The sequence below is a fragment of the Balaenoptera physalus genome, assembly GCF_965194825.1.
Source record: "Balaenoptera physalus genome assembly, chromosome: 2".
Classification (NCBI taxonomy): domain Eukaryota; kingdom Metazoa; phylum Chordata; class Mammalia; order Artiodactyla; family Balaenopteridae; genus Balaenoptera; species Balaenoptera physalus.
Window position 1 is genome coordinate 148,155,282 of NC_138883.1, and position 1,068,655 is coordinate 149,223,936.

The window sequence follows — 1,068,655 nt, forward strand, 5'->3', positions numbered from 1 at the left end:
GGAAGGAGGGAGGGAAAAACTCATGTTTCCACAGATGCAGCTGTGGGATCGGTCCTTCTGTACCAAGTACAGGTTTGATTCTCTTCAGACCAGTGTTAGCGTAAAATAACTTTATTTTTGAATGCTAAGAGTCTAAAGGCAGTAGGATTGTGCACAAGAGCCCACAGCGCCCCCACCTACCATTTCATGGAGAGTGGCCTTCCTCAGCTGTGTCCAAGACCCACCCCCCTACCGTAACTCCCTCCCTCTCCCTCCTCCGCCTCCTCTGCTTGAACCAGAGGACACTCCATGCTGGTCTCTGCCCGTACCCACCCCTCCCCATTTCATTCCGGACATCACAGCATCGTACCTGTCGACATTCCCACAAAAACACATTTCATGTCCAGATTATACAATTTCTTCCTCTGCTTTTGCTGCCAGTGCGTTAAAAATGCACCTTGGGCCCTGAGAGCTGAGACACAGCCCTGAGCCGGATGTCCTCATGCTGCTGACGTGGACCCCAGCCCTGGCCCGAGTGAGGCCCTGCACACTGCAGGAATCCCACAGACCCGGGGGCCCCCTGTAATCCTGCCCTGTCTGTCTTCTGACCCAGTCCAGCTCTCAGAGGGGGTCCAAATTACCAGATCCTTGGAGAGGCCCAGCCAAGGCCACCTCCGGGGGCTCTGGCTCTCCCACGCTGACCCTGCCCTGGTCTCCATCCCCCTGGCTCTGCCCGGCTTGGCTCGCCTCCATGTTTTCACACGTGTGGGGACAGGTTTTCTTGGCTTTGCCCTGTGAGGCTCTGCTGAATACAATTTCATGTTCATCCTGCACAGTTTTCCTCAGCCTGGTGTGACTTACCCAGCCAGGCCTGTGGGAGGCTTTTCCACAGGAGGGATCTGACATTTTGGGCCACAAATCAGGGTTGGACTAAATCGAACTTTCAGCATCAAAAATGAGCTCCCACATTTCTCTAAAGAAGACCTACAGGTGGCCAACAGGCACATGAAAAGATGCTCAACATCACTAATTATTAGAGAAATGCAAATCAAAACTACAATGAAGTATCACCTCACACCAATCAGAATGGCCATCATCAAAAAGTCTACAAACAATAAATGCTGGAGAGGGTGTGGAGAAAAGGGAACCCTCCTACACTGTTGGTGGGAATGTAAATTGATACAGCCACTATGGAGAACAGTATGGAGGTTCCTTAAAAACTAAAACTAGAGTTACTGTATGATCCAGCAATCCCATTCCTGGGCATATATCTGGAGAAAACCATAACTCAAAAAGATACACGTACCCCAATGTTCATAGCAGCACTATTTACAACAGCCAAGACACAGAAGCAACCTAAATGTCCATTGACAGATGGATGGATGAAGAAGATGTGGTACATATACACACTGGAATATTACTCAGCCATAACAAAGAACAAAATAATGCCACTTGCAGCAACATGGATGGACCTAGAGATTATCATACTAAGTGAAGTAAGCGGACAGAGGAAGACAAATATCATATGATATCACTTATATGTGGAATCTTAAATATGACACAAATGAACTTATTTACAAAACAGAAACAGACCCACAAACATAGAAAATAAACTTACATTTACCAAAGGGGAAAGGGAGGGAGGTATAAATTGGGAGTTTGGGATTAGAAGATACAAACTACTCTATATAAAATAAACAGCAAGGACCTACTGTATAGCCCAGGGAACTATATTCAATAGCTTGTAATGACCTATAATGGAAAAGAATCTGAAAAAGAATATATGTGTGTGTATGCGTGTATAACTAAATCACTTTGCTGTACTCCTGAAACTAATACAACTTTGTAACTCAAATATACTTCAATTAAAAAAAAAAACAAAGAAACATGGAAAAAAACGAGACCCAAATTTTAAACCAAAGGCAAGGATGTGGGGTCCGGAGAAACAAAGCACGGGTCATGTGATGGACAGATTCTGATTGACAGTCCCCTCACTGCTCAGACCTATGGGGCTGTCAGTCAGGATGCTTCCCTGCACAGCTGCCCCTTCGTCCACATGGGGATTCCAGGCTCAGAGGCCACGGTCTGGCTGACGTGCCAAGGACAAGGCGAGGAAGAGAGATGGGGAGAGAAGATGTGACCAGGGGAGCGTGGAGGCTCCTCGTCCATCGTCCTTCTCGCCTGCTTCCTTCAACTAGAAGAAATGAGTCACACGCAGGGAGCTCCCCTTCCTTTTCCTTTAAAGCAAGAGAAACTACCATTTAAGCAAAAGAGGAAGCAGCCAGGCATCTTGGAGCAGGTTTTGTTTGTTCTTCAGACACTCTGCTCAGTAGCGGCCCTGGAAGGAAGTTGAACAAGGGCGGTGCCGTCACAGAGGGGAAAGGCTTCGGGAAGGGTGGGCGGCAAATTGGATGGGGGCCGAGAAGGACATGGGAGAAAACAGACTTTAAACCCTGACCCCTTCTCTCAAAAAAGAAAAGTACGTTAAAGAAAAAGTGCAATGTATAATTCTATACGTATATAATTATTTTTCATGACATAAATAATACCGTAATATGCTCTATTTGTATAAAATCAAGCAACACACAGAAAAGCAAAAATCCACCTTAACTATCCTCCCCACGTGGGGTGCCCCAGTCCTCTTGCCTGGACCTGCTCCTCTCAGTTGCTTTTTGGCCTCTTGCCGTACATTCAGCGCCGACAGACGGTGTGTAAACCCACGGGAGGATGCAGTCTGGGAAGACAGTATCAAACACTTGTCCTGTATGCAACGTGCACATCCACTTAAAACTGTAGCTGGGATGTTTTTCCATGCCCGGGCATAGCCCCACCTCACTCTGCAGTAGCTGCCTACTATCTCAGAGTACGGATGTACCATCGTCTACTTACCCACCCCCTACCAATAAATAGCTAAGTAGTTTGCAGGTTCAGTGAGAACCAGCAAAGTTTCAATGAGAATCTTACTCACAGCTTTGTGTCCACGTGGGCACATGTCTCTTGGCGGTAGATGGCCAAGAAGTGGATTTTGAATATTCATAGAAGCAGCCATTTGCTTTCCGTACCAAGTAAATTTCTTTGCCCACTTAAGTTTTCTTCTTCTCCAGAAATTTTTGAAAAAGAAAATAAGTAGCACCTGAAATCTCAACACTCTGAGATAATAAGCATTACCATTTTTTTATACATACACACGCGCACACACGAAGACACCCACGTTTACATGAGTGGGCCTCACCAGCATGCATTATTATAAAAAACTTAAGTACTCTTTGAATGTAGTCATTTTCCTTTTGACTTTCTCTCTCTTTCAATTCCCCACCTCCCTCAGGCACTAATCTTTTTAATCTAATATGGACTTCTGATTAAATATGGTGGACTGAAAATATGCATTAACCTCTGCTCCCTCCCCAAACCCCACTAAAATGACAGTAAATGGATGACAAAGGCATTATCCCTAAAAGACAAAGAGATCAGCAGAACACCGGACAGCACTCGAGAAATGCCCAGGACATTTGGGAAGCTGGAAAGCAGCTGGGTTGACCGCTATCCTTGATTCAGCAGGGCTGGGGGAGCTGAAACCTAGCTGCCTTCAGCGGGAAGCCCACAGCCGATTTGCCCCTGATGACCACAGACATTTCGATATTGAGGGGCATCTGAAATCCTTTGGGAAAACAGGAAATCAGAAGCAGTTGTAAGTCAGCCCAATAAGCAATTTAATCTCCAGGTTGTCTCCTTCACCCCTCAAGTGACTTCCCTCCCCTCTCCTGGTAGGAGATGAAGTTGCTGTCTGCTGGGGTTGAATCATAAGGCCCATGGATGTGGGAACCCCAGGCACAGCCCAGGGAATGAGTTCCACTCTGGACACAGGGCACAAGTGGACGTGAAATGCTTGGGACCACTCCTCCTTGGAAAACTTAACAGTCAAGCTTATCCTACCAAGTCAGAGGCTGGAGGGTTTCTCTCTGCAAGAATTACTTTATAGAAAAGATAACACAGATGCTGGTGTTACCAAGGCTGTCGCCCCAGAATCATACCCCTGCCTTCCCTCAAATGGAAACCAATTACTCTTATCTAAGTTTTGGGAGAAAGCTACAAAAAGAGAAAACAAGAACTGGTTAGAACCAACTAGGCCCAAGATAGAAGACTTGACATCCAGTGGACCTTGAGCCTCATTACATGCTCAGTGTAATTCATTAGCTAAATGATACACCCATCAGCCCTTGACAGTTGACAGTTGCCATGACAACAACCAGAAACTCCCCTACAAGGGGAGTTGCCTCAGTTCCGGGACCAAACCACAACCCCATTCTCAGATAACTCATGAATATTCCTCAAACACTTTCCAAATCCCTCCCTTTTACCTCAACCCTCCTATAGATTTGATGTCTCCCACCGCCCCCCCCACCCACCCAACTGGGCTGAGAAGTTGATTTGCGAACTAGGTTCCCACTTCTCCATCCTTTGACCATTGAATAAAGCTTGTGCTATTCTAGTCTCAGCATCAATTTCATCACTGGCTGCATGAATCTGATCAGAAAAAGACCCCCCCTGGCCTGGCGAAGATGAGGGATCTCGGCCCGGCCTAGGATCCCGGTGTGGGTCCAGTCGACCAGTTCAGTAACATTAGCAAGTCCCAAATACCAGGTCCACGCCAGCCCCCTCTTCACTGAACTCAGCAGTCAGGCACGCTCTCCAAGCTCTTATTCCTAAAAAGAACATTTGAGAAGAGCCCATCACAGGAAAAACAGAAACCAAACCAAATCAAATGAAAAAGAACTCAGAAGAAACAGAAGCAAGGCAAGGAGCAGAAGAAAAAAAAATTTTTTTAATACAATATCTTCAGAGAGACAAGTGAGTATTGCATCTGTGGTCCCAGATGTTATTTTTTAAATGTAATTTATTTATTTATTTTTGGCCGCGCTGCATGGTTTGCGGGATCTTAGTTCGCTGACCAGGGATCGAACCTGTGCCCTCTGCAGTGGAAGCATGGAGTCCTAACCACTGGACCACCAAGGAATTCCCCAAAAATGTAATTTAGGGAGTGAACAATAGCTCTTGGAAATTAATAACTCAATAGCTAAATTCAATTTTAAGGATGGCAGGAAAAGCTGGGGACATTTCCAGAAGATAGGATCGAAAGACAAAGTGAAGGACGTTAGGAGATAAAAAGATTTTTTAAAAAAAAATCAGACCATCAATCTAGAAAGCCCAACATCTGAAGAATAGGAGTTCCAGAAAGAAAAAGCAGAGAAAATGAGGGAATGGGGGGGGGGGCGGTGGGAATTTAAGAAATAATAATTGTGTGGCTGGACCACACTGGCTGCATTTTGCCACCTCCCCTTTCTGCATGATTGAGCTTTAGCCTACTCACAAGGAATGCACCCAAACCATATAAGTTCCCTGCCAAGTTATACCCTTGCTTCCATGTGATATGAAATTGAAGAATGCCTTTTTGCTGATGCAGAGATGGTTAATGCTGCTCAAGGAATAATGGTCAAGAGACTCCAGGGGTAGGGAAAAATCCCGGCTCCTTTAGGACTAGATGTGCTTCTCCCTTAGTAGTCAGATTCTGTATTTAGCTTTGGCCCCTTTAAATTCCCCTGTACCCCTTTCCATGGTGCATTGTGTAACAAGGAATGCTTCCAGATCCCTGTCTGCCCATCCTACCTATATGTAAATTACCTGCAATAAACTTCATAATTGTACTTTATAGACTGCCTGCTTTTTTTTTTTGGTTGCCTTGGGTCTTCGTTGCTGCATGCGGGCTTCCTCTGGTTGCAGTGAGCGGGGGCTGCTCTTCGTTGCAGACTATGGGCTTCTCATTGTGGTGGCTTCTCTTGTTGCAGAGCATGGGCTCTAGGCATGCGGGCTTCAGTAGTTGTGGCATGTGGGCTCAGTAGTTGTGGCTCGCAGGCTCTAGAGCGGAGGCTCAGTAGTTGTGGCGCACGGGCTTAGTTGCTCCAAGGCACGTGGGATCTTCCCGGACCAGGACTCGAACTTGTGTCCTCTGCATTGGCAGGTGGATTCTTAACCACTGCACCACCAGTGAAGTCCCGCCTGCTTTTTTTTTTGGTCTCAAAGTTCTTTCTCAGTTCTGAGCATATTATTCAATATCCTTTGAACAATAATGTTTCCTAGAACTGAATAACATGATTTTCCAGATTGAATGAACCCATTAAGTTCCCTCCATAATATTTTTTTAAAATACCATACCAAGGTACATCATACTGAGATTTCAGTACACAGGAGATAAAGCAATAACCTCCAAATAGGAAAAAAAATCACATTCAAAAGATCATGAATCAAAATGGCAAGGCACTTCTCAACAGAACATTGGGAGCTAAATATAACGGAGCAATGCCCTCAGTATTTTGAGGAAAATGATTTCCAGGCTAACATTTTATACCCAGCCACAGTATCAATCAGATATGAATGTAGAATAAAAACATTGTCAGTTACACAATATCTCAAAAAATTATACCTCATATATCCTTTAACAAAAAGCTATTGCGCACCAAGTGAGGAAGCAAACCAAGAAAGAGGAAAACATGGGCTCCAGGAAGCAGGATCTCACACAGGAACAAAGTGAAGGGACAGAGCGCCTGAGTGCCAGCCCAGAATGAACAGGCAATTGACACAGGATGTACATAAAAGGCTGTGTCGCCAGGTTAACAGGGGAGAAAGCGCACACCCAGGGCTCAGAGGAAGAAGCTGTGACCCAAGGGGCTGGGCCTTTGTTCTGATCTTGCTTCCAGACTCTGGAGTTTGGGTTCCGCCCTCCAGAGGGCTCAGCCTGCAGCTGTGGGCTGTCTGCCCCGCTTTGCCCATTTCTGCTCTGCCCACCCAAATCCCTCCCGTGTGACCACCCTTTGCAGCCATCACTTTCTCAAAGTGGATTTACTTTCAATCGCCATTTGCTAAATCTGCCCTCTCTAAACCTTGGGGGGATGTAGGGATTAAGCCTGATTGCAGATGTTATAGAAGGGCCTGCCTGGGAGCACCGGGGCGGGAGTGGCTGGAACTGGCACCCACTCCGCCTGGGCTGACCCAGCTGCCCCGCGGGGCCCCAGGCTCTGGACCCCCTTGCCCGGCCCCGCAGGGCCAACACGGGGGCTGTGCCTCCACCCATCCAGGGATGCAGGAGGCATGCTCATGGGTTCCTTGAGGAAGATGAGCAGCTCCTTCAAAAAGGGTTCACTCAAGAGCTCCACGTCGGGGTCACAGAAGGTGAGTGAGCCGGAGGGCAGCCTGCGCGCAGGGGGACCACAGGACGGGGGATGCGGGTCTCCCGCTGTACCGCTTCGCAGCGCCCACAGCGGGTGGGGATGGGGGTCCACGTCTAGAGCTCCTGCATCAGAACCACTTCTCGGGAGGGGGCCTCACACTTCCTGCCACTGTACCCGACACCCATCCCCTCTAGGCCTGCCCCCCCTTGCACACGCTCCCCACGGCACATGGGGAGGCGCTGGGAGTGTGAGCTGTGCAAGCGTGGAGTCTCACACCGTGATGCTGCCCCCTTAGCTCTTGGTGTCATGCCTCCCATTTCACCTTCATTCCTCATCACATGTTTGTGGGAGAGTCATGTGGACTTGGGGAACCCTCAAGTGACCATAAGAGACACCTCAGAGGCCCTGGGAAGGGCCAGGTGGCTCCCAGGACTCAGAGCAGGCTGAGGGGAAGGGGCTGTGAAGCCCCCGCCCCTGGGCCCTGGACAGGGCCTTGCAAAGAGGTGTGCTGATTTGAACCCTACGTGTGCTTTTCCCAGGTGAATGGACTGGGGGCCCTGGGCACCCAGGGCTGCCTTAAATGACCCTCTGAGTACAGGGGGCCTGGACAGGCCACCACCATAACCCTGCTGCCCTGACTACCACTCAGAGGGGTGGTGAGATCCAGCCAGGGGCCCAGCCTGGGCCACTCTGGAGGCCTCTGGACACCTCCTCATCCCCCCAGGCTCAGGGGGGATCTCTGCTTCTTCTGGGGGGTGCCCACTGAGGGCAGAGGTAGGGGAGGCAGCGGAGGTGCTCGAAGTGCACGAGCAGGGGCACACCCTGTGTGGGCAGAGGGGACAAGCTTCTCCCACGAGCCCTCACTAGCACCACGTGCAGGTGGCGCTCCAAGAGCTGGGACCCGAGCCGGGAAAGGTCACTCACCTGGGCTGGAAGCAGAGGGGTCACCACACAGCTCACCAGGCTTCAGAGTCCCAGCTGTAACTGGGTGGGCAGGTGTGGGCAAGTCTCTCACATCCCATGAGCCTGAAAATGCAAACGGAACAAATGAAAGGCTTTCTTTTTATAATAAAGAGTTAAAACTGTTTCAGAAATAGGAAGGACCCATCCTTTGGGGGCTCCGGGGGGCATCTATCTGCTTTTGTGCATGTATGAGTCGGCGTTCTTTTTAGGGACAGCGCACACCCATGTCTTGTGCAAATCAAAATCTGCAAACCCACCGCGGCACTTGGCAGGAACAAGAGACTCAGGTGCGGCCTGGGGCCACATGACCCCCTCCTCCCGAAAACAACCCGTCCACACAGCTCTTGCTGATAAAGTCTGAAAAGGAACGGGCTTTTGTTTTTCTTGAAAGTGACGTCTCCTGTTGACCTGTGCCATGTGTTCTGCCTGACACTGGTGATGGGATGGGAACTGGGGAGGCCCCAAGTTGTAATAGGCGGGTTCTGGGCGCAGGAATTCGACAAGATGGGAGGAGGGGCAAGCACTTAAATTTTGCTCAAGACTGAAAAACAGCACCTCATTTATACACGCACACTCACGACCTTTGCTGCAGGACTACACACTGCCAGTTACAAGTCTAAGAACAAAGATCTCCGCCACGGCCCCCCAACCCCACTTCCGAGGAGACGGTGCCAAACTCCTAGAAAAGCAGCACACAGTGAAAAGTCTTAATGGCATCGTTTGTCCTATCTATAACAGCCCTCAAGCTGAGAAGTAAAATTGCTGATAGAAAAGTGAATGACAATACCTATGGCTTTTAAGGAAGCTGCTCCTTAAGGCAGGGCCAGGAAACATCCACAAAATCACACAGGCAGAAAGTGGCCTGTGCTCATTCTGTTCTCTCACATGCTTGGCCCTACTTTGACATCACTAGCTTGGTGCCTGTTCCCTATTTCCTAACCAAAAGCCACATCCCTCTGCCCAGTGTTCACTGAAACACACTAGCTGTCCCCGTGGACAAAAAACCAACACAAGGTACAACATGTACAAGCCTCCCTGGGGTCATCTCGGCCAGACCTCTCATTGACAAAGGCAGATCTGGCCTTTAGTCCACATCTGGTCAGCTCTTCCCGCCTCTGAGGCTCTTCCTTTGCTCTTAGACAGACAGGGATGGCCAGCATGCAGTCCTGGGACCGTGAACAAAACCCAGTGGACTTTGGAGCCCCTGGAGCTCCATCCTCAGCTCCATCCTCAGAAGGTCCCTCTTCCAGAAAAAGCCTCGAGTATTTATGCGGGAGATAGAAAATGTGCCTGTGATTCCTTGTCTTCACTTTGATCCCTGTCTACATTGTATTTAGCTAAAAGATGCAGACAACGTTTAGAGTCCACAGCCAAGGTCCTAAAGACAATTAGATAATAGTACGGCCCAGCAATTATACCCTAGAGTCGACCTCGAAAAATTGTAGCCCATGTACTCAAGGAAACGTACACAAATGCTCATGTCAGCACCGCGTGCTGCAGAAAATCAGAAAGAACCAAACAATCCGTCTAGGAGGGTAAGGATCAGCTTCTGTTTATTCAAACAATGGAATACTCTACAACTCTTGAAATGAATAAGCAAGCCACTTGTCTCAACATGGATGCATTGAATAAAAAAGCAAACCCTGAAAGTGCACTCTTTACAGAAATTCTAGAACACAGGAAAATTCCACATAAATACATATATTTCTTCAGGGTGGAGGTGGTTAGCTATATCTGTAATGTACTCTCTCTCTCCCCCTCCTTCCTTCCCTCCGTCCTTTTTTTTTTTTTTTTATAAATTTATTTATTTATTTATTTTTGGCTGTGTTGGGTCTTCGTTACTGTGCGAGGGCTTTCTCCAGCTGCGGCGAGCGGGGGCCATTCTTCATCGCGGTGCACGGGCCTCTCACTGTCGCGGCCTCTCCCGTTGTGGAGCACAGGCTCCAGACGCGCAGGCTCAGTAGCTGTGGCTCACGGGCTTAGTTGCTCTGTGGCATGTGGGATCTTTCCAGACCAGAGCTCAAACCCGTGTCCCCTGCATTGGCAGGCAGATTCTTAACCACTGCGCCACCAGGGAAGCCCCTTCCGTCCTTTTAAAGCGGAAAAAAAAAAAAAAACGAAGCACATATGGAAAGTCAAAGCATCTGTAACAGGACTGTGGGTCCTCACTTATCTGTTGTATGAGTCATGTCTCTGATTTTGAAATCAAAGGCATGTTTTCATGACTTTTAAAAAATGTTCTAATACTTTTAAAGTAGGCCACGGGGAGAGTGAGGGTAAACCCAAGTGTCCTGACCTGGGGCTGCCCCAGCTGACCCCACAGAGGATGAATTCTGAGCGAGGACAAAGCACATTACAAAGTCAGGCTGAGAAGGGACTCCTGTAAACTCACCCTGAGTTTTCTGAGCCTCCTTCTCCCGGTCAGTGTGCTTTGCTGGCCCCCTAGCTTCAGGCTGGGGTCACGGCCATCGGTGTCACCTCCTGCAGCCCTGCCACCCCTCCCCTCGGAGCAGCAGTGGCAGCAGGTGTGTGTCCAGGTCAGGGACAGGGCTCTTACCTCAATAACCTTTGGCACTAGGACCAGATCCAGCTCCCCACGGGGTCGTGCCAACCCCACTTCTCAGAGGGTGTTGCTGGAACCTAGGGTGTCATGTACACCCACATAGCCTGCATTTGGAATCCACTTGAATGCAGAATTCCACACGTAAATCCAAAACAATCCCCATTCTGGAGCAGGAGGGGACCCCGGCTCCCCACTCCTTGGTAAAGGCCCTGAAGGTATCAGACCCATCCCAAACTCACCCGTCCCTCTACGGCTTCCCCGTCACACGCAGAACAAAAACTGAAATCTGAGGGTGGTGAATGGCCACTTGTGGTCTTGTTAAATTTTCAATCCATTATAGACCGGTACTTTCATAGAATGCAATAAAAATGAATTACTAAAACATGAAATTTTACAAAGATATACAAAACTGAAACCTTAAGGTTTGTAAAAAAATTATTAAATTTAACAGACGTCCATTGATTCCTTCAAATTGCTGACCGACGCTGCTCTCGCCATCTGCCCTAATGGTCTGCAGCCCGTGCTGGGAGCACAGTTTGAGTACAAGCGTCCAGGAGACCACACGTCCCATTTAATCGCCGCACCCACCCCGGGGAGCAGGGAATCTGGTCCCCTTTCAGGCTGAGGAAGAGTCTCAGAGCGGAGCCAAGCCAGGGGAGCATCAAGCAGGCCCCATCTTTCCCCAGGCGCTGCGGTGCCTGACCCGCCAGCCTCTGAGCTGGGCAGGGGGGCTCCCGCCTGTGTGAATACAGGGCTCAGGGGGCTCCCTGGCCGAGGAACAGGCCCCAGACCCCGTGCCCACACCTGAGCAGAGTTCCCCAGGCAGCCAGGCAACCCGTGGGAAAAGGGGCACAGGGCCTGGGTGAGGTAGGGGTGCCACAGGGGGCCCCAGCCTGCGGACAAGCCAGCCAGCCGGCAGATGCTCCCTTCTCCCACGTGACGACAGGTATTCCTGGGGACAGTGTGTCCAGCGCGTCTCTGGGGATGGTCGGTTTGCCCCACCTGCCGGCAGGTCCCAGCTTCTTCTTTGCTTGGATTCCTCCCTGTTCTGCAGCCCCTACTTTTAGCCCAGGGGCAGAAAGTTCACGGGTCTGGTTCTTCCACTCTGAGAGGCTCAGACCAGGTCGGGGAGGGGGGAGGAGGGCAGGGAATGGGCTTTGGGGTCACTGGCTCAAAGGACACTGCCCCCTGCAGTACCAGAGAAGGGGCGAGGGAAGAAACTGCCAGGGAGACAGGGAGACACGAGGCCAGAGGTGGTGGGCTGGGCTGCGGGCTCCGCGTTTGAGGAGGTGGGCGGGGAGGAGGATGGAGGGGGAGCAGGTCTGAAGCTGCCCGGTAGCACTCAGGGCCTCAGGGCTGAAGCTGCGTCCAGGCTGGGCTGAGAGGCACCCCTGAGCTGGTCAGGAGTCGAGACCTGGCCAGAGCCCCCCGTGACTGCTGCATCGTCCATCTGGCTTGCAGCTCTTGCTTCGGGCAAATACTCAGGGGGAGCTGCGTGACCTTGGGCAGGTTCCGCCCCTACCCCGCCCCAGGGTAAAGGGGATTCCAGGGGGAGAGACCCTTGGAAGGCGGCCCCGTGAGTGAATTCCGTGGAGGACTCTGGCCAGGAGAGTCGGGAAACATTTGGTTGTTTTGTTCAGTCAGCCTGAGGGTGAAGGAGAGGGATCACGGGCTTGAGTAAAAATCTCTGATGAGTTGGGAGTGGCTGTATGTAACCGAGATGTCCTCTTGCTTCAGGACCCCCAAGGGGACCCTCTAAAGCCTAACACCAAGTAAACCCTGGAGACAGCAGCCCCAAGGCGTGCTGAGCCCCAAACTAGAGGGACCACAGAGTCCCCTGTTAGAGATTCACAGCGCACACCAACATATTAAAGGTTCTGATAAGTCTTGCAAGAAAGAAACTTCCATTTAACTCAAAATGCCCTACAGAAACCATTTTCATGTCACTATTTTTGGAGCCCAGGCCTGAAACACCATGCTAGGCTACAGGAAAGGCAGGAGTTGGCTCCTGGGAGTGAAATACAGGATCCCCCTCACTCCTGATTCCTGCACAACCTTCATCTACACAGGCCCCAGGGTGCGGCCATCATGGAATGCTGAAATGTTTGTAAAAGAAAGGAGGAAAAGAAAAAGATTTTGCCACAAAAAGTCACTATCGAAATGTCGAAGTTCACCAGCAGAATATTTTTAAGTTGTAGCTGACAAACTTGGCAGGATGTCAGAAGGAAAGAGGATTTGAAAGGTGCACACAACCTGGCCACTGCAGCCACTGCACCCCAAGGCCTCCGTGTTTCTCCCAGACAGCATCCGGTTCTTAGACCCCCTCCAGTTACACAGAGCAAGTTATTGCTGAATGCCTTGCAAAAACTCGGTTTCTTAAAAACAGCCAGAGACCCTCCCTCCTTAATCTGATCTGGAATGCTGTTTTCTCAGGGATTTACATGATGTCACTGGGGGATGCAGCCAGATGGGGCTCCTCAGAGACCAGGGCAACTCTTTTGGCTGCAGGCACTTCTGAAAGCCACCTTCTCTCACCCACCCCCAACCCCAAAGCCATCAGGGGCCTCTGGTCTTGCTCTGTCCATTCCTGTGTTTCCCAATGTCACCCAGAGCATCCCCAAAAGCCACAGTGGCACCCCAGGCAGCCAGCAACCTGGAAGTCTTCGTGTCCTCCGGGGGGGGGGGGGGCGGAGCCCTGGGTGGAGGGTCTCTCCCAGATCCTCTCTGGTCCTCCTTTCCTTCTCCTTCACCCCAGGGTTTGCGTCCTGCCTGGTCTCCCCAGCCCTCACCCAGGTCCTTATCTCGGTGCCCTGGGCTGCCCCAGGTCACCCAGGTCACCCAGGTCCCAGCACCTGCCCCCTTCCACCCTCAGGTCCCTCCCAGGCAGAATGCTGATGCTTGCGGTTAGGCTGATCCAGTGTTTTCCCAGCATCCCGACGTGTGCCATTTTCCTGTAAAGGGTCCAGCAGTATCTCAGCCCTCGGGGTGTGCATGTGCGGGGTGTGGGGGCTTGTTCTATTTCTAGGTGTGGTGTACAGGGCATCTGCGGGCTGCCCAGGGCCACAGCAGACCCCTGGTGTTCAACCCGGGGTGCCCTGCTCCTAGCAAGCCCCAGAGATGATCAGGCCCCCCAGCCGTTTTATAGCCGACACAACTGAGGCCACCCTGGGCGCTGTCTGCATGCTGGTCAACCAGACAGCCGCCCCCCTGCTCCTCAAAGGTTTCTGGGGGAGGACTAAATACAATTGCTCCCGGAGGTGGCACGATGAGCATCCTGGAACAGCATCAAGCCAATGGGAGCTCTCCTTCCTTGGCCTGGAGGCGGGGCTTCTGTAACTTGCAGGAGGACAACACCCACCAGCTGCTCTTTCAGCTTTTTGTTCTTCCACGGGGGAGGGGCAAGCTTCCCCCATTCCCAGAACAAAGGCACTCCTGCATGGTGAGAGGCCCACAGGCACCTGACAGCTCCTCTTGGCTGACTCATTTGTTCCTGGGGACTTCCGATCTCCATGATGGAGAAGGAACCTTCTCCCCTACGCCACGTGGGGGGCCGCTCAGTCAGAGCAGCCACCCCGAGGTCCACAGCTGGAGGGTCTGCCTGGGACCTCATCGCTCACCCCAGGCTTATTAGCACAATTTCATTCCTCCATCTGCGTTTCAAAAGGTCCAGAGGCCGGGGCCCTGCTGTCCTTAGGCCTATGGTTCTGATCCATTTCACTGGAGGATCTTTGAATGGGAAAGTCATCTTGTGGCTTTGCCCCTTCATGAGACCCCTGGGCTTAGCCTGACCTGTCTCCCTTCCCTCCAAAGACACACTGGGCAGCTCTTGGGGAAGGCTGAGGATGCAGTGGCAGCCCTGGTGACCTCCGACCCTCCCCTTGCTCCCTGGCCCGTGTTGCATTTCTTCCATTGCACACAGCAGATCAGAAGCCACAAACCAGGGCTTCCCTGGTGGCACAGTGGTTAAGAATCTGCCTGCCAATGCAGGGGACACGGGTTTGAGCCCTGGGCCGGGAAGATCCCACATGCCACAGAGCAACTAAGCCCGTGCGCCACAACTGCTGAGCCTGTGCTCTAGAGCCCCGCGAGCCACAACTACTGAAGTCCGTGTGCCATAACTACTGAAGCCCGAGCACCTAGAACCCGTGCTCCGCAACAAGTGAAGCCACTGCAGTGAGGGGCTGCGAGCCATGGCAAGGAGTGGCCCCACTCACCGTAACTAGAGAAAGCCCACGTGCAGCAACGAAGACCCAATGCAGCCAAAAATACATAAATAAATTTATATATAAAAAAAAAAGAAGCCACAAACCAAGCCCTTCACCAGACCTGCCATCCGTAGAAGGCAGCTCAGCTGCCCCCCACCTCCCTGGGGCCTCGGCCCTCTTCAAAATTCCCTCCCCAGGAGTTTTTCAGCAGCTAAGAAAATTCATGGCTTCTCCACATCAAGTCCGTCTGTGTCTTGGGACACGCTTCCTCTTGTGAATGCAGGTAAATGTCTGGAAAAGGTGCGACTGACCCTGAGAGGTATCACACCGTCTAACAGTGGGCTTTGCTGGCACCCTTGATCATCAGCTCTGGGGCGACACCAGCACCCAATCTGAGAGCAGCCTGGAGTGCTAGAAAAGAGCCGTGGGGAGTGGGGAGTCCCCAGTCCAAATCCCAGTTTTGCTGTGTGGCCACAGGGAAGCCACTCAACCCCTGTGGGCTTCAGTTTCCTCATCAGTAAGATGAGTTGGTTTTGCATGTACCTTTTCACTAGAAAATTCCTTACTTTCTACATGTTTTATGCCACGAAAAACAAAAAAAAAACCCAAAAAACTTGTAACAGGTGACAGGTTTAATTTTTAGAACACTGGTTGAAAGGCAAACAAAATCCCATGATGATCAGCTAGGAAGTTGTTGGTAGAAATGTGACATGGTTCTTTGTTCTCTTTGTTCTCTGCAAACCCACCGTGGTGTTTTAGTAAAGCCAGGTGCCCGCCATCATTCCCCAGCAAGCGCATCTTAGCCCTGCTGCATGCTGCGGGGTTCCTCTTGGAGCTCAGGGGCCACTGATGGCAAATCAGAAAACAACACCACTGTCAGGGGCAGACATCCAGCAGGGTCAACCTGAAGATGTGCACCACGAAGGAGAATAACAGAATAGCAGGAGGGGCCAGAACATCAGGACAGGGGCTGCAATTCTTCGTTGGTCCCAGGGAAGGAGACATTGAGCAAAAGTCAAGGAGGGGAGGGAGGGAGCCAACCAGGCGCCTGTAGGAAGAGCATTCAGGCAGAGGGAACAGCCAGTGCAAAGGCCCTGGAGCAGGAGGGTGTCTGGCGAGTTGGAGGAGAGTCTAGAGGGACAGAACCGGGGCAGTGGGGGGGGGGGAGCAGCAGGAAGCAGAGAAGGCCCTGGAGGCCCTCAGCTCTGGAGGCCACTGCACAGAACTTTACTGCAGTTGGCTTTTACCTGTTATGAAGGGTTTTGATTCAATAGTAAAAGGGAGATTGTCCAGGAAGGCTGAGATTTGGGATCTGGGTTCGGGCGGGCGAGGTTGAGCTAATTGTCGCTGGATTCGACTGGATTTCCTTTTCCACAGGCTTGGAAGAAATGCTGGCTTGAACCATGCAGTGCTTCAGATGCTTTCTAATTTTACATGATGCTGTGACATGTATCACGGTGGAAGACAGTCCCTGTGTTCATAGGGCAAGCATGACAGGGGCTGGCAGGGTGAAGGGAAACACACAGGGAAACAGGGCCAGTGTCGCAGTGGCTGGGGCCTCCTGCTCCCCTGAAACCCCAGAGTCCACATCAGCGCCTTCCCGGCCCCCTGCTGCCCATGCCCCTCACCCCACATGCAGAGGAAGCAGCACAAGCCCTCCCGCCCTCCCTGAGATAAAGCCCACCAGCCACATTTTGCTTATGGCTCCTACACACTCAGACTGAAAAGTATACACACGTGGAGGGGTTTGCAGGTGGAATCATCTTTACTCAGATAGGATTACATAATTCTCATCACTGCAACTTTAGCGCTGCATTTACTCTTGCAGGGAGCATCCCTATAAACCAGCAGATTTAGAGCTACCTCTCTCGCGTTTCTGGATGTTTCATCCATATGTGTGTACCGGTAATGAGGACTTTCTTTTTCCTCCCCTCCTCTTCCCTGCCCACGTAGCTATGCGTGTGTAACACGGCTTCACTCGCACTGTGCTCCAATGAGCAGGCAGTAGAGTCTGTGTACATAGAACGTGTACACATATCTCGGGTTTTTGTCAGTGTTTGCTTCTAAAGATGGGATCAAAATGAACACGTTTCTCTGTATTTTGGGACATAAGATGATTTAAGATTCTTGAAACCAGGCCAATCCCTTCACTTGAGGAAACCGAGGCCCAGAAAGGGGTGACCTGCTAGACTTGGCTGGGCCTCCCTTGCCCCGCAAGACCCTGGCCCCCTCCCCCCTCAGCGCTTCGCCGCCGACATGGCGCCCCGCGGCTCCGCCCACTGGTCCTGCGGTCTGAGGGCCTTGCACTCGCTGCTCCCTCCCCCGGGCTGCCCTCCCCAGATGCCGCACTCATTCACTCCTTCAGGCCACCCCATCTGCAGCAGCTACCCCCCCTTAATTTTCCCTCTTTACATGACGGATCCGCGTGTTTATTCATGCTCAGTCTGACTAGAGTAACAGCTCCAGAGAGCAGAGCTCCGTCCACCTTGGTGTCCCAGCTCCGCAAAACTGCAGCCCGAGTGAGTGAGGGGTTTTCCCTGGGCCTGGAGGGCCGTGTCGGGGACGAGCCCGCCGTGGGGTCAGCGTTTCCATTGTGCTCCTTGGCATTCTTTTCCTTCATTTCCTTTTTGCAGCCAGAGTCCCACCATCCGCCTCTCCAGCCCCTCTGTGGTTAGAGAGACTCTCTGGTACCAAAAACGAGCAAAATACATCCGCACTTGAATCCCCCTGCCCACTGCGAGGTGTTCGAACTAAAGATGCCAGAGGTCTCCCCTGGGAGGGGTGCTGCAGCCAGCCACGCCTCCTTCCTTAGGGTCTCCTATCCCCCCAGGCCCTCGGAAGAAAATGCGGTTTTTAATACTGGTAGTCGTGGCTAATAGCAAAGGGGGTCTCTGGCTGGAGATCTGGGGGGCGCTCATTTTGCTGGGTAGCCGGTGGCCCTTCTAATACAGAATTAGGGCTCGTTGGGTGGTAACAAAGAAATTGACTCTGCCTGGCTGTTTGCCAACTGGGACCGGGCAAGTCCCAAACGCCACCGAAGTGCGGGGTCAGGCAGCTGAGCGCGGTGTCGTGGCGGATGGCCTTAGGCTGGGCCGAGAAGCCCCCACTGCATCCTCCGCTGGTCCTGCGGATGCGCTAAGCGCGCCTTTCTGCTCCTGGACCCTGCGGATGCGCCTGTAGCCTCGGCAGAGTCCGGCGCGCTTTTCCTGGGTTCCTGGAGCGGCTCCGCAGGGCCGTGGGAAAGGGCGCGGGACATCCTGGCGAGATGGCGGCCCCTCGCTGGGAGGTCAGAGGTAGAGGAGACGCTCTGGGGCCACAGAGACCGTGGGAGGAAGGGTGTGCGCGCAGGGGGCCAGGCAGCCCTGGGGGTCGTGGACTCGCCTGCAGCCCGCCCCCTTGGGCTGCAGGATCCCCAGCAATCCCGAGACGGGGCCGAGGGTGACTTTCAAGGGTAATCCGCGTAATGGCCCAGGAAGTGGGGTGGCAGCTGGTGCGGCTAATGCTCCTTAATATATGCTTTCATGTGATTAATGGCTGTGGATAAATCCTTGAACCCGGCAAAGCGGGCCGACGGCTAAGCCTGGCCGAGAGCATCACTTTGGGTTATGTTGGGAGCGGGGTGTATTTCAGCGATTTAACATTTTAACGCAACTGTTTGAGGACAGCCGCCAAGCCATCGTTTGAGAAATACTAAAAGCCAAATAATAAAAGAGGTAAGGACCTGAACTCATGGAGAGGGCAGAAAGAAGGACAGGAGGGAGCCTGGTGCTGGGGCTTGAAAACAGCCGGGGCCCCAGGTGCCTTCTCACTGCTCCTCCCCGGGGCTCACGTGTCTCCTGCTGCACCTGGACCACTCTAGGCTGCACCAGTGATAACACCACGAGTGTTCTGCCACTATATCGTCTACACATCTTTTCTCAGTATGTGGTCCCATCTGCTTCTCACCAGGGTGTAAACAGCAGGATCAGTGCAGACAGGTCAGATGCCAGGAGGGACATTAGGCAGGTCCACAGATGCACCAGGCATTAACCCTTCAGTTGCCGGTTCATGGAGAGGTGCCCAGGGTCTCAGGGGAGGCACTAGGGCACCTGGGCAGCTCTGGGCAATGGCTATTTCCTGACCTATATGGAGGCATCCTGATATTTTCCCCTCTGGAAGTGCATCCCCGCTAAAGACCAGCCCTGCCTGTAACATGGAGGAGGCAGGTGCTTGCTTCCCAAATTACAGGTGAGAAAACTGAGGCTCAGAGAGCTCTGGAACCTGCAAATGTCCCCGCCAGAGCCAAGCACTGGCTGAATTCGACATGTTCTTTCCCCTCTGCCAAGTTGGCCTGCTGCTGGAACTGAGGGTCATTGCCCCAAGGAGGCTCTCACTCATTCTCCAGTGTTCCATAACCTCTGGGCCAGGAGAGGCACAACACACAGGTGTCAGATGACCCCGCCCACCTGTCCTCACGGGAGGAGCCCTTGTCTCTCTCCCAAGAACAGCGGGCTGCGTGGAGACAGCTGTCTCTGCCTGGGGCACCCAGCAGCTGCTCTCCCTGAGCGCACCCTCCCTCCTCATCCTTCCTGGTCCTCGGTGGGGGGCAGGGGCATTCCTGCGGCACCTCTTCATTCCCCACAAGCGGCCAATTTCCATGCCAACGTCTAGGGCCGCCCTCAGAGCGACCACAGACAGCTGACAGATACCCGGGCTCTCCTGAGCATGTGCTAAAGTTGTAAGTCAGGATTGTTCTTTATAACCATGACTTTTACCCTATATGTCCCTCCATTCCCATTTATAAGACCCTGTTAATCAATGGTATGAGGTTGAGCCACTGACAAATTGCCATTTGTATGGGTCAAAACCAGCCAACCAGCAGCAATAGTCTGTTCTTTCAGGGAGTTGTCAAATTAGAGCCAGCTAGAGCTCTGTGGAGGTCAGGTGGGCTCTGGAGGCGGCCAGGTGGGGGCAGCAGAGAGCTGAGCCAGCACAGCCAGGGTCGACAGGTGGGGCTGGGGCCAGAGCCAGGGCCAGAGAATGACCTGTCAGGGGCCCACCAGATGACCCAAAGTGAGAGGGCCACACTGCCTGGGAGCCCTTGGCTGGACAGAGCTGGAGGGTGAGCACAAGGGTGGCACCGTTGCTGGGGCCTTGTACCAGCAGCTCTTGGGGTAGGCCCTCCTGCCCAGTGTAGGCCAGCTCACCTGCAAAGCCCCCCTCCCCATCCTACCCCCACTCCCCGACCCCAGTCCACAGTGGAGAGATGACCTGGCCAAGAGCAGCGCCACACAAGGCTGGGGAGGCTGACCCACACACAGCTCCCAGTGACTGAGACCCTGAGCCCAGTTTGGGCTTGTGTGTTTCTCACAGGATTCCTTTCCACTCCTGCTGGTGCCCAAGGAAGCCCCACACAAGCGACATGGGGGCCTCGGCACTGGACGCAGACTCCTTTGGTTTGAAGCCAGAGGGGCTTTTGTCAGGATTGGCTACAAGATTTGCTGGGTCCAGTGCAAAAGAAAAACGCTGGCTTTTTGTTCAAAAATGATTCAAATTTCAAGACATCAGGAGCAGAGCATAAGACCAAGGGCAGAGTCCTTCTGCGGGCAGGACCCCCTGTGAGTCACGGGTTGGGGTTCATGAAACCGGCTCTGGCGTCGTCTTGAGCCTGGATCCTATCTGGAGTGGGGTTTGGGGAGGGGGCGGCTGCCTTCTGCACATCCATCTGTGCCCAGCAGAGATGCCGGCGGCTCCAAAGCTCTGGAAGCAGGGAACCCCTGGCCCGGGCAGCCAGTGGTGTCCACACTGCCCTTCCCACCCCCTAATTGTGAGCAGGAAGGGAGCTGTGACACCTGAAATAAGAACAGCACCAAAGTCCTGAGGCTCAGAGGCAGCATGGGAACCTTCCAGGTGAAATGGGGAGTGTGCCCAGGTACGCACACACCTGTGTGACCCGGCCTGGTGACAGCAGCCAGCATCTTTTACAGTTCATGGCTTCTGGGGAGTAGGGCTCAGACAAGAGAATTAGGAACAAAGATAAAACAATGCAGTTCCACAAGAGAAGGAGGAGAAGGGCGGAGGAGGAGTGGGGCCAGACTCTACGGCAGCAGGCTGGGGCAGCCCAGGGCACCGAGATAAGGATGCTGTTATCTATTTCCGTCCCACCGCTGAATATTGCATGTTGCTGTGGATTGTTGAATACTGTAAATTTCACTCCTGGGCGACAGCAGGCTTGGTCCCTCCCAAGGTAGGGTGGTCACCATTCCTGATGAGCACATTCTGGAGCTCATGGGGAAGAGGGAAGCCCTCCATCCTGTCTGCCCTGTTTGACAGAGTGGGGAGGGGTCCACAGTTAAAGACCTGGCTGATGAGCTCCAATTTCTGTCCTGGCTCTGCCAAGGACCAGCTGTGTGATGTACACTGTCACCTGCTCCCTGGGCTGAGGATCCTCATCTGTAAGACAAAGGAAAGAATGCCACCTTCCTTCCTCACCAGCTATAGACCTGCTTGCCACGGAGGCCCCAACCTCCAGCCCCCAGGCATTATTTTCTTTCTAACACTTAGACCAAATTGGTTCATTTCATATCCTGGGAGGCTGGTGTCTGCCCTAAGATGTCTGAAGATCTCTGGTCCTCCCATTCCACGGTCACAGCTGGTTCCTGTAAATTCTTGACGCCTGCCCCTCCCCACGCAGCCCCAGAGCCTCCGAAGCTCCTGCAGCTCTCGTTACCACCATCATATCCCAAGTGTGGAACTGCACCCTTTGTGACCCACCCCCCAAACAACCTTTAGCCAAGGTGGTTGGTTACATGAGGCCAAGGTGTGGTGAGGGTTTGGGAGCAACCGTGAGATCAAAATGGAATGTTAGTATCGCCATCTCCCTGTGCTGAGCTGCCCCAGCCTGCTGCCATGGAGCTCTGCCCCCTCCCACCTTCCCCTGCCCATCCAATTCACCTCACTTATCTTGTGGAACTGTGTTGTTTGTCCTTGCTCTGAATTCTCCTGTATGAGCCCTGCTCCTCGGGATCCTGCCTCCCACAGAAAATCAGCCATTTCAATGCTTTTCTGCTAAACTAAAGACCATCTGCCCCTGGAGACTGGTAGGCCTTTGGCAACTCTGAGTTGCATCCATATGGCAGCTGCCTACAGAAGGCCCAGAGTGGCAGAGACAGGGGATTCTGTGAGATATGCTTTGAGATGGTCCCCCTCTACTGTGCAAGTCAGTAATCACCCAGAAACCCAGGAGGGGTTCACAGGAGTGGGAAACCCAAGGATTCAGCCTCGCACTCTCACACACCTGCTCCATGGGCAAATTGCTTCACACCTCAATTTCTCCAACTGAGAAATGGGGATATAGCACCCTTTCCACTAACTTCTGTGATTGCAGGATCATAAGACTAATGCATGTGTAAAGTGCTTTGAAAATCAAGTGATTTTTCCTCTGCTTAATGCTTGATTAAAAACCTTCCATCAACTCATCCTGCTCCCACTGCCAACATTAGCTCCCTCGTTTCAGCTCCTGGCCCTCACCTGCAAGGGTCTGAACTCACAGTAAGCAACCATAGGTATTTCCAACCCTGCCAAGGATGGGAGGGTTCTGAAAGGAAGATGAGTGGGGAGGGGGATAAGTGAACATCTACTGAAACCCTGGGTCCTGTGTGCACATGTGTTGATGACAGGAGGTAAGAGAGAGCAACACACCCCTACAGGCATTTTGAAACGGGCTCCTACAGTTATTACATGAAGTCTTCTATGAATGTCTCTTCAATCAGTTTTTAAAATTTTGTGTTGTTCAAATCTGTACCATTCTTAGCTTTTGTTTGTTTGTTTTATTAGTAGTTTCTAAGAAAGATGTGTTTAAAAATCTCTCACTATGATTTCCTCTGGTGATTCTGCCAATTTTTGCTTTGTGTATTTTGAAGCTATGTTATTAGTTGCATACACATTTAGAATTCTTATAACTCCCTGATGAACCAAATCTTTTCTCATTATCTTTTCTCTTTATCTTAGCCATTTCTTTTAAACTCAAAGTCTGTTTTGCCTGAGATTAGTTATGTCTTTTTCCATCCTTTCAGTTTCAAGCTTGCTATATTCTTATATTTTAGGTGAGTCTCCTGAAAATACAATATGGTAGGGTTGTTTTTGTTTTTTTAATATAAAACATAAAACATTTGATCTTTCCTCTAGTGCATTTATTCCATGTACATATAATATAAATTCTGACATGGTTACTTAATTCTAACATCTTACCATGTGCTTGTCTGTTCTATGTCCCTTTTTTTCTCCCTTTCTGTCATCTTTTAAATTGATTACTTTTATTTTTATGTTTTTCCTCTCTGTTGTATTAAAAATCACACTCTTTTCTACACATTTATTGTTTGCCTGACATTCCAGCAGGCATTCTTGACTTAACAAAATGTAGTGTTAATTTGTTCTTTTACCTCTTTCTAGTCAATGCAAAGACCTTAGGATTCTAACTCCATTTAATCCTGTCAACTTATGTGTTATAGTTGTCATATATTTTTCTTAATTACTAGAATTTATTTTTTAGAGTAGTTTTAAGTTTACAGAAAATTGAGCATATAGTACAGTGTTTCCATATACTTCCTCTCTCCCTCTTCACAATTTTCCCAATTACTAACATCTTGCGTTGTCTGGTACATTTGTTACAGTTGCTGAACCAATATTGATACGCTATTATTAACCAACGTCCATAGGTTACATTACATTAGGGTTCACTCTTTGTGTCGTATGTTCCGTGAGTTTTGACAAATACGTAATGTCATGTATCCATTACAGTATTTTAACAGAACAGTTTCCCTGCCCTAAAAACCCTCTGTGCTCCGTCCTCATATCTCTCCCATGTCCCCAAACCTCTGGCATCCACTGATATTTTTAATGTCTCCATAGTTTTGCCTTTTCCAGATGCCATATAGTTGGAATCACACAGAATGTTTAGCTTTGTAAGAAACTGCCAAACTGTCTTCCAAAGTGGCATTCTGACCAACAATAAATAACAGTTTCTGTTGTTCAGCATCTTTGCTAGCATTTGATATTGCCAGGTTTTTCTGTGTGTAGTGGTATCTCATTGGTGTTTTAATTTGCAATTCCTGCTATCCCTGATAACAAAAGATGTTGAACATCTTTTCATATGTTTATTTGCCATCTGTGTATCTTCTTTGGTGAGGTGTCCAGATCTTTTGTCCATTTTTAAATTGGGTTGTTTGTTTTCTTACTGTTGAATTTTAAGGACTCTATGTATATTTGGGATGTAAGTTCTTTATCAGATATGTCTTTTGCAAATATTTTCTCCATGTCTCTGCTTTGTTTTTCCATTCTCTTTAAGTGTCTTTCACAGAGTAGAAGTTTTTCATTTTAATAAAGTCCAACGTATCCATTTTTTTTCTTTCGTAGATCATTCTTTTGGTACTGTATCCACAGTCATCACCAAACCCAAGGTAACCTAGATTTTCTCCTATGTTATCTTCTAGAATTTTATAATTTTATGTTTTACATTTAGGTATTTAATCCACTTTGAGTTAATTTTAGTGAAAGGTGTAATTTATTTGCATGTAGATGTCCACTTGTTCCAGCACCATTTGTTAAAAAGGCATCCTTTCTCCATTGGATTGCCTTTGCTCCTTTGTCAATGATTAGTATACTGTATTTATATGGGTCTATTTTGGGGCTCTCTATTCTATTCCATTGATCTATTTGTCTATTTTTCTCTGCACTAATACCACACTATCTTAATTATTGGAGCTTTATAGTAAGACTTGAAGTCAGTCCTCTGGCTTTTTTCTTGTTCAGTTTTGTGTTAGCTATTCTGATCTTTTGCCTTTCCATATATACTTTAGAATCAGTTTGTCAATATCCAAAAACATATCTTACTTTGGGGGATTTTAAATTTCTCACCATTAGTTATGACGTTAGCTGTAGAGTTTCTGTAAGTTATCTTTATCAAGTTGAGAAAGTTTTCATCTGTTCCTAGTTTGTTAAGAGTTTTTATGATTTACAGATATTGGATTTTGTCAAATGTATTTACTGCATCTGTTGATATAATCATGTGATTTTTCCTTCTTAACTTGTTGATGTGATGGATGACATTAATTAATTTTTGAATGTTGAGCATGAATGAAGGTATCCTTGAATACCTGGAATAAATCCCACTTAGTCGTGATGTATAACTCTTTTTATACATTATTGGATTCAATTTGCTAATATTTTGCTGAGGAATTTTTCATCTATTTTCATGAGAGAAATATTGCTGTAATTTTCTTGTAACATCTTTGTCTAGTTTGGGGATTAGGATGATGCTGGCCTTGTAGAATAAGTTAGAAAGTGTTCCCTTTGCTTCTATTTTCTGGAAGAGATTGTAGAGAATTGATATAGTTTCTTCCTTAAATGTATTGTATAAATCACTAGTGAACTCATCTAGTTTCCTGGTGCTTTCTGTATTGGTAGCTTATTAACTACTGGCTCGGTTTTTTAGTAGATATGAATCTATTCGGGTTATCTATTTCTCCTGTGTGAGGTTTTTTTTTTCATTATTATTATTTTTTTAATTAATTAATTTATTTTTAGCTGTGTTGGGTCTTCGTTTCTGTGCGAGGGCTTTCCCCAGTTGCGGCGAGCGGGGGCCACTCTTGAATGCGGTGCGTGGGCCTCTAACTATCGCGGCCTCTCTTGTTGCGGAGCACAGGCTCCAGACGCGCAGGCTCAGTAATTGTGGCTCACGGGCCCAGTTGCTCTGCGGCATGTGGGATCTTCCCAGACCAGGGCTCGAACCCGTGTCCCCTGCATTGGCAGGCAGATTCTCAACCACTGCACCACCAGAGAAGCCCTCCTGTGTGAGTTTTGATAGATGGTATCATTCAAGGAATTGATTCATTTCATCTAGGTTATCAAATTTGTGTACGTAAAGTTGTTCATAGTATTCCTTTATTACCCTTTGAATGTCCATGAGGTCAGTAGTGATAGCTTCTCTTTGATAATGATATTAATAACCATGTCTTCTCTCTTTTTTCTTGATTAGCCTGGCTAGAGGTTTATCAATGTTATTAATCTTTTCAAAAAGTTAGCTTTTGGTTTCATTTATTTTCTCTGTTGATTCTCTGTTTTTCATTTCATTGATGTCTGCTCAAATTTTTATTATATTTCTTTTCTTGTGCTTGTATTAGATTTAATTTGTTCTTCTTTCTCTAGTCTCCTAAGGTGGAAGCTTAGCCTATTAATTTTAGGTATCCCTTCTTTTTAGTAAATGCATCAAGGCTATATATTTTCACCTAAGCACTACTTTTCCTGCATCCCACAAATTTTGATTAGATGTATTTACATTTTTATTTAGCTCAAAATATTTTAAAATTTCTTTTGAGATTTCTTCTTTGACCCATGTGTTATTTAGAAGTGTGTTGTTTAATCGCTGAATATTTGGGGATTTTCCAGCTATGTTTCTATTACTGATCTCTAGTTTAATTCCACTGTAGTCTGAGAACATATTTTGTCTGATTGCTAGTCCTTTTAATTTGTTGAGGTGTGTTTTACATCCCCAGATGTGGTCTATCTTGGTGAATGTTCCATGTGAGTTTGAGAAGAATGTATAATCTGCTGTTGTTGGGTGAAGTATTCTATAAATGACAACTAGGTCCAGTTTACTGATGGTGCTATTCAGCTCAAATATATCCTTATTGATTGTCTGCCTATTGGATCTGTAAATTGTTTATAGAGGTCTGCTGAAGTGGATTAGTCTATTTCACCTTGCAGTTCTATCCGTTTTGCCTCACTTATTTTGACTCTCTGTTGTTAGTTGCATAGTCATTAAGAATTGTTATGTCTTCCTGGAGAATTTTCCTCTTTACACTATGTATTGCCCTTTTTATCTCTGATAAATTTCCTTTTCCTGAAGTCTGCTTTGTCTGGAATTAATATAGCCAGTCCAGCTTCCTTTTGATCTGTGCTAGCATGGTATAGTCTTTCCTCACATTTTTACTTTTTGATTTTTTATATTTAAGGTGGGTTTCATGTAGAAATAATATAGTTGTGTCTTGTTTTTATTATACATTCTGACATTTCTGTCTTTTAATTGTTGGGTTTAGACCAACCACTTTAAAAGTGATTATTAATATAGTCAGATTAATATCTACCATATTAGTAACTCTTTTCTATTGATTGCATTTGTCCTTCATTGTTTTTAAAAACTTTCCCTCTTTTTCTTCCTTCTCTGGTATTAATTGATCATTTTATATGATTCAATTTTCTCTCTTCTCTTAACTTATCAATTATACTTCTTTATAAAATTTTTAAGCAGTTGCCCTAAAGTTTGCAATATACATTTGCAACTAATCTAAGTCCACTTTAATAACACTGTGTCACTTCATGGGTAGTGGGTAATATAACAGAGTATTCCCATTTCCTGTCTTCTATTCCTCATAACATTCTGTCATTCATTTCACTTACCTATAAGCTATAATCACCCAATACATTGTTACGATTATTTTAAAATAGTTATCTATTAGATTAATTGATAATAAAAATAAAAAGGTTTATTTTACTTTCATGTATACCTTCTCTAGCAGTCTTCCTTTCTTTATGTAGATCTGAGTTTCTGACCCATATCTTTTTCTTCACTTGAAGAATTTCTTCTAGCATTTTTTTCTACTGGTGACAAATTCCCTCAATTTTTTGTCTGAGAGAGTATTTATTTCTCTACTTCTATAGGATAATTTCTCTGGATACAGAATTCTAGGTTATTGGGGGTTTTTTTCAGCACTTTATTTTACTCCATTCTCTTCTTGCTTGCATGGTTTCTGATGTGATTCTGATATAATTCTTATCCTTCTTCTTCTACAGGTAAGGTGTTTTTTTATTCTCTTGCTTCTTTCAAGATTTTCTCTTTGTCTTTGGTTTTCTGCTGTTTGACTATGATATGGCTAGGTGCTGATTTTTTGATATTTATTGTGCTTGGCATTCTCCAAGCTTCCTGGATCTGTGGTTTGAGGTCTGTCGTTAATTTTAGAAAATGCTCAGCCATTATCACCTCAAATATTTCTTCTGCTCCTTTTTTTCTTCTCCCTCTGGTATTCCCATTACATATCTGTTATTCCTTTTGTAATTGTTCTATAGTTCTTAGATATTATATTTATTTTTTTTTCATTCTTTTTCCTCTTTGCATTTCAGTTTTGGAAGTTTCTATTGATATCTTCAAACTCACTGATTCTTTTCTCAGCCATGTTCAGTCTACTGGTGAGCCCATCAAAGGCATTGTTCATTGCTGTTAAAGTGCTTTTGATATGATTTGATTTCCTTTTGATTCATTTTTAGAGTTTCCATCTCTCTGCTTACATTACCCCTCTTTTTGCATGTTGTTCTTTTTTTTCCACTAGAGCCCTTAGTATGTAATCATAATTATTTTAAATTCCTAGTCTGCTGATTCCAAAATCTCTGCTGTTTCTGAGTCTGGTTCTGTTGTTTGTTTTGTCTCTTCAGACTGTTTTTCCTTGTCTGTTAGCATGCTGTGTAATTGTTTGTTGAAAGCCAGACATGTTATATTGGATAATAAGAACTGAGGTAAATACGACTTTAGTTTGAGGATTTATATTTATCTGGCTAGGAGTTACACTGTGTTTACTGTTTACTGTATCTGTAGGTGTCTGAGGCTTTACTTTCCTCTAGTGTCTTTCTTTTTTTGCTCTCCCTGTTGTCTTTGAGTTCCCTTGAAACTCCTTAGAGTCTGAGCCTTGCGGTTCACTCGGCTGTAACCCTATTATTATATAGGAGCCATGTTGTGGTGGTAAGGTACGGGGGTGGGGGGGGCGTGGGGGGAGCAGAGAAGCATCCTATCAACCTAAGATCAGGTCTCAGTCTTTTAGTGAGCCTGTGCCCCTGGGCTCTGACCTTCACAAAACGCTTCTCAGCGTTTTTTCTCCCACTTACACGAGAGAAGAAGACTGGAGGGGGTTGGAGTTGGGTATTTCCCTTTCCCCACATCGTTTAGGTTCTGACTAAGTAGCTTCCCTTGAGGGCAGATGGGGAACAGAAGGCCCTGGGCGTGTTTCAAAATGGATATGTTTCCTATCCTGCTGCCACAAGCATGGGGAGATTTTTCTCTGATCTTCACCATGAGAGCCTCATGGGGGTTCCTGGAGGTAATACTCACAAAATTGCGGGAGCCTCCTAAGACTGGGCCCCCTGGGGTTTTTAACTCTCAAGCTGGTCCAGTCTGCTTCCAGCAATTTGTCAATTACAGTTTAAGGTTTTCTAGCCTTTCCTGGGTGGTGGAGAGGGCAAGCTGGGGGACATGGGGGAGTCTGAAGTTGCATGTGTCAAATAAATTTGAACCAGGTCATCTCTGAGAGTCTGTGCACTTTGGATCAGTGACCCTACCTGCATAGATTTCATAATGGATGAAACTACGGGTAAATCATTCCCCCCAGCCATCCAAACTTAGCCTCAGAGCTTTTGCACTTAGAGATGAGACTATTTAGCTAAATTTATCTCTGGTCACTTTCATGGCTTTAGAAGGCTGTGATTCTCTGTACTTTCCTGTCTCTCCAGTTTTCTGGGTGTTATTTCCTATGACCTTGATTCTCTTACGGATTTAAGAAGATTTTTCTTGTTTTTTTTAAAAAAAATTAATTACTTTATTTATTTTTGACTGTGTTGGGTCTTCGTTTCTGTGCGAGGGGTTTCTCTAGTTGTGGCAAGCGGGGACCACTCCTCATTGCGGTGCGCAGGCCTCTCACTATCGTGGCCTCTCTTGTTGCAGAGCACAGGCTCCAGACGCGCAGGCTCAGTAGCTGTGGCTCACGGGCTCAGTTGCTCTGCGGCATGTGGGATCTTCCCAGACCAGGGCTCGAACCCGTGTCCCCTGCATTGGCAGGCATATTCTCAACCACTGCGCCACCAAGGAAGCCCAAGATTTTTCTTGTTGTAAGAGTGGGAGTGATTGGGACTTCCCTGGTGGCACAGTGGTTAAGAATCTGCCTGCCATTGCAGGGGACATGGGTTCGATCCCTGGTCTGGGAAGATCCCACATGCCACAGAGCAACTAAGCCTGTGCGCCACAACTACTGAGCCTGTGCTCTAGAGCCTGTGAGCCACAACTACTGAGCCATCATGACACAACTACTGAAGCCCGCGTGCCTAGAGCCCGTGCTCTGCAACTAGAGAAGTCACCGCAATGAGAAGCCTGTGCACTGCAACAAAGAGTAGCTCACACTCACTGCAACTAGAGAAAGCCCACGTGCAGCAACGAAGACCCAGTGCAGCCAAAAATAAAACATTAAAAAAGAAAAAAGAGTGGGAGTGATGACTTTCAACATCTTTACATATCCAAGCAGAAAACAGAAGTAATTTTCAAGTATTTAAATTCTGTATCTATTTTAACTCCCATGCGATATTACTGCTATTATTTTATATAGTTGTTATCCATGTAAATGTACACACACATGTACTATTTTCATTGTTCTTTATTCCTTTCTGCTCCATACTTCCATCTGTGATATTTTTAGTTCTCTCTGAAGAAAGCCCTTTGTAATTCTTTTAATATGTGCTTGTTATCTATAAGCCCTCTGTTACTCTTTGCCTGAAAATGATTATATTTTCCTTTCATTGTTGAAGGATATTTTTCTGGGCATAAAATTCTAGGCTGGCAATTGTTTCCTCTCAGCACTCCTAATAGATCACTTCATTCTCTTCTGACTTTCATTATTTCTGTGGAGAAATCAGCTGCCTTTTTTAGTAGCTGTCTGGTCTGTTGAAGCTAATCTGATTTTTTCTCTGCAAACTCTTAAGGTTTTCTCTTTGTCTGGTTTTCAGCAATTTCACTATAGTATGTCTAGATAAACATTTCTCTGTATTTATTTTGCTTGGAGTTGATTGGGATTCATAAGTTGTGGATTAATATCTTTTATCAGTTTGGAAAATTCTCCGCCACTATCTTTTCAGATGTTGTTTCTACTCTGCTTTTCTCTACTCCTTCTGGGATTCCCTATAAACACTGTGAGAACTTTTTATTGAATTCTCTGTCTTTTATCCTTTCTTCTATGTTTTCCTTACTTTTCTCTCTCCTACTCCATTCTGAATAATTTCTTCTAATTTGGCTTCCAATTCATTACTTCTCCCTTTAACTGGTCTAATATATTGTTAATCCAATCCATAGATTCTTAACTCCAGTTACTAAATTTTTCAGTTCTAAAATTTCTGGTTGGCTGCCTTTCTAAGCTGTTAAGGTACTTTTTATAGTTTTACACTTTCTGCAAAAATTTTAAACTTTGTCTTGATCATGTAAGGATTATTGCATTAAAGTCTGTATCTGGTAATTCCAATACATGGAACCCCTGGAGTTCTTTTCTATTGTCTGTTGTTTCTGCTAGTTCTTTTTCATGTTGTCATGTATCCCAAAGTGTCTGGTTATGTTTGGTTGTGTGCCATAAATTATATTTGAGAAATCATTTGTAGAAATAATTTGAGGCTTAGGATGATGCTATTTTCTTTCAGAGAGGATTTTCTTTCTTTTTTTTTTTTTTTTTTTCTCTCTCTCTCATGCACCTTGAGACATTAGCAATCTAGGATCACCTTAATTCAGTTGTAAGAATTGATATGCTTACCCACATAACACTAAGCTGGGCTGCAGTTCTTGTGCAAGCTATTTTACTCACCTTTATTTGCAGAGAACAGCTCTTCAAACTCCCAACCCAAAGCACAGGGAATTTACCATGGCCTCAACTGAGGTCTGACTGTCTGAGGATTCTGCTCAGCATTAAGGAGAAATGTCCCCAGTACAGGGAAGGATCCAGCCATTTCTCTTTCTCCAAAACTTTAATACTCAACAGGGAAATTCAGGCTAAATGCCTACCACAAAAGCTATCCAGGGATGGAGCAAGGGTAAATCCCAGCGTGAAGCTGGTGTGCCCAGTAGAGAGGCAGTGTGGCCGATTGGCTTAGAGCACAGCTCTGGAGTCTGACTGCTCCAGCTCTCATTCCTCAGCTGCCACTGACCAGCCGTGATGCCTTACACAAGCTGCCTAGTGTCATGGTGCCCTATTGTGCCTGATGTGTACAATGGAGATAGTTGCAGTACCTCCCTCATAATGTTGTTGTGAGTATTAAGAGTTAATTTCCACTTAACACTCATTACGGTGGCTATTAGTAAAAGACAAAAAACAAAGAAACAAAAAAACCCAGAAAACAACAAATTATTTTTGGTGTGGATATGGAGAAATTAGAACCCTTGTGCATTGTTGGTGGGAAAATAAAACAGTGCAGCTTCTATAGAAAACAACATGGCAGTTCCTCAAAAAGTTAAACATAAACTCATCATTTGATCCATCAGTTCCAGTTTTGGTTTATTTACACAGAAGAATAGAAAGCAGGGACACAAACAGGTATTTGTACACCAGTGTTCATAGCAGCATTATTTACAATAAAACAAAAGGCAGAAACAACTCAAATGTCCATCAGCAAATGAATGGACACCCGAAATGTGGTCTATATAAACAATGGACTATTTTTTAAAATATATTTTTAAAATTAATTAATTTATTTATTTTTGGTGCGTTAGGTCTTTGTTGCTGTGTGTGGGCTTTCTCTAGTTGCAGTGAGTGGGGGCTACTCTTCCTTGCAGTGCGCGGGCTTCTCATTGCGGTGGCTTCTCTTCTTGTGGAGCATGGGCTGTAGGCGCATGGACTTAAGTAGTTGTGCCTTGTGGGCTCAGTAGTTATGGCTCGCGGGCTCTAGAGTGCAGGCTCAGTAGTTGTGGTGCACAGGCTTAGCTGCTCCGTGGCATGTGGCATCTTCCCAGACCAGGGATCGAACCCATGTCCCACTGCATTGGCAGGCGGATTCTTAACCACTGTGTCACCAGGGAAGTCCCAACAATGGACTATTATTTCGCCTTAAAAAGGAAGGAAATTCTGACACATGCTACAACACAGATGAGCCTTGAGGATATTATGCTAAGTGAAATAAGCCAGATACAAAAAGAAAAATATTGTATGATTCCACTTAAATGAGGTACCCAGAGCCCTCAAAGTCATAGAGACAGAAGGTAGAATAGAAATTGCCAGGGGGTATGGGGGAAGGGAGAGTGAGTGAAAAAGTTCTGGAGTTGGATAGTGGTGATGGTTACACAACAAGTGAATGTACTTAATGCCATGGAACTGTGCACTCTAAAATAGTTAAAATTATAAATTTTATGTTGTATATAGTTTACCACAATAAAGTTTTACGTTAATTAATTTAGAGTGTTTTATAGGGGTGTAAAAATATGTTGGCTGTTATTAGCTATTCTGAGATGGGGACAAAGAGGAGGAGCACATGACAGTTCATCATAAAAGAGCCTCGGGGCTATTTGGACATGTCATGGAGAAGCCACCTGCTTCTCCTGTTTCCAGGTTAGAGTCTAGCCCATCCCCTGCAGCTTCCCAGACTACTAGGTCAGGCAACTTCCCACTTCCCCATGCCCCACGATGACCTGACACTAGGGCCATGGTTTCCAGAGTGGCAGAGCAGAACCCTCAGAAATATTTCCATTTCTAAACCTATACTCACATTTACTTGCACACACGTAAAAATCTTTATGTTAAATGCCCTGGCCAGCAGGGCATTTAACACTGAGGGGAGTACGTACCAGGCCCACGGGGACTCCTGGGCTATGATGATGTCCTGCCCGGGGTGGGGGAGCTCACGTCTGGCAGGGAGCGCTGGCCCGTGCACAATCGTTCCCATCCAAGGCGGAATGGAAGCTGCTAGGGAGCCAAGGACAGCACAGCCCCCAGGCTGGACCATCCAGGAAAGAGTGCGTCCTGCTGGACATGCTGCCTCCGCGTGGAGCCTGGCGCAGAAAGTGGGGCCCACGCTTCACGACATGCTGGATAAAACATCAAAGTCCAGGAAAGAGGAGGGAAGAAGGGCGGTCTGTAGATCCCTGCAGGGAAAGGGCAGAGTCAGCTGGTTTGATGGGGGTGGGAGCAGGACCGCAGAGGTGGGTTTGCACAGAATGCTGAGCACAACCAGTGTTCCTGCAGAGTGCCCTCCAGTGGCCACGGGACAGTCGCCAGAGCACCCTCTGTCCCTGGCTCTCTCCAGGTCCTGTCTGGCAGGGGGCTCAGGGGGCAGACCCTGGAGTCTGAGAGGGCAGGAGTCCACCTCCTCTTCCCCATGATTTAGCTGGGACACTTCTGTCAGGTACCATTCCCTAACTGGAGGTGGGCGAAAGTGTGTCACAGTGGGAGTGATTCGGACAGAACCCACATTGGGAGTTGAACCCACCTCACCAAAGCCAAGGGAGGTTTCAATAGGGACCATCAGCATCCCATCTCCATGGACCTCAGGGAGGCAGTTTGCTTCAATACAGAACAGTCATCAGCCCCTCAGACGGTTAACTGAGGGTGAGGCTTCCCAAACCCTTCCTTGTGACACTTTGGATCTGAGAAACATTCGCTGGTACTTCAGAAGAAAAGGGGGGATTCAGGGTCAGACAAGTTTGGGAAATGCTGGGTTACCTAAAAGCAAAGAGGTTTCTTCATTGTAGGACTTCTCAGAGCCTTTCACATCCTAACATGTGAATCTCTAAGAGGAAAATACAGTTTGCAGAGTGGCCCCAGTTAGTTCACGTGGGATTATTTTTTGAGAACATCCAAGCTCTGAGGAGCCCAGTTTAGAAATTTAGAGATTTTATTTTATTTTATTCCTGGGCAGCCTCAATTCTCTAAGAGCAGCATCTCCGAGTTAGGAGCCCCTCAAAGCAGATGACATTCCTCTTCATCCCAGTGACTTAAAAACAAAAGTTTAATTGGTACCTTGGGAGGAGGGAACTGGGCGTGACAGGAAGGAGAAACCTCAGCTAACGAAGTTTCCCAGCACTAGGGGAAATTTGGAACTCGTTGCTAACAAACTCTTTAGCCAGCATGTTTGTCATTTGCTTGCTTCTGAATCACCTGGGAAAGAAATGATGACCTGAAAAAGGTAGAATGATTCAGCCCTGAGAAAGAAGGAAATCCTGCCCCCCCCTTTTTTTTGACAACTCAGATGGACCTTGAGGGCATTATGGTAAGTGAAATAAGTCAGACAGAGAAAGACAAATACTGTATTATATCACTTATACGTGGAATCTTTAAAAGTTAAGCTTTTTTAGGCTCTCAGAGAAACAGAGTGATGATTACTAGGGGCTAGGTGGTGGGGAAAATGGGGAGAAGCTGGTCGAAGGGTACAAAGTTTCAGTTTAAGATAAACAAATTTGAGTATCTAATGTACAGCATGGTGATGATAGTAAAATACTGAGTCATACACCTGCATGTTAGGAAGAGAGTAGATCTTAAATGTTCTCACCACAAGAAAAGAAATGGTGACAGGGTGGAGATGGTAGCTAATACTATGGTGGTAATCATTTTGCAGTTTATCAATGTATCAGATCGACACTTGTACACCTAAAACTTACACAATGTTGTGTGTCAATCATATCTCAATAAAGCTGGAAAAAAATAAATGTAATATGAGACCTTGGAACAGAAAAAGAACGTTAGATTAAAAACTAAGGAAATCTGAATAAAGCATAATCTTTAGTTAGTAATAATATGTCAATGTTGGCTCATTAACAATATACCGTAGTATATATGCTACCATAGTAATGTATACCGCATATACACATTTATATCATAGTATAAATGGACCATAATAGTATGTTAATATTATTAGAAGAGTACAGGGGAGATGGAAACTGTCTATACTGTCTTCTCAATTTTTCTGTAAATCTAAAACTGTTTTTAAAAATAAAGTCTATTAAAAAAATTTTTTTTGAAGTAGAATGCTAGAATCTTTCCTGCTGTTTCCAGAACTGGCCCTTACCCACTGTAAGCTCTGTGCTCTCACACTGGCCACCTTCCTCCAGAGCAGTCCTGCCTGCTCAGAGACTTAAGGAGATTTTTTTTCAAGAGATTACAAATCAAAGACTTGTTCCTAATTAAAACAAGATTCAAGCAACAAGAGTACTCGATTCCCAGAACATTTTGTTTAAAGCTTTACTGAGATGTACAGGATGTTCCTAAATTTTTGTTTTGGTGCTTTTTTTTTTTTTTTTTTTTTTTGCTTCATCGGTTATTGCAACAAAATTGGGTAAAATCCAAATTTTAGTAGCTGTGAAGCGTCACTCAGAAGAGATGAGGCTGGTAGGAGATTATCTTGAACACCATTATGAGCTCTCCCTGTCCAATGAGATGTGAGGCGTGAGACAGAAATAACTTATGCTAAAAGAATCACTGGGAGATAAAAGGGGAACCTGGAGCTTCAGGAAGCCAGCTGTGCCTTCTCACATATGAGCCCTGAAAGATGCCTCAGAACACGGACACCCGTGACAAAGGAGAGCCCTGTGTGTAGAACGTGTCCGTGCTCTGAGGCATCTTTCAGGGCCCATCTGTGAGAAGGCACAGCTGGCTTCCTGAAGCTCCAGCTTCTCCTTTTATCTCCCAGAGATTCTGTGCTGATGCAGACCGCTGCTATAAACAAAGTCAGACAGAGGCAAAATGACTTCTTGTATGTTTCCTGCCCAAACCTCTCCTCAGAAACACAGACATCTCAAAGCAAGACAAGGTCACACTGACTTCCACATAATTGGACCCACATTTTGGGAGACTCGCCATCACTCCAGAGTGAAGATTAAAGAAGTATTAGCCACGGCGTTTGGAATTTGGAATAAGTGCCCTCCTCGGTCCCACCAGAGGGCAGAAGATTACATTCAGACATGTAGCGATTCCAACACTGTGATGCGGTGGGGCTTCTTACACGTGGGTGGTGGGCTTGCAGATGAACCAGATGTCAGGAATTTGGTAAGAAAGAAAACCAGCTAGGAAAATGCTCACTCCTCGGCACTTCCAGAAGCTCCAGCCTTGACCAGGCCAGCCCACAGCGGCACAAGGCACATTCCCTCTTTGCCCAGACTGGCCACCCCAGATCCTGACATTCACACCATTGTGAGACTCCTACAAAGCTTTGAGACAGTTGGTCATTTCCACGGCAAAATCACCAGCTTTCTTTTCACTGTAGAGATTATTCTGGAAACTAAAACGTAGTCAATGTTTGGCAGGGTTTTTCTGCCCATGGGCTTGTGATCCCAGGACACATCATCTGCCAACATTACAACATAACCCACTGAGAAGCCAAAAATAAATAAATAAAAGAGAAGAGAAAAAGAAAAAATGGAAAGAAAGCTCCCATGATCAAACAGGAAGCGGTTGTCCACTTGGGATCCTCCCGTTAGGCCTTCCATGGGAGGCTCTCTGGGCCTGTGTCCTGCACTGCAGAGTGGCCAGAACTCCAGCTTCCGCCAGCCTGCAGCTGCGTGGAGAGAAGGAGGGTGATGCGAAAAGGCTGCTGCCAATATTCAGCTACTGACCAGCCAGGCATCCTTTGGAGAGTGACCGACACATTTTGGCCAACTTGGTCCTTGAGGTTCACCAGGAAGACCCTCTGCCGGTCAGACAGGGAGAGGGAAGCTTCCCAGGCCTGCAAACCAAATGTCTGAGGATCTTCTTTCCCCCAAGTGGAAAAACTTACCTTGCTCTTCTGGCAGTCGGTGGAGGATTTCCAGAGCAGTGGAGGCAAAGTTTATGATGATCAAAGGCACTGATGAGCCTAGGAGTCTCGGCCTGATCTAGTTATCCATTTATTTATTTTTATGATTATCCTTGATCACAACACCAAAGATTTTCAGTTCTGCTCTAGCCTTCCTCATGTGTAAAGGCATTGTTCGATGAAATGTGAGTTTAATTTACAAAGCAAATGTATTTGTTTAATATATCTACCACTTTAGCTTCTTTATTTCAGAGATTCTGCTGATGGGGTCACTTACAAGTCAACACCATCTGGTTTTAAAATTTATGTAAAAAATTCAGAAATATGGAAAGTGGATGCTCACCCCTGCAGCCGATCCCAGGAGGAGTATAGTTTGCCACACAGATATAAGTCCTGCCTCAAATGAGACTTTGAGAAGGAAGGTATTTGGAACAGGGCCTCCAGGTCAGGATTCACAAACCTTTTGCTTGGCCAGTGCTGGTCCGAGCCCTCGGCACTCCCCAGGGCTCTCCTACCTGCCCTCACGTCCCAGCCTGGTCTTCTCCTTTCCCTCCCTCCCCATCACCTGTCCTAGCCTGGGACCCATGCTCCAGTCCACAGGGCCTGCTGGCCTGCCTGCAGACCTCCTGTATCCCACCTCCAGCTCTTTGCCTAAAGCGCCTCCTTTCAAATCTGCCACCTGGACTTGCACCCGAACTACATGCCCAGATGAAGCAACCCCCGCTTCTTTTAACAAGTTCTCTCTCCTTTCATATTTTCCTGTGGCTTGGCAAGTGTGATTAGAAAGCATTCCATGGCCTGCCTTGTATTCCAGTGTGTCGGTGTCGGTGCCATCTCCCCCATTAGCCTGTGAACCTTGGGAGCCATGTCTGAGCCATTCCCACATCTCTGCACAGCATAGAAGAGGCGATGTCAGTGGTGAATTCAGTCAAGTGGACAGAGAATATCAAGGAAGCAAGAGGCCAAGGCGAGTAAGTAAAGTTAAGAGACATATGTGACAAACTGGGGGTAAATATCTGCCACTTTATCATAGTCACAAGCTTGCCATCTTTAATATATATGAACAAGATTTAAACATAGAGGAAAGAACCCTATAAAAATGATCAGGGGATGTGGAAAGTTCACAGAAACAGAATGCAGGTGGCCCTTAAACATGGAAAGATGCCCAGACTTACTCATACTAATATAAATGCACATTAAAACTACACTGGGGGCTTCCCTGGTGGTGCAGTGGTTAAGAATTCGCCTGCCAATGCGGGGGACATGGGTTCGAGCCCTGGTCCGGGAAGATCCCACGTGCCGCGGAGCAACTAAGCCTGTGCGCCACAACTACTGAGCCCACATGCCACAACTACTGAAGCCCTTGCACCTAGAGCCTGTGCTCTGCAACAAGAGAAGCCACCGCAATGAGAAGCCCATGCACCGCAACGAAGAGTAGCCCTCGCTCGCCGCAAAAAGAGAAAGCCCGCGCACAGCAATGAAGACCCAACGCAACCATAAATAAATAAATAAAAATATTTTTTTAAAAACTACATTGACCTACAGACATCTAGTAGAACACTCCACCCAACAGCAAGAGAATACACATTCTTCTCAAGTTCACATGGAACATTCACCAGGATAGACTATATGCTAAGCCTATGTAAGTTTAAAAGGATTGAAATCATACAAAGTATGTTCTCAACCACAGTGGAATTAAATTAGAAATGAATGACAGAAAGAAATATGAGAAATTCACAAACATGTGGACCTTAAACTATATACTCCTAAGTAACCAGTGGGCTAAAGATGTCACATGAAAAATTAGAAACTACTTTAAGATGAACAAAAGTGAAAGCACAACATACTAAAACTTATGGGATGCAGTTAAAGCAGTGCTCAGGGGGAAACTGATAGCTATATTAATAATGAAAGACCTCAAATCAATAATCCAACCTTCAGCTTTGGAAAACTAGAAAAAGAAGAGCAAACTAAACCCGAATCAAGTAGAAGAAAGGAAATAAGACTAGAGTAGAAAGAAATAAAATACAGAATAGAAAAAACAGTAGAAGAAATCAATGAAACCAAAAGTTGGTTCTTTGAAAAGATCAACAAAATTGATAAATCAGCTAGACTAACCAAGAAATAAAGAAGACTCAAGTTAGTAAAATCAAGAATGAAAGACAGGATACCACTACTGCTTTTCTAGAAATAAAAAGGATTTTAAGGGAATACCATGAACAACTACATGCCAACAAATAAAAAACCCAGATGTAATGGACAAATTCCTGAAAAGACACAAATTATTGAAACTGGCTCAAGAAGAAATAGAAAAATCTGAATAGATCTATAAAAAGTAAAGAGATTGAACTATTAATTTTAAAATTTCCCACAAAGAAAACCCCAGGCTCAGATGGTTTCGCTTGTAAATTCCACCAAACTTGTAAAGAAGAATTAATACCAATCTTTCACCAGCTCTTACAGAAAATAGAAGAGGGAGGACATTCCCCAAGTCATTCTATGAAGCCAGGATTACCCTGATACAAAAACCAGACAAGAGCATCACAAGAAAAGAAAACTATAGACCAAAACTCTACTGAGACACCATTTCTGAATAAGATTGGCAAAAAACCCAAAAGTTTAACAGCACATTCTGTAGACAAGGCTGCAGGGAAACAGAACTCTCATAAAATGCTCGTGGAAATGCAAGATGGTACAACCTCCATGGAGGGGGATTTTGCAATATTAGCAAAATTACACGTGCATTTACCCTTAATCCCAGTAATCTCACCGTTAGGAAGCTAGAGATGACTGGCAAAATGCAAAAGGAACGTGACAAGGCTTTTTGTTGCTATGTGATTTCTAAAGACCAAAACCCACTTAAGTGTCCATCTGGTTGAATCAATTTTCATCCATTCACTCAAGGATCTGGGCTACGCAGCTACAAAAAGAAATGAGATACGGCTAAGCAATCCCCAGGAAAAGTGGAGAAGTGCAAAAAAGCAAGGTGGGAATAAGTGTGTAAAGTCCTCTACCATTTATGTGAAAAAGATACATGTATCTACATAGACACAGAATTAATATTATATACTAATACTCTAAAGCAGACAGATTAAAACAAAAAAAATGTTTTAAAGTTTAATCGTGGGGAGATACTAAAGTTTACTAGGGGAGAGATAGAAATAGTAGCCAGACACTTCTAAATAAATCTTGTTTGCAGTTTTGACTTTGCAATAATGTAAATGTTTTATATAATTATAAAACAAAATTAAATTGAAAAGCCAATTTCTAAAAATCCAAGGGAAAATTCCGTAAGTGAACCCAATTGTGTATAATGTGTGCAGAGTGACCACACAGGGCAGAATCATTTTAAGTGATTAAAAAACCCTCATGTGATATACCTCAGGCCAAAAAGAACAACAAAACAATGTTTAAAACTGCTTTCAGTAATTGTATTGTTCGTGGTAATATTGGTATTGTTGCTCTGAAACTATACCTAGGATAAAGCAAAAGAGAAATTGTGTTAATGTCATTAGGATAAGACAGCATAAATGAAAAGAGACATAAATATAAAATCAATGACTTTAAGTAAAATCAGTTTCTAAAATCTGAATTGGAAATTATCAGTATGATCATGATGCATTTTCTTTTATATATTATATAAGTTAATATAAATTGCATATATAAATGTATATAAATTATATATTTATATTATATAAACTGTTTATATTATATATTTATATATACATAAACTTCATAGTTCTGACTACTGAAAAGACCTAGAAAAAATTCAATTCAGAAGCGGATACTGGTTTCTAAATACCACTTCCCACTAAAAAGAACCATGGCTCCTTGGAGGAATAGCCAAGTCCAGGTCTAGGGGAAGAAATATACAAGATGAGCCCGATAGCAAGGAACTTCTCAGATGCTCCTGGTGTCATGCCAGAAGGATTCCGGAGCCCATGTGAGATTGGGACAATTCACAACAGTAAGGAAACAGTAAAGGAAATTAGTGTTGTGGATTGAAACGCATCAAGTATGTTTCAATCTATGAATTCACACTGACAAGCTGGAAAAAGAAACATGTTAGTCACCTTGAGAGGGTGCCAGAGAACCAACTCATTACTCTGGAAATGGAAACCTTTTCCCTGCCTTTCCTGTGTGAACGGTGCTAACCGACGTAGTCAGGGGAAGCTTCTCGTAGATGAATTCTACAAGAATAGAATAAACAAGGCTAATAAACGAGGCAGGGATGGTGGAATGAGGTCACCATCTTGCAAGTCTAGTGATGTCCAGGCTGTAGGCCATCGCCATCAAGGTCCGCTGACCTCACCGAAGGGAGAAAAGCGACATTAGGTGGAAGGACCAACACCACCCGTGAGTCTTGCCAGGAAGTCCTCCCTGGATCGGAACAGGCTTCGAGATCTCACTGTTGGTAGGGAAATGCAGGGGACAGAGGACCAGGAGAAAAACATCATGGGCTTGTCTCCGAGTCTCCTTGGAGGGAACCCAAACCAAGACCCCCCAGACAGAGTGTGGGCGCTGCCTCCACCCGGGGCGCCCCTGCCGCCTTCTCAGGGGTCCACCCTGCAGGGACGCAAGGTCACTGTCCCCATGCCCCTCACCAACTGTGACCCTGTGACCGCAGGCAAGCTGCTCACTTCCTCAGAGCCGCGGTGTCCTCATTCCTCACCCAGGAGAAGAAGTACGCCCACCTCTGAGGCCGGGTGACGACTGAGTGGATTAATTCACAGACTGCAGACCTGGTACCACTTAACTACCTGCCCAATGCTTCTTCCCCGTCGCTGGTCTTGGTGCCGTTGTCATTGGCTCAGACGGCTCCCTGGACATGTAATAATCCTCACACACTAAGAGCCTGTCCACAGTTCTTGTGCATCGTTCCCAAGCACCGGGTCATTGCAGGTGCCATACAAGGAGGAGACCCCCCCCCCAAGAATGGGGCTGCTGCCCAGGATCCCCTGCCCCCTGCAGCCCTGGCTCAGCGCCTGCCAACAGGAATATAATATGAGCCACAGCGGTGAGCCCCAGAGGTCTTTTCAAATCTTCTAGTAGTCACTTTTTAAAAAAGTAAATAGAAGCAGGTGAAAAAAATTAATAATACATTTTATTCAGAAAAAAAACCAGATTGCAAATTTTTTTTTACAGAGAAAAAATCACATATATTTCTATTAACATAACCTGTTAGCATATTATATTCCTTTCTGGTCTTTTTTTCTCAAAGTATATTTTTACAGTTAGAATCAAACTGTACATAAAATTGACTCCTACTTTCCTTCTAGGATTAATCATATTGAAAATTAATATATTGAAATAAAATATATTAAAATACTAATAATATATTTTTTAAATAATACATTATTTTCAACCCCAAACATCCAAAATATCATTTCAACATGCAATGAGTAAAATATATTATCACCAGTCTTGGCCATCCCATGTTTTTTATGTTCAGAGCACATCTCAGTGTGGACCAGCTGCATTTCAAGTGCTCGGTCACGAGGCAGACGGGGCTCAGGCCACCGTGTTGCACGTGGCAGTCCCAGGGTGCCAGCCCCAGGAAGGAGGGGGGCTGTCTTGCAGAGTTCTGGGGATCCCATTCTCTCTGCGTTATCTGACCCTGAGAAGGGGTCTATGTGACAAGTAACAGTCGTGTCCACTGGCTGGAGAGGCACTTACTGGCCAGCTGGGATGGGGCTGTCCTTGGCACTGACCACGTGGCTTCACGCTTTGTAACCATGGTGGGGCCCCTCCCGTGGGGCCTCCCTGGCCGCTCCCAGTCTGGTTCCTGATGTCCCAGGAACGCCCTGCATCAGTAATTCTGCCTTGACCATGCAGTCAGACCTACAGCCACTTACAGCATCGCCTCTGCCCCCGAGGGACCTCTGCTAAAAGCCATGAGTCTATCAGGCCTGCAGAGCCATCACCAGTTTATAAGGCAAACAACCCTGCTGCTGGGCCAGAGCAGCGGCTGGGCAGGCGGACACTGCCAGGCTCACTCCCAGGCTGTGCACCGGCAAAGCACGGCGGAAGTCACACTTCATCCCCCGCAACCCGCATGCACCCACTCTGCTGGGACAAGGTTGTCAGCCTTTGGTGGGCAAAGACCTGAGAGAAGCTGCTGAAAGCAAAGGATGGACCCCCTCCCCAGAAAATGGCCCAGCCCCCCTGCCCAATCCTGCATCCACCTGCAGAATTCAGAGGCTCCCCGAGCCCCTGGGCATGCCCCATGTGTGGGTACGACCTCCTGCAGCTTGCAGTGGGGACTGGTCCCAGGCTCAGGCTGCAGCCCCTGGGCTCTATGGGGTGCACACGACAGCCGGGGCCAGTCAGGCTCCTCCCCGCCTCACAGGCTCTCTGAGTAAGCAGCCACTTGGCTCACATGAGCCTCAGTCTCCTCATCTGTAAAATGGAAACTGCCCTAACGGCCCGTGGGTCCAGCCTGTCTGCATCTCTGTCCCTTCCTTGATGAGGGAGGCAGCCCAGGCCAAGGAGACTAGGAGGTGAGGGGCTGGGGGGTGACTCCCCTGCGTGGAGGGTCATGTAAGGGAGAATTTCAGGGTTTGGATTTCTTCTTTCCTGCCAGGCTGAGAAAGCTCACTGATCACTGGCCTAACCATGCGTATCATTATAGCAAACCCCAAAAGCTCTCCTCAGGGCGGTTTTGGGGTGACTATGGATACAGGTCACTCAGGCTGCTGATGGAGTGGGGACCATGGGTCTTAGGGGAGCCTAGACAAGGATGACAGTCACATGGGACTCATGCTGCCCTCGCACTGGAGTTCACCTCAACCTCTGGTCTAGCTTCAGATGATCTGAAAAGGATTAGGAATGATTAGTGCCATGTGCTGCCTTCCCCCAGCTCCCCAGGGCTGGGCACCGCCCGCCTGACGAAGGGCTTCTGAAAGAACCGTTTTGTCCAATTGTCTCAATTATGCAAATAGTGCTGACATTTCTAGCTGAAGGGCTGGTTGGGGGAGGGTCACTTCAAAGGGAAAGCTCTCGCTCCCCTCCCCTCCCCCCCAGATCCCAAGGCTGCTTTTGTGGGATCCCCCATTGAGCAGCCTGGCGGGGTTTGGTCATGGTTTCCTTTCCAGGCCTGGGAGCAAGGTCACGAGACTGTAGCCTCATGGGGATCATGAGGGCTCAGCATAGGGGCTCACATGCTCTTCCTGCGGATGTCCCCACTTAAAGGGTGGGCCCTCCTCAGCCATCCTCCTGCCTGGCCAGAGGAGGAGGCCGGCTGCACCCTCTCCACCCCGCTGCTGCGGCAGGTAAGCTCCGGTGTGGGTAAGCTCAGGCTGGCTGGACAAGGTCATGTGGGAATGGCCAATGAATCCATGCTCCCTGAGGGGACAGGCCCCTTGTAGCTGGCCATCACCAGGCTTCAGCATCTAAATGCAGGTGCCGGGGGTCTGCTGAGAAGCCCCCAGCTCCAGGGCTCAGCCTCCTGGCCTCTCAGTCCCTAGCACCTCCACTCTTGCTTCCCGGAGAATGTGAGTCTTCCCGAGAGCCTCCGAGAGCACTGAAGTTCCTGGCATTTATCAGCCGATATTTCAACTGTTAGTTAAAACCTCAGGGGAAAGACTGATTCGGCTGTGAAGAGAGGTGGAGATTCCTTCTCAGCGCCAGGGGCAGTGGGAGCTGGTTTGTGGAAGGCAGTTGAGCAGTAGGTGCCCAAGTCCAACAATTTCATGTCTAGGGATCCATCCTAAGGAAATAATCCTAAAGGAGTAATGTAAATATAAGCCAACATTCTAGAGCGTTGTTCACTACAGTCAGACATAGGAAACAATCCAAATGCCCCAAATAGAGGGTTGGGCACATAAATCATGGTCTATCCACAGGATGAAATGTAATGTAGTCACTTTTTAAATGACAGAGAGGAATGCATAATGACAATGTAGGATGATCATATTTTTCATTACACACATACACACACACAGACACATCTAATCTATTCATAGGAAAAAGCCGAGGAGTACATTGAAATGTTAGCCATTATTTTAGATGAAGGCTGTATGCATGATGTTTATTTATTCCTTTGTACATTTCTTTTTCTTTTACTTTAACAATATTCTATAACAAATACATTTTCCTTTTGTTACCAGAAGTTGTATCTTTTTTTTTTTTAACCTTAGCAAATATAAGCAGAAATAGTGGGGATGTGGGGAAGGATGAAAATATTCACAGGAATTGTTCCTGGTTGACCAGGGATAGGAGATGAGAATAAAACAGGGGAGAGAGGTCGGGAGAAAAAAGACAAGACAAATTTACTCTGTCTGAATTAAGTATTTAGGGAGGAATTAAGAAGGGAGATAGGCCTCTCTGGGAGTGGACTTGAATAATATGGGTTTGATTTTGGGGAAGAGTTGTCTTTGGGAATGTTCGCCAAATTACATTTTGCAAACCATCACGCAGCAGTTTTAATTCATGGCGTTTGCAGTGATATTTGTAGCATAAAGTGGTTGCTCTCTGCCGTGTATTTTAGGCCCCAGAAAATGTAATTGGAAACATCAATGAATGTTGAGGGTGTTGCTGTCATTGTTTATGTTTTATTGGTTATTTTCCAGGAAAAGTCTGGGATTTTGTTTGGTTTGGCTCTTTGCAACCTCATTTATTTGCTTTGCAAAGTTGATAAGTACAAGACACAGAATGACTCTCAGGCATCTTAAGTGGTTAGTTGTCATTCTGAACTAAGTGAAAACAAAACAGACTTTCTATTAACTTACAATCCTCTCAACTTGGAGCGTTAGGTATTTTTAGAAAATTCTCTTTTGCTTTGTTTGAAAATGTTTTCAAGACGTCCTATAATTCTGTATGCGTGTGCGTGCACGCATGCGTGTGTGTGTGTGTGTAAGTTCTGGACGTGGGAACATAGAAGCCCTCAACCAGGGGACTAATTGGACCCAGTCTCTGACCTAGAGATTAATGGGGTTCAACATCTTAACACCTCCATTAAAAAGACAGTCGCTGATTCACTTTGTTATACAGCAGAAACTAACACAACATTGTAAAGCAGTTATACTCCAGTAAAGATGTTAAAAAAAAAAAAAGTCACCAGGGATACGTTGATACACAGAAGGATCTTACCTGCCCCTCTTTTTCTAGCTTTAATATTAGACTCAGCAGTCAGTGAATGAATGACAGCATCCATTGGGAGCAACCAGGGTCCAGGAAACGGCTGGTGCATTGCCCCAGACATACATCACACACAGCAACAAGTTTCCTAGGATCCCATAGAAAGCACTACTATAATTTATCTTTCCGTTTTCCAGAAACTGTGTCTTCAATTGCTATCCAAGGAGGGGGGAAGAATGCATTTATTATGCTAGAGATGCTTAAAGAAAACTAGCTAATGTCAGCCCACAGAACTCCCATCCGCAGCTGCTGGGGGCTTCTTGTTGCTGGGTGCCTCCCCCCACTGCTTCTGGCTGTCACCCCCCTGGTCTGCCTTCTCCATGAACATGGGGAGGACAGAGTGTCCCACTTCTGTTCCCCAAGGGTTGGTCATGCTTGATATGCCCCAAGGTAAAGGTAATGCTGAATTAGCGGATGGCCTCTCTCCATGGGCCATGGCCTCCGTGGAAACAGGGCATCAGAGCGGGCAAATTCATCAGGCATGGTGAGGTAGAAAGCATGCCGGCCAGAGAGCATGACAACAGCATTCTTTTTCGTTTGTTACTAGTTGTAAAGGTGATATATGAATATGTAAAGTTTTACAACCATGTGGAAGAGCCAAGTATAGGTCCTTCTTCAAACACTTCTCCTAATCCACCCCCCACTGCTGACCACGCTTGGTGGTTTGATGTCCGTCATTCTGGACTAGGGCTGCCCGATCACCTGGGGCACAGACATCATTTTACATGGTAGAGTAGCTGCATCCAAAAAAGGTGAAGCAATGTCAAAATAAGTGAAATTAATATAAAAACATATTTAACTCAATATATCCCCAATATTATCATTTCAATATGTAGTCAACATAAAAAGCACATTAGTGAGATACTTTGTGTCTTTTTTTGAATACAAAGTCTTCAAAATCCAGCCAAACATCTTTTCTTTTTGAGGTCTAATGTTAGACATAGCAAATGGTAGTTTGCTGTTTTACACTTGAACTCACAGCACATCTCAACTCAGACCGGGCTGGATTTCAGATGCCCAATAAGCCACATGTAGCCATTGGCTACCATGTTGGATTCTAGACGTTTACATCTCAAGGTTGGTTCTTGCACAGCTGGATAGTACCAGAAAGATCTTACTACAACGTTTTTTCGATTCATAATAGAGACAGTTACACTTTAGAACTTAAGAGTTCTACTTTAGTCTCTTTAATAGGTGCATGATTTGGTCCATCATAATTGGTTCAACCAGTCCCCAATGTAGATGAATAAAAAATTGGTGCTTTCCAATTTTTCACTCAGTTCAGAAGATACTGCAACAAACACCCATATATGGCCTTGTACACGTAAAGGTATTTCCAGATAACAGGCCCCTGGAAGTGGGTGTGCTGGTCAAAGGTGTGTGACTGAACTCTGACAGATGCTGTCCCACTCTCTTCCAAACACATGCTGCCAGAGGGACGCTGGCTCTCAGCCAGACTGGCCCCCAACTGGCCTTGGGGTTTGGACCTCAGTCCCCTTAAAACCAAAGTAAAACCTAAGGGTTGGCTTAAACACCCCTGAGTTCCTGAATGCCCGGCTCCATGGCTGTCATGGTGGTGGTTCCAGCCCATCCGTTCGGCGCATAGAGTGGTATGTGGGTGAGAGGTGCCCGCGTCACCTTCAGCAGGGCTGGCTTGGAGGGCAGGTGAGCAAAACAAGCTCCACACCACCTTGACTGAGGTCAGAAGACAACACTCAGCGAAGACCCTAACTCTGTTATTTGTACAATTACGATTACACTAATTCTTATTGATGTGGGATCATGTATTAAGTGTTGCCACAGCAAAGAGGCAGCGGGGCAAGGGAACAGCCCAGGCAGGCTGGCTCCTCAGTTGGCAGCCTTGGGCATGCCTCCTGACGGCATGGTATCCCGTACCCTTCCCCACCCCGGGGGCCCCAGCTCACACCACAGTCCCTGAGGGAATAGGAGTGCTGGCTACCCAGGAGCCGACACCTCACAGGTCTACGGCCTGGGTCTGTGTTCACGCATGCCACCCATGCTGTGGGCATCCTCACGGGTCCCGAGAATCCTGGGAGAGGAAGCCCGGGGGCCAGGAACCTGGAGGGGCTGTGAAGGACTGAGAGCACTCCTGGAAAGGAGAGGGCATCCCCCACCGGGGCCAGGTGGGCACAGGGGGACTGGCCTGGTCCTGCGATCCTCTCTCCCGTGGGCACAGGACTGCACCATCCCCACCACTGAAAACCAGACCAGGATCTCAGGCAACTACAGGGAGTCCCTGTAAACAGCGCCTTCCCAACTCACTCGCCCTTCTAAGCAAGTTGGCCGGGTGATGCTGGCCAAGCCAGGAAGGGGCACTGGGGAGGGACCCCCAAGATCCCTGTTGTCGTCCCCAGGCTCCCAGGCAACCAGGGAGGGGCTGGTGAATGGGAGGAAGGGAAGCTTGAGCCAAGCATCCATCCCCTGCTACGTGATTCTTTTTCTCTCTCCTCCTTTTGTTTATTCTTTTAAAATATTTTATCATGAAATACAGTATTTATAAGAAGTGTATATCTGCGTACAGTTTAAAGAAGAATAACAAAGCAAGTCTTGTGTATTACCACTCAGACCCCCCTGATTCTCCTCTCCTCTCCCACAAACACCCTGACTTTTGTGATGCTCACCCCTTTACTTTTCTTTTCTCTCTTGTTTTGCTTTGAGGTTGACATGTTTTTAAGTTTAAAAAATAATTTATTGCGATGAAATTCATATAACATCAAATTAACCACTTTAAAGTGAACAACTCAGTGGTTTTTAGTACATTCACAATGTTGTGCAGTCACCACCACATCTATCTAGCTAATCAGAACATTTCCATCACTACAAAGTAAAATGCTGAATCCGTTAAGTGACTTCTTCCCATTCCCGTTTCCCCCACCCTCTTGGAAACCACCAGTTTGTGTTCTGTCTCTATGGATTTATCTATTCTGGTTAATTATTAATCTAAGTGGAATCATACAGTGAATTACTGTGTCTGGCTTCTCTCCTTCAACATAACATTTTCAAGGTTCATGCACATTGTAGCCTGCATCAGTACTTCATTCCTTTTTGTGGCTGAATAATAATCCCATTGTATGTATGTACCACAATTTGCTTATCCATTCATTTCCTGAATGGCTTTTGAGCCATTTCCACCCTTTGGTTATTGTGAATAGTGCTACTCTGAACACGAGTGTACATGTACTTCTTTGAGTACCTGTTTTCAATTCTTTGGGGTATCTACCTAGCAGTGAAACCACTGGGTCATATGGTAATTCTATATTTAACTTTTTAAGGAACTGACAACCTCTTTTCCAAAGCAGCCATATCATTTTAACATTTCTACCAGCAATGTATGAGGGTTCCAATTTCTCCACATCCTTGACAATACTAATTACAGTTGACCCTTGAACAATGTGGTGGGTTAGGGGTGCTGACCCCCCGGCACAGTCGAAAATCCACATACTGCTATCTCTGACTCAAAAACAAAGACTCTGATAAATAATTCACCCAAGGGCAGGAAGATGAAGAAGTCTGGCTAGAATCAGGACTCAAACCCTAGTTATTTTGATTCCACACATTGTGATCTACAATCAAACACAAACTTTTCCCCACATGCAGTTAAAGCTCTGTAAACTGAAAATACAGATACTGTATTCATTGAGAAAATCCTCACATAAGTGGACCCGTGCAGTTCAAACCACTGTTGTTCAAGGGTCAGCTATACTTCTTTTTGTTTTGGGAGGCTCTTTTATTATGGCCATCCTAGTAGGGGTGAAGTGGTACTTCATGGTTTTGATTTGCACTTCCCTGATGACTAGTGATGTTGAGCATCTTTTCATGTGTTTGGCCATTTGTACATCTGCCTTGGATGAATATCTATTCAAGTCCTTCACCCATTTTTAAAATTGGATTGTTTCTCTTTTTGTTTTTGAGTTGTGAGACTTTTTAATATGTTCTGGATACTAGACCCTTGCCAAATATATGATTTGCATATATTTTTCTCTCATTCTGTAGGTTGTCTTTCACTTTCTTGATAGTGTCCTTTGAAGCACAAACATTTAAATTTTGATGAAATCCAGTTTATCTCTTTCTTCAATTATTGTATGATACCAAAAGCATGAGTCCATGAATCTATTGCTGAAACCAAGGTCGTGAAGATTTACCCCTATGTTTTTTTCTAAGAGTGATGGTTTTAGCTGTTACATTTAGGACTGGTCTGTCTTGAGTTAATTTTTGTATATGGTATGAGATAGGAGTCCGAATCCATCCTTTTCCATATGGATATCCAATTTTCCCAGCACCATTTATTGAAAAGACTTTCCTTTCCCCCATTGAACGATCTTGGTACCCACCCTTGTCAAAAATCAATTGGCCATATATGTATGGGTCTATTTCTGGACTTTCAATCCTACGCTATTGTTCTATAGGTCTATCCTTATGCCAGTATCATACTTTTTTTTTTTTTTTTAAACATCTTTATTGAAGTATAATTGCCTTACAATGGTGTGTTAGCTTCTGCTTTATAACAGAGTGAATCAGTTATACATATACAATATGTTCCCATTTCTCTTCCCTCTTCATACTTTTTTAATTAGTGTAGATTTGAAATTTTGAAACTGGGAAATGTGAGTCCTCTGAGTTTGTTATTCTTTTTTTCAAGATTACTTTGGCTATTGGAGCCCTTTGCAATTCCTTATGAATTTGAGGATCAACTTTTCCATTTCTGAAAAAAAAGGCCATTGAAATTTTGATAGGGATTTCACTGAATCTGTAGGTCGCTTTGAGTAGTACTGCCATCTTAACAATATTAAGTCATCCCATGGACATGGGATGTCTTTCCATTTATTTATGTCTTCTTTCTTTCAGTAGTTTTCAGCATAAGTCTTTCACCTCCTTGGGTAAATTTATTTCTAGATATTTTATTCTTTTTGATGCTACTATAAATGGAATTGTTTCCTTAATTTCCTTTTAGGATTGTTGATTGCTGTTTATTATAACACAACTGATTCTTGTGTGTTGGTCTTGGACCCTGTAATTTTGCTGAATTTGTTTATTAGCTCTAGTAGGTTTTTGTTGTTGTTGTTTTTTAATTTATTTATTTATGGCTGTGTTGGGTTTTCGTTTCTGTGCGAGGGCTTTCTCTAGTTGTGGCAAGCGGGGGCCACTCTTCATCGCGGTGCGCGTGCCTCTCGCTACCGCGGCCCCTCTTGTTGCGGAGCACAGGCTCCAGACGTGCAGGCTCAGTAGTTGTGGCTCACGGGCCTAGTTGCTCCGCGGCATGTGGGATCCTCCCAGACCAGGGCTCGAACCTGTGTCCCCTGCATTGGCAGGCAGATTCTCAACCACTGGGTCACCAGGGAAGCCCCTCTAGTAGTTTTTATGTGCATTTTTTGGGAGCTTTGCTACTGTTTCATTTTGGACTTCATCTATATCCCTACACAATACACTGTTTCACTTCATCTGATTTTGAACTTTACATAAAGAGAATGTATATGTCTTTGGTGACTTGTTTCTTTTGCTTTGTGTTGTTTTTGGAGTCATATGGTAGTTGTAGTTTGTCTGTTCTCATTGCCATATAGTATTCCCTTATGTGAATATATGGTGATGTACTTGTAGACCCCACTGCAGCTGGGCACCTGGATTGCTGTCCCTTGGGGCTCTCAATATGGTGCTGCTATGAACACGTGTGTGTCCTGGTGCACACGAGCATGAGCGTGTTCGGGGTGAACCTCAGTGCAGAACCGCTGGACCGTGGACCATGAACCTGCTCCGCTTCCCCAGACAATGCTGAACTGTTCTCTAGCCTCCTCAAAGGGAGGACCTCAAAAGCATCTGCCCATTTTGGAGAAAATGTTTTGAATCGGCCAGAGGAGATAGATGTGTGATGAGGGACAGAGCCGTGCAGGGGGTCAGGCCGGCCACCTGCCATGAGACTGGCTGAGCTGGTGGCTCTACCATGCCACTCTGTCTCCCCTCTCCATGCCCCCTCACCTCCCAGAGCCCCTACCAAAGCCATAACTCCTCTACTGCCTGTTTCCTCATCTGTACAACCACAGTGAGGGAGCCCATGGTCTCTGTGTGGCCCCCATCCCCACTGCATCTCAGCTCTGAGCAGCTGTCACTGTGACCGTCACAGCAGAGAAAGGGGGTCTAGTGTTCCGCTCTGTCCTTGCTGTTCCCTCTTCCAAGAGCTCTTTCCCCATCACTCCTGCGCCCAACCAAATTCTCCCCATGCCCCCTCTCTGCCTGCCCCTACCCTGCAAGGCCATCCCCTGTCTTCCAGAAAGAAGGGCCTGCCCCCCGCCCCATGCCCCATCCCAGCACACCGCACACACCTTCATGATGAGAACATGCCCACCTGGAGCTCCCCCCCCCACAGGGGGTGGGAGGCCGGGTCAATGCAGCACATCTGGAGCCTGCAGAGCTCACCACATCAGGGGCTCCAGAAGCTGCTAGCGTGAAGTCCCTGAGTGCTGGCCTTCTCCCCTGACTCCCAGGGGGCCCGGGCTACAAAGCTCCCCGAGACCTCTGAAGAACCTTTTCTCTGACATAACTCTACCAAGTTCTAAATGCTGGGTGGGGTGCGTCACACTCACTATTAATACCCAAGCAGCCCAGACACTGGCCGTGAGTCACTACTGGCCACACAGGTCAGGATAGCCTGGGAGGACACAGCAAACGTGTGAACCTAATTTAGGTCCTAGACCACACACCCCCCTCCTCCATGCCCAGCCTCCTGCCCAGCCCCCCTTCAGGAGCGCCCACCACTGCCCGCTCCCTGGGTCCTTCCTCCCACCTGCCCCAGCCTGGCTCCCAGTCCCGAGGAGCTGACTCTTGCAAACCGGCCAGTCTGCTGCACGATAGACCATCATGGGCTAATGCGTGCATGCCCTTCCCCAGAGCCCCAGGAAACCCCCTCAGCAGGGATGATGCTGTCACCACACTGGGGACAGAGTGAGAGAACACTGGAGAAGGAAAGCCTGGGAGAAACACAAACCAAACGTATGTCCAACATCATTAGGGCTGATGATTGGGCCCTGGGTTCTGGAGGGAAGGTTCTGTCTCATGGCGGTGTCCCCAATCCTGGGGCAGCTGGCCAGGCCCCGGGTGGGCCCTCAGCCCTGCCATCCCGGCCTCCTGCTTCCTCTGCCATGGACCAGGGAATTAAGAACAGTGTGTTCTCACGCCCACGCCCCCCATTGACAGATGCTAGGCCTTCACAGGTTCACTAAGATCTTACCCTTGTTTCCTTCTCTCAGTTACTGCTGATTTAAAAAACTGGAAAACTGTTCATTGAATACCAACCTCTACCCCTCCCAGCCACCCCACCTTGCAGACAAGGTAATCAATCCTCAGGAAATTTAAATAACTTGGCCAAGGTCATAAAGATAAGACACAGTGTCTCAGGAATGTCCAAGTCCAAGGTCCTTTTCTTTCCACCCTGCCATTTATTGTATTCTGGCTGTAAGGGCCACCTTCAAAGCCTCAACCCAAAGAAAGGGCTTTAACAGTGAAATGTCCAGGCACAAGTCCAGGCCCATCGGGAACATTCTTTCCAGGACAGTTCCCTGCAGAGAACACTCAGGAAGCAATGGAATACCATTGCTCAAAAAGAGGCCTGTAAATTTCGCTAACGTTTCATATCTAGAAGATTCTTTACAAGCGTATGTATGTGTGAATAAGTGGGAGGAAGTGTCAGAAGGGCACACGCCAGCCATTAACGGGGTTACTGCTGGACGCTAGGGTAGGAGAGGGAAAGGAAAGACAGAATCACTTTATCTTAGAGATTTCTAAATCTTTTCAGTTTGTTCCATCAAGCACATATTTGTTTAGGAGTTTTTATTTGTTTATTCTTAATTTGAAGCAAAGAAAAAAACCACACCCTCCCCACCACCACCATCACCAAACCACAGCATGGAAATGTCCCACCCCTGCCCCCTCCCCACCCCTTGGCTCCAGGCCAGCCCCCCCTCTTTGGTCCTCACCCTGCAGATGCCCTGCTCACTCAGAAGGGCAAACAGGGGTGCACCTGGGGCGTTTGAGGGCCCCAAAGCGTATATGCTTTAAGGAAAAGAATAGAAAATTCAAGTTTCAAATCAGGTTTCAGGTCTTGGAGAGGCCCTTTAAGTGTGGGGCTCTGGAGCTGAAGCTTTGCTGGCCTTGCAGTGACCATCCTCCGGGCCAGCAGTCCCTAGCCTCTTTGTGTCACAGGAACCCAAGGTGGCTCTCAGGCCCGTCCCCGCCCCCATCCGCGTGCCCCCAGGAGCGTGCCTTCTGGGTGGTGATCCCAGGTCCACGCCACATGGGCCTCACCACTGCCATCCAGCAGCCGTGTGGCCAGCAGGAGGGTCAGCCTGCCAGGGTCACTAGCCACTGTTGTGGGCCAGGTGCCGGCCATGTTGGAGTCTGAGGGAGAAGGACCAACGCGCCCTCTATAGGCACTCCTCAGAATACGCTCCCCTGATTTGAACTGTGTGGGGGAAAGTTAATAAGAACTCCACGATCAAAAAGCATGACTACATAAGGCCTGGCACTGCCCTACACGCTGGCATGTCATTGTCAACCCTCACACAACCACCCAGGGGACTCCCAGCCCCAAGGCTCTGAGCTGATCGGAAATGACCTTTGCACAATATTGCAAGGTCACAAAGCAAGCAACAACACAGCCTGCCTTTAAAATACTGATATTGTGTTCACCATGGATTTTTTTGCATTGATTTTATTTTTTTAATATTGTGTGAAATGCTATTTACCTTAGTCACTGAATTTGCGGTGCCCCAACATGAGTGCCTGACTGGCCTCACCCTAACCCCGGCCCCCGCCCATCACCCGAGAAAAGTCCAAGAGCATTTCACCCACTCAGCAGCTTCTGAGTGAGCCCGGATTTCTTCCCCGGGGTCCAGGGGCAGGCCTGCCCTCAGGGGCATCTCCTCTGACCTGTCTCCCCTACACTGGAACATGCAGTTCCTTGAGAGGAAAGACCCAAACGGAGGGGCAGGAAGCCGAGCGCAGCACAGGTACTGGGGCTCAAAAGCTTGTTAAAATACAGTCTTAGGCCCCAATTCTGATTCCAGGGCCTGGAGTGGAGCCCAGATATCTGCGTTTTTGTTTTTTTTTTAACATCTTTATTAGAGTATAATTGCTTTACAATGGTGTGTTAGTTTCTGCTTTATAACAAAGTGAATCAGTTATACATATACATATGTCCCCATATCTCTTCTGTCTTGCGTCTCCCTCCCTCCCTCCCACCCTCCCTATCCCACCCCTCTAGGTGGTCACAAAGCACCGAGCTGATCTCCCTGTGCTATGCGGCTGCTTCCCACTAGCTATCTATTTTACATTTGGTAGTGTATATATGTCCATGCCACTCTCTCACTTCGTCCCAGCTTACCCTTCCCCCTCCCCGTATCCTCAAGTCCATTCTCTAGTAGGTCTGCGTCTTTATTCCCGTCTTGCCCCTAGGTTCTTCATGACCATTTTTTTTTTTTTTTAGATTCCATATGTATGTGTTAGCATACAGTATTTGTTTTTCTCTTTCTGACTTACTTCACTCTGTATGACAAACTCTAGGTCCATCCACCTCACTACAAATAACTCAATTTTGTTTCTTTTTATGGCTGAGTAATATTCCATTGTATATATGTGCCACATCTTCTTTATCCATTCATCTGTTGATGGACACTTAGGTTGCTTCCATGTCCTGGCTATTGTAAATAGAGCTGCAATGAACACTTTGGTACATGACTCTTTTTGAATTATGGTTTTCTCAGGGTATATGCCCAGTAGTGGGATTGCTGGGTCGTATGGTAGTTCTATTTTTAGTTTTTTAAGGACCTCCATACTGTTCTCCATAGTGGCTGTATCAATTTACATTCCCACCAACAGTGCAAGAGGGTTTCCTTTTCTCCACACCCTCTCCAGCATTTATTGTTTGTAGATTTTTTGATATGGCCATTCTGACTGGTGTGAAATGATATCTCAGTGTAGTTTTGATTTTCTGAGGTTTTTAAAATTTTTATTTTCAACCGTGGTCAAGTACACATAATGTAAAATTTAGCATTGTAACCGTTTTTCAGGGTACAGTTCACTGGCATTAGGTACATTCACATTGCTGTGAACCACCACTACCATCCATTTCCAGAGCTTTTTCATCTTCCCAAACTGAAACTCTGCCCCCATTAAACACTAACTTTCCATTTCCCCTCCCCCAGCCCCTGGCAGCCACCTTTCTACTTTCTGTCTCTCTGAATTAGACAACTCTAGGGACCTCATATAAGTGAAATTAGACAGTATTTGTCCTTTTGTGACTGGCTTATTTCACTTCACATAAAGTTCTCAAGGTTCATGCATAGTGTAGCAGGTGTCAGAATTTCCTTCCTTTTTTAAGGCTAAATAATATTCCCTTGTATGGAAAGACCACACTTTCATCCATTGATAGACACTTGGGTTGCATCCTCCTTTTAGCTATCGTGAATCATGCTGCTATGAACATGGCTGTACAAATATCTCTTCAAGACCCTGCTTTCAATTCTTTTGGGTATATACTCAGGGGTGGAATTACTGGATCATATGATAATTCTATATTTAATTTTTGAGGAACCATCATACTGTTTCCCACAGCAAACGCACCATTTTAAAATCCTACCAATAGTGCACAAGTGTTCCAATTTCTCCATGTCCTCACCAACACTTATTATTTTCTGTTTTTTTTTTTCTTTTGATAGTGGCCATCCAAATGCTGCAAACTGGTATCTCATTGTGGTCTTCATGTGCATTTCTCTAATGATTAGTGATGTTGAGCATCTTTTCATGTACCTGTTGGCAATTTGTATATCTTCTTTGGAAAATGTTTATTCAAGTCCTTTGCCCTATTTATTTATTTATATATTTTGGCTGCATTGGGTCTTCATTGCTGTGTGCGGGCTTTCTCTAGTTGCGGCGAGCAGGGGCTACTCTCTGTCGCAGTGTACAGGCTTCCCACTGCGGTGGCTTCTCTTGTTGCGGAGCATGGGCTCTAGGCATCCAGGCTTCAGTAGTTGTGGCTTGCACGCTCTAGAGGGCAGGCTCAGTAGTTGTGGCGCACAGGCTTAGTTTCTCTGTGGCATGTGGGATCTTCCCAGACCAGGGCACGAACCCGTGTCTCCTGCATTGGCAGGTAGATTCTTAACCACTGCACCACCATGGAAGTCCCTTTTGCCCTTTTTTAAATCAGGTTGTTTATTTTTGTTGTTGTTGAGTTGTAGGAGTTCTTTATATATTCTGGATATGAATCCCTTATCAGATATATGATTTGTAAATATTTCCTCCCATCCCATAATTGCCAAATATCTGCATCTTTAACAACCTCCCCCATAATACACTTTAAGGAATACTAGCTCAGACTCTGTGGACACCTTTCCAGAAGCAAGTTTCTGGGCCAAGTTCTACGTAGGGGCAGGGGAAGGGACCATCAGGGGGGCTGGCTCCACTCAGCACCTGCTAACCCATTCGAGGAGAGGGGTGGACCCTGGCCTGAATACCCACTACTTAGATACAGGTCTCTGGCTCTGGAAGGAGAAGGCTGTAAGGGTGGCGCAGGTTCTGGTGCCCAGGAATTGGTGACTTCCCCCATTCACAGAACAAGGCATGTCCCAGGGCATGACCTCATTCAAAAGTGTGATCCCAAAAAGCAGGGGTTGTCCCTGAGTCCATCCTATGATGGGGAAGGAAGACCACCCACAGCTGTAAAGCACAGCTTGTGTTGAGGAGTGTCTGCCTGGCTTAGCTTTGTGCAACCCTGTAAATGGGGAGCAGAGACATCTGACCCCCAGGCATGTGTGTGACCTGCAGGAGCTCTCTGCTCAGATTCCAGACCTAGGGCTAAAAGCTGACCTTGGCCTCCTTCTTTTCTCCCACTTCCTCCCCCTGCCAACCCATCATCTTAGCTGAGTTCCAATAATTCACCCCTTTTTCCCAGCTAAGTGGAAAGTCCTCAGGTGGGGCAAGCATGTTCTTCATGCGTCAGAACTCACTCATGATTGGCATAGCTGTGTGCAGGGTGGGTGGGTTAGAAACCCCAATACATGGCCCATTTTCATTTCCTCTCCTCCGCCAACTCTCCGACATAAGCAGATGTCATAAGTAGATGTCATACACATAAGCAGATGTGAGTTGGCCCCACGAGGCCTTCGTTCCAGGATATCAAAATATCAGTCTGGGTCTGGGGTCTGTCCCGGCATCTGTGGGACCTGGAGGTCCTTCCTGTTAATGGTGAAAAACGAGGAGCAGCTATCAAAGTGTCAGTAGCCTAAGCCCAGCAACTGTTGGTGTGTCTGGTCCAGCTGCACGGCTCTAAGGCGGGCCTCCTCTTCTTTTGTTTCGGTTTGGATTTTTCTCCCAATTGACGAGTTCCACTCACTCGGGGCTAACTAACAACCACCCTGCATTCTACCCAAAGGGCAGCATACCCTAGACTGGGGGGCTCGTAAGCAACAGAAAGTTATTCCTCACAGTTCTGGAGGCTGGAAGTCCGAGATCAAGGCACCAGCAGATTTGGTGCCTGGTGAGGACCTGTTTCCTGGTTCATAGACATTCTTCTTCTCCCTGGGTTCTCAGCCGGCAGAACGGACGAGGGAGCTCTCTGGGGTCTCTTTTATAAGGGCACTAATCCCATTCATGGGAGCTCCACCCTCATGATCCAATTGCATCCCAAAGGCCCCACCTCCTAATTAATACTCTCACAGTGGGGTTAGGATTTCAACACATGAATTTGAGGGGGACACAAGCATTCAGTGGATTGCGACTGTCATTCTACAAGTGTAGAAAAAGAATATGATCTTTTTGTAGTTGTGAATTAAGATATGTCCCAGTCAAGATGTGGCCGATGACTTTGATATTTGCAATCGCAGCTTAAAATATGTATAAATTCGAGATGATGGAGCAGCAACCAGAAGTTTGCTACTAGAAGGTTAAAATGCTGCAGAAACCCCAAGGCTGTGACCAGGAGCTGCCCCCCACCCCACCCCCAGCCGGCTGCAGTCGGGACACCCTTGCCTCAGAGAGGCTGTACGTTGGTTGGCCAGGTACCCCAGCCACGTTCTCATTTTATTTTTAATATCAGTTATATTTTTCCTTAGAAAATTAAAAACACAATATAGACAATGAAGAACTTAATGAAAAAAATTTCTGCATCCTCTATCAACAAACACAACGTTGACAAGCTAATGAACTTCCTTCCTTTTTTCCTAGCCTTATTCAGTATTCCCTTTAAAAAGAGAAATGTCTTCTTTTTTTTCAGATTCTTTTCCTTTATAGGTTATTATAAGATATTGAGTACAGTTCCCTGTGCTATACAGTAGGTCCTTGTTGTTTACCAATGTATATGTAGTAGTGTGTATCTGCTAATCCCAAACTCCTAATTTAAAAAAAAAGAGGGAGGGACTTCCTTGGTGGTCCAGTGGTTAAGACTCCACGCTTCCACTGCTGGGGGCACAGGTTCAATCCCTGGTCCAGGAACTAAGATCCCACATGCCATGCAGCACAGCCAAACCAAATAAATGAAAAACAAAACAAAACCCCCAAAAGAATAAAAATTAATTTAAATTAAATTAAAGAGAGAGAGAGAGAGAGAGATGTTCATAGCAGCACTCTTTGCAATAGCCAAAGAGTGGCAACAACCCAGAGGTCCATCAGTTGATAAATTCATGAAATGGAATATTACTGAGGCACGAAAAGGGACAAAGTACTGACATGTGCTACAACATGGATAAACCTTGAAAACATGATGCTCAGTGAAAGAAGCCAGACATCAAAGACCACATAGTACATGATTCCATTTATGTAAAATGTGCAAAATCGGCAAATCCATAGAGGCAAAAAGCAGATTCGTGGTTGTCGGGAACTGCATGAGGGTGGGGTGGGAAATGGGGAGGGACCCCGCTCTGGATACGAGACTTTTTTTAAGGATGATGAAAATGCCTTGGGATTAGATAATGGTGGTGGTTACAAGATGTTGGGGACATAGTGAAAACCACTGACTGACACCTTAAAAGGTGAATTTTAGGGTATGTGGATTATATCTCAATTTTTTAAAAAAAGAAATTAAAAAGAAGAAGGTTATTTCCTTTGGCCTAAAGATCCAGCTCTGTCTCTGGAACTCCAGTTTGGAGGACCGACCGTGTCATGGTGTCGTAGGGAGGGCCCCTGGGGGAGAGGGACGTGGCCCAGGGGAGGGGGTGGGCTGTGACGACCACCAACATTCCCTGCAGGCCAGCCCTGTCACCTCCTGGGGATGGTGATGATCAAGCACAGGAAGTTAGGTGTCAAAGCTCTTCCAAGCGCTAATCCATCATTGGAGTCTGTTATAATCTTCATTTTACAGGCGTGAGAACAGAGGCCCTGCCAAGGGATGGGCAGCCACTCAAGGTGGGCCCTTCGCCTGGGGTTCTACATGTTCCCTTTGAAGTTTGGGGCAGTGATGGGGTGGGGGTCTGTCTGACCCAAGAGTCTCCCTGAAGGGCCACAGTGGGGAGTCTCAGCCAAACCACCCAGAAGCGACCTGTTGGACCCAGGGCCAGGGCCTCCTACAGTGGTGGGGTGAGAGGGTAGAGTGTGGGGCGGGAAGGAAGGATTGATTGTGGGGTTTAATCCTCTGTGCACGTGAAGATGGGTGGTTTGTGCCAGCGCTCTGGAGAGTTCCCAGGCGCGTAGGTGCTGCCCCAGGTGGGGCCTGCAGGTGCCCCCAGCAGCCAGGCAAGGGCAGGGCGGGGTGTGTGGTGACCCACTGCCCCCTGCAGCTCTGCAGGACATCAGCCAGAGTCCCCACATCCCCAGGGTGGTCCAGAGCAGCCGGAAGTCAAGGTTTTCACAAAGAACTCTCCCTCTCAGTTAATAATGACAGCTAATTCTTCTCTTAATACAAAGTCAAACCAAGTCCACGTGTGGGCCAAGTGCAGCTGTGGGATGAGAGCGTGAGGCGTCTGCTCTAAATAGACACATGAAGCCAGCGGTTTCTTTCAGCTAAATTGGTCCACAAGTCAGTCATTTTGCTGTGGCATTTGCTGTTAATTTTGGCCCATGAAACAGGACTGCTGAGTAAACAGAGACTCGCCCAGCAGCAAACCAGCTCTTAGGTTCCCAAACCACTTCCTGAGGCCGAGGCCCGGCTGCCCTGTTGCCTCGGTCCCACCCTCCCCTCCCCACCTCCCCTGTCCCCCCATCCCAGCCCTGCCTTCTCCAGGGTGTCCCCCTGCAGCCTGCCCTACCCTCCTGCACCCTCCCCAGAGCCTCCTCCCCGTCCACGTGGACCTGTTCCAGAACGTCCTGGTGTGCCCCCTTCCCGGGGTACCTCTCCCAGGGGGTGAGGCTGGCTGCCTACACTTCCTCAGGCCTTTGCGCTAAAGCCACGTAAAAACCCAGAGGATGATCCAGCATCCAGTGACCACCGCCCGCATTGTACAGAGGTTACCTGGGTCATGTTTGTAGCAGATACCTCCTTCTTTTTTTCCTTTCTTTAAACAAACAAACAAGCTGTCAGGGCCCGTTCCCACGCCCGTCAGCCCACTCCCCTCTGACTTCCCTCCCACACCTTCCGGCCCGTCGTGGGCACACGCGGTCCTTGGTAGACAGCCCTCCGAGGCCCCCGGGACGCTGTGTCTGTCCTCCGCCTCCCCGGCCTTGCATCCTCAGAACCACCCCCCCCGCCCCCCACCCCCGCTGCTCCTGGGGGCTCAGGGCCGCCGCCTTCCTCTCTTCTTCCTGCAGCCTCTCCATCAGCAAGCAATCCCAGTGATTCTCACTGTCTAGCGTTACCTAGATATCGCCTGTGCGCTGAGCCCCATTCGTGCCACCAGCTGCTACACGACACCTCTGCCCTCCCTGCAGGTCCAGTGGGCGCCTGGAACCTAAGGTGGCCACTGCGGGGAGCTGGCTCTCCTGCTCGAGCCTGGGCCTGCGTGGCCCCCTCCATAAATCACACCACCAGCCACCCACTCCACCAGCCGGGAACCCAGGGTCGTGCTTGGGCTCTTCCCCTCCCTCCATCCTCATCGGCATCAGGTCCCTTCCCCGCCCGCCAGCCACACCGAGCATCTCCTGTCCGCCCACCCGCTCCCAGCCTCGTCCAGGCCTCCAACCTCTCTGGCCTGGACCACACTCCAGTCTTCCCACGAGTGCCCTGCCCCCCTTTGCCCATGTATAATCCAGTCTCACCAGTTCATGTCACGCCCTGCTCACCAGTCACTGTGGCCTAAAGGCCCTGCAGAATGAGCCCCACCTGCCTCCCCAGTCACCAGTTATTCCACATTCCCAGCCCAAGCCCCTCAGCCACCACCCCCCAGCTCTTCCCGCTGCACACTGTTCCCTTTGTACACACTGTTCCCTCCCCCTAGAATTCCCTTCCGGTCTTTCCATTCTCAGTTGAAATGTGGAACGTGTTTGGCAAAGACTTCCCAATCCAACAAGGCCCCGGCCCCATGTGCACACCCCGTACTCTTTCACACCCTCTTCTCTTGTCCCTTCCTACTCTTCCCCAATCTGCAGTGCTCTGGCTTATTTGCTGCCTTGTTTCTTGGCCATGAGTTGTTACCTGACGGCAATGGAAGCCTGGCTCACCTCCACCCCAGCCGGTGGCCCTGCACGCAGCCTCACACTGGCCACACAATGGGCTCCCACAGAACACGGGGTGTACGAAGATATGGCAGCTTGGTCTGTGCCTGTTCTTCCCTTACCAAGAGAAGCCCCCACTCAAACGCTCCTCTCGTGCTGGGTCCTTTCCTGCCTCTCCACAACCCAGCCCCCTCCTACTCAGATGCGGGGTGGCACAAGGCATCTGCCCTCCCCCCCCAAACCCCGTTCCCTCGCCTTTCTGCTCCTTGGTACCACCCCTCCCCCTCCACTCTCCAAACCCGTCCTCACTGTACTGCTTCCCACTTGCTTCTCCACCCAGCCCACCACGCCCCGGCCCCAAGCGTCCTCCACCCACCTCTCCAAATCCTGCCCACCCTTTGAGACTTAACTCCCTGCATTTACCCACCCCCTGAACTCCCAGCCCCTGGTGGTCTCTGAACCACCAGTTGAAGCCTTGCTGACACACCGCCTCTGTTTCTGTTTGCATCTTACTACCCTGTGATAGAAATGCAGTTGTCCCCCCTTATCCGTGATTTTGTTTTCTGCAGTTTCAGTTACTTGCGGTCAACCCAGTCTGAAAATATTAAATGGAAAACTCTAGAAATAAACAATTAAGTCTTGAGTTGCCATGCTGTTCTGAGTAGCAGGATGAAATCTCACGCTGTCCTGATGCATCCCATCCAGGATCTCCAGCCATGGATGTGGTCTGCTGCTGACATCCAGCCACAGACACCGTCACGGCTGGATGATCCAGGATCACCTGGAGCAGGTGATCCTCCTTCGGACTTGTGGTCAGAAGGTCCTTAGCAGCCTAACGCTGTGTCGCAATGTCTCTGTCATTCACCTCACTGCAGCTCATCACATAGGCATTTTATCATCTTACATCATCATCATAAGAAGGGTGAGTACACCACAGGAAGATATTTTGAGAGGGAGAGAAAGCACATTCACATAACTTTCATTACAATATATTGCTATAATTGTTCTATTTTATTATTACTTATCGTTGTCAATCTCTTACTGTGTCTAATTTAAAAATTAAACTTTATCATAGGTATGTATGCATAGGAAAAAACAGTATATACAGAATTCGGTACTATCTGGGTTTCGGGCATCCACGGGGGGGTCTTGGAACATATGAGGACTTCCAGTTAAATGTAGTATTTCCCAAATATTGTACAAGTGTTATCCCAGCTGAAGCTCAGAAGTATGCAAGGCAGTGCCCCTTTCAGAGCAGGGAAAGTCTCAGCTCAGTGGGGTGGGCAGTGCCCCCACGGTCCCTCACTCAGCCTCGTGCCCTGTCTCGGGTGGGATCCTAATCCCCAGGGCGGATGTTCCCGTTATCTTGCCCCCAAAGCATTTAAAACAACCATTTCTTTTTTTTTTTTTTTTAATTTATTTGTTTATTTTTGCTGTGTTGGGTCTTCGTTTCTGTGCGAGGGCTTTCTCTAGTTGCGGAGAGCGGGGGCCACTCTTCATCGCGGTGCGCGGGCCTCTCACTATCACGGCCTCTCTTGTTGCGGAGCACAGGCTCCAGACACGCAGGCTCAGTAGTTGTGGCTCACGGGCCCAGTTGCTCCGCTGCATGTGGGATCTTCCCAGACCAGGGCTCGAACCCATGTCCCCTGCATTGGCAGGCAGATTCTCAACCACTGCGCCACCTGGGAAGCCCTAAAACAACCATTTCTGATGGACAGGAATATTTCAGATGAGGGGGCGGGACCTAACCTGAGGGGGCGGGGAGGACCTGGCGGGTTTATGAATGAACCCCGGGAGGCTCTGCTTTCCTTTCATCTCACAGCGAGTCCACGCCTTTTGCTAATACCTTGGCTGACTCAGCCCTGGGAGTGTGTCCTCAGCAGGGGAGGGAGGACTGTTTACTGAGGGGCCTCCACCCATTGCTCTCACCTGCATCGGCCTCTGAGGCTGCGCTCACCCCACGTGAACTGAGGCTCTCCCGTGTGATCTGGGTGACCTCCTGCTCTGTGTGCACCACCTGCCCGTGGGGGCCTGGGGACAGGCCGCTGCCCGCAGCTCTGGCGATGCTCCACCTGGGCTATTGAATCACTCCCTTAGTAACCACGGGATAGTGAGCACCTCCCCTCCGCTGGGCACTCATGCAGAGGACTGAGCCGGGCTGGGGCTCCTGTGGCTTTTGTGGGAGGGGAGGGGGCAGAGGAAAGAGGGAGGGGTATAGAAACAGGACGCGGGGGCTGGGGGCTGGCGAGTCAGAGAGCCTCCCCGAAGGCAACTTTTGAGCAGAGTCTGGACACTGTGAGGCATGATTGCAGGAAAGAGTGAGTGGCTCTTGGACCGCTCGTTCATCCTCGGAAGATTCTAGAACATTTCTGGAGACTAAGCAGTAACTTGGAATTTTGAACTGAGGATATTTTTCTTAACTAAACTTTTTAAACAATTAAGAGTTAATACTAAAGCAAAGCCTTTCTTTCCTCAGGGAAAGTATGTTAGTCACATGCCAGCTTTTTCCTTAGGAAAAAAAATGGATTTTCGGTGAAGCAGAGGGAAGTGGGTTGAGCCAGGAGCAGCGAGCACACCAGCTGCTGTCCCTGCCCAGGGCCACAAGCAGGGCCAGTGCTGGGCGCCCTCTGAAAAGCCCCCTCCTGAGTTGGGGGTCAGGATGCAAGGCTGATGCTCCTGGAGGGGCCACGGACACCCCAGACCTGCACGAAGGAAGAATGGGGGCGCTCGGTGGTGATGGCGTTTAAACGCTGCCTGTGAGACAACAGACGTGAATAAATCAGAGGCACGTTACTGCTGTCCAAGCTGCTCACCCACCTCAGCATATGAAATGCTGCAGGGCAGATGATGGCGTTTCCCCCTTTTGATGATGGGGGGCCTGAGCCTAGTTGTTCAAGGGGCTGGACACTGGCTTTCTGATTTCCCTCACCGTGTTGTTAAGAGATTCCCGGGAAGGGCCCACTTGTTGGTTTCTTATGCAGGGGTGGGGTGGGGGGGACTCTAGGCCCAGCAGAGGGGGCGGGGCCTAGAGAGGGATCAGAGGGTGGGACCCAGAGAGGGTGGGGCGGGGCCAAAGGAGGCCAAGGGGCGGGGCGAGAGACTCAAGGGCGTTCCAAGGTCATGTCTCTACAGCCTCTGCAACCATTCCCGTCTTTCCTTGTCTTTCACAGCCTTGAGACTTTTGAAGAATATAGGTCAGTTATTTTCCAGGGTGCCCCTCAATTTGGGTTCTCTAAGGTTTCCTCCCGATTAGATTCAGGTTATGCATTTTTGGCATTTTTTGTTCGTCTCAGTGCATATCATCTGGAGGCTGGAGGTGAATCTTGGTTTCATTGCTGGTGATTCTCACTTTGCGTTAGGTGGTGTTCACCAGATCTCTCCACTGTCAGGTTACTCATGTCCTCTTTGTAATTAGTGACTATCTATGGGAGATACTTTGCGGCTATGTAAGGGTACTGTTGCTCTTCAGACTTTTACCACCTACTTGTAGCTTTCATCGAAGATTCTTGACGGTTGCCAAATGGTGATTTTTCTAATTCCATCATTCTTTCTGCATTTATTAGATGACTAGTAAACGGAAGAAAGAGCTTTCCCATCTCCCTTATGTGTTTATTTAGGTATGACTTTATACTGGTGTGGAATCGTGGGTCCTTATTTCAGCCAAAGGGTTATCATTCTTTATTGTGATCATTTAGTTTCATGCTCAAGTCATCCCAGATAAAGCCAGTGAGAGTCCCTTCAAAGAGGCTTCTGTGTTCTTCAGACAAGTTCCCATGTCAAAAATAAACATTTCCTTACTTTCTGGCACAAGATGTTCCCAGCTCATCTTGTACTTTCTCTGCCCCAGATCTGGATTCAGTCATTTGTCCAAGGAGCCCTGGCTTCTTTTAGGGGAGAATGCTATTTAGAAACAGATACTTGAGCACTAAGTATACTCAGTGCTATCAGAGTGTTTTTAGGCACTTTCAGTGGATAGAGTCAGGAAGTAAATATACACACGTGTACATGTGTGGTAGGCCAATGACCCCAGTGATCCCAGCCTCCTGAGAGCTGTGCCTCCCAACTAGGAATGCCCAGTGCACTCACACAGGCCTGTATCACTTGTAGGGAGCCCCATAGACATTTCCCCCACTGGGACTAGTGTTGTGGTTGGACCAGCCCTTGTGGTTCTTTTCTTTTTTTTTTTTTTTTTAATAAATTTATTTATTTATTTTTGGCTGCACTGGGTCTTCGTTGCTGCGCATGTCTTTCTCTAGTTGTGGCGAGCAGAGGCTACTCTTCGTTGCAGTGCATGGGCTTCTCATTGCGATGGCTTCTCTTGTTGCGGAGCTCAGCCTCTAGCCTCGTGGGCTTCAGTAGTTGTGGCACGTGAGCTCAGTAGTTGTGGCTCACAGGCTCTAGAGCACAGCCTCAGTAGTTGTGGTGCACAGGCTTAGTTGCTACGCAGCATGTGGGATCTTCCCGGACCAGAGCTCGAACCCGTGTCACCTGCATTGGCAGGCGGATTCTTAACCACTGCGCCACCCTGTAAGCCCGCGCTTGTGGTTCTTATTACAATTGCAAGATACACTTCAGCAAAAACCAAGAGAACTTTGAGGAACAAGATTTACTACTCACAGGTCACACCCAAGGAAGGGCCACACAGCAAGGTCATGGGGAGAGAAGGTGGGCCAGAATCTGCCTTTATTAGGGTCCGAGGGCAGGGTGTCTAGAGTCTTTACTGGCTAATTTAAAGCCTGAGATCGGGAATCAGGGGGCAGGAAGGGAGAAGCGGGGTCATCCAGGGCTTTCAAGGGTAGGGGTGGCCCCACTCCTTATCTGGTTGTTTTGCTAGTAGCTGTGTCTTACAGTCTGTTCATTCGAGATGGGTGTCTTTCGAAATGAATGTGTCAGCCATCAGAAGCTTAATTCCAGGCACTGACATTACAGTAACCCTCTCCCCCTGAGTGTGGGCTGGACCAAGTGACTCACTTCTAATGAATAGAATACAGCAAAAGTGGGAATTCCTTGGCGGTTCAGTGGTTAGGACTCCACGCTTCCACTGCAGGGGGCAGGGATTCGATCCCTGGTCCGAGAACTAAGATCCCGCATGCTGCTTAGTGCGGCCAAAAAAAAAAAAGATTTGGTGTTGAGGGGGAAAGGTTAAGGTGAAAGGCAAATCAGTAAACACATTATCTTTAAAAAAAAAAAAAAGGAAAAAAAATACTGCAAAAGTGATGAGGTATTGCTTCACGTGTTAGGTTATAAAGAGACACTGGCTTCTGTCTTGCATGTGTCTTGGGCTCCTCGCTCGGACGGGGCACCTGCCAGGCTGTGAATCGCCCTGGGAGAGGCTCACGTGGAAGGAACTGAGGGAGGAGATGGGCCAACAGCCCTCGAGAGCAGGTGGTTCTCGCCAACAGCAACCACGTGAGGGGGCTTGGAGATGGATACGCCCCAGCCGCCCTCCTCCAGATGAGACCACAGTTCCCGCCCATCCTTGATTGAATCCTTGTGAGAGACAAGAGTCAGGAGCATCCAGCTAAGCCCCATCCAATCCCCGGTCCCCTGTGACATAATAAATGTTTGTTGTTGGCGTTTTTTTTTTTTTTTAACAGCTCTAGGGTTTTCATGGTTGATGAACTTAAGCCAAATGAATAATTCTTTTTCATTATTTAATTTTTTATTTTACATTGGGGTATAGTTGATTTACAATGTTGTGTTAGTTTCAAGTGTACAGCAACGTGATTCAGTTATACATATACATGTATCTATTCTTTTTCAGATTCTTTTACTATATAGGTTATGACACAATATTGAGTAGAGTTCCCTGTGCTATACAGTAGGTCCTTGTTGTTCATCTATTTTATATAAGTAAATGTTGTTTTAAGCCACTAAGTTTTGGGGCAATTTGTTATGTTAAGCATAGGCAACTAATACAGTCTGTTATATGTAGTTGGTGTGTGTGTGTGTGTGTGTGGGCAGGGGGGAACTACATACACACCTACATACATTCTTGTATCTATCTATCTCCACTTATTAAAATCCCGGGTTCATATTGATAATTTCAATTTCAGTCCAATGCCACAGGGCTTCATTCTAACCTTCCCCACTTCCTATATTTGTAATTCCCTTCTCCAACAGGGAGAAACCCAACTCCCATTACCCACAGATATTGATTTATTTGTTTAGTCCTAGAAGACACAGAAAGTTGTTTTAGAAACACCATCCTATGTCTCCGTGAGAAAGTAGCCGACTCTCTAAACAAATACAGTATTTGTTTAGATTCTTCTTGTCTTTCTCCAGAGACATATTGTGCGAATACTGTGAATTACGGTTTTTTTTTTTTCCAGAAAAGAGTTGTGTCCTCCCAGCTTCTCTGGGAAGTAAAGAGTGAAATGCAAAAGGGAAGCATGTTTTCTTCCTTCCAGCTGATGATCCACTTGGCTATTTTGCCTCAGACTGTTAGAACATTCCACATAAGAAGGGCTGGGGCTCGGACTTCAGCTGAACTTTCTCCTCTGCGCCAATGCTGCCACTTTTCCTCATCAGCAACGTAGTTTTCAAGCAGTCATTAAATTATTTGGAGGGAAAACTGTATGGTGTTGTTTTTTTCAAGGCCCCTGGGGAAGACCTTGAATTACAATCATTCCTGTTATTCAAAAAGAAACCAAGTGACCAGCTGACTCTGAGTTCTCCCTAGAAAGGCTCCTCGGTCTGGGTGGGACTCGCAGCTCCTTCCAGAAGGTTAGAAACCCAGGTTGGACCGTCCCTGCATGGCTGGGACTGGGGCCAGGACTCTCTATGGAGCCACAAAAGTGGCCTCCAGTCCTTGACGTGCCCTCGTTGGGGAGGGCCTCTGTGACCCTGGGCTGTCACTGCCACTCTCCCAGGAGACAAGGGAGCCCCCCAGATCAGCATTGCTGCCAGGCGGATGGGGACAGCCACTAGACACCTCGGGTCACAGGTCAAAAATCGCGCCACGATGCTCCCCCTGGCGGCTGCAGGAGAGAGCCAAGGATGCGGGGGTCAGCGCACTGTGGCTTCTCCAAGATCTGACTCTGCCCGGCTGCTCCACGTGCCTGCCCACCCATCCTGCCACGAGCCCGGGACACACACGCATTGTGTGCACAGCACATAATACACAGCATACGTGCCATGTGTGTAACACACAAACACACACCACACACACACACCCATCACACGTGTACACACGTCACACCACACACGAATGCATCACACAGGTATACACACATCATGCCGGGCCTCAAGGAGATGCAGGAAAGGATGCTGGCTCCCCAGTGAGGTGGGCAGGGATTTCCCCCTCCGCTCCAGGAAGCCATCCCTGCTGCCTGCGCGCTTCAGCACGTGCTGTGTCCACCCCTCGCCTGACGTTTCCAGGTGGTGGACGGAGCTTGCACTGAAGTGTTTCTCTGGGAAGTCCCCACAGCACTCAGCACCTTGCACAAAAGACATCTTCAACAAACGGATACAGACGAATTGGGGTTCAGCAAATGAAAAATGACACCACTTTATGATGAGAGTTGCGGGACTACGGAGAATTCTTTTCTTTAAAAAAATTGTTTTATTTTACTTTTTCATTTCAGGCAAAAGTTTTCCATTTTGAAATAGGTAGTACGTTTACATCGTTCACATTTTTAAAGGGAAAAACGTAGATCCACAACTGAAAACTGCACACAGATGTTTATGGCATCTTTATTCGTAACTGCCAAAACTTAGAAGCAACCAAGTTCAGAGGGTGGATGGGTAAACAAACTGTGGCACATCCAGACAATGGAATATTATTCAGCACTAAAAAAAAAAAAAAACGTGTCATCACCCATAGAAAGGCGTGGAGGACGCTTAAATGCATTAAAACTAAGTGAAAGAAGCCAATCTGAAAAGGCTTCATACTGGATGAGTCCAACTACATGACATTCTGGAAAATGTGAAACTCCAGAGACAATACAAAGCTCAGTGGTTACCAGGGGTTAGGAGGGAGGGAGGGAGGGATGAATAGGTGGAGCACAGAGGATTTTTAGGGCAGTGAAAATACTTTGTATGATATTATAATGATGGCTACATGTCATTATAATTTGTCCAACCCATAGAATGTACGATGCCAAGAGTGAAGTAATGTATACTATGGACTTTGGGTGACGGTGATGTGTCAGTGTAGGTTTGACCTTGGTAAAAAATGCACCACCCTGGTGAAGAATGTTGATAATGAGGGAGGGTCAGGGAGTATGTGGGAACTCTCTGCACCTCCCTCTCAATTCTGTTGGGAACCTAGAACTGCTCTAAAAAAAATGAAGTCTTTATTTAGTCTTTTTTTTTTCTTTTTTTTTTAATTGGAGTATAGTTGATTTACAATGTTGTATTAGTTTCAGGTGTACAACAAAGTGATTCTGTATATAATACATATATATATATTATATATATAATTATATATAATATATATATAATTGTATATATTCTTTTTTTTTTTTTTTTTGGCAGCGCCATGCAGCTTGCAAGATCTTAGTTCCCTGACCGGGGATTGAACCCTGGCCCAGGCAGTGAAAGAGCCGAGTCCTAACCCCTGGACCATCAGGGAATTCCCATGTATTCTTTTTCAATTTCTTTTCCTTTATAGGTTATTACAAGATATTGAGTATAGTTCCCTGTGCCATACAGTAGGTCCTTGTTGGTTATCTATTTTATATATAGTAGTGTGTTTATGTTAATCTCAAACTCCTAATTTATCCCTCTCCCCCCCCCGTCCCCTTAGGTAACCATAAATTTGTTTTCTATGTCTGTGAGTCTGTTTCTGTTCTGTAAATAAGTTCATTTGTATAATTTTTTTAGATTCCACATATAAGCAATCTCATATGATATTTGTCTTTCTCTGTCTGGCTTACTTAACTTAGTATGGTAAAAACATTAATTCTTTTAAACAATTGAGAAAGGCGGGCTTCCCTGGTGGCGCAGTGGTTAAGAACTGCCTGCCAATGCAGGGGACATGGGTTCGATCCCTGGTCCGGGAAGATCCCACGTGCCGCGGAGCAACTAAGCCCGTGCGCCACAACTACCGAGCCTGCGCTCTAGAGCCCGCGAGGCACAACTACTGAGCCTGTGCTCCAACACTACAGAAGCCTGCGCTCCTAGAGCCCGTGCTCCGCAGCAAGAGAAGCCACCACAAGAGAAGCCTGTGCACTGCAACGAAGACCCAACCCAGCCAAAAATAAATAAATAAATAAATCTTAAAAAAAAAAAAAAATTGAGAAAGGCACCCAGGCTATGGGCATCTCCTTCCCACCCAGGTCCCCGAGGCCTCAAGATCTCCCTCTGGGGGAACCAGTGTCAGCTGCTCCTAGGGAATCCTTCCCAGTATGTGGTGCCTATTTTCCAGCAAGTCTACTTGCATATCTACATTTCTCCCCTCTAACAGAATGATGATACTCTAGAAATTAACCCATGACTTGCTTTTTCCCTTACTATAGCTCAGTGATCTTTCCCTATTGATAGAGAACGTCTTATTCTTTTTTTTTATATTTCAGAAAATTGACAACTGTTCTATGATTCAGGTAACAATTCCCTACTGATAAACAGCAGGTGACTCCCAGCCTTTTGATATCATAAACAGTGATCCAGTAAATAACCCTGGACATGTGTCATTTGTTCAGGCATATCTGTAGAATAAAATCCTAAAAATGGCACGTCAAAAGGTATAAGCTTCATAATTGTGACAAATTATTGACAAATTACCCTCGATGGAGAATGTACCAATTTCCAGCCCCAGCAGTGGTGTTATATGAATACACATTTCCTCACAACCTCCAATATTTTTTTTCTTGGAAAATACTTTAATTCTCCCAAAGGACCATTCCAAAAAAAAAAAAAAATACATGAAGGAGAGATATACACTAAGATAGAAAATACTTAGTATCTACATAGAACATCAAAAACTAACCCGTTCTAGAAGATGCTACATTAAATCCTTTTTAAAATGGGTAATATAATACCTTTTAAATAAGTTCAGAGATAAAAGTTACAATTTTAAAAAGAAGAGGACAAATCAGATAGGATAGATAGAACTTATGGGGTGATTTCACCAATTAGACAAAAGAAAAAATTGTCCAGTCTTCCTGCAGTCATCAGAGGCCTGCTCAACAGGTGAACATGAACATTTTCTGCTCAGAGATACTCAGGATATTGGTCAAGCTAATAGAAACAAAGCATTCACGTATACTTAGTAAAGAATATATTTATATCACTAAGATCAAAGACTGGATATGCTTATGCTAATTGCCTTTCACCATGTATTTTCTTCACTAACAGCCACTTCTCATGGATATAGTTTGTAATCATATCAATAAATTATTTTATAAAACAACAAATCCCAATTGCATGTAATATTGTTCAACTCCTCTTAGAATGGTTCACTTAGGAAATGTCCAAGTATATAATCATGCTGTCAGACCTCAGAGTGACCTGAAAATTCTTCCCATCACACTCATCCCAGGAACCCTTTGCCTTTTGCCTTTTTGTTTTAATATATCATTATCATGTTATAGTGAATATTACTATTTAATTTTCCATAAATAAACATTTTAAACTTTTGTATATGATATAAGAATAGTTTTCTGGTTGGCAAGAAAATAGTAATAGTAATTTTGCTCAAAAATATGCGTGCTCATAACCAAACAATGGGATTTATGGTACACACTTCAAAAATGCTGACGATCAAAGAGTATAGCAACTGTGAATATACTTAAGGATTATCATTTAGCTAGTTTATATTATTCTACCAGTTTAATATACAAATTGTAACCTTCTAATTGCTAGTTCCAAAGACTCACATTGTACATAAAGAATCTTCAACAGCTGTCAAAATTCTCTACTTTTTCTTTCCTATAAATGTCTCAATTGGGTAAGATAAACACAAAAAGAACTATATGGTTTTCATTAAAATAGGAAAAATAGAAATTAGGGAACACTGCATCCTTTACAGCATCCTGGGTCCCTAGAATCCTCGTGGAAATACACAGTTGCCAGTGATACTAACCAAACAGAATGACAGTTTTTTCCAGGGATAAGAAGCACCTACTTTATACTCCTGGTAGGAAGGGAGTGTTATAGCTTCCTGACTTCTCCCACTGCTTGAGATTCTGGAAAGTGTTTGCCAACTAACCTGATATATGTATACAATGTACACCTAGCATGGAGGAATTTACTGAGAGGTAGGTGAGTTATAGGTCAAATCTCAAGCTTCCCTGAGCATTTGTCCAGAACTAGGCCCCAGACTTCCTTGAAGGCTCCCTCAACATATGTTCAACCACACTTGTATTTGGGAGGTTCTTATATTGAACATGGTCTAAGGACCGCAGTTACAAATCCATTTCTCCACAGTCTACTCCTTGATCCTTAATGAGTTATTTAGCCAGTAACCATGAGGTATATATTTTTGTATATTTTGTAACTGGGGATCATAAATCCTCAGACACATATAGGTATGATTTTATGGAACACAATCTGTTCTTTTTGAGCATCATCATGGACTTAGGGCTTTTTACAGATTCAATTAGTTCTAGTTATTATAATCCTGGTCTTCTTTTTCATATTTAAATCATCAAAATTCAGACAATAAAAGGCCTTTGAAGTTGGCATCTTTGTCAGTACTTCTAAACATCTTGGAAAGTATTCTTGCTTTCTCACAACAATAATATATTCTAGACCAGTCTTATTTATTCTGGCTGCAAATATAAATGCAGTGTTCTCCAAACAATTCTGGCTCATTTTAGTTGACAATAGAATCTGCAGAAGGCCAACAAACAAGATATTTAAACTCAGAGAGCCTTAGTTTCCTCTCTACAATGAGTATTTTAGAACACACTGAGCACTCCGATTATGTTTACTAAATACCATTACCCATTATACAGAACCAGGGCTCCTTGGAGAAATGGCTCATTTTAAGTCTGGGTGAAGAAATGAACAGGACAGGCATAGAGTATCTTGTAACAGAAAGAAAATAAGTACTCAGAAAAATGTGCTACCTAGAAAAAAATTTAACAAAAGAAGTGCAAGACTTGTACACTTGAAACTATAAAACATTGTTGAAAGAAATTAAATTAAGAAGATCTAAACAAATGGAAAGATAGCCTATGTTCACAAATTGAAATGCTTAACATAATTAAAATGGCAATATTCCCCAAACTGATGAAGTGATTCAGCACAATCCCCATCTAAATCCTAGCTGCTTTTTTTTTCCTCCCAGAAATCAACAAGCAGAGCCTAATATTCATATGGAAATACAAGGGACCCAGGAAAACCAAAACAATCTTGCTCCCTCTGCTATATTTTGGAAGAGTTTGAGAAAGATAGGTGTTAGCTCTTCTCTAAATGTTTGATAGAATTTGCCTGTGAAGCCATCTGGTCCTGGACTTTTGTTTGTTGGAAGATTTTTAACACAATTTCAATTTCAGTGCTTGTGATTGGTCTGTTTATATATTCTATTTCTTCCTGGTTCAGTCTCGGAAGGTTGTGCTTTTCTAAGAATTTGTGCATTTCTTCCAGGTTGTCCATTTTATTGGCATATAGTTGCTTGTAGTAATCTCTCATGATCCTTTGTATTTCTGCAGTGTTAGTTGTTACTTCTTTTTCATTTCTAATTCTATTGATTTGAGTCTTCTCCCTTTTTTTCTTGATGAGTCTGGCTAATGGTTTATCAATTTTGTTTATCTTCTCAAAGACCCAGCTTTTAGGTTTATTGATCTTTGCTATTGTTTCCTTCATTTCTTTTTCATTTATTTCTGATCTGATCTTTATGATTTCTTTCTTTCTGCTAACTTTGGGGTTTTTTTGTGTTATTCTTTCTATAATTGCTTTAGGTGTAAGGTTAGGCTGTTTATTTGAGATGTTCCTTGTTTCTTGAGGTAGGACTGTATTGCTATAAACTTCCCTCTTAGAAATGCTTTTGCTGCATCCCATAGGTTTTGGGTTGTTGTGTTATCATTGTCATTTGTTTCTAGGTATTTTTTGATTTCCCCTTTGATTTCTTCAGTGATCTCTTGGTTATTTAGTAGTGTATTGTTTAGCCTCCATGTGTTTGTATTTTTTACAGGTTTTTTTCCTGTAACTGATATCTAGTCTCATAGCGTTGTGGTTGGAAAAGATACTTGATACAATTTCAATTTTCTTAAATATACCAAGGCTTGATTGGTGTCCCAAGATATGATCTATCCTGGAGAATGTTCCATGAGCACTTGAGAAGAAAGTGTATTCTGTTGTTTTGGATGGAAAGTCCTATAAATATCAATTAAGTCCATCTTGTTTAATGTGTCATTTAAGGCTTGTGTTTTCCTTATTTATTTTCATTTTGGATGATCTGTCCACTGGTGAAAGTGGGTGTTAAAGTCCCCTACTATTATTGTGTTACTGTCGATTTATCCTTTTATGGCTGTTAGCAGTTGCCTTATGTATTGAGGTTCTCCTATGTTGGGTGCATAAATATTTACAATTGTTATATTTTCTTCTTGGATTGATCCCTTGATCATTATGTAGTGTCCTTCTTTGTCTCTTGTAATAGTTTTTATTTTAAAGTCTATTTTGTCTGATATGAGAACTGCTACACCTGCTTTCTTTTGATTTCCATTTGCATGGAATATCTTTTTCCATCCCCTCACTTTCAGTCTGTATGTGTCCCTAGGTCTGAAGTAGGTCTCTTGTAGACAGCATATGTACGGGTCTTGTTTTTGTATCCATTCAGCCAGTCTATGTCTTTTGGTTGGAGCATTTAATCCACTTACATTTAAGGTAGTTATTGATATGTATGTTCCTATTACCATTTTCTTAATTGTTTTGGGTTTGTTTTTGTAGGTCTTTTCCTTCTCTTGTGTTTCCTGCCTAGAGAAGTTCCTTTTGCATTTGTTGTAAAGCTGGTTTGGTGGTGCTGAATTCTCTTAGCTTTTGCTTGTCTGTAAAGGTTTTAATTTCTCCATCAAATCTGAATGAGATCCTTGCTGGGTAAAGTAATCTTGGTGGTAGGTTTTTCCCTTTCATCACTTTAAATATGTCCTGCCACTCCCTTCTGGCTTGCAGAGTTTCTGCTGAAAGATCAGCTGTTAACCTTATGGGGATTCCCTTGTATGCTATTTGTTGCTTTTCCCTTGCTGCTTTTAATTTTTTTTCTTTGTATTTAATTTTTGATAGTTTGATTAATATGTGTCTTGGCATGTTTCTCCTTGGATTTATCCTGTAAGGGACTCTCTGTGCTTCCTGGACTTGACTGACTATTTCCTTTCCCATATTAGGGAAATTTTCAACTATAATCTCTTCAAATATTTTCTCAGTCCCTTTTTTTTCTCTTCTTCTTCTGGGACCCCTATAATTTGAATGTTGGTGCGTTTAATGTTGTCCCAGAGGTCTCTGAGACTGTCCTCAAGTCTTTTCATTCTTTTTTCTTTATTCTGTTCTGCAGTAGTTATTTCCACTATTTTATCGTCCAGGTCACTTATCCGTTCTTCTGCCTCAGTTATTCTGCTATTGATTCCTTCTAGAGAATTTTTAATTTCATTTATTGTGTTGTTCATCATTGTTTGTTTGCTCTTTAGTTCTTCTAGGTCCTTGTTAAATGTTTCTTGTATTTTCTGCATTGTTTCCGAGATTTTGGATCATCTTTGCTATCATGACTCTGAATTCTTTTTCAGGTAGGTTGCCTATTTTGTCTTCATTTGTTTGGTCTGGTGGGTTTTTACCTTGCTCCTTCATCTGCTGTGTATTTCTCTGTCTTCTGTTTTTGCTTAACTTACTGTGTTTGGGGTCTCCTTTTTGCAGGCTGCAGGTTTGTAGTTCCCATTATTTTTGGTGTCTGCCCCCAGTGGGTAAGTTTGGTTCAGTGGTTTGTGTAGGCTTCTTGGTGGAGGGGACTGGTGCCTGTGTTCTGGTGGATGAGGCTCGATCTTGTCTTTCTGGTGGGCAGGACTGCGTCTGGTGTAGTGTTTTGGGGTGTCTGTGAACTTATTATGATTTTAGGCTGCCTCTCTGCTAATGGGTGGGGTTGTGTTCCTGTCTTGCTAGTGGCTTGGTATAGGGTGCCCATCACTGTAGCTTGCTGGTTGTTGAGTGGAGCTGGGTCTTAGTGTTGAGATGGAGATCTCTGGGAGAGCTTTCACTGTTTGATATTACGTGGGGCTAGGAGGTCTCTGGTGGACCAATGTCCTGAACTCGGCTCTCCCACCTCAGAGCCTCAGGCCTGACACCTGGCCGGAGCACCAAGACCCTGTCAGCCACTCGGTTCAGAAGAAAAGGGAGAAAAAGAAAGAAAAGAAAAGAAAAGAAAGGAAGAAAGAAAGAAAAGGAGAGAGAGAGAGAAAGAAAGAAAGGAAGAAAAGAAAAAATAAAGTTATTAAAATATAAAATAAAAAAATATTATTAAGAATAAAAAAGTTAAAAACTATTTTAAAAAAAGAAAGAAAGAAGAGAGCAACCAAACCAAAAACCAAATCCACCAATGGTAACAAATGCTAAAAATTATACTAAAAAAAAAAACAAAAACAAAAAAAAATGGACAGACAGAACCCTAGGACAAATGGTAAAAGCAAAGCTATACAGACAAAATCACACAAAGAAGCATACACATACACACTCACAAAAAGAGAAAAAGGAAATATATATATATATTAAAAAAAAAAAGGAAGAGGGCAACCAAATCAATAAACAAATCTACCAATGATAATAAGCTCTAAATACTAAACTAAAATAAACATAAAACCAGAAACAAATTAGATGCAGAAAGCAAAGCCCAAGTCTACAGTTGCTCCCAAAGTTCACCGCCTCAATTTTGGGATGATTCGTTGTGTATTCAGGTATTCCAGAGATGCAGCGTACATCAAGTTGATTGTGGAGATTTAATCCACTGCTCCTGAGGCTGCTGGGAGAAATTTCCCTTTCTCTTCTTTGTTTGCACAGCTCCTGGGGTTCAGCTTTGGATTTTGGCCCCGCCTCTGCGTGTAGGTCACCTGAGGGCATCTTTTGGGAAGTCTGAGGTCTTCTGCCAGTGTTCAGTAGGTGTTCTATAGGAGTTGTTCCACATGTAGATGTATTTTTGATGTATTTGTGGGGAGGAAGGTGATCTCCACCTCTTACTCCTCTGCCATCTTGAAGGTCCCTCTGCTTATATTATCAGTGTTGGGTGGGGATGATGCGACAATCTGCCAAAATCTGAACCATCCTTGCCAGGTTTGGGGTTTCTGTAGAGAAGTTACCTCTACCAGGTCTGACTGCCATAGCTCAGGAAAATAGTGCAGTCATTCCTCCTAGAGTAGAATGTACTTCAGAAGAAGATGTTTAAGGGGTCAGTGGCACCTCGCTGTTTCCCCGGAGGCAGCCCTTCAACAGTTGCCGCAGTCAGAGCACCACCCCGAGGTGGGGTACGTCGAGCCCGCCCGCAGCTCTCGGATCCCACCTCCAATATTTTTAATTCTAAAAATAACATTCAGTGAATCTGAGCACCAGTTAAAAAAATTACTTGTAAAATGACTACGGTGTGTGGGGAGCCTGAGAGTCTGGAGAAGATGGGGTCTTGAGAGCAAATCAAAGACCTGACCAAGACTGGCTGACTGTCAGCTTCTCCGGTAACTCACGTCCACTCCAGGCTCCGTGGGGCACTGGCTTACTCCAGGGGCATCATCGTTCTCCCTTTGCAGACTCTGACTAGCATACAAAGCCCAGGTTGTAGCCCTATGGAAACCATGAATACATACTTCTGAGCCATTTCTCTTAAAAGAAACCAGAGCTAAGATCCTGAAAGACTTGTGTCCACCATTCTTGGAGGTGTCTATTCAGATGTTTTGGACAGACTTCCTGTTACTATTCATTTTATAAAAGCAAAAGAATGAACTCTGAGGATGGCTTGGGAATATCCTGGTCTAATTTCCACTTTTTTCTCTTCCAGGGACAGAAATCTTGGATAGAAAAAACCTTTTGCAAACGAGAATGTATCTTTGTAATTCCCAGCACTAAAGATCCTAACAGGTAAATTGGAAGCCATAATTAAGACATTATTCAAACTTGCACTTCTCTGTCAGTTGCCAGCAACTATTCTGGTGTTTGGGGGAGGGAGAGAAGAAGTCAAGGACAGCTAGAACTTATGCCCCACGTGAGTCATTAACCAGGGAGTCACCTGGGCTATAAGTTCCTCTGTCAAATGCAGACAGCCTCAGGGGAGAGGCGCTGTCCTCCACTCACTCATGTGAGTTTTCACAAGCAGATGGGCCCACACTTTCCTCTTAGACTTAGTGAGATCAAGGAGCTGAGGGCTTTAGAGAGATTTCCAGAGTATCTTCTGGCCTCTCTGTTAGAGTTCCTAATGTTATAACACACTGGGAAGAGAAGGGCAAACTAAACCTGAAAGAAAGAAAAGGGAGGAAATAATAGAAAATAGAATGGGAGTTAATGAAATAGAAAATCTTAAAACGATAGAGAAAAATCAATGAAATCAAAAGCTGGTTCTTGGAAAAGAGCCACAAAATTGACAAACCTTTAGCTAGATTGATGAAGAAAGAGAGAAGACTTAAAATACTAGAATCAGAAATGAAGAGACATTACTACCAATCTTACAGAAATAGAAATGAGTATAAAGGAACACTATGACCTGTATACCAATGACAATAAATTAGATAACTTAGATGAAATGGACAAATTCCTAGAAAGACACAAACTGCCAAAATGATTCAAGAAGAAATACACAATCTGAAGAAACCTATAAGAAGTGAAGAGGCAGGATTAGTCATCAAAAATTACCTACAAAGAAAAGCTTAGGTCCAGAGGGCTTCATGGCTGAATTTTACCAAATATTTAAAGAAGAATTGATACCAATTCTTCACAAGCTCTTTCAGAAAATAGAAGATGAGAGAGCACTTCCCAACTCATTTTATGAGGCCAGTACTACCTTGATATTAAAACCAGACAATGACAGCACAAGAAAGGGCAACTACAGATTAATATCTCTTGTGAATATGGATGCAGAAATCTTGAACAAATACTATCAAACCAAATCCAGCAACATATAAAAAGAATTACACATCATAACCAACTGGGATTTATCCCAGGAATGCAAGGTTGTTTTCACAGCAGAAAATCAATTAATGCAATACATCACATTCATAGAATAAAAAACAAAAATCACATGATCATCTCAACTGACACCAAGAAAGTGTTTGACAAAATCCAACACCTTTTTACGATTTTTTAAAAACCCAGAAAACTAGGACTAGAAGAGAACTTTCTCAACCTGATAAAGGGCTTCTATGAAAAATCCATGGCTAACATCACACTTAGTGGTGAAAGATCAGATGCTTGCCCCTAACATCAGAGACAAGACAAGGATGTACACTCTTACCACTTCTATTAAAATTTTACTAGAGGTTCTAACCAAGGCAATTAGGTAAGAGAAAGGAATAAAAGGCACCCGTATTGGAAAGGAAGAAGTAAAACTATCTTTATCGGCAGATGACATAATCTTGTATATAGAAAATCCTAAGGAATCACTAAAAAACTATTATAACTACTAAAGAAGTTTGCAGCATACAAAATCAATACACAAAAATCATATGTATTTCTATAAGCTTGCAATGAACAACATGAAAATGAAACTAACAGAACAATTCCATACACAATAGTATCAAAAAGAATTAGACACTTAGGGATAAACTTAACAAAAGAATTACAAAATTTATATCTGAGGGGCTTCTCTGGTGGTCCAGTGGTTAGGACTCACTGCCATGGGCCCAGGCTCAATCCCTGGTTGGGGAACTAAGATCCCACAAGCCACGTGGCACAACCAAAAAAAAAAAAAAAATAACAAAACTTATATCTGAAAAGTATAAAACATTGTTGAAAGAAATTAATGACGATCTAAATAATTGGGAAAACATTCCATGTTCATGGATTGGAAGACAACATAGTTAAGATGGCAATATTCCCAAAATGACCTACAGATTCAAAGCAATCTCTATCAGAATTGCAGCTGACTTCTTTTTAGAAATTGACAAGCTGATTGATATGGAATTGCAAAGGACACAGAATAGCCAAAATAATCTAATAAAAAAAGAACAAAGTAGGAGGACTCACTTTACCTGATTTCAAAACTTACTACAGACCTACGCTAATCAAAGTAGTATGGTACTGGAGTAAGGGTAGACATACAGACCAATGGAATAGAACTGAGAGTCCAGAAAGAAACCCATTCATCTATAACCAACTGATATTTCAGCAAGGTTGCCTAAACCAATGGGGAAAGATTAGTCTCTTCATCAAATGGTGCTGAAACACCTGGACATCAAAGGAATGGATTTAAGTCCCTGCCTCACACGATATATAAAAATTAACTCAAAATCTATCAAATGTCAGATGTAAGAGCTAAAACTATAAAACTCTTAAACAAAAACATAGGAGTAAATCTTCATGACCTTGGATTTGGCAAATGATTCTTCGAAATGACACCAAAAGTATGAGCAGCAAAAGCAGCAAAACAAATATACTTTCAACGTTACTTGTGTAGAGAAATGTTTTACATTTCTCTAGCAACAGAATCATTCAATAATATTGAAAAATCATTGCAGGTCAACTCTGCATGGGGGAAGCATGATTGTCCTTTGTCACAGAATGTTCAGTGATTGATGGCCATAGTCATGTTGTCAAGACACCAAAAAGACTAAAAATGTGTTCAATAGGGAAGGGCAACCATCCAATGTGTTTAGAATAGTCTGGTATTTATACGTTTCTGGTATGGAAATAGATATGCATTGATTATCTGGAAAAGGACATCATAAGGGGCATTTCTGTCTCCAGTAAAGCTGGATAAGGAAGGTGTTAGGCTGCTTCTGTTCAGGTTAACTCATCTTAAGGAGGAAAATGTTATAGAAAGACTGAGCTTTGCCTTTGTTTTCAGGTGTTGCTGTGGCCAGCTCACCAACCAGCATATCCCCCCTCTGCCGAGTGTAACAGCCAGCAAAAATGGAGAGGAGAACAAGCAGGTGGAGACTCAGCCCGAAAAATGGTCTGTTGGCAAACACACCCAGAGCTACCCAACAGATTCCTACGGGATTCTCGAATTCCAGGGTGGCGGATACTCCAATAAAGCCATGGTAAGAGGGGCCTTGGGAAGGGATGCCGCTGAGCCGCAGCCTCCATCAGAGGCCCAGCCTCCCAGCCTCCCAGACGGCAGACACCTGGGTCTTCTTTCAGGGGTGTGGCTCTATCTTCCTGTAGTTTTCAATGCAAAGACAGGAAATATATCCACACACTCGAGTTTTTAGCCATGAGATTTGGGAACTGGGCACTATGATAAAGAACACGCAGTATCCTTTAAATCCGTACCAAGATTGTGAATTCACACATCACAGTCCAGACCCACTCTACAAAGATACCACACCATCTCCAGTGATGAGAGACGAATGATGTTATTTGTTTTTTAGGGTTGTTTGGGGCTTTGTTTTGTTTTTTCTTACAGCAGACATTTACCACCCCCCTTACATGGGTTAGGAGTTTCTGGATATATTTCCCTCTGAAGTCCACACACAGCCTCTCTGGGCTTGCATTCAGCTGGCCCAAGAAGACGGAGGCCTTTCACATTTGCATGTAAGCAGGGAATGCCCTCTGCCTTTCTGATGAGCCCTGCCAAGAGGGGAGGCGTCAGCACTGTGATTCCTTTCAGCTCATTCTGAATAATGCTCTCACGTGCCCAGTGAGACCATTTTTGCAATTTCATTCTATTTCACCAGCCCAACATCATTGTTCAAATAAAATTCAGTTGTGTTCCAAAGACCACAACGTAAGGTCTTCCGGAAGGGCACCCTGCCTACTGGCCTGGACACAAAGAGGCTGTTCACAGGGGCCAAGGCATCTGCTCATTAACCTCTTCTTCACCTTGAGGGGAAGGTCCAGCCCCGAGGTTGGCCGTTGCTCCCCATTCCCAGCACCCACTCCCTCCTTATCGTCCTGGCCAACCTCTGGAGCCACATTCTGGCTGAGCCAGCTATGGAATTTTTAAAAAAAATTTTTATTGGAGTATAGTTGATTTACAATGTTGTGTTAGTTTCTGCTGTACAGAAAAGTGAATCAGTTATACATAGACATATATCCACTCTTTTTTAGATTCTTTTCCCATATAGTCATTACAGAGTGTTGAGTGGAGTTCCCTGTGCTATACAGTAGGTCCTTATTATCAATAGTTATCTATTTTTTATATAGTAGTGTGTGTATGTAAATCCCAATCTTCCAATTTATCCCTCCCCTGCCTTTCCCCCCTGGTAGCCATAAGTTTGTTTTCTACACCTGTGACTCTATTTCTGTTTTGTAAATAAGTTCATTTGTACCATTTTTTTTTAGATTCCACATATAAGTGATGTCATATGATATTTGTCTTTCTCTGTCTGACTTAGTTCACGCAGTATGACAATCTCCAGGTCCATCCATGCTGCTGCAAATGGCATTTTTTGTTCTTTTTTATGGCTGAGTAATATTCCATGTATGTATATGCGTGTGTGTGTGTGTGTGTACCACATCTTCTTTATCCATTCATCTGTTCACAGCAGACAGGTTGTTTCCATGTCTTGGCTACTGTATATAGTGCTGCAATGAACTTTGGGGTGCATGTATCTTTCCAGCTTTGGAATTGATGCCTTCAAGATTAGGGTTGCCACTGGATAAGGTGAACAATATTTATTTTATTTTGGGACATGTTTGACTTTTGATTGCATCTAAAGTGTATATAATTTCAGGTAATTCTGAACTGTGATTTACCTGTGGATTGGGATATAGCCCAACAATGACTAATTGTTAAGAAGCTTTACCTTAAAGTACATAAATTCATAAGTTGCTCTAAATTTTTTGTAAACCTGGCGGGTATAGTTCCTAGAAGTTTCAAAAGAGCAAAAAGTATCCAAAGATAAAATCAAACAGGAGTAATTTCTGTGTTCCCAAGAATGCTAGACACATTAAAGAAGTATTTCAAATTCTGTTTAGAACTATAAATGGTCTTTGCTTTCAAATTTTAAAATGTGTTTCCTTTAAACTCCAGTTTTATTTTCTACAAATTTGTTTCTACAAATTTCCTACAAATTTGTTAATTTGGAGGCATTTGCACATATATGCATGTGTGTGATTGCACATAATTTTTAATGAACTCATTAAATAACTAAAATAAATCTTTGCTAATATTACTATATTTCATTATTGGAAATTTTCAGGATTCCTTTTACTCTCAGTGTTAACTATTGTCATTATAGAAGTTCTGCTACCATGAAAATTAGCTGGGAACTTTGAAGAAATAAATCATCCTAAGGCAATGAAAAAAAACAAAAGATTAAGGTTGCTAGGTGAAATACAAGACCCCCAGTTATATTTGAATTTCAGATAAACAACGGATGATTTTTTAGTATAAATGTGTCCCAAATATTGCAGGAGCCGTAATTATACTAAAACATTTTTCATTGTTCATATAAAATTCAAGTTTACCTATGTATTCTCTATTTTTATTTGCTATATCTGGGAACCCTCCAGAGTTCCCCTCCATCGTTTGGCCACAGACTCACACAGAGGGCCCCAGAACCCCATGGGAGAGAAAGCCAGGCGGCTGTTGCTTGGACAGGAACAGTAGCCTTGTTCCCCGTGACACAAGAGTCAAATCGAAGAACGAGTGTTGAGGGTGACACCCTCTTTTGCAGTATATCCGGGTCTCCTATGACACGAAGCCGGATTCACTGCTTCATCTCATGGTGAGAGACTGGCAGCTGGAACTCCCTAAGCTCTTAATATCCGTGCACGGAGGCCTCCAGAACTTTGAGATGCAGCCCAAGCTGAAGCAGGTCTTTGGGAAAGGTCTGATCAAGGCTGCTGTGACCACTGGGGCCTGGATCTTCACTGGGGGCATCAGCACAGGTAAGTGCAGGCTGTATCCCTTGCTGCAAATGTACAAACCCAGAGCTCATCGTGGTTCCCAAAGAGCTTTTGGATAATTATGATAAAAAAACAGAAGATACTGCATTCTGATAATATTTATGGCAGAATGAAATCTTTATTCGGTACGGTAGCTCGGTTTTTATTTTGGTATGATCATAATAATGGTCAACATTTCTGGCACCTACTGTGTGCCATTCCTTGAAGTGAGTGAGCCCTGTACAAGCCTCATTTTCACTGAGGCTCCTGGCAATCCTTTCCCGATCACATGAGGGAGGACACCGAGGCCCAGAGAGGTTGAGGAACATGGCAGGTGTCTGACTCTCAACTTTAGCTGAATGCAGCCAAGGCCTGCCAGAGAGACCCCTCGTACTTCCATCCTTAGGTCTTGGAAACTTGTAAAGACAATTCCTGCACAGTTGCTTTGGTTTTTGTTTTTGTTTTCCCTTTTCTAGGAGCTAATGCAGGATGACTAGCTATTATGAGCTCAGACTTTCAGTGTCTTAACCCTGTTCTGTAGGAAATGGAGTGGTTCAGAGCTGGGGTCCCTGAAGTTCATGAATAGCGGTTTGATGGGAGGTAAGGGGCCTACAGATATGACTTATGGCCTCTCACAGGTGTCATCAGCCACGTGGGGGATGCCTTGAAAGAACACTCCTCCAAGTCCAGAGGCCGGGTTTGTGCTATAGGAATTGCTCCCTGGGGCATCGTGGAGAATAAAGAAGATCTGATTGGAAGGGATGTAAGTATTTTCTCCCCAGAAATGGGCAATTTTCAAAAATCGAAGTCTTTGTTTTAATGTCATTGTAGATTTCACCTGCAGGTGTAGGAGATAATAAAGCAAGGTCCCATATAGCCTTTATCCTGTCCCCAAAAGTAAGAACTTGCAAAACTACGATACAAGATCGAAACCAGGATAATTGATATCAATCTAGTCAAGATGCAGAACATTTACTAGGAGCCCTCATGTTGCCCTTTTCATTCATTCATTTGTTTGTTTTTTTATTGAAGTATAGTTGATTTACAATGTTGTGTTAATTTCTGCTGTACAGCAAGGTGAATCAGTTGCATATATATATGCGTATATATATGTATATATACGCATATATATACACACATATACATTGTATACGTGTGTGTATATATGTATATATATACACACATTTTTTTTTCATATTCTTTTCCATTATGGTTTATCATAGGACATTGAATATACTTCCCTGTGGTATACCGTAAGACCTTGTTGTTTCACGTTGCCCTTCAATATCCATACCCAATTCCCTCCTGCTTCCACTTCTGCCTTAACCCCGGGAACCACTCATCTGCCCTTCATCCTACAGTTCTATCATTTCAAGAATGTTATGTAAATGGGATCGTACAGTGTGTAACATTTGAGGGCTGGCTTTTTACTTGCCACTTAATTCTCTGGAGATCCATCCAAATGGTTGCATGTATCAAAAGTTTACTCCTTTTTATTGTTGAGTGGGGTCCCACCGTATGGATGTACCATTTATCTGTTGAAGGCTATCTGGGTTGTTTCCAGTTTGGCTACTGCAAATAAAACTGCCATAAACTTTTGTGTACAGGATTTTGTATTAATGTAAGTTTTCCTCTCTCTGCAATGAGTGCCCGGGAGTGTACTTGCTGGGTCATCATGATCTGTTGGGTTGTCATGATCTAAAATAATATTTTCTAATTTGATATAAAAATTTACCAAAAAAAAATCCTTCAATAGAGAGGCTAGGGAAGAGAGAGTAGGTTGAAGTGCACGATTAGGTGAAGCTGTCACTCCACATCCATATGTTCTTGCTTCCCCTGTCCCACTGTCCAAGTTTTGCAGCTCTGACTTGTGCTGTGCATTTTGTCAGGTGACACGGGTGTACCAGACCATGTCCAACCCCCTGAGTAAGCTCTCTGTGCTCAACAACTCGCACACGCACTTCATCCTGGCTGACAATGGCACCCTGGGCAAGTACGGTGCCGAGGTGATGCTGAGAAGGCAGCTGGAGAAGCACATCTCTCTGCAGAAGATCAACACAAGTAAGTTCTGGCCACGGCCACTGGGCTGCCGCTGCTGCCCTGAAAACCAGGCTGGAAGAGAGAGCACCCGAGGGTATTCAGAGCCTTCACCTTGACTCTTCTTAGACCATCAGGAGCTGACTTAGCAAGACCCTTTCCCTTAGCCACCTACCAAATCACGGAGCTGCGCTGTGATGCTTTGTCTCAAGTTCACGAGGAGAGTGGACCCGAGAAACAGCCCCACAGCCGTTTCCACGGTGGTGTCATTTCCTGCCACGCTGCCAGTAGTTCTCATTCCTTGTAATGATTATAGTTAGTTTTTAAAATTTTATTGGAGTATAGCTGATTTATAATGAATGCTGTGTTAATTTCTTCTGTACAGCAAAGTGACTGAGTTATACATATATATATTCTTTTTCACATTCTTTCCATTATGTTTTATTCCAGGATATCGAATATAGTTCCCTGTGCTATACTGTAGGACCTTGTTGTTTATCCATCTTATTGATAATGGTTTGCCTCTGCTAATCCCAAACTTTTTAAATGTCTGAACAGGAAACACATTTGTCACTCAAAGGCTTAGTATGATTCCTTCTATCAACTACATGCTCTGAGTTCATTAAATTAAATATCTCAGTAGCTCTGGGTCTCTCACCAGAGATGGGCCAGGTGGGGAAGCCTGTGGAGAGGCCTGCAGGAACTGACTGCTCCCAACAGGGTGCCCCCCTCCATGCTGGTCCAGGGGGCACACCCTGCAGGGGAGCTGCCGCTGTCAGGAGGATGCTGAGGTCAAGCTAGAGAGAAAGGAAAGGACCTCAATCAGATGAAACGATCATAACAACTGGTTAGAATTAAAATAACTGGTGTCATCTCTTGGGGCATGTTCATAACTCAGTGATTCTTACTATCAAGTCATTGCTGAATGATCTTAAAGAGTATTTTGTTGTAACCATTACTGGTAAGATTGCGGAAGACAGTCTAGGCCTGGGAAATGGTCATTTTAAAGCATAATTAAAGGGTCTGTGAGACTGCCACGTGGTTAGAATGACGATCTGCCATGAGAAGTGGTGGGTTTCTGAGTATCAGCTCCCTGGCTGATGGTTCTCACATTTTCGCTGTCTGGGCCGTGTGCGCGTTCACACCGACCAGCCTCCCCTGGCCGTGTGACCTGTGGGCTTCCCTTTGTCATCCTTTGCCTAGGGTTCTGAGTGGGGCGGGGACAGCAAAGGGGTGCTCAGTTGTCACCTCCCACGGCACGGAGTTTCAGGGGTCCAGCCTAAACCACGAAGAACCAGTTCTCCTCTGTTTCTAGAAAAGAAGGTGATTTGGCCACTGGAGTCCCGAAGATCTCAAATGTCAAGCCTTGCTGGGGTTGGAAATCTCAAGGGCAGGGTCCATGTCATCTTGGTCTATTTCTCCAGCATCTCTTGGCCAGGTGCCTGCCTGGCACAAAGCAGACCGTCAGTGCATAGCTGCTGAAATGAACCTAACTGAGATTATTCTGGTAGGAGATGGCAAAGTTGTTCAAAATATTTAAGAGCTCCTGACTGTAGAAATGCACTGTGGAAGCAAACCAGAAACTCTGAATTTCCCCACTTGAAAGTCTTAGACCTTCTCCTAACTGTGCTGGCAGATTTTATCCAAAGGCCTTCAGAACTGTGAGACCAAGGACACATCTCCTATTCACCATCTATTAATGTTGATCAAATAACTCCCATCACAACTAATGGACACCTGGTAAAACATGCTCAGAATATAATCTGTTTTAGCCAGTTTGGGGTAAAATTGTGAAGTAGGCAAATTTGTCCTGATGCCAAAATATTGGCTCTCTGTACACCAATGCCGAAATGAGATATGGAAAGAGAGTTTTGGAGGAGAATTGAAAGAGTAGCTTTATTCTTTGCCAGGCAAAGAGGAAACACAGCAGGCTAGTGCCTCAAGAACTGTGCCCCCTTCCTGGGGAATAGGGAGAGGTTTTATAGCCCGGGGCTTGTGGTCTGGGGTAGGTGATAAGCCTCAAAGTAATGAAGGTCTTGCATTTCTTTTCTTCTGCAAATTTATAGCCAAAGCTGTTGTCAGGCAGCTCAGCAACCAGGTCTGGTGTCCGTGAAGTTATTGGCCCATGACCTTCTTTCTGAAATGAAGAGTACTACAAGAGAGTGTAGGGGGAGAAGAAATGCCAAGTGCAGAGTGCAATTCACATGGAGTCAGAGAGTAATTAGTTTTATGAAGGATAAGTCTAGCTACAAGTGTTTGTTAGTAGTAACAGTTAAAAAAATAATCAAGATCACTTAACTCTTTCAGGCCTGTTTATGCTGTTTCCCCAGCCTGTTCATTGTTTCCTTGTTTTCCTTTTCTATCAGAAAAGTCTTATTTCTATGTTTGCTGCAACAGTCTCTGCTGCTCCTTCACTCCCACTATCTCCCCCTGCCCTGGAATCCTGGGTTCTTGGGATGCTCTTGCCACCTCCTGCTTCCCAGAGCCCTCCCTTCAGGTTCTGCCACCAAAAGTCAGCTTGTCCTACCGTGTTCCCAAAGAGTCCTATCATCTCATAGAGACAGAGAGAGGACTCTGGGTACAAGGTGTTAACTGGTGGGCTAATGATGGTCCACAGATTTGCCCTCCTGGATAACTCACTGCCTATTCCAGCCCCTGGAGGCCGAATCAACACCTACTACAACACTGCATATTTACACACCACTTGAGGTTGACAAGGACCTTGATAGCCGAACAGTTTCTTATACTTATATCTATTGCTCTTTTAGGAGGTAGCGGAGGCCCTGTGATGATTCACCTTTTACGGATGGTTCCCTGCACTTCAGGGTGGCCTGGTGATTGGCCCCCTGTCGTAAGGCTAATACGTGTGAGGCCAGGCATTGACCGGAGTTCTCCTATCGCTGGTCCAGACACCTTTCGCTGTGTCATTCTTTTTTTTTTTTAAATTAATTAATTTATTTATTTATTTTTGGCTGTGTTGGGTCTTCGTTTCTGTGCAAGGGCTTTCTCTAGTTGTGGCAAGCGGGGGCCACTCTTCATCGCGGTGCACGGGCCTCTCACTATCGCGGCCTCTCTTGTTGGGAGCACAGGCTCCAGACGCGCAGGCTCAGTAGTTGTGGCTCACGGGCCTAGTTGCTCCGTGGCATGTGGGATCTTCCCGGACCAGGGCTCAAACCCGTGTTCCCTGCATTGGCAGGCAGATTCTCAACCACTGCGCCACCACGGAAGCCCTCGCTGTGTCATTCTTGAAGGGACAGCCATCCAGGGTGGGAACTTCACCTGGGGCAAGGCAGCAGGGAGGTATTCTTTTAGCAAGAAGAATCTCCCGTGTTTCTCACATCTCACCTTGAAGTAGTCCGTAAGCCAGTTGAGTGATACATGGAGTTGAACCACATATGTTTTGGAAAGTTTGTAATTTAAAGGCTCTGCTTTTTCCAGTAAGGCTATAATATGGGGTTTGAATAAAAGAATGTAAACAGTCATCACATCCTGAGTTCCTTCAAGTCTCCTGGTGAACACTAACTCCACATAAGCATACTTCCAGGCCTAAAGGTTTTCCTCTTCACCATGTTTCAGGAATTACAGTGAGTGCTCTTGAGACAGACTGGGACCTGGGACTCTTTGCTGAGACCTGGGACCCTTTGCTGCAGTGCTGCAATGCTTGCACATGGACACACCTCTCCACGAACAACAAAATACTAAGAAACTGTATGGGACTAAAAATAACTGCTTTCATACAGGCAGTTGGGGCAAATTCTGGACCTAAAAGATACAAAGAGACCAAAAAACCCAACGGCCACTTTTGAAGAGCCTGGAGCAAAAACAGGGTGTCCGGAGCAAAAGCAGGGTACTGTGCATGCCCCCTGCACACACCACCACCTAAGGGGTGGGCAAAACGCCTAAGCCACCCCTCCGGCCTGACCCCTGGACACACCCCTACCCTCACCCCATATAAGGAACAAGCTCGCCCCCCCTCAGCTAGTGAGCAAGCAAGGGAACCTGTTGTTTGCTCTCGCTCCCCGCTGCTGCAACCGGGGCCCCAATAAAGCCTTGCCTGAATTTCTTGTCTGGCTTCTAGTCAATTTCTATTGATTGGGGAAGGCCAAGAACCCTGGTCGGTAACACTCGAATAGGGCCGTGACCGTGGTCTGAAGGTGGATGTGGTGTGTGTTGCAGGACTGGGGCAGGGTGTGCCCGTCGTGGGCCTCGTGGTGGAAGGGGGCCCAAACGTGATTTCCATGGTCCTGGAGTATCTCCGAGAAGAGCCTCCGGTCCCTGTGGTGGTCTGCGACGGCAGTGGCCGGGCCTCGGACGTCCTGTCTTTTGCACACAAGTACTCTGAAGAAGGAGGGTAAGATTTCTGATATGTTACAAAGGGTGGGGTTTTGAATACCTTCTTGTTAGGCCCAGAGGAAATCGTGATCCATTTAGCTGTTCCAAAAATGTAAAAGAAGGAAGACTTACTAGCCCTCCTCTCCCGCTTCCCAAGGTCAGCAAGTGAGGGAGCTCTCAGGAGCGTGGTGTTTCTTACGGATTCTTTCTCAGGAGGGAAGATGCTCTCCCCCAACTGCATTTTCCCTTGTAAGTTTTTCAACAAGCCTGGAATCTAGGACAAGCGTGAACACAGTTTTTGACTATAGTCCCTTTGGGTCTGCTATCCTGGGATATCCTCCAATGATAAAGTTTCAAATCAAAGATACCAGACGGGCATAGAGATGTCTGATTTATTCACGTACAGATTTCACCTGTGTTGTTTTCTTCTCTTTCCCATTTCCTTCGAACAGGGTAATCAATGACTCCCTCAGAGAACAGCTTCTAGTTACCATTCAGAAAACATTTAATTACAACAAGACACAATCGCATCAGCTCTTTGCGATGATCATGGAGTGCATGAAAAAGAAAGAACTTGTAAGTGTCTTGAGTTGACTTCCCAAGCGCTCCACAGAGAGAATTATGTTTCCTTTCTAATTCTGCCCATGTGTGCAGGATGGAGTAGTTCCTATTTCCATTCACCCTTTTCCTAGAGGCATTTTACAGATCCTGACCCAACTGGTGGTTCTGTCCATGTGCGGGAAGCAGGCTAAGCACAGGCAGATTCTCTTCGGAAGAGGGACACGGGTGCTTCAGATCTTTTAAATGTCAGGGCACTTCAGGCTACATCCCACCAATTCTGAGGCTCATGATATCAATCAGATTCAAAGCATCAGGGAGTGACATATACCATGCTTTCAGGTGTACTTACAAAATTCTACCAGATACACTCATTTTCTCCCACTCTTCGCCTCCTTAATTACTCTTATAAGGAAGAGGCACTCTTGTTGCACAGAAGACAGCCTCTTTGAAATTCTAAATCTACACGTTTCCTACAGATATGTCAAATCTGAGTGGAGATGACTTTGTCATCTTCAATAGCCATTTAGATATTGACATGTACATCCTGCGTGAGCTCCCTCAGCTCCAGATGGGGTAAAGAATAAAATAAGATCCAGGCAAGGATTCAAAATCAGGACGAGCAATGCTGTTCTTTCTGAATCAGAAGCACCTGGTGTAAAATCATGTCGCTCTCGGGATTGCTGCATTAGCGTCAGACTCTATGGTCCTTTTTATTTATTTATTTATTCATTTATTTTAACATCTTTATTGGCGTATAATTGCTTTACAGTGTTGTGTTAGTTTCTGCTGTATAACAAAGTGAATCAGCTATATGTATACATATATCCCCATATGCCCTCCCTCTTGCATCTCCCTCCCACCCTCCCTATCCCACCCCTCTAGGTGGTCACAAAGCACCAAGCTGATCTCCCTGTGCTATGTGGCTGCTCCCCACTAGCTGTCTATTTTACATTAGGTAGTGTATATATGTCAATGCTCCTCTCTCACTTCGTCCCAGCTTATCCTTGCCCCTCCCCGTGTCCTCAAGTCCATTCTCTACATCTGTGTCTTTATTCCTGTCCTGCCCCTAGGTTCATCAGAACCATTATTTTTTAGATTCCATATATATGTGTTAGCATATGGTATTTGTTTTTCTTTTTCTGACTTACTTCACTCTGTATGACAGACTCTCGGTCCATCCACCTCACTACAAATAACTCAATTTCATTTCTTTTTATGGCTGAGTAATACTCCATTGTATACATGTGCCGCATCTTCTTTATCCATTCACTGTCGCGCCAGATCTTGTTTGTGGTCCTTTTTAAGCAACTCCCCAATTCTCCCTCTTGTTTTCCACTTTGCTTTACTCAGTCTTTTCACGATTAATCTGTTTTCAGGTCACTGTGTTTAGAATGGGTTCCGAGGGTCAGCAAGACATTGAAATGGCAATTTTAACCGCTCTGCTGAAAGGTGAGCTCTCAGGAAACAGCCACTCCTGTCCTTTCGTGCTGGCCTCCCCAGAGCTCTGCTTGTGGCTGGGAAACCCTTCCCCCTCCTCCCGCCGGGAACTGTGTCTGCTGGGGATGGAACACCGAGCCCGCCAGGCTGCCTAGAAATTATCTCAGGATAAAGCCATGGTAAAACGATGGGGCTCGAAATGGGTTTCTTGGGAGGGGGACTTTTCTTGGCGGGCCAATGGATCATGATGGGCTGAAGTCAAGAACCAGTTTCCGTCTGTAACTAGCTCATTACAGGTTTGAACTCACAGAGGGTAAGCGTGAAATGATTTTTCATTTGCGATCCCTGCATCCCGCAGTGCTCTGTCCAATTTCCCCGGCCCACTCCTAACGACAGGTGCCACCTGGCTGCTCATGGGGTCACCTCTCTGCTCCACTGGGAAGGGGAGGGTGCTGGAGGAAAGGGGCGGGGGTCACCATCAGGCTGGCTGCTTGGTAGTAATGAGCTGGTCCTCGGCTTTGGGGCCTGAGTGATCCCTCAGGGGCCAGAGAAAAGGCAGCCGTGCTTATTTCCAGGCTGATGCTGAGCCAGCCTGGGGAAGCCTGTGTTCCCCACCCAGCCCCTGTCACCCCCAGGCGACCCAGGCATGGAGTGAGTAGTGCCCCATCTCTTGCCTTCCAGGCACAAACGCATCGGCTCGGGACCAGCTGAGCTTGGCGCTGGCTTGGAACCGCGTGGACATAGCTCGGAGCCAGATCTTTGTCTTTGGGCCCCGCTGGCCGGTGAAACTAAGTGTTTTTCAATTCATACCATTTGTCATGACTTTGTACAGAGGATGCATTAATATGTTCTCCCTTGTGTCGTGGATCTCAGGAAGTTATCTGGGCTTCCTGATGACCCGATGTCTAATCTTTAGGATTATTAGGAAATGTTGCTATTTCATTTCAAAGAACCAGCAAGAAGTAAGAGCTCCTAGCACTAACTTCAGATTCAAACCAACACTCTTGAAGAAAGAGCACTAAATATTTTATCATTGCTGGTGAACATGGTTTTTTACCCTTTTAAGGAAAAAGAAGAAAGAAAATAGCTCATTAAAATGAAATACAGTGATTGCATTGAAAGCATTGATTTTTCAAATTATGTTCCATGAAACCCCGGAGGCCTAGGGGACTCTGTGAGTGTGATCATTGTGTATGGTCTTTGGGATGTGGTGTGTGTGTGTGTGGTTTGGTGTATTGTGTGTGTGTCTCTTTGTGTAGCACGTGTGTAGGTTGTTAAATGTGTGTGTGGATGTGTGGTGTGTGATTGTGCTATGGTTTACCGTACATGTGGTGTACGTCCGTGGGATCTGTGTGTGTGTGTGGTTGTACGTGGGTGTGGTGTGGTGCGTGTGGGGTGATGAGCAGCTCTCAGCCTCCCACTCCTTCAATCAAAGCAGCTTCTTTACAGACTTGTGGTTGCCAAGGGGGAGGGGTGTGGGGGAGGGATGAATTGGGAGTTTGGGATTAGCAGATGCAAACTATTATATATAGAATGGATGGACAACAAGGTCCTACTGTATAGCAAGGGGAACTATATTCAATATCCTGTGATAAACCATAATGGAAAAGAATATGAAAAAGAATATATATATATATATATATATATATATATATATATGTTTATAACTGTATAGCAGAAATTAACATTGTAAGTCAACTATACTTCAATTTTCAAAAATTAATTTTTTTAAAAAAGCAGCTTCTTTGATGGATTTTGTAGATTGGGACTCAGGGTAAATTTTTGTTTGCAAAACAGGCTCTGCTGCTTCAAAAGGGGTTTGGAATATCTAGAGGGTTCATGTTGGACTTTAAAAACCATATTTCTCAAAACAGGCCTGGTATATCCCTGCAAAAGGCATTTCATTTTTCACAGTCACCCTTTATTTAATTAGCGTGAAGAATTTAAGGAATCAGATGAGTGTATTAAAGGAATAAGATACAGGGTTGTGGGGGGTGGTTTGTGCATGTTGTTTACTGAACTATGCAAAGTAAGAAGAATAGCACGACACCTTAAATATCTTAATTCCTTTTGAATCTCCTGGTTTTAACACTCTTGGTAAAGGACTTGAGAGCAAAGTGAGTTGCTCCATGAATGGTTATGAGTCAGCTTGCTGTGGCAGAGAATCTAAGAGATTCCAGAAAGGATTGCAAAAAAGGGCTCTGTCATGAGCTCCCGAGACCAGCTACTCAGTAAGAGGGATCCCGGCTTTTGTTTGCTTTTTTTCTTTTCGAGCAGCAGCCTTCTGAGGACACGGTCCTGAGTCAGCAACACAGAGAGGGCCAGGCTTTCAAGATTACAGAAAGGACCTGACCCAGGGAACGGGCCACACACGCAGGCCCTACCTGGCCTGAAGCAACGGCCTTCGTCCATCTTCTCGTTACAAAGGCAATAAGTAATTTCCAGAAAGCGTAGAAAATACAGGCAGGCAAGATGAAGGAAACACTCACTCATGACTGCCCCCCCACAGAAACATTCAGCAATGCCGTATGTGTTTTATAATTTCATTTTTTCACTCTTACGTTGGCATTAAATATTCTCCAACCTCCTTTTTCACGTTGCTTAGTGTTTTGTGCTATCTATTATCCAGTGGACGCATAAATATGGTTTGAAAAGCAAATAACAGAGCAGAGCGTACCGTGAGAAACGGAACCCTCACACCCCACCTCCCAAAGGCACTCAACTGTCCCTGTGTTCTGGTTTCCTGACGGCGGCCTCTGTTCGTTGACATAACACGTTTTATCACTTTCTCGATTAATCACGTGTAGATGTGTCTTTCAATTCTCCACTTGGAAAGAGAAGGAAGTAGCTCGCTTGCCCTGCCTGCTCTGCCCCTCCCGCGTTTGATGCCTGTATGTTTAATTCTCTTATCGGTTATCATGATAGCTTTGAACCATCTACTTGCTTCATCAGCGTTAGACTCTCACGTTGTAAAATGAGGAAATTAGTGGCTCTACACACCCCCTTCCTTTCCCTACACCGTCAGTGTTCCTACTCGGGTCAACCTCATCTTCTACATGATGGAGATGGTTGATGCTTACATGTCGTTCTGTAATCCTCGCTCAGGTCTGTTTACGTCTCACTCTTTAATCATCACATTTTCATAGTGGTCCTTTTTATTTTTATTTTTTTACCTGGATATTTATTTTTATTTTTTAACTGGGTATTTGCTTCCAGTTCTTGACTGAGAACAATGAATTATGTTGCTGTGTACATTTATGTGCAGGTCTTATGTGGACGTATGTTTCCATTTCTCTTCAGTCGATAGCTAGGAGGGGATTTGCCAGGTAGATGGAAAATGTATGTTTACCCTTTTAAGAAACTGCTTGTCTGTTTTCCAAGGCAGCTGTAGCATTTTACATTCCCACCAGCAATGTAAGGAGAGTTTCTCTATGTCCTTGCCAATATTTGGTACTGACAGATTTTTTTAAAATTTTAACTATTCTAGTGATATGTAGTAGTATCTCATTATGGTATTTATTTATTTATGATCAGATATATTTTTAACCTCAATAAAAGAGGGACAAGCTTCAAACAAATTTCTAATGTAATTCTCATTTAAGACATGCATATTTTTTCTTTTTTAAAAAATTGAAGTATAGTTGATTTACAATGTTGTGTTAGTTTCAGGTGTACAACACATATATAATTCAGTTATTATGTATATAATCTTTTTCAGATTCTTATCCATTAAAGCTTATTATAAGATATTGAATCTCGTTCCCTGTGCTATACAGTAGGTCCTCATTGTTTATATTTTTTTATTTTTAATTGAGATATAATTGACATATGATGTATTAGTTTCAGGTGTACAAAGTAAAGATTCGATATTTGTATAAATTATGAAATGATCACTACAATAAGTCTAGTGAACATCCATCACCACACACAGTTACAGTGTCTTCTCTTGTAATAAGAACTTTTAAGATCTACTCTCTTAGCATCTTTCAAATACACAATACAGTATTATTAGCTGTAGTCACCATGCCATACCTTGCATCCCCAAGACATTTATTGTATAACGGGATGTTTGTATCTTTTCACCATCTTCATCCACTTCGCCCACCCCCACCCCGCATACTAGGTCTTTATGTTGATTCTAAAAATGGAGAAACCAGAAGACTTTACTGTGATTCTGTACAGATTGTTCACTGCTGAACCTAACATTATGGCTGAACTCAAAGAGAAAGAAAGGTAGCCCTGGGTCAATTACCTGGGCCACACAAAGGAAAATACAACAAGCATCAAGGTTCCTACCGTCCATCCATTGTTTAAAATTATGGGACCTTTGAGTTTCCTTCATATTTGGACCATGACTTATTTGAATAGCTAGATGTTTGCTTTTCCTTGCATTTCCAAATTGATTCTCTTTTTTCTTCGTACCATATACCTCACATCATTAAGACGATCTATTCTTTTAATTATTACTGTCCACTGAGTGCAATTCCCTTTCTTCTTGTAGAATCTTTCAAAGCCTCGTGTTTCTCTGGATGCTCTCAAAGTTTGCTGTGCAGCTGACCACATCAGACACCCCTGCAGTGTGTTCTCAGACAGACTCATTTCTTCCCACGCTCCATGTCTTCCTCTCTCTCAGATTTCTTTTTCATTTCGCTGCAGTATATCTTCAAGTAATTTTTTTCATGAACATGTGTGGGAAAGATAACCATTCTCTGTCTTTACACGTCAGAAAACACTCTGCCACACACCAGGCTCATGGTTGCCATGTGATCCTCTTCCAATTATGATGAACCACTGTCTTCTCTCAGATGTAGTTTGAGGTCTGTTCTTTATCTTCAGTGTTTAGAAATTTCACAAGGACATGTGTTCTATTTCAAACAAATGAGAATGAAATGTACAGAGACAGCAAACTCAAGGACTCATATGGCCAGTCATGTGGCCATTCATTCTGCTTGGCTGTTAAAGGCCCCTTTATGATAAAGACCCAAGTCTTTCCCGAGCTCTGTGAAATTTTCTTCTACCGCTTCTTTGAGTATTTCAGCCTTCATTTTCTCTCTTTCTCTTCCTCTGGAATTCCTATAAGTTAAGCAAATGTTGGTCCCCTTGGGCTGATCCTCCATTTTATCATTTCTGTCTCTCTATCATTTTGCTGTAGGTTTTTGGAAATCGCAACTTTTTCCTTAGCATTCTTTTGTGCTATTTTTTTAAATGTAGGCAATCCTATTTTTGATGTCTTAGAAAGCTTTCTTTTTTCCTGATGGTTCCATTTTCATGTCAGCCTGTTTTCATCTCATGAATGCAATATCTGAGGATACAAATTATACATTTTTTAAGTCCTCTCCTGTTCCCTGAATTATCTCTATTTTCTCCCTGGTCAGCTGTTCCCATTGTTCATTTTGTCCTTTTCTGTTGCAGATCCTTGCTTGCCTATCCCCATTTCAGAGTGAGGGATGGGACTGAATAATTAGTATAAGGAGCCTATTTTACAAATAGGTTTTTCTCCTCCCTGGGAGGACTGACCAAGAGTTCTCTGTTTAGGAGGGGGATGTCTACTGAACAGCTTTTCTTTACCCTCTGCAGATTGGAGCAGGCTGGTGTGGCGCTGGACCTCCCTATGCAGACCCTCCCAATTTTTTTTTTAACATCTTTATTGGAGTATAATTGCTTTACAATGGTGTGTTAGCTTCTGCTTTATAACAAAGTGAATCAGCTATACATATACATATATCCTCATATCGCCTCCCTCTTGCATCTCCCTCCCACCCTCCCTATCCCACCCCTCTATGTGGTCACAAAACACTGAGCTGATCTCCCTGTGCTATACAGCTGCTTCCCACTAGCTATCTATTTTACATTTGGTAGTGTATATATGTCCATGCCACTCTCTCACTTTGTCCCAGCTTACCCTTCCCCCTCCCTGTGTCCTCAAGTCCATTCTCTACGTCTGCATCTTTATTCCTGTCCTGCCCCTAGGTTCTTCAGAACCTTTTTTTTTTTTTTTAGATTCCATATATATGGTTAGCATATGGTATTTGTTTTTCTCTTTCTGACTTACTTCACTCTGTATGACAGACTCTAGGTCCATCCACTTCACTACAAATAATTCAGTTTTGTTTCTTTTTATGGCTGAGTAATATTCCATTGTATATATGTGCCACATCTTCTTTATCCATTCATCTGTCGATGGACACTTAAGTTGCTTCTATGTCCTGGTTATAGTAAATAGAGCTGCAGTGAACATTGTGGTACATGACTCTTTTTGAATTATGGTTTTCTCAGGGTATATGCCCAGTAGTGGGATTGCTGGGTCATATGGTAGTTCTATTTTTAGTTTTTTAAGGAACCTCCATACTGTTCTCCAAAGTGGCTGTATCAATTTACATTCCTACCAACAGTGCAAGGACCCTCCCAGTTCTTCAGCAGACATTCTTCCAGGTTCTGCCAGGGTGAAGCCCAGGAGTAGAGTTGCTCTGCACTCACCCACTGGGGAGGGGGTGTGACATACGAGAGGGGGTGGGTGGTCTGCTGCTCTGTAGACAGTCCTTTACTAATCACCATGCTTTCTACCCACCATTAACTCTCCCTCTTTGGAAATCTGGTCCCACCTCCACTATTACCCCCACATTATTCATCCTGGGCTTCAGCTGCCTCCCCACAGCTTTAACTACCCAACAGCATTTCCAGAAACGTCTTAATGGCTCTGGTCTGCCTCTTCCCCCTGAAATGAATTTTTCTTTTCCATAGTCCTCTGCTGTCATTTCCACGGGAAGAGAGGGAAAGCAGGAAACACGAGATCAAGACCACAACCTGGAACCAAAAGTCCTTCTTTGTCTCCCCCACAATCAAGTATACGGTCTCTCAGGTCTTCCTTTAATAGTTGAAGTTCTCCATCAACTATGTGCCTATGACTCTGTAGTCTTTCTAGAATTCTTTTTTTTTTTTTTAATTTATTTATTTAATTTATTTATTTTTGGCTGCGTTGGGTCTTCACTGATGCACGCGGGCTTTCTCTCATTGTGGCGAGCGGGGGCTACTCTTCGTTGTGGTGCGTGGGCTTCTCATTGCGGTGGCTTCTCTTTGATGGGGAGCACGGGCTCTAGGCATGTGGGCTTCAGTAGTTGTGGCTCACAGGCTCTAGAGTGCAGGCTCAGTAGCTGTGGCACACAGGCTTAGTTTCTCTGTGGCATGTGGGATCTTCCCGGACCAGGGCTCGAACCCGTGTCCCCTGCATTGGCAGGTGGGTTCTTTTTTTTTTTTTTTGGCAGGTGGGTTCTTAACCACTGCACCACCAGGGAAGCCCTGACCCCTTCACAGTTGTCTTCTCTGGTCTTCATCAGCTGCCACAGACACTTCTCTTTGGCGCCTTTAAACTTACCTCTCAACACCCTTTCCTTTGGGCAAAAACACACTCAGTCAAAACTTCAGCCACTTTAAGTGCATGAGTGCACTTCATCAAGCATATAAGTAACAGAGGGTCACGAAATCAGGAGCTTCTCCATCAGGCAGCCAGGCCTGTGACAGCTGAGTGTGTGTGTGTGTGTGTGTGTGTGTGTAGTCACAAGTATGTGTGCCTGTGTGCATGTCTGTGCATGGGTGCTCATGGTTGCACGAGTGTGTGTGCATGTGTACCTGTGTGTGCACCTGTGTGTGCACGTGCACCTGTATGTGGGTGCATGTGTACCTATGTGTGTGCGAGCGTGTGCATGCAGAGGGGAGGGGCAGTCCGTGCACTTGTCCTGGGACATGGGTCGGCTTTAAATCCCTTTCCCAACTCTGCCTCCTGTGGACTGCAGCCCCTGGGAAACCTGGCCCCCCCAACGGATAGCAAGGCCATGGAGAAGGAGAAGAAGCCACCCACAGCGACCACCAAGGGGGGCAGAGGAAAAGGAAAAGGCAAGAAGAAAGGGAAGGTGAAAGAGGAGGTGGAGGAAGAAACTGACCCCCGGAAGCTCGAGCTGCTGAACTGGGTACGTGGGACATGTCTGCTCCCTTTTCCTGGGCTCCTGGGGACCTTGGAGCCAGTCACCCTCCTCCAGGGAAGGGGGCAGTTCTTGCTGCCTCTGCTGCAGCCCCACCCGGGGCCCCGAGCCCAGGAGGCAGTGATGAAGCATTGATGGGACAGTGTCAATATTTCAAGTGACTGGCAGGATGTCACAAACGCCAAACGGTCCTGCTTTGGGAGAGAATGAAGTCACTCACAGGGGAGGCCCGGGCCACCTTGCCCACCAGTGCCTCTCTCCACCTGCAGACACGTGGATGTTTGTTGCGTGGAAACACGGGAAACAAATCAATCGTGAAGAAATGCAGCTCGGGGACAAAAGATGGAGCCTGTGATGGGGAAGCAGGGGTAACTGCAGTCGGCTGGGCTGGGGGGCTGAGACACGCAGCACCTGTGGTTCTGGCCTGGCTGCTGTCAGGACACGGCAAGACAGGGCGCTGGGCCTCTGCGGTGCCCTGTGACTGGCATCATCGCGGTCACTCACCCTGGTGGCCCGCGGCATGCCCACAGGGGGTAGTTCTCAGTCAAGGAAACAAATTCTCTCCAGCAAAACCTCACATTACATTGAGCGCTGCAGGTTCCACCATTGTTGAAGGGTAGAAACACAAATGATAACTAATAGTAGGTAAAATGTTACAGTCTACCACCTCAAAAAAACACTGTATATGGAGATCCGGGCTTGGAGACTCAAGCACTGATTGGAGTTTTATTTTGAATTTTCCTTCTCATGTTTACATTACAAGAAAAGCTAATCAACTCTATTTTAATTTTTTTAAAAAACCTGATAACTAGAGAGCAACACCAGTTTGGCTGTCATTTTGAACATTTTTCACTTTGTATTAAATGTATCCATCTGTGATGCTTTGCTAGGACACCTAGGGACAAACTGAGAAGGAAGGAGGGGGCAATGGGGCGTGTTTACTCAGGACAAAAAGTAAAGGGAGCCTTGTTCAGGATGCTCTGGGTCTGGGGGCCGGAAGAGGCTTCCCGAGAGCTTCCAGGGTCCCCTGCCCAGTGTCCCTGTCCCTCCTGAGGCACTCACGCCCCTCTCCCGGGCTCGCACAGGTGAACGCGCTGGAGCAGGCCATGTTGGACGCGCTGGTCTTAGACCGAGTGGACTTTGTGAAGCTCCTGATTGAAAATGGAGTCAACATGCAGCATTTTCTCACCATCCCGAGGCTGGAAGAGCTTTATAACACAGTGAGTGGTCCAGAAGGAGGGAGGGCGGAGGGGAGATAGCCCTGGGGGTGCAAGAATGCGCTCGGAGGAGCATTGCCATCAGAACACGGCTTCAGCGGGAGGCCCATCATTTAAGGATGACTGCTCTCACCTGACATGCGGGCTCGGCGGATGGTCCCATCTTCACCCACCTCCACCAGGCTAGCCAGCACCCCCATCTGTAGCGTTAACTCAGGGGTGGTGCCCGAGGACAAGTTTATACAAAGAAACAATCCAGCCCCCGGAGTCATTAGCAGAGTGAAAAGATCCCGGGGTGAGCGGTCATTTGTTCCTGGGGACTCCCACTTTTTATGAGGCTTTGGTGAAAAATGGAAAACTGAGTTTGCACAGCAAGGAGCTCCTGATATTAGAATGAAAGTGTTTGGATAAAATCCTCTTGGCTTGTATTATTACCATGTGAATTTTGAGAGTGTACATTTCCTTCCCCATTCTAAAATTTTAAGTAGCAGAAGTGGTCCTGGGTGGTTGCTTGCTAAAGCTTGATGAACTGTTAAGAAAATATAGTACATCCTAAGATGCTCTTTAAAATAATTCAATAAAAGGTATTTAACATATTTTTGAACATGTGGGATATTTCTTACCCATGACAAGTCCTAGTCCTGTCTTGTAAAAGACACAGGACTTCATTAATTCTATAAAGTAGAGCTGGATTTTTCTCCAAAAGTTGAAGAGAAAAACATATTTAATATGGCTGAATGTTTCTCTTTCAGAGACTGGGTCCACCAAACACACTTCATTTGCTGGTGAGGGATGTAAAAAAGGTCAGTCTGCTCTTTCATAGTCCTTTACCTGTTGACGTCTTTTAATGAGACATTTTTTAAAAGCAATTTTTTAAATTTCCAAATGTGTCGTCATCTTATTGGAGGCATAAGAAGTCATGAATTCCTCTCTCCATGAAAAGAGTTTACTTTTAAAAAATGTCATCTTCTTTAAATGAAATGTTCATCCCACACACAATGGGCTCGCGCTGAATGACTGTTTGACGGTGAGTTGGCCCCATCACCACCAAGGGATGGGCTCCTCACTGCTGCCCAGAGCCCCCATGCTCTGCGTGTTTCAGATCTGCCCCTCACCCCTTCACTGTGCCTCTTTCCAGAAGTCCTAGCAGGATGGGCCTCATGTCATTCTGCGTGTCCTGTGCAGCAGTTCTTGGCTCTTTCTGTTTCCTCCTTAGTAAGTGATAGATGCTTTCCCCCATCCCCAGCGCTACTAATGCCTTACAGTCTGCCTTCTTGTAGGATCCCGTCTACTCCCTGTTCTGTCCTGGTGTTTCTTGGGTCCTATCACCACAGCCTGGAGGGTCAGACAAGGTTAACGCAGAGCAATTCATTCGGCCAGAATGCAGTCCCTGCCATGCAGAGGGCAGGACGTGTACTCATGTTCTGAGCGGGAGGAAGTAACACAAAGGAGAGAAGAGGGCCTTCAGCCAGAGTCCCAGATAGGCTGGTTAGACTTCATACAAATATCTAATTCTGCTAATGTGAGAATTTGGCTTTTACTATGCACACTCATTGGATCAGAGCAGAATCGGTGGATCTGGGAACCAAGAGAGACCAGTGAGGGCCCTTGTTTCCCACTTTCACAGATTTCTTAGATTCAGAAGCGCTAACATTCAAAAGCCACAGCTGCTCAAGTGTAGACCCAACCACGTCTCACCTAAGTGGCTTCGATCATCCTCCTCCCGCCCTCCCCAGACACAGGACGCCCCCACTTAAAAGCCTCCATGTCTCATGAAATTCAAGCTCCTGCTAAGAAACTTGCACCCACTGGGCCTATCACATACCCACCACACGTGTTCTGTCCCAGGGCCATGCCCGTCTCACATCTGCAGTGCTCTCCCACCTCGGCCCCTACAGCCCCTGCTCTGCCCACTCCTACCTCCACAGGAAGCCCTTTCTCACCCTCCCACCTGCCCACCCTAGCAGAGTGGGGGCCTGAACACACTGCTGCATCGGGACTGAGGGTGGCTTGGCCCTTTTCCCCCAAAACAGCAAACTCCCCAAGGCAGGGCTGTATCTCCTTATCCCCTCATATGGAATCCCCGACTTGGTCAAGGATCACGGTAGGGGCTGAACAAACTTGCAATGGCTGAGTGAAGGATTCAGTCCTCACGTACAGGGCGGACATTTGGAAGGTGTAGCCTCCATGGGACGGACCCCAGGTTTCTACCATCATTTCAGCCATAGGAAATTAACCAAGCAGGAAACAGCACATAGCAAAACATCCTTATAATGGACCGGTCAGCTCTGCCTCCTGGATAAGCCAACTGCCCTGTGGCGTGAATGACCGACTTACAGATGCACGGATGCCCCCCTGCCCTCCTCCCCTCCACCCACACGCTACCTTTATCTCAACACAGCCTCTTCCGTTCTGCTGCAGGACTCTGCCCCTTCACCGACTCCCGGCACATCAGATAGTTTGCAGTGTTTGTATTCTTACTGAAATCTGAGGGGTCCCCCAGAAAGTCACAGGGCACCATGTGGAGCTTTCCCTAGAAGGTTCCTGGCCTCAGCGGTACTCTGTCTGCCCACTGTCTTCCACAGAGTCCTGTCTGCCACGCTGCTCACTCCCTCCTTCTGCAGAAAATCTGGACACCAGACCCCGAAGCTGGCTTCTCCCCTGCAAGCAGCTGGCAAAGCACCTTCTCAACAAAATGAATCTGCTCTTTTCACCAGCTACACCATCTTTCCTTTATGTATTTTTTCCTTAATAATATTTTTTTTATCGAAGCATAGTTGATTTACAATGTTGTGTTAATTTCTGCTGTACAGCAAAGTGATTCAATTATACATATATACATTCTTTATATATATATATTCTTTTCTTTCCCTTATGTTTAAATGCACATTACAGGCCATTCTGTCCGAGCCCACGGACAAGCCCAGGCCTCTCCCCTCCAGCCTCATGGGCTTCTAATTCTTCTCATTGGGAAGTCCAACCCATTTTCTGGAACATGGTTTACCCCCTTATCTCCCACAGTCCTATAGAAACAGACTGAAGATTGTTTAATGCCCCGTTGGTACCACTAACTCTCACGTCGTAGGCAGGAATGACCGTGATGCCGAGGTGTTGCCGAAGTCCACGCTGCGGGTCGCTTCTCACAGGGCCTGAGACACAGCTTCTTTTCTTACAGGGCAACCTTCCGCCCGATTACCACATCAGCCTCATAGACATTGGGCTCGTGCTGGAGTACCTCATGGGGGGCGCCTACCGCTGCAACTACACAAGGAAGGGCTTCCGGACCCTTTACAACAACCTGTTTGGACCCAAGAGGGTAGAACTCAGCGAACACGTGGGGTTCTGTGGTTCCCGGAATCACATGTGGTTCCTTGCTAGCCTTTCCAATAACTCAGCCGCTTCAAAGCCAAGCTCATCACCCCATCCCCCAGCACACCTGCCCGTCCTCCCACAGTGGCTCTCGGTGGGAGGTCTCAGCATGCCTCCAGACGCCCAGGCTTCACCATGCACCTTCCTTCCAGATGCCCAGGCTTCACCACGCACCTTCCTCCCTCAGCTCGTTGGGCCACACAGCCCAGCACTTGCCCCGGCCCCATCCTTTGTCCGCAATAGCCTTCCTCCCAGGCTCCCTTGTCTCTGCCCTCTCCCATCCATCCTACCACTGGACGTGCCCCAGTTCTCCAAAACGAGGGACCCAACAGTGCCCTCCCTGCTCAAAAATTCCTGAGGATCCCCAGCGCCTGACGAATCACTGTCAAGCTCATGATCATAGCGTCTAAGGCTCTCCCCAGCCGTCCCCACCCTGCTGTGGGCGACCATGTACCACTGCCAGAATCAAACACTACTACTGTGTCTGCGGCATCTTCCCCCATCAAAACCCCACGTGTGTCGCAAGCCCAACTCACGTGTGAGATCTTCCATGAAGCCCTTGCCTCGCCCGCGCTCAGAGCCCCATAGCTGTGTGTCTGCTCTGTGGGTGAACTTCTCTGGTTCTACCTGGGCTGCGGGTCCCATGTCTGCACATCTCTCTCCTCACCTGACCTGGGCTGACAGAAGCAGAGGTTCCATATTAAAGCATTTCCTTTCCTTGGATTTGTCCTTAATTGTTAACGATACCAAGTACTTTTTAATCTATTATTATTGCTACTAACGATATTACTAATGTACAACCCCCAGTATCATAACATCAGTTATCTGATTCCATTCATTTTTTTCTCCCCTTTCATTTTGCAGCCTAAAGCTCTCAAACTTCTGGGAATGGAAGTAAGTAGGACTTGTTTCCAATGGTTTTATGATATTGTGGTCTAGTATATGGAGCCTTCTTCATTTTGTATTTAACATAAAATTGCACAAGTTTGTTTTCCATGAATAAATCCACTACACCACACACCAAAATTTACTTGGATGATTTAGTCAAATTATATAAAAAAAGATCAGAGACATGTTTTAAAAGGTAAAAGCCACCCAATTCATTTTTATCAAAATCAAGAACAAGTCAAGCACATCCATTATTGTTGGCATCATCAACCCCACTGGTTTTTAAAAGTGTTCTGGAAATTTTACCACGTGAAAAAATAAATAAAGGAAGGATACTTTAAAAAGAGGGAAAATTATTATCGGCAAAACAACTTGGTTTCTAGAAAACCCAGAAACATTGACAAAGTTTCCTTATAATAGGACAAAAGTATCCAGAAATAACCTTAACAAGGAAACTTAAGAACAAAGCACTAGGACTTCACTGGTGGTGCAGTGGTTAAGAATCCTCCTGCCAATGCAGGGGACATGGGTTTGAGCCCTGGTCCAGGAAGATCCCACATGCCGTGGAGCAACTAAGCCACAACTACTGAGCCTGTGCTCTAGAGCCCGCAAGCCACAACTACTGAAGCCCACGCGCCTAGAGCCCGTGCTCCGCAACAAGAGAAGCCACCGCAATGAGAAGCCCGCGCACCGCAATGAAGACCCAATGCAGCCCAAAAAATTAATTAATTAATTTTTTAAAAAGCACTAGACATGAAAATATATAAATGAGTGAAAGAAATATTATAACACAGAATAATAAAGCTGTCTATTGTAAAGACTCTTCTCAAATTCATGAGTCAAATAGCATCCCAGTTTCTGTATGGATTCAGGGTAGAAGGTTTTGATTCTGTGTTCACAGTTGACACTGACCTTCAGCATAACTAGAAGGGTTATGATATGCAGCTTTCCGTAAGTCCATGCTCTCTTAGATTGGTTGCATCATGTTGGCTTTATCTGTTGGGTGAAGGTTTGGTAGAACTCTCCTGTAAAATAGCCTGGTCCCAGTCCTGTGTTTTAGGGGCATATTTTTCACTGCCTTTATAATAATTTTCATAACATGAGTTCATTGAGCTTTTCTATTTGAGTCAGTTTTGGTCAATTATACTTTCCTAGCAAACAATTTACTTCTAGACTTTCAAGTACTTTGGTATAAACCTTTACATAGTATTCTAATTTTTTCAATGTCTTTAGTTGTGTGCCATTTCTTGTTCCAATTTTTTTATATTTATATCTTCTCCCTTTTTTTCTTAACCATACTTGCCTTCAGATTTGATTGGTATTTTTGCTTTATTAAGCAACTTTCTTTTTTCTGTTTTCTATTTTATTAATATCTTTGATTTGTATTCATTCCTTCCATATACTTTATATGGAGTTACTGTATTATTTTTATTGACTCAATTTGAAAGTGAAGTTTGCCCATTTTCTTTTTTTAAAAATTTTTATTTTAATTAATTAGCTCAAAGGAATCAATCTATACTGACAGATTGTCAAGGCACTGGGATAGATGGGGGAAGATTATTTGGGAGTGTATGAGAAAGAGGCCCTTCCCAAGGGTCTCCAAATTATCCCATATTTATAGTGTTCACGTCATTTTTTTGTTTTTTTGGCCATGCCATGCGGAATGTGGGATCTTAGTTTCCCAACCAGGGATGGAACCTGTGCCCCCTGAAGTGGGAGCGTGGAGTCTTAACCACTGGACTGCCAGAGAAGTCCCTGCCTATTTTCAATCTTTCCTGTATTCCAATAAATGCATAAAGAGTATAAATTTCTTCTCTGAGCATTGTTTTCATGGTATCCCACAGGTTTGGGTAAGTAGAACTTTCATTGTAATTCATTTCTAAACAGTTTATACTTTCCTCATTAATCCACAAGTTATTTATAAGTGTATTTAAAATTTTCCAGATACAGAATTTTGTTATTGCTGTTATCCTACTCTTGTTGATTTTTAATTTTATTCTTTGAGTGTATACTACATAATTTCTGATATCTGGAATTTGTTGATATAGAAAATCTCAAAAGAATTAGGGAATAATGCCAGGTGGAATTTTGTTAATGATTCATGTGTGTTAGAAAAAAATGTGTATTCCTGGTTTGTTGGGTACAATACATATACGTCTTTGTCAGATCAAACTTGGTAATGTTATTATTCAATTTGCTTCTATCTGTACTAATTTTTTCAAGTTGATTTCTAAGTGAGGTGTGTTTAGAGGCTCTTACTGTGATTGTGGATGGGTCAATTTCTTTTTAACTTCCAGTTCATATCTTTTGTTATTTTATTGGGTTGTTTCTTTTTCTTGTTGCTTTGTGGCAGTTCTTGCATTTTAGGGAAATTAATCCTTTGTTGGTTATATTCTTTCTCTAACAATCTTAAAATTATTTTAAGAGAATTTGCATACAACTAGTATTTTAATAATACAATGTATTATTGAAAGATAGGCTTAAAAGGGTTTCTGTTTTACAGCATTTCATTAGTCCTTAGTGGATTTTTATTTGACTGGATATATTCTTGAAAATAAAGCTATGTTTATTTTTTTAATTTCCATAATGTCAATTTTTAACCTTCCTAAATGACCGAAACTGTAGTTTTACTGGGACAAATTAGAAAATTTGAACAAAAACACTTTTTTAATTAATTAATTAATATATTTATTTTTGGCTGTGTTGGGTGTTCGTTGCTGGGCGCGGGCTTTCTCTAGTTGAGGCGAGCGGGGCCTACTCTTCGTTGCGGTGTGCAGGCTTCTCATTGCGGTTGCTTCTCTTGTTGTGGAACACGGGCTGTAGGTGCACGGGCTTCAGTAGTTGTGGCATGCGGGCTCAGTAGTTGTGGCACACGGGCTTAGTTGCTCCGCGGCATGTGGGATCTTCCTGGCCCAGGGCTCGAACCCGTGTCCCCTGCATTGGCAGGCGGATTCTTAACCACTGTGCCACCAGGGAAGTCCCTGAACAAACACATTTAAATCCAAGGCAAGATACAATAGTTTCAGTAAAAATGTCAGACAACTCATTATAAGGTTACAAAACTTGGGTTAGTCATGAACAACATGTGATAGGAATTGGAGAGCCAGTCTCCCCCCCTCACCCCCACCCTGCCCAGCCACTCCAGCTGTGTGTATGTGGGCAAATTATTCAGACTTTGGGTCACAACTTCCTCATCTGATGGAATGGAACACATTCACAACCTCTCAGAGTCAGTATAAGAATAAAAGTTAAAAAAAAAAAAAAAGGAATAAAAGTAGATCATTGACGAGAAAGCTGTTTGCAAAAGAGCAAATATCCATTTCTGTTATTCTACTGGGTACTGAAGTCCTAGCCTGGAATAGTCTGAGCCCCATAAATTTCCATGCCACTCCCGTGTTTCAACCCCAATTCTCCCAGTCGCGACAGACGTTCCTTTAGGGTCCTTCTCCGTTTTCAGAATCATCCCTCATAATCCCTTTAGGAAATGGGAAATGTTGACCCTCCGTTTATAGCACATCCATGAAAAGACAAAGCTCATTCAAAATGGAGCACTTGTGGGACCTCCCTGGTGGCGCAGTGGTTAAGAATCCGCCTGCCAATGCAGGGGACACGGGTTCGAGCCCTGGGCCAGGGAGATCCCACATACCGTGGAGCAAGTAAGCCCAGGCACCACAACTACTGAAGCCTGCGGGCCTAGAGCCCATGCTCCGCAGCAAGAGAAGCCACCACAATGAGAAGCCTGCTCACCGCAACAAAGAGTAGCCCCCACTCACTGCAACTAGAGAAAGCGTGCAGCAACGAAGACCCAACACAGCCAAAAATAAATAAATTAATTAATTAATAATAATTTTTAAAAATGGAACCCTTGCTTCCTTAAACCATTAGTAGGGAAACAAGACATTTTTCTCCATCCCCTTTTACATTTTTCCTATTAATCTCTGGTTCAGCCGTATCTGGCAAACGAGTGTTGGTACTTGAAGACTTCCCTGAGGAAATAAGCTACAGCCTTTATGTCTCCCATGGGGTGATTTGGATTGAAGTGTTTTCTTTGTTTTAGTTTTGCAGCATCTCTTCAATTTTTAGAGGCTTCTGGAGGAAAAAAATCCTGCCAACCCAGGGGTATAAACTCTTCAAACAGTAGTATGCCTTTTCAGCTCATTTGGTTTTCGATGGTTTACTTATAATAAACATGTGCATCTTTTCAAAAGACTTAGTACACTGGTTGGAAACCACAGATGTACTTAGAATTCTCTTTATTCCCTTGGAGGGAGAGGTTTCCCTTTTTCCAGTTGTCCTGAAACCCTTTGTTGCACGCTTATGGCAGAACCGTGGCAAAGGTGCTTCTCTCCCCTCAGGATGATGAGCCTCCAGCCAAAGGGAAGAAAAAGAAGAAGAAGAAGAAGGAGGAGGAGTTGGACATCGATGTGGACGACCCCGCCGTGAGTCGATTCCAGTACCCCTTCCACGAGCTGATGGTGTGGGCCGTGCTGATGAAGCGCCAAAAAATGGCAGTCTTCCTCTGGCAGCGGGGCGAGGAGAGCATGGCGAAGGCCCTGGTGGCCTGCAAGCTCTACAAGTCGATGGCCCACGAGTCCTCCGAGAGCGAGCTGGTGGACGACATCTCCCAGGACCTGGACAACAACTCAAAGTGAGTGTCCAGAGGGAATTTAAGGACCAGGAGACACGCTGGTCCTGAGCGCCCTCCCTTTGCTGGGAAGGGTGGCAAATGCATCTCTCACTTAAGTACAGTTACCTTTAACGCTTGTTCATCAAGTGCTTTGTCCATTGTGTCTGTATGTTTCCTTCTGTCTCTCTGAGGCGTTTCTGGACTCTCATTGTTTTTGTTGACTGCCTTCTGGTGCAAACTAGGGAAATCCAATTTTAATCAATATATGTTTCTTGTTGAAATATAGTTGATTTACAATGTTGTGGTAATGTCTGCTGTACAGCAAAGTGACTCAGTTATACATATATATATATATATATATATATATATATATATATACACACATTATGTTTTTATATTCTTTTCCATTATGGTTTATCACAGGATACTGAATATAGTTCCCTGTGCTGTGCAGTAGGACACCTTGCTGTTTATCCATTCTATATATGAAAGCTTACCCCAACCTCCCTCCCCCTTGGCAACCACCGGTCTGTTCTCTATGTCCATGATTCTGTTTCTGGGAAACACAATTTTAGTGCAAAGACAATGAGACCAATTTTCATAAGGAAACAACCTTAGTGAACCTGTGCCCTTGGACTTGACCTTCACAAGTACCTCTGGATTTCCCCCCCTTAGGACGGCTACAGGGGGCTGGAGTTGGGTATTTCCCTCCCTCTAGTTCAGTAAGGCTCTGATAAAACACCAATAGGTTAAGCTCTGGTTAGCCAGTTTCCCCCGAGGGCAGGCCTTGTTAAGAAGAACAGAGTGCTGTGGGCATAGCTCAGAATGGACCCTTTGCCCTCTCCCAGATGGCAGCATGAGAGGATTCTTCCCCCATCTTCTCTGTGAGAACTTGGTGGGGCTCCTGGAGGTAAAACTCACAAAAATGTGGACACTTCTCTAAGCCTGGGCCACCCGGAGCTATTAACTTGCAGACTTGTCCTCACGGGGCCTCCAGAAATTCATCAATTACAGTTCAGGTTTTCCAACCTGGCGCTGGTTCCCCGGGTTTGTGCTCCATTAAGTTGTGATTCTCAGTATCTGCCTTCTGTCTTTCCAGTTTGGTGGACAGCAATTTGCCCTGTGACCTCAATTCTCTGATGAATCTAGCAAAGTCGTGGATTTTGAGTTTGTTGAGCTTTTTTACTTTTTATTAGGTCAGAGTGGCAACTTCCAAGTCCCTTACGTGTGGAACCAGAAACCGGAAGTCCCTGTGCAATTTTACAGACATGTGAACTTGAATTGTACACAGGCCCCTCTGCCAGCATGTAATATCTTTGTTTTGTGAAGCACCCTGCTTATCTTTTGGACTGGATTTCTAAAATCACTAGCTGACTTCTAAACATCAGGTGTTCAAGCCTCTTACAAACAGGGAGGCGTTCCCCTGCCTCCATCTGTTGGCAAGCCCTGTCCCTCTGCTGCCTAGAGGGCCCTCGTGGTGACCCCCTGCAGCCTGTGGGGCCTGAGGCCAGAAGGTACTGCAGAGTCTGCGTCTCCATCCCCCACAAGTAATGCCTCCCTTTTTCATCCTTCCACTCAGAACTGGCATCAAATCTTCTATAAAATGGAGAAACAAAAGCAAAGAAAGGTGATTCCTATAGGACTGTACCTTAACCACATCAATGCCACGCAAAAAGTTGAAGGAACAAGAAATGTTCATGACTATCATTAAATCCTCGCATCAGGGTCATGTGGAAAGGGAATACATCTTATGTTCACAAATCACCTGTGTCCCCTTCTCCATCCGCCACTTGGTTCCCATCACTCCCCCTCCCCCATCTCCAGCAATTGGTCCTCCCTGCTCTGGGTCCCCATGGCAACTAGACTTTGTCTCCTTCACAGTACTGAGAGCGCTCTTCTAATCCATGTGTCACTGAAGTATTACACTCATACGGGAGAAGGCACGTGTGCAAAACATGCAGCTTGATGACTGTTCACAAACACAACACACAGCTTTGACCAGCGCCCTCAAGAAACAGGACCCTACCTGTGCCACCAGCCCTCCTGGAGGCCCTTTCAATGTCCACCTCTCCCCTGCACCAAGGATGGCCACTGTTCTGACTTCCAGTCCCACAGGCGCTGTTTTCAAACTCTCATTTGCCATCTTTTCCATCTGCATCCCTGTTCCGTGAACGCCTGAGGGAAGGGACTTTGTCTTTGCTCTGTCCCTGGTGCCTGAGGGGCAGACTTGGGGTCCACCTAAAGCTCCATCTACAGCAAGAGCAGTCAGCCCCTGACATGGCTAAGCACGGCCCCTGGTCCCTGGCTGTCCCCTCTGGGGACATCCCCTGGAGCTCCCAGAGGACAGGGAGTCAAGGACTCTGTGCCCTGTGGCTCCATGACATCCCCGTGGACACAGCTCTCTAATGAAGAGCATGTGGCCACCCGCTCCCATCTCTGTCTCTGCAGAGACTTTGGCCAGCTTGCTGTGGAGCTCTTGGACCAGTCCTACAAGCATGACGAGCAGATCGCCATGAAACTGCTGACCTACGAGCTGAAAAACTGGAGCAACTCGACCTGCCTCAAACTGGCTGTCGCAGCCAAACATCGGGACTTCATCGCCCACACCTGCAGCCAGATGCTGCTGACTGACATGTGGATGGGAAGGCTGCGGATGAGGAAAAACCCTGGCCTGAAGGTATGTGTGACGTGGTTGGTAAGCACGGTGTAGTGACAAGTGACACCCGTGAGCTCTGACTCCCTGCCTGGCTGAGCTAAGCACTTGCTGTGGTTTATTTCATCCATGACTCTGAACAACCCCAGGAAGGAGACGCCATGGCAATCCTTGTCTTACAGGAGAACCTGAAGCTGCAAAGTTAAGGGATAGGATCTGAGCTGCAGGGCGTGGGTCTGGCTCCTGAATCCAGGTGGTCTAACGCCAGAGCCTGACCTGCAGCATGACTGGCTTACAGGCTCGGAGTCCCCCCTAATCACTCATGCATCCCTGGACCAGCCACCCGCCGCTAAGGCAGACACCTGAGCTCTATTTCTACAGATGCCCTTATAACTCTGAAATTGCCTGATATCGTTTTGGTTTACTTTTTAAAAAATTTTTACTGAAATATAGTTGATTTACAAGGTTGTGTTAGTTTCAGGTGTACAGCAAAGTGATTCAGTTATACATATATATATATATATATATAAATATATATATTCATTTTTTACATTCTCTTCCATTATCACAAGATATTGAGTAGAGTTCCCTGTGCTATACAGGAGGTCCTTGTTGGTTATCTACTTTATATATAGTAGTTTGTGCCTGTTAATCCCAAACTCTTAATTTATCCCTCCCCCTCTTCCCCTTTGGTGGCCACAAGTTTGTTTTCTATGTCTGTGAGTCTATTTCTGTTTTGTAAATAAGTTCATTTGTATCCTTTTTTTAGATTCCACATATAAGCGATATCATATGATATTTGTCTCTCTCTGTCTGACTTACTTCACTTAGTATGATAATCTCTAGGTCCATCCATGTTGCTGTAAATGGCATTATTTCATTCTTTTTTTATGGCTGAATAATATTCCACTGTGTATATACACCACATCTTCTTTATCCATTAGTTTGTCAATGGACACTTAGGTTGCTGTCTGATATCATTTTAATTGGCAATGCTTTCATTCTGTGGGGTTTATGAGAGAATATGAAGCTATGAAAGTGTTTGAAAAGGATTTAGGGGATAGAAAATTGTACTGAGACCAAATCCCAGCTCTGCTGTTTACTACTGTTAACGACTAGGTTATCTTAAGGAGAGATTCTAATCTTCAAATAACCTACTCTGTAATGGCAATATTATACTGAGCTCATGGGATTGCTATGAGGATAAAGAAAAGACCATATATGTTATCCTGGGCATCAGGGTTCTGACATACAGAAGGCACTTCATTTCTTAAAAATATGTTGGAAACAGTTCTCAGAGCTTTCTGAGATGCCTTTCCCGGGTTATAATCCTCAAATTGGGCTTGAATAAAAATTTCCATTTCTTTCTTTAAAAAAAAATATAAATGTCATGCCTAATTGCCCAATTATACACAATGCACTAAGCTGATATTATACATAAGTTTGGATATTAATAAATAGTTTTCAGAATATCAAGAATAATGAGAAGATCCTGAAGATTTTTTTTTAAAAAAGAGCAGGTTTCCTACAAAAGGATGAACATCAGGTTGGCATCAGACTTTCCATTAATAATACTGAAACCTAGAAGGCACTGAAACAAGGCCTTCATAGTTCTGAGAGGATTTGGAACCTGGATTTTTTTTTTTTTTTTTTTTTTTTTTTACCCAGTCCAGCTATCTTAAACATGAGGATAGGATATCTATTTAAGATAGACAAAGATTCAAGTTATATACTTTCTACTTACTCCTTCAGAAAAAGTACTTCAGCTGGTATTCCACTGAAAGAAGCGTTCAAAATTACAAGAATACAGGTGATGTGGAATGCAAGAAACAAGCCCCAGTTTTTAAAAATCCCCATATGAAAAAGCAGTTGGATGAAATAAGTGCAAAGAGTTAGTGATATGCAAGAAGAAAGTACACAGAAGAATAGAAATGATTCCAACAAATAGATGCAGAGACTAAGATGCTATAAAGTATCAGGGGTATGGGTTAGGGAAACAAAAAGAGTTCATAATCATTAATGAGAAAGTGGAAGTAGAATCAAACACCAGGGAAAACAAAAAAACTGCACACAAAAGTTAAGGCTCGGTTATGATTTAAATTAAAATTTGGTACGATTTTTGAGTGACTGGTAGAAGGTAAGAAAGACCATTTGACCTTTGATACCATGATCAGGTTTCTCTAGTGGCACCAGAATTCTACATTAAAATTGCAATCACAGCACGCCATGTGGCTGTACAATAGACAGTATTTTATATGGTAATAAAAATGTAAATGCTTTTTACTGATCTTCAGTTTTTTAGAATAATCCAATAGACCTAAATATAAATCCTAAATATAATACAAAGTTTATCAGGTATGAAACTACGAAAGTAAAGGTACAGATAAGAAAAGTTGGCTGGTGGGAAGGGGAAGAGAGAGTGGTAAACAGCATAATATCCCCATATTGTAAAGTGGGGAATCAGAACTGTCAAGAGTTATTGAAACAAGAGGTGAAGATTCCAGTATATTGTGTAAAGTTAAAAGGTAACTTCATAGGAACTGAAAATACTGATGTGGTTGTTAAAAACGGGAGCAGAGGGAGAAGGAGATAAATTAAGATAAAGTCTCATCTAAAATAATAGGATGTCAATAGATACTTAGATTACTAAGATAGTACTTAAATTAACAAAGAAATAGCAACATAAGATATCGCCTATGTTGCTAAAAATATGAAAGTATCCATAACAGCTAAAACCAGAAATAGAAGCAAGTGTCTCAAACTAGAATTCAAAAATTTCTCTTGAAGACAAATGATATGAAACTATGTATTTAAAAAAACACACTGGGAACCTGAGTACATCAACCCAGAATAACCAACATCAAGACACACTTTAATAAAGTTATTGGATTTTAATGAAAAAAAAATTCTTTGAGGGCTTCCCTGGTGGCGCAGTGGTTGGGAGTCTGCCTGCCAATGCAGGGGACGTGGGTTCGAGCCCTGGTCTGGGAAGATCCCACATGCCGCGGAGCAACTAAGCCCGTGAGCCACAACTACTGAGCCTGCGCGTCTGGAGCCTGTGCTCCGCAACAAGAGAGGCCGCGATAGTGAGAGGCCCGCGCACCGCGATGAAGAGTGGCCCCCGCTTGCCGCAACTAGAGAAAGCCCTCGCACAGAAACGAAGACCCAACACAGCCAAAAATAAATAAATAAATAAATAAATAAATTTATTAAAAAAAAAAAATTCTTTGAGCTTCTAGGCAAAAAAAAAAAAAAAAAAAAAAAAAATCAAGTGACTTCTAAGCGGAAAAAATTCAATTATCATCAGACTTTCAATAGCAACCATTTATGTCAGAAAAAAAATGGTGTGTATCATATAAAAATACTCCCAGAAAGAAAATTGAGGCAAAGATTTTATATCTAGCAAAAGTGATGGTCAAATATAAAGGGTACACATGACATGTTGCCAACAGGCAAGAACTCAGGGAAATATTGTTGCTGTGAGCACTTTCTGAAGAATCTGTTAGAGAAAGAATCTCCAACAACCAAAATAACCAGAAAGGCATCAGCAACAGGACAGATAGTCAGCATCAGATACATATTTACTTGTAATGTTAAAACTAAGTGACAGTTAAGTGGGAGAGAAAATAGTATATAACAACTATATGTTCTGATAATATAGATATAATAGAACCATTTAAAAACGAGAGGAGGGACTTCCCTGGTGGCACAGTGGATAAGAATCCTCCTGCCAATGCAGTGGACACGGGTTCAATCTCTGGTCTGGGAAGATCCCACATGCCGTGGAGCAACTAAGCCCGTGAGCCACAACTACTGAGCCTGTGCTCTAGAGCCCTCCAGCCACAACTACTGAGCCTGCGCACCTAGAGCCTGTGCTCTGCAACAAGATAAGCCACAGCAAGGAGAAGCCCACACATCTCAATGAAGAGTAGCGCCTGCTCGCTGCAACTAGAGAAAGCCCGCACACAGCAACGAAGACCCAACGCAGCCAAAAATAAATAAAATTACATCTTTTTTAAAAAGTAAAATCAAATAAAAACATAAAAATGAGAGAAGAATGGGGAGCACCTGTGCAAAAAAAAGTGTAACTTTTCAGTAATCATAATTGACAGTGGTAGTATTAACATCATTATTCTGAAACTGTTAAGTTAAAGCAACTGAGTAACAGTGAGATATTTTAGTTCTGTCACACCCCTCTGTCCTTGAGAACTAGGACTTGGTGTGGAAGAAAAGGAAACACAGATGTAATCTGGAAGAGGATAAGCAGAAAAGCCTATAGTACTTAATTGGAAGCATCAATATGAATTCATTCCAGCTCTGGCCAATGAAAAGCCTAGAAACAAAGACCTACCCAAAAGCATGAACATTCCTAGTGCCCAGACTGTGGCCTTGAAATATCATTTCCCATTCACTGAAGCCAGAACTTCTTGGAGAAATGGTTGATTCCAGGTCTGTAGCAGGATATGTACAAGATGAGCCCAGAACAGTTGACACACCATATGTTAAAGAAGTTATCAAGGACCCCTAGGGTCAGATCAGGGGGACCCAGGAGCAAACATGAAGAGGCTTCCACTGGCCAAACGAACAGGACAGTTTGACTTTCAATACTATTATTAATAGCAATGAATAGCAAATATCTTTAAATCCATGAGTTCATAACAATATTTTTAAGTAAATATATACACTAATAAAGAACTATCAGAAAGAAAAATTAAGAAAACAGTCATCCCGGGCTTCCCTGGTGGCGCAGTGGTTGAGAATCTGCCTGCTAATGCAGGGGACACAGGTTCGAGCCCTGGTCTGGGAAGATCCCACATGCCGCGGAGCAACTAGGCCCGTGAGCCACAACTACTGAGCCTGCGCGTCTGGAGCCTGTGTTCCGCAACAAGAGAGAGGCCACGATAGTGAGAGGCCCGCGCACCGTGATGAAGAGTGGCCCCCGCTTGCCGCAACTAGAGGAAGCCCTCGCACAGAAACAAAGACCCAACACAGCCAAAAATAAATAAAATAAATAAATAAATAATAATTAAAAAAAAAAAAAAAAAAAGAAAACAGTCATCCCATATACAGTTGTATCAAAAAGAATAAAACACCTAGGAATAAATTTAACCAAGAAGGTGAAAACCTGTATATTGAAAACTATGAGATATTAATGAAAGAAATTGAAGAAGACACAAATAAATGGAAAGATATTTCATGCTCAAGGACTGGAAGAATTAATATTGTTAAAAAGTCCATGCTACCCAAAGCAATATACAGATTTAATGCAATCCCTATTAAAATTCCAATAGCATTTTTCACAGAAATAGAACAAGCAATTCTAAATTTTATGTGGATCCAAAAAGATTCCCAATAGCCAAAGCAGTTCTGAGAAAGAAGAACAAAGCTGGAGGCTTCATGCTTCCTGATTTCAAACCTCATTACAAAGCTATTGTAATTAAAACAATGGAAACAGGCACATAGATCAATGGAACAGAATAGAGAGCCCAGAAATAAACCCATGCATATATTGTCAATAAATTTACGACAAAGAAGCCAAGAATATACAATAGGGAAAGGATAGTCTCTTCAATAAGTCGTGTTGGGAAAATTGGACACCCACATGCAATGAAACTGAACCACTATTTTATACCATACCCCAAAATTAACACAAAATGGATTAAAGACTTGAACATAAGACCTAAAACCATTAAACTCCTTGAAGAAAACATAAGTCCTTGACATGGTGATGATTTTTTTTAATCTGACACCAAAAGCAAAGGCAACAAAAGCAAAAATAAACAAGTGGGACTACATCAGACTAAAAAGCTTCTGCACAGCCAACGAAACCATCAACAAAGTGAAAAGGCAACGTACTGAATGAGAGAAAATAGTTGCAATTGTATGTCTGATAAGGGGCTAATATCCAAGATATATAAAGAACTCATACAATTTAAAAGCTAAAAAAACAAACAAACAATCCAATTAAATAATGGGCAGAAGATCTGAATAGATGTTTTTCCAAAGAAGACATACAGATGGCCAACAAGCACATGAAAATATCATATCATATCAGGGAAATACAAATCAAAACCACAATGAGATATCACCTCACACCTGTCAGAATGGCCATCATCAAAAAGGCAAGAAATAAGAAGTTTTGGCAAGGATGTGGAGAAAAGGAAACCCTGGTGCATTGTTGGTGGGAATGTTGGTGGGTGTGCAGCCACTATGGAAAACAGCATGAAGGTTCCTGAAAAAATTAAAAATAGAACTACCATATGACCCAACAATTCCACTACTGGGTATTTATCCAAAGAAAACAACACTAACTTGAAAAGACATCTGCACCCTAGGTTCATTGCAGCATTATTTACAATGGCCAAGACATGGAAACAACCTAAGTGTGCATTGATGGATGAATGGATAAAAAATTGTGATATATATATATGTGTACATATATATGTATGCAATGATATATATATACACAATGGAATATTATATATACATAATGTATATTATATATATACACACAATGGAATATTATTACATATACACAATGTATATTTTATACATATATATATATATAATGGAATATTATTCAGCCATAAAAAAGAATGAAATCTTGCCATTTGCGATGTGGATGGACCTCGAGGGCATTGTGCTAAGTGAAATAAGTCAGACAGAGAAAGACAAATACATTATGATCTCTTTTACATGTGAAAACTAAAAAAACAAAAAAGCAAGTTCATAGACACAGTGAACAGATTGGTTGTTGACAGAAGCAGGGGTGAGGGTGGGGTGGGAGAAATGGGTGAACTGGTTTTTATTTTTTTAGTTTAACTAAATTGAATACTTTATAATAAAAAAAAACCCACAATGAGATAGCACTACACACCCACTAGAAAAGCTAAAATTAAAAGACTGACCATACCAAGTGTTGGAAAGCATGTGGAACAACTATAACTCTTCTACACTGCTGGTGGGAATACAAAATAGTTAAAAAAAGAAAAATTAGTTATCTTCAGTAGCTGATAGGAAACCAATTCATTATCTTGAAAAACAGGTACATAAAGGGGAAAGAATCAAGCATTTATCCTGCATTTTCTATATGAACTGAACCACTGGGTAACCACTGAGTAGATGAGGGAAACATCTCTTTGTAAAATTATTCCAGGCAAGAAATGGAAACCAAATGATAGCATTAGAACACCACCAGTTTTCAACCCCAGTGAGTTAATGAATTGACATCAACAGCTGCTAACATCACCAAAAGAGAAACAGTATACTTTTTAATGAAAGAACACGCCATCTACAGTCTTGCCATAGGGCTCAAACCTGGGTCTGTTTTTGTATCATAGATATGTTCATTTGTGTCATATTTTAGATTCCACGTGTAAGTGATATCATATTGTATTTGTCTTTCTCTGTCTGACTTACTTTGCTTAGCATGATAATCTCTAGGTCCATCCAGGTTGCCGCAAATGGCAGTATTTCATTCTTTTTTATGGCTGAGTAATAGTCCATTGTATATATGTACCACATCTTCTTTATCTAGTCATCTGTCGATGGACATTTAAGTTGTTTTCATGTCTTGGCTATTGTAAATAGTGCTTCTATGAACATTGGGATGCATGAATCTTTTTGAATTATAGTTTTGTCTGGATATATGCCCAGGAGTGGGATTGCTACATCATATGGCAACTCTATTTTTAGTAACCTTCATACTGAACTTATCTACAAAGCAGAAACAGACTCACAGACATAGAGAACAGACTTGTGGTTGCCAAAGGGGAGGAGGGGTGGGGGAGGGAAGGATTGGGAGTTTGGGATTAGCAGATGCAAACTAGTATATATAGGATGGATAAACAACAAGGCCCTACTGTATAGCACAGGGAATTATATTCAATATCCTGTGATAAACCATAATGGAAAAGAATATGAAAAAGAATATATATAACTGAGTCACTTTGCTGTGCAGCAGACATTAAACACAACATTGTAAATCAACTCTACTTCAATAAAATTTACAAAACAACCTGGGTCTGGTCCAGCCTCTGCATCCAGCTGCCAAGTGGCAGGAGATAACAAGGGCAGAGGAGCATCCCCAAATCCACTCTGTGATGAAGTCTACAGGTCCAAATGTTCTAGCTCTTCAACCCATAAACAACCAGGAAACATATATTTTAAAAAGCCGTTTTTAAACATGCCAGAATTTTAAAGAGCAAGATGAAACTATAGAGTCTACAGCAGTGCTGTCCAACAGAAATAAAATACAAGCCACATATGTCACTTCAAATTTTCTAGTTAAGAAAGTAAAATTTTTAATAGTTACAAAAAGTTTTTTAAGTACATTGTAAAAAGTAAAAAGGAAGCAGTTGAAATTAATTTTAATAATATATTTATTTAAACCAGTATATACAAAAATATTATCATTTCAACATGTTTTTTGAAAGGAAAAATATCACTAATGAGATAGTCTATATGCTTTTTTTGTACTAAGTCTTTGAAATCCAGTGGGTATTTTTCTATCATTTCCTTCTTTACCTAATGCTACTTTTAGATATAATGTCTACCCAAAGTTATACATATTTGTAAGCATCAGATTTCCTTCCAAGCATTTTTAATTCACAACATAAATATATAATTATTTTAAAGCAGGGATGGTTTGTTCTTTTTAAAGTTTAATTCTTTGAATAGGTCATAAGGACGTGCACATATTAAAAAATTAAAACTATTTTAAAGTATAAGTGACACGTCTCCTTCCCAACTCCTGTCCCCCATATGGCTTGTTCTACCCATTGGCAACCACTGATATTTGTTTCTTATGTATATTTCCATATATAAAGCTACTATGAATAAATATTCTTTTTTTCCTTTTTTTTCATGATGAAGTAAATATTCTTTTTTTTTTTTTTCCTTCTCACAAGGGTTGGCATAGTTATTGTTTTGTACCTTCCTTTTTCACTTCCTCTGGGACACAGACTATTCCTTCATTCTTACCCGCTTCCCCAGTTCTCCTTCATGGCCAATGGCCGCAGTTTATGGCCAGTCCCCAGTGAGGCCATGGAGGTCACTCCTGCCTGGGGGTGCTACACTCACTGCCACCATGAGTGCTCTTGGACACATACTGTGTCTCACGTATCTGCTGTATAAATGTCCAGAAGGGGAATTGGTGGCCCCGTGGGGATATGCACTTGCAATCTTGATAGCTGTCCTTCTGTGGAGGTGTCCACCTATAGTGTAGGGAATGTCTTGTTTTCCCACAATTCCACCAATACAGTGTGTGAGCAAACACTCCAGTCTAATGGTAAAAAATGAGATCTCTGTGTAGTTTCTTTGAATGTCTCTTATTATGAGTGAGGACAAGCCCATTTTCCTCTCAGTACAAATGTCCCTAAGTTCACTGCCTTTGCCCATTTTTCTGCTGGGTTGTTAGAATTTTTCTTCTTGACTTCTAGAAGATCCTTTCTAAATAGAAAGATTAGCCCTTTGCCTGTCACATGAGCTGCAAATATGTTTTCCCAGAAGTTATTTTTTACTTTGGTTAAGGCATGTTTTCATTGTGCAGAAGTTTGTGATTTTTTTTCAGTATCAAATATATTGATCTTTGTTTTGATTGCTTCTTGATTTGGGAACCTAATTAGAAAGCCCTTCTCTTACTCTCCATTTATGAAAGAATTTTCATGTGGTGATTGTTAGTTGTTTTATCTTCTCTCTGTGCCCCCTCCCTTTTTTTTCTTTCACGAAATATTGGAGCTAGATGCAATTTATTCTGGTGTATGTGTGTGATATGGATCTAACCTAATTATTTTCTAGATGATCACCCAGTTTCTCAATACAGTTTATTAAATAGTCATCTTTACTCCTCCCATTGGAGGTGGTGTTTGTATCACAAACTAATTGCCTATGTGTAGTTGAATCTTTTTCTGGACCTTCTATTCTGCTCTATTGTTTGGTCTCTTCATGCACCTGTACCACTTTGTTTTAATTATTGGTGCTTTATAATATAATTTTTAGTATATGGTAGAAATAAACCTTTTGTGTTACTCTTTTTTTTTTAAGATTTTTTGATGTGGACCATTTTTAAAGTCTTTATTGAATTTGTTACAATATTGCTTCTCTTTTATGTTTTGGTTTTCTTGGCCACGAGGCATGTGGGATCTTAGCTCCCCGACCAGGGATCAAACCCACACTCCCTGCCTTGGAAGGTGAAGTCTTAACCACTGGACCGCCAGGGAAGTCCCCCTTTTGTGTTATTCTTAATAATGGATTGCTGAGGGGAAACTTTAAAAAATTAACATTGATCATTGGGAACAGAGTTCAGTATTGGAGACACACTGCACGGCACTGACAAAAATGACAAGGGTTTCCATCTATAAGCTAGGCCATCCTTTTGCTGTCTAGGCTGAGCCCAGGTAAGTCCTATATTCATCAGTCACGTTTGTCTTCCAACTCTTGGTCCATATATTCACATTGACATCTAAGTTATTCCTATATAAAATATTTTTGGTCTACTTCACTAGAGGTATCATTTTATTTATTTATTTATTTTTACTTACTATATTTTACTTTAAAAAATTGCCTGCTTTGAAACTCTATGCAAGATCTTCTCTTTTTAAGTCAGGATTCCACACAATACTGCTTGCTGTTCATCTAGAACAATTTGGTGGATGATCTTAAATTTCTCAGTGTCTGCAATTCTATCAATATACCAAACGGAATAAGCCACAGACCGTCAGAGCAGAGATAGACCTGTTCCAGGGCTGCTAGATTACTGAGTAATGCTGAAGATCATAATTAATTTTTTGCGTATACTGGGAAAATTTTCAAGAATTGTCATAGCTTAAAAATCCACTTTTCTCATCATACCTAGGTTATCATGGGGATTCTTCTCCCCCCGACCATCTTGTTTTTGGAATTTCGCACCTCTGATGACTTCTCATATCAAACATCCAAGGAAAACGAAGACGGCAAAGAAAAAGAGGAGGAGAATATGGTCAGTGATACCCTTGATTCTAAAAGTATCCATCAACTCTCATTTTCAAAATAGTTGTGATTTCTCTCGCCATGAATTTAGAAACTGCAAGAATTGGGGACATTTTTATAATCCTTGATTTTTTTTTAAACATCTTTATTGGAGTATAATTGCTTTACAATGGTGTGTTAGTTTCTGCTGTATAACAAAGTGAATCAGCTATACATATACATATGTCCCCATATCTCCTCCCTCTTGCGTCTCCCTCCCACCCTCCCTATCCCACCCCTCTAGGTGGTCACAAAGCACCGAGCTGATCTCCCTGTGCTATGCGGCTGCTTCCCACTAGCTATCTATTTTACATTTGGTAGTGTATATATGTCCATGCCACTCTCTCACTTTGTCTCAACTTACCCTTCCCCCTCTCCGTGTCCTCAAGTCCATTCTCTACGTCTGCGTCTTTTATAATCCTTGATTTTTGAGGCACCTGTCTGTTAAATATGGTTCTGGAGTCCAAGGCGTTTCCCATCTGGCAGCCTGCTTGCCACGTGCTCTGCTCTGTTTCCAGGATGCGAATGCAGACACTGGCTCGAGAAAGGGGGACGAGGAGAACGAACAAAAAAAGCAAAGGAGTGTTCCCATCGGGACCAAGATCTGCGAATTCTACAACGCTCCTATTGTCAAGTTCTGGTTTTACACGGTAAGCTCCCCACCCTTAGCCTTCACCATTTAGCATGTTTTAGACATGTCAGAATGAAGAAAATTGTCAAGGGCTTAAAAAGAGTGTTTTTTTAAAAAAAAAAAATCAATGGATTAAAGTTAATTATGAAAACAGAAGTGGGACTAACTCAGAATCTTCAACTAAAATTGGATCTAGATAGATATCTTGTCATATATTTATACATAGGAATGTGGCCATCCTAGCCCCAAATACACCATTTCATAAAGCAAAATAGTCATACTCTATTTGCTCAAGATGAAGGATTTTTCAAATGTCTTTAGTAATACAAACTTAGGGAAGTAGAGTTTTTTGTTGTTTTTTTTTTAAATTATTTATTTATTTATTTATTTATTTTTGGCTGTGTTGGGTCTTCGTTTCTGTGCGAGGGCTTTCTTTAGTTGCGGCGAGTGGGGGCCACTCTTCATCGCGGTGCGCGGGCCTCTCACTGTCGCGGCCTCTCTTGTTGCGGAGCACAGGCTCCAGACGCGCAGGCTCAGTAGTTGTGGCTCACGGGTCCAGTTGCTCCGCGGCATGTGGGATCTTCCCAGACCAGGGCTCGAACCCGTGTTCCCTGCATTAGCAGGCAGATTCTCAACCACTGCGCCACCAGGGAAGCCCAGGGAAGTAGAGTTTTATTCCAACAATGAACAAAGATGACTAGTATTTAGAGAGCAAGCTCACAGATGTCATTTTTCAGGAGACTGACGGGGTTACTCAAAGAGTAGGGTTGAACCCAGAGCATGAAGTCCTGGATTAGAGGAGCAAATCAAGGCACCTCCACTCTCAGGTGCAGGCCACACTGACCTCGTGACCACACTCCTCCAGCCCCATCGGTGGCCTCTGTCTGGACGGCTCCAGCAGAGCGGTGCACCCAGAACAAGAGTGGTCCAGCCTTATGCACGCGGATGGGCAGGAAAAGTGGGTCGAGGAGACTGGAGCAGCTTGGAAGGCTTTGGAGGAAACTGGCTCAGGTGCAGGCCGTCCCAGCAGGGGTGGCAGGCATGCTGTGGTTCCTACAACCACTGCGGTCGGGGGAGGGACAATACTCATGAAGTCCCAAATGCCAAGCAGCAGCCCACGCCTGGCACGTCCTGGCACTGCGGTCCCATTAGTGACTGGGCGCGAGCAGGTGATGGGAGGAGAGGAGCCAGGTCCAAAGCCATGGACAGGGTGATGGATGAGGAGGGCAGAAGGCAGAGGCAGAGCTCTGGGGCATGGCACCCAGCAGGTTGCATGGGGACCCAGGCCAACTATAGTCTGGACACCCAACCTTTTGGTAGCCACATCTGGCAATACCACCAAAGCCACAGCTGCCCACCTGTTCTGGTCAGAACCAGCTGAGGACCAGGAAGATACCTGACCTCCACAGATGCGTATGAAGAAGGCAGAGCCAGGGGGCTGATGAGCTTTGGGCGTCTCCCCAGGAACTCTCCCCAGGGCCTCTAAATGCTGCCTCTGGATGTGGGGAGGGGGTCGCACGTTTTATAGCTTGCCAGGGGTTCCCAGCACAGCCCCACTTTGAGAACTCTTGCTCCAATCCTCCTGCAAAGACTAGATAGTGGATACATGGGATGCTACCTGTATCCTGGTAAAACTTAAACAATCAGGAGGGGGGCATCTTTAAAAACAAAAAAAGGCTGCAAATCACAAATATACAGTTGCTAGTATACACCCTCCCCCCCACCTCCCCAAGACTTCAGAAGGGGCCTGTACCCGTGGTGCGTACCGCTTCAGAGTGAATCAACCTCGGTCATCTTCAGACCACCTCCCTCCACCTCATAGCTCACTCCCATATCCCTCCCAACTCTACATGCCACAAGGATAGGCACCCTGCTGTGGGCACAGCACATCACAGACGTATCAGGGCTGACCGAGGGGCCTCAAGACAGGTGTGTGTACCTGGGAAGACACCTCATGCCATCCTCCTCCCTTCGAACCTCCCACATCCATCAGCAGTGGAAAGGTTCAAGAAGGAAATTTGCAAGGCAGGGAAGAGTCAGTAACATTTTCCAATTTCCAGGAATGTAGAGGGCACACCAGTCAACTACTAAAAGTTTCCCGACTCATCATAATTTCGTGCAACTTTATAATTTCCCCTTGAGGCTGATAGTAGCAACAAATACATCTTCATTTAGAGAATGGACTGTCAGTGCCCATATCGCACTAAAGTACAAAATGCCTCCCCCTCTGCCTCAAAGTCCTCTGCCTGCACCGGTGATGTGAGTGGAAGTTTTCCTCTAAAGGATTCGGTGCACCTGGAAATGAAAATTTGTTTTAGAAGATGTGTCCACTTGTAAATAGGGTTTCGAAGCTTTTTTAAGGCACGTGTGACCTCCCCAGACACCGCTCACGGTTTCTGCCTTTCAGATATCTTACCTGGGTTACCTACTGCTGTTCAACTACGTCATCCTGGTGCGGATGGAGCGCTGGCCCTGCCTCCAGGAGTGGATCGTCATCTCCTACATCGTGAGCCTGGCCCTGGAGAAGATTCGGGAGGTGATGCTCCAAAGGCCTGTCCCAGCCCCACCCACCCCTGACTTCAATTCGGATGTATCTTCTTTTAAAAAAAAAAAAAAAAATTTTTTTTTTTTTTTTTGGCCGCGGTGCGTGCAGGATCTTAGTTCCCCAACCAGGGATCGAACCCATGCCCCCTGCAGTGGAAGCACAGAGTCTTAGCCACTGGACCACCAGGGAAGTCCCCAGATATAGCTCCTTATTTTAAAAACGTATCGTGCAAATCCCAAGTGCCGTGGAACTTCTCTTTCGAGGTGTCACAATCCCAAGTTGGTTCCGTTCCCTTGCTTGAGATTTATACACCTTCTGCTTCCAACTGAATTTGAACTTGGAAATCAAAACACAAGGCAGAATAGATGATGTTTAGTAATAAAAATAAGTCTGAGTGCCTAGAAAAGCAGCATAAACGCTGCCAGGTACCTGAGATAAACCAATGACTCCAACTGGGTACAAATTTGGGCTCCGTTTTCTCGGAGCTGGAAGTAGAAAGGGAGATGTAGGAGATGACATTTCTCCTGTAACTCAGGACTTTGAACCACACTTGTCCTCCCTCCAACCCAGATGGGGATTCTTGTGCAAGGGGTTTATTAAAGGAGAGCTCCCAGGAGAGCAGAGAGAGGCAGCAGGGTGGCCAGGTCAGAAGAGGGGACGGGGCTGAGCAAGGTGTGGCTTCAGTGGAATCTGTCCCTGGCCTAATCCTGCAGGGGACTCTGAGTGTATTTAATACTGTAGAGTCTGTCCCACTTTGACCAAAGGGAACAGACTTTTGTACCCACATCAGCCAGCCATCAGCATCTCTGGGAAAGCGGCTGCAATTGCCCAAGGGGGCAGGTGGGAGCCGAACAGCGGCACCTGCAGCAGATGGGGGCTGGGTGCACCCACCTGGTGGAAGCCTCCAGTGCCTCTGGGCAGGCCTCCAGCGCAACTGCTGCAAACAGAGGGAACAGGATTTTCAAAGAAGTGTTGAAAAAGGACAGACACCATCTCATGCAGACTCGTGTCACAGGAGACTTGAAACTAACATGTAACTTCAAGAGGGCAACCCCTGCAGGCAGCAGAGGAAATATGGGCCAGGTCCTTTTCTTTCTAATATCATCTGCAAGTTCTAATTCTTTGTATCAGCTTATAAAGGGAAAGCTTATAGCCAAGAAAAAGTGAACTTGAGAAAGCACACAGCAGAATTTCATATTCTTTCTGATAGAGAACCAATATTCTTATTTTGCAATCAGCAGTGACCCTTTCACTGAACTGAAAAAGTATCACTGGCAACTTCTTCCCAGGAGAGCTAACGCGAGGCTGTCAGTCTGATGACAGCCCGAGAAACGCAGAGTGCCAAATCTAAAATGTTATAACACATCTCCTACTACTCCTGTTTCTTTTCTAGCTGGGCTTCATTCAAACTTTGCCCACTTTGCAACTGGGATTTCCCAGGTGGCCTGCCATGCCACCCCTAGGGACACCGTGAGCTCACTGAGCATCAGCCATGTGCTGACACTGTTCTTTACCTCCCAGTTATAGGAAAGAGGGTGGGCGGCCATCAGTCAGAGTGCACAGGTTGTTAAACTAGTGAACGCCTTCTGGGTTGGCCCATAAATAGCCACCACCCCATCCCACCTCTGGAGTCCCCAGAACCTCCCCAGAGTCTCGGTAAGTAAAGGGGTACCACTTTTAAGACCCCCACCCTGCTGCACGCCATAGCTGCATACGTGGGGCTTGCTCTAAGTGTGCCCATGCCTGCTGCTTGTTAAATATTTTCAGGTTTACTCTGAGGAAATGTCCCTTTAATCAGTGGTGATTTTGAAAGAGTAAGCTCTGCAGCAGGAGAAAATCAAGTTCAGCTTTCCCCTGACTTCCCATCTCTGAGTTACAAAGGAATTTTGGCTGATAAACATTTCCCATCCCAGTTCTGCCATCTCCCCTGGGTGGACTGCCCCTCTGTGGGACCACACAGGTTTATCTCTGCCCTAGAGTTTTCCTCCTGGACTAACTCTGGAACGTGGGCTCACAGGCAAGTGTCCAGAGAATTAGAAAAGGGATCAAAAGGCAGCTACTTTAATTACAGCCAGAGGGACATAATTTAGAAGGCATTTCCTGAGAGTTTGTGAAACCCTGACTCTAGGAATACAGAGGATTTTGTGGAATTTCCCTTTCTAGATATGTTTTTCTGCCTGAGAAGATTAGTACTTAGAAGTCTTGAGCAGGAAAGGGGACCAGATGCCCTGGAATGCTGCTCCAGTCCTAATGTCCCAAGATTCTAAGAAGACAAGTCTTCCAATACCACGCTCCCTTGTTTTTTGTTCTTTGGCATTTCTTTACAGATCCTCATGTCAGAACCCGGTAAACTCAGCCAGAAAATAAAAGTTTGGCTTCAAGAATATTGGAACATCACAGACCTCGTGGCCATTTCCATGTTCATGATTGGAGCCATCCTCCGCCTACAGAAGCAGCCCTACATGGGCTATGGCCGCGTGATCTACTGCGTGGATATCATCTTCTGGTACATCCGTGTCCTGGACATCTTTGGTGTCAACAAGTATCTGGGACCCTATGTGATGATGATCGGAAAGATGGTTAGTCCTGACGCCCCGTGAGTAACTACAGACACCGAGACTGTGGTTAGGACCTGAGGCCAGGCCTCCAGCGTGGCTCTGTTGCATTTCATTTGATCTTTCCCTTGCAGTTGGTTTCCTACAGGAAGTGTTCTTTGCTTTAAGATACATAGTTCTTCTACATACTGACAATTTAATTAAATCCAATTGACGAACATGAGGTTGAGGGCCTACTGTAGGTACATGTATTTCTGGCAATAACCCGATGCATAACCTCCTAACGTGCAGTAGAAGCCAGAGACAAAGGGGGCCCGGGGTCACCCTCCCCTACCCCTACTCCACACAGTCTTCAGCTCATGTGCTCTGGCCTGGAGTGGACACAGGCAATTCGTGCGATGAGGTCAAGACAAATCCATGGCAACATTTACTCCAGAACAGGCCATAAAATATGAAACTAAAAATGAACCAGCAGATCATCCTTACATCACTTAAAATAGCCCAAGTGTTGGGACTGGTCCCAGAAGAAAGGAAGTCTTCCAAGCTTAGGAATAACTCTTTGTAAGGCAAGTTTTGAGCAAAGGGATATATGGTTGAGCTAATCCCAGCCAGGGCCCTCATCTTCAGGGATGTTCAAAATTAAGAATTATATAAGGTCAGTATCCATAGTAACCAGAGCATTGCTCATTGTAACTACTCACTGTTTGTATAACGAATGAATATCAGTATGTACTCTCAACTCATAATCTCATTACCTCCTTAGATATCTACTCCTCTTACTCCTTAGTTTCCCTCACAAATTCCTGTATTTTCCCATAATTGTTCCCTTTCTCCATTTGCAGTTGTAGTTACTAAAGGAATTTGTTTATGGGTAACAATAGAGGAGAAGAAAGATTGAGAGCATGAGATGAGAATGGCAATGTTCTAGAATAAGGTGTATGCATTGCATGAAGTACAAGAATCAGTAGCCCACGGATGGGATGGAGGGAGGGGAAAGAAGCTTACTCCATCCTAATTAAGCACTCATGAAGTCTTTGAAGAGCACAATGTAATGAACCAGGTGAACTTGGCCCATGAGTCAAGACAGTAAGAGGCCCATTTCCTCTCTCCTCAGATGATTGACATGCTGTATTTTGTGGTCATCATGCTGGTGGTGTTGATGAGTTTCGGAGTAGCCCGTCAAGCCATTTTGCATCCAGATGAGGAGCCTTCTTGGAAACTGGCCCGAAACATCTTCTACATGCCCTACTGGATGATCTACGGAGAGGTGTTTGCAGACCAGATAGACCGTAAGAATAGAATTCATAGTAAGATTCTCTTCCCTGCTTCCCAAGGCAGATGATCAGTTCCAAATTAATGGAAGAGCCTGTGTTAATTTGGGAATAAAGTATTTTTTATTCTGCCATAGGCATCAAATTATTTTAGGAAGAAATCAGTGCAGATTATGAAATACAGATTTTTGAGACATCGGTCCTGTCTTCTACTCTGAGAACCACTAACTGGAATTCTGAGTCTCATATCCCTTGAGCATGTCCTACACATGAATGTAGTCCCAATGCCAACATCCTAATTTTTCTTCAACCTGAATCTCTTTCTGCCCCGAGATAGAGCTGGTAGTGTTATTTCAGTCAAATGAGATAGTGACTATTGCCATGTGTCATCCTCTTCTTCAAGCTTCAGAACCCATTTTCCACATAGCTATCCATTTCCTCTTCACTCCTGGAGTGATATTTTTGTATAATCAACAGTATTCTGGATGTTAGCAGAGGAAATGAGCTGCAATCCTGCATGGATTTCTGGGGAATGCAGGCCCCAGCTCTGGCCAGGCTGAGCTGGTAGGTCACAGCGTCTCTTGTGTTGTAGGGAAGTGAAGTTCAAATGCTCTTATGCTATTTCACCCAGACAGTTACGGCATCACCAATGAATGAGCATCTTCAGACCTATTTTCATGTTAGCACCAATATTTTAATTTGCATGTTGTGCTCTGTCAAAAAGCACCAGGTACAATAGCATGGCTGCTACTTCCAGTAGAAGCAGAAGCTTCTTGAGAATAGAAGGTTCTGAACATCCTTGCCTTGTAGAAAATGCAGGGTTGTTCGGTATATCTCCACTAAGTGAGACTGATAACCAGTCGCACAACGCCTTCTACCTACTGGCTTTCATCACGTGATTCAGAACACATCCTTATCATGAGTATCTCAGAGTCAATTGGCGAATGTGTTTGTAGCTTGGTAAACCAGAACATAAAAATCTAATTTGGTTTCAAAGGAATATTAGCTTCAGTAAACATACATAAATGCTAAAAGTCCCTGGATCCAGACGTAAGGTGTAATATTTTTATTTTTTTTAATTAAATTGGGTAACAAGAGAAGATGAAGAGGCAAACTTGAGGCTATTTTCAGTGACACCATGAAATGTAGGTTTTCAGTTCTTGGTCTGATTATTTCATAATAATTTTGTATTTATTTGTGCTTATGATGTGTTTGTGTTGGGATACAGGGAATGCTTGATTGGTCAACCTCCATGTTAAAATGATCATCTGTCAGTAGCCTCATGTCTTTTTCACAGTTTTTTTCACTAGTGAGTTTTGCTATTGCTTATGACGTGGTAAAATAAATATTCATGAAATATATATACATATATTTCCTAGAATTAATAATGTGTAAAATTCTCCTAAGTAGATCACTGTTTCCAAGTGTGAATCTGTAATTCCCAAGCTTGAACACTTTACATTTCTTGACAGCAAAACAGTTCTTGTGTTGTTCATCATTTGTTTGACTTTTCTCTCAACTGTCTTATTTTTTTTCTTCCTTCCTATCAAAACTAAAAAAAATAAAATGCTGCTTTCCAATCACTCTATAGTGTACGCCATGGAAATTAATCGTAAGTTTATGCATAATTGATGACTCTAGTCCATGAAATGTGTGTATTAATTAGTTTCTTCCTCAGCTAATTACCGATAGTCTTATACCAGTTTCAAATATTTCTCTTGTTTTTTGGTGTCAGTACTTTTTTAAATGATAAGGAAGTGAAAAGTAAATAGACTATAAATTCATGGATATTACTTCACTAATTACTGTTGAGATCATCCTCTCTTTTTCTTCAGAAAATAAGTCCCATATGATCAAAGTGGCATTTCAAATGAGCAGAGAGAGAAAAGATTCTTTTTCAAACATCACTCAGAACAGTCAATTAATGGATTGGAGGCTAGGGGGGATCCTTACCTCCTACCTCATAATAAAATTATTTTCAAAGTTAATGTACAAATGACCAAGAAGACAACATAAGTTAATGTTAAATAATTAGAAGACCCAATCACTTTCTAATGGATAACAGTAAAGAAACCATAGACGCATAGATAGATGCGTCTGCTTAAAAATGAAGAACTTCTGTATATGACAAACAGAACACAGAAATGAGAAAATGTTTACAAATATAACAAGTTAAGAATGACTATCTGTGAGTGCAGAAATGAGTTCCTTATCACCTTTGTATGAATTGATATTTTTCAATTATTATTATTATTTCAAAATTATTGCTTATGAAATCAGAAAAAAAAACATAGTAAAAAAGAAATAGGTCCTTTAATAGCATAGGTCAGTTTATTTATTCTTTTCATTCTATGTAAAAGACAAGCACAAAAAGACAGACTCTCGTTTCAGCTCCTTGTGGTGACAACCAGTACGATGAGGAGGGCAAGCGGCTCCCTCCCTGCATCCCGGGCGCCTGGCTCACGCCCGCCATCATGGCATGCTACCTGCTGGTGGCCAACATCCTGCTCGTGAACTTGCTCATCGCCGTTTTCAAGTGTGTGTCACCGCTGATGACCGTATATTTGTTATTTATTATTTTACAGATTTTCAGTGTAATCTCAGAAATCTCCCAGGTTGCCCAGGATTTACATGGAATTCCACTAGGGCTTTCAAATGTGTAGAATTTTTCACAATGTTTTTTTGTTCAACCATAATCAGCCTTCATGTATTCCTAAATCAAGAGTTGACACTTAAATACATTTAAATTCAATCTTGGTTAGTATTTTAACACTTTTGGCATGTATTTTAATCTAATGAAAATATTTTCTTAGATGAAAGTCTCCTGAGACAGAGAAGATTTATCAAACTGAGCCTTGAATTCATTATCAGAGGCACAGAAAGCAAAGTTAATTTCATAGGCTGTGACAATTACTGTACTATTATATGAAATATTTTTCTTATCACTTACCGAATAGAAGATAAAATGGCCTAAGAAAGAAATGGCTTAAAATCCACAATCAAATTTCTTGTAAAACTTGCCCCTTTTGGCATGATATGTTGAGGATCTGACCATGCTTAATAAATGTTGAAAAATTTTATTTTAGTTTCTAAGATGAAAAATGTGAGGGAAAAATCCTTCACAGAAATATAGACTCTCAGAGCTGACCAGGGCATTGGAGAGAATCTGGTTACACTCCTGACTTGACAGATGAGAAAATGAAGGTTGACAGAGGTTAACTGACTTTTCTAAGGTCCCCGTGTAGACAACACGCTTGATCAGGATTCCAACAATTCTAGGCTTACTGCCTCCCACTGGAAACTCAAAGAAGACAAAGACTGTACCTACCCAACATCCAAAATAACCCACTTTCGATCAAAATGTTCAGTAATTAATCAACTCAGTTCCAAAAAAATGTAGTCAGCTAGTTGACTGAATTTAAAGTTTAAATACTTCAAAATGCTTAGTGGGATGGCTCATACCTTTAAATATATGAAATAAAATTTCCTGAGCAGTCAGTAGACTGTGGTGTGGTTTTGCAAGAAAGCAGTGGGTAGCAATTTCAATACACTTAATTCTTAATTATTTATATGAGTAAAATGTCCTTGAATGTTGGTAAGCCACGCTGATAGATAAACCAAAAGACAGGTCATTCAGAGTCAGTACTAACTTGTGGAATGACCCCAAAAGGCCATTTCATTGCATATTTTCAATTCAATGTGAGTAACTCTGATTGCCCTGGGAAATCACTATTAAAAGTAATACAACTAATTAAACATGTATTCTTTTTAAAGCAATACCTTCTTTGAAGTAAAGTCAATATCCAACCAAGTGTGGAAATTCCAGCGTTATCAGCTGATTATGACATTTCATGACCGGCCAGTCTTGCCTCCACCAATGATCATTTTAAGCCACGTCTATATAATCATTATGCGTCTCAGCCGCCAATGCAGGAAGAAAAGAGAAGGGGACCAAGACGAACAGGATCGTGGATTGAGTATGTGCAGGACTCTTTCATTTCTATCTTGGGCTAATCTAGAAAGACTATTCTAATTGGATACCTGCATGGAAATCTCCTTAAACTACTTAAATGTGTGAAAACACAGCACTCTATCCAAATGCTATTCTTTGCAGAATGCTTCTCATTTTATGCTGATTTTATTCTAGTTTTGTTTATTTATTAGTAATTAATATCACTGAAAGTCCACTCATGAAGAGATGAGAAATTGAGACAGTTCTTGAAAATAACTTTTCTCTATAAATCCAATGTTCCTTTCAAAATGTTTATATATATATATAAATTTATTTATTTTTGGCTGCGTTGGGTTCTTGTTGCTGCGCGCGGGCTTCCTCTAGTTGCGGCGGGTGGTGGTACTCTTCTTTGCGGCGCGTGGGCTTCTCATTGCGGTGGCTTCTCTTGTTGCGGAGCACGGGCTCTAGAGCACAGGCTCAGTAGTTGTGGTGCACGGGCTCAGTTGCTCTGCGGCATGTGGGATCTTCCCGGACTAGGGCTCGAACCCGTGTCCCCTGCGTTGGCAGCCGGGTTATTAACCACTGCACCACCAGCGATGTCCTCAAAATGTTTTAGTGTGTTGCGTCTAAAGAGAATGGGAAGACACTCCTGTCCACTTGACTCTATCCATAAAATACATGCAAAACGTTTTCCGGAAAATCATAACTTGGTTTCACTTTCCGAATAGCTGTAATTTGGATTTTTGTGTTAAAAAGTGAGCCGTTTAGCTCCAGCGGAAATGTCAATATGATCGCCGCATATTACAAGGAGTCTTTGTGTGATAACCAGCGGCAGGAGCAGGGAGCTGCTTGCAAGGGATGGGGAAGGGAGCTTGGTTAAAGGCGGGCTGTGAAATTCGCAAGGACGCACCTACCTGGCTGGTTTCTCACGTGGCAACCGCTTCTGCCTTTGCAGAGCTGTTTCTCAGCGACGAGGAGCTGAAGAGGCTGCACGAGTTTGAGGAGCAGTGTGTCCGGGAGCATTTCCAGGAGAAGGAGGACGAGCAGCAGTCGTCCAGCGAGGAGCGCATTCGCGTCACCTGTGAGAGGTGCGCCTGGGGCGTGGCCACCGCGGGGCGCGGCGCGCAGGGCGCAGGGCCAAAGGGTGCGGCTCCTCCGTCCCGTCTAAGGGGAATGCCAAGTCCATTTACACATTCACTCCCAGTTCTCCTGTTGACTCAACTTTGGCTTTTTAACGTGTTCCCCACCCCCCAAAGTAGTGTGAAAGTTCCAAATGATGGTTATATATTGTATATAGAAGTGAATGATGACATTTATCATAAATATTCCAGGCCAAAACCAAACCAAAACAAACAAAACCCTGATGGTTCTTGCCCACCCCGAAAGTGGGCGCTTTTACAATACAATACATGGAGAGAACCTTCAGGTGCAGGGCTGTGTAACTGCTGGGGACGTTTCTCCACGCCCTTGACATATGTTGCTTCCTTGGCCAAGTGTGGTCTGCCCCGGCTTGACCTCCTGATCCTGATTTGTGCTCTCCTTGCTCCTTCCCAACACCTTTCCAACCTCACGGAGCAGAGGTACAGGAGGGGCAGAGGCGTCTGTCTTGGGTACCCAGCAAGATCAGTATCATGAAGATGTCAGTGCTTACTACGTGGGGAATGGACTGCTTGCCTGTATGGGGCAGTGAGTAAATGAGCAGAGGAGGGCAGGTCAGGGAGGAACTGAAAGGGTGATGTGTTCCATACTTTATAGTATTGCTTTTCCTGCGGCTGCAAACTGCAGAGCAACCAGCAAAGGTAGACGGGAACGATCAACCCGCACTAGAGACATTTTTTGAATCATAATTTTTGAGAACCTTGATCACTTCATAAAAGCAACTGAAGCTTGTTAAAGAGCATGAGAGTTGATAAAACGTTGTTCCAAAGAGTTTAATCAACAATGCATGTAGGGCTTCCCTGGTGGTGCAGTGGTTGAGAATCCGCCTGCCAATGCAGGGGACACGGGTTCGAGCCCTGGTCTGGGAAGATCCCACGTGACGCGGAGCAACTAGGCCCGTGAGCCACAACTACTGAACCTGCGCCTCTGGAGCCTGTGCTCCGCAACAAGAGAGGCCGCGATAGTGAGAGGCCCGCGCCCCGCGATGAAGAGTGGCCCCCGCTTGCCGCAACTGGAGAAAGCCCTCGCACAGAAACGAAGACCCAACACAGCCAAAAATAAAAAATAAATTATAAAAAAAAAACAATGCATGTAGAAGGATGAGTGTGGCGAGGGAGACATGCCTGAGGGGATTCCAGAGCCTTATTCTATCCTGGAGTCTTCAGCATTAAAGTTTTCTGATACCGTGTATATCGTCTGATATACGTGTGTATATTGAGACACATAAAAACATGGTAGGACTTCAAGAGACTATTTCAGCACATACTTCCCAATCAGGGGCCCCAGCAATTATAGCAGAATTCACACTACACCGTGAAATCTTCGTGGTGGGTGTTCAGGCCAGTGGCTCCACCTCAGCCCACAGGCGGGATGATGCCCCCGGCAGCTGCAGAGCTCTACCCCTCCCGCCCTCCTAGACCGAGTCAACTTGTAATCCTACCAGCCAAACTCGAAGGTTATCTGCACCAACCTTCGGCCTTAATAAGGTATATTTTCAATAAAACTTTGGAACACTTCTTTGTTATTTTACTGGTAATTACTAACCTTTCAAGATATAATCATGATTTCATTATGAGAAAGATAAGGTGCCCCCATCTTGATAACCTAACTTCCACTTTCTAGTTAGACATTAACTTGAATGGAATCACAGGCGTAATTTACCATGGATGGAAATGGTGTTCTCTTTCACCCTGCCTCCTCCCCTCCTCCCTTCCCAGAGCAGTGTTTGGATTTTTACCGTTTTTGGACCAAGGCTCCAGGAATGTGGTTATCAGGTCGCTACCAAATTGCATTTTCCCCTTGGGGCTCCGAGCACACGTAAGAGGAATGAAAGTGCACGGGGCAGTAAAAACAGGCTACTTCCCGTTTGCCTTGGCTGAGCTCCCCGGGGTGACGGGAGCACATTCCTGTCCCTCCAGTTCCCTTTGTTGACTCTTTCTTGGCTGAATCATAGGTGAACGCCAGAGACAGAAAAAGGAGGTCCGGAGAAGGGAGCTTTCCTTCACCCTTAACCAGGACCACTGGGGAGCAAGAGATGGTGGGAGAATGGGAAAAATTAGTTATTTCTACCTAACTGTTGGCACCAGTGATTACTTTTTTTTTTCTTTTCTTTTATTGAAGTATAGTTTATTTACAGTGTTGTGTTTCAGGTGTACAGCAAAGTGATTCAGTTATACATATACATATATCCACTCTTTTTCAGATTCTTTTCCCATATAGGTTATCACAGAATATTGAGTAGAGTTCCCTGTCCTATAAAGTAGGTCCTTGTCAGTTATCTGTTTTATATACAGTAATGTGTATATGTTAATCCCAAATTCCTAATTTATCTACTTTTTCTGTAGTCGCTTTTTTTTTAATTGAAGTATAGTTGATCTACAATGTTTCGGGTGTACAGCAAATTGGTTCTGTTATAGTGGTTCCATTTTATATATATATATATATAAATTCTTTCTCAGATTCTTTTTCCTCATAGGTTATTACAAGATGTCGAATATAGTTCCCTGTGCTATACAGTAGGTGCTTGTCATTTACCTATTCTATACATAATAATGTGTATCTGTTAATCCCAAATATTTAATTTATCCCTCCCATCAGTGATTACTTTTAAAATCACATTTTTGAGTACTCAGATGTTTCTGCCACTTCTTTAATCTTCCTTATAGATTTGGTTGCTTTCATTTTCTGCGTCACCATTTGCCGTTTGATGATTTTCCTGCTCTTCTCTCAGTGGGACAGGCCCCAGCACTATGGGGACGGCAGGGTCTGGTTAGGGGTGAGCATCTGTGATCAACACCGTTGGTGTCTGTCCCTTCCTGACCTCCCTGTGGTCCGGGCACCTTGCAAAACCTGGGCCAGTGATTTGCAAACGTGTTCACACCAGCAGTTTACACACTTGTCGTGCTCCTCCATGCAGGGTGCTTTGAGGACTTAGGTTCAGGAACCAAATTCATGGCTTTCCCCTATTGCTTGGAAAGGTATATATAAAATTCTACCAAATTAACCATTTATTTTTATCATAGAATTTCAACATTTTGTAAATTCCAACATTCAGTCCCTCAAGAAGAGATGTACCATGTGACTCAGTTTTTAGCTAACACAGCGCTGGTTGCAACCGGGCATTCAACCCAAAGCCCCAGCCACCAGCCCACCCAGCTGTCTCAGGGCACCGCCCTCAGGCTTTTCCTCCCAAAACGTCCCCCCTGTGCTCCATGAATAGCACCACTGCCATCTCATTCAGCAAGACAGTCACTGGCAAAGCATTCGGAGTCCTCCCTCTTCTGCACTAACAATCCCCAAGTCGGATCACTTCCCCTCACCTATAAATCATGGTCCACCCACATCTTTCCTTCTCTACCCCCAGCACCTGAGTACCAGCCAGCATCATTTTTCACTTGGGTTCCTGCAGCTGTCCCCTCAGAAATCAGTCCTTGGAATTCAGTCTTGCTCTTTCAGTCCATTTTACACCAGAGAGACTCTAACCAGCCCCCGCAGCCCCCATCACCAGCTCGCCTGAAAAGCCCCCTCAGCGGCTCCCACCACTCCTGGGCCCGTGAGGCCCTGCCATCTGTCCAGCCGCACCCTGGACTGTCCGCCCCTCATGCTCAGTCCTCCAGTCTTGCTGGCCCTCTTCCACCCCCTCAAAGCCACTGCTTTCTTCCTGCCGCAGGGACTTTGCACATCCTCTTCCCTCCACCTGCTCATCTTTTGGAACTCTGCCCAAATGCCAATTCCTTCTGGCAAACTTCCCTGACCGCTTCACACCTTAGTAGACTAGGTCAGGGCTCTTGGAGTCTAAGCCCCACGAAGGCAAGGACCAGGTACAAATTCCACTCACCACGTTGTTCCCAGAGCCTGCACATGGCCACGTAGCAGGAGCTCGATTTTTTGGAATGAATGAATGACTCCAAAGTTTGTCTCTTGATTTGAATGCAACTTTCTGTCCTGTCCTCCATGAGTTCCCTCCTGGAATATCATATAGGAAATCAACGATGCTCCCTCTGGATTCAAAACTTTGGTTTTACTCTTAGGAATGAGGAACAACCTCAATATGCAAATGATTCTGGTCCCTGTAAAAGGAAGGATCCTTCAGATCAGCAAGATCAAAACAAGAGTTGGTGTTGGTACATGTTGTCTCTTTGCCCAAAGGCATAATATCAGATAAGCAAGAGGGCTGGTGCAGGGACAGCATTTACAAATAACTTCCCAGCACGAGCAAGGTAGAACTGGTCAACCTAAACATTCTATTCTCGTCTCACCAGTTTAATAACTGGTAACAAGTATCCCTATCAATTGGAGCTTGAAGCCCACCTCTGTATCTCTCGCAAGCCCACTGTTGAACACACCTTTCTTTTTGTGCTTTGGCATCCCCATCACTGGTCCACAGGTTCCAGAGCAATTGAGTTGGAAAGAATCCTTTCTGACAAAACTTTGTTAGAGATTCAACTTCCTTTTCTCAAACAATGAGAATTATGTAATCCAGTGTGTTTACCTTTTTTCATGGCTTCAAGGAAGCTTAGCATCAAACTTAATATTTAATTATAACAAGTGTATTATTGTAGGGTTTGGGAATATGTGGTGTATATTGCTCTCCTTATCTCCTCTACTCTTTCATATCTTTTATTCCATTTACATAAATTTATTTTCTATGTCTGATATTTCAAAGTATGCAGGATATAACTCATAAATCACACATTTTAAAAGCAGTTGGTCCTATACTTAAGGAGCTATAGGTCATAGAGTAGCCAAACCTATAATAGCAGGCTCTGATTCCCCCAAAATTCTCTGGGTTAAGTGGTTTCTTGTCATATTTGTGGATCTGGGTTAAGGTCTTGGGTTTCCTGTCGGCTTGATGGGAAATCAGCTGTTGATCTTGAGATCTTCTTTGGCGTCCTCTTCCCAAGTGACCAGGAAGAGAAGATTATGGTAAGAAAGACCCTGACAAGAAAGACAAGGAGAGAAACAAGACAGTAATTAGAAAAAGACCTGAAAGAAAGATCAGTCTTAGAAAGGAGGTGGGATTCCTCTGATGGAGAGAAGGCCATCCAAAGACACACACGTAGGGATGGAGAAGGCTGGGGAAGAGCTCACCTGAATGCCTTAATCTTATAAATTAATAAGAGTCAACGGTGCTTGGATGATGGGGGAGGGGTGGGATGAAGTGGTGGAGTTTTGACATGCCTAGTAAATGACAATCTTGTTCCTTACCTGACTCTGAAAGCCAATTCAGAGAAAGACGCAGACATCAGACAGAGGTAAAAATCTCAGCTTTATTAGTAATAAATGTTGTGCTAGAGAGTGTGGTCCAGTTCTTGCCAAATGCACACCCCAGAAGTAGATGTCCCCACCCAATCACAGGCAGCACCAGCAGCCTGCAGGCCTCCCTTCTTCCCTGCTAAGCTTACCGTTCGACCTAGACAAAGTGAGAATCCACGCTCCCTGCAGGCAGCTGGCTCCCAAACAGAAAGAGAGAAGCATACTCATGTCCTGGTCCCCAAACTCCAGCCAGAAAATTAATTCTCTCAAGAGTAAATGAGGGACTTCCCTGGTGGCGCAGTGGTTAAGAATTCGCTGTCAATGCAGGGGACACGGGTTCGAGCCCTGGTCTGGGAAAATCCCACATGCTGCAGAGCAACTAAGCCCGTGAGCCACAACTACTGAGCCCGCATGCCACAACTACTGAAGCCCGCACGCCTAGAGCCTGTGCTCCCCAGCAAGAGAGGCCACCGCAATGAGAAGCCCACGCAACGCAACAAACAGTAGCCCCCACTCACCACAACTAGAGAAAGCCTGCACGCAGCAACGAAGACCCAACCCAGCCAAAAATAAATAAATAAATTTATTTTTTAAAAAAAGAGTAAATGAAAGGCTGAATCACCCAACTGACAGAAACCCAAATGAAAAAAAAAATGAAAGCAATATGAGACCGATGGGATAATATAAAACATGCCAATCTATACATAATAGGGATCCTGGAAGGAGGAGAAAGAGAAAAGGGGATTGAAAATGTATTTGAAGAAATTATGGCTGCAAACTTCCAAAACCTAAAGAAGGAAACAGATATCCAGATACAGAAAGCAAGCACAGAAGGCCCCAAACAAGATAAACCCAAATAGACCTGCACCAAGACATATTATAATAAAAATGGCAAAAGTTAAAGATAAAGAGAGGATTCTAAAGGCAGAAAGAGAAAAACAAAGAGTTAATTACAAGGGAAACCCCATAAGGCTATCAGCTTATTTCTCTGCTGAAACTGTTGCAGGCCAGAAGGGAGTGGCAAGATATATTCAAAGTCCTGAAAGGGAAAAATCTGCAACCTAGGATACTCTACCCAGCAAGATTATCAATTAGAATAGAAGGAGAGAGAAAGAATTTCTCAGACAAGCAAAAACTAAAAGAATACAGCAATATCAAACCTGTCCTACAGGAAATATTGAAAGGTCTTCTCTAAATAGAAAAGAAGTAAGAATCTATAGGAAAGAGAAAATCACAATTAGAAAGTAAATCACTTAAGTAAGCCAGTACACAGATTAAATGAAACGCTGGAGAGAGGCCAGGAGTTTTACAGTCATGGAAAATTCTGACACGTAAGAAGAAGCAATAGGAATGGTGGAAAGGAAACCACCCAGCAACATTACAGACTTGAAGCCAGTAGGGAGGATTTGAGTTCACCTTGAGGGAAAATGCAGTAGGAAAGTTGTTAGCCAAGAGATTGCCTGGTGGGAACAATGGCAACCCAGCTGTGACTTTGTATTGGGCCAAGTCAATGTGGCTCCATGACTCTCATAGGTGACTGTGACATATTACAGCCCAAGGGCAAGGATGCAGAAAATGAGTGATGCATGAGGCACAGCAAAAGGGAGCTTGATGGGACCTTGCGGGTACCACGGTGATGTCAGGGTTTGCAAACGGCAGCATAAACATATTACATCGGCTCCAGCCACCATTTATCCCTGCCCAGCCCTGGAGTCCTAGTCGTGATAGATGAAGGCTTAGGGATTGTCACTACTATGTTGGAAGTAAGGGAGAAACAACCCAGGATATATCAATAAGAGCTTCACTGAGTGCCTGACCCGAGTCTGGCCAGAGTAGAGAACATAGTCAGAAAAGGCTAATGATTTAGATGATCTGAATTCTAGAAACCAAGGAGGTCTGACGTGTGGCCATGTTGGTGTGTATAAATGATGCGGCATAGAGGTAGAATCCCAGAGAGCTTAATATTCTTTCAGCAACTACTCAGACTTTTGCTTACTAAAAAGAATGAGGACAGAAGATTTAAGACTTGAGTCTTGTTCTTTGTTTAGTCTTTCACATATAAAAACTCCGAAAGTAAGCACACCCAGGTTCTACCCTGGCTGTTCTCTCTACAATTACTAAACTTAAAAGGCAGCCCCATATGAAGAAGCAGATGGAAATTAAAATAGCTGAATGTAGAATTTGGACAGGATGAGACAACTTTATGATCTATAGACCTGAAGTAAAATGACAGGGTAGGAATAGTCTTAAAACTCAATATAGGCGACCATGGGATCTTGAAACATGGGTTTCGTCAAGTATGAACTGGACCTCGTTGCTCCACTAACATTATGTTTTTGTGTTAAATTTTAACTCTATCATTAAGGAAATGTTCCCATGTAATTTATGAGATGCCTGGCAGGTAAAGGGTGATCGTTGCACATGAAAAGATGACTGTACATAAAACAAGTTTTAATAACTGGCTTACTACAGAGCTCCCAACGTCTATGTTCTGTTCTTAGGAAAGACACACAGGACTCTTACCATGAGAACGTGAATTTGGACATTATATTTAATAGATCAGAGTCTATGAAAGTCCAATAAAGTTATTCCCTACATAGGCATATATTCTCTTGAAAGTCACTACAGAAGGTCCACAAATTTATAGATTGTTGTGCCTATTATTTGAATGGAATGGAAAACATTATTCACAGTGCCTTAACAAAAATGCATTTTAGTTAAACTCCTTTCAGGTTTAGTGGTATAAGATTCAAAATCAAAACCCTTAGGTACTAGATATACTGAGATATGGATAAAAAGTATTTGAAGATTTGTCACCACCCCTACTCATATGGTCACGTCATTCTATACCTGTTCAGCACCTAGAGTTCAGGGAGTACTTTCACTGAAAAGATTTTGAAACTAAACTGAAACTGAAATCACAGCCCACAGAAAGCATCCATAAAAGATAAAAAATGATAAACTGGATTTCATCAAAATAAAAATCTATCGCTCTACAAAAGACACTGCTATGACAATGGAAAACAAGGTACAGACTGGGAGAAAACATATGCATATCATATATTTGCTGTAGGACTTGGGTACAGAATATCTAAAGAACTCTCAAAACAATAATAAGGGGGAAATGACCCAATGAAAAATGGGCCAAAGATTAGAAGAGACACACCGGGGAAAACATAAGTTTGGCAAATAAGTACATGAATCAATGTTCAACATTATTAGTTATTAGTAAAATGCAAGTTAAAACTACGATGCGATACTTCTACACACATATTACAGTAGCTAAAATTTTTAAATATCAGTAATACAAAGTGCCAAAAAGGACGCTGAGTACCTGCTGGTACACATATACTGCTCGTGGGAATATAAAATTCTGAAAAATGGTCTGGTAGTTTCTTTTTTTTTATTGAAGTCTAGTTGATTCACAATGTTGTGTTAATTTCTGCTGTACAGCAAAGAGACTCAGATATATATATATATATAGATAGATAGATAGATAGATAGATAGATAGATAGATAGATAGATTCTTTTTTTATATTCTTTTCCATTATGGTTTATCTCAGGATATTGAATATAGTTCCCTGCACTATACAGTAAGATCTTGGTGCTTATCCATTCTATATGTAATATTATAGTTTGCATCTGCTAATCCCAAACTCCCAATCCATACCTCCCCCACACCCTCTGCTTTGGCAACTACAAGTCTGTTTTCTATGTCTGTGAGTCTGTTTCTGTATCATAGATAGGTTCATTTGTGTCATATTTTAGATTCCACATATAAGTGATATCATGTGATATTTGTCTTTCTCTGTCAGATGTACTTCGCTTAGTATCATAATCTCTAGGTCCATCCATGTTGCTGCAAATGGCATGATTTCATTCTTTTTATGGCTGAGTAATATTCCATTGTATATATGTACCACATCTTCTTTATCCATTCATCTGTCGATGGACACTTAGGCTGCTTCCATGTCTTGGCTATTGTGAATAGTGCTGCTATGAACACTGGGGTGTGTGTATCCTTTTGAATTATATTTTTCTCCAGATATATGCTTAGGAGTGGGATGCTGGATCATATGGCAACTTTACTTTTAGTTTTTTAAGGAACCTCCACACTGTTCTCCATAGTGGCTGCACCAGTTTATATTCCCACCAACAGTGCAGGAGGGTTTCCTTTTCTCCACACCCTCTCCAGCATTTATTTGGCAGTTTCTTATAAAGTTAAACACACACTCATCATATGAACCACTCCTAGGTATTTATCCCAGAGAAATGAAAACTTATTGGTTCAGCCACTCTGGGAATCAGTATGGAGTTTCCTCAAAAAATTAAAGATAGAGCTACTCTACAATCTAGCAATCCCACTTCTGGGTATTTATCCAAAGGAAATGAAAACAGGTTACCAAAGAGACATATGCACCCCATGTTTATTGCAGCATTATTCACAAGAGCCAAGATATAGAAACAACCTAAGTGTTCGTCCATATCATGTAATACTACTCAGCAATGAAAAGGAACAAACAGCACATGCAACAACTTGCATGAATGTCAAAGACACTATGCAGAAAGAAGCCAGTCTCGAAAAGTTACCTACTGTATGATTCTCTTTATTTGACATTCTCAGAAAGATAAAACTATAGGGATGAAGAACTGATCAGTGGTTGCTAGGATTAAGGGGAGGGGAGGGTGTGATGACAAAGATTTAGCACGAGGGAGTTTTGGGGGATGGGAGAATTACTCTGGATCCTGATCATGACATTGGTTATAGAAATTTATATGTGTTAATATCCATAGAACTGTACACCAAAAGAAAAAATAGTCAATTTACTGTATGACAGTTTTAAAAAGAAAACATGACGTTAGAAATATGACATATTAGAAATATGTCACTTAGAGGAAATCAACTTTACTTAATGGGAAAGCCAAACAAATCACTTTGGACCTAGAACAGTTTTTTGTTCTGTGCTGAAAAAATATTTCATTCTGTGCCTAAAGGAAAGCAGAATTAAGATGTCCACGTTAGGGACTTCCCTGGTGGCACAGTGGTTAAGTATCCACCTGCCAATGCAGGGGACACGGGTTTGAGCCCTGGTCTGGGAAGATCCCACATGCCGTGGAGCAACTAAGCCCATGCGCCACAACTACTGAGCCTGTGCTCTAGAGCCCGTGAGCCACAACTACTGAAGCCCGCGAGCCACAACCACTGAAGCCCACACACCTAGAGCCTGTGCTCCGCAACAAGAGAAGCTACTGCAATGAGAAGCCTGCACACCACAACGAAGAGTAGCCCCCGCTCACCGCAACTACAGAAAGCCCGTGAGCAGCAACGATGACCCAATGCAGCCAAAAATAAAAAATAAATTTATTAAAAAAAAAAAAGATGTCACAAGTTAGGAAAGCTCATATCTCACTATGAGCTCTGTCATAAATGATAAATTTCTCTTATATGTTTTCCTGCCATTCAGCGTGTCAACAGATATGGGGCGCTTGTCAAATTGTTTCCTACAGAGCCTCTCTTTCCCCATCTGAAATGGAAATCTCTCCTTGGATTTCCATCTACGGATGTCATGTCAAGGTTTGTGAAACATGTTTAAGTCATTGTGGGAAGTCACAGAACAAGGCTGACATGGGAGATAGTTCCTCATGCATCCTTTTTGTTAATCATTCCAGATCGACATGAACTTCACTCGGTTTTTTTTTTTTCTTTCTTCTTTCACACATACTCTAAAAACTCAATACGACTTCCCTTGATTTGGCATAGCCGTCTAAAATGTGCTGTCTCCACCTCGTTGCTGTTTACGACGAGCCTGAAATAGCATCTGACAATTTTTCTTAACCTAAACCACATCGTGAAGCTTTGTTTCTTCCACAGCTTCAAACTAAGGGGGTGGCAGTAGGGATGGGACATTTACGGGACACCTAAAGAGGGGTCCTACACGGAGCTTGAAAACCTATTCAACACAGGGGGGAGGGAGGTTAGGGAGGTGTAAAGGAGACAGAATCAGATGAGTTTGAGGTTTCCTTTTTCTGTGTGAGTGGCCAGCAATGCTGTTATCTGGATTAGGTCACACAGGGAAAAAAATAGGCAGAGAATTATAAAAGATTTGAAAGGAAAGATACGTATCTATATTTTACCAGCTTATTTATTTTTAAAAGTTTGCACAGCTGCTTTAATCTCTAAATGTTGTGTTTGTTAAAGGATTTCAAGTTTGTTCCAGAGGCAATGCAGTTTTTAACACAAAAGGAATGAATCCTTGGGGCAGTAGATTTGAAGTGAGCAAGGAGACATGACATTTAACAGAGAAAACCAAGTTGGACTTGAAGTCCTGGAAAATTAATAGTGTAAAGTTCTTCTGATGGTCCCTGAAATGCAGGAGGACAGGGAACACTTAGAACCTGTTGTCGGGTTCCCTATGGTAGGGAAGCTTTTTTTTTTTAATTTATTGAAGTATAGTTAATTTACAAACTAACACAATGTTGTGTTGGTTTCAGGTGTATAGCAAAGTGATTCAGTTATACATACACATATATATTTTTTTCCCTTATAGCTTATTACAAAATATTGAGTAGTGTTCCCTGTGCTATACAGTAGGTCCATGTTGATTATCTATTTTAAATACAGTAGTGTGTATCTGTTAATCCCAGTAGGGAAGTTTTTAAAGAAGGAAGTCACGTCTCCTCATACATGGTGAATTTGGTGAAGTTGGTCCTCCTGGTGGCAAACTTCCAGGAAGCCAGACCCTTCCTGCTCAGATGATGTGGTTTCCTAAGGGACATAAAAATAGTCCTCTCCCCATGAAAAGGGTTAAGAATGGAAGCCAAGGACCCTCCCACACAACAGAGCGCAGCTGTCAATGTGGCCAACAGAAGTAGAACATGAGCAAAAGCAGTTCTGGGAGAATGTAGGACAAGGTAGCTGCAAGAGCAGCAGAGTGGGGAGAGCACAGGAGATGCCGTAGGGCAGAGGGCAGAAATGGTGCAAGAAGAGCGGCAGGTAATCAGGAAGTGGAGGAGAGGAAAGCGAGCGCAGGTGAGGGAATTTAGAAGGATATGCAGAGAGGGTAGCAAAGCCATATTAGACACAGACTCGAAGCAAACTGGGTGACCCTAAAGTCTGCCTATACATTTCCACAGAAAGATAAAAGGTGGGCAAGAATCAACAGATAACAAAAGTACAAAGTGTTTGCCTTCACCCACGGGTGAACTTGTGATCAGACCACCACACTGTCGGGTGTAGAGGGTCCAGTGGCTCTCAGTGGGAGCCAGGATCCCCTCTGCCTGGCTACCCCAGGACAAATTCAACTTTTAGAAGGTAGTCCCAGGTCCTGGGCATAACTCGCTGCCTTTTAGAGTTAAATTTCATAAGCTGATGGAAAGAATTCGTACTGTATGTATTCCTGAAATATAAAATATAGTGTACACCAGCAGGTTTTAGTTCGGGCAACATTATGGTTTCATAGGCTATTGCCTCATCTTCTAGGAGTTAAAAAAACCTAACCGCAGATATTTATAATCTGCCATGATCTTTCTTTCTTACAACCCCATAGGGAATACCAATTATTAAATATAGCAAACAATTTAAAGTTACTGGTATTCTTCAGATGATTAAATGACCTCTTGTCCCTGAAGTAAACCATCTGATAATCTGAACTTAATTTTTTGTCTTTTTAAAAATTTATTTCGTTGAAGTATAGTTGATTTACAATGTTGTGTTAATTTCTTCTTACAGCAAATTGATTCAGTTATACATATATATATTCTTTTCCATTATGGTTTATCCAGGATATTGGATGTAGTTCCCTGTGCTATACAGTAGGACCTTGTTGTTTATCCATCCTATATATAATAGTTTGCCTCTGCTAATCCCAAACTCCCAATCCATCCCTCCCCCACCCCTCCTCCCCTTTGGCAACCACAAGTCTGTTCTCTATGTCTGTTGGTCTGCTTCTCTTTCATAGATAAATTCATTTGTGTCATAATTAGATTCCACATATAAGTGATATCATATGGTATTTGTCTTTTTCAGTCTGATTTACTTAGCTTAGTATGATATTCTGTAGATCCCTCCATGTTGCTGTAAATGGCCTTATTTCATTCTTTTTATGGCTGAGTAATATTCCATTGTGTATATATACACCACATCTTCTTTATCCATTCCTCTGTTGATGGACATTTAGGTTGCTTCCATGTCTTGGCTATTGTGAATAGTGCTGCTGTGAACATAGGGGTCTTTTCAAATTATAGTTTTCTCTGGATATATGCCCAGGAGTGGGATTGCTGGATCATATGGCAACTCTACTTTTCGTTTTCTGAGGACCCTCCATACTGTTCTCCATAGTGGCTGCACCAATTTACATTCCCACCAACAGTGTAGGAGGGTTCCCTTTTCTCCATACCCTCTCCAGCATTAATTGTTTGTAGATGTTTTGATGATAGGCATTCTGACCAGCATGAGACGCTATCTCATTTTAGTTTTGATTTTTGCATTTCTCTAATAATTAGCAATGAATCGGAACTTAATTATTAACAATTCATTTTCCGAATTCCCTGAACTTCAATTAAGGATGTTATTGTATTTATTTTGTCATGATAACCATTCATTGCTGACAGCTATACTCAAAACTCAAAAACCTAAGTGCTAGTGTCTCCCTTTATCATCAGAGGCAATGTGATGTACCAGGTGAGAGACCAGAGCTGGTGCCCATCCATGCTGGTGCCATACTGTTTGCCAGCTGTGCGTCCGTAGGCAAATTACTTACCCCTCTCCATGACTTGATTTCCTCATCTGTAAAATGGGGATGGTGATAATAGTGCCTTCTTCATAGGGCTGTTGTGAGAGTTAAGCAAGCCTAGAATAGGACCTCGGTGAGTACGTATTGTTGAATACATAAGGCATTTAGAGCAATGAATGGTAAATAGCACCATATGCGTTAACCATATTTCTATTATTTTCTGATGCTCCTCACTGTAATTTTCAGTAGTTATATTAGGAGAGTGTGAAGTTTAAAAATATGCCCATAAATAAATAAAATTTAAAAAAAAAATGCCCCAAGCAGCCCATGATTCCCAAAAGCCTGCAAAATCATACAGCAACAATAACATTATATTTTTGGTTTTAATCCTTAGTTCATCTCAGTGTAATAAACCTATCCCTTTGTATCCGCCAGAGTTGAAAATATGTCCATGAGGTTGGAAGAAATCAACGAAAGAGAAAACTTTATGAAAACTTCCCTACAGACTGTTGACCTTCGCCTTTCCCAACTGGAAGAACTATCTAGCAGAATGGTGAATGCGCTGGAAAACCTCGCAGGAATGGACAAGTCCGACCTGATGCAGACCCGGTCCCGGGCTTCTTCTGAATGCGATGCAACGTACCTTCTAAGGCAAAGCAGCATCAACAGTACCGATGGCTACAGCATGTACAGGTATCTTTTCAACGGGGAGGGGTTGTTGTATGAGGATACTTCCCTCTGCATGCCACCAGGGACGGGGTTCAGGAAAAAAGTCGGTTCCTTCCGTGTGAAGGAACAGAAGGACCAAAGAACGCACCTGGTCCCAGAGCGTCGGGGCAGCCTTCGCCTGCCACCCAGCACGAGCACGCCAGCATCCCCAGACGGCGATCGACTTGCATCAGACAACGTGAAGAGCACCTCAGAGCCGAAATTAGGTCCAGATGTTGGGATTTCAGCTGAAGATGATGAAAGGCAGGCAGACTCTAAGAGAGGAGAAACGAGCTCCCCAAGTTTCAGTCAAACAGATGTTATGCACGGACAGAACAAGTCGGATTTTCAAAGCACTCAGCTAACAGTGGAAACAACGAAGATAGAAGGCACCATTTCTTATCCCCTGGAAGAAACAAAAGTGACCCGTTATTACCCTGATGAGACGTTCAGTGCTTGTAAAGCAATGAAGTCCAGAAGCTTTATATATTCCCGGGGAAGAAAGCTGGTCGGCGGGGTTAACAAGTCGAGTGCAGTTGGGGACCAAACATGCCCCTCCACGGTTCAGCAATGGACCACAGAATGGAGGTATCAAGTTCAAAAGATTATGCGTTCTCGGAGCATGGATATCCCTTCCTTTGGGTCTGAAACGGCAGTGCAGGCCGAGCATCAGGGGCATTTCACAGACACCAAAGATGAAAACTGTGTTTCTGAAACAGGCCCTCAGATGGCCCGTTTGTCACTAGCTGTTACTGACAGAACTGACAAGGAAAACTTACTGTCTGTGAAAACACACCAAACTTTGGGATTCCCATCTTTAAGGTCACAAAGTTTACACGGCCATCCTAGGCATGCTAAAGCCATTCAGGGCACCTTAGACAGATCTGGACACGCCAGCAGTGTAAGTAACTTAGCAGTTGTGTCCAGAATTACAGCGGAAGACCTGAAAGTTAAGCGAGAGAAAAATTCCTCAGAAACTGAATGCTAATGAGTTTTGTTTCTTTGATTTTTAAATCAGAACAACTGATGAGTCCCATCTTGGTCATCTAAACATCATCCATTTCTGAAATCGTTTTCATTAGACACGTTTGACAATTTGGACTTATTTAAAATTTAGACTTTAATTTTAGTGCATTGCAATTTAAAATGTAATGCACTAAACTTAAAGTAATGTTTTGTTAGCATATGTTAGTAAACTTAGTTTTTTTAGTTGGAGTAGGATCGATGAAAGTGATAATGCTCCAGCCATGATAAACTGCTTCATCAGCATACAGGATCCTACGATCTCTTTACTTCTGGGGGCAACCAAATAGCCAAAGAAATGCCTTTGGGTGCCACCAGTAGATTACTTAAGGGAGTAAGCAACTATGTAAGAAAGGGAAATGAAAGACAAAGCAAACATGAAAAAAAAAAGGAGGGGTGGGGGAAAAGAACAATAAAACTATGAGGTGCAAGAAGTGAGAATTGGAAAGGGGAAGTAAACATGATATGTTCTTTTGGGTTTCTTTTTATTTTATGGTTTAATGCTTTATGTTTTCAAATTACACGATGGAAAAGAAAAGGCCACGATTATATCAAAGGTCACACTGTAATAGGGTAGGGTGACCAAGAGTTTTGTTAATGTGTAAAAATAAAGTATCCCATATGAATTTTCCTGTTGTCATCTAGTCCTTGATGGCAAACACAAATTAATTGTACTTCTGTCTACACAATGGTAGACATTTACTTTACACAAGTAAAGCTGTGGCTAAAACCTAAAGGATACATACGTGTTCAAGGTGGGAATTCTCAAGAACTACAAAGATGATTCATGGCTGAAAACACAAGGTGTACTTCAACTTGTAAGTTCAAAGACACAGCATCGCCATAAACTGGCAAGGGGCAGGGGGAGGGGAGAGAGAGAGAGAGAGAGAGATTAATTCACTGCAGTTATGCCAAAGGTACTAATCAGAGACCTCAGGAGACTTGAGAGTTTAATAGCCAGATGAGAATCCCTGAACTGAGCTTGACTCGAGACTATTTAATCAATCCTGCTACCTGTGTTATTTGACCCAAGGATAAACCCATTCCATTTGACCTCATTCCTAAATCTCTGCTTTGGGTGCCAAGAAAACTTGCAGCCCTTCGCCACAACCTAAAAAAAGGTTTCTCAGAACAATCTGGAGAACCTCTGACAGCTCGAGAGAGCAGGTCTGAAGAAGGCAAAGCTTTTGTTTGGAATTCTCCACCTGTCCGCTCATTACACAGACCCCTTTTCTAGGTCACTCCTACCTTGCCTCAGGTGTGGGGCCTGAGTTTATTCCCAGAAGTCTCACTGAGTCTCCTGTAGAAGTGTTGGCTGAAAGGGATGTGGTATTTTTTTCTTAAGGTATTTATCTTACAGATCCAGAATGTGTACATTCTAATGGTGAAATTTCAGAACCTATGGCAGGGACTTTTCTTGCACACCCTGAATCATACAATATAGCTATTTATGTGCTCTACCAACTCCGTTCGACTCAAATATTAAGGGCCTATTATGCAGGGCACTAAGCCAGACTGCTTGTTATTATACTGCTATTATTCCAATGTCATTCCAATTTTGCTAAATATGGGAAACTGAATATTAAGAACTAATATCCAATCTGATCAAATCTAGCAGTATCTAATACATTAAAATAGAAACACTGCACATGTTCAAAGCACTTAGCATAGACTGTTGGTGGGAATATAAAATGGTGCAGCCACTATGGAGAACAGTATGGAGATTCCTTCCTGGGCATATATCCAGAGAAAACCATAATTCGAAAAGATACACGCACCCCAGTGTTCATAACAGCACTATTTACAATAGCCAAGACATGGACGTAACCTAAATGTCCATCGATAGACAAATGGATAAAGAAGATGTGGTATATTTATACAATGGAATATTACTCGGCCATAAAAAAGAATGAAATAATGCCATTCTCAGCAACATGGATAGACCTAGAGATTATCATACTAAGTGAAGTAAGTTAGACAGACAAAGACAAATACCATATGATATCACTTATATGTAGAATCTAAAAAAATGATACAAATGAACTTATTTACAAAACAGAAATAGACTCACAGACATTGAAAACAAACTTATGGAAGCCAAAGGGGCTGGAGGGATAAATTTGGAATTTGGGATTAAGAGATACACACTACTGTATATAAAATAAACAACAAAGACTTACTGTATAGCAAAGGGAACCATACTTAATATCTTGTAATAACCTATAATGGAAAAGAATCTGAAAAAAATAGATGTATATATGTATAACCGAATCACTTTGCTGTTCATCTGAAACGTAAGCCAACTATACTTCAACAAAAAAATAAAAATTATTAAAAAATCATTTCGCATAGAACTGTCTTAGTAAATTAGAACTATATTTCTGTTCTATGTGAAACCTAATAAGAAACATAAGAGGGCTTTTATTCTTATATCCCATAAACTCTGTCACACTCATAAATGAGTTATGATGTGATATTTGATATAAAGTTAAAAAACTCATTTTTAAATTTCTATCAAGGGGAATTAAGAATTGAACTATCAAAAGACCTCATTATAAGTGACTCTCTCCTTTGAGACTGTATGATTGCCTACTTTCTGTACATACAACTGCATCACCACGAGGCTTCTACAGGTTTCCATAATTTAGGTTTCAAAATTTAAAAATTAAACGTTAATGCTGTCATATAGTTATTCCATATCAAAAATGCATTTTACTGGATATAAGTTGGAAATAAAGAGAAATGAAATTATTGTCTTACTATCTCCTACATAAAAAAGCAGACAATTTTAAAGATAATTTTTATTACAAAAGATACTGAAAATCACACAAAACAAATGTATGTCTTAATTATTGTCAGATGGACATCCTTTATAACCACTACCCGTTTTCATAGAATTTGCCACCCACCCCAGAAGTTCCAAAAGTTCCTGTGTCAACCACCTTCCTCCCCACAAAAACAACCACTCTCCTTTTATAGTAACCACTTCCTTGCTGTAAAACAATGACTCCAAAACTGGGTGGCTTGAAACACCTATTTTATTATGCTCATGGATCCCGTGGGTCAGGAATTCAGACAAGGCATAGCAGGAATGCCCCTGATTTGTAGTGTCTGCTGATTTCCATGGTGTAACTATTCCTACCCTGGCCAACATCAAGCTACTCGTGTGACATCACTGAATGTGGGTTTGGGGAAAAATGCTAACAATTTGCTGCTGTGAGCCAGTACAAACTGGCTACAGCACATCAGTGTCTCTGCTCCACAGTGTCTGAGCTGGGAAGACTCAGTGTCTGGAGGCTGGAATCATCCAGAAACACCTTCCCTTACAGGTCTGGGAGTTGATCCTGGCTGTCTGCGGGGATCTAAATCTCAGCTAGAGTCCATCCACCAGAGCGCCTGTGCATCGCCTTTCCATGCACCCTGGGCTTCCTCACAGTATGGCAGCCTCATAGGAATCAGTTCAGGGTTCCAAAAGTGAATGTCCCAGTGAACAAGAAGGAGATATTGTTTTTTATGACCTCGCTTCCACTGCATTCTCTTGGTCACAGGTGAGTCAGTAAGGCCAGCCCAGACTCAAGGAAGAGGGTCATATTTGGGAGGTGTGTTGAAAATTTTGCAGACATGCTTTAAAAGCCCCACACTTGCATTTCATTATAGCTTTATCACCTGAATGTTCCTTAGCACTATAGTTAAGCACCCCTCTTTTTTATTTTTTAATTTGCTGATTCCCCTTCTATCCCTTTCTCCTTCTTATAGTTCATCTGTTGAAGAACGTGGGTCATTTGACTTGCAAAGCTTCCCACAGCCTAAATTTTACTGGTTGAACAGTCATATGCAGTTAGATGTGTTCCACTCTGCCTGCAAGTTGGCAGGAGAATTCAGAGGCTTGTTCAGGCTTAGGTTCGATCCTGATGGCAAGGCTACTTGGGTGTTGTTGCTTCTTTCATCATGAGGCACATCTATGTCTACTTGCCTCTCTTTTTGTGATGTCAGTAGCTGTTCATACTCAATATCTGGATCCCTTCATTCATAGGAGGTTGAAAATTTTAATACTCGAATCCTATTATTTCTTTTTCTTTTATTATTTAGAATACTTTATAAAGAGATGATTCCTTTCACTTACTATTTGATTACACAGTGGTATAGTTCATACTGCACAGCAGGAATAATGATTGACTTTTCCCATTTATTTGCCAGTTTTCAAGATAATGAATTGGCTTTTGTCATCTTCCAAAGGTGACTGAGAGATTTTTAAATATATATATATATATATATATATATATATATATATATATATATATATATACATATATACATACACACACACACCATTATGATCGCATGAATTGAAACATGCGATATGTTTCAATCCATTGCAATTATTATCCTTTTACATTTTCTTTCCTCGAGTACCTTAAATATGTTACTCCATTTTCTTTTTTTTTTTTTTTTTTTCCGGCCACGCTGCACGGCTTGTGGGATCTTAGCTCCCCAACTAAGGATCGAACTCAGGCCCCTGGCAGTGATAGCGGCGAGCCCTTACCACTGGACCGCCAGGGAATTCCTGTTACTCCATTTTCTCCTGACATAAAGGATTGTTTCCAAAAGGTCTGATGATAATCTAATTTTTTTCGCCTAGAAGTCATTTGTTCTTTTTTTCTAGATACCCAAATAAATTTTCATTATTTTTTCTTTAAACTCCAATAGTTTTACAAGAATATGTCTTAGTGTTGGTAATTCTGGATTGACAGTCTCACGTGCAGTGTGTTCTCTCAATGCATAGTTTCGAAGCCTTTTTTTTTTTTAATTTCAAGGAAGTTCTCTTGAATATAGTTTGCAGTATCTCTTCTGTCTCCTTATCTCCTCCTCTGCTTTTTCCACAAAGGCTCTTATTATTTCTTCAAGGGCTGGATCTCCTTCGCTTATCCTCAATATTTGCCACTTTCTCACTATTCTTTTTTAATTTCTCTTTATTGATTTTTGAAATTTTTTTCTACTTTTTATCTTCTGCTTCTCTTAAGGCATAACAAATTGTGTTTATTCACCCTTGGGTTTCTTTTGGTTTAGTCTTCATTTCTGAAATAATTCTTTCTCTTATTTCTAATTCTCTTCTGAATTTGTTCATTTAATTCCAAATATTCCTAATTCTGATTTGCATAATTCATTCATGTCTCCTATCATTTTCTTTGTGTCTTTTAGCTCTTTGAAATGCTGGGCGTTGGTTTTGATCTGCATTGAGGGCATGTTTTTCTGATGTGCTTTTACTGTCTACAGGAGTGCTATTCAGTTCTTCTCTTTTTCATTACAATAGTTTTCTATGGGATTTGACTTCCATACTTTCCCTTGGTTATTTTTATGTGAAATTGGTTTTCTCAAACTTTTTGAAGGAGGCAGTTGTCAGGATAGTTTTTCTAACTTTGCAGAGAACCTTTTTTTTTTTGGCTGTGCCATGTGGCATGCAGGATCTTAGCTCCCCAACCAGGGGAGCCCCCTACATTGGGAGCTTGGAGTCTTAACCACTGGACCACCAGGGAAGTCCCAAGAGAACCTTTTTTATTTTTACAGTCTAGCATTAAAATTTTGTAAAGTCAGCTTACTTTCAGAGATTTCCTGGTCCTCCATCTTTACCTGGACCCTCTCTTTCCTTTGTCTCTCCTTGGCTCAATTTTGTTCCCATGCCAAGCAGTTTGTCCTCAGTGTGGGTCCCTTTCCTTGAAGGAAGCCGTGGTAGGTCAGTTTCAAGAGTTCCTACAGCAATATTGTTCCGCCCCTCAGAGCTCACCAGGAGCCCTTGCACTCTCAAACACCACTTTCTACTTCACCTGCTCTTCTCAATTTGACTGGCTGGGCCAGTAAATACCTTCTGGCTATTTGGGGATTCTTCAGATGCCTCATTGATTCCCTTTGCTGATATAACAAAGGTCTTGTAGTACTATGGTTTGCTCCTACTTGCCTATAGTTTGGAAATCATAGGGATACCATTCCATTTAGATTTGTGGTTAATGTTGTCCATGGGCCTCTGGTTTTGCTTTATAGTTCCTTTGTCTATTTTCATGGGGAGACTGAATAATTATGCTGCTGTTGTCATCTTCCCAGAATTCCCCCTCAAGAAACAGATTTTTTAAATGACTTAATAGTCATCTTCCAGGACCATATACTCAGGCAATGGTATAGTTTTGTAGACATGATACTTAACCACTGTACACTACCTCTCCCACTGCTACCACCATCACCTTCTTTTATCTGGACTCTTCTGATAGCCCCCAACTAGTCTTGTTACTGAATGTAGGGTCTGGCTGCTCGTTGCTCTAAAGCTAATAAGGGGGCAAGTTGGTGAAAGTTTGCTTGATTTCAGAGGCCAGCAACCAGGGGTTGGGGGAGAGGGCAGACTCCTGTTCAAGGCTGACCCCCGCCCCCACTGGGGGGGTGAGAGCTATAAAAGCCGAAGGAGGCGACTACATGTAGAAACAGCACAGGCAGCTCTGACAGTCATCTTGAAATTGGTCATGGGGTGGTCTGATCAGCGTCATCTTGATGGATTTCAGTACAGTTAATCTTTAGTTCCAGGGTCGGTTTGTTCCCATTTCTCTGAGGGCAGCTCTCAGAATTGTGGCAGCTTATGTCATGGCCACAGCCTGGTCATCATGTAGTTAACTTCTTCCACCTGGTGTGGGTTTCAGTAGCTATAAGACAGCTCACAGGATATGGCTCAGAATATTATCCATAGCCCTTGAGGAGGAACTAAAGGTCCTTGACTTTGCTTAATGACTAAACTATTACTATTTTGTCCTGTTTGATTGTTTTCCTCTGCTTCTGCATTTTCTCACTTCTCTGATTGAATTTGTTCTTTGACTGAAGTTTTCCTGCAGACAAAAGGCAGGCTGAGGGCATGGGGGGCAGGGAGAAGGACCATAGGATACTGCTCCATTTCAGTCTCACTGCTTCTACCATGCTGTACCTCTACAGCAGGGGGAGTGATTATTTTTAGATGTCAGATCACATCATTCTCAGCTCAAAATGTTGCAGAAGCTTCTTAATTTTCAGGCCCTATGTGATCTGGCTTCTTTTTCTCTGACCTCTTCTTCCACTAGATTAGGCTGCTCTGAACACACCAGGCAGGTTTGCACCTCAGGGCATTTGCACCGCTAACCCTCTTCTTCCTGATCTCCACCTGGCTTGCTCCCTCACTCCCTTCTGTCTCTGCTCAAATGTCATCTTATTAGAAAGGCCTTCCCTGACCACACCCCATCTCCCACTGAAAAACAAAACCTTCATCTTCTTCCCATTTGTTTTTCCTCATGGCACTTGTTATATATTAATTTTTTATATCCTTCCACCCAGAGTGAAAGTGTCAGGAAAGTAGAAACTTTGTCTTCTTAGTGACCCAAGCACAGAGGTTTTTAGCACAGAGTTAGCAATCAATACAAATTTGGTCACTGACTGAATGAATATATTAATTACCTAGCACCTAATAGATATTCAAGAAATGTTAGCTCTTTTTTCCTCTTCACAGGGAAAAGGAGGTGATCTGTACGGAATGCCACTATCCCCCATGATAGAAGAACCAATACTGGAAACAGAGTCAGAAAAAAAAGGGACAAAATAGTGACATCAGAACCAAAGAAGGAGACAGTCAGCTATTTCGAATGTACAGAGTATCAAGGAGATCAGGACTAGTGTTAGGAACTGTATTTATTTTCCCAAAATTCAGACGTTGAAGCCCTGACCCCCAATGTGACTGTATTTGGAGGTAGGGCTTTTAGGAGGTAATTAATTAAATGAGGTCATAAATGGTGGGGTCCTAATCCAACAGGATTAATGCCTCTGTAAGAAGAAACACCAGAGTGCACTCTCTCTAATACCCTGCACCCATCCACCACCAACCCCCCACCCTCAGCTCTCTCCACTGTCTGCAAGCCAGGCAGAGAGCTCGCACCAGAATTCCATCTTGCCTAAACTTGACCTTGGACTTCCCAGCCTCCAGAACTGTGAGAAATAAATTTCCATTATTTAAGTCACCTAGTTTGTGGTATCTTCTTATGGCAACCCAAGCAGACTGATACAATTAGATATCTGAAAAGGCCCTAAAATTCAGGGTAAGTCAGGACAAATCTGGAAATCAGAGTTTTTCCACTTTTCGACTGTATGGTCATTTATTACAGTTGTAGATCCTAAGAAAACCTGTATGGCAAAAGGCAAATTATAGTAAGTCGTTTCAGTATAAAGATCCACATATTCCTTGAAGAATATTTGTGGGAAAAAAATACATTTTGTCTAGTTTTATTGAGATGTAATTGACATACATCACTGTATAAATACAGCTTAAGGTGTACAGTCTAATGGTTTGACTTGCATATATTGCGGAATGATTACCGCAATAAATTTAGCTGGCATTCATCAGCTCATGCAAATACAATAAAAAGAGAAAGAAAAAAAAAAACGCTTAGGATTTACTCTCTTAACTTTCCTATATAACAGACAGCAGTGTTAATCATATTTATCATGTTGTACATTACATCCCTAGTACTTACTCATCGCCTAACTGGAAATTTGCACCTTTTGACCACCTTCCTCCAATTCCCCCTCCTCCCACGCCCTGCCTCTGGTAACCACAAATCTGATCTTTTTCTATGAGTTTGGTTTGTTTTTTTTAATCCATTTAATGTAGAGAAAACACGGACTATTCATTAAAAGGTGTTAAATGTATGTGCACAACACTATCTTTAGCATCTATAACTCAATGGGCTTAACATTTTAAAGTATGATTGTGGTTCCCGGTCAAAATGGAATCGTATGGCACTCAAACAAGTTAACCAGAAAGATCAGTGGGGTTCTGGATCCAGGATAAATTATTTTCCAAAAACCGTAACTTTTGAATCTTTGTTTAAATTTTTTAGTGTTTTCATTAGCAACACTTGTATGATTGTGATTCATATGGCCACATTGGAGCTTCCCTGTGACATTAATTATAATATGCTGGATTAGGGATTTATTCTTCAAAGCATAAGAAAAATCTAGTCTCAACTAATAGATTTACCAAAATGAAACATCACTAGCCCCTTACCAAAGGCTGCTCCAGTTCGGAACATGCTGAAGAGTTCAGAAATGCCCTGCGCTTGATATGCTGAAATTCGCCGGTTCTTTGCAATTAACGGGCAGATTATTCGGTCCATAGCCTATTCGGTCCACACCGCTAAGGCCTGACTCTTGCTGGGCTTTTGATCATTTATCTGCTCACTGGTATTTTTACACGTGAGGATAGGCACGAAAAGAAAGGAAGGTAACTTGCTTAATATCTTTATCCACATTAAAGTTTAATAAAGAGGGTAGAAGTTAAAGTAAATGGAGGAGTCCGGGTTGCCTGGCAACGTCCTCCGTCAATAGCCTCAGCACCCCGTGGAATTCAGCAGCAGGACACCCCAGTCTCAAAGCTTCCCGCACAGACAAAAATCTCCCCCAGTGTCGACCTTGAAGGCACCGCGCTGACCGTCTGATCCCAGTCACTGCCGGCTGCCCCGGGCCGCCTTCCCGGTGCCCGTCCCTCACACGTTGGCCGCAGACAGCGTGACCGGCTGAGCCCAGGGCTCCAGGGTCCCCTTCCCCCGCCCCGGGCTCCTCCCGAAGAAGGAAAACAACACTGGTCGCGCGAGCTGGAGGACTAGCGAGCAGCGTCAAGGGGGGGTGTCCCGGGGACAGGGGGACCGCGGGGCAGTCGGCACGGAAGCTTGAGCGAAAGCCGGGGCCGCCTCCCGCGATCCCTATGACCCCCGCCGGCCGCCGTAGGCCCCTGCTGGCCGCTGTGACCCCCTCGGGCCGCCTCCCGCGGCTCCTGTGACCCCCGCGGGCCGCCGTACGTCCCCGCGGGCCGTTGTGGACCCTGCCGGCCGCCATAGCAGTGCTCCCACCCCCGCCCGGACCGGCCTTTCAAGATGGCTCCCGCGCCCCGCTCCCCCCCGGCGCTCTCGCTGAGGGCCGGGCAGCGGCGCAAGGCGCCAGCCTCGCGTTCCGACTCCTGCGCGGCCTAGAGGCCGGTAGCGGCCGGCCGCCGGCCTGCGCGCGCCGTCTCTCGGGGCGGGGCGGGACGCCGGGCCCCTTCCGGGGATGGGCCCGGGCTCCACCCCGCTCGGGCGGGCGCTCAGGCGTGTCCACGCCCGTCAGCCCGCCCGGCCCGGCTGGCCGCAGACAGAGCCCGGGCGGCCGCACGGGGAGCTCTCAGCCAGCGGGCGTCAGGAGGCGGATCCCGGGCCCCGACCGGGACGGGCCGAGCCGAGCAGGCGGCGGCACCATGTTCTCGCTCAAGCCGCCCAGACCCACGTTCAGGTCCTACCTCCTGCCGCCGCCCCAGGTAAACAGCCGTCTCCCCGCGGCGCCCTCTCCTCGCGTTTCCGGGGAGCCGCGCGCGGGCAGGCCCAGGAGACTGCCCCGTCCCCCGTCCCCCGGACCCCGGCGCGGGGAAGCCGCCTTCCCGGGAGCCTCGCCGGCTCAGTGGAAACTTGCAAAACTCCGCCGCAGCCGTTCTCGGCTCCGAGACGAGACTCCAGGGAGCGATCGGAGTTGGGATTTATTTAGCCCTTCGCCTGGCGACGGTCCCCGCCGTGACCGCCGGCAGGATCGCATCGCCTGTGGGCACCTAGTGGAAGGGGTTACCTACCTGTCGTAAATGTGAACACCTGGAAGCGGCACAGACGGTTGTAGTATTTTTTTGGCCCGACTCTCAATTCCATCACGAGCAGATCCTTACAAGAGTTCGGTAAAAATGTGTAAGAATTTAAGTGGGGGGGGGGATACGTGTCTGTCGCCTGTGTCATCACCTAGAAAATAAAATTTGCTTTCATCTCTCAGGCGGGAAAAAAGTTTTGATTTTGATTTGTTTTGCTAATGTATTTCAGACTGACGATAAGATTAATTCAGAACCGAAGATTAAAAAACTGGAGCCCGTTCTTTTGCCAGGTAAACATGAGTGTTCTAACAGATACTTTAGTAATGTGTTTTGGCCTAAGATTATTCTACCAGCTAGTACCATGTGGTTAACTTTCCTCATTTACTTTAAACTTTAGCCAGTTAAAAATCTAACGACTGAGGATGGAAAAAAAAAAAAAAAAGATTGGTTAGAACTAAAGGACAGCAACAAAAAGTAATGATTAATTGGTGTTTGTCCTTGAAAACTGAAGCATCGTAGAAAACTCAAGAATACCACTACCTTATTTCCTTTTCATCTACTGAAATGTTCTTTTTTAAAGCGATCATGAATTGCTTAGGTGGTGAAAGGACTTTTTGCCCTTCTTGTCCATCTGCAATTTCATGCATTCATGGTTAATAATCAGATCACATTTCAGTAGTCTAAAAAACAACTTTTATTATGTCTGGGTCTCTATACCAATAACAAAGCTTAGTGAACTTTGAATTACTTACTTGGCAATTGTTTTTTGAAGGTGTCAGCTGTGTTTGCAAATCTTGTTTCAATTTAGAATAGGGTTTCCCAGCAGAGACACTATAGACTTTTTGGGCCTGGTAACTCTTTGTTGTAGGGCTGTCCTGTGCATTGTAGGATGTTTAGCAGCATTCCTGGCCTCTACCCATTAGATGCCAGGAGCACCACCTCCTCTACCTCCTACTTGTGGGAACCAGAATGTCTCCAGACATTGCCAAACCCTTTTGTTAGGAGGTGGGGGGAACCCTAGGGGCAAAATTTTCCTCCTGTGGAGAACCACGGGTTTAGAACAAAATTGACGTCAGAAGACCTTAGAGGTAGAGGTAGGAATTGATGGTAAATCAGAGATTAGTTTTAAAGCGCATAATGCATTTATTTGATTGGTATTTTGAGTTGTATAATAATTATATAACAGCTAGGAAGTCAGTTGTTTAATCTGATTTTTGGGGAAAGTAGCCAGGAAAGCCTGTTTTAAACATGAAATATAATCAAATACCAGTTTGTGTGGCTACTATCAACATTTTAAAATCGCAGTTGTTACTTAATGCTAAATCTGATAAAATGATTAGAACTCTATAGGTAGTAATTGAACAAATAGGGTAACTTAAAATTTTGTGCTTTAAAATTTTAAATATTAAGTAGGAACAAACAAATTTAAAACATAAACCTATGGTTCCCTATTATAGATGTTAACTCTTAAAATTGTTTTAAACTTTATTTGGGGAGTTAGTTATAAATATTTTCCCTTTATTTTGTTAATGCTTTTTAGCCAAACAGTGTGTACTAAATATCCTTTGTACTTGTCCTCAAAGTGAACAATAGAATTAATAAGTAACCTTTGCTCCGTGTGTGTGCTCTGTTTTGGTCTTAGTCACTCCAGGCATTTAAACAACCCTGTGGCAAACAGTGCTCTTCCTGAATGAGTGCCTGTGAGCTATTGAACTTTGGGTCCTTTTACCCTGAACAGGCCCTGTTCTTTGATTCTCCGCTTCTGATATTTGATTTGATTTGACACTAATAAATCACATGGTCTTAGCTACAAATGATAGTGCTTGATTTTCTTTAGCTAACTTCTATATTTAAGCTTTGCTTGTGAAATTGTTACTAAATATCACTAAGCTTGAAGAACTTTACATTGAGGGATTATCTGTTCTATAGAATTAACTAAAAACTTACATTTCTGTTAAAATGTCAGCATTTTCTGGGGAAGTTGTAAACCCATTTCCTGACTGTCAGTGGTTTACTTGTCTTAGAAATCATAGCTAAGTCTGGATCCCCTGACCCGTGGTAGCTTTTCTTCATTGGCTCCGTGTGTGCATACGTGATGGCTTTGGCACCCAGCATTCTGTTTGCACCTAACCTATTCCTCACAGAACATTTAGTCAATGCTAAATTAGTGTGTCTTTGCCCTCCTTCCCCACCCCTTCTGTTCTTACCTTCCCATCCTGGTCTTCCCACGATCTTGCCGTTCTTTCTGTCTGACCCCCCCACCCCACCCCCCCGTCATGGTCTCTGTGCCCTGCTTCACCTCTAACCTCACCAACTCCCGCTAGAACCTCTGTTGCTCCCTTTTCAGCCTGGGAAATCTGGAAGACAAGTGGAGAGTAACTGAAGCATTGGTGATCTATAAGACCTGGGCTGCGCTAGGGCTTTGCCTAAGAGGGCTTCATAATATGGTTCTGGCCTTCATTATAGTCAGAAACCAAGAGAAAACTTGGCCAAGTCACCTGCGGCTTTGCACAGACATGCGAAACAAGGAAGTAATTGTTCAGAGGTATAGTGTTGGATGTTATGCTTTGGCAAAATGCCTTGAGTTCAAGGATATCCTACTTCAGTTGCCCAAAGTTTGAACTTTTAATTCAATAAGCAGATGAAAATTGAAACACAAAATCAATTGTTTATTTGCAGTTACCAAGTGCTCTGTTGAACTTAACAAGGCTGAATTTAAAATGATCTTCAGCTTTTATTAAACAAAGAAAACAGAAGAAATTGACTAGGAATTTAATTTAGATTGTGGTTTATGTTAGTAATATTCAGCTTGCCTGGTTCATGAAACTCCTTGAGATGGAAATTGTATCTAATTCAGTTTTGTGGTACCCAATGTCCAGCATAGTGCATCGAGATGTTGGTTGAGTGAATGACAGTGAAAGGACCCCTCAGACCACCTGCTTAAATTGTTCCCGTAGCCATGCGTGCGTGCGCACATATGCAGACAAACAGACCAACTCTCAGGTTTAGGAGGAAGGGGAAGACTCTTACTTTATGCCATGCGTGTTGCTCTCTCCCAAAGCCACACTTCTCAAGAAAATTGTACCTGAGCCTAGAACTGAAATACAGCACTCTGTCAAAGCACCTGGCCTTTGCCTAGGCTTTCTCTTATCTTCCCGTCATTACCTGAATCTCATTCTTTAACGATTGTGTTGTGTGTGTAAAATCACCCCAATCTTTTTGAAAAGAGGGAGAGTATGAATTTTAAATTGTGTATGTGTGTGTGTGTGTGTTCCAGCATATATTTGTGAGAGCAGGCGTTGCCACACTAAGCTTGTGTCTGTTTGGGTAGCTGCTGGGCTGGTGGATCCGTTCACTGAGCCTGTGAGTACCTCCTGGGTCCCTGGCTTCATGCTAGCTGGGAAGGTGCTGGAGGAGGAGTGGGCTTGAATCGCAGCAGGGCTGGGGCAAGCTCCATGCTGCCTGTGGACAAGGCAGAAGACTGTGACCTGGACCAGTGGTTCCCAGATTCTAGTCATGGCCTGGCTGGCATCAGATTTGGATAAAGTTTTTATCAGCCCTTGGTCAAATTGAGACAATTAAGAAAAATGCAGCTTTTTTCCATAAAGCTAAATTGATTTGCTTTAAATTCTGAGATTATGTCCTTCCAGCTTCTTTGGTGTAGATATGTTCTTCTATTAGTAGCTGTGACTTTAAAAAAGTTTTTAAGTTAGCTCTTGTGTCGGTTCCCTGAATTATTTTTGTAGTATACCTGATTTGTGGAATCTGAACTGGAAATCACTCCATGATATTATTGTAATATTATAGGTACAATTTAATGAACACTCACACAGAGAACATCAGTTATTTTATCTGCCTGGAGTCTTTCCACCATCTTCTGAAAAATGCACCCTCTCTCTTCTGACAAATTCTCCTTCCCCATCTCCACCCAGCCCGGGGTTCTCGTGTGGCCAGCAAAGATGATAACCCACCCCCAGACTGCTAGCGTGAGCACAGGTTTGCCTCTGGATGTTTTCAGATTGGTACTGAGGAAAGAGATCCTTTTCCGTCGCGCCGTCCGTGGGTGAAGCACCAGCAAACTTGTCCAAAAGAATGACGTCACGTGTTGAGAGCGGCAGAGGCAGAACACCGAGGGAGAGTTCTGATGGTCCCATTTTCCTTGAAGTCCAGCTGACACCAGAGCCACAGAATTTTTCTTTTTGCCAGGCTAGTTCCGGGCATGTTTCTGACACTTTCAACTAAGATCCTTAACTAATATATGATATAGCTTACAGGTTACTCCTCATGACAGCCCTGTCAGGAAGGTACCAATTTATCTTCCTTTGACAGGTGAGAAAACTATACAAGTCATAGAGGTTAAGTAACTTGCCCAGTGTTGCCCAGCCAGCAAGGGCAGAGCCAGGATTAGGAGCCCGACTCCCAGGCTGTGCCTTTAACCACTAAGCAGCAGGGCCTGCCTGACTGTGCTGACACCAGGGTCCAGATTTATGCTTTGGGATTGGATAGCCGGTGGGTTGGATATCGTCCTAGAGGGAGTGCTCTAGGTGAGGTAGAAAGAGCTCTGTCCTCGGCTCTGCCCTTTCCACAGCAGACAGGTTTGACCCAGCTTGACAAGCAACTTTCAAACGATTTCAGCTGCCAGAAAATGGAATGTCTCGGGAGTCAGTGGACTTCCTGTCTCTGGCCGAGCTGAGCGGAGGCTGGTGGAATGCCAACGGCTTTGTTGTGAGGGGATGAGATTTGCAGCGAGTGGGGCTCGGTGTGCTTTCTCTCTCTGGGACATAATTTTTTTTTTTTTAATATTTATTTATTTATTTTGGCTGCACCGGGTCTCAGTTGCGGCACCCGGGATCTTCATTGCGACATGTACACGGGATCTAGTTCCCCCACCAGGGACTGAACCCGGGTCCCCTGCATTGGGAGCGCGGAGTCTTACCCAGTGGACCACCAGGGAGGTCCCTGGGACGTGATCTCTTTAGGGATCTGTGGGGTGGGAGGGGGACGGCCTGAAGTGCTGTGGCCACGGCCTGAGTTGATGGTTGAGTGGGTACTGACTGCTCGTTCCGTACTGCTTGGTAGAGGGGGAGCAGCCGAAGAAGAGGGCTCCTGCCCTGAGTCTCAGTTCACTGGCAAGTGCTTCAGTGGAGGGGAGCCGAGGTTGTGCAGGCTCAGAGGAAGGGCACCTGAGCCGCATTTGGGGAGGGCCTGGCGGTCGGGAGAGGACTTGTGCTCTGCCCGGTGGTGCCCGCTAAGACTCAGCCTCTGTGCACAGGCGGGGGTCAGCTCGGCCCTCCCTCTTCCATCTGCAGTGCCAGCAGCACTTCCATTAGGAGATTAACTAGTAGATCGATAATGAATGCGCTGATTGTCCGAGTCTTTTGTAATCAGATCAGAAAAGGATACGACCTAGGGCCATCCGGAAAATGAAAATAGGCATTGTTGGGCAGCTGTCTTGTTTATTGCATTTTTTTTTTTAACATGTTCACTGTTTGGACCATTTATGTACTACTGTCCTCTGCCTCAGTGTACGTCTTATTTCCTCAACTAGATTGTGAATCCCCTAAAGCAGACTGTCTCTTTCAGGTGTTTTTTGTTTTGGTTTGGTTTTTTGTAGATAGGCTTTAGAGATCCTTGTAGACTGAATTTCGTAGTATTTTAATTTTTAGATACCCTGCTTTTGAAAGACAGAAGGCCTTGTAACTGCTCCTTGGAACCGTGAACGGTGTAACCAACTGCGGTGTCTTAGCATTGGGTCTGTGCCTCACCTGGACAACCTTCTTCTGAGGGTTTGGAGCCGTCCATTCCTCCGGCGCCTGTTACAGGACCTCAGGTCACCTCCTTACTCCTGACCTTGCAGCTCCTGCTCAGAAACTCTTCGTGAACCCCCTTAAGGAAAATCCTGCTTAAACCAAAAATAAAATCCAAAGTCTGTAACCTCTGTAGTTTGCTAACACTCACCTTGCTGACCCCTGCACTGTTTCCCAATGTTGACCTCTGCACTGTTTCCCAATGTTGATATCTGCTTCACTCAGACCCAGATGCCTTTTTCCTTATTCAGGTCTTTGTTATTGTGATCATGTGTTCTCTCTGTCTTAACCCTCATCTGCCTTAAAGATTTTCCTCTGGTCTCTTCCTGAGGTCTACACTGCTGACCTTCCTCCAGCCCCCGTCATGGGTAGCTCTTACTGGACGTGGTACTTGATTCCGTGCTTTTTTGTATCGTGCGTGACCATGTGAGTACCAGGAGCGGCCTCAGATGTCTTGTGCTCATCTTGTACAGAGTTTCAGCTTCCCTTAGCAACTGTTAGGCCACTTTAATTCCTGAATTTCTCTGCAGCTCAGGTGACACTTGGACTACCCTGGCTTTAATGTTGGAAGTCCTGCACGCCAGGAGTCCCCAGTCCCAGGCTGTCTGGGATGGTCACTCACTGAATGTAAAGCCACAGACTGAGCTATGCCTTGGGCCTCTGCACATTCCGTAGGTTAATTAGCTACTGTGTACAGTGAGGCTTTGTCTTAAACTATTTTTCAAGCTAAAATTTATGGGAAAAATTATTTTAATTCATCAAACATGTATTGACTTTCTAAATGTGTAAGGTATTATGAAAGATACTGTGGCATAATTTTTGGTTCTCAGGGAGTTAAAAACTTCCCTAGCTATACCATTTGGAGACTTATTAATTTTATTTCCTTTCTTATTTATCTTTACATATGAAAGGGTCTTGAGAAAACAAACTTTGATGATTTGTTGATTCCTTCCCAGGTTATAGTAGAACGTCTTGGCCCATCATCTTCTAGTTTAGACAGTTTTTTCTCTGGTGCTTTTTGCATACCCTGCACTGAAGCTCGCTTCCTGCTTTTTTTTTCGTGCGGCCCCCGTCGCTTCCTGCCCGTGGTGTGCTGGCAAGTGCCCGGTGCTGAGGGTCCTCCCACGTGGCTGGCAGCACACCGCCCTCCTGCCGGAAAAGCCCAGGAGGACAGTCTCTGGGAGCTTTGAAGCTTCAGTTCTAAGTTTCTCCTCAAGGTCACTAATTTAAAATGTAGCAAGAACCGTCTGGTCGCTCTTCTGTTTCTGCATCTGTCCCCTCTGGGAAGAGGCACTCTGAATCCCCTGTTTCTCTCCCACCTGTGAGGTGGTTTCCTGGCCCACAGGACTGTAGTTCGTGCCTGGCAGTAGCTGAGGACAGTTCCTACCCAGGGTTCCCTCTCTTTTTATAAAGTATGAGCAGAAAATTGTTCTGTGAGCAGAGAGCCGTGCTGCATGATCCACGTATTTTATGGAGTGGTTCCATGTGAACAAAATTTAGTGTCATCAGCTAAAACTCAAGCCAGGTTAACTTGGCGCTTGTTTTATTACATGCTTATGATAATAAGAAGTCCCAGTTCAGCATCTCCCCAGAAGTGCCCTCCTTTTCTTCTTTCCCTCCATCCCACCCTACTTCTTCTATCCCACAGGCTCATTTCCACTCTCCACTCAGAAAGCTATGTAACAGTTTTCCTTCAAAGACCATAGCCCAGTGGGTCCCTATTTTACTGTTGTTGTTGTTGTTTCGTATATTTCTTGTCCATTTTCTTTTCTTTAGTAGTTTTATTTTTAAATAAACTTGGATTTGTAAAAGGGTACAGATAGTTAACACATACTCTTCACCCAGCTTCCCCTAATGTTAATATCTTATAACCTCGATAAATTTAGCTCAACTAATAAACTAACAGTACTATTAACTAAGCTGCAAGTTTTATTGACATTTCCCTAGTTTTTTCACTAATGGCCATTATTTTAGTGCCCCTGCCAGGACACCATGTCTCCCTAGTCTCCAGCCTGTGACAGTTTCTCCGTCTTTACTGATGGATGATGAATTCTTTCATCTTGGCTCCTCTATCCTTTTGAAATGTTCTCCTTCTCTCTCTCTCTCTCTCTGTCTCTCTCTCTCTCCCCCACCCCCATTCCCCCCTCTCTTTTTCCCTTCCCTACTTTCTGGCATTCTGGAACTATCAGAAGCTCCGGATTCAATATGTCTTTCCTCTGCCCCAGCCCTGGAGTCAAACATTTCTCCAGTGAGTCCTGGTTCCTTTTTTTGGAGAATGGTATTTAAATACCAAGATCTGAGTGCTGAATGTGGTTTGTTACTGGAGGCGTTTTCAGGAGACAGAGTAGAAAATAAACACGTGCACACTAAGCCATGTATACACACACCTCCCTTTGTTTCTTTACCTCTCCATCTTTGTATATATTAAGATATACCTGAGTTTATACCGATGTCTCAGACTCTAATCTAACCCCACAGAGTTCATTCACAGATTTGTGCTTAATTTTGCTTTTTTATGATGGAGAATGGGGAGCAGAGCAGTTAGGCCTGGATTTCCAGCTTCACTTCTGCTGAGTGCTGCGGCTCATTGGTGAGAAAGGAATCTTTTGACCTGACTGTGGCAGACACATTCTGGGGGAAGGTTGTGGTTCCTCAGTGCTGCTGAGCAGGCCTCCCGAGCTCTGAGGGCACCGTACCATTGCAGGTGGAAAGTGCCTTTCCTCTGACAGGATGTGCCTGAGCGCTTCTTCCAAGGCTTGTTTCACATAATGTTAAGAGTTGTCACTTAAGTGACCATCTCTAGCACAGAGCTGGGCAAGCTTTTCCTGTGAAGTCCCAGACAGTAAATGTTTGAGACTTTTCAGGCCGTGAGGTTTCTGGTTGCAAGTACTTAGCTCTGCCTTTGTCCCGTGGAAGCAGTCATAGACGGTACACAAATGAATAAGCATGGATAGGTTTCAGTAAAGCTTTATTTACAAAAACCAGGGGGCTGCATCTGGGTTGGCCAAGCCCTGGGACCCATTAAATGCCTTCTCCTCCTTTTATCTTTGTCGCATTCTCGCTGCCTTTGTGGACTGGATATGTTACATCTGTGCCCTTGGTAAGAGAGTTGGGTTGGTGGAGAAGTGCTGCCCGAGCACGTGCATTATAAACACGGTTGGCTGACGGCACTAGCGTGGCCGCGTGTCCTGTCCCACAAGCCCTCCATCTCTTCCTTTCCACTGGTAGATTTTGCAGCTCTCTGTGCGTGTGGTAGGCGAGCAGGGGTGGCTCTGGGACAGTTTTCTGACTTCATGTGCATTTACCCTCCAGCACTTATCTCCTGACCCTCTTGGCGCGTGACCGTGACCGTGTTACATCACTGGTTTCTGTCTGTCTGGAACCGCTCCTGCTCCATTGGTGGTGCTGGTCAGGTGAACCCGGAGCAGTGAATTGGTTCATTCACTTGGGTGTTCAGCACTCATTGACCAGGCCCCTGCCCCATGCTGAGCCTTTGCCTTGCAACTAAAATGTCAGCATCAGAGAAAAACCAGTCCGTTTTCTACCCTCATGGGGCATGTGATCCTGAGGGTGAGACAGGCAATGATTTTTTTTTTTTAATTAATTTATTTTTATTTTTGGCTGTGTTGGGTCTTCGTTTCTGTGCGAGGGCTTTCTCTAGTTGCGGCGAGCAGGGGCCACTCCTCATTGCGGTGCGCGGGCCTCTCACTATCGTGGCCTCTCTTGTTGCGGAGCACAGGCTCCAGACGCGCAGGCTCAGTAGTTGTGGCTCACGGGCCCAGTTGCTCCGCGGCATGTGGGATCTTCCCAGACCAGTGCTCGAACCCGTGTCCCCTGCATTGGCAGGCAGATTCTCAACCACTGCGCCACCAGGGAAGCGCAGTGATTTTGAAATATGTAGAGTATGCATAATTGCAGCTGTGGTCAATGCTGGGAATTACAGGTAAATGATGCTGTGATTGAGGGACTTAATCTAGGCACGGAGAGTTTTCAAGGCATTCCTGAGAAAGCGATTGGGCTGAGGCAGAAGGAAAGCATATTCCAGGAAATGGGCGCAGCATGTGCGAAGACCCCATGGATCTTCGCAGTCCGGCCCCTGAGAGGGACTAAAAGGCCAGTGTGGCTGGAGAGGGAGGATGAGGACAGCGGCGGGGCTCAGGGTGCAGGGGGTGGGGAGGAGGGCGGGAGGCCATGTGGAGGACGCTTGTCTGCAGAAGAGACAATCACTCCATTGGTCTGAGCCGAGAATTTGACATGAGCACGTTTGAATTTAATCCTCAAGTAAATGTTAGGGTTCTGTTCTTAAAACTCATCTTGTGCATTTAAGAACTTTGAATAAAAGTTACTTTTGCAGTTCAAATTTATTATAACATTTAAGAGAGAGGATTGTTTTGAGACTCTAGTTGCGCTCTGTGAATTGGTGGGTGTTTGGGGCTTGTCAGCAACAGTTCTGTCCATCACTGTTAGAGGTGTTTCTACTGGCAGAAATAGGCAAAGTAGCTCAGTACCCTAACTCTTCTACCATGGACCCTAGAGAATGATTACTTAAAAACGTCCCTGGGTCTGGTTGCGTTTTAGAACTTGAAATTAAGGGTTAATGATGACCAAGCTTTAAATCAATTGCAGAAAATTATTCTCTTCAAAGAACACTAAAACTTTTGTTTTAGTTTCTTATATTTATTTCTTTAGTCTTCCCTTTTAACTCTAAAACTATATATTTTTTTTAATTTTTTTTTAATTAATTTATTTATTTTTGGCTGTGTTGGGTCTTCGTTTCTGTGCGAGGGCTTTCTCTAGTTGTGGCAAGCGGGGGCCACTCTTCATCGCGGTGCGCGGGCCTCTCACTATCGCGGCCTCTCTTGTTGTAGAGCACAGGCTCCAGACGCGCAGGCTCAGTAGTTGTGGCTCACGGGCTCAGTTGCTCCGCGGCATGTGGGATCCTCCCAGACCAGGGCTCGAACCCGTGTCCCTTGCACTGGCAGGCAGACCCTCAACCACTGCGCCACCAGGGAAGCCCTAAAACTATATTTTAAAGTTTTATTGTCAACTAAGCTATAATGTGAGTGCAGAGGGAAATTTAATTTGTCTTTATGGAATATATTTTAAAATAAATAGATTGCATTATTAATTTTGAGGTTAATACTGCACTGTTTCTCATACTGAACTGTCTTAGGAAGGAATCGAAGATATCGGTTTGGGAGATCAAGTCACATGTTAATAAAATACAAATATCCCATCAAGTAATACTCTGAAAGAGACAGTGCAGCTTACTTCTTCTCCAGGGCACCTTTCGGTAAATAAATGAGAGACAGCATGGCATAGTAAAGAATGCAGACTCCAGCTCAGCCCTTCTGGTTGAACCATCTCAGACCCTTAAGCTCTTTGTGCTTCAGTTTCTGTGTCTTACAAATGGAGTACGATGCCCCATTGTGACTGTTACCGATGTGAGGTCCTGGTTCAGTGTTTCTTCTTATCGTCATCATGAAATCTTCCTTCTAGGTCACACAGCGACTGTTGACATTTTATGGTGTGGTTGTAGCTCACACAATGATATGTTTCTTTTTGTAAAGGAGAAATTGTCGTAAATGAAGTCAATTTTGTGAGAAAATGCATCGCATCGGACACAAGTCAATACGATTTGTGGGGAAAACTGATATGCAGTAACTTCAGAATTTCCTTTATTACGGATAATCCAGTGCCATTACAGGTGTGTTTGATTTGTATGCTGTTCAATCGTATCAGGGCTTTTGACTCTAAGCAGTACGTATTATCGATATTATATAAAGCACAGATATGGAAAAATTATAATAAAATTATTAATAAGTGATTAATATAAGGTTGGGAATGTATTATATTAAAATTCAAAATAAAGTTTAAGGAGAATGTTGAGACTTGAGGAGTATAATTAGTGAGATGGTTTTAAGTCACATTGCTGTGTTTATCCTCTGTGATCTTTGCTTATATATCCTTTTCAATAAAGGAGTTATTATTTCCTTCTAAATCTTTTAACCTATCTATAAAAACAAAGATATCCATTTTACTACTCATAAAGACAAAAAATTATATAGCAAATAATTTCATAGATGCTGCACATTTTACATATTTTATAGTATCTTTAACTAGTATTTTTCCAAAAAAGTCAAATTCTCATTTCAGATTTCTAGTAGTTAGAATGAAGAAAAATATTGATAAAGTTTTTCTTTAATAACCCTCTTGCTATTTTATATTCTTACTGGAAAACAACAGTTCCATATAATTTGAGTTTTCAAAAAGTCAGTCATTCGTTTGCCTAACTTAAAAATCCTGGACTTTTCCTCAACTCCTATTTTCTGTTTTGATTTGTAAAGTGTTATATATACACTTTTACTCCCTAGACCTTTATTTGTAATAGTAATATTTGGATGTTAACTCTAAACTTTTGACTGAAGTACGTAACTATGGATAAGTGTATTTCAATCTATTGCAATCTGTAGGTATATTTAGACTAAATTTAAGGCATTTACAGATACCCAGTGTGTAGAGACACTAGCTTATTTGGCTGTAAACTTGGGTTTTTCCTATTATTTTTGGCTTTATTTTGATCTTTGGCCCCAGATTTCACTATAAATGAGACCCATGTACCTAGAATAGCTTAAATCCAATACCACTAATAGGAAAAATAAGCCAGTGCCCTACCAACAGAAGGTTAATAGCATCAACAATGTCCTTAGTCTGAAAGTGTGTATAAAAAATGGGTTTAAAAAGTAAGCTGTAGTTTGACTAAAGATTTTTATTTCAAGTAGACTTTCTGCTCTAAAAAGTTATTTTCTGCTCTAAAATCTCCATTGTGAAAATCAAGCCATGATTTTACCCATTAAAATCTGATGACTTTGGAGCCCCTTTTTTTATTATTTTGGTGACTGTTTAACCAGAACTAGATATGCAAGTGTTTGCCTGTGAAGTGATTGACAGTATAATATTACATATCCTGTATGTTATAATGACATTGTAGTATATAACTTGACTTAATTTTATTGTTTAAAATGTGGGGAGAAAGGTGGAGAGAATGTGAACACAGTATGTGTTTCTCTCTTCCTCCCCTTACTTTCCTACTGAAGTGTGTTCTGTGATAACTACAGCCTTAGAATTGTCATAGCTGCACAGGCAAAAGCTTTTGTTCTTTTTAGAGATTGTCATCGCAATTTCTCATCACACCTAAAAGTAAGGCTCATATTACCATCGTGAAGTTATTGGGAAAATAATTTAAATGAATGTATTTTTTTATTTCAGAAATTCCATTATAGAAATCTTCTTCTTGGTGAACATGATGTCCCTTTAACATGTATTGAGCAAATAGTCACAGGTATGTATTATTCTTCACTCAGCCCCTAAAAGCTGGTTCTACTCGGGAATTCTTGCTTGAAGAGTTACACCTCTCAAATACCTGGGCTAGAGTTTTATTTCTGTAGGTTTTTTGCTTTTTCCTTTTTTTTTTTTTGAGTCCCAGGAAAATTAATGGAAAAGAAATCAGTAAGTTATTTTTAAATGGAGGTATAAAATATATGGCTTTTTAAAAATATTTATTCATTTGTTTGTTTGTTTATTTATTTTTGGCTGCATTGGGTCTTCGTTGCTGCGTGCAGGCTTTCTCTAGTTGCGGCGAGCGGGGGCTAGCTACTCTTTGTTGCGGTGTGCAGGCTTCTCATTGCAGTGGCTTCTCTTGTTGCGGAGCACGGGCTCTAGGTGCACGGGCTTCAGTAGTTGTGGCACGCGGGCTTAGTTGCTCCATGACATGTGGGATCTTCCCGGACCAGGGATCGAACCCATGTCCTCTGCATTGGCAGGCGGATTCTTAACCGCTGCGCCACCAGGGAAGTCCCAAAATATATGGCTTTTTATATTTTCTAGTATTTGTCCTCTTTTTAATTAAAATTTTAATCATTAAATATAGATGGTGGTGGTTTTGTGCAAAGAAATATCTTTAATATCGTCAAAAGCAACGTTAAAACTGATCCCCCAAAGTTCTAGGAATTATACACAAATATGAAAGATTCTAGAGAAGCAGAACTGAGTGGTGGGTGACCTTCCGATTGTTTTCAGTTAAGAATTTGTTAAAGTGTACTAAAGAGTGAATATCAAGAAAGAAATTTTTTTATTTTTTTATTTTTTAGTAAATGACCACAAAAGGAAGCAGAAAGTCCTGGGCCCAAACCAGAAGCTGAAATTTAATCCAACAGAGTTAATTATTTACTGTAAAGATTTCAGAATTGTGAGATTTCGCTTTGATGAATCAGGTCCTGAAAGTGCCAAAAAGGTAATCCTGTTAAGTTTTATCATGGGTTTTGCACTATATTTACCAGTTGCAGTTCTGTATGGAAGTTCTCATTTCTCAGTTGCTCAAATTTTTGGTTTTTTTAGGGAAAGTTATCTCCTTATGTAAAGTCAAAGCCAGGAACGTTAATAGAACTGTTTCCTTGGACTAGTTTATGGCTGCTTTAAAGTATTCTATGTAATTTTTTAATCAGCTCCTAAAATATGAAAAGCTCTCATGCATATCTTTTACATTAAGACCATTACCAGCCATTTTTTTCTTGGTTAAAAAGATTGAAAAGATGGTGATGTATTGTAATTGAGGTTTGTAAGACTTTTAATTCAGTACCTCAGAGCTTTATCAACAAACTAAAAGCTAGACTTAGGTTACATAAGGGTTAGGTAAATGTGTAGTTATCGGAGGGGCCTAATAAATATTAGTGCTTTAGAGAAATTTTAATGAATTAATTTGAGTGATATTCCACACAGGCGGCTAAAAGCTAGGGACTTTTTAATTGGGTTGTTTTTCCCCTGCCTTCCGGGGAATGTTTATTGCAAACTCGTGGAGTAAGATTCAAGGGCAGAAATTCCTCCTTCTTTGATTCTAGATTTTGGGTTTAGCAGAGGAGTGAAGCTGGTGGTCCTAAAGCCCCCCAGGCCAGTCTATGGTTCAGCAAATGCAGAGAATAGTAACAGAATCTCCAGGAGAAGCCTGCTCTCATGTATCGGGAATAGAGGAATAATGAGGGAGCTTTTGTGCCACCAAAAAAGGGTGCATTTGTTTTCCATGGTCAGTAGACTTACTGCAGTAAATTTTCTGTTGATATCAAAATGTGGCTGTCAGAAAGATCTTAAGGCAGCTGTCTTCTTATGGTTTGGTGAGGAGGTGATAGATTTATTTTTAGAACCAGAGTCAATAGTTTCTTTATAGGAGGGCAAACACGAAATGAATGTCTGAAAATGTCTGACCATTGCAGCCAGGTTATGTAGCAGAATGGTGGTGGGATCTATGGCTAAACATTTTCAGGTAGAGTGTGTATAACTACTTTCTTCATGCTGCAGGATGGGAAATTCAGCTAGATAACTTTTAAGGCTACTTTTAGCCGTTCAATTCTGCAGTTTGTGATTTTGGCATTTTACTAATTTGAGATGCCTATTCTTATGTAGAAAGACTTTAGAATTAATTAGGTAGTAGACTGCATATAAAATAGTTTAGCCAAGTTACTTTCTTGAACTCAGATATAGTTGTAATTTAATCAGAGCATCAGGAATCTGCTTGTGAAAACGTTACCTTCAGGATGTGTATCATTTCAAGAATAGGGGCACCATGGAACTTAGGAGATGGTGTTAGGACACGATATTTTTAAAATAAGAAATTGATACAGTGGCCCAATATTCTTTTAGAAAGTTGATATCTCTCCCATTCTCTCCTCTATTTTTCAGATGACAGTATTTCAGTCATTGCAAAGCATAATTATCTGGCTCGTTCTTGCACCATCTAGAGTACTTGTTGGTCATGTTTGATGTGTGAGGCAGTGCGCTAAGTTTAGTTGAGGAGATAAAGCATGAACAAATGAAAACAACAGTACAAAGTAGCAGCATAAAAGATGTCCACACATAAATGATTAGCTTCCAAATGAATGAAACAGATAAAAAGTGCTGTGGAAATTCAGAATATCCCTTCCCTGTTGTTGCTGCTGGTAAGTGCTATAGGGGGCCTCATTGAACTGTCTACTCAAAACAGGCTAGGCTGGTCCAATTTTTTATGCCCTTTCCCAAGACCAGGTTTCTGGCAAAAATCCTTTCCCCACTGTTGTAAAATATAAAAAGCAGTTACCTCAGACCCAAAAGAAATATTCTTTTTGTCTTTGTACAATCATAAGGGGGGAAATACAGAAAAGAAGCATTGGCATTAAGAATATAAATGGAGAAATTTTTCCCTGATTTACATGTTTTCAAACACAAAGGGTTAAGTCATGTATGGCTGCCAAAGCTTAATGGCTTCATGAGTTAAAAACAAAAATTCTAGCACACCGTGTTATTTCAAGTGAAAGTTTTCATCTAAAATTAGGTAACAGTTGGGGAGTTACAGCTTGATTCTACCTCCTGGAAACTTTGAATGCTAAGTTTTCTCTGGAAATGCTTTGATTTTTGTGAATTGTTTTAAAATGACCAGATGCATGTTCAGAGTTCTCTGGTGGGTAAACCATTGATTATTTTTGGAAATACTGAAAGCAGTTATATTCCTATTTGAATTGTGAAATCTCAGAATGCTAAATTGGTTCACATTTTGTTAATTATTGCTCTAAAGCCTTCTGGTAATCTAGTTGGTATTTCCTGAGTAGTATTACGACAAAATTAGATGACATTCATCCTCATTATTCTTGGATTGTAAATAAGGATTTTGGGGATAGGTCTATGTAAAGAGAAAAGGAATTTGGATATCTAGAATTGGACATCTGGCCTCAAAGCAACTTTGAGCCACCATTTCCTTTTGAAGAACCTTTGCTGAGGGGCAAAAGATTGTTTTTAATGATTTATCACTTACATAGAAAAAAAAAATATATATATATATAAAAAATAGTAAGTGAAATATATGCCATTTGTCTCCACTTTATTCTCAAATTAGTTGGCTCTGAACCACTTGTTCAGGCATACTTTCTAGAAATAAAAATTCAACTCATCTATTTAAAGAACAAGTTGGCCTTTCCTGAATTGCCATTTTTGCCTTTAATCTGAGACTTACTCCTCGGTGGCTTTCAGACCACAGAAATACAGGAAACCAGTTTTGTTTGCCCACGTGCCAGCACTGGCTGTGTGTTAATCTTCTCCAGTGCTGTGCCCCCAGCTGGTCTGGGAGGAGAAACCACCAACCGTGGGTACTTCTGGCTTCTGTCCAGAAAAGAATATCAGCCTTGGTCCAAAAATCACCTCAAAAGTAGTTTACTTTTTTTCCTCCAATTAAATATTTACCATAATTTAATGTCTTTAATAAATATTTTCTTCATTTTCTCTGATAGCCAGGCCAAATGAACTATTTCAGAGGCAGTTTTTAAAGATGTAGAGAGAGTTTTTCTGAAATTTTTTAACACTTAGGGAGTACATTGCAAAATTAGAATAATTTTACATGAAAATGAGACCTACTTTTTTAAGTCAAACTCTTAGTGATGGAATCTAGGAATGTGGGTGTAGGCTTTTTAAATAGTGTGTACGAAAAAGCTCAAGGAAGAGGACTCCTGGCTTTCTGGATCTTCTCAGAGTGTCCTGCAGTGACAACAGGAATGTAACCTGGATGTCACAAGTTGTGTGTGCCTTTGTCAGGGTTCCCAGAGGTACCCCATACTGAGGTTACCTGAGCTAAGTCCTACACACTTGTGGTTACACTGCTAAACAACAGCTATAGTTCAGGCTGTGTCCCCTCCCCCCCCCAAAATCAACCATTGTGCCAGTGATTAAACTGAGTTGGTTTCATATTATTACAGTATTTATAGTCTTCTTTAAATGTGGATGCCATTAAATAAACTCATTTGTTTCCTAACCTTTATAAATGTGAGGTTGTGCTATTTTAAGGGCTTTTTAGAAATGGGCTACGTTGGGTTTTGCCTAGCAGATAGGCTTTGTGACCATAAAAAACATATTCCATCATCAGTGATGTGTGGATTTCTTTTGTGTAAACAAGGCCCATGACTGCTTTCTGAATGTCTCAGAGAAAGTGATATCTAGTATTATTGAATTGGAGCATTTTCCTGACTATATTAGTAACTTATTTTGTGAACTAGTATTTTTAGTGCAGCAGCTATTAAGCACAAAGCACCTCCAGAAAGCTACTGATGAGATGGCAGAAATGCAGGGGTCTTCAGGGCTTCCTCAGATCTGTGCAGAGAGACCTCTCCTGGTCTCCTTCTCTAAATTATTAACCTGCTCTCTTCTTCCCTCACTGTAACACTGTACATCCTCTTCCCTGCTGGATTTATTTTCCCCTTTGGCACTTATCATTGTCTAATTTACTGTAGTCTTTCCTGTTTCTCTGGTTTAGTGTCTGTCTTCCCCACTAGAATGTAAGCTTAATGAGAACAGGGTTTGTGTCTGTTTGTTCACTCCCGCATCCCTAGGGCTTAGGATGTGGTGGCGGCGGCTCTGTAAATACCTGTTGAAGGAAGGAGACGTAGTGCCTGCCCTTGAGGAATTGAACTTTGTGGTGGAAGTAAAACAAAGAACCCTATGTCCTCTTTTTTATCCACTCTCATGACTATTGGGTGAAGACCTGGAAAGTACCGCTCCATAAGCACAGTTAACTGAAGAGATGCTTTCTGTTGGAACTATTGTTATTCAGAGAGAATGGGAGGGTTTCCACAGTCGATACTGTGCAATTGGCTCGGTCTGGGAAGGCTGGTGAGGACAGAGACAGCGTGGTTGGCTAAGCACCGGGGAAGGGTTTCTCGAGCAGAGTGTGGCCGAGGGGATGGCTAGGACTGAGTCAGACACAATATGTGCTTCTAGACCAGGGACGGCTGAGGGGTGGTGGGGAGGGCGCAGGATGGCTGGTAGAGGAGAGCTGGTTTGGTGAAGAATCTAGAATAAGAAAGTTTAATTTAGTATGCAGGTATCTGGGAACCACAGCAGATTATCCAGAGAACAAAGTTGTTGGTCAAAATTTGATCTTTGGAAGAGAACCCTTAAGTGTTGTTGATTTTTTTTTTTTTTTTTTTTTAAGAATGTAGGGAAACCCACAGAGATGCCGTAAGGCGAGTATGGCTTAAGGTTGTGACTATGATGGTGTAGAAAAATGGGACAAAAATGAAAAAGAATCTTGAGAAAAGTGCAACAAAGCTTATAAACTAAATATGGTGCCCAGAGGAACAGGAAGTGAGGAGGACTTTTTCAAGGTGTGGATTTCAGTAGTTTGCTGCTGGAAGAAGTGCTTTAAAGACTGTTGAACAGGTAGGGGATGGGAATGTAGGTCACTGTCTCCTAAATTTCCTGGGTGGGACTCTCATAGAAAGCTCTCCCATAGGCATTAAGAAAAGCAGGGTATTACGTAAGTTTCAAGGAGCTTTCTTTGTTGTTGTTGTTTTTAGTCAAAACTAAAACTAATGATAACTCTGTTCTCTTAGATGTATGTTTTAATTTAGTAAGACAGGAAACATTTATTCTATAGAAGACTCTTAAAATATATTTTAAACAAGCAACTGACACATACTTACCAGTCAATAGAATTTGCATCAACCCACCCCAGACACCGCTAATTTGACATGGACTAACAATTAACTAAACTTCTTGCTTGCTCACTGTCAAAAGTATATCATTCTGGCTTAATGCTTTTTCTTCTAAATGATGCTTAATCTTTTGAAGTAAGAACATCTATTATTCTGTCCTTGCATATGTCTTCAGTTTCTTCTGTCTTCTTTGCTCATTTAAGAGTGTTTTCTCCCATGGTCTAGTCCAGGGCTTTATGGGCACAGAGCACTATCCTTCATTCTTTCCAACAGCAGTAGAGGGTAATCGCAGCCATGTTTCCACACGTGGCCCTCCTCCCGAGGCCAGGTGTATGCTAAAGTTATTCATCCTCACCGCAGCCTAGGTATTATCTTCATTGTACAGGTGCGCAGATCGAGGCTCCGAGAGATGAGTTGACTTCACACAGGTTACATGGCAGGTGCTTGGTAGAGCTGGGATTCAAGCCCTGATCTGTTGGATTCCAAAGCCCACACTTTTTCCACCATAGGCATAGTCTCAAACCATTTTATTTAAACACAGTTTTTTTGATGTACCTCTTTGAGCCACCCATGTACCTCTGGATTTCTTACTAATTTTTATTTTTTGTAAGAAAAAATTGTAGCTTTTCTATTAAGTTTAGATTTTTAATGCATGAGGTAAGAACATTAAAAGTTCATACCTAACAGTAAGCCTTCCAAATTGATGGTATTAAATCATTATAGTCCATAAAAAATGAAACTTCTCTTTTTCTTTTTTTTAGGAGTGGATATGTCACTGCCTTTTTGGAGAATGCTTCATTAGTTTTCAAGTTTTGTTTATCTGAATAAAAGTACATTCTTGTTAAAATTCAACTCAGCAAACACTTACTGAATACTTAGCATGTAGTCACTAAAGATTAAACAGTGTCATGGGGCACAACAATGAATGAAATCCCTGGCATTAAGGAGCTCTTTCACACTCTAGGTCAACAGGAAAACATGGAAATAAGTCTATAATCCCTGCCCCAGATGACGCTCCCACACTCAAGGCCTTATTGTACATTTCATTTAACTAAGTATGTTGAAATCAATTCTAAATGTAGAATTTTTCCTAGGTATGCCTTGCAATAGCTCATTATTCCCAGCCAACAGACCTCCAGCTACTCTTTGCATTTGAATATGTTGGGAAAAAATACCACAATTCAGGTAAATATGAAAATATTAACTATTGTGACTAACTTTACATTGTCTAAATTTTATTCTTATGTTTTATGAGAAGCCTCCAAGTACATGAGCTTTAATGATTGTAGAATTATTAGCTTCATAACTGTTAGAGAAGTAAGCACTATATACTAAAAGAGATAACATTTGTCAGATAACATTTAAAAAGTGACGGGGAAGAACCTATAAGCAACTGTAAACATAGGCTTATGAGAATCATGTCAAGTATTTTGCCTATAGTCACTGGCTTGTATTTTATGATGAAGGAAGATACCTCTCCCTCCCCGCCTATTAATTGGTAACTTGAGATAAAGTAATCTTATCTTTTAAGAAAACTGGCAGAAAATTAAAAGATATTTGAAACTCATGATCTTTTTTTGGCAAGGTGTGATTTCATGCAGAAGCTGAAATAGCTAAACTTTTTAGTGGGCTTCATTAAGATTGTCAAAATATTGATTTTATATTTCTGAATAAGATTCATGAAAGGAAGATGAGCATTCATCCAAAGGACAAGTGTATTTTAAATGGCTTTTATAAAAGTGAATAGTTCTGTACACATATATGTCATCACCAAGGAATATTCCAAGTGATCGTGTAATTCTTTTTATATACAAATGTAATTTTGATCAACCAGTTTTCTTTTTTTTTAACCTCATAAAAGGCTAGAGAAAAAACAATGAGGTCATGTCTGACATTAGCCCCTCGTAGGTTAGTGACCACATGTCCATTTGCCTGCTGGGTCATGTGCTCTCCCAGTCTTTAAGGGAGAGAGATGACTCAGCTACACGTTTGTAGTGGAAGGGCCATTCACCCCAGCCAGCATGGTCTGGACGGGCAGCCTATAAATTATTAATTTTACTGGTCCTTTACATTTTGTTACCTCAGAACATATATAGTAATTTAAATAATCTATATAATAAAAGTATATTCCAGTATCACTGTATTGTAAATGCATTAAAATGTAGGAACAATACACAGTATCTGCAGATGCATATGGTATAAGTACACTTGTAAACACCATAGAGATGATGCAAAGGTCATAGCTTTTATGGTACTAACAGAAATGGGATAACGAAATACTTATAATTTAATTTTTCTTATCACAGTGCAACTAATTGTAACCTAGGCTTGACCAATACAACTAATTTTTAAGTTTATTTCTTAACATAAAGAAAATTCACTTATTGTCCGAAAATAAAGTATTGTAGATCCGCACTAGTAGCTAGGCAAATGTTCCTTTGGCGCATCTTCAGGCTGCAGACCGTGATCGCCAGGGTTATCCTCAACAGGACTCTCACCCAGAGTTGCGAGAGAGTAACTGAGATGAAAGCTTCAAGGGGCACAAGAGTCATAGGAGAGCCTTTGATTCCCACTTGCATTTGTTGATGATCAAGACCAATTCTGGATGATACCTTTTTCCTAGTAGAAACGATTCAGTCCAGGGTACAGACCCATGAGTTCTGCACAATGTTCAGCAAGTACAGTGAACTTCATTATGCGTTTGGTGACGTGATGCCTGCTTCAGTTACTTCTCACGGTTGTCTTCATCCGTTCCTCGTGGGCATCTCTGGGTTGATAACAGTTTATTCAGTCCATAGCTTTCCTACTACTGGTTTCCTTATTCCCGTCAGTTACTTCTCTGTATCTTCTCATATGTAGCTTGTGGAGAAAATAACGATTGATAAGTAACACTTAAAATATTCAGGAACACTTTTTATATTGCATCCTTCAGACTCCTCCTCCTTGACAGTCACTTCATAAACATAACACTTGGCCAAAGTTTTGTTAAGATTCCTCATAGGGTAACATCCTTTCATATCCTTCCATGCTGTTGCAGAAGCATAAACTGCACCTTTAAGAGCAAAAGAAGCCTGAAATTTCCACACACTGCAGTCAGAATTCATTAATTTGTGAGTGAAAGAGGCCCAATAATCCACTCTTGAACTTCTGGATGACACCTTGATTCATTGGCTGGATTAAAGAAGTCCTTTTTGCAGGCAGGTAGGTGACAAAGCTGTTTCCACAAATAAGATGTGAAGCTAGAGGATGTCCCCTGCAATTGTCTCAGAATCTTTTAGCTGGCCTTAGGCCTTCTGAGGTTTTCTTTCGTGTTCGGCATCACTTGAGTGAAAAGCCAGTCATCCAGGTACTTCTGTGAGGATCCTGAAGTATGGGAGATGCCCAGCACCCACAGACTTCGGGACACTCCACACGCTGACACTGCAGGAGGCACGGGCACAAACAGGAACGATGGTTCTATTTTTGCTCTTTTAACTTGAAAGAAACCACGAGGACGCTGTTTTCACTAGTCAGCTTATCATTGGACAAATAATGTCCCAAAAATACAGATCCATCTTCGTTATACTTCTGGACTAAAGAATTGAAAACCTCAGGTTACCTGCAGCCTCAGTGTTGGCAGCTCCACTGCATGACAGACACCTGCTTGCAGATGCGGTGACATAATCTCAAGGTGCAGTGTAGGCTCACAGCAGAAGATGGACATTTTCAGTGACGTTATTTTACTTTGTAATTTTATCCTTTTTTTTAAACATGGGTCTTAGTATTAGGTTTTCCTTTAGATGCTTATTTGAAAACCACTTACAGAGGACAAAATCCGTTTGAAATAGTGTAGAAATTTTTAAAGTTGGTTGCTTGTCAGTTTTTAAAATATTCTCAGTGTAGCTGTAAATGGCTGTGATTGGTCCTCGTGTCTCGGGAATAGGAGCGCGCCAGCCTTGTGCACCAGGATCCCTGGGGGAGCTTTTAGAAGGACAGCCATGCCGGCCCCACCCCAGGCCCACCAAGTCCGAATTTCCTGTCGGAACCGCTTTGTTGACTCTGCTCTCTTGAACTTCTTAATGATCGCAGTTCTGTTTTTCCCTTCTTCGCCCTTCTTGGTGACTTCTCATTTCTGCAGTGTTATCAAAGCGATAGGCTTTCTTTTCATTTGTTGACCACTTTTATTGTCTTTACTGTTGCTTGAGGCCATTCTGAATATGGAGGGGGCTAGTTAAGTGGAAACTCTAAGATCATTTCAACTCGGTCTAGGATTAGGCTTGTGAACTGTGTCACGGAAGATAGTGACGGTCAGGAGGGCTGACCTTGTTTCATTTTCAGTTGGCTGAGGAGGGGTGTCCTAAAACCTCAGTCAGGTAACCGTCAGGGGAGCCAGATCTTCCTAAGACGACTGGCTTGGCCAGTCTGTTGCTGCAGCCCCTATTAGTAATCCACTAGTAGAGCAGGTCACAGGCATCGGGCCTCTGGGACTTTCTGAAAAGCATTAAAATTTCCAGACTTTGTAATGGCAGATTGGGTACCTGCTACACATTCCATAATAAGCTCTCACTGAAGATGTTGAGTATATCAGAGATCTGGTCCTGGTTGCTGAGAAATGGACAGGTTCTGAACAAGTAAAACCTGTGAAATAGCAAACAGTACAAGATCTTGTAGTTGCTCTCACTTTGTGTTCAGAAAAATTCACCTATTCTTAGTTAGGTCTTGAGACTTGATATGTTTTGCCAGAGGACCAATCTTGTAAACGGTGAGCATGTTCTCAGCCTAGCTTCCTAAGTCTGTAACCTCAGAACACGGAAAAGTATGCAGGTCTGGACTCCCAGCTAGGGCTGAGCTGCCAAGTATTTACATAGCTCTTTACAAAGTTCCAGTGTGTTCTTTCAGCTTCTCTTTTGGTGGTGGTGGTCACTGCCTGGCGGGGACCTCTGTGCAGTGTTGCTTACTAATGATGGTAGCAGGTAGTGTTTCTGTTCCTGGTTCTAACGAGGATGATGTTTGCTGCGTGTTTCTGATAAGTACCCTTTATCAAGTGAAGGAAATTCCCTTTGATTCCCAATTTGCTAAATTTTTCTGTATTTTATATCATGAGCACGTGTTGGACTCTTATCAAATGTTTTTCTGCACTTGCGAGGGTTTTTTCCCCTTTAATTTGGTCATATGATGAATTCCTTAGGTTTTCTAGTATTGGCTAGCTTGCTGTGGTTTTTGGTGCTCTGCTACACAGCGTGTGAAATGGGAATTGCCTGGAAGTTCCACGCAGGTTCCGCGTTCTAGAGAGATCACAAGTCCCAGTTCCCCAGCACGTCTTCTGGTGGTTGTTACTCCAGAGCAGGCACTGAGACAGAGTGGCCCACCAGGATATGGGCTTAGAAGTAGCATTTTAATTTTTAACAAGCTCTGTTAAAATCAGAATCATCATAATTATAATTCTGATGCCACTTAAAGGATAAAATGCAAAAGTGCTAGCCTGGTACCTGAGACCCTTCATAATCTAGAGTAGCGCCATCCAGTAATGGGAATGTTCTGTCACCTGCATCGTCCAGTAGAGAAGCCACTGGCCACATGTGGCCGTTGAGCACTTGAATGTGCCTGGTGCAATTGAGGAACTGATTTTAAAATCTTTGTTTAATTTAAATTTCAGTTGAAATTTAAGCAGCACGTGTGGCTGGTGGTTCCTGTCTGGTGCAGCACGGCTTGAGAGGCTAGGCCCCGTCGCGTTTCCCAGCCTCCCTTCCGCCACCTCTGGCACCCTTACTGTGCTCGCTGTAGTTCATTACTGGACGCTGTGCCGTCCTTCCGCATGTCTTACGTCCCGCTCTGCCCAGCACGCCCGTCTCCTCCTCACCAGCCACCTGCGAGCGTTTGCATTGGCTGGTTCCTCAGGACTCTGCTCAGAGCTGCTCGGGTCGGAGACCTTCCCGCCCCAGCCTGCAGCCCCAGCCGCAGTGGGCTTCCCCCTCCGCCCGCATCACTCTCGTCCACCTGGCGCGCTGTCACCAACGCCTCAAAGTAGGGGTGAAATCTTAGCTCGCTTGTCAGTGTTCAGGCCTTAGCACGTGGTAGGTTCTCAGAAAATACCTGTTTTGCACCAGGTTTAGTAAATAGTCCACGGGAACGGGCGTGGCATGTTCACGGGACAAAGAAGGGTGTTCACGGGACAAAGAAGGGTTTTCACGCCTGCAGGGGGATGGGAGTTCAGGAATAATGGGCAGTAACGGTCAGGGCAGGTCTGCGAGGGCTCTTTAAGAGAAGTTGTTTAGGTTTGCTGGATTCAGTTGGAAATGAGTATGATTGCACAGTTGGGGGCAAGGGTAGCGTTCTGAAAGCCTGATTTCAGGAAGTGTGTCCTGTGGCAGCTGCAGGCTGGTCTGAGTGCAGCAGAACATCGGTCGGGCTGTCAGCTGAGAGGCTGGCCGTGGTTGCAGCCTGCACAGGGAGACCCTGGGCCAGGAGAGGGATGCCGTCTGTCACCCAGATCAGGCTGCCTGTGGGGATACCTTCTTTCTCTGTGGTCACTCTGAGGCCCTCCTGAGGCTGTGCGCATGCTCCCAGCAGGTGGCCGCGCCTCTCAAGTGGAGAAGGCTCCTTGCTAAGGAAGGTCAAGTCTAGGCCCTCTGCTGAGTCTCCAGTGGCCTGGCACTCTGGTGGAGGCTAAGGAATCTATGTCAACTTATCAAAGAAAAATCGTGTAGAGATAGGAGACCAAGAATGTCATAGCGAGTCATACATAGAAAAGGGTTAAGAAGTAAACACTGGAAAGATGAAAGATTCGGACAGCTTGAGAACGGAGGTGATTGTTGGATACGTTCATTTTTCCAGGCAAAACGTGGGGAGAAAACTAGCAGTGACTTGGATTTACGCCATAGCTTGGGGTAGGGAGTTGAGGGAGACTTGTGAATGGTGTCCGTAAACCGGTAGGGATAGAAGACAATTGAAAGTTAAGGAGGAAACTTGAGCAGCAGGCGTCGGTCACCCTTTCAGAAGGTGACCAGTAAAAGGGAGGGGAACTGTGTAGCGTAGTAGCAAGAGTGGTCCAGTGTGGTCACGTGAAAGCCCTTTCAAAGCCAAGGTTGCCCGTTTGTGAGTGAAGGCGTTGAAGGCAGAGCCAGCGGAAGGACAGGGTATCGAAGGTGCTGCAGGGTGGGGACGAGCTGGATGAGGATGGGACACAGTGGGCTGTTCTGCGGGGGGGCCGCCCCTTCCCCAGGACGGCCGGAACGGGTAGGGGGGCCTTGGAGAGACTGGAGACAAACAGGGAAGAGGTGCCACATTGCAGTGTGTTTGTGACAGGAGGCACGGAGAGAGGAGAGGGAATTTGAAGCAGAATTAATACTATTTGCTTTTTCTTACAGCCAGCAAAGCTAATGGAGTACCCTCAGGAGGTGGAGGAGGCGGTGGCATTGGAGCTGGAGGTGGCAGCAGCCAAAAAACTCCGCTGTTTGAAACTTACTCAGACTGGGACAGAGAAGTCAAGAGGACAGGTGCCTCCGGGTGGAGAGTTTGTTCCATTAACGAGGGCTACATGATATCCACCTGGTAAGTCCAGCTTTGACAGTGTGGTTCATGGCTGGGAGTGACTTCTTAGGAGTAATCATCAAACTCTGCTGTCATTGATAACTTTCAAGTTATGGCTAATGGAATATTTATTTTTAATAATGCTTTAATGAATATTTTGTTTTAAAGATAAGGACTTTTTTAAACATAATCACAATGTCAATATCCATTGAAAGAAATTGATAATAATTCCAGTAGTATTGTCAATCATCCAGTCAGTGTTTATTTGCGTTCGTATCTTGTAAGTGTCTTTTACGGTTGGTTTGTTCAGATCAGGGTCACACTGAACTTGCATGATCTGTCTCAGGCTTTTTAATCTATTACCTGCCATTTTTTTGTTGTTGACAAAACTAGGTCAAATGTTCTATGGACTTTTTCCCTTTCTAGATATTGCTGGGTTTATCACTGTGGTGTCCTTTAATGTGTTCCACTGTCTACTGTATCTGAAATGTTAGCTAGCTCTAGGGGCTTAAATAATTACAGCTGACCTTTGAACAACACAGATTTGAACAGCATGGGTCCACTTCCATGCAGATTTTTTTTTAATGGTAAATACTACAGTACTGCAGGATCCCCGTTGGTTGAATCTGCAGGTGCGGAACCATGGGTGTGGAAGGAGCACGTATAGGGAGGGCCAACTATAAGTTATATGCAGATTTTCGGCTGCGCAGAGGGTCTGCACACCTAACCCCGGCATTGTTCAAGGGTCAGCTGTAATTAGGTTCAGTTCCAGGTTTGGGGCAAGAACGCTTCCTCAGGTGGGCCGGGCACCCCCTGTGGCAGAACCGGGGCTCCAGGCATCATTGTGACGCTGACTGACCTGTGGGCCCCACAGCAGTCAGCCTGCTCCACCCACTGCTGAGTTCCCCTTTTACAGAGTGGGTTTAGCTGCCAAAAATGGTTATTCGTTAGCAGTGAGGATCATTGCCCAGATCCTTCATTTACTGAGGATTGCTACTGGTCATATTCCAGTTCTATCGAACTCTTCTCTCAGCAGCTCTTTAGTACCTGAGATACAGTTTGTATGAGGAAGGCAGTATCAGTGTTTACTTTTTCCCCTTTATTTAACCAGTTTTCAGAAGGATCTGTTTCCTAGAATCCTCCAAAAGTGACCAGAAAATTCTTTTTTAATTTTTTACTTGTTTAATATTATTTAGTATTCGGATTTGGGGGTGTTTTGTTTTAATGTCATTCAAGTCCTCCTTAGTTTTTTCAGATAAGCAGTGTTGTGAACAAAGTACGAGGACCTTCTAGGAGTGCAGTGCTGAGGAAGGGGCTTGGGAGCACGCGGCTTGAGTCTTCCTCTGCCTCCCCTTGAATTTGAACTTTGTGGCCAGCGTGCATTATGTGTTGAGAAGCCTGTGACAGGGCCTGCCTCTGTCCCCTACCTGGCCATGTGAGCAGAGGAAGGAAAAGAGATGTCTTCAGGTGCAGTGAGCTTGCCCGGTAGTAACTGCTCTCTAACCCACGTCCCGGAGTCCACCTGCCTTTGGGAGATGGGAAGCAGAGAAGGGGGAGATGAGAAGGGGGTGGAAGCTTCTCGGGAGATTTGTGGGCTTGGTTTGTTTTGGTCTGGTGTGCCTGGTATCTCCTGCCCATAGCCTGTTGAGAGAACGATGGTGGACATGTTTTTCAGAAATTGCATGTGTTTGATTAATAGTCATTCTGGAAAATATTTCAGATGCTTCCTTTGGATTGTTCCTCCGCTATAAGTATAACGACTGTGATAATTGAGCACATCGCACGCGTTTTAGATGAGATGTCTAGGCTCATCAGTGGCACCCACGGTGCGCACTGCACGGCCACTGAGTAGGGTGCACGTTAATTAAATGTGGGGTCTGCAGAGCACGCTTATCCTGCCTGAAGCACAGGCTCTTACATTACGATTCGTGTTTTCCTCTCCAGCCTTCCAGAGTACTTTGTAGTGCCAAGTTCTTTAGCAGACCAAGATCTAAAGATCTTCTCCCATTCTTTTGTTGGAAGAAGGATGCCAGTAAGTGATATCTGTTGGATTTCATTCATACTATTGTCCATTTTTCCACCCAGTTAAGTAAAGACTCTGCTTCTCTCCTAGTTCTGGTGCTGGAGCCACTCGAACGGCAGTGCTCTTGTGCGCACGGCCCTCATAAAAGACGTGCTGCAGCAGAGGAAGATCGACCAGAGGTGAGTGGGAGACAGTCCTTGGTACTTGGGCATCTTTTGTTGTCATAGAGAAGTACAGTAACCTCCTGACTAGCTAAAGATAGCTGGGAAGCACCGTGTGTTCCATACAAGAATTACCACTGTGGAGAGAATTGAATATATTAAAATTAACATTTAAGTTATATTAAATGTAATTTAATACTTTGGCTTATAAGACACTTGAAGATCTTACGTTGCTGACACTTTTCTGTAATGTTGCTTCTAATGAACTTTCAAAGTGCAGTGATTTCCAGTTGAGACACTTCAGGACAAATCAGATTTTTCTTGTAGTTCAATGTGTCCTCGGTCTGCCAAGTCACGATAACTAAAAGTGGTGTAATTGGCTACCATGAGCAAGTTTGCCGTCATCTGCCGAAGTCCCCAGTGACCTCCTTGTCGGTGAAGCAGGAGGCCTTTCTCAGGCGTCCTCACGCAGTGGGCACCACTGTTGGCCAGGCTCTCCCCGGGCCCGGCTTCTGCCCCCCTCCACCTCCTGAAGCTCCTCGTCCCCGCTGCACTCCATGCCCCTGCCAGCCCGTCCTCCTGTCTCCAGACACGACTTAGAGCTTGTCTCAGGCCACCTCCCCTTCCCATTCCGTATTCCCTTCTGAAAGAAGTTCACCCGCGTCAGTGGCTTTAGTGACTGTCAGATTTATATCTCCAACCGAAGTTGACACTTTCCACGTGGAGGTCTCAAAGGCCCTTTAAATTCATGTTCAAAACCAAATTCAAGTATATGGGCACCACGCGCCCCCTGCCCCACCCCACCCCCAGCCTGCTCTCGGGAACCGAGGGGTCGCCCTGATGCCTGTCTTTCACTTCCCTTCACGTCCAGTCCATCGTCAGATTCTGTCCTTCTGTTTTCAGACACCTTACCCCTCTCCTTCCACCCCAGCTCCACCTCTGCCAGTGTGTTGGAGGGGCCTCATCCTTCCTCCCGTGTCTCATCCAGGACCACACCCTGTCCCTTCTGGGCTCCGGCCGCCCTGGGGTTTTGCTGGTCTTTAGTCTCTCCTGACTTTTGGCTGTGCTGCCCCCTCCTCCTGGGCTGCCTTCTTCACGCTGGTCCATGAGCACTCCGCACACGCACACGCACACACACACACACACCCCGCCACACACGCACACACCCATCACTCCGTACTCGCTCGTTTTCTGCACCTGCATTCAGACGTCACTTCCTCAAGATAAGCCTTCCCCTGTCTCCCAAATTAGATCTGGCCTCAAGTTACACATTCGCTATATCGCTCTAATTTTCTTCTTAACACTTATTTCAGTTTCTTATTGTACGTGTGTGTTACAGTTTGATTACTGCCTGTCCTTACGAGACCATGAGGTGACAGAACTGTGTCTGTTTTGCACACCATCGTTCAGCTATATTCAGCACCCAGGAAATACCTGCAATTGAATATTTATTCAATACTTATCCAATAAATGAGGAACAAAGGAAAAGATCTTAGAAAGCAGGTTCAGAGAGCCTCAGAAATTGTGTATCACAGTCTGTTATTGGGACAGCCAGGTCGTCCATTTTTTCCACAGTGCCATAACTGACAGCCACATTTGCAGAAGCAAATAACTATCAAGTGACCCTCAAATGACCCTTCAGTTTTCTGGAGAGGGTGACTGCAGTCCCATAGGTCTGTATTCTCTCGTGGATTTAAATTTCACTTTAACCACGTTAGTGATTAATGTCCGTTCTGTCCTACCTTGTCCTGCCTTGTGGACATGTCGCTGATTAAGTGCTCCGTCAGGAGTGTAGCTGTGAAAGGCAAGGCTGCAACACTGTTAACTAGAAAACCTTAGAACCAGTGGCAGTTTTAATTATTTAACTTATTAAGGGAAGAATTACTTTAATTCCCTTTGTTTTTTCAGCTATTCTGTTCTTCGTAACTAGGACAGATTCTCTTTGTCGTCCAACCTCATCTCCACCCTTTTTCCCTCAGACACGTCATCATCGCCCCACTGGCCCTCGCTAGGTTTCTCCAACAGCCAGGCTTCTGTTCTACCACAGGACCTTTGCACTAGCAGCTCCTCTGCCTGGAACACTGTCCCCCGTCTTTGCACAGCTCCTGGCCATTTGGGCTTCAGCTCCGGTATCGTCGTCACAGAGGAGCGTTTTCTCACCACGTGACCCGAGCTAGCCTGCATCCACTACGTTCCATCACCCTCGGCGTTCACCACGGCCTGTCATCTCTCCTCTACCCCCACCCCCCCCACCGAGAGCACAGACTGCATGTCCCTCTCTCTGTCCCCAGCCCTCAGAGCAGTGCCTGGGCTCACAGCAAGCACTCAAAAAATGTGTGTTGAATACATGAATGAGTAGTGACTCAAGGATTTTGTCTTTATTAGGATTTGTAATGCCATAACTAAAAGTCATCCACAGAGAAGTGATGTCTACAAATCAGATTTGGATAAGACCTTGCCCAATATCCAAGAAATACAGGCGGCTTTTGTAAAACTTAAGCAACTGTGTGTTAATGGTAACTTCATTTCTATTTTACATATATGTAAATAATGAATGGGTGATTATATGAGGCATTGTATGAGGCATGTCAGGAAAAGTGACATTACTGAAAAATTTAGAAATAGGTATATATTTAAGTAGAGGCTTGTTGAAATATTTGTACAAATTATTATTGTATGAGAATGTCAGAAGCTCTTAGAAAATGAAGTTTAAGCTGCTTTCAGTTTTGTAGGAAAAGTGTACCAATTAAATCACTTTCAGATCATGAAAGGTCTGGTAGGATGCTTCTGTAAAAGTGTCTGCTCAGTAGAACAGCCTACTACCTCACAGACAAACTTACGAAGACCTTAATGTATTCAGTTATATTTTGAGATGCGTGACTTGACATGAATTTCAAACAGAGCCATGTTATAATCTGTGCAGTCTCAGAGTTCCCATATGTCTGTTAGAGCAGATGCTCCTGGGGTGCTTTTGATGTACCCTGGAGGGATGACTCACTTGAAAGCACCTTTGGTGTGAGGTGTGCACAGAGAGAGCCCCTTGTCAAGGGGCGGCAGGACTGGCGCCGGCTTGGAAGGAGAGCTGGGAGGGGGTGTGCTTAAGAAACACAGTGACTGTGTCTTTCAGCCGTCCCGTGAGCAGCATGTGGCTGAAGCGTGAGGCGAGGGGCACCTCGAGACAGGCCAGGACAGGCCCCGCCACGAAGCTGCCCCGTTTCCTGCCGGGGTCAGCCACCAAGGCCATGAGAACCGGGTGCTGGCAGCAGGGAGGGAGGGAGGGAGGGAGGGGCAGGCCTGCGGTGAGGAAGCTGAGGAGGGGGCCGGGGTCTGTAGCGCTTGCTTAGGGGGCAGGGGGCGGAGGCGGGCAGACTCTCCAAGATTTCCCTGGGAGAGCCACAGGGGAGGAGATGGAGACCTGGGGAACGCTTTGTTTTGTTTCTTACAGAATTGTGACGTGCCTTCTTAAATGTTTTTATGACTAAATGCAAATGCATGACTTTCTTAAAGCCAGCTTTTAAATGTTAAAAACTGATGTATCACCTAGCTCTCAATTTGATCATGAAAAGTAAGCTTAAGAAGCCAAAAGTGTTATATGCCTATATATATGTGAGTGTGTGTGTATAATTACATATGTATAATTATATTAATTACAGAACCATTTGAAGAAACTGAAGAGAAATGGCTGTCTTCACTGGAAAATACACGGTGGTTAGAATATGTAAGGTTTGTACAACTGCTTTCCTTTTTTCTTAACTTATTATTTTGAAATAATTATCGAGTCACAGGAGGTGCAAAAATATTACAGGACCATGCACTCCTCACCAGCCCCCCCAGTGGTAACGGCTCACATAACTAGACTATGGTTATCAAACCGGGAAACCGACAGTAGTACAAACTACAGTTCTTATCCAGTCTCCCCAGTTTACACGTGCTCTCATGTGTGTTTCTGTGCAGTTTTAACGTGTGTAGATTCACGTGACCACCAGCACAGTCAGGATGCAGAGCTGCTCCGTCACCAAGGCTCCCACCCCCAGCCCCAGCATCTCCATCCCCATCCCCTGGGAACCACTGATCTCTTCCCCGTCTCTGTAGTTCGGTGATGTCAAGAATGTCATGTAAATCAACAAAGGTTAATGAATTTCCCTGATATAAAAATCAAACTGTACTCTGTTGATGAATCGTATGAATACTGAAGAAATTCCACAAGGTTATAAAGAATATAAACACGTATCGTGAAAGATCAGATTTGCTTGACTTCACGTACTTTAAAAAATATATTCGTAGTGGAAATTTGGTCTTTAACAGTATTTTTCTGTTTCTCTTTCCAGGGCATTCCTTAAACATTCAGCAGAACTTGTGTATATGCTGGAAAGCAAGCGTCTGTCTGTAGTCTTACAAGGTAATTCATTACTGACAACACTGGTCCCCCGGCCAGCCATCTTGACTAGGGATCCACACCCAAGTAATTACATGCATCTTAGCCGTCTCCTACTTACTGCATGCCGCCAGATAGATACACTACAGATCCCGCACATTATTAAACAGTGGCACAAAGACCTCAGACAGAAGAACAGAAAGGAGTCAAGACTTTCTGCCCTGTGTTAAATCTGCCTTCCTGTATTATGGCAAGGGTGCGTCACAGCCCTCATTGGATTCAGACAGAGTATTAATCTCGGCAGAGCATCCTTTCTCTCTAATCTTGCTACCTTTCTGATTCATACAAATTTTAGTTGAAATGCCTCTGGCTCATGCTAGATTGTGACTTTAAAGAAACAGTTTGGTATCAAGAAATGGACTGAACTGAGTAGCCAGCAATGTGAATTTTGTCTAGTGTTTGGTAGGAATAGATGTCAATAAAAAAAAAATCTTTCAGTTAAGCAAAGAATAATTGTATATTAAATAACTTTACAGCTAATAGCATTTTTAAGCTTACGGATAAAGTTTAATAAACCACAAGCTACCTGATTTTATAATATATTCATGCATAGTTCATGAATATGCTGTGCTACTGAAGCTTACAGAAGTATTTTTACCAACTGTCAAATTCAGCTGACTTTAACAAAGTAAAGTGACAAGACAAGCCTTAGGGGGAAAAGAAGAAGAGTAAGTCACTGTTTCCAGTAATCCTTAGCTCATGCCGGCAGTGCGTATGTAATTCACAGACACATGCAGAGCCAGCCATTGAGAACCCGCACCTCTCGCAGCCAGTGGTGTCCTCATCCTGTTCCGGAACCCTACTTAGCACGCTTCTTCATGTATTTGTTGCCATGTAAAATGCCTCAGAAGAGATACTGAGCCTGCATTTTACTAACACTTTATTTTAGAATGTGTTTTCTAAACAGTTTATTGAGGTATAGTGTACATACTATAAAATGCACCTGTTCTGAATGTGCAATTCAATAATTTTTAGTAAACAGAGTCCAGTTTTAGAAATTTTCTCTCACCCCGAAAAGATTCCTTGTGTCCCAACCCCGGGCAACCACTAATCTGCTTTCTGTCTCTCTAGATTTGCTTTTTCTGGATGTTTCATATAAATGGAATCATGTAGTATGTGGTCTTTTGTCTCTGGCTTCTTTCATCTCACATACATGTTTTTGAAGTTCGTTCACGTCGCATGTCTCAGCAGTTTGCTCCTTTTTATTTCTGAGTAGTGTACCATTGTTGTAAATACCACATTTTATTTATCCATTTACTTGTTGGTGGACATTTGGATTGCTTCCACTTTCTGGCTGTTATGAATTATGCTGCTTTTAACATTCACATAAAAGTCTTTGTGGGGACATATGTTTTTCTTTATTTTGGGTAGATACCTGGAAGTAGAATTGTTGAGTTTATGGTACATTTATGTTCAGCTTTGTAAGAAACTGCTACAGTGTGTTCTAAAGTGACCATACCCGATTCCCCTTCCCCTCAGCAGTGTGTGAGGGTTTGTTTCTGCACTTCATCGTCTGCTGTTAGGAATGTAGTCATTCTAGTAAGTGTGAAGTGGGAGTTCATTGCAATTTTTATGTGCATTTCCCTAATGCATATCATGTGCTGATTGGCCGTTCATATATTGACTTTGGTGAAATACCAAATCTTTTGTCTATTCTTCAGCTAGGTTGTTTTATCATTGAGTTCAAAGAATTCTTTACAATTCTAGATACAGGTTCTTTGTATCTTTATAAGATTTGCAAATATTTTCTCCTAGTCTGTGGTTTGTCTTTTCACTTTCTTGATGACTTTTGAAGCACAAATTTTGAAATTTTGATGAAGTCTTAATTTATCCATTTTTTCTTTTATGAATCACATCTTTGGTGTTATATGTAAGAACTGTTTGCCTAATTCAAGGTTATGAAGACTTTCTCCCATGTTTTATTCTGTAAGCATTTTATAGTTTTAGCTCTTACATTTAGGCCTATGATTCACTTTGAATGAATTTTTGTGTATGATGTGAGGTAAACGTCTATATTCATTTTTTTTGCATGTGTGTTTATTGAATTGTCCCAGCACCATTTATTGACAAGACTGTTCTTTCTCTGTTGACATGCCTTGGCAAAGGTCTGCTGACTGGCTCTTTATTTTTGGACTCTCAGTTTTATTCCATTGATCTTTATGTCTGTCCGTACGCCAGTACCACATTATGTTGAGTGCTGTAGCTTTAGAGTATGTTCTGAAATTAGGACATGTAAGTCCTCCAACTTTGTTTTCAAATTGTTTTGGTTATTCTAGGTCCTTTGCATTTCTTTATAACTTCTAGGATCAGCAAAAAATCCTATTGGGATTTTGATAGGAATATGTTGAACCTGTAGATTGGGGAGAATGCCATCTTAACAATATTCAATCTGCCAATCCATGAAATGAATGTCTCTCCATTTATTTGGGTTTTCTTTCATGTCATGTCAGCAGTGTTTTATAAGTTTTTAGTGTACAACTCTGGCACTTATTTTGTTAAATCTCCCTGTAAATATGTTATTTTTGATGCTATTGTGAATACAGTTGTTTTCTTAATTTCATTTTCAAGTTTTTTGTGTACTCGTTGTGATTGTGTATAGAATTCCTGCAACCTTACTAAACTCATTCATTAGTTCTAGTAGTCCTTTGTGGATTCCTTAGGGGTTTTTTTACGTACATACATGTGTTGTCTGCAGACACAGTTATTGCTTTTTCCTCTCCAATCTGGATGCCTTTGATTTCTTTTTCCTGCCTAACTTCCCTGTGTAAGCTTCCAGGACAATGAGCAGTAGAAGTGACAAGAGCAAACGTCCTTGTCTTGTTGCCCATCTTAGGAGGAAAGCATCCAGGCTTTCACTAATAAGAATGATGTTAGTTGTAGGTTTTTGTAGATTCCTCTTATCGGGTTGATATTCCCTTCTATTCCTAGTTTGCTAAGAGTTTTTATCCAGAATGAATGTTGGATTTTCATCACACAGATGCTTTTTATTCATCTAATGAGATGATTGTGTTATTTTTGTCCTTTATTTTTTTATTACGGTGTGTTACTTTGTCAGATGTTAAACCAACGTTTCGTTCTTAGGATAAATTCTTGCATTCCTGAGATAATTTGGCTTGCTTATACTTTGTTGATGACTTTTACATCTAATCATAAGGGATATTATTTGATAGTTTTCTTCTGATTTCTTTGACTGGCTTTGATATCAGAGAATTACTGGCCTCATTAAAAAGGAAGCTACAAAAGATGGGAGGGAAATATTTGCCACCATTTTGGATGATGGTGGACAATTCCATTTCTCTCATTCACCTCTGAGTCACCATATGAAGCTGTCAGTAGAAAGATTGCATGATATTTAATATCCTTGGCACAGAAATAGAATGGACTCTGGAAAGATTTCTACCACAAATCATGTAAATGTAAAAAGTGTGAGGGATATGCTTCTAATTATCTGGAAAACATTCATAGATAAAAGGCCATCTCCTCATTAAACATTACTTTAGTTGATCTAAAAGTTTGTAATATTTTAGAGTGGCTGGGCCTGAATGAAATTTTGTAACATGGGTGATTTTGAAGGCCGCCCAGGCACAGAACACTGAAGTATATACTTTGCCTTTCCTTCCTTTCTCTCTTAGCATTTTTCTACGTACTAATCATTTTCTTTCCATCTTATTGACAGAGGAGGAGGGAAGAGACTTGAGCTGTATTGTAGCTTCTCTTGTTCAAGTGATGCTGGATCCCTATTTTAGGACAATCACTGGATTTCAGAGTCTGATACAGAAAGAGTGGGTCATGGCAGGATATCCATTCCTGGACAGATGCAACCACTTAAAGAGACCGGAGAAAGAGGTAACAAAACCTTCATGCCTATTATTAGTCCTTTAGTGTGCACAGGATAAAACCTTTCGTTACATGAAGAGATGCTCCATCCGTAAAGAGATGAGGAGACTTTTTAAATATTGCCTTCAGTACATCTTAGCTTCTTGGGCCAAGACTGACTCATGGATTAGAGTCCAAGTTGAGGTACTTACGAAGATTCTCGTAACTATATAGATAAAAGTCTTAAAAAATTGCCTGTTGAATTTCTCTAAGTTGAAAACTGCTTGAAGAAACGCTGCGTTAACTCTTCTGCAAGCAGACAACAAGCATGTTAGATATTTTGAAAAATCAGGTTTGGAATATCATAGTTTCTTAAAATGGGGCACGTACATTAAGAATGGCAAGTTGAGGGGGCATCTTTGTAAGAGCTGCGGGGTTGGTGGCTGCCTGGGGTCCTAGTGGAGCTGTGACAGGCCCTGCAGGTGTCTTGTGGTCAGGGTGGCTCCCGAGAGCACACTTTGACTCGTGCTGTCTCGTGTAAAACAGTCTCTGTCATCTGAGGAAAGCTCAACAGTGAATGCTTCGCTTCTGAAACGCTAGGACTCGGGGAAGCACTGGGCAGGATGCAGTAGCTGTCACAGTAGCTGTCGTGAGCTGCTGTACTTGGGGGTGCACCACGTGACCCCGAGGCCACACCAGCTGTTTTCTGAAACTCCGGGAAGGTTTCTGGATGCTGAGTCTGCAGGGTCCACCAAAGAGTTGTTTCTTGGTCTTGGGGTTTTTTGGTTTTTTGTTTTGTTTTAAATGTTCTGAAGAATTGTTTCCAGGATCAGCTGGAACACGTGAAACACGTATTTCACTGTCCCCCATTCACATGGCCACGCCCTGCCTGTCTGTCGACTTTGCCACTTCAGCTTGGTGGACTTGGCGGGCAGAGGAGGGCTGTGATGCATCTCAGGCCAGCCTAGTTCTTAGGTTAGACACGGCCGTCTAATGTGCTCACATACCCTTCGCTCAGCTTCAGAGCCAAGTGCTGAGGCCTCGCTGTTTTCTTATTAATCTCTTCCTTCATATCAGCAAGAGGTTTGGAAATAGCTGTGGACACTGAAGGGCAGCGTTGAGTAATCCCGTTTCAACGTGTGTCCGCCAGGCTCCCGTGTTCCTGCTGTTCCTGGACGCCACGTGGCAGCTGCAGGAGCAGTGCCCGGCGGCTTTCGAGTTCTCCGAGACCTACCTGGCGGTGCTGCACGACAGCACCCGTGTGGCCCTGTTCGGCACCTTCCTCTTCAACTCCCCGCACCAGCGCGTGCAGCAGAGCACGGTGAGTGGCGCCCGCCGTGGCCGGCGCGAACTGCTTTATTGAGATAGCGTTGAAGTACAGTCAGCTGTGTGTTTAAACTGTCTTAGCTACCATTTTAAGCGGTAATTTCTGAAGGAATTATTTAAAGTTGGTTAAAAATCCAGGAACTTGAACTTGTTATCATTTTTATCAGTGAGCGTTTTATGTATTTCTCTCTGATGTTTATTGTTCATAATAAGCCAATTGAAAGATGTAAATCATTTTAAGTGCCGTAAATGTCGTGCTTTTGTATTTATATTTTCACATTTGGGCTGTCTGAATGGGTAATGGATAAGATCCTGTTTGAGGACATTTGTTTCCTAGGTCAGTAGAATATAAGTTGTACAAAGCAAATTATTTTTCTTCAGGAGTCCCGTGGAGAAGGATTTGAGAGAGGAAATGTAGGCGTGACGCGAGACTGCGGTTCTCTCTGGGCGCTGCTTACTGGATGTGCTCAGACCCTCATGCCGTGTGGCAGTCACTTTTACGTTAGGGCCATTGGTTTCTAGTCCCAATTCCTTGACTGAGGAAGAACCATGAGTAAGGAGGGTCTCAAGCCAAACTTGAAACTATCTATAGCTTCTGGTTGCCCCTGGTGGAACCTTCCGGAACCACAAGTTGTGTCTCACCCACATCTGGAGCAATGGGTATAGCCAACAAATGCTGCAGTGACCCCTGAGAGAGACAGAAAGGACAGCTCTCGTGGGCCTTCAGGAAGACTTTGTAGGAAGGGGGGCTGCCCTCACAGTGAGCTGTGGGATCCTCAGGCCCGGGTCTGGGAAGGTGCTGAGCCTGGATTCCTCATCCATGAAACTGCTCCATCAAATCAGCAGTAGAGCAGACATTCTGTGAGCTGAAGCATCATGCAGAGCATCCTGAAGGAATGCGTTGTTCAGGATTGGGGGTGTGGATGTGTGAGGAGATGGACCTGTTCAGGCCACGGCACCAGGGAGAACTCCATTCACGAGTCATGCTCACCAACGCCCTCACTGCCCAGGGGCCCGGCTCCCCTCTCGGCGCAGGGCTCCGCGCGCTCCTCCGTGCGAGGCGCCCGGAATGTCTGTTCCCGGGAAGCGGGGCACGCGGCTCCAGTGGGATTGGAGTCGCTCTCGTTCAGAAAAGTTCGTTTGTATGATGATGAATGACCGTCAGAAATGAATGTACTATGAGAAAATCTTAAGTTTGGCATCTTTCCACAAATGTTCAAATATTTTATTCTGCAGGAATTTGCTATAAGCAAAAATATCCAATTGGGTGATGAAAAGGGTTTAAAATTCCCCTCAGTTTGGGACTGGTCTCTTCAGTTTACAGCAAAGGATTGCACCCTTTTCCACAACCCCTTTTACATTGGAAAGAGCACGCCTTGTGTACAAAACGGTTCTGTGAAGTCTTTTAAACGGACAAAGGTAAGTTACAGAAATGCACTAACAATAAAAACCTTGTATTTGCTCACACATAACCAAAAACATCTTTTTCAGAACAGAGTATTAAAAGTCCAGTCACTTCCCATGACAGCATTGCCAGTGCAGGTTTGGAGGGGTCATTCACTTTCTCACTCAGATGACCCCGCCCCGACTTTTCGTCTTGCTGTCTGAGGCCCACACAGCCCTGGTCGTCATCTCAAGAGTCAGCAGTTGCAGCCCTGCACCCAGGGCCCTGCTCCTGAAGCCCGTCCACTCAGCCTGTTCTAGAATCAGCAAGGTCTAGCTTTTTTCTGACCAGAAATCTTAGAAATTCACACTTCAGCAAATTATAGGCAGACCTCGTTTTACTGCACTTGCTTTATTGCACTTTGCAGATACTGCATTTTTTACAAATTGAAGGTTTGTGCAAACCCTGCGTTGAGTTCGTCTGTCGGTGCCATATTTCCAGCAGTGTTTGCTCACTTTGTGTCTCTGTGCCACATTTTGGTAATTCTCACAATATTTCAAGTTTTTTCATTATTATTGTATTAGTGATGGTGATCTGTGATCAGTGATCTTTGACATTGCTATTGAAAAAAGATTACAACTCGCTGAGGGCTCAGATGATGGTTTGCATTTTTTAGCAACAAAGTGCTTAAATTAAGGTATGTACATAGTTTTTTTTAGATATAATGCTATTGCACACTTAATAGATTACAGTATATTGGAAACGTAATTTACGTATGCACTGGGAAACCAAAAAATTCATGTGACTTGCTTTATTGTGATACACGCTTTACTCCGGTGTCTGGAACCGAACCCACTGTATCTCTGAGGTCTGTCTATAATGGATAGAATATATCTCCCCCCACCCCCATGCAGGCTACAGCCTAGGCAGAGTCAAGGCCTAAAAGTGTTAAGCTCCAGTGGAGGAGGATTGGAATAAGTATTACCAGGGAAGGAACAAAATATTCTTTAAGGTTGAAATTCTACCAGTTTTTCCTAATTTCGAGTTTATATTTACCATTACACTTCTACTGTCTTTCTAAAAAGGGAAGCTCCAGGAAAATAATGCTAAAATCTCTCTTCTGTACAGAAAAGCTACAGCTCCACTCTAAGAGGAATGCCAGCTTCCTTAAAGAATGGAATCATCAGTGACCAAGAGTTACTTCCCAGGAGAAATTCATTAATATTAAAAGTAAAGCCAGACCCCCCCGAGCAGAGCGACAGCCAGGACAGGGGTGCGGAGCAGTACTTCCGAGAGTGGTTCTCCAAGCCGGCCGACCTGCACGGGGTGATTCTGCCACTTCTCTCCGGAATGCACATCAAACTGTGGAAACTCTGCTACTTCCGCTGGGTCCCCGAGGCCCAGATCCAGCGCGGGGGCTTCATCACGGCCTTCCACAAGGTCTCCCTGCTGGCGGATGAGGTGGACGTGCTGAGCAGGGCGCTGCGGCAGCCCCAGGGCAGCCCCCCGGAAGCCCCCTGCCCCGAGCTGGTCCAGAGCAGGCTGTACTTCTGCGCTGGTGGCCCGCACGACGCCCCGGGGACACCAGACTGCCTCTCCTCCTCGTTCCCCTTTTCCCCAGTGGGCAATCTGTGCAGACGGAGCATTTCAGGGACACCGCTAGGCAAGTTTTTAAGTGGGGCCAAAATATGGTTATCTACTGAGACACTAGCAAATGAAGACTGAGGCGGAGTGGCTTTCTGAACGTTCTGAGGGAGCGAGAGACCGTCTCCTCTGAAGTAAAACTGCTGGCCGAGGCGTTTGAAGCTCTAATCGTTCTATACGTAAGAATAACAGTTGAAATTTGCACTAATACTTTAAAACATGTTGAATTATGCTTCCTTCACAATATTTTTAAAAGATAGGTATAACTTTTATTTATGTCCTCTTTCTATCATTCTAGGTCTGGCTCATTTTTAGATCATTTGCAGGCAGACATTCCCACGATCTTATTACTGTGATCAAACTAATCAGGTTTTGTCTGCGACATTTATGTTGTCTACATCCATTTTTCCAGCCACCTCCTAAAGGTTCCCTGATCCTCAGTTGGATTAGCAGCCCAGAGAAGCAGACATCAGGAGAGTTAAGAAATTAGTGTTTAGTATATTTTCACGAAGCATCCAGTAAACCCCCAGTGGGCGTTAGTAGGTATTTGTGTATTTTTCTGGTCACTTTCTATTATCTCTAGTTGAGCTCACCTGAGAGTTGTGTGTTCTCACACTGTAATTTATTTTAGATCACTTTGGGACCGTAGATCACTGTGTTTTAAAATAATGAGTTTCCTTAGGACTAACTTTAAAATGATATGCACTGCTGACTTTAAAAGCATTTGCTATAGATAATTAATTAAATTTAGAAGTGCCTTTGACATTAATATTAAGATAGGAAGAACACAGAGTAAAACAGAATTTGTTTTTTAAATTAGGGTGTCAAAAGTCCCACTGCACATTGGAAAGAGGCTGGTCACACTCAGCATCATACCGACAGCCAGGAGTCCCCAGAGGCACACATCCCTCTGAAAGTCACCGAACACAGCGGGTCTGAAGCAGGGTCCGGGTCGGTGCGGCAGAATCACTGACACCCACCCTCAAAGTAGAGGCCCCGTCAGAGTCCAGTGGGGAGCACTCCCGGGGGCACATTCCCTTGGAAATCAGTGATGAGGTCTTGAGTCAGGTCACCTGAGTGCTTAGTGCTTAGGAAGGGAGGACAGGAGAGTAACAACGGACTTCTCTCAAAATACTGCCACTGTAACGAATGGTGAGAGCGCCCGCCCCACCCAACCTGTGACAGGTGTTCCGAGGCGCAGACAGAGGTGTGCTCTCGTCTCAAATTCCCGTTTTCAGGTTGTGTCACAAGAGCCGAGCCAAAGCTATGGGCCAGAGCTGGAGCTTACTGTGGCCATGCCGGTCACAGCCTCCCCGACACCCCTCACTTCTGTGTAAAAGATGGATGTCGTCAATGTGGCTGTTATTTAGAGTTTCTTAAACTGCCATCTTAAGCTTTTTAAAAAACGTTTATAGTAAAGTATCTAGTTAGCTTATGTCCTTTTCTAAAACAAGTTTTTTCAAAACAGTGTGTTTTACCTTTATATGTAACAAATAGATGTTTCTATTTGAATTATTTGCCTTTTAAAAATGGTTGGATAATGTCTCTGGACTTACAGGGACAGAAGTTCCTATGCAGTCTTAGCAAATCCATCGTGTGGATAAACCCAGTGTTTTGCCAACTTGTCTAGAAAGTAAGGGCTTTCTTAGTTTATATAAATAGCACTGTTGCCATTAAACGTTGTAAGTCCTGGATTGGAAACCAGCTCCGGTCCCCTGAAAACCCCACAGCATATCCTGCCACTGGAAGTGTAATAATTCTTCTTCCTTTTTCATTAGGCTGCTTTTTTTATTATTACAAATCGTTCTGAATTTGTTACTGTTTTTTTGGATTGAGCATTTACTTCTTTATAGCTTTTTTCTTCCCTCTCACATTTATTTCAACCCTTTTAGTAATTTTTTTTTGGTTAACTTGCAAGTTTAAAAATGATTAGGTACTATTAATACTGTTTTAAAATAGAAAATTTGCATATTTTTGTACGATAATCAAATGTAGTAAAATATAGTTTTTTGTTTTATTTTTGCTGAACAGTTGTTATATAATGATTATTGTGCCACAGTTTATCGTGCATAATATGAAAAACAACTATTACAGCCTTGAGTCCTGGCCCCTGCAGAGCTGCCTGGCACGCTGCTGGCACGGAGGACGTGTGGGGACAGAGTCCGAATGTGGTTCTGGACGCGGACACGGAGCCTGTGCTGACAGAGGGCCACACAGGCGTCAGGCAGCTCCGGACTCGCTAGGATCGGACTTAAAGGTGTACCATGTCTTACTGTTGTTTTGTGATGGAAACCAATTTTAAAACCAAAAATTTCTAACTTTATTTAAGAAAGTATATTAATCTGTGCTAACAGAGGGTGAAAACTATTCAACGTGTCCTTCAACAAAATCTGCTTGCTGTAGTAGTAACCTCAAGCAGTTAAAACTTGATTTTGAGAGAAAATGAAAACCTTTGTGCCTAAAATTGACTGTGACTTGGGTTAAAGTAGGATGTGCAGGAAGGTGAGAGACGCTGCTTTTCAGCAGTGGTGAATGTGAAGGAAGTGTTGACTGCTAATAAAATTTTCACAGGAATCGTTGCCTTCGTTGTCAATATGAATCCCCTGCGAGAACACGGAGCATCAAGAAGCGAGGGTGTTTTCTTCAGCTGTGCTTGTGTGTCGTCCACGCGACGCTCTGTCTGCTGTAAAGCAAGGCAGAGATCGGTAACATTTCTAACCTCAGTTCACAACTGGCTGTTGTCATGGCCATGTGGGTTCATGGACCAGGCTCTAACTCGTCCTTCCATTTAACAAATTAAAAAGCTGGGGAGTACCATTTCCTTAAGAAGGTCTTGGAACTAGTCTCTGGAAGCGGGAGCCTGGCCCGGCACACCTGGGCCTACCGTTCTGATAAACCCCTTCCTGCGTCCACCTTCCCCAGCCCAAGGCTCTTCCAACAGTGACGGGCAGCCCTGTACCTGCACACCTTGGAGATACTGCAGGTCGGTTCCAGAGCCCCACAATAAAGCGAGTATCTATCTATCTCGATAAGGCAAGTCATGTGAATTTGCTGACTTTCCAGTGCATATAAAAGTTATATTTCCACTATACTGTAGTCTTTTAAGTGTGCAGTAGCATTATGTCTAAAAAAAAGTGTTCTTACCTTGAAGTATTTTAAAATACTGTCCTGCTAAAATATACTAACCATCATCTGAGCCTTCAGCAAGTCATACCATAACAAATATAATGATGAAGAAGTTTAAAATATGGTGAGAATTACCCAAATGTGACCCATAGACCTGAAGTGAGCAAATACTGCTAGAAAAATGGTGCTGATAGACTCGCTCGACACAGGGCTGCCCCAGACCTTTGATTTATACAAACGCAGTATCTGCAAAGCACAATAAAATGAGATCTGTATGCATACAGGAAATTGCCTCTAGTCATTAGGGATGTTCCCAAGGAGAAGGACGAAAAGGGACAACTGCCTTTGATAACGAATGTCCCTCCCTTTGGTGACACAGGCCCGAGAGCAAGCACTGACAGAAATAATAAGGAAGTTAATGAGAATTTGTTTCTTAATTCCTAAAGAAATCAGAGTTTCATCTGTTTATGCCCATCTTGGATAATCATAAAACAAGACTTTTAGCAGCCAGATGTGTAAGGGCAGTATAGAAAAACAGAGATAAATAAAGGAATCTCCATTTCCAATATACTTTTTAGAGAGAAACATTGTGTATGCTCCTTTTATAAAAGACCTAAAGCTGTGAATCATCTCCTTTTGGGGGGTTTTCCAACTTTCCTATAAGTCAGATGCATCTAGCTCCTGAAACGGCCACCAAGGTTTTGACCTTTTTAAAAGTTCATTACCTGCTGTGTGGAATCAGTGAGTGTACTGAAGCCAATACCGAGGTTTGTGATACACAGACACTGTACAGTGATAAGTCCTTACACTGCCAGGTTTATTACGACAACAACAAAATCAAAATTAAATAAGATGTAGTGACACTTGACGCTTCTGACGCTCTCAGATGCTCCCAGGCCCACAGCTCTCAGTTGGGGCCCCTGCTCTTGGCTCCAACCGCAGCCACGTGGCAGACCTCCACGTCCGCCCCCAGCCGGTGCAGCTCATCCAGCCAGATCATCTGCTTTTGCGAAAGACGGTCACTGGGGCCCTTCACTTCCACCAGCTGGGAGACAGAAGGGTCATTCAGGTAAGCTACGGTAGTTTCCACTGACAACTATTTAGATGGTTTATCCTCTATGCTGCTGTACTTACATATGTATAGCAACTAAACATACACATATGAAATTCAGTGAGAAAGTTGCCTTTTCTGTAGAAACCAGACAGTTCACAGAGAATTAGGAAATCTATTCGTAATACAGCAGTTGAAAAATAGTTTTAAAGCACACACTGCACTGTTACTCTCCTGCTTAACACCCCTCAATCACTTTTTGTCAGGTCTGCAATTAAACCCAAACTTCTTGCCATGCCCTACAAAACTGTGTGATCTGGCGCCTGCCAACCACACCAAAGGCTTCCTCTCAGTTCCCGAGACAGACAACATCTGCCCAACCAAAGGGCAGACATTCATCACGCTTGCTGTTCCCGCCGCCTAGGACATGTCTCCCTGTTCTTCACGTGTCTGACGTCTTCTCCTTCCGTGCTCAGCTTAAATTCATCTCTAAGAAGGGTCCTTCGTATGCACTTCTTCGTGGTGTTTATCACAAGATAAAACTGCTCATTGCATATCAGCTCCATGAAAGCGTAACTGTGTCAGTTTTGTCCACTGCAGATCACCAAAATTCAAAACACGGCAATGAAAACTATCCAAAACGAAGTATAGAAAAGAATTTTTTAATGAAGAGAGCATTTCAGCAACCTAAGAGTAGTTTAATTAGTCCCCAAAGGGAAGAAGACAGAGAAAAATATTTGAAGAAATAATGGCCAAAAATTTTTCAAATTTGATGGAAACTAAACCCAAAGATCCAAGAAGCTCAGTGAACCCCAAGCACAGAACCATAAAGAACACGACACTAAGAAACATCATAACTAAATTGCATAATCAGTGGAAAAATGAATCTCTTCAAAGCAGCCAGAATTTTTAAAAGCCAGAGGGGAAAGACTGATTTCTCGTTGAAAACAATACAGGCTAGACAACAGTGGACCAATATTTTAAGGTACTGAAAAAAAACTGTCAACAGAATTCTTTGCCCAGAAAAAAATATCTTTCAAAAACAAAGACTTAAAGTCTTAAAATATCAATATATGAAACCTAAATAATTCATTACTAGCAGACCTCCATTTCAAGAAATGTTAAAGGAAGTTCTTCAGTCAAGAAGAGAATGATAGTACACGGAAATCTGGATCTATATAAAGGAATAACAAACATTAGAATTTGTATCTACATGAGTAAATATAAAGACTCAGTCAACTGTAGAAAGCAAAAATAATGTGCCACAGGGTTTATAACATGTCGAGGTATAATGTATGAACACAGCACAAACGCTGGGAGAGGAGATATAAAAATATACTGTTGTTATGTGCATGATAAATGAAGATCCCACGTGCCACGGAGCAACTAAGCCCATGCGCCACAACTACTGAGCCTGCACTCTAGAGCCTGCGAGCCACAACTACTGAGCCCGAGTGCTGCAACTACTGAAGCCCTCACACCTACAGCCCATGCTCCACAACAAGAGAAGCCACCGCAATAAGAAGCCTGCACACTGCAACAAAGAGTAGCCCCCACTTGCCACAACTAGAGAAAGCCCACACGCAGCAACGAAGACCCAACGCAGCCAAAAATAAGTAAGTTTATAAGTGCATCCTTTTAAAAAAAACAAAAATAGATGACAGGTTTAAAGCCAAACATGAATAACATTCAATGTAAATGTTCCAAATACCCAATTAAAAGGCAGACGTTGTCAAATTAGATGAAAAAGTAAGACCCAGATAAATGCTGCCTACAAGAATATATAAGAAACTCAAATATAAAGAAAAAATATGTTAAATGTAAGAATAGAAGAAGTATCACATTAACACTAACCGAAAGAAAGCTGGAGTGGCTATATATCAGTTCAACTTCAGAGCAAAGAACCCAGGAATAAAGGAAGGTCATTTCATAATGATCAAGAGTTCAATTCATCAAGAAGACATGACAATCCTAAGTTTATACATCGAATAATATATGAAGCAAACATTGATATAACTGCAAGGGAGAAAGACCCAAATCCACAATTACAGTCAGAGACATCATATGACACTGGAAGCATGATTCATTAAAGAACAGATTAGGTTGTGACTTTGTCAAAAAGGATTTGTACCAGAGTTTTTTTTTCATCTCAAAACTCAATAATAAGGAAGACACCAGCCTGTGATGGGCAGCAGGGTGAGGCAAGGGAGGCATCCAGCCTACAACACGTGAGGAAGTGCTCACTCCTGGAGCTTAGAAAACAGCTCCCAACCATCCTGGCCTCCTGGCGCTCACACCTGCAAAACCTCCACCCTTGAGTGTGGACTTGCTGCTAACAGTGGACACAGCAAAAGCAATGGAACTTCACTGCCAAGATCAGCTGCTAAGAGACTGACTTCTGTCTTACTCACACCCTGGCCCTTCTCACTCACCTGCTCGGATGAAATACGCTGCCATCGGGGGAGCTGCCTGCAGAGAGGCCCACATGCCAGCACCAAGGGCACCTCCGCCAACAGCCACCGAACAACCCCAGCCCTCAGTCCAGCAGCTCTCAAGGGATTCGGCCTTATCAACCACCATGCTAGAAATGCCTAGATTGTGGCCTTTGATTAAGTTGATCATAAAGTTACCAACATGACTTTACATTCTGGCTCAACTGACCTTAACGTGGTGACTTTGGGAGCTCCACACCACCAGGTCAGGGAGGCCCCCTCGGCAGTGTCGGAAGTCCACGGCCAGGCGCCGGCACACACCACTGAGGATGGGGCCCCCCAGGCAGGACACAAGATCCTGGACACGAAACACAGGGACAGTCAGCCCTCCCCCAGGACAGAGACCCTGAAGCCCCCCCAGTGACTGTGAGGTGGGGCGGGGACTCCATGTGTCATTCAGCAGAGATGCGTCCAGGAACACCAAGTGCCCTTCTTCTGCTTGTGCTGGGGCTCCAGAGCCAGGGGCTAGAATGCCCCCAGCAAGCTCTGGGGACCACTTCTCCTTGGGTCAGTTACCAAGCTTCTGCCCGGTGGGGAACATCCGGGGAGCAGCTAAGGAAGAGGGAAATTGGGGTAAGCACTCAGGAATGTGACAGTGATGACCCTCAGAGGCCCGCAGTCACAGGACAGGGACGGTGTCCGCCCTCCAGGGGCCACAGGCCAGGCCAAGGGAAGCTGCCAACCAAATGGGCAGAAGGCATAACTGAGGCTTGTTCATGCTTGTGATCGTTCCTTCAGTAACACAGGCCTGTGGGCTGGGGTACCACACACACACGTACGTGTGTGCGTGCATATATACCCACACACATACACATGCATGTAGGCATACGTGTGTGTGTGTTGTTACAGTTGCGAAAAGGACACCCCGCATCAAGGAATCCTGCCTGCAGACCGTCACCTGGGCTTGCTGAAGAGAAGCGAAGCGATCCCAGCTGACAAGGGAGGCCACCCTGCCTTCCTGGGCCTGCCACGCGGCTGCCACCCAGGCCCGCAGGCTCTCCGCGGGGGCACCGTGAATCTGCCGCAGCCGGGCCTCGATGGCCGGTGCTCTGCTGGCGAAGAAGCTGTCCGTGCAGAGGTCCAGCGGGGCCGCCTGTGTGCAGGGAAAGTAAGCTCACGCTGTGCCTGGGGAGGCCAGAGTCATGAGAAGAGTCAAGATCAAATTTGGAAACTGGCCAATCTGATGAAGTTGACGCGTTCTTTTTCTCAAAAGATACGTAAAAATTACCTAAGTAATCTGATATAAAAGCAACTTATTACACTGGGTTTTTTAGAGTAATAATTTGCAAAAGGAGCTTTTAGGTTAAACTGGTGGAACTCTTAGCAGGCACATGTGACAAAGCATGTGAGAGCACCTGGGCCCACCAGGGTGAAGCTGAAGAAACTTACACTAAAAGTTTCAAACGGAATGATTCCAGTAAAGTAGGCTTAAAGTTTAAAACTTAACATACTTACATTTTAAATTGTATGAATCACATTTTAAAATTAAAAGCTATTCTTATGGTGGAATTAGCACCATCCAAAAGAGGGGCAGGTTTCTGATGGCTGCAGAGGCGGGGCACCCAGGCGGAAGTGACTCACGCACGTGCAGGAGTCTCTGCTGCCTGAAAACGTGCCGTGATTACCTGGTAGGCGTTTCTGAAGGCGTCTGGTATCCCGTCCATGAAGATGACATCCCATAGGAGGAGGCCGTACAGCGTGCTGAAGGTGGACCCTTCCCCGTGGATCCCTGAGACAAAGTCACACACACACAAGAAAAATCCATTTCTTCTGTTTTTTAAAAACCACCACCATATCCTACTGCCTACTCAATTTGAAGAAAATAGCAAATATTTTACATTCAAATGCAAATGCTGTTTTTGTTCCATTCCTAGGTCATTTTTTTACATTATATTGCTTATATACAGAAGCCTTGTTTAAAGGCAAAAAATCTTAGTAATCATGAGAAAATTCAAATGCACATTTTGGAGCTAGAGTGGAAAAACCTAAGGAACACGTTTAAAAATAAATAAAAGCAGATTCCCTCCTCGGGCTCTGGGGGTTCCATTCGGTGGGTTCGGAGGCGGGGGCATCCCCCGAGGGGCTCTGGGGCAGGGGGTCCCTCGGCCTCACTTGGAAAAGCCCTCTGGGAAGGAGTCTGAGTGCCCTGGGAGCCTGTGCCCTCTGACCCCGTTTGCCTCCTCCACCCAGTACTCCTCTGCCTCGGCCTGGACACAGTGCCCGGGGTTTCTAAGACTCGGGGTTTTACAGAAAGCTTCCGTGTCAGAGACCACCTAGTCCAGACGCCCCCTTCACCCCACATCCAGACCACACGATAGGGCGGTGACCTCAGAGAGGCCAGGCCCAGCCCCAGGCCGTGTGAACGGCAGAGCAGGGTCCGCAGGGCTGGAGCCTCCCAGAGCGAGCCGAGCCCCACCTGGCCCCTCGGCGCACCTGACGCCTGCGCCCCCTGAACAGGCTGCAGCATCTCTCCGGCCAGTGGGCCCCAGGCATCGCACACGAGGTCAGAGGCAGCACAGGTCCCTATCAAGGCCCACTGGAGGCAGCCCTGGCCCTCCTCCCCGTCCAGGCTGCGCTGTGCGCCCCCTCAGCTGGCCCCTGCCCCGCAGGCCGTCCTCCGCTATCTGCTCGGGCCGCCAGCTGAAGCCTCGCCCTGGAGCCCTGCACGCCTGCCGGGCCGGAGGGAGGCAAGCCTGGCCCTCCGCCCTGGACAGCAGCATCCCTGAACCCTGAGCCGTCGGCGTGCGCTGGTGCTGTTAAGTCCACTCATTTGGGGAGATCCTTCTGAGGAACTCTGAAAGAAACTTCCCCAGAGGGTCTGAGGTCGCCCTCACACCAAACCTTCTCCAGAGGACCCACAGCAGGGTTCTGCTCAGGTTCACTGCATCAATTTTAATAAAGGAAAAAAATATTTTATAAAAAAATTGATATTCCAGAATCGGAACTGTCCGTCTGTCTTTCAAGCTCACGGCTAAACTGAAAGCGTTCGCTGCATCGGCTCACAGCCGGCAGCCGCCTGCCCAGGGCCTGCTGCTCCTCCCCTGACGCCGGGTCACAGGGCTCCCGCCACCGCCGTGGGGACCGATCCTGCGTCCTGTTCGTTTATTCCTGACCCTCCGGGCCTCCCGCATCTCTGTCCTCACTGGCGTGTGCACTTCGCCCTCAGCAGCATCACCTTCCCGGTAAGTGATACAGACGTCACACAGGTTCATCTTAACCATCACCTGGGACACGCAGCAGAGAGAGGCCCGTGTGTCACGAGGTCCCCTCCTGCGGGGTCGTTTTGTGTCCTCACTCATCTGAACGATCCCATCACACGCCAGTGAAATGATGTCCTGATTTTCACATACGTGAAGATACCTGAGTGTTCTTCAACCTAGTGACCCTTCAGCACAGACAGGGGGGGTCTGGCCTGGACATGCGGACCGAACCCGTGGGCCCCCTGGGAGTGACCACAGGAGCCAAGGTCTGGGGTCTGCTTCCAACATTAGGGGGGACGGCGGATGGAGGAGGGCTGGGTGAAGCAGGGGGCGCGGGGAGCTCCGCACACCTCTCTGCTTTCCCATAAAGGCATGTTCCGCAGCTTCCATGACATTAATAACAAGTTATTTTTTAAAAAAGGCTAAAGCCCCCCCGACGCCCCAGTCCCTCTAAGGTAACTGCCCAGCCGTCGTCACTGCCCTCACGGGCAGCTGCAGCTTCCTCTGCGGTTCCCTCACGGTTTTTATGTTACTTTTCTATTCAGTACATTCACTAAGGACAGAGACTGACCAGTTCCTTTTACCAATTATAAGGCAAATTCTCACAGTCTTTTCTTCAGTCTGGCCTTAGACAAAGCACTGAATTTGCAGTTCCTTCTCCGAGGCCAAAATCGAAGGAAGAATGGAAGAAGGGAAGAGGGCTGACAGGGACACAGAGAAGCCGAGCCACCTCCAGTGGACGGCAGGGACAAGCAGACGATCTTAACACAGCTCGGTGCTGCTCAGGCGAGCAGGCCCGCGGTGACAACCCTCAGGACCCGGCGCAGGCCCCGCACGCGTGGGCAGACGGGCGCGGCCCCTCCACTGTGTCTGGACACCGGTGCCTGGGCTGCTGACAGCACACAGGCCGTCACACACGAGTCACCACACGTCTTACTCAGGTGTTCCTCAAATGGCCAGGCCCAACTCCCGAACGTGGACCCCTTGCCCTCGGCGTCTCCTGGCTGAGACCCGCATGCCGGGGACGTCCCCAGGATGGCCCGGGGGCCGGGGGCTGCTCCCAGCACTCAGAGGGGACAAAGGAGACACAGGCTTGGGAGGAATCGAGGGACAGGATCCAGGTCCGGGCCCGTCCTGGCTGGCCTGCCGCATCCCCTCCCCGGCCAGGGACGCTTATCACCTCCCTGAGGCTCCCTGAGGTTCGCATCTGCAAGCCGCGGGGTCTCTCCCTCTGGCGCCTTCACCCCCGAGCAGCAGAGACGCCGGGTGCCCTCCCCAGCCCTCCTCCCCTCCCCTAGATGGCCGAAGGGAGTCCTCGGCTCCCAGTTTCTGGAACCAGGCAGAATTAATTCCCACTTGGGCTCTACACGGTTCAGAAAACGGCTTCCGAGTGAAACCTACAAAGTCTGAACAAAGAGGATGCCAAGCAGCCCAGAAAGAAGAGAACCAGGGGCACGTGGTCCTGGTCCCTCTGCACATCTGGCCTGAGACACAAAGAGCATCTCATCAGCGGCTCAAAGAGCAAAGTCCCACTCACCCCTGAGGGGCCGCAGACCACCTGCCCTGCAGCCGCACACGCCCATGCACACCCACACAACCACACACACACACACAGAGCAGCCCGGTTCAGCGGGAACTAGCGGTGTTTCTCTCTCGCGAGGTCACGTCCGTCATTTCACTGTGAGGCCTCAGCTCCCCGGAGACGCAGCAGAGCGGGTGCGGCTGGAGGGGCGGGTGATCACGCATGCTTCTTGGGAAGGAAGATGGGAAAACCTCCAGTTCTTACTGACATTTGCTCTCCTCCCTCGCATGGGCTCGCGAGCTCATTTTACAAGGAATTTGACCCACAACTCTTCCAACCATGTCTCTGGTCCCAGGCATGACGTCCTGTCAGGGCTCGGCCCTCCATCCCCTTAACGACACCCACCCCCCCAGACTGCCGGTCCCTCTTGGAAGCAGCCTGGCCCCAGCTCCCCTCCTCTGACCGGCTGGCTGTCGGCAGCATCTCGTGGTCCTCTGCCCCGTCCTGTCCCCCTGCCTGACAGGAGCTCTCTGAGGGCAACCCAGCCTCCCTTGCTCCTCGCGTCCTCCCAGAAGGCGCTGCCCTCACGGGTGGGAGGTGCGGACACTGGCTGTGGGGCGGGACACCACCCACTGTGGCCACACGGCCCTGGTGTTACCCTGGTCGAAGCCACAGCGTCTGTAATGGGCCAGCGCCAGCTCCTCCACGGAGCACAGGACAGTGGCAGGGGCAGTCCCCCTGGCCTCCAGCACGAAGACAGACTTGCCCGGCCCATGCTGCGGGCAGAGCCGGCCCGTGACGGTCACCTGCAGGGGGGGGCGAGGGGAGGACAGCCATTAGCTTTCCTCCTGCTCCAGCCCTGCACACCCGGCTCTGCTACCCCAAGGACACACTGTCCTCCACCCCCGAAAGGCCACCCATCTTCAGCGCGGTGCCAGGCCATGTGACCCGCACCTGGGGACGCAGCTCACCGCCCGGCCCCCTGCTCTCTGGGGCCCTGACCAGGCAGGGGGACCTGGAAAGGCTGTGAGCTGCTGACTCAGGAGTTTACAGAGTCACAGCCCCTGCCGGCCCAGCCTCCCAACGCCCAGGTGAGGACAGGGGCGAGGCCAGGTCGCTGCCCACAGCAAGCCAGAGGGTCTTTGGAGTCGACAAGAAATGCGCGCTGAAAACCTCTCTAAGGCTGCGTTCAGGAAAAAAAACAAAAATACATCCCAAGTGCCCCAAGAATATTTACTTACATGTTTGACGTCATCCACGGTGATTTCTGGGAGCTGACGGAAGAGGTGCGCATACTTCTGGCAGCTGGGAGAGGCCCGCAGGCGCACGGCCCTCTGATACAGCGAGAGGCGGTGGCCTGTCCGCACGTCCGGATCCGCCAGCCCTGCTGTGATGCACTTGATGGCCTAGAAGATAGCACAGTGCCTGTCAGGGTCCTGGAGTCCCCATGCAGCATCCCCTCGTTTCATGTGACGGGAAACCCCACTGTTAATTAATCATTCATTTTGCTAACTAGTGGTGGGCAAAGCAGCCCTTCCAGAGACAAGGACATTCCCTTAGGTCCCATGCCGAGCACAGAAGAAGCACAGACCCCGATGCAAATGTCTGGGGCACGAGCAGCCGTGCTCCCGACACTATGTCCTGGTCACACGTGTGGACACAGCCCATGTCAGCTGCCACACACTCAGGAGACGGAGGCGGCTGGGGAGAGGGACCTGGTCCGGGGCGCGCTCGGGGCACCACCCAGGGGCTCGGAATGCAGAGCAGGCACCTCTAGGGCAGGAGCCTGGCCGTCTGACCACCTCCCAGTCCCAGGGAGCCTCATTTATAGGGAGAAGAATCTTAAGTTTGAAGGAGTTACGCATTTTCTAAGGTTATTCAGGGCTGGACAAATAAACAAAAATACTGAAAACTACATGGGATACCACTTCACACCCACTAGGATGACTGTACTCAGAAAAATGGACAATAAAAAGTGTTGGCGGGGATGTGGGAGAAATTGGAGCCCTCATGCTTTGCTGGCAACAATGGAAAAATGATCCAAATACTGTGAAAAACAGTTTGGCAGTTCCTCACAAAGTCATACACGGAATTACCACGTGACCCAGCAACCTCACATCCAGGTACACGCCCACCACAACTGAAAGCAGAGTTTCAAACAGGTATTTGTACACAGTAGTACTATTCACAACAGCCAAAAAGTAGGAACCACCCAAGTGTCCATCTACAGATGGATGGATCAACACAACGTGGTCCGTTTACACAATGGAGTTATTATTCAGCCTTGAAAGGGAAGGACATTGACACCTGCTACAACATGGATGAACCTTGAGGACGTTATGCTGAGGGGAATAAGCCAGGCACAAAAGGACAAAGATTACATGATTCCACTTCTGGGTATTTCATGGAAATACCCAGAACAGGCAGATTCCTAGAGACAGAAGCAGATTAGAGGGAACAGGGAACAGGGAACCGGGAACCAGGAACCAGGGCAGGAGGGAACAGGAGTAACTGTTTCAAAGGAGCAGAGTTTCTGTTTGGAGGATGAAAAATTTGGGGAACAGACAGTGCTGATGTTTGAACAACACGGTTCTGAACTGCTCGGGTCCACACACGCACAGATTTCTTCCAGTAAAGACTACAGCACTGCACGGTCCACAGCGGGTTGGATCTGCAGACACAGGACCTCAGAAATGGAGGGCCAACTACAAAGTTATCCGTGGATTTCTGACTGTGCAGGGGCAGGGGGGGTCGGCGCCCCGATCCCCGAGTTGTTCAAGGATCAGCTGTATGATTAACGCTACTGAACTCTATACCTAGAGATGGTTAAACTGCAAGTTTTCTTTGTCGTATATATTTATTACAATAAAAGAATAAAAAGTAAAACAAAAGCCCTGAAAATCAGTGAAGATCAGGCCATCAGAGTGGGGTGGTCCAGAGGAATCAAGGAGAGAATGAGGCCCTGGGCCGGCTCTGTAGCCCCGTGGGAGCCGGGCTGGCCACAGGGAGGGGCGGCCTCGGGCTCCGCCTGGCCTGGCCAACTGCTGGGCACCTGCAGGCATGAGCCTCTGCTGGGCTGGCAGGTGCCCTCCCTGGAGACTGATGTAGAGAAGGAAGGAACGGTGACAAAATAACGGGTTATGAGCATGGCCGGGAAGATCTTTGGGAAAAGGCGAAAAGGAACGAGGGTTTTCCATCTGTCTCAAAGATAACCTCTGAGTATGAGTGAACGCTCCTATCAGCAGATCCGAGCAAGGGGAAAGTCTATCAACTCTTTGGAACCTTTATTTCAATGAGACAGGCAGCGTGCACACACCCTCTGTCCCCGCTGGGTGAGGGGCCACCAGAGGCCTCTCCTGCCCTGTCAGCCCGAATCAGCGCCGGGCGGGGAGCACCAAACCTGCCTCCAGGAGAGGAAACAGCTCTCCCGGCTGGAAGCACCTGAGGTGACAAGGCATCTTTTCAGGTTAAGGCAGTAAAAATAGTATGTCATCGTCCACCCCTGTGGTCAAATTTTCCAGCCCTCCATCATCCTGATTCACTTGACCTGCCCCTGGAAAAACAAAAGCTCCCAGAGCCGTAGTGCCCTCTGCTCAATGCAAACACGAGGTTGGCAGGGACGGGGACCGCAGGTGGCCACACAGAGGGCCACTGTCGCCACCTCGGGAGGCCCCGCCCTGCTGGCTGCAGCAGCTGGCAGCCAACGGTGTCCTCAGACTCACAAGGTCTCCGCCACAGAGAAGGCAGCGCCTGGAAGGGAAGGCATCCGCCCTGCTGAGTCAGACACCATGTCTCACGGCGGGAGGAACGCCTTCCATCCATCTTTCTACCAGGAGGCCCCGGGCAACGAGTGAATACAACCACCATTTCCAAAACCACCATTTCCAAAACAGTGTGAAGGCGGACACATCTAACCCTCCAGCTCCCTCCACCCCTAGAACTTCATCCCTGAATCCCGACACGGTCCCGCTGCCGACACACCCGCCAACCCCACTGTCGCCCCCATGTTCGCGCCCCTACTACTTCTTCTGGGGTTGGAAGAACACGGACAAAGAAGGATGTTTAAGAAATCAACGTTCTAAATCAACCATAGTCCAATATAAAATAAAACTTTTTAAAAAAAGAAACCAGGGGCTTCCCTGGTGGAACAGTGGTTAAGAATCCGCCTGCCGGTCGGCTCTCCCTGGTCTATCAGGAGGTCGGCCGGCTGTGTTGGCAGCGCCCTCACTAACTCTGCTCTTTGTTCTCAATAAACTCACTCTCGTCTAAAAAGAAAAACAATCCGCCTGCCAATGCAGGGGACACAGGTTCAAGCCCTGGTCCGGGAAGATCCCACATGCCGCGGAGCAACTGAGCCCGTGCGCCACAGCTACTGAGCCTGTGCTCTAGAGCTCACGAGCCACAGCTACTGAGCCCGCACACCTAGAGCCCATGCTCCCCAACAAGAGAAGCCACCGCAATGAGAAGCCCGCGCACCACAACGAAGAGTAGCCCCCGCTCGCTGTAACTAGAGAAAGCCCGCACATAGCAACGAAGACCCAACACAGCCAAAAATTTAAAAATTAAAAAAAAAAAGAAACCAATGTTCTAAATCAACCATAGTCCAATATAAAATAAAAGTTAAAAAAAAAAGAAATCAACGTTCTAATTACATTTAGATTTTTAAGGTATTAACAGTTTGCTATATTTTTAAACGTATGCCAAACTGAACAAAGGCTGGGCAGCTCCCGCGGCTGAGTACCGGCTCCAGGCGCTTCAGGTGCTGGTGCAAGTTGAGAGCCAGCCGGTCCCACCACCGGCCTCTGCTGTCAGGACAGTACACTTTCTGGGACAAAAGGTTTTCAAGCTCCTTGACGGCTTCCTGTGACAACAACAAGGGACGCGCATTAGAAGCCTACACACCAAGAGTCTGCCATTATACTGAGTAGTCAGGAAAATTGGCAAAGTATACCTATACAGCATCCCTCTCCATTCTAAAGTAAGGCTCAGGACCCGGACTGCCAAGAGGGGCCCTGGGACGTCCCTCGGGAGTGGCCTGAGCTCCAGAGGCGCCCCCTACTTCTCAGCAGGCCCCCCGCCACCTTGTGCAGCTCTGTGATTCCCCACGGCACTCTCTGCAAACCAGGTCGGCAGTGCAGGCCGGACACGGTCAGACTCTGGTCAGGAGCAGTGGCTGGGCTGCAGGCCCATGTGCTTCTGGGAACCCAGCCGGTCACAGGGCCGAGGCTGTGAGGGGCAGGGGGGAGGACAGGAATGACGGGGTCTTCACCCAAACACCCCACCTCAACAGGGGGACTTTCTGGTCTAGGTTTACTGGTCACGCTTCATGTTCATCTTTGGTGGTTCCCGGATCTCTTTGAAGGATCTAACGCATCTCCTGAGAAAAAGGCACAAACCCCATAGACACACTCGCAGATTCCCCAAAGCCAACCCCACAGGGCCTCTGGGCGGGGCGGGGGGGGGGCACAGACCCCTCTTGGGGGACCCACTGGCCCAGCCCTAGCACATTCTCTTTGTAAAACACCATGTTTCAATTACACAAGTGTCAACACAACAGAAGCTAACTCCAGTAATCTCACAATGTTTAATACGAGGAGGGATAGGACCGAACTTTTCATTCGTGATTATAAATTATTTCCAGACCGTGCACTACTGCTGTCAGGGAAACACAAGCAGAGGTGAGGTTTCTGCCTCAGGGGTTTGGGGAGACCCTCCCTGTCACACAGTGGGTTCTGACGGCGGCTAAGCTCTGGCTGCAGAGACCACCGGCGGCTCCCTGCGGGGCGCTGACCGTCACCTGGCCATCCTGGTGCATAGGCGTCAGCTCACAGCTGGCGGAACAGCAGGTCGCCCTTGGCCATCTTCCTACTGACCAGGAGATGGCAGGTGCCCACGGGAAGCAGGCCCTCGTCGCATCACCGGGTGCTGACCAATCACTTGGGAGAAGTCAAGAGCCAGGCAGGTCCCCCTCAGTAAGAGCCGGGTGAAGGGGCTTGTGCACTCACCTTGTACATGTGAAGTCTCTGCAGTATTTCAACAGTTCGGGACAAAATCCTTGTATAAACCCAACCAACGGTAAAACACCGGAGAAAGAGTGGTAATTTCTCATGGTATCTAGGACGAAGACGTACACCAGCAGTTTAGCGCTTTGGTTTATGTATTGTAAGACAATCACAAGAAATGACAAAGCAGACTGAATTCCTACCTTTTAAGAAGATATATTCTGAACACTGCCTGTCGTGTGCAGTTTTCTACACCACAAATCTACGCTCTCACAGCCACCTTTCCAAGGTCCCCCAGACAGCGGTGAGAAATGAGAGCTGGAGGTCAGCAAACGCCCGCCCTCGGGCCAGACGCAGGGCCCCCACATGATTTTATACAAACCCAGCGTGATTTCCACGTTTCTAAATGGTTAAAATAAGTCAAAAGGAGAAAAATAGTCTGTGGCCTGTGAAAATTACATGAAACTCACATTTCGGTGTGGGCAAACACCCCTGCACTGGGACAGCCCCCCCCGCTCACTCCAGGGGGTGGGGGGGGGGGCCAGGCACGTTCACGGCAGGACAGCAGAGGCCAGTGAGCATGTGGCTGGCACAGCCTGACCACCGCCCAGCTGGACCTCCACAGAAGAGGCTACCAGCCTCTGTCCTACAGGAACCCAACTTCCTGGCCACGAGGTCTTTTCTTTTTTTTAAACAAAGAAAATCACCTATTAACTTGCTTTAAACATTTTTCTTCTGCTTGGTCTGAGAAACGTTAACAAATTTTCCTGAATTATCTTAAGAAAATCCTCCAATGTATGTGCACATCACAGGGTAAGAAGACGACTGGTCGTCTCCTTTCTAGAAAGGCCTTTAAGTAAATGGCTCAATTTTGTCTGAGTTACTCCCAAACAAAATACGGACAAAATATTCAGTTATTTTTTCTTAACAGTAAACGTCATTTTCCTGGCTATGGTTTTTAAGTCCATATTATTTCTGCATGGACTTCAGTTCCAAATTTTTTTTGTAAAAGATATTTAATAATACTAATTTTTCTCATCACTATGTAACAAAGAAAGGAAAAAAATCTCTTAACCATACGGAATATGTTTAACATTTATTAAACCAAACAAAATGAAGGATCACGTGCTGTGTACTTGAACTTTCGAGGTAAATGTTCATTTTCTTTTTCAGAATTTTACAGCTGCTGGAATTTCCAGCAGAAAGAAGACACCTGGCACAGTTCCCACAGCTTCTGTCCTGCGGCTGGGCTTCCCCCACAGTAAAATTCAGCTGACCGACCCCCAGAGAGGCCAGCCCACCCAAAGGTGGCAAGCTACTGTCTGCCACACAGGGACCAAGTGTATAAATTCACTCCAAACCTCCAGACGTGCCCTTCTATTCACCCAGCACTTTGACTCCATGCAAAGCAAGGAGGAAATTCACCTGCACATGTTGGTTTCACCACAGAACAAAAGGAGTGCGCTCTTCATGAAAAGAAAGACCTTAAGCAGTTAGAACAACTCGGCTAGTCAGTAAACTTTGACAGGGACCCGAGAGCCACCTCACCTCAGGGACGGGTGGTCTTTCAGTCCGTCCCAATCCTGCTTTGCGCACCGAGCGAGCTCCCTGGCTTCCTCCCAGGCCCCGCTGGCCATCGCAGTGGAGATGTCGTTCAGCATGTGCGCGGCCGCTGCATACCTGCAAGGGGGGGACCAGGCCATCCAAGCTTCAGGGGTGAATGATCACTGACACACAAAATTCCACATCCTGCCCGCCACATCTAACTCTGCTTTTGAAAATACGAGCGTCACATTTTACCTCAGTAATAATTTGACGTATTACCCCACGGGAGTGGCCTAGAAGAACTCCTCAGACAGGCTACCCAACCAGAAAGATGAAAACATTCACACCGCACTGTTATATAACACATCCCATTATATGCATGTAATACTGATCCGCACTTCCTTTCTGACTTTTGGTGCTCATCCATTCATTCATTCACTCAACAATCCGGCAACCTTGTAAACGGGTAACTGACTTCAGAATTACACACAAGCGTAGATTTGGTCATTTAATCACTGAGCCAGAGGTAGCTAGAGGGATGCTGCCCGAGCTAAGAGAACTACTTGGGATTTTCAAAAATAACTTCAGGGACAGGCTTTGGGAGACGGCAATGCTGAAGTGTTACGAACACACTTAAGTGAAGAAAGACAACTTCTCAGTGCACCTGAGACATTCGCCCAATCAGTTCTCTAACACTTCGAGGGCACAGTCATTGTGTTCTGGACTCACCCTTAAAAGAAAAGCATGCACGAGCAATATGTGCAAATACTATCACATAAGAGTAAAACATATATGTAGAACTGAATCACTTTGCTGTACAGCAAAAATTAACATTGTAAATCAACTATACTTGAATAAAATAATTTTTTTTTTTAAAAAGAGTGCAAGAAATGGCCTCTAAATATAAAAATTTGCTCATGAACTCTTCGATCTAACTCTCTTATAATGTGCAACTGGACAATTCTAAGGTCGATAAGGAAAGAGAAACAGGGAGGGGTGCCCGGAGGCTGGCCTGCCCGGCAGGAGTGCCCTCCCGCTCACCTGAACCAAGCCCCCTCTCCACGAGCCCATCGAGCCCAGCGCCAGCCCCACGGTGCCACCATCACCGCCTGCACGGTCACCAGCCCTCCCTCCCCCCACCCCCGCACTGCCAAGAAGAGCATCCCTTCTGTACCCCGACCTCTGCCCTCTGTCTCCTGCCCTCCCTACACCTGGCTGAGAGCACGGCTTCCCCGCAGCTCCCCTCAAGCAGGGACGGCTCTCCTCACGCAGGGCCCAGACGGATGGAAGCATCCTCCTCCCTCCCACCTCCGCCTCCAAATCCTCCTTCCCTCCTTGAAAGCCCCCACCTCCGAAGCCCACGCCTCGTCCTTGCGGGCACCTGCCAGCGCCCCCCACCCCTGTCCCCGTCCCCTCTGCCTTGGTCTCCCTGGGTCTCCCGCCACGATGGCCACGACTTCAGAATTCTCCACCTCCTTCCTCCCCGATAACACAATTCTCCAACCTCTTCTCAGCCACCCACGTGCTCGTGGCCACTGAGACCTTCTGTCCCCGATGGACCGAGTCACCCTCAAGATGCTGACTTCAAGCATCTCCTCCACTGACCCCGCCCCCAATCCTTCCAGCTCTTTCACTGCTGACAGCAACTCCCCACCTTCACCAAGGCCCGACCTTCAGCGCGGCCCCTGTCCCAGCCATAGCGCCTCCCGTCCTGCAGGCCCACGGACCTCGCCCGGGGCAAGCGGACCCCGCCAGGGGAAGAACACACACCGGCCACAGCCCCACCCTGGTGGGGGTGCCCTGGCCGCTCACTCCTCTGGGCCTGCACCAACTGCCCGAATCGTGCTGAAGACGATCGCAGAGCCAGGCCGGCTGGTTTCGGCACGTGCTCGCACACCTCCGCCCAGCCCTGCTCGAGGGGTGCCCAGCCTCCACCGCGGCAGCCTCAGCGCTGCCCACACCCCAGTCCTCCCGCAGGTGCTCCGGGTCCCAGGGGGTCCCCTCCTCCTCCTCCACCGTCTGCCTCTCCCTTTCTATGGGTTTATCTGCACGTGCACGTGCACAAACACACACACACACCCCCGAGAATCTCCCACCCTTAAGACACCAGGGAACTAGGCCTCCTTGCCATCGCAGGCCGCCACAGCAGGGGCTGCTTCTCCGAAGCCCATTGGAACCGACCTTCCCCTCCCCGCGCACGGCTCCTGCCATCCACCGCCCACCCCCATGGGCCATCCCACTCGACCTCACTGCCCTTCCTCCGGCGTTCAATCGAGCCCCATCCTGACACACCTTCCTCTCCGGGTCCGCCCACCACACACACCCCTGGTTCCCTGCCGCCCTCGCAGCGGCTCCTCCGTGCTGCCCAACCCCTCGGCGCTGGCTGCCAAGCTCCTTCCTCCTCTTCTCCCTCGGGAACTTCATCCCTGGCCGCGTGCTGGTGACTCCAATTCCTCTCCAGGCCGAGCTCCTTCCTGGGCTCCTGACGGCACACCCAGTACCACACGGGGCAGCTTCAGTCATGGGGCTGGGGGCATCCCCACCCGGCATCCCAGCCCTCCCCGCAAGTCCCCTATCTCATCTGATGGCACCACCACCCACGCCAAAACTCCAGAGTCATCCCTGACTCACTCCTTACCTCCCCACAAATCTAATCACTATCACAATCACAATGTAATCAGAATCGTCTCGTCTTTTCTGCCCCAAAACATCTCGCACGTTCACTTCTCTACAATGCCCACCACTGCCAGCCCAGCCAAGACCTCCATCCGGACCACCAAGGCTCAATTAGTCTCCTGCCGCCCCCCCGCCACCACTCCACGGGACGCTTTTGTAAAACGTGCACCAGATCCCTCACCTGCCTAAACCCCTTCCCCAGCTCCCCATCCTCAGCGGATATGACCCAGTCAGCTCACAAGGGCTCTGAGGCCCAGCGTCCCCTGACCTGCGGTCCTGCCCAACCTCCCCTTCACATGGCCCCTGAGGTTCCGGCCAGAGATCGGCAAGCTCTCTCCTACCCACAGAGCCTGGACGCGGGCACCCAGACCCCTGCAGGACTGGCTCCTCCTCATTCTCAAGCCTCAATCCCAACCTTTCGGGGACACTCTCTGCCTCACGCTATCTACACAGGACTTCTCCAGCCTGCCCCGCAGTTATCATATTATTCTGTTTTCTTTCCCATCTTCCCCAGTAAAACATAACACCACGGCGGCAAAGACCCTATCTGTTCACACTGCAACTCCACCACATGGCACATAATAGGTACTCAACACTCAACCCATGGGCACTGAATAAATGAGAAGAGAAAAGAAAGGATCAATTATTTCAAGTACCAAGGTGGTGGGAAAGGTTCCTCAGGCCAGGTGCCACGTTACTGGTGTTGTATAATCACCCTTCCTGAAGTCACTTCAACCAGATTTCATTTACGTGCTACAGCCCTCTGCATAACAAAAGAACTTTGACTTATTTTTAACATTTATAGGATACCTACTTTCTAAAAAAAAGACGTGATGGTTTATTTTTTCTCCCTAGCCTCCCCACTTTTGAACTTGTCAACCATGGTTTTGTCAACCATAGAACTGAAAAGCAACCTCCCTTAGATATGCGGTAATGATGACAATTATACCACTAAGACGCACTGAGCAATCCCCACAGGCCAGGCTCTAAGCACACTACACATATCAGTGGGAATGTACTATTATCTCCCCATTTTGCAGATGAGTAAACTGAGGCACAGAGTAGATTCATGGTTCATTAGAGAGACTGGAACCTGGCTTCAGAGTTCTCACCAAAGAGAACAGCACCAAGTCACTAAAAACGAAGACGTAAAATGACATGAGACAAAAGAAAACACAGTCAGAAGAAATATTCTTACTAGAAGATTTGACTAAAAAAGTTATTATAACTGAACACAGGATATTGAACTTCCTGATAACTACAGCAAAATGGGCTAAAATCAGTTTATACTGACCCTGCTTTGATACAATAATCTCAATAGTTTATTTTTTTAAAGCACATACTAGACAACACTTAAACAACTTTCCTAAAATCAAACATCAGAATCAATTTCTGCTAAATTTGAGTCATAAACCTTAAATCAAGAATCAAAAGTGAGGACTTCCCTGGTGGCACAGTGCTTAAGAACCCGCCTGCCAATGCAGGGGACACGGGTTCGAGCCCTGGTCCGGGAAGATTCCCACATACCGCGGAGCAACGAAGCCCGTGCACCACAACTACTGAGCCTACGCTCTAGAGCCCGTGAGCCACAATTACTGAAGCCCGTGCGCCTAGAGCCTGTGCTCCGCAACAAGAGAAGCCACCGCAACGAGAAGCCCGCGCACCGCAACAAACAGTAGCCCCTGCTTGCTGCAAATAGAGAAAGCCCACGTGCAGCAACAAAGACCCAACACAGCCAAAAATTTAAAAATAAATAAATTAAAAAAAAAAAAACGATTTTGGCTATGAACTCATGTTTCTGTGGTGGATGGCAAAAAATAATAACAAAGACTTCTACATAAATTTTAAAATACACAGATTTCATAGGGAGCAAACACGCCCTTACCTGATGAGATCCTCTCTATCCTGGAAGATTTGGGTTTTCCGACTGACGGTATACCTGGGAAACTCCATGCGGCCAAGGTTGACCAGCAGCACCGTAGAAAGCTGGCCCTGCCCGCCACAGGCCGCCTCCTCCTCTTCCACTGCGTGGGTCAGTGAAAACAGCAGCAGGACCCGGGAGAACACAGCCCGGGGGTCTCTACACACTCTCACAGACTGTCCCGCCCAGTCTTTAGCTCTGAAAAATACACGATATGGAAAATAATTTTCTGGCTTTTAAGCATTTGGATGTCAGATTTCACAAATTATTTCAAGCTAAACAGCATGCATTATTCTAAGCCTGAAGCAAATCTCCCACCTCCAACTGTGTGACTTAAAGCATTTCTTAACCTCTCTGGGGCTCAGAGCCCCACCTAGGAACACGGTGAGGATTAGATGACACTGTAACTGCAAACGATTTCACGAACTGTTTGCCTCAATAAAAGAGCAGGATAGGGTTTACGCTGGTCCTGAACACATGAAATACCAGGAAAACTCATAAAAGTGTTACCTATTTGACACTAGCAATTCTCAAATCTTGACTCCAGTGACACTTGAGATGAAATAATAGGTATTTATGTAGAACGTCACTACCAAAGGCTCTTGGTAAGGCGGCATGTTAAGTCCAGGGCCTTCCGGCTCCAACAACTGCAACACCACACACGGCAGGGTTTCGCTATTGACATCCGGGCCGTGTAACTCTTTCCTCGGGGTGGGATGCCCAGGCTGTGCATTAGAGGATGCTCAGCTGTATCCCTGGCCTCCGTTCACTAAATGCCAGTAGCACCCACTACCCACCTTAGTCATGACAATGAAAACGCCTACAGACGATGCCCGGTGTCCCCTGGAGGGCACAGTCGCCCCCAGTTGAGAGCCACTGGTCTAGTGGAGGACCTCACACTTTCCTACCAGCCCAAAAGCTATTAAGCCAAAAGCAGAGTTGCATCTCTGGGGCGTGCAGAGATCAGTGCCACCACCAGAGCCAAGAGGACACAGGGGTGGGATTCCCATCACACCACCATCTACTTGAGGACCATTCATCTACAGAGACTGCCCGGAAACACCCTCCTCCCCCATCTCCACACAGAGTCCCAAGGAGGTCCAGTGGACCGACATTCCAAACTCCCGTAAGCATAGTAGTTAAAACTGCATTTTTCTTGAATAATAAAATATTAGAATTTGCCAAGGGCCTAGTGCCTCTAATCTCTTGCCTCCAGATTTTTCTTGGTCCTAGAAATCAGTGTGGTATCTTAAGAATTAGGAATAATAAACCAAGAAAGAATCCAGTCTTTATAATAACGGTTCACCACCTTCTCAACCTAACTGCAATTGAAAAAAACAATTACAATCTGAAAACACGTACCACCCACCATAAGAAGTTAATATGTGCTATCGGGACTTTCCTGGTGGCGCAGTGGTTAAGAATCCGCCTGCCAATGCAGGGGACATGGGTTCGGGCCCTGGTCGGGAAGATCCCACATGCCGTGGAGCAGCTAAGCCCGTGCGCCACAACTACTGAGCCTGCGCTCTAGAGCCCGCGAGCCACAACTACTGAGCCCTCATGCCACAGCTACTGAAGCCCGCGCACCTAGAGCCCGCGCACCGCAACAAAGAGCAGCCCCGGCTCTCCACAACTAGAGAAAGCCCATGTGCAGCAACGAAGACCCAACGCAGCCTAAAAATAAATAAATAAAAATCAATTAAATATGTGCTATCAACATTTCAAATGTTTTTACTATAACAATAGCCACAAAACCTTTTCAAAATCACTGCACCGATGCCAGGCTGATTCTTGCGCCAAGTGCAGACCGAAGGCTGTTTGGCCAATTTGAGAAACGCATCCACCAGCTGCTGCTTCTGCCCGTTGGGATTCACCAAGTGGAAGGTCTTTGCCAGGGCTTTCAGTTCCGGAGCAGAAAGGAGCTCGAGCACCTCAGACAGTTCTTGCAACTCAGATTCTGAAATATTAAAAAAAAAAAAAATTTAAAAGTAGTTTTAAAGCTTACTGTTTTCTAGCTTTATTTACTTTAAGAAGAAAACTCACTTACATGAAAATAAAATGAAATGCTACTCTAGAAATTTTAGTTTGCCAAACTGATTGTTAAAAATTATGGAAAACAGATATTTCACAAAAGTTATAAAACAACAGAACTTCTAAGAGGTAAAAGAAAATCTGAATAAAATAAAGACCCACATGGATAGCCACTGGTATATCGCCCACAACAAAACCTACGGCTGGGCCTCTCCAGAGCAGGTCAGAGGCAACTGCTCATCAGCTGTCCTCTCTCCACACAGGCCTGGGGCTGAGAAGACTTTCATGGGGTCACTTGCTCAGCACACATGTGTACATCACGCTATTAGGGGACCCAGACAGCAAGCTTGACCCCCGGGATGCAGCTGAATCAGAGCTGGCTGGTCTCTGCCTTCACGGCATCCACAGCTTAGGGCAGGGCCATCTTCCTCCAGTCAGCAAGTCCTCTCTGGGTGTACACTGCCTGCCAGGTAGCACCTGCCCAGGGCATACAGTGAACAAACCGCATCCGTGCCCACAGGGAGCTAGCATAATAAATATGTCAGGGGTGACAACTGCTACAAAGAAAAACAAAGCTGGCAGCAACGTGGACAGACCTAGAGATGATCATATTAAGCGAAGTAAGTCAGAAAGAGAAAGACAATTATCATATATCACTTATATGTGGAATCTAAAATATGACACAAATGAACATATCTATGAAACAGAAACAGAATCACAGACACAGAGAACAGACTTTTGGTTGCCAAGGGGAAGGGGGGTGGGGGAGGGATGGATTGGGAGTTTGGGATTAGCAGATGCAAACTATTATATATAGGATGGATGAACAACAAGGTCCTACTGTATAGCACGGGGAACTATATTCCATATCCTGTGATAAACCATAATGGAGAAGAATATAAAAAGAATACATATATGTATAACAATCACTTTGCTATACAGCAGAAATTAACACAACATTGTAAATCAACTATACTTCAATAAAATTTTTTTAAAATAAATAAATAAAAGGAGGAAGAATGAACTAGGAAAAAAGAAGAAAGAAAAGCAAAGCTGGGTAAGGCAAACTGGACTGGCGGGAGGTGGCCGTATTTGACACTAGGTGGTCAGGCAAGTCCCTGACGAGGTGACACAGAGCAGAGCTGGATGACATGAGGGGGTGAGCCGAGTGGGAGCAGGCACAGGCTATGAAAGAGGGGTGCACTCAGCCAGAACACCCAGGGAGCAGAGTGAGGGGACGGCCAGGGCCACACCCCACTGGGCTGTGCAGACCACGGGTGGGACCTGGGCGGGACTGAGGGCAGCGTTAGGCCACTGGGGTTCTGCTTTTGCTGCTTAACGGTCATTTAAAGGTAAGTCAAGGCTCAGGGCTTCCCTGGTGGCGCAGTGGTTAAGAATCCACCTGCCAATGCAGGGAACACGGGTTCGAGCCCTGGTCCGGGAGGATCCCACACGCCGTGGAGCAACTAAGCCCACGAGCCACAACTACTGAGTCTGCGCTCCAGAGCCCGCGAGCCAACGAAGAGTAGCCCCCGCTCGCCACAACTAGAGAAAGCCCGCACGCAGCAACGACGACCCAACGCAGCCAAAAATAAATAAAGGTAAGTCAAGGCTCACCTGGCTTGCCTGTTACACCTGTAGATTTCTGGAACCTGCACCTTATCTTCCGGGTCAGGTGGGGACACAAGCTCTCCAGTGCCCCTGATGGCCTGATGTGAGGGAACCCGGGGTCCCGCTGCCTGATCCCTCACAAGCCCTCACATCCACGGAGCCTCCAGGCCTCTCCCCCAAGGCTCCCCACGCCCCCCAGCCAGGCCCACCACGTCACCCTAACTGCACTTACTGCTCTGCACTACAAACTCTGCCGCACAGAAACCGTCTGGCTTTGGCTTGATTCCCCTATTTCAGTCTAAACTGTGAACAACTTGAACCCAGGACTCACATCTTTCATCCTCCTTATACCCACGTTTCCAGTACAATATTGTACTCAACACATGTAGGTACCTAATGAAAGCTACTGATGAGACAACCAAGGTTACCTCATATTCACACGGGCTTAAATCAGTGAAACAATTCCTGAGACAATCATCGTACAAATTATAAGAGCTGTCTGTGTGTGCATGGGGGGCAAATTAAGGTTTTAGAGGTGATACTAGCTTCAAACAAACCAGCTTTGTTCCATCATAAAGATGAGAAAACTGGGTAAGATGAGTCAAGCTCTTGCTGGAAGGAGAGCCAGGAGGGATGAGTTTCCCCTGTGGATCCAGCCACCCATCTATCCCTCGGTGACTTTACGGGACTAAGCCTGGGACCATCAGAATGCAGCGGCAGGCAATCTTTTGTTATCCTAGGAGTCTTAACTCAGGCTGAGGATGGCTTTAACAACACATGAATAATCTGTTGTCCTAAGAAGATTCAAAACTCCATTTAAAAAGACATACACAATTACTATTTATCACGCACCAATCAGGAGATGACACCAAACTAACATCACCCTCATTTTGCAGAAGCTGGATTCCCTATGTCGGATTTTCACTTTGGTTCCCCTGGACAAACCGTACCCGTCTGCAGGAAGCCTGCGTGCGTCAGCTCTCTAACCACCGGGGTTAAGTCAGCGGAGATCTCTTCATATTCCAGCTTGTTCATCTTAATCCAGCCGAATTTACGTTGAAAAAGTCTGACATATAACTTCTGACCGCTAGCTGCAACGAAGTTAAGAAAAATAGTGAGAAACCTGTTTCTTCTCGAAAACATATACTATCATTTACTTTTGTAAACTGAGGTGAGTAAAACAGGCTGTTAGAAATACACAGAGGCTGACTCAACGGATCTTCCAAGAAAATCATTTTCTTCCTTAGGAAGACGTGACTTATTTCAAATGCAGAGCCCCGTGGGGATGTCTCCTTGGCCTGTATGCCTGTCACCGCAGGACAGGAGGACGCAAAGCCAGCCCTGCCCCCCCAGCTGTGCAAGTCTGTGGAACTGAGACTCCTTTTTCTCTTCTGTTATAAAAAGGAACGGGGGTGGGCAGTAACACCATCTTCCCAAAGTTGGTGAAAAGATTAAACACGATGAGGTATTCAATAATTAGTGGTATATAAACCATAAAAAAAGTTCCAAAGTTAGTAATGATTATTGGCCATTTAAAAACCTAAGACCCGGGTTCCCCACTTTCTAGCCAGCATTTCTACTCCCTCAGGAGAAACCCCCCAGGGTTCCAGTTATTTTGTTCTCTCCTTTCGGTTTAATATGCATTATTCTATTTTTGGCTGAAAATCATCTGAAAAGAATTTTCCAAAAAACGTCTAGCTTTGGTGGGGTGGCCATCTCTAAGGCAGTGATCTCCACCGAGCTACTTAATTAATCTGGTCTCAAGTTTTCTTATTACCCAAATTATCTTTAAATTTCTAACTCTAAAATGGTATGGGGACTTCCCTGGCGGTCCAGTGGTTAAGACTCCACACTTCCATTGCAGGGGGCGTGGGTTCGATCCCTGGTCGGGGAACTAAGATCCTGTATGCCGCATGGCGCAGCTGAAAATTTTTAAAAATAAAATAAACTGGTATGACTGTATTTGTTACATCTTCAACATTTATTTCCCTTTTTTCTTTAAAGAGGCAAAATCGACTTGCAGTAGTTATTTTTACTACAGAGACACTGTAGATGATTCTCTGTGAGAGCAAGCCACAAGAATCTGCAGAACTTACAATAGCAAAGTGCTCCTACTTCTCAATCATACTGAAGCCAGGGGCCACCAGCTATTCAAACAAATGCTCACATGAATGCAAGCAGCACCCAACCAAAGATCTGTGACCACCCCGGATACGACAGTCAGTGGGGGTCATTTACACCCACGTCGGGGGAGGCCAGTGCAAGTAGAGATGGAAGCTGTGTGGACACTTTATAAAACTGTGCAGAGGGCTTCCCTGGTGGCACAGTGGTTAAGAATCCACCTGCTAATGCAGGGGACATGGGTTCGAGCCCTGGTCCAGGAGGATCCCACATGCCGCGGAGCAACAAAGCCCGTGTGCCACAACTGCTGAGCCCGTGAGCCACAACTGCTGAAGCCCGCGCGCCTGGAGTCCATGCTCCGCAACAAGAGAAGCCACCGCAATGAGAAGCCCGCGCACCGCAACGAAGAGAAGCCCCAGCTCGCCGCAACTAGAGAAAGCCCACGGGAAGCAACAAAGACCCAATGCAACCAAAAATAAATTTATAAAAAAGAAAAGAAAAAAATTTTTTTAATATGTTAAAAAAAAAAGAACTGTGCAGAGAAGTATCACCCACGTGTTAAAAAGTAACACAAGCAGAGCCATAGTTTCCTTGTGCGAAAGTGAAATCGAAGCCTTTCCCTTAACCATTATTGGTAACACTCAGGATTTCTTTTTTTTACTCTACTGGGACTCAGACCTGCTACTATCACTAGAGGTCAGCGTGGCCCCCATGTAAGCTTTTCCTACTCGGGAGGGACTCAGTTGCACAGAGCCATCAAGGCCCTTTGGATGAGCAGCCATCAAGCGGGGCTCTTGCTCCAAACCTGCGCTATTGGCTCAGAACCATCGCCGGCTGCCAAGGAACTCAGGCATGTTTTTAAATGTACTAATTTACAAAATTAAAAAAAAAACAAACACAAAGACCAAAAATGTTTTTAATGTACCAATTTAGCTTGAAAGTTTCCACTTCCTGCACACCCTGACTTTAAAAGGCAGAGTTGGGCTTCCCTGGTGGCACAGTGGTTGAGAATCTGCCTGCCAATGCAGGGCACACGGGCTCGAGCCCTGGTCTGGGAAGATCCCACATGCTGCGGAGCAGCTGGGCCCGTGAGCCACAACTACTGAGCCTGCGCGTCTGGAGCCTGTGCTCCGCAACAAGAGAGGCCGCGATAGTGAGAGGCCTGCGCACCGCGATGAAGAGTGGCCCCCGCTCGCCGCAACTAGAGAAAGCCCTCGCACAGAAACGAAGACCCAACATAGCCATAAAAAAAATAAATTAACTAAAAGGCAGAGTCCAGGCAACTAAAATATTGTTGGAGGAAAAAAATAAGCCTGAGTATACCTTGGTTTGTTTTTTCCCTGTATTTTATTTTCATTTTTGAGGAAATGGCCTGCGAAAACAACAAAACCACCTAACGGTCAGCTTGATTACATGCCCGAAATGCAAAGTACACTTTCCTAAATCACACTGTATTTTTTTTTTTCTAATCTGGGAAAGGTTGTTTTACAACCATCAAATATACAAAAACAGGACAAACAGCTGCTTCCACTACAACCAAAGTACAGCTTGTAAGGATGATACTGCAGAAGCAGACATCACCAGGCCCAAAAATCTTGTCTCTTTTACAGGCATATCTTTCTCTAGCTGAACTCTCATTGGCTGTGATTCCCATGAGTACTCCCACGGGACTCCCAAAACCACACTGACTGCCTGTGGTCATGAGATTTCTGCCCATCACATCTCAGACCAATTCAGGGCAGCAAAGGGGAAACAAAGCCTCGAAAGCAACAGGTTCAAGATACCTGATAATTGATGAAATTTAGTTATAATGCCCTTCTCGTGTTCATCAAAGAGCCTCCTGTCTTCTTCATTCTCAAACACGGCTTTCAGCACCACGAGGAAACTCCGAAGGTAGTAAGGATGGTCCGGTGGGGCTGGACTTGTTACACAGGGAACATCACAGCTTGACCCCTGCTCCAAAGGAATTCGGTCAGTGATTTCATTCTTTAAGCCACTGTCACCTTCTGGAGGAAGTGCTTGGTTGTCACTCCATATAGAAGCATCGTGTGTAGAATTATGAGGTTTTGCCTCCCAATGTGATGACTGGGTTGGAGCTTGTGAAACAAAAGTCATTTTTACCTCTTCACAGCCACCTGCTTCACAGTTTTCAACACCTTTATCATCTGTTCCTTTGATACTCTCCTGCTTTGCAAGATGGTCCTCTGAAGCAGACTTTAATTTATGCCCAAGAGTTAAATCTGGTGAAAGTAACACGGGAGCGTTATCTGAGAAGGTGGGGGTGAGAGTTGATCTCCCACATTCCTGGGCAGCCGTTTGGCCTTCAGCTTCCATTATTTTAGAGCCTCCCACCATATGTTCGGGAGTGCTTGGTTCCTCCAGAGAATCACAGGCAAACATGTTTTCCTTTTGAGAACTATTCTCCAAAAGCTGATCCTGGCCTTCCATCTCTGAACACTGATCAACCAGGCTCTTAACCCCTGTGGACGAGGAACTCTGTGGACTCTGATTGGCGAATCCCTCATTCTTATCTATTGATCTTTTAGCCTTTAAGTATCTTCTGGACAATTTAGATGACAGGCTTCCCAAAGGGATGACTTTCACATTATGATGTCTCAGCCCATCTTGATTTCTGCACACTGCGTCATCATTACTCTTAAAATAGGGGCTGGTCTGCTGTTTTATGCCCATTTTTGCTGAATCACTTCGGCCAGGGGTTAAATTGATCTTTGATGGTGACGACTTCTCTGGCGTTACATCTTCTAAGGCAATATTGGTCAAATCTACTGTGGACACATTTGAACTTAAGCCAACATGCCCAGGGTCAGCTGGAGTGACGTCACCGTTGTTAGCACACATTTCATCAAGGTGACGGTTTAGGTCGTATCTTGGCACCATTTTACTACAAATGGGGCAGGCAAGTTTAACAGGCGGTACGTTGTTAAAAAACGCAATAATAGAGTTAGATTCATTTTTTTTAGTTTTGCTGCTTGATAAACTTCTACGAGGTCTTTTTTTTGAGGATTTCCCTACAGACATCATGAGTATTAGAAAAGCTGGGTGTTTCAAGTAGTAAAACACAAGAAATCACCAGGGAAAGATAGCAATGGTTTACTTTTACTCCCCTGAATTGAAATAATAAAAAGTGGGATTCTATTAGACTTCATGTTATTCATTTAGTCAGTTTCTTCTCCCTACAAAATAAAACGCATGTGGATTAATAGCATTTTTATGAATTCCACAACAGACAGGGTAACTAAGCTCTAAAACGTGCAACGGCAGTATCTCATGCGATGAGAAAAACCCTGCGCTTGGAACATAAGACCAAGGCCTACTCTCAGCTGTCCACGCCACCTCAGTGTGTCCCTTAGCCGAGAAATGACATGGGGATAAGGTCTAAGACTTCTCTTTAAGATCGAAAATCAGCCGTTTTAAAAAGGGAACATCTGATTATGCCAGGTCCTTTTTTAAAAGCACCGCATCATTAACTTTTTCCGGGAGAGGGAATGCCTATCCCGCCCTCACAGGCCTGCAGAGAGAATCGCCCAAAGTCTCGGGCATCTGTCCACATGCTTGGATCCCCCACCCCCACGCCGTCCCCCCCCAGCTCTGGCCGCCGAAACTAAGGCTCGGACTCAGCCCCGCCCGCCCTCCCCGCGTGGCCGCGACCGCGCACCTGGGATGCGCACCTGGGATGAGCACCTGGGGCTCCGCCGCCGGCCCGGCTGCCCTCCTCCCGCCCCCTCCCTCCCTCCCTTCCTCCCTCCTTTCCCCCCTTTCTGTCCCCGCCCCCACCCCCTCCCGGCCTCACCGCCCCAAGCAGCCAGCTCTCCCCCCTCCCGCCCAGCGCCCGCGACCCCAGCCCGGCCTCCCCATGCTTCCTACCAGCTCCGCGCGCCAGGCATTCCCAGCCGATCCCCGCGGCTCGACCGCCACAGGCTCAGTCAGAGGAGGCTCGAGCGATCGATCGCCCCTCCCTCCCACCTTAAAGGCATCCCGGGTCCAGGGAGGCTTAGCCGGCGGAGGTCAACCAAGACTCTGCCCCTCCTACCCTCCGCACCTGCGGGAGGTGGGCCGCCGGGAAGGTGGGCAGGTTGCTGGTCGGGGAGCATTTGGTGTCCGAGGAAGCCGGCCTCCTGGGAGGAGACACAGGCGTGGACTCGACTTAGCCAGCAAGCGCGTGCTGGGGTTCCCGGAGGAGATGCCGTTCGCCGCCTGATGCAATAGATGCCAATAACCTCAAGAGCAAAGAAATAGATCAAGAACAAGGACCTACTGTGTAGCAGAGGGAACTATATTCAATATCTTGAAATAACCTATAATGGGAAAGAATCTGAAAAAGTATATATACTTTTATACATACTTATATATATATATAATCACTTTGCTGTACACCTGAAACATTGTAAATCAACTATACTTCAATTAAAAATAAAAATAAAAGAATGATAAAATGTAGTCAGGTAATTAGGGAGTGGTGAGTTTGGATATTTCTTACATTAAAATGTAGTTTAGTTTGTTTTAATATAGTTTGTTTTCTTTGTGTTAATATAGTTTAATTTAATATAGCCAGGTTACATAATTTAAAATAAGGGCTATGTTTAACAACGGCAAAATTACTGAAAGTTTATCAGTCAGCCCTTGAGTGCTGATGCCAGCTGGTTCCAGCACCCCCTGACGGTGACCCAAATGGATGCTTCCTGAGCTCGAGGCGCCTGTCTATGGTCCTTCACCACCGCCTGCAGCAGCGGCCAGCACTGTGTGATTACTCCATAAGTATGTGTCAAATGAATGCATGAATAAATGAGCAAACCAAAGAGAAAATGGACATGAACAGGGAATTCATCGACAAGTATGTATTGAGTGCCTCCCTCGTGCCAGGTAATGTCCTTGGCCCTGGAAATATGACCATGAACAGAATGAGGAATGGGGGGGAAATCCTGCCTTCATGGAGAATACATTCTGATGGAGGAAGATAGAGAAAAAACAAAATATATGTAAATTATGTAGAATGTTTAAAAGGCAAGTACTGATTAAATAAAATTCCTATTTTATGGCAAGATGAGAAAAATTTAAACATAAATGTTTCCTTTGCCCGTTTGGGCCTCTGTATTAGTATTGTGTATTCTGCATCTGCATTAATCAGACCTCCTTAGGAGATAACATTCCTTTTTAATCTCATCAAGGGTCACAACTCCTTAGGAGATAACCTTCCTTCTTAATCTTGTAAGGGGCCACAATGACCCATGACCACTACTCACTTTGTATAGATCTGCATTGTGTACACCATCAGTAATATGTCATTTAATGTACAGCCCTGTGTCTCAAAAACTTATATAACTGTGCCTTGACCTCTAACAGGCAGAACAGTTCTCGGAGCTTTCTGAGAGGCTGTTCCCGGGTTATAATCCTCAATTTGGCTCGGATAAAATTTTCTATTTCTTTTTTAGATCGACTGATTAATTTTTTCATCGACGGTGCTTTGAAGAGAAATCAAGCAGAAACATCGTGGTGGGGGAAGGGAGGGGCATTACAGTTTGAAAGAGCGGTAAGGAAAGGCCTCACTGAGAAAGTACCATCTGAGCAGACTTGAAGGAGGGAAGGCAGTGGATGTTCCAGAGAAGAGAGTTGTAGTCAGAAGAAACAACCTCAGGGAGTGTAACAGAGAGTGTACCCCAAGGTAGAAGCTTGCCTAGCAAGGCTAAGGACACCCAGAAGGCCAGGAAGACTGGAGCAGAAGTGAAGGAAGAGAGATAGCAGAGGACAGGTCTTGTAGGGCAATGGTAGTGAACTTTTTTCTGTAAAGGGCCAGGTAGTCAATATTTTAGGCTCTGCCAGCCATAGGGTCTCTAGTCAAAATCTGCAGTGTGCAGTGTGAAAGCAGCCATAAATAGTACATAACAAAAGAGTGTGGCTGTGTGCCAAAAAAACTTTATTTACAGATAGAGTCAGCTGACCAGATTTGGTCTCTGGCTGTAGTTTGCTGACACCTGATATAAGGCCTTGTGCATCATTATATGGATTTTAGCATCTGCTTTGAGTGTGTTCAGCAACATATGGTGGGGGTAGGGGAGGCAGGGAAAACAAAAGGCGAATGGAGTAATCCAAGGATGGTGGTGCCTGGGGTTAGCTGATAAGAAGTAGTTAGGAATATTACTCAGCCATGAAGAAGAATGAATTAATGACATTTGCAGCAACATGGGTGGACCTAGAGATGATCATACTAAGTGAAGTAAGCCAGACAGAGAAAGACAAATATCACAGGATATCACTTGTATGTGGAATCTAAAAAAAACAAATTATATAAATGAACTTATATACAAAACAGAACAGACTCACAGACATAGAAAACAAACTTATGGTTACCAAAGGGGAAAGAGGGAGAGGGATAAATTAGGAGTTTGGGATTAGCAGATACACACTACTGTATACAAAATAGATAACCAACAAGGACCTGTGTGCCTTTAGATGTGTGTCTTTGTCCATTCAGGCTGCTACGACAAAATACCACAGATTGAGTAGCTTATAAACAATGGAATTTTATGTCCCACAGTTCTGGAGGCTAGAAGTCTGAGACAGGGTATCAGCATGGTTGGGTAAAGGCCCTCTTCTGGATCCCAGACTTCTCACCATGTCCTGACATGGTGTAGTGGAAGGATCTAGGGAGCTCTAGGGGGGGCGGTCTAAGGACACTAATCCCATTCATGAGGGCCCCAGCCTCATGGCCTAAGCAGCTCCCAAAGGCTCCATCTCCTCACACAATCCCAATGGGCAGTAGGATTTCAACATATAAGTTTGGGGAAGGGGAGAACACAAACATTCAGACCACAGCCACATGTAAGTTTGAAATGCCAGTTAGACATTCTTGTGGCTAAAAGATACTTAAATTTATTAACTAAATCAGGCCAGGAAATATAAATTGGGGAGTCATCAGGGTCTATATGGTATTAATATACGGCACCAAGGAATGACTGTGGTTAGAGAATTGAAAGGTCAGAAGGCTGAACACTCTGATAAGAAAAGGAGGGAAGGTGAGGATGAGGCAGCAAAGGAGTCTGAGCTGCATCCAGAAAACAGGTGTGTGGTACGTGCTGAGGATCAGGGGGTGTCGGCAGCTAGAAGGAAAGTAAGGTGAGGTCTGCAAGCAGCCACAGATCCAGCAGTGTGGAGGGCACTGTTAGCTGACAGAAGCCAAAGCTGTGGAATGGTGATTGCAGAGGATTCAAGAAAGAATGGGGAGACAGGACTTGGAGACACTGTGGGGACCCATTCAGTACCCTGGAGTTTGTGTGAAGATTATTTTAAGCTGAAGACATTGAGATTCAACAGAGGCAGAAAGAAGCCTTCTAAGAGCTTCTCCTTCCTGATGGAAAGCAGAGACTTCTGGGAAATGAGGCTGCTGTGAATTCCCTCTTCAGGGTGGCTTTTATTACCAGGAAGGAGACCAAGAGTAAATTCCCTCTCTGGGGGAATTTTATGGCCAAGAAGATGGAAAGACCCCTTGCGCTTGAATTTGCAATTATTATCACAGACTTTCTTATCTCCCATTTGCTCTTCTAGAAACCCATTTGCTTTTCCCTAACAGCCATTTCTACCCCCTTTCTTTTCCCTGCTAAATTAGGTGTATAAATCTCTAACTTCAACCACTTACCCAGCTGCTTCTTTTGTAAACTACAATATGTATATGAATAATTTCTCCTGTTAATCTGTCTTTTGTCAGTTTAATTCACAGGCCCCTAGGGACTCAACCTAAGAGGGTAGAGGAAAAGTTTTTCCTCTCCAACAACAGAAAGTATAGATGACTCTTTCAAGAGGTTTAGCAGTGAAGGAGAACAGACAGGTGGGGCAGAACTAAAGGGGGAAGTGGGGTTAGGAGTGTGGTTATTTAACAAATGTTGGAGAGGGTGTGGAGAGAAGGGAACCCTCCTACACTGTTGGTGGGAATGTAAGTTGGTGCAACCATTATGGAAAACAGTGTGGAGGTTCCTTAAAAAACTAGAGTTATGGGAATTCCCTGGCAGTCCAGTGGTTAGGACTCTGTGTTTCCACTGCAGGGGGCCCGGGTTTGATCCCTGGTCTGGGAACTAAGATCCTGCATGCCCCGCAGCATGGTCAAAAATCCCATAAGCTGCATGGGGCAGCCAAAAAAAAAACCAAAAAACAAACTAAATATTGGAACTTCCCTGGTGGCACAGTGGTTAAGAATCTGCCTGCCAATGCAGGGGACACAGCTTTGAGCCCTGGTCCAGGAAGATCTCACATGCCACAGAGCAACTAAGCCTGTGCGCCACAACTACTGAGCCTGAGCTCTAAAGCCTGCAAGCCACAATTACTGAGCTCACGTGCCACAGCTACTGAAGCCCACGCACCTAGAGCCCATGCTCTGCAATAAGAGAAGCCACCGCAATGAGAAGCCCGTGCACCACAACGAAGAGTAGCCCCCACTCGCCGTGACTAAAGAAAGCCCATGCGCAGCAACGAGGACCCAACGCAGCCAAAAATAAATAAATAAGTAAATTTATAAAAAATAAAAAACTAGAATTACCATATGATCCAGCAATCCCACTCCTAGGTGTATATCCAGACAAAACCATAATTTGAAAAGATACATGCACCCCAAAGTTCACAACAGCCAAGATATGGAAACAACCTAACAGTCCATTGATGGATGAATGGATAAAGAAGATGTGGTACATATATACAATGGAATACTACTCAGCCATAAAAGAGTGAAATAATGCCATTTGCAGCAACATGGATGGGCCTAGAGATTATCTTACTAAGTAAGTGAGAAAGACAAATACTGTATGATATCACTTACATGTAGAATCTAAAATGTGGCACAAATGAACTTATCTAAGAAACAGAAACAGACACACAGATATAGAGAACAGACTTGTGGTTGCCTAGTGGGAGATGGGTGGGGGGAGGGAAGGACTGGGAGTGTGCGATTAGCAGATACAAACTACTATATATAGGATGGATAAATAACAAGGTCCTACTCTATAGCACAGGGAACTATAGTCAATATCCTGTGATAAACCATAATGGAAAAGAATATAAAAAAAGAATGTCTATATGTGTATAACTGAGTCACTTTGCTGTACAGCAGAGATTGGCACAGCATTGGAAATCAACTATACTTCAATAAAAAAATAAAATAGAATAGAAGAAAAGAAAAGAAAAGAGAATACCAAAGACAGGAGTGGAGGGGTGTAGGGAGGCAGAGGGAGAGAGTGGTCTGGAAGGGGCAGTGAGAAGCAAGGACATCTAATCCATCCACCTCCAGGCCAAGTGAAGACTGGGGGAAAAACAGAACAGAAAACTGCCACCATTTGAAAAAGCTGCTGAAGAAGCCATGTCCTCAGGGGGGAAAAAAAAGACAGGGAGTATTACCAGAGAAAGAGGTCATTTTATAAAGTTAAAAGGGTCAGTCATGAGGAAGACATAAAAATCATAAATCGTTATGTGTCTAATAACAGGGCTTCACAATACATGAAGCAAAAACTGACACATCAAAGGAATAGACAAATGCACAATCACAGAGATTTTAATATCCTTCTCTAATTGGTAGAATTAGACCTCCCCCCCCAAAAATAAGGATATAGAATAACTGAACAGAACTATCAAAGCTCTGGACTAATTGAAATACAGAGCTCTATGCATACCTGTAGAGCACATATTCTTTCCTTTTCCCAGTGGTATAAGTTTAATAATTCTGAAACTGCTTCTTGTATCATCTAGAAGCAAATGAATAAATATACTGCAGACAATGGGAGTAAGATTTCTTACTGTTGGAAAAGGTGTTACAAGTACGGAAAGAATGAAACTAGAATATAATCTGCTGTGGTACTGGATTAGAATTGGAGGTATTGATATGAACCCATGCATGAAATACATCACTCACACACACACACACACACACACACACACATTTTCCCAGCTGTGTCTTTTGATTGGACCTAGTAGCAACAGTAGCAGTGAGCATACCTAGCACCTAGATCTTTTGTTTCAAAATACCATTCTCCCCTAAGAGGAGCCAGGGTTCCTTGGAAAAATGGCCAAATCCAGGAAAAGTACAGGATAAAGCCTGGGATGTTTTGTAGCACCACAAAGTAAGGAAGTGCTCAAAGAATGATGGGGACCTATCATGACCCAGGAATCACCTTGAAGGGCCTTCCACTGTACAAGTCAGGGACAATTGGAACATCGAAAGTGATAAAAAAGGATTATAAACATTAAATAATATAGAAACCTGAGTCTATACTGATATAAATAAATGAGAAAGGAAAGCTCTTCCTTGCAGTAGAATGTCAATAGAGACAGAAAAAATGATGGGAGTTAGAAAATCATCAGTGGACACTCAAATTTGTGAGTGAAAGTTTGGTGAGGAGCAGGGTATTTACAGTATCAAAGTATCTCCATCATAAATTACTAATTATTAAAAAGAAAAGATAACTTTATAGTGGGAAAGCCTGACATCACTTTAACAAGCTAATCATTCTCCTCACCAGCTTCACTGGGACAAATGGATATCAAACCTCTGTTGATGAGATACTGAAGACACATTACTGCTATGGTTTTCTTGCCAAAAATGCTAGCCTGAATCTAATCATCAGAAAACAGACAAATCCAATTTTGAGGGACATTCTATAAAAAACTGGCCTGTATACTTGAAAAATCTTACAGTTAAGAAAGACAAAGGCTCAGAAACTGTTCCAGATTGCTAGAAGCTAGAGATGTAACAACTAAATACGAGTGACCTTGGAATGACCCTGCACTGGGGAAAAGAGCTATAAAGGATGTTATTGGGACAGCTAACAAATTTGAATATGGACTGTGGATTGCATAATTGCATTGTGTCAATGTTAAATTTCCTGATTTTGGTGATTATACTGTGGTTATATATAAGTGATTATTCTTATTCTTAGGAAATACATAATGATGTATTTAGGGGTAAAGGTCCATGATGTCTTCAACTTACTCTCAAACTGTTCAGAAAAAAAGAGAAAGAATAATAAAGCCAATGGGGCTAAATTTATTGGAATTTTCCTGTAACTTTAAAATACCAAAATTAAAAGCTAATTAAGGGACTTCCCTGGTGGCGCAGTGGTTAAGAATCCGCCTGACAATGCAGGGGATATGGGTTTGAGCCCAGGTCCAGGAAGATCCCACATGCTGCGGAGCAGCTAAGCCTGTAAGCCACAACTACTGAGCCTGCGCTCTAGAGCCTGCAAGCCACAACTACTGAGCCTGCATATTGTAACTACTGAAGCCCACACTCCTAGAGCCCGTGCTCCACAACAAGAGAAGCTATGGCGATGAGAAGCCCGTGCGCCGCAATGAAGAGTAGCCCCCGCTCACCGCAACTAGAGGAAGCCCGGGCACAGCAACGAAGACCCAATGCAGCCAAAAAAATTAATTAAAAAAAAAAAAGCTAATTAAAAATGATACAGAAAATAAACACATAACAAAATGCTCAATCCCATTAGTAGAGAAACATAAATTAAAACCACACAGATTCATCATATTGTACCTACCAGAATAGCAAAAAAAAATTTTAATTCCCCCCAAGTGCTGACAAAGATATGATTAAGTGCAAATTTGTACAACTTTGAGAAACAATGCCATGTTATATTTTGGACTTCCTACCCAGCAATTCTAAGATACCTTAGAGGCTAGAGCCTACACTAGCACTGTGATGTTCAAATGGGATTATTCATAATAGTGTAAAACCGGAAACAAATGTCTTCAAGAGAATGGTTAAATAAAACTGTAGTATATTCATAGAATACTATGCAGCAGTGAAAATGAATGAATAGGATTATGGATAAATTTGAGGGATGTCAACAGAGAAATAGCAACCCATTGATATAATGTTCTATTTTCATAAAATTCACATATTAGTAAAATTAAACAATGCATTGACTATAGATATGTGAATATATGGTAAAATATAACAAATGCAAAGGAATGATAAATGTGAAATTCAGAACTGTGGTAATTCTTTACTTCTTTACAGAGATGAGTGAAGCAGATAGAGCATTGTTTTGTTTTTAGATAAAAGGTGATTTCACAGATGTTCTATTGTGCTTCTAATTTATATAGAAAATGAAATGTATGTAAATATTCTACCAGAATACACACTTCATAAGGTTAGGAATTGTTATCTGTTTCGTTCAGTTATAACACTGGTACCTACAACAGTGCCTGGCACAAATCAAATATTTAGAATGAATATAATCTTTATATCAAATGTGATATTAAAGAAGCAAATGGATTGATATATCTCACCCAGATGTGGGGGGAAAATGTGAAGATTAAGTGACTTTACTCTGCAAGTATCAAACTTGGACAGATAAAAATGAATCATCGCTCCAGGATCAAACATCCTGATCCCGACAAATTATTATGAAACAAATAATCATTAGGAGTTTGGGATTAAAATATACACACTACTATATATAAAATAGATAACCAACAAGGACCTACTCTATAGCACAGGGAACTATACTCAGTATTTTGTAATAACCTATAATGGAAGAGAATGTAAAAAAAGAATATATACATACACATATATGGAACTGAATCACTTTGCTGTACATCTGAAACTAACACAACACTGTAAATCAACTATATTCCAATAAAAGTTAAAAAAATAATAATCAAGGGAAAGAGAACTAAGCTAGCCATGAGTGGGAACTGGAAAACTTTGTTTTGTTTAAATATTTATTTACTTATATGGCTGCGTCAGGTCTTAGTTGTGGCACGCGGGATCTTCGTTGGCATGCAGGATCTTCGGCTGCAGCATGTGGGATCTAGTTCCCTGACCGGGGATCAAACCCGGGTCCCCTGTATTGGGAGCGTGGAGTCTTAGCCACTGGACCACCAGGGAAGTCCCCAAACTGTTTTTAGGAAGAAAATAGCAACTCCTAGGGCCACTCCAATCACCACTAAAAATACTGACACTTTCACTAAGGCTAGAGGGAGACCAGGTGGTTACTCCAACTGTTTTGTTTAGAAGACAAAGGCACATGAGGGGAGAGAACTGTGTCCTGAATAAGACCTGAAACAAATGACAGTTCAGTACTGACTGGGGCACCCTGAGGGGCCGGCTCCTGTGTCAGCAGGACCGCAGACCACAGACCTGCAGGCTGCTGACGGCTGTGACTGTCCCGCTGATGATGAAACAGAAGGGCTTTCGCTACTGCTTCAGCTTCAGCTTTGTTCTCATCCTCTACTCACGTAAGGCTTAAGGCATTTCTACCAAAAGCATAATGTGAGGGCTCCCCCGGTGGTGCAGTGTTGAGAACCTGCCTGCCAGTGCATGGCACGCGGGTTCCATCCCTGGTCTGGGAAGATCCCACATGCCGCGGAGCAACTAAGCCCGTGCGCCACAACTACTGAGCCTGCACTCTAAAGCCCATGAGCTACAACTACTGAGCCCATGTGCCACAACTACTGAAGCCTGCACGCCTAGAGCCCGTGCTCCACAACAAGAGAAGCCACAATGAGAAGCCTGTGCACCGCAACAAAGAGTAGCCCCCACACGCCACAACCAGAGAAAAAGCCTGCGCGCAGCAACAAAGACCCAACGCAGCCAGAAACAATAAATAAATAAAATAAAATAATAAAATAAATTTTTTAAAAAAGCATAATGTGAGACCCTATCAGACAAAAGGTGGTCTTCCCTGGGTGGGAGGTTGAGACAGGGAGCACCCGGTGGTCGTGGAAGGCTCCGAGGACCGCCAGTCTGTCCTCCCAGCAAGCTCACCTCCTCTCACATGACATGAGATCACTTCCTAAGGGGAAGAATGTAAGGCACACACATGGAAATCCCACTGTTCTGTGAAAGGATGACAGGGCAGTGGGAGAAGAAAATCAAGGCCTCTTGAAGACAGGTGAGGACCTCCGCTGTGGACAGCTGCTGTGATGGGGTTCCCAGCCTGCAGGCCCACTCCCTCACCGGCTGGGCCTGGGGTGGGCACACTGTGGGGAGGGTCTGGGAAGAGAGGTCTCGCCACATACCCAGATGAAGGCTTGCTCTTCTCAAACATCTGCCGTCCATGCAAAGAAAAGTTCTCCAAAATTTTATTACAAAACAGAACAATGACAGAATATAAGCTTACATGTTACTATTTACATTATATGCAAAATCTATTACAGCTTTAATTTATGAACAGAAATATCCTGTTTTTTCTCCTTTTTCTTCTCTGTTCTCTTTGCATCATTTATTTGCATTTTTACTTGATCTTGTAATTTAGAAAAGAATGCTTGTGATGATTTTAAGGCTTTGTCTTTACCTTCATCCTGCAATTAAAAATAATACAAGTTCATGTTGTAAGATGTGTGCTTAAAGACGAAAAAAACCAAATGATTAGAACAGGGCATCAAAGTATAAACATAAAAAAGAACTAGACAAGATTATGAAAACTTACACCAGTTAGTGCAGAGATATTATATACATTTTACGCTGCAACAATGGTCTCACAATGTCAGGTGACCGTGAGGACCCTGCATTAGAAACCCGGCCAGTCCCCACGGCCTCTCCCGTCCCCTCCCCTCCACAGGTGGGCAGCAGTGGCTGGCTCGGTTACTCCGCCACCCAGATCACCTAAAGCTTGCCATCCGCTCCCCCTTCCCCCTCCAGCAGCTTTCCTGCCCCATCCTCACCTTTAACAGTGAAGCTTTGCCTGTCTTGGTCAGCTGTTTTAACTTCTCGGAAGCTACTGCTTTGGTGTATTTCCCTGCTCGGTCTGGGTTGCTCTTTTCAAGAAGTCTTCTCCGCTTTTCTTTCTCCTTTATTTTCAAATGCTTTTGATATTTCTTTTTCCTCCTTTCTCGTTTCTTGTCTGTAGCTGTTTTCTCAGCAGCTGTTTTTGTATCTCCAGCTTTATTTTTCTCCTATTGAAAAACAACCATAAACACACTCATTAATCTAACCTAACAACTCAGGAAATTAGAAGAGAAGCAACTCCACGGAATGTGGCTGATGGGCTGTACACCAACGGCCAAGTGTGAGAAGGAGAGCATCCCCGCCTACGCTCTGAAGGGCTCTGGTCACTCAGCTCTCTAAGACCCAGGCTGCGTTCTCTGACGGCGACAGTTCAGTCCCAACACTCCTTCACAAAGGCAGCCTGGAGAGCAGTAGTGTCAGGCTGTCCCTCCTGGAGAAGCACGGAGACCCCAGCCGGGGCTGCAGTGACCTGCCCGCAGCAGCCCAGCTCTGAGCTGCTGGCAGCCATGGGGGGCTGACGGCAGGAAACCTAGCTGGTGAGGGTCCATTTCCTCCCTTTTCTCTTCTGCTGCCAGCCCAGCCTAGCAGAGGTGGCAGAGGCTGTGAAGGGGTGAGTGTGGGCGGAGCAAAGCAAATGAGCACAAAAAAGGAGGGCCGTGCTGCCAGGCGCCAGGAGGCCGAGGCCCCGGCAGAAGCCACCATTACTGTGCAAGGCGAGAGCTCCCATGCTCACAAGGCAGGGACAGCCTGCATGTGGTATGTCCAACTCCTTCCAAGATCCGAAGGCTACTACTGATAAGCATTACATGGATACAGCACAAAGGGGGAAATGCTGATTAATATCAAAGGATTGCTAAATATATGCAGTTTGTTTTAAACCTAACACCTAAGCTAACATCTAATTAACCTCAAACTTCTAATATTCAAACTGAATTATAACAAGATACTGATGTTGGATATTTACAATTAGTTTTATAATATTTCTCAATCTGTATCTCATAATAATACCTGATTACAGAAGACTCGTATTTGAATATTCTATATTATTAATTTGATTATACTTGGAAACTGCTGAGATATGTTAGAATAAAGACTACAAGCTCAAGCTTAAATGGAGATCTGACTATAAACGACCAACTTATAAACAGATATTTAAAGCTTCAACACTGTCTTCTCACCTTGACTTCCTCTGGGGCCAGGAGGGCTGCATCGCTGACACTCACTGGGGCGACCTCCTCCATGGTGACGGCTGGCAGATTCGACACAACTTTAATCTCTGGAACAGGCTAGAGAAGAGACAACACACTTAACAGGAAGTCAGAAGTGGTCCTCACATAAAATATTTAAATTGTGAACCTACTGAAGTGTAATACATACAATACTTCATGGAGATTATTTCTATACTTTTGCAGGACACATCTGCCATATTCAAACACACGTTCTTTCATCTGTTAGTAAATTATTTCCACCTGCCATGTAGGTGTATATTCTCAAACAATCCTATCCACCATTTAACAGAATCTATTGGTGTCTGTAAGTGTTATCTTGCCTTTGGTTATAGGAAATAAAGCTCACTATAAGAAATACATGGAAAAAGCTGCTAGGAAAGGTGCTTATCAGAACAACATGTTCCAGCAACTAAAAACAGATGTTATAAAGAGAAATATGAAATGATACTAAGTTGTTTTGGAAAATGAAGACAGTACTGAAATAAACACAACCTACAAATTATAAAAACAGGAGGAAAGAATACAACACTAACTGAAGGGCCATTTGTTTGTCGTTTAGTTTTTTTTTTATTCTTGAAAGAACTGCCCACGGGATTCAGAAATTACCATGGTTGCATCCCACTCACGGTGTCATGGAAGACTTACACTACTGCTCTGTACACTAGTCCTGCTCATCTCGATGCGGGGGCAACGGGGTCCGCAGCGGAGTAAAGGATGAAGTGGGAAAGAGTAGGTGTCCTGAGCGAACACGAGACTGAGCCCCAGGAGACCGGGCTCTGTCCCAAAGCACAGCGCTGCCCGCCTCACAAGCTCACTTTCCCTTCACAGTCCTGCCCACGTTCCAGTTAACTCGGCAGATATGCACCCCAGGATCCTTCATAAGGAACAAAAACAAGCCCTGAAGACGACAGGGTCCTGGACTCTAAATAAGAGGAGAATGTGAGAGTGTGAAAGAAATCATCTCCTCCCCTGGACCGTTGTTCATTTACTTATTAGGAGCGCTGTGTTCCATCCCACAATTTAAAGAGAAATATGGAGAAAATGGAGACAACCCAAAAAATAACAGAGACTGATGACTGGTTAACAGTCATGGAGATGGCTTGTGAAATACCAACCTGAATACGAAAAAAGCAATATCAAGAGGAAGCCAGACCAGAAATGACATTTCTGACAAGGAAAAAAATAAGAAAGGCTTTTATACTGTGGCCCAAGATTCCAAGGGATGTCTGAGGACTTCCCCATAGCCGGCTCCAGGCTGGTGTGACGAACACAGCCGCAAAAAAAAACACAGCCGCAAAAAAAACACAACTGTGGGGCTTGAAGACGAGTAGTGAGCAATGAACCATCCACCAATGAGCGCACCTGTGCCACGGGGCTATGAGGGAGAAGGGCAGAGACAGACGCGGGAAGAGGAGGTGTCAAACCTGAGACCCTACAGATGGAAGAGTCCGGAGGGAAGGGCCCGGAGGGAAGGAAGGAGACCAGGGTGGCCGGGGAGCAAACCACGGGGACCAGAGGGATGGGAAGGAGTCACGTCCCACGGGTCCTTGTGAGGAGGGAAGGGATCGCATTCTCCACATGAGTAAGACCTTTCCACAGCAGGACCTGCTGGCCGAGAAGGTGGAGACATCCCTCTTCTCTCTTCACCTGCTCACTATACACGGTCAGACCAAGCACTCTGAGACTCTCAAGATGGGCCCCACCACCAAAAACGTACCATCATGTAAAGGACACCAAGATTAAACAAAAACAAAGAAGCAGGTGATGACCAAATTCTCACACAGGAAAAGTTACCTGACCATCAAAGGATCGGAAAGGACCTCGGAGGTTACCACCTCCTCTGTACAGACAGAACGTAGGCAATTTGCCTACATCACGAAGCCACTGAGGGGCAGACAGACTCGGGTCTCTGACTCTGGACTAGCCCTTGACGCTCAACATCCCACTTCCAGACGACACAAGTGACCCCAGGGGGCAACGGGTGAGCAAGTGCCAGAAGGCTGGTGCAGCACGTTTTGCAGGCTCACAGAAGCTGGTGAGCAGGAGGGAGCTGAGGAGCAGATGAGCGCTGAGCTGTCTGGGCGGGGGTCGCAGAGGCAGAGGGGGAACAGCACGCAGCGGGGGGAGCAAGGGCCCAGGAGTTAGGGCTCACCCCCCACCCCGAAGCCTCGGTGTCCGCATCTGCAAACTGGAAGGAGTAGTATCTGCCTCAGGTTCTGCGGGTTAAGAGTTAGTGGACATGACGGACCTGATCTGACAGGTGGCAGGTGCTCAGTAAACGCCAGGGACAGACACCACACCCGCTCCCAAGACCATCACACAAGCAACCAGAGACCAGACAAGGAAGAAGGGTGGGAAATGAGGAGACCCCGTGGCTAAGGCCAAGGGTCTGGCAGGGACCAGCAGGGCGGAGCCAGAACTGTCATGGGACCAGACACGAGCCTTCCTCATGGGAGGCCCTGCCTGTAATTTATGGGGAATTCCTGCAGGTTTGTATCCTGAAACCAAATAAAGTACGAGTCTCACAAAAACTCAAAGAGGAATCACATCTGCTCTGCCTGTTCACTGAGATGTAAACACACTTACCGGCTTAGGGATGAAATGGAAGTTTGAGAGGGCATCCAATTTTAAGAAGAGGGAATCCATCATCTTCTGAATTTCTACGTGCTCTGGATTTTCTTCCTCTGCTGTTTTTTGCTTAGGAAATAAGTTCAACATTATCAGACTAAGCAGCGTCACAGGTATCACAGGACAAAACACTCAAGGCCGCTAAGGGTATCACCAGTTTCTCGTCGCCAGGCTTCAGCTCCAAAGAAACATTCCAAGGCAAGATCAAAGTCACCAATACCAGGGCGGCGCTAGCACCCACCCAAGAAGAAACATGACGTGCACTTGAGAAGCTGTCCCAACTATACCACTAACATTTAGAACGTACAATTTAGTTCCCTTGATGTTTACTTCTGTCAGTAACTAAACTACTCCCACTAGGATGGCTATTTAAAAAGAAACAAAACAGAAAATAACAAGTATTGTCCAGGTTGTGGACGGACCGGAACCCTCAGGCAGTGTTGGTGGGAACGTAAAATGGTGCAGGCACAGTGGAAACAAGTCTGGCAGTGCCTCCAAAAGTTAAACAGAGAATCACCATAGGAGCAGCAATTCCACTTTTAGGTATATGCCCAAGGGAATTAAAGCAGGTACTCAAACAAGTACATGGACACACATGTCGATGGCTGCATTATTCACAAAAGGCAGAAACAGCCCAAATGCTCATCAACCGGTGACTGCATCAGTAAATCGTGGTACACACACAACAGAACACTATTCAGCTATAAAAAAGGGGATAAATTACAGACACGTCACAATCCTGAAACATTAAGCTAAATGAAAGGCATCAGACACAAAAGGTCACATGTTGTATGACTCCATTTATATGAAATATCTAGAGTAAGTAAATCCACAGAGACTGAATGCAGATCGGTGGCTGTCAGGGGCGGGGTGACTGAGTAACCGGGAGTAACTGCTTAGTGGATGTGGGGTTTCATTTTGGGGCGATGAAAATGTTTTTGAATTAGATACAGGTAGTGGTTGCACAACACCATGAATGCCCCTGAACTGCTCTCTTTAAAATGGTTAATTTGTTATGTGAATCACAACTCAATTAAAAACAAGAAACAAAGCAAAAAACAAAACTAAGGAGTTAATGAAGATTTTGTAAAATTATCCAAGTATTCATTTGGATTGCAGGGACAAATGTATATGTAATTTGTTAAAGATTTTTTCTGATTAAATCACACTGGAAAAAATTGACAGCAGTTTTCAATCCACTAAGAAAAGGTAAATTTCATACTTCTCTTTCCCCATGCCCAAAATGCTATTCTAAGAGGCCAAAATTTTTTGTTTGGTTACTTATTGATGAACCCATGAAAAACCACTACCACCACTACCACTCATCACTGGGAAGCAACTGGCTCTTTACCCCGGTTACCCTAATGGCAGAGACACACCCAGGTCTGTGTGTCCAGTGTCTGTCAGTGCCCCCTTCCAGCCATGTCCAAGCACATACTACTGCTTTTTACTCCTTAAACTTAACACAGGGGCTTCCTTGGTGGCGCAGTGGTTGAGAATCTGCCTGCCAATGCAGGGGACACAGGTTCGAGCCCTGGTCTGGGAAGATCCCACATGCCGCGGAGCAACTAGGCCCATGAGCCACAATTACTGAGCCTGCGCGTCTGGAGCCTGTGCTCCGCAACAAGAGAGGCTGCGATAGTGAGAGGCCCGCGCACCGTGATGAAGAGTGGCCCCCACTTGCCGCAATTGGAGAAAGCCCTCGCACAAAAACGAAGACCCAACACAGCCATAAATAAATAAATAAATAAATAATTTTTAAAAACTCAACTTCATGCCCATTAAAAAAAAAAAAACTTAACACATGTTTTAAAATCCTAACCACGTCCTCTGCCCTCATCCCAGGTTATATCTGTGAAATAATGCATCTGACATCCAGCATCTTCCTGACACACACAGATCTAAGGGTTAAGGTTCATTCACATCCTGTTTATCAGCACTCTGCTTATTCCCTCCAGGGCAGCTGCCAAACTTCAGGAAATTCAGATCATCCTTGCCAGACTAACTCTTAATGGAATGAATGAGTCTAGGATTAGCCTAAATTGAGTCCACACTCAAAAACTTGTGAACTGGCTGCTGATGTCCAAGACAGAAATAAAACTATCATTTAAAGACCTGATACGAGCTACATAATTTCATTTTTACCTCTCATGGTTACCAAATACTTTCTGTATTTACTGAATCTCCTCATAGTAGCTGGATTTTCACTAAGCATTGACTGAGGTTGTACACATCTCCCTTCAACTACCACCTTGGGTGGCAAGGCAGCGGGGAAAAATTTTAATTCCAATCCTTCCAGTTCTTCAGCTTCACAGTGGCATTAGGGCCCTATCTGCTGGTGCTGCCTAAGTGGCATTAATTAACAAAATCTGGATGGAATCTTAAAGGCTCTTGCAGAATAAAAATGCCACCTCATCCCCAGGCACATACTGACCACGTTCCCAGCAAATCAAATGTGAAGGAATAATTCAATTTGTTATATTGGGAATACAACATTTTTGGAAATATGACTTTGTCCTATTTAAATATAAGTAATTTTTTAACACTCTAAGTAAAAAGAAACAGCAACCAAAAACTCACCAGACCTAAATACATGAAGGAATTCACAAATAATCTTATAAAATTTATCAACAACTTCTAAAGCACAAATAAGAAATGGTTTTTAAATTGTAGCATAATTGCTGGAAAGTTAATAATGAGCTGTGAAAGTATCAGGTGACCAATGAGTAACTGCAAAACAAATCCCCTCTGCCCCTGACACTCAGTGGGAACACTACATCCCCTCTATTCCTAGCATGCTCTGTCTCACACTAAACAAGGTGACCCCAAAGTTCAAGACTTCGGTATTTCACACATTTCGATGAGCAGGCAGAACCTGCAGAGGTGGCTCTCCACCTCTCCTCCTTGAAAGACAACGGCTTTGCCTTAGCAGCGTCCTTACCTGGTTGAGTTTGATGTACTCCTGCTCATAAATTTCAGCAAGGCTCAACTTACTCTTCTCATGGTCCAGTGTTAAACGCTTTTTATACTCATATGCATCCTCTTTAGGTTTTTCTTTACGTACGACATCATCCCAAGCCTAAAATATGAAAGACACACATAACAAAAATTGACAGATAAAATCTGTAACTTCTTTCTAGGCTCCCTTAAGAATCTTCCTCTGGACGGACTTCCCTGGTGGTGCAGTGGTTAAGAATCTGCCTGCCAGGACACAGGTTCGACCCCTGGTCAGGGAAGATCCCACATGCTGCGGAGCAACTTAGCCCATGCGCCACAACTATGGAGCCCACGCTCGAGAGTCTGCAAGCCACAACTACTGAGCCCACGCGCCCAAACTACTGAAGCCCACGGGCTTAGAGCCTGTGCTCCGCAACAAGAGAAGCCACCGCAATGAAGAGTAACCCCAGCTCGCCGCAACTGGAGAAAACCTGCGTGCAGCAACGAAGACCCAACGCAGCCAAAAATAAATAAATAAATAATAAAATAAATTAAATTAAAAAAAAAAAGAATCCGCCTGCCAATGCAGGGGACACGGGTTCGATCCCTGGTCTGGGAAGAACCCACATGCCACAGAGCAACTAAGCCTGTGTGCCACAACTACTGAAGCCCGCACACCTAGAGCCTGTGCTCCGCAACAAGAGAAGCCACCGCAGTGAGAAGCCTGTGCGCTGCAACAAAGACCCAACACAGCCAAAAATAAATAAATAAATAAATTAAAAAAAAAAAAAGAATCTTCCACTGGAATGTTGATTATCTTTCCAGAGTAAGCAAAAGCAAAGAGCAGCAAAAAGGAAGTCATTTTCACCATTTGAAATGACTACTCAAGTCACAGTAACTATTATGCAGAGAGGGCATCACTCAAGTACCCTTTTTTGTTTTAAATACGTCTCTCTCCTGGTTACCAACTTGAACTCCACAATTTCTCATCGTGGTTTGCTCAACAGTCAAGACAAGAGTTTGCTTCATTTCAAATTTAAAGATTTTCTGCATACAGTACCCATCCTTCAAACCCTTCCCATTTTAAACAAACAAACACATGTTATAAAGCCATCTCGGGACTTCCCTCGTGGTCCAGTGGTTAAGACTCCTCGCCCCCAATGCAGGGGGCCCGGGTTCGATCCCTGTTTAGGGAACTAGATCCTGCATGCCACAACTAAGACCCGATGCAGCCAAATAAATAAATAAACATTAAAAGAAAAAAAAAAAGCCATCTCTTGGTGTACGTGTCATGTACCCAAGTTTTACTCTAAGTTTACAAAATAAGATCTAGTTTTAACCAAAAACTCTTTGGTCACCCCATTCTCCTCAGGCACGACACCCGTCTTTGTTGTGTGACGGCAGTGACCCACACAACAAAGGCCAAAGACACTTCTGGTGTAGACTTAGGGCTTTTAAATGAAGAACTGATAGAACAAATACTCTATGAAAATAAAGAGTGTTATTCCTACTCCCAAAATATTCTTACATATTTCTAAACATTTCAGTGAATTTTGAATTAAGTTAAATTTCATTCTTACTGACCTGATCTTTTATCCTCTGCTTAATGATATCTTCTAGTTGAAAAGTGGTTTCCTCTGTGATCACAGGTGCTAAAGGAAACAGGACATGTACTCATTAGGTATATAGAAACTAAGCAGTGGTTCGAAAAGGGTGGTCCTTGAACCGCAGCATCACCCCCATCTGGGAACGTGTTAGAAATGCGAATTCTTGGGCCCACCCCACACCTCCTAAATCAGAAAGTGAGGAAGAAAAAGGGATACCTCTGTGTGTTTTAACTAGCCTTTCTGATGCTCCCTGCAATTTGAGAACCACAAAACTACAAAATACATACGGTAGCAAATGCTAACACTTTTAACCCATGCACCTGGGGACTTGCCCCCTCTTTTCCATTCTCTAGCACTAAATAAAATAGAAATTCATTTTGACTTAACGGGTACAAGAAAGAATGCAATGAGATAATCAGGGTTCTGGCTGGAATCACTGGACAATGACAGCAGGCGCTGTAGGCAGATCACTAGCAAGACTGATTACGGACTATACATTAGGCATCACTAGTATATTAGTAATTCTTGGGTAGATTAATGGTATTGTGGCTGTACAGGGGAATGTCTTAGTTCTTAGAAAAAAATAAAAGTACTTAGGACTAAAGTGTCATGATATTGACTACTTACTTTCAAATGACTCGGGGAAAAAAAGTGCACACACACATAGTCACACACATAAATGGGGGGAGAAAGCAAATATGGCCAAAACTTAACTGTTGAATCCAGCTGAATGGCATACATATGTCCACTGTACTATTTTTTCAACTTTTCTATATGTTTACAAGTTTTTAAAATAAAAAGTTTGGGGAAAAGAAATATTACTCCACATCTATGAAAACCATAGAAAAGGCACAGACACGAACAGTTGCAGGAGCCCGGTGGCTACACGCACCCATACGGATGGCGTGGTCAAAGTGCAGGGTCTCTTCTAGGAGGCTGTTCTCAGGCCGCTTCTGTGCTGTCACTTCCCCTTGAAGTTGCCAAGGTTTCTTTTCCAACAACTGTTTTTCCAAAGATGCAATTTTTTCATTCATCTAAGAGACAAAAAGAGTTACTACATGTTTAGGGAAGAAAACTAGACTTATAGTTGAGTAAAAGCAACTAATATTTTTAACAGTGGTAGAGCAAGAAATGTACTGTTCCTGAACACAATTCTGTTTTGTCCTTGCCATCTTTTAATGATGCCAGTAGTGACCTCCTATTCCCGTCCCCTGAGGTGGGATGAGGAGCTGTGGATGACCTCTTTCCCCCACTGATTTGGAATGCCATGTTTATAATTTACTTACTTCTCCCAGCAGCATTTGGGTATATTTCTGGGCTCTGTTCTAGTCAAACGACCTATTTATTCACAAGCCACTATCAATTTTAATTATTAGAGCATTCCAAGACTAAGTAATTTTTTATTAGAACATCAATATTTGATGGAGCCTGACCCTCCTGACTCCACACCCACAATCCAAATTATCTCTGACTTCTAAAAAGGCAGCATCTATAATGACTTCACAGTGTATAAAATGCCAGCCTTTTCAGCTACCTTACTGAATTATTTTTCCTAATAGCTTTTCAATTCATCTGCTTGGTTTTTCTAGTATTCTCTGCAAATATTAATGCTTTCACTTCAGTTTTTCTCACCTCTTATCATTTTCTTTTGTAGTTGTCCTGGCTAAATAACACTTCTACAAGAATCTTAAATAACAGTGGAAACAGTAATAGTGGTAATGGGAATAGTCTTATTCTTGATTTTAAAGGGATGTTTCTAGAATTCTACCATTAAGCATGATGGCACCTTTTGGCTAGATGTGTTTGTATTTCACTAGAAGTTAAAAAAAAAAAAATTAGGAATGGATATTGAATTTTATTAAATGTCATTTTTGACATATATGGAGGTGACCATATGGTTTTTCTCCTTAACCTATTATAACAAGTATTAAATTAATAGATTTCCTGATCCTGATTCAAGAGGATGAGACCCACTTGGTTGTGGTAGCATTATTCTTTCATTGCGCTATTTTGGATTTTTGCATCAATATTCATAAGTGAGACTGTACGTGTTTTAATGTTACCTTTGTCAGGTTTGGGTATTCATGTTACAATAGCCTCACAAGAAAAGTTTGGAAGCTTTACTCTTTATATGTAGGAACTAATCAAACGGCACTAAATTATCTACTTCTTGAAGGTTTGATATAATTCCCCAGTAAAACTAAACCTGCTTCTCTTTTTGTTTTGCAGGGGTGTGGGGAGGGAAGGACACTAACTCAAGAACAAAGTTCATATTTTCTTTCAATTTTTTTTTTTCTTAAGACTTTTTCTTCTGGGAACAATCTGACAATCATGTATTTACCTCAGATTCTCTTTTTTTTTTGGCCGCACCATGCAGCATGTGGGATCTTAGTTCCCCAACCAGGGATCAAACCCGCGACCCCTGCAGTGGGACTGTGGAGTCTTAACTGCTGGACCACCAAAGAAGTCCCCCCAGATTCTCTTTTTAAAATGATTCTTTTGATATCCTTGGTATCTTTGGTTATTTGCCTAGTCTCACTTCGAATTGTGTGATCTAATTTTAAGATAGTTAAATGATAAAAGCCAAATGTTTGGAGCCAGGCTGTATCTATTATTTTCAAATAACATTTTGTTCGTCTGAAATTGTCACAAGGAAATAATTTTTATCGACTTTGGAAGATGTGTTTGAGATGGTATTAGTTAAAATTCTGGCTACTTGGCAACTCGCAGAAGCCATCTGAGGTAGGCAGTATCCTTAAGAGCAGGTGAAACAGTTACCAGGAGAGGCTCACAGGACAGCTAGTTAGGAAAAACATGCCCCAGATATAAAGACAGCATGGAGAAAGAAAAGAAACAAGTTTTACAGATGGGCCCCAGATTGAAAGCCACAGGTTGGGAAATGCAGCATTGATTTTTGCAAATTAGTTGCTTCCCACATGGTTATCTCTATACAGTGTGCTACAGAAAGCAGCTGCAAGATTTTTGTTTTGGTTTTTTTTTTTAAGGACAGTTAAGTGTTCCACCAAAAAAACACAAAAAACAAAACAGGGTAGGTTAGTTAGTAGTCTGTGATTTCCACAGTCATGTTAAGCATATGAAAAAATCCCTTAAAATTCCTAATCATTACCTTTTCCTGTCTTATTTCAAAAGAGGATTTGACTTCATCAGAGTCTTTCTGTACATTTAAGACATTTGTATCTTCAGTTTCCTCATCATCTGGCAAAGCAAAGGTCACTCTTTTCAAGGTTTCTTCATGTTGTTTACTGTCTCCACTTTCTTCAAGGTCATTATCTTCATCCCTGTAAGACCAAAACACTTAGGAAAGGAAACACACCACTTTCCATTAGAAAAACAAAAAGAAACAAACTTAGTAATTAAAGTTCTTCTTTTGTAGACTTAACGCAATTAAATATTCAGAACTTCTAAAGTCATTCAGTTACTAAGGAACAGAAGGAATTATTTAGGTGAAACAGAACAAAGTGTCCAAAATACAGAAAACAAATTTTTCATCAATCTATAATACAAACTTATCTCACCTAAGTAACAACAGGGTATTTTTACTGACACAAAAAAACAAATCAGAGCTCCTGGTAAGAAGGGTTTGCGTGCTAGTGCCAGTGACGCTTACCTGCACTAGATCATCTCTGACGTCCCTTCAAATTTGGAGACTTTCCTCTGGCTATCCTGAGATTCTCTGATCTTAGAGAATCTACTCTCTGATCTTAGAGAATCCCAGTTCTTAGGACAATCACAGCTGACAACTAGGAGTACACAAATAGGATTGGGGACCTCCAGCTTACAGTGTAAAGGATTCAAAATACTCACATCTCAGAAAAGCTTTCTTCTCCTTCTTCAGCAATTTCTTCCTCTTCACTTGAAGCCAGTTCATCACCATCATCATGGACACTTGCTATGTCTTCATCACTTTCAACTGGATCAAAGAAATCTTTGTACTTCAGGTTTCTGGAACTTTTACCTGACTAAAACATAAATACTTTTAAGACCTTAAACCAAGGATAGAAAAATACATTAAATCATGCATAAATGTGTATGCACACTGTACAGGGGAAATTGGCAACTAAAAACACTACCATAAAACCCTAAGAACTATTAGACCACAACAAACTGAATGGCAGTATAGATTGATTTATGACTGATTAGATAGAGCATGATATTCTTCTCTCTAAATCTTCTAACTACAATTATTTCCAAAATATCCCTGCCTAAATAAAGTATACAAATGCCTTCCTTTCACTCTTATTTCTAGTGCTTGATGAAAATCCATGTTTGAGGGAAAATTCTGAATCTCTCTAACATGTGTGACTGTGGTTCTGAAGCTACAAAACAAGTATTCTGTGATAAGGAAACAATGGCTTTGGTTTAAGTTTTCCAGTCTTTTTTTTTTCAACTGATCTAAATATTTCACTTATGCTCTGGTGAGTTCTGAAGTATTTTAAACCTCTTCTGGAGAAACAGAACCCCATCTAATTTGAGGAGGCAGAAAGAATGCTCTGTCCTCTCCCAAAACTTTACCTTAAGATCCTGACTTCCAAACAGTCCTCCGTCTTCATCGGAATCGACATCTTCAAAAAAATCAATATCCTCCTCCTCTTCATCATCTTTTTGTTCCTCTTCCTTTTCTATGTTTTCTAAAAAGCTCTCCATTTCAGAGAGCTTGAAGAATTTATCATCTACTATGGACTTTTCTGTTGGTTTCCTAGGCACTTTGTTTTGCAGCTTGCTCTGCTGTTCCAATTTGCTGATATCAAAGTCAAGATCAGAGTCCTCATCACTGAAATCTGGGCTTTTCCTCAGATCCAGTTTGCTTGAGCTTACAGCTCTCTCATCCTCTTCAGGATCATCACCACTCAGGTCTGACACTTTCTCTTCCTCCTCTTCCAAATCTTGTTCTAGGTCCTCCTCGCCACCGGCCTCCATCTCTGAGGCATCCTCTTCACACTCCTGCACCTCATTCTCTGAGAGAAGACTGATGTCTTCATCTTTAATCGTTTCACTCACTGCATTCTGGAAGTACTGTAAAATTGGTTCATTCTGCAATTCCAGTTGTTGCCAAATCTGCTCATCATCAAAATTATTTATCATCAGTCTTTGTAAAGGACTTCCACGTTTCCTGTCATTCTCTAGTATTTTATTAAAGTCATAAAGTGCTTTTGTTAAAGAAGTAAACTTTGATGCCAGTTCATCTTGAATGCTATTAAGGGGGCAGGGAGGAGTTAAATTAGATTTATAATTATAGGTAACAATTTCACAGCACTCAGAATTTTTTTAAAAAGCCCAACTCTTGGGCAAAATCAAATTTTAAAAAAATTGAAGTATGGCTGATTTACAATATTATATTAGTTTCAGTGATTCAGTATTTTTACTGATTATACTCCATTAAAAGTTATTTCAAAATAATGGCCAAGACAATTCCGCTGCTATACAATATATTCTTGTTGTTTATCTATTTTATGCATAGTAGTTGGTATTTCTTAATCCCACACCCCTAACTTGCTCCCCCGCACAACTGGTAACTACCATTTTGTTTTCTGTATCTGTGAGTCTGTTTCTGTTCTGCTATATACATCCATTTGTATTACTTTTTAGATCCCACCATGTAAGTGATAACACACAGTATTTGTCTTTCTCTGTCTGTCTGACTGACTTCACCAAGCATAATATTCTCTAGGCCCATCCAGGTTGCTGCACATGAAATGTCAATTTTAAGTATGTATAGATTCTGACCCCCAACAGTGTATTATCTTGCCAAAGAACCACATTAGTATATAAAAGGTGTCAACCAAGTATCTGTGAATCTGCTGTCTGGATTTTAGACAGGGAAACCATGACAGATCTATTTGCCTAAAGACAGAGAGTGAATCTTAACCTTAAATTCTCAACTCTGCTATATTACAGGCCACTCCATTCAGTCAGCCCATGGTCAACACTTGCTTTGGTAAGAGTGGTCAGAGAATACCTCGCTGAGGATGTGACATCTGAGATGATACCTATTTATAAGGAGACAGTCTTAAAAAGCTGTGGAAACATGTACTCCAGGCAGAAGAAACAGCAAGAACAAATTTCCTAAGACAGAAACGCACTTGTTGAGTTTGAGGAGCAGAAAGCCCAGCTTGGCTGGAGTGCGGTGAAGGAGACAGAAGGGAAGGTTAGAGAGGTGAGTGGGAGACAGATCGTGAAGGTCTCAGACGTAAGAGTTTGTCATTTTAGAAGTGAAGGTTTTTAAGCAGAGAAGCAAAATGACTTAAATTTATGCTTTGGAAAGAAGGCCTGTCGAGGAAAAGGAATGAAATTAGGGTGATCAGGAGGCTGATGCAGGCATCCGGGCAAAGGATGCAGAACTGCGCTGGGATTACAGCTGTGAATATGGTGAGAAATAGTCAAATTCAGGATAGTATAGTTCGAAGAACTAACTGACAGGATTTGCTAATAACTGGATGTAGAACTGAGAAAAAAGGAAGACATCAAGGAAGTAGCTTAGTTTCGTGTCTGAAGGACTGGAAAGACAGAGGTGCTGCTCACTGTGATAGGGAAGGCAGGTGGTGAGCATGGGGAAAGGATCTCAGGGAGGGCAGAGGACAGGGAGAAAACAGAACCAACAGTTCATTTTGGATATACTAAATTTGAGATGCTGAGAGTGTATGGCTGTAGTTGCTGTGAGCCTCAAGGTCGGGTTTCAAATATAAATCTGAGAGCCATAATTTCCTAGATCTTTTCACAGTCTTTCAACAAAATACCACGAGCTCGTGCTGGGAAGGGAGACGAAAGACAGCCTTAACTCTCGAGAAGCTCAAGTCGTGGGGTGGATAGATAAGCGACAAGTTAATACTTTCAATTAAGTCTGATGAGTAAGTAAGCACTGGGTGCTCTGGGAGCACATGGACAAAAGAGCAATCCACCCGGTGCGTCTGGCGGGGGGGGGGGGGGCGGTGAGGCAACTGAGGCCTCGAAACAGTAATAACCCAGTTAGCTTGATTTCAACAGCACACGACTGGGAGATCCACACTACACAGCTCTTAACCATCTAAAAAAGTGTGATAGGCTAGGGGAGCGTAAACTACCTGAAATCTGAGGAAAAGGGAGCTCCCCTTCCCTTTGCCTTCCCCCTACTCCGGAACTTGCCGGGGGCCCGCAGCCCGCGCCCACGCGAGTCCTGAGCCGCACCAGAGCCCGGGCTCCGAGCACTTACGTGAGGAAGCATTCCGGGCGGTCGGTAGCTTTACCGACCTCCCTCAGGCACCTTTCCAGGGTCCGCCGACGCCACACTCGCGGGGCCATGGCTGCCTGCCGCTCGGAACACAGCGCCGCCTGCAAAAGAGGAGAACCGCCCGGAAACCACGCCACAAAGACGCACCCCGCCCAACTGCAGCCGCGAGCCGAAGGTTCCGCAGCGAACAGGTTCCGGATCCACCCCCAGCCACAGCCAATGGCAGCCCGAGAACTTTCACCAAGGGGTGCGTGGGGGGTTGCGTTGGGGGGGGCGCGGAGGTGGGGGCTGGGCGGGAAACCGAAAATCGCCGTTAGTCAGCTCGATGAACTTTCTCCAAACTTTTTGTTTGTAGTTCTGAGGGGCCCACAGGAGGTGTCGCGTCCTCCTTTTAAGTTTCTGCTTTAGATGCACTCGGTGACTTCAATACGTTGTGTAGTAAAAGAGAGGACCCGCTCCCAACACCCACGGGAACGCAGCACCACTTGTCACGTCCCTAGCCTCGTCTGTCCCGCCCCCTAGTCAGGTTGCCCCCGCCCCTCACCTAGCCCCCCAGCCTCGTCTGCCCCGCCCCCAGGATCTTGCCCCGCCCCCCCGTCTTGTCTCTCCCGCCCCTTCGGGCTCTTGTCCCGCCCCCCGCCGCGCCTTAGCCCTTCCGACGCATGTGTACGTCGGGAATTAGCTAACGCTTCCCAAGATGGCGAGTGTGCTGAAGGCGGCGACTGCGAGCGCAGTAGGTGAATACTCCGGGCTCGGGGATGTCCGAGGTGGGGGTGGTGTGCGGGACGGGACGCCAGGTCCCGAGGCGGCCGCGCCGTGGCCGGCGCTCCTGGGTCTGCAGCGCTCTGCCCTCGAGGTGCGTTCCTTGGCCGCTGTCAGCACCTTTCGACAGAGAGAGCCAGCCTTCCAGGGACGACTGGGTTAGCGTGGGGTTTTCCTTGTGTGTTTGCGTGTCACAGTCACCACTTCTCTGAGTGGCCCCGGAGGCGAGGGCACCCGGCTAAGGGGCAGCAAGGCTGGACCAGAAACAAATCCAGTAAATGGCAGAGGGACAGTGAGGTTGTGTTTACCGCGCCCCGTGAGAGACGGGGGAGAAACCAGAGGAAGGACAAGTCCTGTGAAAACGCAAGCTGAACTCTGGGCTCGGCCAGCATCCTGCTGAGAACGCTGGAAGGTCAGTTGTGTAAAGAATACGGAAGGAGCGTTTTTTCCCACATGCCCTAAGATATTCTTTATTTTGTATAAAATCAGGGAAGAAAGCAGTAGACTGATTGGAAGGTTCCTTGAGTTCTCTACACTACCATTAAAAAAAGAAGCCTCAATTTTCTGTCACCACAGTCCATCTACTTTCTCCTCTTTCTCTCTTTTTCTTTTCTTCATCCTTCATCAGGGGGGCAACTATTTCCCTTAATCTGAAATTCCCTGTTAGGAAAGAAGTGCCGAGTGGTGACGTCTCAGAGTTACTCCTGAACGTTCGTGACAAATCCTTCAGCTGACCACCTTAAGAAAGTGTTTAAGGGGATGAACTTTCAATAGTGTTAGGTTTCTCTCCTAGCAAGTGCTGTATGTTCCACCTATTCAAACTGACAGTTCAAGTCGTACTTCGAAGTCCTGTCTCAAACTGAACAAGTTCTTTATTTATTGATCTCTGTAGTCTTTCTTACCAGGCACAAAATGTCTTATGGCACTTATGTCTTATCATTGCAAGTCACCGGGGCTAAGTGATGAGAACCACGCAAAATGTGCCGTAATAGTTGTATGTAGCTGTCTCAGCTGTGGATCCATTTAAAGAGGTGATATGTACACAGGAAAAAATATTATAACAATAGGCTGAGCACAACTTATTAAAAATTAATCTCTAATTAATAGGTGATACTCAAGGTTTGATAATAACATGCCCTCCCGGCCCCTCTTTCCTCTCCTTGGTAAAATACAAGGCAGCATCTGAGCTCACATGCTGTTGCAATAGCCCTTTTCAAAAGAACTCATAAAACAGTCATCCCATCTCTTAGAAAGCTGTCTCTTAGAAAATAGATATTGCTCATAGAACATACACTGAAGATATTAAAAACTGAGAACCAAAGAATGGTAAAGAATGTCAGAGGGATGAGAAAATTAAATATCATGGTTGTACAACATCAACTTTGTTGTCAGACAGACCTAGGCCTAAGGCCCAGCTTTGCCACTCAGTGTGACCTGGAAGGAAATTAATCAGGCCTATTTTTTTTCTCTAAGTGGGAAAAATCTGAAGTACTCACTGAACTATTACTATTCTCTCTAATTTATGGCCATTGAGACTAATAGGCAGAGCTGGGCCACCCCATGATACACTCCTGCTTCAGAATGTGTGATCACAGTTTGCATAGGCAAGATTGTGTGGTAGCGTTGTTGTGTAAAAGTAATGACAAAATAAACCTGTCTTTATTGGGAGAGGTCAGATCAGCGAGATGTTATGCCATGGGATCTGTCCTACACCGATGAAAGATCCCAGCAGTATGGAGAATGCCTAGAGACTGGGCCATATCTGCATTGGGGGTAATAGGTTCTATAAGATATTAAAAAGAGTTCCCAAGATGAAACAACAGTCATGAGCAGTGTGGCGAATTAGAGGCTTACTAAACAACTGATTTCAACTTGGAAAAATTGTAAATCAGTATTCCTGTATCAAAAAGTGAAAAGAATACTATGCTTTTAATAGCTTCCAGCAGCATTATTCCATGAGGATGTCAGTAGTCACTAAATACTGAAATACTGTCAACAGTGTTCTAAAATCAGAGCCCACACAAGTAGATTTTCAAGAGTGAAAGAAGAGTAATCTCCTTGTCATAAAAAGTAGTAAGTTGTGGATTGATGAAATGAAACAGTGACTACAGGAGCACTATGTGTGCCGAAACATTCTCCAAATACAAACAATCTTTAGTTATTAAATAAGAGTTTTAACATAAGCGCAGTACTATGTATAGGGTAGGTGCACGGTCAGCTTTTTCCTTTAAAAACATAAAATGCATTAGATGTCAGAGATGCTTACATTTATAAGCAAGTTATTGATGTAACCTTCCTAAAAGTGACAGTAATGATAATCCTTGGAATTTATAATGTACTTTGTGCTGGGCACTTTTCTAAACCTTTTGTGTGTAATATTCATTTTAGTCTCATGACAATATTATGAGGTAGGTATTATCTTCCTATATGAGAAACAAAGGCACAGAGAGGGTAAGTAACTAGCCCAAGGTACACACCAATGGTAGCATCAAGATTTGAACAGAGCAGTCTAGCACAAGAGCCCACATTCTTAACCATAAAGCGTGCTACCTCTTATATGATACTTACACACAAAACCTTAAGGTGAACATATAAATAATAATTTGAATATTAGAGAAGAGGCATTTTTATATGTTTATTTTTAGAAATACTTTTATTCAGTAGTTGTTGGGGGGAAATTAAGGGGAAGGAAATATAACTTCCAAGTCATATATTTATTGCAAGAACTGAATACTAATAAAGATGCATGTTTCTTTTGTAACTTATATGCACATCTTTGCATAAAGGAAAAGCAAAATGAAAATAGTGTATTCCAAAGGCTGGCTTTGATCTATCCTATTTTAGAGGCTTGAACCTTAGATGACTCCACTTTTTATTTCATTGTGGTTGAATATACCTAACTTAAAATTTACGATTTTAACCATATTTAGGTATACAGGTCAGTGGCATTAAGTACCTTCATATTGTGCAACCATCATCATCTCCAGAGCTTTTTCATCATTCCAAGTTGAACCTCTCTGTACCCATTCAACAATAACTCTCCCATTATCCCAAACCCTAGCCCCTGGTGACCACTATTCTACTTTCTCTCTCTGAGTGTGACTACCCTAGGTGCCTGTTATAGGTGGAGTGTGTAGACAATTTATATACAATGTGTATCCTTTTGTGACTGGCTTGTTTCCCTTAGCTTAATGTTTTCAAGGTTCACCCATGTTGTGTTATGTGTCAGAACTTCATTCCTTTTTAAGGTTGGCTGATAGTCCATTGTATGTGTAGACCACATTTTAGTTATCTTTTCATCTGTTGATGGATACGGGTTATTTCCACCTTTTGGCTTTTGTGAATATACACTTAGGAAATGGGTATATAAATACCTCTTCAAATTCCTGCTCTCAGTTCTTCTGGGTATATATCCAGAGGTGGGTTGCTGGGTCAAATGGTAATTTTATGTTATGACCCCACTTTTAAGGAACATGAAACTAGCAGAAAAACAGGAGAAGCTCAGAAAAACAAATCAGGTTAAACCCACACAATTCGTTCCAATTTGGCTTGCAAAGGATTGGCTTTGTGAAAAAAGTTAGTTTTGAAAATGGAAACTGAATGTGTTAAAGACAAGAGTGGCCAAGTTACATGACTGTGAGGATAGATTTATAATGGAGTCATATGGAAGTGGGGTAACAGAACTGTTGTCTGTTTACTAACTGCAATGAGTAAAAAATTATTCCTAATCATAGTTTTAAACAGGATGAAAATACGTGTATGGTGCCTCTGGTTGAATGCTGAAAATGAATGGGTTTCTTACCAAACTAACTTGAAGGCACTTGTGATGAACGACTTTGTAAGTATGTCTGTCTCCTCAAATCAGATGTGCAAAAATTCAAACTTAAAAACTTATTACAGGGACCTCCCTGGTGGCGCAGTGGTTAAGAATCCGCCTGCCGACGCAGGGGACGCGGGTTTGAGCCCTGGTCCGGGAAGATCCCACATGCCGCGGAGCAGCTAAGCCCGTGCGCCACGACTACTGAGCCTGCGCTCTAGCGTCCGCGAGCCACAGCTACTGAAGCCCGTGCGCCTAGAGCCCGTGCTCCGCAACAAGAGAAGCCACCGCAATGAGAAGCGCGCGCACCCCCCGCCCGCTGCAACTAGAGAAGGCCCACATGCAGCAAGGAAGACCCCACGCAGCGATAAATAAATAAATAAATTCATTTAAAAAAAACACTTATTACGTGTTCTAAAATTAGATTATGTGAAGTCTACAACTTTGCAAATATACAAAAAACAGAATTGGACACTTCAAATGGGTAAACTTTATAGTATATAAATTATATCCCAATATAATATCTCAATATTTCTGTTAAGAAAACCTTATTACAAATGATTATTCACATTCTATGACACTTTATATACAAATTTAACATATAATTTCTTTAAACAGTAAGTACCCTTAATGTGTTTGAGTATAGACCCTTGCAGCGAAACCTTTTCTTATTTGGAGTCGATGTCGAGAAAGCCTGGTCTGAAATAAAAACAATCTGAATGGAAAGGAATGCAATATTATTTTTAAGTCAAGGCACTAAAAGTATTTAGCAAGAAACAATACTGAAAGAAAGTTGAAATTAGAGTTAATCTACATACCAGATTTGGTAACATATCCATTTCTTGTACATCAGATTCCTGACCTGAGTGAAAGTCAGTTGTTCATCTTTACAATCCTGTTGTTTGTTTTTTTTAACACTCCTATTTTTAAGTATCTCATACCTTTATTCACACATATGTATACATTGTAGTTTATTCATGGGAAGTAATCCTTTTTGGAATAGTCACAAATTACGCATTATGGAGTTCAAAGTAATGTGGTTCTATTGTACTTTCTGAGAGAAACCTAAAACTGAGAAGCTGTGGATTCCTGTAGTTGGGGTGCAATCTGAAATAAAAATACCTTTTAAAAGTTGGCAAAAGTCAAAGGAGAAACTAATTTTTTTTCTTTTTTTTTTTTTGCCTGTGTTGGGTCTTCATTGCTACGCATGGGCTTTCTCTAGTTGCGGCGAGCGGGGGCCGCTCTTCATTGTGGTGCGTGGGCTTCTCATTGTGGTGGCTTCTCTTGTTGCGGAGCACGGGCTCTAGGCGCGGGGGCTTCAGTAGTTGTGGCGCATGGGCTTAGTTGCTCCATGGCATGTGGGATCTTCCCGGACCGGGGCTCGAACCCGTGTCCCCCTGCATTGGCAGACGGATTCTTAACCACTGCGCCACCAGGGAAGCCCGAAACTGTAATATTTTTAAAGTTCAGTTCACAACAAATTCTTCAGCAACACAATTTTTAAAGTATCTATAAGGATCTATATCACTGTAACCCCTTTATTCTGTTTCTAACCCCAATTTGCTTGGTCAGTAGGATTTCACATTTCACTCATAGACTCCTCATTAACACTTTTTTTTGTGGGTGTAAAGTAATATCTAATTGTTGTTTTGATTTGCTTTTCCCTAATGGCCAATGATGTTGAATATCTTATGTGCTTTTTGGCCATTTTTATATCCTTTACCCTTCATTTTATAATTTATTTTATTTATTTATTTTTGGCTGTGTTGGGTCTTCGTTGGTGTGCGCGGGCTTTCTCTAGTTGTGGTGCGGGGGGGCTACTCTTCGTTGAGGTGCGCGGGCTTCTCATCGCAGTGGCTTCTCTTGTTGTGGAGCACGGGCTCTAGGCGTGCGGGCTTCAGCAGTTGTGGCTCGGGGGCTCTAGAGCTCAGGCTCAGTAGCTGCGGTGCACGGGCTTAGTTGCTCCACGGCGTGTGGGGTCTTCCCGGACCAGGGCTCAAACCCGTGTCCCCTGCATTGGCAGGCAGATTCTTAACCACTGCGCCACCAGGGAAGTCCCCTACCCTTCATTTTAAAGAAGTGGAATTATTGAATTCTCACCAGTATCACCATATTTATTTTTGTCCTATACCTAGAATATATGCTTTAGGGACCAAATAAAACCAATAAAGTGATGTTTCCTTTCACAAACTAGTTTACACTTCTAGCAGTAAGATCAACTAAAATATGGCCATAAAGTCTTGATTTTTACATTATATAAAGATGTTATTATCTATTTTCCTAACATACAAAGAAGATTTTGTGTTGTGTTAAAAGGAAAAAGTATCAGTCATTCTTGTAAACTGTTCCCTCCTCTCATTTCCAAATGATAAGGAAGTTATGGAGAAAGATAGACTGTAGTGAGGCTTCTAATAGCATGAGTTGCTTGGGTTTCCTTTTCAGTGCCAGAGTTTTTGGAATGTCCCTAAAGCAAACTGGCATAGGATATAAAGCTTCACCTTCACTTGGACGTATTCTAATTTACTCCTTAACATTGCCATGTGTTCCATTGCTGGCAATAGAATGCCTGCCAGAGAACCTCCCGCTGCCCCATCTCTTGTAAAGTTAACACTGGTAAGGAGAATTCAGAAATACCCAGACTCAGAGTTTGACATACTCTTAGAAGTTTCACAGAGCAAACAACACTAGCGTATGTATTACTCTACAGCTCATTGACTGTATCTCCAGTTGTTTTTTTCAATACAGATACATTCTATATTGAACTTTCATTGCAAATTGCACACATAGTAGATAGAGATGCAGGGAAGGAAGGGAAGAGCAGTCTGACTGATGGTTTTGTTGGTTGTTAGCATTTTTAAAATTCGCTGCCCCCATGCCCTTCAGATGGTTTCTTGGTCTCCACAGAGCCCTGCATGCCACTCAACCAGCAAAGTCACTGTGTGTCATTAACAATGAATGGCTGAATTTACTGTACACCTGTTACAAATGTCTTGCACTGTAGTATTATATTTTTTACATCAAATATCTAATTTTCACAACAAACCAGCAAGGTAGAAATTTAGTGGATAGTACCAGTATTTTTTTTTTAATTAATTAATTAATTTATTTATTTATTTTTGGCTGTGTTGGGTCTTCATTTCTGTGCGAGGGCTTTCTCCAGTTGCGGCGAGCGGGGGCCGCTCTTCATCGCAGTGCGCAGGCCTCTCACTGTCGCGGCCTCTCCCGTTGCGGAGCACAGGCTCCAGACGCGCAGGCTCAGTAGTTGTGGCTCACGGGCCCAGCTGCTCCGTGGCATGTGGGATCTTCCCAGACCAGGGCTCGAACCCGTGTCCCCTGCATTGGCAGGCAGATTCTCAACCACTGCGCCACCAGGGAAGCCCGTACCAGTATTTTTTAAAAAGCTAAAGTAAAATACAACGGAACAGAAAATATTAGAGCACATCACATCTAGTAAGGATTAGGTATTCTTTTCATAACATTTGATTTCAATGGTACATTTATGTATGTGTATACTGGTTTGGAGTACACTTGAATTTCATGATGACACAATGAGTCCAAAGAACCGGAGTCACGAAGGAGAACACAAGACCGGGTGGGACAGTGCGTAGAGAAGAGACAGAGCTGGATGACCTCAGTATTGGGTGTCAGTCCCCCCCCCACCCCCGGCCAGCGGGCCTCTCCCAGTGGCCAGAGCAGGACAATTTGCCTGTACACGCTCCCCTTTGCCACAGTGCAAGGAACCCTGTCCCCTCCCTGTGGAGGACAGGTGTGACAATGGAGTTGGCCTTGTGACAGTCATGCTTTAAGCAGAGACAAAGGAGCATTTATTGATTCTGAAAGAGGGAGAGTCCCCACAAGGTGATAAGAGCCACTCAGGCTGTGGGCTCTTTATCTCTTGGTGAGGAAGCATTCCAGGCCCGAGGCCCATGCTCCTGCAGCTGAGGAGACTGCCTTCCCGACAAGGTATATGGTCTTAAATCAGATCAAATAGTGCCTCTTTAATTTCCCTGTTATCAAAAATTTTAGTAAAGGGGAATTAATTTTATGTTAGCTGAAGCTCTGTAATACTAACTACTATTTAAAGTGTTATTTCATTAAGAGCTAATAACCCTTTGTTTAAAATATGTGTTCTTCAATTTGCTGTTTCATACTTTATTAAGTGATGTAGTTTTGCAGGATTATATTTAGACCTCGTACATGTATATAATTTTCATTCTGGGGAGAATCTGGCTCTTAAAGTCCAGTATTTTGGGGACAGAAGAAATAGTAGAACATGGGGAGAACACATTGCAGGCTGCTTCAGTTTCCAAATGAAAGGTTTCTTCACATTAGAAGCAGTTCTGCTTCTAATCCTTCAAAATTATAAAAACAATTTAAAAAAATCGCTCAGAGGAAACTCTCGTAAGTTTAAGTACCCTCTTGATCTTTGCTTGCTTTTCCCCCAATAATGAGATATTTTCCTTAGTTGGTAATCATCCAAATAAAGTACCCATTAAAAGGTATTTATAGTTCTAACTTCAATGAACTTACTGCAGAACGTAAGACAAAAAATTGGTTGTAGGTAGAGTAGAAAATTGCTTGCTCTCATCATTAAATGTATGTCGTTTCACTATCACATTCAAACTTACCCTTTATAAAATGCAGAGAATAGCAAATAATCCTTAATGATATGCAGCTATCCTTTAAGTGTTATTGGTAAATATAAATTATTATGAAAAATGTCATCCTTTGTCCTGAATTTAGAAAGCTCAGAATTAGCTTTTTAATTCCAGACAGTTATTTCAGAGCGGAGTAATTCTGACATAAGTTTTTTCATTTACGTACTCTGATTTAATTTCACTAATTAAAAAGAAAAGGTATGTAAATAATTTTTACATATATGATTATATTTTGTTTTTTCAAAAATTAATTTTAGAAGGGCATCAATTCTCAGAAGAAGGATCTCAATGCCTGCTCTATTTTTCAGGGCTTTTTCCCAGACTTCAAACTCCAGTTCCAACAGTAAGAACTTTTTCCATGTCCCTGTCCTCGCATCAAGTGGCTGGTCCTGTATGGAACCTCGGTCGACTCAATCATGTCGCAGTAGCAGTGCCAGACTTGGAAAAGGCCAAGGCATTTTATAAGAACGTTCTCGGGGCCCAGGTAGGTGAGACGGTCCCTCTTCCTGAGCATGGAGTATCCGTTGTTTTTGTCAACCTGGGAAATACCAAGATGGAGCTGCTTCATCCACTGGGAAATGACAGTCCAATTGCAGGTTTTCTGCAGAAAAACAAGGCTGGAGGAATGCATCACATCTGCATTGAGGTATTTTAATTATTTTAATCCTTGGTATTGTAAATTTCTCTTTTAAAATGTCTTTTACTTTTACAGGCTACATATTGCCACTGTCATCAGAAACTTCCATTAAGTTCTTTCAGGGAAATGGTAAAATTGGTTCTCTTCAAGGATGGATCTATAGATATATTCTCTTTCCCTCTAGAAAACTGCAAATAATAATGAAAATATGTTTCATTGAAGTCTGGGTCCAACTATACAAAGGCCACTGAAGTTGGCCAAATAAGATTTGCGTCTCTGCTGTAGTATTTATTGATCACGTACGACCTTCCATGCAATAGGAACACACTGCTTTCGCTGTCACAAGGCAATTAGAAGAAACAAGTGACAAGACTTTATAAAGTAAGAATTTCCATATACATGCTAAGTATTATTATTTTCTATCTTTAAAATTCTAATAACTTGTTCCTTATTACAAAGGCAATACATTTTCAATTACTGACTGTGATTTCTCAGATCTTCTCAGTTGCATCTGCTAACAATTCCTGGAAAAAAACATGAAGTGTTAGACAAGAACACTCATTAGAGAGCCTTTATCTGTAGATGTTCATGTTCAGATAACTGCTTTTGGAATATCAGCATTACCAATTATGCTTCAATTTAAATTATTTTGGTAGGACAAGTCTCTTGATAGAAGGAATGACATAATTCATAGTTAGGCCTCATTCCCAATCCAGGAGAGAGGGGGGTTTGGTTCCAGCATGAACCCAAGGATTTATTCAGTTTACGTTGCAAATACATTTGAGAACCTACCGAGTGTACTCCACTGCGGGCCTGGATTCAGCAGTGAGTAAGGAAGGCGTGGCCGTGCCCGCGGTCAGGAGGGACAGCTGCTTGCAGTGCACTGGGATAAGCAGAATTAATGTGTCTTCTCAGTAGTGCAATGAAGGAAAGGTTGATTGCTCCTGGCAGGCCAAGGAGGTGGTAAGGTATCGCAGGGCATGAGTTACAATGAATGTGAAGGAATCCCCAGGTGGACAAGGGGAGGAAGGTATTCTAGGCAGAAGGAAAGCACATAGAAAGGCATCGGGTTATCATAACTACCAGCATTGTGTCCTCTGGCAGGATACGAAGTACTAGACGTGCCTTATTTAATTCTCGTAGCTACCCTTGAGGGCTATATTAACCCCATTTGACAGGCGAATAGTTAGAATAGTTAACTTGCCTGCAGTCGCATACGTAGGACATGGCAAAGGTGGGGTTCAAACCCAGGTTTGTTCTGATTCCAGGATCTGCACGGTTAGCCGTGGCGCCAGATTGCCTTCACTGGATTGGCTGAGTTTAAAATTTCAGGTGGGGAAGCCATAAGATGGTAGACAAAGGAGCTAAACAAGGCCTAATATTTAAGCTTTACCCCTTCTTTAGGAGGTTAGTTTTGGCTGCAAGTCTTTATTTCAGTGGACTTGAGGGCTTGTCTAAGACTCCCCGGGATGAGAAGCAGGATCACCAGCCTCTGAACCCACTCGTCTCTCTCCCACACATACTGTCTGTGTTCTACATCAGAGAACCCAGGCCTTCAAAGGAAGCCACTGTGAGTTAGAAGTTCAGTTAAGTAAAAAATAGTGGAAGTTGAGTAATGTAAAAGTGAATTCAAAAGTCCAGATTAAAGGGGGGAAATGAAAATGTTTGTCAGTATAAAATGAAGGTAGGTGATAGGAGCAGTTGTGAAGAGTGGTTAGTTAACTGCTTCATTAGTATGCCACACACCCCATTATTAGTCTCTGCTCTCTGTAAAAAATAAGATGTCTTGACTGGGTAGATATTATTTTTCTATCCTCAGTCTAACTTGAGCTGTCCCAGGCTGATGGCACAGCTCTGCTGTCAGTAACATATGACTTACAGGGTAGCTCCAGGCCTCACCAAAGGCAGAGAGAGAATACAGGGCAAGAATCTTCAGGGGGTGATCTAGAAACCAAACATATCACTCCTGTTCCTGTCGTTGGTTTGGTCACATGGCACACTCGACCTCACGTGTAGTCTGTAGTCAGGCACTTACATGCCCTGCTAAAACCTGGGGCCTGGTATAATTAAAAGGAGGAAATGGAAAGTAGGTACTGGAGGCCACCAGTTTATGCTAGTTGGTAATTTTTAAAAAGTGGTATTGCAGGGATAGCATGACACTTTTTTCTGAATGAAGATATGCTTTAAGGTGGAGTCATTTGAGAATTATTGTCACCTGCTGTGGAAACCTGTGAAATGAAGTTGTTACCACACGCAGGGGCTTGGTTCCCTAACTCATCAGGGAGAGCAGAATTCCTCACCGATCCTTGAACAGGAAAAACATTTTTGTTGAATGAACCTGCAGAGATTTCAGAGTTAATTATTTTACCATGGTGTAACCTAGTCTCTCCTGCTAATACAACTTAGGTCTGAAACTGTCTTCCACGGGAAGTACAAAGGTGATAGAACACGTCAGAAAATATTTCTTTGGTCATTCAGTTTCTGTGGCCACATAATACCTTATCCCTACACTTCAGGGTGTGATGACAACTATTGTATCTTGCTGGGGATTTTGTGGGTTGGGAGTTTGGGGGAGGGTTCTGCTTGGGGTCTGTCCTGCGGCTGCGGTCGAACATGGAAGTGAGGCCCCGCCGGGCCGGGTGTCCCACTCGCGTGCTGGCAGCTGCTGCTGGCTGGGCGCCGGGTGTGCAGCTGGGCCTCCCAGCAGAGCACGTGTGTGTGACCCCTGCAGCTCCACAAGCCGAGGGCGCTTCTCAGGACACTCGGACTTCTTACCAGGCAGTGGACTTGCTGACTCCTTACCGGCCAGAGTGAATGTCCAAGAAGGCCAGGTGGGACTGCGTGGCATTTCCGTCCTGGCCTCGGAAGTCCCACAGCAGCACTTCCGCTGTCTGTTGGTCATAAACAAGTCCTCGAGGCTGACCAGATGCAGGGGGAGAGGAGAAGCCAAGAAGCTATGGCCGCGTCTTACAAGTGCTGCAGCCATCCATGTAGTGAAGTGTTCTAAACAGAAGGAATGTGTGTGAAACTTCTAGAAGCTCTAGAACGATTTTATTTTCAAATAGCCAGAAGTGGGAACCAGGAGCATTCCCTCTGCAAGAGGAGGCAACCTGTCTAGCCTTTGTGAATAGAAGGAGACTCAAGAGAGGGGTACTTGAAAGGTGGAAGGTGATAGATACACGTGTGTTTGGCTTTCCCTAGAGGAGGTTTGGAGGTCATCTTGTTCCGTCTTTTTCTTGCCGACGTGCGGACCGAGCAGCCTCGATTGTCTGACACAGCTGTGCTGACGCGCATGTGTGCTTCTGACCTTTCGCAGGCCTCTCCCTGAGGAGAAGGTTCTAGTATCGAATAGAACTAGCCCTGCTTTCACTAAATAACTTAGACAGCAAGGTATGTCACAGTGAAAACCTTAAAGGCCACTGAAAATATGTACTTATTCAACAAATTTGTACTGTTGTAAAAATATTTAAGTGCGTCCATGCTGGTCGGTAAATAGCTGCTGCTCTAAACCTTCTGAGTAACATCCTCCTTCCAGAAGGACCCTTCTCTGAGACCCCTCAGACATCTCCCCCCGCCACACACACACAATTTAGCAACTGAAGGCTTACCGCTCAGCACAGCGCAGGGTCCTCCAGGACTCTGCCCCTGGATAAGGTCCCTTCTGTTCTGTTTGGTTGGTGTCGTTGTCTGTTATGTTCCTGGTCGTTAAGCATTTTCAGTCACTGTGACCTTCACTGCATGAGGTGCCGGGATGTGTAGCTAAACAAAAAAGTCCCAGTCCTCTCAGGATAGCCCGCTGCTTCACGTTTTTATGTGTGCCCTGCACTTCCCACAGAGGATTAGAGGTGACTGGCCAAAATACAGCCTATGAAATACCAAAGGATAAACCTAAGTAACAGTGCAAGTTAGAACAAAGAGGAAAATGAATCAAGAGAAAACTCAAGGTAAGATTAGTGTACCCACTCGTTCTGTCAAATATTTCCTTCTAGTTGCCAAAACAAAAGGGAAAATAAATACTATTAAAAACAGTCGTGGCCCCTTCCCCTTCCTTCCCTTCCCTTCGTGCCATCCTGGAGACTTTAGGTAGAGCAGAGCCAAACACTAGTGCACGCTGCTGGGGAGAGCGGGGGAGCCCAGATCGGGGTGCGGGGCCACGTGGGATGAGGGGCCCCCGCGAGCAGAGCTGCCTGCTGTGGGAAAGCTGGAGGCCGAGTGGGGTACCCACGCTTAGGGAGCCTCCAGCGCAGGGTGTCCGAGTCTGAGCAGAGGATGCACCCAGGCTTGGGGCGTCAGAGTGAGAAGGGCAGCGGTGCTGGGGGCCAGCCCGATGCAGGGAGTGGGGTCCCAAGCATGTTGGGAGCATAGGGTGTGAGAGCCTGAGCAGAACGTGTGCGCGCGCGCGTGCGCACGTGCAGGGGGCACCTGGCATGGGGAGGCGGGGCCTGAGCTGTGCGAGGAGTGCGTCAATGCCGGGGGAGACAATGACTCGTGGGGAGGTGAAGCCAAGCGGGCTTGCGGATGTCCTTGCGCGGGGTGGCCGCTCTGGGCAGTCAGGGCCTGAGCAGGGTGAGGAAGGTGTGCACACGTTGGGGCCACTCTGTGCAGGAGGGTGGGACCCAAGTAAGGTGACAAGGACTTGAGTACGGGGAGTGGGGTGGGAGGCCCTGATGCAGGGGGCCAGGCCCAGCGAATGAGAGCTTAGGTGGGGTGAGGAGGCAACCAGATGGGGTAGGGGGAGGACACGTGGGGTGAAGCGAGCGTTGCTGAGGGAGGGGCAGCAGCAGGAAAAGGACTGGTTACAGGGGGAGGTGTATCAGGTGAGCGGGTATAGCTCCCCAGTGTCGGAGATGGTGGTACAAATACACAAAGGATGTTAGATTATGAAAGAAAAAAACTTTAAGTGAGAGACTAGCAAGGTAACTTATTTCCTGCATGCTGAGAAATGTCTGTTCTTCAATAAAGAAGAGAGAAAATTCTACTTTTTGAAAAACTCCATTCTCATTTCGGCTTCACAGTAAACCCTAGGGAATTGCTAAGCTCTACAAGTGATCTGTGTATCACGGGTTCCCAGACGTGGGGCTTTTGTAGAATGATAACATTTCCAGAGAACAAAGGAAGTGGGCAGTTTGATCAGGTTTTTAACTTTCTCTGTTATTCAATAAGGAAAAATTTTTTAAATTCTGTCTCTTGCTAACATCATTTTGGAGAAGAAAGGGCATTTTATTACCAAGAAAAAGCAAAGGAGAAGAAAAAGGAGAAATCCTCTTGGAATAAAAGAGTTCTGTCAATTAAGATATTTAGTTTTTTTAATGTTTTACTATCAACTGGTGAAAATTTCAGAGCAGCATTTGGGAAACTTTCTATACAGCCACCACCAGACCACATAGCAAGTATGGAAGCTAATGTGTGCCCTTCTGAAATAATCCCCAAGACTACACAGGAACCTTCTGAACACCATACACAGTGAGAGCAGTGTTAGGTTTGCATAATTCACTTAGTTTTTTGTTTTTGGGGAAAAGACAGTTGAAACAGAAATATTTTATCCAGACTTTTAATTTTAACTTCCATGGATTTATATCAGTTTGAAGATTAAGTTCATTCATTATTGGTATCAATAAGTACTATTATAATTTTATATAAAATAAAAAGCCTATATTTTTAAGATTAATCAAAATATGCACCATTAAAAGTAGCACATTATTACTTGTTCATAAATTTTGGTCACTGTGAATTACATACCTTAAGGTTTTTAAAAAGATGTTATTTAGTCCAACTTCTTGTCTTTCAACAAACAAGATTGCATTGCCATTTTCAGATGAGGCAGCTGAGGACCAAAGAGGGTATAAGATTTACCTGAAGGTTCTGAATTCTGATTGTGACAATCCAAACATTTTTTTATTTGGAGTGCTGTCACTCTTAATTTCCAAATTACAGGAGAAAATCAAAATAAATTCCCAGACACAGATACAATACCCCCTGCTGCCTGTCCCCACCCTACCATACCCCAAAAAACTGATAAGAAGTTGAAATGAATAGCCCAGATATTCACCAATGACATTTAAGTTCTTACAGAGCTATATGATACACAACTGTAATTGTACAAAGGACTATAAAAGCAGATTTTTTTAGATGGGTTATTATTGACTATGTTATTTTTATTCCTTAGGGGGACAGACTTAATTTCCCAAATCAAATTACTTTGCATTTTTTCTAAGCATTTTTTATACCCCTAGAGTAGATAATGCATCTACTTTCAATTCAGAAAAATTAAAACATCCTTATTTCATTCTTTTTATTATTGCCAAACATCACATTAGGAGCACTCTTAGAAAATTGTTAATTTTATGGCAATACTCTAAACAGAAGGATGGATATGATACAAGATCTTTAAAATCAAAGTCAATGATAGAAATAGTAACAGAAATAGAAATAAATGCTAGTACAATGTCAATTAGGCATTTTTCCCAAAAATCTAAGTTATTAAATCTTAGAAGTGTTTCTTGGACTAAGGGATACTGAAGAAACAGTATATTAAAAATTAAGATGCAATATCAGGGGACTTCCCTGGTGGTGCAGTGGTTAAGAATAGCCTGACAATGCAGGGGACACGGGTTCGATCCCTGGTCAGGCAACTAAGATCCCGCAAGCCACACGGCATGGCCAAAAAAAAAAAATAGTCTTTAAAAAAATAACACAACCCCCTGTCACCCTAGAATTCTAACCTTGATGAAAATATCCTTTAAAAATGTAAGTGAACTGAAAACATTTTTAATTAAACAAAAATGAGAAGATTCATGCCCAGCAGACCTCTGCTACAAGAAATACCAAAGAAATTCTTCAGGATGAAGGGAAATGATACCAGGTAAAAACTCAGATCTTTAGAAGAAATGAGGAGCACCAGAAATGGTAAATATGTAGGTTAAAATAATAACTTTTTTATTACCTTAAATTATGTATGAGACAACTGACAATTGAAAATTTTTAAATGCATTGTAGGGTTTATAACATAGAAGTAAAATTTATGACAGTAGTATAAAGGATGGGAGTTGGGCAAATGGAAGTATACTATTGTAAGTTTCTTACATTATACATACAATGGTAGACTCAGATAAAATCAAAATATACATTGTAAACTCTAGAGCAGTCAATGAGAAAATTAAGAGATAACTAAAATATAATTAAGGAGATAAAATCAAACACTACGAAAATACATGTTTAAACAAGAGGTCAGGAGAGGAGGAACAAAGTATTAATGAGACAGAAAAGAAGTAAGATGATAGACTTAAATTTAACTATATGAGTATTACATTAAGTTTAATTGGATTAAACATTTATTAAAATGCAAATATTATGTATCTGGATTAAAAAAAGACACATCTGAAAATGAAATTAAAGCAATTTTATTTACAATAGCATCAAAAAGAACAAAATACTAAGGAATAAATTTAACAAGAGAACTGTCAAAATTGTACTCTGAAGACTATGAAACATTGTTGACAGAAATTAAAGAAGGCCTGAGTAAATGGAAAGATATTCTGTGTTCGTGGATCAGATGACTGAGTGTTGTTAAGACGTCAATATTCCCTAAATTAATCTACGGTTTCAGTGCAATTGCTATCAGATTCTCAGCTGGCATCTTTGCAGAAATGGACAAACTAATTGTAAAATTCACATGGAAATGCAAGGGATCCCAAATAGCCAAAGCAATCTTGAAAGAGAAAAACAAAGTTGGAGGATTCACACTTCTTGACTTTAAAACTTACTACCATCAAAGGTAATCAAAATGGTGTGGTACTAGCATAAGGATAGAAATAGAGATCAATGGATTACTCTAGAATTAAGAGTCAGACATAAACCCTCATACTTGATTTGCAGCGAGGGTACCAACACCATCCAATGGGGGAAAAATAGTCTTTTCAACAAATGGCATTGGGACAACTGGATATCCACATGTAAAAGAATGTATTGGAACCCTTACCTCACACCATATGAAGATTCTTTTTATAGCTGGACACAACACAGTGACACTTGGATAGGTGAAAGGCAGAACTCTTTGTTACAGCTCCAAAAGAGAGAAGGCTGCCATGTAGGGCACATGGGGTTGTATTGGGGACAGGGTAACAGCAACTGGAGCTGTAGAAGGTAGCTGATGGGACAAGTGGAGGGGGGTTAACTAAGTTTTATGGGCTCCCTGTAGATTAGCTAATTTGAGTAATTCTGTGGGCTCTGGGGCATAGGGACTGTACCCAGTTGTCTGGTACCTACCTGTCTCTGCAGCAACTAAGGTGGGCACATGCTGGCCCCAGGATATGAGAGCCTGATAAGGGAGGTGATTGGCATGCGGGCTTAATCAGTTGCTCCAGAATGAGAACTGACAAGCCTCTACCAGGGCCTCAAAACTGGGTTAAGACAGCATTTCAAAAACAAAACCCCAAAGTTGTATAATACCATATAAAAATTAACCAAAAATGGATCAAAGACCTAAACGTAAGAGCTAAAACTATAAAACTCAGAAAAAAACATAGGTGTACATTTTCATGACCTTGGACTAGGCAATGGTTTCTTAGATATGACACCAAAAGCTCATGATAAACAAGAAGGTTGATAAGTTCGGCTTCATCAAAATTAAAAACTTTTGTGTAACGACAACTCATAGAATGGGGGAGAATATTTGCAAATCATATATCTGATAAAGGACTTATATCCAGAATATTCAAAGAACTATTACAACTTGTCTTTATCCTTAATAATCTTTTATCTGCTTGATGTGTCAGATACTGAGAGGTATGCATGTTTAGTTTGTTTTTTATTTTTCAAGGCAATACTGTTAGATACATGCAGATTCAGGATTGTTTTATCATCTTGGTCGATTGTTTTTAGGTTGTATCTGTTTTTACTTCTGTTAGTATGTTTCATTTTAAGTTCTGTTTTATCTGATATTAGTATTGCTATATCAACTTTCTTGTGGTTAATATTTACCTGGTATATCTTTTATCCATCCCTTTACTCTTTTCTTGTGTGTGTGGTTTTCTTTAGGTCTATTCCTAGAAGACATTTATATTCTAAAAAGGAGCATATAGCTAAATTTTTGTTGTTGTTTAAGTATATCTCTCTCAATCAACAAATATATTTTCAAAATTTTATATTCGTATAATCTCATTTTATAATTCATAAATTTAACCTGTCTCCATTTATAATAACTACTAATGTACTTGAACTTTTTAACTTATTTTGGTTTTTATTTCTTTTCTCCTCTTTTTGCCTTCTATTGAATTGAGATACTTTTTTTAAAAATTCTTTCTTCCTCTGCTATTTTAGAGATTACAAATTCTAGTTCGATTTGTTTAGTAGTTAGCCTTAATTCTTTTAACTTACAGAAAACTTTAAACACAAAAAAAGACGGTAATATAATGAACTCTCATGTACCTAAACCCAATTTCAACAGTTATCAATTCATGGATAATCTTATTCCATATATACTCCCTCCATCACATTATCACACTTCCCTTTTCTTATGTTAATGTGAAGACATTTCTAGGCCTTATGTAATTTCATCCATAAATATTTTAGTTGTGTGTATGTGTTTATTGCATTTTTTATGTATTTATACAAAATCATAATGGCACCTAAAACAAAATTACTGGTAATCCTCTAATATCATGAAATACCTAATAGGTATTCAAATTTGTTCTTCTATAACTTTTTTTAGTGTGTTTGAATTAAAATCCCAATAATGGGCACACATTGCTGCTGGTTGGTATATCTCCTTTGAACCTTTTTGTTGTCATTTAGTTTTGTGTGTGTGTGTGTGTGTGTGTGTGTGTGTGTGTGTGTGTGTGTTAGCAGGGGTGTTGAATGATAACTTAGCTAGTTTAAAATTCTAGATTGACATAATTTTACCTCAATACTTTGACATTACTCCTGTATCTTCTGGTGTCTGTTCCTACTAGTAAGAATTTGTTCAGTTCAATTGTAGGGAGTTGTTGTTTTTCCCTGAGAGCTCTTAAGATATTCTCTTTTGCACTGATGTTATTCAGTTTCTCTATTATATGTATAGGTATTAGTTTATCTTTATTTATCCTGCTTTATTCTCAGGTGCACTTTTAATTTGAGGACTCAAGTCTTTCTTCAATTATGGGAAATTATCAGTTATCTCTTCAAATATTGCTGTTGTCACTCCATCTGGTCTCTCTTTCTTTAGCTCAGTTTTGCTAGAATATCTGAATCTGTCTTCCATATCTTTTAATATTGCTTTAACATATTTTTATCTATCTTCACCAGTCCCTGCTATGTGCATATGCCTTCAAATGCCAGTGGAATCTTGTCCATGAACTGTCACCAAACACTTTTTTTCAATAGGTGACACTAGGGAAGGACAAGTTATCATCTAACCATTAAGAAGAGTCCAGATTTCCCTTCTTATAACCCAAATGTTTATTAGTAGGGGAATGATTAGGTCACCTTTTGTATTTCTATAAAGTAATTACTTAGGACACTATGTAGTAGGTTAAAAGTTGTTGACCTATATGTACTGACATGAAAAAATTGCTAAGATATATTACATAAGAAAGCAAATACAAATAATGCATACAGAAAGCATCATGTACCCCTGTACACACACGCACACACACACAATGTATGTGTGTATGTGTGTGTGTGTATATATATAAACTTTAATTGATATACATGTTAGTTAGTCAGACTGCAAAGTTCAGAGCCAGCTATCAAGTTTAGAGGACACACAGTCCTCCAGAAGACCGCCCTTACTCGATATCATCTGCAAATTTAGGGTTTTCCAAAACCACCCTCATGCTCAGTAACGCCCTAGAAATGCTCACAGAGCTCCCCGAAAGCTATTACGCTCATTCTTATGGTTTATTACAGAGAAATGATACAGACCAAAACAGCCAAAGGAAGAAACACAGAGGGCAGCGTCTGGGAGGGCTCTAAATGCAAAGCTTCCATTTTCCTCAGGACACGTGACCATTCTGGCATTGATGTGTGACAGTATGCATTGAGTATTGCCAACCAGGGAAGCTCACACAAACTGAAATGTTGAGTTTTTCTTGGGGCTTTACTACTTAGGCATGGTCGATTGATTGATTGCCCACATGGTTCAACTCAGTCTCCAGATCTGCTGATATCATATGACCCATAGCTCCTACCTTAAATCACATGGTTTCTGGCATGGCCAGCCCCTACCCTAAGACTGTGATGGCCAGCTGTACTTTAAGATCCAGATTGGTCAGCTTCTACCCTAAACAGAGACACTCCTATCAGGTTATATAGGTTATCTCCCTCAAGTCAAGGGCAAAGACACTCCTATCAAGGTTACAAAAATTATCTTCCAGAAGTCAAGGCCAGATCCCTCGTAGACAAAGCCAGATTCTTTACTACTTCATACATATGTAAGGATTATAAATATATTTTAAGATTTGGAAGAGCATACATCAAACTGAGGACAGTAGTTACCTCTGGAGCAGGAAGTATTACTAGTGGTAGTCAAGGGGTACTTAGCTCTACCTGTATGTTTAAATTTTCATGTACTGTATAATTTTTAAATTATCTTTAAATGGAAAGGCTGAATTTAGACTAACTTTGGGAAAATGGAAAAAGAAGTCAAATTCAGTAGAATGAAATTCATTATATGCAGATACAAAAAGGGAAGCTATCAGGAATCCTACCGTTCTGAGAAAGATGAGACTAGACCAGCTATTTCAAAATAGCATGAAATGACCATGGTCATAGTCTGGGCATGACTTTGAAATAGCTATCAGGTTTAAAAAGAAACATTGTCAGGAATGTACAAGTAGAATGTACTCTGAAGAAATTATAGTTTATTTATAGTAACATTTAGTATCCTTATCAGTGGTTTGACCAGTTTTAGAATCCAGTATGTAATCCTGGGCTCTTTGAAAGTAAGATTGTATAAATATGAACATTTGTTAAATCTATATTTGGGTACATGGGTGTTATTCTCTCTGGATTTTTTTTTTATTATTGTTTGTAATGCTATTAGATCATTAAACTCCAGGGTGATGTACGACTGCCTAGGAATGCAGGGATTCTTACTATCCCTTTCTATCCACTTACTGGGTTCCAAGTCTAGGAGGATGATTTTCCAAGACGGAGGAGAATTACTCTTCCATCAGGTATTTAGAAACACATTTGCTCCTTTCCTAGACTGCTAATAAGTATGAAGAAAATAGAAATGTTTTAGAAGAGACTTGCAAAATTATAAATGTTTGGATTTTTTTAGAATGGAGAAAAACATTTTGGTGACAGTTTAATAGTGATTTTCATGTATATGAAGTTCTAATCTCAAAAGTAGTAACCAGACAGTTTGGCAGGTGAGAGGTTTGGAGATCAGGGAAGCACTCATATTTGTTGAGTACCTTCTATAAACTGTGCTCAAAGCTTCTTATCTGTTATTTTAATCTCTTGGCCATTTATATAGCAGGCCTCATGTCCCTCTTATAAATGAAGAACCCAAGGCTCTTAGGAAAAACAGTTTATGCAGTATCATCAATAGTACTGCTAGACGAACATGCTATGAAGTGTAGCATACATTATTTAGGTTGTAAGGAGAAATGTTTACTAATGGTGAAAATTCTTAAGCATTGTGGTTGCTTACCTAGGAAAATTTAGAAACTTTTTTTCCTTCTCTAGAAGTATTAAGCTTATTTTTGTGATGGTTTAAGAATGGTTCTGCCCAAAGGCAGAGAGCTCGCAGTTTCTTCTAAGCCTTACGATATTATAATTTGGTATTTTTATGATCTCAAATGTGTTCTTATTTATTTCCTTTTCTCAAGGTGGATAATATAAATGCAGCTGTGATGGATTTGAAAGAAAAGAAGATTCGTATTCTAAGTGAAGAGGCCAAAATAGGAGCACATGGAAAACCTGTGATTTTTCTCCATCCTAAAGACTGTGGTGGAGTCCTTGTGGAATTGGAGCAAGTGTGACTTACATTCTCAAGAAACTAAATTAATTGCCCTGAAAAAGCCTTATCAAAATGTGCTTTGGCATTGAGTTCTTCACTGCTTCCATCACTTAAAAGTTAAATCTAATCACAGAAAGAGATTTTTAAAAATTATATGTGTGTGTATATATATACACACACATAAAATATTTGCTAATTACTTTGGTTTTTTTCCTGATTTGGAGAAAACTTTGATTACTAAGTACTTATGGAATATTATTAAAATCATATTCATAGAAATAAATTATTCCTGTTCTAAAATGGGGTAATTGAGTACTCTGTGTGTGTGTGTGTGTGTGTGTGTGTGTGTGTGTATGTGTAAGAATGGATGCACAGAGGACACCTGACAGCTGTGCATGGCTACATATCTGGGACAAAGTGATTCCTAAGGATGTTATAGAGAGTTTTTTAGAGCAAACTGTTTAAGGTTAAGGAGTTTTTACCTCAGAATTTTTGCTCTTCTGGAACAGCTCATGTTCACAAGTTGCTTATGGGCCAGTATTTTGGGTGCTAGTGCTAGATGTATGAACAAGAAGCTTTGTGGAAAATTTGGTGCCTGATCTAGTGGATGCATAGATAGATGAATTTTTTTTTTAATCAGTAAACATGGAAAGGGCAGTGAATTTGTAGAGTTATCTGTCAAGTACTAGGACACCACAACAGGTCCTAAAGGAATACACAAAATGAATAGAAACCCACTGCCAAGAAATTTATGGTCCAGTTGGGAAAACTACTTCATGAACTAAATGTACGTATAAAACAACGTGAATGAGTTGAAAAGAAAAGGAAAGGGAAAGGAATATAGATCTCAGAGATTGTACTTAGTTAGAGGCATATCAGGTTTTTGGTCAGACTCCCAAAGAGAAACAAGTATCAGATGAATTTCAGGGATCACAGATGTATGTATGGAATGCACAATGTATGGGAAAGTGGTTGGTCTTAAACTTTTATTTTTTTTTTTTTTTAAATTTTTATTTATTTATTTATTTTTAATTTATGGCTATGTTGGGTCTTCGTTTCTGTGCGAGGGCTTTCACTAGTTGTGGCAAGTGGGGGTCACTCCTCATCGCTGCGCGCGGGCCTCTCACCATCGCGGCCTCTCTTGTTGCGGAGCACAGGCTCCAGACGCGCAGGCTCAGCAATTATGGCTCACGGGCCCAGCCGCTCCGCGGCATGTGGGATCCTCCCAGACCAGGGCTCGAACCCGTGTTCCCTGCACTAGCAGGCAGATTCTCAACCACTGCGCCACCAGGGAAGCCCGTGGTTGGTCTTAAATTCATGGATGATTAGATGTTGAGTAATGACTAGTGTGCGCACGTTGAGCTTGTGGTTACAGAAGACAGGTATAACATCTAGTTACACTTGTTGTTTAGAAGTTACAATAAAAATTTATAGCATTATCTGACATTCTCAATACTTGTATAGGTAATATTTAAGATAACTGTATCATGGGGGGATGGGGATAAAGGGACTTAAATGGTGGTTAAGTTTCAACATTCTGCCTGAGGAGATAAATGCTAATACTGGTAGACTGTAATAAACGTCATATGCATATTGCAATCCCTAGAGTTACCATTGAAAATATTAAAGAGATATACTCATAAATATAGATAACTCAGAATGGAATATTGAAGAATGTCCAAATAACCCACTTGAAGACAGATAAGGGGAAACAAAAAACGATAAAATGACAGACTTACACCCTAACATATCAATAATTACATTAAATGTAAGTAGCATTAACATTTAAAACAAGTAAGACCAGAGAATTCCCTGGTGATCCAGTGGTTAGGACTCTGCGCTTCCACTGCAAGGGACCCGGGTTCAATCTCTGGTCAGGGAACTAAGATCCCACAAGCCGTGCGGCGCAACCAAAAAAATAAAATAATAAAAAGACCATATAAAATATGCTTTGTGATCATAACTGAATCAAACTAGAAATCGATAACCAATAACAGGAAAATCTCCAAAAACTTGTAAATTAAACAACATGCTTCTAAATAACCCATGGGTCAAAGAGGAAGTTTCGGGGAAATAACAAACATTGAGCTGAACGACGATACGTGATCTTTTTTATAAAGTTCACTTTGTGAATTTAATTCATAAATTGACAATAAAATTATCTCGTAAGCAGAATAAAATTTGGTAGCAATGTATGCAAAATATGACGTGTAGTAGATTCTATTGATAGCCTCCTAGCCTCTAGTCACCATTTTCTCCCTAGTAGAATCCTGACTTTGTTAGATACCAATGCTTAGTCCCTCTCCACACATGGATAAGGCCTCAGGTAAAGTCCCCAGGTTGGACTTACATTCCATCACCCTTCCAGTGATGGATTCACAGTGTGTGATCTGTATCTGCACAAAGAGTGTGAATAAAGGTTTCTAGAGGCTTCTGGGAATGTTCTTTCCCACTTTTCAGTGAGAGCCACGAGAGATCAGTCTGTCCAGATGTGAACAAGCAAACAGGAACCAGAACTATGGAAAAAACACTTAGGTCAGGGAGACACTGGTTGGCAGAGCAGAGAAACAAAAAAAACCTTTTCAATGACATTTTCAAAGAAATTATTATTGAGTAACAAGTTGAATCTATTATAATGGTGGGGTTTTTTTTTAGTTAAGAAAAAAACTATTTTCACTGAAAAGTTATTTCTGAAAACTAAAAATACTTATCCACCACATCTATATAATTTTAAAAGCTTGATATGACTTTTACAAACCTTAAAAACAAAATAAGCAAACTAATTACTCTTATTACAATACTAATTCAGATATTTTAATAAATGCCTTAGCCATATCTATCTGCAAGACCTCATTACTGCATTTTTCTGAAAAATTCAATTTTTTTCAGTATGATAATATTTTAAAATACATGATTGCCTAAGTTTTCATCAAAATTATAATTTAGAGTTTATGTATTAGAAATTGTTGACATATCCAATTGACTCTTCTGTGTAGAACATTTATGTTTTTTCCTTTTAAATAGTCTTTATTATTTTTTAGAGCAGCTTTAAGTTCACAGCAATATTGAGCAGAAAGCACAGAGTTCCTATATAACCCCTGCCCCACAAATGCATATATAGCCTCCCCCACTATCAACACCCACACAAGCATGGTACATTTGTTACAGTTGATGAACTTAGACTGACATCATTATCACCCAACATTCATAGTTTACCTTAGGGTTCACTCTTGGTGTTATACATTCTCTGGGTTTTGGCAAATGTAAAATGACATGTATCCGTCATTACATATTATACAGAATAGTTTTGCTACCCCACAAATCCTCTGTTCTCTATATATTCACCTTTCCCAGCAACCACTGATCTTTCTACTGTCTCCATAGTTCTGCCTTTTCCAAAATGTCATATAATTGGAATTATATAGTATTTAGCCTTCTTAGATTGGCTTCTTTTCACTTGATAGCTCATTTCTTTTTAGTGCTGAGTAATATTCCATCATTTGGATGTACCACAGTTTATCCATTCACCTACTGAAGGACACCTTGGTTGCTTCCACTTTTTGGCAATTATGAGTAAAGCTATGATAAACACAGTGTGCAGTTTTTTTGTGTGGACATATTTTTCAGCTCATTTGGGTAAATACCAAGGATTTGTTTCATTTTGTAAGAAATCACCAAACTGTCTTCCAAAGTGGCTGCACCGTTTTGCATTCCCACCAGCAATGAAAGAGAGTTCCTATTACTCTACATCCTTGCCAGTATTTGGTGTTGTCCATGTTCTGGATGTTGACCATTTTAATAGGTGTGTAGTGATATCTTGCTGTTTTAATTTGCATTGCCCTGAGGACATAGGATGTGGAGCATCTTTTCATATGCTAATTTCCCATCGGTGTGTGTGTGTGTGTGTGTGTGTGTGTGTGTGTGTGTGTGTGTGTGTGTATATATATATATATATATATATATATATATATATATATATATGTTCTTCGGTGAGGGGCCAGTCATGCCTTTTTCCCATTTTTAAATTGAGTTTTTGTTGTTGCTGAGTTTTAAATGTTCTTTGTATATTTTGAACAACAATCCCTTATGTCTTTTTGTTTATCCTTTTTGTCTTTTGCTAATATTTCAGTCTGCGGCTTGTCTTCTCATTTTCTTGCCATTGTCTTTCACAGAGCAGATGTTTTGAATTTTAATAAAGTCAAACTTATCAATTCTTTCTTCAGCTTATCAGTTCTTTTTTTTTTTTTCCCATGCATCATGCCTTTGGTGTTGTATTTTAAAAATCACCACCGTGATCAGTGTCACCTAGGTGTTCTCTTCTAGGAATTTTATAGTTTTACGTTTTACATTTAGGTCTATAGTCTATTTTGAGTTAATTTTTGTGAAGGGTACAGAGTCTGTGTCTAGATTAATTTTTTTGCATGTAAATGTCCAGTTGTTCCAGCATCCTTTGTTGAAAAGATTATCTTTGCTCCATTGTATTGCCTTTCCTCTTTTGTCAAAAATCAGTTGACTGTCTTTATGTGGGTCTATTTCTAGGCTTTCTATTCTGTTTCATTGATTTGTCTGTTCTTTCACCAATATCACACTATCTTGAGTACTATAGTTTTATAGTAAGTCTTAAAATCAGGTAGTGTCAGTCCTCTGATTTTGTTCTCCTTCAATATTGAGTTCTCTATTCTGAGTCTTCTGCCTCAGCATATAAACTTTAAAATCCCTTTGTTGATTTCCACAAAATAACTTGCTTGAATTTTGATTGGGATTGTATTGAGTGTATAGATTAAGTTGGGAAGAACTGACATCTTGACAATATTTTTTCCTATCCATGAATGTGGAATATCTCTCTGTTTATTTATGTCATCTTTGATTTCTTTCACTAGAGTTTTGTAGTTTTCTTCATATCCATCTTGTACATATTATGCTAGATTTATACCAAAGTATTTCATTTTGGGAGGTGCTAATGTAAATGTTAATGTGTTTTTATTTTCAAATTCTACTTGTTTATTGCTGCTCTAGTAAAGCAATTGACTTGTGAATATTAACCTTGTGTACACAGCCTTGCTATAATCATTTAGTAGTTCCAGGAGGGTTTTTTGGTCAATTCTTTTTGATTTTCTACATAGATGATTATATCATCTGTGAACAAAGACAGTTGTATTTCTTCCTTCCCAATCCGTATACCTTTTATTTCCTTTTCTTGTATAATTGCATAATTGGAATTTCCAATACAATGTTTAAAAGAAGTGGTGAGAGGGGACAACCTTGCCTCATTCCTGATCTTATCAGGAAAGCTTTGAGTTTCTAACCATTAAGTATGATGTTACTGGTAAATTTTTTTGTAAAATTTTTTTATCAAGTTGAGGAACTTATGCTTTATACTTTGTTTGCTAAGATTTTTTTTAAATCATGGATGAGTGAATTAATTAGTCAGGGTTCTCCAGAACCCATATATACATATACATATATATACATATATATATATATATATATATATATATATATATATATGTATATATATGTATATGTATATATATGTATATACATGGTTATGGAGGCCAAGAAGTACCAAGATATTCTGTCTGCAAGGTGGAGAACCAGGAAAGACTGGTATAATTCAGCCTAAGTCCAAAGGCCTGAGAATTGGGAGGCTAGTGTTATAAGTCCCAATCTGAATGTGAAAGTTCAAGAACCAGGAGTGTGGATATCTGAGGGCAGGAGAAGATGGATGTCTCAGCTCAAGCAGAGAGAGTGAATTTTTCCTTCCTCCACCTTTTTGTTCTATTTGGGCCCTCAAAGGATTGGATAATGCCCACCCACACTGGGGAGGGTCATCTACTTTCCTCAGTTCACCAATGCAAATATTAAGCTCTTCCAGAAACACCCTCACAGACACACTCAGAAATAATGTTTTACCAGCTAACTGGGGCATCCCTTAGCCCAGTCAAGTTGACACATAAAATTAGCCATCATAATGGGTGCTGGATTTTGTCAAATGCTTTTTTCTGCATCTATTGATATGATCATGTGATTTTTCTTCTTTTGCCTGTTGATATGATGGATAACATTAATTCATTTTTGAATGGTGAACCAGCCTTGAATACCTGGGGGTAAATCCCACTTGGTCATGGTATATAATTCTTCTTATACATTTTTGGATTCGATTTGCTAATATATTGAGAATTTTTTCATCCATGTTCATGAGAGATTTTGGTCTGTAATTTTCTTGTAGTGTTTCTGTCTGGTTTTGGTATTAGGGTAATATTGGCCTCATAGCATGAGTTAGGAAATATTCTCTCTTCTTTATCCTCTGAAAGAGATTGTAGAAAATTGGTGTAACTTCATCTTTAAATGTTTGGTAGAATTCACCAGTGAACTCATTTAGGTCTGGTGCTTTCTGTTTTGGAAGGTTATTAATTATTGATTCAATTTCTTTAAGATATAGGCCTATTCAGATTGACTTATTTCTTTTGTGAATTTTGATAATTTTGTGAATTTTGGTCCATTTCATCTAGGTTATCAAATCTGTGGGCATAGAATTGTTCATAGTATTCCTTTAGTATCATTTTAATGTCCATGGGTTCTGTAGTGATATCCTCTCTTTCATTTCTGATATTAGTAATTTGTTCATCTCTCTCTTTTTTTTAGTTAGCCTGGATAGACGCTTATCAATTTTATTGATCTTCTCAAAGAAACAGCTTTTGGTTTTGTTGATTTTTTTTATTGGTTTACTATTTTCAATTTTATTGATTTCTGCTCTAATTCTTACTATTTCTTTTCTTCTGCTTACTTTGGATTTAATTTGCTCTTCTGCTAGTTTCCTAAAGTGGGAGCTTAGATTACTGATTTTATTCTTTTCTAATATGTACATTCATTGCTATAAATTTCCTTCTAATCATTGATTTTGCTATATCCTGCAAGTTTTGATAAGTTATATTTTCATTTTCACTTAGTCCAGAATATTTTAAAATTTATTTTGAGATTTCTTCTTTGACCCATGTGTTATTTAGAAGTGTGTTGTTTAATCTCAGTGTATTTTGGGATTTTTCAGCTATCTTTTTGTTATTGGTTTCTAGTTTAATTCCACTGTGGCCAAAGAGAATATATCGGTTTCTGTTATTTTAAATTTGTTAAGAGGTATTTTATGGCACAGAATGTCATCTATCTCGGTGTATGTTCCATGTGAGCTTGTGAAGAATGTGTGTTCTGCTGTTGTTGGATGAAGCATCCTATCCATTTCAATTATACCCATTTGATTGATGGTGCTATTGAGTTTAACTATGTACTTACTAATTTTTTGCCTGCTGGATCTGCCCATTCCTGCCTGATAGAGGAGTATTGAAGTCTGCAACTGTAAGATTGGATTCATCTATTTCTCCTTGCAGTTCATAAGTTTTTGCCTCATGTAATTTGATGTTTTGTTGTTAGGCACTTACACATTAGGGATTGTTATATCTTCTTGGAGAATTTACCTCTTTATGTAATGCCTCTTTATGTAATTTACCTCATTATGTAATGCCTCTCTTATCCCTGGTAATTTTCCTTGCTCTGAACTCTGCTTTGTCTGAAATTAATATAGCTACTCTAGCTTTCTTTTGACTGGTGTTAGCATGGTTTATTCATCACTTTACTTTTCATCTATATGTGTCTTTATATTTAAAGTGGATTTCTTATAGACAATGTATAGTTAGGTCTTGTTTTTTGATTCATTGTGCTTTTTAAACTCATTTAGTTGGTGTATTTGGACCATTCACATTTAAAATGATTATTGATATGGTTGGATTAATATCTACCATATTTGTTACTATTTTCTATTTGTTGCCCTTGTTATTCCATCTATTTTTCTCTTCTACATTTTTTCTATCATTTGTGGTTTTCATTGAACATTTCATATGATCCCATTTTCTCTTTTCTTAGCGCATTGATTACCTTTCTTTTTTCCTTCCTTCCTTCTTTCTTCCTTCCTTTCTTTCTCTTGCTTCCTCCCTCCCTCCCTCCTTCTCTCCCTCTCTCTCTCTCTTCCTTTCTTTCTTCTTTCCTTCCTTCCTTTCTTTCTTTCTTTTCTTTTCTTTCTTTCTTCTTTTTTTACTTTTTCTTAGTTATTGCCCTAGAGCTTACAATACACACTTACAACTAATCCAAGTCCACTTTCAAAGAACACTATTCCATGTAGCAGGTAGTGCAATTACCTTATAATAACAAAATATTTCTCGTTCCTCCCTCCTTTGGAACATTGCTGTCATTCATTTCATTAATCACCAAATACATTGTTACTATTATTATTTTAAGCAAACTGTTACCTGTTAGATCAATTAAGAATAAGAAAAATCAAAGTTTTTATATTTACTTCTCTTATTCCTTCTCTAATACTTTCTTTCTTTATATAGCTCTAAGTTTCTGACTTTTACCATTTTCCTTCTCTCCAAAGAATTTCTTTTATGTTTCTTGCAAGCACGTCTACTGGCTACAAATTCCCTCAATTTTTGTTTGTCTGAGAAAGCCTTTATTTTTCCTTCCCTCTTGCAGGATAATTTTGCAGGATATAGAATTCTAAGTTGTTAGGTTTTTTTTTTTCTTTTTTCTCAATATTTTATATATTTCACTCCACTCTTTCCTTGCTTTCATTGTTTCTGAGGAAAAGTCAGATATAATTCTTATCTTTGCTCCTCTATAGGTAAGGTGTTTTTTCCTCTGGCTTCTTTCAAGATTTTTTTTCTTCTCAATTTCTCATTGTCTGTAGTTTGAATATGATATGCTTTGGTGTGGTTATTATAAAATTTTTTTGAGTTTATTTTACCTGTTTTTCTCTGAGCTTCCTAGATCTGTGATTTGGTATCTGACATTAATATGGGATAATTCTTATCATTATTGCTTCAAATATTGCTTCTATTCCTTCTATTTTTCTTCTGTTATTTCCATTTTAACTATCTATCTATCTATATATATAGATATATATATGTTCTGTTATTTTTTTTTTCAGTCTTTTTTCTTTACTTTTCAATTTTGGAAGTTTCTCATGACATATTCTGAAGCTAAGAGATTCTTTCCTTTGCCATGTCCAGTCTCTTCATTTCTGTAGCAGTGTTTTTTACCTCAAGCATTTCTTTCTGATTCTTAGAATTTCCATCTCTCTTCTTACATTGCCCATCTGTTCTTGCATGCTGTCTATCCATTAGAGCTCTTAGCATGTTAATCATAGTTATTTTAAATTCCCAGTCTGATAATTCCAACCTCCCTGCCTAAGTCTGGTTCTGATGCTTGCTCAGTCTCTTCAAACTGCTTTTTACCTTTTAGTATGCCTTGTAATTCTTTATGTCATTGTTATTGAAAGCCACTTATGATGTACTGGGTAAAAGGGACTCCCATAAATCTGTCTATTATGGATGTGGTGGTAATTTGTGGAAGGAGGGGAAGCATTCAGTAGTCCTATATTAAGTCTTCAGTGACTGTGCCCCAGGGCTGTGACCTTCACAGGTGCCTCTCAGATCCCCCACTTCCCCCTTAGATGGGACAGGATGGCTAGAGGGCACTGGACTTGGGTATTTCCCTTCCCTCAGGCTGGCTAGGCTCTAACAAAATACCAATAGCTTAGGCTCTGGAAAAATTGTTTCTCTCCAGGGCAGGCCTTGTTAAAAAGAACAGAATGCTCTGGCATATTTCAAAATGGTTACTTTCCCCCTCTCTCTGCCAGAAAGCTGAGGGGACTTTTTTCTCTTATATCCACTGAGAGACTGTGGTAGAACTTCTGGAGGTAAAACTCACAGAATTGCACTGCCTGCACTGGAGCCCTTTTAACTCACAGGCTTGTCTGCACTGAGCCTCCTGCAGTGCATCAGTTACAGCTCTCATTTTCTACCCTGGTACTAGTATTTTCTCCTCTGGTAAGTTGAGATTGTCTGTGTCCTCCTTCCTGTCTCTCCAATGTTGGGGGCTGTAGTTTGCCCTGTGACCTCACTTCTCTGTCAGATCTGAGAAGAGTTATTGATTTTTTAGTTTGTTCAGCTTTTCACTAGGATGGAGTAGGGACCTCTGAGGTCCTTACATGCTGGACCAGAAACTGGAAGTCTACCATTTTCAATGACATTTTAAACTGCTGGATTATTCAGTTCTAAAATCATTCTCCCTCTGCACTGCCTTTTATATGAGCTAATTAACATCCGTAGTTTTTAAGCCAGTTTGAGTTTCCTGTTATTCAGTGTCGAAAGCATCCTAATAAAGTACCATTGACCATCAAAATGAAACAAACAAAACCCCTCACTACTACATGAAGAAGCTTTAATTAGTATAAGTACAGAAAAAAAGACCAAGTGTTCATAACTCACATCGAGAATAACTCAGCAATGTATTTCATTGAGGAAAAAAGCTAATGGACTCTCGAAGTTTATTCAAATAGGTTTAAAATACTATGTTTTATCTTTTTAAACTACTTTAAAAAGTTAATTAGCAGAGTTCATGGCTGACCCTGTGGGTACATTTTAAGGTATAAGGTGTTTTGTTCATGGCTGTGTTTCAGTGCCTTACACAGCACTTTGCACCCAGTCAGTACTCAGTAAATTTTTGTTGAATAAACCAATTTTGAACATTAATTTTGTTGAATAAATTGAAATTAATTTTACAAAGAAGTTCAATAAAATGTAAAATTACAGCTTCTTAGTCTTGATAAGTTTCCTTACAGCAGATAAAGGCAACTAAATCACATCTTTGACCTGTTTGAGCCTCATCGTAGTGTAACAGGTGCACACATTTATTGCTGTAAATGAAGGTGATGACACCAATCTCAGGGTGTGAAGGTTGCTGATTGCAGACCAAGTAAGGCCCCCAGAAAAGACAAATACTTGTAAGTGATTCCACTTGACACTTGCTTGATGGCTATCAGAATGCTTCACTCTCCAGGGAAATATACATAAAGGCATCAGACTTTTGTATCATTTTTTTCAAAGGAGGTTTGAAATCTCTTGTTCCAGAATTACTAAAACAATTTCCGTATCTTCCTTGCTTTCCTGTGTTTAGACTTCAGAGAAAGCCAGCTGGGTTAAAGATTCCTAAGAACCAAAATGAAGGGATACATTAGTTAGCTAAAATGGCTTTCACAATGGGTATAAACCAACACAAATTGATTTAGCCAAATCTGGATACTCATATATTCAGGTTTCTAATTGAAGAGTTTTGATCATCAAAATCTAAAGAAGTTGTGAGGAGTCCAAAGAGGCATTTCAAAGACATGGGAAAATGGCTCTTTGGAGGAAAGACTGGACTTGAATTTCAGAGCCCAACTCAGGTTTCCTTAAGATTTCCATTACTGTAACTTTTTCTTAACCTGTGGTTAATCAAGGAGGGATCCCAGGGTTTTTTTGTTTGTTTGTTTTATAAATTTATTTATTTATTTTTGGCTGCATTGGGTCTTCGCTGCTTCACGTGGACTTTCTCTATTTGCAGTAAGCGGGGGCTACTCTTCATTGCAGTGCACGGGCTTCTCATTGCGATGGCTTCTCTTGTTGCAGAGCACGGGTTCTAGGTGTGCAGGCTTCAGTAGTTGTGGCATGCAGGCTCAGTAGTTGTGGCTCGCGGACTCTAGAGCGCAGGCTCAGTAGTTGTGGCGCAAAGGCTTAGTTGCTCCGCGGCAAGGGGGGTCTTCCCGGACCAGGGCTCGAACCCGTGTCCCCTGCATTGGCAGGCAGATTCTTAACCACTGCACCACCAGGGAAGTCCCTCCAGGGTTTTAAATTGTGCATTAGACAATCCATTGGCATGCAGAAAGAAAAATATTATAATTGCCACTTATATTTATCTTTTATGTCTTCTGAAAATTTCTTCTTTTGTTTATATTCTGTAATGTACGTAATATGATGTTTGCATATATGTTGTAATAAATATACCTGTACGGGGAGGCATACTCAAGATGGTTTTACTGAAAAGGTGTGTCATTAAGGAAGTCTGAAGACCATTCCACCTGCTCCTCTCTCTGCTGAGGACAGAAAGGAAGGTAAAGGAAGAGGGGCTTGCTGCGGTTCGCAAAGGAGGAGCCTTCTGGGACTGTTCCATGCCGCTAGGCAGATCAGCGGACAAACGGAGAAGCTCTGAGGAGAGCGCTGTCCTGGAATCTGCTCCATCCTGCTGGCCTGCGCGTTTGTTTTCTCCATTTGGTTTAACGTAGGTGCTGTGACAGGGGAGAGCTTGAACGCTCAGTCCCAGCTGTCAGACCCTTCACTCTGGGAGGGGATCTTGTCCCCCATCTGTCCCCTGGGGGGGCTCCACCCACCCTCTGTCTTCTCTGGGTCCCCTGCCTTGGTAGATGATTCTCACCTCATCCTAAAGATCATTTTTATGTGGGCGCAACCTCCATCCCCCAACGTGAGCTAAACATTTTTAACTCACAGCAGCTCTGTCAGACCGGACACTGACGTGAACCTGGTTTTACAAAGGAGAAAATAACTGTGGTAAAAACCCACTTATGCCTGACCTCCCCAATCCAGGCTACTTCCACTCTTTCCATCTGCAAGGAAGGAACAATTACATGTCTTAAGGGAATCTATACCCGTTTGGAGGCCAGAATCTCTAGACACTCCATCTAAATCCCCGGTTCCCTTCTCTGTTTATACTGGTGGTGGGCACAGGGTGGATGTGGGTTCTCAGGCAACAAGCACATTCTAGAAGAGAACAGGACAGAAGGGAGGGTCTAATGAAAGGGAAGAACTAGTCTTGAAAATTATTCTTGGAGTCTGGGGTAGGAGAGTAAACTTTTTTTTTGGTGGCATCTCTGCCAGAATGTTTCCTAAGTTACCTTTTCCCAGAGCTGTTGAAACAGTACAGAAATCAAGATGAACGGACAGTTTTATGGGCTTGTGTGTCCTCTATGGTCAGATAAGCACGTTCGGTTGTAGCTACAGAAAAAAAACAGGTCTTTTTGTCTCAAGATGACCCACCAGTGTGACCTGGGTTCCCCCGCATCGTCAGGCTATGAGCATGGGTAGGGCCAAGCTGATCAGTTTAAAGCAAGAACAGCTGTGAGTTCTGTGTCTTTCACCAGTTAGGCACGTCTTTTATTTTTAAATGCTTATTGTATACAGAAAGTTCCTCTTGGTTTTAATTCAAATCTTAGTTGTTTAAAAGCCAAAATGTATTCTTCGGGTTTTTAAAAAATATTTATTTATTTGGCTGTACTGGGTCTTAGTTGTGGCATGCATGTGGGATCTAGTTCCCAGACCAGGGATCGAACCCAGGCCCCCTGCAACTGGGAGCACGGAGTCTTAACCACTGGGCCACCAGGGAAGTCCCTATTCTTTGCTTTTATAAATCGAAAGAAGTGGGTTTTGTAAGGGAGGAAGCCTGCCATGTTTTCACTGAGAGAAGTGCCGAGAGAAGCACCTCCTCAGAACCTGGAGGTCAGGAAACTGGGTTGTCCTTCATCAGGTGCACAAGGAAAACCCACAGGCCATGGGTGTGACTGGCAGTCTTCTTCAGAGAGTAAACCAAGAGTTTGTTTTCAGATGTATGACTGAGTATTTATCCCCAGACTGCTGTCAAGGTGATCAGAATGGAGATTTAAGCCCAGAGCAGAAAACAGGAATGTAAATATAATTGGCTAAATAAAAATTTAATTGTTTGCAACAAGGCTGTGGACATAAGAAGGCTGTTTGAGAACAGAGAAAGGGGATGCCCAGAGAGCCGAAGGTCAGCAGGGCCTCTCTAATCACCGTCCCAGAGCACGCCGTCCCAGCTGTGTACGCCAGGCCCTGGGGTTTGCTTATTCCTGTTGCAGAGCGTGAAGTTAACTCCTTTGTTGTCATCCCATGTTCCTCAAACACGTCGATGCCAGCATTCAAGGTCTACCTGACGGATATATTTTTCAGCCTGAGTTAATAATATGAAAGTTTGCTTAACATGTGTCTGCACCTGTAGAACAGGATCCCTTGGGTTATGCCCTAATTGGTCTTTTGAGCTGGCAGGCTGGAAACAGACCCAAGTAAATGTCCGTTCTGAGCCCCTCAGCAGAAGGCTGGTCTTCTCCGTCAGTGCCCGTTGTCGCAAGACAGTTTGACGTGAACTGCAGCAAAAGACCGTGGAAAACGAAATCCAGCATTTCGTTGGCTTTCGGCTTTGAATGCGTTTTATACATCATTGCCTCATTTGAGGACAACGCTATACATGTATGTATGTTACAGATACATATAAAGCAACAGAATCAAATAGATCTAAAGAGCTACAGTAAATGGAAATTGAGGATGTGGCACTGAAGTAATGAACTTCACCAGGGCTTGTGCAGTTTCTGAAGGTCGGTCATATCCTTGTCTTTGACTTTCTTCGTAGCCAAACAACACAGAACACAACTAGTCACAAATTTCATGAGTTCCAGAAGGTAAAACCTTGCCCATAGTCTAAAACAACTAGTTTTTCCTAGTAGTGAGACCTGAGAGAGAATTTTCCTTAGGTTCTAATAAAGACGATTTGAGCTTATGAAAAATGTTCTCAACAGCATCCCCATGAAAAATAAGGAGCACATTTCAAAGTTATTTCCTGTAAAGTGTCTCTCTGCGGACTAATGGCATCATGCCAGAATGCAGTCCAGTAAAAAAGCAATTAGATGAAGCACAAAACTCCTCCATCCACGTGAAGCAAAATGACAAATGTTGTGCTCCGGGATTTCAGGAGCTGTTCCCAGTGAGAGGGATTTGGGGAGAAGTCAGGGGGGCTCTGCTTCCCCGGGGCACATGGCCAGAGAGACAGAAGTCAGAAGCAGAGGGCAGGGGCCCAAGAGTGTGGAGAACAGGGAAAGAAAGAGAAACACCATGGGGAGAGGGGCACAGAAGCCGAAAGAGAGGTGCTGGGGTCAGTGCTGGGTAGACTTTGGGGAGCAGGAAGGCAAAGAAGTATTTTGGGGAGTTAAGATACTAATTGTGTAAATAACCCCCCAGCTGTACTTTCAAGAAAGGCTGCAGCAAAGTGGCTTGAAGCAGTGGCTTCAAACTCATATGCTTGCCTACCTCATAAAAGAACGAGGATGGGGCTTCCCTGGTGGCGCAGTGGTTGGGAATCTGCCTGCCAGTGCAGGGGACACGGGTTTGATCCCTGGCCCGGGAGGATCCCACATGCCGCGGAGCAGCTGAGCCCGTGTGCCACAGCTGCTGAGCCTGCGCTCTGGAGCCCGCGAGCCACAACTACTGAAGCCCGCGCACCTGGAGCCCGTGCTCTGCAGCAGGAGAAGCCACCGCAATGAGAAGCCTGCGCACAGCAACGAAGACCCAACGCAGCCATAAATAAATAAATAAATAAATAAATTTATATATTAAAAAAAAAAAAAAAAAAGAACGAGGATGGGACTTCCCTGGTGGTCCAGTGGTTAGGACTCCGTGCTTCCACCACAGGGGGCCCAGGTTCGATCCCTGGTTGGGGAACTAAGATCCCACAAGCTGCGAGGTATGGGCCCCCCCCTAAAAAAAAAAAAAAGAATGAGGAAAAATTGTGTACATCCTTGCTTATTTCATTTTAAGTTGACATCTAAAACTTTTTATCCCAAGTTCAAATAATTGCAAAAAATATAATTTCTGGGGTACTGTAAATATTTGACATTTTAAAACAAAACTGGTACATCGATATTTTTAAATGTATCAACAGAATATTAATACTATAGTGATTTGAAACCTTCCATCATTTTTTTTTCATTTATTTTTAAAATACCATAAATAAGCTCTTCATGAAGAGCCAGAAAATTTACGTTGTGGCTTTTACTTCTTGAAATTTGATTTCTATTCTGCCTCTCCCACATAATTTTACTAATTTCTTTTATGATTGAGAGTCTTATTTTGATCATCCGATTAATTAACAGAATATGGCAAAGGTGTTGAGATGTTAACTCTGAGATTCAGTTACACAGGGACTCTGGTTCCATCTGTGAGCCCTCTCTCTCTCTCTCACTCCAGCCAACTGGCCTGTCGTGTCTCCCAGTAGAGACGCCCGTGTGGTGAAGGATGAGGGAAGCCTCCAGCCAACAGTGAGGAACTGAGGTCTTTAGCACAGTTGCTTGTATCTCGAAAAGATATCTGCACTCCCCTGTTTACTGCACCACTATTCACAACAGCCAAGACATGGAAGCAACCTGTGTGTCCATCGAGGGATGAATGGATAAAGAAGATATGATACACACACACACACACACACACACACACACACACACACACACAGGAATATTCAATCATGAGAACAAAGGAAATCCTACCATTTGCAACAACATGAGGGTATAATGCCATGTAACACCATTGCTGTTTCCCTAATAAGCAGTTAGGTTATTTCCAATGTTTCTCTGTTACATACAGTGCTGCAGAGAACCTCTTCTGCAAATCTCCTTAGCTCCAAGTGTCTTTTGCTACCTATGTGGACCCCTAGAGATGGGATTGTTGGTCATAGTATTTTATATTTTTGCTTTTAATAGATACCACTAAAGTGGTCAACCTTACGTTTCCATCAGCCATTTATGAGTACTTGTTTACCCAAAATCTTATCCATGCTTGATCTTATCAAAATTAATTATTTTCCAACTTAAAGGAAAGAAATGGTATTTCATTTTTTGTTTTAACTTGCATTTCTTTTTAAAAATTGAGGTATAGTTGATTTACAATATTGTGTTAGTTTTTGCTGTATAGCAAACTGATTCAGTTATATATATTTTTTCAGATTACATTCCATTATAAGTTCTTAAAAGATATTGAATGTAATTCCCTGTGCTATATAGTAAATCCTTGTTGCTTATCTATTTTATGTTTAGTAGTTTGTATCTGTTAATCCCATACTCCTCATATGCCCCTCCCTACCTCCCTCTCCCCTAACCATAAATTTGTTTCCTATGCCTGTGAGTCTGTTTCTGTTTTATATATAGATTCATTTGTATCATTTTTTAAGATTCCACATATAAGTGATATCATATAGTACTTGTCTTTCTTTGTCTGACTTACTTCACTAAGTGAAATATTCTCTAGGTCCATCCATGCTGCTGCAAATGGCAATATTTCATTCTTCCTATGGCCAAGTAGTATTCCATTGAATACGTACATCTTCTTTATCCATTCATCTGTGGGTGGGCACTTGGATTGTTTCCACGTCTTGGTTATTGTAAATAGTCCCTTTGCTGTACACCAGCAGCTAACACAACATTGTAAATCAACTATACTTCAGTTTAAAAAAAACAGTCAGAGGGACAAGAAAAAAATTACCTCTTTCCTATTTTTTGCTTAGTCACAGATGTAATATATAAATCTTTTGATTTTTGTATGTTTGGTGTTATATCTGATCATCTTGCTGAATTCTCTTAATAGTTTAATAGTTTCTCAGTTGGTTTTCCTAGGATTGCTAGGGAGGCAATCATATTGTCTGCAAATAATAATATTCACTTCCCTTTCTAATATTTATATATATATATTTTTTCTTCTTGTTAGATTTTTATCAAATAGGATAGTTATACAATTTTACTTAGTAGCTGTGAGAATAGGCATCATTGTATTGTTCCTGGTTTTAATGCTTTTATTATTTGTTCATTAAGCATGATGCTTGTGGTAGATTTTTGGTAGATACATCAGTTAGGACTGCATTTAGCTGCATAAAAAAGAAACCTGATTCAATGACTTAAAGAAATATAGGTCTCATTTTTGTCACCTAAAATGTGTAGAGGAAGGCAGTCCTGGCCTCTTTCCAACTTCCTTGTATCCTATTTACTGTGTGTTTTTTCTCATAATCACAATATGGCTGCTGTTCCTCCAGGTCTTGGGTTGCATTCTGGGTAGGAGGAAGGGGAAGGCCAAAAGGCTGAATTATGTCTCCTTTTATCTGAAAAACATAGATTTCTCGAAAGTGTCAGGATTAGACTTCCAATTTTCATCTTTTTGGCTGCATCTAGGCTATGTTACGATCCTCAGCTGTAAGCAGTAAGTCTTATAACTGGGCATGTTGCCACCTCGTCCATTAATACAGAAGAAGAGGTGATGGGTATCAAGGCAGCAACAAGTAGTATCTTCTATGATGCCCTTACCAGGTTATAAATTTCACTTTTTATTATTATTGGTTAGTACATATGAAATCCAATTCATTTAATTTGGGAGGCATCAACTGAATAGCTCGTATGATTTTCATTCTTTACTATGAAAGATTTTACAATACTAAGTTATTCTTATATTTCTGGAATAAAACCTACTCCGTCACCTTATGTTATTTTTATTTTTAATAAACATTTTATTGAAATATAACATGCATAAAGAAACATGAATAAATCATAAGTTTACACTTTGAGGAATTTGACAAAATAAGCTTGCCTTGTAATGACCATCCAGATTAAAAAAATAGAACTTTATAAACACCCCAGAAATCCCTCTCACACACTCTCCCAATCCTTTCTCCCTTCTTCCTAACCAGAGGACTATCTTAACTTCTAATATTATAGATAGATTTCCCTAAATTTGAACTTTAAGTGAATGAAATTATACAGGATATGTTATTTTGGATCTGGCTTCATTTAGTCATAAATATATTCATGGGGTTTCTTTCCCACAAACTGTGGACATTATTGTGTGACGCTATCGCTTGTTTATATTCATTGCTTTATAGTATTTCATTGTATAAATATATTAAAATTTATTCTGTGCTACTGCTGATGGACATTTAGGTTACTTTCAGGTAACGTCTATTATAAATAGTACTACCATGAACATTCTGATACATGTTTTTGATTTTGAGTTACACAGTATGTGAACCTTCAGCTTTAGTGGGTATTGCCAAATGTTTTCCAAAAAGGGTTGTACAAATTTGTACTCCTACCAACAGTGTATGAGAGTTCCTTTTGATTTACATCCTGGCAAACACCTAATATTGTTTATCTTTCACATTTTATCTATTCAGATAAGTAAGTGTGCTATTATAGTTTTAGTGTACATCTTGTTTACTTTTAATGTGATAGGAAATATATTTTTTCATATTTTTTAATCATTTGCATATCATTTTTGTGATGTGTCTGTTCAAGTCTTTTGCCCAATTTTTCTATTTGGTATCTGTCTTTTTCTAATTGAGTTTTAGGAATTCCTTATATCTTTATATAATCTGGGTATAAGTCTTTTGCCAGGAAATATATATGTATATATCTTCTCCCACTCTGTGTTTTGCCTTTTCACCGCCTTAATTTGTAGTACTTTTTGTATCCTTCTTAAGAATTTTGCCTACCTCAAGATCATAAAGATAAGTCTTACAATAGCTTCAAGTACAGATCCAATTTCTTGTATGACTATTTATTTTGGTAAGTTGTGTTTTTTGAGGGAATTTGTTCATTTTATCTAAAATTTCAAAGTTGTTCATAATATCCACTCATCTTTCTAATGCCTGTAATGTGTACAATGATGCCCTTTTTGTTCTTGATATTGGAAATATGTATCTTCTGTCTTTTTACTTAATCAGTTTTGCTAGGGGATGATCAATTTTATTAGTGTTTTCAAAAAAAGCAAATCTTGGCCTTTTTAAAAATCCCTTTACCATATTGTGTTGTCTATGCCATTAATTTAATTAATATGCTCACATTTATTCTTTTTATTTCTTCTACATTCTTTTTTATCTGATTTTCAGGCTTTCATTTTTTTCTAACACATACAATTAAGACTAAAAAATTCACTTTAATTATGGCTTTTGCTGCATCTCACAAGTCATTATGTATTGTATTTTCAGTATCATTCACTTCAAAATATATTATAATTTACCTTGCATTTTCTTATTTGACTGATAAGTTATTAAAAATGATTTGATTAATTTCCAAACATTTAATTCTTCTGTGAGTAAATAAATATTTGTATGATTAAAACTCTTTGGAATTTGTTGTTATTTGCTTAATGATGTAAGATGACTAATTTTTATAAATGTTGCATGTGGACTCAAAGAGAATATGTGTTCTGCATGTTCAGTGTGTGCCACATATTTCAATTAGGTCAAGTTTGTTAAATGGATTGTTCAAAGATTCTATTTCTTTACTGATGTTTTTGTCTGCTTTATCAGTTACTGAGAGATATTAAAATTCCCCACAACGATTGTTAATTTACTCCTTTTAGTTCTGTTAATGTTTGCTCTGTGTATTTTAAGGCTGTTATTAGGTATAAACAAACTTAGAAGTACTTTTTCTTACTAGTGGTTTCACCCTTTAACATTATGATAAACTCTCTCTCTATTACTCTTTCATTAAAGTCTATTTTGATATTAATATAGTTACACTTGTTTTCATTTAGTTAGTCTTTGCTTGGTCAGTCCTTTTACTATCAATTTTTTTGTTTCCAAGCAGTTTGGTTTTTTGTTTGCTTATTATTGAAGTATAGTTGATTAACAATATTGTGTTAGTTTCAGGCGTACAGCAAAGTGATTCAGTTATACATATACATATATATTCTTTTTCATTTTAGGTTATTACAAGGTATTGAATATAGTTCCCTGTGCTATACAGTAAGACCTTGTTGTTTACCTAGTTTATGTATAGTGTATTCAAGTATTTTGAGCATGTGTCTTTTATAAGCAGAATATAACTAAATTTGTTTTTTTTCTTTAAGTGCCCAATTTGAAAATAATTTTCAGTTGGAAAAGTATGTGTGCACACACACAGACACACACACATACACACACACATGTTTATGTATCTTCCCATACTGTGGCTGAGGATCAGAGAAGTCTCCTTTACTTGAAATAGATTTCATATTTCTGTTTCCTGATGTTTTACTTTTTCAGGGTGATTTATAATAGGAGGAGGCAAATAAATCTGAACTCCATCCTCTTAAAACCGGCAATGCATCTCTTATGTATTATGATTTTTAAAAGTATCTTCTGTGTATATAGTCATGATCTCTCATCCCTTTTTGTCCCTAATGTTGATCTTTCTTATCATAATTGCAAAAGGTTTATTTTCCTTTCAAATAATTAGTGTTAATAAACTCTTTTCAAATTACCCAGTTTGAGTGGGTCATCAACTTCCTAATAGATATATAATAGTTGTATAAATGTATTTTATCATTGAATAAATGATAAATCATTTTCTTTTTAAACTTTATTTTCCTGCCCATAGCAGAACATTTTCATCTTTTGGGGGGGCTACTCAGCATCTTCTTAACACCTTTCCTAAGTTCCTAAGTTTGGAGGAACTTCTTATCTTTTGAGCTCATGTCTCCCCAAGGCAGAAACCAGAAACTCACATTCTCAGCCTCCCTTGCATCCAGGGCACATGCGTGTGATCAGTCAGACCCCATAAGATTTTATTCAGGGAAGGGAGCTCAAGAAGTAAGCACCATGAAACCCCTTCCAGCCACAGTAATGGTAGACATCCAGCTTGAAATACAGAGAGCTGACACGCCCGTGACTAATAGAGGTGGCAACAGGCATAACAGGAATTCTCTTGTGTGGGGTCCTGCAGTGTAGTCTGCGCACTGTTTCTGCCATCTAGCCTCAAGCACAAGCCTCTGGCCCACCTGCAGATTCTGTGATTTATCCTATGTCATTTAATATATTCCTTTTCTACTTCAAGTAGCCAGAAGAGGTTCTGTTGTTCCCCTCCAAGAGGATTTTACTCCCAGCTTGCTGTTCAAAGACACTCTCCCAACTCCACCAAACCAAAACTTCTTTAAATTTACCAAAGTTTTGTTTTTCTTTCTTTCTTTCTTTTTTATTTTTGGCTGAGTTGGGTCTTTGTTGCTGCGCGCGGGCTTTCTATAGTTGCGGCAAGCAGGGGTTACTCTTGGTTGCGGTGTGCGGGCTTCTCATTGTGGTGGCTTCTCTTGTTGCAGAGCACGGGCTCTAGGTGTGCGGGCTTCAGTAGCTGTGGCTCGCGGGCTTAGTTGCTCTATGGCATGTGGGATCTTCCCGGACTAGGGCTCGAACCCGTGTTCCGTGCATTGGCAGGCGGATTCTTAACCACTGCACCACCAGGGAAGTCCCTACTAAAGTGTTTTTTTGACTTATGTTCATTAATGTTCCTGGCATTTTATTACTTCCTCCTGGATTCACTTTTCTTCTTATATTATCCTTTAGTAATTCTTTCTGCAAAGGTGGAAAATTCTCTAAGTGTGTCTGAAAATTTCTTTGTTCCATTCTCTCTCTCAAAATATAATTTTCCTGGGTATGGAATTCAGTGCTCAAATTACACAGGTATTTTCCTTCAGCACATTAAAGCTCTTATTCATTATCTTTGTGTACCAAAGGCTGCTAACAAGAAATCCGACGTAGTCTAATTTTTATTTATGTATAAGTAATTTGTGATGTATCTGTTTTCTCTGGCAGCTTGTCCCGTTCTTCTTTTTCTTTCTTTTTTATTTTATTTTATTTTTTTTTGGTAGCACAGCATGTGGGATCTTAGTTCCCCAACCAGGGATCAAAGCCATGCCCACTGCAGTGGAAGCGCGGAGTCTTAACCACTGGACCGCCAGGGAAGTCCCACTTGTCTCTTTTTTCTTTATTCTTGATGTGCTGAAGTTTCACTCTTTGTGTGTGTGTGTGTGTGTGTGTGTGTGTGAGATGAACGTGCATGCATGCACACACATCATTCTTTGCAATTTCTGTTCAACACCTTGTATATTCAGCCCATGTATTGAATTGTTAATTTCGGTAATTACTTTTTTTTATTTCCAAGTATTGAAATTGGTTCCTTTAACAATTCCTTCTTTATTTCTCTGAGGTGTATGTATTTTAAGGTCCTTTTTAGATGCTCTATTATCACTGTTCCCTTGGTTCTTCCATTAATTGTATTGTCTTACATTCGTGGTATAAAATTTCCTCAGGTATAGGCTAATTTCTGGTTCTGCACTGACCTTCCAAGAGAGAATTCTCCCCAGTGTGTTCTGAGCTGTAAACTACTCCCTGCAGGCAGACAGCCAGCTGGAGGCATCATTGTGCAGCCGACATCAGACCTGGGCCTCAGCCTCTAAATGGCTACAGCCTCTCCTGCTTCCCCTGTGCATTTTCTTTCCTTTCCTTTTCTTTTTAAAGAAAAGATTTACCATTTCAAGTCCAAGGAGTTTCTCTTTTTTGACTCCAGTCCTAGCTATGAATGTATTACTTTGCTTTAACAATATTTTCTACACAGACATAGAAGGGAAAGATTTCAGCACGTGGTCAAGCTGCTCTCTTGACAGTAGCTTTTTGTCTGTTGAAACCACTAAATAGTAGGACTTCAGAGGCCAGGAGCCAAACCTGGCTGCAGACTGCCCTGGGAATGGCAGTGTGGGAGCAGCATCTGGGCCTCATTTTGGGGGGGCGGTCCTCTGTCTCACGCTGGCAGCACCGTGAAGGTCTCCTCTCGTGCCTGCTCAGCCCTCCCTGCTGGCATCTGCTGAGATGCCTGTGATTCCTGGATCTCTGGTCAACCTCCAGGTCTCAGCTCAGTTTGCCCTGGGCCCGGGGCCCCTAGCTGGGGGCGCCGTCTGCCTTCCCCAGGCCTGCTCCCTGGGAGCTCTGCGAGGCTGCCGCCCCAGGCCCCTCCGCCCAGGAAGCCCCTGGCCTGTCCTTCCTCCACTGTTGCACATTGAGGCCTGGGGAGCCCCTCAGCTGGTGGTTCTCAAACTTGCGTGTGCAGCAGAATCACCTGTAGGGTGTTAAGATATAGGTTTCTGGGCTCTGCCCCCAAGAAACTCCAATTCTAGAGGTCTGGGGTGAGGTCTGAGAATTTCCACTTCTAACCGGGTCCGACTGGTGGGGAACCACAATTTGAGAGTCACAGCCCCAGACAGACAGCAGGGACTGCGCTCCCCTTTCTCTCTGAGCCCCAGACCTCGCCTTTGAAGTATCAAAGCCAGGAATGTGGCCGACCTCTTCTCTGATTTTCCTGGCTTGGGGACAAAACTCACAGCAGGAATCACAGCTGGAGGGCTGAGGGAAGTCTGGGGTCACAGAATGAAAACAGCACGGATCGCCACCAAATCATCTGTCCAGTTTAGTTGGTATTTTAAAGCGCTGGTCTTTTCCTCTTCAAGAAGCCATGTACATACATAACTTTAAAAATCACACTTTTTTTCTTTTTCGTAGTTATTTCCTCCTCCACTTGGAATAAGAGACTCTGAGAACCGGATGGGACCACAGCCAGCTGGAGAACATTCATATTACACACCCTGGTTCAGAAGCGAACCACAGCCACCTGGAGAACATTCATATTACACACCCAGAAATGAAAAGCTGAAGCACTGCGGGTACCCACCACTGTCTCGACAGATGGGAGAAAGCCAATCTCGGGGAGCCGGGTCCACCCGCATCCCCTGCAGTTGCATCCAGGCCTGAACCAGGGACCCCTGTGCTTCCCAGCCTCCCACCTTCTGGCGCACGTTGTAGTTGCGCAGAGAAACATTTCATAGATGGCCTAACATATCTCTCTGCATATGTGATTTACTAGCTTGGTATTTTAAATATGTGAAATCCAAGTTACATGTTACAATGTAAAACTCCACTAAGGTGTGGGAGGAAGGCGGAGCCTGAAGACAAATCCTGGCACCTCCTCCTCCCCCTCCCCTCCCCCCTCCTCCCCCTCCCCCTCCCCAGCCGGCTCTCCAGTGTGCGCTTGAGCCTGTGGGCTCCCAGCGCTCACAAAGGCCACTTTATCGAGTCTTTCAAACAGCTCTGGACCAAATGCTGCGCTCCACCCACTTCGCCTGGGCTCCTCACCTCCGCTCTGGTCCCCGCAGTCCGTTCTACACTCGGCAGCCAGTGTGTTTGTTGGTTCGTTTAATTTTATTATTATTTTTTACAGCCACACCTGTAATCGTGTTAGCAGCTATTAAACATGTCAGAAGAGTCTCAAGCTCAGGCCTCATACGGGAAGGATAACTTCAGACGTCCGATCAGATGGGCAAAGGCAGATCATTTGATTAACACTAGTGACCCCTGGGCGGGTAGCAGGCACTCTCGTCTGCTGCTGAAGGCCATAAAATTAGGAAGTGTCTGTCCAACCATTGTCATGGTCGTTTGACAATGTTTATCAAAGTTATACATTTGCATACTTTGAGACTCATTTTTAGAGATTTACCCTAGAGGGCCAAGTGTTCTATGTTAATTATTTGCTCCATTGTTTGTAATAGCAAAGGACTGGAAATAACCTAAAGGCTTATCAACAGGTGACAGGTTAAGATGTATAAGGGTATATTCATATCATGAAATTCTATATAGCTGTGAAAAACAATGAGGAAATTCTCTTTGTACAGACACAATGTTTTTTAAGAAAAATGGTTACATGACGAAAGCAAGTTGCAGAATGGTGCTGTGGATCTGTGTACATTTGTTTGTACGTGCATCACATCTCTCTGGAATTGCACCCTGGAAACTGTTAACACTAAGCCCTGGTGAGGGAGCTGGGTGTCTGTGGGGGGAGGGGCTTTCCCCTCTGTCCTCTGCTGTTACTTTAGTTTCAAACCATGTTACAGTGTTGCCTACTAAAAAAAAATACTACATAAAAATTTATAAAATGCATTATGGCAGTACCCACAACATGCCAGGCATGTAGCAGCTCCTTAGTCTTTGGTGAATGAATGAAATATGCCAGCCCCCCCTAGGGAATATGCTCTGTATTAGTTAACAGTTGCTTGAACAAATTACCGGCAAACTTGGCAGCTTCAAACAACAAACATTTACTCCCCCCGACCCCCCCTGCTGCCCCCCTCCACCACCAGGTTTCTGTGGGTTAGGAATCTGGAGATGGCTTAGCCATGGGCCCTGGTGGTGGCCTCCTGCGAGGTGGTAGCTGAACTCTAGGAACTGCAGTTCCCTGAAGGCTCGGCTGGGGCTGGGGCACCTGCTGCGGCCTCATGAATGTGGACTTGGCCGTGACCATCCCTGGGTCCTCACCGCTCAGGCCACCTCGTAAGCAGCTGGTGAGCTGAGAGAGAACAAGAGAGGGCATCCAGGGTAGAAGCCACGGTCTTTGCCTGTACTCCAGTCTCAGAGCTGACACCCCATCACTGCTGCTGTGTTCTGTTCATTAGAAGCAAGCCAACAAGTCCAGTCCACACTCAAAGGGACGGGATCACATGGGGCGTGAATCTCAGGAGGTGCAGGTCATCGAGGGCTGAGAGGCCACCTGCCACACACTCTGATGGCTTCACCCACTCCTCTTCCTAGATAAAGTCTTTGACGCGGCCTCGTAGGCCTGGCCTGACGCCTGTACACCCCCTCCCACCTCCTCTGCACAAGCCTTTTTTTAAAAAAATTTTTATTTTATATTGGAGTATAGTTGATTTACAATGTTGTGTTAGTTTCAGGTGTACAGCATAGTGATTCATTTATACATATACATGTATCTATTCTTTTTCAGATTCTTTTCCCACTTAGGTTATTACAGAATATTGAGTAGAGTTCCCTGTGCTATACATTAGGTCCTTGTTGATTATTTTATATAGAGTAGTGTGTATATGTCAGTCCAGAACTCCCAATCTATCCCTCTTCCTCACCTTTCCCCTTTGGTAACCATAAGTTTGTTTTCTAAGTCTATGAGTCTATTTCTGTTTTGTAAATAAGTTCATTTGTGTCATATTTTAGATTCCACATGTAAGTGATATCATGATATTTGTCTTTCTCTGTCTGACTTACTTCACTTAGTATGATAATCTCCAGGTCCATCCATGTTGCTGCAAATGGCATTATTTCATTCTCTTTTATGGCTAATATTCCATTGTATATAAATATGTACAACATCTTCTGAAACTATGATTAAAAAACTCCCAACAAACAAAAGTCCAGAACCAGACGGCTTCACAGGCAAATTCTATCAAACATTTAGAGAAGAGATAACACCTATCTTTCTGAAACTATTCCAAAAAATTGCAGAGGAAGGAATATTCCCAAACTCATTCTATGAGGCCAACATCACCCTGATACCAAAACCAAACAAAAATACCACAGGACTTCCCTGGTGGCGCAGTGGTTAAGAAATCTGCCTGCCACTGCAGGGGACACAGGTTCGAGCCCTGGTCTGGGAAGATCCCACATGCCACGGAGCAGCTAAGCCCGTGCACCACTACTACCGAGCCTGTGCTCTAGAGCCCGAGAGCCACAACTAGTGAGCCCACGTGGCACAACTACTGAAGCCCGCGCACCTAGAGCCTGTGCTCTGCAGCAAGAGAAGACACCGCAATGAGAAGCCCGCGCACTGCAACTAGAGAAAGCCCGCACGCAGCAACGAAGACCCAACGCAGCCAAAAATAAACTTAAAAAAAAAAAAAGACACAAAGATACCACAGAAAAAGAAAATTACAGACCGATATCACTGAGGAACATAGACACTAAAATCCTCAACAGAATACTACAATTCAACAATACATGAAAAGGATCATACACCATGATCAAGGGGGATTTATCCCAGGGATGCAAAGATTTTTCCATATCCATACATCAGTCAGTGTGATAGACCACATCAACAAATTGAAGAATAAAAACCATATGATCGTCTCAATAGATGCAGAAAAACCTTTTGACAAAATTCAACACCCATTTATGATAAAAACTCTGCACAAGCTTTTCTTAAGTTCCCCAAACGTGCTGGGCTCCTGCCAGCTCCAAGGCCTCTGCACATGCTGTTCCCACCTCCTGGAACTTTGGCTCCAATGTAAGGGAAGCCCAGCCCCCTGTCCCACTAAGGGCTTTTGTAGCCTTTGTCCTGTCCCTTTGTTTGTGTGACTGATGGACGAATGCCCGTGTCTCCCGGAAGCTCTGAGTGGACACTGAGCTCGTGTGGTTTTGCTTCCCCGGTTGCTCCAACGCCAAACACTGATTACATGGTAACTACTCAATACATAGTAGGTAGATGAATTTATCCTTTTCCTTGAATCAGTCAGGGTCCCAGCAAGAAGCAGATGGTACCTTCCAAAGAGGTAAAGGAGGAGCATTCAGGAAAAGGACTATTGACCAAGGTGGGGCAGCGTGAAGACAAAGCAACAGGCTAGCCCTCGGAGGCTGGCAACACTGGGGGCTGTAGCACCTCCAGGCCAGTTGAGGGAAGATTACTGGAATCCAGTGAGACCTGCAGCTGTGGGCGGGGCTGGGAGGCGAGGGTGCAGTGGGTGGGGGCTGTGGTCTTCCTGGAAGGACAGACGTGGCCCATTCCCAGCGCCTTGGGAGGAAGGGGCCGGGGAAGATCCACCGACATCGCCCTCCTGCCAATACCTCCCATTGGGCAAACCAACCGGGAGCCGGGGAACCCACAGACCCCGCCCACAGAGGCCAGCTTCCCGCACACAGAGCTGGGCGGGAGAGGGTAGAGGGTGGGTCTGAGGGACAATCAGGGGCACATCCCACGCAGCCCACTGACTCACCCTCCCGTCCTTTGTCGGCCACCATCTTAGTGCAGGATCATGGCAACTCGGTCACATTCTCACTTGGAAATGAAAATGTTAACCAGTTTTGCTCCCATGAGAAGTGGGGGAAAAGGGGGGAAAGAAACAGTGTGTGAACGTAAAGCACACTAGGTGCCAGGGAGGATGTTGTTTTCCCCTTGTGTGGACGCACATCTGCAATATTTCTCAACCACATCTGGGACAGAAGCTGCAATTGGAGTCACTACCAGATTAAGTTTTCGACAATCCATTGTCATTGGATTGGGACAAGAGGCAAGTCAAACGGGGTTGGGACAGCCGTCCCTCCCTGCCCCTTTCCAGGCTCCAACCGTGCCGGTGAACCCTGCAGCTTCCCCAGATGGAGTGTCTCTTCTGGTTTAGGATCCTGGGAGGGAGGGGCGGTTCCTTAGCCTTTCCTCCAATGACGGTTCTCATCCCACAGGTCCGGGGAGCCAATCTGGGGACTCTGCAAGGGCCCCTGGATGTTTATTCCAGTGACACACTCGGGAACTGGGAAGAAATGCTGGGTAGGTCTGCAGGCCTGTTAGACCCATTGGGAGTCAGATTTGGGCCGAAACTTCACTCTCCTGATGACCACGAGCCCCCAGTTGGCCTGTAGAGCCCAGTGACATTTTGCTTTCCTAAGAGTTTTCTAAACATTTCCTAGGAATTAATGTCACTTCAGCGACAACGTCCAGAAATCTCCAAAGGTCTTGGCGTTGCCCTTTATCCAGGGCATACATGACCCTAGTAAAGGGCCCAGAGCTCTGCCAGGGAGGGGTCAGAGGGAGATTGACAGCATATACTTGCGGCAACATTGCAGGATCCTACTCAGACGCTCAGCCTCCCCTTTAATCAAGGGCCTCTGGGTCTGGGAACTGCCTTGCGTCTGGACATTTGGCCCCTATTCATTTCATTCTTTGGGGTCCATCAGCCACTGCCAGAGGTCACGTGGGTCAAAGCATTCTGGTTATGCCTGTCTTCCTTCTCATTACAACACATACACCCCCTTTGGCAGTTAAACACTGCCACTTGGTTTTTGCCTCTGTGGAATCCCACCATCACCAAGGACACCCGGGTCTGTCTCAACAGTGACCTCTCCCACCGTCAGACCTGGTCCACAGAGGAGAGCACGCACAGGGTCTTTGAGCAAGAGAGGTTGGTCTCCTGAGACACAGGCCGGCAGGCCGTTCCCAGTAGCCGGAAACAGACTCCGGTCCAGACAGACTCAAGGGTTGAGGTTCTTACCTCCCCCAGACTCTACTCAGATGTTTGCATCCCAGACCTCAGGGTCGTACTCGTTTCCAAAGCATGTCCACATAGGATACCCGTCACACCTTTGAATTCAACTGACATTGTAACTCTGCCATATTCACAAAGCCTGTGTCTGACTCTTGGCAAGGGTATCTCTATGTTTACGGCAAATAACAGATTCTCTGGGCGCATGATAGAAATTCTCTGGTTTTCTGTAAGCTCCAAGTTTTAACTCAGAGTTTGTCATTTTCTTTCTGCTGGGTCGCTGGTGTAGTAAGAACTGGCCACCCACCCTACAGCCCTTGAAGTCCTTGGAGTCCCCCCATTAAGGGCTGAGGTCACCTGCCTCTCTCCCCACGCCTGCCCCTGCCTCCCCACCCCTACCTCCCAGACCCCCAGGCTCTGGCTTTAGTAAGAACTTCATCCAAAGCAACTGCAGGTGGCAATTTGACCAATTGGGATGCCCAGAGTGGCCTGGATTACTGGCACATTTTTTCCCACCGTCAAGAGCTCAGCCCTGTGTTCAGGGCCCAGAATCTATCTTGGAGGCTCTGTTTCCGGGGATGATGACTGGTATCTGCATTGTGTGAATCAGGGTCCAGGTGGGGAAACAGAACCCACACTGGCTGTTTTCAAAGAGAGCTTTAACACACAGCATTGTTTCAGCAGGACTGGGGGACTCAGTGAGCCAGGCTAGCTGACGATGAAGTCACTTCCACTGCTGCAGCCAAGCCCTGGCCGAGGGCACTGACTTCAGCACATCTCACCCAGTCGGTCCAGCCTCATCCCACCCTCCGGGGCTGCTCCCTGGGGGGGCCCCACCGGTGCCGTCTGCCCCACGAGGGTCTTTACTACCCACACGCCAGGAGCGGGGCTCTAGCCAGTCTGTTGTTGCTGCAGCCCAGGGCCCAGGTCAGCATCTGGCAAGGGAATATTTTTAAGATATATGATTAATGATGAAATCAATCCTTACAACCACTTTCTGAAGAAGAAGCAAGGGCCCCATTTTTCAGTTGAGGCATCTCAGCCTCACCTGAACCACCTGAAATGAGGCAGGAGGTTTTCAGAGAAATGCCAGGCAGACAAAAACTGTCACTGGAGGATGTCACCATTTTACAGCCTCCGTGATCATAGTGATGACCAGCACGATTCGGCACATTTTACACATGAGGCCCTGGGTTCAGAGGTGTACGTGTGCCACTGAGTCCAAGTCTCGTGACCACCCCGTAAGGCAAGTAATGGTGTTTCCCCATTTTACGGTCGAGGGAACTGAGGTTGGGTAGAGGAGAGGTATCTGTCCAGGGTCAGAGCCCCGGGCTGAGTCCTGGCTTGGCCGGAATTGCTCAATCACGATGCACACTGCTCCTTTGGAACAGACATTTTTAGACAGTTGTGTATTGTGTAGGCAGAACAATGGCCCCCCGAGATGCTCACATCCTAACCTCTGGACACTGGACACTTACAGGACACTGGACAGTGGACTCTGGACACTGGACATTTACAGGAAAAAGAGACTTCCTAGATGTGGTGAAGGGCCTCGAGATGGGGAGATTTACCTGGATTCTCTGGGTGGGTAGAATCGAATCACTTGAGTTCTTTTTTTTTTTTAATTTTATTGGAGTATAGTTGTGTTAATTTCAGGTGTACAGCATAGTGATTCAGTTTACATATAGATGTTATATATTCATTCTTTTTCAGATTCTTTTCCCATATAGGTTATTACAGAATACTGAGTAGAGTTCCCTGTGCTATACAGTAAGTCCTTGTTGTTTATCTATTTCTTATACAGTAGTGTGTGTATGTTAATTCCAAGCTCCTAATTTATCCCTTCCCCCCCTCCATGTTTCCCTTTTGGTAACCATAAGTTTGTTTTCCATGTCTGTGAATCTGTTTCTGTTTTGTAAGTAAGTTCGTTTGTATCATTTTAAAGATTAGATTCCACATATGAGTGATATCATATGATATTTGGCTTTCTCTGTCGGTCTTACTTCACTTAGTATGATAATCTCTAGGTCTATCTATGTTGCTGCAAATGGCATTATTTCATTCTTTTTTATGGCTGAGTAATATTCCATTGTATATATGTACCACATCTTCTTTAAACATTCATCTGTCAATAGACATTTAGGTTGCTTCCATGTCCTGACTATTGTAAATAGTGCTGTAATGAACACTGGGGTGCATGTATCTTTTCAAATTATGGTTTCCTCCAGATATATGCCCAGGAGTGGGATTGCTGGGTCATATGGTAGCTCTATTTTTAGTTTTTTAAGGAACCTCCATACTGTTCGCCATAGTGGCTGTACCAATTTACATTTCCACCAATGGTGTAGGAGGGTTTCCTTTTCTCCACACCCTCTCCAGCATTTATTATTTGTAGACTGTTTAAATGATGGCCATTCTGAGCGGTGTGAGGTGGTACCTCATTGTGGTTTTGATTTGAGTTTCTCTAATAATTAGTGATGTTGAGCATCTTTTCATGTGCCTTTTGGCCATCTGTATGTCTTCTTTGGAGAAATGTCTGTTTAGATCTTCTGCCAACTTTTTGATTGGGTTGTTTGTTTTTTTGACATATGCTTGAGTTCTTAAAAGCAAAGACCCTTTCCCACCTGCGGCCAGAGAGAGACATGAAGCCAGAAGCAGGGCCAGAGACATGCAACTTTCTTGGCTTTGAAGGTGGAGGAAGGGGGCTGTGAGCCAAAGAATGCGAGTGGCCTCTAGAAGGTGGAAAAGGCAAGGATGCAGATTTTCCCCAGGAGCCTCCAGAAGGAATCAGTCCTGCCCACACCTGGATTTTTAGTTCAGTGAGATCTATGTTGGACTTCTAGCCTATAGAACTGTAAAATAATCAGTTTGGGGCTTCCCTGGTGGCACAGTCGTTGAGAATCTGCCTGCCAAGGCAGGGGACTCGGGTTCGATCCCTGGTCCGGGAAGATCCCACATGCCACAGAGCAACTAGCCCATGAGCCACAACTACTGAGCCTGTGATCTAGAGCCCGTGAGCCACAACTACTGAGCCCGCGTGCCACAACTACTGAAGCCCACACGCCTAGAGCCTGTGCTCTGCAACAAGAGACGCCACCACAATGAGAAGCCCACGCACTGCAACGAAGAGTAGCCCCTGCTCGCCGCAACTAGAGAAAAGCCCGCGCGCAGCAGCAAAGACCCAACACAGCCAAAAAATAAATAAATAAAATAAATAAATTTATTTTAAAAGTAAATAAAATAAAATAAAATAATCAGTTTGTGTTATTTTAAGCCACAAGTTTGTGATCATTTGTTACAGAAGCAACACCTTCCCCTGGAACCTGGGAGAAGGCTCCAGGGAAGCTGTGCTTCAGCCACTCTGGAGGAGGCCTGTCCACCTCCACCCACCACTTTCCTGGAAATGACACAGTGGGTCCGAGTCTTGAGCAGGATTTTTCCGGGAATGGCTCAGTCATCTCCCCAAATTAGCTCCCACGTTCAGTGACATATGGACAAAGATGTCCAGTGGTTAAGAGGGGAAGACACCAGCCCCAGCCAGTCATCGTTGTTATGGTGATAGTTGTCATTATTATATCATCATATACAACAGTCACGTCTACGGGCTGCTCTGAGGGTCTATAGCAGCGGTCCCCGACCCTTTTAGCACCAGGGACCCGTCTCGTGGAAGACAATTTTTCCACAGATGGCGGGGGTGGGGGTGGGGGATGGTTCAGGCAGTAATGTGAGTGCTGGGGAGCGATGGGGAGTGGCAGATGAAGCTTTGCTGGCTCGCCCCCTGCTCACCTCCTGCTGTGCAGCCTGATTCGTAACAGGCCGCAGACTGGTAACAGGGTTGGGGACCCTTGGTCTATAGCATCCCAGGCACTCCAGCTTTCTGTTCAAAGCAGCTCCTGTAGCCCGAGGGCAGGTCTCCAGGGAGAAGCATAGGTGCAAGCTGCAGCCAGCAGAGGGATACACATGGTCAGAGGGACCCTGGTGGCCTGGCGGGGAAGCCACCCTGCCTGCTAAGCCCAGCCCGTACCTCTCAGAACTACTTGCTTCTCACAGTGAATTGACTTCATCTTGTCCTGGCTCCTTCCAGGTTCTGGTCGGTCGCATTATCTGAGGGAAATCTTGCCAGGGAGGGTCAGTGGAATAAGCTTCAGACCCACTCTGCAGGTGGTCCTGAGGCCACAAATGATATTCAACATCCCCCTCCCTGTTATTGTCTGAAATGTGTTCCCCCCAACCCCGACCCCTGCTCCAGATTCCTGTGCTGTAGTCCTGGCCCTCGGTAGCTCAGAATGTGACTGTATTTCGAGATAGGGTCTATACAGGGGTGAAGAAGTTAAAATGAGACTAGGATGGGCCCTGATCCAATATGAGTGGTGTCTTTTTTTTATTATTATTTTTTTCAATTTTTTCAATTTTATTAAAGTATAGGTGATTTACCATGTTGTGTTCATTTCTTCTGTACAGCAAAGTGACTCAGTTATACACACACACACATATATGTGTATATATATGTGTGTGTTTGTGTATATATATATATTCTTTTTCATATTCTTTTCCATTATGGTTTATCACAGGATATTGACTATAGTTCCCCATGCTATACAGTAGGACCTTGTTGTTTATCCATTCTATATATAATAGTTTGCATCTGCTGATCCCAAACTCCCAATCCTTCCCTCCCCCATGGAAACCACAAGTCTGTTCTCTATGTCTGTAAGTCTGTTTTTTGTTTCATAGATATGTTGATTTGTATTGCATTTTAGATTCCACAAATAACTTATATCATATGGTGTTTGTCTTTCTCTGTCTGACTTACTTCACTTAGTATGATAATCTCTAGGTCTATCCATGTTGCTTCAAATGGCATTATTTCATTCTTTTTGATGGCTGAGTAATATTCCATTGTGTATATGTACCACAACTTCTTTATCCATTCATCTGTGGATGGACATTTAGGTGGCTTCCATGTCTTGGCTATTGTAAATAGTTCTGCTATGAACATTGGGGTACATGTGTCTTTTTGAATTATAGTTTTGTGTGGGTATATGCCCTGGAGTAGGATTGCTGGGTCATATGGCAACTCTATTTTTAGTTTTTTGAGGAAACTCCATACTATTTTTCACAGTGGCTGCACCAATTTACATTCCCAGACTGTGTCCTTTTAAAAAGGGGAAACAGGGACAGAGAGACAAACATAAGCAGAGGGCAGCTGATGAGAAGACACAGGAAGAAGACGGCCATCTAAAGCCAAGGACAGAGTCCCAGAGCAGAACCTGCCCTCCCGGCCTTCAGAAGGAAACCACCCTGCTGGTATCTCCATCTCGAACTTCTGGCCTCCAGAGCAGTGAGACAATACATTTCTGTGGTTTAAGTCATGCGGTCTGTGGCAGTTTGATATGGCAGCCCCAGGAAATGAGTACCCTCTGCTGCCATCTGGTCTGAACTCGGCTCAGGCTCGGTCATACTGCTGGCGGGGTGGGGGAGCCCAGCGGGATCACCTCTATCTCTGGGTGATAGGAGACCCTGGCTGCCGTGCATATCAGGATGGCTGCCGGGCTGTCTAGTCAGAGTTCACCCTGCGCGTGGGAGCACCAGAGATGCCACGATGAGCCCCTGATCCAAACACACTGCTCCTGTTCCTTTCTCGACAAGAAAATCAGGGTCAACTTTCCAGACCAGGGAAAGGCCTGTGCTTTACCTGCTTGTCTCCTGGCACAAGGAGCTCCAAGTTACCAGGTAGAAGCTGTAGCTTTAAGTCCAGTGTGATCTTCCTGGGTGTCCTAGGGGAAGAGTCTTCCCTCTAGCAGTGAGGACCTCTCAACCCACAGAACCTAAAATCATGGTGTTGGGAAGCATGGCTCCCCTACGTGGGTCCCTGGGAACCATGATGAGTGGGTGCTTCCTACCAGGGGTGCTGCTGGTTCCTATACTTGAGCATCAGGTTGTGACAGACCTTTGGCTGCAGTCCCCTCCCTCCCCACCCCCCCAGAAGCAGTGCCCAGTCCTGCAGGGCGGGTCCCTGAGCCAGCAACTCAGCTACAACTTCCGGAGGCTGTTCCCCTGCTCCATTGGGCAAAAGCTCCTGGTTGGTGTGGAATTTGGTGGGGACACGGATCTTATGATCATATGCCCATTGCGCCCTACATGTTCTGGGCTACGAAGGCTCCCTGGTCCCAGGTAATTTTTGCAGGATCCAGGTTGGTGAATCAAACACATGAGTCCTTGAGTAGTGGTTCCTACAGGAGATGCTAATCCCCCCTGGAATACACACTGATCCCAATCAGGGCGCATTGCTGTGATTTCAGCCCCTGAGAAGCTGGTGGTCTCTGTGAGGGCTGGTGGCACATCAGGGCCTCATCGTGGTCTCTGTGGCTGATGGTGGGATGCTCTGCAGGATCCAGATCAGCCTTGGCGGGAGGAAGTCTGCGCTGCAGCCCCCTTCTCTGCCAGCACCCCTGATCGTCATGGGCCTGGGCGAAGTCCTGGGCAGGCTGAGGACGGACGTTGGGTCATCTCTGTGCCCTGCCCGCCTGGCTGTGTTGTGCGTCCTGGGTGCTCCCTGACTGCATTCTGTGCAACACCAAGATCCTGCCACAGACTGCCTCTTCCCGTAGGGTCACCCACGTGCGGCCACCACGTCGCAGAGCCTCTAATCTTGCTGCGTGGGTCCTTACCAACCAGCCAGGCCATTCTCTGCTGCCTGTAAAGATGTCCAGCCTTGAGCCACCTCTCGCTTCACACAAAGTGGGAGGCCAGGTGCACAGCCTGGAGTCTGTCCCCTCACTGCTGTGTTTAGGGGACACCCCCCCCACACCAAGGGGGCCCCATTCCTTCCCCATCAGGGCCTGACTCTGGCCCAGGTGGATGGCTGGGGCTGTGGTTTCAGGCAGCTCTGAAGTCCTGCTTCTCTCCAAATGCCCCAGCCCGGCTCTTCTGGCCGCAGGAGACAAGGGTTTGCACAAATGCTGCCTTGGGCCCTAAACTGGTAAAGGATCCACCCGGGCTATGCATCTTCTCTGTTTCTCGCCTCCCTTCCATCACCAGAAACACTGCCCGGTTCCGTGCATCCCCTTCCTCCTGGCTTCTCAGAACAGCAATGCTCCGGAACGAGGGCCACTGGGACCCTCGGCACTGGACCCACAGCTGCCTGGAGGTCACCTGGCTCCAGAGTCCCAGCCTCAGGGCTGGCCTCCTAGGGCCACTGCTGGACCATTGAGCTTTGGTCTGGAGCCAGAGAAGCAGAGCCGGAGGTGAGACACCTGTGCAGGGGACTTCTAGGAAAGAGTTCCCAGGAGAGACCATTGGGGTGGGGGTGGCCAGGACAGGCCGTGGGAGAAGCTGAGGAAGGGGGGCAGTTTCAGGTGAATTCCCAGAGCCGCTGGATCCCACAGGGCGCTCTAAGGGTCAATCCCACCTCGGGGTTCGTCCCCCCTGGCAGTAAGAGAGCTTCTCTGTTCCCTACCTGTCTCTGCCAAAAATAATAAAATAAATTAATAATAATAAAAAAAACAACAACAAACCTCTGCTTTTTCTAGACACGCCAGCACCTGCGTGGTGGACCCCTCCTCAGAGGCCCACCCGAGGGTGAGGCCCGTGCCCCACGTTGCTCCGCAGATACCTGTGTCCTGCAGCCCATTCTGTGTGCTCACTGAAGGTCACTGAAGGTCTGAATCTGGAGGGTCAGGAGCCAGAGGGTTCATAGTTATAATCATTGCTATAAAGCTTGAATTTGGGGGCAGAATCTACGTCCTGAAGTTGGTCAAAAAAATCGACAGTATTTACTCTGGGGGAAGGTCCTTTGCTTCCATGGTTGGCAAAGGCATTTCCATACTACCTCCCTCTGTGTCTGCTAAAGTAAAGGAAAAACATGTTAGAGTGGGATATAACTCTAACAGGTTAGAGTTCACTCAAATTCACTCTAGTGAATTTCCCCAGTGACTTAAGTCCTGAGGGTAAAGGAATCAAAGACCTCCATGGGGGTGGTTCCATCCTGGACCTTGGGGATTTTCGAGGTCAACTCACTCACCTGAACAGAGGAGGAAACCATACGAGGGAGGCTCCAGGTGACCTACTTGGAGCCCTGTCCTGGCTGGTGTCTTAGTTGGGGCTGGAATACAGGACCCCTGGCTCCTGGTTCAAGGCACTTCGACTGCACAGGATGAAGTGGTAAGGAAGATGAGCCCAAGTGCTTGGTGTTGACGAGAGGTGAGACCCAGTGAGGCTTGTGCTGAGGGGTGACTTATGGGGAGCGGTTCTGCTGACCCCACAGAGAGAGGACATGTGTGTGTCAGTCAAATCCACTTACACACTCGGGGGGGAATGAAAGAAAAATTAACTTTCTGTCTTTCGGGAATGTCCTCCCCAGCCTATGAGGCAGAGCATTAGTCTTCTGCCCTATATAGGGAAGGTGTGCATTTTTTGTAAAAACTAAGTTATGCCAAGTGCTGAGGAATTGACAGGTTTTTGGCTCCACTTTCCTGCCTTGTGGGAATTCTTGCCTAGCTGGGGAGCTTCTCGGCTGAAGGGGACGGGCACCAAGCCTGCAATTCAAGAATACTGCCACTAAGTGGCGACAGGGAGCAAGACCAGTGGTTCAACCCTACAGCCAGGGAGGTATCTATTGGGTTGGACAAAAAGTTTGTTCGGATTAAGGTTATGGAAGATGCCACTTTAGTGGCATCAGATGGGGTCTATTTTCTTCTCTTGGGGAAAGGGACCAGGGATTTCAGATGTCTGTTACTCTCCAAAGGGTTAAGAACCAGGGTTATGAATGATAATTTAAAAATTTTGCTTTGGGATAGATAATAATATTATATACTTCAAAAATAAAAAAGGTAATCAGTGAAAAGTCTTCCTGTGACTCCTGCCCTAGCCACCAGTTTCCTTCCCACAGGCGACCAATATATATGAGTTTCTTGTGATCCTTCCAGAGAGGCTGTATGACGGCACACAAGCAGGTGTATGTTCCCTCTTTTTTCCCTTTTCTGTTTTTACACATGTTGGCACGCTGATCACATCTTCTGCTCTTTGTGCTTTCACTTAACAAACTATCTTGAAACTTCCACGTTAATTCATCATATGGTTCCTTGTTCCCTCCTTGTATTTCAGGGTTTGGATGTGCCCTCACGTTTCTAACAGTCCCCCAGTCAAGAATACCGAGGCTGTTTGCAGTTATTTGTGACACAATAATGCAATGAATAACTCCGCAAAATAATATGGCTAGCTTGCACATGTGTGGTATACATGTTTAAAAACTCCTAGATGGGCTTCCCTGGTGGCACAGTGGTTAAGAATCCTCCTGTCAATGCAGGGGACACGGGTTCGAGCCCTGGTCCTGGAAGATCCCACATGCCGCGGAGCAACTAAGCCCGTGCACCACAACTACTGAGCCTGCGCTCTACAGCCCGCGAGCCACAACTACTGAGCCCGCGTGCCACAACTACTGAAGCCCTCGCTCCTAGAGCCTATGCTCTGCAACAAGAAAAGCCACTGCAATGAGAGGCCCGCACACCGCAATGAGGAGTAGCCCCCGCTCGCCGCAACTAGAGAAAACCCGCGCACAGCAATGAACACCCAATGCAAGCAAAAAAAAAAAAAAAAAAAGAAAAAGAAAAAAAAATCCTCCTAGAAATAGAGTTCTTAGGTCAAAGGGCTTGTACATTTGTAATTTTGATAGAAGTGATCTAATATTCCTCCATAGAGGTTGTGCTGATTTACACTTCCCAGGAGAAGTGTCGAAGTTCGTGTTTCCCCTTGCCCTCTGGAACATATTTTGTTATTGCACTCCTGGGTCTCTAACAGGCAAAAACCATGGCACCTAGGTATAGTGTTAATTTGCATTTATCATTCTGAATAAGGAGGACATCTTTTCAGATGTTTAAAAGTCATTTGTATTTCCTTTCCTGTGAACTCTCTGCTCCTTACCTTTGTCTAATTTTTTTTTTTTGAGTTCTTTTTTCTATTTCTAGATGCTATCGACATATTAGGGAAGTTAACTGTTGGTGAAATGAGTTGCAAATATTTTGCTTCTGGTTTGTTGTTGACTTTGCTTATGGTGGTGATTGCCAGGCAGGGATTTTTATGAAGTCAAATTTAACAATCTTTTACGTTACAGCTTTTCAGTTTTGTGGAATACTGAGAAGAGCCTTCCCTACTCCAAGATTCTTGAAAAATCCTCTGAAAAGAGATGGCTGGCTGGAGCCCGGCAGACTCAGGAGTCCTGAGTGAGGCTGGGGCGGGCCTGTGCCTTTGACCCCGTGAACTCTGAACACCAGCCACTGTTGCTCCCGTGCGCAGGGCTGGGTTCTAACCCTGTTGGTTGGCCCAGAGCTTGCCCATGGGAAGAGGGGACCACAAACAGCAAAGACAGCTTACCTCAGGGGCCAGGGGGATGGGTCAGGAACCTGTCCCTGGCCTGCTTCTGGGCTCTGCCTCTGTGGCCTTCTTTTGGCACTTGAGCTGCAAAGTTGCCCTACCAGGACACACCTCTGCCCCCCTCCCGCCCAACTGGAGGCTCAGGCCCTCTGGGTCACTGTGAGCGTTGGGGGGTGCCAGGGGGAGTTGGGGAGCAGGGAGGGAGACAGGCCCACAGGGCCCATTCACAGGAAGTCCACACCAAGTCTGCGCTGGTCCGGCTGGGGACTCAGCTTTTCCCAGGCCTTCTGCAGGGCAGCAGGAGGAGGCCCACGCAGGCCTCCTCTTCCCTCTTCAGAACTGCCCCCACCGCACTGGCACCCTAATCCAGCCAAAAGAAGAGACAACAGAGGCAAATAATCAGGATTTGAGCGAGGGAGTCACCAGAGCCTGGCTCGGACCGGCAAGGCACCCTGCGCATTACTCCAGGTGGAGCCCGCAGGTTACACGACTGTGTGGGACCGAATGAAATGGCCAGAGGGGTCAAAGGTGACACCAGCGTCTCCAGCATAACCTTCAGGGGGTTCCAGGAGGATTATTCCCACTGTAGGGTGGATCACCTCCTCTCCTTGGGATGTGTGTGGGGAGCTGGAAGTGGACGTGGTTTGGGTCCTCTCCGTTCAGGACTGCAAGGAGGGAAAGGGCTGCGGCGAGGCCCTGGGGGAGGGGAGGCCAGTGGTCGAGGCCAAGGCAGCACAGGACATTGGAAACGGGGTGACGGGATGGTTCCCAGGGATCTGGCATGCAACCCGCGACTAGGGGATCTGCGGCGGGTAGGCAGCAGGGGTCCTCCCGTCCGGAAGGGGCTCTCTGTGGCCGAGATCCTACCAGGGCTTCTGGCCTGGGGCTCCCTCTCGCCACGCCGCCGCGCGGGGCCGAGCAGGGCGCGGTCGCCGGGGCCCCTCCGCCGAACACGCTCGGGAGCTCGCCAGGGGGCAGCGCGGGGCCCAGGGCAGGTGCGGGCGCAAGAAAGCCTCGCTGTCACCTGTTCCACCCGCTGAAGGACCAGACTCCAACGGCTCCCGATCCCGCAGGTCCCGGGCGCGCCCGAGAATTTGTGTGCTCCCCAGGACCCGGGGCGGTTGGAGGGCCGCGGCTCCCAGAGCTGGGCTCGGGTCCCCAGCCCCGAAGTCGTCCCCGCAGCATCCGGACCCCAGGTGCGCCCTCCTGCCCGCTGACTGTCCCGGCGCGGGCTCAGGGGAAGGGGCTGGGCACGCACGCATCTTTGTCCTCCTCCCTGTCTTCCCGCCGCGCGCTCTCGCCGGGCGGGGGGCGTGGGCGTGGGCGAGGCCGGGGCGGGGCGGGTGCGCGAGCTGCCAGCCGCAGGTCGGTGCGGGGTGCACCCGCGGGCCGCGCCGCGTGCGCCGGGCAGGGGCGGCCCTGCGTGCCGTACGCCGCGTCCGGGGCGCGCCCGCTGCTATCCAGCTTCCCGGGCTCCGCAGCATCTCGGTGCGCGGCTCACAAAGAGCTGCGGCGGCGGCCCCGCGCTCGGCCTCGCTGACGGAGCGGCGGCGGCGGGCCGGGGCGGCAGTGCACCCGCGCGGCCCCGCGCCCGCGCCAGGTAAGCGGGAGTACGGGCCGCTCGACCCGCCCGCGGCTGCAGTCTGAGGGCACCCTGGCGGGAGCGGGGGGCTGGGGCGCTGGGGGCGCAATCGCGCGGCGCCGCGGGCGGGGGGCGCCGGGGGGTCGCGGGGAGCGGACCGGCGCCCCCTGGACCGGCGGGCGGGCGCGGCGGGGCCGAGCCGGCGGCTCGCTCATCCCGGGCGGGGGGTGCCGCGGCGAGGGGCGACCCGGCGCGGACCCGGGGCGCGGGCCGGCGGTGGCTGCCCGCTCGGGTCCCGCCGGGCTGGCCGGGCCGCTGGAGCGTTCCGCGGCCCCGCTGGGCGCTGGCACCGAGTCCCTGTGCCGGGCGGCAACTCCCGAGTTTGGGGTCGTTTCTGGGTTCCCGGCCTTCTGGGAAGCCGAGCCCCGGTCTTCGAGCCCTCCCCGTTTTCCCTTTATAACGAGGCCCAGCGGGAGAAACTCCTCAATTAAAAATTCCACGGCCAGGTTCCCCTGGGCGGCCGGCGCAGGGCTGGGGGCGCGGCGCGGACCTGCCCCACCGGCCTAGCCCCTTCCCTTCCCACGCCTCCACCATCCCGGCCAGGCTGCTGCTGGGAGGTTGGGCTTCTGATGGTCAAGGCGAACGGCGAGCCCCCCACCCCCGAGCTGGGCTGTGTGCCGGGCGGGCCTCGGTGTGCCAAGGCCGGGGGCGTACTTGCCCTGGACCTGGTGCCGGTGCCGAGGGAGGGTCTCGAGGGGCCCACCCAGCCGGGGCCTCGCGGAGCGAGGAGGCTATTAGCCTGTTGGTCTCAACTTAGTATTTACTTGCAGAAGGAAGACTTGATTTTTTTCAAAGCTATTCGGATACGGCCTGACAGGGGCCAGCCTCAGATCTGGTTAAGCGAACTCATAAATGGCCGTGGGGACGGTCAAGTACCCCAAACCGGGCATCTCCTTTGTTCCCTTCATCCTGTGGGCTGAGTTGTCCCTGACCTCTTCAGGCTCTGTCCCCTTTCTGAGAATTCCACCCCCCCCACCGCCTTTGAGAGAAACAGTGGTTTTAGAAATAACGACCTGAAAGCTTCGAGGGTGGGAACAGGACAGCTTTTCCCGGGGTTCACATTTGATGTGCTCTGTGGGTACCCAGAGCCTGGTGGGCGGCTCCTTTCTCAGGCCTCTGGGTTAGTGGTCCTTCTGGTGAGGTGAGGTGGGGGGTCTCTCGCCTTCTTGTGGGTGGTGGCCATCCTGCAGGGGACACAGTGGGATTTCCCAGTCCACAGCTGCCAGGACCCCCCTGCCCTGTGCCCTCACTCCTGGGGGGCTGTCCATACTGCCTCCACTTGCACTCAGGAGGGGGTCTCCTGAGCGGAGAATGACCGCGGCTTGTAGCCTCCTGGGACTCTGGGTGGTGTCCAGGGTGAGTTGGAGCTTGCTGGGGGTCAGCTTGCTGAGTGGCAGCCTCCCTGGTGGGCACCACAGTACTGGCAGAGAGACCCTTGGAGTGGTCTCCAGGCTGGGCCAGGTCTGCGTGGTGGCACTAGTTTTGGAGTGCCCTGTCTCTCCAGACCTCTGCTCATTGGTTGGGGATCAGGATGGTGTCCCTCCCCCAGTGCCTGCCTTTCTATCTCCAGGGTACTGGGCTTCTTCGCCTGGGAGAAGTGTGGGCTGAACCAGATGGGGTGTGTGTGTGAGTGAGTGTGTGTGTGTGTGTGTGTGTGTGTGTGTGTGAGCGTGAGAGCCGGGGTGGGCTCTGGCAGGCAGGAGAAGCCCAGGCCGGTCAGTTTCTTACTCTTTTGCACCTTGCTTGCTTTCTCGGGCACCCCGGGCTCCAGCTGTGGCTTGTTAACTTGTCTGCATGCCTCTCCCTTGATTACTTCTAACCCTTTTTTTTAAAAAAAAAAAATTAGTTTCACAGGAGTAATTGGTGGGGATGGATTGTGAAATGGAGGCGCATAAATAATCCAATTTGCCAACTGAGCTAAGAAATGCTGGATAAAAATAAAAGATAATTGTAAAAGATACCAGTTGTACCCCTGAAGCTGAGAGGGAGCGCTAAAACACCTTGATGTTTCCTAGACACAACTGAGGAACTCAGAGGAGAAGCACGTGTGGTGGTAGCCAGGCTTTGTTTAGATTGGGTGGTCCCCGAGGCCTGTTGGGGGAGGGTGGGGGCAGTTTCCGGGGGCACAAGCCCCCTCCAGGCCTCAGCGCCTCCAGGGCACCCCGCCTTCCCATCCTTGACCCGGCACACCTGACCCAGAGCCTCAACAGGTCAGCGCCTCTGGTGACACTAGGGTCTGAAGTCTTGGAGAAACCTTTATTGTCAGGGGAGTCAGGAGGGCTAGGAGTAGGTGGGCACAGAGGCCCTGAGCTGGCCTCAAGGCCTTCTGGAACAAGTGGCAGAAAGCAGTACGCCTGCCTTGCAGCCTGGCCTTGAGAGAGTGGGAGAGAGCCTGGGCTCACGTAGCCCTGACCTTGCTGGGGTGGGGAGTGGCGTGGGCACTGACTGCCTTGCGGCTCCATCCCCAACTTAGGTCATGTTTGAGATGACTGCCTGCCACGTGGGGGCTCTGGTGCCCGGTTGATGGTCGGTGGTGGGGGCGTGTGCCCACAGGGAGGATTCTCTGGCCCCTTCCTCTCCCGAGACCCTGCCCACCCCCTGGGTCGGGTCCAACAGAGCAGCCTGCAGGCACAGGCTGAGTCAGCCGTCGTGGGCGCCGTCTTCCCTGCCTCTCCAGCAGCCAGTCCTCTCCTCTCCCTGTCCTCCTGGATGACAAGGGAGCCCAGGGAGGGCAGTGACCTCAGTGTCACGCAGCTGGGCTCTCTCTGTGGGGCTCGAAATTCTTGAGTCTGCTTGGGAACCCCCTCCGTTTTGGCGGGTGCTGTTGCCGTGTGACTTGTGATTTCTGTGCCAGCTGCAGGGTGTCCCAGGTGTTTGTTACTCAAGCCCGCAGTGGCTCCCCAGTGCCCACTCCATACCCACATTCCTCAGCCTGATTTATTTTCAAGTTCCCTTCCTCACTCCCAGCCATACTGTCCAGGCTCTGGTCAGGCAGACTCACTGCCCAGGCTTGCTTTGCGTTGTCCCCACCCCATCCCCACCTGCCACCTTAGCCTGGGGCCCTGTGTCCATCCTTGATCATCCCAGATGAATATGGGCTCTTTCCCTCTTATCCCTTGGTCACCAAGTTTGCCAAGCTCCTGCCTACCTCAGGGCCTTTGCACCTGCCCTTCCCCCTCCCTGGCACGTGCCTCCTCCAGATGTCCACCTGGCTTGCTGTCTCACTTCCTTCTCTGTCTGTATTTCAGCTCCCAGACCACCCTACATAAATTAGCATCACTTCCCCCTTTCATGTTAACCTTGCTCTGCGTTTCTTCTTAGTACCAAATACAGTTTGTTATTTATATACTTTGTTTATTCTGTCTCTTACTGCTCTAACACAGAGACTTTGTTGACCTCTGTATCCCCGGAGGAAAAATAGTGCCTGGCACCTCGTACACCCTCAGTGGTACTTGTTGGATGAATGAATGAACGAATGAATGAAATCCCAGGAGCGTCATGCTTCCTTCCAGCACAAGCCTGGCACCCTGCTGCTCCCTTCCCAAGACCCAGCGCCGGAACCAAGCTGGATTCACTGCCAGAGCCTAGAACAGAACCTTGCCCGCAGTGGACAGGCAGGAGAGAGCCGTGGAATGGTGGGGGGCAGGTCAGATGTCGCATAGGCCAGAAGACAGCATGGCCCGGAAGGCGATCCAGCCCCGGGAGTGGGCATTCTGATCCTTCACAGAAACTCCCTTTAGGATTTTTCGGTTGTCTGGATGTTCTGTGCTCGGGCTGTCCCTGCCGTCAGCTGGGTTACGGATGTGCTGGGAATGATGCCCCCTCTTTTTTTTTTTTTAATATTTTCTTTTTATTTATTTATTTATTTGGCTGCGTTGGGTCTTTGTTGCTGCACGTGGGCTTTCTCTAATTGTGTCAAGTGGGGGCTACTCTTCGTTGCGGTGCTTCTCATTGCGGTGGCTTCTCTTGTTGTGGAGTACGGGCCCTAGGCGCGCAGGCTTCAGTAGTTGTGGCTCTTGGACTCAGTAGTTGTGGTTCGCAGGCTCTAGAGTGCAGGCTCAGTAGTTGTGGTGCACGGGCTTAGTTGCTTTGTGGCATGTGGGATCTTCCCGGACCAGGGCTCGAACCCCTGTCCCCTACATTGGCAGGCGGATTCTTAACCACTGCGCCACCAGGGAAGTCTGATGCCCCACTTGGCCAGGTTCCCTTTCTCCTCCATCTGGAGGTTTCTAAACTGGTCTTTTCCCTTATGTCAGACCCGACGTCTCCAGGCTCCCAGCTGCTCTGCCTGACCCTGTTTGCCAGTCTTCCTCCACCTGATTCTCCCTGCCTGTGTTCTGGCCCTGCTGGGGAAGGCACTCTGGTTTTATAAGGAGAAAGGCTCTGCCACTAATCCCGGGGGCCTTGGGCAAGTCACTGGCTTTGGGAGCCTTTCTCAGCATCTGTCACATGTGCATGACAGCTCTCGCCGAGATAGTTTTGAGGTCCAGACGAGATCCAGCATTGAACTGATTTGAGATACTGGTACGTGACGACCAGAGCTTTGTGGAGTGCTGGTGGCCCTAGGCCTGCTGTGGCTTCTCCTATTCTACTGAGAGTTTGAAGGGTCAGCTCTGCTAGCTTCATGTACAACCTAGCAAGAGAATGTAGTGCTTCCTAAACTGTTAAGTGCCATTCTGATGTAAGGGGCTGCATCTGTGGTTTTGCGTCTGAAGGATCAAAATTAAGAAAGAGAAAATACGGGGTTGAGATGCCGGTGTCTCCTGACCACAGAGATGTTTGCATCTTGTGGTTTTTCTGAAAACAGAAGCATGCTGGCATTGAAAGGTGGTTTTGGATGGAGAAACCAACTGGAATTAAACACACGTCATTGGGCACTTCTGTTCTGTTGCCTTCTCTCCCTCTGCATGTGCTGTTTTAAATAGTTTCCCGCCGAGCCCGAGAGACAGGTCTTCACTTGGCAGTGGGGAGGCTGAGGACCAGGCAGCTGTGACTTGCCCGAGGGGGCTGCTGTTTCAGGGCAGCGCTGGTATTGGATGGAGAGCACAAAGCCCCATGACCACCCCCCGCCCGACTCCCCCATCTCCTCCATCCTCCCTATCCCACTATGTCCCACTGGGGCCCAATTTGCATCAGATTTGTTTTGTTTTTTTTTAATTAATTAATTTATTTTTGGCCGTGTTGGGTCTTCGTTGCTGTGCGTGGGCTTTTCTCTAGTTGCGGCGAGTGGGGGCTACTCTTTTTTTTTTTTTTAAAACAGGGAAAAAATGTCTTAATTAATTTATTTTTTATGAATTTATTTTATTTTTGGCTGCGTTGGGTCTTCGTTGCTGCACGCGGCCTTTCTCCAGCTGTGGCGAGCAGGGGCCACTCCTGGTTGCAGTGCGCGGGCTTCCCATTGCGGTGGCCTCTCTTTGTTTCGGAGCACGGGCTCCAGGCATGTGGGCTTCAGCAGTTGTGGCACGTGGGCTCAGTAGTTGTGGCTCGCGGGCTCCAGAGCACAGGCTCAGTGGTTGTGGTGCCTGGGCTTAGTTGCTCCACGGCATGTGGGATCCTCCCGGACCAGGGCTCGAACCCGTGTTCCCTGCACCGGCAGGCGGACTCTCAACCACTGCGCCACCAGGGAAGCCCAGGGGGCTACTCTTAATTGTGGTGCACCGGCTTCTCATTGCAGTGGCTTCTCTTGTTGCGGAGCACGGGCTCTAGGTGAGTGGGCTTCAGTAGTTGTGGCTCACGGGCTTCAGTAGTTGTGGCTCACGGGCTCTAGAGCACAGGCTCAGTAGTTGTGGCACACGGGCTTAGTTGCTCTGCGGCATGTGGGATCTTCCCGGACCAGGGCTCGAACCCGTGTTCCCTGCATTGGCAGGTGGATTCTCAACCACTGCGCCACCAGGGAAGCCCCCAGATTTGTTTTTAAACGGGGTGGGCGTGACTAGGACTTGTGACCACTTATGTGATGGGTACAGGGGTTCATTTTCAACCTGTGCCTAGAAAATCTGATGGTGGTGACCTGTCGCCCTGAGCTCTGGTTGGCGGCTGGAGAATAATGGACATGTCACAGGTGACCCAGGGCCCTTCATGGGGACAGCAAGAGGGCTTGGGAGCTTGCCATCTAGGACAATAGCTAACATTGTTGGTGGATTGGTAAGGTGTTTTCCTTTTTTCACTCGGAGGTACCATGGATTCTTTGCACTTCCTGCCCCTGGAATCAACTCTGAAATGTTCAGGCACTTGTTCTGGACAAATTTTAATTAGTCAACAGTCAATGAGTAGGAGCACACTATCGGCATTTAGAATTTTCAGTTGGGAGATATGCACATATATATGTATAATTGTATTTTAAAAAAAAAAAAATATATATATTTATTTCTCACTGGATTGGTTTTACATTCGCGAATGGACTCTCAAGCAAGGCAGCTCTAAATATGTGTTTCTCTGAACTGTTGTGGGCCCCGCTAATTTTCATAAAAAAATGTAGTGTATAGTTTTTCCCAGTTTGTCTATCAGTTGTCTTGGAAAAATCCATTGTTTTGAAACTGGGGGACCCGTTTGCTGAGTGAGTGCCTACATTTAGGGATGATGGATTTCTCAGGCCCCTCTGGCAGCAAGTGTGCACGTTGCTCAAATAAAACACGGTTTACGTTCCTCAGTCTTTTGGTGTAATGAGCGGGCCATGTGCTCTGACATATGTCCATGTCATCCAGAGCTGGTGACAGCTGTCAGGGGTGGGCAATTGGAAGCTCCAGAAAGCCTCCAGCAGCTGGCCAGCCAGCCAGCGTGGCTGTTGGGAGTTCGAATGACTCCTTCTAAGAGGGGCACCCGGAGGCCTGCGCTTCCTTCCTTACCAGCCACCAGCTGCGGTGAGGATGGGGCGAGACCAGATGTGTGTGTGTCAGCGTTTGTGACAGTAGTGTGCCTGGTCAGTGCCAGTCACCGGGCTTGGTGTGTGTGTGTGTGTGTGTGTATCCATCCCCAACTCGCCTGCCAGGCCTCAGACACCAAGTGCTACCTTGGGTCTCTGGCTGGTCCCCGCTGGCCGCAGTGAGAGCTGGTGGCTGACTGCTGGACAGTGGGTCCCGGCCGCGGGTCCCAGCGCTGCCTGCCTGGCCTGAACGCTAGATCGTGAATCCCTGAGGCAGGCCTGACCTACGGCCCCTCCTGGACATGCCTTTATCCGTGTACGTGTGCCGCGAAGATTCTGCCTGTGACCTTTCCCTGCCCTTCGGGTGGCGGACAGGAGCGAGCCAGTGTGTGGTGGGGTGGACGTGCCGTCTGCTTCCTGCTCTTGGGGGGATAGCTCTGTGCTGTTTCTTGGGTTGGAAACTCTGACAGCAGAAGCCCCTCCAGACCAAGAACTCTTGACTGTGTCTCTCCTTCGGGCTTTAAGAGATTTCAACTTTCCAATTAATTGCATTTCATTAAATAACGGTTTTCTTCGTGATCACAGGCTGGTTTGTGCTTAATCAGCAGTGAGGACTGTGCGGCTTCAGTGGCTGTGAGCGCGCCCGGAGGCAGAGGCGCCTCTCACTTGCATCGACTTCATGGGGGAGCCGCCGTGGGGGCCCCTGGATGTGGCATCGTGCTCCCCACTCCTCGCTTTGGGAACCCTTGCCTTCACTCTGCGTGTGTTGCTACTTTCATCCGTCGTATAAGATGACTTGTCTAACGATGGAAATAAAGGGGTGCCAGGCACTTAAATGGCAGCCCCTTCCCCACCCCCGGCATTCACCTCCCGGCCCTCTGATCTGTGGGGTCACTGCAGTTCTAGCCCCCGAGCCCCTTTGCTGGGAGCTCCATGTGTCCATCCATCCGTCCATCCAACAGGTATTTCCTGAGCGCCCGCTCTGTTCCATCACCCCCAGTCCCTGTCAAGAGCCGAGTGGAGTCAGGAGAGAAGAGTGGAGAGGGGGGCTGCTGTAGAATGCGGGCGGGCATCGGAACCCAAGGCTGCCTCTGGCTCCAAAGTGCTCCCGGAGCAGCCCAGGCTGGAAGGTTTGAGTGCCTGGCGTGGGGGGTGCGGGTCAGGGACCCCATCCTGGAAGAGTGAGTGGGTTTTCCCGTCCAGAGCTCAGGCCAGAAGAGCCTCCAGGCAGAAGGGCCAGCCTGGAGTGGGGGACCCGGTATGGGGGTGGAGCTGAGTGTCTGGCAGCAGGATAATGTGGTTTGGGCAGGTCAGCAGGGGATGGCGGGTCCTGACTGTCAGGGGCTTGAGCTGCCTTGGAGGCCCGGGGGAGTCTTGCTGTGGTTGGGGGCAGAGCAGGTGGGGTGACACGCACTCTGCCCGGCATCGTCTAGCTGAATCGAGGAGGTGTTTCCATCACCCAGCTTCAGGACCAGCTGGGCCGCCGGAGGCGTGGTGAAGGGTGAGGAGGAGGCTGTGATGAGAACCGGGGGAGGGCGCGGGGACTGGGCGGCGGAGGTGCATGGAGGGGTGCCTCCAGGCTCGAGGGGGGCTCTCGGAGGGGTGCTGCCAGGAGGCGTGGGGAGGGAGGAAGGACGGAGCCCAACACCCTCTGTGCGAGGAGGCTGCTGCCGCCACGTCCCGGCCTTGCTAGCTCGGATGTTTAATTTTACCCTTTAGAGATTTACAGGCTTTCTAGATTAAATTGCCACTATGCCTCTATAAGAACGACAAAATCCATGACAGACCATAGATCACATTATTAATTTGCTCACGTGGAGTTAACCTCCGTGGCCCCACTGACTTAACTCGGAAGGGTGAAGGACGTCTGGGAGACAGGGAGGCCTCTGTGCCGTTGTCAGCGAGCGTGAAAGGCCAGAGGGACCCAGGTCGCGGTGGCCGGGCCGCCCTGCCCACCAGGTGGCCGCCCTCGTCCCGTTGCCGGGGCTCCTGGTGGCTTCCTGGCCTCTGTAGGGAGGGGGACCGACTTCTGCACCAGCCGTGCAGAGGGCAGCGGGCGTGGGGAGGCCGGGCTGCAGGTCAGGAGGCTGGGCCCCGGGGCCTCTGCAGGCTGCTGAGCCCTGGGGGATTCTTGGAGGGCTCCTCTCAGGAGCCCCGAAAGCCTGGGCACCCGAGTTCCTGCCCAGTCGTCCCCCTTCAGGCTCTGGTGGGCTCTTCTTCCTCCGAGTAACGATGGGTCAGAAAACATGTCTTACAGTTGCTCCCCTTTCCGGACACGTGGACAGCCTGCTCTTTGCGTCGGCACAGGTGGGGGTGGGCGCCATTCCCTCTCCGTGGCCCGAGGCTCGGCCTCTGCGGGGAGCTGGCTAGGACGCTGGTGAATGCGTCTTTCACAGCTTACTGCCGTGCGCTGGAGCTGGAAACTGCCTGCTAATTGTGGGGCAGTTAGAAGTCATGATTTGTTGGGAGAAAGATGCATTTGTTGGGGTGGGGGACTCTCCCTGTGTGTTGACCTTTCTGCCTCCAAGGGCCAAGTGGCTGCTCCAGGTGGGGACGGGTGGGGATTGAGTGCTGCAGGGGGGCAGGCCTGGGGCTCGCTCTCCTGATGGTTTTCATCAAACACTGAATATCACGCTGCAGTTTGTGTTGACTGATAGCCCAAACCGGCTTTCTTCCTTTACAGTGAAATAGAGAAGCCAGACTTGGTGTATTTAACATCCGATATTTCATGGCAGAAAGCCAATGGTCACGCTGGTGGCATGGCTTCCTCTCTGTGCTCACGCGTGGTACCCACAGCCATAGATGGGCCGTCCCGTGCAGCCTTGATTAGCAGCTGCTGCCGACTGACTCAGAAGATTCTGTAAAATCCACATGTATTTGTAGAAATACAAATAGAGTTTAATGTCCCAAAGTAATGGTCACTTCCCTGAAGCGAAATTACCTCTGGTTTCAAGGAAGTAAATGGAGGCATAACACATTAATTTGGGACTGAATTGTGTCTCGCTCACCCGAGTTCCCAACAGTGGTGTGCAAGCTGTCGTGCGTTTTCCTTATGGAAACCGTCCTGGCTGACAGAGTCCTGGAGGCCGTGGTGGGTATTCATCATCCAGAATTCATGGCAATGCATTGCTCACATCCATCTGGACCACACATCTCAGGCCCTGACGCCAAAAACATGTGTTCCCCTCCACACCGTGTGCTCCATGGAAGATGTTCTAACAAATTACTCATCTTAAAATAATGCACTGTCCAAGAAAAAGGCAAACAACTGAGTAGAAAAAGGGACCAAAGACATTTCACCAAAAAGAAGGCCCAGTAACCATATGGAAAGGTCCTCAACTCCATTAGTCATCAGGGAGGGAAATGCAAAATAAATTGTAAATGTTTTAGGGTTCTCCACAGAAACAGACCATAGTGTGTGTGTGTGTGTGTGTGTGTGTGTGTGCTATATATATTTGTTTTTTTGTTTTTTTTGGCTGCGCTATACGTGGCTTGCGGGATCTTAGTTCCCCGACCGGGGATTAAACCCGGGCCGTGGCAGTGAAAGCACCGAGTCCTAACCACTGGACCGCCAGGGAATTCCCTATATTTGGAGATTTATTATGAGGACTCACATGATTATGGAGGCTGAGAAGTCCCCAGATCTGTGGTCAGCAGCTGGAGGCCAAGAAAGCTGGTGTGTAGTTCAGTCTGAGACTCGAAGGCCTGAGGACCCAGGGGGCCCATGGTGTGAATCTCAGCCCAAGGGCAGAAGATGAGGTGAGAGGTCCCAGCTCAACAGTGAGGCAGAAAAAGGGGCAAATCCCTCCTTCCTCCATCTGTTGTTCTCGTCAGGCCCTTAGTGGGTTGGATGCCGCCCACCCACACTGGAGAGGGTGTCTGCTTTACCGAGTCCACTGATGCAAATGCTCATCTCATCCAGAGACACACAGACACACCCAGAAATGATGTTTAATCTGGGCGCCCTGTGGCCAGTCAAGTTGACACATAAAATTACCCACCCCAATTTGATACCATTACACACCACCAGAAGGGCTAAAATTGAAAAGAGCACAAACTAGGCATTGAAGAGGATGTGGAGCGGCTGGAACTCTGATGGTTGATCGGGGTGTAAGTTCATACAACTGCTTTAGGAAGCAGTTTTGCAGTGTCACCTAAAGTTAAAAATGCACATACTCTGTGACCAGCAGTCCCGCTCTGAGTGAAACTGGGTGCAGTGTGCATACGGCCACTGTCGTGGGCTGCATGGTGGCCCCTAAAGATGGCGGGTCCCCATCCCTGGAACCTGTGAATGTGACCTTACATGGTGAAGCTTTTGCAGATGTGAGTTGGGACACTGAGATGAGGAGATGATCCTGGCTTATCTGGGTGGGCCTTGCATGCCATCACAAGGGTCCTTTTTTTTTTTTTTTTTTGGCGGGCCCCAACCAGGGATCGAACCCGAGGCCCAGTCCTAACCACTTGACTGCCAGGGAAGTCCCCACAAGGGTCCTTCTAAGAGAGAGGCAGAGAGAGTGTAGACACAGAGGAGAAGACGGTGACCACGGAGGCAGAGATCGGAGTGATGTGGCTACAAGGCAGGGAATGCCGGCAGCATCCCCAGCTGGAAGAGGTGATTCTCCCCTGGAGCCTCCAGAGGGAGGGGGGCCCTGCGAACGCCTAGATTTCAGCCACTGAAACTGCTTTCAGATTCCCGGTTTCCTGAACTTGAGTTGGTCAAAGCCACGTGTTTGTGGCGATTTGTTCCAGGGGCCACAGGAAACTAATAGAACCCTCCAGACGCATGCACCAGAGCATCCGTAGAAGCGTGGTTGTCAAACTACAGAGGACCCAAGGTCCACCAGCAGCAGACTGCGCTATACACTGGGGCTCATCACACATGGAAACCATCCAGCAGGCACTGCAAGTGTGTGCAGTGGCCTGGACAAGTCCTGCCCCATGCTCTTGAGCCAAAAACCCAGACACTAGAGTCCCTAGTCCCTACCGCATGGCTCCACTGATGGGAAGGGCAACAGGCAACTCTCCCATGTGGGGTGGGAAGTCAGGGTGCCCTTGGGAGATGGTGGTTAGAGGGGGGAACCAGAAGGGCACTGGGCTTCTGGAGGGACTGACAATGTCCCATTGATTTCTTTTTTTCTTTTTTTAGATTTTATTGACATATAGTTGATTTACAATGTTGTATTAATTTCTGCTGTTCAGCAAAGTGACTCAGTTATACATACATATTCTTTTTCATATTCTTTTCCATTATGGTTTGTCACAGGGATATTGAATATAGTTCCCTGTGCAATACAGTAGGACCTTGTTGTTTATCCATTCTATATATAATAGTTTGCATCTGCTAATCCCAAACTCCCAATCCTTCCCTCTCCCATCCCCCTCCCCCTTGGTAACCACAAGTCTGTTCTCTATGTCTGTGAGTCTGTTTCTGTTTCGTAGATATGTTCATTTGTGTTGTATTTTAGATTCCACGTACAAGTGATATCATATTTGTCTTTCTCTGACTTACTTCACTCAGTATGATAATCTCTAGGTCCATCCATGTTGCCGCAAAGACAATGTCCCATTCTTTTTTTTTTTTAATTAATTAATTTTATTTTATTTTTGGCTGCGTTGGGTCTTCATTGCTGCACGCAGGCTTTCTCTAGTTGTGGCGAGCGGGGGCTACTCTTCGTTGTGGTGCGTGGGCTTCTCATTGCAGTGGCTTCTCTTGTTGCGGAACACGGGCTCTAGGCGCGCGGGCTTCAGTAGTTGTGGCACGCAGGCTCAGTAGTTGTGGCTCTTGGGCTCTAGAGTGCAGGCTCAGTAGTTGTGGCACACGGGCTTAGGTGCTCCGCAGCATGTGGGATCTTCCTGGACCAGGGCTCGAACCCGTGTCCCCTGCATTGGCAGGCAGATTCTTAACCACTGCACCACCAGGGAAGTCCCAATGTCCCATTCTTGATCTGTGTGAGGTTTGCCTGGGTGGGTTCCACTTTATGATAAGGAACTTTTCAGTGTCTATATTAAACTTCAATAAAAACTGAAAGAAAAAAAAAAAGAGCAGTACAGCATCTTGGAATCTTCAAGGAGAACTTTCAATTGACTGACTCATGGCTTATTTTCCTGCTGGAACAATAATATCAAAATCAAGATTACATTTAATTTAATGTGAGATGATTAAATGTGGCCATTCCAACAAGTGCTTATTAATATTCAGATGCACATTGTATTTTCTAAATGAAATCAGAGTTCATAAACCCAAGTAGGATGCTGAGATCTATACACAGGTAATTGATATGGATAAGTTCTCTCCATGAGAGTTTTTCTTCCTGCACAAGGGCAGAACTGTGCACTTAAGGAAAACCAGACACAAACAGCCCGAGCACTTGAGGGTCACATGCTCTGTGGTTTCAGGTGAGTGGAAAACCAGAGAGCTGTAGGAAGAGATAACGGAGCGAGATGGTGTGTATGAACAGCTCCTTTGGGTCGGCCCAGAAACTGGGTGGGGATTCCGAGGGGCCCCCTGTCCAGCGCTCTCCAGGTCACCCTGCCCATCACACTGAGATCCTAGAGGTCCCTGCTGTCTGTGCCCACAGCGCTCCCTGGCAGCCTTCCCGGCCCCTCCCACCCCTCCAGTTGTGCTGGGGGACTGTCCATCAGCCGTCCAGCTTTGGGCTGGGTCCCACGTGTGGTCATCGCATCCGAGCTTGCGCACACGTGGTCTGTGTCCTGCGCCATCTGAAATAGACGAGACCCACGGCACAGTGGTCTCCTCTGAGGTGGTCCACAGAGATGCGAGGGAGGCCGGGAGGTGACGCCTGGCCTCAGTGGTCCTAGGCATGCTCCTGGCTCCACTCTGCTGGACTCCCGGCCCAGTCCTGGTGCTGGGATAGCACGGAGGCTTCATCCGTATGGCTCGAGGATCAGAACGGGGGTCTGAGGGCTGTGCCTGGACAGGCCGAGGCTGGGGCCTGGGTGGCGCTGCACCCACCCTCCGGGGCCCGTGGGGAGCCAGCCTGGAGCAACGGGCCCTGCAGCTCTGCTCAGCCTCTCCCCAAGGTCTTGTGGCTGGTGTTTGTGATATGGAGAGCACCTCTGCTTGTGTGTGTGGGGTCCTAGTACTTTGCCCGTGATTGGGATTTTAGGAGCGGGTCATATCTGTGGGTGGTGTGGTTCAGAAGTCTAGAAACGCAAATTCGCTGAGCCCGGTGAGTGCCCTCCAGCTGCACCTCCTGCAGCCTCCCTGACCGCACTGTCTGAAATGCATCTCCCCGGCTCCCCTCTTACGTGGCCAGTGGGTGGAGGAGGGTGTGGGCCTGGGCCAGGAGCAGCTTTGCCCTGGGTGGTTAGCTAGGGAGCTGGACTTCCGCCAGGGGCCTGCCCTGCTCTTGCTGGCCTAAGGGCTGCTCCTGGCAGCCTGGCCACCCTGGGGACATCGGGACAACTCAGAAGGAGACATTTCAGCGTGTGCAGAGGGCAAAGCACCACGCTGGGTTCCTGCAGGCACACAGGAAACGGTGCGGAGGAGATTGAACCCTCAGGGAGCTTTTGATTTGTGTGTGTTGGCCTCAGTGGAGATAAGAAGAAAGGGCCAAATGGGGCTTCTGTGGGGTGTGGCCCCAGAGGGAGATTCGGGCCTGCAGGAGGTGGTCCCTGCTGGTGGTGACTAACAGAAATGAGGGGGGGGGGGCGGAACTCCCCTCTCTTCAAACGTGGGCTGGACCTGGTAACGTCCTTCCAAAGAGCACAGCCTGGAAAAGGGGAAACAGAGGAACTTGACAGTAGAGAAACCTGATAACCCTGCCTCGGCCACGGGATCCAGGTCCCCCAGCAGTGATGGGTCACCTTGATGGTGTGCCCCTCCATGGGATGTGATGGGGATGGCTCTTCAGCTCTGTGGCCTTTCTGCCCAAACCCCAAAACTTCTGTCTAATCACAAGGAAAACAGCAGTTCAATTCCAGCAGAGGGGCGTTCTATCAAATACCTGAGCAGCACTCCTTAGAACGGATGAAACCGTAGTTTCACCAAAATCTGAGAATCTGTCACAGCCAAGAGAAGCCCAAGGAGACAGGACGTTTAAATAGAGTGGGTGGGATCCTGGAGCAGATAAAGGACACTGCGTTAAAACTAGGGAAACGTCAATAGAGCGTAGCCTTGGTTAGCAGTAACACACTGATATTGGTTCATTAACTGTAACAAATGTGCGACTTTGATGTGAGATTTAATGACTGGGCACGTCAGATGAGGGGGTGTTCATTCTATGGGAACTCTGTACTATCTGCACAAGTTGTTTGTAGGTCTACAACTATTTAGAAAAAAAAGGCTTTTGAAAGAAATTGGAGGGCAGTTTGAGTCCCGTCACCGCGGGATTCCTGGAGGTGGGACCTGGGCTCCGAGCCTTGCTGTCCATCCCCCACCCCCCAGTCCAGCTCCAGACCCTTGGCTTTGTCGTCCCTGTTGGTCTTCCTTCTTTTTTTTTTTAAACATCTTTATTGAAGTATAATTGCCTTACAATGGTGTGTTAACGTCTGGTCTTCCTTCTTTCCTGTCCACACGGAACCTGAGGGAAAGTTCAGTCCAGTATTTAGAATAGATTTTTTTAATGCCCCAGATTCCTGGGTGCTTGGAAAGAACCAGCTTCTCAGATGCAGTCTGCGTGGGTGCTGGGGGCCATCCCCAGGTGAGATAAGCCCTCCGGTAAGCTTGCGGGCACCTTGCCCAGGTGTCCTCTGTCTGACAACTCCAGAAAGCAGCGCCCTGGGCCTCTGCTTCCTTCTTTTTTAAAAAAAAATTTTTTTTAAATTAAAATTGAAGTATAGTTGAGTTACAATGTTGTGTTAGTTTCTGCTGTACAACACAGTGATTCAGTTTTTTATATATATATATATATATATATATATATATATATATATATATATATATACACACACACATACACACACACATTCTTTTCTTTATATTCTTTTCCATTATGGTTTATCACAGGGTACTGAATATAGTTCTCTGTGCTGTTCAGTAGGACCTTGTTGTTTATCCATATGTAATAGTTTGTCTCTGCTAATCCCAAACTCCCACTCCACCCCTCCCCCAGCTCCCTCCCCCTTGTCAACCATAAGTCTGTTCTCTATGTCCATGAGTCTGTTTCTGTTTCGTAGATAAGTTCATTTGTGTCATGTTATAGATTCCACGTATAAGTGATATCATATGGTATTTGTTTTTCTGACTTATTTTGCTTAGTATGATAATCTCTAGTTGCATCCATGTTGCTGCAAATGGTATTATTCCATTCTTTTTTATGGTATTCCTTTGTATATATGTACCACATCTTCATTATCCATTCATCTGTTGACAGACATTTAGGTTGTTTACATGTCTTGACTATTGTAAATAGTGCTGCTATGAACATAGGGGTGCATGTATCTTTTCGAATGAGAGTTTTCTCTGGGTATATGCCCAAGAATGGGATCACTGGATCATATGGCAACTCTATTTTTATTTTTTTGAGGAACCTCCATACTGTTCTCCATAGTGGCTGTATCAATTTACATTCCCAACAACAGTGCAGGAGGGTTCCCTTTTCTCCACACCCTCCCCAGCATTTACTGTTTGTAGATTTCTTGATGATGGCCATTCTGACCTGGATGAGGTGACACCTCATTGTAGTTTTGATCTGCATTTCTCTCACGATTTCTGCTCCCTTCTTATGTGTTGAGGTCCTGAGATGGCTGCCCTCCCCTGATCAGCCCTGGGTCACTTCTGTGAGTGACCAGTGGCCATTTTTTTAGGGGGTGACATTGGTCACAGCCAACATCATGGACCAAAGCTGATGTGTGTGCGGTTGGCAGTTCAGCCAGGAGGCAAAAGGGAGCTGAGGGTCTGTGTTTCTGGGCTGGCGCTGAGGATTCCATGGCCAGCGCTGAGTAGGTGGTCAGGACAGCTTTGTTTCCACAGGAAGGGCGGCCTGGTGGGGACACGGGAAAACAGGTCCAGCCGGCAGCTGGAACCCTGGTTTGGGGTAATTACATCTTCTTTAACGTTTGTAATGGTCACCTCCAGTATTTTTGGAGGAGGTACAGGATTCAGAGGAAGGAGCGAGCCCCGCAGAGGAGAGAAGCCCAGTCAGGACCCCGCTGTTTTGTAAATGAGCCCAGCCAGCAAGGATGGAGGGTGGGAACGGCTTGTCTGGACCCGGCCTGCTCCCTGAAGCCCCACCGCATGCTTTGCAAGATGACATGAGTCACGGGTGAGACGATCCTCGCACAGGGTCACGGTGGCATCGGGCACGTGGGAGGCGCTCGGCGCGGTGGGGCTGGTGTCTCCTGGGGGAACGGGGGACCCGCACCGAGAGGATCAGTCAGTCACGGCCCCTCACAAGTCCCCGAGAGGAAATGATTCCTGTGAGTCTCACAGCTCCTCTGGATTTTAGGACAAGATCACGTTGAACCCTATGAAACGGCTGTTTTTGTTAAGTCAGAAGTGGTCAAATATAAGCAGTGTCATATGGCTTAACGCAGTTGTTTAGTATTAAAGCAGTTTTGTTTAGTATTAAAGCAGTTGTTTAGTATTAAAGCAGTTTTGGGCAAGAGAGATCACTTTTTCTTTTAACAACTTTAGTTATCACAAGCCTCCAAGTTCATTGTATTAGAAAATAGAGATCAGCAAACAGGAAACTTAGACATCCTGGATTTTTCCTGCAGTGGGGAGTGGGGGGAGGCGTTGTTCACGCGGGTTCTTCTGTGTGCTTGGCACGTGCACAGCTGCCCACATGCCTCCCCCTCCGCTGCGCCGGGAGCCTCTTTCTTCCACCCGCAGCGATGGGAGTTTGTCCGTCGTGCACTGACCCAGGCCCCTCGCTTGGACATTGGGCTTGTTTAGAATGTTTTTCTGCCCTGAACGATGCTGTCATAAACACCCTGTAGCTCTGTTTTTCTTTTTTAAAATTAATTAATTAATTTATTTATTTATTTATTTTTGGCTGTGTCAGGTCTTCGTTGCTGCGCGCGGGCTTTCTCCAGTTGCAGCGAGTGGGGGCTACTCTTTGTTGCGGTGCGCGGGCTTCTCGTTGTGGTGGCTTCTCTTGTTGCGGAGCATGGGCTCTAGGCACACGGGCTTCAGTAGTTGTGGCACATGGACTCAGTAGTTGTGGCTCGTGGGCTCTAGAGCGCAGGCTCAGTAGTTGTGGTGCACAGGCTTAGTTGCTCCGCGGCATGTGGGATCTTCCTGGACCAGGGCTCGAACCAGTGTCCCCTGCATTGGCAGGTGGATTCTTAACCACTGTGCCACCAGGGAAGCCTTTTTCTTTTTGGCAGATCCCCATGATTCTTTCCTTACGGTACATTTCCAGAAGTAGAATGGCTGGGCCGAATGTGAAGGCTGCAGATTGACCTCCAGAAAGGCTCCATCACCCCCAGACCCTGTGTGAGGGGGAGGGCCTGCCTTGCTTCCCTCTCTCCCCCTTTCCTGTCCTCTGCCTCCTCCCTCCCCTCGCCTCTCTCCCCAGCCCTCCCTTCTCTCTCCCTCTCTTGTCCTCCGCAGGAACATTCTCTCCCTCCTCCTCCCCTCCCTCTCCCCCTCCCCTCCCTCTCCACCCCCTGCTCCTCTGCCTCCCTCCCTGCTCCTCCCCATCCCCTCCCCTCCCCCTGCTCCTCCCCCTCCCTCCCTGCTCCTCCCCATCCCCTCCCCTCCCCCTGCTCCTCCCCCTCCCTCCCTGCTCCCCCTCCTCTCCCCTCCCCCTGCTCCTCCCCCTCCCTCCCTGCTCCCCCCTCCCCTCCCCTCCCCCTGCTCCTCCCCCTCCCTTCCTGCTCCCCATCCCCTCCACTCCCCCTGCTCCTCCCCCTCCCTCCCTGCTCCTCCCCATCCCCTCCACTCCCCCTGCTCCACCCCCTCCCTCCCTGCTCCCCCCTCCCCTCCCCTCCCCTGCTCCTCCCCCTCCCTTCCTGCTCCCCATCCCCTCCACTCCCCCTGCTCCTCCCCCTCCCTCCCTGCTCCTCCCCATCCCCTCCACTCCCCCTGCTCCTCCCCCTCCCTCCCTGCTCCCCCTCCCCTCCCCCTGCCCCTCCCCCTCCCTCCCTGCTCCTCCCCATCCCCTCCCCTCCCCTTGCTCCTCCCCTTCCCTCCCTGCTCCTCCCCATCCCCTCCACTCCCCCTGCTCCTCCCCCTCCCTCCCTGCTCCCCCTCCCCTCCCCCTGCTCCTCCCCTTCCCTCCCTACTCCCCATCCCCTCCCCTCCCCCTGCCCCTCCGCCTCCCTCCCTGCTCCTCCCCATCCCCTCCCCTCCCCTCCCCCTCCCTCTCCTTTCCCTCCCTCTCCCCAACCCCTCCCCATCCCCTCCCCCTCCCTCTCCCTCCTTTGATGCTGCACCACTGAGCAGGGGTCCAGCAAATAGCATTCCAGCTGACCCCCCCGGGGGGCCTCCCAGCGCACAGGCTCCCTAGGGCTCCTGGTCCGGGCGGGGTTTGCTTGTGGGGTTTTGAGAGGAAACCAAGAACCCATGGGGGAGCCTCTGGGGAGCTTCAGAGGCTTCCCTGTGACACACAGGCTGATCCTGAGGTGTGATAACATTCTTCTAGGGAGACATCCCTTCCCTGAGAGCACTCTACCCCCATGCTGGGGGTGCTGGGGCGCTGACCCCATGGGCGGGGGACCCGAACCCTGGGTTCACGAGCCATTATTTATTTAAAAAATACCTTATTTCTCTGGTGATTTGGCAAATGGATTGACGCCAGGCCCTCTTCCTGAACCACCTGGGACCGCCCCGGGGCATGAGTCAGGCTGGTCGCCACCATGGGGCCCTTGGCCTGGTGTCCTGTTCCCCCGACGCCGTTGGCTGCCCTGAGAATCCAGGGAGAAGCTGCTGCCAGATTCTGCAGCCCCAGGAGGGTCTTTGTCCTCCTTTCACAGAAGCGGTAGATTCGTGGATTCGCTCTGTTGAGCTGGAAGGAAGAATTTTAAAATTTCCTCCGGTTGAAGAATGCAAAATGGAACAACCTACATCAATTCCCCCAAATTGGACTTGTAGGCAAGTACTTGGAGAAATGGACTATTTCCTATGCATGGAAGCAAAGTCTGTGGGAACCTCCTGGTAATGAATTTTAAAGTGCTTGTCTACTCAGTCTCATTCCCAAATCCTGAGAGTCTTAAAAACCAGAAGCTGGAGGCCTGGGGGGTGGGGGGCAGGGCTCCCCACTCTGAATGGTGGGGAGGGGGGCAGCTGGGAAGGCCCACCCTTCTCTGCTCCGGTTCCCTTCCTCCAGGTCAGCAGCACTGTTTGTCAACAAGTGTGACCATCTCTTTTACTTCCGAAGATTCTGAAATTTAGGAGTGGTTTTGAGCCCTCTTTAGGTAGATGCCGTGTTCTGACATGCAGAGTTTCTATGTATTATTTCATTACCAAACAGTGAAAGAGCTCATAATTAACATATGGAGATATGCCATCTCTGTGTTTCAAATATTCCCTTCTAATAGTGATCTCGTGTCTGTAGAGGAGAGAGCCATCTTCTGGCCGCAGAGCGTGGGGTCGAAGGACCCTGGCCTCGTGGGTGGCGTCTGCAGTCTGTGGGTTGGGGGAGCCTGCCCCGGGCTGTGGGCTGCGGATGGGGTGTTTTGATTATTGCCGCCCCGTCTTCCAGGAACCCCTTCCCCACTGAGGTTCCCTGACACCCCATTTCTGGCCTTGTTCAGGCTCACTTTCTCCACTCACACGAGGGTGCCCAGCGGGAGGAAGCGGCAGGGCTTTCTGTGCCATCTTCAGAGCTGATGGAGGTGGAACCAGGCCAGCCGTGTCAGAATGTAGTGGGGGAGCAACTAGCAAGAAAACCCACTCTTTCCCTGTGGCACCAGAAATTCTGGTTAGAGGGATGGCCAGGAGTAGGAACAGGACGTCCACCGTGGACAGGAAGTGACTCCCAGCATGCGGGAGATGGAGACCAAGTCCAAGGGCCCCGGATGGGAGACCAGGGTGAGTGAGGTCTGATGCCAGGGGGGGGGTGGGGCTCGGTTATTTGAGAAGAGTGTATTTCCCTGATCAGCGGGACAGGAGTTCCATTTCATTGGGGTCCTTCCTTCCAGTTTGGGATGGGTTCTGGAATGGTGGTGGTTGTTGTTTTTTTTTGGCCATGCTACACGGCTTGCAGGATCTTAGTTCCCCCGACCAGGGATTGAACCCGGGCCCCCTGCATTGAAAGCACAGAGTCCTAACCACTGGACCGCCAGGGAAGTCCTTGGAATTTGTATTCTAAGTGATAAAAAGGGGCAGGCGACTTTTCATGGCGGTGGGGTTAGCTTTGTCAGGTCTCCCTGACCTGGAGAGGTGGTGTCATTAAAATCCGGTAACTCAAACAGTGCAGTATGATTAAGGACTTATTTATGTCATTGTGTTTTACTCGAAAGTTTGAAATCTGTTAAGGTGACTTTTAGGATTCTTGGTGTGGGTTGGGGACACGTCTTTGTGTGGGTGGGTTTAATACCTTCTTGTGTGCACCTCATTTCCTGGGAATCACTGAGGAACCGCTCTTTGATTTTCAATTTTAAACCCTTATCTTCCGACAATCGGCCTCATCCAGAGCAGAATGGGCTGCAATTACAGTCTTCCTAATGGGATGGGTTTTATTTCGAATGAGTGGACTGAGACAGCATTTCACTACGTTCGTATGACTGCTCACAATCGCCCATTTTTCTTTCGTTTAATGGAAAATGTGTTGCTGAAGCCTGCTTCTCAGTCCTGGCCCCATGGTGGCCTGGGCGGATCCTGGCTCAGATCTGAGGCCACCTGTGTGCATCATCGGACGGGCCAGCCGTGGCCCAGGGAGGGAGGGTGAAGGAGGGGCCCATGTGGCTTTTATTTTGCTGCATTTTGTCCAGAAGCATTTCATATGGTGGGCCGAGTGGTTTTGATTTGGCCTTCAGCGGGAGTAAGGCATAGCAGGATTTCACGGGCTTCTGTGATGGCCAGAGATGCTGGCCAGGATGCAGAGGCAGGTGGGTGCCACGTGGGATGGAGGTGCAGGTCCCAGAGAGCCTGGCAGGGCCTGGCCATTCTCTGCAACAAAACTGTTTGCTTTCACTGACATTGGAGCGCTGGGATCAGGGTCCCACCGTCGACACGACCGCTCACCGCCTCTCCCCGTGGCTGGCTCGTGAAATGTTCCAGAGTCAGAGAGTATCTGAGCTGTTTGTTGTAGCATCTCAACTTGGGAGAGCTCAGTCACCCTTTCAGCCATAAAGTCTGCCTTTCCCCAGAGGAGTAGATGCCAGAGAAGGTGTGTTTTCTATTTGAATCAACACTGATACAGCCTCGGAAGTGCCAGAAAGGGGATCTCGCCTTGACACATACTGATGGGAACCCTTTCATTTCCAAAGTCTGTTAAAAAATCTTAATGCTTGTTAAAAAAAATCCACTTTACCATTGGCAAAAATATCCTCTTGTGTGTTTGCAAATTATACCTCTGCCTCTCTCAGGTGCCCCGTGAGAGTGGGGTAGTGTTCCTGAACGAGGCTGGAGCCCCTGGATTTTCCGGAGCCCCCGGCCTGGCGCCTCCTGTGAGCTGCTTGTGCCGTAGAAAGGGCAGCTCTCCCCGATTTTCATAAGAAGGGCCTCTGGGCTCCTCACCATTCAGAGAAGCAGTGGAGTATCTTCTCCGTCTCCCGCCTCATCCTTCTGAGTAAGTCTTGCTCCTTGTTCCCTGACAGTCATTCCACCAAAGTTATTTTTTAGACAGAGGCTTCTCTTTTGGTTGCCCCAGGCCCGGGGCCCCTCCACGGGGAAAGGAAGCATCTGGGAACATCAGCTGATGAGATGGCTGTTGCGCCCCCCACTCTGTCTTCTGAAATCAAGGATATCTTTATTTTTTTAAGTTTTTAAAATTGTGGTAAAATATACGTAACATGAAATGTACCACTTTAATCATTTTTATGTGTACAGTTCAGTAGTATTAAGTACAGTCACTTTGTTGTGTAACCGTTACCACCATCCACCTGCAAAACTTTTTCATCTTCCCAAACTGAAACTCTGTCCGCATAAACGCAAACTCCCCATTTCCCCCTCCCCCAGCCCCTGGAAACCACAATTCCACGTCTAAGTGAGATCATGTACGTAGTGTGTATTTGTCTGTCTGTCTTATTTCACTTAGCATAATGCCCTCCAGGTTCATCCACAATGTCACAAATGATAGGATTTCCGTCTTCTTTTACCTATCTATCTATTTATCTATTTATGTATCTTGTTTGGCCGTGCCTGCAGCCCGCAGGATCTTAGTTCCCCAACCAGGGATCGAACCCATGTCCCCTGCAGTGGAAGTGCAGAGTCCTAATCACTGGACCACCAGGGAATTCCCTCCGTTTTTTAATACTAAATAGTAATCCACTGTGTGTATGTGTGTGTTTATACATATATGTATATATATATATGTGATATATTCTTTATCCATTCATCTGTCTCTGGACCCATATTGCTTCCATATCTTTTGTGGCAAGCGGGGGCTACTCTTCGTTGCTGTGCGCGGGCTTCTCATTGCGGTGGCTTCTCTTGTTGCGGAGCACAGGCTCTAGGCGCAACGGCTTCAGTAGTTGTGGCTTGCGGGCTCTAGAGCGCAGGCTCAGTAGTTGTGGCGCACGGGCTTAGTAGCTCCGCGGCATGTGGGATCTTCTCAGACCAGGGCTCGAACCCGTGTCCCCTGTATTTGCAGGCGGATTCTTAACCACTGCATCGCTAGGGAAGTCCCCTGCTTTCATATCTTGGCTATTGTAAATAATGCTGTAATGAACATTTGAGTGCAGATACCTCTTTGAGATAGTGATTTCATTTTTTTTGGATATATACTCAGAAGTAGAATTGCTGGATCATATGGTAGTTGTATTTTACATTTTTTGAGGAGACTCCACACTGTTTTCCGTAGTGGCTACACCAATTTACATTCCCACCAACAGAGCACGAGGGCTCCCTTTTCTCCACGTGCTCATCAGCGCTTGTTATTTGTTGTCTTTTTGGTGATGGCCATTCTAACAGGCGTGAGGTGATACTTCATTGTGGTTTTGATTGGCATTTCCCTGATGATCGGTGATATTGAGCACCTTTCCATGTGCCTGTGGCTATTTGTATGTCTTTGGAAAAATCTATTTAGGTCCTTTGCCCATGAAAAAAATTGTTTTTTTCAGAGTTGTATGAGTTCCTTACGTATTTAGGGGTTCCTTCTTTTTTAAGGCCAAGTCACATTCCATTGTATGTACATGCCACATTTTGTTTATCCGTTCATCCTTTGGACATCAGGAATATGTCGTGTAGTAGAAAGAACAAAGCGGCGAGACCTCGGTCTCCGCGGTTCACAGCCTCTGCGCGTGGGCAGGTGGGGGCTGGCCACACTGGTGCTCTCGCTTGCTTCTGCTCTCAGCGGGCGCACGTGCAGTCTCCACGGGCGCCTGGGCCTGCTGCTGAGACTGGAGGGTGCAGATGGGTGTGGGAGCCAGTCCCTAACCCCAAAGAGCAGCAGGGACAGGCCAAGTGAATGGCAGCTCCTATCTAGGGCTTTAACAAGTTCAAAAAGAGAAAAGAGCTTGTATTCATCCTGAGGGTTACATGGTCACAGGCCACCCAAAGGATGCGCCTCTGTTCCCAGAATTGGTGGGAGCTTCTCTGGAGGATGTGTTTCTCCCAGAGCCCTTCGTCAGGATGGGAGCGCCTGCCATGGCTACCGTGATCACGGTCAGCAGCACAAGAGCCCAGGAGGTCCTGCAACGTGTCACCTCTCGTATAAGGATGTCAGTACATTTTTTTTTTAAATTTTATTTATTTATTATTTATTTATTAATTTTATTTTTGACTGTGTTGGGTCTTCGTTTCTGTGCAACGGCTTTCTCCAGTTGCGGTGAGCGGGGGCCACTCTTCATCGCGGTGCGCGGGCCTCTCACTATCGCGGCCTCTCTTGTTGCGGAGCACAGGCTCCAGACGTGCAGGATCAGTAGTTGTGGCTCACGGGCCTAGTTGCTCCGCGGCATGTGGGATCTTCCCAGACCAGGGCTTGAACCCGTTACCCCTGCATTGGCAGGCAGATTCTCAACCACTGCGCCACCAGGGAAGCCCCAAGGATGTCAGTACATTTTATCTGAAGTTGATAATATATCCAGAAATAGAGGTGTAAAAATATTATTTAGAGAGATGGAAATAGCCACCAGAAGAATTAAAATCTGAGCTAAGGAAGAGGGTTGGCAGTGGCCTGGGGAAGTTGGGGTCAGGGAATGTGGCTTTTCATTAGAAGCCCCTCCAGTATGGGATTATTCAGCCTGACTGAAAGAATCACCTCGTTTCTTCAGGGCTTTGCGGTAGCCAGTGACTGATCTGTGTAGTTACGTGGTAGATGGGGTCAGAGGTATCTGTCCTCAGGTATGATGGCAGTCACAGTGTAAGGTGTCCAGTAGCACCAGGCAGAAAATGGGAAGAGCTCACGGACTGGTGGATTAACAGTGTCTGGCCCAGTAATTCCTGCTGAAACCTTAAGGGTGGGCAATAAATGAAAGCACTGCCCCGGCAGATATGACTTGCATCCTAACAGCAGTCTTCAATGTCTTCTGTCAGAGGAGTGATGGTTGGGCCATTTCTTGTCCGTGGAGAGGGCTGGTGAAGGAGCTTTCAATCCAGGGCACCTGGACCGTGCTTCAGTCCTCTACAGCACACCACCCGCGTCGGTTGGGAAAGAGAGTTACCACAATTGTTTTTTTTGGTTCTGGCTTTTAAAAAAATATTATTTTATTTTTTTAGTTGATGTATAGTTATTTTACAGTGCTGTGTCAGTTTCAGGTATACAGCACAGTGATTCAGTTATATATATAGGAGGCTGTATGTATATTGGGTTGGCCAAAAAGTTCATTCAGGAATGGACAGAAAAACCGAACGAACTTTTTGGCCAGCCCAATATATATAAATAGGAGAAATATTTCTTCTATATTCTGTTCTCCCACGGTTATTTTCTTATAGCCCTTGTCCAAGTGCACCCCAGTGATTTGTTTTCATAGATGTCAAAACCGTGGCTGGTTTCCAGAACATCATCTTTGGAAATTCTATATAGCAATGAAGCAGTTTTTCTCTTTCCATTTTTATATAGCTGCATCTATTTGAAATTTTAGTTTCATATCACATTTATCTAACAGTGTGTCTGCTCGAGATAGTTTGCATTCTATAGAATGGGCTTGATAGGAAATTATTTAAAAATTCAAATATTAGAGTTTCAAGGATCCTAAGTGTTGATTTTTAGGGAATGTACCAATTTTCATCTATGTGATTCTTTACCAAAAGGGAGGGTCACGAAATGAATAACCTACATTTTCTGGTTTTTCAATAAGAAGCATTGATTGTGTTTTTTAAAGAAAGAACCATAAGAATATGTGATTTTAATTTTGACTTCATATTAATACCTTCAGAAACAGGAGGTTCTCTGTGCCTGGGTTCTGCATCTTTGAGTTTCCAGGAGCTTAGTGTACTGAGGCCTGATCCAGGGAGCTGGACGGTTTAGGTTCTGCTGGCTGCCTTCCTGCTCTGTCCAGGGAGACCAGATCCCAGAGGAGGACAGCAGCAATTAGGTCTTGTTGGGAAGAAAGAACACAGCCACCAGCACTGGACCGTTTTGCTTCCCCTGAACAAATAAGATAGTGCATTGCTGGCATCTGTAGCTCCCGTAGGGCCGTGTGGCAGGGGCTGGCCTGCGGGCTTGCTTGGCAGAGACAGGATGCCCACACCCAGGGCTGCTCTGCATGGTCAGGGAAGGAGCTTAATTCATTGACAGTTTGGGGGCTAATGATATCCACTTGTTCTGTATGGAGCTGGGGATGGATCCTTTCTCTTTCTTCAATTTAATAGAGCTTTACAAATCAAAATACCATCCTGCTTAAGCCATTCAGAACTGTTTCCCGTTAAAAAAAAACCAAAAGGTAGCCCCTGTGATGATCCCCTCGCCCACCCCACACCATGGTGGCTTTGTGGGCGGTCTGCTTGCTGCCCCGAGCCCATCTGGACACGTTTCTGCTTCTCATCAGAAAGGGAGCTGTCACCAGTGCAGATGGGAGACTCACGTTAGCTTTAGTGATGGAAAGATGGAAATAGAAGCTTCCTTGATACCACCATGCCAAGTAAGATAATGAGGATGCATATTTGCTGCTAGCCGCTGAAGGCAGACATCGCTAGAGTAATTTGGCTTAGTGGGAAGTTGGAACATATTGTTTTAGAAGAGATTTCAAGAGCATCGTCTTTGGAAATCCTCTACAGCTATGAAGTGATTTTCCCCCCTCAATTCTACTTATATAGTGGTATCTGTTTGAATTTTTCATTGGTTATCTGTTCTCTCCAATAGTGTATTTGCCTGAGCTGTCTCGAATTCTATTAAATGGCCTTGGCATTAAATTGTCTTAAATATTTCTTATTGCTATTTGGAAGACCCGTAAGTATTTCCAGTGTTCGTATTTGGGTCATGGAGGTGCCACTTTGCATCATTTTGTCATATGTAAGGGCCAGGCTATTTCAAGGAAGGTCCAGAGAAGAGACTTGCTATTTCTGAGAATATCCGATGGATTAGGAAGCACGGGTTATTCAAAGATCTGTCCTTTTCGCTTTGAAATCTGAAATGGAAAAGCTGTGCTCAGGGGCAGGGGGATTTGGAACCTGGGAGGGAGCGGGTCAGGCTCCCGGCTTCATCCAGAACCCACATCCTGCCCTACACGGCACAGCATCACGGAGGTGAAGATGCATGAAAAGCCCGAGTTCCAGCTGCTAACTCGGGCGGGCGTGGGTGAGGAGGCCGGGTGGCTGGTGGCTGGGGTGCTCCATCCAGCCCGGCACCCTCTGGAGGCTGATTCTCTATATTCTGCAGATTTCCCTGGGGACTGTGGGGATGGCCTCGTTTCACCTGGGCGCCCTCATACAGCTATGGGACAGTCCCACCAGGCTGCAGGGTTGTGAGACGATGAGCCCCTGGCCCCAGCGTCACCTGATTTTTATCCTTTGTTCCCTGGGCCTTTTGCTTGAAGGTACCTTGAGTATCTTGTGTGTGCACTTACTTCTAAAATGTGCATTAGGGACATCCCTGGTGGTCCAGTGGGTAAGACTCTGCGCTCCCAATGCAAGGGGCCCAGGTTCGATCCCTGGTCTGGGAACTAGATCCTGCGTGCATGCTGCAACTAAGAAGTCTGCATGCCGCAACTAAGAAGCCCGCATGCTGCAACTGAAAGATCCCGCATGTTGCAACGAAGATCCCATGTGACTCAACTAAGACCCGGCGCAGCCAAAATAAATAAATAAGTGAATAAATAAATATTTAAAAAAATAAAAAGTAAAATGTGCATTAAGCGTTTTGTAAGATTTCAGAGTCATAACATCCATCAATGTATCCATTCACTCACCATTCAGCAAGTGTTTGTGGAACACCTACTGTGCACCGCGCTGCGTGGTGGCCTGGCCACGGGCTGCCGTGCCCTGGGGAGATCGTGTTCTGGTACTGAGCACATCTGCACCGTCCAGGGCAGGGACCACTGAGTTTTGTCCCATGTAAATTGGATGCCTCGCACCGTGGTTTGCTGTGTTACAGGCAAGGACAGAAGGCAGGAACTTCCAGACAGACGGGGTGGGCTCGGCCTACCTGCCCAGTGGCCGAGCTTAAAGCCCATGGGTCTACACCTCCCAAGACAACATCCCTGCCATTTGTGGGGGACGCCGAGGTGGGGGCAGGGTGGCGGGGTGATGGGCCCCATGTGTGCAGGGTGCTGGGTCAGGTGATGGACTTACTGCAGCAGAGGAGACATCTGCCCCCACCTCGTGGAGCTTCGGTTTGCAGAATTTTAGCCGTTCTCAGTATTTAAAAAAATTTCTCCTGGTTGTAGCATAAAATCACTTAGCTTCTTGCAGCGTGATTTGAGGCTTTAATGCCATTCCGCAGATGTCCTTTCGTGATGCAAGAGGGCTTCCTGAGAAGGGGCTGGAAAGTGGTTTTCATCCAGCACTTTTGACAGCAGTGTCTGGCAGGTTAGGGTGGAAAGAGGGTGGGAGGTGGCAGGGGGGCGCTCTCACCCGCTGTTCCGTGGTTTCAGATCCTGGGAAAGCTGCTCACTCCCAAGCATGGTTTATAGGAGAATTTAAATTTCCTTAAGCGACTTCTGAAAGGAAGCAGGCTTTATTTTCATTCATTAATTAATTTGGTTTTTTTTTTTAATTTAATTTTTTGTTGAAGTGTAGTTGATTTACAATGTTGTGTTAGTTTTTGGTGCACAGCACAGTGATTCAGTTATACATACATGTACATATTCTTTTTCAGATCCTCTTCCATTATGGTTTATTACAGGATATTGAATATAGTTCCCTGTGCTATACAGTGGGACCTTGTTGTTTATCTATTTTATACATAATAGTTTGTATCTTTTAATCCCAAACTCCTAATGTATACCTCCCCCACTTTCCCCTTTGGTAACCATAAGTTTGTTTTCTTTTTTTAAAAAATAGCATACAGATATTGCTACTTTTTTAAAAAAATTAATTAATTAATTTTTGGCTGCATTGGGTCTTCCTTGCTGCGTGGGCTTTCTCTAGTTGCTGGGAGCAGGGACTACTCTTCGTTGTGGTGCACGGGCTTCTCATTGCGGTGGCTTCTCTTGTTGCGGAGCATGGGCTCTAGGCCCATGGGCTCTGTGGGCTCTAGAGCGCACGGGCTTCAGTAGTTGCGGCGCACAGGCTCAGTTGCTCTGCGGCATGTGGGATCTTCCTGGACCAGGGCTCGAACCCGTGTCCCCTGCATTGGCAGGCAGATTCTTAACCACTGCGCCACCAGGGAATTCCCATAAATTTGTTTTCTATGTCTGTGGGTCTGTTTCTGTTTCATAAATAAGTTCATTTGTGCCATATTTTAGATTCCACAAAAAAGAAGATATGAAAATGCTGTCTGCTTGGTTTTTTGTCTGTGAAGGGGTTGACGTTGCAGTGGAATATTTAAGCGGGTTTGGGGTTTGGGCCATTTCGCGGTAGGGTCTCCTTTTGGAGGCCCATCGTTCTTCTGAGGACGCCTCTGGCCGGCCCCTGGGATTTGATGTCCCCCAGATTTCAGGAGGGGGCTGTTGTCACCAGCTGCTTCTCTTCCTGGGTGGGCACTCACAGGGCCTATGCCACCTGTGCTCCCTGCACCCCTCAGCACAACCCCCCGCTGGACTGACCCCACTGCCCCCCAGAGAGGGGTCAGGGAACACGTCCCGCCCTGACCCTGACCACCCTCTGTGAGCGCTGCTCAAGGGGAGGATGTGCGTCTCATCCTCTTCATCCACGCGCTCCTGGGCCTGAGTGTGGGTCCTGCCTGCTGCTCCTGCTGTTCGTCCTCGGCAGTTGGCCCCGGCCTCCCCAGGGCACGTGTGTACGCATGCACACACTCGCCATACACACACACACACCACACACAGACACACACCATACACACACACACACGCCATACACACACACACGCCATACACACACACACACGCCACACACACACACGCCATACACACACACACCATACACACACACACACACGCCATACACACACGCCATACACACACACACACCATACACACACACACGCCATACACACACACACACACCACACACACACGCCATACACACACACACGCCATACACACACACGCCATACACACACACACTCGCCATACACACACACCCCACACACAGACACACACCATACACACACCATACACACACACACCATACACACATACACACATCATACACACACACGCCATACACACACACGCCATACACACACATGCCATACACGCACACACACCACACACACCATATACACACACACACACCATACACACATACACGCCATACACACACACCACACACACATGCCATATACACACACACACCATACACACACACGTCATACACACACACGCCACACACACACCATACACACATACACACACCATACACACACACACCATACACACACACACACCATACACACATACACACACCATACACACACACACGCCATACACAGACATGCACCCCATACACACACACACACCATACACACACACACTCCATATACACACATACACACCCCATACACACACACACACCATACACACACATGCACCCCATACACACACACACACGCCATACACACACCATACACACATGCACACCCCATATACACACATACACACCCCATATACACACATACACACCCCATACACACACACACACCATATACACACACACCATACACACACACACCATACACACACACGCCATACACACACACACCATGCACACACACGCACCCCATACACACACACACACACCATACACACACACCCCCCACACACTCACCCCATACACACATACACACCCCATACACACATCGTACACATGCATCATATACACACATACATACACATGCATCACACTTACATGTATCACATACCACACCATGCACCACATACCTATACCGTACACATACATCATGCACACACCACACACACATACACACATGTGAACCCCTCAGTGAGTGAAACTAAATTCTCAGTTTCTCCCAGATCAACACAGCAGCGCCTCCCCTCCCCTGGTCCAGTGCAGCCCTGGGCCCAGGTCCCAGCCCCCATCGCCTCCCTGTGTCTGGTCCCCACCTGCCTCCGTGTTTCTGTTTCCCCAGCTGCCCTATGCTGCGTGTGTTCTGATCCCCTCTGCCAGGGGTGACCTTCCTTCCCGAGGAGCCTCGGGCCCCTGCACTCTCCACACACGCCCCCTCCCTCCTGACCGCCGTTCCCCACTGTGGGTTTTCTCAGTGCTGACACCTCCCAGCTAGAATGTGAAACCCTCAAAGGCACAGACTGTGGGTTTCATCTTAATACTGCTGAATAAGAAACGCATTTTGGTAAAAGACCCAACCAGTACGCACGTATTTAATAGAGTCAAAGTGATGCCCCCTTGGCCTCCTCTCCCATCTGCATGCCGTCCACAGAGGAAGTGCTGGTGGGCATTGGTGGGAGCCCTTCCGGTCTGTTCTGTTTGCCTTTGCATTCATACATGGACTTGCAGATGTGTATACATTGTCTAGCTGGCTTGCCGTGTCTGTAACTGGGATCTACACACACACAGACACACACTCACAGACATGCACACATACACATACTTAGCTAACTTGCTGTTTTCACTCAATCTCAGGCTTGTAAGATTTCTCTCTGTCAGCACATATTGGCCTACCTCTTTAAAAAAAGTCTCAGAGTATTCCAGCCTGTGGATTCTGCCCTAATTTATTTAACCATTGTCCTAGTGATGGGCACTTAGGTTGCTTCCAGTTTTTAAAAAGATTGCTGCAGTGAAAATCCCTATACTCACATCATTTCATATACATGTGACTCCTGGAAATGCAGTTGCTGGGTAAAAGGATATGCGTGTTTAATTTTTGATAGAGAAGGCGGAATTGCTTTTCTGAAAGGCGTCGCTGGGACTCCTTCTAAAGAAATAAAATTTTTTTAAAAGGAGAAAACCAGCAAAGAAGTTATTCACCACCAATAGCTAAATAAAGAGAGAGTGGTTCTCCCTCAGGCCATGAACTGTGAAATGCCACAGCCAGGGAGAGGCAGAGGATCTAGGCAAAGGTTGACATGGTTTCTAAGGTTTTCTGTGCTGTCCCCCTCACCCCCCAAAGCAGTCCTGGGGAAAGATGAGATGAACAACCAAAAGCCTGAGACTCTACTAATGCTCTGCAGTTTGGAGAGAGGAACACTGTGTGTGTGGTGGGGCTGGGGATGGATGCTCTTGGAGCCCAGTGACTCTCATTAAAGTCAGGAAAAACCTGTCCTTCTCCAGGGGTGCTGCCCAGGATCTGTTTGCACTGCATTCTGGGAGAATCCCTTAGCTCCATCTATCAGTTTACCCACCGGCTCCTCAATTATACCCATTCTTACATTCAGCCTTCTGAATATCAACCACCATATATTTTTTGGGGGGTGGTTTATCCCAGAAAGGCAAGGTTTAGTCAACATTTGGAAATCAATCATTTTACCATGTTAATAGAATAAAGGTGAAAAAAAACGATCTTCACAGTAAATGCAGAAAAAGCATTGGTCAAATTCAGCACCAAGTTTTTTACTTTTATGAATAAAGCTGCTATAAACACACATGTACAGGTTTTATGTGACCGTAGGTTTTCGTCTCACTTAGGTAAATATGAGAAATGGGATGGCTGGGTCTTATGATAAGCGTTTGTATAACTTTGTAGGAAGCTGCCAACATGTTTCCCAAAGTGGCTGCATCATTTTGCACCCTCATCAGCAAGGTATGAGTTATAGCTGTTGCATTTCCTCATCAGGATTTGGTTGTGTCAATGTTTTCTTGTTTGTTTGTTTTTTGTTTTGTTTTGTTTTTTTAAGCCCTTCTAATAGAGTAGAGGAATGTTATGATTTTTTTTTTAACATCTTTATTGGAGTATAATTGCTTTACAGTGTTGTGTTAGTTTCTGCTGTATAACAAAGTGAATCAGCTATATGCATACGTATATCCCCATATCCCCTCCCTCTTGCATCTCCCGCCCACCCTCCTTATCCCACCTCTCTAGGTGGTCCCAAAGCACAGAGCTGATCTCCCTGTGCCATGCAGCTGCTTCCCATTAGCCATCTATTTTACATTTGGTAGTATATATATGTCAATGCTACTCTCTTACTTCGTCCCAGCTTACCCTTCCTCCTCCCCGTGTCCTCAAGTCCATTCTCTGTGTCTGTGTCTTTATTCCTGTCCTACCCCTAGGTTCTTCAGAACCATTTTTTTTTTTTTTTTTTAGATTCCATATATATGTGTTAGCATACGGTATTTGTTTTTCTCTTTCTGACTTACTTCACTCTGTATCACAGACTCTAGGTCCATCAACCTCACTACAAATAACTCAATTTCGTTTCTTTTTATGGCTGAGTAATAGTCCAGTGTATATATGTGCCACATCTTCTTTATCCATTCATCTGTCGAACCACCATATTTTTTTAAATTTGGAAGCATAATTATTTCAGCAGTTTTAGGTTTACAGAAAAGTTGAGCAGAAAGTTCCCATATGGTCTGTAACCCCCATACCCCCTAATTTCCCCTATTGTTAACATCTTGTGTTAGTATGGTACATTAGTTACCATTGATGAGCCAATATTGATACACTATTATTATTATTATTACCTAAATTAGGGTTAGGTTCACTCTTTGTGTTGTACATTCTATGGGTCTTGACAAAAGCATAAAGACTCAGACTACCATCCTTTTGTTCTACTAGTTCGTTAGTTGTGTCCTGTTAGCTTCTTCCTGTTTTAAGGACTACCCTGGGAACAGCCTTTGGAGTCTCGGGAAGGGCCAGGGTGCTGAGGTGCTGGCTCTCGTCCGGGGAGCGGTGCTCCTGTGGTGTCCTGGTCCCCCCACCCCGAATTCTGAGCCTGCTCGGGTCTCAGCGCCTGTCACCGTGTGGCAAGGGACTGTGGGGATTGGAAAGCAGCAGATGAAGCAGGCAGCCTCCCTGGGCTCCTCTTCCCTGGTTTCCCCTCCTTTCCCCCTCTTGAAATGTGTCATTTATCTCGGAATGTTCTGGCAAGATGTAGTATTTTAAAGGACTGCCCGGGTGGGTAAGGGTGTGTGGGTGGAGGGCTGCTGCCGTGGCCCTGCTGTCCCATGATGGATAGCGTGGGGTTCCGGGGTGGCAGTCGCCGTGGCCCTGCTGTCCTGCGATGGATAGCATGGGGTTCTAGGGGGGCGGCCGCCGTGGCCCTGCTGTCCCACGATGGATAGCGCGGGGTTCCGGGGTGGCAGTCGCCGTGGCCCTGCTGTCCCACGATGGATAGCGCAGGGTTCCGGGGTGGCAGTCACCGTGGCCCTGCTGTCCCACGATGGATAGCGCGGGGTTCTGGGGGGGCGGCTGCCATGGCCCCATGTGCTCCCCCCTTGCTTGTGGTGAGCGTGTGAATAGGGAGGGAGGTGGGAGGGGATCTGCGGCGCTTTCAGGATGAGGACCGGCCCCTCTTTTTGTTGGAACAGGAAGTGGCCTGGATGTGGTGTCTCGGTTGGAACGGCTGTCCTCCCGGCCCCACGTGGCAGGGGATGCCTCCCGTACAGCATCCTTCCAGCTGTGGCCGCTCCGAGGGCAGAGCCTGTGACCCCTCCATGCCCCATGCCCCACAGCCATGGAGCTGGGTGTCCAGGCCACTCCAAGGGTTTGCACCTCGCCCGGCTGGGCCTGGAACGTGGAGGTGTTCATGAGTGAGCTGGGCCCCGACGAGGTGGGACTGGATGTCCTCAGACCTGGTCGAAGTGGTTGCCCTGTTCACCTGGCCAGCGGCCTGGGCAGCCCTTGGTCCCCCTGAGCATCGGTCTCTGTGTGTGTCCTGGGGATGGTCATCGAGTCACCATTCAGTGGGGTGCCACTGAGTACTGCTGTGGGTGGCCCCCACAGAATGTGGCAGGTGGGGATGGCGGGGTTTCCGTCCTGTGGGTGAGGGGGACAAGGCTGCAGCCCGGCCCGGTGAGTGGGGTGCTGAGTGCTCAGCTGTCACCCAGGGCTCGCCGGGGGCAGGCCTGGCGTGGCTAAGCCTTGGCACAGAGCCCTGAGGCTGGGGCAGGGTGATGGACGGAGGCCGGAGGGCACGGAGGCCAGGCCTGGAGGCTCTCCCCACCCTTATGAGGACGTGTGCTCTGCATGTCGGGGGTCTTTGGAGGGGGGACGCTTGAGGAGAGGAGGATTCGACCTGACTTACGATTTATAATGATATTTTTTATAACAGCTTTACTGAGATACAATTCACATAACATACAATTCACCCATTTGGGGACTTCCCTGACAGTCCAGTGGTGAAGACTTTGCCTTCCAATGCAGCGGGTGCAGGTTCGACCCCTGGTCGGGGAGCTAAGATCCCACATGCCTCAGGGCCAAAAAACCAAAACATAAAACAGAAGCAGTATTGTAACAAATTCAATAAAGACTTTAAAAATGGTCCACATCAAAAAAAAAAAATTAAAAAAAATTCACCCCTTTGAAATACACAGTTCAGTGGTTTTTAACACACTCACAATGTTGTGCAACCATCACCACCATCTAATCCTGGAACATTACCATCGCCCATACCCATTAGCAGGCATCCCCTGTTTTCCCCTCCCCACCCCAGCCCTAGCTTTGATTTCTTTAAGTGAATGTGTTGTTGAAGAATAACCGTCATACGGGCATGTACACTCATCCTGGAGTGAATGTTTGTGTCCCCCCCTCCACCGCCAGTTCATGTGTTGAAATCTAATGCCCAGTGTGGTGATATTAGGAGGTGGGACCTTTGGGGTGATGAGGTCATGAGGGTGGAGCCCTAAGAATGGGATTAGCGCCCTGATAAGAAGAGGCGAGGCAGCTGTCTCCCTCCTCTTCCACCGTGTGAGGACACAGCAAAAAGTCAGCCGTCTGCAACCCAGACAAGGGCTCTCGCTAGAACCCACCCACGCAGGCACCCCGATCTTGGACGTCCAGCCTCCAGAACTGTGAGAAGTAAATCCCTGTGGATGAGCCACCCCGTCTGTGGTGCTTGGCTATAGCAGCTCGAGCTGACGGAGACTGAGTGTGGCTCCCCTACGTGGTGCTGACCCACCCTGAGAGGGCCGTGATGGGCGAGGGCTGAAGCAAGAGCCCTGTTAGGAGCGGTTGATGGGGAGGGTGATTGCAGGAGGGGGTTCTAGAGGCCTCTGACGCTCGAGGCAGCACAGACCTGGTGGCTTGGAGGAGGGGAGGGAAAGGAGTCAAGGGGGACCCCAGCTGGGGGCTGAGTTGTCATCAGCCGGACAGGGGGAGGCTGAGTCTCGTGGGGGGAGGGCTTGGCCAGCTCGGATGTGCTGGGCACCAGGTGCCTGTTAGGCACACATTGGAGGTGCTGATGGGTGGATGGTGTGTGCGCTTCCAGAAAGTTCTGTGGGGTTGCATACACACCAGGGAGCCATCGGCTTAGGGCAGGCCCCTGATCCGTGGTCCTGGACCAGAGGTCTTGCACATACAAGGACAGCCCACCCAGCGACGTGGTAAGCTACCGAAACTGTCACAGAGCTGGGGTGCATGCAGCCCGGGGGCCCCTGCTACCTGCGGTGAGCCTGTCTGCCCGGCCAGAAGGCGCAGGCGTGATTTGGGCTCAGGACCTATTTCTAATCTTCACTTGTCTGGGGAGCCCGCCAGGTGTCAGATCCCCTAAACTTCCCCCAAGTTTGTATCCATCAAATTTAGAATATATCATGTAGAATGCAGACATTTTAATCCATGTAGAGGGTCCATTGCACAATTTGTGGCATTTCCATCGTTTCACCTCTCTTTGATCATATTGAGGACATTTTTCGGATAGTCAGGGAGGTGTCATTTTAGCATAACACAAAATTACAACATTTTCGAAAGTGGGCAGAGTAGAAAACGATACCTAAAAATGCTTCAATGCGGCCACATCATCACATTCTGCATTGAATGCTTCACGTGTCCCTAGAGGCTCCACCTGGGACTTAACTCTGCAACCTGGAGCGAGTGACTGGCCCTTCCTGAGGCTCTGCTGGCTTCGAGCACGGGCTGAGAAGAGAATCCCTCACCCCGGGAGGCTCAGCACCCCCTGGGTCGATGGGCCTGGACTCCCGCCTGGAGGGGAACCGTCCAAGTTGTAGTGTGCAGGGCAGGCGGCTCCCATCTGAGGACCAGGATGACCCTCTGCCCTGGGCCGGGGGGATGGATTGTCCCGATCTTTGTTCCTTATGCCTTGTGGGGTCTTCTGTGCTCTCCGCAGGGGCCTGGCCTGCCCCTCCCCTCCCCCACACCACTCGCTGAGGCTCCAGGAACCTTGGGGTCAGTGCTTTCCCAAGTTGCCGTTTTGGTGCCTTGGACAGTTGGTCCTGATTCTTTTACCCCAAACATGTGACTGGGTGGCCCTGCTGCCTTTGAAGCCTGACATGCCCGTTGTCATGTGCACCTGCGGGTGGGGGCCGTGAACCTTCCCAGGGCAGGTGTGCTCGGAGCACACCTGGGCTCCTGGGCACTTGTGGAAGGGCAGGGGTTTTCAGGTGGGATGTGCCCACGGGCTTGAGTTTTTGTGAAGGACAGTGGGTCCCCCTTCCGCCTTTGTCCTGGACACGGACAGCGGCCACCTGAGACTTCCCCCCATCATAAGGTAGTTCTATGTTTAATTTTTTGAGGACCCCGCATACTATTTTACATAGTGGCTGCACTAATATTATATTCCCACCAACAGTGCACAAGGCTTCCCTTCTCTCCACATCCTTGCCTACACTTGTTATTTATTGTCATTTTGATACTAGCCATCCTAATGGGTATGAGATCTCATTGTGGCTTTGATTTACATTTCCCTGATGATTAGTGATGCTGAGCATCTTTTCATGTGCCTGTTGGCCGTTTGTTTCTCTTCTGTCTCAGCTCTTTAGGGACCAGATGGAGAAAGGCCTTGCTGAGTGGACCGGGGTGGGAAAACCTGGGGAGCGGTGTGATTGGACCTTCCCCCAGCTGAGAGTGGTGGCCTGGGGGGTGTGAGCAGGGCTTGGGGCAGGGTGGGGAGGCCTGGCCACAGCACATAGAAGGCTCTTGGCAAAAAGTAACTCCAGCAGGTTACAAAGGTTGGAGCTGCCCCTGACCCTGGGGCCAGGCCTGACCATGTGAGCTCGGCCATTTTTCTGCTGTCCAGGCATCCAGGGGCCCAGTGCCAGTGGGGGCCTGGTGGAGGTGGGTGTGACACTGCCAGCACCATGTCCCTTCTGGCAGTGTCCCTGCGCCAGCCCAGTCCCGGCTTGGCCGATTCCAGCCGAGCCACCTACCCACACTGGTCACTGTTGGCTCTGAGGTGGTCCAAGGTTCTTAGTTACCAGGAGCAGAGCGCTGGTCTTGCCCTGACATGTGGTCACCATCCTTCCCCCATCTGATGCCGAAACTTGTCTTCTGTGCACCGGTGCCTATTCGAATCTCAGAGACAGAGTTTTGGGTGAAGTGGAAAAGAATAACTTTATTGCTTTGAGGGACACAGTGAGCTCATGCCCTCAAAGCTGTGTGTCTTAATCTCGGGGGATTTGGTGAGGAGTTTTATAGCAATGGTTCAAGGGTGGGGTTGCTGATAAGGATCAGGGTGTGTGCAGGGCCTGCACTCCTTTAATCTGGCCTCAGATGGTCTCCTGATGAGCTTCTGTTGTTCTCGTCGTTCTCAAACTGTGACTTTCTCTCTGGAATGAAGATTGCTTCATCACGTAGTTGATGTCTTCCCTTTGTTGGGGGTTTTAGTTCTGCAGAAGAGCTCAAAGATATTGTTGTGTGTATCCCTTGAGGTGGAACCAGGACCCTGCCCCCAGGCTGCACTATTGTTTCTTGGCTATTCCTCTCTTGTCTCTGCATCCCCTCCCTTCCCTGATTAGCAACTGTTTGAACCTGTGCGTTGGAACTCAGGGAAGGTCATGGAGGCTGGAGTCTGTTCCCTACAAACAAGAAACGGGAGACACAGAAAGGCTTCCGTGCCCAGGAGCCCCACAGGGTCCTGCTCAGTTTCACCCCCATGTTCTTTCTGGGGTTGAGAAGCAGAGGTGGAGGGCATCCACTGGCCCCTGGGAACCTTGCTTTTCACTTCCAGCTAGTTCACAACCGTGGGGATCTATGAGCTGCTGGAGTGATTTGCATTTCCCTGCAAACCCTTTTTCAGGGCACACCATGTGAGTGGCTGGGCACAGGGAGGGAGGCACTGTGTCACCTGCGTCCTGCTGGACGTCACAGCAGATGGAGCCGAGGGCCTGAGCCTGGCACGCACTGGGGTGGCCCCACTGGTGGCTGTTGGACGGAGGGTGGATGGACCATTGACGGAAGACTCCCTGGTCCCCAGGCAGCCACCCCTACCCCCTGTGGCGGGCCTGTGGAGCAGGAGCATGGCTGAGAAGCTGGCTGCATTTTTAGCCTCAGGGACACGCTGCGCATGGCAGCCTGCAGCCCGTGGCAGGTGACGGGTGGGTGGGTTCAAGGCAGTTTTGCAGCACGGCGAGCGTGCAGCTTCAGGGGCTGGCAGGCACTCAGTGTGACTTCAGCGATCTCAGTGGCGTGCTCTATTGCTTCCCGTCCGCTGTAGCTGGTGCCTTTGACCCCAGCCTGATGCTCCATCCTCGTCTCTCAGAGTCGCTTCCCCATCTTTGCTACTTTTTGCATTTATCCTCCCCTTTCCTTAAGGCTGGGATTGAGGCCCATGTCCTCGGCTTGCTGGCTGCAGTGGCATGTGAAGTCTCTGGAAAGCTGTGACTTTGGCAGGCCAGGAGCCTAGAGGGAGCAGGAGATGTGGCTGGGAATGATTGTGAAAACTGCAGAAACAAGACAGGCTGAGAAGATTGTGGTTACTGCTGGAGTTCAGGGACGCCTCTCCCAGTTGGGTTTTGAAGGATGAATAGTAGTTTGTCAGTGAGATTCTAGAGGCGTGAAAAGGGAATGGCTGAGACACTGGCCTGGAAGGTGTGAGACCCCGACAGCATGGGGTCTTGGGGGTGTGACGGGGGTGAGGCTGCAGGGATCGGCAGAACGCAGACCCGGGAGCTCATGGTCCAGAGCTGATCACCGCGTGGTGCAGCACCATGCTTCCAGACCCCATTAGAGTCCCTGGCTGTAGGTGGGGGCAGGCACGGTGTGATTTGGGCCGGGTGTCATCTGCATGGAGGGTGGAGGGGGTCCGTGATTGGATTTAGGAGGCCTCCAGCTGGGTGGCCTGCTCTGTGGGCAGGAAGCATGGCAGGAGCCCTCCACGTCAGAACTCGAGGACTCTCGTAAGTTAATGGGGGTCTGTGCCCTCACTGGACAGGCAGGGAGACCAGGCTGCCGGTGCTGGAGTGGGGCCTGATCCCCACATCTCAGCGCCCCTGACATCCTCCGAGAGGAGGAAACGGAGCCCCAGGAGGTTCTGGAGCCTTCGCAGGCTGTAAGGGCAGAGCTAGGTCTGAGCCAAGGTCTCTCCATGGCCCAGCTGTACGCAGAGATGCAAGCGCCGCCCCTGCCAGGGTGGCTCCCCCACGTGTCAGGGAGCAGACGGTGTCCCTTGCACGCGGGGTGGCTTGTGCTGCACACCCGCACATGCACACACTCACCCTTTCTTTGACAAGACTTTGTTTAGTGCATTGTGTAAAATTCCTACCCCCACTGTGCCGTGTGCAATGCACGCAATTTTAAGATAACCCAGACATCACCAAGCTCTGTATCTTGTGTAGCATTTTGGTTTTTTGGGGAAAACAAGTTGGGGACAGAACCTTGAAGAATATACTTCCTTTCCTGTCAGAGCAAAAGGAGCCTGTAGTCTTAAGGCCACGGGGTTTCCTGCATCTTCCTCCAAAAGGGTTAGAGAAATGCATCCCCAGGAGACCGGGGCCGGTGGCTGCGTCCTGAGTGCCTGCTGGCCTTCGGGAGTAGCGGGAGGGCTCCCCTGAAAACTTGGGGAGACTCATGATCACTTTGCCACTCTTTGATTTTCAAACTGTTGGGTGGCTCTGTGGACCCCGGGAGCTCTGATCACAGAGTCCTGAGCTGCTTTGACGTCAGGCACAGGGAGCTTTACTGAGCCTGTGATCTGGCACCGCATCGGAGAACTTCCTTCTGCTCGTACAGGAGCAGCCTGTGTGCTCAGCCCGCTGACGCCAGCCCGTGTACGCTTTCATTTCAGTCTCCGGAACATCCGAGCGTCGCTGCGTCTCGTCGGGGGAGCCGACGGCCAGGCCAGGACCAATCTGCGGATGGCCCAGGGTCCCCAGGCACCTGCAGCTTCCCGGTGAGTAGGCCCTGCGGGGTCACCACGCTGTCCACCCTGCGTGCCTGGTCATCTGAGCATCTGCACTCACGGGCTTCCCCGGGGGCTGGGGGACAACCGGGCACGCCCCCCTCATCCTTCTCCAGCAGAAGCTCCAATGCAGCTACACTCACGTTTTTCACCGTTTTCTGTTTTGACAAATTGATGAGGAGAAAGATGAGCTTGGGGCGTCCCCAGAGGACAAGCCACGCAGAGCAGACATGGTTTCCTGTCACCCTTCTTCTCTCCTTTCAGACCCACCTTGTCCCCTTCTGCCGCTGGGGATGCTCCAATCTGAGTGGCGCCGTTGCCCCCTTCCCGTTAGGGTGCTGACAGGCCAGGTTGTGATATTAGGGGAATGCTGGCCTCATAGAATGAGTTAGGAAGTGTTCCTTCTTCTTCCAATTTCTGAAATAGATTGTAGAGAATCGGTATCATTTCTTCCTTAAATGTTTGGTACAATTCAGCAGAGAAACCATCTGGGCCTGGTGATTTCTTTTGGGAAAGTTATTAATTATTGACTCAGTTTTTAAGATACATATAGTTATTCTGTTTGTCTATTTCTCCTTGTGTGAGTGAGTTTTGGTAGTACATGTCTTTTAAGGACTTGGTCTGTTTTATCCAAATTATCAAATTTGGGGGCATGGAGTTCTTTGTAGTACTCCTTTATTATTATCCTTTTAATGGGATATTATTATCCCTTTCTATGGGATCAGTGTTGATGACTCCTCTTTCTCTTTTGGTGTTGGTAGTTTGTGTCTTCTTTTTTTTGGCTAGCCTGGTCAGCAAAACAGATTTTGGGTTCATTGATTTTCTGTATTTCCTCTTTGTTTTCAATTTAATTGATTTATGCTCTAATTTTTATTATATTTCTTCTGCTTGTTTTAGGCTTCAGTTTCTCTTCATTTTATTTCCTAAGGTACACGCTTAGGTTATTGATTTGATATCTTTCTTCTTTTCTAATGTATACATTTAATGCTATATATTTCTAAGCACTGCTTTTGTTAAATACATCTTAGAAATTGACAAGTGGTATTTTTGTTTTCATTTAGTTAAAAAAACAAAAATTTTTTCTTTTAGTTCCTCGTTGACCCATGTGTTGTTTAGAATTACGTTGTTTAATTTCCAGGTATTTGGGTATTTCACCTATTTTCCTTTATTGATTTTTAGTTTAATTCCATTCTGGTCTGAGAATGTACTTTGAGTGATTTCAACTTTTAAAAAACTTGTTCAGGTGTGCTTTATGGCCCAAAATGTGTTCTGTCTTGGTGCTATGGTCTGAATGTTTGTGTCCCCCCCAAACCCCGCCCCAAATTCATATGTTGAAATCGTAACTCCCAAGGTGATGGTATTAGGAGGTGGGGCCTTTGGAGGGTGACTAGGTCATGAGGGTGGCATGCTCATGAATGGGATTAGTGCCCTTATGAAAGGGACCCTGCAGAGCTCCTCACCCCTTCTGCCATGTGAGGACACAACAGGACGTCTGAGATCCAGAAAGGGGCCCTCATCTGACCAGGCTGTCCCCTGATCTTGGACTTCCAGACTCCTGAACTGTGAGAAATAAATTTTTGTTGTTTGTATGGCACTGTAGTATTAATATTTTGTTATAGCAACCCATACGGACTAAGGCACTTGGTAAGTGTTCCATGCGAGCTTGAGAAGAATGTGTATTTTGCTATTGTTGGGTGGAATATTGCATGCATGTCAGTGAGATCCAGGTGACGGATAGTGCTGTCCAGGTGAACCATCCTTGCTGATTTTCTGCCTGCTTGTTCTGTCAGTTACTGACAGCGGATGTTGACGTTATCAATTATAATAGTGGATTTGTCCTTCTCTCTTTGCAGTTCTATCAGTTTTGCCTCACATATCTTGATGCTCTGTTAGGTACATAGCCATTTACGATTGCGATCTCCTGTTGGAGAATTGAATTACGTATCATGCGGTAATGCCCCCTCTTTATCCCTGACAGTTTTCCTTGTTCTAAAGTGTGCTTTGTCTGAAATGAATATTGGTCCCCCAGTTTTCTTTTTTTTTTTAATTTTGAAATGAGATTATTGTTTGTTTATTTTTTATTGGAGTATAATTGCTTTACAATGTTATGTTAGTTTCTGCTGTACAATGAAGTGAATCAGCTATATGCATACATATATCCCCTCCCTTTTGGACCTCCTTCCCCCTCATCCCACCCATCTAGGTCATCACAGAGCACCGAGCTGAGCTCCCTGTGCTTCAGTTCCCACTAGCTACCTATTTTATACATGGTAGTGTATTTATGTCAAACCTAATCTCCCAGTTCATCCCACCCTCCCCTTCCCCCACTGTGTCCACACATCCATTCTCTATGTCTGCGTCTCTATTCCTGCCCTGCAAATAGGTTCATCTGTTGGTACTATGGTTTTCTTTTGATTGGAATTAGCATGGTATATCTTTCTCCATACCTTTACTTTCAACCTAAAAGTGTCTTTATATTTAAAATGGGTTTCTTGTAGACAGCATGTAGTTGGGTCTTGTGTTTTCATCCACTCTGACAAACTCTGTCTTTTAATTGGTGCATTTAGACCATTTACATTTTAAATGATTATTGATGTATTTAGATTGATATCAAACTTCTCTTTTTTTAAATTAATTTTTATTGGAGTATAGTTGATTTACAATGTTGTGTTAGTTTCTGCTGTACAGCAAAGTGAATCAGTTATACATATACATATATCCACTCTTTTTTAGATTCTATTCCCATATAGGTCATTACAGAGTATTGAGTAGAGTTCCCTGTGCTGTACAGTAGCTTCTTATTAGTTGTATATAGTAGTGTGTCAATTCCAATCTCCCAGCTGATCCCTCCCCCCACTTCCCCCTTGGTAACCATAAGTTTGTTTTCTGCATCTGTGACTCTATTTCTGTTTTGTAAATAAGTTCATTTGTACCATTTTTTAGATTCCACATATAAGTGGATAGCAAACTTTTCATTCACTGTCTTCTCTGCCACTTCGTTTTCTCACTTCTCTGGTTTTCATTGACCATTTTATAGGAATCAACTATATTTCTCTTAGCTTATCATTTTTAATTCTTTTAAAATTTTTTATTGTTTGACTCAGAGTTTACAATATACATTTTTAAGTAATCTAAAGTCCACCTTCAAATAACACAATACTTCTTCAGATTTAGTGCAAGTACCTTAAAACAGACTATTCCCAGTTCCTCCTTCCCGTCCCTTGGGACACTGCTGTCATTCATTTCCCTTACCCATAAGCTAGAATCATCACAATACATTGTTACTATTAGAGTTTTAAATAGTTATCTTTTAGATCAAATAAGAGTAAGAAAAGTATAAGATTTTATTTTACCTTTATTTATTCCTCCTCACACACTCTTTCTTTCTTCATATAGATTCAGGTTTCCAACGTATATAGTTTTCCTTCCACCTGAAGAAGAATCTTCTAATATTTCTTTCAGGGTATGTCTGCTGGTGACAAATTCCTTCAGTATTTGTTTGTCTGAGAAAGTATTTATTTCTCCTTCACTTTTGAAAGATAGTTTTGCTGGATATAGAAGTACAGGTTAGTGGAGTTTTTTTTTTTTTCTTTTAAAGCTTTGAAGATTTTCATCTACTCCCTGCTTGCTTGCGTAGTTTCTCACAAGAAGTCTGATGTAATTCTTATCTTTGTTCCTTTATAGATAAAATGTTTCCCCACCTGCCTCTAGCTTATTTCTTGATTTTCTCTTTGTCTTCAGTTTGCTACAGTTTGAGTATGATATGGCTAGGTGTAGTTTTTGTTGTTGTTTTTTATGTTATTGCAGTATAGTTGATTTACAGCGTTGTGTTAATTTCTACTGTACAGCAAGGTGATTCAGCTATACATATGTATACATTCTTTTTCATATTCTTTTCCATTATGGTTTATCACAGGATATTGAGTATAGTTCCTTGTGCTGTACAGTAGGACCTTGTTGTTTATCCATCCTATATATAATAGTTTGCATCTGCTAATCCCATGTTGTTGTTTTTTAAAGTATTTATTCTGCTTGGTGTTCTTTGAGATTCCTGGATCTGTGTTTTGGTGGTGTCTTGTTAATTTTAGAATAAATGTTGGCCATTATTAGCTCAAATATGTTTTCTTCCTCATTATCTCTTTTGTTTCCTTTGGGTCTTCAGTTACACGTATGCTGTATCTTTCAATATTGTCCCATGGTCCTTGGATGCTCTGTTCTATCTCTGCTTTCACCCCCACACTGGCCTTTTTTATTTTACATTCCAGTTTGGGAAGTTTCTATTGGCCTATCTTCCAGCTCCCTGATTTCCCCCTCAGCCGTGTTGAGTCTACTGATGAGCCCGTCAAAGGCATTCTTCCTTTCTATTACCAGTTTTTAAAAAATTTCTAGCATCTCTTTTGGATTCTTTCTTAGACTTTCCATCGTTCTGCTCTTATTACCCATCTGTTCTTGTATGCTGTCTACTTTTCCCATTAGAGCCCTTAGCATATGAATCATAGCTCCTTTAAATTCCCAGTCTGATAATTCCAAAGTCTGTGTCATATCTGAGTCCGGTTAGGAAGCTTGCCTTATCTCTTTAGAATATGGGTTTTAAAAAAATTGTTTATTTTTTTGCCTTTGATATGCTTTCTAATTTGTTGTTGAAAGTCAGATATGTTATAATGTAAAATAGGAACTGAGGTAACATGCCCTCTTGTGGGAATTTGTGTAAATCTCATTAGGAGCTGGGCTGTGTGTCGTGTCTGCTGAAGCTGTAGGTTCCAGAGGCTTCAGACTCCTCCAGTGGCCTTGGTTTGGCCTCCCCTCTGGACACTGGGCTTCCCTCAGTCCTGCTTCTCAGAGAGGGTCTGGTCTTGGAGCTCCTTCGGCTGGAATCCACTGTTATCAGACAGGAGCCCTGTTGGTGTGGTGGGAAGGTGTGGGGGAGGGGATGTGTTACCTGAAAACTGGGTTCGCCTCTTGGTGGGTGTCGAGCCAATAGACACAACTAAGCGAAGATTGGGAGAAAGAAGGATTTATTACTTGCAGCAAGTAAGGAGAACACCAGGGATCTTTCCCAAAGCAGCGTCTCCCCAGCAGCAACATTGGGGAAGTTTTAAGCTTAAGGGTACATGCATATTCATGAGGGGGCTTGAGAAGAGCAGAATTCAGCATAGAACTTCAATCAGCAGAGTCCAAGCTTTAGTTGGTTGAAGTCATGAGGGTCAACATCATCGTTCCATCCTCCAGCTGGGTGGGGGCCTTAGTTTCTGCAGAACTCAAAGGCATGTTATTATGTGTATCCCCTGAGGAACCAGGACCCTGCCCCAAGGCTGCACTATTGTTTCTTGCTGCTCCTCCCTAGTTTCTGCATCCCCTCCCTTAAGATCATTAATTACTGAGACCTCTTCAAGGGCAAGCATTGTGGCCAAGCTTAGATCACAAAATAACTTAGGCAAAATGGGTTCTCTTATGTCAGGAAAGCCGTCCCTGGTTCTCTTTCTCTGGGGACTCCCTAACCTATCTGCCAACAGAAGCCTTCTCTTATCTTATGATTAAATTTCCATCGTTAGATGGGCTTGTGTTCCCAGGCTGTTCACCTTCACAAGTGACTTTTCTTGTGTAGCTTTCCCAACCCCATTAGGTGAAACAGGAGGGCTAGAGGGGCTGTGGTGAAAGGAATACCCCTCCCCCAGGGCAAGGTTCTGTCAAGCCTTACCCCTGGACAGCAGGCCTTGTTATGGAGAAGGCTCTGGGTGTTTGCCAATGGCTACCTTCCTCTCCCTCTGCCAGAGCCAAGAGGAGTTGTTTCTTGACCCTTCAGATTTCAGGGGGGCCTTCTGCAAACTCAGTTCACTGATGGGTCTAAAAAAAGTCACTGATTTTCAGTTTGACCAGCTTTTTCTTATTTCAGGACGTGAGTGATGACTCTCAAAGCTCTTTCCATGTTGGGCTGAAATCTGGTCCTTCCCTGACTATGATTTTCCTTATGACTCTACTACCGCCTGAATCATGTTCATTATTTGATGGTTTACTCTTTTTTTTGCCTGTCTTCCCCATTGGAACATAATAAACTCTGGGGGGCTGGAACTTGGTCTGTCTGTTCCCTCTGGTTCCCAAACCCAGAAGAGTGCCTAGCAGTGATGCCAAATCCAGCCTCTGTACCCTGAGGTCTAATTAAATCTCGGAGAGGGAGTTTTGGGTTAAGTAGAAAAGAATAGCTTTATTGCTTTGCCAGGCAAAGGGGGCCACAGAGGGCTTGAGCCCTGGAAAACTGTGTGTCCTGACCTGGAGGGGGTAGTGAAGAGTTTTATAGTAATGGTTCAGAGAGGGCGTGATCTGCTCAAGAACCTTCTTCTGATTGGTTGGTGGTGAGGTAAGTGGGAATCAGCATCATCAACCTTCTGGTTCCAACCGGTCTGGGGTCTGTGTGCTTGTGGGCAGCACACAGTTAACTTCTCCCACCTGGTGGGGCTTTCAGCATCTGCAAAACAGCTCAAAGATATTGTTATGTGTATCCCTTGAGGGGGCACCAGGACCCTGCGCCAAGACTGCACTATTGTTTCTTGACTGTTCCTCCCTTGTCTCTGCATCCCCTCCCTTCACTGATTAGCAACTGTTTGAACCTGCCCGTTGAAACTCAGGGAAGGTCATGGGGGCTGAATGAAGCCTACTTCCTGTAATCAAGAAATGGGGGACACAGAAAGGCTTTTGTGCCCAGGAGCCCGACAGGGTCCTGTTCCGTTTCAGCAGGTTCTGAATGGATAAACCAGAAGTGATAAATAAAGAGGCCAAGACACTTGGTCACAGTGACAGCTAGTTTGTAGGATTTCTCTTGTGCATTATGGTTTTGGTGAATTTGAAGCACAGATGAGGGAGCCTGTATCCGGGAGGCTCCGGAAGTCCACAGTGAATGGAGGAAGTGGCCCACAGCTGCCACAGAAAATGCAAGATGATGATGGTGCTGGTGGTGGTGCTGGGGCCGTGGCCACACCAGGCAGCAGTGCGGGCCCAGCCACACAGAGGCAGGTGGGCTCTCCTGCTGTCACTTCTAAATCACTAGCTGTTTTGCCCTCTTACTGTGGATGAACCTTCCATCCCACCCCTTTCCCTATGCCTGCAGTACTTTGTTTTGGGGATCGCAATAGCAGGCCTTCCGCGCATCAAGAAAAACAGAATCGCCCCCGTCCTCCATGTCTTGTCAGCGATCCCCCCGCCAGCATCGAGTCTCATGAACAGATTTTTAAACCGTTGCCATCTGTTCTGCTCTTAATTGCAAGTGTAAAAAATATTATTTTCCTAATTGCATCAGGGGAAGGGGAAAAATATGTATTCCTAAAGACCAGAGTTCTTGAATGAGGCAGCCTGGCTCTGCTGCCCACTCGCTAAAGATAATGTTGCTTCTTTGCTCAAATGGAAGCACTTTATAGTGGTGGTTTACTTACAGGGTAATGTTGGCCCACTTACATCTATAGAACAACAAGTTAGGAGAAGGGGAAAGTGGCCGATTTGCCACGGAGGCCCCAAAGATCCTGTCCCCCCACCTCTCAGAGGGCCCAGCCCCCTGCCCCACCAGCAGTGTGCTGTCAGGGGTATGTCCTTGTGACCCCTCCTGCTGCTGGGGGTGTTTCCAGATGCAGGCCAAGTGTCAGGGCTGTTTTCACCCTCAGAAGCTTGTGAATTCGGTCCGGGCTGGTGCTGGGCTGGTAGTGCTAACGCCAACCTAGGGGCTGGTGTCAGAGCAGTGCATCCCACCCAGACGACGGACATGGCAGCATTTTCTGTGGTTCTGAACTGGGTTTGGGGTGACAGAGAACAGAGTGCATGTGTGCACGGCACTTGTGTGTGGAGTCTTGCGGCTGGAGGACACCAGGTCCAGCCTGTTGGAGGAGGGCGTGTCCTGGCTCGGACCCCCTGTGGGGCTGACACTGGTGTCCCCCAGAGACTTCAGAGCTGGAGGCCACTGTCCCCACTACATCCAATCACCTGGACTGCCAAGAAACGAGTGAGGCATAGCTTTATCTTTGCCCCCACTGTCCCTCCGAACCTGCTCCAGGGGCTAGTTCTTTCCCTGCCCAAATGACCCTTCAGGGAGGCCCTGGAACTTTCTGTTGTTCTAAGTCAATAACATGTTCTCCGGTGACTTTCAATCCCAGGAACAGTCTCATTTCAGGAACAAAGGTGAGTCATCGTGAACCCTCCGGAGCTTCTCCTGTCTGGCTGGAGCCTGACCCATCTTGGGAGTGGGCAGTGGAGGGAGGGTTATGTGTCCTCTTTTCCCGTTGCTGTAGGAAGGGGGACCCCTTCCAGGGCCCGAGAGTGGGCTCTTGTCGAACACTCAGAAATGAATTGTTGGGACTTCCCTGGTGGCACAGTGGTTAAGAATCCGCCTGCCAATGCAGGGGAAACAGGTTCGAGCCTTGGTCCGGGAAGATCCCACATGCTGTGGAGCAACTGAGCCCGTGCGCCACAACTACTGAAGCCCATGCGCCTAGGGCCCATGCTCCGCAGCAAGAGAAGCCACTGCAATGAAAAGCCCGCGCACCACAACGAAGAGCAGCCGCCACTGGCCACAACTAGAGAAAGCCCGGGCACAGGAACGAAGACCCAACACAGCCATAAATTAATTAATTAATTAATTGTCCGAAGAGACACACGTGCTGACAAAGCAAGAGACTTTATTGGGAAGGGGCGCTCGGGCGGAGAGCAGTGGGGTAAGGGAACCCAGGAGAACTGCTCTGCCACGTGGCTTGAAATCTTGGGTTTTATGGTGATGGGGTTAGTTTCTGGGTTGTCTCTGGACAGTCATCTTGCTTGGCCCATATTTGGTGACTCAGGGTCCTTCCTGGTGGTGCGTGCATCTCTTAGCCAAGATGGATTCCAGCGCAAAGGACTCTGGGAGGTTGTCAGGACATATTATGGGCTGGCATCTCCTCCCTCCTTTCAGCCCATCCTGAATTCTCCCGGTTAGTTTTCGGTGGCAGCACCATGTTCCTTATTGGGACATCCTGCTGTGAGACAACTCAGGCAAGCGCTTATCATCGTTCCTGGCCAAGGCGGGTGGTTTCGGTCAGTGGTTCCCTAACACCATGTCTTGCCTCTGGTGGCCAGGGTTGGGCCACGAGGGTCAGAGCCTCTAGGTAAAAGGTGGTCTTACCCCTCAAGGGGCTGGGTGGCACTCTCAGGGGCCAGCAGACGTTACTTCTGCATCGTCCTCTCCGGGGGCACTTCTGTGGGTCTCTCAGAGATGCTACAGCTTGGAACTCGCAGCTCATGCCCGTGACTGGGGACACCTCACTGGTCTGGTGCCCATGACTGCTCTGTCCACCCTTTGCATCGGTGTCCCTCCAGGCCCATGGACAGTCCATGCCCCGCACCCATGGGCCGTAAGCTGCACCTCCTCCTCCCTCTCAAGGGTGACTCTGGCTGTGGCCTCCTGCCATGGATTCTCATGAGACCCAGGCGCCAGCCCCAAGCTACTGGAGACTCAGAGTGGCCGTCCAAGGGTCTAGAAGCCCGGCTCCGGAGGTGAGATGGAGTCACCTGGCCCTCCTGATGGAGTACAGAAGGCCTCCTGCCCTTTCTCCTGGTCTCGTGTGGGCCAGATCATTGGGAAAACAGGCTTGGGAGCAGGGTGGGGCGTGTTTGTCAGTGGAGGACGTGGGTGTGCTGGCCACCTCTGCTGGTGCTCGGGGCTGGCAGGATGGGGCGCGTTGCACATCCCATTCAGCGGCCCCAGGCGGGTCATTCTGGAGCTCCTGGACTTTGGAGGTGGCCCAGGAATGGGAGGATCCGGGGGGTGGATCAGAGGGAGCCTCCTGCCTCTGCCCAGTGACGCGGGGACGACTAGGCGTGACCTCGCACCCTTGTCGGTGGGTTCAGGTCATCACGGCAGTGCTGCTGCTTCAGGAGGTGGCTGGAGAGACACCCCCCCCCCCCACTTTGCAAAGCTGGACAGATAACGACCACTTCTAGAGTTTGCCGAGGGAGCGCCACACGTTCTAGGAGTTGCTTCTCTCTGTGAGAGTCTTTGTGTTTCTTCACATTAGCACTTTATAAAAATTACAATTTTAGTCTTAATTGTATGTATTTGGGAATCCCATTTAAGTCCCTGGAAATAATTGCAGGGTAATATTTTGGGAAGTTATGTTATAATGCACAGATGTTGCCATGGAGAAAGGTCCTTGGGGGTGAACCTGGGCCCTGATGGAGAGAGGTCCAGGGCGGCTTCTGCCACAGGTCCATGACCCCCTCCCCGGCCTGGCTCTGGGCGAGGCTGCAGGCAGAGCCTCTCTGAACACAGCATCAGCTGAATCCGCCCTCCTTTCTGAATCTGGAGTTGCCAGGTCCCAGGAAACCAAGGGCCGAGCTGGTGGCATGGGGGTGATGGGGGAGGGAGGGGAATGCCCGAGGTGGGGAGAGCAGGAGGGGTGAGTGGGCGAGGTGCTGAAGCAACCCCCGCCAGCAGACTGCAGAGGTATTGCTGGCAGGTGGGGCTGTCAGATTCGCCTGGAGCTTTTCCAAACCCTGGGGCTCCTGAGTGGGCCCGGTGGGCCCCATGTGAGTCCAGGCTCTGTGCCCAGGATTCGTGGGCGCAGCGAGGGGCCGACCCATGGCAGAGGAGTTTACCATCTGAGGACTGCCCTCCCCTGAGGACATCTGGGAGGAGCGCAGAGGGTGTCTCCCCTGCTCACGTGAAAGATGTGGGCACTTGCTGTCCCTTGGGCAGCCACGGGGGAGAGCTGCTCCTGTGACCAGAGCATGCCAGGCCTACTGGTGTCCCAAGAGCCTTCACAGCTGCCCAGTGGGCCTCTCCGCAGTGTCCTTGTTGACTTCTAGCCAGCAGTCCTGGGCGGTCCCTGCCCGTCCCTCCTCCTTCCATCCTGCGGAGCGCTGGGCGGGGGCCGCTCAGAGAAGGGGAAGTGTCAGCCCGCTCCCCAGGCAGCACCTGCTCGGTCCTTCCCATGGCTGCTGTGGCCCAGGCACGACTCGCAGTGACCCGTGCAGATGTTTGTTTTCGGCACTTCCTGGCACAGAGTGTTTTACTGGACACAGTCATCAGTAGCATCCCTGAGGCCCCTTTCAGAGCACCGCCGCCCACGGGACGTCCGGCCTGGGCTGGGCTGGGCTGGGCCAGGAGCAGAGGTGCTGTCAGCATCTGGAGCCCGGCGAGCCCGGCACGGTGGACTCTGCCCTCGGGCAGGAGCCCGCGAGTCATGGAGAGTGGCACAGGGGCCCCTGCTTCCCTGCCGTGGGCCGAGATCCCCGTCCCACCAAGGGAGGTTTTGAAATGCAAGTGCTCCTGCCCCAGGTGAGCGGACATGGACAGCTGTGAGAGCAGCTGGACCGTGCAGGGTGTGGCCATGAGGGCAAGGGGCCTGCCTGAGGTCTTGAGGGTCTGCGGACCTGCCACTGCGGCCACGGAGCCGCACCTGGGCTTTACGACACTCCCTCCATCCCTCAGGGCAGTCAAAGACACGCCTCAGCTTGCACTGGAGAGACACCCCCCACTTTGAGACCGGACGGGGCTTGCACTTTGATTCTGAGTGTGGGGAAAGCGCATGGGGCGGGAGGTGGCACTGGAGGCCGTGCACATCCCTCCAGGGGGTGGACCAGGGGTCAGTGATCGGCTCTGATTGTGCAAAGCAGGTGCCCACCTGCTTGGGGTCCAGCCATCCTTGTCTGCAATGTAGACCCTGTTGTTGAGGGCTGGTGGCTGAAATGCTAGTCTTTGCAAAATAACGAAGAGGGAAAAACTTCTGAGGAAGAACAAAGGCTATGCAGTGACCAGTGAAGTCCCCAGGGCCCGGGTGGGCATGGTCTCTCAGGCACCTGTGTAGACTGATCCTTGACTGTGGGTCTTTTTGTTGTTGAGACCGGTGGTGGCTCAGAGCTGTCACCTGTCAGCCTCCATGCTTTATCCCCAGAGGCATCCCCAGAGCCTTAGAAGATGGTCACACCTGCAGGACTGCCCCAAGCTGTGCCCAGTGGCTGAGCTGCCCAGGGCTGTCCAGTCACAGTTTTCCTATCAGAGAGTGAGGCCAGAGAAAAGGAAAAAGAATGTTTAAGCAGAGTACACTGACCTGCAGGACCTGCTCTGGGAAATAGGGACCTTGTCCTGTTTCATCACTTAGGATTAAATCTGGCTGCAAAGTAACAGTATCTTTAACAAGAAAGAAGTTAGTGTTTTACTTAAAAGAAGCCCAGAGGTGGGCAGCTTCATGGGAGCATTAGGGACAATGACCTCTTGTATCTTTTTGCTCCACTATCTTAACACATGGCTTTCATTGCAAAGCATCTTATGGTACAAAATGGCTGCTGGAGCTCCAGCCCTCAGGCTTGTGTTCCAGGCAGCAGAAGGAGGAAGGGCGAGCAAAAGGGGCCCGCCTCCAAGCTGAGTAAGCTGCCTTTAAGAATCCTTCTTGGGATTCCATATCACATTTGTTTATGTCTTTTTGGCCAGAACTAGCTACACTGCCCCATCTATAGCTGAATGGGAGGAGGTATAGTTCACCTTAAAATCCAAGTCGTGCTCCTAAGGAAGAGCATGGAGATGGACGTGGGGAGGCAGTCCTCACCGTAGCAGCCCTCCCAGGAACGCCTGCCCCACTGCGCTGTGGGCTCTGGAGCGAGCCAGCCTGTTTGCTTGGCTTCCTTCCTCCTTTCCTTCCTCCCTCCTCTTTCCCAGGTGTGTGCTGGGCACTGGTCATCACAGATGAACACAACAAAGAGGAATCATGGATCTCATGGGCTCGGCTCATGTCTGCCCTGCTGCCTGGACGCTGCTGTGGCTGGTCTGCAGTGCGTCCCCAGCGGAAGTGCAGGTGGTGGGGAGGCAGGCCTCTGAACGGGGGTGGAGGCAGAAGTCAGGGGCACGATCTGCTTGTTGCACTGACCAGCTGCTCACACAGCGAGGTCCTCACAGGGCACGGCAGGCATTGGATGGGTCATGCAGGGGCCGTGCCCCACACAGCTCCAGTACTGTTATTATAAAGGAAAAAAGCAGGGATTCTCAGTTTTTCCTCCACAGGCTGAATTAGACTGAGGAAAAACTTAGTTCTCCAACACCGTATTTCTTTGAACTTCTATGCTTGTTGATACTTCCCTAAATCACAGGTCTCCTTAAGGGGAATCAGAGCCCTGTGTGGTGGCCCCCACCTCGGGGCCTCTGCCATCTAACACGCCTTGTGACCCTGGCTTCCTTCACCTGTGGGCTCCAACAGGTGTGGTGTGGACGGTGCCCGGCTCTGCCGATTGTGGGCTGTGTAATGTCTCACCTGTGCAGTCAGCCTGGGGAACCTACAGCTTGGGGTCCAGGGAAGGGGCTTTGAAATCGTCCCCGAGAGATTCTAGGGCCAACAAAGCTGAGGGCCACTGTGCGACCCCCTCTGGACACAGGCAGAGACCGTCCTGAGGGTCACTACCAGAGGGTCGCAGGGCAAGCGGTGGCCAGAGGGGGCTGAAGGTCAAGGTTGCAGTGCAGGTTCTCAAAGGCAGAGCTGGGGCTGGAGTGGAGCCGTGGGGGAGTCAGCGGGCCTCATAGCCTCTGTCCGGCTTGGGTAGATTCAGGGTGTGGACAGGCCAGGCCCACACACGAGACTCTGCTGGTCTCAGCCAAGGGTACAGGGAGGGCGTCGGGGCAGGAGCCAACCTTGTTCCTGAGTCGGGTCCCCTACTTACCCAAGAGAAGAAAAGGGTCATTTCTGTTTCGGTTAGTTTGATACTGGGTTAGATCACATTCTTTTTTTTTTTTAATGTTAATAGCTTTTTAAGTTTTTTATTGAAGTATAGTTGATTTACAGTGTTATGTTAATTTCTGCTGTACAGCAAAGTGATTCAGTAATATATATATATACACACATTTTTTTTATTATATTCTTTTCCATTATGGTTTATCATAGGTTTTTTTTTTTTTTTTTTAATAACTATTTATTTATTTATTTTTGGCTGTGTTGGGTCTTCGTTTCTGTGCGAGGGCTTTCTCTAGTTGCGGCGAGTGGGGGCCACTCTTCATCGCGGTGCGTGGGCCTCTCACTGTCGCGGCCTCTCTTGTTGCGGAGCACAGGCTCCAGACGCGCAGGCTCAGCAGTTGTGGCTCACGGGCCCAGTTGCTCCGCGGCATGTGGGATCTTCCCAGACCAGGGCTCGAACCCGTGTCCCCTGCATTAGCAGACAGATAATCAACCACTGCGCCACCAGGGAAGCCCTATCATAGGATTTTTAATAAATTTATTTTTGGCTGCGTTGGGTCTTTGTTGCTGCTCGTGGGCTTTCTCTCCTTGCTGTGAGCGGGGACTACTTTTCGTTGCAGTACGCGGACTTCTCACTGTGGTGGCTTCTCTTGTTGTGGAGCACAGGCTCTAGGTGCGTGGGGTTCAGTAGTTGTGACACGCGGGCTCAGTAGTTGTGGCTCTCGGGCTCTAGAGCTCAGGCTCAGTAGTTGTGACACACAGGCTTAGTTGCTCCGTGGCATGTGGGATCTTCCTGGACCAGGGATCAAACCCATGTCCCCTGCATTGGCAGGCGGATTCTTAACCACTGCGCCACCAGGGAAGTCCCAGGATTTAAAAAAAAAATTGTATTTTATATTGGAGTAGAGTTGATTAACAATGTTGTGTTAGTTTCAGGTGTACAACACAGTGATTCAGTTCATCATATACATGTATCTATTCTTTTTCAAATGCTTTTCCCATCTAGGCCGCCATAGAATATTGAGCAGAGTTCCCTGTGCTATACAGTAGGTCCTTGTTGGTTATCTGTTTTAAAAATAGGAGTGTGTACATGTCAATCCCAAACTCCCAATCTATCCTTCCATCTGACCCTTCCCCCCTGGTAACCATAAGTTTGTTCTCTCAGTCTGTGAGTCTGTTTCTGTTTTGTAAATAAGTTCTCTGTGCTATCTTGAAGCATCAGTAATTCACGAAGGGTGCGGCTCTGTTAACCCCATGTGACCAGGAAGGCACCCGGTTCCCAGAGCATGATGTGCTGTGCAGGGCATGCATTCAGGTCAGTTTGGAGGTCTTGGTATTGTTCTGCTGCCTGTTATTTGATTGCTTGTAGAGGAATGAAGGGAAATGTTTTTTTCCTGGGAGGTATTTCAACCTAGTTGGAAATAGATAGAGAGTTTGGTTTTGCCGTGATCCCAGTGTCTCCAGTGGCTATCGTGGTGGGTGTACTGGAGGTATCGGGAACCTCCCTGTATGTGACGGGGAATCGAGTGTCCTGTACGGGCTCCTCCGGCTTTGCTACGTGGCTCTCTTTCTGCCAACCTTCTGGTACATTTTAATTCTCCAGGAAACTGCTTTAAGTAGAAGCCATGGGCTCTCAGTGCCCAGCCAGCTGACCTTCAGTGACCTTCCACATTGGCTCTGTGCTGGGGGTTGTCGGCCCCCCTCCCCCAGGATACAAAACCATTCCATTGGCAGGGAGAGAACCCTTGTGTATCGGGAAGCAGAGACCCCGGCCTGTCCTGGGGAGTATGTGGACTCAGTGGGTGGCCAGCTCCATGTAGAGGCCACCTTGTCCCCTGGAGTCACCGGCAGCTCCGGGCACAAGGTAATAACGCCCGCCCGTGCATCAGGCACATGCTGGGCACCCAACGTCCCCTGAGTTCCTCTCCATGGCTCAGTGCCTGGGAATGAGAGCCAGGGCACAGAGAGTGGGCTGGGAACGGCCAGTGTTCACAGAGACCTTAGGTCAGCAGGCAGGTGGACCCTGAGGGGAGTGAAAGGGAAGCAGAGAGGGACCTGGGCGGGGGGCAGGTTGGGAGCTCTGGTGATGATGGGCAGGGCCCTGAGGGACAGAGAGAGGATAAGAGGGCCAGAGGGACAGTTGGACCCTGACTCGTCCTCTTGCTGACTCCGGCGCCCACTGGGAGCCCCCAGCCTCTTGGAGCCTCAGTCTCCCTTCCTTCCCATCTGTGAAATGGGCATAATGGCAATGTGCATCTGACAGGTATATTTATGCAGAAAGAGGAGGCAGTTGACAAGCAGCAAAGTGCAATTCAGCTCCTCCTGGTTGTACCTGCAGGAGAGCTCACACGCCCCGGTACCGCACAGGACGCAGCCTGCGTGTGCCCGGCACCGGCCTCAAGGTTGCCTGAGTCTGCGACCAGCATGACCTGCCCAAGGGGGCTGTGTCCAGCCGGGAGGGGCGTCAGAAGGGGTGTGGTTGACACGGGGGGGTCTGGGCTGGGATTCCAGGCACGTCCTGTCTCCTTCCTCACCTGCGTGGGCTCGGGATCTAAGGCCGTGTCGAGATGGTCAAGCTCAGGTGCACCGTCCTCTGCAGAACAGCGCCCTTCCAGGCGACTCCACCACGGCTGGATTCACACATCACAGAGCGTTTTTGCTGCGTGGCCCTGCCTACTGTTGGCTGGGTTGGATGGAGCGTGGGTGCCCAGGGAGTGGGGCTGGGCCCGGGTCCCTCCATTCTCAAAGGTCAGAGGTCGGGGAGAAAAGACCTCCTGTTGTCAGCCCATTCCCTGCCCCCGCCATTAAATTCCTGGTCCCCAAGGGCCAGCCACTCACCCCCTTGGGGTCCTGGCGACCCACTGTGGATGGAGGTCACTGCCCTTGGTCCTGGGGCTACACCATCGTGGGTCCTGTACATAAATTTCAGTAAACCTTAGCAGGTGTCCTGAAGCCACTGAGGATATGCAGTTAGTTATAATATTATTATTTTAAATTTTATTGAAGTATAGTTGATTTACAATGTTGTGTTAATTTCTGCTGTACAGCAAAGTAATTCAGTTATATATACATATATTCTTTTTCATATTCTTTTCCATTATGGTTTATCACAAGATATTGAATATAGTTCCCTGTGCTATACAGTAGGACCTTGTTGTTCATCCATCCTATATATACTAGTTTGCATCTGCTAATCCCAAACTCCCAATCCTTCCCTCCCCTGCAACCCCCTGGCAACCACAAGTCTGTTCTCTAGGTCCGTGAGTCTCTTTCTGTTTTGTAATAAGTTCCTTTTTTTTTTTTTTTTTTTAGATTCCACATATAAGAGATATCATATGGTATTTGTCTTTCTCTTTCTGACTTACTTCACTTAGTGTGATAATCTCTAGGTCCATCCATGTTGCTGCAAATGGCATTATTTTGTTCTTTTTTATGGCTGAGTAATATTCCCTTGTATATACGTACCACATCTTCTTTGTCCATTCACCTGTTGATGGACGCTTAGGTTGTTTCCATGTCTTGGCTATTGTGAATGGTGCTGCAGTGAACATTGGGATGCATGTATCCTTTTGAATTACAGTTTTCTCCTGATACATGCCTGGGAGTGGGATTGCTGGATCATATGGCAATGGAGTTAGTTATGATTAAAAGGAACCAGGGGACTTCCCTGGTTGTCCAGTGGGTAAGACTCCACACTCCCACTGCAGGGGGCCCGATTCGATCCCTGGTCATGGAACTAGATCCCGCATGCATGCCGCAACTAAGATCCCGAGTGCTGCAACTGGGACCCAGCGCAGCCAAAATAAATAAATAAATATTTAAAATCAAATCAAATAAAATGAACCAGAACCTTCCTTAGTAGCCACCAGTGCAGAGGTTCCCAAACTTTCTCAGATCACGGTACCCTTGATGTTGCCTTAATTTTGTAGTGTCTCTAGGACAAAAGAAATATCTAACAGCTCTGCTTATTAAATAGTTAGGGCTGAACAATTTAGTATTTGTGTCCTAAAAACTTAGAAGCTGATTGAAAAGTAATACACATACATTGAAACAAGTTTATTTCATCCTCACCCACAATTGCTCACTAGTGGACATGAGCCTGTTGGATGTGATTGAGTACCACCGTCATTTCCTGGTCAGTGTTGCCTTTTGTGTGGGACTTGGTTTTTGAAAAAAATTTTCCATGCTTTTTATTTTGAACTGTGGTAAAATACACATAACATAAAATTGACTGTCTTCACCATTTTTAAGTGTTCAGTTCTGTGACATTAAGTGCATTCACATTATTTGCAGCCATCACCTCCATCTATGTTCAGAACTCTTTTCATCTTGGGAAACTGAAACTCTCTCCCCATTAAATACTAACTCCCCATCCCCCTTCCCCAGCCCCTGGCAACCACCGTTCTACTTTCTGTCTCTATGAATCAGACAGCTCTAGGGACTTCATATAAGTGAAATCATACAAGATTTATCCGTCTGTGAGTGGCTTATTTCACTGAGCATAGTGTCCTCAAGGTGCATCCGTGTAGAAGCAGGTGTCAGAATGTCCTTCCTTTTTAAGACTGAATAATATTCCCTTGTATGTATATACCACATCTTCTTCATTTATTCATCTGTTGATGGACACTTGGGTTGTTTCCACCTTCTGGCTATTGTGAATCGTGCTGCTATAAACATGGGAATGCAGATGTCTTGTTGAGTCCCCGCTTTCAGTTCTTTTGGGTGTATACTCACAAGTGGAATTTCTGGATCACATGGTAGTTCTGTGTTTATTTTTTTGAGGAACCTCTATACTGTTCTCCATAGTGGCTGCACCATTTTACATTCCCACCAACAGTGCAGAAATGTTCCAATTTCTCCATATCCTCAACAACACGTGTTATTTTCTGAGGGTTATTATTATTATTTTTTTGGTTTGTTTTTTTGTGGCAGCCATGCTAATGGGTGAATGGGTATAAGGTGGTAGGTACTTGCTTTCTATGGTGGCACCCACTGGCTTCACGAGATGTCTTGGAGCGGATGCAGTGTGATCTAATGCTGAAGCCATGAGTCAGCTCAAGGCAGTGGTGCATGAGTGTGGGTAGAGGCTGAGCTCTGCGGCATCTCCCTAGGAAATCCGGGCTCTCTTGTGATGCCCTGCAGGCGCAGCCAGGGTCCTGGGGTGCTACGGGGTGCAGTTTGGAAACCACTGTCCTCAAAAATGAGCTTCAAACAAGTGAAGGATGGGAGAGAGTGACATAAAGAGTGGGGGAGGGACTTCCTTGGTGGTCCAGTGAGTAAGACTCCGTGCTCCCAATGCAGGGGGCACGGGTTCGATCCCTGGTCTGGGAACTAGATCCCACGTACATGCCGCAACTAAGAGTCCGCGTGCCCCAACTAAGACTTGGAGCAGCCAAAGTAAATAAATGAATATTAAAAAAAAAAAAGAGTGGGGGAAACGTAAAACACGTAGTTATGCGTGGAATTAAGATGAACTGAGGGGACTAAATGTGGTGTAAATGGCTCTGTGCTCCATCCGTGTATTTACAGCCCTAAAGAATGAGGAGAGACTTCGAGAGAATGTAGGTAAACATTTTGGGTGGTTTTCTGGAATCGTTTTAGTGGTACTGTTAGCACTGCTATTCTGAGCAGGTTTTGTGCGTCGTGTGAGATGAAGCAAATGCATAATCATGTGATCTTCCAGTTTGAGGACTCTGAGGACCAGTTTTCAGTGGGGAGGAGAAAGGAGATACAGAGGGAAGATACGTGAGGAAAAGGAAACGCTTGTAATCCTGAACTTGAATGACAAGGTCAATGTGAACTCTTGAACCCGCTGTGTTCCCCAGAGAGGCCTGGAAATGGTGGCCTCACCAACAGCAAGAAGATACCCAGGCCTCTGATGGTGGTCTTGAAATTCAGTTTTCTACTAAAAGAAACTAGGACTCCTTGGACAAACAGCAGATTCTGGGTCGAGAATAGGAACTGTACAAGTTGAACCTGGAACATTTTGTCATAGCACAGAGGAGAGGAACCTTCAGACCCACTAGAATGGTATTAAAAGGACCTGGGAATTGAAGAGGCCAAAGATGGGACAATTTGAACAATAGTAAGAGGAAAGACTGCAAGGGATTGAAATGCATCTAATATGTTTAAATCCATGAGTTCTTTCTTTTTTTTTTAAATTGAAGTATAGTTGATTTACAATGTTGTGTTAGTTTCAGGTGTACAGCAAAGTGATTCAGTTATATATATATATATATATATATACATATATATATATATGTATATATATATATATACACACACACACACATAAGAATATGTATATTCTTTTTCAGATTCTTTTCCATTATGGTTTATTACAATATATTGAATATAGTTTCCTGTGTTATACAAAAGGTCCTTGTTGTCTATCTATTTTATAAATAGTAGTGTGTATCTGCTAATCCCAAAGTCCTAATTTATCCCTCTACCCCGCTTTTCCCCTTTGGTAACAATAAGCTTGTTTTCTATGTCTGAGTCTGTTTCTGTTTTGTAAATAAGTTCATTTGTATCATTTTTTTAGATTCCACATATAAGTGATATCATATGGTATTTGTCTTTCTCTTTCTGACTTACTTCACTTAGTATGATAATCTCTAGGTCCATCCATGTTGCTGCAAATGGCATTATTTCATTCTTTTTAATGGCTGAGTAATATTCCAATGTCTATATGTACCACATCTTCTTTATCCATTCATCTGTGGAGGGACAATTAGGTGGCTTCCATGTCTCGGCTATTGTAAATAGTGTTGCTATGAATATTGGGGTGCATGGATCTTTTCTAATTAGAATTTTCTCCAGTAAATCCATGAGTTCTGAATGATACCAAGGAAGACAAAATGAAACAAAAAAGCCTAATTGGTCACCTTAGGAGAATGATTTTTTTTAACTTTGGTAAATAACGGGAAATACCGAATCATTTATCTTGCTTCCCTATGCACGCGGCACCAGTGGGCAGCCTAGTGGCAGGTGACGGGGTTTCTGTGTATAGAAGGGGTCCAGCACGTGGATGCGTGAATGGACACCCTGGGTTGTGCTGATGCCAGCTGACATTGCAGAGAGGGAGGCATCTGGACCTCACGGCCTCTGGAGGAGGAAGGACACCATGTTGCCCGGGAAGTTGTTTGCCTCCAAATTCTAATCTGAATCACATTCAGCCTCCAGATCTCACCACTAATTTGCTGGCACACAGAGGACAGGAGACAGTATTCTGCTAGGCTGTGGGGACAGTCATCAAATTCCCAGCCAAGGGAAATGCTCTCCGACAAATGATTCGGTGTCTTCAATGGATTGAAGGAGATGTTTAGGGCTGCGCACTAGGTGGGAAATGGTTAAGGAAAGGTGAGATGGTGATACCCCCAGAATTGGGGGTGGTCACGGGGCACATGGCAGGGGTTTTGTCTCAGAGCGGCACGGGGGAGGCCTCTGGGGCGGCCGGCATGGTCTGTCTCCTTATCTGGTTGAGGTTCCAGGGTATTTAATAGTCATTTATTAGGCTAAATATTTCCCTTATGGGGGGATTCCCTGGTGGCGCAGTGGTTGAGAGTCTGCCTGCTAATGCAGGGGACACGGGTTCGAGCCCTGGTCTGGAAAGATCCTATGTGCTGCGGAGCAACTAGGCCCATGAGCCACAACTACTGAGCCTGCGCGTCTGGAGCCTGTGCTCCGCAACAAGAGAAGCCGCGATAGTGAGAGGCCCGCGCACCGTGATGAAGAGTGGCCCCCGCTTGCCGCAACTAGAGAAAGCCCTCGCACAGAAACGAAGACCCAACACAGCCAAAAAGAAATATAAAAATAAATAAATAAAGATTACCCAAAAAAAAAAATTTCCCTTATGCTGTTGCTGTTGTTTTGTATGTGGGTTGTTTTTTTTAATTGAAATACAGTTAATCTACAATGTTGTGTAAGTTTCAGGTGTACAGCACAGCGATTCAGTTATGTATGTGTGTTTTGTTTTGTTTTAAAATTAATTAATTAATTTATTTTTGGCTGTGTTGGGTCTTCGTTGCTGTGTGGGCTTTTCTCTAGTTGCGGTGAGCGGGGGCTACTCTTTGTTGCTGTGCACAGGCTTCTCACTGGGGTGGCTTCTCGTTGCAGAGCACAGGTTCTAGGTGCACGGACTTTAGTAGTTGTGGCTCACGGGCTTAGACGCTCCACAGCATGTGGGATCCTCCCGGACCAGGGCTCAAACCTGTGTCCCCTGCATTGGCAGGTGGATTCCTAACCTCTGCGCCACCAGGGAAGCCCTGTATGTGGGTTATTTTGACAATAAAAACATTAAAAGAAGACATTTAGGAAACCAGATCATGAGGGTGAACATCCAGCCTGGTCCTGGGAGTGCGACGTATCCAGTCACTCTAACCTTCTCCCCTTCCTGCAACACACGGCTGACTGCGTCATTTCTCGTATTTTCTACCTTAGACCTTTCATTGTAAACTTACCCATAAATATACTTGTGTCTTTGGTTCTGAGCTTTCCAAAGGGTGTATGGAGTTGTTCTTTTGTTTTTTTCTGTGATCCTTATTCCATTTTCTTTCCTGTAAGGAACTGTGTTAGGTCAGGTCCCCTGAGAAGCCGACTAAGACAGGATTAAATATGTGTGGATTTTGTTGGGGGAGCAGCCTGCGAGGAAGCTGGGGAAGGGGTGTCAGACAGGAGGGGGTGGTGGGAGGAGGCTTCAGGTGCAGCCCAAGGAAGGCAGAGCTGCCTGGAGGCACCTACGCAGGGCCCATGTCTCCTAGGGAGAGTGGGGTCTGCGTCAGGGCCTCTGCTGTGCTCAGCCCGTGGGACCTGCTGTGGAGTCTCAACCTCGTGGAGTGAGTTCCTGCAACATTGATTTGGGTGGATAGCCTTTTGCTTGCAGTCAGGTTTTTCAGGGACTGCCCGTGAGTGGTGGGCGGTATGGGTGGCCGTGTTGGGATCCTGGCCAACACGGCTGGCTGTGTGGCCCCGGGGCACGTCAGGTGGCTGTGCTGGGCCTCGGTTGGCTCACCTGTAGCGCAGGGATGCTGATGGACCGGTCCAGAGCACAGGGAGGAACGCAGGCCCATCACACGGGGCTGGTGCTGGAGCATCTCTGCGGTGTTCTCAGCTCTCAAATGTAAATACTGTAACTCACCCAGAATTACAGGGCAAAGCTAATGGAATCAAGAATATATAAATTCCCTGCTGCCTCACGCAGCTCGAGTTTTGGGATGTTTCAGTTCAAAGGAGACAGGCCTCCCCGACTGCTGACAGCGTCGCCAGGTGAACTCTTGGAGGCTGTAACACGAAAGCCTTATCTCCTGCCCCTGGTCTTGGTTCCGGTTCAGGCGCCCCTCCATCTCCTGGGTGGTCCCAGTGTCTTCCAGGGAGCGCTGGTCCTGCAAACCTCCAGAAGAGCCCTTTTTGGGTGGCACTGTTGATCCCGTCTGATGGATTAGGAAACTGGGGCTCAGAGGGGGACTTTCGGGGCCACAGCTGGGAGGTGAGTGTTCAGGGCTGCAAACAGCGCACTGCATCCTGACCCAAGAGCATCCATCCGGGCGGAGGGAAGCTGGTCGCCGGTCACACGTGTGAGGCCCCCACCATTGTGAGTCAGGGGCTTTTCTGGGGGGCGCTCATCTGCTGCCCTGCCTCCTTCACCCCCTCCCTGGCCGTGGCTGCACCCCTCGCTCCATCCATCTCTCGCTTTCCACTCCAGACCCAAAGGCCCCGCTTGGCAAGGCTCTTTATGGATCTGTCAGCCCCCTTCTGCTGGCCTCACTTGCCCGCTTGGGGGCTGTATTGGCCCTCACGATGTGACATCTTGGCCTGCAGCCGGCTCCCTCCGCAGGAGCTCCCCTGGACCCCGGAACCGCCTCCCGACTAACCCTCGAATCCTGCTGCCTCCATTCCCTCTCCACTGTGCCGCTGACTGGTGTGTCCGAGACGTGTGTCTGACCGGGTGTTGGTACCGGCTGCCGCTGCTCTCGGGATCCAGGGAAAACCCTTTGTCTTGGGGAGCACAAGCCTGGCTCCTGGTCTCACCCACCCCTGTCACCTGCACGCTCTAGGCTTCAGTCCCCCAGAACTTTGTTTTCTGGTCCTTGAATTTACCTCCAAACCATTGGCCTTACTTACTGTGCCTTCTCCCTGGGACGCCTCCAGGTCCCGATGTCCTAACTCTTCCTTCTCCTCTGCACGTGGCATCTACTTACAGACACAGGACCCTGTGGCGCCCTTCCTGGTGCAAAGCCTTTCCATGTCCTCCACTTCTTGTTTGTAAGGAATAGGCTTCATTCCACCTCCTTGACCTTCCCTGAGTTCCCAAGGGCAGCTTCAACCAGTTGCGAATCAGGGAAGGGAGGAGAGGCAGAGACAAGGGAGGAGCAGTCAAGAAACAGTAGTGCAGCCTTGGGGAAGGGTCCTGGGTCCTCCTCGAGGAATATACATAACAATATATCTTTGAGTTCTTCTGCAGGACCCAAGACCCCCACCCAGATGGCAGATGGTAACTTCAGGCTGAGCACAAGATGCCTGGAGCACTGCCCTGTTACCTCACTACCAACCAATCAGAAGAAAGCCGCACACCCTGCGGCCCTCACCCCAAATTTTGCCTATAAAAACTTCTTCTGGAAAACCCTCAGGGAGTTCGGGGTTTTTGAGCACAAGCCACCCTTTCTCCTTGCTTGGCCCTGCAGTAAACCTTTCTCGGCTCCAACTCTGATGTTTTGGTTTATTTGGCCTCACTGTGCATTGGGCTCACAGACTTGCATCGGCAACATTAACTCCTCCCCAGGAGGGCTTCCCGGGGCTAGGGGTGCCCCGTGTACCACCCCTCATAGGACAGGTCACACATCTGTTCCTTGGATGTGATGTCCCCTAGGGTGTAAGCTTTTGGTGGGCAGGACCTGTGCGTTTTGTAACGTCGCGTAGAGCTTCCTGTTTGAGGAGTGAATGGAAGGGCTTTAAAGTGTGTAGATCTGTGCAGGGAAGGGGCAGGAAGGAGCCTCTGCTTCACACGTAAGTTGTGAAAAAGAGATGCTAGAGAGGAACATGGGAGGGGGTTGCCGGGAGCCCCCTCCTGCGGGGGGATGGTGCGTGGAGAAAGGTCTAGGCATTGTAGCCCTGCCATGTTGCTTGCCTCCAGTAGGTTTTGGAGTTTTGTGGAGCCTGGAAGAGCGGCCAGAAGGGAGGCTGGCAGGAAGGTTGGGGTGTAAGGCCCCTGGGCTGGGGTGGAGGACCCTCCCCACCTCTCCAGGCAAATGGTGGGCTTCCTCCTTCACTCAGACTTTGCCCTGGAGAATGGAACCTTGTCTTAGGGCCATTGTGGGGAGCACCAAAGCCGTGCAGGAAAAATGTATGGTCCACAGGGTACCTGGTAACCTTGCCATCCTGTGATTATCGGAACTTGAGGAGAAATGAAGTTTTGTTTGGAGTGGAGAGGGCCTGCAGTAAGGAGACTAGTAGAGCATGAATATTTATCTCAGTAATTAAAGTTTAAAGCAGGAAGCAATAGAAGTAATACGTCAGAGTGTCTCAGGGTAATCTTGGCCGCTGACGGTCGTTAAAGTTTATAGTCACATGGATCCTTGCAGCTTGCCTGAAGTATCCATGCTGGGTGATGTTGTCAGGATTGTTTTGTTGGCATTAAGGATATGGGGGCTTGATGTGAAGCTTTCGCACTTCAAAAAAAGGGAGAAGTGACGTTTTCAGTGTGTGGCCAGAAATCTTAAAGTAATGACCTACGCTCATTGATTTTTTGTTGTTTTGCTTTCCCCAGGAAGACTGATGGAGGAAGAGCGTTAGCTCAGAAGGATGGTACTTTATTTACAGAGCATGTTAAATAAGAGTCACAATGAAGAGAAGGGCTCTGGGTCTACAGTGTATAAGAAGTCTTCACCTAACAAGGCTGTTTGGCTCTTTGTGTCCACACTTGGTGTGATTTGTTGTAGTAGATGGATAACAAGCTTATTACTGTTATGTGCATGGGGAGATATAGCTTCACTCTCCATGCATGTGTTTCTGCCTCATGAGTTTTGCTTTTTTTTTTAATCCACTTAATTAAGATCTTGGTTTTGTTATAGATAGGATTCTAATTTAAATAGAGTTGAATGGTTCCCCGAAGATGTCCACACCCTGGTCCTTGGAGCCTGTCAGTCTGTTTCTTTACACAGCAAAAGGGACTTTGCAGATATGACTGAGTTAAGGGAATTGAGATGGGGAGATACCATGGATTATCCCAGTGTCATCCAGGCCTGATGTAATCATGGGGTCCTTGTAAGAGGGAGGCAGGAAGAGTCAGAGGAGGTGCTACGATGATGTGCCTTTGGAAGCAGAGGTTGGAGGGATGCACTTTGCAGATGGCGGAAGGGACCACAAGCCACGCAATGGGGTGGCTTCTAGAAGCTGGAAAAGACAAGGAAACAGATTCTCCCCTAGACCCTCCAGAAGGAACCAGCCTAGTTAACACCTCATCTTTGACCCAGTGAGACACACGTAAGATGGTAAATTTATGTTGTTTTAAGTCACTGAATTTACGGTAATTTTTTGCAGCAGCCATAGGAGAAAGTACAACAGAGACCTACTGACTGACTGAGCTTTAAAGGGGTGTCAAGGTCAGCCAGTTGTTCTCTCCCTTCACCGGGCTCTCTTTTTGCTATCATCTGTGTTAGCATTCCCCTGCCTTTCGTGAATAATGGGAGAATGTCTTGGGCACCAAATCTTCTTTTCCCTGCCTCAGTGCACTGGCACCTTTTGGGAGGTGAACGTTCTGCCTGCTGCTCTTCTGGAATGATCCACGTGGGGCCATTAGTGGGAAACATCTGCTGAAATGTGCGGCAGCTCCCCGGGGAGTGATGAATAGGCACCGAGGTGTGCTCGCCCCTCTGGGGATGTGACTGCCCATCAATCCTTGTGGGCGTGGCCAGGTGTGTGTGCAGGGAGCAGAGAGGACCCAGCTGTTCTTGAGGGGCAGTGCCTTCTCCCCAGAGCCATCAGGGAGTGGTCCTCCTCCCATCTTTCCTGCCACTAGCCCCAGGTCCCTGGAGCTGCCACTCAGCCTCCAGGGGCGAGTAGGTGAGCTGGTTGCCCTTAGCCCGGGCTCTGCAGGCTTCTCTGCTTCTTCTGACCAGTTCTACTTCCATGGTGGGCAGCAAGGGACCTGGTAACCTGGCCGCATCATCAAGGATGGAAAGGCTCGGCTGCACAGCCGCCTTGGGACCAGACCTCGTGACTCCGTATCATTATAAAATCTGTCTTAAAATCAGAGTTGCTTTAGCCTCAAAAATGCACCTCCAGAGATTAAGAAAGCTCAGTTGTAAATATCGCTGGGAGCTAATGATGGATTTATTATTCAGTATTGGGATTATACTCTAGTCCATTTATGGGTTTTTCCTCTAAATTGCTGATGTTTGAAGTGGAAGCTTTCGACCCTGACTAATGCGTCTACTCCAAGATTTGCTTTTGGGCAACTTATTTATAAATAAATCAGCTTTTTAAGGAACACCCTCAAATTTAAATAATAATTAGTATAATGAGTCGCACAGCCAAATGAGGTGCTGGGGTAGCACAGTTCTCCAGATGGGGGCGTGGAAATCTGGGTCCCTGTACCATGGGGAGAGAGACGATAGCATGGTTATTTCCACACATAGAGTTTTCCTGGGTTCAGGGGGCATTTGTGTATGTGGATCCATTCGATTTTCAGAATAGCCCAGGGTTGGTTTGTGTAGAACAGGAGCCTGAGGCAGGACTTTGCCTAGTGACCCCACTCATCAGAGGGGCCGCTCACATTTGCCCCGAGCCCGGTGCTCTGTGTTGCGAGCTCTTCTGGTACTTACGTTTCTTTCTTTGCCTTAGTGGCCATTTCCCCTCCTCCGTCCCCCCAGTATCCTTGTTCTCTTTGACCAGTGGGGAGATCTGATTATTTTTGAGAGAAGCATTACAATTCTTGGAAAAGTCTGCTCTCTGTTTGGAGGTGGTTGGTGTAACTCTTGGGCTTTCTGCGCTGGATAACTTCAGAACTGGGCAGGTGCGGGGGTGGGGGGAATGGTCTGCCTGAGAGCACTGGGTCCCCAGTTCTGTCCCTCCAGCCCCCCAGCGTCAGGAGCTTGTTTCTGTTTTCCAGCAGCCGCCTCTGTTCTCTTATTAGAGGCGTACGTTATAAACGTGGACACGAGCTGTGCCACGTGGTCTGGGGGTCCCAGGGGGCTGCTGCAGGTTGATGATATTCATTTCGCTCGGGCGGAGGACAGAGCAGTGTGGGAATGAGACACATCACGGGGGACAGCTTGAGTCCCTCATGCCCCGTGCAGTGCTCTGAAACCTTCAGGAAAGCTGCCACACCTACAGAGGGGCGTGGGCCTGGCGTGTGTGTGCGTGTGTGTGTGCATGTGTGCAGAGAGAAGAGAAGAAGGCATGTTTGCAAGGAGGAGAGTGTCTAAAGGATCAGCATTCAGTAGAGGCAGCAGGTCACAGCCCGACCAGCTTCAGGGGAATCAGCGGACGTCTTGAGGGGTTTCTCACGGTGCATGGAAAGGTGTGCACCAGCCAGACCATCTGGATTGTGAGGAGAGGTGCCTGCCTTCCTCGGAGCCATGCCTTTCTGTTGCTTTTTGTTGGTAGAAATGTAACTTGGTTCAGCCACTGAGGGAAACAGTATGGAGGTTCCTCAAAAAACTAAAAGGAGAACCACCATATGACCCAGCAATTCCCCTCCTGGGTATTTATCCAAAGGAAATGAAAACAATAATTCGTAAAGACATATGCACCCCAGTGTTCATAGAAGCATTATTTACAGTAGTCAAGATGAACACAACCTAAGCACCCATCAGTACATGAATGGATAAAGAAGATATGGTATATATATGTGTGTGTGTGTGTATATATAGAGATATAGTAGAGTATTACTCAGCCATAAAAAAGAATGAAACTTTGCCATTTGCAGCAACATGGATAGGCCTGGAGGGCATTATGCTTAGTGAAATAAGTCAGACAGAGAAAGACAAATACTTACAGAGAAAGACAAATACTTATATGTGGAATCTGAAAAATAAAACAAACTAGTGAATATAACAAAAAAGAAACAGACTCACAGATACAGAGAAACTAGCGGCTACCAGTGGGGAGAGGAAAGGGAAGAGGGGCAAGATAGGGGTAGGGGGTTGAAAGGTACAAACTACTACGTGTAAAACAACCTACAAGGATATATTGTACAGCTAAGGGAAATATAGGCATTATTTTGTAGTAACTTTAAGCAAAGTATAATCTATAAAAATATTGAATCACTGTGTTGTACACCTGAAACTTATATAATATTGTACATCAACTATACCTAAATTTAAAAAATTTTAAAAAACTTTGAATTTTAGGATGGTTTTAGATTTATAGAAAAGTTGCACAGAGAGCCCCCACGTACCCCTCACCCAGCTTCCCGTATTATTAACATCTTGTATCAATACGGTGCGTTTGGCTCAACACTGGTACATTACTACTGACAGCTCCACAATTTGCTCTGATGTCCTTAGTTTTTACCTAATGTCCTCTTTCTGTCCCACGACCCCAGGCAAGACACCAGATTACGCTTAGGCATCTTGTCTCCTTAGCTTCCTCTGGACTGTGACAGTTTCTGACTTTCCTTGTTTTTGATGACCTTGACAGTTTTGAGGAGGACTGGTCTGGTATTTCATAGAATGTCCCTCAATTTCGGTTTATCTGGTGTTTTTCTCATGGTTAGACTGGGTTTTGGGTTTGGGGGAGAAAGACCACAGAGGTGATGCGCTATTCTTAACACATAGCAGATGTATAGCTGTCACCATGATTGATCACTGTTGACCTTGACCTTGATCGCTGGCTCTTGTAGCCTTTGCCAGGTTTCTCTGCTGTAAAGTTACTCCACCCCCTTTCCATACTCTGCTCTGGAAGGAAGTCACATGCACAGTCCACATTAAGGAGTGGGGAGTCATGCTTTGCCTCCTTGATGGATGAGTATCTACATTAATTTTGTAGAATTGTTCTGTATCAGAGACTTGTCTATTCTCCCCCACTTATTTATTTATTCAAACTTTTATTTGTACCAATATGGACTCATAGATTATTTTGTGCTTTGGTTTATAATGCAGTCCTACTTTATTTATTTTGTTGCCTAAATTGTTCCAGCTTTGACCACTGGAAGCTCTTTCAGATTGGTTCCTGTGTCTCTCTGACATGCCCTTATCCTTTTGTCTTTTGGATATTTCCTTACTTTTTGTCACAACAAGATGGTCCAGGCTCAACTTGCATTTTCCCCTCCCAGCCCTAGAATCTGCTGTTTCTCCAGGAATCCCTGGTTCCTTTCATTAGAGATGGTATTTAGAAAACAAGGTCTGTGTGTTGAGAGTGCCTATCGCTACTGAGGTGCCACTGCTTTTAGGCCCTCTCAGGAGACAGAGCCAGGAAATAGAGTGTGTATTATACTAACCCGTGTACACCTATGTATCTCCCCTTGCTTTTTGAATGCATGGCCCCATCTGATAGCCAAGTCCTAGATCCAGCCTCCTGATGACTCATGGGAGTCAGGCCCACATGTCCCAGAGTAGAAAGGAAAAATTGGACAGCTGAGTGTGTAGAGCAGGAAGAAACAAAAGACTTAGAAGGCTGAAAGAATATTTTCAAGGTATAAAAAATATACACAGAATAATAAGAGGAAAATCTGGGTAATTACCACCCAGTTTAAGAAATAAGGTGTATGAATACAATGCAAGCTGCCATGAACATGCTTCCCAGTCACACGGGTGAAACCTGTCAAAGTGAAGTTACTGTTTATTATTTTGGGGCATGTTTTTATATTTTTACTCTAATTATTTTGCATGTTGTCTAACTCTATAAAAATTATATTTTACTGTGTTAACTGCAACTTGAGAACTTCTACATGTATTTATGTTCTTAGCAATCCTGGGAAAAGCAAGAGTAACTCTTTGCAGTGTTCAGATAGAGAAACTGAGAACTTGCAGCAATGATGTGATTTTTTTTGCCAACTTCAAGCAGCTAATAAAAGTGGGATGGAGTGGGAGGTTAGGGTCAGCAGATGTAAGCTTTATATATATAGAATGGATAAACAACAAGGTCCTACTGTATAGCACAGGGAACTATACTCAATATCCTATGATAAACCTTAATGGAAAAGAATATTAAAAAATGTATATGTATGTATAACTGAATCACTTTGCTGTACAGCAGTAATTAACACAACATTGTAAATCAACTATACTTCAATCAAAAAAAGGTGTCAAATTTGTATTGACAGAGCCCAAGTTTGTGGTCTTTTATTTTGACGTAGATGTTGAGGTTCATTGGGGAAGGGGAGGTAAAACTGGTCTCCTTGGTCACATCATGACCCTGTTGCTTCCTCTGGCCTGGACGGCCTGACATCTCCGTCAGCCTGGAATCCTAGCCCCCATTCGGGTTTTGTAGGCTCCAGAATTTCTGAAGAAATGAGGATTCATATGGTTGGTTCAGACTCCCACCCCCTCATCACATCACTCCCTGCCAGCATCTGTGCCCGTATCCTTCGAGCTCCTCCTGAGACTGGAAAAAATGTATACGGCTCCAAGCCACCCCCTCCTTATTTTAGCACCAGGTGCTACCCCTGGAGCTTCCCCCTACCCTCCAGTGCCGTTTCCTGCTCTCTGTTGGATCCTTGGCTGCACACACATACTGCTTTTATCTCCCATCTGAGAAAAGAGAAAAGTCTCTTGGTCCCACTTCCTCCTCCTGCTTCTGCCCTATTTTTCTGCTTTGTTTTGCTGTAGAACTTCTGGGAGGAGTTGTCTCTACTGGCTTTTTCCAGTTCCTCCCCGCCCTTTCTCTCTGAAACCCGCTCCAGTCAGACTTTCTCCCTTCCTACTGATGCGTCTACCGACTCTGCTGAAACAGCCCATCGAGGTTGCCAAGGACCTCCAAGTCCTCCTCTCCCTTGACTTGTAATTTGTCCTCTCCCTCCCCCCGAACTGCTTCTTCCCTTGGCTCCTAGGGCTCCATATGCCTGGGATTTTCTTCCCACTTTGGTCAGTCCCCCTACTGACCTCTGAGTGTTGGAGGGTCCCCGCCTCAACCTGTGGACCTCTCCTCTGCTTCATCCACACTCCCACCCTGTTGACCTCACCCAGTCTCATGGCACTAAACCCATCATATGCTGAAACATCCCAAACTTATATCTTCGCTCTGACTTCTCTCCTGAATGCTAGACTTGTGTATCCAACTGCCCATGAAACATCTCCTTGTGAGGTCTAAGAGACCCCAACTCAACAGGTGCCAAGCTATCCCCCACCATCCCCCCTATCCCCCATCTCTCATTGTAGTACATGGCAGCTCCATCCTTCCCGATGCCTGGACCATAGCCTTGGAGTCAACTTTGTTTCTTGTCTTCCTCTCAGATCCTACATCTCATCTGTCCTAGAATCCCATCCCTGGTCACCACCTGCACCGCCCCATCATCTCTCCACTGGGCTGTTGCCCTCACCTCCAGCCTTCCCATTTCTACCCTGACCCACACCTTTCCACCCAGGTGTATCTCTATATGGCAGCCAGGTTACTGCTTTTTTTTTTTTTTTAAATTTTATGGAGTATAGTTGATGTACAATGTTGTATTAATTTCGGGTGTACAGCAAAGTGATTCAGTTATACATATACATGTATTCATTCTTTTTCAGATTCTTTTCTCATAAAGGTACAACATCTACAGAATATTGAGTAGAGTTCCCTGTGCTATACAGTTATCTATTTTATATATAGTAGTGTGTGTGTTAATCCCAAGCTCCTGATTTATCCCTCCCTCCCCTTTATCCTTTGGTAACCGTAAGTTTGTTTACTATGTCTGTAAGTCTGTTTCTATTTTGTAAATAAGTTCACTTACATCATTTTTTAAAAATTAGATTCCACATATATGTGATATCATATGATATTTGTCTTTCTCTGTCTGACTTACTTCACTTAGTATGATAATAATGAAGTATTATCATACTTCACTTAGTATGATAATCTCTGGGTCCATCCTTTTATTTTTAAAAAATTTAATGGCGTATAGTTGATTTACAATGACTGCTTTAAAACTTAAATCAGACCACGCCACTTTTCATTCCAGAACCCTCCAGCCTGCCCCCGTCCCCGTCTCACTGAGTAAAAGCCAGAGGCCCCTCCCTGACTGTTTCTCCTCTGACTTCACTTCCTAAAACTCTGCTGCAGAAACCCACCTGGTCAGCAGCATCACCTTCTTCCCATGTTGGTCCACACGTTCCCCTGTCCACGAGGCCTCTGCAGACGGCCCCCTTAGTACTGGCTCTAGTCCCAGCTCCACCAGGAGCAAAGTCAGGCAACCTCCTGCCCCACTTGCTCCCCACGTCCTCAGGACCCCAGGACCTTCCTAAATCTAGATTGCTTGGCCTCTGTGGGTTTCTACATGGGCAGGGTCCCCGACTCTGGCCATCAGGGTGGCGTGCATGTAGACGCTGACTGCTGGGCTTGGTTTTCTCCAGACATTTTACACCACCACCCAAGATACATATAAATTATAGGTCTCAAACAGAAGTTTCAGGAAACGATTTTTACACTCATTTGAGGTAATGCATTCTGTACAGTATTGTACTTCATTTTTTAAATTCTGGTTGCCGCTCAATCAGTGGACCTCATGGTCTGCCCGTGGGTCCCCACGGTGGGTGAGCCACGGCTCTTTCCAGCACACTCATCATCTTACAGGTGAGAGGCCTGAGCTGCAGAGAGTTACAGGTCTAGCCAAAGTCACATCAGTTAACTCACCGAAGAGCCAAGACTGGCACCTGGGCCTCTGATTGCTGTCCTGTCGCTTTTTTTGGATCTTGTAATTAATTTTAATGATTGTACCATTGCAGCTTATTTAAATTACCCCAGGGAGGAACATCAGCTCTATTAGAGAAATTTTATTGTAGCTGCCCACCTGCTCTATTCAAGGAAATGCATCTTTTGTGGGATTTCTTCTGGGTAATTAAGAGGGTCTAAGAAGCCAGTTTTATAGTCATTGATTTAACTGTAGATAACAATGAAGTTAAATTTAAAAGCTGGTTCCATCTGCAGGGGCATATGAGCTATTTGAATTAGAAAAGGTGTTCACCAAAGCACTACCTAGGTGCCTGGGGAGGCATGCCTGCCCTTGTGTGACTCTGGACCAGCTCCCATGTGGCACCCCGAGGGCAGGGCTATTGTGGGGGTCAGGGGTCACCATCCCATTCCACTGGGCGTGCTTAGGACAGAGCCTTGCGGGTTCTGGTTCTGTCTGTTGGCTACTTGCGCGTTGATAGGGATTCTGTGCACATCAGGGTTGGAGTAGCTCTGATCTGAGGATGATCGGTTTTTGGTTTATAGTTTTTATCATTAAGTTGGTCATCCTCGGCCACCAAGGGTTCATAGCGTTTGGTTACCTGTTTAGGGCACCATGCTAGGTTCTAGGATAATACAGTTATGGCAGTGCGCTCTGGGGATTTGCTGTCTGGTGGGAGGGAGGGGTGATGCACACAGCATTAATCATGGTTTTAGAAAGTGGAAGTGCTGTGGGCACCCCGAGGCAGGCAGGATTTAGATGCATGAAGGGGGAGGGGGAACTGGGAGAGAGGGCGTCACCAGCAGGAGGAACTGCGTGAAGAAAGGTGCAGAGGCAGGAGGATGCTGGATATAGTTGGGGACACCTTGCACCTGAATGGAGGCAGGTGATGGCCAGATTTTGGAAGGCTTTAAATCACGTTGTAAGCTATTTGGACTTGATCCAGCGGGTCATGGGAGCCATTGTAAACTTAAAAAATTTTTTTTTACAAATTTTCAAATTTTTATAAATTGTGGCATGTTTAGTCCATTTGAGCTGCTGTAACAAAATACCATAGACTAGGTGCTTAGAAACGACAGACATTTATTTCTCATGCTTCTGGAGGCTGGGAAATCCAGGATCGTGGCACCAGCAGATTCGGTGTTTAGTGAGAGCTTCCTGGTTTATAGATGGTGTCATTTTATGGTGGAAGGGGTGAGCTAGCTCTCTGGGGTCTCTTTTTATAAGGACACAAATCTTTATGAGGGTCAGAGCCCTCATGACCTATCACCTTCCGAATGTCCCACCTCCTAATACCGTCACATTGGGGATTAGGTTATCAACATAGAAAATTTGAGGGGGACACAAACATTCAGACCATAGCCTGGTAAAATACACAAAACATAAAATTTACCATTTTAACCATTCTTAAGGGTATAGTTCAGCAGCATTAAGTACATTCACATTGCTGTGCTATCATCACCACCATCTCTCTCCAGAATTCTTTTCCTCTTGCAAAACTGAAACTCTGTCCCCACTGAAAACTAACTCCCCACCCCCCAGCCCCACCCCCAGCCTCTGGCAGCCACTATTCTGCTTTCTCTGATTTTGACTCTCTTAGGTGCCTCATGTAAATGGAATCACACAGTTGTCCTTCTGTCACTGGCTTACTTCACTTGGCATAATGTCCTCAAGGTTCATCCATGTTGTAACAGGTGTCAGAATGTCCTTCCTTTTTGAGGCTGAATAGCATTCCATTTTATGCATATACCACATTTTGTTTATCTGTTCATCTATCAGTGGACACGTGAGATGCTTCCACCTTTTGGCTGTTGTGAATGATGTTGCTAAAAACATGAGTGTACACATACCTCTTCTAGTTCCTGCTTTCATTTATTTTGGGTATATACTCAGAAGTGGAATTGCTGGATCATAGGGTAGTTCTAGTTTCAGTTTCTTGAGGAACCTCCATACTGTTTTCCATTGCTTGCACCATTTTCCATTCCCACCACCAGTGCACAGGGTTCCAGTTTCTCCACATTCTCGCCAACACTTGTTTTCTGTTTTTTGGATAGTAGCCATCCTAGTGGGAGTGAGGTGATATCCCCCTGTGGCTTTGATGTGTATTTCCCTCATGGTCAGGTATGTGGCATGTCTTCTCACCTGTGGGAGCACCGTGCCCTCTGAGCAGGAGTTCTGTGGTGGGGAGGTTTGGGGTGGGGGTGACATTGTCCCTTGTACTGCAGATCAAGCCCCCGACTCACGGCTTTGGTGGCCTCTGTGGGAACGTGGGGGGTCCAGGATGCCCTCCCCAAGCCCAGAGGGAGCACTGTTGGGTTTGGCCACATGCCTGTCTTCACCAAGCCCACTCCCTTTGCCCTGGGACTGTGTTCCCGCTACTTTGGGTTGCAGTCAGAGGAGCAGGGCAGGCGAGGGGAGTATTGAAGCCAGTGCATCGCTGTGGGTGTCTCTGCAGGACTGTTGGTCATTAGTGAGGCTCCTCCTCCCGGGCACATGGGCGGACCGCGCTGCTCCACTTCCTGTGGGGTAGAGGCGACCACATGACTGCTTTGGCCAATGAAACACGAGCAGAAGTAGCAGATGCTTTAAGAGCAGGTCCGTGCTCTCTCCCCAGTCACATCCATCCGAGAAGCACGTGTTGAGATCGAAGTGGCTGACCTGCCCTGGAGAGTAAACCAGAGCCACAGCAGACACTGAGTCAGCAAGATAGAAACTCTTCTTAGAATAGGGCACTGTGATTTAGGAGTTATTTGTGACTGCAACACAACCTAGCCTGTTCTGACTGACGTAGGAGGAACCTGAAAACTGTTTTCAATGCAAAGATAGGTGAAGATAAAAATGTTTCATTTAGAGGTAACTCCCTATGCTCCTTGATACCTCGAAGCATGGAACCCCTCAGATGCAGCAGAACAGTTTCCCAACAGCTAATGGGCTGCATTTTCCTGTAGGTGAGTCCCAGACGTCAATTATCAGACGTTAATGGTTTCATCTCGCCAGCAACACGGAGCTCTGGCCTGACTGCCCACAGCCCTCCCTGTGTGGGGCTGGGAGCTGGTGGGAACTCACGGAATGACTTGTGTATTTTCCAGTGTTTTGCAAATCCGGATTTAGCCAGTGTAGATTTTAGGAGACAATGCCAAGCTCCGTGGACCTCATCACACTTCCGGAGCAGGCGGGGTCATTCTCTTTAGTAGTTATTCTCCACTGTTTTTGAAAACAGAAATGCCTTTTTAATAACAGAACATTTTCCAGACCTTCCCTACTTGGCTGTGGTCATGTTTTTAGTACGATTTTGGTCATTCAGTAACAATTCCTCTAACAGATCTTTTTGTTTTAAGTTTAACTTTCTGTTTTAGAACTTCTCAGATATTTACAAAAGCAGAGAGAATTGTATCATTGGTCTCTGTCATGGGATTGTGTCCCTCTAAAATATGTAGGTTGAAGTCCTAACCCCTGGTACCTCAGAATGTGACTGTATTTGGAGATAGAGTCTTTAGAGAGGTAGTTAGGTTATAATGAAGTCATTAGGGTGGGCCCTGATCCAATATGACTGGTGTCCTTAGAAGAAGAGTTTAGGACACAGACATGCACAGAGGGAAGATCATATGAAGGCACAGGGAGAAGACAGCCACCTAAAAGACAAGCACAGAAACCTCAGGAGAGAGCAGCCCTGCCCACACCTAGATCTTGGACTTCTAGCCTCCAGAATTATGAAAAAATAAAATTTCCAGGCAGTGGTCTTTTGGTGTGGCAGCCCTAGCAGACTGATACAGTCCCATGCACTCTTCTCCACCTCCAGTATTTAAACAGTCTTCATGACTGCCTCTGATGTGCCAGGAGTGTGGGGCAGACAGCTGAGAATTAGAGATGGCGCCTGCCCTTGTGAAACCTACCGTCTGTGGAAATTGGAAAAGTTCACAAGGAAAAGCTGTAATTGACTATAAATACACGACATCTGTAAACCTTAGAAATCATCGCCGGAACATATAACGCAGTTGGTCTCCCAGCAGTGCCAGGCAGGTGGATGAATTCTCCGAGCCCTTGGATTATTGTGTGCTCCTGGGCTCATGGTTTCAGGCAGGAGATGGGTTTTTGGTATAAGTGGAGGAAAATAGAGTGAGCAGTATGGCCTCAGTCAAGCCAAACCCGTTATGTGGATGGGACTCAGGCCACTTCGGAGCAAGCCCGGCCAGAGAGGACCAAGATGCAAACACCATTCTTACAAGATAAAGAAGTGAGGGGATGAGCAGTCACGTTGAGAAGTGATTCATTGCTTACGGATGGATTCATCCAGCATTCCTTTAAATACCAAATCCCCATGTACGTTTAAAAATACCCATTTGGCTCAGAAACAGTATGCTGAGTGAAAGATGCCAGATACAAAAGAACACATATTGTACAGTTCCATTTATATGATGCTTCCAGAAAACGCCTAATTATAGGGAGAGAAAGCAGCTTCGTGGTTGCCTAGGGTTGGGGATGTAAGCAGGGATGGGCTAGGAGGGAGTGTTGGCTGGGGATGGTGGAGATGTTCTAAGACTGCATTGTGACGACGGCTGAGCATCTGAATACATTCACTGAAAATCGTCACCGCTTATAATGGGCAAATTGTGTGGTATGTAAATTATACCTCGATGAAGCTGTAAAAAACACTCATTTCAGCACTGTGGAAAATCATGGGAGTCTTCTCAGAGGAAGTAGGGTCTGGGCTGGATGTGAAGGACAGAGTGCCTTTGGGTAAGGAGAGACCACCGGAGGGAACTTCAGCTGGAGGGACACCATCCTGGGGGAGGAGGGGGCTGGCTGGTGGCTGAGATGGAGGGAAGAAGATTGTCACAGGTGAGAACATCAGGGCACAGAAGGGATACTCAGCAATTCTCAACCCTGGTTGCACATTCTCACCTCCTGGAGAGCGTTTCTAAAGCACAGATGCCTGGGACCCATTCCTGAGGATTTGGATATAATTGGTCTTGGGCGAATCCCAGATGTAAATTAAGAAAAAATTTTTTTAATGAAATGATAATTCATTTCTAATTCTGTCATTTCTTTTTTCACTTCCCAGCTGGAATGCTTCTATAGATGCCTCCTTCATCTGCTATATATATGGTTTACCAGGGGGACATTTCATAGAGAAAAGGCAGGGCAAACACGTCATTCTTTTACTTCATTTACCACTTTCAAAGATGAATGTGTTTCCCATGATCCTCCAGTATGCTTTTTAAAATTTAAACTATCATTGTGAACTCATGGGCTTGAACATATTTGATAGGTTTCAAACCCTTGCAATCATTATCCTTATTGAAGTTCAAATTGTCCTACCTTTGGCCAGTGGGAGTGTCTTCAACTTGGTACTTGAGACCTTTGGACACACCCCTGCTCAGCTTTTTTTTTTTCGCCGTGCTGTGCGGCATGCGGGATCTTATTTCCCCAACCAGGGATCGAACCTGTGCCCCCTGCAGTGGAAGCGTGGAGTCTTAAGCACTGGACTGCCAGGGAAGTCCCCCTACTCATCTTTGGTAGCTTCCTTGCCTTTTTCTAATGAAGTAGTTTTATTTTTTCATCCCTCTCTCACCAGCTTGTGAGGTATGCCTTCCTTTTTCATTCTTTCAGTGGTTGTCCTAGAGGTTATGATATGCAGCCTTAACTCATAGACTCTAGTGATTATAGAGTCATCTTTAAATCGGTACTTGAACCGCTTCCTGGACAATACAAAGTCTTTACATCCAGACATCAGTATTTTTTGAAAGCTGCCCAGGAGATCTTTGTTTCATCCAGGGTTGAAAAGTCTGGATGGATGGACAGTGGATGTATTGAGGACATTGACAGCTTGTAGGGGTAGAGCAAAGGCCAGACCTGAAGTCTTCAGTGAATAAGGAACAGTGTGAGTTTCTTAGTTGGTTATCAGGTTCATATTTTAAGGAACAATTTTCTAATTCTCTTTTTGTTTGTGTGTCTGGCCTGATGTGGCTGTAGTGACATTTTCAATTTCTGGATCCTTTTAGAGCTGGGAAAGAGGGATGCCCTTTTGCAGAGATGCTTATGTCAGTCAGGTGCTATAGGAATTGAAATTAACATTATTCAGCCCAGGCCTGACGGGGATGCCTTTAAGATTCTCAGCATGAGAGTTTGAATGTTCACAGGCCCCAAGTCCTCCCCAGATGAGGGGTTTCCCCTCTGCTAGGCGCATCACTGAGGGCCTTGGTGATGAGATGTCGTCTGGGTCTCGCATTACCATCTGACAGGCGGGGAGGTGGAGGATTGATGAGAGCCTTCCAGACATATGCTCAGAGCTGCACGGCTGATGTCCTTGCAAAGTATCTGTTGAAGATGCTGGGATGTCTGACCTATGGCATGTCTCAGTCTTTAGGTGGTTACACTCATGGTGCACTTCAGCGGGTCCTTTGGTCCTCTGTCTCCCGCATGTTGGCAGTTGTACCACTGGACCGTCAGACTCAGGTTCCAGCTTCTCTGCTAAGATTAGAGGAGGCGCACCATGTCTGTTTGTTCCTTTTTCTGCAAGTTTAAGGCACCCTGTGTGGTCCTCTGTTACGGCCGCCCTGGCAGACTAACAGCCACCAATGCTTATGTTAGTGCCTTGCCGGTCATTTCAGTCCTCTGATAGATTCCTCAGGAAGACCTCATGAGGCCAAGATCCTTAAGTCCTTGCATTTTGGTGTCAGGTTGCTCATACCCTTCATACTTGAAAGGCAGTTTTCCCGGATAGTAAATCCTTGAATGTCTTAAATATGCTAGTACATTTTCTCCTGGAGGTAATCATTGTTGTCAAAACGTCTGATGACAGTCTCATTTTCTTATGAATGATGTACTCTTTTGCTCTTAGAAATTCAATGGATACTCCCCCCTCCTCTTTTTTCTTGGTGTTTGTAGTTATTTTACAGATGTGTCTTTTTTAAATTGAAGTATAGTTGACTTACATTAACTTGACACTACATTACATTGACTTATGTTACTTATGTTAATTTCAGGTGTAGAAGATAGTAATTCTGTATTTTTATAGATTACACTCCATATGAAGTTATTATAAAATATTGACCATATTCCCTGTTCTGTACATTACATCCGTGTAACTTATTTTATACCTAGTAGTTTGTACATCTTAAATTCCTTCACCTATTTTGCCCCGCTCCCCAACCCAACCCAACCCACTCCCCTCTGGTAACCTCTAGTTTGTTCTCTGTATCTGTGAGTCTGTTTCTGTTTTGTTGTATTTGTTCATCAGTTTTATTTTTTAGATTCCACATATAATTGAAAACATGCAATATTTTATCTTTCTCTGTTTGACTTATTTCACTAAGTATATACTCTGCTGGTCCATCTACATTTTTGCAAATGGCAAAATTTCATTCTTTGTTATGACTATGTGTGTGTGTGTGTGTGTGTGTGTGTGTATATATATATATATATATATATATATATATATATATATATATATACACACACACACATACACCAAATTGTCTTTATCCATTCATCTATTGATGGGCACTTAGTTTGTGTCCATCTTGACTATTGTAAATAATGCTTCTATGAACATTGAGGTACATATGTCTTTATGAATTAGTGTTTTTATTTTCTTTGGATAAATACTGAGGAGTGGAATTGCTGGATGGTATGGTAGTTCTATTTTTAATTTTTGAGGAACCTACATACTGTTTTCCATAGTGACTTCACGAAATTTACATTCCCACCAACAGTGCACAAGGGTTGCCTTTTCTCCATATCCTTGCCAACATTTGTTATTTGTGGTCTTTTTGATGATAGCCATTCTGATGGGTGTGAGGTGATATCTCATTGTGGTTTTGATTTGCATTTCTTTGATGATTAGTGATGTTGAGCGTCTTTTCATCTGCCTGTTGGTCATTTGTATGTCTTCTTTGGAAAAATGTCTACTTAGGTCTTCTGCCCATTTTTTGATCGGGTTTTTTCACTATTGAGTTGTATGAGCTGTTTATGTATTTTGGATATTAAACCTTATTGGTCATATCATTTGCAGATATTTTTTCCCATTCATTAGGTTGTCTTCTTGTATTGTCAATGGTTTTCTTTTCTGTGCAAAACCTTTAAAGTTTAATTAGGTCCCATTTGTTTATTTTTGCTTTTGTTTCCTTTGCCTTAGGAGAGAGATCCCCCCCAAAATATTGCTACGATTTAGTCAAAGAGTATTCTGCCTATGTTTTCTTCTAGGAGCTTCATGATTACCATTCTATTCTTTCATTTCTAATTTTATTTATTTGGGCCCCCTCTCTTTTTTTCTTGATGATATGGCTAAGTGTTTATCAATTTTATTTATCTTTTCAAAAAACTGGCTCTTAGTTTCATTGATCTTTTCTGTTTTTTTCTATTTCTGCTCTGATCTTTATTAGTTCTTTCTTTTTGCTGACTTTTGGCTTTGTTTATTTTTCTTCTTCTAACTCCTTTAGGTGGAAAGTTAGGGTGTTTATTTGAGATTTTTGTTGTTTCTTAAGGAAGGTATATATTGCTATAAACGTCCCTCTTAGAACTACTTTTGCTCTGTCCAGTAGATTTTGGAAAGTTGTGTTTCTGTTTTCATTTATCTCAAGGTATTTTTAAATTTTCTCTTTGACTTCTTTGTTGACTCATTAGTTTTTTATTAGGATGTTGTTTTGTCTCCATGTGTTAGTGTTTTTCTAGTTTTCTTCCTGTAATTGATTTCTAGCTTCAAAATGTGATTAGAAAAGATGCTTGATATACTTTTAATTTTCTTATATTTATTGAAAGTTGTTTCGTGGCCTAGCATGTGATCTATCCTGGATAAAGTTCTGTGTGCTCTTGAAAAGAATGTGTATTCTGCTATTTGGGGATGGAATGTACTGTATATATCTATTCAGTTCATCTGATCTAATGCTCATTTAAAGCCACTGTTTCCTTATTGATTTTCTGTCTAGATGTTTTATCCATGGATGTAAGTGGGGTATTAAAGTCTCCTACTATTATTGTATTACTCTCAATTTCTCCCTTTATGCCTGTTAATATTTGCTTTATATATTTATGTGCTCCTATATTATGTGCATATGTATTTAGGAATGTTACATCCTCTTCTCGGACTAACCCCTATATCATTATATAGTGCTCTTCTTTGTCTCTCATTATAGACTTTGTTTTAAAGTCTGTTTCATCTGATATGAGTATTGCTGCCCCAGGTTTCTTTTCATTTCCATTTGTATGGAATATCTGTTTCCATCCCTTCACTTTCATTCTGTGTGTGTCTTTTGCTCTGAAGTGAGTCTCTTGTAGGCAGCATATAGATGGGTCTTTTTTTTCATTCAGCCTCCCTATGTCTTTTGATTGAAGCGTTTAGTCATTGACATTTAAAGTGATTATTGATAGGTATGTACTTATTGCCATTTTGTTACTTGTTTTCTGATTGTTTTTGTAGTAGTTTTTCTCCTTTTTTTAGTCTCTTTCCTTTTGGTTTGATGATTTTCTTTAGTTTTGTGTTTGGGTTCCTTTCTCTTTGTTCTTTGTGTATCAGTTGTAAGTTTTTGATTTGTGGTGATCATGAGCTACATATATATCTACTTGTACTTATATCTACTTGTTTAACCTGATAGTCATTTAAGTTCAAACACATTCTAAAAGCTGTCCATTTTTTGCTACTTAACCCCCTATGTTTTATATTTTGGTGTCCTGTTTTACATCTTTCTATGTATCCCTTAACTGTTTATTGTAATTAGGCCAGTTTAGTGGTGATGTTTAGTTTTTAGTTTTAGTTTTAGTTTTTGCTTATTGAAGCAACTCTATCTCTCTTTCAGTTCTGAATAATAACTTTGCTGGGTAGACTAACCTTGGTTGTAGGTTTTTTCCTCTAAGTACTTTAAATATATCACACCACTGGCTTCTGGCTGGCAAAGTTTCTGTTGAAGAATCAGCTGATAGCCTTAGGGGAGTTTCCTTGTATGTGACCCTTTGTTTTTCTCTCTTTTTCTTTAACTTTTGCCATTTTAATTATGATATGTCTTGGTGTAGGTCTCTTTGGGTTCATCTTTTTTGAGCCTCTCTGTGCTTCTTGGATCTGGATATCTGTTTATTTCTTCAAGATAGGGACATTTTCATTCATAATTTCATCAAATATATTTTCTGCCCCTTTCTCTCTTCTCTTTCTAGGACCCTTATAACATTATACAAGTGTGTGTTTGTACACTTGATATTGTCCCAGAGGTCCCTTAAACTATCCTCATTAAAGCAATTTTTTTTGTTTTTGCTGTTCTGATTAGGTGATTCCCATTAATCTGTCTTCCAGGTCACTTAGACATTCTTCTCTGATACCTACTCTGCTGTTAATTCCTTCTAGTATATTTTTCATTTCAGTTATTGTATTCTTCAGCTATGGTATCTGATGGGTTCTTTTTTTATATTTTCTAGTTCTTTGTTGAACTTCTCACTGTGTTCCTCTATTCTTTTCCTGAGCTCAGTGAGCAGTCTTATGACCACTGCTTTGAATTCTTTATTAGGTAAATTACTTATCTTTGTTTCATTAGGGTTTTTCTCTGAGGTTTTATCTTATTCTTTCATCTGGAACATATTCCTCTGTCTTCTCATTTTGTTTGTCTTTATCTGTTTGTCTCTATTAAATCAGGTGAAACAGTTGTCTATCCCAGTCTTGAAGGCGTGTTATTATGGTGGACCATCCCTGTGTAGTCTGCATGTGTCCAGTGGCTTGGTGGAAGAGCTGGCACAAGTCATGTCTGTTACTGGGGTGCACTGGCGGCCATCACCTCAGAGTGGGTAGGGCCAGAGGCGGAGGGTCCAGATCCTGAGCCTGGTGTGAGCTGAGGCTTTTCACCCTGTGCAGTGGAGGTCACCACCTTGGTGGGGGACGGGGTTGGAGCCAGAGCAGCTGGAGCCAAAGGCTGGCACCAGCTGTGTCTTCTCATGTGGCGTGGTGGTGTTTGCTGCCTTGGTGGTGAGTGGGGACGGGGTCAGGCTATGAGAGGGGCTGCTGCTTTTCCACAGTGATGGTGGTTGCTGCCTTGTTGGGGGATGTGGTCAGGCTATGAGAGGCTGGAGTTGCAGTCCAGAGCGAGCCCTGGATTTTTTCTGGTGCAATTGCCTTGGTCCCTTGGAGTGGGACCAGAGCAGGAGGGGCTGGAGCCAGAACCTGCTGCAGGCTGGGGGTGGTCCTTACAGGCTGGCCAGAGCCCCAGGCAGTTTTCAGCCTGCTGCCTATGCCCTGGGACTGGGAGCAAGCAGGTCTCTGCATGCGCCCTTGAAGAGCAGTCTCGGTTTCCTGTGGCTCTCTGGAAGGACCTCTGGGTTTTCAAACCAGTCAGAGGGGCTCGTCTTCCTGATGCCAGACCCCAGGGCTGGGATGCCGAATGTGGGGTGTGACCCCCTCGCTCCCCAGGAAGGGTTCCCAGCCTGTGATAGCCCCTCTTCTTCTTGGTTGCCCACCAGAGATACAGGTCCTGAAGAGATCACTTCTCCTCCTTCCAAGCAGATTCTGTGTGTCTCTTTATATCCTTGGTTGTAGAAGATCTGTTCTGCAAATCTTCAGAGAGAGCTGCTCTATATGTAGCTGTAGTTTTTTTTTTTTTTTTAATATTTATTTATTTATTTGGCTGCAGCGGGTCTTAGTTGTGGTGTGCGGGACCTTCGTTGTGGCATGCAGGGTCTTTAGTTGCGGCGTGTGGGCTCTTTTAGTTGCGGCATGCATGCGGGATCTAGTTCCCTGACCAGGGTTCAAACCTGGGCCCTCTGCATAGGGAGCATAGAGTCTTAACCACTGGACCACCAGGGAAGTCCCTGTAGCTGTGGTTTTGATGTGTTCATGGGGGGAGGCAAGCTCAGGATCTTCCTACTCTGCCATCTTGATCCTGCCTCTAAAATATGTCTTAATGCTGGTCATTCTGGGTCAGTATTCTCAGGTACATGGTGGGCTCTTTCAATATGTAACTTAAAGTTTCTTAAGTTAAAGTTTTTGTTCTTTGTTCTTTCCCCTTGTTTTGGTTTTCTTCTTTATGAACTCATCAACGTGCTGGATCTTCTTTGCTTACCTTCAGTAGCTGTCACTTTCTCTAGACTTCTCTTTACCTCTTTATTTATATTTAGCTTTCAACACTTTCCTCCTCTTCATCTTCTATTTTTTTATGGCATTATCTGTTCTGTTTATTTGCTCTTGGGTTCCTTCTAGTTTAGTCTTAATCTCTGAAATAATTGTCTTCATTTCTGATGAAAACATCTCTAATTCTTTCCTGAGTTCTATCGTCTAATTTCTGAATATGTCTAATTTTGTGTCATGGTGTTATTTCATGTCTTTTCTTAATTTCCTTTAGTTCAATTTGGAAAAAAGATTACATTTTTATCTACTCTGTGAGCATATATTTTTGACATGCTTTCATTGTCTGGAGGAATGTTATTTTGCTCCTTGCTCTTTCTCTGTCTCTCTCTCTCTTTTTCTTACAATAGTCTCTTACAATGGTATTTGATGTTAGTGTTTTTCTGTTGATCTTTTTAGTGTGAAATTATTTTTCCTGAACTTTTGGAAGGAGACATGGTTCAGGACAGCTTTCCTATGTGCACAGAGCTTTCTCTTCTGTTATTTATGTGTAGTGCTACAAAAAAATATGACTTTCTGAGATTTCCTGAGCCCTGTTTCCCTTCCCCACTTGTACTTGGCTCTCCCCTCTCCTTCATCTCTGTAATCTCTGTCCTGCTAAATTTTGATGCCACTCCCATTGGTTTTCCTCACCATGGAAGGGAGCCCTCGTTCCAATTCAGAGAGGTCACAGCACCTTGGCCCCCACTGTAGCCTCTTTATCCCACTCTTGCTGCAGACAAAGCCCATCCTGGCCTCCCCACCTGGCTTTCCTGCAAACGTCAGTCGTGGCTCTTCCGGGCTCTCCTGTTGTCAGGTTTCCTGGTCACCCCGCTACTTCCCGTTTCTTTTGCAGATGTCAAGACCACACAGGTCTTGAGACTGTTAGTACTCGATTCCTACCTGCTTGTGTTTTCAGGATTGTAGGGAAACAGTGTCACCTAGTTTTGTTGTAAATGTTGTCTGTGGGGTTGGGGTTTTATAGTTGCTATGTTATAACATAGTTATAACTATGTTATAGTTGCTATGTTTGTTTTAGGTGGGCATTCAGGGAGGTTTCAAAACCCTGCTGCTGACCACGCTTCCCTCCCCACGCTCTGCCTTGAGGCTTGCTTACTGCCTGTTCTCTTGGTACCATGCTGCCGATCACCTGACCCCTCGGAGCACATCTGTTCTTTTCTGTGGTTCTGCCAAGTTGCTAGTTCAGATCCAAACAAGCACCAGAAGGTGGATTTGGAAGGGAAGAGATGCTGTCTATTAGTTCCCGGCAGGAGAGCGTCCTGGGGGAGGCAGTATCCTGCATCATTCCCCTGCTTCTATCACAGAGGAGTGTGGTTTGGGCAAAAAAGGGAGAAAGGGAAGCAGCATGTGACGGTATGAAGTGCTGTTCTGATCCAAGTGGCTGCTCTAGACACCACAGCAAAGAAGAGGCCGTATTGGACCTGGGGCACAGGCCCTGGGGACCCATCCACCCTGGTTCTAGCTGACTCCACTGGCTAAAAGAGTGGGTGGCCGTGTGGACACCCTGTCACCAGGCGGTGCTGTGGGGGCTTCCTTCCCACCCGCCTGCTCACTCACTTTCCCGGTCTACCTGATGGGTAGATTTCCCATGTGACCAAAAGGAAAAGACTAAACATGGCTAAAGATCGAAAGGACCAAAAGCTTACAAAATTCCAAGTGAGGGCAGGATGAGGAGCTCAGGTCTGAATCATCCTGTAGTTCCTGGAATGTTCCCACTTGGGTGTCTCAGCCAGAGTTGGGGAGAACGCAGCGCTTCCTCCCCTGGCCCATCTGGGGTGTGGTGACTGCCCAGGAAATGCCAGCATCTCTCAAGGGGGGTGAGATCAGAGGAAGCTCCTAGCGGCTTGCCTGGCTTTGTCAATTCTGAGTCTCAGAAACACAGCAACGCTTTTCACTGCTTGTTCAAGCTGAATTGTTTTTTCAGAGCAGGCAGCTTCACTTCCTGTTTCTTCCTATGTTTCCCTTTATGTGGCAGAATAATATTAAACCCTCCCCATTATTCTGTAAAACGCAAATAATACAACACACACTACACAGCCTGGCATAAAACAACCAGAAACGCATGCGCCGATGGTTTTGAAAGCGATACACAGATACATGTATTTTCCGATCTCCATTATGATGACGGCCACTACTATGTTTAAAGGAACATTTTGGGAACACGCTTTACTTTTTCTGTGTCATAAAGTCCAGGACTCCATCTTGTCACGTTTAGAGGAGCCTGCAAAATCATCCTAATGTCTTATGGTTCTAAGTCATCAGGAAGGCTGCTTTCAGAAAACTTCATACGATACAGGGGCTCAGGGGGGGTGGCGCCCCGCTCTCAGTGGGGAAATGCTGAGAACAGGTCTGAGATATAGTAACTCAAGTATTGGCTATTGAGGGAGTTAAAAAAGAGGGGCTTGGAAAGCGTGTGGGATCAGAGGTCCTGCTTCTGGGAGAGCAGAATGTTCCCTGGAGGCCTGGTGTGAAAGGGAGGAGGGATTAGCTGGAGGAAGGATCTCAGTGAAAGGACAGAGCATCACGGGGTAAGAATGAGAGAGACCAGAGAAGGGGGGAGGGGTGGAGGAGGAACATCTCTATTACTTAGTGAAGAAGCTAGACTTCAGAGCAGAATCGGAAGAGGGCAGGGCTGAGCTAGGACCCTAAGCAAGCCACACAAATCCCACCCTATGTACTGCACCCCCTGCCCCAATCTCCTGCTGTTGCTGGTCCAGGCAAACCAGAGAGTCTAACTGAAATAAATATAAATTCAAGCCAACCTAGAATCCATACAAGGTAAGAAAAATAGGAGTCACAAAATATTCAGGCCTATGAAAACAGTCAAGAAATAAAGGGCCACAAGTGAAATATAATTAACAAGCCGTTGCAATTGTGAAAAAAACACCATGAGTCAGGAATTCAAAAAATGAGACTGGAAATGGATAAACAAACAGGGGATGTAAAATGGGAGCTTATGAAACTAAAGAGAGGAACTGAAGGAGAAAATAAAATCATCTCTGAAATAGTGAATTAGAAGGTGCCTAAGGAGACAGAGGCTGCCACTGAAAGTCCAGTAAGAATAGAAAGGAAAGGACTCAGGAAAATACAACAAAAATAAAGAAAGAGAGGGAAAGGCCAGAAACAGTGACCGCTGGAGAAAGATCTAACACATGTATAATGGGAGACACTGAAGATGCAAAGCAAAGCAATGGAACAGAACTAAAATTTAAAGCTGAAATTCGAAAAAACTTTCCTGAAATAAAATCAGACATGAACCCACAGTTGACCCTTGAACAACATGGGTTTGGACTGTGCAGGTCCACTTATATGTGGATTTTTTTTTTTAACTAAGTATGTACTACAGTACTACACAATCCACGCACAGATGGTCGAATCCATGGATGTGGAGGGCCGGCTGTGAGGTTATACTCAGGTTTTTGACTTTATGGAAGGTCAGCACCTCCAATCCCCAAGTCGTTCAAGGATCAACTGTACCTTGAGATAGTCCACTGTCATTCTGGGGATGGTTACCTGAAATTTATGCTCTAAAGCAGTTAGACTTTAACGATAAAGGTAGTATGAGCTGGGCCTCCAGGCAAAACGGCTGAGTTACTTACAAAGGAAAGAAAATCAGGTTGGCATCAGACTTTGTGACAGTGACGTCCAAAGTGAGACAACAGTGGCACCACATTTTCAAGAAACTCAAGAAAAGAAAACATGAGCTAAGGATTTTCTGTCCAGCCAATTGTCCTTTAAGTATCAAGATTTTAGAAAAACATTTAAAGATGCAAGAACTAAAAGAATATTGTACCCACCAGCCCTATTTAAAGAATCTGCTAGAATTAGTGGTGTGTCTGGGGTGGCACAAGTGGTCTTCCCCAGATGCAGACCATAAGGAGTTGCATGATCTGGAGATAATTTAGAAATAATAACAAAACTGACTAAAATCCAGTCTGCTTTTTGTTACCACTGTGCTCCAGCACTGTTAAAGTATGTCAGATGGCCAATAGGCACATGACAAGATGCTCAACATTGCTAATTATTAAAGAAATGCAAATCAAAACTACAATGAGGTATCATCTCACACTGGTCAGAATGGCCATCATTAAAAAGTCTACAAATAACAAATGCTGGAGAGGGTGTGGAGAAAAGAGAACCCTCCAACACTGTTGGTGGGAATGTAAACTGGTGCAGCCACTATGGAAAACAGTACTGAGGTCCCTTAAAAAACGAAAACTAAAACTACCATATGATCCAGCAATCCCACTCCTGGGCATATATCTGGAGAAAACTCTAATTCGAAAAGATAACATGTTCTCCTATGTTCATTGCAGCACTATTTACAATAGCCAAGACATGGAAACAACCTAAATGTCCCTCAGCAGAGGAATGGATAAAAAAGATGTGGTACATATATACAATGGAATATTACTCAGCCATAAAATAGAATGAAATAAGGCCATTTGCAGTAACATGGATGGACCTAGAGATTATCATACTAAGCAAAGTCAGAAAGAGAAAGACAAATACCATATGATATCACTTATATGTGGAATCTAAAATATGACACAAATGAACTTATCTACAAAACAGAAACAGACTCACAGACAAGTGTTTTTTGTTTGCCAGGGGTTGGAGGTGTGGGGGAGGGATAGTTTGGGATTAGTAGATGAAAACTATTATATATAGAATGGATAAACAACAAGGTCCTACTGTATAGCACAGGGAACTATATTCAATATCCTGTGATAAACCATAATGGAAAAGAACATGACAAAGAGCATTAGAGCAGCCGGCATTTTAGGGACATCCCCATATTCACATGGGGGTCCGCAAGCCTCTGGGCCATCCTCCCCCACATAGAGGTCGGTGGCCAACTCGGGATTCCCCCCATCGATGCCTCTTTCCCAAGACCCATTTCTTCTGTCTCCTGGCTGGCGTGACAATGATTAGTTTGTAACCTTGGGAGCTTCTGGGGTGTAACGGGAAACCAGCCCCCGCACAGGGAGTTCAGGGAGAGACCAAAGAAAAGAGGCAGACCCTGCAGGTTGGTAGGTGGCAGGCTTAAAAACAAGGGAGCTGACACACGAGGCTTGTCCTGGGAGACTGAAAAATCAGTAGATCTCCACACTCGCCCACCAGAATCTTAAAGTTTGTACAGAGGCCTTCACGGGGGTCAGTCAGGTGTATGGTCCAGATCGTCTCAACAGCAAGTTACCATCTCAAGGCTGTGTCCTTGAAGCGGCTCCCAGGGTGGGAACGGTGGAGAGGGTACATTCGGACACAGGGGAGAGGTGAGGAGCCTGCGGTTGCCCAAGGTCAGTTCTTGGGTCACCTGGCGGTCACATCTTCTCAATGACCTCCTCCAGCAATTACTTATGATTTAATAAACATTGCATTCCACATGGCAATGAATTTGGATAACTGCCATTTTTACCATCATCCTCTGATGTATGTAGACTCAGGTACACATGTATACTTTGAGAGTAAGTTCATAACCCTTCAAGTAAGTTCAGAATCATTTAAGCTCCTTTCATGAACAGGCTCCTTCTGTAGGACTACATATTCCTGCATTTAAATAGATTTAGAAATAAACAATGATAGCACAGAGATTTTAAAAACAAAGAAACAGAACTTGAGTTTCTTCAATTCTTTCCTTCTGTGTGACCACTTCGAGTGTTTACTTGTGCTTAAAATTTAAACAGTAAAACAGAGCACGGACTGTAAGGTGTAATAATTTGGTTTGATAACAAAATAGTTGATGGAGCAAATATTTTACTGATTTTGAATATTCTTTATTTTTAAAATTTTTTTATTTTTCTTTTAATTTTTATTTTTGGCTGTGTTTTGGGTCTTCGTAGCTGCGCGTGGGCTTTCTCTAGTTGCGGTGAGCTAGGGCTACTCTTCGCTGCAGTGCATGGCCTTCTCATTGCGGTGGCTTCTCTTGTTGCAGAGCACGGGCTCTAGGTGCGCAGGCTTCAGTAGTTGTGGCATGTGGGTTCAGTAGTTGTGGCTCGCGGACTCTAGAGCGCAGGCTCAGTAGTTGTGGTGCACGGGCTTACTTGCTCCATGGCATGTGGGATCTTCCCGGAGCAGGGATCGAACCCATGTCCCCTGCAATGGCAGGCAGATTCTTAACCACTGCACCACCAGGGAAGTCCCAGTCATCTTTTAATTAAGCGAAATTTGTCCTCTACTATGTGGCATACATAATATATTTGACACCTCAAGTGGATCATTTTTAACACTTCCATCCTCTATATGACAAAAATATTTTTAGTAATTATATAATAATAACAATAATAATAGTGATGGTCACTACTTCCTTGATTTTATGTATAGTTTAAAAATCAATTAATTTTAAATGATGAATTTCTGTTTTAAAGATAATTCAAGGGACGTCTCTGGTGGCGCAGTGGTTAAGAATCCACCTGCCAATGCAGGGGACATGGGTTTGAGCCCTGGTCCAGGAAGATCCCACATGCCACGGAACAACTAAGCCCGTGCGCCACAACTACTGAGCCTGCGCTCTAGAGCCCACAAGCCACAACTACTGAGCCCATGTGCCACAACTACTGAAGCCCGCACACCTAGAGCCCGTGCTCCACAACAAGAGAAGCCACCGCAATGAGAAGATTGCGCACTGCAACAAAGAGTAGCCCCCGCTCGCCACAACTAGAGAAAGCCCGCACACATCAATGAAGACCCAGTGCAGCCAAGAAAATAAATAAATAAATAAAAAGATGATTGACACCATTGTAAATCAACTATACTTCAATAAAAAAATTAAAAACAAACAAAATAAAAGATGATTGGGGAAACTATAGCAAAAGCACTGGTAGTGAGTATTAACTATGTTTTAAAATTGTATATGTAAGAAATAAGACGAAGGCAGGGATAAATGTGGAAGAATAGATATAAAAGTTATGTGAACTGACAAAATAGCAATAATCAACAAAAAAAATGGGTGGAATAGGGGGAAAGAAAAGGGAGAGTAGAATAAGCTCATTGATTGCCCTGCAGGTAGGAAGGTGAGGTCAAATGTAACATTGAAAACTGACAAATTGAATAGAAGTGTTCATAGGGGGACTTCCGTGGTGGCACAGTGGCTAAGAATCTGCCTGCCAATGCAGGAGACACGGGTTCAAGCCCTGGGCCGGGAAGATCCCACATGCTGCGGAGCGGCTAAGCCCATATACCACAACTACTGAGCCTGCGCTCTAGAGCCCACGAGCCACAACTATTGAGCCCACGTGCCACAACTACTGAAGCCCGTGTGCTTAGAGCCCGTGCTCTGCAACAAGAGAAGCCACCACAGTGAGAAGCCCGCGCACCACAATGAAGAGTAGCCCCTGCTCACCACAACTAGAGAAAACCCGCATGCAGCAACAAAGACTCAACACGGCCAAAAATAAATATAAAAAAATAAATAAATTTATGAAGAAAAAAAAGAAGTGTTCGCAGAACCAAAAATACTGACCTTCCTAAATAACACCCCCCATGCCCCCAAAACCAAACTTTTAAAGAAGCAAAGAAAACAGACTCAGACTGCGTAGTGAAATACACACAGTAACCATAACGCAAAATAATATGACAAACTGAGGTCAAATATTCCAGCCACATGGATAAATTTAAGTGGCTTCAGTCCACTTATTAAAGGGAAAGACTTTCAGATTGGTTCACGTGGTGGTACCCGACTCCGTGCTGTGTAAGAGTCACATCTAAAACCAAGTGGTTCAGAAATCATGGGAGGCATATAGACAGAAGCCGACAGAAAGAAAAAGAAATCAGGGACTTCCCTGGTAGCACAGTGGTTAAGAATCCGCCTGCCAATGCAGGGGACATGGGTTCAAGCCCTGGTCTGGGAAGATCCCACATGCCATGGTGCAGCTAAGCCCGTGCACCACAACTACTGAGCCTATGCTCTAGAGCTCGCGAGCCACAACTACTGAGCCTATGCTCTAGAGCTCGCGAGCCACAACTACTGAGCCGGAGCTCTAGAGCTCGCGAGCCACAACTACTGAGCCCACGTGCCACAACTACTGAAGCCCGCGCACCTAGAGCCTGTGCTCCGCAACAAGAGAAGCCACGGCAAGGAGAAGCCCGCATACCGCAACAAAGAGTAGCCCCCGCTTGCCACAACTAGAGAAAGCCTATGCGTAGCAACGAAGACCCAACACAGCCAAAAATAAATAATTAAGTAAATAAATTAAAAAAAAAGAAATCAGGGGCTTGATCCTGATTTCAACCATGGTAGAATTTGGGCCAAAACTGTGCAATGAACAAAGAGGGGCACCGTATAACACTAAAGGCTGCAGTTTGCAGAGCACGTGCAATCATTGTGGTTAAGTCTGCACCAAACATCGAACATGGAGAAAACTTCAAGAAGCAGAGACCACAAATGGGGCAGAAGGCGTGGAGAGAAACATACTGGTTCCAGAGACAGGGCAGCCACTCTCTATCTGAGACATGCCAGGGGGGCACGTGAAATATGCCCCCAACGTACGAGACCTTGTACCACAATCAATCATAGAGAATACAGCTTTGTTCCCAGAATGCATGGAATGTTTATGAAAGTTGACATAGATTCTTTTACAAAGAAAGCCTCTATATAAGGTTCCATAACATGGCAATGTACAAACAACATTCTGTCACTGCAATGCAATAAAACTCAACGTTAACCATAAGATAAAGAGCACAAAGGCCCTTCAGCTTGGGAAATTACAGCATTAAACTCTATTCAATAAGTTCCTGGGTGAAAGGAAATATATAAAACAAAATTGCATAATTTCTAGAATATGATGATAATGAAAATAAATACATCTATCTAGGGGATGCACATACAGCTGTGGTTATGGCCTTGAAATAAAAAACAGTGAATGAATTCAATATCCAGCTCAAAATGTTGGATAAGACAGCCCAGTAAACTGGCTGAGAGCAGAGTGAAGAAACGAGATCGGAGGAGGAAATTCACGAATTAGAACAGAGAAAAGCAACAGAACTAATAAACATATGAAATCCTGATTCTTAGGGGAAAAATCAGGTGGGCAAACCACAGTCTAACCTAATTATGAGAGAGAGAGAGAGAGAGAGCACACAAAGACACAAAATAAAACATGACAATGGGGAAATAACTAACAAAACAGAGCCTGTTAAAAAAAATGATTAGAAGCCACTTTTTACATTGCTGTGCAAATAAATGTGCACCTGGATTAAAAAAAGGGTACTTTTCTAGGAAAATGTAATTACCCAAACTGACCCCAGTAGACACATAAAGTGTAAACAAACCAATTTCCATTGAAACAGATAGAAAAATCTCCAAACCTATATAGCTTCACAGGAGGATTCTATCAAATCTCAAATAACGTATAATCTCAATGCTACTTAAATTATTCTAGAGCATAGAAAAAGATGGAAACATCAAGATTATTCAATAAAAGAAAACTGCACACCAGTCCCACCTAGGAATAGTGCTGTAAAATTCCTAAATAAAATGTTAGTAAAGAGAACCTTTTAAAAAATGGTCTTGGGACAACTGGATAGCTGAATTGGGAAAAAATCCTGTCTCCTCCATGTTTCTCCTTTACTCTCATGCTGCTGCCACACTCACAGTACTTCTGACACCAGATGTGTGGGGTGTTCCCACACCAAGCAATTCCGTGCGACACCAGCTGGGTGTCCTACAATTTAATTCAATTCTGACACCATCTACCTGGAGAGGGCATCAGATCCCACAGGGTAAGGGCTCAGTCCTACACAACTGCTCCCACCCCACTTCAGACACCAGTCCCAAGTCCAGGTTGTCACCTGTGCTTCTGACCGATTGACTATAAATCTGAGGTTCCCAAGATCCCCTTCTCAGGTTTAATTAATTTCCTAGAGCAGCTCACAGAACTCAGGGAAACACTTACGTTTACCAGTATATTGAAGGACATGATAAAGGATACAGATTAACAGCCTGATGAAGAGATGAATAGAGTGCGGTATGGGGGGGTCCTGAGGGCAGGAGCCTCGTCCTTGTGGAGTTGGGGGTGTGTCACCCTCCCAGTACGTGCATGCTCTCTGAACCCCATCGTTTTGAGATTATTATGGAGACTTCCTCACATAGGCATGATCAATTATCAGTTCCACTTCCAGCCCATCTCCCTTCTCAAGAGAATGGAGGGTGGGGCTGAAATTCCAAACTTCTAACAATGGCTTGGTCTTTCTGGTGACCAGCCCCATTCAGGAGCTCACCCAGAGTCCTCTCTTGGGAATAAAAGGCACTCCTCTCACCCAGGAAATTCCATGGTTTCAGGAACTGGGGACAGAGACCAATATATATTTTCTATTATCTCACTATAGTCATTTGGAAAAAGAGAAAATTTAATTGATATCTTTTATCACATACCAGCCTATATTTCAAGTGGCTCTAGATAGATAGATAGTTACCACAAGTACTGGAAGAAAACACAGATAAATTCTTTTATAATCTGCAGGTGGGAAAAATTATGATTCAAAACCCAAAAGCAACTTAAGAAAAGATGAATAAACTCAGTTGCATTATTAAAAAAAAAAAAAGGAGGAAAACCAAAACACTTTTATATGAATGGGAAGACACCATAAGCAAAATAAAAGAACAAGTAATACCAGGAAAAGGGCCAGTGGTTAAGACTCTGGCTGCCACTGCAGGGGGCATGGGTTCAATCCCTGGTCCGGGAACTAAGATCCTGCATGCTGCGTGGCACGGCCAAACAAACAAACCAACCGGGAAAAAATAATTGCAATTTAAATTAGAAAGTTCGTTTCCCTAAAATATGAAGAGATAATAAAAATTAAAAGGAAAAGACCAAAAACCCAATGGAAAATGGGGAAAAGATGTGAACAGATAGTTTACAGAGAAATAAATGCAAACGGTCTTTTACTTGTATGAAAAAGTGTTCAACCTTTTATGTGAGAGGGATATAAATTAAAATTACCCTGAGATAACATTTCTCACGGCTTAAATTGGCAAAAACCCAAGTTTGACAGTGCTCTCTCTTGGTGAGGTGATGGAGAAGTACAGCCCCTGGAGGGGACAGACTTCATAGACCCCAGTGGGTCTCCGCTGACCCTGACTCAGCCATCCCACCTTCCCGAACTGACTCAGAAGACAACACCCCAAATAAAAACTGACTCAGAAGACAACACCCCAAATAAAAACATGCTCATGGCATATGGAGACCCCATTTTAGTAGGTCTTCTTTTATATCGTTCAACAAAGTGATAGTATTTTTCTGTAAAGGTCTTGTATTTTTTACATTAGATTGATTCCTCCGTATCTATTTTTGGCTCCCGTCCAGGGGGTGTCTCTGTTGTTTTTTTTAATATTTATTTATTTATTTAATTTATTAGGCTGTGCCAGGTCTTAGTTGCAGCACACGGGATCTTTTGTTGTGGCACATGGGATCTAGTTCCCTGATCAAGGATAGAACCCGGGCTCCCTGCATTGGGAGCACAGAGTCTTAACCACTGGACCACTGGGGAAGTCCCCTAGGGGGTTTCTCTTTGGAAATGGCCTTTTGCGATTGTTGAGTTTGTGTGTTCTGCTGTTCAGCAGCCTTGTTGGGTCGTTTATAGAGTCTTGGATTTTCTCTGTGGACAGTGTGTCCCCTGCGAATAATGTTAGTTGGACCTCATCAATTACAATCGTCATCCTTTGATTTCTTTTTGTTTTGTGATTTCTTTTTTAGATGATGGGACAGTGTCAGGCAGAAGTGGAAGTGCTCTGAATTCTTGTCCTATTCTTTCCTGTGAGGCCGTATCTAATGGTCTCCCATTCAGCAGGGTGTTGGCTGCAGGCTTGCGGTAGATGCTCACTGTCCGTTAAGCATCCCCTTCTGATCCTCATTCGCTACAATTCCCCCTCCCTTTAATTATGACTGTTTGTTGAATTTTATGAGGTGGTTTTTCCGCATTGGTTGAGATAATCTGCTCATCTGCTAACTTAAGTGATTGCATTAATAGCTCTTCTTTTTTTCTTAAATTTATTTTATTTATTTATTTTTGGCTGAGTTGGGTCTTCGTTGCTGTGCGCGGGCTTTCTCTAGTGTGGTGAGCGGGGGCTACTCTTGGTTGCGGTGTGCGGGCTTCTCATTGCAGTGGCTTCTCTTGTTGCGGAGCACGGGCTGTAGGCGTGTGGGCTTCAGTAGTTGTGGCACGTGGGCTCAGTAGTTGTGGCTTGTGGGCTCTAGAGCGCAGGCTCAGTAGTTGTGGTGCACGGGCTTAGTTGCTCCGTGGCATGTGGGATCTTCCGAGACCAGGGCTCGAACCCATGTCCCCTGCATTGGCAGGCGGATTCTTAACCACTGCACCACCAGGGAAGCCCAATAGCTCTTCTAATATGACACCAACTTGACATCCCTGGGATAAACCTATACTTCCTCGTGACGTGTTTGCTTACAAACTGCTGGGTTCACTTGGCGAATGTTTTATTTAGGATTTTCGCATCTGTTTAGAAGTGAGTTTGGCTCTCACTTACCTTTCTCATTCTTTCTTTGGCTTTAGTACCAAGGTTATATTGGACCCATAACATTCAGCATCTCACCCTTTTCTCTGGTGAAGCACGATTCGTAGAAGACTGAGCTGATCTGTTCTTGATGGTCTAGTTGAAGCTCACCTGTAACACCTTCTGGTCCTGGTGGATTAGTACTGGGTGGGTTTTTAACCGCTGACTACATTTCCTTCATAGTTCAGGTCTTTTCAGGATGCAGGTAGGAACCTCACGGCCTTGGTCGGTTTCCTTCAGTACTAGCGTTTCTCTTCTTATTTGTGAGTGTGTGCCCCGCCCCCAGGGTTCTCCTCCCTGAATGCACAGTCCCCTGGTCTTACCCTCTGCCTCTCAGGCTCAGGAGGGGAGTTTCCCAGTTCTAGGGGCTGGGACTCAGCCTCCTGCTCTCCTGTGAATGAGATGAGCGCTGTGTATGAGAGACACTGGTTCATTAAGAAAACCGTGGCAGGGCACCCTCCACCGGGTGCCAGGGGAGGCCCTGTCCAGCACCCCGGAGCATTCTGATCTCATTTCTTTTTTAAAAAAATCGAAATATAGTTGATTTACAATGTTGTGCTAGTTTCTGGTGTGCAGCAAAGTGATTCAGTTATACATACACACACATATTCTTTTTCAGATTCTTTCCCTTATAGATTATTACAAAATACTGAATATAGTTCCCTGTGCTATACAGTAGGACCTTGTTGTTTATCCATTCTATATGTAATAGTTTGCATCTGTTAATCCCAAAATCCTAATTTATCCCTCCCCTCAACCTTTCCCGTTTGGTAACCATAAGTTTGTTTTCTAAGTCTGTGAGTCTATTTCTGTTTTGGAAATAAGTTCATTTGTATCTTTTTTTTTTTTTTTTTTTAGATTCCACATATGAATGATATCATATGATATTGGTCTTTGGCTGGCTTACTTCGCTTAGTGTGATAATCTCTAGTTCCATCCATGTTGCTGCAAATGGCATTATTTCATTCTTTTTTATGGCTGTGTAGTATTCCATTGTGTATATATGTACCCCATCTTCTTTATCCATTCATCTGTCGATAGACACTTAGGTTGCTTCCATGACCTGGCTATTGTAAGTAGTGCTGCAGTGAACACTGGGGTGCATGTGTCTTTTTGAACTATGGTTTTCTCCGGATACATGCCCAGTAGCATTCTGGAAAGTGAGGCACCTTCTGCACTCGTGCCTGCCACAGGCCCCCTCTTGCTTCTGTCCACATCAGGCACACAGCCTTTCTAGAAGACGCCTTGTTCCCAGCACAGAGATGCTGAAGAGCGCACAGAAAGGGGAACCTCACTGGCTGACATGTCTCTCAAACCGTCCAGTCTTGGGGCAGTTGGACCCCTTACCTGTGTCCCATTCTCAGTCGAGAGACAGTAAGAGCAGCTTGGGCTGTGGACTCAGGCAGACCTCAGTTCCGATCCCGGCTCTGACACTCAGGTGCTGTGTGGCCCTGAGACAGTATGTAACCTCTCTGAGCCCCATTGTCTGCGGGCTGACACAGGAGGAAAGCGAAAGGAAACTGAACACCTCTGGGTGTGGCAAGGCCAGGCTGAGCAAGGTTTTGGGGGAGGACTGGTGCCCTCTGTCCTGGTGAGTCAGCTCCTCCCTCCTTCCCTCTGCCCCTGCCTCCTTCCCGCTCAGAGGCAACGACTCTGTCCCTTTTGGCATTTTTTGCCAAAGGAAGGCTTGGATGTGCCACCAGCTTGTTCACGTGACTTGCCCAGCTGGCCCTGCTGCATGTGGAAGTTACAAGCAGCCTTCCCCTCCTTTGTCACAGACACAAGACGGCGCCTGCGGTCACCTTCGTTTAGGGTGGCCCAGTGTTCCGAGGTCCCGAGTTCTCAGAAGCACGGCCGAGTGTCCTGAAGTGTTGGGAAGGGGATGCCACCCAAAGTTGATGGGGCTGGGGGCTTCCGGGCGAGTGGCACACCCCGGGGGCGGGGTTGGAGTGTGTTTATGTGGGAGCCTCAGGTCCCGCTGTTGGGCCATGGAGCCCATTCGGGGCGCACACAAGGGAGCTGCGATTGCTCAAGTTCTGCAAGGGGGGTTCTTTCTTCCCACCTTCCTTTAAATCATGAAAGAGCGATTCTGGCAGCTCGTGAGCTGTAACAGCATCACCGCGAGGATCTTGGTCTTGATGTGGGTCTGTGTCCCTCACCATGTGGCTCCGTCCCGTGGGCTGGAATAGCGCCCAGTTTCCTTCTCCACAGCCTGAAACGCAGCCGGCTGTCCAGAGGCCTCTGCTCGCACCAGGAGCTGGATGGCATTTTTCCAAACACATTGAGATTTGGGCCTGCACTGCTCAGTGGGCCAAAGCATTTGATTAGTGAGAAGGGCTCCATGCCCGGCAGGTCAGGGGACGTTAGATCTTAAAATCCTACGCGTCTGACCCCTCTGCTCCCTGTGGCTTCACCGGGTCTGGGTTCGGGAGCTTGGAGCTGCTCATCTTCCCAGAAGCGCTGGAGGCGTGCTCTGAGTCCTGCTGGGGTGCACTGCCCGCGTCTCCCCATCCACACCTGCTGCCTGGCCCAGACCCCGTGTCCAGGCTGGGCCCCTGCTCCTCCCCACACCTCTCTCCCCTCTTATGATCCTTCTGTGGCTCTTCCTCTGTGGGTCCTGCCTTTGCCCGGTTTTCCTTTCACCAGCCTTCTCCTGTCGTTGGTCCACGCCCCCACCTTGCATCCCTCCTGGCCCGTGGCCTCTTCCATCAATTGGTCCAATTTGGAGGCAGTTATCCCCCCCGGCCAGGGCATGGTCCTCCCAGCATCATTCAGTTTGTCCACCGAAGTGCTGTGCTTCCCGCCCCTGAGGGGCTTACAGGAGTCAGCTTTGAAGGACCACCAGCCATTCATTCTCAGGGCAGCCTGGCTTCTCTGGGGGTGGGGGGGGGAAGCTGTGAGGACTCTGACCTTGAGCTGGAACCCCGTTTCTCTCTCTCAAGTCCCCTGGGACCCCACCCCTGGTGTCGTCAGGCGTGTGTCCTTCGTAGGCCCCCACTTGGCAGTCTCAGGAATGACCCCCCTCGCTACCCTGGGTCAGTTCTTGGAGCAGGTCCTGTGTCGTTGGTCTGTCCATTTGTCCATCAGATACGAGTGGGCGGGCATGTGCTCTGCCGGGGTGGCCCGCCCATCCTACCCCCAGCCCCCCAGCTGGGCCTCTGAGGGCGCTGGGCCACCCAAGGGCTCTGCCGGGCTGCGGTGTGATGCAACCCCAGCATCTGGGGTCCCGGCTGGCGCAAGGTACCCTGCAGGCAGGGGGGCGCAGGGCAGACCTCACCCTCGCTCCTGGGGGTCTTGGGGGTCCCAGGGGTGGTGAAATATTTGCTCTTTACTCGGGAGACCACCTCTGCTCCCCAGCAGCCAGCATCGCCTTCCGACGCAGCCAAGTAAGACAGAAAGCGAGGGGCCTTTTCCTATTAGAAACAGGGTGAACATCTTTCCGAGGCCTCGCCTGGGAGAAGCTAGGACACAGTGTGGGGGGGGCACCCTGTCCTTGTGCCACTCACAGCAGGGTTTGGAGGAATCACACACAGCGCTGCAGGGCCCTGGGAGGAGGGGCACTGTGCTGGGTGACCCAGGAGGACCTGGTGTGCAGGCGGGGGAGGGGTGGGCTCGGGTGGCGGGGTGGGCAGGGATGCGGCCAGAGGTGGGCCGGCCCCCACCTGCCAGTTTGGACACGTGGACGGGCCGGCGAGGCACAGGGGGCAGACGGGGTGGGGGGAGGTCTGAGACAGAGTGCAGGCGGGATGCTCTGCGACGGGGGACACAGCTCCCCAAGGCCCGGGTGAGTCTTGTGGGTTTCCGGAATGTTCAGCATTGCTGCTGGTGGGCTTCTCCTCTTGGGCAGTTGTGACGCAGAAAACCCGTCTGGAGCGTGTGTCCCAAGTGTGGACTCTCTCGGTGTGGGTGCTTCCCTGCCGAGGCCTGTGGGGGGCCGGGGCAGCTGGACGCCCCACTTCCCTGACGTCCCCCAGGTCCCGGGGGGGAGTCTGGATTTGCTGGCATCACCAGGGCTGTGCGAGCAGGTGGTGCCCTGCGAGGTACAGTCTCTCTTCGGAGGGCGGGGGGAGGGGGGGCTCAGCGCATGCTGAAGTGAACCCGGGGCCTCTGACCCTGCAGGTTTGGCCCCGACTGTGACTTTGAGCAGGTCACCTACCTCTGGGTCCTCAGATCCTTGGGTGTAAGACAGGTAGACAGCGGGGTTCAGAACTGATTTTTTGCTGATCCTTCCTTGGGTCTTTGTATCAGTCATAGAAAGAAAGGAAAGGAAGGGAGGGAGGGAGGGGGGAAGATGGGGAGGGCAGGGGATGGAGGGAGAGGGCAAGCCAACACAACTGCAGCCTGCTAATCATAGCAGTGCCTATGTATGAGGCTAATTAAGAGAACATTTCATTGTAAAGCAACTACTATTTAAAAAACATCAAATTAAAAAAAAAAAAAAAAGAGAGTACATTTCTGTCTGAAAGCCGCCTTGAGGTTTTCTGTAAGCACCCAAATGTGAGCCGGGGTCAAAGCTATCTTTCAGAGAGAGGGAGGTGGTGCAGAAATGTTTGATGTAAATTGTGCCCTTTAGCCCTCACATTTGGTAGAATATCCACTGACCATTTAGGCTTGCCCTGTTGCTTTTGGAGAAGTAAAAAAAAAAAAAATCTGATTGAGTTAAATCTAATTTCTGCTAGATTTTGATTGTTGTAAGACTTGAATGGTGGGCCTGCCTCCATACTTGTAAAGAATTCAGGATTTGTGTAAACCACAATGAGCACAACCTAGGATTTTGACACAAGGCAGGATTTAGTGCAACATAATTGAGCTTTCATTCTGTTGCTCTCCGGGCTGACAAAGTCATGGTATCTCCTTGGGCCTCAGTTTCCTCATTTATTAAGACACCTGAGGTAACAGAAAACCCGTCCCATGGTGACATAAACTTTTCTTGTGTAATTGAAAAGTCCAGATGGATGGTTTCAGACAAGGCTTGATCTAGTAGCTCGACCTCTTTTTCCTGGGTTCAATTTCCTTCTCTCAGCCCTCTCTTCTATTATATCAGCTTCATCCTAAGGCTGGTTTAGTAAGAATATTCTGACTGTGTATATTTCTGCTTTGGCAGTAGAGGGTTTGTATCTGGTCCTCAAAGTACTTGTGTCTTATTTAAAGTCTAGTCATTGGAAAATAAATTGATAAGGATGGACCCAAACAAAGTAAAACAAAACAGCAAATTGTCATGATAAAGCAAGACTGGAAAGAGGCCTTTGACAGCCAGGACCACCTCAAGGACGCACTGATGATGTACTGAGAGCAGCTTCCTCCCTGGGCCTAGTGGGAGCCTCGCATGCCTTGCCTGCGGGGCTGGCATCCAGCCTGCTCTGGCATCCGGAAGTGTCATTAGAGACCTCAGTCATCGGCCAGCTTTGGTGATGACGCCAGGTTGGAATAATCTCTGTGTACAAATGAAAACTCTCATGAAATACATCCTTAAAACCAGAGGTAGCCTGGCACTTGGGTTAAGGTCCTGGCACGTACAAAGTCACAGGTGTATCAGGGAGGGGGAGTACCTTGGGGAAACAGGAAGTCATCGCAGGCCGGCTGTGGGATTCACTGGAGAGCAGACCCTGCAGCAACAGCAATGTCCCCCTCTTTTGGGGGGCTTGGATTACCGCAAGAAGCCTGAGGTTTGGCAGGTGTAAACACTTCTGCTTACAGTTCCAGCCCCGCTACCTCTCCCTGTGTGTTTCACAGGCATGTGTGGGGAGGGATATGCAGGGTGACCCTTGCCCGAGTCCAGCTGTACTTTGAGAGTGAAGTTCATTTCCTTGTCCTGCTTTTCCAGGTGAGAGGCTGTGTATTGGTGGTGTGTGTGGTGAGTCACTGGCCTGGATGACGCTGCTAGGATCCTGTTCTTAACATACAGTTTGGGGGCCTCACGTGGCAATTTTGTTTCTTGTCACCTTTTGCCAGTACATTGTTTTCTAGCATCTCTGTTAGCATACTTAAAAAAAACCCAAACCTGACTTTGACTTTTCTCCTGGAGGCTGGTGTGGGATGTGGAAGCCCCCAACTTGTGTGGTGTAGTAAACAGGTGGCCTCCAGGAGGGGTGTCCCCTCACTGACCAACCCATCCCCCCGCAGCATGTGAGGGAGTGTCAGTGAAAAATCCGATAACAATCATGCTGAGAAGAAAGAAAAGAGAATTTTATTCAAGCCAAATTGAGGATTATAATCCGGGAAACAGATTCTCAGAAGCTCTGAGAACTCCAGTGATCAGGAGTTAGAGACACAGTTTTATATACATTTTTGAGATAAAGAAATTATGTATCATGTTGACAGGTTAGCATTGTGCACATAATTCAACAAAGGTGTTTTATTTTTCAATTACGCATGTACAGACAAGCCTTTGGTCAATGTGACCCTTTGTACCCTTGTATGAGATGAAAAAGAAATCTATTAATCATAGAATTACAATAGTACAATGCTGGCGTCTAAAGGAAGAGGCCAGCTTTTCTCAAAGGTTGATTTCATCCTCCTGCTTTGAGGAGGTCTGGTTACTGTTTCATGTACTGAGAGATGCACGTTGCACATTGGGAAAGGCCTGCCGCAAAGGGGGCATGTCATTTGTTCTTCTGTTTTCTTTCTGTCTTAGTTTGATTGTCCCGCCCTAGAATATTTATGATCTTCCTCATCAGGAGCCACCACAGCACTCCCAGGATGGGCTGGGGAGGCCCGGGGACAGCCCTGCACAGCTCAGCCCCTTTATCCACCAGGTAGAGGCGCCCCTGCATGACCCTCAAGGCAGAATCCTGTCTTCTCCTGGGACACTCATGATTCGGGAGGGTGTGGGCCTGGGGAATGTGTAGGAAGGGGTTTCAGAGTAGTTTAATGGGGTCCACTTAATGGGGTATAAGTGGTGCTGGGTGACCCCTGACTTGCCCCAGGAACCTGCCTCCCTCTGGGCTTACAAGCTTCCTCTTGAACATGCAGCATCCTCGGAGGGCGTCCAGACCCTCACAAGGAGGTGAGGAAGCTCCCAGCGGACTGGGGCTGGCTGCTGTGGGTACAAAAGGGACAAGCCAGGGGATTCTGGAATCCGGGAGTAAGAACCCTTCCTGTGAGCCAGGTGCTGTCGATAAGGCCCTGGGTGTGGAGTCCCCCCCTCTGAGGGGCTCCCAGAGGCTGGCGAACAAGCACTTCTTGGGGCGGTGAGTGCTGGGGAGAGGTAGCTGCAGGGCAGCAGGCTCTGGTGGCTTTATAACAAGAGCCACGTGTGTCTCCCTTAGTACCTGTGGACACCTCATTGAAGCCACAGGGCCATCCTGTTACCGACCAGGGTTCTTGGCTTCCTTAATCAACAGAAATTGATAAGAGACCAGACAAGAAATTCAGGCAAGGCTTTACTGGGGCCCCTGCTGCAGCAGCGGGGAGCGGGAACAAACAACAGGTTCCCTTGCTTGTTCCTTATATGGGGTGAGGGTAGGGGTGTGTCCAGGCATCAGGCCAGAGGGGCAGCTTAGGTGTTCTGCCCGCCCCTTAGGTGGTGTTGTGTGCAGGGGGCATGTGCAGTACCCTGCTTTTGCTCCCAACACCCTAGTTTTGCTCCAGCCCTTCAAAAGTGGCAGTTGGGATTTTTGGTCTCTTTGTATCTTTTGTTCAGAATTTGCCCCAGGTGCGCATGCATGCAGTTATTTTCAGTCCCATATTGTTTCTTTGTATTTTGTTGCTTGCAGAGAGGTGTGTCCAGGTGCAAGCACTGCAGCAAAGGGTCCAAGGTCCCAGCCTGTCTCAATCCCATGACATCAGTTTACAGGAGAATGTTATTATCCCCATTTCCCATCTGAGGAAACAGAGCTGCTGAGTCCTGAGCTAGCATCCACCCTCAGCACCCCCGACTTGGCCCCTCTGCCTTGATTTCCTCCAAAGGAGGGTCCACCATTGTCCTGAAAGCTGTGGAGGGACCGGGGGATCCCCAGAATCCCGGGGGTCTCCTCTGTTTCTGAGACAGAGCCTGAGGTTCAGGGCGATGGAGGAATGGTTGTGGTCACAGCTTGTGAGCAGAGAGGTGGGAGCTGAAGTCCAGTCTTGGTCTCACTGCCTTCCGCCGTCTCTGGGTCTGGGCGAGCTGCTGGGGGTGCCATCCAGCTCTATGCTGCCTGCTGCCCCGGCTCTCCAGGACCTGTCTTGGGCTGAGCTTGAGGTGGCCACTGCAGGCAAGTTTGGGGACATCATGCCCTTCGGGCTCTTGTCTGAGCCGGGTCCTGACTGGCTGGGAGATGAGGAGACAGACAGTCAGGCATCCTGGTCCCCAGCAGCTGAGCATGGCTGTCTGGGCCCCGCCCTTCAAGATGAGGGCGGAGCATCACTGGGGGCGGGGCTTCTTCCTCACCTGCACCACCTTTGGTGCTGTCAGAGGGCCCTGATAACACACACGGTCCCCTCCACCATTTGCATTTCTCACCACGTCTTTTTCCTCCTCTTGTCCTCTGGGTGCCAGCCGGAGAGCGTGAATAATGAGGACAAACACAAATGATCCAAATTCTCAGTGGTCATTTTCCCGACAAGTCAAGGTCAAAAAGAACACTAAAAGGGTGGCTTAACCTCCTCTGTCACCTCATCTGAGTGCTTTTTTTAAAAAGGAAAGCAAGCTCGGAATATATGAGGCATTACTGTTGCTTCAGCTGTCACTTTATGGCAAGAAAAGTGGTTGTTTCACTTAAAATGGATTTGGACATAGTTCTTTGAATGAGTAAATTGAGGAAAAGAGCCCGTGTGAGATTTTGGATTTAAGCCCTTAAGTATGAGGGTTTAAAATAAGTGGTCTTGCGTAGTTCTGTGGTGGTCCTTCAGGACTGGCAGAATGGGTCTGCTGGACGTGACTGGTGTGGCTGCTTTCACTGGACCAGTTGACTCTGACCAGCTCGACCGCTTCTCAGGAGTGAAGTGTCCTTCTGCTCTCTGGGACCCGCAGGAGAGGGAGGGACGTGCTGATGACCAGATCCCGGCTTCTGGGCAGCCCTGCCGCGAGGCTGGGGAGAGCAGGTAAGGGGGTGGGCCACCCTGAGTGCTGCCAACACTCCTCACCCCCACAAGACCCACCCGGGGATCTGCTGCCTGCCTCTTGGGCTCAGGCACATACTCTCTTAGCCTGAAGAAGTCTCCCTATGTTTTCCACAGGGAGTGGCATGCAGGATCTTAGTTCCCCAACCAGGGATCGAACCCGTGACCTCTGCAGTGGAAGTGCAGAGTCTTAACCGCTGGACCGCCAGGGAAGTCCCAAAGTCTCCCTATTTTAATACGTTAATAGAGCACATCCTTCGGCCCCCTCCTCCCCTACCCAGTCACAACTTCCCATGACTCTCCACCCCTTCGATGGGGCTTTTCTAAGTTCCTTATGTCCCCAGGAGAGAAGTCATTCCTCAGTCACCCAAAAGGCTGAAGTGCGTGCCTGTCGCGGGTTCCTGCCTTTTACGATCCACCATTTGCGATTATTAATCAGTGTGAGTTAATTCAAGTCTTTTGCATTAAATTTTTATCATAAGATATTTAGCATACAAAAAGGTAAAAAGAATCATGTGATGAACACCTGTGTACCCACAACCTGCTTAAGGTGGAGAGTATTACTGTACTGGTTATTTTTTCTGTGAAACCATTTATGCCAAAGTGTAAGTGGTGTAAAACGATAAACATTTATTATCTTCTACATAGAGTCTGTGGGTCAGGGATCTGGGAGCAGCTCAGACCCCAGGGTCAGCTCCCTGGGCTCAGGGTCAAGATGTGGGGCTGGGGCTGCAGTCATCGGGGGCTTGGAGGATCCACATGGCTGGTTGGCAGGAGGCCTCAGTTCTCAGCCGTGTGGACCTCTTCATGGTGCTGCTTGGGTGTTCTCATGGCATGGTGGCCAGCTTTCCCCAGAGTGAGTGATCTAAGAATAGCACATGCCTTTTGTGGTCTGTTCACTAGAGGCAAGTTACTAAGTCCAGCCCACACTTAGGGAAAGGAGAGGTAGGCTCCACCTTTTGAGGGGAATGTCCAAGAGTTTGTGGACATGTTTGAAACCATCACAATGACCAATACAGCTAGAGCCCCTCCCTGCTGGCACCCCCTTGTCTCCCATACAGAGGTACCTGTTGTGAGAGTTTGATGTTTACACTCACTACGTTTGTCAGCATACCTGCTGCACCTGTGATTTTTGCATGTCTTGAAGCATGAGGTAAATGATATCAAGTTGTGTGTTTTTTCTGTAGCTTGCCTTTTTTGCTTCACCTTATGTTTGTGAGATTCATCCATATGAAAATGTGTAGCTGTCATTCAGACCTTTTCGCTGCTGTGGGGTTCATTGTAGGAATGTGATGTAATCTGTCTGTTTAGGTGCTCCCCAGTTTCTTGCTGTTAAGACAAGGCTGTTAGGAATACGCAGTGCATCTCTGTGTGACCATGAGCCAGATTTGCCTAGAATATTTAGCAAGGATGGGAATTGTTGCAGGAGAGAGTACAAGAGTCTTCAAATTTTCTCAAAGCAGCTAAATTTGTTTTCCAAAGTGTGTCTCCTGATGAGCAGTCCTGCCAGCTGTGTGTGTGAGTCCCCCTTGTCCTATGCAGTGACAACACTTGGTATTGTCAGGTTTTTTTTTTTAAGATATATATATATTTTAATGCTTTTCTTTTTTTTAAACTTTATTTATTTTATTTATTTTTGGCTGCATTGGGTCTTTGTTGCTGTGCGTGGCCTTTCTCTAGTTGTGGAGAGCGGGGGCTACTCTTCGTTGCCATGTGCAGATTTCTCATTGCGGTGGCTTCTCTTGTTGTGGAGCACGGGCTCTAGAGCGCAGGCTCAGTAGTTGTGGCGCACGGGCTTAGTTGCTCCGCGGCATGTGGGATCTTCCTGGACCAGGGCTCAAACCCGTGTCCCCTGCACTGGCAGGCAGATTCTTAACCACTGCGCCACCAGGGAAGCCCTTGTCAGATGTTTTTAATGTTTGGTGGGGGAAGCGTATCTATAAGGGGTCTTAGTTTGCATTTCTCTGTCCACCAGTGAGGTTGAACATCTTTTCATATATATATATTTATTTTATGTAATTATTATTCTGTGAATTACTGGTTCATGCCTTTTGCTCAATTTTTGATTTTCTTATTGATTTCTTAATGATCCTTCATTTGGTTTACATATTATAAATATCTTTCCCCATTTCTTTCTACCAGCATAATGTGGGAGCTAAGAGCATGGACTCGGGGGCAAGTGCCAGGATTAAATCCCAGCCCTAGCACTTCCTGTGTGGCCTCAATACCTTATATGAGCGCGTTTTCCCATCTGTAAAATGGGGATGATGACCACCCTCGCTACCTTGCAGTGGCGCTGGGAGGATTAAAAGTTCCCACCTGTGAAGCATGAGTGCCTGTCGTGGCGAGCACAGGATGGACTGAATAACTCTCGCTGCACCAGGCCCCGAGCGGTCCCCCAGACTGCGTGCCTGCCCTGTCATCTTGCCCGGAGCTCTCCAGAGCGCTGCGTCCTCTTTTGATACGATTGGCAGGCAGTGCTTGTCTCTGGCTCCCAGTCTTCTGGATGACCCTCCCTTCAGCATCCCTGAGCTGCCTGAATAGAAAACGAAATCCCAGCCTCCCTCCAGGAGATGGCAGGGGGATTGGAAGGCATCAGGCTCCTTGCAGCAAAAATAGAAGCCTCACTTGCTTAGGAGGGAATAATAATGAGGAGAGCCAGACAGACCCAGGCTGGGAGGGTTCATCTCAACCCCCGCTTCCCTCCCGGGGTCTTTGCAGACCTGGTGGACCGCTTTCAGCCTTGGCACTGAGTTCTGGTTTTTTATACCTTAGTGTCGCACTGTCCTTTCCTTCCACAAAGCCAGGGAAGGAGTCCAGAACACAAGACTGGTTTAATATCGAGAACCACTGGAGAAACGTGTCAGGATTGCAGTGTAAACACCCCTGCCACAAAAAGAGCAGGGGGAACCGTGCTTCTGTCCTCAGGTCACAGTCTGCTGCTCAAGGTCAAGTTTATGGAGGGTGAAGGCCCAGTTGGGTCAGGACACCTTTCAATGTTAATTAGCTCAACACTGTGTTAGGAGCTCCCAGGTTTATTTAGTAGAACCCCAGAGGATTTGACATAAAAGCAAACATGGAGGGACTTCCCTGGTGGTCCAGTGGTTAAGAACGCACCTTCCAATGCAGGGGACGCCGATTCGATCCCTGGTTGGGGAACTAGGATCCCACATGCCGTGGGGCAACTAAGCCCGTGCACCACAACTACTGACCCCTTGTGCCTCAGATAGAGAGAAGCCCAAGCGCCACAATGAAAGGTCCCTCAACTAAGACCCGATGCAGCCCCCAAAAATAAATAAAAATAAAAACAAACATGGAAAAAGTAAATTAGAGATACTGAACATTATAGCTAGTTTGGGTTTATAGCAAATTTCTGGGCTTTGAAACAGATGGAACTACTGTGAAGCTGTGGATGTTGCCTTAACTTTGCGAGAAGATGCTTATGAAGATTGGTTCTGACCCCTCTCCCACCAGCACTGCCCCTTCCTGGGCTCCCTGGGCAACATCTCCTGCTCTGGGTGAGGGGCCCTGTGATCTGGCTTGTCTGGGGCCATTGCCATTTTCCTGGTCCCCTTCCGCAACCCCCTGGGCCACCGTGGAACCTCAAGGATCTTTCTGAATCTGGGACTTCCCACTGATTCCCCTGCCATAATAATCAAAGGCACTGGGTACCTTCATCAGCAAATCTATGAACCATCCACTCTAAGGAATATTTGGAATTTCTGTTTATCTCCCGAGTATCTGGAAACGTGGCACTTCAAAGGCTCTATTTGATCATAGATCCAATTTATTGCCAGAAATTTGCATGTGGAATAATGGGGACCCTCCACTGGCAGTGGAGGTGGCATCCTGTGAGAAAATTAATTTCTCCCGAAACCAAATGCCAGCTGCCTCAGCAACAGTATTCGTAGGAGAACTGAACCTAGTGGTGTTTGAAGTCAGGCAGCTGAAAGGCTTTTCATGGAAGTGTTCTCTGTGCCTGGATTCAGCTGTGGGGTCAGCGCCCAGGGCCAGGGCCTGCCTTTCGTTCTGCAGTCGTTCTGAGGGCTGGGGGCCCTGGACCCTGGAGAATCCAGTTGTCAGCATGTGGGACAGACGGAGTCTCCTGGGCTCCTGGGAATTCCTGTTTCCTGTCTCACTAGGGAAATTGGGCTACAGGGTAGCCTAAAAACCAACCAACCTGTGAATGGACCAACAACTTAGACAGTGGCTTGTTCTAATCTTATGGGGAGAGACCTGTGTGCTTAATTTCCAGCCTGGAGGTTGATGAGGGATTTTTCCAGGAGTGGCTGTGAGTTGCCAGAAGAACAGGCTCTTGGATTTCTGTCTAGTCACAAGTGGCCGAGAGGGACAGAGGAGGTGACCCGGCCATGACTGCCCCCAGAAGGGGTAGGAAGAGACCGGGGACGTGTGTTTGGCACAAGGAGGAGTGACCGGGCCACACATGGCTGAGAAGAGCCTGAATGTTCCAAACCGTATTTGAATCTCCAGGTTCATCCTGGCCGCTGGACGGCGTGGGCCTCCCGGCTGTGCCTGGCCAGGTGGCGTGTGGACTCAGAGCCAACCAGGGAGGCGACAGCGGACCCCCAAGGACTTCCTGGACCTCCCCACTCACGACTTCGTTGGACTTGTCTTTGAGATGAACCATCATATCTGGAGATGCAGGTCATCAAAATAACACAGCCCTGCTGTAGCCAGTGCAAGCCAGGGGTCCCCAGAGGAGGGGGGAGAGGGCACCGCTGAGGGAAAAGAAAATTCATATTTTTCTTTAGAGAAAATGAAAAGTGGCACTGGGTCCAAGTGGTAGGTGACCTTGCTGTTGAGTTAAAATGCTGCTGGGAAAATGAGAGAAGACAGACATGAAAAGAATGCTAATGAATAGCGGTGGACGGGAGCCCGGAGCCCTGACTCCCCGCCATCCACAAGGGGTGCTCGCGTGAAGCCTATTAATAGACACTTAAAAACCGATTCTAAATTGAGCTAAGATGTGGGCCTGTTTTCTGCTGGTGGAGGAGCCTTACGTAAGGCGCCGGGTGCCGCTGGTTGTCCTTCCAGAGTGCTTTGATGGTTGCACACCTTGGCTGGGAACCCGCGGGGAGCAGGCGGGATGTTCAGGCTCCAGGTGGACGACACTGTCCTTCTGAGCGGCTCGAAGACAGTGGGGCGGCAGGGAAGCCCGCAGACCAGCTCCGGGGTCCCCCTGGTGCTTCTGGGCCTGGAGGGGTGGGAGGTGCTGGACTTCTGGGTGGATGGGCCCCTCCACGCCCCACGGTGTCGGGGGCGGTGGTGGCTGGAGGGCCGGGAGGGAGGGAGGGACAGGTGCGGAGGACTCCAGCCTGTGCTGGAGGCTTCCAGGCCCCTCCCTGCTGTCCTTCGTGGTCACAACTGGTCAGAGCTGGGGTGGGGGATGCCCAGGCAGGACAGTGACCTTTCTGAGTGACCTGCTTGAGGTCACAGAGCGAACCTGGGACAGAGTGAGGAATTGAGCCCACCCTCCCAACCCCCCCCTGCCCAGGGAAGGGTTCTTGCCGCTGGATGTGACATTTAGTATGAGCACTAGCCCCCAGATCCCTTCCTCCTGGAGGTGCTGTGGTGGTGGGATTTGGCGGGAGGAAGGGTGGGCTGTTGATGCTGCCGTGGCCCCAGGCAGTGTTCTAGAGGTGGGGTTTCACCTTCCCATCCTCCTTTAAGGTGGTTCCCACTGTCCACATTTTACACATGATGGAGCCGAGACCGACGCCGTGAAGGGGTTTGAGAGGCAGCAGAAGCACGTACCCGTGGAAAGAAATTGAGCAACGATGCAAACATCCAGCTCCCCCTGAGTGGAGCCAAGCAGGTTACGGTGCTGTGGCTTGGTCAGAATGGAAGCGTCTGCATCCTTCTAAGGGTTAGCGCATCATTTCTCCCTTATATATGGACCCGAGGCATCTGCACTGGGCCAGTTTTGGGTGGCCCCCAAATTTCCTCATTAAACCCCACTGCTAGGAATGTGTGTCCAGGGAAATGAGAGCGGCTGTCGGGCTCCCTTAGAAAAGTGACAACACTGAGTCCAGAGTGGACCTTTGTGATGAAGTTGAAGCCGTTGGCTGCCAGCGCCGATAGCAAGACCCTGTTGTCTTCCCCGAAGAATGACGCCATCCCCTATGACTTCAGACCCCGGGGCCAGATTGAAGGTGGACTTCCCGACCAGCACAGCTGTTCATGAAATGCTCCCAGCTCTTCCATTCCCAGCAGATGGGATGACGGGGAGGAAGTGGCCATTGCCATGGTTTTGAAAGGAACCAAGAAATTCCTTTATAACTTATCCTGTCTTCAGCCAAATTGGAGGGAGGAAAGGAATTTGGATGTGATATTTCAGACCCGGAAACCCCGTCCTCTTGCACTGCCCCAGGCTCCCCGTCCCTGCAGAGGGACGGGGTGGGGCTCCTCCTCCTGCCCCGCCGTGAATTCCTGATCCAACCCATGGCTCTTGCCATCCTGATGCCCTTGACTCTTTGGCTTTCCTCTCCAGCCCGAGTTTGCAAAGCATCCTCTGTTCAAGGGGACTGTGAAACCCGATGTGCTGTTTTCTGTTCTCTTTATAAAACCGCGCTGCCCAGGAGGAAGGGTGGGCTGGGAACCTGGGCAGAGGAAACGAGAGGTGGTCTGCCTCCTCTCTCTCTCCTTTAATCTCTTTTCATCCCCCTGCAGTCCCCACACGCACACCCACCTCTTCTGAAAGCGTCCCAGAATACCGGTTCTGCCAACTAGTGGGGTCATGCTTTGTTGTGGGAAAATACATATTCATGAGGGCTTTGAGGAGCTTCATTGAAATGCTGAGAGTCTCTGCAGCCAGAGTGATACATAAGCCATCGCTTTATTTGTCCAACACAATGTGAAGGCAATAATCATGTGATGAATGGCTAAAGAAACATTTTAAGTATTTGTTTCGGGGTGATTTCTGATCATCTCATTAGCATTATAATCGGTTCACTTTCCCAGGTATTCAAAGCCTCTCACTCATTTAAATTTCTATACTCTATAGGAACACCCGTGTCATTCCTGAAACCAAAGTAAATTCCTCTCTTTTCTTCTGTTTTATTCCAGAAAGATTTCATCATCAGGAGGGTTTTCGGGACCTTACCAAACCGCTAGTTTTCGGTAAGAAATAAGAGGTAACCTTGCCTGGCGTGAGGTTTTGCTTCTGACGTGTGTGAAACGGGGTTGTTTTACTGGAGGGACGCTGCCCTGCGGGTGGGGCTGGGCAGCTGTCCTAGTTCTTTACCTCCTGGGGAGCTGGGTCTGTATAATCAGTACTAATCTGAGCACAGAGCATCTGAAGCTGGGGTCTGATTCACAGTCAAGGGCCGATGAGCACTGGGCCCGCTGCTGGGCACTTATGTTGTGTCGACGAAAAATTAATCAGTCATTCTAAGAAAGAAATGGAAAATTTTATGCAAGCCAAATTTGAGGATTATAACCCAGGAAGCGCATCTCAGAAAGCTCTGAGAACTGTTCTGTCTGTTGGAAGTCAAGGCACAGTTATATAAGTTTCTTGAGACGGAGGGCTGCACATCAAATGACTTATTATTGACAGTTTATATGATCCAGATCTAAGCGCCATTGTGACCCCTTACGAGATCAATAAGAGTGTTATCTTTTAAGGGCTTGTCCTCTTGATGCTGGGGGAGTGTTGCCTTTCATGCTTGAGCAGGTATTTCTGTGATGGGGGAGGTTTGGTCGATGCACAGTGCAGACACACAGCGCACAGTGAGGGGAGAGAGGAGGCCAAAGGGCAGAGAAGATTTTTCGTTTAGATTTTTCTGGTCTTGCCATAAATATGAATTTTATTTCTCAGTTGCCTGGAAGTGATGCCTCCCCCAGGCTCCCCAGTGCACACACCACATCCCCTCCGCATTACACTATGCTTCTGTAAACCACAGTCCTCATGGTGTTACCAAACTCAGGTTCGGCTGCTTGCCACTCAAAAGCCAATCATTCGAGAGGCAAGTGTCAGTAGAAAGGATAGGTGCAATCTGAGGAGATGGTGGACTCATGTCCAGAGACCAACTCCGAAGATTCTGCTCAGCCAGGACAATCTTTAAAGGGAAAAATGGGGGAAAGAATCTTAGTGCATCATCGAGGCAGGAGGTTGGGTTCTGCATCATTCTGCATTGTGTGCGGACTGGCTGACTCTTCAGATGTTGCCTTGCCCACGTGATCTGCCTGCAGGGCTGCTGCGGGGGTAGAGGGCTAGTTATTCTTTTTTTTTTAAAGATCTTTTTGATGTTTACCATTTTTAACGTCTTTATTGAATTTGTTACAATATTGCTTCTGTTTTGTGTTTTGGTTTTTTGGCTGTGAGGCATGTGGGATCTTAGCTGCCTGACCAGGGACGGAACCTGCACCCCCTGCATTGGAAGGGGAAGTCTTAACCACTGGACTGCAAGGGAGGTCCCAGCTAGTCATTCTTTAACTACTTAATTCTTTATTCTTACTTCTTTATATCTAGGAAAAGAATCGACAGGTTAGGCAAAGCATGGTACACATTCAGGAGAGCCTAAGTCAGGAGTTAGTTTCAATTGCTTCGTGATCTCATTCCTATAATTAGGTTTGTAAGGTTTGAGGGGGACAGAAATGGGTAAACAGGAAAGGGGCAAAAGTGCTGCTTTCAATGGATTCCATCATTTATTTGTGTAACTCCCACCAGATTCCTGTTCAGATTGAAAGTAGATACACATCACCAACAATGCATACTGTTTGAAACCTTCCTCTATTACTGTCTACGAGAAGTCCACCATTTTGAAATGCCAGGATGCCGAGTAGAAGACTTTAGCTCTGATTACAAAGAGCACTCTTTTTTTAAAAAAATTAATTAATTTATTTATTTTTGGCTGCATTGGGTGTTCATTGCTGCGCGTGGGCTTTTCTCTAGTTGCAGCGAGCGGGGGCTACTCTTTGTTGCGGTGCGCAGGCTTCTCATTGTGGTGGCTTTTCTTGTTGCGGAGCATGGGCTCTAGGCGCATGGGCTTAGTAGTTGTGGCACACAGGCTCAGTAGTTGTGGCTCGTGGGTTCTAGAGCACAGGCTCAGTAGTTGTGGCACACGGGCTTAGTTGCTCCATGGCATGTGGGATCTTCCCAGACCCGGGCTTGAACCTGTGTCTCCTGCATTGGCAGGCGGATTCTTAACCACTGTGCCACCAGGGAAGCCCACAAAGAGCCCTCTTAAGCTTATCAGGGATGAGGGGCGGCCCCAAGTTTCTGCCGCCTTGTGGGTGAAGCTGTCCTGTGGCCCTCATCCCACTGACCCACGATGGGCCCTTGGCTTCCTCTTGCCCTGGAGTACCTGTAGGAGCAGATTTGCACAGGCTTGTAGGCCAGGTGCCAGCCAAGCACCTGGTACAGGGGAAGTTTGTAGGATATGGGTTCTGGGCTGAAAGTGCTGGCCTCTTCTTCTGGGGCCAAAGACACCCCTGTGTCTGGGTAGTAGGGAAACTGGTGTACGGGTGGGAGTATGTCTGAAGAAGAGAATGTCATTAGGGGTGAGGAGGCCGAGCCAGGCATGGTGAGCATGATGACCAGAGCAGGTCCCAGCTTCTGGTGGATTCCATGGGTTCTTATGCATTCATGGTGTCGACTGAAAAAAAAAAGCACAACCTAAAAGTTAAGAATTATGTTTCATTTGGTGGACTTTCTGAGGACTTCAAGCCCAGGCACAGCATCTAAGGTAGCTCTAAGTGACGGCCCTGAAGAGGCAAGGGAGGGGGAGCCAGGACATACAGAAGTTTTTGCAACAAAACCATGTGGTCGGAACATCCAAAGATTACTCTTAACCAAAGAAAACCAGATATGTCAAGTTAAGGAATTTAGTGCTTTTCTATGTATGAGAAGATGCAAGAGTCTGGGCTCACTGAAATCATTCCTTTGATGTGCTCCTCAGCTACATGGGGCCAGTATCCTGCGTTTTCTCATCCTAAGTTCCCTCAGGGCTCACAGTGGGGGCTCTGGTAATGGCCAATGGCTTGATGGCCACAGCATCCTTTGTTTGCTGATACCGCAGGCAACATTTTTCATCCACAGTGGGAAGGAGCATTTGCTAGTTGGATGGAGCAGCGCTGGGCAGCCGTCCAGAGTGTCGTATGTAGGGTGGCTTTGGGACAACCAAAGGAGAGGAAAACTGCATTCCTCAACGAGGGAGCTCTGTGCCAGTTCTGAAGATGATGACGACCACCAGTGGAGATGGGATACTGGAGTGTCTAGACAATGGTTCAAAGCCAACGTTTTGCCCCTGGGGTAGCAGAAGAACACAGGCCTTGCTACTTGGAGCTGCTGCGAGATCATTGTTTTGTAAAGCAAGGCAGCTTCATTTATTCCACTTGCTAATCCAGCATCTACCCTACATCTGCGGTGCTAATAGTCACTGTGTTGTGCTTGGGCAGGAATTCCCTCACGTCAAATTGGGGAGCATTCTTGTCCCAAATGTCCTAGATGGATTCCATGGTGGCTTTGAAACCTCATGCCTCAGATTGGGACTTGAACCCAGTCACACCTCGGGTGGGTCTTGAACCCACAGTTTCCCAGCTGAAACTGCACACCTGGTCTCAGGACTTAAGGAGGCTCAGGTTCTTTATGTCTCGATGCAGAAAGACTTCAGCAAGAGGCAAAGTGATAGGTAAGAAGTATATTTATTAACGTAGGACGCTTGTGAAGGCTACAAGCGGAGAGGCAAGAGGGCTCTGCCCTGAGAACTAAGTGGGAAAGCAGGTTTATTTAGCGAGATACACACTCCGTAGACAGTGTGGTTCATCTCAGAAGGTGAGAGGCCCTGAAGTATGGGGTGATTCGTTTTTATGGGCTGGGTAATTTCATAGCTAACGAGTGGGAAAAGAAGGGGCAGTGATTTCTGGGAATCAGACCACCACCCACTTTTCGGCCTTTTATGTTCGGCCTCAGAACTTTCATGGCACCTGTGGGTGTGTCATTTAGCTAATGTATTACAATGAGCATATAACGAGGCCCAAGGTCCACCAGAAGTCGAACCTTCTGCCATCTTGGGCCTAGTCGGTTCTAACTGGTTTATGTCATGTCCTCCACGGCTCTGTCATTCTTTTAATGGTTGTGCCCTGCCCCCTCCCCCATCTCAGCTTTGGGAGTGTGGGAGTGGGCACAGTCACAAGGCATTTAAGGGACATAGAACAATCAGCCCCCCTCCAAGGAAGCGGAGGGTGAAACCTCAGAGGAGTTGCATGGTTTTTAATGGGTTTGGGCATAGGAATAAGTGAGTATTTTTCTGAACATTTCCTCAGCTGTCAGTCTTCAAAGCTTGTGAATTTACTTTTGTGCTCTCAGCAAAGCCTTTTCCTTCCGGTTTGATTTTCCATTTAGAGTTGTAAACATACTTCAGCCTTAAATAGAGTAGATGCATCAACCGCCCTCCGCTGCGAAAATGCTAAAGAATTTTGGGGGATTCTGGAAGGGGAGGAGATTTTTGTTATAATTGACAGCAGGGATAGCTTGTGAAGGTGTTGCCGGAAGGGTGATCCCTTCTGGGGCCCAAGAGCGGGCTCTTGTCAAACACTCGCAAATGAATTGTCCGAGGAGACACACGTGCTGACAAAGCAGGAGACTTTATTGGGAAGGGGCGCCCGGGCGGAGAGCAGTGGGGTAAGGGAACCCAGGAGGACTGCTCTGCCATGTGGTTCGCAGTCTCGGGTTTATGGTGATGGGGTTAGTTTCCAGCTTGTCTCTGGCCAATCACTCTGACTCAGGGTCCTTCCTGGTGGCGCGCACATCTCTCAGTCAAGATGGATTCCAGCGTGAGGGTTTCTGGGAGGTTGTCAGGACATATTATGGGTTGGCGTCTCCTCCCTCCTTTCAGCCCCTCCCGAATTCTCCCCGTTAGTTTTCGGTGGCAGCACCGTGTTCTTTATCGGCGCCTCCTGTTGTGAGACAACTCAGGCAAGCGGTTATCATCGTTCCTGGCCAAGGCGGGCGGCTTTGGTCAACGGTTCCCTAACAGAGATGTTACTGATGGGGAAGCAGGCTCACAAATGACAGTGAAATTCTGGCCTTCTGGGAGCCCGGGGTCTAGCAGCCACCTCACTCCATCTGCTTTCTAGGGACTGTCCACCATGAAATTGGCTTCTTGAGGATTTTCTTAACGAAATTGGAATTGTCATTGCATTCTGATGGATACCATGGGGCAGTTCTGTTTGTGCCTCTAGGGTATAAGGTATTTCCTTCTTCTGAGCCCAAAAAAGACCTAGTGGAATATTTATGCATCCCGAAATATCATTAGAGTATCAAAATCAGCTGCAAATGACGAGAGGCCGAGCTCTCTTGCCGGTTGCACTCACCCATCTGCAGTGTGACGGGACCGTCATTTAAGTGAATATGCTCATCAGGATTCTCTGCAGAAAAGCATATTTCTTCTGTGAGAGGAAAGTGGCAATGAGATGGATATTTTTAACTGACAGTTTTGCCAGAATGAATCTCTGCGAGGAGAGATCTTCAGAGAGAAGAGACCAGGGTGTATTTATTTTTCTACCACAAGGGAACCATTCTGTAACTTCAGAATACTAATCCTCAGCCTGTGCCTGCTGTCCTTCCACAGGATAACTTTGTGAATATGCTTCCACTCATAGTAGAATTTGGGGGTTGTGTTCTAATTTTTCCCCCCAGGAAAATTAAATTCTAGGCCTCACTCTTGCTATGATATCTATCCACCAGGCCCTTGATCTGTAAAATGCGTGACTCATAATTATATAAATTCAGTGATCATCCTGAAGGAACGTTGGAAAGATTAATAAGCTGTGTTTATTTTTATTTTTTTTAACATCTTTATTGGAGTATAATTGCTTTACAATGGTGTGTTAGTTTCTGCTCTATAACAAAGTGAATCAGTTATACATATATCCCCATATCTCCTCCCTCCTGCATCTCCCTCCCTCCCACCCTCCCTATCCCACCCCTCTAGGTGGTCACAAAGCACCGAGCTGATCTCCCTGTGCTGTGCGGCTGCTTCCCACTAGCTATCTGTTTTACATTTGGTAGTGTATATATGTCCATGCCACTCTCTTTGTCCCAGCTTACCCTTAAATTTTTTTTTAATTAATTTATTTATTTGTTTATGGCTGTATTGGGTCTTCGTCTCTGTGCGAGGGCTTTCTCCAGTTGCGGAGAGCGGGGGCCACTCTTCATCGCGGTGCGCGGGCCTCACCATCGCGGCCTCTCCCGTTGCGGAGCACAGGCTCCAGACGCGCAGGCTCAGTAGCTGTGGCTCACGGGCCCAGTCTCTCCGCGGCATGTGGGATCTTCCCAGACCAGGGCTCGAACCCGTGTCCCTCGCATTGGCAGGCAGATTTCCAACCACTGCGCCACCAGGGAAGCCCTAAATTTTTTTTTTTTTTAACATCTTCATTGGAGCACAATTGTTCTACAATGGTGTGTTAGTTTCTACTTTATAACAAAGTGAATCAGTTATACATATACACATGTTCCCATATCTCTTCCCTCTTGCAGCTCCCTCCCTCCCACCCTCCCCATCCCACCCCTCTAGGTGGTCACAAAGCACCGAGCTGATCTCCCTCTGCTACGCGGCTGCTTTCCACCAGCTATCCACTTCATGTTTGGTAGTGTACATATGTCCATGCCACTCTCCCACTTCGTCAAGCTGTGTTTAAATCATGGGCAAGTCTCAGAAAATACATGAAGTTAGAAGATGTTCATTTGTGAAAATGGCTGGCTCTTAGGATGTCAGCATGCCCTTGCCCAAGTACAAACACGTGCCAGTGCTGTGTAAAATCTGGCCAAGAATGGTCCTAAAACATAAGATCCTAAGAAAGACAGAGATATTCCCAGTCACCAGACATTAAAAGAAAACACGAAGTGGAGCTGGTGTAAGAGTGGCGAGTGAGGTTCCTGATGGAAAGTGATGGTTAAGGTTTGTGATATCTTAGTAGGAGAGACAGAATTGGATGGGTGGACAGGGTAGTGAGCCTTGTAAAAGATGCTTACCTGTCTGGGAACCCAGGTGATGGCAGAGATGTGTTATTGACCAGGTGGGAAAGGATGCAGGACAGCGGTTGTCCGCATGGGAAAAGAGCAAATGAGATCCTTACCTCACAGCATACACACAAGTCAATGCCAATAGGACTCAAGACGTAAATGAAGGACATGATGTTAAAATACATAGAAGAGATTTTCTGTATGCCCTTGAGGTAGGAAAAGGTAAGACATACACTTATGCACAGACACATCATAAAAGACCATTAATATTAGCAACTTCTTTAAGAGAAGGGGCACTAAAGTTTAAAGCAAACTACTAGCTGGAATAAATATCTGTGATGCATTCTCTGTAAGAGATTGGTATTCGGTCTGTATAAAGAACTCTTTCAGATCAATAAGGAAAAAAACAACATAATTGAAAAAAGTGGGCCAATAATATGAAGAAGAAGAAGGTGGGGGTGATAAGGTTTCCAAGCCTGAACAGTGTGTTCATGGCTGTTTGTGAGCTTGCTCTCTACCCCTGCTTCTCTTGTGTTTGAAAAGTTGATAAAAGAAGAGGTTCTGTTGAACACCTCAGTGTAATTGAATGGGGTCCTACTGCTCTCTGCTTACAAAATCAAACTCACAAATGTTGGTAGAAAAAAAAAGTTGTCTTTAATCAGAATGCCAGCAATCTGGGGAGATGGTGGACTCAGTGTCCCCCAGAAAGCACCTCCGAAGATTCTGCTTGGCCAGGAAAGTTTTTAAAGAGAAAAAAGGGGACGTAATCTCAGTTAATCATGGAGATGGGGGGTCAGAGTTGTCACGCTCCCCGCTGTGTGCAGGCTTGTCAGTCCTCGTGATCTTTCTTTAGATGCCAACTTGTTCACACGGTTTGTTCACGTGATTACTGATGGGGAAGCCAGGGAAGAGATCTGGTCATCTGTTAACTCCTTATTCTTCATTTCTACGTCTTTGATCTACGGAAAGAACCGACAAGTTAGGCAAGGTATTGTGTGATCAAAAGGTTTGAAAGGTGTGCTTGGGCCGGAGATGAGTAGAGCCTGGGGGTGCCTGGTTTAAGGTTAGTGACAGTATAGCTCTGCTAAAGTGACAAGGAAAGGGGCTTCCTGCTAAAGGTGGTTTCCTGCAAAGAACTGCTTACATCACGTGTGTGTTCCACACAACCTCACTGCTCCTGTGTCCCTCTGGCAGGGCTATCTTGCTCCTTTGCATTGGCTAATAATCCTCTAACTCACTGTAATTGCTGACTTCCTGGGCTGACCATTTTACAGGCAGTTCTGTATTCCTCTCTTCGTTGAAGTGCTCAGGACTTCTTTTTTCTCCCCCAGCTTTATCGAGGTATAACTGGTCTACCAAAAACCTGCACGTGATTCATGTATACACCTTGCTGAGTTTGGACAGATGTATATACTTGTGTGACTATCACCACAATCCAGGCAATAAACATACCCATTGTGTCCAAAGGTTTCCTTGTATCCCTTTGTTTTTTTGTTTGTTTTGTAGTAAAAACACTTCACATGAGATCTACCTTCTTAAAAATTTTTTTTAGGAACATAGCATCCCTTACTGTTAACTAGGCGCTGTGTTGTGTGGCATCTCTCTAGAAATGATTCATCTTGCAAACTTGACACTTTATATCCCCCTCCACTCCCCCCCCATTTTATTGTCTACCTCTGTGCCATTGACTGTTTCAGATGCCCCACATAATGCAGGCTCCATCCTTCTCTGACTGATGTATTTCACTTAGCATAATGTCTTCCAGATCCCTCCGTGTTGTTGCAAATGGTAAGGTCTCCTTTTTAAAGGCTGGGTCCTGTTCCATTGTCTGTGTAGACTGCATTGTCTCTATCCCGTCATCTGTCGGTGGACATGGGTCGTTTCCATGTCTCAGCTGAGCGAGCCGGGCTTTGCCCAGTGGTCTGGCTGGGTTCCTTCAACAGCGGCGTCCATGCAGGTGGTGTTTTCGGCTCTTTCTGGCTCTCTTTTCTATGTGCTTCTCTCCATCTCGATGGACAGGGCTCACAGGCTCCCCTTTCAGGAGCCTTGGTTGGACATTTAAGCCACATTTAAGCCTGCCCTGTGCTTTCCTGCCTGAACACTGATCTCTTTGTGGGCTTGTTCACCCACTTGTTCTGACCCTTCACGGTGTCCACCATGGATCGTCGATGCTCAAGAAACCTGTGATCACTGTGTAGCTCTGATTTCTCACACTTTCAGAAGCTCATTTTCCTCGTCTGTCACGTGGGGACTCATGGTCTGGGGGCGTGGTCGTGAGAATGAACCACATCACAGATGGGGAGGGAGTAGCACATAAAAGCTCCCCACTGCTGTCATTTCCTTCCTTGGAGGAAGCAAAGAGCAGCCTTTCCGATTTGCTTTCCAGCCTTTGTGTGTATGTTCTCAAGTACTTGGAAACGTCTGCTCTGACACCAATTTTTTTTCTTTTTTTAAGTTGCACGTTAGGAGAGAAAAATTTCATCAACACCTTTTTTAAAAAATGAAAAATGTGTCAAGAAAATAGCACTCCGAGCTGCCACTCTGTTGAGCCCAACATAATTCGTGTGATTAAATGAAAGGAAGTTAGCCATTTCAGTATGTAATTTTTTATTAATGATATTCAGATCCAGTTAATTATATCCAGTTCCAATTAATTACATGAGTGTGTACATTGGTCTTCTCCAACTGTGCTCTGTGGAGTCCCAGGAGATGGTCCCGAAAATAGCAGCCCACATTCAGGTCAGGCTGGGGCACACTGTGTGTACCGCCCCCTCTTGGGTCCCAGAGTTCCGTATTAAAGGCCTTGACAAGTCCTGCAAGAAAGCAACTCACTTAGTTCACTTAACACATCATTTTCCAAACTTATTTTTACCATAGGTGCTTCTAGATCCACCAGGAAATGCTACTTAAAGTCAGAACAGTTCTTACACCCTAGCTTGGTCTTGGACTGCCTGATAAACAACGTTTATGTTTATGGAGACATTCCTTAAGTCTCCTTGAGCAACACAGCTGGGGTCTCCCCCATTGTGACAGATTGTCCTGCAAAGAGTTGTGTTTTCATACAGTCTGTGGCTACTGCAGACTCATCTTGGACCAGTCACGTGATCTCCTTCAGTCAGTTTACACATCTGTAGGGAAAAATGGGGGTGGCATGCCAGCCCTTCAGGGGGGCTGTCAAGGTGAAGGTTAGCCCTTGGAAGTGCCCCTGCCACTCCTGCCTGTGCCCGTCTGTGGCAGAGACCCTCATTCACAAGAAAGGCCAAGTCGTCAACCGTGTCCTGGCCTCAGGGCTCAGATCTGAGACTCAGCTCCTGGTGGGGTCCTCCTAGGAGGTGTGAAAGGGAGCACCTCACCTCCGCTTTGGTGATCAGCCTCCGGGGGATGTGTCCAGTGCTTTGGCGGCCGTGCACCCTGAGTGTGAAGGGAGGTGACGAGTGGACCCCGGGGGAAGGTGGCCCATCAGTGTAGTCGGTTGTGCAGGAGGAGGTGAGTCTTGACTGCACATCTCGAAGGGTGAGTGCGCTTTCCTGGGAGAGAGAGAGGGAGGGAGGCGGGGCAGGACCGGGGTGGGGGGGCCTGACGGAGGAGCGAGAGGATGAGGCAGCAGGGACCAGACTGTCCTGTTTAGGTGGACATGCAGAACCTCAGGCAGGGCTTCACCAGGGGGCCAATGCCAGAGATGAATGTGGAAGTGGGGTGCAGGGGTGAAGCCCTGAGCCCTGGCGATGCCTCGTGTGGCCCTGGGGAGAGATGATGCATTGAAGGCTGTGGGGTGGAGGAGGGGCCCAAGGGGAGACCCTGGGGGAAGAGTGTGGGGAGGGTCCCTCCCGGAGAGGGAGTGGTTGGTGGGGGCAGGAGGTGGGAACTCGGGAGAGAGAAGAACTTCTTTGAGGTGGGAAAGAATTGTTGGATACCTGCTTCAGGAGGGATGGAGGCGCTTTTGAGGGGTGGGTGGAAGCAGGGAGTCAGGCCACGGGTGGGAGTGGACTCGGTGAGGAGCTGCAGGGGCCTGAAAGTGGGCAGAAACCAGGAGGGGCGGGCTCAGGACTCTCAGTGGCCATGGCCATGGCCGGGTGGTGGCAGGCGGGAGACAGAGGAGGATTTTAAAAGACAAAATGTATGTAGTCTTTTTCTTTTGCATGAAAACTGTCCAAGCAGGGGGGGAGAGGAGAAAGGGTGTGAACAGAGGGAACAAGGTATTTTTCGGTGAGGATGGAAAATTGATGTTGGGTGTGGGTCAGGGATGTGGGGAGAAGAGGTAGGTGTGAGGTTGCAGCGAGGAGGGAGAGGGACCTGGGTGCTGGTGGAGAGAGCTTCTGGTTTTCTGGAGGGAGAAGAATGCAGGCATTTCCAGCTGTGACTCTCTTCTCTCTGGGAGGCAGAGTTAAGCCTGTGACAGCAGAAAGGAATCCCCGTGATGGAAATAACATCCGGCACCTGCGTTAATCTTTTGAACGAATATCTCCAGTTGTGGCCACTGTGCTTTGGGACAGTGGATATGGTTCATCTTAGGTCGATTCTGAGAGTCGTCCCCAAGGACGACCCCCAACATTATTTTCAGCCATGAAGGTGCTGGCATATCTGGGCGGCTTCCCCAAGTCCTGGCTGAGGAAAAGCGGTGCTCCCTGGGACGTTTGTCTGGTTTTCTTGTCGCTACCCTGTCTTGCCAGCCCTGCTTTGGGTCCTGCAGCCCAAAGCGTGGTGGGAGAGCTGGGGAGCTGTTCCAGGCTGAGACCTGGCAGTTGCCAAAGAAAATTAACTCTCTCCTGTGATGCCGTGAGATTTCACATCAGAAAAATCCATCAGCTTTGGGGACCGATTAGCTTAGAGATAAATCCTAACTTCCTCCCCTTCCCTCAAGCCTCTGGGGGCGGGGTGGAGGGGGTATGAAAGCCATGCTGGAGTTTACAGCCTACTGGCTGTGCCCACGTTCATTGCAAGGACTCTGTCGGGCTCTGGAAGCCCCGCTGGCCTCTGTTCCTCCATGAGGTCCTGTGTGGGCACAGGGCAGCCTGGGAGGCAGGCCCCCTTTGCCTGTGATTTCCCTTCTCTCTGCCAGCTCATTCCTCCCCCCCCCGCCCCAGCTGATCCAGAGGCAGCAATCGCATCCCTCTTGTGCCCTGTGCCAGACAGCCGTAGAAGCAGGCTGAATCAGAGCTCCTTCAACTGTGAAGGTAGATGTCCTGATTCCTGCTTTCCAGAGAGGAAGACAGGCTCATGGACATGAGGTCTTAGACACGCAGAGCTGAGCTGGGCTCTGCCGGGCACAGCGTAGTGAGGGGAGCATGCATCGTGCCTCCCCGGTGGACCCGGAGGCATCCCCTCTCCTGCGGCTGTGGTTGCCCAAGGTCATGGTTACTCCTCCAAGGCAGGAGGACACCCAGAGAGCCCCTGAGGCCCAGCCCTGCTTTGATGGAAAGTTGCTTTGTGACGTGAAGCCTTTTTGTTCTCTCATCCAATAAAGGACTTGGGGTGGGGGCAATGGGAAGTACTTAAGGAGTACAGGGTTCAGTTTTGCAAGATGGGGGATGGATGGCGGTGATGGTAGCATAGCAGTGTGAATGTACTTAATGAAGTATATGCGTAACAATGGTCTAGATGGTAAGTTTTATGTAGTGTTTATTTGACCACAATTAAAAAACAAAAGAGAGATAGAACACAGCACCTATCTGGTAAACTCTGACTGTAACTATGAGGCCAGCCCAGGAGACACTCAGCACATATAGGTTCTCCCTAGGGTTATTCTCCACGCTCTGAGTTTCCGCCTTCCCACCATTCTGGGACTGGTTTCCAGGCTCTCCTGTTTATTTCCCCCAAATGTCATTGTCACTGTCTCTGCCCTTCTTCCAGTCTCGCCCAGGTGGGAGGCTGCTCTCTAGGGTGGTTTGACCAGGATGCAGTGTGTTTGTGTATGTGTGTATGTCTTTGTGTGTATTCATCTGTATGTGTATGTGTGTGTGTGTATTTGTGCGTATTCATCTGTATGTGTATGTGTGTGTATGTATTTGTGTGTATGTGTGTGTATGTGTGTGTCTCTGTGTGTATTCGTGTGTATGTGTGTGTTTTTGTGTGTATGTGTGTGTATGTCTCTGTGTGTATTCGTGTGTATGCGTGTGTGTATATGTATGTGTGTATGTCTCTGTGTGTATGTGTGTATGCGCGTGTGTGTATGTATGTCTCTGTGCATGTGTATGTATGTGCGTATGTGTGTTGTGTATGTCTCTGTGTGTATGTCTCTGTGTATGCGTGTGCGTGCGTGTGCTGGGAAAGCTGGCTGATCCTCCTCCCAGGTGCTGGGCTACCTAAAGTGACCCAGCCTGGGGACCCTCCCCAAGTGCCCTTTGCCCCGCAGTGCACCAGGGGCTCTAGAACAGGCACTGGGAAGCCTGACCCACAGAAGTTAGGGAAGCAGGCAGAGCCCCAGGTGGAATCTGAAGAAAAACCTTGAAAGACCTGCCCCTGCCCATAATATGGTGCCTTCTCTAGTCTCATCCCGATTGTGTCCCCTCCTTCACTATGACAGTCCACACCCTGTAACGACCAACTGGACTTATTAACAGAAATGACTGAAAGTGGGGAGGGGGAGGCTTTGGAGATGCACGTTTTTAAAGCGTTTGTTTTGAATTGCGTAGTGTGCATGTTATAGGCCATAACATATTTTAAAAAGTAGGCACTAGTAGATTTTATTCCATTTGCAATTTAAGGACAAAAAAAGCTGTATTACAATATGGTACAGTTTCTGTGAAGAGATTGTTCCCTAGTGTCTGTCATACTGGAGGCTAGTTTTCTGCCCTTCAGAACATGTTTTTATTTTTTTATTTTTTAAATTTATTTATTGAAATATAGTTGATTTACAGTGTTGTGTTAGTTTCAGGTGTACAGCAAAGTGATTCAGCCATATATAAATATATATGTATTCTTTTTCATATTCTTTTTTATTATAGGTTATTACAAGATATCGACTGTAGTTCCCTGTGCTATACAGTAGGTCCTTGTGGTTTATCTGTTTTTTTATATAGAACATTTTTTTAAAAATAAGCTCTTTAGTTGAAATATAACAGACAGAAAAGTACAAACATTCTAAGTGTTTATTGCCATGAATTTTCTCAAACTGAACACATCTGTGTAACTACCACCCAGACAAAGAGGTAAAGCATCACCAGAACTCAAGAACTGCCCCCACCCCAGTGTCCCCTCCCAGCCACAACCTTCAATACCCAAAGGGAACTGAATCCTATCACCAAATATTTTTGCTAACTTTTGGAGTTTTCATAAATGAATTTCTACCACATGTGCTCTTTTGTGGTAGCTTCTTTCACTCAACGACAGTCATTCAGAGTTGTTGCATGTGCAGTAGTTCCTTGATTGTCACTGTCAGATAGTTTTACATTGTATAAATATATAAAAATTTATCCATTCTGCTTTTGCAGGACATTTCGATCTTTCCCAGTTTTGGGTCATCGTTGTTGCTGAGAACATTCTTATACGTTTGGTGTGCATCTGGTTGCATTTCTATTGTGTATCTACCAGGGATGGAATTGTTGGATCATAGGATATGGGTCATGTTTATATTTTAGTGAGAACTACCAATCAGATTTCCCAAGTGGTTGGAACAAATACACTCACACCAGCAAGGCTAAGAGTTTCATTTGTTCCACATCCTTGCTAATCACTGGGTTGTCAGTCATTTTAATTTTAATTCTGGTGGATGTAGAGTGGGATTCTTTGGTTTTCATTTGCATTTGACTGAAGACTAATTTCAGTACCCTTTTTTGAATATTTTTATTGTTCTTTTGGATTTTTATTGTTCTTTATTGTCTTCTTTTGCGAAGCTCCTGTCTTTTGCTCGTTTTCCTGTTGGGTTTTCTTTATCTTTGTGCTGTGTAGGATTCTTTATGTATTCGATACTTGAGAACTTTGTTGGATGTATGTATGAAATGCGAATGTTTTCTCACACTGTTTCTCACCTTCAGAGGTATCTTTTGATAAAGAGGAGTAGCTTATGAATCTTTTCCTTTAAGATAATTGCTTTTTGTGCTCTGTTTATGGAATCTATTTGTACCCCCAAAACATGAAGACATTCTCCTATGTTAGTTTCTAGAAGCTTTATTGTTTAAACTTTCACTTTTAGATCTACAATCCACCTGGAGTCCATTTTTTATGTATGGTGTGAGGTAGATGTCCAGATTCATTTTTCTCCTAATGGGTATCCGGTTGACCTGGCACCATTAATTACCGCACTGCTCTCTCTAATAAAGGTCTGATTCCATTTCTGGTGTTTGACTACTGACAGCTTTCAAACCCCATCTCCTCCCTTTCCTTCTGCCCTACATCTGGGCAAGCTGATAACAAAGCTTGCCCACAACCTTGTGTGCTGCTGGTGGGAGGTTCAAACCACAGAAGCCTCAGCCCCTGTGCGCAAAACTCTTCCGTGGCCTTACTCCCTAACCACCAGGGCACTCAATCCCACTTTCTCTCAAGCCACTCACGCCATTTTTGGACAGGCTTTTGTTCCTGCCATGTTCTCCCCAGAAAGACCAGTATGTAAGTAATTAATCTCTTCATACCTTATTTTTTAAAAAAATTGAAGTATAGTTGATTTACAGTGTCATGTTAGTTTCAGGTGTACAGCACAGTGATTCAGTTTTATATATATATTCTTTTTCAGATTCTTTTCCCTTATAGGTTATTACAAAATATTGAGTATAGTTCCCTGTGCTATACAGTAGGTCCTTGTTGGTTATCTGTTTTATATATAGCAGTGTGTATATGTTAATCCCAAATTCCTAATTTATCCCCTGGCCCTGTTTCCTCTTTGGTAACAATATGTTTGTTTTCTATGTCTGTGAGTCTGTTTTGTATCATTTGTATCTTTTTTTTGAGATTCCACATATAAGTGACATCATATCTTATTTGTCTTTTTCTGTCTGACTTGCTTCACTTAGTATGAAAATCTCTGTGTCTATCCATGTTGCTACAAGTGGCATTATTTCATTCTTTTTCATGGTTGAGTAATATTCTATAATATATATAATATAATATAGAATAGAATAGAATATATATATCTCACATCTTCTTTATCCATTCATCTGTCAGTGGACATTTAGGTTGCTTCCATATCTTGGCTATTGTAAATAATGCTGCCATGAACATTGGGGTGCATGTATCTTGTCAAATTTGAGTATTCTCTGGATATGTGCCCTGGAATGGGATTGCAGGATCATATGGTAACTCTGTTTTTAGTTCATATGTTGATATGTGTGTGGTGTCAACAGTCTCAACATCTGAACCAATTTTAGGTGGGGAGATAGATTCCACCCTCCATGGCATGATCACAGCACACTTAAGTGTCACTTTTTTGTAAATGAAATTACTGTATGTATGTGAGTTTCTATTCAATTCCACTGTTTGTCTGTCCTGGTACCAATACCACAATACTTTAATTACTGTGCTTTTATAATACGTGCTACTTCTGCTGATTTTAAGTTCTTCAGTTTTGTTATTCAAGATTCTCCTGCTTTGTTTGGTTCTTTGCATTTCCGTATAAAATTTGGAATCTTTCTGTCAATTTCCATATAGACATTTGCACATAGAACCCTGCTGAGATGTGAGTCCTTTGAATCATAGATCTATTAAGAGGGAGGTGATACTTTATAATATTAGGTCTTCCCATACATGAACATGTAATTTCCCTCTCTTTTGGTCTATTTTAATTTCTCTTGATACATTTTGTAGTTTTGAATATACATCTTTTGTTAGATTTCTTCCAGGGTATTTTGGGTATTGTTTTGGTATTTCCTGTTGTTGCTATTATAAGTGGTATTTAAATATTTTTTTTTCTGTTGTAATTGCTTTTCATGGGTGTGTATAAACATGATTGTTTCTTATATATTTTCTTTGGATCCAGCAACTTGGTTAAATTCAGTTATTCTAATAATTAATTTTCAGGTTCTTTTACATTTTTCAGATGCATAATCATGTTGACTATGAATAACGAGAGTGTTTTTTTCCCTCTTTGCACTGATTGCAAACCCCACTTCAGTGATTCCCCACTTAGGGGCAGATCTTTCAGTATCTTACTTTAAGTTATGCTAATTGCTGTCAGTTTTTTGGTGAATACTCTATATGAGTCAGAACGTTCCCTTTTATTTTTAGTTTGCTGCAAGTTTTTATCATGAGTGGGTATTGAATTTATCAGATACTTTTTCTGCATCTCATTAAATAATCATAGAATATTTTCCTTTTGTTTCATTAATATGTTCAGTTATATGATGGATTTTTTTAATGTTAAACCATCCTTGCATTCTGGACTAAATTCAACTGAATTGTCATATGATTTAATTTTTTTTTTTTTAAATTTATTTATTTTTATTTATTTATGGCTGTGTTGGGTCTTCGTTTCCGTGCGAGGGCTTTCTCCAGCTATGGCAAGCGGGGGCCACTCTTCATCGCGGTGCGCAGGCCTCTCACCATCGCGGCCTCTCTTGTTGCGGAGCACAGGCTCCAGACGCGCAGGCTCAGTAATCATGGCCCATGGGCCCAGTCGCTCCGCGGCATGTGGGATCCTCCCAGACCAGGGCTTGAACCCGTGTCCCCTGCATTAGCAGGCAGACTCTCAACCACTGTGCCACCAGGGAAGCCCCTGATTTAATTTTTATATATAACTTGTTTGATTTGATAATTTTTTATAGCTTCTTTGCAACTGTGTTTAAGAGTGATCTGGCTTTAATTTTATTTTCATATAAAACCTGACCATATTTCAAGGTCAGGTTTTGGTATCAAGGTACTTGGTGGCCATTTAAAGTGTCCTCGTTTTATGTTTCCTGGAAGATTTTGGGTAACACTGGTGTTTTGTTGTTGCTGTTTGTTTTCATTTTTGGTTTTGCTTCTGTATTTGGAAGAATTCAATTGGGAAGCCATCGGGGTCTGAAGTTATTTGAGAAGAGGAAAGAGAATTTTAAATTACAGATTCAATTTCTTTAGTAGATACATGACAACTTGGACATTTTCTTTCTTCTAGTGTCAGTTTTGCTAACTTGTGTTTCAGTAATTTGTTCATTTTGTAAAAATTGTCACAATTATTAGTGTTAAGTTGTTCATAATATCCATTATTATATTTTACAAGTGATATCCACCTTTTCATTTCTGATACTGTAATCTGTGTATTTTCCCTCTCCCTCACCTTTTATCAGTATTTATTTATTTATTTGATTTTTGGCTCTGTCAGGTCTTAGTTGCGGCACGTGGCATCTTCATTGCAGCATTCGGGCTCTTTGTTGAAGCGCGTGGGCTCCTCTCTCTAGTTGTGGTGCACGGGCTCAGTAGTTGTGGCATGCAGGCTTAGTTGCCCCGCGACATGTGCGATCTTAGTTCCCTGACCAGGGATTGAACCCATGTCCCCTGCATTGGAAAGCGTATTCTTTTTTTTTTTTTTAACTTATTTTTTACTTTTATTTTTGGCTGCTTTGGGTCTTTGTTGCTGTGCGTGGGCTTTCTCTGGTTGTGGCGAGCGAGGGCTACTCTTTGTTGCGGTGCACGGGCTTCTCATTGCAGTGGCTTCTCTTGTTGCGGAGCATGGACTCTAGACGCATGGGCTTCAGTAGTTGTGGCAGGCGGGCTTAGTAGTTGTGGCACGCGAGCTCTAGAGTGCAGGCTCAGTAGAGGTGCACGGGCTTAGTTGCTCTGCGGCGTGTGGGATCTTCCCGGACCAGGGCTCGAACCCATGTCTCCTGCATTGGCAGGCGGATTCTTAACCACTGTGCCACCAGGGAAGCCCCAGAAGCTGGATTCTTAACCACTGGACCACCAGGAAAGTCCCATCACCTGTTATCAGTCTTGCTAGTGATTTACATATTTAATCCCCCCACTCAATGATCAACAATTGGGTTTGTTGAGTTTTCTCTACTGTACATTTGTTTTCTGTTTTTTTTTTTCCTGCCCTTATATTTCTTATTTCCTTCCTTTATCTTTATTTGGGTTTAATTTGCTGTTCTTTTCAAAATACTTGGGAGTAAATGGATATCTAGATTATTTATTTTTCCAGCATTTCTTGTTTGCTAGTAAAGGAATTTAAGGTTGTAAATTTCCTTGTAAGCCTGCTTTAACAGTAATCTACTTTAAAAAAAAATTGTGGTAAAAAGCACATAACATTAAAATTTACCATCTTAACCATTTTTAAGTGTGCAGTTGAACAGTATAAACTGTCTTCACATGTTGGGAAACTTATCTCTAGGACTTTTTCATCTTGCAAACCTGAAACTCTATACCCATTAAAAAATAGCTCCCCTTTTCCCCCTTACTCCCAGCCACCAGCAACCACCATTCTTTCTGTTTCTATGAATTTAACTACTTTAGATGCCCCATATGAGTGGAATTGTACAGTATTTGTTCTTTTGTGATTAACTTATCTCACTTAGCATGATGTCCTCAAAGTTCATCCATATTGTAGCTTGGGTTAGAATTTCCTTCCTTTTTAAGGCTGAATAATATTCCGTTGTAAGGATATGACACATTTTCTTTATCCATTTATCCATCGATGGACGTTTGGGTTGTTTCCCTTTTGGATATTGTGAATAGTTCAGCTATGAATATGAGTGTGTAACACTATTTTTTGACATGTTGTATTTCCATTATTAACCAGTACAAAATGTTTTTAATTTTTGTATTTATGTTCTTTTGTGTTCTATTATGTTGTATCTGTGGGTTATTTTGAAGTGGTTAATTTCCAAACGTCTGCATGTTTTCTAATTATATTTTTGATATTTATTTCTAGCATTATTACACTGTAGTCAGAAACATATTCTTTGTGATTTTAACATTTTGAAATTTGTTTAGACTTGTTTTGGACTTGTGTACCATATGATTAATTTTGACAAAGTTTTCTATGTGCACTTGTGTGTAGTTCCGCAGTGCGGTAGTTCTTCTCTGTTAATGAGGAAATTTTTGGTAACTGTGGTGTTCAGACCTTCTAATTCCATTCTGATTTTTGTCTGCTTGTTATAAATCATTTACTGAGAGAAGTGTGTTAAAAAGTATCCCACTGTGATTTCAGATTTGTCTTTTTGCAATTCGGTTTTTTTTCTCCCCTTACAAAGTTTGAGAGTATATAACTAAGTACATATACACTTAGAATTTAAATTTACAATTTATTCCTAGCAGCTTGCCCTTTTTTATCATGATTTTTTTCTTTTTTCCTTTAATAATGCCTCTTTTCCTAAAGCCTACTTTGTCTAAATAGTAATATAACTACACCAACTTTCTTTTTTTAAGCATATTTTTTACTTTAGAATAGTTTTAGATTTACAGAGAACTTGAAAAGATAGTAAGGAGAGTGCCCATATATCCTGCACTGACTTTGCCCTGTTGCTAACATCTTACATTCACATGGTACATTTGTAGCAAGTAATGAAACAGTATCAATACATTATTATTAACCACAGTCCATACTTCATTCAAATTTTCTTAGTTTTTACTTAATGTCCTTTTTCTGTCCCAGGATTCCATTTAAGATACCACATTAAATTTAATCTTTGTATCTCTTTAGGTGCTTTTAGATTATGGTAGCTTCTTAGACTTACTTGTTTTTGATGACCTTGACAGTTGAGGAGTACCGATCAGGTGTTTTATAGACTATTGTTCAATTTAGGTTTGATATTTTTCTCCTGGTTAGACAGGGCTTATGGGCTTTTGGTCAGGAGACTGCATAGGGAAGAGTGCCATTCTCCTCATATCAAATCAGGGTGCAACTGACCACTGTTGATATTAACCTTGATCACCTGGGAGTTATGCCCCATCTCCATGAGGCAGTGTCTGCACAAAGTATTAATATATGGAGGAATTCTGCACGGGAGATTTTCCCCTTCTCCCTAGTTTCTTGTTTACATCATGTGAACTCAGGGATTTTATACTTCGGGTTATGCAGTACTATTTTACTTATTGTTCAGATTGTTTCAACTTTCACCCTTTTTTAATATATCCAAATTCAGATTCTGTTTCCCTTCTCTCCAGAAATTTGGCACCTCAAGTTCTCACTGCTTTAGTAGCTCTAAACTACAATTTCTTGTTTTCCCAGCCTCCTAAGATTGGGGGAAAGTTCTGCTTGGTCCTGTTGCCTGGTAACACCACTTTCTGCTTGTTTTCAACCTCTTGGCTGACCGTTTTGGCTTCCAAGGAGGTTGCATTAAAATACAGAATGGAGGGCTTCCCTGGTGGTGCAGTGGTTGAGAATCTGCCTGCCAATGCAGGGGACACGGGTTCGAGCCCTGGTCTGGGAAGATCCCACGTGCCGCGGAGCAACTGGGCCCGTGAGCCACAACTACTGAGCCTGAGCGTCTGGAGCCTCTGCTCCGCAACAAGAGAGGCTGCGATAGTGAGAGGCCCGTGCACCGCGATGAAGAGTGGCCCCCACTCGCCGCAACTGGAGAAAGCCCTCACACAGAAACGAAGACCCAACACAGCCAAAAATAAAAATAATAAATAAATAATAAATAAAAAATTAAACAAAAAAATACAGAATGGATAAACAACAAGGTCCTACTGTATAGCACAGGGAACTATATTCAGTATCCTGGGATAAACCATAATGGAAAAGAATCTGAAAAAGAATGTATATATACGAATAAGTGAGTCACTTTGCTGTACAGCAGACATTCACACAACATTGTAAATCAACTATACTTCAATAAAAAAAATGAAACTAAGCCACGTTTGGTGTTCAAGGATTCATGCCTGAAGAACAGCCCTGTCTTTCTTGCTGATGTTTATGTGACTGTTACTGTTAAGGGAAAAGAAGGTGATCTATATTGCTTGGCCCAGGATGTCTGTTTCCAAGCGCGATTAGAGAGAGATGAGAGTTGTGCTGTCGAAGAATCAGCTGTCACGTTGTCTTATTCCTTAAGTGGATGCCATTAAGGGCAATTACAGTGAGCGAGGACCCTGGAAGATGAGTGTGTGAGGTCCCTCACTTGTGTCTTTTACAGCCTCTTTAGTAGATGAGATTTTCCCATTTTAAAAGACAGACTGTCCCCAGATCTCCTGGGGTGATGACCCCAACTGCTAGTGGGTGGCGCCCCTCCTGTGTTGTGCCTGGCTGCCACCCTGGGATCTGCACTCACCAGTTTGGTTTGCTGGTGGATCATAAGGGGGAGAAGGGGCAGATGGAAATATCTTAGGACCCAGACCCTGGACAGCATTATCAGTGGGAGAGCTTATTATCATGCCAGGAATACATTTTTTAAGAAAGGACTCATGGCACCTCCCTGGTGGTCAGTGGATAAGACTCTGAGCTCCCAATGCAGGGGGCCTGGGTTCAATCCCTGGTCAGGGAACTAGATCCCGCATGCCGCAAAAGAGTTCGCATGCTGCAACTAAGACCCGACACAGCCACATAAATAAATAAATATTTTTTAAAAAAGGACTCATCAGGCACTTGGGATATTATGCTAATGGGATTTCTTTTTTAATTAATTAATTAATTTGGCTGCGTCGGGTCTCAGTTGCGGCACTCGGGATCTTCCTTGCGGCATGCAGAATCTTTTTGTTGCGGCATGCATGGGGGATCTAGTTCCCTGACTAGGGATTGAACCCGGGCCCCCTGCATTGGGAGTGCAGAGTCTTACACACTGAACCATCAGGGAGGTCCCATCACTTATACATATATATATATTCTTTTTCATATTCTTTTCCATTATGGTTTATCACAAGATATTGAATATAGTTCCCTGTGCTATCAGTAGGACCCTGTTGTTTATCCATTCTATATTTAATAGTTTACATCTGCTAATCCCAAACTCCCAATCCTTCCCTTCCTCCATCCTTGGCAACCACAGTCTGTTCTCTGTATCTGTGAGTCTGTTTCTGTTTCATAGATATGTTCATTTGTGTCATATTTCAGATTCCACATATAAGTAGTATCATATATTTGTCTTTCTCTGTCTGACTTACTTCACTTAGTATGATAGTCTCTAGGTCCATCCATGTTGCTGCAAATGGCATTATTTCATTCTTTCTATGGCTGAGTAATGTTCCATTTATATATATATACCACATCTTCTTTATCCATTCATCTGTAGGTGGACATTTAGGTTGCTTTATGTCTTGGCTCGGGACAATTTTTTTTTTTTTAATAAATAAATTTATTTATTTATTTGTGGCTGCATTGGGTCTTTGTTGCTGTGTGCAGGCTTTCTCTAGTTGTGGCGAGCAGGGGCTACTCTTCGTTGCAGTGCATGGGCTTCTCATTGTGGTGGCTTCTCGTTGCAGAGCACGGGCTCTAGGTGTGCAGGCCTCAGTAGTTGTGGCACGCGGGCTCAGTAGTTGTGACTCGTGGGCTTAGTTGCTATGCGGTATGTGGGATCTTCCCGGACCAGGGCTCGAACTTGTGTCCCCTGCATTGGTAGGCGGATTCTTAAACACTGTGCCACCAGGGAAATCCCAGGGACAATTTATTTTTAAAGATTAAAGATACAGATAGGCAGAAATTATTTGTATTTTCTTTGTAAAACACTTGAAGGCCTGTGCAACACAGATGTATTCTTTTTCTTTTTTTTATACAAATTTATTTATTTATTTTCAGCTGCGTTGGGTCTTTGTTGCTGCGCACGGGCTTTCTCTAGTTGTGGCGAGCGGGGGCTACTCTTCGTTGTGGTGCACGGGCCTCTCGTTGTGGTGGCTTCTCTTGTTGCTGAGCACAGGCTCTAGGCATGTGGGTGTGGGCTTCAGTAGTTGTGGCATGTGGGCTCAGTAGTTGTGGCTCGCTGGCTCTAGAGTGCAGGCTCAGTAGTTGTGGCGCATGGGCTTAGTTGCTCCACAGCATGTGGGATCTTCCCGGGCCAGGGCTCAAACCCGTGTCCCCTGCATTGGCAGGCAGATTCTTAACCACTGCGCCACCAGCGAAGTCCCACAGATGTATTCTTGAACAAGATTCAGGTAGCCCAGATAAAGCTGAGTGCCCCCTTGACCAGCAACTAGAAGCCTTTCCTCCCCAGAGAGAACCACTCTTGGGGGTTCAGCATGTGCCCCTCCAGATGTGGTCCTGCACTTACAGCAGCAGATATGTGTTAGTACAAGCACGTGGCTGTGCTTTGTTTTTACACAAATGGAAGGAATCTCAGAGTCTGTGCAGTGTTCTGCTACTCGACCTCTTCCCTGCGTGATGCTTTGTAGAGCGGCCATGCCTGTACTAACAGGACGGCCTAAGGGATCCACCACCTTTGTTTTAGCTGCTGCCCAGGCTTCCTGTGACTGCGGGTACCCAGCACTGTGGAGTGGACACTCTCCCACAGTGAACCTGTAGGTTGTTTCCTGAGGTTTGCTGTTACAAACAGTGATGCTTGTGGGTTCATGCTTCTCTGGAGTAGATAGCAAGAAGTAGGGCTGCTGCGTATCACCTGCATTTTGCAGGGTCATGGATACTGTCGGGGTCCCTTCCAGAGCGGCTGCAGAGTGGTTTTGTCCCTGCAGTGTAATCAGCTCCCTGGTGTGAGAACTTTGCTGATGTGATGGGAGGAAGAATGCGGTATTATGTTGTCATCTCCTTGATTATTCGTGAGGTCAAGAATATTTGCCTCTGGGGCTTCTCTGGTGGCACAGTGGTTAAGAATCCGCCTGCCAATGCAGGGTACATGGGTTTGAGCCCTGGTCTGGGAAGATCCCACATGCCGTGGAGCAACTAAGCCCGTGCGCCACAACTATTGAAGCCTGTGCGCCTAGAGCCCGTGCTCCGCAAGAGAAGCCACCACAATGAGAAGCCCGTGCACCGCAACGAAGAGTAGCCCCCCTCGCTGCAACTAGAGAAAGCCCACACGCAGCAATGAAGACCCAATGCAGCCAAAAATAAATAAATAAAATAAATACGTTTATTTTTTAAAAAAGAATATTTGCCTCTGTTTATTGGCATTTGTATTTTCTCTTGGGTCAATTCCCCTTTGTGATTTTTGCTCATTGCTTTCCAGTGGGTTATTTGTCATTTTCTTTATTGATATGGAGGAGGTGTTTTGGTGTTTGCGTTCATTTTAATACATCCCGGATACTAATCCTTTGTTTCATATACATCAACTATTTTCTTCTAATCTGTTATTTGTCTTCTTTATTTTAGGTGTTTTTTTTTTTCCTCATGCATGTTTAACATTTTTATATAGGAAATTTATTAGTCTTTTCCTCAATGATTTTTCGTGATGCCTTATTTAAGAAGGCCTTCCTTACACTGAATATCTAATATTTGAGTCATCTGTTTTATCCTGGAATTGATTTTTGTGAATGGTGTGAGGGAGGGATATAACTTTATTTCTGAATGAGTTGTAATGATTATAGCCCATTTCCCCCCACTGATTTGAAATGTTACCTTTATTGTACACTAACTTATCCTAGATGTTGGGATCTTCTGGACTCTCTTCTATCCTACTGGTCCATTTGTGTATTTCTATAGTATTTTTATATCCTACATTGTTTTTCTACCATACTTCTACAATTGTTCCTCTGCCATCTGAATTTTATTGTTCTTATTGGAGGTTCTGTTGGAATCGCATTGACTTTGTTAATTGATGTCGGACCAAATTAAAATATTTACAACATTATTTGTTTCCATCCAGGAATATAGTACATTTTTTCATAAAAGTTTTGTATATTTTTTGTTCTTTTCCTAGATGCTTTATAGTCTTGTTGCTGTTGTGTATGAGATCTTTTTCACTATTACAGTAGTTACTGCTGATGTTTAGGGACGCCATTGATTTTTTTAAATTGAAGTACAGATGATTTACAATATTGCGTTAGTTTCAGGTGTCCCTCAAAGTGATTCAGTTTTATATACGTATATTTTTAGATTATTTTCCATTATGGGTTATTACAGGATATTGACTATAGTTCCCTGTGCTGTACAGTAAATCCTTGCCGCTTATCTATTTTATGTATAGTAGTTTGTATCTGTTAATCCCATACTCTTAATTTATCCCTCCCTTTCCCTTTTGGTAACTGGAAATTTGTTTTCTATGTCTGTGAGTCTGTTTCTGTTTTGTATATAGATTCATTTTTATTATTTGTTAGATTCCACATATAAGTGATATCATGTAATACTTGTCTTTCTCTGTCTGACTTACTTCACTCAGTATGATAATCTCTAGGTCCATCCATGTTACTGCAAAATGGCAATATTTCATGATTCTTTGAAAGCCATTGATTTTTTTTAACATCTTTATTGGAGTATAATTGCTTTACAATGGTGTGTTAGTTTCTGCTTTATAACAAAGTGAATCAATTATACATATACATATGTTCCCATATCTCTTCCCTCTTGCATCTCCCTCCCTCCCACCCTCCCTCTCCCACCCCTCTAGGTGGTCACAAAGCACCAAGCTGATCTCCCTGTGCTATGCGGCTGCTTCCCACTAGCTATCTATTTTACGTTTGGTAGTGTATATATGTCCAGAAAGCCATTGATTTTTATATGTTGAATGTGCACATAGTTACCTTGCTAAACTTTCTTCTAAGTTCTAATAATTGGTCAGTTGATTCTCATGGTGTTCTACAAAGACAGACATTTGGCTTGGCAAAAACACCTCCTTCTTCCCTTCTTTCTTCTCAATTTTACACCTCTTAAGACATTTTCTTGTGTTGATAACCGTAACCAGGATGACCAGTGCAGGACTGAATGGTGACCATGTAGCAGGCATCTTCATCTTGTTCCTCAATCTAAAGGGACTGCTTTGTTGTTTCTCCATAAAACATTTGTTTTGTTTTGCTGGTAGACATCCTCTATCAAGTTAAGGAAGTTTGCTTCTTGATCTACATTTTAAGGTTGATTTTAATTAAGTAGGAGTTGTTGGACTTCATCAAGCTCTTTTTTTGGTGTTACCATATGGTCTTTTTGTTATTCTGGTGTCTGGCTTTGATAGACTGGGGAAAGGGCGATGGTAGTGGTGACAGTTTTAGCTGCTGTCATAATACTTTTTCAACTGAACTCAGCATTTTTTAATTCACCAGAAAAGAAAAAAGAGTATAATGAACAGATGTATCCATGGCCCTATTTGCTCAGTCTTTTTGTTGACGTTTTGTCATATTTGCTCCCTCTCCCTTTTTTGCTGAAGTTTAAAATTATAGCCATCATCATTTACCCGTAAAAATTCAGTTTGCATTTTAAAAATAGGCATATCTTCCTGCATGTCTACAATACCATTATCATACTAACAAAATCAACAGTAATTCCTTGATATCATCTAATACCCAGTCGATATCAAACATTCTTGAATTGTCCCCAAAATACAGCTGGTCTCTTTACCAGGACCCAGTCAAGAACCAGACAGCACTTTGGGTTGTAATGTCTCTGAAGGCTTCTCTTTTACCTGGAATGTGCACCCTCCCACCCCTTTTTGTTTCATTATATTCACCCATTGTGACTTCACTGGACCAGGTGTCCTGTATCAAATCCATCCCCAGCCTTTGTCTGATTGCCTTCTTGTGGTTTCATTGAAGGTTTCCCTCCATCCTTGGAGGGTTTTGTAAACTGGAATTTAGGTCCCAAGACTAGTGTATCAGTCAGTCTGTGCTATGTTACAACAACAACAGAATCTCATTGACATGCAACAGTGAGCATTTCTTTTCGTATTCGCAGGCTGTGGGGCAGCTCGGGCAGGATTTTTCAGGTTGCTGGTCGGCTGGGGCTACTCTGCCCAACTCATGTTTATTTATTCTGAGACCCAGGCTGGAGGGGCAGGGGCTGCATTGCTCCTGGTGGGTCAAAGGAACATGAGCAGAGTGAGTAGAAATATGAGATGAGCCTCAAGGAATAGCCTCCCTCCCTGGTTAAGTTTACAGGAGTCCCCAGTCATTCTCCAAGACATTTGACTTTGACAGAGGCCATATTGGTGAACTAGGTGGGGATGTGATAAGAATCACCACCCTGCTTCTTTCACGTCTTTGTGGGTGGCAGTAACCTCAGCAGTCCTCCCAGGGATGTGGATTTGCATCCGGTTCACTATGTTGGGAGAGAGGAAGTTCCACAGGCTCACGCCATGGGTCCGAGCCAGTCTGGGGGTCCTGCCAGTGGCCAGTATGTCTATTCTAATTATACGTTCAATAAATGGGGAAATAACCACAGGGCGGGCCCATGGACACAAATGGATCCACCAGGAGTCAGAATCGAAGTAAGTAAGCCCCTACTTTGGTGGGCCGCAGTGACATTTTGGGTCACCAGGAATTACCATCAATGCAGAGCCAGTGTCTGGGCCTTTTCTTTGCCCCAATTCACAGTCACTCTAGTAAGTGACCACTGGTCCCTTTGGGGAAGGCTTGCAGAAAGGTTTACAGCATATAGGGTTCTTTCTCATGGGGACCCAGCATCCCCTTCAATCAAATGGCCCTGGATGTGTGAATTGACTTAGTCTGGAAGCTGGGTAAGAAACCATGATTTGCTAGTCTGGTGATTCGTCATGTTTGTTGAATGTTTCCTGTCCCATAGATCAAGGCGTATTCTAGCCGGCTGCCCATCTGTTTCATTCCTAGGGACACCGTGATCGATCAGCCACCCCCAAAGGTCTCTGTAGGCCAGAGCATCCTGATTCCTGGCACAGCCCTGCCCCTTGGCCTCTGCTCTTCTAGGATCCCATCTCCCCCCGCCCATGGACATCAGGGAGCCCCTCTCAGTGGCGGCCTCTCCTATGGTCACACTGGTCTGGAAAGGAGTGCGGCCACACTGCTTTTCAGGGGAGCGGGCACCCCCTCACTAATGTACTTATCAGTGCCCTAGTGAACTGAGCATCTTCTGGGCTTCCTCGTGGGAGATCGTTGGGGGGTTGTGTGTGCAAGTCACACATGGTAAACCCAGTACAACATTCTTGTCTCCATGAGCCTTTACAGTCCCTCCCCCACGTCAAGCCAGGGAAGCTCTGACATCTCAAGCTCGTTAGGTGGAGGCTACCGTTGTGTCCAAGTTTCCACCAACCAAGTACGCTGTTCAGCCCACATCAGCAGCAGGAGCTCATACGTTAAATCCAGAATCCCTAGCAAGTGCACCCACTCAGTGGATTGGGCCTGAGCTGGTGTTAGATTCCACCCTCCTTGGTCTGACACCCTCAGTATGCCTTGCCACACGTGTTCCCCAGGCTTCCACCATATTTATTAGCAAGGTCTAGCGATGCTTTTGGTGTGTAAGCTCTTTCCTCCGTGGTCCTAGTGTGTACCTGTCCCCCAGAACATGTTGAGATTTGTCCCTACTTATAGGACTCGTGGCTTTGGAGTGGTTTCAGTGCTTCTTGAGGAGAACAGGCACCCCCTTTCACACCATTTACCCCAAGTGGGTATCACAAGGTTTCCAAGCTGTGGGAAGGCTTTCTTCTCAGACACCTGATCAAGCACTTCTACTGATCGGGGACTCTCAGAATGACTTGGGGTTTTCAGATTGTCAATTTCATCTAGATCCAACCAGATGCTCCCCTTCCAAGTTTCAAGATCTCATTCTTTCCCAATGATTGTCCTGACTTCCACATGAAAAACTTGGCGAGATTCTGAGTTCGATTGTTTTCATTCAGCAGTTTGCAATATAAAATTTTGTGTTTGATTTCTGGCAATAATAATTAATAGCTCCACAAAAAATGTTTTCAAGGCTGTCATGGAAGCTGTCTGATTCTTAGACCATGACCAGAGGTGAAAGTTAATGGACCTGAACTTGTCATTTTCTGAATGTGGGCGCTCAGAGGATCCAGCCCACACTCCAGTCCTTACAGGCGTCATTACTGCCATGACAGTCAAGCACCACGGCCACTGAAGTTCCCAAAGTACGTGTTTCAATTGCCACTTCATCACAGCCAACCACAGTTGATACCTCGAATAATTGTGCTGCTGCTACATGCCTTGGGTTACTAGCACCCCTTTTCCCATTGGCAAGGAGTTCAACATGGAACTCAATTCCAAGTGCATGACCAAATCAATCCCCAGATCCCATCTTTAAGGGTCTGTCTCCTAGGACCACTCCCAGGACCAATTCTGTAACAGTCTGGGTCCAATCAGGAGGTAGAAATGACACAGTTAAATAGGGAAAATTTATTGTAAGGAATGATTAACTATGATAAAAGAATAACTGTAAGATACAAGGATACTTTGTATGGTATCTTAGGGCTGAGCAAGAGTACCCAAGGAGGATAGGAGTTTGGGATTAACATGTAGACACTGCTATGTATAAAATAGGTAAACAACAAGGCCCTACTGTGTAGCACAGGGAGCTATATTCAATATCTTGTAATAACCTATAAGGGAAAAGAATCTGAAAAAATACACATATGTATATGTGTGTGTGTGTGTGTATATATATATATATATATATATATATCTATATATATATCTGAATCACTTTGCTGTACACCTGTAACTAACACAACATTGTAAATTAACTATGCTTCAATAAAAAATGGTTAAAAAAAAAGTACCCACGGAGGGACAAACATGAAGGGTTCAGACTTCACAGGAGAAGGTGCGGTTCAGTCACCAGATAGCAGAGGAGTTCTCTGGTTGAAACAGGCCAGAGCTGGTTTGGAGTTGTTAAGACAACAGGCCACCCTCCGAAGTGCAGGAGGAGGGCAGGTGATCTGCAGCTGGCAGCAGGGCATTCGGGGGGCGTCCAGGCATTGGCCGGGGCAGCAGGCCTTCACAGTGTGAAGTCCATGCGGGGCATGCACGTGGAATGAGACTGCTCAGTATGTGACCCTCCGGACCGTGCAGTCTCACTGGAGTTTGTTGAGGGTGTCTAGTAGTGACTGGTCTTGCTAGTCTCTGGTTTTTCTACATCTAAAGGGTGGCCAGACCAAGGCTGCAAGGTTACAGAAGAACCAAGTCAGGGCCTGTGGACCAATCTGGAAATCGCAGGAAGCCTCTTCCTCCTGTGGTGTTTTTATAGTGCCTCTTACCAAGAAAGCATAACACTTGGAGTCACTTCAAAGGAGATGTGTTTCAGGGAATCCTGTTGTCCATGGCAGCATGTACTGAAGGGTGCATTCAGAGCTGAGAGGTAATGCATTAGTAACTGACGTGATCTTTTTCTCTTTGATTTCTAATTTTATCACATTGTATTCAGTGAGTGAGCCAATACAAATTCTCCTTTATAGAATGTTAAAATTCCTTTTGTGGCCTAATACTGTATCTTTTTTTTTTTTTTTTAACTCTGCTTTCTCTATTTGTTGGGCACAAAGTCCTAAATAAAGCCCTTTGATCAAACTTGTTAGTTGTTGTTGTTTTTTTTTAATATTTATATCTTTACTTTTGTCTAGTTAAATTTCTGTTAACGTCTCCCAATATGTGTATGACTATTAATTTCACCTTTTATTATCATTATTTACTTTGTTTATGTTGTGAAGGAATGTTAAATTGATAAAGTTACTTGATGCTCTTGGTGGATTTAATAGTAATATTTCTTTTTGTCCCTTTCCATACTTTGCTGTTTACATTTATTTCGTCTGATTAATATTACTACACCTGCTTTCTTCTTGTTAGTATTTGCTGGTATAGCTTTCTCTACACTTTTATTTTTAGCAGTCTCATGTTATTTTGTTTTAGGTGTAGTGATGCAAGAGCCTGCAAACAACTCCATGCTATAGACAGAATGTGTGTGTCCTTCCAAAATTCACATGTTGAAATCCTAACCTGCAATGTTGAGGGTAGTAAGAATTGGGGCCTTTGGGAGGTGATTAGGTCATTAGGGTGGAGCCCTCATGAATGGGATTAGTGCCCTTACAAAAGGGACCCCAGAGAGCTCCCTCACCCCTTCTTCCACGTGAGGACCCAGGGAGAAAACACAGCCGCCTCTGCTCCAGGAAATGAGCTCTCACCAGACACTGAATCTGCCAGCACCTTGATCTTAGGCTTCCCAGCCTCCAGAATGGTAGGAAATAAATTTCTGTTGTTTATAAGCCACCCAGGCTATTGTATTTTTAAAAATTAATTAATTAATTAATTAATTAATTTATGGCTGCGTTGAATCTTCGTTGCTGCACACAGGCTTTCTCTAGTTGCTGCGAAGGGGGACTGCTCTTTGTTGTGGTGCGTGGGTTTCTCATTGTGGTGGCTTCTCTTGTTGTGGAGCACGGGTTATAGGTGTGCGGGCTTCCGTAGTTGTGGCTCACGGTCTCTAGAGCGCAGGCTCAGTAGTTGTGGCGCACAGGCTTAGTTGCTCCGTGGCATGTGGGATCTTCCCAGACTAGGGATCAAACGCATGTCCCCTGCATTGGTAGGTGAATTCTTAACCACTGTGCCACCAGGGAAGTCCCCAGGCTGTTGTATTTTTGTTACATCAGCACAAATAGACTAAGACATCATGGTTGCATTTTCTAAAAGAATCTGAAAATCTATGTTTTTCAAACAGATGTACTAAAAAGAGTATGAAGAGCATGGCATATCAGTAGGCTTAGGCTGCCATACAAAATACCACAGCCTACGTGGCTTAGACAGATGAAATTTATTCTGCACAGGTCTGGAGGCTGGACATCCAAGATCAGAGTGTCAGCAGGGTTGGCTTTTTCTGAGGTCTCTCTCGACTTGCAGGTGCCCACCCTCTCGCTGCCTCATTACATGGTCATCCCTCTGTGTATTTGCACCTCTGGGGTCTCTCTGTCTGTCCAAATTTATCTTCTTATGAGTACAGCTGTCAGATTGAATTAGGGCCCACTTTAACAGCCTCATTTTGATTGGATTACCTCTTTAAAGGCCCTGTCTCCAAAGGGAGTCATATTCTGAGATACTGGGGGTTAGGACTTAAAAATATGAATTTTGGGGGGATACAATTCAACCCAAAACAAGCACAGAACTGAATTTTGTTTTTGTAGTCTAATCTGAAACTCTCTTTGATTAGGTGTATTTAATCCAGTGATGCTGATATGTTTGGGCTATTTTTGAGATATTAGTTGGTTAATATTTTCTTATTGCTTCTGTTTTGTTGTGTGGATTGCGTTTTCTGTGTTCCTTTTGTTTTCCTCTCGTGATTTAGAAATTATGCATCCTACTCCTTTTATAGAGATAACTCAGAGATAAACTTGTATTTTTCTGTTGCCATCTGGAGTTGATGAATGTGCCCTCCTTCCTTACAAAACAAAAATATTGGCATCATCTTACTTCCCTCTGCTTGCTGCCTCAACCTCTCCTCCCACGTTGATGGTATCATTTCTGATTTTAGTCCTAGAATTCCAGATTGTTGAAATATTTTACAGTCATTAGTAATAAATTTTACTTTTTTTCTCCTCCTCATCACCGTTCCTTTTGTATTTGTGCTTCCTCCTTGTAACAGTACATTCATCATTTACTTATATTCTACTTGCATGTCTGAAAGTGTTGACATCTTGAATTCTCGTGTGAAGGACAGTTTGGCTGGGTGTAAATTCTGACCAATGTCTTTTCCTTGGAACTTTGGAGATACTCTCCCATTGTCTTCCTGCGTCCAGTGTTGCTGATGAGAAGTCTGACGTCAATCCAATAATCTGGTTCTTGTTGCTTTGTGTGTAACCCCGACCCCTGCCTTCTGAAGCATGGAGGATTTTCTCTATCCTTGTTCTGAACGTTCACTGTGATGCGTGTAGCGCAACTGTTGGCTGGTCTCTAACAGGCATCCTCCCTACCCTCTCTCTTCCTCACTGACAAGACCCCAGTGCTGTGTGGCTGCCTGGCCCTAGAGGTGGAGGATGGGTGGTGTGCACCTGCCAGCTGATCCTACTCTCAGACTCCTCCGCTCACCCTTGCTTGCTTGGGGACCTTCCATCCTGGAATCTGTCATTTTGGAACAACCTTGGAGTCTCACCCACTTTCCCCAGCTGTCCTTCCTCATCTGTGCCCACCTGGGGCTGTGGTTTCATTCTTCCGTCTGAGTCTATCTGCCTTCCTGTTCAGTGATTTGTAAAGTTTCTGACCCACCAGAGTCACCCTTCTTTTCTTATCCAGGACAGTTTTATGATTGCTATCAAGTGGGCTCATCATATCTAGAAGGGATCCTTGGGGAAGTCATTTTTAAACTCTTGGGCACATAATGATCTGAGGTGCTTCATACAAAGATAGATTCCCAGGCCCACCTCTCAGCAGGTTCTGATCCAGGAATCTGTTTGAACCGTATTTTGAGAAATAGTGTTTTCATCATTACCTTGGGTTTCTGTCTGTTTCTGAGTCATTTTCAGAAAAAGTGGCTTTAGTTGCTCTGGGAAGGTGGGGAACTCCAGAGGGCTTGAGATAGATGGAAAAGGCCTTGAGGTTTATACCCAAAAGCCAATAAATGGTTTTATTTTTATAATTGTGAGACCCATCCCCTAAATTACACAGTATGTGCTCCTTTAGATGCTCTGGTGAATTAGTCTTAGCATATGGGTGGCAAGAATTTCCGAGTACAGAAGATAGGGTGAGTAAATGAATGTCTGAGGAAGATCCCAAGGCTGGTGTAAGGAAGGTGTGTCACTTGTAAGAAATCTCTGAATGAGGACCCTACTCCTTAGTTAGCAGGTATGAAGGACAGCTGAGCTTGGGACAGCATAGCTGCACAGAATTCTGCCATGCAGGCTACACTGTACCTAAATTCTGAATCCCAGGATGGCCAGGGGATCACCAGGGAAGGCTGTAGGCTGTGCACAGAATGCTGTCTTAATACCGAGGAAAGGAAGTGGTGTTAGCAGGAGGATACTGTGGGTAGAGGCCAAAGGTATGTGGTAAAGGGGACTTCTTTGAGAAGGGCCATTGAGAGTAAGAATGCCCAACTCTTGGCAGCAGGGGAATAGGTGTCACCTCCATGAGAGAAGGAACTTTGTCTTGTTTGCCTCTGCCTCCCCAGTACCTGTGCTTGGTGTGTGTTGAAGGACCAGAGTAATATCTGTGCAGTTGTGACGGTTACATTTATGTGTCAAATTGGCTAGGCTATTGTGTCCAGTTGCTCGGTCAAACACCAGTCTAGATGTTGCTCTGAAGGTATTCTTTACACATGATTAACATTTAAATCACATGTAAAGCAGATGACCCTCCATGATGTGGGTGGGCCTCATCCAATGGCTTGAAGGTCTTTCGAGAAAAGACTGAAGTCGCCAGAGAGGAAGCAATTCTGCCTTCAGACTGCCTTCAGATCCAAGGCTGCCACATCAGCTCCTGCCATAAGTCCCAGGCTGCCCTGCAAATTTCAGGCTTACCAGGATCCTGTGAACCAATCCCTTGAAATAAATCTCTCTGTCTACATCCTATTGGTTCTCATTTTCTGAAGACCGCTGACCAAGGCAGCAGTTTCTTCATCTGATCTGGTCACCGTCCATCTGGCTATCTCACTGACTTCTGACTTGGGACAACCTCAGCTTCAGGGACGAGCCATCTGTCTCTTAATCTCTTCATCCCCGAAGTCAGCCCTCACTGTCCAGACCAAATCTGCCTTTGCGTTAGTGGCACCGACTGGTCCTGTTCTGTCCTCTGCGCTCTGGTTTCAGATCCCGAGCCCTGAGGTCAGGGGCCCTGGGTTGGCAGCCTGCTCCACCCCGAGGTGGGCCTCGCGGAGAGGATGGGCAACACCCACAGAGAGATGCCTGGCCACAGCATGGGCAGCGGGAACTCTGCAGCTACCAGGATGAGATGGGGGTGTGGGGAGGTCTGACTTTCCTGATCACAGTGGGAGGGGAGTATTTCCATCTTTATCCAAGCTGTCCTGCCCAGATATGGCCTTGAAATCCTCTTTTCTCTTTCATGTTCAGGAAGGAGATGTGACTGGGGGCAGGGACCAGGGGGGCCTCGGCGCAGCTGTGATGACTGCATTTAGTTTCTCAGATCTGAAACCTGCGAATCTGTTTTCCTGAGAAGTCCTGGGATTTTTATCCTTGTTTCCAAAGATATGACCACTGGAGGTTGGGCAGGTGGCCTGGCATCCCATCCAATGTGGTGGTAGACGAGTAGCATCAGCCCCACCTGGGCACCTGTTAGAAAAGCACACCCTCAGCTCCACCCAAATCTCCTGACTCGGAAGCTCCAAGGGCGGGGCCCAGTGTTCTGAGCTTTAACAAGCCCTTGGGTGACTCCCGGTTTCTAAAGTGTGGGGACCACCGGGTGAAGGAGCTGTCGGATGCAAAGCTGGCCAGAGATGGCACGAGGGGGCAAAAGAGCCAGGGCCTTGGGACTGAACACGGACAGACAGGGCCCTGAGTGGGGCCCTGGAGCCCCCTGACCCAGGACAGCTCTGGGGTGTTTGTCCCCAGTTGGAGGCTGAGCCCAGAGGCTGCTGGTGACAACACCTCTCCCAACCTCACCCCACCCCAAAACTGGCGCTGGCTGCATCCTCTGCGGCAGGTGATGGACCAGGAGGCTGGAGACGTGCCCGGGGTCCTCGCCAGAGCCTGCTCCGCCACTCATCCCTGACTCACTCTGCACAGGGGGAGCCCCGCCCCCCGACTTCTCCATCACCTGGCAGCCCTGTCACCTGCCAGCCACGCGTTCTGCTTTGCCTCCCCCTCGCAACTGCCAGCAGACGGCCTAGGTATCTTTTTGAATTTGTATCTTGAAAAGCCACAGGCAGGGATCTAATTTGTAAGTACCCACAGCCTCTCCCCTCCCCAGACTTTTCTAGGGTCACAAGGTGTTACTTAGGAGACAGGGGCAGCCCAGGTCTCCTGTGGGGAGGATCAGAATCGTTGTGCAGATATCAGCCAAGAGCGGGGATGACACAGCTGAGCCCAAAGGTGGTGGGAAGCAGCTCTGGAGAAGCCTGGTGAGCTGCCCGTCAGTAGACCCCCAAAACTGGGGTATGGGTGGAGCTGGCTCTTCCCCAGCAAAGGACGAGGGCCCGCCCCACTCAGGACTAGGGAGCCTGTGTGTGGGGAGTTTGGGGGTGCAGATACCCCAGGTGCCCTCCAGAGGAGAGGCGGCCCGGCAGGTGACTCCTGCATCTTCTTTTCTTTTGCAAACTCCCCCCACTGCCCACCCCACTCAATACCCCAGAATTCCCTGCTTCCCACAGAGGAAACATGTGTAAGAAAGTTACACATAAGTAGAGTTAAATTATTTAAAATAAGCCAGGAGAAGCTGGTTATTTAAAGAAATCCTGAGGGAGATCGTTTATTCAGAAGATCATCATGTGATGGAGTATCCTGCCGTTTTTCTCCACCTCGGGAGTTTTGTTTCAGCATTTTGCGTTTCCTTTACACCCTTTCAGCAGCCATTGCTGGTGGATGTGCTGGCCCCCGCCTCTGCAGAAAGTTACAGAATGTTCCGGGGGGCCGGCAGACAGCCTGGGAGAATTGTGGGAAGGATGGCGTGAATGAATGATTGTGTGACATTCAGGTTGGCCATCGCCTGGGTGGTGCCTCCAGGGGGTTTGTTGGGGCGAGGTGGGGGGCCCACAGGAGAGGAGGGTCTACAGGTGTCCTGTGTTCCACGAGGTGGGCAGGGAGAGACAGCGCTCCAGCCTGGCTACTTCCGGCCAGAGTTTGCTGGGACTGGGGACAAATCAGTGCCAGAGTGAGGCGGATACTTGACTGTCCTTGTTAGAGGGGCCATTCCCCTCCCCCCCCCCACAGAACCTGCCTCCTGCGTCCTGAGCCAGGTCCACACTCCAGCTGCCACCTCTGGGTGAGCTGCTGGGGCTCTGCGCTCTGGCGGTGCTGCTGGCGTGGTGACAGCTGGCTCTTGCTTTGGCAACAACCTTTGCCCCCCAACCCTCGCCCTCCACTGTCTGAATCCAGCACCCACTCTCTGTTCTGGAGTTGGTGAACCATGGCTTCTCAGAGAGCTGTTCCCTGGGCACGTCCCTCCCCAGCCCTCCTGGGAAATTCCCTTTTCTGGCCCCAAGTGGCCTCAGCCTCAGAGGGATACTTGAGAACTAATGGGATCCCGGCTGTGGAGGGACCGAGACCTGACACATTTGTTCCTACAGCAAAGCATATGGTGACACCAAGTGGCCCCTCCATGAGGATGTAACATGACAAAGAGAGCCTGGTAGGGAAGCAGGAGAACTGGTCCCAGCCCTCATGCTGAATGGACACTTCCGAAATGAGTTGAGAGACAGAAATTCTCAAAAGAGAAATATAAACTAAAAAAACAATACTATAGAAAATTTAGACCTGAAAATATAATATCTGAAATAAAAATTTCCCTAGATGGGGTCAAAAGCAAAATGACTATGACACAGGAAAGAATCAGTGAAATTTAAGCAGATCAATAGAAATTATCCTGAATAACAAAGAGAAAAAAATGACTCTAAGAAATGAGCAAAGCTTTGGGGACTTTTAGAACATTATAAAATGCTCCAGCATTTATACCATTAGAATCCTTTAATGAAAGAAGAAAGAGCTTGTTACACAAAAATATTTGACAGTATCATGTCTGAAAACATCCCATTTTGGTGAAAGACATAAATTTACAGATTTAAGAACCTCAAAACTGCCAACAGGATAGACCAAAAGAAAATCACACCTAGATATATCATAAACTGCTGAAAACCAAAGATAAAGGAAGAGTCTTGAAAGCAGCTAAATTAAAAATGACACATTGAATATAGGAGAACAATGATTTGAGTGGCTGTGGATTTCTCATTGGAAACCATGGAGGCCAGAGACAGTGGAACATCTTTAACACTCTAAAAACAAAACAAAACTATCAACCCCAAATTCTGAATTCAGTGAATAAATCCTTCAGGAATGAAGGTGAAATAAAGACATTCTCAGATGAAGGAAAAATAAAAGGATTTGTTGTCAGCAAACCTGTTTACATGAGTTGCTAAAGAAAGTTCTTTAGGATGAAGGGAAATGATACCATGGGGACTTCAGGAATGGAGGAAGAGCAACAGAAATGAAAAAGTATCTGAGTAATTATAATAGACTATTTTTCACCTCTAAAATTCTTTAAAATACCTATGAGGGTTTTAAGCAAACATTATGACACTGACTGGGGGTATGTGTGTGTTAATGTATATAGATATAATACATATGACAACTATATCATAAATGCTGTGGATAAAGGGACCTATATGGTTGTAAGACTCCTCCATTTTACTTGAAGTGGCAAAATGTTAACTCAAAGTAGAACATGAAAAGATATATATGTATTATATATATATGTATATATATACATATACACACAATATAATATATATATTAATCCATAGAGCAAGCATTAAAAAAGATACAAAGAATTATAGCCAAAAAGATAATAGATAAATGAAATACTAAAAAAAATTTAAACAATCCAAAAGTAGGCTGGAAGTGGGAAACAGAAGAACAAGAAACAAAGGAAACAAACAGAAAAATAATAAAAGAGTAGACCAAATCCAACCATATCAATAAATACATTAAATATAAATGGCCTAAACACACCATTAAAAAATACACATTAATAGATTAGATTAAGAAACAAGACCTATCAGTATATGCTTTCTACAAGGAATCCACTTTAAGTATGATGACACAGAGATATTACAAATAAAAGGATGGAAAAAAGATATACCATTCAAACATGAAAGAAAGCTGGAGTGGTTATTTTAACACTGGAGAAATTCTACCTTACAAGGAAATTTACCAGGGATAAAGAGGACCACTACACATGATAAAAGGTTTAGTTCATCAAGAAGACATAAAAACCCTAAACCTGTATGCTGCTAGCAATAGAACTCCTCAGTACATAAAGCAAAAACTGATAGAACTAAATGGAGAAAAATGGATAAATCCATAATTAGAGACTTCAACATTACCATCTCTATAGCTGATAGAACAAGTAGATAAAAAAGCAACAAAGATACAGAAAATCTGAGTAACACTATCAATGAATATGTCCTAGTGGGAAGTTATGGAACACTCTACCTCACAACAGCAAAATGCACATTCTTTTTCAAGTGCACATGGAGCCTTCACCAAGATAGACCATATTCTAGGCCAAAAACCAAACCTTAACAAATATAAAATAATCAAAATCCTGCAAAGTATGTTCTTTGACCATAATGTAATTAAACTAGAAATTGCTGATAGGAAGATATTGGGGAAAATCCCCAACTATTTAGAAATTAAACAACATATTTCTGAACAATCCATGGGTCTAAGAAGAAGTCTCAAGGGAAATTAAATATTTTTAACTGAATGAAAATGAAAATATATTAAAATTTGTGGGATGCAGCCAAAACAGTGCTTACAGAGAAGTATATAGCATTAAATGCTCATATTAGGAAAGAAGAAAGGTCTCATCCATATGGGCTTCCATCTTAAGAAATGGACCAATTTCTTGAAATAATTCCCAAAACTCATTCAAGAAGAATTGGAGAACCTGAATTTTTCTATTTCTATTATAGATGTGAAATTTGTGGTTAAAAAGCCTTCCAAAAAAGAAAATCACAGGCCCAGATGGTTTCACTGCTGAATTCTCCGAAACATTTAAGAGAAAAATAATACCAATTCTGCACAGTCTTTCTCAGAAAATAGAAGAGGCAAGAATACTCCCATATTCACTTAATGAGGCCAGCATTGCTCTCATATGAGGAGATAAAGATATTGCAAGTTAATTACAGACCATATGCCTTATGAACATAGATGTAAAAAAATTCTTAACAATGTATTAGCAAAGTTAATCCAGCAATGCCTAAGGACAGTACATTATGGCCAGGTGAGGATTTCCCAGGAATGCAAGGCTGCTTCAAAATTCAAGCTTCAGTCAACACGTTCCACCATGTTAACAGGGTAAAGAAGGAAAACCATGCAAGCGTCTTAACACGGGTGGAAAAAGCATTTGACAAAATCCAATCCATTCATGATTAAAAAAAAAAAAAAAACTCTTAGCACACAGGAATGGAAACATCTTCAACCTGAAAGAGGGCATCTACAAAAAATTTACAGCTAAGATCATAGTAGTGGTAAAAGACTGTTTTCCACCCAAGATCAAGGACAAGGTAAGGTCTTGTGGCTCTGATCACTCCTGTTCAACACCGTCCAGGACGTCCTAGCCAGTGTGCTAAGGCAAAGAAAAGAAATAAATGGCGTGTAGATTGCAAAGAAATACATAAAACCAACTCTTATTTGCAGACTACATCATTGTCTGCAAAATCCCTTGGCATCTACAAAAAGCTCCTAGAATTAATAAATGAATTTAGCAAGGTCACTATACAACAATCAGTTATATTTCTGTATTATATCAATAAAGCAAAAGTAAGAAAACATGAACATTTACAATACACCAAAAAAAGAGAAAAGGAATATGTTTATATTTAACAAAACATATGCAAGATTTGTATGCTGAAAACTACAAATACTGATGAGAGAAATCAAAGAACACCTAAGGAAATGGAAAGATAGATCATGTTTCTGCTTTGGAAGGTTCAGTATAGTTAAGATGTTAATTCTCCCCAAATTGATGTATAGATTCGATGCACTCCCAATCAAATTCCCAGCAGGATTAAAAAGAAAAAAAAAGAAAAAAGATATCAACCAGATGATTCTAGAATTTATATGGAAAGCCAAGGAAACTTGAATAGCTTAAACAATGGTTAGAGCCAGAGTGCAAACACACCCTGATTACATGCTGGAGAACTCTCCAGAAGATGAAAAACAAGGGAACTCCTTTGAGTGGTGTACTTTGAATCCTTAGGGATTGTATCAGTTTGCTAGGGCTGCTGTAACAAAGTACCACAAACTGGGTAGCATAAACTACAGGAATGCATTGTTTCACAGCTCTGGAGGCCAGAAGTCTGAGATAAGGTGTCAGCAGGGTTGGTTCCTTCTGGGGGTTGTGAGGGAGGGTCTGTCCTTTGTCTCTTCCCCAGCTTCTGGCATTGCCCATCTTTCCCTACCCTGTAGATTTCTGCCTTCCTCGTCACATGCGTTCTTTCTCCCTGTGTGTCTGTCTTCAAATTTCCCCTTTTTATAAGAACATCAGTCATATTGGATTAGAGCCCACCCTAATGATCTTATCTTTACTAGGTCTTCAATGACCCGATTTCCTAACAAGGTCACATTCTGAGGTCCTGGGGGTTAAGGGATTCAACATATGAATTTGTGGGAGATACAAATCAGCCCATAAATAAAATGAGATTTATTTGAAATCTTCGCAGTGATGTATGCACTTGGAAGTGACTAGAAAAATATGAAAATAGCAGGACAGCCAGCAGAAATAAATACACTTTTCCCTGGAGTCTTGTCTGCTTTCCCTGGAGGCTATCTATTTCCTTGTACCAGGATGGAGCTGGTAAAGGGCACTTGGCAATGTCCCTCTTAGCACAAGGCCTTGGCATGTGCAAAAGTTGGGCCCCTTCTCAAGCATGTTGAGAAAAAGGTCAGTGATGGTAATGTTTTGTTTTGTTTAATTGCCTTCTTTTCTGGACCTTTGCTTTTTTCCTAAAGGCGACTGGGAACAGGGGCTGACTTTGGTAAGTCACCACTATCTCCAGCTGTTCTCATGGGAGAGAATTAACTTATTACTGTTAGGAGTAACTAATAAGAACAGCAAATATCTGCCGTCCCAGAAGTTCCTTGGGTGCCAAATTGCTGTACGTTGCAGCATGAACATGGGTGACAGGTGTAGATTACATTGTGGGATATTGAAAATAGCAGCTCCTGGAGACTTGCTATTGGTAAAGGGCTGACAGCATTTAAAAATTGTATTTAAGGGACGGATCATTCCATTTTGCTCATTCTGAGAGTAGGACATGGTGGGACAGATATCCTGGCATATGAAAAGCCCAGATGGAATAAATCATGCCCACCCATGCCCTGGGGCTCTTTCAAGGGATGCTAAGACCCCCATCCTTCCTCTGAAGAAAAGCCCGCTGACAGGTGTGGCTGCAGAGGGCTCACACTCCACGGCACTTGTCTTTTTATTTATTATTTGTCTATAGAAATACCACACTATGGAATGAAGAAAGGAGGGAAGTGAATAACATTGTCCCATCACTCAAAGGCAACCCTTTGCTGCGATTTTAATGCATTTCTTCACAGTTTGTTCTGTGTTTATTTGGTTGTGAATAAATTATAACAGCACATTTTATGCAATACACTCTTGTAAATATTTTAATCACTGCATAATTGTCTTACGGATGTGCTAATAACATTGGCTTAACTGGGATCCGGCTCCTGGAGATTTGGTGTGTGCTCAACTTTTTTGCCGTTCTTACTGACAGTTTTCAAAAAAGAAGCACACCCCTCTGTGACCCCAAGCTAGGTGGTATGGTCTTGTGTGACAGTGTTGGATGTCAGCCTGGTTTCTGAAGATTAATTTATTAACTCTTGTACAATTCTGAAGATTAATTAATTTCAGAGCTCGTGGTTGTCTGTGACCTTGCAGCAAGATCCTTATTCAAGGACTCTTGTCTGGGATGTTTGAGCTGATTGTACAGGTGTACTCCAGGACTGTTTAAACCCATATTGTGTGTAGTCAAAGCAACTCTGTTATATTTGGAAGGAAAAAAAGAATATTATCTTTAAAAAAGAATATTATCTTTACAACATGGGAGACCCAACTGGGAACAAGACTGGGGGTAGCGACAGTTTGGCTGAGTCCATAGCTCGTTTGTAAGGTAGCGTTTTAACCCAGCCTGTGTTGTGGCCCCTGCATCACTATGTTTCAGCTTGGTCTGCTGTCTTTCACCTCTTCTAAGAGCTGACTAATGCTGTTTCCTCTTGCAGAAGAAAAATGTGGCTTAGAATAAGGACAGTGGAACCCTTTATTGTTGACAATGAGCCTTTATTTCCCACATCTCATGAGGATGTTCCAGGAGGAGAGTGGTGAGCACCGAGGCAGGGGCTGCATTTTTATTGATTCATGAGCCGTTCTAGAATTAATTGAGTATGGACACAGGGCCTCATTTCCTTGGATGCATAGCAGATAATTGTGCTTCTCCTGAACATTTGAATTGCTTTCCAGGTAGTCTTTTCTGAAGGATTTATCTTTAATATGATTAATCAGAAGCAGAGGACCTCCTGGGAATGTAAATCGGTAGAGCCACTATGGAAAACGGTATGGAGATTCCTCAAAAAATTAAAAATAGAGTTGCCATATGATCCTGCAATCCCAATACTGCATATATATCCAGAGAAAACTCTAATTTGAAAAGATACATGCACCCCAATGTTCATAGCAGCACTGTTTACAACAGCCAAGACATGAAAGCAACCTAAGTGTCCATCAACAGAGGAATGGATAAAGAAGATGTGGTAGATATATACAATGGAATATTACTCAGTCATAAAAAGGAATGAAATAGTGCCATTTGCAGCAACATGGTTGGACCTAGAGATTATCATACTAAGTGAAGTAAATAAATCAGACAGAGAAAGGCAAATATCATATGACATCACTTATATGTGGAATCTAAAATATGACACAAATGAACTTATCCAAGAAACAGAAACAGACTCACAGACATAGAGAACAGACTTGTGGTTGCCAAGAGAGGGGGGGCGTGGTGGAGGGATGGATTGGGAGTTTGGGATTAACAGAGGTAAACCATTATATATAGGATGGATAAACAACAAGGTCCTACTGTATAGCACAGGGAACTATATTCAATATACTGTGATAAACCATAATGGAAAAGAATATAAAAAAGAATGTATATATGTGTATAATGAGTCACTTTGCTGTACACCAGAAATTAACACATTGTAAATCAACTATACTTCAATAAAATTAAAAAAGAAGTATATATAAAGAAGCAGAGGCCCTCAATATGTTTGCCTACACCCCCCACTGTCGGGGTGGTGAATGCTCTTCTGGCCACACCCCTCCTGGGCCTTTTCTGAGGACCTGGACCTTGGATTGAAAAAAAAGTTTTAAAGGGTCCTGGGTAAAAGCCCTGGAGCGGGGAAAATGGTGTAGAGCATATCCTTAGGGAAACATCAAGACATTTACTATACAAAAATAAAACACAGTTTGTGTGTTCAATAGGGGAAGAGTTAGATAATGTCCATTGGGCCAGGAAATATCATGTAGCCATTAAATAATACTTAATAGAGAGTTTCTACTGCATTCTCTCCCTTCAAATGTCATTTAAAATGTTCCTCAATTCCCTGTATGTAGTAGGGAAAAAAAGTGTTCATGGAAGTGAGGCCAGTGTGGGTTACTCTCTTATTTAACCCACTTCAAGCCCTGCATGCAGGGCCATCATTTCCAGTTTCCCAGGAGGGGAAAGCCATTCATCCATTAAATATCTTGCCAAAGGCCTGACAGTAAGTGGAGGTCTGAATTTAAACAAGGACTTTTTGTCTTCATCTTTAATAGTGCCCCTGTAGGTTTGATGTAATTCTGCAGACCCTTCAAAGACGCTGCTGCCCTCCTGGGAGGCCACCGCGGGTCCTTCCATTTGTATCCACGGAAGACAGAATGGTTTGCACCATCAAACTCTGGAAAAGCCAACAACAGCATTGTATTTAATGGGGAAAACTTTTAAAAAACTAGATCATTCACAGGGGCCTGCTAAGCCCTATTGGAGCCTGAGGCAAAAAGAAAAAAATAAGTCATACCGATCTTTACTTAAAATTTTGATATTTTGTCATTGTGGATTTTTTTTCCATTAAATTTTGATTTTTTAAAAGTATTCCATTAAAATTGTATCTGTTTTGATTGCTGAGTTTTTTTGGTGCCCTGTTAAATTTTGCACCCGAGGCGAGTGCTATGCCTGCCTTACCCTGGACCAGCCCTGGTTAAAAAGTAAAGGCATTTTCATTACAATTGGGAATAAGTCAGGGATGCCTCAGCACCACTGTCATGTAACTGTGGAAGTGCAGTGCAGCCAGACAAAATGCTGGAAAAGAGAATAAAATTATCAACTAAAACTACTGGAATTTAAAAATGGGCTTATAATACAAAAGCAGTAGGGATTTTTTTTTTCTATGTACCAACAATAGTCAGATATATATGATAGGAGAGAATATCCATTCCCCATGGCTACAGAAACTAATATGTCTTAGAATCAGCTTCCTCTGACATGTCTACAGCTATGAAGAAACCCACATTGCTGTTGACATTTAAGACTTGAATAAATGGGGAGATATTTCTTGAGTGAAAAGACCCAATGTTGTGTGTATAAAATTTCATCATTGTTGGGCAGTAGAAAATAGAGTGGGAGATGATTTTGCAGCAAGCTGGCAGCAGTGGCTTGGCCACCTGGATTTTTTTGTTGAGGCGAGAAAAGGAAGGATCCTCTATTTTTTAAGAGTGGACAGAGGTGGGTTGTCCTCGGCCAAATCTGCTTGCTTCAAGGAACAATGTGCATGCCACCTGGAGCCAGAGGAAATGTGTTCTCTCTGACGTTGCCTGGGCCTGTGAGCTGCACCCCATCCCCAGCTGCAAGGAGTGCAGATTTCCCATGAGGGAGGCCAAACATCTCGCCTTGAAGTAGGCAATCTGGCCACTATCTGGAACCCTTTATTATCTTGAAATATTTAGCCCATCTGAAAAGCATACACGCGGAAGGTAGGGAGCAGCTTAGTTTCCTCCCAAACAATCGCCCCAGTGGTTTTCAAATTTTGTACACATTAAAAACCTGGATGCCGGGTCTCGGCTCTACCAATGAACTTGGAATGTCAGGTGTGAGTACCCGTAAAATTCCCCAGGTGGTTCCAGTGTGCAGCCCAAGTATCCCAATACCCCTCACCAAATAGACTATTCTTTTCCACATACCTTAGGGTGACAAGCCATCCTGGTTTTAGCACTGAAAGTGCTGTGTCCTCGGAAACTGTGTTCAGTCCCAGCAAACCGGGATGGCTGGTCACCCTACATGCTAGAGACTACATTCCTACGTGAACGTATGTCTGTTTCTGGACTTTCTCATCTATACCATTTCTGTCTGTCCAGCAACACTACCATGCCATTTTAATTACCATGACTTTAGAGTATAGTTACATGCTTGATAAGGCAAGTTCTCCTCACAGTCTCATTTTTTAGATCTTTCCCAGCTATTTTCACAAGTTTGTTCTTCTAAATGAACATAAGAATTACTAGGTCAAGGTTTCCCCAGTATTCCACTGAGATTTTGGCTGGGATAGCCTTAAATTATAGATTACTTTGGACAAAACTCTAATTTGAAAAGATTCATGCACCCCTATGTTCATAGCAGCACTGTGCACAATAGCCAAGACATGGAAACAACCTAAATGTCCATTGACAGAGAAATAGATAAAGAAGGTGTGGTACATATACACAATGGAATATTACTCAGCCATAAAAAGACAATGAAATAATGCCATTTGCAGCAACATGGATGGACATAGATATTATCATACTAAGTGAAGTAAGTCAGAAAGAGAAAGACAAATACCATATGATATCACATATGTGGAATCTAAAATATGACACAAATGAACTTACCTATGAAACAAAAACAGACTGATGGACATAGAGAACAGACTTGTGGTTGCCAAGGGGGAGAGGGGGTGGGGGAGGGATGGATTGGGTGTTTGGGATTAGCAGATGCAAACCATTATATATAGAATGGATAAACAAGGTCCTGCTGTTGAATATAGCACAGGGAACTATAGTTGATATCCTGTGATGAACCATAATGGAAAAGAAAATGATAAAGAATGTGTGTGCGTGTGTGTGTATATATATGTGTGTGTGTGTGTGTATATATATATACACACACATATATATACACATGCACACATACATACATATATATGTATAAAACTGAATCACTTTGTTGTATAACAAAGATTAACACAACATTGTAACTCAACTATACTTCAATAAAATAAATTTAAAAATTATAGATTACTTGGGTAACATTAATAGGATCAGGATCTGCTCTATGTTACCATATACTTTAGTCCTTGAGTCTTATATTGGCCAATAGGGTGTTGTATATAGGTGTGGGCATACACATCTAGGTGTGCGTAAGATGTTGTCCCCCGCAGATGACACAGAATTCAAAGTTAAGATAGTAAGAGATACTGTGTACCTTGGTTTATCCTTTGACAAGGATGTGAATACCTGCAGTGTGCATGGCCTGGTGTCAGACCCTGGGGAGCTACAGAGATGCTACAGAGATGGTGCCCTGCCCTCTGCAAAGGAAAGGGACCCGTATGCTCCTGTGCAAGTAACCACTAGCCCCATTGGCCCTCTACCATCCTGGCTTCCAAGGCATAGGAATCTGGTCACACCTTAGCCATCGCATTCCATACACACTTTAGGGACTATTTTGAGGAAGGCTTTTCCTGGAGATTGTGTCCAAAAGAGTGTTTGCCAAGTGCCTTGTATCATTCCTACAGCAGGTGGCACGTCTGTTGCGGTTGGCTCTACTTTGTGAATGTGGGAAATCTGCTGTACAGCAATGCTTGGTACTCTTGGTGCATCCTCTCTGATCAGCTGTATTTTAGGGAACACTGGACACCTTGCTCTCTACCAGGAACAGATCTCTGGAATGGGCCCGTCAGTTTCAGGGTTTGGGGGATGGGGTGACCCGGGAGGACGTTCAGACCCTGCAGGGTGCATCTCAGTGACGGTTTTCCTGGTGTGGGACCGCTTTCAGGCGTGTGGGCTGCTCTGGGGAAGTGATGTGGATCCTTTAGCGTCTAGCGATGCTGTGGAGACACGGCCACTTGTGAGCCTCTCACTTCCCTAGAGGACGGGAAGGGCGTTTCCATTGGTCTCCATTCCTCCAGCCGCCTGTCCCCCAGTGTCTCCCGAAGGGGCGGAAAGAGAAATCCTGTGTCACGTGCCTGCTGAAGATTGCCCAATGACGCTGCATGGTTTGTGGGATAAAATGCAGGGTCCTGGGCGGTGGGGTACAGGACCCTCCCAGTTTGGGCTTTGCGGTGCCTGGCGGTGCCGTGACCCACATCCTGTAAGCAGCAGCCGCGTCCTTTGCTCCCTCCTGGGTGTCCCCCTTCTGCTGGTGGCCCTCCCTCTGGTGTCCCCCTTCCTGGGCCCCCACCCCATCGAGCCTGTGAGGCTCAGGCTCACGACCAGTGTCTCTGTGTGGCACTCGGCCTGGATGGCTCCTGGCAAATCCGGTCAGTGCTGTCGTTTGGAGTGAGGAGGAAGCAGAGGCTTGTGTGTGCCGGGGAGTGGGGGACGAGCTCGAGGGAGGTGGGGGGACTTGAGATGGGCTTCGAGGGGCAGCGGATTTCAACTTGGAAGGGGTAGGGCACCTGCTCATTGGCTTCATCATGTCTTTGGAATGAAAGCTTCTCTTTTTCTTTTTGAGAGCAAATAACCTGATCTTACGACTGTTTGTCTTGGTCACTTGGGCTCCTCAGTCAGTGAGCATCTTCACAAAGTCATGAGTGAGACGGCCAACAGGCACATGCAAAGATGCTCAACATCACTAATCATTAGAGAAATGCAGATCAAAACCACAGTGAGGTACCACCTGACACCAGTCGGAATGGCCATCATTAAAAAGTCTCCAAACAATAAATGCTGGAAAGGGTATGGAGAAAAGGGAACCCTCTACACGCTTGGTGGGAATGTAAATTGGTGCAACCACTATGGAGAACAGTATGGAGGTTCCTTAAAAACCTAAAAATAGAACTACCATATGACTCAGCAATCCCACTACTGGGCATATACCCTGAGGAAACCATGATTCAAAAAGACACATGCACCCCAATGTTCATTGCAGCACTATTTACAATAGCCAGGTCATGGAAGCAACCCAAATGCCCATCGACAGACGAATGGATAAAGAAGATGTGGTACATATATACAATGGAACATTACTCAGCCATAAGAAAGAATGAAATAATGCCGTTTGCAGCAACATGGATGGACCTAGAGATTATCATTCCAAGTGAAGTAAGTCAGAGAAAGACAAATATCATATATCACTTATATGTGGTATCTAAAAAAAATGATATGAATGAACTTATTTACAAAACAAAAACAGATAGACAGACATAGAAAAGAAACTAATGATTATCAAAGGGGAAAGGGTGGGGGAGGGATAAATTAGGAGTTTGAGATTAAAAGATGCACACTACTTTATATAAAATAGATAAACAACAAGGATCTACTCTACAGTTCAGGAGACTATATTCAATATCTTGTAATAACCTGTTGTGGAAAAGACTCTGAAAAAATATATATATATAAAACTGAATCACTGTGCTGTACACCTGAAAGTAACAACATTGTGAATCCACTATACTTCAAATAAAAAGAAAAACAAAGAGAGGGCAGTCACGAATGAGCGGGGAGTTGGGGGGAAAGCAGCAGGCGTCCTGGGGGTCGTCGGGGCCTCCTGCTCCTCCAGCCCCGGTGTCCTCCTCTCTCTTTGGCAGGTGTGTGCGCCGGTCCTGACACACCAGTCCGCTGGGGTGGGGGCGTCACGTCGTTTGAACACACTCGCGTTACATCGCTCTGCTGTAAACCGCGCTGGCGGGGCGTGCTTCTCGGGCTCTGACTGTCCTGTCCCCCCTTCCTCCCCACAGTGGCTGCCCCCTGGTGACAATGGCCGCGTGACTGCCCGCCATGGCCCACCGGAAGCGTCAGAACACGGCGAGCAGCATGCTGGACCACAGGGCGAGGCCGGGCCTGGAGCCCGAGAGCGAGGATGCGGAGCTGCCCCTGGAGGAGTACGTGCCCAAGGGCCTGGAGCTGGCGGCCCTGCGGCCCGAGAGCCCTGCGCCCGCCGAGCAGGGCGGCCACGACCACAGCCCCGACGGGGACTCGAGCTCCGACTATGTGAACAACACCTCCGAGGAGGAGGACTATGACGAGGGCCTCCCCGAGGAAGAGGAGGGCATCACCTACTACATCCGCTACTGCCCCGAGGACGACAGCTACCTGCAGGGCACGGACTGCAACGGGGACGGCTACCTGGCCCACGACGCGCGCCACCTGGAGACGGACGAGTGCCAGGAGGCAGTGGAGGAGTGGACGGACCCGGCGGGCCCACAGCCGCACGGCCGCGGGGACCAGGGCAGCCCCGGCTACCGGGACGGCCACCTCCCCACCCCAGAGCTTGAGGCCTCTATGCTGGAGGCCCAGGACCAGGAAGAGGGCGTCCACTACTGTCCCGGCGAAGGGGCCTACCAGGACTACTACCCCGCTGAGGCCAACGGGAACGAGGGCAGCGCATCCCCCTACCGCCCGAGGCGCGGGGACGGGGACCTGGAAGACCAGGAGGAGGACATCGACCAGATCGTGGCCGAGATCAAGATGAGCTTGAGCACGAGCAGCATCACCAGTGCCGGTGAGGCCAGCCCCGAGCACGCGCCGCTGCGGGCGCCCGAGCCGGGGCCCGGGGACTCCTCGGAGGCCGGCCCGCCTGCCGAGGCCAGCCGCGGCCCCAGCAGACACGAGGGCAGGCCCAAGTCCCTGAACCTCCCTCCCGAGGCCAAGCACCCCGCAGATCCCCAGAGGAGCTTCAAGACCAAGGCCAGGACTCCCGAGGAGAGGCCAAAGTGGCCCCAAGAGCAGGTAGGACTCTGGCTGTCCCCAGGGAAGGGGATGGAAGGGCCCGGAGAGCAAAGGTGCTGCTGTAACCTGTAGATCAGAAGGCGTGCCGAGCTCTCCATTCCCTCAGTTATGTGTGGATGGCCCAGCCACTCCTTCACCCATCAGGTGCCTTAGTAAATGTCAAGAAAATCTGGTGGAAGGCTGATTGGCAACCAGGGCTCCCAGGAGACACCCCAGCCCACCCAGAAGAGGTTGGGTCTTAGTCTGCTTGCCCTGGATCTGCTCACGTGGGGGTGGTCCCTGTGACGGTTGCCCCTCACCAGGGGGTTTCTTCAGGCTGGCCGGACATCGGCAAGGATGTGGGGCTGCTGGCGAGTGCAGGCAGCTGCGGCCGGTGGTTGGGGGCAGCCTAGCGTCGAGGGGCAGCAACCTGAGTGCATTTCACTGGGGATGGTTGTATCGGGTGACACTTCTCTGAAAGCCCGGGGACCTTGGCATGATGGGCGATTAGCTGTAAATAACCGTTTTGCAAATAATTATTTGAAGGTTTGACAAAGTCTTGGAGAAGAGATGCATGCTAATGAGGCCAGTGGGTTTAAGCGTAACTGTATTTTCTTTTAATTATAGCAAAGTAAGTGTGTATTCTAATGAACACTTTTGACAAGCTGCCTTTCAAAAAACACGTGTATATAAAAAGATGTGAATATTAGACGCATGTAAAGGAACTTCTATTTGGCTAAATCTGTGGACAAATGAGAATGAACTGCTTTCATATTTTTTAAAGGCTTCATTAATATTATTTTTTTCCCAGAAGAATTCATGCATTTGAAAAGTATAGATAGTGAGAGCTCGTGTTTGGGCAACAAGTCCTATTGACTCACTGTAGGTTTCTGGAACTTCCCTTTGATGCCTTTTGGGTTTTTTTTAAAGATCGTTAAGCATAAATTGACTTCACTTTCAGGATGTTCCTGTAATTTGAGGCCGTTCTCTGTGTGCTGGGGGCTTTGGGGTGTAAAGAAACTGCTGTGCGCTAGCAGATGTGGGGGGAGCCCCCCAACAATAGCAGCGGTTCTGGGGTTAAGGTCTGGGCTTTAGGGAATAGTACTGCCGTCCTTCTGCAGTCCTGGCAGGGCTGGACTCACCACCCAGCAGCGGCGATGGTCCCGCAGGTCGATGTGGACCACGCAAGGCAGGTGACATGCTGAGCCTCGCTGGGACAAATGATGCCCGGACAAAGTTCTAGTCAAGAGAAATGATCTCTAGGGCACATGGTGGGGAGTGGACGAGACCTGATGTTGGGCTTTACTTAAACCACATGCCAGTTTGAGTGAAAATGCAGCCCTTTGGGTTGGAGGGCTGGGGGTGGATGAGTGGGTGGAGGTGGGGGCCCAGAGGAGGTCTGTTCTTCAGACGTGGCATTGCGTGGAAGGGCAGGTACCTTTTCTCCCCAGATAGAGTGTTGCCTTGAAACAAATGCTCTCATCCAAGACCCCGGAAAGGCTCATTTATGCTGGTTTATTATTGCCTAGCTTTTCTGGCTTTATTCACTCATTCATTCACAAGTTAATTCCATCAAGGGGAGAGGCTGGCAATTCCCAGCTCAGGGCAGACAAGGGCCCCCGAAGAAACTGGCCTCCTCTTGAGGGCTCTGCCCTGGCTGGGTCGTCACGTCTTGTAGACCCGAATGGCCCATCCAGATGAAGAACACTTTGGAATTTGATCAAGTAGACCCGCTGGTGATAGGAACCCTCTTGAAAGCAAGATATGTGTGTGTGTCTGTGTGTGTCTGTGTGTCTGTGTGTGTCTGTGTGTAAAGAAGGAAGTTCCCTGGGAAGTTTGGCAATTCCTTGCTTCAGACCACAGCCTGCCTTTCTAAAAGGAACCCCCTTCTACCCTGGGAACATCCAGGCCGTGTGGCCCCCAACAGGTGCACAGGGTGCTCCTGAGTCCCACGCCAGCCCCCCCAGTACTGTGCACGCAGTGAAGGCTGTGGTGGAAATCCCCTGAGGGAGAAATGGGCAGCGTCAGCCACCTCGGTGCTTAGACTGTTGGTTTGTAAAGCACGGTCCACGGCCCCGCAGCACCGGCGGCCCAGGACTGCCAGTGCCAAGGCTGCGTTTTGTTTTGTTTTTTAAATTAATTTTTATTGGAGTATAGTTGATTTACAATGTTGTGTTAGTTTCTGCTGTACAGCAAAGTCAATCAGTTATACGTATACATATATCCACTCTTTTTTAGATTATTTTCCCATATAGGTCATTACAGAGTATTGAGTAGAGTTCCCTGTGCTATACAGCAGGTCCTTATTAGCTAAGGCTGCATTTTAGCAAGATGCCACATGCAGTTTGAGAAGCAGCTCTTGGAGGACTCCTGTTGGAGGAGAAGTACATAGATAGCATCCCTCCTTTCTTCCCCTCATTTCAAAGCTCGAAAAGTTACGTCGTGGGTGCTTCTAAGAGTGCTGAATAGCACTTCACTCAGTCGCTGTACGGACAACAATATTACAATAGAATTAGAAACGGGACTGTGGTTCCCACCTTCTCAGACTCTGGCACTGAGCATACACAACGTCTGTAGCTGCCATCGTGGTCCCACGTGTGATTCTGCCATCCCGCTTTTAAAATCTGACATGTTGTAAATGTCGCTCCGTGTTGTCATATCATTTTCATGATCCTTTTTGCCAGCCTTTGAAGTTCAGGCAATGGGCCATCTAATTGATCTGTCTGTACATACCCTGCCATGGAGCGTGCAGGTTGCGGATGGCGTTTTCTTTTATATACGAGACTATACAGACCTCTTTGTATGAGGGAGGCAGGTTTTCCTCCTTTGGGTTTATCACTTGAGGATAAATTCCCAGGCTCTGCATGAATGCTGACCATCTCCCCATGATCCTCTTGTCTGATACTTTTTTTTTCTTCTATGAATGTTTGGTGCCTTTTATCTTTTGGGGTCTCGATGCTTTTCCATTTCCTAGCAGCACTTTAGGCATGCACCACAGATGTTATTTTTTGCTGCAGATGTTTTTCTTTAGCCTCTTTTCTTTTGAAAAGCCTCCAGTTTGCAGTTAGAGCTGCCCCCATGCAGCTCTGAGGAGACTGAGGGGTCTGCACAGGGGCACGCAGGTCTGGAGAACCTGAAGGAGGTGGACTTGGCATTGCAGGAAGCTAGGGTGTGATCGTGGGGAACAGAGGAGACCCACGTGTGAGTGTTTTTACAGCAAAAATGTTTTTTCAAATCAATGCAAGTTTATTGAGGACATTTTGGAAAATAGAGGCAAAAAATATTTTGCCATGTGACACTGTAGAATTCCAGCATTGAGTTTTCATTTTGTAGTAACCTACATGGGGAAAGAATCTGAAAAGGAATATATCTATAACTCAAGTGACTTTGCTGTACACCTGAAATAACACAACATGATAAATCAACTATACTTCGATAAAAAATAAATTAATTTAAAAACAAAACAAAGAGTTTTCAAATCGAAGAGACAAATTGCCTCTCAGGATTTCCCCGAAGCATCCGCTTAGAGGTGTTCTGTAAACAAGGTGTGCCTGGTCCTTATTATTCATGGATTCCGTATTTGTGAATTTGCCTTCTCACTAGAGTTTATCTGTAACCTTAAAAATCTATACCCATGGCACTTATGCAGTCCTTTTCGGACATGCACAGACAGGCAAAAAAATTGAGTCATTCAGCACGCCCGTTCCCAGCTAAGTTTGAACAAGGAGACGCCCTGCCTTCTTTCAGCTCGTACTATGAAAAAGCGTCCTTTTTGTGGTCCTTTTAGTGCCATGTCTTTTGCATTTGTGTGCTTGTGGCTGGTGATAGAATGACCCCCAAGTGCAGTGCTGAAGTGCTGTCTAGTGTTCCTAAGTGCAAGAAGGCTGAGACGTGCCTTTTGGAGAAAAACACGTGTTGTTTGGTGTTTCATTCAGGCGTGAATGACAGAGCTGTTGGCCGTGAGTTCAGTGTTAACAAATAACAACATGGTACATTCAGAAAAAGGAAGAAGAATTTGCCGATCTGTACCTGGGGCTGCTCTACAGAGTGCTGGAGTAACATCTGCAGTGTGTGAGGGAGTGATGGGAAAGTGGCTAACTTTGTGGATTTGTGAGATGACCACCCATTAAGAAACATCTTGTTAAAAGGCTGAAAACCCTAAGCCTAACCCTAGCCAACGAAATTGACAGTCTTGTTATCCCGGGTCAGGAAAATGTGAAACTCTTCTCAGCTAGTGTTTTATTATATATACTGGATATAATTAATTATTTGTGAGTAACACATGGTAAATAAGGTGTCTTTAAATAGAAACATACATAGAACAAGGTCATGTATGGATCGGTTGATGAAATGTGGGGACCAGAGGCTCAGGGGAACCTCACCCTGTATTTCCCCCTGGGAACGGTGGTCCAGGATCCCCTCATTCAGGGTTCACGGCAACTTTATTGAACATAACAGCCACGAACAAGGAGAGCTGACTGTATCGGGTTGGCGAATGACTTTGAGAAACTCTGCTGCAAAGCCTTCCCCTTCCTAGAGATCCCCTCCGTGCTCGCATGGGTGCCGCCTTCATCCCAGACTCCCAGCGACGAAGACACCCCAGCCCTGCTCCGCCCGCCTCTCCTGAACACTCTGGAGCCTCAAGCCCTTTTCTCTCCCTGCAGGAATACACCAGCCGAAGATGCACATCCTCGGGGCAGAGGGCCAGACCATGTGACATCCCAAGACCTTTCCCCGTATGGCTCAGTCCCAGGATGGTCACCATGAACCCACAGTGGTGGGAAAGCTGTCACCTCTGTCACCTGTGAGACCCGTGGCTTCTGAGGATTTAATGTTTCTTGTTTTGCCATTTGTGGAAAATCCCTGGGTGACGGTGGAGGTGACGCCGGTGTGGGTAGTGACTGCCAGCACCGTGCTAGGGCTTTGTGTGTGTGGTCTCAGTGAATCTTAGAGCAACCGGAAGAGGTAGGGACTAGGGTTATTCCCATTTTACAGATGAGGCCTTTGAGACCTGTGTGGGGTCAGTACCGTATCCATGGTTACACAGTGTGAGGGCTGAACAGTTTGTTAGGGCAAGGCTCGCGCCTGTGACCCTGGGCAGCTCTAGAAGAGGTGATGCCGAGCTCAGCGAGGGGGTGAGTGTGGGTGAGTTTCCTCTGCCCTGTCGTCTGTTTACTCGTTATCACGAGACCTGACGGGCTCTGTTGTTCTCGGCGAGTGTGTCCTGGCACCAGCAAGGTGACCGGCAGACACCAGACCCCCGGCCTGTAAAACTGTCGCGACGTCCTGACTTCATGAGGGCTCAGGCCATAGATCAAATCAATCAAGTAGAGATTATTCATGGAGCATTTTTCTTAATTTTATTGAGCTTTGGTGACATGAAATATTGATTTTTTTTTTTTTTACATACAGCAATTAAAGGATGCATGAGTTGGGTCCAGCCAGATGCATATTGAATATCCAGATAGAATGGCCGTTTCTGCACCTGCCAGGGTGGTCCTCTGCCCTTTGGCAGCGAGGCCGGGAGTGTGGAGGGAGGACCCCACCCGGGCTGGTGTCACAGCTTAGGGGGATCGGGCGAGTCCTCAGTGCACCTCCTGTGAAGACGGGTGCCCCCCGTGCTCCTGGGGGCACGGTAAGAGCATGTTTGTCCAGCACCAAAGATCGTGGTTCCGTGGGTCTTTGGGGTGCCTGGGGTGACAGGCTCTTGTGGTCCCTACTGTGCGTCTATGTTTGGCAAGGACTCGCTTGTGACAGCTGTTGTGAGATCAGGTCCTCCAGAAACACCTGCTCTGTGCCCGAACTTCTTTCAGAGACTCTCCATCCTCTGGGCCTTGTAGATTCCTAGGGCTGCAGCCTTCCCTGGCCCTCCGTGCCCCTGTGGGCTGGGTACACATCAGGGCTTCAGTGATCATGGAGTTGGAGGCTTCAGATTTATGTGACCACCATGTGGAGCGGCTCCGCACGTCGGGAGGGCAAACCAAAGGCGTGTTTTGATTCTTTGGGGTTTTCATGATTTCTGTTTATTATCAGCCCAGCCAGTGTTTTCTAGAAAGAGCCCTCTGACAATAGAAAAAAGAAAGATCAATACATCGTAGTCAATACAGCAGTTAGAGGGAGGTGTGATCCAGGGCCCCGAGGCCACATCACACGCACAAGTGTTCAGCGTTGCTCCCTGTGTGGACGCCTTTGCTGTGATTGGCGTTCAGTCAAGACTTGCTTCATGCACGACCTTTCGAGATGGTGGCAGGAATGCTGGCACCAAATAGGGAGGGGGAATATTAGGGGCAGGGGCAACCTCGGTCTGCCCTTTGTTGGGGGGTGGCACCGTGATGCTCTCTCTGGGCTCACACGTGCCTTGTTCAGCGGCGTATGAAGCAAGTATGAGCACCTGCTTTTTGTAGAGGACCCCCTGGCCCTGAGAGGCTGAGAGAAGAGCATCCCGGGGTTGCTGGTGCCCAGGTGGAAGCAGGTGTGCCAGGGGCCCTGCTGCTTGCACAGTGCCCGGGTGGGAACAGTCTGCCCAGACCTGGCCCCCAGGTCGGACCAAGCTGGAGAAAGAGCCCTCGGGCAGGTGCTGAGGACAGGGCTTGGTGGGGGGGGAGAGGGGAGGGGTGTCCAGGGGCATGGCGGGACAGGGGAAGGTCCTCTACACCCCCCAGGCCTCCATGGAGCGCAGCTGGCCTCTTCCTTCCTGCAGCCCTGCTCCAGTTCTGCAGCCGTCCCCACTCCTCTGCCTGCCCGCCCGGGCATCAGTCCTGGACGTCCCTTTGTTCATGGGGAGGGTGCATGGAAGGGTCCCCGGGCTCCTGTGCCCCTCCCCAGCCTCCTCCCCGCGCAGTGTGCCTGCTGTCACTAATTCCCGGGACCGCCCTGGAAAACGAAATCCAGGCCTCGGCATCCTAAGCCCCTCGCTTGATCTGCCCGAGTTCCCAAACTTGATTTCTTGGAGCCCATTTGCCGAGTCAGCGCAATGCCCTGATTTGATTTTTATGAAGCCTCTTGAGGACCTGTGACTAGAGGTGGCTTTTATTTTCATGGAGCAGTTCATCTGGCAGGAATCTGGGATTGCGTCAGGGCTTTTAAAATCTAGTTAAAGCGGGGCTTCTAAAACACTGTCTTTATTGTTTGGGAAAATCGTGTAAAGCCCCTCCCCTAACGGTAATCTAGAAGGTTCCTTCCCTTCCACCCTCGAGAGAGTTGGGGCTAGTGGTTAAGAGCACAGATGGCAGAGCCAGGAAGCCTGGACCTCACTCCACTGCACCAGCTCCTGGCTCTGGAACGTTCTGGACATGCCGCCCGGGGCTGTGGGAGCAGAGCTGATTGGATCAGTATATGGCGATGGACGGTGAGGGGCGTGGAGCGCTTGCCGTGAGGAGGAGGATGCGGGTCTTACATCCGTGGGAATCTCAGGAGGTGGGGGATGCAGTCAGGTGAGCCTCTGCACGCAGCTGGGACCATGCTGGGCCGGGCAGGGAGCAAGATGATGTCCCCGTCTTCTGGGGTGACATCAAGGGAGGGACGAAGCCAGCAGGGTGAGGCAGGATGAGAGGAGGCATGGGACTGGCCAGGGACACCATGGGATGGGTGGGGCCTGATGGGCGGGGGTGACAGGTGGGGTGGGAGCAGCTCCCCAGGTGCCCTCAGGCTCCCCCCTCTCTGCAGGCCCTCTTCAGGTGCCCCCTCTCCCCGCAGGGATTTCTTGGGGGGCGGTTCTCACATCCTCCTGGTGGCATCCTCAGCCCCTTTCTGCCCTGGATTCCCACATCTGGGGGGCCGGGGTGGCAGCCACACATCTCCAAGGGTGCCCTGATTTTCTCACACTCGATTTTGAATTGAAAATTAACTGAGAACCCCGCTTTCCAGGCAGATGAGCGGGGCTCCAGACCACCGGTCTCTCACTAATTCCAAACGCCGTCCCTCCTTTACCTGGGGTTTCTGAACATAATTCCCACTCCCCATCTCCTGGGCTGGCTGGCGTCTGCGAGCCCTCCCACGCAGTCTGTGCGAATTGCACTTAGGATGTGCCAGGCCCTGGGGGTGCAGAGATGAAAGTGACTTAAGCCTGCATCGAGAAGCTCGTTCTAGAGGGAGACAGACACGCAGAGACTCCCCGTCCATCTGGGTGGGGCTGGGTGATCAGCAGAGACCCCGCTGCCCAGCCCATGAGTCCCTTGCAGGCTTCCTGGGGACGGGCTGCCGCATGGGTGATAAGCAGAGAGGTCCTGGGACTTTGAGGTGGCTTTGGGAAGTCAGCTGACCAGGCGGGCTGAACGTGGAGGTCACGGGCGTCCTTAGCATGCAGTGGGGTTGGGGATTGTGACGGGGGCCAGAGCCCTGAAAGAGGACCGGTGGAAGGTGAAGGAATGGACTGAGGATGCTGATGAGAGAGGGACAGAGCAGGGCCATCAGGGGGATGGGGAACTGGGAGGGCCCTGAGCATCTCTGGTGGATGGCCAGGGCAGAGGCTCCCGTGTGGGAGCACAGGGGATGGGTGGGGAGCGTCTATAAGGGCAGGCAGGGAGGGATCTGAGGAGGTGCCAGCAGGGAGAGGGTGCCCACCACGTGTGGAGCTGGGATTGCGTTGCTTTGACTCGAATTGCACTGCTTTGCCAGTGGTGTGTGTCCAGGGCAGGTTTCGGGGAAGGAGAGAGGCGGGTGGGGGACTGAGGCAGGGCGCTGCCCCACCTGCATCTCCCATCCTCGGGCCCCTGCAGCACCGCCACCATCCCCAACATGTTCCAGGGGCTCAAGACACATCCCACAAGATCAGTCAGTCACATGACATTCTCCAGGAAGTGCAGGGCTCCATGGGAGAATATATAGTAACAACTTCTGTTCAGGGAGAAAGACCACATTGCTGAGCACGAGATTCGGAGATAGAACAGCCTGGCGATGGCAGTCACGGGGTTTGCACCCCAAAGCACTCAGATAGCGGTCAATGCTAATCAGTTACTAAAAAAGACACGGCACTGTGGTAATAGGAGGCTAACCAAGAATAGCTCCCAACCCTACATCAGATAATACCATGGACAGCTCAGGAAGACTAAGCACAGCTCAGAGAGGCTGAGAAGGGGGTGTGGCACAGGATGGCACCCCAGGGCCTAGCGTGGACTCCAGACCCTGCCAAGACCACAGGCAGCCTTCACAGAAGAGAAGCTGGTCTCTCCACCTGAGACCAAGCCAAGGCCCAGACTACTGGAGCTGAAGGATGCTTGGATCTGGGCTTGCAGAATCTGATTGCCCGGCTGCTCAGGTTGGTTTCAACAGCCAGCAAACGGTCCTCTTAAGAGCTGGCAGTGTGCTGTCCTTGGTGCTGATGCACTGCCAGGTCTGCCCCACGGTTGGCCACCCTGCCCCGCTCTGGGTGCAGTCAGGCCAGCAGGTCAGCGAGCCTGCGCTAGACTTTGGCCGAGGGGTTACTTCTCAGGACAGTGCTCGGGGCACCATGTCAGGTAGGAGGGAGGTTGTTGTTCGGGGCGTTGCCTGTTTGCCCTCCTTGGTCAATCCTCCTCTTCGTTGGCCCGAACACTTGCAAACGGCCTCTGATTCTGCCTCTGGGATCTATCGGCCCACTCTGACTTCTGGTGCAACCCTATCCCTCCCCTCACCCTTCCCACTTAGACTTTGGATCTCACGCTTCCCCTCAAAGCAGCCATTGTTGCCGGCTGGGAGACCTCTGTTCCTGACCTTCACTTCCAGAGCTTCTGGGTCTCTGGCCGTGGAGGGGTATGCACTGACACAGACTCACCCACCCAAGTGTCTTCCTCAGAAGGGCTCAGGCCCAGACCACCCCACACCCAAGCCAGGTCTCTGGGTACTTCTGAGTTCCTCTGGCTACTTCTGCTGCTGCTTTCTTCTCTAGTCATTGAAAATAGATGCTCTTCCTTGCTGTCATCTATTCCCTTCTACATTCATTCATTCATTTATTCATTCACGGGGACCCAAGTATATAAAAGATAGCATGCTGGTCACTTTTAGAAATATGAATGTTGATTTCAAGAAAGGAGGGATAGTCTAGCCATTCACCAGTCCTCAAAACCCGCTCCAGACACAAGAGTAGTGGCGGGTCAGGGTGCTTCTTGCTGCATTGGATTTGCAAATCACGGGAGATGTCATGAAGTGGAATTGCTGCCCGAGGTTTTTCTTGCCTAATATCTTATTAATAGTTAATCTCCAACCCTCTTTTAAATGCCAAGAAAAATGAAATCGGATGAATTAAGCCAAAGGTTTCCAAGTCACTTAAAATATGGGCCGTTTGGCCCATATTCAGAGATCATGGCCTGGTAATTTTTTTTTTTTTTTTTTTTTTTTTTAAAAGGAAGAGTTTTTTTTGTGTTTTTTTTTTTAATTAATTATTTTATTTTTGGCTGCATTGGGTCTTCGTTTCTGTGCGAGGGCTTTCTCTAGTTGCGGCGAGCGGGGGCCACTCTTCATTGCGGTGCGCGGGCCTCTCACCGTTGCGGCCTCTCTTGTTGCGGAGCACAGGCTCCAGACGCGCAGGCTCAGCAATTGTGGCTCACGGGCCCAGTTGCTCTACAGCATGTGGGATCCTCCCAGACCAGGGCTCGAACCCGTGTCCCCTGCATTGGCAGGCAGACTCTCAACCACTGCGCCACCAGGGAAGCCCCTGGTAATTTTTACAGTATTTGTGGGAAGATCGATTTCTCTTCTGCACCACAGTTATAATGATCAAGTTCCAAAAAAAAGACTTTTACATACAAAGCAAAATTGTTCAGCCCTAAAAAAAAAAAAAAAAAAAAGGAAATTCTGACACCTGCTACAACGGGGATGAACCTTGAGGCCACTATGCTGAGTGAAATTAGCCAGTCACAAAAAGACAAATCCTCTATGATTCCACCCAGTGAGGTACCTAGATTAATTAAATCCATAGAGACAGAAGTGGACTGATGGTTGCCAGGATAGAGGTGGGGGGAATGGGGGTTAGTATTTAAAGGGGACAGAGCTTCCGTTAGGGATAATGAAAAGTTCTGTGGCCGGATGGTGGTGATGATTGTACATCAGTGTTAATGAACTTAATGCCACTTAATTGTCCACTTAAAATTGGCTAAAACGATACATTTTATTTTATGTATATTTGCCACAATAAAAAAAAGAAAGAAAGAAAAGGCTCTTGTCTCATTAACTGACCTGAGCCAATTTGAATCATCTAAAACTAAGTAGAGCCAGTCTGAGCCCATGAAGGGGCAGAGGAGTGGTGGACACCAGATTATTAATCCTGCTGGGCTTTCACATAGGTCATGCAGACCACTGGGTTATGTAAAATGGTTGAGCTCATACCATGTTAGTATCATTAAAAGAAGAATATGTTGTCAAATGTACCATGAAAATACTCTCTTTCCTCATCCTCAACTTTAAGGAAACCAAGATGTTCTATTTTGCATATTCATGACAGTTGAGCAGGTAGATTTAATAGAAGCTTACTGGATGCTTGGGATCTCCTTTACACATTAGCTGGTTAAACTTATTTTTCAAATTAGGAGTCATAGGACTTAGTGTTGGCAGCCATAGGCAGTTCCATTGAGTTGTTTATTATTCAGGACTAATAGGATTGATTGGAATGGAGAACTCCTTCCCGAATCTCAAATCTCGAGAACAGAGAGCTGGTCTTGGCAGTTCCCTGCTGGGAAGGGCAGTCTCTATAGACAAGTGGGAGTTAAATATGGGAAGTGCCTTGGAGCTGGAATTCGAACATTGACTTAGCATGGTCATCTGGTTTCTTCTGACCTGGGTGCCTTAGTGTCATCCATTTATCTGATGCCATGCTCGCTCTCACAGAACGTGTGTGGGGTGCGCTCTAGGCTGAGGGTGGGGATCAGCTGGGGGAACAGGGAGGGTCTCAGGGCTCCCGGGAGCCCCCGGCCTGAGCCTGCCATAAGGCTAAGAGATTGCTCTTCACTTTGGAGGGTTGCTGTCATTAAACTGCTCACACAGGGCTTCTCACCTTGCAGTTAGCGGGGGCTGGGGTGTTTGTAGCAAGCTGGTGGAACCCATGGGAAAAGCAGCCTGCTGGCCTGCAGCTAAGGATGGAGAAGGGGTCATGGAGCTTTTCTCCTTTGAGAGTTGAGCTAAATCAAACATGACACTCCCCGTTTCTGTAGCTGTGCCTGCAGTGATGGGGCTCCCTCCTTCCCCACGAGGGAATACGACTGTGACATCCCGGGTGCGAGGCTGGTGCCCAGGAGAGAGGAGTGTCTGAGGTCCTGCTGCTGCTGTCTGGGTGGCCTGCCTCCTTCCCCCGACCCACCCTCCTCCCCTTGCCCTTTGCGTCCCTCAGGAGGGCTGGTCCTGCATAAGCTGGTTGTGACCTTCGTGCAGGGGTCTAGTGCTGAGCTGAAGGGGGTATCAGAGGCAGAGGCAGTGTGTTTTAGATCTTTCGAGGGCTCTGCTTACTCTTTCTTTCCCTGTTACTTTAAAATTGTAGCTATAGACGCATACCATGAAATTTACCATTTTGACCATTTTAGAGTGTACAATTCAATGGCATTTAGCACAGTGTTGTACAACCACCACTATTTAGTTCCAGAACATTTTCATCACCCCAAAAGGAGACCCCATACTTATTTGGCAGTATCAGTCCCCAATCTCCCCTCCTTCTAGCCCCCAGTAATGACAAATCGACTTCCTTCCTGTGCAAGCAGACCCCCTGAGATACTGTGGTTTGGTTCCAGGCCACTGCAATAAAGTGAATGTCTCAATAAAGCAAATCACAAATTTTTTGATGTCTCAGTGCATCTAAAAGTTATGTTTACGCTATACTGTAGTCGATCAGGTGTGTAATAACATCTGAAAAAACAATGTACACACCTTAATTTAAGAGTACTTTATTGCTAAAAAATACTAAGCATCATCTGAGCCTTCAGGGAGTCGTAATCTGTTTTGCTGGTGGAGGGTCTTGCCTCGATGCTGACGGCTGCTGGCTGATCAGGCTGGTGGTGCCTGAAGGCTGGCTGTCTGCGGCAATTTCTTAAAATGAGACGACAGTGAAATTTACCCTATCGATGGACTCTTCCTTTCACAAATGATTTCTCTGTCTCATGCAGTGCTGTCTGATAGCATTTTACCCACAGTAGAATTTCTTTCAAAACTGGAGTCAGTCCATCCAATTTTGAAATTCTCCTGCTGCTTTATCAACTAAGTTTGTTATATTCTAAATTTTTTTTTGTCATTTCAACAGTCTTCACAACATCTTCACCAGGATTAGATTCCTTCTCAAGAAACCACTTTGTTTGCTCATCCATAAGAAGCAACTCCTCATCCATTCAAGTTTTATCATGAGAGTGCAGCAACTCAGCCCCATCTTCAGGCTCCACTTCTAATTCTAGTTCTCTTACTGTTTCCACCACATCTGCAGTTACTTCCTCCACTGAAGTCTGAATCCCTCAAAGTCATCCGTGAGAGCTGGAATCAGCTTCTTCTAAATTCCTGTTAATGTTGATATTCTGACCTCTTTCCAAGAATCACAAATGTTCTTAGTGCCATCTAGAATGGTGAATCCTTTCCAAAATGTTTCCATTTACTTTGCCCAGATCCATCAGAGGAATCACTGTCTATGGCAGCTGTAGCCTTCCAAAATGTAAATATTTCTTAAATAATAAGATTTGAAAATTGAAATTCCTTCTTGATCCAAGGGCCGCAGCATGGATATTGTCTTAGCAGGCATGAAAACAACATGAATCTCTTATATCTCCATCAGAGCTCTCGGGTGACCAGGTGCATTGTCAGCGAGCAGTAATATTTTGAAAGAAGTCTTTTTTCTTCTGAGCAGTAGGGTCTCAACAGTGGGCTTAAAATATCCAGTAAAACCATGTTGTAAATAGATGTGCTGTCATCCAGGCTTTGTTGTTCCAGTTAGAGAGCACAGGCAGAGTAGATTTAGCATAATTCTTAAGGGCCCTAGGAATTTTGGAATGGTCAGTGAGCATTGGCTTCAACTTAAAGTCACCAGCTGTGTTAGCCCCAAACAAGAGAGTCAGCCTGTCCTTTGAAGCTTTGAAGCCAGGCACTGACTTTTCCTCTCTAGCTATGAAAGCCCTAGATGGCATTTTTCCAATAGAAGGCTGTTTCATCTGCATTGAAAAGTTGTAGTGTAGAGTAGCCACCTTCATTAATGATCTTAGCTAGATCTTCTGGATAACTTGCTGCAGCTTCTACATCAGCACTTGCTGCTTCAGCTTGCACTGTTATGTCACGGAGGCGGCTTCTTTCCTTAAACCTCATGAACCAACCCCTGCTAGCTTCAGATTTTTCTTCTGCAGCTTCCTCACCTCTCTCAGCCTTCATAGAATTGAAGAGAGTTAGGGCCTTGCTCTGGATTAGGCTTTGGTTTAAGGGAATGTTGTGGCTGGGTTTGATCTTCTATCCAGATCACTACAACTTTCCCCATATCGGCAGTAAGGCTGCTTCACTTTCTCATCATTCATGTGTTCACTGGAGTAGCACTTTTAATTTCCTTCAAGAACTTTTCCTTTGCGTTCACAATTAAGCTGCTCTTTAGTGCAAGAGGTCTAGCTTTCGGCCTGTCTTGGCTTTCCATATGCCTTCACTAAGCCTAATCATTAGTTTTTGACTTAAAGTGAGAGACGTGAAACTCTTCCTTTCACTTGAACACTTGGAGGCCACTGTATGGTATCAATTGGCCTAATTTCAGTATTGTTGTGTCTCAGGGAATAGAGAGGCCCAAGAAGAGGGAGAGAGAGGACGGTGGAGGAGTCAGAACGCACACATTTATCAGTTAAGTTCATTGTCTAATATGAGCGTGGTCTGTGGTGCCCCAGACAATTACAATAGTAACATCAAAGATCACTGATCACCATAACAAACATAATAATCATGAAAAAGTTTGAAATATTGCGTGACTTACCAACACGTGACACGGAGACACAAAGTAAGCAAATGTTGGAAAAATGGCACCAATAGATGAACTCAACACAGGGTTGCCACAAACCTTCAATTTGTAAATAATGCAATATCTGCAAAGCACAGCAAAGTGAAATGCAATAAAACAAGGTCTCTCTGTATAGATTTGCCTGTTTGTAGACATTTCATCTAAATGTAATCATATAATATGTGGCCCTTTGTGTCTGGCTTCTTTCACTTAACATGATGTTTTCAGGGTTCGCCCATGTTGTAGCCTGTATCACAACCTCATTCCTTTTCATGGCTGAATGATGTTCCATTGAATGGATATACCACATTTTGTTTATCCATTCATCAGTTGACAGACATTTGGGTTGTTTCCACCTTTTGACTATTGTGAATCACGCTGCCATGACCATCCCTGTACGTTTTTGTGTAGACACCTGCTTTCAGCTCCTTTGGGTCTACACCTCAGAGTGGAATTGCTGGGTCACATGGGCATTTAATGTTTAACTTTGTGAGGAATCACAGACTGCTTTTCACAGCAGCTAGACATTTTACATTCCCACCAAAAATGCATCAGGATTCTAGTTACGCTCAAATTAAAAAAAACGAACAGCCTGAACGAAGCCTTGATGGCATGGCATCTGGACGCACCATTGTTCAAGGGTGGCTTTAGTTGACCCGTGCGTTTGTTAATATCCTGGCTGGCCCCACAGAGTCTGAGGCAGCAGGACCAATGAGTTATGCCTTGGTGCTGGTCGGGAAGCTGTCCTGGGCCTAGACCTTTGTTATGTGCATCTTCCCGTCCTGAATGCGGGTGCCCAGGGTGGTGCAGGACACAGAGCGGATGCCTGCTTGGACTGGCCATGTGGATGCAGACTCTGGGCAGTGCTTGACGAAGGATGGAAACGTAGATGCCAGTGAAAAATCTGGTTCTGCTCAAAAATGCTAGTCCCCCGGGTACCACCTGCCCTTCCTGGGGCCCTGTGAAAAAAGAGTGAATGATGGAGTGGAGAAGTGATGGGGCCCCAGGGGCAGTGGCGGAGGAAGTTTTAGTGGACGAGTCTCAGAGAACAAGGCCAGGCCCCGACTGGCTTCCCCAGTGCATCTTGTCATGATTCTCGTAAGCCAGAGATGGGCTTCAAAAAGATGCGATCATCCCCAGAGGGATAACTATGATAAGAATAAAGACTTTATCCAAGCTCTCCTCCTCCTGCAGATAAATATCACAGAGTGACCTGAATCGTAAGAGGAATGGGAGAAAAAGAACAAAATTGTCATTTTTCAGAGCCATCTATTTGTCAGGGGAAGGATTGGAGGGCCTTTGAGAGAAGACCTGGAGGGCGCTGATGAGACCGTCAGTGGCCCCGTGGGTTATGCTCTCAGCTTGGCCCCACGGGAGCATCCTCAGTGTTGCTGCCCCAGCTGCCCCTCCTGAGCTGGAATGTCCGATGAGTCGGGCTGACCGATGCCTTTGAAAACAGAGCAAGAAACAACTCCTGGAGAAGACTCCTGCAGCACTTGGGGTTTCTCTGACTCGGAGTTGTGTCTGGGGGCAGATAGGACAGTCCAGCGGCTTCCTTGGCTTTGCGTTCATGCTGTCTGTCCCTCACTGAGCTCCCCTCCATGTCACTCACGTGCTTGTCATTCAGGACAGCGCTCGGAAACACGCAGCTTTTGTTCCAGATGGTGTGAGCGGACGTGCGCTTGTTTGCTGTTATTCCATCTGAAGCCATGTGGGGTATATTGCCAGATTTTCAGTTTAATCCAGCAGACACAATCAGAATTGACATGTTAAAAAATCCTAGCTTTAGTTTCCCTAACTAGAGCCAAGATATTTATTTGAACAATTTATTCAAATTAGTGTATTTTTCTTACAAGCAAGTCATCTCTGCCCTGAACAGCTGTCCCTGGTTCTGGCATCTTGTGACCAGCCTGTGCCATCACATCGTGCTCTGGTCTCCAGGCTCCATGGAGTGGGGTTCGGGGGGTCCCCACTGCATTAGCATATTTCAGGTCACATGTTTCACTCACCCCTCCCCCCCAGCAATGGCCCATGGGGGTTCCAGTGGGTGGCACCGAGAACACCCCACTACAGGTACTTGATGAGGTATGTGGCCCTCCCATCCCTGTTGGCATCTTATTTTGAGGTGTGCCTGGCTGCTGTACCGTGGGGAGGGCACAAAAGGATTTAAACAGCATCTCCCTCTAAGATCCATATGGGCCTCTAACCGTGTTCATTTCAGATCCTGTGTCCCCTGCTGCCAAGCCCCCCACCCTGGCCCCTGAGATGAAAATTTGAGCACCAGATGGGCTCTCCCAAGGAGAAGCAGCACAAGCCGTCCTCCTGCCTCTCTGGAAACAACCCTGGCTGTTTATTATGAGATGCAGTTGTCATGGTGATGAGTGGTCGGAGGGAGTTAGAGAAAATGTTGGCCTGGGTCGAGCCTGTAGAAGCTTTGGGGAGAAGCTGCCCTTGTACGTGGACCTGAGACCTTGTGTTGCCTGTGGTCACCACATGCTGTGGTCCCACACTGAGTTGTCTGGGGGATGGTGTAGGGCACTGACTTCCAGCCTGGGTTCCCCTGGCACAGCCCAAACTGCGTCCCCCAGAAGGGATACCTCTTCCATTTGCCAGAGACACCCAGTAGAAGGCCAGCAGCGGTCCTGGTGTTGCCGTTTCCCACTATGTATTCGGCACCATGATGACAGTCTGTTGCCCCATATGATGGCCCTCTTTCTGCCAGAAAAATTAGGTTCTAGCCCAACTTGTAACATTTGTAGAAGGAGTGTTATCTTAGTCCTTTTGGGCTGTTAAAACAGAATACCATAAACTGGGGGACTTAGAAACAACAGACATTTACTTCTTAGTTCTGGAGGCTGGAAGTCCAAGATCAAGGTGCTGGCAGATTTGGTGTCTGGTGAGAACCCACTTCCCTAAACAGCCATCTTCTTTTACATCCTCACGTGGCAGGAGGGGCGAGGGAGCTCTCTGGGATCCCCTTTATAAGGGCACTAATCCCGTTCATGAGGACCCCACCCTCATGAGCTCATCTAATCCTAATGACCTCCTAACAGCCCACCTCCTAATACCATTGCCCTGGGGGTTAGGTTTCAACATATGAATTTTGGCGGCGGTGGACGCGGGGACACGAATATTCAGTGTGTACTAGGTGTGGTTGACCCCGTTTTCATTTTTCAGTTGGTTGGTTGGTTTCTTTGGGGTTTTTGGAGTTTCCTGGTGCCTGTTCGGCTCCTTGTAAGGCAGTGCAGGTGTTCAGGAAATGAAGTTTGTGAACTCAGCCTAGGGACGGTCACCAGGTTAGAAATTTCGCGAACAAGAAGGCAAAATACTGATGTGCTCTAAGTGGACCTTGAAACTGGGAGGTGTACAGGACAGCAGAGGGTTGTCTGGGGCATTCCCACATTAGAGCCTTACTTAAGGCGGGCGGGAACACCCTTTGAGGTGAGAGACCCCTTTGGACATTACAGGAGGTTTTTCCTGGTGTGTCTTGTCCACAGCGGGAGGTGCAGAGCCAGTAGGGCTGTGGCAGGATTAGGAGTTCGGGAAGAAGCCTGGCTCCAGTGGGACCCTGGCAGGAGTGACCCCTTCAGGCTCAGCCCTGCAGGAAGGGGTGCTGTCCGCTCAGCTTGGGCAGCATGGATCCATGGTGGGCAGATTAGACCTGAAAGGAGAAGGATGGGGCCAGACCTGAAAGGAGGGCTGTGATGGGTGGAGCAGGGGGCCCCAGAGCCCCGCCTCGGGACAGACCAGAACAGCGGGGCCAGGTCAGGGCCCACCGGCGCCGTCTGGGGGCTCACGGGGCTTTGGGGTAGGGGAAGTCCTTTGGGCTTCCAGCGAGGAAGAGGGGACCAAGCAGACATCTGACCCTCCTGGCCCCAGCTGTGCCCTGCACCCCCTCTGCTCCGGGAAGGCCTCATTTCTTCCTGTGGGTTGAGCGAGCCCAGATTGCTCTCGGGATGTGGCACAAATCTGCCCAGTCCTTAATGCCCAGACAGCTTTGTCCACCTCCTGTCTGAGCCATCCCCTCCACGCCCGCGGCCTCTGAAGCCCAGTGGTACCTGCAGTCACGGAGAGGATGCTCTGCTAGAATCCCTGGTCTGCCTGGTGCACAACCCCCCTGTTCCCTTCAGGGCTAGGACGGTGGGCCTGGGTCTTTTCATTTTTCTCGAACCCCCGCACAGAGATCTAATGAAGAGTCACAGGCCGTGACAGTAACAGTCTAGGGCAGGGAAGACACGACACATGGCTGTGCTGCCTGAGGCTGTGGGTACCTGACCATTCCTGTCCACACCTGGAGGCTCAGTCCTCTTACCTGTAAAGCAGGAATGGGCACATCCATCTCATATGGGAAAGGATGTGATCAATAATGTTACTTATTTATAAATAAACATAATGTAAATATGAGTATAATGTATATGTATGTTCATAATATAAATTTATTTATTTGTAAATAAAACTTACTAGTGTCATTGGCATCATCATATTGTTACTGCTTGATAATCTATTTCCAGAAAGTTCTAGAACTTGACTTAAGATGCTGGCTCACCAGAGCCTCCTTTGGGGTTTGGACAGTGATTTCAGTGCTTGGATATGGAGAGATCTTCTGGATAGTACAGGGCACTAAGTAGAGAAAATATACCTAAATTTTACATTTTGTTCATCGAAGTAAGAGGAATTTTGGTTTGATGTCTTCTTTAAGAGAAGACTTATGACATGTCCTTGGGGCATTTTTTCCTCTAGTAGTAGATTGGCTAATTTGCATTAACTAAGGAATTTAGGTTTTTGAATTTGCATTGAACTAAGAATTTAAGTTTTTTAGAAATATAATTTTAACCCTTGGACACTGTTGTTGGGAATGTAAAATGGCTTAGCTGTTGTGGAAAACAGTATGGTGGTTCCTCAAACGATAAAAAATAAAATTACCATATGATCCTGCAGTCCTACTTCTGGGTATATATATATACCCCAAGAACTGAAAGCAGGAACTCTGAGAGGTATTTGTACACCCGTGTTTGTAGCAGCATTATTCACAACAGCCAAAAGGTGGACGCAACCCAGGTGTGCATGGACTGATGAATGGATAAACAAAAAGTGGTCTATATACACGGTGGAATATTATTCAGCCTTAAAATGGAAGGACATTCTGACACTTGGCTACAACTGGGATGAACCTTGAGGACATTTTGCTCAGTGAAGTAAGCCAGTCACAAAAAGACAAATCTTGTATGACCCCACTTGTATGCGCTCCTTAGAGTAAATTGATAGCGGGGAACTGGTGGTTGCTGGGAGCTGGCAGTGGGGTGGGAATAGGGAGTTAGTGTTTGATGGGGACAGAGTTTCACTTTTGTAAGATGAAAAGAGCGCTGGAGATGGATGGTGATCGTTGCATAATAATGTGAAAGTACTTAATGCCACTGAACTGTACACTTACAAATGGTTAAGATGGCAAACTTTCTGTTATATGTATTTTACCACAATTAAAAATAATAATAAACAAGAAATTAGAAAATATGATTCAAATAACTTTTTAGAAGTATAAAAGTATACATATTATTGGCAGAAAAGTTAAATTATATCTGTATGCACACACACATACCTATATACACATGCATTTTACAAAATTGTATCATATTGTATCTCCAGTTTTGTGTCTTGGTTTATTTTTCTTTTTTTAAATTTAAATTTTTATTTATTTTTTATTTTTGTATTTTTATTTTTTCTCACATGTGGAAACACCATCTTTGTCTTTAACTTCCCGGTTTCCAGGTTTGCAATGGTTTGGAGCAGCCGAGGAAGCAGCAGCGCTCTGATCTCAATGGCCCTGTTGACAATAACAACATTCTAGAGGTAATTTTTCCAAGGAAGAGAGTTCTGGCCCAAAGCCCTGATGTGGGAGCTGCCCACCCTGTCTTCATGGGCTCGCCCTCTCCACCATGTTCTTGTCCCACCCAGTGCCTGGGGGAAGGGGGGGTCCCATCAGGCAAAGCCCGGTGGCCCTGCAGGAGGAGGAAGGGAAGGCCCTTTCCTGTTGACTCAGACCCACACCACAGTGTGCCCATGTGTTGCCTTTGGTGCGTGGGGGTCATTGGTGCTCCCCGATTTGACAGAAACTCATTCTACCCCATTATCTGACAGTCATGTTATAAAACAGGATTACTCAAGGGTGGCACCATTGACATTTGGGGCCAGATCCTTCTTTGTTGTGAAGGGCCGTTCTTTGCACTGCAGGGTGTTTAGACACATCCCTGGTCTCTACCCACTAGATGCTAGTAGCAGCCCTCCTCCCCAAGTTGTGACAGCCAAAAATGTCTACAGAAATTGCCACATGTCCCCTTGGGGACAAAAATCACTTGGGTTGAGAACCACGGTTTTAAACCAACAATGTGGTTTTAATAAACAATCCCATGTAAACTTTCACTGCCATGAAGGGGAGGTTATTAGAATGAGGCCTTAAGCGAGTTATTTCCCTTTTCTGGATAACATGGTTTGGATGAGATTTTCTAACTTGGATGAAATAACTGTGGCGACCCACGCAGTGGCGTCTGATCTCCTTCCTTGCTTTTAAAGATGTGCCTGGAAATTCTCATGCCCACCAGTTAGGGAACCACTGGGTATATTCCTTCTAGCAGTGACATGCTAATCTGGTTTTAGCTGATGGCCTTTTGTACTCGAGGTTTTCCATGAGAATTGGTTACATGTACCCCACCCAAACATCATGGCACCAGAAAGACACTGGTTTGCTGTAAGGAGCTGACTTCTTGGGAAGACCAGTCATAATTAATTAATTATGGTAATTAACTAATTACCATAATTAATCACCACCATTAATTATGGTAATTAATCATCTTAGCCTAGATCTTATGGGCCAACTACTTAAACCTATTGTGTGTGTGTGTTTTCATATTTCCTAACAGACAAAGAAGGTGGCATCATTTCCAAGTTTTGTGGCTGGTAAGTGACTAAATTTTCTCTCTTAGGGGGCAGTTGACATATTTTCACGTCCAAGCAAATGGGACTTTGACTTTTGGTTTTCTCCCGCAAAGCTTGTGTAGAAAACACACCTTCAAGGGGAAGGCAGTTCTACAATAAGGCAAGGTGCTCAGCCCCATGTCATCAATGGGAGGGGAGAAGATCCAATTGATTAGGGAACAGGAGACCATTCCATTTAATTACACTATCAGTAATGGCCTCACACATGACACGATGATTGAATTAATAGATTGAAATGTCTCTGTATAAGCTGCTAATTACGATCTAACACTGTTGATTAGGGTGGATATAATTGCATCCAAGTTCAGACTGCTAGTTTTTTTTTTTAAGACTCTTCATTTCCTTCCACTCTCCTGTCTCTTTTGAGGAGGTTAATATTGCATTTTAACATTCAATTAAAAAAAAAACAACCCAGCTGATCTGTTCTGTGTCACTCTTGGTGTGGGGAGCATTCCTGCTTGGCTGTTGTCTGAAGGGCATCAGGGAAACCTCGGCAACTCCTTTAGGACGCCCTCCAACCACATGGTAAAGAGCCTCTTAAAAGTAGGACCTTTGCTTTGCCAGGAGGCTGATTCCTGCTCTTGCTAGTGGGTTACAATAAACAATGTGAAGTTTATTAATTCTTTCAATAAGCTGGTAATTGATTTTTATGAATATTTATGGGAGCAAGGTAAATTAATCTTCAGAAATAAATGACTTTAGACTTTTGCTACCCTGGTTTTCTTTTTTACTAAAGAACTAAAAGAACCTGGGAAGCTGAAGCCCTCAAATTCCCTTTCAAGGGACTGACTGGTTTAAATCAGGCTAGCCCAATTCAAACTGGTTAAAAGTGAATTCACTGGCTCAACCCGGTTGCAACTGGTTCCACGTTATACTGGCTCGGTGTTGTTCCAGCTGGATAAAAACCAGTTTTGAACTGTCGGAACCAATATTACACAATTCAAATAGCCTTGACCCCATTTTGACCAATTCCAGTAGGCTCAGATGGATTTCGCTCAGCAGTTTACATGTGGTTTGGGGTACGTTTTAGCTGGTTCAGACTGGATCACACTGGTTTTCATCAGGTCGCAGTAGATTATGATGATCCCAATCCAGCCTGCTAGTGTGGTTGTTCCAGGACCCAGTGACTGGCAGGACCCAGCATCTCCTTCATAGGGGAGGATGCGGTACGTTCCAGCTCCAGTCTCCTTGGTGATCAGGATGCCGGGATGGGGCTGTGCCAGTCCGCTGGTCTGGTGATGGAGGCTCTTGTGGATCCAAGAAGCTCACTTTTCTTTTTTTTTGTTTGCCTACTCCGCGCGGCTTGCGGGATCTTAGTTCCCTGACCAAGGTTTGAACCCGGGCTCCCCAACCCCGCAGTGAAAGTGCCGAGCCCTAACCACTGGACCTCCAGGGAAGTCCCAAAGCTCACTTTTCAACATATTTCATGGCACCATTTGGGCAGGACTCCCTCAAACTGTCTGGGGAGATGATTTGCACATGAGGCTCCCCTGGCTTGAATCAGCCTCATACCTGCAGGGAGGGGAGGGGGAGGGACCGGGAAGCAGAGTCAGTGCCTGGGTGCCCCGAGTCATACCTCTAGCAGTCAGACTTCCAGAAGACTCCCCACTCTGTACCAGCTGACTGTTCTAGACCAAATCAAAACAGCTGCCTCCAACCAACCCAGACTGGCTAAGGCTGCTTGTGACCAGCTCATACCAGTGTGGACCGCCTTACTTTAGAGTGTCCTATAGAAGAGAAGCCCTTCGACTGTTACGAAAACGTAGTGATCTTAAAGCAAACACACACCCCTTCATAGCAGAGGATTCATATTCAACAAAGACTTGAAGGACCAAAAGTCTGACTCAGGAACAGGAAGAGATAATGATGAAACACCCTAGGATGGAATGAATGTGGGGAAACCACCCCCAAATTAGACACCTTGATCAGTTAGGAATGTGTTTCCATGCACCTGCTGGGAGCTTGTCCAAACAGGGAAGCTTGTTGTGTACAGAGGTCCAGAGGCGAGTGGCTCCTGGCTCCACGGGTTCGTGACACGGGGATCGGCCTTCTCCTTGGGTGGGTCACCTCAGCCCCAGCCAGTGTCCGTATCCTTCCGGACACCACTTCCTGTTCCGGGCAGGAAGCAGAGAGAAAAGGGCAAAAGTCCACACTAGCCGTGGTGGAGATGGGAAAGATGGTGACTGCGTCTCGAAGGAAGACGCATCCTTGGGGGGTACAAGGCTTTGGACTTCCCGTGGAGGGTGCCTTGTAACCGGATGTGTCCCTCGAGGGGCCCCTGGAAGCCGTACCCATGGAGTGAGCGTAAGAGATGTTGTCTCCTGGGACACTGGGACGGCTCCACACACCCTCCCTGATGGGCGTTTCTTACCCTCGTGCTCGAGGCGAGCCCCTGGGCGGCTGTGTGGACGCTGCGTGGGCTCTCGGAAGAATCAGGCGACAGACTGTGCGTCCTGCCTTTTTCCCTCTGAGGAGGCAGCCCCACGTCTGGCTGAACTTAGGAGCCCCCGTGACTCTGAGTGTTTAGTTGAACCTTAAAGTCCCTGATGACCTCTTTGTCTCCCATCGGCCAGAGATGTGCCAGTGACTGCACCCTGAACCTCAGGGTTGCCTGGACCACTGGGCTTCCAGGAAGGAGGGGAGCAGGTCTGGAGAGGGGGCTGGAGGGGACATGCCCTCGGTGTCGGCCACACCCCGTCTGGCAGGCGAGCATTCCAAGCGCGGGGGAGCCTTCGGGCACGTTCAGTCCTGCGGCCCAAGGTCTCAAGGGCTGAGAAGACCCACTGTGACCTTGAGGAGGAGTGGGCCTTCTGCCAGCTCTGCACTGCGGGAAACCTTCCTGGAGCCTTGATGAGGGAGAGCCTTCAGTCCCAACTCATGCCTTACTTCACATCCTATATTGTTAGTAATAATGCAAGATGATAGTTAACAGTTACAGCGATGCCGTCTTCACGTGTCTCGGGCGCTGGGTGTGTGCCAGTCCCTGTGCTGGGCCCTGTGTATCTCCTTCACGTCAGCCTAACTCACAGGTTAGGAAGCAGTGAGGCTCCTCCGAGGCCCCATGGCTGCCAAAGGGCGGAGCCGGGCCTTGGACGCACGTCTGGGTACTTGACAGCCCGCCCTCCTCACCGAGCTGGTTTCCTGACTCCCTAATACGCCTTCATTCAACACCATCAGTAACGGGCCAGATAGTCCTTGTCAGCGCTACTCGGGCCCGGCACGGCGCTGATGCCTTAACCACGCTGACTCGGTGACCTCCTAGCAACCCCCAGGGACGGTGCTGCCACAGATGAGTAAACCGAGGCTCAGAGAGGGCGCATGGTCAGGTGGTCCCTGCACAGCCCGGGTGGGAACCTGGGCTGGGAACCGGGCTGGGGTCTGAGCTCGCCGCGCCCTACTGTACTATCCGAGCAGCCCGCCGCGTGCAGCAGGAGCAGGGGCGCCTTCACCTGGTGAAGATGCACGGCTCCAGTTCTGGGGAGTCCACTGAGGATAACCTTCTGGATATCAGAGCTGCTGGCCCCACTCAGGCTCAGAGTCACCGAGTCATTGAGGGAAGAGCCCCCCCCCGGTGACCACCGTCTGTGGGAAGACGCTGGCCCTCTCGGACCCTCTTGGTTTGGAAGGTTGACACTGCAGGGTACCTGTGGAGGGTGGACCCCTGCACAGAGCTCTCCCACCGTCCCGTGGGGAGGCATCCCAGGCGGCAAGGAGCAGCAGGAAGGCCAGGGTGTTCCCTCCCGCGGGCCGTGGAGGTGGCAGCATGCGTCCACGTGGGCCAGAGGGTCACCTGCTTCTGAACGAGTATATGTGAAAGTCTAGCTTTTCTATCAAACCAGACATGTGCTTATTAAAACCCAAAGGCTGGTGCTGGTCTCGGGCGATGGAGCCCCACAGCAGCAGCTTCAGCGCCAAACAAAGGCTGATCGATGGTGTTCTGTTCCTCACACTGCTCTCCCCTGGTCCAGCAGCCAAGGCTCCCGTGCGGTGTCCTGGACCACCCACACCCCGCCAAGACCCCGGGCTCGTGCTCAGATGCCGCTGGACCTCCAATCCAGGGACCCTTAAAGGGGTCCTTACACCCTGTTGTCTGAACCTGTCAATGTCCCACCCTGGGTGCTGGGAGATCACGGGGGCCTCATCCCCCGACTTCCAGGCCTCGGGCTGAGCTCACCTCACACCTTCCCTCTCTGAGGGGTCCTCACAGTGGTGATGAAGCCACTTGGCTATATTCATACACTGGGCACTTCAGATCTGAGCCTTGGTTTGCTCTTAAAGTAAGCAGTTGGGGTGAACCTGTCCAGATAAGACTCCTAAGTTGAAGGCAGCTCTCACCTCCTCCTTGTCAGCCTGTGACAGGGGCAGGGCTCCCGAGCCCAGAGCAGGCCTGGGTGGACACGTGGGCCCCCTGGGTCTGGGGTGCTATTGGCCGGAGGGTGGGAGTCAGAAGGGAGCGGAGCGTTCCAAAGAGGGCTTAGGAAAACCAAAAAGACTTCTCCTTGTTAGAAACAAACAAAACCATGTGAGATCTTGTCTCCAGTATTGCATTTGGTCAGCATGAATAGGGCTTGGACCTGTTTTTAAATGGGAACATTTATTCACCAATAGAGGTTTGTTAAGCTTTCTCTGAATAGTGCTTGGATCAAGCCAAGAGCCATAAGATTGAAAAATGATTTCTACCCTGGAAATCCCTGTGGTACCTTCTCCTTTTCTATCTGCACATCCCAGACCCCTAATCCTTCTCTGCAGTAGAAGCCATTGTCAAATTTCCTGTGAATCCTGCCAGAAATTTCCTGGACATATATAAGACTATACATAGAGCTTTTTATTTATTTTTTAATATTTTGTTGAAGTATAGTTGATTTTAGACCTTTTTCTTAAAATAGATATGAGCCACATGGGTCTGCACTTAGCTCTCTCACTTCTTGGTAGATTTCACTTCTTGATAGATTTCTTGGTAGAGACAACAACTATAAATTCACCTAATTATTCAAGTGGTAACACAGGAGTCAGTGATGTGGCCGTATGATGCCGTACGATGGGGTATTAATCAGCCCCCTCTGGACTGATGGTTACATGGTTTCCGCTCCGTGCAACACTGAGCAGCCTCGTGGGTGAGTGCTTGTGATCAGGTGTGAGTTGAGTTCTTTTCTTTTCTTTTTTTTTTTTGGTTGCATTGGGTCTTCGTTGCTGTACGCAGACTTTCTCTAGTTTTGTCAGACTAGTCTTCATTGTGGAGCATGGGCTCTAGGGGCGCAGACCTCAGTAGTTGTGGCTCACGGGCTCTAGAGCGCAGGCTCAGTAGTTGTGGTGCACGGGCATAGTTGCTCCACGGCATGTGGGATCTTCCCGGACCAGGGCTCGAACCCGTGTCCCCTGCATTGGCAGGCAGATTCTTAACCACTGCGCCACCAGGGAAGTCCCATGGTGTGAGTTGTTTTAGAAAAGCACTTCCTGGATAGAGCGGGGTTACAGGTTAGCATCACGCCTGCTTGGATAAAGATGACCAGACAGCTTTCCCAAGAGGTAGAGAGGTCACATGGCTCTCCATCATTTGTGAGCATGTGGGTCATCTGTACTGTGTGCCATCCCCCTGTTTGCTCTTAGCCCCAGGCTGATGGGTGGAAAGTGGTATCTTGGTAGTTTCACGTGCATATTTTTCATCAGAAGTGAATCACAGATACCATTTTCCTATGCGTATAAGCTGTTTGTTTCTTTCCCTGTGCATTGCATGTTTATTTCCTTTGCCCATCCCTCTATCAGATTTTTGGTGTTTCTTATTTATTTGTGCTGTTCTTCACATATAAAGGAAATAAGCCCTTTGATTTATATTGCAAAAGTTTCCCCCAGGTTACAGTTGTCTTTTGAATTTCTTTTTTTTTTTTTTTGTACATTTTAAAATTTGCTGAACATTTTATGTAGTCAAGTGTATTCATCTTTTTCCTTTGAGGTTACTGAGTTTTTGAGATTAGTATGACCTTCAGAGTCCTAAGATATTTTTAAGATAAAGTTTTCTTGTAGAGCTTTTATGATTTTATTTTGAATTAATTTAATATTCGATTGATTTGGAATTTGTTTTGGTATATGGATCCAGGAAAATTTACATTTCAAATGAGACAGCTAACCAGTTGTGCCAAAGCTATTCAATGAATCTTTTTTTCCACTGGTTTGGAATGCAGCCTTCATCATACATGAAATTTGCCATGTACATGTAGGGCTATTTCTGGATCTGTTACACTGATTTGCCCACTCAGGTTCCCGAACCAGGCTGCTTGCTTTCCTTGATTTATGCTGCATTTTATTCCCTGGTACAGCTAGTTCTTCCCCTTGCCACCATCATTCCTGATCACAAATTCCCTGGATCCTCTTGCATATTTATTTTTCCATAGAAACTTTAGAATCAGTTTATCTAGTTATGCAATAAAAATTCCTATTGGTTTTTTAATTTGGCATGCCATGCATTAAATTTATCTATATAGGGGAAGTGTCAGCTTTACAATATAGAATCTTAGCCAGAAAAGGACTTATCTTTCCATTTATTCAAGCTTGTTTATCTTCATCAATAAAATTTTTCTCGTAAAAATCCAACACACATGTTGTTAGTTTATTCCTTGGTGTTCTATCCCTTTTATTGCTTTTGCAAATCTTATCTCGTTTCGTTATTTTTTCTAACATATTACTGTTTGTAGCTACAAAGAAAGCTATTGATTTTTTAATATATTAAATTTGGAACAACTGCCTTAATGAATTCTTTTCTTTTTTGAGTAGATTTTTAGTTGTTTTCTTGGGTTTTTCTTGGTAAACAGTCATGCCGTCTGCAAATAAGAATGATTTTTGCTGCTTCCACTCTTGTTTTCTGTTCCTTTTTCCTCTTGTCTAATTGATTGGGTAGAATACAAGGAACAATGCTATAGAATAGTGATTTCTTTTAAAATGATGCCTTTTGGGGAGATGCATCCCTTTAATTTTTTATCATAAAAAATTTCAAACGTATACAAAAGAAGAGAGAATACTATGATGAACTTCCTGTGCCCTCAGCTTCAGTCTCGACCTGCTCACGGCCAGTCTTGCTTCATCTACATCCCCATCCTCTCCTAGATTATTCTAAAGCAAGCCTCAGATCTCACTATCCTCTTTAAATGTTTTGAATATGTATCTCTAAAAGTTAGGAAGTTTGTGTTTAAAGATATTGTAATACTATTACCACAACTAAAATAAAATAATCATTTCTTTGTATCATTAAATCCCCAGGCAGTGTTTGCCTTTCCCCAGATTACAGTGTGCTTATCTGTATGAGGGTCCGGACGAGGGCCATGCGTTGAGATCAGCTACGTGTCCCATTCTCTTACGTGTCTTATTTTATAGGTTCTCTATCCATCTCTCTTTTTTCTCATTTACAGTATTTTTGTTGCTGCTCTTGTGGAAGAATCTGTATCATTTGTTTCATGGAGTGCCCTGCAGCCTGGATTTTGCTGATTGCATCCTCCTGGGGTTATTGCTATAAAATGTTGGGTGTTTAGATAAAGAGGCTTGATCAGATTTAGTCTGGTTGTTTGGGGCAAAAAACCCCAACCTTCATAGTTATTGTGTTTTTCCATCAGGAGGCACATGCTGGCTCTTTGTTTCTCTCTTTGTAATATTAGCAGCCATTAATGATCATTGTCTAGACCCATTAATTGATTAGAGGTTGCAAAATGATGGTGTTCTACTTCCATCATTTCTCATTTCTTCTTGATTATCTGGAGTTTTCCTCTGCAGAGAAGCTTGCCCTCATCAAATATTCAGTTACCCAGAGTACAGTGCATATAGGCAAAGCTCGTTAACTACTTGATTCCTTCTCTTTATTTAAAAAATTTTAAATTAATAAGTTTCCCTAACAACCTCTAAAGATCAGCACAATCAGGGACTCTAGGGTTGAAGCACGGTGGGCATGTCACACTGCGTCTTGGATGTTACCCTTATTGGGGCTGAGGTTGTCCTGTCTTTGGTCAGTGGGAGCCTCCCGAGGTTGGTTCCCGAGTCCTGTCAACATGACCCCTGTCGTCTCTGGTAGCTTCCTTGCTTTCTGGTATGACTAGATATTCCAGGCTCATCTTAAACACCTCTCGCTTCAGGACTAGGACAAGTTGTTTCTAACAGGAGTCCTGGGAGATCGTACTTAGAGACTATAATCTGCTCACTGTAGGTGCTCATTGCTACTGATTTGGTCAGAAGGGTAAGAAATGTATCTGTGGTGGGATGGCTCCCAGTGAGCCCCACCTGCTGGTGTACGTGGCCTTGGGTGACCTCTCCCCTTGAGAGTAGGTTGGACTTATTGACTCGCTTCTAGTGGACAGAATATGACAGAAGGGATGTCCTTCCCAAGATTAGGTTACAGAAAGACTGTGACTTCTTTCCTGCTCTCTCTTGCTTGCCTACTCTGCCACGTTGTGAGTGGCTCTGTCAGATAGATGCCCACGTGGGGTCTCTGGCCAGCAGCCCTATAAGTGAACTTGGAAGTCGATCCTCTCCTGTTAAGATGGCTACAGCCCTGATTGTCATGGTGATTCCAGCCTTGAGAGAGACCCTGACCAGAGGCACCCAGTTAAGCCACACCCAGATTCCCCACCCACAGAAACTGAGATAATAAATGTGTATCATTTTAGCGGCTAACTTTGGGGATAATTAATTACCCGTATGTATATATAAGTAGCTAATATTCTTTTTTTTTTTTAATTATTTATTTATTTATTTATTTATTTATTTATGGCTGTGTTGGGTCTTCGTTTCTGTGCGAGGGCTTTCTCTAGTTGCGGCAAGTGGGGGCCACTCTTCATCGCGGTGCGCGGGCCTCTCACTGTCGCGGCCTCTCTTGTTGCGGAGCACAGGCTCCAGACGCGCAGGCTCAGTAGTTGTGGCTCACGGGCCCAGCCGCTCCGCGGCATGTGGGATCTTCCCAGACCAGGGCTCGAACCCGTGTCCCCTGCACTGGCAGGCAGACTCCCAACCACTGCGCCACCAGGGAAGCCCTGTATATTTTTAAGATAAAATACATCATGATTCATACTGATGCTTTGCTAGCACTATAGGGTTTTTTACATTTGTATCTTCCTTTTCCTATGTCCCAAATCCCCAGTCTCAAGGTCACCAACATAATTCTGCATTTGTTTTATTCCACTAATCATACAGCAGTCACAGAATAGCAATACCAATGTCACCGAGGACACTGGATTACAGTGTAGATACAGTAAAGATTTGTTTGCATTGACTTCTGTCTTTAGGGTATGGCTCACAAGGGATGTACCAGCAAATCACTGCATTTGACAATCATTCGGAATGGTTCTTCTCTTTGTGATTAGGTCATAACTGGATACACATTTAGATTCATTTTTCTTTTAAATCTTAGGAATTTACTTTTTAAAATTTAATCTCATTTTATAATTATATAAAGTACTTACATGGTTCAAAAATCAAACATACATAACAGCGTATATGCACAGATATTCAGTTCCTTTCCCTATTACCCCTCTCCCCTCAGTCCTTTCCTCCCACTGCAGATAAGCATTTTTGACATTTCACATACTTATCTTATAAGCATATCTTCCCCTTTCTTGGGTAGTGAGTTGGGTAACCCCCTTCTCTCCGTCCTGCTTTTTTCACTTAATCCTGAATCCTGGAAATGACGAGTTCCACGCTGGGCAGGGCAGGGCGGTGTGTGGAGGACTCTTCTGCTCAGGAGACCCGCCCGACCCCCGTGCAGTTGGATGTTCCCTCTGCAGGAGCCTTTGGCTGGTTTCCAGTTTTTTTTGCTGTTACAAATAGGGCTGCAGGAAACAACCTCATGCATACGCCTTTTCCTATTTTTGCCAGTTTTTGTATTCATTCTGCTTCTTCTGGGAAGGAATTCTCCCAAGTACAAGAAGCTTCTGCCCACGACCTGTCGTGGGCAGATTTATGCACTGTATCGGGCTTGGCTTTGACCTTTTTTTCCTTGACTCTCTGTTTTTGAGTCGCTTCCTCCCAGTGGTCAGTGACTTTATCTCCAGCCAGTGTCTAATGCTCGGCCCTGTGGATCCCTCAGCCCTTTCCTCAGTGATGCTGCCACCTGCCTGCAGACCCAGGCGTGGCCTCTCCCCGGGAGTGTCCCATGGTCTGGCTTTCAGACAGCGTCTTCTCTTTTACATCAGCCTTACAGGATCACCTTTACCCTCGCACGGCTTCTCAGAGGCACCGCCCTGGCTGTGTTGGGGCGTCTGGCTCTGGGACAGGCCGATGCGGTGGGCAAGGTATTGGGGGCAGGCAGAGCCCACCCGGGGCCAGACACCATCCCCGGGTCTGCCCAGTCTCATGTTCCTCCCTCTTGCCTCCTTTCCCTGTTCCAGGCCCTTCCCAGGCCAGCTCTTCCATGATCTGGGTGCTTCCTGGACGTGGCCTCCGTGCCCCGCCTGCTCCCTGTCTATCCTTCCCGCCCTGTCCATTCAGGGCTATGCCCCTCCTCCCGGTGGAGTCAGGTCCCCCTCTGCCTTTTGGATCCCCAGCCCATCTGACATCTTTCCTCCCCTGTATCTTCCACGCTCCTGGCCACTGGCTTCTGAACACAGTGTCCTGCCCTGCGTCCGTCCACACCCCCATGCTCACTTCCTCTGCTTCTTAACTGGGACTTGGGACTGGCTGCCTCCTTCCCTGTTCCTCCCTCACACCCCTCAACCCATATGCAAGGTCACTGCCCCATAAGCACTGGGGCGCCTTTCTCCTCCCACCAGCGCCACACAGCTGGGCATGCCTCCCTATCTAAGGCCCTTCTTTTCCTGGCCTCCCTCCACCTTCTCTGTCTGTTTGCCCTTCTTTGTCTGTTTTGCCGGTCACCTTCCACCGCCTGGACAGAGAGCGTCAGAGCTCAGCAGAGCCCTGCCACCACCCGGCGCCCTCCTCCCCTTGGTGATTCTCCCATGCCTGCAGCTTTACTTGGCACCGACATGCAGTTCCCTGGGACTCCTGAGTCCAGCTGCCCCCTGAGCTTCTTTTGGGGGACTCCAGTCTCCTGCCACTAAACTTGCTCAGAATCCTCCCCGCCCCCTAAGCTCAGAACTCTCCCAGGGTCCTCTTCTCAGTGAGTAGCAGCTGTATCCATCCAGCCCTGCAGTGAGCTCTCTAGCTCTCCATCCTTCCTCCTCCAAGCCCCCTCCAGGTCCTACTGATTGAGCCTCCAGGGTGAATCAGTCTGTCACTGTCTGTTCATCACCCTGTTCCACATCATCATCATCACCATCACCATCACCATCATCATCACCATCATCACCATCACCATCATCACCATGATCATCACCATCATTATCACCACCAGCACCATCATCATCACCATTATCACCATCAGCATCATCACCATCATCACCGTCATCACCATCATCACCATCATCACCATCATCATCACCACCATCATCATCATCATCATCACCATCACCATCATCATCCTCATCATCACTTGCTTGCTAGGACTCCTTCAGTAGCCTCCCAGCTTTTTTCCCCCCCTCCCCTATGCTGTTTGCCTGTCTGCAGCCTGAGTTACTTTCTAAAGGCAGAGAGCTTGGGCTCCTTCCCTGACTGATACCCTGGAGTGACAGTCCTGGGTGTAGCCCCAGGATCCTCACATCTGGCCGGCACTTGCTCTGCAACCTCAGTTTATCCTAACTGCTGGCCCACCCCCTGCATCCAGCAGTTTGCACATCTCCCTGCCACCCCAGGGCCTTTGCACCTGTTCTTGCCTCAGCCTGAGAAGCTCTCTCCTCCTCTCCCTCTGTGGCCTGTTGATTCCCTTTCACCCTCCAGAGCTCAGCTCAGAGGGCAGCCGCCCCAGATCCCTCCCAAGGGCGGGCTTCCCTGCTGCTCCTCCCCAGCCACTGTGTCCTGTCTTTTTGCCACTCACCATGGGCCATCCTGATGCATCTACTTTGTGACTGTGGGCTCCGTGTCTTTGGTCACACAGGGCCTCGTGGACAAGAACTTACAAATGCTTTGTGCCTGAGTCAGTGACTGATCTTGGGCAAAATTATTTGACTCCACATAGACCGTGCTTCTTTGTAAAACTAGGACACAGGTCTGCTTCATGAGCTTGTTGCAGGCCGGATGGAATGGAAGTTGCCCAGGAGTCTGGTGTGTTGGGGTGGGGCTGCACTCGGAGGCTTTCTGGACTCACACCCGCAGTCCCATCCAAGGCTGTGCCCTGGCTCCACCTGGCCACCCCCTGCAAGACCCCAGGGAGAAGCAGGCACAGCTGAATGAGAGCTCCTGGGGCCAGGCCACTGGCTGGAAGCCTTGTCCACCCCCCACCGTCAGGATAATCCCCCAAACGCGGCAGGGCCGGGAGCTCCAAGGCATGGCCCTGGGGACCTCCCACCCCTTCCCTGTTCAGAGAAGCCGGTGGGGCTTCTGGTTCTCCAACGGGTGTTTCAGACGAAGGCTTCCTCCAGCAGGGAACACACTGAGCGCCTCACTTCTTCTTATCCAGGCTGTGCAGAGACATTCTGATACATGCATGTACGTGTATTGTCATGCAAAGATAGTTAATGGAGAAATCACCCTCTGGGGAGACCGAATCTCCTGCAAAGCTCTCTCTCTGTTCTTTTGTTGTTCCGTCTCAGCTTCGGGTTCATTCAAGAGTTGAGCAAAATAAGGACAGTTTATACCCAAACATGCAGGGCCAGCTGCTTTAGTCTTAGAATGAAGCCGTTTGATCCTTGGTTCTGCATTTGGTGATTGGAGTTGAGAGCTGTGTCTGTGAAGCTGAAGTACCCACCCCCATCCCCCACGCTGGCCACTCCTGTCTGCATCCTAACGCGAGTGGGGCTGGGTGGGGGTCTGAGTGGTGGGAAGGTGCTGGAGGCACTGTCATGTGTATTGTTTCCTCTTTGAAGAAAGATCAAAGCAGGAGTGAGAAGACCCCCCTGCCCCATGGAGGGCGGCCTCTGCGGGAGTTGTAACAAAGGCCCCAGTCCCTCCCTGGCCTCTTCCCAGGGAGCAGGTGTCCATGGGTGCGAGTGGTGGACCCCACTGCCTGGGATGGGGCACCCTTCACAACAGGAGTCTGTGCCCCCAGGTGGGCCCCAGATCTGGTGGGGACATGGGGCCAGCCTTTAGTAAGGCTACTCTGGGGCGTGGAGTGAGACAGAATGGTCCAGGGAGCTGACCAAGGCCCCTCTGGGGAACTGGCAAGGGGAGCATTAGAAGACAGAGGCCTCAGAAGGTCTACCCTCACCCCCAGGGATGGGGGGGCACGGAGTGTCATGTGACCCCACCCCCACCCCACAGACAGGGCATGGGGACACTTGCTGAGAACCAGGCCCTGGGTGCTGGCTAGGGGTGTGGGGCGGGCGGTGACCCCAGGGCTCCTGGGACCACCTGCACTTTCCCCCAGAACACAGTGACGCCATCTACTGGTCACTAATGGTCACTGCAGGGAGGGCGGGTGACTTGGGAGGGTCGGGCAGGTGACCCTCTGCAAGAGATGGACCCTGGGACCATAGTCACCAGGGGAGCAGATGGCATGAGATGGTAGAAACTCAAGTTCCCTGGTCAGGAGCCCTGAGGGGCAGGGTGGAGGCTGCTGCCTTGTGCTAGACGCCCTGTTCCCTCTGTTGGGCGTGGCTTCTGCCTCTGCCTGGCTGGTGACAGTCCCCGATGTGTCCACGTGTGGACCACAGCTGCTGATGGACTGACAGGGAGGAGTCCCCTCCCAGTGCCTCCCCTCTCCCATTATCCCCTCCCCTCCTCTGGCACCCCTAGCCCTGCCCACCTGGGAGAAGGTTGCTCATCTGCAGAGCAACGACCAAGGTGCCTGAGATGGAAGGGACAGCCTGATTTGACCCTGGCCGTGGAGCCCCTCGAGGGTCAGCCAGCTTTCTCTCCCTTGTCGGGAGCAGAGTCCCTGGACAGCCGCCTGCCAGCCCCTGAGTGCGAAGCGGGTGCTGGCCTGTGCCTGGCAGAGGGGTTGCTCCTAAGATGAACGTGGGAGGGGAGCTCTTGTCTGCTGGAGGTCAGGTGGTTCCAAACAGGTTGCCCAGAGTGGGACCCAGTATGCGGGCATCAAGTTCAGATTCCAGGCCCCCACCTCTGGCTTCCTTGAAGGGGCATCTCCGAGGCAGGGGAGGGACTCTGCAGGTTCCTGGGGCTCTGCAGGTGATTCTGGGCTCAGCGGGGGCTTCCTGGGGTCTTCCCCTCTCCCTCCTTCCCTCCTCAAACGACTTCAGCTCCAGCTGTTTTTAAATGACCTGCCACCTCCCACCACCCCATCAGGTACGGGGTTTAAAAGAGGGTCGTATCACTTGCAGCCAGGAGGTTCTGGGTGTTGGATGATGGTGGAGGCTGTCACCCAGTATGTGGCTGCTTTGGTCTGGTCCTGGCTCTGTCGCTTACATCTGCGTGACCCTCCCCCGTGGCATCCCTTTGCCCGCGGAGCCTCCAGGCCCACAAGGCCACATGAGCGCGTGACCTGCCCTCAGGCACAGCCTGCTGTCAGGCCACTGCCCCCCTCATCTGGCCCCTGAGGCTCTGCCTTATCCACTCACGATGACTTGTCTTTTGAGCTGGATGCAAATGAAAACTAGAATTCATCAATTAAGGCTTTGCATTTTATATGCTTTTAGCATTTAGGAAACTCAGACTTTTAATCTTATCTTTGCAAAAACCCTGTCAAGATAGAAATCAGGAATCCTCTCCCTCCACCCATTTTGCTGGCGAGGAAATTGAGAGAAAAAAAATTAGATGGCTGTCCCCAGGGCACAAAGCCTGGTCCAGCAGGGCTAGCGGAAGAGCTCAGACTCAGCCGGCTCCCTGTGTCCCCTTAGAGCTGACCCTGCTTCCCTGCAGACATCTGGGACCTGCGAGGATGTCACTTGATCCTAACACCCAGAAAACACATCCCTTGTCACTGTCCCCCATCCCATCATTTGGGTCTCGCTTACCTGTTGCTCCTAAGATGAGCCTTTTCCGTCATCAGATCTAGACAGTGTCAGTGTCCCTTCAGCCTGGGTTTGGCTTCCTGCACACTGGTTCTCAGCCTCTGAAAAGACCTTGCTTCTGAGTTGGCTTTGTTCACGCGACTCTAGGTGTCCAGAGACAGGGCACCTCCCTGCCTGGCCCCCTTTCTGTCCCAGCACCCAGGACATGGCCTGGCCCTCAACGTGGATGGGCGGCAGGGGGCAGGGGTGCCTTCCCTGTGCTGCAGAGTTGGGGGGGGGGGCGAGTCCCGTGCCCCACCCCCCGGGCACAGTCCCCGTGCTGCTTTCATTATTAAAGTACTTGGGGAGCCCTTCTCTGTGCCCGGCCCACTGCTAAGCCCTGGCCCTGCCTCCCTGCGCCCTGGGCCCTGGGGTGAGCTGGTGCCCAGGCCAGAGGCCTGGGGAGTCACTGGCTCTGTATCGGCGCCCTGTCCCGGGTGGCTTTTCCTGTCTTGGGTTGTCTGAGAGGCTGAGCACAGCCGCAGGCTTCCCTGTTGCTCCCCCAACAGGGGATCTAGAAGCGGGCACAGAGCAGGGCTGCCTTGCAACTGCCCGCAGCCAGGATCACGCCCTCTTGGTCTCAATGCTGCCTTGAAGCCTGACTCTCTCCAGTGCGGGTTGGGCTTGTGGTGATGATGGTGCTTTGTGACCTTGATAATTTGAAGTACCTGCCCCACAGAAATCATTTCTTCCTGCCCTGCCCCAGAAAGGGCATGTTGGATCTGCGATCCCAGCTACAGAAAAATAGGATGGGAAACCATCAATTTGAACATTCATTGGGGGACATTGTGACTTTCCTGGGTTGCCTTTTTTTTTTTTTTTAACTTTTTTTTTTTTAAAGCTGTTACACCTAGGTGTGACAGTGATGACAATGTTACAACTAATAGTATTCTTTTTTCTTTAAATGATTTATTTATTTATTTATTTATGGCTGTGTTGAGTCTTCGTTTCTGTGCGAGGGCTTTCTCTAGTTGTGGCAAGCGGGAGCCACTCTTCATCGCGGTGCGCGGGCCTCTCACTATCGCGGCCTCTCTTGTTGCGGAGCACAGGCTCCAGACGCGCAGGCTCAGTAGTTGTGGCTCACGGGCCCAGTTGCTCCGCGGCATGTGGGATCCTCCCAGACCAGGGCTCAAACCCGTGTCCCCTGCATTGGCAGGCAGATTCTCAACCACTGCGCCACCAGGGAAGCCCCTTGGGTTGCCTTTTTAAACACTGAAAGGGTGAGATTATAAACCTGCCAGGAGCTAGGTCCCCACCAGGCCCTCCAGCCCCTCTCTCCACACTCCCCACCCCTCCCCCTCCCCCCCTGGAGCCCAAAGCCCACTCCCCCCAAGGCTGCGGAGCACTTTGACCTCCTCCAGATCCAGCCAGGTCAGCTGCTTGTGAAGAACCTTCCCACGGAGATGGATGTGGTGGGGAGACCACGCTGAGGGATCTGTGAGCTCAGTGGGGACCCCACTGAGCAGGTCGTCACCCGAGAACGAAGGTGCAGCTTCACTGACGCGACCCCAGGCCGACCCTGGATTCGGGGCAGGTTTCTACACTTACTCTCTGAAATGTTCCTTCTCTTGAAACCTCAGGAGAAGATATGTATCTGGGGTGCCTGCAGGAAACCCGTACGTTATGCTTTCACTCGAACGAACCAGCTCCGTGGGCTGGAGGTGGGGGAGAGGAAGGGTCCTGGAGGGGAGGGATGGGGTCGCAGGTGATCCTCAGGCCCCAGGTGGGGACCCCACTGCTGCACAGGAAGGCGGAAGGAGGGCTGGTCAGACGCCCACCGCACAGGACGCGGGTGTGTCTGGGAGCAGAGGTGATGCTCTGTCCAGGACACACAGGAGGGGCAGCGGGAAGTGCAAGAGGATGGAGAAAGGTATGAAATAGCCGTGCACAGAGGGGGAGGGAGCGCTTCCCAGAGGAGCCCGTTAGGTTTGCCAAGGAGTTCTGAGGGCATCCAGGGCCATGAATTTGTAATGGAACCACTTTGGCTTGCTGGGGACTTTTTCCAGCCAGAGGAAGCCTGGGTAGAGTTTTGCTAAATCTCCGGGGCAGGCAGACAGGATGTGAGGCGAGGAAGCTGAGGGCTCGGGGCAGGTGGTGTTGAACTGGTGGATGGTGCCGTCCACTCTGGGTGAGTGGGTGGTGTCAGAAACAGCGGTTGGAGGTGAGACCGCAGAACGCTGGCGGAGGGGAGGGTCAGGAGGGGACTGCTGGCCCTGAGGGCTTGGGGATGCAGCATAGCCAGCCCTGTGGACACTGGCATGGCTCCGGGTGGCCTAGCTCAGGAAGGAGGGGAGCCTGAGAGCCAGGACCATGGTCCCCGAAAGAAGGGCTCTGGCTGGAGGTGGGCAGTGAGAGGGAAGAGGCAGGGAAGTGAAGAACGTGGTCGTGGGCCTGCGAGCAGGGCTGAGCAATGGCCTCCAGGTTGGCAGACTGTGGACTCGGGGCCACATCCTTTGGCCACCAGTTGCGTGTGTGAAGCTTGGCTGGGGTGCAGCAGGCTTGCTCACACACACGCTGCCTGGGCCTGTTTTGGTGCTCCAGATGCTGAGGTGACTAGTTGCAAAGGGATAGCAAAGCCTAAGATCTTTGTCTTCTGGCCTTTTACAGAAAAGATTTACTGGCTCCTACCTAGAGAGGCCTGTCCAGGAGACAGGAGCCACTAGCCACGTGTGGCTATTGACATGTCAGCTAATTAGGATTGCATACAAATTTTTAAATTCAGTTCCTCTGTCGCACTAGCCAACATGTTCAAGTTCTCAAAAGCCACATGAGGCCAGTGGTTCCAGTATTAAACAGCTCAGAGATGGAACGTTCCGGATCATGCTGTCGGCACCTCAGGTCTCAAGGCAGCCGATGGAACAGGGACCACGTCACCCAGCCTGGACCTGGGGTGCATGGCATGGGAGGAGCCAGACAGGCCTTGTGAGGGGTCTGCAGGCTCGCGGGAGCCCCAGGGCACAGAACTGGAGAGCGGTGGGCAGTTCCCATCACCGTCCGGAGTCGCCGAAGGCTCTGGGGCAGGCATGGAAAGGTTGGGGAAAGGGCGCCTCTGGGGTTGCAGCAGACGGCTGTCCCCTCGGAGGCCCAGGTGCCTTAAGTGACAGCTGCCTGGCTCCGGAATTATCCTCCTGACACCAAGGGTGCAGGGTTTCCTGGCCGGGTGTTGATTCTGTGCAGTTACTTGTACGGTGCGCTGTCGGTAACGGGGGCAGGAGCCCCGCCCCCCGCTACTCCCTGCAGACGGGACAACGGTTCAGCCTTCTCCCGTGGCCCCTGGCCCCGCTGCCTTGCCTTTGTCCTCCAGGGCTGACAACTGTGCCCCCTTCAGTTCCAGGGCCCTGTGAGCCAGAAGACCTCATCGATGGGATCATCTTTGCTGCCAACTACCTGGGCTCCACCCAGCTGCTCTCGGAGCGGAACCCATCCAAAAACATCAGAATGATGCAGGCACAGGAGGCCGTCAGCCGGGTCAAGGTAGGGGCGGCCCAGGAGCACCCGGGTTCCCTGCAGGGAGCACTGGAGCGGGATGGGTGACACGGCCCGCTGTCCAGCACTGACCCCACAGCCCTGGGTGCGAGAGTGGGAATGTCTGAGGTGCCTGGTGGGGCCGAGGGAGAGTTTGCCTTGGATGAGAGGACACGGGCTGGGGACAGAGAGGCTCCATAATGAGGAACTGCCACTGGGCCCCCAGGACACGTGATTTTTAAAACGTAATTGTTCCGAAGCATTCCAGTCACGTGTTTGTATAGAGCCTCTCATCCCATTTTGACCGCCTCTGTATCTTTAGTGCCAAAGTACTTGCAGAAAGGGAAGCAAAAAAAAATCATACGTTTTATTTAAATCTATGACCTCAAGAAAAACTCTGACGCACTTGCAGCTCTCGGTGCGCGTCATTCGGATCACCTGGGTTTGAAGGGTGGGTGCAGCCGGGCAGGGGGAGGACAGGACCAAGTCAGCAAAGCTGATGGGGTCAGGAGGGAGGGGTGGTGGTCTGAGGAGGTGCCCCTCTGGGCAGTCAGGGGTCTCCCTGCGGGGTGAGGAAGGATGTCAGCCCCTCCCCATCCTCACCGTACTCTGACCTCCTCGATGGAGGGGGAGGGGCTTCAGGCACGAGCCCCGCGCGGTGGTTGGGAGAGGGCAAAGCAACCTGGCCTTCCTTCGGTTTGCGCCCACCTGTTTTTCTTTTCTCTTTCACGCTGCTCAGAGGATGCAAAAGGCTGCTAAAATCAAGAAGAAAGCGGTGTGTAGGATGTAGGGTTTGCTTGTGTTTCTGTGGCATGTCCTGTGCAGGGGGAGGGGGCTGGGGGGAGCCCCAGGAACAGAGACAATGTGGCAGATGGGTTTTTCTCTTCCTTTGGTAGGTCAATGCTAGACTTTTGAATGAAATCACAGACACTTTTTTTTTTTTTTAAGCCGCCCACTTACAGAAGCATTTAATCGTTGCCCTTTTTTTCATTTTTCTTTTTTAGAGTCTCCATGAGCTAGAGCACAGTTACTGCCATGACGTGGCCGTTTTGTGTAGACGTTTTTAAATGTGGCATTTGATGCGACCATGTGATGCGTTCAGTGCCTAGGGCCCCTGTACAGAATTAATTAAATCGCTCTGATATTTAGACTCATTAAGTTTAATTTACTGAATCGGGATGATGAGAAATGCAGTCTGCCCAAGGGGTGCTTTCTCTATTGAGAAGCTTCTGGAGCATGGGCAGACTTTTAAAAATCTCGGGTCGACCTTCAGTTGTTTGTTCATCAACCTGGTCGTTTAGTAAATGCTGGGCATGTTTTAACTATCCCCCTGATGCAGGAAGTATCCAGTGCTCTGTGTCTGGATTTTGCTTGGGCAGCAGGAGAGCTAGTCCTCTGTGCCCACCTGGAACACCACATTCTGGTGGTGTGGCCAGAGGACCCTGCCCGGGGTCTCCCTTCCCGCTGCAGTGAGACCTCCCTCCCTGTGATGCTTGCTGTTTGCCCAGGGGCCTCTCCTGGGATGCCTTCAGCTGCAGGCGAGGAAGGAACTCACGCATCTGCCTCCACCCAGGCCACCTTGTGCTGGGTGTCTCCAGGCACAGTGGAATAAGCCTGGCTTTGCAGACCTGCAGTGGGGTGTGCTTCCCCCAAGGCGATGGCCCCCACCCACAGTCACCCTGTGCCCCCCTGGCAGCTGGAGCGGGATAGTGTGGACCACAGCCTGCTCCTTGGGTCTGTAGTCCGGAGAGCTCAGAGGGGTCAGTGTAGGCAGACCAGACCTTGGTGCCAGCCAGGGCCAGCGGTTACCTCCATGAAGAATTGTTCTTTCTCTTGGCCAGGAAGATGCTCAGGGTCATTGCCAAGGGCCCCTTCACTGATCTGCCCGCAGCTGGCCAGGCAAACAATGATGGGAGGGTCTCCATGACGGACCAGTGTCCCCAGCAGAGAGTCCCCACCCCAGGGATTTGCTGGTGACTGTGGGGGTGTGAACCCCCAGCCACAAGTGACCACAAAGAAGAGGCTCCCCCAGTGACCAGAAAGGAGTATTTATCTCGGTGGAGAAACCCAAGAACTCGCATGTCACTGCCACTGCACAATTAGTAATTAGGATCCCCTGTGACAGGCTGTCCCAGTTTAGGGCAGACCCCGAGCAGTGCACTCAGCTTCCAGAACATTCTTTTGCACATTGCTCCAGCCGTATGATGGGTGTACCCAGGAGATGACAAAACGGGCATCTGTGGGATGGCTTCTCCAGGTCCTGTGAGGGCAGCGCCCCGTCTGGTTGAGGTCTTGCTTCCTTAGGGTTTTTGCAAGCTGGACCAATGCTGCTGGGGGTTGACATGACTGTGGCTTTAAACTAGAAGAAAATGCAGATATGCTAATCCACCTTCTTGGAAAAATCTCTTCCCCTTTACCTGGGGATACTTGGAATCCCAAATCCAAGAAATGTAGCTCCAATCCACAGACCCTGTGTAGCCGCTGTGTTCCGGAAGGGTGGGCAGGCAGGCCCGCTTCTCCGGGAGTTGGCGGCTGCAGTCTGGATGCTGCGACACAAGCCCCCCAGCGTCCGGCCCCCTCCGGGCTCAGCCTCCTGGAAGCGGTCCCCCCTCCCACTCCTGTGCCAACTGCCCTGAGAGAGCTCACTCCGCTGGGATGTGCTGGGGAGGGCTGTGTTTAGACTCCCATGGCTGCTTCTGCTGAAGAACTTCTCCCTCTAGGGGCGCTCAGGGTCCCTCGTGAGATTGTCAGGCTTTTGTTTGAGTTAGTTTTTTTAAAGGTTTGTAACAGTCTCCACCATCCTTTCTTAGAATTCTGAGGGGGATGCCCAGACGCTGACTGAAGTGGACCTCTTCATCTCCACCCAGAGGATCAAGGTGTTAAACGCAGACACACAGGTGAGCTTTGGAAGACGGAGCTTTAAAATCCTGTGCAGGAGCTCCCAGGAGAGCCAGGTCGAGCTGCAGACTCCCTCTGCGCGGGTGAGACGGCGTCCCCGGGACAGTCCCCCCGGCCCCTGCTGTGAAACGTAGAGCAAGCTGGGGGCGGGCAGCAGCCTCGGGCCGAGTGGGGTGAAGCTGGCGATTTGGTGTGCACAGCAGCAGGGATGAAATAGAGACACCATGAAGGGGAGCCGGGTAGCGGGGGGAGGGCGTGTGCTCACCATCGGGATTCTGGAACGGCCCTCTCGAGGCCTGTGCGTGCGGGGCTGGGAGATGGAGCTGGAGGATGGAGATCCGGGTGGCCTTCCGCACCCCCCTGCCCTGCCCCAGCCCGGCGCGACGGCGCTCCAGAGGGGAGGGTCCTACGATTTTCTGCCTGTAAACCACGTGCCCAGCTCGTGTCTGACCTCAGTTCTTCTCATCTTCCTGTGCCTGGATCTGTGCACAAGCTTGCCGTTGTGGGGAGATGGGCAAGCAGACAGCAGAGCCAGATGGAAGGGGCTGGGAGCTGGGTGTGGGCAGGGGCACGGTAGATGAGCTTTGCAGTGCAGGAGAGAGGGAGGTGGCCGAGGACAGAGATGGGGAAGGGCCCCACTCGTTCTGGGGACGGGTGAGGCCGGCCAGACGCGGGGTTGACGGCCCCTTACTTCTTGCTGTTGGCAAGTGGTCCATATCGCGACGCTGAGTATGTGGGCAGCCTGTTCCCCAGCACCCTCTGCCCGATGGTGTCACATCCAGCAGTGACCTTGTCGGACTCAGTTACAACGTCAGAAATGCAAACTGGTGATTTTCTCTTCTGTTCTGCTTCCAAGTTTTACTATCTAACGTGCTTCTGTGCAGAAGAGCTTCTTTTTTTCTTTTCCCCTCTTTTTTTCTCTCCCTTTTTACTGTGGACTCCCAGATTTTTTTTTTAAACTTGTGTTATAATTCCTTATCATCGTTATTCTCTTGGGTGCTCAAATCACCCAGATCTGTCCAGGGACTTCCCACTGGGCCCTGCGCCGTCCTGGCGGTCTGCCTGTGGTCTCGGAACACGTTCCTGAGACAATGAGATGTTCTCCGCCCTCCTTGCACTCCCTGCCCGACACCTGGAACCGGCCATTCTTCAAGGAGCCGTGGTTCCTGTCCATGGGGAGGGACGCACAGAAAGAGACCTGGGTGCTGGCTCTGCCCATCATTGCTGGGGGGCCGTGGATCCTGGGCCCTAAAAATGAACCGAGCTGGACAGTATCTGTTTTTAAAAGCCAAGAATTCATACACGTGCCTCCTATTTGAGACCAGCACCATAGGGTCCTGCTCACCTGCCCCCTACTCCGTACGCACCCTGGTCCCACAGTGTAGACCGTGGCTCCTGACTCCCTCAGTGTGTTTTCTCACTTGGTCTCTCCTGGGGTGGACCATGCCCATCGCTGGGCTGCTGGGAGGAGCGCAGCTTGGCTCTCAGGTCGTGGATGAGCTGGCTGTCACCCCTCAGGACCCAGTGGGTGGGAAGACCTGACGTGTGGGGAAAGAGGAGGCTGCAGGGCGTGTCTTGGAGTCGAAGTGGCACCGTGACGTGCTCCCTCCCAGCCCCCGTGCCCTGCCGTCCGCCCGCCGTCTTGGCGCTTCCTCCTCACCGGTCTGTCCCAGCGGCCAGGCCTATGCCTTGGCCCTCTGATCTTTGTGTCCAGCTGCCCTGTCCCCCGTGGGGCCTTGCACTTGGCGAGAACTCAGGGAGCCACCCAACCGGGTCAGGCACAGGACACTTCACAGCCTCGGGCTTTGTTTCCCGATCTTTCGTGGGCAAACTGTCTGGGCCAGATCCTCCCTCCCGCCCCCCAGCCCTCATCCCTCATCCACCCACCTGTCAGGGTCCCCGAGACCACCCCAGGTTCCATAAGTTGATAAGAGGCCTCAAGGGATTCAGCATATAGTTGTACTCAAGGCTGTGATTTACTACGGCACCAGGATACAGAGCAAAACCAGCGAAGGAGAAGATGCCTGGGGCTGAGCCCAGGGAAACCCAGGGTCCTCGCCTGATGGGGTCACGCAGGATGAACTGAACTTCCCAGCCGCGAGCTGCGACAGCACGTGTGAGATGTGGGCCATTGGTAGGTAAGCTCGAGAGTGTCAGCGCCCAAGGTCTTTACTGGGGGCTGGTCACATAGGCACCTGTGCTGTCTGCCATGCACCAAACTCCCAGGCTCCTGAAAGCAAGCGGGGCTCAGGCTGGAGCACACTGCTTGCCCAAATGCCTCAGGCAAGGTGAGCCACTCATCTCATGTCGGGAACCCTCCTGAAATCCAGGTTCCCAGACGAGCCGAAGGCCACCTGCAGGCAGGCTTTCTGCAGACAGTGTCAGGCCTGTTCTGTCAGCCCTTCTCTGATGCTCCTGCATCAGCGGAGACTGGAAACTGGGCCCATCCCTGTGAACTTGAGGCCTTGGACAAGTTTCTGGACATCTTGGAGCCCTGTTGATTCTCAGAGGAGAGCCCGGCGCTGGGGCCCTTGAAGGACAGATGAGGCAGCTCAGAGCAGGGCTCACACATGCCAGCCCCTTCCCCTCACTCCTCCCTTCCCTCCTTCTGGGTCTTTGGTGTCTGAACAGGGCCCGGGGACAGGGCGTCCGTTCCCGAGAGTGGGCAGAGCCAGAAGCCATGATTTCCTTTGCTTGCTCATTCAAGGTCGGTCCTTAACACACGTGGGCTTTCCATCCCGCCAGCCGCAGCATCGTGGCCAAGTCGTGCACAGCCGCTGCCCAGACCAGCATCTGTTGGCCGGTGCTCACCTCCCGGGTACAGAGCAGGGCTGTGCTGTGGTTTTGACCACCTGTCTGCGCTGGCTCTTTGCCCTGTTGTGTTCTTCCTGAAGCCTTGCTTTCTCCACGTCGGTTCTTGGGTTCTCTCCAAGAGTCCTGACTGCATCCCAACCACCATAGACCTCCTGGCATCTTCTCCTTCTCCCACATGCTGTTCTCTGCCCGCATCCTCTGTGGAGGGCTGGCTGGACCCCCATGGTCGCAGCTCCTGCCCTGGGGAGCCTCTGGTGGCTGCTGGAGGTGCCCGTGGCTCCCCAGGTCTTTGTGGACAGGAATGTTCCAGAACCACAGAGCAGGAGACCTCAGGGTTTTCAGCCTATGCGGGCTGCCCCAGGGACGTGCTACTGATGACTGGGATCCGGTGTGGAGGAGGATGTGCCCCTGATCTCCAGCGGGTCAGATGTCCTGGGGAAGCCCTAGACTCCCTAGGGCTCAGGTTCATGGCCATTGGGTCGGCCGAGCTGTGCCAGGCCAGGGGAAGGGCAAAGCGAGGACGGCATCCAGGACCACCAGGACAGGGTCCTCGATGGGCAGCATCTCGCTGGAAGTCCCGGGCAGGAGGCAAGCTGGTCATGGTCCTTCTTACCGCCCCTCCAGTGGTCTTTGAAGTTCAACTTTAAGAGTCCTCCCCCTTCTCTGGTTGAACTTCACCTCTGCTCATCGGAGGTATTTAAAGAGTGTTTTCACTTCCCGTTTTCCAGTGGAAAGCCCCCGTCGCTCTGTCCCATCGGGCTCTCCTCACTGTGGCAGTTTGCGGCGTGGTCGGTGCCCGGCCTCTTGCTCTCTCTTTGTTCCTCTCCTCCTCCCGGCGTTCCTGTGCATCCTCGCAGCCGCGGCTCCCCACGTGGGGAGTACTCGTGCTTCAGGGGAAGCAGCTCCCTCCTGGGTCTGCTCCCCACCAGCGGGGAGGGTCTGCTCCTCCCTCCGTGCCCACCCACCTCCTCTGCGGAGCCTGGTGGGGAGTGAGGGCTGGTGGCCTCATCCTGCATCTGCTTTGCAGGGAGCAGGTCTCCTGTGGGTTGGTAAGCAAAGCCCCACCATTGCTGGAGCCCTGTCCCCCTCACCTGAAGAGGCCCTGGGGGAGAGAGAGAACTCGGGGTGTTTGCACACACGGTTGGGAACTAGATCTGGTGGGATTGCTCTCTGTTCTCTTCCATGATGGAAACGTCAATGACTTTTCTTGCTGGAGTACAGCGGGTGTCTGGCTCATTGCTCGTAGCGTTCTTGACTGGGAGGTCAGGGCTGGTGGGAGAAGCAGAGGTGCCCGGCTCCCAAGGAGCCCCCATCTCACTGGGCAGACGGGACACACCTGGTTCCCTGTGTGCTCAGGAGAAAATGCTGGCCGCCCTGAATAAGACAGGCCGGGTTCCCTGTCTGCACACCCTGGAACCTCGGAACTGGCCTTGGGGAGAGGGAAGGTCATGCAGGGTTAGCTGGGGGTGGCGGGTGGATGGTGCTTCCTAAAGATGAACTAACCGAGCACTGGCCCCTGCAGGCTTTGGGGTCACCGAGAGTGAGGAGAACAAGAGCTGGGAAGGTGGGTCAGAAAGGTTCCATGAGCCGTGGCCTGGCTGCCTGGCCGAGGTGTCTGGGGTAGCCTGGCCAGTCGTGGGCACCGTGGATCGTTTGAGAGTTTGCTCCGAGGTCGCTGAGGATGAACTGGAAGCGTGGTGGTAGGAAATTGGTTTGACTATAAAATAAGAAACGTTAGCAGAGGCGCTGGGAGGCAGGAGCAGATGCAGAGACTCTGGGAACTCGAGTGGCCGGTTGGGGCAGGAAGGGGACGAGGCCACGTGGCGGGCGGCCTTGTCTGGGAGGAAGTGGGCTCTGCCACTGACAGGTGCTCGGAGATGGGGAGAAGCTCATTTCTGACACCTGGGGGTTGAGTCAGGTGTTTCTGAAAGTGGCTGGAAATCAAGAGATGCCGAAGAGCCACCTTCACTGTCCCATTTCCAGCGGCCCCTCCTGGAAGGGGGTTCTTGTGGTTATAAATCCCCCACCATCCCCGCGCCCCGAGTTGGCCAGAAAACACAGCAGCTCCAGGAAGGCAAGTGTGCAGAAGTGGCTTCTGTGAGGAAGACAGGGGCTGCAGAGGTTGCAGAAATGCTCCATTTTCTTTTCTGGAAAGAGGACAAAGGCATAAAAGACCAGCTGATTAGTTTCTCAGAGCCTCTGTGTGCAGCCTTGTTAGGTAGGGGTCCCAGGAATGATGCTTGGTGGAGATTTCTGCCAGATGACAAAAGCCATCGAGAGTGATGGGCCCGCCAGGGCCCCGGGGGGATTGAAAGGCTGCGGAGACCCATCCATCAGAGTCAGGCAGGCTGCCTCGGGACCCCCTGCCCAGGCCCATGCTGCTTGGGCTCCTGGGACGAACTCATCCCTGGTAAACACTGGCTCTGGAGCCTTCCTCCTCTGCTTGGCAGGAAGTCTGGGCCAAGCGCCCGCCTTGCAGGGAGAGGCGCCTTCTCCAGAGCCACAGACGGCCTCCAATCGGGTGGGGACGGGCCTCAGCTGCTGCCCCTCCCCCACAGGACCGGGATCCCCACCCAGCATCATGCCCCCACGAGCATCATTTTGGAAGCTGCAGGGCTAAGGTGAAGGCACATCACCTTGACTGGGAATCACCGCCCTAAAATGCTCTGTTCACTGGGGCAGTGGCTCTCTACCCAGGAGGCTCTGTCCCTCAGGGCAGATCTGGCCACAGCTGGAGATCTTTGTGGTCGTCACAACTTGGGACGGAGGAGATGCCACTGGCGTCTAGTGGGTGGGGGCCAGGGATGCTGCTAAACGTCCTACAGTGCCCAGGACACCCTCACAGTATGGAATGGTCCCGCCCCAAACGTCAGGAGTGTCGAGGCTGAGAGCCCCCAAACTTGGGTGTTTTTTAGGGCTTGTTCCCTGTAACGCAGGCCCTCTCATGCCTCTCCCGGCAGGAGACCATGATGGACCATGCCCTTCGCACCATCTCCTACATTGCGGACATTGGGAACATCGTGGTGCTGATGGCCAGGCGCCGCATGCCGCGCTCAGCCTCCCAGGACTGCATCGAGACCACCCCCGGGGCCCAGGAGGGGAAGAAGCAGTATAAGATGATCTGCCACGTGTTTGAGTCCGAGGATGTAAGTAAATGCTCGGGCATGATGTTCCCCTCCCGACGGCCCAGGCCCCATGGGCTCCATGGTCCCAGGAAAGCACGTATAGGATGGGGATCCTGTGCCCCATCATGGACGCTTCCAGTGGAAGTGGTGATTTTTCTAACACTCTGAGTTTGCAGAGACCATGAACACAGCTCTGTTTCGCTTCATGAAATACATTTTTCAGGAGCTGTTTGTAAATGGAACCGTAGTTAAATATGCCGAGGAGCTCTTCAACAAGGTCCTTTAACAAAACCTTGTTCTCCCCAAATAAAGTAGCCCTTGACTAACTTTTCTGTTGAGATGAACGCCCCACACTCCAGGGTTGCAAATGGGGAAGCGCCTCTGCTTTTGCTCATGGCCATTTCAGGCCATAAGAAGTTGGAAAATCCAGTGCACCCTTGGACAACATGGGTTTGAACTTCGAGGGCCCACTTACCCATGGACCTTTGTCAGTAGTAGATGCTACAGCGCTACACCATCCGCCTTGGTTGACTCCGCGATCATGAACCGCGGACACGGAGGAATTGCGGGTACGGAGGGCTGACTGTAAGTTAGACACAGATTTTTTTTTAGACTGTACAGAGGGTCACAGCCCCTAACCCCCATTTTGTTCACGGGTCAACTGTAATTCTGACGTTTAAAATACTGCAGACTCGCTAAGAGACCATAAGCCCTTTGACTCCTTCCTTGGATGGGATGAGAGCATCTTTCTGAGCCTGGAAGAGGGAGAAGGGGACCGGGGAAGGGAGCTGCAAGGCAGGAGGTGAGCAGGGTCTCTGGGCTGCCCCCCCACGGCAGATCTGATTCAGGATCACGCAGGAGGCAGCAGCTGAGCTGTTCTTGGGGCTGTTGCCAGAGCAGGATTTTAAAAAGTTCTCTCTCCTCCATGGATGCTTGGAAAGGGCATTCTCGGTTACCAAGGGACTTGAGGGTGTGTCAGGGACCCGGAGCAGTGGGGAAGGGTCCCAGTGTTTTCATGTTTGAATGCAGGGTGGGTGGAGGCAGTGACCTTTTTGCTGAGAAATTGAAGTCACCTACAAGTGCTTTGAAGCAATGACACATTTATTGGAGAGAAAATTTACATACAGACTCACTAGTGCACACACGTGTTCCTTTCACCATTATACAGATGTCTGTGGACACCTGCCTGGGAATTTTTGTGTGGCTCATGTCTCGAGGAGTCTCAGAGACCCGGCCTGGGGGGATGTGATGGGCCCTGGAGAAGGGCTGTGGAGATGGGCAGGTGAGGCAAGAAGCAGGCCAAGTGGCAGGGGGTGAACAGTCTGCTGGCTCGGGGAGCAGGAAGGGGCTCCGAGGTGCCCACCGTGCCCTGGGTGCTGCTGTGACCTGAGTTTCTCTATTCCGTGGGAGAGAAGGCTGAGAGCAAAGGTGTGGGCGGGGCTCCAGGTGGTCCTTCAAGGCACATGGGAAGGATGGGCTGGGAGGGGCGCGAGGGGATGGAGCAGCCATCCTGAGAGTCAGACCCTGATGGTGGTCCCATCAGGGTCCGACTGCTGCTGGGGTGAGTGAAGGATCCAAGGGTCCAGTGAGAACAGAGGGGGACACCTGGAGAAAATGGAAGGTGGCCATAAGGACCCTGGTGGCCCTCTCAGAGTTTCCGTTTCCCTTCTGTAAAGTGGAGGGCAGTGCAGGTGAGCCAAAGAAGTGAAAGGGCTGGGGGGTCAGGGCAGCCTCCCCCGCTATTCACCCACCTGCAGGAGGCCCCCTCTGAGTGCCAGCCTCCAATGCCAGCCCCTCGGGGAGGCCCCCGTGACGCTCCCCACCTTTCTGGGCTCACAGCCTTGGCTGTGACCTGGGGGCAGGGGCGATCCCTCAGGACTGGCCCCAGCTCAGGTGGCAGGGATGCCAGGACTCAGGGCAGACGGGGAATGGGAGACTGCAGCCAGCCGCTGGTGGGAAGATGCCGAGGTTCCCAGACTGCGTCCCGTGGAGCCTGGGCGTGGACCTCCTTGTCCTCCCAGGGGCTCCCCCAGGTGATGGGCCCCGACTGGGCAGAGCTCAAAGGGGAGGCTCAGGGCAGTGGGCAGTGGGTGGGGAGAACGAAGCTATGCTCTCACACCCCCTTCCCAGCAAGGGGACCCCAGTCAGAGGAAGATGGACCCAGGGGCCTGGGGGCAGCTGGTGTCAGCAAACCTGAGACTCCAGGTCTCAGGGCACATCAAGGCCGCCGGGTGGCCCTCAGTCCTCCACCCTCCATCCTGGGACCAACCTCCTCCTGGAGGCCCCGATGGATCCTCAGCTTGGCCTGAGCCTCGGGCCAGGTGCCCTCCAGGACCTGCCACCGCGGGGCTGCCTCCACCAGCTCCATACACGTCTGGGCCAGTGGTGCCACCTGGTGGCCCCGGGGCTCCATGCCTGTGGCTGGTTCTCCCTTTGAGCAGAGCTGCCAAACTGCCAGGACGCTGCTCCTGGGGGCGGGCAGGGCTTGGTCCTGCCTAGTGGACCCGGGCTTCCCTCCTGCAGTCCGTTCGGGGCCCAATTTGGGAGGGCTGTCCGGTCTAGAATCGAAGGGCTCCAAGCTCTCCCTCTGTTATCCAGCCCAGCCCGCTTTTTTCACAAAGGCTTATTCATTTGCAGCCCGAGAATCATGCAGCATGTAGAGCAAGAATGGGCTTCAGGCCAAACCCCTCAATTCCACATATTTTCAGGCCCTGTTGACCCGAGGTTTGCTGAGGGGTCCCGCTGCTCTCCCCCGGCTGCCCGGCTGCCAGGGTGCCTGACGTGGCCCAGGAGCTGGGTCCTTAGCCCTCACCTCCCATGGTCCTGTATCTGCACACCAGCAGGTGGCATGTAAGCTTTGGCAGTGACTGTTCAGAGTTCGGGCCTCTGCAGTATCAGATGCAATCCAGTCCATAGAAGTAAGTGGTCCTGTTGAAGTAGACAGAAGTGATTTGCTCCATGATTTGCCCTGTGCTGGTGTCCCCAAGGTCGCATGCTTCTCGTTGGCCTCAGCCTGACACATCCACACGCCCCACGAGGGCAGCTGGGCACACATCCTGCCCGCACCCCCCACCCCGCCGCTGGACTGGGTCCTCTTGCTCCAGAGAAGTAAACACTGGGTGGGTGACTGACAGTCTCTGTGATGCTCCCCAGAGGATGCACCCCCCAGTCTGTGTTTGGAATAGGATGGGTGGGGGACTGCCCTGGCGGTCCAGTGGTTAGGGGACCACGCTTCCACTGCACGGGGCATGGAACTAAGATCCCGCATGGGCCAAATAAATATATTTATTTAATAAAAATTAATTTAATTTTAAGTAAGTTAATTTAAATTTCATTAAATTAATTTAATAAAAATTAATAAATATTTAAATAAATAAAACACATTTGTTAAAAAAAAGAAAGATGGGTGAAAAGAAAATATAGTACAGTCGCCAGTGAAAGCAACAAAACTATGATCATTAGCAAATAATTCATAATTTCCCCAGACGTTATTGGAAACTGTGCTTTGTCTTAGGATGTCTGGGATGTAAGGGAGCTCGGGTGGGGGCAGGCAGGGCACCAGCAGCAGAAGGGCTCCCCCGACAGAGACCCGGGCCACGGTCTCTCTGTGGCTCCTCGGAGCCCAGGCAGGGGCCCCCGTGCAGGCTGTGCCGTAGCCCCCGCTCGGGGCCTGTGCGCCTGCCCGTCTCCATTGGGCGCCCCTCCCCACAGGCTCAGCTCATTGCCCAGTCCATCGGCCAGGCCTTCAGCGTGGCCTACCAGGAGTTCCTGCGGGCCAACGGCATCAACCCCGAGGACCTGAGCCAGAAGGAGTACAGCGACATCATCAACACACAGGAGATGTACAACGACGACCTCATTCACTTCTCCAACTCGGAGAACTGCAAGGAGGTGGGTGCCCGGGGCGGGGGGCACAGCTGGCGGGCCGGGCGGGGTCGAGCCTTCCTGGTGTGGGGCCCCTGCCTTCTCAGCGAGCACTTGCGTGGGAAACGCGGTGCTGTTGTAGGGAAGAAGCTGCTGACGGTCAGTCTTAAAAGGACCTTGAAAATGTGCCTTTTAATGCCGCTATTAGATGGGGGCTCAGCCCCCCGAGGTGTTCCTGGAAAGCGTGCAGGAGGCGTCCTGAAAATGGGGAACTTGGGGTTCTGCCCAGGGTGCTGGGAAGCCGCCCATAGTGAAGCCTTGGCAGGTTCCGGTGGGTTTGCTCAGGGGTCCTAGAAAGTTCTCCTGAGAAGAGGAGCAAATCCCTGGAGGTGGCCTGTACCCTAACTGCTTGGGAATGAGTGAATGATCCTGGCTTGTTGCTGAATGAATGAATGACAGGCAGCTTTCTGTGAGTGACCCGTGAGGCAGAGAGAAAATGGAAGGACTTTTCCAGACAAGAGCGGGGGCCGGGCTGGGTGTGCATCTGGACTCTGAGAACGCGTCCCTCTAGCCTCCGTGGGTCTGGGAGGGTTGGGGGTGGGAGCCGGGACACTGGAGCCGAGCTTGGGGCTAGAGGAGGGGGTCTGTGCTCCTGGTTCCCAGGATGGTTGGGTAGGTCCCAGGAGGGCTTGGGAGCCAGATCTGGACGGGGCCAGGGAGACAGCAGCCTGGCCGAGAGGACGTGGCCTCAGTTCTCTGAGGGCAGGGCAGGCACCTGGCCCGGCTCGGGCTGGTCCTTCTGGGGTGCTGGGCAGAGGCCCAGCCCCCAGCTCCCATCTCAGGTGGGCCTCTCTTACCCTACCCATTTCCTTGCAGCTGCAGCTGGAGAAGCACAAGGGTGAGATCCTGGGTGTGGTGGTGGTGGAGTCGGGCTGGGGCTCCATCCTGCCCACCGTGATCCTGGCCAACATGATGAACGGCGGTCCGGCTGCCCGGTCGGGGAAGCTGAGCATCGGCGACCAGATCATGTCCATTAACGGCACCAGCCTGGTGGGGCTGCCGCTCGCCACCTGCCAGGGCATCATCAAGGTGGGCGCGGGGCCCCATTTCGCTATATCCTCGCTGCTTTGTAATCCCCCCTGACCCACCAGAATGTGGAGCCCAGAGAGACCCACCCAGTGACTTTGAACCCAAGACTGTACCATGGCCCTGACATCAGAGAGGGACCTGGGCTGCCCCAGGTGAGGGCCGAGGACCTGTAGATGTCGGGTGACCAGCTTGTCTTAGTTTGCCTGGGACTTTTCGCTGACAGTCTCACCTGCTGGGCAAACAGGGAGGTTGTTTCCCCTGCCTGGATCTGAGCTGGGAGGCTGCTCTCACCATCTGACCCGTTAGCCTGCAGGTTCGGGAGGTGCAGACCCTCCCTAGAGAGGGTCATGCTGAGGGGACACAAACAGGTGGCCCCTGCTTGTCTGTGAGAGCCCCCTGGGCTGAAGCGTTGGGCAGCCATCCAAGGGGACCTCAGCACGGTGGTGCCTTTGCTCTGTTCAAGGGTCCAGACAGTGGCTCAGCCTACGGGGGGCCATCTGTCCCGTGGCTCATTCCCTCCAGCCCTGCTGTGGTCTCGGGGCTGGAGGATGGGCCTCTGTTCTCCCTTGTCACTCAGAGATGAAGGTCCTGTGAGCGGGCTCCTGAATCTGGGGACCCAGTGGGTACCGTGTAGCTAGACAGACAGACAGACACAGAAGAAGCCTTCATCAGAGGTGCCAGAGGCTTGGCCAGCCGGGACCCTTGCTCTGAGGGCTGCAGCTCCTGGGGCAGTTTCTAACCTGGGCTCTGATGGGGCCGCGCGCGCGCGCGCGTATGCACACATGTGCACAGAGGAGGAGCTCCCTGCTGCTGCAGCCACGTTCAGGCTGGGCCCCTTCCCCTCCCCCCACCCAACCCCAGGACCATGGCCGCGGCATCCACTGTCCTCTGGGGCCTGAGGTCTCCCTTGGCCTGTCTCGGCACAGACACCAGAGCCTCCTGCTGACAGATTTCCGCTCTGCCGGCCACACCCTGTCCTCGCCCCACCCCCAGCATGAGAGTCCATCACTGGAGGATGCTTTGTTTTGAGGAAGGTGCCCCCACCATCTTCCCAAACAGGAAGTCCTCCTGCACTCAGCATGGCCGGGGCCCCTCCTGGGCACCGCCAAGGGTGACCTGGTGCCGGCCTCTTAGTTGTGCACAGGGGCGCTCGGAGCCTGGCCTTGCCCCCAGGGCAGCTTTTTTTTTGGCCAGGTCAAAGGGCACACCAGAGCACAGGGGTCACGGCACGCACTGCCACCTGGGATGCCCGGCACCCCTGCATCCGGTCAGGGTGATGCCTGCATTCACGCACAGAGGGACACCGGGGCTGAGAGGGGCCTGCCTGGCTCGGTCCCCCAGCTCCCGGGGCTCTGCCCTGCCACTGGCTCACCCAGGCCCCTGAGGTTGTCCTCCCCGCGGCATCTGAGACCCACTGGGCCTCCCATTCCTGCTCTGCAGGGTCTGAAGAACCAGACACAGGTGAAGCTCAACATCGTCAGCTGCCCGCCGGTCACCACCGTCCTCATCAAGCGGCCGGACCTCAAGTACCAGCTGGGCTTCAGCGTGCAGAACGGCATCGTGAGTCCGCTCGGCCCTCGGCAGCCTCCACCGTGCACGTGGAGGGCCTGGTGCAGGGAGCTGGGGGGCAGCTCTCCGTCCCTCCAGAACCGCTCCTGTCTGATGGGGCAGGTCCCAGCCAGTGGGCACGGCTGCCAGCAGCCAGGCCAGGCAGGGCGGGCGGGCCGGCGTGTGGTCATGGCATGGGTCCCTCCAGCCCCGCCCTCGGCACCCTCGTCCCAGTGGTGGCTGTTCTCTGCAGACCCCTGCTCTGGAGTGCAGAGAGGAGCCCTCCCACCCCTGCAGTTGGGACCCGCAGCCGATGGCAGTGTCAGAGTCACTGTGTGCAAGACACCCACCCACTCATTCATTTGTTCATTCATTCATTTGCTCATTCACTCACCCATTCAGAGCCGTGTGTGAGGTTCCTGAGCTGTGTCAGGTGGGGCTCCAGCCACTGAGGAGGCAGGAGGGCCTCCAGGAGGAGGTAATGCTGGGCTTGAATGAGTGCTGGTCTGGCCAAAAGTCTGTGCCTGTTCCTCAGGCCGGAGTTCTTCCCTCCAGAGTTCCCACCTCCTCTTCGACCTGTGTGAGCTCTGTTTCCTGGGTCGTTTCTCCTGCAAAGGTCCCAGTGGGCAGGGATGTGGCCACAGATGGAGGACAGAAGAGGGAAGGCCGGTCATTTCCAGATTGCTTAAGCCAGCCCAGAGTGCTAAAAAGCCAAGGAAGAGATTGTGCGGTGGATGGGGGTGGTGTCAGGTTGAGGGGGAAGACGTGTGTGTCCCTCCACGGTCACAGAGGGGACACATCGGGAGAACGTTCTAAAAACAGGACTACAAATGAGACAGAATTTCCCCCGTCACTACCTGGTGCAGGAGTGTGGAGCGTTTACACGGGGCTGGGGAGAGTCACAGGACATCTCTGTCCCCTCTGGGTTAGGGCGCACCTGCTGCTGTAACAGATGTTCCCCGGATCTCAGCGGACTGAGAGCTGATCTGTCGTTCGGGTCACAGTCCAACATGGGAGGGGGCTTCGCGCCACAGGGTCGCTCAGGGGCCCAGGCTCACCCTCCCCCAGGGCGCTCTTTGTCTGACCAGCAGCTGCGGGGAGACGGGGGCGTAGATGTGGCTCTTGCCATTTCTGTCTACATCCATCTGGCCAGACAGGGCTCAGTCACATGCCCCACAAACACAGGGCTGGCCGGGAAGGTGGTCCAGCTGGTGCCCAAGACGAAGAAGGAAAGGGTGTGGGTGCATCTGAAGCTGACGTTGGCCGTACCTTCCCAGCTGTGTGACACTGGGCAAGTCACTGAAGCTTTCTGGGCAGATTGAGAAAATCCATGAAGTACACCGAGACCTCCAAGGAGGGCCCACTGGGCCCAAACTCTGCAGAGAAGAAAGGCCCCTTGGCACCATACCCAAGCACAGGGGCCCGGCCAGGCTGTCTGCACCCCCTCAGAATTTCTTTCCGGAACATGGCATCTGCCCCGGGAGTTGGCCAGTTGGTGGTCCAGCTGGCACCACCCTGCCCGGCTGCTCTGCACACACATGTGCCCGGGGCTGTGCAGGAGGTTGCCCAGGGTCCCTGCCTGCAGCTGCTATGAGCACCGTGTGAATGGGCCTGGACCCCAGGCCCGGGGAGCAGCTGGGCGGGCCTTAGACCTGCGCCTGACACCCTGAGCCACCATGCAGGGCCTGCCTGGGTGCCGTCCGCTGGACCTCCCTCCCTGGGGTGGGGGCAGGTGAGTGGTAGGGAGGACTGTCAGTGACCGGCAGCCCCTGAGATGGGCCCTGCTTGTGTGACCCTGAGGGCTGCCCCTGCCCTGCTGGGCAGCCTTGTGGGGCCCAGGCTCTCCCTCCTGCATGGCCCCGGGGAGCTCGCCATCCAGGTGGGCCTGGTTCATGGTCTTTGTAAGGTGCAGCCTCTGTTCCATTGCAAGCCTTGCAGGGGGACGGCGTGATGCATCAGGGCCGGCTTTCCCCTCAAGGCCAGGCTCCTGGGGGGTGGCCAAGGGCTTTGCCTGTTCTTGGGGCCTGATGCGCCCCACCCTCCAGCCCGACAGCAAAATCCTTCCCCTGCAAATACTTCCCTCCAGCCTGTTCATTTTAATCCTCACTACAGCCCAAGAAGGAGCATGGGGGCTGGTCAGGAAGCTGGGGCACAGAGAGGTTTAGTAACTTGCCCTGGGTCACACAGCTGGGGAGGCCGCGGGGACCGAGGTGGGGAAGGGGGAGGAGGAGACACAGGGAAGGGGGGCTCTGCCTAGAGTTTTGTGGGGGCTGAATTCAAGCGAGCGGGAGAGGAAGGGGAGGCAGTGGAGAGGACAGGTGTGGGGTGGCCTGAGTGTGACCTGGCCCTGAGCTTTCCCTCTCAGAGATGGGGGAGGGGAGGCTGGCGGGGGTGCACCCCTGGGGAGGTACAGGAGGGGTCTCTGCGGCGGGGGTGTGCGGGGATGTTCCCAGGTTGGTATGAGTGGCTGGGAGGCTGAGGCCAGGGGGGCTTCCCAGAAGGTTTGAGGGTGTGGGGTTCAGGGTCACAGCAGATCTGGGGTCTGGAACTGGGGAAGTATTACCCCCTGATTCTGAAGGCAGCGTTGCCAGGCTGCCCTTCCCACGTCACAGGTGTGCACACAGGGGTCCTGGTGCCGCCCACTGCTCGGTGCCTCTGCTGCTGGTCCAGGGTCCGAGTCCCACGGTGCGTGCTCTTGGGGCCAGCTGTGGACGAGGAGCCGCGTGGCCCCCAGCGCCACCCGCCCACCAGCTGGCATCCTGCCTCTGTGAATGGGGGTGCGCGTGCTAGGGGCCAGGAGGCAGGGGCCGTGGTGGCTCCCGGGGGCTTCCTCGCCCTGAGAGCACCCGGGAGGCCGTGGCTGGAGAGCAGGTGGCGGAATGCCAGGCCGGAGGTGGCGTTTGTCAGCCCCAATGCAGACTCGCTGCCGTTTTCTGCCTGATGCCTCCAGAAACGTTGCCTGTGGCAGGTGCCTGCTTAAATGTCTGGGGTGAGCAGTTAGGTGAAGTATGTCCCAGCGCTGGGGCGTCAGGTACATCTGGGTGCTGTCAGGTGAGAGGTGAGGCGAGGGGCCCTCTGTCAGTGTGCGCACACCGGTGCGTGTGTGTGTGTGTGTGTGTGTGCGTGCTCACTCGGGTGCGTGTGTTTGGGGGCTGCCAGCCTGAGCACTGGCCCCGAGGATCTCAGTGTAGTTTGTCTTTTCTTTAAAACAAGAGGCCCTGTGGCTGAGAAGCTGGATTACCTTGCGAAATCTGCCCCTCTCTCCACCTTTTCTTTTGGCCCCGACTCTCTCCTAGAACATCTGCTTTTCCTGTTTTTGTTTGCTTTTTTTAATTGTGGTAAAGTACAACTAACGTGAAATTTACCATCTCAACCATTTTCCAGCGTGCAGTTCAGTAGCGTTAAGCACGTGGACATTGTTGTAGAACCAATCCCGAGAACTGTTTCCATCAGCAAATCTGAAAGTCTGTTCCCGTGAACACTGACTCCCCACCTCCCGCTCCCCCAGCTCCTGGTGACCAGCGTGCTACTTCCTGTCCTGTGAAGTTGAATATGACGTACTTAGGTACTTATGTCATTGAATATGACATACTTAGGTACTTATGTCATTGAATATGACATACTTAAGTACCTTATGTGAGTAGAATCATACGTTTTTTGTCCATCTGTGACTGGCCTGTTTCACTCAGCAAAATGTCCTCAAGGTTCATCCACGTCGTAGCACGTGTAGCAGGATTTCCTTCCTTTTTAAGGCTGAATCGTGTTCCATTGTGTGGAAACGCCCCATTTTGGTTGTCCGTTCCTCCGCTGATGGATACTTGGGTTGCTTCTACCTCTTGGTTACTGTGAACCGAGCTGCCGTGAACATGGGCGTGCAGGACTTCTGGTTCTCCAGTCTGTCTAGTTCCGTTGCTGCAAGACTTGTAGGCCTGCTGGGGCGTCTGTCTGGGGTGTCAGTCCATCTGTCTGTCAGTTCTAGGAACCGGGAAAGGCCACCATCCGGCCAGCTCTTCCTGCAAACCTGGGGCTTCCCTCTAGAGCCCGTGTCTGTGCGTGGGTCTGGTTAGGGAGGGCATCCCCTGTCCCCATGCACAGATGAGGACGCAGGAACAGGGAGCTGAAGGGACCTGCCCCAGGCTTCCCGCTGGGCAGTGGCGGGGCAGGCGTTGGCCTGCACGGCTGTCGTGGGGAGCTTGCCCTCTGCCCATATCAGATGCTGGAGTGCGCGGTCGGGGTCAGTGGGCAAGCGCACGCGTGGACCTGAGCCATCTGTGAGCTGGGCAGGGGCTGTCCTGTTTGCATCTAGGGTCCCGGGTGTCAATAACCAAGCCACAGAGGTGCCTACAAGGCCCTGTCGTGGCCAGCCAGCCGCCTTTCCTCCCACTGGGACTGCAGGGCCCGCCGAGCCCAAGGATCACGTGCGCCCCGCAGATAAGTTCCCCGCATCCCTGGAAAAGTCTGCTGACCCCTGAGTTAGTCTTGCACAAGCGCTTTTCCCATTTTCAGCTTCATTACGCCCGAAGTACAAGGCATTCGTTTGCAGACAGGCCCCAACTGAGCCAGTTAACGCTCCTTCTAAATGGACCCCTCCTCTGTGTTCCCACAACACCATGGAAGAGATCAGGACGTCCCCAGCTGGGAGACACCAGCGTTCCTCCTGAGAGGTGCACCCTGAGAAATTAGAGCAGCCCAAGGCCCTGGGTTCTGGGGGCACGCCTCGTTTTGGAAGGCCAGCCGCCCGCTCTGGGATTTGCACACACACACACAAAGAGGATCTGGAAAGACCACAAAACAGATGACGTGGGAGTCCTGCAGGGGTGCCAGGGCCAGCCTGGGGTCAGTGGCCTTTCAGCCTATCTCAGCCTTCAAAAGTTGCCAGGCCAGTGCCGAGGGAGAGCATGGGCAGGTGGGGTGGAGGGGTCCTGTCTGGGGGTGGAGAGTCAGCCCCTAGCCAGTGGAGCAGCCCGGCCAGGGCTGGGAGGGGAAGGGGCTATGACCCAGGTAGGGGCCCCAGGCGGGGGCGGCGTTCAGCACAGGGCGTGGAGGAGGCCTCGCAGCGTTGAGCCTCGCGGTGGGAAGGGAAGAACACCAAGTCTGGGGGAGGGCTGGCCGTCCTGCCTGCACCTGCGCCTCCTGCGGGCAGGCCGACCCTTGACCTTGCAGGATGCTGACCAGAATCGTACGACGACCCCTCGAAAGCCCTGAAAAGCTCCTGGTGGCATTTTTGGGTTGTTGAGGAACCCGTACAGACCAAGGCCTCCGTGGGTACAACGAGGCTGTCAGGTGATGCGGGGTGTCCCCCGGGCACTCGGGGACAGGGTCCCACCAGCCTGGGCCTCTCCTCCCACCAGACTCTGGGCTCGGCCTTCCTCATCCTCAAACACGTCTGGTACAGGGCAGCCTTCAGGCAGGACGGCTGGGATACTGCTGCAAGGGGCCCAGGGTAGAGGTGCCTGGCGGGGGTGGACAGGGGAGACCTCCAGTGCGGGTGTGGTTGTTCTCGGGCAGCCTCGGCCCCGGGGACGCTGCCGTCTGCCCTCGGCTGGGGGTGGATGAGAGGCCTGGCGCCCTGCCTGCCCCCTCCCGCCCCAGCCTCTCTTGCTGCAGTGCTTTCATCCCACCCCCCTCCCATGGCTCCCACCAGGTTCCCGGGACCCCCCCGGGTGCAGCTACCCCCCCACCCCGCTCTCCATGGGCCCTGGGGCTGCTCGCCCTGCCTGCTGTCTGCATGGGCCCCACCTTCTGACACCCAATCTTTCATGGATCTCACACACATGGGGGCTGCATCATCTCTTTCCGTTTGTCGGCTGGTGAAATCACCACCTCCCTGTGACGGGGGGAGCAGTGACCGGCTTCACTGGAAAGAGGAGCAGAGTGGCTGCTGGTGGATCTGCCAGGATGGGCTTTACCTGCACACCTCCCGGCCTCCACACCCCTGACCCAGGAACAGAGGCCCCGGGTGGTGGGGGGGGGGCAGATTCCAACCAGCGAGGGCGGGTGGGGGGGACGGGTCTCCCATTTTCAAACACATTGCAAACCGTAACCTCCCAGTTGGTGAGTCAGCAGACGGCATGTAGGAGTGTCTGCCCTGGGGCTTCATCCTGTGTGTGATTGATTCTCCTCCCCATCTTTGGGGACTGGAGGTGACCTGCGAGCATGGCGGGGACCCTGTGCTGACCCAACCACCCCCCGCCCCCATGTCACTTAGATCTGCAGCCTCATGCGCGGGGGCATCGCGGAGCGGGGCGGCGTCCGCGTGGGCCACCGCATCATCGAGATCAACGGGCAGAGTGTGGTGGCCACGGCCCACGAGAAGATCGTCCAGGCGCTGTCCAACTCGGTGGGAGAGGTGAGAGGTCACTGTCCGAAGCCAGAACCAGGCTCTCGGAGCCCAGATGTTTCCATGGCCGACATCTAATCCCCGAGGGCGTGTATAAGGTGCTGGGGAAGCACCCCAGAGCAAAGCCTCCCTTCTTGGGAGAGCCTGTCCCTGTGGGGACTTGGGCACGTCTGCTGGCTGGCGTGCTCCCGCCTGGACCTCCGTGAGCCTCTTCCAGGGGCTGCGTCAGCTGAGCACGGCTGTGTCTCCCACGGGGGAGCCTGCTGCAGGCGGGGTCTGGCATCCCCTCCTCACCCCAGGTAACTGTGGCTGATGGGATGGGGGTGGGCATGCGCAGGCCAGCCCTGCTGTGCTCCCCTCTCCCACTCTGCTGGCTGTACCCCGCCTCCTTTTCTGCTTCTTTCTGGCATCAGTGCAATGCCATGCCAGCGTGAGGGTGGACGGGGTACAGAGCGGGGAGCTCAGGAGGGAGCAGGGTACCTCAGCGGGGGACGTAAGATGCTGGGAGTGGGGCTACCAGCCCAGTGCTGGGAAGGAGGCCTCCCCAGTGCGGAGGTGGGAGTGTGTAGGTGTGTGGGAAGCGGGGAGTCAAGGTGAATGCGTGAGTATCTGCCTGGGTGAGAGCAGCTCAGAAGGGGCAGACAGCGCTGAGAGGCAGGTGACATGGGACGGCTGTGAAGGCAGTTGCCGGGCGGGGAGTTTAGGTTTGACTCTGAGGGTGGTGGGGACCCAGGGGCTGTGTGGGGAGAGGGCATGGCTTCCTCTTTGGAGGCTGGTGGGGGGAGTAGGGTGCTGTTCCCTGAGGGGCCTTCGGATCATGTCCGGTCAGGACACCTCTCCTGGGGCCACGTTGACCCACTCAGTACTTTGTGAAAGTCCCGAGGCCGGGGGAGGAAGCCTGTTTCCCTGCATGGGTGGTGGCAGACAGCGGCTCTCAGGAAGGAGGGGGCCAGGTAGGCGCCATTAGCCTTCTCTTACAAATGGTTTCAAAGAAAGGAAAATCCAATTGTCCTAAGTAGATGCCTCGAGACAGCCACCCCGCTGGGGCCATCAGCCGGGCGGGGGAGCTGGGCTGGGAGCGGGAGAAATGCGTCCGACTGTCTGGACCTGAGGTGAATGGGTACCAGTCAGGCTGGACCTCAGGCCCGGGGTGTGGGAAGCCGTTCAGCCTGGGCGGACCTCGCGCTGGACTGGCTGGTCCTGGGAGATGAGCTTGTCTGCCTGTGTTTCCCATCATCCCTGAGCACGTTTGGAAAATGAGTCACCCGTCAACTAGACCTGGTGTTTTGCTGTGCCTTGGGGGTGGGTTTCAGATTGAGGAATTAGAATTAATCTTCTGATGGGAAAAGCCATCGCAGGCTGATGAAGGAGCAAACATCTAAGTGGATCAGACAGATCCTGGTGTTGGGGGCCAGCGGGGGAGCCTGGGTGACAAGAAAACGCTTCGGCCAGACTGGCCATCTGGGTTGGTCAGATAAGGCCTGAGAGCGGCTTGCCCGAGGAAGAGCAGGCCTGGGGGGTTGGCTGCACCTGCGGCCGCCTCTCCCTGGGCGCTGGAGGTCTGCCAGCCCACCCCCTAGAGCCGTGGTCACCCACAGGGGCCTGAGCATGGCCGGGTCCCGGGCTAGCCTGCGGAGCAGAGTGCTTAAAGGAAGCAGAAGCAGAGCCTGGGGCCCAGGCGGGATTTAGGGTATGTGCCCCCCACGGTCGGCCTCTCCGGGCAGCCGTCTCTGTGCCTTGCTGGCGTACCCAGCCTCTGTGGCGCCAGGGACTGAGGTCAGGCCCCAAAGGCTCATTTGCTAACTGACCCCCAGGGGCTGGGGGGCTCCAGGCCTCCGCCTGCAGCACACACACTTTGTGTGTGAGCCTCTGGGTCTCACGCCGAGGCAAAGCTGGCCCCTTGCAGTTTCCAAGGAGGCCTGGGCGCCCCAGCCTGCCTTCAGCTCAGTGCACAGTCGAAAGTCCAACTTTTCATGCACCTGGTGTCACCTTGAGCTGAAGGGAAAACCAGCCCTTGACCGCATGTAAAAACCCTCTAAAGACCTGGACGGGGCGCCCAGGTCACAGTCTGCGCCGTCAGGGTATGCTTTCTAAGCCGCCATCAGGGGTGGTGACCACGGTGTCGACTTGAAAAAATGCACAACATGAGAGTTGTGAGTTGTTTTATTTTGGGCAAAATGAGGACTGTAGCCCGGGAGACAGCATTTCATATAGCTCTGGGAAACTGCTCCAAAGAGGCAGAGGGGAAGGTCAGTATACATGTGATTTTGGTGAAGGGGGAGTACATGCAATGGAGCACATATTTTTTGCAGAAGGTTCTGCTAGTCTCATGAAGGTTACTGCTAGTCATGAGGAGCAGACGTCACCAGGAAGGATTTCAGTGTTTTTCTAGATATGAGGAGATACGAGAATTGGGCTCAAAAAATCGGCTCCTGAAAATATCTAACTATCTGAAGACCTGTTCTCCCAGTTTTTCCCAGAGCACAGAGGGCCTCATTCCTGATCTCCACCTGAACTCCTTTCAGGGGGTGTTGAAGGTCAGCAGCTGCAGCGGCACCTGCTTTAATCCTTGTAGAGGTAGATGGCAAGTGCCCATGACAAGTGCCAATTTGTTGTTGACAGCATGCAGGTCATTCTTCCTCCCCTCTGGACGCTGGTACTTTACACAGGACACGCTCAGGGGACTTGGGCATCGCTGGCCTCGCATGGAGGGGACGGAGGTGGGGAGGTGGAGGCAGGGAGGGCTGGGTCAGCCCCTCTCTCTCATTGGCAGATCCATATGAAGACCATGCCTGCCGCCATGTTCAGGCTCCTCACAGGCCAGGAGACCCCGTTGTACATCTAGGCTGCCCGCCTGCACCCCAAGGAGTGGGAGCCGGACCCAGGACCCGACCCCTGAACCCACAGCCCACCCGAGGACACTGGCTCCTCTGAAGGGCATGCCCTCACCACCCACTTTTTTTTTTTTTGGACAAAAAGGGGTCTTTATCCAAGGAGAGTCACAGGAACCAGTCTTTGTAGAACAGTCACGTATTTTGCCACATTCTGAATTTTCTCATTGCGACGGACAAGGGTTTGTCTGTACGTCCGTGTGGTGTGGAGCCGTGGAGGGCGAACGTGGGTGCCCCCGGATGCGGCTGTGCAGGGAGCCCCTCGAGGAGAGCGCGCTCCAGGGGGCAGCAGCGGTGTGCCCCGCCCTCGGCTGGGGCTCGGGTTCCTGCGGGGAGGGCGCCCGGCTGCCCCGATGGCTGAGTGTGGACAGCCAGCTCTCAGGATGGGACTGGTCACTGAAGTTGGGGGACACGTGGTTGTATTTCCCGAGAAAGGAGACATCCCTGAGTTACATAAATGGTGATATCCACAACCTCAAAACTCCATGCCTATTTCGACAACATCACCATTTTGACTTTTATTTGACAACAAACTGCTCTTCAGACGTTAGGATTTTCCGACGACCCGTGACCACGTCCGCCTGTCCGCTGGCCCCTGGACGCCCCCGGCAGCCTCCCACACAGGCCGGTGGCCTCGTTACAATCTCTGTCTACGCACACGCATCCACACGTGAGCTCCCCTCTTGGAAACCAGACCCTCCCCGGACACCTGGAGCCTGCTGTCCCCGGGGGCCCGCGCGTCCGGGTGCCGTCGCCGTGAGCAGTGTTCCAGTGCGTGTAGGTCAAGTGCAGCATAGTCTAGATCCGCCCCGCAGAGCTCAGCGTTCACGATGTCATTTTGTCCGGAAGTCTCTCTCTTTGGCCCAGGCCTTGAAGAATACACTGTGACTTAAGAAGCCTTACCATGCAGTAACTAAGCTCTAGGACCACTGGATGAGGATGACCTGTGTATTGCATGCAGCTGACCTTGGGAAGACTCGCTAATACCACTAATAAACCTGAGGTCATGATGGAAAGCTGTCCGTGTGGCTGGTTTGTTGACGGAGAAGTGGCTGACCAGCTTTGCTCTAACTCCGCCCCTCACAGCCCGGCTCCGAGTGGGGGCCTCCCCACCAGGTCTGAGGGCTCCAGGCACCATCCCTGCAGGAGACAAGCTCCCGACTAATTGGATAAGGGAGAGTGGGAGGCTCAGGCTTCTCCTGGTTCGGATGGGACTCATCTCTGGGAGAGGTGTGTGCGTGTATAGTGCAGAAAGCCGGCCCACCTATATAGCCTGGCTCCTTCCCTGGGGCCGCCCTGCAGCTCGTGTCGCCTGATTGCAGGACTTGGCAGTGCTCCCATCACTGACTGCGTTCTGTGGTCACCGTCTTGGTCCCGGTGTCCCCTGGCATGGGGAGGTGGGGTGAGCATGGGCTCTGGTCAGAAGCCCTGGGCAGTGTTCCAGCATGTTATCAAGGGACATTGGGCAAGCCGGGCCCCTTCTCTGGCCGGGATCTTAGTTCCATGCTGTGAGCCACTAGGCAGGGATGGCCCACACCCTGGGGTGAGAGCTGGAGGGAAGGGGCCTCGGCTCAGGGGGGCCCAGGGGTATGGCCCTGCAGCGCCCAGAACGAGGCAGGTGAATGGGCTCCGGAGAGGAAACCTATGGCTAGCAGATGACGGGGGCAGGTGTCCCGTCATGTGATACACATTAAAAAAAAAAAAAAAGCTTTAAGCCAGGGGCCTGCATTCCTCCCAGAAGCTGGGGACATGTTCCACAGAGGGACAGCTGTGGGCCGGGTGCCTGCCTGCTCCCCTCACACCCCCAGGGTCTGTCTCCAGAAGCATGTTAGGAAACACAGTCGGGTGCCAGGGGTGGGTCACGCTCCGTGGTCGGTCGCCTGGCCTGAGCCCTCGCTCGGCACCTGGTCACCAGCAGTACACACGGCTCTTGGCATCTGTCTGTCCCGATCAGACCTCAGAGACACAGAGGCCAGAAATAGTTTTTATTAAAACACTGATCATTATGAAAACACCTTGAGGTACATTAAATAAATACAACCTGCCAGTTGTACAAACAGGCTTGAAAACAATTTCCTATAAATTCTGCCTTAATAGCAGCATCTGTGGATCAATACAGCTGTGGGGGAGAAAACATCCATTTGAAATAAGCTTTCTTTTACGTGGTTTGTTACACGCATTTAATTTGTATCATTGTCATCAGCTGAAGGAGCCCTTAAGTCCTTGTGAAGGATAAGAGCCCCCGTTTGCCATAGAGTAGGGGTCCGGAGCTCCTCCATCCCAGCATCCTTGTGGTCCCTGGGTTGGGGGGGGGTCTAATGGCAGTGCCAGACAGGCACTGGCCCTGTGCTGGCCCTCTTTTTGGTGGGGGAGGTCCAGGCGAGCACAGGCCCCGGGCCCTGTGCTGGGGGCATCCTGGGCCTCGGCTTCCAGCGCAGCCCATGGGGACCTGCCTGCTGATGTGTTAACGAGAGCGGGGAGACCAGGGCCGAGCAGACGAGGGCGCACCAGTGATGGGGGGACACTGCCTTTCCCCTTGGCCATGAGCCGACACAGCCTGGGGCTCAGGGCGCTCGATGCCGGGGCCGCTGGTTCCCAGGTGCCACTGAGCAGAGTGGGGTTGAAGGTACCCAGGCTGCGGAGTCAGACCCCGGCCCGTTGCCAGGCACCTCTCTCTTCCCAGGACCTTTCCTGGGAGCCAGGATCCTGGGCCCTGCAGGAGCCGACATGGCCCTCAGAAGGTGCCAGCCCAGCACTGTAGAACTGGGTACAGTGTACTCACCCGCAAGATAGAGATGCTGTGAGAACAAGCACAGAACTGAGCATGAGAATGTATGTGAGGGCCAAGCACTTGAGAACGGCCGGCCGGTGGGCTTTGGGCCAGAGCACCGACCTGCACCCAGGTGGAGGCACAGGCCGTGGCAGGTGCCCGGAGGCAGGAGGCATGGCCCCTGCAGGGAGGGGACGCAAAGGACACAGAGCACCAGGCCAGGCCTCCTGGAGGTCACCCATCCCGCTGCAGAGTAACAATTCTGAAGCCCATGAGGTGGGGGGCGGACGCAAGGGCTGGCCTTACTCTAGAGGCAGTCTGTCTGAGACCTGCAGGCTCGGCCCAGGGCCCTGCCGTGTGAGCCCCCAAACCTGACGTGAGCCCCCCACCCAGGTGAGACCCCTGCAGCTTGCTAAGCTCTGGCTGCCACCCCAGAGACGCCTTGATGCAGAGGCCAGGGCGCTGGGGCCGTTCACGCTTTGCTGGGAGGCTTAGGGGAGGCCCCTTGGAAAAACCATCAATTTACTTTACCTGCAGAGAGATTTACTTTTGGGGACTTCAAAAGCCCTCAGTTGAGAAAAATTAGAGTAGAGATTTCCCGTTTTATAGTCTGGATAAAGTGCTCACAAATTCTCCTCTGCGATGTCTCAAGCGGAAAAGTTCTGGCTATCATCACAAGGCCTGATTTATATATTGGTCCAGCTCTCACCTCTGGATGGCAGTGACCAATGATAACATTAGGGAAGCAAAGCGCTGGCAGCTGACTGGCACCGCGGGCTACCTACCTTGGTGTCGAGGGGCTCCTCGGGGTGTCTGGGCTGGAAACACTCCTGCGAGCCCCGTCCCTGCTCCCCCCACACACCCCAGCACACCGGATACGGGGGGCGGGGCACAGCCCTGGGCTGCTGGACACCCGGCAGCCTCCCAGCCCGCCCCCGGCACTCCCGGTGCTGGGCCGTGGGCTCTTGGTTGAGAACTGTGGTCTCCGGCTGCCTCGTCCCACGCAGGAGCCGCCAGGCACAGTCCAGGATGGCACAGGTATCCCCGTGGCTGCGGAAAGTCCTTGAGGACAGCGCTGCTCCAGGACCCTGGCTGGGAAGCAGCTGCTGCTGAGGTCGCCAGAACAGGGCAGCCCGGGGGGCCGAGAAGGTCCAGGGCGCCCAAGCTGCTGTGGCCGAGAAGGCTTCTGCGCACCCAGCTCGAGGTGGGGTGGTTCACAGAAAGAAGCGGTCGACAGCCGGCATCTTCCAAAGCAGATGTGGCTGCTGCCATCCGGCTGGGGAAGGGGCTGCTCTGGGTCATCAGAGACCCCTTGAGGCCAGTCTGGCGACGGCAGACGTGGGAGAACCCCGGGGGCTCGCCATGGGGGCTTATTGTTACGGGGCAAGTAACCACTCAAAGTGCTCCGTGCTGGGCCGGTTAAAGAGATTGCCAGAGAGGAAGCTGGGAAAATGCCCTGGGGCGGGGAGAGGCAGGGAGGGGTTGCCTGGGAGACAAGGTGCGTGTGTGGAGGGGGGGAGGGGGGGTCCCTCAAAGCCCCTTGCCACAGGGTGGCCGGGCCCCCCTGGGGAGTCCCTCATTGTATGTTTGTTCACAGGGTGGCCCTGTCGCCCTGAGGGCATAAGGCTGGACCCCGGCTGCCATCTGGGCTAGAATGACTTATTTTCTTTAAAATCAGCCTCTGAGAAAGGGTTGCTCACTGATTCAAACCACAAGGGGAAATGGGCTCGTTGCCTGATGGGTCCTCTACCCCTTTAAACACTAAACTAAATCGGGGGGTGGGGACTGGGGTGCAGGAGACTCCTGCTCTTCCATGGCGCCGATTGTGAAGATGCTTCAGTTTCTTTAGCTACACGCGTGTCCCCTGCCACTGGATCGCTGTCACGTGGCTAGTTCAAGGTGCCACCTGCCTGACAACAGGGAAGAATTCACGATGGACACGAGAGAGCCATCCACTGTATCACCGGGACAGGGAGGAAGTGTCAGCCCCAGCAAACAGCCGATGGGGTCCCCCTGGAGGAGGGAACGGCCTCCGCTGCTTGAGCCCCCCGGGCAGCAGCCTCTCCCCACAGGCCCGGCATCCCCGGCAGGGACTCTGGCACCAGGTCTGTCCATGTCCACATCCAGACGGAGGCGCCTTCACAGCTGGTCCAGGACACGGGCGCTGAGGACGGCCTCCTCCATGTGGCACTCCTCGGAGGGGATGGCCGAGCGGGCGGAGCCCACCACGTGCCTCACCTCCACGGGAAGGGTGCAGCTCGAGTGTTCCAAGAACTTAGCCACCAAAACCCTGGCGTCCGCGTAGGCCTTGCTGTCCACTAAGGAGTGCAGCCGCTCTTTGGAGACTGTCTGTAAGGCCTCTGGCTTTAACCGCTGGTCCGTTTTCCAGGCATCTGGTTCCCTGGGGGGTGAAAGCTGGGGCCGACAGGCACAGGCAACCATGACAGAGTGAGACAAGGAAGCTGAAAACCAAGGGAACATGCACAATCTGAAAACACCCGACACAAAACAGAAGGCAGCCGTCCACTAACTTCTCTGATAAGCAAACACAGCGATGCTTGGGACAAGCTTTCCGCTGGGATTTCTGTGTTCCCCACCTGGCCCTCGCTTCGCATGTCCCCTGGCATGGCCTGGCCCCTCGCAGCCCTGAGTTCAGCCTGCAGTAACCTAGAGGGGCCGCAGCCTCCTGGAGCCGAGGGCTGGAGATGGGAGGGCGAGATTCGAAGCCGGCCAGCGAGAGAAGGGCAGGGCGAGGCAGGGGTCTCCATTCTGTGTGCCTCTCTGCTGGAATTCCCGAGCTCGCAGGGGCGCTGCCCCTTCTTAGCCTTCCCCAGCTCAGTGACCTTCGCCCTTGTGGGTTGGGTGGCATTTGGAGACACGTCTGCCTTACGAGCAGAGCTGGGGGTGGCAGAGGGGCAATGAGAGCCCCCTCCCCACGTCAAGGGCAGAGACAACAGCCACCTCTCACGAGGCAGCAGAGTCGCCCGAAGCCCAGGGCCTTGTGCCCAATGCTCCCCAGGCCAAGGGCAGGGAAATGGCACCAGCTCCCAGCTGGCCTCGGCCGCTCCAGATGACCCTCCAGAGAAAGCAGCTCCGGGCGGTCAGCTGTGACCAACTCGCCAAGGACCAGATTAAGACCTGGCTTGCTCAATCTACATTTCAAGTCACACAAGGAAACGCGTTCTGGGTGGTCTGGGGTATTTCTGGTGGCAGCGAGCACACCTGGCAATTAAGCATGTGAAACTGTGTTAGATTCACACGGGGGCCCGTCTCCCCTCCAAAGAGAATCTCATAAATACAGTGACACAAGCAGCTGTGTGGTGTTAAATCAGCTGTAGCCTCTAATACATCTGCCAAGAGAGCAGGGTAGGGAGGGCAGGCCCATCTCCCAAAGCCCAGAGATTTGGGGCATTGTATGCCTGGGTGACCCTGGGAGGGGCTGTGTTTAGACACAAGGCAGCCAAGGACCTCTGGTCACCCCTGCCCCCCACACTGTGGTTATCAAAGGGTTTCAGAAAAAGAGTGTCTCACCAGTTTCCCGTGCAGCCCGGGACAGTCCTGCTTCAAGATCTTGGCTGCAGGATGGGGTGTGTGAAGAGGCATCGCCTTAACCAGAAAGAGAATTCAGTTAACACACAGCCGGGGAAAAGGAATTCCCGATAACACCGTAGCAGCCCTCCTGAGGATAAGAAATGGATTTCAGATGCAAGAGCAGCAGAGGAAAACTCCTGAATTTAAGCCAGCCGGCGCCCAGGTGGCTCCCACCCGGGGCAGGTGGTGTCCCCAGGGCCCGTCACTTCCTCAGCGTGGCCTGGGCACAGGGTAGCAGGCCAGTGCCACCGACAAACCCAGTGTCCCTCATCCCAATCCCCATCTGCATCTGGGGGTCTGGGCCCCCGGGAGGCATGTGCACAACAGTAACTGTCACGCAGCCGAGAGGAGGCTGAGGCGACAGGGTGGTGAGGCGGATGCAGGGGTGACGACTTGTAATCAAGCCACCGCTGCTCTGCAGGTCCATCCCTAACCTGTCAGGGTTTGCGGAGCATGAACTTCACTGGGTGGGGGGATGTGCAGTCATCAGGGAGCCCCGTTTGGGGAGTGTTGGCCCTAACAGGGCGAGAGACAACTGAACCAGGAGTACACCAGCCGAGGGGCATCTCCAGGAGAAGGTTCTGGCAGAGGCGTCTCGGTGTGAGTTGGCAGGTGGGTGCAGGAGGGCAGGGAGAGGGATGCTGACCGAAGAGCTGCAGAAGCAAAGCCCAGCATTCCCAGCAGGGCACCTCCGGGCAGCTGCCTGTGAGTGTTGCTGGCTCCACAGGGATGCGGTTCTGGGGCGGGACGGGATCTAGTCTACTTGGGGTCCAGCTGGACAAGACCACCGACCAGTCCAGGCACCACTGGCCTCCTCCAGGTTCCTTCACTTGTGCTATATGGACAAGTCCCCACGGCGATGGCATTGTGGCCAAGGGCTCACCAGCCTTTACTGGCACAGACCCCGCCATCCTCCCGCTCAAAAATAGCAACCCGGGAGGATATGGGGGTCCTCCTACTTCAGGACGTACAAGACCCCTTGGGGGGCTGGTTGAAGTGCAGATTCCTGGGCTGCCGGGTGCAGGACTCTGGTGCCAGGTCCCCCGGCCTGGGAGGGCACAGGCCATGCTGACTTCACGTGGGCGACTCTGACGCAGCTCTGGGACACACGCTGAGTGCGGCCCAGGTCGCCCGCGAAATGCTGTCGAGAACACACCCGTGTCTGCCCCGGGCGGCATCGGCTGGCGGATACCCACGTCCGCAGCGCTGTCACTGAGATGCAGCCACACCTCGCGTGGCGCTGGGTCCCACCAGACCGCTCAGCAGACACCGGCACGTCCCACAAGTGTGTTACCCAGGCTGGTCCTGGGGGCAGAGCCACCCCGGCTGACAGACAGATACAGACTGTGGGCCCTACCTGACCCTAGGACCTTCTCGTGCCCCAGAGCTGGTGTGCAGCCCACAGGATAACGTCGGGGCTGGCGGACCCTCCTGGAAGGCTGTCATCACCCCAAACCTTTCCTCCTCCCTCCTGCCTTCCTGGCCAGAGCAGCAAGCCTGGTGGGAGCACAGCAGGGGCCCCAGACTGTCCGCCCCCCTTATAGCTCTGGACATCAAGACCACATTCCCTGTGTGGCCCTGAGGCAGGGCCCAGGGCTGGACTCCACTCCCAGGGGGCACCGAGGCCTGCAGTGTCCGGGCAGAGCCAGGCATGCCCTGGGGACATAGGGGGCTGGGCCAGCTGTACCTGACGCCCTGGATGCGCACGAGGTGGGGTCGCTGGCGGAGCGGGCCACGCGCCTGGGACCTGGCCGTGCCCGCGTGCCCTTGGGGGGGCCCTCAGGGGATGTGTGGGGCGGGTGTGGGGCGGGCAGTGGGGCGCCCGTGGGGCCGTCAGAGGATGGGTGGCTCAGGCCCGGCGTGGCAGTGCCCTCGGGGGCCAGCAGGCTGGAGCTGTCGGCCGGCGCTGCAAGGCAAAGGACACGGCGTTAGCGCTGGTGCTGGGCAACTACCAAGCCGCCCCCACGAGAGACAGCGCCGCCCACGCACCCGTCTGCCACCCAGGGTCCTCCCAGGGGTTGGGGGCAGCCCACCCTCCAAACTCCAAACCTGGACAAACCCTATCATCTTGCAGGCGTGGAAATCCTGCCCAGGCTGATAGTGCCTTGTGTAGGAAGGATGGGGGAACCAGACGATCCCCCAAGAATCATTCCAGGAGGGGTATGGGTCTCCACGAGAGACTCCAAGTCAGAAACCAGCCGCGTCTCCCATCCAGGGCATCCCCTGGGGTGTCTGAAGTACAGGAAGGTGGGGGTCACGTGCTCAATGGGCAGGGCCCATGCAGAGAGAGGTCGGGGCTCTGAGGGACCCCAGAGCACCTCAGCCAGGCGCCGGTGCCCACCCCACGCAGGGGGTGCAGCTTGGGCCCAGAGTGCAGCCCCTCGTCAGGCAGGTGGGGTAGCCCAGCCCTCTGAGAACAAACCCCCCTGCAACTGTGCCAAAATGCACATCCTCAGTCCAGCCCTGCCCAGCTCCGAGGGTGGGCCCGGCCATCAGGGTTTGAACAAGCCCCAGGGGATTCTGATGCCCCGAGTGTGAGAACCGCTGCTCTGGACCGGTCATGTCATGCTACTTATGCTGGGCTTTACCCCCTGCTTCTCCACAGGTGGCCCCTGGGGTGGAGGCTGGACCAGAATCTGTCTAAACAGGGTCTCCAGAGGACCTGTATGCACATCAGGGCTTGAGGAGCGCTGCCCTCTGCCCTCTTCTCTCCCATCACCAGGCCACCTCAGGGCCCCCCTCCCTAAGGCTCCTCACTGCCCCCCTCCCCCCACTGAAGTAGATGTTCAAGGCGAGTGGCCTGCCTGGGGAACATATGGTAAGAACCACAGCAGCCTGAACTCTTACAGTGGGGGAGGCTTTGAGATCTGTTCCTTCCTCCCCTTCCTGTGGGTCCTGGGGGGAACTTCTCTGCTCCCAGGGGCCCTGCGAGCCCCACATCTGTGCACATGTCCCGTGCCCAGGGTCCACCCAGTCACCCCCAGCCCACAGCCGAGGAAACTCTGCTGAGAGAGGGCGGGGAAGAAGGTGGCAGGCCACCGAGTGGGAGCTGGCGGAAAGCGGACCCATTCCGGAGCACACGTGTTCGGCGCCCCCCCATCCCCCACTGTCTGCCGCTGCCCTCCTGAGAGATGCTTTGAGACCATCAGTCCCATGAGTCCACCTGGAACAACAAAGATGAGCCAGACCTCACATATCACATGCAAAAAAAAAAAAAAATTCTTCAGGACCATTAATCCTTTTCTTCTTTAAGATACCCTAAGAGGGCTTCCCTGGTGGCGCAGTGGTTGAGAATCTGCCTGCCAATGCAGGGGACACGGGTTCGAGCCCTGGTCTGGGAAGATCCCACATGCTGCGGAGCAACTAGGCCCGTGAGCCACAATTACTGAGCCTGCGCGTCTGGAGCCTGTGCTCCGCAACAAGAGAGGCCACAATAGTGAGAGGGCCCGCACACCGCGATGAAGAGTGGCCTCCGCTTGCCCCAACTAGAGAAAGCCCTCGCACAGAAACGAAGACCCAACACAGCCAATAAATAAATAAATAAATAAAATAAAATTTAAAAAAAAAGATACCCTAAGAGTAGAAGAAAATATGGGAGAATAAATCTACTGCCTTGAGGGGGAGAAAGACTTTGTAAACATGATAGAAACCATAAAGGAAAGCTTGACAAATTTGACAACAACAACAAAAGCATGGTAAACTTGTGTACGGCAAAGGCCTCATTAACAGGCTTCGAGAAGCAAAGCCTGAACTGGGGAAGCAAACCTGCCATAAATAGAAAAAGAGTCACTCTTACACATTTTCTCTCTTCTCTATTTAACAAATATTTTTCTTATAAACCAAAAAAACAAAACAAAAAACAAAAAAACCCCACTGCAACAGAAATAAATGGACCCAAAACAGACCTACAAGTTGATGATAAACATGTAAAAAGGTGCAGAAACTCAATCCTATGTGTGTGTCAAGTTCACCTACAAGGATGGTAAAGGTCCCCAGGAGTGACAATGTCTTAGGGTGTCACAAACACTCTTGGTGGGAACAGAAATTCGTAATAAAACCCTTCCAGGACACAGTGCAGTCAATACATCCAAGTCTAAAATACACATTCCCCTGGACTCAGCAATTTCCCTCACTGGAATTTATCCCAAGGAAGTAATTGGGCAAGTGCTCAAGACCAAATGTATAAATGTAGAAAAGAAAAAATACTTTCCTGTCTCCTTAGAAAACTTCAAACCTAGACATTGTCATTATTAACACTCTCAAAATCTTTTCAAAAATTACCCAGCAAGTATATTAAAAGTCTTTTGAATAATATTCATTCCTTCAGATTCTTTTTGATCCCAATTCCCTCTCTCTCTCTTTTACAGCTTTACTGAGGTATAATTGATATGCAAAACACCTGTGCCTATTTACTGTATATAATTTGATGATACTGGACATATGCACACACCCTTGATCCCAAGTTTCTTTTTTTTTTAATTTAATTTATTTTTTTTGGCTGCATTGGGTCTTCACTGCTGTGTGTGGGCTTTCTCTAGTTACAGCGAGTGGGGGCTACGCACTGTGGTGCGTGGGCTTCTCATTGGTGGCTTCTCTTGTTGCAGAGCACCAGCTCTAGGTGCATGGGCTTCAGTAGTTGTGGTGCGTGGGCTCAGTTGTTGTGGCTCGTGGGCTCTAGAGCACAGGCTCAGTAGTTGTGGCGCACGGGCTTAGTTGCTCCGTGGCATGTGGGATCTTCCCGGACCAGGGCTCGAACCCGTGTCCCCTGCATTGGCAGGCAGATTCTTAACCACCGTGCCACCAGGGAAGTCCCCCAAGTTTCTTAATGTCAGTGAAAATCCAGCAGTTGAGTTCCTCAAGAAAATGCAAAGAGTCATGAGTGACAAATGTGATCTAGCTCTGAATATACGTAATTAATAGAAAGCTTATAAAATTAGGACAGCATTACAGGAAAAGCTCATGGCCCAAGGCTGGTCACTCTCATTTCTGCACACCCTACCCTCCGGGGTTGTGTCGTGTGCCTACATTTTTAAAGAAGTCATAATCATGGTGGACCTCCAGGGTTTCACCTAACGGATCAAAAACATTTTTCCTAATAACGTGTAGTGATATATTCAGCTTGTGTAACACATTTTCCTGAACTCTTATTAATGGACTTCATTGTCCCCCTCAGTTTTTACTGTTATGGAAAAGGCAACAACTTATCTGCATGCTTAGTTTTCCTTTTTCTGCATTACTCCCCGGGGGTGATTCTAGAAGTATGAGCACATCTAATGGCATAAATATTTTCATGGCTCTGCATCCCAAATGCTTTGCCAAAGCAGTGGGCTGACTTACAAGCCGCCAGTTAGGGCACCCATGTCCTCATCACTATTTTGTTATTTTTACAAATAGCAAAACAATATTGGTTAAAAAAACAATAACAGAATCTCCAAAAAAACAAAAAAAATTCTAGAGCTAATAAGTGCACTCAGCAAGGCTGCAGGATTCAAGGGGAATACATGAGTGAATCCCCTCCAATTGATTCAGAGTCAGTCCCATGTACTGATGATGAACATGCAGAAACCAAAGGTGTAAACCCAGTGCCATCAACAGCTGCTCCAGAGGAAAATGAAACACGAAACATGCACACTAAGGAAAGCTGCCCAAGATCTGTACGCTGAAAATGATACCGTGAAACCAAAGCTCGAAAACCATGGCGACAGACTCTGTTCATGCCTCAGAAGACTCAGCTTTAGAAAGATGGCGATTCTCTAAAATATGGCACAAATGAACTTATCTATGAAACAGAAACAGACTCACAGACATAGAGAACAGGCTTGTGGTTGCCAAGGGGGAGGGGGAGGGGAGAGGGATGGACTGGGAGTTTGGGATTAGCAGATGCAAACTAGTACATATAGGATGGATAAACAACAGGGTCCTACAGTATAGCACAGGGAACTATATTCAATATCCTGTGATAAACCATAATGGAAAAGAACATATATGTATAACTGAGTCACTTTGCTGTACAGCAGCAATCAACATGGCATTGTAAATCAACTCTACTTCAATAAAAAAAGAAAGATGGTGATTCTATCCAAATAGCTGTACAGGTTTAATTCCTGTCAAGATCCCAGCAAGGGAGACTTCCCTGGCAGTCCAGTGGTTAAGACTCCATGTTTCCAATGCGGGGGCCATGGGTTCAATCCCTGGTCAGGGAACTAAGATCCCACCTACCTCGTGGCCAAAAAAAAGATAAAAAAATAAATTTAAAAAATGAAACACACATACATGGAGGCTAAACAGTGTGCTACTAAATAACCAAGAGATCCCTGAAGAAATAAAAAAAATACATAGAAACAAATGACAACAAAAACACAATGACCCAAAACCTATGGGATGCAGCAAAAGCAATTCTAAGAGGGAAGTTTATAGCAATTCAATCTCACCTTAAGAAACAAGAAAAATCTTAAATAAACAATCTAACCCTACACCTAAAGCAACTAGAGAAAGAAGAACAAAGAAAACCCAAAGTCAGTAGAAAGAAAGAAATCATAAAGATCAGAGCAGAAATAAATGAAATAGAAACAAAGAAAACAATAGGAAAGATCAATAAAACTAAAAGCTGGTTCTTTGAGAAGATAAACAAAATTGATAAACCCTTAGCCAGACTCATCAAGAAAAAAAGGGAGAGGATGCAAATCAATAAAATTACAAATGAAAAAGGAGAAATCACAACTGACACTGCAGAAATACAAAGGATTATGAGACTACCACAGACAACTATATGCCAATAAAACGGACAACCACAAAGAAATGGACAAATTCTTGGAAAGGTACAATTTTCCAAGACTGAACCAGGAAGAATTAGAAAATATAAACACACCTCTCACAAGTAATGAAATTGAAACTGTAATTAAAAATCTTCCAACAAACAAAAGCCCAGGACCAGATGGCTTCACAGGTGAATTCTATCAAACATTTAGAGAAGAGCTTACACCCATCCTTCTCAAACTCTTCCAAACAATTGCAGAGGGAGGAACACTCCCAAATTTGTTCTACAAAGCCACCATCACCCTGATACCAAACCAGAAAAAGATATCACAAAAAAAGAAAATTATAGACCAATATCACTGATGAACATAGATGCAAAAATCCTGAACAAAATACTAGCAAACAGAATCCAACAACATATTAAAAGGATCATACACCACGATCAAGTGGGATTTATGCCAGGAACGCAGGGATTCTTCAATATAGGCAAATCAATCAATATGATACATGGTATTAACAAATTAAGGAATAAAAACCATATGATCATCTCAATAGATGCAGAAAAAGCTTTTGACAAAATTCAACACCCATTTATCTCCAGAAAATGGGCATAGAGGGAACCTACCTCAACATAATAAAGGCCATATATGACAAATCTACAGCAAACATCATACTCAATGGTGAAAAACTGAAAGCATTTCCACTAAGATCAGGAACAAGACAAGGATGTCCACTCTCGCTGCTCTTATTCAACATAGTTTTGGAAGTCCTAGCCATGGCAATCAGAGAAGAAAAAGAAATAAAAGGAATACAAATCAGAAAAGAAGAAGTAAAACTGTCACGGTTTGCAGATGACATGATACTATACATAGAAAATCCTAAAGATGCCACCACAAAACTATTAGAGCTAATCAGTGAATTTGGTAAGGTTGCAAGATATAAAATTAATGCACAGAAATCTCTGGCATTCTTATACACTAACAATGAAAAATCAGAAAGAGAAATTAAGGAAACAATCCCATTTACCACTGCAACAAAAAGAATAAAATACCTAGGAATAAACCTACGTAAGGAGGTGAAAGACTTCTACTTAGAAAACTATAAAATACTGATGAAAGAAATCAAAGATGACATAAACAGATGGAGAAATATACCCTGTTCTTGGATTGGAAAAATCAATATTGTGAAAATGACTATACTACCCAAAGCAATCTACAGATTCAATGCAATCACTATCAAACTACCAATGGCATTCTTCACAGAATTAGAACAAAAAACTTTACAATTTGTATGGAAACACAAAAGACCCCGAATAGCCAAGGCAATCTTGAGAAAGAAAAATGGAGCTGGAAGAATCAGGCTCCCCAACTTCAAACTATACTACAAACTACAGTAATCAAGACAGTATGGTACTGGCACAAAAACAGAAATATAGATCAATGGTACAGGAGAGAAAGCCCAGAGATAAACCCACGCACGTATGGTCACCTAATTTACAACAAAGGGGGCAAGAACATACAATGGAGAAAAGACAGCCTCTTCAATAAGTGGTGCTGGGAAAACTGGACAGCTACATGTAAAAGAATGAAATTAGAACATTCTCTAACACCATACACAAAAATAAACTCAAAATGGATTAAAGACCTAAATGTAAAATCAGATACTATAAACCTCCTAGAGGAAAACATAGGCAGAACACTCTTTGACATAAACCGCAGCAAGATCTTTTTTGACCCACCTCCTAGAGTAATGAAAATAAAAACAAAAATAAACAAATAGGATGTAATTAAACTTAAAAGCTTTTGCACAGCGAAGGAAACCATAAACAAGATGAAAAGACAACCCTCAGAATGGGAGAAAATATTTGCAAATGAAACAATGGACAAAGGATTAATCTCCAAAATATACAAACAGCTCATGGAGCTCAATATCAAAAAAACAAACAACCCAATTAAAAAATGGGCAGAAGACCTAAATGGACATTTCTCCAAAGAAGACATACAGGTGGCCAAGAGGCACATGAAAAGATGCTCAACATTATTAATTACTAGAGAAATGCAAATCAAAACTACAATGAGGTATCACCTCACACTGGTCAGAATGGCCATTATCAAAAAATCTACAAACAACAAATGCTGGAGAGGGTGTGGTGAAAAGGGAACCCTCCTGCACTGTTGGTGGGAATGTAAATTGATACAGCCACTATGGAGAACAGTATGGAGATTCCTTAAAAAACTAAAAATAGAACTACCATATGATCCAGTGATTCCACTACTGGGCATATCCCCTGAGGAAACCATAATTCAAAAAGAGACATGTACCACAATGTTCATTGCAGCACTATTTACAATAGCCAGGACAAGGAAGCAACCTACGTGTCCATCGACAGATGAATGGATAAAGAAGATGTGGCACATATATACAATGGAATATTACTCAGCCATAAAAAGAAACAAAATTGAGTTATTTGTAGTGAGGTGGATGGACCTGGAGTCTGTGATACAGAGTGAAGTAAGTCAGAAAGAGGAAAACAAATACTGTATGCTAACACATATATATGGCATCTAAAAGAAATGGTACTGATGAACCTAGAGGCAGGGCAGGAATAAAGACGCAGACATAGAGGATGGACTTGAGATCACAGCGGGGAGGGGGAAGCTGGGACAAAGTGAGAGAAGCATCAACATATATACACTACCAAATGTAAAATAGATAGCTAGTGGGAAGCAGCACAGCACAGGGAGATCAGCTCGGTGCTTTGCGACCACCTAGAGGGGTGGGATAGGGAGGGTGGGAGGGAGGCTCAAGAGGGAGGGGATATGGGGATATATGTATATGTATAGCTGATTCACTTTGTTGTACAACAGAAACTAACACAGCATTGTGAAGCAATTATACTCCAATAAAGATGTATTAAAAAGTTGAAAAAAATAATCGATCTTAAAAAAAAAAAAATGCTTCCAGCAAGGTATTTTGTAGATACAGGTGAGCTGATTCAAAAATGGATATGGAAAGGCACAGGCCCTACAGTAGCTGCAATCTTGACAAAGAAGAATGAAGTGGGAGGCATCCCTTGCCTGATATTGAGGCTTAGTACAGAGCGACAGCCATGAAGACCGGGTGGAATTGGCAGAGGGGCTGACACACAGATCAATGGAACAGAACAGAACAGGGACCCAGAAGCAGACCCATGCAACTATGCTTGAGTGATTTTTGACAAAGGTACAAAAGCAAGAAACAGCCTGGAACAACTGGACGTATACCGGCAAAAAAAATGACCTTGACCTCAACCTCACCCCACACAGAAATTCCCTGTTACTACCTGCTTGGCCTGCAAGCCCCCTGCCAGAGCTTCTTGTATGTTCCTGCCTACCCTCAGGGCTGGCCCCTCTGAGTCTCTCGGTGGAGCCAGCTAACTGCCCAGGGTCGTGAGGCAGTGAGGAGGGCCCAGCCCTGCGGAACGCCTCCCGAGGGGCATCCCAGACCCTGTCCATCTCCACCTGCCCCGAGGCCACAGACAGAAACGGGCCCTGGAGCCGCCATGCTGCCTGGCCTTTCTAACCATGCTTTCCTGGAGAACTGGTGGTTTGTGGGAATCACGTGGCTGGAATGGGGGGCCCTGCTGCAGGCCCTCCCCCCCACCAAGCTGTAGAAGGCACTGCACCCTGGAGTAGCCTCTGGAAAGGTGGTCACTGGATGCCACCTCTTAGACAAGCTCCCGAAGGCTCCTTGGAGTCACCAAGGGAAGGGCAAGGTCACTTCCACATTCAACTGTAGCGACCCGGGGCTCCTGCAGCTCAGAGGTGGCCTCATGAAGGATGGGCCCACCTTATTTCTCTTAGATGTTACTTAAAGTGGGGATGGTGGCAGCACAGAGGGCCACCACAGTCACGGTCCTTTCTGGGACACTTAGTTATCTCCCAAGGTGGCTGACTTTGGTCTCCAAATAAATGCACCCACACGAGCCTGCCGGGGACCTCAAGACGAAAGCTCCCCAGGGACGCCCCCCACCCCACCCATCTGTTCCCCCTGCTGCCAAGGTCGTCTGCTTGCCTATCACCTCGGACCACCTTCCCTACCCCGAGGTTTGTCCTGCGGCTCCCACCCCATATTTGGGATCTGACTTCTCACACTTTTCCTGCCACGCCCTCCAGGACACAACCTCAGGCCCCTGCCCTCCAGCCTCCCCCTCCACAGACAGTGGGCAGGGAGCCCCCAGCTCTGGATCCCCCCTGGCCCAGCCCAGCCTCCTCCTGAGGGGGGACTGAGCAGACGTTAGCCTGGTACGATTTTGCTCTGGAAAGGGTCCATCGCAGACTGCGTCGCACTCTTCTTCAAATCCATACTCCTCGAGTGAGAGAGAAAGGGCGCTGGGGGAGGCGGACAAAGCCCCCCAGGGAAAGCATGAGGCCTCCCAGCTCTGACCACTGGGGGCAGGGAAGGAGGACGTGTGGAACCTTCCATGTACTTAGCAGGAGAGGCTGCAGCAAATTCCCCCCCTTCAAGAGGAAGAGATGGAGGAGGGAGGAACAGGCGGAGAAGAGAAGGAAAAGGGAGGAGACACAGCCTGGAAAACTACCAACTTAGTGTTTCAAAGACTGAAAAGGGTACGATTACCTTGTGTGCTGAAGCCCGCGGTGGCGTCTGGGTCCCCGGAGCCGGGCTCGGTCACTTGCGGGTCCCCACTTGGAATCTACGGGAAGGAAGAGGAGGCCACGCGTGGGTACTCTGCTGTCTGTGGGGAACATCACAGCAGCCTCCAGAAAGGCAGGCTGACCCTAGAGCTTGTCTTCTAGAGACAGGTGCTCAGGTTGCAATCTTCTCCCCTAAATGTGTGGGGCGGGGGGTGGGGGGGCGAAGACGCCATTGCCAAGGCCAAAGCCCCTTCCTCCGACCTTCTGCAATCAGAATCGTGTGCCCCCCGAGAGCCCACCCTGAGCCCACTCACCTTCCACTTACGGGCACCATTTGAGGCTGGTGGAGGCCACACAGGGTCCCCCCTGTCACCAGAGGAGGTGGGACAGCCCCTGCCCTCACTTCCCACCCCCTCCTCTCTTCCCTGAAGAGTAAGTCCACGACACCAACACTCAAGGGACCCCAATGCTTTGGGCCGGCAGTTTGGACACAAGTGGGCATTGAACGAGCTCTGGGCGCCCCCGAGCTGCACGTGCCCTGCCCTCCCTTCTGCCTTCCGCACGTGGGATCGAGAGGCTGCTCCCAAGGCCGCCCTCCCTGCCTAAGCTCTGCGGGGGGCCCAGCCGCACACGGGGCCTACGCCGGGTTGAATGCGGGACCCCGAGCCCAGTGAGACGCCATCCCTTCCTGGTGGAGGGTGGCCGTGAAGCTCGAATTGGGTTGGACCATCACCACACTTTTGCAGCTTTCTTCTTGAATGAGAAGAAAGGCCTCGGTAATGTGAGGGGAAAGACCAGCCTCCTCTGCTGGGCAGGCATGGGGCACGTCTGCTCCCCGCTTGCCGGGCTCAGATCTGCCCCTCGCGAGCGCATCTGTCCCGTTGCTGCTTTAGGGCACAGTGGCCACTCCCAGGCCGTGCGCCTGAAGGCGATGAACCCTGTATGCACGTGCCCCTGTGCCATCTCAAAAAACGATTTCTGGACCCTTGTGGTATTTCAGAACTCCTTGCCAATAATGAGCTGGGGGAGGCCAGGAAGGTGAGGCGGGCCCCTGCGGCCTGGTCTGGTTCCAGCTCAGTAATTATATTTCTGCCTCCCTGGGCTCCTGCCCCTTCAATCAGGTAGCTGATGGCACCCACCTCTCCTCTGTCAAGTGGGCTGGCGTTGCAGCAGGTGCCGGGCTGCTGGCTGCCCCCAACCAGAGACCCAGAGAGCTGCTCAAATGGTCCCTTGGATCCCACGTGTATGTAATACCGTCCTGCACTCAATGCTCCCTCTCTGCCAGGGAGGGGATAGGATGGGAGAATTCACACCACCCCACACCAATAACCTGTATGGGAAATCTCTGTCAAGAATCTCCTGCCACATATATACAATGGAATATTACTCAGCCATAAAAAGAAATGAAATGGAGGTATTTGTAATGAGGTGGATGGAGTTAGAGTCTGTCATACAGAGTGAAGTAAGTCAGAAAGAGAAAAACAAATACAGTATGCTAACACATATATACGGAATCTAAGGGGAAAAAAAAAAAAAAAAAAAAAGAGGCCATGAAGAACCTAGTGGCAAGACGGGAATAAAGACACAGACCTACTAGAGAATGGACTTGAGGATATGGGGAGGGGGTGGGGTGAGATGTGACAGGGTAAGAGAGTGTCATGGACATATATACACCACCAAATGTAAAATAGATAACTAGTGGGAAGCAGCCGCATAGCACAGGGAGATCAGCTCGGTGCTTTGTGACCATCTAGAGGGATGGGATGGGGAGGGTGGGAGGGAGGGAGATGCAAGAGGGAAGAGAAATGGGAACATATTGTATATGTATAACTGATTCACTTTGTTATAAAGCAGAAGCTAACACACCATTGTAAGGCAATTATACTTCAATAAAGATGTTAAAAAAAAAAAAAAAAAAAAAAAAAAAAAAAAAAAGAATCTCCTGCCAAATCACAAAAAAGGAACAATGCCCCGGAGGTTCATTTCCTTTCATACCTCTCTTCCTGTATCTAACCCTCAATTGGACTCTTTTTTTCTTTTTTGTAGGGTTGGATGGCAACTTCAGGCCTGAAAAAAAAGCTTCTGGTAATAAAGAAATATACATAAAACAAGAGAAATAAAACACATAGTGAGACAAGGTCAGGAGGAAATTGGATTCGTGTCATATTTTGCAGAAGCATCGCCAGCTTCCCTCTGGCTCCAGGTCAAATTTGGTTTCAAGAGGAGACAGCTCCTGGGAGTGGGGAATTCGTCACCTCTGGTGAGCAGGGTGTCAAGGGCTGAATTTGAATGTGGCCTCCCCTGATGTCCAAGGCCACCTTGCCGCCGCAGCAAGCTCACTTCACAGGGCATTGTTCATGAAACACAAAGGCAGTGGAAGAGATATATTTGCGGCATAGAACTGAAGTTGAAATCCGAGTTTAACAATAAAGGTTCATAACACAGCTCCCACAGGGCTGTGAAAGGAGAAGCCTCATGTATAACGCAACGTGGACGCTCCAACACCTGCGTTTATTTATTCCCAGACGCACTATTTTGACCACTTATCGTAATTGAAAACTCAATCGGCATTTAGGCAAATAAGCCAAGTTCCCCTCATCTCCCTTTCTCCTAGGAACTTGGGGGCTAAGACGTCCTATATGGAAATTCTGCCCTATTTCTGTAATGAGTTTCCTACTCCTGGGTGAGGTCAGCCGGCTATGTCCCAGGTTTACAAAAAGCTGTTCTTGGGGGCAGTTATCAGCCATCACGGAAAAGGTGCATTAAGGTTTTTGGCTCACGTCCCAAGGCAATCTTCGAAGCTACTTCACTTACAGACTTTCAAATGTAAAGGTCGTTTCATTCGAAAATATAAATAATAACTTCGAGGACTTGGGGTTGGACACACCTCTGTCACGTCCATTGCCTTTCTCACCACTTCTCGTCCCACCTGCCATATTGCCACCAAAATTCCTAAAGCACTGCTGGGCCACGTCGACCCCAAACACCCAACTGTTCAAAGGCAGCTCTATAGTGTGTCATCCCAGGTCATGGAACCTGCACCCAAATGATTTCTGTGAACCCCCTTCCAGCCCCTCAATCCCCCATGAGCCTCCCTGGTTCACACTCCCGGTCCCACGCAAGGTGGCCCAGCTGGTCCTTCCTCTGAAGCCCCAGAGAAGCCCATTCGTCCCTGTCCTGTGACCACAAGGAAGGGAATCCCGTTGGTCTCCCGATCCTATAGCCCGTGGGCTAGCGCACAGTCTCACGGGGGCCCCCAGAACACACGCTGTCATTCACACAGGGGCATCAACTAGGCAAATTCTCAGCCACTTCCCTGCTGTAGAAAGAACTCCCTCCCTCCAAGCTTGCCCCAAAGCCACAATCTCAGGCCACGGGAAAGAGAACGCATCGCAACCCAAGTCAGAACGGAACCTGAATGTGGCTGAAACACGCGGGTCAAAATGAACGTGCTGGCTCAAGGGGGGGCTTTTCTTCCCAAATGAAAAATCTGTCCAGATGAGCGATCTCTGCCACACACAGACCTGCACAGCGTCTGCCTGCTTTCCTAGGGGGCGGGCGTCTCCCTCTCTTTATCCAAACAGGCCATTCATATGCGTTTGTCCTTACAAGGGGGTAATGAACCTCCTCCTGGCCCAGGGAGCGGGGGTCCTGCTGTAAGTTGGCTGCTCCTGGCTGTCCCGTCGGGGAACTGGGGAGGGGGGAGCTGGCAGGTGCAGCCTCTCCTCCATGGGCGGGATGGGATCCAGGACTCCCAGACTCCCTGGGGGGTGTCTGCGGAATTGAAAAGTGCTGCCAGCTCACGGGTTCAGAGAGGATCAGCCCACGAGGTGCAGCTGCCTCCTCGGTGCTGGTGGCGGCGGGGGGGGGGGGGGGCGGGGGGTGCCTGTGGCGGCCCATTTATCACAGATGCTGCCGGCCAGGCGGGCAGCCCAGGGAAGGGCATGGGCCACGTCCTCCCGGGGATAACATTCATGCAGGGACTTGTAAGCGGGCGGTTTCTGAGCCAACGCAAGCTAATGTGAGACAGGCCTTTGCCCTTCAGAAGTTCCTCCCCAAAATCTTTTGAAAGAAATCTCCATTTAGAGACTTCCCCATTCTTTTGGAAAACGAGGTCACGTGGGTCTTAGAACCAGTATTATCATCCCTTGATATAGTCTATTCTTCAGAAAAAAAGAGCAAAATAGTGATAAACACTAGGTGCAAGTGTCGGGGGTGCATCAGATGTCACACCCAAACCAGAGGCTGCTTCCCAGACGCCGCGTCCGTGGAGGCCCGGCGAGGCCGGGAGCATCGCGGGGCTTCTCGCCGGCTCCAGCTCCGCCACCCTCCACGGGGTGGTGCACACAGACCCGTGAATCAAGCACGGTTCCTCTCTCTGTTACACAGAGTAACAGCTCACAGGGACGAAGGAGAGGCAGCCTGGAGCCTGCAGCTCTGTGACGGCAAAAGGCAGGGTCGCCGTGCAGAGGGGGAGGCGGCAGGGCTCCTCCCGTCCCCAAGGTGGCCGAGGAGAGTCACACAGCCTTGTGGCCTTCCTGGGGTTTCCAGACCCCTGGTTGCCCTGCTCGGTGCCCCTGCTGGTTACAGGCCGAGCTGCCCGTCTGCACCTGGTTCAGCCCCCTCCTGCCTTCCAGGGACCTCCCTCCCCTGGCCCTGGAGAGCCGGCTCCGTCCTCCGGCCCTGGCATATCCCCTTGGTAACCCCTCCCACTCTATTCCCACCGCCCCCCCCTCCCAACTACCTCCTATCCAGCCTCTTCATCGAGCATCTTGCCAGAGCGATTTACTCCAGGCCCCAAAGGTGTCCTTGGAGCAGCCGCAGTGGGGACTTTGGTAGCCACGCAGATTCTCAGCAGCCCCCTGACCCTGGACTCCGGAGCCCTGGAGGTGCGCCTGGCCATCTGCATTTGATTGCAAGCCCTCCAGGGAGTCGGGATGCCCACTGGAGGCTAGAAACAGTGGTCCACACCCTTGCTCCCCCTCCTCACATCCCATCCCCTCTGCTCCCTGACACAATCTGATCCTACCATGCCCCACCCCCCCGCCCCACCCATCCCCAGCAGCTGCTCCTGCCAAAGTCACTGGCAGCCTCTCAAAAGGTGAGCCAGGTGGACGGGGCTCCGTCCTTCACAGCCTCCGGGCAGCACTGGGCCCATGCCTTCCTCCCTGACCACTGGTTTCTGAGTCCAGGCTTTCTGGGACCCCACCCCATGCCCTCTCCTAGGGCCTCCACCCGCCCCGGTCTCCAGGACTTCCATGACCATCTTTGCAGCGAACCCTGATCTCTCTAAGGCCCCGACCTCAGATCCTAGCAGCCGTGGACACTTGCTTGGATGTTCTGATGACCCTGGCACCCAGTGGGGCCCAGCGGCTGGATCGGCCCCCCACCTCATGCTCACCCCTCCCGCAGAGCCTCTGCAGGAGCTGCTCCCTCCCCAGCAGCACCCCTGCCTCTCCTCCCTGACCTGCGTCCTGCCGCCCACTGGGCCGAGGCCTCATCTCCCAGGGTCCCTGGACCCACGCAGGGACCAGCATACCTGCCCAGGGCCCTGCAGCACCCGGGGCTCCACTCAGGGCTCTGACTGTTACCACAAGAAGCGGTTTCCAATATTGATTTGAACTGTTTTTATCATGAAGAGAAAAATAAACCCACTCCAGGAAGGCAGAATGCTCTGCTCTGCTCCTCTTTAAAGGGAAAAATTCCAGAGAATTTCAGTTCTTATAAGTCTAGAGATGAGAGTCACGGTCACACCGCTGCCTCCTTCCTCACAGCCCCATGCCTCTGTTTCTCCCGTGGACAGAAAAACAGCCAAGAGTCCCAGCCGAGTCCCTCTGCCGTGGGGGCCTGGCGAGCCTCGGGACCTCTCAGTGGGAGCAGGCCTGGAGGGAGGCCCTGGGGTGTCAGGAGCCTCTGCCTGGGCCAGGGTGGGCTGGGTGGCTGGCCGGGGCTGGGGGGTGCTGAGCAGTCGTGCCCCAGGACCCCGAGGAGAGCCTGTCACACAGATGCCCTGCACCGCGCCGAGCCTCGTCCCTCCCCATCACACGGCCACTGGCCTGCACGACTTGATCGCCTTGTGGACGGCACTGTCTCCGGTCTCATCCCCTGGACGCTGAGCCCAGCACAGGGGTCCCCAGGGCCGATCCTCAGGGGGTGGCGGGAACGGATGGGCCCTGCCGCCCGGCCAGCTCACCACGGGCGCCGTCTCACAGGGCGACAGTGCGAGGTCGGGGCCTGCACCACCTCTGGGCGGGGGGCTCCAGGCGGGGACACGTGTCAGGGGAGCTCCGTGGCTGCTGAGACATCACAGCATGCCCCCGACGCTCCGGGTCTGTCTGCGTCTCCTCTGACTGATGGGCGGGGCCCAGGAGTGGCTGCAGCCCTGTCCCGGTGCCCCTGCTCCCTTGACGGCTGTGGCTGCCCACCACGCCCCAATCCCTGTGGTGCCCTGGGGGACACCCGCATGGCCCCACCACTCCATCTGCACTTGGGCACCATATGGCCTTTCCCAGTGCTCAAGTCTCTCTGCCCTGGCTGGTGCCCCTCGATATTCAGCAATGACAACGATGATGACGAGGACGAGGATAATAATACCAAGAAAGGGCACGTGGCTTTTGCTGAGTCAGACCCTGCCATGTGCCCAGTCCTGTCCATTACAAACATCCTGTTCCATCCGATGTGCTTGGTACTATTATGACCCCATTTCACAGATAAGGAAACTGAGGCCGCACACCCCCCCCCGTGCCTGCCCGCTGGGATCAGGCACCTCCCTGGCTGTAGCCGCCAGGCCTCTGACAAGACCAGGAATCCAGACGCGCTCTCTCAGGTGTCCGGATGACTTTGACAGTGGCCTGTAGCTGAAACAGCCCAGAGACCCCTGCATACTCAGACCATGGCCCAACCCCACCCCAGGGGACCTCTGCCCATGGATCAGAGCCTGGGCCAGCTCTTTCTGCAGTGTCCCCAGCACATCTGAGGGGAGGCAAGGAAAGTCAGCACAGACATGGGGTTGGAATCCCCGCCTGGCTGCCATCTCTGCAGGATCTGCTCTCTGCGCCTGCTGCCTCTTCTCCCCACGACCAGGCTAAGACGACCAGCGCCCACAGGTTTGCTGAAAGGCTGAGGGAGATGCCAGCGCAGGCAGCAGGATGGGGAACGGGGGAACTGGCCTGTCGGGGTCGGGCCTCACCTGGCTGGTGGGGGTCGGGCCCACCACGGCCTCGTAGGGCGGCGGGAGCTCGGCAGGGTAGAGCAGGCCGGGGCTGTTGATGGTGACGCGGTACAAAGTGCCGAATGGGGAGGAAGCAAAGTCCAGGTGGAGGCCCCTGGAAAGGCAGAACCGCGGAACATCACTCCTTGGGTAAGGAGCCCGGACCCTTCCCGTTTCCCTCAAAGCGATCAGACCGATTCCCCGCCTGGAATTCTCGTGTTCGTGAAATAAAAGCCTCATTCACTAGGCAGTCCTCACTTTTGTTTTTTGCTGGAAAGATACTGACACTTTCAATGAACTCTATGGCCTTTTCCATGACAATTAAAACCATCATACAGCTGATTCAATCTTTAATTAAATGTGACATGTTCTATTAAATGACCATAAACCGACAGCAGTATTGTGTTTCGTGAAGAGTGGAACAGGGCTGCTCCTGCCTGGCTGGGTTTCTTCTCTGAGGCCCTACAGTGAGGCCAGCGGAAACGCACGGGGCGCTGAGCCCTCCCACCTCCCCGGGCTCTGCTGTCTGATCCAACAGGCCTTCGTTCGCCTCCCCCTCTGCTCACCTTCCCGGACAAGGAGCGCCTCCCACACCACCCCCCAACGACGGCCTCCCATCCTTGGGCCCCAGCATAGCTCAGGGAGGTGTCCCCAGGGAAGACCCACCTGTGGGCCTCGGTGGTGGGCGTGCAGGTGTACTCCGGGGGGTAATAGGGCGGAGGGGGCAGCGGGGGCACAAACTCATCGAAATCCAGGGTCTGGTGGAGGACAGTGCCATGTGGGGTCATGCAGGCCGGGCTGGCGGAAGGCGCCCTTTGTGGAAGGAACTGCAAAACAGAGAGGTTCCGAGTGATCAGGCCGGCTGCTGTGGCTCGAACGTTATGACATACGTCTTCGTTATGTCTAACGAAGGTAACTGTGCAGAAGCTTTAATGATGCGCGTGGAACTCAGGTACTTTAACCCGTCAAACCGTGACGGCTAAACACACATTTAAAACGGCAGCTCCGGGAGGATCACACCCTCTGCTCCGGAGCCTTATCACGCTCGGTTCCCACGCTGCTACGCAGATGCCTGTCTTCTGAGGCAAAGCGCAGTCCGGGAAGTTAGGTTCTGTCCCTGCCACTAAACCTGTCTCCTCTGATGAAGAGCTTGTGGTCAGAGGGGTGCCTGCCGCCCAGGGCTGAAGACAGCACTTCCTGGAGTGAGTTCCTGAGAAAACACCAGACTCTCAGGATGTCCCTCCCATGCCCTCCCCAACCCCTACAATGAAATAAACTTGGGCAAAGCCACTTTGGTACTCCCTCCTTGGGGCCCTGTCATGTGCATTATAAGTGTGTCCAAGGCCCTGAGAAGGCCTGCACCAAAAAATCCATTAAATTGTCTAGCCCGTTCATGGAACATTCCTCAAATATTTTGTGATGGGCCCCTTTGGACACATAGTATCCATCAATATTTGGCAGTTCTAGGGAATTCACACACTTTGGAAAACACTGCTCTGAGGGAAAAGAATCCTTCATGAGCTCTAGAACATTCTGGGGGCAACCTCAAAACTGAGAGGCTGCTTGAGCAATGTGAGGTCAAATCACTTAAAATGAAGCTGTCTCTGCCTCATTTTCCATTTCTGTTCTTGGGAGGCACCACCCAATACCTGCTGTTCCTTCCATGGGCCACTGCTCCCCAGAGATGACCTGTGGCGTGGAGGTACCCGAGGCACAGCTCCAGCTCCAGGTCCTCCCCGAGAGTGCCTCCAGCTGTGGGCAGACCCCAGGCTACTGAACACTATCCTCTGGGACCTCCCACTGCATGGGGGGCGGCCAGGGGTGGGTGAGACCAGGACCCAGAGTCAACTGTCCATGGCCAAGCAAGGACAGTTCCATGAGGAAACAGTGAACTCTCCAAGCTCTGCAGGAACCTGCAGAGATCCACAAAGGGTTAATGTAGACGATGACATTTGAATGGGCCTGAAAGATGAGGAGGATTTCAATGAGTGGGCTCACAGGAGGGGCTCCGAGCTCAAGAAGAACAGGTGAGCTAGTGGAAGATATGTTTACGGAGAGCAAATTTCGGTAAGGCTCTAGAAGTTACTTCCTAATTCTGGGGGCACTGGGGAGCCAGCGAGGGTGCTGGAGCTGGGCAGCAGCTCTACTGAAGCTGTATGGTAGGAAGTGCCTCCTGGCAGCAGCGGGTGGGGTGGTCTGGAGTTGAGGGAGGCCGGGGGGTGGTGGAAAATTTCTGGACAAGTACGGGTGAGGTCGTGATTCTGAATACAGTCCAGTGCTATGAAATCAGCATGCTCTAGACTAATGCAGAAAGAACTGGGGGTGGGTGGGGGCGTGTCTAAATGTGTGACACATCAGACCGCACATGTCTAAACGTGTGACACCTGCCTTCTTCACACACAGAGCACGGTCCTTGCCCCTCCAGCTGGTGTGACCCACGGTTTGTATGTTTAGTGGTCTGAGATAGAGGTGCATCCATGGCCAAGGGCAGGGTGGATGTGTCTGCCAGCCTTGACTTTGGAAAGCTGCTCGCCCTGCGGCTACTGCAGGAAGCTGAGCAGCCAGCATGAAGCCAAAGGTCCTGGAGGTCTCATGGGGGAAGATTTTGAATTAGCCTTATCAGAAATTAGAAAAATCAATAACATACTCAAGCGTGAAATGCAAAAGCCAAAGCGCTTTTCTGTGGAAGATCCAATCCCACCAGGAATGAGAGAGGTGAGGAGGTCCAGGCAATCCTATTAGCAGGTTTAAATGAGTCAATGCAGCCACACGAGGGAGGCTTTTTAAAGGCTAAACGACCATCTCCGTTTGTGCCCTAAACTCCAGATGGCCTTTCCAGGGGGGGCATTGGCCTATCTTCATGGAAGCATGTCAGACTCAGCAGCATTTACCCCGGCTCCTTGGCTTCCACAGCCGGAGGCCCGCGAGTCACATCGACATCTCCCTTGACACCCCTCAATATCTGTCTGATGAGGCAGCGTCTGTATGGGAGCCCAGGGTCACCAGCTCTGGACTCTGCTCTGAGACAGGGGTGTTGAAGGTCTGCACCCCACGGTCCCAGGCTCCCTTGCAGCTGGCGTCCTGTTAGGTTCTGCCAACGGGGACGCGAGAGGGAGCCTGGTGAAGAGGCGTCAGGGAGGGGGGCTCCTGTCATTGCTCCTGCCCCTCCTCCCCATGTCCTCCAGCTCTAAGGGGGGCAGAGCTTCTGCTGTTGTCTCTGTGTAACCTCCAGGCCCTCCTTGCTCCTCTGCCTTCCACCCCTGGCCAACCAGCTCCCCGTATGAGCTACGTCGAGCTCTTTTTCTCTCCTGGGCCCCGGCCACGGGGTCCATCATGGGGGCCGGTGCTGAGGGCCCAGCAGGTGCTCTATAAGCATCCACTCCACAGGTGAACACACACCCCCCACTGCCACCTCCCGGCAGCCCCCAGGTTATCTCCTCCTTGCGGAAGCATCTAAATGATCTCTCTGCCTTGGTCTTCTTCCTCTTGTTCTGCTTTAAAAAGCTTTGTTTAGGGGCTTCCCTGGTGGCGCAGTGGTTAAGATTCCGTGCTCCCAATGCAGGGGGCCTGGGTTTGATCCCCGCTCAGGGAACTAGAGCCCACATGCACGCCGCAACTAAGAGTTCGCATGCCACAACTAAGGAGCCCATGAGCCGCAACTAAGACCCAGCACAACCAAGCAAATAAATAAATTAATTAAATAATAATTTTTTTAAAAAGGTACATTTAATCCAACGTGATGAGGTCACTCCCTTTTAAAACTCTTTTACGAGACCTCTGCTCCCTGAATCCCACCTACTTTCCAGCTTCTTTACCCACTAACGCACTGATGCCCCAAACTCCTCCATCTGCCATTTGAACCAACCCCAACTACCAAACTCAGGCTGTTCTCTCTCCCCAGATCCTGCCTCCTCTCACCCAGCAACCTCCTGGTCATCCTTCAGGACCCACAGAAATGCTTGCTGCCCAGCCGCACCCTCCTCGGCCCCTCGTCTGCAGGGCGATGGCCAGGCGCAGAGCCGAGCCTGCATCTGGGTGCGCTGGGCAGGAAACGCGCCCGGAAGCATCCCTTCTTTCCCAGGGGGTTGTGCTTGCCCTGGGCCACCTGTAAAAGCCCCGGTTGGTCCGTGTGCTGACAAAGGTACACCTGTGCCTGGTGAGCGAAGTGAGGCTGGTACCTGGTTGAGGCGTTCACACACCTGGCATGGGCATCATCGCCCAACCCCCATCACCCATAAAAGAGGAGTTTGCATTTTAGACCCTGCCGGGGAGAAGCCCCTTCTCAGGGGTTTGTTCTGGGAGGGAGGACCCATCTTAGGCACGTGCGAGCCTTGGGAGAAAGCGCAGGGTTATTGCCACAGTAAAAGTTTTCTGAATGGACCTCTTGTTGGTGAGCTGGAGCTCTCCCCCTGTGCTCCGGACCCCGGAGTGATGCCCGCCCCGGTCACCCTGCTGCTCTCTGGTCCTGCCGCCCCTGGGTGAGCAGGGCTGCCTCCTCAAACAGGTTCAGACCAGTTTTAGTTACTACTGTAATTTGCAATGAAGTATGAATGCAGATGGGAAAACTTGCTTGTTGCGTGAAAACCGAGTTGAAGGCTTTGGAAAGACTCGATAGCTAAGCAGAAACTGCTGCCAAGGTAGGTCCTGGCCAGGCAGTCATAACAGAGTGGAGAAGAATCGTAAAATATCCAGGGAGTTCTGCATGCAGATGGCTTCACCTGTCTGACTCCAATCAAAAGGAACTAAATCTGGAAATCATAGAGGCTGCGAGTTCCATGAATTTGATGCAGTAAATACAACCTGATACACCAAAGAGACCCATAATCAGAGAAGATCATGGCCCCAAACCAAGACTGGGGGACAAATGCTCATTTGCGTGTTTAAAGCCAAAATAAAATGTTCATGGTATGTATCATTTTTATGATTGTCTGCTGTAGCTGGCTTTTTAGGTCAAGCAGACACCCATTATTGGTCCTGATCTGATAGGGCAAGTAGCACCTACGACCCAGAGACCTTTCTGCTGAACCCAGACCTCAAGGAAGGTCACTGTGGGTCAGAAGAGGGCCAGTCTCAGTGGGGAGAACTGGAGAGGGGAAGATACAGGTGAACTTGAGTGATCTGGGGGCTCCCAGGGGGCACTACATCCCTCCCTGTCCGGCCAGCACCCATTCCGAGCTCCGTGGGCAAGCCCACAGTAGCGTATCTGTGACGGCCACGGTACCCTGCCTGCAGCTTCTGAAGCAGCTCTACTTTACAAGGCGTAGGACGAGTGGAGAACATAGATGTCTGTAATAAAAGATGAAGTTAACAAGTGCATGCGAAATGGAGATGCAGGTAATAGCAGACCATGTCCCCGAGGCTAGGTGGCTGGCAAGAAAGTAAGTGGGGAGGAAAATAGTTTAATGGAAAACTGAGATTACACTTAGGAAATAAAACTAAAAATATGAGATTATAGACACTTTGAAGGTAAAAGCTTTCTCCGCTAAACTATATCAATAAACTGAATTTTATCATCACATGGTCTTTTGCCACTATTTCCAAACACATTAGAGGAATTCAGCTTGATAAATTCTGACAATAGACATAACAATTTGCATCTCACATAGACATGCATTCATTATATGAATTCTCCCCAAACTCTTAATCATCCCAAAATGCTGGTCCACAAAAATAAGAATAAAATTATGGGTTCCTTCCACGTGGGCTAAGGCCTTTGCTGTGAGTCACAGTCTGCTGATGGGTGCCCTGTGGTTCTTCCTGCATAAACTACACCCGTAAGACATTCTCTGACTTTCCAGTTCTGTGTTTTTACAGCAGAGCCAGAACTTAAAGGTACTTGGGAAGCAATGTGTATGCAGACACACCTTCGATTTTTTTCAGTTTTTATCCAAACCCCTTACAGTTGTCTGACCCACTTCTAAACTGACAGCAATATATTTAGTGACCCTCTTTCACTGACTCTTTCCAGAGCACTCAATTTTGTTGTAATAGACATAACTCTCTTTTTGCACTCATATTTCACTGGCTCACGTAGAACTAGAATATGCACTTAGAGTCCACATACCACTGGCCTAAACTGGTTTGGGGATTGATACAACTGCCCCTTGGAAAGCTGATGACCCAACTGCTGGGAGCAGAAATGGCACGTGGGTGAACTGCAGAGGCTGCGGGGAGTGGGGGTGTGCTGTGGGCAGCAAGAAGTGCATCTTCCAGGCGGGATGGAGAACCGCAGCTGGCTGGCCATCAGGTCAGCACAGGTTGGTCAAGAGAGTTATAACTGTATGTACAAGGAGAACCATTTGCAGAGGCAGAGACAGAACCCAAATCAAAAACAAGTAGCAACTCAGATAGAGAAATGGCCAAATAACTGATGTGACTTCCATCTCATGGACCACTGCAGATATTCAAACATCTCTCTTTCTACTGACTTAGCTGGATGGCCATGATTGTTTCAGGTTATAAGATTAAGTCGTAGAGTAACATACGTGGTGTGATCCCATTTTGGCAAAAAAAGAAGGAATAAATGGAGGAAGAAAGGGAAGGAAGGAGAGAGAGATGGAGAAAAGGAGGGAGGGAGGAAAAAAGGAAGATAGACTATTTTCATATGGTTCTATAAGTCCTAAGAAATCAAGAAACAAAGGGAAGATTCACTGCAAATTGTTCTCAGGAGAATGCAGTGGGGGAGGGGAGATGATCAACTTTTTCTTTATATACCTCTATATTTTATTTGTTTCAATGATCCTATGTTACTTCTTTAATTAAAGAGTTTAACAATATGAAGTAAGAAAATTAAAGTCAACTATATCTCAATAAAGCTGGGGGAGAAAAAGACTTGTAAAAAAATTAACAAGGGCTTCTGAGGCATCCTCAGGGATAACATAGCTACCAGCCCCATCCATCAGGGTGTAACCATGACCCCCTTGGGCTGTCCCACTTCTTCTCCAAGGACACAGCATGTGTGGCCAGGCTGACCCAGCCTCTGACCCACATGGTAACAGCCAACCTCCATGTGGCCACCATGCTTTTTCAAAGCCCATTGACACGTTATCTAAGTCATCCTCTCAGTGGCCCTATGAGGACAGTAGGATGTAAACAGTCTTACTTAGAGCAGAGGAAACTGGGACTAATGGGTGGTGATGTGCCCAAGGTCAGGTGCTGGTCCCACGGGCGCCACAGTCATGGGTTCCCCGGTGGCTCTGCAGGTCAGTGGGGTAACCAGCCTTCTGAGGAGAGTAGAGCCTGGTCTGTTCCATAGTCCATGGTCACAAAAGGAGAAGAACACACCAGCAGCAAACTCATCGATTTCTATTTCCAAGCCAGGGGTCTGAAGCAAATTTACTCACCAAGTATAATACTTAGCCATGAAACAGCCAGGGGTTCTAATGGCAGCTGTTGTAATTGCAACCATACTTTACATTTGGTTGATAAAGTACATCAAGGACCACTGCCTTCACGGTCACAGCTGCGATGACCCAATAACAAACCGGGACGTATTCCCTCCATGTATTTAAGAATCAAAATAGTTCACATTTGAGTTCTCACCAGATATTTAAACAGGGCCCCTCCTGAGTGAGAAAAATGAGGTTCAGGGAGGTTCGTAGGTAAAAGCCGTGGGACCCCGACCCAGATGTAGCCAACCTCAGACCCAGAATGCCAGGCCGCTCGCTTTCTACACGGAGGACTGACAATGACCTGCACGTTACGTTTCACCACATACACTATTTTAGCTACGACACACTTTCTTCTTACTTAGTTGGTAATTTCCATTTTAATTCTGAAAACCTAGGGAATACAAACTTTCAGCATTTCCAGCCCTGTGGTTCTGTTAGTTTGGCCAAATTGGTGTGATACTTCCAGATCAAGAGTAAAATCTGCTGAGGTGACCGCAGCGCCACAGTACTTAACCTTCCATTACACCACAAGCTGGAGAGAATCGCCAACACGAGGCCTCGGCGAGCAAGGCCTGAAGTTCATCGCTGCTGAAGAACTGCTTAATTAGGTATCTTTCAGAAAACTGCCGCCTCTCGGAAAGGTCGGCGCGGTTGTGACAGCTGTGTGGATGTACACAGGGAGAAAGAGGCTGCACACGATTAGAGCCAATGAATTTTTAACGCCTGGGTAATGATGCTCTCTGGCCCTGCATCTTGATGAACTGATGTACTGCCGCAGGGTGGGTGAGAAACAACAAATCAAACAGGCTCCTATAAGAAAAACTTGCCTTTTTTTTCATGAGATGCTGAAAACATTGGAGAGGGGAGGCAGGGCGGGTCTTGGAGGGGCCACGGGGAAGAGGGAGGGCACGGTTCCTACCCTTAGCGTGAACAGCAATGTCTTCCCATCACTTTCCCTTTATTTGCTGACTTTAGTGGTAACGTACTGAGCAGTGGGCTGTGTTCCATTCATACAAATAACGAAGAGCCGTCATTATTTATTGAGCATGTATTAATAAGTGTGTGGCCTCTGCTCTTGGCCTCATCACTCCCCTGGGGACCAGCACTTCCTCTTCTCTAAGACCCTGGCCAGAGGTTCCAACGATGGCTGGCCAGTGACCTGTCACTGGATTTTGAGCTCAGAGTTAATTAGCAAATCTGCAAAGCACAGAGGAGCAGTTTTTCAATTTGAGAAGAACTCATCTTCTAAACAATCTTCCTTTATTCAAAGTGAATTCTGAACAGAGCCTTGCTCTGGAGGTGCCGGGCCTAGAGGACATCTCAGGCTACAGGACTGTCGCTAAAATTACTCAGGGGCACAAACCAGGGGCTATCTAGAGGCACGTGATGGTAGCTGGACCCTGTCAACAAGGAGCTCCAACAACACCTAAAATAAATACATCAGTGGCACCAAATGTGTGAGTTTTGTCTTCCAGAGGGCAGCATGGAGTGACCTCCAAGGATCTCGAAGCCCCACGCGTTGTCGGGGCTTATTGCCCTCGGGGCTTCTGAATGGAAGCCAGCAGTGTCCATGATACATTGGTCTCAAACTGGCTGGGGAGGAGGGGCTGGAGCCTGCCATTCTGCGTGTGCTGGGGAGGAAGGGGGACCACTCACCATCTGCAGGACGTCAGCGGAGACCATCTGCATGCAGCACATGGCTGTGGCCAGCGCACACACGATGGTGGACAGGACGTTGAGGGCACACACGCTGAAGAGCAGTTCCTGTGGGAAAAGATGCGGGAGGACGTCAGCGTCATCTTGGCAACGCAGATGGCAGCCTCCTCGGCATTGCCGTCAAGGTCCAGGATGAGGATGGTCAATTGTGGGTTTCTTTTTTCACCATCAAAACTGGCCTTTTATAGACACATTTGTTTTTTCTTGGTTTATACATGGTTGATCAAATTACTCTTAGATACTAAGTGATGTATTTTACAATTTTGATAATTATTAGGTAGTCACTGTCTAAGAAAATCTTCAAATTGCCAACATTTGAGTAGGTGGGCAATCTCTGTCGATTATAAAGTGTAACTGAAAATTTAGATAAGAATTCCAAGTTTTTTAAACTTCTTTTCTTGACATAACTGTAGATTCACTTGCAGGTGTAAGAAATCATAGAGAGATCCTGGATACCCTTCCCTCAGTTTCCCCCATGGTAGCATCTTATAAAACTATAGCGTGATATCATAACCATGATTGCCAATGATACAGTCAAGACAGAGAACATTTCCATCACCACAAGGATCCACCCTCCCCGCCCGTGTTGCCCTTTTATAGACACACTCACCTCTCTCTCCCCGCTCCCCACTCAATCTCCCTTTCCAGACCCCTGTCAACCACTTGTCTGGTCTCCATTTTTATAATTTTGTCATTTCAAGACTGGTATACAACTGGCATCATAAAGCATGTAACTTTTCAGAACTGGCTATTTTCACTCAGCATAATTCCCTCAAGATTCATCCAAGTTGTTGCATGTATCAATAGTTCATCCCTTTTTATTGCTGAGTTCCATGTTTGTTCATTCTCCAGCTGATAAATAACTGGGTTGTTTTCAGTTTTGGGCTATTACAAATAAAGCTCAGGAGCATTTGTGCACAGGTCTGTGTGTGAACATGAGTTTTTATTTCGCTGGGATAAATGTCCAAAAGTACAATTGCTGGGTCATATGGTAACTGAATGTTTAGTTTCATAAGAAATTTCCTAATTGTTTTCCAGAGTGGCTGAAACATTTTACATTCCTACCAGCAATGTGTGAATGATCCAGTCTCTCTGCCTCCGTGCCAGAATTTGATATCACTATTTTATTTTAGCAATTCTGATAGGTGTGTAATGATATATCACTGTGGTTTTAATTTTCGTTTCCCTCACAGCTAATGATCTTTTCAAGTGTTCATGTGCCATCTGTTTATCCTTGTTGGTAAAGTCTCTGCTCATAACTTTTCCCATTTTCTAGCTGGATTGTTTGCCTTTTTTTCTTTTTTAACTGAGTTTTGAGAGTTCTTTTTGCATTCTAGATTCTAGTCCATTGTCAGATATGTGGTTTGCAAATTTTTTTTCCCAGTCTGCAACTTATCTTTATCTAGCCCTAGATCGTGGTGATTTTCTCTTTTTTTTTCTAAAAGTTTTTATAGTTTTACGTTTTACATTTAAATCTGTGATTCATTTTGAGTTAATTTTTGAATAAGGTGTGAGGTTTAGATTAAAGTTTATTTTTATGTTTTTAATTTTGATCTCTACATATTCATTGCTAGAATATAGAAATGTGGTTTGTATCAATATTTGTATTTATCTAGTATCCTGTGACCTTGGGATTTTCTTCCGTGTTTAATTTCTTCCTTCCCAATTTGTATGCCTTTCATTTCCTTTTCTTGCCTATTAGCACTAGCTAGAATTTCAAGTATTATGAATAAGAATAAGATGAATAAGATGCCGAGATGAGAGATCTTTGTTTTATGCTCTCAGAGGGTTCACTCATAGAATTTTAACTATCCAAATACAATTCCTTCTCCTTTAGATAATTTACTCTCAAATCCATGCCAGAAATAGAAAAAAAAATAACCATGATTCACAAAAATGACCAAAGATTTAGAATAATTATATGTCCTTCAATATACATACTCATACAATACTCATACGATAAATGCAGAAAATACTGTAAATACTCAAAAAATTATTAGGAAAAATGGACCTTTCACCAGAAAGACCATGGTATTAATGAGGTTAGTTTCAATTTTCTAATCAAGGAGTTGACAAATCCTCAAGACGAGGTGGGACATACTCATTGTATTTCCTCGTTAACATGAAATGTTAACTGTAACACTGTAAATGTTTCAAATGATGGTCTAGTCTGGGAGCACGCACAGGGCTTGCTCACGGATACTTGAACCCATGTGTTCTAATCAATAGCATCCTTTAAGAAAGTTCCCCAATTTTCTGTAGGCTGGTGTGACTACAGAAGTCTTTGCCCAATCCCCTTCCTCAGAACCTGCTCATTTGTTTTCAAGACTGCCTGTAAAATAGCCAGAAAGGGTGTGATTATGATAATATTACAGAGGACAAAGTTAATATACCATGCAAATGTGAATACAGAGAACAGAGTCATGTTTTGGAGATTTGTTAGGTAGAACCGAAGCAAGTCTCAGCTTAGGGCTAATTATTCTCCACGCCTGAGGTCAGAGTGTTCTGAGAACCCTGAACAAATGTGGGAAGAGTTGCTACTCCCAAATCTGAGTGCTGGACACTGTAACCTCTAATCCTTTTCTCAGACTCAAATAGTTTCTTCATGTGCATCGGCTAAACAGCATTCAACTGAATTCTCCAGGGGGACCCTCTGAAGAACCCAGGGCTCTCTCCCTTCCAGTATTCTGTCCTGAGAACTCTCAACCCCAGGCCTCGGTCTCCCTCAGACCCTCAGCTCTGTCTCCCCAACTCAGGGAGTCTGCAGGGATCCCCCTGAGTTCCCCGTCCTGCACTGTCCCCTGGAGACTCTCCCCTCATTGGTTGACCATATTTCAAGGATCACTGTTCTTTACTGTCTGATGTTCAATGTCTTCATATTTTGTCAGGGTTTTGTTGCTGTTCTTGTTTCAGGTGGGAGTTTAAATCCAGTCCCTGTAACTCTATCTTGACCAGAAGCTCTTGGTGGCTCTTAGGCTTATCTAAGTGTCCTGTATAACATTCTTAGGGCCACCTCAAGTGTCCTCTCTGAAGTCGCTAAAGACGGAGTAGGATGGGAGCTCAATTGTGGGAAATGGCAGGCACAGATGGGGTTGGGAAGAGGCTACGGTGTTTGGATTTTATTTTGTAGGCAATGGGATACTTCTGGAGATGTTTGACGTTGGGAAAGAGATAATGCAACCTGTTTTCACGAAAGATAGAGAGACCTTTTGCAGAACCTGGGACATAGTTGGTGCTGACTGTTGAAGTCAATGCCCTTCTGAAAGTAACATTAATTTTGAATATGGTCTCATTTGCAACCAAGTAAAACTACTCACAAAAAATAAATACAAAACATAACCTTTTGCTTGAATAAGCGCCATGAGGCAAACACTGCTTTATGTCTCATGGAGCATATTCATTGGAATCACACACCAAAAAGACTTCTTTTTTTCTTCTTCTAGCTGTTTAAATGCATGGCTTTTTGCTAGATAACTACACACCTGGAATTGTGTCTATGTGTTTCTTCAGAATTCTCTTTCTGGCTTAAATAATGCCTTTATCTCTGCCCTTTGATGGGCAAGCACTGAAATCCAAGTTCTATAAAATCTCTTTACAAGGTCATTCAAAATGGCAAGCATGAGGACAAGGTGGGTCTTGCATGGTGGATCCTGAGTTTTGCTGGTGGCCACTCTGCATACTTCCTCGAATACAATTAAGGAAATCATGTCTATAACGAATCAAGTATAAAACAAAAACTAAAGGAGATACTTAGGGAAACCTACGAATGATAAATTCTTTAAAAATTCTCTCCAAGATGAGTAAATTCCGAATATTAACAACACAACAGAGAAAGGGGACAGTCAGGAGAAATTACGCATTAAGAAACATACAAAATTTAGGATTTTGATTCCCCTGTTTGTTGAAAATACTGTTGTCCAGAGGACAAAGGGTCTTATATTCATTACTATTAGCTAATTCACCAGTTTTTTTTTTAACATGTTTTTGTTTCTTTGAATAAAAAAGAGATTCCAGAGGAGACTGTTATCAGGCAAGGTATAATGAAGGAAGATGAGGAAAGGCTCATAGCGTAAAAAATAAGTGATGAAACCCATGGCTAACAATAACTGTACATGTGTTGTAATTACAAGGGATGGGGTTGGGTTTTATCAGAGTTATCCTCTTGAAGCTTCCCAATTACTTGACACAGTAATCCCTATCTTAGGGGGTCTTTCATGGCAACAACTGGAGTTCAGTGTGGAAAACAGGATGTTAGGAAAGGTCAGTGGACGTGGTGGGGAGCCTGACGAAAGAAACCACGCCTGTCATCATCTTCTCTGTCCAAGGTGGGAAAGGCCAAGTCAAGAACTTGGGTATGCCCTGATCACTCTTTACCCAGACCACTTCCCGGGGTTGTTTGCAACAGGCATCCTGGAGGAAGGAGGTAACATGTCCACTGGACAAAGTGGAGGCTCGCTACAAAGGCAGCAGATTCTCCAAGCTCAGTGTTCCCCTTCTGTAACGCCCACCACATGTGTGGGCATCCATGAGGGGCCTTTGCATCTTTCCCTGAGACTTGAGGGGCATGAGAAACTGACAGAGACCAGCATGAAGCTCTGGCCACTGCTTTTGCCATGAGTGAGAAAGTCCTTTGTCTCTGAACCGGGAGTCTCATGTCTTCTGCCAGAGAAGTAGCAGCAAATTCTAACAGGCTAGTTTGTTAGCTTGAAAGCAAGTAAAATCTCAGACCCTGCACAATTCCTGACAGCATGTTTCCCTCTTCAACAAGAGCAGAGACCAGTCTTTATAGTAGAATATCTCATCAAAATAGGTGTCTGGTAAATATATGTACGAAAAATATATGGGATATTTCATTATTCTTTTCTAAATTTTCAGTTTAGACTAGAAGGAAATAACAGGCTTAATTTCCAAATTTCCAACCACACACCAGAAAAATTTACCGTCACCTTGAAATAATGTTTTTTTCAGAGTCTTACATCAAGATTCTGCAAAAACTCTCGGTCATATGATCAGTGTGTGTGTGTGTGTGTGTGTGTGTGTGTGTGTGTGTGTGCGGAAAATCGTGACTTCCATTTTTCATAAAATTTCTCGAGTGATGAGCCCATCCTGGAACAGATCACATGACATTTGCTATTTAATTTGTCTCTAGAAAGCAGTTCTTTGTGGGGCTGGCTGGAATACTGATCCTACAAAAGGAGCTAAAATTAGGCTGTCACATGGAGAAGGTAAGTGATTCATGGGGGAATCTGTGAAAGCTGTAATTTCAAGACACAAACATTCTACCTGGAATCCCTATAAGTTTAAGAATTTTTAGCCTTGTTCTGGCCTCCCATGTACCATCAACAACACAAATGCTACTACAAGAGGCCAGGTTTGCTCCTCACACAATATGTGCTATCTGTTCAAAGGCACTTTTAACTTTGAGCAAAGATCCACGAGGAAATTTACACACTCTCCACAATGGTGCACAACTGCACCTTATTTGGGAATTCAAAACCTGTCCTCTGCCCTCTGAAGTAATAGCTTTTAGCCTTTAGCTGAAGAATGTAGATTGCCTAATTATAATATGTATAAATAACTATAACTCATAGACTATTTTCTTACAGTTCTATCAAGTTTGAAGATCAAGGAAACTATTTGCCACTTTTCCAGTATTCAATGATGAGTATTCAGGCAAAAAATATGTTCCTTTGGTGTGTGTGCAGGGGTGGAGGGGATGTACACACACACATATATTTTAATCCTTTTAAAATTCCCTTTAGATTTATTTTTTGATCCAGTGGTTGTTCAAGAGTATATTATTCAGTTTCCATATATTTGTGAATTTTTCCATTTTTTTGCTGTCATTGATTTCTAGTTTCATTTCATTGTGGTCGGAAAAGACAGTAGATTTCAATCACCTTAAATTTGTTAACACTTGTTTTGTGACCTAACGTGATCTATTCTGGAGAATGCTCTGTGTGCACTTGAGAAGAATGTGTATTCTTCTGCTGTTGGGTGAAAAGTTCTCTGTGTCTAAGTCTGCTGGGTTCATTTTGTTCTAGTCCACTATTTCTGTATTGATTTTCTGTCTGGATGTTCTATCCATTATTGAAAGTGGATTATTGGAGTCTCTTACTATTACTGTATTACTAATTTATCCTTTCAAATCTGTCAATATTTGTTTTTTACACTTAGGTGCTCTGATGTTGAGTGCATATATATTTACAATTATTTTATCTTCCTGTTGAATTGACCCTTTTATCATTATGTCATTACCATCTTTGTCTGTAGAGACAGTTTCTGACTTAAAGTCTACTTTGTCTGATATAAATATGGCCACTCCTGCTCTCTTTTGGTTTCCATTTGCATGAAATATCTTTTCCATCCCTTCACTTTCAGCCTATGTGTGTCCTTGAATCTAATATGAGTATTTTTGTAGACAGTACACAATTAGATCTTGGTTTTTGGTTTTTTACCCATTCAGCCACTCTGTATCTTTTTATTGAGGATTTTGTCTTTTTACATTAATTATTGATATGGTAGGATTTACTATTGCCATTTTAACTGTTTTCTGTTTGTCTTGTAGTACTGTTTTCTCTCTTTTTATCTCTTGCTGTCTTCCTTTGTGTTTCATCCTTTCTTTTTTCTTGTTTCTCTATTTTTTTTTTTTTTTTTTAATTTTATTTATTTATTTATTTATGGCTGTGTTGGGTCTTCGTTTCTGTGCAAGGGCTCTCTCCAGTTGCGGCAAGTGGGGGCCACTCTTCATCATGGTGCGCAGGCCTCTCACCATCGCGGCCTCTCTTGTTGCGGAGCACAGGCTCCAGAAGCGCAGGCTCAGTAATTGTGGCTCACGGGCCCAGTTGCTCCGTGGCATGTGGGATCTTCCCAGACCAGGGCTCGAACCCTTGTCCCCTGCATTGGCAGGCAGATTCTCAACCACTGCGCCACCAGGGAAGCCCCTTGTTTCTCTATTGATAGGTCTTGATTCCTTTCTCTTTTTCTTTTGTTTAATTTTATATGTATTTTCTTTCTGGTTACCACAGGTATTCCATAAAATATAGTTATAACAGTTTTTTATATATATACATATATTAATATACATATTTCCTATAAATTCTAGATTTCTAAAAACTCACTGTGATCCTAATTAGCCTCTAGCTTTAAAATAAGATCAAACAAAGAATTATCCTATATTTATGTGAATTTTAAAAATAAGTTTTGTCAAGAGATTTTTGGAAGAGAAGAAGGGTCCTGCACACATCAAAATGTATTATAAATCTACAATAACAGAATAGTATGACATTGATAAGGAACAGAAGAGAGTCCAGATATAGATCCTTAAAATAATGAAAAAAGTGGCACATTACATAACTTGTGTTGGGATAACTGACTATTTTTAAAAAACAAAATGACAAATCTATATGTGAAAAAAAGAAGAGAGGAAAATTCTTCCTTGTGAACCTAAATGCAAAAATCCTAAGCAAAATACTGGCAAAGTTAAATCCGATAGCATATTAAAAACACATTATGACCGAGTTTGGTTTATTCCTGTGTTACAAGAATGTTCTAACATAAAATAATCTAATGGAATTCATCACATTAAATGAGAAAAACCATATGATAATCTATTAAGATTAGATGTCAAAACAGCAGTTGATATGTCAACACTAGTTTAAAAGCTCCTAATAAACTAGAAATAGATGAGAGCTCCCTCAACTTAAAAAACTCTACAGAAAATACCAGGAAGGAGATGGGGATGGTGGCCATTATCACTTCTATCCAACGCTGTACAGCAGGTCGTGGCCGTTAAACTGAGAAGACATTAAACAAAAGTAAACTGGGGGAGAGATCAAGATGGCAGAACAGAAGGACGTGGTGGGGCGTCCCTGGTGGCGCAGTGGTTGAGAGTCTGCCTGCCAATGCAGGGGACGCGGGTTCGAGCCCTGGTCCGGGAGGATCCCACATGCCGCAAAGCAGCTGGGCCCGTGAGCCACAATTACTGAGCCTGCGCGTCTGGAGCCCGTGGTCTGCCACAAGAGAGGCCGCGATAGTGAGAGGCCCGCGCACCGCGATGAGGAGTGGCCCCCACCTTGCCGCAACTGGAGAAAGCCCTCGCGCAGAAACGAAGACCCAACACAGCCATAAATAAATAAATAAATAAAATTTTTTAAAAAAGAAGGACGTGGTGCTCATCTCCCACAGATATGTCAAAAGTACATCTACACGTGAAACAATCCTCCCAGAAAACCTACTGAACGCTGGCAGAAGGTCTCATACGTCGTTCGTGAATTCCATATTTGCGAATTCACCTACTTGCTAAAATTTATTTCTAACCCCCCAAATCAAAACCCGTGGCACTTCTGGGGTCATTCGAGGTCATGTGTGGAGCAGCAAAAAATTTGAGTTGCCTGATGGGCATATTCTCAGCTGAAGTTGAACCAGGCAACCTCTGCCTTCTCATTTAACTCATACTATAAACAAGTGTCCTTTTCCAGGTCTATTTACATGTGTCAGATAAGCTTTGCTGAAGCATGAGTTACAGTGCTGTTGGCCTCAAGTTCAATGTTAATGAATCAACAATAAGCACGCATAAAGCAAGGTCTGTACTGACTAGCTGATAAAAATGTTGTGACCAGAGGCTTGCAGGGTCCTCACCTTGTATTTCCCCTGGGAGCAATGATTCTGTATTCACTAATGCAGTGTTGCTGCAGCTTCATAGAAATAACTACTTCAAATAAAGAGAATCAAGTGTATTTGTTAAACAAGATATAAAAGGCACAAATCGTAAAGGAAAAGATTGATAAAATCAGCTATATGGAAATGTTAAAACTTCTATATGAAAAAAGACACCATAAAAAAGAAAAAAAGGTCTACAGACTGAGGAAATGTTTGCAATATGCACAGTCAAGAAAGGATTAGTATTTGGAATATATAAGAAATCTCTAAAAATAAAAAATAAAAAGATAAGCCAATATGCAAATAGCAAAAGATATGAATAGCTAACCCAAGGATGAAGTAACACGATGGCTCTTAACATGAGACTGTGTTTCTCCTCCCTGTGGTCAGGGGATGCGTGTAACTCACTTAATGAGGTACCATGTTCCTCCCCTCAGAATGGGAGAAGGAGAAAGCTTGGTGAGGATGTGGGAAATGCAAATCGTGATGGAGAGCCGGTGGCGTGCACGTTAGCACAACCTCTCTGCAGAACAACTTGGCGATTCGCAATAAAGTAGAAGATGCCTAAGGCCCAGGACCCAGCAGTTCCACTCCTAGGAATGTCTCCTGGAGAAATGCTCACACAGGTGCCCAGGCAGACATATACAAGGATATGCAGAGCAACGCTGCTGGTGATACAAACGTCTTTGAAGGCATCCAAATCTCCATCCACAGGGGAAAGGGAAAATAAATGCTGGTCCATCCACACAGTGGAAGACTGTGTAGCAGGGGAAATAGACCAGAGTCCTGCCACTAAATGGACGACTGTCACCAAATGCCCCCTGAAAGGCGGGAGTTAAAGATGAATCCGTACAAAAAGAATAAACACCATCTGCGTGAATCTGTGACCAGGCAAAAACTAACCTCACTGTTTAGGGACACAAATATATGATGAACAGCAAAGGCGCAGGGGCCATGAGATGCAGCGGGGGAGGGGGAGGGGAGAGGCGCTTCCACTGAGCTGACGATGCTTTCTTGTCTAACTCACATGATTGACGCGCGGGGGTTCACTGTGTCACTTTTCAGACCATTCTGTGTATCTTAAATATTGCCTGGAAAGAAATGTTCACAATAAGTTCCTACAGTGCATCTGCTGAAAAGAAAGAGCCCCGGGCTTCCCTGGTGGCGCAGTGGTTGAGAATCCGCCTGCCAATGCAGGGGACACGGGTTCGAGCCCTGGTCTGGGAAGATCCCACATGCCGTGGAGCAACTAAGCCCGTGAGCCACAACTACTGAGCCTGCGCGTCTGGAGCCTGTGCTCCGCAACGAGAGAGGCCGCGATAGTGAGAGGCCCACGCACCGCGATGAAGAGTGGCCCCCGCTCGCCGCAACTAGAGAAAGCCCTCGCACAGAAACGAATACCCAACACAGCCAATAAATAAATAGCGTTCCCTTTAAAAAAAAAAAAAAAGAAAGAGCCCCATCTGTACACACATCAATGCACGCACCACCACCTCCATCAGCTGGTCCCCGCAGCACACAGCAGGCACACTCAGTGGCTGAAGAAAAGGTAATGGGTCATCTCTGTGCAGGGAAAAGCAAACCCACAAAGAACACCCCAAACCAGCAGCAGCAGGGAGCGGCTAGCACCTCAGGTACAAAGGAGGGAGCCAGGTTCCTAGGACCCAGCAGAAATAGAGCCCAGAGAGGGGTCCGTCCACCAGAGCAGGTAAAAACTCACAGCCTGCGAGAGGAGGAGGCTGGAAACAGATGGCCTGACCTCTCTTTCCATCCTCCCATCTCCTGCTGGTGCCTCTCACTGGGCAAACCCAACCGGATGCAGAGAGAAGGGAGTCTGGGTGATGCAGAATGCGGAGACCAGCTTGAGGGGCCAAAGCGAGGCCAGACAAAGGAGGACAGGAAAAGGAGGGGGGCTGGGGCAAAGAGAAATAACCAATTATCAATACCTAGCATAGCTATCTATCAACTATCTCTATGATTAATTGAAAAAAGCAAAGTTGCTAATACAGTATTAATAAAGCTCCTGTTTTAGGTTAAATTTTTTACATATATAAATGCATTTTTTGTAGAAAAAAAGTCTAGAAGAGAATATATTCATTGCAGGCTTATCTATCTATATACCTGTCTATCTATGTATCTATCTACTTCTCTATGATCCATCAATTATCTATCGATTTAGTTTTTAAAACTTACACAATGGTCAGTTATTGCTTTCATAATGGAAAATATTCAGTAAGCTTCTTTTTCAATCAATGGAGTGTTGAGGAAAAGCCCTAAGGTTTACTGTATAAAATTCTCAGAATAACTGTGGGAATCTGTCATAAGTCTCGACATTCAGGATCAGTTTTAATGCTACAAGTTTTCTCAAATAAATGCCAAGCAAAATAAAAATAGGTGACGGCAGTGGGGGGGAACCCAGATGACAAAATTTTAAACCAATCTTCCAGGCAGAGAACTTTTCTTGGCTATGATCAGTTTCGGTTGTTTTATCCACCAATATAGCAACTCTAAAACAAATGCTTTGAAAAAAAATAAAATGCCAGGGGAGGGATAGATTGGAAGTACGGGACTGACATATACTCACTGCTGTATATAAAATAGATAACCAACAAGGACCTGTTGTATAGCACAGGGAACTCTGCTCAGTACTTTGTAATAACCTAAATGGGAAAAGAACTTGAAAAAGAATAGATACGTGTATACGTATAACTGAATCACTTTGCTGTACACCTGAAATTTACACAACATTGTTAATCAACTATACTCCAATATAAAATAAAAATTAAAAAAACAAAAAAACAAAACAAAACAAAACAAAAAAACAAAGAAAAACCAGAGACCAGTGGTTTGTTACTGGCTCCTGGAGCTGGTGCTGAAGTTGGGACGAGAAAGCCAAGGCAGCGGGAAGCTGCCAACCGTGGACATGGCCTCAGACGCAACCAAGGGTTATGAAATGAGCATCTGTCAAATCCACGTGATGGGGGTGGAAGTTTGGCCTGTTCCTGACATCATACCTAGTTCTGAAAAGGTTCCACTGGCAACATCAACATGCTAGGCCAGCGCCCAGGGGCAGGCACATTACTCCACCCAGGGCACGGGTGCAGCCCCTGGGGTCAGGAGCTGCCCACTGTGGTGCGTCCTGGGCAGGCCCTGCAGGAGGCGCTGGGCAGGGAGCACCGCCTCCCCGTGGTCACACAGGGGACCGGGATGCCCACGAGGGCGGGGCTCAACATCCACACGGTTCCTGGAGAGCCCCAGAGCGGGGGCCGTCAGTGAGGGGTGCGGACTGCTGTCAAGACGAGAGGGGGAGGGGGGACCCTCTGAATAAGGGGAAGGACAGGGCGGAGCTGACCCCACAGGAAACCAACCACACGTCTACATGGAGACCAGCACACCATCTACACGGGGACCATCGCAGGGTGGACCCATGCCCCACAGAAGAGGCTGCTTCCCTCATCCCTTCACCTGCCAATGCCCGGAGGGACAGAACCTGAGACGGGCAGGATGGACATGTTTTAGACCTCGGCCCACAGGTGCTGGGGCAGAGGAGGAAAAAGGGATCAGGTCCCCCCTCACAGGAATGGGGCATCCAAACTGCATGTGGAGGGAAGCTCTGAAAAGAGACCAAACTCCATGTCCAGACCTGGACGTGACCAGAAAGTCAGAGGGGCAGCCCAAGCTGCATAATTTAAGGAAGGAGATTCTGCCGGCACCTTGGAGGCAGTGACGCCTAAGGACTCAGTCACCCAAAGGAGCTCTGCGAGGCGGGGGACCCAACACCCCCGGGGGCAGAGCGGGTGATCAGGTACTGCTAAAGTGACTTAAGTGCTCCTACTTCAAATAACAATGCTCCAAGAGGTGTTCTGTTTCCATGTGGAATGATTTAGAACCTACTGCAGAGCACAGGCAACTCTACTCACTACTCTATAATGACCTACATGGGAGAAGAATCTAAAAAAAAAAGTAGATACATGTATATGTACAACTGAATCACTTTGCTGTACAGCAGAAACTAACACAACACTGTAAATCAACTATATTCCAATAAAAATTAAATAAAAAAAAATTTTTAAAACACCAACAACTTTGCAACTTTCGACACTATGTTGTATGCTTATTGGAAAGCCATTTAGAATCTTTTTTTGTGTTAAAACACTCCTGTCATCTATAAGCCTGAATGCTAAGGTCTAGAAACCAGTACTGACCACGGTGGACAAGGTCCTCGAGGGTGGCTGTGGGGCACATTTCCGTGAACCTCAGTTGACTTCAATTACTGGGCTTCATGTCCTACTGCAAAATAACTTCCCCAGGACATAAAGAGCAGAAGCAACCCCTAATGTACCTCTTTTGCCTAGGAATTGAGGGCCAATTAGATCTGAGCCTGCTTAAAAGAAAATCTCAGCCTTGAAGGAATCAATTAGTTGACAGTATAAATCCACACAGTCCCAAGGCTATCGATTTAGCTTTGATTATGCAAGACGGTCACAGTTAGAGTCCTCTGTCTGGGTGAGCGCCGTATTAATCCAGCATCCACTTGGCACCACTGTCCTTTAACGCCAGGAAGGACAGCTACACGGTCATCTGGGCATCTGGAGGGGGTGCATCTGAACAGAGGGAGGTCAGCCAGCGAGGACGCTGTAGGAAAGGAGGACCCAGACCTCAGTAACTGTCCAAGGGTCCAGACCCCCTGAGGAGGGGCACTGGGGTCTCACCTGGCGCAGGCCAGCAGGGACGGATGCAGAGATACATCCGTCTCTGGAGCAGGATCCCCATTCCCGAGGCTTGGCGAGCAGAGCCTGGGGCGACGGGAGGATGGGGCGGGGAGGGCGGGGGAGGACCAGAGAGGATCACAGGAACACAGACTCTTATTCTTGCTCCACGGCGATGCCATCCATGCCGTTGGTGAAGCCAAAATCCTAGCGTCACCCTTGGTTCCACACGTTCTGCATACCCCACGTCCAAGCCCTCCATAGTGTCTGTCAGTGCAGCTGCCAAGCTTACCCGGAATCTGTCCTCTGCCCCGGCCGCGCCTGTCTGCCCTGGACTGCGCGGTGGCCTCCCCAGTCCCCAGTGGCCACTCCTGCCAGTTGGCAGTGCACGCTCCAAGAGCTGCAGAGTCCCTTCTTCCTCCCAGCTTATAGGGATGTCCACGCAGCTGATCAGATCTCCGCTCCCTCCTGCCCCCTTTCTGCCTCACCACCAGGGCAGCGCTCTCCCGTTCTCTCTAAGCACCAGCTCCAGGTCCACCTCGTCCAGCTCTGGCCCTGGGGACACTGGCCTGCCTCTCTACCTTCCAGCTCCCAGGCTTGGGCAAGTGGCCAGGAAGGTAGCGGAGCAGGAGGGTCCAGGAGAATGCTGGGCGCCAGGACTGCTGTAGACCAACTGAGCTCGTCCCCAGGCGCCAACCCTGTTCAGTCCCTCAGCCTCTACATGACCATGATAGGAGATGGCACTGAAGGCCCCCACCCCCAAATCTCCCTGATCTTCTTCCCATCACCTCCTGTTCACACCACACAGAAGATCCACAGACTGGAAGCCTCCAGCCCCGCTCTCTTCCTGCTGGGTGTGTGGCTTTGAGAGCCTTCTCATTGCTCTGTGGCCTGACTGTCTCATCTGTGAGGTGTGGATTGGCCCAGATTTGAAAGTAAAGTAGGTCAACTCCTAGGGGTTGGCAAAGGGAACCCCCCTGGGAGAGCTTCTGCCAGGCGTGTGCAAAGCTGAATGTAAAGTCCAATTAGCTCACAATGGGGGGTTCTGGAACGCAGAGGAGGAAGTCACCAGCCTCACAGAAGGTTGGGTACTATTCATTTTGCTGTCTTCTGTGACTGGTTATCACGTTTGCCTTTATTTCAGTCAATTCAGAAATGCACCCATAATGTTCATCTCTGGGGACAAACACGACCAAAATGAGTAAGTTATTTATCTATATACATTATGAAGCATTTTCAGGTATTTAACAGTTGTAATAACTACCTGTATTTAATTACTTTCAAATGTTAACTACATTTTTAATTGCTTTAAAATAGGTCTTAGAATCTCTTTTCTTAGCAAGTACACAATTGATTATAGCTATTTATAAGTGAAAACTCTACAGTTAAAATTACTCTCTTGGGGGCTTCCCTGGTGGCGCAGTGGTTAAGAATCCGCCTGCCACGGGTTCGAGCCCTGATCCAGGAAGATCCCACATGCCTCAGAGCAACTAAGCCTCTGAGCCACAATTACTGAGCCTGCACTCTACAGCCCGCGATCCACAACTACTGAGCCCACGTGCCACAACTACTGAAGCCCACGAGCCTAGAGCCCGTGCTGCGCAGCAAGAGAAGCCACCACAATGAGAAGCCCACGCACCACAACGAAGAACAGCCCCCGCTCGCCTCAACCAGAGAAAAGTCTGCGTGCAGCAACAAAGACCCAATGCAGCCAAAATAAAATAATAAAATAATTAAATTTATAAAAAAGTAAAAACAAAGTAACTTTTATAATATATTTTTTAAAAAATTACTCTCTTGATAGCCAAAAAAAAGAAAAGAAAAGAAAATCCTGCTCTTTCATTTTGATGAATGAGGGAATATTTAAGATTCAAGAAAATGTAGTAGACCTTATTTTAAGCATTATTTTGGAAGGAAAGATAAGACAATATCAACCCTGGAAGAAAAATGTGCAAATGAGGGCTTGTTCAGATTGCTATTTCCTAAATAAAAGACACCTGCAGGTCTGACTGGCTTACAGGCACTGGCCCTGAGTTTCAGGACGTGCCCTCATCACTAGGTGATGCCCATGGGTCACATCACTTGCATGTCAGTGTTGATTTCATATCATCTTTTTCCATGTATCAAAAGGACAGTTTACTCCTTGCATGACAGAATGGAACTGAAGGTAACTTCACTGATGTTTTACTCAGCTGGCAAGAAAGGGACAAATTCCCCTTTCCCGGGAGTCTGTCAAAACTAGAAACACCTAATACAGGAGCCACAAAACTTCATCACCACCTTGTAAAGCAAGACCTTCCCTTCACAGACCGGTTTACAGGCAGAGCACACACCATGCTGCAGCCCTTTGCCTAGCCTGCTGATAAAGGGAATTTATGCCTCATAAAAGTTCTGTTCAAGGAACTAATTGCTCCTCACATATGTAATACATGAATTTGTGGTTCACCGATTTTCTAAGAATTTTTTTAAAAGACAGTGAACATAGTTTAATTTTGGTGATTCAGAAGGTAACCGTTTTCTCACTGGGCTTAAGCTTGTTCTGAGCATCTGTGTCCACTGCCCTGTGGCTAAGCCGTGGTCCTGGGAAGCATGCCTACGTGTCCACTGCAGATGGCAGTGGGAGCCGGGCCATGAAACCCGCTCCACCGTTATGACCTGCGTGACCTTGGGAAGCTGTCTCATTTCACGGTGCCTCAGTGTCCTCATCTGTAAAATGGGAATGATGGTATCTACCTCTCACAGGGTTGTGAAGGTGAAATTAGTTCACAGATGTGAAGGGCTCAGAGCAATGCTCAGCACACAGCGAGGTTCGATAAACATCACCTATGGTCATGATGTATGGCCAGTCACCTGAGGACCTCCGTCTGCTCAAAAACACCAGAGAATGAATTCAGCAGAGGATTTTTAGGCCTCGTCCACGAATGCTTAAGGAAAATAGCCCCAGGAATGATTAGATGCCCTGAATGCCCTTTTGTGGTCTAAACAAATTCTATATTGTTGTTCCCACCGTTCAATTAATGGGAGAAAAGAATTCTGACGTCTGCCCTCCTTTTCCTATCCTGCTGTTTTTCTGCTTCCTGAAGGTTCTGACCACTGCTACTTGTTTTAACACCCCTTCCCCGCCAGAGGTTAAATGTGAGTGAAAGTGGTTTGATTAAAACCCAGGCAGATTAAGAATGAAGTCAAAACGAATGAAGAGACACTCGTGGGAAATACCCATAGAAGTAATTTAAACGATCTTATTAGTCTTTCGCCTCTGGGGGACTTGGATACTTTTAACAGTAAGAAGTAACATTTCCAATCTATAGTTAACTGATAATGGAACATTTCCTCATGCGGACCAGACTGGACAATTTTCCTTCGATGCCCTCTAGGATCTGTTAAAAGAGGGATGGAGGCACATTGAAGTTTTCAAGAATTCTGAACATACAAATGTTTGAATTGGGCAAGCCACAGATGGCTTCCACAGTAAGGACAGATAAGGACAAGGAGCAGAGGTGACTATGACAGATAGTTAGGAGACTTGGTGATTAACAGGTGGTTGTAAAGGAGAAAAAAACAGTCATTCTGTGGTCTGAGTAGGGGGCAGCTGTTCCTGAAAAGGGTGGGCTGCAGGGGGTGTGGACTTGCTGGGAGCAGGGGAGCGGCGAGAAAGAGCTCAGTATGGATCCACTGAGTCTGAGAGGGCCGAGGTCCTCTGCATGGAGGCAGCTGCATGGATCTGGGCTGGTATTTTGGGCTTGGGGGTGGCCAGCACGGAGGTGGGAGGGAACAATTCCAGGGAGGCAGCTGAACTTGCCCAGGGAGGGTGTGCTTGGCCAGGAGAGATGAGGGTCTGGATTAGAACTCAGAACCAGGCCCTAATTCTGGAGGAGGAAGATGAATCTACAAAGAGGATCAAGATGAGGATGATGAGAGAGAAGGGAAACCCAAAGCAGCGGGTATATAAATGGACAGATGCACCACCGCGGTGGAGGTTTTCACACACCTGTCCCAACACGTCCAGCAGACAGTCAGTGAGGATAGAGATGAGCCAAACCCCACGCCAAGTCATGTACCAGAACCTGTACTCACAAGATATGTGGGACTTTTACCAAAACTTGATTACAAACAAATGCAAAGCAAGGGTCAACAGACTAACACCAAAGATGCAGGCACATCAGGTTACCTGACCACAGTGCAGTTACGTTTGCTATAAACGACAGAAAGACAACCAAGCAAACCCTCCCTACATCTGCAAATTCACAATACACTGAGAAATAACTCAGGGACGGAAAAAGAAATCATAATGAAGATGAGAGAATCCTTGGAACCAAATAAAACATGACCAGACATCAAAAGTATGCAGTTAGAGAGACATGTAACACTGCCAGGTTACGTGAGAAAAGAAGAAAGATCAAGTTTAGTCACAAAGCACACAACTCGAGAAGCAAGAAAAAGAAGGAATTTGAAAACAAGGAATAAATGGAGAAGAGAGCAGAAATTAATGAAATATGAAAAAAAAAAGACAGTAGAATCAATAAACCCAGAGCTTGTTCTTTGGGGAAAAAAACTAATACAGTAGACAAGTCTCTGGCAAGGCTGAATAACAGAAAGAAGGGTAATAAACTAGAAACATCAGAAATTAAAAGAGACATGATTAATTTCTTCATGTCAATGAACTTGAAAACCTAAATAAAATGGACAATTTTTCCAGAAAAATAATATACACTAAAACTATCTCATGAAAAAAGAGAAAGATGATATGAGTAATGATGAAAAATCCTTAATAAAATATAAGCACAGTAGATTTTCATAATCAGATGGTAACACTGTGACTTTTATCCCAGAAATGCAAGAAAGTTTCCACATTAGAAATCCATTAATATAATTCACTATATGAACAGAACAAAGTTATGTGGGTGTATATACATATACATGTGTATTTATATATTATATAAATATATATATTAAAGAGCCTTAAATTTTAGCAAATGCAGCATTTATTGAGATATGCATGCATGTGTTTGTACATACACATATGTGTATTTATATATGTATATACATGCATACGCACTTATCTCAATAGATACTGCATTTGCTAAAATTTAAGACTCTTCAATGGTAAATTCTAAGCAAAATGGTAATAAAGTGGGATTTGCATAACCTGGCAAATACTATTTAGTCCCAGAAAATTTCAACAAACATTATTCCTAATTATTGAATATGTTTCCTTTAAAATCAGGAAGGAATAAAATAAAATAAAATAGGTAAGCGACAAGGACCTACCGTACAGCACAATATAGCTCAACATCTTGTAGTAACCGATAAGGGAAAAGAATATCACTTTGCTGTACACTTGAAACTAACACAACATTGTAAATTAACTATACCTCAATAAAATAAAATAAATAAAATCAGGAAGAAGACAAGGATGGCTCAAGCGCTATTCAACATTGTGCTGGAGTCCTAGCCACGTCGGGAAGACAGGAAAAGTGAAGAGAAATCAATAATCACTGTAAAGATTGGAAGGAAGAAGCAGACGGCTGTTATTCCCAGACAATGTAACCCACTAAATAGAAAATCCCAAACAATCTACAGGCAAACTGTCAGAGTAAATGGAGGTATCAGTAACTGGACGCAGGATCAACGAACAAAAGTAAATGGGTTTCTCCATATAAACATTATAAAGTAAGAAAATGTACTTGACATATATACACTAATATGTATAAAACAGATAACTAATAAGATCCTGCTGTATAAAAAAATAATAAAATAAAATTTTAAAAAAACAACAAAAAAGAAGAAAATGTACTTAAAAAACTCTACTTTTCCCATAGCAACAAAACTATATGACACCTAGGAATGTATCTAACAAAAGATGGTCAAGTCTGTACACCAAAAATTATAACAGTTTTCTTGAAAAATGCAACAGAATGCTAAATAAATGGAAAGATACACCAAAAATTATCATTCTCAGCAAACTAACCTAAAAATGCAATGCAGTTACAAACAATGAATGGCTCTGTGTGTGTGTGTGTGTGTGTGTGTGTGTGCACGTATGTGTGTGGGTGGGGGGGGAAGGGAGACGGGGAAGGCGGGGAGGGGGAGAGGGTCCACAAAGGACCAAGAATAGCCAAGACAATTTTGAAGAAGAACAAAGTGGAGGCTTATCCTACCAAAAACAAGACTAACAAAGAAATAGTATTTAATATAACGTGCTATTGACCATGAGTCAAGCCATATACCAAAGAAAAAGAAAAGAGACCCCAGAAATAGATGCCTTCAGACATAGAAACTGGACATACGGCCATACAACTAAATAACCACAGACCTGTGCTGTAATAACTGAGGTTTATCTATCTGTGAAAAACAAAATAAAATTAGATCCGTATCTCATACCACATGCACAATTAAGCCTCAGGCAGATTAATGAACTACATGTGAAAAGCAAAATTTTAAAACTTATGGGAAAAAAATCCAGGATATTTGTATAACCTCAGGATGGGAAAATATTTCTCTTTTTTTAAAGGTTCTTGGGGATCCCCAGGGGATCACATTTTTAAAAAAATACTTATTTATTTGGCTACGCTGCGTCATAGTCGTGGCACACGGGATCTTCGCTGAGTCATGCAGGATCTTTAGTTGTGGCATGCGGGATCTAGTTCCCCAACCAGGAATGGAACCCAGGACCCCTGCATTGGGAGTGTGGAGTCTTAACCACTAGACCACCAGGGAAGTCCTGGAAAATATTTCTTAAACGCAACACAGAAAGGGCACATCAGACAGGAAATGAATTTGCATTAAAACTGAAAACTTCTCTCTGACAAATGACATCCCAAACAAAACTAAACGACAAGTCACAGAGTGCGTGAGATTTTTATGACAAAGGTCATCGTTCAGAATCAAGAACAAAGAACCCAACAGGAAAACAGACAAAATAGGCAATTCACTGATGAGAAACATAAATAGCCAAGATATTGACAATATATGACAAGTCGAGAAGAATCTATGTCAAGAAGTCTTGGCAAGGATGTGGTCGGAGCAAGGGCACCTCTTCCACTGGCAGTGAGAATGTGAGTCTGCATTACCCCTTCGTAGAGAAATGGGAAATGTTTTGCAAAAGGGCAGATGCATTTTCCTTTCATCCTGGCAAATATGCCCGCTGAGAAGACTGAGCACAAGAGCCCATGCTGAGGAGGGCGTGACTATTCATTCTAGTACTGTTGCAACAGTGAAAACTTGGAAACAACTTATATCCATTAACATGAGACAGATAAGCAAGTTGTGGAATATTCAGATACTGCAAAACTACACAGACTCTAAAAAGACAATTCAAGCTACATACATATCCATGTGGATCAACATCAAAGAGCATGATGGTGGGTGAAAATAGAAAAGTGCTTATGGTACCGATTATGTTAAATTTTATGTAAAATTTTAGTGAACTATGCAAGCATGCAGGGGAAAGGCAAAATCAACCTCAGGATAGTGGCTGTCCCTGGACACCCTCTAATTTCAGACATAGAGAGGGAGCCATGGCTGGGGTCTCAGTGGGGTCTGTAAAAATATATAAAATTGCAATAATATGGTTCTTGTTTTTTAAAAAGATAGAAGCAAACATTGTAAACATGATGAGACTGGACAAATGTGGGTGGCATTTGCTACATTACTCTCAGACTTTCCAGTCTGTTGACTTGGCTCCTCTTGCAGGGTGGATATGTCTGGAGGTGAACGGGGCCAGGCCTGCCGAAGGCATCGCTGTTTGCACAGAAATGGCCCTGAGCCTGTGGCCGCACCGTCCCGTGTCCTCCTACACGGATCCCACTGGTGGTGGAGAAAGCACCAGATCTGGCATTCAAGACTGAAATCTGGGTCCACCACCAGTTACGAGACTGCAGCTCTGACACTGCGTGTCCTGGAGTCATGTTCTCGCCTCTAAAGTGTCAATGATAAAGTCTGCCTCGCAGACCTCGCTGGGGCTGGGGTCATGGTGGGGAAAACAGCGTGATGGATCTAAAAGGCCCTGCACTTGGGGACCTAGAGATGATCCTTCTAAGTGAAGTAAGCCAGACAGAGGAAGACAAATATCATATGGTATCACTTACATGTGGAATCTAAAAATACGATACAAATGAACTTATTTACAAAACAGAAACAGACGCACAGACACAGAAAACAAATTTATGGTCACCAAAGGGGAAAGGTGGGGGGAGGGATAGATTAGGAGTATGGGATTAGCATATACACACTACTGTATATAAAATAGATAAACAACAAGGACCTACTGCATAGCACAGGGAGCTATACTCAGTATCTTGTAATAACCTATAAGGGAAAAGAATCTGAAAAGGAATAGATATATATGTTTACGTACTGAATCACTGTGTTGTACACCTGAAACTTACACAACATTGTAAATCAACTATACTTTGATTAAAAAATAAAAATATAAATAAGTAAATAAAAAGGCTGTGCAAAGCGGGTCACAAAGGATGGCTCCCAGAAAAGCCAAACTGGGGCCAAATGTAAAAGAACACTTAGGTATCACTCCTCTGCTAAGTCGTTTCTCTCGCAATAATTCTGCTCCCTCAGCCGAAGGCTCTGTCCTGTGGCCCCTCTCATCTTGGGCATCTCCGTGAAGGCCTGGAGATATTAAGCCACTCCAAACGATTTTGCTCAGCTCTGCTATGATTATCTTATGCCTTCCTCGAGTTTCCATAACCAGTGCTTACTGATTTCCGAATCAAGTCAAATCCCTAAACGGATCTTTGAATTCCTGCACTGGCCCATCTCCATCTTTCTGATCTTTGCTTTTACCCTTTTTTTTACCTGTCACTCATCTGTTACAAAGACGGTTAACAGCATGAGGTATAATTGACATATGACAAAATGCACATATTTTAAGCACAGAATTTGATGAGTTTTGACACACGTATACACCTGTGTAGCCATCACCACAATCAAGCGAGTGAATCTATCCACGGCCCCCAGTTGCCTCTGGCTCCTTTGTTACAAGTAGTTCTGTGCTCTCACTTTCCCTTCTGCCGGTTTTATGCATTCTTTCAAATGGCCTCATCATTCAATTATTACTGAAAAATTTTCCATCCCGCGTATTTTCTTCCTAATATCCTCCTCCTCCCAGCATCCCTGTGCTAATTTAGAGCCCGGAAAATAACTACATGCTTTAGAAATAACCTCCAGTCCCCAGGAGTGGGCTCTGTGCTGTCTCCTCCAGTCTGTGTATGGAAATCAACAGCCTGCTATCTGCCTCCCCCTACCAAAAAGGCAATGGGACTCCTCCTGAAGCCCCTGGCTTTGTTTGGGGACTAGAGTGAAAATCAGGTCCATTAGTACTCATCCTGGGACCATCCCAGACCAAACAGTGTGTTGCTGGCCCTCATCATAACCCTCCTCTCAGACCCTGACATCGAGACTGTGCTAGCCTCGTGGAGATCCTGCAGCCGAGGGGGGAGGGCCGTGGACCACCTCCTTGTGGGTCCTTATCTGAATGTGCCGAAGACTGCGGGTCCTCGTGTGAGGGGGTCCACCCGTGTGGCCCAGCACCAGGCCCTGCAGGTCCCCCAGGAAGCTGCCTTTCACTGGCTACATCACAGCACGTCCCCTGGTGATGGCTTTAGGGTGTCCACGTGGGGAGGGTCCAGGGCAGCAGTCTGGGAGGAAGCTGTGTTTGCACAGCGTGTTGCCTTAGACCTTAAAAATGTCTGCTGTCCATTTCAAATAATGAGAGGGCTCCTACCTATGCGATGACGGGGGTCTGTAGCATCCCTTTCCCAACTGGAATCCCCTTGGCACCATAATCGATCCCACAGCTGCCCCACCTGCCACCTTGACGCTGCAGTCCCCAGGGCACACTCTCAAGGTAGAGGATGGCTGCCCGTGACTTCCTAGAAGGCCTCATGCAGCTCACTCGGAAGCTGGGCCCCTCTCTCTTTACTCTGGTCTTACATGCAACATATATGGCAGAGGTTACAGAGGGTTCCAGAAAGGACTGGTTGGTACTCTTCCTTGAAGTCCAATGTGATACAGGCTTTTCCCTACTGTGACTTGACTGGGTTAAGGGAGGCCCACGTAGCCGGTAAAACATCACTTTTGGGTGCATCTGTGATCCCTTCCAGAACACCCTCACAGATGCACCCAAAGCAGTTCAATCAGTAGACGGGGTAAAGGAGGCACCCAGTGTGGGTGGGCATCACCCAATCTGCTGAGGGTTCTCGTAGAGCAAACACGCAGAGGAAGGGAAAATTTGTTCTCTCTGCTTGAGCTGGAAAGTCCTTCTCCTCCTGTCCTTGGACATTGTCACTGCTGGTTCCTGAGCTTTCAGACTTGGAACAGGTCTTACATCCTATGTCCTCCCCATTCTCAGGCCTTGGGACTTGGACTGAATTATATAACCCGCTTTCCTGGTTCTCCAGCTCATGGACAGCAGATCCTGGGGTCTCTGGGCCTCCATAACCACATGAGCCAATTCCCATAATAAATCTCTCTCTCTCTCTCTGTATATATACACATTTTCTTTTTTGCAAGAGATAGTTTATTAACGCAGGCCGTGCACATCGCATGGGACAAGCCTAAACCGGAAGTAACTAAAGATCGTGGCTCAGTATCCCAGCTTCTGTAGCATCTTCAGCAAAGGACAATGAAGTCGTAGAGAAATGATAGGACGAAGGAGAGCAGTTTTAAGCTTCCAAAGTTGGCAAACTGTGTTGGGAAATACACTGAAGGAAGGTGATGGAGTAAGGTTTTTTAAAAAGAGGAATCTATTTCATGCAAGTTCTTTAGAGAAAGATACACTGAAAAGTCGAAAAACAATGACTTTTTGCTGGATACATTATTATGATGGCTTTTTACTAGGTGAAATGCTGAGAGGAAAACTGACTAATTCAATGGGAATTTATAGAAATATGTCATCCAACTGGTTTTGCTCTCTTAGGCAAGATACTCAGCCTCCAAGACTCATTTCCCTAATAGTAAAATGAACAGTGAATTTCTTGCTAAATATTCCACAAACCAGTTTTTATCTTTGGAGCACAAAGATTTTACGAGAATGGGTGCTGTCACCGTCTCAGATCACCAATCATACCCTTCGTGCTTTTCCACTGGAATCTAGAATAGATTGTGTTTTCCCATTGGAATCTGGAATAGGAGATGTATAGAGATATTTTCTGTTGGTTCTTTTTCCCTGGAAAACCCCGACTAAGACAGCTTTTTTAGAGGTCTTCAGACATTTCAGTTAGAATCAGAGGTGTGTATATGGCCAAGCACTGTCATGTCACCACTGTACCCAGAGCTGTGTGCGTGTTTGGTATCGTTCAGCAAGAGAATCCAAATATGTTTTCCTATCTTCCCACTTCCTCGGTTTCTTAGATGTCACCAATTCTTTTCTTATAGCTAACCCACCCCATCACCTCTGCATACATAACATTTTATTCATCGCTCCACTCAGCAAAATAATGACTCTCCCTTAGGATGGAGCAGAGGATTGAAAAACGCTTTTATAATTTAACATTTTAATTTCCTGTCACAGTGGAAATAGTGCACTACCCTGTAATTGTCTGTTTCACTTGTGACTTTCCTCCGCCAGACCTGGAGGGCAGACTCTGCATCGTTTATCTCTGGACACCCAATGTCCAACCCAGGCACAGAAGAGGTGCTCAAAACAGTGACTGAATGAATGAATTAAAAACCCTCACTGAGGGACTTCCCTGGTGGCAGCAGTGGTTAAGAATCCGCCCGCCAATGCAGGGGACACGGGTTCGAGCCCTGACCCAGGAAGATCCCACATGCCTCGGAGCAACTAAGCCCATGCGCCACAATTACTGAGCCTGCGCTCTAGAGCCCGTGAGCTACAACTACTGAGCCCATGTGCCACACCTACTGAGCCCACACGCCACAACTACTGAAGCCCGCATGCCTAGAGCCTGTGCTCTGCAGCAAGAGAAACCACTGCAACGAGAAGCCCGTGCAACACAATGAAAGAGTAGCCCCTGCTCACCGCAACTAGAGAAAAGCCCGCGCTCAGCAACGAAGACCCAACGCAGCCAAAAATAAATATTAATTAATTAATTAATTTTAATAAAAAGAATAGAAGACTATTTTTTAAAAAAACTCTCACTGATTTCAGAGACGGTTCCAGAGTGTCTCCCGGGGCCCCACCCTTCTCTGTGAGCCACTGTGAGCCACAGAGATTTGGTTCCTGCCTCCGTGGGGCTTACGGTCTGGATGGGGCATGGTTACGATCCGTGGTCACTGTCATGTGAAGATAAAGTACAAGGAGCTGTGAGAACTTAGGATGAGGGTGCTGGTCTAGCCTGAGGGCTGGAGGAACGCTGACGGCCAATGGATGAGGAGAAATGAGCCCATCGCAGTGGAGAGGAAGAGCCTTCCAGACACGGAGAGCTCCGTGTGCCAAGACCCCGGAGCACGGAGCATCCTGCGTGTGTCCTGGAGGCTGAGGAGGCCAGGGCGGCTGTGGGAAGGGGACAGGCAAGAGCGTCACAAACTGAGGCCAGACAGACTCTGTAAGACATGCTCCGAGATGTAGGTCTTTGCCCTGAAAGCAAGTGCGACCTCATGGGATGTGCAGCGTTAATGTCAGCGTGAGGTGGTGGGAGGGAGAGGGAGGTTGGGACCCCTCCGTGGTCCCACTGCAGGGGTGCTGGGATGACTAATTTTGTGTGTCAATTTGGCTGCCCTGTGGTGCCCAGGAATATGGTCAAACATCATTGTGGATGTTTCTGTGAGAGTGTTTTGGGGTGAGCTTCACATTCATAGCAGTGACCCTGAGTAAAACAGAGTGCCTTCCAAATGGGGGTAGGGGTCATCCAACCAGGTGAAGGCCTGACCTCCCCCGAGGAGGAGGGATCCTGCCGCAGACAGCGGTGGCCTTTGGACTTGAACTCAGCTCTTGCCTGATGTTCAGCCTGCTGCCCACCCTGCATATTCTGGACTTGTCAACCTCGTAATCGTGTCAGTCAATTCTTTAAATATATCTCTCTCTCATATGTACACACAGATGCACACGTGCACACACACATACGTCTCATTGGTTCTGTTTCTCTGGAGAACCCTGACTAATACAGGGGAGAAGATCTGAAATCGTCATTTCGGAGAGTTGAGGAGAGAGATGGGCAGGGGAAGGCAGCACAGGTGCTGCACAGCGTGGAGCGCCAGGTGAGGCAGGTGCTCACGGTGTTAGATGCTCAGCCACAGGCCTCACGACGCGGCCCACTGGTCTTGCTGGGTGCAGATGAGGAGGGAATGTGGACAGTTTGGTTCACCCAGGGAGTGGGCGCCAGCAGAGAGGGGCTAGGAACAGAGTGGCGGGGTTTTGGACACTGGTCCATGTGTCCTTGAAGGCATGGATCTGGCCCCTGGGCAGGGAGATGGATGGACTCGCATGGTGGAGTCCGGCTGAGGCTGGAGAGAAGGCGTGGGGGAGAGGAGGCCAGACAAGAAGGCTGCAGGAGCCAAGGCTGAGGCCATGAGCTGGGGCGCCCCGCCAGGCCATCCTGGAGGGGGCAGGGCTCAGGGAAACGATCATGGAGTGTGTGGTGGTGCTGGTGTGGAGGACGTGGGATCTGGAGACTTGGGGTTAAGAGAGGGAGATGCCAGAGCTCTGCAGGGACCAGCGCCCGGAGTGCCGTGGCTCTTCCCTGCAAAGAGGAGGAGACGGGGATGAAACCGCCCGGCGGGGCTTCCCTGGTGGCGCAGTGGTTGAGAATCTGCCTGCCAATGCAGGGGACACGGGTTCGAGCCCTGGTCTGGGAAGATCCCACATGCCATGGAGCAACTGGGCCCGTGAGCCACAACTACTGAGCCGGCGCGACTGGAGCCTGTGCTCCGCAACAAGAGAGGCCACGATAGTGAGAGACCCGTGCACCGCGATGAAGAGAGTGGCCCCCGCTTGCCACAACTAGAGAAAGCCCTCGCACAGAAACGAAGACCCAACACAGCCAATAAATAAATAAATAAATAAATAAATAATAAAAGTGTTTAAAAAAAAAAGAATAGATATAGATATACATGTATGTATAAGTAAATCACTTTGCTGTACACCTGAAACTAACAAAACATTGTAAATCAACTATACTTCAATAAAAAAAAAACAATGTGATTTACCACATTAGCAGAATAAAGAAAACAAAGTATATGAACATATAAGTAGACGCAGAAGGTACTTAGACAAAACCAACATCCACCATGATAAAAACTCTCAGAAAACTAGGAATAGTAGGCAACTTCCACAACCAGATAGTGGGCATCTATAAAAAACTCAGGGCTAACAACACATGTAATCCCTAGAATCAGGAGCAAGGCAAGGATGTACGCTCTCACTACTTCTATCTGACACTGCTGGAGATTCTAGTCAGTGCAATAGGCAAGGAAGAGGAATGAGAGGCAACCAGATGGGAAAAGAAGATGTAATATGGCATCTTTCTGGCAATCAATAGCACAGGATTGTCTCCACAGAAAATCCAAAAGAATCTATAAAAGAGCTACTAGAACTAGTAGGTAAGTTTAGCAAATCACAGGATACAAGCTCAGTAACAAAAATCAAATTTCTATATATAAATGAACAAGAGACAATTTTTAAAAATTTAAGTACCATTAAAAGAGCACCTGTACACATTAAATACTCTAAGCATACATATTATAAAATATGTTATGCTCTATATACTAAAAACTACACAACACTGATGGAAAAAAAGAAACAGTGATGAAATCAAAGAAGACCTAAATAAATGGAGAGCTAAACCATGAATATATCCGTTCTCTCCAAGTTGGTGTATACATTCAGTGCAATCTCAATCAAAATTCCAGCAGGATTTCTGTAGAAATTGAAAAGTTGATTCCACAATTTATATGGAAATACAAAGGAACTAGGATAACCAAAACAATTTTGGAAAACAAAAACAAAGTTAGAGGACAGCAGTACACGAACTCTTACTTCTAAGAGTCCCTTGTCTTCCTGATCTTGGATGAATCTCAGCTCCCCCCAGAGCCATTGCTCCCTTTCCAGGCCCTCAGCTGGGGGGCAGGGGCAGGCTGGTCACTGCTGCTCTTTTTTTAAATTTAATTTTTTATTTTATACTGGAGTATAGTTGATTTATAATGCTGTGTTCATTTCAGGTGTACAGCAAAGTGCTTCAGTTATACATACACATATATCCATTCGTTTTCAGATTCTTTTCCCATATAGGTTATTACAGAATATTGAGTAGAGTTCCCTGTGCTATACAGTAGGTCCTTGTTGATTATCTATTTTATATATTTTATGATTATTTTATATATATAGTGTATAGATGTTAATCCCAAAATCCTGATTTATCCCCCCCATCCCACATTTCCCCTTTGCTAACCATAGGTTTGTTTTCTATGTCTGTGAGTCTGTTTCTGTTTTGTAAAGAAGTTCATTTGTATCATATTTTTAAAGATTCCACATATAAGTGATATCATATTATATTTGTCTTTCTCTGTCCGACTTACTCCACTCAGTATGATAATCTCTAGGTCTATCCATGTTGCTGCAAATGGCATTATTTCATTCTTTTTTTATGGCTGAGTAATATTTCATTGTATATATGTACCACATCTTCTTTATTCATTCATTCATCAATGGACGCTTAGGTTGCTTCCATGTCTTGGCTATTGTAAATAGTGCCGCTATGAACATAGGGGTGCATGTATCTTTTCAAATTATGGTTTTCTCCAGATATATGCCCTAGGAGTGGGATTGCTGGGTCATATGGTAGTTCCATTTTTAGTTATTTAAGGAACCTCCGTACTGTTCTCCATAGTGGCTGCACCAATTTACATTCCCACCAGCAGTGTAGGAGGGTTCCCTTTTCTCCACACCCTCTCCAGCACTTATTATGTATAGACTTTTTGATGATGGCCATTCTGACTGATATGAGGTGATACCTCATTGTAGTTTTGATTTGCGTTTCTCTAATGATTAGTGATGTTGAACATCTTTTCATGTGCTTTTTGGCCACCTGTATGTCTTCTTTGGAGAAATGTGTATTTAGATCTTCTGCCCAGTTTCTGATGGGGTTGTTTGTTTTTTGATATTGAGCTGCATGAGCTGTGTGTATATTTTGGAAATTAATCCCTTGTTGGTCGCTTCGTTTGCAAACTGCTGCTCTTTCCACCTCAGTCATAAATCCTACCTCCTCTGGGCTTCACGCCACCAGCACTACCTCTACTTATGTTTTGGAAACAAATTCCTTGAGAAGTTTGGTGCAGTCTTTCTTTTCCTTCAACTCTTACCATTGTCCCAGGCAACGCGAACATCCGTGGGGATGAGCCATTCAACGAGGCTCCCAGCTTGGCTGGAACATCTTCAGTGTCCTTCACTCCATTCCATTCAAGCCACCCCATCCCTCATGGCCTTCTCATCAGGGCACCAGAACAGTGGACGAGGGTGGACAGCAAGCTCCCCCAGGCCCGGCTGCATTCTTGGAGGGAGCGTTGTTGACCCCACACCATCCTCTCTGTTCAAGCCAAGGTCACCTCCTCAGGGGCTGGAGGGGCCGCCTGAGTGCAGGGTTAGGAACTCCAGGCTTTGGGAAAGCAGGCCAGATACCTCCAATCCATCCACCGGGGAGAGGGGTGTGGCCTGATCACTTCACAACATCTGCACACCCAGGCAGTCCGCAGCACTGCAAGATGCCCCGGGGGTGTGCCAGCTTCTTCCGGGGGGTAGGGGTTGCACTGTCATTATAATGACCTATTGTCTTGTGACGTTTTTTAAATATGGAAAGAAACGGTGCCCGGGCTGAGCAGATGACTTAGGAGTAGGCAGAATGAGATCAGAGTGAGCATGGCTGACGCTGGTGGGATGGCTCTGAGCATCCCCAGGAGCTATTAAGATAGAAGCCGTGGCCATGCTCAACGTGAGATAGCAAGGAACGCCTTGTAACCAAGAGCATGGGCCCTTGATTGCTGCCTTCTGGCTTCCTCCAACCCCCTGGATCTGTCACTCTGGTGGGCTGCTGGGACCAATGAGCGGGGACCATCCTCCCTGTGAAACAGGGAGGTGCTGGGGGCCTCAGGCGCATCCTCTATCTCTGCAGCCACTGCTCGTTTGCCAGCCAGCTTCCCAGGGCACTGGAGTTCACAGGGAGCTCCCCAGACCTGCTGGTTCACCACTGCCAGCATTTGAAATGACACCCATGGAGGACCAACCACAGGCCCCCGTTCCAGACGGCGACACTGCCCTCCGTTCTCCCAGGTGCCGGGGTGGCTCTCTGGAGCCTCCAGATCCCCACACACTGCATCCCTTACACACATATGTACTACAGGGCTCCCTGTATACTGTAAATACCATTTTACCACCCACCAAGGGCTGCTTGGACCATAGCTGCAGCTTTCAAAAAATGTTTAGCAGTTTAGTTTCAGGGAAAAGAGAAGAATCGGGTTCATTGTTCATACGCGTTTTTAAGCGGCCAATTTTGATTTTCAGGAGTAGGAAAAACTTGTAGGAAGAAAAAGAAAGAAGTGATATAAACAATTTTCCATGTCATTAAAGAAAAATCAGATGCTGTACATAAGAATAGATTGCCATGGGAGACTATAAAATTTCTTGCTCCAAATATCTTTAAAAAGGCAAAATAAGTACCCATCTGTTCCCTGATGATGTACTAGCAAAAATGTTGGCTCAGCCATAAAAAAGAACAAAATAATGCCATTTGCAGCAACATGGATGGACCTAGAGATTATCATACTAAGTGAAATAAGTCAGAAAGACAAATATCATATGATATCACTTATATGTGGAATCTAAAATATGACACAGATGAACCTTTCTACAAAACAGAAACAGACTCACAGGCATAGAGAACAGACTGGTGGTTGCCTAGGGGGAGGGGGGTGGGAGAGGGAAGGATTGGGAGTTTGGGGTTATCAGAGGCTAACCCTAAACTCCCAATCCTTATATACAGGATGGATGTCCTATATTATATATAGGATGGATAAACAACAAGGTCCTACTGTATAGCACAGAGAACTATATCCAATTTCCTGGGATAAACCATAATGGAAAAGAAAATAAAAAAAGAATGTATGTATAACTGAGTCACTTTGCTGTACAGCAGTAATTAACACAACATTGTATATCAACTATACTTCAATTAGAAAAATGTTGGAGGGACTTCCCTGGTGGCACAGTGGTCGAGCATCCGCCTGCCAGTGCAGGGGACACAGGTTCGAGCCCTGGTCCGGGAAGATCCCAGATGCCGCGGAGCAACTAAGCCCGTGAGCCACAACTACTGAGCCTGCGCTCTAGAGCCCACACACCACAGCTACTGAGCCCGCGAGCCACAACTACTGAAGCCCGTGCGCCTAGAGCCCGAGCTCCGCAACATGAGAAGCCAGCACAGTGAGAAGCTCACGCACCGCAACAAAGAGTAGCCCCCACTCGCAGCAACTAGAGAAAGCCCACGTGCAGCAACAAAGACCCAGCGCAGCCGAAAATAAATAAATTTCTTAAAAAATGTTGGAAAAGCAGTAGCACGCATCACATCCACATCTGCAACAACTTCTTTCAACCATTCAGCCCTGCTTCACAGATGTGGGAGTCAGAGAGTGAAATGGTGGAAACGGAAAACCCAGAAAGTGAAACCTTTAAAGTGGAAATCTCTAATGGTTTAAAACGCTCTCTGGAAAGATACTCCCTGTTGCATGTGACCCAGCTGGATGAACTAAGAACTGAAAGGAACGCAGTTAATAAAACCTTCCTACGAGATGTCGAGACGTCGCAAGGATGGGATGGGAGGCGGAAGCAGCAGAGCCTGGGTCACCTTCAAGGTCAGCCGCACGGTGTTGCAGTCCTCCTGCAGCGGGTTCAGCTTCAGCGTCTCTCCGAGGTTGCTGCAGCCCGACGACTGATGCTCCATCTCACAGCAGACACACACCTCGACGCTGTCGAACTTAATCTAGACAGGGGTACACAGAGCTCATGGTTAAAACCAGGCACGTGCTTGAGCTACACACATGCTTAAGAACACAATGTGACAAGCATCCCATCTCGTTTTCTTTAAATAATAAAGCCAAGATGATTTTTTTTAATAGACAAAAGACATCAGAAACACTATTAGGAATTATTTAAAATTTCTATTTTAAAAGCAATTAATAAAAAAATAAATTTGAAGAAACCTAAGCTATAAAGTTACAGAAAATTACATGAAGTTGAGCATGGAGACATTATCACATGTCTGTGATAACACACATTCTGTTCCCACGGTCAGCAGCTCCTGTCTCCCTTCATGGCCTAGCAAACTCCTACTCATCCGTCAAGACCCAACTCCAGCACCATCCCTGAGGCCTTGTCTGGTTTCCCTCTCGGGAGCTGCTTGCTTCTCCCCTGCTGGAGACTCACTTTTTCAGCAGCAGTGACTCGTGTCTGTGTGCCCCCAAGGGCAGCTGCCTCATCTTAACCATTACAATGTTCACAATGCCCAGGAGGTGTGGGCCTTCAATAAGGGCTGAATGAATAAAAACACCTGGGAAAATTAAAAACTATGGAAAGAAAAAATGCAGTTCAAGTGTTTTTAAAAGCCTGGACCCCAGGAGGAGAGCCACAGAGCACAGCTGAGCCTGACCTGCAGCTTGAAGTGGACCTGCCCTGGCCTGGCTGCAGAAATAAGAGAGGAATCACTGCACTGCACACACACGCAGTTGTCCCCACCATCTCCAGTCTTGGTCGGGCTGTCACACACGCACCCAACTGTTCATAGCCTCGGGCTTCTGGAAAAGTGAACTAAAAGAGGGACAGCCATAGGTCAAGGGCATCGTCCATGGCCAAATTTTCATCTATTTTAACCTCTAGATAGTTTATCCTTTACCTATTTTATGCCTAATCTTTGCTCTTTTCATTCAGTCTTCTTAAATAATTTATGATTTATGTATCTGAATCACTACACGTTTGAGTGAGTGGGAGGGGGACCTCGTGTGTCCAGGATTGCTCGTTAGTGATTCTCCAAATCTGCGCGTGGGCCTCGGGGGCAGGGCTGGAGGCAGGGGGAGGAGGGCGGTGTCCGCACAAACCACTGTCCCCCGCCACGGCCGCCCACCTACGGCAGGAGGGGCTGCGAAACCTGCCTTTAGAGATGCTCACGTTTTTAGAGATGTCTCCAGGCTCCAGGGCTGAAGCCCGGCTAAAGCAGCCATAACAACACCCCCATACAACACTCCCGGAGATGGTGCAGCCCACACCTGACCCCGCACCCAACCCTGGAGGTCCACAGGGCCCGCTGCCCACCAGCGTCAGGGCCGCTGTTGGTAGAGAGGCATGAGCCAGACCAAGGGGAATGGCCGTGGCTCTCTGGCCACTGAAATCTCCACGGTCATGTCATTGGCAACGTTTATTTCTGGTCCCAAGAAACTGGAAAAGAAGGGTTATGATTCTCGAGGCCAAGTTTTAAAAGGTAACGAGGGAAAAGGTAAAACTGTTAAAAGGTAAAACAAAAGTTAAAAAAAAAAGGTAAAAGTTCACCCCAAGTGCCCCTGCCCATTGGGGGTTCAGAGGTCCCCAGCCTTGGGTGCCGGGTGGACCCTGGCCGTCAGAGCTGGCCATGTGCTCAGGGAAAGGACCACTCTGCCTCGGAGCATCCTGGACCTGAGGGGGATGGGAGGGGAGCAGGGGCGGCACCACCCAGAAGGGAGGCCGGAGGGAGGCTGGTGGACAGGCTCCCTCCTGGTCAAACTCTGCCCAGGCTCCCCCGAGCCCTCTTCCCCACAAGGCCTCAACTGTGGCCTATAAAGGCCTGAACACACAAACATGCTCTAACAGCTCAAGGTGACATCCCTACAGGACTTGATCCCCCCCAAAATGCCTGCCTGAGAAAGCCCAAGGCTGCCAGGAGAACTGGTTGCTTTTTCCAGCCTCGGGAGAGGGCCCCTGTCCCAGCCTCTGTGGGAGGGAAGCCTGTCTTCGGTGACTGCCAGCAGCTGGCACAGACAGCGGGCATCTTCGCATGGACCCTGCTAACCCGTTGTGATTTTCCACTTCCTGACTCTACTGAGGCCCCACTCCCCCCCACCCCCACTCCCTCATCCTTCCTTTAAGACGCCTGGTCACCCTGTGCAAACTGAAGTCAAGTTCAGGCACACACTCGACTCTCCTCCCAACTGCCACATTCTACTTCTAATGAAAACCTGTCCTCACCACTTTGAGGTACAGCTCTGTTCATCTTTGACAAGGCCCAGCTCTGGGGAGCTGAGGCTACCGATTCCCCCCTGAGGCAGCCCGGGACAGGGGCCTCTTCTTGGCCTTCTCCCGAGGTGTCTTACACACCCGCCCTCAGCCCACTGTTTAAGGCACTGAGATTTACAACAAGAGTGAATGGGAAACAAAATTGCTGAAATCTGAAAATCCCTGTATGGAACTTTATTTCTGGTCCTCTTTGCTAGAAAATATTTATTCTGGAATTGGAGGCCTAACTATGTAAAATTTCTAGGGGTTGATTTATCTCTTGTCTGAAGCAGGAGTAAGACAGTATGGGGAGGGGCTGGCTATGGGGACAGAGATGGTATTGGAGTGACAGGGAACCATGGGCTCCCAGTAGCCTGCAGAGCCTGGGGACAGCTGTGAGATGGATGAGAACATTTCAGAGGCCAGGTTGTGTGCACGACTTTCACTCCCTCCTGTATAACGTCAGCGTGCTCTATACAGGCAGTGATGTGGTTTCCAGTACCCACATGTTTACCCAAACTACCTTTGCCTGAACAATAGAGAGATGGAGGCAGAAAACCATACAAACAGATGGAGAGATATACCCTGTTCTTGGATTGGAAGAATCAACATTGTGAAAATGACTATACTACCCAAGACAATCTACAGATTCAATGCAATCCCTATAAATTACCAATGGCATTTTTCACAGAACTAGAACAAAAATTTTTTTAAATTTGTATGGAAACACAAATGACCCCAAACAGCAAGAACAATCTTGAGAAAGAAAAACGGATGTGGAAGAATCAGGCTCCCTGACTTCAGACTATACTACAAAGCTACAGTCATCAAAACAGTATGGTACTGGCACAAAAGCAGGAATACAAATCAATGAAATAGGAGAGAAAGCCCAGAAATAAACCCACGCACCTATGGTCAATTAATCTACGACAAAGGAGGCAAGAATATACAATGGAGAAAAGACAGTCTCTTCCATAAGTGGTGCTGGGAAAACTGGACAGCTACATGTAAAAGAATGAAATTAGAACACTCTCTAACACTATACACAAAAATAAACTCAAAATGGATTAAAGACCTAAATGTAAAATCAGATACTATAAACCTCCTAGAGGAAAACATAGGCAGAACACTCTTTGACATAAATCGTAGCAATATTTTTTGGATCCATCTCTTAGAGTAATGGAAATAAAAACAAAAATAAACAAATAGGACCTAATTAAATATATATGTTCTTTAAAGCATTTTTATCATGGATTATTAAATGAATACATGAAGGTCCAAACAATAAAACTGTGAGAAGGTAAGATAAGAGAATATCCTCATGACCCTGGGATAGGGAAACACTTCTTAAACATGGCTCAAAATGTGTTAAGAATGAACAAATGACTCATGTGTTTGACTATTTGTAATTAAAATTTTTTCATCAAACTATACCCATAAGAGAGTAAAAATAGGAGGAGATTTTGCATCACATGTAAGTGACAGATGACTTATATCGAAAACAAACAAAAAGCTCTGTCTTAAATATTCAGAAAAAGACAAACAACTCCTATGAAACATGCCATATTGAGCCCCACCACAATAGTACTCTGAGAAACAGAAATCAAAATAAAGTGAGATGTCATTACATCCCCATCAGAATCGCTAAAACTGAAGAATAATGACAATAGACAATACCAAGTGAGGATAAGGATGTGAAGCAAGAGGAACGCATACACTTCTGTGGGGTGTGAATTGAGACAGCAATGTTGGAAAACAGTTTGGCATTATCTACTTAGACTGCGCCTCAATCTAACATAATACCCAACAGATATTTCCATCCTAGGACTATATCCAACAGATATACATGCAATGGTTACAAAAAATGTGTACTGGAAAGTTCATAGCAACATTACCTAAAACAGTTTCACACAGGAAAGAGCTCAATGTCCATCAAAAGCAGAATGGACGAATAAACTGTTTTATATTCATACCATGCAATATTATAAAGCAATGAACATGAATACAGCAACATGCCACACGAGTATACCGCACAGCATGTTGAGCACAGGAAGCCAGATACAAAAGAAATACTTCTACTGAGATGAAGTTCAAAAAACCAGACAAAATTAAACTATAGTGTTCAGAGATGCATGCATAGCTGGTACAATTGTTTAAAAAATTAAAGATGTGAATAGCATAAAGATTAGCATAGTGATTATCTTTGGGGGGGTGGAGAGGCAGTGAACTGGGAGTACATAAGGAGGGCTCTGGGATGCTGGGGATGCTTTATTTCTAGACTTCAGTGGAGGTCACATGGTTATTTAACTCTTGATAAATTGCTAAGCTACATATTTTTGTTTTGTGCACTTTCCTATATGTGTTTTGTATTTCTCAATAGAAAAAGTTAAAAATGGATGGGCTTGCTTGAAAGTAAATGAAATGTAAAACTTAAATTAGGAAAAGAATGAAAACAAAATAATAGAAAACAGAAAAAAAGAAATTTAACAAACGTAAAAAGTGAAACTAATGGAATAGAAATAAGGGTATTAGGACGAATAAAGCCTAATGATGATTCTTGAACAGACCAAAAAAAATAATAATAATGCAAATCCTTGGTAGGACTGATTTTTTAAAAAGAAAGCCAAAGTAAACAACAATAGGAATGAGAAAGGAGATTTAACTGTAAATATAGTAGAGATTAAAAGAATATGGGTAGCTCTACAGCCATAAATTTGAAAATCTAGAGGACATGGATAATTTCCTAGCAAAATAAAACTATGATACTGAGTCCATAAGATGCAGTAAACCTAAAGATCAATAACCATAAGAGATTGGAAAGTCCAATATGGCATTTCAGGCTGAGTTCACTCTGACCTTTAATGAAAAGATAATTCCTACCTTTCAAAACAATTTCAGACCAAGAGACAAGGAAGAAAACACCACAGTTACCTTATAAAGCTAGCATAACCTTACCAGCAATTCTGAAAAGGAAAAACAAAAGCTCCGCATCCCCACTAACAAACCAAAAGGCCAATTTCTCCTTTCAATAAAAAAAAAACCCCACAAATGTTCTAAGCAAAAAACTGGCTAATTGAATCCAATGCTATATTAAAGGAATTATATTCCATGGCTGTATTAAAAAGTAATCTTGAATGAGAACTATACAACCCAAGTCAAAATGCCTTAAACAAGAAAGGGAATTTATAGATTCATAAAACCAAAACCAAAGAGTCCAAGGTTCGGAACTCAGGCATGGTGGCAGCCAGGTACTGAAATGGTCTCAGTGCTGTCTTTCTCAGTCTCTGGCTACACTTTCCCTAGGGTTGGCTCTGTACTCAGAAAGCATCTCCTGAAAATATGTCCAGAACCTGGAAGCTTAGCAGCCTCATTGGTCAATGTGTGCATTCTGATTGCTGCAGCCCCAGGCCTGGCTGGCCACATAGCACAAGGGAGAAGTAAAACTTTGTTCTGTTAAACATTATGTATTTACTTGTTTCCAAAGCCTAGGTTACCCTGAAAAATACCCAAGGTTCATTTTAGAAACAGAATTCTAAAACAGTGGTAAATCTATTAAGGAAATTTGTTCCATCAACAAATCAAAAGAGAAAAATCATGCGATCCTATAAATAAATATCATAAGACCACTGCATAAAATTTAGCAGGCGTTCATAATAAAAAGTATAAGTCAATTAAGAATATGAGAAAACGACTTAAACCTGACAAGGCTTTTATCAAGCAAATATCAAAAGCAAACATCATTTGAACTGGAGAAATACTGGAGGCAATTCCACTAAGATCAGGAATGAGACAGTTATCCACACCCATGACCACAATTCTACACAATTGTTTTAGAAACTCTAGCTAATTTAATAAAATGGGAAAACACTGTAAGCTGTGTAAATATTGGAGAAGATGGAATTATCTTTCTTCTCAAATGTGGTTGAATATCTAAAAGAATCTAAGAGACTATACTAAAAATGACGGGAATTAAAGAGTATTTGTTACATTGGTTATAATAAATATGATACTAGTAACAACCAATTAAAAAAATACTAGTAACAACCAATTAAAAATTTTAAAAACCAATGAAAAAAATATACTAGTAACAACCAATTAAAAAAAGAAAAAAATATTCTATTCAAAGTAATAACAAATATAAGATACTTAGAAATTAAACACGGCAATTTAATGACCTATGTGAAGCTATGTATAAAATGCTATTAAATGGCAAAAACTCAGGTACAGGAGATGTGGGTCATTTTATCTGGCTGCCCGCTACCACTGAGCCCCCCTCCCAGTTTGAGGAATCTCTTTGTTATGTCTTCCACTTTTCCCAGAAAGGCTTCCCCAGGCGGCCTTGAAGCGAGAGAGCAGGCAGACGCCCCAGGCTCCCCCCATGGGACATGACAAGCCTGCAGGAGACTCTAGGTGGGAGCCTGGGATGCAAAGAGGCTTGCACTGAACCGGCTCCACTCTGGCCCTGCAAGTAGCAGACATGTGCTGCTTCCAGAAGGGCAGGAGCTGGGGTTCTGGGGGCAGCGTCCAGAGCCCACAGTCAGCGGGGTCAGCCACAAGCCCAGGGGTGATGACAGGGTCCCCCTTACAGCAAGCAGTTCCTTGGTGTGATTTTGGACATCACTCCTTTCCTGGCTTTGTAGTCCCCAAACTTGATTTCTGGCTATTCTGGAGACTCTGAGCTACTGAGGGTCCTATAATAATTCCTTCAGAAGGAAAATAGCTCAAGTTGGTTTCTTCACAAATTAGAACCCGGACTGATACATACAGCCTGAATCCATGGAGGGCATAATCGGCTCCTAAGTAGAAATCTGTGACATCCTGAAAATGCTGGTCCTTCCCAGGGATGCACAGGTGCGCTGGTACCCAAGCGGAGTCCCAGTGGAGTGGACAGTACTGGGCAAAAGTATTTTAAAGACTATTCGGAATAATAAATGTGCAAGAATTATCCCCCCAAACTGGAAAAGAATGATAGGAGGAGTGGATGCCTTAACAGACATTAAGTTAATTATCCAGATGCTATTATCAAAACACTAAGGTAACAGCTTAAAAATAGACTAAGAGTTCAATGAGATAGAATAGTTTCAGAAATTATACAGGAATCCAGTATATGAGAAGCATTTCAGTGCAGTAGGAGAAGATAGTTTGCTAATAAAGGGTGATGGCATAATAGGCTATTCGTCTACAGTTGTCTCAAAAACATAAAAAGATAAATTTTTTTTTGTTTTTATTAACGTAGAGTTGATTTACGTTACGTTAATTTCTGTTGTACAGCAAAGTGACTCAGTTATACATATATATTCTTTTCCATTATGGTTTATCACAGGATATTGAATATAGTTTCCAGTGCTATACAGTAGGATCTTGTTGTTTATCCATCCTATATATAATAGCTTGCATCTTCTAACCCCAAACTCCCAATCCATTCCTCCCCCGGCCCCCTCCCACCTGGCAACCACCAGTCTGTTATCTATGAGTCTGTTTTGTTGATACGCTCATTTGTGCTCTATTTTAGATTCCACATATAAGTGATATCATATGATATTGTCTTTCTCCTTCTGACTTATTTCACTTAGTAAGATAATCTCTAGGTCCATCCATATTGCTGCAAATGGCATTATTTCATTCTTTTTTATGGCTAATATTCCGTCGTATATATGTACCACTGTATATATATATCTTCTTTATCCATTCATCTGTCGATGGACATTTAGGTTGTTTCCATGTCTTGGCTATTGTAAACAGTGCTGCTATGAATACTGGGGTACATATATCTCTTCGAATTATAGTTTTGTCTGGATATATGCCCAGGAGTGGGATTGCTGGATCATATGGTAGTTTTAGTTATAGTTTTTTAAGGAACCTCCATACTGTTCTCCATAGTGGCTGTATCAATTTACATTCCCACCAACAGTGTGGGAGGGTTCCCTTTTCTCCACACCCTCTCCAGCATTTGTTATTTGTAGACTTTTTGATGATGGCCATTCTGACCAGTGTTAGATGATACCTCATTGTAGTTTTGATTAGCATTTCTCTAATAACTAGTGACATTGAGAATCTTTTCATGTGCCTGTTGGCCATTGGTATGTCTTTAAAGATAAAATATATTTGACTGAGCATCTAAATTAAAACAATAAAAATACAGGAATATATAAAAGAATGGTTGCAGAAACATGGATGTGTGGAGTCCTTTGAAAAGCAAATCAAGAACCTCAGAATCTGTGAAGTCTCAAAACAAAAGACAGACCAGGACAAAGCATGGGGGACAACTGGCCAATGAGGCCTGGGGCCGAACAGTCAGAACACACACGTTTCCCACTGAGGCCACCAAGCTTCTAGGCTGTGGGTCTGGAGCTCCTGGATATATTTTCAGGAGATGGGCAAAGAGTTAATATCCCTAACAGCATTAGGAATGAGAAAGGGGACATAAATACGAGAGCAGGGGGGATTAAAAACAAGAAGAAAATGCTGGGACTAACTGTGCCAGTAAATTTGAATATCTAGAAAAAATACAGGTGACCCTTGAACAATGCGGGGGTTAGGGGTGACGACCTCTGTGCAGCCCCAAATCCGTGTATAACTTTATGGTCGTCACCCCCGATTTAACCAAACACGGATCCAGTAGTGCTGCAGGTCGCATCCATGGAAAAAAATCTGTGTGTGAGTGTGGACCCGCACAGTTCAAACCTGTGTTGTTCAAGGGTCCACTGTAGATGGTTTTCTATGAAATAATCAATTAATAAAATCGGCACATGTAGAAAAAAAGAACAGGTTTATGAAAACATGAGAAGGGTGTAAACCATGGAAGAATCTTGCAAGGCAGCAGTCGAGGCCATCTAGGTGGCCTGAAATATGTGCCATCTCCTTCAGATGCTCAGCTGGGTGGAGGTCCCTCGTTTCCCCCACCCATCGGTGACTCTGATAAAGATTCCAAGTCCTGGGACTTCCCTGGCGGTCCAGTGGTTAAGACTCCGAGCTTCCAGTGCAGGGTGCGCGGGTTTGATCCCTGGTCAGGGAACTAAGATCCCGCATGCTGCGCGGCATGGCAAAAAAAAAAAAAAAAAAAAGATTTCAAGTCCTAGAGAAGAAGTCCAGTTGGAACAGTTCGGCTCACAGGCCCGCCTCGAGGCTGAATGGGAGCTGGGCACCAACGAGGCACACACCGGGGAGACAGCTGCCCCCAAGAACACGGGCCAAATAGCCTTCCCAAAGCTCCTCTGGTTTAGAGTCTAATCAACCCATAAAAAGAAGCCATGAGGAAGGCACCAAATGGGTATCTTCCTTTCTTCTTCCCATGGAACCATATTGGCACCCAAGCTCCCCCTTTGGCAGGTGGCACCTGCCACGACCCTCAAGCAGGGGGTGCTGCCCAGGGTTACACTGAATCCCTGTGTTCTTATCACCTGGAAAAAGTCTGGCTCTCCTGATGGAGTATGTTCTCCCACATCTCGAAAGCCTACAAGGAGTGATTTCATATGACCATGGTCCTACCTTGGCATTGGCACTGAAGTCGCTAATGTAAATGGCAAGAGAGCTTCCTGGGGAAGAAGGGAGAGACTGGGCTCGGCTGGAAAGCACAGTTCATCACATCAAATAACCCTTCAGCGACCCCAGGGAATGGACATCAAAATCAATCTTTTCCTTCAGTTATTCCACTGAGTTTATGATTAATTCTAAGAAAAATTCTGGAAACCTCCTGATTAGTTCCCTAACCTCAACATCTAGGTGCGCAGAGGCTGGCAGATTTATCTCAGGCGTGCCCCTCTGTGTTTGGGTCACTGGGACCCACATAGCAGAGCTTTGCAGATGAAGCCACGGTAATTTTGCATGAATCTCTTTGGAACATTGAAAAGCCAGCCTGGCCCCCTTAATTTAGGGCCCATCAGCCTGTCTGGGAGGAGAAAGGGCGTATACAACAGAAAGGGAGGGATGCCCCTGCGAGTCTCTTACAGAAGCACAAAGGAGGCAGATATATGACCTTCAGTTACTCCAAAAGGGAGGCAGCGGGGAGGCTGGACCTGGAGGCTGGGTGGTTAGAGCCTGGAGGGAGGAGGAGCAGCCCGTCCTGGACTGTCCCTGAGCCTGCAGGGACACAGAGGAAGCCCAGAGTGGGGCACAGAGGCAGGCTCGCTCCGGGTTCCACCTGCTACAGTGACCCAGGCCCAGCCACTGAACCTCTCTGAACTTTAGGGTCCTGAGGTCACCACGAACATCAAATGAGGTTATGGAGGTAAAAATAAGACAGACTGGGACCTGGGACCTGGGACCCTTTGCTGCAGTGCTTGCACCTGGACGAATGTCTTCTTGAGCAGCAAAACACAAAGAAACTATAAGGGACTAAAAATAACTGCTTGCATGCGCAGTTGGGGTAAATTATGGACAGCAAGACACAAAGAAACCAAAAAGCCCATGTGCCACTTCTGAAGAGCCCAGAGCAAAAGCAGGGTGTCGGGAGCAAAAGCAGGGTACTGCACATGCCCCCTGCACACAACACCACCAAGGGGCGGGCAAAACACCTAAGCCACCCCTCTGCCCGACCCCTGGACACACCTCTACCCTCACCCCATATAAGGAACCAGCTCACCCCTCCCTGAGTGAGAGAGCACGGGCACCTGTTGGTTGTTCTTGCTCCCCCCTGCTGCAGCAGGGGTCCCAGTAAAGCCTTGCCTGAATTTCTTGTCGGGCCTCTGATCAATTTCTATTGCTTAAGGAGGCCAAGAACGCTGGTGGTAACAAAAGTGCAAAGTGCATATGCTGTTAATGGTTGGTGTTTTTTTTTCTATTATAATTGGAAACTACGTTTGTCAAGACTCACCCCTATTTTCGAATACTTCTACGAGTCTACCACTTCCACAGACACCTGCATTCATCTGTGGACACCTGCCCAACCCAGTAACTCAGCTCATCCAGGCCTGGCCCCGTTCACTCTGAGTGACACCTCTGTCCTGCGTGTCCCTATCCTCGGCAGCAGAGGGGTCCTGGAGCTCAGGCCCTGATGATGCAGGACAAGAGGCCCTTAGGCTGGAGGACACACCAGATGCTGGATGACACTGGTAAGACCCTAGAAACTCCAGTGATCATGTGATAGCATGATGGACCCTGAAAACGTAATGCTGAATGGAGGGGGTCAGACACAAAGGGCCACGTGGTGTCTGACTCCATTCACGTGAAATGCCCAGAACAGGAAAATCCATGGAGACGGGGAGAAGATGAGGGGTTGTTTGGGGCTGGGGGTGCAGGGGGGAGTAGGGGGTGGAGGGGGTGATAGCCAAAGGCTCCAGGGTTTCTTTCTGAGGTGATGAAAATGTTCTAAACATATTGGCAGATATACTAAAAACTACTGAAATTGTACACTTTAAGTGCGTGAATAGTATGGAAATATGAATTATATCTCAATAGGGATGTTAAAAAAAAGAAACAATTACCACCACATTGACTTACTGATTGACTTAGTTTAAGGGTTTTAATCTCTTCAACATTCTGCCAAAATGTTTACTATTCACAGGTGTGCTGTGAACATAGAAAGTTTGAGACCCATGAGCCCTAGTTCTCTACCACTGTCTCCCCGTGTGATCTTGCCGGGAGCTCACATTAGGGGGGCCACGGGCTGGACGACAGTGGACCACCCCCCCTTCCCAGGCATCTTAATCCATCTGCCCCTGCAGCCCTGCAGCTGCCTCTCTTCGCGGCCTCCCCCGGCACTTCCTGACTCTGGAGGCACCGGGGGCCCCTGTTTGTGCCCAGAGAGGTGGTAGGTCTCACCATATTTGGGGACGTGTCCAGCCAGGCACTGGGGAGTGGTGGTCACTCCAGCTTCCCTGCCAAGCCAGAGACCTGGCCTCATGTGCCAGCCCCTCCTGGATCCACCCCCGCCCCCAGGGTCCTACAAGCCCCAGAAGGAATGTTTCAGGCGAGCTGACCCTTGCTGGGAGTGGGGAGGCCTTCCAACCATGTGACTCTGTCCCCTGAAAATACAGAAATACCGAAGTCTCAGCAGTATTTTTTTTTTTCAATTGAAATATATTTGACATATAACAGTGTGTAAGTCTGAGGTATACAACATCTCAGCAGTTTTTCGGTATATTGGTGGCTCTCTGGCTCAGCTGGCCACCCACATATGTGCTGACACATACACATGTATGTTTACAAAGAATTCTAAGCGCACACAACATCACTGAGTTGTGATAAATATTAGTACTGCTACGACATGGTGACACTCACTCAGTTTAATGTGAGCATTGTGTTAAGGGCTTTCCATTCTCTATTATCACCTCTCTTTACAAATGAAGAAACTGAGGCTCAGAGAGGTTAAGTGACTTGCCCGAGGTCACAGAGCTGGTCAGTGTCGGAGCCAGGACTGAATCTAGAACTTGTACTTATAAGTCCACACCAGCCTTTCTCCACATCACCTGCGTTCAGACACATCAAATTGCTTCCCTTCCCAGGACACGCCGAGACCTTTCAACTCTGGCCTTTATTACGGTGTTCCCTCCCTGGACTGCTCCCTCCAACCAGTCCCTTACGGAATCACGTTCCTCAAGGCCCAGCTCCACGGTCTCCTCTGTGATGCAAACGTTCCTGATCTCCACGGTGAGATTTAAAACTTCTGTCCTCTCTCCTCCCAGACTCACTGCTCATTTCTTAGTGATGGCGCTTGCTTTATGATGGTATTTTAACTCTACCTTTTTATTTCTCTTCTTAAAAAGCATTGTAGGATCCTTGAGAACTGGGACTCACTTTTGTGCACCCCCATGGCTGGAAACACGGGACACACATCCTATCACTTCTCCCTCTTTTGCTTGTGGTAAGCACATCTACCACACTTTCTCCCCATAGAGTCCCAGTACATCCTCAGAATCCTACTTAACACACTGCTCTCAGCACCTGCTGCCGGATGATAAAAGCTGGCACTTGAGGTGAAACCTACTTGCCATAGTAGATATGCCTATAAGAAATGCTTCTGAGCAAATGTACATGAGGATACCATAACATGTTGATGCTTACTGAGGGAGGACTAGTTTATTCCTTAAACATGCATGACCCACTTTGAAATGATTAAGAAATGCCAGCATGTGATGAGGTCTCCTCACCTCTGCCCAGCAGCTGGAAGAACTGATCTCCCCTTGGAGCTTCTGCACCAGGGACAGCCCACGTCTGGGGGAGACGCCTACACACAACAGATGTCAGATTCCTAAGCAAATGGAACACACGAACACTGCTGGGGGGAGTGGAAATTAGTACAAAGCACTTTGGAAACTGTCAGCATCGACCAAAGTTAAACGTTGGTGTTCCCTATGACCCAGAATTTTAATCCAGGCATAAGCAACAGAAAGACGTGGGCGTGTCCATCAGAAGATGGGCACCAAACACCGTGCAGGCACCATTACCAGGAGCCCCACCCTGGAAGTAACCTCATGGCCATCAAGAGAAGAAAGGGAACATTCACTGTGGTGGGTTCTTACAATGAGAAACCAGAGCTATTTGCGACAACATGACTGAACAGACAGGTTGAATGAAAGCAGCAGGAAACAGAAGGGGATGTAATGTATGACTGTTTCTATAATGTTGAAAGCCAGGAAAAGCTCCTTTGTGCCGACAGACATTAGGATGGTGGGTGCCCTTGGGGAGGGTAGCAACTGGGGGGAAGGAGAGATGGGGGCTCCCAGGGATGGTGGTGATGCTTCTGAATCTGGTGCTGGTCCCATGAGTTTGTTCATTTGCAAAAAGTCACAGAGCTGGACACTTGCAATGTGTCAGGAGGAGACCTTCGAGGGACAGTGGGAAACCAAAAAGGAAGCTGCATTTTGATCTTGGCTCCTCGCATGCTATTTCCTCTACCTGGAACACACCCGTCTCACACCTGAAGAGAGGAGGATGGGGAAGGACGGGTTTTCCAAGACTCAGCACAAGCTCCCTACTCTGAGCAGCCTTCTCTGCCACTCCGGAGGGACTGAGCCCCCCTGAAACTCAAGTTTCCTGCTCCCCTTGCACATTTCTCCCAGAGCACTGGTCCTCCTGCAGGGCACTTTACTCAACTGTCACCCCATCAAAGTGACAGGGCACAGTCCCAGGACAAGGGCTGCTTTTCCCTCTGCATTCCCCGGGGCTATGCAGGGCCTGCATGGGGTAGCTGCTCCCAGCCAGCTCTGAAATAAACCAATAGATGAAGAATGATACGAAGGAAGATGGATGCAAAAGTGTCACTTTGGTTAACTCAGTTGGCTCTTAAAGGCTTCAAGGAGGTTTTGTATTCATTATGTTTTCTATTTTCTGTATTTTGTGATGCTTTGACATCTTGGAGCCTTGTTCATCCTGGAGAGAGTGCCTTTCCAGGGCTGGCTAGTTCCTGGATAGGGAACAGCTGGCCTAGGAGCCTGCCTTTCATGTGAACTGCAAATCCAGCACCCACACCCCAGCCACCTCCTTTATCTCTCACACTCCAAGCCAGTAGTCCCGCACCCTAAACGCCCCAGGGCCAGGGACCTGACAACTAGGGACAACCCTCAGGCCCGAGTCTGCTGGCTTTATTCAAACCAGCCGATCCTAAGCTTGCTCAGAGCACCTACCCTGCCTGCCCCATTCCTTCCACGAAAACCACAATAAAGGCTCATGCCCATACCTTCCCTTTGCTCCATCTGCCTCCTGACTGGCCCTGGTGCTTCCCCGTGTGGCCCTGCCTGGCCTGGGGAGCCCCCTCTTCTTAGAAACTGTGAATAACACACTCTTCTTTCAAGGCGTTTGTTTCCGTGTCTGTCATCCAGCTGTACCTGGTTAAAACAAATCCTGGGTATATTCCAAAACAGGCTTGCAACTTAAAGCATGATAAATCCTTCTCCAACCACCTGTTACCCTAATTCATCTCATCCTTAAGTATATTTTCAATAAATACCTGTACTTCAAATGTATTAATGCATATCCTAGACTGAATCTCGGGGGTATGGAATACGTATCAAGCATTACTCCTAACACTCAAGATCACAGGATGTGATAGAAAATGTTCTTCTGTAAAATATGCAGTTATTCAAATTTCTCCATCACAATGGGAAGAGTAAAAATCAAAATATTTCTCCAGTCTTTCCCTCAGATGACTTCTGCATTTTGCTTTTATCACTATAGTTTGTTCTGTAGTAAAATGGCAAACATACACACACCATCTGCAGGACAGTAAAGCTAATGCAGGGGTGTGCTGTGTGGGGATGCACCCGGCCGGATGCAGACCCCTGGCGTGTGCTGTGACAGGAAACTCCAGCCAGGAGGGGAGCAGGACAGGCAGCCCAGCTGCAAGCCTCCGTGTGATGGGAAGGCCACTCCTCGGCCCCAGCACCCTGGACCCTTCTGGTGTGCTGCCCGCCACCCCTCTGAACCCTCCCAACCCCCCGACCTGGGGCGAGTCCTGGGCATCTTGGGAGCGGAAGGCCAGGCTGATAAGTGCTAATCACTGGGCAGTGAGCCTGCCCCCAAACCTCTCAGCAGCCAGGTCCCAGCCCTTGGTCCACTGACTTTGAAGCTGTGGCTCACTTCCCCTTGGAACTCTTTATTCTGAGAAAAGGGGAAATCGAGCTTTGGTTACATAGAGACTGGAGGCCAGGTAGCCTGGCGGTCAGCCTGACTTCTGGCACTTACTGGGCGTTGTGGGCTGGGCGCTGGCACAGGGGCCCGGGTGTGTGATGCTCCAGCACTGCCCAGCCTGACACTGGGGGAGGAGGGTCCCAAGGCCAGGTTTGACCAGCTTTCCTCTCTGTGGCTTCAGAGAGGCCAGGACCCCAAAAGTTCCCATTAGGCTTGTTCTTCGGAGTCTTTCCAAACTCATTACAATTAAAATTTCCACCTTTAAACTGACGTTTTTGTCCCTACATTGCTTTCATTATGCTATTTCACTCTGTCAAGGAAGCCTGATGGTGATGACTGACCAACGTTTCTGAATTCCACTCTCCACATCACTAAAGTGCATTAGGATATGGGCACGCTGCTGACGAAAGCAAAGAGCTGCTCCATTCTCTGACTTTCATTGCACTTCGGAACGTGTATCACAGGGTCAATGGGAACATCCATTAACAAAATTCCCTTAAAACCCCAAATCCGTTGAGAATCTAGGGTTTTGTGTGTTTTTTTAAATTGTGTGTGTGTATAAAACATTTAAGGAAAAAAGATATCTAATTCCAGAGATACAACTTTTATTATAGAAATCATAAAATTAAGCTTTTAAAACTTCCCTGACCTTTTAGGGAAAAAAACAGTACCTGCTTTTTATTTATATCGTCAGATATTTTACCTTTATTTTGGTCTTCATTTTGTCAGAGTCTATCTGTTTGCTAATTTAGCTGTTGCCTCTGCAACAGATGCTCAAATTATTTGTAGAATAATAAATGTAAGAGGCATAGACTTTTAATTTTTCATCACGTGAGTGCCACTGTGAGAGAGACAGAGAGCGGCAAAGACAGAGAGAGACAGAGAGACAGACAGAGACAGACAGAGAGACAGAGACACAGAGAGAGACAGAGATAGAGAGACAGAGAGAATCAGTCTAAAGAGTGTAGAATCTGAAGGTGCCATTGTAACATTCCTGCCAGAGATCCAGCGGTTATCTTCATAGGACACAGCAACAATTTCTACAGACTTGGGAGTTTTTACAAGACCTTTTTGTTCAAATGACACTCTCAAGGACAGCAGAAGTTGGTAAATTATGACTGTTCACATCAGCCTCCCTGTTGATCAGGGAAACGAGACTGCTATTCTTGAGATGTCCCAATCACAGGAGAGGCGTGGAACTGGTTGGACGCAGATGCCTCTTCTGGACCAGCGGGGGTGGGGCCTTCACCTCCTCCCTGCCTTTTGTTAATGATATAGAGTCATGTTTTTTTAGGCCAGACTCTGAAATGTCATTAGTTAGCACTGTAATCAAAGCAGAGCCCGACTTGGCTGGCGGAAATGGAGAAAGGGCTGGTTAACAGGAAAATGAGACGCATTTAGCATTTTTCTTCCAGAGAGACCCAAGCAGGGATGTGCTGCAGCAGCAGTGTTTGGAATAACAGAAACATCGCAAAGGACCTAAATGAGGTTCTGAGGTCAAGTTAACTCGGGAAATAGTGTTTTAGAAAATGAAATGGCCCCTCTCCTGCCTGGTTTCTCAGCCTGTAATCTTCCCCTGCCTGTCGCCACCCTCACGGGAGGGGACTAATTTGCCCACATCCCTCCCCTCCTCCTCCCTCTACCTCCCTCCTTTCTCTCCCTCCTTCTTTTTAAAATAACATCCATCATGTCTTCCACATCGAACACTCCAAAGAGCCCACCGGGAGGACTGGGGAAGGAGGAATTGCGGGGGGCTGCTTCCCCTCCAGGCCCCCAGCTTTGGGGGGCGACTGCAGGGCTGCCGGCTCCCTCAGGCTCAGCAACCCCCCACCAGATCACTCTGTTTCCAGACATAAATGCCTGCCCACTGGTATCTGTTCATCCTAAAACATAACAAAACCATCCACCAAGAAAGAATGTTTTTACTAGTTTACTAGTTTTCATTGTTTTCTGGTCTCTAATCCAACGTAAGGGTGTGTGACCTTCAGAGTTACTCACGAGAAAGCACTGCTCACAGCGCTGCTGTGTGTTTCTGGGTGAAAGTGAAAGCACCCTCAGCACCGGAGCCCCGGTGAGGCCTGAATGAATGAATTCTGCTCGTCATCTCAGTGGTCTGAACATACCAGATAAGGCGGGGGTCAGATAAGAACAAGGGGAGGGGGTTTCCCTGGTGGCGCAGTGGTTGAGAATCTGCCTGCTAATGCAGGGGACATGGGTTCGTGCCCTGGTCTGGGAAGATCCCACGTGCCGCAGAGCAACTAGGCCCGTGAGCCACAACTACTGAGCCTGCGCTCTAGAGCCTGTGCTCCGCAACAAGAGAGGCCGCGATAGTGAGAGGCCCGCGCACCGCGATGAAGAGTGGCCCCCGCTTGCCGCAACTAGAGAAAGCCCTAGAACAGAAACGAAGACCCAACATAGCAATCAATCAATCAATAAATAAATCTTTTAAAAAAAAAATAACAAGGGGAGGTAGGACGTGGGCAGGGCAAATGGACAATGATTTTGATTTTATTTTATTTTGTCCTATTCTATTCTATCCTATTTTATTTTTGTTTTTCAAATTCTTTTCCCATTTAGGTTGTTATAGAATATTGAGCAGAGTTCCCTGTGCTATACACAGCAGTTAATACAGCAGTTAAATATAGCAGTGTGTACACGTCAATCGCAAGCTCCCTGACTATCCGTCCTCCCCATCCTTCCCCCCCGGTAACCATAAGTTTGTTCTCTAACTATATTTTTTAAATTGTATTTTACTCTTGTGGCAGGGATAGGGTAGGGAGAGGCTCACCTAGTGTTTGAGGGTAAAATTGGGGAATGGCACATAAAAATCTCAGCTCCTGGCTTTTCTTGAAAAGTTTACAGTTCCGGGCTCCCAAGGTTTCTGGGTTCTGGGCTGGAGTGCGTTTGCGCCTGGCAGCCGTGGGTCTGTGTTTTCTCCTTTCCGCGAGGGGAGGTGCCCTACCCCACCCCTTGCCCCGCCCTCCATCTTCTACAGCCGGACTCCTAGCTCGACATCTCGGCGCCCACGCCCTTCTTCCTGGTGAGCCTGCTGTTCTGACAACGGGCATCTAGGGGCTCTGGGGACGCAGACGCCAGTGTGACTGGTGCTCCCGTCAGGTGAGCCACTAACACCCTCAAGAAATGGCCAGTTTCAATCACCACTTTTTGTTCTGGAGACCACACTTCCGGCAGATACTAGAGGCCCGCTCACTGTGACACTGGCCCAGTCAGCCCGGCTCAGCAGGTGCCTCTGGGGCCAGGGTGAGGGCTGGGGGACAGAGGGTCACCTGAGAGGCTGGCCCTGGGGCACCTGGACCCCCAGCTCCCTCCCCAGGCCTCCCCCTTCGGCAACTCCGCAGGAGAAAGGCGGGTGCTCTGGGGAGGGTGGAGAAGAGGATTCATCCCGTCTGACACCGGCGCACTCCCAGCTCCCACCCTGCTCTGTCCCCCGGACACACGCAGCCCCACTCAGAAGGCAAGAGAAAAACCCTACGTGTGTGGATACCTGGGGGTCTCTCGAGGAGTGCCAGGTGATGTGTGGGGGTCCACATTGTCAGGAGAGATGACGGTTAACCTCCCAGTTCTTGCTACGTTTCCGTGAGCAGTCGCGGGAGGCAGGGCAGCGAATCGACCCTGCCCACGGCTTTCACCCAGATCTACGTACACGGATGAGGCAAGATTATCCAGCGGGTGGCTGGAGACTGGAGAGATGAGAAGAGGTCCCGAAGTGGCCCAGCCATGAAGTCGCATGGATGAAACCACCAGAGGACAGGCCGAGGCAGGTGTCAGGTCCAGCGGAGAGAAATCCCAGGGTCTGAGTCCTTCCAAGTCCACAGAGACCAGAGGGACACTCGGCCTGGGCTGAGGCTGCCAGCTCTGTGCCCCGCATGCCCGCGGGCTTCCTGCTCTCAAACTCCGGTTACCCTCGGACCTGAAGCCCCGCTCCCCCCCCCCTCCCCAGGGAGCTTCCCTGCATCACTCAGGCCCCAGCCCACCTGTCACCTGCTCAGAGAAGACTGGGCCACCTCGGCACACCTCCTTGCTCCTTTCCTTGTAGCCCTTCCTGTTTCCTGTTACCTGTCTCTCCTGTTTGTCCGTCTGTCACCCACCTCTCTGCCTAGAACATGAGCCGCACACGGAATGCAGAGCCAGGACTTGTCTGACTTGTCATTGCCACATCCCTGGCACCCAGGACATTCCAGACGTGTGGCTCTGCCTCTGTGTCTGTGTGAAAATGTATCATCCAATGAATGCAAGTACACAGGACAGATAAGTATTTGTATGCAACCACCGTTGGCTTACTTTAAACATATCAATTTTTATTTTGCTGAGAATGTCTTCTTTGCTAGGGAACTCTGGGGTTTGGAGTCAGGCTGCTGCGTTAGCTATGAAATCTGTTTACTGATGATAGTGGCAAATTCACATGCAGGTGAATTAAAAAAGAATTGTGTTACTACAAAGGGAACAGTTCTGTGTCATCACAACAAACGACAAAGAACAGTCAGAAGCTAAATTCCTTGTGAAGCCCAGAGGGGCCGACTATTCTTGACCCATGATTAGTAGAATAAAATCTACACCTTTCAGCAACAATGGAAACCTGGAAGGAGAGGGTGGCCAAGGAGACACCGAGTAGGCCTGTGTACTTTCAGCTAAGTTTCCTTCCATCTTTTTTTTTTTAAATTTTATTTATTTATTTATTTATGGCTGTGTTGGGTCTTCGTTTCTGTGCGAGGGCTCTCTCCAGTTGCGGCAAGTGGGGGCCACTCTTCATCATGGTGCGCAGGCCTCTCACCATCGCGGCCTCTCCCGTTGCGGAGCACAGGCTCCAGAAGCGCAGGCTCAGCAATTGTGGCTCACAGGCCCAGTTGCTCCGCGGCACGTGGGATCCTCCCAGACCAGGGCTCGAACCCGTGTCCCCTGCATTGGCAGGCAGACTCTCAACCACTGCGCCACCAGGGAAGCCCAGTTTCCTTCCATCTTTAAAGCCAGGCGTTCCCAACAGCCCCAGCCAAAGGCTGTGTCCTCTCCTAATTTATTCTTCATCACAATGAAGCTAAATCAGGGTTGCCCTGGTTACAGTGGGGCTCCTCTGAGGGCTGTGGCTTCCTAATTAGTGTTGGCTTGGTTACTGGATGCTTTCAATTTGGAGATTAGAGTGCTGGTAATAAGTGCAGCTGTAAGTATCAAGAAAAAATTCTAACAGGCTCTGGAAAGAATGAGACAGTCATAAAATCAAGGTCCTCCTCCAAAATGCACCATTGAGGATCTCCACCTGAGGTCCTGATGAACTCAGCAATAAGAAATAAAATAAGTGGCTCATAAAAATAATAGATGACTTTTAATAAACAATAACTGAATTGTGAAACTATTAATTAGATGACTTTGGCTAACCGAATTGGGCTGTCACACTCAGAATGTTCAATTTGCGATAAAGACCCTGCTCAGACCAGCATTCAGAAAATGTTCTCTGAGCTCCTGCCATGGCTCGTTCTGGATCCTGGGAGGAGGAGGAGTCCTGGGGCGCTTGTAGGACTGGCGGGAGGGAGGATGACAGGGAATGTGACCTAAGAACAGAGTTTCCAGAAAGAAAGAGACAGTGGTGCCTTGAGCGGTCAGGAAGCAGACTAGACGGTCAGAATTCAGCCTGGGTCCCTTCTCAGAAGCCCAGCACCTCACCCCTCTGACATCAGGCTGAGATAAGGGTTACTTGGCTGCAGGAATCCGAAACCTGTTTGTGAGCATCTGGGGATGCGTGCCCTGTGTCCGGAGCCTGGTCTTTAAGTTGCCTGGAGTTCAGGTGGGGCTGCTACAAGGCAGTGAAAATGACAAAGGGCACATTTAGGGTGAGGGGTCTGCGATGCTTCCCCCACACCTACACTCAAAAGGGACATGTGGGGCATGAGGGGCCCTAGAATTCGTTTGTACCCCAAGCAGTCCCTAGAAGAGACAGGAGAACCCCAAGCAGCTAGATCTGGAGGTGAGGCCCTGGAGAGGACCTCAGATGTCAGCAGCTGATCCAGTGCAGGCCAGAGAGGGCTCGGATGACAGCACAGAGCAAGCGCCACCCTGCCCACCCCCACTGCTGTGATGCTCAATCTGGCCCCCCAGACCCAGATGCCACCAGGGACAGAAAAGGAGAAGACGGAGAGGGGAGAAGTGCTGAAGGGCTGAATACCTTCTGGAACAAGATAATGTTAACCTTGGAGAGACTGTTTTCAGCTGATAAGAGACTAAATCAATGTGTAGTGATAAGGGTCAAGTTTATTTTTCCTAAATCAGTGGAGACAGGCCAAGTCAAGGGGAGTATAAGAAATGAAGAATGCATTTCTGCAGTTCTGAGGCACCCTGTAAAAATTTAAACAAACCACATAAAATACAAGTCAATAGGATTGAGACCAAACATCTCTCACAAGCATAAATATAAATAGGCTAAACTTACCAACTAAAGGAAAAAAGAAACCTTTAAAATATGAAGTTAGGTGAAATCAGCCAGACACAAAAAGACAATATTGTATGATTTCACTCATGTGAGATCCCTAGAGTAGTCAAAAATCATAGAGACAGAAAGTAGATGGTGGTTTCCAGGGGCTGGGGGAGGGGAGAATGGGAAGTTATTGTTTAATGGGACAGAGTTTCTGTTTGGGAAGATGAAAAAGTTCTGGAAATGGATGGTGGTGATGGCTGTACAACATCAACAATGTGAATGTATTTGACACCACTGAATTATACAATTAAAAATAGTTAAAATGGTAAATTTCATGTTATGTGTATTTTACCACAATAGAAAAAAGAGAGAAAAAAGACTCCTACCTTTGCAAGCTAATTAATATGCTGTTTAATTATTAACTCATAAGTATAATCAAGAAAAAAATTCAAGATATATAAATTACCATTGATATAGTAGATAAAACCTTGCTTACAGAGGAACATAAGTTATAAAAATATTACTAAATATTTATGAAAGAATACTATGAAGTATTTATACTCATGACTTTAAAAATGATTCAAAGTCCAAAGAGATCACAAATATGAAAAAATGCAAAACCTGCCAAATAACTAAATGTCCTTCAAACATCACCAGTCTCACATAATTTGACTGATGAACCTTTTCAAAGGGTCACGGAACAGATGGTTCTCATAGTCTTTATACCATTACAGAACATAAAAAAAGAAAGAACGCTTCTCTGCCTTCCAAACCCACTACTGTAGTGATTGATCCGTTTATGGGCTGTTTTTTATTTCCTCCTTCCTCTCCCTTTTCTTTTGGTAGGATACTTGTGTGGTTGCCATATATTGTCTTTTCATCTTACTTATCCTTAACATGGAAGTTCTGGCCATACTGTAGCTTTTCTTTGCTATTATAAGAAAAATCTCTAAACGCGGAAATTAAACAACACACTTCTAAATAATATATGGATCACAGAGGAAGATTCAAAAAACTTTAAAAACACATAGAACTGAATGAAAATAAAACATATCAAAATATGTGGGACATAGCTAAAGCAATAGTAGGAGGAAAATTTATAGCACTCTATACTACATAAGAAACTAGGAAAGATCTCAAATCAATAACCTAATTTCTACCTCAAGAAACTAGAAAAAGAAGAGCAAAATCAACCCAAAGCAAGCAGAAGGAAGGAAGTCATAATGAGCAGAAATAAATGAAGGTGAAAACAGAAACATAATTGAGAAAATTGATGGAAAAGGAACTAGTTCTTTGAAAAGAATAAAAAAATTGACAAACCTCTAGCAAGAAAAAAGATAAAGGACACATATTACCAATATCAGAAAGAAATAGGAGATATCTCTATGGACTCTGCAGACATTAAAATTGTGGTAAGGGAATAATATGAACTCTACACATATAAACTTGAAATTTAAATGAAATGAATCAACTTCTTGAAAATCACAACTACCACAACTCACCCACAGGAAGTAGAAAATTTGAATAGCCTTATAACTATTAAGGGAGTTAAGTTTATAATTTTAAATCTCCCCAAAAAGAATCTCCAAGCCTAGATGGTCTCACTGGAAAATTCTATCAAATGCTTAAAGAAGAATTAACACCAATTCTACACAATATCTTCCAAAAAGAAGAAAAATTTTCCAATTCATTTTATTAGGCTATTATTACCTTGATGCAAAAACCAGACAAAGACAATTCATAAAAGAAAACAACAGGGCTTCCCTGGTGGCGCAGTGGTTGAGAGTCTGCCTGCTAATGCAGGGGACATGGGTTCGAGCCCTGGTCTGGGAAGATCCCACATGCCGCGGAGCAACTGGGCCCGTGAGCCACAATTACTGAGCCTGCGCGTCTGGAGCCTGTGCTCTGCAACAAGAGAGCCCACGATAGTGAGAGGCCTGCGCACAGCCATGAAGAGTGGTCCCCGCTTGCCGCAACTGGAGAAAGCCCTCGCACAGAAACGAAGACCCAGCACAGCCAAAAATAAAAATAAATAAATACATAAAATTTAAAAAAAAAAAAAAAAAAAAAAAAGAAAACAACAGACTGATATCTCTCATGAACTTAGATGCAAAATATCCTCAACAAAATATTAGGAAACTGAATCCAAGAATGTGCAAAAATGATTGTAAACCATGCCCAAGAAATATCTATTCTAGGTATGTAAAACTGGTTAGCATTAGAAAATCAATCAATGTAATCTACCATATCAATAAGGTAAAGAAAAATCTTGTGATCATATCAACTGATAAGGAAAAAGCATTTGATAGAATCCAACACCTATTAATTTAAAAACTTCTCAGAAAGTTAGGAATAGAAGGGAATGATCTCATTTTGAAAAAAAAAATATATATATATACACACACACAAAAGAGAAGGAAAATATATACAAAAATCCTATGGCTAACGTCACATTAATTGTGGAAGGCTAAATGCTTTCCCTTTAAGACTGGGAACAAGCAAACATGTCCACTCTCACCACATTCATTCATCATAGTACTAAATGTTCTAGCTAGTGAAATAAGGCAAGAAAGTGAAATAAAATGCACATAAATTGGAAGCAAATTCCAAGGAATCTATCCAAAAACTAGAACAAATAAGTGAATTCAGTAAGGTCACAGGATACAAAATCAACATACAGGAATTGATCACATTTCCATATGGTAACAATAAACATGCAGAAATTGAAATTAAAAACAAATGTCATTTACAATCACTCCAAAGACAACAAAATATTTAAGTATACATTTAACAAAACATGTACAGGATCTGTATGCAGAAAATTATGAAATGCTGATGAAAAAAATCAAAGAAGATCTAAATAAATTGAGATATACCATGTTCATGGATTGGAAGGCTCAACATAGAAAGATGTTAATTCTCTCCAAATTGCTATAGAGAATTAATGTAATTCCTAGTAAAACCTCAGCAAGATTTTTTTGGAGCCAGAGACAACATATTCTAAAATTTACATGGAAAGGTACAACCTGTAGAACAACTAAAACAATCTTGACTAAAAAAAATAATAAAGTGGGATGAATCACTCTACCCAATATTACGGTTTACTATATAGATACAGTAACCAAGACAGAGGTATTGGCAGGCAGTGTGCCACTAACACACAGATCAATGGACTAGAACAGAAAACAAAGAAATAAACCCACACAAATATCCTCAACTGAGTTTTTCACATATGTGCAAAAACAATTCAATGGAGGAAGGAATGTCTTTTCAATAAATGGTCTGGAGCAGACAATCATTGGCATAAGGAACCATAACTTAAACCCCATACTTCATATAAAAATTGACCCAAATGGGACTTAAACATAAGATGTAAAACTATAAAACTTTTAGAAAAAAAAAATGGGAGAAAGATGTTCAAGATCTAGTGCTAGGCAAATAGTTCTTAGTCTTGACACCAAAATCATCATTTATGAAAGGAAAAAAATGATAAATTGAACCTCACTGAAGTTAAAAACGTTTATTCTTTGAAGAGGTTGACAAGACAAATCACAGACAGGAAGAAAATATTTGCAAGTCACATATCTGAAAAAGGACTAGTATCTAGAGTATATGAAGAAATCTCAACACACAGCCAAGAAGTCAATTAGAAGACAGGTAAAACACATGAACATTTATTTCTCCAAAATGTGTATGCAGATGGCAATGAAGCACATGAAAAGATGTTCAACATCATTAGCCATCAGGTAAATGCAAAATGAAACCACGACATATGACTACATATCTCTGAGAATGACTAAAAAAATATATATTGACAACACCAAATGCTGATGAAGATGTAGAGAAACTGGATCACTCATACCTTGTTTTGTTTTGTTTTTTTAGTTTTTATCATATACCTTTTATTCTTTGCATTTTTATTCTTTTTTTAACATCTTTATTGGAGTATAATTTTTTTTTTACATCTTTATTGGAGTATAATTGCTTTACAATGGTGTGTTAGTTTCTGCTTTATAACAAAGTGAATCATCTACACATATACATTTACATATATCTGCATTTCTCCTCCCTCTTGTGTCTCCCTCCCACCCTCCCTATCCCACCCCTCTAGGTGGTCACAAAGCACCGAGCTGATCTCCCTGTGCTATGCGCTGCTTCCCACTAGCTATCTATTTCACATTTGGTAGTATATATAAGTCCATGCCACTCTCTCACTTCGTCCCAGCTTACCCTTCCTCCTCCCCGTGTCCTCGAGTCCATTCTCTATGTCTGTTTCTTTATTCCTGTTCTGCCCCTAGGTTCATCATAACATTTTTTTTTTTAGATTCCATAAATATGTGTTAGCATACAGTATTTGTTTTTCTCTTTCTGACTTACTTCACTCTGTATGACAGACTCTAGGTCCATCCACCTCACTACAAATAATTGCTTTACATTGTTGTGTTAGTTTCTGCTGTATAACAAAGTGAATCAGCTATACATATACATATATCCCCGTGTCTCCTCCCTCTTGCGTCTCCCTCCCACCCTCCCTATCCCACCCCTCTAGGTGGTCAAAAAGCACCAAGCTGATCTCCCTGTGCTATGCAGCTGCTTCCCACTAGCTATCTGTTTTACACCTGGTAGTGTATGTATGTCCATGCCACTCTCTCACTTCGTCCCAGCTCCCCCTTCCCCTCCCCATGGATCACTCATACACTGTTGATAAAAATGTAAAATATATGGGAGTGTGGCTGTTGCCACCCTGGAAAAGTCTCTCATAAAACTAAACATATAGTTATAATATGGCAATTGCATCCTTGGATATTCATCCCAGAGAAATGAAAACTTATGTTCACATAAAAACATGTACATGAATGTTCATAGCAGTCTTATCCATAATAGACAAAACCAGAGTTCACCCAGGTGTCCTTTGAAAGGTAAATGGTTAGACATGCTGTCGTCCGTACGTACCATGGAATACTACCCAGCAATGAAAAGGAACGGACCACTGATGTACACAGCGCCTTGGATGAACCTCCATGGAATTAGGCGGACTGAAAACAGCAAATTCCAAATGGTAACATACTGGATGATTCCACTTATATAACATTTTGGAAGTGACACTTTTTTAAAGAAATAGTGGACAGATTAGGGGTCACCAGGAGTTAAGAATGCGGCAAAAGGGAAGTGGGTGTGGCTATAAAAAGGTCAGCATGAGGGATCCTTGCGGTGTTGAAATACTCCAGTGTCCTGACTGGGCTGGTGGATACGCAAACCTACACAGGTGACAACATTGCATAAAACTCAATACAGCCACTCTCACACCCATACAGACAAATGAATATAAGTAAAAATGGGGAAATAGAAATGAGATGGGTTAACTTATGGTTACCAAGGGGGAAAGGAGGAAGGGATAAATTGGGAGATTGGGATTGACATATACACACTACTATGTATAAAATAGATAACTAATAAGAACCTACTGTATAGCACAGGGAACTCTACTCAACACTCTGTAATGACCTATAAGGGAATAGAATCTAAAAAAGAGTGGATATATGTATATGCATAGCTGATTCACTTTGCTGCACAGCAGAAACGAACACAACATTGTAAATCAACTATACTCCAATAAAAATTTATTAAAAAAACAAAAGCAAGCATTCAGAGAACAAAAATAAATAAATAAGATGGGCTGATTGTATCAATATTAATATTGTGGTTGTGATATGTTACCATTGGGGGAAATTCGACAAAGCATACAGCAGACCTCTCTCTATTATTTCTAACAACTTAATGTGATCCACAAATTTCTCCATAAAAATTAAAAATTTTCTGATTAAAAACATTTTAAAACTATATTAATCCTAACTCTCTTCTGTTTCTATTCTAGAAACAAAGAATTTGTGGGTGACATTTCTATAGGTGCTCATTGTGGAGTAGCATTAAATACAAAACAAGTCTTTGTATCCATTTTAAGAGGGTTTTGAGAAGAGATTTTTTCAGATGCAATATGTAGGATGTAAAAGCAAGGGATTTGTGGGATTCTGGTTTATATAAATTATCTGGTTGATACAGACTTTCACTCTTTGCCCATTCCTAAAATAAGAGGATTAAACATGGACAATTTGTAAATGCCATTCTTTTTTTTTTTTTTGCCTGTGTTGGATCTTTGTTGCTGCGTGCGGGCTTTCTCTAGTTGCGGAGAGCGGGGGCTATTCTTCGTTGTGGTGCGTGGGCTTCTCATTGCGGTGGCTTCTCTTGTTGTGGAGCACAGGCTCTAGGTGCACAGGCTTCAGTGGTTGTGGCATGTGGGCTCAGTAGTTGTGGCTCGTGGGCTTAGTAGTTGTGGCTTGGGGGCTCTAGAGTGCAGGCTCAGTAGTTGTGGCGCACTGGTTTCTTTGCTCTGTGGCATGTGGGATCTTCTTGGACGAGGGCTCAAACCTGTGTCCCCTGCATTGGCAGGCGGATTCTTAACCACTGGACCACCAGGAATTCTATGTGTTCATTCCACTGTAATCTTCGATTTACTCATTTATTATCCACCATGAAAAGTGTTAATGTAGAAAAAGAAACAAGTGGAAGTTGATATATAATTTGCTCCTTTCTCTAGACTCCCATGTATTCTTTTGGTTTAAATTGGAATGCATTTGTGAATTTCCTCTTAACAACCAGGTTTAGCCATACTTTAAACCAAAACATTTAATTTTCTTTCCTTTGTAACAACTTGAGAGGTGACTGGGGTTGGGGATGGAATGAAAATGTGGATAACTGCATAACCCTTTTTGAATGACAAATTCCTACAAAAACACTGGATGCCCGACTCAATTATAAACTGTAAAAATGATTTGCTATCCAAAGTAAGTACATTTGGGACTGACCTATTGTTTTGAATCAACTCCATCACAGCTTCCTGAAGTTAGCCATGAGTAATCGAGAGCTGGGAGAATCACTCTAAACAGTTTAAATAAAGGTCGAGATGATTTTTCCAAGTGCCTTAAATTACATGAGAAGTAACAACACAGAGGCAGGTGCACACACACAGAAAGGCATAAGCCCTGTGATGATGCCCGCTGTCGAGTAGCATCAAATACAAAACAAGTGTATGACCAGCATCCGGGGCTGGTGGATTATGAGACTCTTGCTAATACTTTTGGCCTGACTCCAAGGATAACATTTGAGTAAGGGTGCAGTACACTTTTGCTATTTACATATGGGAGAAAAGATCTGCCTTTCTTTCATCACTCATTCAGCAACTACTTTTTCCTCCTTTCTCCCTCTCCTTCCTTCCTCCCTCCCTCTCTCCCTCTCTCCTTCCTTTCTCCCTCCCTCCCACCCTCCTTTCTCCCTCCCTTCTTCTTTCCTCCCTTTTTCCTTCCTTCCTCCCTTCCTTCCTTCCTTCCTCCCTCCCTCCCTCCCACCCTCTCTCTCTCTCTCTCTCTCTCACACACACACACACACACACAAAGGAACATGAGCAAAGGGGACAATAAAATAGCCTGGCTGGGGTGGGATGGAGTATGCAGGATGGGGGAAGTCACAAAAGATGAGGGTGTACAGGTAAAGAAAAAATGGTATGTTAACGGATGGACAAGAGGAAAATACATCAAATGAGAAAACTCCAGTACAGAGGTGTGCTGGTAAAAGTTTAACAACTGACTCTTCAGAACAAAACTGCATACATATATGTACATATATAAACTAATTATAAATGTTAATAACACGAAGGATGTGTATCAAGCAATTAACAGTAACAAAAATACAAAAATCTACATCCTACACATCATTCTAAGTATACTCTACATACTTACACAACTGTGCGTTATTCATCTAGAACTTCAGTGTGACTTGCTATTTCTTTTTTAAAAACAGCTTTATTGAGATACGTCAAATATCATACAATTTACCCATTGAAAATGTACAATTAAATAGTGTTTAGTATATTCACAGATATGTGCAACCATCATCAGGGTCAATTTGAGATATTCATCACCTCGAAGAGAAACCCCATACCTTTTAACTATCATTCCCCTTCTCCCTTCCTCCAGCCCAAGACAATCATTAATATACTTTCTGTCTCTATAGAGTTTCTGGTTCTGGACTTTCATATGAAGAAAATCATACAAGATGTAACCTTTTAAGTCTGGTTACTTTCACGTAGCATAATATTTTCAAGGTTCACACGTGTTATAGCATGTATCAGTATTTTATTCTTTTTTTATGTCTGAAAATATTCTGTAGTATGGATAGACCACATTTTGCTCATCCATTCATCTGTTGATGGACATCTGGGTTGTTTCCACCTTTTGAGTATTATGAACAATGTGCAATAAACATTTATGTATTTATCCACATTTTTGGGTGGATATATGTTTTCATTTCTCTTAGGTATTTACCTAGGAATGGAACTGCTAGGTCATACAGTAACTCTACGTTTAATCACTGAGGAACTGCCAGACTCTTCCAAAGCAGCTGCACCATTTTACATTCCCACCAGCAATGCACGAAGGTTCTAATTTCTCCACATCCTCCCAACATTTGCTGTTATCTGACTCTTTGATCTTAGCCATCCTAGTGGGTGTGAAGCAGTTTTGTGGTTTTGATTTGCTTTTCCCAGATGACTAATGATGTCAAGCATCTTTTCATGGGCTTGTTGGCCATTTGTATACTTCCTTGGAGAAAGGTCTGTTAGATCCTTTGCCCATTTTAAAATTGTTTTTTTTTAAAATTATTGAACGATAAAAGTTCTTTATATATTCTAGAAACATGTCCCTTATCAGGTACATGATTTGCAAATATTTTACCCCATTTTGTGGACTTTCTTTTCACTTTCTTGATAGTGTTCTTTGAAACACAAAACACTTAATTTTAGTGAAGTCTAATTCATCTATTTTTTTTCCTGATGCTTATGATGTCACATCTAAGGGCTCTCTGTAATCCAATATTATGAAGATTTACCCTTATGTTTACTTCTAAGAGTTTTAAAGTTTTAACTCTTACATTTTAGGTCTTTGATCTAATTTAGTAAATTTTTGTATATGGTGTGTTGTAAGGGTCCAATTTCACTCTTTTGCATATATCTATCCAGTCTTCCCAGCACCATATGTTGAAAAGACTATTTTCCCCACTGAATGCTCTTGGCACCCTTATTAAAAGTCAGACCATAAATGTTTGAGTTTATGTCTAGACTCTCAATTCTATTCCATTCATCTATATGTCTATCCTTAGGCCAGTACCACACTGTCTTGATTCCCATCGCTTTGCAGTGAGCTTTGAAGTCAAAAAGTGTGAGTCCTCCTATTTCTTCTTTTTCACGATTGTTTTGGCTATTCTGGGTACCTTGCAATCCCATATGAATTTCAGAATTAGCTTGTCAATTTCTACATAGACTTCAGCTTAGATTCTGATGGGAATACCTTTGAATCAGCAGATCAGTTTGGGGAGTATTGTGATACAGACTGAATGTTTGTGTCCCCTCAAAATTCATATGCTGAAATCTAACCCCCAATGTGATGGTATTAGGAGGTGGGGCCCTTGGGAGGTGATTAGGTCATGAGGGTGGAGCCCTCCTGAATGGGATTAGTGTCCTTATAAAAGAGACCTCAGAGAACTCCCTTATCCTTTCCACCACGTGAGGACAAAGCAAGAAGATGGCCATCTATGAACAAGAAAGCGAGCTCTCACAAGACACCAAATCTGCCAGCATCTTCATCTTGGAATGCCCAGCCTTGGAATGCCCAGAAATAAATTTCTACTATTTATAAGCAACCCAGTCTATGGTATTCTGTTTTAGCAGCCCAAAAGGACTAAGGCAGTTAACAATGTTAAGCCTTCCAATCCATGAACATGGGATACTTCCCCAATTATTTAGATATTCTTTCAGCAATACTTTCGTTGTTTTCAGAGTATAAGTTTTGCATTTCTTTTGTTAAATTTATTACTAAATATTTTATTCTTTTTGATGCTATTTGAAACTGAAATTTTCTTATTTTCATTTTCAGATTATTCATTGTTTGGGCTTAGAAATGTAATAGATTTTTTGTGTTTTGATCTTGGCCCTGCAACCTTGCTAGCTTTATTAGTTCTAATAATGTTTTAGCAGATTCCTTAGGATTTTCTATATACAAGATCATCTCATCTGTGAATTGGGGTAGCTTTACCTCTTCCTTTCCAATCTGGATGTCTTTGATTTCTTTTTCTTGCCTGGCCAGAACCTCCAGTACCATGTGAATAGAATTGGCAAGAATGGACCATCTTCTCTTGTTCCCAGTCTTAGACAGAAAGCATCCAGTCTTTCACCATTTAATATAATGTTAGCTGGGGTTTTTTCAGATATCTTTTGTCAGGTTAAGGGAGTTACCCTATATTCCTAGTTTGTTGAGTGTTTTCATCATGAAAGAGTATTGGATTTTGAAATTCCTTTTTCCACATCTATTGGGATGATCATGTGATTTTTTTGCTTATATTCTATTGATATGACATATTACATTAATTGATTTTTGGATGTTAAGGCAACCTTGCATCCCTGGCATAAATCCCACTTGGTTATGATGTATAACTCTTTTTATATGTTGTCTGACTCAGCTTGCTAGTATTTGGTTGAGAATTTATACATCCATATTCATAAGAGGTATTGGTCTGTAGTTTTCTTTCCTTGTGGTGTCTTAGTCTGGCTTTAGTACAGAGTAGTACTGGCCTCACAAAATAAATTGAGAAGTGTTCCTTCCTCTTCTATATTTTTGGAAAAGATTGTGAATAATTGGTATTAATTATTCTGTAAATTTTTGGTAGAATTCACCTGTGAAACCACCTGGGCCTGTGCTACTCTTGGTGGGCAGTTTTTTCTCTTCACTTGTTATAGATCTACTCAGATTGTCTATTTCTTCTTGAGTCAATTTCAGTAGTTTGTGTTTTTCTAAAATTTGTCTATTTCATCTAAGTTATCTAATTTGTTGGTTTAACTGCTTATAGTATTTCTTTATAATTTTTTTATATCTATAAGGTTGGTAGCCCCCCTTTAATTTCTGATTTTATTAATTTAAATCTTTCCTATTTTTTCTCAGTCAAGCTATCTAAAGTTTTGCCAGTTTGTTGATCTTTTCAAAGAACAAGCATTTGGTTTCATTGACTTTCACTATTGTTTTTCTATTCCTTATTTCATTAATTTCTGCTCAATCTTTATTATTTCCTTACTTCAACTTGCTTTAGGTTTAGTTTGCCCTTCTTTTTCCAGTGCTTTAAGTTGGAAGGTTATGTAGTGTTTTGATATCTTTCTTCTTTTTTAGTAGAGGTATTTACAGTTATAAATTTCCCTCTAAGCACTGTGTTAGAGTGCATCCCATAAGTTTTGGTATATTATGCCTTAATTTTCATTCATATACAGGTATTTTCTGATTCCCTATTGATTTCTTCCTTGGCCTGATTATTAAGGAGTGTTACTTAATTTCCACATCTTTGTGAGTTTTCCAACTTATTTTGCTATTGGTTTTTAATTTCATTCCATTATAGTCAGAGAATATATTTTGCATTACTTCTGTCTTTTAAAATTTACTTAGGTCTGTTTTACAGCCAAGCATATGTTCTGTCCTGGAGAATGTTTCATATGTGCTTGAGAAGAATACAGTCTGTTGTTGTTGGGTGGAGTGTCCTATGGATAGGACACTATAGTGTTGCTCAAGTCTATAGTGTTGCTCAAGTCTTCTACTTTCTGGTTGATTTGATCTTCTATTTGTTCTATCCATTACTGAAGGTGTCGTATCAAAGTCTCCAGTTATTACTGTTGAATTGTATACTTCTCCCTTCACTGATGTCAATTTTTGCTTCATGTATTTTGGTGCTGTGTTATTTTGCAACGTACATGTTTAAAACCATTATATCCTCCTGATGGGAAGAACTTTAAAAAAAAATCATTTTAAAATGTACATCTTTATCTGTAGCAAAATTTTGACTTCTTATTTCTTCAAAAATCATTATCCATTTTTATTATTCAAATAAATCAGCCCACGAATAAATGCTTGATTGGAATTTTTGTATAAGTTAACCAGTAAAGTGAAAGTAAAAAAACAAAGCTCTATCTTGGAACGTTACTCAAAATGAGCAACTTCTTTGCTTTTAGATAGTGGAAGAATATGTCTTCAATTTTTTTGTGCTATGTACAGTGTCATGGCTATGGCCCTCCTGGGTTCTTCGAAAAGCCCTTTGCTAATTCCTGTAGGAAAAAGGGCTGCACTCTGGCTCCCCCTGCCAGAAATTCCACATCAGACTTGAGAGGCACACAGGGGAGAGGCTGAGATCAAGCTCTTCAATCAGAAATGTAAACAGATAAGGAAGAAGGAGGTGGTGATGTGCTTTCCATCAAAACACCTGCCCAGGTGTCAGAACTCCTGAGGCCACCCTTTTTTTTTGGGAGCTACATACCCCCAGGAAGCCTAGGCAGAGACTAGAAGGATGTCCAATTAGCGGTCAGGTCACACTCACAGCAAGATAGCCCGGCTTTCCAGAAAACAAGAATAAATCACACTGTCCCTGCAATGTGATGCATCTATTTACAAAGGATTTAGGGTCAGAAAACATGCATGTGATCGTGGGCAAGCACAACATAAATCACATTATTGTTTGCTTACAGGGAAAGATACCTCTCCCAGTTACATGCTTGATGTGGCTGGAGAGGAAGAGCTCACATTTCCTACAAAACTGGACGCTGTTTTCACATCCCTTTGTCGTGACACATAAGCTACGGCTTAGGTTCCTTGAGATTCTTCTCTACACAGGAAAGTGTTCCCCATGTAGCCAAAGATCGATTTTGACCAAGAAGAAACAAGACATATTCTTTACCTCCATCGTCCAGTGCTTCTCATCCTTTCCTCTTTTAACCATTAATTCTAAAGTGCTATGAAAAACAGAAATTTGATGATTTCCTAATGGTTAAGAGCAAGGTTAGAATCTGATGCCAGCACCTGCCAGGTGCATGACTTTGGAAAAGTTCCTTAACTCTCAAGGCCTCAGTTTCCTTACCTGTAAAGTGGGGATAAAATAGTACCTGTCTCTCAGTCATGGCTGTCAGGAGTAAATGAACGAACGCATGTGATGTGCTCAGAGCAGTGCCTTGTACACAGCAAGTGCTCAAAGAAGTTTGCAATCCTCACCATCATCATCATCACGCAGCAGTTAGTATTAGTTTTGCATAAAAATATTAAAGAGCACATTTCCATCTCATGTTTGAACATATATCAAAATGAACTAAATATATAACTTTTATGAAATTTTCCACCTAAATTTCTAATTCTTGGCAATACGAAGTAGGACAAATATTTTAATTCACTCCATACTGAAACGAAGCAGGACCCTATGAGGTCTGTCCAGGGCCACCTCCCCCTCTGCCCAAATAGCCTCCGCCTGCCTTTTGTCTGCAGAAGAACTTTTGGTCAAAGAATACATTTAATCAGAGAAGTGAGAAAATGCAGGAGCAAAGGAAAACAGTCAAACAAGACCAAATAATAATAGTTTAGTCATTAAGCAAAGTCAAGGACCTTTAGTTCCTCCTTAAGGGCTATAGATAATATTCTGAGCCATATCCTGTAAGCTGTCCTGTAGGTACTGAAACCCCCACCAGGTGGAAGAAGTTAACTACATGATAACCAGGCTGTAGCCATCACATAAGCTGCCACAATTCTGAGAACTGTCCTCAAGGAAATGGGAACAAGCCGACCCTGGAACTGAAGATTAACTGTACTGAAAACAATCAAGATGATGCTGGTCAGACCACTGATGACCAATTTCAAGATGACTGTCAGAGCTGCCTGTGCTGTTTCTGCACGTAGCCCCCTCCCTCAGCCTATAAAAGCTCTTGCCCCCTGATCAGCAGGGGGGAATTGGCCTTTGGACATGAGTCCCCTTCTCCCCCAGTTGCCAGCCTCCAAAATAAAGCAAACTTTCCTTTCCACCAACCTTGCCTCTCAAGTATTGGCTTTTGAGTGGTGAGCAGCCAGACCCAACTTTCGGTAACAATACTGCGGTGATGGAGGATATATTTGTTTCCTTTATAATAAAATTATTACCCAACTATATTAAAATTAAAAACAAGGACAAGAATGCATGTTCACTGTGGCCGTGCCTGTGACAACAAAACAATGGAGATGGCCTGACCGCCTCTCGGTGCAGGTAAATACAGTGACTATGGGGAACTACACGCAGCCGCCAGAAGAATGAGGGGCTCCCTGTATATACTTCCATGGTAATGTCTCAGATAATATCACTGAGCAGGGAAAACGCCACAGACAAAAGTATACAGTATAAGCATGTTTAAAAATAAAACTGTATGTTTGTGAATGTACATGCACACCCACATGTACGTAAACATATACGCACATAAGAGGGTCTGAACACAACTCATCCTAAAGGGATCACATGTGTGATGGGGAGTGGCAGGCAGACAGTGAGAGGGGAGACGTCCAGTTTTATTCCAATTCATGTATCACCTGCATCTTTTCCAACGAGAATCTATTAATCTGTTATTTCATATTAAAAAAAAAAAGGAAACAACAACAAAAAAGCGCCTTTTCCGTTAAGACAATGTACTTATCAACACACGATGCATTATATTATATTGACCTGCATCTGAAAAGCATTGTTAGGCTTTCATTTTAAAAACACTGTAAGAGGGGCTTCCCTGGTGGCGCAGTGGTTGAGAATCTGCCTGCCAATGCAGGGGACACGGGTTCGAGCCCTGGTCTGGGAGGATCCCACATGCCACGGAGCAACTAGGCCTGTGAGCCACGACTACTGAGCCTGCGCGTCTGGAGCCTGTGCTCCGCAATAAGAGAGGCCATGATAGTGAGAGGCCCGCGCACCGCGATGAAGAGTGGCCCCCACTTGCCGCAACTGGAGAAAGCCCTCACACAGAAACGAAGACCCAACACAGCCAAAAATAAACATAATAAATAAATAATAAATAAAAAATTAAAAAAAAAAAAAACACTGTAAGAATGTGAAAGTGAATCCCAAACTTCTGCAGGATGAATTGAAAGAATTAGGTCATAACTGAAAACAGATTTTTAAACAAAGTTTTGATGCTGTGCAATATTTCATTGTACCAGCAGTCGTAAATTAAACAAAACATGATGAGGCATTTAAAAAGACATTTGAAAACCCATAATGGTTTTAATTGTCATTAACCTAAAACGGCATGTTTACTTAAAACCCCCAGGTAATTTTTTATCTTCCTCTGGGGCTCTTAGGAAAAGAACCGCTGGGATACACTCGCTGATTCACTCACAGGCCAGGATGGCACCCAGCCCTGGATGTGGCCTTGTTCCTTGTGGGGTTCTGCCAAGTAGGGAATGATGGGAAACGCCAGTACTCGGAGGAAAACTGACGGGATGCCAAGAGAACAACAGCAGCTGGGAGCCTTTCCGATAGGGGGATGGGGGGAGGCCCTTCCCTGGAGGTACTGACACCAGCTGGGACCTGGGACCCTTTGCTACAGTGCTTGCACCTGGACAAACGTCTCTTTGAGCAACAAAATATAAAGAAACTATATGGGACTAAAAATAATTGCATGCATGTGCAGCTGGGGCAAATTATGGACAACAAGACACAAAGAGACCAAAAAGCCCAATTGTCACTTCTGAAGAGCCGGGAGCAAAAGCCCATGTAAGGAGCCAGCTCACCAGCCTCTCAGGTAGCGAGTCAGCAATGGAACTTATTACTTGTTCTCCCTTCCCCTGCTGCAGCAGGGGCCCCAATAAAGCCTTGCCTGAATTTCTTGTCCGGCCTCTGATTGATTTTGATTAAGGAGGCCAAGAACCCTGGTCAATAACTGTACCACCTACTCTGGAATCTGGAGGATGGGAAGGAACCACCTGCAGGAGGCTGAGGCTAGGATCTGCCTGGGGTCAGATAGAGCCTGGGATTCCAATGGCCGGTGAGGCAGGGGTGCGGGAAGCTGGGGCGGCAGGGAGCGGTGGGGGAGGGGCTTTACCATAGGAGGCTGGGGGGAGGGACGGGAGACTCCAGCGGAGGGTGAGCTGGGAGGAATGGGTGGAGGGATGCCAAGGGCACCCAGGAAGCTGGTGGCGGAAGGAGGAGGGGGGGGAGGCTGAGGGGAAGAAGGGAGGCTGGGAGGGAGGGGTCGGGAGGGGGCCACCAGGGAAGGCTGGCCAAGAGGGAGGAGCCATGACGGAGCACGGAGTACAGGCTACAAGGAGGGCGGCCCTGCATTCCATGTGCAATGGAACGGAAGCACACAACTAATTTATATTTAAGAAGCTCTCTCTCTCTGTGAAACCGAGTCTCCCTAAAACTGAGTTCCTCTGCCGAGTGTAGGATTAACCTCTCTTATCCCAAATGTTATTCCCTTTCTTCTCCTGAACCTGCTCCCCTCAAGACTGAGGAGTATCAAAGACAAGGGGATTGAAGCCGAGTACAAGCCCTGAGACGCTGTCCTTGAAGTAGAAGTCTTTGCTTTAGTCTCCCAGGCCTCCCCTGAGTCTCAAAGGGCTGCTCCAGTGACTGATTAGGACACGTGAGGATGGAGAAACAAAGAGTAGCTTTTGGGCCGGGAAACTGGGAACAATTTAGTCTATAAACCAGCCACACAGCAGAGTCCCCGAACTCCCAGTTCCCTGAAAGATACAGACACACATTCCTAAGCTGTTGTTACGGGAAGCAGTGGTTAAGAGTCTGCCTGCCAACACAGGGGACACGGGTTCAAGCCCTGGTCCGGGAAGATCCCACATGCCGCGGAGCAGCTAAGCCCGTGCACCACAGCTGCCAAGCCTGCGCTCTAGAGCCCACGAGCCACAACTACTGAAGCCCATGTGCCTACAGCCCGTGCTCTGCAGCAAGAGCCCACGGCAATGAGAAGCCCGCGCACCGCAACGAAGATCCAATGCAGCCAAAACTAAATAACAAAATATTAGCAATTCAATTGCAACATAATATGTATGCCTTAAATGTGCCTGGACCAAGGAAGGTCTATTTCTGTAACGCAAAGGTAGTTCAGCATTAGGAAGTCTATTAATGCAAATCACTACACTAATAAACTAAAGAGGAAAACTGTATGATCATCTTTACAGATGTTGAAAAGACAGTGATAAAACTTACATGCATTCCTGATTTAAAAAAAAAAATCTTAGAAAGTCAGGCTAGGGAATTCCCCGGCAGTCCAGTGGTTAGGACTTGGTGCTTTCACTGCAGGAGCCTGGGTTCAATCCCTGGTAGGGGAACTAAAATCCCAAAAGCTATGTGGTGCGGCCAAAAAAAAAACTTAAAAAAAAAATAAAGTTAGTTTAAAAAAAAAAGTCAGGCTAGAAGGAAATGCCTTACGTTAATAAGGGCACCTCTGGGAAGCTGACAGTGAAAACTACACTGAATGGTGACCCATCATGTCAATCCTCTTCACTCTCCATCCTATAAAAGTCAGGAATAAAACAACGCTATAAAAAAGGGCTGTTGGGCTTCCCTGGTGGTGCAGTGGTTGGGAATTCGCCTGCCAATGCAGGGGACACGGGTTCGAGCCCTGGTCCGGGAAGATCCCACATGCGCGGAGCAACTAAGCCCGTGAGCCACAACTACTGAGCCTGCGCGTCTGGAGCCTGTGCTCCACAACAAGAGAAGCCACTGCAATGAGAAGCCACGCACCGCAGTGAAGGGTAGCCCCTGTTCACTGCAACTAGAGAAAGCCTGTACGCAGCAACAAAGACCCAACGCAGCCAAAATAATAAAATAAATAAATATATTAAAGAAAAAAAAAAGGGGCTGTTATTAGTCACCCCTTTCCCCCGAAAATCCTCAACATGAATAAAGGGTAACATGGGGCCTAGGCTGGTCCAGATTCCCGTGGAAAAATGACCTGAAAGTTCTGTGCTATGTCACTGCCTTCTTTGAGACCACAGAGCAATGTGGAAATACCTTGCTTGTCCTGTGGAAGTGGGCCCTCAGGGGAGCTGTGTGCTGGCACGCAGGCCTTGGGTCTCTGTGAAAACAAAGATGCTCTAAAAACACCTGTTTGAAAACAGGCTTTGGCCTTGTGTCAGGTGCTCCCCAGGCACCTCTTCTGTGAGAGCAGGGCAGCCGCGGTGGGTGACAGGCAGATGGAGCTGCCGGGCCTTATCCCTGCTGCGTCTCCTTTCGTGTGTCCTTCTATGAAGCTCAGTCAGGGATTAGGTTAAAAGCCTAATGCTAAGTACGTCAGACAGAGAAAGACAAATACTGTATGATTTCACTTACATGTGGAATCTGTAAAACAAGACAAATGAACAAACATAAAACAAAAACAGAGTTATAGATACAGAGAACAAACAGGGGGTTCCCAGAGGCGAGGGGATGGGGGTACGAGAGAGATGAAGAGGTACAAACTTCCAGTTGCAAAATAAATGAGTCACAGGTATGAAATGTACAGTATGGGGAATACAGTCAATAATTATGTAATATCTTTGTATGGTGACAGATCGTAACTAGACTTATCTTGGTGATCATTTTTGAATGTATAGAAACATCAAATCACTGTGTTGTGTAACAGGAACTAACACAGTGTTGTAGGTCAATTATACCTTGAAAACAAACAAACTCATAGAAAAAGAGATCAGATTTTACAGAGGCGGGTGTGCGGGGAGGGGGAATCGGGTGAAGGTGGTCAAAGGGTACAAACTTCCAGTTATGAGATAAATGTAATGTACAATATGATACATATAAATAACACTGCTGTACGTTGTATATGAAAGTTGTTAAGAGAGTAAATCCAAAGAGTTCTCATCACAAGGAAAAACATTTTTTTCTATCTTTTAAATTTTGTATCTATATGAGATGATGGATGTTCACGAAACTTATTGTGATGATCATTTCATGATGTAAGTCAAATTGTTATGCTGTATGGGGAAAGAAGCTAAAAAAAGAGTTGATATGTGTATATGTATAACTGATTCACTTGGCTGTACAGCAGAAACTAACACAACATTGTAAATCAATACTCCAAAGAAAAATTTTTTAAAAATCGTTATGCTGTACACCTGGGTACACTGCTGTATGTCAATTATATCTCAATAAAACTGGGGAAAAAAAGCTTATTGCATTACACGGTACTGAATGCCTATTGAAACCCATATCAATCAATGTAAAAAGTTAAGAAAAAAATATGCTCTATAAATATTCATAACGAAGGGAAAGAACCTTTATTTTCACAGCTTATGTGGCTGTCCACCTAGAAACTAAAAGATAATTTTGAAAAACTTTTAGAGTTAACAAAAAATTTCAACATACAAAATATACAAAAGTCAACAGCATTTTGGCTTCCGGAAAGATGGAGGAGATGTACTTTTCCCTATTCTTCTGAGTACAGCTAAAAACACTGGACATTGTATATAAAACATACATTAAAGACTCCGAAAAGTAAAAAGAAGACAGACTGGTTATGGACTTCGGGACCCAGAGAAGGGCACAGTGGTGAGTTTCCTGAGTTTTTTGGTTTTGCTTCCTATATCCCAGACTTGGAGATGAAAACTCAGAGCCTCCCAAATTCCGTGGTGTTGAAGGAAGCCACGTGGGGAGCCTGGGCTTCCACCCACCCCCGGCAGTAAGGAGGCCCCCTCTGCTCCCAGGTAAGGTGGAAAGTCAGGGCTTTCAGCACTGCCTGGCGGTGATGAGGCCATCTCCCCACCCCATGTCAGTACAAGCCACTTGGGGAGGAGTAGGGTCTACCCTTCCCAGCCAGAGAGGTATCAGTGGAGGCTTTCTGGAGAGCTGGAACTCCCACCTCCACGTAGGAGAAAATATTCAAGGTTTAGGGATAGGCAAAGAGTTCGTAGACTTGACACCAAAACCGTGATCCATAAAAGCATCAATTGATAAATAAGACTTCATCAAAATTTTTAAAATTTACCCTGCTGAAGACCCTATTAAGAGGATGAAAAGACAAACTACAGACTGGGATAAATATTTGCAAACCACATATTCAACAAAGGACTAGTATCTAGAATATAAAGAACTCTCAAACCTCAACAGAAAAAAAAAAAACGGAAAGAAAATAAGCAAAACACATGAACAGACATTTTACCAAAGAGGATATACAGATAGCAAAGAAGCACATGAAAAGATGTTTAACATCATTAGCTATCATGGAAACACAAATTAAAACTACAATAGGGCATCACTCTATGCTATGAGAATGATTAAAGTAAAAGAAAAGTGACAACAGCAAATGCTGATGAAGATGCGGAGAAACCGGATCGCTCGTACATCACTGGTGGGAATGCCAAAAGGTACGGACAACCTACAGAGCAGTTTGGCACCTACCATACAACCAGCAACTGCACTCCTGGGCATTCATCTCAAAGAACTGAAAATTGGTGTTCACACAGAAACCTGCACAGGAATGTTCATAGCAGCTTTATTCATAATAGTCAGAAGGTGGAATTCGTTTGGATGTCCTTCCACAGGTGAATGGTTAAACCGGTCCATCCGATCAGAGCAACACTGCTCCATGGAATAAACAGCGAGAAACTATCAGCATGTGCAACAGCCTGGATAAATCTCCAGAGAATCATGCGGAGTGAAAATAGCCAGTTCCAAAAGCCTACATATTGTACGATTCCACTTATATGACATCTTGGAAATTAAAAAAAAAATAGAAATGGAGTGTTCTAGTGGACTAGCGATTGCCAGGCATTAAGGAGGGAGTGGGGGCAGAAAGGAAGTAACTGCGGCTATTAAAAAAGCAACAGGAGGGGCCTATAACGTGGTAGAAATGTTCTGTCTTGACTGCATCACTGTCAATATCCCAGTAAGATACTGTACGATACTTCTGCAAGATGTTACCATTGGGGAAAACTGGGTAAAAGCTACATAGATTTCTCTGTATTATTTCTGTGTGTGAATCTACAGTTATCCCAAAATGAAAAGTTTAATTAAAAAATCAATAGCTTACCTACATTATAGCAATAACCAATTATAAAATAGAGTGAAGAAAACTACCACTGACATTAGCATCAAAAACTACAAACCAACTAGGAATTAGTAGAAGATGTTTAAGCACTGTATGAAAAAGGCTAGAAGACTTCCCTGAAGGCTGGAAGAGACATAACCTGGTCCTAAATCAAAAGACTTAATATGATAAAGATCTCAATTCTTTCCCAATTTACCTCTACATTCAATTCTGCTTCTATTAAAAATAACTCCACCGCACTGATGACCAGGGGGAGCAAATTAAAACATAGTGAGATGCAATTTTTCATCCTTCAGGTTGGCAAACATTTTCAATATTGGTGACATCTAATCTGGGCAAGGGTTGGACGTGCTCGTCTCCAGGGACCGCAGGCAGAAATGATCGTGAGTACAAACCTTTCTGGAAGGCAACAGCTGTCAACATTTTAATGCATTTACTCTTTGTGCCATCAATTCAACTTTTAGAAAGCATCCTTCATAGATAACACACAAACGTGTCCATAGATTTATTTATAAAACAATTAAATCCAGCATTATTTGTGACATAAGAAGAGACCACTTAAGGGCCCTGCAGTTGGGGACCTGTGAATTAGTGTGTAGAATTTGCATCCACAGAATATAATGCAGGAGTTAAAAGGATGGACTAGATCTGAGGCTATTTCTCTAATTTACATACAGAAATTTCCATAAGGGTACATGCTGACACGGGGGAGTTAAAAATTTTACACTTCTGTATTTTGGGAATTTTACAATGGATACATTTCTTTGGTACTTTAAGTTTTCAGATAAATAAAACAAATACATTACTGGCCAAACTCATCAGGAAAGGAAGAGAAATATACAACAGTATGAAAACAAAAGAAATAAGAACATAATGTTACTATGGGTATTTTAAAAACAATTCAATGCATTACTTCATATTAAAATGTGAAAAGGCCAATACAAAGAAAAAATGTTAATTCTGACAATTGATATTGTCAAATGTGGCTCAAAAGCTGAGAAAGAAATAGAAAAAAATCTGTAAGAATAGAAATTTATGCCTAATAACTTTTTAAATAAAATAGTTCTAGGTCCAGAGAATGCCAAAAGGTACGGACAACTGGCATTTATGTGCCAGTATCCATCAAGGAACAGAAAATTCCTTAGATTGAAGTTTCTTAACTAATATTTATGAAATACGATAATCATGAAACAAAATAGGGTAGGAGGAAAATGAAAGCTTCAAATTAACTGCATTTATGAATACAGATGAAAAATCACAAATAAATCAGAAGATAGCATCTGGTAATATTTTAAAAGACTGTGAATCAAGGATAGAACCAGAGTCTGCTTCAACTAAAGGCTGTTGATACCAAGCTAGCTTAAAAACAAAAATACAAGCAAAACCCCTTTTTATTTCAAAAAACTTGAGGAAGGAAGAGTGGCAGCAAGAAGTCAACTCCATATTGAGTAGTTAGGGTCTCCTTGGCCACTGTCACAATATTCTCCAGTAAATTCATACATACAGGATATTCATATACTTATATATCCGAATGGTAACCATCAAGGCTTGGACGTTACTGCTGTCATATAATATAAAATTCCACATTCTTTCAGGTTTGAAACAACTTCAAAATTGAAGTGTGGTTTCCCTAGCCTATTCATCTCCAAAATAAAGTACAACCACAAGAAAGCCCTTTGTAGCCGGCTTGATTAAGAAAGCAGATATGGATCAATTGCAAGTTTTCCATGGGTATTTTTGGTTAGAATGTAGCTCTTTAATTCCCATGTGTGAGATATTCTATCCTGACTCCAAGAGACACATTAATCTCTGAGCAGAAACTGGGAATAATTCAGTTCAACCCATATTATTTAATGCTTGCTGTGTCTAAGTCACATTAGGTATTTTAACGTGGAAAAAGTTTGTTTCTATGATAATTGTCACTCAGAGACATACATTATTTAACTTGAGGAAAGTAACAGAATATGTCTACCAAAATGTGTATTATATGGGATTCAGGTATCTAAATTTTCAGAAGGTAAAAATGATGATCAGAGAGGAAATTCCAGATTATTCAAAAATAATTTTAAAAGTTACATTATTTACTTTTAGAGGGCACACAGGGATTAGCTTTCATGACCTATTTCTATTTCCCTAATTGTATGCCTATTACGGTTTTCATATTTAATTTTTTTGTCATTTTCTACATTTGTTTCAAATGAATTTCTTCATAGAACTTAAAAACCGCATAAAATTTAGTTTTATACTATGTGAAATTAGGCATAAGCCAAGTTCATTTTCACTGAGAAGAAGATATGTAATAGGGAAGAACAAACCTGACTCCTTATTAGATCTATTCCTTTAGCTCTAACCCTTGTGCTCTGTTGCCTGTACTTAGTCATGCTGGCTCTGCACCTTTTGTAAAAGAATGTTGCCTATAGCCTGAAATATACAGGAGAGCCTATTCTCAGGACTCTGACCTTTAAGAGTCCATTCATATAGGGATAAAAAGTTGCAGAACAGAGAATAACATTTGTCTTGTTGGAGGTTTACAGGAACACTGTGACCTGACCTACATGGACAGCTGCAAGAACAAAGGATTCCTGCACCAAGAAGTCTGCAACCTCGCCCTTCCCTCACCTTGCCTTTAAAAATGCTTTGCTGAAAGCAAAGTTCGGGGATTTGGGGGGTACAAGCTACCCGGCTCTTTGCTTGGCCCTGCAATAAACCTTTCTCTGCTCCAAACTCTGATGTTTCAGTTTGTTTGGCCTCACTGTGTGTCGGGCACATGAACATGTGTTCAAGTAACAGATATACATTCAAGAAGTTTTTATACAAAATTTTTTTAACTATAGAGATTTCATTCCAGTTATGTTCCACGTAGCTTAATCCTGAGACTCTATCAATATAATTACCATTCCAATAGATCAAAGTAAAAATATATGTAAACTTAACAGATCTCAAAAAACCTCTTTGATATTTAACCTCCATTTTATTTTTTAAGACTATCAGTAAAATATGAATCTTATCACCTTAACTTTATCACTTTAACATGACAAAATAGCTATCTGAAACCATCTCTCAGCATCATGCCTGACAGTGAATCGTTAGGGGCTTCTAGTTAAACTCAGGAACAGAAAGTGGATGATGAAATACCATTAATATCTAACGTTATTTTGATAGTTTTAGTCAAAGCAACTAGACAGGACAACAAGATATACAAATACTGTAAAGCAGGAGACAATTTAATCATTTCTTTTGACAAACTACAGGATCAAAGATTGAATCTGTACATTTAGTGGCATGTACAGTTAAATGTAAATAAGAAAAAAATTCCTGGGAGTCTTATATACTATTTGTAGCCTCTTACAATGTAAAATAATAATTTAAAAAATGCACTCACCAGAGCAAGAAGATATTTAAAATACATAGCACTAAACTTAAAAAGAAATATGGAAACAATGTACATGCCTTAATTAAGAATACCCATGGGCTTCCCTGGTGGCGCAGTGGTTGAGAATCTGCCTGCCAATGCAGGGGACACGGGTTTGAGCCCTGGTCTGGGAAGATCCCACATGCCGCGGAGCAACTGGGCCCGTGAGCCACAACTACTGAGCCTGCGCGTCTGGAGCCTGTGCTCCGCAACAAGAGAGGCCGCGACAGTGAGAGGCCCGCGACCGCGATGAAGAGTGGCCCCCGCTCGCCACAACCAAAGAAAGCCCCCACACAGAAACGAAGACCCAACACAGCCAAAAATAAATAAATAAAAAAAAAAAAAAAAAAAAGAATACCTTATTGCTAAACATCACCTGAGTCCTCAGCAAGTCATAACCTTTTTGCTGGTGGAGGGTTTGAAATATTGTGAGAATTACCAAAATGTGACAAAGAAACACAAAGTGAGCAAATCCTGTTGGAAAAGTGGTGCTGATAATAAAGTATTATGAAAAAGACTGCGAAAAAAAAAAAAGAAATATGGAAGGTCCATGTGTACATTTTCAAAAAATAAGTTTTATGATATTTATAGCAAAATAAATGTCAGATCTATGAAATATATAGATATGAAACCCTAAAATACTGGGGAAAACTGGGAAAATTATTTATAGAGTGGGAAAATCTTTTCTAGGCAAAACATATAAGCCAGAAGCATAAGAGTAAAACTGTAAAGATGGACAAAATCAATTTGAGTATACAAAATTTCAGCACAGAAAGAATACTATTAAAAAAGTCAAAAAATGAATAACAAACTATGAAAAATATATATCTGCAACACATACAACGATGGTCAATCTCCTTAATATAGGAAATGCATTTATAAATCAGTTATGAAAAATAACCTAACAGAAAAATAGGCAACAAACATAAATCGGCAATTAGCAGTTAAAGAAATATAAATAACTTATAAACAAATGTAAAAGATGATCAGTTTCACTTTTAATTACAGAAATGTAAATTACATAATAACAGCTTCCATTTTCATCAGATTGACAAAGACAAAGTAATTCTGATGACACACAAAAGTTTGTGTGGGTTTGGGCAAACGGGCACAGTCATACACTACTGGCAAAACTCTGGTGCCCCATCTTTAAAGGGAAATTTACGAACAACATCCTAAATGTAAAGTGCACACTTATGCTTTCACTGAAAGGACGCTCTTAGTAATTTCTTCTCGAGATCTATTTGCACGTTCCTCTCTTGTTTGCCCCAATACCCTCCTCACTTGGACCAGCTGCCACAGCAGGAGCAAAAGCCACTCAGTATTTGTTGAGTTATGAATGTGCACAAAGGGTAATCTTCTCTGCCATGTTTATTTTAGCAAAAGACTAGAAACATCCCTAACTGATCCTTCATTAAGTGGTGGTTAAACAAATTATCATCCATCTATCCATCCATCCATCCATCCGTCTGTCTATCCATCCATCCATCCATCCGTTCATCCATCCATCTGCCCAGGGCTCTCTATTTAACAGCTGGAAAGGGCTCCAAGGGGTGATGTACAAATGTCACCAAGCTACAGGGTTGGCTGACAAAAGGGATGTGAATAACGGTAGGTAGAAGAGACATGTGTGTAAGAATGGTAACACAACACTAATATGCACAGAAAATATCTGGCTACCAAAAACTTTCTGAAGGGGATGCTAGGAGTGTGGAATTGAAAAGAGACCTCATAATGGTAATAATTTATATGTAATAAATTATTATATATAATAAAAATTAGTTAAGGAAAAAGACACACAGATATGGAAATGTACTAGATACACTAAAGAAAAACAAAAACTGCACTGAAGGATTTATAAAAATAATTTGGATAAAATCAAAGCATGCACAATGTGCCCGAAAGGGAAAACATGATGTTGTGAGCGTGTCCATTCTCCACCAAATTAATCTATAATTTTAATATGATTCCAATTCAAATTTCAAATTGATTCCTTTGAGTCTTGAAAAAAAATTTCAAAACTCATCTGGAAGACTAAACTTTTAAAAACGGGCAAGAACTTTTTTAAGAAGTAGATTAAAGTCTGGGATGGGGGTGGGGTAGGGCTTGCCCTACCAGTTATAAAAATATAGAGTTAAGGTAATAAAAGTGGTGCTGTTCTGTGTATAGCACAGGGGATATAGCCAATATTTTATAATAACTGCAAATGGAGTATAATCTGTAAAAACATTGAATCATTATGTTGTATAGCTGAAACTAATATAATATTGTAAATCAACTATACTTCAATTTCTTAAAACGTAGTATTGTTCTGGAATATGAATAAACAGACATGGGAATGGGACAGAATGAAAAGTCCAGAGATAGGCAAACAGTCACATCTGTATGTGTGTGTGCATACCTATGATAATGCTGTCAGAGTAGATACCAGCTCTCTTTTTGACTATCCAGCATACACTCCTGCCTTCCTTCCCTCAACCCTTCCTAACAGTACCTTAGTTTGGGGGATTATCTCTTGGATTCCACTGGAGGGACAGCTAAGCAGATTTTTTCTTACCCTGGCCAATCAAAATGCTCCCTCCCTGGACTCTGACTCTAGGGCCAACGGACAAAGAGGTTAAGAACCACGGGAATTGTTCACTCCTGCAGAACTGCATCCTGAGGAGTTCAGGGTTCCCGCTGCAGACCCCCACTCTGAGTCAAGCTTTTGCAGCCACAGAAGCTCTTTTGGAACCAGCCAGTTTCCAGGCTTAATCTCTAACCCCTTGGATATTCAATAGGTCCCACCATCTCTCTAATAAATGGCCTTTGGCTTTGTCAGTTTTTGTAACTTGCTACCAAAGGACTCAATGTTCGGGTGGCATTTCATATCATCAGGGAAATATTAGGTTACTCAGGAAATAGTTTTAGGAAAGCTAGCTACCCATTTTAGAGGAAAAGGTTAAATTCAGCAAATAAATTCCAGGATATTAAAGAGTTAATTATAAAAAAAATAAAAGCACACCAGGGGAAATTATTGGGGTAACGTGATCTTAGGAAGGAAAAGGTCTTTTTATTCGTACCAAGGTAAGACCACAAAGGAAAACTTGAACAGCTTTGAATACACAAAAATTAAAAATTTTTCTATGTGAAAAAATAAAATTAAAGGGCAAATAACAATCCAGAAATATATCTGACCATATAAGCTGCAGGACTCAAAACCAGAATATATGAAGAGCTCTTGCAAATAAATAACTGTTAAATCTAAAAATGGGTAAAGGTCCCAGTCAAATCACAGAAGAAAAAGAAATATAAATGGTACATATATAAAATATGTTATATGTAAATATAAAATTGCATATAATTATATATAATTAAATCTTTCCCATCCTTTCATGCAGCATACAGTATAGGGAAACAGGGTCTGAGATTAATACCAGGAGAAGTCAACCTTTCAAGACTGGGCACTTGCCTTTCTTTTGGATCTGGACCTCTGGGCACTGTCACTTCTTGTCACCCCAGTCACTGTCTTAGAAAATTGGAATCAGAGAAAAAAATGGCTAATCCTGTGTAGGTTGCCAGATTTTTACCATATTCACCACATTTAGTACTTAGGAAAAGAGAGGCTACCAAGTTACGAACAGAAGTTAGCAAGTCGCCCTTTCTGATGGTGATGGGGCTCCAGGTTGTGTCAGTTCTTGGTAGTCCTGGGGAAATACTGCACTACAGCGAGGATACTCTGTGTACATCATATTGGGATGAAATATGATCAGTGTGAGCTCGCCCACACTGAAGAGAAAATAACAAGACTAAGCTCTCAGTTTTGGGGACTCAGTAGGTGCTTCAGCACTCAGCCTGCACCTTACACTAGACTTGCTGGCCTTGGTAGATGAGGAATGTAAAGGACAGCAGCTCCCCTTTGAACCCGATGGCATGGCCACTAGAAATGTAGGCACTGCCCTGCTACAGAAAAGCTTCGGGTAGTTCAGCATAGCCCCTGACCTCTCAGAAATCATGGCCACAGGTTGGCAAGTACATGGGCAGCTATGAGGGGCATGGCTCTAAAGGGTAGCCTTGTGCCTTCTCTAAGTTAAAGAAAAAAACGCCAGCACCCCCATACCCAGCAGCCAGGGTCACATCAGGGGTCACACTGCACCTGTACTGAATGTCATGGGACGCACTCTGATTTCTGCACCAGCCACACGCACGTGTTACCGAAGCAGGAGCCAAGTTATGATAAGGAATGATGATTACATTCAACAAACCAAAATGACCCCCTACCATGTCCATAGCACACCATCTACGGTTTTCCTAGATTGAAAAGATAGTTCTCTTTTTTAACTGAAAAATGAGAACTAAATTGTTTGGATGCACTCATTATCAAGCTTATATGTATCTCAGCACTTAAAATTGACTTATAAAATTGATTTTTAAAAATTCAGTGGAGACAAAAATCAATGCTACAAATATTAAAATAAAATCGTTACTAAAGACATTTATTTTAAAATAGCATTATACTAATATACTATTAGTAACTGACTTATGAGTAGAACCAGTTTTAATTTGGGAGAATTTTTAAAAATGAATCAACATTAATTCCTTAAACAACACTAAAACATCAGAATAAATCCAAGGAAACAATAAAATTATTTTTGAAATCACTTTCATTCAAAATCAAAGCCTATGCCCTTTATCAAAAGGTCTGCATTTCATTACTCACCAACTGACAGCCTTCTAGGGAGTTGACTAGCTGAGCGTTCTGACAGGAGAGAATTGAACCAGCCAAATTCAGCATTACACATACTGCAGAGAGCAGCATGAAAAAGGTTATCTGGAAACAAACCAAACAAGAAATTGATTATTCACTTGGAGAGACTCGAAGGAAAAATTATTTGGCTTTCAAAAAGCTTTCAGGGCTTCCCTGGTGGCGCAGTGGTTGAGAATCTGCCTGCCAATGCAGGGGACACGGGTTCGAGCCCTGGTCTGGGAAGATCCCACATGCCGCGGAGCAACTGGGCCCGTGAGCCACAATTACTGAGCCTGCGCGTCTGGAGCCTGTGTTCCGCAACAAGAGAGGCCCGCGCACCGTGATGAAGAGTGGCCCCCGCTTGCCTCAACTAGAGAAAGCCCTAGCACAGAAACGAAGACCCAACATAGTAATCAATCAATCAATAAATCTTTAAAAAAATAAATAAATAAATAAAAAGCCTGTGCCTTTAAAAAAAAACCATATTAAGATGGTTTTAAAAAAACAAAAAAGCTTTCAGATGATCCAGTAATTACATGAATAACATTTCTATGTTTTCAAGGAAAGTATTATTAAAATTTCAAATTCATATTACCTTAAATCAAATAAAAAAGGTAAAGTCTCTGAAAAGCCATAGCCAGCAGCCATGATTTTACTTGAAATATATTGTAAAATATTTTAGAAGCTAAACTTGAAAATACTATGCATTCTACAGTCTCAAAATAGTGTTATATAGTCTCAGAAATAACAAGTAATAAATTACTAAAAAAAATCAAGTAAAAGAAGTTTATTTATTAGAATGCCTTTAAGTTTATTTCTTTTTTGTTATGGAAAATTTCATACATATGCAAAACCAGAGAAAACAGTGTAACAACGCCCCACATACCCATCTCCCAGCCTGTAAATGTACTCCATATTTATTGAAAAAAATCTGCATGTAAGTGGACCATGCAGTTCAAACCCGTGTTGTTCAAGGGTCAACTGTATATATTATTCATATATTAAACATTATATTGTATTAACTAGACAATGGCACAGTAGCCACAAACTCTTGACACCTCTGGGAAGGGTGAAAAGAAACAAGGGCTTGATCTGGTCTGTAATGTTTTCTACTTTAAAATTTGAAACAAAATGGTAATCCACTGATGGTAAATTGTTAACATCTCTACAAGAAAAGTGTGGGGAAAACATGTGCCTCAGATATAACTGACACTGCACAGTGCATAATGATATTTTCCGCCCCGTACAGATGAAAATCCCAGCATTAGAACACCCCAGAGGGGAAAGCGGTCATTGAGTAAGCAGAATGCTTAGCCAGAAGGTAATTCATCCACTGAAATAAATGCAAACCAAGAAGAAATGCTTTTAAGGACCAACTATATTCACTGATAAAATAAATGCAAATTCCAGTTCAACAGAATAAAGTAAAACCGTCATCTAACCCATTGCTCCACACCACCACATACCCACCAGATTCTTCTAGATGACTCTAGTCCAGGGTTGATCAATCCACATTTTTCTTTTTTTAAGTATTTACCTCATTTCATGGTTAATTTGCAGTACCTTCCCCCCAAACAATCATACTTATTCACCGGCTGAATAAATCTGTTGAACCTCTGTATATAAACCGCATTTTGCCAGAGGCTATGGAGAGATACAATGAAAGGCCACTATACCAGCTTTTCTTCAGGCTCATTTAATCCATACAACAAACTATGATATAGTTATTGTTTTTCCCATTTTACACATAAAGAAATTGAGATTGAGAGAGCTTAAAACCTATGCCAAATCACCATGTTGCCACAGCATGAGTCCTAATTTGAATTCAGTCTGTCAGACAACCTCGAAACCCCATACGCTATTCACTACACTACAGAGACCTCTCCAAGCTGGGGCAGATCTTACTTTCTGCTCTTACTGTTTACGTGGGCTCTACTCACCATATACCATGAGTTACGTTTTTCCATAAAACCATACAACAGAGTCAGACTAGAAGAATACTGTCATATTTTTGAACCAGTAATTCCAATTCGAGGAATGATTTAGAACAAGATAATGAAAGAAAACCTTAAAAAATTTTAACTGCTCCAGACCAAGAATAAACAAATTTTAAGGAACAAAGTAACAACTAAAATCCCCCACAGCCCCGGACTGTGCCAAGATCTCTAGGTGTACTTCCCTATCTAATTATCACACTACCACACACAATAACATGCATCATCAACACATTTTACAGGTGAGGAAAGGTCTGTATACAACCTAACCTGCTTAAATTCCTACAGCCAGTTATGCAGAGGGAGGCTCTGAACTCACGTAGTCTGATTCTCAAGTAGGTATGGTTAATCATTAACACTTTTCTGTGACCCACAGAAAGAAATGTATTTTACATCATGATCCAATATGCACACACACATAAAAATAGAGCAACTTCCACAAAACACTATTTACCTGAATGATACGTGGTAAACATTATTTTTCCTTTTTTGTTAAGATTCTGTTTTTCAGTCATGAAATCGTCTCATGACTTATGGTTAAAATAAGTGCACAATGCTTACCTGCTTCAAAAACACAGTGTTTATTATAACTATAGTAGCAAACAAAACAAAACAAAACAAAAAACAGAAAAAAAAGGAACTAAATGGTCAGCCACACAAAAAATTATCTGGAAAAAATACAATGCATACATTGCTTAGAATGACTCATAACACTTATACACATGGAAAATATATTTTTAAAATAGCTGTGCTAAGATAAATAGAGATATAGGCAGTTACATTTTAGTTTTCAATTTATAGACTTTTATTTTTCCTTACAGAGTTGGGTAGTCCAGAGGCCAGACAAGAGCCACTTTGCTTTATTTCCTTGGCATGAAAGCAACTTATTGACGTGTTCTTTCTTTTAAATGTCTATTTCCATAACATGGTACAAAACTTTCCAATTCGCTTTATAAAGCTAGCAAGATTTTTATACCAATAAAAAGAAATACAGACAGTAAGACAAACCAAAAGAAATCATCCCTTAATATTTTTATAAATGAAAATTCGGAACCAAAGTGACTTATAATATCACAAGAAGAAAAGATTGCAAACACATCCTGAAACTACTACACACATTTAAGGGTTACAGCAAGATGCTTCCTCCCACCCCCAGCCCTTCCCCGGGGTCTCTCCGAGTCTGTCTCAGGTTTCAAGAGGAAGGGGCTGGGGTTGGGGCCGCAACCCCGGTCTGGGGTCTGGCCCTGGCCTCCTCCTCCGCCAAAGCCTCACAGTACTGCGCCGGCCAGTCCTTGGGATCCTGATTGTGGACTTTGGCCACGAACTTGAGCACCTTCATCTTGCTGGTCTCCAGGTTGGTGCGCGGGCCCCACTGGAGCTCGTAGTCCACGGGGTCCGTGTGCGGGATGCGCCGGTACTCCAAGTACCGCTGCCGCACGAAGTCCTCGGTGATGAGCTTCTTCGGGTCCCCGAAGATGAGGTGCTTCTTGGTGGGGTGCACCCCGAGGCGCCGCAGGAAGTCCCAGACCTCGGTCTCTTTGATGCTGTTGCCTTTCATGAAGATGAGCCCCAGCACGATCATGAGCAGCCCGGTGGTGGGCGTGCCCTGGTCGCCGCGCATCTCCGCGTCCTCCTCCACCGGCTCCAGTGTGTTGACCAGGATGTAGGTGTTGCTCCGGGGCTCCAGCTCCACCAGCCGGTACCCGAACACGTACTCCAGGCGCTCGGCCGCCCGCCGCAGCAGCTCGGGGAGCACGTCCTTGTAGTCCCCGACCACGTGCCGCAGGATGTCGGTGCGACGAATCGGGATCTTCCTCTGGTCCTTGATCAGCAGGAACTGCACCAGCTCCGCCACCTTCAGCTCCAGCTGCTTCTGCGACCGCGGCCCCGGCGCTGAGAGAGCCTCGGCCCGCCGGCCGCCCTGCGACGCGGCGCCGCCCGGCCCGCGGGACGTGCTCGGGGCCTCCTCGCCGCCGCCGCCCCGCTCGGCCTGGGCACCGGCGCGGCCCCGGCTCTTCGGCTTTAACGACATGTCGCGGCGGCGGGACCCGCGCGAAACGGACACCCCGTAACTAGCGGCTGCGGGGATTGAGGGTCTGCACGCAGCTCCTCCTGGCGGCCCTGGGCGGGGCCGGAGGGGGCGCGGTTGCGTCACAGAGGCTGCGCGCTGCGTCAGGGGGCTGCGCGCTACGTCATCGAGGCCGCGCCGTGTCTGGGGTCGGTCTGGCTCGGCCGGCGGTCGCGCGGTGGCGGCGTCTCCGCGCAACCCTGCTGGTGCCAGCCGTGTGTTTTATTAGAATTAAGTGGCGTCCTTACCAAACCCTGAAGATAGAAATCAGGAAGCAAAGGTCCTGAGCGAGTGTGCGGCTCACCTTAGACCGCACAGCTCAGGCCAGATCCGTAGAAAGTGAGTATCGAGAGCTCTGAAATCGGGACTGTTTGTAGGTGGAGGAGACTCCCAGGAAGAATGTGGGAGAAAAATAAGGCGAAGAGCGTGGAAGGGAAGTAAAAGCATTTCTTTCCGCACAAAACTAGGCATAAAAAGGATAAAAGACCCTGAGGACTATTTTGCCGTCGCCAGTCCCCCCCTAACCATTTCCCACCAGTTACTTTCTCTAAAGCCCCTCAGTCTGTTCAGAAAGAATGGTAAAGGCAGCCTTGCCTCGCAAGCAGGGCTTTCCCCATCTTTTCACCATTTTAGCATTGATACTCTGTGCATAATAAACTCCAGCCTGACAGCTGCGTCAAAGCCATCCCAGAAAGCACATTTTAGTTAGGTCTGGTGAGTTTATCTTTTGGAAAGCACATGCTCATGGAAATTGCCTGGGCCCACACCACAATTTTAGCAGAAATGGCTAAGAGAACGCTACCAACAGAGAAACGTGCTTTCTCAAGAGATTACCGTTTAATTTTGGACATTCCTGATCAAGAATTGCAATCATGTGAATCTCTTAAATGTCTTAATATATCAGCCTTAGGACTCAATGAGAAAGAAATGAGAAAGAAAAGAGAACCCAAAGGTATCATCCTTCATAATCTGTGACGTGCACTTTATATAAATATATATGTATTTTAAAATTGTGCAAGTCTTAATAGCCAATGTGAGTCATTCCATTAACTCATACCATTTGCAGTCTGCTGCCATTACTTCCAGAGCTCAGCAAATGTGTTCCTTTTCTATTAACTGACTTGCAAAGAAGAAACTGAATTTCCCTCTTTTTTTAAAAAATTTATTTTATTTACTTATTTTTGGCTACATTGGGTCTTCGATACGGTGCGCGGGCATTCTCTAGTTGCGGTGAGAGGAGGCCACTCTTCGTTGTGGTGCGTGGGCTTCTCACTGTGGTGGCTTCTCGTTGCAGAGCATGGGCTCTAGGTGCGTGGGCTTCAGTAGTTGTGGCACGTGGGCTCAGTAGTTGTGGCTCGTGGGCTCTAGAGCGCAGGCTCAGTAGTTGTGGTGCACGGGCTTAGTTGCTCCACAGCATGTGGGATCTTCCCGAACCAGGGCTCAAACCCGTGTCCCCTGCATTGGCAGGAGGATTCTTAACCATTGCTCCACCAGGTTGTCTTTTTAAAGCTACCAGAAAGTGGGTAAACTCTTTAAAGAACCAAATCAAATTGAGTTTCTCTTTAATGCAAATATATTCAAAGGAAAGCAATTCAAAACACATTATTTGAATACTAACATCAAAACACAACCTTATTAAAATTTCATTAAATGTCAGTAGCATAAAATTTTTGTTGTAATTCACTATGAAAATGCAATCTGATAGTGGCGCTGGAAAAGAACTAGTAAATGTAAAATGATATTCCGTGTTGTGATGCAAGAATGCTAAAATCTGGTAAACTATTAGTAATAACTTTCTGTTCCACACAAGATCTAACAATATATCCTCAAGCATCAATCTTAATGGCAGAAGCCTGCTAAGGAAAACAAATATATCATCAAGGCACTCATTTCTTTTTTTCCACGAAGAGAAAATCCATCTGCTTCAGTTTCCTTGCAAATTAAAATTTAAACTCAAGTTCAAAGAAACCTCCGACAATTGAGAATTCAGCAAAGGTCCCTTCAGAAGGATCAGTTGTACCCTGAATTAAAAAAAAAATCAGCAACCAAGAGATAACAGAGAAATGGGAAATAAGATGTAAGCCATTGCCAACAGCTGGGCTGTTTTTTTTAGTGTTTTTTCTTGTTACCAAGTTAGTTCCACAGGTCTTGTGATCCCTGTGACTGTGCGAAAATCAGCAGTGTCCATCACCAGCATTTTTACCCAGATAGCATCTTTACCCATTTTCTTTCACTCAAAATGGGTGAAAGAAAAATACCAGTTTTAAGTCTTAAAACACCTCTCTACACTGTGTCCAAAAGAAGGCAGGTGGGAAAATACAGATGTAAAATGATAGGATTAGAATGAAGTTTTAGGCATTGCATGGAGAAGTCACCCAGGCCCACATTCCACCTCAGATTGACACAGGAAGCCATGGTGTTTGCAGAAAAATTGTTATGATGATGATGGTAGTAAGAACAACACTAACACTAATAACAAATATAAACAGCAGCAGCTAATGATTACCACAGAGGTATCCGGGGGTCAGACCTTCTTCTAAGTGGTCTAGGTGTTACTCATTTAATCCCCACAACAACCCTATGGGGCCTGTGCATTTATGATCTCTCTCTTCTCACAAATGAGGAAACCGAGGCACATAGAAGAACATTAACTGTTGTGGGTCCTGTGGCAAGTAGGTGGTAGCTCTGGATCTGAACAGAGGCAGTCAGTCTGCCTCCAGAGACTGCTTTTAACCATATGCTGAGCAGAGAGAGGACAAACGTATGGTGTCCTTGAAAAAGTGAGAGTTTGGGAGTCAGATGGACCTAGGCTAGAAACCTGGATGAACTTGGGAAAGCACCGACACTCCTCTCTGTTTCCATGTCAACAAAATGAGATTACCAATCACGGCTTCCAGGGACTAAGAAAGAGAGGTTTGCCAAATACCTCGCACAGGGCCTGGATAGGGTAGTTGGTAAAGATTTGCTTCTTTCCAGGGGGTTCATGTTAAGACAGTGCTCCCTCCACATCTTTGGGGATTGGTCCCAGGACCCCCACAGATACAAAAATCCTCAGATGCTCAAGGCCCTTATATAAAATGGCGTGGTATTTCCATATAACCCATGCACATCTGCACATCCTCCCCATGTACTTTAAATCACCTCTAGATTAATACCTAATACAATATAAATGCTATGTAAATAGTTGTAAATACAACGTAACTGCTATATAAATAGTTGCTAGCACTCGGCAAATTTAAGTTTTGCTTTTTTGGCACTTTCTGGATTTTTCTCTTATCTAATATTTTCGATGTGCGGTTGGTTAAATCTGCGGATGTGGAACTTGTATATATAGAGGGCCAACTGTATTTGAGGACTATCAAAGCTGTACATAGAAAGATGAAACAGTGAAACACGTGTACACAGAAACCAGAAAAAAGTCTGGAAAAATTTATCAAGGTGCTATTAAAGTTACTTTCTTTTAAAAGTGAAATTCAGTGTTGATTTTCTTGCTTGGGAGATAAATGAACAATATATTTTCAGTGAATTTTAACTTCACAGGGACACCATGCCTTAGCAGTTATACACATTCAAGTTTTCAGTAAATTCACTGTGAATATATTTGTGACTTTTCAGCCAGTAGAAGAATAAAGACAAGTGGTTAAAGAAAAACATTTGCAAACACTTTATGTTAATGACCTTAATACTTTTATTAAGTATTAGAGCCCCCTGGCCCGCAAATTTTTTTCCTTGTGGCAAAAACTAAGCTAGCTAAGATTTCAAATGAACGGAACAGAGAAATGCCTATACCAACTGCTCTTCAGATGCCTCTAATTAATTGCTTTATTTCATCTCCTTGTTAGCAAACGCCTGCTAAAAATCTCTAATCATCTCTATTATCTACTGCATTCTCCTGTTCATTCACTGGAAGTTCTTGCAGAACCAGAGGAAGGTTTTAAATTTTCTGACGGCAACCTAGTGCAAAAAGCAGGTCAGGACTTTTTGGGAAGAAAAGGAATGATAAAAGCATGCAGCCACCATATATGAGCAGTTTCTCTGTCTTTTCCAGTAGAAGGAAGTGGATTGAGTGCAACATGTGAGCAAAGGAGTTGGCGGGGGCAGGTACTATTTCACTGCGTAGATGGCAGGAAAAGCAATCCGGATATTTTCATGGTTGCAATAAAACCCCTTGTGTTCACTCATTGTAACTAAGATCCATCCTGGTGAAATCACATGATAGGACTACCTAATAACACTTTGTCCCTCGTGAAGGAATACTTTAAGTGGCAACAGAGCTTTCTGCAGGTGGTGGAAGTGGGTGGAGAGGAGGGCTTGATGAGACAGCTTTTTCCAAGCATTGTAACCAGTTGGCCCAGAAGCCTCTTCGTAGACTCTTTTCAAGAAATAGACACCTTCCAGTTACCCAGGGTCTTTTACTTATGAAAATCATGAAGGCTTGTTAAGTTAAAAAACTATAAACCCATAAGGTCTTGTTAGTGGCCAATAAGTGGCTTTTTATTTGCTTGTGGTTGCCCCCTGTTCTGTATCCTTTCCCTTTAGGAACTGCCTCTTCCCATCTCTAGGAGACCTGGGTAAGGCTCTTCCCCCCTTTCGTGGGTGCACGTGATTCAGGCCAGCCACAGGGACAGGTTCAGAATCCTCTCGGGTTCATATAGGTTCTCTTTCCTCCCAGCTAACAAGCTTAGGGGTGATGTAAGCCTACCCAGCTTTGCCTTTGCTAGGGAGTAACCTGTCTTATGTGGAAGCCAACTCAAGGGGGACCTAAGAGATGGAGAAGCAGTGCTCACGCTGCCATCTGAATCCCTGGATCCTGAGTTCAGGGTCAAACTCCCGGGGATACCTAGTTACTGGAGCAAGTAAAATCCCATCCTTTATGCTTTATGTGCTTTGAGTAGGTTACCCTCACTTGAAACAGCAAATTCCAAACCCATTATGCAAGGGAAAAAGAGGGTACTAAGGAATAAGACTTGTTTCATAGGAACTGAACTAGACAAGGTTATTATTACCTATGTTAACCAAGAATTCCAAGAATGGAGACCTAATTGAAATAAAGCGGTGTTTATTGGAGGTTTGTTGACACTGCAGCCCTGGAGACACAGACCCAAGAAGCACTTGAATTGTGTTCCCACAGAGTACAAAATGAGGGAGGCTTATAAAGGCAAAAAACCACAAGGTTACGTAAATGGTCAAGAATTAGGATCATAGGTGGCAGGAAGTAAGGGTGCTTGTTAAGCAAGGATTGGCTGGGGTTGGAAATGACTGCATAGTTTCGAGGGGGGAGGCGAGACTTTGAAACTACAAGGTTGCCGCTAGCAGCTGCTGGCAGATGTTTTGAAAACGGCTGCTTGTCCTGGAGTTGGGCACAGCTTAGAAAATTCGAGTTCTCAGTGATGCAGGGATGTGTCTGACACCACATCCACAGTGGCCACCTGGTTCCATTTTGGGTGCCTGAACCACAGTTACTCCAGTCTGATTTTTAAATGATCTTAAATATGTCATCACCTATAAAGATATGTGAATGTAATGAGAGATGAATTTTTTTTTTTTTATGTTTACTGGCAGTTTCTGTGGTTGAGGAATGTGCTTACGATTTTAGTTGCTGGCAATAAGGGCAAGCAAGAATTCAGGAAAGATTGTTTCTCCATGTAGAATTTACATATGAGTTAATCTGGTGACTTAACCTCTGCAGAAAGGAGTTTCAGACAACTTAGAACATGCTGTGAAAGCATCTGCTATTCCAGAGTAGCTATGTTCTCCATATTTAACCCAGAGTATTTCTCCACTGGCCATACCATGCAAGATGACAGAGACCTCATTCTTTTCTTCTAGACTTTAACCTAGAGCAGAGGTATTCTCACAGGTCAATGGCACCAAGAAGGAGAATGGATAGAGCTAATACCCAGAGAGGGACAAGGCAGATAGGCTTTGAGAAAACTAAGCAAACTGAAATGGGTAAGACTAAAAGAAAAGACTTAGAGAAAAATATGAAGATACTGAAGGCAGACAAGAAAGATCCCACATATGCATAACTGGAGGTCCTGAGGGAGACAACAATTATAAACAGAAAAATAGAAATTAAAGAAGATGTAAATAAGTAGAAATACATCCTATGTTCACGGATCAGAAGACTTAATATTGTTAAGATGGCAGTACTACCCAAATTGATCTACAGCTTGAAGACAATCCCTAACAAACTCTCAGTTGGATTCTTTTACAGAAATTGACAAGCTGATCTTAAAATTCATAAGAAAATTCAAGTACCTAGAATAGCTAAAACATTCTTTAAAAAGAACAAACTTGGAGGACTCACACTTCCTGATACCACAACTTACTGCAGCACTACAGAAATCAAAGCAGTGTGGTACTGGCACAAGCAGACATATTGCTATGGGCTGACTTGTGTTGTTCTGCCCTTCCCCCACCCACAAAGTTCACAGGTTTAACTCCTAGTACCCCAGAATGTGTCTGAATTTGGAGATAAGGTCTTTAAATAGATAAAGTTAAAATGAGGCTGTTAAGTGGGTCTCTAATCCAGTAAGACCAGTGCTCTTATAAGGGCGCCGTCCCTCATCCCTGGAAGAAACACCTGGGGTGTGTGCACACAGTAAAGGCCGTGTGAGAACACAGTGAAACGGCAGCTGTCTGCAAGTCAAGGAGAGGCCTCAGAAGAAACCAAACTTGTCAACACTTTGATCTTGGACTTCTAGCCTCCAGAATTGTGAGGAAATAAACTTCTGTTGTTTAAGCCACCTAGTCTGTGGTATTTTGTTATGGGAGGCCTAGTAAACTAATACACGTATAGAGTGATAGAACAGAATTGAGAATGCAGAAATAAATCCATACATCCACGGTCAACAGGTTTTCAAAAGAGGGGCCATGTTAATTCAATGGGGCAATAATAAACGGTGCTGGGATAATGGATTCCCACATGCAAAAGAATGGATTTGGGCCCTGACCTCACACCATGTGCAACATTAACTCAAAGTGGAGCACAGGTCTAATGTAAAAACGAGAACTATAAAGCTCTTAGAATGAAACATAGTAAATTTTCATGACCTTGGGTTAGACAATGATCTTTTAGATAAGACACTAAAAGCACAAGTGATACACATGAAGATTGATAACTTTGACTTCATCAGTTAAAAACTTTTGTGTATCAGAAGATACTCAAGGAAGTGAAAAGACAATTCAAACAGTCCAGGAGAAATTATTTGCAAATTATATGCATCTGACATGGAATATATATGCAGAATATATAAACAACTCTTGCAACTCAATAATAGACAAAAATCCAATTAAAAAAATGGGCCAAGAATTTAATAGACATGTCTCCCAAGATGTAAGAATGGCCAATCACATGAAAAGATGTTCACCATCATTAGTCATTAGGGAAATGCCAATCAAAACCATAATGATATAATAACTCACACTCACCAGAATGGCTATAAACAAAAATACAGATGATATCAAGTGCAGACAAGGATGTAGGGAAATTGGAAACCTCACGCCTTGCTGGTGGGAATGTAAAATGGTACAGCTTCTGTGGAACACAGGTTTGTTGTTCCTCAATAAGTGATACAGATAATTAGTCTATGACCCAGCAGTTTCACTCCTAGATACAGACCCAAAGGAATTGAAAACAGGTGCCCAAACAGAAACTTGCATACGAATGTTCACAACAGAACTCTTCACAAGAGCGAAAAGGTAGAAACAACACAAATGGGGCTTCCCTGGTGGCGCAGTGGTTGAGAATCTGCCTGCTAATGCAGGGGACACGGGTTCGCGCCCTGGTCTGGGAAGATCCCACATGCTGCAGAGCAACTAGGCCCGTGAGCCACAACTACTGAGCCTGCGCGCCTGGAGCCTGTGCTCCGCAACAAGAGAGGCCACGATAGTGAGAGGCCCGTGCACCGCGATGAAGAGTGGCCCCCACTTGCCGCAACTAAAGAAAGCCCTTGCACAGAAACGAAGACCCAACATAGCAATCAATCAATCAATCAATCAATCTTTAAAAAAAAAAAAAAAAGAACACAAATGTCCATGTACTGATGAATGGATAAACAAGGATAAAGGATAAAAGGTATACAACGGAATATATTTCAGCTATAAAAAAGAATGAAGTATTAGTACATGCTGTAACATGGATGAACTTCAAAAACATTATGCTAAGTGAAAGAAGCCACTCACAAAAGACCATGTTTGTATAATACTACTTACAAGAACTGTCCAGAATAGGCAAATGCATGGAGCAAAAAGTAGATGAATGGTTGCCTAGGGCTGAGGGGGGTGAGGCATAGGGAGTGACAGCTAAAAGGTGTGGGATTTCCTTTGAGGTGATTGAAATGTCCTAAGATCCTATGATGATGGATGCACAACTCTAAGTGTGCTAAAAACATTAGATTGTGTACCTTAAGCAGGTGAACTTAATGGTATGTTAATTATGTCTCAATAAAGCTGTTTAAGAAAAGAAGAACTTGAAGAAGGCCAGGCTTGAGAATCTCTAATAAGCTGCTCCTTCTGAAGTATAATGAGATGTAAGACTAAGACAACAGTCATAAGAACCATCCAATGGAGGCACTTGGGGCCCAGACTTTCTGAACCAAGAAGAAGAAGAAGAATTTTTAATTAAAAAGTTAAAGTGGAGGAGAGTCTGCCATTAAAATAATTATTTCCATCACTATCACAAGGCACATTTGTTGTATTTTAGGTAACTAGTGAACATCATTCTGATTTACAGAAAGTAGTTTCATCCCTCTTCTGCCACCTCCAGGTCCTGCAAGAAGGCCTTTAACTGGTCAGGTCTCAGCCTCCTCACCTGCAGAAAGGCAGGGCTGAGTTAGACAAACTCTTTTGGTTGTAAAATACTCTTCATATATGAAATAATTCTAAATAAAAAATCATACACACGTTGGCCTGAAAATAGAAGTCCCATCCTGAAAGTAACATGTATAGAAATGCCTCGTTGCTCATTCCTTCGGTGTCCACATGCTGGAGCATCCTGAGTCCCCAGAGCGTCTACAGGCCATCAGGGGAGTCCCTAACTCGGCTCTGGTTTCCTGTAAGTGATACAACTCTGTGACTCTAGGACTCACGGAGGTCCCCATCTAAAACTCCTCTGAGGGAATGAGTCTTCAACAGTAGCAAAATACCTCCAGGAAACGGGGGCGCTGGTTGTCCTGTAACAGAGACGTCTGACAAAAGCAGGCTTCAGGGGCTGCATGAACAGCCCTGGCCCTAGGATAGTCTTGAGAGAAGGGCAAAATCAAAGGTCGTAAAATCAATTATGTATGCATTGTGATCCAGTGCTTTCAAAACTATACCTCCCCACTTACAAGCAAGTACCTGTTCTCTCAAAGAGATCTACCACATTAAAATATATCAACCTATACTATGAAAATCGCTTCTGAATTAATCAGTGCAATATGCACAACTCAATCCAGGATGTTCACAAAAATGCAAAATAAGTTAACATCTACAAAAGTATATATAGGTATGTTTATGATATGTGATTTAAAACTAAATTCTTCTCCCTTGTTTTACAGGCACATTAAAAACCACACACAACACTGAACTAAAGGCACAATCTACTGCAGTAAAAAGTAAATAAAACAATCCTCCCCCCGCCAAAAGCTGTTCAAACACATACAGTGAGGCAGGTCACACACAGCATGTGTGCACATGTACTGCTGGTCTGGCTCACACCTGCCCACGGTCTCTCTTAGCCCAACGTTCTCCCTTCACTAAGCTGTGTCCCACTCACTGAATCGAATTTAGCTCACACAGCTTCTTCTGTGTGACAACTGAGAATCAGCTTATATATAAGAAATATATAAGGATGATGAACTTTAGTACAGTCTAGAAACGTGAGAATGATTCGTGTGAGGCATGTCGCCTTATGGACCACGGGGTTCGGTCCACTCATTTGTTGACCAGACTTCCAAATGTACCTCTGGAAGCTGCCCATTTGGTGGAAAAGGATAAACTTACTGCAGTACAGTCCTGCAACAAAAGTTTCTTTAGTTAACACAGAAAGATTAATGTAATATCCCCAACTCCAAACATTTTCAAAAACTAAGAACTTATGTAAAGTTTCTTTATAGCTGGAGGGAAACAAAGTCAGATGCTTTGTCCTTTGTACTTGGACAACCCTATCTCTCACCTGGACAAAAATAAAGGTGTTGTAGACTAGTGATAATTGCCTTTCTTAGCATGGAAACTGCTCAAATGAGTAAACCCTGTGCTCAACCAGGACTCTTACTTGTGCTTGCTTTTCCCAGAGCACGAAGGACCTGTCTACTCTGATTCCCTGAAAACTTGTGAATTGGGTATGGCGTACATGACAAGCCTGCTGTGTAGAAAGCTGACAAGCTAGTTTGCTACACACTCCCTGGTTCTCTAAGAGGATACCCCAGAAACCTGACATGAAAGGAAACACCACCACCCCCCATCCTTTCCTTGCATGCGCACAAGACATTTGGGCTGCTGTGGGGAGCTATCAGAAGCCTTGAACAGAGAAAAGAAGACAGAATGGCATTCCAGGGAATAAACAAGCTTGATCTCAATCAGACAGAAGGAGGCACAAATAAGGCCTGGGGAAAGGAGGGGCAGAGGACAGGTAAGATGGAACGGACCGTGTAATAGCAGGGAAAAAGGCAACCTTATACATTTAAATTTGTTAATTTGAGAAGGTAAGACAAGGAAGAGCTAAAGCCCCATACACAGATGAGCATCGCATGCATCTGGGAAGGAGGAAAGAGCAGGGGAACCCTGCCTGCTTAGGCATCTGGCCTAGCTGGCTTGGCCATGGCGTTGCTTCCAGCAACTGGGGAGCCTCTGTGGGAAGGAATTCTAAATGCACAAAAGGCCGAGGAGCTTGGTTTTCTGGAGGATTCCTGCCTCTTGAAGTTGGCAACTTCATCCCTTAATCTGGCTGGATAAAATAAACCAGGGCATCTTTTTTTCTTGAGAAGCATGACTGTTGTTTTTTCACTCATTCAGATGTTACTAATCCCACAAGTTGGAGAGATGTGGTGTGGGAAAAGCAAATGTGAGCTGATCGACTGCTTCCTAGGATCCAGTCAGTCATTACAAAGGTGCTTATGAAATCTTCTTAGGCTACTCGATTGTTTATAACTATCCAAGTGGTTCATACTACTTACGCATCTTTTCTTTTCCTTTCACATTTACCTCTAAGCAAATTACCTAGTTTAGTGTGGTTATTATTCTGGACATTTAAAAAATGTATACTGGGAAATTTCACATAGAAATTAACGTGGATACATCCGTGATGCTTATGCTGAATCTTTTGTGCGCAAGTGTAATTATTAAGTGCAACTTACAGAAATTCAGCCCTGCTCATTGCCATTTAGTATTAATATCCCTTCACATTGTTACTTGAGTGATCCTATCAAGGATGATATTTTCTAAACTTATAAGTAAATTATACAACCCAAACAGCAAGTGACTGGTTTAGGAACGGACGTGTGACCCAGTTCTGATGAGATGAGATGTGAGCGTCCTGTGGAGGGGACCTGAGAAATGTTTGCTTGCTCTCAAAAAAGAGGTTTACGGGGGAAAAAAAGGTTCTTCCTGCACTAGACATTTTGCATCTGCGCGTAATGCCTCAAGCAGTGGCAATCATCTCGTGGCCATGAGTAGGGCTGCGCCGACCTGTCAGCACATTGAACCTGGCAGAATGGAAAGCTGGGAAGATTCTGGGTCCTTGGTGACTGTGCCAGGCTGCCGACCCAGCTGACTCTGGAGCAGCCCACCTCTAGGCTTGTCATTTAAGACAGTAACTTCCTCTGTTGTTTCAGCTTTTGTGAGTTGGGTTTTATATCACTCACACCTAAAAGCAGCCCCAAAGCATCTCAACTGACCCCTGTAGATGAAGGGGTCCCAACAAGAGAACTGTATCAGCTGGTTGTCCACAGACCTCCCCGGCCATGTGCCAACCCCTCCACCTGGCTCAGATCTGCAGACATTCGAACATTGGCTTGAGATGCTGCTGAAGTTCAGGTAGTGGAGCAAGATCACAGGTTGGTTGTTGGCCTCCCTCTGCGGCAAAGAGACATTTAGATGTTATCTAGGCCCGGGAGGGGGTTTGCCCAGAGATCTGAAGCCTGTAGGTCAAAAGCCTGTAACTTGTTTGGAAGTCCTGAAGACGCCACCTCATATTTCACGGGCACCATCTGAGCTTGCGTGACACCCCACCTCAGCCATGTTTCCTTGTGAGCACCACCGAGGACTTCACTCCCCCCGCACACTAGAGCCTCAGAGGGATCACAGGCTCCCCCCTCCCTCCACAACTCCTCAACTCGCTCCTCCTCCCCAGCAAGGTCACTCGTGGACTTGGCCTTTTAGGCACTCCCACGCTTTCCAGGGCCATCCTTCATGAGACCGAGTCTTCAGTTCCCTGTTACCTTCCTGGAGCTGGTCCCTGACCCCTGAGATCCCACTCTAGGCTACAACCTTAGTCCCCAGTTTTCTTGGAAGGAGGGGACAGGAAGTGACAACGAGGAGCTCAGGAGAGCCAGTCTGTTCTTGTTGCCTGGATTCCTGCAGCACCCCCGGGCCTAGCCATGTTTCCTGCTTATAACCGACCCTCATGTGATGATGACCAGGGGACAGCTAAGCTTTGATAGCCCAGGCCAGCCGGCCGCTAGTTCTCGCTCCTCCTGTGGCCACTCATGAGGCCCGGGGTGGGGCTGTGTCCGAGGCTGACCCACTACTGCTCCCCATGGCCTGTGGTAGAGGTGAGCCGAAGTTGGGGGTCAGAGTCCAGCGAGATCCTATGGGCCAGAGGTCAGGTAGTCTGGAGAAAGGCTGCATCTCTGGAAGAGGCTGGAGTGAGGAGCAGCCTTCCCAGCCAGAGTAGGGTTAGCCGGCTGACCCAGGGGACTTCCAGGGAGGAGAGAGGGGGCTTGTCTGGCCTACCTGAGGTGACAGTTCTGGGGGAGGGCAGCTGACCCCCTTGAAAGAGAAGTTCTAAAGCAAGACAGTGTACATAGTCTGCCAGCCCCAGTGCCCCTTCCCCACGGACGGAAAACAATCCCACCCTATCTGTCTCCATGTCTTCCTGTTAATCTACCATGGCCTTAAGGGGATTAAGGCCGTCATGGCCACCAGCTGGGCCCCAGCATTGGGGAAATTCCATATCCGAAAAAATGATCAGGCAAAGCAAACTCCTAAGATGTACAGTGGTTTGAAGGAAGGAGACAGCCAAATTCTAGAACAGATGGCTACCATGGAGCAGAACTAATGGAGGAAACAAATAGTCCATATAATAAAAACGTAATGAGAACACATAAGGAGATATTATTAGAGCACAATAAACTGCTTCTAGAACAGAATAATGCTTGAGTTTTTAATTTAAAACTTTAGTAGAGGCACTGTAAAAGAGAATGTTCCCTGCAGAAAAGCAAATTACTATTTTAGGAGGCTCAAATGAAAGATGTGTCACACAATACAGAACAAAAAGTTAATGAAATAAAAATCACAAGTGAAATATCAAGATATGAAGGGTAAAGAGCAGGCATAATATGTAAATAATTGAAGTTTGGGGAGGAAAAAAACAGGACAGAATAAGCAAAGAAACAATATCAAAGAAAAAGCAACTTGAGTTTTCAGACTGAAATTGTTCTGAAAAGGCAGACTTTAGATACCTCCAGGCAAAATTTCTGAATTTCAAGAAGAGGCAAAATCCTACAAGTATGAAAACCATACAGACAAAAAGAACAAGCTGTTTCTAGAAATAAATCAGTTTATCATCACATTTCTCACTTGCAGTCTTGGAAACTAATAGATAATGGAGTAACAGTTAGTAACTAGAGAAAAGAAGGAACTCTTCCAAGGATTCTCTACCAGCCAAAGTATTATCATGTCAGTACAAAGAAGGAGATTATCGGACATGCAGAGTGGGACGCATGCTTCCCAGGGGGCCTCTCTGAGAACACTCCATCATACTAGCACCAAAGAACCCAAGCAAACAAGGACCCATGCGAGGTGAAGACAGAGAGTAGTGAGCAATTGTGAAAACACGTGTTGTAATATTTATTTTAAAACCTTAATGGACAACGATAATGTGAATGTAAATTATACCACGATTGCTCATAAGGATTCTTGAAATAGAGGAAGGAACATTTTGGTAAGAGCCTGGACCCAAACACTTTCAGCTCACCCCAGGAACAAGGAGAAGAGTGGGGAGACGGATTCTCCTCCGGGTGGGGTGAGGTCATGAGGACACTGAGAAGATTTCGGTGGGAGGGTGTGCTGGTTAGGAAGCTCTGATCTCTCAGCTCCAGACCCGCTGCTGGAGTGGGGTCTCTGTGAGCTCTGTTTCTCTTCTGTTAGGATGGCTTCCTGTGGGTTCTTCCAGTGAGGGGCCATGAGGGGAGCCTGACAAGGGGGCCGGGGGAAGGATTTGCTTCTTCCCGATTGCTTGCTCTTCCTGTCAGTACGGTCCTAGCAGTACCCCTGCCCTGGCAGCAGCAATGCTCGCAGCCTCCACCCTCTCCCAGAACCAGCCCACTGTGCTCTCGCAAAGGTGTGCACAAGAGCAGGGCACATCCCTGCAGGTAGTAAAAGGATAACAAGAGATATCCTTAATATAATAATAACAATATAATAATATTATATAATATTAATTATATGTATATAATTATTATGTAATATTATATATAATATAATATAATATAATATAATATAATATATAATGTTATTATAATTATATAATATTATATAATAATAATAACAATATATATGCAATGTTTGCCAATACCTTTGAAAACAGATGGAATGGGGAAATTCCTGGAAAAGCACAACCAAACAAAACTGATACAAAAACACACAAAGTTGGAATAGTTCTGGGAGCTGCTGAATCTGTGATTTCAAACTTTCCCTCAAAGAAAATCCCAGATCCAGGTAACTTCACTAGTGACTTCTGCTAAACATTTAAAGAAGAAATAATACCAGTCTTAATCCTTCCAGAAAAGAAAAAGAGGAACTATTCCCATTGTGTTTTATGAAGAAAGCATAAACTTAATATAAAAATCTGACAAGGACATTTTGAAACATCAAGATGAAAGGCCATTCTTCATAAATGTATAATCAAAACCCCTGAACAAAAAAGTGACAAAATCAAGAGATTCAACATGAGAAAGTTGAGTTCAATACAGGAAAGCAAGTTGGCTTAACATTAAGAAATCAATCAAGGTAATTCAGTATATTAACAGAAAAAAGGAGATCTCTCATACGGTCATCTCAAAAGAGAAAGAAAAGTCATAAGAGAAAATTCAATATCTAGTAAAGATTTTTTTTTTTTTTAAATCTGACCAAACAAGAACCTCAGCAATCTTGAAAAAGACAGGAACTTAAACAGTCACTACAATGTGCATTAGATATCACACTTTATTGCGAAATACTGAAAATGTTTCCTCTGAGATGAGGAATAAGACAAAGAAACCTGCTATCATCACGTCTGTTCATCACTTACTGGAGGTCCCAGTCAGTGCAATTAAAAAAAAAAAAAAAGAAAAGTTTTGAAGATTGGAAAGAAAAAAAATTCTTTTTTTTTTCAAATGTCACAATTATATAGGTAGAAAATTCAAAAGAATGTACAGATGAATCATTAGAATTAATAAGTGAATTCATCAGAGTGGTCGTATGTAAGGTCAATATACCTAAATCAGTTTTAGTTTTATTTTTCAGTGACAAACAGAAAGTGGAATTAAAATATATACCATACGTGATACATTTTCCCAAAGATGGATGTAACAGGATCTCTCATCCCACATGCCCTTTTGTCCTGTAACGGGGTGGCTGCTCTTCCCTCAAGAAGTTGAGAACTTCTCCATCCCCACATCTGTGGACTAACTTTGTGACCTGCCTTGAGCAGCGAATGTGGCAGAAGTGACACCAGGTGGGTTTTGGAGCCCAGGCCCAGAGAGGCTGTACCTTCTGCTTCTGTCCTCTGGGAGCACCCCCTCTCATAGTGCTCTCCGTGGCATGTACCACTGAGGATGACAGGGGAGGCCCAGCTCCAGCCTGCAGCCAAGTTCTGAATGTGTAAGTGAGGCCGCTTGGACCAGCAGGGCTCTCCCAGCCATCATCTGAGCACAGTCACAGGATGGACTCCAAGCAAGACAAGCAGAAGTACTACCTATAGAGTCATCAGGAATAATAAACTGTTGCTGCTCTAAGCCATCACATTTTGAGGCGAATTGTGGCACAGCACTAGGTAACTAAAACACAATGCACACCACCACCAAAAAATTAGAGAGAGATGTATATTAAATTTATATCTAATGAGAGATATGCAGTGCCTCTATTCAGAAAATTATAGTACATTATTGAGAGAAATTAAAGATGAATAAATAAATATTCATAGCTTGGAAGGCACACCGTGGTAAAGATGTCAGTTATCTCTGCATTGATCTATAGATTCCATATAATCCCATCAACAATTCCAACAGGGTTTCCGTGTAGAATTTGACACACTGACCATAAAACTTATGTGCAAATGCGAAGGGCCATGAATAGCCAAACAATCTTGAAGAAAGCCAAAGTACTGTCTTTATTGGATGCCAAGATTTAATTATAAATTTATAGTGATTAAGAAAACTTGGTATTGATGCAAATACAGACTAAAAGACCAAGAGATGAAACAGAGAATCCAGGAAGTGACCCAAGGATACAAGGAGACTTCCTTGTCACAAAGATGGCATTGTGCCACAGTGGGGAAAGGACTGTCTTCTGAATAAATGGCCTGGGTCAACTGGATATTCACATGGAAAAATGAAACTACACTGTTTGATTATAAAAGTCAACTCTTGGTAAATTATAGCAAAAAATACAAAAGGGAAAATAATAAAGCTGTTTGAAGATAACATAGGAGAAAATCTTTGTGACCTTGAGGTAGGAAAACTTTATCAAGACGCCACAAAGACTATCATGAGATGAAAAGGCAAGTCCCTGAGTGCAAGAAGATACATATGTATGTGTTATATCTCTGTGTGTGTGCGTATGGCTATATGTGTTATATGTGTGTGTATACATATGTATACGTATATACCCGTCTGACAAATCACAAATAACTTGACAAAGGGCTCATTTCCAGAATATATAAAGAACTCCTTACCACAAATAAGAAAAATACATACAACGCAATGGAAAATGGGCAAGAGCTTTCATAGGTACTTCACAAGCAAGGCTATTCAGATGTCTAATAAACATATGAAAAGGCACTCAGCCTCATCAATCATCAAGGAGATGCAAAGTAAACCGTAATGAGATACCGTATGGCTAAAATAAAGATGACTGGCAACACCACGTATTGGTGATAATGAGGAAAAACAGAGCATTTATATTCTGCTGGGGATAATGTAAAATGGAGCAACCCCTGTGGAAAACTATTTGGCATCATCTCCTGAAGTTGAACCCATGCACCCCAGAATTTCTCTCCTAGGTAATACACCAAAAGATATCTACGTCAACGTTCATAGCAGCATTATTTGCAGTGGTCACCAATTTGAAATAATCCAGGTGTCCATTAACAAGAAAATACATTATAAAATGTGGGGACATAAGTACAATGGACTACTGCACAGCAAGGAGAATTAGGGAACTACCCCTAAATGCAGCAACATGATGAATCTCACTTCTTCACTGCTTCTGTGGATTCCACCCTGGGCTCCAGGGCACAGGTACCAGACCCTCCTAAAATCCCCTCCTCTGCTCAGCAACGCCCCTGCCCTCCTTAGGGTAAAAGCCAGTCTTTAAAATCATCCACTGGGACTATAATGGTGGTGCAGTGGTTGAGAATCTGCCTGCCAATGCAGGGGACACGGGTTCGAGCCGTGGTCCGGGAAGATCCCAAATGTTGCGGAGCAACTAAGCCCGTGCGCCACAACTACTGAGCCCGCGCACCTAGAGCCCGTGCTCCGCAACAAGAGAAGCCACCACAATGAGAAGCCCGCACACCGCAAGAAGAGTAGCCCCCGCTAGCCGCAACTAGAGAAAAAGCCCGTGCGCAGCAACGCAGACCCAACACAGCCAGAAATAAATAAACAAAATTTTTTTTTAAATAAAAAGAATTGTTTTAAAAAAAATCACTGGGGGAAAAACGGACTTTTTAATAAGTGGTATTGATATAACCAGGTAGCCACATGGAAAAGGAAAAATATACATCTGTTTTGCACAAATTATATCAGGATTAATTCCAAATAGATCAGAAACTTGAGAGAGGGAGAGATCCCATTTAATATTAAAAGAAAACAAAGAGTTCTTCCCTCTCTGACCTACAAATTGAGAAACTGTACTATTACTCCAAAGCAATAGAGAAAAGATTGATACCTTTAACTACGTAAAATAAAAATCTTTACATGTCAAAACCCCACCAGAAGTAAATAAAAAAGACAAATGATACATTAGGGAGTAGGGTGTAACTTGCATCACAGACAAAAGGATAACAGCCCTCCCGTATAAAGAGGACAATGCAGCTGTAAGAAGGATAGGAAATATCTCTGTACAGAGACCAACCCCCAGGATATACCTTAAGTTACAAACCGAGGACCAGGACAGTAGGACAGTGCGTGTAGCACGCACATATACAGGCAGTGTGTGTCGAGTGCACATACTCACTTATCATTTTAAAATGAAAGCATAGGGACTTTCCTGGTGGCGCAGTGGTTAAGACTCTGAGCTCCCAATGCAGGGGGCCCGGTTCAATCCCTGGTCAAGGAACTAGATCCCACGTGCATGCTGCAACTAAGAGTTCGCATGCCACAATTAGGGAGCTGGCGAGCCACAACTAAAGGAGCCCGCGAAGCCGCAACTAAGGAGCCCACTTGCCGCAACTAAGACCCGGTGCAACCAAATAAATAAAATAAATAAATAAATATTTTTTTAAAAACCCAAAAAAGCGAAAGCATAAAGCCAAAACCTAAGAGTGGTTGCTCTGGGGTGGGGGTGAGGGTGGCAGTGGCGGGGGGCAGGGGCATGGAGACATCGAAACAGAATAAACAGGACAGGGGTGACAACTAGAATCCTCCAAAAATCCTTTGTTGTACAGATTGGACTCTGTAACAGTAAACGTTCTATATAATCATGAAAGGAAATTCAATCAAAACATCTCTAAAATCAAAACAAAATGAAACAAACCAGTATACTGGGTTGGCAGCTTAACTACAGAGAATGGTTTTAAAGAGACCGTAAAATAAGTAATTTCACTGTATCTCTCTAGGGGTGTACATCCTGAGGGATAATCAAGGGATATGTGGGTGCTACAGCCCATCTGGTCCAGCAAGAAAAGATAAGAGAGAGAGATTTAAGTGACATAACAACCAAATACAAAAAGACAGAGGGACACAGAGAGATATAGTTAGAGAAATCGGAACATTGCATAGTTGATGATAAAGCAAATCACTGGTATTTATTGGGTGTGATATTGGCATTGTGGCTATTTAATTTTCTTTCAGAGATATATACTTCAGTGTTTTGAATGAACTAATATGATGCTCAGGATTGCTTGAATAATCCAAGGGAGAAATGGTAGGGGGTAGTGGGGAAAGAATGGCCAGAAGTTGTTGTAGCTGAGTGATGGGTGCACAAAGGTTCGATGCACATTATATTCTTTACCCATGCATATGTTTGCACATATTATTAATTATGCCTATGTCTGTGCATAATTATCCACAATTAAACATTTTTTAAAAACCATGAAAAATGCAGGTTCAGGTCTCAGCTCTGCTACTTAGTCATGTAGCCAAGTTTTTGCAATGTCCTATGTTTTGGGAACCACAGTTCCTTCATTTTTAAAAGAGGGCCCTTAAATTGAAGTCAGAAGGCAAATTAACAGCATAACCAAGGCCCATCATGGAGAAGAACTGAACTAAGGCTAGTTATTTTTTATATTTATATGAACAAAAAACAAATAAATACATGAGTATAATTCTGCCAAATTACTAAGAACATTTTACTTAACACAAAACCAAAGTAAAAAAAGAAAAAAAAAAAAAACCAAAGTAAGACTGCAAATGATGCTTTCAAGGGGAAATAAAGAATTGGGCATTTCAGTTTGATAATTACACAAAATAGCAATGCTATAATGGACTAAATTGATGCCCAAATGAATCTCTCAATTATTGCCAAACTCAAATACCAGATTCAATGCACTAATTCTGAGTAACATCCATAGAACTACATACAGCTATTACCATAAATAATATTAAATTTGTGGGACCACAGATGCTATGCTAAGTCTGATGTGCCTAAAACTTTGCTGACATATTCTGCCCTATTGTTTCATAAAAAAACACAGTAATCAGATTAGGTTAATTATCAAGCCACAAACAAAAGATTCTTCCTTTTAAAATACCTGGGTAAATAGAATAATTTAAAATGAAGAAATATTTTAATAAAAATAGTCAGGGACAGACCTCAAAGCATTAAGGAACTAGATCTGTACACTCTTGGGGTTTACATTCAAAGACTCAATCAAATTTAAACTCATCACTTATGCAAAACGGAACACGAATCTCCCATTAAAATTATCATAACTGCTGGCTTGTTAACATGCTCAAGTGTATTACACATACCAGAGGAAAATTCAATATTATATCATTCCAATAATGTTTCTATTTTAATGCAGAAAGCATGGAGTTTGACCATAAAGCAATGGGAGATGCTACAGATTCATGCAAAATTTCCTTTCCTGCTTTAGAGGGCAACCACTCAAGGAGGCGGCAGGTGTCACAGCAGCGAAGTCCAGAACAGCCACACCTGTGACAGGTACGGGATGGCGAGAAGGGGGAGTCGAGCCTGATCCACAGAAAAGACCCGAGGTTGAGGTCTGGTGAATAAAGGGGACCAGGCCAGGCGTCCTCCCGGGATGCTGCTGTGGGTGTGGCTTTTTCACCGTGGGAGGGCAAGTAATTTTGAAACCACGTGAACTCACCTCCCAGCTGCCTTCTTTTGAAAATAGGCTCTCGCTGGGTTTATCAATCGCCCACCCAAACCTGGCTCTCACAGTTAGCACACAACTCCTGATGTCAGGTGTAAATTTTCATCGTTTCCAGACAGCTGTTCATACATTGATGGCAAGTTCCCCACACACTTGGAGTAATGATGTCTTCCTGTCAGTTGGCTCAGTGTGACAGGTGCAAACCAGCAAAGATTCGGGGGAAACCAGTGTCTGGATGCTTGCTCCACACATCTACTGTCACACAGCCCTTCCCTCTGCAAAACTGATACCAAGAGAAGCCAATTTGCTAAGAATCACATGTAAAATTAAAACCTAAAATTTAACCATATGCCCCCTAAAATACCTATTCTATTTTTTGTTAAAGCTATGAAAAATAATTATTCTTCACTTCTACGTTCGTGCTGCATCCTCAAACTGAGAGAGAATCCTGCAGGAAGGTGCTAGAGTGTAAGCAGATTTTGGCAGGAAAGAGCTCTCTGCAGGAGGCCCCTTTGTCTTGTCACCAGCCTTAAACCAGGCACCCCCAGGCTCTACTCATCTCCGGCCCAAGCACACCTTTCAAATCTTGGTAACCTGTCGGTTCTTCCTGTAGATCAAAGACGTAGAAATGAAGAATAAGTAATTAACCGATGACCAGATCTCTTCATTAGCTTCCCCTTCAGTAATCACGTGAACAGAACAAACTGTGTGAACAGGATAGCATCTAAAGAAAGATCACGAGGATTGACAAGCCTGCACACGGTGGGGAGGGTGATGGGTCTGACACCCCCCCGCCATGTCCACGATTAACTGAGATTACTTCCTTTTTTCCCTTTAAAACTTTCATGGCTGAGCAGAATCTTCAGAGGTGGTTTTGGGGGACACTGAGTTCACCATCTCCCCAGATTGCCGGCATTCTGATTAAAGACAACTTTCCGTTCTACCAACACCTGCCTCTCTTGAGTATTGATTTTTGAATGGTGAGCAGCTGGACCTTATTCAGTAACAAGAGAGCTTCTCATTGCGCCCATGGACACTGAACATATCTGCAAACAGTAACAGCAGCCTCCTTGCTTTTCCTTTCAGATGAATGGAAACAGGAGGTTGTGTGGGGTTTTTCCACACCTACAACCAGCTCTCCAACTCTCAGATGCCAACTCGGTGTCCAACAATTCCAGTCAATTCTGACACTAACTAACCAGAGTTCGTGCAAGCCCCAGGGTTCAGGGCTCAGCCCCACACCACTGCCCCCACCTCGGAAGTTAGTCCTGAGACCTGGGGCCACCTGTACTTCTGGCTCCAAATCAGGGGTTCCCATAACCCCTGCTGACGTTCAGTAATTTACTAGAATGGCTCACAAAACCAGGAAAACAATGCTTACTGCTTTATTATAAAGGATACAACTCAGAACAGCGAAATGGAAGAAACACATAAGACAAGGTGTGGAGGGCCTTGGTGGGTGGCACAGAGCTTCCTTGACCAACCCCATTATTTAGGGTTTTTTATGGAGGCACGATTGATTAAATCACTGGCCATTGGTGACTGAACTCAATCTCCAACCCCTCTGCTGTCCCAGGAGGCTGGGGTCCGGGGCTGAAAGTTCCAATCCTCTAATAATAGCTTGGTCTTTCTGGGACAGCCCCCATCCTGAAGCTGTTTAGAGGACCTCAGCCAAGAGCCATCTCGTTAGCAGACAGAAGTCACTCATCACTCAGGAGACTGGAAAGGTTTTAGGAACTCAGTGCCAGGCACAGGGAACAAAGAACAAATGCATATATTTATTATACTGCACAGGTCTCCCAAGTTCTTTCAACCCTCAGGTTTCTCCTGAGAGACTAGTAGAAAATCTGGGCCAAACCCTCCTTCAAAGCACTAACTAGCTTTTTCAAACAAGAAGCTCAGACAGCTCTAGTCTCCTCTGCAGTAAGACAAGGATGTTTAGGTTGAGTGAATTATCAGATCACCAACTGTTGAAAAACTCTGTGAATTCCCAACTATCCAAACTAATTCCTGCCATGCATTTGACAGGGGAGCATGGGAAGGGCACTTCCTGACCCCATGCTCCTCTGGCCTTCCTGTTGTACCTAAGGGGGGATTAAAAGGCTAAGAAACATGTACGAAGGCACAGGGCCACGGCCCACAGGAGCCTGAAATCACAGAATGCTTTCCCCCAGCCCCATAAACCTTCCCACCACATTAACATGGCTTCAGTACACTTACGGTGGATTTTAGCTGAAAGAGCTGCAAGACACAGGGAGCAGTCCTTAGGGAAGTCCAAGCCCAAGGGAAACAGATGACTCTGAAGCCTCTGGCACCTCCAGCAAGAACAAACATCAAACAGAAACCAAATCCCAGCCCTGTAAACATAAAATCTCACATTTATGGCCTACTGACCTCAGCTCTTATTACCCAATACACGATGTTGGTTTTTCGACAGAAAATTACACGGCAAGAAAAAACAGTCTGAAGAGACAGAGCAAACAACAGAACCAGATTCAGAAATGGAAGTGATTTTGGAATTATTAGATGGGGTATTTAAAATAACTATGATTCATATGCTAAGGGCTCTGATGGGAAAAGTGAACAACAAGCAAGAACAGATGGGTAATGTAAGAAGAAGATGGAAACTCTGAGAAAGAATCAAAGGAAGTACTAAAAATCAAAAACACTAACAGAAATGAAGCATGTTTTTGATGGGCTCATTAATAGTCTGGACACAGCAAGGAAAGAATTAGTGACCTTGAAGACAGATCAATAGCAGTGTCCCAAACTGAAATGCAAAAAAATAAAAAATAAAAAAAGAAGAAAGAAAAACAGAAAACAGAAGATCCAATCCAAGACCTGTGGAACAATTAGAAAGGTGTAATATATACATCACACCAAAAGGAGAAGAAAGAGAGAATGGAACAGAAGAGATATCTAAAGTAATAACGACTGAGAACTTTCAAATTTAATGACAGACCTCAAGCCACAAATCAAGAAAGCTGAGAGAATACAAAGCAGGAAAAGTCCCCCAAAATCTGCACTTAGATATATCATATTCAAACTGCAGAGAACCAAAAACCAGGAACAAATCTTGCAAGAAGCCAGATAAAAAAATTACACCTGCCTTGTAGAGCAACAAAGGTAAGAATTACAGTGGACTTTTTGTCAGGAAAGCAAGCAGGAAGAGATGGAGTGACCGTTTAAAGGGGTAAAAGAAAAAACCCACCAACCTAGAATTCTGTATCTGGCAAAATTATCCTTCAAAAGTGAAGGAGAAGACTTCCCTGGTGGTGCAGTGGTTAAGAATCCGCCTGCCAATGCAGGGGACATGGGTTTGAGCCCTGGTCCAGGAAGATCCCACATGCTGCAGAGCAACTAAGCCCATGCACCACAACTACTGAGCCTGCGCTCTAGAGCCCACAAGCCACAACTACTGAGCCCGCGTGCTACAACTACTGAAGCCCGCACACTGCAGGAAGAGTGGCCCCTGCTCGTCACAACTAGAGAAAGCCCGTGTGCAGCAACGAAGACCCAACACAGCCAAAAATAAATAAATAAATTTATTTAAAAAAACGTGAAGAAGTAAAGCCTTTTTTGGTGTTTGTTTCTCCAAGAAATAAAAATGGAGGGAATTTATCTCCAGCAGACCCGCCCTGAAAAAAATGTTAAAAGAAATTCTTTGGGGAGAAGGAAAATGAAATAGGTCAGAAACTCAGATTTACATGAAGAAAGGAAGAGCACTGAAGGAGAAATAAGGGAAAGTAAAATAAATCTTTTACTTTTCATATGTTTAATTCATCAAAAGGATAACTCTCTCTTTAAATAATAGCAACAATGTGTTGGGTGATTATAGCTTATGTATAAATGCAATGATTGATAGCAGTGTCACAAGGGAGAAAAGGAAGAAATTGGCAACACTGTTATAAGGCACCTGTAGTAGATGTGAATCAGTATAATGTTATTTGAAGGTGAATACAGATTAGTTTAAAATGTATGTTGGAAACTCTAATCAACTATACTCCAATTTTAAAAAATAACAAAAAATTAAAAAAATAAAATGTATATTGGAAACTCTAGAGCAACCACTGAAAAAACCTGTAAGAGAAGTATAATTCTTATGCTAAAGGAGGAGATAAAATGGAATCATGCTCAATTAAAACCAGAGAAGGCAGGAAAAGATACAAAAAGAAACAACAAATAAATGAAAAGAATAGAAAAATGTTACAAACATGGTAGTATGGATCATGTTAGATATGTATCTAACTGTCAATTCAACTATCAACTATATCAATAATCACATTTAAATGAGAATGACCCAAACACCCCAATTAAAAGACAGAGACTGTCAGAGCAGATACAAAAGCAGAGTCAACTGTATGTGGTCTACAAGAAACCCACTTTAAATATAGAGACTCAGGTAGATTAAAAGAAACGGGATGGAGAAAGTTACATCATGCTATGGTAATCAAAAGAAAGCTGGAGGATCAAGAATTAGCTTCAGACAAAACAGACTTCAGAACAAGGAAGATTATCAGGGAAAAAGAGGAGCATTTCTTAATGATATAAAGGTCATTCTCCAAGGAGACAGCACAGTCTTTAGCGTGTTTGCATCTAACAACAGAGGGTCAGAATAAACGAGGCAAAACCTGACAGAATTGAGAGGAAAAATACACAAACCAACTATGATAGTTGAAGACTTCAACATCCTCTTTCAGTAATTGACAAACCAAGCCAGCAGAAAATCAGTAAGGATACAGTTCAACTGGACAGCACGAACAGTCGATTTGACTTAATACGATCTATAGACGACTTCATCCAAAACAGCAGAACCCAGGTTCTTCCCAAGCTCACATGGAACATCCACCGAGACAGACCACATTCTGGGTTAAAGAACACACATGGACACATTTAAAGGCGTAGAAATCATACAAAGTATGATCTTGGATCACAGTGGAATTAAATGAGAAATCAGTAACAGAAAAACAGCTGGAATTACATGAGAAATCAGTAACAGAAAAACAGCTGGAAAATGCTCAAATATTTGTAAATTTAAGAACACAATTCTAAATATTATATGGTTTAAAGAAGTCTCAATTAAAATTAAAATATATTTTGAACTAAATGAATATGAAAATACAGCTTGTCAAAATTTGTCATGTGCAGCTGAAACAGTGTTTATGGGGAATTTAGAGCATTAAATGCATATAATAGAAAAGAAGAAAGATCTAAGTATCAATAATCTAAACTTGCACCTTAGGAAACTGGAGAAACAAGAGCAATTTAAGCCTAAAGCGAACAGAAGAAAGGAAACAATAAAAATTGGGGCATAAATCAATGAAACTGAAAATAGGAAAACAGAGACTTGAAGATGATATTGTTAAGAGAAGGAAAAAGACAAGCCACAGACTAAAAGAAAATATGTGTCAAACACGTCTCATAAAGGACTTGTATCTGAAATGTATGAAGAAATTTAAAACTCGACAATAAGAAAACAAAAAACCCGATTTCAAAAATGAGCAAAATTCTGAACAAACCTATCATCAAAGAAGACACATGGACGGCAAGTAAGCATATGAAATAATGCTCAACATTACTGGTCATTAGGGAATTGCAAATTAAAACAATAATAAGATACCGTGGCACACCTATAACAATGGTTAAGATCCAAAAACTGACAGTGCAAATTGCTGCAGCCAACAGGAACTCTCATGTGTTGCTGGTGGGGATGCAAAATGGTACAGCCACTTGGGAAGACAGTTTCGATGTTTCTTACAAAACTAGACGAAGCCTTACAATATGATCCAGCAACCACACTCCTAGGAATCTACCCAACTGATTTGAAAATGTCTGCACATGAATGTTTAAGGCAGCTTTATTCATAATTGCTAAAAACTGAAAGCAACCAAGATATCTATCAATAGATGAATGGATAAACAGAAACTGTGACACATCTATACAATGGAACATTATTTGGCAGGAAAATGAACCATCAAGCCACAAAACATACGAATGAATCTTAAATGCATATTGTTAAGTGAAAGAAGCATGAAAAAATACATACTATGTACTATGGTCTGAATGTTTGTCTCGCCCAAATTCGTATGTTGACATCCTAACCCCCAAAGGTGAGGATACTAGTGGGTGGGGCCTTTGGGAGGTACTTAAATTATGAGGTGGAGTCCTCATGAGTGGGGTCAGCCTCATAAAAGGGGCTCCAGAGAGACCCCTCGCCCTTTGGCCATGTTAGGACACAAGAAGTCTGTGTCCTGAAGCAAAGCCTTCACTCAACCATACTGAATCCTGGATCTCTGACTTTCAGCCTCCAGAGCGTGAGAAATAAATTTCTGTTGTTTATAAGCCACCCAGTCTGTGGTATTTTGTGAGAGCAGCCTGAACAGACTAAGACACTGATTCCAATTACATGACATTCTGGAAAAGACAGAGAACTTTAGCAACAGCGAAAGGATGAGTAACTGCCATGAGTTTGCAGGGAGCGGGGGGGTTGAATAGGTTAATGAGCACGAGGGATTTTTTTGAGAGGTGAAACTATTCTCTGGATACTGTAATTGTGGATACAGGACACTACACGTTTGTCACACTCCACTGAATGGTACAGCACAAAGCACGGACCTTCCTGTATGCAAATTTTAAAAAGTTTTTAGGAAGTAAGAGGATTCCAGGATGCAATGCAGAATGTGGCAAAACAATCTGTTTTATAAAAATAAGAAGCAACCTCACTGAAAGGGGTAGGAGGGAGGGGAGCTGCGCTGAGTAACCATGGAAATGAGTGAAGTCTGTAAAACTAGAGGCAAAGGAAATGGCATGTCATCTGAGTTCTAGTTGACAGAGTTGCTTTCCAGGGGGTATGGTCCACCGTCCTGATACCACTGCACATGTGTCCTGGCACCGACAAGTCAGTAAACAGATGGTGGGCGGTGAGAGGCTGGCTTCTCACTGCTGGGGTGGAGGCGAGGGGGGCGGAAACTAAAATGACCCCCGTGGTCATGGATTAGAGTTGGGGAATCACTGTGGACTCATGTTTAGCTTAATATAGATACCCAGGGGTACATATTGCAAGATAATAGATATCCGGTCTTCATCCCAGTTCCTGGCACAGAGCTCCTAAAACACCTGTAATTTCCTAAGTGATAAGAATGACAGGAGCATCTTCTGTTATATTTGATTTCTGTCCCCACTTCCTGAAACAAACCCAGAGCATAAAGGTGAAAGGAGTGACTTTTGTTATTTCATAACAAGCCCTTTTCCATCACACCTGAGTTATGTTAAAGAGATGACTTTTGGAAAGTCCCTAAGCATGGGGGCTGGTTGCCAGAGGAGGTTTGGGATTTTCAGCCCCATCCCGTGACCTCCAGGGAAGGGAGAGGGGCTGGAGGTTGTTAATCACCAATGACCAGTGATTTGGTCAATCATGCCTACGTAATGAGGCCTCCAGAAACCACTCACCAAAGGTTGTGGAGAGCTCCGGGTTGGTGCACCCGTGGAGGTGCCGGCAGGGAGGTGCGGAAGACAGCACGGAAGTTCTATGCCTTTCCCCCACACCTTGTCCTCTGCATCTCTCCCATCCGGCTGTTCCTGAGTTGTATCCTTTTATAATACACTGGTAATCCAGTAATTTAACGGTTTTCCTGAGTTCTGTGAGCCATTCTGGCAAATTATTAAACCCGAAGAGGGGTCGTGGGAACCCCCAATTTGTAGCCAGTTGGGCAGAAGTTGCAGGTAACCCACGGACCCACCCTTGCCATTGGCATCGGAAGTGAGGGGCAGTCTTGTGGGACTGAGTCCTTAACCTGTGGGATCTGATGCTAACCCCAGGCAGTTAGTGTCAGAATCGGATTTAATCATAGGACACCCAGTGGTGTCAGGACAGCTGGAGAATTGGTTGGTGTGGGAAAAACCCCACACATTTGGTGACCACAAGTGAAGTATTGAGAGCAAAGAGAAAAGAGTTTTCCTTTCACAATCAGAAATATTTATAGGTCTGTATATATACATGTAAGGGTATGCATATGTATATTTCCATGTTCTTGTAACAGGGAAGAACAAATCTGACTCCATTTAGATCTGTTTCTTTTACTTTAACCTTTGTATTCTATAGCTTTTGCTTCCTTAAGAATGTTGCCTATAGCCTGAAATATACAGGAGAGCCTATTCTCAGGGCTCTGACCTTTAAGAGTCCATTCACAGAGAGATAAAAAGGTGCAGAACAGAGAATAGCATTTGTCTCGTTGGAGGTTTACAGGAACATCGTGACCTGACCTATGTGGACAGCTGCAAGTAAAAATGGATCCCGACACCCAGAAGTTTGCAGCAACCGACCACGCCCCTCCCTCACCTGGCCTTTAAAAATGCTTTGCTGAAACCCTTTGAGGAGTTCGGGGTTTTTTGGGCAAGAGCCACCTGTCTCCTCGCAAGTCCCTGCAATAAACCCTTCTCTGCGCCAAACTCCGACTGCTCAGTTTGTTTGGCCTCACTGTGCAACAGGCACACGAACTCGTATTCGGTAACATTCTGTCAGCTGAGAGGACCGAGAGGCAAAGTCTCTGAGAAGCAACTGACACATCTCATACCCAGATCATGGTTTCTAATACTATTCTCCAATCACGAGAACCAGGGCTCCTTAGAGAAACTGCTGATTCTAGGACTGGGGCAAAAAACATGTAAGATGAGCCTGGGGCATTCTGTAGTGACAGAAATAAGAAAGTCACACACACACAAATAACCTCACACGGATGTGGGTGTGACAAAGGGACACAGGAGCCAACTGAAACAATTTTAGCAACATGATAAAATAGTATTGGTCCATAACCCAAAGTGTAAAATAAATGTCCATGAGTTCATACCCATATAAATGAACAACTGAACAAATAAATAGCTGGAAGAGAAGAGACAAATCTCCCATGCAGAAGAATTCCAAATAATTCATGTAGATAATTCATGAATAGAGCTGCTCCCGCCCTAAGTGAGGGCTGTGTGCAGTAATGTCCTTCCAAAGAGGACAGGACAAAAATGGAGAAGGAAAAGGGTAACTTCACGGTGCAGAAACCTGCCGATCACTCCCCCAGCCGGGGGTCAAGGTCAATATCAACAGTCATAAGTCAGGCTGACAGTGTGTGTCCTTGATAGGATGGGACGAGAATGGCATTTTCCCTCTGTTTCTTTCTCTCCAAAACCCATAACCCCAGTCTAAACATGAGAAAGACATCAGACACCTCCCAGGAGAGGTCACCCTACCTGACCAGAATGCCCCAAAACTGCTAAGGTCATTAGAAACCGGGAAAGACTGAGGTCACAGTCAAGGTCGCCTAAGGAGACGCAATGACTAACGTAATGTGGGGTCCCAACTGGAAGAGGAAGGACATTAGGGAAAAACCCGGCAAATCTGAATAAGCTATGGACTCTAATGAATTATGTGTCAATACTGGCTCATTAATGATAAAAAATGTACAGTGCTAATGTAAGATGTTACCAACAGGGGAACTACAGGAATTCTTTATACTGTCTTTGCAACTTTTCAGCAAATCTAAAACTGTTCTGAAAGATGAAGTTTATCTTAATAATCCAAACAGCAGTCATGAAGCATAAATATCTCAGATAGTCACACCCTGCCTTGTTGCCAGTTGCTTTTATGAACAAACAGATGCCGGTCACTCCAGGAACCCGGGGCTGGCCCAGGGGCTGTGCCCTCACGACACACGGGGTGCAAAGGTGAGCTGCCTGCCCTGGATTCAGTCCCCGAGTGAAACTAACTTACAGGTGGTATGAGTTTCAGGCTGTGGGGATGGGGGCTTAACACTTGCTTGCTGACGTGGGGAGGAAGAATCCTAGAGCACGATTCTCAGAAGGGCCGGGAGGGTTTCCCACGGGCCGCAGGCAGCAGGATGATCACTGGCCGCCAGCACCCCAGGTGGTGGGAAAGCACGCGGACACCCACGAGGGACCCGAGAGGACGGCCAGGTGCGCTGGCATCACCCCTCACTGCCTTGTCGTGACGGCCACAGTGCAATACAGACGGGGCTGGGAATTGGAGTCGGAAAAGCTGTCTGGGTTCTTCTGGAAGCACCGGTGAGTCACTGGTGCAGGTGCTACAGCGTGGAGCTCCCGCTCCACTCCCTGCACACTTCTGGGGGCCGGCTTTCCAGTGTGGTTTACAAGAGAGGGTCTCACCTCCCTGGACCAGAGGCTCCCTTGGGAGGTCTCAACATGTCCCAACAACTGGGCACAACTGGCATCAATGCCCACACTCACCAGTGATGGGACGGCCACTAGCCTTGAGGACTCCATTCGTCCACACTAACTCCACTCAGCCAGAGAAAAGAGCACCAAAGCTTAGAGACCCCCAGAGCTGATAGTCCGGGCTTCTTAGGAGAATGGAAGGGGTCTGATAGACCAAGAGTCCGGTTTCCCCAGGCACCACACCTGTGGCATTCACTTACCTGTGTAACTGGGATGTCGGCATCACCCCCAAACCATAATCAAATGGTCTCTATGAAATTCTCCAACACCGTGATACCTGTCTTCTTCTACATTAATTAGGTGAATGTACAAAGCTAAATGGCACGTTGGAAAAATCAACTATAAAAATAAATACATATCGTTCATATCTGAACACTAAAGCATAAATAATAAATGTTAATAATTTAGACATACAATGAGATAAAGTGCACTGCTGATTCGGGCAAAACTGCTGACAATTAAAACAAAATGTAGAGCTTCCCTGGTGGCACAGTGGTTGAGAATCTGCCTGCCAATACAGGGGACATGGGTCTGATCCCTGGTCCGGGAAGATTCTCATGCGCTGCGGAGCAACTAAGCCCGTGCACCACAACTACTGAGCCTGCACTTTAGAGCCCGCGAGCCACAACTACTGAGCCCACGTGCCACAACTACTGAAGCCCACGCGCCTAGAGCCCGTGCTTTGCAACAAGAGAAGCCACCGCAATGAGTAGCCCCCCTTCATCGCAACTAGAGAAAGCCTGTGCGCAGCAATGAAGACCCAACGCAGCCAAAAATTAAAGAAAAAAAAAAAAAGTACCATAGTAAAATTTACACCAATACCAGCTAATGTAAGAGATCAGAGAAAATCATTGGATTTCTCATCCCGTCTTCAAAGAAATAACTGAAAACAAACAAGAAATTTCAAAAGGGAAGATGGAACAAAATGATGAAATTATGACTCCAATGTAATTCTATAGCCATAATCTTGCATGTAAATAATGAATTTGAAATGTAAAATCTGTGGTTACCTCTAGGTCACTGACACTAGGTGATTTATACTGGCTAGTTACAGGTAGCTTCTCATGGATGTCAACACTGACTACTTTTAAATCGGAAAAACAAAAAAAAGAATAAATGCTCATTTGGCTGAGGAGCTTTGAGATGGTTTTTCCTGAAGGGAGAATGAGGAATTGAGTGGTTTCTCAAGCCCTTTTGGCCTGTGATGCTGTGATAAGCAGACAGCTGCAGTGAGAAGCAGGGCTGCTAGTGGCCAGACCACACACAACAATGCTGCTCTTTCTGCCATCTTTAGGAAACCAAGCTGCCACATTTTCTAAAAACGTAATACTTGGATTTTGAGTCTTTTCAAAATGCATTCTACTTAGTGCACAGGGTGCGAGGTAGGGTTCACTGCTAGAAGATGGGGAGAAGGTCCAAAAATGTGCCTCTCAGGAAACTGACCCTAAGAAGCAGTAAGAGCCTGAAGAGACCAGGGGCAGGGGTGGGGGGGGGGGTGACAAGATGTAATGTCGGTCACTGGAGGCCCCAGAAACCAGAAGAGGCCAGGATAGTGGTCACAGTCTGTCTTCAGAACAGAACTAGAATGCATATCAGGAAAGCCACCAGAAGCAGGAAAAAGAAGTCTAACCTCTGAGCTGAGGGTAGTGGGTCCATGCTGGGGCCCGTGAGGACCCTTAGAAGAGGTTCCTGCAAATTGAGCCCTGGGCCTGGGAGGCAGCCCGGCTGGCAGTGCAGAGGCGTCCAGCCCCTGGCCTGAGACAAGGCACGTGGGGTGGCCTGCCTCCTTCGGGGACACCTCACTCCCTCTGCTGACTCCCCTGTGGACAGCCAGGGCCCCTGGCCTCTGGGGTGGGGGGCAGTGGGCAGCCTACAGGCACCAGTATCCACTTCCCTCTAGCAGTGATGACCCTCTTTCCTGATTTGTATGCCTTTTTAGTAATAACATTTTCCCCGCAGCTTTGCCCATTTTCTCTTATTCCCCAAGAAAAAAACAAGAAAAATATTGGTTTTCAGAGGTTATCTTATGCTACGGGTTGAATTATGTCACCCTAAAATTCTCAGGTGGACGTCCTAACCCCCGGTACCTCTGACCTTGTTTGGAAATAGGGTCTTTGCAGATGTTGTTAATTAAGCTGAAGTCGCACTGGAGGAGGGTGGGGCCTAAGCCAATACGATTGGTGTCCTTACGAAAAGGGGACATTTGGACACAGACAGACCTGCACACAGAGAGACTGCCATGAGAAGATGGAGGCAGGGATGGGGGGGGGGGGAAATGCGTCTAAAGGCCAAGAACGCCAACAATGCCAGCAAACCCCCAGAAGCTGGGGAGGGGCCTGGACCACATTCCCCCTCAGGACCCTCAGAAACAATCAAGCCTCCTGATACCTTGATATTGGACTTCTAGCTTCCAGAACCCTGAGGTTCTAAATTTCTGCTACTTAAGCCCCCCAGTTTGTGGCTTTGTTATGGGAACCCCACCCGGCAAGCTAACACAGTCTGTAATGTTACCTTTAGGTTTACACAGATGTTCCAACAACTTCCGTGGGACGTGATAACCCAGAAAAGAAGTGAGAACGCCCTGGGGGCTCCGTCACTGTCACACTTCAAGGCACCTGTGCAGTACTCACAGGGCCCCCAGGCCGCCTACTGGAGCTACATGACCGTTACTGACGAGCCCAGAGCTGAACACGGTCCACTGCAGACAATGCTTCTCTCAAGATGGTAAGACTTTTATAGCAGCTTCCCTTCTCATAGCAATCAATTCTGAAAGGCATGATTTTGTACTTATAGGATGCTAAGGGCTGGTTATACAGTCTGTGCTATTATGTTCAGCATTTGAACAAAATATTAAATATTAAAATAGAGCTTTAAGTTGAATTCCGATTGAGTTTATTAAGATACTTTCATGTTGACATTCTGTACTAAATTAGAGATGGCTTCTTCTCCCACTGAGAAGTGGAGACTCATTCCCATCCTCCTGCATAGGGGCCGGCCTTTGTGGTTTGCTTGATCAAAATGGGACCTAATTAAACTTAAAAGCTTTTGCACAGCGAAGGAAACCATAAACAAAACAAAAAGACAACCCACAGAATGGGAGAAAATATTTGCAAATGAAGCAACCGACAACAGATTAATCTCCAAAATATACAAACAGCTCATGCAGCTCAATATCAAAAAAACAAACAACCCAATCAAAAAATGGGCAGAAGATCTAAATAGACGTTTCTCTAAAGAAGACATACAGATGGCCAAAAATCACATGAAAAGATATTCAACATTGCTAATTATTAGAGAAATGCAAATCAAAACTACAATAAGGTATCACCTCACACCAGTCAGAATGGCCAACATGAAAAAGTCTACAAACAGTAAATGCTGGAGAGGGTGTGGAGAAAAGGGAACCCTCCTACACTGTTGGTGGGAATGTAAATTGTTACAGCCACTACAGAGAACAGTATGGAGGTTCCCTAAAAAACTAAAAATAGAGGTGCCATATGATCCTACAATTCCACTCCTGGGCATATACGCAGAGAAAACCATAATTCGAAAAGACACATGCACCCCAGTGTTCACAGCAGCACTATTTACAACAGCCAAGACATGGAAGCAACCTAAATGTCCACTGACGGATTGATAAAGAAGATGTGGTGTATATATACAGTGGAATATTACTCAGCCATAAAAAAGAATGAAATAATACCATTTGCAGCAACATGGTTGGACCTACAGATGATCATACTAAGTGAAGTAAGTCAGACAAACACAAATATCATATGGTATCACTTATATGTGGAATTTAAAAAGATGATACAAATGAACTTATTTACAAAACAGAAACAGACTCACAGACACAGAAAACAAACCTATGGTTACCAAAGGGGAAAGGTGGGGGCAGAGGGATAAATTAGGAGGTCGGGATTAACATGTATAAACTACTGTGTATAAAATAGATAATCAACAAGGACCTACTGTATAGCACAAGGAACTTTACTCAATATTCTGTAATAACCTATATGGGAGAAGAATCCGAAAAAGAATGGATACATGCATATGTATAATCGAATCACTTTGCTGTACTCCTGAAACAAACACAATATTGTAAATCAACTATACCCCAATATAAAATAAAAATTAAATTTAAAAAAAAGAGACTGTGACACAGTGACACTCTGGGACACAGCTGGCAGCTTCTTCCTGAGTCTCCCAGGATGCCCGCTCTGGGGGAAGCCAGCCTCTGTAAAAAGAGCCATTGCCATGAGCTCGCCATGCTCTGAGGAGGCCCAAGCAGCCACGCGGAGAGGCCGTGGGAAGAGAGAAAAGGGTCAGCCTCTAGCTGTGCCCCCAACCCCAGCCTGGCCACTGCACACGTGTCAGCGCAGGAAACTTTTGGATATTCCAGCCCCAGCAGACAGGACATGAAAAGGAACCAAGGAACCCAGCCGATAGCCAGAACCCAGCCCCCAAACATAGGGCCCCGTTCAGACATCCCAGAGCACCCAGCCGCCTGGTATGGCTCCAGTTCCAGTGAGACATCTCCGCTGTGCCCTGCCTAAATCCTTCACTTCCAAAATCATGAATAGCATAAATGGGTGGTTGCTTAATGCCACTCCATTTCAAGGTGGCTTACAGGGCAGCAGCAGATACCCGGAACACCCTTTCTGTGAAGTAGGTTTTCTTTCCAGACGCTCATGGATTTAGGTGGGTTTATCTGGAGGCTCAAGTGTAACTGAAATTCCATTAAAAATGCTTTTTAACAAACAAGTGGGACGAATCCATCTCCCCACAACACAGGACTGCACTGTCTCTGTCAGAGCACATGTTAGATGGTGACGTGGCCCAGGAAAATATGCATCTCATGTTCACACTCTCTAACAGCCACCCAACTGAAACAGAGACTAAGACGGGAGAAGCAGCAAAGTGCACCCCACCTCCAATGCAGTGCTCAGAAATTTCAATAAAAACGAAGTCAGCTCTGATTTCAAGAAGGCATCGGACATGCCAATGAGAATGTGGCCGAAGATCACGGAAACATGGGTTCTTGTGGCTCAGCAGGGCCCCAGGTCACCCACCCCGGCCAGAGGTCCCCTCACAGCCCCACCTGACCTGAGAGGTGTCCCCATCGTGTCTCTTGGAGAAACTGCCCGCCCCAGCTGCCCGCCTGCCAGGCTTCAGAGGCCAAACATCTTCCTCTCCTACAAATCTTCCTTGCTAGACTGGAAACCCTTTCCCACTGTCACACTTGTGCAAACTGGGACTTCACAAGCAATGATATTTGGATGTGTGGCCTGTGCTTTGTAGATAACCTGCACTGAACAGTTTTCAAATGAACAAGGAAACCACCATTAACATGCTTTAAAATTAAAAAGCAAACGATTAAGCACTAGGAGCAACCTGAGTCTGCGTGCCCTTGGAGGGGACCTTGCTCCCGAGCACGGCTGCGCCGTCTGCTTGGGCCTCGTGTCAAGCCTGTGTCATTCCCGTTTCCACAAAGATATCCCACAGCTGGTTCCTGGCAGGACGTTATTCAGAGTTAGGTCTGCAGATGCCAAAGCCAGTGAGAAAAATGTCTGGATGGTGCCAACCCAGGGCCAGCCCAGCCCCATCCCCAGCAGCACCCACATCCCCCCACAGACGATAAACTGAGGCACAGACAGAGCGGTGAGCTCCCTGAGACTCCTGGTGATCAGTGGGGGAGGGGGGATTCTGACCAGGCAGCCTGCAGACTGCTCACACACGGGACGCTGTGACGCCTAATAGTTGTGTTGACTTTGAGCAAACCATTCAGCCTCTTGGAAGGTCTTTCTCCCGCGTGGACTCCCTGCGCGGTCAGGCACACACGTGGGAAGCATCTCCCGGTGCTTGTGCAGAGGGGGTGCCGGAGGATCGGGCATGCCGATACTGCCCCGTCTACTGCTCTTACTGTCCCCAGCACTGCCTGGACCCCACAGGGACGGGGCCAGCACTGCTGGGTGCGGGCAAGGTGGCACCAAAGCCACTGGCCCAGGGCTGTTTAGAGAGATTGGAGAGCGATGCCACAGCCCCTCTGGAGATAAGGAGTGCGGGGAAGGGTGGTCTGATATGGGACGGGGCTTAGAACGGGAGACAGACCAGGAAACCTGGCTGGCAGAGACTGAGCAGGTGGAGGGCTCTGGCCCCCAGCTCGGGGCGAAGAGCACAAACACGGGGCCCAGAGGTGGGGGCGGTGAGCAGCTTCTGCAAGAAACTGGTCCCCATCTCATCGGCCATCCCCGAGGCCTGGCGACTCAGCCCGCTCCCCCAACCACTCAACTCACGCCCTTTATTTTATGTTTTTAAAATTTATTTTATTGAAGTGTAGTTGATTTGTGTGAATTTCTGCTCTACAGCAAAGTGATTCAGTTATATATATATGATATATACAAGATATATATAATATATATGTAAAAAACATATACATAACACTCTTTTTCATATTCTTCTCCATTATGGTTTATCACAGGATATTGAATACAGTTGCCTATGCTATACAGCAGGACCTTGTTGTTCATCCATCCTATATATAATAGTTTGCATCTGCTAATCCCAAACTCCCAATCCTTCCCTCTCCCACCCCCCTCCCCCTTGGCAACCACAAGTCTGTTCTCTATGTCTGTGGGTCTGTTTCTGTTTCGTAGATAAGTTCATCTGAAGTCACGCCCTTTAAATACCTGCTCACCACATGTGCTGAGAACAAGAGTACATGCCTTTTCTTTCCATACAAAATGTTATGCTGGCTTCTTTAATTGCAATATAAGGGTTTTCTTTTCTAAATACCATTTTCCAAACAAAACAATTGTGAGAGGCAGAGTCAGTGTTTAAAACTGAGTTGGTAGAATGATTGATTGATTCCGAACACACAAATTTTCAGGTGACCAGCTGGGCCCCCGCAGCCTGGGCCGCCCTGTCTTCCACATCTGGGACCAAAGGAGCACCTGGCCCACAGAGGTCTTTATGTCAGTGTTTTCAAGGCCCTTGAAGGTGCTGCCAACCTCAGCAGGAATGGGCCTATTCCTAATTCACCGGCTCCATCATGAATCCATCCCTGTGTAACTGGGGCTGCATCTCTGATTTATTACAATGATGCTCAGGTGCTTGGCACTAGAGGAGACTCCCGGCGGCCGCCCAGAGGGCCCACCCCTCAACCCAGCTCCCATGTAGACAGGAAGGGGCTGGTGCGTATCAAGATCTGGGAGACCTGGCCTTCCGAAAGGTTATTGGCACAGGGCAAAGGAGAAAAGTAAAGGGAAAACCAGGAGGAAACATAAAAATAGGTTCTGATGTCTCAGGGGGTGGAGTGGAACAAGTAAATAGGACTTCACGGGACAGACCGAATGTGTTGGGAGAGCCCCTCCGAGGACAGGGGCTGCCCCAGGACGGGCCTGTGGCTGTGACCTGGGGGCGATCTCGGAGGTGAAGGCATAAAGGGAATCACGCCCTGTAACACGCGCAGCCCTTCCTCTGCCATATGTCCCGATAATATTTCAATCATTAGATCTGAACTAAATTCAGATTTAATTTACCAAATAACGTTATAATGAGAACGGCAGCGGCGCCCAGCAGCACTCCAATTTATGCATAACTTCAAGTTAAATAACATCTTTTGACTTGCAGAGAAAGATGTCTGATTTTCAGATATAAAGAACTGTCACTGTCAAGCGTGTACTGTCATCATGATAAAGTCACACATTCACACAGGGAAACATTAGCCTGTAATAAACGGGCCATGTACAATGAGGTCCCGGATCCCCCCAAAATGGAACGTGGCAGCGAAGGTGCTGGCACAGGGACCAGCTCAGTCCTTCCCTGATGTCATTGGCCGTGGCCATCCCTTTGCCTTTAGATGTAGCCACAAGATGAATATTTTTGCCGTAAAAGATTATTTTTTATTGCATTTTATTGTGTACTGGTTTTCTAGCTAGGTATAGTCTGAATGAGAATTTATATTAGGATAAGATATTTAAGATTCTCTTTAAGCACTGGTGTTTAACAGTCTCTCTTAAGGGTGGCATCAAGGTTACTACAAGAGAAAATTATTAAGAAGTAAGTCTGTCAATCAGATACAATCACAGTGACCAGAGGAAGACAGCACAATAGCCATAATTCTGCAACCCTGCCCAAAATGAGGGTAAAATCACCCTATATGAAAACCAATACACATACCAGATTTTGTGGTAGCATGAAGAAATGCCTCATGAATTCAGCCTGGAGGGTCAGGGAAGAGGTCTCAGTGGGTTCTGTGGGAGGAATAGGAGTTCAAATACATGCACTGCAGGTGTGGGCCTCTTGTCCAGCTGAGCCGGGCAGGACAAGGCTGCCTGGCACCACGTGGCTAGAACGTGTGTGCTGGGGGTGCACCTGCCAGGGAGAGCAGAACGAGTCTGGGGGCGCTCAGCAAAGGCTTTGCAGAAGTGGCCTGGCCAGAGCTGGAAAACGAGCTGCTGTCACTTCCGCAACGTACCACGGAGGCTGACACATGCCGGGTGCTACCCAGACACCGTGCCTGCCCTCTTAGGAGTCCAAGGCAGTGGGCAGAGAGGCGAGGAAGCAAAGACAGTGCCCCCTGTGACAGGCGCTATGGAGGAAACAAACAGGGGACTTGATGGGGAGTCGTGGGGGCCTTATATGGAGGAGGAGGTGGTACCTGGGCCTGCAGCCTGCATGAAAGGAGCCAGGAAGAACATTCCAAGCATAAAGGGAGACCTTGGAAAGTTCCAGAAATTGTCAGGAGGTCCAAGGGACTGTTACACAGGGCATCACTGGATGAAGTCAGCAGCTTGGGCAAAGCACTGCAGGCCAAGGAGAGAAGTGGGACTTTCTTCCACAATATGATAATAAACCAGTGAAAGGTTTCAGAAGACATAATGATAGGAGCCCATTTTCATCCATAAAGAAGCACACTGGTCAGGCGCCCAAGCTCATAGGAAGGTTTAGCAAGTAGAAGAGGCCTCCTCTTCCTCTAGATCACGCAGCGGACTCCGGCCTTCACCCCTCGGCCAGGGCCCTCCTGCAGGACAGGAGGTTCCTGATTATGGCTGCTGTGTAGATTAGGATGGCGGCTGGAACAAAAGAGGCAGAGAAGAGAGGATGCTGATAACTTGTAAAGGAAGACCTGGCACGACTGGATGTGCATGTGTAGGGGGGTGAGGGAAAGAGATTGTTACGTGCTCCCTGCACCTTAGTTACATCACCTTTAAGGCCCTAACAATGCAAGCTTTCAGTTCTATGGAAGCGCTTCACACAGCAGGTTTTCCATCGTGCTTGTGCCACATTTACCAACCCAATCCTCTACGGATGGACTCTGGGTTGTTTTTGGTCTTTTGCATCGCATATAATGGTGCAATGAGGCATCATTTCAGCCCGCCTGCAGGATCAGCCCCAGAACTGGGATTCCTGGGGCAAAGAGTGGATTAACCTATAGTTGGTTTAATACTGCCAAACCATCCTCCTGGGAGCTGTGCCATTTCACACTCCTATCAGCAAAGTCTGAAATGGCCTGTTTCCCCACAGCCTCATCAAAAGATATGTTGTCCGACTTGTGGATTTTTGCCCAGTCCGATAGGTGAAACATGGTATCTCAGTGTTGTTTTAATCACATTTCTGTTATCACCGGTGAGGTTCCCAGTGTTTTCATGCAGTTAAGGCCATTTGATTCTCTTCCTCTGTGAATTCTGTCCACGTCCATTTTTCTTTTGGATACATCTGGTTCTTTTCTTATCAATGTCTGTGAAGTAGCACTGTTTGTGGTCTGAGTTAGAAATATTTTCCAAGTTTGATGTTTTGCTTTTCAGTGGGCCTGCTTTTTAAAATGATTTACTTAGCTGCACAAGAGTTTTTTACTTTTATGTTGTCACATTAAAAAAAAAAAGATTTTTTTTTTATAGCTGCACAGAACACCATTTGAGTTCATGAAAAGGAATTTGGCCCAGATTTAGAAAGATCTCTAAATGTATTGTTAAGTGGGAAAGGCAAAGGGACAAATAAGCATACTCCTTTTTGTGTAAGAAAGAGGAGAAAATGAGAATCTATGACCTATTTGCTTTTATTTTCATAAAGAAACTGTGATGGTTCATTTTATGTGTCAACTTGGCTAGGCGATAGCGCCCAGTTGTTTGGCCAAACACCAGTCTGGGTGTTGCTGTGAAGGTATTATTTAGATGTGATTAACAGTAAAATCAGTGGACTCTGAGTAGAGCAGATGACCATCCAAAGGTGGGTGGGCCTCACCCAATCAGGTGAAGTCCTTAAGCGGAAAGACCCAGGTTCCCCAAAGTAGAAGCCATCTTCCCAAGACTGTAACACAGAAACCGTGACTGAGTTTCTAGCCTGCTGTTCTGCAGAATTTGGTCTCAAGACTCATCATCAACTCTTTCTACGGATTTTGGGCTTGCCAGGCCCCAGAATCGCATAAGCCAATTTCTCAAAATAAATCTCTCTGAGTATACCTATATATACCTACAGATAGACAGACAGATACAGATGTACACATACATACTTATGCATATACACATCCATTAGTATATGTATATACACACACGATTGGTTCTATTTCTCCGGACCCGACTCACACGGGAACACTAGGAGGGTTCCACAAGAAATGAATAAAGCAACTGCATGTAGAAGGGGCAGGGAAGGGCCAGCTAGGACAAGGTGCAAGTGGGAATTCTCAGTTTAGACCTTGTTCTCCTCAGAAATTCTAAACCGTGTAAATATGTTACCTACTCAAAATAGAAAATAAAATTTAGGGCAAAGCCCACTTTTAGATATAAACTAAATTCAATGCTACATAAATTGAGGAATAAAGGTTATTTGTTTTATATAAATGTAAGATACAAAAAAGGAATTATCCAGGTTTATTCAAAAGATGAATTCCTTCTGCCTGCCAATGCAGGGGACACGGGTTCGAGCCCTGGTCTGGGAAGATCCCACATGCCGCGGAGCAACTACACCCGTGAGCCACAACTACTGAGCCTGCGTGTCTGGAGCCTGTGCTCCGCAACAAGGGAGGCCGCGACAGTGGGAGGCCCGCGCACCACGATGAAGAGTGGCCCCCGCTTGCCGCAACTAGAGAAAGCCCTCGCACAGAAACGAAGACCCAACACAGCCAAAAATACATAAATAAATAAATAAATTTTAAAAAGATGAATTCCTGAAGAAGACAATTTTTTAAAGCACTGAGACAGAATTCTTTCAAACATGACACTATATACCGTATTTTAAAAATATACAATATCCTAAGACTCAGAGAGAGGAAGCCGAGGTTGGAGAAGAGTGGCACCCAGGATGGGGTGGAAGGGTTGCCGGGGCCTAGAGCACCCACGTTGGGGGGGGAGGGGGGCACATGCCTCCTTTTCTGCACCGGGGTCCCCCCTACCGCGGAGGCACACTGGTCTCCTCAAGCGCAGGAGAGTCCAGGCCCCAGGAACACTCAGTGGGGTCATCTCTGGACCACCGAGGGCCATGAAGCCCCCTCACCCAGAGTGACACCCTTGTGACACCCCCTGGGGTTTCCGCCTCCGGTCCTGCTCACCCTCCCAGCCCCGCACACCTGCTTCCTTGTCTTGGACTCTGCTTTTGAGGTAACCTGAAAATAACTCCAGCGTGGAGAGTTCTCTTGTTACTGAACGCAAGTACATGTGCCTGATGTGCTGAGGCCAAACAAACCAAAACATCGGAGTTTGGAGCAGAGAAAGGTTTATTACAGGACCAAGCAAGGAGACAGGTGGCTCATGCCCCCAAAAAACCAAATTCCCTAAAGGGTTTCAGCAAAGCATTTTTAAAGACCAGGTGAGGGGGGGCCATGGTTGGGTGTTACAAACTAATTGGTGTCAGAATCCTTTGTCCTTGCAGCTGTCCACACAGTGTTCCTGTAAACCTCCAACAAGACAAATGTTATTCTTTGTTCTGCAACTTTTTATCCCTATATGAATGGACTATTAAAGGTCAGAGCCTTGAGAATGCTATTATGTATATTTCAGGGTACAGGCAACATTCTTGTACAAAAAGTGCAAAGTCAGCATGACTAAGCACAGGAAAAGGAACAGATCTAATATGGAGTCAGGTTTGTTCTTCCCTATTACACTCTGGAATGAAGCAGATACTAAGGAATTGAGGTCCCTACTCACTCATACCGCAGGCATACAAGCTGGCTGTGTCCACCTCCTGCCAGTGAGGCCACATCCTTCAGTTGAGGCCACCGCCCAAGAAACATCCCCTAGTGAGGCAGAATAGCAATAATAATAGTAGCAGACCTTTATTACTTGCCAGACATTGATCTAAGCACCTTACCATTAACAAGTTTAATTCTCACCACAACCCTGTGAATTATTATTGTTCTTGTTTTCCAAAGAGAAAAGCTGAGGCACAGAGGAAGCAACTACATTTCGAAGGTTTGCCAGCAAACAGCAGAGGCCAGGTTCACATGTGAGCCGGCAAGCCCCAGAGTTTGTGTTGCTAAGGCAGACGCTGTCCCACACAAGGAATGCCAAGATGAGGGCTTCAGAGGACCTGCGCACCAGAAATCAAGGAGGAGAACAGGAGCCAGCAAAGGCAGGGGAAAAGCCGACCGCAAAGAACGGAACAGGCAGAAGCCTGTGACAGAAGCTGAGGAAAGAGGCCAGCAAGACACAGAGGATGGTCACCAGCTCCTAATGAAACACTCCAAGCGCGGGAGTCTGGGAAACATCTCTGCCACCGCCCCGCCCCCAGCCCCGCCAGGGCCTGGACTGAAATCCAGTCTGGGCTCTGCTCCCTAAGCCAGGGACCTGTTGTTTCTTCCCAGGGCTCCTCGGAGAGACGACAGATGTAGGGACAGAGTCAGTGGGTGGGGCCTTTGGTTCCCATTTTCTCCATAACTTAATCCTACAGAATGGTTCCATGAAAGGCATCTTCATTTAGCTTCACACAGACCTTTCTGTGACTTCCAAATTCATTATTTCACTTTCCTCTCATCCTCTGTGAAACCAAGAAGACTGACGGTGATATTACTTAGTTTTTTCTTAAGAGATGATGCAAACTTCAGAAAATGCTCCAAGTTAGAAGTCATTCATTTCAGAGATTCTCAGCCATACACAAAAGCTAAAGCCAAACTCCAAAAGGGACAAGTCGCACCTTCAGTGAAAGCTCCAGTCAAATCTTGTCTTTCCCAGCTAATCTGGGCATAAACTGGAATTTTAAGCCACAGGCCAAGAATTAAAACTAGAGCTTCTGATTTACTTCTAATTTGATCTGTACCTAGTTATTTATGAAAATAAATTCACAGAAAAGTATGAATTCACTTCAGAATGGCCTCACACACACCACCATCTCAAATGCCCTTGAAATGCCCCCAGTTAAATACAATCTGAAACTGATCTTCCTTGTTCTCGGACTTTTAAAACAAGGAATAATTTCTCATCTTATACATGGTTTCTTAATTTTTCAGTTTAGGTCACTTTTCTCCTTTTTCCTATATGAGGGCATTATTTCATTTTACACACACACACACACACACACACACACACACACACACAGAGAAACACAAAGAGAATTAGGACTTCTTAAAGTGAATCAAAAATAAGACGTCCTGCTACAATAAAGTAATTTTTACCTAACAAATCATGGACAAAGGAGAGTGCTAGGAAGTGGGCAAATGGTGTCGTCATTGAAAAAGATAAGAGTGAACCGGAACTAGGCATCCCTGTGATTGGTCAGCACCTAGAGGGGCTCGGTAGGGGTCACCGCTGGCTGGTGAAGATCAGCGTGGGCTGAGTGACGCACAGTCCTCTCACCCACAGGACCGAGGCAGTGTAGACGCAGTATACCTGGTGGCAAAGGCCCGCTGGCAAATTTCTCTCTTGCACTACAGCCTTGACAGGAGAATTCTCCCTGGAGACCAAGCTTCCTGGTCACCATCACTGATGTCCAGCGGGAGGCATGGAGAGTCAGGCTGAACAAACTGACAGGGGACACAGTCTGAGACTGTAACAAGGAAGAACAAACCTGATTCCGTACTGGATTTGTTCTACTGCCTGTGCTTAGTCATGCAGGCTCTGCACCTTCCTAAAAGAATGTTGCCTGTAGCCTGAAATATACAGGAGAGCCTATCCTCAGGGCTCTGACCTTTAAGAGTCCATTCACATAGGGATAAAAAGTTGCAGAACAGAGAATAACATTTGTCTTGTTGGAGGTTTACAGGAACACCATGACATGACCTATGTGGACAGCTGCAAGAACAAAGGATTCCGACACTAAGAAGTTCTCAACACAACCTCGCCCCTCCCTCACCGAGCCTTTAAAAGTGCTTTGCTGAAACCCTGTGAGAGTTCGGGCTTTTTGGGACACAAGCCACAAATCCTCTTACTTGGCCCTGCAATAAATCTTTCTCTGCTCCAAATTCTGACATTTCCGTATTGTTTGGCCTCACTGTGCCTCGGGCACGTGAACTTGCATTCAGTAAGAAGACAAATGGGAAATATTGTTATATTACTGAATCAGGGTCCAAGAGGTTGAGGGGTTCAACTGAGAGAGAGGAAATTTATAGGGGATAAATGTACAATCTTGCACTTGAGTTCCCAAAAGAATCAGCTTTAAATTCCTAAATACATTTATTTGGTCCAAAGTATTTTAGCATGTCTTCAAGGATGCAGCAATAAATAAAACCAGTAAGCGACCTTCATGGGGTGAGAGGCCAAGAAGCTAAATAAACCATGTAGGGTATTAAAAGGTGGTCCGGGGGGAAGTGAAACAGGGGAGGGGTCTGGGAGTTGGAGCAGCAATTTTAAGTGGGATTGGCCTCACGGAAATATTGACATTTGTGCAAAGAACTGAAGATGAGGGGGCAGCGTTGCAGCTACCTGGGGAAGAATCTTCCAGACTTAGGGAATGGTGAGCGGCTCAGGGGTGAGGGAGGAAAGTGCACAGACTTGGGGAGATCTGGCTTTATTCTGGGGGAATGGGGAATCTCTGGAGAGTTTCCAATATGGGGGTAACAAATTTGACATCAGCTTTGGAAAATCCTTGTGGTCTAAAGCAGCTCAGTGGAAATGCTGTTCTGTGGCTTCTGTAATAGACCTGTGACCTTGCAGAACCTTGATAAAAATCCAGCCCGACAGGGAGATGGCAAAGGCAGTGTGTGAGGGAGGGGCCTGCAGGGTGTGTGATCAGCTCGTGCACAGTTCTCGGATTGACTGGCATCAAGGTGAAGCTTCCAGCAGCACCCATCTTCTGGTTTCAACCGGTCTAGGGTCCATGTGCTTGGGGTCAGCAGCTTTCATTGGGTGGGGGTCTGCTTCCTGTAACAACAGCTTAGGAATGTGTGTCAGGCTTTTGTCTGTATCTTTCAGGGAACTGGGAGTTCAGGGACTCTGCTGTGTGGCTGGTTTATAGACTAAATTGTTCCCAGTTTCCCGGCCCAAAAGCTACTCTTTGTTTCTCCATCCTCACGTGTCCTAATCAGTCACTCTGGAGCAGCCCTTTGAGACTCAGGGGAGGCCTGGGAGACTAAAGCAAAGACTTCTACTTCAAGGACAGGGTCTCAGGGCTTGTACTCGGCTTCAGTTCCCCTTGTCTTTGATACTCCTCAGTCTTGAGGGGAGCAGGTTCAGGAGAAGAAAGAGAATAACCTTTTGCATAAGAGAGGTTAATCCTATAGTAGGCAGAGGAACTCGGTTTTAGGGGGATTCAGTTTCAAATTCATGTAAGAAGTGCTTTCAGCCACAGGGTGTCACATGAGTAAAATAGCATAGCTCAAGTCTGGCACCAGGTAGGTAGGTACCTAAGCAAAGAAAAAAGAATGAAATAATGCCATTTGCAGCAACATGGATGGACCTAGAGATTATCATACTAAGCGAAGTAAGTCAGAAAGAGAAAGACAAACACTGTATGATATCTCTTATATGTGGAATCTAAAATACAATACAAATCAACACATCTACGAAACAGAGAGAGACTCACAGACATAGAGAACAGACTTGTGGTTGCCAAGCGGGGGGCGGGGGAGGGAAGGATTGGGAGTTTGGGGTTAGCAGATACAAACTACTATACATAGGATGGATAAACAAGGTCCTACTGCAGAGAACAGGGAACTGTATTCAATATCCTGAGAAAAACCATAATGAAAAAGAAACTGAAGAAGAGTACATATAGGTATAACTGATTCATTTTGCTATACAGAAGAAATTAACACAACATTGTAAATCAACTATACTTCTATAAATTTTTTAAAATGTAATTTTAACTAAAAAAAAAAAAAAGAAAAGTGAGGGGCAGGGAAGCATGGGGAAGGGAAGAAGGCTGGTGGATACTGAACACGGGAAAAGCTTCTGTATTGGTGGTTGGATTGTGTCCCCTCAAAAGGTATGTCCACGTCCTAAGCCCCCAGACCTATAAATGCCACCTCATTTGGAAATAGGATCTTTGTAGATATAACCAAGTTAAGGATCTTGAGATGAGAGCCTCCTGGATTCAGGTGGCACCTAAACCCCCAGACTGGTTTCCCTATAAGAGAAAGGATCAGCAGACTGCACACACAGATGCAGAGATGACACGGAGGGCAAGGCCACATGGAGACAGAGGCAGAGACTGAAGGAATGTGTCTCCAAGCCAAGGGATGCCAAGGACTGCCCATCCCTGCACCAGAACTAGGGTAAGGAAGCGTCCGTCCCCAGAGCCTCCAGAAAGACCCAGCCCCGATCTTGGACTTCCGGCCTCTAGAACCATGAGAAAAGACATTTCTGCTGTTTTAGCCTCCACATCTGTGGTCATTTGTGATAGCAGCCCTAGGAAACAAACACAGCTTTTGTGTGGAAAAAGCAGCCTCCTGAGTTATGGTTTCCTTCCCATAAATCCGATTTTAGGCCCTGCTTCCCGACCCAGTCATGCAGCTGGGAGGTCTCAGGCACCCCAGGCTCCCACTCGCCACAGCTACCAGAGTCCCATCTACCTGAAAAGAGGAAAATTTTGTTTTGAAAAATTTTCCTTGAGGATTGCACATGAAAAGGTAGTTAGAATGAAAGAAAATAGATAAACTCCCTAAGGGCCCACACACCAGCTTCCCAAGGGAGGGAGAACCTTCTGTCCTAGAGACTGAGGCACTGGGTGAAGATAGGTATAAGGAAGACAGTCAAAGAGCTGGGGTGGTGAGACAGGTGCAGAGGTGAGATGCAGGGAGAGATTTTGCAAGGGGAAGGAACAAATCTGACTCCACCTTGGATGGTTTCTTTTACTTTAACCTCTGTATTGTATTGCTTTTGCTTCCAATTAAGAATGTTGCCTATAGCCTGAAATATACAGGAGAGCCCATTCTCAAGGCTCTGACCTTTAAGTGTTTAACAGTTTTCCATTCATATGGAGATAAAAAGTTGTAGAATAGAGAATAACATTTGTCTTGTTGGAGGTTTACAGGAACCTGGTAACCTGACCTACATGGGCAGCTGCAAGAACAAAGGATTCCACACCAAGAAGTCTGCAGCAACCAACACCCCCCACCCCCCACCTTGCCTTTAAAAGTGCTTTGCTGAACCCCTTTGGGGAGTGTGAGGCTTTTTAGAGCAGGAGCCACAAGTTCTCCTTGCATAGCCCTGCAATAAACCTTTCTCTGCTTTAAACTCTGATGTTTTGGTTCGTTTGGCCTCACAGTACATCAGGTACATGAACTTGCATTTGGTAACAAGACTACCTAAAAATTCATGCTGCAAAAAAGTGACAGTCCCTCAGACATAAGCCATCCTGGTTCTTGTAATAAAATTGCAAACTTAAAGAGGCATCATGGGAAACATATCAATTTGGAACTGTTTTTAGGATTTTTCAAGGGGATAAAGAGACTTTCATGGAACTCTATGAGAACAATTAGTTGAGGAGGTCTACAAAGTTCCTCATGAAGTTTCAAACCAGGGTTATTTTTATATTGTCCTACACAGAAACCCATTTTGTTTGTAATTTATGACTTCTGATTAGAATTATACCTGTTTGTCTCTCTGATCCTTCCTAATAGACTATAAGCTGCTTGATGCTGGGATTTGACTTAGCTGATCTTTGAAGCCAAGCAATAAGTAACATGGACCTTCCAAGGGCTGGGATAGCAACATGTATCTGCTGAGAGGTAGTTGCCAATCAGTAGATTAAGGTAGGTTACGGGACAGGAATAGAAATAGAAGAATTTGCATTGGGTGTTAGAGTAATAGAACACCAGGTCTGAAACCCAGAAAATCAGAAAGAGGTGGTATTAACAAAGGGATCCCAGAGTCAGGGAACAGAGCCAAGATCTGGGGGCTGGGGAGCAAGGATGGGCTGGGGATGGGGGATGACACTAAGTTCTAACTATTTCCTGTAATAGCTCAGGCCAGAGAGCAGCTGGAAAACACCAAAGTTCCTGGATTCATCTCCTTCTAATTCTTTAAAACACATCAAGCTGTTATCATTTCCAGGCTTCTGTGCCTCTGCCCCTCGGCATTCTGCGGCTGCCTCTGAGCATGCTTCACGCCTGGAATTATCTGTTGGTTGGTTGACTTGTCTTCTGTCTGGCCTCCCCAGCTGCCCATCCCAGTGTGATCTGACCCCTCTTGTTCATCCTTGCATTTTAACACCTGAGTCTTGCCCAGAGGCGCCTCCAGTGAAAATACCGGTTTGCCAAACAAATAAACGTGGTCCATTTCACAGGCAAACCCCTGCATGCTTACCCTGACTAATGTCTCACCCGATACAAAAACCCACTTCTTAATCATATTGAATTAGGGACGGAAAATAATACAATTATATATAAATCTAAAGACAAGATGGGAAAAATGCCTCCTGTAAGTTAAATGGGGTAAATAAAAGCGTAATCGTCAGTTTTTTTTCTTTCCGTATAATTGTTAACTAACAATTCTGATCAACTACTCCAACATTAGCTAACAAGATCATTCAGGACCTTAGACAGCACCCCTCCTGAGCCAGGTGGGCTGGCGGGGGCTGCTCTCCTCCAGCAGTGTCTGCTTTCCCGGGGCCTTCCCAAAAGTTCATCAGGCTCCCATTGATCAGCACAGCTCCCTCTTGCCCTGCAAAACCTGCTCCCACCAGGAAATGCCAGAAGCGTGTGCTCCTTCCCTCATGGTACACAAAAAACAAAATCCTACCATACATTCCCATATTAAAGTAAAATAAGATTTGGTTTTATACCCACACAACTGCAAATACAAAACACGAGTCAGACTGTGAAATCCAGATTAACATACCTACTGAAATACACAGAACAGTTTAATCAGGAAAGTTACAAGCTCTATGGCATACAAATTGGCATCCATCATGAATACATTAATTTTTGGCTTTTTATGTTACGTGCACGGGACTTATTTGCAGAGCAAACTGGCAAACAGGAATGTAAACTAACAATACAAATAATAACAAATTGGAAACATCCCAGGCTGCCAGATACAGGAAGAAGGCACTGTTTTAACTTCCTAGAGTATGAAAAGCTTACAGTGATAACAATTAATTCACAGCAAGGCAAGAGGGGAAGAAATAGCACACCAATGCAGAATAAATTAATATGAACTGTTTTCCATTTTCTGCAGACACTGAAGACCATCTTATCTCTGACCAGAGACATCTCTGTTAATGGCTTCCCCACATTTGGAAATACAAACACTACCAACCAAGCTATAAATTATTTATTAATTCACACAACTTTTCAAATTGAGACTAAACTAATTTATTCATTTTACAAAATCAGGTGTGAAGATATATTGTCCATAGTTGATGGATTAAGAAATTAATATTTAAGTATACTATTTTATGTTATGGATGTAACCAACAGCGAAAGTAAAGATAGCATACAGCAGCATTAAAAGATAGTCATCTATCAAATAAAGCATCAATGAGCAAAGAGGATAAATCAAGAAACGATAATACAGTCATATATTACGTGGTGACATGGTAATAGCCACCAGGAAAATTAATATCAAATTATTAAAATTTCAGCCCCCGAGGAGCAGAGGCAGCAGAGGCAGAGAAGGAGGAGAAGAGGAAAGTGACCTCACTGTTAGCGCTTCTGGACCAGATTCTCCACCCTTTTTCTTACTGAGTTATTTGCCTCTGACTTATTAACCGGTCGTTATTTGAAATATTCTGCTCACTCATCTTTTCTTGACATACATCTTCACCCCATCCGTGGCTCACCTTTTACCTTTATGGTATTTTTCTGAAGCACAGAACTTTGTCAGTTTTAATATTTTCCTTCATGGTATATCTTTTCTTTACGCTTTTTGTCTTGTTTTACTTTTCAAATTTAGGTCTTTAATTCATATGGAATTTACTCTCAAGTTTTGTGTGAGGTAGGGTCTCCCATTGTTCTGTATCATTTTTTTGTGTGGCTATCCAGCAGTACACATGGCTTTTATTGAATAGTCGTCCATCCTTGTCCAGCCAATGTAAATAACATCATTTCTGAGATAAATCAGATCCAATATTCATGGGTGTTTGTCTGGGCTCTTTATTCTGTTCCACTGATCTATTTGATTTTCCCTATACTAAAACCATACCGTTTTAATTACGGTGGCTTTATAATAAATCTCAATATCTGGTAGAGTGAGTCCTACTTGCTAGATCTACTTTGAAAATAGATTGGCTATTCATGGATCTTTTACTCTCCTGTATGAATTTTGGGAGCAGCTAATTAAGTTTCACAAAAAATCCCTCCAAGATTTTGATAGGAATTGTTCTTAAATCATAGGTTAATTTAGAAAGACTTCCATCTTTATGACACCAACCGTCCCTGGCTAGAATATGCTCTTTTCATTTCAACAGGATTTGTATGTTCTTCAATAAAGGTCTTATATACCTTTTATTAAATTTAGTCATAGTTTTTAATTAAATTTTTGAATTACAATTTTCAAATTGGTTTACGCTATTACACCTGAATGCCTTTTGTTTTGTAATTTGATCATATCTTCTTGTTGGTTCTAATAGTCTGGAGGTTTTCATGGATTTTCTATGTAGATAACCAAACAGTAAATAAATAGAGATAATTATGTTTTTTCCTTTCTAATTCCTCTGCTTGTAATTTACTCTTTTCTTGTCTAATTTCATTGGCTAGAGTCACCAGGACAAAATGAATAGGAGTGATGACAGCAGTCATTCCTGTATTGTTCCCTATTTAATTTCAAACATTTCAAAAATTTAATTTACCACATGCTATAGGTTTCTGGTAGATGATGCTTTAACAGGTAAAAGGAGTTCCTTTCTATCCTAGTTTTTATATTATGAATTTGAATAAATGCTTTTGTAACATTTATTGAGAAAAATCATATTGCTTGCTATCTTTAATTTTTTAATGTTGGAAATTGATAGATTTAAAAAGTTAATCCAATCTTTCTTTCTGACATAAACTATATTTAAGTGATAATGCATTTTAATATAAATTCCTACAATTTGCTATAATTTTTTTGGCCATCTGTGCTCATCAGTGAATATGGCTTATAATTTTTTTCCTCTACTTTCCTTCTCTAGTTTAGCTATTACATTAAACCAGATTAATAAAATAACTTGAGTAGTTTCCCCTCTATTATTTTTTTTACCATCTTTATTAGAGTATAACTGCTTTAAAATGGTGTGTTAGTTTCTGCTGCATAACAAAGTGAATCAGCTATACATATACATATATCCCCATATCTCCTTCCTCTTGCCTCTCTCTCCCACCCTCCCTATCCCACCCCTCTAGGTGGACACAAAGCACTGAGCTGATCTCCCTATGTTATGCAGCTGCTTCCCACTAGCTACCTATTTTACATTTGGTAGTGTATATATGTCCATGCCATTCTCTCACTTCGTCCCAGCTTACACTTCCCCCTCCCCATGTCCTCAACTTCATTCTATACGTCTGTGTCTTTATTCCTGTCCTGCCCCTAGGTTGTTCAGAACCTTTTTTTTTTTTTTAGATTCCATATATATGTGTTAGCATATGGTATTTTTCTCTTTCTGACTTACTTCACTCTGTATGACAGTCTCTAGGTCCATCTACCTCACTACAAATAACTCAATTTCGTTTCTTTTTATGGCTGAGTAATATTTCATTGTATATATGTGCCACATCTTCTTTATCCATTCATCTGTCGATGGGCATTTAGGTTGCTTCCATGATCTGTATTGTAAACAGTGCTGCAATGAACATTGGGGTGCATGTGTCTTTTTGAATTATGGTTTTAAAATACGGTATATGCACAGGAGTGGGATTGCTGGGTCATATGGTAATGCTATTTTTAGTTTATTAAGGAACCTCCATAATGTTCTCCATAGTGGCTGTATCAATGTACATTGCCACCAACAGTGCAAGAGAGCTCCCTTTTCTCCACACCCTCTCCAGCATTTGTTGTTTCTAGATTTTCTGATGATGCCCATTCTAACCGGTGTGAGGTGATACCTCACTGTAGTTTTGATTTGCATTTCTCTAATAATTAGTGATGTCGAGCAGCTTTTCATGTGCCTCTTGGCCATCTGTATGTCTTCTTTGAAGAAATGTCTATTTAGGTCTTCTGCCCATTTTTGGATTGGGTTGTTTGTTTTTTTAATATTGAGCTGCATGAGCAGTTTATATATTTTGGAGATTAATCCTTTGTTCGTTGATTCGTTTGCAAATATTTCCTCCCATTCTGAGGGTTCTCTTTTCGTCTTGCTTGTAGTTTCCTTTGCTGTGCAAAAGCTTTTAAGTTTCATTAGGTCCCATTTGTTTATTTATTTATTTTTATTTCCATTACTCTAGGAGGTGGATCAAAAAAGATCTTGCTGTGATTTATGTCAAAGAGTGTTCTTCCTATGTTTTCCTCTAAGAGTTTTACAGTATCCAGTCTTACATTTAGGTCTTTAATCCATTTTGAGTGTGTTTTGTATACAGTGTTAGGGAGTGCTCTAATTTCATTCTTTTACATGTACCTGTCCAGTTTTTCCAGCACCACTTACTGAAGAGACTGTCTTTTCTCCATTGTATATCCTTGCCTCCCTTGTCATAGATGAGTTGACCATAAGTGCGTGGGTTTATCTCTGGACTTTCTATCCTACTCCATTGATCTATATTTCTGTTTTTGTGCCAGTACCATATTGTCTTGATTACTGTAGCTTTGTAGTATAGTCTGAAGTCAGGGAGTCTGATTCCTCCAGCTCCATTTTTTTCCCTCAAGACTAGTTTGGCTATTCAGGGTCTTTTGTATCTCCATACAAACTTTAAAATTTTTTTGTTTTAGTTCTGTAAAAAATGCCAGTGGTAATTTGATAGGGATTGCATTGAATCTGTAGATCGCTTTGGATAGTATAGTTATTTTCACAATACTGATTCTTCTGATCCAAGAAAACGGTATATCTCTCCATCTGTTTGTGTCATCTTTGATTTCTATCATCAGTGTCTTATAGTTTTCTGAGCACAGGTCTTTTACCTCCTTAGGTAGGTTTATTCCTAGGTATTTTATTCTTTTTGTTGCAGTGGTGAATGGGATTGTTTCCTTAATTTCTCTTTCTAATCTTTTGTTGTTAGTGTATAGGAATGCAAGAGATTTCTGTGCATTAATTTTGTATCCTGCAACTTTACCAAATTCATTGATTAGCTCTAGTAGTTCTCTGGTGGCATCTTTAGGATTCTCTATGTATAGTATCATGTCATCTGCAAACAGTGACAGTTTTACTTCTTTTCCGATTTGGATTCATTTATTTCTTTTTCTTCTCTGATTGCCGTGGCTAGGACTTCCAAAACTATGTTGAATAATAGTGGCGAGAGTGGACATCCTTGTCTTGTCCCTGATCTTAGAGGAAATGCTTTCAGTTTTTCACCATTGAGAATGATGTTTGCAATGGGTTTGTCATATAGGGCCTTTATTATGTTAAGATAGGTTCCCTCTCTGCCCACTTTCTGGAGAGTTTTTATCATAAAAGGTGTTGAATTTTGTCAAAAGCTTTTTCTGCATCTGTTGAGATGATATATGGTTTTTATTATTCAATTTGTTAATATGGTGTATCACATTGATTGATTTGCGTATATTGAAGAATCCTTGCATCCCTGGGATAAATCCCACTTGATCATGGTGTATGATCCTTTTAATGTGCTGTTGGATTCTGTTTGCTAGTATTTTGTTGAGGACTTTTGCAGGTATGTTCATCAGTGATATTGGCCTGTAGTTTTCTTTTTTTGTGACATCTTTGTCTGGATTTGGTAACAGGTTGATGGTGGCCTCGTAGAATGAGTTTGGGAGTGTTCCTCCCTCTGCTATATTTTGGAAGAGTTTGAGAAAGATAGGTGTTAGCTCTTCTCTAAATGTTTGATAGAATTCGCCTGTGAAGCCATCTGGTCCTGGGCTTGTTGTTTTCAGATGGAATGTCCTATAAATATCAATTAAGTCCATCTTGTTTAATGTGTAATTCAAAACCTGTGTTTCCTTATTTATTTTCATTTTGTATGATCTGTCCATTGCTGAAAGCAGGGTGTTAAAGTCCCCGACTATGATTGTGTTACTATCGATTTCCCTTTTTATGGCTGTTAGCATTTGCCTTATGTATTGAGGTGCTCCTATGATGGGTACATAAATATATACAATTGTTATATCTTCTTCTTGGATTGGTCCCTTCATTATTATGTAGTGTCCTTCTTTGTCTCTTGTAATAGTCTTTATTTTAAAGTCATTTTGTCTGATATGAGAATTGCTACTCCAGCTTTCTTCTGATTTCCATTGGCATGGAATATCTTTTTCCATCCCCTCACTTTCATTCTGTATGTGTCTCTAGGTCTGAAGTGGGTCTCTTGTAGACAGCATATATATGAGTCTTGTTTCTGTATACATTCAGCCAGTCTATGTCTTTTGGTTGGAGCTTTTAATCCATTTACATTTAAGGTAATTATTGATATGTGTGTTCTTATTACCATTTTCTTAATTGTTTTGGGTTTGTTATTGTAGGTCTTTTCCTTCTCTTGTGTTTCCTGCCTAGAGAAGTTCCTATAGCATTTGTTGTAAAGCTGGTTTGGTGGTGCTGAATTCTCTTAACTTTTGCTTATCTGTAAAGGTTTTAATTTCTCTGTCAAATCTGAATGAGATCCTTGCTGGGTAGAGTAATCTTGGTTGTAGTTTTTTCCCTTTCATCACTACAAATATGTCCTGCCACTTCCTTCTGGCTTGGAGAGTTTCTTCTGAAAGGTCAGCTATTAACCTTATGCAGATTCCCTTGTATGTTATTTGTTGCTTTTCCCTTGCTGCTTTTAATATTTTTTCTTTGTATTTAATTTTTGATAGTTTGATTAATATGTGTCTTGGCGTGTTTCTCCTCAGATTTATCCTGAATGGCACTCTCTGTGCTTCCTGGACTTGATTGACTATTTCCTTTCCCACGTTAGGGAATTTTTCAACTATAATCTCTTCAAATATTTTCTCAGTCCCTTTCTTTTTCTCTTCTTCTTTTGGGACCCCTATAATTTGAATGTTGGTGCATTTAATGTTGTCCCAGAGGTCTCTGAGACTGTCCTCAAGTCTTTTCCTTCTTTTTTCTTTATTCTGCTCTGAGGTAGTTATTTCCACTATTTTATCTTCCAGGTCACTTACCTGTTCTCCTGCCTCAGTTATTCTGCTATTGATTCCTTCTAGAGAATTTTAAATTTCATTTATTGTGTTGTTCTTCATTGTTTGTTTGCTCTTTAGTTCTTCTAGGTCCTTGTTAAAGGTTTCTTGTATTTTCTCCATTCTTTTTCCAAGATTTTGGATCATCTTTACTATCATTACTCTGAATTTCTTTTCAGGTAGACTGCCTATTTCCTCTTCATTTGTTTGGTCTGGTGGGTTTTTACCTTGCTCCTTCATCTGCTGTTTATTTCTCTGTCTTCTCATTTTGCTTAACTTACTGTGTTTGGGGTCTCCTTTTTGCAGGCTACAGGTTCGTAGTTCCCGTTGTTTCTGGTGTCTGCCCCCAGTGGGTGAGGTTGGTTCAGTGGGTTGTGTAGGCTTCCTGGTGGAGGGGACTGGTGCCTGTGTTCTGGTGGGTAGGGCCATGTCCGGTGGTGTCTTTTGGGGTGTCTGTGAACTTCGTATGACTTTAGGCAGCCTCTCTGCTAATGGGTGGGTTTGTGTTCCTGTCTTGCTAGTTGTTTGGCATGGGGCATCCAGCACTGGAGCTTGCTGGCTGTGGGGTGGAGCTGGGTTGAGACAGAGACTGAGACAGAGATCTCTGGGAGAGCTCTTGCTGACTGATATTATGTGCGGCTGGGCAGTCTGCGGTGGTGCAATATCCTGAAGTTGGCTCTCACACCTCAGAGGCTCAGGCCTGACACCAGGCCAGAGCACCAAGACCCTGTCAGCCACATGGCTCAGAAGAAAAGGGAGAAAAGAAACAAAGAAAAAAAAAACTATTAAAATTAAAAAAATAAAAATAAAAATAATAATAAAAAAAGAAGAGAGCAACCAAACCAATAAATAAATCCACCAACGATAAGAAGTGCTAAAAACTATACTAAGATAAACATAAAAATCAGAAACAAATCAGTTGCAGACAGCAAACCCCAAGTCTACAGTTGCTCCCAAAGTCCACTGCCTCAATTTTGGGATGATTCGTTGTCTATTCAGGTATCCCACAGATGCAGGGTGCATCAAGTTATTTGTGGGGATTTAATCCACTGCTCCTGAGGCTGCACGGAGAAATTTCCCTTTCTCTTCTTTGTTTGCACAGCTCCTGGGGTTCAGCTTTGGTTTTGGTCCCACCTCTGCATGTAGGTCACCCTCAGGCATCTGTTCCCGCCCAGATAGGACGGGGTTAAAGCAGCTGCTGACTGGGGGCTCTTGCCCATTCAGGCTGGGTGGAGGGAGGGATACAGTAGTTATAACTGGAATGCAGGGCGACCCTGCATGACATTGCAACAGCCTGAGGTGCGCCGTGTGTTCTCCCAGGGAACTTGTCCCTGGATCATGGGACCCTGGCAGTGGCGTGCTGCACAGGCTCCCGGGGGTGTGTGGATAGTGACCTGTGCTTGCACACAGGATTCTTGGTGTGCAGCACAGTGTTAGCATTTCATGCCTGTCTCTGGGGTCTGAGCTGATAGCTGCGGCTTGCACCAGTCTCTGGAGCTTGTTTAGGCGGTGCTCTGAATCCCCTCTCCTTGCGCACCCGGAAACAATGGTCTCTTGCCTCCTAGGCAGTTCCAGAATTCTTCCCGGACTCCCGCCCGGCTAGCTGTGGCGCACTAGCACCCTTCAGGCTGTGTTCACGCAGCCAACCCCAGTCCTCTCCCTGGGATCCGACCTCCGAAGCCGGAGCCTCAGCTCCCAGACCCCCCCCGCCCCCATGGGTGAGCAGACAAGCCTCTCGGGCTGGTGAGTGCTGGTCAGCAGCGATCCTCTGTGCGGGAATCTCTCCGCTTTGCCCTCCGCACCCCTGTTGCTGTGCTCTCCTCCGTGGCTCTGAAGCTTCCCCCCCCCCATCCCCCATCTCTGCCAGTGAAGGGGCTTCCTAGTGTGTGGAAACCTTTCCTCCTTCACAGCTCCCTCCCAGTGGTGCAGGTCCCGTCCCTATTATTCTGTCTCTGATTTTCCTTTTTTCTTTTGCTCTACCCAGGTACGTGGGGAGTTTCTTGCCTTTTGGGAAGTCTGAGGTCTTCTGCCAGCATTCAGTAGGTGTCCTGTAGGAGCTGTTCCACATGTAGATGTATTTTTGATGTATCCATGGGGAAGAAGGTGATCTCCACGTCTTACTCCTCTGCCGTCTTGAAGGTCCCCCCCACCGCGAGTTTTATATATCTATTCTTTTTCAGATTCTTTTCCCTTATACGTTATTACAGAATATTGAGTATAGTTCCCTGTGCTATACAGTAGGTCCTTGTTGGTTATCCATTTTGCATATAGTAGTGTGTATTTGTTAATCCCATAGCATTTTTTAAGTATTAAAAATATATCATTTAGTCCCCTCATTTACAAAAACGGCAAAAAGAAAAAAAAAAGAAAAAGAGTCTCCTGCGGATTGATGCATTTGCTGGTGTGGGTACTTCAGAAAAAAAGATGAGACGAAACACTGCACGCAAAAGAAAACAGGTCACAAAGAGCACAGGCACATCGGCCATGAGCTCCCAGTAACTGCCAGGTGCTGAGAGTTGCCCCGGAAGGGTCCTGTCTGCAGAGGCTGTTTGTCTGTACGTGTCTGTATGTAAGCACGTGTGTGTGTATGTGTGTGGTTATGCACTGTGCATGCATGTGTATATATCAGTATGTATGGGAATGTGTGTGTTGTGTGTATGGATGTACGTTTCTGCACGTGAGGGTGTATAGATGTAAACAAGTGATGCCCACAGCACTGACCATTATATGCTCCCCAGAGCCAGTACCTCGTTTAGTTGTTACAACAACCCTTGTAATCTAAATACCATGGCCACAGTGCAGTCACTGGTCTTTGAGGCAGGTTCTGTCATTTTCCGTATCACACAGGTGAGTGAACTGAGTCTCATGGGGATGGAGTCACTCATCCAAGGCAGGAGCTCTTAGGATCCTGATGTTATTGGTGGGGAGACTGGGGTGTAGAGGTTCAGAGATTTGCTGAAGATCATACAGTGAATAAGAAATGGAGCCTGTGCTCTTAACCACATTATTATGCTTCCCAGTAAGTAAAGATCACCTTCCTTTCAGGAACGTAATAAAAAGACACACATACGTGTATTACATATACACATAACTTTAAATAAGACCTTTCTATCATAAGGGAATGGGGGTGTGTTTAGGACATCAGGGGGAAAAGGGCTAACTTTAAAATAAATATTATGATGAAATCAGAAGAAATCCTTGGGAATTTTCTATATGTATTTCCCAGTGATAAAGGGACATTGCCTCTATGAAACAGGAGCAGACTGCAATGATAGGAAAGGAAGGGATGAGAATTGCTGGTGACCAGAAGGAAACACATCAAGATAAGAGGCTGCACAGAAAAAGAGACATACCAAGTGAAAATCTGCACTGAAAATAGTAAAGAGCAAGCTGGATATGGAAAAGGAAAATCAAAATTGTTAAAAATATTTAAAACATTTGCTGTAGAGTAGCATTTAAATTTCTTTCCAGTTTTGCTAGATTTTTCTGCTTGTGCTCCAGACCCACTGTGCACCCTTTACTGCTGCCTGGGGGGTGATCTTGATGGGTTGCCAGGACTGGGCTCCCCTTTTCTCCAGGGGGTTCAGACAGAGAGGCACTGAGGGGAGGGAGGTGGGGAGGGGAGACAGGTGAGATTCTCATTCACTCTGCTGGACCACGTGACCTGGCAGTGCCCATCTTCTACCCAAGGCCACGCCTCTCCTCAGGGGGTCCTTTCCTAGGAACTCCCTGCTCTCTCCAGGCCCCAGTGCCTGCCCTCCCTCTGCCCTACAGGCCTAGGGGCTGGTGCTGGCCCTAAGGCCTCTCCTTCCCCTGCTGACTTCTTTCAGCCCTGCCCTCCCCTTTGTAAACAGTCTCCTTTTTAAACATTACCTACTCTGATTACAGGCAGATCCCCTTTGATTGTACTTCGCAGATACTGCGTTTTGTACAAATTGAAGGTCTGAGGCAACCCTGTGTCGAGCAAGTCCACTGGCACCATTTTTCCAACAGCATTTGCTCACTTCATGTCTCTGCGTCACATCTTGGTAATTCTCACAATATTTCAAACCTTTTCACTCTTATTATACTTGTTCTGGTGGTCTGTGATCAGTGATCTTTGATTCTACTATTGCAAAAAGATGACGACTCACTGATGGGTCAGATGATTGTGAGCCTTTTTTAACAATCAAGTATTTTTTAATTAAGGTATGTACGTTGTTTTCTTTAGACATAATGCTATTGCACACTTAGACTACGGTATAATGTAAACATAACTTTTATATGCACTGGGAAACAAAAAAAAAATTGTGTGATTTGCTTTACTGCAATATTCGATTTATTACAGTGGCCTGGAACCAAACCCACACTGTCTCCTAGGCCTGCCTGCATGTGATCTGTTCCCTTCTGGACCCGCAAGGATGCAGAGGATGTAGAGCTCCAGGCATCCCCAGGAGAGAGTCCCTTATCTGTTTTATAAACTGTGGTTCTGGATAATAATTTGGGTTTTTTAAGAGTTCCACTTGCTTAAAAAATAAAGTTTAAAAACAACTGATGAAGCTGAACTTGAGAATGCCAAAAAAAAAAAAAAAGGGGATAAACATGAAAATAAAAAGAAAAAAATGACCAATAATACGTTTCCAGAGAAGACCTGAAAACAAATAAACAAATAATCCTGTTCTCATTACAGAATGAAACTCACATTGGCTTCAGAACTTTCCTCAAATTACTAATGCCAGAAAAAATGGTTACTCGGGAATTCTGCATCAAGCCCAACCGCTCTTGTGTGGGAAGGAACAGATGGCTACTTTGGCTGACACATGTTCTGAGGAATATATATCCCCGTGTACCCAACCTAAAGAGATGGACAAAAATTCGGAGAACAGGCTGAAGTCAGTCCTCAGATGATCAACAGGGGAGTGAAACCACTAGGGAAATAAATAAGGGAAGGTTACACAGCCCGAGCTCTAAATATAAAATGGAAATGTGAAGAGGGTCTTAGATGCACAGAATCAAAAATGCTAACATTCATCTTCTGCAAGGAGAAAATTTTATAATCCACTTCTTTGGTAGGTATAACTTACCTACACTGAAATATTCTCTAGTTCCCCTTGGTGGTGTGTGGGGCGCTAGGGGTGCCCTGGGCCAGGTGCGGGGTCTGCAGGCCAGGCATCTGCAGAGGCTCGTGGGCAGGCCTCCAGATGGGGTGCCCCTGATGCCCTTTGAGAGCCCTGGCTCTGTTCTCCCAGCCCCCGCCCCCTCCCAGGTTGCGCAGGACCCCTCAGTATTCTGACTGGGCCAGAATGAAGGGGGCCTCTTCGGCAGCATCCCCCATGGCTGGGGGAGCTGGTGGCTCACCCGCACGCTCCACTTTCCCTTGGGGGAGACAGCGTGGGCTGAGAAGGTTCTCTGGGCCCTGAGCCATGCTGCCTTGGGGGAGGGGTGGAGCAGGTAAAGGGAACTTGGTCCTCTTATGGTCTTCAGTGAATCCCATCTCAGATAGCGTTTGCTCCAACAGTGTCCTGGGACTTCTCTGCTGGAGTCCCAGAACTTCACAAAGGTACTCTCTTCCGTGGGCGACTGTCAAAAATTGGCGTTCTTTAGGGGAAAGATGGTAGAAAACCCCTATTCTGCCCTACTGATGATGTCATCCCAGGAAGGACTTCTTAATGAAAGATACCCACACCCATGCACAAAAATTAACCATAGTGAAAGGGATTGATAAGGAAAGGTGACCGTAAAAAAAGTGAGATGGTAAGTCAAAACCTGGAAAGGGATATTTTCACATGTTTAAAAAAGAAACAACCTCCAAAAGATGTACTATAAAGAACTTCTATGAATAGTAAGAAAAAGATTAAACAATAAAAATGGGTAAAGCAGATTAAGCTCACATACTATGGAACAGGAACCGCAATGGCCAGTAAAGACTAAAAGTTGGCCAGTTTCATCAGGAATAAGATAAATGCAAACTGAGACCATGAAGACTCTGTTACACCCACCAGATCAGCAAACTTAACATCAGGCCCTATGATGTTCTAGAACAAATGTGGAACACTGCTGGACATCGACATTATAGAAATGCTTTGGGAAAACCATTTGACGTTATTCCATAAAACTGAAAATATGCGTCCTGGTGACCACTGATTCTAGGCTCTTACACCAGTGGAACCCTCACCCACGTACACGAGGAGACTGGTATTAAAACATTCACAGAAGCTCTGTTCATAATAGCAGAAAAGTTATATAAATGCCCACTTGTCCACTAAAGGAGAACAGGCAAATACACTGTGATATATCATATATTCACATGATGGATTACTGTACCATTAATTATAAAGATAATTCATCTAGAGCTACATGCACAAACATGGATGAACCCACAACTGCATGAATGAAAAAAAGCGAGACACAGAGGAATACAGGTTGTGATTCCATCTATGTAATGTTCAAAAACAAGCAAAAATAATGCATTATTTAGGGACACGCTCATCTGTGGCAAAAGAATGATGAACGTGAAATCCCTGCTCTGAAGAGAAGCAGGAGATGAGACAGGGAAGAGTTCAGAGGGAGGCCCCAGCCTGGGTGACTCACATTTCTTATGTTGGTTTCAAAGTTATGCTTCACAACTTTACACACATTCCACTGTATGTGTCATATATTCATGTTTAATAACATTTTATTTTAATAAATATTTCATCATTTAAAATTGAAAAAAGAGCTATGTTTTAAATGCAACTGTATCGAATAAAAACTAGCTGCCTACCTTTTAAATATTTGCATAAAGTAAAGCACACTGAAAGCAGTGTTTTTAGAAAAAACACAGCATAAAAATCAGAAGTGCCAATAAACATGTAAAAACAGAAAGATAAAAAGAATAACAGGGCTTCCCTGGTGGCGCAGTGGTTGAGAATCTGCCTGCCAATGCAGGGGACACGGGTTCGAGCCCTGGTCTGGGAAGATCCCACATGCCGTGGAGCAACTGGGCCCGTGAGCCACAACTACTGAGCCTGCGCGTCTGGAGCCTGTGCTACGCAACAAGAGAGGCCGCGATAGTGAGAGGCCCACGCATCGCGATGAAGAGTGGCCCCCGCTTGCCACAACTAGAGAAAGCCCTAGCACGGAAACAAAGACCCAATGCAGTCATAAATAAATAAAAATAAATAAATTTAAAAAAATAAAATAAAAAAAGCTTAAAAAAAAAAGAATAACAAATACTTCACAAATAAATAAAAGATTTCACAATAAGTAATTACCCTAGTTTAAGCAGATTGATTTGCATGAGAGTCATACCTAAAAAAATAGAGAAATTAAAGTAAAAATGATAGGTAAAGATTCAGGCAAATTTGAACAAAAGGAAAATAAGGTTGGTGCTTTACTTTTAGATGAAGCAGAATTCACAACAATAAAACATTAAATTGGGACAAGACCACTTTATATTAGTAAATGCTGCGATCCACAAATAATGAACACTAGTATATTTAAGAATATAAAATCCAAACGGAGCAAAAAGTGATGGAAATAAGAGGCTGAGAGAAATAGAGCTGTAGTGGAGGATATTCATGTGGATCATGAAGCAAAAAGCTGTTTGTAGAAAAAGATGAGATGAACCTGACCGTGGCTGGGTGGGCTGGGTGGGGTGGGGGCAGAGCCCTGCGGTGTTTCTCAGTCCTGTCCCTGCATTTTCCAGTTTTCTATAGCAGGGCGGGGCCAGGGGGCACTGCCTCGACCTGTGTTTGGAGATGACACCACACATATAAGAAAGGCAAATAATTTCTTCCTTCCTCCTAAAGTCAATCTGCAAATAATCAATGCAACTGATTTTTAAAAACTTCTGATAGTCATTAGCTAACACTGCCTATATAGTGCTATTTGAAATCAACTTCAATTCATTTTTCCACCAATTGTTGAACCACACAAAATGAAGAGCAAAACAAATTTGAAACCTCTGAGTTTTCTTTTCATTCCCAATCAGAATCTTTGTATTTTAATACAAATTGAAACCTATAGTGATTTGATTCAATGTACATAAAAATCAGGGTAAAACATGGATGTTCCAGTATTACCATCACTTACTCTACAGCATAAAATTATTCAGGGATCAGAGATAAGGCCCATGAGTAATATTCTTCATTAAAAGAGGTTGGACATTTGAAAGAAAATCTGATAACTAATAGCCTATAAGTAACAATGTTTTAAAGCTGGGTAAGTAGAGACAGTTCCTCAGCATTGCATATTAAATTCACTTTCAATTACTATGGTTCAGCATTTTATTCTTATGATTTGTATGCTTGGTAATACTTTTAAAATTAACTGTGCTGCACACAGACATACCACATACATCTCAGCCATAATAATTTTTCTAATGCTATATCTTTATAACAGTAATTGCCTTCTTTCTGAAAGAATATGCATTTGGAATCTGGTGACACTTCATTTATTACTTTTCTTATATTAGAGCTACCTCAGCATATTAGACTTTTTTTTTTCCCTTAACGACTTTTTTCTATTAGGAGACCGTGAAGACCCCAGGGAAAAGGAAGTCCATTAGGGGAAGGAGACACTTTAGAGGCGCAGGAATATCTAAGGTGGACATCAGACAGTTCTTGTCAAGAAGGGACTGGACAGGACATCCTCCATTTCCTGTGAACTACAGACGCTTCTGACATACCTCTATAAACAGAAGTCTCATCACTAATACAGTGAGTTAAATCACCAACACAGCAATTTAGCACAGGAAGGATGTTGCCAGCCACTGCACCTGCCCCCCCTCAGTTGGGGAGTCACCCTGTCCCCCAGACCACCCTGCTTAAACCACTTGGACGAGGAGACAGAAGGTCCTCTGGCCCCAGCACCAGACTCTCTTTTCCAGACCATAAGCATCAGACGATGAGGCCAGCAATGGGGCAAAGTGAGCGTCCAGGAGTCCTTTACTGAAGTACCAGCAGGAAGCACTCTAAGAAGCTGCTCCAGGGACCCGCAGGGCTGCTCGGGGAAGTCACCATCTCCTGATGCCGGAAGTGTTCCCGCACAGGCCAGAGACAATGTGAAAGGGAGAGAGAAGTGCCGTCCCTTTCTCCCCAAAGCTTCCATGGTGGGATTGACTCCTGGACCCTTGGACCTTGTACTTTTCTTGCTTCTTGGATTTTGTTTACGTTATTGCGCTGGCCGGCAAGGACCCCACTCTCTGATCCACCTGCCCGAACTCCACCCATCCGACACCTACGCTGAGTCGCATCCTTACTGCAAGATGAATCAGTCTTTCCCCACCTCAGCCCTTGTGGAAGTAGCAGGACACGAGGAAAAGAGCAGACCCTTTGAAAGCAAACAGACCTGGATTTCTCCATCCCAGCTTCTGAGAGGACTACCCCTGTGACTGCGGCCAAGCACACATCGCTGTGGAAGGGATGCTCTGTTCGTCGCTGGTCACTCTGAGCACCCATTCTGCACGGCTGCCGTGCCTGGACGCACCAAAAGGGCGGGAAGGCACCACCTCCCTTTCATCTTTCTGAACAAACTTCACATACAATCATTCCTTAATTTACTAAGTTCTAACTTGCAACTATTCCCTATTATATTAATATTTTATTGCTATTTCTATTTTTCCAACTCCTATCAAGTCCTCATCTAGACTAAACTTTTTTTTGATTAACTTTTTTTACTGGAATATAGTTGATTTACAATGTTGTGTTAGTTTCAGGTGTACAGCAAAGTGAGTCAGTTATACGTACACATGTATCCACTCTTTTTTAGATTCTATTCCCATAGAGGTCATTACAGAGTATTGAATAGAGTTCCCTGTGCTATTCAGTAGGTCCCTATTAGTTACCTATTCTATATATAGAAGGCAAGACCATCACCTTGTGCTTCTTTGTGTCCAACTCCTCACACAGTCTCCATGTCTTGCATGACGTATTTTAGTGCAACCACAGGCTCTAAGCCTCATCGCTTGATGGTTCTGAAACCTACTGTGTGCTGACCATGTCCTTTATGTGTCCAGGCAGACACAATAAGGAACTGGCTACAAGTCAGAATCAGCCCAAGGTTACACATACAAAGGTCATCTACTTAAGGGCACCAGGAGACACGTAACCAAGCCTCAGCAGCGGAGCAAACTCTGCTCTTCTGGAAACATCTATAAAGGTGCCCACAACTGGAGCTACTAAGGGGTTTATCATAATCAAGACATTGACCATGGACTGAGGGTCCAGCTTTCTACAACTCCCCTCACGGCACATTAACCAATGGACATGGGTTACAAGTACACCACCCAAGCCGTAGGTAAAGATACACATAGAAAGTGTCTAGGACTCCATCCAAGGCAGGCACGGGGACACCTGCTGATGGTGGCCCGCCCTCCACGAGGTCCTGAGCTCCCCAAGACGGCCCGTGTCCTCAGCGCCCTTCCAACAGACCTCGCCACTCTCTGGTCTCTGCCCTCTTGGGAGAGAATAACATTCTCTAGGCTGGGCTACAGAACAATTCACTCTTTCTGAGAAGATTCTCAACAGTCATTCGGAGGTAACAACCAGGGAAAAGCCTATTTAAATTGTTTCCAGGTGCAATTCGATGCATTTAATTCATTATGCTTTCAAGCACACAACTACCTTACCAGGTATCTCTGTCTACCTTGTTTTTAATCTTCCTGTCCAAGCTCATGATCTCTTGCAAAAAGCAAGTTTTATTACATTTTCATTTAAGAATGTGTCTGATGTATTTCTCCAAAGAAGACATACAGATGTCCAAGAGGCACATGAAAAGATGCTCATAATTGCTGATTACTAGAGAAATGCAAATCAAACTACACACCGGTCAGAATGGCCATCATTAAAAAGTCTACAAATAACAAATGCTGGAGAGGGTGTGGAGAAAAGGGAACCCTCCTACACTGTTGGTGGGAATGTAAGTTGGTGCAGCCACTATGGAAAAAATTATGGTGGTTCCTTAAAAAACAAAAAATAGAGCTACCATATAATCCAGCAATCCCACTCCTGGGCATATATCTGGACAAAACTATAATTTGAAAAGATACACATACCCAAATGTTCATAGCAGCACTATTCACAATAGCCAAGACATGGAAGCAACCTAAGTGTCCATCCACAGATGAATGAATAAAGAAGATGTGGTATATATACATAATGGAATACTACTAAGCCATAAAAAAGAATGCCATTTGCAGCTACATGGATGGACCTAGAGATTATCATACTAAGCAAAGTAAGTCAGAAAGAGAAAGACAAATACCATATGATATCAATTGTATGTGGAATCTAAAATATGACACAAATGAATCTATCTACAAAACAGAAACAGACTCACAGACATACAGAACAGACTTGTGCTTGCCAAGGGGAAGGGGGGTGGGGAGAGAAGGATTGGGAGTTTGGGATTAGCAGATGCAAACTATTATGTATAGGATGGATAAACAACAAGGTCCTACTGTATAGCACAGGGAACTATATTCAATATCCTGTAATAAACCATAATGGAAAAGAAACAAAGAATGTGTCTGATGGATCAAAATAAAGAAATTTATACTGAGAAGTGATTTAAGCAAATATCAACAAATGTCATGTTGTAATAAAAATGAGTATTTTTTCAATGACCATTTCTAATTTCACTTGGCCTTGAGTGGTTTCATTATGCTATAATTTAATTAGTCCATTTCAGTCTCAATTTTCTGGTTAGACTTATGTTCCCCTGATTAAATTTAATACTATTAGTAAATTTAAAGACAAGTGTATTAGTCTATTTTCATAATTAAGATAGGGGGTTTTAGATACTTCAGCTGCTGTATTAGCAGAGTAAAATATTGCCTTATAAATATGGGTATACCCTAATTCCTTCTCGTCCTCAGCACTAACAAATGAAGCATTCATCTTTAATGTGATCAAGCAAAATACATTCTCTTGAATGTATTCAAGAGGTCATGATCTTGACTGTGAGAAACCCCCATAGTGGATTTATAATGAATTTTCTGAATAAATAATGACTGCAAATACATTTACATTAAACATATTAACCTTTAACTCACCTAAATTTTTAAATAGCATATTAAAGTTATATTTGTGCTCAATTCAACGGGCTTGAAAGAAAGCCCTACAGGTTTCCTACATCTCATATTAAAGGTTAAAGTGACTCATACATTTTTTTCCACAAAATATGGCCAAACATACAAATCTGAAGTGAGACCAGGACTGAATTTCTGATGTGCACAGCAGGAAACATTTTTGCTAGTACAAAGATTCAAAAACACTTAAAAAAAGAAGTTGATATATGCAGCATAAGATTTTAAGCTTCCTTACATTGGACAATGATCGCCATAACAATGAAGAGAGAGAAAAACCCTCATCCAGGCTGAAGTTTGTTTATCATTCACTTCCAATTCCTTGGCTTTTGCATGTGTCATTAAATATTGCAGTTGAAAAAAACAAAAAAATAGAATCCAAGCAGAATGGAAAGGCAATCAAAAGAGGCAATTTTTCTTTTTCATCAGTTGCCTGAAGGCGTCCAACAAAATAGACATTATGGTAAGAATCAGTGATTTACACCTGAGTATAAATATATAGGGCTGGTTCCTCTAAACTTGGAACTAATTATCAGACCCCTATTACTATCACTTCTGGTCTGGCTCACTGAATTAGGTTCCAATGGACAGGAGACGTTCTGGCCAGTGCACAGCAGAGCCGGGAGCTCAGTAAGGCTCCTGGCGCCACACACCGGACTCTCCAGGGCTGGAAGCCTCCCTGCAGCTGAAGAAGCTCCCAAACACCTGCTGGAATGAATGCAAAACTAGGGAAGCCCCCATTTGGAGAAAACAAAATATGAAAGAACAAAAAAGTCCTCTATTTGGCAGCTTCTGATGGAAAGGAAACCATGAAATAATGAACTGAACGTGAGAGTGTTTTATTTGGTCTGATCGCAAGTGCAGTGAGTCTCCATCTGAGGTGTTAATAAGGAAGCCGGACAACGCCTCAGTCAGTAAAGAAGGAGGTTTGTTGTTGTTGAATTTAAAGGACTCGAGGAAGGCGGCAGCCCAGCGAGGAGGGCAGAGCCCATGGGCCAGGCGGCTTGAGCTGGTGTCACTCGCTGTCGACGCCCCACACTGTCCCGGGTCCCATCCCTCCTCCTGGTGTAAGGCGGGATGACAACAGAGGTGCCCCCGGCATCAGGAGAACGTCGGGGCAAGAACACTTGGAAAGGGCCAGGCACATGGTGTGTTCTACATCCGCGCATGTCAGTATGGAAGCCAAACGGACATGATGCAATGGACCTGGAGCAGTGGTTTTCCACGTGCCTCGGGGGGTTCAGCAGGATGGAAAAGCTCCAGAAGCTCAGAAACACATCGCCTGGGTGACAGCTGAGCGCTGCCACCGACCAGCTGCACAACCCTGAGCGTGACTAACCCTGGCAGCGCTCACATCACAGAGCAGCACTTAGAAGAGGGTCTGGACCACGGAGGGTGATGGATGAGTGTCAGCAATCATGGCTGTGATCATCATCAGCATCACCATCTGTCCGGGACATGCACAGCCTGAGACACTGCTGACCTTCACCATGGACACTGCAGATGGAGACAGAGGGAGGGAAGGCAGCTTCACCTGGGGGAATAAAGTCAGGTGCGCCTTCCCCAGCTGCTCACCTCCCCAGCAGCCTGCACCAGATCCTGCCCGTCCACCTGGAGCTCCCCTTTCACAGATCCCGAAGATGGCCTTGGCCTTGTGGGGCAGGCCCAGCCAGGCGGGGGAGTAGGAACTGCTGCCCACCCCAAACAAGAAGACAGGAGACACCCAGCAACCAGCCACCAACTACCTCCGCTCGTCCAAATTCTTCTGTAAGTATGAACAGGAAACCAAAGATGCCACACGTCTGAGGAACACTAATATCATGAATAAGGACCTAGAGGAGTCGAGACCAACTGGCCAGTGGGGGGAGCTGAGAACACGGGGAGGCAGGAAACCTGATGAACAAAATTCTAATTAATATTAGGAGGCGACGGCACCCCTAGAACGCATGCTTCCTAAACTGTGAACACAGAGCTGAGAAAAAGCAGCAATTAGAGAACAACAGAGGATTCTTTGAAAGCAACACAGGTGTCGTCAAAATGAAAAATTCAGCAGGCGGGTCAAGCAGTAGCATGGATATGGCTGAGGCCCAAATTAGTCATCTAGAAAATAAAACAAGAAATATCCCAGCCAAGTACAGAAAAAGAACGTGTTAGAAAATGTTAAGAATTCTATGGCATCAGTTTATCTGCCTGCAGCAGGTAGAATATCCTTTTACCTACTCTGAGTAGCATAAACTCGAGAAGGCTGAGAAATACACAGGAGAGATATAATCAATAATTAATGAAAGAAATTCCCCTGGAAAACTTTTCTTGAAATATCCAATAGACAAACAATTAGCTCTAGTACAACACTTCACTATGGTATGTTGTAACCGGATATAAAATCAACACACTTTCCAGAAATTATAACAGAAAACATATTCCCATCTCTCAACATTATAGATGTAATTTTCCTAGAATGCAATCACAATCAAACTCAAATCATTATCAGCTGAGAACTTTACAAACTGATTTTAAAATTTACTGAAGAGAAAATGCACAGAAGTAGCCAAAAAAATTATGAAAAAAATCACAGAGCAATTTATTATAAAGCTAGACTAATTAAAACATTGTAGTATTGGCTTAGAAATGGACCAACAGATTCATGAAATAGGGATTAATAAACACATCCATGTCCATAGCAGTGGGGAGGGGACACTTCAAATGTGAGGAGAAATATTGAACATTCAAAAAATGGTGTTGGGGCTTCCCTGGTGGCGCAGTGGTTGAGAGTCTGCCTGCCAATGCAGGGGACACGGGTTCGAGCCCTGGTCTGGGAAGATCCCACATGCCGCGGAGCAACTAGGCCCGTGAGCCACGATTACTGAGCCTGCACGTCTGGAGCCTGTGCTCCGCAACAAGAGAGGCTGCGATAGTGAGAGGCCCGCGCACCGTGATGAAGAATGGCCCCCACTTGCCACAACTAGAGAAAGCCCTCGCACAGAAACGAAGACCCAACACAGCCATAAATAAATAAATAAATAAATAAATAAATAAAATTTTAAAAAAAATGGTGTTGGAGACTTAGCTGGCTGTCCATTTGGAAAATAAAAAGTTAGAGCCTTACTTCATACTATAGATCAAAGTAAGTTTGGGATCAATTACCTAAACATAAAAAGCAAAGCCATAAATGTTTTAGAAATACACAGGAAAATAATTTCAGAATTGTGGGGCAAGAGAGACCTTTTAAAATAAGAAAAAACCCCAGAAGCCCCATAAGAAAAAAAGCCAACAGATTTTGCAAATCAAAAAGCTAACAATTCTGTATTTTTTTAAAAAAGGCATTTCATCAAAAATTAAAAGACAAAGACAAACAACAGACTGGGATAAAATATTAGTCACCTAAAATGGAAAATAATTACTATATTAAGAAATCCCACAGATTAATGAAAAACAGTCTTACAGAAAAATAGACAAAAGATGTAAATAAGCACATCACAGAAAAATTCAAACGGGCAATGAAATCTTGTTATTTGTTTCCTTTCTGTCTCATCTATTCATTGTCTAATTTTTCCTTTATTTTCTGTCTTCTTTTGGATGAACTGGGAATTTTTTATGACTCCATTTTATTTCCTTTGTTAGCTCATTAGCCAAGTCTTTAAAAAAATTTTTTTTAATGTTGGTGGTTGTGTTTGGGCTTATAGTATATATATTCACCTTATCACAGCTCACCACAGAGAGCTTAAGAGCCTTACACTGTATACTTCTATCTTCATGCATTTACACTATTTTTTCCATATATATATTATAAATTCCATAATATCTTGGGGTGCTTTTCTTCATACTTCCTGTTCTTTGTGCACATTGAGCTTCTCAGATCTGTGGGCTCATAGTTTTATCCAATTTTGAAAAAACATTTCAGTATTGTTTCCTCAAATAGTTTTTTCCTGTCCATCCCCACTATTTTAGGTACCCATTCCACAGATATGAGGCTTCTTGAAATTTCCCCACACAGCTCACTAATGATTTTTCTATTTTTTACAAAATTCTTGTATCTCTGTGTCCTACATTTTGGAATAATTTCTAGTGCAACGTCTTCGAGTTCACTAATCCTTTCTTATCTCTGATCTAATCTGTTGTTAATCTTGTCCAATGAATTTTTTCTCCCACTGTAGTTCAGTAGAAGTTCAACTAGTCTTTTTTATACTGTCTCTACTTTTAAACATCTGCAATACAGTTATAACAACTGTTTTAATATCTTTGTCAGCTATTTCTAACATCCAGGTCAGTTTTGTATCGGTTTCAATTTGTTTATTTTTCTCATCATGTCAGGTTGCATTTTCCTGTTTCTCTGCATGCCTAGTAATCTGATTATGCATGTTGTCTCGGGTGGATAATTTTGTATTCCTATGAACATACTTGAACTGTGCTCTGGGACATGTATGAATTACTTGGAAATGGTTTGATTCGTTTGGATCTAGCTCTCAAGATTTGTCAGACAGGACTGGAGCAGCATTTAGCCTGGAGCTTAGTATTCCCCATAACGGAAGCAAGATTCTGCTGAGTATTCCACCTGCTGTCCCAGTGAATCATGAGGTTTTCCAACCTGGGCAGCGGGAAAGCCCTGCTCTTGTGCCTGGTGCTGCTCCCTCTAATCCTCTCATTGGTTCTTTCCTGGCCTCACCTGCAAGAGCTGATCAGTATCAGCCGAATACTGATAAGGGATCATCTGTGGGTCTCCAGGACTTTTGTAAGCTCTCAGGCACTTGTCCTGAAAGCTCTAGCCACCCTGAAGTCCCGGCCCCTCAGCTTGTTCTCCTTAACTCAGCTAGTGTGCCAGGCTCTGCCCAGACTCCCCCTGCCTGTGCTGCAGCCTGGGGACCCTTCTCACAGCTGGACACGGGCAATCTTAGGACTTACCATGGATGGTGGGCATCAAGGTAGAAGGAATACACTGTTGAATCGGGCCAAGGTTAGTGAAATGGGCCCACCAAGCAGAGATTCTGGCATTCAACGTCTTAGCTGGAGGAATTAGGAAGGATTCTCGCTGTTTGTTTGGCTCAGATACAAACCCCAAGGTGGGCTGCACTAAGTGAAGTTGAAATGGCAGACCTTCTAGGTATACCCTCGAGGGAGGAACTTAAAGGCTGGGGGAGACTGGAATGACAGAGTGCACTCTTCATGTAAGACCTGCTCACCCGTCCCGGAGGATCCCGAGAACACAGCTTCCACCACGGCGCTGAGAATACATCTGTGAGGGGAGCCCCAGCACACTTGAGGAGCCCTGAGGGACTCTCCTCTGTAGATCAGAAACTGCAGTAGACATGCCTGTGCTGCATCAAACTAGGATCCCCAAGTGCATGAGGATTCTGGGATCCCAGGGTGGCAGGGGCCGAGTGGCGGCACTTCATCACCAAAGACCAGGTGGATGTGGTTAGGGTGATGGGCAGTGGGGCCAGAGCAGCGGTTTGAGGAGTCTGACTCACAGAGATGCTTGGTGTTGGCTCCTAGAGGTTCTGCCTCTCAGACTGAACCCTAACCGATACACATTCCTATTGGGGTTGATAAAATTTAGCAATAAAAGTAAACCACTATCTGAATAAACCAAAAAGTCAGACTCCTCAACCACTATAACATAAAACGCAAACAATACTAAACACATCACTCTATATGGCACTCTTATTCCTACAGATTAGTACTTTTCAAAATATGTCTACTTTGCTTTTAAAAAACTATACTAAATAAACTGCAATTTGTTACATATAAAAATAAATTCTAAAAATGTTTTCAACCCCGTGGTTATTAGTTTCTCAACAGTATTAGTTATCACAAATAATCTAGTGGCCAGGTCAGTACTACCCACTCAAGTTTTTTTTTTTAAGTGTACAGTAGTCCCCCCTTATCTGCAGGGAATACATTCCAAGGCCCCCAGTGGATGCCTGAAATGGCAGATAGTACCAAACCCTGTATATATCAATATATACCTGTGATAAAGCTTAATTCGTAAGTTAGGCCCAGTAAGAGATTAACAATAATAATAAACCAGAAAAATTATAAAAATATACTGTAATAAAATTTATGTGAATGTGGTCTCACTCTCAAATATCTTATTGTACAAATTTAATGCCTTTTCCATCTTAACTAAGTGTTTATAGTGTACTATGGCCATACCTTTTGCCGTTTGAGGAGTGACAGCAAAACTAGCATAAATTTCTTTTTCCTTCTTCACAATTTCACAGATAGAAGATTTGTTCTTACCGTAGATCTTGGCAAACTCAGCATACGATTTTTCTTTCCTTATTAAGTCTAGCACTTTTACAGCTTCTCTCTGGTGTATCCAAATTGCCAGCATAACTACTCTCGAGCTTTGGGGTCTTTATTAAGTAAAATAAGGGTCACTTGAATACAGCACCAAGATACTGCGACAGTCGCTCCGATAACCCAGATGGCTACTGAGTGACTAACAGGTGGGATCCGCTGAACAAAGGGACGATTCACGTCCCAGCGGGGCTGGAGTGGGATGGCATGGGTTTCACCACAATACTCAGAACAGCAAGAAATTGAAAACTTATGAATTGTTTTTTTTTTTATAATTTTTAAAAAATTTATTTTATTTATTTATTTTTGGCTGCATTGGGTTTTCGTTGCTGTGCGCTGGCTTTCTTTAGCTGCGGCAAGCGGGGGCTACTCTTCACTGTGGTGCATGGGCTTCTCACTGCGGTGGCTTCTCTTATTGCAGAGCACGGGCTCTAGGCGCGTGGGCTTCAGCAGTTGTGGCTCGCGGGCTCTAGAGTGCAGGCTCAGTAGTTGTGGTGCACAGGCTTAGTTGCTCCGCGGCATGTGGGACCTTCCTGGACCAGGGATCAAACCCGTGTCCCCTGCATTGGCAGGTGGATTCTTAACCACTGCGCCACCAGGGAAGCCCTTATGAATTGTTTATTTCTGGAATTTTCCATTTAATATCATCAGACTGCAGCTGAGGGTGGGTAACTGAAACCGTGTAAAGCGGGACTGTGGATGGTGGGAGGGGGCTCCTGTACTACCTGTGATTATGTGTGAGACTGTTTCCACTATTGATATATGTATAAGCAATCACAAGACATGCCACTGAATCTTTCAAAAAAATGAGCTAATCAGAGCTATACAATCTGAATCTTAATTGGCATCTAGTGTAATGTAGAACCTTTTATAGTTTGATGTAAGGAAGACAATTATCTCAATCATAGGAGACACTTAGCACATAGAAAAAAATGAATGTGAAAAAAAAATGTGAACATACGTATTCTCTATTGGCGTAGCGCCCGCCTTGTTTCAGAATTTGGAAAGGCTCTTAGAAAATACGATGGTGAGAAGGTCACAGCTTCTCCCTCCTCCTCCCCTCGCATCACAGGCCCCAGCTGGAAAGGGCGGCCTCCTTCCTGCCCCCATCAGCCAGCCTGCTGCCCCCACCTTGTCCTCTTTCCCAACGCAAGCCCCTCCACCACCCACAGCACATCAGTCGCTCTGGTCTGAAGCTTACAGCCCCTCCCTCACCTCACTCTGTCTGATGGGCTCAGAGTTAGGCACAGAAAGGAGGCCCAGCAGGGCTGTGACGGGCCCACACTCACCAGCCCGTCGGAGGAGAGATATGGCCAACCGACCGAGGGCAGTGCCCTCAGCCCCGCATCAGCATCGCTCCTGGCCTCCCCCAGCCAGCCTGCGAGGCTCTTCCAACACCTCGAGGGGCAGACACTTCCCTTCAGAGAGGGCAACTCGCTCTGGTGGTCATTCGTGTGGGGAGTGTCGTGTCCCCTTGGAAATGAACCAGAACTCACAGTGGCCTCTTCAGTTTTATGCCTCGGGAAGATGGAAACGTACCATTAGAGTAAAGGACAAAACTGGAGCTTGGTATAAAAGAACTATTTATCAGAGAAACACACATCAAAACTGCAATGAGATTATTACCTTATGCCCATTGGACTGGCTATTGTCAAAACGGCAAGAAATAATAAATGTTGGTGAGGATGTGGAGAAAAGGGAGCCCTCCTACACTGTTGATGGGAATGTAAATTGGTGCAGCCACTATGGAGAACAGTATGGCGGTTCCTCAAAAAATTAATAATAGAACTACCATATGACCCAGCAATCCCACTGCTGGGCATATATCTGAAGAAAAAGAAAACACTAATATGAAAAGACACATGCACCCCGATGTTCACTGCAGCACTATTAACAATAGCCAAGACATGGAAACAACCTAAATGTCCATCAACAGAGGAATGGATAAAGAAGATGTGGTACATATACACAATGGAATATTACTCAGCCATAAAAAAGATAAAATCTTGCCAATTGTGACAACATGGATGGACCTTGAGGGTTTTATGCTAAGTGAAGTAAGTCAGACGGGGAAAGACAAATACTGTATGATTTCGCTTGTATGTAGAATCTTAAAAACAAACAAACAAACAAAACAAAATAAATGAACATACCAAAGCAACCAAAAACAAACACGTAGATACAGAGAACGGAATAGTGGTTGCCAGAGGAGAAAGGGGCTCAGTGGAGGAGTGATGGATAGAAACTGGATATTTGGTGATGATCACACTGCAGCGTACACAGATGTAGAAATATAAGGCTGTACACGTGAAACTTACATGATGTTATAAACCAATGTCACCCCAATAAAAAATAATTCTTAAAAAAAAGGAATTGGGCTTCCCTGGTGGCGCAGTGGTTGAGAATCTGCCTGCTAATGCAGGAGACACGGGTTCGAGCCCTGGTCTGGGAAGATCCCACATGCCGCGGAGCAACTAGGCCCGTGAGCCACAACTACTGAGCCTGCGCGTCTGGAGCCTGTGCTCCGCAACAAGAAAGGCCACGACAGTGAAAGGCCCGCGCACCGCGATGAAGAGTGGCCCCCATTTGCCACAACTAGAGAAAGCCCTCGCACAGAAATGAAGACCCAACACAGCCATAAATAAATAAATTTAAAAATTAAAAAAATTAAAATAAATAAATAAATTTAAAAAAAAAAAAAAAAGGAATTATTTAAATCAAGACTTCAAGCTATTCTAGCTGTGAGACCCTAGGCAAGATACTTACCTTTCTAAGTCTTCCTTTTCTTCTGGAAAATGGGGATAAAAACAGTAGCTTATTCACAAGGATACTGTGTGGATAAGCTCAGGGGATCCCGTGCAGGGCTTAGCAAGAAGGAAACGCCCAGCACATGGTTCCTGTTAACAGTAGTTTGTAGGTGGGCCCTACATGTTGTGGAACACGATGAGGGGCTTGGACACAGACGCTCCGAGGAGCCTGGGGGGAAGGAGGGCTTCCAGGAAGCGGCGAGAAGCGAGCCCTAATGAGTGGAAGGGCAGGGCAGAGGCCAGAGGGGTCGGGGAGGACCTGTCAGTTGGGGGCCACACCACACGCCGCAAGTCCAGAGGGTCCAGGTGCCAGGGTGAGGCTGGGCAGGGAGGAAAGCTAAGGCCACATCAATGCTCACAGTTCAGAAAGTGAGTTTTCTGCTAACGAATCAAAAGTTGTATCATCCTGGTCAACAGACAGCAGAGTATCCTTACAGCAGAGACGACCAGCTCTCCGCCAAGACTCTGTCCCAACTCCACAATGTGGGCCGTCTCTGGGAGGGACCCGTCCAGGCAGGGACAACCTTTTCCAGCTTCCTTCCCAACCAGACACGCTTTGGGCCCCGTGACGAGACCTCCCCATTGGTGTGACGCGCAAGCATGAGTGTCCCTTTCAGGCCAAGAAAGTCAAGAAGCACGTGTTTCTCCTCCATCCTCTCCCCCCTTCACTGAAATGCAGGGGACCCCACGGGCCTGGGGAGTGCAGGGCCACTGGTGGAAGCAAGCGGGGTCTTTGAATCTCGTGTGGGGGGAGCAGCCGCTGCCTGGAAGGCCCGCCTGGACGGGAGCAGGAAGCAGATGTTCACGGAGTTAAGACACGAAGCCTGGGCTCTGACAGCAGCTGGTGTCACCCTAGCCGACCCCTCACCTCCCTGACTCAGCAAAGCAGCCAGTTGAGCTGGGGGAGCCCTTCCTCCTCGTCTACCTGGAGAGCTGCTGGGCTGCACGGAGCTGGGGGGTGAGCCCCTGGAAAGCTCGGCTGCAGGGGCTCCCGCTGGGGCCACCCTCCTTGGGCGAAGCCCCGAGACCCACCCTACTGCTGCGGGCCCCCCCACCCCAAGGACACACCTGAGCCACCTGCACAAGGAGTCCTGACCCCTCAGCAGGCATGAGCACGTGCATCCTTCGCGGTAAGATGCCCAGTCCTGAGAAGCTCCGTCCCAGGGTAGGGCTGGGGTGGGCGTGCGGTGGCCGGGGGACGGGTGCCCTTTCTCCCATCCCACACACCCACCCGAAGGAGGGCGGCTTTCCTCTGTTCAGACGCTAGGCTGAGGGCTTACTCTCTCTGCACTGCACGGTGGGGGTAGGTCAGGAGGGATGGGCAGGTTGTCCCTGTTTCCCTGAAGGGGACCCACAGCACAGCCAAAACGTCAGGCCCCACGGCCCCATGTCTACCGCCACTTGCCCCTGCACAGAAGAGTCAGCGCCTGGATACACAAGCTGTGATTTACTTTAAAATAACCCAGCAAAGGGCTCAGATGAAACAGGACCAGTCAATGTTGATACCATTGAGGACGGATACAGGTACATGGGGTTCATTATACTAGTCTCTCTACTTTGGTGAATATTTGAAAATTTCAATATAAAAAAATTTTAAGGAAATTTCTCAGTATTTTGTACAAGAGGAGGTCCCCTGAATTAAACTACCCCTCCCTCCCAGTGCCTTTTCAGGATGTCATGATTCCTCTCACGAAGGAGGAGGTGTTTACAACAGACAAGATTTGTGGGTTTTTTTCTACTTCCATTAATATTTAGTATGTCATTATCTCCAAGTCTAATCACTTAAAGAAGAGATTTTAAATAATTGATTACTACCTAAGAGGAAAAAATCCATGCCGTCTTTTTCATTATCCATCAAAACCCAGAAAACCTCTCTGTATAGTCCTGACGTGGACACATAAATATATTAATGCACATGCTGAGAAGAACACACATACAAATCAATAGACATAAATTCGCTCTGGGTACTTTCAGATGGAAAAACCATCATCCTCTTTCCACCCCCCCCCCCCCCGTGTGGCGTCCTCCTCCCCAGCACGAGGCCTGACCCCATGAGAGAGGGCTCCAGGGGCACCCCTTTCTTCCTTCTTCCAAAGAAACATCTATGCAAATAAATACCAATACCTCATAGAGTTTCACAGTCTCCAAAACACACAGAAAGCTAACATTTCTGGAACTCGGATGAGCTACGTCCTATTGTGTGATCACCCGTAAGCATATGCATGTGCACAATCGTGTTTATCAGTCTAGAGAAAACGCTTGCATCTGCACTTATTAAAATGCCTTTGTTGGTGGCATGTCCTCCAAGAGGGCACAACACCGACAAACAGGAAGAGGATGGCCCATGAGCGTCTGTGGAGGGGGCAGCAGGACGCCCACGGACAAGATTAACGCGCCTTGAAAGCACTCACACCTCCGCGGGCAGAGCCCTGCTCCATGGCCGCATGGGGACCAGGATGCCACTTACCACAAGGGACAGGGGCCTCTTCCAGGAGACGACGCCGATGAGTCCCGACAGCAGCACCTGGAACAGAGGGAGCAGGGGGTGAGGAGCCTCCCAGGACTTTTCTAGAGCACAGCACGCAGGCAGGAGCGGGTCACGGTGGTGGGTCTGTCCCTCCCGACAGTCACACCTGCAGCCACCACGCGGGGCCAGAGTGACCAGCTCGCAGGGATGCTGAGAGCAGATGTGCTTTCTGAACAAGCCTCCCACCCACCCCCAGGCCCTCAGCCTTATCCCCCCAGGTCCTGAGAGATACTTGCTGTGTGCTTTAACATCACAGACAGCAGTGAACACACTACTTTGGGGAAGGCGGTACTGTCCCCACTCACAGGTCACCCGCAACCTGCACAGCGGCCTGAAGTCTCCCTCTGTTCTCCCACACCTGGGACCCCCCCCAGCCCCTACAGGGGTCTCCCCTTCACTCTCACCCTACCGAGGAGGCTCCCTCGCTTTCCACACTGGCTCTAAGCTGCCCGCCCCAGCCCAGGCCAGCCCCGTCCGACCCCTGGCCCCCGTCCCGCCAAGCATGTCCCCCCAGAACCTCCCCAGCAGTGTCCCCTCCGCCCTGGCTCCCCTGTCGCCCTGTGTCTGCCAACTCTCGGGAGAACCACCCTCGGCTCCTGGCCCACCCTTCTTCCGGGCTGCCCCCCAAGCCCAGCCCACGTCAGACCCATGTTTGCTGATCCCCATATTCCCAGTCTCCTTGTGTCCAGGCAGGGCCACTGGACCACAGAGACACAGCTGCACCCCGCGCCCACTGCCCACCGCAATCTGCCTTCAGAGGGGTCGCTGGATGCAACAGACAAGGGCTGTTACCACCTTGACTTTCCATGGTGGGCCTGGGCCACGCAGTCCGGGACCAGGCTGGAGGGGCCGGGCTGCACTTCCCCTGGGATTCCAAAAGGACCGACCTCAGACCCGGAGGAGAGCACGCAATTGAACAGACCCACAAGGTCCCGTTGGTGAGAGAGCCCGCTTCACCCTCCGGCACCTCTACACTGAGCAGGACTGAGTCTTAGACCCTGCAGCCTCCGCCCACCCAGTGCCGTGTTGGTCTCAGATGTCCAACAACACCCGGACCAGTTGTCTTTATATGAAAGGCTTTAAACCTATTCACACACACACACACATAACAGAAAAGAATGAATGGAAGAGCTTCAGCATGCTCTGCTCCCCAGCCTGTCACATCTACCTTCTCCCTTCAAGGCACGTACCTCTTCCAAACGCAGCCAATGCTGCAAATGTTACAGACAACCGTTTTCCCACCTCCCGAGTCTCCTCTCTCCGTGATGCCGCCCAGCTCCAGCTCCAGACGTCACAGAAACCCTGGGCTGCTGTTCCCCACCCCCCTGCCCCACGGTCTCCGAGGCCAAGTCTCCATCATTCTTCTCCATGTGCCTCTAAAGCCGCTCTCTCCCCTTCTGCACCCAACACTCCACCCATCAGAACACCCTCCCTGGTGTCGAATTCTTCCTCCTCAATGGACACACGACTTCCCCCAAGTCATTTTCCGTTGGACTGAGCTGCCATTTCTCCTAAGGATAGGCTGTTGGGACTCTCACCATCACCTCATGCTAGATAGCGCACACCCTGACCTCTTCTCTACACCTCCAAACCTTCTTGTGGAGAATCCAAAACTTCGGCCAACTCCGCCGTCAACATCTGAGCTCCTGGCGCGCTCAGGAGCCGCAGTCGTGAAGCTGGGTTGGCTCTTGCTCTCGACACCTCTCCTCCCCCTCTGCTTGCTCTCGCTCTCATGATTTACCTGCCTGGACGGGGTGCTCAGCCACTCGCTCACCTCTGCCCCTCCACTGCAACTGCGCTGGACGCCTCTGTCAGGTGAATGTCACCTCCCTGGCCGGGCAACCAGACCCACACAAATCCGGTCCCTGATTTCCCACCAGCACCGCCCTAAGTGACCCTCCACTCGTGTCCTGGCCACTGTGGGCACCAAAGCCACTGCATTTCTCAAACACGAGCCCTGGAACAGAACCCCTGCGGGCTGTCTTCCCTCCATACTCAGCACTCCCCTCCTGTCACCCCCCACCTCCTGGCCCCCTGCCTCAGCCCCACCCCTTTCTCTTCCTTCAGATGATGACCAAGCTCTGGGGGCCGAGCGCTGACCCCACCATCCCCCTAGGATGGGGCTTCCACAGTGTCCTCTGTCTGCCCTTCACACCAACACTGGCCACGCCCAGACTGAGCCTGGAGCGAGGATGAGAATTCTCAGACTATCTCCCAGAAGATGTCCACTTACGCTCTGCCTTCTCCTTCCCATTTCTACCAGATGAAATTTCACCCATCCTTCCAGACATGGCCCAATGCCTCCTCACCCGGGAAGGGCCTAGGAATTCGAGAGAACATGGGGCCCCACTGAACTCCCAAACCACCCCAGACCTCTCAAGTCCTCTCTGATACACACAGACAGAACTCCTGCATCTTCTAAGCTGAAGCTGCTAAAACTATCAAGTCTCTACAATGACCAGGCCACTTACAACAGGGATTTTACTGGACCTCCAAGGAGCAGGGGTTTCTAAACACAAAGGAAGTTAACAGCACTTATCTTAGGCCACAGTAAAAATTCTTGACATTTCCCATCTTCATCATGAAGTTATAATTCCACAAATCCCCTCAAATAATTTTACTTCCAACAAACATGGACAATTTGCTTCTTGAAGATAATTTACATTCCTAAATATCAATAATAACTATAATTGGGAATGGATCCAAGTCCCCTATACGAAGGCAAAGAATAAAACCATCAAACGCAATGAGGCATGGAGATTCCGACCTTCTATAATGCCTTCCCCTTGAGTGTGAGTAGGATGTGCTATTCCGTGACCCTCCCCAGGGACAGCATCTCGAAATGATGTTGCCCTGGCAACACCTTGACTGCAGCCTTGTGGGACCCTGGCCAGTTGACCCTACTAAGCCATGTCCAGACTCATGACCCAAGAAATCTGTGAGATGGTAAATGGGTGTTGTGTTAAGCTGCAAAGTTTGCAGAAATCTGTTCTGCAGAAATAGAAAACAAATTGTCAGGGACTGAATGTCTGCATCCCCCCCAAATCCATATGGTGAAGCCCCAACCCTCAGTGTGGTGGTATTTGGAGGCAGGACCTTCAGGAGGTGATTAGGGTTAGATTAGGTTGTGAAGGTGGGGCCCCCATGAATGGGATGGTGGCCTTATAGGAAGAGAAGGAGAGAGAGATCTCTCTCTCCACAAGTACACACCATGGAAAGGCCACATGAGGACACAGAGAAGTGAGCAGTCTACAAGCCAAGAAGAGGGCCCTCCCCAGAACCTGACCATGGCAGCATTCTGATTGCAGACTTCCAGCCTCCAGAACTGCAAGAAAATACACTTCTGTTTAATTGGCCCAGTCTATGATAATTTTTTAAATTTAATATTTATTTTATATTGGGGTATAGTTTATTTACAATGTTGTGTTAGTTTCAGGTATACAGCAAAGTGATTCAGTTATACATATACACATGTCCATTCTTTTTCAGATTTTTTTCCCATATATGTTATTATAGAATATCGATAGTGCTCCCTGTGCTTTACAGTAGGTCCTTGTTGATTATCTATTTTATATATAGTAGTATGTGTATATTAATTACAAACTCCTAATTTATACCTCCCCCACCTTTCCCCTTTGGTAACCATAAGTTTGTTTTCAATATCTGTAAGTCTGTTTCTGTTCTGTAAATATGTTCATTTGCATCATTTTTTTTAGATTCCACACATAAGTGATATCATATGATATTTGTCTTTCTCTATCAGACTTGTTTCACTCAGTATGACAATCTCCAGGTCCACCCATGTTGCTGCAAAAGGCATTATTTCTACGATATTTTGTTACTGCAGCCTGAGCTTACTAATACACTAACACATCCAGAGTGGGATGCTGGATTTTTGTTCCTAAATACCCCCTCTCCCTCCACATCTGCTCTCAGGCAGAGCGGACTTCTCTGCCTCTGGTACAGAAACACCAGCACCAGCTCTAACAAGGGTGACTACATTAGAGTGGAGGAGACTTTCAAAGACCAGATGCTGGGCTCCTCCTCCCTGAGGGTGCCTGCTCCCATCCCCATGGCAACCAGGGGAGGGGACCATATCCCTGCTCTGAAACGACAGGGACTTAGCTTGAACTGCTGTTTGCTCAATCCTAGCAACAAGGCAGGACGCTGTTGCATGTTCTGCCATCTCAGTAATTCTGCAGGCTTACTTTGTACCACTCCTGTGAGGAACGGGGTCCTGCATCTCTAGCTGGCCAGTGAAATTATATCTCAAGTACCCTCTGTCCTGTTTAATTTGCCAGGATTGTTATTCAAAGTCTGCAGTTTACAAAGACATTGAAGAGGGTCAGAGAAGAGGAACAGACAATTCAGTAGTTGTGAAAGAAAAGCCAAGAAGAACAGGAAAGGCATGATGCTGCCCAGAGAGGAGGGTTAACTTTCCCAGCACCTGTGAGTTGCTGTAAGGACGCCAACTGGCTCTTTTCTCCACTTCCCCACCCAGCCTACAGAGATGCAAGAGATAAAATTAGAAATGAGAAAGAGCTTCCTGCTGTTGAGAGCAATGAGAGGGGATAAGAGACTGCGGGGAAGTAACAGCATCTTTACAGCAGAAGTCCTTGCCTTTGATTGGTGCTGCCCCTGTACTCTGAGGCCCGGAATAAATCAGTCCTTTAAATCTTGTCTCTGAGATTGAAAAGTTCTTTCACTGCCTAAAATCAGGAACTTTCTTCAGATCTTCCAATCTGGTTCAAAGGCAAACGGTAATGCAACATTTCGGGTAGTGAAACAAGTGCTTCCAGAATGCAGACTTGAAAGCCAATTAAATTATTTCACAAAATATATGGCCGGCTGCCCCATAGCTACAGTGGTACCAGTTTACCACTAAAAAGCCAACATTCACGTGTCTGGAGAAAGACCTGCTATTGCAATAAGGGCGCAGATAGTACTCTGAGCTGCTCAGAACGAAAGACGTCTGTGGGTCCCCACCTTCCAAACCTTCCGGATTTCAGGTCTGCGCTACGTGGGCCTCATGGAGTAGATGATCCTCCTACTTTATCCCACCTCCATTTTCTTCTCTTTCAGCCTGGTTTTCTTTGTCTGGGTCTCCCCGGGGCCGCATGGCCAGGTTCCATCAGGCGTGCAGGCCCTCAGCCTCCTGAGTCCATCTCGGCTCCCGTCTGGGAAAGAGACACCTCTGCAGCCTTCCCATCTCACCCATGCCTGTGCCTCCTTCCCTCAGCACATTCCTGCTCCCAACCGTTCGCTTCCGGCCCGTGGTCCCAACTTTCTCTGCATGTCAGTGCATCAAACTCAGAACATCCACAAGGAAAGCCACTCTCCTCAAAGGACCTTCTCCACGATAGAAAAAGAACTCTATAGCTTTCGTTTGCTTTTCATACAGTAGCAAAGCTATAAATCGATGACAAGGTTGCCCCATGAAAGAAAAAAATGTAAAATCATATAAATGTTATAAATAACTCATGAGTCAAAAGAAAATCAGAGCTGAGATACACGCCACCTGTTCTACTGCAATGTGTGTTTCCTTGATGCAAATTAGCTCACGTATGCTGGGTACCAAACTCATGTGCCCTGGCTCTGCCCTGTAAGATGTAGGCTTCGCCAGAGCTGTTTACTCTGAAATTAGGGTAGTTTCTAGATCCGCCACTGGATTTTGTTATTTGATGAGTAACGTTGCACATATATTATACTTTTAAAAATAAGTTGATTTTAAAATGTTTTAAAATAATTGGTTTCCTTTGTAATCCTGTATATTTTATTTCATGCATTTAAAAACCTCATTCTGAGAGGGACCCCAAAGACCTCACCAGACTGCTCTACCAGAAGTTAGGAACCCTTGATTTAGAAGTCCTTGATTCAGTGCAGATCTTTTAGCGGCAAATTCCCCTTTTTTGTTTATCTGTAAATTTCTTACTTCACCTCACGCTTGAAAAGTAGTTTTGCTGGATACACAATGCTAGGTGGACAGTTTCTTCTCTCAAGAGCTTGAAGATATTATTCTACTTTCTGGCTTCCACTGTTGCCATCAAGAAGTTGGCTGTCGTTAAACTGCTGTTCCTTGAGGGGTGTTGCTCACTCTTTAAAGACTTTTAAGATTGTCTCCTTGCGCTTGGTGTTCCGAAGTTTCTGCAGGATATGTCTACGTGTGCATTTCTTTTTCTTTATCCTCTTTGAGATGGACTGTGCTTCTGAATCTGTAAATTTATATTTTTCATTAGTTCTGGAAATTTTTAGCCAGTACCTCTTCAAATATTTTCTCTCCTACATTCTCTCTGTCGGGGACCCCAATAGCCACATGCTGATCCTTCGTACTTCATCCTCCAAATCCCTTAGTTCTTCTTTCACATCGTCCACACCCGTGCCACTCAGTATTTCATTCTGAATAATTTCTTCAGGTGTATTTTCCAGATGACTAATTTTCCCTGTTAATCAGCTGTTGAACATTTGCATTTGTTTAGAAAAATTCAATGGTTATATTTTAGGTATTTAGAAGTTCTATTTTTACCTTTCCCCAAATACAGCTATTTGTTTCAGATAGTTTCTTGCTGCACGCTCATCTTTAGGATTCTGCCCATAATTACTTTAACTGTTTCATGTTCAGAGGTTCTAGAGTCCAAGGGGGTAGTGAAAGGAAGGTGTCTAAGTCTGTCCTTCATTGTTTCTGTTGACCCCCACTCACTGCAGCTGGCTTTCTTTGATGCCTGCATTCTTGGAAGTCTTTTGTTGTGAATACAGCACTTGATCTTCATCAGTTGAGGTTCTATGGACCCAAAATGCAGGAATTTTTCCCAATAGAGTTGTACTTCTGCCAGTAACCAGGGAGCACCCAGGATTCGGAAACACCATGGTCTCCAGGGACCTCATGGCTCAGCGCGGAGACCTCAGGATGAGCCCTCCTGGCCAGCCTCGCTGTGCAGGGGGCTTCCAGGCTCAGGGCAACCTCCCTGCAGCCATGCACTGCTCTGACCGCTCCCTGCTCCCTGGACTCCGGCCACCTGCCACTGTGTGTGGTGTGCGTGTGTGTGTGTGTGTGTGTGTGTGTGTATTTGCGGATGAGGTGGGGGGGCCTCGGAGACCTGCAGTGCCTCAAGGAGCATGTCCTTTGTCCAAAACCAAAGCATAGGCAGATCGGTGTCTGGTGAGGCCCACTTCCTGGTCCATAGACAGTGGTCCTTCCACTGTGTCCTCACTGGTGGAAAGGGTGAGGGAGCTCCTGGAGTCTCTCCTATAAGGGCACTAATCCCATTCATGCCGACTCCACCCTCATGACCTAATCCCCTTGCAAAGACTCTACTCCAAATACCATCACACTGGGGACTAGGATTTGACATGTGAATTTTAGGGGGACACAAACATTCAATCTACAGCATCCAGGATGTCACAGGTGATTTTCTCATGTATAATATAAATTACAAATATTAGTATAATTTTATGTTGGTTTATATTACTTTAACTTTATATTAATTTATACTAGTAATATAAATTACTAATGTGGTATGCAAAACATAAATTACTACAATTGATTCCCTCTCAAATCCAAAAACTAAATGTACCTATTAACACTAAGAAATTGGGAAAGTGGCCAAACAGCTACAGGCAAATTCTTCACAAACTTCAAAGCACAGAGATTTTCAACACTATTTAATTTTTCTCTGAGCACAGAGGGAGAAAACAAGGAAACTTTCCAAATTTTTTTTACAAATGTCAGCATAACAATTACAAACCTGTAAAATATCAAAAGAGTAGAAAATAGACCAATTTTACTTATAAACAGAGGAACATAAATTTTAAAATAAAATGGTAGAAAATAGAATTTAGCAGTACATTTAGAAGGATAAAGAACAAGACAAGGGGTTCATGTCAGGAATGAAAAGATGGTTCACTAAGAGGAAATGTAGTAATAAAATTAATCATTAATATGATAAAAGTGAAAAATATGGTAATTCAGTAGATGTAGAAAAGGCATTTGACAAAATTCAATCTCCATTTTTTACAAAAAAAAAAAAGTTCTTCATTTAATAAGGCAAGATAAAGATGTCCACAATCACCACTTATATTTAAAATTCTTCTGAAAATACTAGTGTGGTGTGCAGACTAGTGAGAGGGTCCCAAAGACCTCCATCCCTGGTGTACACGTTCTACAGAATCCCCTCCCCTTGAGGATGGGAGGGGCTGTGAACCAGATGGATTTCTATCTCAGGCTGAGGTTATGCTATGTGACAAGGGTGAAAGGATTTTGCAGCTGTACTTGGGTTCCAAATCAGTTTGAGTTAACTCCCTTGAGTTAATCCAAGGGAGTTTCTCCTGGGTGGGCCTGACCTCATCAAGCAAGCCCTCTGGGTCTCGGCCCTTCCTGAGTCAAAGATTTGAAGCACGTGGGAGATTCTGCACTGGCCTTGCAGAGTGCGCTGCCCTGTCGTGTCGTGGGAGGGTTTCTCCAGCCCACAGCTTGCAAGAAAACCACAAGAACGAATTCTGCCAACACCCTAGGGAGTGTGGAAGCGGATCTTTCCCTGGTCAGGCCACCAGATGAGGCTGCATCGAGCCTCACCTTGATTTTAGCCTTCAGACCCCGAGTGCGGACCCAGCCCAAATGCTCCAGACTCCTGACCCATGGAAACTGTGAGATAATAAATCTGTGATGTTTTAAGCCTCTATGCTTGTGGTAATTTGCTCTATAGCAACAGAAAACTAATATAAGTATTGGAAAGGGGGGGCAAAATTACTACTACTTTAAAACGATACACTTATCGAACTAGAAAACCCAGGGGAATTGATAGAAAAGAAAAGAAAAAGAAACCATAAGAGGATTCAGTAAACCATCTGGTTAGAAAATTAACATATGAAGAAAGTATATTACTATCAATACTCACATTTATTGAGCACTGACTGTATACCAGACACTTAGCAAGGTTTTATATTTTACCTCTTTGTATCCTGACAACCCTGAAAGGCATGTGTGATCTTTGTGCCCTACTGCACAGATGAGAAAAGTAAAGTACCAAGAGGTTAACTGACTCACCCCATTATAATGTCAGGATATAAACTCATGAACTACAGAAAAAATAGCTTTCCCATAGGCATGTAAGAAAAGCCCGGTTAGAAAAGAGGATAAAATTAAGGAAAGATTATTCCATTTGTAACAGCAAGCAAAAAGGTAGACTGTCTTAGAATAAACAGACTAATATGAAATGAACAAAAGCACTATCAAGAAAATCTCAAGCATCTACTGAAATCATAAAATACTTCATTATTAGATGGAAAAAGATTCATTTCTTTAAATAGAAGGACGAAGCAATACATAAATCCCATGCAATTCTCATTCACATACTAAAAAGGGAAAAGAAAACCTATACAATCAAAAGTGTTGGGACAACTGATTAGACACTTGGAAAGAAATAAAGCTTAATCTTTACCTCACTTTTTATACCAAAATAAATTCCAGAGGAACCAAGAAGTAAAACATAAATCAAAACATGAACACCCTAGAAGAACATGGCAGAATCTTAAAAGAATCTTTAGAAAAGAAGTCAGCCTTTTGAGGCACGACACAGAATCAAGGGTCCTAATAGAAAAGATGAATTAAATATTTATGTTTTTAAAAAGGACCTGCATGTGATGAACAGAATCTTGGTTCTCAGTCCTAGGACCTCCCTGTATGAGAAGTACGAGGCTCTGACATGTGACGTGGTAGCCTCTGGACAGAGTGGGCAGAGTGCCATCCCCACCCGATGTTGGCCTTGGCCATGGGAGGTGGGGGTGGCCGCCACCAACCCAAGGCACCCCCGGGGTATCACGTGTTGCCCCTCGCCCTCTGCGCTCCTGCCTCCTGGCCCACAGAAGGACACAGCCCCATCAGCCTGGGCCCCAGAATGGACACATAGCACAGACCTAAACCCAACCAGGAGCCTCCAGCCCAAAGTGCGGGCCCCAGTTGATCTGCAAACCCAGAGGAGAAAATAAAGGTAGGCTACTGGCAACTATTGACTTCTGGGTGCTTCTTTATGTAGTCGTGGCAAGAGCCAATGAACATATATTTATGTTTAAAAAGAACATAAAATCAGAGACCAACTGCACGTGGGAATAATATTTATAATATGCACAATAAACAAAGGGGTGATTGTCTCAGTTCACAAAGAATTCATATACATTAGTAAGAAAAAGGAACCACTCAATAGAAAAAAGTGGCTAAGGATTTGGAATAGGAAGTTCACATTTTTAATGGACAATAAGCATATAAAGGGATGCTTAAACCTACTCCAATTTTTAAAAAGCAAGCCAAAAGAGAAATATTTTTATCAATCAGACTGTCAATGTGTTTTGGTGGAGTGTGATAAAAACCCAGTGGTGGCAAGGGCTGGGGTGGGGGGGAGGTTACTCTTGAACATTATGGGTGTTGGTATAAATTGAGGCAGCCTGCCTTGGGGGCAAGTTCATAAACCTCTCAAATTAGAAACTGTACATACTCATACTCAGTGATGGGAGTTTAGCCTACGATGTGCTACCAGAGGTACACCACACTGTTTACTGCAAAAAGCTGTAACCAGTGGGTAATAATAAAGGGTTACTTAAATAAACTTTGATATTTACATATAACATGAATATACGCATCATGACATTTGAGGCAGATCTGTTTGTGCTGTTGTGGAATGGTCTCAAAGATAAATAACTGACAAGACACAGCCTGGTGTGCAGAAAATGAATCTCATTTGTGTAAACAGAAAGGAACGGGTGCTGGTGCATACAGAAACGTTTCTCTGGAAGGAAATACAAGAAACTTAATGATGGGAAACTAGATTGGGGAGGGGGCAAAAGGATGCTCGCTTTTATGTGTGTAACCTTCAGTAATACTAATCTTTAATCCCTGTATTAAGTCATGAATATTTTAAACTATGCATACAGTTTGAGCCTGTAATTCCTCTTCTAAGAATTCCAGATATTAATCAAAGTGTTATTTATCATTTTGAAAATGGGGAACCTGGGTTTTTGGCAAGAGGGAACTGCTTATCTTTCAGGTCCTTCCCAATTGCTGCCGTTAAGTCTCATTATGGAAAAATATTTAGGGCCATTCGGAAAAGTTCACACTACATAAAAGAAAAAGAAGAAAAGGAAAAGCAGGCTACAAGATGGCTGGGAGGAGGGATAATTTCCCTTCTATGAAGTAAATAAATACAAATGCCGACACGCAAAAACACAAAGAAACTAGCATTGAACCCCAAGACGCCTCTGATTATCTCCCGAGAGTGGGATTTTAACACCTTCCGTGCAACCTTCTATTTCCCATGTTTTATACAGAAGACAGAAAGCACTTTATTGAGACTCAGGCTAACATGGCTGGTTCTGCCTTCTCAGGAGGCGGGGGCATACCCGAGAAACTGGGAGATAACCCCCTGCCATGCCCCCTTCCCCAGGTGGTACAGGTGGGTGCGGCTAGAGTCCAGCGCTTGCACTGTTGGGCCCTTTGCTTCACAACAGACATCAACAGACTCTGCAGACTTACGGCTGCAGAGCTGAATAAAGGGGGCAAGAAACCAGAACCCCAGCTATTGGCTGGGGGTCCGACACTGACCCACAAGTGTGTGTGGGGGAGCAGGAAGGCCTGGTCTCCCCAGAGATGTGCCAGCCAGGTGGCCATGGGCAGTTCCATGTGGGTTGCCCCTCTGTGATGAAGAATGATAAAAAATTTAAGACATAAACGTGACTTTCAAAGATGGATCCCAACCAGCACCCAAATGTATGCGGGACCCTCCCGACCCCCTTCTTTCTCTCAGCCCAAGTGGGAAAGAAAGCACAACACGAGGTGGGCAGTTACATCGCCCAGTCTGGAAAAGAATATCATATAAACCATTTACAAATCATGTTGATTCTCTTCTTTTAGAAGTCTCCCTTTGCACAACAATAAAAACAATGTATTTGTTGATACAGAACATTAATTCCATTAAAATCGCATTACGTGTAATGAAAAGCTATCAGAGTATAATTATGCAAGCGAATTCACAGATCCACATCAATTTTTAAATCCACTGGAACGACAACAGGAAGTGAGTCTGTCTGGTAGACAAATTGCTCCTTCACTTCCAGATGATTATGAATAAAGACCGCTGCACTAATGTTAGAAACCACACGCTGTTTATGCAAACTCCAAAATCTAGGACTGTGCCTTCAAGGTGCCTTTGCCTGGGTTTCCCAGGGCTGTTCTGTTCTCAGAGTCAGAGGCTGTGCTCCTGAATCCTGAGTCTTCTGAGTCAATCCCACCCCAAAGCACGCTTCCTTCTTGGAATTCCTGCCCCTGAAGCCAGTGGGCTGGGCCCCGAAGGACCCCCCGAATTCCTGGACATTCACGGTTGCCCCTCGGAGGGCCCTCTGTCGCCCAGACCCGCAGGCTGCCCGCCCACTCGCCCCACCTGGGCCGGATGTCCCCCCCAGGTGCCCCGCTCTCCAGCCCTCTGCCCTCACACCAGCCCGGGCCTTCCTCGCTGCCCAGGCCATACCAGAGACCTGGGTGCCAAAAGAGTCTCCTGTCCTGGAACTTGGTGAGGTCCCGGGAGGAGGACAGGGGAGGAAGGGGCATGGGGACTTGGCTCCTGCAAGAGGCCACCAGGAGTGCTCCTTATGCCGCTCCCATGGGTGTGTGAGGACCACCCCCGCTGATGACCGTCCAGCCGAAGTCACTCTCACTGGGACCCTGGGATCCCACTGAGGCCCCTGGCCCTCATTCATGGTCCATGTCCACCCACAGGTTAGACCCTTCTAGGACCCCACACAGAGGCTGGGGGGCTGGACAGCTGTGCTGTGCTGGTGCCATGTAGGGAAGGCGCCGGACAGATGCAGTGACCTCCCCAAGCGCGGGCAGCAGGGCCGGCACCCCATAAGAGCCATTTCCATCCCCACTGCTACTGCCCCTTCCTGCGACTGGCCCTGAGTCCCCCTCCAGAACTCTCACGTCTGGTCAGCAGTGGCCTTGGGGTCGCCAAGTCCAGGGAAGCCCCTTCAATCCTCATGGTCCCATTCCCACCTTTCCAGAACACCCTCCTGCCTTGGCTACCCCCATCAGACCCCTGCAGCCACCCCTTAATAGGGGCTCCCTCACGCCCTCCCCTCTCCTCCTCCCCCCTGCACACACCATCTTTCCTCGGAGAGCTCACTTTCTCCTGCCCTTTGCATCTAAACCCCCTCTCCCGGCCTCTCTTCCTAGAGGGGCTCCGAGAAAGTGCTGGAGCGGGTCTGACTCAGTGTGGCCAATGGCCCTATTGCAGCCCCGCAGCTAATGGAGACATCTCTGCCCCGCCAGAGGTCCGCCGTGCACACAGGTGTGCAGGTCAGAAACCCAGACTTACCCGCTTCCCTCCCTGACCCACCTCACTCTCAAATCCCATCCAAAGGCACGTGCATCCTACTGTCCAACCCACACTGGACCCCGCTCCCAGCTCCACCCACACCTGCTATCTGGTTGTCTCTCCTCACCTTGAAACCATACCCTGTACCTCGCACACTTGAGGCCCACGCGGGAGAAACAAAACGATTCACCCAGACCTCCAAGCTTGTTTGGCAGAAACCGCAGATATAGGAACAACCCGACTGAGCATCGTGCAGGCGCACTGAGGGACCAGAGTGATCGACAGTGAACGTTAGAGTCAGAGGCTGAACCACCGCCCCCCCGGCCCCCCCCCATGTAACACAGAGAACCCCTGGAATTCACCACTGCGACCCATGAAGAGGCATGAAGGACAGTCGTGCATGTGCAAGGCGCTCTCCAAACTTCCCCTCACCTTCCACCCATGGTTTCCGAGTTCCTCCCCGCCCCCTCCCCACGTCAACAATCAGTGTCACCCTAGGAAGCTCATGGGGACACAGAGCTGCACATCGCCTCCTGTCTCCCTGCAGGGCCGCTTGCAATAAAGCCTGTTCTCTCTGCAAGAGACACCTGCCTGGTATATGGCCTTCCCTGGGCAACGAGCCCACCTGTGGTTGCAACTGGACCCACAGCGACAGCCCTCCAGCAGGTCTCCCTGCCCCACTCCTGGCGGCGCCTCTAACCTTTTTTCCACAGGGAAGAATCATCTTAAATGCAAATCCAACCAAGCCACTCTCCCCAACTCTTCCTGTCAGTGGCTTTCTTCTGCCCTCAGGGTAAGTCCCAAAGCTTCAGGCTCAGAGGGTCCCTGCCCACCTGTCCTGCCTCCTCCAGGCCCCTCCACCACGGTGAGTCCCTCTGTCTCCCCCTCCCCTGCACAGCTAATCACCCGGAGTGCGGAGCCCCCTGGGGACCCCGGCACTGGGATATCAGCACCCACACTCCCATCGACGGGCCGGCCTTCCTGCCGCAGCAGGTGCTGTGGACAGAGGGCACGTCTTCCATAAATGGTCAGTCCCCACGCTGACCGGGGGCCTGGTCTCCCAGTGTGCACACAAGCGGTGTTTCCTGAAGGCTCTCAGTCTCCAGACCCTCAGCCCCGCCCACCTCAAGGCACCCTTCCCACCTGGGCCCCTCCGGTCCTGCAGCCAGCTGAGGGAGCACGGCCCTGAGGAGCAGTGTTCTGACTTCTCCCCTTTATTTTATTGTACAACAAAAGCAATGCAAGTTCAATGTGTAAAAAATTAGGAAAGTCAGACAAGCGAAAGGAGGAAAATGAAACCATGGATCTCTCACTGCTTCTATAACTTCTGTTAGATTGAATTCTGTTGGATTCTATTGAAACAGATTTTGATAAAAATAGAGTCAGAGTGTTGTCAATAATCTCCCCTCATTATAATATATAATGTATCACGATCACGACATGACACCTGGTAAGTGTTTATTTACAACACTTTAATGGCTGAATGGTATTCCATTGTATGAAAATACCACCATGTACTTAAAGAGTCATTTATTACCTTATAAATATTTGGAATCACAAACATTACGATTAAAGTTTTTTGAACAAGCATATAAATATATGAATACTTTTTCTGATCTGATTCTTTTTTTGAAATTATGCAGAAATGGCCAATATCTCTTATTGACCTATTCTTTTGCAAACTGTCATGCACTATAAATTGTGTACAGTTAAAATATATGTGTATGTTTATATATATTCTAAGTGATTCTTTTACATGATTTGAAAAGCCAACTTGTTTCCTAGAGAGGCCGCCACTTACAGTTGTTTTGGTTGTTTCTTCTAGTATTTACTTTCAAATTTCTCAGCTTGATGCTGTGACTGACATCTGACTGTGAAAGTTGAGGACTTTCACTTCCCCGGCAATCCATGCACACACCAGACACAGCCAAATCCACACACATTCTTGCTCTTTCCCGATTCCAATGCACTAACAGCCCAACAAACACAGTATTTGGTGTTTACGTTATAATGGCTTTGTAAATATTATCCATAACTGCATAACTGAGCCACTAGGAGTACTATAATTACAGTGCCTTTAAAAAATCATATTACAATATTTAATTGGGGCTAACCACCTCATTTTTCGCTTCATCTTCTACACATCCATCACAAATCATCCCAAGCCCTCTGCAGACCTGAGTGTCTTCTTGCTGTGTCTGAGCATATCGAGTGCTCCATCCACTTGGGTTTCCTTGGGTGTGTCCCTCGTGGGGCCCTCCAGCCCTGCTCCCCCGTATCTGGCCTGGTGCACCCAGCTCCCGGGGACTTCCCTTCATCTGGGACTCCCCCCTGCCTCTCTCCTGGGCTGCAGCCACTGTTTCCATGATCCCATGTTTTCCTTTCTCTCATTTTTCTCCCCATTTTTTTTGACAGACCATATCCTCCAATAACTCTCAGAGAAAGGATCCATAGCAGGTAAAACTTTTTGAGACCCTGCATGTCTGATATGTAGAGACAGAAAGTCTAAGTTGTAGATGACCTTCCCTCAGCACTTTTTAGGCAGTGATTTAATACGTTCTGACCTCGTGTGGCTGTTGAGAAGTCTGATTCATTCATCAGCAAATATTTACCAGGCACTGTTCTAGGCCCAGGGGGGTCGGCTGTGAAAGACCCCCAGTGCCTCCCTCACAGAGCTGGCACCCTAGGGAGCAGGGGAAGGGGAGACAAAGGATAAGTGAAACCTTGTGGTTGTGTTAGACAGGGACACAGAAAATGAAAGATAAGACCAGGAAAGGGGGAACCCAGGAGATGGAAAATCCATCCTGTTGGGGTGACGGATCCCAACAGGAAGGAAGGACATGGAGGGCAGGAGGGAACATATGAAACTCCCCAGAGGCGGGAGGGTCTTTGTTTTCATTCACCGGGTGAAGTACTGGGTCCTTAGTCTGAATCTGGAACCTCATACCTTTCCCTTCTGGAAATATTTCTGGTATTATTATTTTGTAAGGATTCTCTCCCCTTCATTTCCTTTGGTCTTCGCTATTCCTATGTCTCTTCTCTGGCTGACCCTCTCATGCCTTTTCATCCCCGTTTCCAAGTTCCTGGTCTTTTTTGTCCAGTTTTATGAGAGATTTCCTCAACTTTATCTTTCAACCCTTCTGATGATTTTCTTAACTTCTTTAATTTTGAAAATTTTCAAATAGTTAGAGAAGCAGAAACGATAAGAAAATCCAATCCATCATTTTAACCCATCACTTAGATGAACGACTTTGCCATATTTGCTTCATCTCTTTTTCTTTGCTTTTTAAAATAAATTACATACATCGTGATATTTCACCCCTAAATCTTCCAATAGGCATATCTAAAAAATAAGGATATTTTTCTATATAACCACGAAGCCATCAATACATCTACAAATTACTAATAATTAATAAAATATCTTGATATTATCAGTAAAGCTCCATCCTTCTTCAAATTTCCCAGATTGCCTCCAGAATAACTTCTTACAGTTGATTTCTTCAAACTTGGTTCCAATAGCTAGTAATTAGGAAGGTATACATATATGGTTTTCATTTCTGCTCGGTAGCTTTAAATTTTCAGTTTGTTCTTTAACCCACATGGCTCTGGTTTTCAGTCAAGAGTAAACAGTATTTGTTAAAGCCTCTACAGAGTAGATAAGTTTTTTGTTGTTTTTTGCCATCTTCGTCATTTTTAATTGTAGAAGTCAGTGGCATTAATTACAATCGTGATGTTGTACAACCGTCATTACTACTTTTTCCAAAATTTTTCATCATCTCAAACAGAAACTCTGAAACATTACATTTGGTGAATTTTCACATAATATACAATGTGTAGCCAAAATCCAGATTGGGACAGAAAACATTCCCAGCTTCCAACCGGCTCCCTTATGCTCTTCCCTGGTTAATGCCTTCCCGGAGGTAACACCAGTCTGACCTCTATCACTGTGGATTAATTTTGCCTGAAAGTTAATATAAGTGGAACCAAACAGTATGTATTAGGCTTCTTTCACTCAACACTGCCCATGAGATTCATCCATATCATTGCATGAATCAGTAGTTTGTTCTTTTTTTATTGCTACATAGTATTCCATTATATGAACATATCACAATTTATTTTTCTTCTCCATTCATTCTTCTATGAATGGACATTTGGGTTTTTTCCAGTTTGGGGTTATCAGAAAAAAAGCCTCAGAGTCATGGTCATAGAGAACAGACTTGTGGTTGCCAAGGGGGAGGGGGTTGGGGGGAGGGATGGAGTGGGAGGTTGTAAGCAGATGTAGCAGATATAAGCTATTATATACATAATGGATAAGCAACAAGGTCCTACTGTATAACACAGGGAACTATATTCAATATCCTATGACAAACCATAATGGAAAAGAATATAAAAAAGAATATATAATATATATATGTATAACTGAATCACTCTGACGCACAGCAGAAATCAACACAACACCGTAAATCAAATATACTTCAACAAAAAATAAATCAAAAAAAAAAAAAAAGAAATAAAGCCACTGTGAACATTACTGTGTAAGTCTTTTAGTGAAAATGGATTCTCCTTTTCCTTGGCCATTGTATTAGTCTTCTAGGGCTACCGTAACCAAGTACACAGACTTAAGCAACAGAAATTTATCTTCTCACAGTTCTGGAGGCTGGAAGTCCCAGATCAAGGTGTTGGCAGGGTTGGTCCCTTCTAAGGCCTCTCTCCTGAGCTTGTAGAGACGGCCGTCTTCTCTCTGTGTCTTCATAGGCTCTGTGTCCTAATCTCCTCTTCTTATAAAAACACCAGTTATGTTGGATTAGAGTCTACCCTAATGACCTCATTTAACCTTAAATCCCTCTTCAAAAACCCTGTCTCCAAATACAGTCACATCCTGAGGTACTGGGAGTGAGGTCTTTAATATATGAACTTGGGGGAACACAATTCAGCCCACAACAGCCACGTACGTGGGACTGACATCACTTGGTCACAGGGGGAGCATGTGTTTAGTGTTGTTTTTTTTTTTAAATAGATCTTTATTGGAGTATAATTGCTTCACAATACCGTGTCAGTTTCTGCTGTATAACAAAGTGAATCAGCCATATATATATGTATATCCCCATATCCCCTCCCTCTTGCATCTCCCTCCCACCCTCCCTATCCCACCCCTCTAGGTGGTCACAAAGCACCGAGCTGATCTCCCTGTGCTATGCGGCTGCTTCCCACTAGCTATCTACTTTACATTTGGTAGTGTATATAGGTCGATGCTATTCTCACACTTCACCCGAGCTTCTCCCTCCCAGCCCGTGTCCTCAAGTCCATTCTCTATGTCTGCGTGTTTATTCCTGCCCTGCAACTAGGTTCATCAGTACCATTTGTTTTTTTTTTTTAGATTCCATATATATGTGTTAGCATACGGTATTTGTTTTTCTCTTTCTGACTTACTTCACTCTGCATGACAGACTCTAGGTCCATCCACCTCACTACAAATAACTCAATTTCGTTTCTTTTTATTGCTGAGTAATAGCCCATTGTATATATGTGCCACATCTTCTTTATCCATTTATCTGTCGATGGACATTTAGGTTGCTTCCATGTCCTGGCTATTGTAAGTAGTGCTGCAATGAACACTGTGGTACATGTCTCTTTTTGAATTATGGTTTTCTCAAAGTAGATAAGGTTTTAACACAATTATGCTATCTGTCCATCACTCTATCATACTTCTCATTCTTTGTTAATATAATCTGGGATTTTAGATCCAAACTGTAATTATATCTTTATGTTACATTCAATGTCTTTTGATAATAACTTTTTTCACAGGTTCAGTGATAACTAGTTTCAGTCTCCACGTTAGTCCCATGGTTTCACCAACCCCAGCTGCTGACACTCTAGTTCAAATTGTTGAAACCATTTTTCTCCCAATGAGGCTTGACGACCTGGAGGCCACCAAGGCATCACGCTGCCTGGAGAATCTTTTCACATGCTTACTGAACACCCGCAAGTCCACTTCTGTGAAACGCCTGCTGAAGCATTTTGTCCATTTTTCTATTGAGTTCTGTGTCTTTTTTCTATTGATTTGTGGTAGTTCATTACACAAAGTCACAATCAGTTATGTGTATGGCAAATATCTTCTTCCACTTGTCTTTACTTTCATTATGTCTTTCAATTTAAAAAAAACCCTTTAATTTAAAGGTAGTTATATCTTTCAAACATTTTTTCGGTTTTGGCATTTTTGTGTCTTGTTTGAAAACAAAGTCTCCTAATTCTTTGATGGAAAAGCATTGTCTTACAGTTTACATACTATTCTAAAAGTTTTAACGTCTAGCCCTTTAAACTACCTGAAACTGATTATCCCATATAGATAACCAGTCATTCCAGCACCATTAATAGTGGATTGCCTCCCCTCTGTGCCTGACTGGCCAGAGCAATCTCCACCAGACAGCACAGCCTCACATCTGTTTCAAGGTTAGGTTTTACCTACTGATGGGCCTACTCTTGTACCTAAGCTTAATTTCTCTAACTTTAGAATGAGTCTTGCTTGATACCTGCTATCATAAATGCCCCAAACTTCTTCAGGAATCTCTTGACTTCTCTTGGCCAATAGTTCTTTCACATAATTTTATAATTAGGTTGCTAAATCCCAGCCCCCCCTAACCCCTCCACAAAAAAAAAGATCCTGTTGGGAATTGTAATGAACTAAATTGAATTATAAATTGAATCTAATTTGGAAAAAAAAATCATCTTTACATACTGTGTCTGCCTAGCTCTATAAATATGGTGTTTCTCCATTTATTTAGGTCTTCTTTAATGTCCATCAATAAATTTTTATAACTTTCTGCATACAAGTTTCAGACATCTTTTGTTAGGTGTATTTCTAAGGTTCCTTATTTTTGTGCTATTGTAAATGATGCCCTTCCAAAAATTACATTTCTTGTCTGTTGCTGAAGTATAAAGACAGAATTGGATTTTGGTATATTAATCTTCTAGCTAACTGCCTTGCTAAACTCTTTTCCTAATACTATAGTTTATAAATGTTCTGACTTTAAAGGGAATACCTAGGAATTTGTCCATTGTAACTGAATTGTCAAATGGACATGCTTTTATCAACTTTTTGATCTCTTCTGTATCTGTAATTACATCCTCCTTTTCATTCACAATAGTGGTTATTTGTGTCTTATTTTTGTTCTTGCTCATTCATACCATATTTGTCTATTTTGTTAAGACTGTTTACAGAACCACCTTTCGGCCTTGTAGATTCTCTTTGTTGTAGCTTTGTTTTCTATTTCATTAATTTCTGTTCTGAACTTTGCTTTCTTTGAATTTATTTGTTCTCTTTCTAAGTTAACTTGAGCACTCAGTTCATCCATTTCCAGTCTTTATTCTTTCTAAGTACTTAAGGCTATTAATTCTCATTATAATTTCTTCTTTGATTAATGAGTTATTAAAATGTTTTTTAAATTTCCAAATATGTTGGCACCACTTATCTTTTAATTATTGATTTCTAACTTTATTATTGTCAGAAAATGTGATCTCTTTGGATCTATCAATAATTGTTAGGTGTTGAAATTTCCTTCCTTTGATGGCAAGATTGGTCAATTTCTCTCTGCAGTTTGATATATTTTTCTTTATATACTTTGCAGTTATTTTATTAAAGTATATAAGCATAGAATTGTATCTGCCTGGTATATATGTAATGGCTCTCTCCTTAACAATGCTTTTTAACTTAAAGTCTACTTTGTCTGATATTAAAATAGCTCTGCCAACATTCTTTTGGTTAATATCAGTATAGCTTATTTTTTTATATCCTTTTACTTTCAACCTTTCCACTTCTGTGTGTTGAAGGTATGTCTCTTGAAGGCACATGTAACTGAGTTTTTTTTTTTTTTTTTTTTTTTTTAACATCTTTATTGAAGTATAATTGCCTTACAATGGTGTGTTAGCTTCTGCTTTATAACAAAGTGAATCAGTTATACATATACAATATGTTCCCATTTCTCTTCCCTCTTGCATCTCCCTCCCTCCCACCCTCCCCATCCCATCCCTCTAGATGGTCACAAAGCACCGAGCTGATCTCCCTGTGCTATGCGGCTGCTTCCCACTAGTTATCTATTTTACATTTGGTAGTGTATATATGTCCATGACACTCTCTTACCCTGTCACATCTCACCCCACCCCCTCCCCATATCCTCAAGTCCATTCTCTAGTAGGTCTGTGTCTTTATTCCCGTCTTGCCACTAGGTTCTTCATGGCCTTTTTTTTTTTTTTTTTCCCCTTAGATTCCGTATATATGTGTTAGCATACTGTATTTGTTTTTCTCTTTCTGACTTACTTCACTCTGTATGACAGACTCTAACTCCATCCACCTCATTACAAATACCTCCATTTCATTTCTTTTTATGGCTGAGTAATATTCCATTGTATATATGTGCCACATCTTCTTTATCCATTCATCTGTCGATGGACATTTAGATTGCTTCCATGTCCTGGCTATTGTAAATAGAGCTGCAATGAACATTTTGGTACATGACTCTTTTTGACCTATGGTTTTCTCAGGGTATATGCCCAGTAGTGGGATTGCTGGGTCGTATGGTAGTTCTATTTGTAGTTTTTTAAGGAACCTCCATACTGTTCTCCATAGTGGCTGTATCAATTTACATTCCCACCAACAGTGCAAGAGTGTTCCCTTTCCTCCACACCCTCTCCAGCATTTATTGTTTCTAGATTTTTTGATGATGGCCATTCTGACCGGTGTGAGATGATATCTCATTGTAGTTTTGATTTGCATTTCTCTAATGATTAATGATGTTGAGCATTCTTTCATGTGTCTGTAGGCCATCTGTATATCTTCTTTGGAGAAATGTCTATTTAGGTCTTCGGCCCATTTTTGGATTGGGTTGTTCGTTTTTTTGTTATTGAGCTGCATGAGCTGCTTGTAAATCTTGGAGATTAATCCTTTGTCAGTTGCTTCATTTGCAAATATTTTCTCCCATTCTGATGGTTGTCTTTTGGTCTTGTTTATGGTTTCCTTTGCTGTGCAAAAGCTTTTAAGTTTCATTAGGTCCCATTTGTTTATTTGTGTTCTTATTTCCATTTCTCTGGGAGCTGGGTCAAAAAGAATCTTGCTGTGATGTATGTCATAGAGTGTTCTGCCTATGTTTTCCTCTAAGAGTTTGATAGTGTCTGCCCTTACACTTAGGTCTTTAATCCATTTTGAGTTTATTTTTGTGCATGGTGTCAGGGAGTGTTCTATTTTCATACTTTTACATGTACCTGTCCAATTTTCCCAGCACCACTTATTGAAGAGGCTGTCTTTTCTCCACTGTATATGCTTGCCTCCTTTATCAAAAATAAGGTGCCCATATGTGTGTGGGTTTATCTCTGGGCTTTCTATCCTGTTCCATTGATCTATATTTCTGTTTTTGTGCCAGTACCAAACTGTCTTGATTACTGAAGCTTTGTAATATAGTCTGAAGTCAGGGAGCCTGATTCCCCCAGCTCCATTTTTCGTTCTCAAGATTGCTTTGGCTATTCGGGGTCTTTTGTGTTTCCATACAAATTGTGAAATTTTTTGTTCTAGTTCTGTGAAAAATGCCAGTGGTAGTTTGATAGGGATTGCATTGAATCTGTAGATTGCTTTGGGTAGTAGAGTCATTTTCACAATGTTGATTCTTCCAATCCAGGAACATGGTATATCTCTCCATCTATTTGTATCATCTTTAATTTCTTTCATCAGTGTCTTATAATTTTCTGCATACAGGTCTTTTGTCTCCTTAGGTAGGTTTATTCCTAGATATTTTATTCTTTTTGTTGCAATGGTAAATGGGAGTGTTTTCTTAATTTCACTTTCAGATTTTTCGTCATTAGTGTATAGAAATGCAAGAGATTTCTGTGCATTAATTTTGTATCCTGCTACTTTACCAAATTCATTGATTAGCTCTAGGAGTTTTCTGGTAGCATCTTTAGGATTCTCTATGTATAGTATCATGTCATCTGCAAATAGTGACAGCTTTACTTCTTCTTTTCCGATTTGGATTCCTTTTATTTCTTTGTCTTCTCTGATTGCTGTGGCTAACACTTCCAAAACTATGTTGAATAATAGTGGTGAGAGTGGGCAACCTTGTCTTGTTCCTGATCTTAGTGGAAATGGTTTCAGTTTTTCACCATTGAGGACAATGTTGGCTGTGGGTTTGTCATATATGGCCTTTATTATGTTGAGGAAAGTTCCCTCTATGCCTACTTTCTGCAGGGCTTTTATCATAAATGGGTGTTGAATTTTGTCGAAAGCTTTCTCTGCATCTATTGAGATGATCATATGGTTTTTCTCCTTCAGTTTGTTAATATGGTGTATCACATTGATTGATTTGCGTATATTGAAGAATCCTTGCATTCCTGGGATAAACCCCACTTGATCATGGTGTATGATCCTTTTAATGTGCTGTTGGATTCTGTTTGCTAGTATTTTGTTGAGGATTTTTGCATCTATGTTCATCAGTGATATTGGCCTGTAGTTTTCTTTCTTTGTGACATCTTTGTCTGGTTTTGGTATCAGGGTGATGGTGGCCTCGTAGAATGAGTTTGGGAGTGTTCCTCCCTCTGCAATATTTTGGAAGAGTTTGAGAAGGATAGGTGTTAGCTCTTCTCTAAATGTTTGATAGAATTCACCTGTGAAGCCATCTGGTCCTGGGCTTTTGTTTGTTGGAAGGTTTTTAATCACAGTTTCAATTTCAGTGCTTGTGATTGGTCTGTTCATATTTTCTATTTCTTCCTGGTTCAGTCTCGGCAGTTTGTGCCTTTCTAAGAATCTGTCCATTTCTTCCAGGTTGTCCATTTTATTGGCATAGAGTTGCTTGTAGTAATCTCTCATGATCTTTTGTATTTCTGCAGTGTCAGTGGTTACTTCTCCTTTTTCATTTCTAATTCTATTGATCTGAGTCTTCTCCCTTTTTCTCTTGATGAGTCTGGCTAATGGTTTATCAATTTTGTTTATCTTCTCAAAGAACCAGCTTTTAGTTTCATTGATTTTTGCTATTGTTTCCTTCATTTCTTTTTCATTTATTTCTGACCTGATCTTTATAATTTCTTTCCTTCTGCTGGCTTTGGGGTATTTTTGTTCTTCTTTCTCTAATTGCTTTAGGTGCAAGGTTAGGTTGTTTATTCGAGATGTTTCCTGTTTCTTGAGGTAGGCTTGTATTGCTATAAACTTCCCTCTTAGCACTGCTTTTGCTGCGTCCCATAGGTTTTGGGTCGTCGTATCTCCATTGTCATTTGTTTCTAGGTATTTTTTGATTTCCCCTTTGATTTCTTCAGTGATCACTTCGTTATTAAGTAATGTATTGTGTAGCCTCCATGTGTTTGTATTTTTTACAGGTCTTTTCCTGTAATTGATATCTAGTCTCATAGCGTTGTGGTCGGAAAAGATACTTGATACTATTTCAATTTTCTTAAATTTACCAAGGCTTGATTTGTGACCCAAGATATGATCTATCCTGGAGAATGTTCCATGAGCACTTGAGAAAAATGTGTATTCTGTTGTTTTTGGATGGAATGTCCTATAAATATCAATTAAGTCTATCTTGTTTAATGTATCATTTAAAGCTTGTGTTTCCTTATTTATTTTCATTTTGGATGATCTGTCCATTGGTGAGAGTGGGGTGTTAAAGTCCCCTACTATGATTGTGTTGCTGTCGATGTCCCCTTTTATGGCTGTTAGTATTTGCCTTATGTATTGAGGTGCTCCTATGTTGGGTGCATAAATATTTACAATTGTTATACCTTCCTCTTGTATCGATCCCTTGATCATTATATAGTGTCCTTCTTTGTCTCTTGTAATAGTCTTTATTTTAAAGTCTATTTTGTCTGATATGAGAATTGCTACTCCAGCTTTCTTTTGATTTCCATTTGCATGGAATATCTTTTTCCATCCCCTCACTTTCAGTCTATATGTGTCTCTAGGTCTGAAGTGGGTCTCTTGTAGACAGCATATATATGGGTCTTGTTTTTGTATCCATTCAGCCAGCCTGTGTCTTTTGGTGGGAGCATTTAATCCATTTACATTCAAGGTAATTATCGATATGTATGTTCCTATTCCCATTTTCTTAAATGTTTTGGGTTTGTTATTGTAGGTGTTTTCCTTCTCTTGTGTTTCTTGCCTAGAGAAGTTCCTTTAGCATTTGTTGTAAAGCTGGTTTGGTGGTGCTGAACTCTCTCAGCTTTTGCTTGTCTGTAAAGGTTTTAATTTCTCCATCGAATCTGAATGAGATCCTTGCTGGGTAGTGTAATCTTGGTTGCAGGTTTTTCTCCTTCATCACTTTAAGTATATCCTGCCACTCCCTTCTGGCTTGCAGAGTTTCTGCTGAAAGATCAGATGTTAACCTTATGGGGATTCCCTTGTGTGTTATTTGTTTTTTTTCCCTTGCTGCCTTTAATATGTTTTCCTTATATTTAATTTTTGACAGTTTGATTAATATGTGTCTTGGTGTGTTTCTCCTTGGGTTTATCCTGTATGGGACTCTCTGTGCTTCCAGGACTTGATTAACTATTTCCTTTCCCATATTAGGGAAGTTTTCAACTATAATCTCTTCAAATATCTTCTCAGTCCCTTTCTTTTTCTCTTCTTCTTCTGGGACCCCTATAATTCGAATGTTGGCACGTTTAATGTTGTCCCAGAGGTCTCTGAGACTGTCCTCAGTTCTTTTCATTCTTTTTTCTTTATCCTGCTCTGCAGTAGTTATTTCCACCATTTTATCTTCCAGGTCACTTATCCTTTCTTCTGCCTCAGTTATTCTGCTATTGATCCCATCTAGAGTATTTTTAATTTCATTTATTGTGGTTTTCATCATTGCTTGGTTCCTCTTTAGTTCTTCTACGTCCTTGTTAAATGTTTCTTGCATTTTGTCTATTCTATTTCCAAGATTTTGGATCATCCTTACTATCATTATTCTGAATTCTTTTTCAGGTAGACTACCTATTTCCTCTTCATTTGTTAAGTCTGGTATGTTCTGACCCTGCTCCTTCATCTGCTGTGTGTTTTTCTGTCGTCTCATTTTGCTTATCTTACTGTGTTTGGGGTCTCCTTTTCACAGGCTGCAGGTTCGTAGTTCCTGTTGTTTTTGGTATCTGTCCCCAGTGGCTAAGGTTGGTTCAGTGGGTTGTGTAGGCTTCCTGGTGGAGGGAACTAGTGCCTGAGCTCTGGTGGATGAGGTTGGCTCTTGTCTTTCTGGTGGGCACGTCCACGTCTGGTGGTGTATTTTGGGGTGTCTGTGGCCTTATTATGATTTTAGGCAGCCTCTCTGCTAATGGATGGGGCTGTGTTCCTGTCTTGCTAGTTGTTTGGCATAGGGTGTCCAGCACTGTAGCTTGTTGGTCGTTGAGTGAAGCTGGGTCTTGATGTTGAGATGGAGATCTCTGAGAGATTTTTGCCTTTTGGTATTACGTGAAGCTGGGAGGTCTCTTGTGGACCAGTGTCCTGAAGTTGGCTCTCCCACCTCAGAGGCACGGCCCTGATGCCTGGCTGGAGCACCAAGAGCCTTTCGTCCACACGGCTCAGAGTAGAAGGGAGAAAAAATAGAAAGAAAGAAAGAAAGAAAGAAAGAGGCTATAATATAGTGAAGTAAAATAAAGCTATTGTAAAGCAAAGCTATACAGACAAAAACGCACCCAGAAGCATATACATATACACTCACAAATAAAGGAAAAGGGGAAAAATTAATATATCCTGCTCCCAAAGTCCACCTCCTGAATTTGGGATGATTCGTTGTCTATTCAGGTATTCACCAGCTGCAGGCCCATCAAGTTGTTTGTGGAGTTTTAATCCGCTGCTTCTAAGGTTGCTGGGAGAGATTTCCCCTTATCTTCCCTGTTCGCACAGTTCCTGGGGTTCAGCTTTGGATTTGGACCCGCCTCTGCGTGTAGGTCGCCTGAGGGCGTCTATTCCCCGCACAGACAGGACGGGGTTAAAGGAGCAGCTGCTTCGGGGGCTCTGGCTCACTCAGGCCGCGGGTAGGGAGGTGTACAGAGGAGCCGGGGTGAGCCTGCGGCGGCCGAGGCCGGCGTGACGTTGCACCAGCCTGAGGCGGGCAGTGCGTTCTCCCGGGGAACTTGTCCCCGGATCACGGGACCCTGGCAGTGGCGGGCTGCACAGGCTCCCGGGAGGGGCGATGTGGAGAGTGACTTGTGCTCACACACAGGCTTTTTGGAGGCGGCAGCAGCAGCCCCAGCGTCTCACGCCCGTCTCTGGGGTCCGTGCTGATCGCCGCGGCTCACGCCTTTCTCTGGAGTTCGTTTAGGCGGCACTCTGAATCCCCTCTCCTTGCGCGCCGCGAAACAAAGAGGCAAGAAAAAGTCTCTTGCCTCTTCGGCAGCTGCAGTCTTTTTCCCGGACTCCCTACCAGCCAGCTGTGGTGCGCTAACCCCTTCAGGCTGTGTTCACGCCGCCAGCCCCAGTCCTCTCCCTGCGATCCAACCGAAACCGAAACCCGAGCCTCAGCTCCCAGCCCCGCCCGCCGAGCAGACAAGCCTCTCGGGCTGGTGAGTGCTGCTCCGCGCCGAGCCTCTGTGCGGGAGTCTCTCCGTTTTTTTTTCTCTGCGCCCCTGTTGCTGTGGGGTCTGCGGTGATCGCCGCGGCTCGCGCCCTTCTCTGGAGTTCGTTTAGGCGGCGCTCTGAATCCCCTCTCCTTGCGCGCCGCGAAACAAAGAGGCAAGAAAAAGTCCCTTGCCTCTTCGGCAGCTGCAGACTTTTTCCCGGTCTCCCTCCCAGCCAGCTGTTGTGCGCTAATCCCTTCAGGCTGTGTTCACGCTGCCAGCCCCAGTCCTCTCCCTGCGATCCAACCGAAACCGAAACCGGAGCCTCAGCTCCCAGCCCCGCCCGCCCCGGCGGGTGAGCAGACAAGCCTCTCGGGCTGGAGAGTGCTGCTCGGCGCCGAGCCTCTGTGCGGGAATCTCTCCGTTTTTCCCTCTGCGCCCCTGTTGCTGTGGGATCCGCGTTGGTAGCTGCGGCTCGCGCCCGTCTCTGAAGTTCGTTTAGGCAGCGCTCTGAATCCCCTCTCCTCGCGCACCAGGAAACAAAGAGGGAAGAAAAAGTCTCTTGCCTCTTCGGCAGCTGCAGACTTTTTCCCGGACTCCCTCTCGGCTAGCTGTGGTGCACTAACCCCTTCAGGCTGTGTTCACGCCGCCAACCCCAGTCCTCTCCCTGCGATCCGACCGAAGCCTGAGCCTCAGCTCCCAGCCCCGCCCGCCCCGGCGGGTGAGCAGACAAGCCTCTCGGGCTGGAGAGTGCTGCTCGGCGCCGAGCCTCCGTGCGGGAACCTCTCCGCTTTGCCCTCCGCACCCCTGTGGCTGCGCTCTCCTCCGTGGCTCCGAAGCTTCCCCCCTCTGCCACCCGCAGTCTCCGCCCGCTAAGGGGCTTCCTAGTGCGTGGAAATCTTTCCTCCTTCACGGCTCCCTCCCACTGGTGCAGGTGCCGTCCCTATTCTTTTGTCTCTGTTATTTCTTTTTTCTTTTGCCCTACCCAAGTACGGGGGGAGTTTCTTGCCTTTTTGGAGATCGGACGTTTTCTGCCAGCGTTCAGTGGGTGTTCTGTGGGAGCAGTTCCACGTGTAGATGTATTTCTACTGTATCTGTGGGAAGGAAGGTGATCTCCGCGTCTTACTCTTCCGCCATCTTCCCGAGGCGTAACTGAGTTTTGATCTTCAATCTGATCTGACAATCTATGTCTTTTAACAAGTAAGTTTACTCCATTTACATGTATTGAGATTATTGAAATATTTGGATTTGTTTCTGTCTTTTAAAAATATTATTTGCCTCACTTTTTGTATATTTTTCATCTCCTCTCTTGCCTTTTATTTTGGGTTGAAATTTTTCTTATTTCATTTATTTATTTCTACCAATTTAGAATTTAGAGTCTATTTTTTTTTCTTTTAGTGATTTCACCCTGAAATTTTACCACTCATATTTAACAACGTCTAAAATTAAACAACAAATGAACTATCCTTTCCAGTTTCTGGAAGCCATGTTTTCTTCCAGGTTAGTGAGGATACTGAATTCCTGAAATTCTCATCTGAATACTATGACTCTATGTTTTGATTCTTCTAGATTCTGCTCTTTTCCCTGTTCTACAATATATTCACAGACCACACTGTTGGATCTTTTCCCTTTACTATTTATTAACAAGATGAAAGATAAATGAACTCGTTATGAGTACACTGACTTGGTCCTGCTTTTTGTTTACTCATCTGGTAGCATATCTCCTTCTTGGATCTATTATCTCAACGTAGGTTTATGTCCATAACGCCTAGCCAATTATGAGCTTATGAAAGGCATTTACCTGATGGAGCAGATTATTTTTCAAGTGATAGTTTCAAGAAACTGTTTCTCTGGATTTTTGATCCAAAGCCCTACACAAGAATCAACAACTTCCAAAATATTAATACATTGTGACCAGGGTTCACCAATCACAGCCCCTCATACAGTACTTTGCTTACATACTATCTCTTACCCTCTTCCTGCCAAACTTTGTCACAGCTTTTAAAACTCTGCCTACACTTCCTAAAACAATGAAGGCCCCAGGACATGTGGAAGCGGGATAGAGAGCACTTGGCTGGCTTCACAGAATAGAACCATAAGGACAACAGACTTTCACAATGATTATCTCACCAAGCATCAAGTGTGAGGTGCACATTGTTTCCCTTCTTACAGACAGAGAAACTAAGTCTCCAAGATGTGAAATAACCTGTTCAAGGAAACAGATCTAGCAAACTATAAAGTCAACCCTGAGAAGCCTAACCAACTCCATGAAAGAGTCAACAATGAGGAGCCACAAAGCTGTACCAAAGAAGTGATTCCACACTGAAGTAAGACTGTTTTAAGTTTCCAGGCCTACCTGCAATCATCTGAGTAAAGAAAAGAAACTTTCACGTAGGTAAAATATATAAGTAGTATATATTCTCTAGCAGATATAACTCATGGCTATTTTCCATGTAAATCATCTCAAATCAAGATTTGATTCTCTCTAACAGCTCTAATTCTAAAAGAAGAGTCATGAACAGGAGTAAAAAGACCCCTGCATTCACTGCTTCTGCAACTGCATTTTCTGCAAAACTCTGCAGTTCTATTTTTAACATTTGATTACAGCATCAACAGAGCTATATTCCATAAAAGCAATTATATTTTGCTCAGCAAAAAATCAGAACAGAATAATATGCGGCATACTAACAACTGTCAGAATAGAAGCAATTTAGAACATTTTGGGATAATGATTGGGATCATTTTTCAGGATTTACAGCAAACACATTTTAACGGCATGCTACCATGGGGTCTCTACTGCAATGTTTAAGTTATGCACTACACAAACCAAAAGTGCACAGACAGCCGAGTATTTTATCAAAACATTAATAACAGCACTCGAGAAACCTAAGCTTTTATCACACACTTCCTCCTCACCAGCTCTCTCCATGTATAAAAAGCAGCATTTAACTTAAAGTACTTTCCTTTTCTTTAAGGGCTTTCTCTAAAGGTCTATCAAGTAGTGAAGTGGAATTGCTCAGCTAACACAGGAAAGGCAAACAGGTGGCAACCCCCTCCCATGACCGAGTGAGACCATGCTTATCTGTCGCAGTACCGCTCCCGGCTGAGGGTACACACGACCTCAGGATCCTCTCCGACACAGTATTCCAGGCACCGTAACTCAGAGTTCGTGTTGGTAGGTCACATCTCACCTACATGAAGGTCCTAGACAAATAGGCTAGGGCAGTTAGGGGGATGCAAGTATGTTTGATTCATGCCTCTAAGGGCGGGTCATGGTTGCACAGGTCTTCCAGGTAGAATGGAGTGGTTAGTAGCACATCAGTGTTCTCATCAAGAGCAACCAGAAAAGCTAGACAAAATATGGAAATCAACTCCTTGGAAGAAGCTGAGAGCAATGAAATTCAGAGAAGCTAAAGGAAGGAGAGACCCTCCCTCCTGGAGGGCAGCCAGCCTCTGCAGCTTCCTTTATCTTAGAGACATTGCCCAATTCCAGGCACAAGCAGGAGCCCGAGAACCCTGGCATGGCTTCAGGTGGAGACTTGGGGTCCAAACACAGAGTTGGCTTTCCCCTTGGGACATTTTTCAAATTCTGAGGGCAAAATATATAAATCTTAACAAAAAGCCACTGAAAGCACAGTGAAGACAAAGATTGTAATTTGGAAACCCCAGAGAGAAGGGCTGTAAAGAATACAAAAGACTCTCCCCTGGAAATCCTAAAAGGCCAGAGCTCAGAAGAACAAGACGCAGCTCACCTGGGCTGCAGACCAGCTCTGACACAGCAGATCCTGGCTGGGTGAAGGCGATGGCCACCAGGTAATGAAGTCAGTCGACCGACTTTGAAACAATTACTATGTCCAGGAAAACAGGGAAAAAGATGAACTAAATGAGAAGAAGAATTCACCAGATAATTACAGTCTTTAAAAATATTGGGGACTTTCCTGGTGGTCCAGTGGTTAGGACTCCATGCTTCCACTGAAGGGGGCGTGGGTTCGATCCCTGGTCAGGGAACTAAGATCCCACGTGCAGTGTGGCATGGCCAAAAAATAATTTAAAAAAAAATTTTTTTTAGTCAAAGAGGAAAATACAGAACTAAAAAACCAATATCCAAAATCAGTAACTCAAAAGAAGGGTCTGACAGCAAATTAGACACAACAGGAGACGGGACTAGTCAACTAGAAGACAGGTCAATTAAAACAAATACCCAAACTAAAACAGAAAGAGAAAAAGAATTAAAAAGAGTATCAGATAGAAGTAGCGACATAATGAAAGGCCTAACGTGTGTGATTCAAGTCCCAGAAAGAGAAAAAGAGAATAGGGTGGAAGAGAGAATGGCTGAGAATTTTCCAAAACAAATAAAATATCAAATTACAAATTATTCAAGAAGCTTTGCAAAGCCAAGCTGGCTTATAACAAAGAGAGAGAGAGAGAGAGAGAGGCTACATAAAGAGAAAATCTGAAAAGCAGTAAAAGGTAGATTTAGACCACACACACGCTACCTTCAAAGACATAACAAAAAGACTGAAAGTCAATTTCTAACAGAAATGATGAAACCACCTTTAAAGTCCTGAAAGAAAATAATTGCCAACCTGGAATTCTATAACCAAGAAAACACCATTCAAAAAATGAAGATGAAATTAAGACTCCTTCAGACAATCAAAGCAGGATTTGTCACCAGCAAACCTGCACTAGGAAAAGCAAAAGGAAAATGACCCAGAGGGAGGCCCAGATATGCAGGAAGGAATACAGACTGATGAAGGGGATGAATGAATACTGACTGCAACCAAACTCTGGAAGCTCTGAAAGAGACAGAGAGGTGGTACTGATTTAGCAGAATTGAGAACGAGGGATCCCAGAGTAGCAGCAGCGGAGAAAACAGAACAACCTGTGTACATCTCAGAACCCCCAGAAGGTTCAGGCACAGGCCTCACCGAGCACCTCCAGAACTGGGGCTGAACTGATGCAGACAGTTCCAGGGGTCTGGGGGCTGGTCAAGGAAATAGATAGACTAAAAGAAGCAGGAACACACAACAAGCTTTACTTTATCAGGTGGCACCTGGCTGCATGAGAGGCAAAGTCCCTCGGCATGACCCCATTCAGGGGCTTAAGGCCAGGGGACACCATCCAGAAGGGAAGAGGGTGAGGCTGGAGGTAGAGGAGTGTTGGAGAGGGGCTTGCACCTTCAGACGGTGTCACTCAGCAGCACGGTGGGGAGTCTCTGGGTCAGAGAGGTCCAAAGGGCAGCTGCGGCTTGGGGTCTTATAACCATAAGGCCTGATCTTATCAATGGCCAGCAGAAGCTGGGGGAGGTTTTGCAGAGTATGCAAAGCAGGAAGGTTCTAAATGCTAAAAAAAAATTTAAAAAAAAGGAAAAGAAAAAGAAAAAAAAATCTGCTTATTCAGGCTATTGTGTAAAATAACTGGATGTGGGGACTTCCCTGGTGGCGCAGTGGTTAAGAATCCACCTGCCAATGCAGGGGACACAGGTTCGAGCCCTGGTCCAGGAAGATCCCACATGCTGCGGAGCAACTAAGCCCGTGCGCCACAGCTACTGAGCCTGCACTCTAGAGCCCGCGAGCCACAATTACCGAAGCCTGTGCGCCTAGAGCCCGTGCTCCGCAACAAGAGAAGCCACCGCAATGAGAAGCCCGCACACCGCAATGAAGAGGAGCCCCCACTCACCACAACTAGAGAAAGCCTGCGCGCAGCGACGAAGACCCAGCACAGTCAAAAATAAATAAATAAAATAAATTTATTTAAAAAAATAAATAACTGGATGTGTAAAAATTTGAGTTTGGAACCAGCAAGCTTTTGACTTAACAGGTCTCAACCCACAGTGAAGAAATAAATAACCTAGGGCCCAATGCACAGAGGCCATCTTTGGCCATTTATATAACAATTGAGAAGGGGGGTTGCTGAAATAAGAAAGGAAAATTGGGCAAACCACTTGTAAATCCCTAGATTCCCCTCCCTTTACTCCACCAGAATTCTAGAGGTTTCTTCCCTGAAAAAACTAAAACAAAAGATCTGTGGTGTGGGGACTGAGCATCTCCAATTCACACGGTAGCAGAGTGAGCCAAGAGAAGGCATGTTGAGGCCATGCCCTCTGCCACTGCAGCATCTTTTTAGATGAAACACAGAATGTGCTCCATGATAATGAGGATGCAGAGCCAGAATGAGGAAGACCTGAGATCCAGAAAAATGGGCAAATAGGATTCCAAATATCACAGCAAAGGAAGTGTCCAGGATGACCACTGTGCGGCAGGCTTACAGAGTCATCAACCCAAGAGAAAAGAATGAGGAATCTGAGAGGAAAAACGGAACAGAGAGATTATCTGCTGGAACTGACTTTGTGCAAAACTGTACTGAGAGGCTACGGCAAGAGAACGATTAAGAAAATGAAAAAGCAAGGCAAGTATCAACTTCAGGAAAACAAAGTTAGTTAGGCAACAATCGTAATACACTACACAGCTTTGCTGTGAATAATATTTGCATATGCATGGTAATGTAAACCCAAACACTGACTTAACTAAATTTGTAATACACTCACTCTGGAGGGTGAGGAAAGGGAAGCAGAGGGGATAGTGAGGTAAAAAGCTAAAAATCTTCACTGACATAATGATGCCTAAACTGATGACTCGAAGAGAGCAGGATCTGCATCCCATGTAGAAATGTGGAGACGTGATGTCCAGAAAAAAACCTAAAAATCAAAAGTAATTGCCTCGGGGCAGGTTAGGGCAAGGAACTGCTGGGCTTTCCTATTGTTATTTGACTTTTAAAACTATGTCCTTATTTTATTAGGCAACATAAAAATTAATTTTAAAAAGAGATAGATATGAATATTTTTCTTTTTAGTAATATAAAACTTGAATTTTTCATTTCAAACCGCAAGTAATACCAGCATCTCTAATGCCTGTGAGAAAACAGCTGATCGTTTTACTTTTATTTTTTAATTTGAAAGCGTTTAAACTATCCTGTTATGCCAAAACTCCAAAATCTCCCCATTTTTCATGGTACCATGGGGAAAAACAATCTGATGTTTCTACCCACAAAACACCAAAGAGATTAAGATCAGTTAATTTCTTTAATGATTATTTCATGATCAATGTACTCTAAGTACTGGACAGCAGCCAACATCATTCCAGATGCTGACGGTGGAGCCCCAGAAAATAACTCAAAACGAGGGCCCGCCAGCTGAATGGCTCTGAGCAAGTGACTGCTCACCCAGGGTAAGGATCCCACGGACCTTCTCTCCTGCCTCTCAAGGGGTTTTAACCACCCTGAGAGGGGATGCTGGGGCCGAGCTTAAGTCCTTGAATTATAGAGAGAAAAGAAGTGTTAAATTCTTGGATCTGAAATGAGGGGAAAGCAGAGTATAATCCAGGAGTTTAGGGTGGATAAAGCTGGCAAGTTTGTATATTAAATGAGGGAAGAATAAGAAAGATCTCTGGTGGCCATAAGGCCGAAGAACTCTAGAGAGCAATCATGTTGAGAGCTGCAGGCTCTTGGCTGTGCAAGGAAAATCCCCCACCCACCACCATCTCCTCTACAAAGTCATTAGTACATTTGTTTTTGGATGCTTCATAAAAGATGCTTTTGTAGGGCTAGACTGGGGTGGAGGGAAGGTGACAAGGACTCACAAAGGTTTTAAGTGTCAGATTTAGATAAGACAGGGCAGTGCCGAGACAGCCCCTGAGGGTAGGGATTTGGGACAATGGAGTACGTAACCTGCAGAAATTAGAAGAAAGTTTGGGGAGGGCTTGGGACATCTTGGCCAAAAGAACTGATACAGGTGCCAGCCAATTATACCAGATCTTGTGGGGTTGGGGGCGGGGGGACGGTGGGGGGGAAGCTGGAAGGAATCTGAGATACATAATCAGATGAAAAATTCTGTGGTAGATGAGAGGGTTTCAGACTGTTTTCCACAGAAGACTATCAATAGTTTCTCAAGGAACGCATACAAATCAATGAGGTCTGAAAACATGACATAGTATATATATCCCTTTCACAAAGAGTCACAGGGTACATCAGCACAACAAATACATAATATACATAATAATACATAGCGCAGGAAACAGTTCAACCCTGAATAACTGGGCCTTCTCCAAATGTGACCTTGGAATCTTTTTTTAATTCAAAATACACATTTAACATTGTGCATAACCAGTCCTGCACTGCACACACTATATAGGGAATGCTGGCATAGGAAATTATAGTGGGAATTCAGAGAGAGATAAGATAAAGTGTTTTTTCTTTTCAAAATTGAAAACCCTTTCTCTGACTATATAAATAACATACACTCATGTTGCTAAATTTAGATAATATGAAAAAGCATACAGAGGAAAAAATAGAATTTACCCATACTGCCGCATACAGAGATAAACCAATGGCAACATGTAAGCATATTTATACCTCGACTTGTTTCTATTCACAAAGTTCATTTGATTTTTTTTTTTTTATAAAGACTTTGCTCAGAGTACACAGTTTTTCATTTAGAAATATATTGTGGACATCTATGGACACCAATCCTCCAAGGATGGGCTGTCTCATTCTTCTCATTCTACTGCACATTTCTACCATCAAAACTCACCAGACAACGTATTTCCAAATATCTCTGATGATGACTACACCTTTATTAATAGTTTTAAATCCTCTTTATTCTGTTTAGAATTATTTTTGTACTGCATTCGGTTTGATCTGATAATGATAGCCCTACTTTCTTTTTCCTGGCCCTTACGAGATAATATCTCTTCGCAGATGCTCTGGTCTGTTATTTTAAACATGTTTTTGGCCAATAGCATCTATCTGAATTTTGCTTTTTGTCCTAATCCAAAGCACTGTCTTTTACTAGGGGAATTTAAGCAACTTGCATTTATTGGGATAGCTGACAATCTGATGTTTCCCCCTGCTAATTTATTTTTATGCTTATTATTTTTTTATCTTTTGTTTTTCTAATTTTCCTGTCTTTTGCTATTTTGGCCAACTTTTCTATTTGTTTGTTATTTCCCTTTTCTAGTCATTTGAAAATTACACATTTCTTTTCTATTCAGATTTTTAAATACCTACTTGAAAATACATACCTAGAACATGTATATCAATGGCACATATACTTATAGGCTCTATGCAAGATGGCAAGATTTTCTACTCCACCTGACCTCCCAGATTATATTGAACAACCACAACTACTCAAACTTAATTTTATATTTTATTTGTTTAATTGCTTACTGCTGCATTATTTATACCAATGTTTCTCATCTTTTGACATCTTTTATTGATAACTTCTTTTTTCATTTGGCTTATGCATGTCAAGTAATTTCTTCTTTCAGAAATGGAATGCAGAGACTATGAATCTATTGAATTTCCAAAGATAACTATTATTTGCCCATTTATGTGAATAAGCTTAGAAATTTTGCATATAGAAAGCCTACAGCAACCTAGCTTAATAGTCTTATTCCTTCTAAAACATATAAATGTTGCTGCATCACCTCCTAGCATTGGGTTTTTGTTTTTTTTAATTATTATTATTTATTTTATTTTATTTTATTTATTGAACTATAGTTGATTTACGATGCTGTGTTAATTACTGCTGTACTGGGTTTTGAGGGTTAGAACCTAGTATCAATATGATTCTCTTTCCTGTGAAAGTGGACTGTTTTTTCTTATCTCATGCTTATCTTTTGTTTTTTTTAATCACTGATTCAGAAAAAATCAAAACTGAAATACCTACTATCTGCCCACCCAGTGTCTGGCATCTACTCTCCATGTCCCTTAGCTTTTCTCTCCCAACTCCCCCATCTTTATCCCAAAGGGATCCTCCACTGGTCTAACTCACTCATCCAGGTCTGCTCATGGGAACATTTTCATGTCCTGTCTGCAGACACTGCATTTCACGCCCTTCTTCTGCAATGTGACTTCCCTTTAGACCTCACTGAGGTCATGAGTTGGAGCTGGTATGAAGTTTCCTTCCACATCTCTGTTTCACTGTGTGCCACTGACCCCAGAGGCTTCCTGACGTTAGTACATGATAGGCCCTAAATACTAACACTTGCTTCAAAACGCCCTGCGTCTGAGCACCAAGCAGTCAGGGTGATTCCAGGAGGAGAGGCCACGCCTGTCACACAGAAGCACAGGAGAACCATGCCGTCAGGACCAGACCCAGGGCTCTGGCGGCTGCTGCCCTGGGAGTGAGCAGCCGGGGAGGCGGAAGAAACCTGTGGACGTGCAGCGCCCAGGAGGGATGGCAGGATGGACCCTCACACTGCAGCGGGGCTTTGTTTCTTGTTCTTTGACCCTGTGTGATTCATTTGGTTACACTGAAAGCAAACTTGACTTTTCTGCTGTACTATTCCAAGTATCTCTATGTCTCTATAAACACTGTGTGTGATATTAACTGTGGTTCTTCCCATGTTTCCATTCTTTCCAGGCCTAAGTCATTATCCCGCAGCTACTTTGAAATAAATGTGAGCAAAGCACTTTCCCTACCCCCCAGTCATGAGACTCCCAGGGTTGGGGGCTGGGGATGGAAAGGCACACCACCTGAGCCCTGACCTTCAGACTGTCTAATTGGGGGTTCCTGAGATGGGGCCCAATCGATCTGTTTCTCCGGCTGCTGTAACCAATCACCACAAACCTAGAGGCTGAAAACACACAAGCGAATCACCGCACCATTCTGGAGGTGTGAAGTCCAAAAGGGGGCAGTGGGGCCGCCTGTCTTCCAGAGGCTGCAGGGGAGAATCCGCGCTCGGCTCGTCCAGCTTCGGGGGTCACCCGCTCCCACCTCTGCTCCCATCCTCACACCCCTCCCTCTTTCCCCTCCCACTCCCTCTTGTGATGACACTGCCCCCCCAACCCTGATAATCCAGGATAAACCTCCTCGTTTCAAAATCCGTAACTTACTCGCGTCTGCAGAGCTTCTTCTGCCGTGTCAGGTAACACATTCACAGGTTCTAGGGATCAGGACAGGACACCATGGTGGCAGGGGCGTCGTTCTGCCCACACACCCAGGGATCTGAACGCTTCACAAGAACCAACAGAACACAACAGAGCGAGAAGCACCACACCGTCATTGGAACCTGTTCTCTCAGGACACTCTCTGAGCCCTCTTCACCTTAAAAGTGCAAAACTGACACCATGATGAACAAACTGATCATAATATAAGCAGAACACTCCCTGGCTATTTATTAAGGTAAAATACTGCAATATGCACCTAACCTACTTATTATAAGAATTAACTTTTAAGTGAGATATCAAATGAGAAAAAAGACATGTTTAAGAGTCAGTGTAAGATGCAAACTATTACATATAGGATGGATAAACAACAAGGTCCTACTGTATAGCACAGGGGACTATATTCAATATCCTAGGATAAACTATAATGGAAAAGAATATTATATATATGTGTATATATGTGTATAACTGAGTCACTTTGCTGTACAGCAGAAAATATACTTCAATTTTAAAAATTAAAAGAAAAAGAGTCAGTGGAGTAAAATAATAATCAAACCAAAAACCTGGGCTGTGATGTTTGTAGGGTCACTAGAAGTCCTTTCCACAACGAAATCAAGACGAGCCCCCGTGGTGAGCCCTGCACATTCCTTCTCAGGGCTTTCACACTAAGCTTTAGACAGCTGGACTCTCATACACTCAGAAAATATACTTCCATTTTCACTTTTTCATTTCTCTTAAGCTTTTTTACCAAAAGGAAAAAAGGGAAATTTCTGAACTGTTAAACATGTTATTAGGAAACAGAATTTTAAATAGCCAGGTTCTCAGTCCATGCCCATATTCCAAATGTGTCATTATTTATTATAAACAGCACACAGAATTGACAGATTTTATAACGTGGGAGTTTCCTGGGCTGCCATTCACCAGCTGATATAAAAGTTAGTATAATGAAAATGTCAAGAAACAGCATCACATTTAGAAATCATGAAACACAAAAATGGAGCTGTCAGTCATCCTGAACGCTTGCCAAATAAAAAGTTTTAAAGAGAGTCATGGGTCATCAGAACCACATGCCACAACTTCCACTGCACAGGATTATGGAAAGAATCTAAGATTTGTCAGGTGGCTGGTCACACCAGCTCACACCAAATTTGCTCTCAACGGGCACGCCCGGATCTATTTTCACATTAACTGCCAAAACAATCGTCTCCTCTCCCCTGTGCTTGCTCTGTTAAGGTTTACTTTTTGGATCTGGGTTCCTATGTTAAATCTGGGATTTTATATTTGTATGTAGACTCTATATCACATTTAACCCATTAAAAATGTCACCTTCGTTGGTTTCAGCCCTTCTTCCCCTCTGTCCTGATTCTGACAAGAACTGGTGGGAGGGACAAAGCAGTTTGTGGTTGAAACCGACAGACACAATGATCTGAAACTGTATTTCCTGAGAAGTAAGCAAAGAATCAGCTACAGAATGCCAACAGGACTCAGCGATACCCAAGCCCAGCCCAGATGAGGGCACCTCCATGACCGGGGCTGAGGGGTGAGGGAAGGAGACCCAATGAAAAGAGTCAGAATGAAGGGGTCACGCAAATCAGCCGGGCTGCATGAGGCGCTCCTGCCTGACATAAAGCCAAAACACCCACCTGCACAGACTCTCAAGTCCTACTTAGCCCATACTTCCTCTGGTTCATGGGCCGCAACCACCATGGACACACTGTCTCTGAGGAGAAATGGATTCCGAGGGAAAAGGCTGGGAAAGGAAGAGGTAGGAAAGTGCTGACCACTCCAACGGGGCCCCAAGCTGGCTCAGGAGTTGGCGAGGAAGCCACAGAGATTCACAGGTATGCATGTGGCTCCCCAGGCCAAGGACGGGGCAGACGAAGGTCAGGGCCAGCAACATGGTCCCTCAGGTCCCTAGATCCAAGTGATGGTGAGGCCAACCAACTAGACCTCCAGATGACCTCGACAACACAGGACAGAGAGAGAAGCAGAGGGTGAGTTAGAGATCCTTACTCCATCTCCCCATTGACAGAAGGCTCCATCCACCATGCACATCTCCGTTCATATGTCACCTGCTCAGGGAGAGGCCTTCGCTGAGCCCCAGTCCAAAGCAGAGCCCTGGCCCTTATCTACTGCACTGCAGTTTTATCTCCTTCTCAACACCTGTCACCATATGACATGGTTTGCTTATTTATCACCTGTCTCCCTGCTCCAGAATGTAAGCCCACCAGGCAAAGACCTGGTCTGTCTTGTCCAACACTGCATCTCTATCTCCCAGCACAGGGCCTGGCTCACAGAGCAGGCACTCAGATCATTGTGGATGCATGGATAGATGGATGGATGGGTGGATGGAAGGGTGGATGGATGGACGGGTGAGTAGATGGATGGAAGGGTGGATGGATGGATGGGTGGATGGATGGATGGATGAGTGGATGGATGGAAGGGTGGATGGGTGGGTAGATGGAAGGAAGGGTGGATGGATGGATGGATGGAAGGGTGGATGGGTGGGTAGATGGACGGATGGATGGATGGATGAAAGGGTGGATGGATGAATGGATGGATAGATGGATGGATGGATGGATGGGTGGATGGATGGAAGGGTGGGTAGATGATGGAAGGGTGGGTGGATGGATGGATGGATGGATGGATGGGTGGATGGGTAGATGGATGGATGGATGAAAGGGTGGATGGGTGGGTAGATGGATGGAAGGGTGTTGGATGGATGGATGGGTGTGTGGGTAGATGTATGGGTGGATGGGTGGGTGGATGAGGGAGTGAGGGAGGAAGGAAGGATCACTCTGCACAACCAGGCCTGATCCGACCAGGCTTTAATGATCCTGGAGGTCACCGCCTCCTGCAAAATAGCCAAGGACCCACTCTGAGTCTTGGGAGACGAAACGGACAGTGTCTGATGACTCTGTGCTAGAGGCCGCCAGGGCTGCCCTGTTCCTGGTCTTACTGGCACTGCTCCTAGGAGCTCCCACCCTCCCCAGGTCCTTCCAGTAACTCCCTTTTTGCTTGAATCAGGCAGAGTTGGCTTCTTCTGCCCCCGAATATGCGCCGTTCCAGAAGCGCAAATTACAGCTGAGAGTTATGGGTGCTTATGATGTGCCCAAACTGTGCTTGTTTAATCTCCACAGGGATCTGAGGGGGGAGGGACTGTTATGATCTCAGGAGAAAAACACAGAGGTCTGAGTGGCCAGGAGACTTACACTATGGCCACATGGCTGGTAGCAGGGGAGCCAGCATGTGAACCCAGGCCATCGGCTCCAGCATCCATGTTCTGGACCAGCACACAACTCTCCCTCCTGCTCAGCCACTCTGGCCCCTGCCGGCATGGCTTTATTGTGATGAAGCAGTCTTTCATAAGTAAACAATTCCACATAGTTCATCTTTTTAATGAATCTAAATGTTTACAAATCAGGTCTACTTGTGGGGGCACCTATGGGTCATACGGAATCTTTTACAACTGCTGGATGCAGCCTAGAATCATTATCCTAACAACATATTTCCATAACTCGCCCCAGAAAGATTGTACAGGCACACCTTTAACAAAAATGTAACCCGCAAAGTAAAAGTTACTCTGTGGAACCCTTCCCCAAAATTTATATAATCTATACATAACCATTTCTGTTAGAATTATTTCTAGACCTAAGCAACAGTAAACTCATCAGTTTGATTATAATTTTATAATCCCTGGCATCTCCAGGAGCAGTGTATATGGAGCACAGCCTGAGGAAAATCAGTAAATAAATTAAAAAGCAAAATAAATCGTATAAGCTTATTTTCACAGGAAAAAAAAAATTATATTGCAATTTTTATAAGGGCAAGGAGTGGGAGGTGGAAGCAGAGATCAATCCATTTTCCTCTCACTCCAGGTCTAAGAATCCTCATTTTCTATTCTTCAAATTAATGAAATGAACACAGACCAGTCTGATTAGGAGGTCTGAAATAATGGGAGTACCGACGCATTTGCATTTTCTTTCAATGTGAACAGGCTATTCTGATAGTTAGAAAAACCATGACAAATTGCAGGAGACTTCATCCTTTGTTGCTCGGAAATGGCTCTCTGGCCGTAATATACCGTATCATTGCCAAATGCACCTAGCTTCAAGTGAGAAGCAGAGTGGATGGTGTTAAATATGAAATCAGTGCCATGTTTTCTCAATGTGTCAACCCTAATTCTAAATTAAAGACTTCTGTCAACTCGAAATAACTCCCGTACATTCATTGCCGTTCATAACCGACATGGGAATTTTTTGCAATAAGAATAAAACCCACCTCCAGCCCTGAGCCCTGGCCCTCCCCCTGCACTTGACCAGCCACCCCATTCCTCCGTCTGTCCCTCAAGCACAACAACTGTGCCACGGCTCTCGCGTGGGTTTCCGTTTTGTATTTCAGTTGCTCACCGGTCCTGCCTGGGATGCTCTGCCCCCAGGTCTCCCCTCCCCCGACACCTCTTCACCACCCCAGTCTCTTCTTAAACCTCACTTCCCCCAGGAGGTTCTCCCGAAAAACTGCTCTAGTGTCATCGTCCTCGTCTGTACTTCCTTACACCTGGGGGAGGGGTCTCTGCCTGACCCTCTCCCCCTCAACCGTAAACTCCACTAGAGCCAGGACCCCTAGTCCCCGGCACACACAGCAGGCCTCGGGGACAGCTGCTGACCAAGGCTGCAGGAATCACCACAGCAAGGCCCCGTGCAAATGGGCTGGAAAGAGCACGGGGGGCCTGCTCCATCCCGGCCTCGCCCTCCCCGTCTCCTGCACTCCCAGCTGCCAGCGCAGCACCCGAAGGCCCTCGATCCACACTGCTGGGAGGAGCCCCCAGGCATCCCTGCGGGCCTGGACTCAGGCTGCTCCACGGCTGGTCCAGCACTGACCTCCCGCCTCCTGCCTCCCACCCCGCACCCCGGCTATAAACCAGGCTCGGTCACGCCCCCAGCTCCCCAGGCCAGGCCCCCTGGGTGGTGGCACCTCGAGCCCTCCAACTGTTGGAATCCCCCGGCCCCAGCACTGGTGGCTGTGGCTGTGTCCTCCCCAACATCATCCTGGTGGGTTTCTCCTCCCCCTGAGAACTGGGCCTTTGGGTGCATTTGCACAGCAGTGAGTGACCAGAATCTAATCATGAAATTAATTCCTGCCTCGGAAGGATCACAGCTGCCCCTTTCCCTTTTGATGTTCATTTCTTCTTTGAACTAATGATCAAAGATCTCCTTTGCCCTTAGAAGTCCTAAATGCCAGTGATCATGTACCCATGTTTCTCTCTTCAGGCTGCTCATGTTCATTCACATATCCACAGAGGCCAATTTATTTAATGGTATAAATCTTCTTTCCTGTCGCATAGTTAAAAACGCCTTCTTCCAATCAAGAGGAAATAATTCCCAGAAGTTTCCTTTTCTGACAATGTGGCTCCTGATAACTCGAGAGAGGGTTCCCCCATCACATGTTGGAAGGCAGACCCCACAGCCCAATCCCAGGAGGAGAAGCCTCCCGCAGTTTTCCTTCTTTTCCTTCCCTTCCACTGCTTGTCCCCCAGGGGGAGACCCCCGTGACATCCAAGGAAGTCTTCCACTGGAAAATCTGGGGACCCCTACACTGAAGGAGGTACCGGTCCTTTCTGGCCCTGAGGCCTGTACATCCTCCTTCCCTAAACAGAACCCCCTTAACTTTTCATAAAGAATCAAAAAAGGTGATCCATTTACCTAACGACTCAGAGCCACCAGTCCTGTCACTGAAGCCCCACACCCGGCCGTATCTGTCATCGTAAGACTTATTACTACCAGGCATTATACTGCAGATTGCTTTGCTGGTCGGTTTACTCTCTGCCTGTCTTAGAGAATGCGAGCAGCGGCCCCTGGAAAGAGATGCCTAGAGGACCTGCTGAAGGAACTGATGAACACGTGGCTGCCATGGCTCCGCGAGCACAGCACTTCCCGTGTCTTGGTTTTAGGGATTCAAGAATCCCCTGCCGTCTTTCATGTCCATGGGCTTCCATGACTGCAGAACCCAGCAACCCATGGGCAAATGTCCATGTACTTCATTGTTTCTGCTTCAAAAGAGACTGGTGATCTGGGACGGGCCTGGTATTATCATGAAAGCTTTTAGAAAGACCCGTTTCCCCGACGCAGAGGTCTCCGTGGTCAGTTGTTCCCTGGTTCTTCCCAAACAGGGCTCACATGAGACGCTGTATAATCACCGGGCATTTGTGTGATGAGAACCACATTCTGGCCTTTTATCCACATGCCCCCACCTGTTCAGCGCCCCATGGGAACCCACAGCTGTGCCACGGACCATAAATCAGGTTCAACGTCCCTGAGAGGACCCCAGGCTGTCAGTTACAGGCACCCAGATGCACACAGACGCATCCACACGCTGCGAGCAAACAGCTAAGAAGACAAGAGTCCTGCTTCAGTGGGCTCGACCTGAAGCATCAGTGACCGAATTACTTCCGTAGCATTGCAAAGCCTCAAGTGGGACAAACCGTGTCTCACACCACAAAGAAGACTTGTGTTGAAGATGAACTTTTCACAGTGGGATTCTGGTATAAGATTAACACGACAGCACGGCAGACATGGGCCAGCTGTCACGAGACTCCAAGACTGGGTTTCTCAAAGTGGGAGTTCATGGCGTCCAGGGCATCTCAGATGTGACCAAGGTTGAGAAACTACTCTCAACTCGGGGACACTTTTGTTTCCTGCCACCACACTTTAGGTGTGGCCTGCGGCGTCAAGGGGACTGGACGGCTGGTTTTACTCTTCCCTACTTTCTCCCTATTTGCTCCTCCCTGCTTGACAAACCTGTGTTTCCTCCTTTCAGCGACTTCCCCCCATTTTCCTTTTGAGTGGAGATGGACTTTGACATTTGCGGGGATTATTTTACTTATTTGTTTAACGTATCCTGACCAGCAAGCCCACTCCTGAGTATGTACCCTAGAGAAATGGACAGGTGTTCACAGAAAAACTTGTACACTAACGTTTATAGCAACTCTATTGCTGATTGTCAAAAAAAAAAAAAAAAAAAGACTGGAAACAACCCGAATGTCTTTCCATGGATGAATGGACAAACAGGTTCATTCATACAATGGGATACTACTCAGTAAACAAAGAAATGAACTATTTATACAGTAACAATCTGGATAAATCTCCAAGGCTCTATGCTGAGCAAATGAATCCAATCTCAAAAGCTTACATGCTGTATGAGTCCATTTACATTACTGTCTGTGAAAGACAAAACTACAGGGATAAAGAGCAGATCAGTGGTTGCCAGCACCTAGGGGTTTGGGGAGGTTCATCTATACAGGACAAGCACGAGGGTGTTTTCTGGGGTGATGGAACGATTCTGTATTCCAGCACATGTAAGATATGCTTGTGTCAAAATTCAGAGAACTGTAAGCCCCATGTGTTAAAATTCATTGAACTATACAGTCAATTTTACTGTATAGTAATTTAAGAATTAAAACTATTTTAAAAATCAAAGATACTTCTTCACAGAAAAAAAAAGATCACTGAACACAATCTTTTAAAAATAGTCTATGGAATCTAATTAAGCCAGGAGCCATAATCCACTAGTGTTGTATCTTCAAGCCAGCAAAACCGTGAACTCAGAGATCTGTAGCCCGTCTGCTCACCCGAAAGTTCCAGGGTGGGAGTGTACTTGCCAATTCCAAGTCCTCGAAGAGAGAAAAATAATGCAAATTTCAAGGGAGGACACCCCAGCTCCTCAAAAACCCACAGACGCAGCCAGACCCAGATTTGGGTACATCAACTTGGCACTCCCAGGAAAAAGCAAATGGGGACCACGTTGTCCCAAGGTAGTGCATCCTGGATGGTGCTTGGGGCAAGTTTCCAGTACTGCTTGTTTAACTTTTATGTTTGTCAATATCATCGTTTTCTTTCTTTCTTTCTTTCTTTTTTTTTTTTTGGATGATAAAAATTACTCAAGCCTTCAAAGCATCTTCATAGGATAGTTTTAGAAATTGTCCTTCGGTTCTGATCAAGCTGCCTTACAGGAGGAGAGGAAGATCAGACATAAAAATAAGGCGCTCACTCAGTTTCTTTCAAGATAATGTGATTTTAAATATATATATGTGTGTTATTAAACACTTTGTTATTGATGAGGCAACCAATGTAGTAGACAGGACAATGGTGACAAAGCTAGATCCAGGCCCTGGGCTAAGAACACTCAGGTCCATGGAACTGGTGCAGCTGGTCATCTCACTCAGAGTGAGATCATGTGAATTTCCCACCATTCCATGGGGCAGGAGTTCAGATGCTGCAGGTCTCGCCAACTGTCATTTTCTGTTCATGCACAGGAATCACACTGTAAAACACCTGACCTTCACGTGGAGAAGAAGCACGTCCCTGTTTGATTCACGTGTCACATACTCAAATCATCTTTTCTATGTCAGCAGTATTCCACGGGTCTTGTCTATGTGCATCTGCATAGGCAGAGAACCACCGTGGTCATCGTGAGGAAGTGTGGGCACATAGCCTCCAGGGGACAAGGACTTGGGGTCAGCAGCTTTTAAACTTTAGGAGAATTTTATTCCCCAGAGAAATTCCTATGTGGAATCCAATATTTAAAACAGGCGTTTCATTAGCAGAGATTTATTTTATAAGTTCAAATTTTAAATATTTATTATAGATTCAATCAAGAGAACAGAGATTGGAAAATGGGATTATACAGGACAGCCAAAGTCACACCAGCCCAGGAAGATAATTGACTTCTAAGTTTAATTTTGGTTGCCCAGTATAGAGAAAATTTTGAAAACAGATCGGTTTTACTTGACAATTTTAGGATACTCTTAAATTAAATGAATCCAGAAGTTAGAGTCAAAATACAAGGAAACAACGATTTCAACGCTGAATTGTTAAAATGAACCAGTGCATGGCTTATCCACTAGTTTAAGTAATAATTACTTAGTAGAAAATATTTTTCAAACATATTTGTAACATTATGAGCTGGATTTCCCATAATGTTGTATTTTAAAACATATTACTTCAGGGGCTTCCCTGGTGGTGCAGTGGTTGAGAATCTGCCTGCTAATGCAGGGCACACGGGTTCGAGCCCTGGTCTGGGAAGATCCCACATGCCGCGGAGCAACTAAGCCCGTGAGCCACAATTACTGAGCCTGCGCGTCTGGAGCCTGTGCTCCGCAACAAGAGAGGCCGTGATGGTGAGAGGCCCGCGCACCGCGATGAAGAGTGGCCCCCACTTGCCGCAACTAGAGAAAGCCCTCGCACAGAAACGAAGACCCAACACAGCCATAAATAAATAAAAATTTAAACAAATAAATAAGTTAATTAAAAAAAAAACATATTACTTCAGTACAAACCGAATCTTTAGACAAAATTTCAATCAAATTTACCTTGTTTTCCCTGCTGACTGTAAATCTTTCCAAGGACTCAAAGGCTGGAAGGGAGTAAACTGACAGGATCTGGGGGCCAGGAATATAAAAAATGTCACTAAAACCTTGTTTTAATCTTGAGTTGTCTTTCATATTCTGCTTCATTAACTGTCCCAAACTGAAGCCCAGGAAGATATCCCTGGCTTGCCCTGCAAGTTCTCAGCATCTCCAATCCGTGCGAGAGGCCAGTGGGAAATCAGCTCATTGAAAGAAACTGGGGGCTCTTTCCAGTTCACGATGAGTTCTCAAAGCCTGACATCTGTGGGGGACTGTCAAACTTTCTTTCCTGAGCACGTAAGCCAAAGGCCCAGATTTAAGAAAGAAACCATAATTGCAGTGTTTTTGCAACTCACTGTAAAATATAACAATTAAATAAGTAAATGTTAAAATTACTAAAATAAACTGATTATTTGGATTCTAAGAGGAGATGAGTAACCAGTTCTAAACACAAAAATAAATAAATGTTGAAGGATGTCCTACAAACACAGTCTTCTGTATCAGGTGGCCTGTTTTAAGAGTAAGTGAGCACTTTACATAACATTCCAGCTCTAATTTCTTTTATTATTCAAAATTCTGGAGCTAGATTTAGAGTTTGGATAATTAATAAGATCACCCCTTGCTCTTGCTCCTGATTATCACTCATCAGGGTCCTGTTTGCACTTCCCTTGCAGACTGTAATCATTTATTTGAACCAGTGGCTCATCAGCTCTTCATTAGTGCCTGTAGGTTAGATAAAATGTGCTTGGATTTCCAAAATAAATGCAAATCACATTGGTGTTGGCAGCAAAGAGGTGAATTCCCAGAATATTTTCAAATAAGACAGTTCCCCCCAAGACCGTGGCTCTTGAGTGAGAAAAGTGGTGTCCTCCTGAGTGACCAAGAACTCACCCCCCAATCCAGCCCTGAACATCTACCCTAAAAAAACACTCCCATGGCCACAACCACTGGGCGTCATCTTAGCCCCGGCCTCAGCATACAGGAACATGTCAGTTACTTAAGTAGGAACAAGGAGTGAAAGTCAACAAGAATTCAATACAAAATTTAAAAGCCAGAGTCCCCTAGCTAGCAAGTCAAAAATACAGTTGCCAAGGCCCCGTCCTGGAGAGTCAAACTCAGAAGCTCTAAGAGCAGAGCTGGACACTGGGATCAGTACAGCCTTGAACACAGCAGACCTGGATCCAAACCCTGATCTGGCCTTGAGCAGCTGTGTGTAGACTTACACATCACAAGCTGAACTTGGTGTTTTCATCTTTGAAAAGGGAGATGACAGGACTTCCCTGGTGGTGCAGTGGTTAAGAATCCACCTGCCAATGCAGGGGACATGGATTTGATCCCTGGTCCGGGAAGATCCCACACGCTGCGGAGCAACTAAGCCCATGCGCCACAACTACTGAGCCTGCGCTCTAGAGCCCGCGAGCCACGACTACTGAGCCCACGTGCCGCAACTACTGAGCCCACACGCTCTAGGGCCCACGTGCTGCAACTACTGAGCCCGCGTGCTGCAGCTACTGAAGCCTGTGCACCTAGAGCCCGTGCTCCGCAACAAGAGAAGCCACCGCAATGAGAAGCCCACGCACCACAACGAAGAGTAGCCCCCCTCGCTGCACTAGAGAAAGCCTGCGTGCAGCAACAAAGACCCAACGCAGCCAAAAAATAAATAAATAAGTAAATAAAGGGAAATGACAGCCCACAGCCCCATGGGCAGCAGTGAGATTACAGACGTAATGAAGGGGAGAGCCTCACACAGTCCCACCCCTATGACGGCCCCCCTTATAAAGATCACAGAGGCAACCCACCTGCAGGGGAAAATGGACTTGGAAGATTCAAATGCATTTCATGAGATAGGGGAACAGGCCGAACAGCATATATAGATACAATAAGAATATATAAAAAGGAAAGTGAGGGAATTAGATAAGATTCAGGCGGTGGGCTAACCTGAGTGGGGAGAAGCAGGGGGTTAAATGGGTCCTATTGTGAAGGACCCATTTTGATTGCAGTGGTGGGTTTTATAAGTACTTATGTTTCTAAAAATAATAATGAATTTAATAAGGTTGGCCATGCATGCAATGGTGAGAGAGTGTGTATGAATAAAAGGATTAGGGTTGGACCTGTTTCGTATGCTTGAAGTCCACTTTATTTTTAAAAGTAATATATCAAAAAGAGCAATGTAAGCATACGATTTACATTCATGCAGGCAACAAGCAAAGGAACTAAAACCTGACCCTGAGAACCAGAAGTAGGACTGGGGCTGCAAGAAGAAGGCGAGAAACTTTGACTTTCCATTTTATGCTCTTCAGTATTCAGGATGCCACCGTAGTGCTTTTAAATCATAATAAATACATCTAATCCCTTACATGTGGAAGACTCTAAGGGCTGTGTGTGGCGTGGCTATGCCCTTGGTGGCAGAGTCCTTGGACCAGTCAGTGCCCAGAGGAGAATGCGATTTCCCCAGGCTTCACACACCGCTGCTCTAACACCGCAAAACCCAAGGAGCACAGATGAAGGCCAACTGTTGATAAGAATTAAAAACAGAAATAAAATTCACGAATGTTGATCTGGCACTTAGGTCTGTCTTGAGCCACAAGAACCTTAGTGCACATATCCTTTCAAATTTCCAGGTATTACAACACGTCCTGACTGAGTGAGATGTCAACCAGAAGTAGCTACCCTGCCCCATGAGAGGGTCAACAGGAGTTGGTGCAAAATGACCAAAGTGAGCTCTGCCACCTAATTCTACCTGAGGCCTCAGTTACCATCTGCCCTGCCTTCCCCACGGGACATTACAAACGGGGTCAAAGGAGACAAGATGCTGACAGCCATGTGGATAGCAGAGCAGCACAGGCTGGGAGCTGGAGGTCTGAGATCACGGGGTCAGCGGGCTGGTGTCTCCTGAGGCCTCTCCCCTTGCCTTGCAGACGGCTGTCCTCTCCGTGTCCTCAGATGGTCTCCCTCTGTATGTGTGTCCTAATCTCTTCTTCTCTTAAGGACACCAGTCAGATTAGATTAAGGCTGACTCTAATGATCTCGTTTTTCCTTAATTATCTCTTTAAAGACCCTATCTGGAAATTCAGTCCTGTTCTGAATGTATGGGGTGTTATGCTTTCAACATATGAATTTTACAGGGATACAATTCAGCCCATAACACTGTATAAATGCTGTATGACTGTGATTTTTATGATTTCCTGTGTGATAACTATACCAGCAGGTTGAGACACATATACGTTCGTGTGTGTGTATCTATGTCTGCACACACACATAAAACATTCTCTTCCTACCTCCCCACAGAAATTAATTTCTAAGGTCCTGTTTCATGCCACATAATACTGACCTTGAATTCAACAGATTTCCAAGGAATTTTTACCTTGCAGACAGTTTGGTTTTGTGGCTATAACACCCTTTAAAAGCCATTGTTCTCATTTCTGTTGGTGTGTCTAATTCCCTGAGAAGGTATCATAACACTATGGGATTATTTTATGCCACAATTTTTTTATTGTGGTAAAATTTACACACAGTGGAATTCACAGACCACAATAACACAATTATGTATAAGGTTTGACAAATACATTCACCCTGTAACTAACATCCCAATCAAGATAGGAGAATTTCCGCCCCCCCGGGAAGTTCTCCTGTGCCCTTCCCAGTTTTACCCTCATAGGCAACCACTGTTGCTGGGATTTCTACCACCATTGATGAGCTTTGACTGTTTTTGAACTTCCTTCAATGAAATCATAAAACACTCTAGTTCTTAAAAACTGATTTCTGAACGCATCTTACCCCACCGCATTAATTAATTGTTATAGCTGTGACGTAATTTCCTTTTTTTGTTTTAACACCTGGCGCAGCTAACATGCATGTCACTTTGCACAGAGTACTATATGTACTGAAAACACTTTTATTCTGCCTACAACAGAATAATATTATGCATTAATCATAAAATTTTCTGAAGTAACCTCAAGTTAACATTTCATCTATATAATCATACCACCACTTTCGAACATTAACATGTTGAAAAAGATCACCCCCAAGTCTGACTGGAGAAAACTACAAAACTGGGACGACTGGTGTCACCATAAATATCCAGTTTCCAAAAAATAACTCGGCTCCCATTTTTCACATCCCTGTTCCCCAGCCACACCAAGTCACCCAGGCCTGTCACTATGGGGTAGGCCGGCCCTGGACACAAGGACTCTCCCTGCCTGTTCCCCTCCACCATCCTCAGAGCCCCCCATCACTGCTCCCCACCCCCTGTCTTCCTGAATCCCACACCCCTCTCCTCCAGGGTCTGCTCCATCCCTTCCCACGTCCCTCAGCCTCTCTGCTGTGTCCTTCCACCCATCAGCACACAGACCGTCTCCCCATCCTAAAAACTAACCTTCCCCTGGTTCCTCAAATAATTAAACACAGGAGTACCATATGACCCAGCAACTCCACTCCTAGGTATATACCCAAGGGCAGTGGAAGCAGGGTCTTGAAAAGGTATTTGTCCACCCATGTCCCTTGCAGCATTATCCATAATAGCTAAACTGTGGATGCATCCCAAGTGTCCATCGACGGATAAATGGAGGAACAAAATGTGGTCTATCTGTACAACAGAATATTATTCAGCCTTAAAAAGGAAGGGAACACTGACACCTGCTACAGCATGGATGAATCTTAAGGACATTATCCCGAGTGAAATAAGCAAGACACAAAAGGACAAACATTAAATGAGTCCACTTATATGAGGTCCCTAGAACAGTCAAATTCAAAGAGACAGAAAGTAAAACGGTAGTTGCTGGGGGCTGGGGGGAGGGGAGAATGGAGAGTTAGTGTTTAACAGGTGCACAGTGTCTGTTTGGGACAATGAAAAGAGTTCTGTGTGTGCATGCTGGTGGCCCACACTAAGTGACTCATAACCCAACTGCCCAAGCCAATGGACCATTCTAAGAAATCAGTAGAATTTGATGCTGTTTAGCAAGTTCCATGCTGTAAACCCACTGCTGCCTTGGCTCTTCCCCACGATCCCTGAGGGACAGTTGTGTGTGGGTATGTGGGTGTGAACACACTTTATAAATAAGGCTGGGCACGCGTTTATGAATACACACGTGTGTATCCCATGCTCGCACAGCTCTGTTTGTGGGCCATTTGCTCCCACTGCCAGGCACCGTGCCGGTCAGTGTTCACAAGAGACCATCTCATCGAATTCCCCAAATCATCCTATGTTGTTTCCTGACTCTCTGCCACCATCTCCAGTGATTCTTCCTTGCTTTCTTTCCTGGCAGTGTCACATGGTAGTCCCTCGGGGTTCTGTCCCTCGCTATCTTCCCAGGAGAGCAGAGGAGCTCAGGCACCCCCTTGGCCCCCTGCTCTTTCTGTGGCAATGGCTCCGAGTCTTCCTCTCCAGCCTGGGCCTCTGCTGAGCTCCAGACACTCCCACCATGTGCTCACCCCACTTACACATGGATCCCCCCTAGACTCTCAAACTTGACACAGACAACACCAACACCATTCCCTCTCCAACATCTGTGTTTCTCGTTCTAGAAACCTCTCTTGTCTCACAGTTGTTCATTTGACTCAAAATCTCACTGGTTTATAGGAATAACAGTCCATTTCCCACCTCCCGATCAGTCCCCGGGGATTGCAGTGGCTCAGGTTCACGCTGTCCTCCCTCCAGGACGAGGCTGGGGGAGTGGCCACTCCCGCCACGTGGTTCATCACTAAACGAGGACAAGAGAGGGTGAGCCAGGCGCTGGCTCCTGGGGCTCCCGCTCAGAAATGATGGAGCCTCATCCTCGGGGACCGGCCACCCTTACCCCTCTGGGAAGAGCCCTCGGCTCCCTCAGGCACGAGATGCTCTGCATTTGGTCCACAGTGAAGCCTCCAGCACATCTGTGGGAAGACAGGACCCAGCCAGAAGTCCCTGGGTCAGATCATTTTTGCCTCAAATTCCATTCATTCACTTGTATTTATTGAGAACCAAGCAGCAGTGTTCAAGGGGCCAGGGACACACCAAGGAAAAAGACAAAGATCCCTGCCCTCAGGGAGTGCACACCTGGGCAGGAAGCGACAAAGCAATGGATGTAATAAATAAGTAAGTTATATGGTATGTCAGGAGCTACAGGGAAAGCGGGGAAAAGCAGAGTGAGGTGAGAGGGATCAGGACACCCACGGTGCGGGGGACGGGGCACACAGAGCTCAGTAGACAGGGAATCTCACACTGTATAGATTGTGGTCCATGGAAATACACTAGACTTACGAACAGCTACCAACACTGACACACGAGGTCATCAAGATACGGATTTTATCTTTTCATCTCAACCTTGACAACCTGTGATAATGGAAGCGCTCACGGCAAGAAAAGACTCCCCGTCTGGGTCCTGATGGAAGTGTTTGCACCTGGTGATCACCCCATCTCCCCAGTGTAGATCCACTGTCAAGAAAGGGGCAGGATGCGTTCGGAATAGGATGCATCCATGTCTCCAGGTGAACCTTATATAAATCAGATAAACCCTGTGAACGTTGGCGTGGGGAGATGACTGTCCAAACCAGGTACGTGGGGCCCCCTGAGGCATCACGTAAAGGTCAGCAGCTGCCCCAACAAGCCCCCCACTAACCTGGGAGGCTGTGCTCTACCAGCTGTGAGAAACAGCCCCTGGAACCCGGCCCTGATTAGAATGTTTCTTCTTGAAGAAATCATATTTCATTTGTAATATCAAAGACAGGGAACTCTGGGCCACGGTCAGCAGCGGGCTCTGCTGAGAACTGGTTCTTCTCGGCAGTTTGTCCTGATTTTCAGCAAAACAGGCCCCGGTGGCCACACAGGTGTCCACTCACAGGATGGCACAGTCAGGGCAGCAGCCTGGGCCCAGGCCAGACAGAAACCACGGGTGGTGACCAACTCCCTCTCCCCAGCAGCCCTTTCAAACCAGGGCAGCATCTGGGAGGAGACACACCTCGCGTTCTCATCCACTTAGGAACAGAGTGTAGACATGGGTCCTGGCAACTGGGAGGCCCCAACGCACTTCTGGGCCTAAAGGGGGCAGAGGTTCTGGTAGCCTTTACAGCTGTCACTGTTCCCACGGTCATCCCTCAGGGGCGGCTGCTCACCAGCTCCCCTGTGCTACACAGGTGAGGGCGAAGGGGTCCCCAGCAGCCACTGTCGTGGGCATCCTGCAGACACTGCCGAGGCCACCAGTGCACACAGGGGAACCGAGGTTCTGACCAGCTCTCCCCCGGACCAAGACCTTCTCCCTGTGCTGGGGTCTCAAGCATGCCCACCGCATTCCCAAACACCAGAAATGCAGGGAAGAAGCTCTGCCCTGGGAATGAGTGAGTTAGGAAGAATCAAGGAGCAGGATCAAATCGTCATCTGTTAGACCATCAAAACAGCCTCCGGGCAAGGCCATGGCTCTGATGGGTGTTCCTCACTCAATGATGGCTAGATGACTAGGTGTGGAATGCATGACCTAACGGCAAACCCTTGAGCGAAGACAGCTAGAGAGGCAACACATCTCTGAAAAGAGGACACGTGGTCCTGTACTGACCACTCGTAGGCCGAGACCTTGACTCTAGAGAAGGGAGGGACCGTAGCACCAACAAGGTTGAAGTACGGATGTGCTGGACCTCAGACAAAGACCATGGAAAACAAAGCTGTGGACCGATGCTGCCCCCCCTGCCTCCATCCTCACAGAGGACCCATCTGCTGGGGAGCCAATGCGTGCAACAAGCACTGTTTTCCCAGAGACCACCAGACCACCAGACCACCTTCGCCTGGGGTGGCTGTGTGACCCCGTTCTGGCTAAAGAGATGCATGTGGAAGTCTCCTATGGGGCGCTTTGAAGACTTTTTCTTCCCTGAAACAGGTGCTTTCTGTTTCCAGGTCTTGCTGCCCAGCAGACATATGATGGGGATAGGTCACCCTGCTGTAACCCTGAGACCAGAAGCGTGGGGCAGAGCCCAATGCTGAAAGCGGCAAGCAGAGAGGAGGAGGAGCCTGGGTCCCCAGTGGCTCCATGAGATAGGGAGAGGGTAGAATCAGCCTTTTCTTTACGGTTCACATTGTTTCACTTCCGTCCTCATTCTCTATGGCTGTTGTGACAAATTACCGCAAAGTCAGCAGCTCAAAGCTACACAAATTTGTCATCTTACAGTTCTGTAGGTTAGAAGCCAGAAACGGGTCTCACTAGGCCGAAATCAAGGTGCCAGTAGGGCTGCGTCCTTTTTGGAGGGTCTGGGATGAAGCCATTTCCCAGCCTTTTCCAGCTTCTTCCCACACTTCTTGGCTCACAGCCCCTTCCTCCATCTGCAAAGCCAGCTGTGTGGTCTCTCTGACCCCTCACCATAGCCACATCTCCTTCCAGCTCTCCTCTTCTGTCTCCCTCTCCCACCTAGAAGGACCCTGGGCTCAGCCAGATAATGCCGGGCAACCTGTCTTCTCAAGGTCAGCTGATCAGTAACTTTAACTCCATCCACATCCCCTTTGCCGCGTAACCTAAAAGGTCCCCAGGATTAAGATGTACACATCTGTCGGGGGTGGTGGTGGTGGTGGCTATTATTCTGCCAACCACAAATTCTTACAATAAGCATAAACTTCTGTAACTGGAAACACAAGTCAAATAATTTAAAATTATTTTTTAGGTTCCACATATCAGTGGAAACATACAGTATTTGTCTTTGTCTGACTTATTTCACTTAGCACAATACCCTCCAGGTCCATCCATGTTGTTACAAATGGCAAAACTTCATTCTTTTTTATGGCTGAGTAGTAATCCATTGTAGATACACACCACATCTTCTTTATCCATTCCTCTGTCGTTGGACATTTAGGTTGCTTCCATGTCCTGGTTACTGTAAATAGTGCTGCAATGAACATTGGGGTGAATATGTCTTTTCGAATTATGGGTTTTCTCTGGATACATGCCTCGGAGTGGGATTGCTGAATCATATGGCAACTCTATTTTTAGTTTTTTAAGGAACCTCCATACTGTTCTCCATAGTGGCTGCACCAATTTACATTCCCACCAACAGTGTAGGAGGGTTCCCTTTTCTCCACATCCTTGTCAACACTTGCTATTTCTTGTCTTTTTGACAATAGCCATTCTGTTAGGTGTGAGGTGATATCTCATTGTTGGGACCATGATCCAACAAATTAGAAAAGTAATCCAACTTTTGAAGCACACTGAATCAAGTAAGCCATCGAAGATTTTCGCAGAGAAAAGAAGCCGTTGTGGCTGGATGAGGCTGAAACACATCTAAGCACCTGTGCTACCCAGCAGACGCGCCTCCCCCTCACCAGACGCATGGTGCGGGGAGTTCTGAGCAGCACACAGCTTCATGATCTGCCACTCATGAAGGGTCCCCTCACTACCACCCACTTCCCATCCCATCCAAAAAGTATCCAGGGGGCTTCCCTGGTGGCTCAGTGGTTAAGAATCCACCTGCCAATGCAGGCGACACGGGTTCGATCCCTGGTCCCAGAAGATCCCACATGCCGCGGAGCAACTAAGCCCGTGCGCCACAACTACTGAGCCTGAGCTCTAGAGCCCGTGAGCCACAACTACTGAAGCCCGCGTGCCTAGAGCCCGTGCTCAGCAACAAGAGAAGCCACTGCAATGAGAAGGCTGCACACCACAACGAAGAGTAGCCCCCGCTCGCCGCAACTAGAGAAAGCCCGCGCGCAGCAACGAAGACCCAACACAGCCAAAAAATAAATTAAAAAAAAAAAACAAAAAAACTTATCCAGGTTCTTGAATAACTTTTTAGTTTCTTAAAAATAAGGCGAATGTAATTTCCAATTATTTAAGTTTTCCATTTAATAAATATAGTAACAAGGTCCTTTCCTTTCTTTCTTTTATGGAATTATAGTTGACCTACAATATTATATTTGTTTCAGGTGTACAAAAATATGGAACACTTCACGAATTTTCATATCATCCTTGCACAGGAGCCATGCTAATAATCTCAGTATCGTTCCAATTTTGGTACAGGTGCTGCTGAAGTGATCACAAGACCCTTTGCTTTCTAATTTTAAGCTGCCAGGTGTGCTTGTAAAAACACTGGCCTGCAGGTGGATCGTTTTTCTGTCTGGACACAAGCCCTCCTTAAAACAGCACAAAGGGAGGAAACGACATCCCTCGTGAACAGTGGGGGCTTGCAGACGTGAAGCGAAGATACACAGTGGACATTCAGGAGTCCCTGTGGCTGGCACCCGTCAGCCCTTCAGCCCTGACGTAGGGATGCTCCTGATACGGAATTCACCTCCTTCAGGAACCTCAGAATCGGTACCCGGGCACCAAGCAGGGCAGCTCTGACTGCCTGCTGTGGAAAGTCGACCTGGGTCACAAAGTCCACTCTGTACTGTACCCTAAATGGCATTAGTGACTCTTTCCGCCAGTGCCCTGGCGTTGAGCGTTGATACGACCAACATAATCGTATGCGTGATGCTCACAGGCAGGCAGAGAAACCATCAACAAACGAAAGTGTTCATCTCAAGGACCAAAAGAATGCAGAGCTCTATCTTTTCGAATCAGTAATGAAACAGTTCACATGCAAGCTTCTGAAAACTCTTTCCCATGATAAATTTTGCGTTGCCTCAGTAAAGCTGAAAATGAGACGGCTCAACCAGGAGGATTGGATTTAATCTCACTTTCTCCATCCGCTTCTCCAGGTAGCTCACACTATTTGAAATTAGCTTTGGAAAAAGTAATCTGAAAACATCTTTGAAAATAGAAGATACACAAATACAACGTGGGTTTTCCAGAGATGATGACCTAGGGACACTTAACTCAAAGAACACCATCCCCTTGTCCTCCCCCTCCCCCAAGGCCCCCGAGGCCACCTGCAGACCGCACCCTCCCTGCTGGTCAGTAAAGGAGAGCCTGGCCTCAAGGAGCTCAAGGCAGCAGACCCTCCAAGCCACCCCCAAACGCGTGCACCTGGTCTCTGATTCTGAGGCTCGCTAGATCGAACAACACACCTGCTGGGAATTTTGGGGAAACACTCCTTCATGTAAAAACAAACACTGTTCATTTCGGAAATGGCTCAAAAGAGATAAGAGAGGATGTTATTACGGTCACTGCAGGATGGGCCAGATGAGAACGAGAACCGGACATTAAAGCGTAGTTGCCAAACTGGGCTTTTCCTTTCATCTAGGAAACTGATCTACCCCAGCCAGAGGGGTCTGACTGAAGATGAGAAAGGAAAACACTGAGGTCCGGGGAAGCAGGGCAGCCTTCGCACAGGTCTGGAGCCTCCTGTGACATCTGAACGAGGATCAGAGGGGCAGGCAGCAGGTTGCGACGGCCTCCACGAAGGGACACATGTGAGCAGAGGCCCCGGGGAGGCCCGAGAGGGTGGACCACCTCTGGGGAGACGGAAGACTGCAGCGCTGGCTGGACACGGGAGGAGCGGGGGAAGGAGACTGGCCGGTGAGACGCACACAAACACCGACAGCTCTCTACGTTCATGACATGCTGAACGTGGGTCATGACCCCTTATTTACTCTATAGAACAGACACTCAGCAGCATAAGTTACCAGTATGTCTCTCATCCTCAAGGACCACTAAAGCACAGAAGATGAAAAATGACGAAAACTTTACGATTAGAGAAGAAAACAGATCTCATACCCACAGCTACACTTTGAACCCATTACCAAAATGATGTGCTGACTTCGGACTCAAGACCTTTATTTACTATTTTTACCATCCTCAAAGATTCTGTATCACTTTATGGTTTAAGTAGCCAAACACTCTGTAGATTATTACACATGAGGAGGAGAGTTCTCCATCTTTTAAATGTACTTTCAATTATGCTGAAATCACTTGTATGAAGGAATGTTGACAGCTCTGAATAAGAAAAACCATCAGCACTTGCCCAAATGCCCGTTCCCCCGGGTGGCTCCCAGCAAGCCCCAGTGACCCCGTCACAATCCTCCTGGGGCCTGGAAAGAGCACAAGGGTCCCTGGGTACAGGGCTGAAGTGCTGAGGACAAGGAGGTGGCAGCTCCGAGATCTCAGCCCTCACCTGGCAGGGCCACAGGATTTCTTCACATCTCCCCACCCGCTTCTGCCTCATTCCATAAAAGTCTCTGGGACCAGGCCAGCCACTAGCTCAGCTGAACATCCCGCAAATCCAGCACACGGACCACTCAGGCGGTCACCACCAGAGCTGACCGGGGTCCATGGGACGCCAATGAGGGGCCGGTAAAAAGTTGGGGACGTCCAACCAAGGAGGAGGAAAAGGGGCCAGGGCAGCTGTGGACGATGTGGCGTGACTGGGCAGAAAAGCTGGTTCAGGAACAGCCGGGCAGCTCCCCCTGCCCACCCCAGGAAGGTCCTCACCGTCTGTGAGGGACCGAGATTGCAGGCTGGACCCTGCAGGCATCCCTCGAGGGGCCCCCGTCCAGCCCATCCCATGCCAGTGCCCTGAGAAGGTCTGCTCCCTGGGAGACCCGCTCACTGGCAATGCTGGCCTGGAGGCAATGCTCAAATAGACAATTACAAAGCTTAGTCTTCATTTAAGGGTTTTAAAAAGCGTTTCTTGAAAAAAACAGACAAGTTCTAGAATATGAAATGCCTGTTTTTTTTATATTGTTACCTTGGCTCCTTTGAAATGCGTATTTTCTAGCTTCATCTTGTAGACTTTCTGACAGAGACAACTCTCAAATAACTCCCTAAACCCAGACTGGAAGAGTTTAATACACATTTCATTTACACCAATGCACACACATCTAGTGGTTTAAGGTTGTCCCTGGCTGTTTGCTTTTCAGCAGCCCTGAGTCAGGAGCTGATGGACCCACACTGCCCCAACGCCCACTTCCACGCAGGCAACGTGGGCAAGCGGATGGCGGGAAACCCCAGGCGGCAGGGATTTTGAGCAAGAAGTAACCAGAACAGGTAACCCAAGACCCTCAGCTGCCAGGAGCCTTGGAAACACCGGGGGGGGGGCCCTCTTGTCACCCTGCGACACAACCAACTTTGGCTAAGAAGACGCTGAACCTGGAACACAGAGGACCTTTGGGCTCTAACATTGCATTTTTCTAAGCGGACTCTGACATCAGGGTCCCTCACACTGCACCAAACGAAAGTCCTACCTGCCTCGGCTTCAGAAGGCAGATCCGAAGAAGAAGGAAGGAAATCCTGCTGCTGCTCGGGGGGGCGTCTGTCCATCCTCCAGACGTGGGTACCGCTCCCCAAGCTCCCCACCTCCTCCTGTCTTCTTTCCTTAAACACTTTACTACCGGGAGCTATCACCTCTCAACTATAGAACCGTTTCTTTCATCTAAAGCAATGTATTTAAGGGGTGCCTCACATAACACTCAAAGACAACCCCCCAAAGCAAGCAGGGGGTAAGAGGACGGGGCAGTCATGCCCCCTGAGAAGTGGAGGCGGCCGGAAGTGGGAGCGGCCGGAAGTGGGAGCGGCCGGAAGGGGGGCGGCGGGAAGTAGGGGCGGCAGGAAGAGGAGGCAGCAGGAAGGGTCAGCAGGACCTAAAGCCAGGGGCCGGGTCAGGCTGGAGGAGCCGCAGGAAAAGTGAGCAGAAATGGGTGAAACAGCCCAGAGGAGCCAAAAGGAAATTAACTGGAGGACAAAGACCCAAACAATGAGCCGACAGGAAAGGAACCGCGCCCCACCCCCCTTCCTCCCAGCCTTGTGACAGTCAGCGGGGGTACTGACCGCACACAACAGAAGGATGGGACCAGAAATATCCCGGGTTTTAAATGCCAGGTCAATGCTACACCAAGGGACCCCTGAGAAGACAGCCACGGTCACCAGCTGTCACCAGACGGGATAGTGCAGGGAGAGAAAACTTAGCAACGTCCCCAAAGGCAGAGATCACAGGGCTTTCATGTCCAGCCGACACTTTCATAACTGTGTCCTCAGAGTGGGGGTGGGCATGGAGGGGTCACTGAAGTTCAAGTCTATTTACAAACCTCTGTCTTCGGAGGGACTAAAAACACACATTGACCTAACTGAGAGGTTAACCATGGGTGTATGGCCCTGACTTCAAAACACAGGGAACACTCAGTCCTGCTGAGTGGAATCTTCGCAAGGGTCCGTGGACTCCACCTCTGGGAAGCAGACACCCAGGGAGGGGACTGGTGGCTGTGTCCTGGGGCCACAGAGAAGGGACAGGCCTTGGCTGATGCTCCAGGCCGCCTTTGTGTCCAGTTTTGACAGTAATACATCCTCCAGGAAGGACGTGGCGAAAACACAGAAAAGAATATAGGAAATAATATCCGTCACCCCCTGGAGATAACCACTGTTCATGTTTTGACCTGGTTCCATTCAGGCGTTTTTTTTTCCTGCACACATGCATTGTGCAAAACTGGAATTCTACTGTAGCAGGAATCTTGATGTGTTTGTTTAACATAACATGAGGATTCCCCCAGGCCACTGAATATTCTTTGAAAATATGCTTTTAATGGCCATATAATTTAGAAATGACTACTATAACCATTCTGCTATTGCTAGAGATTCAGGTGGCTTCCAATTTCCAACTAAGATAAATAAAGCCACAGTGAGTATCCTCACACATACATTTTATTGATATCCCTGATTTTTGTATAAACCCTTCAAAAGAGGATGACTGAGTCAAAGGGTATAAACATTTGTTTCCCACAAGATTACACCCATCGACATTGCCTCCAGTGGGTATGAGAGCATTTATCCTCCTATATGCTGGCCCACACTGAGGATAAATATTTGAAAGACCTTTCACCAGTTTGGTGGAAAACGAAGGAAGGAAGGAAGGGAGGGAGGGAGGGAGGGAAGAAGAAGTGTTTTAATTTGCATTTCTCTGATTACTTGTGGGGTTCATCACTTTTCTGTTTATTTGCCTTTCATATTTCTTCAGTGACATGCCAACTAGAGTTTGTTGCAGACTTTTTCCATCTGATGGTAATGTGTTCCTATTGATTTATGACTGCTTTTAGTATAATAAGGATGGATTGGCAGGTAGACAGTGTTATGTCCTGACTTGCCAATTCTGGTGAGGCACACAGGATGCTAATGCATTTGTGGTCAGCTGTTCCAATCTTTCCCTTATTATGTCTTCCACGCAAGTAGAGTGTCATGGTCCTTCAGCCGGGAATCCAACCCCGGGCTCCCCCACTGCGTGACCCTCTCTTTGCCTCAATTGCCTTGATTGAAAAAGGAAGATAATGAGAGTGCATTCACTACATGAGGTCAGTATGGCAGACAATCTGGTAGCTGGCCCTGAACGACCCGTCTCCTGGTGTTCACATGGAACCCCTTCCGGTCCAGCCTGAGGAGTGCCCAGGGGCCTGCCCACAGCCTCCGAGTGAGCTTGGAACCCAGGTCCCCCTGCCCTCCCCGGGCAGCACCTCGAGATGACGCAGCCCCGGCTGACACCTTCACTGCACCCTGGGAGACCCTGACCCGAGGACCCGGACAAGCCGTGCCCAGATTCTGACCCACAGAAACTGTGACGTACGAGCGTTGGTTGTTTTCCGCTGCTAAGTCTAGGGGGGGTTTTTTATGCAGCAGGAGATAACTAACACATGATACACGGAAGGTACTCAGAAGAGTGCCTGTGGCAGATTGCAAAATAGTCTAGCGGACGGCCACTCCTCCCATGAAAAGACGGAGTCCTTCTCCCCGCCTGGAGCTGGGCTTGACTGTTAAGTTGCTTAGACCAAGAAAGCAGAGGCACAGGTGAGGCAGAGACCTGAAAGGCACCTGCACATCGGGGCTTGCCCTCTTGCTACTCTCAGAACCCACCACCACCCTGCGAAGGAGCGCCCCCTGCAGGGCTGAGACCACGTGGCCAAGTGACCCCTGATGTGCCCCCAGCTGACAACCAGCCCCACTAGACATGCAGGAGGCCAGCCCTGCAGACCCCTGAGTGGGCCCAACTAGAGAGCCACCCGGCTACACCCAGCACACATTCCCACCCCAACTCACGGGCTGAATGAGTTGCTGTTGGGAAGTTCCGGGGTGGTTTGTCATGCAGCACTTGCTGACTGACAGAGCTGCCATTCTCATTACCACTACTGTTATTCTTTAGGGCTCAATTAGACGGCCACTCATATTTCTTGGCAGTGCATTTATGCTTTTACTTTTTACGTTATCCACTGGAAACTTACTGTGGTGTATGATGCTAGGTGAGGACCTAACTTAATGTTCTGCCACTCAGCCAGTGCTCCTTTCTGCACAAAACTGCAGTACCTTGTTTTCATATATTAGAATCTAGAGGATTGTAGGATATCATTTCCATTCATCACTTCTGTTTGTATATTAGCAAACCTTGAACCAATACCATATGAGTTCTGTTTTAATTTGGGCCAGGATACTATTATATGCTCTTCTGCTGGGGCAAGCCAGGACAAACTCTCATTAATCCAACTGCAGGGAAGGTGTCAGAGAAGAACAGGGATATGAATCTAAGACCAGCAGGTGGAAGAGGTAGAGACAGTTGCCGTTACCTGAGGGAGGGAGGACCCCAAGGCACTGTCCTCTGAAATCAACACTAAACCCATTCCAAGTCTCTCCATCAGTCAGCGGTCAAACACCACAGGCTCTCTCCACGGGCAGCAGCAGGCACTGTAGGGGGATGGGCAGGGTGCAGGCAGAGATGGCACAAGGCCTGCTCTCCATGCTCACAACCTTATGGGGGACAGTCCCACACAAAACCTCTGTGGATTGTATTTCAAATACACACAAACACAAACTAACACAATACAAGCAACTTAATGGCTAAGGGGAGCTTAGGAGTCCCTGAGGGCAATCACGGAAGACTTCCTGGAGGAGGGTTTTCAGATTTTTGAGGCATAAGATTTAGCAAAGAGAGGGTGTGTGCAAAGGCAGCAAGCAGGAAGGAATAACTCATGTACAATGAGCAGATTTCTGTGGTTAGAGCAGAAAGTCTGAACAGATACACTAAGAAGTGAGTTTGATGAAGAGATAAGAATCAGTTTGATTGGGGGATCATTCAACGTTAGCTCTTCAAAACAAGTGGGCAAACAATGTTTTGTTAGGTAACATGGGAAGAGACCATAGGTGGAGCACTGACCCCTCTGCTATTTAAACAGTCTGTCATGGACACAGCATCCCCAAACCACTCCAAGACCTGCCTTCCCCAGAACTCTTAGGAAGTGGCAAGAGAGGGATCTCAAAGGCCAGGAGGTGTCACAGCCAGTGCAACTCCCAGCAGCAGAGATACAAGAGGCCAGCACGCCTGGCTGTCCATGTCCAGTCACTGATTCTTAGCAGCCGTGGGTAGGCTAAGAAACTGACTTCTTGGCTTCCTTACATTGTGGTGAATATCAGCTTTGATCCTAAAAGTTTAGAAATTAAAACGTGAAAATGAGTGGAGCCCTGATCTACGGGACCTGCTCACGGCCCTGAGGTCAGTAAGGGCACAAACCCTTCCCCGGTCTTTCATCCCTGGCAGACCTCCCACCCTGGGAAGCAGCTGTACCGTTCAAGACAGTGGCCCCGGCCCCGAGGCTTTGCAGGAAATCTGCACCAGAATTGACTCAGGCACTCGGGGCAGAGGCGCCAAAGGGGTCAGAGAGAGCCCTGAGCCCTGATTAATGCCCGTCCTGTGGGTGCTGACACCAGGGCCCAATTCTGCTGCCGTGTGCTTCACTGCGCCTGTTCTTATGTATCCCTGTGACTGTACTCATGGGTTAAGGGCAGAGGTTGTTCTGGCCAAGCTCCCCTCCTCTCTTCATGTCCCCACGGACCCTCGTCCCCTCCCCAACAATCAGCAAGAGGCAGGTACACCTGAGAGATGCCCCAGGGGCTACTCAGAACCCAGATCTGCAGTCTGACCTTGTTTCCCACCAACGTGGACCACACAAACCCTGAACTCCATGCAGCAAGTTGGCGGCCAGACAGGAACCTCTCACCCGTAACCTGTGGGTGGGGGGAGTGGCTTTCCCAGACCTGAAGGAAGGGGGTGTCTGGTCTCAGCCCCAAAGCGTAGGTCCTGAGCCCGGAGTCGGAGCCTCGGGCACCACAGAGCAGGACAGCAATCCGAGCCCACCCAAGCCCCTGCTCAGCCTTGGAGGCGTCCCCAGGAGTGAGCCAAGGTCATGGTCACCCCTCCTCTGGACCCCAGGTCTGCCCAACTTCTCCCAGTGCCGTAATGTTTAAACGATCAGAGCTAGGAATACACTTTCATATAAAAAGGGCAAACTCCCTACTGAGGGAGATGACTATGTAATACAATGTTTTCTCTGGCTCTTACTCTTGTTCACTTTCTCTTGATTCTTAAGGAAGACACCCCTTTTCTTTCATGCAGCAGTATGTTTTTTTCTTAGATGCCACAGTACTTTTTCTCAGCTTGCTCTTCCTCAAACAAAGAGCCTCGTCCAGACCCACGTTTACTGTACCCGGAGTTGTGGATTTTCAAAGGTGTCTGCACTTACACTTTCCCAGGTGCGGGGCCAGGGCACCCACGGCCTCTGTCTCTGGTACATTCGATCGACAGGGGTCCCAAGAAACTGCCGTCTCCACCACTCGCTATGCGGTGCACAGCCGGCCTCCACCCACCGCTGTTCTTCTGGCCAACCCAGCCCTGGTTCTTCTGGCCAACCCAGGAGTTTGCTCAGCATGTAAGCTCGAAACAAACTAGAATGATGGGGAGGGAGGGACATGCTACGCTGGGGTGATAGCACCATAAAATTGTTGCTGCAACATTCCCTAGGCGAGAACGGTGAGTCCCCATCATCCTCCTGGAGGCCAGGCGCGCTGTGCCAGGGGGTGAAGGGAGCTGGGCAGGACCGCTGGCCTCATTAGGTACTCTTCACCGTTACTATAAGAAACAGTCGTTTCTTAAGTTTTCATAGGTACAGTATGTTAATCAAACTAGAAGTCATACATTAGGGTATGTGAGGATTATCATGATGACCAAGGACTTATCACCCCGCAGAGAATGGCGTTCAGACCGGTTAAGGGACGTGGGTGGAGTGGCAAGGCCAGGAGGTGGTGAAGCCGGGGTCCCACGGAGACTTAGCTTTCCCGAGTGACTCACCCCCCGCACCTATGCAGCAAGGCTCTCGGCCCAGGAAGGTGACGGGCCCCCTGCCCTCGCTCTGTGCTGGGGAATCCAACCTTTGTGCGGTGTCTTCTGTTAACACAATTCTCAATTCAGTCCCTGGATTGGCACAAATGCCATCAGAGCCACGTTAATATGTGACCAGCCTTCATCAAAAGTTGTAAAGTGATCTACTTTCCTATCTTAAGTATAAATACCTAAAGACAATGGCTTCAGACTAACAGTTCAATTCCAAAAAATAGGAAACCATCCACGTGTCAGTTGCAATTCTTAAATTAGCATGTCTAACTAGAGTCAAGTCATTGACATATTTGAGATATTTAGCAATTACAAAAAGATTGTCAGGCTTCTTCTAAGCTAAAACCTCTACACACTCACTGGAAAACTACAGATGCTGGCTGACCACCAGGTGAGGAGCGAACGTCCAAGCCACCAGCCTCACTTTCCCAATTAATAAGCACTTAGTGGTGAATAACACCTAGAAGTTAAGTCTTCTGAGGAGCACTAAATTGACAAGAAATAAAGCTACTCAGCTTTTCAGTTATTTTCTGATCTCTTTCTAGCTTTCACTTAATGGAAAAACTTGTCCAGTTACAACTTTATGTGCCTCGCTCTATAGCATTTATTTTCTACAAATGGGATTTTCTCAAGACAATAACTATATTGACAACACTAGGCTGATTGCAAGAAATGTGTTTTTACCTATTTTCATGAATGTTGGACATGCCTGATGCTGTCCTATTTTGTAAATTTACTGCCTTGTATTGTCACAGAAAACCCCGCTATCCTTTATTTCCCTTCATTTTATAAATGCCAACTTTATTTAATTCAACTGTCACAGAAGTTTGTTAGCCAAATGTAATAGTTGAGACTGTGCTCCAAGTCAAGGCTTATACCAGTATCAAAAAAATCAGAAAATATGAGTTGGTTCCCCCTCCCAATTTTTTTTAAATTAATTAATTAATTAATTTTTGGCTGTATTGGGTCTTCGTTGCTGCATGCGGGCTTTCTCTAGTTGCGGTGAGCGGGGGCTACTCTTCGTTGCAGTGCGCGGGCTTCTCATTGTGGTGGCTTCTCTTGTTGCGGAGCATGGGTTCTAGGCATTCGGGCTTCAGTAGTTGTGGCACACGGTCTCAGCTGTGGCTTGTGGGCTCTAGAGCGCAGGCTCAGTAGTTGTGGCGCACGGGCTTACTTGCTCCTCAGCATGTGGGATCTTCCCAGACCAGGGCTCAAACCCATGTCCTCTGCGTTGGCAGGTGGATTCCTAACCACTGTACCGCCAGGGAAGTCACCCCGCCCAAAATTTTTGATGATCCAAAAGTATACCAATATTTTACCCCAAATGAACTAATTATTCATTTGCTGGGTTTTTTTAAAAATTGTAGTAAAGTACATAGAACACAAAATTTACCATCTTAATCGTTTTTAGGTTACGGTTTAGGGGCGTTAAGTCCATTCACATTACAATCTCCAGAATGCTTTTCATCTTGTAAAACTGAAACTCTGTCTCCTTTAAAGAACAACTTCCCATCGCCTCCCCCCGCCCCCCGCGGCCCCTGGCAGCCACCAGTGTGGTTTTCTGTGTCTGAATTTGACTCCTCTAGGTACTTCGTGTAAATGGAATTGTACAGTATTTACCCATTTGTGATTGGTTTATTTCAGTTAGCATAACGTCCTCAAGGTTCATCCAAGTTGGAACATGTGCCAGAATTCCCTTCCTTTTTAAAGGCTGAATAATATTCCATTGTTTGTAAAGACCACATTTTGTTTACCCATTCATCTGCTGATGGACAATTGGGTTATTGTGAATAATGCTGCTATGAACATGGGTGTGCAAATAAATATCTCTTCGAGTCTCTGCTTTCAATTCTTTTGGGTATATACTCAGAATTGGAATCACTTGTTCATATGGTAATTCTGTAATATTTTAAGGCTCCCATGCTGTTTTTCATTTGGTATTCTTAATAATACAACTGGATAGAGGGCAAGTGATGGCCAAGTGACTAGTGTACTCAGCGAGTTCTTGGGATCACTAAGAGTTCCATCACTACCTTTTTGGCAAAGCAACCCTTTTCTTTGAGGTGTGACCCCTTGTGTCCCAAATGCAGGCAGGCATTGGGCAAATGGTGGCTGCAGCTTATCGTGGTAAAAAAGAAATTCCAACCAATTAGAACCCTTTACAATAAAAGAGATAGAGAATTCTAATAGATATATAGTTTCTAATCCTCTTTGATAGTTTTTTAAAATAATGAAGAGTAGAAAATTCTGGTTAAAAGTGATAACTTGACCTTCTCCACCTCTATTCTGCCCCAAAACCTCACAGGCACAGAGCCCCAGGGACAGGAGATGGGTAAGTGTGACCCTGGGTAAGAGGATCCAACACATGTTTAAAGCCTAAACACAGACACGAGAGGGTAAGCTGGCAGCTGCGGGGGTGGGAGGGGGAGCTGGAGGCACAGGCTGACCCCTCGCAGAGTTCAGGAGGCTGTGGGGTCTGAACCACCAGGAATCTGGAAGGCAGGCTGCGGGGTGCCCACCGTGCTGAGGGCATGTGCAGAAATAGGGGATGTGTGCTTGAGCGCCCAGGGCTGAGAGGAAGCCTGGGCGCAGGGACTTACCTTCAGCAGGCTGGAGGAGGCTGCTTGGGGGATGGGAGTGTTCCAAAACAGGGTTGTGGTGCTGGTCACCCAACTGCATCATTTACTAAAAACCACTGAGATGAACACTTACAATGAATCAATGGTGTAGCCTGTAAACCGTATCTGAATCAAACTTTAAAACAGATCGATAACCACAAATAAATAGATGATCAAAATACTGAGACACCATCGACTGACAAATTTTAGATTTTTTTTCCTGCTACCCAGTGAACAATGAGTCTGAGAACAAGACAAAGTCAGTTATAAAAATGAAGAAATGATAACTGTACATGATCCAGCAATCCCACTTCTGGGTATACACCCCAAAGAATTGAAAGCAGGGACTTGAAAAGATATTTGAACACCCACGTTTATAGCAGCATTTTATTCACAACAGCTGAAGGCTAGAAACAACCCAAGTGTCCATCAACAGATGAATGGATAAGCCAAGTATGGTCTACGCATACAACGGAATATTTTTCAGCCTTAAAGAGGAAGGAAATGCTGACATGTGCTACAGTGTGGATGAACCTGCGGGACACCACGCTGAGTGAAACACGCCAGTCACAAAAGAACTAATACTGTTTGATCCCATTTCTTTGATGTCCCCGGAGCAATCAAATTCATAGAGATGGAAAGTCCAGTGGTGGTTCCCAGGGACTGGAGGGAGGGGAGAATGGGATGTGAGTGTTTAATGGGTGCAGGGTGTCAGTTCTGCAAGATGAGAAAGGCCTGGAAAGGTAATGGCTGCACAGCAATGTGAATGTAGTGGTTTTTTATTGTTATTATTTTTATTCGAGTATGGTTGCTTTACAATGTTGTGTTAGCCTCCACTAAACAACAGAATGAATCAGCCATATACATACAGGCATCCCCTCCCATTTAGGTCACCACAGTGCATTACATAGAGTTCCCTGTGCTATACAGTAGGTTCCCATCAGTTGTCTATTTTATGCAGATGGAGAGATATACCAATTTCTTGGATTGGAAGAATCAATATTGTGAAAATGACTATACTACCCAAAGCAATCTACAGATTCAGTGCAATCCCTATCAAATTACCAATGGCATTTTTCACAGAACTAGAACAAAAAATTTTACAATTTGTATGGAAACACAAAAGACCCCGAATAGCCAAAGCAATCTTGAGAAAGAAAAACGGAGCTGGAGGAGTCAGGGTCCCTGACTTCAGACTATACTACAAAGCTACAGTAATCTAGACAGTATGGGATTGGCATAAAAACAGAAATATAGATCAGTGAATGTCGTTTTTTAAAAAAATTTTCTTGAAGTATAGCTGATTTACAAAGTTGTGTTAATTTCTGCTGAACAGCAAAGTGATTGTTTTATATATTATGTATATATATATATATATATATATATATATATATATATATATATATATACTTTTTCATATTGTTTTCCATTATGGTTTATCACAGGATATTGAATATAGTTCCCCGTGCTATACAGTAGGACCTTGTTGTTCATCCATCCTATATATACTAGTTTGCATCTGCTAATCCCAAACTCCCAGTCCTTCCCTCCCCTACCTCCCTCCCCCTTGGCAACCAGAAGTCTGTTCTCTATGTCTGTGAGTCTGTTTCTGTTTCGTAGATAAGTTCCTTTGTGTTGTGTTTTAGATTCCACATATAAGTGATATCATATGGTATTTGTCTTACTCTGTCTGACTTACTTCACTTAGTATAATAATCTCTAGGCCCATCCAACAATGTGAATGTACTGAATGCCACTGAGCTGTGCACTTAAAAATGGTTAAGATGGTGAATTTCATGTTATGGATCTTTTACCACAGTAAAAAATAATAACAAATGTCATTTTTTTCCATAAAACTGGAATAAAAGCAAACGAGGAAGAGACCTGAAGCGGCTCCCTGGGGCTGGGGTGTGCATGCCCAGGGTGGGAGGGGCAGCTGTTTTCATTATCAGCCTGTCAACACTGTTTGACTTGCACTCTGTTGTGCACTAGACGGATTTTTTAATATTAATTTAAAAACATAATGGGAAGCAGCGGAGATGAAAAGAAAAGCAAATTGAGGAAGCTGCACGCCAATAAGCCCGGTGTCAATCACAGGCAGACGAGAGGGGATTATCCAAGCAGAAGGCTCCTGAGTACTGGGGAAGAAGTGCCAGGCCAAACCCATCTTGCTTTCCTTTTTAATAAGGTCAGGAGATTGGGGGATTAGAGGAATGCTAAGGAGATAAGGGTCTTTATTTCAGCAAGATGTTAACACATGGCCGGAGCAGCCCCCCACTGCATGGCCTTGGAGAGATGGAGGCAGGGGTCCCGGGCCCCGAGTAAGCACTGGCCTGGCCTGGATAGTGGACAGTTACAGGTTCAAGAACATGAGGGATATGACATCAGCCTGTGCTTTGAAGGGCCACACCCCAAACCAAGATGAGATCATCTCAACAGTCTAGAATGCTAACTTTTAAAGTGAACAGAGGAACTCAGCAGTGTTGCAAATGCTCCGCATTTTGATACCAAAATTCGTAAAATGCCAAGAGCAGCAGACCACCGACAAACGAAGAAAGCGTGAGGTTCTGGGTGGCCACCAGCTCCCCTGAAGGCAGCGGGCTACGCAGCTGGCAGCTGCCCATACCACAGCGGAAACAGTCACCGGCTGTCACCCCGCCCTGCCATGTCCAGAAGGATAAGACATCCAGAAAGCGCCAGACAAAAAGTGGGTGACAAGCCTTTGAATGTGCAAGGAGAACAAAAAGCCTTGCAGGGAATGGGGTGCAGAAGTGGTTTCTCCACTTGAAGGATTTGATGTGAAAAGGGGAGTAAGGAATTTTCCCAGCTCTGCAGGAAGAAGCAGGAAAGGAGAGTCACTGCAAAGTCAGATTTGGGTCAGTTAGCTCTGCCTGACCACGGAGCGCCCCATCACTGGCTCCAGGAGACGAGATACTCCCAAATCAGAAATATCCCGGATGGCACCCTGCGTTCTGCAGAGGAGTGATTTAACTGAACTATAAAAACCTAATATCCCACAACATAAGAATAACAGCAGCAATAAAAGGAAAGACTGACATTTATTCAGTTTTTACCATAGCCAGGCAATGCTGAGTACACGCTCGTTGCACCCTCACTTTGTAATTCTTCGATATCTCAATTTTATGATCCATTATAAATATCATCAACAAACTAAAGAAAAATGAAGATATTTGATATAATCATGAGTTCTTCAGGATGATAGTCATATCTAAATAATTTTTAAATTCTTTAAATTTAAAAGGAAAATTTTATCAGTTTAAAACAAAAACGAATTGCCTAATACTAACACTTAATTAGTATTAACACCAAACAGGCTTCCCCTTTTAGAGACATCAGTGGTACACCTAACAATTTTCAGAGTCAGAAAGGTCTCATGGAAGTAGGTGTTTTCTTTGTTTGTTTGTTTGGGACGTGGGATCTGAGATCACTGATACTAGATTAGGCCGGGCCTGGATGTGCCCAATGTTGATGAAATGTTAGGTCCATCCATTTATCCAACAAATATCTACTGAGTGCCAGGTGCTGTTCTATGTGCTGGAGAGTCGGCTGTAAACAAGACAGATGCGGGTGGTCACCAAGAAACTAGGAGAAACAGGTACTAAAGATGCAGGAGGAAACAGACAAGACAGCTCACAGAGTGATGAATGCAATGCAGGGGGCAGGGCGGCAGCTGAGGGCTCCTTTAGGCTGGGTGCTGCGGAAGGGGAGCTCTGAGAAGGAGGTGGGGGGGTTGGTGAGACCACTGAAGGGATGCACGGGTTGGCTGTATAGGTTCTGGAGCTACTGAGGGGGGAGAGGGAGATTCTTCCCAGAGGTGGGGGTCAGGAAAATCAACATGAGCTGAGTGGGGAAAGGTCTCCCAGGACCACAGGGCACGCTGAGAGTTTATGCAGGGTAGTGAGGAGGCTGGTTTATGTCTCTGCTGCTGGGCATAGAAGTGTGCAGAAGGGCAGGAAAGACAGCGAAGGGACTAGCAAGGAAGGTGCAGAGGATGGAGACGGGGGGCCAGCAGGGTGTGTCTGGCAGGCAGAGCCGAGGGGCGGGGTGAAGGAAAAGGAGGAATCAAGATGCCTCATAGGACACTGATTGATTTGCATATATTGAAGAATCCTCGCATTCCTGGGATAAACCCCTCTTGATCATGATGTATGATCCTTTAATGTGCTGTTGAATTCTGTTTGCTAGTGTTTTGTTGAGGATTTTTGCATCTATGTTCATCAGTGATATTGGCCTACAGTTTTCCTTTTTTGTGACATCTTTGTCTGGTTTTGGTATCAGGGTGATGGTGGATGTGATACACCATATGAACAAACTGAAGGAAAAAAACCATATGATAATCTCAATAGATGCAGAAAAAGCTTTTGACAAAACTCAACACCCATTTATGATAAAAACTCTCCAGAAAGTAGTCATAGAGAGAACCTACCTTAACATAATAAAGGTCATATATGACAAACCCACAGCCAACATTGTTCTCAATGGGGAAAAACTGAAACCATTTCCACTAAGATCAGGAACAAGACAAGGTTGCCTGCTCTCACCACTATTATTCAACATAGTTTTGGAAGTTTTAGCCATGGCAATCAGAGAAGAAAAAGAAATAAAAGGAATCCAAATCAGAAAACAAGAAGTAAAACTGTCACTGTTTGCAGATGACATGATACTACATATAGAGAATCCTTAAGATGCTACCAGAAAACTACTAGAGCTAATCAATGAATTTAGTAAAGCAGTAGGATACAAAATGCACAGAAACCTCTTGCATTCCTATACACTAATGATGAAAAATCTTAAAGAGAGATTAAGGAAACACTCCCATTTACCACTGCAACAAAAAGAATAAAATACCTAGGGATAAACCTACCTAAGGAGACAAAAGACCTGTATGCAGAAAACTATAAGATATTGAGGAAACAAATTAAAGACGATACAAACAGATGGAGAGATATACCATGTTCTTGGATTGGTAGAATCAACATTGTAAAAATGACTATACTACCCAAAGCAATCTACAGATTCAATGCAATCCCTATCAAACGACCAATGGCATTTTTCACAGAACTAGAACAAAAAATTTCACAATTTGTATGGAAACACAAAAGACTCTGAATAGCCAAAGCAATCTTGAGAAAGAAAAACAGAGCTGGAGGAATCAGGCCCCCGGACTTCAGACTATACTACAAAGCTATAGTAATTAAGACAGTATGATACTGGCACAAAAACAGAAATATAGATCAATGGAACAGGATAGAAAGCCCAGAAATAAACCCACACACATATGGTCACCTTATCTTGATAAAGGAGGCAAGAATATACAATGGAGAAAAGACAGCCACTTCAATAAGTGGTGCTGGGAAAACTGGACAGCTACATGTAAAAGAATGAAATTAGAACACTCCCTACCACCATACACAAAAATAAACTCAAAATGGATTAAAGACGTAAATGTAAGGCCAGACACTATCAAACTCTTAGAGGAAAACATAGGCAGAACACTCTATGACATAAATCCCAGCAAAATCCTTTTTGACCCACCTCCTAGAGAAATGGAAATAAAAACAAAAATAAACAAATGGGACTTAATGAAACTTAAAAGCTTTTGCACAGCAAAGGAAACCATAAACAAGACGAAAAGACAACCTTCAGAATGGGAGAAAATATTTGCAAATGAAGCAACTGACAAAGGATTAATCTCCAAAATATACAAGCAGCTCATGCAGCTCAATGTCAAAAAACAAACAACCCAATGCAAAAATGGGCAGAAGACCTAAATAGATATTTCTCCAAAGAAGATATACATATTGCCAACTAACACATGAAAGGATGCTCAACATCACTAATTATTAGAGAAATGCAAATCAAAACTACAATGAGGTATCACCTCACACCGGTCAGAATGGCCATCATCAAAAAATCTACAAACAATAAGTGCTGGAGAGGGTGTGGAGAAAAGGGAACCCTCTTGCACTGTTGATGGGAATTTAAATTGATACAGCCACTATGGAGAACAGTATGGAGGTTCCTTAAAAAACTAAAAATAGAACTACCATATGACCCAGCAACCCCACTACTGGGCATATACTGTGAGAAAACCATAATTCAAAAAGAGTCATGTACCACAATGTTCACTGCAGCACTATCTACAATAGCGAGGACATGGAAGCAACCTAAGTGTCCATCGACAGATGAATGGGTAAAGATGTGGCACATATATACAATAGAATATTACTCAGCCATAAAAAGAAACAAAATTGAGTTATTTGTAGTGAGGTGGATGGACCTAGATAGAGTCTGTCATACAAAGTGAAGTAAGTCAGAAAGAGAAAAACAAATACCGTATGCTAACACATATATATGGAATCTAAAAAAAAAAAAGTTCTGAAGAACCTAGGGGCAGGACAGGAATAAAGATGCAGACGTAGAGAATGGACTTGAGGACATGGTGAGGGGGAAGGGTAAGCTGGGACGAAGTGAGAGAGTGGCATGGACATACATACACTACCAAGTGTAAAACAGATAGCTAGTGGGAAGCAGCCGCATAGCACAGGGAGATCAGCTCGGTGCTTTGTGACCACCGAGAGGGGTGGGATAGGGAGAGTGGGAGGGAGATGCAAGAGGGAGGGGATATGGGGATATATGTATACATATAGCTGACTCACTTTGTTAAACAGCAGAAACTAACACAACACTGTAAAGCAACTATACTCCAATAAGGATGTTAAAAAAAAATAAAATAAAATGGATAACCAACAAAGACCTCTGCTCAATATTCTGTAACAACCTAAATGGGAAAAGAATTTTAAAAAGAACAGATATGTGTATATGCGTAACTGAATCACTTTGCTGTACACCTGAAACTAACACAACATTGTAAATCAACTGTACTCCATTATAAAATAAAAAGTAAATAAATAAATACACTGGGGCGGGACGGTGGGGGGGAAGATACTTCGTAGGTTTCTGACATGAGCCACGGACAGGTGGAAAAGCCATTCTTTGGAGATGTGCCCAGGGAGTTTCCCACCCAAAGTTCAAATCCAAGCAGTTGCCAAAACGGTAACTGCCAGACTTGTGGTCAGTCCATCCCCCACTACACAGGGACAGGTTGTGGCAAAACATCACTGTCACCCTCAGAGACCAAATGTCCAGAATAAAGTATGACCCTGCTTGCAGGGAGGCGGCTTGGCTAAAATGCTAAGGAAAGGACCACCGAGTCTTCCTGTCCCAGTTACAGGCCCTCCCTGAGGCTGGGTCAGAGGGATTAAATGCAGGGATCTCAGCGTGAAACAATCACATCATCCTGCTTTCATCATGTCGTTCCTTATAGGACCAGGATCATTACCCTTAAGATTTGAAGTTGAACTGCCAGGCACAGAACCGTCCGGCTCTGCTCCCTCCCAGAGGCCCATTCTGCAGTGACTCACTCACTTTTAAATGCACTGTTTCTTCCTCTCCCACACCCCACATTCAGGACACCCACACCCCATTGCCCTTCTCCACTCTCCACTGGACAAACCCCATCCATCTACCACACCCGGCTCAAGCACGCCTCCTCCTTGAAGCCTCTTACGATTGCTCCTGCCTACAACCATTCACCGGCATCCGGATGTTGAACCACTGCCTTGAGACCCCACACCGCTCTAGACCCCCATCACTCCTTCTCCTGAGGACAGATGGCGTGCGCTCCTCCAAATGCAAAAATCATCACTGCTTTGCTTTTATCCCCCAAAGGACCTAGAACAACAGTGTTTCCAGTACCAGGAGCAAACCCCTTCCAACTACTGATGGATTGGTGAAAGTTTACAAAATTGTGAAGCCATAAATATTTCTAAATGTATAGTGAACATACTATAATTGAGAAACTCCAACCTGGCAAACATCCGTTTTACAAGCTGATCCTTGAGGTGGGGTCTGATGTGCAGTGCTGGACCACCAATCACACTCAAAAGTGAGCGATTAATAGAAGGGAAGACAGATAAACAATCCGAGTGGATATTTGTAGAGTTGATTATACTAATTAACAAACCTTCAACTGTGTCTTAAGTTTTTTTCTCAATTATTATTTGGAATGCATTTTTATTAAACTTTGAACATTATTTTAAAATACAGTCCTAATCATTAACCAACAAATAGATCATTTGCTTACAGTCAGATGACGATTAACTCTGTTTTGAAACTGTTGAATATGTAAAGATTTTCTTATATAACCCTAGTTCAGGACTCCAGCAACTGTGAGCCTATACCAAAACAGTGCAAATATCAATTTTTTTAAAATTTCTTCTAGTTTAAGGTCATACCTCTCATAGGACCTGCACAAAGGCCATTTCAGCAACCCTGCTTGGCCGAAGGCTGGGAGACATTTTTTCCCCCAGGCTCAAGCCAGGATGGGGCTGACACCGGAGCTGGGTAAGGGGGGGGTTGTCCTGGGTGGCCCCCCTCCCATCCTGACAGTCTCCTTCCCAGAAATTCTGACACCTGCTACAACATGGACAAACCTTGAGGACATCATGCTAAGTGAAATTAGCCAGTCACAGAAGAGCAAATATTGTATGATTCTACTTATACGAGGTCCCTAGAGGAGTAAAATTCCTAAAGACAGAAAGCAGATGCTGGGTGCCAGGGGCTGAGGGAGAGGCGGGTAGGGAGTTAGTGTTTCATGGGGACAGAGTTGCAGTTTTGCCAGATGAAAAGAGTTCTATGGACAGATGGTGGTGACGGCTGCAGAGCAATGTGAATGTACTTAATGCCACTGAACTGTAAACTTTAAAATGGTGAAGATGGTCAATTTTTCTTATGTGTATTTTACCAAAATTAAAAGCAAAAAAAAAAAAGTCTTCTTCCAGCCCCAAAGGCTGGCTTCAATTCAAACCTCCCAGGAGGAACCCAGCAGGGCCCCTCCTGAGACCCCAGCTGCAGTGAGGAATGCTCGTGGCAACATTGCCACCTCTGTATTTCTGTCCACGCTTGAATTCTCTTTACCACCATGGGAGTACTTTGCTCTCTTTTTCCAAAATCAACGCCCATGGGTACTCAGAAGGAAGAGCTAAAACCACTGATTTTCTACAAGCAAGCAGCAGGGGCGTGGTATTACGTATGTTCAACACAGCTTTAGAAAGTGTAGAATGGAGTTCTTTAAATCGCCAGGAGCCTAAGAGCAAAGAACTGATGCTGAATTAAATAACCCTTCACAAACACACCGCAGAAAATCACAACATGCTCATAATACTGGCAGAATAGGGCAAAGCTGACTGACGAGGGGGAGCCCGCATCCCCCACGTTTGCTGCGTTTCTGGTACCCAATTCGCCGTAAGTGCAGCCTCCCTGGGCCCGTGTGTCCTGTTCCCGGGATACACGCTGCCTGTGAGCAGGGCGGGCATGTTCTCAGGCCTCACCCCAGGGCAAACTTCCCCTCAACTCACCACCTCCCTCTCTCACACACAGCCCCACCCCTGCAGGCCAACCCAGGGGTGGTAGGTACATGCCTGTCACTGGGGCCGCCAGGCCCCTCCCCTCATCACGGCTGACACTGCCAGTCAATCATGTCACAGCCCAGATGCACCTCAAAAATCCTTCTCAATCCTTCCAGAAACTGCTGGAAGCCACAATCAACTGATGGGCATTGGCAGGTGATGGATGCACCTGAACAGTCCTGAGAGTGGCCAGCCAGCCAAAGAGAGTGCCTTCCAGGTGTGTGAGATGAGACAATCCCTCAGAGATGCTGAACAATTCCTTCCTTTGACCCTCTTCCTAGATTAGCTCATTGCTTAATTGCTAATTAATGCTCATTTCTTGATACCAAGTCACCATTACAAATTGCTCTGGTTCATCCAGTCATTTGACAAACATCATGTTTTGTTCTACATCAGCAACCACTGCTAGGCATGATCTTACAGGGTCCTAAAAGACTGGCTACGGGTCTTTGGTTCCACACGGGCCACACGGGCAGACATAGGTGATCCCAGGGCTGCGCGGCTCCCCGAAACCAGCCACGTGGACCCCCTGGACAGTGTGTCCGCACTTTGTCCTCCAGCGCCTTCTTCTGAAAAAGCGAGCGTCTGCCCCAGCCACCCGAGGCTCGGCATCGCGGGGAGGGCAGGGCGCCCGGGGGCCAGATGTGAGTTCGGGGACCCTCTCCGTCCCTCCAGCTGAGCGCCCCGGGAGGCACTTCCAGGCAGGGACAGAAGTGGACACGGCGCAAAGGGGGGACAGGCGCCCCCGTGGGAGCCCCGAAGGGCGGGGCCGGGAGGATGCAGAGACGGAGGCGCATGCAGCCGGGAGGAGCATCCCAGCCCGGGAGCGACGGGAGGGTGAGCCGAGGGTGAGCCGCAGTCACTTAATCCCGCGCGTCCCCCCCCCTCCAAGAGCTTGGAACCCCGCTATTAACACCACAGAGAACAAGGCTCTCCTGACAGCACCGCTGGCCTCCTCTCCCTCTCCAGGGACCGCTTAACTGCTGAAGCCCTGGCCCTAACCTCATTGTCTAATGTCAGTGGTGACAATTCAGCAGAGGATAGAAGAGGAGGAAGACGCCAAACCCACCTTAAATATGCTTTAGACTAGGCAGCTCTGCCTTCAGAGTGTGTCTGTGTGTGTATACAGCCATGTACACACGCATGCACACTTACACATATACACATACACAGACATACACAAATACACACATGCACATAGATGCACGCTTACACATACACACACCGATATACACTTACACACAAATACATATACACACAAATACACACACATACATACACAAATACACACTTACACACATGTACCAAAAATGCACTTATACACACACACACATATCCAACATATACACACATAGACACATGTACAGACATATAAAATATACATACACGTGCACACATGCACACAAATACCCACATATACACATGCACACATACATATCAGACTCCTCTTTTCTCTAGCTTTTAAAGATTTCAGGGTTAAGCTTACAAGCACCTACATTTGATGACTAGAAAGGGAATGAAAATGCACTATAAGTATCTGCTGAAGGAGGACAGGCAGCAACTGGCAGGTGGGTACCCTTGGTCCCTGATTTGGGGGGGGGAAGGAGGGCAAGGGTGAGGGCTGGGGGCAGGAGGAGGAGGGAGCAGGACAGCCCACCAGCACCCACCCCCACCTTCTATGCCCAGCACTGCAGCCGGTGTCCCCGTTGGACAGGACAGGCTTTGCTCCCCGCTTCCACCTGCGCAACAAGCATCCCCACAGGTGTGTGCGGCCCCTCCCCCCACCCGCGGTGTGACGGAGTCAGGGGAGCCCCCTGGGCAGCTGGAACACGCCCTCTTCTGCAGCTGAACAGCAGCCATCTCTCTCCCTGCGAAATCCATAAAACGTGAACCAAAGTAAGTGAACGTCATCAAACTGGGAAGCATTCCTTTCGGTGAACCTCCAGAGCCGCTGCAAGTCTGCACTGCTGGGCACGCTCCCCTCCTGCTCCCGCCACCTGCCCGAGAAGGACAAATGAGCCACCAATGAGCCAGGGCCTGTGCGTGCAGAGTACCGGGCGCAGAGAGGGAGGGCCACTGCACTCAGGAAGGCGTCCCCTCTCCGCCTCAAGGTTCCAAAGCCCTCGCCCAGGGGGGCAAGGAAGTGCCCTTCGAAGACGAGGTCACCGAGGGGGCCGTGGCAGCCAGGGAGCACCTCCAGTAGAAGGGGCCCAGCTGCCTTTCCTTTAGCTGTTCTGCGAGAATCCAGACCCCGTGCAGCCAGATCTTCCAATTCTGCCAAAGGATTTGTGATCCATATTTTACTGTGAACTCTCCCAAGTTTTAAGTGTTAGCAAACAAACATTTGTAAACACTGCATGAGCTAAATATAACACATCTGGGGGCGAACAGCCACCCGTGGGCCTTGGTTTCCTGTGACCTCTGAACTAAAGGACATCCTTCAGTGTTCAGGGTGAACATGAAGATATGAGTTAAAAAAAAGAAATACTGAATTGTCAGAAAAGACGTCTATCCTGATTTATGCTCTGTCAGTACTCAGCAAGAAAGCCAGGGTCACAGACACCACTGGCTTCAGTTCACAGCAGGAACGGAAATTCCCACCTGAGGCTCACAGCAGATGGACCTCAGGGCCAGAGCCCAGCCTCCAGCTCTGTCCCCCTGGCTGAGCCTGGTGACCTAGCTCTCACTCATGACAATCAGTAAAGCTCAAGGCCAGGAGGCCCAACAGGCTCTGGGAGGCTCCATGCAGCCCTAAGAAAGGTGAGCATGTCTGTGACGGGTCCACAGCCTCATCAGATTCTCAAAGGGGCCCCAGACCCTGGAAAGGGCTCCTGCCCTCGCAATCCCCTCCTCTAACAGATGAGGAAACTGAGGTCCGAGTGGTTCTAGGCAGCACAGTCAGGACCAAACGCAGGGCTCCCCTCCCACGCCAAGACTGGGTCTCGGGAATTTCCCTGGCGGTCCAGTGGTTAAGACTTCGCCTTCCAATGCAGGGGGTGCGGGTTCGATCCCTGGTTGGGGACCTAAGATCCCACATGCCTTTCAGCCAAAGAACCAAGATATAAAACAGTAGCAGTATTGTAGCAAATTCAATAAAGACTTAAAAAAAAAATGGTCCACATCAAAAACGAAAAAAAATCTTGAAAAAAAAAAAAAGACTGGGTCTCGGATGAAACACGGACAACCTTTAAACATCCACCAGGGGCCTGGGTATCATTTGGGCCTTAAAGAACAATGCTGAAGCCCCTGAAAGCTTATTCCTGTCTCATTCATGCTCTAGTCACAGGTATGCAGTGGGCTATGACAGACATTGAAGCAGAGGTCCACGTCCCAGGAAGACCAGCACCCACCCCAGGACCTCACCCAAACTTACAGGGAAAGTCCAAACCACCAAGCTTGGAGCTGGCAGATGAGCAGGGAGGCTACAGATGATTCTGGGAAACCGGCAAGGATAAACCATCTAAGCTGTTTCCGTTCCCTTGATGTTGGGCCTTGGGTCACGATCACCTGGGTCCTCAAGCAGCAGAGCCACGGCCGTGTGTGGTGGGAGCTCCCACTCCCCTCCCAGTGCCCTGAGGCTCAGATGCAAAGCGCTGGCTGTGCATGGCCACCAGCACTACGGCCAGCCCTGTCCTCACAGCCCCCAGACGGTTGGGAGTCTCGTGACCAGCGGTCCTAGGATCATGCCGGCTGCAAGCACTGCCCCTGCCCTGAGACAGATGGCCCAGGTCCAGCCCGCCAGAGACTCACCCCCTGCAGGGGCACCACCCTCAAAGGCCGGTCAGTGCCAAGGTTGGCCACCCCGGTGAACTCAGGCAGGCTGGGGCCACCCCCGCTCTATCTCCTTGCAGTGGGTTCCTTCCTTCCTTCCCTGCAACCTGGCCACCAAGACTCCCCTCCTGAAGGGATGTCCCCCAGTCCTGAAGCATCCGCCCCTTCCCATCCAGTCCTCACATCCTGCGGGATCTTTCTTTAATTCCATGAGAGGTCAATGCAGCAGCCAGAGCACCGACGAGCTGGTTACCAGGAGAGGAGAGCTGCCCAGCGGCCAGGCTGCCCAGCATCTTTATGACTCGCATGCCAGGAGGAGGCACGTGGGAAGGTACAAGGCAACCAGGAAGCTGCCCGAAAAGCACAGGATGCAGCACCAGGACAGGCCGGGCAACCTGACGCTGCCAGCGCTAGCCCAGCATGCCTGGTGCTCCATCGCCCAGAAAGGCTACGTCTGGCTTTCGGGGTAGCCCCCCTAGGCCAGGGCTCCAGAGACAACAGCCCACAGAGATCAGCCCCCTGGAAGAAACAAACGTTCATCTCAAGTTAAAATACAAATGATTACATTTCAGCTCCGTGGTTCTGTCCAATCTTTCTGGTCATCTCTCCCTGACAATCTAGACATCCTGACCGCTGTGGGTGGGCGTGGGTAACCTTAAACCTCCTCAGCCACATGGTTCAAGGCCGTCTCTCAGAGGGTCATCTCTGTGGACACCTCGCCTCATTCATTCCATGTCAATTCTTCCTCGTTTCACCCTGAGAAGGAAACCCCATGTTCCCGTTGTGGAGGCACCTCCTCATTGTTATCCTGCAGAAACCTGTGTGCCCCACGTTGTACAATCCAAACAGAGTCTGGCCCTCCACCAAGAGCACGGGTTCACACCAAAACACATGCAGCATGGAACAGACAGGCACAAGCCAAGGAAGCCACAGACAAAATGAAGAGGCACCCTACCAAACGGGAGAAAGTATTGGCAAATCATGTATCTGTAAGGGGCTAGTATCTAAAATATATAAAGAATGCATACAACTCAGTACCAAAAACCCCCAAACAATCCAATTTTTAAAATGGGCAGAAGATCTGAATAGACATTTTTCTGGAGGAAATGCAGATGGCCAAACAGACACATGAAAAGATGCTCAACATCGCTATTCATCATGGAACTGCAAATCAAAACCACAATGAGATATCACCTCACACCTGTCAGAATGGCTGCCATCAAAAAGACAAGCGATAACAAGTATTGGTGAGGATATGGAGAAAAGGGAACTGTTGGTGGGAATGTGAATTGGTGAAGCCACTATGGAAAACAGTATGGAGGTTCCTCAAAAAATTAAAAATAGAACTACTATATGATCCAGCAATTCCACTTTGGTGTATATACCCAAAGAAAACAAAAACACTAACTTGAAAAGATATATGCAGCCCCATGTTCACTGCAGCATTATTTACAATAGCCAAAACATGGAAACAACCTACGTGTCCATTAATGCAGGGGTCCCTAAGCCCCAGGCCACGGATGGTACCGCACAGCAGGAGGTGAGCGGCGGGCAAGCTAGCGAAGCTTCATCTGTATTTATAGCTGCTTCCCATCGCTCGCATTACCTCCTGAGCTCTGCCTCCTGTCAGATCAGCGGTGGCATCAGCTTCTCATAGGAGCTCGGACCCTTCTGTGAACTGTGCATGTGAGGGATCTAGGTTGCACGCTCCTTATGAGAATCTAATGCCTGATGATCTGAGGTGGAGCTGAGGCGCTGATGCTAGCACTGGGGAGTGGCTGCAAATACAGAGTATCATTAGCAGAGAGGTTTGATGGCACAGAGACCATAATAAATCAATTGCTTGCAGACTCATATCAAAACCCTATCAGTGAGTGGCAAGTGAAAACAAGCTCAGGGCTCCCACTGATTCTGCATTATGGTGAGTTGTATAATTATTTCATTATATATTACAATGTAATAATAATAGAAATAAAGTGCACAATAAATGTAATGCACTTGAGTCATCCCAAAACCATTCCCCATGCTGGTCCGTGGAAAAATTCTCTTCCACGAAACCAGTCCCTGGTGCCAAAAAGGTTGGGGAACACTACATTAATGGATGAATGGATAAAGAAAAACACACACACACTTATATATAAAACACACACACACATACAATAGAATATTATTCAATATTACTCAGCCTTAAAAAAGAAAGAAATCTTGCCATTTGTGACAGCACGGATAGACCTTGAGGGTATTATACTAAATTAAATAAGTCAGACAGAGAAAGATAAATACTGTATGATATCACTTATATGTGTGTGGAATTTTAAATAAAAAAACAAAACAAACAACAAAACGAGTTTATAGATACAGAGAACAGATTGGTGGTTGCCAGAGGTGAGGGTTGAGGAAGTTCGGTGAAATGAGTGAAGAGGGTCAAAAGGTGCAACTTCCAGTTATAAAATAAGTAAGTCCTGGGGAGGTAATGTACAGCATGGTGACTACAGTTAATAATGCTGTATTGTGTATATGAAAATAGCTAAGAGAGTAGATCATAAAAGTTCTCTTCACAAGAAAAAAATTTGTGACCATGTGCAGTGATGGATGTTAACTAGACTTGGGTTGGTCACTGCATTTCGCAATAAATACAAATATCGAGTCATCATGTTGTTCACCTGAAACTAATATAATGTTACATGTCAATTACACCACAATAAATATAATTAATTATTTTAAAGAAACAACAGAGAGGCAGAGTGGGGTGGGGGCAACAGGCGTGGTCTGGGGCCCTGTGTCGCCTGCACGATGTTGACAGTAACTCCGTTCCTGAGGACCTGCTGGGGACAGACAAGGCTCCTGGGCTAGCGCAGGTCACAGCAGGCGCAGGACCTTGTAAGCTCTGCATTTTACTGTGATCACCACCAAGCCGAGCAGGAGAGCCACACACCAGGCTCTTCCTTCCACACAGGCTGGGCTCTGTGATGACAGCGCTGCTGGAAGATGCTCCCCTCGGCTCCCGTGACAACCTCCTGCAACCCCAGACATGGACTGGGATGCAGAGGGACTGTCCACCCCCAGCTCTGCGGACAGCAGTCGACTCTGAACCAAGGCAGCCAGCAAAACAAGACCTGGTGGCAAGAGAGACACCACCAGGGCAGAGAGAGGGGACCTCTCTGTTTCCCAGAGTGGACACGAGACCATCACAGGAGTCCTGAGAGATGAGATGTCACTGTGGCTGCCGGTCCTGGTGTCCACTCCCCCTAGTCAACCATGCAACCTGGGCAGGCATGTTCTGTCTCCAGGGAAACCGGACCCAGTGGGGAAAGACGACTGGTCCATAGCAACAGGCATCTGATTTCATTTCTCAGCGATGCCCCTGCCAAGGGTGGCATCTGTATCCTGACCACATTGATATCTATCCATGAGATAATAGTCTATTAAGGAATACTCACAGACAAGATAATCATATTTGGGGAAAATGTGACAGATGGGCGAATGAAAACAAATGCAAACTTACAAAATGTCAAGGGGCAACAGTCTGAAATCCAGAGACATAATACATACATAGAAATTTTAGAAAGCAGATTACGCTGTTCAAGATGTAACTTTAGCTCTGTAATTTTTATAACTAAAATTGGCAATTCTTTTTATCCTCAGAATAAGGAAACTGGTTATTTACGTAATAGGTGTGAGAGTTTGAAAAAGCGTATTGTGTATTTTATTATATGCTTAGTTTCAGAAACCACTGTAAAGTTGACCTCCCACCAAAAGAAAAAAAGTCTATGTTCACATTTGTTAGGATTCATGGGGAGGGGGGTGATTAGCTGACTCCTTCTTATTTTCAGAAGGCATTCTGGGCGAAAACATCAGAAAGAAATGTCACGACAACTATAAATAGGTCAGACATTGGCCCTACTCTCTGAGAGCACATCCAGGCAAAGGGCGGTATGTGAGAGCTCGTTTTTTCACACCTTCACCAGCAATGGGTTTTACTATCCTTTAACTCTTTTTTTGATTCGATAGACAAAATATATCAATACTAACATAACACTAGCAGCTGATATTTATTAACTGCTCATAATGATCCAGGCATAGCATTAAAAAAACTTCTGCATAAATTTTCTCATTTAACCCTCACAACAGTCCAAAGAGTCAGGAATTATTATGCTTATTTTATGGGTGAGAAAACTGAGGCTTGGAAAATTAAAGCAACATGCCCCAAATCACATGCTGAAGATTGCCAAGGATGACATGAACCTAAGTATCTAATTCCAAAGTCCAGGCTACCTGAACAACAAAAATGTCATCTTGTCATCAATATCTCTGATTTAATTACTAGTGAGGTTTTTAAACAGGACTCAAACCATGTTTCTTATGTTTATTGGCCTTTTATATTTGTTCTTTTTTGAAACTGTGCATTCGTTATCTTTTTATTGATTTTTCTACTGGAATATTCTCTTTTTTTCTTATTGATTTGTTAAACTCAACACTTATCAAACACTTTAATACATTTCCTACTAGAGCCAAATTTTTTTCTGAGCTTTCTGTCTCTAGCTTTACTGAAGTGCCAGTAATACATTTCAATAGCTAGCTGGAAACATCTCCCCTTATTCCTTTTCCTTTATAAAAATTTCCTTGAATACAGCTTTTCTATTTCTTCCTTGGATACTAGTCCATTTTGGATTTTACTTCTTAAGAAAATGTGATGGTATCCTTTCATAGAAAAACATCTGTTTCAATAAGGTGTTCAAATATATTAGAGGTGCACAAACATTTCTTATATTTAAATGCTTACCTCTGCATTACCTACCCCTCTTGTTGAATATAATTTTTTTTTGTTTTTCTGCTTTGGGGGAAGAAGATTATTCTTATCACATGATTCTTTATCTTATTGGTCTTTTCCAAGAATGAGCTCTTAGATTTATTCATCAGTTCTACTCTTCTTATGTTTCCTAATTTTTCATCTCCAATTTTATCTTTATTCCCTCCTATTTTTATTTGGATGTGGATTATTGCTTTTTTTCCTAGTTTACTTGAGTGGCATGTCCAGTTCATTTAAAAATTGTTTTCCTGCTTAACAATAAAAGCACCAAAACTATACATTTTCCTATGAACACGCATATTTGATAGAGAGTATTACCGTTGTTATGTCCTTTTTTAAATTTTTCACTCAATATTTGGTTCTTCTTATTTCTGTACATTTTTATACTTAGGCTACAAATGAAGGCTTCCTAAAACAGTATTATTGTTTTGTGTACTTTATATATATCAAGCTATTTTTTTAAGTTTTGATTTCCCCCCTTATCCAAGGGCTATTTGGCCTAGTAGATGTTTTTATTTATTCATTTTTATTTGTTTGTTTGCCTTTTTATAAATGACGATTTTTAACCTATCCCTTTATTAAATTCTAGCTTTACAGAATGGTGGTCATAGATCCATAATTTCTACATTTTAGAATAAGCTGATGTTTTCCTTAAGACCTAGAATATAATCAGTATTTTAAATGATTCATCAATACTTGAAATAAATGGTATTTTCTGGTGGAATAGAATATTGGTTATAAAACTATTAAAGTGTCCTTTTATATCATTAAATTATTTCATATCTTTATTCATTTTGCCTTACTCTCAAAAACAGAAATGAGCAACTTTGAGACGACAACTGTGATTTTTGTCAATTTCTCACTGTATTTTTCACAGTTTTTATTTTATGTATTTTGAGGTTGTATTTTTAGTAAATGATCAGGACAATTTTATCTTCATTGTAGCACTTTCCTTTTGTTACCATAAAGTGACCTTACTCATCCTTTTTGATGCCTTCTGCCTTGATTTAATATTGTTTCTTTTCATCTGGACCTGTCTTGTACATCTTTGTCCATTATTTTTAACCTTTCCTGGTCCCTTTGTTTTACCCATGCTGTTTTTCAAAAGCTTATGACACAATTGTATTCTCTGAGTAAATCTTTGTTAATCGGGGAGTTTAAGCTGTTTACTGTAGGAAGATCCACTACATCTGATCTAGCTATCTTCCTTCCGTCATCCTGAGTACCTGACTTCTGAACTTCCCTCGACTTGTGGTTTGTAACACACCCCCTCCTTCCTGTTCACCTCTCCCCAGCTCCCGGCAGCCTGAGAGCATCCTGGCTACTGTCCTGAGAGCTGGTGCTTCATTCCCCCTCCACGCGGCAGCCCAAGCCCAGCCCGCAACACAAGCCTGGCCACAAGGATGCTCTCAGGACCTCCAGTCAAGGATGCTCTCAGGACCTCCAGTCTGGAGCAGAGTGGATCTGGGTGCTTGTTACACAGAGATGTTCATTTTGTAAAAAACACACTGAGCTGTGCACCTAACAATTTGTGTAATATGTTAGACTTCAACAAAAAGTTCAAAAAAAATAAGGCCTGGGGAGAGAATCTGTTGCTAGGAGACAAAGAAACCAGGATTCTGGCTTTGGTTATTAGCTCTCAGAGCTCAGAGGATGGGTATACACTGAAGCCTATGAAATGTTTCTGGGAATTTTAGTACTAGAGAAACAACAAGCCTGGTCAACAATGATCTCAGATGACCCTACACCTGCCAACCAACCCCGGGGCCACAGGATGGGGCTGTGACAGTTGCAGCCCTGCAGGGACATCCTGCCCATCTCTGATGTGGGAGGGGGCAGTGGTCCAGAAGGTCTCCTTGCAGACCAGACCCAGGTGCCTGCAAACCATGTCCAGACCCTGAGCTGGGGGAGACACAAGGCTGTGCCCTCTTGGGGAGGACAGGCTTAGGGTTCAAGTCATGCAGGCACGGGCATTCCTAAAGTCTCCCTGGGAATAACAGGGTATGTGGACCTGAACAGCGGAAAGGTGGGACCTGCTTTAAACACTTGCTTCTACCACGCTGGACAATTACTTTTCTCTGGGTCACATTCTGCTTCCCTCCAGGGAGCACTGCCCAAGAGAAAGGCAAGCATCAGATGTAATTTAAAATTTCTTAGAAACCACATTAAAAATAAATTAATCATATGTCTCCCCAACTCAAGCCATCCAAAATATTATTTCAACATGTAAACAAGATAGAAAATTATTAACAAGCTATTATACACTGTTTGATGGACACCGAGTCTTTGAAATCCAGTGGGTGTTTCACAAACACAACATAGCTCGATCTGCACCAGCTACAACATCACTTTTAGGGGTTCATCCCAAGGAAATAACCAGACAAGTATCCAAAAATGTATATACAAGAATGGCCATGACAGTGAAAAAGCAAAAAGCTGTGAGATCTTCTGAGTACCACTCACACCCCTCGGGAAGCCCAAGTGGCCTGGTAAACGCAACACTCAGGGCCAACTCCCCCTCCCCACTCCGTTTGCTCTGCTGAGTCCAGACCAGGTGGGTGCTCTGCTCCATGGCCCCCTCCCCTCTGCTGGGAGACGGGAGACCAGGACCCACACCATTTACCAAGTTCCCCCTCCTTCCACCAAGCCCCCTTCCTCTGCCCATCAAGCCTCGTGGCCTCCCCGCCCTGGCTGAGGACCTGCCCACTCTGAGAGGGAAGAATCCCCTTAGGGCTGCACACCTGCTGCCTTCTTGGTGTGTGTTGTGTTGCCACTCTTTTCCTTTTACTCTAGCTGCGTGGGGCCCCAAATCCTGTGTTTCTAGCAGGCTCCTGTGAGATGCAGACACCCCCAGTCTATGGGCCACGCTTCCAGGGCCCTAAGCACCTAAGGGCTCTGTTTGAATTAAACAGAATTAATTAATCTAAAAACACTCATAAAGCATAAAGATCAAAAATATTCAACCGTATGCTTAACATGCCCCAACTTTCAAGCAGATGCAAGATTCATGCATAAGATGAACGAGTTACACACAAGAATAAGGAAACCACATGTTCCCTCCACAGCTGAGCTTAGAGTGAATTAGTCCTGAAATCACCACACCCACTTATAATCGGATGAAAATTCTGAAACATTGATAAGGCATAAAGATTAAAATAATAATTTTTTAATTATTAAAAATTATTAAATATTAAATTATATGCCTAACAGATCCTGGACACTCTGGGGTTGAAGGCAAGGAGAAGGCCACAGATAAAAGAGCAGCACCTGAATCTCCCCTTAAAATCACAGAACTTAGTCCTTGACAACCCTGTCCTTGTTAGGACGGCTACCGTTCTCCTCTGACTTGATGAATGAGCAGGGCCCGCACCTTCTGCCCCCACATACAGCTGAACACTGCATTTTTAAATTGTATTTAACTAATAGACTTATTTAGAGTAGTTTGGAATTCACAGCAAAAATCAAGCAAAAATACAGAGAGTTCCCACGTACCCCTCCCCCTACACACCCAGTCTCCCCCGTCACCAGCATCTCCCACCCAAGGGGCATATGGGTACAGTGGATGACCCTGCACTGACACATCACCATCACTCCGGGTCCACGGTTTACATTAGGGTTCCCTCTTGGTACATTCTATGGAATTCAACAAATAAATACTGACATTTTAGTATCCACCATTATTATAGTATCATACAGAATAGTTTCACTGCTCTAAAAACCCCCCATACCCCACCTATTCATCCCGCCCTCCCTCCCTCCCTTCAAATCCCTGGGCAATCACCGATCTTACTGTTTCCATAGTTTCCCTTTCTCTGGAATGTCATATGTTTAGAATCATACAGTATGTACCTTTTCAGATTGCCTTCATTTAGTAATTTGCTTCAAAGATTGCATTTAAGGTTCCAAGTCTTTTCATGGCTTAACACCTTATTTCTTTTTACTGCTAAATAATATTCCATTGTCAGGATGGAAGCAACCAAGGCCATCTTGGTTGCTTCCAGGTTTGGGTAATTATGAGTAAAGTTGCTATAAACATTCACGTGCAGGTTTTTGCTTGGAAATAAGTTTTCAGTTCATTTGGGTAAATATCAAGGAGCACGACTGCAGGATCATATGGTAAGTGTATGCAAGGTTTTGTAAGAGACTGCCAAACTGCCTTCCAAAGTGCCGCACCATTTTGCATTTCCATCACCAACGAACAAGAGTCCTGTTGCTCCGCATCCTCGTCAGCATTTGGTGTTATCAGTATTTTGGATTTGGGCCGTAACAGATGTGTAGTGGTATCTCATTGTTGTTTTCATTTGTAATTCCTTAATGCAATATGAAATTTTTACTAATGCTTACTTTTCGTCTGTGTATCTTCTTTGGCAAGCTGTCTGTTCAGGTAGTTTGCCCATTTTTCAATCAGGTTGTTCATTTTCTAATTGTCGAGTTTTAAGAGTTCTTTGTCTACTTTGGATAACAGTCATTTATCAGATATAACTTCTGCAAATATTTTCTGTCTGTGGCTTGTCTTCTCATCTACTTGACAGTGCCTTTCGCAGAGCAGAAGTTTTCAATTTTAATGAAGTCCAGCTTATCATTTCTCTCACATATCATGCCTTTGGTGTTATATTTAAAGAGTCATTGCCAAACAAAAGGTCATTTAGATTTTCTCCTCTATGTTATCCACTATAAATGTTATGTTTATGTTTTATATTTAGGTTCATGATACATTTTTAATTTTTGTGAAGAGTTTGCATGTGGCTGTCCAGTTGTTACAGCACCATTTGCTGAAAGCACTATCTGTTCTCCACTGAGTCAGCTTTGCTTTGTTGTCAGTTGATTACGTTTGTATGAGTCTGTTTCTAGGCTATCCATTCTGTTCCAATGATCTGTGTGTCTATTATTTTGCCAATAGCACACCATCTTGATTATCATAGCTTTATAGTGAGCCTCGAAGTCAGGTGGTGTCAGTCTTCTAACTTGGTTTTACTCCTTCATTATTATGTTGGCTTCTCTGGGTATTTGTCTTTCTATGTAAACTTTAGAGGAAGTTTGTTGATATATAAAAAATACCTTGCTGGGATTGCTGATTACTGAAGTATAGTTAATTTACACTGTCGTGTGAGTTTCAGGTGCATAGCAAAGTGATTCAGATATGTGTGTGTGTGTGTGTGTGTGTGTGTGTGTGTGTATTAATATAGGGTTGGCCAAAAAGTTCCTTTGGTTTTTAAGTAAAAATAAAAGACACATTTTTCAAAAAGTCTTTTGTGTCCAGGAGTCCCACTGGGTCCTGCTTCATTTCAGTAGGAAGTCAGATCCAAGCATTTTACATGCACTTATTCTCCCAGCAAAACCGAGTGCTAACCCTGACTCTGTTCTGCAGACAGGGAACAGGTTCAGAGAGTCGTGTGGCTGACAGGATCATGGTGCTCCAGCTGGGTGTCAGGCCTGAGCCTCTGAGGTGGGAGAGCCGAGTTCAGGATACTGGACCACCAGAGACCTCCTGGCTCCACGTAATATCAAATGGCGAAAGCTCTCCCAGAGATCTCCGTCTGAACGATAAGACCCAGCTCCACTCAATGACCAGCAAGCTACAGTGCTGGACACCCTATGCCAAACAACTAGCAAGACAGGAACACAACCCCATCCATTAGCAGAGAGGCTGCCTAAAATCATAATAAGGTCACAGACACCCCAAAACACACCACCGAATGCAGTCCTGCCCACAAGAAAGACAAGATCAAGCCTTATCCACGAGAACACAGGCACCAGTCCCCTCCACCAGGAAGCCTACACAACCCACTGAACCAACCTTACCCACTGGGGGAAGACACCAAAAACAACGGGAACTACGAACGTGCAGCCTGCAAAAAGGAGACCCCAAACACAGTAAGTTCAGCAAAATGAGAAGACAGAGAAATACGCAGCAGATGAAGGAGCAAGGTAAAAACCCACCAGACCAAACAAATGAAGAGGAAATAGGCAGTCTACCTGAAAAAGAACTCAGAGTAATGATAGTAAAGATGATCCAAAATCTTGGAAAAAGAATGGAGAAAATACAAGAAACCTTTAACAAGGACCTAGAAGAACTAAAGAGCAAACAAACTGAACAACACAATAAATGAAATTAAAAATTCTCTAGAAGGAATCAATAGCAGAATAACTGAGGCAGAAGAACGGATAAATGACCTGGAAGATAAAATAGTGGAAATAACTACTGCAGAGCAGAATAAAGAAAAAAGAATGAAAAGAATTGAGGACAGTCTCAGAGACCTCTGGGACAACATTAAATGCACCAACATTCGAATTATAGGTGTCTCAGAAGAAGACGAGAAAAAGAAAGGGACTGAGAAAATATTTGAAGAGATTATAGTTGAAAACTTCCCTAACATGGGAAAGGAAATAGTCAATCAAGTTGAGGAAGCACAGAGAGTCCCATTCAGGATAAATCCAAGAAGAAGCACGTCAAGACACATATTAATCAAACTATCAAAAATTAAATGCAAAGAAAAAATATTAAAAGCAGCAAGGGAAAAACAACAAATAACATACAAGGGAATCCCCATAAGGTTAACAGCTGATCTTTCAGAAGTAAAACTGTCACTGCAAGCCTCAGAATGGAAGAAAACATTTGCAAATGAAGCAACTGACAAAGGATTAATCTCCAAAATTTAAAAGCAGCTCATGCAGCTCAATATCAAAAAAACAAACAACCCAATCCAAAAATGGGCAGAAGACCTAAATAGACATTTCTCCAAAGAAGATATACAGATTGCCAACAAACACATGAAAGGATGCCCAACATCACTAATCATTAGAGAAATGCAAACCAAAACTACAATGAGGGATCACCTCACACCGGTCAGAATGGTCATCATCAAAAACTCTACAAACAATAAATGCTGGAGAGGGTGAGGAGAAAAGGGAACCCTCTTGCACTGTTGGTGGCAATGTAAATTGATTCAGCCACTATAGAGAACAGTATGGAGATTCCTTAAAAAACTAAAAATAGAACTACTGTACAACCCAGCAATCCCACTACTGGGCATATACCCTGAGAAAACCATAATTCAAAAGAGTCATGTACCACAATGTTCACTGCAGCTCTATTTACAATAGCCAAGACATGGAAGCAACCTAAGTGACCATTGACAGATGAATGGATAAAGAAGATGTGACACATATATACAATGGGCTATTACTCAGTCATAAAAAGAAACAAAACTGAGTTATTTGTAGTGAGGTGGATGGACCTAGAGTCTGTCATACAGAGTGAAGTAAGTCAGAAAGAGAAAAACAAATACCGGATGTTAACACATATGTATGGAAGCTAAAAAAAAAAAAAAAGTTCTGAAGAACCTAGGGGCAGGACAGGAATAAAGACACAGACGTAAAGAATGGACTTGAGGACACGGGGAGGGGGAAGGGTAAGCTGGGACGAAGTGAGAGAGTGGCATGGACATATATACACTACCAAATGTAAAATAGATAGCTAGTGGGAAGCAGCCGCATAGCACAGGGAGATCAGCTCGGTGCTTTGTGACCACCTAGAGGGGTGGGATAGGGAGGGTGGGAGGGAGATGCAAGAGGGATGGGATATGGGGATATATGTATATGTATAGCTGATTCATTTTGTTATACAGCAGAAACTAACACACCATTGTAAGGCAATTATACTCCAATAAAGATGTTAAAAAAAAAGACACATTTTTCATTTTCACCAAGAACTTTATTGAACAACGTATTCACTGTTTTGTTCCACCACCTTCTGCCATTTTTCAGGCAATTTCATAATTCCATCTTCCTGAAACTTTTTATCTTTTTGAGCAAAGAACTCTTCTAGGTACCTTTCACAGTCTTCCAGAGAATTGAAATTTTTTCCATTTAGAGAATTTTGTAAAGACCAAAATAAATGGAAATCTGAAGGTGCAAAGTCTGGTGAGTATGGCGGATCAATCAGAACTTCCCAGCCAAGCTGTAAAAGTTTTTGCCTGGTCATCAAAGAAACATGCGGTCTTGAGTTATCGTTATGGAAGATAATGTGTTTTCTGTTGACTAACTCTGGATGCTTTTCGTCGAGTGCTACTTTCAGTTTGTCTAATTGGGAGCAGTACTTGTTGGAATTAATCGTTTGGTTTTCCAGAAGGAGCTCATAATAGAGGACTCCCTTCCAGTTGCACCATATACACAACATCACCTTCTTTGGATGCAGACCGGCCTTTGGTGTGGTTGTTGGTGGTTCATTTTGCTTGCTGATCTCTTCCATTCCACATTATTGTACAGTATCCACTTTTCATTGCCCATCACAATTTGTTTTAAAAACTGAACGTTTTCATGACGTTTCAGTAGAGAATTGCATGCAAAAATACGGTCAATAAGGTTTTTTTTGCTTAACTTATGTGGAACCCAAACATCAAAATGATTCAAAACCAAGTTGGTATAAATGATTTTCAATGCTTAATTTTGATATTTTGAGTATGTTGGCTATCTCCCACATGGTATAACATTGATTGTTCTCAATTAATGTCTCCATTTGATCGCTATCAACTTCAACTGGTCTACCCGACTGTACAGCATCATCCAGCGAGAAATCTCCAGCACGAAACTTCGCAAACCACTTTTGACATATTTGGTCAGTCACAGCACTTTCTCCATACACTGCACACATCTTTTTTTTGTTTCAGTTGCGATTTTACCTTTCTTGAAATAATAAAGCATAATATGCCGAAAATGTTGCTTTTTTTCTTTCATCTTCAATATTAAAATGGCTACATAAAAATTCAGCAATTTTGATAAGTCTTGTTTTAAATGCACGCGGATATGACAGCTGTCACATACAGTCTAACAAAATTGTTTCAAATGAAGTTAAAGACAACTAAGCACTACTGGAGCCATCTTAGGCAAAAAGACCGAATGAACTTTTTGGCCAAATATATATATAGTTTTTCAGATTCTTTTCTATTATAGATTATTACAAGATATTGAATATAGTTCCCTGTGCTATACAAGGAACTTGTTGTTTATTTTATATATATAGTACTGTGTATAGTATATATAGTAGTGTGTATATGTATATTACATTTTAAAAGAAACTACAAAACAAGTGATTTTATTAATTCATTGGAAATTATATATCTAGCTTTATCCTAAATTTTAGCTGTTATAAAACCTATGATTCCTCCTACAAAGGCTTTCATGCTATGATTTCTTCACTGCTGTTTACCTTCTTGGCAGTCCCGAAGTTCCCACAGGACGCAGAAGACACACACAGGTAGAAACACCTGGGAGGGCGGTCAGGGCTCTCCCAGGATGTCAAAGCTCAGAAGGAACAAACAGAATGTATTTAAATTTTTTTACTATTTTAATTGTTACAATAGATGTTGGCAGTAAAAATGTTCCTTCATGAACTAGAACAATTTGAGATTCACATCTAGTAATAAAAGAGTTTAATTAAAATAGAAAGCTTCCCTCTGGCTTCCTGTATTCACAGCACCCACTTGTGTGTCACAGCATGGATTATACATGGATTTGGGGGCCCCTTTCAAGATCTTCACATGGGTAGCCCAAATTGCTCTTAAGAATAACTGTCCAGCAGAATAAATCTCTGGTCACACCACTGACACTACAGCTGTTCAGGAGGCCCAGGAGTATGCCTGCATGAAGATTAAAAGTGTGACTTTCAAGTATCAGATTAAAAACTATGAACAGTGTAAACAGATACTGTAACAAACACAGACATTACCAACAGAAAATATCCATTCATATGCCACACTCTCCACACACACACTCACACTCATCATTTGCTTATTACCTTTTGCTAAGAAAAAAGGCTTATCATACATGCAAATAAATCTAGGTTTTTAAATGGTCATGTTAAAAGAAACATTCATGTAAGATGTTGTTCCATTAATTTATAAATAAGTTGCTTCCCAGGGGCCCACCATACCTTAACTTACAGAGCTCACTTGAATAAATTCTTAAATGAATAAAATATGAAATTAAGTAATAAAGTATCTATTGCCTACAATATGAAAGAAAAAGCCTTTCAAAACAATGTATCATTATATCTAAAGATACAACATAAGCTAAAGGCTATAGCAGGGAAGAAACCATTAAGTTATGAGTTAGAATTTCTATTTTTCTATTGCTTGTTGGGTTTCATTGAGCACGTAGCCTGTTTAAGGCCTGAAAGCTTTAACCCTAGGACTCACCCTGCAAGGCCAAAACATATCTTGTTGGTGACAATTAAACATTCCTGGCTTCTGGCCTGGGGTATCAGCAAAAAAGCAGAGTAGGATGCACCAAGGGCCTGTCCCTCCATGGAAATACTGGAAAATCAGCCAAAACCGTCAGAATCAACTTTGTCAGAATTCCGAAACACATTAAAATGTTCACAGCAACTAAGCAAACACTGAAACAAGGAAAAGGCAACATAAAAATGGAAGGAAAGCTCTGTGTGTCTTTATCTGCCCCTGCTCCACCTCTCTCAACAGTGCCATCATATTAAAGACAGCTGCCCTCATTCCCAGTGCAGGAAACTGGGCCCTGGTTCCAGAAGAAGCAGAGCAGATCTTATTTGCAAAGAACTGTGTCTGTCAGCTCTAATCTTTCTGGAGGCTGCCTGAAGGATTGGCACAATGGGCTCATCTCTGTTTCACCCAACTTGGAACTCACTCAGGGCATAAAATCAGCAGGCATGCCTCAAAAATGCTGTAAGGCAAATGAACAACTGGCAGCCACCTGGGACAGAAGATTACCATTGAAGAATACAAAAGAACACCAAAAGCCTGAAAGGAGAAACTGAAGAGAGAGTTTCTTTGGGCAATTTGGGCATCAAAAGCAGTCATGTACACTGGGAAATTCAGAAAGCCACATGCATATCCAGGTCAGGATGCAAGCTCAGAAAAGACCTGTGAAGACACTCATCTTTAACATCTAGATGATCTTCACAGGAAGTGAAGGCTAAGGCAGAGTTTTAAACAGCCTGGCTGAGGATTAAAGGAGTGTCCCAACACAGAGCCATACTGCAAAGGGCTTATTTTTAACTCTCTTGCTCTCTCTCCCTCTTCTTTTTTTTTTAAATTTTCTTTTACTTTACTTTTCTTTCTTTCTTTTTTTTTTTACTTCTGGTGTTCAAGGAAATCTCTGTGAAACCAACTAGCTGAACCACAACTCTACAGATCAGAGACCATACATCACAAGGAATACAGACCTTCCAAAATAGTTTAGAAAAGTCACTAAGCAGACAAACAGCTCGAGCCTAGAGCAAGCAACAACAAACCTTGAGGAGAGAGAAGAATCTAACCTCCAGAGTTATATTGTATAATATTCAAAAAGTCCAATTTCCAACAAAACACTATGAAGCATGTAAAGACACAAGAAAGTATAACCCATTTACAGAAGAAATTAACAGAAACTGTCCCTCAGGGAACAGGTGTTGGACTAACTGTACAAAGACTTTGAATCAACTGTCTTAAATATGCTAAAAGATTTAAAGGAAAGTGTGGACAAACAGCTAAAGGAAACCAGAAGCATGACGTATTACCAAACAGAGAATAGCAATAAAGAGACAGGAATTATAAAAAGGAACCAAACAAATTCTGAGGCTGAAAAGTACACTAACTGAAAACTTTAAAACTCACTAGAAGGCTTCAACTTGAGTAGGGAGAAGAAAGAATTAGCAAACTTGAAGATACAACAAGAGAAATTATCTACTCTGAGGAGCAGGAAGAAAAAAGAATTTAAAAAATGAACACAGCCTAAGAGACCAGTGAGATAAGAGACCTGAGACAATTAAGCATACCAACATCAAGTGCATAATAGGACTCTCAGAAGGAGAGACAAGAAAGAAAGAGGCACAAAGAATACATGAAGAAATAATGGCGAAAAACTTCCCAAATTTGATAAATTATATGAATCTATGCACTCAAACATCTCAATGAACTCTAAGAAGGATAAACACAAAGAGATCCACACCAAGATACATTATAATCAAATTGTCAAAAGCCAAGGACAGAGAGAATCTTGAAAATAGAAAGAGAGAAGTGATTCATCACATACTGGTGATCCTCAAAAAAATTAACTGTGATTTCTCATCAAAAACCACAGAGGCCAGAAAGCAGTAGGATGACATTCTTAAAGTGCTGGGGAAAAAGGCTGTTAACCAAGAATTGTATATCCTATAAAACTATCCTACAAAAATGAAGGAGAAATTCAGAACCACACAGTGTATGATTCCTATTATTTGAAATATTCAGAGTAGGTACACAGAGACAGAAAGAAGATTGGTAGTTTCCATGGGTTGGGGGATGAAGGAATGGGGGAAACTGCTTAATGGGTATGGACTTTCCTTTTAGGGTGATGGAAACGTTTTGAAATTAAATATAAGTGGTGGTTGCACGAAAATGCATATGTATTAAATGCCAAAGGACTGTTCACTTTAAAATGGTTAATTTTATGTTATGTGAATTTCACCTCAATAAAATAAAAATTGAAAATAAAAAAATTCTGGGTTCTGACAACCTGGCAGAAGTGTTAAATCACGAATGCCCACTGCTTACTCTCTTCCTTGGTCACCTGCCTGACCCCAAAGGTATCTGAGAAGGAGGGATCCCTGGTTTAAGATAATGTGCTTTAGAAATACCAAAAAGCAGCACATCCCTGGTGGCGCAGTGGTTAAGAATCCACCTGCCAATGCAGGGGACACGGGTTCTAGCCCTGGTCCGGGAAGATCCCACATGCAGCGGAGCAACTAAGCCCATGCACCACAACTGCTGAGCCTGTGCTCTAGAGCCCGCGAGTCACAACTACTGAAGCCTGCGCACCTAGAGCCCGTGCTCCACCACAAGAGAGGCCACCGCAATGGGAAGCCCGCGCACCTCAATGAAGAGTAGCCCCCACTCGCCACAACTAGAGAAAGCCTGTGTGCAGCAACGAAGACCCAAAGCAGAAAGAAAGAAAGAAGGAAAGGAAGAAAGACCAAAAAGCAACGCACTATAGATTATGCCTTAGAGAACTAAGAACTGTCAAAGATAATTAGTGACTTGCTATTCTAAGTAAGACCCCATCCTTGGGTATGGAGAGGAAACACTGGGAAAGCGACCTTTATCAGCAATCAGCAATACGAAAGAATGCCACATGCAAGGCCACCTTACAGTTCATTGTTTCTTTAATTTTGTGTGTGGATATTTCACAGGGATGCAAAAGCAAACTATATTAAAAATAGTTTAACCAACTTTATAAAGTTACCTAAGTGTGGCCCAGTGCCAATTATGGGTATCAACTCTGATCCAGTTAATGAGCACGTTAGTACTTCACACAGACAACCTTGCATCTGTCTGGATATCCTGTGTGCACCCTGAATGGGATCTCTCTCTCTATGAAAGAGAACGTATGTCACACTCCAGGGGGACCTGCCGTTGCCTGATGCAGCCCTCAAAGCACGTTCGGGGGCTCATCGCTCAGCTCCACAACGAGAGGCTGTGATGGCATAGTTCTCCCAACTACATCATGCCATAAAGCAGACAGATGATGATTTAAGCACATCTTGAGGTCTGTCCTCCAAAGAGCATCATTAAAAAATGTTAAAGCACATTATTCTCCTCAAAATCTTTTAATTCTCTTGAAATTGTGACATCACTTTCTCTAAATACCTCTACAGTACTTAAAAATTCAATTCAATGATGGAGTTCAAAGAAGTCAACAACGGAAAGTTAGTGCAGTCCAGGGCCGTCCATCCTGTCTCCTCTGTGAGCATATCTGGTCTGCTGAGTCTGAGTACCTATACTTTCTCAAACAAACCAGCAATTATTTTGCTCCCTGAAATTTTCATTTCCAATCCACCAGGTTTGGTCTCCCGGAGCCCTTTAATTCCAATATAGTCCTTGATTTCAAGGAAAAGCAAAGGAAACTCAAAAAATTTCCCATAAGAGCTGCCTGATTGTACTAAATAAATTTCCATGTTTTCCTTCAACTTCCCCCATATATTCCTAAATTGTCGAAGACGTTAAAGGAAAACATAGAGATGTATTTATTTAGTGTAGATGGCTAGCATGGGGGAACTTTTCAACCTTTTTGACTTAGGTCAATGACTAGAAAACAAATTTCCAATCTTGGCTATGCCCTGCTTCACATCACACAATAGAGCTAAGTTAGAGAGTTTACCACAAGATTCTTCTGATGGAACTAAACATATCAACTTCCTCTTTCAACTGGAAAAAAAATTAGTTAAATCATCTAGTACTCTTCTTGTACTATTTCATCAAAGCTCAGTATTTCAAACTTAAATTTTTTACAATCAAAGACCAAGGCCAAAGCTGTTAAAGCACCCTATTCATCTGGTACAATACTTTTATTACTACTGTTGCTTTGAATCTTGTTTGTTTGTGGGTTTCTGGGTGGGCAGGGGCAGCTAAAGTTCTCAGGCAGGGAAAAGAATCTCAAGCAAGCTACACCAGACCCACATTTATCACATGTAACGTACTTAATTCTCAAACCTTTCATTTAATTGTACCAGAATACATTAAAATGTATTCTTGAATAAGTATCTATGGATGCAAATGCTTAATACTAAAATTAGGTTGGGGGGAGGGATAAATTAGTAGTTTGGGATTAAAATACACATACTACCATATATAAAATAAACAACATACTACCGTATATAAAATAAATAAACATAAGTTCTCTTTCATAGAACTGCAGTCATGGATGGAGAGGTACCATTCAGGTGTGTAGCATAGGGAACTATACTCAATATCTTGTAATAACCTATGATGGAAAAGAATCTAAAAAGGAATATATATATAGATATATCTATATATCTATATCTATATATAACTGAATCACTTTGCTGTACAATGGAAACTAACACAGCATTATAAATCAACTATATTTCAATAAAAAAATTTTAAGTGACAAAAATAAAATAAAATAAAATAAAATTATGTCAATTCTCCCCTAATACTTCCATAAATAAAACACAAATCTAATCAAAGATCCTAACAGTTTCTCACAGAACTCGACACACTGATTAAAAAGTTCATGGGTGGACTTCCCTGGTGGTCCAGTGGTTAAGACTCCGCACTTTCAATGCAGGGGGCACGGGTTTGATCCCTGATCAGGAACTAAGATCCCACATGCCACACGGTGTGGCCAGAAAAAAAAAAATCATGGGTAAAATATTTAAGAATAAAATTTTTTTAATTAAAGAAATACAAGAAAATTGCCCTAAGAAAAACCTCAACTTATTATAAGGCTACCAGTGTCAGAACTCACAAAGAGACCAAAGCCAAAATAGAAATTCCAGAAACAGATCCACATACACAGTCCCAAAATCCTGGGGTAACTGGCCATCAGTTAAAAAACAATAACTAAAACAATTCTACTTCATACTACACATAAAAGTAAACATGTAGATTATAGATGAGCATGTAAAAATTTTTTTAACTTTTAGAAGAAATTATAAGAAAATTTCTCTATAATATTAGCATATGGAAATATTTCTTAAATAAGACAAAAATCACTTAAGAAAATATTTACATATTTACATCAAAATTTAAACTTCTTATGGCAAGTGACAGTCTAGAGTCTAGGATAAGGTATTTCTAAAATATTAATTTAAAAGTATCCACAATCTATAGAGATCCTATAAATTGGTAGGAAAAAGCAAACACACTAACAGGAAAATTAACAAGGGGAACGAATAGGTAATTTAATGAAGAAGAAATCCCCATAGCAAATAACATAAAAATAAACACAAACTCATTAAGCTCAGGAAACACAAGCTAAAACAGTGATAACATACCCTGAGGCAGATTTACTACAAAGCTAACGAAGTGTAAGCTTCAAGACCCCCTCACTCATGTGGGCCCTTTACAAGGCCCTGGCTTCCCATGGTATTCACACAGTCATACGCTTCTGCAAACTTTGTAAAAGTAATTGTTCATGGACGTTTTGGAATCTAATAAAGAGGGAGTTAAACTGGTTTGGGATACACTGATGTGATTCAAAGTCATGCTGGTATAATTAGATTGTCACTACCCTTCCCCAGTAGGACTGGTGAACAGTGACACTTCTGCCCTGTGCCAGCTCACCCCACGCAGTGAAATGCAGCCCGGGACCAGAGGTCCAGCCACTATAAAACATGCTACAAAGCACCTACCGCAGATGGACAAGGAAGCATCTTAAGATTAATCTCTGGACAAGTAAACTTGAAATGACCTAAAATTTTACCATTCCTACATGAAAGAAACTTCATGGACATTTCTAAACTCTACAGTAATCTAAATATGCTGAAATAAACTTTTCTAGATTTTAGGGGGGGAAAAAACACTTTAAGGAATGATGTCAGCAAAGATATCAAACTAAGGAGACACAAAATTCTACCTCTCAATAAAAGCAATGGAAAAGCTGTCATAATCAACTTTTTTAGGAATTCTGAAAATTATCAAAGGTTTACAGCAACACAGGATGTGTTTATTCAAAGAAAAATGGCTAAGTCTCAGTAAGAACAGTGAGCTCTGTGTGTTTTTTTTTTTTACTACAGCCCCATCCCCCCATTCCCCAGCAGTAGCCTTGAAAATAACAGCCCACAGTCATAGTATCAGAGGGAGCAGAATGGGCCTCTTTCACAAAGAAATGTCATTATTTCTTTTAAACCCGTCTGGTGGCTCCCTGGAAGACCAGATCAAAAGGCTTATTTTTATTTTACCTGACTAGGAATTCTCCCAGTGCTAAAGTTACTGCCCAGGGATATTTGTTGAAAACATTTCCAGGCAAATGTTTTATTCACTATTACCTGGGGTAATACATAACAGTCTGGGCAAACAATACCCTAATCAGAAAGCTGAGGATGAAAGACTGGGGAATAAGAGGCCCAGAAGAGCTTTGAAAAGTTCTGAAGTATTCTTGGGAACCTAAAAGTCCATGCACGTGTAGAGCTGTGCCCATGCTCCAGAAAGGTCCGAGAAGGCACTAAGCTCTCACGTCTGGCTGACCTTGAGCTCTACACAAGCCACCTGGCTGATTATGAACAGGCCCCAACATGCACACACAGCCTCCTGGCAAAGACGGGGACATTTTTGTGTTGTAGGCATTTAAGGAAACGTCTAATCAGTAGCAGATCACCAAGCTCTCAGAACAGAGAACTGCAGTGGCCACAAACAACAAAGAATACAGACTTCACAAAATTAGCTCAGAAAAGTTACCAACAAAGAACAGCTCCAAGGAACAGAAACAACAAAGCCTGGAGTGAGGGGAGAACATGGTTTCCAGAGTTATGACATAATAATATGCAAAATGTCCACTTTTCAATGAACAAAATAAGGCATACAAAGAAACAGGAAAATATGGCCCAACACAGGAAGAAACAGCAATCAAAAGACACTGTCTCTGAGGAAACACAGACACTTGGACTTACTGGACAAAGACATCATTTTTTTTTTAAGATTGTTTTCTTTTTTGATGTGGACCATTTTTAAAGTCTTTATTGAATTTGTTACAATATTGCTTCTGTTTCATGTTTTTTGGTTTTATTGGCCTCAAGGTATGTGGGATCTTAGCTCCCCGACCAGGGATCGAACCCACACCCCATGCATTGGAAGGCAAAGTCTTAACCACAGGACCACCAAGGAAGTCCCTGGACAAAGACTTTAAATGAGCTTTTAAGTGTTAAAGAACTAAAGGAAACCATGACTAAAGAACTACAGGAGAGCAGCAGAATAATGTTTCACCAAATAGAGAATACAATAAAGAGACAGAAATTATAGAAGAAAAAATAATAGAAACTCTGGAACTGAAAAGCATACTAACTAAAATTAAAATTTCTCTATAGGGGCTCAGCAACAAATTTTAGCAGGAAGAGGAAAGAATCAGTGAACCTGAAGATAGATCAATTAAGATTGTCCAGGCTTGGGGAAAAAAAAAAAAAGAAGAAGAAAAATGAACAGAGCCTCAGAGACCTGTGGGTGCCACCACAGTGCTCCACATACACATTCTGGGGATCTCAGAAGCACAGGAGAGAGAAGAGGCACAGAGAATATTTGAAGAAACAATGGCCTAAAACATTTCATATCTAATGAAAAACATTGATCTACATGTCCAAGAAGCTCAGGTAGGATAAACTCAAACACTCACCTAGATACGTCATAATCAAAGTGGCAAAAGCCAAAGACAGAATCATGAACACAGCAAAAGAGGAGCAACTCATCACGTGGAATCAACCCTCAGTAAGATGAAAGGCCCATATCTCATCAGAAACCATGGAGACCAGCAAGGCAATGGGATGACATTCAAACTGCTGAAATTTAAAAGGACAAAAAGCTGTCAATGAAAAACTGTATCCACCAAAACTGTAGTTCAAAAATGAGGGAGACATTGAGACATCCCCAGATCAACAAAAACTGGAAGTTCATAGCTTCCCTGCAAGAAATGCCAAAGGGAGCCCTTCAGGCAGAAGTGACAGGACACTAAGTAGTAACTTGAGTCTATGTGAAGAAGTAGTTGCCATCACTAGGGGTAATTACACAGGTAAATACAAAACACAATATAAATGCATTTTTGTTTGTCACTCCTTTTTTTCTATCTTATGTAAACCACGTCTACATGAAGCAATGATTACAGGTCTATGTTGATGAGCACACAACGTATAAAGATACAATTTGTGACAACAGAAAGAGAGAGAAGAATGGAGCAAGGTTTCTGTACACAATTAAGCTGGTATTAATAACAACTGTTTTGTTATAACTTAAAATGCTAACTGTAATCTCCAGGGCAACCACTAAGTAAACAACTCAAAATATATAGTAAAAGAAATGATAAGGGAATGAAAATGGTACACTATCAAACAGTTATTTACCCACAAGAGAAGACAGTAACTAAGGAACGAAAAAGACTTAAAACATAGAAAACAAATAGCAAATGGCAGAAGTGAATTTTTTCTTATCAGTAATTACATATTATGTAAATGGATTAACTGCTCCCCCAAAAAGCAAGGATTTGGCATAACAAACTAGAAAACATGATCAAACTACACCTACATGGAGCCCTACAAGAGACCTACTTTAGATTTAGATTTAGGTTGAAAGTAAAAGGGCAGAAAAAGATATTCCATATAAATAGGAACCAAAGGAGAGCTAGAGTGTATATACTAACATCAGACCAAATAGACTTTAAGACAAAAATGCTATGATAGACAAAGAAGAACATTATACAATAATATGAAGGTCAATCCATCAAGAAGATATAAGAATTATAAATATACATAACAACAGAGACCTCAAAATACACGAAGCAAAAACTGACAGAATCCAAGGAAGAAAAAGACAATTCAACAATAATAGATGGAGACTTCAATATCTCAATTTCAATAATGGATAGAAAAACTAGACAGAATATCAGCAAGGAAAGAGAATATCTGAACAAGACTATAAACCAACTCGACTTCATAGATACAACAGCAGAATACACCTTCAAGTTCATATGGAACATTCATCAGGATAGAACATATGTTGGGCTATAAAACAAGTCTCTACACATTTTTTAATTGTATATTATTTTTTTGATGTTGACCATTTTTTCATAGTCTACTGAATTTGTTACAATATTGCTTCTGTTTTATTTTTTGGTTTCTTTGGCCGAAAGCCATGTGGGATCTTAGCTCTCCAACCAGGGATCAAATCCACACCCCCTATATCAGAAGGCGAAGTCTTAACCACTGGACTACCCATGGAAGTCCCCAAGTCTCTACACCTTTTAAAAGATTCAAATCATGTGAGATATGTTCTCTGACCATAATAATTAAAAAAAAAAAAGAGGGAAATCTAGAAAACTTCCAAATATGTGCAAATTAAACAACACACTCTAACCTAAGGCAGATAAAGATATTAGACAGGTCAATATACCTTGTGAATATAGAGGTAAAACTCTTCAACAAAATATTAGCAAATCTAATCCAAGAGCATATGAAAAGGGTTATTCACCATAACCAAGTGGGATTTACTACAGAAACATGAGGTTGCCTTAACATATGAAAATCAATCAATATAATACACCATATTAATAGAATAAAACACAAAACCTACATGATGAACAGATGTACAAAAAGCATTTGACAGATCTCAACATTCTTTCAAGATAAAAACACTCAATAAACTAAAAATAGAAAGGAACTTCCTCAAGCCGATACAGGGCATCTATGAAAAACCAACAGCTAACATCATACTTAATGGGGAAAGACTGAAAGCTTCCCCCTAAGATCAGGAAAAAGACAAGGATGTCCACTGTCACCACTTATACTAAACATTGTATTGGAGGTTCTAGCCAGGGCAAGGAAGTTCTAAATAAGAAAATTATATAAAATACATCCAGTGTAGAAAAGAAGTAAAACTACCACTGGAGTCAAATGATATGATCTTATATATAGAAAACCCTAAAGAATCCACTCACACACACACACAAACCAAACGTATTATTGCTTATAATAAACAAGTTCAGCAAGGTTAGAGGAAAAAGTTCAAACAACAAAAATCAGTTGTCCTTCTATACACTAACAATGAACAATATGAAAATGAAATTAAGAAAACAATTGCATTTACAATAGTAGCAAAAAGAATACATTTAACCGAAGATGTATAAGACTTGTACACTGAAAACCATAAGACATTGTGAAAGAAAGTAAAGATGACAAATAAATGGAAGGACAGCCATGTACACAGCCAAATTCAATGCAATCCATATCAAAATCCTAATTAAATACTTTGCAAAAATTGACAAACTAATCCTACAATTCATATGGAAATTCTAGGGACCCAGACTAGCCAAACTATCTCAAAAAGGAACTACAAAGTTGGAGGACTCACACTTTCTGATTTCAAAACTTACTATAATGCTACAGTTATCAAGACAGTGCAGTACTGGCATAAAGGTAACTAAACAGATCAATGGAATAGAACTGAGAGTCCAGAAATAAACTCAGACAATTTATGGATGATACTGATTTTCAGCAAGGGTGCCAGGACCATTCAATGGGGAAAGAACAATATTTTCCAAAAACCGTGCTGGGACAACTAGATATCCACAAGAAAGGAATGAAGATGGACCCCTGTCTTATGCCATAAACAAAAATTAACTCTAAATGTTTCAAAGGCCTACATTTAAGAGCTACAACTACCGCAACTAAGACCCAACAGAGCCAATAAATAAATAAATAAATAATTTTTTTTTTTTTAAAAAAAAGAGCTACAACTACAAAACTCCTAGAAGAAAACATAAGTATAAATCTGCATGACTATGGATTAAGCAACAGTTTCTTGGATAGGACACCAAACGCACATATGACCTAAGAAAAATTAGATAAACTGGACCTCATCAAAAGTTAAAACTTTTGTGCATCAAAGGGTACTATTTTTGTTAATGAAGTATAGTTCGCTTACAATATCATGTAAGTTTCAGGTATACAGCACAGCGATTCAGTTTTATTTATATATTCATATATATACATTCTTTCCCTTATAGGTTATTACATAATATTGTTTCCTGAGCTATACAGTAGGTCCTTGTTGTTTACCTATTTTATCCATAGTAGTGTGTGTATGTTAATCCCAGTCTCCTAATGTATCCCTCCCCCCACCCGCCAAAGGATACTATTTAGAAAATAAAAAGACAACCCACAGAATTAGAGAAGATATTTACAATATTTACAAATCATATTGGGTCTGATAAGGGTCTAGTATCCAGAATATATAAAGGACTCGTACAGGTCAACAATAAGAAGACAAATAACCCAATTAGAAAATGAGCAAAGAATCTGAATAGAAATTTCTCCAAAGAAGATGTTCAAGTGGCCAATAAGCACATGAAAAGAGGCTCAACATCATTAATCACTGGAGAAATGCAAATCAAAGCCACAAGATACCAATTCACACAAACAAACAAACGAAAAAGGAAAACAAGTGTTGGAGAGGCCATGGAGAAATTGGAACCCTCATACCTGCCTGGTGGGAAAGTAAAATGGGGCAGCTGCTTTAAAAAGCAGTCTGGCAGTTTCTAAAAATGTTAAACATAGAATTAAACTCAGCAATTCTACTCCTTGGTATGTTAGATACATAGATTAGAGAAATGAAAAGGTATGTTTTATGTTCACACAAAATCTAGTTCACTAATGTTAATAGCAGCATTATTCATAATAGCAAAAAAGTGCAAACAACCCAAATGTCCATCAACTGGTAAATGGTTAAACAAAATGTGATAGATCCACATAACAGAATACCATTTGTCATTAAAAGGATGGAAGTACTGTTTCACGCTGTAACATGGATAAACCTTGAAAACATGATGCTAAGTAACAGAAGCCAAACGCAAAAGGCACATATTGTATGATTCCAGTTAAATGAAATGTCCAGAACAGGCAAATCCATAGGGACAGAAAGTAGGTTATTGGTTGGTAGAGGCTGAGGGGAGGGGGAAATTGGAGGTGACTGCTAATAGGTTTGGGATTTCTTTTGGGGGTTATGGAAATGTTCTGGAATTAGTGTGATGGCTGCACAACACTGAAATATACTGAAAACCACTGAATTGGACACTTTAAAAATGGTGAATTTTAGGTTATGTGAATAATATGTCTATAATAAAAAAATAAAAATAATAAAAATCATTTTAATCAGCAACGCCAAAGGAAAAAAACCTAAATATCTTTTGAGAATCTAGGGAAAATGAAATGACAAAATCATTGTCAGGAATAGGCAATCAAGGAGTATGTGGCAACATAATGTAGAAAAAGAGTATTACAAAGGTGTGTCAGGCAAGTCTTCAACTTTATTTAAAGTGTGTTTTTCCTAGATTGTATGATCTATCTGGTACATTTTAAAGCATTTTTAAAAAATTTCTCCTTTGTGGTGACTTATTTTCTTATTCTAAATAAATATCCACTTTCATGTCTAAATTTGTATTTGCAATTTTGTGTTCTTTCTGTTAAAAGAACTGTAAAAGTTGGGTCCCACGAAACCCGGAGAGGAAGTGAGAAAATAATAACTCTTCTTGGCCCCAAATAGGAGTTCAAACTGACCTAAACAACTGGAAAAGCAATTTGGGAATTTTAGTGGCATTAAGGTGCCCATTCCCTGACCTGGGAATTCTGGGTGTGGGCTGTGCCGGCATGTTTGCACCTGAGCACAGAGACACGAGGGGACATTCCAGTCCCTGCCGCCGCGGGGTAAAGGCGGGTCATCAGAAACATGCTGCATGGTCATCACAGAACAGCACAGACAACCGGGACCTATTCTCCAAGGGAATCACAAACAGGCAGTAAATGAACCTACACCACCAGAAGGATGTGGGAAACCACACAAGATGCTCCAAGCACGTTTCAGAATGACACACAGTCAATATCACTTGTGTGATTTTTTTAAAAAACACACGTGCAAGCTCTGTATGTTTATTCTGCACATACAGAAATGAAATAAAAAGGAAGGTTTTCTTTGGTTATGAAAGGAACAAGATAGGCTGGGGGAAGATACAAGAGAGACTATAACTGTATCTATGATGTTTTAGTTCTTTAAAAACATTGTGAAGAACTGATGCAAATATTTCAAAGCTTAGGCATCTAATTCTGCATTGTGCAAATACAAATATTCTTTGGCTCACTCTCTGACCTTTTCTGTCTGAAGCTCGGTTGAGAACACTGACCTGAGCGGAAGAAATACTTGAATCTTAACATATTTGTCAACCAAGAGCGGGAAAAACAGGCATGAGCAATTCAGGAAATGCTAAGTAAAATAATGATACGTTAACAGTTTCATCTATCAAACTGAAAGCGTTGGCGGCTCCCCTCACCCACCCCATGGTGGTACCCCAGGCTGGCAGAGACCTTGAAAACACTCATCTCCCTTGGCTGGAGCAGTTCGAATCTGGCAGTTTATCATAATGTACGTTTCTCCTGATGTTGTGCAAAGATTACGCTACAAGGATGTACACTGCCAAGTCACCTTGTAGATAAAACGAGAAAACAGGGGAACAACCAAAATGCCCAACAACTGTTGGGTAAATTGGAATTTGTTAAATAAACCATGAATATACAGCGGATGTGTATGCAGACAGTGAAAATGACATGTAGGTGAATATTTAAGTACTTAGAAAACACGTTCACGCATGTCAGGCGGGCTTCCTGCAGACGCAGGGAGATGGGCTGGCTTTGTCACAGGGACCCCGAAGCAGCCTCCTTATGCCCTGAGTGTCAGAGATTTTTCGAACTTCTCCCACGTCTCCCAGCTGCAGTCCGGAACCTTCCAGGCCTCTTCTGCATGATCAGCAGAACTGACCAGTCAGTCAATGGCCAAGCATACGCACGCAGCTAGTGTCTGGCAGTTTTTTTTTAAATTGGGGTATAGTTGTTTTACAATGTTGTGTTACTTTCTACTGTACAGCAAAGTGAATCAGCTATATGTATACATATATCCCCTCTTTTTTGGATTTCCTTCCCATTTAGGTCACCACAGAGCAATGAGTAGAGTTCCCCGTGCTATACAGCAGGTTCTCGTTGGTTATCTATTTTATACATAGTAGTGTATATATGTCAACCCCAATCTCCCAATTCCTCCCACCACCCCCCCATTTCCCCCCTTGGTGTCCATATGTTTGTTCTCTACGTCTGTGTCTCTATTTCTGCCTTGCAGACAGGTTCATCTGTACCATTTTTCTAGATTCCACATATACACGTTAATATACGATATTCGTTTTTCTGTTTCTGACTTCACACTGTATGACAGTCTCTAGGTCCATCCAGTTTCATTCAATTCCCCGGTAATCCCGAGAGGTAAGGCGCCCTGATCTCTGCGTCATGGGACGGGAGCAGAGTAGAGGTCAAACACAGGACAGGAAGCAATGGGGCACCATCCCCACCCCATCACCCCTGTCCCACTGGTTCTGGTCCCCATCACCTCCAACCTCAGGGGCACTAAGATACTTCAGCACACGTGTTATAACATGCCCCTTATTCCAGCATATCTAGGATGACAACAGTTGCAGGACGTCCCAGGAGAAGCAGCAGGCTGCTGACAAACACTGACACGCCATCCACAGGGAAAACCCACCCAGGATCTGGAAGTGTTGAAATGTGAAAATATGCGCACATCCTAAACTCAAAACACCTCAAGCACGCTAAATCATCAACAGTAATTATTTGAGAGTTATGAAACTAGGGCCAGGATTTTTTCAGCCCATCTGTGTTTTCTAAAGTTTCTACAGTGAATTGTATTACTGCTAAGATTAGAAAAATGGCAAATAGGCTTTTAAAGGAAAAAAATAAAATAAATGAGCCAGCCAGATTTACCCTGAAACTAATGAAGTTCAAGCTTCGGGGCGTCCTACATACCCAGGCTCCGTCCAAGCCTCATGGGAGAGGCCCCGGCTTGTTTGTATTTGCAGTTTTAGTCCCCCACAATGCACATGCTTCAGGCCCCATAAAGCCATGATCTGTCTTGGAACCAACAAATATGGAGTACGTAACACATCCTTGTTGACTGCTTTAAAGAGAGAGAGAAAGGGAAACATTTCAGCTCAGGTGAGGACAAAAGCAAGCCTAGGTAGTCACACCTGTATTCTCCCTCTGCCTTTCATAATCATCATCTCTGCTGCCACAGAGTGAACTGTGTCCCCCTTCCAAATTCACATGCTGAAGCCCTCACCCCCCAACATGATGGTATTTGGAGGTGGGGCCTTGGGAGGTGAGATGCTTAGATGAGGTTGTGAGGGTGGGGCCCCCATGACAGGGTTAGTGCCCTTATGAGAAGAGGAAGAGAGCTCTCTCTACACCACGTGAGCACCGAGCAAGGAGGCAGCTGCCCACAAGCCAGGAAGCGAGCCCTCCCAGGAACTGACTCCAATGGTACCTTGGATGTCCAGCCTCCAGAACTGTGAGAAATAAACGTCTGTTGTTTAAACCACCCAGCCTGTGGTGTTCTGTTGGAGCAGCCCCAGCTGTCTCAGACACCTGCCCTCCCCGTGATGCCTGGACCTGGTTATGCACCCACCTAGAGGTCACCTCTCAGCTCTGTAAGCCACTCCACAATGCTGAAGTTTTATACACAAATGATGAGCTGCCAACATTTTATAAATGCTATTCACCCAAGAATTCTCTTTTCTCTGGGATCTGCCAGGTTCTTTTAAAAGTCACCCTCTTTTCATCTGCACTGAGATTTTCTTTTTAAATCCCTCTTTAAACACTTCCTTTTGCGTGATGTCTTAGCCTTAAGTACTGAACCTTAAAGAAAAGCTGTTTTCCACTCATTGCTTTGTTTTAGATTCACTCTCCCTGACCTTTGAAAATGGCAAAAGAATCTGGGGTCACATGCTTTGAACACCCAAGCAGTAAAGGGACCAAGTGACAAATCCAGTTAGAATACCCAGCCCCAAGAACCCTAAAGCCATATGCCACAGAACCCTCAGCCAAATGAACCACTGTGTTGAACATCAAAATGTAACAACACTAAAAGTTAAAGTGCTCTCTTTGAAAAGGAGTAGGAAAACCCTAAAATTCCACAGAACCTAGTTTGCAAAACCATGCATCTGCATTCCCATCAAGCAAGAAGCAAACAGAATGCAGGATCTTTCCCTCTACAAAAGCCAGGCCTCCTCTACCTTGTCCACGGAGGAGGGGGACATACACCAGGTGTGATGCACATATGCTGCAATACTACTGGGGAGATGGGTGACACAGCTCAAGGTCTGGGGGGGGGTGAACAGGAGGTTCTCACTGTAGCAAGACTTTTACAATATTCGCTCAGAAACGGTGATTATTTGCTCCAGCTTAGAGGTACTCCCTCTGGACCCTGCCTGTCTGTCCACATCCCACAAGAGCATCCCAACCCGAATGCAAACCCTCAGCTTAACGGACAACACCCATCAGCAGAAGCATCTCCAAGTCCATGTCCTGGTCTCTGAGGTCTGGAGGCACCGAGATTTGGGGCACATTCATGTAATCAATAGATATTAATGAAGTGCCTGATTGGGAAGCGAGTGATCTGAGGGGTGGGAAACGGTTAAAAACTCAGGGTGACAGGCTATCAGGTCCAGAACTCTAGGCCTCATAGTATTTCTACTGATTGCCATTCAAGCTATTTATATATATTGGACTTGCAATCCGAGAAGAAAGACAACAAAATACCTTGTTTGACTTTGTGGATATATTAATTGGAGAAATGTGATTGTTCTTAATTACTAAATCTATGTTGTAATACTATGTTTTTCATTAAACACATCAGACTAAATCTCATGGGTTTTCACTTCAGCTCTAAACCCCTGTTCATGTCCTTTCTTCACAGCCTTGCTTTCTTCACCATCGATTTACTGGGCACCTACTATGTGCCAGCCACTGTTCCAGGCACTGCAGATACAGCAGAAAACAAAACAGACAGAATCCCTGCCTTTGCAGAGGAGGAGCAAACAAAAAATTATAACCAAAAAATAATAAACAATACCCCAAAATAGTAAACAATAACCACAGGAACACATGGGTTCTGTAGCGGCTTAAACTACTGAAGTTGACAGTCTCACAGTCCTGGAGGCTGAAGACTGAGATCAAGGCGTCTCCAGGGTTGGTTCCTTCTGAGGGCTGGGAGGGAGCGTCTGCTCCAGGATTCTCTCCATGACTTACAGGTGGCTATCTCCTCCCTCTGCCTTCCCGTCATCTTCCCCGTGTGGGTGTGTATCCAAATTTCCCGTTTATAAGGACGTCAGACTGGATTAGGGCCACCCCAAGGATCTCATTCTACCTTGATTACTGCTGCAAAGACTCCACCTCCAAACAATGGCATATTCTGAGGTGCTGGGGGTTAGGACTTCAACATATGAATTGGGGGGACACAATTCAACCATAACAACAGGAAACAAAAGTCACCCTAAGAAAAAGAGAGGCATTCAGACAACCATGGACACTGTGGTCCCTTGTCAGCATCCATTCCTCCCCCCCCCAAAAAAAAACGAAACAGCCGTACTGAGAACAGACCCACCCAGCTCCGGGAGCTCCCTCACAGGTGCAAGCCAATCACCGTAAACTCTTCCCCCGGCCAGAGCACTGGACGTGGGATGGACATACTCTAGGGCCTGAGCAAAGGTGGATTCCGGGCAGTCCTTGACCACCGTGACAGTCAGGGAGTAGTAGGCCACGGCCTAAGTTGGCCCAATTAACAGAAAGTCTAAAACGCTTGCTCAGACAGGGCAGTGTGAAGGTGTGAGGCCTGGAACTGTTGCAGCCATTTTGCCACCGCAAGGCCAAAGCTGAGCCTCAGAGGAGGACAGAACCAAGAGAACAGCAGAGAAAAAGAATCTAATCTCTGATTAATAAACCCACTTGAAGCTCATCCTGCCTGCAGAGATCCACAAAGCCAGGGTGACAGCAATGCCAGGAAAATCTGATATAAAATTATCAACACAAAGCTTTTACTAGTGAACTTAATCGCATTTAAAATAGAGAACTCACCACTCTCACTAGTATTCAGGGGATAGCTCTGTCCACTCGCACTGGCGAAAACGTGAAAGAGTAATAATACTAAGTGCTCATGAGCATGTGGATAAAAAGTAACTCTCAGATGCAGGCATGGATGTGTAAATCAGCATGGACCGTACAAAAATGACCCCCTTCTGCCTCCCTCCCTCCCGCTTCATCAGAAGATGCCTACACCCTAACGCCCTGTGACTATGCAAAAGAGACCCTGAAAAGGTGATAAAGGTGAGGGATCTTGAGATGGGACGACCACCCTGGACTGTCTGGGTGAGAGGATCTGTCTAATCCCACAAGCCACGAGAGCCCTTAGGAGCAGAGAACCTTTCCCGTTGGACTCAAGGTTGAGGCAGGAGAGATGTGAGAAGCCACTGTTGCTGGCTGTTGGAGGCCACTAGCCAATGAATGTGGTGGCCTCCAGAGGCTGGGAATGACCTCGGCTGGCAGCCAGCAGGGAGAAAAGGATCTCAGTCCTACAAACACCAGAAATGGAATTCTGCCGGCAATCGGAACTGCTGGAGTAAGGAAACGGATTCCCCCCAGGAGCCTCCAGGAAGGAGCACAGCCTGCCCAGGCCTTGACCGTAACCTGGTGAGACATGCCACGGAACTGCTACGGAACAGTGAGACCATAAACCTGTTGTTTTAAGCCGCTAACCATGTGGCAATCGTTGCAGCAGCCCGAGAAAACAAAGACAGCTGCCTGGAAAAGCAGCACATCCGAAGCCAGCACAGCCAAGGAGGGACATCCCCTGACCAGCAAGTGCCCACCCAGGTGTACACCCTACAGCAAGTGCCCCCGCCCCCACTGGTGGGGCTGTCCTACACCTGTGGAGGCACCAGCCACTGAGGGCTCTTAGGCACTTGAAAGGCAGCTAGTACAAATGAGGAACTGCAGTCTTAATATAGTTAGTTTAAATTAACTTAAATTGTAACCATCACAGGTGATGCGTGGTTCCTCCATTGGATGGCGGTGCCCACAGCAGAGATTCTCTAACACTGCTGCACATTAGAATTTCCTGGGGAGATTTTTAAACACTGATGCCCAGGCTGCATGCCAGACCAATTACATAGAATACCTGGGGGTGGGAACGAGACACATCAGCATTTTTTTAACTCTCCGGGGATTTCAATGTACAGGCAAGTCTGAGACCCAGTGCCCCAGGGAGACAGCCCACAGGAGCACACGTGGTCAGATACAAGGATGGTGGCTGAATCCCCACCCCCAACCCCCGCCTTGTAATAAATACTAAACGGAAAACTGTAAGGTTCCCATTCATGCAATGGAATGTTAAGTACACGGCATTCAAAGTAAATGATGAGATCTACACGTATCACCATGGGTAAGCCTAGAAAACAGCGTTGACTAAAATGAAGTAGAGGGAACACCACTGACAATAAAATACCATTTATGTAAATTTTAAAAATATACCAAACAATGATACATGTTGATACAGAACTCATACCAAGTTCAAGATGGCAGCACCTGCTGAGGAAGGAGAAAGCGGGGGCTGGGGGCCATGTACAAAGGGAGCTTCAGTTGCATGTGAACTTACTTCATTTTAAAAGATTTGAAGCAATTACAGCAAAATGTTATTTGTTACAACTGGATGTTAGGACCCAAGTGCATATTATATATATTTTCTCTACACTCTTCTGGTGCATTAAATTTTCCATCATAACAAAAGAGAGGACAGAGGAGTAGATCCCATGGTGGGCAGCACAGGGGATGGTGTTTCTTTGGCGGGGAGTGGGGGCGGGCGGTTGGCTGGACTATATTATCTGGAGGGAAAGAAACTGATTCCTAGGTAGGTGTTTCTTCAAGTGGGGAGCCAATTCTCTTCAAGAATTTAAGGACTAAAGCAATTATGAGCCCTTCTTAGAGAAAAAAACTACTGGATAACAAAATCTGGCCATGCACAAGTCAACCAAAATAAGGGAGCTAGGGATGCCCTCAGTAAAGGAAGCAACTTAGGAGGATAGAGGCTGTGGTGCGGGGCTTCTGGGGCGCACCAAATGCCCTCAAATATGGGATGATGGTGAAATATTGCAGGCAGAAGGGGTGCAGAGGAGAATACAAACGTTACTAGCCCTGCCCTATAAACGCAAAGATCTAACTAGCAAAAAACAAGCTGAGGAAGGGGAAATAACAGTATTAATATATACCAGACACAGCCTATAAATTATAATACTAACTCCACCTTCAAAATAACTCTGTGACAAAGATACTGTTACTACTTCCATCTTTCCAAGGAGGGAAACGAGTCACAGTGAGGCTTCACGATCTGCCCAAGGTCAAGCAGGCAGTGCACTTGGGCAAGTGCCCGAGGGACTTGCACCCAAGCTGTCTGGGTGCAAGTGTTAACCCCTGTGCTACACTGTTCCCTGAAATTCAGTGTGCATCTGCTGATTCCCTCTGCAGTGGTATTCAAGAGACAGTGTGCAAATCTGAACTTCTAGTTTAAAAAAAGAATGACTGGATAAACAACAAGGTCCTACTGCATAGCGCAGGGAACTATATTCAATATCCTGTAATAAACCATAATGGAAAAGAATATGAAAAAATATATATATGTATTGGGTTGACCAAAAAGTTCATTCGGGTTTTTCATAACATGTTATGGAAAAACCAGAACGAACTTTTTGGCCAACCCAATATAACTGCATCACTTTGAAGCAGAAATTAACACAACACTGTAGGTCAACTATACTTCAATAAAATAATTTAAAAAAAATATTTAACTGATACAGCACTAAAATTTTTTAATATAAAGAAATAAAAAAAATGACTCCAACCACTAAAGATTTCTCATAACCTTTTCTACTGGACTTTTCTACTGGACTGTAAAGCATATTCATATTCTATTTCCTGTTAAATTAAAGCAAAACAAAATTTACATTTTAATATTCATCCTTAAAGTAAAACATACAATACAGAACTCTCTATACACATTCCCTCTGCTTACATCCATGAACAGAGGGGTGCCTGAAACGCTGCTCCCCAGGCATCATTGACAGGCTTGTTGTTGAAGGCGGCATTTTGCACGTGTGGTTTCTTTTCCTTTATTTTCTTATACCTTTCTGTATGGCTTGAATGTTTGATAATGGGTATTTATCATTTTTCACACAAAGTTATTCTCAATAAAATGTCCACTTAATGATACCTTGAAAAGACCAAGTAAAAAACACCAGTCAATGTGCCTCCTGTAGAAACAGAAGGAAAAGGAGGAGCATATGGACATTAAGAGGAAGAACATTCCTCCAAAAATAATCACAGGATCAGAAAGGTCTTTCGAAGACTGGCATCCTGCATGCATTGCAGGCAGACAGCACCCTGTGAGCCCAGGGCTCCTTCGAAGGAGAGGGCAGACTGTGCTCGGGAGGCGCCAAATAAAAGAGCAGGCATGCCACAGAGACTAAAAATATAAGTTCAGGAGAAGAATCCACAAAGAAGGATATAAAGATCAGAACTTACACCCTGCAAAACCAAACCACTGGTAGAGGGAAAAGCTTTGGAAATTCTCTCAGACTGCAAAAACAAAAAGAACGCCGCTTGACAAAGACTCCTGTAGTGAGACAAAACAGGAGAGGTCACAGAATATGAGAACAAAGTGTGTAGACAAAAGTGTTTCACGATGAGCTGCTATTTTCCAAAAAAATACAACTGTGGTACAAAAGCAGACACTTATTTTATGGAAGAAAATCTCTCTTCACAAGCATGTATTATAGATACTGCCTGAAATGCTCTCTAAGCTGTATAAAGGGACCAGTTTGTCTTACCATGTCAAGAAAACACATCGGTACATTTACTTGGAGCATCACATTTCTTGGTATCTAAAATAACATACACTATTACCTCCCTCTCTCTCTGTCTCTCTCTCTCACACACACACACACACACACTCACACACACTCACACTCAAGAGATAAGAAGATCCCTTTAAGCTAAACAGGAGCTCAAATATAACTTGAGGATTGTCAATAAACATAATTCCATCACATGAATAAAAATGAATAGCTTTAAAAGAAACAATGGTGATGTGATGGCAGCAAGACGGTGGAATGGTTGTCTACAATCATTCCACATAGAACATCGATTTTGACCCACCACCCATGGACAAGAGTACCTTTGTGGGAGTCTAGGAGTCCAGCAGAGTTCCAACACAGCATTGAAGTAAAATATCCAAGAGCAGAGGCATTGAAGAGAGTAAGAGGAACAGTTTCACTTTGCCCGTGTCACCCTCCCACAAGGCGGCACTGCTCGGTGCCAATGAAGCCCCCTCAGCCTGCGATGTCTTCAGGAGGGAAAATGAGAGTTTGAGAGGGCTCCTGGCTTCCCCAGCTCTGCAGGACACGGTCCAAGAGGCCCACTCCTTTCTTGCCCTGCCCAGAATACTGAGGTCATCTGCTCTTAGTACCTGCCCTGGCTTTGCAGGACTGAAAGATAGTAGACAATCTTAAAAACTCCCTGCCAAGAAGGAACAAAAAGTATGGAGCAGGCATACCCATAGAAAAGGTCCGAGAAAGCCTCAGAATCCCTAGCTGGACTGACTGGTGAAGCTATTTCTCCCTCAAAGTCAGTCAGTAAAGACCAGAGGAGGTGACTGCTTCTTCAAATGCAGGAACAGGACACTCTCACCATTTCTATTCAACACAATACTGGAAGTCCTAGCCACAGCAATCAGACAGGAAAAAGAAATAAAAGGCATCCAAATCAGAAAGGAAGAAGTAAAACTGTCTGTTTGCAGATGATATGATCTCACAAATTAAAAATTCTAAAAACTCCACCAAAAAAACCTGTTAGAACTAATAAATTCAGTAAAGCTGCAGGATACAAAATCAATATACAAAAATCAGTTTTGTTTCTGTACACTTAATAATGAATTATATAAAGAAGAAATTAATAAAACAATCCCATTTAAAAGACCATATATATATATATATATATATATATATATGAGTAAATTTAACTAACAAAGGAGGCAAAAGACCCATACAATGAAAATTATAAGACACTGATGAAAGAAACTGAAGAAGGAACACATAAACTAAAAGATATTTCACATTCATGGATTGAAAGAATCAATACTGTTAAAATGTCCAAGCTACCCAAAGTGATGTACAAATTTAATGCAAATTCCCAATCAAATGCCCTGTCAAATTCCCAATGGGATTTATCACAAAAATAGAAATAACAATCCTAAAATTTTTGTGGAATCACAAAAGACCCTGAGTAACTAAAGCAAACCTGAGAAAAAAGACAAAACTGGGGCATCACACTTCCTAATTTCAAACTCTATTACAAAGCTACAGTAATCAAAACAGTATGGCATTGGCATAAAAACAGACACATAGACAAATGGAACAGAATAGAGAGCCCATAAATAAACCCACACATATATGGCCAACTAATCTTAGACAAGGACCCCAAGAACACACAACAGGGAAGGGACAGTCTCTTCAAAAAGTGGTGCTAGGTAAACTTGATATCCACATGCAAAAGAATGAAACTGTTCCCCTATCTTACACCACTCACAAAAATTAAATACACATAAACTAAAGACTTAAATGTAAGACCTGAAACCAAGAAAATCTTAGAAGAAAACATAAGGAAAAAGCTCTTTGAGATTGGTCCTGGCAATAATTTTTTGGAAATGACACAAAAAGCACTGGCAACAAAAGCAATAACAAAGAAGTGAGACTACATCAAACTAAAAAGCTCCTATACAGCAAAAGAAACAATCAACAAAATTAAAAAGCAAACTGCGAAACAGGAGAAAACATTTGCAAACCATATACCGGATAAGGGGTTAATATCTAAAATATACAAGGAACTCACACAACTCAATAGCAAAACAACAACAAATAATCTAATTTAAAAATGAGCAAAGGACTGAATAGACATTTTCCCAAAGAAGACATACAAATGGCCAACAAGTACATGAAAAGGTGCTCAACATCACTCATCATCAGGGAAATTCAAACCAAAACCACAATGAGATATCACCTTATGCTTGTTAAAATGGCTTCATGAAAAAGACAAAAGATAACAAGTGTTGGTGAGGATGTGGAGAAAAGGGCACCCTTGTGCACTGCTGGTGGGAATGTAAATTGGAACAACCATCATGGGAATGATTGTGGAGGCTCCTCAAAACATTAAGACTACAACTACCATATGATCCAGGAATCCCACTTCTGGTTATTTATCTGAAGGAAAAAAAATCAGTGTCTTGAAGAGGTATTTGTACTCCCATGTTCACTGCATCATTACTCACAATAGCCACAACATGGAAACAACCTATATGTTCAGCAACAGAGGAACTGATAAAGAAAATGTGTGTGTGCACCCACACACCCACACAATGGAATATTATTCAGCCATAAAAGAAGGAATCCCTGCCATTGTGACAACATGGATAAACCTAGAAGACATTATGCTAAGTGAAATAAACCAGATAGAGAAAGAAAAATACTGTATATGATCTCACTCATATGTGGAATCTTAAAAAAAGATGTTTTTTTAATTTGAACTGATAGAAACAGAGAGAATGGTGATTTCCAGGGGCTAGAGGGTAGGGGAAATGGGAAGATGTTGGTCAAAGTGTGCAAACTTTCAGGTACAAGATGAATAAGTTCTGGGCATGGTGACTATAGTTAATAATATTGTACTGTACACTTTAAATTCACTAAAGGAGTATATCTTAAGCATTCTCTCCACAAAATTTAAAAAGGCAGCCCTGTGAGGTGATGGATGTGCTATTTAATTGTGGTAGCCATTTCACAATGTATACGTATATCAAATCTTCACATTGTACTCTTTAAATATATACAACTTTATTTGTCAATTATACCCTAACAAAGGCGGAAAAAACAATGGCAAAGTCCAAAACATATAAACTGAAGATAATTCTGACTTTATCTGAAATATTAAATATTATAAATAAAATAATATAGAATAGAAATAATCTCAAAAAAGATGACAAACAATGACAAACAGATGTATACTTTACAAGTATTAGCTAAAGCTGACAAAAGTAAATAATCTTTTATTTGGATAATTAGAAAGCAAAATGACCATCAAACATCCATTCAACTCTGTGATGTATGACCTATGAACTCACTTTCCACTTTCGTCCTTCCAGAATTATTTACATTACTATTAATACTATAATGGCCAATAAAAAAACAATGGAATTCCAAGCCTGGCAAGTTGACCCTGTGTTAAATTTACCCATCAATTCTACACAAACCTCCCATGTTTCCGATGAAAAAAGAGATTTTTCATAAAAAAATAAGAGTCATCCACATACAACTTAAACCTAAAAAACAGCACTGAAATTTTTTAAAATTGAAAAGCCTATTGTAGAAATCTACAAGAACTAATAAGTGAGTTTAGCAGGGTTGCAGAATACAAGATCAATACACAAGATGCAGCTGAATTTCTATATACTAATAACAAGTACTCAGAAACTTAAATTTAAAAACATTATCCAAAAAATGTGAAATAAATAGGGGTAAGTCTGACAAAAGATGTGTAAGACCCGTACACTAAAAACTAAAAAACACCTTTGAAAGAAATTTAAGACCTCAATTAAAGATCTAAATAAATGAAGGTGATTCACTTTGTTATAGAGCAGAAACTAACACACCACTGTAAAGCAATTATACTCCAATAAAGATGTTTAATAAAAAAAATAAAATAAAATAAATGAAGGGGTATAATGTGTTCATAAGACATAAAACTCCATATTGTGACAACATCAGTTCTCCCCAAATTGATCAGTAGAAGTGATTTTTCAACACGGGGTGACTTTGTCCCTCCAGGAGATATCTGCAACGTCTGGAGACATTGTTAGTTGTTGTAACTTGTGAGCAGGGGATAGTTCTGCTGTCTAGTGAGCAAAGGCCAGGGATGCTGCTAAACATCTTGCAATGCAGAGGACAGCTCTCATAACAAAGCATTACCCCAGCCCCAAATGTCAACAGTGCCAGTGCCAAGACTGAGAAAATACTGATCTATAGATTTAATGCAATTCCAGTCAAAATCCCAGCAGGCTTCACTATAAAACTGAAACACTAAATCTGAAATTCACATGAAAATCCGAAGGATAGAGAACAGCTAAGACAGCTCTGAAAAATAAGATCAAAGTTGGAAAATTAATACATCCTGATTTCAAGGTTTAATATAAAAGTTACCGTATGTTGAGAGAGAATTCTCCATGTATTTCTACACAGTCTGGGCTTTCTGAGCAAGCAGCATGGGAATAACACAGTTAGAGGGTGATGTGAATGTCTTGAAAGCCAGAGAGAGATTTAGAGACTCATCTCCCCTGTAGCCATTTGCTTATATTCCAGTGTAATAAACCTGGGAGAGAAAGAACAGAGATGCCAGCCACCCTACATGAATCCACAGCTCCTCTCCTAGGGTGCAGCCCCACCATACTTAAGGGGAACAGCTGGGACTCACCATGCTGCCCCCCAGGGGAACTGACACAAGATGCACTATGAGTAATAAAACGTTTGTTCTCGGCTCCAGAGACCTCGTTTCCTGACACACACACACACACACACACACACACACACACACACACATGGGTTTTGGGGGATTTTTTAACACAATAATCAAGGCAGTGTGGTGTTAGCATCAAGATAGACAAATAGACCAATGGAGCATTGCAAAACTAGACCCACAAATACAGGGACAAAAAATGTTGACAAACATACGAAAGCAATTCTGTTGAGAAAAGCCAGTCTTTTCAACAAAGGGTGCTGGAAAATTGGATCTCCTTATGGAAAAAAATGAAATAAACTTCAGTGTTTACCTCATACTACAAAAAAAAGAGTTAATTTCAAATGAATCACAGACTTCAATGTACTATAAAATTTGCATCAAAAGAACAAGAGAAAATCTTTGTGACCTTGGATCTGGCAAAGATTTCTTAGATACAATACCAAAGCATGAATCATAAAAGAAAAAAATTGAAAAACTGGACTTCGTAAATATTTTTAATGTCTTGTTTTTTTAAAGTCTTAATGTCCAAGACACTGTTAAGAGAATGAAAAGACAAGCTATACAGTAGAAGAAAATAATTGCAAAGCATATATATTGCACAGGATTTGTACCCAAAATATATAAAGAACTCAGAAAATTTAATAAAAAGAGGTATGACAGCAAAAATAGCAGAGTAAGGACCAATGAAAATTCTCTCCACCATAAAAGCAATGAAAAACTTGGCCAAAAAATGTCAGAATCAACTTTTCCAGAACTTCAGAAACAAATAAGAGCTTTGCAGCAATCTAGTGAGTATTTATTAAAGAAAAACAGCTATATCTCAGTAAAAACAATGAGCATTTGTGGCATTTTAGCTTGCCCTATTCCCATCCTACCTCCCAAGCTCCACTGTAGCCTTGAAACTAACAGCCCACAATCATGGTGCATACCAGCAGCCAGGCAAAGCACAGCAGAAGCTGTGTCAAAGCCCCATTCCCAGAGAACTGTCACAACGTGACCTGTCTGCTGGTTCTCTGGAAGAACCCACTCAGAAGGCTGTCTTTATTTGACCTGACTCAGAGCCCACTAAGCATGAAAAGTCTTTTCCCTGGGAATATTTGTGGGAAACAATGGAAGAAAACTTAATAATCACAGCTACTAGAAGCAATGGATAACAAAGGGACACAAAATAGGCTGACCAAAAAGCTTAAAGGAAAAAGCCATGGAATGAGACGTCCATTAGGCCTTGGAAAAGCTCCAACATACTCCTGAAAATCTAGAAAGCCACAGCATGAAAAGGGTTATGCACAAGCCAGGGACTGTGCATGTGCTCAGGAAAGGCCTGAGAAAGCCCTAAGCACTTGTCTCTGACTGACCTTGAGGTTCTGTGCAAGCAGGAAGTGAGGGCTAAAATGGAGCTGTAAGCTAACTGGCTGAGTGTAGAAAGTATGGCTCAATACCTACACACAGCCCTTCTGTAAAGACCTCTAGGACTCTAACTCATTCCAGGTATTTAGGAAATTTCTGCCTGATCATTGGTTGACCCCTAAGCTAACTGAGCAGAGAATTCAGTAGTGACACCTGACAAAGAATACGAACTTTACAGAATCAGTTTAAATCACTGAACAAGCAACAATAACAAATAACAAACTAGGAAGGGGGAATGACCAAATATCCAGAGTTGCCACACTATATTATTTAGAATGTCAAATTTTCAACAAAAGATTATGAAGCATACAAGTAAACAAGAAAACATAATCCATATACAGTGGAGAAATAGAGTAGTCAACAGAAACTTCCTGAGGAAGCCTAGATGTTGGATATACTAAATAAAAACATTAAATAAGCTGTTTTAAATATGTTCAAATAATGTTGTCTCACCAAATAGAGGATATCAATGAAGACATAAAAATAATAGAAAGAATGAAATGGAAATTCTGTAGTTGAAAAAAGTACAATAATTAAAAAACTTGCTAGAGGAGATCAACTGCAGATTTGAAAAGGCAGAAAAAAAATGAGTGAACTTACAGATAGGTCAATTAAAATCATGCAGTCTGAGGAACAGAAGAAAAAAGAATGAAGGAAAAGGAACACAGCCTCAGCCTCAGAAATCTATAAGACACTATCAAACATACCAAGACACATATAATGGGAGTCTCAGACGGAAAGGAGAGACAGAAAAGGGCACAATGGATATGTGAAGAAATAATGGCTCAAAGTTTTTAGGAAAAACATTAAATAGGAGGTATAGCATCCAAGAAGTTCAACAAATTCCAAATAATATGAACTCAAAGACAAGCACACCTAGACAAAGCATAAAAAAGTTGTTGAAGGACAAAGACAAAGAGAATATGAAAAGCAGCAAGTGAGAAGCAACTGATCATGGACAAGAGAGCCTCAATAAGACTAACAGTTAATTTCTTATCAGAAGGCAATGGGATGAAATATTCAAAGTGCTGAAAGAAAAACTCTCAGTCAAGAATTTTATATACAAAAAAAAATCATTCAATAAGGAGAAATTAAGAAGTTCCCAGGTAAACTAAAACTGAGGTAGTCTGTCACTAGCACACTTGCCCTACAAGATATACTCAAAGGAATCCATTAGGCAGAAATGAAAGAACACTAGATAGGTAACTAAAATCCACATGAAGAAAAAAGAGCACCAGTAAGGTAACTACATAGGTAAATATTAAAAATGGTATAAATTTTTGTTTGTAACTCTTTTCTACAATCTGATATAAAAGAACTCTACATAAAGCAACACTTAAATATCTCTGTTGATGTAGTTCACAATAGATAAAGATGTAATTACATAACAGGAACAGCAAAAATGATGGGTAAGGAATAGAGAAACATAAAAGCAAAAATTTTGTAAGCTATTGTAATTAAATTTACTTGAACTAGATTCCTATAAATTGTTCATTTCAATCTCCAGAGCAACCACTATAAAATAACTCGAAAATGTAGTAAAAGACAAGGGAATAAAATGACACACCGGAAAATATACATTTAATGCAAAAGAAGGCAGTAATGGATGAACCGAGAAAAAAAGAAGACATAAGACATATAGAAAACAAACAGCAAAATAACAGCTATAAATACTACCTTACTAGTAATTACATTAAATGTAAATGGATTAAACACTCAAATTTTAAAAGGCAGACATTGATAGAACAGATTTTTTAAAAATAACGCAATCCAACTATATGCTATCTCTAAGGGAAACATTTTAGATTCAAATACACATATTGATTGAAAGTAAAAGGATGGAAAAAGATATACCATGCAAACAGTAACCAAAAGGGATCTGAAGTGGCAACACTAATATCAGACAAAATAGACTTTGAGAGAAAAGATATTACTGTAGACCAAAAAAAATTTAATACTGATAAAACTATCACTCTAACTAGAAGATATAGCAATTGTAAATATATGTGCACCTAAAAACAGAGCCCCAAAATATATGAAGCAAAAGGTGGAAGAATTTAACATAGAAATAGATAATTTGACAATAACAGTTCCAGGGTTTCTACCTTGAAAATGGATACAATATCTAGACAAAATATCCACAAGAAGATAGCAAACTTGAACAACTCTGTGAACCAACTCAACTTAACAGACACCTATGGAACACCCCACTCAACAAAAGCAGAATATATATTCTTCTGAAGGGCATATGGGACATTCTCCAGTATAGACCACATGTTATGCCCTAAAACAAATCTTTGTAAATTTGAAAGGACTGAAATCATATAGTGTATTCTCTCTGACCACAATGAAATGAAATTGGAAATCAATAATGGAAGGAAAACTGGAAAATTCACAAATACATAAAATAAAACAACCCACTACTAAATAATCAATGGGTCAAAGAAAAAATCTCAAGAGAAATTGGGGGAAGGGGGGCCAAGATGATGGCTTAGGAAGATCCTGAACTTACCTCCTCCCACAGACACACCAAATCTACAGCTACACATGGATCACTTCCTTCTGAAAAAGACCTGAAAACTAGATGAACTGTTTCTCCACAACAACAGATAAAAGGGCCACACTGAGACAAGTAGGAAAGGCAGAGACACGGTCTTGTAAAAATCCCACCCCTGGTGCAGCAGTGTACAATAGGGAGGGGTCTCACCACTCCAGCACTTCTCCCAGAAAATCGAGGGGTTGGTGTCCCACATCAGGCACCCCAACCCCTGGGATCTGCACCAGAAAGACAAGCACCCCAGATGTCTGCTCAGTAAACCAACAAGGGACCCAAGTGCTATAGAAAACTGAGATTCCCCCTTTAAAGGGCGTGCATGCAATCTCACTCACCCCAAGACCTAGCAAAAAAAAGCAGTTTGAAAAGCGCTTAGACTATACGTGAAGAACACTAATTCTGCTAATCTAAAAGCATCCGCTGGAGGGGCAGGGGTCAGTTGAAATTCTCCTTGGAAACAGAGGTGCTGATGGACACTGTTATTCTACTTTCCACCTACCCTGCCAGCACAGGCGGGCGAGACTGAAGGCAGCACCGCCTCTCTACCTCACTAAGACGGCAGGGGTGAGTGTTGGCAGCACTACCCCACTGCCTTGCTAAAGCCCGAGTGTGAGCAGGTGCAGAATTCCCCCACTCCCCGGTTGGGGAAGGTGAGCAAAAGTGGCCATGGCATTCTCTGTTCCCAGCCTAAAGCCAACATGTGCACAATGGCAAGGCACTGTCCCAATGCACTGCTGAAACCCGGGGGCACGTGTAGTCAAGATGTTTTCCCATTGCCTTGCTGAAGCCGGGGAACATGTCCTGCCCTCTACACTCTTAGGCTGCCTTGCTAAAGCCAGTGGGCCCATGCAATCCACACTGGGGGCACCCCTTGACCACCTGGCTCTGGTGGCCAAGAGGACTGGTGTTACCGGGCTCCAGGGGGCTGTAGCAATCAGAAAGACAGTTCTCGACAGGCCATCACCCCCAAGGCACTGCAAAGGCAGCAGACTGAAACACAACCCCAATCTTCTTATAAAAGGCTTGTTTAGTCAGCCTGGAGCTTTCCCCTGAGGCTTCAGATTTCCCACACATCTAATACAAGGAGGCACTCCCAGGGCACATAAGTAGGGAGACATCACTCTTGCACATACCTCTGGGCTCACTACAGATCAACAAAACCACCCAGAAAGGAATTATTACACTCATCTGGAGACCGGATTTTTGCAACTGTCACTGAGGGAACACTTCCAGATCTCCTAGACTGGAGGTCAGAAGGTATTATGACCATGGCCCCACAGGGGCCGTGTATGTATTTTCATACTTTAAAAGCTGCTGCCTGAGGGTGTGACTCCCAGTCAGCCTGAAACTAGGTGACAAATAAGATTCCTCCCCTTGGAACACTAACAAATCTTGGCACACCCTCAACAAGAGGGACTATCAAGAACAAACCAGGCAGTTTAGACAATCACAAAGGTACTAGAGACAACCAAAAGCTAGGACAAGGTGGAACAAGAAGGTTCATCATCTAAGCAAGGCCACTCCTTCAAGGCTGAGAGAGGTAGCTGTTTCCTTTAATACAAAAAGACACAAACACAGAGAGTCAAGCAAAATGAGGAGACAGAGAATCATGTTCCAAATGAAAGAACAAGACAAAACCTCAGGAAGAGACCTTAATGATATGGAGATAAGTAATCTACTTGATAAAGAATGGAAACTAATGGCCATAAAGATGCTCATCAAACTCAAGAGAAGAATGGATGAAACAGTGAGAACTTCAAAAGAGATTGAAAATATAAGAAAGTACAAAACAGAAGTCACAGAGCTGAAGAATACAATAGCTGAACTGAGAAATATAAGAGCAGCCTGGATAAAGAAGAACAGCTCAGCAAACTGGAAGACAAAGCAATGGAACTCACCCAGAAAGAGCAGCAAAAAGAGAAAAAGAATTAAAAAAAAAAAAAACAAAGATAATTTAAGGGACCTGTGGGACATCAAGCAGAATAACATTTGCATTATAGGGAGTCCCAGAAGGAGAAGAGAGAGAGAAAGGGCCACAAGATTTATTTTAAGAAATAACAGCTCAACCTTTCCCTAACCTAGGAAGGAAACAGACATCCAGGTCCAGGTAGCCCAGAGAGTTCCAAGATGAACCCAAAGAGAGCCACACCAGGACACGTTATAATTAAAATGTCAAATGTCAAAGTTAGAGAGAATCTTAAAAGCAGCAAGAGAAAAACAAACTGTTACATACAAGGGAACCTCCATAAGACTATCAGCAGATTTCTCAGCAGAAACTCTGCAGGTCAGAAAAGAATAGCGTGATATATTCAAATCTGAAAGGGAAAAAGCTTCCAATGAAGAATACTCTTCTTGGTAAGGTTATAATTCAGGATTGAAGAAAAGATAAAGAGCTTTCCAGACAAGCAAAAGCTTAAGGAGTTCAATACCAAACCAGCCTTACAAAAAACATTGACAAGATTTCTTTAAGCTAAAAAGAAATGGCAAAAATTAATAACAAGAAAATAAATGAAACCTCATTACAAAAGATAAATATATAGTAAAGGTATGAGATTAATCTTAGCTATTATGAAGGTTGTTAAAAGACAAAAGTAGTGGGCTTCCCTGGTGGCACAGTGGTTGGGAGTCTGCCTGCCAATGCAGGGGACACGGCTTCGAGCCCTGGTCTGGGAAGATCCCACATGCCGCGGAGTGGCTGGGCCCGTGAGCCACAATTACTGAGCCTGCGCGTCTGGAGCCTGTGCTCCGCAGCAAGAGAGGCCACGATGGTGAGAGGCCCGCGCACCGCGATGAAGAGTGGCCCCCACTTGCCGCAATTGGAGAAAGCCCTCACACAGAAACGAAGACCCAACACAGCCATAAATTAATTAATTAATTAATTAATTTTTTAAAAAGACAAAAGTAGTAAAACTAAAACTAAAATAATTTGTTAAGGGGTACAAAAAATAGAAAGATATAAAATGTGACATCTGTGAAAATGAATAACAGAAACCCTCATTCAAAATGGAGTCAGGAAGTCCTGAAGCAGGGGATCTCCCACACATATCACTCATCACAGGGTACTTTACATGCCCCAGTAGGAAGAAGCTTACTTTACACACCCCAGCAGGAAGAAGGAAGATTTTCTCCTTGTCCAGCAACAACCCAGCCAATAAGAAATTGCCCCAACCCCAAACTCTGCTCTCCTCCAATGAACTTTCCTTCAGAACAGCCCCTCCCAAATGCCCCCTTTCCTCTCCTTTGTTCTCCAGACTTACCTATGGTTTGCCATAGTTTGCATATCCTGAATTGCAATTCCTCTGCTATTCCCAAATAAACTCGATTTTGCTGGCCAAACTGCTTACCTTTTTGTTTTAAAGTCTGACACATCAAAAACATAAAATATGAAGGGGAGGAGTAAAAATATAGAATTTTGGAATGCATTCAAATTTAAGTTCCTATCAACTTAGACTATTATATACATAGGATGATACCTATGTGAACCCCATGTTAACAACAAAGCAAAAACTTATAGTAAATACACAAGAGAAAATTATAAAAGACTCTAAACATAAAACTAAAAGTCATCAATCCACAAGGCAAGAGCGAAAGAGAAGAAGAAAGGAATAGAGAGGAACTACAGAAACAGCCAGAAAACAAGAGACTGCCTACAAGAGACTCACCCAGAAGTAAGGACACACACAGACTGAAAGTGAAGAGATAAAAAAGGATATTTCATGCAAATGGAAACAAAAAGAAAGCTGACATGGCTTTATTCATATCAGACAAATAAAACTTTAAAAAAAAAAGACTAATAAAAGACAAAGAGGGGAACTATACAATGACAAAGGGGTCAACCCAGCAAGAAATATAACATTTATAAATATATGTACCCAACATCAGAGCACCTAAATATATGAAGCGAATAGTAACAGACCTAAAAGGAAAAATTGACAGCAAACAGTAATAGGAGGGGACTTTAACACTCCATTTATATCAATGAATAGATCATCCAGATAGAAAATCATTAAGAAAGCATAGGCCGTAAACAACACATTAGACCAGATAGACTTAATAGATACCTACAGAACATTAAATGCAGAAGTAGCAGAATAAAAATTCTCCTCAAGTTCACATGGAACATTCTTCAGGATAGATCACATGTTAGACCACAAAACAAGACACAATAAATTCAAGAAGATGGAAATCATATTAAATATCTCTTCTGGCCACAATGGTATGAAACTAGAAATCAATTACAAGAAGAAAACTGGAAAAACTACAAATACATGGAGATTAAACAACACATTACTGAACAACTACTAGGTCAAAGGAGAAATCAAAAAATACCTGGAGACAAATGAAAACAGAAACATGGCATACAAAAATCTATGGGATGCAGCAAAAGTGGTTCTAAGGGGGAAGCTCATACCCATACAGGCCTACCTCAGAAAACAAGAAAAGTATCAAATAAACAACTTTACACTGAAAAGAACTAGAAAAAGAAGAACAAATGAAGCCTGAAATTAGTAGCAGGAAGTAAATAATAAAGATCGGAGCAAAAATAAAGTAGAACTAAAAAAACAATAGGAAGAAGAAACACTTCCAAATTCATTTTACAAGGCTAGCATTACCATGGCAACAAAACCAGAAAAGGACAACACACACAAAAAAGAAAATTACAGGCCAGTATCCCTGATGAACACAGATGTAAAAATCATCAACAAAATAACTAGCAAACCAAATTCAACAATACATTAAAAGAATCATACACCATAATCAAGTGGGATTTACTCCAGGGAGGCAAGAATGGTGCAACACCCTCAAATCAATCAATGTGACACACAACATTAACAAAATGAAGAATAAAAATCATATGATTATCTCAATAGGTACAGAAAAAGAATTTGACAATATTCAACATCCATTTATTATAAAAACTCAACAAACTGGATATAGAGGAAATGTACCTTAACATAATGACGGCCTATATGATAAACTCACAGCTGATATCGTAGTCAACGGTGAAAAGCTGAAATCTTTCCCTTAAGATCAGGACCAAGACAAGGATGCCCACTCTCCCCACTTTTATTCAACATAGTATCAGAAGTCCTAGACTCAGCAATTAGGCAAGAAAAATAAATAAATGGTAAAAAAATTGAACAGGAGGAAGTAAAGCTGTCACTATTTGCAGATGACATGAAAATACATATAAAAAGCCTTAAAGACCACACACACACACACACACACACACACACACACACACACACACACACACAAACTGTCAGAATAGCTGAATCTAGTAACATTGCAGGGTATAAAATTATATACAGAAATCTGTTGCATTTAAACACACTAACAGCAAACTATCAGAAAGAGAAATTAAGAAAATCCCATTTACAACTGCATCCAAAAGAATAAAATACCTAGGAATAAATTTAACCAAGGAGGTGAAAGACCTATACACTAAGAACTATAAGACACTGATGAAAGAAACTGAAGAAGGCACAAATAAATGGAAAGATATTCCATGCTCATGGATTAGAAGAATTAATATTGTTAAAATGTCCACATTCCCCAAAGCAATCTACAGATTCAACGCAATCCCCATCAAAATTCCAATGGCATTTTTCACAGAACTAGAACAAATAATCCTAAAATTTGTATGAAACTACAAAAGAGGCAAAACAATCTTGAGAAAGAAGAACAAAACTGGAGGTACCATGCTCCCTTTCAAGCTATACTACAAAGCTAAGTAATCAAAACAGTATAGTATTGTAATAAAAACAGATACACAGATCAATGGAACAGAATAGAGAGCCCAGAAATAAACCCACACATATATGGTCAATTAATTTATGACAAAAGAGGCAAGAATACACAATGGGGAAAGGACAGTCTCTTCAATAAATGGTGCTGAGAATATTTGACAGCTACATACAAAAGATTGAAACTGGACCACTATCTTACACCATATACAAAAAATTAGCTCAAAATGGATTAAAGACTTGAATGTAAGACCTGAAACCATAAAACTCCTAGAAGAAAAGATAGGCGTAATATCCTTGACATCTGTCTTAGTGATGTTTTTTTGGATCTGACCCCAAAGGCAAGGGAAACAAAAGCAAAAATAAACAAATGGGACTACATCAAACTAAAAAGCTTTTGCCCAGTGAAGGAAACCAACAGGAAAATGAAACGGCAGCTTACTGAATGGGAGAAGGTATTTTCAAATCATATATCCAATAAGAGGTTACTATCTAAAATGTATAAAGACCTCATATAATTCAATAATCAAAAAACAGGCCAATTAAAATGCAGAGAATCTGAATAGACATTTTTCCAAGAAGACACACAGACAGCCAACAAGTACATGAAAACATGTTCAATGTCACTAATTAACCAGGGAAATGCAAATCAAAACCACAATGAGATATCACCTCATACCTGTTAGAGTGGCTATTGTCAAAAAGACAAGAAATAACAAGTGTTGGCAAGGATTTGGAGAAAAGGGTATCCTTGTGCACTGTTGGTGGGAATGTAAATTGGTGCAGCAAGTATAGAAAACAGTGTGGAGGTTCCTCAAAAACTTAAAAATAGTCTACCATATGATCCAGCAATTTCACTTCTGGGTATTAATCTGAAGAAAACAAAAATACTAATTTGAAATGATACACGCACCCCTATGTTCACTGCAGCACTATTTACAACAGACAAGATTTTTTTTAAAAAAAGCAAAAAAACCTAAGTGTCCATCAATGGACACTTTAAGAGGTGGTGTACACACACACACACACACACACACACACACACACACACACACACACACACAATGGAATACTACTCAGCCATGAAAAAGTGAAGTTTCGCCATTTACAAAAACATGTATGGACCTAGACTGTATTATGCTAAATGAAATAAATCAGACAGAGAAAGACAAATACCACGTGATTCCACTTATGTGTGTAATCTGAAAAACAAAACAAAACCCAGACTCATAGATACAGAGAACAGATAATGGTTGTCGGAGGTGAGGGTGTTGGAGGAGAGGGGTTGGAATGGGTGAAGAGGATCAGGAAGTACAAACTTCCAGTAATAAAATAAATAAGTCATGGGGATATAAAGTGCAGCATGGGGAATATATAATATAATAATATTGTATTAACTTTGTATGCATGGTAACTAGACTTACTGTGTTGATTACTTCACAACACATACAAATATTGAATCACTAATATAATATTGTATGTCAATTATATGTATGTATGTTATATATATATGTGGAAATTGGAAAATGCTTTGATATGGATGAAAACAAAACCATAGCATACCAAAATTTATGGAATGTAGCAAAAACAGTGCTTAGAAGTAAATTTAGAGCTATAAGTGCTTATATTAAAAAAAGGAGAAAAATCTCAAGCCAACCTAACCTTCTACTTTAAGAAACTAGGAAAAGATCCAACTAAAGCAAACAGAGGAAAGAAACAGTAAGACTTAGAGTGGAAATAAACAAAATAGAGAATTTTTTTAAGTAGAGAAAATCAATGAAACCAGAATTTGGTTCTTTTAAAAGGTCACATTTTAAAATTGAAAAACCTTTAGATACACTGACCAAATAGAGAGGACGAGGGAGGGATGAAGAGAAAGAGAAAGAGGACTCAAATTACTAATGTCAAAAATTAAAAGTGAGCATATTATTACTGATCTTACAGAAATAAAAGAATTACAAGGGAATACTACAAACAACTGTATGCCAACAAGTTAGACAACACAGATGAAATGGGTAAATTCCTACAAAGTTACAAACTACAGAAACTGATTAAAGAAGAATAGAAATTTTGAATATACTTATAATAAGAAAAGAGATTGAGTTAATAGTCAAAAACCTTCGTTTAAAAAAGGCCCAGAATCAGATGGCTTCACTGGAGACTTCTACAAAACATTAAAGAAGAATTAACATCAATCCTTGACAAACTCTTCCAAAAATTAAAGAGGGAATAGTTTTCAACTCATTCTGTGAGACTAATATTAGTCTGATACCAAAATCCACAAAGACATAACAAGAAAACTACATAACAATATTCCCTATAAATAAGACTGAAAACACTCTCAACAAAATATCAGCATACCAAGTCCAGCAACATACAGCAGGATTATGCACCATGACCAACTAGAATATATCTCAGGAATGAAAAGTTGATTTAACATACAAAAATCAGTCAATATAACACAAAATATTAATAAAAAACAGGGGAAGGAAATGGTATGGTTATCTCAATAGACACAGTAAAAGCCTTCGTAAAACAACAACTTTTCATGATTTAAAAGGAAAAACAAAACAAAACCTCAACTACTAAGAAATAGAAAGGAATTTCATCAACCTGATAAAGGGCATCTACAAAGAACCTACAGGCTACTTTAGACTGAAAGCTTCCCCATTAAGATCAAGACCAAGACAAGGATATCTGTTCTTACCACTTACTCTTTTCTATTCAACATTATACTGGTGGTGCCAGCCAGGGTAATTAGGCAAGAGAGTGAAATAAAAGGCATCCCAATTGGAAAAGAAGAATTAAAACTATATTTTCAGATGACATGATCTTCTAGATATAAAGATCTTCAGGAATCCACAAAAATATTATTAGAGCTAATAAATGAGTACAGCAAGGTTGTGAGATACAGAAATCAATAAACAAAAATCAATTATATCTCTGTACATGTGCAACAAACAATCCAAAAATAAATTTAAGAAAATAATTCTGTTTACACAGCATAAAAAATAAAAAAGGAATAAATCTTTAGCAAAAGAAGTACAAGATGTGTACACTAAAAACTACAAAATATCATTGAAGCAAATTAAAGAAAATTTAAATAAATGGAAAGACAGCCTTTATTCCTGGACTAGAGAACTTAATATTGTTTAGGTCAGTGGTCTCCAACTTTTTTGGCACCAGGGACTGGTTTCGTGGAAAACAATTTTTCCACGGACTGGGGGTGGGGGGGGGATGGTTCAGGTGGTAACACAAGTGATGGGGAGCGGCAGATGAAGCTTCGTGCACTTGACCACCACTCACCTCCTGCTGTGCAGCCCAGTTTCTAACAGGCCACGGACCAGTACCGGTCCGTGGCCTGGGGGTTGGGGACCCCTGGTTTAGATGGTGATACTCCCCAAATTGATCTACAAATTCAATACAATCCCAGCTAGACTTTTTGCAGAATTGGATAATATGGATCCTACAATTAATATGGAAATGCTAGGGATAAGAATAGCAGGATTCACATTTCCTGATTTCAAAACTCACTACAGTAATTAACACAGTGTCATACTGGTATAAGGATAGATAAATCAATGGAAAAGACCTGAGAGTCCAGAAATAAACCTATACATTTATTGTCAATTGATTTTCAACAATAGTGCCAAGAAAATTCAATGTGGAAAAAAACTGCCTTTTCCACAAACAGTGGAATACTTACATGCAAAAGAATAAAACTGAACCCCTATTTCACACTATATATAAAACCTAAGCCAAAATGGATCAAAGACCTACATACAAGAGATGAAACTATAAAAGTCTTAGAAGAAAACATGGATAAAAATCTTTATGATCCTGGATTAACGGTTTCTTAGATGGACACCAAATACAAGCAACCAAAGAAAAAGTAGATAAATTTAACCTCATCAAAATTAAAACTTTTGTTGTTCAATGGACACTATAAGAAAGTATAAAGACAATGCACAGAATTAGAGAAAACATTTGCAAAGCATATATCTGATAAGGGTCTAGTATCCAGAATATATAAAGAACTCCTATAACTCAATAATAAAAGACAACCCAGACGAGCTTCAAGGTGGTGGAAGAGTAAGACGCGGAGATCACTTTCCTCTCCACAAATACATCAGAAATACATCTACATGTGGAACAGCTCCTATAGAACGCCTACTGAACCGTGGCAGAAGACCTCAGACTTCCCAAAAGGCAAGAAAATCCCCACATACCTGGGTAAGGCAATAGAAAAAAGAGAAAACAGAAACAAAAGAATAGGGACGGGACCTGTACCAGTGGGAGGGAGCTGTGAAGGAGGAAAGGTTTCCACACACTAGGAAGCCCCTTCGCAAGCGGAGACTGTGGGTGGCGGAGGTGGGGAGCTTTGGAGCCACGGAGGAGAGCACAGCAACAGGGGTGTGGAGGGCAAAGCGGAGACATTCGCGCACAGAGGATCAATGCCGACCAGCACTCACCAGTCCGAGAGGCTTGTCTGCTCACCCGCTGGGACGGGTGGGGGCTGGGAGCTGAGGCTCGGGCTTCCTTCGGATCCCAGGGAGAGGACTGGGGTTGGCTGCATGAACACAGCCTGAAGGGGGCTAGTGTGCCACAGCTAGCCGGGAGGGAGTCCGGGAAAAAGTCTGGAGCTGCTGAAGAGGCAAGAGACTTTTTCTTGCCTCTTTGTTTCCTGGTGCGCTAGGAGAGGAGATTAACAGCGCTGCTTAAAGGAGCTCCAGAGATGGGCACGAGCCGCGGCTATCAGCGCGGACCCCAGAGACGGGCATGGGACGCTAAGGCTGCTACTGCAGCCACCAAGAAGCCTGTACGCAAGCACAGGTCACTATCCACACCTCCCCTCCCGGGAGCCTGTGCAGCCCGCCACTGCCAGGGTACCGTGATCCAGGGACAACTTCCCCAGGAGAACACACGGCGTGCCTCAGGCTGTTGCAACGTCATGCCAGCTTCTGCTGCCGCAGGCTCGCCCTGCATCAGTACACCTCCCTCCCCCCGGCCTGAGTGAGCCAGAGTCCCGGAATCAGCTGCTCCTTTAACCCCGTCCTGTCTGAGCGAAGAACAGATGCCCTCAGGTGACCTACACGCAAAGGCAGGTCCAAATCCAAAGCTGAACCCCGGGAGCTGTGCGAACAAAGAAGAGAAAGGGAATATTCTCCCTGAAGCCTCAGGAGCAGAGGATTAAATCTCCACAATCAACTTCATGTACCCTGCATCTGTGGAATACCTGAATACACAACGAATCATCCCAAATTGAGGAGGTGGACTTTGGGAGCAAAAGTATATATATATTTTTCCCTTTTTCTCTTTTTGTGAGTGTGTATGTGTATGCTTCTGTGTGTGATTTTGTCTGTATAACTTTGCTTTTACAATTTGTCCTAGGGTTCTGTCTGTCCGTTTTGTTGTTGTTCTTGTTTTTTCGTTAATTTAAAAAATTTTTTTCTTAATAATTATTTTTTATATTTTATTTTAATAACTTTATTTTATTTTACTTGATTTTATCTTCTCCCTTCCTTCCCTTCTTCCCTCCCTCCCCCCTCCCTCCCTCCTTTCCTTCTTTCTTTCTTTCTTTCTCTCTCTCTCTCTTTCTTTCTATTTTTTCTCCCTTTTATTCTGAGCCGTGTGGATGAAAGGCTCTTGGTGCTCCACCCAGGCGTCAGGGCTGTGCCTCTGAGGTGGGAGAGCCAACTTCAGGACACTGGTCCACAACACACCTCCCAGTTCCACGTAATACCAAACAGCGAAAATCTCTTAGAGATCTCCGTCTCAACGTCAAGACCCAGCTTCACTCAACGACCAGCAAGCAACAGTGCTGGACACCCTATGCCAAACAACTAGCACGACAGGAACACAACGCCATCCATTAGCAGAGAGGCTGCCTAAAATCATAATAAGGTCACAGACACCCCAAAACACACCACCAGACGTGGACCTGCCCACCAGAAAGACAAGATCCAGCCTCATCCACCAGAACACAGGCACTAGTCCCCTCCACCAGGAAGCCTACACAACCCACTGAACCAAGCTTAGACACTGGGGACAGACACCAAAAACAAGGGGAACTACAAAGCTGCAGCCTGCGAAAAGGAGACCCCAAACACAGTAAGTTAAGCAAAATGAGAAGACAGAAAAACACACAGCAGATGAAGGAGCCAGGCAAAAACCCACCAAACCTAACAAATGAAGAGGAAATAGGCAGTCTACCTGAAAAACAATTCAGAGTAATGATAGTAAAGATGATCCAAAATACAAGAAACGTTTAACAAGGACCTAGAAGAACTAAAGAGCAAACAAACAGTGATGAACAACACAATAAATGAAATTAAAAATTCTCTAGAAGGGATCAATAGCAGAATAACTGAGGTAGAAGAACGTACAAGTGACCTGGAAGATAAAATAGTGAAAATAACTACTGCAGAGCAGAATAAAGAAAAAAGAATGAAAAGAATTGAGGACAGTCTCAGAGACCTCTGGGACAACATTAAATATGCCAACATTCGAATTACAGGAGTCCCAGAAGAAGAAGAGAAAAAGAAAGGGACTCAGAAAATATTTGAAGAGATTATAGTTGAAAACTTCCCTAATATGGGAAAGGAACTAGTTAATCAAGTCCAGGAAGCACAGAGAGTCCCATACAGGATAAATCCAAGGAGAAACATGCCGAGACACATAATAATCAAACTATCAAAAATTAAATACAAAGAAGAAATATTAAAAGCAGCAAGGGAAAAACAACAAATAACACACAAGGGAATCCCCATAAGGTTAACAGCTGATCTTTCAGCAGAAACTCTGCAAGTCAGAAGGGAGTGGCAGGACATATTTAAAGTGATGAAGGAGAAAAACGTACAACCAAGATTACTCTACCCAGCAAGATCTCATTCAGATTTGATGGAGAAATTAAAACCTTTACAGACAAGCAAAAGCTAAGAGAATTCAGCACCACCAAACCAGCTTTACAACAAATGCTAAAGGAACTTCTCTAGGCAGGAAACACAAGAGAGGGAAAAGACCTACAATAACAAACCCAAAACAATTAAGAAAATGGTAATAGGAACATACATATCGATAATTACCTTAAATGTAAATGGATTAAATACCCCAACCAAAAGACATAGACTGGCTGAATGGATACAAAAACAAGACCTGTATATATGATGTCTACAAGAGACCCACTTCAGACCTAGGGACACATACAGACTGAAAGTGAGGGGATGGAAAAAGATATTCCATGCAAATGGAAATCAAAAGAAAGCTGGAGTAGAAATTCTCATATCAGACAAAATAGACTTTAAAATAAAGACTATTACAAGAGACAAAGAAGGACACTACATAATGATCAAGGGATCAATCCAAGAAGAAGATATAACAATTGTAACTATTTATGCACCCAACATAGGAGCCCCTCAATACATAAGGCAAATACTAACAGCCATAAAAGGGGAAATTGACAGTAACACAATCATAGCAGGGGACTTTAACACCCCACATTCACCAATGGACAGATCATCCAAAATGAAAATAAATAAGGAAACACAAGCTTTAAATGATATATTAAACAAGATGGACTTAATTGATATTTATAGGACATTCCATCCAAAAACAACAGAATACACATTCTTCTCAAGTGCTCATGGAACATTCTCCAGGATAGATCATATCTTGGGTCACAAATCAAGCCTTGGTAAATTTAACAAAATTGAAATCATATCAAGTATCTTTTCCAACGACAACACTATGAGACTAGATATCAATTACAGGAAAAAATCTGTAAAAACTACAAACACATCGGAGGCTAAACAATACACTACTTAATAAACAAGATATCACTGAAGAAATCAAAGAGGAAATCAAAAAATACATAGAAACAAATGACAATGAAAACACGACGATGCAAAACCTATAGGATGCAGCAAAAGCAGCTCTAAGAGGGAAGTTTATAGCAATACAATCCTACCTTAAGAAACAAGAAACAACTCAAATAAACAACCTAACCTTACACATAAAGCAATTAGAGAAAGAAGAACAAAAAAACCCCAAAGTTAGCAGTAGGAAAGAAATCATAAAGATCAGATCAGAAATAAATGAAAAAGAAATAAAGGAAATGATAGCAAAGATTAATAAAACTAAAAGCTGGTTCTTTGAGAAGATAAAAAAAATTCATAAACCATTAGCCAGACTCATCAAGAAAAAAAGGGGAGAAGACTCAAATCAATAGAATTAGAAATGAAAAAGGAGAAGTAACAACTGACACTGCAGAAATACAAAGGATCATTAGAGATTACTACAAGCAACTATATGCCAATAAAATGGACAACCTGGAAGAAATGGACAAATTCTTAGAAATGCACAACCTTCCGAGACTGAACCAGGAAGAAATAGAAAATATGAACAGACCAATCACAAGCACTGAAATTGAAACTGTGATTAAAAATCTTCCAACAAACAAAAGCCCAGGACCAGATGGCTTCACAGGAGAATTCTATCAAACATTTAGAGAAGAGCTAACACTTATCCTTCTCAAACTCTTCCAAAATAGAGCAGAGGGAGGATCACTCCCAAACTCATTCTACGAGGCCACCATCACCCTGATACCAAAACCAGACAAAGATGTCACAAAGAAAGAAAACTACAGGCCAATATCACTGATGAACATAGATGCAAAAATCCTCAACAAAATACTAGCAAACAGAATCCAACAGCACATTAAAAGGATCATATACCATGATCAAGTGGGGTTTATCCCAGGAATGCAAGGATTCTTCAATATACACAAATCTATCAATGTGATACACCATATTAACAAATTGAAGGAGAAAAACCATATGATCACCTCAATAGATGCAGAGAAAGCTTTCAACAAAATTCAACACCCATTTATGATAAAAACCCTCCAGAAAGTAGGCATAGAGGAAACTTTCCTCAACATAATAAAGGCCATATATGACAAACCCACAGCCAACATCATCCTCAATGGTGAAAAACTGAAACCATATCCACTAAGATCAGGAACAAGACAAGGTTGCCCACTCTCACCACTATTATTCAACATAGTTTTGGAATTTTTAGCCACAGCAATCAGAGAAGAAAAAGAAATAAAAGGAATCCAAATTGGAAAAGAAGAAGTAAAGCTGTCACTGTTTGCAGATGACATGATACTATACATAGAGAATCCTAAAGATGCTACCAGAAAACTACTAGAGCTAATCAATGAATTTGGTAAAGTAGCAGGATACAAAATTAATGCACAGAAATCTCTTGCATTCCTATTCACTAATGATGAAAAGTCTGAAAGTGAAATTAAGAAAACACTCCCATTTACCACTGCAACAAAAAGAATAAAATATCTAGGAATAAACCTAGCTAGGGAGACAAAAGACCTGTATGCAGAAAATTCTAAGACACTGATGAAAGAAATTAAAGATGATACAAATAGATGGAGAGATATACCATGTTCTTGGATTGGAAGAATCAACATTGTGAAAATGACTCTACTACCCAAAGCAATCTACAGATTCAATGCAATCCCTATCAAACTACCAATGGCATTTGTCACAGAACTAGAACAAAATATTTCACAATTTGTATGGAGACACAAAAGACCCCAAATAGCCAAAGCAATCTTGAGAAAGAAAAACAGAGCTGGAGGAATCAGGCTCCCTGACTTCACACTATACTACAAAGCTACAGTAACCAGACAGTATGCTACTGGCACAAAAACAGAAATATAGATCAATGGAACAGGACAGAAAGCCCAGAGATAAACCCACGCACATATGGTCACCTTATCTTTGATAAAGGAGGCAAGAATATACAGTGGAGAAAAGACAGCCTCTTCAGTAAATGGTGCTGGGAAAAATGGACAGCTACATGTAAAAGAATGAAATTAGAACACTCCCTAACACCATACACAAAAGTAAATTCAAAATGGAATAAAGACCTAAATCTAAGGCCAGACACTATCAAACTCTTAGTGGAAAACATAGGCAGAACACTCTATGACATAAATCACAGCAAAATCCTTTTTGACCCACCTCCTAGAGAAATGGAAATAAAAACAAAAATAAACAAATGGGACCTAATGAAACTTAAAAGCTTTTGCACAGCAAAGGAAACCATAAACAAGACAAAAAGACAACCCTCAGAATAGGAGAAAATATTTGCAAATGAAGCAACTGACAGAGGATTAATCTCCAAAATTTACAAGCAGCTCATGCAGCTCAATAACAAAAAAACAAACAACCCAATCCAAAAATGGGCAGAAGACCTAAATAGACATTTCTCCAAAGAAGATATACAGATTGCCAACAAACACATGAAAGAGTGCTCAACATCATTAATCATTAGAGAAATGCAAATCAAAACTACAATGAGATATCATCTCACACCGGTCAGAATGGCCATCATCAAAAAATCTACAGACAATAAATGCTGGAGAGGGTGTGGAGAAAAGGGAACCCTCTTGCACTGTTGGTGGGAATGTAAATTGATACAGCCACTATGGAGAACAGTATGGAGGTTCCTTAAAAAACTAAAAATAGAACTACCATACGACCCAGCAATCCCACTACTGGGCATATACCCTGAAAAAACCATAATTCAAAAAGAGTCATGTACCGAAATGTTCATTGCAGCTCTATTTACAATAGCCAGGACATGGAACAAACCTAAGTGTTCATCAACAGATGAATGGATAAAGAAGATGTGGTACATATATACAATGGAATATTACTCAGCCATAAAAAGAAACGAAATTGAGTTATTTGTAGTGAGGTGGATGGACCTAGAGTCTGTCATACAGAGTGAAGTAAGTCAGAAAGAGAAAAACAAATACCATATGCTAACACATATATATGGAATCTAAGAAAAAAAAAAAAAGGTCATGAAGAACCTAGGGGCAAGACGGGAATGAAGACACAGACCTACTAGAGAAGGGACTTGAGGATATGAGGAGGGGGAAGGGTAAGGTGTGACAAAGTGAGAGAGTCGCATGGACATATATACACTACCAAACGTAAAATAGATAGCTAGTGGGAAGCAGCCGCATAGCACAGGGAGATCAGCTCGGTGCTTTGTGACCACGTAGAGCGGTGGGATAGGGAGGGTGGGAGCGAGGTAGACGCAAGAGGGAAGAGATATGGGAACATATGTATATGTATAACTGATTCACTATGTTATAAAGCAGAAACTAACATACCTTTGTAAAGCAATTATACTCCAATAAAGATGTTAAAAAAAAAGACAACCCAATTGAAAAATAAGCAAAGTACCTGAATACACGTCTCCAAAGAAGATATTCAAATAATCAATAAGCACACAAAAAGATTCTCAAAATCTTTAGTCATTAGGGAAAAACAAATCAAAACCACAATGAGATACTATTTCACAACCACTGGGAGAGCTAAAATCAAGAAACTGCAAAATACAAGTGTTGGTGAAGATGTGGAGAAACTGGAGCCCAAAACATTGCTAGTGGACATGTAAAATCATGCGGCCACTTTGGAAAACAGTTTGGCAGTTCCTCAAAATGTTAAACACAGAATTACCTATGACCCAGGAATTCCACTCCTAGGTAAACATCTAAGAGAACTGAAAACATATGTTCACTCAAAAACTTGTACATAAATATTCACAGCAGCATTAGTCATGGTGGCCAAACAATGGAAGCAGCCCAAATGCCCATCACCTGATGGATGGATAAACAAATGTGGTATATCACTACAATGCAATTTGTTACACGCTACAACTTGGGGGAACCTTGAAAACATTTTGCTAAGTGTAAGAAACCAGACACAAGAGGCCACAACCAAGATGTCCTTTAATAGGTAAAGATAACAAACTGTGTTGTATCCATCCAACAGAATACTACTAGGCAGTTGAAATGGATAAGCTACTGCCACATGCAACAACATGGATGAATCTCAGAGGCATTATTATACTGAGTATAAGAGGCCAATCTCAAAAGGTTACATACTGCATGACTCCATTTAAGTGACATTCTCAAAAAGACAAAACTGTCATGATGGAGAACAGATCTGTGGTTGGCAGGGGTTGGCGGGGGGCAGAGGGTGTGACTATAAACGAGTCACATGAGATAAGGGTGCTTTTTCAGGTAATGGAACTGTTCTCTATCTGATTTTGATGGTGGTTACAGGAATCTATACGTGCGTTGAAGTTCATTGAACTGTACACCCAGCCAGGAAATAAAAACAAAAACGTAACCACAAACAGAAAATAAAGAAACAGGAATAAGTCCCTAACATGCACATTCTTTTTTTTGTTTGTTTTTTTTGGCCGCACCATGGCATGTGGGATCTTAGTTCCCCAACCAGGGATGGTACCCACGCCCCATGCAATGTAAGCGCAGTCTTAGCCACTGGACCGCCAGGGAATTCCACCATGCACATTCTTTAGTAATTAATTGGAAGAAATATTCGCAACTCAAAAAAGAACAAGTTTGAGACTTATTTCAAAAATGAGCTAATCCATTAAGTATGTATTAAATCCAAACGTTTCCAATGGGTAGATGTAATATGCTATAGCAGGCAAAAGGTGCAGGCTATATATTGAAGTACAAGAATTAACTGTTGAAGTCTGGAAGAAAAAAGTAAAATTAAAATTCCATGTATATGACATAATGCTAAGCTTGGGGAAAAAAGCCTTCCTATAGATTGAACTGAAAGGCCCTTGCAAACATTTCAGTCACCTGATAAAAGAAAACTAAAAGAGAAAACATAGGGTCACAACTCCGTACTATGATAGTGAAAATGTCCCTCTTCCTAAAATCAAGCACTCCCCTCAAGCTTCTAGAAGACGGTGTTTCTCTTAGGTAGCCTCTGTCTGTCCAAATCACCCTCCCCAACCCCACTGACAAATTCCTGGCTTCAAGACAAGCCCCATCCCACAGACGGCTACCTCTAACTGCCTCCTGAGCAGACACGTGAGAGCAGCCAGGTAACAAGCCCCTCTTCTCTCCCAGTGTCCCAGCATGTCACCCCACACCCCTCTTGTGCCACCCCATTTTTCTAACCTTGCCAGAGGACCACGTCTGCTCCCGCGTTCCCATCCTCTTTTCCATCATTCCCATCTGGCTGTGTCACCTTATCTTCCTCAAAACCTGTCCTGCAATGGTCACCAACAATCTCCACGCTGTGGAACCCAAGGGATGCATTTCTGTTCTCTTTGCCCGACTTCTCAAATGTCATCAACCCAGCTGAACGCACGCTCCTCCTGCTCCCATTTTCTGCTCGCAGCCTCTTCTACACCCCATTCTCCTGGTCTCTCCTGCTCTGGCCACTCTGTTGGCTGCTTTTGCTGACTCAGCCTGCTCCCCTGGGCTTCTCAATATTACAATTTTTCAGGTTCCAGGCAAAGCCCCTCATTTCTCTGCACTCTCCCAGTAGTGGCCCACCTCTCCTCCTGCTCCCAGTGCCACCTTTATGCCCCTGCTCAGTTTGTTTCAGGATGTTTTCTAATCAGTCTGAGATATGAGTAAATGTTGCAATAAAATGAGGGTTGCATTAAAAAGAGGGAAAATGAGCTTGAGAAGTACTGCTTCACGTGACCCTCTCCTCAACAAAACGAGTAGAAAAACAAATACGTCTGAAACATTCTTAGAAAAATAAACCAGTCAACCAGTTCTCTTCCCGCTTTCACCCAGGTTATTTGGCAAAACTTGCAACCTTCTTCTCATCCGCTCTTACTGAAATTTAGTCTGTGTGAAATGAAAGACAGAACTTACTACGGTCATCCCTCAGTATCTGCGGGGGGTTGGTTCCAGGATGCTGTTCAGCCACCAAAGCCTGCGGATGCTCAAGTCCCTTATATAAAAGAGCGCAGTACAGCCGGCCCTCCGTGCCCACAGATGGGGAACACCTCCCTCGTTTCCTCACCAGGGTGCAGAATCAGAGGAGTGCCGACAAGAGGGGTCTGCAGACCCACCAGTTTTACCACCTGAGTTCTTTGTGGGCCGTGGAGAAGCTGACGAAAGCTGTGGTGCTCTCCTCAGAAAAATGAACACACACACAAGACACAAGCTTCTGTGCACAACTTCAAGGGTCCACACGCTCAAGCTCGTTCCCTGACCCACGGACTCAAGCTCGACAACCTGGACTGTGGATTCTTGGGGGCTCCCCTAGACTCACACAGACCTCCACCCTCTCAGGTTCACTGCTAAGACTACAAGAAACAAGGCCCAATGAGAATGATCGTGCACGACATAACCAAGACCTCCCTGACAAGTCCTGCAGAGACCACGCCATGCATTCACTGAGCCCAGGTTTACTGAGCTCATCTTACATCCTAGGTGCTCTTCTAGTTGAAGAAGACAGACTCCAGGACCCCTGCCCTCAGAGAGTAGACATCCTAGTGAAGGAGTATTCTTGATCTTGGGTGGTTAGTGGTATCACTTGACAGCCTTTGAGATTCCATTCCATAAAAATCTCATCAAGATGTGCAAAGCATCTTTAAATCCTTCAAAATAAGAAGCTACAGTCTCAATGTTAAGGGTTGACTGAGAAGAAGAAAAAAAAAAAAAAAAAAGATGAGCTGGCAGAGCAGCTGCACATCCTTCTAAACTAATGAGGGGATGCTCATCCTCCCAGATGCCCACTCCCAGCAGAAATCTAGCCTCCTCACCAAGCGAGAGTCGCACATTCCTGCCACAGTCACAGCCATCTGGTATGATGGCCTCGTGCCACTGCAAAGACAATGAGCCAGTTCCAAATGGTAAAGGAACCCAAAACCAAAGATGTAAAATCAGAGCCCCTAAAATGAGCCAAGTGATACTTCCTCAGCAAACATCTCCTGATGGCAAATCAAGCACAAAGGTCTCATTAACAAAGAATTGTAATTCCAGACAGTGGGAGAATTAGTTCCACAATGAAAGGCTATATGCCAAAGCTCTTGTTTAATTCACTTAATTATAGGTCTCTGCATTTGAAAATTATATTCTTGGGTTTCAGATAGCCAAAAAAAAAAAGGAAATGTCTAAACTCCATCAGTAGGAGAACAGTTACACAGATGATGTTTTATAAATTAGAGTAATATGCAACCATTAAAAAAAACTGGGTGCCCACTACTATATATAAAATAGATAACTAATAAGGACCTACTATATAGCACAGGGAACTCTACTCAGTACTCTGTAATGACCTATATGGGAAAAGAATCTAAAAAAGAGTGGATATACGTCTATGTATAACTGATTCACCTTGCTGTACAGCAGAAAGTAACATGACATTGTAAATCAACTATACTCCAATTTAAAAGAAAACTGGGTAAAACCCTATTACAGTTGACCCTTGAACAACGTGGCAGTTAGGGGCACTGACCCTTCATGGAAGTCCCTGTATAACTTTACAGTCAACCCTCCGTATCTGCAGGTCCGCATCCTCGGATTCAGACAACCATGGATCATGTGGTGCTGTATTACTGAAAAGAATCCACATATAAGTAGACACACAGTTCAAACCCGTATTGTTCAAGGGTCAGCTGTATATTACTCAAGTGATGTGTATTGTTTTATCTGCCTAAAACTTTATTCTTCTCATAAATTCTCCTTCATCCCTTGTGATTCTACCTGGAACTTGCAAATCATACGGCCGCTGTCATTCATCCTGGGATAGGAATCACAACATGAAAAAAAAATCTATTAGTCTCCCTTAGGACTCTCCCACCTGGAAAATAATTATGGGGCTGTAAGCACCTGAGCTTACAAGAGCTTCGAGTGGCAGAAATCCACATAAAGGGTGTGTGCACATGTATGTATGTGTGTGTGCGCATGTGTGTATGTGCCATCCCAGTATAAACATAGGATGACTGCCCTTACCCAGGTTATAATAGTGTGGGAGGCAAAGACAGAGGAAATACTACTTCTTTATGAAATTCAAAAGAAATTTTAGGATTATCAGTGATATTTTTCTTCCTCTTTAATATGTTTCAAATTAAAGGAAAGGCACCACAGTGTACCACTGACAAGACCCCAAGTTGCATTCCGTAACTCCACTTAGGAGTCAGTTATTTGGAACTGAAAACATATTTTTCCAGAGAAACCATGCTACAAACAGCTGAGGTTAGATCCCAAGCCAAATCCATAAATGCTTACTTAAACCATCATTTACTTTGGGGAAACTACATTTGTTAAAGTCCTTCCTATGTGCCAGACATTATGTCTTCCAAAAACATTAACCCATGTTATTTCTCAAAACAATCACGGATGGGCTTTTACTTCCTAAAATGAGCATCTGTGGAGCATGCGGTAACACGCCCCCTGGAGCTCCAGGTGATGGGTCTTCACTTCGTTTCCGCCATCACCATAAACTCACCCACAACTGTGACGCTCCCCGGGGCGGGGGGCGCGGTAGAGCAGAGCTCCCCTCCGGTGGAGACCAGGCTCCCAACATGCATCCTAGATCCTGGGTCTCCGCTGGTTTCCCAGGACCCTCCTCTCTACTATCTGTACAAACGCACACCACCATTAAGCCCCGCCCTGCCTCCCCCTCCAGCCACCCTCCACTCCCTCCTTCCTGTCTCCCCAATCCCACCCCTCTCCGCATCCTAACCCTCCCTCGTGCCATCCAGCTTCTGCCCCAGCTGCTCCGGCCAATCAGTCCTTTCCTTGCCAAACCCAGTGGATGGATGCGTTGTGGTCCTCAGATGTCCTGGCCTGTCTGCAGCATGGGCACTGCCGTCACGCCTCCCCTGGCTCCTGCAACACCTCTCTCCTCTTCTCCTCCCAGTCCTGGGACCACTCCCCCATCTCCTGCTCTCATTTCTCTCCTAGTTCTCCTTAGGACACCACTGGTCCCTGGAGTCCCGTCCTCGGCCATGAGTTCCCATCACATATGCTCTTCTTGGGTAACTGCATCTATTTCCAGAGCCTGAGTCCCCCCAGCACGGAGACAAAGAATCCCAGATCTTTATCTAGGGACCTGCCAAGAAAGATCCATCAGGATCAGGAGTCAGCTGCCTCAGCCCTAAGGACCCCACGCTGAACTCAAGATCCCTTTTCCACCTGCCTCCCGGCTCTGATACTGTCCCACTTTAGGAAGGCCACATGTCATCGGCATCTCAGTCTTCAGGCTTGCAAGTGCCTTCATGCACGTTCTCCCACTCAATCCCCATGAAAACCTGTGGACAGGCAGGACAGGCATCGTGTTCCAAGGGTTCCCGGGATTCGTTTTTATCAGGCACAGTTAGACATGCAGACGCAAAATGCCTCTCACAAGGAAAGAGCTTTGAACTCAGTTTTCTAGAGACAGGAGGCACAACAGGCCACGCAGGGCCACACAGGGGGGCACCCCGTGTCGGTCAGGAGGCAGAGGGATGGGAAACAAGGCCTTTATTGTGGATTCTGCAGGACGGAAAAGGAGAAGCAGGGTGAGGGGATTAGCCTTGGCTGATTTCGATAATTGCAGAATGCTCCAGGGGGTAGAGGCTGTCCCGAGTTGTCTGGTACCGGCCCTGGGGTGGATACAGCAGCTGGACAGGCAGAGAGTGGTCAAGAATGTCAGAGCCCCGTAGAGGAGGGGGTTGGGAACACGCACTCTGGAGTGGCTGGTCTGGCTTTGAAAGCCTCGCTTGCAGAGGAGTTATTTGCTATCTCTAGGAACGAGCTAGTCCTGGGAGGGGCAGTCTCTCCAAGGTCGCAAGATGTCAAAGCATCAAAATATAGAAAATAAAAAGGCATGATTAATACACACTGAAACCCTGTCTTACAGGGAACAGCCTAAAAAGTGGTTCACTTTTTTTTCATGTCATTTATTTTTTTAATTAATTTTTATTGGAGTATAGTTGCTTGAGGTCCACTGATTTGACCAAGTTCAAATGGGCTAATAAAAATTCTACCTTAGAGTTTATACAGCATTTACATACATTAGCTCCATTTATTTTTTTTAATTGAAGTATAGTTGATTTACAATGCTGTGTTAATCTCTGCTGTATAGCAAAGTGATTCAGTTATACATGTATATATATTCTTTTTTATATTCTTTTCCATTATGGTTTATCACAGGATATTGAATATAGTTCCCTGTGCTATACAGTAGGACCTTGTTGTTTATCCATATATAATACTTTGCATCTGCTAATCCCAAACTCCCAATCCATCCCTCTCCTATCCCCTCCCCCTTGGCAACCACAAGTCTGTTCTCTATGTCCATGAGTCTGTTTCTGTTTCATAGATAAGTTCATTTGTGTCATATTTTAGATTCCACACATAAGTGATATCATATGGTATTTGTCTTTCTCTTTCTGACTTAATTCACTTAGTATGATCATCTCTAGGTCCATCAATGTTGCTACAAATGCATTATTTCATTCTTTTTTATGGCTGAGTAATATTCCATTGTATATATGTACCACATCTTCTTTATCCATTCCTCTGCTGATGGACACTTAGGTTGTTTCCATGTCTTGGACATTAGCTCTGTTTAGATCTCACAAGAACTTGAGAGCATGGCAACTTTATGACCCTTCTGCTTCTGAGGAGAACGGAGTTCAGAGGTTGACGCAGTTTTCCCTATGTCCCCGACTAAGGAAAGGTGGGGCTGAACCTAAGCCAGGCCTTCCCTTCCAGCCTTTGCACAAGGGCCTTGCCACACAGACCCCAGGCCCCATCAGAAGCCCCGGGGTTTATTAGGCACCTCTCACTTATGAGAGTGTCAGCAGGGGTTGCCTTTCCCGCTCTCATCTCCCACACTCAGATATGCTGAAGACACCTCTGTGGGGATAATATGCTCCAGATCATGCATTTTTATTCCAGAACAAGGCTTCAGATTCAGTCTGGAGCTGCGTTCTCATCCAGGGAAAAGGACTGAACGACACACTACTCCCTGAGCCCAGCCCCACAGCAGTGGTTTCTGGGGGGTGGGGGTGGGGGACTGTGGGCACTCTGGGTCTTCATATGACCATGCTGTTCCCGGCATTTGGGGAACAGTGTCCAGGCCAGAATGGTGACCATCCTTCAATACAAGAGGTACTAACCTTTAAATATTACTGTGGGTGAAACATCAGTTTATATAACAATCTCAACCCAAAACTCACTTCCACAATTAAACCCAAGGTGTCTTCCATTGTTCTACACACTGGAGTTGCCCAGGAACGCAACCCCTACCAGGTCAGTCGAGGGAACTGTATTGTTACCAAGAGCTGGGCATCCTTTTGGCAAATCATACCATTGACAACAGCACCTTATCCTGGCTGCAGGGGCAGCTGTCACATCCATGGTGACCGTAGGCATAGGTGCAAGTATGTGGTCATTCATTATGTGTCTTAGTGAGGGCTGTCCTAAGCAGCAAATATGTATTATTTTACTGAAAAGGACTTTCATTTATTTTTATACTACATTTAGGGCTTTATCATGCTTTTTGGAAATCGTAAGTGAGACTATATTAGGCTTTCTACGACTTCCATTTTGGGAGATAACAAAAATATTGTAACAACGGGCAGTGGAGTTGGATGGGGTTTGGACCACCTGCAGCCTTTCCTCTGGGTCCCACCCTGGATCCTGTTAGCATTTCAGAGCTCAAATGCAGATCCATCTCCAAAATGGCTCTCCACATAGGTCTGGGATCAGCAACAGAGAAAGAAAAGAGAAGAGAGAACTGCATTCCTTTATTCCTCCTCTCTGTGTCCCGAGCACACTTGCCCCTGTGCACATTCTCTGCCCCCAACTGGCTGCATCTTATCGTCCTCTAATTTTTCTTCCTACCTGCAATGGCTCTTTATCACTCCTGCCTTTGCAGATTCTTTGCTTATGCCTGACTCTCCTTGAGGAGAAGGGGACACAGCACGGAGGGAAGCAGGCAGGTTTTTTAATTTTTATTTTATATTGGAGTATATAGTTGATGAACAGTGTTGTATTAGTTTCAGGTGTACAGCAAAGTGATTCAGTTATACATATACCTATAATCATTCTTTTGCAAATTCTTTTCCCATTTAGGCTATTACAGAGTATTAAGTAGAGTTCCCTGTGCTATACAGTAGGTCCTTATTAGTTATCTATTTTATATATAGTAGTGTATATATGTCGATCACAATCTGCCCATTTGTCCCTCCACCTCACCTTTCCCTTTTGGTAACCATAAGTTTGTTTTCTAAGTCTGTGAGTCTGTTTCTGTTTTGTAAATAAGTTCATTTGTACCATTTTTTTTTTGCTTCTGCATATAAATGATATCTCACTTCACTTAGTATGATAATCTCCAGGTCCATCCATGTTGCTGCAAATGGCATTATTTCATTCTTTTTAATGGCTGAGTAATATTCCATTGTATGTATATACCACATCTTCTTTGTCCATTCCTCTGTTAATGGACATTTAAGCTGTTTCCATGTCCTGGCTACTGTAAATAGTGCTGCAATGAACATTGGGATGCATGTATCTTTTTGAATTATGGTTTTCTCTGGGTATATGCCCAGAAGTGAGATTGCTGGGTCATATGGTAGTTCCATATTTAGTTTTTTAAAGAACCTCCATACTGTTCTCCATAGTGGCTGTATCAATTTACATTCCCACCGACAGTGAAAGAGGGTTCCCTTTTCTCCACACCCTCTCCAGCATTTATTGTTACTGGATTTTTTGATGATGGACATTATGACTGGTGTGAGGTGATACCTCATTGTAGTTTTGATTTGTATTTCTCTAATACAGATTTATATCATTTTAACAAAAAAGTAGAGACTGGACTTTATCCCTACTAGATTTTAAAACCTACAAAATCTAAGATCTTCCCAAGAATTAAAAGCAATTATCAGATTAACATACTTATCAAATATATAAATTCCATTGGTATTTCAAAGAAAATGAAGAAAAGACATTAAACAGAAGGACAGAGATTACAGCCAAGATTCTCAACTATCCCCCTGAAACTGGGTGGCATATTCACCACCCAAAGACAGCAGACCCCTCCATGCTACTCTGGTCTCTGCTGGAGCAAGAGGAGGGGAGCATGCACTGAGCACCTGTTCTGTGAACTGCAGACTATTTCAGTGAATTCTCCAACTTCGGGTTTCCCACAGGGCAGGCTCCTCATCACCACTCTGCAGGGGCAGAAACTGAGGCTGGACAACTCGCCCATGGCTGCCCAGGCAGGAAGCGCCAGGTGGGTCTAGTGAGGCTTCCATCCTCTTCCGGGGCACCATGTCCACCTGCCCCTAAATCCACAGTACATCAAACTTCAACTCCAGAAGAATTCCAACCAACCTATGTTTTTCTCCTACCATAAAAAGTATGCATTTTGGTTACAGTAAGCAGTAGACACTTTAAATATAACAGATGTTGTGACCCTAAAGATGGGCTCTGGGCTGCAGATGTACTTGTAACCAGTGGGGAGAGAGAAGCAGGAGCCAGAGAAGTGACCACGAAATGGTTGCTGGACCAGACTCAGGAACAAGAGATACCTCTTTAATGTTTTCCAAATGAAATACTTCTCAGCCTACACCTGTCAATCTGGTGAGAAATTCAATTTCACCATGTTGTGTAAGAATCCCAGGGTGGATTATGCAGCCCAGAAAAATGTGGGGAAAGGTCCATGACGGTCATCACTGAGCCTCTCATATTCCAGATCCATATGGTCCATCCCAAAGGCACTGATGGTGGCAAGGATTCTGTCTCCAGACATCTACAGCCATCCACACTACAGAATTTATACCCCAGTAAACAACAAGAAGAGTCTGGCATTTCTGCCTGAGAGCAAGGAACTTCCCACTCTGGCAGACCAAGGCTCAATGCTCTCCTTGAGGGGCAGGAGAAGGGAAAGACCACCCTTGCCTCAGGAATGAGCCAGGAGCAGGTGTGGCCCAAGCAAAGAAAGCAGGTCCACATTTGGGTCTGCTTTAAATTGCTTCAGCTGTGCTTTGCCAGGGCCCCAGGAGGCCCCAGGACTCAGGCACTAGAGAAGATGCATCAGGCTGAACTGCACACCGCTGCCCATACTGGACCACATGTGACCCACAAAAAGGGCAACTTCCTAGATTCAGCCCAAGACCACACCAGCGCAGGTGGCCCTGGGCTGGTGTGGTCTTTTCCAACAAAGAACATGTGGGGATGTTTGAGCCAACCCAGCTCTGACTCCAAGCCTCCTCTCACAATCCTAAATACTGAGAATTGACTCCTCCCTGGGGCCTTTGAGAGGATGGATAGGCCCATAACTAAAAAGGGTTCTGTGGCAACACTGGGTTAGACTTTATAAATGTGGCTCAAATTCCCTGGCAGCCCAATGGTTAGGACTCTGCCCTTCCACTACAGGGGGCACGGGTTCGATCCCTGGTGGGGGAACTAAGATCCCACATGCTGTGGGGCTCGGCCAAAAAAAAAAAAATTATATAAATGTGGCTCACACATCCCAAAACCCGTAAATAGAAGACTGAACTGCCAGGATATTATGATGACTGTTTTGTACTTAACTCTTTTATTTACATCCCTTCTTGTTCTGAAAAATATTTTAGGGGTTTTATTTCACCGTGACAAAAGGGTTGCTTTAGCAACAGTACAGAAGGAAAGGATAAAGAAGTGTACTTCTTAAATGTCTATAAATGACCCGGATTAGGCTTCCAAGTTTGAAAAATACCTAATCTCTTTCAGCAATGAAATGCCAAGATCACAAGAAGAAATCCCGAAAGTTCTTTTAAGGGCTGAGGGCTGATTTATTTTTAGGTAGGAGATGAGTTAAACTTCTGATAATCTCAGTCCATCAGAGGCGCCCCTACAAAAAATGTGGTGAGCACGAGGCAAGGTACCCAAGAGGGGGAACCTTAATGGTAGTAAGTTCCAAGGTGTCGTTACCACCCTCTGTGCAGAGACAAAGTTTTCACTGTTCTAGACAAAATGAGAAAAATAAGGGCAGTTCTCAGCACAAAAAAGGCACCAACAACTATCTGTAGATGGATGGACTGAATGAATGACAGTAAATGCTTTTCAAAAGTAGAGAGATATACAAACAGCTCATGCAGCTCTATATCAAAAAAACAAACAACCCAATCAAAAAATGGGCAGAAAACCTAAATAGACATTTCTCCAAAGAAGACATACAGATGGCCAAAAAGCACATGAAAAGATACTCAACATCACTAATCATTAGAGAAATGCAAATCAAAACTACAATGAGGTACCACCTCACACCCGTCAGAATGGTATCATCAAAAAGTCTACAAACAATAAATGCTGGAGAGGGTGTGGAGAAAAGGGAGCCCTCCTACACTGTTGGTGGGAATGTAAATTGGTGCAGCCACTATGGACAACAGTATGGAGGCTCCTTAAGAAACTAAAACTAGAACTACCATATGGTCCTGTAATCCCACTAGTGGGCATATACCCTGAGAAAACCATAATTCAAAAAGATACATGCACCTCCAACGTTCATTGCAGCTCTATTTACAGTAGCCAAGACATGGAATCAACCTAAATGTCCACTGATGGAGGAGTGGATAAAGAAGTGGTATGTATATACAATGGAATACTACTGAGCCATAAAAAGGAATGGAATAATGCCATTTGCAGCAACATGGATGGACCTGGATCATACTAAGTGAAGTAAGTCAGAAAGACAAAGACAAATATCATATGATATCACTCACATGTGAATCTAATTTTAAAAAGTGATACAAATGAATTTATTTACAAAACAGAAACAGACTTACAGATATTGAAAACAAACTTATGACTACCAATGGGAAAACGTGGGTGGGGAGAGAGATAAATCAGGAGCTTGGGATTAAGATACATACATGACTATATATAAGATAGATAACCAACAGGATCTACCATATAGCACAGGGAACCCTACTCAATATTCTGTGATAACCTATATAAGAAAAGAATCTGAAAAAGAATGAATATATATATATATGTATAACTGAATCACTTTGTTGTATACCTGAAATTCACACAACATTGTAAATCAACTCTCCTCCATAAAATTATAAAAACAAAAACAAAAAAACAAAAATCAAGAGATAAATTTATTACATGTAGAAAATTATCCTTAAAAATAAAAGAGCTGAACTTTCAACTGAGAGTGACCTTCGTAACTTTCTCGTATTATAACATCCTTTTCACTGGGTAAGAAAATGATGTGATAGAAGGTAACGGTGTTCGGTCTGCAAAAACTGACTTCATTCTGGCGGCTCTGCTGAGAGCACTTGGGAGAAGGGCCCAGGGGGAGGGGCAGGGCTACTGATCCAAGGGGAGGTGATGGTGGCTCGAGCCAGGCCGTGGGTTTGATGAGAAACTGTGGGGTTTTGCATATATTTTATATAGGGGGCACTGTTGGTCTTCAGTTATACAATTTAGTCTCTCAGTTAGACTAAAGGAGGAATCAGAAGACACTTGGCCATCACAAGGGTCCCTGCACTGGGACTGGCTTCCGTGGGTGGGTTCTGGCTGCAGGAGGATGACAGCGGGAAGCATGGAGTCGCTGTGTGGAAGCGTGAGGCTAGGATGGAGGGGGGTGTTGCTGCTGGGTGGCCACATGGGTGGGCTGTGCTGGATAGTCACTCCCTGAAAATAATCCACAGAGAGCACTGTCACATGTCAGGGGAGGAAGGCCTAACCCTTTGCTTGCCGTTATAACTACTCGACATCATAAAAGTAACTGACGACTCTCTCACCATCTTGTTCTTAAGCATTCAAGATGCCATGGATAAGGTAAGATGTAACACTACAAACTGCACACGTGATCCCCCTAAACAACGTGATCCAGAAAGTACTAAAGCCAACCGGGGCCCATGTAGATGATACCACTGCATTTTTTAGGCATTTTCTCTGAACATAAGCACAAAAAAGCTCTCTCTAAAATAAATGAAAAGTAGACAACACATGAGACCCATAGCTTTGAAAAGTTATGCTAGAATATTCTAGACACTGCGGGGCTACAAATAGAACCTGTCTGAGAGTACGAGGAAAATGTGTTTAAAAATACGAAGCCCATGAAGGAATCCAGCTGGCATCTTCAGGTGACAGAGCCGGGGCCGAGCACTGATGGGGATCCTGGCCTGACGATCACAAACCTCCAGGTACTCACCGACCTGCGCTGACCTTAAAAGGCGTCACCAGCTGACAGGGACCCACTAGACCCACGTCGGGAGACCGACAGCAACACAGAGCCATGTCCACAGGGATTGAGGCTCGTTTCCTCTGTTCACTGGCTTGTTCTGTAAACCCCTATGGAGCACCTGCCCTGGGCCATGCATGGTCCTGGGGACAAGGTGGGCACACCTGCCCGGGCCCCGCCTCAGGAGCCTCTGCTCCCACGAGGAAGACAGATGCTCAATAAAACCAAAGCTCAGATGCTAAACAGCGTTGAACAGAAGGTGAAGCCAGGAGAGCGGGCCTGGGTGGCAGTGGGGGGAAAGATGGGGTCTTATATCAAGAGGAGGGGTCAGGGGTCAAGGAGAGCCCACTCTGAAAGTGATCAAAGGCTGAGGCCTGAACATGAGCAGGAGTTAGGAGAACTGGGAGTCCAGCTGGAGAGAAGTCTTAGAAAAGGAAGATGGAATGTTTTCTAGACAGAGAGGAGCAGAGGCACAAGTGTCCTGTAATGGGGGGACGGGCAGGGCCTGGGAACACGGAGAGGTCATGGGACTGGGCACACAGAGCTGCCATTCATTCATTCATTCATTCATCCCATCAGTCTACAGACCCGGGGGGCCTAGCAGCCCAGCTAAAGAACAGGTACTTTCTCCACGAAGGGCAGGAAATGAGGTAAGGGGGCATCACTCCTGGGGCTACACAATCAGAACCACCACACCAGCAACAAAACAAAATCAGGCTTCCCACAGAAGTCCGCCTTGGATCGTTTCCTGAATGAGGCAGTTCTGTTTCGGTTTTAACTGGTGAAGTGTGCTGTATTTTCATCCCTTTCCAGTAATGCTCCTAACTTCTTGCTTTTTAAAATTATTATTTAACAGTCACTTTTAAAATTGATTTTATTAAGGTTTTTAAATTGTGGTAAAATATAGTACATAACATAAAATCTACCATCTTAACAATTCTTTTTTAAAAATTTATTTTATTGAAGTAGAGTTGATTTACAATGATGTGTTAATTTCTGCTGTACAGCAAAGTGACTCAGTTATACGTATATGTATTCTTTTTCATATTCTTTTCCATTATGGTTTATCACAGGATATTGAATACAGTTCCCTGTGCTATACAGTAGGACCTTGTTTATCTATCCTGTATATAAATAGTTTGCATCTGCTTAACAACTCTTAAGTATTCAGTTCTGTGGCATTAAGTACATTCATATTGTTTGTAGCCATCACCACTATCCAGTCACAGAACTCTCTTCGTCCTGCAAAACTGAAACTCTGAACCCATCAGACACTAGCACCCCACTCCCCCTCCCTCCAGCCCCTGCCACCCACCATCCTACTCTCTGTCTCTACGGATTTGACTAGTCTAAGGCCCTCCACCATATAAATGGAGTCATACAGTATTTGTCTTTTGTCTCTGGCTTATTTCACTTCACATAATGTCCTCAAAGGTCATCTACGTTGTAGCAGACTTCTGTGTTTCCTTCCTTTTTTAAGGCTGAATACTATTCCATTGTATATATAGACCACAGTTTGTTAGCCATTCATCCATCGATGGACACTTGGGTTGCTTCCACTTTTTGGCAATTGTGAATCATCCTACTTTGAACATGGATGGGCAAATATCTCTTCGAGTCCGTTTTCACTCCTTTTGGGTGTATACACATCCAGAGTAACTTTTTACTTTTAAAGATACCCTCTATACTGAGTCAGTCATATGTGGTTTACCATAGGAATCCGGCACAAGCTGAAAGAATCACGATTGTGTCAACTAAAGCAGCATGTACACCAGGGGGCTCCCACAGTGCCTGTGAACCAGACGTCGACCCCCGCTCCCGGAACACACCTCCGGGGCTCACACCTCCTGGGACACACCTCCGGGGGCTCCCACACCTCCTGGGACACACCACCGGGGGCTCACACCGCAGCTGACACAGGTCATGACCTCAGTTCTAACATGCGACATAATTTGGTCTTAGGAACTTGGTGAGATAGTTTCCATTTTTCCCTTCAAAGTTACCTAGTGGGGAAAAAAATGCTGTCTTTGACTTTTTTTTGGAGAATTTAAAATTTAGCTACCAATTTAAAATTTAGAAGCCAATGACACATCTCAGGCTTAGAAAAGACACCAAAAATTTCCCCCAAAGAACTTTGCTCAAATCTGTGATCTCTCTTTAAATTTCATAATGAAGGTGACCAACAAGGTTGGCTTGATTCTACTACCAAAATAGTCTCAAATTTTCTATCCTCTTTCTTTGTTCTTTTTTTTTTAATTATTATTCAGATTTTCTGTAAATAAGTGTTGATTTTTTTTAAACATTTTTTATTTTTTAAAATTATTTATTTTATTTATTTTATTTTTTTGGCTGCATTGGGTCTTCGTTGCTGCGTGCGGGCTTTCTCTAGTTGTGGAAGTGGGGACTACTCTTCGTTGCAGTGCGTGGGCTTCTCATTATGGTGCCTTGTCTTTGTTGCGGAGCATGGGCTCTAGGCGTGCGGTTTTCAGTAGTTGTGGCATGAGGGCTCAGTAGTTTTGGCTCACGGGCTCTAGAGCGCAGGCTCCGTAGTTGTGGCGCACGGGCTTAGTGGCTCCGCAGCATGTGGGACCTTCCCAGACCAGGGCTCAAACCCGTATCCCCTGCATTGGCAGGTGGATTCTTAACCACTGCGCCACCAGGGAAGTCCCAATAAGTGTTAACTTTAACTAGAGGTGTTTACAAAACACATTCTCTTAAAAATAACTTTTAAATATTTTTATTTTATTATATATTTATTTTGTATAAATTTATTTTATTAAAATATTTCTATTCTGCATAATTTTATTCTACACACTTAAATGTGAAAAATTGATCCAGGGCCCTTTAAGGAACTCATTAATTTTATAAAATACAGTAGTACTGCAGAAGGAAGAATCAGAACATTCTCCAAGCCAGATAAATAGATACTAGAGTAAGGATATTTGCACATTCAGTATTAATTGGCACACAGAACAAGATAATTCATGGCTAGTTCAAATTCACATTCATAGAGACAGAAAGTAGAATGGTGGTTGCCAGGGGCTGGGGGGAGGGTGGGGTAAGGAGTTGTTGTTTAGCAGATATGGAATTTCAGTTTTGCAAGATGAAAAGTGTTCTGGAGGTTGGCTGTACAACAATGTGAATGTGATTAACACTACTGGACTGTACACTTAAAGGTTAAGATGGTAAATTTTATGCTATGTGTATTTTACCACAATTTTAAAATTTAAAAAATTTTTTCAAATTAAAAAAAATCATAGTTTTTGCATAACTAATGCTAGGCAGGACTGGCCACTGGTCAGCAGAAGACTGCTCACAATTACTCATAACTCCACAGGCAAGAAGCAGAGATCCTGGTTAGAGTAGGGTTATGTCTACTTCGGAGAAGAAGGGGTGCAGCTCTGAATTCAGTCCTGGATTTCCTTAAGTGTAACACTGACATTTCCTCACACTTAACAGTCCTGATGCTAAGGTGCCTCACGCAATCAACGTCAAATAAATCTGCTACCTGCTAAGCAGATGTGTAGACTGAGAAAGAGCTGTGGCTGGCTGTGCATGCATAAACGTAACCAGGCATGAAAGGTACTGGTTCCTAGTGACACGTGTCTGCACTGGTGGTACCAGGTGGTTGAATGTGACCTTAAATTTGAATACCTAACTGGCCCTTCGAATTTCTTCAAAACTGGTCCCTATGATATATAACTAAAGCTAAATATTATCCTGTGGACAGAAGGTTTCACACATCTAAGCTGTACAACTAAAGTAAGCAACAGCTGCCCAATCTTGTGGGTAGATCATAAAATGTCCAAAGTTGGGACAGGTTGATGAAACTGACTGAGGCACTGGGACACTTCTCTGTCCAAAGTTCCAGCTGACTGTCTGGAGCAGCTGTTTAATTTCCACAGATACATAATGCAATTATGGAAAAAGGGGAATTCAGAGATTAACCAAAGAGGGAATGCAGGCATCTCGTAATTTTCAGTATGCCTTGAAATTATGCTGTCAATCCTAAAACTGTGCAAGAGGTCACGAACAAGAGCATGGAATATAAAAAGTATCCTGATAAAGGCTGCTAACACAACCATCATGGGCCAAAAGAGATAACAGAAAAAATTATACTATGAATGATAGGAGAGTTTAAGACTCAAACTTTGTGATAGTGAAGAAGAAAACAGAATGAAGTGAGGGGATAAATGCAGCTACCATTGGTTAGCTATTTTATGGAAGCAACATTTATTACAGTGTTTCTTTTCTCCAAAAAGATGCTGCTTAATGGAGGGTGGTCTTTATAAGAGAAGGTATGTCATTGGTTTTACACTATGGTCATTTACTATGTGGTGAGCCCAGTCACTTTTGCTATAATGAAGAACAGTTTGTTGCTGAAGGCCACCCTGTCTCTCACTTTTTATTATTAATGTGATGCAAACTCTTCTGATGAAGGTAGAATACAGACTTTTCTTAAAATCAGTCAAATATGGACACTGTAAAGTCAACCTCTAGTACTACTAATAAACAACTGTTTAACTGAAAACTGTTACTCCTAAGCAGATCCTAAGCATTGTTTAACATGTTTAAGATTGGTGTCATTGACCACGCTTACCTGAGAAGAAAACACGTGATCAATTTAAGAAAACCCTGAAAGTACACGTAATAATTCTACATCACTACTAGACATTTAAATTTCACAAAGAAAAAAGACAAAAGAACTAGGAGTAGGAACCAAATTGGGAGTAAAGATAACAGAGGCAAAGGAAGGCGAAGGACCAGATACAAGTGGCAGACTGGTGAAGAGGAGGTAGATCTCACCAAATACATGGCCAAGGGTGCTGTCACTTCATGAAAACAGCAGAAGAAGGTGTGATGGAGCTATGAAACTATGATTATCCTATCTAGAAACACAGATAATAATAAAACTAGAAGATAGAAAAGAGGAAATTTTTAATAATAAAAAGCAATGGAGCAAGAGATAAACAGCATTCAAGAGAAAGTCATTCAGAAGACAGGTAAAGAGGGTCCAACATGTATATAACTGGAGCTCTCAGCAAAAAGAAACACTAAAAATTATAATTCCTGGGTTCACTAAAAACTATAATTCCTGAAGTTAAAAAAAAAAAAGACTTAAAACTAGGTATCAACTCAATTTTTAAAATGGGTAAAGTACTTGAATAGACATTTCTCCAAAGAAGATATACAAACGGCCAACAACATGAAAAGAGAGTCAACATCATTAACCATTCGGGAAATGCAAATTGAAGCCACAATGAGGTATCACCTCAAACCCATTAGAATGACTACAATAAATAAATAAATAAATAAGTAAGTAAATAACAAGTGTTGGCAAGGATGGGGAGACCTGGAATCCTGTGCACTGCACATGGGAAAGTGACATGGTGCAGCCACTGTGGAAGTTGCATGGCTGTTCCTCAAAAAATTGAAAACAGAATTACCATGTTACCCAGCAATTCCACTTGTGGGTATACACCCACAAGAACAGAAAGGAGGGACTCAAAGGGATACCTGTACATCCATGTTCACAGCAGTATTATTCTCAACAGCCAAAAGGTAGAAACAACCCAAGTGTCCATTGATGGATGAACAGATAAACAAAATGTGATCTATGCATACAATGGAATATTATTCAGCCTTGAAGAGGAAGGAAATTCTGACACCTGCTACAATGTGGAAGAACCTTGAGGACATGATGCTAAGTGAAATAAGCCAGTAACAAAAATACAAATACTGTATGATTCCATTTATATGAGGTCCCTAGGAGAGTTAAATTCATAGAGACACAAAGTAGAATGGTGGTTGCCAGAGGCTGGGGGGAGGAAGGAACAGGAAGTTGTATAGAACTTCAGGTTTGTAAAATGAAAAAGTCCTGGAGATTGGTTGCACAGCCATGTGAATATACTTAACAAGACAGAAATGTACACTTAGAAATAGTTAGGATGATACATTTTATATTATGTATATTTAACCACAATTTTTAAAAACTAAATTAAATTAAACTACATATCAAAAGGGCACATCATGTAGCTAAACACAGACACACACACACACACACACACAAACATACATGCAGCAGACCAGCCACACTAAGACATATTCCAGCAAAATCATTAAGGAAGAAAGGATAATGGTACTACAGAAGCACAAAAAGTTACCTCCAACACTTTTATACTTTAGTTCTTCGGGGAAAAAAACTGTACCTTGATTCAAGTAAGAAAAGAGTTATATTTTTCATTGTAGGAGGTACATAAATGGGGATTTATTATATTACCCTCTATGCTCATCTGCATGCTTGAAATATTTGATCACACATTCACACGTATTGGCTCCCATAACTGAAAAGATCAGAGATTAATGCTGTCTTCAGGACAAGCTTGAACCAGGAGCTCAACATCACCAGAGTCCCAATTCTTCTCTACCTTCTGCTTTGCAGCCTCATCCTGGGCCCCACAAAGAAATCCTCAAGCTTTTCTTTTATGGTGACTAAATATCTGTGGTGGTTCCTAGTCTCAAATCACCGTTCCATAGCAAGCCAGAGCATTTCTTCTAGAAATTCCATTTAGGTCCTGGAATTCACTCTCTCACATTGACTGAAGTTGGGTTCCTGAAGCAATTGCTATGACAAGACAGTGGGTACAATGATGAGTTTAAACTTACCAGGACACACTCATGGAGTCAGAAGTGGGGTCAGCCCTAAGAATGGAAAAGGGAAACGGAGATGAACAAAGGAGAAACGGATTCCGTGAGGCACCTGCAGCATCTATGACAGGGACCGTTGTCCTTGTGGTTGCTTCTCAACCTCACAGACACTATCCCTCACTGACCCCTCTGGGACCCCCAAGACATGATCAGACACACCTGTGTTTGCTGTGAGGACATACGAGGCCCCTGCTTTGCTACACATACATAGTAGCATTCATATAAAAAGCACAAGGTTCTTTAGCGATAAGACAACTTTTTTAATACTCACCGGAGGAAGACAAAACAAATAGAAATAATTATCCCTCACTTCCTCCTAATCCTGACCAAGAAAAAAAATGAAGGGAAAGCCAGCACATAATTAAAATAGAGTTGATAGTCAATGAACAAGTCCTACTCAAAGATGAGAGAGGCTGAAAACTTCCCCTGGGTACTCACTCAATGAATACTCATTCATCTACTGCAAAAGCAACCCTTATCAATAATTTAACTCACTTAAGAAAGGACCTTTCCCATTATTTTATCTGGATGCTACCTTATTGTGATGTTTGGAAGTCTGACAGTTACCAAAGCAGATAAAAATACTAACGCTCTAAATGCTAAGATGATCATTAATAATACATTTGGACTGAAGCTTTCTTGATGACTTTTGCTTCCTTGTTCTTGCCATAAATAAGCTTTTTTAAAAAAAGCTAAAATCTAAAGCATTTGCAGGACTCTAAAACCACCAGAATGTAAGTGAACTAAGTCAGAGAAAGACAAATATATGATATCACTTGTATGTGGAATCTAAAAAATGATACAAATGAACTTACTTACAAAACAGAAATAGATGCACAGACATAGAAAACAAACTTACGGTTACCAAAGGGGAAAGAGGGGGAGGAAAATATTAGGAGTTTGGGATTAGCAGATATACACTACTATATATAAATAGATAACCAACAAGGACCTACTGTACAGCACAGGGAACTATAGTCAATATCTTATAATAATCTATAATGGAAAAGAATTTGCAAAAGAACGGATTTATGCACATGTAAACTGAATTACTTCTGTACACCTGAAACTAACACAACATTGTAAATCAACTATCCTTCAATAAAAATAATAACGATAATAATAAAAACCCACTAGAATGTAAGCACACTCTATTTTTTTATTGGTAATATTATTTTTATTTATTTATTTATTTTAGGCTGTGCTGTACAGCATGCAGGATCTAGCTCCCCGACCAGGGATCGAACCTGGCCCCCCTGCACTGGGAGCACAGGGTCTTAACCACTGGACCTCCAGAGAAGCACACTCTAATTTGAAACAAAATTCATCACCAAAAGTTAACCCACCTAATCATGATGTTCTTCGTGCTCATTTATCTTTCTCCAAGGCCCGACTGACAACAGACTCATTCATTCATTCAGGCGGCAAACATTTACTAAATGTCTTACACATTCTGGAAGGGATCTGAAACACCACACTTCCTGAGTCCTTTTTCACAGATGAGGAAAATCAGGTCAAAGAGTGTAAGTGATCTGCCCACAGGCATGGAGCTAATAAACATGAGAAGTCACAGGAGCAATCACGTGTCCTCAACTCCGCCTGATGCCCTGGCCGTCCTGGCACGCCTCCTCCCTTGTGCCTCCAACTCGGTCCTCCCCCCGACAGAGAACACTGCTATAGGAGGCGTTTTTCTCCAGTTTGGGGACTTCCAGCATTGCTTGATCACCCCTCCTACATCTGGACAATGTCCCCAAGGTAGAAGCAAGACCTCATCCAGCCCCCTTGCAGTTGGGCCTCAGGCTCGTGACTCAGCTGTGCCATCAGTGGGCCCAGCGGGGAGGCAGCAGTGGCTGGTGGAGCTGCTGGCACTCGATCGCCGGCAAGCACGGTGTCTGTGCTGAGCGGTGGTCACAGAGCTGTCTTCACTTGTCACAGCCCAGTGCAGTGCTCCTGGCACTGGTCCTGGCTACGTGGAGTTTTGCGAAATTGGCTACAAAAACGGACTCTGTTTTTTGCAACTAAGAACCCTGACTGCTATTCCACCTATGTACTCAATTATCCAAATGCTCAGCAGATATGCCTCAGAGCTACATTCAAAGTAAAGGGAGCCTCTGCTCGGAACTTCACTATGCATCCCCAGTTCTCATCTATCTACCCAAGTCACAAACTTTAAAAAATATAAATGCTTCTTTTCTATCAAAAAGACAATGATGGAAAGAGAGAATGGGCTTGTGCCAAAATGTTCCTGTAGGCATATCTGGGGAACCTGTACTTCTTTGCTTTACCAAACAACCTTTATTCATCCTTTTATAAACAAAATGTCCCATTCATAATTGCAAAAACATTTTCATTCGGTGCAAAAAGAGTTTTTTTGTTCACATTTTCAATAAACTTATATAGATCAAAAACAGACAGAGGGGGACTTCCCTGGCGGTCCCGTGGTTAAGACTTCACCTTCCAACGCAGGGGGTGTGGGTCCAATCCCTGGTCGGGGAGCTAAGATCCCACATGTCTCATGGCCATAAAAACAAAAAATAAAACAGAAGCAATACTGTAACAAATTCAATACAGACTTTAAAAATGGTCCACATCAAAAAAATCTTAAAAAACAAAACAAAACAGTACATGTACTTTTAGCAACATGTACTGAATTGTCAAACGCCTCCTTACTTTAAAGAAAAAACATTGAGAAGATGGCACAGTGAAAACCAATACCAAATATCTTTCCCCCCAGATTTAACAACACAGCAAAGCTGGGCCCAAGCCTCCATCTGAGCTGCACAGCAAGTCCCCACAGCTCCGGCGCTGCCGTCCTTGGAAGCAGGAAGCAAGCGAGAAGCAAGTTAATAAAATCCTGAACAACCTCACTAACAGCCACCAACTTCAGAGAGTAGCAGAAGGGAAATGGCTGAGGCATCCTCCAGAAAATAAGGAGAATTTCGCCCAACACTTCTGTGTCATCTCAGAAATAGAAAAAAAAATACTGTGACTCCCACAGAGAGGAAAGCAAGACACTCTTTCCAAGGGTTACAGAAGGGAAATGTTTAAAAATGACATTGCAAAAGGAATCGTCTTCTCAACTGGACAGGATGGAGGGGGGAAGGCAAAGATGTCTAAGGGCCTTCATTTCCTCATCTGTCTAAGATAGGGCCTAAAACTGATAAACCCAGAAAGAGTCTTCAACTTGGTATTTAAAGTTAAAATGTAACAACAGTAACAACAACAAAAAAAAAATCTAAAAATAAGAATATAAAAAACAAAACTCAGGAAATAGAAAATGTGATAATTTTTTCATTTTCATAGCAAGCAAACAACAGATATAATTTAAGAATTGCTAAACCATGAAGGAGAAGGTTATATCTAATAAATACACAGATTTAGACCAGTAACCACTGGAAAAACTAAAAGGAGACTCTAAACCACCCAATGCACCAGGGGAAACACCACAAATATACACTCAGATAACAAAAAAGGAGGAAAAATGCAATTAAAAAATAAACGATATGGCAGCCAGGGTGATAGAATTTGGACCCAATGTATCTGTTTTATCCACAAATGCAAGTGAGACAGAATTAGGGTAACTGGCAAATGATAGGTTACACCTGGTAAGCACAAGAGAATCAAATTTTAAGAACTATTAGAAATAGAGTATTAAGCAAATTGACAACTTACAAAATTTTAACTATCTTTTTTCCTATAATCAAACAAAAACAATCAAACAAAATCAGAAAACACTCAGGATAACACCTGAAAAGAAAGGCACTGCTGGGAATTCACTTAAGTAGACAAAGCAGAACCTTCAAGAAGAAAACTCAAGAAAACTCACAAACTCTTTCTTGGGGCACAAAGGAGAAAGTAAATGAAAAGTAACAGCATGTTCTTATAGAGGAGGGTTCAATACTGTCAAGTTATTGATTAATTCTCCCTAAATCATATCATAAATTCACTACAAACCTACTAGAGTACCAAGAGGATTTTGGAACTTGTTTTAGAACTTGACAAAATGATACTAATAGTAAATCTGAAAAATTAAACACATGAGAATGACCAGGTGTGACAGCCTTATATTTTCTAACACGGCCACTACCTCATCCACCTCACATGCTTTGTTGCGGCGTGACCTTGCCGCTCCCCGCACCCAGAGCTGGGGCTCCGCCCCCTCCCCGAAGGTGGACAGGCTTGTGACTGCAGAGCGGGTGACACCATGTGACTTCTGAGACAAGGTTAGAAAAGGCCATCAGCTTCCACTGGTGCTCCTGGGACGCCTGCTCTGAGGGGAGCAGCCATCGTGGAGGAGGCCAACCACCCTGAGACCACAGGCCGGAGAGGCCACGGGGAGGTACGTGGCCAAGCTCCCAGCCACCGGCCAGTGACAACCGCCAGCCCGAGTGAGGCAGCTGGGACATCCGGCCCAGCCGAGCCTTCGGATGACTGCAGCCCCAGCCGGCATCTGATGCAGTTAAGGTGAGGAGACCCACCCCACAGAGTCCCTCCAACTTCCTCAGTGACAAAACCACGAGCAAAATAAAATACCTCTTTCCAGCTGCTACCTCTGGGGATAATGTGCTATGCAGCAACAGTAAATGGGATTGCAAGTAAATTCTGTTAAAAAAGAAAAAGAGAAAGAAAAAGAAAGAACCAGGGGGGAAGGAGCACCATCACATTTTAACACATAATGAATCAAAGTCCATCCATTAATTCATTGAACAAATGCACATCGACTGTGTACAGCTTCTCACAGGCCAGGCTTTACAGGCAGAGTAGTGTACAGAACCTTCGCCTTTATAGGGTTTCAATTTTAGTGAGACAGACAAACAAACAGAAGTGAACAAAAATTAATTTCAGGTAATGTTAAGTGCTCTGAAGGAAAATAAAAATCGGGATAAGAGAGTGGAAAGAGGATGGTCAGGGCAGGCCTCTGGGAGGAGGTGATGACAGAGCAGACCCCAGCGAAGGGTTTGGGGCTTTCCCACCTACTTGCTAGGTTATGAACCATGCACCCTGTTTTTGGGGCAATTTGCAAAATCTGCCTCAATCTAAAATGCATGGACCCCTCCCCCCTAGAAATCTGTTGGCTAGGAAATTCCCTATGAAGGTGCTTACCCAAGTCAGCATATACTTTCAAAGTAAGTTTTAACAGGAATGGAAATCACCAAAGTGTCAGATCAATAGGCGTTTATTAAATAAATGATGTTCTAGTCATTCAGTAGAGCACCACAAAGATTTAACAAGAAGTACGCTGAAAAACAAAGAGCCACATCGTTCAGTGACAGTAGAAGGCTGAGAACAGGGCACAGGGTATATCTCTCCTTCTGATTCACCCAGGGTCTGAAAGACGTCCTCTTCCTTGGAACACCTCTGGGGAAGGGAAGGAGACTTCAACCTCTCATTCTGTACCTTTCTCAGTCCCTTGAATTTTCTAACAAGATGCTGTACACTTCCCTTTTGTCCTGTAAACACCCACAGCAGTTATCTGGGCCGTGGATACAACGTGTGACAGCTTCTCCCCAGAGAAAGAACTGAGGTTGCCTTAGAGGCGTGTTTCCTCTTCTGGGAGTCTTTGTATTCTCAAAAACTAACGGAATGACAGTTTTTAAGTAGAAAAGATCTAAGGAGAAAAGCACTCTAACAACAAAAGATGAAATGGTGCTAAAATACTCCCATTCTCTTGATTATATGAAAACCTGCAAAATCCTACCACAGAGCCCAGGCGGTGAACACTGCTCTACGTAAAGGCAGCCCTTCCCCACTGTTCAGAGGACCACTACCCCGGTGATCCGGCCCCTGACGTTCAGATCCCCCACCCAGCCCCGTTGGCACGTGCCAACCAGTTCAGGCCTGGGAGAGAAGAGCTGTGGGCCAGGCCCTCCCGATGACCCTCCGAGGGCAGCCGCTTCTTCCTCCCCGCCGTCCCCTCTTTCCAGAGCTTGGCAGGACCTGGGTCTCCCTGAGCAAGTCAGACACACCCCTGGTGATACACGGAACAATTCCTTATCCACCACCGCTCTGCCCACACCCTCTGCTGCAGCCCCCAAATCTTCTGCACGTGTGCGATAGCTTCTCCCCAAAGAAAGAATCAAAATTCCCCAAGAACAGAGAAAATAAGTATTTCCCAACTCATTGGTTTATTCAGTATTTTCATCACCGGAAAATGTCAGGAACCAGTTTTTCCAAGAGTGGTGAAAACAAAACTTTACACTGAGCCTTGCCTGCAAGATCACTCGGGGTAACCCCCCAACCCCCCGGCTGACTCGTTTGTGCATGTGTCTGGCGCCCTGACCTCCTCAGATTTTCCTGTCTCCATCATGATCTCCTCCTCCATTCAAGGGTCTCTCCCCTGAAGGGTTCTCTCCCCTGGCTTCAGCCCTACGTGGTCTCTACAAACACAGACACCTGTACCCCGAGAATGTTCGGAAGTTCACCACTCCAAGTGTGACTCGGGGGGCCGGGCTGTCGTAGGGCGAGGCCTGGGGCAGCCATCTCAGGCCCAGAGCCTCTGTCCCATGACCAAAGGGATGGACACTCTGCCCCTGGACACCTGGGTGTCCTGCATGATACGCAGTGTGACCTTTCAAATGTGTCCACATGCAAATAATCCATCAGGAGCTAGCTTGACTCACTTACAAAGAACACAAAAGTACAAGATGAGTCTTTCTACTGCTTGTGTGATGTGAGTTCTGGGCGGCTCCTCATGTCCAAACCTGGCAGCCCCTCCCCTCCCCCCAAGCCCCGCCCTTGCATTGACGGAGGGTCCACAGCCAGGCTCCCTGCTTCCTGTATGGTGCCCCCACTGGGCTCCCGAGGGCTCTTTCAGGCCAACAGAACTCAGATCAACACCACCCTCGGTGACCCTGACTTTGACTCGCAGGGAGCTGGGGTGGGGTTTTGGTTTCTTGCTCTGAAAGCTCAGAGCCAGATGCAAACGGATCCACCCCATTCCTGGCCACTGGTTTCGCAGTCAGGGTGGCAAAGGGTAGAGCAAGAGTGAGACCCGCTCCCATCCCCGGCCCCTCTCCCGCCTCCAAGCCCTCCCTGCATCGATGCAATGAAGGGACCCGTTCCAGACTCCAGCCGGGATAAAGCAGCTGCCCCGGGGTGACCCAGGTCTCCATGTGACACAGGGGAGGAGGGGCTGGCAGGACTCCTGGACGCCCACACCCACTCGACAGTCCACTCGACGGGGGCGTGCAGCGCTCACGCGGGACCGAGGGGGAATACATCACTCCCTGTTGAAGGGTCTGCAACATGAGTCTACCTCAGTGACCCTGCTCCACTGCCAGGACCCTGGGGCAGGAGCCGGGCCCTCTGCAAGCTCCCCTGGGCGGCCAGGTTCCCACGCTGCCCCCTTGCCAGAGCACCAGGGTCACAGCCCTGCCCCGACGCCCAGAAACCTGTGCCCACTGCTCTCATTTATCTTAGAAGGTTACACTGTTTACATTCTCCAGTAATCTTAATGAGTAAAATGACCATTTTCTATATTTTTACCAACCTATAGCAGAGTCTGGCTTGGAAACAGCACTCAGATCCAGTCCCCACTGCCCGCAAATGAGAAAAACGATGCTCAGAGAAGGTGAAGAATTAGCCAAGTCTTTCTTCAGTCAGTCCACAGACTTTTTTTAAATTATTTAAAAAATTTTTTAAATGAAGTTTAGTTGATTTATAATGTTGTGTTAGTTTCTGGTGTACAGCACAGTGATTCTGTTTACATATATACAATATATATATAAATAATCTTTTTCAGATTCTCTTCCATTATAGGTTATTATAAGATACTGAGTATAGCTCCCTGTGCTATACAGAAGCTCCTTGTTGTTTACCTATTTTATACACAGTAGTGTGTACCACTAAACCCAAACTCCTAATTTATCTAGTTCTTAAAGGCTGGGTTGATCCAAACTGCTGGGTCCACCACCCCGGAACTCATGTGACATTTCACATCTGCATTTTTCAAGATGACTCTGGCCAATGTGTGAAGGGCAGACGGGGGGACAAGAGTGGAAGTGAGAAGCCAGGTAGGGGCCATGGGAATGATCTGGAAAAGAGACACACATGGGGGACAGACATAGATACTTGAGAGGAAGAGTCAACAGGACTCGGGGACCGACAAGATGCAGGTTAGCTGCTTTGAGGAACCGGGTGAGTGGTGAGTGGTGAAAGCACCCCCGAGACCCAGGAAAAGACACCTGCATGGAGGGAGGAGGAGGAACTCGGGTGGGGACTCCTGAATTTGGTGCTGAGACTCGTCCAAGTGGAGATGGGAAGGGGGCAGTGGGTGTCTCAGAGGAGGGAGAGAACGGTCTCAAGTGCGAAGAGCTCTGTGAGTGAACCAGGCGCCCACTGGTGCAGGGAGAGAGGAGCCCCCCTGGGAGGTGTAGCCCACCCGGCCGCATCCCCATCCTGCAGGGTCAGCCCCGCCCTCGGCGAGTCTGTGGCAGAGGCGGACCTCAGGGGACAAGGCAATGTCACCAACCCCGGCGAGCATAGCACTGGCCCTGCTGCCTCTGCCCCCATCTCACCTCATCTTGGGGGGTGGTCCTGAGGATCCTGAGCCTGGGCCACGGTCTGCACAGCCCCCGCTGCGGACGGTCTGACCTGTCATCTCATCTAGGGGCGTCTCTCTGCCGCCACTGAGGGGCCCTCACTCCGAGCTTCCTTTGACACGCCTCACATGCACACAGAAACCTCCAGACGTCTTTATCCCACACACGGGCCACGGGAAATCTCGGGCCCAATCATTTAGATGAGAGGTCAGCAAACCGTGGCCCGTGGGTCAAACCTGGCCTGCTGTGTTTTTGTGAACAAAGTTTTGTTGGGACACAACTACACCCATTCACTTACGAAGTGGGCAGGGCTGCTTTCACACTGCAGTGGCAGAGTGGAGTCTTTGCAATGGAGATCACCCGGCCCACAAGGCCTGAAATACCTACCACCCTGGACAGAAAGGTTTCCTACCCTGGTCTAGATACTTCCTTCCCCAGAGATGCCTTGTGGCTCCTGCATCAGACTGGAAAGCATGAAGGGTGAAAGGGCTCCAGCAGCCCTCCGATGGGGGGGTCTCATCCACCCACCTGGCGTCCACCATGTGCAGTGAGGTGGGGTGCCAATGTGCTGTGTCCCTTTTCGGGGACACTTTCTTTTTCATTTCAAAAAAAGTCTTTTAATTGTTCAAAACTGCACAAAACAATATCACACTATGGTAATACTGAGTCACTGGGGTTACTCTGCAATAGATGAACAGCATACCATTTCCAGAAACGAGAAATCAAAGGGCGCTCAGGTAAAGGGACGGGGGGAAACAATGGGACCAGGTGATGGGCTCCAAAGTGACTAAACATGATGTTTCCACAGCAAAATACACTATAAAACAACAAACCAGGGGCTTCCCTGGTGGCTTAGTGGTTGGGAGTCCGCCTGCCAATGCAGGGGACACGGGTTTGAGCCCTGGTCCGGGAAGAATCCCACATGCCGCGGAGCAACTGGGCCCGTGTGCCACAACTACTGAGCCTGCGCTCTGGGGCCCGGGTGCCACAACTACTGAAGCCCGCGTGCTTGGAGCCCGTGCTCTGCAACAGGAGAGGCCACCCAGTGAGAGGCCTGCACACCACAAAGAAGAGTAGCCCCCGCTCGCCGCAACTAGAGAAAAGTCCGCGCGCAGCAACGAAGACCCAACGCAGCTAAAAATGAAAATAAATTAATTAAAAAATAAAAAATAAAAAATAAAAAATAAAAAACAACAAACCAGAGGCCAGAGGGAGCCAGTCGGGGGCAGGGGTTGCAGAGGCTGGGGTCCCCGCAGCCACAGCTGCGTCTCCAGGGCAGAGAAAGGGGCTTTGAAAAGATTGGCCGCTCAGGGACCCAAGAAGCCTCTCCGCTCCAGCTTCTCAGAGTTCTTCTCTTACCCCCAGAGGGCTTTCTGCCTCCCCTTCCTGACCACGTCCTCCCGGATGGAAAAACCCTTCCATCGTGTCCTCCGTTTACTAACACAGCGCTTAAGACTAAAACAATCTTCAGGCCTTTAAGCTTTGCTCTCAGTAGATAAAGGAAAGCTCCCGGCACTGAGAGATTCCTCTTCTCTCGTAACAAAGCCTGGTTTTCATAACTGTTGTCTCTTCCAGAGACTCAAGGAAGTTGGTGTTGGGACTCAAAGCTGAGGAATGAGTTCTCTGTTCTAAAGGGTACCTTCTCTTACCCTAAAGCCATGAATGTCCTCGAATGAATGGGTGAAAGAGCTGCAGGGTAATATGATTTACAGGAAGTTTAAAAATGGGTCCCTTTAAATTCTGAGAAATATTGTTCTTGCAATAACTAGAGGGCCAGAAAGTTGACACCAGGCAGTGGAAAGAGGGGTGCAATGCAACTTGGGGAGCTAGCCCAGGATGCAAGGGAGGCAGCTCTGCCATCCAGTCCCAGATCGTGTGAGCTGCTCCCCCTGAAGTTCTCTGCCAAGGCAGCTAATCTGGGTGCCAGAGAAGAAAAAGAAGACCACTGAAAGATATGAAAAAAAGTTAAGCTCAGTTAATGGTGAAGGAACCAGAGGGAAGATTCTGGATGAGTATATATGTAAGAGAAGGCTTTGGAGATGAGCCCCCAGACCACAGGTCCCAAGGGCAAAAGCAAGACATGGGACCCGAACAGCAGGTGTCTACAGTCTGTCTGCAGAACTACAGATGGGCCTCAGACCCCCAGACCCCCTGCCCTCAACCTAGACTTACAGCATTGGTGTCTGCTCTCAGGCAGAAACCAAAAGAATGCTGTACGCACCAAAGAAATGAGCTTTCTGCCTGGTCTGCTTCCAAAGCGAGAATTCACACCCCAGAGCAGACGCTCTCTCAAGCACATGGGAGGAGAGTCCCCACCCAACATCCAAAGGTGAAGCTGCCAGGTGACCTGCCTTGCCCACACCTAGACAGAGCGAGGTCAAGCCCCTGTTCAATCGGTAGGACAGGAAAGTCAAGGAAAACATGCCAAGCACTGCTATGAATCTAGTCCCTCAATGATAAACCCCAAAGGACACCAAGAACAACCAGACCATTAGGGAAAATCAAAACCACAAAAGAGGCAGATTCAGAAGAAAAAATAGAAAAATGCTAGAGCAAACAATTCAAGAATAAGAAGAAACCTTCTTGACTTAATTAGTACCCTCAGGCAGAAATGGAAAATAATGCAAACAGAAAATAAGAGGAATACTAAGAAAAATTAGCAGAAAAGATGAAAGCATCACAATCTTAATTATGGTTACTGTATCAATACAGGGTTCATCTCTCCTGGGTGGTTACCACCCTGTGCTGGTGTCCGGAGGGGCTTGGAACCAGGGTGCAGACAGTTAGCCAAATCAGAATGAAATGCAGAAACTTGCAGCTGATGTTGACCCATGCTGGGGTCCCAAACAGAGCAGGGGCAACCTACACCACCTTGTCAGGTGGTTTATAGAAAATGTTTGCACCTGTTCTCTAGGTTTTTGTTTTTGAACCTGGTAGCCTCGTTTTGGCTCTGTAATCAGAAGGATAGAAAAGACCCCTCCTCAGATGAGACACTTGCTCTCAAACATCTTGGCGCTTCACAATTCAAAGTCAAAGTGTGTCCTGTGTGGCAGAGGAAGGCCCCTGGCCGGGGGAGGGTGGGGGCGGGTCCAACTTCTGTGATATCTGCTTCCCTCGCCCTTCAGAAAAGCCTTGGGACTGACATGTACACACTACTACACTTAAAACGGATAACAAACAAGGACCTACTGTAGCACAGGTGACTCTGCTCAATATTATGTAACAACCTAAATGGGAAAAGAATTTGAAAAAGAATAGATATGTGTATTTGTATAACTAAATCACTTTGCTGTACACCTGGAACTAACACAACATTGTTAATCAACTATGCTCCAATATAAAATAAAAATTAAAAGAAAAAAGAAGAGAAAAGGCTTACTCAAGTGCAGCCTGCAGACCCCCAGGGAGTCCTTTCCATTGGCCAACCCTGTCGTTGCTGCAATTATTTTTTAAAATTTCAACACCTGGTCCAGAAGCTGAAGCTGAAGCTGAAGAAACCTTTCAGAGGATAAAGTAAAAAGTAGTGGCATGGAAAACAGGAGAGAAAAGTTAAGATGCCCAGAAGATCAACCCAGGAGGTCAAACAGCCAACAAACAGGAGTTCCGAGAAAATAGAAATGAGGAAATAATCGAAGAAAACAATTTCCAGTATCAAAGAAGGGACACACTGAGTGCCTAAATCGCTTCACGAAATACTGTGAAATAATCAGGACACCAAGAATCCAGAGTAGACCCTAGAAGCTTCCAGAAAGGAAAAACAGGCTAGGTCACCAACGAAAGAAGATGAATCAACACAGGATCAGACCTCTCGTCAGTGACATCTGATATGAAGACAATGGCATACCTGCCACCAAAGAAGTAACAACAGGGGACTTCCCTGGCGGTCCAGTGGTTAAAACTTCGCCTTCCAATGCAGAGGGTGCAGGTTCAATCCCTGGTCAGGGAGCTAAGAGCCCACATGCCTCCCAGCCAAATAACCAAAACGTAAAACAGAAGCAATATTGTAACAAATTCAATGAAGACTCTAAAATTGGTCCATATCAAAAAAAAAAATCTTAAAAAAAAAAAAGTAACAACAGAAAGGTTGAAAATATTTAACTCCGAGGAATGGGGAAGGCGGGAGCTAAGGGTTCGATTTAGCACTTCGATTTGCACCCTTCCATGCTGTTTTAATTTTAATTTCCATGAAATTAAGTCAATAATACTTTTATCATCATCATCACAATCACCATCAAAAAATAGAGATACACTGCGTGCTTTCACCAGAATATGTGATATCACGGCTCTTTCTCTTAAACTCTGATTTTATGCCTCTCACCTGAGAGGCACACCATCTGGACCACAGGTAACAGCCACAGGTGTAACTCCTGAAGTCACCGGGCAGGTGCCTTGCTCAGGGGCTTTCTGGCTTTTTGTTTCATTTTCTTTTGGTTTTTGTTATTCTTTATACAGAAAAAAAAAAAGCATCATATATATATACATACATATATATATGTATTATATTTACACATTCTCTTTCTTCGAAGAGAAAGTCAATCTTGAGAAGCTATTTACCACTAGTTATGACAGACTCCAGCTCTGTTAATCCACTCACACCTCTTGGGTGTTATTTCCTCATGTTGAAAAGGGTCAGCTCTGAGCCTCACACGCTGCCTCGGCACCAAAAGGCAATGACAAGCATGGAGAGAGGCCCTGGGGACACCAACGCTGAATTTAATGAATTGGCAGGTGAAAAGCAGATGCTTTGACTTTTTCTGAGACTGGATCAAACGTTAGTTTCTACAAAGGCAGTGTCCCTTAGTGAACAGTTGTAAAGAGCTCTGTGGGGTATAATTGAAAAAAGAAAGATGTATTTTTTTAAATCACAAGATTCTTATGAGTATATGCTCTTCATTATATGTATTATATACTTAATATACATATATAGTATATGCTGCTTATTAACATGTTAAACAGGGACCATTCTCAGAGTCCTTTCAAATTCTGAGGGTTCCAAAAAATGTTTTTCAAAATCACTATTTGTATCACTATCAAAGCCATTAGCTACAATTTCTCATTATAGATGAGAAACAACACTCATCATTATGTCGCATCAATGTTTTTCAAAGAAAAATTTGCTTTTTCATGAAGTCCCAAATTCTCTATACTTTTTCTGTAAAAGGATGAGCTGAAATTTTAAGGGTTTATCTTTGAACAATTAAGTTGCTTGTCTCTGTGATAGATAATTACATAATAGGCTCTGGTAGCTGCTGATGCAAAAGAAGTAGTTTGTTTACATTTATCATGTACTTGACTGAAGGCCTCCCCCTCCCCCCAAAATGCCGGTATCCCCAGTTCCTGTGGGCTCCACCTAACTGTACTGCACCCTTTAAGTGAAATAGGACACTTTCACCATCACTTGGATGTAGAGGCGGTAAGAGCAGGCTATAGTGATCAACTGAAGCTATCAAGGTTAGGTGGGTAAAGTGCCTAAATGCAGAAACAGAATTCAGGCAGGCCTGAGCCTGGGCATGCCAGGGACAGTGGGCCTGGAAATCTCACCTTCCCTAAGAATTGCACCTGGTCGCTGGAAAGGAAGGCCTCAGGGCTGCACTTGGTCAGCACACAGGCAGGCGTTCCTCCAGAGCCTCCAGAAAAGCGAACAGGAGCCATTACACATATGGCCCCTGTGGGGAAGGTAAAAGGAGTTCTCCCAGGACCAGAGGGTCCTCACCTCATCAGGCAAACTTCTCAGCAGAGGGTGTGGTCCTGCGGGCTGGAAGGCAGCCCTGTCATAGCCGCCTCTGCATCTTCCTCGTGGCCCACCATCTCTCCTTCCATCACTGTCACCCCAATGCCAGCTCTGCAAGGGCAAAGTGCTTGCATGTGGTTTGAACTCATCAACAAATATGGAAATAATACAGAGTCGTCTTAAGAACGCATCACCAGCTTTATTATATTTTCCTGACTCTGCAATAAGACCATAGGATACACTACTTTTTGAACTTTTCAAGATTCAAATTCAAACTTACCCAATAAAAGACTGAAATCTGAAGCAAAAAAAAGTTCTCCCTCACATACTCAAATTATGTAGACTATATAATGTTCAAAGTCTGTTTTCTTTTGAACTCATCTTTCAAAATGAATCAGGGACACAGAAAAGTTCCAAAGGTTTCATCCTGTGGGGTTTGCAGGATAGGAGGTGAGGAGGTGGACAAAGTGAGGGATGAGAAACTACAAAGAAACCATTTGGCTTGAAGGAGAAGGCTAGAAATCATATCTATCATTCAATTGGGTAGGCTAATAGAAAATTCAGATTTCAATCGATTGTCAAAGATGAAAATATAACTATTAGGAGAATGGAGACGCACAGGAGAAGGAGTTTGGGGAATGGAATAAAAATCAAAATGGGCAGAAGATCTAAACAGACATTTCTTCAAAGAAGACATACAGATGGCCAAAAAGCACATGAAAAGATGCTCAACATCACTAATTATTAGAGAAATGCAAATCAAAACCACCTCACACCAGTCAGAATGGCCATCATTAAAAAGTCTACAAATAACAAATGCTGGAGAGGGTGTGGAGAAAAGGGAACCCTCCTACACTGATGATGGGAATGTAAACTGCTATGGCCACTACGGAGAACAGTATGGAGGTTTCTTAAAAAACTAAAAATAGAGCTACCATATGATCCAGCAATCCCACTCCTGCACATATACCCAGAGAGAACTATAATTCGAAAAGATACATGCACCCCAATGGTCATTGCAGCACTATTTACAATAGCTAGGACGTGGAAGCAACCTATATGTCCATCACCAGAGGAAAGGATAAAGAAGATGTGGTACATATATACAATGGAATATCACTCAGCCATAAAAAAGAATAAAATAATGCCATTTGCAGCAACATGGATGGACCTAGAGATTATCATACTAAGTGAAGTGAGTCAGACACAGAAAGGCAAATATATGATATCGCTTATATGTGGAATCTAAAAACAAGGGTACAAATGAGCTTATTTACAAAACAGAAGTAAAGCCACAGATGTAGAAAACAAACTTACGGTTACCAGGGGATATGGTTACCAGGGGATAAGGGGGGGAGGGATAAATTAGGAGATTGGGATTGGCATATACACACTACTATATATAAAACAGGTAATAAGAACCTGCTGTGTAGCACAGGGAACTCTACTCAATACACTGTAATGGCCTATATGGGAAAAGAATCTAAAAAAAAAAAGAGTGCATATATGTATATGTATAACTGATTCACTTTGCTGTACACCTGAAACTAACACAACATTGTAAATCAACTATACTCCAATAAAAAAATCTTTTAAAAAGCAGCTTGAAAAGAGATATGTGTGCATCGTGTTCATAGCAGCATTATTCACAATAAGCCAAAAGGTGGAAGCAACCCAAGTGTCCATCAACAGAAGAATGGAAAAACAAAATATGGTCTATCCATACAACGGAATATTATTCAGCCTTCAAAAGGAAGAAAATCCTGATGCGTGCTACCACATGGATGAATCTTGAACATATTATGCAAAGTGAAATAAGCCAATCACAAAGGAAATACAACTGTATGATTCCATTATGCGAGTTGCCTGAAATAGCCAAATTTATAGACAGGAAGTAGAAAGGTGGCTGCCAGGGGCTGGAGGTGGGGAAATGAGGAGTTAGTGTTTAATGGGGACAGAGGTTCAGTTTTGCAAAAGTTCTGGAGAGGATGGTGGTGACGGTTGCACAATCGTATCAATGTTCTTAATGCCACAGACCTGTACACTTAAAATGGTTAAAATCATAAATTTTATGTTATGTGTATTTTACCACAATATTAAAAATACATATTTTTTTAAAAAAATTAACTTTATCAATCCAGCAAAAAGAAAACAGAAAACAGTAAAGTATAATAATAAAGTCAAAAGGAATGACTAAATCTATCACACATCTTAATAAATGGGAATGGCCTAAATTCCCTGAGCTGTCTAACTTAGAAAGAACAAACCTTTCCTATGCTAGTCTGCAGAAAAATACGGAAAGCTCACCAATTTATTTTACAAAGCCAGCACAACATAACAAGGTTTAATAAAGATAGTGTATGCTTGTGTACATGTGTGAACGCACAAACTCCAGACGAATTTTGTATGTGGCTATAGAAGCAAACATCTTAATATTACAGCACATGGATTCTAACAGTATGTTAAAAGAATAAGTGATAAAGATGATTCCAGGAAGCCAAGGATAATTCAACATTAGGAAATCTATCAACATACTTCAGTACATCAATTACTGAAAGAGAAAAACCAAGAGATTACATAAATAGATGACATCTGAAAAATTCAGCAGTCATTCCTTGTAAGAATTCTAAACAGGAAACTACGTAAGTTTGACTTTTAAATTCCTAATTTGAATACTGGACTAGAGAGCAGGTGAGGGAAATATTTATAAAGAACATTTCGGGGACAATTGACAAAATTTGAATATGGACTGTGGATAGTGTTGTATCGATGTTAATTTCCTCACTTTTATGGTGGCTTCATGTTTATGTAATGCCTATTTAGGAAATATACACTGGAGTATTTAGGGGCAAAGGGGCATGCAATGTACTCTCAAGTGATTCAGAAAAAATATGTAGATGGAGGTATCACCAACTGATTGTTCAGGGGGTTTGGGGGCCTGGAAATGACAAAATGAAAGGGGCAAAATGTTAAAAATTGGTGAATCTGGGTTAAGGATATATGGCATTTTTCGTACTTTTTTGCAACTTTTCTCCAAGTTTGAAATTACAGCAAAATTTAAGTCATCAAAATTACCTACCTATTAAGAAATAAAAGCAATGAAACTAAAGCTTTTCCCAGTAAACTCAAGAGCAAGACATGAATGCTTCCTTTCACAGTATCATTCGAAATGAAGATTCCGATTAATGCAATAAGGAAAGGAGCAAGCAGCGTACGACAAATATTGAGATATGAAAACACTGAATATAAAGAAACAATTATTTATAGATGATATGGATGTAGAAATGGAAAGCACAAGACATTTACTTTAAAAAGTAGAATAAATAATTTCAAAATAAGAGAGAAATAAAAGTCAACAGTTTCTCTGTATAGGAGCAGTAAGTCCTGGAGAAGGGGAAATTTCAAAGACAACACAAACCAACACCGCAAAAGCTTGGAGCACATTTGACAAGAAAGGTACAGCAGCCATAGGACAGAAGGTTAGAACACTTTACCTGTTCAAATATTTAACATTCATATTAAAAACGTTAATCATTGAAGCAAAATACAAAGATACAGCATTACATTGTATCACGAATAAGCAAGAATATATGAATCCTACCTTGCCTGGTACCAAGAGTGAGGCCTCAGACATAGAGAACAGACCTGTGGTTGTCAACGGGGAGGGGTATAGGGGAGGGAAGGATTGGGAGTCTGGGGTTAGCAGATGCAAACTACTACACATAGGATGGATAAGCAACAAGGTCCTACTGTATATATAGCACAGGGAACTATATTCAATATTCTGTAATAAACCAAAATGAAAAAGAATGTGTATATGTGTAAATCACTTTGCTGTACAGCAGAAATTAACACAACACTGTCAGTCAGCTACACTTCAATTTAAAAAGAGAGAGAGAGAGGCCTGCTTTCTTTTTATTTCAATTTGCCCGGTATATCTTTTCCAGTCCTTTTATTTTTAGCCTTTCTAAATCTCTTCATTTTAACTCTATCTCCAGATCTTGCTTTGTTAAGTCAACCTGAAAAACTTTTTAAACTAGGTGAATTAAGCCCATTTATATAATGTTAGTACAGTCTGGATGTGTGGCATCAGCTTTGCAGATTTTTAGCCTTATATTTAAAACACTGACGCACAAACTCAGTCTTTTCGTCCGTGGGCTGCAGTCTGCTTGCTTCTCTCTCTGCGTTTCTGTAGGTACGTAGGAAGGATTTGGTTCTAGTTGCTCCTTTTATATTACTACCTTATATAACCCCCTTAGCACCCTCCACTTTTAGACATTATTACCTCCCTCCCTCCTATGAGCAATAATGTAATTAGCTAGTAATTGCTTCTTCATCTCCCCCTCTCTCCCCCACCCCGCCACCCGCTCTTCCTAAAGCATCCATTTTAGTCACTAGTATTCAATCTGCTGTTAATCTGTATGGTCTTCAATACACTTAACCTTCCACTTCTTGCTTTGTCAGTTTTGAGAGACATTTTTCCATCCTAGCTCACCCCAATGTGCCAATTAAGGAGCTGATTCTACTTCTCCCTCATCTCCTCCCATTTATTTTTCTAGCTGTATGGTTCCACATAACCCGAACGTCTAATGCTGTGTATTAGTCTGCCTCCCTTATTGCTATCTTTGAGTTTTAGTTCTACAGTGAAACCTAGTCATTGTTCATCATTAGACCTTATGAAAAGCTTCACCATCATTTCAAGTTTTCTGAAGCTCACTCTCTAGTAAACAACTATGAAAGGGCTCACTAGGGGGAACAGCACTGAGGTTTTGGTCCCGGGCGGAGAAAGCACACACCACCCTGTGTCTCCCACTGATTGCAGCCGTGGACCTGATGGGATGCAGAGAACAGACCACTGGGAAACTCAGAGCAAAACAGCAGGCAGATGGGTGGAGAGCGATGGAACTCCAGTTACCACCACAGTGGCAGAGGGTTGTCATTGCTCCCTCTTGAGCATGCATCCCCCAGCCAAAATGCAACACAGCCCAAAACCCACAATTGAGCATGCAGGCAGACAGACAGGGCCCGGGAGAAGCCCCCGAGCTCTGGCTCAAGGATTTGGAAATCGGCTCCCTAATGCCCAAAGAGAGTGAGCAAATCCCCAGTGTTTTTGCTTCTGGGTTTCTCTCTCTTCTCTCTGCAGCACTCTCACACCCCAGCACCCAAGCAACACCACAGCAGAAACAGGAGCTGGCAATGCACAGAAGACCCTTCCCCTTTGCCTGCTCCAGAGGAGGGGCTTGGTCCCAAGGGGGCGGGACAAAGCCTTGTTGCTGGTTCTCTCGCTTTGTCCCCCCACTGCACGGCCCCTAAGCAAGACAAGGTAAAGCCCTAGCATTCTTTTGTTTATTTTTATCTTTATTTCCATTATTCTAGGATGTGGGTCAAAAAAGATCTTGCTGTGATTTACGTCAAAGAGTGTTCTTCCTATGTTTTCCTCTAAGAGTTTTATAGTGTCCAGTCTTACAAAAGGGACCTAATGAAACTTAAAAGCTTTTGCACAGCAAAGAAAACCATAAACAAGACAAAAATGCAACCCTCAGAATGGGAGAAAATATTTGCAAATGAATCAACAGACAAAGGATTAATCTCCAAAATATAAAAACAGCTCATGCAGCTCAATATCAAAAAAACAAACAACCCAATCAAAAAATGGTAGACCGAAACAGACATTTCTCCAAAGAAGACATACAGATGGCCAAGAGGCACATGAAGAGATGCTCAACATCACTAATAATTAGAAAAATGCAAATCAAAACTACAATGAGGTATCACCTGACACTGGTCAGAATGGCAATCATCAAAAAATCTACAAACAATAAATGCTGGAGAGGGTGTGGAGAAAAGGGAACCCTCTTGCACTGTTGGTGGGAATGTAAATTGATACAGCCACTGTGGAGAACAGTATGGACGTTCCTTAAAACACTAAAAATAGAATTACCATGACCCAGCAATCCCACTCCTGAGCATATACCATATTTCAAAACCATAATTCAAAAAGACACATGCACCCCAATGTGCATTGCAGCACTATTTACAACAGCCAGGGTATGGAAGTACCTAAATGCCCATCGACAGACGAATGGATAAAGAAGATGTGGTACATATATACAATGGAATATTACTCAGCCATAAAAAGGAACGAAATTGGGTCATTTGTAGAGACGTGGATGGACCTAGAGACTGTCAAACAGAGTGAAGTAAGTCAGAAAAAGAAAAACAAATATCGTATATTAACGCATCTATGTGGAATCTAGAAAAATCATACAGGTGAACCCGTTTGCAAGGCAGAAATAGAGACACAGATGTAGAGAACAAATGTATGGACACCAAGGGGGGAAAGGAGGGGGTGGGATGAATTGGGAGATTGGGACTGACATATATACACTAATATGTATAAAATAGATAACTAATGAGAAGCTGCTGTATAGCACAGGGAACTCCACTTCGCTGTACAGCAGAAGCTAACACAACATTGTAAAACAACTATACCCCAATAAAAAAAAAAGTCATGCATTACTCCTAAAAAAAAATTTTTTTTAAATAAACTTAATATTTACTTGAAAACAAAAAAAATGCCCTAGCATTCTTGGAGGACTGGATAAGAGAAGCCCCAGGGAAACAGAAAACATCAGGAAGATCACAGAGGGAGGAACTGCAGGAAGTGATCCCTGAAATTTGTTTATGAACTAGAGGGCTCATCCCTGAGGCGAAGACATGACCCTAAACAGAATCCTTTCTTGTTTTTTTAATTTTTATTGGAATAGAGTTGATTTACAGTGTTGTGTTAGTTTCAGGCGTACAGCAAAGTGAATCAGTTATACATAGACATATATCCACTCTTTTTTAGATTCTTTTCCCACATAGGCCATTACAGAATATTGAGTAGAGTTCCCTGTGCTATACAGGATAGATCACCGCCCCAGAACCAGACTGGCCACTGGGCGTTATATGTGCAGGACAGGCTGAAAAGTACTGCAAAGAATTTGAAAACTGGACTGACATCAGAATGACAATACACAGAAGGCTGAGCTCAACGTGGTCTAAATCGGAGAGAATGGATAGGCTGCTAACACAAAAATAGCAACATTCTTTTTTAAAAAATTTTATTGAAATATAGTTGATTTACAATGTTGTGTTAATTTCTACCGTACAGCAAAGTGATTCAGTTATACATATATAAATATATATTCTTTTTCAGATTCTTTTCCATTATGGTTTATCACAGGATATTGAATATAGTTCCCTGTGCTATACAGTATGACCTTGTTGTTTATCTATTCTATATATAATAGTTTGCATCTGCTAATCCCAAACTCCCACTCCATCCCTCCCCCCCTCTCCCTTGGCAACCACAAGTCTGTTCTCTCTGTCTGTGAGTCTGTTTCATAGATAAGTTCTTTGTGTCATAAAAAATAGCAACATTCTTAATTGCATTTAAACAATGTCCAGAGACTCACAACATAATATTCAAAATGTCCGGGATATAATCCAAAATTACTCAGCCTACAAAGAATCAGGACTGTCAACTCCCAGGGGAAAACACAATCACTGATAGATCTTGGAATGATCAAAGACTTTAAAGCAGTGATGATAAAAATGTTCCAGTAAGTAAGAGCGAACGTTTTGGGAATGAATGAAAAGCTACAAAAACTGAAAGAAAAAAAAAAAACGAGTTGAAAAAAAAAAACCAAAAAAAAAACGAGTTGATATGAAAGGAAACCCATGGAAAGTTTTAAAACTGAAAAACAGGGCTTCCCTGGTGGCGCAGTGCTTGAGAATCTGCCTGCCAATGCAGGGGACACGGGTTCGAGCCCTGGTCTGGGAAGATCCCACATGCCACGGAGCGACTAGGCCCGTGAGCCACAATTGCTGAGCCTGCACGTCTGGAGCCTCTTGGAGCAACAAGAGAGGCCGCGATATCTGAGAGGCCCATGCACCGCGATGAAGAGTGGCCCCCACTTGCCACAACTAGAGAAAGCCCTCGCACAGAAACGAAGACCCAACACAGCCATAAATAAATAAATTAATTAAATGAAATTTAAAAAAAAATCCAATATAAGCTGATTTAGCACAAATATACACAATTATATTTTTTTTTAAAAACTGAAAAACAGAATAACCAAAGTAAAAAATTCACTGGGTGAGTTTAACAGCAGAATGGAGATGAAAGGAGAAAAAGTCAGTCAACTCACATGGGAGCAACAATTTAAATTACCATGGACTGCTCATCAGAGAATACAGAAGACAGAAGGAATTGAAAGAACATCTTGCATCTCCATTCTGCTTTTCATTCACTTCCAAGAACGCATAACCCGAGTGTGGCCATGAGGATAAACCGGATGGACCCAGGTTCAGGGTCATCCTATAGAATAATAAGGCTTATACTCTTTAGGACCATGGAAAACACAAAACACAAAGGAAGACTGAAGAGAACAAAGAGAAATGAGACATGCATATTCCTGGATAGGATCCTGGGCCAGAACGGGGACAGGAACACTATTTGGACAGTTGGTGAAATTGCAATGGAGTCTATGAATCGGGTGACAGTATTCTTTCAATGTTGATTTCCTAGTCTGGAGGAGTTTGTGCTGGTAATACAGAACAGTATCCTCGAGTGGGGGTGATATACTCTGAAATTATTAGGGGTGATGGGGCATCACCTCTGCAGCCTGCTCCCAAAAAGGTCAAGAAAAAAAACTAATGACAATGGATTTTTTTTTTTTCCCACTGAGGAAGAGAGACAGGGTACACAAGTGCAAGCCATGGGGCAAATACAGTAAAACGGTTACAATCAGGGAACTTAACTGAAGGGATACAGCACAGGAGTTCTCAGTTCTGTTCTATAACTTTTCTACAAGTTGGAAATTTCAACTTTTTCCCCCCAAAATTTACTTTTTAAAATATTGCTTCACCTTTTCTAGCAAAGAATTTATTTGGCTATGAGAATTCCAATGCACAATACAAATGACTAGGACTTTTTATCTGGATGCCCAAAGGATTTTTTCCTTATCTTTAACATTCATTATATTACAGGGATATATCTCAATGTTGATTATTCTGCACTGATTTTTCCCCCCCAGTTACATGGTAGACATTTTCAAGTCTTCTTTTATTTTTAGGTAAGTTTTCTTGCATTATAGTTCTAAATATTTATTTTATTTCATTGCTTTATTCTTCCTGTCTTAGACACTCTAATTGTATATATATATATCAGATCTCTTTTGCCTGTCTCCTATACTTTCTAATTCACTCTATCCCTTTCTTTATTGGCTATTGTTTTCATTTTTCTCCTTTTCATCCTGTATTTTTACTTCTGTGCTGTCTATGGAAACCATTTGCTCTTGTGTTCCTTCTGGACACAATTTAGTCTTCCTTCCTAAAATTCATTTTTTCCTAATTCTTTCCTGACATCAATCTGTTCTCATTTCATAATTTTCTGTTATCTAGCCATATCCTTTGTCGTTTCTAAATTTCTGCTGGATGTTACTCTTTCAAATTGTTTTCTATTTTAGCTTATCTTGAAATATTAGTTTATGATTTTTCTGGTGTGCCCTCATTTTCTGTAGCACCATTATGTTCATTTTCATCATTTTCCTTTGAATCAATTTTGCATAAAGTTACCTAATGTTCCATTTTTTTTTCCCCCATGTATGAATGAGGTGGTTTTTCCTGATGCGAGAAGAGAAAGCTCCTAAAGAAGAGGGGATGGGCTAGGACAGCTTTTCCGGCCGGGCTCTATGGACCTGTAAAGAACTCAAGTGTGAGATCTCTATGTATCCACTTATTTGTTTCTCAGAGTTAAACCCAGAACCCTCATAAAGCTCACTCCCACCCTGGCCCTTTGCTCCAGCTCTAGACCCCCGAAGTCCTTAATTTCCAAGACCACACTCTCTGCTCGGGGTCTTCTCTTCTGCTGCTGAAGCAGTTTCTGAGATCTCTTTCCCCCGACCTGCACCGTCAGAACCTCCCCTGCCTTGCCGTCTGCGTTCCCGTCCTGCTCAATTTGGTTTAGGTTTCCAGTCCTTCTGCTCAGGGTAAGGCTCTGACCTTCTAGGAGGAAAGACTCACTGTGCATTTCTCGGATGCTCCCAGGCTTGTGCTCCACGTCCCTGCACGGCTACTGTTCTCACCCACAACCAGAAGCCCCAGAGCACCTCTCCGGCGCCCACCCACTTTGCCAGTTAAGTAACTCGTGGTGATTTTGGTTCCCACAGCCTGTCAACAGCTCCCGTTCACTGCCCACCACCCACGCCCCGCCTCCCCTGCTGTTCATCTGCAGCTCCGGCTGCTGCTGGTGGACTGGCTACACCGTCTCTGTCCTGACCTGTGGGCGTCTCCCATCTTTCATCGACCTGTCCTCACTCAGCTTTTTCTAGGTTGATCTTATAAACTGGTTTACTTTTCAAAAGCAGTTTAGGGGAGACTGAAAATCTGCCCCCATGAACGCATCCCCATAAAAGATTTTTCTGAAAGGTATAAGACAAAGGACAAAGAAATGAAGATGCAAACCATGTTCCTGAATTGGAAGTTTTCATATGATAAAACTGTCAGGACTTCCAAAATTGATCCATCAGTGTAATGCAACTGCAATCCAAATTCTAAGAGGGTTGGGCTTCCCTGGTGGCGCAGTGGTTAAGAATCTGCCTGCTAATGCAGGGGACACGGGTTCAAGCCCTGGTCCAGGAAGATCCCACATGCCGTGGAGCAACTAAGCCCATGCGCCACAACTACTGAGCCTGTGCTCTAGAGCCCGCAAGCCACAACTACTGAGCCCGTGTGCCACAACTACTGAGCCTGCGCTCCTAGAGCCTGTGCTCCGCAACAAGAGAAGCCACCGCAATAAGAAGCCCGTGCACCCCGCTTGCCACAACTAGAGATAGCCCGTGCGCAACAACGGAGACCCAATGCAGCCAAAAAATAAAATAAATTAACTAAAAAAAAAAAATCCTAAGAGGGTATTACTGGAAACTACTAATTTATGAGTAATAAACACAGATATTTTAAAGTTAATACAGAAGAAGAGCCAAGGCACTTTTGAAAAAGAAAACAGTATGGAGGGACCTGCCTGACCAAATAGCAAAACTCACCAGGATGTTGCCTTAATCAAAAGTATGCGGTATTGACCCTAAAACAATGAAGAGAGTAAAGTTGTCATGGGATGTGACGTACAGCATGGCGACTATAGTTAACAACAATCCTGTACTGCATATTTTGAAGTTGCTAAGAGACTAAATCCTAAAAGTTCTCATCCCAAGAAAAAAGAATTTTGTCAACTACGATATATATGGTGATGAATATGTAAGTAGATTTATTGCACAAGTAGACTTACTGTGGTGATCATTTTGCAATACATACAAGTATCGGATCATTATGTTGTATGCTTGAAACTAGTATAATATTCTGTGTCAATTACATCTCAATGAAAAAAAATAAAAGAGAGTAAAACTGAATAGAATCCAAAACAGAAGCATAGGTACATAGGAACTTTGTCTGCAAGCAAATAAAGTTAGGCCCTTTTTTCATACCATATGCAAAACAAATTCTGGATGATTTAAAATTTGAATGTAAAAACTAAAATAAAAACATTAGAAGGAAATGTAAAGGAATGTTTGTGTGACCTCTGTAATGACAACCATCTTAACTAAGAAAACAGCCCACACACGGCAGAAGAGAAACTAACAGATTTGACTACATAAAAAGTTTTTAAATTTTATATATGGTAAAAGACACCAAAAATTAAGCCACATGAGAAATGAAAAACTGCAAGAAAACATTTGCAACATATGAGAGAAATAACCATGGAAAGTCAGATCAAGTGAAAACAATGAAATATTTTTTTCTTCCATCAGAGGAATAAAATGTTAAAGAATGCTAACAGCCTGGGCTGGTAAGAGGGTGGCAAAAGGGCACCCTTGTGTCATGCTTCTGTGGACAGGGATGACTGCAACCTTTTGTGGAATTAATCTGGCAATATCTAATGAAATTCCAAATTTGAATACCCTCCAACTAGCCATTCCACTTTGGGGAATTCATGCTCAGAAAACAAGCACTGGCCTCTAAGGCTAGATAAGCAGCATTGTTTATAGAGACACAGAACTGACACAGAGTATTCTCAGCAGGAGAAGAACTGAATAAATTATAAAAATTCATACTATGGACCCTTATGCAGTCATTAAAAATAATGGGAATAATAGGAATAATAAATTATGGCTGGGAATATTTATTATACACGAAATAAAAGAAAAAAAAGAAGTCACGGAGTAAGGTGTGTGGTATGACCTCTTGTAAAAATTATTTAAAAGGAAAGAAACATATTCCACACATATACATAAATCCTAATATTTTTGTGATTGTAAAGGAAAGTATGGAAAGGTCACATGAAACAACACCATCAATGCCGGTTACCTGTGAGTACAGAATTGGGATGGAAGAAGGCACTGTTGTCATTTTCTTTATACCCTTCTGTGTTTTCAGTTACTGCAACAAGCTTCTGTTGCTTTTGGAGTATAGTGTTGCTTTTAAAGGAAAAAAACTACATACACACACGTGCATAAACAGCTCCTAACGGCTACGTCTGGTTATGTCTTTATCAACACGTGTACCTGGCAATGTGGATCATTCACAGGGTACTTATTTGTCGCTGATGTCCTGGGCATGAAGAAAATTTCAAAGAAAAATAATGAGGCTGCTCTATCAAAGGATACCTACTCAAGACCTCCACTAGTGCCAGAGGCAGCACTGTAGATTTCCTTCCCCTCCCCTTTAATTCCATTTTTAATATTTTTTATTACATATACTAAACTGTTTATTCTATGATATAAGGTTCACTTAAAAAAAAAAAACTGAATTCGATGATCATTTAAAAACAACACACACAGCCCTGGTAGTCTTCTAAATTGTTCATATAGATCATCATCTCTCAAAACGGGCCAAGCATTTATCCCTGGGGAAGTCAGCCCACCCCTAATTTCCAACTGGATGGCAGGGACCCAGAACAGGACCACCACTTGCAGGTGGTTCTCAAGTCACTGAAACAGCAGCTGCTCCCTGGCCAGACCTGCCGCCCCTTCCCGTTTCCAACCTTGCCAAGGACCCCCCAGCCCTGTCCCCGATCCTCAGACTTCCTCAATTTCCCTAATTTCATGCCTCCCCAAAGTGCTCTTGAATCATCACCTTTCTACACATATTTTGTGCTTTTCCTAAGAAACAGAGGTGTGTCCTCCCTGTGGAGGCTTTACCTTTGACCCTTTACAGCCTGCTCTATTCCACCACCCCACCCGCCATCAGCCTCTGCCTGGGGGGCAATTAAGTCTAATGGCTAGGACAGTGGCATCACAAGTCAGAGCAACTAAGTGCAAACCTGCGTCTTTATTGCTGTCCTGCCTCTAGGTTCATCAGAACCATTTTTTTTTTTAGATTCCATATATATGTGTTAGCATACGGTATTTGTTTTTCTCTTTCTGACTTACTTCACTCTGTATGACAGACTCTAGGTCCATCCACCTCAGGGCGATCAGCTTGGTGCTTTTTAACCCCCAGAGGGGTGGGATAGGGAGGGTGGGAGGGAGGCGCGAGAGGGAGGGGATATGGGGATATATGTATACATACAGCTGACTCACTTTGTTGTACAGCATAAACTAACACACATTGTAAAGCAATTATACTCCAAAAAAGATGTTTAAAAAAAAAAGTGCAAACCTGACATTGGCCAGGTGTGACCTTGGGCAGGTGTGAAGGCTAATTTTATGTATCCACTTGACTAGACGAAGGGGACAGGAAAACATTATTTGGGGGTGTGTCTGAGAGGGTACCTCTAGAAGAGATTACCACTGAATCAGCAGACTGAGTAAAGGTCACCTTTATCCACGCAGATGGGCCTCATCCAAGCCAGTGAGGTCCTAAGTAGGACAAAAAGGAGGAACAAGGGCAGATTCACTCTCTCTGAGCTGGGACATCCATCTGCTCCTGCCCTCGGCCATCAGCACCCCTGGTCCTCAGGCTTTGGGGCCAAGCTGGGAATTACACCATGGGCCCTCCAGTTCCTGGGCCTTTGGACTTGGACTGAATTATACCAGCAGCATTCCTGGGTCTCCAGCTTGCTCATATGTATTTATTGGTTCTGTTTCTCTGGAGAACCCTGACTAATACAGCAAGTTCCTTAATCCCTCTTCACCTCAGTGGACTCTGCAGAAGCTGCCACGACATCTCAGGGCTTAGGCCTAGCCCTGGAGACAGCCTTAGTTCTGCTGCATCCCACTGGCTAAGGCCAGTCAGAGGTCCAGTCCAAGTTCAAGTGCAGGGAACTGTGCAAGAGCAGGGGCACCAGGGGCCACAGACGAAATGTGCTATCACAGCACGAAAAACACTGAGCTTAACGCCTGGCACACAGTATGTGCTCAATAAATGTATGCCGTTTTCTTGGGTATTGATTTTTCTTCAATAAAGGAGAATTATTTTTACAATGGTTCTTCACCATGGACACACCACAGAGAAGGCCTAGCAACCTAGAAAGTGCTAAAGAGCCCACACCTCTTATTTCAGGAAATGCAGAGGAAACACAGGGCAGCCCTAAACCATGCAGAACAGATTTTGGTGTAAAGCTGGCCATCTTAGTCACCATTCGTAAAAGAAAACTATCCTTGCAAAGTGGTTTCCAGGTCCGGGCAGGCAGGCACATTCATGGCAAGGGGCCAGTGTTAGCGCCGAAAGCCATGCCAACATGCAGACCTGTCCCAACATCACTGGAACCAACCACCATGTCTGCAAAGGGCAGAGGTCATATGTAAAAAATGGTATATACTGTTTGGAAAGAATTGTAAAGGTGCATGTGGTAGATTCAGTTTCAAGAAAGAAAACTAGCCCGTGAAACAGTGGGTGTAAAGAGGCGGGGAGTGGGAGGTGGACGGAGAGCAGAATCTACAACCTCTAAAACGTAAGCAGAGAATGTTGTTCACTGTTGTCCCCAGAGCCTAGAGAAACGTCTGCACACAGCAGACACGTGTGGAATTATTCTGAATCGCAGGAAGTTAGGACTAATACGTTATAGCTGTGGAAAGGAATGACCATGAATCACCCAAACTGAATCCATGGATTACATATTTATTTAACTCTTTAGACTAAAATGCTGTGAACGTACATTTTTCACATAAACAGCTTTTCTACCGTTTTTGACGAGTGTTTTCCCTTTTAAGTTTATTATTAAAAGGCAGCTCTTTTTCCATGCCCTTTGAAAAGTGCCAAAGCCACATAGCTCGGACTAGGTGGAGAAGCAGAGGCCTAAGGAGAAGCCAGGAAGAGAAGCTCATTTACCAGTCTGCCACCTGTAGGCCGCTCCAGCAGACACAAACTCGGGCCCACTAGACAGACCACATGGAAACAATGCATACTAAATCATGCTAAAAATTGAGCTACAGAGGTAGGAAGACTATATACAGGGGCCCGTTTTAATCATGACTTCTGGGTCTTGCTTCCAACCCCCCTGTCTTTGATTTGAACACTGCGAGCTATGGCCTAGTCAGCCATGGCTGATGTTTTAATCAGCTCTCCAAGACTCACCCCTGGTCTGAAATAAGCTTTGAAAATTAATACCCCCATTAGGATGAACCACCATACCTGCATCGATCAGGGTGTCACAGAGTCAGTTCTGCTCAGATCTCATTTTACCAGCCGGGCATCAGACTTAGAGAACAAAGGCCATTACAAAAGAACAACAACAACAAAAAGCGAAGCTGGACAGAATTTTTAAATTTCCAAACTCAACAACAAATAGCAAACATTCGTTACAAAGGCTTGGTTTGGATTTCTGAAGATGGAACTTAAACACACTGCGTTTACGGTTTAAACCTGTAAGATGTACTCCAGCACCAGAAACCAAATGTAGTTACAGATGTCAAGAGTTCGCAGAACAAGTGCCTCTCTTTATAAAGACTATCTGCTCTGCATCGATTTTTACCGTTTCCATATGTCCGTTCTTTACTAATACAGGAAAAAACGACTTCAATCAAAAAATGCCCCCCAAAATTAACTCTTGGAGACAATCATTTCCTTTAATGGGATTCCTGGTGGCTTTGCTCCTATGGAGGTTTGTCAGCCACTGGATTCTCTAATTTGGGGGTCAAAATCCTGAAAATCGGTCACCCTCGCGGCGACGAAGCTCACTAAACACGCCCCCCGACGCCGCCAGCATTCGCTCGCCCAGTCCCGCCGCCCGCTGAGCTCGCCGGTGCGTTCCCGCCAAACGAGGGACGCGCCAAGTCCTGGACGCCAAGCGGGTGGGCGGCCAAAGCGGGTCCGGCCGGTTCCCGCCGCCTCGACTGACCAGCGACCCGACGCGACGCGCCCTGCTCCCCAGTGCCCGGCCAGAGCCGCCGCGGAGGCCAGGCGCACGGAGCCGCGGCCCGGCACCAGGCTCGCACCCCTGCTCCCGCCTCGCTCAGGACCGCCCAGCCCGCCTGGCGGGTCCCCGGCCACCGGGAAGCAGGGGGCCCCAGGGCGCAGCCGCCCGCCCCGGAGCGCGCCCGCCGCCCACCCTCACCCGAAGGCCCCTCGGGTGGTCGCGGGCGCCTGGCTTCTGCTTCCTCGAAGAAAAGTTACTCCGGGACCAGCGCGATAGGAAAGGGAAAGCCACGCTCCCAGGGCGGCGAGCGGTGAGTCGGGTCCCCGGAGTTACCCTGCCCGAGTTTTGAACCGCACCCCGGGCTGCGGCAGCTCGCGCGGGCGCTTGCGCCCCGAACTTGGCGCCCGCGGGTTGGTAGGCTCGCCCCCGCCTGCAGCCCCGTGCGACACTCACCGAGAAGCCGGCCCAGAAGGGGCAGGAGTGGCGGACGCGGGCCGAGGTGGTGAGCGCCAGCGCGGCGAAGCTGACGGCCACGATGAGGCATCCGAGCGCCATCTGCGTGGCCCCGAGCGCCAGCACGATGCGGGAGCGGCCCGGGCACTCGCGCAGGCGGGACAGGCTGCGGGGCAGCGCGGCGGGGCGCGGCGCGCGCGGACCGCCGGCCGGAGGCATCGCGCCCGCACGCCTCGCCTGCTCCCGTCCGGCCCCGCGCGCCGCCCCTCCTCACCGAGGGTCCGAGGCAAGTTGCTCCGGCTGCGGGGTTGGCCTCCCCGCGGGCCGCAGGGGCTGCGGCGGCAGCGCACTGGGAGCGGGCCGGGCCGGGCGGGGAGCCGGGCACCCGCAGCCCCCTCCGGTGCCCGCGCCCATGCCGCCGCCGCCGCTCAGCAGGGCCGCTCGCCGGCCGCGCCGCGCTGCGCCCTCTCCCGCCCGCCCGGCGCGCTCCCCAGCTCAGGCGCGGGAGCGAGCCGCCGCCGCCGCCTCTGTCCGCGGGCGCGAGCCCCGCCGCCGCGCGCGGGTCGGGGCCGGGGCCGGAGCTCGAGCCGGGACCGAGCGGGGCGGGAACGGGCTGGCGCAGGTGTGGTCCCAGCGGCTGGGCCTCGGCGCTCGCGCCTCTCGCCGCGGAGGGGAGTGGGGATCGCGGGCGCTTCAAGGGCGAGGGCGGCAGGCGGAGCCCCGGGCCAGCGGCGGGGAAGGGGCCTGGGAGCCGGGCCCGTGGCCCGGTCGCGCCACAGGGGGCGAGCCGCCGCCGAGCCTGGGGCAGGCCCGGGGCGGGGGAGGGGCGCGCGTGGCGGGGCCGGGGTCGGGAAGATGTGAATTCCGAGCGCTCGGTCCCAGGTGTGGCGAGCAGGAGCCGCTCTCGAATGCGGAATTCCAAGATCCAGAATTTCTGCAGTTCCAGAATTTCTCAAGGCACCACTGAGAACTCGGCCCTGGAGGACTCGGCATTTAGAATATTCCCAGCTCACGAACGGATGTCTCTTGCCCACCTTCCATTTGCAGGGCTTTTGATACAAGTAAAAAGTTGGGGCTGAAAACAAATTGCACAAAACGAATTTAAATGAACAGTATCATGAAGGACCTACGAAATCATTTCTACTCCCTTTTGCCCGTATTAGGTTTTAAATACCTGACTGTTGGCTTCCTTAGGGTACCAAGAAAGCTTGGAAGTTTTGTCACAATTCACTTTGTGGCCCTGTTGATGTGACCACTTTAAGACTGCCAGTGTTGAAAAGGGTTGTGTTGACATGAGAGACCCACGAGTGTCAGGCGACCTGAGGAGATTAGGCACAAAAAGGCAACGTTCACAGTAATAATAGTGGGAAATGGTGGGTCAGTCTTACACAGCCTCAAGGCGGGACTGAGGGAGTCCCCCTGTTGATCTGGATCGGCAACACTGCAGAGTCTTGCCCCAAAATATTGCAGTTGCTGTGCTGGAAATTACATCTTTAGAAGAGTTACTGATTCCTTTGGGGCCGATGAGCCTCTATTAAAATGCAAATTACTCTTGAAGGGGCAGTAGCTCAAGCCTTTATCAACCAACACCTTAGCGGGGATGGGATTTATTTTCCAATTCAAGTGGATGGCCCAAGGATGAACAGGGGTGGGAATTACACAGATGAAGTGGCTGACCTCAGAACGCTGGCCTGTGGCCAAAGTTGCTCCTCCTGCAGTTCTTACCTGTAACAGGACTGAGCCTCTGACTGGCATGGTTCTGAGCACTGGAGTACAAATTCAAATTTCCTGGAGACATTCTCTATCTAGAAATGTGCAGGCCAGCACTTTTTAAGAGCTTGGAATTATACCAAACAAGATCCTGGACTGCCAGGAAGTTAGGTTCTCACTGTACTCAACTCATTCATTCATTTATGCATTCCTCCAACAAAAGGTCACAAAGGGCCCTCTAAGCACTGGGCCCCCTTTTAGGCTCTCAGAGAACATGGGTGAACAGAACAGCCAACCCCCTGCCTTCCAGGGGCAAGGTGAGAAACAGATAACAAGCATAACAAATAAGTAAGTTACGTAGAGTTTATTGACATTATGTAGTATTTTAAAAATATGTTAAACACCCGCCGTGTACCAGACACTGAGGGTGTAAGGATGAGCAGAAGCAGACCAGCTTCCTGTACTCAGAGACCTTTCAGTGTAGTGGGGAGACCGGCAGCATATGGATAATTGCTCCAAGGCCAATTGCGAATGGGTTCAGTGTTACGGAGAATTCTACACGGTGCCAAAAAACAGATGATAAGGAACTTTGGAAAGAGCTTTCTGACCACAGTATAGAAAATGGATTAAGGGATGCCCAAGGGAATGTAGAGAGATGAGATGCTGTTGCTGTCATGTAGGCAAGAGGTGACAGTGTTTTGGATTAAGGTGGAGAATTGGATGGATTTGAGAGCTGTATGGCAGGTGTCAGTGGTGAATTAAACATGGACTAAAAATATAGGGGGCCGCCAGTTGACACACCATGGGAAGAGTCACCAAGTGTTGGTAACCTCCAGTGAACTCCCATTTACGTATTAGATGTGCTTCCAAAACATATGTGAATCTATTCCTTCTATTTATAAATGACATGGAAAAAGCTCCAGGCAGCGCAGCAGGGGATTTTGGTGTAGGTGGGTTAGGATAGGGATCTACCTCCTTGGTGAAATTTGATTTGGGGGCTGAGGGAGAGACTGATCTAGAAATTTAAAGCACTTTGCTGTTTTAAAAATCAATTTTGTATTTTAGAAAATCTTAAAATTCTGTCGTATTAAATGCAATAAATAATTAAGGTGAGTCAATTTCCTAGAAGTGAATCATAAAGAAAGGAAGGAGGGAGGGGGGGAAAGGGGGGGAGAAAAGTAGGGAGGGTAGGAGCTGGCAAATCCTTGGCCCTCTTTGCTCCTCAGTGTTTTTCTCTTATGAAAGTCTGTAGTAATACATGTCCTAGTGTTATGGGAGATTCCTGGAGACCCCTGGAACCACCTTATAGCAACTTTTTCTTCTCCCTGAATCAGATTAGACTAACAGACCATTGTTCTTTTTTTTTTTTTGATTTGATTGAAATATAGTTGATTTACAATGTTGTGTTAATTTTTCCTGTACAGCAAAGTGACTCTGTTATACATATATATGTATATGTTCTTTTTCATATTCTTTTCTATTATTGTTTATCACAGGATATTGAATATAGTTCCCTGTGCGATATAGTGGGACCTTGTTATTTATCCATTCTATATATAATAGTTTGCATCTGCTAATCCCAAACTCCCAATTCATCCCTCCCCCACCCCCTTCCCCTTGGCAAACACAAGTCTGTTCTCTATGTCTGTGAGTTTGTTTCTGTTTCGTAGATGTGTTGATTTGTGTCGTATTTTAGATTCCACGTGTAAGTGATATTACATGGTATTTGTCTTTCTCTTCCTGACTGACTTCTCTTAGTATGATAATCTCTAGGTCCATCCATGTTGCTGCAAATGGCATTATTTTATCCTTTTTAATGGCTGAGTAATATTCCATTATATATATGTATATATATATATACATCACATTTTCTTTACCCATTCATCTGTCAGTGGACATTTAGGTTGTTTCCATGTCTTGGCTATTGTAAACAGCGCTGCTATGAACATCAGGGTGCACGTATCTTTTCAAATTGTAGTTTTGTCTGGGTATTTGCCCAGGAGTGGGATTACAGGATCATATGGTAGCTCTCTTTTTAGTTTTTTGAGGAACCTCCATACTGTTTTCCATAGTGGCACCCACCAACAGTGTAGGAGGGCTCCCTTTTCTCCACACCCTCTCCAGCATTTATTATTTGTAGACTTTTTAATGATGGCCATTCTGACCAGTGTGAGGTGGTGCCTCATTGTAGTTTTGATTTGTATTTCTCTAGTAATTAGTGATGATTAGTGGGGAGCATCTTTTCCTGTGCCTGTTGGCCATCTGTATGTCCTCTTTGGAAAAATGTCTATTTAGGTCTTCTGCCCATTTGTTGATTGGGTTGTTTGGTTTTTTATTATTGAATTGTATGAGCTGTTTGTATATTTTGGAAATTAAGCCCTTATCAGTCGTATCATTTGCAAATATTTTCTCCCAGTCCGTAGGTTGTCTCTTTATTTTGTTTATGGTTTCCTTTGCTCTGCAAAAGCTTATAAGTTTGATTGGGTCCCATTTCTTTATTTTTGCTTTTATTTCTATTGCCTTGGGAGACAGACCTAAGAAAACATTGGTACGATTTATGTCAGAGACTATTTTGCCTATGTTCTCTTCTAGGAGTTTTCTGGTGTCTTGTCTTATGTTTAAATCTTTAAACCATTTTGAGTTTATTTTTGTGTACAGTGTAGGGGAGCATTCTAACTTCATTGATTTACATGCAGCTGTCCAACTTTCCCAGCACCACTTGCTGAAGAGACTGTCTTTTCCGCATTGTATATTCTTGCCTCTTTTGTCGAAGATAAATTGTCCATAGGTGTGTGGGTTTATTTCTGGGTTCTCTGTTCTGTTCCATTGATCCATATTTCTGTTTTTGTGCCAATACCATGCTGTTTTGATTACTGTAGCTTTGTAGTATTGTGAGACCATTGTTCTTAAGCAAAGAAGGTGGCTGAGCTTTTTGTGAAAGGCAAGGCTCACACCTTCTTGCACCAAGGGGAGATAAGTAATTCTAATGCCTCCCTTACAGGCCCCTTGTTCCAGATTCCTGCTCTTTTCAACATATACGTCTCCATAAATGGATGAGAAATGAGCTTACCCCTTTGCATCTCCTATAAGACAGAAGAAAGGTGTACTTGGATCTCACAATCCCTACCTCTGGAAAAGTAATAATCAGCAGAGAACTCCACTTCTAGGAAAAGCAGGCTAGCGAATTCTCCTGCTGAAGACAACTAAGAAGCCAAATGAAATATTTTTTAAATATGTTTTTTAAAGCATCAAAGAATTATGGAGATAATGAGAGAATACCAGGCCAAGATCTAGGAGGAATCCAGAGAGTTATGCAGCACTTGGACAGCTTCTGCCCTGAGCACTTGCATTCTGGCTCTGGCAACCACACAGGGTTAGAAGGATGAGTTTTGAGTGTAGGTCTCTCCAAGGGTGGGAACCCAGGAAGCCAGTCCCCTGCTTTGTGATGGACCCCCAGATGGCTGTGCCTGGGGATTAAGGGAGTAAGCCAGCCTTCTCTCTGGTTGCAGGTGCCCAGAAATCCCAAACCCAAAATTTGGATTAAAGTAATTCTGCATTGCTCAAGCCTCTAGGAGCTGACAAAAGCAATTGAAAATCATCTCTGGAGAAAAATAACACCAAAATAACATCATCCTAGGCCTCAAATTATTTCTAAAAATAACATTTTAAAGAGTCACTTTCCTTAAACTTCTTCAGTATGATAAAGGACATTTATGAAAAACCCACACCTAACATCATACTCAGGGTGAAAGATTGACAGCTTTTCCACAAAATTAGGAATGAGATAAGGGTGTTCATATTCACCACTGCTATTCAACATTGTACTAGAAATTCTGACTAGAGCAATCAGACAAGAAAAAGAAAGAAGAAGCATACAAACTGGAAAGGAAGAACTAAAACTATCTCTGTTCACAGATGATATTATCCTATATTTATAGAAAATCCTCAAAGAATCCACAAGAAAGCTACTGGAGATGATAAATTCAGCAAAGTTGCAGGATACAAGATCAACACACAGAAGTTAGTCATTTGTTTATATACCAGCAAAAAACAACCTGAAGAGAACATTAATAAAGCAATTCCACTTACAATACATCTAAAAGAATAACATACCTGGGAATAAATTTACCCAAGGAAGTGAAAGATTTGTATACCAAAAATTACAGAACATTGCTGAAAGAAATTAAAGAAGACCTAAATAAATGGAAAGACACCATGTTCATGGATAGGAGGACTTAATATCAAGACATCAATACCCAAAACACTCTACAGATTCAATGTAATCCCTGTCAAAACTTAGACTTTTTTTTTTTTTTTTTTTTGCAGAAATGGAAAAGCCAATCCTCAAATTCTTCTGGAATTGCAGTGGGCCCCAAATAGCCAAACAGTCTTGAAAAAGAAGAATAGAGTTGGAAGACTCACACTTCTAGATTTCAAAACTTACTATAAAGCTACAATAATCAAAGCAGTGTGGTAGAGGCATAAGAATAGACAGACCATTAGAATAGAATTGAGGGTCCAGAAATAAATCCATCCATCTAACACCAGTCGAGTTTTGACAAGGCTGCCATTCAATGGAGAAAGAATAGTCTCTTCAACAGATGGAGCTGAGACAACTGGATTTTCATATGCAAAAGAAGGAAGTTGGACCCCAGCTTCACACCATGTATGAAAATTAACTCAAAATGGATCAAAGACCTAAATATAAGAGTGGAAACCATAAAGCTCTTAGAAGAAAAAATAGGTATAAATATTCATGATCTTGGATATGGCTGTGGATTCTTAGCTATGACACCAAATCCATGAGCAACTAAAGAAAAACTAGATAAATTGTACTTCATCAAAATTAAAAATTTTTGTTCATCAAAGAATACTATCAAGAAAGCAAAGGGACTTCCCTGGTGGTGCAGTGGTTAAGAAACTGCCTGCCAATGCAGGGTACCCAGGTTCGATCCCTGGTCTGGGAAGATCCCACATGCCGTGGAGCAACTAAGCCTGTGCGCCACAAGTACTGAGCCTGCACTCTAGAGCCCACAAGCCACAACTACTGAGCCCACGTGCCACAACTACTGAAGCTCGCATGCCTAGAGCCCATGCTCCACAACAAGAGAAGCCACTGCAATGAGAAGCCTGCACACTGCAACAAAGAGTAGCCCCCGCTCACTGCAACTAGAGAAAGCCCATGCACAGCAATGAAGACACAACGCAGCCAAAAAAAAAAAAAAAAAAAGAAAGAAAGCAATAAGACAAACTATAGAATGGGAGGAAATATTTGCAAATTATATAGCTAATAAGGATTTAATATCCAGAATGTATAAATAACTCAAAAACAAAAAGTCAAACAACCCAATTTTTAAATTGACAAATGTCCGAAATAGACATTTCTCCAAAGAAAATATGTGAGTGGCCAATAATCACATGAAAAGATGTTCAACACCACTAATTAGAGAAATGCAGATCAAAACCACAATGTGATACCACTTGGCATCCATTAGGATGGCTATTATCCAAAACAAAACAAACAGAAAATAGCCAAGTGTCATTGAGAATATGGAGAAATTGAAACCCTTGTGTGCTGCTGATGGGAATGTCAAATGGTGCAGCCACTGTGGAAAACAGTATGGAAGTGCCTCAAGAAAATTAAACATAAAATTACTGTATCCAGCAAACCCACTTGTAAGTATGTACCACAAAGAATTGAAAGCAGGGACTCAGAGAGATATCTGTACTACTATCTGCTGAACCTTGAGGACATCATGCTGAGTAAAATAAGCCAGTCAACAAAGAGACAAATATTCTATGACTCCAATTATATGAGGTGCCTGGTGTAGTCAAATTTATAGAGACAGTAGAATGGTGGTTGCCAGGGGGTGGGGGGAGGACAGATGAGGAGTTAGTATTTAATGGGTGCGGGGTTTCTATTAGGGAAGGTGAAAAAGTTCTGCAGATGGATGGCGGTGATGGTTGTACAGCAATGTGAATGTGTTAGGTATATTATAACACAATAAGAAAAAACACAATGAAAAACCACTTCACACCACTAGGATGACTATAATAAAAAATTAAAAATGAAAAAACCTGCAAATCACAAGAGTTGGCAAGGGCATGGAGAATTTGGAACCCTTGTTCATTACTAGTGGGAATATAAATTTATCACATGACCCAGTAATTCCACTTTTAGGTGTAGAATTGAAAAACAGTGACTTGAACTTGTTCCCCAGTGTCCTCTGGTCATCACCAACAGCTCTGGAGCACGTTTGTTCAGATAACTGTAACTGGAGGGGTGAAAACAGCACAGGCATCTCTGGGCTTTGATAAGAGAATAACTTCATGTGTGAAAACTTTGACTTGTCTCTGTCCATTGGGTTATAAAATGTCTATCTCACTACCACCTGGGAATAAATTTAACCAAGGAGGTGAAAGATTTATACACTGAAAATTACAAAACATGGCTGAAAGAAATTAAAGAAAACATAAATGGTTGGAAAGACACTGTGTTCATGGATAGGAAGACTTAATATTAACATGTTAATACCTAAAGTGTTCCACACTTAAATAAAATAATTAAAGTACAATTTAGTGCAAAGAAGGAAGAAATCTAATTTTGACAGGCCTTGAAACACTCATAAAACCTCATAGTTTCTGTGATGAGATTTAAATTGGATCGCAATTAGATAAAAGTATTTTGCAAACATAAAAGCACTTTGTGAATGCTGGGTGACATTATTCCATCAGTAATGAGTTCCTTATAGACAGGAACACAGTTTCATTCATGCTTTCAATCCCTTAATGTACCTGGCATAGTCCTTAGCAGATTGTAGTATTTAATTACTATTTATTCAATTGAATTCTCTATCCTAAACTCTATGTTAAAGTTAAATTTTTTATATATAAAAAGGATAAACAACAAGGTCCTACTGTATACCATAGGGAACTATATAGTCAATATCCTGTGATAAACCATAATGGAAAAGAATATAAAAATGTATATATGTATAACTGAACACTTTGCTGTACAGCAGAGATTAACACAACATTGTAAATCATCTATACTTCAATTAAAAAATGAAAAAATTTTAAAGATAAAATAAGTAAATCCAAAGTTAAGTTTTTAAGACTTCTGAGCTACTGACTAGAATTTTGTGAGAAGCCCCTGAGAAATAAATGATGTTGGATTACTCAGGAAGGGCAAGGAGGCTAAGAAGTAGGTTCCACTTAAATTAACTCAACCAGCACCATTAAGTCAGGTTATTAGAAACATATATTGTAATGATTTCATTAGAATAAGCAGTTATTCATATTCACACACACTGACTCAAACAAAATTATGCATGAAAGAAATGTTTTGCCTTCAGGGAAAATGTATCAAAATTACAAGTTAAGCCACATGAGATTTGATAATTCTCAACCATCAACTGAACAGAAAATAATGGAGTAAAATTTATCATTTGGTTTTGAAGGATGAGAGTCACCTTCAACGAGAACTCCTTGAACAGCTTTTTTATTTTTTAAGTATGAAACAAAAGTAAAGCACTTTGCTCACGGATAAATGGGAAGTCCCTAGAAAAATAAACATCAGGACTCACTGATCTTCAGTGTCAATTACGTCATTGGCCCCACTTTTCACAGTGCAGATATAATTCTCAGGGGATAGTTGGCCTTTCTCATGCAAGTAAGCTGTGTGCTCAGTGACAGCTCAGACCATCCAGCAAACCCCAATTCTCTCTCTGCTCTCCCCGACATGTTCCCCAGCCCTCTGCTCCAGCAAGACACTGGCCTCTGCTTTTTTAGCTTCTGGACATTAGTGGGCCATTCCTGCTGAGAATGACCTACTTCATCACCCATGCAAACTGTATCTCTACTTTAAGTTCTTTCTCACATCTAAAAGGCAGGCAGGCCAGCAGAGTAGTTAGGGCATTGGTGCCTTAAATGCTGGTGTCATACGGCCTTGGTCCAAACCCCAGCTCCATCACTTCCTACGTAATGTGATAATAGTACCTGCCATATAAGCTCCTTGTGAGGATTCCATGATTTAATTCATCTAGAGTACTTAGAACAGCACTACCATACAGCATACACTAAGTGCCCATTATTCTTCTGTGATCATGACACCATCCTGTATGAAAGCAGTGCTGTTGGGTTCAGCTGATCCTGGCCCAAAGCAGCGGAACAAGTTAGGTCAGAAAAGAACAAAACTAAGTTAGATGCATAGGATCTGAAACCAGAAGGTGAAGTTAGGTTAGGACCCAAATGCCAAACCAAACCAAAATAGGAGGAAGGGTAAGCTTTAACACCATTGGTAGACAGAGCAGAGTACAGATGTCCAGCAGAGATGACTTGGTGTCTGGAAGCCACCTTCCAGGACACTGTAGGGAAAAACAAACTAAGCTGTTTCCTCAAATACAGTATAGTAACTTTAAGGAGAGAATTCATAGTATTTCTTTGGATTTCCCACAGTTCTCAGAATAGTGCCTTATTAGAATAAAAGCTATAGTAAGTATCTTTTGTTTGATACTGATACAGCTTTCTTAAAATAATTTATATTTTTCCTGATGTCATCCATCTATTCTAAAATATTATTAGTGGTATATGTGCAAGGCATTGTCCTAAACATGTAAAGATCAATAAGACTCAGTGCCAGACCTCATATTTCTTATGGATTAATTTCCATCTAGAATTCAATTAGTTCTACTCTTACAACTATACAATATTCCAATAGCCTTAGGATAAATGGGCAAAGTAATGAAACTTCAGAAATCATTTAGTGATTTAAATGTGGGATCCAGACCAAAACCTCTTCCTAGGAAGTTCCAGACTTGATTATAATGATCCCCCTATGGATGTGCTGGTAGGAAAGGTGGTAGAAGTCCCTTTTCCCCCTATGGATCCCCCTCTGGATGTGCTGGTAGGAAAGGTGGTAGAAGTCCCTTTTCTACTCTTGCAGAATTCCTTCTTGTTCGGGGCGGTGGGGGGGGATGTCATTCTTTGTTCTAGTAAGGCCTTCAGCTGATTGGATGAGGGCCAGCTGCATTATGGAGAGGAATCTGTTTTGCTCAAAGTCCACTGATTTAAATGTTAATATCTTTCAAAAAATACCTTCAAAGAAACATACAAAATGATTTCTTATCACATATCTGGGCACTATGGCCCAGCCAAGGTGACCAAAAACTTAACCATCACAATGATGAAGTCAAAAAACACCTAAACAGGGACTTTCCTGGTGGTCCAGTGGTTAAGACTCTGCGCTTCCCATGTAGGGGGTGTGGGTTCAATCCCTGGTCAGGGAACTAAGATCCCACATGCCACATGGCAAAAAGAAAAAAAAAAGACGTAAACAAATGGAGAGGCACCCTGTGTTCATGGATTGGAAGATGCAACATAGTAAAGATGTCAGTTCTTTCTGAATTTCCCTATAGGTTTAATGAAATTCATGTCAAAATCCCAGCAAGGATTTTTTTTAGACTTATTTTTAGATTTGTGTGAAAAAGCACAGGCCCTAGAATAGCTAAAATAATCTTGAAAAAAAGGAGTAAAGTGGGAATGATCACTGTACTCAATACTGAAACTTACTATAGAGATATAATGATCAAGATATTGTGGTTAGGGCAGAGGAATAAACACATTAAACAATGGAACTGAATAGAGAACTCAGAATAGACCCAAAACAATATGTCCAATTGATTGTTGAGATAGATGTACAAGCAATTCAATGAAGAAGGAGGGATAGGCTTTTCAACACATGGTGTTGGAGCAATTGGATATCTATAAGCAAAAAAAGTGAACTCCAACTTAACTTCACACTTTATACAAAAGTTAACTAAAAATGGATCATGGGATTAAATGTAAAACAGAAAAAGAATAAAAAGATTTCAGAAATAAAGGCTATGCTAGAAAAAGTACAAGAGTGAGTAAATACAATTGCTAATAACCTGAGAGAAATAAAAGGTAAAAAGGAAGATAAAATTTAAATCATTGGGACTTCCCTAGCAGGTTAAGATTCTGGGCTTCCAATGCAGGGGGCACGGGTTTGATCCCTGGTCGGGGAGCTAAGATCCCACATGCCGCGTGGTGTGGCCAAAATAATAATAATAATAATAATTAAATCATAAGTAAAAGAGGTAAGAAAAGATTTGTGAGAAAGCATATACTGAACAGTATTAAAGAAGATCCAACATATGGCTGAAAGGAGCTCCTGAAAAAGAAAACTAAAGCAAGGGAACAACACAAATATTAAAAACTATAATTCAAGAAAATAATCCTAAAAAAAATGACTTGAAATTGCATATTGAAAGTGTACACTCTGTGCAAGAGACTGTCAAACCAGTATGGTCATGACCAAGACATGTTGTAGTAAAATTACTGAATTCTAAAGAAAAAGGAGATATCCTTTGAGTATTGAGGCAAAAAGAGCAAGTAGCTCTTTAAGGAAATAATATATTTAACAATAATGCATTATGCCAGAAAATCAGTGAAGAAGCATTTCTAAGATAGTCAAAAGTAAAGAAAATGTCACCCAAAGATTTTATCTCCAGAAACTGAACTTCAAGTATAAAGCTCACATATAAACTACGATCAGTGTGCAAGAACTCATGGAATATTGTTCCCATGAGCCCTTCATGAAGAATCTTATTCGTTCATGAACCTCAAACAACCAAAATAACTAGAGAAACATTAACATAAGTACAGGCTGAAGAGCAATAAATATAAATTTCCTTTTAGAACTAAGACTAAATGAGGACCCTACCTCATACCATATATAAAAATTAACTCAAAAATGCATCAAAGGGCTAAATATAAAAACTAAAACTATGAAACTCTGAAGAAAACATAGCTATAAATCTATGTGACCTTGATTTAGGCAATGGTTTCTTAGCAATGACAAGCACGAGCACCAAAGAAAGAATAGATAAACTGGACTTCATCAAAATTAAAAATTGTCTTCAAAAGACATTATCAAGAAAATGAAAAGACAATCTATGGAAAGGTAGAAAATGTTTACAAATCACATATCATGAATCTAGTATTCCAGAATACATATTCTTTTAAACTCTTGCAATTCAACAAAACAAATAACCCAATTAAAAATGGGCAAAGAATCTGAATTGACAATTATGCAAAGAACGTATAGAAATGGCCAATAAGCACGTGAAAAGATGTTCCATATCACCAGTTGTTAGGGAAATGCAAATCAAAACCACAATGAGATACCACTTCACAGCCACTAAAATGGCTGTTATTACAACGATGACAATAACAAGTATTGGCAGGATGTGGAGAAAATGGAAACTTTGGATGTGCTGGTAGGAATATAAATGGTGCATCCACTTTGGAAAACCATTTGGCAGTTTCTCAATGTGCCCAGCTTAAAGTTACCACAGGACTCAGAGATTCCACTCATAGGTAAATACCCAAGAGAATTGAGAACATATTTTCACACAAAAACTTGTACATGAGTGTTGATAGCAGTATTATTCATAGTAACCCAAAAATGATAACAGCCTATGTATCTCCAACTGATGAACAGACAAAATATGGTGGATCCAAACAATGAAATGTTTTCAGCCATAAAGAGGAATGAAGTAGTGAAAAATGCTATAAGATAGATGAACTTTGAAAACATTATATGAAAGAAGCCAATCACAGAGGACCGCATAATTGTATCATTCCATTGATATGAAATGTCCAGAAGAGGCAAATCCATGGAGACAGAAAATAGATTAGTGATTGCCAGGGGCCAGGGGAAGGAGGAATAGGAGTTTCTCCTAATGGGGACAGGTTTCTTTTTCAGGTGATGAAATATACTAAAATTAGATCGTGGTTATGGTTGCATTCTGCTGTGAACACACTAAAAACTACGGAATTGCACACTTTAAAAGGGTGGATTTTGTGCTATGTGAATTATATTTTAATAAAGCTGTTCTATTTCAAAAGACCAAATGAGTATTAAAAGAAAAAGTGTAGTATGTATTGGTTATGTGCTCTGCTATAAACTGAATGTTGTGAACCTCCAAAATTCATATGCTGAAACCTAATCCCCAATATGATGATATTTGGAGATGAGCCTTTGGGAGGTGATTAGGTCATGAGGGTGGAGTCCTCATGAATGGGATTAGTGCCCTAATAAAAGAGACCCCAGAGAGCTCCCTCGCCTCTTCTGCCACGTGAGGACACAGGAGGAAGATGGTCTTCTATGAGCTAGGTAGCAAGCCCTCACCAGACACTGAGTCTGCTGGCACCTTGACCTTGGAATTCCCAGCCTCTGGAACTGTGAGGAATAAATGTCTGTGTTTATAAGCCACCCAGTCTGTAGTCTTCTGTCATAGCAGTCTGAACAGACTAAGACATGCTCTGACAATGTAGCTATAATACGACTATTTTTTAAAACTGGGGTTGAATGGGAAGAGCAAATGCAAAAGCTTTCACTGCGTCCAGTAATTAATTGGTTGCAGTAGGGTTTGCATTATTATTATGAGACTCTTTGCACATAATACCAGATTAAGCAAATGAGGAATTATGGGACATTCTAATTCTATCATTTTTTGTGTCCTTGAGAACTAGGATTCTCAGTGTAGAGAAAAGCAGTTAGAGATGCAATATAGATGTTACATAAAATTCCTGTAGTCCAGAATTTGAATTGGAAATAACAGTATGAATTTATGAACTATTTTGTCTTTCTGTGTAGCTTACTCTGTGTGTGTGTGTGTTTCTCTTCATTCTGTCCCCTGAAAAAGCCTAGAAACAATGACCAACCCAGTCTCAATGAATATCCCTAGGGCACTGATTATGGTCTTAAAATACCAGTTCTCAATAAAAGAATTGGCTGATCCCAGGTTTGGGATCGTATCAGATAGCAAAAAGCTATGAGAGATTATTAGAGTAATGCCAAAAGGAATCAGGAGCTGACTTCAGAAGTTCTTACTTGCTAACGATGGGAAATTTTGAGCGTCAATTAGGATACTCATTGCAATGCATTGGAACTTATCAGATATGTTTAAGTCCATAGGTTCATGATGATATTTTTAAAAAACTCATTGGTTGGTCTCAGAGGATGATAGGGAAATAATTCATAATCTTAAAAACTAGCAAATAACAAGAAAATTATCAGGCATTTATCCTGTCTTTCCTATATAAAACGTACCCTTGGGTAATCAGATAGTAGGTGAGGGGAAGTATCATTGTATAGTAATATCAATTATTAGTGATAAGTGATCATTGAAAAAAATATTGAATTAAGATATCACCACTTTGCAGCCCACAATGAATTAATAGATACAGGAATTGAGCACTAACAGCTGCTGACATCAAAAAAAGAGTGAAAACCAGACATGATGGTCCTGATGGAAGGACACATCATTTGTATCTTGTGAAAGGGATTGAGCCTGACTCCAATCCAGTCTTTGGATCCAGCTGCCAATTGGCAGGACACCCAGAAGGCAGAGTAACATATTGAATTGTACCATGAGAAGGCAGTCAGCAAAAGCCAGACTATCAGACAGTCCAGGTTCCTTCACAGATAAATTGTAGGGAAAAGAGAAGGATGGTGGGAAACCTGGAGATTGAGACTTGAAAGACATTAAAAATTTTTTAATGGGCAAGACTAGCCTGTAGTGTCTAGGGAGAGATGCTTGAATGTTAAAACTACAAAGAAGTGAAAGGAAGTGATGACTACAAGTCAGAAAGTGGTTACTTTGGAGGAGGAGGAAAGGGTTATCATCGGGATGGGGCAGGTGGGGGGAACTCTGGTGTCGTTTGTGGTTAATTTCTTCACCTGGGGGCGTGGTTACAAGGCCACTCACCGTATAATAATTTACCCACCTCTACACTTGATGTGTGTGGATTTCTGTATCGGTTTTCCCTTCCCTTCCCTCCCCCACCCAAAGCATGTTTATTTACATGAGATGGAAAACCTCACATTCTTGGCTTGTCAAGTTCATCGTGACCTTCCTGTACCATGACTTTTGTGCCTGTATCGGAGAGCGAATTTTTAAACAACTCCATTTTGTGTCTGACATCCTTGAACAAAGATGTATGTGCTGCTCTCCTGCAATGTGCCTCTGTGCGTCTTCATTCATCCTGGAAAAGGGGCTGCGTGTCATCTGCCAGATGCTTCTTGACAAGCAAACCCTTCATAGAATGAAAGGAAGCCGCAGCTGGGAACACCTCCTTCAGCTCCCCCCGCCCCGCCCCGCCCCACCTCTGCAGCCTTGTAGATGCTAACATACACTGTGTGCTGCGCCGCGGATTTATAGCTATTTGGATGTCGACTCTTTTTTTTAAATTTCATTGAAGTAGAGTTGATTTACAATGTTGTGTTAATTTCTGTTGTACAGCAAAGTGACTCAGTTATACACATATATATATATTCTTTTCATATTCTTTTCCATTATGGTTTATCACAGGATATTGAATATAGTTCCCTGTGCCATACAGTAAGACCTTGTTGTTTATCCATCCTATATATGGTATTTTGCATCTGCTAATCCCAAACTCCCACTCCATCCCTCCCCCATATTCCCTCCCCCTTGGTGACCACAAGTCTCTTCTCTATGTCTGTGATCTGGATGTCGACCCTTTATTCCTCCCAGACTTAATCTGCAGCAGATTTGTCAAAACAGGCAGCTGTGAAGCAGAGTGGAAAAAGCAATAAGCTTGGAATACAAACACATAGCCCAGCCGGCCACCCCTCCCTGCCCTATGACCAGGGCCAGGCCACGTGCCATTCCTGCCTCCGTCACCTCATCTGGAAGGTAGGGGTGACTCATGGGGTGGTTTGAGGCTTCAGTGAAGAGACGAACAGAAAAGCAACTTGTAACCTCAGCTGTGGAATGTCTGCCTCACTCTTCCACACTTTCAATGGATTTCTTTCTCTGTCAGTACCTATGACTCTACAATGGGTCGCATTATAACTCTGCCCCATCAAACACAAAAAATGGCCCAAAGAGCTTGACGCCCTCGCAGCAAGACCACTGGGAAGCCGAGGATAGAGAGGAAGAGCCTTGGGATGTGAAGACCTCAGAGCCATCCGGCCCAGATTGTCAGGCGGGTCCCTCCTGAGGAGCCTGGAGTTCACGGCCAGCGACCACAGCTGCCTCAGGGCCAGGAAGAGGAAGCCAGCCTCTGACCCCACCTACTTCTTCCGGAGCCGTTCTGCGTCATCTAATCTATTTCTTGGTGCCCTGTGTACGGGTTCATTCTACAGGTTTTGAAAAAAACACAAAACAGAAACGTAGCCGTTCTAATCCTCATTTTACAGATGAGTATAAAGACCTAGGAAAGCTCAGAGACTTCTCCGGCATCTTCCAATGAATGACAGGCACAACAGTGGCCAGAATGTAGTTCTTCCAGGTTCCAGGCCAGCGTCCTTCCCACCAGGTCCCTCTCTGTGGTGCGTCAAGGCTCTGTCTTGCCCTCACGGACAGGAAATGGAACGAGCAGCTGGGCCACCAGGGGTGGCTGTTCCCTGCACAAGGACGCCCCGTCAGGGGGGCTCAGTGAACCGAGTGGGTCTAATTCATCCCCACTCACCAGGCCAGGCACCCTGGCCTGGCGCTTGTCCCTTTCTCATTTTCTGCTTGGCACCAAGGTGCTGTGCATGCTGGCCTCAGCCCTGGCCGCCAGTGTGACCAACTCTGTGTGCCATGGTCCTCCTGCTTCGCTCCTCGGACCACTTTTCAAGGTGTCCTTCCATCCAGCCCGCAGCTGATAGGTGGCCATGCAGACAGGTGAGTTTTGGATGAAACACATCAATAGAATTGTGAAGCCAGGTCATTTTTCCAACAGGCGGTGTCCTTGAAGTACCATCGGTAGGACTGGAAACTGTAATAGCATGTCCCGGCCACTAGGGTACCATTTAGGAAATTACTTCCTCAGTAAAATTTAGTAAATTACGGTTGTAATCTAGTAAAAGTAGGCTACTATTTGGTAAATTAGTGTTTCAGGGCAGTGGAATCATTTACTGCACAGCATAGTATCCAAGTGACCTAAAATCCTTAATGCTCCTTCCAGATGAGCCTGTACAAAGGAGAAAGCTTCCGTGTCAGAAAAAAATACTCAGTTTAATTATAATTCGTGGAGAAGGGAGAAACCAAGGGTCCTTGGAGGTCAGAGGGTCCCCCTGTGTTCTTTAAGGAAGACAGCTCAAAGCACAGTAACTGCACATGTAAATGTCTCCAGAATGGATCCAAGATGCTAAGCCTTCCACAGCCTCACAACTTCCAGGAAAAATTAATTTGGAGGGAGGAGAGAAGGAAGGAAGGGAAATTTTTCGTGATTGATATAATGGGATATTTAAAGATGTAACACAAAATGCTTTTAAGGGATCCAAATATTCATAAACATGCTGATAGGATGACTGTGCTTTACAAACTCTCTAACATAAATTATTGTTAATATGCAAATAACACCCCACAGGACCTATAATGTGATTCTCCTCAGAATTTTAACAAACTGCTGTGTCAATTAGCTATGAATACTGTCTCCATTAATCTTATACATTAATTAAACCTTCAAACGTTACTGTCATTTTTCTTTTGCCAGTCTCCCGTCAGTCATTATTAAATACAACTTCTTATTTCTTTCTTCTTAAAAAACATCGCCTTTTTTCTTAAATCTTTCCAAAACGGTGTAACATACTAAAAGATTTGAGAAAAATCTGTCTTTGCTAAAAGATGCCCGTTGCAAGTCGATTCCTTCGAAAATAATTAATTTTCTTGAAATCAATGCCTAACTCATTTTGCAGTCTTCTTTTAAAAGAGTCACTTAATTTTAGAAGACTCTTGTAAGGGGAACTTCTTTCCTGTGTTCCTGCCCCCAAAAGGGCTGTATGGTATGCACGGTTCAGGTTTGTCTACTTTGCTCCTCCCCATAAGAGAGGAGTGAGTTACTTGATTAGTGATTGGACCACATTACCTGTAGGACAGTGATGCCCATCTCACCTGCTATGCGTTGAATTGTGTCTCCCAAGAGGGTGTGTTGATGTCCTAAACCCTGGTACCTGTGAATGTGACCTTATTTTGAAATAGGGCCTTTGCAGAGGTAATCAAGTTAAGATGAGGTCATTAGGGTAGACCCTGATCCGATGTGACTGGTGTCCTTATAAGACCAAGAGAAGAAACACAGATGCACCTACAAGCCAAGTGGTGCCCAGGACTGCTGGCAAACACCAGCAGCTGGAAGAGGCCAAGAAGGATCTTCCCCTACAGGTTGCATAGGGAGCAGAGTCCTGCCAACACTTTGACCTTGGACTCTTGCCTCCAGAACTGTGAGAGCATAAATGTCTGTTGTTTCCAGCCACCTGGTTTGCAGTACTTTGTTACAGTGACCCTAGGAGACCAACATACCACCCTTGTTCCCTCTGCCTCTTGGATCTGTTTGCACCCAGCATGGTGATGGCCTGCTCCAGCCACATCTGATCTTTCAGATCCAGCTCTCACCTGTTGCAAAACTAGGAAAATCAGGGTCATGAAGTCCTAAAAGTCTAGGTTGTGGGAGAAGGGTCCCTGCCCTCTCTCTAATCCACACCTGTCACTTACCAGAGCTGCTCCAAAACTTTGCTTCACTTTGTTCCTTGTGTCCATTTGCAGATGCTTATAACGGGGAGGCAGCTGCTGCTAGGCTGTGACATGCTCCCCATTTGTGTCTCCCTGCTCACCCTGTGCTGGTTAACAAGCTTGTGTCAGCCCCAAATCCACCCGCTAGGCTCTGCTCTGTGTGGTGGGTACATTCCAGGGTTTCCTGCCTTCTTCATCCAAGCCCTGCCATGTCTCGAGTAACTTCAACATCCTCATGACAACCCACCCAGCAGCCTTGACCTCTCACCTCCTGCAAAGCCTCACCTCTGTGTTCTGCTCCACTGCATCTCAGCTGCCCCCTCCTGGAAGCACACCCAGATTTTGCCTTCACCAGAAGCAGCTTTCCTCCAAGATAATGATCATGAAACCCATCCCCTCCCTGAAGTTTCCAGCTTGATCACTCAACTGTGACCACCCTTGGACCACTGTTTCTCCTGTGGATTCTTTCCCATCTGTCCAGGCCCCTCCACTCCGCACAGCAGCAAACACGTCATATTTGGTCAGGTCACTCTGAGCATGTCAATCTTCTTCTTAAAAAGTAAATCATAAAAAATGTATAGAGATGGAGAGCAGAACGATGGTCACCAGGTTAGGGAGGGGATGGTGGTGCGTGTGGCTACAAAGAGGTACCACGAGGAAGCCTTGTGGTGATGGGACAGTCTCTTGATTGAGGTGATTACATGAGTTTCCCTCAAGTGATTTTTTTTTATATTTCTTTAATGGTTAGACTGGGGCAATATCTTTTTGGGGAGAAAGACCACAGAGGTAAAGCATCATTCTCAGCACATCTTATCAAGGGAACATACTATCAATAAGACCCATAACTGTTGATGTTGACCTTGATGACCTGGCTGAGGGAGTGTTTGTCAGATTTCTTTCCTGTAAAGTGACTGTTCCTCTCTCCCATGCTGTGCTCTTTGGAAGGAAGCCACCACACACAGCCCACAATTAGGAGTGAAAAGTTATGTCCCTCTCCTTAAGGGCTGGGTATCTACATAAATTACTTGGAATTCTGCTCGGGAGATTTATATCTATCTTCTCTGCTATTTACTTATTTATTCAATCATTTATATAAATGTGGACTCGTGAATATTCATTTTGTGGTTTGTATACTACTTAACTTTCTTGCTCAGGTTGTTCTGACTTGAGCCACTGGGAGCTCTTCAGTTGGCTCCTGTGTCCCTAGGACAGGCCTTCATCACGGTGGGTGTTTGGGTTTTTTGAGCACTTCCTTACTTTCTGGACCACAATATGCTCCTAGCTCATCTCATGTATTTCAAGCCTGAGTCCTGGATTTAGCCATTCTCTGGGGAGCCCTGGTCCCTTCTACTGAAGAATGGTATTAGAAACCAAGATCTGGACAGTAGGCGTGCTCATTGCTGCTGGGGAGTCACTGCTTATAGGCCCTCTCAGCTCACAGAGCAAGGAAATGCGTGTGTGTATACTAACCTGTGTACATACACATATCTATAAGTATTTCTATACGAAACCATCTCTAACTGTATTAAGATAAACATGAGGTCTCCAGTTCTAATCCATTACCACATGGATCCCTCTAGCTACTGCCCTTGCCTAGCTGTAACCTCTCATTCCTACAGTGAGAAACCTAACTTCTACCATGTACTTCATTAATCATTTAATTCCAGGAAACATGTACAGTGGTTTCCGAATTGTTCACTCATACCCACACGGGGAACAACTCTGTTAGCTAGAGTACAGCACTTGTGCATGGTTCTTTGTGCCTTTAGTCTTAGAGACTAAAGTTACTAAACTAAAGTTCATTTCCAAAGTTACTTAGGTCAGCACTTTATTCCCTACCCTCTTTTGTGAAGTTGTTTCATACATTTGTTTTATATTTAGATTCTTTTGACACATAATGCATTTCATCCTAGGATCCCTAACCTCCTAATTTTTTTTAATTTGCATAATTAAGGTTTACTCTCTGTGCTGTAAAGTTCTTGAGTTTGACCAACGTTTGTCTTCATCATTATAGTATTATACAGGATAGTTTCACCACTCCAAAAAAATCCCCTGTGCTTCACCTATTCAATTGTCCCTCAGACTCCTAAACTTCTGGCAACCACTATCTGTATAGTTTTGCTTCTTACAGAAGGTCATATAATTGGAAACATACAGAATGTAGCTTCTTTCACTTAACACTATGCATTTAAGATTCATCCATATCTTTTTGTGGCTTGACTCCTTCTAATTGCTGAAGATACTCCATTGTCTGGTTGTGCTACAGTCTGTTCATCCACTCTCCCACTGAAGGACATCTAGGTTGCTTCCAGTTGTTGGCTATTATGAATAAAGGTGCTCTAAACATTTGCGTGCAGGTTTTTGTGTGGACATAAGTTTTCAGATTAGTTGGGTGATACCTGGGAGTGTGATTGCTGGATCCTATGCTAAGACTATGTTTCATTTTGTAATAAACTGTCAAACTGTCTTCCAAAGTGGCTGTATTTGGGTTTTGCATTCCAACCAGCATGGAATGAGAGTTCTTGTTGCTCCACATGCTCTCTAGGAATTGGTGTTGTCAGTTTTTTGGATTTTAGCTGTTCTAGTAGGTATTGTATGTAGCAGTATCTCATTATTGTTTTGATTTTCAATTCCCTGATAACAAATGATGTGCTACAGGTTAATTATTGTAAAATCATCCCTGTGGGCAGATAACCCCCCATTATTTAAGTGACTTACAACTAATAACCATATTGATTCAGATATTGATTCAGCCAGTTACTGAAGGGAACATTTTGCAGCTACTTTTGCTTGGACTGTTCAACAGTTTATTACATGGTTTAAAGTTGGTATTCTATATTTTTTTATTGAAGGATAGTTGATTTACAATGTTGTGTTAATTTCTGCTATACAGCAAAGTGATCCAGTTTTATTTATATATATATATAAAAATTATGACTTATCATAGGATATTGAATATAGTTCCCTGTGCTATACAGTAGGACCTTGTTGTTTATCCATCCTATATATATAAGAGTTTGCATCTGCTAATCACAAACTCCCAATCCATCCCTCCCCCACTCCCCCTTCCCCTTGGCAACCACCAGTATGTTCTCTATGTCTGTGAGTCTGTTTCATAGATAGGTTCATTTGTGTCATATTTTAGATTCCACATATAAGTGATATCAGATGGTATTTGTCTTTTTCTGACTTACTTCACTTAGTAGGATAATCTCTAGTTACATCCATGTTGCTGCAAATGGCATTATTTCATTCTTTTTAATGGCTGAGTAATATTCCATTGCATATATATATACTACATTTTTTTATCCATTCATCTGTCCATGGACATTTAGGTTGTTTCCATGTCTTGGCTATTGTGAATAGCGCTGCTATGAACATAGGGGTGCGTGTATCTTTTTGAGTTACAGTTTTGTCTGTATATATGCCCAGGAGTGGGAATGCAGGATCATATGGTAGCTCTATTTTTAGTTTTTTGAGAAACCTCCATACTGTTTTTCATCATGGATGCACCAGTGAAGTTGGTATTCTATAACTGCATTACAGAGATATTTTTATCACCAAGATTATATGTGTTTTTAAATTTTCAGACCAAAATTACTGAATATATGGTAAAAATTTGAGGTTTCAATGATCTATTCATCCATTGCTGAAGTAACTAAAATCTTGACTCTGCAAAGTTACTCCCCATCCCATCTCCATGCACGAATGTTCATCCTTTCAGAACCTGCTGATAGCAAGTCCATCATTTTTCATAAGTGGATTTTGAACCATCTACTCATTAAATTATGCAACCCTGTACATAGTCAGCAACATGCTTCCCAAGACTTGTCAGGAGGACACCCTCAAATGCACTGCTGCTGGACATGCAGGAAACTTAGGTAAGAGAAACAGTAGTAATGCAGCATTACTTGAAGGCTACATTGACCATCCACTCATTTAGACACATGAGGACAGAAATGGATTAGAATTGATTATCACAATGACAATGCCCTAAAAAACAGACCATGAGGTCGTGCTTCCCAGATCCTCAGAGCTTTCCTGGTCCATGGCCCTTTGGAGCCCTGGTGGTTGAGATTTTCATTTGGTTCTTACAGCTGATAGAGCAAACTTCAGGAAGCAGAAGTAGAGGAGGAAAGATCGTGAAATTAGGCACTGGATGACTGGGCCCAGCACCTAATACTAGTGCTTCCTTGGGCAAGTCACTCACGCTCCATAAGCCTGTTTCTGAGTATGAAAATCAGGAAGTAACTGCATTATAACCTTTGCTTTGTCAGGATTCAGTGAATACTACATACAAAAAACAGCACCATCGTCTGACAGTCTTGCAGCCTGAGGGAGCACAGAGATGTGCTTTGTTTGCCGTGCTCTGTGATATATTGTTTAAAAGCTGGAGTCAACCTTTTCAAATTGGGAAATTTCATATAAAGCTGAGATTGCTGGCTTCTTTTAAAATCTTTAATGGATCTCACAACTCCTGGACCTACATTTCCCACAGCCGAGTAGCAGCCTTGCCCTTTAGACAGAGCGTAAGCTCTCCAGAGCACCTATACAATTATAAGTTGTTGTTGTTATTATTATTACTGGAGAGAACTTAGGGAAGACTTCCTAAAACCTAAGAGGCCACTGGACCTACATCTTGCTCAGAGTAAAGCTGAGAGTGGTCTCTCCAATGAGAGAAGGCACAGTTCAGCTGGTTGAGCTGAATCATTTTGTGCTCCATTGTTCCACATCTCTGCTCTGAGCATGCTCGGTGTGAACACCACTTTTTAGGCAACACACTCTGACATCAGGCTATTTGTCAGGCAAGATACTTGAACAAATTCCACAGCCAAGCAACCCACCTTGCTAACATTGTTCCTAAGGCAGTGGTATTGCATGGGCTGCTATGTTGTTCTGCTCATACCTTTCCATGCTCCTGCCACCTTTCTTTCTCTGGGTTTGTCCAAATTGGAAATGTTGGCAGTGTCCACATTCCCATGGTCAGCTCTGTCTTCTGTGAGTCCCTGATTTGTTTTAGAATGCCATTCACGTCCAGCTCAAATTTCACCTCCATCTTTATCACTTTGTGTTTCTTTGTTGCACTTTCATCTTTGTTGGCCAATTCTTTCTTTTGATTATCCATTTTCATAAAGTGCCATGTGGGCTTATCACTGAGAAGCAAGGAGGCACCACAACTGCACACTTTGCTATCAGTGCATGATCTGAATGATCTGCTGGAATCAGGAGGTTCGCCCAGCAGTTGGGGTTTTCACAGCTCTCTGGGGGATTCTGACTCTCGGTCAAGTGTGAGATCCACTGGAATAGGTGAGAGAACAGAGAGAAGAAACTCCAAAGGCAACTTCTGAATGAGGGAGGCTCCAGCTCAGAGCCTGGGTGGTAGCTATTCTCTGCCCGGGGCTGGCTTAAAAAAGCAAAAACAAAAACAACTCTGTCAAACACAAAGCAAAAAGGCCACAGAAGCCCTTCTTAAATTCTGATTAACATGAAACTCTGATTTTTTTTTCCTCAGGACCCAACTGACAACCTAAAAATTATATATTTCTATATGGCAAGATTTCTCACCAAAAATTAAGATGAGCAACAGGAGAGAAGATACTTGTAGTTACAATAGGGGGGAAAAGATCACTATCCTTAATATGCAAAGAACTCACAGAGAAAACTTAATAGAAAACTAGATAAAGGATGTGAGTGGGCATTTCACAGAAAGAAGAAATACTGGCTAATCCTGAATGGAGAGGTAAGCAGTCGTGTTAGTAACGAAGTAATGCAGTCATGGCAACAGGATAGGCCTTCCTGCCTGTCAGAAGGCAAAGTAATTTTTTAGGGCTGATAACATCCAGTATTAGAGTTTCAGAAAATTGGGTGAATGGACCACATTCTGACACAGTTGGTGGGAATATAAATTGGTACAATTTTTGGTCCTGGCAATTTGATAATCTTCTAAAACTTAAAAATGCACATTCTTTGTGAACCAGAAAAAAAAAAAAAAGAATTTCCACGAGACATGCACCACAATATTTTTTAAAGAAATCAGCTATTACACAGTTTAATTTCAATATAGATACCTTCTTATTCATAACATATTATATCAAGTAATTCTCAATTTACTTTCAGAGTAATTGTGTCATAAATCCCTGAGGTCATGGTACCTCTCACCCAGGGAATTATTATATCTAGCAATAACAAAAAGCATTGAAAAGGAGTAACCTACTCAGAACATTTCAAATATTTTATTTTGAAATTCAATGTGGAATTTAAGCTGAGTGTTTTTATTGCTTTTGGTGTCGTAACAGAGAGCTATTTTCCCAGGGAAAAAAAGAAAAGCTTTGGTCCCCTATTACATCCAGTCCATTCTAAAGAAGCCAATTAGAGGAGAGAAAGGAGTGTGGTGAGTGGGGTAGAGGGTGGTCCTGGAGCAGAGAAGGGGACAGTCCTTACTAGTGGGTAAGAAAGGCGGGCAGTGGCCATGCCCTGTGCCCTCTGGGCTCACTACACAGGGGACACACGCCGTGGTGTTTATAGGGAAATTCAAAGGCAGGCGAACCCCAACCACTCCCAGAAATGTGCAGAGAATGTTTTGGGGTTTTTAAAAATTATTTATTTATTCATTTGGCTGCACCGGGTCTTAGTTGCAGCACGCAGGATCTTTAGTTGCGGCATGCGGGATCTTAGTTGCTGTGAGTGAAGTCTTAGTTGCAGTAGTGGGATCTAGTTCCCCAACCAGGGATCAACCCCAGGCCCACTGCATTGGGAGCGTGGAGGCTTAACCACTGGAACGCCAGGGAAGTCCCCCGGCTTTTTTATAGACTCACTTTCTGTCAGCTGCTACCTGGTTATCCAATGGTATAGCTCATATAGGAAAGACAGGAAAATGTTGGATTCTTTCCTTTGATTTCCCAGTTTTCAAGGTAAAAGACTTGGTGCCCTAACATCTGAAGGTGATCAATTCTTTTTGTCTTAATATTACTATTAATTCATGGATTTAACATATTTGATGGATTTCAATCCATTTCAATGATTATCCTTTTTAAAGCTTAAATGGTTCAATCTTGGGCCAATCTTAGCCTCTTCAATTTGGCTCCTAGGTCCCTATGATCTGACTCTCCTGGTCCTCGACAGCTTCTCTGCCGTCTGGTGTCACAAGATGTTCCAGCCTCATCTTGTATGTTTCCTGCTCCAGCCCTCAAACAAGTTATTTTGAAGCCCTTGTTTCTTTTGCTAAGTAGTATTTCAGTGCCATAGAATGGGTCATTATTTCTGGGCTGTTTTGGCAGACAGGGTTAGAAAAACAAAGTAAATAAATAAAATACCTCTTGAGTTTATATTTATATTAGTCAGGGTTCTCCAGAGAAACAGAACGAATTGGAGAGATATAGATAGATTGTGTGTGTGTGTGTGTGTGTGTGTGTGTGTATGTGTGTGTGTGTGCGTGGTGTGTGTAGATAAAGATAGATAGATAGATAGATAGATAGGTGGTTGGTTACATAGATGGGTAGATAGATAGATAGATAGATAGATAGATAGATAGATAGATAGGTAGATAGATAGATGTATGGATAGGTAGATAGGAAGGAAAGAAATTGGCTCACATGATCACATGATTCTGAAGGCTGAGAAGTCTCTGTATCTGCAGTCAGCCAGCTGGAGACCCAGGAGAACTGATGGTATAAGTTCTACCCTGAGTCTGAAAACAGGGAAGATTGATGCCCCAGCTCCAAGACAGTCAGGCAGAGAGAGCAAATTCTCCTTTACTCCTCCTTTTTGTTCTATTCAGGCCTTCAACTGAGTGGATGAGGCCCACCCACATTAGGGAGGGCAATCTGCTTTCCTCAGTCCATCAAGTCAAATGTTAATCTCATCGAGAAACATCCTCACAGACACACCCAGAATAATGTTTAACCAAATATCTGGGCACCCCATGGCCCAGTATAGTTGCCACATAATATTAACCATTACAATATTGATATGTGCAATCTAAATTTGAGACCCATGTGGTTGTTCAGTTTTCTGAACACCATTTATTGAAGAGACTGTCCTTTCCCAATTGTATAGTCTTTTCCTGTCATAAATTAATTGACCATGTATGGGTGGATTTATTTCTGGGTTCTCTATTCTGACCATTGATCTATGTGTCTGTATGCCAATTTCATACTGTTTTGATTACTGTAGCTTTGTAATGTAGTTTGAAATCAGGGAGCATGTTGCCTCTGCCTGTATTTTTCTTTCTCAAGATTTATTTGGCTATTCAGAATCTTTTGTGGTTCCATACAAATTTTGGTACTGTTTCCTCTATTTCTGTGAAAAATGCCATTGGGATTTTTATAGGGATTGCATTGAATCTGTAGATTGCTTTGGGTAATATGGACATTTGAATAATATTTCCTGCAATCCATGAGCATGAAATATCTTTCCATGTATTTGTGTCTTCTTCAATGTCTTATAGATTTCAGTGTACAGGTCTTTCACCTCCTTGGTTAAATTTATTCCTGGGTATTTTATTTTTGTGTGTGTGTCTAAGTATATTTTTATTTCTCCTGGATAAATTCCTAGGAGTGGACTTTCATATGGTAAGTATATATATAACTTTTTCTAAAAATTTTTATTCAAGTATAGTTGATTTACAGTGCTGTGCCAATCTCTGCTGTACAGCAAAGTGACTCAGTTATACACATACAGACATTCTTTTTTTATATTCTTTTCCATTATGGTTTATCACAGGATATTCAATGTAGTTCCCTGTGCTATACAGTAGGACCTTGTTGTTTATCCATTCTAAATGTAATAGTTTGTATCGACCAACTCCAAACTCCCAGTCCATCCCTCTCCCTCCCCCGACCCTTCTCAACCACAAGTCGGTTCTCTATGTCTATGAGTCGGTTTCTATTTTGTAGATAGGTTCATTTGTGCCATATTTTAGATTCCACATATAAGTGATATCATATGGTATTTGTCTTTCTCTTTCTAACTTACTTCACATACTATGATAATCTCTAGGTCCATACGTGTTGCAGCAAATGTCATTTTTTCATTCTTTTTTATGGCTAAGAAATATTCCATTGTGTATGTATACCACATTTTCTTTTTTTTTTAACATCTTTATTGGAGTATAATTGCTTTACATTGTTGTGTTAGTTGCTGCTGTATAACAAAGTGAATCAGCTATATGTATACATATATCCCCATTTCCACTCCCTCTTGCATCTCCCCCCCACCCTCCCTATCCCACCCCTCTAGGTGGTCACAAGCACTGAGCTGATCTCCCTGTGCTGTGCAGCTGCTTCCCACTAGCTATCTATTTTACATTTGGTAACGTATATCTGTCAATGCCACTCACTCACTTCGTCTCAGCCTACCCTTCCACCTCCCCATGTCCTCAAGTCCATTCTCTATGTCTGCTTTTTTATTCCTTTCCTGACCCTAGGTTCTTCAGAATCACTTTTTATATATTCCAAATATATGTGTTAGCATACAGTATTTGTCTTTCTCTTTCTGACTTACTTCACTCTGTATGACAGACTCTAGGTGCATCCACCTCACTACAAATAACTCAGTTTCGTTTCTTTTATGGCTGAGTAATATTCCATTGTATATATGTGCCACATCTTCGTTATCCATTCATCTGTTGATGGACACTTAGGTTGCTTCTGTGTCCTGGCTATTGTAAATAGTGCTGCAATGAACATTGTGATACATGACTCTTTTTGAATTATGGTTTTCTCAGGGTATATGCCCAGTAGTGGGATTGTTGCGTCATATGGTAGTTCTATTTTTAGTTTTATAAGGAACCTCCATACTGTTCTCCATAGTGGCTGTATCAATTTACATTCCCACCAACAGTGCAAGAGGGTTCCCTTTTCTCCACACCCTCTCCAGCATTTATTGTTTGTAGATTTTTTGATGATGGCCATTCTGTCCGGTGTCAGGTGATACCTCATTGTAGTTTTGACTTGCATTTCTCTAATGATTAGTGATGTTGAGCATCCTTTCATATGTTTGTTGGCAATCTGTGTATCTTCTTTGGAGAAATGTCTATTTAGGTCTTCTTCCCATTTTTGGATTGGGTTTCTGGTTCTTTTGGTATTGAGCTGCATGAGTTGCTTGTAAATTTTGGAGATTAATCCTTTGTCAGTTGCTTCATTTGCAAACATTTTCTCCCACTCTGATGGCTGTCTTTTCGTCTTGTTTATGGTTTCCTTTGCTGTGCAAAAGCTTTTAAGTTTCATTAGGTCCCATTTGTTTATTTTTGTTTTTATTTCCATTTCTCTAGGAGGTGGGTCAAAAAGGATCTTGCTGTGATTTATGTCATAGAGTGTTCTGCCTATGTTTTCCTCTAAGAGTTTGATAGTGTCTGGCCTTACATTTACGTCTTTAATCCATTTTGAGTTTATTTTTGTGTATGGTGGTAGGGAGTGTTCTAATTTCATTCTTTTACATGTAGCTGTCCAGTTTTCCCAGCACCATTTATTGAAGAGGCTGTCTTTTCTCCATTGTATATTTTTGCCTCCTTTATCAAAGATAAGGTGACCATATGTGTGTGGGTTTATTTCTGGGCTTTCTATCCTGTTCCATTGATCTATATTTCTGTTTTTGTGCCAGTACCATACTGTCTTGATTACTGTAGCTTTGTAGTATAGTCTGAAGTCCGGGAGCCTGATTCCTCCAGCTCCGTTTCTCTTTCTCAAGATTGCTTTGGCTATTCGGGGTCTTTTGTGTTTCCATACAAATTGTGAAATTTTTTGTTCTAGTTCTGTGAAAAATGCCATTGGTAGTTTGATAGGGATTGCATTGAATCTGTAGATTCCTTTGCGTAGTATAGTCATTTTCACAATGTTGATTCTTCCAATCCAATAACATGCTATATTTCTCCATCTGTTTGTATCATCTTTAATTTCTTTTATCAGTGTCTTACAGGTTTCTGCATATAGGTCTTTTGTCTCCTTAGGTAGGTTTATTCCTGGGTATTTTATTCTTTCTGCTGCAGTGGTAAATGGGAGTGTTTCCTTAATTTCTCTTTCAGATTTTTCATCATTAGTGTATAGGAATGCAAGAGATTTCTGTGCATTAATTTTGTATCCTGCTACTTTACCAAATTCATTGATTAGCTCTAGTAGTTTTCTGGTAACATCTTTAGGATTCCCTATGTATAGTATCATGTCCCCGACAAACAGTGACAGTTTTACTTCTTTTCCTATTTGGATTCCTTTTATTTCTTTTTCTTCTCTGATTGCTGTGGCTAAAACTTCCAAAACATGTTGGATAATAGTGGTGAGAGTGGGCAACCTTGTCTTGTTCCTGATGTTAGTGGAAATGGTTTCAGTTTTTCACCATTGAGAACAATGTTGGCTGTGGGTTTGTCATATATGGCCTTTATTATGTTGAGGTAAGTTCCCTCTATGCCTACTTTCTGGAGAGTTTTTATCATAAATGGGTGTTGAATTTTATCAAAAGCTTTTTCTGGATCTGTTGAGATGATCATATGATTTTTCTCCTTCAATTTGTCATTATGGTGTATCACATTGATTGATTTGCATATATTGAAGAATCTTTGCATTCCTGGGATAAACCCCACTTGATCATGGTGTATGATCCTTTTAATGTGCTGTTAGATTCTGTTTGCTAGTGTTTTGGTGAGGATTTTTGCATCTGTGTTCATCAGTTATATTGGCCTGTAGTTTGCATTTTTTATAACATCTTTGTATGGTTTTGGGATCAGGGTGATGGTGGCCTCGTGGAATGACTTTGGGAGTGTTCCTCCCTCTGCTATATTTTGGAAGAGTTTGAGAAGAGTAAGTGTTAGCTCTTCCCTAAATGTTTGATAGAATTCGCCTGTGACCCATCTGGTCCTGGGCTTTTGTTTGTTGGAAGATTTTTAATCACAATTTCAATTTCAGTACTTGTGATTGGTCTGTTTATATTTTCTGTTTTTTTAGTTCAGTCTCAAAAGGTTGTGCCTTTCTAAGAATTAGTCCATTTCTTTCAGGTTGTCCATTATACTGGCATATAGTTGCTTGTAGTAATCTCTCGTGATCCTTTGTATTTCTGCATTGTCAGTTGTTACTTCTCCTTTTTCATTTCTAATTCTGTTGATTTGAGTCTTCCTTTTTTTCATGATGAGTCTGGCTAATGATTTATCAATTTTGTTTATCTTCTCAAAGAACCAGCTTTTAGTTTTATTGATCTTTGCTATTGTTTCCTTCATTTCTTTTTCATTTATTTCTGCTCTGATCTTTATGATTTCTTTCCTTCTGCTAACTTTGGGGGTTTTTTGTTATTCTTTCTCTTTAGGTGTAAGGTTTGGTTGTTTATTTGAGATGTTTCTTGTCTCTTGAGGTAGGATTGTATTGCTATAAACTTCCCTCTTAGGACTGCTTTTGCTGCATCCCATAGGTTTTGCGTCGTCGTGTTTTCATTCTCATTTGTTTTTAGGTATTTTTTGATTTCCTCTGATTTCTTCAGTGATCTCTTGGTTATTTAGTAGTGTATTGTTCAGCCTCCATGTGTTTGTATTTTTTACAGTTTTTTTCCTGTAAATGATATCTAGTCTCCTAGCATTGTGGTCGGAAAAGATACTTGATACTGTTTCAGTTTTCTTAAATTTACCAAGAGTTGATTTGTGACCTAAGATATGATCTATCCTGGAGACAATTCCATGAGCACTTGAGAAGACAGTTTATTCTGTTGTTTTTGGATGGAATGTCCTATAAATATCAATTAAGTCCGTTTTGTTTAATGTGTCATTTAAAGCTTTTGTTTCCTTGTTTATTTTCATTTCAGTTGATCTGTCCATTGGTGAAAGTGGGGTGTTAATGTCCCCTACTATGATTCTGTTACTATCGATTTCCCCTTTTATGGCTGTTAGCATTTGCCTTATGTATTGAGGGGCTCCTATGTTGGGGGCATAAATATTTACTATTGTTATATCTTCTTCTTGGATTGATCCCTTGATCATTATGTAGTATCTTTCTTTGTCTCTTGTAATAGTCTTTATTTTAAAGTGTATTTTGTCTGATATGAGAATTGCTACTCCAGCTTTCTTTTGATTTCCATTTGCATGGAATATGTTTTTCCATCCCCTCACTTTCAGTCTGTATGTGTCCCCAGGTCTAAAGTGAGTCTATTGTAGACAGCATACATATGGGTCTTGTTTTTGTGTCCATTCAGCCAGTCTGTGTCTTTTGTTTGGAGCATTTAATCCATTTACATTTAAGGTAATTGTTGATATATTTGTTCCTATTACCATTTTCTTAATTGTTTTGGGTTTGTTATTGTAGGTCTTTTCCTTCTCTTGTGTTTCCTGCCTAGAGAAGTTCCTTTAGCATTTGTTGTGAAACTGGGGTTGGTGGTGCTGAATTCTGTTAGCTTTTGCTTGTCTGTAAAGGTTTTAATTTCTCTATCAAATCTGAATGAGATCCTTGCTGGGTAGAGTAATCTTGGTTGTAGGTTTTTCCCTTTCATCACTTTAAATATGTCCTGCCACTCCCTTCTGGCTTGCAGAGTTTCTGCTGAAAGATCAGCTATTAACCTTATGGGGATTCTCTTGTATTTTATGTGTCACTTTTCCCTTGCTGCTTTTAATATTTTTTCTTTGCATTTAATTTTTGATAGTTTGATTAATATGTTAATATGCTACCTGTTTACATTTAAGGTAATTTTTGATATGTATGTTCTTATTGCCATTTTTTAAATTGTTCTGGAATTGTTTTTGTAGGTCTTTTTTCTTCCTTTCCTCTTTTATTCTCTTCTCTTGTGATTTGATAACTATTTTTAGTGTTGTGTTTGGATTCCTTTTTCTTTTTTGTGTGTATACCTATTACAGATTTTAGTTTGCAGTTACCATGAGGTTTTGATATAGCAGTCTATATATATACTTGATTGTTTTAAGTTGCTGATCTCTTAATTTTAAATGCATTTCAAATATCTGCATCTCTCATGATTAGTGATTTTGATATCATATTTGTGTGTGGATGTCTTCCTATCTTTGCTGTATGTTTGCCTTTATCAGGGAGCTTTCTCATTTTGTAGTTTTCTTGTTTCTAGTTGTGTCCTTTTCTTTTCCACCTGGAGAAGTTCCTTTAGCATCTGTTTTAAAGCTGGTTTGATGGTGCTGAATTCTTTTAGCTTTTGCTTGTCTGTAAAGGTTTTGATTCCTCTGTCAAATCTGGATGAGAGCCTTGCTGGGTAGAATATACTTGGTTGTAGGTTTTTCCCTTTTATCACTTTAAATATACTATGCTACTCCCTTCTGGCCTGCAGAGTTTCTGCTAAAAAATCAGCTGATAACCTTATGGGGATTCCCTTGTATGTTATTTGTTGCTTTTCCCTTGTTGCTTTTAATATTTTCTTTGTGTCTTTAATTTTTGTCAATTTGATTAATATGTATCTTGGCCTTTTCCTCCTTTGGTTAATCCTGTATGGACTCTGCACTTCCTAGAGTTGGGTGACTGTTTCCTTTCCCGTGTATGGAAGTTTTCAACTATTATCTCTTCAAATATTTTCTCAGGCCCTTTCTCTGTCTCTTCTCCTTCTGGGACCTCTATAATGTGAATGTTGGTTAATGTTGTCCTAGAAGTCTCTTAAACTGTCCTCCTTTCTTTTCATTTTTTTTTTCTTATTCTGTTCTGCATCAGTGATATCCACCAATCTGTCTCCCAGCTCGCTTATCCATTCTTCTGCCTCATTTATTCTGGTATTCATTCCTTCTAGTGTATTTTTCATTCCAGTCATTGTGTTCTTCAACTCTGTTTGGTTGTTCTTTATATTTTCTAATTTTGTTAAAAATTTCTTGTAACTTCTCACACTTTGCTTCCATTCTTTTACCGAGATTTTGGATCATCTTTATGATCCTTACTCTTTTTTCTTTTTCAGGTAGATTGCCTATCTCCACTTAGTTGTTCTGGGATTTTATCTCATTCCTTCTTCTGGAACATATTCCTCTTCTGTGTCATTTTGTCTAACTTTCTGTGTTTGCAGTGTCCATTCCACAGGCTGCAAGATTGTAATTCTTGTTTCTGGTGTCTCCCGCAGTAGGTCAAGCTGGTCTAGAGGCTCGTACAGGCTTTCTGGTGGGATGGGCCAGTGCCTGCCCACTGATGGGTAGAACTGGCTCTTGGCCCTCTGGTAAGCAGGGCCGTGTCAAGGGATGTGTCTAGGATTGGCTGTGGGCTCAAGAAGTTTTTAGGCAGCCTGCCTGTTGATCGGTGGGGCTGTGTTCCCAACCTGTTGGTTGTTTGGCCTGAGGCATCCCAGTACTGGAGCAAATCTTGGTGCTGGTGACCCAAGCAAGATGTCAGCCTCCTCAAGAGTTAACATAGCTGAACACTCCCTGAAGTCTCCACCACCAGTGTCTACATCCCCAGGGAGAGCCACAGCCACACCCTGCCTCCCCAGGAGACCCACCAATCCAGCAGGTAAGTGTGGCCCAGCCTCCTTTGAAGTCATTGCCTCTGCCCTGGGACCCAGTATGTGCAAGACCTTGTGTGTGCCCTCCAAGAGTGGAGTCTCTGCCTCCCCCAGTCTTGCGGAGCTCCTGCAGTCAAGCCCGGCTGGTCTTCAAAGCCAAATGCTCTGGTGGGTCCTCCACCCAATGCCACACCCCCAGGCTGGGGAGCCTGATGTGGGGCTCAGAACTCTCACTCCTGTGGATGAACTTCTGTGACATAATTATTCTCCGGTTTGTGGATCGCCCACCCTGCATGGGATTTGATTATATCACAAGTGTGCCTCTCCTACTGTCTTGTTGTGGTTTCTTCTTTATATCCTTGGATGTAGAAGTCTTTTTTGGCAGGTTTAAGTCTTTTGTATTGATGGTTGTTCAGCAGTTAGTTGTGATTTTGGTGTTCTCATGGGAGGAAGTGAGCTCAGGGTCTTCTACTCCACCATCTTGTCTTCTGCCTCTAAGAAGGAAGTTGTTAAAGATGATATTTATGGGTCCCACCACACACCTGCAGATTCATAACTTCTTAGAATGGGGAGCTGATCACAAAGGGATTTGTATTCACTTTAAAGCTTCAGAAAAACATGTTTAGGTAAGTGGTTACCTTCCAGTTTCCCATCAGGATCAGATGAGCAGTATTAAGAAATAACATCACCTATTCCCTGCCCACAGAGTCTGTTTATTCCTCCTGTGAGAGAACCAGTGTTGTACTAATTAAGTGCTCCAGGTGATTCTAAGGTGAGGCCAGGGTTAGATACGTGGGCTCTTGGTATATTTGTGAGAGTTAAGCCCAAGCTTTAGTCCAAGGAGAGGCAACAGTGTCTGTTCTGAGTTTGGAATAGGAGTGTCAGTTCATCCCACATACTTCATTGTAGCAGAATTTTTGGACATCTATGAGGAAAGAACGTGTGTAGACAACAAAGGGAAACCTCAGTGTGGTCTCCATGTAGGACCTGATTATTCCTGAATCTCTCCTGAGACCAAGGGCGGGAGAGGTTGCCCTTTTCAGCATTTCAAGGTCCTTCTGCCTGTGGGTGCAGTGGGAGCAGGTGAAAAAGCTGTGCTGACACCTTTGAAGGTATTCAGTATATTCTCAAGATGCTGTTGTGATTCCGCCACATAATACTGGTGAGAAAACAACCCAGAGCAGGAGGAAGAAGAGGAGGAAATGGCAGCTTCTCATGTAACTGTCCTGTCCTGGGTCAGAGGCTCTGTTTGCTTTTCCTCCTGATATGTCTTGGATTGAGAACTGCAAAATTTTACTTATCTACTTTTGATCTTTCTGCCTCGTGAGGTTGTTTTCAAGTACTTATTTTTTCGTTTATTCTTATGATACTCAGGATCAGCCTTTCAGAATAATTCTCTGTTATTTCCCAGAGCCTTTTTTTGGTAGTCGACCTCTTTGTTTCCTATAGAGTCTGAAAAATTCTCACCATGATTTAATGACATCCAAGTATTGAAAATATTCCCTTTGTGAGAGATTAACACAGAAATTCATTGACATCCAAGATTCCCATAGGGATGTGGTTGGGTTTCAGGCTCCTAGGGTAGAATGGGAAAATGTAGTTATTCTCTTACATCTGGATGCAGGATCAGCTTTTTAGATAGGATTAAGAAAATGTGCGTATCGCTAGAATGACCTTAGTGATCTTGAATTTCTCAGAGTTCTGGAAAAAATAAAGAAAGTAGGAGAGTCTTTTCCCTATGTTGTTAAGAATGCCTTACTATTTAAATGCACTATTTGGAATACAGAACATGGGAGAAATATAAGGATTAAAATTTGCATAAAACGGGCCTTTAAAAAAACTTTATTGATGTATAGTTGATTTACAATGTTGTGTTAGTTTCTGGTGTATAGCAAAGTGATTCAGTAATATACATATTTTTTTCATATTCTTTTCCATTATGGCTTATTGTAGGATATTGAATATAGTTCCCTGTGCTATACAGTAGGACCTTGTTATTTATCTATTTTATATATAGTAGTTTGTATCCACTGATCTCAGACTCCTAATATATCCCTCCTTCCCCATTTGTTTGTTTTCTACATCTGTATATCTGTTTCTGTTTTGTACTAAGTTCATTTGTATCATTTTTTAGATTCTACATGTAAGCGATATAATATGGGATCTGTCTTCCTCTGTCTGATCTCTAGGTCCATCCATGTTCCTGCAAATAATTTCATTTTTTATGGATGAATAGTATTCTGTTGTATGTATGCACCACATCTTTATCCATTCATCTGTAGATGGACATTTAGGTTGCTTCCATGTCCTGGCTATTGTAAATAGTGCTGCTATGAACATGGGAGTGCATGTGTCTATTTCAATTAGAATTTTCATCTTTTCTGGATACATGCCCAGGAGTGGGATTGCTGGATCGTATGGCAACTATATTTTTTGTCTTTTGAGGAACCTCCATACTGTTCTCCACAGTGGCTGCACCAGTTTACATTCCCATCAACAGCATTTGTTATTTGTAGACCTTTTAATGACTGGCCATTCTGACTGGTGTGAGGTGATACCTCATTGTAGTAAAACTGATATTTTTTCAGGATAGATTCAGATTATGATTCCTTGGGTTTCTTTTAATATTTATTTATTTTGTTTATTTATTTTCTTTATTTTTTTGGCTGCGTCGGATCTTAGTTGTGGCATGCAAGATCTTTTGTTTTGGTGCGCGGGCCTCTCTCTAGTTGTGGCGTGCAGGTTTTCTCTCTCTAATTGTGGCGTATGGGCTCAAGAGTGCTTGGGCTTTGTAGTTTGTGGCACGTGGGCTCTCTACTTGAGGCGTGCGAGCTCAGTAGTTGTAGCATGTGGGCTTAGTTGCCCCGTGGCATGTGGTATCTTAGTTCCCCAACTAGGGATTGAACCCACATCCCCTGCATTGGAAGGTGGATTCTCTACCACTGGACCAGCAAGGAAGTCCCTATGATTCCCTATTTTTGCCAAAAATACCCAAGCAGTGATAATGTTTCCTTCTTTGTGCTTTAGTCACCTGATATCCATTTATCACACTACACCTGTTGTTCACTGCTTCAGGCACTTTCTGTGAGATTCTTGCACTGGGAATTTCATATTTTTGCGTTTATGTAAGTCTCCTACATACGCATAAGTCCAATTTGTTTGTAAGTCCAACAAACTTAGCCTAGGTATCCAACTAACATGATTGGCTATATAGTACTGTACTGTAATAGGTTTATAATACTTTTTACACAAATAATACATAAAAAACAAACAAACACAAACAAATGAAGGATCCCTGGGATATGAAGGGAAAGGAAACAAGAGCCATACACCCAGGTACGTGTGAATAGATGAAGCAGATGACACAGGTGAGAGGTCCAAAGATCATGGAGGAAGTCAAACCTTATAATATGGTTTGGGAAGATCTGCTTCAGTGGAAATGATTTTTGAGAAACCCAGGCTTACTTCTGTTGCTATCACTGAGGGACATCTCCTGCTCCATTCTTGTGCTCACATCTTTCATGTATTCTCCTTCAGCTCCAGTGATTATCCCTCACATCCACACCGAGAGCCCAAATCCTCCTCTTGTCCTGTGATGACCTGCATTTATCTGGCTGTCCTTCCATTGCTTTTAAGGGCTTTGGAAAAACTGTTTACATTTCTGAGTATCTCTATGTTAAGCTTATTTTTTAAAGTTCTGTTTCTGCCTCACGTCTGAAGTGCATGAGGGGAGTTGTGGAGATACTGAGATTTGGTGCCAAAATTCCAGGAATACTGGGGACAGATATTATGTTTTCTGCTTTATAAGATCTAATCCCATGGAAACTTCAAACATCACCCTAACAAAGTTCAGACTAAGTAATTACATCAGAGTGGAAAGCACCTCCCTAAAATGATAAAATGTAATCCTCAGTTTTACTTAAAAATTTCCTTGTTTTTTGTATGAACTAATATTAGACATTTTAAGTGTATTTGTGCCAAATCTTTAATGTTAATTTATCTATTATGTCATAGAATTATTAAATACATTAATACATAGGGGAGCTTAGAACAGTGCCCACAATATTTTGAAGTCTCAATTCTTATTTAATTTCTTAGTATCTATAATTTTATAATTTGCCTTATTTAAGATGAAACTTCCTTGGATTGTGTCCCATATGTTTTCACTTTCTGATTAATTTCGTATCAAAATCATCTAAGATTTTAGATACAAAATATCTAATGTAACATGCTTGGATGAACACAGGTTTGGTAAAGAGTGAGTTAGAGAAATAGATGAACTCCGTGTTTATGAAAAAATTTGGTTCATAATTTTAAGATTACGTTAAACAAAAAGTAATCATTAGTTTTTCATCTGCTCTCCTCAGAGTTTATCTGAATCATGGTATAATTTAATTGCAAATGTTTATTTTATATATCAGTGATTGTCTGCATATTTTAAAACTTCCATGTTTTTCCTTTATTTATAAAGATGGTTCTATTTTTGTTCTAAGGAATGGGTTACAGCCTTGTTAATTTGTGCATGTATATAAGCAATTTGTTAATAATTTTAAATTTCTCTACTGTCATTTAAATTCTTATTCATTCAAAATTTTCATTAGAGTTTAATATGAATGATTTTAGTGTATTTTCTGTGAAATTCTTGTGCCTTTAAACACATGCCAGTGATTGAAAATGGTTGCTTTTTATGGGTACAGTGTCACAGATGAAAATTAATGTTATTTAGAAGGATTCTTTTTTAATAGTACATATATGTTGCATTCAGAATTCAGGGCAATAAATTTTCTCTTATTCTTACTTAGCAATTCCACAACAATATGCTTCCTTTTTTTATTGGAGTATAGTTGATTTACAATGTTGTGTTAGTTTCTGGTGTACAGCAAAGTGATTCAGTTATATGTATATACACATTCTTTTTTTTTTAATATTCTTTTCCATATGGTTTATCATAGGATATTGAATATAGTTCCCTGTCCTATACAGTAGGACCTTGTTGTTTATCCATTCCATGTATAATAGTTTGCATCTGCTAATCCCAAACTCCTAATCCACCCCTCCTTCAACCCCCTCCCCCTTGGCAACCACAAGTCTGTTCTCTATGTCTGTGAGTCTGTTTCTGTTTCATGGATAAGTTCATTCGGGTCATATATTAGATTACACATATAATTGGTATCATATGGTATTTGTCTTTCTCTTTCTGACTTACTTCACTTAGTATGTAATCTCTAGTTGCATCCATGTTACTGCAAATGGCATTATTTCATTCTTTTTATGGCTGAGTAATATTCCATTCTATATATGTACCACCTCTTCTTTATCCATTCGTCTGTCAGTGGACATTTAGGTTGTTTCCATGTCTTGGCTATTGTAAATAGTGCTGCTATGACCATAGGGGTACATGTATCAGTATCTTTTGGATTATAGTTTTGTCTGGATATATGCCCAGGAGTAGGATTACAGGGTCATATATTAGCTCTATTTTTAGTTTTTTTAGAGAACCTCCATACTGTTCTCCATAGTAACTGTACCAACTTACATTCCCACCAACAGTGTAGGAGGGTTCCCTCTTTTCCACACCCTCTCCAGCATTTGTTATTTGTAGACTTTTTAATGATGGCCATCCTGATTGGTTGGTGTGAGGTGGTACCTCATTGTAGTTTTGATTTGCATTTCTCTAATAATTAGTGATGGGGAGCATCTTTTCATGTGCCTTTTGGCCATCTGTATTTCTTCTTTGGAGAAATGTTTATTTAGGTCTTCTGCCCATTTTTTGATTGGGTTGCTTTTTTGTTGTTGAGTTGTATAAGCCGTTTGTATATTTTGGAAATTAAGCCCTTGTCGGTCTCATCATTTACAAATATGTTCTCCCACTCCTTAGGTTGTCTTTTCGTTTTGTTTATGGTTTCCTTTGCTGTGCAAAAGCTTGTAAGTTTGATTCGTTTTGTTTATTTTTGTTTTTATTTCCATGCTTTCTTTTTTATGATGTGTTTCCCCCAAATCAGTTAATTTCATTTTTGTTTTTAACCTATATTTCATGACTGTAAATGATAATTTTCAACTCAGTACACTTAAAACAATGTGGTGTTGAATTCAAATCTGACTTTTCCATATGTCTATTGCCAATAAAATATGTGATTGTTTATTTTATTATTACCCATACTGTGTACATGATTTATCAACATTATTGGTCTTCTCTGTTAATGATCAGTGTTTGTTTTATTCTGACTTGGTGAGTAGTTATGGAAATAATCTTAATCTCTCATCTATTTTTAAATGAATTTATTACTTTTATGAGAAAATTTTGAATTAAAAGTAATTTTTAAAAGTTTTTTACACATCTATTTTGGGTATTATTTAATTTTTAATTATGAGAAAAACATATCACAATATGTATCATCTTCACCATTTTTAACTGTATAGTTCAGTGCATTAATTATATTCATGTGATTGTGCCATCCATCTCTGGATATTTTCATCTTGAAAAATTGACTGAATACTCGTTAAACAAACACTTCCCCATTTGCCTCTACTCCAAGCCTCTGTCAACTAACATTTCACTTTTTAAAATAAGGTTGACTACATTAAGTTGCTCACATAAGGGAAATACTATACTTTCTGTCCCTTTGTGACTATTACATATCACAACATAATGTCTTCAAGATTTATTCATGTTGTATCATGTGACAAGATCTGTTTCTTTTTCAAACCTGAATAATAATACACTGTATGTATATGCTACATTTTCTTTAACCATTCTTGTATGCATGAATATTGGGCTGTTTCCTCTGTTACTGATTTTGTGAGTAATACTCCAGTGTATCTGGGTGTGAAAATGTCTCTAACAGATCCTCCTTTGAAGTTCTTTATATACATACCCAGAAGTGGGAGAACTGGATCATATCATAACTTTATGTTTAATTTTTTGAGAAAACTCCATATTGTTTTTTATGCTTGTTATACTCTTATATTTCTTTGAACAGTAAATAAGGATCCCAATTTCTCCATATCCTTGCCAACATTTGCCATATAAATATATCATAGATATAATGTAGATATATAATATAATAGAATATAGATAGAATAAAGATAGACTATAATATATAAAATATATGTGTAGTGGTCATCCTAATCAGTATGAGGTGATACCTCATTGTGTTTTTTTTATTTCTCTAATAATAACTTATTTTGAGCATCTTTCACATTTCTGTTTTTATTTGCATATCTTATTTGAATTAATGTCTGTTTAATCCTCAGCCCATACATTATGGTACTTGTTTTTTGAAGTTGTTGTGTCCTAGGAGTTATTTATATATTCTTCACTTTGCTTCCTTATCAGATATTTGCTTTTGCAGAATTTTCTATTCTTCCACAGGTTGCCTTTTCACCCCATTGATTGTTTCCTCTAATGTGTACAAGTTTTTACATGTGATGTAATCCATTTCAATTCCACTGCTTTTGTTGCTTGAGCTTTAATTTCATATCCGAAAAATCACTGCCAAATCAAATGGCATAAAACTTTTCCCCTATGTTTTCTTCTAGGAGATTTATAGTTATATGTTTATATTTCAATCGTCAATCCTTTCTGAGTTAACATTTGTATGTGGTATTAGTTAAGGGTCCAGCATCAGTCTGTCACATGTAAACATCCAATTTTTCCAACTCCATTTCTGTGTGAGACTATCCATTTCCATTTGCTTGTGATAGGCACCCTGGTTGAAGATGATTTGACCATAAACATGAGAGCTTCTATCTGTGCTCTCTATGTTGATCCATTATTTTGTTTCTGTCTGCAGGTTTGTACTACCCTTTTTTTGACAACTGTTGCTTTGTAGTATGTTTTAAAATCAGGACATGTCATGCCTCCAACTTTCTACTTTCTTTACCAGGTTATTCAGTATTTTATGATATTCCACATACATTTTAGAAGGAACTTTTCTATTTTTGCCTAAATTGTCATTGGGATTTTGAAAGAGAATGTTCTGAATCTATAGATCCCTTGAATAGTATTGACAGTTAATAATATAAGTATTCCTATCCAAGAGCATGGAATGTGTGTCTGTTTATTTACATTTTCTCGAGTTACTTCCAGAAATATTTATAATTTTCACCATACAAGTCTCCATTTCCTTCATACATTAACTCCTAATGTATTATTCTGTTTGAAGCTAGTGTAAATGAAAATATACTCTTAATATCTTTCTTGGATTATTTTTTGTTACTGTATAGAAACACAACTAATTTTTGTTTAATTTTGAATTTTGCTAAATTTGTTTATGATGTCTATGTTTATTTGCTTTTTAACATAGATGCTTTAAGTTTTTCTTTGTAAGATTTTGTCATCTGTAAACAGAGGTATTTTACTCTTTCCTTTCTGGTTTGGATGCCTTTTTTTCTTTGCATGATCATTTTGATGAGGCAATCCAGTACTGTGTTGAATCCAAGTGACGAGAGTATGAATTCTTATCATTTTCTGAAATATAGAGAAAAAGCTTTATCTTCTACTATTGAGTGTACTGGTAACTGGTCTTTTTGTATATGATTTTTATTACATTCTGATAGTTTTCATTAATTCCTATTTTGAGTGTTTTTAACATGAAAAAGTCCTGAATTGTCTATTTATCTGCATCATTTGATATGTAGTGTGACCTTAATTCTTTGTATGTGCCCTTAATATATTTTTTAAATTTCCATTTGTTGAAATACTTTTGAATTCTACAAATAATCCTGAATTTTATTGGTGTACAATCCTTAAACGTGCTTCTGAATTCATTTTTCTAGTATTTTATTGAGGACCTTTATGTCAGTATTCAGCACAGTTATTGGCTTGTAGTTTTTTTCTTTTCTTTTTTTTTTTAAATTTGTAGTATCTTTGTTTATCTTTGATATTGGGTAATGTTGGCCTCATAGAAAGTGTTTTGATAATTTCTGTTCTCTTCACACTTTGGAAATATTTGTTGAGAATTGGTGCTAATTTTTCTCAAAATGTTGCTGGAATTATCCAGTTACTTCATCTGGTTCATTGATTTTCTTTTTTGGAAATTCTTTAAAATTAGTATTTTGTCTACTTAATAGTTGTAAGTTTGTTGTGATTTTTTAAATTCCTTCATGCTAAATTCTAAGTAGGCTGTATCTTTCTAGAAGTCCAATTTGTTGTTGAGTAATTATTCATAGTAGCCTCCTTTAATTTCTTTTATTTCTATAGTATCATTTTTTTATCTCTGCCTTCACTTCTGATTTTAGTTGAGTCTTTTCTGTTTTATTCTTAATCTAACTATGGGCTTATCAATTATACATAAAATTGTATGTATCTTCACTGAGATTACTGAGTGAGATAATTTATTATTTGGTATCTTTCAGCTATAGCTTCTCATGACATCCAGGGTTTGATGCCAAAAAAACCAGGCATAGAGGATTTATTCCAAATCATGCTGGTCAGAAAATATGAAAGCTATTGCCTTGGAAATTTAAACTTAATGAAAGACTGGGAAAGTAAGGGGTCATGTGAAGGGCTGAAAGTATGTTATTATGGACATAATCATATTGGGACAATTTCCCATAATGAAAACATTACTGCCAAAAGAAACCAAGGATATAAATGAAAGTGGGAGAAACTATACTTTACGTCAATATCTTTGGCAGAAAATTATGTTTTTGTAAGCAAAGACCCACATCGTTTTTTTTAACATACACATTCTCCGAATGGAAATTTGGAAACCTGTAAAGTCATCTAGTCTATACTGCAAATACTCATTCAGGCAATTACTAATATAGGCTTGGATTAAACATTCATTTAAACTTGTCTGAAGACAAGAGATTTTATTTTATTATTTATTTATTTGTTTGTTTATTTATTTATTTTCCATTACTTCCATTTATTCCCCGGGCTCCATGCAATTTTTTTTTTCCAAGACAAAAATTAATTTATTGTTTTGTTCTCATCTCTTCTCAAATTTAGTGCATTTTCACTTACGTTCAGTGTCCAATATTTTACAGCGCTTGATTAAAAGGTACACACTACTGCATATAAAATAGATAAAGGCAAGAGATTTTAAAATGAAGAAAAAAATCCCAGTGTGACCAATTTGAGAGATCCTTTAGCAAGTGTTCTTAATTCCTTAACCAAGAAATATTTTCTCCATGTTCCAGAACCTGTAATGCTGATGATAATGGGAGAGTCGTTATTCAGCCAGCATTGTTCAATAGGTATCACAGTATAGGTAATATGAAACAACTTTTCTTGGGTAATAAAATTAGTAAGGCCTTAAGCAAGAGTTCTATTTCCAATGATCACAGGAGTGTTTATAATGGTGCAAGAAGTTATCCATGCATTGAAACGTGGAATAACTTTGACCAAGACTCAAATCTTATGAAACGTCAGAATTCAACTTTCAGAGAACCATCTTAAAAGTAATAAATGTAGAAATGTCTTTTATCAAAGCTGAAATCTTACTGTGTATAGGAGTGTTCATATCGGAGACAAGGCTTACAGATGTAGTGAATAGGGTAAAGTTTTTAACCAGTCTTCAAAACTTACTCAACATCAGAGAATTCACAATAGAGAGGAACGTTACAAGTGTAATAAATATGGGAAGGGCTTTAATCAGTCATTAAATCTAAGAAGACATAAGAAAATCCATACTGAAGGGGAACCTTACAAATGTAAAGAATGTGGTAAAGACCGTAAATTGTATTCAAACCTTAGTCAACATCAGATAATTCATACTGGGGAGAAACCATACAAATGTAAAGAACATGGCAAAGCCTTTACCCAGGGCTCAAATCTTAAGCAGCATCAGAGATCTTATATTGGAGAGAAACCTTACAAATGCACAGAATGTGGCAAGGCTTTTAAAAGGCATTCAAAACTTTCTGAACGTCAGAGAATTCATACTGGGGAGAAACCACACAACTGTAAAGACTGTGGCAAAGCATCTACCCAGGGCTCAAATCTTAAGCAGCATCAGATGCAGCAGAAAAGCCTTACAAATGTACAGAACGTAGCAAAGCCTTTAAAAGGCATGCACAGTTTACTCAGCATCACAGATTTCACACTGGGGAGAAACCATACAAATGTAAAAAATGTGGCAAACCTTTAATCAGCGTTCATGCCTTACTCAGCATCAGAGATCTCATACTGGAGAGAAACCTCCCAAATGTAGCCAATATAACAAAGCCTTTAACTGGGTCTCAAAACTTTCTAGACATCAGAAAATAGGTACTAGGGAAAATCGTACAAATGTGGAGAATGGGACAAAGCCTTTAACCAGAGTTGTCACCTTGCTTGACATCAGAGAGTCCATGGTGGAGAGAAACCCTGCAAATGTAATAAGTGATGAAAGATGTTTGTCTTAAATACATACTTTAGAAAACACCTGAGAGTTCATAATGGAAAGAAATTTGAATGACAAAAAAAATTTTAATCAAAAATAAATACAAATTAAATGCCAGAATACATAGTAGAAAGCATTCAGTCAATACCTCTTTTCTGGCATTACTCTAAATCAGAATATTGTAGAAAATAATCTAAAGACAAAACACTTATAGAATTTATTTGTTGGTATTGATTACAGGATAAAGGGGATGGCTGTTTGGACAAGTAAATCATTATCAATACCTTTATTTATATCAGCACTAGTTGAGATTATTTGAAAACAATAATTAATACAGTTCAACTCTCAAATGACTACATGTTATGCTTTTCTTTCTAGTGTGAATGTACACTCATTTTTTTTTTAGTAGATCTTTATTGGAGTACAATTGCTTCACAATACTGTGTTAGTTTCTGTTGTACACCAAAGTGAACCAGCCATATGCATACATATGTCCCCATATCCCCTCCCTCCTGAGCCTCTCTCCCATCCTACCTATCCCACCCCTCTAGGTCATCACAAAGCACCAAGCTGATCTCCCTGTGCTGTGCTGCTTCTTCCCACTAGCTACCTATTTTACATTCAGTAGTGTATATATGTCGATGTTACTCTCACTTTGCCCCAGCTTTCCCCTTTCACCCCGTGTCCTCGGGTCCATTCTCTATGTCTACATCTCTATTCCTGCCCTGCAACTAGGTTCATCAGTATCATTTTTGTGTTTTTAGATTCCATATATATGTGTTAGAATACAGTATTTGTTTTCCTCTTTCTGACTTAACTTCACTCTGTGTGGTAGACTCTAGGTCCATCCACCTTACTACAAATAACTCAATTTCATTTCTTTTTATGGCTGAGTAATATTCCATTGTATATATGTGCCACATCTTCTTTATCCGTTTATCTGTCAGTGGACATTTAGGTTTGTTCCGTGTCCTGGCTATTGTAAATAGTGCTGCAATGAACATGTGGTACATGACTCTTTTTGAATTATGGTTTTCTCAGGGTATATGCCCAGTAGTGGGATTGTTGGGTCACATGGTAGTTCTATTTTTAGTTTTTTAAGGAACCTCCATACTGTTTTCCATAGTGGTTGTATCAATTTACATTCCCACCAACAGTACAGGAAGGCTCCCTTTTCACCACACCCTTTCCAGCATTTATTGTTTCTAGATTTTTTGATAATAGCCATCCGGACCGGTGTGAGGTGATACCTCATTGTAGTTTTTTGATTTGCATTTCTGTAATAATTAGTGATGTTGAGCATCTTTTCACGTGCCTCTTGATCATCTGTATGTCTTCCTTGGTGAAATGTCTATGTAGGTCTTCTGCCCATTTTTTAATTGGACTGTTTGTTTTTTTGATATTGAGCTCCATGAGCTGTTTGTATATTTTGGAGATTAATCCTTTGTCTGTTGTTTCATTTGCAAATATTTTCTCCCATTCTGAGGGTTGTCTTTTTTGTCTTATTTATGGTTTCCTTTGCTGTGCAAAAGCTTTTAAGTTTAATTAAGTCCCATTTGTTTATTTTTGTTTTTGTTTCTGTTACTCTAGGAGGTGGGTCAAAAAAGATCTTGCTGTGGTTTATGTCAAACAGTGTTTTTCCTATGTTTTCCTCTAAGAGTTTTATAGTGTCTGGTCTTACATTTAGGTCTTTAATCCATTTGGAGTTTATTTTTGTGTATGGTGTTAGGTGGTGTTCTAATTTCATTGTTTTACATGTAGCTGTCTAGTTTTCCTAGGACCACTTATTGAAGACGCTGTCCTTTCTCCATTGTATGTTCTTGCCTCCCTTGTAAATTAGGTGGCCATATGTGCGTGGGTTTATCTCTGGGCAGTCTATCCTGTACCATTGATCTATATTTCTGTTTTTGTGCCAGTACCATACTGTCTTGATTACTGTAGCTTTGTGGTGTAGTTTGTAGTCGGGGAGCCTGATTCCTCCAACTCCTTTTGTCTTTCTCAAGATTGCTTTGGCTATTCGGGGTCTTTTATGTTTCCATATGAATTGTAAAATTTTTTTTGTTCTAATTCTGTAAAAAATGCCATTGGTAGTTTGATAGGGATTGCATTGAATCTGTAGATTGCTTTGGGTAATATAATCATTTTCACAATATTGATTCTTCCAATCCAAGAACATGGTATATTTCTCCAACTGTTTATGTTATCTTTGATTTCTTTCATCAGTGTTTTATAGGTTTCTGAGTACAAGTCTCTCACCTCCTTAGGCAGGTTTATTCCTAGGTGTTTTATTCTTTTTCTTGTGATGGTAAATGGGATTGTTTCCTTAATTTCTCTTTCTGATTTTTCGTTATTGGTGTATAGGAATGCCAGAGATTTCTGTGCATTAATTTTGTATCCTGAAACCTTACCAAATTCATTGATTAGTTCCAGTAGTTTTCAGGTGGCATCTTTAGGATTTTCTATGTATAGTATCATGTCATCCGCAAACAGTGACAATTTTACTTCTTCTTTTCCAATTTGTATTCCTTTTATTTTTTTTTTCTTCTCTGATTGCTGTGGCTAGGACTTCCAAAACTATGTTGAATAAGAGTGGTGAGAGTGGACATCCTTGTCTTATTCCTGACCTGAGTGGAAACGCTTTCAGTTTTTCACCATTGAGTATGATACCTGCTGTGTGTTTGTCATATATGGCCTTTATTACGTTGAGGTAGGTTCCCTCTATGCCCATTTTCTGGAGAGTTTTTATCATAAATTGGTGTTGAATTTTGTCAAAAGCTTTTTCTGCATCTATTGAGAGGATCATATGGTTTTTATTCCTTAATTTGTTAATGTGCTGTATCACATTGATTGATTTGCATATACTGAAGCATACCTGGGATAAATCCCACTTGATCATGGTTTATGATCCTTTTAATGTGTTGTTGGATTCTGTTTGCTAGTATTCTGTTCAGGAATTTGGCATCTATGTTCATCAGTGATATTGGTCTATAATTTTCTTTTTTTATATCTTTTTCTGGTTTTGGTATCAGGATGATGGTGGCTTCATAGAATGAATTTGGGAGTGTTTCTCCCTCTGCAATTTTTGGAAGAGTTTGAGAAGGATAGGTGTTAGATCTTCTCTAAATGTTTGATAGAATTCACCTGTGAAACCCTCTGGTCCTGGACTTTTGTTTGGTGGAAGACTTTTTTCTTTTTTATAAATTTTTGGCTGCGTTGCGTCTTTGTTGCTCTGTGCAGGCTTTCTCTAGTTGCAGTGAGTGGGGGCGACTCTTCGTTGCGGTGCCCGGGCTTCTCATTGCGGTGGCTTCTCTTATCGTGAAGCACGGGCTCTAGGCATGCAGGCTTCAGTAGTTGTGGTGCACAGGCTCGGTATTTGTGGCTCACGGGCTCTAGAGTGCAGGCTCAGTGCACAGGCTTAGTTGTTCTGTGGCATCTTCCCAGACCAGGGCTGGAACCCATGTCCCCTGCATTGGCAGGCAGATTCTTAACCACTGCACCACCAGGGAAGTCTGGAAGATTTTTAATTACGGTTTCAATTTCATTACTTGTGATAGGTCTGTTTATATTTCCTAATTCTTCCTGTTTCAGTCTTGGAAAATAGTACTTTCGAAGAATTTGTCCATTTCCTTGTGGTTGTCCGTTTTATTGGCATATAGTTTTTTGTAATAGTCTCATAATCCTTTGTATTACTGCGGTGTCAGTTGTGATTTCTTTCTACTGACTTCTTTGGATTTTTTTTGTTCTTCTTTCTCTAGTTGTTTTAAGTGTAGGGTTAGATTGTTTATTTGAGATTTTTCTTGTTTCTTGAGGTGAGAGTGAATTGCTATAAACTTCCGTCTTAGAACTGCTTTTGCTGTGTCTCATAGGTTTTGGGTCATCATGTTTTCATTGTTATTTGTTTCTATGTATTTTTTTATTTCCTCTTTGATTTCTTCAGTGATCTCTTGGTTATTTACTAGCACACTGTTTAGCCTCCATGTATTTGTGTTTTTTACAGTTTTTTTCCTGTAATTGATTTCCAGTCTTATAGCATTGTGTTCAGAAAAGATGCTTGATACAATTTCAATTTTCTTAAATTTTCCACGGCTTGATTTGTGACCCAAGATGTGGTCTATCCTGGAGAATGTTCTGTGTGCACTTGAGAAGAAAGTGTATTCTGCCACTTTTGGGTGGAATGTTCTATAAATATCAATTAAATCTATCTGGTCTATTGTGTCACTTAAAGCTTGTGTTTCCTTATTTATTTTCTGTTTGAATGATCTGTCCATTGGTGTAAGTGGCGTGTTAAAGTCCCCTACTATTGTTGTGTTACTGTCAATTTTTCCTTTCATGGTTAGCATTTGCCTTATGTATTGAGGTGCTCCTATGTTGGGTGTATAAACATTTATAATTGTTAAATCTTCTTCTTGGATTGATCCTTTGATCATTATGTAGTGTCCTTCTTTGTCTCTTTTAATAATCTTTATTTTAAAGTCTGTTTTATTGGATATGAGTATTGCTACTCCAGCTTTCTTTTGATTTCCATTTTCATGGAATATGTTTTTCCATCCCCTCACCTTCAGTCTGTATGTGTCCCGAGGTCTGAAGTGGGTCTCTTGTAGATAGCATATATATGGGTCTTGTTTTTGGATCCATTCAGCCAGTCTGTGTCTTTTGGTTGGGGCATTTAATCCTTTTACATTCAAGCTTATTATTGATATGTATGTTCTTATTACCATTTTCTTAATTGTTTTGGGTTTGTTTTTGTGGGTCTTTTTCTTCTCTTGTGTTTCCCACCTAGAGAAGTTGCTTTAGCATTTGTTTTTTTTGTTTTTTTTTTTTTTTAAAGTCTCATTTATTTATGGCTGTGTTGGGTCTTCGTTTCTGTGCAAGGGCTTTCTCTGGTTGCGGCAAGCGGGGGCCACTCTTCATTGCGGTGTGAGGGCCTCTCACTATCGCGGCCTCTCTTGCTGCGGAGCACAGGCTCCAGACACGCAGGCTCAGTAATTGTGGCTCACGGGCCTAGTTGCTCCGCGGCATGTGGGATCTTCCCAGACCAGGGCTCGAACCCGTGTCCCCTGCATTGGCAGGCAGATTCTCAACCGCTGCGCCACCAGGGAAGCCCCTAGCATTTGTTTTAAAGCTGGTTTTGGTGGTGCTGAATTTTCTTAGCTTTTGCTTGTCTGAAAAGCTTTTGATTTCTCTGTCGAATCTGACAGATCCTTGCTGGGTAGAGTAATCTGGGTTGTAGGTTTTTCTCTTTCATCACTTTTAATATATCCTGCCACTTCCTTCTGGCTTGCAGAGTTACTGCTGAAAAATCAGCTGATAACCTTATGGGGCTTCCTTTACATGTTATTTTTTTTTCCCTTGCTGCTTTTAATATTTTCTCTTTGAATTTAATTTTTGTTAGTTTTATTAATATATGTCTTGGTGTATTTTTCCTAGGGTTTTTCCTGTATGGGACTCTCTGTGCCTCCTAGACTTGGGTGACTATTTCCTTTCCCATGTTAGGGAAGTTTTTGAGTATAATCTCTTCAAATATTTTCTCAGACCCTTTCTTTTTCTCTTCTTCCTCTGGGACCCCTATAATTTGAATGTTGGTGTGTTTAGCGTTGTCCCAGTGGTCTCTGAGTTTGTATTCAATTCTTTTCATTCTTTTTTCTTTATTCTGCTCCTCAGCAGTTATTTCCACCATCTTGTCTCCCAGCTTACTTTTTCATTCTTCTGCCTCAGTTATTCTGTTATTGATCCCTTCTAGTGTATTTTTCATTTCAGTTATTGTGTTGTTCATCTCTGTTTGTTTGTTCTTTAGTTCTAGATTTTTGATAAACAATTCTTGTATTTTCTCAATCCATGCCTCCATTCTGTTTCTGAGATTATGGATCATCTTTACTATCATTACTCTGAATTGTTTTTTGGGTAGATTGCCTTTTTCCTCTTAATTTATTTGGTCTTGTAGGTTTTTACCTTGCTCCTTCATCTGTGACATATTTCTTTGATATCTGATTTTTTTTTTTTTTTATGAGTGGGATTGTGTTCCTGTCTTACTGGTTTTTTGGCCTGAGGCTTCCAACACTGGTGTTTGTAGGCTGTTGGGTAGAGCTGGGCCTTGGTGCTGAGATGAGGACCTCTGTGAGACCTCACTCTGATGAATATTCCCTGGGGTCTGAGGTTCTCTATTAGTCCAGTGGTTCCGACACAGAGCTCCCACAACAGGAGCTTTGACCCAACCCCCAACTCGTGAACCAATATCCCACAAGCTGCGTGGGGTGGCAAAAAAAAAAGAGAGAGAGAACAATAACAAAATAAAAACTAAAATTAGACTAGGAAACTAACAGATAAGTTAGAAAGACTATGAAAATAAAAATATAGATGAATCAACATCCGTAAGGTACAACAGTACCATAATAGTAAGAAAGAGGAGGAGGGAAAAGGCCTTGGCTGTGGAGGGTGGGGCCTAAGCAAGGGTGAGGTTTGGGTGGTGGGCAAGACCTATGCTTAGGACCCACAGGGCTGGAAAGGCTCTGGGTGCTGTGAGGGGTGAGGCTTAGGCTCAAGGAACCGAAGGGGCCTAGGCGTGCCGCCCACCTCTGGTCTCAGGGGTGGGGGACCTCACCTGGGAGCCCAGCAGGCTTCCTGGGCTCGAGCGGGTCAGGCAAATGCCCTCCTCTCCTGCTCCTCCTGCTCCGCCTCTTCCGGAGGGCCCCTCCCACCTGCCTCTCCAGATCTCCCTGGCCTCCCTCCTATGCCCCCAGGACCCACACTGCCTGGAGGGGGCTTTGGAGAGCAGGGGACCGGCCTGGGAGCTCAGCAGGCTCCCCAAGCCAAGTGGGCCAGGCAATCTCCCTTTTCTCCTCTCCTGCTCCTCCCAGAGGGCCCCTCCCGCCTACCTCTCCTGATCTCCCCAGCCTCAGGGGCGCTGATCCTGTCTGGTCTCCACTTCTTCTCCCCTCTCTGTCCCCCTACATCCTACCAGTTCACTTGGGGGTTCCTCCCATCTCCTTGGGCGTCAGGGTCCCCCACCAGCAGCCAGCAGGCGCCCTAGTTGTGGGGAGACGCTAACTTGGTGTCTTCCCACACCACCATCTTGACTCCACCCTCTACACTCATGTTTTTGATTGTTGATGCCTCCGAGGTAAGAGAAGTCCTTCTGTATTAGGTGGCAATCGTTTATTTTTACTACCATGGTTGTTTAAAGACCCTGTAATGTAAAATGTACAATGAAAATCTAGATGGACATGATGTTTGTCATTGATTTAAATCATTCCTGTAGATCACCATTAGTTAAGTGTTCAGGGAATCATTCTTTGTATTAAAGACAGACCACTCTAAGTTTTAAATAGTTTTGCCAATTGCTTTTTGGGATAAAAAGATGGCAGTTCATTAAAATTCTGATAAACATTCACTGAATCAATAGATAGAAGTCATGAATATTAATTAGTTGGCATGTTTGAAATAAACACATCTTCACCCATATCCATAAAAGTATAGGTAAACCTTGTGTTAGAGATTATAAAACTCATGTACATCCATCTTTACTAAATAATTAGCCTCCCTTTTGTAAACCATATAAATCATAATTCTCAGATCATTCTATCAGAAGAAGAAAAATGCTTCTGAATTTCTGTAATCTGTATTTTGATAGAGAATCATAGGTGGATTGTTAAAGGTTTATTTAGGCTCTATGTGAACTTGTATGTTAATTAACAAAACTGAATGGTTTTTAGTATGTTAAACTTGATGTGTAATGAATGAAAATCAACTTCTCCCACATTATTTAAGCATTATTTTAGGTAACAAATAACCACAAAAAACTATCTGAGAACAGAGTGGGGTGACATCTGTAGTAATCCCTTTCCTATTGGCCTTAAAGCTCAAATAATTTGAGATTGTATTTTTCATAATTTCTATATTGTATTTTTCCTCCTTTTTGTAACTACTGGCACATTGTGGTGGTTATAATAAGGATAATACAGGAGGATTGTTGAGAGCTGCGGAAGCTACTGCCTAATACTGCTTCCTCAGCAATCATTTTGTGTAGCCAGGCAGCCTCCAGGTGCCTTGAACTGACACCAGCCATTCCTATGAGCGCGTGCACTAGAAAGCAGGATACAAACTCACACGCAAATGCAAGTTCTTGCTGTGTCTTCCCCAGCAGCCCTTGTGATCAGCAGTCTTCCAGAAACCCTGGTCCCTCCTCTCAATTACCCCTTCAGTAAGACCCTCAGAGCTTATGAAAATCCTGCTCAATTGGTTTTAATATAACAATACACACTTAACCCTGGAAACACAAAGAATTTCACCCATTGTCATAATAAAGGCATGAGCCCAACTCCTGTGACGCTCTCTGCCTGCATCTTGCCTTGGCCTCCATGAGTGAGACTTCAAGGTTTGCTATTAATTATTACAGGACCTGTGAGTAATAAACTCATTTGCTTCAATTTCCCTTCTGGTCTTGTATTAAACCCGGATTCACTGTGCATTGCTGAGAGCTTTATTTTTTTTAATATTAATTTAGCAAAGTCACAAGTATAATGAAAATCCATACTTTGAAATTCTGAGCCAATATTTTTAAATTTTGACACTATGTTTTTCTTTGCACATGTTTCTTTACTCAGCAGATGGAACACAAACTTTTTCATGATTTTGATATACAGGGAATGCAATGTGTAAATATATGGAGATATATTTAGGAGTAAGAAAACTAAGAAGGAAGAGTGTTTGTGTACACATAGCATTAGAAAGAATTTAGAAATAATGGATCATAACTGGTAATTTCAAAATTGTGGATGAATTACAAACTCAAGACACAGATATGTAGTATAGATCTATTTTGTCTACTTTACATTGAATTCATTTATTTCCATATGTCACGAGTCATGACTGAGATGCTCTCAAACCATCTTGTTTACTTGCCTGTTTATCATGAAAAATCTAGTTTATGATTTTATTTTCAAAAATTCATAAACAATTGCTTTCATGATATGCTGAGGCATTTTAAGGATAGTTTTCGTTAAATTTGATGGTGTTCAGAAATTAATTTAAAGATGAGAATAACTCCCCAGTGAGCATATTAAATTGATTTTGTTTACTTAATACATTACTTCTTAACTGGAGAGGAACACTAAAATGACTTTTCTTCAGTTATTGTTTCTTCCACTTCTTATAAGTAACATTATCAAAGTTATTCATTTTAGTGTGACAGTTAGATCAAGTGAAAACCTGGAGACTTCATGAGTCATGGGATTGTTTAAGCAGGTGCTTGAGGTGAACAAACACACATGACCATGATGGGTGTTTAATAGATATTGTAAAATTAGAAAAATATTCAATTTGAGTGAGACAGAAAATGTGCAAAAGAAAGAACTGCATGAATCCTGCATGTGGAGAGAGGAGACCTGTTCTCTTGTTGCACAACTGACCCTCAGAGTTTAGGAGAAAAATCTACTTGTTTCGTTTCCTGATTATTTCCAGGGTTTTAAAAAATTTAACCTCATTGTCATCCTTGCTACACATGAGCCCCAGTCCTTGTCCTTCCTTGCTTTCATTATGGACACAGGGTTCCCACTGCTCTCCTCACCCCCAGTCATCCATGCAGGGCCTGGTAGTTTCTGATGTGTACTTTCAATTTTTTCTAAAACAATGAGAAATTTAAGTGATGAATTTGAGGTCACTTATAAGATTCAAGTGCAACGTTGCGATCACTTAATTGTGGTAAGAGTGGAGCAGCTTCAATGGACCAGGAAGACCTGGTCCTGGACCTGGACCTGGAAGCTTCCAGGACTCAGGAAGTTAGCTCTTGGAGACGTGTGAAGACTGAGCTCTGCTCAGTACTCTGTAACAACCTAAATGGGAAAAGAATCTGAAAAAGAATAGATACATGTATATGTTATAACTGAATCACTTTGCTGTACATCCGAAACTAACACAACATTGTTTATCAACTATACTCCAATATAAAATAAAAATTAGAAAATAAAAAATAGACACATAAGACTTGCTGAAAGTACATATGGAGAGTTCTTTCAAAATGTAGGGAGGCAAGCACAAGGAGGCTCTCTTCAATACTCCAAGGTCTTAGGCAACTGGTGGTGGTGTATTCTGATGTGCAAATGACAGAGATGGAGACTTGCCAAATGTGCTGGGTTCCTGAGAATCCAGGAAATCAGATACTGTCCTCATGATTTAAAATATTTCCTGGGCAGTACTGAGGACTGGATGCTGTTAGTAGACAGAGATTATTACATTTTTCCCAGGCTCAGATCAGTGGCAGTTGGATGGAGAGGGATGTGGAGTGAAAAACTTTGTTAACATACCTTTAAAATGTCCTGTGGCAGACTAGATGTGGAGATGAGGAAGGATTCTGGACACTGTGATAAGCAGGTCAGCACGGCATGTGCTGTGGTTTTACAGAAACCTAGGTGCCAGGTATATACCTGCAACATAAATTATATCTCCTTTAAATGAGTGACCTTCCAGGGAAGCTGACCTGCAGATGGCAGGGACCCTTCTCACTTCCTCTCAACAGAGTGATGGTCTTATGATGAGTTCTGGGTTCTGTACCAAGCGTCACTTAGTTGGGTGAGAAGTTCACCATCAGAGGCAGTGAGCATTTCTTTTTCAAACAGTTTATTTAGTTTTTAAGCTAGAAGTTCTCAAGTTTTTCACAGCCCATTTTGTCTTTTAACCCATCTTGATTGGAGTGGAAGGACAATATATTCAGTTGTGGTAATTGATACAATGGAGTTGGTATCAGGTTATGCTCATATTTAACATTGGTATAAATGACATATAAGAATCTGTGTTTTTCTGTAACTGGTAGTTTGTTTTCAGTTATACCAAGAACAGACTAATGCATATGTATAGAAAAGAAGATGTATATTTGGTGCTGTGTACACAGGGAATAATAGGTAGATGTTCAATGGCTGGGAAAACAAAAGGGACCTTTTCTTTTTTCACTAATTCTCTCTGACATGGCTTATGTGCAGCCTTGTACATGTTTTTGTTCTCTCATAACCCCAATATATACGGTTGCCACACTGTCAAGCACCAAACCATGTTCCATGCAACAAGAAGGAGGCTGTGTGAATCTGATAGGACATAGGGGTTTTGATTTGAAGTCACTCCTTTTTGATTTGGGGAACAACATCCTCCCCTGCCCTTCTCTCCCCATATCATTGGTCAGAATTCTATCAAGTGGCCACTCTAAGGAAATACATGTTCTGTAGCACAGGGAACACGTGAGAAGATATTTGTGAATGGCTGATGTTACTTGAACTCTTTCACAGACTGACACAAAGGATATCACAGATGGTTAAATGTTTGAATTCAGGATTGTGTGGCCAGTGCAAAAAGGAGTGGTGTGTAGGGGACTTTGGCTTCATTTGGGCCAATTCCCTTTCTCTGTTGTGAGTTCTGATGTCACCCCTTGAAGGACCATCAACTGTCGGAGAGGTTATGATGATACAGATGATGATGACAATGATTTGTATGTCTTTGAACTTGTTAAGAATAGTTTCTAGTATAAGTGTCCCAGAAAATTGTGTTTATGTTAAATTGCTTTTATTTCACTATATAAAATAAGCAGGGAAGTGACTAAATGGGTTAAAATAGTGTGACTCTGGAGGTTAAGTCTCTGTTGGGCAGGCTTAGGGAAGGACAGTGAGGGAATGCCCCAGAGAGCCGGGGAGAGCAGTGCAGGGAGCCAGCTTCTTCCTCAGCCCCGCCCAGATCTGCCCCCTCGGGAGGCTGCATCCAGGTCTATCCTCACCCTGGGTCCTCCCCTCACTGCACAGCTTACAGGAGATCAGAGTTTGGTTGGCTGTTCCTCCCACACTTCAGTGGCAGATGCTTGCATTTTGCTGAAACCCAAAAAGCAGACATGTGAGAGCAAAGACCTGTATGTTTTGGAGTCTTAATTTCTCATTAAACCCTGCATTTCAAGAGCCATCCCGTTCAGTACCCTGCTTTCCATTCCTGCAGATCCAGTATTTGCTCAAGTTCAAAAATGTAAATAAACATGTATGTTGTGAAATGATTTCCACATTCAAGCTAATCAACCTGTCATCTCACTTATTTGCATTTTTTTCCGAGAACACTTCAAATACACTCTCTTAGCAAAAGTATAATATACCCCATAACTAACTGTTTCACCAGGCCGTACTTAGATCTCTACAATTCATTCACCCTGCCTAACCAAATTTTTATACCATGTGACCAACATCCCCTGTCTCCCCACAGCAAGTTCCTGACAATCAAGTTTCTGCTCTGTTTTATGCGTTGGACTTTAGTAGTTTCCACATGTAATTGAGATAAGACAGTATTTTCCTTTCTGTGTTGCCTTATTCCACTTAGCATCATGTCCTTCAGGTTCATTCGTGTTGTCCCAAATGGAAGGATGTTCTTTTTTTAAGGCTGAACAATATATCACATTTTCTTTATGTAATCATGCTAGTCACCAGGGGAACAATAGTGAGATGCCACCTCAAATTTCTAGATGCCTAAATTTAATTAATTAATTTATTTATTTAAAAAACCAAAAACTGGTAACATCAAATTTTAGTGAGAATGAAGAGGAACTAAAATTACCCTGTATTGCTGATGGGGGTATAAAAACATACATCCAGTTAGGAAAACGGATTGGCTTTTACTTATAAACGTAAAACTTTACCCTATTAGAAAAAAAAGTAAACAGGACACAATGAAAACTCTCTGAACTTCTAAGATACCCTTCCTTTCTGTATTCCTCCAACCATCTATAGAGATCTGTTGTATGCAAATACTTTGAAAAATCAATGATAGGGAAACAGAAGAAGAGACAGAAATGTGAATCCCAGTATCTGCATCCTCATGGTTATTATGAGACTCCTAGTGCCCAAATCCCAGGGTATTATGAGCATTAACTCCAGTAATACCTGTGAGGTCCCCAAAACAGTGCACCATAATCTACTTGTAAACACATAGTAGATGCTCAATAATCATTGCACTAATGACTATATACATGTTGTCGTTTTCCAAATAGAGACTTACTCAGATGTTACAGCCTTTATCGGCCTTGTGTAAACTTTAAAGTGCCAACAAAACTTGTGATCCTTCAAGATGGTGATGGTGGTCATTAGTGGACCCAACAGTAGTCGTGTTGAGATAAGCTGGTTGGTACAAGGGGCGAGGTGTGGTGTGCCTGCTTTCTCTAGTGTAATGACACTAAAAATGGGTCTCGGAGGGCGGCATCAGCACAAGGAAGAAACCTGATAAAGATGCAATCCATGGGCCCCACTCCAAACCTGCAGAATCACAATTTCTTCAGTGGGTGCCGGAAAGCTTTGTATCATAGGAAAGTTTGAGAGGCAAGATTTACATAAGTGCTTACCACTCTAGGCTTACAATAAAAATGACATGGTGAGTTTTTTTTTCTTTTTTAATTATTTTATTTATTTATGGCTGTGTTGGGTCCTCGTCTCTGTGCAAGGGCTTTCCCCAGTTGCGGCGAGCGGGGGCCACTCCTCATCGCGGTGCGCGGGCTTCTCACCATCGCGACCTCTCCCGCTGCGGAGCGCAGGCTCCAGACGCACAGGCTCAGCAGTTGTGACTCACGGGCCCAGTTGCTCCGCGGCATGTGGGATCCTCCCGGACCAGGGCCCGAACCCGTGTCCCCTGCATTGACAGGCAGACTCCCAACCACTGCGCCACCAGGGAAGCCCCGACATGGTGAGTTTTAATAAGTACTATCACCTGTGATCTCTCTCACAGATTCTGGGTGGGTGTGGTTTTTTAAATGAAGTAGAGTTGACCTGAAATATTGTATTTGATTCAGGTGTGCAACATAGTTTCAGGTGAACATCATTTATATAGATTACAAATAACTTTGTTTTGATTAGGTGCTCCAGGCAATTACAGGGTGAAACCAGGGTTAATCAAGGTGACTCTCAGGTGTATTTGTGGTGTGAGAGTTGAGTCCAAAGTTTGGTTCAAGGAAAGGTAATAGAATCTGTGTGGGCACGTCAGGTCCTTGCAACCCACGTGCGCCATTGCTATAGTAGAATTAGTGGTTGACTGTGGGACAGGAGGGCATGTGAAAACAGGGCAGGAGAAAACACGTTTTGGTTTCCCTGGAGGAGCTCGTTTTTTTCTGAATCTTGTCACGTGGCCTTTTCTGCATTTCAAGGTCCTTCTGCCTCTGAGTGGGCGGGGGTAGCGTGTGAAGGGTCTGTGCTGATGCCTTCAAAGAGGTACAGGTGTGATTTCTCTCCACAGTATCGCCTGAGAAAGAAACCTCCAGATGGAGGGGGAAGAGGAAGAAATGGCAGGTTCTCAGGTAAGTGTTGTGACCCAGGTCAGCGGCTGTGTCACCTTTTCTTGCTGAAATACCAAGTATTTAGAACTTGCAAACATTTACTTCTGTAGCTCTGGTAGTCCTGCCTAACAAATTTGTCTTCAGTACTCTTCTGTCTTTCCTAACGACAGCCATGGGTAGATCTTTCGGATATTCCTCTCTTATATCCCAGAGGCTTCTTTCCGTTTTCTCCATCCAGACTCCCTTTACAGCATAAAGAATGCCTACCATGAATTGCTGAAGTGCAGATGTTGAAAGTGTTTCTCTTTTTGTCAAATCAGCTTGGGGGATGTGTTGATACACAAGACTGCCACTGAATATGGGGTTGGGTCCTGAGAGGTCAGTGAGGAAGGAGAATGTGTAATATTTAGCTCCTGCTTGGATCCAGCATCCGGATATGTAGACTAGGATTATGAAAATGCACCAATAATGCAGATTGATATATGGTCCAGAGTAACTCAAAGTTCTGGAAAAAAACAAAAACAAAAACAAAACAGAGCTCTCAATTGCCTCAAGGAAAGACTTACTATTTAAAATACACAAGAATACAGGATATCAGAGTTATATGTGGCTTTAAATGTGCTTCACCCTGTTCTCATAATTAGATTAATTTTGTTTGTTTGTTTGCTTATTTGCAAAACTATCAGAGCAATGATGAGTCCTGCGTGCATGGGGCAGCTGCTATCAATTTGTCCTATTATAGTTGATGCTAATTTTGTTCACTTGGCTCAGGGCCTGTCTGCCATATTCCTCGACTGAGAAGCTAACAATTTTCCAATTATCATTAATAGGGTCTTGGAGGGATTTACTGAGAGATGTGCATAAACCATTGCATTTAATCTGAAAACTCGCCCTGTCTAGTTCATTTCCCTTTACTTGTAGATTGCTTTGGAATGGCTCTCACCTTTGTTCAGCCTTTTGTTAGTAAATGTTCTGTAAATTCCCTTTTTATTCCACTGTCATGTCTCAGTTATTCTCCTCTTTATTACTTTTTGTATCTTCAGGAAAAGAAAACAAGAGTCCTATATTATATGTTCAGGTATCTTAAAATGCTATAATATAAGCTGCACAAATGAGAAATGAAATCATTTCAAGGAAATAGGGGTTTATCGTTGCAAAGAAAATCTTCACAGTGTTTCATCTTGTCATCATTTCTTGAGTTGATCTGCATCTTTCACTCTAGATCAGTGATAATTCTAGATATTCATAAAATGAAAATATCATCGCCTACATCTTAAAATCAGATATCTATTCCTTATTTTGAATAGAGTAGTATTTGGAAGTAGATTTGAGGATCTGCAATTTAGAAACACTTCCTAAGTTTCTTAAAGGGGCTGTCAGGAAGTAGTATTTGGTGAAGTAACTTTCTATAACCTATAATATCCTCTCTTCTCTGTTGAACACAGTATTGGATTGAAAATTGTAGAATTCCCAGGGTGAGTCATGTTCCTTTTTTTAATAAAAAAGGTCTTGCTGTCTCGAAGGTGAACCTGGTCACTTTTTTGAGCAGAGAAAAGAACCCTGGGATGTGAAGAAAAGGAGACAACCGTCATACACCCAGGTATGTGGGAATGAATGAAGCAGATAGCACAGGTGTGATGTCCAAAGGTGAAGGAGGAAGCTAGGCTTTAAAATGCGGGTTGGGAAGCTCTGCTTCAATGGAAATTATTTTGAGAAGCCCAGGTTTATGTCTCTTGCTGTCACAGAGGTACATCTCCATCTCCTGTGAAGATCTGGGCTAAAGAAAAGGCAAAAAAGTGAAAGGTTGTCAAAAACCCTAGGGGTAACAACACGGGTCAGAGGGAGAATTGGTCTGTGCTACAGATTGTGGTACCAGCTTCCAGCCTGCCTGAACTGTGAACTCTAGGGTGTGGGCCTCGTTGAAATGGGATTCAAGACTGGTGAGCTGGAGCCCCGCACTGGTGAAGGGAGGAGACTGTGAGTGGAGGTTCTGGCCCTGGGAGGGGCTGGTGTGTGCCAGAAGTCCTCTGTGCGCTGCTCAGCATGAGGTGGGAGACTCAGCGCGGGTATTGTGGTGTTATTATCAGGGCTGGAGTCTGGTCAGGTGAGGGCATAGCGGTGCTGGTGTGTTGCTGGCATGAGAGAGTGGGGGCAGGGAGAAGTGGGCAGAGACATCACACTGAGTCCTCAGGCCACGCTGCACCTGGGTGAGGTGTTCAGGGACTAGATGAGGAAAAAGCACAAAAGGAAGTGTGGCTCTATGTGGTGTTAAAGATAAAATGATGCACATTCACATTTTCAAGAGTTAATTTGAGCATGCTTCTATTCAGTTCCAGCAGCCTCAGATCAAAGGTGGTTAGGAGCACTTTATCTGCAGGAGGTAGGGGAGAGGTTTTTCCAGAGAAGACACCACATCAAAGCAAGGATAATATTTGATTGTATCTTTACCAGTCACCTTGTGTTTGGAAAGCCTAGTTGGCTGTGTGTGATTGGTTGTTCTTAATTTATTTTCTCAGATTAAAGTGCCTTGACTCTGGATTAAGTTTTGTTTGCTTAAATAGGCTACCAAAGCATGAAAGTCACCTCAGCCTAATGGCCTCCTTGTTTAATTACTTTAACACTGGAAACGCAGTGTTATAATGGGATATTATACTTTTCACTCATTCGCACGGCAATTTAGCAATGTTTCACATAATGTAGAAATGCACAGTCACGTTGGTGCAAAAATTTCATGTCCCAGAACCACCCACATAAGCCACATGCATACAAATCAAAGATCCACATTCTGTGATCACAGGAGAAAAACACATGCAACTATGCAAATGCATAGCCAGGGAGTGTTTCAGTAAAGTCATTTTATTCATAATTACCATGGAATATGATGTCGTGTGTTTGGGAATGCGGGAAATCCATTTCTACTGGTGCAACGATATCACCTTCATATGTCATTGGTTAAGGAACGTAATTTGATAGACAGAAAGTTTGATTTGACAATATGTATGTAAGTATTCAACCATGTACATAATATTTTAGTGTTTGTGTATGTGTGGATGCACATTATACAAATTCAAATGTAATTTCAGTTACGCATGGAAATGCATAGCAAGGAGGATGTACTTGGAACTGATGATGCTATATCTGGAGATAAAACTTTTATTGCCTTTGGGAATGGTTAATTAATGGACACTGTTACTTGACTTTTATTGTTTAAATATTTTACAATATTATATTTTATAATGTTTATTATTTTATAATTAAATTCATTCCTATGCATAGTACTTTCCTATCACTGCCATAACATATGACCACACATTTTAGCAGTTTAAAAAACATTCTACAGTTCATAAGTTAGAAATCCAGTTGTTTTTGCTGGGCTTTCTGTTTAGGGTCTTCCAAGGTCAAAAATCAGGGTTTCATGAGGCATAGGTTCTTATCTGCAACTTCCAGGGTAGAATCCACTTCCAAGACCATTCAGGTACTAGGCAGAATCCATTTCATTCTGTGAGCCCTCTGTGGTGACACTTTGCACCCGGTGTCCCTGAAGGAGAGAAGAAATATTGTATCATTGTTTACTCTTTTTTTCTCTAATCCTTTACTGTGTATTCAGTTGAAGGGATCATCACGAGTATTTTATGTAAATAAGGTTATTACCTCAAGGTCTCAAATTAGAAACTATTCACAATTAAGTTATGATTTGAATGCAAATCATGGAATTAATGAATAGGAGAAAAAATGAGTGACCTTTAGTCTACCCGCTGCAACTACCATCACCCTACCTCCACCCCTCTACTCCATCTTTCTCTATTCCTCTGTGACCTTTATCTCTAGAATGAATTCTTCCCCTTCTAGGCTTCTCTGTTGCTCTCCCATGTCCATCCTGTGCATTTTAGACCTCCATCCCCATGAAACCTCTATCCCCTGGATTCCAGAGCTCTCAGCCCAACCCTCCTCCCCCTTCTATTGCTCCCAAACCTTTTATCCTTCATATCCTCCTTCTCCCTTGCCCTTTATCCTGCCCTCATTCCAGTGACTTCAGCCCATTTCTCATGTCCTATATGTCCAGTGCCCTCAAATGTTCCAGGCGTCAGTTATCACATGTTCTTAGTTTCCTCATGACCCTGCACCCATTTCCTCCAACCCTATAATTCCTGACCCTGCAATTTCCTCTGCCATTTTTTGGACTGTTCGAGAGAAATAGGTGTTAACTCTTCTCTAAATGTTTGGTAGAATTCACTTGTGAAGCCATCTGCTCCTGGACTTCCGTTTGTTGGAAGTTTTTTATTTTTTAATTTTTATTTTACATTGGAGTATAGTTGATTTACAATGTTGTGTTAGTTTCAGGTGTACATCAAAGTGCTTCAGTTATATATATACATATATCTATTCTTTTTCAGATGCTTTTCCTATATAGATTATTACAGAATATTGCATAGAGTTCCCTGTGCTATACAGTAGGTCCTTGTTGATTATCTATTTTATATATAGTAGTGTGTAAATGTTAATCCCAGCCTCCTAATTTATCCCTCTCCCCGACCTTTCTCCTTTGGTAACCATAAGTTTTTTTTTGAAGTCTGTGAGTCTGTTTCTGTTTTGTAAATAAGTTCATTCATATCATTAGATTCCACATATACATGGTATCATATAGTATTTGTCTTTCTCTGTCTGACATACTTCATTTAGTATGACAATTTCTAGATCCATCTATGTTGCTGCAAATGGTATGATTTCATTCTTTTTTATGGCTGAGTAATATTCCACTGTATATATATATACCACATCTTCTTTATCCATTCATCTGTTGATGGACACTTAGGTTGCTTCCATGGCTTGACTGTTGTAATAGTGCTTCAGTGGACACTGGGGTGCATGTATCTTTTCAAATTACAGTTTTCTCTGGATATATGCCCAGGAGTGGGATTTCTGGATCATATGGTAGCTCTATTTTTAGTTTTTTAAGGAACCTCCATACTGTTCTCCATAGTGGCTGCACCAACTTACATTCCCACCAGCAGTGTAGGAGGGTTCCTTATTCTCCACACACTCTCTAGCATTTATTGTTTGTAGAGTTTTTGATGATGGCCATTCTGACCAGTGTGAGGTGCTATCTCATTGTACTTTTGATTTGCATTTCTCTAATTTGCAATGTTGAGCATCTTTTCATGACCTTTTTGGCCATCTGTATGTCTTCTTTGGAGAAATGTCTATTTATAGCTCCTGCCCATTTATTGATTGGGTTTTTGTTTTTTTGTTTGTTTTGTTTTGTTTTGTTTTTTGATATTGACGTGGATGAGCTGTTTGTATATTTTGGAGATTAATCCCTTGTCAGTCGCATCATTTGCAAATATTTTCTCCCATTCTCTGTGTTGTCTTTTTGTGTTGCTTATGTTTTCCTTTGCTGTGCAGAAGGTTTTAAGTTTAATTAGGTCAAATTTGTTTATTTTTGTTTTTATTTTCTCTAGGAGGTGAATTGAAAAAGATATTGCTGCGATTTATGTCAAAGAGTATTCTCCCTATGTTTTGTTCTAGGAGTTTTATTGTATTTGGTCTTACATTTAGGTCTTTAATCTATTTTGAGTTTATTTTTGTGTATGGTGTTAGGAAGTGTTCTAATTTCATTCTTTTACATATAGCTGTCCAGTTTTCCCAACCCCACTTACTGAAGAGACTGTCTTTTCTCCATTGTATATTCTTGCCTTCTTTGTCATAGATTAATTGACTATAGGTGTGTGGGTTGATTTCTGGGCCTTCTATCCTGTTCCATTGATCTATAAGTCTGTCTTTGTGCCCGTACCATATTGTTTTGATTACTGTAGCTTTATAGTATACTCTGAAGTCAGGGAGCCTGATTCCCCCAGCTCCATTTTTCTTTCTCAGGATTGCTTTATCTATTCTGTATCTTTTGTGTTTCCATACAAATTTAAGATTTTTTGTTCTAGATCTGCAAAAAATGCCATTGGTAATTTGATAGGGCTTGCAATGAGTCTGTAGATTGCCTTAGGTAGTATAGTCATTTTGACAGTATTGATTCTTCCAATCCAAGAACATGGTATCTTTCCATCTGTTTGTGTAATCTTCCATTTCTTTCCTCAGCATCTTATAGTTTTCAGAATACAGGTCTTTTGCCTCCTTAGGTAAGTTTATTCCTAGGTAATTTTTTTTGATGCAATGGTAAAAGGGATTTTTTCCTTAATTTCTCTTTCCAACCTTCTGTTGTTAGTGTATAGAAATGCAACAGATTTCTGTGTATTAATTCTGTATTCTTCAACTTTACCAAATTCATTAATGAGCTCTAGTAGTTTTCTGGTAGCATCTTTAGGGTTTTCTATGTATAGTTCATGTCATCTTCAAACACTGACAGTTTTACTTCTTCTTTTCCAGTTGGGATTCCTTTTATTTCTTTTTCTACTCTGATTGCTGTGGCTAGGACTTCCAAAACTATGTTGAGTAAAAGTGGCAAGAGTGGACATCCTTGTCTTGTTCCTGATCTTAGAAGAAATGCCTTGAGCTTTTCACCATTGAGTATGATGTTAGCTGTGGGTTTGTCATATAAGGCCTTTATTACGTTGAGGTATGTTCCCTCTATTCCCACTTTCTAGAGTTTTTAAAATTTTATTTATTTTTGGTTGCATTGGGTCTTCATTGCTGCGTGCAGGCTTTCTCTAGTTGCGGCGAGCGGGAGCTACTCTTCATTGTGGTGTGTGGGCTTCTCATTGCAGTGGCTTCTTTTGTTGTGGAGCACGGGCTCTAGGCATATGGGCTTCAGTAGTTGTGGCACGCGGGCTGAGCAGTTGTGGCGCCTGGGCTTAGTTGCTCCATGGCATGTGGGATCTTCATTGGCAGGCAGATTCTTAACCACTGCACCACCAGGGAAGTACTCTCTAGAGAGTTTTTGTCATAAATGGATGTTGAATTTTATCAACAAAAAGCTATATCTACGTCTTTTGAGATGATCATATGATTTTTATTCAATTTGTTAGTGTGGTGTGTCACACTGATTGATTTGAGATATTGACAAATCCTTGCATCCCTGGGGTAAATCCCACTTGATCATGGTATATGATCCTTTTCATGCATTGTTGGATTTGGTTTGCTGGTATTTTGTTGAGGATTTTTGCGTCTACATTCGTCAGTGATATTGGCCTGTAATTTTCTTTTTTTGTGGTATCTTTGTCTGGTTCTGGTATCAGGGTGATGGTGGCCTTGTAGAATGACTTTGGAAGCCTTCCTTCCTCTGCAATTTTTCCGAATAGTTTCAGAAGGTTAGGTGTTATCTCTTCTCTAAATGTTTCATAGAATTTGCCCATGAAGCCATCTGATCCTGGACTTTTGTTATTAGGAGTTTTTTTTTAAATCACACTTTAAATTTCAGTACTTGTGATTAGTCTTCTTTTCAAAGAATCAGCTTTTAGTTTTATTGTTCTTTTCTGTTGTTTTCTTCATCTCTATTTCACTTCTTTCTGCTCTGATCTTTATCGTTTCTTTCCCTCTACTAGCTTTGGGTTTTGTTTGTTCCTGTTTCTCTAGTTGCTTTAGGTGTAAGGTTAGGTTGTTTATTTGAGATTTTTCTTGTTTCCTGAGGCAAGATTGTATCGCTATAAACTTCCTTCTAAGAACTGCTTTTGCTATGTCCCATAGGCTTTATATCATTGTGTTTTCATTTTCATGTGTCTCTAGGTATTTTTTGATTTCCTCTCTGATTTCTTCAGTGATCCATTGGCTTGTTGGTAGTATATTGTTTAGCCTCCACGTGTTTGTGTTTTTTGCAGTTTTTTTTCTTTGTAATTGATTTCTAATTTCATAAAGTTGTGGTTGGAAAAGATGCTTGATAAGATTACAATTTTCTTAAATTTATCGAGGCTCGCTTTGTGGCCCAGCATGTGATCTTTCCTGGAGAATGTTCCTCATGTACTTGAAAAGAAAGTGTATTCTGCTGCTTTCAGGTGGAATGTCCTATAAATATCAATTAAGTCTATCTGGTCTTAATTGTGTTCCTTGTTTATTTTCTGTCTGGATGATCTGTCCATTGGTGTAACTGAGGTGTTAAAATCCCCCACTATTATCGTGTTACTGTCGATTTCTCCTTTTATGTCTGTTAGTATTTGCCTTATATATTGAGATGCTCCTATGTTGGATGCATATATATTTACAATCGTTATATCTTCTTCTGGGATTGATCTCTTGATCATTATGTAGTGTCCTTCTTTGTCTCTGGTAACAGTCTTAAATGAGTATTGCTATGCCAGCTTTTTTTTTTAATTTCCATTTGCCTGGAATACCTTTTTCCATCCCCTCTCTTTCAGTCTGTATGTGGCCCTAGATCTGAAGTGGGTCTTTTCTAGACAGCATATATATGGGTCTTGTTTTTGTATCCATTCAGCCAGTCTGTGTCTTCCGGTTGGAGCATTTAATCCATTTACATTTAAGGTAATCATCACTATGTATGTTCTTATTGTCATTTTGTTAATTGTTTTGGATTTGTTTGTCTTGATTTTTTTTCTTCCCTTCCTCTTTTATTCTCTTCTCTTGTGAACTGATGACTAACTTTAGTGTTGCGTTTGGATTCCTTTTTCTTTTTTGTGTATCTATTGTCGATTTTCAGTTTGCAATTACCATGAGGTTTTGATATAGCAGTCTATATATAAACAAGATTGTTTTAAGTTTCTGGTCTTTTAATTTCAAACATATTGCCAATATCCTGCATTTGTACTCTCCTCTTGTCACATTTGTTGGTTTTGATATCATATTTATGTGTGAATGATTTCCTACCATTACTGTATGTTTGCCTTTACCAGAGAGCTATCCCATTTTGTAGTTTTCTAGTTTCTAGTTGTGGCCTTTTCCACCTAGAGGAGTTCCTTTAGCATTTGTTGTAAAGCTGGTTTGGTGGTGCTAAATTCTCTTAGCTTTTACTTGTCTGTAAAGCTTTTGATTTCTCCATCAAATCTGAATAAGAGCCTTGATGGGTAGAGTATTCTTGGTTGTAGGTTTTTCCCTTTAATCACTTGAAATATATGGTGCCACTCACTTCTGGCCTGTAGTTTCTGCTGAATAATCAGCTGATAACATTATGGGAATTCCTTTGTATGTTATTTGTTGTTTTTTCCCTTGTTGCTTTTAATTTTTTCTCTTCGTCTTCAGTTATTTTCAGTTTGATTAATACATGTCTTGGCATGTTCCTCCTTGGGTTTATCCTGTATGGGACTCTCTGCACTTCCTGGACTTGTGTGACTGTTTCCTTTCCCATGTTAGGGAAGTTTTCAGCTATTATCTCTTCCAGTATTTTCTCAGGCCCATTCTCTCTCTTCTCCTTCTGGGACCCTAAAATGCAAATGTTGGTGCATTTAATGTTGTCCCAAAAGTCTCTTAAACTGTCTTCACTTCTTTTCATTCTTTTTTCTTTATTCTGTTCTGCTGCAGTGATTTCCAACATTCTGTCTTCCAGCTCAGTCATCCATTCTTCTGCCTCATTTTTTCTACTATTGATTCCTTCCAGTGTGTTTTTCATTTCAGTTAATGTATGGTTCAACTCTGTTTGTTCTTAATATCTTCTTGCTCTTTTTTAAACATTTCTTGTACCTTCTTGGTCTGCGCCTCCATTCTTTTTACGAGATCTTTGATCATCTTTACTATCATTACTCTGAATTCTTTTGGACAGATTACCTATCTCTACTTCACTTAGTTCTTCTGGGGTTTTATCTTGTTCCTTCATCTGGAACATATTCCTCTTCTGTCTCATTTTGTCTAACTTACTGTGTTTGTGGTCTCCGTTCCACAGGCTGCCAGATTGTAGTTCCTCTTGCTTCTGGTGTCTGCCCCCTGGTGGGTGAGGTTGGTCCAGGGGCTTGTGCAGGCTTCCCGGTAGGAGGGACTGGTACTTGCCCACTGGTGGGTGGAGCTGGGTCTTGTCCTTCTGGTGGGCAGGACCATGTCAAGTTGTGTGTTTAGAGGCGGCTGTAGGCTCAGGATGACTTTAAGCAGCCTGTTTGCTGATGAGTGGAGCTGTGCCCTTGCCTTGTTGGTTTTTTTGGCCTGAGGCCTCCCAGCACTGGAGCCTGCAGGCTGTTGGGTGGGTCCAGGTCTTGGTGTCAAAATGGTGACCTCCAGGAGAGCTCACACCAATGAGTACTCCCTGGTACCTCCACCACTAGTGTCCTTGTCTCCACAGTGAGCCACAGCTAGCCCCCACCTCCCCAGGCCACCCTCCAAGACCAGCAAGTTCTGGCCCAGGATCCTATGAAGTCACTGCTTTTGCCCTGGGTCCCAGTGTGCATGAGACCTTGTGTGTGCTCTCCAAGAGTGGAGTCTCTGTTTGCCCCAGGCCTGTGGAGCTCCTGCACTCATGACCTGCTGGCCCTCAAAGCCAAATGCTTTGGGGGCTCCTCCTCCCGAGGCCAGACCCCAAGGCTGGGGAGCCTAGTGTGGGGCTGAGAACTCTCAGTCCTGTGGGAGAACCTCTGCGACTATTATTATTTTCCATTTTGTGGATTGCCCACCTGGCCAGTATGGCATTTGATTATCTCATGAATGCACCCCTCCTACCATCTCATTGTGGTTTCTTCTTTGTCTTTGGATGTAGACTATCTTTTTGGTAGGTTATAGTCTTTTTTTATCAATGATTGTTTAGCAGTTAGTTGTGATTTTGGTGTTTTCATTAGCAGAGGTGAGCTCAAGTACTTCTACTCCACCATCTTGTCTCCAGCTTACCCATTGTAGATCCTAGCATTGGCACTGAAGGTGGAAGTATGTTGTGGGTACCAAGGGAGAAGATGGATGAGCAGGCTTCAAGGCCCATGGAGAGGACCAGCTGGAAGAGGGCAGGAATAACCTGGAAGTTTTTATTTTTTTGGTAACTGATTCAATATCATTACTGGTAATTCATCTGATTATATTTTCTATTTCTTCCACGTTCAGTCTTGGGAGATTGTACATTTCTAGAAATTTGTCCATTTCTTCTAGGTTGTCCATTTTATTGGCATATAATTGTTCATAGTAGCCACTTTATGCTCACTGGTATTTCTGTGGTGTCAGTTGTTACTTCTCCTTTTTCATATCTGATTTTATTGATTTGGGCCCTCTTTTTTCTTAATGAATCTAGCTACAGGTTAATCAATTTTGTTTATCTTTTCAAAGAACAAGCTCTTAGTTTCATTGATCTTTTCTATTGATTTTTAGTCTATTTATTTCTACTCTCATCTTTACGTTTTGTTTTTTTTGTTTTTTTTTGTTTTTTTTTACTAACTTTGAGCTCTGTTCTTGTTTTTCTAAGTCCTTTGTGTGTATGGTTGCATTGTTCATTGAGATTTTTCTTGTTTCCTATGGTAAGCTTGTATCCCTGTAAACTTTCAGAACTGCTTTGGCTGTGTCCATAGATTTTGGATTGTTGTGTTTTCATTTTCATTTGTCTCTAGGTATTTTTTAATTTCCTCTTTGATATCTTCAGTGATCCATTGTTTGTTTAGTAGCATATTGCTTAGCCTCCATGTTTGTGTTTTTGCAGGTTTTTTTTCTTATAGTTGATTTGTAGTCTCATAGCATTGTGTTTGTAAATGATACTTTATTTGCTTTCAGTTTTCTTAAGTTTACTGTGGATTGTTTTGAAGCCTAGCATGTGATCTGTCCTGGAGAAAGTTCCATGTGCACTTCAGAAGGAAGTGTATTCGGTTACTTTTGGATGGAATGTTTTATATATATATATATATACATATATACATAAAATCCATCTGGTATAATATGTCATTTAAGGCCAGTGTTTCCTTATTGATTTTGGCTGAATGACCGGTCCATTGATATAAATGGGGTTTTAAATTTCCCTACTATTATTGTGTTACTGTCAATTTCTCCCTCTATGTCAGTTAATATTTGCTTTATGTATTTAGGTGCTCCTATTTTGGGTGGATATATATTTACAGTTGTTATACCTTCTTGGATTGACCCCTTCATCATTATGTAATGTTCTTCTTTGTCTCTTTTTAACAGTCCTTATTTCAAAGCCTAATTTGTCTAATATAAGTATTGCTACCCTAGCCCTCTTTTGATATCCATTTGTATGGACTACATTTTTCCATCTCTCTACTTTCAGTTTGTGTCTTTAGATCTGAAACGTGTCTCTTTTAGGCAGCATTTTATACAGATATTGTTTTTGTATCCATTCACCCACTCTGTGTCTTTTGCTTGGAGCATTTAGTCCATTTACATTTAATATAATTATTGATATGTATGTTCTTATTGCCATTTTGTCAATTGTTTGGGGGTTGTTTTTTAGGTCTTTCTTGTTCCTTTCTTCTTTTTGTTCTCTTCACTTGTGATTTGATGGATATCTTTAGTGTTATGTTTGGAGTCCTTTTACTTTTGTGTCCATGTGTATCTCTATTACAGATTTTTAGTTTGTGGTTACCATCAGGCTTATATATACCCATATATATATATATATATATATATATATATATATATATATATGTGTGTATATATATATATATATAGTTATTTTATGTTGCTGATCTCTTCATTTCAGTGCATTTTCACAACCCTGCATTTATACTACCCTCCCCTCATGATTACTGCCTTGATACCATATTCTATTCATAATTGTTTTGTGTATCCCTTAACTGCTTATTATCTATAGATGATTTTACTACATTTGTCTTTTAACCTTCCTACTAGATTTGTGCATGGATGATTTCCTACCTTTACTATATGTTCACCTTTACCAATCAGCTTTTTTCCTCTTATAATTTTCATGTTTTTTGCTTAGAGAATTTCCTTTAACATTTCTTATAAAGGTGGCTTGGTGGTTCTGAACTCTTTCAGCTTCTGCTTGTTTGTGAAGCTTGTGATCTGTCCATCAAATCTGAAAAAGAACCTTGCTGTTTAGAGTATTCTTGGTTGTAAGGTTTTTTTTTTTTCCCTTTCATCACTTTGAATATATCATGCCACTCCCTGCTGGCCTGCAGAGTTTATGCTGAAAAGTCAGCTGTTAGCCAAATGGGAGTTCCCTTGTGCTGCTTTCCTCTTGCTACTTTTAACATTCTCACTTTAATTTTTGCCATTTTTATTACAATGTGTCTTGGTGTTTTCCTCTGTGGGTAATCCTGTATGTGACATTCTGTGCTTCCCGAACTTGGGTGTCTCTTTCCTATCCCAGGTTAGGGCACTTATCGCCTATTATGTCTTCAGTTGTGTTCACAGCCCCTTTTTCTCTCTCTCCTTCTTTTGGATCCTATAATGCAAATATTAGTGCACTTGGTGTTGTCCCAGAGGTCTATTAAGCTGTCCTCATTTCTTTTCCTTCTTTTTTCTCTTCAGCATCAGTGGTTTCCACTACTCTGTCTTCTAGCTCACTGCTTCATTCCTCTGTATCATTTAGTCTACTGTTGATTTCTTCTAGTATGTTTTTCATTTCATTTATTTTATTCTTCATTTTGATTGGTTGTTCTTTATAGTCTCTAAATTTTTGTTGAAAATTTCTGGCTTCTTTGTGAATCCATTCTTCTCCCAAGTTTTTGATCATCTTTATGATCACTACTCTGAACTCTTTCTTGGGTAGATTGCCTATCTCCACTTCACTAACTTCTTCTTTTGGGGTTTTATCTTGTTCCTTTGTTTGGAACATGTTCCTCTGTCACCTAGTTTTCCCTAATTTGCTGTTTATGTCTTTATGTATCTCCCAGGTTGGTTATGTTTCTTTCCCGATGTTGGAGAAGTGGCTTTTTGCAGGAGACGTCCTATATGTCCCAGCAGTGCACTTTCCTCTCAACACCAGAGCATTATGCTCTAGAGGTTTCCCCTATGAGGGCTCCGTGGGTCTTTCTGTTGTGGTGGGCTCACTATGTGGATGGTCTAGTAGGCTTGGTTGGCCACTGGTCTGGTTGGTTTCTGGGTCCTGCCTTGTGTAGAGGCTTGTGGCTAGCTACTCCTTGTTAGGACTGTGTCAGGAGGTGGCTTACTGCAGAGCCGTGGGGGTACCCAGGGCTAGTGCTGCATTACTGGTGGGTGGAGTCAGTGTCCAGGAAACCCCAGGGCTGTTGCTCGACTTCTGTGGCTGAAACCACATCCTGGAGTCTGGTTACAGGTCCAAGGGGTCCCAGAACTTGTGTTGGACATTGGTGGGTGGGGCTGCTTTCTGACACAGTTGGCTGCAAGGCCTGGGGTGTCTTGAACCTTCTATTGAACTGCTAGTGCTTGGCACCAGGGCCCAGGTGGTCCCAGGGAAGGATCTGGCCTGCTAGTGGGTGAGGTATGTCTGGAGGCGTGGGGCTGCGGTTTTCTTATGCCTGGGGTCTGCCCACTGGTGGGTGAAACTGGACTTGAGGCTACAGCAAGCTTGCTGGTGGGTGGCCTAGGGACCAGCCAGTCCCAGGGCATGGTCTGCCCTCCTGGTGGGTCGACCAGATCCACAGACTTCAGGGCTGCAGTTTTCTTGTGGCTGGTGTCCACCCCCGATGGGGAAGCTGGTCCTGAGGCTAGAGCGAGCTCTGTAGAGGGTGTAGCTCGGACCCATGGAATTCTGGGGGTGGTGCCTGCCCCCTCTTGGTTGGAGCTGGGTCTCAGGTTCTCCAGCTGGAGGGCCCTCAGAGTCTCAGGTTTAGTGCCTGTGCACTGGAGCATGGGGCCATGTCTTGGGCCCTCTGATGGGCAGGACCATGTACAGAGGTGGTTGTGAGCTCACACAGTCCTAAGGCAGTCTTTCTGCCAGCGGGTGGGGATGTGTCTATGCTATGTTAGTTGCTTGTCCTGAGGCATCCCAGCACTGGCTCTTATAGGCTGTTTGGTCTGGGCAGGGCTGGGCATTCAGGCTACAAGCTAGAGGGAGGGTTCCAGGATAGCATTAGCCAGCACCAGTGTCCACATGGTAGAACGAGCTCCTCAAAATGGCTGTTGCCGGAGTCTGTGTCCCCAGGGTGAGCTCCAGTTATCTCCTGCCTCTCCAGGAGGCTCTCCAAAATCAGCAAGTAGGTCTGATCCAGACTCCTATCATATTACTGCTTCTTCCCTGGGTCCCACAGCATGTGCGATTTTTGTGTGTGCCCATTAAGGGTGAAGCCTCTATTTCCCCTAACCCTCTGGAACTCCTGAAATTAAGCCCCACTAGCCTTCAAAGCCAAATGCTCTGGGGGCTGGTTTTCTCGGTGCAGGACCCCGTGCTGAGGAGCCCAATGTGGGGCTTGGACATCTCTGTCTCTTTTTTTTTTTTTTTTCAATTTTTCAATTTTATTTTATTTACTTTTTTATACAGCACGTTCTTATTAGTCATCAATTTTATACACATCAGTGTATACATGTCAATCCCAATCGCCCAATTCAGCACACCACCACCCCCACCACCCCGCCTCTTTCCCCCTTGGTGTCCATACGTTTGTTCTCTACATCTGTGTCTCAATTTCTGCCCTGCAAACCAGTTCATCTGTACCATTTTTCTAGGTTCCACATATATGCGTTAATATACAATATTTGTTTTTCTCTTTCTGACTTACTTCACTCTGTATGACAGTCTCTAGATCCATCCACGTCTCAACAAATGACCCAAGTTTGTTCCTTTTTATGGCTGAGTGATATTCCATTGTATATATGTACCACAACTTCTTTATCCATTAGTCTTTCGATAGGCATTTAGATTGCTTCCATGACCTGGCTATTGTAAATAGTGCTGCACTGAACATTGGGGTGCATGTGTCTTTTTGAATTATGGCTTTCTCTGGGTGTTTGCCCAGTAGTGGGATTGCTGGATCATATGGTAGTTCTATTTTTAGTTTTTTAAGGAACCTCCATACTGTTCTCCATAGTGGCTGTATCAATTTACATTCCCACCAACCGTGCAAGAGGGTTCACTTTTCTCCACACCCTCTCCAGCATTTGTTGTTTGTAGATTTTCTGTTGATGCCCATTCTAACTGGTGTGAGGTGATACCTCATTGTAGTTTTGATTTGCATTTCTCTAATAATTAGTGATGTTGAGCAGCTTTTCATGTGATTCTTGTCCATCTGTATGTCTTCTTTGGAGAAATGTCTATTTATATTTCCTGCCCATTTATTGATTGGGTTTTTGTTTTTTTGATATTGAGGTGGTTGAGCTGTTTATATATTTTGGAGATTAATCCTTTGTCCGTTGATTTGTTTGCAAATATTTTCTCCCATTCTGAGGGTTGTCTTTTTGTCTTGTTTATGGTTTCCTTTGCTGTGCAAAAGCTTTTAAGTTTCATTAGGTCCCATCTGTTTATTTTTGTTTTTATTTCCACTACTCTAGGAGGTGGATCAAAAACGATCTTCCTGTGATTTATGTCAAAGAGTGTTCTTCCTATGTTTTCCTCTAAGAGTTTTATAGTGTCTGGTCTTACATTTAGGTCTCTAATCCATTTTGAGTTTATTTTTGTGTATGCTGTTAGGGAGTGTTCTAATTTCATTCTTTTACATGTAGCTGTCCAGTTTTCCCAGCACCACTAATTGAAGAGACTGTCTTTTCTCCATTGTATATCCTTGCCTCCTTTGTCATAGATTAGTTGACCATAGGTGTGTGGGTTTATCTCTGGGCTTTCTGTCTTGTTCCATTGATCTGTGTTTCTGTTTTTGTGCCAGTACCATATCGTCTTAATTACTGTAGCTTTATAGTATAGTCTGAAGTCAGGGAGTCTGATACATCCAGCTCCATTTTTTTCCCTCAAGACTGCTTTGGCTATTCGGGGTCTTTTGTGTCTCCACACTAATTTTAAGATTTTTTTGTTCTAGTTCCGTAAAAAATGCCATCGGTAATTTGATAGGGATTGCATTGAATCTGTAGATTGCTTTGGGTAGTATAGTCATTTTCACAATATTGATTCTTCCAATCCAAGAACATGGTATATCTCTCCATCTGTTGGTATCATCTTTAATTTCTTTCATCAGTGTCTTATAGTTTTCTGCATACAGGTCTTTTGTCTCCCTAGGTAGGTTTATTCCTAGGTATTTTATTCTTTTTGCTGCAATGGTAAATGGGAGTGTTTCCTTAATTTCTCTTTCAGATTTTTCATCATTAGTGTATAGGAATGCAAGAGATTTCTGTGCATTAATTTTGTATCCTGCAACTTTACCAAATTCATTGATTAGCTCTAGTAGTTTTCTGGTGGCATTTTTAGGATTCTCTATGTATAATATCATGTCATCTGCAAACAGTGACAATTTTACTTCTTCTTTTCCAATTTGTATTCCTTTTATTTCTTTATCTTCTCTGATTGCCGTGGCTAGGACTTCCAGAACTATGTTGAATAATAGTGGCGAGAGTGGACATCCTTGTCTTGTTCCTGGTCTTAGAGGAAATGCTTTCAGTTTTTCACCATTGAGAATGATGTTTGCTGTGGGTTTGTCATATATGGCCTTTATTATGTTGAGGTAGGTTCCCTCTATGCCCACTTCCTGGAGAGTTTTTATCATAAACGGGTGTTAAATTTTGTCAAAAGCTTTTTCTGCATCTATTGAGATGATCATATGGTTTTTATTCTTCAATTTGTTAATATGGTGTATCACATTGATTGTTTTGCGTATATTGAAGAATCCTTGCATCCCTGGGATAAATCCCACTTGATCATGGTGTATGATCCTTTTAATGTGTTGTTGGATTCTGTTTGCTAGTATTTTGTTGAGGATTTTTACATCTATGTTCATCAGTGATTTTGGTCTGTAATTTTTTTTTTTTGTAGTATCTTTGTCTGGTTTTGGTATCAGGGTGATGGTGGCCTCATAGAATGAGTTTGGGAGTGTTCCTTCCTCTGCAGTTTTTTGGAAGAGTTTGAGAAGGATGGGTGTTAGCTCTTCTCTAAATGTTTGATAGAATTCACCTGTGAAGACAACTGGTCCTGGACTTTTTTTTTGTTGGAAGATTTTTAATCACAGTTTCAATTTCATTACTTGTGATTGGTCTTTTCATATTTTCTATTTCTTCCTGGTTCAGTCTTGGAAGGTTATACCTTTCTAAGAATTTGTCCATTTCTTCCAGGTTGTCCATTTTATTGTCCTAGAGTTGCTTGTGTAGTCTCTTAGGATGCTTTGTATTTCTGTAGAGTCTGTTGTAACTTCTCCTTTTTCATTTCTAATATTATTGATTTGAGTCCTCTCCCTCTTTTTCTTGATGAGTCTGGCTAATGGTTTATCAATTTTGTTTATCTTCTCAAAGAACCAGCTTTTAGTTTTATTTATCTTTGCTATTCTTTTCTTTGTTTCTATTTCATTTATTTCTGCTCTGATCTTTATGATTTCTTTCTTTTCGCTAACTTTGGGTTTTGTTTGTTCTTCTTTCTCTAGTTCCTTTACGTGTAAGGTTAGGTTGTTTATTTGAGATGTTTCTTGTTTCTTGAGGTAGGATTGTATTGCTATAAACTTCCCTCTTAGAACTGCTTTTGCTGCATCCCATAGGTTTTGGATTGTCGTGTTTTCATTGTCATTTGTCTCTAGGTATTTTTTGATTTCCTCTTTGATTTCTTCAGTGATCTCTTGGTTATTTAGTAACGTATTGTTTAGCCTCCATGTGTTTGTCTTTTTTACATTTTTTTCCCTGTAATTCATTTCTAATCTCATAGCGTTGTGGTCAGAAAAGATGCTTGATATGATTTCAATTTTCTTAAATTTACTGAGGCTTGATTAGTGGCCCAAGATATGATCTATCGTGGAGAATGTTCTGTGTGCACTTGAGAAGAAAGTGTAATCTGCTGTTTTTGGATGGAATGTCCTGTAAATATCAGTTAAATCTATCTGGCTATTATGTCATTTAAAGCTTCTGTTTCCTTATTTATTTTCCTTTTGGATGATCTGTCTATTGGTGTTAGTGAGGTGTTAAAGTCCCCCACTATTACTGTGTTACTGTCAGTTTCCTCTTTTATAGCTGTTAGCAGTTGCCTTATGTATTGAGGTGCTCCTATGTTGGGTGCATATATATTTTTAATGGTTATATCTTCTTCTTGGATTGATCCCCTGATCACTATGTAGTGTCCTTCCTTGTCTCTTGTAACATTCTTTATTTAAAGTCTATTTTATCTGATATGACTGTGCTACTCCAACTTTCTTTTGATTTCCATTTGCATGGAATATCTTTTTCCATCCCCTCACTTTCATTCTGAATGTGTCCCTAGGTCTGAAGTGGGTCTCTTGTAGATAGCATATATATAGGTCTTGTTTCTGTATCCATTCAGCAAGCCCGTGTCTTTTGGTTGGAGCATTTAATCCATTCACGTTTAGGGTAATTATTGATATGTATGTTCCTATGACCATTTTCTTAATTGTTTTGGGTTTGTTTTTGTAGGTTCTTTTCTTCTCTTGTGTTTCCCACTTAGAGAAGTTCCTTTAGCATTTGTTGTGGAGCTGGTTTAGTGGTGCTGAATTTTCTTAGCTTTTGCTTGTCTGTAAAGCTTTTGATTTCTCCATCCAATCTGAATGAGATCCTTGCTGGGTAGAGTAATCTTGGTTGTAGGTTCTTCCCTTTCATCACTTTAAGTATTTCATGCCACTCCCTTCTGGCTTGTAGAGCTTCTGCTGAGAAATCAGCTGTTAACCTTATGGGAGTTCCCTTGTATGTTATTTGTCGTTTTTCCCTTGCTGCTTTCAATAATTTTTCTTTGTCTTTGATTTTTGCCAATTTGATTACTATGTGTCTCGGCGTGTTTCTCCTTGGGTTTATCCTGTATGAGACTCTCTGCACTTCCTGGACTTGGGTGGCTATTTCCTTTCCCATGTTATGGAAGTTTTCGACTATAATCTCTTCAAATATTTTCTCTGGTCCTTTCTCTCTCTCTTCTCCTTCTGGGACCCCTATAATGCAAATGTCGTTGTGTTTAATGTTGTCCCAGAGGTCTCTTAGGCTGTCTTCATTTCTTTTCATTCTCTTTTCTTTATTCTGTTGCACAGCAGTGGATTCCACCATTCTGTCTTCCAGGTCACTTATCCGTTCTTCTGCCTCAGTTATTCTGCTATTGATTCCTTCTAGTGTAGTTTTCATTTCAGTTATTGTATTGGTCATCTCTGTTTGTTTGTTCTTTAATTCTTCTAGGTCTTTGTTAAACATTTCTTGCATCTTCTCGTTCTTTGCCTCCATTCTTTTTCCGAGGTCCTGGATCATCTTCACTATCATTATTCTGAATTCTTTTTCTGGAAGGTTGCCTATCTCCACTTCATTTAGTTGTTTTTCTGGGGTTTTATCTTGTTCCTTCATCTGGTACATAGCCCTCTGCCTTTTCATCTTGTCTATCTTTCTGTGAATGTGGTTTTTGTTCCACAGGCTGCAGGATTTTAGTTCTTCTTGCTTCTTCTGTCTGCCCTCTGGTGAATGAGGCTATCTAAGAGGCTTATGCAAGTTTCCTGATGGGAGGGACTGGTGGTGGGTAGAGCTTACTGTTGCTCTGGTGGGCAGAGCTCAGTAAAACTTTAATCTGCTTGACTGCTGATGGGTGAGGCTGGGTTCCCTCCCTGTTGGTTTTTTGGCCTGAGTCAACCCAACAGTGGAGCCTACCTGGGCTCTTTGGTGGGGCTAATGGCGGACTCTGGGAGGGCTCACGCCAAGGAGTACTTCCCAGAACTTCTGCTGCCAGTGTCCTTGTCCCCACGGTGAGCCACAGCCACCCCCACCTCTGCAGGAGACCCTCCAACACTAGCAGGTAGGTCTGGTTCAGTCTCCCCTGGGGTCACTGCTCCTTTCCCTGGGTCCCAGTGCGCACACTACTTTGTGTGTGCCCTCCAAGAGTGGAGTCTCTGTTTCCCCCAGTTCTGTTGAAGTTCTGCAGTCAAATCCCACTAGGCTTCAAAGTCTGATTCTCTATGAATTCCTCCTCCCATTGCCGGACCCCCAGGTTGGGAAGCCTGACGTGGGGTCAGAACCTTCACTCCAGTGTGTGGACTTCTGTGGTATAAGTGTTCTGCAGTCTGTGAGTGAGTCACCCACCCAGCAGTCATGGGATTTGATTTTACTGTGACTGCGCCCCTCCTACCGTCTCATTGTGGCTTCTCCTTTGTCTTTGGATGTGGGGTATCTTTTTTGTTGAGTTCCAGTGTCTTCCTGTTGATGATTGTCCAGCAGCTAATTGTGATTCTGGTGTTCTCGCAAGAGGGAGTGAGAGCACGTCCTTCTACTCCGCCATCTTGGTCCCAGTCTCAGAACATTCTTGGGATAGCTGGTTTTCCTTAGTTAACAATCATCTTTTAATGTTCCCCATTACCTGTGCCAGTCCCCTCTCCTGTCCCCTCCCCCCCTGGTACTTTAGCTCATGGAGGAAGGAGCTCAGTGGGACTTGGCTGAATAATCCTCTCTCTCTTTTGAGAGAACCTCTGCAGTTGTAATTATTCTCCCTTTTGGGGGTTGCCAACCTGCGGGTATGGGACTTGACTATATTGCAGCTCCATCCCTACCACACATCTTGTCAATCCTTCTTTATATCTTTAGTTGTAGAAGGTCTTCTCTGGTAGGTTCCAGGTCTTTTTCGCCAATGGACGTTCTGCAAATAGTTGTGCTTTTGGTGTGCCTTTGAAAGGATGTGCGCTCTGGGTCTTCCTACTCCACCATCTTCTCCCAGCTCTCTGATGTCTTGTAGTTTTGATTTTTTTTTTTTTTTGCAGAAATTTAATCTTTGAACTTTTAAATTTTCTCTGTAATTACCTAACATAAGGCAGTTTATATCTATTTGTGTGGCAGCACTGTTTTGGCCTATTAGAGTGGTTTTTTTTAATCGAAATATAATTGACATATAAAATTATATTAATTTAAGGAATACAACACAATGATTCAACATGTGTATACATTGCAAAGTGATCACCATAATTAGTCTAGTTACCACCTGTCACCATATAAAGTTACAAAATTAACCTTTTTCATTGACAACTTTTTTCATTTACTTTCTTAGCTACTTCCAAATTGGCAATACAGTAATTTTGACTACAGTCACCATGCGGTACATTATATGTACATTATTTTATAACTGGAAATTTGTAGCTCTTGACCCCCTTCACCCATTTGATCAACCACCTACCACCTATCCCCTCTGCAACCATCAATCTGTCATATGTATCTATGAGATTTGTTTTGTGTTTTGGGTTCCATATATTAGTGAAATCATACAGTATTTGTCTTTGTCTCTCTGACTTACTTCACTTAAAGTAATAAAACCAAGATCCATCCATGTTTTTACAAACAGCAATATTTCATTCTTTTCTATGGCTGAGTAGTATTCCATTGTATGTTTGTATATATGTATACTTACATGTTCACACACACACACACATACACATATCTTCTTGTGATATATCATATCTTCTTTATCAGTTCATCTATCAGTGGTGCTTATGTTGTTTCCATATCTTGGCTATTGTAAATAATGCTGTAATGAACATAGCACATATATATATTTTCCAATTAGTCTTTTTTTTTTTCAGATAAATACCCAGAAGTGGAATTGCAGGATTGTATGGTAGTTCTATTTTTAATTTTTTGAGGGATTTCCGTACTGTTTTCCATAGTGGCTACACCAATTTACATTCCCACCAACAGTGTGCTAGGATTCTCTTTTATCCACATTCTCGTCAACATTTGTTATTTCCTGTCCTTTTCATAATAGCCATTCTGACATGTGTGAGGTGATAGCTCATTGTGGGTATGATTTGCATATCCCTAATTATTAGTGATGTTGAGCATCTTTTCATGTGCCTGTTGGCCATCTGTATAGCCATCTATTTTGGGGGGAAAATGTGTATTTAGATCTTCTGCCCAGCCCATTTTTTAGCAGGATTGCTTGTTTTTTTCATTATTGAGCTGTATCAGTTTTTATGTATTTTGGATATTAGTATATATTTTATATATTTTCAATATTTCGGGGAGTCATATATAAGATCATATTTTCTGAAAATAGAGAAAGCTTTACTTCTTCCTCTCCATTTTGGTTGCCTTTTTATTTCTTATTTTCATGTCAGATTACTCTGGCTCTGACTTCAGTAATCTCTTTAATAAGAGTAGTGAGCATGGATACCCTTATCTTGTTCCTGATTTTAAAAGAAAAGCTCTCAGTTTTTCACCACTGGGTACAATGTTAGTTGTTGGGTGTATATTATATGGTCTTATTTTGAGTTATGCTCCTACCATTCCCAATTTGTTGAATGCTTTTGTCATAAAAGTGTATTGAATTTTGTCACTTGCTTTTTTTGCATCTATTGAAAGGTTCATGTATTTATTCTTCTATTAACATTGTGCATCATCCTTATTGATAGATAGATATAGATATAGTGTCATCCTTCTATGATGGCAGGGATAAATTCCACTTGATTATGGTGTATGAACTTTTTAACTTGCTCTTGAATTTGGTTTGACTTTTTGCTGAGAATTTTTGCATTTATATTCATCAGGCATATCAGCCTATAGATTTATTTTCTTGTGGTGTTCCTTATCTGGCTTTGATGTCAGAGTAATGCTGTCCTCATAAAACGAGCTTGGGAGTGTTCCCTCCTCCTCAGTTTCTTGGGAAGAGTTTGAGAATGATTGGTGATAATTATTTTTTAATGTTTGGTAGAATTCACCAGTGAAACCATCTGGTTTGGGGCATTTCTTTGTCAGGAAGTTTGTGTTTATTGTTTCAATCTCCTCATTTATTATTGATCTGTTCAGACTTTCTGTTCAAGATTGAGTCTGGGTAGACTTCATGCTTCTGGGAATTAAATTATTTATTATAACTTATCTAATTTGTTGGTGTGTAATTGTTAATTATATACTCTTACGTTCCTTTGTATTTCTTTGATGTCTCCTCTTTCATTTGTCAGATTTTTTGGACTTCTCTTTTTTTCCTTTTGTTAATCTAGCTAAAAGTTTGTAAATAGGCTTTTTTTTTATTTACTTATTTTTTGGGGGGCTGTGTTGGGTCTTTGTTGCTGAACTCAGGCTTCCCCTAGTTGCGGTGAGCGGGGGCTACTCTTCGTTGTGGTGCATGGGCTTCTCATTGCGGTGGCTTCTCTTGTTGTGGAGCACAGGCTTTAGAGCACAGGCTCAGTAGTTATGGTGCATGGGCTTAGTTGCTCCACGGCATGTGGGATCTTCCTGGACCAGGGCTCGAACCTGTGTCCCCTACACTGGCAGGTGGATTCTTGACCATTGTGCCACCAGAGAAGCCCAAGGCTTTATTTTTTAAAACACCAACTCTTAGCTTGATGTTTTTCTTTTTTTTTCTAGTCTTACTCCATTATTTATTCTCTAATCTTTGCTCTTTCCTTTCTTCTCCTAATTTTGTGTGTAATTCTTTTTTTCTACTTCCTTGATGTATAAAGATAGGTTGTTTTTCTTTTGAAAACTTTCATTTTTTAAAAAAAAGATTTATTTTTATTTATTTATTTATGGCCGTGTTGGGTTTTGTTGCTGTGCGCAGGCTTTCTCTAGTTGCGGCGAGGGGGTACTACTCTTTGTTGCGGTGCGTGGGCTCCTCATTGTGGTGGCTTCTCTTGTTGCGGAGCATGGGCTCTAGGCCCACGGGCTTCAGTAATTGTGGTGCGTGGGCTTCAGTAGCTGTGACTCACAGGCTCTAGAGCACAGGCTCAGTAGTTGTGGCGCATGGGCTTATTTGCTCTGTGGCATGTGGGATCTTCCCGGTCCAGGGCTTGAACCCATGTCCCCTGCATTGGCAGGTGGATTCTTAACCACTACGCCACCAGGGAAGCCCGAAAACTTTCATTTTTTTAAATGTAGGCACATAAGAAGTACTTTTGATGTACTCTGTAAATTGTGGTATTTTGTATTTTTATTTTTCTCAAGATACTAATCTCTTTTGATTTCTACTTTGACCCATTGGTTATTCGGAGTGTGTTGTTTAATTTCCATGTATTTGTGAATTTTTCAGGCTTTTCTCCTATTGAGTTATACTTCCATATCATTGTGATTGGAAAGCTGTGAGGTATGATTTTAATGTTAAATATGTTAAGGTTAGCTTTGTGTCCCAGGAGTGATATATCCTGGAGAATGCTTTATTTGCCCTTGAGAAGAATGTGTTTTATGGTGTCGTTGGATGGAATGTTCTGTATATATCTGTTAGGTTTACTTTTCTAAAGTGTTAAGCAGGTCAATGTTTTCTCATTAATATTCTGTCTGGATGCTGTATCCACGTTTATAAGTGGGGTATTGCAGTACCCTACTATTATTTTATTGCTTTTTCTACATGTAATATTTGTTAATGTTTGCTTTGAACATTTACATGCTCCAGTATTGGGTGCTTATATATTTATACTTGTAATAGTCTCTTGATAATTTGACCCCTTGATCACTGTATAGTAACATTCTTTGTCTCTTGTGACTGATTTTGATTGAAAATATGTATTATATCATATACGTATAGTTACTCCTGCTCTCTTTTGGTTGCCATTTGTATGAATTATCTTTTTACATCCTCTCACATCCTTTATATGTCCTTAAAGTTAAAGAGAGTCTCTTGTAGACAGCATATTATAGGTTCTATTTTTAAATTAATTCAACCACTTTCTGTCATTATTTTTAGAGAATTTAGTCCCTTAATGTTTAACTTAATTATTGATAAGAGCTTACAATTACCCTTTCATTGCTTTCTCTTTGTTTTTGTTGTTGTTCCTTTGTATTTTTTTGATGTGCTATGAATTAATGCTTTATCTATTGTGCAATTACAATAGATTTTTCTTTGTAGTTCCCATGAAACTTAAATAAAATATCTTGTATGTAAAATATATTTAAGTTAATAATAACTAATCTTGAGTTACAGATAGAGAAGATGAAAAGGCAGAGGGCTATGTACCAGATGAAGGAACAAGAAAAAAACCCAGAAAAACAACTAAATGAAGTGGAGATAGGCAACCTTCCAGAAAAAGAATTCAGACTAATGATAGTGAAGATGATCCAGGACCTCGGAATAAGAATGGAGGCAAAGATTGAGAAGATGCAAGAAATAATTAACAAAGACCTAGAAGAATTAAAGAACAAACAAACAGAGATGACCAATACAATAACTGAAATGAAAACTACACTAGAAGGAATCAATAGCAGAATAACTGAGGCAGAAGAACGGATAAGTGACCTGGAAGACAGAATGGTGGAATTCACTGCTGCGGAACAAACTAAAGAAAAAAGAATGAAAAGAAATGAAGACAACCTAAGAGACCTCTGGGACAACATTAAACGCAACAACATTCGCATTATAGGGGTACCAGAAGGAGAAGAGAGAGAGAAAGGACCAGAGAAAATATTTGAAGAGATTATAGTCGAAAACTTCCCTAACATGGGAAAGGAAATAGCCACCCAAGTCCAGGAAGCGCAGAGAGTCCCATACAGAATAAACCCAAGGAGAAACACGCCGAGACACATAGTAATCAAAGTGGCAAAAATTAAAGACAAAGAAAAATTATTGAAAGCAGCAAGGGAAAAACGACAAATAACATACAAGGGAACTCCCATAAGGTTAACAGCTGATTTCTCAGCAGAAACTCTGCAAGCCAGAAGGGAGTGGCATGATATGCTTAAAGTGATGAAAGGGAAGAACCTACAACCAAGATTACTCTACCCGACAAGGATCTCATTTAGATTTGATGGAGAAATCAAAAGCTTTACAGACAAGCAAAAGCTAAGAGAACTCAGCACCACCAAACCAGCTCTACAACAAATGCTAAAGGAACTTCTCTAAGTGGGAAACACAAGAGAAGAAAAGGACCTACAAAAACAAACCCAAAACAATTAAGAAAATGGTCATAGGAACATACATATCGATAATTACCTTAAACGTGAATGGATTAAATGCCCCAACCAAAAGACATAGGCTGGCTGAATGGATACAAAAACAAGACCCATATATATGCTGTCTACAAGAGACCCACCTTAGACCTAGGGACACATACAGACTGAAAGTGAGGGGATGGAAAAAGATATTCCATGCAAATGGAAATCAAAAGAAAGCTGGAGTAGCTATACTCATATCAGATAAAATAGACTTTAAAATAAAGAATGTTACAAGAGACAAGGAAGGACACTACATAATGATCCAGGGATCAATCCAAGAAGAAGATATAACAATTATAAATATATATTCACCCAACATAGGAGCACCTCAATACATAAGGCAACTGCTAACAGCTATAAAAGAGGAAATCGACAGTAACACAATAATAGTGGTGGACTTTAACACTTCACTTACACCAATGGACAGATCATCCAAAATGAAAATAAATAAGGAAACAGAAGCTTTAAATGACACAATAGACCAGATAGATTTAATTGAGATATATAGGACATTCCATCCAGAAACAGCAGATTACACGTTCTTCTCAAGTGCGCACGGAACATTCTCCAGGATAGATCACATCTTGGGTCACAAATCAAGCCTCAGTAAATTTAAGAAAATTGAAATCATATCAAGCATCTTTTCTGACCACAACGCTATGAGATTAGAAATGAATTACAGGGAAAAAAACGTAAAAAAGACAAACACATGGAGGCTAAACAATACGTTACTAAATAACCAAGAGATCACTGAAGAAATCAAAGAGGAAATAAAAAAATACCTAGAGACAAATGACAATGAAAACACGACGACCCAAAACCTATGGGATGCAGCAAAAGCAGTTCTAAGAGGGAAGTTTATAGCTATACAAGCCTACCTCAAGAAACAAGAAAAATCTCAAATAAACAATCTAACCTTACACCTAAAGAAACTAGAGAAAGAAGAACAAACAAAACCCAAAGTTAGCAGAAGGAAAGAAATCATAAAGATCAGAGCAGAAATAAATGAAATGGAAACAAAGAAAACAATAGCAAAGATCAATAAAACTAAAAGTTGGTTCTTTGAGAAGATAAACAAAATTGATAAGCCATTAGCCAGACTCATCAAGAGAAAGAGGGAGAGGACTCAAATCAATAAAATCAGAAATGAAAAAGGAGAAGTTACAACAGACACTGCAGAAATACAAAGCATCCTAAGAGACTACTACAAGCAACTTTATGCCAATAAAATGGACAACCTGGAAGAAATGGACAAATTCTTAGAAAGGTATAACCTTCCAAGACTGAATCAGGAAGAAACAGAAAATATGAACAGACCAATCACAAGTAATGAAATTGAAACTGTGATTAAAAATCTTCCATTATGCCTCCAGCTTTGTTTTTCTTTTCAAAATTATTTTGGCTATTTGGGGTCTTTTGTGTGTTCATATAAATTTGAGAATTATTTGATCTAGTTCTGTGAAGCATGTCATAGATATTTTAATAAGGATTGTGTTGAATCTATAGATTGCTTTGGGTAGTGTGGAAATTTTAATATTAATTCTTCCAATCCATGAACACAGTATATCCTTACATCTGTTTGTGTCTTCAATTTTTATAAGTCTGTTATAGTTTTCTTTTTTTATTTTATTGAAATATAGTTGATTTACAAGTTGTGTTAATTTCTGCTGTACAGCAATGTGACTCAGTTATATATATATATATATATAGATATTCTTTTACATATTCTTTTCCATTATGGTTTATCACAGGATATTTAATATAGTTCCCCGTGCTATACAGTAGGAACTTGTTGTTCATCCATCCTATGTCTACTAGTTTGCATCTGCTAACTCCAAACTCCCAATCCTTCCCTCCCCGACCCTGACACCCCCTTGGCAACCACAGGTCTTTTCTCTATGTCTGTGAGTCTGTTTCTGTTTCGTAGATATTTTCATTTGTGTCATATTTTAGATTCCACATATACGTGATATCCTATGGTATTTGTCTGACTTACTGCATTTAGTATGATAATTCATTTAGTATGATAATCTCTAGGTCCATCCATGTTGCTGCAAATGGCATTATTTTATACTTTTTCATGGCTGAGTAATATTCCACTGTATATATACACATCTTTATCCATTCCTCTGTTGATGGACATTTAGGTTGCTTCCATGTCTTGGCTATTGTAAATGATGCTGCTGTGAACATAGGAGTGCATGTATCTTTTCAAATTACAGATTTGTCTGGGTATATGCCCAGGAGTGGGATTGCTGGATCATATGGCACCTCTATTTTTAGTTTTTTGAGGAACCTCCATACTGTTCTCCATAGTGGCTGTAACAATTTGCATTCCCACCAGCAGTGTAGGAGCCCTCCACACCCCTTTTCTCCACACCCTTTCCAACATTTATTACTTGTAGACTTTTTAATGATGACCATTCTGACTGGTGTGTGGTGGTACCTCACTGTACTTTCTATTTGCATTTCTCTAATTAACAATGATGAGCATATTTTCATGTGCTTATTGGCCATCTGTACATCTTCTTTGGAGAAATGTCTTTAGGTCTTCTGCCCATTTTTCATTGGGTTGTTTGTTTTTTATTATTGAGTTATATGAGCTGTTTGTATATTTTGGAAATTCAGCCCTTGTTGGTTGCATCATTTGCAAATATTTCTCCCAGTCTGTAGGTTGTCTTTTCATTTTGTTTATGATTTCCCTTGCTGTGCAAAAGCTTGCAAGTTTGATTAGGTCCCATTTGTTTATTTTTACTTTTATTTCTTTTACATTGGGAGACTGACCTAAGAAAACATTGTTATGATATATGTCAGAGAATGTTTTGTTTATGTTCTCTTTTAGGAGGTTTATGGTGTCTTATAGTTAAATCTTTAAGCTATTTTGAATTTATTTTTGTGTATGGTGTGAGGGTGTTTTAGCTTCGTTGATTTACATGCAGCTGTCCAACTTTTCCAACACTGCTTGCTGAAGAGACTTTTTCCCCATTGTATATTCTTGACTCCTTTGGTGAAGATTAATTGTCCATAGGTATGCAGGTTTATTTCTGGACTGTATTCTGTTCCATTGATCCATATGTCTGTAGGTCTGTAGTATTGTCTGAAGTCTGGGAGGGTTATGCCTCCTGCTTTGTTCTTTTTCCTCAGCATTACTTTGGCAATTCTGGGTCTTTTATGGATCCATATAAATTTTAGGATTATTTGTTCAAGATCTATGAAAAATGCCATGGGTAATTTGATAGGAATCACATTAAATCTGTAGATTGCTTTGGGTAGTATGGCCATTTTAGCAATATTAATTCTTCTGTTCCAAGAGTATGGGATATCTTTCCATTTATTTGAATCATCCTTAGTTTCCTTTGTTAATTTTTTGTAGTTCTCAGCATATAAGTCTTTCACCTTCTTAGTGAGGTTTATTCCTAAGTAGTTTATTTTTTTTGATGCGATTTTAAAGGGAATTGTTTGTTTGTATTCCCTTTGTGATACTTCATTGTTAGTGTAAAGAAATGCAACTAATTTCTGTATGTTAATCTTGTATCCTGCTACTTTGCTGAATTCGTTTATCAGTTCCAGTTGTTTCTTGTGTAGAGTCTTTAGGGTTTTCTATAAGTAGTATCATGTCATCTGTGTATAGTGACAATTTTACCTCTTTCCTACCAATTTGAATAGCTTTTATTTCATTTTCTTGTCTGATTGCTGCAGCTAGGACTTCCAATACTATGTTGAAGGGAACTGGTGAGAGTGGACTTCCTTGTCTTGTTTCAGATTTTAGTGGGAAGGCTTTCAGTTTTTCAGTATTATTATACTGGTAGTGGGTTTGTCATAAATAGCTTTTATTATGTTGCAATATGTTCCCTGTATACCCACTCTTGTAAGGATTTTTGTCATGAATGGATGTTGAATTTTACTGAGTTATTTTTCTGCATCTATTGAGATGATCATGTGTTTTTTTGTCTTTTCTTTTGTTGATGTCATGTATCACATTGATTGATTTGCATATGTTGAAACATCCTTGTGATTCTGGTATGAATCCAGCTTGGTCATGGTGTATGATCTTTTTTATGTGTTGTTAGATTCGGTTTGCTAATGTTTTGTTGAGAATTTTTGCCTCTATATTCATCAAAGATATTGGCCTGTAATTTTCTTTCTCGGTAGTGTCTTTGGTTTTGGTATCAGGGTGATGGTGGCTTCATAGAATGCCTTTGAGAGTGTTCCTTCCTCTTCAGTCTTCTGGAAGAGTTGAAGAAGAATCACTACAAGTTATTCCTTGTATGTTTGGTAGAATTCACTTGTGAAACCATCTGGCCCTGAATTTTTTTATATAGGGAGGTTTTTTTTATAACAGATTTGATTTCACTTCTAGTGGATTGGTCTGTTCAACCTATCTATTTCTTTTTGATTCAGTTTTGGTGGACTGTATGTTTCTAGAAAGTTGTCCATTTCTTCTAGGTTGTCGAACTTGACATATAATTGTTCATAGTATTTTTATGGATTTTTTTTTTGTATTTCTGTGGTATCAGTTGTGATTTGTCCTCTTTCATTTCTTATTTTGTTTATTTGGATCTTCTCTCTTTCTTTCTTGGTGAGCCTGCTCAGAGGTATTTCAATTTGTTTACCATTTCAAAGAACCAGCTCTTTGTGTGTGTTTTTGGGGGGTTTTTTTGTATTGTTTTTTAAATCTACATTTTATTTCCTCACTGATCTTTATTATCTCCTTCCTTCTGTTGACTTTAGGTTTTGTTTGTTCTTCTTTCTAATTGTTTTAGGTGGTGGGTTAGGTTGTTTGAGATTTTTCTTGTTTCTTAAAGAAGGCCTGTATTGCTATGAACTTTTGTCTAAGAACGGCTTTTGTTGCATCCCATAGATTTTGTATAGTTGTGTTTTCATTGTCATTTGTCTCAAGGTATTTTTAAATTTCTTCTTTGATTTCATTGTTGACCCATTGGTGTTTTAGTAGCATGTTGTTTAGTTTCCATGTAATTTTTTTTCTCATTTCTTTTTCGCTGGTTGATCTCTAGTTTCATACTGTTGTGATCAGAAAAGATGCTTGAGATAACTTCTATAGTCTTAAATTTCTTGAGGCTTGTTTTGTGCCCTAGTATGTGGTCAATCCTTGAGAAAGTTCCATGTACACCAGAGAAGAATGGGCATTCTGCCTTTTTTGGATGTAATGTCCTGAAAATATCAATTAAGTCTAACTGTTCTATTACATCATTTAGGATCTCTGTTGCCCTATTAATTTTCTGGCTGGAAGATCTGTCTGTTAATGAGAGTCGGGTATTTAAAGTCTCCTAGTACTATCTCATTGAACGCGGCGGCAGCTCTATAGGTTGCTGTTTTCTCCTCCAGTGGACCTGGGCCTGCGCTCCAGCAACCATGTCTAAGGGACCTGCAGTTGGCATTGGTCTTGGCACCACCTATTCTTGTGTGGGTGTCTTCCAGCACGGAAATGTGGAAATAATTGCCAATGATCAGGGGAACCAAACTACCCCAAGCTATGTCACCTTTACTGATACCGAACGATTGACTGGTGATGCTGCAAAGAACCAAGTTGCAATGAATCCCACCAACACGGTTTTTGATGCCAAACGCCTCATTGGACGAAGATTTGATGATGCTGTTTTCCAGTCTGATATGAAGCATTGGCCTTTCATGATGGTGAATGATGCAGGCAGGCCTAAGGTTCAAGTAGAATACAAGGGAGAGACAAAAAGTTTTTATCCAGAGGAGGTGTCATCCATGATTTTGACAAGGGTGAAGGAAATAGCAGAAGCCTACCTTGGGAAGACTGTTACCCATGCTGTTGTCACAGTACCCGCTTACTTTAATGATTCTCAGCATCAGGCTACCAAAGATGCTGGAACTATTGCTGGGCTCAATGTACTTAGAATCAACGAGCCAACTGCAGCTGCTATTGCCTATGGCTTAGACAAAAAGGTTGGAGCAGAAAGAAATGTGCTGATCTTTGATTTAGGTGGTGGCACTTTTGATGTGTCAATCCTCACTATTGAGGGTGGAATCTTTGAGGTCAAATCTACAGCTGGAGATACCCACTTCTCCGCTTAGGTGGAGAAGACTTTGACAACCGGATGGTCAACCATTTTACTGCAGAATTCAAGCACAAGCACAAGAAGGACATCAGTGAGAACAAGAGGGCTGTCCGTCGCCTTCGTACTGCTTGTGAGCGTGCTAAGCGCACTGTCTCTTCCAGCATCCAGGCCAGTATTAAGATTGATTTCCTCTATGAAGGAATCGACTTCTATACCTCAATTACCCGTGCCTGATTTGAAGAACTGAATGCTGACCTGTTCCGTGGCACACTGGACCCTGTGGAGAAAGCCCTTTGGGATGCCAAGCTAGACAAGTCTCAGATCCATGATATTGTCCTGGTGGGTGGTTCAACCCGCATCCCCAAGATTCAGAAACTTCTACAGGACTCCTTCAACGGGAAAGAACTGAATAAGAGCATCAACCCTGACGAGGCTGTTGCTTATGGTGCAGCTGTCCAGGCAGCCATTCTATCTGGAGACAAATCTGAAAATGTTCAAGACTTGCTGCTGTTGGATGTCACTCCTCTTTCCCTTGGAATTGAAACTGCTGGTGGAGTCATGACTGTCCTCATCAAGCGCAACACCACCATTCCCACCAAGCAGACGCAGACCTTCACAATCTACTCGGACAACCAGCCCAGTGTACTCATTCAGGTTTATGAAGGTGAGCATGCCATGACCAAGGATAACAACCTGCTTGGCAAGTTTGAACTCACAGGCATACCTCCTGCCCACCCCCCACCGTGGTGTTCCTCATATTGAAGTCACTTTTGATATTGATGCCAATGGCATCCTCAATGTCTCTGCTGCAGATAAGAGTACAGGAAAAGAGAACAGGATTACCATCACTAATGACAAGGGCCGTTTGAGCAAGGAAGACAGTGAACGCATGGTTCAGGAAGCAGAGGAGTATAAAGCTGAAGATGAGAAGCAGTGGGATAAGGTGTCTTTGAAGAATTCTCTTGAATCCTATGCTTTCAACATGAAAGCTACTGTTGAGGATGAGAAACTTCAAGGCAAGATTAATGATGAGGACAAACAGAAGATTCTTGATAAGTGTAATGAAATAATCAACTGGCTTGATAAGAACCAGACTGCAGAGAAGGAAGAATTTGAACATCAGCAGAAGGAGCTGGAAAAAGTCTGCAACCCCATCATTACCAAGCTGTACAAGAGTGCAGGAGGAATGCCAGGAGGAATGCCCGGGGGCTTCCCTGGTGGTGGAGCTCCTCCGTCTGGTGGTGCCTTCTCTGGGCCCACCATTGAAGAGGTTGATTAAGCCAGCCTAGCATAGGTTTAGCATTGTTCCACACAACATTGAAGGATTTCTCCCTCTGTGTCTGTTAGTATTTGTTTTATGTATTTGGGTGCTCCTATATTGGGTGCATATACGTTGACAAGTGTAATATTCTCTTCTTGTATTGATCCTTTTATAATTTTATAGTGTCCTTCTTTATCCTTCTTTATAGTCTTTGTTTTAAAGTCTATTTTGTCTGATATAAATATTGTGATCCTGACTTTCTTGTCATTTCCGTCTGCATGAAATATCTTCTTCCATGTCCTCACTTTCAATCTGTGTGTGCCCTTTGCCCTAAAGTGGGTCTCTTATCGTCGGCATGTTTTAGGCTCTTGTATTTTAATCCAACCTGCCACTCTGTGTCTTTTGATTGGAGCATTTAGTCCATTGACAACATAAGGTAATTATTGACAGATATGTATTTATTGCCATTTTAAACCCTGTTTTCCTGTTGATCTTATATTTTATTTGTCCTTTTGTTTTTTGATGGTTTTCTTTTGTATTATATTTATGTTTTCTTCTTTTTGGTTTTTGTGACTGTACTGTATATTTTTGATTTCTGGTTACCCTGTTTTTCACGTGCATTAACCCCTTCTTATATTTACTTGCCTTAGACTGGAGTCATGTAGGTTCAAACATATTCTAGGGAAAACATCTACATTTCCTCCCTCTCCTTCCACACATTTTGGGATTTGGATGTCCTCTTTTACATCATGTTTATCCTTTCACTGTTCCTTGTGGTTATCAGCACTTTCACAGAAAATTTTTCTTTTGTTTTTTTTTTTTCAATGTGTGTACTGGCTTATTTAAGTGATTTATTTTCCAATTGTAATTTTCTCTTTCATATATATTCTTACTGCTTTTCTCTTTAGAGAAGGCCTTTCAATATTTCCTTTAGGATAGGTTTAGTATTGCTGTATTCTTTTAGTTTTTGCTTGTCTGAGAAGTTCTTTATCTCTCCTTCTATTCGAAATGATAATCTTGCTGGGTAGAGTATCCTAGGTTGCAGATTTTTCCCTTTCAGGACTTTGATTTTGAATATATTTTTCCACTCCTTCCCTGCCTGCAACGTTTCTGTAGAGAAATCAGCTGATAGCCTTATGGGGGTTCCCTTGCAATTAACTCTTTGTCTTGCTGCCTTGAGAATCCTCTCTTTAATTTTGCCATTTTTATTATAATATGTCTTGGTGTAGGTCTGTTTGGGTTCATCTTGTTTGGGACCCTCTGTGCTTCCTGTACCTAGATATCTGTTCCCTTCTTTAGGTTAGGGAAGCTTTCAGCCATAATTTCTTCAAATACATTTTCAATCCCTTTTTCTCTATCTTCTCCTTCTGAGATCCCTATTATGCATAGATTGGCACACTTTATATTATGCCATAGGTCTCTTTTATTGCTTTCAATTTTTTTCATTAGGCTTTCTGTCTGACGTCCTGATTGGGTGATTTCCATTATTCTATCTTGCAGATCACTTATTCGTTCTTCTGCATTATTCATTCTGTTATTCATTGCCTTTAGCTCAGCTTTTGTCTCAGCAAATGAATTTTCTAATGTTTCTTGGCAGCTCCTTATAGTTTCTAGTTCCTTTTTACAGTGATATGCATTTCTGTCCATAGCCTTTCTTAATTCCTTCAGTATTTTCATTATCTCCTTTTTGAACTTAGTGTCTATTAGATTGAAGAGGTTGTTTTCATTCTGTGTTCTTTCAGGAGAATTCTCTTGATCTTTTAATTGAGAGTGGTTCCTCTGCTTCTTCATTTTACTTATATTTCTCTTGCTCTATGACTTTAGGAGAAACAGTTATCTACTGTGGTCTTGGAGGGGTGTTTTTATGTGGGAACATCCCTGCATAGCTTGTGTGGATTTAATATTTTTTGGTGCGAGGGCTGTTTTTAGTGTGGATGCCTGCCATGTCTTTCCTTAGTGCATGGTGGCCATTGATAGGAAATGTGACTGCTGTTGTGGTGACCAGAGCCTGCACTGGGTATTGAGTGGGGCCTCCTCTTTGCTCTGTGGTTGTCACTGCCCTGTCAGGGGCAGGGTCTGCTCCCTAGTTGTTCGAGTAAAAGCCACCAGATCTGTTTCTGAGCTACGTTTCTGGGCTGCAGTGTGAGGTAGATGGGATTGGAGCGCTCCCACTGGGAGATGAGCCACTGACTATTCTTCTGCCAGAGCTGTTCACTGGTGAGCATGCTCTGTTGTGTCACCTGTCATCTGTTGTGCGGGTTCACAAAGTACACTGTTGTTGGCACTGCCCTCGGTCCTGTCTCAACCTTGGAAACGCTAGCAATTGGCTCTGGTGTCCCTCAGGCATTGTTTTCACAAGGCCACCAGCACAGAGCCACTGAAATCAGGTACCAGGACCACATTAGTCACACATCCAGACCCACTGTGGGATCTATGGGGGCAGCTCAGACCCTGGCCCAGCCCAGCACCCATGTACAGGCACCCACGTTCATGCACCCACAAAGCCCACAGCTGCTTAGGCCAGACCCGTCCCAGCCACAGGAGCACCCATTGTCCACTCGGATGTCCTGCAGGCGCTGAATTTACAAATCCAACAGCGGAGGTTTAAATCTGCAGCTGGTGCAGCTGCAGGGAGAGATTTCAGCCTTGCTTCCTAAGTCACGTGGCCCCTGGGGCTCAGCTGTGGTTTCAGCCCTGCCTCTGTGAGTGGCAACCCACTGGCACCTACTCCCAGAGCCTGCTGAAATGGCAGCTGGGCGCGAGATCCCGTGGAGGCCTGAGCCTCAGGTAGTGGCTGGGGCATGCTCTCCCAGAGCCTGAAGAGGTGGGGGCCAGTGCGTGGAGAAAGAGGCTGTAATGGCAGCCCCACCCCTCCCTTCACGCACCTCTTAACAATGGCACTTCACTTCCATGGAAGGTCCGGGCTTCTTCTGGGAACAGCCCTCTTTGGGGCTGTACCACACTCCAGCCCCTTCACGCTGTTTCCACAGCCAACTTCAGTCCTCTCCCTGGGTCTGTCCTCTAGACCCCGAGATCCAGCACCCAGCCCCCGCCCCTACCAGTGGATGCGTGTCTCAGACTGGGGTGTGCAGGGCAGTGGCAGGGACCGTCTGTGTAGGTCTGTCTCTGTTGTGCCTGCCACAAACCAGTTGTTGCATTCTCCTCTGAGCCTCTTCTGCTCCCTTTCTGTCCCAGGTGATCTCCCCACAGCTGAGAGGGTTTCCCAGGGTGTGAAAACATTTCCTCTCTTTCAGCTCCCTCCCTACCAGGGGCACAGGTCCTGTCCCAGTACCTCTTTTTTTTTTTTTTTTTTTTTCTTTCATCCTACCCTATTTCATAGAGATGTTTCTTGTCCTTTCAGGTATTTGAGGTCTTCCGCTAGTGTTCAGTAGGTGTTTTGTGAGAATTGTTCCATTTGTCGAAGTATTTTGGATGTATTTGTGGGAGGACGTGAGTGCTACTTTCTTCTACTCCACCAGCTTGATTTGATTCCCTAGTCTGTTTTTTTTTTTCTGAGTACAAGTCTTTTACCTCCTTAGTTAGTCTTATTCCCAGGTATTTTATTATTTTTGATGCTAATATAAATGAGATTGTTTTCTTTCAATTTCTGAAAGTTTGTTTTTAGTATGTAGAATTGCAACAGACTTCTGTTTAGTAATTTGGTATCCTGCAACTTAAACAAATTCATTTATGAGTTCTGGAAGTATTTTGGTGGAATCTTAAAGATTTTTTTTCTTTTTTTGTATAGTATCATGCCATCTTCCACACAGTGACATTTTTAGGTCTTTTGTTCCAATTTGGGTTTCTTTTATTTTTATTTCTTGTCTACTTGCTGTGGCTAGGATTACCAATACTGTGTTGATAAAATTGGCAAGCGTAGGCATCCTTCTCTTTCCCTGATCTTGGAGGAAAATGCTTTCAGCTTTTCACTGTAGAGTATGATGTTACCTGTGGGCTTATCATATATGGCCATTATTAAGATGATGTATGTTGCCTCTGTACCCACTTTATTGAGAACTTTTATCATAAATCGACGTTGAGTTTTTTCAAAAGCTTTTCCTGCATCTATTGAGATGAGCACATTATTTTTACTCAAGTCATTAATATGGTGTATCATATAAATTGATTTTCCCTGAGATAAATCACACTTGATTATGGTATATGATCCTTTCATTGTATTCTTAAATTTGGTTGGAGTGTATTTACATCTCTGTTCATTAGTGATATTGGCCTGTAATTTATTTTTGTGATATCTTTGTCTAGTTTTGGTATCAAGGTAATGGTAGCCTCATGGAATGATTTCAGAAGCACTTCTTCCTCTGCAACTTTTAGGATTAGTTTGAGAAGGATAGGTTTAAACTCTTCTAAATGTTTGGTAGAATTCACCTATGAAGCTGTTTGCTTCTAGATTTTTGCTTTGGGGCTTTTTAAAAAAATTATTACTCATTCAATTTCATTATTAGTTATTGGTCTGTTCATATTTTCTGTTTCTTCCTGATTCAGTCTTAAGAGGTTGTATGTTTTTAGGAATTTGTGCATTTCTCCTTGGTTGTCCGTTTTATAGATGTATAAAGGTTCATGGTACTCTCTTATACTCCTTCCTATTTTTGTGGCATTATTTGGAACTTTTCCTTTTCTGATTTTCTTTTAACTGGATCCTCTCTTTTCCTTTCTTTTTTTTTTTTTCCCTTGCCTCTTTTTTTTTTTTTTTTGACCTTCCTGTGCTTTTTATATTTTATTTTATTTTATTTTGTAACATCTTTATTGGACTATAATTGCTTTGCAATGGTGTGTTAGTTTCTGCTTAATAACAAAGTGAATCAGCTATACATATACATATATCCCCATATCTCCTCCCTCTTGCGTCTCCCTCCCACCCTCCCTATCCCACCCCTCTAGGTGGTCACAAAGCACCAAACTGATCTCCCTGTGCTATGGGGCTGCTTCCCACTAGCTATCTATTTTGCATTTGGTAGTATATGTAAGTCCATGCCACTCTCTCACTTCATCCCAGCTTATCCTTCCCCCTCCCCATGTCCTCAAGTCCATTCTCTACGTCTACATCTTTATTCCTCTCCTGCCCCTAGGTTCTTCAGAAACACTTTTTTTTTTGATTCCATATATATGTGTTAGCATACGGTATTTATTTTTCTCTTTCTGACTTACTTCACTCTGTATGACAGTCTCTAGGTCCATCCACCTCACTACAAATAACTCAGTTTTGTTTCTTTTTATGGCTGAGTAATATTCCATTGTATATAGGTGCCACATCTTCTTTATTCATTCATCTGTTGATGGACACTTAGGTTGCTTCCATGTCCTGGCTATTGTAAATAGAGCTGCAGTGAACATTGTGGTACATGTCTCTTTTTGAATTATGGTTTTCTCAGGGTATATGCCCAGTAGTGGGATTGCTGGGTCATATGGTAGTTCTAGTTTTAGTTTTTTAAGGAACCTCCATACAGTTCTCCATAGTGGCTGTATCAATTTACATTCCCACGAACAGTACAAGAGGGTTCCCTTTTCTCCACACCCTCTCCAGCATTTATTGTTTGTAGATTTTTTGATGATGGCCATTCTGACTGGTGTGAGGTCATTGTAGTTTTGATTTGCATTTCTCTGATGATTAATGATGTTGAGCATCCTTTCATGTGTTTGTTGGCAATCTGTATATCTTCTTTGGAGAAATGTCTATTTACATCTTCTGCCTGTCTTTGGATTGGGTGGTTTCATTTTTTGATATTGAGCTGCATGAGCTGCTTGTAAATTTTGGAGATTAATCCTTTGTCCATTGCTTCATTTGCAAATATTTTCTCCCATTCTGAGGGTTGTCTTTTTGCCTTCTTTATGGTTTCCTTTGCTGTGCAAAAGATTTTAAGTTTCATTAGGTCCCATTTCTTTATTTTTGTTTTTATTTCCATTTCTCTAGGAGGTGGGTCAAAAAGGATCTTGCTGTGATTTATGTCATAGAGTGTTCTGCCTATGTTTTCCTCTAAGAGTTTTATAGTGTCTGGCCTTACATTTGGGCCTTTAATCCATTTGGAGTTTATTTTTCTGTATGGTGTTAGGGAGTGTTCTAATTTCATTCTTTTACATGTAGCTGTCCAGTTTGCCCAGCACCACTTATTGAAGAGGCTGTCTTTTCTCCATTGTATATTCTTGCCTCCTTTATCAAAAATAAGGTGACCATATTTGCATGGGTTTATCTCTGGGCTTTCTATCCTGTTCCATTGATCTATATTTCTGTTTTGGTGCCAATACCATACTGTCTTGGTTACTGTAGCTTTGTAGTATAGTCTGAAGTCCAGGAGCCTGATTCCTCCAGCTCCGTTTTTCTTTCTCAAGATTGCTTTTGCTATTCGGGGTCTTTTGTGTTTCCATACAAATTGTGAAATTTTTTGTTCTAGTTCTGTGAAAAATGCCATTGGTAGTTTGATAGGGATTGCATTGAATCTGTAGATTCCTTTGGATAGTATAGTCATTTTCACAATGTTGATTCTTGCAATTCAAGAACATGGTATATCTGTCCATCTGTTTGTATCATCTTAAATTTCTTTCATCAGTGTCTTATAGTTTTCTGCATACAGGTCTTTTGCCTCCTTAGGTAGGTTTATTCCTAGGTATTTTATTCTTTTTGTTGCAGTGGTAAATGGGGGTGTTTCCTTAAGTTCTCTTTCAGATTTTTCATCATTAGTGTATAGGAATGCAAGAGATTTCTGTGCATTAATTTTGTATTCTGCTACTTTATAAAATTCATTGATTAGCTCTAGTAGTTTCCTGGTAGCATCTTTAGGATTCTCTATGTATACTATCATGTCATCTGCAAACAGTGACAGCTTTACTTCTTCTTTTCCAATTTGGATTCCTTTTATTTCTTTTTCTTTTCTGATTGCTGTGGCCAAAACTTCCAAAACTATGTTGAATAATAGTGGTGAGAGCGGACAACCTTGTCTTGTTCCTCATCTTAGAGGAGATGGTTTCAGTTTTTCACCATTGAGAACGATGTTGGCTGTGGGTTTGTCATATATGGCCTTTATTATGTTGAGGTAAGTTCCCTCTATGCCTACTTTCTGGAGGGTTTTTATCATAAATGGGTGTTGAATTTAGTCGAAAGCTTTTTCTGCATCTGTTGAGATGATCATATGGTTTTTCTCCTTCAATTTGTTAATATGGTTTATCACATTGATAGATTTGCATATATTAAAGAATCCTTGCATTCCTGGGATAAACCCCACTTGATCATGGTGTATGATCCTTTTAATGTGCTGTTGGATTCTGTTTGCTAGTATTTCGTTGAGGATTTTTGCATCTTTGTTCATCAGTGATATTGGCCTGTAGTTTTCTTTCTTTGTGACATCTTTGTCTTGTTTTGGTATCAGGGTGAGGGTGGCCTCGTAGAATGAGCTTGGGAGTGTTCCTCCCTCTGCTATATTTTTGGAAGAGTTTGAGAAGGATAGGTGTTAGCTCTTCTCTAAATGTTTGATAGAATTCGCCTGTGAAGCCATCTGATCCTGGGCTTTTGTTTGTTGGGGGATTTTTAATCACAGTCTCAATTTCAGTGCTTGTGATTGGTCTGTTTATATTCTCTATTTCTTCCTGGTTCAGTCTTAGAAGGTTGTGCTTTTCTATGAATTTGTCCATTTCTTCCAGCTTGTCCATTTTATTGGGATATAGTTACTTGTAGTAATCTCTCATGCTCCTTTGTATTTCTGCAGTGTCGGTTGTTACTTCTCCTTTTTCATTTCTAATTCTATTGATGTGAGTCTTCTCCCCTTTTTTCTTGATGAGTCTGGCTACTGGTTTATCAATTTTGTTTATCTTCGCAGAGAACGAGCTTTCAGTTTTATTGATCTTTGCTATTGTTTCCTTCATTTCTTTTTCATTTATTTCTGATCTGATCTTTATTTCTTTCCTTTTGCTTTGGGGTTTTTTTGTTCTTTCTCTAATTGCTTTAGGTGTAAGGTTAGGTTGTTCATTTGAGATGTTTCTTGTTTCTTGAGGTAGGAATGTATTGCTATAAACTTCCCTCTTAGAACTGCTTTTGCTGCATCCCATAGGTTTCGGTCGTCGTGTTTTCATTGTCATTTGTTTCTAGGTATTTTTTGATTTCCTCTTTGATTTCTCCAGTGATCTCTTGGTTATTAAGTAGTGTATTGTTTAGCCTCCATGTGTTTGTATTTTTTACAGATTTTTTCCTGTAATTGATATCTAGTCTGATAGCATTGTGGTCAGAAAAGATACTTGATATGATTTCAATTTTCTTAAATTTACCAAGGCCTGATTTGTGATCCAAGATATGATCTATCCTGGAGAATGTTCCATGAGCAGTTGAGAAGAAAGTGTATTCTGTGGTTTTTGAATGGAATGTCCTATAAATATTAAGTCCATGTTGTTTAATGTATCATTTAAAGCTTGTGTTTCCGTATTGATTTTCATTTTGGATGATCTGTCCATTGGTGAAAGTGGGGTGTTAAGGTCCCCTACTATTATTGTGTTACTGTCGATTTCCCCTTCTTTGGCTGTTAGCATTTGCCTTATGCATTGAGTTGCTCCTGTGTTGGGTGCATAAATATTTACAATTGTTATGTCTTCTTCTTGGATGGATCCCTTGATCATTATGTAGTGTCCTTCTTTGTCTCTTGTAATAGTCTTTATTTTAAAGTCTATTTTGTCTGAAATGAGAATTGCTACTCCAGCTTTCTTTGATTTCCATTTGCATGGAATATCTTTTTCCATCCCCTCATTTTCAGTCTGTATGTGTCACTATGTCTGAAGTGGGTCTCTTGTAGACAGCATATATACAGGTCTTGTTTTTGTATCCATTCAGCCAGTCTGTGTCTATTGGTGGGAGCATTTAATCCATTTACTTTTAAGGTAATTATCGGTATGTATGTTCCTATTCCCATTATCTTAATTGTTTTGGGTTTGTTATTGTAGGTCTTTTCCTTCTCTTGTGTTTCCTGCCTAGAGAAGTTCCTTTAGCATTTGTTGTAAAGCTGGTTTGGTGGTGGTCAGTTCTCTTAGCTTGTGCTTGTCTGTAAAGGTTTTAATTTCTCCATCAAATCTGAATGAGATCCTTGCTGGGTAGAGTCATCTTGGTTGTAGGTTTTTCCCTTTCATCACGTTAAATATGTCTTGCCACTCCCTTCTGGCTTGCGAGTTTCTGCTGAAAGATCAGCTGTTAACCTTATGGGGATTCCCTTGTATGTTATTTGTTGCTTTTCCCTTGCTGCTTTTAATATTTTTTCTTTGAATTTAATTTTTGTTAGTTTGATTAATATGTGTTTTGGTGTGTTTCTCCTAGGGTTTATCCTGTATGGGACTCTCTGTGCTTCCTGGACTTGGGTGACTATTTCCTTTCCCATGTTAGGGAAGTTTTCGACCATAATCTCTTCAAATATTTTTCAGACCCTTGTCTTTCTCTTCTTCTTCTGGGACCCCTATAATTCGAATGTTGGTGCATTTAATGTTGTCCCAGAGGTCTCTGAGACTGTCCTCAGCTCTTTTCATTCTTTTTTCTTTATTCTGCTCCTTGGCAGTTATTTCCACCATTCTGTCTTCCAGCTCACTTGTTTGTTCGTTCTGCCTCAGTTATTCTGCTATCGATTCCTTCTAGTGTATTTTTCATTTCATTTATTGTGTTGTTCATCACTGTGTTTGTTCTTTAGTTCTTCTAGGTCTTTGTTAAACATTTCATGTATTTTCTGAATCCATGCCTCCATTCTATTTCCGAGATTTTGGATCATCTTTACTATCATTACTCTGAATTCTTTTTCAGGTAGGTTGCCTATTTCCTCTTCATTTATTTGGTCTTGTAGGTTTTTACCTTGCTCCTTCGTCTCTAACATATTTTTTTGTCGTTTCATTTTTTTTGATGGGTGGGGCTGTGTTCCTGTTTTACTCGTTTAACCTGAGGTGTCCAGCACTGGAGTTTGCATGCAGCTGGACAAGAGCCGTGTCTTGTTGCTGAGATGAGGACCTTCGGGAGACCTCACTTTGATTAATATTCCCTGGGGTCTGAGGTTCTCTGTTAGTCCTGTGGTTTGGACTTGGCGCTCCCACCACAGGAGCTCAAGCCCAACCCACAGGCTGGGAACCAAGATTTGTATGGAGCGGCAAAAGAAAAAAGAAGAAAAGAAAAGATAAAATTAGGAAAATAAAAAATATATTAGAAAAAATAAAAATATAAGTGAAACAGTAACAAGTTAAAACAGAAGCACAAGAGCAAAAAAAAACAAAAACTGGAAAAGGCCTTAGCTGTGGGGGTGGGGCTTAGGTGAGGGCGGGGACCTATGCTAAGGACTTGTGCCACCGAAAATGGCAGCATGGTGGGAGGGGTCATTGGAGTGTGGAGTGTAGAAGTAAGGCCCTGGGTGGGGGTACGTGGACAGGGCTTAGGCTCAGCGCAGCCGGAGGGGCCCTCTGAGCGCAGAGGATCAGGCCCGGGACCTCAGCAGCGTCCCAGGGCCCAAGTGGGCAGGGGAAATGCCGGCCACATTCCCTTCCGATCCTCCGATCTCCCTAGTGTACCTCCCCGTCCCCGTTGCTCCCCTCACCATGGGTGGGCCCCTCTGGGCATGGGAACCCCTCCTCTCCCCCAGCCGCCCCTCTGGGGCACTGATCCCATCCTGCCTCCACTTCTCCTCCCCTCTCCGCCCCCCTCCCATGTCCTACCTGGTCGCTCAGGGGTTCATCCCGTCCCCTTAGGTGTTCGTTGTCCCCCACCAGTGCCTGGTAGGTGCCCAGTTATGTGATTCAGTTATAAATATACAAATATCTATTCATTTTCAGATTCTTTTCCCATATAGGTTACTACACAATATTGAGTAGAGTTCCCTGCACTATACAGTAGATCCTTGATTATTTTATATACAGTAGTGAGTATATGTTAATCTAACCTCCTAATTCATCCCTCCCCTACCCTTTCCCCTTTGGAAACCATAAGTTTGTTTTTTGTTTTTAATTCAGGTATATTTATTGAAGATAAAAAACTAGAGATTAATAAAAGAGTAAGCGGATTTCCACATATGGCTAACACAAATGCCTAAGTTTGTTTTTGAGGTCTGTGACTCCGTTTGTTTTTTGTAAATAAGTTCATTTGTATCATTTTTTAGATTCCAAATATGTGGTATCGTATGATATTTGTCATTTTCTAACTCACTTCAACTAGTATACTTATCTCTAGGTCCATTCATGTTGCTGCAAATGGCATTATTTCATTCTTTGTTATGGCTGAATAAATAGTATTCCATTGTGTATGTGCACCACTTCTTTATCCATTCATCTGTCGATGGATACTTAGGTTTGCTATTTTAAATAGTGCTCAATGGACATTAGGGTGCATGCATCTTTTGGAATTAATGGTTTTCTCCTTATGTATGCCCAAGTGTGATTACTAGATCATATAGTAGCTCTATTTTTAGTTTTTTAAGGAACTTCCATACTCTTCTTCATAGTGGCTGTACCAGTTTACATTCACACCAACAGTGTAGGAGGGTTTCCTTTTCTCCACACCCTCTACACCATTTATTGTTTGTAGACTTTTTGATGATGGCCATTCTGAACAGCGTGAGGTGATACCTCATTAGAGTACTGATTTGCATTTTTCTAATAATTAGGGATGTTGAGCATCTCTTCACGTGACTCTTGGCCATCTGTATGTCTTCTTTGGAGAGATGTCTGTTTCGGTCTTCCATTTTTTGATTGGGTTTTTTTTTTTATATTGAGCTGCATGAGCTGTTTTTATATTTTGGAGATTAATCCTTTGTCCGTTGATTCATTTGCAAATATTTTCTCCCATTCTGAAGACTGTCTTTTCATCTTGTTTATGGTTTCCTTTGCTGTGCTAAAAACTTTTCAGTTTAATTAGGTCCCACTTGTTTATTTTTGTTTTTCTCATTACTTTAGGAGGTGGGTCAAAAAAGATCTTGGTGCGATTTATGTCAAAGAGTGTTTTGACTATGTTTTCCTCTAAGAGTTTTATGGTGTCTGGCTTTACATTTAGGTCTTTAATCCATTTGGAGTTTATTTTTGTGTTTAGGGAGTGTTCTAATTTCATTCTTTTACATGTAGCTGTCCAGTTTTTCCAGCACCACTTACTGAAGAGGCTGTCTTTGCTTCACTGTATATCCTTGCCTCCTTTGTTATAGATTCAGTGACCATAGGTGTATGGGTTTATCTCTGGGCTTTCTATCCTGTTCCATTGATCTATATTTGTTTTTGTACGAGTACCATACTGTCTTGATTACTGTAGCTTTGTAGTATAGTCTGAAGTCAGTTACCCTGATACCTCCAGCTCCGTCCCCCCCTCCCCCACCCCACCAAGATTGCTTTGGCTTCTCAAGGTGTTTTGTGTTTCCATACAAATTGTAAACTTTTTTGTTCTAATTCTGTGAAAAATGCCATTGGTAATTTGATAGGGAGTACACTGAATCTGTAGATTGCTTTGGGTAGTATAGTCATTTTCACAAC

General features: G+C 44.7%; 8 protein-coding genes, 4 long non-coding RNA genes and 1 pseudogene across 49 annotated transcripts; 6 read left to right on the plus strand and 7 right to left on the minus strand.

Moving 5' to 3' along the window:
* The first annotated feature begins 29,554 nt into the window (after positions 1 to 29,554).
* TRPM1 (transient receptor potential cation channel subfamily M member 1) lies at positions 29,555 to 154,658 on the plus strand. 2 transcript variants are annotated; one of them, XM_082448498.1, is made up of 29 exons: positions 44,709 to 44,749; positions 63,906 to 64,122; positions 80,113 to 80,192; positions 83,110 to 83,305; positions 85,886 to 86,099; positions 86,735 to 86,859; positions 87,986 to 88,157; positions 92,310 to 92,484; positions 92,918 to 93,041; positions 94,403 to 94,475; positions 95,145 to 95,245; positions 102,254 to 102,427; positions 103,525 to 103,659; positions 104,409 to 104,459; positions 106,832 to 106,990; positions 107,890 to 107,919; positions 112,269 to 112,561; positions 113,737 to 113,823; positions 114,989 to 115,217; positions 126,049 to 126,171; positions 126,719 to 126,850; positions 129,239 to 129,367; positions 131,704 to 131,955; positions 133,046 to 133,220; positions 134,794 to 134,814; positions 135,594 to 135,738; positions 136,977 to 137,179; positions 138,110 to 138,242; positions 152,737 to 154,658. In XM_082448498.1, the coding sequence occupies exons 2-29, from the start codon at positions 63,967 to 63,969 to the stop codon at positions 153,995 to 153,997; spliced, it is 5,148 nt and encodes a 1,715-aa protein (XP_082304624.1). In that variant the 5' UTR covers positions 44,709 to 44,749; positions 63,906 to 63,966; the 3' UTR covers positions 153,998 to 154,658. The 2 variants fall into 2 exon arrangements, with proteins under 2 accessions (XP_082304625.1, XP_082304624.1); XM_082448499.1 differs by lacking the exon at positions 63,906 to 64,122 and having other exon boundaries at positions 29,555 to 44,749.
* On the minus strand, positions 104,710 to 138,172 carry LOC309654612. 3 transcript variants are annotated; one of them, XR_014260337.1, is made up of 6 exons: positions 138,069 to 138,172; positions 129,248 to 129,349; positions 126,565 to 126,734; positions 126,045 to 126,110; positions 107,562 to 107,702; positions 104,710 to 105,234 (listed from the first exon to the last, which is right to left on the minus strand). It is a non-coding gene; the product is annotated as an uncharacterized lncRNA (long non-coding RNA). The 3 variants fall into 3 exon arrangements; XR_014260338.1 differs by lacking the exon at positions 104,710 to 105,234 and having other exon boundaries at positions 107,381 to 107,702; XR_014260339.1 differs by lacking the exons at positions 104,710 to 105,234; positions 107,562 to 107,702 and adding an exon at positions 112,568 to 112,778.
* On the minus strand, positions 153,279 to 163,232 carry LOC309654605. The gene is made up of 3 exons (XR_014260328.1): positions 163,097 to 163,232; positions 154,779 to 154,880; positions 153,279 to 153,415 (listed from the first exon to the last, which is right to left on the minus strand). It is a non-coding gene; the product is annotated as an uncharacterized lncRNA (long non-coding RNA).
* A 731-nt stretch (positions 163,233 to 163,963) lies between these two features.
* On the plus strand, positions 163,964 to 208,876 carry MTMR10 (myotubularin related protein 10). 8 transcript variants are annotated; one of them, XM_082448657.1, is made up of 16 exons: positions 164,182 to 164,377; positions 164,922 to 164,982; positions 176,070 to 176,206; positions 177,769 to 177,841; positions 178,650 to 178,792; positions 185,099 to 185,189; positions 191,351 to 191,534; positions 193,458 to 193,545; positions 193,627 to 193,715; positions 196,083 to 196,213; positions 197,351 to 197,420; positions 198,026 to 198,096; positions 201,809 to 201,978; positions 203,099 to 203,269; positions 204,511 to 204,693; positions 205,787 to 208,876. In XM_082448657.1, the coding sequence occupies exons 1-16, from the start codon at positions 164,318 to 164,320 to the stop codon at positions 206,381 to 206,383; spliced, it is 2,319 nt and encodes a 772-aa protein (XP_082304783.1). In that variant the 5' UTR covers positions 164,182 to 164,317; the 3' UTR covers positions 206,384 to 208,876. The 8 variants fall into 8 exon arrangements, with proteins under 8 accessions (XP_082304790.1, XP_082304783.1, XP_082304784.1 ...); XM_082448664.1 differs by lacking the exon at positions 164,922 to 164,982 and having other exon boundaries at positions 163,964 to 164,377; XM_082448658.1 differs by lacking the exon at positions 204,511 to 204,693.
* Positions 208,877 to 210,228: 1,352 nt separating this feature from the next.
* On the minus strand, positions 210,229 to 239,809 carry FAN1 (FANCD2 and FANCI associated nuclease 1). 8 transcript variants are annotated; one of them, XM_082448592.1, is made up of 14 exons: positions 239,486 to 239,809; positions 237,385 to 238,794; positions 234,430 to 234,570; positions 231,593 to 231,794; positions 229,802 to 230,035; positions 225,244 to 225,375; positions 223,699 to 223,807; positions 222,435 to 222,554; positions 218,935 to 219,099; positions 218,352 to 218,499; positions 214,597 to 214,700; positions 213,870 to 214,064; positions 213,141 to 213,269; positions 210,229 to 210,473 (listed from the first exon to the last, which is right to left on the minus strand). In XM_082448592.1, exons 2-14 carry the CDS (start codon positions 238,640 to 238,642, stop codon positions 210,336 to 210,338), a joined length of 3,075 nt encoding a protein of 1,024 aa, XP_082304718.1. In that variant the 5' UTR covers positions 238,643 to 238,794; positions 239,486 to 239,809; the 3' UTR covers positions 210,229 to 210,335. The 8 variants fall into 8 exon arrangements, 7 of the variants coding, with proteins under 7 accessions (XP_082304718.1, XP_082304712.1, XP_082304716.1 ...); XM_082448586.1 differs by lacking the exon at positions 239,486 to 239,809 and adding an exon at positions 239,290 to 239,360; XM_082448587.1 differs by lacking the exon at positions 210,229 to 210,473 and adding an exon at positions 210,484 to 211,110 and having other exon boundaries at positions 239,486 to 239,789.
* Positions 234,578 to 692,051, plus strand: LOC309654623. The gene is made up of 2 exons (XR_014260351.1): positions 234,578 to 236,781; positions 691,944 to 692,051. It is a non-coding gene; the product is annotated as an uncharacterized lncRNA (long non-coding RNA).
* MPHOSPH10 (M-phase phosphoprotein 10) lies at positions 249,676 to 266,121 on the minus strand. The gene is made up of 11 exons (XM_082448357.1): positions 265,946 to 266,121; positions 263,272 to 263,950; positions 262,564 to 262,718; positions 261,866 to 262,037; positions 259,631 to 259,772; positions 258,716 to 258,783; positions 257,136 to 257,273; positions 254,153 to 254,263; positions 251,516 to 251,623; positions 250,274 to 250,504; positions 249,676 to 249,910 (listed from the first exon to the last, which is right to left on the minus strand). The coding sequence occupies exons 1-11, from the start codon at positions 266,032 to 266,034 to the stop codon at positions 249,761 to 249,763; spliced, it is 2,043 nt and encodes a 680-aa protein (XP_082304483.1). The 5' UTR covers positions 266,035 to 266,121; the 3' UTR covers positions 249,676 to 249,760.
* MCEE (methylmalonyl-CoA epimerase) lies at positions 266,588 to 289,080 on the plus strand. Its single transcript, XM_082448905.1, has 3 exons — positions 266,588 to 266,700; positions 275,509 to 275,846; positions 288,650 to 289,080. Exons 1-3 carry the CDS (start codon positions 266,661 to 266,663, stop codon positions 288,800 to 288,802), a joined length of 531 nt encoding a protein of 176 aa, XP_082305031.1. The 5' UTR covers positions 266,588 to 266,660; the 3' UTR covers positions 288,803 to 289,080.
* APBA2 (amyloid beta precursor protein binding family A member 2) lies at positions 329,754 to 563,294 on the plus strand. Of its 7 annotated transcripts, none has more exons than XM_082448669.1 (15): positions 329,754 to 329,887; positions 371,861 to 371,965; positions 446,185 to 446,238; positions 496,405 to 497,395; positions 518,049 to 518,129; positions 519,197 to 519,233; positions 537,573 to 537,718; positions 538,449 to 538,484; positions 540,520 to 540,606; positions 546,382 to 546,567; positions 550,258 to 550,437; positions 551,287 to 551,499; positions 552,940 to 553,059; positions 559,256 to 559,396; positions 562,161 to 563,294. In XM_082448669.1, exons 4-15 carry the CDS (start codon positions 496,445 to 496,447, stop codon positions 562,230 to 562,232), a joined length of 2,250 nt encoding a protein of 749 aa, XP_082304795.1. In that variant the 5' UTR covers positions 329,754 to 329,887; positions 371,861 to 371,965; positions 446,185 to 446,238; positions 496,405 to 496,444; the 3' UTR covers positions 562,233 to 563,294. The 7 variants fall into 7 exon arrangements, with proteins under 7 accessions (XP_082304795.1, XP_082304799.1, XP_082304800.1 ...); XM_082448668.1 differs by lacking the exon at positions 329,754 to 329,887 and adding an exon at positions 330,102 to 330,291; XM_082448673.1 differs by lacking the exons at positions 329,754 to 329,887; positions 559,256 to 559,396 and adding an exon at positions 330,099 to 330,291.
* ENTREP2 (endosomal transmembrane epsin interactor 2) lies at positions 564,221 to 962,384 on the minus strand. Of its 14 annotated transcripts, XM_082448758.1 has the most exons (13): positions 961,899 to 962,002; positions 870,494 to 877,875; positions 764,397 to 764,453; positions 720,615 to 720,759; positions 679,934 to 680,044; positions 628,520 to 628,654; positions 596,287 to 596,394; positions 587,906 to 588,066; positions 587,219 to 587,354; positions 580,013 to 580,088; positions 570,327 to 570,545; positions 568,580 to 568,654; positions 564,221 to 567,510 (listed from the first exon to the last, which is right to left on the minus strand). In XM_082448758.1, exons 5-13 carry the CDS (start codon positions 680,030 to 680,032, stop codon positions 567,188 to 567,190), a joined length of 1,332 nt encoding a protein of 443 aa, XP_082304884.1. In that variant the 5' UTR covers positions 680,033 to 680,044; positions 720,615 to 720,759; positions 764,397 to 764,453; positions 870,494 to 877,875; positions 961,899 to 962,002; the 3' UTR covers positions 564,221 to 567,187. The 14 variants fall into 14 exon arrangements, with proteins under 14 accessions (XP_082304884.1, XP_082304888.1, XP_082304894.1 ...); XM_082448762.1 differs by lacking the exons at positions 720,615 to 720,759; positions 870,494 to 877,875 and adding an exon at positions 723,402 to 723,475 and having other exon boundaries at positions 961,899 to 962,116; XM_082448768.1 differs by lacking the exon at positions 720,615 to 720,759 and having other exon boundaries at positions 870,494 to 870,656; positions 961,899 to 962,009.
* NSMCE3 (NSE3 homolog, SMC5-SMC6 complex component) lies at positions 681,636 to 684,118 on the minus strand. Its single transcript, XM_082448874.1, has one exon. It carries the CDS (start codon positions 683,984 to 683,986, stop codon positions 683,147 to 683,149), a length of 840 nt encoding a protein of 279 aa, XP_082305000.1. The 5' UTR covers positions 683,987 to 684,118; the 3' UTR covers positions 681,636 to 683,146.
* Positions 962,385 to 984,250: 21,866 nt separating the features above from the next.
* On the minus strand, positions 984,251 to 988,431 carry LOC309654632. Its single transcript, XR_014260359.1, has 2 exons — positions 988,350 to 988,431; positions 984,251 to 987,100 (listed from the first exon to the last, which is right to left on the minus strand). It is a non-coding gene; the product is annotated as an uncharacterized lncRNA (long non-coding RNA).
* Positions 988,432 to 1,054,161: 65,730 nt separating this feature from the next.
* On the plus strand, positions 1,054,162 to 1,061,009 carry LOC309654525 (heat shock cognate 71 kDa protein pseudogene; annotated as a pseudogene). The gene has a single exon. The product of its transcript is annotated as a heat shock cognate 71 kDa protein pseudogene (transcript).
* Positions 1,061,010 to 1,068,655: the final 7,646 nt, after the last annotated feature.

Bases quoted from the DNA above. Each gene is read 5' to 3' on its own strand.
- MCEE (XM_082448905.1), top strand. From the start codon at position 266,661: ATGGCGAGTGTGCTGAAGGCGGCGACTGCGAGCGCAGTAG. The intron at 266,701-275,508 runs GTGAATACTCCG...TCTATTTTTCAG, and splicing joins GGCGACTGCGAGCGCAGTAG to GGCTTTTTCCCAGACTTCAA. The intron at 275,847-288,649 runs GTATTTTAATTA...CCTTTTCTCAAG, and splicing joins TGCATCACATCTGCATTGAG to GTGGATAATATAAATGCAGC.
- TRPM1 (XM_082448498.1), top strand. From the start codon at position 63,967: ATGATCCAGGATCACCTGGAGCAGGTGATCCTCCTTCGGACTTGTGGT. The intron at 93,042-94,402 runs GTAAGTGTCTTG...ATCTGTTTTCAG, and splicing joins GCATGAAAAAGAAAGAACTT to GTCACTGTGTTTAGAATGGG. The intron at 126,851-129,238 runs GTAAGCTCCCCA...TCTGCCTTTCAG, and splicing joins TCAAGTTCTGGTTTTACACG to ATATCTTACCTGGGTTACCT.
- APBA2 (XM_082448669.1), top strand. From the start codon at position 496,445: ATGGCCCACCGGAAGCGTCAGAACACGGCGAGCAGCATGCTGGACCAC. The intron at 518,130-519,196 runs GTAATTTTTCCA...ATTTCCTAACAG, and splicing joins ACAATAACAACATTCTAGAG to ACAAAGAAGGTGGCATCATT. The intron at 550,438-551,286 runs GTGGGTGCCCGG...ATTTCCTTGCAG, and splicing joins ACTCGGAGAACTGCAAGGAG to CTGCAGCTGGAGAAGCACAA.
- MTMR10 (XM_082448664.1), top strand. From the start codon at position 164,134: ATGGGCCCGGGCTCCACCCCGCTCGGGCGGGCGCTCAGGCGTGTCCAC. The intron at 176,207-177,768 runs GTGTGTTTGATT...TTTTTATTTCAG, and splicing joins ATAATCCAGTGCCATTACAG to AAATTCCATTATAGAAATCT. The intron at 191,535-193,457 runs GTAAGTCCAGCT...TTTCCTCTCCAG, and splicing joins GGCTACATGATATCCACCTG to CCTTCCAGAGTACTTTGTAG.
- ENTREP2 (XM_082448756.1), bottom strand. From the start codon at position 962,117: ATGCCTCCGGCCGGCGGTCCGCGCGCGCCGCGCCCCGCCGCGCTGCCC. The intron at 764,454-961,898 runs GTGAGTGTCGCA...CCTCTGTTCCAG, and splicing joins CCTTCTGGGCCGGCTTCTCG to GTGCTGCTGTCGGGACTCAT. The intron at 587,355-587,905 runs GTGGGTCTTCCC...CTGCCTTTCCAG, and splicing joins CCCACCACCGAGGCCCACAG to GGGCCTCCACCTGGACTTTG.
- FAN1 (XM_082448592.1), bottom strand. From the start codon at position 238,642: ATGATGTCTGTAGGGAAATCCTCAAAAAAAAGACCTCGTAGAAGTTTA. The intron at 231,795-234,429 runs GTACGGTTTGTC...TTAATATTTCAG, and splicing joins CGCAGGCTTCCTGCAGACGG to AATCTGAGTTGCAAGAACTG. The intron at 219,100-222,434 runs GTACTCAGCCGC...GCTATCTTCTAG, and splicing joins ACCTGAAGCGCCTGGAGCCG to GCCATCAAGTGCATCACAGC.
- NSMCE3 (XM_082448874.1), bottom strand. From the start codon at position 683,986: ATGTCGTTAAAGCCGAAGAGCCGGGGCCGCGCCGGTGCCCAGGCCGAG.
- MPHOSPH10 (XM_082448357.1), bottom strand. From the start codon at position 266,034: ATGGCCCCGCGAGTGTGGCGTCGGCGGACCCTGGAAAGGTGCCTGAGG. The intron at 259,773-261,865 runs GTAATGATTAGG...TTTGTCTCTTAG, and splicing joins TTGAAATAAGACAGGAAAAG to ATGAATGAAAAAATTGCATC. The intron at 249,911-250,273 runs GTGAGGATGGGG...TTTTAATTGCAG, and splicing joins GCAAAGCTTCACTGTTAAAG to GATGAAGGTAAAGACAAAGC.